The sequence below is a fragment of the Rhinolophus sinicus genome, linkage group LG05 (assembly GCF_036562045.2).
Source record: "Rhinolophus sinicus isolate RSC01 linkage group LG05, ASM3656204v1, whole genome shotgun sequence".
Lineage (NCBI taxonomy): Eukaryota > Metazoa > Chordata > Mammalia > Chiroptera > Rhinolophidae > Rhinolophus > Rhinolophus sinicus.
In genome coordinates this window covers 17704884-18705157 of record NC_133755.1, presented here as the reverse complement: position 1 = coordinate 18705157, position 1000274 = coordinate 17704884, and the positions used below count along the sequence as shown (strand labels likewise).

The window sequence follows — 1000274 nt, the reverse complement described above, 5'->3', positions numbered from 1 at the left end:
TAAAAATGTGTTGCGATGCATGAAGCCATGAATTAGAAGATAAAGACCTAGAATTTACACTCCTCCCATTGGTGCAAGTAAAACAAAGCCTCCTTTTCCTGACATTCCAAACTGAGAGTCTCTGTTTTGTCTTCCAGGTCCCAAACCTCTACCATTTGACTCCTTCCTTTTCTCACCCTTCACCTCCATGAAGCCCTTCCTGACTACCAAGTTTCCAGGGACCATTCCCATCTCTGAACGCCCAAGCCCTGGCTGCCTAGTCCTTTCACCTGGTATTTGACTTGTCCTGTCTTGGTTCCTAATTATTTGCAGGCATGATTCCTCTCCTTAGAAGCAGCACAGTGTGTGGCCCAAAGTCAGCATTTTGTAAATTAGTAAAATGACTGAGTAAATTGATGAATGGCTTAATTCCCTAGGAATGTTCCATGTTATCCCACAATTCCATATATATATATATATATATATATATATATATATATATATATCTCTGTGGGACACAGTGAACCTTTAGTGTCTTTTCCAGAGCACACTTGCTATAGCCTGTGGCACTTGTGGGTGTGTCCCACACACTCCCTTCAGTGTGCACGGGACATACTGGGTTCTTCACAGCCCCACACCTCCCACGTGCTCTGCTCCCACTCCAAGCACATGTGTTTCTTTCACATTGCTAGTGTAGGAGGAAGAACTCAGGGACGAAGAAATGGGAGCGTGATCATCCCAGCTTTGCTCATGCCTTGCTGAAAGGGTCTGGCTCTGTACGCCTCACCTTTCTGTGCCTATGTCATTTTCTTCTTTCTCCCTTTCTTGTCACCATGAAACACATGTTTCCACCTGGCATAAAGTAGGGGTTCTCTATGACTCTCTTTGCTTTCTCTCACAGTTGCAAAATGGCGGTCACATCTCCAAGCATCCCACTTTTATATAATGATATCAAAAGACAGAAAGAAAAAGCAATTGTTGTGTGTACCTTTCTGATTGGTCAGAGGAAATCTTTCCCAGAGGTCTCTAGCCAACTCCTCCTCAGGCCTCACTAAGCAGAACTGGGTCACATCGTTACCACTCCTAAACCAATCCCTGGCAAAGGAGGTGGGATCACCCTGACCGGCCTAGACCAAGCATGACTCATCTCCGAGGGCTGGTATTACCTCCCTTGATCATATTACTGATCAATATCTAAACAGAATTGGGATTCTACTCACAAGGTAGAAAGGAGAAATGGCTGTTGGTGAGACAGCCAGCCATCATCACCGAGACCTCTCAGGCCAGAGCAGCTTTCATCCAACTGGGAAAACAAGAAAACCCGTTCAGTGGCGTACCAGGCAGTTCAATTTAAGGGAAAGATGTCTTTTGAAAACATTTTAAAGTTCACATGAATTAAAACCAATCCTGCCAAAGTGTGGTAATGGTTTCTGTTTACCAGCTGAAGTTATATCAACCAGGTGGCAACAGCATATACCATTTACAACTCACTTGGCCGCCAGGTTTCAAATGATACAATTTGTGAAGAATTTTTAAAACTTTTGGGTAGTCACATTATTTTATGGAAGCTTTATTCATATTTTAAAATAAAATATCTTTCAAATGTTATTAATATTTTATGCACATTTTCTGTTTTGCATAAAATACAACGCTATCTCTAAGGTGTGTCAATCAGGCCAGCTGTGAAGTGTGTCAGTGGGTGGGAAAGGGTGGGGGGCAGTTACAGTTCATTTTCCCAAGGCCCTGGGAGGGTTACCTGAAGCAGAGGAGCCCATGAACCAGCAGCAAGACTTCAGGCAAATTCCTCTTTGCCTCAGTCTACCTAATTTGGCCAGCTAGCTGATTGAAAGGTCCCTTTCTTGCTCTAAAGTCTATGACTCTGTGGGTGCATAATGAATCTAAAATTTTATGATAAGCAACTACATTTTTACCCTGTGATCACATGTTTTATATCTGAAAACACACAAAACGTTTTTAGGTTCACTGCTTTGCAAAGAGATAAGCAAACAGTCTTTGGAAAGGAGAGTTTGAAGTCATGAAGGAAGCCAGAGGCCAAGCAAAGCCTGATTTCCTTCTCCCCTTGGAGGGGTTGGGGGTGGGGGAGACTAGATCCCATTCAAAGACCTTCCTCCACACGGTATTCCAGATATTCCAGGCTCAATTGCTCTTTCCGCCTCCCCAGAAAACACCAGGTGAGACTCAGGCAAGCTCTCTCTGGCTGCTCAAATAACAGCTGTTTTTCCCGAATTTGGCCCTGGCGACAGCAGTGACTTGAAAGCTGTTTGGAGAGACTGGAGTGAAAGGTGGGTGGGCCAGTCACCAGGCTCCACCCAGGCCCCCCGCTCCGCCCTCCCTTTCCCCCCACCTCTGGGCATAGAGAACAGAGGTCCAAAGGAGAACAGAGGGTCACTGCGGTTGGGTCTAGCCTAGGTACTGTTGCCTCCCACCATATTTTGGAAAAAATTCTGAATTAGTTGACATTTTTAAATGGGATGATTCTTTAAAACTTTATACTTCTGGCTTCTTTTGAAAATGTGGATAATCGTGAAACATCAGGGCCCACACTCCTGTGCGGTAATAACTGACTTGAGCAGAGCAAACACTTTCTCCCTTGGTTGGAGAGTGTGGCGCCCGAGCTCATCGTGGTCCCGCCCCTCCTTCTGTCTCCCTGAGTCTGAGATACCTGGTGCAGCCATGGGATATTGAGCTCCTCCTGGGTGGGCTACCACACTCCTGCAGGCCCAATTCCTTCTAGGATGCCAGCTTGTTAATACAGGGAATGTGCTCTGAGGGAAGGACGCCACCCCTCCCACTCCTTTATTTGTGCTTGCAGGCCTCTCTTCTGCTCTGATGTGAGCTATTAATAATCTTGGGCAGCATTATTAGCTGCCAAGTATGCAGGTCATCAGAGGTGAGAGTCCCTGTTCTGGGCCCTTGTGATCTGCACAAGGAGTCCAGTTCTGAAGGCTTGCATGTTCACAGAAGCATCAACCTGTTAGAGACACACCTGCCTCAGTATGATGCAGTGAGCTGGATGTGAAGGGTCAGGAAACCACATATGCCAGGAAGGATCAACAGAACTGGGGATGTTTAAGAGAAAAGAATAGATTCAGGCAATGGGATTCCTTCCTTTGGACACATGAAGGTCAGTCATGTGAAAAAAGGGTGAGATGAGTTACTACTGTTGGATTAATTTTATCTGGTCAGGCTCAGATGACAACTAAGTATACTTCTGATTGGAACAAAGCGACAGACAGGTACAGGACCAACACTTTGATGGGCTCCATTCCCAGGCCGAGGTGGCAGCTGCATAAGACACAGGCAGATCCCAGACTCCTCAGAAAGATGCTGTCAATCTTCTTGAATGAGCTCATTCTCCTGAGTGTCCTGCCACTTGTAGACATACCTCTTCATGATGACAGCCACCGTCTCAATGCTTTTATATTGACCACAGCTCGCCTCATCCCAGGATTAAGCCAGAGGCTTCTGCGTCCTTCATGCCTCTGGAGTCTGCCCATAACCAGATCTGTTCCCTCGACCCTTCCATTTCAGCCCCTTGATGCCTTCCACCCAAGATTACCTAGATTCATGAATTCTGTGGCATAGAATTAGCTATGTAATCCGTACCCTCTCCCTTCAGTTGCCTGAATTACTTAACCTGTTGAATAGGCTTATTTACTATTATCTGCAGACTGAAGGAACCAACCAAAAAAAGAACAGTGGTGTGGCCTGTGGCAATGCTGTGTGGGGCTTTTCTCCCTGCCGTAACTGGCTGCCAGGAGCAGCTGCTCCTCAAGGACCCTCCTGGAAGACACCACGGCCATCAGTATTTGTATGGAAGAAAGTATCCTGCTGTAGCTCAACTGAGGGCCGGAGCAAGTTGTTTAGATGTCATTTTACAAAAACTGCAGCTGTGTCAGAATTATACAATGATTTTTGCATCTCATATTGGAACTTGTTCTGTCAAAAGCCCATTTCTACCCACTCTCATTCATGGTGAGTGCCCTGAATGGACATTAAAAACCAGGATGCTATGTAGCTCGTGTAACTTGACCCTACAATGGGTTTGTCTTGAAATCAAATGCCAGTAGTAAATCAGCAACTGCTTCAAAATCTCTTAAATTTTTCTACAACTTTTGGGGATAGGTAATACACGGACACATTTCAAAATTCAAAGGAACAAAAGAATGTAGACACTTTTCACTGCAAGTAGAATGCAAGCCTCCCTCTTTCCCCTTCCCCACTCAACCAATCTCCACTTCCGTCCCTCCTCGCCCACGCACACACCATTGAAACCTCTGTCATCAGTTTCTTAAGTATCCCTCCCTCCAGAGATATTCAGAATATTCTACACATATTATCTTAAGTCATTGAGTAATTTTCTCAGTTAAATGAAACAAAGACAGCAATGGTCCCCAGTAGACTAGATACTTGTGTCTAAAGCCTTTGGAAAGTGAGGGGAGGAATCCAATAAAAGAAAGATCCAGAAAAGTAGAACCACATGTTCTGTATATAAACTGTTCAAGTCTCTGGCCAATTCCTGAACCATGCGTACATGAGACAGGCTTAAGGAGCCCAAATAAGAATAAAAGAACTGAACTGAGATTGGAACTGTGGTCCAAGGCAGTTTACAGTTTCACCCAATCAGCATTTTGGGGAAGCTATATAATAGAATTCAGAACCTCCACAATTTAACAATCTCAATGTCCAGACTACCCCAAAATTAGTTGGCACATAAAGAAAATGGAAAATTTGACCCATACTCAATAGAGAAGATGATCAACAGACTGATGCCGAGATGACCCAGATATTAGAATTGGCAGATCATAATTCTAAAGCAGCTCTTACAACTATGCTTCATGAAGTAAGGGATTATATGTTTGTAACAAATGAAAAGATAAGAAACCTTAGCAGAGAAATAAACTCTATTTTTAAAAAGCTTAATGGAATTAACTTAATGAAAATTAACTTAAAAAGACAATGTTTGGAATAAAAAAATGTGCTAGATAGGCTTACCAACAGAATGGAGGTAACAGAGGAAAGACTCAATTACCTTGAAGTTAGATAAGTAAAAAGTATCCAATATGAAGAATAAAGAGAAAAAAATTAGAAGAAAAAACTGAACAGCATCTCAGAGATCTAAAAAACCAATATCAAAATGTCTACATCCTCACCAGCACTTGTTGTTTGTTGATTTATTGATGATAGCCATTCTGACTGGAGTGAGGTTATCTCATTGTGGTTTTTATTTGCATTTCTCTAATGATTAGTGAGGTTGAGCATCTTTTCATATGTCTGTTTGTCATCTGTATGTACTCTTTAGAAAAATGTCTCTTCATGTCCTCTGCCCATTTTTAAATTGGGTGTTTGGTTTTTTGGTTTTGAGTTGAATGAGTTTTTTTTATAAATTTGGATATTAACCCCTTATTAGATGTATCATTAACAAATATCTTCTCCCATATATACAATGTCAGAAAGGTAGTAGATTGGGGGAGGGGGTTATCACTTTGTGAGGGGTATGAATGTCTAACTATTATGCCTGAAACTAATAAAAAGAAAAAAAAATCTAACATATGTAATTGGAATCCCTGAAGAAAAGGAGAGAAACTATCAAACAGGAAAAATTTTTGAAGAAATAATAGCCAAAATTTCCCCAAAATTTCATGAAAGACGTGCATTTAAAGATTCATTTAGCCCAGTATGCCCCAAGAAGAATAAATACAAAGAAAACTTCCCTTAGGCACATTGTAGTCAAACTGCTGAAAACCAAAGATAAAGAAAAAAACCTGAAAGTGGCCAGAGGAAAAAAGATATATTACGTATAGAGAGTTAAAAACAACTCAAATGACTTCTCATCAGAAACAATAAAGGCCAATATCTGCTAAGGGGTTAACACAATATATACAACTAAATAGCAAACAAACAAACAACCCAATTAAAAACTGAGCAGACCTGAATAGACATTTTTGCAAAGAAGACATACAAATGGACAACAGATACATGAAAAGGTGCTCACCATCACTAATCATCAAATTAGTCATCAAAACCACAGAGAGCTATCACTTCACACCTGTTCAAGTGGCTACTATAAAAAGACAAGAGATAACAATTGGTGGGATATGGCAAAAAGGAAACTCTTGTACACTGTTTGTGGGAAAGTAAATTGATCTCCCCACTATGGAAAACATTAAGGAGGCTCCTCAAGAAATTAAGATAAAATTACCATATGATTCAGCAATTCCACTTCTGGGTATTTAGCCAAAAGAAACAAAACCACTATCTCGAAGAGATATCTATACTCTAATGTTCATTGGAGCATTTCACAATAACCAAGGTATGGAAATAACCAAAGTATCCATCAACAGAAAAATGGAAAAAGAACATGTGGTGTATATGCATTCACAATGGACTATATTGTTCAACTTTAAAAAAGAAGGAAATCTTACCATTTACAACAATATGAATAAACCTGGAGAGCATTATGCTAAGTGAAATAAGTCACACAGAGAAAGACAAATACTACATGGTATAATTTATGTGCCATCTTATTTTTTAAAGGGGGGGTGAACTTATAGAAACAGAGAGTAGAAAAGTGGTTGCAAGGGGCTGGGAGTAGGAGAAAAGGGAGAGGTTGATAAAAGAGTACAAAGCTCAGCTACAAGATGAATATTGTCTTAGGATCTAATGTACAGCATAGTGACTAAAGTTAATAACATTATACTGAATAATTGAAAAATTCTAAGACAGGTGAAACTTACATGTTCTCACCTTCCCTCAAACAGTAAATATGTGAGGTGATTTATGTGCTAAATAACTTGATGGGGTGAATCCTTTCATAATATACACATATATCAAATCATCAAGTTGTACATTTTCGATATCTATAATTTTGTCAATTATACCTTAATAAAGCTGAAAACAAAACAATAGAAGCCAGAAAACAGTGGACCTACATCTCTAAAGTACTAAAAGTAAAAACTTTCAATCCAGAATTCTATGTTCAGCAAAAATATCTTTCAAAAATAAAGGTAAAATGAAGATATTTCCAGATAAAGGAAACTTTAAAAATTTACCATTTGCAGATCTTCACTACAAAAAAAAAAAAAAAAAAAAAAAGGTAAAGAAGGCTCTCAGGTTGAAGGGAAATAATGCAAGAGTGAAATTCAACTTATTCGAAACAAATGAAGAGCATGGGAAGTGGTAAATAACCAGGTAAATACCAAACCAAATTCCTAATTTTCATTCTGCTCCACCCAAACCTGCTTTTCCTGTAGCTTTGCTTATCTCAATGATGGAAACCATCTTCACAGTTCCCAAGGCCAAAACCTGGGCTTTAGCACCTTCTCTCACACCCCAGCCAGTACTCTTGGCTCTACCTTCAAGCCAATAAATGAGTGCATTCAGAATCTGACCATTCTTTTTACCTCCATTTGCCTTCCTGGCCCAAACCACTATTATCTCTTGCCTGGATTGCTGCAGAGCCTACTACTCCATCTCCCTATTTCTGCCCTCGATACACTACAACCAGTGGCATAGGATACAGCAGCCACAGGGATCCTTTTGAAACCTGTGTCAGTTCTTTCACTCTGTGCGTAACACTCCACTGGCTTCCCAACTCACCAAGAAACACGAGTTCTTACCACCACTACAAAGGCTCCTCCCACTGATCCGTTCTTCCCCCCTCCCTCTCTTGCTCACTCTGATCTGGCCACTTTGGCTTCCTTGCTGTTAGTCAAACACACCAGTATGTTCCTGCCTCAGGGACTTTGCTCTTGCCCCAGTAATCTCTGATATTTATATCACTCCCTCAGTTTCCTGCCTAAATGATGCCTTATCACCGAGGTCTTTCCTAACCATTCTAAATGAATGAGCAATACAACACTTATTCTCAGTCCGCCTTACCTTGCTTTAGTTTTCTTCACAACACTTATTGCCTTCATAGTCAGTTGAATATTTGGTAAAGGAATTTAGGAAGGAAGGCAAGAAGGAAAGAAGGAGAGAAGGACCTATAATGCAAGGCTGAAGCTCAGACGAAGGGCTATGAGAGTTCAAAGAAAGAAAACTATTATTTATTGAGCATCCTGCATGTTCTAGCACTGTTGGTTATACCATTTAATTTTCATTACCAGCTTGTTAAATAATTCATTGCCATTGATTTACAGAGAGATATTGAGGCCCAGAGAGGTTAAGTGTTTGCCAAGGTCAAATGCCTAGTAAATGATGGCAGCAGAATTCAAACTTAGGTCTTTACAATTTCAATTATGTATCCATTGAATTGCACATCTCCCAAAACCCCATCTACCTCGGGCGAGGAAAGGAGGAAGTATCTGGAAAGGCTTTCTGGAGGAGGTGACACTTTAGCTCCTATAACAGAAAAAAAAAAAAAAATAAAAAAATACATAAATACATATATATATATATATATATATATATATATATATATATATATATATATATATTCGTATGTGTATGTCTCTGCCCCTGGTTCCTGGCACAGAGCTCCTAAAAAACCCTTGTAATTAAGTGATAGGAGCACTAGGAACATCTTCTGTTCTAATATTTGGCCTTTGTCCCTGGCTCCTAACACAGATTTCCTTGGGATTTCCTGGGTGATAGCAGTGTCATGTGTTCTAATGAGGTGACTTTTGTTGGGTTCTTGGATGGGGGCTGGTCACTAGAAAGACCAAGCCATGATTAAAAGCTTGGAATTTTCAGACCCATGTCCCATCCCCCAGAGAGGGGCTGGAAATGGAGCTGACGATCTATCATGCCTACGTGGTGAAGCCTGTATAAAAATCCCCAAAATCCAGAGTTTAGAGAGCTTCCAGGTTAGACCTGTGGAAGTGCTCAGAGAGGGCATGGATGTCCTCACCCCTCCCCACATACCTTGCCCTATGGGTCTCTTGCATCTGGCTGTTTCTGAGTTAAACCTTTTGTAATAAATGGGTAAATGGTAAGTAAACTGTTTTCCTGAGTTCTGTGAGCCACTCTAGCAAATTACTTGAACCCAAGGAGAGGGTCATGAGAACCTCTGCTTTATAACCAGTGAGTCAGCAGCACAGGTGCCAACCTGGACTTGCAATTGGCACCTGAAGGGGATGGGGCAGTCTCGTGGGACTAAGCTCTTTATCTGTAGGGTCTGACACTATCACTGGGTAGACAGTGTCAGAACTGAATTAATGTATAGGACACCAAGATGGTGTCACAGAACTGCTTAGTGTGGGGGAAAAACTCCACACAGCTGGTATAAGAAGTGTGGTGAGTGTGACAGCAGTATGAGAGTAGAGGAAACACACAGCGGAAGGGGGCTTTACCTAACATAGTTCCCAAGGGACAAGATACAGGCAGAAGGTTAGCACTGCTCACGGTAACAAGGGGTTGGGATGGAGTATGAAGATGCTAAAAGCAGAGAGACATTCTAAGAGGTGAAGTGATAGCAAGAGCAACCTTTGCTCCCTCGTAAGTCTGCCTGAATTTCCAACAATTTAGAGCTGTCCCCAAATGGAGCCAACGACCTAGCGAGGTGATAAGGATAATAACGCTAACAATTCCTTATCTGTATACAGTGCTTTTGAGTTTACAAGTACTTTCACGTATGTCACCTCATGGATCCTGTGACACTTCCATAACATAGGATAGGGCAAGTATTATTTTCCCCATTTTATATATGAGGAAGCTGAGGCTCATTGATTAGGCACCAACAAAGGAATTGCCACTTGAGGTTCATTGCTCTTTCAAGGTAGTGACATCTTCATCTTGTAGAGTTTGGTGGAAGCTGCCCCACTCATGTGAGATTGTTCTAGAGGGGGACTGTGTGAACAGCAGGGAAAAGAACAAGCTGGGCTCTGTGGACTATAATCCTGGTTCAATTCTACTTTTTTATTGTTTCCTATGGTAGTAAAATATATATAACATAAAATTTACCATTTTAATCATTTTTAAGTATATGGTTCAATGGCATTAAGGACATTCACAATGTTGTGCCACTATTACCACCATCCATCTCCAGAACTTTCAGCATCCCAAACTGAAACTGTCTCTATCAAACGCTAACTCCCCATTCCCCTCGCCCGCCAGCCGCTGGCAGTCACCATTCCACTTTCTGTCTTACAAATTTAACTATTGCACATACCTCATAGATGTAGAATCATACCATATTTGTCCTTTGGTGACTGGCTTAGTTCACTTGGCAAAATATTTTCAAGGTTCATTCATTTTATAGCATGTATCAGAACTTCATTCCTTTTTAAGGCTGAACAATATTCCATTGTGTGACTATACCACGTTTTGTGTATCCATTCACTGTTGCTTCATTTAATCTTGCTGACAAAAGGCATGTTTCCTTTAGGCTGCCAGCTCCAAGAGCGAAATATACCAGCATCTTTTCTCCTTGTCCTATGGACGCTCTCCCCATGCAAATTGGGCTCTCTGCACGGGGTACTACCTACTTGGGGTCAGATTCCATTGTGAGGACCATACTTCTGAAAGTTTACAGTCTTCTAGAAGATAGAAATGGCAAAATGCTCCAGGCCCCTCGCCTTCCCCAAACCATGTAGCTCCACTGCCCAAGTTGCCTGGGGAGAGCGAGAGAGAAGTGGCCCAAGGGGAATTGCCACCCTTTGTACCTTGCTCCCTCACACCATCTCTCAAGAATCCTGTCTCAGTCAGTCATTGCCAGCTACAGGTAGAAGCCGGCCAGGACAGGGTGGTGTGGCCACCTGTTGAGAACTGGGAGTACTGCAGTCTTGGGGCCCAGGGAAGCCATACACCTTTCCTGGATAGGCCAGCTGCAAGCACCACCCAACATCCCTGATCCACTCCATCACTGGGAAAAGGCTTGCAGGCTGAAATTGCTGCAAGAAAAAAATCTAGATAAAAGCCCAAAAGAAAAAACGAAAAACAAACCAATAGCAGCCCCCATATCCAAACAATGGGATTTTATTCAATGCTAACAAGAAATGAGCCATCAAGCTTGCCATGAAAAGACATGGAGGAAATTTAAATGCAAAGTGCTTAGTGAAAGAAGCCATCTGAAAAGGCTACCCACTGCATGATTCCAACTACATGATATTCTGGAAAAGGCAAAAGTGTGGAGGCAGTAAAAAGATCAGTTGTTGCCAGGGGTTAGGAGAGAGGGAGAGATGAAGAGGTGGAGCATGGGGCATTTTAGGACAATGAAACCACTGTGAATGACACTATAATGGTGGATACAGGTCATTATACATTTGTCCAAACCCATAGAGTGTACAACACCAAGAGTGAACCCTAATGAAATCTATGGACTTTGGGTCAGTGTAGGTTCATGGACTGTAACGGATGTATCACTCTGGTGAAGGGATGTTGATGGTGGGATAGGCTGTGAGTGGGGGTGGCAGGGGTTACAGTAGTCCACCCTTATCCATGGGGGATACGTTCCAAGACCCCCAGTGGATTTCTGAAACTGCAGATAGAACCAAACCCTATATATACCATGTTTTTTTTCCCTTATACATACACATATACAGACATGCATACACTTTACGGCTTCTCTTTGGCATATCCAAATTGCCAGCATCACTACTCTTGCACTTTGCGGCCATTAGTAAGTAAAATAAGGGTGACTTGCACACGAGCACTATGATACCGTGACAGTCGATCTGATAACTCAAATGGCTGCTAAGTGAGCATATACAGCGTGGGTACCCTGGACAAAGGGATGATTCACAGCTGGGTGGGATGGAGCCAGATGGCACGAAATTTCATCACACTATTCAGGACAGCACGCAATTTAAAACTTATGAATTATTTCCGGAATTTTCCATTCAATACTTTCAAAACATGGTTGACCGTGGGTACAGGAAGACCACTGTATATGTGAGACTATGGGGCATATGGGAACTCTCTGTGCTTTCTGCTCCAGTTGCTGTGAACCTAAAACTGCTCTAAAAAAAATAACGTCTATTAAAACAACAACAAAAAACACCAAGCAACCCCAGATAGCCTGAGCTCTGTGTAACAAGGAAGGCCACCTTGTTCCAACACCAGTTACCCAGCTCTAAGCTCAGAAAGCCTTGCTCTCCCCCAGAGAGGCTCACAGCCCAGTTCGCTATTCTGATAACATTTCCTTTTCCCAGGGGGAAGAAGGGAGAGGCGTTCCTTAGCCTTCTTAAGGGTGGGGAGGGCTTCTCTGGAGTCCTCCATATCCTCCATTCATTTCCCCATGCCCCCTCCTGACTAGGCCTCCCCTGATCACCGAACCCCGAGTCACCCCCTCTTCCATGATCCTGTCTGATGTTCTGCTCAGCTCTCAGCACGACCTGAAATTAGCTTACATGCTTACATACTTCTTTCACTTCACGCCCTAACAGAATGTCAGCCCCACCAAGACAGAGCCGTGTCTCGTGCCCAGAATGGTGGGTGGCACAGAATAGGAGCTCAATAAATGTTTGTTCAGTGAATGAATAATTGTTACTGACCAGCTGCATATCCTAAGGCAAGGCAGTTAAACTTTTCTAGACCCCAATTTCCTCACCTGGAAAATGGGCAATTAGACTTAATGATCGTGCTGTCTTTACGCCATAACGCTCTGAGTATTCTAGTAAGTATCAAAATTACCTTGTTTTTCCACTCGAGGGCTTCTGCAAGGCCATCAGGTGACTGTGAGGTACTTAGGAAGGGAATTTCTAGCAGCGCGATGTCGCCTGATATTTCAGGCTAGATTTGCAGATTCAGGAGAGAGCTCAGAGTGTGTGCTGGGTAGACTGGGGTGTGGGGGGGTCCCTCCCCTAGAACATGAGTGCCAAGACAGCAGGGATCTTGCATTTTAGTTATGTGTACAGCCCATGTGCCTAGAAGAGTGACTGGCATATAGTAGGCCCAATAGATAGTTACTGAAGGAGTAAAAGAGCAGTGCCAGCACTCACACATGTGTTTCCATTCGTGGGTGAGTGTTCTCTTTCTATCGTGTGTGGTCCGAGAGCCCCAATAACAACCCCATCCATTGGCAGAGCCCTTTGCAGTGTTTGCACCTGCATTGTCTCACATTAGCCTCATGACAGCCCTATGAGATAAGGACCATTAAGTGTTATTATCCCCAGTTTACAGATGAGATAACTGAGGCTCAAAGAGTTTGACCTGCCCAAGGCCACATAACTGGTAAATTAGCAGAGCCTGATCTCAAACCCAGGTTTTTTCTGCTCCAGACCCAATGTGTGTGTCTTGCTGGTCATGCAAAGGTCTGAGTGTGAGCAAGAGAAAAAAACCTGTTAGTGCAGGGTCCTGAGGAGAGAAAACGTGGAGCAGAGAGAAGAGCTGCCCATGACTAGAGCCCGCATGGGGCTGAACCCACAGCCTTCACCTGCGGATTGTGACAGCCAGCTCTGCCCTCTGGCTGGTGTGTGTGTGTGTGTGTGGGGGGGGGGGGCTGTGATGAGGAGGAAGACATTCCTTTACCTTTGAAGTGTAGGGAGGAACCTTTTTAAGTGTAGTATAGAAGGCAGAGCCCAACCCTCCCTCCACTCCAGCAGTTGCTGGTGACCTTGAAGCGGCTGAAGAGACCGCTGGCCTCACGTAGGCACCACCACCCCTCAGGCCCAGACATGCACGGCTCCAAACAGGTCGTTCACGGGCCACAGATGCCAAGGATGTGGGCAAACTGGTTTGAGGAACACAGAAAACCCACCTCAGATCTTTCTTCCCTTTCCCATGGAAGGTACCAGACCTGCCCCCACCACATTATCCGGATGTCAAGAATTCTTCAAAATGACGTATGCCCAGACTCCAAATCTCCCTGACGTCTCTCAAGTCACTTCTATGTCTCTCCAAATCATACCTACACAGGCACAGACAGATACAGACACACACCGTGCTACCCCAGATTCCTCCCCTTGGGAGCCCCCAGCTGAGCCCTGTCATGTCCTCACCCCACTGCCATCCGAGGAAATCCTTTGTCTCCATCCTATGGGATCTCCCCTGTGCTTCCCTCTTCTGCACTCCAAAGCCTGCTTTGGTCCCCTTGCCCCGGCTCTGACACTGGGGCTTTCCATGAGATTTATCTCTGTGTGACTGCTTCCTCTGTCACTGCTGGCTCCCCAAGGGCAAGACTCAAGTCCCCACGCTGAGCCCTGCCTGGTGCGGTGGTCACAGATGTCTGCCACCTTGCATCAGCCCATGTCAGAGAGCCCTGGGAAATCAGCAGTTATCACACCTCCCTGAGGCCCTATCCCCGGAAGCCATGTGGCAGTGATGAGGAAATGGAGGGGGGCGAGGGGGTAGAGGCCAGGATGGGTGGCGGCCCACACACTTACCTGTGTTAGTCCAGCAGAGCACAGGTCCTCTCTAAAGCTGGTGCAAGGGGGACACGTGAGGAGAGGGAGAGCCCCTCTGCAAAACCAGTATGGAAAGGTGCCGTGTCAAAATGTCCTTCTCTCTCTGGAGGGGCAGCTTTTCTCCAAATGAAGATCCTAAATTGCAAGAGGAGGAATGTCTTGATTAATCACACACTGATGTCTTGGGTTTGCTCTATCAGCCAGCACACGCCCGCCCCACAGCCCGCCCTCCTGCGAGGTACCAGACTCTAGAACTTAGAATCCTCCTTCCTGCTTCACAGGGAGCTTCTGACGCAGCTTGCCCTATCCACCCAGCTGGAAACGGCCCCAGAGCTGGACCACACAGACGACTATTTCCACCAAGTATAGCTAATAAGTGTTCCTTGACCGACTTTCCCAGGCCTTGTGCTAAGGACCTCACATGTGGTATCTCGTTTGCTTAACAGTGTGGCTCCCAGAGATGGTTCTGGTGCTGACGGTGAGGAGGGTGATTCTGACCTAAGTGGGGTGACCAGATGCCCAACTTGCCTGGGAAAGTCCTGTTTTATATCTGTTGTCCCAGTGTCATTATCAACAAATTATCTCCCCCGTTCTCAGAAGTGTCCTGGTTTGGAAGCTAAATGATAGATTTGGGAGAAGTAACCTGTCCATGGGGCCTGCCTCAGGGAGCTGGGTGTGAGGCGCCCAGAGGGGCAACTGGCCATGAGAGGCAGGCACTAGAGGGCGCCAGTTAGCTGTGTTTGGATGGCAGTCTCCAGGATGGTGCCCGCTGGCAGCCCGTGGGCAAGGCCTATCTGAAGAGAGCTGCAGGTGGAGGATGAGCTGGGAGAGTGCCCAGTAGAGTCCTGGCTGAGCCCCTTCCTGGTCTAGGCCCACCTCCTCTCACTCCCCCCATCGGCGCAGAGTGACTGAACAGGTGAAGCCCTCTCATCCAAGGGAATCTTGTAAGGGAAGAGGAATTCTGGCATTGCCTCCCCCTACTCTTTTGCTGTGGGAGAGCTCCCTCACCACAAAAGTTTTAAGCCTCTCCCACTATAGAAATTTTCCCCTGGCTTTGATTACTCTTCTAATCAGTTTCTGAATCGTAGACTGAAGACTGCTCCTAGCCTGAATCACAGAATGTCTCTCAGATAACTGTACTTAAAAGCCTGTGACTTCCCAACATCCCCCAAGCCATTCCGGACCCCGCAGGCCAGTGTACTTGTTGATTGTAATCATTGAAGCCTAATGTTCTTTCCAACCCATTCTAGGCCCAGCTCCTGGACAATTGATGCCACCTGATTGAGTGGTTGAATGACCACAGGCTCTACAGAGCTAACGGATTTATTAAATAAAATCTGTTTTTCCTCATTTAGGGGCCTTGGGGATACAGAGGATGCCCCAGCAAGGTTGCCAGTCATAACCAAAGCAGCCAACACGGTCTTCCAGGAGGATCCTAAGACCCTTCCTCTCATCTGAGATCAGATAGGGTGAGAGTTCCGTGAATCCCCCAATAGGTAGTGACAGCTCTACACCCCTATCCAGCATGAAGTAGATACAAAAGAACAGACCTTCTGTCCCTCAACTTCCCATAGAGATTTTATGGTGACCATGTCTCAAGGGGAAAACAAGGCAGGCAGTTAGAGACAGGCATTGGGTCTCCGCATTCCTGCACAACCCACAGAATGCGACCGCCCAAAAGACCTCCCCTCTGTCCAAAACTTCCCCTTTTCATTGTAATTATCTACCCCTATGAGGAACAAATGGGTACAAAATACCCAACTAGATAAAACCGGCCGCTGACACTTGTGCAGTAAAGGCCACAATGACCTCCATTTTACCTGGGCCTCATTATACCATTATTATAATATCATGCATATGCCCAGAAGTTCATTATAACAGACTGACTACTGGGAAAGAACATGTGCAGTCTAAAAAGATGAGGTAATAGCCTCTTGTCAATCACAGGTGTCAATCAAGTGGTCCGGTGCCCAGAAAGGAACAGCCCATTCGAGAGAAAAAGGGATAAAAACTCCAAGTCCTCCCCAGTCAGTCCTTTTTTATGAGCCTTGAGCCCTTTTAGCCTCCAGAGCCTTGCTTTTGCTCAGAGGTCCACTCCAAACACTTTGGAGTGTACTTTTTCTCCTAATAATATCACCTTGGGCCCTTGAGCCATTATCTGCTGCTCGCGTCCACTCCTTTCTTTGGGGTGTACTATGTCTTCTAATAAACTGCTTCTTCACTACTTTACCTCAGTATCTCGTTCAATTCTGTGCTTGAGATGCTAAGAACCAGGACACCGTGCCGAGGAGGGCCACTTTCCAGTAAGAGTTTCAGCCTGGCCAGGCCCCTGCCAGCCTGCCTGTCTCCCAGGATCTCAGATGCAGCATGATCCACCCTGGTCTGGAGACCTCAGACCACTGGGCCTGATGGGCTGGAACTGGGCCACGATGGCCTTTCTGGAAAAATGGCCAGGTATCAAGGAAATTCCACAGCCCTCCAAGGGGTGGGTGAGGCGGGAGCTGGACGGCTGCCTGAGCATTTTGTTAGTAGTCTGGACCTGCCTTCTGCTCCTTAACCCACCCTCACTAGCGGTGAGGACTCAGGAACAACGCTCAGGTCTCAGCATCCTTACCGCCAAGGGGCCTATGAAGAGCCCACTTCTCACCTTCCTGGCCTGGCCACTGTGCCATCCAGGATGCAGCCCTGAAATTGGACATAGAATTGGCTTCCAGGGGGGCAAACTCTCTGTTCCCATTTGGACAAGGCTCTGGCTCCAGCCCAGATGACTTCGCTTCAGCCGATGGACCTGAGGTTACCAGGGCACCGAGGCTTGGAGCAGGGGCAAGCAGGTCTGCTTCCTTCAACAGGATGCCCAGGCCTCTGCTCTAAGTCCTCTTACCAAGAGCAGGATGCACACAAGCAGGGTTGGGACTATGAAAACCACATAAACTTTAGTGCCCAGCAGCCTTGGGCATGGATTGCCACTCTGATAGTGGTAGCTGTGTGATTTGGAGTATGCTATTGCATGTCTCTAAGCCTCTACTGACTCATCTACAAAAGGCAATAAACGTATCTATTTCACAAGGCCAGTGTGAGGATCAAATGTAATAAAGAAGCTGAAGTGCCTAGGTCAGCGCCTGGCACCCATGTGAGCTGTACACACAGTGGAGGACCCTCTGAGCATTACCAGCAGGGCCCTTCGGTCTCAGCCCAGCTTTTCCCTCAGTGATAGGAGTCCTCATCTGCAAGGGAACAAAGATGGACTTTAAAATGCAATATGCACACAGATGAATTTTCTATGTGACAGTGGCATCAACAGATATAGGAAGCCATGGATGCTTCAGTGCCAACAGCCTCAACCTCTTAAAGAATCATTCATTCATTCATTCATTCATTCATTCATTCATTCATCCCAGGTTACGACCGTTGTCCTGACATTATTATGAAAAGCTTCCTTTCACTCAAAGTGTCCCAGTTTGGATGATAAATTTTATGATCAACCTACCTACTGTGCCAGGTCCTGTACTAGGCACTGGGGATTGAGAGAGAGATGATACACACAGCCCCTGCCCTCCAGGCTCACTGTCCAGTGAGGAAACAGACCAGGAGACAATTAGAATGCAGTGTGAGAAGGTGGGGCCTAAGATGCTGCTGTGGGGCCAGCTAACACCCCCCCACCCCCGCCCCTTCAGAAGCTACCAAGAAACATCCTTTGATTTATGTACCCTCCTTGGTTTATTTACTTTTCCTTATTTACAAACCAATTTTGGGGGGTTAATTCATGCAATACATTTTCCACCAGATACAATGAGGTCGCAATCCTTTTATTCATTATATTATTTTTCTCCAGCCTCAGATGCTGCCTTCTATTCAGATATTTGTGGTTTTTTGTGTGTGTTTTTCTTAAAGAGTCACAAATATCACATCTGTTCTCTTCACGATCCCATCAACATCAATTTTCCAGAAGCAGGGTCCTAATTTATTGTTTTCATTCTCATGGAAAAGTACACAATAGGAAAACGGCAATGATCTAGAGGCACGCTCTGAACGGCCAGCACCTCGTAGCTTATGCCAGAAATACCTCCGTGACGTGTCCTTAGGGAAAAGGAAAGGAGGAGCAAAAGGAGAGAAAACAAGATGAAAGAGGCAGTGATGTCCCCCGTGGTTGTCCAGGGCTTCTGCCTGATTATCTGAATTGGGTTGGGGGAGGAGGAGGAGGAGGAGGAGGAGGAGGAGGAGGAGGAGGAGGAGGAGGAGGAGGATTTCCCCTCCCCAGGGACCATAGGCAACCAGCTGTGAGTTGTATGAGCAAGGGTGGTGCCCCCTCCCTACCCACGCCAGAGCCAGGCATGTCTCGGAATGGGGAGGCTTTGCAAGGCCAAAACCTTCTGCTAGGTTCCCATACCCCATGCCCGTTCTCCTTGGCCCAGGCCTTCTCAGTAATCCTCGGGTATATTTCCAGGGAACGCTACGTCCTCCTAGGTCCCTACTCAGTTAGCTGGAGAGCATTAGCATCCACACTGGCAGCAGAGTCTCCATATCAGCCCAACTCTAGGCTTCCCAGTGGAATCTCATCTGTCCCACCTTCTTATCGGGGCATCGAGTTCATGATCCTACCTCACCATTACCCCAGGGTCATAACTGGGTAAAAATCATGATAATATACTGGGTGATGACAGTGGGGAATAGTGCTTTATTTAGATGTGCCGCCCCCAGAGGAGGAAGAAAAGGAAGGAGGGGGAAGGGTGAGAAGCAGAAAGAGCAAAAGGAGAAGAAAGAAGGCACGGGTGATTCTGAGAATTAAGGGTAACCTGTGACGTCATCACGGGGAGTGTTTCACCGGGTCGGTGGGTGGGGGCATGGCATGGTGACTCGGGCCCTGTGAGTCATTTATGAGATGCCCCCATATCCAGAAGTCATTTGTCTAACAAGTCATCAGTTCTCTCAGTGCACCTTTTTTGAGCTGTTGTGTTTCAGACACTAGATTAGGCACCAGGAAGGGAGAGAGAACTGATAGGACCTGAGAGCTTGTGGCCGAGAAGGGAAAGAAAGTTCCACTGCAGAGTATAGGTGTGCAGGGGGCCGATGGAGATATGGGCATGGCTCCATCCAGAGGGAGTGGCCAGAAAACTCTGCCCCCAGGAAGGAAGGGGAGGTGGGAGGGGATGTCTGGGATCGGTAGTGTGGGAGGAGTAGGCAGGAGCCAGACGAGGGCGGGGAAGGAAGTTTCAGGCAGAGGAAGGAGCATCGTGCTTGAAGGCACGGAGGTTGGGGTGGGGGGAGGTTTGGGGAACTGTAACTAGTTCCTGAGAGGGTGAAGCAAGTGGTGGCGAGAAATGAGATTAAAAAGGTAAAGGAAACCAGACCCCACAGGAGCTGAGATGTTTTTCTCCAGGCAGTGAGGCCTCCTGAAGGTGTAAACCCAGGAGAGTCTGGTCCGGTCCCTTCTTGGGAGAGGAGATGCTTCGTGGGGAGCGAGCAAGTGCCTCTGATAGATGGGTGACTTGCTCGCTCAGGAAACAGGACTGGTTTCAGTTATGAAGTTCTTACAGGGGTCTGGCCTGTGCCTCACTCCACACCACAGTGACCCTCCGAGATAGCTCCAATTTCCCCCAGTGGATGGATGAAAAGGCTGACAAGCAGGAGGCACTGGAGCTTGGCCAGGACTCCCGGTCAACAAGTGGCTGAGCCAGAATCAGCAGCCAGGGCCGTCGGAGCTCTTAGCTGCTTCCAAATCCGGCTACCATGAGGCTAGCCGAGGACCTCCTGCCTGAACTCACTTTCCAGATTTTTACAGCTCCTCCTCGGCCACGGCCTGTTTTACAGGCTGCCCTTAAAAACAGCTGGGCTTCCCTGTGATGTGTGGCCCACCCAGCCTCCATCCTCCCCTACATGCCCTGTCTGATCCCATCTCAGGACCAGGAGCCCTGACTCCCGAGTCAAGGGCTGGGGGGCTCCCAGCTGCGTGCTCTGTGGATCTCAAACATCCGTATCTCTGGGGACGCTCCCAGGACTCCCTCCTGGAGGAAATGGAGCCAGGTCCCCCTCTAGTTTACACCCACCAAGATGACGAGATCTCCTAGGAGCGACCCTCACCCCTGGAATTCTCTTTTTCAAATAGAGACCCAGGATGCGCTGCTGGATACCGAGAGGTTGCGTCTGCTCGAGCAACAGCAGCGTCAGCCTTGCCCAGGCCCACGGTGGCTCTTGTTCACGCAGAAGGAAGGAAAGACCATTTCCACATGGCCAAGGGTGCCGACATTGCCAATATTTCCTTGCTGGCAATAAATTCCCAAACATATCTTTGCTTCTCCCTCTAATATTTAACCTTGAGTGTATTTCAAGGGAAATGCCACTCTGCCTGCTTCTGATTCATACCCGCTGAGCTCATCAAAACCAGAATTATTTGGTAATAGCTGCTGGGTTTACTGGATGTCCTCTGGGATCTGTGAAAATCTCTGTTCCTCAGAAACAGGAAGTTTCAACAGGAGGGCAGAGGCTGGTTGCAAAAATCAAAATTTGAATTCCCTCTGCCTATTGGAGACACACAGTGTTCATGGCACTTCCTTAAACCTGTCAACAAACATGGACTCGGTACCTGCTGTGTGCAGGGGCTAGGAACACAGAGGTGATTTTTAGGAGGGGCTCTGAATTAATTTGCTAGGGCTGCCACAACAAAGTACCACAGACTGGGTGGCTTGAATGCAGAAATTTATTTTCTCACAGTTCTGGAAGCGAGAAGTCCAAGATCAAGGGGTCTGCAGGGATGGTTTCTTTTGAAGCCTTATAAAAGGCCTCCTTCTCCCTGTGTTTTCACGTGGTCTTCCCTCTGTATGTATCTGTGTCCTAATCTCTTTTTATACGGACCCAGTCGCATTGAATTAGAACCCACCCATAGGACTTCATTTTTAACTTAATTACCTTTGTAAAGACCCTGTCTCCAAATTAGGACTTCATATGATGTCCTATCTCCAAATTAGGACTTCAGAAATGAGACACATGGAGAATTCAGCTGATAAGAAGCTCCGATCTCAAGAGGTCATTCTCCCATGACAATGTCTTTCTCTTTGATCTTGATCTCAGGTTAGCGTCTGAGATGAGGTGGTTTTAGGATCATTTCCCATGCTGTTATAGACTTTCTAAGGCAGGATGATTCGGTGGAATAAGCCCTGAGCCATCAGATCTGGATTCAAATTTTGCCTCCTTCGCTTACAAGTTGGGTGATGTAGCCCAACTTACATAACCTCTGAAGCCTCAATTTCCTCATCAGTATAATGAGGATAATACTATCTGTCTCACAGGAGATTTTTGTGAAGACCCAAAAAGGTAATACATGTAACATATAGCACAATGTTCGGGAACATAGTAGGTGCCCGTAAAATGGGAGGTCCCTTTCCAGGTATTTCCTGCAGGGTTTCCTCTTCCAGTGAACTAAGGATCCATTCCAACTATTCTCTGGGGAGGAGTGTGCTGGGAAACTTCAGAAATTCTGGCACTCGGGAAAGATGCCAGGTTCCTCAGCCAATGCATAGCTGAAATGCCTGATTGCTGTACTTAATTCCTCAAGCTTGGGTCAGAAGGACCCTTGGTCACCTCTCACAGTCTTGGCTGCCCAGCTCACCACCTCCATTTCACATGTCTCCTGGCTCTCCCACCTATTACTGCCTTGGAAAAGGTTCTACCTTGAAGGTCATCAAACCCCAGAACAGGAGGAGGGAAAAATGATCTGGATTTGAACCTCACCAAGAGCTCCCACTGCTGAGACCTCTGTGACAGTGTGGTGTAGGAAGCCCTGGGGACAACTGTTGGGTCCAGGCTGAGCCCAGCTATGGAAAGCTGATCTTGCAGGGAAAACAAGTCCAAAGGCTGGCAAAGCCCTCTGTGCGGAGGAAACCCTTGCAGTCCAGTGGTGTAGATGCTGGATTAGTCAAGGGACCTGGGTTCTAATCCCAGTTCCAATATTTCCCAAGGGTGGGACATTAGGAACTCACGGGACCTCTCTGAGCTTCAGTTCCCCTCCCAGGGACAAATGACATAAGGCATTAGACAAATGTGAGTTCATATTTTATTAAGTCCAAAAGGTACCCTCCTGGCATCCCTCCTCTGGGCTGCACTTTCTCAGCTACCTAGAAATGAAAGGAGAAGTTGCTTTGGTTTCCAGTTTCCCTAAACTGCCACCATTCTACACACACACACACTGACACACACACACACCCATACTTTGGAGCAGATTAGGGATACATCCCTTCTCAAAAAGAGTAGAATTTCCAGTTTTGGAGTAAGAGACATGAGGGCTCATTCTAGGACAGACTGTGTCTTCAACATCATCTCACCCCCACCCTGGAGTCCACTCCCCCTCCCCCGCCCTCCCCAAATTACTCATACTTTTGGAAACATGACTGATGACTTCAGGATGAGTAAGAGGCCCATGCGCGTCATGGCCTGACTGCTGGGAGGGTGAATGAGTTCAGTGCTCCCTTGAACAGGGCACTTAAACATGTGCCAGGGTCCTTGCTGGGGGAAGGGACAAGACCCTAGAGAGGAGCTCAGCTTTATTTAGCAATAAGCTCGGAACTCCTGTGACATATCCTCCCTGCTTCCTTCCAACTCCTGAGTGATGATGGCCTTCCCACTGGGGAGTAACAGCCCCAACACCTTTCTGGGCTGTCTGAACAGTGGGTGCAGAAGCTCTCACTGAACTCCAGCACACTGTGTTTCTCTGATCTGAGCACCCCTGGCCTCACCCCAGCATAGCCAGGCCTGGGGCAGCCCTGAACTTGGAAGCCCAGCCTTGGTTGTTTTGAAAGGGCCCTAATCCAGGGCCCAACCAGCAGGGTGCGTATATGCAGTGGGTGTGTATTCACACTGTCCTCTAAACCCTAACCCATAGTGCCAGGCAAGCAAATATTTTTGGTCTGTTTTCCATTTTCCACGTGTCTCATTTCTGAGCATTTAGTGGAAATCGAATCACAGCAAAGGAATGTATTAATTCAATGCATTTTGAAATGTCTATTTTACATTCTTGGAGTTCAGATGCAAGCTGAACCTGCTAATGTAAACAAAACAACATGCAATCTAGACTGTCCTGGCACTTAATAAATAGGGCTGAAGCATCAGTTTCCCCATTCCTAAAATGGGTGTAGTCAGGACAGCAAAGGCATGGAAAATAACGCCAGGACCGTGAAGCACGAGGCAGCCCCACCTCAATGTTCTCTGCCTCCAAGACGTTGTTCTCACTCTGAGCCTCCGCTCCTCAGACAGTCACTCCCATGTAGAAAATGGGGCTCACCCCCAAGCTTTGCTCCATGAGGATACTGAGGTGTTACTTGGGACCCACTGTAATAGCCTTTGAGTTGCTCAAGACAAGGGTGATGCATTGAAAAGAAAGACTTCATTCAGATGTTCCAGGACAGAGGAACTAGAACTCAGAAGAAAATATTATGAGGATGAATTCTAAACACAGGGGCTGGAACATAAGTGAGGAAGACAAGCTGACTGGCTGAAGTGCCCCCCGATTCTTCCCAGCCTGCTCCTCTCCCCTTGGAAAGGATGGGTCCTCTCACCATCATCTCTCTTTATGAACATTAGGCTTAGTCATTTAAATGTCATTTGTTAGAAGCTTCATATAAAGCCAGAATAAACCTTAGGCAAAAACTCAGGTGTTGAAGAGAGCTCACGTTCTTTCCTTTCCTATACATCAGCTGAGACCTCTTGTCACCAGAGTGGCAGAACATGAATCACAGTCAATTTATGATCCCTCTACCCTCGTTTCTTCCTGTCAGGACTGATTTTTCTGGGAGGTTTACAGAGAGTCAAAGCACTGGGGCAATTTTCCTTAGGGCCACCTGTCCATACATCTGCTAGGATGGCCGTTGTTCCAATCCCACAGCCCCTTTAAGACACAGCTCTCCCCAGGCCCTGGTGAGGGTCCGGGATTCATGTTGCTGCTCCTGGCCCACAGAGAGGCTCTGCAAGGCTACCCTAGGCCCCCTGAGGTCTTGATGGCTCTTGAGACCCCAACCTGGACATAGGGGTTCATAGTCACTCTACTTCCTTTTACTCATCCTAGTCTAAGCAGGGTTGTCCACTGGCAGTGGAGGGAGAGATGTTCTCTATTGTGCTGTCTGTGTTGTTCACAGTCTTAGCTGTAGAGGGCGCAGCTCACTGGCCCATGTGGGAATCAAACCTGCCGCAGCATTAAGAGCATAGCGCTCCGATGACCTGAGCCACGGGGCCGGCCCCAGGTGAGGGTCCCTTCTTGTCTGCCCTGCATCTTGGGATTATGTTCACTTCCCCTTGGCGATCAGCACAGAACTTCTTGTGGGTCAAAAGGGCAAAGGATAATATTGGGGGGGAATGGGTTGGTATTTTAAAAACAGTTCCCTCATGGAAGATTTTCACTACCTGACTTAGGACTTCCTGGGAAGATACAGTAATCAAGACAGTGTGGTCTTGGCATAAGAATATAAAATGGGATCAAAGTAACAGAGTTCAGAAGTAGAGCTGCACATACGTGGTTAACTGATTATCAACAACGGCACTAAGGCAATTCAATGGGGGAAGGAAAGTCTTTTTAATTTTACATGGTGCTAGAACAACTGGATATTCTTATATTTTAAAAAATGATCATTGACCCTTACCTCACATCATACACACAAAATATTTTAAGATGGATTACAGACCTAAGCATACAACCTAAAACTTCTAAAATTTTCTAAAAGAGAACAGAAGGGAAAATTTTCATGACTTTACAGAAGGCAAAGTTTTCTTAAACAGGTCACAAAAAAGCAAAAACCATTTTTTAAAAAAGGATTGATAAAATAGACTTCATCAAAAAAAATTATTAAATCAAAAGATGTTGTTAAGAGGTGGCCAGATGGCTTAGTTGGTTAGAGTGCGAGCTCTCAACAAGGTTGCTGGTTCAATTCCTGCATGGGATGGTGGGTTGCGCCCCCTGCAACTAAAGACTAAATATGGAGACTGGACTTGGAACTGAACTACACCCTCCACAACTAGATTGAAGGACAACTGCCTGGAGAAACACACTGTCCCCCAATATTCCCCAGTTAAAAAGAGAAAAAAGAATATCACAGTGCTTAACCCTTATTTTTTTTTTAAAAAAGATATTGTTAAGAAAATAGGTAAGCCAGTCTGCACAGAAGTATTCACAAGATATATATCTGACAAAGTTCTGGTATGCAGAATATATAAAGAATACCAACAGATCAATAATAAAAGACCAAAAAACAGAAAACCTCACAAAAAATAAAGGAGAAAAAACTTGACCAGACGTGTCACAAAATAAGATTACAAATGGTCAATAAACAAATGAAAATTGCTCAACATCACTGTGTTAATCAGGAGATGCAAATTAAAACCACAGTGCAATAACATTTTACACCCACTGGAATAGCTAAACTTAAAAGACCAACAATACTGAATGTTGGCGAGGACCTGGAGAAACTGGAACTCAGATATTTTTGGTGGGGGTGTAAAATGGTACGGCCATTGTGGAAAACTGTTTGGCACTTTCTTATAAAGTTAAACATAGACCTATCCTTTAATTCACCAATTCCATTCCCAAATATTTACCAAAGAGAAATGAAAGCAAACATTCACACAAAAAAAAGTTGCCCGATAATTTTCATAGCAGTTTTATTCTCAATAGCAAAAATTGGAATACAAGCCAAATGTCAATCCACATGTGGAAAAATGAACAAATTGTGGTATCTTCATACAATGGATTACTACTCAGCAATTAGAAATAAACAAACTACTGATTTTCTGGTCAAGATGGCAGAATAGATAAACGCTGTGCTTGCATCCTCTCACCACCACATCAAAATTACAACTATACTACAGAACAACCATCATTGAGAATCACCTGAAGCCTAGCTGAACAGAAGTCCTATAATTAAGGATATACAGAAGAAGCCACATCGAGACTGGTAGGAGGGGTGGTGACACAGCATGGGCTGGTCCCCATACCCATGTGTGGTGATTAAAAATTGGGAGGTATATCTCAGTTGCAGAGGTCACCCCTGAGGAGCGAGGGGTCCCAGCCCCACACCAGGCTTCCCAGCCCAAGGTTGCATTGGTGGAAAGAGAAGTCCTCACAACTTCTGTGAAAACCAGGGGAGATTGTGGCTGAGTGAAACCAGCCAAAATCTCCCCTGTGGAGGGTGACCAAGCATTCCTCTCAAAAGGCTCGCACATGGATTTAATCACTGACAGACTCACTTGCTCTGAGTTCCAGCACTGAGGCAGCAGCTTGAAAGGTGCCAGAGACATACAGGGAGGAACTGAAATGTCTGGCTTCCAGGCAAGGGGTGGAGGGGAAGCTTTCTTCCAGACAGAAGTGCTGGCAGAAGCCATTGTTTCTTTATTGAGCCCTTACCTCTCCCAGCATGCAGAAGCAGGCAGCCGCCATATCTGAATCTCCATCAACCTTGCTAATGCCGTTATCCCTGCCCTGGTGACTCCCTGAGACCCCTCCCCTACCAACTTGCAGGTTCACCCAAGCCGCTTCTAGTGTCTTTTCCACAAACGACCTGCCTTGTCTCATGCTGCCGTCTTCCCTAAAACCTCTCAAAGATTCACAAACCCCAAAGAGGCATCAGCTGGCCTCAGTGTGTCTCATACCTCTTGCTAATAAGCAGCCCCAATCCTGGCACTAGTGGCAGCTGGCCTTGGTTCATAGCTTAGCCTCTCCAAACACAGGTGGAAGACATCTGTGTATTGCTTTGTGGCTCATGCCAGGTGGCCCCAGGCAGGGCACAGGCACTGACTGAATTTGGTCTGCAGCAGGGTCCCTCTCAGGAGGCTCTGGGGCCAGCCTGCCTCGTGGCTGGCTTCAGACCAAGTTGGAGTACCACCAGGCCACCTCCACAGATGATACACTCAGAGGGCAGACTGAGCAGGCACCAGAGCCCTGATAAAGCAAATCCTGCTCTGTAGGGTCAACCCCTGCACAACAGCTCCTCCCCTGTAGTCATGGCCAGTCCTGATAAGTAATGAACATAAAGGTTAAACCTTTCCATTGATGTGTAAACAGTAACCAAGGCTCACACACAACAGGACACACACAACCCACACAAGGGACACACCTGGAACACCCAACTCAGGTGACCAGAGAGACTGCACCACTGGGCCCCACAGGACACCTACTACTAAGGCCACTCTACTGAGCCTAGGAGACATAGCAGCTCTACCTAATATATAGAGGCAAACACAGGAAGGCAGTCAAAATGGGGAGACAAAGAAACATGTCCCAAATGAAAGAACAGAAAGAAGCTCAAGAAAAAGAACTAAACAAAATGGAGACAAGCAATCTACCAGATGCACAGTTCAAAACACTGGTTATAAGGATGGTCAGTGATCTCAGTGAGAACAAAAAAAAAGATAGGAAACATAAAAATGGAGATAGAAAATATAAAAAAGAACCAGTCAAAAATGAAAACTACAGTAACTGAAATAAAGAATACATTAGAGGAAATCAAAAGTAAATTAGATGAAGCAGAGGTTCGAATCAACAATTTAGTAGATAAGAAAGCAGAAAATACCCAATCAGAACAGCAAAAAGAAAAAAGAATCAAAAAAAAAAAAAAAAAATGAAGATAGTTTAAGGGGTCTCTGGGACAACATCAAGCATACCAACATTCACATTGTAGAGGTACCAGAAAGAGAAGAGAGAGAGCAAGGAATTGAAAATCTATATGAAGAAATAATGATGGAAAACTTCCCTAACCTGGTGAAAGAAGTAGACAGAAAAGCCCAGGAAGTACAGAGAGTCCCAAACAAGATGAACCCAAAAAGGCCCACACAAAGATACATAATTAAAATGCCAAAGATGAAAGAAAAAGAGAGAATCTTAAAAGCAGCAAGAGAAAGGCAACTACCCATGTTTCCCCCAAAATAAGAGCTAGCCGGACCATCAGCTCTAATGCGTCTTTTGGAGCAAAAATTAATTTAAGACCTGGTATTATATTATATTATATTATATTATATTATATTATATTATATTATATTATATTATATTATATTATATATTATGACCTGGTCTTATATTATATTAAAATAAGACTGAGTCTTATGTGAATTTTTGCTCCAAAAGATGCATTAGAGCTGATGCTCTGGCTAGGTCTTATTTTGGGGGAAACATGGTAGTTACTTACAAGGGAGCTCACATAAAACGGTCAGCTAATTTCTCAACAGAAACTTTGCAGGCCAGAAGGGATTGGCACAAAATATTCAGTGATGGAAAGCAAGGACCCACAACCAAGATTATTCTACCCAGCGAAGTTATCATTTAAAATTGAAGGAGAGATAAAGAAGTTCCCAGGCAAGAAAAAGCTAAAGAAGTTCATTACCACCAAACTAGTATTATAAGAAATGTTAAAGGGACTTCTTGAAGAAGATGATGAAGAAGAAGAAGGAGGAGGAGGAGGAGGCGAAGAAGAGGAAGAAAAAGAAGAAGAAGAAACAAAAATATGAATAATAAAATGGTAATAACTACATACCTATTAACAATTACTTCAAATGTAATTGGATTAAATGCTCCAATCAAAAGACATAGGGTGGCTGAATGGATAAGAATAAAATACTCTTACATATGCTGCCTACAAGAGACTCACTTCAGATCAAAAGACACACACAGAGTGAAAGTAAAGGGATGAGGAAAAAGATATTTTATGAAAATGGAAACAAACAAACAAAAAAGCTTGGCTACCAATACTTATACCAGGCAAAATAGACTTTAAAACAAAGGCTATAACAAGAGGCAAAGACTGACCTAGTAATCCCACGTCTGGGTATTTATCTGAAGAAACTCAAAACACTACTTTGGAGGGACATGTGCATCTATATGTTCATTTCAGCATTATTTACAATGGCCAAGATATGGAGGCAGCCTAGGAGTCCGTCAAGGGATGAACGGATAAAAAGGATGTGATACATATGTACAACGGAATATTACTCAGCCATAAAAAATGAAATCTTGCCACCTGCAACAACATAGATGGATCTAGAAGGTATTGTGCTGAGTGGAGTAAGTCAGACAAAGAAAGACAGATGCTATATGAGTTCACTTATACGTGGAACCTAAACAATAAAATAAAGGAGCACGCAAAATGGAAACCGACTCATAGATACAGAGAACATTTTGAAGGTTGCCAGGTGGAAGGGGGTTTGGAAGATGGGTGAAAAGGGGGAAGGGATTAAGAAGTGCAAATTGGTCGTTACAAAATAGTCATGGGATGAAAAGTACAGCATAAGGTATATAGTCAATAATATGTAATAGCTATGTATGGTGTCAGATGGGTACTAGATTTATCAGGGTGATCACTTCGTAAATTATATAAATGTCTAATCACTGTTGTAAACCTAAAACTAATATAATATTGTATGTCAGCTGTAATTGAAAAATTAAAAAATTATTTTTAAGAAATGAAAAAACTACTAATAGATGCTACATGGATGGATCTCAACAACCTTGCTTTCTTTCAACATTGTTGAAAGAAAGAAGCCAGCACAAAAGAGTACATATCGGATGATATTTAAATGAAGTTCTAGAACAGACAAAACTAATCTGTGATGATAGAAATCAGAACATTGGTTGCCTAGAGGTAGGGGGTGGGGATCAACAGAGAAGTTCTGGGAATCTAATGTACAGCACGGTGATTATGATTATAATTAATAATACTTTAAAAAAAGAAAAGGGAAAAAGGCAAGTTTGTGAGGTGATGAAAATATGCTTGTTCTTGATTGGAGATGTAGTTATATTGGTGAATGCATCTGTCAAAATTCACTGAATGTTACACTTAAGATCTATGCATCTCACATATGTAGACTATACCTCAATGAAAAAACAAAAAACAGTTGCCAGGGGCTGTAGAGAGGGTTAATGGACAGCTATGTTTAATGGGTATAGTTTCAGTTTTGCAAGATGAAAAAGCTCTAGAGATGGGTGCAAAACAATGCAAATATACTTAACACTACCCAATTGCATACTTAGAAACAGTTAAAATGGTAATTTTTTATGTTATGTGTATTTTACCACCTTTTACAAAACAAACGAACTATGTACAAAGCTTATTCATGAGGGTTCAAACACAGACAACTCAATTTCTTAATGTAATAGTTATGCAGTCTCTTGAAGTCGAAGAGTCAAGGTAAGTCGTATATTGTATATAATTTACCACAGTAGAATACAAAATAAAATACAATAAAACATGCAGTGTTGCCGTGATCCTGCTCTGTCTGACTGTTGGCAGTTAGTGTCTCCCCACAGTGTCACGGCTTTCCATATGGCATCACAATGGATTTGGAAGGTTCTCAAATGCTAATATGGCTTGTGCTAGTGGGAGAAAGAAGTTCCAGAAGGGCTTCCTGCTGAATTCTACCCTCAAGAGCCTGGTTTCTTGTGTCTCCATTTTGGGTCTTTTTTACTCCAACTCTCCCCCATTTCTACCTCACACCCTGGACCCAGACAACACTTTATACAGTGGATGACAGCTGGTTAAGGTAACTGGGCCCCTCCCACATCCTGCCGTCTGGACGCTGTAGACCTCACTCAAGTGAAGGGGCTGGCCAGTGGGGACCCTGAGCCTGAAGCCCGTTTGTCCATAGTTGCCATGTGAACCTCCCTGACAAGGACGCCGGGTCTGGCCTGTCTTCCCTTCCGTCCCAGGCACAGGACAATGTTGTTCTGCATGTCTCACTACAATGCCCAACATCATGCTCTTTGGATCTGTAGATATTTGGGAGAAAGTAGAATTGAGGAAGGGGTGGGGGGTTGTCTTGAATCTTCTAGAGGTTGACCTTGCTCTCTACTTCAATTATTGCTATACCTGTGCACTCAGCCTTCACCTTTTCCACCCATGCCAGCCCAGCGTCATGGTGATGACTTATTAAGCAGTGGGCATGGAAGGTAGTGGAGGAATAAGGGAGTGCCTGTGTGGCCATGAAGGACTTTCCGTGGGGCTGTCACGCTCTAGAGCTGAGGAACGTCGTGGACCGTTTCAATTTGAGTCTCTGCCACCTCAGTTCCCCAGAAGACAGGCAGGGATGAAGAAGGAAGGTTCAGGAGACCTCTCCCATGAACCCATTATCTGACACCCTGGTCCCACAAGCTCAGCCAGCCCCCTAGAGGTTAGTATGTACAAAGAGGAGAAGGCCCTGCCTCAGGTGTGTCCTGTGCAGAGGGGCCGAGGAAAGGAAGTAGGTGAGGGGGTGTGATGAGCCCCTGCCCTGGGAGGCTCAGCCTACAAGCTAGGACTCCACAGTAACACCCTGCGTGGCCTTTGCCAGGTCCTGTATCTGTTAATAAAAAGTGGGGTGGGGCAACTAGCTCAGGGCTTTCTATACTGAGTTCCTCAGCCCTGGCAGGGACACCCCTCTAGCTCTGCAGGAGACAGACAGGGGCAGGGCTGGGGCTCAGGGGACTGAGGAGAGCTGACCCCCTCTCTGGCATGGAGCTGACTTCTAGGCCTGCTGTGTGGCTGAGTGGTGATGTGGACAGTGGAAAGGGGTGACAGCAACTGTGGGGCCCAGGTAGAAGGAAGGCAAACAGACAGTGTATCGTTGACAAGCAGTGGTGTCCATCAACTCAGGCTAATGAAGAGATAGGTACGATGGCCTCGTGCTGGACAATTTGTTAACGCCCAGTTTTCCTAATCCCCATCACCCCTGTGGATTAGACCTTCCACCTCCTCATGCTCCTGAGAGTGCCCTGTGGGGAGTAAACGCTTTGGGGGTACTTAGCAGGCTCTCCTGGCCTTTGCAGTGGGCTGCTGCCTTGTGGGAAAGGAAAGGAGAGCTGTCATTTATAAGTATCTCCTACAGGTCAGGGTCGGGTTAAACGTTTTCATAACAGTTATACCATTTGGTCCTCGCAATACCCTAAGAGGTGGGATTCATCATTCCCAATTTGTAGGTGGGTAATTGAGGCTTAGAATAGGACAAAGACTTGCCCAAGGTCTCCCACTAAATTAGGCGTGGCTCCTGCCCCCCTTACCTCACTCCCTTCATCATAATATATAACTGTCTCACTTGCAAGACTGAAGCTACTTCTGAATTTTCTCCTCTGACCCCCCCCTACCCACTACCAGCTATCCCTTAACCTAACAATTAACCAACACCCCTTCCTTTGCTGGTGATGGAATCTCCCTCCACTGAGATGGATTTTAAGGGTTTGGTTGAAGAATGCTCCCCCGAAGAGGGAAGGAGAGATTTCAGTTTTTCAGAAGTACATTGGAAAAACAGAGGTAAGAAAAGCAATTATAGTGTGTTGCAAAGGTAGATGGAAAAATGAACTTAGCATGCCCTAGAGCCTGAATGGGCCATGGTGTCTGGAGCACAGGGGAGGCGTTTGCATTTAATTCCTGTTTTCAGCAGATGGTATCCCCCTGCAGCTCCCTGAAGACTGGACTAGGGTGTCAGTGGGCAGCCTGATGGGGTTTGGGGCTCAGAAGAGAGATCTGGTCCAGTGCTAGATCAGAAGTTGTGCTGACAAGAGCTCTCCCAAGGATTGCTTGGTCTTTCGGTATCTCCAGAGCCTGTCACCTTGAACTGCAGAACTGTTGGATGAAGGAAATGGCTGACTGAGTGTTAGCAGACGCCCTCACTGTGCCCAGGGCACCTAGGATATTGGAAAGAGATTCTAGAGGAACAGCCTCTATTCCGGCCCCACCCCACGCGGAAGGCTGGTGTTTCCACATTCTCACTCTGTTGCTAGACCCAGTAGCATCCACCTGAGGAGCAGGAATACATTTTTTCCGTCATAGTTTTCTTCTCAGCCTCATCTACCCTTGTTTTTGCCACAGCTTTCCCATTGGATTCCACAATCCAATTTCTAAGCTGGAAACCCCCCAGCTCATAGCAGGACCCGGAATGCAAGACTCCGGGTGCACACACAGGCCCCTCACCTGTGGTTCTCAACAGACCCACTGCCAGATACCAACCAAACGAACCTCTGCTGAAAGGCAGAAGGCCAGCTTCTCGCAAACAGAGACGTTGTCCCCCAAAGACACAACAGTAGGTGGACAGCACCTTGAGTCCACTTGGCCGATACTTAGAAACTGATTGGGTCCAAAACTCCATGAGCTTCCAGAGATTTTAAATGACAGCCCTATGCACGACAACTAGGCAAGCCCCGGATGCCCATCCTCCTGCCAAAAGTTTTCAACCCACGAAAGGACAACAGGAGGCTGAGCTGCGGTTCTGTTTGCCCACAGAGCCAGAGAGCCGAAAGCCTGTCCTGACAGAGGTGTGGAGGATGGCTGAGGTGTAAGGCCCACCCCCCACACAGCCCCAGTGACTGCAGAAGTCTCTTCCTTTGGAAAGCTGAGGGAAAGGAGTTAGCTGAGGGACACAAGAAGCTAGTTATGCTCTGGCATTCTACACTCTTTGTAATTGGTGGAAATCCTACAAACTTGCATCAGCTTTCCTAATACAATAGATTTGGGGATTTAAAAAGTGTTATTAGCATGGTGGCTTTTTAAACACTTGGAAATAATTCCCACCCCCACCACTAAAGTTGAGTGTTTATTTTTTAAAAATAAACTCGAGGCAAGCATGCCATGCAGTGCCCCTAGCACAGGTGACTGTTGTGTAAACCAGTCTGCCCACCGGTTGGCCGTGGGTGGGGACCTGCCCACAGCTGTCACCCTACTCCTAACAACTCCTCAGGGCACACCCTGCTCATTAGGCCCAGGCCACGCCTGGTCGCCCAGACTCCTGGCTGAACCAGAATGCCAGGGGCGGGAGGTGGCTCCTTGAACCCTGAACAATGGGCTATTAATTCAGGCCCAGGGCCTCAGGCCCCAGAGAGCTGAGCCTTCGGAGCTCCCTCAGCCATGCCTCGGATGGGGCTGTGGGGCCTGCAGACTGCCTCTGTGGGGCGGGGAGCAGCAGGGACCCCCAGACGGAGCCAGGCAGAGCTCTAGGCAGTAAAAATAGACGTGTGTTTAGACGCTTCCTCCCTCAGTAGAGGGCTGAGCCAGGGCAGACATTATCTCACTCCTGCTCAATGTCCCCCCAGGCAGGTAAGGGATGGGACTTGTTCCTGCTTTATAGCTAGGGAACCCAAGCTGCGAGGATGAGAGGGCAAAAAGACTGAGGCCACCAGCTCTGCCCAGCACCTGCCTCATGTCTGACGACAGCTGAGCAAAGGCCGCTGCCAGCCAATGCTGCTGCCCCGGGGATGGGGGCTGTCCCCTCGGAGTGGACATGTGCCCCCACTGAGACAGGCTACCTGAACCCCAGTCCATCTCAGCTCACACCCCCCTCTTCAAGAGAATCCAGACCTCGCTCTCCTTCCTCCAGTGCTCCCTCTTGTTTGTAGCCCTTCCACCCTCAGGGCACCGCGTGGCATGAGGAAGGACAGGGCTGCCCACCCAGCCCCGCCTGGGAAGTACAGCCCACGGATGCTTCTGCTAACTCAGGATAAACCGGATTGGGGTTAGGCGCATGACAACATGCTGCTATTTGTGGAGGCTCCTGGCCTCTCTGCTCCCGTGACACCAGGAGGGCAAGGGCAGCAGCCATCTCTGCCCAGTCACGAGACTCAGGCCTTACCGGTGAGCCAGGATGTACGCAGGATGGAGGCAGAGAGTCTGCAGAGAGGTGGCAAGATGCTAGGAAAGACCCCTCGCTTGGCCCTGGGAGACCCCAGTGCAGCAGACCCTGCCCGGGGTACCACCCAGCTTGGGCAGCCTCCCCCTCCTGGGGCCTCATCTGTCCAATGAGAGGGCTGGATGAGATGAGATCTTCTCTCTTTATGATTCTTCCACTGTCATTAGGCTGGGTTCTCTGAGTCCCATTCCCTCCACTGCTTCTCTCAATAAAACCCATTCTAATTGGGGGATTAGAATTAGCCTCTGTCTAAATTAAAGGCTGGGTAGGGAGTGATGGAAGCTATGATGGGCAGTGGCTGTGCAGGTGCAGCTTTGGGCAGGCAGCCCTGGGGCCTCCTGAGAGAAGAGAACCAACTGGAAGCCAGGGTTCCCTGCCCTGCACCTCCTGCCTGGCCCCCACCCCAAACCCCAACCCCATGAGGTTCACCCATTCTCTCCAGGTCTCCAAAACCAGGTCTGAGGCACTTGGGCAGGATGGAGAAGTGTGAGCTCCGAAGTCGGGAGCCCCACAGGGCGCCAAGGACAAGGCACAGGGCTTGAGGAGCCTGAAGTTCTCTTCAAACAGACTCCGCCACATTCACCTGCTGGGAAGGCCCAGACCACACGCTCCAAGCTCAGAGCCCCTTTGCTTACCACTTGACTTATTTGTCGGGCGTGTTTTGGCTGACAACGCATTTTCCCATACATGATGTCATTTGAGCTGCTTAAAAACAGTAAGATATTTTCTCATATTATAGCAGGAAAATGACAGCTCAGAAAGTTTAAGCAACTTGCTTAATGGATCCCAACCAGGAAGAGATCAAACCAGAACTGGGAGCCTGGTGGTCAAATTCCAAGGAGAGTGCTCTCTCTAGGCCACCGTGTCCCTCAGCCCCAGGGATTCAGAAACACTCCACTGGGAATCAGTGGGCTGAGGCCTTTCCAGCTACCAAGGCTACGTGTCCTCCATCCATAGGGCTCAAGAGCCACCACACTGTTCTCTTGGGCCCACGTGCAGGTCCACTGCGAAAGAAGGCAGAGAAAGCCTCTTTGTGCGGGCCTGAGTCTCAGGGCAAATCTTCCCTGAGGACCGAAAGGACTGGATTTCGTTCCTCCTGCTAAACCCTATGATGGTCTCTTTTAGAGAAAGACCCAATAAATGTCTTCAAATCTCTGAAAGCCATGGGGAATAGGAAATGGCCATCTTCTGTGGGGACCATGGATGAAAGAAGCAGGAAGAAGATGGGACACAGCGTAGGGAAAGACCAGTGTAAGGATAAACTCTCCAAACATGAGAACTGCCTGGGGATGTTACTGGCTGCTTTGTAACGTGGTAAGCTCTCCATCACTGGAGGAGTTCAAGGCAAAACCTGGGTAACCATTCTGCCCTGGGAATGTTATAGAGGAAATTCAACCCCTGGAATGCGGAGAATGTGGGAAAAGTGCTCTACACAATATTCACAATTCCTCACACCAAGAGCCTATGATGAAATGAGAACTATTCCAGCTTCTATTCAAACCCTGGATTCCCCTCTGTGAATGCCCTATTGAATCAAGAGATAGTTGTTACTGAGTGTCTCTACCAACTGCTGTTACAGACTGGGACAGAGTTGAGGAAGGGGTCAAAGGCAAGGGATGCGGGGTGTGTGGTAGCCCCCAGACCACAGCAAGCTGAAGGTCTGACACGGGAAGGTTTTTCTGGAATTCCATGTACTGAGGTCTGAGTGCTTTGAGGCCATGGTTATCTACCCTCCCTGAGAGGTAACTGGGGCATTCCCATTGATATGGGCAACCAGTCAGAGACCTGCCCAAGCCTCATGAGCATCTGTCCCCTTTGCCACAGTGACCAAAATAAGTTGTCAGGCTTGGTCAAGGCAAGCCCTGCCTTGGCTCTGGGTATTGGCTAGCCACCTGCATCGAGGAGACAGCTGCCTGAGTCACCGGCCATCCTTCCTTTGCAGCTGGCCTGGACATTTCATATTGAGAAGGAGCTCTCTTGGGACTTCTGCGTACCTGGAATCCAAAATCTGGATTTACAGGTGGGAAGATTTGATACCAGCATTGTCCATGGAACACCCCAATGTACAAAACTGTCTGCCCTAGTTCCCTCAGGGCTAGGAAAAACCAGAACAACCTCCTCCTTCAGAAAGTCTACTCTGTTGGTGAATAAAGGGGCACCTTCCCTCTCCCACCACCCCTCCTGGCCACGCATCTCTTGCTTGGATTTTATTTTCCCCCTGGAGGCACTTGCTGCCAACCTGGGAGAAGGGCCCTCCAGACTTCAGGCTTGGCCCAGTTCTAGGAGTCCTGGAGCTGCTCTCACTCATACCTTCCATCGAATCATGCTTACTGAGTACCTGTGTACCCTGCAAACCAAAAAGAACAGGCCACTACCTCATTAAACAATATGCAAATAATACGAACAGGCAATTCCCTGACATGGCTTGGCGACTTACTTGCTGTTTAAATTTGGGCAGGTAACGTCACCATTCTGTGCTTGTTTGCATAAATTCGTGGCAGGGCTGGAAAATAGCAGCAGCCTGTGGTTTTCTAATTCCATTGCCAAATGGGGGTGGGGTAACCGATCAGTGTGTGATGTGCAGGTTATCAATTCATCTTATCAGTTAGGGATTCTCAGAAAAGGCTTGATCAAGACAGGGGTGGAAATGATTGCAGAGGAAGCTAGGGCCTGTCCCGAGCTAGCTGTGTGGCCGTGAATGAGTTGCTTCCACTCTCTGGGTTCCACCTCCTTCATGTTATAATGAGGAAGGATGGCTGCAGAACGACAGCATTAATTATTACTTGGGACTTACTATGGCTGGGTCACCTTAAGAGCATTATCTCACATAATCCCCACAAGAACCCTATGGAAAAGGTATTTGTATCCTCATTTTTGCAGATGAGAAAATGGCAGTTCAGGAGAGTTAAATGACTTGTCCAAGGACACTCAGCTAATCAGTGACCTACCTAGCTGGGACTTAAAGCCCTGGATGGCTGACTAACCCCACCATCTAGTCACTATGTCTGAGAAGTTGTGATGTTCTTACAGAGTCCCCAGGTGCCTACAGGGGCCGGTACCCTGGTGTTCCAAGCTGACCTGTACGTGGAGAAGAACCAGGTGGCTCTGGGAAGCCCTGCCTCCTGTCAAAGCAGACCCAGCCAGCTGCAGAGTCTGAGAGGTCACTGTGACTTCAGGACTGACAGAGGGAAAGAAACGACCCCACATCTTCCCCACCCTCCAACTCTAAGTCCCTTCCCTCCCTTTCATTTCCCTTCCCTTCCCTTCCTCCCACCTTCTCATTCTTCCTCCCTCCCTCCCTCCCTTCCTCCTCCCTCCCACCCTCCCTCCCTCCCTCCCTCCCTTCCTTCCTTCCTTCCTTCCTCATTGAGGTAAAAGTCGCATAACAAAATGAACCACTTTAAAAGTGTACAATGCAGGGCATTCAGTACATTCAGAATGATGTGCAGCGACCACCTCCACCTTCTAAAACAGCTTCATCACCCCAAGGAAAACCCCAGACCCGTTAAATGGTCACTCCGGCTTCCTCCCTCATCCTAGCCCTTGGCGACTACCAACCTGCTTCCTGTCCCTTTGGGTTCACCAATTCCCGTAATGGAATCATGCAATATGTGACCTTTTGTGTCTGGCTCCAAGCACATTTCTCAGACCACACTCCCCAAGGAAGAAGGAGGAATGGGGACCTCTTCTCCCGCCTTTGCCTCCATCTCCGCCCTCTGATCCACATTGCCCTGTGCTCCTGCCCACAGCCTGTGTGGCCCAGCTCCTCCATTCTATGCCATTTCCTGTTTTTTAACTACTATGAGCAGAGGACTGGGATGGTTCATAGATTCATTCCAATAGCTCATGGGCTAGCAGGGGAGATGGACAGGTAAACAGTCATTACAGCAGTGTGATAAGGCAGTTTTCAGAGAGCAGGGGGTTTTCAGAGAGCAGGGGAGCCCAGAGGGGAGACATGCAACAGCTTCGGGGTGAGGGTGGTTACGGAAGATAACATGGAGGAGACCAGGGCTTTGGTCTGTCTTGTTCACCCTGTTTCCTTAGCACTTACCATGGTTCCTGGCACCCAGCACAGGATGAATGAACTGTTCAAATCCAATCAATCAATCAATCATTGATCAATCAGTGCAGCTCTCAGCTGAGAGCTGAAGGATGAATGAGAGTTGTTTATACCGGATAGAGCATGTCTGAAGAATTGCAGGCAGAGAATTGCAGCCCCTGTAATACACTGAAAGACGTTCAGTGTAGAGGCACGTAGGAGGAGACGGGCCAGATGGTGTAGTACCTTGGAAGGTACGTAAAGACCCCTTGACTTTAACCTGAGTAAAAGGAGGAACCACAAAAGGGTTTCAAGCAGATTCGCCTTTTAGAAGCTCATCTTTCTCTTCTGGACTAGAGACGATGGTGACCTAAGGATGTGCCAGGCAGACAAAACAGACATCATTCTCGCAGCTGATGTTCCCGTGGAGAACAGAGGTACTTAACACATCATTAAAATAATAAATAGTCACAAGGGTACAAGGTGCTCTGAGAGATGCCATGGGACAGGGACAGCCTCCCCAAGACAATGACCTTTAAATCAAAACCTGAGAAATGAGTAGGAGTTGGTCAATTAAAGAGAGAGAGGCAAAGAGCTTTCCAGACTATACTAAAGCTTGTAGGAAGGTCCTGAACAGAATGTGTTGAAGGAAGCAAGAAAAGTCCAGTGTGGTGGATGTGAAAGTGAGGCTGGGAGTTTGATCAGATGAGGCTGCAGAGATAAGCATGGGTCAGACCCCAGAGAACCCTCTTACACATTTTGGACTTACCCTAAGCAAAATAGGAAGTCTTTAATGATATAACATCCTATTTTGAAAAACAGGATAACTTGCATTTCTCTTTTGCATTTCTGTGCATGAGACTTCTTCCTGGTCAGCGCAATCATCTGCTTGTCTTGGAAGTCGAGTTGGGATTATCAAATAAACAAATATAGAGGCGAATAGTTAGCTTCTGACATCCGAAACAAGATTTTCCAGCCAGACAATAGTCTCAAAAGACAGTCTTTGTTAAGAAAAAGGATATTCTGGATGTCTTTTAACTTCCTCTTTGAGATACCAAGAAGCAAGCCTAACAGAACTGGTTGTAGAGCTTCACCTAAAGAGGAGAACAGAAGAGAAAGCCCTGACCTGTGGTCTGGAGGGTAGTGGGACGAGAGAGGAAGCAGGTATGGAAGGAAGTCAGGTGGACCTCCCACTTGTCCATCTTCCAGCTGAAGTCCCAGAGAGCAAAGGTGTGTGAGATGAGGGAGGGAGGGAGGGAGGGAGGAAAGAAGGGAGGGGAGGCCCTTCTTGGGCCCTGGGAAGAGACCTCAGCACATATCTATCTAGAGGTCTTCACATCAAAATAAACTTTGTGGTTTGCTGTAGCTAGGCACGGAAGGTTTGAATTTCACCTTCTCAAACCACCCTAGATTCCCATGTGGTGTTAAACTGATGCCTGTCCTGGATCTTTAGCTGTGAGTTTTATATAAGAACGGAACCAGAAGCAGACCAATTAAAAGCCTGCTAAGCTTTTAAGGAAAATGCACTAGACAAAAAGCATTGACTATGGCCTGTCCTAGTCTTCACAGTTCATTCTTAATGTAATCCACGGGCCCAGAACCTGCAGACAGTAGGCTGTGAACACGCAAAATCAGTTTGGTGTTTTAGCTGCAGAGTGGGGGACTGGAGGCAGCTGCAGTTGTCCAGGTGAGAGATCATGGGGGCTTATATGAGGATGGTGACGGCAGGGCTGGCTAGCACATTCAGATCTGAAACATATTTCAGAGGGAAGACTGTTCTTGGTGGTGGTGAGGGAGAGATGAGAGTCAAGGGCAGGAAGAGGGAAGCTAAGGAACGTGGCATTTCAAAGAAGGAGCAGTTAGCAGTGTGGGCTGCTGTGCCTCGGTCAAGGAGGTGTGTCTGTAGGATTTGGTCATAAGGAAGTAGTCTCGAGGCAGTGAGGGTAGATGCAGACTTGAGTGGGTAAAGGAAGAGTGGGGCATGAGGAAGTAGCACCACAAGAAAAGATAACTCCTCTGAGACTCTGTCTGGGCGGCTGAGATGAGGGGTGGGGTCAAGGGAGGGTTCTTGTCATTTTTAAGATGGGCAAGACTTGACCTCATTTAATGCAGATGGGAAGGGGCCCTTGGAGAGGCAGAGGTCAGTGACAAGACAAAGAGGAGGAAACTAATTGACAAGCGTCCCCAAAAAGAAAGAGTGTAGTGGGACCCAGAGCTGGGTGGAAGAATGAGCCTTGGGGAGCCAGAGGGACCCCTCTCTGTTAAAGAAGGTAAAGGAGGGAAGGTGGCGGACAAGCTGATAGGTTTGAGGATTTAGCAATGGCAGGTTGAGGAGATCCCCCTTCTGATGGCCGCCGTTTTCTATGAAGTGGGAGGTGATGTCATCCATGGAGAGCAAGGGGTTTGGGGGAAGGTTTGAGAGCTAGGAAACAGTCTGAGCACCCCTTCTGGGGAAAAGAGAGAGAACTGGCCAGGAAAACACAAAGTGCTGAGGTCCAGGCCAGGTTGCAAACATGAACTCATGGTGGCACCAATCGGCAAGGTTCTGTGATTTTCTCCAGAAGGAAATTCCTAACCTGGGTGCCCTGCTCCAAAGCTCCAGGCCTGCCTTTGCACTGCAACGGCACATGCAAATCCAGCAAGTTCCTCATAATACGCCTAAACTGAACCAGGCCTCCCCACCCTCACCCAGCTCCTCCTCCTGCTGTTGGCAGAGTCTCCTCACAGACTCCCTGCCCCTGGCCTTACTCCCCCCACCCGCTCGCCCATCCTGCAGTAATCTTCCTAGAGTGTGTCTGTGGCCACAACACCTCCCCTCCCATTCAGATTCCCTCTGAAACTGCCAATACCTCAAAATAAAGCTCTTGTTTCCACTTACTTTTGGGGTCTCAGCTTAAATGCCATTAGTTCTTAGAAGCCTCCCCTCCCCACCTCCCACCTCCCAAATTAGGGAAAGTCCCATGGTACCTGCACCCATGACACTTTATACATTTTCTTTGAGAGACTCAGTGCACTTGTAATTACTTGCTCCTACCCCCATTAGTGATGGCAGCTGTGAGTGTGAGTGAGTGAGTGTGTGTGTGTGTGTGTGTCTGTGTGTGTGTGTGTGTGTCCCAGCACTTCTATCTCCCCAGCAGGGAGGACAGTGCCTGGCACAGACACTCTATTTGGATGACTGACTGATGGAAAGATGCAAGCCTATCGTTCAGGCCCTCCAGAGCTCAGGTTAACTTTCTATCACCCCCTCACTTCAGCCCATGCTCCAGATATTGGGGGCTCCTTTCTGGTCCCCAAAGATGCCTCCTGCTTTCCTCTCCCACCAGGTCTTTGCTCAGACTCTTCCCTCTGCTGGGCACACTTGCCCTCCACTCCATCTTATAGACTTCCCCTGCTCCTTCCAGCCCAGGGCCCCTTCCCTTGTGGAATCTTCTCTGAAACACCCCACTCGCCACAGACCAAACCACATAAGCATCTATCTTCTTGGTTCTTCCACTCCTATCAGACTGTAATCTCCTTGAGGGAAGTTTCTAATGTGTACTTAATTGATATTTCACATGAGAACATCTGACTGTAAAGCAGAGATCCCTCATATCACACTTGTATAAATAGTGTCTTATACAACTGTCCCCAGTAGTGACTTTCATGGGTGTCATGTACTTAGTAGGGACACAAAAAGTCTTCATCTACACATTAATTTTTAAAATTAATTTAAATGTGGTTCTCCTATGTTTACAACATGAAAAAGGTGTCTGTTTTCATCGGTGAATAGTCTGTCTCTTCAGGTTTATTCCATCTTTACTCGAGAAACAAATGTAGGCCTTCTGCCGTGGATCAAGGTAGTGACTGTATTTGCCAGTGTACCAGACGTGCCACTGTGTAAGGGAAAAGGAATTTCTCCCACAGCTGATAATTGCCAATACGCTCAGCGACGTTTGTCTCTTGGACGTCTGAATAACGCCACGAATGTGAAGCATCGGAAATCTACGAAGCACTAAGATCAGGAGGGAACTCTATTGCTATTCATAGCTATTAGTTTATTTTCCATGTGAGTGTTTCATGATTGTTTTTAGTTCAGAAAATAGGGCCATTGGGATCCTTAAAAATACGACCTAAATATAAATCCATGGAGACCAAAAGAGTGGTTGCCAAGGGCTGGGGAGAGAGGGGAATGGGAAGTGGCTGTTTAATGGGTCAGGGTTTCCTTTCGGAGCGATGAAAATGTTTTGGAATTAGACAGAGGTGGTAGCTGTACAACACTGTGAATCTAGTATAATACTAAATGTCTCTGAATTGTTCACTTTAAAATAGTTGCTTTTGTGTTTTGTGAATTTCACCTCAATAAAAAAAAAATTACATTATCGCGTACATAACACAACACTTTCTAAATGCCCTACAGGACAAGGCACTGCTGTATTCTAGAACAGCCCCAGATCTAAGGTCCCACAGCACCGCATACTTTGCCTTTGGATAAGGAGTGGGGTCCCTCATGTACACATACGGCCATGTCCTCAAGGTGTCCTCAGAGACACTCAGCTGAGCACTACAAACCAGGCCGAACATTTTGTTTCTTCTCCGGGTGACACGAGGACTTGGGAAGGTGTTTAGTTTGATTAAGGACTTTCTAGTTCCAGAGGTGTAACCTGAAGCAGGTTTGTTTGTTTTCTTTTCTTTTTCCTTTAAACAAGTGGAACTTTCCAGAGACAACAACTTGCAGATGTGCATAGAGCCCCATCGCTTCACTGGGGTGTCTGACCACCAGGGCCCAGTGGAGAGGAGGGAGGAGGGACCCTGCACGAAGGACAAAGTCATGGCTACAGCTTCTCTCCACTCTAGGCAGGTTCTGCAAACACAAAGGCTGACTGTAAAGAAGGGGAGATGGGCCTGTCCTAACAACTCATGGTTTCTGAGAAAACAGTCCTTGTGTTGTCTTGTCAGGGGAGGAACAGACTCTGTCAGCAAGCGCAAGGCCAGGAGTGAGAGCAGCCTCCAGATCAGGTGCATGGCTGGCCAGAGGGGAGGCCATCAGCCCCCTTCCTCACTGGGGCCTGCTGCCTGTAGGCCTGGCGGGGCCCTGGGCCAGTGCCCACGTCCAACCACCCCATCCATCCTTTAAACACAGCGCCCAAAGGGAAATCACACCCTACCATTTCAAACATGGTTCTGGAGCCCAGAGCCCAATGGCTGTAGCACAATCAAGTTGCATTAGTTGCGTTTATTACCAAAGTCTGTAGGGTTTAACCGTTTAAGTCTCCTCCTTATTTTAGCACTTCTCAGATGCCTTCAGATGTCATCTTGTTCAGTAGCCCAAGAGACAAATGCCGCTGACCACCTTGGAAAATACTGGCTCCAGGAGAAACGCCCTTTCCCTTATGCGGTGGCGGTCCAATGAACAAAGAAAGCCTACTGACAAAGTTGTGCTCTCTCAGGGAACCCTAGGTCCAGCAAAAAGGGATAGTCCTAGGAATTCCTTGCCAAGACATCTCCCCTGAGGGAGAGGACTCTGATTAGCCCCTAAAACTCCAACTCTGTTGGTAATGTCATCAACAGTTGGCCACCAATCCAGGTCCCTGATTGGGTTTGGACCAAGACAGCCCAGACTCAGAGGTGACTGCAAAATGCCCTGATGGACCCTATTAGGTTTGGGAACCCAAAGGAGGTGGCCCCTTATTGTTTGACTCAAGAAAAGACTGAAAAGCTGTCCGGATGCTTTTAAGACACTACTTAATAGCTTCACAAAGCCGCAGGTCTGCTTACGACTCCTTCTAATAAGTGCCCGGCGAACATGGGCCATGGGGGGGAAGAGGTGGAAATTTTGACAGAGCAGATTTTGAAGTGTTGCTGGAAAATGAAACATGTTATGAAAGCGCCCAGGCATGAGAGCCAAGCATAGACACAGGAGCACAGGCTTCTCTGGACAGCATAATCCCCAAGGCCTACAGCAGCCAGTGCGAACGTTCCAAGTAACTGCCTCCTTGACACTTACGACACAAGGAAACACAGCCGTTGCTCAGGAAAGCACAAGTACCACTGAGATGCCCCCGATGCTGTGTTGTCTGCTCAGGCGGAAGAGTACCCCAGGCCCTCTCAAAGGGAAAGGAGATATCGTGAGACTATCATTACCCTCTCTCTCCCTTTACAGACAAGAAAACCGAGGCTCAAAGAGGTTGAGTGGCTTTCTCCAAACCTCAACAGCCAATGAGTAGAGGGGACAGCCTAGGATTTGGGACCCCTTTGACTCACAGTCCCATGCTCTTCGGTCCTCCAGAGAATGAGGCCTGCACGCAGAGCTTGCCTGAAGGAGATTTGGAGTAATTAGTGTCAAGTTGGGGCCTAATTCTCAGCCAGCTGCCAACCACTACGAGCATTAACTAATCACTGCTATGCCTCCCTACCATTTATACTGCAAGGGAAAAGTACTCAGAATAACGTGCCCCACTTACCCTAGGTTTCCTGGTCTACAGAATAATGGGGGCTGACATTTCTGCATGTTCCACACCTAACAGCCTGTGTCCATTCAAAAAGGAAATCTAAGGATGTGATCATTCTACGTATTTGCATGCCTTGCTTGTTTTCAGGGCCTTTTCCGGCTCATGATCTCATTTAAGCACCTGGAGAATCTGAGCAATACCTTTCATTGGTTCCTTGAAGATTCTTGGGTTTCCAGAGACCTGTTCAGACAAAATACCCCCAGGAAGGGAAAGCACCTTGCACTTTCATTGGCTCACACCTTGGCGGTAGTTGGCAGCTAGCTGAGAATCAGGCCCTGAGAAGTAGGAAACAGGATTGGGAGGGGTTGGGAAATGGTCAAGAGGAGAAAGAAGCATGAGAAAGGAGGTGAGGGTGCTCTGAGCCCCTCCCAGCAGCACACCTCAGTTTTGCAGGAAGAGGTTCCAGGCAAAGCATTCCCTGCTTCCCTCACCCACTAGCCGCCAACTCTACCCCCACAAAGCCAAAAGTAGAAAAGACTAGAAGGAAAAGAGAAGTGACAGGAAAGACAAGAAGAAAAGATGGAATAAACCAACCATCAGAGGCTCTTCAATCTTAATTTGTTTTATTCTACAAAATGCTACTCAATTGAAAGTGGAAAAGCTAACCAAAAAAAAAAAAAAAAAAATTGCAAAGGAAAAAAAGGTTAATATGTTCTTTCTTCCATAGCAGCAAGCTTTTCCTAACAAGCTTTCTTTAGTGCAAGTACTGTAGGCTTGTATTACAGTAAAATAACAGAACAAGAACAGAAAACACCACCAGAGATGCTTCAGAACAGAGATACTCCTCAATTTTCAAAACTATACAAAGATTTTTGAGCTTATGGTCCTGCCTGGAGAGGCCCTATTTACAAGCCTTTCCAATGGGACCATTTCACTAATACTTAAAAAAAAAAAAAAAAAAAAATGCTCAGGAAAGTAATTAAATTCCCCACAGGGTGATAGGAATCTTGTACAAGTTGTTTGCCTCCAGGATCTTATAGCAGACTTCACTTCACACATCATTGACATATCTCAAATACAGATGCACAAAGCTTATGATTTTCCACTATATACCAAAATACTATATATACATCTCCCACTGCAGAACAGACACCCTGATATCTAACTCTTTATACAAAGGTGAGTATTTTCTTCTTTGACATCAAGTAACCACAAGCTGAAATAACTGGAATAAACTTTTAATCATACAGAGAAATATGTTTTAAGGAACAGGGCAGGATCTTGAGTTGTGTTCTTACAATGTAGACTTCTTGGTGACTACTGTCCCCAGAGGAATGGCAATCCATCTTTAAAAACAGAACCGTTTTATACAGTTTATACAGCACAAGTCACAAATCATTTTAGAAACAAACAAACAAAAAGCATCATTAGCCTAAATGTTTTAAAAATAAGGAAGAAAGAGAGGGAGCGAGGAACTGAGTATTTTAATGCTATCTGTTTCTATTCAGGCTTGGTACAACACAAAGATGTAAACATTTAAAATAAATAATAAAATAAATGTCGATTTTTTTTTCTCCCCCTCCCCTTCCCATACCCCCCTCAAAATTTGACCCAGCCCCTCCTGAACATGTCAGCATGGGAAAATTAAAACCCTTTGTTGATGTGTGGCCAAAACACTAGAAGCATGAGAAGATGTCAGATTAGCAGGGGGATGACTGGATTTCCTTTTTAAAAGCTGCAGGACATGGGCACACCTGGAAATGTGTACACACACACACACACACACACACACACACACACACACCCGACCTGTCAATAAATAGTGAGATGCTGGCTTTTAAGATGAATGCCAAGAAGATTCAACAAGCAGAAAGGAGCAAGACCCCTTTACTTACATTTTTAAAACAAAATGACACATACTACATATGCTATTGGTCCACAAATTCTATAAGGACTCAGGTTACCCCTCCAGCCATCTGAGGAGCACAGCACTGGGTAGAAGGAAAGAAGAAATTTAGAGGTGGGAGGATATTGTAGGGATAGGTCTTTGAGAACAAACCTCGGACTAAAGACAATCTTGCCTTGGATCTTTGAAGAGAGGTCTTCTCACCTCCAAGTTTTTGTTTATCCATTTCCTGGGGGCCTTTAATAAAGGATGTCCTTATACCCTTAGTCTCATCCTAAAGAAGAAGTATATAACAGGGCCTAACACAGCGCTTGGCACATAGTAGGTGCTTTTTTTTTTTTACTTTCTTAAAGGGGCCCCACAGATATCTGATCAGGAAGGAAATCCGCCTGAAAGTTCAATGGTGAGATTGCAAGGAGCACTGTTGGTCCATCGACGACAGGGTAGAAAAGTCTCAATGCATATGGAAGTGAGCCCACCCATACATTTGGAGCCAAGTGGGAGCAGAGAGGAAAACTCCTTTCCCCAAAGCCTAAGAGAAGCAGCAGCCTCTGATGGCTGCTTGTATGACTGGCCACAGTGGACACGCCTGACCTTTTACACAGGCAGAACAATAATTTCTCTCTGAAAACCTCCCCAGTGAATTCCCTGCTTAGAGCTGGCTCCGGCAATTTCCTAAGCTTCACCTGGGACCTCCTCTCTTTCCTGTGCCAACAGCTGTCCCCAGCCACCCAGACAGGAAGAGGACTGTTCCCAGAGAGGCCAGCCAGGTGGCCAAGAAAACTGTGTGTTTCACACTAGCGTGTCAAGGAATGACTGCCCTATGCTGTCCCACAGCTGCCTGCAGCCCAACTGATGTCCACACCAGCTGCCTCCCTGCTGAGGACACACCGGAAGCACACCAGTTCCCAGCCAAGCACACAGACCCCTCCCGCCCACTACAGCTGTTCCCTTAGCTGGAGCCATGGAGGAGGAAGCAGCAGGCCTGGTGGTGTCTGGTGATTCTGGGGCAACGTGTGTGCACATGAACTTGGAGAACAAGCCAGAGGAAGTACCTGAGGATGTGCTCAGATTTCTGTGTAATAGTCAGCCTTCCCCAACCTCCAAAGCACCTCCTAGAACAAAGCCAGAGGTCCTGACTGGGCACGCATCTGGAGGCCTCTAAAGTCCTAAGGGGTGGCTGCGTTTTGCCTTCTGTTGGTCCCAAAGCCAACACAGCTTGAAACCTGAACTAAAGCCAAACTGTCTCAGAAACATCCAGCCTGGCCCCAAGTCACAGATTGTGACCTGCCTTGGGATCAGTGCTGTGCAAACTGGGGCATAAAGCGACTTTTAGAAATTAAACACCAGAAAGCAGCTTCATTTAAGAAATTACATATATATATATATGTGTATATATATATATATATATATATATATATATACACACACACACACACACACACACACAACCATACACACACACACAACCATACACACACATACATTCATATATATATGCACAAAGAAGCAAATAGCCCCCACGTGGCCACAAATACCGTGTTTCCCTGAAAATAAGACCTAGCCAGACCATCAGCTCTAATGCATCTTTTGGAGCAAAAATTAATATAAGACCCGGTCTTATTTTACTATAAGACTGGGTCTTATCTAACATAAGACCAGGTCTTACATTAATTTTTTGCTCCAAAAGATGCATTAGAGCGGATGGTCCGGCTAGGTCTTATTTTCAGGGCAACAGGGTACCACTTGAGATGATTAAGCGTTCCAGAGCTGAGTGCACCTGTTTTCTTTGCCCATCTCCTGCTGGCTGACTTCTGCTTCTCTGATTAATCTGAAGCCAGAAATCCAGCTGCCCACTCTTATTAGACACGCCTCTCCCAGAACCACAGAAAACCGTGAGGGCAGCAACACAGCCAAGAAACATAGGAAATAACATTTTAAAAGTATTTTTGGACAAAATCTTTTTCTTTTAATCTCCTCTCTCTACGTGGCGCATCCTTCCACACGTCACTTCCAGTCGTAGTGGGCTATGTATGTTAAGCACAAGCCATTCCGTTCTGTGTGAATAGTGTATGGTAAGCAGGTAACGGGCATTAAATCATGACCAGCACAGAAAACCAGGTGTGTGTAAGGAACAAGTGATATTTAAGTGCCACTGCTCTCTCCCAAGTCTGACTGAAATTTAACCCCCACTGGGTTTAATTTAAATAACAGCTATATAGTTTTAAATTATCATACAATAATCTCTACAGCTGAATCACAACAGCAGCCTCCCTCAGAGCACAAGCCCAGCAGAAGCTAATTCTGGAAGATCAGGGGAGCTATGTCCTGGGGAGAAAAAGGCTCAGAGGGGTGGGAGGCAGGGACCCCGCTGAGCTATGCTCTTGTGGGACCAGGAGGACCCCCTTACTCACCCCCACCTAGGGGTAGGGGTCAGCAACACATCTTATCTCCCATTGCAGCAGTCCCCAGGAATGGAGAGTAAGTCAAAAACCACAGCAACAACTCTGGGCCAGCTGTTGGACCTGAGGAGCACAGGGACATGAGGGGCTGGGACAGTATAAAGAGAAAGCACTTGATCCATCCCATGACAAGGGGCACTTCAAAGAGGTGAGCAGCCAGGACAGGGCAAGGCAGGTGCCAGGGCTGGTGTGAGGCGAATCCCACTCCAATCGCCTCCCTCTTCCCTCCCCTGCCTTTCCATCCACAGCAAAGGTGGCTTTGAGGCTTGGGGAGGGGCCACCTGGCAGCAATCTGGGGAGGGTCCAGGCCCACGCTCATTAAATCTCTGTGGGTGGCGTCACCCTGACAGCCAGGGTGGGGGAGGGTGGAGCCAGCAGGGATGTGGAGTGATGTGTGGTTCCTAGGGAGGGGCGCCTCCCTGGTCTGGAGAGAAGGGTCCAGGGGCAGAATAGCGAGGCAGTAATTAGAGGAGACGTCCTGTTCAAGACACCAGGTGAAGGGAAGCCGGCTGGGACACCATGTGGCTTGTTGGCACTATTCCTGGTCTGGTAATTAGGCGTTTGGCAAACCCAACCTGTGCCCCGGCTGTCTCACTCACACCCTTTCTTCTGGTCAAGCTGCTCCTCCAAGAGCCGTCTCCAAGGATGGGGAGGAAGGGTCCTCTGAGCCTCCCAATGATGGTGGCATCTCCTTGAGAGCTCAGGGAGCTCTGCTGGTGGTTCTGGAGATGGCAGTGGACCAGGGAGTGTCGGGAGGGGAAGTTCTGTATTGCACATTGACTGTCTCCTTCTGCACAAGTCAGCCCCGGCAGAAGAGTCACCTGCTGCCCCATCTCCAGAAATGAAGAGCTTTAATATTCAGACCACCCAGATGAAATGTCATGGCAATTTGATAAAAACCAAGAGGAAGTGAAATTGACACTGGGGGGAGGAAGAGGCAAAGAGGGAAGGTGAAACCAATAGGCACTGAGCATGCTCGGTGGGGTGGAGGAGGACACCATCACGCCAGAGACATTTCATAACAAAGGGACAGGAATGGTCCACACCAGCTTCAGGCTCTTCAGAAGCCAGAGATGCCCGAGTCCACGGAACCAAGTTTTCCAAGGCTTTTCAAGAAACAGGATTTGCTTCGCAAGATAAACGAGGGAGGAGGTCCCATGACTTTCAAGAGACCATCCAAGTCCTCTAGTGCCTCATTGCCAAATCCCACCTAGGTCCCCCCAGAGCCAGGAAGCTCTCTGGCAGGGTCCCCCTCTTGCCCTCACCGCCCTGGAGCGCTTGAAGGTACTGGTCCCTGGGAAGGAGGCAGTGACGAGGACGCCCTGGGAGCTGGGTTACAGAGCCAGCAGAGTGGGGGAGTTCAAGGAGTCTGATGACTGGTCCCCACTGCTACTGCTTCTGCGGTGAGCCTTGGAGCAGGACTCGGAGGGAGACGCGGGCGATTCCTGTTCCAGGACGCTGGGGTAGGTGAAGACGAGGTTTGAGGTGCCTGGAGTGATGGCAGGCGTGGAGGTCACCACGATGGGGGTGTGCAGGGGCTCCTCCCCGTAGAAGCCCCCCGCAATGCTGATGGGCTTGATGACAGAGCGCTGGGCCTTGTCCAGCCCCGCTGTCGACGACGAAGGGCTGTCCTCTTCCAGGGGCTCCTGTTTCACCACCACGGCACCCACTCCACCAACCCCACTGCGCAGGGGCTGCAGCCCCGAAGCGGGGGGTGACCGGCGCTCCTCAGGGCTGATCTTACACACAGGCCCGTGGGCCACCAACATGAACTCCAGCTTTTCCTTCTCCTTCTGCAACTCGGCGATCTCTTTCTGCAGGCCGGACTTCTCCTCCTCCAGTTCCTCCGTCTCCTACAGGAGACAGACAGGCATGTAAGGAACAGCAGCCTGCCAGGGAGTGTGGGGTGCAGGGCTGGGGTTCAAATCCAGGGGAGAAAGGGAAAACCGGCAATGTCCTCAGAGGACCGACTGTGAAAGCAGCCAGCTCACATACCTGGCCGCAGCCCCACTGGCTCTGAGTCACCTGGAGGCTCAAGAGTCTATTTCGAGCGCTCCAGACTGATAAAGGAGGCAAGTCAGCTTGGAGGAGGGATGAAATAACAACTGTAGTTGCTGTGACTAGGCCAGGCACTGTGTTAAGCATTTCAGAGGCATTATCTCATTCAATCCTCTAGTAGTTTTTTGAAGCAGGTATTATCATCAACCCATTTAGCAGACTAGGAAACTGAGGTGCAGGAAAGTGTAGTAATTTGTGGAAAGTCACAGAGCCAGCAGGTAGGGTAGCCCAGCTTTGACTCCACTTCAATGTTATCTGACTCCAGAGTCCATATGCCACTACATTCTACTGCCTTGGTGGCAGGACCGCCCCCTGGGGACCCCTGAAGGGGGTAATTGTGAGATATGGAGGGGAAAGGGAGCACAGCATACAGCTCCACCCCTCTCTCCTCCTCATACTTCCTCAACCCTGTCCTGCCTGCCTGTGGCCGCATACACACTAAACTCCAAGTTACGTGACAGTGGAGACTGTTTGGACACACAGCCTAGGACAGTGCCTGGCTTGTTCAATCAATCCTGGTAAGATCATCAAATTATCACAGCCCCGCTTCACTTTTTCACCCTAATATCCATTTCAGGACTCACAGAACCCTGGAGAACATTCAATTCAGCCCCTGTGCTTAACAGATGAGGGTCCTGGCAGCCCGAAGGGGCATGTGAAAATGATGGCAGGGTCCCACAGAAAGGACCTCAGCCCTCCTTCTACACAAAGCCAGAGAGGCAGCAAATGCACGTGGAAGGGGTAGTTGTGGAAGACGAGAAGGTGTGTGTCACCAGCCTCCTCCCCACTTTTCCCCTAACACAGGTTCCTCTTCAAGAACGAGATGGTACAAGGCCAGAGCTTCACTACACTGAGTACAGCATATTCCGGAGTAAAAAAAAGTTTCCATCTGTCTCAAGGGTCTGACGAACGTCATGAGCTTATGAGAGGTTTCCTGTGGAGGATGTGGCTCAGGGGCCTGGGTGGCTGGGCCGGGGGTAGGGACGCGGGGGAGTAGGGTGTGAGGCTTCTGGGGGAGGGAGGAGAGGAAAGCAGAGGGGCCTCGGCGGGTGGAGCTATTCTGGGGCTGCTGGGAAGGAGCGTCCAGGGTAGACCCAGAGGGCCCGGATCCTTGCAAGGCTGGCGGTGAGGAGGGCTCTCCTGGGTGAGTCTCCCCATGGAGGGCTAATCACTAATGGACCCACCTCACCTGGCAACAGAGAACTCCCACTCATCCTCCCTGACTTTTACACTTCCATGGGACATTAGTACAGCCATCACGGAATTCACGCGGTACACATTCCATACCTAAGAGCAAGGGCTCCAGGATGGACAAAGGGAAACTGAAGCCGGTGAATGGTACCTGGGAGGATTAAATAAAGTGATGGGATGTGCAGGTAACTTGAGATTTCCGAAGCCCCTCCTGGCTGCTCACGGTAAAGACCATGAGAGCCCTCCTCATCTCCCTCTGAAAACATTCCACAGAGCAGAGTCAGTCCTGGCTTTGGGCTTCCTCCATACGGCACACAGCCTGTGCTGTAGGGCTGGGCTCTGGAGGGAGTTACGTGACGTCGGTCAGCTCAAGCTTTCGAGAGGGAAGGGCAGGGCCATGGGCCCCCAGGTGTGGGCAATTAGGCAGCAGGGGAGAGTGACTCACAAGGGCAGAATGAGGTACCAAGGCCACAGCTTCAGGCTCATAGCAGGGGCGGGAAACCCTCCTGCCCATGAAGGAGATGAGAAAACCTCAAGATAGTACAAGGTAGCATGTGCGCCATCTCCATGAGAACCAGAAAGTATCAAGACCCTTACAGAGATGAAGAAGCCCACAGAGCAGGTCCCCCGTCCAAACTAGATCGCTTAAGGTAGGCTGGGCCACTCCTGCTGGCACAGGCCTGGGGGCGGCTGGCACCTTGGGAAGCAGCCCTGGAGGGGGCAGGTCTGGGCCTGCCGTGGCTCCTGGGGCCTAGCAGTGCCCACACCCTCTGTCATCCCTTACCCAGGAGCCCCAGCCGGTCCGAGAGCAGGGAACGCTCAGGCGCTGAATGAGAAAGGGTGCTAAGCCCAGTGAGGACATCTAGCTCTCTCTCTGCGCCCAGGCTGGTGCCAAAGGCCAGATCCCTCCATCCATCCTTCTCTTTTCTTGAATCAGGACAATGGTAATCCATGTGCTCAAAGGCAGGAATGTCTGTGTCCACTGACTCATCTGTAGGCCACTAGTGGGCAAGGAGAGTGGGGAGGGCCAGGAGCCCTGGGGCTCGTGCTGGGGCCCACCCAGAGGTGCCCCCACCCCACGCAGAGCTCCTCACCGCCTGCAGCTTCTCCGTCAGCTCCCGGCGTCGGTTCCGGCACTTGGCTGCTGCCAGCTTGTTCCTCTCCCTCCGGATTCGACGCTTCTCCTCCTCTTCAGGGGACAGCTAAAAGCCAAGGTCGAGGATCATTATTAGGGTCAGGTAAATGGTTCACCAGCTTTTGGGGAGTTTTTTTTCTTTTTAACTGCATTTTACGTAGGGCAGGAAGCCCTTCTAGGACTGGGAAAGAGAGGGAGGAAAGCAAGAGTCGTGTGGCTGGACTCAGAGGGTCCCCGAACATGATGGCCCATGTTTGAAGGGAGAACAGGACAGCAGTGGGTCAGGGACAAACCAGCCCAGGCATGAGGACAGCAGCATTTGTCATGTCAGCCCTGATTCAGTGCCAAGGCCAGAGAGGAGGAGCTGGGACTGCTTCCCCCACATCCCCTCATGCTAGCTAGGCCTGGCCCTACCCACTTAAGCAGCTTCTTCCAAACCCTGGCTAATTATTCCTCTCCGGCACTCTGCCTGCTCTGCAAGCCTCATTATCCCCATTTGGTTAAGTAGCTGGGCCCAGAGTAAGAACCACCCAGGGGAGAACGTTCTGTAGCCAGAGAGAGGTTCACGGATGCCACCCCACTTCTGTTTTCCTCTGCTAGCCCTGGAGTGCCAGGTGCTCATAGTTCAACCCTGAGGACCCAGCAGTGTGCCTGGCACAGTGCTAGGCTGGATATGATGGGCAAAGGGGGAAGGAGCCCTGAGGCACGTTAAATCCTGCTGCCCACCATGTCCACTCATTCAACAAACAAGCACCTGCTATGTGCCAGGCACAGTGTGGGGGGTTCGAGGTTTATCAGAGAACCCAATGAACGAAAATCCCTCTGGAGAGCTCACAGTCTACGTCCTTCCAGAGTCTGGTTAGGGTACTGGGGCTCATGCCACTAAGCAGGGCTGTTTACACAGAGCCCTTCCAGGGCTGAGGCCCAGGGCTGTGACCCAGGCCTATGACCTTGCAGGCAGAGGTGACATGAAAAGATGGCTGTGAGCCAAGGCAGAAACCAATTCAAAAGGAAAGACCATCCCATTCAGTTATCAGACAGTTGGCGTGTCTTCTAGGTGCCAAGAGCAGGACAGGGGGCATAGAAGATTCTAAGGGGAAGCAGACCTGGGTCCCACCCTCTAGGAACAGTTGGGGAAAAAGCCAAAGCCACTTGTGGAGGCGATGAGAGAAGCTGCCCCACTGAGGGATGCTCCGGCCTCCCTGAGGGTAAGAGCCCAGGCCCGAGTCCCCAGGACGCTGCCGGCAGCCCTGCAGGTCTATGGCTGTGATGTCCTGAACAGCAGAGCAGGGCACAGCATCAGAGAGGACAAACCCATCCCTGTCTACACTGAGGTGACCCTATGGCCCCACGGTGCTAGAGTCCTATATCTACATTCTCCAAATACTGGTATGAAAATGTGCCAGTCAACTGCTCAGACATGAAGTCTCTCTGAGGCCTTTCAAGCACAGAGAAGCTCCTCAAGCCTTCCCAACTTTCAAATCCTCCCCTAGCAGCCAAGGCGTGGGGCTCAGAGAGAGGCAGGAAGCCTGGCAGGCTGGAGAGACCTCCAGGGCCTCCTGATACCTCACGTCCCTGCCTCCTGGGGCTTCCGCTGGGCTGTGCTCCCACCTATCTCTGTCTGCCTTGGGGACTACCTTCACTCCCAAGACATCCTGACCATGCTCTGTCACATCCTCTGTGGCCCCCACCTCGCTGGGATGAAGGAGCCAGGCCCAGCTTCCCTCTCTCTGGCTCCTCCCTCACTGAGTCCCTTCCGGCTGGCAGTGGTCTCCCACTGGAACGCACCAAGCAGTCCAGCCAGTCACAAGCCTCTTCCAAAGTCCCAGCCTCAATCCCAGCCTCTGAAATCCTCTGTCTCCCCAACAGAGCCAGAGGCTCCACACTCCCCTCTGAGAGGTGCAAAGGACAGATAACGGCATTTCTGTGTGGCCCCGGATAAAGCACTGAACCTTGAGAGCCTCAGGTTTTCCATTTGTAAAATGGAGTAACAGGACCAGCCCTGCCTTCCACAAAGTGTGACAATCCGATGAGATGCAGTGTGACAGTTCTCTCTAAAGGAGAAAGTGCCAGAAAGACACAATTCAGAGGTCTCTGGTACTTTTTCTGAGTCCTGAAAGAGTCCAAGTGGACTGGAGACCCCGAGTCCACAGACTCCGACGCCCTGCTCTGTGCAGGGGCCGGCTGCCTGGTTGAGGCCATGGGGCCACTTGGCTGAAGCCCTGAATACTTGCTGCTCCTCAACCTGTCTCACCCTGAGCCCAGCAGAGTTACCACGAGCCTGATGGCCCCACGGCCCAGAGTTCAGGGCTCCCCTTGAGGCCCAGGTAGCCCCCTTCCCCCCCACTGACTGGTCCACTTTGGCCTCCCTTCCCCCTTGGCTGCTCTGGACAACTTCTGGCCTCTCGATTGGCCTAGAAGACTCTTCCCTATCTGGTGAGGTGTGGAGCACCTTGTGGGAGCTGTCAGTATAGGAAGTGTTCAGGGGCGGTGACATCAACACAGTTTCAGCTCTGGTGTGTCAGCAGCATGTACCCACCCACAAGGCACACACACCCTCCCCTCCCTGCCTCCTCAGTCACTGACACTGGCCTCAGAGGGAGCCTTGGGGCAGGCTTGGGAGGTAAGCAGTGAGGCAACAGGCTGGCTCCTGGTAACAGGCCCCTCCCCCATGGGGGGTATGTGGGGGGAGGTCAGGAAGGCAGAAGTAAGCTTCAGGGAAAAGACCCTGGGGCTAGGAACCAAAGAACCAAAGTCCTAGGATGCTACTGCCCAGGCTTCCTCCTAGCTGCTAGATTGTCTGAACTCCCAACGGACAATGTCATGAAATAAAATGTTCCTTTCTCCTTCCCGCTCAAATAAAGGAAGAAAATTTTCCAGACAGATTGTCTTAGGGCATGCCTAGGTGTGCAGTGGGAAAACCACAAGACTGAAGGTCAAAGGAGGTAGATTCTAGTCCTGGCTCTGTTACTAACTCACCGTGTGACCCTGGCCAGGGACCCTTCTCCTTTCTGAGCCTCAGTTTCCTCATCTTTAAAATGGGTGCACAGGGAAAATTAGAAAAGCTGGTCTCCAAAGTATCTTCCAGATATAAACATCTAAATTTGGTGTGAGCTACACCCAGAAAAGAATGAACAGTGTTCAGCACATCTTTCTTTGTTCTCCTGCTAGCCCAAACAAATCGCTCTCACAAGCCTGGCTGTCCCTCAGGAGTCACATACAGGAAGAATCCAGCTCAGCAGTGACCGTAAAGCCTAGCACCTTGGGCTCCCTGAAGGCGGCATATTTATAAAGGACATTAAGATCACTACTACTGCAATATTTACAACTGCGATTATGGAAAGCAACAGTGAGGGGATATTGGCCACTTGCCCCAACAGCAACCGTGAGCTGTATCTGTTACAGCGTCTACTACACACACCTCCCCATGCCACCCTGCATGGGTCCTGATGTTAACAGAATAAATCAACATGCAGTGGATACAAGGCCCAGCTTTGTCTTCAGAGGAACAGGGCCCCTGTGAAATCTTCCAGTTCCTTGGAGAGTGATCCTTATAATTCTAAATATCCTGGGAACTATTGGCACTGGGTCCACAATTATCCATTAGGGTGGAGCCATGTTAAAAGGTGCTTGTATTAGAACATTGTCAAGCTGGCCATCCCAGAGTGGAGGTGGGACAGTGGATGAAACGAAGAGAGGGTCCAGTGTGAAACTGGAGTTCTCTAGGTTAACGTTTCATTTGAAAAGGGGATTCCATGGCTAAAGTATTTTCCCTTTCCTAGGCTCATGGTAGCACGGCGCTGTAGGAAGAACAATGTCCAGGGAGTCCAGGGAGCTGGGTTCTAGTCCAGACTTCCCCACTCACTTGCTGAGTGGCCCCCAGGCAGGTGTGTCTGGGCTTTAATTCTGTCATTTGTGAAGGGGGAACAGATGGGGCACTTTAACGGCTCATTCCCTCCTTTCTAGAATTATGCATGATTTCAATGTCTCTTCCTGGAATCAGGGGGCCCATCGTTGCTCTGCCTCACTGTTGATGCAGAACATGGGTCTTTTGAGTGTTGGCTGGGTGCCGCCTAGAGAGCGGAGGCGCCACCACTTTCTGGTGTCCCTTCCAGTCAGGCTGACTCCTTCTCAGAGCTGATCCCCTTGAGGGAAAACAGGCTGATGTCGACCTCCCACCCTCACCCACGGTCAGCTAAAGCAGCTGAGCAGGCTCCAAGGACCACCGAGTCACTGCATTTCTGGAACATGCACTTGAGTTGGAGGCCTGGGACACCAAGGAGGAATGTAAAGTGCTGCAGGCAGTACTGGCCTAGAGTGTGATCCTTTAGGGGTCTGTCTGCACCAGATACCAGGAGACAGTTAAGGGCTAATCCCCAAAAGCTCCTGGTCAGGGCTCGTTGGCTACTTGTCCCATGGCCCCTCTACCAAGGATCAGAGAAGGACACTACTGGAGGCAGATCCTAACACTCCTTCCCATTTGCTGATGCCTCACCTCTTATAATATGTTCCCACACACAACTGCATTTGAGTGGCAACGAGTCTGGGCTGGCAGGTACCATAATCCCCATTTTACAGCTGAGGAAACTGAGACTCAGAGATTCTAAGGGATATGGGTAAGATGACTGAGCCAGGCCTGACCCTTGGGTCTCCACCTCCGCCTCCAATGAGGAGGGCCACGTGCTCCAATGAGGTCCCTAGCTCCCTCTTCTTCCCAGTGTTCCCAGGAAAACACACTGTGTGTCGAAGCCCTGAAAGGCACCGATGCGGCTTTTATGCTGATCTGAGCTGTACCTGCTCATCTCTCCTCCTGCGACCCACAGTGGTGCCAATGGTCTTGATCACGCCGGGTCTCGGGAGGGCCATGTGCCCAGGGACAGAGGCCAGGCCCGGCAGGGGGCTGTAGGGGTGCGAGCGGGGGTACGGGTTGGACATGGAGGTGATCACCGTGGGCTGCACCATCCACTGCAGGTCCTGGCTGGTCGTGATGGCGTTGATGGTGGGGATGAAGGCACTGCCTGAGCCAGGCATATCTACCCGGAATTTCTGAAATGAGGAGAAAAATAGGATTGAGCCAATAATTACTGAGAAGAACAGGACAAGCAGAGCCAGGAGGCAAAACCCAGCAGAAAGCAGGATTAATACTCGGGGGACCAAGGTCAGGGCACTGGGTGGCCTTCCTTGGACATCCAAGAATCAGGAGAATCTTAACTATTCCTGAGGCCCCGTGTCAGGTTGAATCCCCGAATGAGGTCCTGGGAAATCCACCCCTAGGGCTCAGTGAGAATCTGGTCCTATTCCAAATGCCTTCCAGGACAGATGCGCTCCCTCGCCACTCACACTCAGCAGGCCCTGTCTGCATCCCTCCAGGGCTAGCTAGGTCCACATCTGCAGGAGGGCAGGCTTCCCGCCTGCCTCCCGAGCCTCTGGGTCACCTGCCAATCATTCCCCGGGGTACTGGTTCAGGAGCCCTGGAGGAAATTTGCACACCAACAGCTTTGCAGCAACGAAGATCACCAGGAAACTTACTGTGCTTGCTTTTGTTACTTTCCAAAGAGGTACAGGACAGGACTGTACCCCCACCAGGGTGAGAGCAGGGCCATGAAAAGGTGTTCTCCAACCCAAGACTGAAAAGTGGCGACTTCCCCTTGCTGTCCTTGCCCTCCACCCCCATCTAGCTTGGGGCAGACATGCTGTGTCTCCATCTATCTATCTATCTACATATCTATCTGTGTTCACAGATGTGTCTGTGGGAAACTTTGGTGCTGCTAGCTCAGAACTGTCTCCTTGTCTCTGAATTCATGCCCAGACCACGCTGCAAAGCTCTCTGGAACACGCTACAGGGAGCATTCTATTTAAAATATAAGATGATGACATATTATAAGAATATAAACTGGGACGTGCTCCTCAGCAGCTGGGCTTGACCTTTCTTCAAGGCCGCTACTAGAAAGTAAGAGAAGGGCGGAGAAGGGAAGGACTCTCCCACTTTCAGATTTTCAGGGAAAAGCTCCCCTACCGGAACCCTCGTCCTCAGGAGACTCCTGTTTCCACAGAACGTTCTCTAAATCCTTCCTTCCCTAATCTGGTGGGTATAACGATGGCGATAAGAAGTAACACATGCTGAGCATGTACTGAATGACAGGCCCTGTAGTCGTGTTTTGCCTACATCACCTCAGTCATTCTCCTGCTGAGGTAAGAAATAGCATTATCTCCATTTTCGAGGCAGCAAGTTAGGCTCAGAGAGACTGACTTATCCAAGGCCACATTGCAAATAAGCAGCGGGGTCAGGATTCAAACCCAGACTAAGAGCCGAGAGCTCTCACACGCTGTGCTACACAAGCTCCTGTGCATTGCTTCTTTCTTCCTCAAAAATCTAGCCCCAAGCGCAGGTATCCACTACCCTCAGACAGAGCATCAGGTCATGACTGCCAAGGGTCCCGACAGACTTCTCTCACCCAGAAGGACCCACAGGTCTGTTTGAGCCCAGATGAAATCTCGCTATCATTACCATGGATGCTATAGCACCCCAACCTCCCACCCCCTTTCTGGCCCCTTCACACCAACCAGGATTAGAAGTATTAGCAGCAATGGCAGCTGCCACTACCACTGTCTTTGCCGGGTGACGGACGTCTAGGTTCCTGTTGTATAAACAAAGGGAAGCTTAGAGTACCTCACTGGACCTGAGGACTCTTCCCTGCTCACTTCCCTGACAGCTGCCTGACCCCGGTCTGGATGGTAGAATATGGCCGTCTCACCTCCTGGGCTGCCCTGGGGCTCCAAGCCAAAGGCATTCAGTGACGAGAGTGACGCAGCACAATGGATTCTGGGATTCCATGAGGAATGCTACCCAGTGCAATGAATTCTGGGATTCTGTGAAGCTACCAGTGCAATGGGTCCTGGGATTCCCTGAGGAGAGAGCTACCCAGTGCAATAGACTGTGTTGCCTCCGTAGGCAAAGACAACTGGGTCTTTTTTTATCAGAAGCTGACGTATATGGGTGTGTGGGTGCGTGTGTGAAGGAGGGAAGGGTACAGTGAACAAAGAAGGATCCAACTGGGAAATGATCTTCAAGGAGAAAAAAAAACACAGACAACTGGGCTCGGCTATGAGGAGAGAGAGTACTGAGAACAAGTGCAGAAGCACGAAGGCCCAGAGAGCCATGTTTCTCTTGGGGGCGCTGTATGGAGGGGCTGTGTGAAGATGGGGTTGGCAGGGAGTCAGCGCTGCGCTCGGAGCCAGGAGCCTGGATTTGAGGCAACTGACCGAGGACTCAGGTGCCTTGCCTGTAAAGGGGAATACTACCACCAAACTCACTGCATGGTCATGGGGATTAAATTAGTAGCCACTTGTAATCACAGGCTATAAAAGCACACCAGGGGCTCTCAACCCTGCTTGCACATTAGAATAGTCTGAGGAGCTTTTTAAAAACACCAATGCTGGAGCCAGCCTCACCATTAGAGTTCCAAAATAACTCGTTTGGGGTGGGGTTCTGATAAGGTATTTAAAACAAACAAACAAACAAAAAACACCTGAGGAGATTCTAATGTGCAGCCAGGGTTGAGAAATGCTGCTCCAAACAAATGGAAGGTGGCACTGTCATCACCATCACCACCACCGTCATTATGCATCATCATTGTAAGAGTCTGTGCGAGCTGCATGGGGTGGCTCCAGGGAAAATTGCCAGCTTCCCACTCCTGGGAAGCACCCAACATTTTTATTTCATTTCTCTCCCCAAGTCAGGTTCTGGGTTTAAAGAATGCTCGAGGCATCCAGCACGACGGTTTGACGGTTTAACGTGACCCTCCATCTCTGCGGGGGAACTGTCAGCTTTCCTTTCAGGAAAGCACTCAAGAAATCCACTCCTCATTCCAACCAACAAAAGAGCTCCCATTTCTGGGAGAAGCAAGCAAAAACCTGAAGCAAAGCTTGGAGACTAAGATCCCTTAGGAATGATCCCTCGGCCTCCCTCAGGGCCCTCCAGCCTACTCGCTCTGTGATAGCAGGTCTACAGAATGTGCTCCCCGGCCACCAGCCAGACTCCTTGCAGCCATGGCTTGGTCTAGACAAAACAAGACAGCAATAAAAGCAAGGCAGTAGGTAATGATTGCCTCTAAATGCACGTACCTCCCTGTTTCAGACGGAGGTAAAGCCATCTGGATAATACACTGGCTCTACATGCAAGGAAAACAATGTCCCATCCCCAGGGGGTGGGGGTCTGGGCTCTGATAAAGGCTTTTGTCTCCACGAGGAGCCTCTCATGAGACACACACAAGTTTAAGTGAGATCTGTCAGATGTGTCTTGGCTCACCTCCACAGGTATTATTCAGAAAGCAACATTGAGGTAGGAGAGAAGAGGTGAGGCTAGGAGCTTGTGGTTACACAAGTTAGCCGGGCATTCTTCTGTGCCAACAGACCTAAGAACCAGTCAACTATCCTGCTGGGAATAAATCATGGTTCTTTATGAACGGGTTAGCACTACACAGAAACTAAGAGAGGATTTCCCAGCTGCTGGCATTGACGCAGTTTGGCTGCAGCAAAGGTGTGTGCTGGGAGCGGGTGGATAGAGGTAACCCAGGACCTCACGTGACTCCCCTGGCGCCCTCCAGCCCCCTTGGAAGCTCCTTCTCTATGGACAGGATCAAAGATGCTGGATGGCTATGTGGTGTTCCAACCTAGCAAAGCCTCTAAATGCTGTAAATGTGCCATCCTGTCAACTTCTGGGTGGGCAAGAATGTGTATAAAAGGACAAACTGGCCCCCCACCGACCTCTTAGAGCAGAGTTTGGCAAACTTTTGCTGTAAAAGGCCAGACGGTAAATATTTTAGGCTTTGCGGGCCACTATCTCAGTGGCAACTACTCAAGTCTGCCATTGCAGTGTGAAAGCAGCCACAGACAATATGCAAACAGGCGGGCTTGGGTTCCATTAAACCTTATTTATACAAATATTGAGGCCATAGTCGGGTGACTTCTGTCCTGGAGGATCCTTCTCATTTCCCAAGCTCAGGTTGGAGGTGGAAGAGGATAAAGAGAGAAAACAAGAAAGCAAAAAAATCAGACCTGAGGTGTTCCTCAAACCCAAGGAGTCAAGGGGGTGGGCTATCACTAGTCAGCTTGAATCTCCAGACTCTGAAGCTGAGGTGTGAACCCTTACAAGCCCTGCTGTGGGTCTTTGGGCATCAGAACCTCCTTTACCCTGCAGCACCCTGTAAGTACGCGTGTCCTCCCCCCCCACCCCCCATAAGAGACAGCTCAGAACACAGGGCCCCTAGAGCCACCAAACTTCATCAGATCAGAGAGGTCCCTGCAGTCCAGCAGTTGCTGATTTGGGAAAATGACTTTTCTGAACTCTACACAAGGGCCTTGGATTCAGAAATGAGTTATAACCACGACCTTCTGCAGAAGGGTCTTAGCAGTAGGGTTTGGGCTTCCTACAGTGAGGGATGGGGTAGGGCTCACCGCAGACTCCTGAGGTGGGCATAAACGGCATCTGAGATGGAGTCATGGTTGGTGTTCTTGGCCCATTCCCTCAGCCAGACATTTCTCTACCAGATTGCTTCTCAACTGAGCCACCAAGCACTCAAGCCATGAATCCCACGAATACCTGTGACCTGCCTCCACAGACAGGCAGGTATGACTGTGCATGTTTGGAAAGGCACTGGGTTCCTTCTCTTATGAACCCCGTGTTTTTAGGTTTCCAGCACTGGCAAAGGATTAGGGAAGAGGAGAGGGTAAGTGCAATGCTCCCTCACACACCCCAGAACCCCCTGGTGAGGCCCAGTTTGACTCAAATGTTCTGTATTTTGTATTGAACTCGGGATGTTCTTCAAAGCATTCTAGATTCTGCATTGGACATCACTTTGACCTTTCATTCTTGAGGAAAACCACTTAGTCACAATGGAAATGGGTGCTAATAACTCATGATTTCCCCCAATTTTACAGTATACTAACACTAGTATTTCAGTTAACCTGCCCCCTGTCAACTTCCTCTTTTACCAGGTTCATTTGAAAGAACCACGCTCTTCTTTTTGACCGAGCTGCCAGGGTGAAGAAAATCAGGGAAGAAAAGAAAAAGCAAGGAAAAGAAGAAAGTGGCTGATAACGGAGTTATTCACTCAGGTCCTATTTCTTTCCTCCCAGGGTGCTTTTGGCCAGAAACCCCACTCCAAAGGACCGGTGAATTCTCTCCACTATTCTGAGGACCCCTTTCGTACCCCCACCAAGCCTCAGACATATGTGCACTCCATGGGAAGGGCATACCATCTCATCCCTCCTACAACCACAGCAGGGGGAGCACAGCCAAGCCACGGCCATGTGACAGGTCGAGACAGTGCTGGGTATGAGAATTCTTCTATCTTCCCTCTCCAGCCCAGTGAGTTAAAGAGGAATAGAGTTACCAAGTGGGGTTTGGAACAGATATATTTGCCTCCATCAGGGCAGCTGCCATCATTGTGAAATGGTGTGGCCACCAAAAGATACCACATACAACACGCATGAGACATGTCCACAAAGTAATGATGCTATTTTTTCCTTTCTTTCAACAAGTAGACCAGAAAGTCTGTTTCCTGAATTCTCAAAACCAGTATCTTTATTCCTGTTTAACAGAGGAATGAAACCCTAAGGTTTAGATGGCAAAGGCGCCTGCTCTGGTGTCCTTTCCGGGTAACTGCTCTCCCAGGCAGACTCCTGAGACTGAGACCAAGAGGACTCAGAGCCACACTCTGCTGCGGACCCAGCCTGATCATCCAAACCTTGTATGTCAGGCGTGGTTCCTTATATGTCAAATCTTTTGATCATTTCCAAATGTCAAATTCACCCACAAAGGACAAAAAGATGTGTTAGCAGGGAGGATTTTCAAAAGAATTCGCTGAAAGCAATTCCAAGAGAGAGGCGTTGTAAAACCTTTCTGCATCTGACTAACAGCCACAGAATTCAAATAAGTATTTAGTCTCCTCAAGGAACAATTATGACGTAAAAGTTCTGGTGTTTGTATTAAGACAGAAAAGAAAAAAAATGAAGCTCCTAACTTTACACTCACCTTGAATAATAAGGCAGGCAGAAATAAAGTAATGGAAATGCACTCCATTTGGATAGGAAAATTCGACTGCTATTCAGACAATACATGACTGCTGTTTCACCCCGTTCACTTTGATGAAAAAGTGACGCTGACTTCCACCATCAAGAATCAGCGGAACAGACAAATTCCTCGGATAACATTTTGTTTGATCCTAATCTATGACATCTGTGAGATCAAGGCAAAAAAAAAAAAAAAACCAGACCCTTAATATACACCTCCCACTTTCCCACCAATTCTGAAGACCACCCCCCACCAAAACAATTCCCCATATCCTAACACAAACACATCAAGAAAGGAAGCGTTGGGAATTTGAAGACACTGTGCTGGCATCCTAATGAACAGACAGACATCAAAATAGGAAAAGAAAAGAAGCACTCCTGTTTCAACCAGGTTTTATTTAGAACAAAAGAAAAATTTCTTAAAGACTGCATCTCAAAATCAAGCAGTTTCGAGTTAACTGCTGGTAATGTATGGCATTTATTTGTCCAGAAGTAAAAAGAAAAAAATCCTAAGAATTCTGAAAACTCACCAAGTTAACACTCTGGGGCTGGAAAAATACATTCCCCAGATGGTTCTTCTCAGAATGTCCTGTAGGGGGCACTAGAGAGGTATGCTTGAGGCTGACTTGGGAATCATAGTCATTTCTGGTAAAAGTTCTTTGATGTGAGGAATGTCCCAGCCTGGTACAGTTGGCAAAAGTTCACTCCGGGAAATTGTGTGTTTGTGTGTGTGTGTGTTTGTGTGTGTGTGTGTCTGTCTGTCTGTCTGTCTCTTGAGAAAGGGTGGGTGCCAAAGAAGAGAAGTAGTCTGGTATTCCTTAACTCCAAAAAGGAACTGTCCCCTTGATTTATTTTTACAAGTTATCTGAGGAACAGACAAATGGCAGCCTTGTAAAACTTCTGGGTCTTGTTTTTGTTTTGTTTTCTTTTTCATTAAAGGGGGCCCAGCTGATGAAAACAAGTTATGAAATAACCTGTGTTTGTGTAACTGGCTGGATTGCGTAATGCTCAGGCCCTGAAACCGTAATAGTGGAGCAGCCAGGCAGGGCATATATCTGGGAGGTGTTTTCCTAGGAGAGTCAGGAGAGAGAGAAAATAACAACACAAAGAAAAGGCCAGGAGGGGAGGTGTCTGCAATGATTACTGACAAAACAAAATCACCAATGACCAACTTTTGAGATTAAAACTATAACTGGAACAGGAAATATTTCTCATGCTTCAAGTTCCTGCCATATACAAGAACAGAGGTTTTAACAAAGAGTTATCTGCCCGTTCCCCCCGCCCCACCCCCCAGTCACTGGAACTTATGACCATGTATTAAGATCAAGCTTTACCAAGATAGAGAAAAGAGGAAAGTTCTGGGTTGAGTAAACAACAACAAACATCAGGGATCTTAGACCCCATTAAGAGATCGGGAAAAAATAATATTCATTTGCCCAAGGAAAAACCAGAGGACTCTTACGCTGATTGGTCCATAGAGATGCCATAAAGAAGGAAGGCCCATCACTAACTGCCAGGAAAGTCTCCCCATAAAGGAAGCTGAGAGAATAAAGTGATTATAGGTTTTATCTGGTATGTAATAAAGTTACCTTGAGTCCAAGACTGGGTGGGGTCATAGCACAGACTTGTGAAGTAACAAAAGTAAATCCTTAGGACCACAAAATAGCTTTGCTCAAAGGTGGAGAGATGATGGAAAAGCCCTCCTCCCCCCCCCCCTCCAAGAGTGGACGGGCTGAGAAACTCATCTAAAGTGGTATTACCTTGCCAATCCCTCCGGTTTGTAAGGCACCTCACTCAAGCTGTTGGGCCAAAGGGGCAGGCTTATATTCGAGAACCCCATGCACTAGTTAATACTAATTGCAAAATCCTCATGTGTTACAGCATGCTAGGAATTAGCCAACAGCTGCTTTTGGCTTCGGTAATGAGGCCCCATTACACTCTGCTGGACTGAGTTCTCTTCCTTCTTCCTAGCACTGGTTTCCTGTCTGATTTTCTTCCAAAACAGGGAATTGCCTCCGCTCACATCCTGGGCTCAAAGCCCTAGTGACACAGATTATTCAATTGGGGCACTGATGTCCGGTCTGACTTCCCATCCAGGCCCCAGGGTCTGAGCAAAGCCAGGCAGCAAGACTGTCATTTTTCAGTGACTGTCACAGAAACTGCAGCGAAAGAACAGACAAGAAATCAAAAGATCCCTTCCTGATTTGGGGAGAAGAGGGACGTTTGAGGATTTGTTGAATTAGAGAGGGAGAGAATGGGTATAAACGACTCCAACCCCTCGTGCCTAATGATGTTTGGATTCAATACAAACTACCAACGGGGCTAGAAGGCAAACAAATCGAACATTTTTATGAGACGATTTTAAACTCATCACCTTGATGCTCATTATTAAGAGTGCAATGACTGCACCATCCATGCTCAGACTAGGCTCTCTACAGTGAGTGCTTATGGGGACACCAGGGGAGGTAGAGGGAAGATTCAAAAAGTCATTTTGGGGACTCACCCGGTATGGGGAATCACTTTGGAACAAGGTGATTCAGATCCCAAAGAGAACTGTTTCCATTTTATTCTACTGCAGGGTCCATCCTTCCCTGGAAGCCCACCCCAACCCCTCTGGCAGGTTGGCTGGCTTCTAGAGACCAAGGCCACACAGCGCCTTACCAGAGCAACTTTTGCTGCAGCAAGTTAGCTAGACTCCGCAGATCCTGACCGCTGCCGGCTTCTGGTTGTAGTGGCTTTGTATTAAGCCAGCTCCCTAACAAGCCTGGGGGTGGGGGTGGGGGTTGCGGCAGAGGGCACGCACCCCACCAGCACCACCACTCCACCAGGACCTTTCTGGTATTTATAGACACACAGATGCATTCACAATCCCTCCAGTGCAAACCAGTCCGGCTGCTTTAGAAACAAGTTGTTTTTCTGCTTCCAGAACCACCCAGGAGCCTGAGCGAGGTCTCTTTCCTCCAGTTCTCTCAGTAGGTATCCTTGGCCCCGGTACTCCCAGACCCTCCAGGCACCCCTTCTAGTGGCCTTGCAGCCTCCTGCTCCCACCCTAACAGAAGATGGATGGGCCCAGGGCACACAGACGCCACCCAGTCAATCAAGTCTGACCTCCTCCTTCTTGACCTTCGCACCTGATTCCCAGAGCAGCAACCCTCACCTTCACTCCGGATTATTTGAAAAAGCCCAACCGTGTTTTCGAGTCCCTAACCTCTTAGAAATTAACTGACTGCTGGGAACCGGGAAAGAGAGGGAGAGGGCTTTCCCGCAGGAATAGAGTCCCAGGATGTTGGGAGACGCCAGTGGGTGCAAAGATTTTTTTTTGTCCACCACCGAGAGAGGAAAAGGGGCGCATAATTCCTGGGAGAGAAAGTAACAGGTTTGGTGTTCAAAGAGCTTGTCTGGATAAGATGTAGTGAAGGAAAGGGTTTGTTGTCTTTCAAGCCCACTCCCCCGCTCGTTTTTTTTTTGGTTTTTTTTTAAGGTGGTGATGGGGGAGGAGGGGTGGGCAGGATAAGAAAATCTAGAACTTACAATGGTGGCCCGTAGGAAATTTCTCACCAAACCAAGAAAGGGAAAAGAAAGCAAAGAGGCGGTGGCGGCGAGAGGAGGGAGGGGGTTCCGTCCATGCCGCCAGGTGCATCCGGGGCCCGCACTTACCTGCTGGCCGCCGCCGCCGCTGGAGTAGGACTCGGCGTGCGCAGGAGAGCCGCTGCTGCCCCGGGACGAGGTGTCAAAGTTCCCGGGATAATCCTGGTACATGATCCGCGGTGGGGGCCCGAGAGGAAACAGGGTGTTTTTCTTCCCCCGCCCTCGCTGCGGCCGCGCACCGGCTGCTGCGCGCTCGCTCCCTGCGGCCCGGGCCTGGGCTTCAGTCTCTGTTCCCGGGCTTCTCCCCCACGGCGGCGGGCGCAGACCGGGAGGCGGCAATACGCGGGAACAGTGCCCTCTGAGCGCCTCGCGCGGCACTTCTTCCCTGCTCTGCGAGCGCCGCGGGACCGGTTGTCCACCCAGTCCCTCCCACTAAGAAGTCGGCGCGTCCCTCCGTCCCTCCCCTGCGCGCGCTCTCCCGCCCCCGCGCGCAGTCAGAGCTCGGCTAGGACCGCCGGCCCAATCAAAAATTGGAAATTAAAAAAGAATGGGAGGCCGGAGAGTCACGCCTGCCAGGTCTGGGGTCTCCGATTTCAAGCGGAGCAAAAAAAAAAGAAGAAAAAAGCGAAAAGAAAGGCTGCCCGCTTGGAGAAACTTCTATTTCCTCCTTTTAGAAAAGGAACTGAGAATAAACTTCCTGTGGCCGACGCGCCTCCGGAGTTTCGGAGCGACTCGGACACTTGACTAGAAGGCAGCCTGCGTCCGTCTCCCAGCCCGTGGAGTTCAAGCTGAACCGGCGCTGAGAGGGACGCGGCCCCGCTCCCCGTGTCGCGGTTCCGGCGCCCGGACCTGCACCCCTTCCCCGGCGCCCGCTCTCGGACGGGCCCGCCTCTCCCGTCGGGTCCTCTCTCCCTCTCTGTCCCCGCCGAGCGCCGCTCGTTTGCTGGCTGGTTCGCTCGGAGCCCCTGCGCTCTGCCCGAGATGAGTCACTACAATGGCACGAGTTCAACTCCACACTCTTTATTCTCCAGCCCCTGTACCATGTGGATTCACTCACGTCAACCCGACTCCACCTTGCAGGGAGGAGCGCGCGGGGAGGCGAGGAGGAGGAGGAGGAGGAGAAGGAGGAGGAGGCGGCGGCGCGGGAGGAGGCGGGCGCGGCGCTCTCCTCCCAGCCCCGTCTCCCGGCCGCACTGACGCCAGCCGCACACCCCGCACGAGGAAGGAAGGCTATGGCTGGGGTGGGAGCGGCCGTCCGGCGCGGTTTGGGGGAGCCGCGGCAGCCCTGTCCTGCCCCCGCTCACCCCTTGGGCCCAGCGCCCTTGGTCTGTTCCATTGGCGCACGTTGCCAAAGATGGTCATTTGCGTTAGAGGACGCGAGTGCGGGTTCCCTCACTTTCGCGTGACGTGGAGGGAGAGGGATTCCCTCGCCGGCTCCCGAGCGCGCCGCGGGCTCCCCCTACCCCCAACCCCCCACACACACACACACACACAGCCCTGGAAAGGGGCGCGGGGCGGGGCCCCCGAGAGCGGCCGCGCGGGCCTCGGCGCCGGGTTTCAGAAAATAATCACAGTCCTGAAGAGCGAGACTGGCAGTTCAGTGCGGCGCCACCGCCAGGCCAGGAGCCCGGCGCGCAGAGCGGCTCGCAGGGAGGGCGCGGCTACGCGTGGTCGTCGGCGCCCTCCGCGGCGCCGCCGGTTGCAGCGGGCGCCCTGGGCACGCAGGGTACCCGCGCCGCCCTGCGGCCTGGCTTTGGCGGGGCACAGCGCCTCTGGGCGGGGCCGGCCTGCCGATTCTTCGCTCAGTGGCTGGCTGCCCACTGCTTACCCCCATCTTTTTTTTTTTCCCCCCGGCCCTACGATTAATTTATTAGGGGAAAGCTGGAAGACGAAATTCAACCAGTCAACATTCCGGCCGCCCTCTATGCGGGACAATTAGGACGCACTAATAGAAGCAATCGGGCATTATAAGCAAACAACAGACTTGCGAATTACAAAATAATAATAACAGGGAAGGAGGGAGGCCTGGGAGAGGGTGTGGCCCAACGTTGTCTTCAGCTGTTTTGGAGTGAAGTTCAAGGAGCAAGTAGTCGGGACTCCTAAGTCTTCCCGCCGCCCTGGGGCGGGGCGAGGTGCGGGATAAAGACCACAGGCCTTAGAGTACGAACGCCAGGCTGTACTATTTACGAGCTGTGAGACTGGGCGAGTCACTTAACCTCTCTGGGTCTCAGTTTCTTCCTATAAAATGAAGGGGTTGGGCAAGTGACCTTGCAAGGCCCTTGTCAGCTCTGGAACTTCCACCCTTCTGCAGAGATGATCCGGAGGAGCACTGTACTAGGTAGGAGTCGAGGAACTTGGGTTCTGGTCCAGGCTCTGCCTTAGTCTCAGTTTACCCAGCTCAAGTGGCGCCATCTGTACTCCCACAGGGTCCTTGGAGGACCCAAAGGGAAGATGCGTCAAGACTGAAACGCAGTAACACATCATAGTTCCGGTCCTCAGTTTCCTTATCTGTAAAGTGGAGGTGTTGCTAGGAAAGAAAAATAGAGCCGGGAACTCAAAGCTTTCCCGGGACTCTATATAAAGCGCTGGCGTTTCCGGGACGGCTGGCGGCATCTGGCCGCCCCAATGACCCCAAGATACGGTAATCCCAAACAATACTCGGGGTCATTGTTTACAGTTATAAAACACATTCTGTCCTGAGCTCCATCCCCAAGGACGCGCGAGGCGAAGCTGGCCAGACTCCTCGAATCTCCGCCACCGCCCGCGGGGCAGTCCCCAACTCCGCGGGCTCTGGCGAGGGGTGTGGGGCAGGCGGGTGTTCACACCAGCCGCGGGGGCTTAGGGGTGTGTGTGTGTTTTGTCATCCCTGAGTTCTGCCTGCCAGGGTGTTTACGCGCCTCTCCCAGCAGGACTGAGTAAATGCAGTCCTTTGACGCAAAACCAATCAGTCCTTTTCCCAGCGGCAGCGGCAAACCCCAGAAAACTGGGGGTGGGGACGGTGTGGGAGGGAGCGCAGAAGAAATCGTGACACTTTCTCAATCACTTCTCCGTCCTCCCCGCGCCACACGGACCCCTGACCTCCTAGAGAGGTCTTTGGGGGGAGGGGGACAAAGGGAGGCGAAGCCGGGGCGTCCAAGGCCTTCCCGTGAGCTGCCGCGTATCAAAGAGGCGCGAAGACACACTTTTGGTTTTCCTTTGAGCGGCAGCGGCTGCCCTGCCCTCCCCCACCCTGCGTTCGAAAATCCGGGTGCTTCTGGGTCTCTCCCACACAGTCCTTCCAGTAACGCGGGGGGAAAGGAGGAGGGGGAAGGGAGCGGGAGCTTCTTCCGCGCCCTCCGCCGTCCCGGGCGCGCCCAAGCCCCGGCAGGCGCCGCTGGGAGCGCGCGGGCGGGAGAGCGCACCCTCGCCCGCCCCCGCCCTGCCTGCTCCCCGGCCCTTTCCTTTCTTGTGGGTTCCCGTAAAGCCCAGCAGCCCCGAGACGTCTGCAGAGCATCACGGAATCTGTGCTGATGCAAGGCGCTAGCCTCCCTTTGGTGAGCCCAGGCCTACCTCGGAGCGCTTTGATCCCGGTCTTCCCCTGCTGCAGAACTTGGCTGGTTCTCTCCGCCCGCGGGGAGGCCTGTCTTCCGCAGCCTGCCCTCACCTTTCAGTCCTCGGAGAGCCAGACACACAGAGCTGCGCTCCGGTGCTGTGGGGACTGAACCGCTGCTGGTCCAGCTGGTGCCTCGGCCAGGCTATGTGTGCCAAACTGTGAGTTCAGACTCCAAGTCCAGTTGACTGACCCCTCCGTGGGAAATCATTCCAAGATCACATAGTTAGAGTACGCGGCCTCCCTGGAATAACATGCTAAGAAGAACAGAGGCCAACGTTTATTGAGCGCTTACCAAGAGTCCGACACCAGGCTGAACACTTTGTAGGGATTGTCTCTTGCAGATCTCCCAACAGACCTTTGAGGTGGGTATTATTCCCTGGTTGCAGATCCAGAAAGTGAGATGAAGGCACTTCTCCAGGAGAATTGGTTAGTTGGCTAGTGACCCAGTTGGAAGTGCAGCTAGGCCTCTGTGACACCTGCACTTCCTCTTACCCAGGCTACTGCGTGACCTGCCTCCTACTGGAATGTCTTTGTTTCTCTTACAGGTCTTCAGAAAGCATGGACTTCATCTGGTACATGGCTTTGTCATATACCTAGAGGTGCTCCTTAATTCTCTGCTGAATAAATAAACAGCCTCGCAGCACCATTTAGCCTAAAGAAAGGTCACATCAAGTGAGGGACAAGAAGGAGGGAAGCTGGGGTGCCGGCAGAGTAAAGGGTACTTGCGCTGTCCTCTCATTGTGTCTTTGGGTCTCTGTGACTTCCCTGCCCTCCATTTGCCAGTTTCCTCCTTTGTCCCTCTAGCCCAGTGTTTGGCTCCTGACTTGAGTCCCGGAATGGCTGCCTTCTCTGGGCTGCACTGGCCCACACATCTGACGCCTGGACAGTTCAGGAAGCCTTTTCACATACCTGGCCTCACTTGTCCTCACACACAACATCCCCAGCAGGGATGTGATGGCAGTTGGGGTGACTCTGGACTGCCAACGAGGAGGCCAAGGAACAGAGTGGCAAAGCAGCCTACTCACGATTTCCCAGCCTGTGGGTGTCAGAACTGTACTCAGACCTATCTCATCTGACTCTACACCCAGTGCTCTGCCTGTCACCCGTGCTCCCAGCCTTGTCAGGTCAGAAGCAAACACTGTTGCTTAACGATAAAGTGTCCTCTATCCATCAAACCTGAGCAAATCTGCCATCATTTCTGTATAGTAAGCCATACATTTTGATGATGTTTTAACGTTTCTCAAAGTGGGTGCATCTTATAATCAATGCCTATTTAATATGGAAGTGTTTCTGTTTGTCCAAAGATCTCTGGATCAGTCAGGAGTCCATCAGGAAAGACACTTCAAACAGTAGCTGCTGGAAACTGTGACCACCCTGGCATTGAAAAGGGGAGGAAATAGTGTTATTAGAGCCAAGTGTACACTGGGGCCATGGGAGAGCCAGGCAGCAGGAGGGAAAGAAGCAACCACTGCCAGAGAGAGAGTGCTGAAAGGGCTGGGGGAAGGATAGCAGACCCATCTCTCCCATCCCTTCCCCCCATCTCTAGCCAAAGGCAGTCCACTGAGGTCAGCCTCTCAGGGCACAGAGAAGGGCGAGGAAGAGTGTGGACAGTGGATCTGGTGAGTTGTGAAGGCACACACTCAGCAAATGGGAATAACCAGTGTAGATGCTATTAAACCCAGATGTATCTTCTCATGGGTGGCATTTCAGGCTGAGGGAAAGCCAGTCAATCGGTGAGTCTCATACCTCACCCGAAGTGGGGGTGAACGTCAAAACAACCCGCACAGCTTTTTCAACGTGCACTTCTCCTCCTTTAAACGTCACTGATGCACTGAACCACTAATCTGGAGGGGATGTATTGTATCCCTCAGGTGTGGGGGCAGAAAAAAGTTGGGAACCACTGATCAAAAGAGATCAGCATCTAGGAGAAACAGCTGGATGAATAAGCAATGCTGACTCTCTCCTCTGTAGCCTTACATGACCTCCTTTAAATTCCGTACAGGGTCCTCCCAGCTTAAGTATTCTGAGATGTGACATGTACCTTTTGCCCACCATGATTCCCATTTCATGTATGGCCTGTACACCAATGAAAAGAAATTAAAACAAAGAAGTCAAGATACTATCAGTCTAGAGGCAATTGTAATAGCAATATTAAAACTGAACGTTCTGCCTCTGGCTGGTGGTTACACCTGCATATATGTAAAAAATTCATCAAGCTTGATTCTAAGATGAGGACACTTTATTTACTGTGTGTTACCTTCAACTGAAAGAAAAACAAGCAAACAACAGAAATCATTTTGTTGCCTTAGACCACAAACAGAGTTATACTAAAGTTTGTGCAAACCTTCTCAGAAAGCATACGAGATCTGACAATTAAGTTCATGAATTTGCCACCGTGTGCTTACATTGGCAGCACTGTACAAACAGCTCGGTGAGGTTTCATAACCTTGGTGTATCAGTGTCTCAGAGCTGTATTCGTGTCGATGTGTGGCGGTGTCTTGCTGAGTGGCGTTCATTATTGTTGTTGCATGTTTTTGTGTGCCATCGTGAGAATGTCTGAGCTTGAATTAGAGCAAAGAACAAACATTAAATTTCTTGTTAAACTTGGCAAGAGTGGAAGCGAAATCAGGGACATGTTAGTCCAAGTTTATGGGGATAATGCCATGAAGAAAACGGCTGTGTACAAATGGATTAAACGTTTTTCTGAAGGGAGAGAACTCGTCACTGATGAAGAGAGGTCAGGGCGGCCAGTAATGAGCAGAACTGACAAAAATATTGCAAAAATTCATCAACTTGTGCGTCAAAATTGTCATCTGACTGTGAAAAGAATAGCAGACTAGGTAAACATCGATAGAGAAACACTTAGGAATATCTTAACTGAAAATCTTGGCCCAAGAAACGTGTTCAAAAATGGTCCCGAAGGAGCTCACCAATGAACAAAAGCAAAGGAGAGTCAAAGTTTGCCAAAACCTTCTGGAGATGCAAGACGATGTTTTGGGCCATGTTATCACTGGTGATGAAACATGGGTGTATCAATACGACCCTGAAACAAAGCATCAAAGTGCACAATGGAAGTCAGCCAATTCTTCACGACCAAAAAATGTTCCGTCAGTTCAAATGAAGAGTCAAAACGATGTTGCTAATCTTTTTTTATATCAGAGGGATTATTCATTATGAATTTGTACCAACTGGACAAACAGTTAACCAAGTTTACTATTTGGAAGTGCTGAAAAGGCTGCGTGAAAAAGTTAGATGAAAAAGACCTGAACTTTTTGCCAACAATTCATGGCTCTTGAATCACAGCAATGCACCAGCTCACAGGGCACTGTCTGTGAGGGAGTTTTTAGCCAGTAAACAAATAACTGTATTGGAACACCCTCCCTACTCACCTGTCCTGGCCCCCAATGACTTCTTTCTTTACCTGAAGGTAAAGGAAATATTGAAAGGAAGACATTTGATGACATTCTGGACATCAAGGATAATACGATGACAGCTCTGATGGCCATTCCAGAAACAGAGTTCCAAAATTGCTTTGAAGGGTGGACTAGGCACTGGCTTTGGTGCATAGCTTCCCAATGGGAGTACTTCGAAGGTAACCATAGTGACATTCAGCAATGAGGTATGTAGCACTTTTTCTAGGATGAGTTGGGGGGGGGATCTTAATTGTCAGACTTCGTATGCAAATGAGGACTTTCTGGCCACCTGCTTAGAGCCCAGCAGACTCTGAGTAGTCACTGCCTTAGAAAAACTCAGACAGAACAGGGTACTTCCCCAGGCTTTTTTCTTTTTCTTTTTAATGCCGGATACAGTCCAGAGATAAAGTAACTAGTGCTAATATTCATAAATATCTTTATGAGTCAGAACAGAAGTTACCCCTAGTAGGAATGTTTGTCAAGTCCAGAGAGGAAGAACAGGACAACTTCCCTTGCTTCACCTTCTGGGTCTAAGATCTGCACAGCAAGAGACAGCTCCGGGTTGGGGGAACGGAGGTCTAAGGATGGCCCTGCTATGGCCGGCTGTGTGGCCTGGGCTAAGTCCCTTGACATCTTCAGACCTCTTCCTCATCTGCCATCAAGACGATGGACTGAACCTAGGGCCTGTCATAGGGCGAGGGAGGCACAGAAGGCCAAGAAGGGGAAACTCTTTCCCACTACTCCATTCAGGATGGGGCCCCTGCCAGACATCTTCAAGTCCCACTTGGAAGCACCTCTCTCCTACCCTCTTATTCTGCGGACCTGGAAGTCGAGGGGGAAGGGGCTATTCAGGCCCTAGTGTGAGCTTTCCCTCTCCTGCTCCATGCCCAGGCCAGAGGCTTTAGGCAGGCTCTATTCACTTCTAATTTGGTCAGAGCCAGGACCTTGCCCCACTGACACACCCATCCATCAGCTTGGCCCCAGGATTTTCCTAGCACTTACTGGGGAATGGAGAGCAGAAGAGAATCCTGAAGCCTGGGTGGGTCCTGAAGGCTGGGTGGGCCCTGCCCTCTGGCAGCTTGCAATCTCGCTGAGAAGAATAAAGAATAAAACTCAAAATAGTGTGTGGGGGGTGCTGGAGCAATAACAGTGGTGACACCTATAAACACGTTTTATAGGGCTTCCTTTGCACCAGACAGTATTTTAATTGAGTCATGTATATTAACTCAGTTAATATTCACAACAACTTTATGAGGTAGTTACAATTACTATGCCCATTCAAGAGATGAAGAAAACCGAAGTCAAGAGGGGTAAACTCACCCAAGTTTTCAGAGCAAAAGAGAAAAAGAGCTGGAATTTGAACGTGTGTATTCAAGCCCCAGGCTCTTGGTCCAGAAGGTGTTAATGAATCTTCCAGTTAGTATGGCATTGAACCATTACAAATTATGTCTTCACACACAGACACCTCACCCACACAGGGTTTCATCTGATACTTTGAACAGCCAATCCAGTAGCCAGGGCCCACAAGTAGCCATGTTTTCCAAATAAAGAAACTGAGGGTCAAGTTAGGTAAGTCATGGGCTCAAGGTCACACCAATCTTGCATGCAGGGCAGGGTGTACCCGGGTCCCTTGACTCCCTCCTGCCAGGCCTTCTGCTTTTGTCCTCCACATCCTGGGCTCATAGGGAATACAGGAGGAGCCCAGAGAAAAGCGAGGGCAGGAGGCCCGTTTGCTTGTTCTGGGCTCACTCCAGCTCTGCTGTCATTTGGTTGGCCCATCATGCATTTTCCCTTCTGGTAAGAGCACCCTGATTTTCCTTTGTGGCACCTCCACTTTGCCATTCTATGTGGCATGGGTTGACTCTACTCTTGAGCTCTAGGGGTTGGCGCAAGGACACATGATCCAGTGCTGGCCAAACAGGACACCCCACTTCCCTGTTGCTGTTACTGATTGGTTCAGGATTGTGCAGCTAGCCCAACACTGGCCTTTGCGAGTCAGACCTGACGCTTGGACTGGAACACTGGGGAAAGAAGCACTCTTTTCAACTGGAATACCACACTCTTTGCTACTACTCGGGGAGAGGCTACGAGAAAGAAAGGCAACCCCGAGGAAAGCAGGACCAAGCAATGCACAACAAGAAGTTTCTGAGGACACTGTCTGAGCACCTGAACTCCACTGCACCTCAAGTGTTTCTGCTCCTGGATTTGCAATTATATGGCAAGAAATTCCCTCTTCTTTTCAAGCCAGTTTGCGTTAGGTATCAGTCAGAAGCAAGAGTCTTGACTAACACACCAGTGAGCACACGGAGAGCACCTACTGTTAGCACAGTTTACTAGATGTTTCAAGGAAAAAACAAAGACAGGTAAGGAAGTGGCTGTCTTTAAAGAATTTGGAATCTGCTGAGGATGAGAAACATTCTCAAATAACTTGAAAACAAGTCAGAACACAACACATGCCACAAGACAACTACCAGGGTTCTCTGGTTAATGCAGAGGATAAGAACATACCAGATGGAACACATCAGAGACGTCCTCTTGAGGGTGGTGGCAGAGACACTGGGCTCAAGAGTCTGATGGGAAGTTGACCGGTGAAGGTTGGGGAGGTTGCAGAGCAGACAGCATTCAGAACGATCCAGGTTCAGGAGAGGATGCAAATGCAGGGGCAAGAATAAACGGATGAGACTGACTGAGAGCCGGGGGAATGGTATCAAATGTATGGTGTGGGTGGGTGGGGGTGAGGAGAGGCTGGCCCTGCACTGTCTCCAAGAATCCGAAGGCATTCCCTGTGGAAAACGAGTGAGGCTTAATTAGCATGGCCCCAAAGGACAAGGCCAACGGTCGAGGGAGGTAGAGTCGAGGAAGCCTGTACTACCTGAAAATATCGGGAAATTTGGAGGAGATGCTCAAAAAGAGGCTGGGATGTGGTGAGCGTTGTAAAGAGGATTCCGAAACCAGATGGGAGTGTGACTCAGCTGACCCTGGCAGTTTCGTGAGTTCTGCGCCAGACACGGAAATCTCCCGTGGCTGACCTTGGAGGGGTTGGATTCCATTCTGAAGGCAATGCTAATTCACACCAACTTGAGGAGTGAGGAAAAGAGGCGGGAGCAGTGATGGGGCCCGAGCTTCACCTGTGTCCGTGAATTTTTTTTATAAATACACAATTTGGGAATTTTTAATATGGACTGGATAGTAGATGATGCCTAGGGATTTTGTGAGGTGGGATAGTGGCATTCCTTGTGCTCACGTCAGATAATATCCGTAGTTTTTAGATGCATATTGAAGAACATAGGGATGAAATGATATCATGTTTGGGTTTTGATTTAAAATATTGCAGTCCGAAAAGGGGAAGAAATTATATATATTTTTCACACATACTTTGTGAATGTGTATACATAGACAAGTACATGTATATACACATACATACATGTGTATATATACGTGTGTGTTTGTGTATGAGAGGGCGTGAGATCTGCATTATGATATATATGTAGGAGGGAGAGCAAGCAACCTGAAGCAAATATGCCTCCTCCGTTGATAATTTTTTGAGAAGAAGGGGAAGACGTGATCTGAACTGTGCTTAAAAGCTTGAATTTTCCAAATGATTTTGAATCCCCTGGGGGGAGATTTTTTTTTCCTCATCACTCCAAAGACTCATACAACGGGCTGCAGCCTGAATTTGAAAAATCTCCCTTTAAGCGGATCACCCAGGTGGCAGGGTAGAGGGTGGAAGGGGGCAGGAAGAGCCCAGAGTGGAGACTGAGATGAGAGAGGTAGGGAAGGACCTCAGTAGGCCAAGGATGGGAAGAGTCCAAGTTCAATGCTCGAACCTGGGTAGTTCCCGCCACTCCAACTGTCTGGGGTACGCTCAGACGGTGAGGGCAGACCTGCACAGACTCAGCCAGACACCCCAAAGACAAGAAACCCAGAGGGGGGTTGCTGCCAGTGTACAGAGAGCACCCCCCCACCTCCCATGTGTCAGCACACCCCACCCTGGCACACTCTGGGTCTCTGGGCACGTGGGCTGCCACACGGGCCCTGCACCCCCAACCCCCACCCCCAATGCTTCTAAACACACACAGAGCCTGGGAGTGGTGGCTCTGTTATCTGCACAAGCGAGCACATCATGGATTTCCTGCCTGGGACACAGAAGCGCTTAGAGGGCAGGGGAGGTTCCTGGAGAGAAGGACACAAGGAAGGAAGGAGGGAGGAAGGGAGGGAAAGAGAGAAGGAGGGAGAAAAAGAGGGAGGGAGGAAGACACTCCACTTGTCTCTTGGGGCAGCTGTGATGTTTCCAGAAACAGCCCTAAGTTTGTAGGCGAAAGACAGTTTGATCCCTGAGTTTGCCACTCAGGGCTGCAAAACCTTGACGAAGTCACTTCATCTCTGCTACACCTAATTCATTCACCTGCAAAGTGAAGTGAAGAATGCTGACTGGGGCACAGCGCAATGCACAGAAAGGGTCATGGGCTTAGATCAAAGAGGCCTGGGTTCCAATCCTGGTGCTGCTGCCTGAGAGCCAAGGGACCCTGGGCGGTTACTGAGTCCTCAGCCTCACTTTCCTCCCTTGTGATGTGGTGACGATAATAACACCAAGATCTCCAAGGATTAGGCATGGATGCATCTATCTAACTATCCATGCACCGTCTAGCTGCACTCTGCCTTACTCCCAAAAGGATTTCTGCAGCTGTGGGGAAGCTTCAGTGCGACAGCATGGGAAGGGCTTGCCTACGGTCATGCTGAAAATACTGCACTCCTTTCCCTGCCTGTCTCGAAGGGTTGTACGGAGGCTCAAATGGGATAATGTTTCTGAAAATGTCTCCAACTGGGAAATTCCAGACACATGAGAGCTAGAGAAAGTGGGGAAGAAGGGATGGGTTCAGGGAAGCTGAGGTGGGAATGGACGTGCAGCTACCTCCCAGAGGAAGAGCTTGGGTTCTTGGGGCTCTGAGATCGTCCACCCACTGGCTAGGAGCCCATAAGCTTAAAGCATAAAGCAACTTCAGGAAGAGCCATGGTTACAGGGTCCTGTCATGTCAGAGCTGGAGGAACGTGAATGAGAGATCATTTGTTGCAACCCTCCATTATACAGATGTGGAAACTGAGGCTCAGGGAGGGAAACAGGTTTGCTTCGGGTCACCCAAGGTGGCAAAGGCAGAGCTGGACCAGACTCCTGATGCCAAGTGCAGGGTACCATTTCCATGGCTCCATGAACCAGAGCCTGGTACATCGCCCTCATTCCAGTCTGGGGCACCCCAAGGCAGGAGCCTTACTTCTCAGGGTGAAGTCCAGAAGCTTACGGCAAGAAGGCTTGCCCCTCACCCCGTAAGTGTGCCTGGGGCCCTACCCTCATGACATGCCCAGGGGCTCCCGAGCAGTGACTACAGCTTATGAAGAGAACCCACAGCCGAGAGCAAACACAGAGGCCTATTGTTAGGGACACCGATTACTGCACTGGGTTGGGCATTTATTTGTTATCACATCTATTTCTTCTCATTAACAGGAGGCAAACATTCCCCACCCCAGTAACTAGAAGGCTACTACCTGTACTGGAGGATGGGCAGTGTCTCTCGAGGCTGGGTGGGGAGCAGATCCAGCCTACTTACGTGGTGCTTCCTTCGGCTACAACTCAAACGAGGATAGAAGAGACTCAGGGCAGATGTAAGGGAGAACTGCCCCCACCAGCAGGGTCCAGAGACTGTGTGCATTACTAAATGACGTCGAAAGTTGTGGGGTGGGATTGGGAGCCAGACAGAGCTAGTCCTGCTCCTCACTTTGCCTCTTGACTTTTGGTGAGATACTTAACTTCCCTGAGCCTTGCTTGGTATGTTCACATGTAAAATGTTAGAGGTCATGAGGAATAAATAACAGAAGCGTGAAAGTAGTTGGTACAGTGCCTGATACACAACGCTCTGTACTAAACAGCCCAGAAGCTGTATCTGAGAGCACAATGACCCTGTATTTGCAGATGAAACTGTCAGGCAATGGGCTCTGAGCAGCGTTACCCTTCTGGGGGCCTGAAGGACAGGAGAGGATAGCAGCCCTGGCATTAGCTCACTTGAGGACAGGGGAATACATTTGGTGGCCTTTTCAATTCACTCCACACTCACTATTTAACATTCATTTCAAGGTTTCAGTCTTTCTCTTGGGCCCAGCAATGGAGTCCCCTCCGCCACTCATCCCATCCTCAGGCTTTCCCCTTCTCCTCTTAGGACACACCCTTTAAGGTCTTTCCCCCCACCAGCATGGTCTTTCCCTTGGGAGGTCCAGGTATCCTTGCTCCCATCTCATAAGATCCAACTTTTATGAGATACCCCCCCACCCCCCGCCTCCCAGCAAAGGTAGGAGTTTTAGTTGGAACCTTTAGCAAAAGCTTCTGGAAGAGCCAGATTCAGAGGTGGCATTACCTAATGTGGGAGGTCTGAGCAGGTGGAGTCTGAGCTCAAGGTGAGGTCTGGATCTCAGCGGGTCCTATGGGGCAGAGCAGTGGAAATGCACCTTCCTCCCCTGGCTTCCTCCTTCATGCTGTCTCTGTGGTGCTTCTGGGCCAGACAGGGGCAGGAGAGGCCCAGGCGCTTGGGAGGAGGCCATTGCCCAACTTTGCCTAGCCATCTGGGGTGAGGAGCTTCTCATTTTCCAGATTCTTGACTTTCATCCTGTAATGGATCATTCGTTACCTCCAGCAAAAACGCTTAGCAACAACTCAGGATGGGAACCAAAGACTCTGCACTTCACCCTTTGGTTTGACCTCAACAGATCGTAAAAGCAGGACTAGACTGCGTGGCATCACAGAAACTGTGCTTCCCAGAGAAGCTTGGGAGATGTAGGGGGCGAGAAAAGAAGGTGGCAGTCAATGACATGACTGTGTTTTCAAACTGTTTGGAAAATACTGACTTAAGTCCGTCTCTCTGCTCAGGACTTCTCAGAGCTTTTCATATGCGAGTGCAAATTGTGACTATTCAGGATGCATTTCCCAAAAGTATCCCATGGAAAGAGTGATTCAGCCAGCGCTCTGGCGTTATGGTGAGGATACAGAGGGACAAGGTCTTGGGGACAGAGCCACCAGCCAGTCAAGGTCTCCTGATCTCAGGATCTGTGCACTGTCCCCGATATCAGATTAAGCGGGCTCACCCCTCTTCTGATTTTGTGTTTGCTTTATAATCAGGGACAGAGGGTAGTGGGAGTCGAGTTTATTTATTTAGATGTATTTTATGTGCTCTGCAGGTCAGAACTAGGGCCAGTGGGTAGAGGTTCCTTCTGAGTAGAACTGCAGCTCCACCCAAGTAAGAACTTTAAAGTAATTAGATCTGTCTGGACGTGAACTGAACCAACTTATGACGTAATGAGCTTCCCACCACAGGCGGGGTCCAAGCCACTGCTGACTGACCACTGGGTGGTGTAGGCTGTTGAATGGTGGATCTGAAAAAAGCTATGTCCACATCCAAATCCCCTGGGACCCGTGCATGTGACCTTATGTGGAAGCAGGTTCTCTGCAGATGTAATAAAGTTAAGGATCTCAGCGTGAGGAGGTCATGCCAGGTTACCTGGGTAGACCCTAAGTTCAATGACAAGAGTGAGGCAGAGAAGATGATACACACAGAGGAGAAGGCGATGGAAGGGCAGAGGCAGAGATGGGAGTGATGCGGCTAAGGAATGCCACGGCCACCAGACGCTGGAAGAGGCCCAGCCGACAGCGTGATTTTGGACGTCAGCTCTCCAGACCTGTGAGAGAATATATTTCCGTTGTTTTAGGCTGCCATGTTTGTGGTCATTTGTTTCGGTGTCCACAGGAAACCGATGGGGGCGGGGGGAGATGCACAAATGGTAAGGGAGTCTGACCGAATGACCTTCGGGGCCTCTCCTGACCCTCTGCCCACCGGCCATCATCCCAGGAGGATAGCTGTGATTCAGTATTGGGAAAGCTGTGGCAGGACTTCCCAGTCAGTTCTGTGGCAGAAGCCTGGTGGGTGCTTCCATGGCCACCAACAAAGGCCCCCACTTTGACCTCTTCAACATAGTATCCCAGAAGCTCATAGAACCTACAGCAGCTCTGGCCCCCGGTGGGCTAGACCATCTCCGCTAAGTGACCAGCTGGCCTGACAGGCAGGACCCCCTGTCCTTGGGTCCCCTCTCTGTCCTTGGGTGCCCTGCCTCAGTGACAGAAATCATCCCGATACCCCCCCATACACACACACACACACAGGAGGGCAGGCATGCAGCCCTGTGCACAGCCTGTTCCCTCACTGCTGCATGCATGCACTTTTACACGCACTCGGGCTCTGTCGCAACAGCCTCTCTGCCCCAAGACAAGCAATAACACGCCCACCTGCCCGTCTCCTCTTGCCTTTAGTCCCTGGCAAAGTAAGAACAAACCCAAGTTGCAGGGCAAAGGAGGATTGATTGCCAGGTGAAGGAGGAGGCTGTGCTTTGACTGTCTCAGCAGCAACCTGGGGAGACCTGGGGCAGGAGAGAGAGAAGCTGAATCCAGTGCCCCCTCAAAGCTGCTGACTGCCCAAACGCCCACAGCCATTAGTAAAGCAAGTCTTGGCTGCTTTGTCGCTAAAGCCAGGAGCCCAGACAGGCAGGGACATCAGGGATGGCTGCTGCCTCCGTCCTTGGGGAGCAGAGTGAGTTTTGCCCACCTGGGCGAGCCAAACGGGGTGCTAGGCAGAAGCCCCAACCCTGGCACACCTGTGCATGTGGTGTGACTGGCTCACCTGCGGCCCAGCTGGCCCTCAGGGGTGGGGAAGGTCCTGCCTGCTCAGCTTCACTCAGCAGGACGCCCCACAGGCCCCTCCGAGACCCTGGATAGTCTCAGAGGTGGCCTGTCTTGACTTCCTGGTTCCCTCTTTCCACTTTACAGATTCTCCACAAACCCCAATACCCACCCAAAACACGAATTCAGGTGGAAGGGAACATGGCATCCTCCCCTTTCTAGGTCAGAAATGTTTTGTAACCAAGCCCTCGGGCTCTGTAAATGTTTGCTTGCAGGGTTGTTTTGCTCAGCTGGGGCAGTGCTGGGCTGAAGCACCCCCTGTCCTCTATTGCCTTCTCCCCCTCCCTTCACCACCCTAATTTCAGGCTCAACTGTGCGCGTTTAGGGCTTAATTAAACTCTTGTCTTGCTTTCAGAAGAGACATTTTCTGCCCCAGGGAGTTGCTACTGTGCTTTGTGAGGAGGGCAGGTCTGAGCAGGCTCTCAGGTGAGGATCTGCTGGGAGGGAGAGAGAACATCGCCTCTTGGAAGCTGCCCAGCAGTGGCCAAAGGGGAATCAGCAGGGTGGGAGGCACGGAGGCCCCCAGTCTCTGCGAGGCCACCTGTGGGCATCGAGGGGCCTCCCTGCCACCGCCACCACTGTGTGCCTCATTCAATTATCGCAGGTCACACTGTCCAGGTCACACTGTTCCCGGTGCCCGCCCTGCCCTGCCCAGCCCAGCCAGCAGAAGCCTCCAGCACCTCCCGCCCACTGCTGGCCGCACCCTGGACTCGCCATCCAAGATTCCTCCCGCAGGGGCAGGCCCACTACCGCAAGGGGCCTTGGGAGGAGGAAAGGGGTCCAGCAAGTGGACTCTGTGATCCAGGCCCTCAACCCCTAGGACACGCCTGCCGAGCACTGACTGACCCCAGGAAGGACTCCGTGGTTCAGAACTTTCTAGAAAAGTGTATCTCAGAGACAGACCTGGGTTGGAGGCCTAGGTCTGCCCTTTACTATCTACATGTCCTTGAGCAGATTATTTCATCTTTCTGAACCTCAGTTTCCTCATCTGTAAATTGGGAGTACTAATCTACCTCTCCCACAAATGTGGAGGGGCATTCAAAGAGACAGCATAGGAGAGATTATTTTGCTAATTTAGGTAAAAGGCTATACAAATGTTACATAGTATTTCTACTAAGATTAAGTAGGCTGTGAGCAAAACCACTAATGGAGATTTTAGCATTTCCCCCCACAGATTGCTCCGCCCTCCTCTCCCCATAGTACACTCTGCACCCCACCCATTTTACTCTGCATACTCTCTCCCCAACCAAGACAGAAGCTGATCTCGCCATCCCCTGCATTTCTCTCCTGGGCTTCAAAAGGCCCCTTCCCCACTGTTTTTACCAACAGAGAAACTGAGTCAAGGAGCAGGCAGGCCCTTGTCCAGACTGCACACAGCATGTTTGTGAGAGCCAGGGGCTCCCATCACCCTGCTCGGCCCCAGAGGTCCTGCCACTGTCACTGGGGTGAACCTGCTTTCTAACGAATTATTTGAGCTCATGCAGGGACAATCATTAAATACTGACAGGATTCTGGGGTTCATGGCTCTGAGTCAGGGTAGCGGGGTATTGGGGACTGTCAGAGCTGGAAGGGACCTCAGAGGTCCCCCAAATGATCCCCTTGGAGAACTGGGCCAGGAGAGGGCCAGGAGCTGCCCGTCACACCCCGGGCCTCAAATCCTCCCTGCCCCATACCAGTGGGGAGTACACTACACTGCTCAGCCTTCTGTCCCAGGAAGCATGGTCCTCCCCAGAGAGGCCCGCAGGCAAGACATGGGAGGACACCCAAGAGGCCTGGAGGGAAATCAACAGGGCCACTGTCCCCAGGTGATCCCCCATCAGCCCAGGTGTCCCTGCTATTTCCATTCTTTTGAGAACTTCCCTGTGGGATGACACAGAGCCCAGGACAGGAGGCTTTTCATCTTCCCCGGACAACCTGGGCTGCTGCCTCAGAGCACTTCAAAGCCCTTCCTGACATGATCTAATTCAGCCTCACCTGCCCACTGGGGTTGGGAGGGAGTTGGGGCTGGGGGGACTCTGAGGACTTGGGGATGAGGTGGGAGAAGGGAGAGGTTGTTTAAGACCATAGCTCGTCCAATGTCATGCCCTTGAGCAAGTCAGCTTGCTTACGTGTACCTCAGTTTCCCCGTCTCTAAAACGATGGTTAATAACACCTAGTGCTACCTGGATGCCTTGTGCAATGTATTAGTGACAATGAAGGCAAAAGCAAGCTGCTTGGTCCACAGTAGGTGAGAATAAATGGTGGCTTTTTCAACAAGCCAGTTTCCTCACCTAGCAGCATTATGCCCTACCTCACAGGTAGGATGAAACTAAATAACACAAAGATGCCTTGTACAGGGTCTGCACACACTGGGTGCCCTATAAATGTTACTTTTCTTCCCTAATTCCTAGGCCAACCCAGAAAAACCCATGCATATGGGCCCATGACTATTTTCCCAAGTCTTCTCACAGCTCAGTAGGCCAGGTTCCCTTCGGCAGCCATTCTGGGGCCCCAGCAGGCTGGGCAGCTCTGCCACTGCCCATCCGCCTGCTTGCCCGCTGCTGGGCTGGGTGGAAGCCCATATTGTCTGAGTCTCTCCCAGGGGCCGGGGGCTGTGAGTTCTAACCCTCACGGGGGTGCCAACTTATTGTGTGGCCTCAAGCCAATTTCCTGGCTTCTCTCAGTTTCCCCACCAGTAAAATAGGGCTAATGACCATCAGCCTCCTGCACTGGGGTGTTGTGAGAATTAATTAAGGTTTGTAAAAGGCTTTGAGATCCATGGATGAAAGGCCCTGGAGAAGGACAGAGTGTTATTATCCATTATTAGTACTGTTATATTCCATCCAAAGATCTCAAAGTCTCCTACAGACAATAATTAGTACCTTGCAGGGGTGTTTTGAGGTTGATTGGTTCCATTTTACATATGGGAAAACCAAAGCACAGAGAGAAGCTAAATCAGAGCAGAGCAGGAGGGGCAACAGCTGGCCCACTATTCCTAGGATCTATTGCCACCCTGGCTCTTGTACCCCAGGGTCCACTTGGGCATTTTTCTTTGGACCAGTCAGCCAGGGTCCACAAGAGGCTGGTGAGGGGCTCAGAGGCAGCACCTCATCACCTGTTTCCCTGAGTCTTCCCTCCTCATTACACTGTCCCCAGGAGTATGCCTGGGACAGCTCCTCTCCAGTCTGGCTGGGCAGCAGAGCTGGTGCTAAGGGAACTGGAAAGAGGGCAGCAGCAGGAGATGGAAGCAGAGGGCATGACGGGCAAGGAAAATCAAGACCCAGAGCAGCCCATGGCCCTGGGGTATTAAGCACAGATTCTCCCTTTCTCTCTTGGTTCCCCAAACTCCCCTTGTCACAGTGGGGGTGGCATCACATTCAGGCTCAGGTGAACCAAGGCCAGCGCAGCCTCCCAAGCTACCTCCACAGGGCCATCCGAAAGAGGGAAGGAGAACAAAGCTCCAAGGCTGATGAAGTAGGTGGTGCCAGGCTGTCATCCCCACTGAGAGCTCAGTGGACAAGAGTCCCCAGTCTGCCTTTCCTGGAAGAGGCCCATTTGCTTCCTGCAAACAAGCAGGAGCCTCTGATGCTTGTGACTGGCTCCCTGGCATCCTGCTACGTGGATACAGTGATTATATATTTATAATTTTAAAAAGTGTCTCAAAGCTAGTAATTTGAAGATAGGTTGCACTTATTTGCATAACAACCCATGATCCCAAGTACATAAAGCAAAATCAATTCATGAATGCAGCAAGCTGCAGAGGTATTCAACAGCAAAGCCAGCCTCAGATCAGGAATACCCACCAGAGCTGCACAACTCCAGGCACTTGTCCTGCTCCTCAACCCCACTCTCTAGGTACCAGAGCACTGACGGAGGGAATTCAGTGGTATGCTGGTAAATCTTGGAGAACAAGTTCAAAAGGAAACAAAACATCCCTGATGTGTAGCGCTTGCCAATTTCCATGGTGTAAATCCTCTTACCGTGGCTGACTTCAAGCTACCCATGTGACATCAACCAGCTCACCAAATTCTTGAATCTCTGACAATTGGCTCTCTTAAACTGGGTTAAGCCCACTCCTGCACACTGCTCTCCCCCAAGACTTGTTTCTCCAAGGAGAGGGGGAGCTTATCAGGTACCATAGGAAGGGAACTGGGAGGTCCCTCTCACCCAAAGCAGTTCCTTCATTGCTCTTTCTCAGTCACCAGAAATTGCTATGAAACCCTTGTTTCCAATAGAGTCCTGACATAGGTGGAAAGAAGGAGTGCTGAGGTCCCTGCCCCAAGGATTATATTCCTGGGATGTTTCCTTGAGAAGTGGCTGCAGGTTGCTGAGGAAATGAGCATAAGATGGGTAGGTTTTGATGAAAGGAAAGGAATGTAAGGGGGACAGGGAACTGTCAAACAAAGCGTCCTCAGGATGGAGGCTCTGGCTGGGAACCTGAAGCATGGCACCCTGAGCCTGCCCCCGCCTCTAACTAACAAGAGAAAACTTAGACTATTCAGTGAGTACAAGAGCGCTTTTTTAAATGACCTATAATAGTCAGAGAAATGAGACAAGCTACTGTATCCATGACATAAGAATCAGAGGATATAATAAAAAAAGGTTTTGTTGGAAAACAGCTCTTTGAAATTAATGTTATAGAAAAACTTTAAAAATCCAATAGAATAGTTGGAAGGTAAAGTTGAAAAACTTGGGGAAAAATCAAATAAAAAGGCAAAAAAATTAGAAAAGAGAAAAAAGTAAAAGGATAATAAAACTAGAGAATGGATCCAAGAGCACCAACATCTGCCTGTAAATAATCCTGAAAAAAAAAAAAAAAAAACTAAACTAAAAAAAAAAAAAAAACCCCGAAGAAATTGGAAGAGAAATAATGAAAGAAATAATACAAGAAAGATTTCCCAGGACTTGTGACATGGGGGATCAATATGAAAGAACTCACCAAGTGCTCAACAATTAAATGAAAAAAGATGTACACCAAGGAACATCTTTGTGAAATTTCAGAATGGAGATAAAGAGGAGAACCTACAAACTTCTGGAGTGGAAAGAAAGCTAGTCACGTGCAAAGGATCAGGAATTAGCTTGAAATCAGATTTCTCAATAGCAATGTTAAAAGCAAGAAGACAATGGAGCTATATTTTTAAACTTGTGAAGGAAAAGGAAAATGATTAACCTATGTTCAAACTAATAAATGTCAGGGTTAAAAAAATATATATATATATAAAATCTCAGTAAGCAAAATCTTCAGATATGCACAATCTCAAAGAAGTTTACGTTCTGTGAATCCATTCTCTGTTATTTGATGTACTTTTTCCAAAACAAGGGGGGAAAGGGGAAGACCTAGGAAAGCAGGACTTTAAACAGGTGAGTGGTAAAGAGAAGTCTCAGGTGACAGCTGTGTCCACCACAGAAAGCAACCTATCCAGACTGGAACCAAACGATGGAGGCCTCCAGGAGGGGTGTCTCCATGTGTGAAAAAGTCATGGATTTGACCCATTACCCAATGTGCCATAGTGAAGGGAGTTTTATACTCTGTCACCAGTTAAATGAGACATATTGCAGTGTGTTGAAAACAAATGCTGAGGATGAATGTAGAATGTAGGGGAATTTGGAGAGACCCTCAGATGGCCTATATTTTCTCTGAAAAATGGGTTAGATCATCTGACAAAAGGGGAAGGAAAGAGACAGATGGAGGCCTGAGGCCTGTGGTAGAAGTTTGGAAATTCTGTGTCAGGAATGAAATGGGGCAGTTGACCAGAAGTCAAAAACTCCTGAGCATTGGGCATCACACATATGGTGGTGCCTGTTGACAGAGCTATGTGAAAGCCATCAGCAGGGTAAGCGGGTGTTAGGTTTATTCACTAATAATTTATTTTGAAATAACTTCAAACATACAGAAACATTTCAAGAACAGTACAAAGAACTTCTCTAGCCCCTTTACCCAGATCTTCTGTTAATATTTTACATTTGTGCCATCTCTATTTCTCTCTCTCTCCCTCTCTCTCTCTCCAGATAGGTAGGTAGGTAGGTAGGTAGGTAGGTAGGTAGGTAGGTAGGTAGATAGATAGATAGATAGATAGATAGATAGATAGATAGATAGATAGGTCTTTTTTCCCCCTGAACCATTTGAGAACAAGTTGTAGAGAGGGTGCCCCATGACCCCCTATACTCCAGTTCGTATTTCTCCAAAACAACACCTTCTCCTCATTACAATTACTGTTACCATCATTCAAACCTCCACATCAGGAAATCAAAATTAGTTTAATGCCATCACTCTATCCATGGACCCCATCCAAATTTCTCCAACTGTCCCAATGATGCCTGATTTGCCTTTGTGGTCCAGGATCCAAGTCAGGATCCCGAGTTGCATTTAGTTGTCACATTTCATTAGTCTCCTGCACTCCAGAGCAGACCCTCAATCTTTGCCTGTCTTTCATGACTGACAGTCTTAAAGAGCACAGGCCACTCATTCTGTAGGATGTCCCCCCAACCTGGACCCACCCAGTATGTCCTGTGTCCATGCTCAGGAGGTGCGTTCTTCGCAAGAGTACCACAGAAAGGATGCTGTGGTCTTCCTAGGGTATCACCTCAGAGCACGCAGTACTGACCTGTCCGCCAGGAAGGATGCTAACCTCGGTCACCAGGTCAGGTGGGTGCCTGCCAGGTTTCTCCACCAAGAACTCACCATCTTTTCCTTTGTCTTTGATACACATGTGGTGGGGAGGTCCTCCAAGACTACTGCTCCTTATCAAATCTCCACCCTCCCGCCTTCTCATCCTTAGATGACTCCAGCCTTATTCAACCACAGCTGTGATGGATGCCAAATGGTGAATATCTATTTCCATCAACTTGTTCTACACTTTTTAGTTGTCATTCTACTGTAAGGAAGAATTTTCCTTTCTCTGTCATTCATTCATTCATTCATTCATTCATTTATATTAATATGGACTCATGGATTCTTATTTTAATCAAGGGGTTAGAATCTGTTCCCACAACTATTTGTTTTGATGCTCAAAATGTCCCAGATTCAGCCTCCAGGCAGACTCCTGACACGACCTGCTTACAGGAAGAATCAGATATTCTTTCCCCCTCCCTCCCTTTTCCTTTCTTATTTCCACATCCTTCAGGTAGCCTTCGGTATCGGCCAGTCCCTGCGCTCAAACCCCAGTGGCCCCACTGACAAGCTACATAGACTTGGACAAACTTGGGCCTCAGTTGTAAAATGAGTAATGACACCTCTTGGAGTTAGAAAAGGGCACCAGACTAGGACCACGGGCCACCTGAATCCTGCTAGCGCCTGAGCCAAGGACCAATTCTTACTGCAGGGTGAGTAGCTGCTCAGAGGCTGAGCAGATCCCAGGGCAGAAAAAGGAAGACAGATGGGGCCTCAGCCAGGGCCTGGATTCCTGTAGCCCAGACAGAGGAGTTAGGAGAAGAGTGTTGAGAATGGGTTTTTCAGTCCATATAGGCAGTAACCCATCATTCCTATGATCCAGGAACATGATCCAGACACTGGAACTCGGTGACATAATAGCACAGAAAGGCACAGGTCCTTCACCTGTGATTACATGGGTGGTCTCTGCAGTTCCCCATTTACGCTGGGAACCAAGCAACTAGCCATGAACACATGGCTCCATCCCTCCCATTTCTGGCCATGGTCCTCACCCTACGGCTCCTCCTGAAGGCTCGTGTGGTCACAGGCCTTTCTAGGGTCCCTGCCAGGGCTGCCCCTCTTGTGAGTAGGACCCTCACATCTCAAAGGACAGGGCACGCAGGAAAAGCCAAGGTGAACTTGAAGGCTTAAAAGCACATTATCACAGAGCCAGGGAGCAAAAGGAAAGGGTAGGAAGAGTGCGACTCCCTCAGTAGGACGAGCCATTCCCAGGGAAAGGACCAAGTCAGGGCTCTGGCTGGCAAGTGATGATGATGATATTAATACTCATTCAGCATCTAGCAAGTGCCTGTATCAGAACCCCAATTTTACAGATGAGGAAACTGAAGATCAGAGAGTTTGACTTACCTAGAGCAATAGACTTAGTGTCAGAGCAGGATTCGAACCCAGACCTAAGAAACCTTAGTGCCCATGCTTTGGTGCCCCCCACATGAAGTGTACAAGTATTTAGTGAGCATCTGAGGTGAGCCCAGCACTTGACTGGGTTGGGGGGGTGGTCAGGTAGCACAGCTGAGCCGCAAAGAGGGGAAACAGACTGGACTCTACTAACTGTCAGGGGTCTCGTGCGAGTTACTTAATCTCTCTGGGCCTCAGGTGCCTCTGGTGGAAAATGGGGATAATACTAGCTCCCACAGAGAGATGTGGAAAAGAGCAAATCAGAAAATGTAGGTATAACGCAGAGTCAGCGGGGGTCTCCCAGTGCCCTGGGATCTATGTGAGACTTATATGAAGCTCTATACTGGGCTCCAAGGAATCCAGAGCCCTCCCCAGGATTTCTGCAGATTGCTCAGAGTGGGGATGAGGTTCTGGGACCCCTCAGCCTCTGGGCCCCGCCTCTGTGGTCTCCCTCACCACCAGGCTTGCTTACCCAGGCACGTCATCTGTCGCTTCCTTGGTTTCCATCAAAAGCCCTCTCCCACTCCTGGAGGTGTGGATGCGGTGGGAGGGGGTCTTTACTGCCAAAGGATGGGGAGGACAGAAAGGCAAAGAGCTTCCATCTGAACAGAGCACGCTCAGTTCTTCCAATGCCCTTGGGTCACTTCACTGTTGGAGACATTCACCTGCCTTTCCCCCTCATGGTCCCAAAGTCCCTCAGCTTCTCATGGGCTCTGCACCCCCTGCCCTCTCCCCTGTCTCCTCCTCCACCTTTTCCCTCCCTGCGTGCCCTCTCTAGTCTCCTCTCTCTGTTAGAAGGCCGTTCAGCTTCTCCATCTCCTCCTGCTTGACTCCTTCTAGATCCTTCTCTGTATATCCAAGTCAACCAGAGCAAAAGGAACCCCCTTCTTAGAGAGCAGTCTGGATTATAAGAGTGGGGGGCAGGGGAGGCACAGAAGTGATTTGCCCTTCCCAGCACCAACACCTTTCCCTGCTGGCAACCTGCCCTTAAGAAGTGTGTGGTCTAGTTGGTACAATCAAACCAAGTCTTGTGTTGTTCTCTGTTAAGACCATTTGGAAATAAGATAAAATAAAATAGATTTAAGGGCTTTATGTAAACTCAGAGATGGGAGCAATTTTAGGGAAAACAAGACAACCAGCCTGGGCTCTGCTCCCACTGACAACTCACTGTGTGGCCTCAGAAAGGGCTCACTTCAGAAACCTTGACTTTCCCTTCACCTGTGATAGGGGGTGGGGGAGGGGCAGGACAGTGGCCTCAGAGGGCCCCGTGGGTGCTCCTCAACTTCCTGGAGGACCACAGGGTGCCTGTGCCGGCCCCTGCCAGGGCCACTGTGCGCAAAGCAGCTGCAGGCAGAGGGCCGGACACTCCTTAACAGGACTGTGGCTTGAGTTGCGGTTTGCACTGCGCACGAGGAAGGCTGAGGAGAGAGAAGTGCGTCCTGCTTCCTGGCTCAACCACTGACTGTTACTTTGAACAGTTAGCTTCCTCTCTCCGAGTTCTGGTTTCTCATCTGTTAAGAGGGAGTTGCTTGGCTTCTCGGGAGGGGCTGGGATATGGGGGACACCACAACTGTAGGAAGAGCTGCTGAGGAGGCAGGAGAGACTCAAGGAGGCTTTAAGGACTTACCAGCCCCCAGATCCCACCCTACGTACACAGAAGTCAATATAAGAAAAGAAGAGACGGTGGATAGCCCTGTAGTTCTAAAGAAAAGCCATTGAAATGGTTGCCCACAGCACCCTGATTATTCGCCACTGACTCGAACCTACTGAGTGCCAGGCAACGGGCAAGGCCATCCCATCAACCCATCAATCCCCGTCCCAGCCAACCCCGTCGTGCTGTTTCCCTCATGCTCTGATCCCACCCCCAGCCACCACCAGGACCGCCCTCCTGAGGGACTCCAATAGCTCCGACCACCGGGCCACCTGACTGCCCCATCAACCTTGGGTTTTGAATGAAGGAATAAATGAATGAATGAGCAAATGAATGAATGTTTTCAACAATGAAGTTATCAAGTTCCAGGCTCTGAGTTATGCTCCGAGTGTGGTGGGCCCTGTAATGGCCAGCCCAGGTTCCCTTTGGTAAAGGACTTGTTGCCCTAGCTGTGGGAGGGCTGGTCACTGTTTGCCCCTTCAGGGATGGCCTCAGCCACAGGGAGACGCCTCTCCCAAGATCTCACTGTTTCTCAGGGTAGCCCAGATTCATTGAGGGATGGATTCAAGTGTATAAAGGTCTAATGTCGAATGACTCTGGAGAGCAGTTCTAGTTCTAGAACTATGATGGGGCTGTTGGTGGGCGTCCCTGGTGGGCTTCCCTCTGCCTGGTCCTGTATCCTTGCCCTCTTGTCCACAGGGCTTGATTCAGAGGCCACTCCCTAAGAAATGTCCTGCATGCTAACTCTGTCTCAGAGCCTGCTTCTGGGAAACCCAGCCTGCGACAGAGACAAAAGAGAGTGGCCCTTGTTCTTGGGAGTGCTCACTCTGAATAGAATCAACAACAGGAATTATGAGACCCTGCTTCCTATGGGCCAGGCACTGTGTCACGTATTCTGCATCCATTGTCTCTGGATGAGTCAGGCCTCTCTCCACTGAAAGAGACAGAAATTCAGCTAAAACAGCTTAAGTAAAATTGAGACTATATTGGCTCATGTAACTGAAGTAGACCTCTTGCTTGAGCCACTACTGGATCCAAGTGTTGTCATATATCTGTGGTTCTGATTTCCAGTGTTGGCTTCAGACTCAGGCACAGTCTCACCATTTGGTGGCTGTATTAGTTCCCTTGACTGCCGTAACAAATCACCACAAACTTGGGTGACTTAACACAACAGAAAGTTATTTTCTCACAGTCATAGAGGCCAAAGTCTGAAATCATGGTGTTGGCAGGATCGGTACTTTCTGGAGGCTGAGGGAGAAAGTGTCCTGGACCTGTCTCCTAGCTTCTGGTGGTCATGGACCATCCTTGGTGTTCCTTGGCTTGTAGATTCATCAGTCTCACCTACCTCTGTCATCCTGTGGCTTCTTTCCAGTATGTGTGTCCAAATTTCCCTCTTCTTAAGACACCAGTCGTTGGATTGGGGTCTACCCTAATCTAGTATAGCTTTATCTTGTTTTCATCTATGAAGACCCTAATTCCAAATACAACCACATTCAAAGGGAGTTAGGACTTGAACATGTCTTTTCTGGGGACACAATTCAACCTACAACCGTAGTTTCTATCAGCCTAGAAACTCGGATGGAAAGAAAGTCTCAGTAACTCCAGCCAAAGTCCCAAGTATGATTCCCACGGGCCTGGTTTGAGTCACCTGTCCATTCTTGTTACTTTGTCTCTGTGGCCAGGGCAATGGAATATTCTCATTGGCCAGGCCTCACCTGGAAACCAGGAAGTGAGGTCAGCCCCACCTGGACCACATATCCATCAAAAATCCCAGGTGATATTACAGGAAAGATGAATGGACACTGGGAAGGCCGAAATAACAGACATCACTCAGCCTTCAGCACTCCCAGACACCCTGCAGGGTGGGACTTCCTCCCATGTACTGAGTGAGAGATGGAAGCTCAGAAAAGTGACTTCCAGCTGGTTAATGGAATCAGAACTGAGCTGAGACACTAAGCCAGGCCTATCTGGCTCCCACACTGGGCTCTCCCAACAAACGAATGCCGAGTGTTCAGAGAAGGTTCTCCGTGGCAATGGGATGTCAGGCAAAGCCTTGTGGACGAGGTGGAATTTGAGCTGTGCCTTAAGGGGAAGGAGAGGGAGGACTGTCCAGGAGCAGGAGAGGTCTGGAGCCAGAAGAGCCCAAGGCCTTTGGTTGAGGTAGACGGTTCTCTTAGGGGAGCGGAGAGGAGTGGCTGGAAATGTGGCTGAGGCCGACTGCAAGACCTTGAGAGTCTTCTGTTTCCCACTGATAATGGGGAGCCATTGAAGATTTATGAGCCCGAGAGAGACTCAGCCCTTGATCAGCTCACCAGGCCTAGCTAAACAATCCTTCAGGATTGCAAAGGGGGGTGGGTTGATCAGAGGGGTGAGGCTTGGTCAGGGAGGCCTGTGAGGAGGCTATTGCCACAGTCCAGGCAAGACGTGATAAAGCTGGAGAGAAGGGATAGGCAGCTCTACCTACTACCCACCCAACGAGCCCCAAGCCCAAATTCAACCCTGTCTCAACTCAGCACCCCCTCCGCCTCCATTACCACCTGCCTCGTGATACCAGTTTTATAGGATGGGTTGAAGGACTGGCTGGGACTTCCCTCACACTCATGCCTGGCATTGGCCCTCAAAAACCCCTCTGGGAAAACTATTCCAATGACCGGTGCATGGGCAGATCTCCATGTGGGCGAATCATCATGTCCTGCCCGCTTACATTCTGCTGCCAAAGGCATTCCCCAACCCAGCGGGAGAGCTCTAGGGTGAGCTGCTAGGCCAGCTTCTCTGCTGCCTGCAGCTGATTCGGGGGACAGGGCTGGGGGGCTGGGGGGCAGTTGTGTCCTAGGGCCTCAGTGGACAGTGGCCCCAGCAGTGGGTGCACGTTGCAGCGGATCCTTTGCCTGCTCTCTGCAGTGAGAAACACAGGCAGGGTTTTTTCCCCACTGCACAAAGGTCAAAGTTAAGGATGGAAACACACAGGCTGCTGGGAAAACACCGTGGGGGCCCTGGATTGGGAAGGGGAGTGGGAGGTCGCTCAGGTGGAATCCTCAAGTTAAGAGGTAGGTGAGACTTGGGGGCTCCGAGAGTCTTTGACAAATGAGGCAGAGCCTTACAGAACCACAGATTCCCATTGTCCCCTGGACTGGGCAGCAGTGCGCTGGTGAAGTGTGTGCACACTGTGGGGAGATGGGAAGGCAGGCTGGGGAGAGGGTCCCACTCTCTGGTCTACCTAAGTCTGTGGAGATGGTCTCAGGCCACACCTAGAAACAGGGGGCCTGGAGGAGACAAATAAGACCCACCCCCACTGGGTCCCCTAAGCTTCCAGTGACAGAGTACCTTGCTCACCTTTCCCTCTCCTGCGTGCTGCAGGAGTCCTCCTGGTATTTGAGAGAAGGGGAAGTGTGTGGGCAGCTCTGGGATTTCTCAGTGCCCATTCATCGGCCCCCTCTGGGGCACTTACTGCTCAGGCTGCTGGGAAGCAGTCCCTGGAAGGCGGCTGACTCGGCATCAGAGGGAAGGCCCTTCACGTCTCTCACTGGCTTGGCTCTTTCCCAGACTTTATCCTGGTGCCAGAAGCTGCCCCCTCAAGCCCCCTGAGCACCTTCTTCTGGGACGGCTGAGAGCGTTGCTTTGGGGCAAGGGTTCTGGTTCCCAGTTCCCCAAGCCTCTAGAGGTGGGGAGAGGAACAGGATGAAGAGGAGACCCTGAGTTTCTCTGGGGTTGATTCAAAAAGAGGGAAGGGAGGAGGTGAGGGGAGGCTCTGCCCACTGCATTGTTTAATATCATTGAAAAAGTTTGAACCAGAAAAATCTCCTATTGTCCTGAAAAGCTGGTATGCTTCCTTTTCTCAGAAAGGGAGAGGTTGATACCAATAGCATTACATTTTGGGCGAAACAGCCAGGAAGTAGTGTTCAGATGCAGTAGCTTGCTCAGCCCAGGCAGGGTTCTGGGATAACCGTCGCCTCCGTAATCCTAGCCTTGTATTCCTTTAACCTTACAAAAGGCCTATGATATTTGTGTTTTCCACTGAGTCATCTATAATCTTTTTTTAGAAACAGGTGGGATAGAATGAACAAATGAGTGAATGAATGAATGATGCCATTTACTGAGTGTTCATTAATTGCCAGGCCCTCTTCTATGCCTTTGACAGCGTTGACTTACTTAAGCCTCCCAACAACCTTATGAGAAGATATTATGAGCATCCCCGTTTTACAGCCAAGGGACTAAAGCAGAGTGACAATAAAAGCTTACCCCAGGTACACAGGTGGCCTGGCTCCAGCATCCTCCTTACTGGCATTATGTTGCCTCTGAGGAAGAGCGAGTGAAAAAAGCCTACATTGACCGAGGAGGACGAAGGACTGCGTGACGCCGGTAATGACGATGGTGGGAGCCTGAGGAACCCCCTCACCTGGCTGTTTGCAGCGCTCCTATGAGAGGGTTCCTTCAGGAGCTACCACCCAGCAGCTAACGCGGGCGTGGGGCGGCTCCTGGTCCCTGGCTTGCCTGTGGCTGCAGATAGTTCCTTGCCCTCTCTGGGCCTCACTCTGCTCATTTGGGAAACAGTGGGATTCAGGGACTTGGGAGGCCTTTCCTTTTATACCTACTGTGGCTCTTCTTTCTGATGGAGCCAAAGCAGTGGGTGAGTTCTGAGGTCAGCAGCCTGGCCCCAGTGAGACCCTGAGGACGGGAGAAGTCAGGGAGGGAGGGCTCCAAGCTCTGGCCATTCTTCGAGCTGGAAGTGGGGCACAGACCTGAAGCCCAAGCCTCTCTGTCCTCCCTGAGAACAGCGGAGGCATAACCTGGTTCTCAGAGCTGGGAAGGAACCCAGAGACCATCTGACCTGACCTTTCATTTTACTGACAAGGAAACTGATGCTGGGGAAGGGAAGAGAACTCCCAGGGGCCCGCAACTCACCACTGGCATATGCAGGGCTGGACCCGGGTTGCCTGCCTGTCAGCCTGCCCTTCCCACTGCGCACGGCTCTTTCCTCAAAGCCCCAGCCACCAGGCAAGAGGGTGCAGGCAAGAGAGACCCCAGAACACCTGGTGGGACCAGAGGGATCTCCAGCTGGTCCCTTGGGGCTTTGTCCTCCTGGGCCATGAGTCAGAAAAGCATCACTGAGACACCAGCTCAGTGAACTATGACTTTTGGGGTCACGTAGTGGCTTATGACTAATCATCACACATAAGGTGCTGAGTTGGCCCTGGAAAAGTGGCAAAAGAGGCTCCGTCTCTGTTTGGCAGCTGACTCTGGACCCCTGGGACCCTCCTTCAGCTCCCCACCCACACGCCGAAGCTCCTCAACCCCAAGCTTGCCCTCTGCTTGCAACTGGTGGTGTCTTAGAAAGGATCTCATGGGCAATTCCTATTCGAATGATAACAGCTCTGACAGGGAGGGAAACCCCACTGTGAGCTAGAGGACACCTGGGTTCTCGCTCCTGCACAGCTGTTGGCTCGTTGTGGGCCCCTAGACAAATCCTTTCCCCTCTGGTCTCAGTTTCCTCCTCGGTAAAGTGAGAGGCTTGTGCTGGTGTCTACATATCCCTCTGCACCCTGACAGTCGAGGATGATGAGATGCTACCTCGCCCTTGGCGGACTTACGTTATAAAGGAAAAGAACTGAAAAGGGTGAGCCTCAGCCCAAACAGCTGTGGCTCCAGCGAAGAAACGCTGGCATCAGGATGCCCCTGGGAGGAGGAGTTGGGCCAATGCCCTGTACTGCGTCCGTCGGTCCCCTCACTATGACAGCAGTCCTTGCAGGCCCTCAGAGCTGGTCACAGTTGGACCCGTGGCCCTGCCCTGAGGTAGCAGGACTGGGGCCCGTGCCTGGGGCAGGTCAGTGCGCATGGCCAGGGATCTCACCCACCCTGGTGGGCATCACACCTATCCTTACACTCCCACCCAGACACACCTAGACACGCTGTGGACTTCCTTTAGGCACCACCCCCGACTCATGCAGCCCTGCAGTGGGGGTGTGGAGGCCCCTCCTGATCTCCTCAGACAGCTCTCGGTCCTCATTCACTCTGTCCACTGGGCCCCACTACACAGTGGGCACCCCCACCCCAACACACCCACTAGCCCAGCAGGACCAGTGCTGGGGCGTACTCTTTGGAGCTAATTTCTCCAGAGAAACCTGCTCAAAGCATGAAAAGTAAGGAACGATATTGAAGAATAGGGTCCATTTTATGAAATCTCCTGTGAGGCAGGACATGGGGTGGATAAAGAAACCAGACTCCCAGAGGGTAACGCAGTTAGTAGGTAGCGTTGGGGCTTGAACCTGGGAGCCCTCCACTCAGACCTCAGAGTGGATACCCAGCCTGTCTGCAAAGAAGCTCTGTAGTCTTGAGGCTGAAGGCACAGAGCTGAGGCCCACCAACCTCCTCCCCCCGTCTGCACATGGGGGGTCATCTCGTGGGGGCGGCTGAGGCGCTAACAGTTTACTGGACCCACATACATGGTTCTTATCATCAGTACTATTATTATCATTGGCACTCATTACACCCACCAGTCAACACGATCCTCAGCAGCTCAGGTGCCAAGGCCTGGACCTCGTAAGTAGCCAGCAGAGTCGCTCCGCCCAGCGGGCAACTGCCCACAACCCCCAGGAAGCCACTCTGCTGGCCTCTGACGTCCGCTCTCTCTGGGGCCCTCTCCTTTCCTGTGGTCCCATGTTTGAAAATCTCCCTCTGTCTTCCCAGCCACCCTCTGACCAGAATGTCTCAGGTTCTCTGCCCCTCCATGCACACGAGTGACTGTTGCTAAAAAGCAAACATCATTGGGATACCCAGCCTCGTGGTTTCAGGCTGTGCGGTTTACCTCATGACGTCATTTTCCTTCCTCCAGATAAACCAGAAGAGACTTTACTGCTCAAAGTTTCAGCTGGTCCTGGGGAAATGGTGCCTGCACTGACTCGTCATCTGAAGGTTCAGAGAGGGCAGCTGGGCTGTGGCCTGGCTGGGGAATGTATCCCCAGGCTTGGCCCAGGGCCAGGCTGACCTGGGATGGCTGAAGGCGGTTCTGGAGCCCTGAGGACTCGGGTTAGCGTAGGCTCAGACAGCGTTTTCTCCATGTAGGAATCAGGCACAGGCCAGGGGCTGAGGTGTCCTCTGGGAGTCCCTCCCCCATCCTCTCCCCAGGTGACAGAGCACCAGGCCCTGAGCCACCATCCACAGAAAGGGAGCTCAGGGAGACCTCCCCTTCCTCAGACTAGGGCACGCCCCTTCCCCACTCTCCTTTGCTGCTCACAGGCCTCCCTAGTGTGTCCCTGCCTATGCCAGGAAAGGGGGATGGGAAGGGGCAGCTCCTATCTGTGGAATATCCACCTTGTCCCAGGCTCTCATTTAATGTTCCAACAACCCTTTGAAGTAGATAATTTATAGAGTGCTCAGCTGACAGATGACAGACCCAAGGCTCGGAGAGGTTTGGGACTTGCCCAAGGCCCCAGTTAGCAATGCGCCTGGAACGCAGACACAGTCAGTGTTCAGGAATGTTTGGTGCATAGCATGAAGCCAAGAAGCTACCTTTCCTCAGAGAAGCAGAGGTGTCCAGGGCTCACAGAGCAAGACCATTTCCCGCAGGGCCCTGACTGAGCTGGGGCCTCCTCGGAAGGAACTTAGACGTCGGGCTGGAGCTGGGGGTGGCCAGAGCAACACAGAGTCACCTTATTTCAGATCTGTCCACTCCTAGGGAACACGATGGCCCTTCTGTCTTCCCAGCGGGGCCGCATTTCCTTCCACTTGATCCAAATGTTTATTGTGCCTCTACCCTGTGCCAGTCACATCCACTCTTCAGGGCACTGTGAGAAATGAGGGCAAAAAGACAGGGCTCCCATCCTCAGGGAACATATACTCTTTCCAGGGATAGTGACAGGAACAGTGGCCACCTCCACCGCCACCACAGTGTTCATATTCCCGTATTTGCCTAGCAGTCTTGTGTGCCAAGTCCTATACAAGGCATGTCACACATGTCTCACTTAATCCCTGTCGAAAAACAACCTGTGAAGTGGCCATTATTCCCATTTTAGAGATGACACAACTGAGCTTCAGTCTCTTGCTCATGGTCACCCAGGTAAGAAGTGGCAGAGCTGGGATTTGACTCTGGGACCATTAATCAGACGGTAGGACTGTGGTCTTGACCACAGCACCCCAATAACTCCGATCCACGTTCCAGAAAGATGTGTTGAGTGTGCAGAGGAGGTGACGCTGGGCAGGCAGCACGCAGGCTGGCAGACACCAGGCAAAGGTATCCAGAAGGGGACCAGCACAAGGCAAGGTGCATGGTGCAGGTGTGAGGAACAGCAGAGTCCCACTGGGACAGAGCCAGGGCTGGGAAGGGAGACCAAGGCAAAGCGGGGGCTGGGTGACAGCTCCCACCCTGGCTCAGGCTTGGGTTCCTCTCAGAAGGCTGTGTCCTCAGGGTCAAAGACCAGTCCAGGCGGGAGTTCCTCTGGCACTGTGCCACTCTCCTCTTCTCTGCGTCAACCTCTCACATCCCTCCCTGTGGTCCAGATGCCGTCCCCAGGCAGCTGTGAGGACTAAGTAGTCCCAGAGAGGAAGGCCCGGCAGCTTGGAGATGGCTGGCTTTGTGGTCTGAGCCAGCGATCTGGAGACTAATCCGAGCTGATAGAGCCAGTGTGGGTGGTCTCTGGGAGAGCCTGGGAGAGAACCAGGCAGGGCGGCTGTCCTTGGCCTGGGCTCTGGGAGCTCAGTTGGAACGGGCGTGGGGTGCCTGCTGCAGGCTGGGCTGGCTGCAGGGCCTCCAGACTCCCTTCCCCTCTACACACACACACTCTTCCCAAAGTCATTGCTTGGTCATCAGGGGTTACTCCTAGGCCACCACAGCTGCCTGCCCACTCTGCCTGTGGCTCCGGAGGGGGGGGGCGGTAAGGGCGGGGTAGGGGAGACCTTTCCTGCACTCCTGGGATTCACTCCACAGCCAGAGCCCAGAACAGCTCTTCTAACCCCTGCCCTCGGCCACTCCCTTCTCCTGTCACCCCGTCCTCTGCTCCTTTATCATCAGGAGTTGGATCTCAGCTAAGTGGCTCTTTGGGGCCCCAGAGTGGAGGCAGGCAAGACCCTGAGCTGAACTGCAGGTCCAAGGGCGACTGGAGGTGGAGAAGGGGCAGAGCCAAGGACAGCAAACCCTGAGCGAAGGCGCCAGGGACAGAGACGGTGTCTGAGCCTGGCTCCTCCTTGCTCACGCTCCTGGCAGGAGGCCCAGGCGCAGAGCTGGCCTCACAGGCTGATTCGTGACTGAGAAACTGTCTCCTGGGCCCTGCTCTGGGTGGGAGGGGCCTGGGAAAGGCAAGCTGCTGGGCCTTCGAGGCCCTGTGGGGCCTGCCCAGGCTGTGTGTGGCAGCTGGGGAGGCAGAGAAAAGCTGTTTTCTTCATTAAACATCTGGGTGGAGATTGAAGGGATCAGCAGGAATGTTTTTCCAATTATCCAGACTTGGGCTGGCAGCCGGGCCCAGCAGGTTTGCCTCCTTCGGCCCTTTAGAATGCTCCTTGCTCTCCCTCTTGCCACAGTAATGAATTGGGGCTGCTCTGGGTGGGGGTGGGGTGGGGTGGGGGTGGCCTTTTCCATACCACCCTGCCATCCAGCTGCTGGGCTGCAGCCCCTGACTCTGGAACCCAGGAGGAACAAGGCCCATGGGATACAGTTGCCGTCCCCATAGTGGGCCGGCGGGGTGAGGCCCACTGACAGGCCAAGCTTGGGTGGCACAGGGGCCAATGAGCAGCCTCGTGGCTTCTGTGGAAGCCCAGTGCCCTACATCCTGGCAGGACTGCTGCTCAAGCTCTGCTCTCAAAGAGCACGATGCCCAGGTGGATCCCATCCCTGGGCACTGCTCTCTGCTTCAATGTCCCATCTCCCAACCTGGGAGCCCCAGAAGCTGGGGCCTTTTCTGTTCATCTCCTCAACCTCCAGAGCACCAAACCCACAGCCGGGCTAAGAATCCATGTGCTGCCCTAACTGTCCCTGCCCGCTGTGTGTGGCCTGGGAGGGACTAGGGCGGAGTGGGCAGTGCTAGGACTGGTGGGGCAGGAGGGCGGCCTGGGAGTCCACGCAGGGGCTGCTGAGTAGGAGGGGTGAGTGATGCAGGGGACTGAATGGGGGGCAGAGAGGATGGAATTGGTAGGTGGATTGGAGAGAGATTTTGGAGATAGAATAAATAGGACCAGAGACTGGTAGGATGTGTAGATTAGAGAGGGGGGAGTTGGGGTGCCATGTCTGACCCAGAGGCCTGAGGACCCTCTGGGCCTGTGTTCTTGTACCCCAACTCCAGAGGAGCCCCAATCCCATCCACTTCCTATGTGGGATAAGCGAGGTCACATCTGCCCAGTGCCAGTTGCTTTGCGGGGTCAGTGACCTAGAAACTCACACGTCCCTCTCTACTTGAAACTAAAATTATGAAAAAGTCCAAACACACACAAAGAAGGCAAAAAGAGTATCATGATCCGCAGGGTCAGATCAATTCAGCAATCACTTCCTGAAAAGCTCAGCCCTGTGTCAGGGGCCGGTCTACACAGGTGAAAAAGACAGGCACTGCCCCAGAGGAGACTGACATGGAAAATGCTCAGGTCGCTTCTGTATGGCCACTGCCAGGAGAGGAGTCTTCCAGACCAGCCTGGCTCCAGGAAGAATGAAATCCTCTCCTGCCTCCCCAGAACCCTCAGAATCAACTTGATGGGGCTGGGAGGCCCTTCAACAGGCCCCACGTCTTCCTCCGTCTCCTTTATCTCCTTTATCATCCATATCCCTCTGTGTGCGCCCTGTGCACCAGCCTGCTGGAGTGACCAGACCTGTCCCCTGGCTCAGAACACCCCTTCTTCTCCCTCCCTTCAGAGTCCTGCTCATCACCTCCTCTGTGAAGCCCTCCCTGACCAGCCTGTATTCCCAGCATAAACCCCCGGGCCTGCTGTGATGACTGTTCAGTGTGTCTGGGAATTTCCAAAGGGCAAGACTGTGTCTGTTTCGTCTCTGTGTCCCTAGGGTTTCACACACAGCCAGCCCTCCATCGGGGATGTTCTGTATGTTGGCTATATGACTGAAGGTGCAAATAAAGGAGTGAATTTGAGGGAGAACAAGTCAGTGGAGGAACAGAGAAATGACTGGGAACCTGTGGGAATAGGGGGAATGCTCTCCCAGAGTTCTCTGTCCATCTTCAGAAACTGGAAAACAGATGGACCAGTGAAAGTGGTGGGGCTGCTTCTCCATCAGCAGAAAAGAGGGTCTCGGCCCCTTCCCATCAGCTGATGCCTGTCCTGTCCAGTCCTAGCCAGTGTCCTGTGTTGCTGGCCTCTCTGAACCCCCAGGGCAGTTTCCCTCCCTGGAGCAGGCTGGGAACAGGCATGGGGAGCTCAGCGCACACCCAGACCCTGTGCCTGCTGCTGGGGTCTGTTTGTACGGGGTCATCTGGTTTCAATCTAGTGAAATCTTAAAACTTTCCACGGGAACATCTTCTATTTTAAACACCTCCCGGATGGGCTGGACAGACTCAGCCAGGAGGACTGGGAGCTCCTGGGCGGCTGCTGGGGGACTTGCCACTGCAACCCTGCCCCCCCACGGGCCCACAAGCAGGCATGGCTGGGGGCCTGCAGGACCTAGGGCCAGCCCCACTGCAGATTCACTGGATGACCCTGAGCAAGACCCTTCTGTCTTGTGGGCCCCAGTCTCCTCCTCTGTACAGCAGACGGTTAAGAGCAGGGAGCCAGACTGCCTGGATTCAAATTTGGACACCACCCCTTAGTGAACTCTGTGACTTTGGCAAAGTTACTAAACCTCCCAGGCTTCAATTTCTTCATCCATAAAATGGAAATAAATTGATTTGTTGAAATTGCAATTGTCCCCCCCCCCCCCCCGCTACAGGTTTTGCATCTACGGATTTAACCAACCATAAATTAAAAAAAAAAATATTCCCAGAAAGTTCCAGAAAGCAAAACTTGAATTTGCCATGCACTGAGCACTACGCTGGATCCACGCGAATAAAGTGATGTGTAGGCAGACCCTGCTGTAGTCTATATGCAAATATAGGTTATATGCAAATACTACGCCATTTTATATAAGGGACTTGAGCATCTGCGGATTTTGGTATCCGCTGGGTCCCAGAACCTACCCCCCTCAGATACTGAGGGACAACTGTACATGACCCAAGACCTGTGATGTGCTTAGCAGAGGGTTTGGGTATCACAAGGCCTATACTACATGCTGCTTATCACAGATCCATGATTTCTTATCTGAAACCTTTGGCCATATGTATTTCAGAGTTTATATGTTTTTGCATTTTTGGAAAGTTAATATTATTCACATCCCAATATCACTTCTAATCCAGTGAGGTCTGGGCAATACTCCATCATCAAACACATCAGTACTTCCTCATTAACACTTATGACTATTTACCCTAGGTGGGAAAAATAAAGGTTACAGGCAGCCTTCCGTTTGATCAAGCCAGGTTTTGCTGCCAAATAAGGTAAAAACACACACACACACACACACACACACACACACACACACACAAAAACAACGTTGGGTTTTTAGAGCTTTTGGGGAGTTTGGAATTTCAGATATAGGATTGAGGAAACCGTACTTTTATTATAATAACTTGTTTAGGACGAATTACGCTAAAATGGTTTCCATTGCTCGATGGTGGTATAGGCAGAGGGGGGCAAGGTAAGCCCCCTGTGGAGAGGGATGGCTGGACATCTCCTGCCCAGCTGGGCTGCCCACCCATGGCCTGCCCTTGGAAAGTATCCCAAACAGGCGGGGCCTCCACTCGACACTGGCACCTCTGAGTGAATTAGAATAAAGCGCACCTCCCCGAAAGCTCAGCGCCCACGGGGAAAGGCTTGGCAAACAGCAACCTTGTGCACAGAAAAGGAAACCCTGCCTCTGGGCAGGCCAGGACCATGCCAGCAAACCACACAGCCTGACGGGGTGGCCCGGCAGCCCACGGGCACTGGTGGATTTGACACCACCCTTACCCCGTATGGACACACTCTGAAGGCCTGTGTCTGAGGGGTCATGAATAAGATGGGCTCCCCTGGCTCAGAGCTCTGGAAGGAGCCCCGTCAGGTCAGGCCAGCTATTGGTGGCACCCGAGGCTGATTTCTAACCCATCTCCCTCCCTGCAGCCTACTCTGGCCACTTGGACCAAGCGGTGAGGCTCAGGGCCGTGGGGTGGGTGGGGTGGGGGGTAGGCAACAAGCTCCATCTTAGAATCCAATAAGAGGTCTAGGCTGACATTCCCATCTCTTCCATCCCCCGTCCTACAGGTGGGGTGCAATGCCCTGGACTTTTACACAGAACTTTATTTAGCCTTTACAGGCTCTGATTGGATATTTACGAGAGTCTCTACCCCTGTTGTGTGTTTCAATAAAACCTGGTTCAGAGGTGAAGGGACTTGCCCGAGGTCACATAACAGCAGTTGGCAGAGCCCAGCTTCCCCCTCCCCATTTAATGTTCCCCCCACACCTCCCTGCCTCTGGGTCCACCGTCTCAAAGCTCATCCTGCTGGTTTCAGTGGGTGCTGGCAGCAGATACCTGGCCAAAGACAGGTAAGGAGAAAAAGAGGTCCCAGACATGCTGGGAGGGGAGGTGTCCTCTGCCTGCTCTGGCTTAGGGAATTCCCCCTAATTGGGTGTCCAAAGGGTCAACACAACCCCCAGCTAACAATAAAGTATAAAGCACAAACAAGACAACAGCTGGGGTGGATGAAGGCGATTCATGCTTGTAAAAGTGCTTTGAGCCCTGAAGAAAGGAGACACCAAACACAAAGCTTCATTGCTATATCAGGTCACAGCCAGGCAGCTCAGAGCCTCTTCCTGGAGGAGGGGGCAGGGCTGGAGGTGACCAGGCCCACTGGGCAGAAGATAGTCACCTCTGTCATGTCCACCGCTATGGCATCCTGTGAGGAAGGGGTGTGGACATGGGTCTTGCCCCAGGTCACATAGCCCACAAGGCAGAGGGGGGCCAGCTCTGACCCCTGCATGGAGGGCCTCGCCAACTTGGGCTGGGATGTGATGCATGCACACAGCATGGGTGGGGAGGCTGCCAGGCCCCCTGGGGCCCAGAGCACACTGCTGCCGGAGAGGTGTGGCAGCCCCACACACTGGGTGAGGGCAGCCCCAGTGGGACTCTATGTGGGCCAGGGGCCAGGGTGGTAAGAGGCAGGAGCCCAAAGCAGGTCTCAGCAGCCCTTGCAGGAATGGGTACAGTGTGAGCTAACAGCCCCGGGGGACAGACCAGCCTCTGAAAACAGAAGCAGAACCTTAGCTCCCAGGCCAGGCAAGGGAATGAGAAAAACAGCCCAGGGCCAGGCCAGCGCTGGTGCCACAGCCCTTCCTGCCCTCCCCCCAGGCAGAGGGGCCCCAGCAGTAGCCACTTACTAAGAATTGAGCAGGTGATGCCATTCCCCAGGGCTGCAGGTGGGCCATCCAGGGCCTGTGGAAGAACTGGAAAAAGGTTCCCCCCACCGGGCAGCTGTGGTCCCGGGCCTGGGTTTGCTGAGTGGATGGGGGGCTGGGGTTGCTCTTTCACCTTCCCTCCCCAACTGCACCTCGTACAAGGGTACAGGTGTCTGTCCCCACGCCTCACTGTATAAGGTAGGCCTGACCTGGAATGTCTCCTGCAGGTACAGGACCCTCCTGCCTTCCTGAGGCCTCTGTAGTCTTCCTCCTCACCTTACCCTCATACGCCTCCCCCAGCCCCCCAACTCCCATGGTGATGGGGTCATCCTGCTTGGTCCCTGCCTTGCTGAGTCAAAGACCAGGTGAAAAAGCACTAAACTGGGAGTCAGATCGGGCTTTGGCCTATTTGCTCACCTGTCTTAGTATTGGACCAGATGGTTTTGATGGCCCATAAAAGCCCAGACATTGGGTGACCCACTGATAGGTGCCAGAGTAAAGATTGTCCCCCGCCCTGGGTGAGGCTCCCTGTGCCTGCCTTTCCCACAGAGTGGCAGGAATGGAGACCCAGGGACCCAAGGGCTGGCCAGGAAAGAGGCAGAGGGGTATCGAGGATGTGGAGAGCATGAGAAGGGCTCGGCTCCAGGTCTTTCCCCACTGCCTGAGTCTCCTGGGTCTCGGAGATGCCTCAGAAGGGACTGCATGGCCCTTCCAGAGTGGATGACACCCCCAGATCAGGTGGGTGTGGCCTCCTAACTCAGCTCCTCTCCTCCCCCATTCAGACCCCAGCCCCTCACACGTGCTCAGCCTGAGATCTGAGAGAGGGACCCTGGCATCATAAAGTTTGGGGCTGCCAGACAGAGTTCCAGTCCTGCAATGCCTGTTATGAACCATGTAGTCATTCTTTGGGGCCTCTGTTTTCTTGTCTATAAAATTGGGGAAAAAACCTTTACCTCTTAGAGTCGTTGTGGGGGCAAGAAATGATGTGGGTCAGCATGTTGGCCCTGGGGCTGGCACAGGCTACAACGCTCAACAGATGGGAACTGTCACCATCATTCCCTGCCCAGGCCCAGCCGGCCCCCTGTGGCCCCTCTATCTGGGATGATCCCTGCCTCTCCGTGCCCCCTCCTGACAGTCAGAGGCCCTGGGACAGACAAGTGCCACTTCTCCCCAGTTGTTTTTTGATCCCCTAGCTGGAATTTATTTCAATCTATAGTAAAAATGGAGATTTTTACTATATCAATTCTTCCTATCCATGACCATGGTACATTTCATTTATTTGTATCTTCTTTAATTTCTCTCTTCAATGTCTTATGATTTTCTGGGTACAGGTCTTTTAATTCCTTGGTTAAATTTATTCCCAAGCATTTTATTGTTTTTGAAGCAATTGTAAATGGGGTTGTTTTCTTAATTTCTCTTTCTGATAGTTTGTTATTGGTGTATACAAATGCAACTGATTTCTGAATACTAGTTTTGTATCCTGCTACTTTACTAAATTCATTTATCAGTTCTAATAGTTTTTTGGTGGAATTTTTGGGGTTCTCTATATATAGTATCATATCATCTGCATTTTATGACAATTTTACTTCTTCCTTACCGATTTGGATGCCTTTTATTTCTTTTTCTTGTCTGATTGCTGTGGCTAGAACTTCCAGTACTATGTTGAATAGAAGTGGAGAAAGTGGGCAACCTGGCCTTGTTCCTGATCTTAAGGGGAATGATTTTAGCTTTCCCCCATTGAGTATGATGTTAGCTGTGGGTTTATCATATGTGGCCTTTATTATGGTGAGGTACGATCCCTCTGTTTTCACTTTCCTAAGAGTTTTTATCATAAATGGATGCTGAATTTTGTCAAATACTTTTTCTGCATCTATTGATATGAACTTATATAGATTCAATGCAATTCCTATCAAATTACCAATGACATTTTTTCACAGAACTAGAACAAATAATCCTAAAATTTATATGGAACCATAAAAGACCCCAAATAGCCATGGCAATCTTGAGAAATAAGAACAAAATGGGAGGTATCATGCTACTTGATATCAAATCATACTACAAGGCTACAGTAATCAAAACAGCATTGTATTGGCATAAAAACAGACACATAGATCAATGGAACAGAATAGAGAGCCCAGAAATAAATCCATGCCTATATGGTTATATATAATCTATGACAATGGAAGCAAGTATTTACATTGGGGTAAAGACAGCCTATTTAATAAATGGTGCTGGGAAAACTGGACAGATACATGCAAAAAAATGAAACTGAACCACCTTCTTACTCCATATACAAGAATAAATTTAAAATGGATTAAAGACTTAAAGGTAAGACCCAAAACCATAAAACTCCTAGAAGAAAATATAGGAAGTAAATTCGTAGACATTGCCATTAGTCGTATTTTTACTGATATATCCCCTCAGGCAAGGGAAGCAAAAGAAAAAATAAACATGTGGGACTATATCAAACTGAAAAGTTTTTTCACAGCAAAGGAAACCATCAATAAAACAAAAAGGGATCCTACTGAATGGGAGAAGAATTTGCCAGTGATACTTCTGATAAGGAGTTAATATACAAAATTTATAAAAAACTCACACTACTCAACACCAAAAAACAAACAAACAACCCGATTTAAAAACGGGCAGAGGACATGAAGAGACATTTCTCTAAAGAGGACATACAGATGGCCAACACACATATGAAAAGATGCTCAACATGACTAATCATTAGAGAATTGTAAATGAAAACTACAATGAGATTCCACCTCACTCCTGTCAGAATGGCCATCATCAATAAATCAACAAACAACAAGTGTTGGTGAGGATGTGGAGAAAAGGGAACCCTTGTGCACTGTTGGTGGGTGCAGCCACTGTGAAAAACAGTATGGAGATTCCTCAAAAAATTGAAAATGGAACTACCTTATGACCCAGCAATTCCACTCCTGGGTATCTATCCAAAGAAATCCAAAACACTAATTCAAAAAATTATGTGCACCCCTATGTTTATTGTAGCACTTTTCACAATAGCTGAGATATGGAAACAACTGAAATGCCCATCGATAGACGACTGGATAAAAAAACTGTGGTATATTTATACAATGGAATTTTACTCGACCTCAAAAAAGAAAGAAATCTTACCATTTGCAACAACATGGATGGACTTAGAGAATATTATGCTAAATGAAATTAGTCAGACTGAGAAAGACAAATACCATATGATCTCACTTATATGTGGAACCTAAAGAACAGAAAAAACAAGCAAACAAAACAGAAACAGCCTCAGAGATATAGGAGGGGAAAAACTGACAGTTGCTAGATGGGAGGGGTGGGGATGGGGAAGCAGGTGAAGGGATTAGCAAGCACAAATTGGTGGTCACAATATAGTCACAGGGATACGAAGTACAGTTTGGGGAATATAATCAATAATGTTGTAAAGATCATGTAGGTGTCAGATGGGCACTGGACTTATCAGGGGGATCACCTCATAGGCGGTGCAGATGCCTGACCACTGCGCGGCACACCTGACACTGGAGCAGAATAATATTAAGTGTCAACTATAATTATATATATTGTCACGGGATGTGGAGTACAGCATAGGGAAGACAGTCAATGGTATTGGTAATAGCTATATATGATGTCAGAGTGGTAGTAGATTGGGGGGATTTATCACTTTGTGAGGGGTATGTCTAACTATTACGTTGCTTTGTATACTTGTATACGTGAAACTAAGGGGGAAAAAAAAAGAGCCCTTTCTACCTTCACTGTAGACTCTCCCTCTTCCAGAACATCCTGGGAATGTAGTTGCTGCTCTGTGTGTGGGCCCTGGGGCAGCAGGCCAGGTCTGCTGCTTCTTGGAGGTGGTCTCTCAGTGCCCAGCACAGAGCCTGGCACATCGTGGGTGCTCTAGAAGAGAGTGTGGCATGCCCAACACTGAGGCTGACGGCCGGGGCTCTCACTGTGGAAGCTCAGGCCATGTGTTAGGCCTGTGGATGGTGCCCTGGCCCTGAGTGAGCCAGGCCTGCAGCCTCCCAGGCTGGCCAGGTGTGCCTGGGCTCCTTCATCATACTAATAATAGTAACAGCAGTTCCCATCCAATGGCGCCTTCTTACGCCCATTATCTCACCCAGTAGGTACAACCAGTCTGTTAGGTATGTGCTGTTATCATCCCATTTTATAGACAAAGCAACTGAGGTTTAGAGAGGGAAAGGTCAGGTAGCCAGTGACAGGCTTAGCAAGGATTTTCATCTCTTTGGCTCCAGACCTGGGCTTATAACCCTGACTGTTTCCTGCCTTTCCTCCAGCCTGGGGTCTGGGCTGTGTTCATGCCAAACCCTCTGTGCCTCCTACCGGTCCTGGCTGGCAAGAGACTGGCAGAGGAGGCCATTCCCACTATTCTCTGGGCTCCCAAGCCTTCCCTTTGGTCTCAGAGCTCCTCCCACCTTTACACCCACACCTGTCTGTACAGACCCAGGTTTCAGGGCACTCCCTGGGGCCCCCACCCAGGCCTGCCCCCATGCCAACTCTCTGGGCTGCTTCCATTCCCAGGGCTTGCAGCCAGGCAGCAGGGCTCTGGCTCCCTGCTCCCTGCTGTATCCTCCAGCTGGGCATGTGGCCTGGGCGTCAGCACCTTTCCTTGCTCACCTCCCTGTTCATGCTTTGTGCCCACAGGTCGCAAAGCTGGAGGAAGCCTCTTCAAATGCCTTCTCATTCCCATCTCTTCCTGTTCACTCCCTGCATATGCCTCCCCACCCCACCTCAAGGTGTGATTTCTTGAGAAGTTGCCGGCCTAGGCTCCCTTTACCCTTTGCTGGTTGACCTCAGCCACCACACTGACGAACCTTCCTTAAACGTCACTTGGATCCTGTTCCTCCCCTGTTCCCAAACCTTCCGGGGATCCCCATTTCCACCTGCCGCAGCTGGACACCTCAGTCTTCCTGGGAAGGCCTTCATAAGCCTTGGTAAGCCAACGTTTTCAATGACTGCTTTCTTCTCCTCACTCCCCACCCTGCGCCCAGCCTGGAACTGCAGCCCCCTCCTCACGGTCTCACTGAAGACACCTATCTCAGTGCTTTCTCCACCACCCTGCCAGAATATTCCAGCACATTCTCCCATTTCCCCTTACTCGGAAGTCTTTGAGGCACGAACTGGCACCCACCCAAACTCTCATTTTCCCTGTTGCTTGCTAATTGATCACCTTGCATTGGTCTTCCCAAGTGCCTTTACTATAGTAGGTTACAAGTAAACATTTATTGGATATATTTGTAACAGGGAAAATAACTCCAATAGCCAAAAAGAAGGAAAGTAGTATGTGACCAGTGGAGACATAAGAGGCAGGCATTCTAAAGATGGTTCAAGACTAGCAAGATGGCCAACATGTATGAAATAATATCAGGTGAAAAAACCAAACCAGATACAAAATTGTTTTATATATATGTTTTCAAGCATGTTAAAAATGAGTAGGACGAAAGATTGGAAGGCAATTCCTTTGTTCCTCAGACCTCGTCTGGGATACCATTTCCTGCCACAGAACAGGTACATAACGTTTGTTGCAGTGTTAACACCTATACACTAAAGGTGGTTCTGCTAGGAGGAGGGGTTCGAGTGATTTCTGTTCTCTGTTCTTTTCATGACACGAAAAAGACATCACTACTAACAGCTTTGATGGGAATGATGTGGGAGGGTGGGCAACTCGTTCTGACTGTGACGTCTGTCCAGGTGCCGACCTTCCAGGTCACAGCCACCGTGGGCTGATCCATGACACCAGAAGCAGAGCTCTCAGGAGGACCCACTGTGGGCCTTTCTCAGGCACCCTGTTTGCCCACCTCAGGTCCTCTAAGGCTGAGTAGGAGGAGAAGGCACTCCTGGTCCCTGTTCTCCCCTCCACCTGGCAGGTCTGTGCCAGGGCAGCTCCGGGGGGGAGGGGCTGGGGCCGGGGAGTGCAGGCAGGAAGGGCGTCAGCACCCATTTCCTTTGCAATTCGTGGTATTTTCACCACGTCCTTAGGGCACCTCCACCAGGTCCCTGCCCAGACCTGGCAGTGCTAGAGACTGTCAAATGGTGGCGATCTGCTTACAACGCTGTGACATTTCATATTTCCCAGAGTATACCCAAGCCTGATCTGCCGATTCTCATAACCAGCCTGTAAAGAGGGCTCATTACGTTACAGAGGAGGGATCTGAGTTTCAGAGAAGTTAGTGTACTGTGTGGTCAGCGAGTGGCCAGCTAGGACTCAGCCCAGGCTTCCTGCTTCACTGCTCTTGACCTGTCACCTCTGGATGTTCCAGATTCAGGGACTGACTCCACTGGGTGGGTTCCTGGGGGGTGGGGGAGTGGGAGAGGAGCCAAGCTCATACTGCGGCTTGGGAATGGAGCAGGTTTGGGAGGGGGAGGAGGTGGAGGGGAGCTGTGCCCTGCCTCTTTCACTATCTTCAGGTCTTGGTTCAAATGTCACCTCAGTGGGGCCTTCCCCGACCATCCTAGTTAAAAGTGTACTCCCACCTATCCCTGCTCTATTTTCTTCTCCACTCTTACCTCCTAATGTACTACACAACTTACAGTGTATCTTGTTCCTGCTCTCTCTCCCCTAATGGGAATGGAAGCTCTACAAGGGCAGGAATTGTTATGCTGTTAATATCTCCAGCATCTAGAACAGTAGATGCTCAATAAATTGAATGCATGAGAACTAGCCATCACGTGCTGCTCAGGCCAGTTAGAGATCCCACCAGGAAGCCAAACCACCATAGTGAGGCAAAGAGATAAAATATTGGTAGGGCCAAGAGGCTGAATCTGTGCCCAGCTGGCCCCTCCTCCAGGAAGCCCTACCTGATTTACCTGGGCTGGACGTAAACAGTGCAGGTCTATTACGCTCCCACACAGCTTATCACCACCTCCCTTGTTGGAGGCTGTGTACTCACCTTATCTTCTGGCTTTTCAGGAGCAGGGCTGGTCTTATCTGTACACCCCTAGTGCCAGGAACAGAGGGGTACTCCACAGACATCTGTCAAATGCATAAATGGGATTCAATTCCTGCTTCTCCCTGGAAGCAGCAGCTCCCACTTCTGGGCACATGGAAAGTGCTCAATAAACAGGTGGTCTTGCCTGACTCAGCACTGCTTTTCTAGTTTACATGTGTTTAGTCTGTCCCAACCAGTCTGAACCTGGACGCATACACTCACCTGTGTCCAGCTCGCACTAGGCCCATCTTCGTCAAGGCCATCTGGCTCTGTAGGGCCCTGGCATCTATTCCTACAGCCTCTGCAGACCTGGCTACCCTTACATGGGTGTGGGCCACTCCTCAAGTTTTCTGGATGATGCTACTCTCTCCAGTCCTGGAAACCGGCTTCTCAGACCAGGGCAGCTGGCCTGCGAGTGAGTGGGAGAGGGTGCTGGAGGGGAGCTTTCACCTCTGACAGCTGTGATGGTTGTGCTGTGTGTTCATCCTGTTCTCCACTTATACTGTGGGCCTGGCCTGGGGCAGACCAGGCTCTCCAACCCGGAGTCTGGAAAGCAGTGAAAGGGTCCATGATGGACAGTCAAGACATGAAGGCAGGCTAAGGTTTTTGTATGATTCCCAGAGAGAAGGAACCTCTGGCTAATAATGTGCTCTAGTTCTGACTGGAAACATGCCCACTCAGTGAGGTAACTTCCAGTCTCTAGTGCTCATTGGAATCCCTAGTGAGCAAGTGTATGTCATTGGTTAAAAGAGGAGGAAATGAAAGATTACTTAATACATGCAGTTTAATAGCCAAAACCTTTGAAACAAGGAGTCCTAGCAGCTTAATGGGAGTGAAGAATTGGGGGCCGCAGGTCAAGCTGCTCGGCACAGGCTCACGGAGAGACTCTGGTGAAGGGGGTGTCACAGACTCTCTAGGAGGGACTGGCGTCTACATGACAAGGCAGGGGCACGGAAGGACTTTTTTGGTCAGTTGAAGCTTAAGGGCAGGGATATGAAAGGTAAGGAAGACAAACCCAAAAGGCAGTGATACTACAGAGCCTTTTCCGAGTACCTACTATGTGCCAGTGCTGGTCTAAGCATTTCACAAGTCCAAACTCACCAAGCCCTTCCGCCAGCGGATGAAGTAAGCAGTGGCTCAGAAGAGGAAACTGAGGTCAAGTGACTTGCTCAACTTCACACCTCTAGTACGTGGTAGAGACAGGATTTGACTCAGGTGGGCTGGCTCCAGAGCCCACGGGCCTCAACTCCCACAACAAGCCAATTAGCCAAGGGCTTGGTTTCACCTGAGTGAGGCTCCAGTGTGGAGTTAGTTTTGCGAAGGGGTCACTCCCTGGTGGCTGCCGTCTGTTGAATGACAGCAGTTGGACTGGGTGGTGGTGGTGGGGCCACTGTGCCTGGGTGGCTGGGGCAATAGCAGGTGAGCCAGAGGAGGTGCCCTAGAGGGCAGCCTGGGGTGTCGGTGTGGGTAGAAAAGGCAGGGGACACAGGCGGAGGCAGCTGGCTGGGTTGTGCAACCCGCCAGCCCACGCAGGCCGAGAGCCTCAGTGTGGGGTCTGGTGGGGAGTCCTCCCCAGCCTTGGGCCTGTGCTGCAGTTCCTGGAGTGGGCACTGAGGCCGCACAAGGGGCATCAGTCACCTAAAACCCGGCTACGTGCGAGTGTAGGTGTGGATGTGCGAGCGCTCAGTGAAGGGGAACCTTCAGGAGTCACCCCCCATCCCCAGGGCAATCTGGTTGTGGGAAGCTGACTCCTGCCCCAGACCTCAGGTCCCCAGGCATGACACCAGTCCCCAGCTGGGCTATGAAATGTGTCCAAGGTAAAATCCCTCTACAGACCTATTTGAAATTAGGTACCTAAATGACTACTGGCTCCCTCAAACCTGTCCCCTGGGGAGGTAGCATTCTTATTCTCTGGACATTGCCTTACTCACAGGGTTTTGGCCTACTCAGGAATTGCCATCGGTGTCCTGACACTTTCTTTTGACTCTCTCAGGGGACTATCTTAGTTCTCTGAAGGGTCAGAGGACCAAGAAGGCAGTGGATGGAAAGGACCCAGAATATCATGCACGGTGCTCGAGGGGGCGGCTGTCACTATTTACACCCCCCCACCTTATTTCTAGAGGGCACGTGGTACCCTCCTCGCCTCTCCTTTATTGGCACCTGTCCAAACAGCCAAAGGTCATCTGGAGCTGGGGAGTTCCGTTTTGCGGCACAATGGATTTTCTTGGGTGGCTCCTCAACTGGCTCAAGGGGCATATTCCTAAGAGACTCTGGAATGAGGAGACTTCTGCAGACAGACTCTGCTCCTTGGGGCTTTTGAAGGTGTGGGGCTGTTTTGGAGGAATGAGTGCTTGTCACCCCCTCCATGGTGGTGCAAAGGCAGCTGGCCCGGAGCAGGGGGTCATCCTGGTCATTCCTAGGTTGCTTGTGACCCTACTTTTATAGCCACCATTAGTCATAATTTCTCATGACCCTAAGCGTAACCTCTCAGGCTTGTCAAGTGTGGTTCTTCCAAAGGGATCAGAGAAAAAATGAAGGCACAAATGTGGGAACCCTGAAGGAAATCATGAGTCAGGTTAGGAAATAACACTTGGAGTTATTTCATATTTAACCTGGAACGAGTTTCTGGATCCAGCTGCCTTTGGTAATACCTTGGTAATTTTCCTTAATAATTGCAACAATCATTTTCATCTTGTTTTCCTCAGATATGAGGCCATTATTTCAACCAAGTGTGTTTTGGACTTTAACCTGAGAATACGACACAAGCTTTGAAGTCAGAGTTTTTCCAACTGTGGGCTGGCTCAACCACCTGAAAATCAGTTGGTATTTATATTTATTTACATAGCCATATAGACTTGTCTGCGTATACACAGACTGCTTCAAAGTGTGTGTTAGTTGAGTGCGGGCAGGCACGCAGAACCCCGTGGTGAAGTCTGGCCTTGGACTCAGCACACCTGGGCCTAACTCCTGCTCCATCTGATCTCTGCCAGACCTAACTACCCTTAGCCCCTCTGCTCCTGTGGAAAATAACAAAAACGAGGAAAGGAATGTCTCATATGGGACTTTGTATACAGTCGATACTCAATAACTATCTTTTCATTTGGGGAAGCTGGATAAGGGAAGTAGAAAGCAACAGGGGGACCAGGCTTCACTTCCTTTGTGTAACAAAGAAGGGGGATGGAACGGAAGACAAAGAAGGGAGGGAAGGAAGGAAAGAGGGAAGGGAGAGAAAGTAGAATGGATGAATGAATACGTAAATATACCAGCTTCCTGTCCTTGGGCAAGTTATCTAACCTCTGTGAGGCTTGGTTTCTTTACCTATAAAACGGACATAGTGACACCTACCCTCATTTGGTTGTTTTGAGGATTAAAAAAAGACAGCATATAAAAAGTAGCTAGTATGGAATGTCAGTCGTAGCTCCATTGAAGAGCAGCTATCACCACTGCCACCCGCCTAGCACCCTATTTCTATTTGACGTCTGGTCTGCTCTCCCACTCTACTGGCACTGTAGGTAAATACTATAGATGCATAAACAAAAGGTGATGTTTCTTCTGTTTTCATTTTTAAAAGCACCAATAAATTAATTATACCATTAATAGAAGTCAATGTCATCTTACCATGAGATGCTGTTTTTAACATTCCTGCTAAGAACTGTGGCATGAGACAGTCCCCATGCGCTGGGGCAGGTTTGGGGCTAGTTCTGTTTACAGGCCTAAGCAAGAGGCGAACCAAATGTGCTTGTTTCTCTTGCAAGGCTGTGACCCCGAAACAGGAGTTTGCAGCCATTGGGAACCGAAACTGAGTCAGAAGCAAAAGTGACCTGCGCTGCTGTGATTTTCCTGCCTGTGGGAAAGCACGGACCAGGGCAAATAAGCAGGTCAGTGGGTTGTTTGTTCTCAAGTGCTGCCCAGAGCCTGAAGTCCTGCCCAGAGCTGGAGCCAGACCGTGTGTGTGTGTGTGTGTGTGTGTGTGTGTGTGTGTGTGTGTGTGTGTGTGTGTGTGCGCAGGGGGGGACTGGGGGGGGAATCCCACAGACACAGTTAATCTCTCATTCGTTAAGATCAGGATGACTCATCACTTTGTCCTCCTAGTAATCCAGACAGGGTCACTCTTCTAAAGGCCACATTCACTGGCAGGACTTTAACAGGGGCATTCTGACTTTTTAGAAAAAGGCCAAAGTCAACATCAGAAAACCCTTTTTCTGGTTTGTAGTAATAATAGCCACTATTTATCAAACATTTCCGTGTGCCAAGCACCCTACTTGGTGCTCTATGTACTTATTTAATTCTCACAACCCTGGGAGGCCAATATTATTTGTTCCTATTTTACAGATGAGGAAAACAAAACTCAGAGAGAGTCAGTGAAGACCTGAACCGGAGCCTGCTGTCCCAGCAAGGCTCCCACCACAAAGACCCTCCCTGCTCTTCCTTAGTCTGCATCTGGTGACCTCACGTTCCGAGCTTGGAATCGGTCATGGTGGGAGTATTTACACATTGGACATTGGCAAACAGTACAAAGAAGGGCCCATTCCTTTCCACCCCGCTCATTTTTAAGTCACTGAAAAACTGCTTGTTAAATATTTACCAGCCAGTAAGTGGGCAGAGCCAGGATTCAAATATAAGTCTCCCTCCTCCTTAAGCTCACTCGTTCCAGTTCATCCCAGAAGAAAATGGGCTCTCAAATACAGCACCCCCTGCCTGTAAGGAGTGGGTCCTCCGGAAGCCAGCCAAGTGGCTATGCCGCCTCCCTGGGGCCCCCCAGGAGATGCCCTAATCATATGTGGTATCACTAGTGAATACATTTCAGTCCTCCTTGCCTGTGCTGAGCTAAAGATTCGCTGAAATTACAAAGGCTGAGTAAGCTGGAGACAGGATTTATGAGGTAATAATAATGTGCTTTCGTATATGGCACTTTTCATCTTCAAAGCATTTTACAGCCATTTACTAATTAGTCCTGGGCTGCACTCTGTGTGCAGTACAATGCTCGATGGCAGGCGGAACTAGCAAGAAGGGTTTGAAAATAGACAGGTGACTGTCGCCCATTTACAAGCGCCACTTGCTTCTGTTGCTGTCAGGGGTAAAGATAAAAAATCTCACAAATGCTGGTTTTGAATCCCCAGCATTTGAAACATGAAGTTGCTGTTATCAACTTTTGTTGTTTGGTTCCCCCTCAGAAAATCAGTCCAAAACCTCCCTCTGTGCTAAAGGGGCTGAAAGTCTTTTTAAAAATCACATTCTCTCGAGACACGTTCACAAGCTTATACATAGCACATCATCCTTTACTGGGAAAGAAAAAATAAGCCTCCGTTTACTAGGGAGATATACATGAGAAGTGACTGTGAATCTCCAGCCAGGAGCCTGGGATGAGTCCTGACCTGGCATTGGCTGGCTGGGGATCGTGGGTAACTCACTTAACCTCTCTGATCTTGTTTCCTCATCTGTGGGAAGGGGTGACCCTACTCACTTGCTTACTTCACAGGTCTGCTGTAGAGATGTGCTGAGACAGATAAAGTGTGTGACAGCACTTCCGAGTTACACAGTGCCTGCTTCGCAGACGAGCAGGTGGGTCATTAGTGACCTGGCCAGCCCGAGCATATGTGGACCCCTAGAGGTTGGCAGGGGTAGGAGGGCCACTCCCAGATCACACTGTGCACTACTGACTGCTGTCACTGTGAACTGGCTATTTGAAATGCCAAGGGTCCAGGCTACACGACTTTATTCCACCCCACCACTGCCTCTGCTAGCACTGGAGCTGGAAACCCATGCTGGGTCGGAAGCAAACCCTGACTCAGTCAACTCTTGGCTCTGAAGGCAGCAAGCCCAATCCATGAGGCTTCGTGGCGGTGGGGGTGGGGGGTGGGGGTGGCCACATCAATCCTAAGTGACAGTGTCATGGAGCAGAGTGGAGCTTGGCACACAGCTGCCCTGAGGTAGAGTGGGCAGTCAGCTGGCTGAGGGGTCATGACCGCTTACACAATAGAATCCATCACCTGGGAGTGTTAACAGATCCAAATGCCTAAGCCCCGGCTGGGGAACCCAGATTCTGCAGGCCTGCAGTGGGGCCCAGAGCAGGTCTTTACAAAGTTCCTGGGATGAGCCGAGTCCTTGTATTATAGAGAAAAGGGATTTACTCAAGGTCACCCAGCCAGCTAATGACAGAGCTGGGGTGTGGACACAGGACACTGTTCTGTTAAGGGAATCCCCAAGGTTTCAGGGCAGGGGGCAAAGTACCCACATGGAGAAAGATCCCAGTTGGGCAGCCGTCCAGCTGGTAGCCAAGCCAGGAGTCTGTTGGAGCTGTGCGCCTGCCTCCTGATCGCATTCGTGGGTGCAGAGAGTGCAGGAAGGAGGGGTCTTCCTCTCTGGTCCCCACAAGGGCTCTGAGCTGGTTCTCCTCCAGGCTCTCGTGGTAAAACGGGGCTCCAAGAGCTAGAAAGGGAACTGAGGGAACAGTGAGAGGCCGCGTTAAACCCTGTGTGGCTTTACGGCAGGTGGGGCCCGGGCTTCACCTTCGACTGGGAAGGCAGGTGGGTTTACGGAAGAGCACAGGCAGCGCAGGCCAGCTGCTTGCTCTCACCTGTGTGTGCAGGGCCTGCTTCCGTATGGGGAAAGCCTTCAGGGTGGAATGATGCTAAACTGTAAATCTTGGAAAGCTATCAAGCTGGCTGTAGTCAATGGGATTAGAAGTGAAGGGGGTCACCTGATGGTCTGGACAGGCCTGGCTCCGAACTCCCAGATTCACTTCTCATTTTCTGGGGGTTCCTGTAGCTCTTGGGCCTTAGTTTTCTCCTCTGTACTAAGAGAAGAAATGTTGGGGGTTGAAACAAGATGACTTCTGAGAGCTTGTCCACCTCTGATAATCCATACACTTAGGAAAAACGGTATATTCCCCAGCTATTCCCGGAGGGCTGAGCTTAGGAATCACATACACGCCTGGGATAACCCACAAGCCCCTGTGTCTTCCAGGCATAACTCGCTCAGTGCTACAAGGCCCCAGCAGCTCTGCCATCAGCCTAGGGAGGGGTGAGGGGAGGAAGGGACCAAGTCACTGACGCATTCAGCAGGCTTTAATGACCGCCTCTTGGGTCAGGATGGGCTGTGCACACAGAGAGCTGGGGTGGGTGGGCGGGCGGGGTGCTACAACCCAGTTGTTCCCGGGCTCCAGCCTGGGGCCTGGCTGAAGCTGTGCAGGTCAGTCGGATTCATTCAGGCAGTGCCTTTTCCAATGGAGTGCTGCCCCAGATGGGAAATGGGGTGTGTGTGTGTGTGTGTGTATACAATCACACACACACACACGTACGCAAGATACTAGTTTCAGGGGGGAAAAAGCAAAGGGGGTGAGTTTAATCTTAAAACTTAAAAGAGGTCTCAGAGACAAAGGCTTTGGAGTAAGGAAGGGTGTGTGCATTTATGATGTCTTACTTTCCCTGGAAAAATATTGCATCATGATTTGTGACTTTATTTCTTCCAACTGAGAAATATACAGAAGGAAACAAAGAGGGAGCAACCAGAGGAGGGGGGCTCAAGGCTGGGTTCAGACAGGACGCACAAAGCTGCTGTGTGAGCGAAACACTGCCATAAAGACATTCCAAGTGGCTTCCAGGAAGCGGCCATATGTGCTGACACGCATGTGGACAGAGCAGTCTGGCTGGCCACCTCTCAAGACTGGTGTTTCCTAGAGCTTTCCATTGGCAAACGCTGCCTCCTGGAACTGAGGCACAAAGGTTTTGAAATAAGCCCTGGTGGGAAAGAGAAGGAGAAAAAAAATTGTGGTTAGCACAAACAACTCGAAAAAAGTGCAACTCAGAGTTTTCAACCTAACTCAGAACAGTTGTTATTTATTGTTCATGCATCTTGGGTTGGATTTTCCTTCTTGCTGATGCAAACCCTTCTGGATTTTTCCAAGGGAGGTACGCGCACCCCACTACTGTGCTGTCTCGCCTACGCAGACCCTCCTGGCTGCCAATTTCTATCAGACATCAGTACTCAGGTTCTGTCTGCAGTTTCCCAGGCCAAAAACGAGGGTCGGTCTAAGCTACAAGCCACAGAGTGACCAAGCCAACCACCTGGTCGTTTCGGTGATCTGAAATATCAAGAGGGTTGTACTTGTCACTCAGCTGGACCTCTGACTTCATGTAGACAAAGGATTTCTAAGTGATCCATGGTCTCCATTTATTTCCAAACATATATGTAGTTTGCTGTGCTGGAAAGAAAGCCGGGCTGGAAAGAAAGCCGGGTATCAAGAGAAACTTCCCTGGTCAGTCAGAGACTAGTGACAGGATCTGGGGCAGACCTTTCTGCTGTTTAGACTTTCTGGCACCCAGATTCGAATCCGTAGAAGCGGGCTCTACATTGCACATCAGGAGAAGGGCATGTGCTGGGCCCACTCTGTGCCGGGCACTGTATGAGGTACCAGGGGTTGAGATGACCCAGACATGGCACCTGCCATGCAGAAGATCTCAGTTTAGAGGAGGAGACAGACACCTATGTGATACCAACTGAGGTGGTGAGGGCACTTATGGAGGTGCCAGGAGGCACCAGTCTGGGGCAATTAGTGTGGGTGGAGGTAGAGAAGGCATCACGTGGGTTCTAGGCAAAAGACAGCAGGAGCAGAGGCTTGGGGACATGGGATGGCTTGCCGAGAGCTGGGAACTAAAAGCTCTGCTGGAAGATAAGGGGTGAGATGAAGTGGAGGGAGAGGAAGCTGGAGGGGTCGGGGTGGGCACCCCATGCCCTGGTCACTCAGGCCTGCCTCCTCCTCCCTCCTCTGCCACTGACTCCCATGAGATCAGAGTAGTCACACTTTCCTTAAGTGGCTCACCCAGAATCGTGACATGAACTAGGGAGGGCCACCGAGAAGACCCAGGCCCCATACTGCAAGGCCTCACGCACCTTACCCAAGGGGGCCTCCCAGAGTCCACTGCACTTAGGATTCGGTTCTAGTAAGCTTGGTGCTCCAGGCTCCCAGGGGATTAGAACACCAACTGGAAGGAGCGGAGGCAGGAGGCAGACTTGCGGAGCCGTCTGAGAACGGAGAACAGGTGCTCACGAGTCGTGAAAACTCATGGGGACAGTTCAGTGTAGGGGTGAGCAGCCTCACACACCTCAGGGGCCGGGGCCACGCCTGCATCATAGCACAGAGCAGTGATGCCACCAGACGCCCCACCCCCACACCTAGTCCACTGAAGCCCCTTCTGAATGTCACCACTTTGCCTTGGCTGTCTCATTGTGAGTGGCTCCTGAAACCTCTCTGCGGCACTTCAACGTCGGCTCCTCCCTCTGGGGCTCTCTGTGCGCCATTACACAGCCGCTCACCTCCTCTCTCTGCCCCTCCTTCCCCACTCCCAGAGGGAGTCTTGTCTGGTCTCAAGTCTCCTCCGTCTTACTTTCCACTCCCCTCAGGCACCCTGTGGTTACTCTCAGGCTTACACCACCCTCGGCAGAAAATCACCCGACCTGAGTCTCCAGCCCTCATTTCTCTCCCAAACTTCTAGTTCCACACACATTCCCAACCACGGGCAGGACACTGTGACCTGGATGTGTCTCTGTCATTCAAACCAGTGTGTTTGTTCCAACAATGTGTTCCTCATCATTAGGTATCTCAACATGCCGTGACCCATTTGTACTTCTGCGACAGAACCCTGCTGTTTCCACTTCTCCCTCAACTCCTGCGGTGAATTCATCCTGCAGGTTCTTCCTCTTCCTCCCTCTCATCCTCTCTCCTTCCTGACACGCACTGGCACTCCATCTTGTTACCTTTCAATAAAACTGCTGCAGAAGCCTTTCTCCCCTGACCACTAGGCTTACTTCCCCTTTCTGCTTCAGCTAGATAAATTCTCTCAGAGTGGGGGTCTCTGTCACCACCCCAACTAAGACTCTTCATATTCCCTAACTCTCGGCCTGGCACTCTGATTTTCACTCTCTGGCCCCACAACACATTAAAAAATTTGCCCTTTTCCTCCATTACATTTTTGGGATTGTGCGACCCCTCGCCCCTCCAGTTTGAGAAGCTAAGGATGGTGTCCCAGAAAAGCTGCAGGTTCCCCACTGTGATGTTACAGGCATCTTGCAGGGTCCAGGATGTGAGCTCCCCCACCCCCCACAATTCGGCCACTTGCTTTTCCTCACATATACGGTTTTCCATTTCTGGGCCTTATTCATGCTCAGGTCGAATGCCCATGCTCCCATCAAGCCTTCCCTGGTCACTAGAGGTTCTCTCCCTGCACGGAGACATTCTTGGGGCTTCTTCCAGGGCATCTGGCACATGTGGGCACATCTTGCTTGCTGAGCTGCACTGCCAGCCCTGGAGCAGCGAGCACGTCCTCGTCTCAGTGAACCCGCAGACCCCACAGCCCTGCCCACAGAGAGCACTCAGCGAGGCCTCTGTGGCTGTAACTAATTTCTGATGGCTCCCGGTTTGCAGGAAGCAGTTAAGGCATGTCCATTGCACGCTGTGTAAGAAGGTGAGAAAGCAACCCCAGAAAGCGGACAAATGTAATATTTTGGTACTGAAGAAAATGCAGTCCATTCTCAAAATTTATGTAAATTATGCCAACAATTAGTGAGAAAGAAAGATAAAGACCCTTCTTCATACACATCTTGCTAACACGCTCCCGAGCCAGCCGAACTGTCACCTTCTCTGAGACTTACGACTTAAGACCCACTGCACCATGCCGCAATTGTCCTTATGGAAAGGGGGACCATGATGAGGTAGAACGTGTTCTAGACCTAGGGTGAGAGGCCGAGCTCTGTTTCCTCATGGTGAGGAGGGGGGATAAGCCCACCCTGATGTGACACTCACAAGAGAAAACATGAAGGAGGAAAGAGCAGTTTAGTTTTTCCTTGGAAACTTCTGAGGGAAAGGGCTGCAACAGTGCAAACTCCTGAGACCAAAAGGTCTTGGCAAGAGGGAACGTGCCTTACAGCAGGCTCTTTCCCTCCTTCAGAAAGTTCTGAAGTTTCCTGTCCTGTCCTGGGCTTTCCCTGCCAGGGCAAACTGCGTGCCGCCGGAGGGGAAGCAGTGTGGAGAAGGGCTATTTAAAGGCATGATGCTACCAGCTGTTGTCAGTGCGCGCTTCTCAGCCGTCCTCCTGAAGTCCGACGGGGGGTGGGGAGGAGGAAGGGAAAATGACAACAGCCTCCCACCCATGTATAGATTTTTTTACAGCACTGTTTCCATTTATTTCACTTTTTTATTGGAGAAAATGGAGAGCTGCCCAGAGTATATCTTGCCATTGGCACTAGTTATCTGTCGCCTTTTAAAAAACTCTTGGACCCAAAGACAAAGTGTTGGTAAGCTTTAGAAGTGTGTGTTACAGTCGGGGAGGGAAGGTCTCCTCACCTCCCCATTAACTGGCCAAGACAGTCGGCTGGCAGGGAGAGGGGCCCTGAGGCACTCAAGCTCCTCCCTCTGGTCACACTGGAGGGAGTTTATTTTTAGACCAAACTGGAGCGCGATATGCCCTAGGACAAAGTAAGGTTCTGACCCTTTCCACTGATCTCAGTCCTTTGCTCCAGCCAGGTTTTATAAAATTACAACTCAGTCCAATCCCAGAGTCTCAGGCTGGGAGAATAAAACTAAAAGAACTGAGCTCAGGCCGAGGCCGGGTAGGTTACCCATGAATTCGGAAGACTGGCTCCTGGTCCAGGGCCTCAGCTCACAGGTACAGCAGTGGGTGGACGAGACAGACTCCTTGGAGCAGAAGTCGGGGACTGAGGGGCCCAGTGGGGCTACTCTTCTGGATCTTGGATCCAGGAGTAAATCTCTTCCCTTCTCTGCGCGCATCTACAAAGCAGGGAGCCCAGCCTGATGAACTCCAGGGCCCTGTGGGCTGCAGGCTATGAAGGACGCGCCGTGTAGTGAGGGCTCTGGAGCCAGCCAGCGCTGGGTTCAGGCCGGGCCCTGCTCCTTACGGGCTGTATCGCTTGGGCAAGTGACTCACCTCTTTAGTTTTAGTTTCTTCAACTATAAAGGGAAATAATAATGCCCACTTTAAAGGGTAATCCTCATGAGGATTAAATGAGATGGTCCAAGTAAGCAGTTGGCTTGGCGCTTGGCATAATAGACGATCAATCAATGACAACTGTTACCACGGGACCAAGCTGGGTCTGAGAGGGAGAGGCTCTGAGTCTGTGGGGACAGCTGGACCCTGGGTGGAAAGAGAGGCCCCAGGGTCGTCGCCTTCAGTTCATTCTTTTCTCTGTGGCTTCCTGGATCACTTCTCACTTACATGGAGTTGGCAGTTGGAGGCACAGAGATGGCCAGCCTCAGGGATGGGCACCCAGCCAAAGTCATTGGGACCCTGTGCATCTCCTGAAATCCAGTTCAGAGCTGCTAGTGGCATTACTTGTGGTATCTAAGGATGAGCTCTGCAGTGAGCGGCACCTGCCCGCCCTTGCTGTCTTCTGCCCAAGCCTACTGGTGTGCTCCAGGGTGCGGCTCTGGTCAAAGGCTTGGTCAGGGCGGAGGCAGAAGCTGTGGAGTGCAGGGATATTTAAGAACCATGGGGGCTCTGACTGCTCATGCCCGGTATTGAAATTGGCCTCAAACAGATCTTTTTCTATTCAGGATAGCATGTATCATAAAGGGGAGACAGTGGGGGAAGCATAAAGAGCATTGAACCATGAGACAGAAAACGTGGGTTCTAGTCCAGACCCTGGCTTGTTTTGTCATCGGGAACTGGGACCCAGTTTCTTCACCTGTAACAGGAAGACGTATACTTGATGATTTCTAAGTGCCACCCAGTTGTGGTTCTGAGATATCAATGTGACCTTCAGTAAGGCACTTGACCTGTTTGTGTCTTGAGTCTTCATCTGTTGAATTAAGGCACTAGCCAAACCCAGGGCCCAATGCATCATAGGTAGTGGCGGTGCAGTGAGGGGGGCAGCGGTGCGGTGAGGGGGGGTGGCGGTGCCGTGGGGGTGGGGTGGCGGTGCGGTGCAGTAGGTGGGGCGGCGGTGCGGTGAGGGTGGTCGGCGGTGCGGTGAGGGGGGGTGGTAGTTGTTATCTGAGAGACTTTTTCACAAACCAGACAGGGGTAAGGATGACCACTGCACAGCTCTGAGTAGCTATTTACCGTCACCACAGAAAGTTCGTGAGAGGGATGGAAGGTCTACTCCTCCTGCCCTCCCACCAAAGGCAGGTCGAGGAGCCCATAGTAAGTTGTCAGGAGAAACAATATATGAGATATTCAACAATCTCTGTGTTCTGCGGAAGGGGCTCTGGGGCATTGAAGAGAGTTAGGAAAGGAAGCCATCAGGAACATCCTCAGAGGCCTTGCGGTGAAGGCAGTTAGAAATCTTTGTTCAGCATGGCCTTTGTTCAACAGGGCTTTTCCCTATTGGAATTACAGTTTTTATTTATTTGATGGATAATTTCAGATGAATGAAATCAGTATCTGAACATCTGAATCAATACAGCTTTAAGAAAGTGAAAACAGAAACAGAGACTACAAAGCCCAAGGAGGTTGGGGAGTCTGGGGAAAGGGAAGGAACCACATAAGGCAGCTTCAGCGCAAAGCTGGTGCTCACACCAGCTCATTCTGTCGACTATGACAGGAGCCATGCTCCCTTTTCATAGGTGAGAAAACAAGCTTCGTGAGTTTAGTTCAGACACCTGCCCAGGGTCACCCTGATCCTAGTGCCACTGGAGCATGTCTTCCCACTGGGGCATGACCACGTAGAGGGGGACCCTGCTGCCTTTAACCTCATTTACTTAGGACATTTTATTTTGCAAGAGCCTAAACAATTGTTTTCTTCCAAAACAGGACCAAAAGTAGACTTTTCCTGGAATTCAAAAAATTTTTTTTTCTTTGGGCAATCATAAGATGAGCCTTATGATTTGTGCCAGAGTCAGGCCAACGTGGTGGTGGGGTGGGGCGGGGTGGGAGAAGTGGTTCAGGGACACGACCCTCGTTTTCAGGAAATCAAGAACACATAAATCAAGTCAGAATTCATTTTGGCAAATAGAGGCAAGTTCCAAAACATCTAAGGCTCATTTCTTTTTCCAGTTTTCTTCTGCAGCTGTGACTTCAACTGGCACATGTTTTCAATCAGTCATATGAAAACCGATTGTGGTCTGAAAATCAAAGCAGTCCTGTAAATAGTGTAAGACAAGTCCCGCTAATCGTTCCTCGTGGTCTTGCCTTGCCCTCATTGTCGTGAACGGCCATTGTAAATACTGACTCATTTGGGGTTACTCTCCCTGTGTCAAAGGGGTCATTCTTATAATAGGATCTCTACAAAGAGACTGGTTCTACTTCAGTGCCCTTCACCCCAAACACCCCAAGGCCCCTGTAAGGACTTGGCTTTCCAACTCTGGGTGCCTTGGTGAGCAAGTGACTGGCACGATGGGAGCCTATTTTGTAGCTGTGCCCCGGGCGATGTCAGCCTGGCGCTCCAGTGTGGGCTACAGGAACAAACAAGTGGCTGTAACTGGTTCACGTACAGTCTCCCTAAATGCGCCAACCCTCGAGCAGGCCCAGTTCATTTTTAGAGGGTACAAACTTGCAAAACAAGAACATTAACACACTTGAGATGCAAAGGCTTGATATCATACTGAGAACAACATATCCCAACCTCACAGCGTCAGGCAGCAGCCCTTGCCCTCAGCTGGAATCAATCTCCCCTGTGCTGGATTTCATGGTACACAGGGCCTCCCACCTCAGGCCCAGCCATTGTCTGCTGAGTCTGAGATGCTGAGATTGGTGTCTAGACTATGTCTTACACAGCTCGGGCTCCTTGCCTGTGAGACGGCCGAGACTGTAGTCTAGTATGTGTTGAATTAAATCAAAAGCTACTTAGAAGGACTTCAACAACCAACTGGGATCTATTTCTAGACATCAAAGTATTGGGATGAAATCTGGCTCCTTCTAAATCATAGGGTATTTTTAAATGCTCACTAAAATGATCAAAATTACCTACTCGTTCTCTCTCCTGAGGCACTCTGAGGAGGTCTTCTGGAGCTTGGCCAGTTCCTTTGGGCTAGAGCAGCTTGCAGCCAGCTTCTGCAACTGCAAGGGCCAGGCCTTGCTCCCAGCGGCTGCTGACATCTGCTCCCTGGGCATCCCCTGGTACAGTGCATGAGAAGGGGCAGGAGGACCGGAGAGGGCCAGGCGCCCAGTGAGAGGGACAGGGCAGTCCCCACGGGCTCCTGTGGCTCCCCTAGTTACAGGGCTACCTTCTTCCTCTGGGATCCATCTCTGTGCTCACATCTGTCATATCCCGACTACGCTCCCACACCCCACTGGATGCTCCCTGATGGCAAGACCCATTGTCATGTTCATCCATCTTTCAATCCCAGCTTCAAGTACAGTGCCCAACACAGAGACCCTCAATAAATATTTCTCAAATGAATGTCAACATTTGGCTAATTGAAAGACGTATTTTAGAATTATAGGATTTGGTAACACAAAAAAACCTCAGAGGTCGTATCTGGACTAATGATTACAGGGAAGGGAAAACTGAGGGCCAGAAAAGTTGATGGTCCCCTCAATATGGCATATGATAATGACAGCTGTTAGCATAGGCCTCTGTGAGCCGCTTGAATTTGGGGGTGGTTCATCCTTAGTGCCCCATGGTGCTCACCTTCTTTAGGGCCTCACAGCAGGTAAATGTCAGTTTGGTGCATGAATGCCCCCAGGGGCTGCCCCAAGGCCCCAGAGCTAGTAGGCCGAGTCTGAGCCAGTCCTCGCTGTCTCCTTACTCTCAGGCTGATGCTGTTTCCATCATGAACCTACCAGATGGGAGGCTGGGAGGATGGGTGGCAGTGTGGCCACTGAGAAAGGCTGGGCCCCGGGGTGGGGGTTGGCTGAGATGATGGGGTACACACACCTCATTGGGCTGAGGTTGAGGCCAGATAGTGGGTGCGGGGGTGCTAAGGAATGTGGTGCTGCCTGAGGCCTGGGACAAATCTTGTCGCCCCATCTGCACCTGCCTGGTGTGCCTCAGGTGGCAGGTGCTTTGGCAGCAGGCACTTCAAGTCCTCTGCTCAGTCCGCAGCCCACCTGTCCTGGACGACTGGGGACAGTCACCTGTCTGATAGCAGTGAGTCACCTCCAAGATCACAGATGACCCTCCCCTTCTTAGTCAGCGAAAGGGGAAAAACCAAAGGATGGACTTCAAAGAGGAAGTGCTCAGGGGCGCAGCGGAGCTGCCCACATGGAGTGCAGGCCCTGGCCAGTGTAGGTACAGGCCCCAAGCCACACAGGTCCTGGCGGACATGGTGCCTCAAAGCTTCCGCTCAGCACTGCCAGGCATCAGCCTCCACAGGAAAGTGCCAACCCCCAAAGACCTGAGAGAACACGTAGGAGATTGTTTTGGGGCATAAAACAATCTCCTCCCCAGAGAGTCTCTCGCTGGGGCTTTTAACTATTGTTTGCCTGGCTGTAGATTTGGTTTCTCCCACTGGACTCAGCATCTAGAGGCTGCAACTCATGCCATGCACAGCTGCTCAGGCCGCTGCCTGCTGCCTTTTAGGCACAACGTTCGGTCACGCCAGCACCCTGGATATCTACCCTCCTCACTGGTGTTTCACAGTTACCCCTGAAGAGCTAGGGGAGGGGCAGCAAGGATGGCCCTGGTCCCTCTTCTTTTCACTAGAATCCCCCCGCCTGGCAGCTGACATAATCTCCCCAGACACCAGGCTCCCTGAGCTTACAGGTGGAAAAGCAGCAATACCATATAAAGAAAGTATTCAACAGGAGAGGATGCCAGAGGCCTACCCTTCCTGCTGGGCTGGCACGTGGGGAAGTTCCACAGCAGGATGGCAGGAGGAGGCAGAACTTTCGGCAGGTGGAGGGTCTCAGGGGTCCTCTCGATCATGCTGAGGTGCACTGCAGAGGGTGCGAGGGGCACAGGAGGAGCGCACCTGCCCTGTGGGTCTGCATGAGCCCAGGGCCCCGCGCATGCTGTGGACAGGTAGCTCTGTGGCCCCTGGCGCCAGTTACAGAGAGGGCGGGTGGGAAGGAAGGACAGAAAGGGAGAACAGAGATACCATGTGCATAAATGATATCTACACAGGGTATCAAACAGGCGTGTTCAAATGATCGGTGGAATCCATTAGTGGGTCCTGACCAGCATTAAAATAAAGTTAAATAAAAGCAGAGTGACCACACGTGGCAAGGAGGAACATTTTTTTGTGAAACTTGTTTCAGTTGTATATACACTGGATTAGGATATAAAATAAATGTCTTCCTGTGGCCTGTGGCAAAAGTCTGGAAGCCAGGAGAATAAAGGAAGGGAGGTGCCTACTGTGTACCAGACGTCGTGCTGTTGTTTCATTTATATCATTTTACATTTACGCCTCCTAATGGCCCTGCTACCGGGTAGGTATTATTATCTCCCTTTTTGCCAATGAGAAATTTACGACTCAGAGATGTCAAGGAATTTTTCTAAGATCACACAGCGAATAGGTGGCAATGCTCCTGAATCCGGAGCAGCCTGACGTCAGCGTGCACCTGCTCTCCACACCACGACTTCCAGCGGAACGGGCACTGGCCACTCGGCGGGAGTCTAGAGCTCCGCCTCTGGCTCTGCTGCATGACACTGAATCACTCCTCCATTTCCTCATCTGTGCAGTGAGGGTGTGAGGTAGATGACAGCTCATGTTTTTTTGATTTGGTGGTGATCTTCCCCTTCTCAGCTGTATTTTAGTCTTCTCCATTAAAATTGGAATTGCCAGCAGCCCAGTAATGATTTCGAGAGCTACTTACTACCAATTCCCATTACACCTACATTTGTTCTTAGAAATCCCCCTAAACGGCCCGTCGCCTTGCAGGTTTGTGTGTCCAAAGGTAGTGACTCGTATCTTTACCCCTCATCTAGGGACCTGCATTGGGCTTTTCAGTAGAATCATGACTGATCACAAGGGACAAAGGGATGAACTTGACTTCCCTCTTGCTTGGCCATCCCCGTCTGGTTCCTGGGAGGCCTAATGCAGCCTAGAAGCATGAGGCCTACTCTGAGCATCTGGTGGATCACAAGGGCACGTGCAATCCACCCGGTGCACACGGAGGCACCGTAAATGTTCTCTACAGAAGGAGCCCCAGAAGAGCAAGGGATAGCCAGAAGGTTCCTCTAACACAAAGTCCTTTGGCATCTTTAAACTCTGCAGGGTGCTGAGAAGTACTGTGTCTGTAAAGTGCTATGAAATGGGAGGTATTGTTATCCTGACAAGATGTGGACTAGAAATGGGGAGGCCTGACTTGTGATCCCAGCTCAGCTTCTCACTTGCTATTCCACCATGGATAAGCACCTTACCTCTCTATGTCCCAGATGCCTCATCTGTAAAGTGAAGGGATGGCTTCTGAGTTCACTTCCAGGTCTAATATATTATTCACTATTCTGGTTATTGCTTTGGTATCAATCCAACCACTTTAGCCACAGAGAGTTTAAGTGGAGGCAGTAATTAACAAATGACCTCTCCCTGTGCTTTGCTAGAGGGGTTCCCTTAAGAGCCTTAATAAGCACCGCCAGAGGCATTAAATATGTCTGAGGTTTCTACATATCTCCCCTTTGTCTCCCCATCAGACTTAGGAGCCCCAGAACGGATGGCCAGCATCCAGCCTGCCCATCTTCCTTGCATCCTTCGGACCAGCAGACAACCAAACACTCATCATTCATGGTTAGTTCCTGTGCTAGTAAAGGGTTGGTTCCTGCAGGGGTTGAAGAATGAATGTGAGCAGGCCCTGGCCTTCAGGGGGATACACAGACACTTGAGTCCCACAGCAGAGAGCTCATGCTAACCCTGGTCGGGAGGCGGTGGCTTCACTTTCAGTCCTGGGCCAAGCCTTCCTTGGCCTTCTCACTGCTATTGCTCTGGAATGACCAGAGCAAACCTTCTGCCTGGGATTCATTTTCTTTTCTGCTCAGAGCTACATCAGGGCATTATCCAGCTGGCCAGACGTCTAGCACCTTTAATGACAATAATAATAATTTGCATTTATACAAGGTCTTTTATCCGGGGATCTTAAAGTACATCACAAATAATAATTAATTCCCCTTGGCAACTCTGGGAGCCAGCTAAGTAGGAGTCCCTCTACTTTGCAGGTAAAGGGTACTTTCCTGAACCATGCAACCTGTTGGGGGCCTCTCTACCGAAAACCTACCCACCCTCAAGGCCTGGCATGAGTATCAGGCCCTCCACAGCGCCTGCCACCAACAATCCCAGCCCACAGCCATTTGTCCTGCCTCTGAAGTTCCATAGCACAAACTGCCGAGCCACTCATTTGGTGCTAATCAGAGACACTCACAGTTGGGAGTGATCGCAGATCTTGTCCAAGGCAGGACCTGCCCTAATAGCACTTTTGACCCTCCAGTGTCTGCCTGAACACCTTACATGAGGGCAAGCTTATTACTTAAAGGCATTTCTATAGTTACAATGTTCTTCCTTCTGAAGGGAAATCTGGCCCCTGGAAACTCCCAGCCATGGGTCTTAGTTTTGCCTTCTGGGACAAACAGTCCTACCTAAGTTGTCTGGGGTTGCTGGTTGGTCTCTTGTGTACACAGTGTCTACTTCTGTGGTCAGCCTAGGATGGAGCTTTTGCCCAGGTTCAGTGGGGCCTTGGGAACCGAATGGTGAGGGCAGCTGTGGCCTCCGCCATGTGCTCTGGACCCCAAGGCCAGGTTGCTTTTCTGAGCGTTGTGGGCAAGAGTCCCTGGGTGTTGCTGGCTCTGGAGCCCTGGGTCCACTCAGCTTTAAATGTAGCTCTTTAGATTCGTGCCCCTTCTGGTGTAAACACCAGAGGCTTCCATGCTCATTTCTGGGGGCTGCACCTCAGTGCCACAGAAATACCCCAATTTCCTGCTGAATGACTGACTAAATGAATGAATACCCTTCTTTCCTAAATCTGTTAAGTCCAGGCAACAACTGCCAATTAAAGGGACTGGTTTTTGGAGACCAAGCCAGATAATAACTTCTTTAGCTCTTCTTTTCTCTTTTTTAACCCTTCTTTATTAGAATAAATACTTGGTGCTAAATTTGAGAAAAGGATGCATTGATGCTGAGCTGAAAACCAACATAAAGACAAGAGCTGCATGATCGTCCTTTTCTCCAAGGAGTTAGAGGCAAGGAAGGCTGCAGGGTGGGGTGGGGGCAGAGGGGCAGATAAAACCCCTTAAAAATTTATTTCAAGAAGCTAGGTCTTCTAGGGAAACCAACGATTCCCTCCAGTGATTTGGGATCCTTGCTGGTAGCTTTATGCCTGAAAAGACACTGCCCTCCCTCTGCCAAGAGCCCACTGTTTGGATGAGCCTTTTCTCACAGTGGCTGACATGGAAGGAATTTCGCGTGTGCATCGAAGGCTGTTGATCTGCTGCAACCTGCGCCCTTGTGAGCATGAGGTTTGGCTTGTGGTGATGGAGCCTCATTCTGCTTTGATTTCACACCATACCCGTTTCCTTGGCCTAGAATCAGGGGTGATCATTTTGGGCTTGGATTTGGCCTGGGTCAGGGATCTGGGGGATCCTTGGGAGAAGAAAAATGGATTAGAGATAGAACCCACTAGTATCATTCTGTGGCAAGGAGAATACACTGCAGCCATTCCTTCCATATTCAGAGGGAAGGACACGGAGGTGGGAGTCAGAGAAAACTGAACTCAGATACGGCTGTCACTTAGAGCCTATGTGTCTCCGGAAGTGATTCCCTCAGTCTCCATGTGTTTTTCTCCAGGGGCCCATAGGACTTGCGTGGTGGTCGTGAGTCACCAGGGCCATGCACATGGTAAGAACTCCAACTGTGTTGCTTTCGTTTTCTCCCACCCTCCACTTCCCCGACACAGCCACATAAACACACTCTGAGGAACTCCCGTCACATTAATTCAACAAACATTTATTGAATAGCTCCTGTTTACGAGGGGGCCTGAAACACCTGGGACCACTGCCTAAAGTACCTGCACCTAGTAAGCATTCAGTAGTTGTTGCATGAATAAATAAACTAACTTCATACTTGATATTTTATAGTTTATAATATGCTTTTACAACTACCTCATTTTAATCCAAGCAGCAATCCTGTGCATGAAATAGAGGCGCATAGTAAAGGCAGAGTGGGACCTGGATACAAGCTGGTGCCCAGCGTCAGCACACTGCCAGCCCTGGAGGGTCTTCTGTGCTTTCTGTGGCCACAGGCTTGGAACAGGCAGGGCACGGCTCGGGGGTACCCATGTGCCACTAGGAAAGCCCTGCTGGGGGCTGCCCCAACCCCATGTCTGGCCATAGCATCTGTAGCTAAAAGTGAGGGGCATTATCAGGAGCTCGGTGATTCAGAGTAATGAGGTTTTAAAACCGGAAACATTTGCTAACTGGGAGATCTCTCTCTCTCTCTCAGACCTTGGGCCCTGGGCCCCACGCGAGCATACAGGGCTATTCCCGGTGTTGACTCCACTGAGCTTTCATCAGCCTTTCCCATGGGGTGCAGCGGCACCTACGCCCACATACCGCCCTCCATCCTCCCCATCGCATCTTTCTGGGGCACAGAGAGAAGTGCTCTTGTCCACAGGGCTCTAACCGCTCCTTAGCATGGCGCTCTGCATCTTTTAGGGCTCAAAACAGTGACAATCTACACTCCCTCCCGTTCCGAGTCGCCTTTCAGAACCAAGAAAGGAGACAGGAAGTAGGTACTGAGTCCTTGGCTACTGTGGGCTCCCAGGCTTACTCTTTCCAATCCTCTGGCCTCTGAACTGATGGGAACGGCTGATGGAGGCACAAGGAAAAGGGTGGGTTAGGAGTCTTCCAAAATTTGCCCACATGGTGGCTCAAATACAGCTTCCAACGTGCGTGGAGAGGTGGAAATCAGATCTGACCACAAGGCTGTCTCACCCATGGAGAGTCCACAAAGCCTTCTCAAAACACTGGGACAACACACCCTGCAGAGAAGGGTGTCCCGGCAGAAGGTCGTCACTGCACACACTGGGCAGCGTGTAACCCAATGCCTCGGGAATGAGGTCAGTTCCCACCACTGTGAGCTTGTCTATTCTGGACCTCTTAACACATTTCTTTGTGCAGCTAGCATGTTACCTTTGAGATACAACTGTGTGGAAAATCATGTGCATTTCCTAAGTGGAGCCAGTTTAGGTCAGAAGCTGGCAGAGCAGAGCCAGAACCTAAACTAGATCGGGGCTTCCAATGCCTGCTGGGCGAGGACCACGGCTTTGTGCTCCCAGCCATGGGGCACCCGTCTTCCAGCCCCGAGGCTCTAAGCCCCCCCCCACCCCACCCCCCCCACACACACACTGCAGCACTGCTGATGCGGACCAGCCTTGGCAGCTGTGGTCTCAAACACCAAGGCCAAGCAGAGCTGACCTGCTGTTGGCTGGCCAGGCCCCTGTGGGAGGAGCCCGCAGACGCCTAAGACACCAGCTATCAGGAGTGGCTGCTGCGTTTGGGAGCGCAGTTCCTGCCCTGCACGAAGGTGTCAGGCCTGAGGAGCACGCGGGGCTGACACCCTGCCCCTGCTCCACTCTCTAAGCTGTGTGCTCTCCCAGGCCTATATGCCCAGAGAAAGGGGCATGTTTTTCTTACCCAAAGCTATTAGTCGATCTCTGCACCAACCCAAAGGGGGCACCTTTTTCTAGTTGGTACAAAAGTTCTTTATAGGCCAGGGGGGCCCTGGTAAGGGGACGGTTCAATTCTATGCCTTGGATTCCCTTTAATGCATCTGCAACATGAGCCTGGGATGCATGTCACTGGGTTGCAGATTTTATAAATTAGAATCTTTGGACTGGCATTGGGTAAGAAGATTAGAAAGATTAGTTCTTTCCTAGTCTCTGCATTTTTAGGCATCTTCAGGACCCATTCCTGTTTTTCTCACTACAGCCACGTTGAGCTGTTCCTGCCCATGCCACTGCTCAGACCTGGAGATGAAGGTAACAGGGACAGACGGGGTGGGTGGGTTTGGGCAGCTACACAGGTCCTCACTTGGCTCCTTTCCTGGCATGGTTATCACGCAGACAAATCAGAGTTCTCTTCCATGTAGGTTCCAGTGGGTGTCCCATCTTGAACCATGCCACTGAATGCAGTCAGACTTACACAGCCAGGGTGCCTTTTTTCCAAAACTGGTAAGACACCATGGATACACAGCCAGCAGCCCAATAAACAAATACAAACATAGCAAAATCAACTCTCAAAATACAGCAAAATGAGCCTCCACCCTTTGTCGATTTCAACAATCTGAAAGCATGTTTTGTATTGTAACTACTACAGGGAAGAGACAAGCTCCCTTACTGGTTACTGTAGGAGCTCTGCTTGTAAAAGAACTGCCACAAGTTCAAAAGTCATAGAAACAGAAAGTTGGTTTTGAAAACCCTAAAGATTATCTCGTCCAGGGATCAGCAAACTTTTTCTGTGAAGGATCAGATCGTAAGTACCAAGGTGCCAAAAAATGTACACAAGTGGACACATTGGTCAATGTTGCTCAAGCAGTAGTTCGCCATAATCAGAAGTGTCTGGACACTGATGGTAACCACTTTGAGCACCTCTTGTAATTGCAGAAGTCAAACGTGACTTGTATTCATCTTTCGTTATCGGTATATATTGAGTATTACAATTTTAATACAGTTTTCCTTTCTTAAAATGTGTATACTTTTTTTTGGCACCCTCTGTACTTTCAGCTTAGCAGGCCATGTACTCTGTCACTACAATTGACCTTTGCCCTTGTAGTGATAGTAGCCATGCTAAACATATAAATGAATGGGTGTGGCTGTGTTCCAATAAAACTTTATTAACAAAAACTGGCAGCTGGCTATATTTGCTCTCAGGCTATTGTTTGCCAATTCTTTATCTAGTCCAAACCTCTATTTGCAGAGGAGGAGTGAAGTGAGTCCTTCACAGTCATAGGTCCCACCCAAGACCATTCAAGACCAAGACCTGCGTGGCTTAGTGGGAGGAACAGAGATGCTGCTGCAGGCCTTGGAGCCACCAGTGTGGCTGAACTAGCCACTGAGATGACTGGAGATTTTGACTCACACATTTAACTTCTCCAGAGAGGATCAAAATGCCAAGTGGAAAATCGCAGGTTAAAATCTAATAGGATTGGGAAAGAAAACCTGCAGAGAGGTAACCATCAGTTATAACCTCATAAGTATATGTTGCTAACGTTCATTCACCAGTTAGACTCAGGCACAGTCTTGAAATGTCTCTGGTGAAGGGCTGGAAGGAAAAAGGAAACAAGGACCTGGAAAGCCGCTGCCACTTGCCTATGAACAATATGAGAAGAAAACAGCAAGTTCATTTTTTCCAGTCAGTAGCTAGTCAAACATCTGACAGTGCATAAATGGTCAGAGAGGACAAACCCTCTTGTCCAGGGCTGAGAACAGGTTGTTTTGGCTGTCAAGCATTTTCAAAACAAGTTTTCTTGGTCTTATGACAGGTCGTGGCAAGAACAAGAAAATAAAGAGTGGAAGATCCCATGATCGCTGCTCCGGGCTCCCACGTGGGCTGGCTCTGCCTGCACGGTCAAGTTTGCTTTCAGAGGGTGCAGATAAAGCTGGTTTTAGGGCTAATACCACCTTGCCAGTGATGCCATTAATAGAGTGATTCCTCTAAGAACTCTCTGGCAGCCGGATAATCATCCTAGTCTAGAAGGAATCGGTCAAAGTCACTCTTAAGCCCAAGGGCGCTATTCTGTTCAAACCTACGCCCTGCTTTGTGTTAATTTTCACCTCATGTTATGTGGGCAAATTATTCCTCTGCAACTGAGGTTAGAAGCCACCTGCTCGGAGGTGGATTTTTCCATCTCAACTGCAGAACACTTGGTCAGGGTGGGGCAATCAGATCAGCAAGGAGGTACTAACGAGAAGGGCCAAGATCAAGTTGGTCTTAGAAAGTGCCATGAATTCCCCACCAGCAGGGATCTTGTTCGTAGGGGCTTCACAAACTCTGCCTGAAAGATGAGTCACACAGGACGCTGAGTGTGGCAGTGCCAAAGGACACACAGGCAAGTGGAGAGCGAGAGACCACTGTTATCAGGTAATCCAGAGAAAACGTTCAGAAATCACCCAAACAAGTGCACCAGGAATTCTCAGACACTCTAAGTCATTACTGAGGAACCCAAGGTAGTAGACGCAAACTAAAATTCTGACTCAGATTCTGAATAGTTGTGTGATGTTGGGCAAGCATTTTCCTTCTCTGGGTTTTCTCTGTTGCTACTTCCCAAGTGAGGCAGCTGATTGTCCTTCCAGCTCCCATACTGTGATCCTCAGACACCAGTGCAGGGAGCATTTGGTCAGTTACGATCATGCCTGCTATGGCCGTTTCAAACCACTCACACCACAAGGGACAGCTAAAGTTCCTGGAAGAAACTGTGAAAGAGGACTTGCTCTTATTTCATGAGACAAGTTATCAGACCACAAAGGCTTTTTCCATTCTGCCAACTGTCTGAGAGAATGTTTTGAAGAAAGAGGGCCGGGGTATGTGAAGATTGGTACAAGAGGTCCTACTCACTTCATTCCTACATCCCCGCACACAGGTGGGTCCCGCACACAGTAGGACCCATCGGCGTTTAATGTCTCTACCCAGGAAGTGATATGAAGGCAATGCTAAAGTCTGCTGTGCAGGGCCTGTATTGCCTGAGAGAGAAGACTACAAGATGGATGGGTCCTCCTTCCCCAAACAGGCAGACACACTGTTCTGATTGATTCTTGAGCTGTCTCTCCATACAGGATGCCCACCAATTTAAACTTCAGATAAACCACAAATCATGTTTCAGTGTAAGTATGTCCTAAACATTGCACGGGATATACTTACACTGAAACTGGCAACCTTAACTCTGGAGAACAAGAGTAGGTCCCTGAGAGCCCTGGGCGCTGAGGTGGCAAAGAAGCGGTGAAAGGGCCCAAGATACATTCTTTTGATAGTTTTCTACAAGCAGGACCACAGAACTTAGTTTTTACTGCCTTTCTTAATATTTCCAAGGCCAAGGGCATCTATTATAATTTACTATCTAAACCAAAGCAGATCATTGTATCAACATGTAATTTGTTAATTTAAGAAAAACCTTATTGTCTACAGAAAAAAAAGATTGAATGTTTTAGCAAGGCAGTTAATAACAGTTATTGTTCACGGAACACCAATAATATGCCAGGTATTTTACCATCTTTTTTGCATCGAACACTCACAATCCCCTGTGAAAGAGGACTGTTACGCTCTTGTACAGATGAGAAAACCAGCATCCACAGAGGTAAGAAAATACTACCAAAACGTGGCAGAACCAGGATTTGAATTCTGGTGGGTGTGATCCCAGAGCGCAAGTTCCCTCCACCCTGCAGAACCTGGCTCCCTGCCCCTTCTGTCGCTACCCTCTTCAGTCATAGGTCAGTGTATGCTGGCCTACCTGTAAGCCCCATGCTTCCCGGCCTCTGGGCCTCTGGGCACTCTGTCCCCTCTGGCAGAAGTGTCTTCCCTCCAGCTCTACACAGCAAATCCTACCCATCCTCCAATGTCAGCTTCCTTGATCTCAGGAAACAGACATCGTATCCTTTTCTCAGGACTCCTACTACATATTGCTGTCTCACAAGAGTTATTTATACAGAATTTTCATCCCGCCTCTAGTTCAGTGAAGGCAGGGACTATGTCCCACATGTCACTTAACATAGCGCCTGATACCTACGTTGAATTCAATAAACATTTGCTTAATGAAAGAATGAATGAATGGGAAAGTGCTGGTGATCTGGGTGGAACCGAATCAAACTGTCTGCCACTACAAACCCACACTGGGGCACACCAAACCTGGGTGTCCAAGGCAGAGAGCCTGGAGACTCCAGCTCTAAAAGGACAGGCACTCAAGCTGAGGAAGAGAGGCAGGGAGGGCATTTAGGAGCAGAATGCCAGTCTAAAAGTTGGGAAGTCTGATGCATATTCTCAGTTCCTGCACTAAGCTACTCTGTGACAAGTCACTTCTCTTTGGGGGCTCAGCTTCATAACCTGTGAAACAGGTGTAACGCAGTACCTATCTCACAGGATTATGAGAATTACAGGAGTTAGTATGTACAGCATTTACAGCTATGCTGGTGCAGTCCATGTACTCAATACATATTTATTACTATTGCCATCTATGAGATAATCAGGAGGGACTGGATGACCCATTATCATTTATTCTGAGAAAAACAACATAGTCTTGTCTTTACATAGATGCTCCCATAAATTTCACTTTTCTGGACAACTGGAATGATGACAGTTTAAGGATTATCTAATCCCCCAAAATGATCAATAATGGAAAATTTTGATTTTCTAAATTTTGATTTTGATTTTGAGACGAGCTACAGAGCTTCCCGCTTTGCAATTCTGACTTACATTCCATGGACTGAGTCGCTTATACCAAGGATGGCCCTGTTGTCAGAATGGAATCGCAACCAGCAAGGAACCATTCCAAAATCAATCAGCAAGCTTGTCGCTGGGGCTCTTTGAAATGAGCGGATGAATTTTACTTAGCACCTGGAGGGCAGCAACTATGTGTGTGTGTGTGTGTGTGGGGGGGGGGCTTGTGGTCCCCAAAGCTTTGCACATAGCCTGTATATAACTCTTAAATGCTTACAGAATGAATCATCAGCAATTACATAACTGCAGACCATTGTTATACTTGATTCTTACAATCACAGCTGCTCCGAAGTCTGTTCTCCTGACGGTTATGGCACCTCTACCCGGCAACGCAGCCCTGGCTCTCCAGAGAGCACACCAAGGGGGCAAACTACTTTTTCTCCTCAGAAGTGACTTTGGATGAATGACTACCCTAGACCACTCCTGCCTCACTTCTGCTTTCTTAGCTTCCATTTTCCATTAGGCGTGACTAAGCACCAGAGGTTATGTCTGTCTGGGAAGACAGGAGTCACTGGAATTTTTTATTCTCTCCTTAATGTGCTGCCTCCCTGCTGGTGTGGAGGCAGCTGTGAAGAAGTGTCTTTCTTTTGGCCTGCTCCATTATAATATCCTGTTTCTTCTTTAGAACGTTGATCCTAGTAATAAGTTGGACCACAGGAATGTTTACCTTCCCTTAAAGGTCCTCTGTGCCAGGGCTCTATACTCTCAGAAGAGCAACTTCTAGTCGAGAATACCCTGGGCTTTCCCCATGGTCACAGTAGCCCTCAGCCTCTGCGGTGAGCCCCTGGAAAGTAGGTTCCCATGCCTGGCCCCTCCATGGGTAGGGGGGTAGGTACGTGCATGCAGAAATGCTGACCTCCAGCCCTGACCCCACTGTGCTGCTCCATGAGCAAAGGAGCAGGAAACAGGCAGAGGAAAGGTAAGAGGTCAGAGGCAGCTTGGGCTGGGCTGTGGACCAGTGATCAGGGGCATCGGGTTCTAATCTTGGTACTGCCTGGCCTTGAACAAGTTCTTCCAGGAAATGAAAATGATAAATTGAATGTCACCTCTGTGCCAATCACTGTGTTATGGGTTTTATACCAATTATCTCATTTAATGTCCACTGCAATGGTTAATGCTTACCATATTCAATCTTGGCTGTACTAGATGCTCTCTAAGGTTCCTTCTATGTTCTATGTCTTTAGACTGGCCCCCAGTGTCACTCTTACCTTCCTAGATGCATTTCTGTGTGGTCACCCAATTTACCTCTACTATTGGCAGTGGATTAGAATAGTGGAAACTGCCCCAATATCTGTTCCTGTTTTTGCCCACCTGTGTAAAGCTTCTATTTTACAAGGTCACGAATTTCGTTCATTTTAGCAGGTGGTCCCTGTGCTGAATGATCTGACAACAGACAAGACAGGATCCCATTTCTGCAGAAGCAAGGCCTCTGCTTGTCATTCATGATGTGCAGAGAATGGCCAGTCTGATTGTTCTGTGATGCTTCCCCTCCCCTGCCACTTTTTTCCTTCTAGAATTCATGCCTTAATGAGAAGTGAGAGAAACAAGCACTTGGCTCTCCTGCCTTGGCTGGACTCCACATCACACATGACAGCCCTGAGCAGCCCTGGCGGCACCTGTCAGAACGCAACACGCACATCTGAACCGTCAAGCCTAATTCCCAAGAAGCTGTTTTAACTTGACATCTGAAAATGTATTGCAGCTAGAATTATTTTACTGGGTGTGTGTTCGGGGCATATGTGTGCATGTTCTGCAACTGAAGTGTTCTATAAATACCAGATACAGGTTGTACGAAAAAGCATCACGTACATAGTGTACTTAATTCCACTTAGTAGTGTTTTCAATTTGTGTCTGACCTCTGGCAACAGAGATGGAATTTTTTTCAACATGAATAAAAAAGTCTGCTAACCTACCTTAAACACCATTTTCAGTTACAATCCCAGAAATAACTTAGAGCTTAGCGAGCATCAGCTAATAGCCCTGAACTTTCAGATGAGGGTACTAAGGCCCAGAAAGGTGAAGTGTCTTTCCCAAGATCACACAGGAAATTAATAACGGTGCCCCATGAGGCCCAGATCTCCTACCTACCAGGCCACTATTCTTTGCATTTTCTTTACTTCCTGTATGTTTCTTCTTCTAACAGTTTAAAGGCAACTCTGATTCCATTAGTAAGTATATGTTTCTACTTTGGTAAACCATAAAATCCAAAACCAACTCCTCTACCCCTTCCTTTCTGACTCTGTAAGATGTCTGTCTATTTTTCCAAGAAAGAAAATGACCATAGCTCACAAACATGGAAGGAGCTGCACTTGCTTATCACGAATACTTTCCCAATGGCTGAGAGGGCTAATCAGACCCCAACCCGGGGCACTCAGGAGCTTTCACAAGGGCACAACTGAGTTCATTTCCCCGACAAAGATGTGCTGACCTGCTAGTTATTCTTTCCATGTGCAGCTTCTTCTGGTTTGCATGACTGAGTCCAGAAAGCAAACCCTAACCCTATTTTCCACTGAGAAAGCAGGATGGAGAGGGGGAGGTTCAGTCTTTAAACAGTCCTCAGAGGGGCCAGAAAATGGAATCAAAGGACACCGGGAACACAGATGGAGGACCTGGAAAAGATAGTCTGAGGGGTCCTTCCAAAGGGGAGTGAGCTGTCTGCGCTGGCTGGTAAACGCCCTGTGCCTGGTACGGCCGGAAAGGACGGTAAGCAGCTTAGCCGGGATGAGGGCTGTATTAGCAGTAATTGATGGCCGGGCTTTGTAATGGAGCTTATCATTTCACAGCAACAGATGTCACGTTCTAATAAATAACATGTTCTCTCTGACCTACGCAATTTGGAGAGGATGCCTGGACCTCAGGCAGATCTGGATTCCTCCCCATCTCTGTTGCGCTCTCTTCTGAAAGAAAAAACAAACCAAATCCCCTGAAGATACTTTTCAAAAAGATTCTCTTTGAGAGTTCAAGGATCCCCAAACGCCATGTTATTTATTTGCTGTATTTTTCTCTGCACAGCGTCTATATTTCTAAACCCCAGGAGGGACAGTCGGTGAGCTTGCCCACACAGGCGCCCAGGGCGTGCGGGTGAGTGGGAGGCTTCGGCCACTTCGGCTTTCCTCAATTCCTCAGTGGGCTTACCTGCACCGGTTCCTTTCCTGTGCTCTCAGGGTACTCCAGTCGCCCGAGCTCTCCTGGGCTGGGCCTGGAAAATTCCCTCTTCTCTCCTGAGGGGAGTTCAACTAAGATGAAGTTGGGATTTTTTAAAAGGGAACTATTCCTAGGAAACTCAAGGCAAAACAAAAGAAAAAAGAAAACCCATGAATCATAGCAGCAGTTGGGCTGCAGGTTCTGTCACTAAGGTCTGGCCCCACTGGACCCCCTGCGGCAGAGCTCCTGGTAGCTTTGTTCGCCCCAGTGCTAGCCCTGCTCCCAGTTACCCATCCCGTCCAGAGTGGCTCAGCGGGGCAGCTGCTCCCCCTTGCAGAGGGGCTGTGGGGGTGAGCAACCACAGCTGGTCACAGATCTTACCTTCCTAGTCATCCCCCTACCCTGGGTGCCAGACGGGAGTTCCAGAAATACAGACATATAAAGAGGAGGGGTGAGGCACGGGGAGCAGCAGTCCAGGGAGAGGGCTGCAAAGTCCCCACCAGGGATTACCCTAACGGGGGAGGGGTTGGATACCCAGGTTCCATAGCGGGTTCAGCTGGGGCTCCCTCTGGCCAGCTCACTGCCTGACTCCGCAGCTAAATCTCAACAGAAACAAAATCATTTGAGCTGCCCTAAAGAGCTACCAATGAAAGGGTGAAGAAGTGAGTGATTAATGCCTGGAGAAACAAATGCATAAATAGGCTCACACTATAACCACTTACACTTCATGAACACTCCCTCCCCCAGCCCACCCTTACTCCCCAAAGAATTCTCAGGCCTCAGGGCTCCCATGACCCGGCTCTGAAGTACTCTTAGAACTGGGATTTCCACACTGTGTTCCCTGGTTTCCTTGGGGTCCAGAGGGGCCTCAGAGGCCACAGGGGTGGGGTGCAAATCAGATGGGGACATCGACCTCCTTCTCTTGAATCAAAGAGAGGAGATCTACTTTTATCTATTTTATTCCGAGGACTAATGCGTAAGGCTGGATTAAAGCATTTGTCAGCTAATGAGAAGTTTAAAGAAAACAGTGTCTTTGGGAATACTAAGGTATCAAAATGAAAAATAATTGAAATAGTCCGGAATGTACCATTTTTGTAAAATTCTTAAAAGAGAAAGTTATTCTGCAAAGACAAGTGGATGACAAATAACCAAGGTATGCATGGTGAAGAGCAACATATGGGAAACCATGGACTGCTTTGGGAGTGCTTGGATAGGTTTCTAAATAAGAAAATAACATTTTTTTCTGACCTTGAGGCAAGAACAGAAATAACAGATGATTTGGTAGGTTCATGATAAATTATTCCCATGTGTTGACTGAGAAGACATTTTTTTGAAATGTTCTTTAGTAATTCCATTTATATAATGGATTTTATGGGTGACAAGCTATTGCAGTAGGTGATTTTGGGGTTAAATTCTATTCTAAGAATCTACTTAGGCCTCTAGGATCAACCTGATGCTTTATACAATGAAATTCATAGGAAACTCACTCCATGTATTCATACATTTGTCAGACTAGAAAAGATTACAAAAAAATCATTTGATGCCTTCTTCTAGACATGCAGAAGCTACGTACAAGATACTAAGTAGGTAACTAGTGGGTTCAGTTTTTTTTTAGTTTTTTTTTAAGTGACAGTTGGGTTTAATGTAGATTAAACAATTAAAGGGTGGATTTTTCCACTTTTCAAACAGGTTGTGCTGGCACCAAGCAGACACAACCACAGGGGCTAGCAACCAAGGATGGAGTGGCCTAGAACTTAAGAATCTCTGGCCACGTCACTGAGGTTGGGGGACTGTTTACTGGGGTGCATGTGAAGAAAGCAATGCAAACTCTGCTATCTTTTAACAATCTCTTTCCTCCCCCCAGGAGTAAAAACCACTGTTAGAGCTCAGTAGTAACAGTGAATTTAGCAATGTCATCGGATACCAGGTGAATACAGAAAAATCATTTGTACTGCTATCTACTAGAACAGCTGGTAAGTAAAATCTAATAAAATCATCCCAATCAAAATCTCAGCAGACTTTTCTTTTTTTTGAGGTGTAGTAGGGGCTGGAATTAGCAAACTGATTCTAAAATTTACATGGAACTGCAAAGAACCTAGAATAGCCAAAACAATCTTTAAAAAGAACAAAGCGGGAGAATGTACATTTCCTGATTTTAAGAAACACTGGTATTTAAATAGAAAAATAGATTGATGGAATAGAATAGAGTGTCCTGAAATGGACCCCCTCATATATGGTCAACTTATTTTGACAAAGGCATGAAGGTAATTCGATGGGGAAAGAATAGTGTTTTTTCAACAATTTTTTGCTGGAATACCTAGATATATATAAACCAAAAATTGACTTCAGCCTCAATATTATATCATATACAAAAATTAATTTGAGATGGATCATAGACATTAATGTCAAACCAAAGCTTCTAGAAAAAAATAGAAAAATCTCTTTGTGACCTTCTGGTAGACAAATAATTATGAGGATATGAAAAACATGAACATAAAAAGAAAACATTGATAAAACAGATTTCATTAAAAATAAAAATTATCTGCTCATCAAAAGACACTATTAAGAAAATGAAAAAGCAAGCCACAGATTGGGAAAAATATTTGTAATACATATATCTGACAATATAAAAGAACTGTTAAAACTCAATAATCAAAAGACCAACAACGCAATTAAACACTGGCAAAATTTGAACAGACACTTCACAAATGAAGATATATTAATAAACACACGAAAAGATGTTCAACATAACATTAATCACTAGGAAATCAAAATTAAAAACACAATAAGATATCACTCTGTCCCCTCTAGAATAGCTAAAATTAAAAAAACTGACAATAGCAAGTGTTGGAGAAGATATAGAACAACTGGAACCCTGTATGTTGCCAGTAGGAGTGTAAAGCGGTTTAACGACTTCGGAAAAAGCCTGTCAGTTTCGTATATACATACACATACTCTCACTCCCAGGTATTTATTTACCTACAGAATTGAAAATATAAGTCTACAAAATGGCTTATACAAGAATGTTCATAGCAGCTCTATTCATAAAATCCTCCAAGCTGGAAACAACCCAAATATGCATATGCAGATGAATGGATTAATAAATTATGGTATATTCATTGAATAGAATATTAGTTGGTATTAAAAAAGGAATGCCATAACAGATAAATCTGTTTTTTTGTGTTTTGAACACAAAAAACACAGAAGAATACAATCTGTATTATTGAATTTATAAGAAATATCTAGAAGAGGAAAAACTAAGACATGGTAATAGAAATCAAACTGTGGTTGTCTTGGGAATGAGGAGACTAATTGGAAAGAGGTAGAAGGTAATTGTCAAAACTCCATCAAAGATATACCTAAATCTGTCTACTTCATTGTATGTAAATTACACTGTAATATATAGCTTTAAAAAAGATACATACTCAAAGCGCTTGCCTTCGGAAAACTCATAATTAAGTAAATGAGATATATACTAAGATGGGAAAAATCAAAGAATAATACAAACCAGATTTCAAAGCAGTGCATGACCAATAGTGGACCAAGACTGGGAGGCGGGGAAAGGGCTTCCCGCAAGTTGCGTGCACGGGCAAGACCATGAGGAAGAACGCTGAGGGATGAGGAGATTTGAAGGGGCAGAAAAAGGGAGGAACAGAATGAACAAAGGCACTGTGGGCAACAGCAGAAGCTAAATCCAGGGCTCCTACCTAGGTCTATTCACTGACTGACCCATCAAATCAAGCCCATCCAATAGGGAGGAGTAGAGACCTGTTTTACAGAATGAAGTTCAGAAGGGTTAAGAGGCCTGCCCAAGGCCACAGAGCTTATAGGATTAGACCTTACGATAGGAACTGGGACATGCATGACCCCAAAGCCTGGGCTCACCCAGTAGAGGGCATTTCGCTTGTGAGGGCAGAATTTTCCGGACAGCCGTGAGCCAGAAGCACACATGGTAGGAAAAGCCCTGGCCAGTGCCAGTGAGTGTCCTTTCTGAGTTCACATGTTTAGAATTTTGCTCTATAGCAGAGAATAAACAGCTGACTCCACTCAAAGGGCTCCACTGCTGTTCATAAACCATGAGAGTGTTTATCTCATGGACAGAGCTCTCGAAGTGAATTATAGCCTTTTATACACTGTGTACATATAATATTTTCACAGGACAAAGAAACAGGGCGTGTAAGGAATGCTGTAGTTGACCTTTCTCTCTTTCTGTCCTTTCTCTCCAACCTTCTCCACCTACCTCCAAAGGCTATCCTGTAGGATAATGAGTGACCCGGCTGTGTTTATCCATTCTGACCTGGCATTCTGATAGAGCCCAACGCAGTTCCTCAGCTCAGTTTAAGAAGGGAGATTTGAAACTATTTCTTCTTCCTAGCATGAGCTGCTGGCTGTCTCTTTTATTACATTTAAAATGGATCCATCTTACTCCAGTAGAAAGCAGATTTTTTCAACATTACTTCAGATGTTTTCTTTAGACTGGTGTTAACATAAAGCAAATGTCTCTTGCAACTCTGAACCGATCTGTTAAGATAAACAGGCTACACTTACGATATATATTCCTATACTGAAATCACAGGCTTGTGGTCTGCAACTCCTTAAAGACTCAATTCATACATGCTAAAATGTCTGCTCTCTCACACACACATACACACACACACACACACACACACGATACCTTTGCCATGGAAACCACAAATACACTGGTTCAGACTCCATAGCACATACCACAAATAGCAGCCCATCTTCTCAGGGCAGATCCTATGCAGACACAAGGAAAGCCCAGAAAGGTAAACAATTGCAATACCTCAAACATAAAACTTACTTTAGAATCCCTTTTTTCACGTCTAGTTCAAGATATGTAAGTCTTAACCACTGTTATCAGTTACATGTGCATGTGCTTGTTTTTATTCCTTAAATAGAACTTAGGCATCCGGGACAAAAAGGACAAATACAGGGGGACAGTGCGTACTGAAGTTTCAGACACCAACTGGTCTGGGTTCCACAGAAGAGTCTCGGGAGGCCTGGGTTTCTAGAGGAAGCCCCTCTGCCGTTATTTAAAAGAGCTCCTGCTGTAAGTGAAGGTCTTGTGCTACAGGAAGTAAAGGAGATGCCAGCAGGCATTCTCCCTGGGAGGGAAAGAGGTCGTCTCAGGGAGGGGGAGGCATGAGCAAGGCACGGGCTCGTCCTACTAAACAAGTGCATTGTAGGTCTGGAAAGCCCGGTTTTGTTAGTAGGTACTTTACAACTGCTGGAAGTTTGGTATGATGGAGGCTTTGCTCTCTCTTGCTGGGCTCTAGATTCCATGACGACATGGACAACTTCTAATTTGCTTGTCATTGTGTCCCCAGCATGATGCACCCTGCCTGGAACACGGCAGACGCTCAGTAAATACTGGATGAGTGAATGAAGAGGGTGCTCAACAGACAGTCTTGATTCTCTGGAGCTTGATCCCCTTCAGCTGGGATCACACGTGTGAGCACATGGCTGTTCAGAGTAATAAAGTAAGAACCGCCTGCCACACTAACTATGATTTATTTTTGGAAACTATGGTTTTGATCCACTGTTGCTTCAGTCTAGGAGGCCATGGTTCGTGAACACTGGTGTTCCATGTACTGAAGTCTTACCTATAAAAAACACTCAGCATATCTCTACATTTACCTCTTCCATATGACTGGTGAAAGCTTTCCACAGCGAAGCTCTGTAACTCTAAACTTCAAACTCTAGCTAACTTCAACATCTATCAAATTCCCAACCTACTTCCATTGGGATTTTAATAGTTCTAAGCTATTTATGTAGCCATTCATTTAATCAATCAAGGACGATGCAGGCCCTACTTTAGGCACTGACTGCAGAGATACAATGAGGTATACAATTCATCTGTTCCTTCAAAGAGATTACAATTCCATGTGAAAAACTAGGTACCGGGTCCATGTATTGACTACTGAGCAAAAAATCGATTTGTTTACTGCCAGCGGAAATTTTCCATTAAAAAAAAAAAAAACAATGAAAGTAGCTGTCAACATTTTCATCATCAACACCATTTGTCCAGAACTCTAATTCCTATATAGTACTTCTCTAATCTAAATAGAGGTAGATTTCTTATAAATCCTGTGATCCATTGAAAAAACAAACAACGCAGTCTACCTGATGAGGCTAGATAAGGGTTTGGCAACATTTTTCTGTAAAGGGCCAAATAACAAATCTTTTTGGGTTTGTAGGCCATATGCTGTCTGTTGTAATGATTCTGCCACTATAACATGAAAACAACCACAGAAAATAAGAAATGGGTGTGGCTGTGTTTTAATAAATATTTATTTATAAAAACAGGCACGGGGCAGGATTTAGCTTGTGGGCAATAGTTTGCTAATCCCTGAACTAGATCAACAAAATGTTCTTACCTGTAGAAAATAACAATGGATTCACTTACTTTGCTCTTTTGGCCATTTCATTTCCATCCCATCTGGGGCTGTATGGATAATTTTTTTGGGCCTGGGAATAAAGTTGTCCACTGTTGGTAAAGTGATAGACAGACTGAAATGTGAGAGTCGGCTGGTCTCGAGGAAAAAACAGGGGCAGGTCAACTGCAAACACAGAAGAAAGGAAAAGAAAGTTAGGGTTTAAATGCATCTTAATACAATTTTGGGGGGCTAAATCTGAATGTTGGGTACACGACTCTATTTAAACCACAAATACTGGTTGAGACTTAGTTCAAAGGAGTGGAGAGAGGGACCAAGAAATACAAGGTGCCTTCCCTGCCTTCCCGGAGTTACAATACGGGTGGAGATGCAAATCACACGCAGATGAAAACTTAACCAAGATGAGGCATGAGGTGCAGGTGCTGAAGGAACGCTAGGAGACGGTTACAGATGCTGGCCACCCTCAGCCATCTGAACTTCTCCTGTGGCACTTACCTTGTCCCGTATTCCACAGTGGGGTTAGCGGGATACCTGTTTTAAGGCTCTATCATAGTATGAACTCTTCAAAGGTTGGGAAGTCTTCCTCACCTACAATTTGATTCAGGAAGTGGGATAAAGACTATCCTTCAAGAATGAATTTGGAAACGGGATTATCAAGAGGGCAGGTGATAATCTTTCTATTTTATAGGACATGGCAACTGGACCACCAGAAAAAAATTAAGTTGCCGCTTTACTTCCAATCCAGCAGTGAATTTTGGTGCTGAGCAAATTCAGGTTTTTCTGTAGTTACCACATATACCTCCTAAGTCAGTGGGAGCTCTGTGAGAGAAAGCACCAGGCACAGACTGGAGCTCCACATGTGTCTACTGTGACAGTACAGCCCGATTCTAGTCTTTGCTATGAGCCAATATTAGGTGCTTTAGCTGTTCATTTGGGGGTTCTTTAACTCCATTTTTGAAAAGAAAATCACACTTATTTTAGTTGAGGCAAACCATCATTAAAAACACAGATTGTTTCAGTAGCACATTCCTCAAGGTAGATAATGTATATTTGGGTGAATGTTATCCACTTCTAGGACAAAGAACAGGCATAGTAATTTACCAAAAATAATAACAAGAAAAATGTGTATAGAGTTTTCTAGCTTTACAGAGTACTTCTTTGTAGATAAAGTACACACTTTATCTAAGTTGATACGTGTAACTCCGTGAGGCAGGCATTCTTTTTACCACCTGCATTTAACAGATGAACAAACTTGAGACTCCAAACAAGAGGTTTATTAATGTGCTCATGCCATAGCGAGGCAGGGGCAGGACTCAGACTTATTAGTGCCCTGATTTAAACCCTAAACGCCTCTCCTGGGCCACGTTGCCTGCTGCTCTTAAGGATACGGGTATAACCTGCTCGCCACACTCACTATGTCATGATTTCAATTCACTCAGTTCAAGTGTCTACTGTGAAGGACGGACAAGGTTCATCTTTTTGGTGACATGAGGCAAATACATGAAACAAAATGTGTACTAGATAGTTACGCATACATCTATCACCACGGCAGTTTAGGGGGGCATTGGACTTGGACTAGGTTCTCTTAGCATCCAAGGTGATTTCTTGAAGGAAAAAAGTTAGATTTGTAGTAAACTGAAAAAAAAAAAAAAAATTGTCCCGTTGGTAGTGCCTGTTAAACCTCGGAGTGAGTGTCTCTGACTCAGTGCTGCAGGGGGTTTCTACATGTGAATCATACCACAACCAAAGAAAAGTGGCAAGATTTTGAATGTCCACTCTTTAGTCAGATTTTCCGCCTCAGTGCAGTCTCAATGTCTATTTGTGCCAAAGCAGAGATTTAGTAACATAAAGGAACAATACAAAGTATAAAAAACAGACTAATTCAACTAAATAATAATCTGATTCAGAAGACCCTTTTGAATCCCTCCAAATTACAAAGCATGATCTGTAACATTTTCAGTCATTTGGAATAACTACTGCTTTCTAAAATAAATTTATATCTTTTCTGATTACTAATTTTATTTTTTTCTGACTAATTTTAGGAAAAATGCCTATTTACATGTACTTAAATTATGTTTACATTATGTGTAAATTTCCAAATACAAAACAAGATTCAGATTAACCCTGAAAACAATCACCAACAGCCCTGGTGAAAAGTATGTAACATGAAAGCTTCCCTTCAAAAATGATAGACCTCAATGGCAATAATTTACAAATTTAACACAAACATGGTCACCTATCAGTATCAAAGTAACACAGATAATACCACAGGTTTCATGAGTCTCACGCTACCAGCTTTTTGGGGCTTTGGAATGCATTATATTTTTTGTTCCTGTTATTTTGTTTTGTTGAAAATGAGTTGCTAGTATTTTGATATGCTGAAAAATTATTTTCCCACCTAGTTCTGAATCATCCACTCTGTCCCCATTAAATACCCAAGCATTGTTCAATGCCCAAGTGCATTGTTCTGATTTGAAAAAAAAATGCCAGCCAGCTATACGCTGGATGTACCACGATCCCCCAAAAGTACTGATTACAAGTTTATACTCCACGGAGATTTTTCTAACAAAGGTATAGTTGAAGCCAATATTAAAATTTGAACACAGTGGCTGCATTATTAGGGGAGCAGGAATGGTTACAGAGTACTTCAGAGATAAAATCAGAAATCCATATATGAGAAAAAAATTAGAAAAAATAAATATTTGGCTCAATTTAACTAAGTTGTATCCTGTCTGTATCAATCAACAGTCAATGAAAGAATGGCTTCTTTAAAAATGTTCTATTCATAAGGAGTTAATAATGAAAACACTTAGGACAAATACTTTACATTCTTTTTGTAATAATGACTTGAATGGTACAAATTAGTCAGGACTAAAGAAAAATAAATCCTGTTTTCCTTATCCCCAATGTTTCTGTCACTTAACGTTGGCCTGTAGGCTATAACTCATGGTTTCTGGCATACTAAAATAACGACGTTAGGCCTTCAAACAGCTAACTTGCTCTGAAGGAACTTCCGGGTCCACAGCAGCTTGCGCTCCTAGTTTCAGCTCTGTCAAAATTAAACATTTTAACCATTTGCTTCCTTAGAACCCAAACCACCCACTGGCTCAGGTTTGAATCCTGGAGTAGAATCATTCCATTTGGTCTAGTTACTCACTGTCGGTATTATTTTGACAACTGCTTTCTATTTCCTGTATACAAAGACTGAATTTTGGTCAGCTCTCTATCCACAGAAGGGATGGTCCTCACTTGTTCCGTATAATCTCAATAACCATTTTTGAAGCATTACTTTCTTCAAGAACTTGTTGAGACAAGTCACACCCAAGCACTTCTAAGTCTGCACAGCCTGGGCAGTTCCCAGGACTCCTTCACAGGGCTCTGCCGCCTGGCAGAGGGCGGGCATAATTAAACTCTGCACCACCCTGCCTCGTGCTGGACCGAGGCTGCAGACAGTCCCACTAACTGTGGTCCCCGAGCTCGTGATGCTGTCCAGGCCACCACCTGCCATGCTGCTTGGCGAGGGAGCTGAATGCTGCTTCTCCAAACCAGGCTGGGGTTCCGATGAATGGATGCAATCTTACCTTCTCCAGCAAACAAGCTTAACTGCCCCCAAATGCTTCTCCTTTCACCACGAGAAGACTTCACTAAAGTCATATTGAAGTTCACAAGGTCCTAGAAACTCCTCACTTGTCCAAAACCTCAACGATGGAAAAGTGACCCTCAACAGCCAACAGACATGCGACACTAGGTATCTGATCCACAGGACAGCTGTCAGATACTCACTAGGAAGTTTCAGACATAGTTCTAACAAGGTTGATTCTACGATTTTTCCAGAAATCTAATTACGGCAAGATGAGGACAGGTATATTAATAGCAAGTAGTGATAACTCGCAGTCTGACACAAAGAAGGAGAGAGAATAAAAAATAAGAGCAGACGTAGGAAATAAAAAAGCACCCCTCTGGGGCCATCCAGGGTAGGAAGAGAAGCTCAATCACCCGTCAAGTTATGGCCAACAGTAAGGGATGCGCATCCCCAATCCTGGTAACGGTGGCAGACCCTGGTGACTGCCCACCCAACAGCCATTCTCCATCCTTTTTTATGGGCAGAGCCCCTTCCTACTCCAGAGTCTGAAAGTGCTGGAAATCCACTCTGAGACTTCCGCAGAACCACGGCTGGGAAATGTGATTCAGTCCTGCCGGTGGGACCCAAGGGGAAGTCGGCTAGGGTCTTCTGAGAGATATTTTCCTCTCTGATTAAAGACACGTGTACGAGGGAGCCCCCATTCCATTCTTGCCTTAGATCTTATCATGTGAGATCCTGAGGCTTGGAGCTGTGCACCCATCTTGTGACCACGAGGGGAAAGTCAGCCAGACAGCACTGAGCTGCTGAATTCATCAGCCGGGAACTGCCCAGCTCTGGGGTTCTTGTTATGTGAGATGATTACAAGTCCTCACTATTTAAACCTCTTTTAATCAGGTCTTCTCAGACTTGCAATCAAAGGCAACTGAGGAAATGTTATTTCTTGCAGCTTCTGTTCAAGAAGGCAGGATAATTGTACAATCTATTTCAGAAATATTTCCACCGAGCATGGTTAAAAACATTCAAGGCACATAAATAGGAAAGTTTTAGTTGTCTGGAAAATTCAGTTATGTGGGACAGTTCAATCTTTGGAAATGCCAAACAAATGAGGGGTTAACCATAATTGCTTCCCAGGGAGTCACATCATCAAATATTTTCATCATTATTCACAAGTCAGCCATTATTTCATTTCTCCAATCCTTGAAACTATATATTCCTGTGCTTTCCCCTCCTGTGCTCTTGGGTCAGTAGGGAAGCTACTCATGGATTCACTTTGTGGTGGTCATGGTTATGTTCCCATTTCCAGGCCTCTCTAGTTCCTCGAAACCTCATTAGGAGATAGTTTTAACCCCATGCTGACTTGCTGTAAACTCCCCTCCAACAGTGATTCCATCTGAGGTGGAGTCTTCCTAAGGGCAGTCTGTACACAGCTCATTCCCAGGTCACCCCCACGGTGCACGCACACCAGTTAGGGAAGTCTGTCATCCACTTACTAACCACCCCAACTAACTAACTACACATTAAACCTTTGAGACACATGGGTTCTAACCACTAGAAAGTTAAACACCACATATCCAGAATACTTGCCTACAAGAAATAGAAAAGTAAAGTTTTCCAGTTCAGATGAATCCCTATTCAAGGCACCAAAAGTCTTTTACCGTCACTGCCTTTCATTTAACTGACAGGGGAAACTAGATACTAACCAGATCTTGTTAAACTGGTATCAAATTTTCACTATCTTTTGTGTGATTTGATCAGGCAAACGGGTTATCTTTGGGGTTTTAGTAACATCAAACTAAAGCCTGAAATGTCTTGAATTTTGCTGTCAATTCTTTAAATCCTAACATAGGAGGAGACAGCATGGTATGGAGGGAAAAGGCACAGCCTCTGGAGTCCGATAAAAATGGGTTCAAATCCTAGCCCCCCATCTAGTAGTGGTGAGACCATAGGCAATACACTTCATCTCCTTGAATCTTGATTTTCTCACCTGCAAAATGAGGATAAGAATTCTTCCCTTGTAGTGTTGTTGATAGGACCGAACAAAAACTGAACAGATACTAAATAAAGATGCATTCCCTTCCTCTACTCCCCCTTCTCCTTAGTTTTTATTTTTCAAACGTGGCTTTATACACTGTTCCATATATGTGAAATTTCTGAAAACTAGAGCATAAACCTTCATGTTGCTTAAATTTTAACTATTTTGATGGAAATCTTTCTAAACTTTGTATACACCTTCACATTCCAGTAAATATACTGAAAATAATTTAGTCTTTTCTTGATGATGGAGAACACATGGAAAAATCATTACAAGTTACAGCCTCAAGTGGTAAGGAAGACTTGGCTTGCTCGGTTACAAATGTCTCCTAAGAGCCACACTCCCAAACCGTCTACTGTTAAGGGCTGATGTACCTTTAGTGTGGTATGTTGAGGTCCCCGGGGCTATTGGGTGTGACATGTTGTTGGCCCCCTGCCGACAAACATTCTCTGCTTTGTTTTCTTTTTCTACCCAGCTCCTTTTTCCTTTGCCACTTCTCACCAAAGCCACCTCTGTCTCTCTTTCTTGCCTCTTCTCTTCTCTTTTGTCTACTTCACCCCACGTATGTCTCAGCTTCTGAAAAGTCAGGTACGGCTGACTATCCACCCCTAGACCAGAACCTGGCATGTGAACTGATGTAGTGTGATCCCTGGGTTGTTTTCCTCAGGCACCCTTCAGTGACTGTCTCCGCCTCCTTTTGTTGTTGTTTCTTTCCAGATTAACTCGTACAGCTGTCCCTGGCAGTTGAAGTTACAGGAAATCTGGCCTCTGCTTATATTTTGTTTAGCAATTGCTTTTGAGGTACTTTATGGATACAAATTAATCATCGCAACACCCAGTGAGCCATTCACGTAAAATTGCAAGAAGACCCTCACAGTGAAAGGGATGCTATTGAGTGACCCAGTGAAGAGCCAGGTTCTCTCTCTCTCCCCACATAAACGAACCCAGACTGAACGAGCTAGGCTTCTCCTCCCCGGAGATCAGAGCTTCTCGCCTGGAAGTGAACATCAGCATCAACACCGAATTAACACTGCGAGCACTGGGGACCCCGCCTCAGACCTCTGCTTTCTGACCAGCACCTTAGGGGACTCTGATACACCTGCCCAGGTAGGAACCACTGCAAAGACTGTGAGCGCCTAAGGCTCGGGGCCATGTACTGTAATAGCTATCTTAGTATGCCTCGTCCTCAGCACAGTACATGGCACAGGAGAGATACTCAATAAATGCTCGTTGAACTAAAGAAAAGGAGCATTTAGGGGAAATGTGAACTAGAACCTCAGCGAGATTCCACCTCATACCCATGAGATTGACAAAATATTTAAAACCCAGTAATACTCAAGTGTTGTCAAGGCTGTAGAACAGGAAATTCTCATTCACTGGTGAGAACGCAAATCTCTACAACCTTTTGTACACTGAAAAGAAAGACCGCATATTTCATAACTCAGCAATCTCACTCCTAAAATACTGCTACCTGTGCAGAAGATCGGTAGAAGCAGGTGTGCTAGTAGCATTGCTTGTGGTAACAAAATAGGAAACATCTTCAATGTCTGTCGACAGGAGACTGGATAAATGCATAGTAGGATATTCTTCAATGCAACACCTTCGAGCAGTTCAAATAAATGAGCTAACTCTACATGTTCCAACACAGATGAATCTCAAGAACATAATGTTCAGTGGAAAAGGCAAGTTACAGATGACAGTGCTCAACATATACTTACAAAGTGCAAAAACATGCATACATTAGTGCAGACTGTTTATAAATGTCTATGAAAGTCAAAGTATTAACAGGTGCACGGGAATGAGAAACACCAAGATAAGAACAGTAGTTACCCTTGGGGGATGGGAGTGCATCAGGGAGAGACATTCATGGGGCTTCAACCAAATTGATAATGCGCGGTACCTTAAAAAAATATGTTAAGATTTGACTAAGGTGGATACATGGGTATTTCTTTTTGGATTCTTTATATACTTATATAAGCTTTAAATATTTATAATTAAAAAAAACAAGGACACTGATATTCACAGTAGCTGAAAACAAGCCACATGACCCATTTATATAAAGTTCAAAATCAGAAAAAAAATAACGATACATTATCTATGGATATATAGTAGGTGTAAAGCTATTAAGAAAAAAGTGAAAGGATTAAGAGGTACAAACTGACAGTTATAAAAAGTCATTGGGATATAAAGTACAACATAGGGAATAATATAGTTAGTAATATTGTAATAATTATGTACGGTGTCATACAGGTACTAGACTTATTGGGGTGATCACTTCATAAGTTATATAAATATCTAATCACTATGTTGCACACCTGAAACTAATATAATGTTGTATGTCAACTGTAATTGAAAAATAAAAAATAAAAAAAGGAAAATCAAGAGTATGGCTAACAAAGTCAAGGGTAGTGGTTATTTCTGGGAGGGACACACATGGGGCTTCTACGATACTGGCACTATGCCCCATTAGGAAGTCGGTGGAGTTTTATTAGTCTTTAAAGTCCACAGGTATGTTTTATATAATCTTTGTCTGTCTCTGTCTGTCTCTCTGTCTGTCTGTCTATCTATCTATCTAATCTATCCATCCACCCAGATATATGAGTGTGTATATATTACTTTTAAAAAATGGGAGCATTTATAAAACTAAGAGGATCAGGAAAGCTGAATGGTCTTCAGGAAAAAAAATACCAAAGATGCAAAGAAAAATGAAAAACAGAGAAGAAAAAGATATGTAGAAACTGGACTATAGCTTATAGAGGTACCTAAGAAGAGATACATTCTCTCATGAGAATACTGTCAGTTTGGCAAAATCTGCTAGTCAGATGGGTCCCTCCTGTCTGTCACTTTTTTCTCCCAAGTTTACTAACTAGAAGAGAGAGTGCTGAGAAGAGTGAGCGTGTCCACACCCTTGAGTTCATGGGCTGGAAAAGGAGACCTGGAAAAGGTAAATGAGTGATTACAGTTCAGCACGTGAAGGCGATGGATGAAGCATGAACCTGATGTCCATGCAAAAGTGGGGAATCCTGCCTCAGGAGAAAGCTTTGCAGAGGCGATGGACTTGGCTCCGGAAGGTTAAAAGTTGAATCAGAGTGGGAGTTTGGGGAATATTCAGTAACGAGGGAAGAAATCAATAAAGCTTCAATACTGTGTAGACATAGCAATTTTCCACTTTTTATTTGTCTCTTTTGGTATCATATAAAATTCAGAAAAACTACAACCCGCCCTATTTTACTAATCTCATTTTCTTTCCCATCGTTCCCCTCACCTTTGCACACATGGAGAGCAAGGAATGATGCAAAGATGAAGGAAGCCAATTGGCCTTGGGAAGCTCATGGTCACTGCTCTGCCTACCCGGAGGGCCCTCCTTTCTTTTCTGGGTTCATCTTGGTTTCCTCTCATCAGCACTCAGTTTGTTGGAAATGCCTCTGTCCTAGAGCTCTGCATGTTTCCAGCCTGTATCCCAAACAAGGCTCCCTTCGGGCTGGTCCTCAGCAGGATAAAAGCAGATACTAATGGCTGAGGCCAAGGGGTCCTCAGTATGGGAAATTTTCCTCGCCCTAGTGCTTCTCAAACTGCTTCCCGTGGTTCATTCATTCCCTCATCCACGTTCAGTGAGCATATTCCACATTCAGGCGCCATGCTAGCCCTGAGACTCCCACTTTCTGGAAACGGATGGTGCGCTGCACTTCCTGCCCTACGGTGCCACCTTGCTTGTTTCTGTGTCCTCTGGGGATGCTTCCCATTTGGATCCTGACATCTCCTCAGTCCCGGCTCCTTGGCCAGTCCCTGCAACCTGCTCTTGTTTCTGTGACACAGTCCAAGTCCCCCCTCCTTCCAGGAAGCCTCTCTCACCTGCTCTGTCACTCCGTGATTTCTCCATCGTCCATGTCCACATTTCCAGTCTTAGCTGGACTGTTAGCAATTAATGGCATCTGCCGTTGTTTTATATTCTCCACATGTGTAACACTGGGTTACATATCCAGGGGTCTATAACCTGTTTCCCCGAAACTAAGACCTAGCCGGACAATCAGCTCTCATGCGTCTTTTGGTGCAAAAATTAATGTAAGACTGGGTATTATATTATATTATATTATATTATATTATATTATACCTGGTCTTATATTATAGTAAAATAAGACCGGGTCTTATATTAATTTTTACGCCAAAAGATGCATTAGGGCTTATGTTCAGGGGTTGTCATACTGAAAAATCATGCTAGGACTTATTTTCCAGTTAGGTCTTATTTTCGGGGAAACACTGTATCTAATGATTGACTGGCATAGGTCATAAAAGTGAGGAAATGTTGACTGCATTAGACATGTAAAAAAGGAAACATGTTTTTAGGAGATGCAGAAAAAAATCTCGCAAAAGAGAACACCATAAATAGCATTTAATATTGTTTTAACGTCTATCTTTAAAAGAATTTTGTCACAATAAATAAACTCCTGGCCTGGGGGGATTAAAAAAGAAATCTGGCTGAATTAAGGAAGAATTTGATTAAAAGAATCCTTAAATAAATTAAAATATATTCAAATGCAAAATCCTTGGCACTTAAAAACTGGGCAAAGTCTTTAAAGAGTCATAAGCTTTTAATTTAAAAATTCATGGACAACGTACCAAATGTAGATGATTAGAAGAAAAGGACAAATTTAAAATCGTTAAAGTAGAGGGACTGACACTGGTCACTTTAAATTCCAGCCTTGAAAAATTAGAACATCCTGTCAGCTACAAATTTGCAAATATACTGACTCCTCCAAAGTAAAAGATGACTAATGTAGATTTATGAATAAAAAAATAATTCTGTAACTAATCTAGTTTTTGTTGTTGTTGTTTTAAAGGACCTAGTTATGAGCTTTACATTCTAGACAAAACAGCAACAAACATCCAATACGACCAATATTCGTGGAGCATTACTTGAGCCGGCTCTAGGGAGGCCAAGCTGACCAAAGCCAGGTCCTCCCCCCGACAGAACCAGCACGCACTTGACCTTCACTGTTCTTGGGAAGGGAGATGATGCTGAGGGTTGTCACAGATGTAGTAACCACCACGGGGGATGGGGTGGAAAGAATTTGTCTCAGGGCTTCTAGAAGGCTTATTAGGTGAGCAGGGCCTTGAAAGACAACAGGATTTTGACAAGCAGTTGCGTCGGGAGGATTATGGCTGGGAAGGGAGGAAGGTGGGTGAGTGAATTCCAGACAGAGGTAATATTATAGTATCGAGCAGGGTGATCAGGGTCGCGGGAATAGAGGCCAAGAGGACAGAACACAGGTGCCGAGAGGCTCTGGATAAAGATGCAAACTGTGCGGAGAGGTGAACACAAAGCAAAGGAGTATGGGCAGTTTTCTATGAGCAGTGTTGCCCTTGAACATTTTTAGGGGAAACATCCCACACCATTCACTCCAGCGGGTCAGACATTTTCCGATAATTTAAACACCCCCAGCATAGTATAAATCCTCCAGAATGGAGACTGTTTGGGCAAGTGTGACACTCATATCAAACATAAATTATTATGTATTATTAGAAGAGAGCAGCCATTCACTTCTCAGCATGGGAACTGATTCTTCTTTAAAAAACATCCCTTAAGACTTAACGTGTGCATCCCTTATAGCCAAGAAAGGCTACGTGGAAAGCGGTACGATGGGCTGGTAGCAGTTTATAGGAATCCTCCACTTTCTCTCAAACAACTCTGACTGCCTAGCTAGACAATCCATACAGTAGGGCCTGAGAGTTGGGATTGCGCGCTAAGCTTGGAAACCATGCCCCCCAAGAGTGATTACGTGTTTCCCCATAAGACAGGGTTGGAAGGTCTGGTCGCCAATGTCATTTCCCTACGCAGAAACCTTCATTATCTTATTTTTATTTGCGTGCATCCTTTCCAAGCATTCTTGATTCCATATTTATACTGTGTTGGGGCATTAAAATGATAGGAAACTGACCCACTAGATTAGATGGTAAGGGACATTTTCCCTAGAAATGTTTAAAGATAAGCCACGCCACTCTTTGGTTTGCTTCAGGTTCACTTCTGTCAGGTGAGATGGACAGGAAATAGCTAATTCAGGTGAACGTTTAAAGTGAAGAAGGAGGTGGCTACCTCGGTTCCAGCTGGCAGCTGTATAACTTGAGCAGATTAACTGACTTCTCTGAACCTCTTTTGTCCATAAACTGGAAACACTCTAACCTCCGGGTTGAACATAAAGCATGAGTACAGGGTCTGGCACATAGAAAGTGCTTGATAAATAACGGAAAGCAAAAGCAGGATGGTATAGTGGAAAGAATACGATCTTTGGAATTTGACAGATCTGAGCTTGATTCCTACTCTGCCAGTTACTACCTGGGTGACCTCAGGCAATTTACTAAACTCTCTGAGTCTAGGTTTTTCTCATCTTTAAAATGGGATAACATCTGCCTTGCAAGGGTTTTGAGTGGTTTTCATGACAACATGAATATATGTAGACTACATGGTACATAGCAGATATCCATAAGGCTATCTATTATTATTATTATTCAGTTTTCTCTTAGAAGCAATTAAACAAACCAACCCGAGGCTATATCATTTCTTTTTCTAACCTGACTTCCAGTTGAGAAAATACAGCCCACAGGTTAAAAGTAGCCATGCTCTTTCATTAAAGCTTCCAACTTAGTTTTGCCCATCTTTTTATTTGAGGCAAATTCGGGAGTGCTTAGGAACTCTTCACTTTTAATTCTACAATCTTCTTCCTTCAAATAAAAAATAAAAAATCACAGCTCTGGAGAATCTAAGGTCTCTAAATGAGACTTTGCAGCCAAAGTTGACCACAGACTAGAAGACATTTGAACAGAAACCTGATGAAAACTTGATTAGACAATTTTCTTTTGTGCTTGGATAATGTAATGCTCTCTGCATTTTCATAGGTATTTCCTTTAAGGTAGAGGCTTAAAAAAAAAAAAAAAAGGTAGAGGCTTTTTTTGGGGGGTGGGGCTAAACTACTTATTTGTGAGTGATTTTGTTCTTTGAAAAAAGACCAGAAATATAATTCATCTTTGTATATTTAAAGATTACCTATTTGTGGCTTATACAGGGTTTTGGTTTTGGGGAGCTCCTTCGTCAGTATTTCTTCTATAATGGGGGATATAGCAGGGAATGGAAATTAACTCATGTTCTTCTTTGATAGCAATTCCCTTTAGAAATTTTATTTGAGATGAAGGTATGAATGCTGTCTAAAATGATGTTTTTGTAACTGCCATATTCTCATACCTAACTACTTCAAATTAAAGAGAATACACTGCGTAAACATAAGGCGATCATGTTGAGGCAAGCCCCTGCCTTAAATGAGTTGCTTGACTTGTACGTCTTAGACCAATGGAGTAAGATCATTTTCAAGCAAAGGTATTGGATCTGTATTATCCTAAGAAAAGCACATTCACACCCAATAACTGAGGATGTATTCTTGGAAGCTCCAAAATTTTTGTTTTGTTTTGTTTTTGATAGAAATCTTTCTAAAGCAGACTTCACATTTACTTCTAAATGACTCAAAGTCAAAATTATGCATATTAACTCTTCGAGTGGGCCATGCAGTCCTGCCATCAGCGAGGCAGGTCAGCCCCTTACTGTCCAGCATCTGCAGTCTCTTCACCGCCAGCTGCCAGCCCAGGTGATGAGCTTAGGACACCTGTATTCCACTGTCCTCTTTGGGCAGCGCAGCTGCTCGGGCACTAGTGCGCCAGGCTTATTAGAAGGTAAGAGAGTCAGGCCTGCAGGCCTCTGTGTGAGTAAAACACAGACTCTGTGACCCTTTAATCAACTCCCTTCCTTTTGGCTGTTTTGACAGGTATGCTGCAGAGCTGAGCTGTGCACAGATGAGACATTTCCTTTAAAAACCTCCATGTCTTGTCACAACAGAGGTCACTGAGGAGCCTGTGGCACAAACTGGTGAACTGCTTGGGCAGCTGCTCAGAGAGCCCCAGGGTCTGGACCCCATGTCCAGTGAGCTACACTGTACCAGGCCCCTTAGTACCCACTCAGTCTCCATGCAGAAGCAAAGTAACTGCAGCTACCATAGCTACTTTTACAATATGACTCTGGGTCCTACAATAACCCAAATTTGAAAAATCTCTAATTACAGACAACAGTGAAGCATGGTGGTTTTTTGTTTTGTTTTTCATTCTAATAAATAATGTTTTTAAATACCAAGAAAAAGGAAGGAAATCAACATTTATCGAATACCTACAATGTGCAGGGTGCTTCCTGCCACATGATTCTGTCTTGCCCCTTTTTATTAGGGAACAAGCCTTCCATGGGATAAGCCTGAGAGCTTACGTGCAGCCATGAAAAAGAGAGGGGGCAGGATTAGCCCTGGCCCACCTGGGGCCAGAGCCCATGTTCTTTCTACCACAAATGCGACAAATTAGATTTACTGCTTGTTTCTGACATTCTGGAAGGAGTTTCTACCCAGGGGCATTTTAGCTCGTCTGCCATCTCAGCCAGGGGTTGCTACTGGCAAGCGAGTTCCTTGGCCGTTGATCAAAAGTACACAAAAGTCTGAGACTTACATGCGCAGTCGTCACCAAACGGGAGGCAGAATATGATGTGTTTGTCTTTCAGACCGTGTGAGTTACACTCAAGGGTACCATGATCCCAGACTTGCAGGAATTTTTATTTTTGATGTTTCAATTTCCTTGTTTCCTTGATTTGGAAAGTATTTTATGGTCACATCTATGGGGTCTCAATGGCATTCGACACTGTTGCTCCTCTCTGCTGCTCTCCCACGGTTTCCATACACTGTATCGACCTGCTGCTTCCTTTCCTTTTGAAATGTCTCCTGTCTTCTTTTCGCCATCTGCTGCACAGCCCCTCTCCCAAAGCTCAGTTGAGGGACTTATTAACCCTGAAGGGCTGGTCCACAGCTTTCCTCCTTTAGCAAGTCCCATCTATCAATACCCTCTGATGACTTCAAAATCGCCATATCCTCCCTGACTACTCACCTGGCTTCAGTCTGGCTTCCAGAGGCCTGGTGAATGTCATCCGTTTTATGGCTTAAGTCTGGCTTCACATATATTGGCTCATCTGTAATTTTCAAGGGGGGTATATTACCCCATTTACAGATAAGAACACTGAAACTCAGGAACAAAGAGTAGCTTGTTTAGAATTACAGTTACATATACCGTTTCCCTGAAAATAAGACCCAGCCAGACAATCAGTTCTAATGCGTCTTTTGGAGCAAAAATTAATATAAGATCTGGTCTTATGTTAGATAAGACCCAGCCTTATATTATAGTAAAATAAGACCGGGTCTTATGTTAATTTTTGCTCCAAAAGATGCATTAGAGCTGATTGTCCGGTTGGGTCTTATTTTCAGGGAAACACGATATGACAGAGCTGGACCTTGAATTCAAGTCTTCAGATTTTGAACTTTGTGGTTCTGATGCCATCAGCATGTTCTGCTATGGTCTGGGAACAAATCATACCGCACGTCTGAAATAAAAGCCATAGCTTGCTCCCCATGCAGCCACACACAGAGTGGGGCCGGTATTCTGCCAAGCTCAAAAACTTGTCACCTTGGACTCTTCGTTCTGCTGTTTCCAGCTCTGCAAAAGCTCAATGTTGACAGCACGTCCTGGAGAGGACTGTTCACAAGGCATGGTTCTACTGGGAGGGAACTGGAGGGGCTGGGGGCTGCACTTACTTCTTCTCGGATAAACACAAGTGGGAATGTGTATTTTTAAACACAACAACCTACTTTACACAGCTGACTACACTTCCGGTTAAACCAAACAACAACTGCAGCAGGCCTCCCATTTGAGGACAGCGCCAAGTACGGATCAATCCACACCTGAAGTAATTCAGTCATCTTGCTCTGCCCCTGGGAATTGTTTTTCTGTCCTGCACGATGACACCAGCCTAATTACTTACCTTCATTCTACTCCTTGTTCTAGCCCATAGGGACCAACCCAGGTCCCCAGGATAAAAATGTAATTCTTAGATGGTGGTGCAGGCAGCTCAGAGGAGGCCCGCCGGACTTTTTCGTCTAAAGAAGGTGCGGTACAGCCCATCACGCTCTGGTTAAAAGACTGAGCTTTGAATGCAGAAGTCGAAGTTCATATACAAAGAGCGTTTAAGGACAGATGAAAAGAATCAGATTAGGAATAAAAAAAAAAAAAAAAAGAAGGAAGTTCCAAAGGGCTTTAAAGTACCTTCCACCTGGTCACACCTCAGCAGAGCCTCATGTGGACTCAACACTTAACCCCCTCATTCAACCTGCCTGCTGCTCTTACAATGCAACAGCTATTCTCACTGCCCCACCTTCTACATGACCTGCCAATACTCTCTGATGAAAATCTCTTTGTTTCTGTCAGCTAAATAGTTCACTATAGGTATATTATTAATTGGTTCCATGGAAAAACAGGTTTGATTCTTTAAATGTTCAACTTGCTAAGTCATCACTCAGCCTTAGCTCCAGAAAAACTAAAGTGAAGTGTGCAAAGGAGTGTGTGAGCGGGCACCAATATGGCTCTGAAGCAGAAGTGTGGGAACTCAACTAGAGAAACACTTTACCAAGCAGTGCCACATTTTACACACACACACACACACACACACACACACACACACACCTCTATCTAAATATACAAGTTTATGTGTATATGTATTTGGTGTAAGGAGCAGGGCAGTTTAAAACTTGTACAAAAAGAGAAGAGAGAGCTGATTGGAAACTCACAGAAGGCGACCATGAACATTCCTGACCATGGGACTCTTTTTAAAAAAATTTTTACAAGAGTTTATTTGAACCAAAGAGACAACACACCTGGAAGCAAGATCTAAATGTTCCCCCGACCACGGGACTCTTGGTCAGTGAGAGTAGGGGCACCTGTTAGCGTAGGACAGCGTATCTTACAGGGTTTTACCTGTTTAGAATCGGCCATGATTTGGCATGAGAGTGGGGACAAATACGTTACTATAAGCCAAAGGAGAAAAGCATATGTGAGTTTGTACATTCATCTATCAAGGCCTTGCGCTGCTCTATGTGCACTGACTCCCTGTGCTAAGGTGAGGGATTATGAGATGAAGCGAAAATGAGCTCTGCCCTAAAGGGCTGATCACTGGGGAAGGTCAGCAAACAAAACAATACAGTGTGAGAAGTCCTCGTGGAGGAGGGTGCATTACATGGACTGGGGTTCAGAGGAAGACAGCCTGACGAGCTACCATGCAGCATTTCTAGAATCTGTCCTTGCCTCTCCCTCCGTACTCCCACTGTTTCAGCACCCTACATTATCTTGCCTAGACCAGTTACCCCCAAATGGTTTTCCAACCCCTGGGCTTTTTTCCCACTTAAATTCCTCCACTCTGCCATCAGACTTATAACATTACTGAGATAACGTCACATCCCTGTTTAAAATCCTTCCAAGGCTTTCCAGAAGTAATAGGATATACTTTAAACTCCTTATATAACTGGGCACATTTCTTTCCCATCTCATCTCCTATTGCCCCCTTAACTCATGTACTCTAAAAATGCCATTTTATGAAACATTCCCAATCTTCGAACGTACTACATCAGTCCATGAGCACACTGTTCTGTCTGGGACATCCCTTCCTGGTTATCTACACAGTAATTTCTATTTGCACTTAAACACCCAGCTCTAGGCCATCTCTGTAAAACCCCACAGAAGGGGCTTAACACACCTTTATTACAGCATTTTCCACACAGTAGTTGTATTCATGTGTTTGCTTATCTGCCTCCTCCACCTGACCGCAAACTCCTTCGAGCACCTACCCATCCATTTCTGTGGCCACAGGCCTCACACAGGGCTCAGTCCACAGCAGACACTCAAATGCCAGCTGAGCTGACTTGAGTGTACACAGGCTTTTCTCTCTGACCACAGGACCACGTGTTTACCTTCTGCATGCCCTGACCTTCTTAGTAATAATGCTGCAGGAACAGCAGATGAGGAACGAAACACTGACGGAGGTAAATGCCCGTTAACAGAAGTGGTTAAAGTGACTGTCAATGAGCAGGCGTGGGGCAGAGTACTTTCGCTTTCCGTCTTTCTTTCTAGAATATTTGTTTTTGTAACCATGTTCGTGTTTCTTTGATAAAATAATAAATATAAAATTATTTGTTAGTTATAAATAATCTGTTTATATGTCCACAAAGTGCAAAGGACCATTTTCTGTATATTTGAAAGGACAGGTCATGTTCTGAGGGCTTAACTCTGAACAGGCTGCGTAATTGGCGTGGCCATGACGATGGGTGATCCTACTGTGTGGCTGCACCCCGGGGGTCACTGGACGCCCAGAGCCACGTGCCCGAGGACAAGCCAGCAGCCTGCAGAGAGACAACACGTCTGCCCGACAAGTTTGCTTAGGTCTAGACACTGTTCTTACCAATGTGTGTAGATTACAAACATTTTTTAAACATAAAGTATCTTAGAAACATATTTTATTTCTTCTAATCCATGACATGGGCAGAGTGTGGAGGGGAGTAGCCTTTGAAAGCTCTTTCTGCCAGCTTATGAAAACTAGAATTTTAATATGTTAGGCTGAAGGCTGGAGTCTCTCTCTCTCTCTCTCTCTCTCTCTCTCTCTCTCTGTCACATGCACGCACGCACACACGCATGCATTTCATTAAAGGAAGAGGGCCTGAGCGTTGGATATCTTAGTGCAGAAACTGTGAGGCTGAGATTTCTACTGAGGACAGCTAGGCACTAAGGTCAGAGACCCAAACCTGAGGAAGGTGGAGCTATAATAGACAGCAGCAGAATGAACGGGCATAGTAGCCAGCATGGATCACAAACAGATTCCTTCAAAGGCCAGAGGTGAAGCTCAATCTATCCTTGCTAAAAACATCTGATGGCTGCATGGTACAAAGGCGTATTTTGCTTTGGTACGTAATTTCCTCAGTACGTAACTACAAAAGTGCATCAGAATTGAATTCTAGTGCTATTTCTAAATGGGAGCTGAGTCACAGGTACCTCGATGCTGTGTCTGCAATCTAAAGTGGGTGACTCACATCTGTAAAATTCTGAGAGAAAGTACCAACCGACCCGTTGCTTAGTCATCTTTTGCATGGATGCTGGGTTCATGAGCTCTGTAAACTATAATGAGCGATCTAGCTTTTTACCATCTCTTTATTCTTTTCTAAACAGTACAAATTACATCTCTAAAAATAACTTCATCTATGCAAGTGAGTCACTTCGACCTGACAAGCTCCCACAAGTTACCCAGCTAAATTGTAATATTTACTTGTGAAGGTACAAATCTTACTGGCATATTAGCCCCATTTCTTTTTCCTTTGAGATCAAAATTTGGTACGCTTGGGGAAAGGAGAGGGGTTTCATCAAATATTTTAATGAAAATATTGTTTACTCCTAACCTTTGACGTGGGGCAGGAGTTTAGCGTGGGGACGGGGGAAAAAGTTCTCTGAAAGCTATGTCTAAAAGCTTATTAAGACTAGAATTTTAATATTTCAGGTTAAAGATTAAGCAAGGACTGTACTTTTCTTTGGTGAGGGCTACTTACTGGCTGTTGAAAGAGAAATATCAGTAATCTTATTTACTTTAAAACCCTGAACTGTGAAGTTATGACACTTTTGACAAAGACCCAGCCAGGCTAATAAATGCGTATGTATTAAACATTAATCTTTACTCTCCCAGTAGTTGATTCCCTCACCACGCCCTGGATTCTCTAGCCCCACAACTAGGCTTTGGCACTCCACCTGTTTGCTAGGTAGCTTGTCCAACCCTGAGGCTGGCCTGCTGATCTTGACCCTGCCTTTCTGGGCCTGGCGTTGCCAACTCTCAGCAGCCTCACCCCAGGCCCGTCCCAGTTAGGCAATGGGTACAATGAATTCAACCGGAGGCAGGGAGGTCATCTGCAAGGAGCTTACACCTCCATAAATTTATACCTCCGTAAATTAGGCAGCAATGTTGAAATATCAAAGCACTGTTAATCTACACTCTGGCTAAAGCCCGAGAAGATTAAAAGGGTTTCTCATCAATGTTTGGTCAGGAATGGAATTACCAATTCTTTGGGGCCTAGAAAGTTTCCACTGCTGTTCAGGCTTCTCCTTTAAGAGATCAGACCACTTGGCCTCAATTGCATGGCCACGTGAACCATCTCTCCCAGGGCATGGGGATGCTTTAGATTAGACAGATGAAATCACTGGTCCATTTGAAAATTTCCCAGGAAACGGCCTGCAAAGCCCACTGCCTGGCTCCAACCAGAGCAGAGGCTGCGTCCTCTGCATCCCTCCTGACTCCTGTCCACTTGACTTGTTCCAAGGAAGCGTGCTGTCCTTCGCCCTGGTGGGTGGCCGCCCCCGGCCACGGAGCCTGCTGCAGCCTGGGTCTGGTGGCGTCTGCCGGGTCTTCACTAACTGAGCCATAGTCCTGAGTCCCAGTTGTGGCCCATGTAATTCCTACGTCCCGCCCCACCTGTGGGCTCCGCCACCCTCTGGCTCCTCCGGGACACAGTGTCCCTGTGTCTCCCTTTCATTCCTACAAATCTGATGTTACTGAACCTCTCTATACCCCTCTTTTCTCATCTGCAACATGGAGAGAATAGCGACCTTCCCCTCAGGATTGTGACGGTGAAAAGACACATGCAATTGAAAGTGCTTTACAGACTTTCTTCAGTCCCACAGAACTCTGGAAGTCCCTGTCCCACTGTGGGCCTTCTTGGTTTCAGACTTTTCTGCTAGACAATGAGTAACTTGAAGGCAGGCACCGGTCATATGGTCTTGTACTTCTGACATGCAAGAGGCCCAGTACTATTTGTTTCCTCTCTGTGGTGTCCACTGAGTGAACCAAACTGAATAAACCTCGGTACAATTTTCAGCTTTGCGCTACACCCCTACAACCCTCTGGAACAAAGGTCACCGTCCATCAAACCACAACTTCATTTGACTGCTCTGACACACACTGAGTCTGCCTCCTGAGGTGAGCCACGCTGGCCTTCCCCTTAGCTTTGACTGTGCCTAAGCAATAGGTTGCCCCTTTGTAAGTATTACATGGGGTTCATCCTCCATTCCATTTCTCTCTCCAGAGCTACAAGTTTTAAAAGATTTTGCCGTAATGACCGTTTTCCAAGGAGGTAGCCACATTACTAAACCACTTAGCAAAATGTCCTCCAGGTTCATTCAAGCTGACACTATTCTAAACCAAGCAAAAACTTGGCATTTCATTTAGTTTGTACAACTTTCTCATGGGTGTTTGATTTTTATTAGGTTTTTTGAATTACTGCTCTGAAACAGTTCAATCATGGACCTCCACTGCTGCTGCTGTGAACAGTAAACTGGTCTAAATACTGGAAAGAATCTCTGGTCCACTGCTTAGCATACTGTACCTCACCTTCACAGTAGAATCTTAAAACCTCTTGGATGTTTTTCCAGAGGAATTCTCCCAATTCTCTACCAGCTAACATAACTCTCCCTTCTTAGAATGCATTTGTATCCTTCGTGTCTGTCCTCTTTCTCTCCCCATACATGCCAACCGAAAGTTAATACCCTTAACAGGAGGAACCACCTCTAAAATCTACCATGTGCTTAGAACTAGATGAGTGATTAGCATACATGTTATAAGCTAAGGGTAATTACCAAGCTCGGGCACACATTTATGAAACCTGAAAACCCACTTTAAACCTGCCATTTTCAAATGGATAGGCAGTATTCCCATATTACATCATATAGTTAACCTGCATGGGTGGCTCTTTTCCTTTTTACTAATAACGGCTTCATAAGGGATAGATTTGGGGTGATAAGTGCTTTCTGTATTTATCTAAAATCCATTCCAATACCACGGATTGTCTCAGTTTCTATGTATCAATGGAATACTTGCTGTAAAGGACACATTTACCATACTGCCAGAGGTGATCTACAGATTCAGTGCAATTCCTAGCAAAATTCCAAGGGCCTTCCATACAGACATTAAAAAAAAAATCCAAAAATTCATACGGAACCACAAAAGATGCTGAATAGCCAAAGCAACCCTGAGCATGAAGAACAAAGCTGGAGGTATCACATTTCCTGATTTCAAATACGTCACAAAGCTACAGGAATCTAATCAGTGCAGTGCTGGCACAAGAACAGACATATAGATGATGAAACAGAAAACAGAGCCCAGAAATAAATCTATACATTTATGGCCAACTGATCTTTGACAAGGTTACCGAGGACATGCGATGGGATGAGGACTGTTTCTCCAACAAATGCTGCTACGAAAACTGGGTATCCAAGTACAAAAGAATAAAACTGGACCCCTACTTGACACCATATTCAAAATTCAACTCAAAATGGGTTAAAGTCTTGAATGTAAGTCCTGAAACTATTAAGCTACTAGAAGAAAACAGGAAAAAAGCTTCTTGACAATGGTCTAGGCAATAACTTTTTTGGATATGACACCAAAAACACAGGTAACAAAGGCAAAAATAGGCAAGCGTGACTGTATCAAACTAAAAAGCGACTACATAGCAAAGGAAGCAATCAACAGAGTGAAAAGACAACTTAGGAAATGGGAGAAAATATTTGCAAATCATGTTATCTGATAAGGGGTTACATATCCAAAATATGTAAGGGACTCACATAACTCAGTAGTCCAAAACCAAATAATCCAATTAAAAACCAGCCAAGGACCTAAATAAACATTTCTCCAAAGAAGATATACAAATGGCCAACAGGTACGTGAAAAGAAGTTCAACATCATTAATCACAAGGGAAATGCAAATCGAATCTACAGTGAGATATGACCTCATACCAGTTAGGATGACTGTCATCAAAAGACAACATATAACAAGTGCTGGCAAGGATGTGGAGAAAAGGGAACCCTTGGGCACTCACTGTTAGTGGGAATGGAAACTGGCACAGCTACTATGGAAAACAGTATGAAGTTTTCTCAAAAATATTAAAAACATATCTAGCAATCCCACTGCTAGATATATATCAGAAGGAAATGAAATCAGCATCTTGAAGAGATAGCTGCACTTCCATACTCATTGTAGCACTATTCACAATAGCCAAGATATGGAAACAATCTAAATGTCTATCAATGGATGGATGAATCAAGGAAATGTGACACACACACACACACGAATATTATTCAGCCATTAAATAGAAGGAAATCCTGCCATTTCCTACAAAATGAATGAAAATGGAGGACATTTTGCTAAATGAAATAAGCAAGACATAGAAAGACAAACACTGCGTGATCTCACTAATATGTGGAACCTAAAACAGTCAAATTCATAGAGGCAGAGAGGAGAACGGTGGTTACCAGGGGCTGGGGGAAACAGGAAGACATTAAGTCAAAGGGCACAAAGTTTCAGTTATGCCAGATTAGTAAATTCTGGAAATCTAACGTGCAGCATGGCACCTACAGTCAACAATACTGCACTGTACACCTGAATTTGTTAAGAGGGTAGATCCTAAGTGTTCTCAACACACATACCACACACACATGCACACACACACACATGGGTGCGCACACACGCACACAATGGTAACTATGTGAGGCGACGGAAATGTTCATTAGCTCGACTGTCATCATTTCAGTGCATACGTATTATCAAAACATCATGTTGTAGCCCTAAAATATATAGACTTTTTGTCAATTATAGCTCAATAAAGCTGGAAAAACAGGCGCATGGATATTTAACAGACTTGTTTCCCTCACAATGTGCTGACAGATTGATCTCTCAAAATTTTTTTCTTTGAAAAAGGAAACCAGGAACTATCTGAAGACTGTGACTGAGTCACGTCACTGCAGTTGGAAGCCCATCTCCATGAGGGCCCGTGTCATGAGCAGAAGAGGTCAAGTTGGTTCACTGCCTGGGCGGGCAAGACCTTGAAGGAATAACTTCCCTGATGCTGCCGGAAGTGGGCCCGGTGGCAGGTGGTGGCTCTGATCCAGCTCGAGGCCCAACCAAATCAAACACACCCAACCCCCTTGCATTTACAAAAACCTCCTCTATTTGGATGCTGGGTGAAGACTCGAAGAGCCTGGATCTGTGTTCTTCTGAAGAATTCCACACATTGGAAGCAGCTGCGCCTTTTTTCTCAAATCCTGGCAGACAAGTTAAAAATGCCAGAGATCTGGCTGTGTGTTCATGGACCGTCATCTTCTAAGCCGAGAAAACCAAGTAAGATGCTGTCCATCCTTTTTTGTGTCCAAAGTTCTGGAACATAATCTGTGTATGTCAATTTGGTGTTCATGCAACCCCTGCATAACTGACTCCTGAATCCCAAGGAAACAGGGCAAGACCATATCACTATAAGAATCAAGAAGTAACAGCATTACCTCGTTGTGTAAGATAAAACAAGGCAGGGCAGGAAGGGCTCAGAATTTGAATTTGCACGTTTGGGACCTGATTAAAATTGTGTCTTTACCACCTGTGGGTTCTCAGACAAGTTACTAAACCTCTCTGCTTCTATCTTTCCATTTGTAGAACAGCAATTGTGATTTTTTATTTTGCAGGATTATTGTAAGGATTACATGAGACAACGCACAGAGAGTATCTAGCACAGTTACTGTTTCATAGTAAGTGTTCCAAAAGTGACAATTATTAGTGTGATTTGGCTTGAGGGCCTGAGGGCCGAGACACCTTCTCTTTCATGGGAACAGCAGGAGATATCAACAGATTGAAGCAACAGTCATGTCACCTGGGTTGACTCTTGGTTCAGGAGTGAGAAGACGAAGGGGGCACCCGGCTGAGGTATAATCAAATACATGACCAATAGCAGCAGCGGCCAAAGCCCTCTCCACAGCATGGAAGCCACTAAATGGGGCTGCAGGTGCCAGACCAGCACTCAAGAGAGCTTGTCTGTAGATGTGGTCCTTTCTTTAGGGACAATTTTAATATTATTTTCTGGAATAGTAGGATATACTGATGATTTTCTAATTTTAAGTTCCATGAGTGAAGTACCATATCTTATTCGCGTGTCTGACATAGTGCCCGGAGCAGAACAGGGGTTCAATACATAATTTTTAATTGAATGATAATAGTGGACCTAACCCTCTTTACAGGGCAGAGTAACAGAAAATAGCACACGTGCCATAAATGACGCCCAGACGACATTCCTTCCACTATTTTCGTAATACGCATAGTGAGCCAAGTACTGCTAAGTACTATTAATCAAGTACTGTTGGAGGCTCTGATGTGATCGTCACGATAAGACAACAAGAACAAAATCCAAAATATCTCAAGATTATTCTTAGCGAATAGCCTGGGTTTGTTTCTAATCTTTTCACAGCCCATGTTCACATCTATGGCCTCCCTTTTATGGGCTCTGGAGCTATAAATCTTAAAGAAGACAGATAAGGTAGAAATCCTGTTAAACAAAATGCCCACCAAAATGACAAACATTCGAACAGGAGTGGCTGCCTTTATCTCCTCACCATCCAGTTTGACGGAGTCTGTTTCCTTTTTACAAAGGTTTGCTGAGGAGTGAACACTCTACCCAGGAGACCCAAGTCACTCCCCAGCCAGGTATTTCCCAAAGGAACAGGACTGCCTGTTCCAGAGCTCAGCTGCTAAGCTAGCTCACTGGGTGTATAAAATGCCTCGATTTTTATCAATGGTTGGCCAGATCAGGTTTTGTGATAACCTCAGTCCATTTTCCTGGAAATGCAGGGATGTATCCATATGCTGACTCATTCCGTGTGCAGACAGCACAGAATACCCTCCAGAGGGTGGAGGCTGCAAAGGCTGAGACTCCGAATGAAGAAAAGGGGGAAGGCAGAGGGAAGGAGAAAACGACAGCCCGCAGGACGGTTCTGGATTGATTATTTACAGACAGTTTGCCAGCAGCCAGATAAGGGATGGATCCTGGCTGGCAACTGTTACCGTGGGGCTTCCTTTAGGTCTTTCCCTTTACGATAAAGAAGATCTGTCTTGTTTATGAAGTAATCTGGATGCCCTGGAAGTTGGGCATGTACCTGTGGTGATTAACTGCATAGCAATTGCTCCCGCTTGATACCGGCCTCCTCGGCTTTTGTTTGCTGCAGTGTTGGATGAGGGTGCATCTTTCTAGGTATGAGATACTTTTACAGGGACAGTATTTAGTAAATTTAGATACATAAAACTTGCTTCTCATTGGGAAAAATCACAATGTAACTTTGCAGGATTTCTCTGTTGGGAGTAATCTCCCCAGCAGACATCAGGTCACGTAACACATTAAGAATACGAAGATGACGATTCACTGATTTAATGGAAAATGCAGAGGAAATTTAGGAAAACTGCAGGAGAACCAGATAGGATGCTGACCAGGGCACTGGGGCTGGCCAGCAACATCTGGGATCTTAGGTGGACCCAGCCCCAAAGTGGGTCACTTTCACAGCATTAGTAACGCTAATTAGTATGAGTCACCTTTTCACGTGATGGGTTTGTTCCTTGTCACATTCTTATAAGTAATAAAGATTTATTTTTACTATTACTAATTATAGTGCTCTAGTTCATTCTTTTAAAAATTACTATGCGATATTTGACCCATATCAAAGAATATTGTAACACACACATTTTGCAACATAGTGAACAGAACATGTGCGAACTGACACCCCCTCTCAGAACAGACATGAAGTCATCTGTGTGCTCCTTCTCTCTAGCTCATCTTCCCGCCTCTCTCCCCACTGTCCTCAGCGTATCACTCCTTCCTTTTCTACCATGGTTTTCATGCCTATTTCTGTATCCCTAAATAATATATTGCCTTGTTCCGCTTGTTGAGTTTTTTTTATATAAAACTTCTATCATACTGTACATCTCCTGTGACTTGCCTTTTTCAGTCATGAGGTTTTTAAGATTTCATTTGTATTGTGTGCAGATACCGTTTTATCCTTTTCACAACTATATAATATCCCAGGGGATGAGTCTGACACTATTTACTTATCCATTCCCCCATCAGTAACCATTTGGGTTTTTTCTAGTTTTTACCACCACTAACAATGCTACCATGACTAGTCTTGTATATGTGCTTCTCAAACATTTTTCCTCTTGGGCATAAGCCAAACAAATTTCTCAGCCTTCCTACAAGGAGGTGGAGCCAAATGGCTGAATTCTGGCCAATGGACTATGAATGGGAGGGATAAATGCCACTTGTAGATTTGTGCCTTACAACCCATGAACTGCTGGCCTCAGGCAGAAGATGCCTGGAGAATGCCACATGGGACGATGGAGTCTACTCGACGGAAGCAGTCAGTTCCTAGAATGCTGCGTGAAGCAGCACCTCCCTCCAAGCCCCTAAGGACCACCACAGAACTGATATCACAAAAAACAAATCTTCCATGTGTTAGGCACAGAGATCGGGATTGCTCGTTACAGCTGTTAGACTTTCCTGACTAATACAACCTCTATTTCAAATAAGATACAACCTCTATTTCAAATAAGAGAGGGAGGGTAAGGGAGGCGTGACATGTGGCCATAAAATGGCACCAGGGATCCTTGCAGTGAGGGAGGTGTTCTCCATCTTGATTGTGTCAGGTCAGTATCCTGGTTGATGGCACTGGGCTACAGTAGTTCAAGATGTCACCACCGGAGAAAACGGTATTGTTCCTTACACTTACATGTGAGTATACAATGATCTCAAAATGAAGTTTTTCAAAACCTTGAAACACTGTCTGGTAAATATGGAGAAGTATTAACAAAACTATGGAAGGCAGTTTCTCCCTGTTTTTGAAAACAGAAGAGTAATGTGGCGTTAGGTACAGAGGACAGTCCTTAGGCCCAGACGTGTGACCCTTTACCCTTGATTTCCTCACCTTAAAAACAAGGACAATCTCTGCACTTCCAACTTCGTGGGAGTTTAGGAGACTCAAATTAAATGAGATGATAAATGGGAAAGTACTTTGAAATCCTGGAAAGTCTTATACTGGATATTGAAGAGGCATTTTTAGTAACAACTTGGGAATGACAGAAGCATAATATAAATCCCACCTAAATTTATAAGAGCCAGAAAGTTGCAGGTTCTGAGCCTTTGCATCAACTCAGTAACTAAGGCTGAGGGGAGGTTAGGAATTACACGTCCATGGTAACAAGACATCAAAAATACAAGTTCCAGATACTGATAGGGTGTATAATATGCCACTCTTCATGTAAGAAAGAAGACAATTAAAACTATATACTTGTATTAAATTTAGTCATGTAAAGAAACTGCTAGGCAGAATTTTAAAAAACAAATAAAAACAACAAGAGGAACAGGGTGGATTAAGCACAGCTGTGGGTGAGACTTTTTATAGTGTATATATATTTTTTAATTAGATGAATATATTGCCTATTCAAACAAAATAAAAAAAATTATTAAAGGAACCTTCTTAGGGAGGGTCCCTATAGAAATATATACTTTGTATATGTGTGGGAGGGAAAGTTACTTTGTTTTTCTCAAAGCCTGAGTTCCAGGAGTATGCAGTTAGCTGAGTGTTATCACCAAGGTGTGTGCACATGCACGTGCACGTGTGTGCACCCACGCGGGAAGAACAAGCCTGGACATGCCAGAGGATTTTGGCCAGGCCCTAGCTCCTTCCTGTTCCCTCCAAATTGGAAATACCCAGGAGTCATGGAGCGGGAATCGCTACAACAGCTACCCCTGCTTTTCAATTTTCTGTCCCTTAGCTTACTTTAAGAACATTAATTGATTTAATTACATCGTTACTTTATATGGGGAAACTGAAGCTGACCTAACTCACTTGACAGGACAAAACGGGATCAGAACCAGAAGCTGAGGTCTTCACTCCCACTCTGTCCTGTAACCACTAGTTGATGCTCTTAGGGTACAAAGTTAACTCTGGGTTGTTTCAAAGGACTTTCTAGTTGTTAAAAGAAATCAAATTTGAAAAGCTGAAATCAAGAAGCCGTCCTGATTGTGTTGGTTTTCTGTAGCCCCCATGATTTCTGGAACAGTGGAAACAATGCACGACGTTGGAGTAAACTGTCTTTGAACATCAGAGTGTACAGTCTCTTTCTGTTTACCGTCTGTGGAGCCCACTGAGCCTGCAGTCTTGGGCTGCTTGCCTCCCAGAAGAATGGGTTTTTTGAAGTCTTGTGTCCTCTGGGTTAGAGGCCAGCTGCACATGTTTTTGTCTTCTCCTGAACACAGTGTTCAAACACTGTCCCATCAAAATGCGTCCTACCTTCTCATTGACTGACTGTGGTGGTACAGTTTGAACTAAGGGTTTTGGCCCACTCCATTCTTTCAACATAAAACAAAAGCTGTGTCATTTGGAGATGCTTTGCTGAGACCACAATTCATTTCTGAGGTCTCAATCAAACAAGAGCTCAAGGATAAACTTTGCAAATTCTTTTAATTTGTCTGACACAGGAGACAGTTTACAATACAAATGAGGTTTTTAAGCTACAGCCATATGAAAAATAAGAAATATTACCATAGCAGAGAGATTTTAAAAAAAGGACAACTTTCATTGGCAAAAGCCTCAGGGAATCTGAGTATATTAAACTGTGAGTTCCTTTGGAAAAGGAACATGTCCTATTCAGCACTATATCTTCAGTATTCAGTATGGTGCCTGGCACAAAGAATATGCTTAAATGTTCATGGAGCTAAATTTAGCTGTCACCTGGGAGTACATAAATAGGCAAACCCCATCCCTACAAATGTTTAGGCCTAGAAAGCTAAATAAGACTCCATATCTACCCTGAGAGACTAACTGAAAAAATGCATGGAACTCAATTTGTATCTTTATTGGGAAACGGAGTGGAGACAACGGGTTAGGTCAGAGATTGCTGGGTGGCTGGCATTTAAAATGTGAATGTAACCGCTAGTTCCCTGTCCTCAGTCACACTGAGAGAGTCCTTTTCACAATCATCTTTACTAGGCTCACCTGTATGCAAAGTTTGCTGCTCAATGGCTGGTACTATGGTTTCCCTGGAGACAGGGAATCCTTAATCCACCTTTTCAACACAGGGGACAGTTCAAAAGATTCACAGTACAAAGACACAGATTCACAGTTGGAAGCATCAGAAGTAACACTGGAGAATCCTATAGGACCTCAGTTGCAGAAAGGAACTAGGAATGAGGATTCTGACAAATCACGTATACTGGGGTTGGGATTCTCTTGACCACATACATATCTAGGGTCTTCTAATTGTCATCGAAGAGGCAATACAGTGTTGGATTGTGCTCTCCAACCTCTTTCAAATCACGGTATGTACTCAGAAAAATGGTTTAATTTTATGGCACACTGGGAAAAATGTGTGAGGCTGGCGGAAGTTGCTGACCATGGGGTCCAGTGCCCCCAGGGACTGAAGCAATCAGTAGCCTATCTGTAGACTATCCCCCCAGTGGTATCCCCCGGTACATGGACTGGGAAGCTGTAGTGAACTGTTGAGAATAAGAGTTCTGGAATCAAACGGTCTTAGTTCAAATGCTGTTTCTTCAACTACTACTAGCTACGGGACTTCTGGCACGTTATCGTTAGGTGTTCCCGCTTCCTCTACTGCAAAGTGGGGGGATAAATAGCCAGCTGGTAGCACTGCTGCGAGAATTATATGAAATTACGAATGCAAAGTACTTAGCACATAGTGAGCACTCAGTAAATGACATTATTTATATAAAATAAAGGCGAGATGATGATGATGATGACCTATCACTAGAGGTCACTTGTTATCATCTCAGTAACCTCTGAAGACGGATTAGAGAAAAAATACCAGGTTGCCTGAGACTAAAGAAAGGTTGCCAATAAAATGAAGGCCTACTAATAATTGTTTTTCAATTTGTTCATTTTTCAAGTTGTGGTAAAATATACATAACATATAACCATTTTAAGGGTACAGTTCGGTGACATTAAATATACTCACTTTGTTGAGCAAACATCACCACCATCCATCTCCTTTTCTCTGCATCCCAAACTGAAACTTTGTACTTATGAAGTAACAACTCCCCGTTCAGTCTCCCCAGCCCCTGGTGACCTCTATTCTATTGTCTCTATGAATCTGACTACTCCAGGCACATCATATAAGTGGAATCATATAGTCTTTGTCCTTTTATGAGATGAATTGGGTTTTGCTATTCCCTTCGCCCTCAGCTGCCTGAAGACAAGGGTTTAATTTTAGCAAACAGTCATTCTCAGTCCAGAAGTCACTCCGAAAAGCCTCTTTCAATACACCCTAGGCCAGGCCATCTCATGAATTTGAACCACCTCTATGAGAGGAAAAGTTATCAACAAGGTTTCAAGTTCCAAACCAGATCCCATCCATTGGGAAGTATAACTGAATCCTTTTGTTAAGGGCTCAGTCAGGCCAAATAGTTCTGAATCACCCAAACTGGGGATGACCGGGGATTTCGAGGTTGGAATGAACTCCTGGTTAAGCTGGTGAGAGCCTCCACCACACAGTTCTATGTGAATGTTCACTCCTTCACTCTTCACCTGGATATCCAGTGGCTCATAAAAGTCAACACATCCTAAGCTGGGCTCAGCATTTCCACATTTCCCTGTTTCAAATGATGGCATCGTCGGCTACCTAGATGCCTGAGGAAGAAACCTGGGAGTCATCCTCAATTCTTCTCAGTCCTCCACCTTCTTGGAATCAACCACTAAGTTCTGCCACTTTTACTTCCGGAATATTTCTTGAAACATTTTCTTCCCCTCCATCCCTATTACGGCTGTTCTAGTTCAGGTCTAATTATCTTTCGCCTATCTTTTAGGTTTCCTGCTTCCAATTCCAAAATGTCTTCTACATAACACCAAATAGCCTCTTTTTGAAAAAGCAAGGACATGCCATGTGTGTACTGAGCTCCCTGCTATCCTCAGGATAAAGTCCGTATTCGTCAGCCTAGTATATAGTGCTGTCTGAGTTCTGGGCTCCGACTGCCTCTTTAGCTCGATCTCTCATCCCAGGATCCACTAGATATTTGAGAAATCCTAAACCACTTACTGTTCCTCACAAACATGCTAGTGCTTCCCTCAGGGCCTTTGTTTATGCTGGGCTCTCTGCCTGAAACATTCTTACAGCCCTCCTGTCCTACTGAGCTCATTTTTTGAAAAAATTTCAATCCATAATTTCTCAATTAAATTACGGGGAAGAAGATGAGTGGCGATATCCATTATTTGGGTCCACATCTCTTCTCTTCTAAAAAAAGATTTTTCAAGATTCATGGGTCCTGACTTGTTTGGATATTGATTTGAACAAACCAACTGTAAAATAAAACATTTTTTGAGACAAACAGGGAAATTTGAACAAATATTGGGAGTTAGATGATTAATTGAAGAAATAGATGTAATAATGTTATTTTGAATACATCCTTTTTTTTTTTTTAAATCCTTATTTGTGAGAGAAACACACTGGGGTATTTAGAGGTAAAATCATATTTCACATTTGCTTCAAAATATTCCAGAAAATAGTTTTTAAAAATTAAAAAGGAGGGCGGGACCAATGAAACAAGGTAGATAAAACTGCAATGTGGATGATGGGCATGGGGATTCATTATATTTTTCTACTTTTGTTTGAAAGTTTTATAATAAAAAGTGTTTTTTTTTTTAAAAGATTCGTACGCCATCAGGCTAGATCCAGCCCACACAGATGTCTGGATTGTACTTTTCTTTTCTTAAATCAAAACCATGTGAAGGAGATGCAGTTTACCACAGTTCCGACCTACCACTGCCTCTTGTCTGAGAACCTGGGCTTCTCCTACGGACGTCTACATCGCCTATTTGGCTCAGGTAGTATTTGCCTTTGTAGGTTTGCACGCACTTTGTATAATGAACCATTATAATTGACTACATTCGCTATGTCTAAACAGGTTAAATACAGTTTCTGATAATGAGTAGCTGGTTAATTCTTTAATTAAAGCCACTCAGTTTTGCTCTTTCTATGGCCACAGAGTGAAACCCTACTCATGCCAGTATATTTGTGCCACTTGGTAGGGGATTAGAGCTGGACAAACTGTCACCACTGCTGAGTGACACCAGCTTTGTGCCTCACCACCTTCACATCAGTAACGTCTTTGGTGAGATGTCCACTCATGTTCCTGAGAGATGAGCCAGTGAACACATAGCTCCAAGCGCATGGCTGGACCATGACCTGCTACGTTTGCTCCTGCGGCTTATGGGTTCTCTGGGAAGCTCCCAAGACTTTCAACAGGGATCACACACTGGGGGATCCTGCCCAATACAATCTGAAGTGGCACAGTAGTGCAGTTGAGCACGTGGGCTCTGGAATCAGTTCCGGGACTGAAATCCTCACTCTGTCACAGTCAATATACTCTCTCTCTCTGAGCCACACTTTTGTTGTTTGTTAAATGGGGGAACTCCTAGGAATTACCCTAAGAAGGATGTTTGGAGGATTAAAGAACACAAATATATACGCAAAGTACTGAGCACAGTGTCTGGAGCGTGGTATACACTCAGCACCTGTTAGCTGTTATTACTCTATTATCTTCAACAACAGCAAAAGTTTTACACCAAAATTATGCCTATGTTTCACCAATGTCACTAATACCTCAAAATTAATTCTAAGAAAAGGTTATACTGAACTAGATCAATATTATAAAGTTACTTTCTTTCATTGAATTAGATGCCTTCTTGGGTTATAATTTATTAATTTCAGAGCAGCTGCATAAGCTTTTAAGTTAAAATCACTGAGTTTTCATGACCTTTCTTTGATCAGATAAACTCACTTTAGCAATTACTTTAACCCAGTAATTACAGCTGAAAAGAATCATACAGAAAGCATGGGGGGGGGGGGGAATCATCGAATGGTAACGTGCATCTGATCTACAATCTCCTGGAAGAACGTCTTGTGCCATGTAAATCCAGGGTGTCAGAATGAAGACAATATTCCCAATGAAGATTAATGAAATAAATTCTCAAATCAGTGTCAGAAATGACCAAAAAAGACTTTCTGGATGTAGACTGTAAAGACAAAACCCAAGTTTCAACCCAACAGTGACAGTAGCTGCTGAAGGGCTGGAGCTATGTGAGCTGTAAACTGTGAGAAGGGTGTGACTGTGTGTGTGTGTGTGATCAAAGGATGAACACCACGTCCAAGGAAGTCCAGGATAAAAATTAACCAAGATGTTTAAGGTAGCTAAAGGGCTCAATAGTTCTCATGACCAAAGCAAAAAGGCATGTAGAATGTAGATTTTATATTTTTACATATTCTTTTATCATTTTGAACCACACAGAGAACTGATTGGTTTTTCACGTTTTGTTCATAATCAATTTTAGTTCCTGCTGCTTTTATTACTACTAGAAATAACAAAATTAAACTACAGATCTTTGTATGTGCCTGACCTGAAGTAAACATATTAATTCTAAAATAGTATTACTTTTTATAGACTTGGTTTGAAATGAATTCTAACATATAACATTACGGTTCCTAATTTTAATGACTTTACCAATTCTGACTTCTGCTTCAAATCTATTGATATAAAAATGTGATTTGTATCCCCAAAGTAAGCAAGTTTTGAGAAACATCACAGTTTTAGTTTAACTGAATTACTTCGTAGCTACCTCGTTTGTTGCTGCTAAATATCTTACGGGTCGTTGTTACTGTGGCAAGGAGATGCATCCACACCACTGTGCTCAGGAACCCAGCGGCAGCTACTGTGACAGCTTTGCCTTGGAGGGTAAATGGCAGCGCTACATGGAGGCCAACAAGGTCTGTGGTTATACTAGTGATCACATAGCCTGACAAAACTCAGAGCTTAGAAGGCGCACTTGCAGCAACAAACAGAAAGAAGCCTCTGATTTTCACTTAAAATTTCAAAAGCTGTCCCAATTTCTAACTTAATTGGTCTTGATTACAGGCCTATGAGGCAAGAATTATTTAAATGACTAGCAAAATTAGTCTGCAGTTGTCAATTTCCTCTAGCCTAGAAAAATAAAGTCTTACCAGAAACTGAGCTCTCATGAAAAATAACTGTTTTCTGGACTTAATGTAAGCTTAAAACGAATGAATGAATGAACAAAGAGATAAAGACAAATACTAAAAGAAGACTATTAAGAAATCTGTGTGAATTTTAATTATTTAAAATGAAGAAAAAAATCAGAGTAAGAAACTCATCATCCAGTAGACCAAATCAACCCTGCCATAGCCCTCTGCATCCACTATAACAACTATGAAATGGAGGAACAGAGCAACCAAAGACCTGTACAGACACACTGGAAATAATGGACAGAGCAAAACACAAAGAGAATATTTTTCTTTTATGCTTTTAATTTATTTTGAAAATATAAGATTGTTTGTAGCAATAATAGCAAATGCATTATAACATATGTAGAAGTAATATATATGACAATAATAGCACAAAGAAGGGGAAAGAAAAGGAGAAAAGTTGTTATATTTTACCAGAATTAAGTCACTATTATTCTGAAGTAGATTGTGTTAAAGATGCATATTGCAATTTCTAGAACAAACCACTAAGATAATAACAAAAAAGTAGTTAAAAATATCAACAGAGGAATTAAAATAGTACATTAAAAACATTTGTGACACAAAAGGCAGTAAAAGAGGAACAAAAAAGGAATGAGACAAACAGAAAATAAATATCAAAATGGCAGACCCAAATCCAATTATACCAATAATTACATTAAATGTCAATGGATTAAACTATCTCATAAAATAGGAGATTATTACAATGGCTATAAAAGCAAAAACCAATCATATGCTGTCTACAAGAGACACACTTTTTAAAGACCAAATAAAAACCCTAAACCTCAAAACAAACAAACAAACAAAAAACCCCAAAAACAAAAATGAAAAAACCCCACCAAAAACAACAACAAAGTCTGAAAGCAGCAAGATGGAAAATGATATACCAAACAAACAATAAACATAAGAGAACTGTGATGGGTACATTAACACCAGATGAAATAGACTTTAAGAGAAGTAGTATTACTGGAGATAAAGAGGGACATTCCATAATGATAAGAAGGTCAATACATCAGGAAGATGTAACAATTATAAATGTATATGTACCTAACAACAAAACCAACAGAACTGAAAGGAGACGAGCTCCTCCTGCATAGCTGCAGGCTAGCAGTAGCTACATTCCTCCACCAAAGGCCCTCCCTAGCTCCTGCCAGGAAACCTTCTCCTACAGCTACAGCTATAGCTCTTTCCAGCTTCTGGTAACCATGCTCTCCTGTTGCCCACGCAGGCCTAGAGAAAGAAGGTAATGACTCCCTGATGCTAACCATCCCTTTTGGTTTTCTTTAAACCTGTCCACACCTTAGAACACAGTCCTTCCACTGAATTCTCCCTTGTTACCTGTGTGATGTCATTTGTTTCCTGATGGGACCTTAACCTAGATAAAATCCAAACTCCTTGCCTTGATTTGAAGAGATTAGTAGCTGCTTATTAAATAGTCATTCTCACTTTCTCACTCAAAAAAGTTCGATTTTTAGTTGGGCGTTTACTGCTCTGGCTAAAGAACTACACTTCCCACTCTGCCATAGCTCACATGCTGAGGCCGTGTGATCTAAGTTCTGGAACAATGAGATGTAATTGTAAGCAATGCATGAGAAGGAAATGAGAAGGTTTGTACCTATCTCGTCTCTACTCTGTTACTTAGTTTGTGAATGGGATGGCTGGAGCTCCAACAGCTTTCTTGGATTGTGAGCAAGAAGGCCACACTGAAGGAATAGCGGAGTAAAAAGCTTGAAGGAACCTGGGTCCTATGCGACCTTTGGATCTATCATTCCAGCCCTGAACTGCCTACCTATAAAACGAGTGAGAAATAAACTTCTATCTTGCTTTAAACCATTCACACGTTCATACTACTTAATCCTAACTGATATACATGGCCTGCGAGGCCCCAAACCTTATTTTATATGAGTCTCTCCTTGCTCACTGGTACTCTAGCCACACTGGCCCATGCGAAGCTCTTTGCTGCCTTTAGCTGCTCTTTACAGAGCTGACTTCTTTCCCTGGAATCGCCTCCCTGGACTCTCTAAATAGCTACTCATTAAGGTCTCAGCTGAAACGTCACCTCTTACGAGCAGTCTTCCCTGACCATTCTAACAATAACTCCCCTCCTTAGTCTCTTTCATAGCCTTCTGCTTTGTTCCATTATGGTATTTGTCACTTGAAGTCTATATATTTGTTAGTTTACTTCTTTATTGTCTGTCTCTCTCTTTAGACTCATTTAGGGAGGGTCTGTCTCTCATATATCATACTCGTAATAAAGTTCTGTCTGTCATATATCACTTTGTGTCTTGCATATATAATAGTAGGCAAGCTCACAAAATATTTTTAAAAAATGCAGACCACTGCACTTCACCTTTATCTGATCTCTTTTCTCATCCACTAGACCCGGGGTTGGTAAGCCTTTTTTGTAAAGGGTCAAAGAATAAGTATTTTAGGCTTTACCATCTCTGTTGCGTATTCTTCATAACCTTTTAAAAACATAAAAACCACCTTATCTCGAGGGCCATACTGAGGGTGGGATTTGGCCCACGGGCTATAGTCTTCCAGACCTTGTGCCACTCTAAGTGTCTTAAGGTCAAGCCTGAGTTATATTCTTATATCCCCTGGGACTTAGCACATAGTACTGAGCACACAGTAGATTCTCAGTAAACTCAGAGCTCTGTTACATTAATTGGGTTAGGGGCAGAGAAGAGAAAAAAATGAAATGGAACAACCAAAATGGTTAGATTTAGTCTAATAGGTATTTTCCTGGGGAAACATGGCCTGTGATCCAGGTTGGATGACTCAAAGGGGCATTTACCCAGAATTTACAGGTAACGGGAAGACCGCTTCTCATACAGTCACAGACTCTCACTAGCCTTGGAAGTCACAGATCTCAATACCTTCCCCTTCTAAGCAGTAACCGGCTACCTTAGGCAGCTTCCTCCTCTTGTACAGTGCGTCTGACAGGGACCCATGAAAAGAGCCCATGTTTTACCCAGCGGTTGCTTTTGTTCTGGCTTCTGTGCTTTGCTATTTGGTTGTCTCATCACCTAGCATTCTGAAAAGCTGCTGGTTTACAGAAAACATCTACCTCCAGAGGTAAAAACAACTTGGCAAATACAGAATTACTACGTAGCCACTACAAATAATTCTTAGATGATGGCCAAAAAACCTCCCTGAAAACAGTTTCTGGATAGCAGCAAGTCCCCGATCCTGCGGTGGTTCCAAGTCTTACGATATATTGATAATGGGTAAAGAAAAGCAAGATAAAAAGGCTCCATGGCCACAATCGTGGCCACAGTCCCCACTCCTGGAGCCACCAGGGTGCCAGGAAGTTGCAGTGTCTCCTGAGAGATCCCAGAATATGTACAACATTCCCCCTAAGGCATTCTTGCTTCGGCACACGCTGGCAGTCTGAGGTCAGAGCCATCTGTCTCAAGAGAGAAGGAGGGCCTCTTTTCTCTGGCATCCAGAATGCTCAGAATTATTGCCAGCCCTGCCCCCTCCTGACAGCCCCCTTTCTGGGCCTGGGCAGAACAGAGAGGGTGGGGAGCAGGGGTGTAATATCGGGTCCTGCCAGGTCTCTGGAGTAGTGAAGCCAACCACAGAAGACTGGCTCCATCTCTAGGCACTTCCTTCTTCCTTTTTCACGTTCTTGAGATCTCAGAATAATCTACTGTAATGTATCATTAAGTCTCTGCCACTTCATATTCACATCCCAATCTTCATGGGGAAAAAAGGGAACACATAGTCCCTTGGGTATTGTAACCAAGCAAGCAGATGCTTCCAAAGGAAGGTAAGTGTCAGATGCTTAACTGCATGACTGAATAAAATACATGATCTAACCAAGCTTCACTCTGATGTAGCAAGTCCTGAATTTAGATTTAGGAAAGAAACAAAAAGGTAGAAATAATTTATTTAAAGACAGGCTGTGAGTTAATGATGGAGCAGGAAACAGCATCAAAGTCCCCTGATCCACAGATGAGGTCTTATCTGCCAGAAGAGCCCAACGTGGGCAGTGACGCTAAGAGACAAGAAGTGAATGGCCTGGGAGGAAAGGAATCACAGCCTGAGGAACCACTTTGGTAAAAGTAAACTAAATGAATCCTCAGGTCCCCGGTGCTATTCTAATGAGTGCCTTGGAGTACTGTTTCTGAAGAAGGTAATCAATACTAAGTGAAAATATGACTTCGGGACTCGAGTTTGCATGTATGACTCGGAAAAGCAAAGATAGGAAAGCGGAGAAGTAGCTGTAAGAAACACTGGACACATGGTAACATGGAGAGAATATTCCATGGGGAACAGATCTTCCAAAGGAACAAGAATTGTTATAACACTGGTGGCCCTCATAAGAGAGCTGGCAGGAGCGAGAGGTGAATTCTCTTTCTCCCATCTTGCTAGCTACCACTGAGCTGCGTGTGAAAAACACAGAATGAGTAATGCCTAGAAAAGGCATTTTTCCCCCTTACATCTGATAAAATATGATATCAAGTTTTTTGAAAGTAGAACCATAGCTAGGGACCAAAGTAAGTTTCAGGAAAGAGTTGCCATTTCATGCCACTTTGGGATAAAGAAACTAGATGAAGCCTTCATCTAATTAAATGTTCGCAACTGTCTCTCTGTCTCTGTGTGTCCTTTCCTCTGTGTCGCTCTCCCACAGCCATTCTGGGTGGCCTCTGACTGTTGCCCCCTGCATTCAAGGCAGGGTGCAGACGCCTCTTGCTGAGCTGGACTGAGGGAATCATAGCAGACGAGGCACCCAGGCAACTGTCCAGGGTCATGAAGGACAAACCAAGACGTGATGAGAGCCTGGGGTCAGGTTAACACGCTAGACACAGAATCACTGGGATCAGATGGTGGGGTGAAGTACAACGGCAAACAGAAAGTGAGAGCTCACAAGGGAATCCTGACTCAGAATAGAAAACCAAAGCAGTTGCACATACAGTCAGAATCAAAAGTGGTGGCTGGAAGTACCTGTAGGGCCACAGAGGATGGTGAGCAAAGAGGAGGTTGCCACGAGGCCTTGACCGGGAGGCTTCCTTCCACCTGGCCCTGTATTGTAGGTTAAGCTTCATATGCCAGTGTCTCCACATAGTTTAACAAGCACACCCCCAGTGTACGTAGGAGGAAACTAAAGTAGAGGGAAGCTTGTGCTAGTGATTTGAACTAGGTCATGTGATTAGTTGGAGGCACACCCAAGATTAAAATCGTTACCTCTCCAACTCTCTGTTTATCTGTGCACATTATTAATACAAAGCAATATGCTTACATTTTTCAGATGCATTTGAAAAGTTGGTCCCAATGTACACTAGCTATAGAGTCGGAGCTCCGTACAAAGCACTGCGTGACAAGGCGGCTATCCTTGGGAAACACTTCAAAGGCAGGGCGAAACAATTCCGTACAAGTAGAGCCAACTCTCAGTTATCTCTATGTGGATTATGGTAGTTTTAATCAGAGGCTTTCTTCCCTCTGCCACTATGGATATTTTTGGGTTTCTTCACCATCTGTTGGTATGAAATCAGGTAAGACAAACTAACAACTATTTTAGCCTAAGTAAATCACAGCCAAGAAGGTCAATCTGCTGGGGAAGAAAAATTTCAAGTCAGTATCTACACTATGTGATGGCTTGGCTAAATAGGCCAGAGCTTTGCTTCCTGGAATAGTTTATTGAGGTCTAGGGTAGTTCTAGCTACCGAGGAAGTCAACCCAAACCGACTGCTTTTCTGTAACTCAATCTGGGAGAGCTGGAACTCTTTGCCTTTATCTTGAAGACTGGGCATTTTGCATACCAAATTACTAAAGAATAAAGGTCTTGGTTAACTTGCAACTTGAACCAGGCACCATGGGTCACTGGTTCTTAAATAACAAAGAAATAAACAAACGAGACTCTACATTATTAATCAAGAGAAAGCCAGACCAAAGTTTACTAACTGACTGATTCATGTAACACAACATTTAAATACATGTACTTTGTGGCATAAAACTGAAAAGGGATGCTGGGAATATATGAAAACATTATCTCACCTTAAGATATATATTACCAAAGTTGTAGACTTTTCCCTTAATAAGGACGATAACCAAATGATCAAAGCAACTGTGTTCTGAGTAATCCTGAACATTCTGAAACCTGATACTCAAAAGATAATTTCAAACAGACATCTGTCTAGGGTAGGGCTTCTTAAATTCAGCACTGTTGACATTTTGCGTGCTATGATTGTTGTTGTTGCTGTTGGGAGGGCTGTCCTATTCGTTGTAGGATGTCTAGCAACACCCCTGACCTCTGTCCACGAAACGCCAATTGCAACAACAACCTCCCCTGCTCCCCCAGACCCCAAATCACGACAATTATGTCTCCAGACATTGCCAAACATCCCCTGAGGGGAAAATACACCTGGTTGAGAAGTACTGGTCTACAGATGCTTGCTCTTTAAAACCGTGCAGTAGATATACTGACGTGAAAGAAACAAAGTCAGGACGCCAAGGTTCTCGTACTCCTTGTTACATGTAGTTTAGCACATTTTCAAATGTATGCTGACATACTAATAGCAAAAGTATACTCACTGTGTACAAGAAAACAAAAATCTTTCCACATCAGCAGCAGAGTGAGTTTTGTAAAGCCTTCGGCATCATATTCCACGACACCTCTAAGGAATACAAACACACACACACAAACAAAAAACTCATAAAAATAAGGTAGAAAAGAGATGGAACCGAGTAAAGAATATATTCACAAAGTCAGGGGTATTGAATCCGAGATGTGTTTAAGGTGAGCGAGTGTTACCACAGGAAGGAAGTGGATTTGGAATGACAGCATCTAGGCTGAAGTTACAGCTTTGCCATTTACTATCTCCTACGACCTCAGGCAAATCACTTAAACTTTGGAGCCTCAGTTTCCTCATCTGTAAAACAGATGTAATAACATTTCAAACTTCATTACAGGGCTGTGTGAAACAAACAAGATAAACCGTGAAGTGCTATGCAAATGCCAGTTACTAGTTATGAGAAAAAAGGCAAATGAAGAGCTTGGGTCAGCAATGATACTACTGTGTAAATAGCATGGCTACGTGTCACCTTCACACAGGCAGGCACTCCACAGTCACGAGCAATAACAGTGTCACTAAGTTTAGGGTGGTAGATTATTTTCTCCCAAAGTACTTGGAATCCTTTCACTTGTGCACCCCTGTCCTCCTCACTGGATGCGAGACAAAATGAAACGTCAGCTGGGTGGACGCTGGGTTTGGATGGGAGAGGCACACCTCACGTGTCCAGCGAGAACAGCTCCTGATGGCTGAAGGGCCTGGGCAGGATTCTGCCAGGCTCCCCTCCCCCATTTCCTCAAGAGCTGAGTGCTTGGGGAATGTCACCATAATGTGACAACACTGACTGCAGGACACTGAGGACAGGATTAATGTTCTCTCCCCTGTACAAGGCCTTTGCCATCCCTCCAGGTGCCTTCTCCCTGGTCGAGTCAGGCCAGTCAGACTGTTAATACTGATGGCCGCCCAGTTTAAGTAGAGAGAACAGCTGCACCCACTGTAAAGGTACAGGAACGAAGACACTGAAGGCTAAGTGATTTGCTCCAGGTCTAGCTATCATTCAGATTTTCTGACTTAAGTCAAAAAGTATATTCACCAGTTTATATTTCTTTCCATGAATTTATAATTAACTCAATATGTTACGACACTGGTATCTGTACTTTTCAGATTCTGCATCCCATAAGCAAAAACAAGCGCAGAATCCTTTTCATCATGCATATGGTCCCATAATATAGTAGTATTTGTATATAACTTAATAGTTGTATATAAGTACTACTATATTACTGCATTATATGCACAATAAAACATACATTAAAATGTACATTAAAAAGAACTGGTATTTTTCAAATAAATGTAAATGCAATTTTCACATTTACTTTGTACATCAATGGAGTGAGGGGGGCACCCCCCCCCCAGGGTGTCTGCATCCTACTTTGGAGGTCACTATGCTGGCTTCCTCATTTTCAATTACACTAAAGATACTCTTAGTCAAAAAACAGAGGACATTTATTAACCACTGTTTGTATCGCAAGTATTTTCTCAAAATGTTCATAAGTAAAGCTGAAAAATAATCTTAAGTATTCAACACTTGTGAGAGATACTCATACTGTTTAGCTATTGAGAGTTCTATTTCGGAGGCATGAAAAATTCCACTATGGATAATGAGAAAATTTCCTGAAATTGTTTTGAGGAGTCAGAAATTTTGCTTAGAATGATGCCAGTTTGTAAAATAATATCCCAGGGAATGGCCAATCTTATTTGTTATTTCATCTTCTCTTTCCCATTCCCACTTTCCTTTTGTCCCAATTTCTTCATTTACTTTTTAAAATTTTTAATTTTGTGCTACTGTATCTATCTTCAGGTATTCATAGGACTTCTCAAAAACAAGGTGGGATACAACCAGACAACCAAAACCCTTAGTGCTTAGTCCCAACTGGGTAGAATGTTCCACCTGTAAAGCAGCCTGTGAGGAAAACGCATTCGTTTTCCCACTGAGCGCCGCCTAAGTAGAAGCGTGGTGAGGCCGATGCCATCATGTAAGGAAACGGGGCTACACAGCAGCACAGCCACTGGCAGCCGAAGGAGAGGGCAAGGAGACGCCACCCTACCCCTGCAGTGCCACGCTACCTTTTCCCTCGAGGTGCCTTCTTCCAGCTCCTAATCCCAGCGGGCAGTCATCGCTTTTGGGTCTAATGCTAGGTTTCCTTCCCAAACCTGTGAGGCACTGTCGGGAGGGGGGGTCCTGTCAGGAGACCTGAGTCCTGAGAACCTGGGTTCCCACCCTGGCTCTTACTGCTTTTAGGAGTGTGACTTCTGTCAGGTTACTGAACTTCTCCAAGTTTCAGGGCTTTCTTCAGTAAAATGTGTCACTAATGCCTGCCTGGCTGACCTCATGATGACTGTGAGCTGAGGGAGGTGACAGTGCTGTGCAAACTGCTGTGTTTGGGGCTGGGCATACTGCTGCTCCACGGAGACAGTGATTTTATTGTTTGCTAAAGAATTGATTTTAAAAAATGGCTTCCTGGGAGCTTTAGTGTAAGCAACATACTAGAAGGATCAAAATGGCATGGAAAAGGTACCATACCTAAGAACTAAGTGCTATTTTCTTAATCAAGCCTTCCCATTAGGGTCAGCAGGAAGGGAGGGCACTGTTGGCAGACGGTTTAAGCAGGAAACTTACGTGCCAAAGTGACTGAGGAAAGCAGCAATATACTCTCTTCTTTTGTGATATCCTTGAATCACATACTGCACCTGGAATAGGAACCCAAAGCTGAGAAGCAGAGTAGGAAATTTTTAAATGCTTTATTATGAAAAATTTCAAAGCTTCAGAGTAGAAAGAATAGTAAAATGAACACCCCTATTCCCACCACCAATGTTCAACAACTGAATATTTTGTCTAGTTGCTTCATCTTGCCATCTCCCTATCTATCACTCTATCAATCAATCTTACTGAAACATGTCAAAGGAAAGGAAATTAGAGACATCGTGATGGTTCATCCTAAATACATCAGCATGCATCTCCAAAAAACAGGACGTTTTCCTGCACAACCATAGTACCATTATCATACCCAACAAACTTAGCAATCATTCTCTGAATTCATCCAGTCCCCTGTCGTTTTTCAAAATTTCCCAGTTGTCCCCGAAACACTTTTTTTTAAAAGCAGGATATAATCAGGGATCAGGCAATTTAATCTAGAAAGTCTTAATCTAGAATAACAGTACCTCCTGGGGTGTGTGTCTGTGTGTCTATGTGTGTGCCTGAGCATGTACACATGACACTGACTTTTCAAACAGAGAGGGCTAGTTGTCTTGTAAAATGTTCTACAGTCTAGATGCTCTGATTGTTTCTTTCCTTTTTCCACTACCCTCTGTATTGCCTATGAATTGGAAGTCAGAGCTGAAGCTGTGATTAGATTCAGGTTAAATATTTTTGGCAAGAAAACTTCATAGGTGATCCTGGGTTTGACCATCAGTTATGGTGATGGCAGCCAGACCACTCCACTGGAAATAGATGTTTCCCCTTTGCATAGTGGGAAATCCGCAGGTACCCCTCTCGAAGTGTTTGAAGATCTAGTTCCCCACCCACCTTTCACCTGATGGTTTTAGCATCTGTTGGAGATCGTTGTCTGAATTAATTATTTCATTAGGGCCTAAAAAACGGTGATTTTTGAATGATATCATTCCTTCTGCATTTATCAGCTGGAATTCTCCATAAAAAAGACCTCCCTCTTATCAAATAGGGCTATTTTGGTTATCCAGAACCACAACTCCTATCGGAAAGGCAGGATAATGCTTAATTCTTTCTTTTTAAATTCCCAATATTCAGAATAGGGAGTGTTGCAATAGGAAAGTTTATTTTGCCTTTTTATATTTCCTTGTTATCACCAAATGACAGTTTCTATAAAAAGCTGTGAAGTCAGTAAGCTAGGCATCTGAAAGTCAATCATTTACCCATCAGCTTCTAACACAAAAATACATTCCTCATGATGTCCTTATACTGGCTGCAAGAAACAGTGGAAGAAAGAGACCCCCAAAATTGTTTATCCTGGCTATAGCCACAATGAGTTTCCATCGCTTAACAAAAACTTGAGATAAAGTACTTGAAATAACTTTGACACAATTGGTACTGATAGTCACATTGCATCCTTTAAAAGTAAAACAATTCTATTTCTATAATAGGCTGTATGTCAATTTATAAAAACAGTGCTTATTTTGCAGGCTTAATGCAGGATCAGAAATGTTATTTTGGGAAAAGAAAAGCAGATGATAAGTTTGCTTAAGTGGCTTTGTTTAAAAAGGGGATGAAAACAGTTCTGTGTACTTGATTTTAAAAACAGAAAACCATTTTAACAGAAACCCACAACAAAACTGGCTATAAAGATAGATTCCAATGTAATTATGGAAATTCATTTGACGAGATTGTTTCTAAAAGCAGCCATACTGTCCGCGTTTGTAGCATGCAGAAGAACATCAATTTTAAAAGACAAGTGAAATTAATGAAAGGGAACCAGATAAGAAAAACGAACTGATTCTTATATTTCTGGGAAAATAGTATTAATAATTTTTTGGAGGACAATGTATGACTAGAAATTAATCTCAATTGGAGAGCTTTAAAAAGGCTTTTCTTCTTGGTTCTGGAAAACCAAATTTGCATTTTTTTCTATAATACTGGAACACAGATTTGAAGGCAGTGCAAAGTCCCACAATGTAAATACAAATTCTGTCCTCTGATCAGTTTGGAAGGAGGGCGGAGGCTGTGGGAGTTTGGTCCAATGAGAAGCAACCACTCCACAAAGTTAAATACCCTGGAATCTCTGCCAAGCCCACAGATTGCAGAGTTGCCAGATTTTAGTTTCTCTGACATTTAAAACATAATACTGAAGCCTTTGAAATATTATTGTACTTTTAAGATATTTCTATGTAGAGATGAGCTATCTTTTGAATTAAAGAGACAGACAAAAGATTTATTTTCTAAGCCAATGTGAACAAGTCAAGGAGCAAAGAAAACAGCACTCTGGGAATTAAGCAAACTGAGTCAGTCCACGTGGGAGAAAAAAGAAAGTCAGTGTTGCTTGTGGATTAATATCTCCAGCCTTTAGCTAAACACACTGGCTGGACATACTGTTTAGAAATATCTGACAACCATTAATGCAAACTCCGCGAGCTCCTTGCCAGTGTAATGGCTCATTAATGCAGCTGAGGGGAAGCTTCAGATAATCTGATGTGCCTGGCTGTAAGACCAGCTGACCTGGAAACCCTACCTCTAGGAGCAGGGCTCTGGCAAACTGCTCCTAGACATGACACAGAGAACCAAGAACTATTAAAAAGTGAGGTACCGAAAAGCAGCAAGAGATGAAGGCAGCTCTATACAATTACCCCAATGTTACTACTAGACACACACACACACACACACACACACACACACACACACACGATAATTGGAAAATGAAGTTCAAAAATTTTAAGCCATAAGAAGGTGTAAGATTTAGCAAATATTAGGGCATGAAGGAAAGTCAAGAAGGAGGAGATACAAACTTAAAAGATGAAGATAAGACTAGAACAGGAAGTCAGAATCCTTAGAAAAGAAAGAAGGAGGGCAAAGAAATAAGGAGAGATGCCTGACTACTGCACTGTACACCTGAAGCCGAAGCTGAATAATACCGTATGTGAACTATAATTTTATATATATATAGTCATGGGATGTGGAGTACAGCACAGGGAAGAGAGTCAATGGAATTGTAACAGCCATATACGATGTCAGAGGGGTAGTAGATTGGGGGAGGGAGGTTGTCACTTTGTGAGGGGTGAAATGTCTATTACATTGTTTTGTACACCTGAAGTTAATAGAAAAGAAAAGGGAAAAAGTAACATAATTTGCTTATAAACTTGAAAAAAAAAGACATAGGGAGAGAAACTAATGAACTGTAATCAAAGTAGGAAAGGCCGATGTTAAATGGAGGTTGAAACGAAGAAGACGGGGTGGAGAGGATGGTGCCTGCTTGATGATGCTGGGTAGGTGCTACACGGGAGAAAAGAGCCCCACAAAGCGGGGAGCAGGGCCTTGCTTTTACCTTGTTGGTGAGCAGGTGGCATACTTGAGGAACATAGTCAATGAGACAGCCTCCTCCTGGAAAAGCCGGAATATGAAGAGCTGAGGAGCCGCCCAGTGCACTGAAAGGACAAGAGAACAAGGGACACTTCTCTTAGGGCTCAAGCAATTTAAGAGGACACCCCCCCCCAAACAGACTTGGCTTCTCTTATCCAGTCTGCCCACCCACTGCCTGAATCAATGACGGTGGGAATACGGGCTTCACTTGATGATGACATTTCCATATTTCAATCCATTTTGTTAAGTCAGCATGTTCATGTCACACATGACTAACACTTAATGATTAATAACAACGAATGAGCTATCGCACAACGGTATAAATTAGCAAATTTTGATTGGCCTGTATCAATGTCTTACCACCATGAATGGGTTGTACCTGTTACTAAAACCTAAGACTTTTATATTGTTCTTTATGTACAATTCAATGCTCGGCCAATGTAAGTCATTCAGTAAACACCTTGGCGGAATTAAACTGAACTGATGTAACATTATAATGCTGTACTGAACGCTACTTCTTTGTCGCCTCGGTTGCCTCCTTGGGCTTTACTTTCCTTATTTTCAGTGGGAGGCAGGTGGTCTAGGGCAGGGCTTGCAACCTCCAGGGTCTGCCCAGCCCAGACAGGTGATGTCAATGAGTGGAGAGAACTGGAAATTTTATACACAGTGGGAAGGGCTCTCCACTCACCTCCAGCCAATGTCAGACATGTAAGAATGCAAGCCTGGTTTTACCAGATCCTAATTTTTCAAGTGAAGCCAGAAATCCAGATTATTTAATCTCTCAATATTTAAATGGTGGCAACTAATTAGACACTTTCTGAAATACTGTGCTACTTGGTCCCACGTCTATGGGCCAATATGGATAGGAAGTCTGCAAGTAGTCCATGTAAATGTTGATATTCAACTCATTTAAACAAGAAAGTACAGTAAAAAATCATTGATCTAAGAACTAACATTCAATGTTCATCCAGTTATAGTTTCCATAACTTTCACGAAGATTCCCCTTCTTAGTTTAAATTACCCAGCATCTAATTATTAACAGAAATTGTGGAGAACCTTACAGTATGTATTTCATATATCATCCTTAATCTTGAATTCATCTTCTTTCCTACTCACACTTCCCTTTGGGCCTAATTTGCTTATTGAATGTTATTTTAATGAACCATATATTTCTGTAAGCCCCTTAAAGCCTCTCTGTAATATGATGGGATGGAAAAGACCCCTAAAATCCCTTAATGCTGTGGTTATTCATTATCCAAGTTCCCACAGTCACAAGACTATAAAGGAAGCAAATGTTTCGCAGTAACAGTATAGAAAACTATTCCTAAATAGTTTAGAGCAGATGGACTCGGTCTAGTTTGTGATACAGGAAACAATACATACAACTACTGCAAGGACTCCAGACCCAGCCTGTCTCCCTACTGACTACAGATTTCTGAAATGAACTTTTCTGGTAAAAAGTGAATATTATCTTTATTTATTTATGGGAATGAAAAATCCCAACAAACAAAATCTCAGGTGATGTTAGATAGCCAATATGGAATGAAAATATTCACCACTGACTTTTTCTACTCAGATGAAAAAGCACTTTTTCTACTCTATGTAAAAAGCACAACTCTGACAACTGAGAAAATTATAAGACAGCATTTGACTAAGTATGACATTAATGAATCATCTACACTCTGCAACTGCTCAGACTCAGCGAGAACATCATTTCTGTTTGCTACTCTCAGAGCAGACGTTGGATCAGATTTAACCTAAACTCTGAAGAAGGCTAGGAAAATTCCTATGACTTCTCGTGAACTGGAGGAAGGTTTTTTATCCCCTTTTTTGTATGAAAAAGTACACAGAAGGCACACATCTAACCAGAGGTTCTAATGGTAACATCAGGATGTAAAACTGATTAAGAAAATTCTGTAAAATAAAAAAATTCATTATTTCTATCTTGTTGTTACTGGTGAAATATCTGTATAACACAGACAATACCGAGATCCAGGCTTCTCATAGCTTACTGAGAGCAACAATCCTTAGCATAATAAAAATCCAAAAAATAAAATAATCTGGACAGTTCTCTGGAATTGATTGTAATGGCTCTGACCTGTATAAAATATTACAGCATAAGTTCTTAATCATTCATTAAATTGAATACAAGGAATGAAAATAGTCTGTGGGTAATCCTGTAATCTCAATCTCTCTCTCTCTCTCTGCTTCTGAAATACAGCCATTAAACAAAAATTACCTATAATGACAGAGAGAAGCGGGGGTGTGGGGAAATTCAAATTCCAGCTGCTCTGCTGCCAGGCCCACCTCCATCTCTACTCCGCTTCTGTGATGATCAAGAACTAACACTTGTCGCTAGGGGCTTTCTCATTATCTACTTTAATCCCACAACTCAATGAGGGGGGAATTATCCCTATAATTTTACAGGTGAAGAAATCAAGGCTCATCGAGCAGAAGAAATGTCCTTGGGTTCACCCAGCCAGAAAAATGGGAAAGCCAAGATCTGAACTCAGGTCTGCTTGTCACCAGCGTCCGTGCTGTTACTGCTGAATTACGTGCTTCCCTGAGAGCAGGGGAATTTTAATCTTGGAAGGGCTACAGGGATGGAAAGAAACAGTCAGTCTGGCTACCAGCGAGCTGGGCTGGGGTTCCAACGAGACGACAGGGCTTCTAGAAGCACTCAGACCACCACTGAAGCAGGCGCCGTGGCAGACCGCTCGTCTCCCTTCACAATCTTCCACACAGCAGCAGCGCGAGCATTCCTCTCGGTTGTGTGTTTTTTTTTTTAATTCTCCAGATCAATTGTATTAACACAACTTAAGAAAAATTTACATTTTTCTTAAAAATCCCACAAGCAGGACATCAACAAATGCAGATGAATTCAAGAAATATAAAACCTAAACAATCAAAAGTAAAATCAGCTTTATTCTGCTGCTCCCACCCCAGCCTGTATTTTTCTGGGCGTTTATGCTGCTTTAGACTATAGAATTCCTTCTTTAACCCCTATACAACCAAACAGTCCTTCAGGGTAGAAACTATGGCTTTCTTTTATTTACGCACCATACACTCCTTTATACAGTAGGTGCCCAGCCACTGCGCTGTGCTCTTCTCAGTCTTGTTCGTACCTCAGGACTCTCCCACCACAACCATCGAACAACTGGGCTCCCTGGATCTTGGACGTGAGGCGCCAACCCTCTGTGTCATGTCTAATCGTGAGTGACTTAGTGGGCTGTGCAGGATAAACCTCAGCGCGTGAAGCACTTCAGATACTAGGAAGGATCGTTTTAAATGAGAATTGGTTTTTAAAGGACTCTTATTGCAGCCTTTACTTAACTCAGTAGTTTCTTAGCTTGTGAAGGTACTGAAGTTGACTTCCAGCGTCACACACTGATAAGTGCTGCTGACTCATGTATAAATACCCTCTTGGTGGGTAAATATTTAACAGCTTGCTGCTACAGCCTGAATGCTGCCCTGATCATGCTGAATAAACAAAGTTAAGAGCCATGAAATAAAAGAGCTATTATGCTTTTAAAGGACGCAAGATGGAGGTAAGGCCTTGTGTTTCTAATTATTTAATATTCATGAATCAAAAAATATGGGGCTGAGCATGTACAACAGAAAACTCACCCTGTGCAGATTCCAGGACTCACTCAGCTCGCCCCGGGAATGCAGGGCTGGCTGGACAGAGGCAGGACCTGACTGACCCACTAAGCAACTGAGTTGGGGCTGGGGAGAGGGAGGAGGAGATGAAAGGGACTACTTGCTGTTGACTCTTCTGATCTCTAGAGCGGTGCAGTGAGAAAGCAGGCGTAAAAGGTGAGGACAAATAAATTGGTGTGGCAGAGGCTCAGGCTGCACTTGGGAGGAGAGAGAGAGGTAAAAAGGGCTGTCTTGAGAAAGTACTTTCTATTTCTTTTATGGACTAAAATGAAACAGGAAATTAGCTGATAATTCTTAGACCTGAAACTGCAGGTATAAATTAGAAAGATATAGCCGGAGTTTGAGAAGCCTTTCCAACAATGGAGTTAAACAGCTCAAAAGGTTACCAGAAAAGCATGTCCAGGTCTGTCTCGTAGGCTCTAAAAGTGAAATGGAAGAACTGCCTATGTTAAGTGTATTAATACTACTGTTTTCTGTGCAAATACAGTTCACACACTCTTTGTGAACATTGCTCTGTCTGCAAATATTCAGTGTCTCTAATATTGAAGACTTGCCTTGGCTACCGCACTATAACAGAAAGGAAGTATTCTTGAGCATTTTGATGTGAAAAAAAAATGCAGGGAGTCAGCCTGCCTGAAAGCGTGACCTGGGACAATGGCGTGATGATTTGGGCCCATTAAGGAACAGCAACTCCCTCTTCCCTCTGCGGGGTTCTACCTTACTGGACAAATAAAATGAGCGAAGCATCATTTGGTACTGGAGAAAATCAGAAAGGCCAGTGATTCCCAATTATAGTTCATACTTCTGCCAAGTTTGTTCTTTGGTTCTATTCCACTTTCTCAGGGCAGTAAGGATAACACTATTTTCAAAAAGATCCATCTCTCTCTACGATTAAAGGGTTAGAGTAACAACTGGAGTTACACTAATATTAAAATAACACCAAGCACTCCAAGAGAGATTATTCTATTAGGTTGGTGCAAAAGTAATTGCGGTTTAAAAGGCTAAAAATAATTGCAAACAACCGCAATTACATTTGCAGCAACCTAATACAATGCCTCTTGTTTCAGTGTTCTATGTTCAAGGGTTATGTCGAGGGGCTGCCAGAGACGCTTGGGCCAGACTTAGTGGCCTGCTTGGCCTTTGAATCAGGTTCTGGGGGAGAGGAAGTTGACCTGGTTGCCTCCTCCACAGTATGATTCAGGGGAATGTTGGAGGTTAAAGCATGGAAATGGGGCACTTCCAGGCTGGTAGTTAGACACAAGCTGCCACTAGCTCTCAAGCTAAGAGATACCCTACGGAAGGTCAGCCTTCAATTCAATTCAGCAAACACTAACTCTCTGCCTAATTCTGTTCAAGGTCTTGAGTTTTCCATTCTGAATATGTGACTAAGGCACCATTTCAAGGTAGAGGAATGCCAGGGACCTCAAGAATCTGGGGCACTTTATAATGCCAGAGTATGTTTTCTGGTGGCCAGCCAGGAGAGCCATTACAATAAAACAAAAGTCACTGTTATTTATTGAGTATCCACTTTTGCCAGGCACTCTACTAGGCATTTCATTATCTCTAAACCTCACAACCACCCTGCCAAGGAGACTTAATTGGCCCAATTTACAGATGAAAAAACTGAGGTTCAAAGAGTCTAAGTATCTTATCCAAGATTACCCAGCCAATAAGTTGCAAAGATGGGCTTTAATCCCGGTCTTTCCGGTTCCAAAGCCTCTGTCCTTTTCCATTAGAAATTCTTTCATAGAAAGATGGCGTGAAGTTTTAAAAACTCTAATCCGCCTATAAACTGAAACTGTGGTATAAGTGGCTGAAATTATCCTCAAAAAAGCTTTTATCTATAAAATTCATCACCTTATCATCTCACTTTTTCTTAAGATGTCAGAGGTTTTTTAAAAAGTCACACATAGGTTCTGAAAACCCAGAAGTATATAAATACTACATTAAGGAGAGGCTTTTTTTAAAAACTGGATTTTCTTTCTCCTAGTAAAGCATTTTCTAGAGCTATTGTTAGTCTTCATCTCATCTTATAGATTCCACTTTGAGCCATCTAAAGAGTCTCTGATCTTTCAGTTAAACAAAATCAGGGTATAATTCAAAATGGAAAAAAATCTCAATGAATCGAACAGAAGAAAATAAAAGTTCTGAATGATAGGTTTAAGTTCACAAGTAAGAGAAAACTTGGGGAGTCAAACTGGATGAAAGGTTCACTGAAGCAACGACGTAGGCCTGGTCATATTACATGTGTGACTGATCTAATATTTCCACTAAACATACTTCCCAGCATAAACCAGGTTTTTATTTAGCGTGGTCTACTACCAGGCCTGCTTTACAGTAGAGTACTGTATTCCATTTCTTGTTTGCCATTTTTAGAGAGACACATAAATATGGAAATGTTCTAAGACAACGATAATATGGTTAAACACTCGGAAAATGTTCCTCTGGAGCAAAGTCTAAAGAAGTTGAAATTGCTAAGTTAAATTACTTAGAAGGTTAAGGAATTATTCAGTAGAGTAATTTTAAAATGTGAATGCATACTGTATTGGTAATTTAAATCAGCTGTTCTTTGCTTAGGCACAGTACACATGAAGATAGTTCAAAAGGCAATAGGAGGCATTTAGCTGGTAAAAAGAATTCTCCACAGAAAGAGTAGTGAATAACAATAGCTCTCATACAGTGAGGTGCTATACGAGGTGCTTTTCCTACTACATATTACCATCTCTTTTGCATACCAGCCTATGAGCGGGATTATCCTATCTGACAGATGAGAAGGCTGGGACTTAGAGAAACTTCGGAACCTCTCTAAAGTCACATAGGTGGTAAGTGGCAGAGAGGCATCTAAATCCAGGTCTCTCTGACCTAAATCTACCCCACTCTCAGGTCTTCGGTCATTATCACTTTTGTGACTTCTGAATCCTTATTTGCAGACCGGACGTCTGGTTCCATACGTGTCAGTTTCATCGGGCTCTTTCTGGCTTAGGTGTTTCAGGTGGACACCTGGGCTGACGACAGAGCCCCTGAGGCTGTTTCCAGGAACATTTATTAAATGTATTTAGGTACCTGAACTGAAGTGATTAGGGCCTTTCTGATTCTAGGCAAATGAATCCCTGGAAACCTGGAAGAACTCTGAGGGCCAGAGGACCTGATGAATAATTCCCAGTAGATAGGAAGAGGATGGAAGGCAAGGACACTTTAACATTGAAAGAAATACAAATGATAGGAATGTTGTCATTGAAAACAGTATGTCTAATAACACAAACACTAAGTTTTAATTAAAAAATGTGTTTAAGTTTGTTAACATCTCAAAAAAGCCTTTAAGGGACAGTAACCTTAACAGATGTCCACCATCAGGATTTGTTAGCATGTAAAAAGCATGTAAAGTAAGCCCCAAGACAAGGGACTTAGCAGATGTTCTATTAAGATCTGGTGTGAACTATTTATAAAGATGCCCGGAACAAGCTAAGGGAGAGAAAAGCTGTTTTCCTCTTGTTGCGTTTTGATCCCTGGCCTAGTACTTGCAGTTGATTCCATCACAATTCAAGAAGTGGAACTATTTTCAAATACCAGTCAACAGGAATGAGTGAATTTACTATGAGTTTGTTATAAATTTACAACTTTGAGGCGCTAATGAATGGCTTTACTGCTCTGCTGTTAATAGGCAGAGGTTACTCTTCCGATGAATTACTTATAAAACATATTTACTGAAAAAAATCAATACATATATATATCAAGTCATCACATTCCACACTTTAAATATCTTACAATTTTATTGGTCAATTATACTTCAAGAAAAGCTGGGGAAAAAAATCAATGCATACAATAGTTACCCGAGACTAATTCCACAACTATTTTCCTAATTCCCTCCTTCTCATTGCACATAGATTTTAATGATGGTTAAATGAAGACACAGAGAATTAGAAAAAACATCCCTCTACCTGACCAGGACAGAGAACGGTATCCACCTGACTCCTCCTTACTGGTACTGTGTTTCTAAGACCTACCCGGACAATCAGCTCTAATGCATCTTTTGGAGCAAAACATAATATAAGACCCGGGATTTATTGTATTATATCAATTATATTACATTAGGTTATATTAATTATATTGTATTATATTAATAGCGTTATATTATATTATATTATATTATACTATATTATATTATATTATATTATACTATATTATGTTATATTATATTATACTGGGTCTTATTATAAAATAAGACCGGGTCTTATATTAATTTTTGCTCCAAAAGACGCATTAGAGCTGATTATCCGGCTAGATGTTATTTTCGGGGAAACATGGTATTTGTTCACGGCACGGACACATAAACAGCATTAGGCAACTTCACGCACAGATGACCAGTCTCTGCTCAAAGAACTACCTATGCTGTAGGGAGCTGGAGCCTGGCCTGCACACACAGGAAAGATACCAGAAGAAGAGATCAGTCAGGGTGCTGGCACACGGCACTTCCGGTCCACTTCCTTCCCTGGTTTTCTATTACAGAGCAGCTTGACGAAGCAAGCAGGCAGCGAGTGTTGATGCAGTCAGTGTAAAGATGAGAAGACGGAGGCTTGAGGGGGATGACTTCCCCAAGGTCTTAAAGCTGGAAACAGTAAAACTGGGATTTTAATCTTTTCTCTGCACTAGTATTTTTCAAGATTACCTAAGAACAATCTGGGGAGCCTGTTAAAAACTCAGGTACCCAGACCTCACCCCAGGGAAGCGGATTTATTAGGTTCAGCAGGCCTGAGCCGGGACCTGGGAATCTGCATTTTAACAGGACCCAGCGTGGGTGCAGGGTCCTCACACCAAGGCTCCGTATGTCACTCTGTGGATGTGTACCAGGGGCTGGGAAAGGGGAAAGGTGTGGCAAAAGCAAATCTACTCCCATCCTCAAGGCTATTTGAAAGGGGCTGTCGACCACAGGAAGGCAAAGAAAACATAGACATGCTCTTAAGGAGTTTCAGGCCGAATGGGGCATTTGTGGAAATAACCAGAAAAATTTGTGGAAATTACTGCTAAGTGTAAGCAGGGGCAAAAGAAGTACAGTTACATGCAGGTAACCAGAAGGCAAAGCAAAGTATGAATAGTCCAATGCAGACGGGCTGGAAGTGAGCAGGACATAGATACTTCTTCATAAGGCAGGGCACCAGAGCAAAGGCTAGGAACTCTGGACAGCGAACCGCGGGCCCTGGACCACAACGAGCAGCTTCTGCCCAGTGATAAGAGTGTGTTTCATACTTCAGGCTGCCCAGGATATCTACTGGTAAGAGGCATCTGCCTGGAGAGGGAATAAGGAGATATGGGGAAGGTCCTAATGCAAGCCAGTGGTACACTGCACAGGAACGAAAATCTGAGGTTAAAAAAGTTCTGTTTGTCATAGAGTGAGCGATATCCTGGAGATTTACCAAAAAAAAGGCTGAGGTTCGAGATGGCATCTCAGCCAGTTTCATCGCTTAACGCATCTCTTTTACACTGATAACTTCCAAATTTATACTCTAGCTCAGACCTTTCTTTAACTTGGGACTCGTACAGCCAACTGCCTACACAACACCTCCACTTGGATGTCTAAAATGCACCTCAAACTCAACCTGCTCATGAGCAAAACCTACTGCTCCCCAACTCATCCCATTTCAGTCCATGGCAGGTCCAACCTATAGGCTTCTCAGACCCAAAACCTCAGTCATCCTGACTCCTCTCTCCCACGCCCCACATTCAATTAGCTGGGTCCACGCTACCCTAACTTCTCATTTGGATTCCTGCCTCCGTGGATAAATCGGGGCTGCTCCCGCCTCAGAGCGCTGGCCCTGTTCTCCTGCTGTTCCCTCTGCCCAGAACTCTCTTCCCAGCCGTCTGTGGGGCTTGCTTCCTCAGCTGCTGCAGCTCTTACTCAAATCTCACCATCTCAGCAAGGTTTCCTCAACAACCTATTTAAAATAACCTATTTCCATCTTCGGTGTCCCCTCTTCTTGTTTTACTTTTATTATGGCATGTATCTCCACAAGACATTCTACATACTGTGTTTGTTTATTTGTGTCCCCCCCATTACCCTTCACTAGAATATAAACTCCTCCAGGAGGGGGATCTTTGTCTGTTGTATTCACTGCGGTAACACCAGAAACAAGAAGAATCCCAAGTTCATAGTAGGAACTCACTAAATATTTGTGGTATTAAAGTCGAATGAATATAGGGAAAAATATGGGAGACAAATTTCCAGAATGGACATTCAAATTCCGTACCGTACACATCTTTTTTGAAATAGTCACGGTGAAAAGGAAGGTTTTAAGGGTCTAGGACAGAGGTGGGCAAACTTTTCCAGTGAAGAGCCAGGTAGTAAGTATTGTGGCTTTGCAGCCAGAAGGTCTCTGTCACAGCCACTCAACTCTGATGCCGCTGCACAAAAAGAGCCATGGGCAATATGAAAACAAATGAGCACACAATCACATTTTATTTATGGACACCAAATTGTGACCTTCACATAACTTTTACAAGTCACAAAATACTATTCTTTAAATGTTTTTCTCACTGTTTAAAAATGTGAAAAGCATTCTTAGCTTGTGGGCCATACAAAGCAGACTGCAGGCCAGGTTTGGCTACTGCCCTGTAGTTTGCTGACTCTTGATCTGGGTTTATAGGATCATTTGACAGTTCTACAGATGCTAAAGTAAGGGGGAAATATCTGGGAGGAAACAGACAAAAAGACCTAGATTAGTTAACAAAAATTAAAAGCAGGCCCTTGGGTCAAACCTCTCAGAAACTACAGAGGGAGCCCAAAAATATATATACACATTTTAAGAAAGGAAAAAACTGTATTAAAATTACGCTGATGGTAACCACTCTGAGCACCTCTTGTAATTGCAGAAGTCAAATGTGACTTGTATTCATCTTTTGTGATCCCTATATACTGAGTATCACAATTTCAATAGTTTTTTCCTTTCTTAAAATGTGTATACATTTTTTTTGCACCCTCTGTATATTCGACCAGCAGCTAAGCCACAAGCATTAGCCTCTTTCAGGTAAGGGTGAGGTGAACATTAAGCAACTCGTGGATTGTGGGAGTTTTCATAATGATACTGGTTGGAACTGTGCAAGAAAGAGCTATTTATATGATGTCGAATGAAGCTTGAGGCATATTCTGGTGCTTTTTACTTCTATGCTAGGTGAAGAGCTGCCTACAAAATCCTCCTCCCACCCCAAATACTAGCTGTTAGTTGGTGACTGATCCTCAGAAATATTAAGATGAATCATATATGCTCTTTTCACAGTGCAAAAGAGATAATTTTAAAACTCAGAAAATGTCACTTTGGGTAGTCACAAACCACACAATAGAAAAGCTGCCCAGCCTGAAAATTGTAAATAAATAAAATCCTGTTCCTGCAATGGAAACATTTTCCCTCATTTAGATTCCAATACTTGTTTTAGGACTTGCCTCCAAGGTTGGCTGGTGTTAAAACGTGTTCCTGTTCCATCCCATAATCTGCTGATGGAAGGCAGCCTTTGTTCTCCACCCCTCTTCCCTGGGGCCCTTAGCTGGTTAACCCTGCTCTTCTCGGGAACCCAGGGCACTCAGCCTTGACTTTCTCAAGCTGCTGCTCGAGGCACCCACAGGCAGCTGTGGCCTGCCTGCCTATGGTGCTCAGCTGAGGTGCTCAGCTTACACTGGCCTGAAAGGCGCCAGCTGACAGTGGGCTCAGTCTTCACCCAGGCACTGAGAAAGAAATCCTGTGTTTCTTCCTTCTTCCTGCTTGAAGAAACAGGTATTTTTGTCTTTGATCCCTAAGCTCTGTTTTCTTTCTTGTTACTAAATAGTTCACTCCCTATCTCCCCCGGCCCCTCCCTAGCCATTTTTTTTTTTGCAACTTCATCATTTTTCCACATTGCACCGTTTGGCACAGGAGAAGGAGGGAACCACATCAAATAAAGGAATGCAACCACAAAAGCTGCCTTGAGAAGCAAAGCCCCAAGACTTTTTTTTTTTTTTGTCAATTTACCGTTTTTAGACTTGTTCTCCCATAATCAAATCCTCCCTATCGTGTTAACAATGTGGTGGTGTGTCAATACATTGGAATTCTGCTTCAATCAGCAACCCAGAGCTTAATAGGAAAATGAAGCAACAAAATGCTGGTCTGTGAACCCTGGGCTCGGCCTGTACTTAGGATGGGGCTGGTGGCTTCTTGATGGTTCGTAGGCCAAACCTTCAGCTTTGTGAGAACTCGGGACTGTCAGCAGAGGCCTACAGCTGTCTAGAGCATTGTTTAGGGGTGCTTCTGCCACTGCGAGAGGGACAATCCCTCCAAGTACCACGGACTGAAGCACAAAGCACCCCAAATTTTAGTAAGCCAAAGAAAGTGCAGATTGAAGTCGCTCGCAGAAATTTGAAAGACGCATTCGGCTTACGGGCAGCAATTCCGAGGTTTGGCTCTGTGACACTCGAGATGTCTGCAGCTATCACAAAAGGGCTGTGTAAAGTTGAAGCGGGTTTTTAAAAAAATTAAAAACATGTGTCCGACATAAAAACCAAACAGGGACAACAAGAAGGTGCCACAATTCCAAATGTTGGGAAGTCACTACTCCATGTCCTCAGGATATATGTGCTATAGTTACTGTGTAACAACAGCTGGCTAATACTCATCCCAGAATGAAAACACCAGTGAGAGGGTGAGCACTTCTGATGTAGTGATTTTATCTTTTGTGACTAACTTGGTCGGTATTTTTGCTGTTGTTTGGGTTCTTCCACACGGAGTAGTCAAATGGCATCATCAACATCACCACTAGCCGATATGAGCCGTCAGTACACAAAAGCCACCAAGCAGTGATTCCTCCACCTTCCTCCACCCTGGAAGACTCAAATAATGCGACACCACACGTGTCCCAAGATTCTCCTGGGGAGAAGGGAAGGAGGAGGAGGAGAAATCTCTCTTTCCCACGGCTGTTCTAGGATGTTAGAATCTCAGGGTGGAGAAATGTGTGATTTGGGGGAAAAGCAAACAAAGCAAAACAAAACAAAAAACCACCCCAAACCCTATTGCTGCTTCTGATACGGACTAATAGATTTTCCACTGCCCCCGACCCAGCATCAGAATCACTACGTCAAACATACAGAAGGAGGAGTCTTTTCTCCTGAGACGTTAAAGCCCTTCTCAATTAATAGGTGAAATTGCTGCCAATTTCGGCAACATGCAGCCTGGCCCCAGCGCTACCTTTAAAGCCAAATCACCCATGTTGTGGCAGTTGCCCAGCGACCTGCCTGCCCCCTTTCCAGCTCCTCCTCCCTGCCACAGCCCGTGGCTGCCCAACAGGCCGAGTATGACAGGACACAAGGGAAGCGGGGACGGCAGGCAGGGGCTCGCTGAGGAGCACCCCCATTCCTCCACATTCTGCTGCTGCCACAGAGGTGCCTGGCCCTGGTGCCAGCCACTGCCCCAGGAAATGTCCACAAATGTGAGCAGAGGATGTCCGCCTCTGACTGAAGCAGGACACAGACTCCGGATGGGAAGGGGGGGCGCTGCTCCCCCCCACCCCACCGCCACCCCCGGCAGTGTGCTCCAAAGCCACCTGGAAGCAGGAGGAGCCTGTTCTGAAGCACACGGGGGACAGGGAGTTGAGAAAAAGATGACGAAAAAGGACATCTGGGAATCTGAAGAGGTGAGGGATTATCGCGGGGGCTATAAGCATTATCCGAATTTTAAGAAAAATAACATGTATTTGGTAGATTCCTGTCATTTAAAAAACACTTTATCTTACTAAATAAATTGTTTACTTACTAATGAGGAAAGTGGGAGTTCACTTCTGTTAAAATCCATCTGTGCAGAATGGGGAGCCTGTTTCTGATATCATATTTACCTGTATCTTTTACTTAAACAAAACAACAAAAAAAGTCCAACGGTTTAAATACTATTTTTATCAAATTCTCTAAAACAGATGATTCAAAACAGCCAGGCAGTAAACAAGGGCCTTCTCTACCACCACCCCCCGCCCCCACCCAGGGGAAGCTGCAGGGCACCCTGAGGAGCAGCAGGAGGCCCAGGAAGAGGGTAAAGGTAGCTCAGCGAAATCTAGGGAATTTGATAATCCAGAAGGCACATGCATGGCTTTCTTTAACCCAGTGGCACAGACGCAACAGAAGAAGAAAGGTTTAGTTAGGAAGGGAATGGGTTCTGGTAAATGAAACGAGGGCAATGCCGATGTAATTGGCCAAATATAACTGAGGTTGGCCTAATAACTCTCTTGGTTGCTTCAGAATATTTATTTTCTTAAGCTTTCAAAACCAAAACACTCAAAATTTACTAAGAGCATGCAAACATAACTTATTTAACAAGTTACATGGCTGCTGAATCCTGACTCTGCAGCGTGTACATGTATGAATTATTGCAGCAGTGGCATCAATGGACGTGACGTGACTTCACCCAGACTCACACAGAAGAACGTGTTGAGTGGTCCTGGCATTCTCCCCAAGTAACAATCCCATAGCCGTCTACGTGGATATTTACAGTCTTCTAGGAGAAAGGCAGGCAGGGTCCACGACTTCTGGGCCACCCGGCAAACCCCGAGCATCAAAGTATGCAGGGCTCAGTGGTCCCCCAGACCTTCCAGCCACTCAGGAGGGGCCCCAGGTTCATATCAGCACCTCTCTTTCCCAATCAGACCAAGACTGCCTCTCCATGTGGGCTGCAACGAACTCGGAAAAACTCCCTTTTCTGCGAGCTTTCTCATTTCGCTAGGAACTAACTTGGGATCAGGGTCACTCCAGAACAAGGGGAGCCCTGAACCTCACTTACATCACACCCTCAAACTATTAGGCTGCAGCCATGCTCATCCCTTGAGCAGCAGCCATACCAACTGTCCCCTCCACTCAGCACTCGGATCAGGCACATTCTGAGAGATGGGAGCCTCCTCAGAAGGGTGAGGACTGAAGCCAAACGCTAGAGAGAGTAAAGGGTAAGTTCATACGGGTAGGACCAAACCACAAATGTAAACAACAAATTTCAAACAACTGAGCTATCTGTCGATGGAGGAACTGAATACATTCGAGTGAAAGCTCCCAGTGGAGGACCGTGCAGCCACTGGACAGAATGAGAGTGACCCACAGGCCCTGACTTAGAAAAATGGCCATGATATATTGTTAAAGGAAAAAAGCAAGTTGCAGAATGGTATGTAATACATCTTACCATTTTCATGGCTAGATTAAAGCAACAAAACCCAAACTGAGAGAACAGGGGCAACATTGTGAAAATACTGAATCTACAAACTTTTCATTTCCCAGTCAATCCTATTTCCCCTTGGCCTGTTCACTGAGCTAAAGACTTAAGACTCTGTCCCGAGGAAGAGAGTGGGACCACCCAGGTCAGAGAAGCCCCCAGCATAAGGAAGAAGGCTATAGCACTGATGAGCACATTCCCCAGACAAGAATAGAAAGAAACAGGCAGAAAGGGGAGCGATTCAGTGTCTGCCTGGGTGTCTCATAGACCTTCCTGGGGCCTCAGTAGGGGGAGTAAGTGAGATAGACAGATAGACAGACAGACAGACAGACAGACAGACAGACATGCAGTGGTGGTGAAACGATAGAAGTTCTAGATCAGCTGAATGAAATCCAAATGGAGAGGGGTTTTAATTCCACTTCCCACTTGGAGATGATATCATCTTGTAGAGAAAGGGGGAGTGACAGTAGGACAAAATATTTCACCTTGTATATTTTGTTCTTTGGTGGTATTGGAATTGGTATTTATTGGTGGTTGTAATTGGTACATATTACCTTTGTAGGTGAGAGACAGGCAGACCAAGGTACATAAATAAGTGAATGCAAAGACTAGAAGGTATTGAACTTGGCGAGTGAAGGTGTAACAGGAAGGGCAGCCACCAAATGAACGAAGTACCTGAGTGAAGAGCAGAATTTCATAGTTTGGTTTGGTTCTGGGGCTGGGAATCTAAAATTCCCAAGGACGTGGGAACTCTGTATTATGATCTGAATTCTACTACTACCGGGTGCCAAAAATATGTATACACATGACTTGTATTCATCTTTTGTTATCAGTACATATTGAGTATTACAATTTTAATACAGTTTTTTCCTTTCTGAAAATGTGTATATACTTTTTTGGCACCCTCTGTACTTAGCAGAACAGTAATAACAGCTAACATACATTGAGCACTTTTCATGAGCCAGGCATTATACTGAAAGCTTTTAGTTATTAGCTTTATTTAATCCTTACAAAAGCCCCGTAAGGTTGACATATTTTACAGATCAACAGTAAGCCTTGGCAGGTTAAGTAACTGATTCACTTAACTCATTCAGTAAATGATGGACACTGGATTGAACCTGGACTCAATTCCTGAAGCCACACATGTCACCTCTGCTCCACACCCTGCCTCCCACCACAGACCACCTGGCTGTGGGGGCTTCAGCAGTCACTTAGCTTTCCCGGTGTTCAGTTTTCTTCTATGCACAATGAGGATGGGACCAAGGAACGCTCCAATCTCTTTTAGTTCTATCATTCTATTCTGGTCTAATGCAGTAGTGTAGCTAGGCAGGTAGCTACGGTGTTTCCCCGGAAATAAGACCTAGCCGGACCGTCAGATCTAAGGCGTCTTTTGGAGCAAGAATTACTATAAGACCCGGTATTATATTATATTATGTTAGATAAGGCCCAGTCTTATAGTAAAACAAGACTGGGTCTTATATTAATTTTTGCTGCAAAAGACACATTAGAGCTGATTATTCGGCTAGGTCTTATTTTTGGGGAAACACGGTATTTGGATTCAGAAAGCTAAGAGTGTATCTTCCTAAAGAACGCTTTATAAGAACTCCTGTTATGACTGAAAGATCCAATTTTAATGTACAAACTTTCCTGGCCCCAAAATTAAGAAGCAGTGACTAGCTGGTGAAATCATGGGAAAAGGGAGGGTACTAACAGGAACCCTGAGCCATGACTGTCCAATATGATTTTTCTCACCAGCCCTGGGTGCAGACGTCCCTGCAGCCAGCAGCACCAGTTTCACTTTCCAACAGGGGCACGTGGACAATAAACCCTCCATGTTCACTTGGCTCCGCAGCACTTTGCCCGGACCTTTAAGCTCTGTCCTTGACGCTGTTACTCCTACGTAGTCTTCTCAGCCCTCACTCTTGCTTATAAGCCTATTCCTTTTAACTAAACATGAAACCATCTCTCACTGCAGTTTCCTTGCTTGTAATCCTCTGCCTGACATTTTCTCTGATCAAATAAAAGCTCCTCGCATAAGCCTTGAACAAGGGTAATAAGCCTTTGTGATAGGAAGAATAATGGTTTCCCAAAGATGTCCGAGCCCTCATCTCCAGAACCTGTGAATATGTGACAAAGAGACTTTGCAGATGTGATAAAGGTTAAGGACCTTGACATATTATCCTGGATTATCTGGGTGGGCCCAATCTAATCACATGAGAATAGAAGAGAAAAACAGAAGAGTAGGTAAGAGAGATGTGACAACAGAAGCAGCCAAGGGGCGTGGATCTCTCAGGCCTATGACTGCAAAGAACTGGATTCTTCCAACAACCCAAGGGAGCAAGGGCATAGGTTCTCCACTAGAGCCTCAGAAAGGAACACAGTCCACGCACACCTTGAGTTTAGCCCAGTGAGACCTGTACTGGACTTATGAACTGTAAGATAATAAATTCGTGTTGTTTTAAGCTGCTAAACGGGTGGTGATTTGTTACAGCAGCAATAGAAATCTAATACAGCATTCAAAGTACAACTGTTTCTTAAAGGAAACATGATGAAATGAGTTATCCTTTTCGCAACAAAATAATGACAGTAATGGTGTATATCCCACTGAATAAAACAGAATCAGTTAAGTCCTTTCTGATATAAATAAACGGATAAATAAAAAACAAGGAAGCACTTCTTTACAGTAGAAATCCAACTAATAAATGTAGAAGGAAATATGAAGCTAGAAAATCATCAATGGATGTTAAAACTAGTGGGTAAAAATGATGAGGCTATTTAGTCTCAACACATCTCAACACAAATGTATTATTAATTACAGAGAAGATTAGTAACAGAGCCAAGAAATCCTGTGGACATCAGTCACCTGAACTAAGTGACCCAAGTTAACGCCACCAATCCTGGGACAGACGGACATCATGAGCTGCTTGGTCTGATGTGTTCAGGACACACTTCATGTCTGGGCACTGCTGCCACCAACTCATAACATGCATCTAAATACGAGGGAGCATCAAATGAACCCAAATCGATAAACAAAATAACTGGCCTGTATTCCTCAAAACTGTCAGGGTCAAGGAAGATAAAAAAAGGCTGAGAAACTATTCCAGATGAAAATAATAATAATAATAACAACAACAACAACAACAACAATAATAACAATAATGAGACATGATGACTAAAGGCAATGTGTGACCCTGGAACAGCGTAAAAAATAGCTGAAAGGGTATTAGTGGAAGAATTGGCAACATTAGAATACGACTGTGGAGTAGACAGCAAATAGCACTGCGCCAACGGTACGTTTCCTGACTTGGTAACTGCACTGCGGCTTTGTAAATAAGAGCATGTCCATGTACTTAGGAAATACAGCCTGGAACATTCAGGGTCAAGCGCATTGCGTCCCCAACTTACTCTCAAATGGATGGGTTAAAAGCTCATCATAATATATAAATATAAATATACAGAATGATAAGGCAAATGGGACAAATGTAAACAACTGGTGAAACTGGGTGAAAGACAGTCCTCTTTCTAGTCTTGTGACTTTTTCTCTTAAGTTTAAATATCAACATAAAAAATATCATCCCCCCAAACCCCATAAATTGTCCTTTCAGTTCTTATGCTTATATTAGATCCATTGTTATATGACACACAAAAAGAATGTTGGGGAAAGAAAATGTGAGTTCAATGAGTTTAACTTTCTCTAATGTAATTAATATATAACCGGCTACGTGATTTTTCAATTGATGTTGTTAATATAGTATATAATACCTTGAAGGTAGGCAAGCAGTAAGTACCTGTGGACTGAACATCAAGTAATTTATTTTTAGAAGGAAAGTCGGCATCTCAAATAAAAGCACAGAAATACATAACATGATATGAAATAAGAACTTTTAAAAAAATGAGCTTAAAGTATGAATGGACTAGAAAAATGAAGTGGTTAAGAACCCTTGCTCTGGAATCAGACAGACCATGAGGATTTGAAATCCAATTTGGCCACGTAGTGTATTGACCTTGGGGCAAGTTGTTCAAAACTTCCCTAAGCCTCAGTGTGCTCATCTGTGAAATGGGGATAATAAAGCACATAGGGCTACTACTGCAAAAAGTGAATTAAAGAATCACATAAGGTATTTAATGTGTACTTCACATATAGTTTTAAATGTCATTCATTATTATCATTGAGTTCTAATACTTGAGTACCTGTTTCATTGTTCCTTTTATAATAAAGAAAATCAACATTCAAATCAGAGTAAAAAATTAATTCATTTAGTAGGTATCTACTGTCAAATGCTTGAAAAATCACACTTTTAATGAACTCACAAAAACAATTCGCCCTAGAGGAAAGTGTAGTTAAAGGGTTCTTTTGAAACTTCCTAAGTCACTAGTCTAACTCACCTCTCCTCACCCCCACCCCAACTCCACAACTTTATAGACATGTTTCTTCAAATAGAGAATTGCTTAAGCCTGTTAGGCTTTTGGCTTTCCCTACTGTAGGTCCACTTTTTATTTTCTGAAATCCAGGATGGCCCCCTGGGTCTCGCTGGTCAAATTTGAACTGTTTCCTTAACCTTCTAAATTCCATCTATCCAGCTTCCTTCATGCTCACTCTCCAAGTGATCCCTTTACTGCAGTTCAACTGAGTACTGAAAATGCTCTTACTGAACACACAATGATTGACCTCCACATACCACCTCTGAATATAAATCATTTCTCATATATAACATGCCTTCTGGCCATTGTTTCTGCTCAACTATATCCATTGTCTTTTCCAAAACCCTTAAATGAGTGCCAATTCATAAAGCCTTTCTTTTCCTTTCATTTTAATCACATTTTTTATTTTTCAGGAATACGTTTATTTTTTGGCCTTGTGAGAGAATTGTACATTAAGCAAGTGACTTGCTATTAATCTGTTTAAAATAGAGAAGGACACTTGAAAAGCAATGATGATATTTCAACTGCTGAGCATGAATGCTTATCTGAAGCCTTTCTTGACCACTATAAAATGTATCACCCCACTCTTCATTCATTCCACAAACATTAACAGACATGGTAGAGAACACGACAAATACAATTCTTGCTCTCGTAGAATTTAAATTCTAATGCGAGACAATGCAATAATAAAATGACACCAAAGTAACTGAAGAGGACAGAAAGCACTACAAAGGGAATAAAATATCATCATGTGGAAGAGCGTGCCCGTGTACGTGGGAAGGGGGTATGGTAGGAGGCCATGTTAGAGCAACGAGGGAAAGCCTCTCTCCAGAAATAAATGTAAACAGACCAAATGATAAAGTGGAGCCAAACAAGTAAATATCTGGGGGAAAAGTCTTTCTGGTAGAGGGAACAGCAAGTGCAAAAGCTAAAAGATGGCAATGAGCCCTGAGTAGCTGAAGTACAGAAAGAGACCAATATGGCCAAAGAGAAGGGCACCAGAGCAGGGGGGAGGAGAAGGTTAAATGGGGGCTGGATAATGAAGGTGATGGTAAGGTGTCTGAATTTTATTCCATGTCCATGAGACTTTCATAGTGCTGCTTTCTTACGGCAGGTAGTTCATGGGTTTCTATAAGCTCTTCACATAATAAGTGCTTAATAAATGTCTGTTAGGGGCATAAATTAGAAAAGCAGCTAGGAGGGAAATGGAGCCATGATCTAATATCTTGGATGATGGTTTCTGTCACCAATAAGTACATGTGCTCCATCAACCTTAACTTGAGGTCAACAGGTCTGTTATACTGCATGAAAACAGAGTTGTCATGGCAACTCTAATTAGATGGTTCTCTTTCCAAAGAGGATGAACCAAATACTGCACTTACAAGCTGGTTTGGTTCTCTAGAATACCCGAAAGGACAGCAATCCTCTACAAGTTGGAACATCTAGCACAGGGAGTATCCCACTTACCAATAAAGTGGGTTCCCAAAGCAGTTGGCTTGTTTGTGAGTTTAGGAAATGGATTTTCCTTTAGAAATAATGTTGTCACACAGGTTAGACTTTGAGGGCAATCCACCAAAGCTTTTAAAAATACATAAAGTGGCAGACATACTGTAAATTTGCATTGAGAAAATAATGAAAATGAATTCTTTTGAAATGTAGCAATTAAACAAAAACTAAGTTGGTACTTTTAATTTACCTTGATGCTGTAATTTGAGGAAAAGAAGGTATAATTAGAAGAAAATGAGGAGAGAAGTGGAAAAATTTAGTGGAGATTCTATTAAGGAATTCTGGGCACCATCAAGGCTTTCAGAGGTTAATATCACTAATTTTTTTATTATTATGACTTTCGATTCAGGTGTCTCTCAGATAGCTTAGTCACGATCATAATCATTTCTGGCTCATAAGTAGGAGAGTACACCATGAGGAGGGGCTGTCCTCACGTTGCTGACCTGTGTTGAGGTTCTCCAAGGAAATAGAAGAGATTAAGGAGAAAGATGGCTCAAAATATATTTAGGGGAGCTATGAGTAACTGAAAAATACAATGAGGGAGAAAGAGGGAATTCCTATGAGAGGAGGCAAGAGTGGAGGGGTAGAAACTGGTTCACCTAGGACAGCATGATGGTTACCAAAATCAGGGAGGTGAGGAAGAGGAAAAGGGGACAGGAAGAAAGAGAGGACAGGTACAAAGGGAACAAATGAGAAGTTAAGAACCAAAGACTGACTTGTCTTGGACGGATGAAAGAGAAGAAAGTTGTCATTCATTTATTCAAACATATGGGATATTTTAAAATTAAATGGCACATTCTTCTAAGATTGAGTCTGTACTTCATGTAACTCTTGTCTCATCCCAAATGCCCAGCACAATGCTTAGAATGTAAACACATTTAATAAATTATTGTAAAATATGTGAATCCTGCAACAGCTAACACTTATTAAATGCCTATTACATATTAAGCAGTTTATATTAATAAATATTACCTCACTTAATCCTTATAACATGAGATAGTATTAGCTCCATTTTACAGATGAGGAAACTGAGGCTTAGACAAGCTAAGTACTTTGCTTAAGGTTACACATAAGTAGAAAATGACGAAGGCCATGTTCCAATAAAGTCTGATTCTAAAGTGCATGCTCTTTTAACCTGTCTGCTCTGTACCTGCTTCAATAAATATTAGAACAATGCTAAGAAAGAAAAGAACTTCAAAGGCCAGACTTTCAACAAGTATGTGATCAGTTCCTCTTGACATATATCAATGTAGAATTAACAATAACATGAATTCATATCCCAAGCTGCTTTCTATGGAATCTTCCTCGTCTTTAAACTATAGTTTACCACTGGCAATATGAAGCCTGCAACGAGCACTTGGGGAAGGCAGCGGTTACAGGATAGATTTCATTTGCCAAAGTATATAAGCATATCAATAGATGCAGAAAAGAATTTGACAAACTCCAACAACCATTCATGATAAAAACTCCCAGTAAATAGTCATAAAGGAAAATTTCCTCAACTTGGTAAAGAGCATCTACAAAAATCCTCCAGCCAACAGCATACTTAATGGTAAAAGACTGAATGCTTCCCCACCTAGAATCAGGAAGAGGGTAAGAATGTGTGCTTGTACCACCCGTATTCAACATAGTATCAGAAGTCCTAGGTGATGCTATAAGGCAAGAAAAGAAAAGGCATATAGATCAGAAAGGGAAAAATAAAACTATCCTTATTTGGAGATGACATGATTGTCTACGTAGAAAATCCCAAAGAATCTATAAAAAGCTCATAGATCTAATACATGAATTCAGCAAGGTTGTAGGATACAAGATCACCACACAAAAATTAATCACGCTACTATATAATAGTAATGAATATGGAAACCAAGATTAAAAGCACAATACCATTAACTATTGTTCTCTAAAAATACATACATACATACATACATACCTAAGTGTAATGCTTCTACGAAAAGCTAGTACAAAAGAGTCCTTTTGTGCTGCTGTAACAGCTCTGGATCGTGGTTGCGGTGGTGGTTACATGAAACTACATAGGAAAAAGTTGCATAGAGCTACACCCATGTGCCTATATGCACACAATGAAAGCAGGTTAACAAGATGAAGAAGAGAGGATAGATGAAGTATGAGAAAAATGGCAAATATGGAGGATGACCATGATACTGTGGTTCTCTGGTTTGGTGTATGCTTGAAAACTCTTTCTGTTTTGTCTTTTTGAAAACGTCCTTAAAAAAATTATTTTTAAGTCCCAACCTAACTCAACATAAAGACAACACTTGCTCTCTTGAAGTTCCCAAAACCAACCTGACTACTCTCTTTTTTGGTGACTAATAGGAAATTCAGATGACATTAGAATGAAATTCTGTGGTACCCTCTGAAGGTTTTGGCTGTTGTTTGCTCAAGGAATACAAACTCATTTTATTACAATCCAAGGAAAGTATTATGGTAAACTTTGAGAACCATACCATATAGACTGCATTCTGAAAACAGATTTAAAATATTTTAATTGTCATTACCACTGTCCTTCATTTACATAATGTATTAAGGGGTAACACTGAGATGAAATCACTTTATATCTCTGTTCCAAAATCTCTGAGTGTTCTGCTTAAATGTTTAAAATGTTTTGTTTAGAAGAAATATAGTCATTTCAAGAAATCTGCTCTGAGGAAGTAACTTTTTGTATCTATCCTTTTGGAGATTCACTTCTAAGGGACTGGCCAAAAGTATTTAATGACTAAGCTTTGCTATGATACTTCAGTTTCATGGAACACCTAATCCTGGAGCTTCTATCGGCACTATTAGGAGGAGGGAGGCTTGCTTGCTGTTGCTTTTCCTTTCTCTTGCATTTTATAACTCTCTCTAAGGGGAAAAACAGAAAATAGTTCTGTTTTCATTGAAAAAAAAAGTCACTGGAGCACATGCTTTTGGCATTTTTCTCTTTTCTTAAGCTATGAAGGTGAAATACTCTCTTTTGCTGTCACCTTTGCCACCTGACAAACTCCAAGGCCTTCTTTAATACCTAGATCTGCCACTATCATACCTTGGTGAAACCCTACTCCCTAGCGTTTTAGGAAGTTACTAGTACTCTCTTCTATTCTTCTAATGTACTTTGTTCATAACTCAAATATAGCACTTGCTATGGTGTAGCATGATTTTCTATCTCATATGGGGCTCTCCCTCCCTAGACTGTGAGCAGTTCAAGGGTAGAAACACATCTTTCTTATTTATCTTCGTGGCTATAGGACCTGGCTCCATCCCAGGCATGCAATAGGTACTGAATATCTTGTAAATTAATAAAAGACAAGAAATGAGCGGAGGAGAACCGGAGAAGGGAGGCTCTCCTCTACCCCACTCTCCCTGCAAGCTTTTTTCAAGGGGCTAAAGTGTTAAAGAGATGGAAGGACATTGTGGGAAGCCACAGAGCCAGAGGCCATGCATAAACCCAGGGATGTCTACATTTAAGGACAGAAGTGCAAGAAAAGAAGGAGAGCTCTTTTAGACACCATGGAAATGGGGCCACTGGGTTAACAGAACAGTGAAAGCGGCATGAATCAGGTACTTAATTATACCTAGACTTCTGCTTTCTTTTACATTTCTTGCTACATCAATTACTTTAAAATACAGATATCTAGCCTTCAAATTTAAGGTTAGCAATAATTTTATTTCTAAAAAGGAAAATCATACTAGAATCTCCATCCCAGGTAAACTATGTGTATAACCCTAGGGTTGGATCATGCAGCATGATCAAAAAAGAAAAAAAAATCACTACCTCCTAAAGGCAGGAAGCCCTAACTGCAGGCCAACTGTCTAAGAAACAACCAACAGCCCTCAGTGCTGGTCCTGAGGAATAAAGAACCGTCTGTGGCTGGACAGGAATCTAACACATGGCTGCTCAGTGAATGTACACTGAATGAATGAATGAGGAATGTGACAACCATAACAACACAATTCCAGCACATACATCATCTTAGACTAACCTGGAAGGCCTTCCCTCCCCTCTCTCAGTCGGCAACGCTTGTAATTCAGTGTCTAGAAACTTAAAACTTTTTACCGTTTCTTATCAAGGTAACCCTTTTCCCCGGGGCCACACCTTTTACGGGGAATCTGAAGATCGGGCTAAAGTCCAAAGTTTCTATTATTAGCGAAGTCCCCACCCCCAATTTGTGGGATGCCAACCCTAGCAGATTGCTAATAGGTAATCACACCCTTCTCCACCCAGTGCAGCTCCTACAGAAAACAAGGTTGCCTCCGAGATAAAGTCATTGTCACCCCAACTCCACCTCCACTCTGAGGAAGGAACAGGAGACAGAGATGCTGACTGCTTGCTGTGGACACACGCTGCCTGGGTGCCCACACTTAGTCAGGAAAGGATCACTGAGCTGTGGAAATGGGGTGTGACAGCAACTATGACCAATTCAGCTGGCAGGGACTCTCAAAATGTTTTATTACAAGTAACTTATTAGGGACCCACAGACCTAATTTAGCCTCATTGGACATTTCAGGAAATCCGGACCCAGACATATTAAAAGACTTGCCTGAGAATGCAGAGTTATGAGCACCGGCCCCAGGCTCCTAGTCTCCTGGTGGAGAAAAGGCACCAAAGGGCTCAGAAGAAAGAGGAGTGAAACATACGATAGGTTTACTGGGAACTGACGTAACCAGATACACTTTGTTAGAAGTTGACGCCCCATCACCCTACTTGTCAGCACCAGAGCCCCTGCTCACCTGGGTAGGTTTGCCAAATCCTAGAGGATAAAATTGTCAGGACATAACCACTTAGAAACTTACAAAATGGTCTGAAGAATAGGAGAAAAGGGTGAGCGTGCAAGCAGGTGTGCAACAGGGGGAGAAAACTAAAATTGTAGGAAAAGTACCATAAAAGAAGAATTTGTCTAGAAGGCGGTGCCTCCGGTGCCCTTTTGGCCACAGGAAAGATGGAGCGAGCAGCGTCCCACCAGGCTGGGTGCTGATTCTAAGTCGTGTGAATTGCCATTGGAAAGGAGGCATTTGTGCTAACTCAAAAGCTTTTTAAAGGTCTCAAAACCACTGTTCTACGGTACTTATAAACTAAGCTCAACAATATGCGTTTTTAAAAATTGCAACAGACCCAGCTAGGAAAAATGTTCCTTAAACATAAATGGCCTGCAACAGACACCGCACCTTGATCTGGGCGTCCTGTGTCGTGTCCCACCTGGGGACTGTTCTGATCGCAGCCAGGCTGTTCCGGAGCAGCAGTAATTCTAGAGAGCAGTCCCGAGTCTCTTCCTATCACAGCTCAGTGAAATCTGTGCAGGTGAGCAATCCCATTCTTGCAGGTGTGTACACACACACACACACACACACACAGCCTTTAACACACATTCCCTACTACCACTTACAATTCTTGACAAGATTGAAAAATGTATTCTCTCTGTGTGTTCCATTTGTGAAGCAAAGAAACAAAACAAATGAAAACGGTAACAGCAGAAACCAGGGACCTAAATCACTGAGGAGAAGCCTAACAGCAACGAGCAGTGAACGAGACATGTATTATGGGAAAGAAAGTAAAATAAGATCTGATTAACAGTCAGCCTATACCACCAAACTTAAACTCTCCTGCAAGTGTCCAGAAATCACCATCACAATGTTCACAACAATCTTTATCTACTTGTACAGTATCCTCTAATTTAACGTTATTTTTTCCCCCTCAAGTACCAGTATTCCAAAAGGTTGTGTATACAAATCAAGTTCGACATTTGTTGAATACCTCCCATGACAGAGTACTGGACTAATGCTATCTTCTGCTCAAGTTTGTTGCTTTAAACATTTGTTGTTGTTGCTTTATTTGATTTCTAGTAGGGGAGCAATTTCATTTGCTCCCCTTAAGTATTGAGATAGCTCATCCTTAAGTATTCAGGGGAGATAATAAGTGGTGAAGCCACTCGTCTATCCTGGGAAGACTGGCTTCAATCCTCACTCTGCCACTTAGAAGGCTAGTATCAGTACCTAACTCACAGGGAGACTGAAGCGCGAATGAATTAATGCATGGACATCACTGAACACTGTGCTTGGCACGCAGCAAGCACTCAAGGAACGTCAGATGCTATTCCTCTCCTTTTTCCCCTCATAGTAGTACTAGCAGTAGTGCAGGAAGTTGTTATAATAGTAGTAAACTGAGACAAAATCGCACAGGGTTTGTAGTTAGGTATGTCTGTAGACAAATCCTAGCACTGCTACTTAATCAGGGCTGCTTTAGGCACATGAGGAATCCTTATGCAAATTATAAAAAGACAGGCGTCCTCTCCTCTCTTCCAAAGATGGGTGACAAAGAGATGCCCCTTCCTCTGGATTGAGGAACCCGTCAAAGGGCACTGGTGTAGCAAGAAGAGCAGCTGAGCAAGTGGAGCCCTGATGGAATCTCAGGCCCCACTCCAAGTCCTCGATCAATATCATCATCGTCATCATCATCATCATCACTGTCATCATTGTCATTGTGTGTCATCAGCAGCAGCATCACCGTCCAGAACCCAGAAGAGTGGCTGGTACACAGTGGGTGCTCAATAAATATTGGAAAATGAATGCATTTGCTCATTGCAGAGTCTTTCACCTGGAAACCCCTCCAGTCCTCAAAATTTTATCTTTCCTTCCATGTCTGTCCTACATGAAAGCTTTCCTGAGTCCTAATTTATTTTTTCATGGAATAATCTGAACAAACTGCCCAATTTGAAAAACAATGTGAGCAATATAATTTTTACAATTTTGAAAGGTGAAGTGTTGGTAAAAATATTTACTCCTCTTGAAGTGTACACCTGAAGCTGAATAATAATGAATGTCAACTATAATTTTATATATATATACACATATATACACACACACACACATATGGTCACGGGATGTGGAGTACAGCATAAGGAATAGTCAGTGGAACTGTAACAGCTGTATACAATGTCAGACGGGTAGTAGCTTGGGGGAGGGGGGTTATCACTTTGTGAGGGGTATAAATGTCTACCTATTAAATTGTTTTGTACACCTGAAACTAATAAAAAAAATATTTACTCCCCTGGAAGTAGTCGAATTACTCTAGTGCCCTATAGGGGAAATAAATTTACATTCACCATTATAGCTATAAATTAGGTGTGCAGAAATGCTGCAGATTAGTAATGTCTATTGAACTGAAACAAGCAACGTGATTTAGCTTCACTCCATACTCTACAAAAGGGTTAGAACTTCACCCAGCTTAAATTTAAGATGACATTAATTTCACAGGAAGAATTGCACTGAAGCTAAGATGGTGGGCTCTGGAGTAAGACTTACTATGTGAGAAACTTGGGCAAGTTAATCTCTCTACGCCTTCTTCATGTGTAAAGTGGGGGGTAACAATAGTGCGTCCTTTATTAGCTAGGACAGGTTAGGCAACGCTGCAGTCACACATAATCCTTCATGGGTCAGCGTCTTATCTTAGCAAAAGCTCATGGAAATGCGGCTGCTGCAAGCGTAGGACTGTCCTGGGCAGCTGTCTTCGATTCAGTGACTGAGTGTTCCAGGTTGGCTGAAGAAGACAGTGATTAGAGAATCTGGTAAAAATGAGGCTTTCTGCCAACCTAACCTGGAAGTGGCACTGCCGATTCTGCTCATGTGACAAGGAGTAGTTACATGGTCCCGGGCAACTAATATGAGATCTTTATATTAAAAAATTTCCTGCTGAGTGAAAATTCAGACTGAGTTAGAATTTAATGACTGATCTCTCTGCACTTACCTGGGCATTTGAAAAGACTGTGTTCCTAAGTAGGATGAGAAAAGATATTCCAGGGAGCAAGTACGATCCCCACAGTTGACTCAAGCGCTGGTGCATACGCAGGCGATTGCTGGGCCTCCGTGTTTTTGCTTCCCTGACAGTTCCTGGGAGATGCATTCTGCATACTGCTCTGTCTCAGAGATCAGGCTGGGTCTCGAATTCCCTAATATCTTGGCCTAAACATCCCAACTTCCATCCCATCTACTACCAATCTCTAGCTCAATGCCAATATAAAATTATAATTTCCCCAGAAAGCTACACAAATTTGAGTAGGATAAATAAGGATTTATTTTCCAAGATGGACGTAACAGACAAAATAAACAGATAGGTAACGTACAGTTAGAAGATAATGGCAAAAACTAAAGCAAGGCATTAACATCTAAAATATATAAGGAACTCCAGCAAATTAATTAAGACAAGAAATAATGTAAAAATGGGCAAAATATATGAATAGGCAATTCCAAGAAGAGGAAACTTAAATGGGTAAAAGTATATACAGTGACCAACCTGCTAGCCATCGGAGAAATAAAAATTAAAGCAAGATGCTACAAAGACTGGCAAAAATGATAAATTATAAACTCATGTAACACGAAGTGCTGGTAAGGGTGTGGGGAAACGAGCATCCTCAAGCACTGCTGATGCGATTCTAAACTGGCACAGCCTTTCCGGGCGGGCAATGTGGTCAGGACGTTCACCGCAGCACAGTGAGACAACTTAGCTGGTTGTCACTATGGGAATGAAAAAAAAACGTGGTGGATGCCTGGTCTGGAACCTCACGTGACAATCAGTTTCAACAACCTAGATATAAAGGGGAGATCTTAAAAGCAGAAAGCCTAGCGGGCGGATGACACAGAATGTAAACGAAAAACATCACTTACGTAGTGTCCACAAAACAACACTATATATTCGTAAGGGCATGCCAAGAGCATTACTATTGGGAATGGGAATAGAACAGAAAAGAGGGGGGTGGTGAAGAAGTAAAAAAAGAAAGCAAAAGCAGGGCTTTGCACAGACTGGTGGTATTGACAAAACCAACTAGGATGACGAATTCAACTCTAGCCTGAGGTTCCACAGATACTCACACCCACACAAAAAAGTAGAAAATCATTGGTAGGAATTAGTCGATACTCATCCATGAAGTTTTTCCTAAAATCACTGATTGACGTATGTAGATAAATGGAATAAAATAGGCTATGGGGAGATGGGGATATGAATAGAAAAGACTTAAAGGCAAACAAAAAATACTGATGTCATCACTTGCTTTTTAACTGCTAGAGTAGATCAAAATTGTTTCACAGTACCCTTTAAAAGTGAGCCCCTTTCTTTTGATAAATGTTTTGAAATGAGAAACTCAGGTCTGAAAATATACGGGCAGCCCTATGCGGAACATTTTCACAGAGACTTAAAAGAAGTAAATGAAGTGAATTCATCCTAAAGGTCAAAGTGCGACCTGTCACCTTAGCTCACTCTGACACTGCATTCTGACTTTCCTAATTCTGGTACGTGTTCATTTTGGCACATCATTCTCCTACACACGAGACAGGAAGTATCCACAATGATTCATCAATAAGGATGTATTCTTTCTGTGGGGGTGTGTGAGGACATAGGTGCGGTTAAGGTACAAAACACACGCTAAGACTTTGCCATAATCAACTGCACTAAAAACTGGGAGGAATTTTTGCCATGTCTGAAGCACTAAAGGCATATTATTTGTCGTGTGTGTTTTATAGGCCTCATTTTGCATTATCTGTTGAAGATTTCTATTGTATTTGTCTCTTTTTTTCATTCTTTTTTCTTTTATTTGCCCTCCCTCCCTCCCTCCTTCTCCCTTTTATTACATCTAAAGAAAGAATAGTTTTGATTATTTATACTCATAGATTCAATTTATTTGCATATTTAAAGATGTTATCAACAAGTATATAATGCCACCTCCTCCTCTTCCCCCAGCTGCATGTATTAAATGAACAAAAGCCCTAAATAAAATGTTCAAATCACATAAACCAGAGCAGGATTACTAAATCCAGCTTTGGCAAATACAGTTCACCCTGCTGTTTCTGAAGCAAATAGATGCTGGAATTAAAGTAGTATTTTCTATCCTTTGAGGAACTTCTTATTCAATGTGGTAAGAATATAACCAGTCCTTGATAAAGCGACTGAGAGAAAAGTTACTTCTTAAATCAGAGGAGGAGAAAGAGGGGGGACAGGGAGGGGAACGAAAGGGAGGAAGGGGCACAAAATGGGAAAGGAAGGAAGGAAGGAGGGAGAGGAGGCAACAGGAAGCAGGGCAAGGTGGGGGTGGGTTGGACAGGGAGGGGAAGGGGAGGGGAAAGTTGAGGACGACTGACAGAGCAAAGCCAAAGCAATCCAGTATCAGGACCACAGCAAGTACCCTGGTGGCAAACTGTATTCCATGAAGTAAGACTTAACCAAATCTTTCTGGTATCTTCTCTGGCATTTATTTTCCTTCTCTGGCCCAGCAGTGCTTTCCCAGCTAGTCTCATGCTCCTTATCAGCGTGGAGGTGTGAACCACATCCAGAATTGTTCTGAGGCCTCTGAGCACTCCCCGTTCTAAAAGCTTTAACTTCATCTGGCAAAGGATGCCCCTGGCCTGCTGTTCCCAATTGCTCTCCTGGCCAACGGGACCCCGTGGCTCACCCCACATGACTCCCCGAATGCAGGAACATCCTGTCTCTGCATCTGTGCAGCGAGCACAGTGATCTTTCACCACCCGGGGCTTTAGCTCCATTTTGTGGCCTGGCCTCTATCAAACCTCCGTGTCTCGCCAGAGGCTTTGTCTTCATTTTGCAACCTGTTCCTGTTGATGCACTGCAGTTTCTTGCCAGCGTCTTTGTAAGTATCAAGACTTAAGAAATCCCTGGCAAGAAGCTGTGGAGGATTAGCTGAGGCTACAAAATGGGGATGAAACTCCTGATAGAGCCAAATCGTAAAGAGTTTGGCCACACTTGTTCTTGATTCCCCCCCCTTTTCCCTTCATATTAAAAATCCACCTAAACACAACAGAAGCGCTTTTAAGCAAAGTTAACAGTGGTCTCTTGGTGACAGTTAAAGCCAGGGACCAAAGGCTGCTCCTCAGGCACAACAGAGAGAGCACCGTGTAACTGCTGGGCCAACGTCATATCCTCTGAGTGGGCACTGGCTTCCTCACAAAATATCATCTCTTGGCACCCTACTCGGAGCTCCATATATAAAAAAAGAAATATAAATGAAAATGTGTGCGTAAGGCAGCAAACAAATGTTGAAGAGATTGGGTACCACATTAGCCATATGGTATTTTTGGGTAAAAACAATCATTATGTGATATTAGAACCCAAGAACATGAAATTCAAATTCATCTCTAAAATCTGGCATCTTGTTTATTTCTGCTACGTATCATGTTGTATACTAGGAGTTCTTTCCTCATAATTAAATCCTCAAAAACAACAACAACAAAAGATACTATAGTACAGAACATCATGCTGCTTTAAAAAAAAAAAAGGAAACTAGAACATAGATTCTTGGTTATTACTGAAATTTACTGCACCCCTTCCCATGGGGGGAAAAACACATAAAAACTTGGTAAACTTGTAAATAGCCTAGAGTTTTTAATAACAAAAGACAAACCTTGTAGTTTCAGTCTATTTTTGGAAAGGTCATGATGCTATCTAGTCTTGGAATTTGATTGGCTGTTCAATCAAGTGAGCAAGAAGAGGAAGTTATTTAAACTATTATTTATAGATGACGAGGCCAATTAATTGCTTCAGCAAACTCCCAGCTGCCTACTAAAATGCACTTGACCCGTATGGATAATTGAGTGTGTGCATAGTATGGTTGCAAATGGATAGCTTATGGCCCTTTCTTCCATGTGAAATGACAGACTACTTTTATTAACAGGGAGTGAAGAAGAGAATTAACATCTATAGATATATTTCATTCACTTCTCTAACAAATTAGCCTTTTTAGCCTTCCATTAGTAGAGGGTAATAAGGTACAAACACATTCAATGGGGAGATGCTTGGACTTCGTGAGAGGCAAACATGACCCATGAAACATGAATACAGAAGACTCAGCAATGACTAATGAGGGAAAGGAATTTAGTGAAAAGGTCCAATCTTTCGTCCTGCCATCTCCTTTTGGTGTTGTTCACTGCTAGTAGCCTAATAGTTAGGAAAGGTTGTTTGGAAAGTAGATTCCAAATGAAGAAGGTAAACAAAAGTGAAGTGTGTGTTGTAGTTCCCTAAAAAGCGCATTTCACACATTTAGTAGGGAAGAAACCAGTGCTAACTGGTGATTAGCAGTTCAATTTTCTGTATTAACACATATAGAAAGAACAGAGGTTTCCTGATATTTACTTTATAAATCAATAGGGTTTTAGGTGTCAGGAACTACCAACTGCTCTGTCCGTACACTGCTGCCAATCCTAAACCGAAGAACTTGTCTAGGGGTATTTTACATACTTATTGTCTGGGGTATTTTGTTCTATACCTGCTGGCAGTGGCTCCCAAACTTTGACCAGAAACTCATCAGCCTGCAGGCTCTTCAAATTTCAATTGCTGCGCGCTGCTACCTTCCTGGAACCCAATTTGCTGATTCTGACCCAGCACACTTGTTGGTTCTTTACTCACCTGCTTCACTTCCAACTAAAGGGACAACATAATTCCTGAAGTCTCCTTCAGACTTGGCTTAGGGTACTAGTTCCTAGTCAACCTTATCTCATTGGGCTAATGCCTAGTCTCAGTTTTATCTTCTGGACTTTAATGGCTGTCTATACAAAATAATAGTTCATTCAAAAAATGTATTGAGTGCTTACTATTTGCCAAGCACAATTCTAGGAGCTGGGTGCATAGGAGTGAACAAAGTCACTTGTGACTTTTTAAAATTTAGAAAACAAAGACTGTAATCTGTTGGAAAACCCATAGCCACCAAACAGGCTGAGAACAGGAAGATCTGGATGGTTCTTAACCTGTGCCAGCCGAGCCAAGAATATGCACGTAAAACACGCAGCTTGCTACAAGCACGTAATGAAAGAGCAGAGGTTGTGTGTCAGCCAAGAAGTCAATTTGGCGTGTAATGTAACACACGCCACCTTGCTTCTGGGATTACACCAACTGGCACAATACTTCTAAAATCAATTGTTTGCCCTCAATGCTGACCCAGCAAAGGGATTAGCACTGCGTTAGAAAAACAAACCCAAGAAGCGCAGAAAGAAGGAAAGCACTAAAAGATATGCTGGGACAGAACCATGGTAACAGGTACACACATTTGAGCCAACAGACCCCAAATTCTACCTTTTAATAATCTTACCTAAACAGTGGGTATTCCTAAGTCTGCGTTCCCAGGGTGCTTAGTGTGAGGGGCCCTGTGGGGGAACCCTAAGGCCTGGTCACCTGCTTTCTCTTTCTTTTGCTATCCTAGGGGTGTCGCTCTAGTCAGAATGCTTCCTTCTCTGTCCTGTTGCCAAAATTACCACACTCTTTTAATCTACAGACCCTGGCCTGTACGCCTAAAGCCCAAAAGGGCTGGCTATAGGGTTGGCTGTTTTTGTTTTTTCAGGAGGAGTGGGGGGTTATTTTGGTTAGAATTGATTTTTAATATCGTTAGGGCATAATAAAGCTTTCTTCATTCCTTTCTCTCCCCCAATCCCTTCCCCCACTTGTATCCAGTAGGTGAAGACCAAAGATTGTGAATGCCACAGTGGTTCTCTGCTTACCTAAAGGCCTGAGGTAAGGCCGACAGTAATGAAGAATTTTAAAGCCAACTATAAACTCTAGTACCTGAGGGTTGAAAGAAGACCCAGTCTCAGATTTGCCTGGTTTTCAGGCACTGGGAAGGAAGGTGAGGAGGGGGCAGTGCTTTGGATACAGAGCAGGAAGGCAGCCTGAGTACCAAGGCTCCAAAACAATGGTAAAGAAAAGTCTTTGGCAGAAGATCTCAGACCCTCTGACAGTGTAAACGCAGGCTGCAAACTCCTTTGCAGGCTGCCTGTGGTTGGGAATTCTCAGGAGAGAGTTTTTGTTCCCTTCTACTCCACACCAAGGTCGAGGCAGGCATGTTTCCATGTCGTCCCCTCCTGCAGCACAGAGTCCTTCTAATTTATCCTTACCTAGAGGGCACAGCGCTTTGGGCTCCCAATTTCATACAGACCCCTCTTTGTGGACTCATCTTGAGCAAAACCTTGGATTTAGCACTTGTCTCCTACATCCAATGAGTTATCAGAACCTAAGTCCAAGGACATCATGGTTAAGTATATGTCTTTGGACTGAAAACTGACGTCAGTGCTAACTTACTCCACTGGATTTCTGCTTCAACATTATTTCTGGCCTTGGAGATTATGTTACTTTCAGCTTATATTTTTATCTGATTTCATTTTCAGAATTTTTAGTCAGAGTAGTACTTAATCTTACATACTGAGAGAAATAGAAGTTCAAATGTATATTTTTCATCAGAAAGTTCCCCTAATGATTCTGATGTGCACTTGGGTTTGGTTACTAGTGCTCTAAACAGCGGATGCAGTAGACATAATTTCCCGATCCCTTCTGACAAACACAACAATTATCCAGTTGATCTTCTGTTCCCCGTCTTCACCTCCCATCCATGTTTAAGGGTAGGACGTGCTAGATAATTATAAAGAGGCAATGTTCCAATATAAAAGGAAGAGATGCACGTTCCGTTTTGTGCTTTTTCTTTTACTTCTTTCAACCTAGTAAGTTAAGTATTATTAGCTGCCTTTTTACAGATAGAGGAATAAACTCAGAGAGGCTAAACAAATTGGTCAAGGATATATATGCACTGAAGCTATGCTTTGAACCAAGAGTTAGCGTGACTCAAAAGAACATTTTCTCCTCTACCCACAATGTTGTTTCTCAGCAGTATAAAATATAGTCTCACGCCCTCCTGGATCTCACATTTTCACTGGTGTGCCAATTCAGAAATGAAGAAACGGAGGTTAAAAAAAGTCAGTGACAAGCTCGTGGACACAGGTCAGGTGAACGGCAGAGTGGGCAGAGTGAGCCTGCTTAGCCTTCAACAATTTTAGTGAAAGTCTTCATTTTGGATTCATTATGCACTATTGTGAGAAGCACAGCGCTCACCATGGTGGAAGCTGACGCTTGCTTAGAAAGCATGGCCACTCACAGAGTACCATCTTCTGACTTGTTAGGCACCTGAGGTGGCCCCAGCAGTATCTGGGATGTAGTATGAGATACTGTTTTTGCTCGCTCAAACCAGTATTTTTTGTGTGCTTTAGACTTGCCTAAAGCTACTTCCAAATTAGGCAGACTTGAATTTTCCACTATTTTACGTGAAAAATGTGTTATGTTCAACCTGGCACTGCCATTTCTGATGGTAAACTGACTAACAGCCTGTGTGCAAGGACAGCCACTTTTACAGACAGGTTTCATGTCTGAACTGTAGTGTGTGTGTGTGTGTGTGTGTTTGTGTGTGTACACACACTTACATATATCTATATCTCAAACAGATACCAAAATTTTGTTCAGTAATGATCACTAACGAATAAGCTCCCCCCACCCGAAATGATGGAACCTGGGTTCGCTCAGTTGCTACTAGGGCACATACCCTCTGCTCTTTGGGATTCTCATGTCACAGGAATTTTCCCCCAGAGAGAAATCTGAATATAAAAACAAAACAACAAACTATCCTGGGGAAAATTCTGTAAAGATTATACAGTATTAACCATAAACGAAACCAAGGAATCTGAAAAGTATAGTAAGAGACGCTGTCCAAAGAATCCTGAAGCTACAAAATAAAGGAAGAGCAACACAAGTAGAAATAAGTAAAAACAGCAGACGCAGTCCTAATAATATTCTTGAAGCCTGCAGAAGCTAGCACACCTTCCCCAAGGTGTTTTAAAATGTCAATGTGACATCTAGGAAAAGGGAAACGGAAATTAAGTGTCCTACTGTTAAATCAAAATCTCACTGCATTTGACTTCAAGAGCGCTTTCCCCGTATTCAGATCTTCCCGACGCTCTCCATAGGAGCACGAGTTTCTCCTGGTGTAGGATTCCCATTTAAAATGTCTCTGTTGCAACCATAGAACAAATTGTGAGGGAAAGACTGAAAAGTATGGTTTTACTAAACAGCGTTAAGTGATAGTCACTGTTTATTTGGAGAGGTTTCTGTTTTCTTGGCAGAAAAACAATGTAAACCAAGTCACTTTGGTCACCATATACCAAGTTCTATCCAAGAAAAGCTCGCTCAGCAGAGGTTGGCAACCTTCTAAATCCTGAGGACCACCAACGGGGACTTCCGAAGGAACTCCGGGAGCTGGGAGCAGGAAACCTCCTGCAGAGGCAGGGCACTGGCAATGGGATCCTGCTTAAAGCCCCATGTGGCTCTTTGCTGCTCTTCCCATGGCTTTCACGGCCCTGAAATGATCTTCCCCAGAAAACTTCCCCATTCCATCTCCCGCCTCCCGCCTTCCCCTCTAATTTCCAGTCATAGGACACCTTTGCCCATCCAGTTCCTTTTGAGTGGAACATTCCTTACTATTCTTTGCATCGCTAATCCTTACTTATGCTTCAGTCTCAATTTAGAGGTCTCCTTCCCCTGACTCCTGAAATCTGGGTATGGGTCCTCCCAGGTGCTCCAGAGCACCCCGTTTTTCCTCTCATAGTGCTTATCAAACTGAACCACAACCCCCCACTGGAATGTCAGCTTCTCAAAGGCAGTGATTCATCTGTTTTTTCCCTTGTTTTATTTCTGTTGCCTACAGGACCTGACACCTGGCAGGTGTTTAGCAAATATCTGTTGACTGAATGAAGCAAAATGAGGAAGTAGAGGAGGGAAGAGAAAAAAGGGAAGAGAGAGAGAGAGAGAGAGCTGCTTGTGAAGGAGCAGAATGGTGGTGTCCGTGGCAATAGTATCATACGTTTTAGTGACATCATGTTTCTAAACAGATGTTAAATCATGACATAGCGTTCTTTTCCTTCTTGTAAATTGCAAAGATTACACAACTTTGGTTTTCTTGAGCAATGGGTAAGCAAACAATGAGATCCCAGTCAAGATAACAACAGAAGTAACACTAACCCCTTGTATTTTTATGCCACATTTCAGCTTTTAGAGAGTGGTCATATGACTCTCATATCAATTCTGGGAGGCAGGCAGGAGAGGTGTTACTATTGCTCTCATTTTACACATGAGGAAACTAGAACTCTGCATCACATGACTTGCCAACGTCCCAGCCAGAGACCAAGCCTACAGATTGCTCGCTGAGGGTTGACTTGGGTCCACTTAGCACAATGTATATTTCCAGCGTCTTGCCTAACACCTGAGGAACGGGGGCTCAAGAGTGCAGAATTATTAGCCTCTATCTTGAGCAAATTAAACTCTAATCAAAATGTAATTTTATAATGTGACTAATTTATTTTCCATAGTTCCATAAACAGAACTATTGTTCACGAGCAGTTCCTCTGAAATAAATGCAGACACAAGCTAAAAACAGGAGCCAGGAACCCAGTCAAGTTAACAAAGACCCTCAAATTATGACTGCTTTATAGCTTTTCTACCTGGCTTACTGTGGAATCTCCTGCTGACATCAATGGGACACTGAGCTCCTGTTAAAAACTATATTTTTGATTGTTATCCTCAGTCAAATGAAAATGGCCATATTAAGCAATCAATTCTTTTTTTAACAGCTTTGAGGAATACCTGACATACAGTAAACTGCACATTTTCAAAGTTTACAATTTAATGACTTTTGACATATGTATACACCCAAGAAACCATCACCACAATCAAGCTAATGGACATATCCATCGTCCCCAAAAGTTTCCTGTTATACTTTTAATCTCTCCTTCCCACAACTACCCCAATGCTATTCCTACGCAACCACTTATCTGCTTTCTGTCACTATAGATTAGTTTGCACTCTCTACAATTTTGTATAAATGGGATAATACAGCACGTAGTCTTCTTTGTCTAGTTTCTTTCACTCGGCATGATTATTACGAGATTCATCCACTGTTGTATGTATCAATAGTACATTCATTTTTATTGCTGAGTAGTATTCCACTGTATAGATATACCACAGTTTATTTATCCAATCACCTGGCAGTGGACATTTGGGTTGTTTCCACCTTTTGGCTCTTATGAATAAAGCTGATAAGAAAATTCATCTGCAAAATTTGTGTGGACATATGCTTTCATTTCTTTTGGCTAAGTATCTGGGAGTAGAATGACTAAGTCATATGGCAGGTGTATGTTTAAATTTGTAAGAAGCTGCCAAACTGCTTTTCAAAGTAGATGTACCATTTTATACTCCCATGAAAGTTCTAGTTCCTCTATATCCTTGCAAACACTTGGTTTAGTCAGTCTTTTTAATTTTAGCCATCATAGTGGGTGTATAGTGCTAGCTCATTGTATTCTTAACTTGCATTTCCCTAATGACTGCATATCTGTTTAAATATTTTTTGCCTATATTTTATTGAGCTCTTTGTTTTCTTATTATGTTGTAAGAGTTCTTTGTAATACCCTGGATAAAAGTTCTTTGTCAGATATATGTTTTGAAATGTTTTTCTCTCTAGTCTGTTGACTTGTCATTTTGTTTTCGTAACAGTGCCTTTAAAGAGTAAACATTTTTATTTTGATGAAGTCCCATTTATCAATTTTTTTTTATGTTTCACGTTCTTTTGTATATCATAGTTGAGAAATCTCTGCCAAACCCAAAGTCACTAAGATCTTTCCCTATGTTTTCTTCTGGATGTTCCATAGTTTTAGCTTTTATTACATTTGGGTCTATAATCCATTTTGAGTTGATTTTGTATATGGTATGGGAAAAGAAATGAGGTTCATTTTTTTGCTTATGGCTATCCAATTGTTCCAGCATCATTTGTTAAAATGATTAGTCTTTGTTGAATTACCTTAGCACCTTTGTCAAAAAATCAACTGTCCATATATGTGTGGGTCTACATGTATTTCTGGACTCAATATTCTGTTTCATTTAGCTATTTTTATATCTTTATACACTACCTAGTATATTTTTATACACTACCTTGATTATTATAACATTATAGTAAGTCTTGAAATCAGGTAGGGTAGGTTCTACCTCCAACTATGCCCTTCTCTTTTAAAAATTGTAATGGCTATTCTTGGTCCTTTGCATTTACATCTATATTTTAGGACCAGCTTGTCAATTTCTACAAAAACGCCTGCTGAGTTTTTGACTGGGGCTGCCTTGACTCTAGAGCAATTTGGGAAGAACTGACTTCTTAATACTGAACCATATAATCCATGGAAAATATATTTCCCACTTATTTAGGTCTTCTTTAATTTCACTTTTACAGCTTTCAGCATATGGGCTTTATACCTGTTTTGTCAAATTTATCCCTGAACACTTCCTATTTTTGATGCTACTGTGAAACAATCCTTTTTCAAGGGAAAGATGTAAACTTCTCCTTTTATTCAGCCTATCTCTAATCTCCTGTCCTTCTGTTCAACCAATAATTGTTGTGTAACCACCATGTGCCATGAGCTGAAGACTGGCACTTGCTGCTCTCTCCCCTTCTGCGCGCACTGCCTGTAATACTGAGTAAGCACATGACTCTGATTGCATCACACAGCTCAGTAATGTCATATATGCTGCTGTGCTCTCTAATAGTTTCTTGTCCATGTCTTATCTGCCCAACTAAACTGCAAGCCCTTTGGGAGTAAAAACTATATACTGATTTGTAAATCCCCATGCTTGGAATATATGGATAGGCAAACAGGAAATAAATCCTTTTTTAATGAAGGTATTCACAACATTAAGCAAACAAAACTTGTCTGAAACTAGTCTATCTGTATTCGATACTAACTTAGAATTAAGCAGACAAAACCCCCCAAATTTAATACGTATTTGTTGTGTTCACCTGTCGCCTAGGGACTAAGAAGGCCCAGGAACTGTGGACCTGCTTCTGTGTCCTTTGGGAACTCACAAGGAAAGAGAGCACAGCAGAGACCATCCCCTGTGTATCTAGACGGCAGTTCTCACGGGGCTTCAGGGCGCTGTCGGGGGAAGCCTAGTTCCATGATGGCTTCTGTCAACTTTCCATTTTGGTCTGTGGTGTGTGCAATGCTGACAAATAGCTGTTAACATCTGACAGGCAGCTATTTATAAGACACAGGCCAAATTTTACCCTTCAATATCCAAGAATTATTTTCAGTGATTTCAGGTCCATTATTGGATGCTGGATTCTGGCCCTAACCATTTCTCAGTCTAGTTTAAGATTGCAACCAACTTGCTTTCAAGCCCTTGAACTACAGGGTTTCCCCTTCCCCTAATAGGAAATCAATTTCAAGCTTATTCACTACAAAGAATAGGAGCCAGTTTAAGGAAGCCATCAACAGTGTTTTTGAAGTAGAAAGCCAGTTAGACGGTTGAGACGTTTGGCCACTGTCATAGAGATGGCCGTGCAGGTGGAATGGAGAAAGTGCTGTATGCCCAGAAACGATAGCATGAGAGGCATCAGGGGCAAATATATGGGGCAGGCATTGTGTCGTAGATCTCCAGTGGCAAGTGTCTCAGGGTTTACCTAGTTCAGAGATTAAAACATCAAACTTGTAAGTAAATGAGGTACTTAAGATCGTGTCTATGTTCACAGTTTATCACCTTTCGCAAGTCTAACTTTTCTGAGTTTCTCCATGTCAGCCACCTCAACTCACAATACAAGCTGTGGGTAACAGAGACTGTGCAAGCGAATGGCTGGGACAGTCACACGCAACACTGTACTGGACAGACAGCGAAGCTGCTCCACACAAACTCACTGCAGAGAGTGCGAGGGGTAGCCCATCCAGTATTCTCTTAAAAACAAAAATAGGAATAATTAGTGAGAGAGATATAAATGGGAAGAATAAATGGTGTCACTACAGCACAGTTAATTAAGAACTGTTAGTTCAAAGTCCACCATGCCTCATTATAGAATTGCTGATATTTAGGGGCCTAACAACATGATTTTGGATTTGCATTTCATTTGTGATCCAAGAAACCCTCAGGTTCAGTCCCAAAGAATTCATACATATCTAGTGTCTGGACAGGGGGTGGGGTAGGGGGAAGCATGTCTTTTTAAATTACAAAAGCAGTAAACAAGCATCTTTAAAAACTAATCTCAATGGTCCTATTATAAAAGAATGGTAATAACTATATTAAGTGAGTGTGTTTCAATAATCTTGGTAAAAGCCAGAGGCCATTATCAAGAATTTTTTTTAGATTTCAGATGGATGGGATGGGATGGGATGGGATAGTTACATTTTTACACTAGAAGACTCAAAGCATAAAGAATCCTATAAATTGTTCTTGGGACTGCTTTGTCTTTAAAGCACTGTGTTGGGGAACTGTATGTGAAAAGGGTTGTACAATTCTTTCTCCACTTAGTCAAGTGTGACCTCTACAGAGGAAAGAATTCACTCATTCAACAAGTGTTTGTCAGGCACTGTGGAAGCCACAGCAGCGCTACACAAAACAGACAGGGCTTCTGCCCTCCAGAAGCTCCGTCTTGTGGCCGTTGTCTCCAGGACCGTAGGACCTGGCTGTGCCACTCTCCTGGGCAAGACGCGGGCTGGGTTACAGAGGTGCCCATGAGAGGTACGCGCACTTGACAGAAAACAGTCAACAATCAAGTCTCACCTACCACAGAGCCAGTGACACACACAATCAAAACCTATCTCCTCATGACTAAAAATGTTGACTTCCTTATGATCCATGATGTTACAACAAATAATACAGAATAACAGGATGGGTTAACACCCTTCCTCCCTACTGTTCCAATTTGACCTTTCTTCTCTCCTCTTCTCTCCTCAACTTTCTCCTTTAGAATATACTTCTCATCTCCCCTTTGCTCTCTATGTGTCTGACAGTAATATCCTCTAATATGTCCCCATAAAGAAAAAAATTCTTACCACACATTTCTGTGCTTGTTTCAAAATAATCCAGTAAGGGGTAGAAGGCTGGGACTGAGAAGTGAGGGGGGTACAAGATGGACCACAGATAAAAGAATTGGGCTGATGGGCACACGAGGTTCATTATACTCCCCCACTTTTGTACATTTTTTGAAATTGCCCATAAAAAAGTTAAAATAAAATAATTTAAAAAAAAAATCGTACTACATCAACATTTTGCCCTGAAATATATGGTGGCAGGCTATGGTAGGAATTAACCATGTATTTGCAGACATGATAGAAAGGCATTAAGTTTCCATTCATGAGTCACTGTCTTTTAAAATAAGGAAGCCCTGTTTTCAACTCCCTCTCTTTCACTCCTATTTACCATTTCCCATATTAAGTCCAACCTTTGGGGATTGTCCAGCTTTTAAAAAGAAATCAGTGATATTCCACATTAGACCAACTTTTTTAGCAGGTACTTTAAACGGTCACATGTTAAAATAACCCTCATGAAAAAGATATGTTGAAAAAGGCAAAAACAGAACAAACACTTCAAACATTTAAGATAAACACTGAAAATAAGAGAAATGCAGTGATCCAGGTAATTTGCTTCACTTTCTAAGTAACTTGTCCCACTCTTCTTTCATTGTAACTGGAAAAAGTTCACCCTGCACTGACCCCTGCCCAGGGATGACCTGTGTACCAACCTGCATTCAGACAAAATGAAGACGGGAATTGGAGACCTAATACAGTTTCAATAGAAAGTTTAATACAACAGGAGTTCAAGTCAGTTCCAAAACTGTGCCCAACGATGTTTCTGGCAGACGTACATTCTGGATCCTTCATGAAGCTATTTAAAATTGTCTGACATGTAACCACGACAGATTTTAAAGATCAAAACACAGGTGTGTATCAGAGTTGCACAATTCTGTGGTAAGGGCAGAACATGAGATCATTCCACCTAGAAACAGACCCAAACATAAACATCCACCTGGGGTTCAGGTGTATGGCTCTATTTGCAGGCAGATGAATTTATCTCTGGAGTTTTGTTCAAATATAATTATGTTCTGATAAGAAATGAGGTTGTTCTACATTGGTATTACTCTAAACTGGGTGGGTCTTTTTAGCTGGCAAACATCTTATACACCCATGTATGTTCTCTTTAACCTATTCAAAGACCCATTTCTCAATATAAATGGGTTACGGTTATCCACGATTTAAAGAGATTTATTTATTCTTTTCAGCCTCAGTAAACAGGAGAGAACAGCACAAAAGTTTCAGGACAGTAGAGGCATAAATCTTTTCCATCTCCTTATGAACCAGGAAAGAAAATTATCAAGATAAAGTCTTAAGAAAATAAGTGACTTAAAGCCACCTCGCAAAGGAGTGTGTGCACTTTATCCAATGATTAATTTAACATTAAATGTCTCCTGGACGTAAGGCATTACACACTAATTGTTGTATGAGCTTTAAAACGAATCAGAAGGGGATGGGGATAGGAGAGGGAGAGAAAACTGAAGAGACGCAGTCCAGGCCATCTTTGCAAGTCATGACCCTGGCTCTTTGGTTAAGGTTCCCAATAAGCCAGGGATTCATTTCATTTACAAAAGAAGGCTAACTAAAGCAAAGCAGTCCCTGATCCAACTAAACAAGTGTACACTTACCTCCTGGGCCCAAATGCACAGTGTATTGCTCAACTGACTAGTTAAGTTTTGTGTGACTAAGAGCACGAAGGAAAGTATGTGTGTATCTATGAACAAATAACTATGTCGTTATTCTCTGATATTAAGCTTTCTCAAGAGAAATAAATCCTTCTTTTAAAAAAAAAACTATGAAAAAGAAAAACACACACACAAACATAAACAGGAGATGCATGTTGTATACCACCACCATTTGGTTCACAGATGTTGGCGTCTGCCCTCGGCTCTCACAAACAAAACAACGCACTTTATTTCTGTGTAGCATCTTCTACCCAAAAGGAACATGAAAAGTTGTGTGGCTGGTTTGACAGTGTGTCTGTAGAATCTGCATAAGAATTATAACGGAGTGAACACCTGTCAGGCTTGTTTAGATGCTGTCTGAACTGGTAATTGGCTCCATGATAAGGTGGCTGCTGGGCTGGAGAAATGTTCAATCTTTTCTAAAGTAAACCCAGGCACCCTCGTTTGTCATAATGTGCTACTGCTTGCTTACTTCACGCCTTATAATTATATAACCTTTACCTACACTGAAGGAAGAAGTGTATTGTGTGAATTTTCCTGATTCATACGGATGTTTTGGATTAATGGGAACCATAAACGACAAACATAAAAAATGACACAATAAAAACAACACTCACTTCTGGATCCCAAAGAACCAGGATCTAGTCCCTAATTTATTACTGACAATCTCCCCAACACTAAGGCAGTCAGGTAATTCCTCTGGATTTCAGTAAAGTAAGGGTTGGAGGGTTGGACTAATTTTTGTTTCCTGATCTTTTCAAGCATGAGGGACATTTTAACACATCAAAACCTCTCTCAGACTAAGCAAATGACAGTAGTTATACTTTAAGAATCTGTGCAGCTAGAAAATATATAATGATCAAAAGATATTTTTGATGCAGTTACACTTGAAAATAAAATTCCACCTTATTAATCACAGCACAGTCTGTAACCATTTTTAAAGTAATGGTACGCAGATATTGGACACTATCTAGTCTGCAAATAACATTGACCTGCACATGAATTTGCAGTCTTTGCCGTAACCCCACAGCAGACCTCCCCCCACAACTTGGTCCTCTGTGGAAGGGCTGGGAACCCTGACAATACAGATGCTCCAAACCCTTTCTGACACCGACCCGCCATAATCCTAGTCTTACCACCGCCATTTACTAGGCCACGTTACTCTGAATACGGTCATCAGCTCCGACACATTCCCAAACATGTCATCCTCCCCAAAAGCAGAGAGAGAGAGAGAGAGAGAGAGAGAGAGAGAGAGACAGAGAGAGAGAGAGAGAGAGAGAAGAGATTCTGGGGGAACAATCTCTTTGAATCTGAGACATCCGGGGGCACCCAAAGCTGGCCTTCTCCAGAAAACCTGTGACTGTGAGTAAAACAAAAAAAGCTGAATGGAGGAGAGAAGACGTTATGTACCCCAAAGTAGCTTTACAATAGTTCTTCTCCAACACTCCAGAAGGGGTTCTAAAATTCCCATTATCACCAAATCATTCTAAAATAATGAGGCCAAAAGTAGAAGTCCAGATCAACCCAGAGCTCTTTACAGTCTTGGGAACTTTATTTCTAGCATTGGTGTATCTAGATACTGTCCATATATACATATGTATTATCTACACCAGCAATACACAGTGATAAAGTCAGTTATGTTAGAACCATCTGAATGGACTAATTTCTCAAAAATAACAAGACAAAGCTGCATAAACAGTCTCTATTTTTGAAGGATGAAGATCCTGTTTTTTTTGTCTTTGGCAAATTTTTACTACTCAACATTTGTTACTACACTCAAAGTTTTTCAGATGGTTACAAGGATCTCCTATGTATCAGTGACAATTCTTTGGAAGTATTTTCCTAATCATGCCCCTTCAACCAACCAACCAACCAACCAACCAACCAACCAACCAACCAACCAACCAACCAACCAACCGACAACTACACAAACAACCCAAATAAAAAATTGGCCAAAGGCCTTAAAAGACACCTCACCAAAAAAGATACGCAGATGGCAAATAAGCATATGAAAAGATATTCCACATCCTATGTCATCAGGGAAAGCGATACCACTACACACCTGTTAGAATGCCCCAAATCTATAAAAACGACAACACCAAATGCTGGTGAAGATGCGGAGCAAGGGGAACTCTCATTCATTGCTGGTGGGAATACAAAATGAATGGTACAGCCACTGTGGAAAACAGTTTGGCTGTTTCTTACAAAACTAAATACTGTTACCGTACAACCCAGCAATTGTGCTCCTTGCTACTTACCCAAGAGTTGAAAACTATGTCCACACAAAATCCTGTGCACATAGATGTTTATAGCAGCTTCACTCATTATTGCCAAAACTGGGAAGCAACCAACATGTCCTTCAATAGGTGGATGGATAATTAAACTCTGGTCCATGCAGGCAATGGAATATTATTCAGTTCTAAAATGAAATGACCTATCAAGCCATGAATAGACATGAATGCATATTATCTTACCTGTCCTTAAATGCATATTACATAATACATTACCTTAAATGCACACTACTAAGTAAACAGGTAATTACTATGTGGTCAAAAAGAGAACTCAGTGCCTTTGTTCTCAGACTATAAATGTACCCAAGTTACCCCCAAATTGAGGAAATAACCTTAAAAAGCAAAGAAACAGAAAACATCTTTCAAAATAGTTATCTCATGAACTATCTCGGGTAAAATATTTAACAATTGATGCAGAAAAAGCATCTTTACAATCAGAAAGTTATTATTTATATGCACCCAAAATCTCTCCTGCTACAAATGTGCCTCTTTTTCTGTAATTGACCTCTGTTGATTACACATCTTCACATCTCCAGTAATTTTTATGTAATCCTCCTCATCTAAGTGAATTGAAAAATAATAAGGCACCGAACTGAAATGAAAATGTTGAAATTCAGGACTTCTCTGGCTGTCAGGCCACACCAATTTAATAGTAAAGTGGAACCTATAGGCTGGCTCTATTACACACTATGGCTAGCTAAGCAAAAGGGATTCCTGGAATAAAAGGAAGTCCTACAGTCTAAGAAAAAAAGAAAAGAAGGAATAGTCCTGGCATAAAGACAAGTGAGGGGATGCACCAAAGGTTGACATATTATGGCCCATTGGCCAAATCCAGCTTGCTGCCTGTTTTTGTGAAGTTTATATATTGCCTATGGTTGCTTTTGCACTCCACTGGCAGAGGTGGATAGTTGGCCCACAAAACATAAACTATTTTCTACATGGCCCTTTACAGAAAAATTTGCTGACCCGACTTAGAGATTCACCTGTCCTGGGCTGGTCCATGTTGGAGGTGCAGGGCTCAAATTCAGTCTTCTCTTCTCCATCTCACTCCTGTTTGTTACACGAGCTCATCTAGTTTCAAGACTTAAACGCCACCTATCCACCAACAGCTCCCAAACATGCATCTCCAGGCCAGACCTCTTCCCTGAGCTCCAGATTCACATATGCAGCCGTGTAATGGACACGCACGTCCCCTCGGAGCCCTAACACATCTCAAGCTTAACTCCTGGTCCCCACTCCCACTCCCCTGCCCCACATTCTTGACCCGCAGTGTGTTTTATTTTAGTAATGGGCAACTCCCTTCTTCTAGCTGAGTCAATAAAAACCAACAAACCAAACAAAAACCCTGGAATTACCCTAATTCCACTTTCACTCCACATCTAATCTATCAGCAAATTCTCAACTACCTGAGTATATTCAGAAATCTGCCATTCACCATCACTTCTGCTACTAGTCTGCTCAAAATTACCATCACCCCTTACCTGGGTTCTTACAGGAGTCTCTCTTTTATTTACTCATTTCAGGTGTACAAAACAATGTAATAGTTAGAAATTTACACCCCTCACGAAGTGATAAGCCCCCTCCCCCAATGTACTATCCCTCTTACATCGTATGTAACTGTTACAATTCCACTGACTCTATTCCCTATGCGTATTCCACATCCTGTGACTATACATATAAATTATAGTTGACATTCATTATTATTCAGCTTCGGCTTCAGGTGTATATCACAGTGATCAGGCATCTAAACCGTCCATGAAGTGGTTTCCCTAATAATACAAGTGCCCATCTGATACCCCACTAAATCTTTATGACCCTAGAGATCATATGGTATTTGTCTTTCTCCGTCTGACTTATTTCACTTAGCATAATGTTCTCTAGGTCCATCCATGTCGTTGCAAATGGTAAGATTTCATTCTTCTTTATGGCCGAGTAACACTCCAGTGTATAAATGTACCACAGTTTCTTAATCCAGTCGCCTGCTGAAGGACCTTAACTGGTCTCCAGGCTTCTCCCCTTGCCCCTGTCATCTGCTTGCTGACAGGAGTCAGGGTGACCTTGTTCAAATGCTCGTCAGAGCACATCAGTCATTCATCTTCCCGACTGCCCCGCCCCCTCCTCCGCTCCAGCCACAGTGGGATCCTTGCTGATGCTGCCTCACTCTCAGTGAGCCCCCACCCCAGGCCCTTGTGCTTCCTGATTCTCCCAGGAGAACTCTTCCCCTCGACACGGGCGTGGCTCACTCCTGTCCTTGCTTCTGCTCAACGGTCACTTTCTCAGTGAGGCTTTTCCCTGACCACTGGACCCAAAATAACAACGTCATCTTGCACCCTCTCCCCTATTCCCTATCCCTCTTCTTGCTTTCTTTTTCTCCATATTTCTCATTTGTCTTATTGTCTGTTTCCACCAGCTGGAGTGTAACCTCCACGAGGACAGGAATGTTGTCTGTGCTGTTCACTGCTGTATCCCCAGTGCCCAGAACAGTGCCTGGTATACAGTAAGTGCCCAATCATATTTGTTTAATGAATGAATGAGTGGGTGAATAGGCCTTCCCAAAGGTTTAGAACACAGTCTTATGGAAAACAACATTTCTGATTTTATTAGTGGGAAATGGGAAAGATTAGTGGGAAAATTAAAACTTCTTAGTGAAATGTGCCTCACAGACAAATTGGCTGGAAGGTACCGTTCTCCTCTAAAGCATGTGGTCCTGCCCCTCAATAATTTTTTGTTTGATTTTCACTTGAATACATGTGTACCAAGGGAGTTATGGTTAATCTTTACCTTTCTTTTCAGCCTCCTAATTCTCTTAACCTTTATAAATCCTATTTCTCAATCTTGTCTTCATTTTTTGTTTTCTCCTGGATTATATCCAAGGCTTGCAAATCCAAAGGTCATGTACCAACCTGTACCACAGAATGCTTTGAGCTGCCAGAAATTTTCATTGGCAATACAGCGCTGTCATTGATTTCTTGGCAGTACATCATCAAATGATGCAGGTAAGTCAAACAGAAATGACAACATCACGTCAATCTAAACACTACACCTGACTGAATTAAAACTCTAGAAACAGCAAGGGAAGGTCAGGGACGCTGTGGCCCCAACATGAAGTCAGTGTGCACACATTAAAGCCACACTCTGTGGGATCCAGAAGCCTTGTCCCCCGCTGCATGCAGTGACCTGGGCGCCAGATCCCGGGAGCTGTGCTGGGTCACTGGGGCTGCTCTTAATGCCTTGGAGTACCCCCTCCCAGAACTCTGCACCCTCCCTAGGACATCTCAGAGAGCTACTTTTAGAAATCTCCTTCTGACCCCTCCCCAGGGCTGTTTGTACCTGGGGAATCTGGCAGCATTCCTGGTCCTTGTCTGAGGTCTTATGAAGCCTAGAGGCTTGGACTACATGGTGAATTGTACGCACCAAAGGGGAAAAAATAAAGAGAGTCACACATTTATATATCATTAGTCAGTTTTTGCTCAATTAGGGACTTGTCGAAAGTAAACAGTAACCCTCACAAAACTAACTCAAGCAAGAACTGAGTATTTGTGTACCCCTCAAATTCTTATGTTGAAGCTCTAACCCTCAATGTGGTGATGATCACACTGGAGATGGGGCTTTTGGGAGGTAATCAGGGTGAGGTGAAGTCACGAAGGTAAGGCCTTGGTCCCAGGGGATTCAGGCCCTTATAAGGAGAGACGTGGAGAGCTTGCTCTCTCTGCCTTGTGAGGACACAGCAAAAAAGCAGCCATCTGCAAGCCAGGAAGAGAGCCTTCACAAGAAACTCACCAGGATGGCTACCTTGAACTTGGATTGTGCAGCTTTCAGAATTGTGAGAAATAAGTTTCTGTTGTTTAAGCCACCCATTCTATGGTATTTTGTTATGGCAGCCAGAGCTGACGAATATAGGAGGTTTTAGATTTTAAAATTGCTTTAAATTGTCAAGGCCCAGAAAGCATATTTGGAATGTTCTGTTGATGATATCCTAAACTGCATTTCTTCTTCTGCTAAACAAGAGAGTACAGGATTGCCTCTCTCTCTCTCTCTCTCTCTCTCTCTCTCTCACACACACACACACACACACACACACACGGTACTCTGAGAGTAGCCACACCTTTTTCTTTGCAGGGAAGTATAAGCTGATGGAAAGAGCAGTTCCAGAATGTCCTGGAGGATACGACATGTCAGGCAGAGTCCCCCAGTCCTGGACTTTTGGCCCGGTCCCCTTCTAGTGTTCTTGTCCAAAGGAGCCACTGCCGCAGAACAGCAAGGCGGACACACGCTGGGTGGATATGCTGGGGCCAAATGTGGGTGAGTGGGGCATGAAACACAGCTGTATCTTTCCTGCTTTGTAGCCATTCAGAGGGGATCCTCCAAACTCTGAGAAAGAACCTCTTCTTGTCTTTTTGATGAGAAAAATTAACACAATGAACATCAAAGAATTAGAAACAGGGAGAACAAACCCATGTATATTATCGTAGATGTTGCTCTCCAAAGCCCTGAACAAATGCACTCATCTGATCATGCAATCAGATGCCAGAAAAAAAGGAATGGTCAATTCTATGAAGGACAGTATGCTGGATAATGTAAACACACACATACCTCAAAACAAAATAAAACAAAACACAGAAGAGGTGGGTAACCTTTAGCAGGGTTTCATTTCCTGAATTCCTCTGACTTCTCTATTTCCTTTTGATCACATCCCTGAACTAAACTCTGAATAGCATACAACACGTTAAGAAAAGTCCTTTGTTCTAAAATTATGCACACAAAGAAATCAAGTAGCCATTGTTTCTAAGTAGCTAACTACTCAAGAAAATAAAATTAAGTTTTAAAGTCTGAAGAGAATGAAGTCCCAATTTAAAACCTTTTTTGACATGTCTCTTAAAAATCACTAAGCATTCCATGCACTACAAATACCCTTGGAGAGCTAGCTCTGGTATCAATCACATAACTTATTAATCGATATGGAATTGGGAGGTGCCCTAAACAAGGGGTAAATGAAATCCTCAACTACAACAGTCCAATTAAAAATGAACAGAGGGCACTAACCACAAAAAACAATTAGACTACAATGAGATTTCCCCTCCTTCTTTCCCTTGTCTTCAGTTAATATTAGTAAGAAAACCCCAACTGCTAAGAAAACTGTTTTTATTATGGAAAGACCTATTAGATGGGAAAGCAAGAATGGACTGCCTCACCTCTCCACTCCCCAGGCAGAAGGCACCCCCAACCATTACATGAGTGATCCTCTCTTTCTAGCAACCTTGTAAATCAACCTGGTGGGTGATCACCTCCAGTAGTAGAAAACGAACCACTTCTGAAGGCAAAACAAATAAGGCAAATAAGGTAATACATGAGAAAAGCTTTGAAAACGATCAGGTTGTACAATAATATGAGAATCCCACCATCATCTCTCATCATTTAACAGATGTGACTGTTGAACAACAGTGCTAAGCAAAGATATTCATTATTAGTAATAGTAGCAAAAGACTGGAAAAAAACAGAAAAACAAAAAACAAAGCCTCATATGCCCAGCAACAAGGATTTGGTTAAATAAATTATGTAATAACCATCCAATGGACCTATCTAGCTTAATATGGAGCAATCTCCACAATACAGCATTTTTTTTTTTTTAAAGGAAGGCGCAGCTCACAGTGGCCCATGCAGGGATTGAACCAGCAACCTTGGTGTTATCAGCACCATGCTCTAACCAACTGAGCCAAATGGTCACCTCCCACAATGCACTTTTAAATTAAAAAAAGAATGCTGTGACATCTTGTGTATCATATGACACTACAAGTGACAGAAAGGATATACATTCCTATAACTTGTATATTCGTAAAGGACACACAGATCTTTAAGTGCCGATCTGTAGGGAGAAGAACTGGAAGTCTAGGGCTCCGGCGTTGTAGGAGGTGTGTTTTGCACTGTATATCCTTTTATATTATTTTCTTCACTTAAAATTAAACATTTTTATGTCCTTTTATGGATATACTATTTTTCTTTAAAAATATTTTAAAATGTGAGGGAGAAATGAATTTCTTGCAAAGTTAAATTCTTTTCCCTTATAGCTTCTACTCATGAATCTGTTTAATCTCTTAGAACCATTAAATACAAAACAATAATAAAGAAGTCCTCTAATTTCCATTTTACAGTACATGATTCTGTTGTAGTTCACAAACATCTAAAAATAACTTTTTAAAAATGTGATACTATAAATCAACCGTAAAGATATGGAACATAGCTTTCAGCTGTTTTAGGGAGGAATAATTCTTATATTTTAATTGTTCCATATTTTCATCATTAGTAGCTAAGTTAATTACTTTAATGGCAATTGGTGGGGGAGTTAATATTCCTAGCTTTTTAAACACACTAATTGTGATCCTTTGGATATCAGAGAAGTCAAAATATTAGTTCTATTCAATAACATTTTTCTGAATAGAAAGTAGTGCATATTCATTGTAGAAAACTTGGGAAATAGAGAAAAGCACAGAGGAAAATTGAAACAATTCATTATCCCACCACTTCAGAGAAAACCACTATTAATTTTGATGTATAGCCTTCCTTTTTAAGTTTCAATGCATGCAAGTATATATTTTTTACATAATTGGAATCAAACTGCATATGTTGTTCAAAAAGTCTGCTTTAATAAATGATCACCCCTACTTATCTTTTGTTTTATAACTTTTGTGCTTAAGATTATAAAATACACATTACTTGCAAAATTTCTAATTTTAATTTTTTTGTTTCAGTCTCTCTGATGTTAACTGAAAAAAATTAAATTCCCCAAAATTCAAAGTGAAATAAGTAGAAAATAAATTTAATTTAAAAAATGTTTTTAATTTGAAGCATTTGTACTTTTGAAGTTAGTAAAGCTTAAAACTTGTGGACTAAGATTTGTGGAATGCCCTGCATTATAAATATATTTCCATGCCATTGGTTATTTTTAAAAATAGCTAATGGGATTCCATTATACTGATAGTATGTCATAACATACTAATCCAACCCCTCATTGCTGGGTAGATTGTTTCTTTGAAGAAGTCATAAAGAACAAAAAGATAGGTGAATTATGCTTGTAAGCTATCAAAAGTCCCACCCCGGTTAGAATTATTTTGGTACATTAAAATCCTGGAAAAGTAGGTATGTATCTTTAAAAAATGTTTAACACATATTGTCAAGTTATCTTCCAGAATGGGCAACAAGCAACAATGTCATCAATATTAGGCATACTTAGAGTAAAACAAAAATATCTTTTAAAATGTGTTTTTCCCCCTTAACCAAAGACACCTATAACAATAATTAAAGTAGTATGTTTCGGGCTTAGTTTGTTACCACAGCTTGAAATAAAATTCCAATATGTAGATCAAAAGGGCTCTTAAAAACGGACCCACAATCCTTACTGGGATTTACAAAGAAATAAAGTTTTAAATAAATTCATAATAAAATACAGTTAGGCAGGTCTTCAATGTGAGTAGAAAGATTAAAAACCCACGTATTTGAGATGAGCTAAATTTTTCCTCACTTTTCTCAAAAGACCCACCACACCATGAAGAAGAAAAAAAGAGGCCATTAGTGCCAAAACAATAAATGACTGAGTAGTAAGACTGAACTCTTACCTAGAGTCGCTGTATTTCTGAAAGTTTCATTGAATTTGGGGAGCAGAAGGAAGAGTAACTGTCCTAATCCAGAGGGGAAGTTATTAGATCTGTGCCCAGACAGGACACGAAGGGAAAACCTGTGAGAATACTACTATCTTCCTGTCCCCACTTCAGGTCTGACTTGAAACCATTCAACTTTTAGGCAGGTCCTTCAAATCCATTTAAGATACAAGTTTCAGAGATTAGAAACTTGCTCAGAACTAAGCTTCTTGTCCTATGAGAATCATAAATACAATGATAACTTTCAACAATGCATTGGATAAAAAAGGTAATAAGGACCTTGGGCCACTGACCATTTCATTTTCACATGCCCCCACCTTCAAAAACCTCAAAAGGGGGGAGAATTTGGAATAAATAAAAGGAACGTATTCACAGCCACTAGGAGTTATCATTGCCCGTGCGAAGCAGACAGGTAAACTCCCGTGATACCACACCAAGCCACACACAGACTTCCAGAAGTAGCAGGCCATAGCTTATGAAAGTACCCAATGTACTCTGACTACACCACACGATCCTGTGAGCGACGGCCTTCCAGGAAAATCAGATTCTGGCTACACTGTTTAATTCAGTACAAAGGATACGACTTTTATGAGTCAAAGGCAGAAAGGATATATTTTTACCCCTCCTACACAGGCCCTTGACAACAAAATGGTTCAACTGCGCTGGACTTCTTTAAAGCCATCTTCTGAGACTAGGCCACAGGAACACCTTTTAGGTCAAAGTGCGTTCCAGTGGGTTCCTTGAGTGCCTCTGTAACAAAAAGCCCTTGGGTGGGGACCAAGAAAGTCTTTCCAAGTATTGATGTAAACCCTCATTCATTCAGATAAATAGAAGAATTTGGCTCTGACATTTACTAGCTGTGTGGTCTTGGGGAAATTATTAACTTCTCTAAGCTTCTGTTTCATCATCAGTAATGAGGAAGATATTAACGGTACCCACCTCATGAGGTAGAAATGCAGATTAAATAAGACAGTTCAGGAAAAATACTTAGCATCTGAACATTATAATTATCTCAATTTTATTGGTACTGCAGGTACTGTTAGAATATGTAGAATGTTTTGTACCAAAGGGACTTAGCAAACTGCTTTAATAGATAAAAATGATCTGTTATTGAATACATTGATTACTTACAAATAAATGTATTCCTGAAATCCTTAAGGATACTTAAAAATGTTTACCTTTGTTAAGCTACTTAAACATTCTCTTTGAAACTGTTTCACTAGTTATTGACGTAAATAAGAGAACTTTATTTTCTCACAGTTCTGGGGGCTAGAAGTTCAAGATCAGGTGTGGACAGAGTTGTGTGTTTTTTCTGAGAACTCTCTCTTTGGCTTGTTGATGGCCTTCTCCCTGTGTTTACATGGTCTCCCCTCTGTGTATGTCTGTGCCCTAATTTCCTCTTTTTATAAGGACACCAGTCAGATTGGATTAGGGCCCACTCTAATGACCTCATTTAACTTAATTACCTCTTTAAAACCCTATTTCCAAAGTCAGTCACATTTTGACATACGAAAGGACTTCAACATATGAATTTGCGGGGAACACAATCAGCCCATAACACTGAGTGTGTATTTTCTCTGCTTACGAGCCTTCACTGCCCACCCCACACCCCCCATTTTCTGGATTTTCAAACGTGGCATACGAAATGACCTTACCAACCTCGCTGCCCATCTTACTTTTCCAGCTTCATCTCCAGTGTCTCCTGTTTTTGCACCCTAGATACTGACCCCACTGAACCAATTATCATTTTCCACACGTACGCTTTCATACCTCCTTGTCTCTGGATATGCTGTTCTCTCTGTCTAGAATACGCTCACATGTCAGCTACCCTGTGGAGTTATGTTTGATGCCTGAGGCAGAGCCAATTACACTCTTCCCACTACTCAAAGAAACTTGAACACCCTACTATTACAGCATGTGTCACCCTGAATTGCAATTAACCCTTCACATGTCTCCCCTGCCACCTATCCTGGGAATTCCTTGAAGGCAAGGACCATGCCTGGTTTTGCTCATTACTGATCCCTCTGCACCTGGTGCACAGTAGGAGCTAAAAAAATATTTCCTGAATGAAGGAAATGAATAAATAAATGGAAGTATGAACAAACCAATGAATGAGAAAAGGGTTTAATTTCTCTTTAATGCCAAGTACAGTAGTAGTATGGTGTTCATGAAACTTAGTATGTACTTATTAATAAATGACCACTGAATACAACACTAGCTGAACCACAGGAGAAAACCTGAAGCAATGAAAGGGTCTGGAGTCATTTACTTTAAGAAAAGTTGTGGAAGCTGATTGTCTTTGGGATAAAAAGGAAACAGATTTTTAAAAGCCTATAAACTTCAGGGAAGAAGTGCCAAGATACACGTGATAAGGCAATCTGAGTTTCACTCCCATCCAAGAACAAAGGGTTCTTGGTTTAAGCTATGGAAGGGTCCGTTCCAGAAAGCAGCTGGGCAGAATTTCCTCACATGAATAGTCCTTAATGTATGGGAAAAAAGAAAAGAGCAAAACAAAACAAGCAAAGGCAGCAAAAGGGAATAATTAGTATAAACAGTTTTGTTTTGTTTTTAATGCTTTGGACAAACCCCAAGAAGAAAAATGTTGTGGGATAAACATCTGTTCTTTCAGAATATGACAGAGCCCCTGACAGGCTCTGTGGCCTGAGTGTGTCCTTATGTGCCCGAGGTTTATATTTGTGCTTCCACTGTTCAGACAGCCCAGAAAGAGGCCCATTCCAGGCCAGGACGCGCTCCACTAATTCCAGTTGGGGCTGTGGAGGGTAACTCTCCCTCAGTTGTGTTTGACACGACAAAAACCACATAGAGTGGAAGAGCAAACGCCGACTGTACGTACATGAATAACTGCCTGACTCTGTTTGTACAGGTTTCCTATAATTTTACTGCTATATTTTGTATATATATAACACTACATATATATATACATACATATATATGTATATATGTGTATGTGTGTATATATATATATATATATATATATATATATATGTAACACTATAAATACATATAACACTGTATTTTTACTGCTTGCATGAAAGTGACTAGCCATGTCACTTTGGAGGGATTAGCATTTGTTTTCCATCCCTACGATCCTTGGTATCGATAGTAAGCACAGTAAGTTGAAAGAATCTGTTTTCTTGTGCCAGATGTGCCCCTTGCAATCAGTCACTGAGTCTAGGAGCTCCTGTTAAGGAGAGAACTCCATAGGAAAATTCTCCTCCCGTCTCCGGTATTACCTGTTAGTTTCTGTCTCCCCAACGAGTAGAGGTGAATAGCTGTGAGCCTAGAATGATGCCAGATGGGAACAATCTAGCAATTTTCAATGGGTAGTGCCCTGAAAGAAACACCCCCAAAGGGTGGGTGGCCTTAATTCCCTTTCTCTGACACTAGATCATCTCACCTTAGTCTTGGGCCACGTGGGCCCGCGTCTGAGCCCTCCAACCCAGTTCCATCATCCCAGTCCACCTTACACAAGTTTCGCCCTTCGGAGTACATTGTGTCAAGATGGGGACGGACTTTGTCTCATGCTTCATCTTTCTTTCTGCCTGTGGTCAAATCTTCTCTTGCTCTGCCATCCGATTTACTTCCCTTTTCTCTAAGGCACAGTGATCTGAGTTTTTCATTATTTGCATGGCATTAATTTCTAAATCTGGCATTTTATTTCATTAAATACCAGGCAGACGGGACTGTCTCATGCTTCTTTCCCAGACCTGTAGTCCTAGCGCCCTGTGATCGATACCAGGAGTTAAAGTCGTGATGACTGTGGTACCCTGATTATCTAAGTCACTGTATGATTTTCTTCCCAGATGGACATTTTCTGTGACCTGCCTCAAGTCCAGAAAAATGCTCCTTTTCCCCCCAAGACATATAGCTATCTACATGTCTAAAGACCCCAGGTATAGCCAGCACTGACTTACCCTATATAACACAAGCAGCCACATTTAACAGAATTATTTTAGGAATGGCCAGTTGGGGCTGTTAAAAAATGAATTATAAAACTTATTCTGTCCACCTTCTAAGTTGGCTGGAACGAGTATCCGCGCTTGCAGTTTCACATTCAGAAGAAGGTCGCAGAGAAAGCAGAGTAGCAGCAAGCTGGGAAGGCGTATGGGGAAGAGCAAGGATTTCACCAGGGGCAATGTGCCAGAAGCTGGCCCCACACCACAACTCCAACATCTTTTCTTTGGGGAACCCCACTCTATCTGCTTACATTTCAAAATAAAAAAGGTGCTTCTAAATAAAGATATTTGGTACTAGTTTTGATTTTCTACAGCATTATGATTGAAAAACCAATTTATTCTTATGGATTGAATGGTTACTCCACAGTTTAATTTTATCTGAAGGGGGAAAAAAAGCTGACATCTAGCAGTTAAACAAATCTTTGTCACTAGAGGCCTGTGACACAAATCTCAATGATATTTTATGAGAACATGTATAGCTCTTCTTCATTTGTGGCTATAATTGCTGCTGGAGAAGCCCCAACATGTAAAGGTTGATGCTTCTGAATGTGCTGAAAGATGCTGGAACTAAACCATGCAATAACAGCTATCAAAATGTCACCAATGCACTGTCATATTCAGTCAAGATGCTTAAAAATTCAAATGTTCAACTAGAACTGTTCTAGCCCCGGAAGGAAGAGGATTACCTGGCCGGTTGGTGGGGAGGATGAAATGAGACGATGTGCAAACAGTGCTCAGTAAGGAGCCTGGCATGGAGTGGGCCGCACCCTAAGAGCATTCGCTCATTCACGGGGGCAGTAGTGTACGTGTATAGTGCATATGCCACACACCACTCTCAGGGCTTTGCATTTTTGAACTCCATCAATCCTCAATGTCCTTATGCCCAGTTCACAGGTGACAAAACTGACACATAGAGAGGTTAAGGAACTTGTCCAGTATTACCCAGCTAGTACGTATTGGAGGTGGGATTCAAACCCAGGAGTCTAGACTCTAACCATTAAGAAGTTCTCACTGCTCACAAGCGTGCTTCTGCAGAAAGAGGAATACCTCTCGGGTGCCCCTTAGCTTTACCGTCCAGGGGTGAGTCATGCATACAGAGCCCAAACATAGTACTTTCTTCATCTTGACCTAAACACTTATTAGAGGGAGCACGAAAAAAAGCTAAAGTATGACTTTCAACTTTCTAAATAATTTCTGTTTAAAGGATTGCAACTCCTAGACACTTGATCATAACGTGAAAAGGCTTCATTTGAAACCAGTGGTATTCATTTTAGGAATTAGTAAATTGGTCTGAAGAGATGGTTGCAATAGCTGAAATTTAACTTATGCTAATTAAGGGTGCAAGAATCAGTATAATCTAGTGAATTATGCTTAAAATTGAAAGCAAAAAAAGGACCAAATGTTCGGTCCTAGATCCATCAGAATCAATCTCTGGCTAAAATAATTAAAGATCTCATCCCTCAGTTTACCCAATTGCAAAATGGAAATAGTACCTCAGTCAACACATGAGTAGTTAAATTAGCTGCAGCTGTGCCAGCCTGGCACTGAGTAACTGCTGTGCAAGATTCTTTAACCACAAAGGAACCAACTGGAGGGGGACAAGTGCCAAAAAGGACACACCCACTGGTGTTCCCTATTGCACTACGAATGCAGGGCTCAGCACTGCTTAAGGGGTTTCAGGATAAGATCTGGGACAGGCCTGCAACAGAGCTCTGGCGCACCTTTGCTTGAAAAGTAGAAAGAGAGTTTGGGCTCTAAGTAGTTTTAGAATAAAAGGAAGAAGGACCTTCGAAACATTTGGGGAGGTTGGGCCAAACCAAAGACTTTGAAAATGGGGAAAATAGTGGGCATATCCTTATCTAATCTCTATCTAATTTCTGCTTCCCACCTACTCCCAGCCAACTCTTGTCCCCATCCCCGTCCCAGGCCCAAGCTCTGGAGTTATTTGCACTAGAAACCTGCTCAAGCCGAGTGGATCACTGGCTTCCTCCGGCATCAGCCTAGACCCGTGGAGCCACTCCAAGAACCTCAGGGGTCACAGAGCAACCCTGGGGTTCAGGCAATTCAAAACAAGAAATGTGCCAACTAGTGTCCCTCCCCGAAAAGGGGCAATGGTTGGACATGTGCTCTTTGCCCCACAATGGCATTTTTCAAATGCTTTGCAAGTCACTTAAAAAGAAAACTGTCTACCCATAATTCCCTGAGATATGTGGCTGGTTTAAATAATTCCTCAGCTATGAGCCTTTCCTCAAATAGGGGTCTGCTGGAAAGCTGGTCTTCACAATTAGACAACTTAGGATCATCACAATTATAAACCATCATTAATAAATTCAGAGAACCACACCTAAGTCATTTTAACTTTGTAGTAATCTCCAGCAATTTGACTGAATAACACTAAGTTAAAAGAAAAAAAGCCTGAATCGTAGAAATCTTTCATGGACCAATTTTTGATAACTTAGACCACAAGTTTCTGTACTTTCCAAACCCTCCTCTGCATCACTTTGTAACGCTCACCAAATCACATCCTTTGCTCATTTGCCCACACTCACTATTTCATTACGATGTCCCACGTACCTACTGTATTTTTTTCAAACAATTTATTGTGTCCCTTTCCAAGTTCATTTAGTTCAATTCTCTGGATAAATGTGTATGTAATATTTGCATGTGCTAGATATTAGTGCTTGTGCCAAAAAAAGCCGCCAAATATTTAGAAAGTACCTCCCAGGGGCTCAATTTTTTATTGAGAATAATGGAACGTAATACAAAAAGCAGTTTATGTGCTTGTGCGGGTGGTGATTGTGTGTACGTGCATGGGTGTGACTCCTTTAAATTGCTGCCTCTGTGGCCCAACGCTGTGGCTGAGTGAATTGGGAAAACGCTGTCCACGTAATGTGTGAAGAGAGACATAACACAGCTGGTTAGGTGGCTGACAGATTGGGACAGGCGGGGGTTGGGGGGGGCGGCTCTGGCTACAGCCTAAACATGTGGTAAATGCCATGCACAGGACCCAGCAAAAAAAGAACATACTAAACACCAATATTTTCTGAGGTTTTTTTTGTGAGGATGTGAAACCCTTTTGGACCATTACCCTTTATCGAACTAAATTCTGGCACGTGACTAAGCTACAGCCAGGATCACTCATGATTAAACATCCATATATGTCAACTCACAGTGCCCGACAATGCCAGGCACACTCTTGCCTCTGGGCCTAGTTCACATGTCCCTTCTGTCCGGAAGGCCGTAGTGACTGGCTGGGCCGCCATCGTTCTGTGTGTGCCTCCAGCAGAGGATTCCCCACACTGTGCTGGTCTCCACCAGTAGACTCCATTCTTCTTAAGGACTGGACATCTTCAGCCTTCTCCTACACCCTGAAACAGTCTTAGGAGAGTGTCAACAGCACCCAAAAATGTTGGTTGAATGAAGGACTATCTTTTTTTTTTCTTAAAAACCAAACAGAAACTCCTGAAATGCTTTGACATACATCAACTCACTCAGAATGTAGGAATTTCAGATCAAATGTTTTCTCCCTTAGCCATTCAAATGAAAAGAGAACCTTGTCGATGATGCTGAAGCTCAAAAAAAAAAAAAAAAAAAAAAAGCTTCCCATACCAGTAAAAATTTCAGGCATGAACTAAAGCAGAATTGAGAGGCTGTCACACAGCTTAAACCACTGGTGATAACTTGAAACAGAGAAAGAAAGGACAGATGCACTAATGAGAATAAACAAAATTTCCTACTGTGCCAACTTTAAATTTTTTCTATTTCAAAAACCTCCCAGCGTCCCTATGTAAAAACCCATTTTGTAAATCGTGCAAGAATAAGTAACAAAAATGCAAGCAAAAGCTGCATTAGGCAAGTAGGATCAAGGAGTTGGGTAGAAGTCTCAAGCTATGTTACACTGCCTCTTTATAATGTTGAAAGAGTAAGAATTTGGCTTCCAAATAATGAAGGAGACAGTGAGCAGAAAGGTCCATGAAATGGAGAATACAAATATCATGAGGTGTGATCGAAAAATACGGTGAATGTTTCAATTTTAAAAATTTATTAAAGACATGTTGCCGTTAATCCCCCTGCAAATATGCCCCCTCACTTTGAACACAGAGATCCAGAAGGGCGACCTGGAGTCCCTTATCAGAAACCACCTTTGCTAGTTGTAGGGCCTCTGTGAAGCATAAAGTGGGAGCTGCCTCATTAAGAGAATGTCATACAAGCAGTCGTTTTTGTTTTCCCTTTGGATCTCTGTCTTTTCTCCCTATGTGAGCTTCTCAATTAGAATTTATTTGTATAATTTTACCGTCCTGCTGAGTTAAACCTGATGCAAGTATTTTGATGTTTTTTATTTTGGATTTTTGGATCTTTAGGTGAGGGTGAACACTGTTCCATGTTCATTAGTTGCCTTGTTGTAAACTGAATGACATTATACTTTCTCCTTTTACAAAGAGATTGTGTGTTCTTCTGATCAATTTATACAGAAAGGATGTTAACTTGTTCTATTTGTGACAGGTATCTTTCCGGTTTGTTTGTTTTTTTAATTGTTATCATGATATTTCTGACAAAGAAGGAAAGCTCTGCTTGAACAGTTGGGTAAATTATTCATGATTATAGCATTATATCTGAGATTAGAATCCAGGCCTGTTTGATCCCACAGTTCACCATCCTTAAATAATTTCCTGAACAGAATTATGAATTTTGGTACAAATTCTCTTGATGATGTGAAGCCATCACTGGGGATATGTCCGTGTTCCTGTGGTCTGGTCTCAGAAGTTACCTTTAAAAAAGATCCAGTGGAGTTGAACCATTCTTTTCTGCTTGTAAGAGCTGTCTTTTTGCTGCTACCAAAGCATGTCTATCCATAGCTGTCTCCCTACACTTAATCTGTTGCTTCATATATGGTATGGGTGTAAACACAGGCTAACCAAATTTGCCAGGTCAGCATAAAACAAGACAGCTGAGTGCATTTTTAAAACAGGTTCCTTAACTACACAGACTCCCTTTCTCTGAGTCCAGGGATCAAGGCTCTTTTCGTGAGCGTTGCCAGGAGTCTCACCTTTGGATAAGTGGGGTTTTTCCAGGGGACTGGGAATATGACCTTCCCATAGCAGGCACTTGATGTTTGTTGAAGATGATGAAATACTTTTCTTTAGTTTTCTAAATTGCCCACGAGAAACTTTTCCAGTCAAGATTAGAGAAATGGAAAATTTCCATACACAAGGAAATAATTGGGATGTTATTCTTATTAGGAACAAAAAAGTCTTTTCTTTAAGTTAAAGAGCTTACTATTTTCATTCTCACAGAAGTATAAAAATTATAGACCAATGCATGATGCATGTGTCTGCTAAAGAGAAATATATAATTTACATTAAAGAAAATTTGGCTATGAAAAAGATTTCTGTCAATTGAACTGAATGGAGTGAGTCATATTTACCCATTAAGTTCTCCCTAAAAATTTATAATGTAGAATCAAATTTGTCCTACTACTCAAAGATGTCCCTAGACTACTTAAACTCATTTAAGGAAAAGATCTATATATTTTTTCAATTAAAGCAATAAGAAAATACATTCCAAATAAGCCACAAAGTTAAAATTCCACAGAAGTCTTAAAATTCCATGGGAGTAGACTGAAAGTAAGATTAAGATAAACCTTATGTACTGCACGGTGCTTGGAACTAATCCTCTAACCTTTTCCCTCTTAAGATAAATACTTCTTTCTAAAAGTCTTCTAAGATCAATTATTTTATAAGCTGACTCCTGATAGCTTATTTATAATCCTGGGGAAGACTACTCAGTAACAAATAATAAGTTACTATTCTTTAAATAGTCTATGAAAAACTATAATTCACAAATATTTAAAGCTTGCTTATTCTGCGACTAGTATGTGCCAGGCTTTGTACTCAGCAGTGGGTACAGAAATATAAATAATACGTGGTTTTGACAACCTTCCAATTAGTGGTAGAGGTAGATAGGTAAAAAACAAATAATTCAATGAGATAAGAACTATTATAGAGTATAAACAACAATGTAGGAGTATGAAAGAAAGCATTCTTAACTCTGTCTGGGGCCAAGAAAGGTTTTGGGGAGAGGTGATATTTGAGCTGAATCTTGCAAAAGGAGAAATTAACTAGGAAAGAAAGATTACAGGCAGAGAAAATAGGAAACAATTTTTCTCATGCTCTCTCTTAATTCTAGGTACATATACTGAGAAAACTATATCTGTACTTGCCCCCAAATACATTTGTAAGCATCAGAAAAGCTAATAACTAGCATTGTTTCATAAACAAATCTAATCAGATTGTTCTAATTTTCTTCTCAGATAGAAAGGGTAAAAACAGTAAAGTGACCTAGAGAATATAGGTAAATATTTTTCCTAGCATACAGGTACCTCGTGTTATGAATTACCCATACACACAACAACTAGTTTCACACTTCTTCCACCCCCTACTCTCCAATTGAAGTCAACTGAGCTACCTGTGGCTGACAGCGCCATCTGGTGGTGATCAGGGGGAACTATGTGGTTAGTGTTTCTGTGCCTCTACTGTACTTTTCCGCAGAAGGAAGGACTACACTATGTTCTCTCACTGTTTCTACTTTTCTCCCACAGCTCAGTATCTCCAGCACCTGGTCCTTAACACACTAATATTTGTTTTTTAGATTCCCAATAAATAGGTACAGAACCGAGCTGGCTATTTTGAATAAGAAATCACCAATACAAAGCTTTTGTATGGCCCTGTCCATTTTCCCCAAGCACTTTTACATTTACTGAGTACCTTTATCTCAGTCATCTCAGATGAAGAATAATGTTGCATAGGTCACTACAATTCTCATCAGCTTGCATTAAAATACAGTGTACTCTACAAAGAGACGATCCCTCTATCAATCAATTATTTGATGAATAAATGAATAAATTTCCTATCTTCTTCTCTTCAAATTCTTAATCTGTTATCTTAGGAACCGTTCTTCATTTGATTTGTAAGGCAAAAGTTACCATAAATCACCCGTAAGAGCAGTGCTAGTTATGCATACACTTGCAGCTGAGCAAACGGAAGCTGAAGAGTGTGATATTAAAGAATTATTTATTTCTACAGCTGTTGAAGTGCTTGAAAAAACCAAACTCAAATATTCCATAAGTCTCTCAGTACTTTTTTGTCTTTATCCTTTAGTTATATCTACTTGTCCTAAAGTGTGGGTCTTTAGGAGTTTAAAAAACGTATTCAATTTTATTTTTCTGGGATATTTAATTACTTACGTTGCAATAGTATTAGATCATAAAAGCAAACAAGAGAGAAGGGAAAAATACAGAAAAAGAAAATGGAAGAAAATTTTAAAGGTAGTGATAGCAGAAAGATACCATAGACAGGAACAAAAATTGAGGTTAAAAAAGGATGTGAAAGAAAACAAATGGGAAGAAAAATATGGTGACAACTAAGTATGGTCTCTGGTAGCCCTGAAATGATTCTCAACTCTAAACTGCATTCATTTAATACATACTCCAACTCATTTGAGAAAAGATATATAATAAAACACACAAATGTAAGAACTCAGAAACAGAGTAGAAAAGTGGTTGCCAAGGGTTGAGGGGTGGGTGAAAGAGGGAGAGGTTGGTAAAGGGGTACAAACTTATGCTATAAAGCTGAGTAAATTCTGACGGTCTAAGTGTAACATGGTGACCGTACGTGATAACATTGTACTGAATAAATGAAATTTGCTAAGAGTAGAACTTCCTGGGGCCGGCCCGGTGGCTCAGGCAGTTGGAGCTCGTGCTCCTAATGCCAAAGGCTGCTGGTTCAATTCCCACATGGGCCAGTGGGCTCTCAACCACAGGGTTGCCAGTTTGATTCCTCAACGCCCACAAGGGATGGTGGGCTGCACCCCCTGCAACTAAGATTGAACACGGCACCTTGAGCTGAGCTGCCGCTGAGCTCCCGGATGGCTCAGTTGGTTGGAGCGTGTCCTCTCAACCACAAGGTTGCTAGTTCGACTCCCACAAGAGATGGTGGGCTGCCCCCTCTGCAACTAACGACAGCAACTGTACCTGGAGCTGAGCTGTGCCCTCCACACCTAAGACTGAAAGGACAACAACTTGACTTGGAAAAAGTCCTGGAAGTACACACTGTTCCCTAATAAAGTCCTGTTCCCCTTCCCCAGTTAAAAAAAAAAAAGTAGAACTTCCTATCTTCCATACCCCAACTTTCTGGGCGATTTTGGGTGAGTTTTTTTTCTTTTTCTAGTCTCACGTATCTTGTCCTGTAAAACAAAGGGACCTGATGATATAATCGTCAAGGTCCCTTCTAGAAAGTTCTTTTTTTTTTTTTTTTTAACATCCTCTGACTTTATAAATGATTGAAAAATAAAGAAGGCCAGGGAAAGGGAAGGCCAATGAAGAAGCCAGAAGGAATATGAGATTTACAGCACAGAATGCTAATAAGAAAAATGATGGTGTTTTCCAGCTAAATACCTCTAGTTATTAAAGGCATTAATTAAAACAACCCAAAATGGTTGTTTCCACTCAGGATATACCCTGAAATGCCAAAATAGCTACCACCCTACTACCACCACCACTTCCTCATACCTCCAAATCACAAATGTTTCCTTTGAAATATTCTCTTTTCTCCAAGTTGAATGTGTCATTATCCCGGAGAAGTGTCTAAACTAAACTTTCATATCCAGCTTCAGGTTTTAAATCAATAAAATGAGGAACTTAACACTGACCTCTCCTGACAGGGTGTTGCATACTATGTGTAATAAGGTACTTTAAGGCTTTCAGTTTAAAAACACTTGAGAAATACAAAGTATCATTATGTTAATTACTATTATTACAAGGCTCCAGAGCTTAGTCTATAGTCTAATGTCTAATGTACTAAGTAGTCCTCTATGACCCAGGAAGGTGATTTTCAAGCATCATGGGACGGTCCCTTGCCCTCCTCCACCTCCAAAGTGCCACACACAATGGGTCGAGGGTCCAGTGACTATGGTTTTGAGACTATTGTTGGAGTCTAATCTTCTCTGTGACATTCCTGAATACCAGAAAAAGTATGACCCAACTCCTTCTTAGTATTCTTCACAGAATTCAAATCAAAGAGAGACCAAAAATGGCCAAAAATCATGTATGTCCTGGAAAAAGTTAGGTAATAAATCCCCAATAAGTAAGTGCTGAGCCACGTTCAAGGCAGAGATTCTCAGATGTGCGCACACACAACCACCCAGGACGCTTTTTAAAATGCAGGTTTCTGAGCCCTCGCAATTCTGATTTGTAGCTACAGGATGGATTCAAGGAATCTATCCTATTAAGTTCCAAGGCTGGTGCAGGGGATATGCTGGCCACATTTGAGAAGCATTGCTTTGGGGTTCCAGAAAGCCATTGAAGAAAACAGCAAGATTCTGATTCAACACGCTGAGCAAAGATTTAGAGGTCTCAAAGAGAGCAGCACAAAGTGGAACGTACTAATGTCCTTTTAGTCTCCATTGAATAGGAACTTAAGTAGCTACGATTCGAACTAATTCTAAAGTCTTAACCAAAAGAAAAAGCTGAATTGAGAAACTGTTGGAAAAATGCAATATCAAGAAATCCACATGTACATGAACAGAATAAAACAGAAGAAAAGCCTTTTGGATACCAAACAGGATTGTTAGACACTTTGTAGTTTCAAATACACCAACCAGCAGCTCAGAAAACAGGTGTGACAAACAATGGGCCAATTTAATACCCATTGAAAGGAAAAGTATGAGCAAAATAACCATTTGCAAATACGCCCCTGTAGAGAGGAGCATCCAAGAAACAGGATCCCAAATCCTAACGTGTCTTAAATGCTAAAGTCATGGGGAAGAAAAAAACAACTCCAAGTGAAATGTTAGGAGGTGTTAATGTATCAGTGTTAACCAGTGTTAACCGCTAAGAATAACACACAAAACTGCTCAAGTGATTACTGGAAAAGCTTTTATTACAAAGACAAGTAGGGGTAGGCGAGATGTAGCCAAACAAAGCAGATAGTGGCTTTGCAGACAACAGACGATCTACACACTCCCATCCCCCACGTAAATTACCAGCTGCACTGTTGGCAAGGAAGAGCAGGGAAACTTTATGTAAAACTCCTGGTGTGGCCAAGTCAACTGGATCTGTGGAGTTCAATTCCCAGTAGCTGGTGACTACTTTAAGACTCAGCTCAAATTGCACCTCTTTTGTGAAGCCTTCCCTTCCTTACGCCGAGCAAGAGAAACTTATTAGTGACCGCTGTATCCTGGTATCATACTGTTTTTACAAGCCCAAATACCGATATTTCTGTTGTTGTAATAGCATGATCTCAGAGTGGGTGAGCAGCTCCATTCATCCTGGGCTCTCTCCAATGGTTTGTTCTCTCCACTTCCTCCCCCACCCCTTATCCTGCCTCCCCAACTGCTCTCCCAACCACCTTCACTTTGTAAAGCAGGTGAGGCCTCCCAGCTCAGGCAATGTCCCCTTCCCTTGCCCAAACCAAAATAGGCCTAGGCTAGACTTGGGGGAGGGGCTAGATCCCCTGAAGTTGAGGGACCTCTTTCCTGGGGAAGGGCTGGCCTAGAAAGAAATCAGAGCTAGTATGGAGGCCACTGTCCAGAGCTGAGAAGTGCCCAGTAAGCAGTGGGGGTCCTGACAGCGCTCCACTTGGGGAAGCCCCTGAAATGTGATGCCCTCTGGCATACACACTACCCTGCTGTTCCAGGGTGCCAGGGCAGAGGGCTGGGGTCAAAGCCCTCACCGGTCCACGGATCTTCATTCTAAATGGTTTAAAACAAGAGGTTTAGACCTTTAAGAGGCAGGTTGCTAAATGTAAATGTGGATCCTTTGGGCACAGAGAAGAGTGACGCTGTGGGCAGTTTGTTACAGCTCAAATGCCTCCGGAAAACAGCTACTCAGAGAGTTTACTCTTATATATTCTAACACGACAGATTCAGCTGGATTACTCCTTCCAGAATCATTCTTTTTAAAATAAAAATAGCCCCTGGACAGATTAGGTTTATCACTTATTTGCAGTGCTGTGTAATAATCTGGTCGTCACACCATGCCAACCTGCCCATTCTCTGATGAGGTGTTCGGTGCCCATGAAAAGTGAGGAAATCTGTGTGTGAAGACCACCGATACCGAAAGGGGTCTCATCTCCTAACAAAGGCCTGGAACCTCTTCTCTCCAAGAGAAGATTTGAACTGATTTTCTACTTTGGGAAATCCAGGAGAAGATTAAACAGCAAATGTTAAACATTTTAGGTTAAGGGAGGGAACAAATTGTATCAAAGTATAAGTATATTGATCTTGCTCTAAATTATAGTTTTTCTCATATTTATTACATAGAAATATTAGAAATTAGTTCTGAGCTTTAGATCACTGTTTAAGATTTATTATAGAAAAGCTGTGTAATGGAGTTACTCCATGCCTCAAGAGCAGCTGACCTGCCTGGAGCATGTAGGAAGAAACAAAGCATCACAAGTCATCAGCTAGTGTCAGTGAAAAGAGCTGCAGCCCCTGTCCCAGAGAAATTTCAAAACCTCATATACATTTACTTTAGATCCTACAAAGCAAAACCAAAATCATAGGCACCTTTACAGACCTCGACACTTTTCACTAATCATTCACTAATCAAGGACTGTCTTACCCACAAATTTGATTAGAACACCCTATTTGCCTTAAGAGTCAGACCTCTAGGAGCTGTTAACGCTGTGTTACCTTTCAATAACTCTAATTGGCAAGGTTGTGAAGTAGCAAGACCTTTTTCATCATTCTCACTGTCTTGTTTTCTAAAGATTATTTTCCTACTAACATGATAAAGAAATTTCTATGGATGGTAATAGAACTGCAGTTGCTGGGAGAGTCATCCAGTTCAGTCAGTCCCCATGTTTTACAGGTGGGAACTGGAACCCAGAGAGGGGAGCTGACTTACAACTCATGGTCACACAGCTAGAGATAGACACCAGGGCCAGAACCCAGTACTCCTTCCTGCCTTCTGGGCTGGTTCTCTCTCCTCGGGTCTCACTGCCTTTCCAAGAAGCTTTCTCACTGCTCAGCAGGGCTGATGCCTATGAACAGGCCCTTCTTTAACAGCCACTAAAACACTTAGAGATTACACTCAGTCAGTTTACCTTAGTTCAGCTTAGTTTACCTAAGTTACAAGTTCAAACTTACATCAGAGCATATATTAATAGATCCATGATCTTTTGGGGAAAGAGAAAGGAGTGAGTTCGCTCCTTTCTGGTGGTTGTCAGGAAAAAAGAAATGGCTGTACTCCAGTTTTCCTCCTTCCCCATGATATCACCACATGTCCGAGGCATTCTTTTGTTTCTTATTATCAGCCCTGCAAACAGCGCTCTTTGCCCAAGAGGAAGGTGTGTGTGATAGTAGATAGAATACGAGCCTTGGAATCACAGAAGGCTAGATTTTAGTATTCCCTACTTTTTACTTGCAGTGTAACTTACTTAGCTTGTCTGAACTACAGTTTCACATGTAAAATATGAAACATCACCTCCTACGTAGGATTTTTGCAAGGATGAAATACGGTCATATATTTAAAGCACCTAGTACAGTGTCTGGTTCATATGAGCTCCTTCAAGAAATTAGGTCCCTTTTGCTCTCGTCTGCTGTTATTGTTGAGATTTTAGACAAGTAATTTAACTAGTTAACCTCTCCTGTGTAATGGAAGATAATATATGCTTCTGATGAAAAGAAACTATATAAAAATACTATTATTAACCGTCAAGATGAGTACCTAAAGGCATTAACTCACTTTGTAAAATATGCAAAGGTACCAATTCACTGATAAATATGCTATGGCAGGAGCTTGTCCTAAGGTGCCAATTTGCTGATGTCAGAGGGCCAAAGTGCCCAGGACACTGCCTACAGCAGCCGGAGAGGGAAGCTGAGTTCTCTACTAGAGATGCTGAGCACTGAAGTGAACACCCAAAGTGCTCTAACGGCGAGCAGAGCTAAGGAAGCAGCCACATACAGCCGGCAGTTGCTGTCGTGGGAAGAGCACGCAAACACGGGTCCCGCAAGGCCAGTGATCCCGCTCCAGACCTGCCGGGAGAGGTTCTGAGAGTTGGGAAAATCCTGTAAGTATTGATTTTTAACTCTGGAAAATAGGGATGACAATACCTGTCCTATCTAGCTTGCAAAAATAATAGTGGCGAACATACAAGGTCAGACAATTAAGTTTGCGAACTCATCCTAGAAAAAGTGCTATGTACCTCATTGCTGAATGTCACTACGATCACCTTCAAAGTCCTCCCCTTGGGAAGCTATGCACTGATGCCAGCACCTAGTCCACCCTTCAAAGCAATTTTGGAACTCTTTTTTGGAATGGCCATCAGAGCTGTCGTCGTATTACCCTTGATGTCCTGAATGTCATCAAAATGTCTTCCTTTCAATATTTTCTTTATCTTTGGGTAAAGAAAGAAGTCATTGGGGGCCAGATCAGGTGAGTAGGGAGGGTGTTCCAATACAGTTATTTGTTTACTGGCTAAAAACTCCCTCATGGACAGTGCCGTGTGAGCTGGTGCATTGTCATGATGCGAGAGCCATGAATTGTTGGAGAAAAGTTCATGTTGTCTTTTTCCCGCAGCCTTTTCAGCACTTCCAAATAGTAAACTTGGTTAACTGTTTGTCCAGTTGGTACAAATTCATAATGAATCATCCCTCTGATATCAAAAAAGTTAGCCATATGGGTCCAACAAGTTTGAGAACTTAATTGTCAGACCTCATATTGTCAGACCTCAAAATAGGAAGTGCAATATAAACGTAAAGTTAAATTATTGTTACTAAGCCAGCACACAAAAATAGGAAATAAAGACTAAAATAAGGACGCCCCACAGGGTGATGAGAAGACAGGAGAATAGAAGCCATCACCCTACTAGGAAGACACCAAATGAAGATTCGAAGGAATTCCCACAGAAGGGTGCTCGGCAGACCGACTGTAACCCACCAGGCCAAGGGACAGGGCAGGTGATAAACAGGCACAATCAACATTTAAGCTATACTCAGCTTAATTTCAAAACAGACAATAAAAACACAACAACAATAACGCTGTTATCATTCCTGTCGTTAGAACAGGACACTGAGCCTAGTGTTCTCTCAATTCCGACCTTTACTGTAATGGGAGACGTAAGTGCCTTGCCATCAGTAAGAACCTAGATCACGGGGTAATACATTTTTGTGGACAGGCCCACGTCCAGTTTGAGCTGGTCGGCTTTCTCTGGGTGACACAGGGTCCACACAGACGACTTACGGAGATGATAGTTTATTGCCAGGACACTTGATAACATAAGAAAGGCAGGAAAGTACTCCATCTGCTCTGTGTTCACTCTGGCTCCAGTTCTCCTGGCTCTGGGATGGAGAGGTTGCTTCATAAACAGTGAGGGGATGTTGCTTACCACTTGTCTGGACAGCAATCCAGACCTGAGTGATGGCTCAGCTGTTGTTTGCCCTGCACTTATGCTTCGTAGGGAGAAGATATGCCTGGGTTTTAGGGGCCTCCTGGTATGTGGACTTCTGCTGGGTGAACTGAGCCTACCCAGTCTGCTGTGGCTGGATCACTGCTGGCTCCCTGCGCCCCTCAACAAGGCAAGCCGTACAACCGACAGCCACTGAAGAAAAAGAGTTGGGTTCTGTCCCTCAAAATGTGGTGACATACATGGCAAGCAGTATGATTTGATGGAATCCTTCAGTACATCCAGTTTCCTTGGTAACCTAACTATGTGCTGAATGGTTTCCATGGCAAAACATATCCCAGAGTCCAAATAATCAACATACACATACAATTTGAAATGTAACTTATTAGTGGGGGGCTGCCCACATTTGAAATAATTAGTATGCTTTAAAAACAGTCCTGGTAACCTTATTGTAGCACTAAAGCAGATGCCTTGGTGCTGCCCGATTCAAGGGCACTGCGACAGGGAAGGGCCAGGGAAGAGGAGAGCCAAAGCTCAAGTGTGCCAGCCTGAGCTACGTGACACTGTTGCCACACTATCCTATCTTCCAAGAGACAAGAGCCTGATGTGAAACAGGCCAGACTACCAGCATACGAGTAACATACTTATGGGGCTGCTAGAAAGCTCTTCTAAGACCAGGAATAAGATTCTCACATCAACAACCTGAAAAGGTGTTCAGTTTATAATCTGGAACTGAAAGGAAAAGCAGTTATTACTTTCTTCCCCAATGGAGGTGACAGCATCCCCTTAGAGGGCATATGGAGATGTGTGGGGACATATCAAGTGGTCTCAATTACTGAGGGGTTCTTCACATAGCAGGCAGCGGCCACCGATGTTAAATGTCCTGCACTGCACAGGACAGTGCCACGCAATAAAATAAGTACACAATGTGTTATATTACCAGAAGAATCTCCTAATGGGAACAATTATCAAGTTTTGATGTATTTCTTGCCATTTGTCCTTTTTTCTTTAAAAATAAAAGATACAAAGGAAGGGGGCAAAACACATCTAAATGATATTTTTTAAATTCTTAATCTATTTAATAAGGGTGTTACATCACAGATGTGAACTTAAGCAAATGATATAAAAGAAAGTTAAAAATGATTTGTTAAAATGAAGAAGGAAGCAATTTTAATTTCTAAGAGAGAACAGGACTCCAAAAACACATGGGAGCGGAGGCTCCACCAGCTTGGGCAGGGATACCTGCCCCAGGGCCTTTGCATTCAGAACCCCTTGGCCCAAGGTGAGGATCTACTCCCAGGCTCTCTTCTCACCTGCACTAACTGAGACTCTCTAGTTGTCTTGCACAGGAGCAGTTAGTGATTATGCAGAGGACAGTCATTAAGTGCAAAATCCCTCCTTTTAGATTTCCAGAAAGGCTCCAGATGTTTAGGTCTGGGATGAGCAGATCCTCGGATCCTACTCTCTTCTGCTGCCAGTCCCATTTGGGGTCCAAGCCAACCTGCTGAAATCAGAAGACTGCTTAGCCTAAGGATTCCTTTGGGAGTCCCGAACATCGTTAAATATGAACTGAAGGAAAAGCCCACATTGGCTTTTCTTAAAACTCATACAAATACTGGGAAATGTAATCCATGTTAGAGTTCTCAGGATTAGGATCTAAGCCAGGGTGGAAATGGATTCACTAGGGGCTGAAGTCTTCCTAGGCCTTCTGGTTCTGATGGAAAGACCAGGTCAGCCTTCAGATCTGAGAGGCTGAGTCGTACCCAGTTACTCAACAGTTGCAACCACTCCACAGCCCAGTCTCCCATGGATGGGGTATCTGTGCATATTTTACTAGTAATTCTGTGAAGCGCTTGTTCATGCTTTCTGTCCATTTTTCTATAAGATTTTTTTTTTTTTGCCATTTCTTATTCAAGTTCTTTAATTTGGGATATGAATGCTGTGACAGTTATTTTAGGTTTATCATTTATATATTTAAATGTTATGAAACTAAGAAATGGCAATTTGGATCTTCAGTCAGGGACATGTATGGTCTAATGTAGGAAATGCTGAATATACACATGGGAAAACTTTAAAATATGGTTACAGTAGAAAGTAGATAGAAATACTAGCCAAAAGGAACTCCAACAAGTGGCTGACTTCGGAGGACACCATCAAGAAAATGACAACCCATGGAATGGGAGAAAATATTTGCCAAATCATGTATCTGATAAGGGTCTAGTATTCAAAATATATAAAGAACTCTTAAAAATAACCCAATTTAAAAATGGGCAGAAGATCTGAGTAGACATTCCTCCAAGGGATCTGAAAACATATGTCCACATAAAAACTTGTAACATGAATGCTCACAGCAGCATTATTCATAATAGATAAAAACTGAAAACAATCCAAACGCCCATTAACTGATGAATGGATAAATAAAATGACATATTCATACAACAGAGTATTACTCATCAATAAAAAGGGATGAAGTGCTAGTACACAATAAAACATAGATGAATCTTGAAAATATTATGCTACATGAAAGAAGTCAGTCACAAAAGAGCACATCTGACTCCATTTATATGAAATGTCCAGAACATTCAAATGCACAGACACAGAAAGTAGGTTAGTGGTTGCGGCCCAAGGTGGGGTGGGGGGGGTTGGGGGGGGAGTAGGAGGAAGCAGGGAGTGATTGCTAATAAGTATGGAGCTCTTTTATGGGGTGATGAATGTACTAAAATTGGGGTGACGGCTGCACAGTGCTGTAAATATACTCAAAAACACTGAATTGTATACTCTAAATAGGAGAACTGTATAGTACGTAAATCATATCTCAGTAAAGCTGTTATTAAAACAAATAAAAGAATAGTAGGTAAAGTAATGAAGGAGAGGAAAAGAATGACAATACCCTGAAATCAGGGGGACAAATTCAGGTCTCAGCCACAGTGCTGAGAGGAAGGGTAAGTGTCATTAAGAAGTGGGCAGAAAACTTATACTGTGCTTCCCCGAAAATAAGACCTAGCCAGACAATCAGCTCTAATGCGTCTTTGGGAACAAAAATTAATATAAGACCCAGTCTTATTTTACTATACTATAAGACCAGGTCTTATGTATGAGATATGATCTGTGATATGATATGACATAATATTATAATATAATATAACATACTGGGTTTTGTATTAATGTTTGCTCCAAATGATGCATTAGAGCTGATTTGTCTGGCTAGGTCTTATTTTCGGGGAAACATGGTCAGAGGCAGTCAAAGGAAGAGAGAGGTGGTGTAGAAAGCCAGGACACCAGCAAGGGAAAGGCTGCCAAGTACCTGGAGGATACAAGGGTCCACATCACGACAGCAGGCTTGCGATCAAGCAAGAGCAGTGTGGGCTAGAGACGAGCGCAGGCAGGGCGTACGCGTAGCTCTTCCTACCTGACCCCATCTTTCTCCTTTATTCAGTTCTGTCCAACGCTCTCCCAGTGACTCACACATTGAGTGAGCACAAGAATGATGGGATTGTTAAAAGCACAGGTTTCAGAACCCGCTCCCAGACCTTACACTCAGAACGTGTGTGGCCTCAGGAATCCAGTTGTAACCAAGTTCCAGCTCACAGTGACGCAGGGCTTCGGAAGCACAGCAACACTGCTGGTCTGCGGCCCCTCCAGTGAGGCATCAGGCAGCATGTAAGAGCAAAGGTTTTGGAAGACAACGGCTCTGGGTTTGAATCCTGTTGCTGCCACACACTGCTTGGCCTCTGACAATGAACCGCTCTGTGCTTCAGCATCACATCCCTGTGTGCAGCCAAGATCCAGTTACTCCTATTGTGCAGATCGAGTCAAACCACGTGTGTAACATGTTCAGCACGGCCTGTCCCGTCTCGGCCAGAGCTCGGTGGCTGCTGCACTGCCCTTGTCTCCGAGTCCTGTCCCTGGCCCGCTTACCCACTGCAGTGGCCAGTGGCCATCTCACTGGTATTGCAGCAAGAAACTTCAGAGAAGGGGTTCTTCATTCAGGGTTCCTAAAGGGTCTGGGTTTAGAAATAGGGAAGTCTGTGAATCCTCTAAAGAAATTATCACGAGATTCTCAAAGTTGGAGTGGAGTTATGAGCCCCCCAAAGTCAAGAGCTGCTCCCTTACAGAAATCTTCAGTTCATTTCTGTGCCTCATTTCAGAGGTCTGTTCTTCCATTTCCCCCACACGCTTACCTGATGGAATTCAGGTGACTGGTATTACCTAAGGTCCCGGAGCACAGCGTCTGGAGGGCCATTTGCAAAAACTGGGGTCCCTGAACATTTCAAGAGGAGGACGACGATGTTGATTGGGATGACAGCAGTAGCAGTAAGAACAGCAACTTACCATCTATCAGGTGTGTATGACGTGCCAGGCACGATGCTAAATGCTTTACACACCTTCTCTGATTCGATTCTGACAAAAACTCTACGAGGATTATAGATGAAGAAATCGAGTTATAGAGATTAAGTGACATACACTAGGTCACATCACCAGAGGATGGCAGTCGGGCCTCAATACCAAATCTGTTACTGCAAAGCACTGCTCTTAACCAGTGTCTGCCTTTGTATTTCATAGACTTTCCCACCACGGGAGGCACAGGTGGGCCAGGGCGGAGGCTGAAGTGGCTGTCGAGAGCACAGGTGAAGATTCTGCTTCTGGCTGAGCAACTTTATCTCCCAGGGTCTGAGAATTTGGGCAAAAGACAGAACTGGGCTTTGTGTCCTGTTGATCTTTGAGAGATGTTCGTCTTTGGAACTAAAATGTTCAGGGGACCCAGCCAATAAGGCCATAAAAATCAGCCCCAAAATGTAAATATGCAAAACTGCTCAGATCAACAAAGTCTATGAGGAAACAGAACTAAGAGATATTTGTTCATGGAATGAAAAGTAGAAATGAGATGAAAGACACAAATGGAGAAACACACTTTCAACATGGTACCAAGTGGAGCGTTCCGGCCTTCCTTCCTAAGGGAGGACAGGAAGTAGATGGTGAACTGGAGAGACTCTAAAAGCAAGGTGGCTGTACAGCACACATAGCCTCTGCAAATACCAGCGGCTCTGAGTTTGGGGGTGAGATGGGACTTGGGTAATAACGGGAGAGTACAGAAAGGTCCAAGATTTTATTTCCATTTCTAATTGCTCTGCATGATCTAGGCACAACAACTCTTATATATACTGATAGAAAACAGTTCAAGGGTATGAATGAAGACTATTTCTAAAGCTTAGCACAGGTACAAATAGATTCTTGAGGGTCCTAAAGGACAATGATAGAAGATTGGTGGTTCTCCACTGGGAATAACTTTGCGTCCCCCAGCATCTTTTGCCCAGGGGACACTATAGACATTGTTGATTGTCATGACTGGGGTGTTGATGGGTGCTACTGACATCTAGTGTGTAGAAGCCAGGGATGCTGCTAAACATCCTTCGAAACAGGACAGCCCCCAGCAAAAAAGAATTATCCAGCCCAACATGTCAATAGTGCCGGCTGAGAAACCCTGCAGCACTTCAGGACAGTACTTAGACAGTTACCAAATGTTCAGAAGCCACACAGAGAACAGCATTTATTATATGCAGAACACAGGTTCCACCAAAAAGTGCGTAAGTCATCAAATATCCAGTACATTTATTCTAATCTTTTCAATTTTTTTATGAGTTAATTTTAATTTCATAATGAAAAGGCCTAGATTCACCCTGAAAAAAGTGAAAACATGACCAATAGGCTAAAGTTCCCTTTGATCTCTACCCTCAATCCTGTTAAGAGTCAAACCACCTAGATTCAAACGGTAGTACCACCACCTATGAGGATGTGATTCATGCAAGAGGCTGACCCTCTGTGAATTTCAGTGTCACCATCTGTAAGATGGGGACAATAGTAACAGCAAACATTGCAGGCATGTTGTGAGGAGCACATGAGTTCATGGGCATAGAGTACTTAAAACATGTGACATACGTGCTCATTAAGTGTTAACTATTATTAGTATCCAGTACACACATACACACCCACATATTCCTTTGTAGAAAATACACACTATGGTTGTGATGTTTAATTTTTTTACATTAAAATGCATGATTCTGCTCGTTTTTCTGATAGTTGTTCTTTCTCTTCAATTCAGAAATCCTTCCACATGAGTACATAGAAATCTACCTACTTCTTCTTTACTGCTGTATTCGATGCAACGTATATGAAGTAATTTCCCTACCAATGACCATTTCAACTGTTTCTACCATTTGGACTCTCAACATTAGATTCTCCACTGACTAAGACCAAACAGGGCCAAGTTTATCTGTATTTTTAAGAAAGACTATGTGAAATGTAAATGAACAGGCAGACGTTGGTGAATAACCCTAACACAGTGGAAATAATAAAGACCAATACCAAAACAAATAATATCTACAAAAAAATATTTTGAAGGGTTTCCTCACTGTATGAACAGAAAAATCTGAAATTTTAAAATGATAATAATATGCTCTATAATCTGTTTTTCCCCCCCAAGGAATTATATATGGCATTATAGTTAATGAATCCTTGAAAGCTTTCAAAATAATTTTATTTGGCTTTAATGTACATATTAGATTGAGCATGTTAAATTCTAACAAAGTTAAAGTTAGGAAAAATGTACTAGATCAGAAGAGAAAATGAAAACGTGGAAATGTTATCACCCTTTGGTCATAAACACTTTTTCTCAGAGAAACATGGCTATAAAATCTGTTCCAGAAGGAAAACCTGGCACAAAACAAACCAATCTTACATCATACTTTTTAAAGATTGGGGTGGAGTAGGGAGGGAGGGAGGGATTACAAAGTGGGAGGGGGAAGTTCTTGCATGTAGAGGGAAAAAAAGGTTGTCAGTAAAATGAATTTTCCACTGATGTATAACTTCTTCAAATTAATGGTTTGGTTTAGCTGAAATTTGGCAAGGTAGCCGATTTTAGTCTTTTTCAAGAAGGACCTCTATTTTGTTGAAGCTGTCCGCAAAAGGTACTGTTCACAGACGGGGTGTTCATTCCCTGTTATGGTCCTACTTACAAAATTATGTTAACTTGTCATTTATTTGTTTTCAACCAAAGGCTACTCCATTCATTAAAGTCATTAGTGCTGCTAGTGAAAGACAGCGTGTCTGAATTTTAACAAGTACAGAAAAACTCTGATATAATTATTAGCCTTGTATTATGAGAATCAAAATCAGACATACCAGAATCAAATTATATGCTTTTTAATCAAAGTTCACACAGTAAAACCTGACAACACTGGTGTCAGACCTTTCCTCCAACAACAGTGAAGGGTTTCTACTTTGTACATTGAGAGCCTTAGTCATCACCTACCTACCGCGAACACTAGTAATCAAGAGCCATGCCGCTACTTTTGGTACTAAATAATTACCCTTTGAAACTGTGGTGTGGACATAACAAACCAGATACTTTTTTAGGGAGAAGCATGAGGTAGAACGACTTTATTTTTAAAACACAACTGACAGGTCCCCCTATCCACACCCACACTCTGCTCTGAAAACTAAGTGAAAAATATTACATTAATGTGACCAATTAACAGATCACTATGTAGATAAAAACATACTGAGAAACATGAGAAAACAGTGGTACATCTGAGAGCGAGGGGCCCTGGAGAAGGAAGTGCTGAGAACCACGTGAGTTTCATGGGGGTCAAGGCTCAAACACAAGAGGAAAGCTCCAAAGGGTTCGTTTCAATACCCTAGATCCTTACTCCTTCTGGAATTCCTCTGTCCCCACTGGGAGCTAAATTAAGAAACCGAGGTATTTGTGTTGGGTAGAGAGGAGGGAAAGTGGCAGAGCTCTTCGTGGATCTGTCACTCCACTATGAGACAAAACAGTAAGGTTAAAAACTGCCTCCTAACATAGTAATTATGTTAGCTATTTCGAGAGTAAGAAAGTTAAAATGTGCTCTTATTTAAGCAAATATCAATAAATATAAACAACAAAATTCTTAGAAAAATGGCCATCTTTTATACATCCCTTGTAACAAATGTTCCCAATCTGTTGGCTTCATGACACTACAGGGCCTTAGGCTTGATATAATAGGCTTTCTCATTATTGGACATCAAGCCTCTGAATAAATGTTGTGTGTGAGCTATATCACATATATAAAATATACGTATGCATCACACACCCAGATGTGTATATACACATATCCACACACGTACAGCACAAGTGTATATATACAGAGGGTGCCAAAAAAATGTACACATATTTTAAGAAATGAAAAAACTGTATTAAAATTGTAATAATATATACCTCGATAACAAAAGGGAAATACAAGTCACATTTGACTTTTGCAATTACACATTCCTACCATAATTCAATTCAACTTCGAAAAGTCATACATAGATAACTTCTCTTAAAATGTGTATACAGTTTTTGGCACCGCAGTATATCCATGTTTCAAGTATACATACTGTTGTGATTAATCAAATACAAGTCCATTTAAAAGGCATTTCATTCACCATTTATTAACATTAAATGCTAAAAAGTATTATTACTTCTACGTATATAGGTCTGTGAAATGTTTTTTTAAATGTATTCTTTACCCAAAGAAAACTCACTCTTTGTGATGCACAGTTCTAAGCGTTTTGACAAGTGCACAGTTGTACAGCCACCACCTCAACCATGACACAGAACAATTCCATCATCCCAAACAACCTCCGTGTTGCCTCTTTGCAGTCAAGCCCTCCTTCCACCCTCATGTGAAAGGTTTTGACATTGAAACAGGTCCTCACATTTGAAAGGGGTGGGAAGAACTGCCTCAGTGTTGGTGACCATCTGTTTCATAATCTTATGCCACATTAGTTTCCACCTCCACCCAGCGTTTGACAAAAAGGACTAAAGGGGAAGGTAACTGAAACTACAGGACAGGAGGAAACCAAGACCTGGAGGAGTTCAAACTTCAAGACAGTAGGAAGAAGAAAAAAAAAAGCTAGAATTTGATGATAAGCTACATATAGGTAGTAAAAAAAAGAAAAAAAAAAAATATACCTGGAAAGTACAGGGAAAAGCTCTGAGTTAGATAAAGCTGATGAGTGATCATCTATGAGGAAAGGTAATGAACTTTGTTTCCAAGCAAGAGAACGATGTGATCAGATTGGTTTTAGAAAGCCCACCTGGCCTGCAGTACGGCAACCAGATGGAAGTGGGGAAAGAGTGGATGCAGAGTCCAGCTGAAATAATGGGCTAGTAGCTCAGATAAGTTACCTCAAAGAACAGAGGTTTACTAAAAAAACCACCAGAACAGAAAAGAGTCCCAACAGCTACAAAGTAGACCACCACCGGAATACCGTCCAGAGCGCATCTATAATCACAGTCAATCCCCGCAGAAAACTGGACCCATCAACACACAGCGCAGAAGAACATCTCGCAGTATGGCCGAGTGGAAACTCTAGAGTGCTCCTGCTACAAAACGTGTTGGAATAAAAGATTGCAAACAAATATAGCTCCAGCTCTAAAAAATGAAGAATCCCCAGAAGTTCCTGTCCCTGGTCCACCACCCGTGGTCCAAGCATGTGGGATGCATGGCACACAGAGACGGTGAAGGTGGTGGGCACGGAGGCTTTGCCGACAGGACTGTGTCCGTGCAGCTTTCTCACCTGTCCAGTAAAGAGGCACTTAGAGCGTCTAAGCAAGGGAGTACCAGGGATCGAGCTCAGCTTTCCAAAGATTAATCTGGCAAAGAGTAAGAGACATAGAGGCTTGAAATGGGGCTGGGGAAAGGTGAGGAGATGAATGTGAGCGATACTGTGGAGGCAAAATCAACGGACAGTTGTTTAGACGAGGGCAACAACGCCAAGAGGAAGGTCAAAAATAGGATGCCTACGTTTCATGGCTGGAGTCCCTGGAATGGTGATAAAAATAAAGAACAAAGGAGAAAAGCAGATTTAGGGGAAGAGGAGATGGGCAGTGTTGGAGGGTAACTTACACTGCGATATTAAATTTGAAGCTTCAGTGATTTTTCTAGCATGAGATACTACAGAAGGTATTAAAATGGCAGAATGAAATCTACAACAAGCATCCTTAAATGAGGTTTATGAATTGGCTTCAGGGCAGGGTGTGCTACTCTCAAGACTGTATTTAAACTTTCTGTGTCTGTCCATTTTTCTTGGGGCAAAGTCGATGGCTCTCATCAGATTTTTAAAGAGTTCTGTCTCAATCTGCCGTTCCTTTAAACATAATGTGTCAACTTAGGATACTTTTAATCTATGGTGTTCTGCACTTTCAGAGGATGTGTCTAGCCATCAGTTTCTTTTTACTTAGCCTATGTGAGATTCACTGTACTTCCTGTATCTGAGGATTGGTGCCTTCCATCAGTTCTGGAATATTCCAGGCCACTTTCTCTTCCACTGTATAATTTCTTTGCTCTAACACAGCCTAGTGTTTTTGTTAACTACCACTCTTCATCGCAGACCTTCCACTGAGGAGGATTTTCCTACTTGAGAATAAATAGAAGTGGACGCTGACTGCACACAGCAGTATGGGAAAGCTCCGTGTCCAGAGCTCTGCTGTTGCGACAATGTTACACTGCAAGTCACGAACTTCTCATCTTCCTTACAGAAAAACTGCACAAAACTCTTGAGATGTTTAGCAGAAAACTGCCAGGTCTGATTTTTAAAATGAAAACACATTACATCTTATAGTTCTAAGGTAATCATTACGCTGTAGAGAGGAAAAGAGCATTTAAGAGAGAACAAGGCACAGAGCTGCCCAAAGACACAAAATAAATCTGAGACAGAGCTTAAGGGTCAAACGAGTTTAAGAAAATTGTACCAGTGAGATTTTAGTTATCAGGAACTTGTATGTATCTTCTTTTTAAATGTATATTTCCTGCCCAAAAGCAAAGCTAGATTAAAAAAAAAAAAAAAAGAAACATCGATATATCACTAACTTAGGCGTCTGGGGAGGTAGGAGTTCTATGCCAGAATGTTTCCAAAAATATGGTATTTGGGGGCTGATTGATTTTCTCCCCAAACTAAATTCCGTTCTGGTTCTTTTTTGTAATGTTTCAAAGTGCAGGCTGAGCTCTTAATCTTTTGGGAGGCACAGGCAACACAAAAGGCCAAACTTGCTAATGAAAACTTGCTGAACTTACTTTTCAGAATTCCATTCTAAGTCACGAAGAACCCCTTTGGCCCTGCTCCCAGACTAATAAAACCAACATCTCAAGTCCCCAGAGGCTAAGATAGCTGCTCCACTAAAACCAATACACATCTTCTCCTGACAGCTGGTTGTCTTAGCATACTCAGGAGTGTATATTTATCAAAGCGGGGGGGTGGGGGGAGAACCCTCCAGGAGCACAATATTTATTATAGGATTATCTCAGTGACTCAAGTAAACATGAATAAGGCTAAATTAAACTATGTTTACTATGATGTTCTATTACTTAAACCCTGATAAAATCACCCCAAGAGATGTGGGGTCTCATTTCTTGAGACAATTAATGTAGGTTAAAAAAAATAATGCAAGAATTATCTTTTTTTTCCAAATCTATCTGTGTTTAACTATACAATTTTTCTAATTATTCTAAAAAACATCTTTTGAGCATCTAAAATGAAAATCTTCCATCCTGTTCAATGCTGAGTTCAGTATTAAATTTAAATAAAATCATAAAATACTGAATTTGCTCACCGCTTTATAAAAGCCTATTTCGTCTGATTTATCTGAATTTAATATCCACAATCTCATTAAACCTCACTCATACTTCTAAACAGCGTTATCTTAATTTCAGCTCCCCATACCCTTTCCCTAGGCCCTTCAGTCAAGTTTCAGGTTACCTTGGCTTTGCAGATTATAGGCTACCCAATGTCCCAAGTGACCAGGGCTGGGGCCAGGCACAGGTGGCGCAAAGCAGGGGGCAGGGAGGCTGGACAGGCCACAACAGGAGTAGATGAGAGGGTACATGAGGTCAGAATCAGACTTACCCCCTTCAGGATTCAGGTGATCAACCGCGCCCATGAAATAAAGCTCCACCTCTCAGAAACACCACCAGGAGTCCACAGAGAAGCAAGTCTGCGGCCAGCCACACGGCACAGCAAGGAACGCCGACTGTGGAGACCATGTGCTTTGTAGGCACAAGGATCTAACAGATTCAAACTTCCTTCCCCACCAGGGAGTCCAATCAGTGGGGGGTGCGGCTGAGCTCGGGCAGGACCCAAGGACAGAGCCAGTTTGGCAGGAGATGGGCTGTGGCTCATCACCCCTCATCTGAGGGAAACAGAGACCACCCTAAGGAGTTCACAGTCCACGGCAACAACAGAGGCACAGACATAGGGGGGAAAGTACAGTCTGGTTGGGGACGCAGGTGCTAGTGGCCAGGAAAAGGTCCAAGGAGGAGGAGGTGACTGAGGAGATCTAAGAGGACAGACGGCACTGTGACAGAGCCTCTGGGAGAGGGAAATAAATGCAATGTTCTGGTGTAAGAGGCAGCCCAAGCACAGAAGTGGAAGTGAGAAAACACAAGGTGTATTCACAGGATATCACCAACAACCCCAGTCTGGCCCAACAGGATACATCCAGAGCCCAGCCTGGGGAGAAGGGTCAGCTGGGACTGGCAGGTTGAGAGACGTGCACTTAACTCAGCTGGTAAGAGGGGGCACGATGATGCCGAGCAAGGAAAGGATGTTACACAACCGGAACTTAGCTCAGGAAGACAGTGACAGCTCTGTGTGAGAACTAAAATAGGAAGAAGAGTGAAAAGGCCACCAGGAGACATGGCAACTGAAGGACTGAACTAGGAAATGACGGTAGGCATGACAAGAATGAGAGAGACTGTGCAGAGAGGATTTATTTCTAGTACAAAACAATAGGTTGGCTAACGTCTTCGAGCTATGGCACCTGGGCACTTAAGAAAGTGAGAGGGTCATGAATACAAACAGGTTGTGAAGACGAACATTAGTTTATTGGAGGAATGATGAGTTTCGTTTCAGACACTTTGAATTTGAGATGTCAACGGAACACACACAGAGACAGGACTATTAAGTGGCTAGAAACACTAATCTGTAAACAGGGAGAAAAGTTAGGACTAGAAATGGGGGTCTGGGGGTCCTCCACAACAGCGTAAGGCCACGGAAGAGCTCTAGGAATGGAGTCATGGGAAACAGAATTTAGCATAATTTAATGGGTTGAAAAGGGATGTAGAGGCAGCAAAGGAGACCAGGAAGGGTCTACAAATTCCAGGGTATAGAGGGAAAAAGATGTATTTGAAACACGGCTAGGAATAGTATCGTGAGGCTCAGATGGGATGGTAAAGTGAAGAGCAACTTAAACATCTTAAAGTACGTACTACCGCAGACAAATGCATTTGCATTATGGTTACAATACGTGTCTAATCTCTACAAAAGCCACATGACATTGGAAGAGCCAGGCTTCCCCAAACCTTCCAAAGTCCCCTCTTCACCAAATCAAATGGAAATATGATCTGCTCCTCCCTTGAACTCTTAACAGTACTTAGTAAGTCTTTTCTTAGGTATTTATATGACTTAATACGTTTATATCACTGAGCATCAACCATGTGCCAAACACTGCAGGGGGGACTTCCATGTTTCCCCCCTTGGGGTAGATAAAACCAAAATTTAAGATTTACCCCCCTTTACAGAAGATGAAACGAGGCTCCAAAAGGTTAAGTATCTTGAGCAAGTTGCCAACTAATTAAGTAGAGGAACAGAGGGCTTATGACGCCAAGTCTTATCGTGCCTTTTCTACTAAAACTCAAGTCGGAGCTTGCCGTATTTGTTATTTCCCTTACTATCTTACCAGCAAATTAGGGGCACAAGCCATGTCCCATTTAGCTCGCTGTCCTCTGAAGCACCCAGCAAGGGGCCTTAAACTTGGTCAACTCCCATTGTGTTTCCATTGCCTGAAAGAAGGAAAGCACGTATTTGCAGGCACACAGGCCTCGCTAATGAGAGCGGTCGTGGGTTGGTAAGCTTTGAGTACTTATTTCTAAGGCAGACTTTAACTTAACAACAAAAAGTTCTAAAAACAAATTCTGTACTTGTGAAAAGATGCCACCTGGCCCGCCTCGGGCTGAAGGCCTCTTTCTATGCACCGAGTGGGAACAGCGCAGGGAACGACAAGCTGGTTTTCGTCAAACCATCAGCACAGACTGGCTCACGCCAAAAAAAGGGCCCACACCTTTCGGCAGGGAGAACTGTCAGACTCTGCTGCCCATTTAGCCTCTGGTGTCACTGCTGGAACTGCCAACAGTCTGGGAAGGAGGGATAGGTAGAGAGTGTTTACTGCCAGCTCTGATGATGTCATCTTACAATTCCAGCTCTTCTGCCAGGAAAATAAGGCAACTGGTTTGGAAACTAGCTTTTTCCCCCCTCCCCTAATATTCAACCAATGTCAGTTTTGCATAACTGACCACTAGGTTTTGTTCGCATACCTCACCTTTTTTTTAAAATGAACAGAAACAAATTCAACTGATTTGAGTTCTTTGGGAAAAAAATGTATAGAGCCTGAAATACGTATATTTCATAAATGTCCCTTGTGTGAGAACAGCAAGTTCTCAGAAGCATTTACTTTGCAAGCCACGTACAGACCCAGTGGGGGACCAGGGAACAACACGCATCTAAACACCAGGAAGGATGCAGTCATGTGTTCCAGCGCTGCCAGAAACACCAGACAACTTTCCAGGACCCCGGGTAAACAGAGAGACTTCTGAAGTGGAGCTTCATTTCAGAGCTTCAGAAATTATAATACACTGGGGAGTTTTCTACCCAGTGTCTCTGACAGATGTTCCCTTTTGTGGATTGTCTAATTTGGGGACATTTGGTATCCATGTCCCTTGAAATCTTTAAGTACAACACATTGATCCCTTTTCCTACATGCGATGGCAAGAGTCCAAGCAGACTTTTTCTGTTTCTGAGACTTGCTAATGTAAGCATAACATCCCTGCCCACTGCATGGAATAGCTGGGGCAGAGAGTGATTAGCTGGCCTGAAATGGGGAATCTCCCAGGTTCACGATCCCGTTCCGTGCCCATGGAGAGCAGATGAGGAGAACACAAGCATTTTCTTGTCAGTTTTTTCCTAATATGGAATCACACTATTGGTCTCACTTGGGTCTCTGCCTTCAAATCCACAGCATGGGGCTCAGGACTTCCTAGAAAGAGCCACAGCATAAGTCAAAAAGAGTACAAGCCTCAGCTAGGGCAAGCGCCTGGCATTGGATTGGGCGGGTCCCCATGGGATGCTTTTCCCATGACTCCTGAAAAAAGCTGTCCAAGTCTGAGTCTATAATCAATGCCTGGATAGCTACGAGTTGATAGGAGAGTATGAAACACAGAACAGAAACAAGAGCCTAACACAATATCAGTAAGAGTCCCAACCCCTCTTCACTCACTTCTTAGTATCTTAGTATCTTTCTTATAACCTTGGCCTTGCTGAAATGACATTACTTCTGTTCTATACTCTGAACTCTGCAAGAGTTAACCAAAGATATTAATAACTTTAGCAAATATGTAAGCCCTTCGAAAGTCATACCACAATTTGACCACTTTCCATTTTAACCTTTCTCTAAAACCTCATTTGTACAACTTCTACTTAAGGATGTAAGAACTTTTGGTAGGTTTTTTGTTTTTTCCTGTATTACAAATACAGTTCTACTAAGTGAAGTTTTATCAACCAGGAAAAATGTAATACCTCTTGTGCAGCATTTTCAAATTTTCTTGTGAGAATTACTTATTGACCTAGACTACTGCCAATCAAGCTACTGTTTATTAAAGGAACAAAAGGACTTGTTCATTGCCCTTGGGCAGCTTGCAATTTAGTAAAAGATGAAAAAAAGATGCACATCACTCAGTAAATCTATGGTGAGCAGATTAGGAAAGTGATACACATTCACTATTCTAAGAGTTCAGGAGAAAACCAGACTAACTGTGCTCAGGGAAAACGGCTGGTAGAGATGACAGTTGAATAAAACCTTAGAAAATGTACAATATTTCAACAGGAAGAGAGCATGAGAGAAGGGTGCTTTACGTGAGGTAACAGCTTGAGCAAAAGCACAGGAGCAAAAGAGTCACTGAGATTTTCAAGTGACAGAGTCTGGTGAAGGACAGGCTACGGGAGCGAAAATAAGAAACTGATCAGGACAGGCGCGCGGTGGCCAGTTCTCAACACAAACTGAATGTGGAGGAAAATGTAGAAAGCTCAATTTTGGAAATAGGAAATAACTTTCACAATACATCCTGAGCTAATAATTGTTTACATCAGGTCTTAGATTTTCAGGGGGAAAAATATTTTATGAGCAAGTTTATTTGTAAACTAGATGCAGTAACTTCAAAGAAAAATAATGTGGGAACTCGGAAAATTGATTTCGGAGCTGGCGAATTCTTGGCTGCAGCTTAACTAACATATTCTTAGTACCTACATCTTGGGATTGTTTCATTAATATCTCTCCTTTTGCGTCACCAAAATATCTTCCTAATTTAACTGTGCAGAGTGGCACTCTAGAGCTAGTATTTGTCACTCATTTACCCATCTTGTCTTCTTCTGCCCCACGTGTTCTGCTCACCATCATTCACTCATTTACTCACTCATTCTTTTTCTATGAACTATATCAATAATAACAGCATGAACAGCTACGACTCGCTATAATGGCAGGCCCTGCAATGAACACTTCGTGAACAATATTTAATATAATCCTCAAAACAATACTATGAAGTAGGTATTATTATTCCTAGTTTACAGATGAGAAAACAAGTTCAAAGACATTAACTGTTTCACTCACTGGTAAGTGGCAGAGCCTGGGTCTACGCCAGATGTGTGTGACCCCAGAACCGTGCCTGTTACCACTTCCCTGTACTGTCTCCAGCGCTCTTTGACCTCTTACTGAGATGGGGTAGTACTTTCAATTAAACATTAAAACATTCGTTGAGCACCTGCTACTGTCAAATGCTGTCCTAGGTGCTGTCAGAGGTATACAAATAAATGAAAGAATGTATGTAGATTAGTGATGCTCATATCTCCATAATTGAGGATAAACAACTACTTCAGGGTGTAAGATGGCATGTGCACGATTCACGAATTAGAGCAACTAAGGTCAGAGGGGGTAAACATGGCTTAGTGTATGAATGTTGAGTGGTGACCACATCTCACAGACAGAAATCAGCCAACCCTGACTAAATGACTTACAGAGAATTTTAATAATCCATTTCAATCAGAGCCTGTAAAATCTCTGTCTGCTGATGAAAAATCTGGCCTGTCAGAAGTTCCCAACCAAATCTGGTTACAATCTATTTTCAATGAACCTCAGCTTCCTTTGAAGTAGAATAAGCTACTAAAGCATTTTGGCCAACAATAAGCACATTATGAAGCTAGTCCTCGTAAAATTCATTACCGATGAGCAAAGTTATTTGGTTAAAACTACTTGTACCATGTAGCCTGAATGTTGTGTAAAATTATACAGAGCTCTTTAGACACAGAAAAGCAATTCCAACACGTCATCTTTTTAAGCTATCTGCTTTTAATATTACCTTTACTAACTTCTGAATAAGTTGTGGCTTAATATTTTTAGGAGACTAGTTACATTGTTACAAAGAACTGAAATAGTTAGAAATATAAGAAATTGGGTAGGCTGTTGTTTAGCAGTCCTCTTTAAGCTATGACCACACGCAGCCAGGGAACATTGGAAGGACTCACAACTTCAGACTCAGTCTGCCTACGCATCTCTCTCTGCAAGGGTACAGCATGCATATCACCAACTGCGCAACTAAGACTCATCCCAAGATGGCAGTGGCAAACACTAACCACATGTCCTCTGCAATCCAAACTCCTGGTTCATTTTTAAGAAAACAGAAATCATTTTAAGAGTTCGAGTGGCAAAAGAATTAGCAAGACACATTTGGTTTATAAGGAGAAGCACCAGGCTACATAAAATTAATGACACTGATACTTACTGTTCAATTCGGGGTGACAAGTATAGCTTGGGGTACACCTGAGTGGCTTCAGCATCCTCAAAACTGACGGAAAGGAGAGCCACATCTTCCCCAGGGTCTTCATTTACATCCTGAAACAGGAAGTGAAAACCACATTATAGTACCTGTGCTCCTGACATCTTTTTGGTGACCAGCTCACAGTCTGAGGCTAGAGGCTGGGAGTTACCGAGATTTGAACAGAGCAGCTCTGTACCTCCTTTGCCACATACCTAGTTACTCCCGTAGAGTGATGGCTTTCAAACTCTCTGACCAAAGCCTACCATGGTGAGGGAAAGACCCCCGCCCATCTCACTTGTTCCCACATTCCAGGAGGGAAAAAGTGAATCTGATAACAAAGAATTAGACAAAAACATACTTAACAAATTGCAGTAAACATATTGCTGGCAATATATATCATGGCTTATACTTTATGTATTTATAAATGGCTTATAATTTACTTTTTATAGAAAGAATATGAGTTTGAAATATGATATCATACCCAGTAATTTTATTATACCTACCTTGATAGTATATTGTCAGTTATTTAAATAGCAAAAATTCCCAAGAAACATATCACTATGAAGTGTGCACCATACAAACCAATGGCAGAGGGTTACATACACATGCGCGTTAGCAAAATGACGATGCGTGATTCCTTATGAACCACAAGACATACGTATCTTAAAGTCTAGTTATAAGAATATTATAAGACAAACACATTGTTGATCCAAATATGTATCAAGAAACACTGAGAGGTTAACCAAACACCACACAATAAACTAAACTGATAATGATAAAGCTAAACTTACTGTAACATAATTAAAAAGCAAGAATAGCAGCAATCAAACGTCATGACCAACTCAGGCCAACACTGATGATACAGTGATAAAGTGTCCTGAATCAAACCTGCAGGGCTTACAACTATGTGTGCGGACTTGACAATTATTGCCAGACTTCTGAATAGAATGCTGAATTAGAATAAATTCTAGGAACACGTGATTTTAATTTGTGAATACCAAATTGTAGCAACCCTTAATAATTTATTTTTGGTTGGTAGTGGCTCCAAGTCAAATATAAATGTTTAAAAAGTTTAATAGAATTGCACATATTTCACCCATAGGGACTGTTAAGAACTGACCTATATTTCAGGATTAGCTCTCAGGTCCCCAAGAGGGCTCAGCAACCATCCTAAGAGGGTCCCAACCTAGACTTTAAGAATCATTGCCAGTGAGCGCTGAGAACCTCAGATGTGATGTCCTTCCCTCACCCCTTCTTTCCCGGCATCCTGGGAAGCTGTCATCACACTCAACACGCTCAGCGTGAACATCACGTCAGTCTCCTTGCTCTGCTTTCTATTGTGCCTAAAGGGTGCACAGAGTGGCACATTTACCAAGGGACAAGGACCAGAAGTCTCTCCCACCTTAAAAAACAAAAATAAAAATAAAATCATGCTGGTCTCTACACAGTCCCCTGGATACTCTCTCATCTCTCTCCTCCCCTTCACAGACTGCTTCAAATAGTTGTCTTCACTCCCTGCCCTCCCACACGAGCCCTGAGCCTTCTGACTCCACTTGCTCATCAAGACTGCTACCACCTAGTGTGTCCACTAAGGGCAGCAAATGCTTCTCTGTCCTCATCTTGATCTTTAAAGAGTATTTGACATGGGTGATCTCTCTCCTCTAGCAATCCTCTTTTTTCTTGCTTCTAAGAAACTATACTTTCCTGGTCTTCTCCTGTCCCTTTGGCCACTTTCCCTCCCTTTTCATTCTTTGTTTCTTAACTTCTCAATTTTGGGGTTTTACATTATAAAATTTAGGCTGGTTGTGACAAGTCAAACTATACAGAAGTCTATAAAGAAAAAGGCACTTCCACCTTCACTTTTTAAGGTAACCCATGTTAACTGTGTGTGTGTGTGTAGCCTCAAAAAGCTTTTTTGATGCTCATAAAAACATACACACACTTGCATATAAATAGCTCTTTAACCTTTCTGTTTTGTTTTCCCTAATGGAATCATATTATAAATATCAGTCTACCAACCGCTTTCTAAATAGCCACATAATATTCCATGACATGGATTTATTTTTTATTAAACCATTCCCCTAGCAACGGACATTCTGGTTGTTTGTAGTTCTTAGCCACTTGATAGCACTACAATAAACATTGTTGTATATATATCCTTTACTACTGGGACTTATATTTATTGACAGATAACTAGAACGGAGCTTGTTGGGTCAAAGGTTATGAACATTTTAACTCTGAATAGAGTTTAGATTATTTTTCTAAAAATTTATAGCAATTCACCTTTGGACCCATGAATTTGTATCAGTGTGAGAGAGAGCCTGTTTCCGCTCATCCTGAATAACTAAATAATACTGGCTGTTGTCACTTATTTTTTAATTTAATGGTGATCTTGACAGCTGGAAAACGGTATCTCAATTTAGATTCAATAAACAAAGCTGAGCAACTTTTCACTTGTTTACTGGTCATTTACTTTTTTTCTGTAAATTTTTTGATCAAATCCATTGCACATTTTGCTTTGAAGTTCTTAGACTTCTTTGTTATTGCTGTTTTGTTAGGTTTATTAACCCTTGTCTATCACATGTTATAAATATTTTCTCTCAGTCTAGCACTGATGTTTTACTTTGGGGGCTCTTCTGATATCACAGAAAATTAAGATTTCTCTAGAGTTAATACTTAACTATTTACCTAGTTTTTCATCTAACACTGCTATAATTTTATTTTTACATGTACATTTGAATAGCTCTGGAATCTATTTTTAGGTATGACACAGGAAGTATGTAAGAGGAGGACCTTAGTACAGTGCCTGGAACATGGAAACTACTCAATGTTTGCTGAATGAATAAATGAGCGAACACATTAATGTTAATTCCTAACCTTTATTCTCCATACCTAGTGATTTTCAGGAACCTGCTTTACAAAAGCTGCTGTCATCAGTGATGTCTGGAAACTAAGTACTGACACCTTGCTCCTTTCCTCATAATATATCAAGTTCCCTCGAACTAGGCTTTAAAAGGAGAGCCAAGATTCAGAGTCTGCATTTACCTATCGCTTTTTGCTCTTTCAAAGATGATAAAGTATTCATCCTTGAATATTTTCTACTGTAAAATGAGGATGGAAAAAATTTAAAATACTTACAGTCTCAATAAATAGAAACTACGTAATTATATTATATGGATCTAAAACTCATAAAATATCTAAGACTAAGGTTGAAGCTTAGCTTGAAAAAAATTCACACCTAGGAGGACAAATTCATTTTATGATCCAAGTTTAGAAGCAGTCCTCTTTAGAGTTAGATTGGTCAGGTTAAAAGACAATAAAAAAAAGTACAAACGCAGATTTTCAGACACCTTCCCCCAATGGCTGAGTTTCCTTGTTAAAAGGTCAAGGGTCTGATAACAAGTCACAAAACCCTGTGAAAAAACAAGTAAACAAAGACACGGCAAAAACTAGGGGCCACTGAAGACCTTTTTAATTCCATCTTTATTCCCTATGCTTATGGGCAATTTATAATTATTTTTTTTCCTACTTTTTAACTTCTCATTTCACTACTATCCAAGTAGAAAACAAAACTGCTTAGGGACAGTGCTCCAAACAAATGAAGAGACCGTGGCTTATATATCAGCATTTATCATGGCATCCTACAGAGTACATGCAACAGCAGTCTGAATATAAAAATGGTTGTTTCCAGGAGTTTCTTTTATAAACTACTTTAATATGATTTATTCCCCTTAGAGTGGCACATGAGTTTTCTCTGAATTGGTATTTGATTCCTAATGGATACCTAAGTTTGACTTTGAGCACTTAAATAAGCCCCAAAATTCCAAAAATACAAATCCACGGTGCTGTTTCCAGTTTCTGCAACTCTAACAGGCTTGTACATGTTCCTTCCCATCTGGGAAATTATAAAAGAAGCTCTTGTACCATGGTTCTTAGAAGCTAGCATTACAGATGATTATGGTAACCACTAATGGCAGCACTGGGAAAACAGGAGGTGGTTACAGTGTAGTCGGGGACACTTAAAAATGTACAAGTGTACATTTTCAGGGCTTTCCAGCTACACCATTTGAAACTGCAGCTAAAATGGAGGAAAAGACGCCGAATCTGCTGAAGCTCCGAAAGAATGTTGCCTCCTGCCTTTATAAAAGGTGTGCCAGGCACTGACATGTATACAGCGGGGCAATAATGGCCATGAGATAGTCCTAAGATCTAATAGCGGATGTGGCTCAGCACTTGGCTATAGCAGAAAAGAGTTCCTATAGCTTGTAGGGACTAATAACTAGATGCTGAGTTCCTTGCAGGCTGGGAGCTTTTCTTGTTCACTTTTGCATCCCCGGTGTCTGGGACATAGTACATTACACAGCAAGGTGGTTGAAGGAATGACTGTAAGAATGAGTAAATGATGAGAGTTAAATGGGAAATACTTTCAGTTAGAAAAATTCTCAATATTTATCTCTCTGGTTCCTTCCATCTATGACTACATAAGATTTTACTAAAGCAAACTCAAATCTGAACCATATATAAGCAAAGGACACACGTACTAATAAGAGTTACTATTCTGCTTAGGTCATGATGGTTTATTTACATAATGATTCTCAATTGGGGTTCTTTTAAATTATCAAAAGGGTGCAGGAAAAAACCCCCAACAATTAGCCTTGGAAATGAAAGTAAACACAAGTACAATTTGACATTATGCTGAACCCCTTTGATATGCTAATTTCCAAGTAAAGACAGCAGCTATTAAACAAGCCCCTGTGTGTTGAGTGTCAATATAGGTACAAACTACCAATTAACTAATTGCTGATAGGAATTAGCCGAACAATAAATATTACAAACCGCAGGTCACAAAGGAAGACTGTCAAATCTTGTATTTCTCAATTCAAAAAGGCTTACAAAAAAGCTATAACCAGTACTAGCAAAATTAGTTTGTGGACATAAGAATTATAAAGAAGCTATTATATAGCATGTCAAATATCAAGAAAGAACCATTTTGAGTTACATTTAAAGTGGTACTAAACTAGACCCAGGATTAATCATGATTCCTACCTCATTACACAAAATCTGAGGTGTTTTTTTTTAAAGCTATAGGCAAATTAAAAATTTCCAAACAGAATCTTTTTTTTTTAAAGTTATACAAAGTGAGGTTTGCACTTCTGAGGTCCCAGTATTTTGATAATATAGATTCACCATCAAACTACATAAACTTAGTTTTTTCAAAGTCAAGTTTTTTTCCAAGAGAACAAGTCTCATGGTACTGCCATTCATTCCCGCATTTAACAAAGTAAGTAAAATATACAGTGTGTGACAAAGGTTGTGGGGGGAAACAATTAAAGCAAGGAAAGGGGAAAAGGAGTGAGGAGGGGATGGAAGTTTAAAGAGGGTCGTCAAAGATGGCCTTATGGTGACTCATCACTTAAGATGGCGGATAAAATATCCTCAAGTCACTGTATTATTAATACATATCAACATAAGCAGTGCCAATCAAAATTTGAGTTTGGATTCTATTGGCATTGAGACATGACAATGAAGACGCTAGAAATGGAATTAAATCTAAGCAGAAGACATTGAAGAACAGGAGAGTAATGTATGTAAGACAAAACCTTGATTTCACTGTGAAGGGGTCTTTGTCCAGTAATGACACTGGTCATTTTGGAAATCAGGTCCCTTCCCCTTCATCAGCGAGTACTGGGAAATACACGAGTGCCAAGGAAAGCGGGACAGTCAGAAAGCAAAACGAACCCAAGAGTGAGGAAGTTGAGCCCAAAGCTGAGGAGGAGCAATGAATGGGTCCTGCGTGTGGCTCCTGTGCCTGTTGATGGGGCTCCCAACCTGAGCCCCCTCCTTCCCACACAGCAGGGAGCTGCAGCCCTGGGTGGGAGGTCTGAAGGCAGAGTTGCGTGCGGCCTATCTCCACCACAAACTGAGTTCCTGGCTAAAAATTCCTTTGCTGTTTTGATATCTCTTATAGCATTTAAGAGAGTTACTTCTGATTTGGTTTCTCCAAATGGAAAAGGGAGTAAAAAGATTCTCCCTGCATGGTCTAGACCAGGGGTGTCCAAACTGCAGCCCGTGGGCCAACTGCGGCCCATGATCCATTGTTAATTGGCTCACAGCAAATTCCAAAAATATATTTAGTTTACTTAAATAAACCAGGTGAGGCAATATGTACTTCACCTCAAGTGAGTGGCCCAGCTGTGATTGTGAATTCACTTGTTCCATTAAGATTCCTTTCAACCGCAATGTGATCTACCATGTTTCCCCGAAAATAAGACCAGGTCTTACAGTAATTTTTGCTCCAAAAGACGCATTAGGGCTTATGTTCAGGGGATGTCATCCTAAAAAGTCATGCTAGGGCTTATTTCCCAGTTAGGTCTTATTTTCGGGGAAACACGGTATGTCTGCCCTTGGTAGTTTTCACCATGTGGCTTCATGAATTCCCCAAGCTGTTTAAGCAGTATATATTTTATATTCCAAATAGACTGCGAATTTCTGGAGATCTTGTACTTCCTATTATGTCCAACAACAGCAGCTGACATTTAGTCAGTGTTTACGCAATAGTCATTTTGTCTAGTGCTTTATATGCATTATCTCCTATAATCCTAACAACCTTATAAAGTAAGTACTATTATTATACATTTGCAGTTGAAGAAACTGAGGCTGAGAGAGATTAAATGGCGAAGATGAGTTTTGGACCCATGTCATGTTGACTTAAAACGTGGACTCTTAACCACGATGCTATGCCCCCTAGCATGCTGTTGGACACAGAGAAGAGACTCCGTCTCAGTGCTCAGAGAAAGGTATGAGAACTTGGAAACCCATATGCAAAAAAGATATCAGAGACTTACTGTACATTTACTTGTTCTCCATTTAATGTCTAAACCCTGTATGCTCCAAAGACCATGAGCAACTTAAGAAACTATTTCTTATTCCCTTTTTACCCCAAATAAACTACCCCACCTGCACCAGACACACTCAAAATGAGTATTCAAAACAAATTGAGAAGTATACGCTTTATGTGTTTTAATATTTACTTTTAGAAACTAGGGAGCAAGAAATTAAGATTCTTAAGAGTATACAGACCAAAAGCTACCAAGGTCACTATGCCAAATAAAATGCACTTGACATCTTTGCAGAGATTCAGTGAAGGAAGGAAGAGGGCTTGTCTAGTGAGGATGGTGGAGTTCTGAGCCATAAAACCACCCTTCCTTCCATTAGGTACGGGTAGGCACATTCTCTCATCAACTAACTACACTCAGTTAAAGAAGAAGAGCTGATTGTCAGGTCAGGAAAGGATAACTGCAAATGTTCTTCAAATAGCTAGGGTGAGTCCAGGACACCAGGATAAAGCTGTTGTCACCTACCCATTTTCCAAAAGTGACACCTTGAATTCATTACTACTAGATGTCATGATACAGTATGGTGTTAGCGTTTCGTGCGTTTTTTTAAAATTTATATCTTGCTTATTATTTTCATAAACAAAGACCATTTCATTGTTCTCATTTACGCAGGAATCTGCTTGTGAAGCTGTACTTACCCTAATATGTTGGTTATAGCTTCTGTTTATAAAGCTAAATTGAAACACATGTTGTACAAATAAACTTTGGGTGGGGAGGGAAGTCCTGGTTCTTTTAAAATAATGACGATCAAGATTTTGTTGGTCAAATACTGTCCCATCAGTTATTATGCCCAACAGACAGTGCCTTGAGAAATACCAACTTTCTTTGAATAGTCGTAACCTGACTCTAAAAGGTGTATGAAAAGGAATCTTTTCACCAGGAGGCCAGGGAGGGGGCAAGAGGTGCCTTTGCAGTACAGTCAGGGTCTGCATTGGAAGCAAACGTTTTCTTGCTTCCACCACCTTCTCTAAAAACTCACCAACGTTTCTGGACACAGAACCTGGAGTGCAGGGTTTCCTCAGTTGCCCTAACATTGAGCTTAATTAAATAAGCATCCATTTTTGCGATTGTTTTACAAATGATATTGGACCACATCTTCAGACATCTGAGTTTTGATTTTACAAACCTTGTACCAGACTTTTATCCACGAGTCCAACAAAACAAGTGAAAACAATAGTGGGTTTTATTTAAGCACATACAGCACAAACACGGACACCATGTACTACATCTCCAGGATGTCCCCATAACTTAACGAAAAGGTAGATGAAGCTTTTCCATCAATAGTTTATATAGCTCTTTGTAAGGGACAGAAAAACACAGAGTTAAAGCAGCGGCTGGGATAGTGGACATCTGTGATGCTGCTTGTCTGACACCCTCTTTTCCCCTGGGAAGCTCTTCTCTCTTCTGGTCCCACCCGTAGGCCTGATCCTGACAGATCCTTACTGAGCTGCCTATTCCTATCCCCTGGAAACAGCTGATAGCTCCAGAGAGATGCCCGCTTTTCCCTCAGGATTTGTGACCTTTTCTTTGCAGAGGTGAAAGAATCTGTCCATAGCCACATTTCCCAGACAAGAAAGAGGCTGGCTACAGTGCGAGAGAATAAGCAACATGATGAGAGAAGCAGAGACGCGAGAAAAAAGAGCCTTCACACCCTTAAATCTCTGTGGTTCTCGGTCCAACAGTGTCCTGTTCCTACTGTGGTTTGGCTATTCAACCTTCTCCTGGCTTTGGAAAGCTAATAAATTGCCATATATGTTTAAGCTGGTTTGAAGTGGTTTTCCTTCACTTGTGAGCAATATTTTCTCTCGTAAAAAATTAAACTAATAGATGATAACCATGGCAAATCAAAATCTGCAGAATACCATGCTAAAGAGAGACTTTCATTGCTGGGTTATCTGAACACTTGTTACACACTGTGCAATGCCAGGCCCTTATCAGAACGTTGAAAGGGCTTTTAGGACAAAGATGAGCTGCATGCCTCCACACATGACAGACGCAAGCTTTGCTAAAGCAAATCCACCTGCCGCTCCAGGCGCTGGCTGCAGGGAGGCTCTTTCCCCCGACTTTCTGCTTCTCATCCTGGTGGACCTGCAACAGCACAGTAACCCACCCAGGGCCTTGGATGGGCCTTGGTCTCACTATAGTCCCTAAACCTCACCCAGTGAATGAAATGTAGTAGAGGTGCCAGTGCTAAAAGCAGAAAAATCCATAGCAGCGTGCCATTGAATACATGCAATGTTTTGCAAGTTCATAATGCAACTTAAAAACTGTATAAAAATGGTGACCTTCTAGCTATAGAAATACATTTTTTTTTTTTTTGCAAAGAGTGTACATGTTTTTGGTTTTTCCATATGATATGCTAAATGTGGGCCTTATGGAAAGCAACACGCTTGTACAGCTTTGGCAAGTGTATGTGAAAAGGCTGAGCACAGAACAAGGCATAAAGAAAGTGCTCAATAAATGTTCGTTTCACTTCTTTTACTCCTTCCAGACTCTTGGTCTGATATTATTTCGGTTGCCATGCTCTTCTTCCTACTAAAGCTACACCCTACCCTATCCTTTCCTCTGCAAGTTGCTTTGCATTATGGGGTTGAGAGATTCTTTCCAGGTGGTTGTGTGTGTGAGGACAGAAGGGAAAAGCACCCTAGAAGCACATAACACCTTTGCACCCACTCACCAGCAAGGCACTTGGCTCAAACCCCTGGTGCCCATGGCAACTAGGCAGTTGGGTACTTCCAAGTTATTTCAGCCACCTTGCACCACAGCCTCAATACCCGGGGACAATCACAAACCACAGGTGTTAAAACAGAGAATGGGGCCTACCAGACTCTCTCCTTGAAGTAATCAGGGATCTTGGATTTGCAGACTGATGGTATCTGAAGAACCTAAAGAACTATTAAGAATTCTAGAAAAAACCAAGAGGCTTGGAGCCATCTCCCTCTGGAACTAGCTGGAGGGATTGTTCCCGTGTAGAAAACGAGCTCTGAGAAGCAGAGCCCTCCTTACCTGTCTGCAGTGGCCTGCTATTCAAGCCCCTCCAAAGTATCCTGCCAACCTCATTTTTCCACTACCCCCGTTCGCACACCCTAACTGCAGCAGGGTACCTACACCCCATACTGTTTACTCTGCCACTTAATCCTCAATGCCTTCTTCCAGCCCTGCACCCCCAAACCCCACATCCCCCAATTCTACCAGTTCTCTCAAGTCCCATTCAGATGCCACGTCCTCTCCTAAGTCTTCTGCGATCCCACCCTCTGATGTAATGGTTTCTTCTCTGAAATTGTACAGCCTTTAGCTACACTTTTTATATGGTAACATGTCATTGTTTCTTTTGTGTTTTAAAGTTATTTACATACATGCTCTTATCATTGATCTGAGTTCCTCAAGAGCAGGGACTGTTTAATTCATTTTTGTATTCCCAATGCCCTGTTACGGTGCCTACCATAAAAACAGGCACCCAAGAAATATTTGATGAACAAGTGTTTGAAATGTCTCTATGAAAGAACGACTACCTATGCTTGCCCATAAATTACTGATTCAAAAATGGGTTCCACAGGCAGACTTCCCTAGTAGAAACAACAGAGGTCTATGTAAATTATTAACTTGACTTTCCAATATAAATCAATTGATGTAAATTTGGGAAGAATGAGCCATTATTCCTTGGGTTCAGATCATCCCCTGGAATAAGAGGAAAACTCAAGTTCTAACACTTAACTGAGAGATCAAACCCTAAGCTCCAGAAAGGCAAGAGCAATTTTTTTTTTTCGCCATTTCTAATAAATTTCCAAAAAACACACCATGTGTTGTCACTAAGTTAATACTCATTTATGATTTACCTACCAGATGCAGGATACTTTGATAAACACAGTAAGAAAAAAAAGAATTGCAAGAATCAGTCTCCCAACTCAAAGAGGCACATGTTAACACATGAAGATGAGAAAAGTTATTTTCTTTTCCTTCAATAAGAGATCCTATAAGATAGTACATGATTAATTGTCAAAAGCCCTATAAGTAAAGGCTGAAAAACTCATCAGTTGTTTCTGTGTATTGAGAATGAATTCATTACACTCTTTCCTAGCATTAGGCTTTTATAAGAAAGGAGATTTTTTTTTAAAAAGCAAAAGTAATGGGTATCCCAAGATGAAAAATGCAAATCTTCTAAAAGTGGTAAAAAGCAGGGAAAGAGGCTCTGGCTTTCCCACCCTGCATGATGTCAAACACCAAGCTCTGAGTGTTTTCCAATGAAGACAGTTCTACCTCTTCAATATTTCAGACGATCTAGTTCAAAATGCACACAGACAGAGGACCAATACCAGATGTGAACTGCAGATGTGGCGCAACACTTGTGAAAGCAGGCAGCTGGAGCCTGGATGAATGGAGCCTACCTACTCAGACCACCAGCGTCAGCTTCACCTGGGGGATACTTCAATTCCTAGGTGACCTGCATGCACATTCAAGTTTGAGAAGCACCTAAAGTTAGAGAACTGGTACTTAGGGAAAAGAAAATGGGCCCAAAGATGAAGATAGAGCTGAAAAGCAATGGACTGAGATATCCATCCTGTGATTAAACAGGAGGAGAACACACATGAACTGTGCGATGTTTCCACTGGGCAAGTAGAGTAGAAGGTATCTTAGACAAAATTTAGGATGTAAAAATAAGTGCCTGTGGCATATAATCCAAACACTCAGAGTTAAATGGAGGAAAGAATCATGATGGAAGCGGAAAAGTACAATGAAGTATTTCTCAAATATTCTTACGTGGGTCACATCAGTCTGTTATAGAAGAGCCAGAGAAAGGGCGCAGGTGGAGAGAGCTGGCACAGCTAAGACTATTCCCTTTAGGTGAATGATACTGGTGAAGATGTGCCATAGTTACAATATGAATGAAGGGTAAGTAAAATCAGACACAGTTAAAAGTGAAAAGGACCCCTTAGAGATTTGGTCCAGTGGTTTGTTACCCTGTGTTCAGAGGCAGAACAGGGATCATGTGTATCTTAAGAGTATGTGTCTTAAGAGCAGCTGCTATTCTGAGCACTGGGCGCTGGGAGAAAGATTTCATTTGCATGAAGGTTTCCAGCTTATTAAAATAAAGTTTGTAACCATTGATTCCAACACCCATACTTCACAGATTTACAGATGGAGAAACTGAGATAAGGGAAGTGATTTGTCTAATGTGCATAGCTAATTAGTCACAGGGCTGAAACCAAAATCTGTAACCAAAACCCACGACTGCTGATTCCTACATCAATGCCTTTTTTTTCACTACATTCTGTTATATCCAAATTTGCTTTGAAAACTCTTCGTCACTTACTAAATGAGGTCTGTGTGAATCAAAAAGGAAATGTAAGATCTAAATAGGAGGGAGTTACAAAGAGTAGGAAGATTCATGTGAGGAAGAACATATTGTATTAAAAGCTCTAAAAATGGAAAAACTATAAATGTTGGACTTTGCATAACTATTGAGTGGGTGGCTTTGTTACTTAGACCTTTACTAAGTATAGAAGTGCTGACGACCCGATTTAGATTTTATCATTGACTTAGGTTAGTGAAGAATAGTTCTTTAACATCTAAACTAATAACAGGTTTAAGATAGACCAATTGACAAACATTTGCAGTTTTGTGCTTATGAACAGAAATTATGACATTTCACGATGCATAAATGATGAAGAAAGTATTGAAGCCTCCTAGCAAGTTGCAATTCTCCAGGGAAGCTATGAACAAACAGCTTAGCATTTCTAGTGCACACTGGAGTGTGGATTCAACTTACTGAAAAAAGTTTATATTATACTAAACAGGCATGAAAGAATGCAATTAAGATAGCAAACTAGGTTGAGCCCTTTAGATTCTTGGGTTTCTTGGTTCTATTACTTACTGAATCACAAATGTTGGTAAGTGTACAAGAAAACCTGTGTAACAATCCAAAACAGGTTTCACAAACTATGTTAAAAAAACAAACAATGTTGAAAAACAATACAGCAAAAAACAACCCCTTCCCAATGCCTCAGCAAACTGCACTGGGGCTTTTCCCCCAGATAAACGATTGGCTGGACACACAATTGCCTATAAGCCTGGGCAACATATGTTGCAAATTTTAAAAATGTTCTTCTGTCTTCAATTACTTCCATTCTCCCTCCATACTGAGTAGACCCTTGGGGCTGACCTCAGGATTGAATCATCCCTTTATTCTACACACATGTAATAATGCCCGACGATGTATTAGACACCACCTAGAAGGCATTCGAGGCACATGTCCTCAAAACCTTCACAGTCAAGTAGGAAAAATAAACAAACTGACCATTAGATTAGGTCAAAACTGTAGTGACGAGGGTAGAATAAAGGTGTGTTATGAGAGAGGGGTGCACCTACGGCAAGACAAAGGAGAGGTGCTAAAGCAAAACGGGTGGCCAAACATGGCTTTTCAAAAAGAAGACAATGTTTTCGTTGGGAGAAATCCAAGTGCTGTAAAGGAGTAGAAAGTGTAAGGGAGTGGAAGGAAGAAAGGACAGCACGTGGAAAGATAACAAAGCATGGGGCACTCAGCACATTCAGGATGCTGTCAGGGAGGCTGAAACAGTGGGAACCAGTGAGGGGCAGTGAAAGAGGAAGCCCGACGAGCTTAAGGGCCCGATCATAACGAACTTGATGCACCGATGCTAAGGAGCTTGCTTTATTTTACAGGCAAACAGGGTAATGACATGATTGGATCGTTTTAGAAAGAGTATTCTAACAGCTTGGGAAGGATGGCATGGGACAGAATCCCAGAGAGCAGTTTCCAGGCTCTTGTCCTCACATGGAAAGGTGCTGGCTCGGGTAATAGATGGTCATCAGCTGTAATCAGACGGCCATCTGCTGTGGCTGGGTGGCCATCAGCTGTTACCGGTTAGCCATTAGCCATTAATATAACTGCCATGGCTACGTTAGGGGGTTGGTTGGTTGGTTGGTCGATTGGCAGAGAAGCGGACGGCAGTTTGCAGCTCCTGCTTCCTGTATCTCCAACCCAGCCGCCAGCGAGAATATAGTGGTATGAACCCCCTATCTGTGGCTCCGTGGGTGTTCCTTTTTGGCCTCACCATGTCCTGTGTCCTTGTGCGGGGAGCGGGAGCCGAGTCCCTGCATTACAGATGGGTTGGAGGAGGGCAAAGCTGACTGTGGGGTGGGGGAAGGAGGGGTCCAGTGGTCCAGAGCAGAATGGAAAGGATGTCCCCCCCACAGAGGCAACGCGATGCAGGGTGTCAGAGCCCAAGCAGAGTGAGGAGGAAGCGCAGCAGCAACAACGGGAGATTGGTTACAAACAGGACGGTGCATACAATATACACATATTATGCATTACAGTACACGTAACTATATATGATAACATATTAAGGATAATCAGAACCGGATTTGTCACCTTCAAAGAAGGAAGTTACAAATAAATATGTATAGAGAAAAACAGAATAAACCCGGTGTACGAACTGGAATTGGAGGTATCAATATGAACATGGTTGTTCAATATACAGATATAGAAATAATATTGAGCATCAAAATACATAAAGTAACTGACTATAGTCCATTAACAGGGGACATCATGAGTCCATGCTGCTATAAATAAACAAATTTAAAGTTTGATGAAAAAGGATATTTTTATATAGTTTAAAGGACCCTCCACAAAATACTTACAAAGGGAGATAAAGTACCTTTATAGTGGATAGATAGCCTTATAGACACCACCTTGACACGTAACCAGGAATGAGTCACACAGATGGCTGTGCCCCTGGGAGGGCAGTGAGAAGAACACAGCATCACCTCCGTGATACTCCTGCCACAGGTGCAGCAACAGAATCCAGTCATGATGCAACATCAGACAAACCCAAACTGAGAGGCATTTGATAAAACTCTCTTGTAATATTCAAAAATATTGAGAATGTCAAGGAAAACCCGAGGAATTAGTACAGATTGAAGAGACATAACAACTGAATGTAACACATGATTCTAAATAAAATTCTTCTGCTAAAAGAAAATTACTAGGACAATTGGTAAAATTTGAATGGGGTCTTAGAATTGGATGGTAGTATTACATCAATGTTAATTTCCTGATTTTTATGACTATATTATGATTATGTAGGATAACGTAATTATTTGCAAGAAATATACTATAATAGTTGAGGAGGTGAAGGGTTTCATGTCAGCAACTTACTCTCAAATGCTTTTAAAAAGGGCTTTGTCCTGTTCTTATCTTTCTATTATAAAGATTGTTCCAACATTTTTAAAAAAGAAAACGATTAAAAGATGATAAAATCCAGACCAGACCATACGGACACTATAGAGAAACGGGAATTTTAAATCAGAAACCCATTACACACGCTTTCAAATTTTAAGGTACCTACTTATACTTAATTGCATAACAAAATACGTATAATTCTCAAATCATTACATGGGATTCGTAATTTCCCCAAATATTGCTCTTTTCCCCAAATTAAGGAATCTTGCCAGGGTTGGTTCCAGCTATCTACCTGGAATGGCTGGCCTCCACCTGATCCTGGAGTCAGTATTTGATGCCTAATGCAGTCAAACCTAAGTTAGAAGTGCTCCTTACAGAAAATTGTTTAATAAGGCTTATTTCTGTCTGTGCTACATATCACGCCTAAAATAAATACTGTTATCATCTTTATTTTGCAGATTTAAACATTTCTCAAAGAGATGATGCAAAATGTCCAGTCTCCAACTAGTAAATGGAGCATCAGGAAACAAATTCAGTCTTCTCTAACTCACATGCTTTTCCCACTATAATCCAGTAACTCACTACATACAAGGCACCATGCTCTTCACTGCAGGAGAGACAAAAATGAATGAGACGGGTCCTCAGAGAACTATTTCTGCCTTTTCCCCTTTAAAGCTGTAGTCAGAATCTTCTGCCTCTTACCTCTTGCCATGACTCTCCCACATCCCAGTTTTCATCAGTGGGTGAATTCAGAAACACTACTTATTCTACCTTTTCCATCACTGAAGAGATGCTACAGCAATTCTGAAGATTTATAAACGTGCCTTAGAATATAAAAGTAAAAATATTCTCTCAATGTACTGTGTTAAATGAGTTTATAATGAATTCTTAATCAGCTAAAAATGAAAAGAACAAATGACATAGGAGTATAAAAAAAAACCAGTATTACTTCTGAATAATTTGATATTGGATGAGAAAGCTAAAGACCAACCCAGAAATGTTAGGAGTTCTGGACAAGTGAACTGCTTACTCCCAAACTTTTAATATTTCACTTCATGGAAGAGATCAAAGAAGTTCTCAGAAATAAGAGCCAGGACCTTGACCGAAAAAAACGGGGCTGCTGCTCTCAGGAGAAGCAGTGGGACACTGAATTCTTCAGCTATCTCTGTGAAGGTTATGGTGCTCTGCTCACTTCAGTGAGTGTTCAAAAGAAACTGCTAGATAAAAGCAGATGAAGGAGAATAAGATGCCACTTTACTAAGTCAATAATGAATTCCCTGAACCAAGCTCATACAGAATATGATATGCTTAATGTCATTTCTGTAATTCTGATTTATCCATCTGGAACACAGGATACAAGGTCTTGGTAGAATTTTGAGAAGCTTATATGTATTGAGTAAATTTTCCCATAAAGCAAATATTCTAAAATTCAAGACAGCATATAAGGAACCACCTAATTACTTTAAAAATTTTATGAAAAGGCCAAAAAAAACCCCAAAACAACAACAACAATAACAACAACAAAAAACCCTCCCCATAAAACAAAACTAAATTTTAGGTTTGTTTATAGATTACGCCAATTAATGTAATTTAGAAATGATTTGTACATAGAAACATATACGAAAACTCAGTGCTGTTATGTTCCCTGCTGTTAGTACTATGTCAGGAGGTCAGTGGCTTTGGTTTACCTCCAGTTGGTCTCTCTTAAAAACACCAACTGACTGAGTCTATTCCTGGAATCGCTCTAACCTCCCCTAGTAGCAGTGCATCCCTTCGCACACAGTAATGCACATGGAACAGTGGGAACATGTGAAACAAGCTCAAAGATCCCAAAGTGGAAGACATTGTTTTCCTGCATCCTACCTACTGTAACTGAAAACTGGGAATTTACTGGAATTGAGGATTTATTATGAGTCAGATGGTTGATAGCCTTTCCAACCAAAACATCTGCTCTACAAAGGCACAACTGCTACAATCCATTTCCTCTTGGATCTGGAGAATGACCAAGTTGTAGCTTAGCCCTTTCCTTAAAGACACAGGGACTTGAAATGAGTAAAAACAGACCTTTATACCACCTTCCAATGTCCACTACTTTCTTTGACCGTATTAAAAATATGATAAAAAATGAGAATTGTCATAATTTTTTAACATTAAAAAGTTGCAATCAGCTCAGTGGCATAACCAAGGACTTGATCAGATCATTCAAATTTATAGCAGCACCAATAGCTGAAACCAATTCTTTCTTTAGTGTTTGAGGAAAGAAGGGACAAGTATTACCCAAAGACAGTGGGGAAAGGGTTTCATCATTTATTCATTCATTCATTCACCCATTCAACAAACATTTACTGAGCACTTCTTTGTGTCAGGCTGTATTCTAGCAACAAGGGGTGAACGAGATAGATAATGGCCCATCTCTTGAAGCTTACTTTTCAACAGGGGATAACAAACAATAAACAATTCATAAACACTCTTCCAAGCACTACAGGTTTCTAATAGTCTATTTGTTACAATTGGCATTAACAATTTTCCAGCAACTACAAATAGCAAAATAGTTTTTAGGGACCATACCCTAGAGTGGTGGTTCAAATTCTAGCACTTGTTAAAAAAACCTATTCCTGGATCCTACTCCTGGAGATTATAATTCAGTAAGTGTGGGTGGGCCAAGGAAATCTGAACTTTTTTTTAACTTACCAGGAGACGAACTGCCCAGCCAGGTTTGCTGTCTATTGCCCTAGGGCACTGACCTCCAAACATTTAAAATCACAACCCATCAGTGAAAAGAAGTTTGAACTCCATATCAATTTCTATATATATTTACTTATAAGCTATATACATGAATTATGTATACAGTATACATAATATATTATGTATACAGTATTATGAATACAGTATGAACGTCATAAAACAGGCACCAACAGTAGAAATACTAAGAGGGTGAGCTAAAAATAAATACAGTATAAAAACAGGTTTTATCCCCCCAACCTACGTTGGGTGGCCGCCCGCATAGATGATAGCTTACTACTTACTACATGGGGCACACCAGGAGGCCTATAGGCTCCTCGTATGGACCAGCGCCAGCAGGACACTGGTCCCATCCAAAACGTCCACGGAAACATTTGGTCCCCGCCAAAAGTCCCTGAGATTTGGCCCTATCCAAAATGTCCATGAGCATATTTGGTCCACACCAAATGGCCCTTGGTATTTAGTCCTGTCCAAAACATCCATGCTTAGAAAATGTCCCTGGGTTCAAATAGCCCATCATATTTATTTCTATTTTCATTTATAGGATTAATACATCGAAAATACTGTATTTTATTGGTCTCATATTGTGGCTGTACTGCCAATAATAAGCCTTTTTGTTACGGTAGCCTCACTGGTAAAGGGACATGCAGTTAGGTGGATGGTCAGGGTTCGAATTTTGCAGAAGAACAAGATTTCTATTAACTATGGACCAAATGTCTCCATGAACATTTTGGATAGGACCAAATTTCAAGGACCTTTTGGCATGGACCAAATGTATCCACGGACGTTTTAGACAGGATGAAATATCAAGGACCTCTTGGAGTGAACCAAATGTCTCCGTGGACACTTGGGACAGGACCAAATGTCCGCTAATTGGACCAGGGAGTAGGAAAACCACAAGTGAGGCCATGTGATTCACAGCCTGGGAAGACACACTCTGTCTCAGCTCTCACCCTGCTCCATAAACTTACAAAAGTACCACTTCTAGCACCAATGAGAGGATTAGGCAGAGGAGCATTAGATTATAATCACCTCAGTGTCAGGTATTTGGGAGACCCTGCCTCACACTACATGCTGGTTTCTGTTAACATGCACGAGGAAAGTATGGAAAATCCGGACCTGAAAATACATAGCATCAGTCCTAGTGTTCAGCAGCTGTAATGTTCTTGTGTCAGTTGTTTCAATCACGTGAACGTGTCCTTGCATGTTAGATCCCAAGCAATGTGGTACAGGCTTTGGATTCAGACAGACTAGTAAGAATCATGGATCCACTGCGGCTTACTTGCTATGTTAATTTGGCTGGGTAACTTATTTAAAACCTGGATGAGGGGGCCAGCTGGGTGGCTCAGGCAGTTGGAGCTCCGTGCTCCTAACTCCGAAGGTTGCTGGTTCGATTCCCACATGGGCCAGTGGGCTCTCAACCACAAGGTTGCCAGTTCAACTCCTCAAGTCCTGCAAGGGATAGTGGGCTCCACCTCCTGCAACTAAGATTGAACACGGCACCTTGAGCTGAGCTGCCACTGAGCTCATGGATGGCTCAGTTGGTTGGAGCGCATCCTCTCAACCAGAAGGTTGCCCGTTCGACTCCCGCAAGGGATGGTGGGCTGTGCCCCCTGCAACTAGTAATGGCAACTGGAGCTGGAGCTAAGCTGCACCCTCCACAACTAAGACTGAAAGGACAACAACTTGAAGCTGAATGGCACCCTCCACAACTAAGATTGAAAGGACAACAACTTGACTGGAGAAAAGTCCTGGAAGTACACACTGTTCCCCAATAAAGTCCTGTTCCCCTTCCCCAATAAAATCTCAAAAAAAAAAAAAAAAATGTGGATGAGTCTCTGTTTCCTTGACTGTAAAATGGGGAGAGTAATAAAACTGTTGTATCAGTAAGAGCAAGTATAAAGGGCAGCCACCACTATGGCCACCATTGTTATCACAGTTATCCCAGGCTCCCTGCTAATTGGGAACACTGAGCCTGGCCCCTTTCCCTGGAATGATACCTATCTGTTGCCTTCTGTGTGTATAAAATCTTTGTTGGCAAATCCTGGCCTGTCTGTGCAGAATCAGTTTCCTGTTTGGTCCCTCCTGACGGTGATGAAGGAGTGGCACCACAACTGGTGACATCAGAAGCTGTGCCAGGCCTACACACAGGCCCTTGACTTTGAATTCAGTGCTATACCTCATGGATCAACAGCCTTCATCTGCCCTTTCATTTGGCAACTAACATTCTGGCTGTTTTCTCTCTGCTGGCACGAAATCTCAACAGGTAATAATAGTTTTTATCTTCTAGTCATAGTATCCTCTCTAGTGTCTTCTATTATCTGTGTTATTATTACTGTTCAAATAGTTACATGTAATGAAACCATTTCAGTTTGAAGATTAGAAGGCAATACTCAAGTGATCTACGCCCAACTGCAGGAATGGCCATACACATATACCCATAAAGGGAGTGTTTCAACTCCCCCTGGGACTTAAAAGTCAGGCAGCCATCTTAAGGAAAAGCAGGCCTCTAAAAAGGTTTTGTAACTGTCTAGATTACTAAGGAAAACAAGCAAAACAATTAAGAATCTACCAAAAAGCATTCAGAAAAAGAGCAAAGAAGCAAGAGTAGGTGACCTACAACCGGAAGCTAACTCATTAGTTACTATGGGTAATTAACTAGGTACTAAAATGTTCTAAGTTCATATGGTTAGTGCATTCTTTCCCCATGATGTCAGTCTATTATTTCATAAGTGATAAATCAGTCACAGGCCCCTAAGATCAATGCATTCTCTATGAGGAAGGCCCACGTGGGTTGCTAGGTGAGTAAGGAATCAGAAAAAGGGGAGTTGGAGGAATTGCACAGAGCCTGATACACTAAGCTCACCCTAGCAATCACTAACGCTGCCAGTGGGACCAACGGGACACTAAGAGCGCTCAAAGTCTGTGAGCTACACCTTCCTGCATCCACCTCCACTTGACTATAATTCAAAACTCACTCGCTAACCCATCCTTTATTTTGGGAAAGGCTGGAATAGTTACTGACAAAATTTGACTCTACAACATTCTTTTTTCCTATTTCTTTCCCTGGTTTTGGTTTGACACAATCTTTCTTCAGATACATGAATACATTCAAACAGGTCTAATATTGCTCACCTGGGATCCATTTCATCTCCCAGAGAGAATATCACATGTTGGTATCTTTATCCATTTATGTACTGGCTGTAACTTTCACGGGGTAATCTGATTCCCTTATTTCCTAGTTCTTAGGGAAGCAAGGGTAGTTACTTCACTGAATGGGCAAGTACGTATTAGGGAGGAAAAGAATTAGAAAGTATAAACATAGGAAGGATTAAATAGTGTTTTATGTATGAAATTGTTCCATGTCATTAAGTTATAAAGTTATATGTTTATATAAATCAAAATCAATTTAAAATAACGAGTGTTAACAAATGACTTCAGCAAAATTGCAGGATAAAAATCCATTTGAAACTACTATAAACCTAGGTACCACAGCTAGAAAGTGCATGGGCCACAGCTAGAAAATTCATTGGAAGAGACCCCATTTATAATGCTGACAAAAAATTCAATAAATGGGTATTAATTTAAATCAGAAAATTAGAGGCTTGTTCAAAGATGATATAAAGTCTGACGGCAGAGTTAGAAAGATGAATAAATGGAGAAATATAATTTGCTCCATGCTGGGAAAACTAAATATAGTAAAAATGACAACCTTTCCTAAATTATTATGTAGATTAAATAAAATATTGAATTTACAGATCTTGATATTGGCACTAAAACACATTTGAAAAGTTGAAAAAATACCACAGGAACAACAGTGAGGTTACAATACAGGTTTCAAATTTTAAATTGTTACAGAGAAAAATTACTTTTAAAAAAGATATGTTAGTTGAAATAGAAAAAAACTCAAAATAGAATTTGTAAATAAATATAAAGGGTACTAGTACAATTATAGAGGAAAAAGTACTAGCGAGCAACAGAAGAGTGAACAAAAAAATGCGAAGAGCTAAGTTAGAGCCTTAAGCCCACACCACACCTGCAGGCTAAAGAGTGAAATTTGTTATAGAAGAAAACAGAACAGCATATTTACTCCAACTAGGGAAGAGGAAGAACTTTATAACTGCCAGAAAAAGTAAAACATTACCACAGACAAGATGTGTTCAAATATAAAGAACATTTCTATCCCCCAAATATATCATCAAATATACTAAGGTAATAGAATTTCATATTAAATACCTAAAGGACAGAGCAAAATAGCTAAATGTGATAAATGTGATATAAGGTTACTATCCAAGGCAAAGAAATAAAAAGAGTCAATAACCAAACTACTTGAAATAGTGGCCTAAGAACATGAATCCTGGAAAGATGTACAACTTGTCCAGACAAAGGCAATGAAAGACCACTTTAAGGTATCATTAGATAACTATTAATTTAGCAAAAATAAATAAAAAGGATAGAGAAATTCAATTAGGCCAGGGTTGGAGTACACAAAGCTTTGCCTCCTGTTCCCATATCCCCACCCATCTCCACAGCTAGAAAATCCCCAGATTTTCTAGTTATGTTTTGTGGGTCTTGCCTGGTTGTATAGTCAAGAACTTACTTTTTGTGCATTCCAGTAAATGAGTCTGAGTTTTACTTCCCTGTCCCTAGGTGCTTTGCTGCCATCACAGATCTCCTACATAGTTGTAACTATGTCCCCACCTTGCTCCTGCCCATGCTTTTAGGGACTGAAATGAAATATCAATTATTGTAACCAGTCTGTCTCTGCCAGCTTGAATGTCTTGCCATTATCTGGTACTATTACCTTCCAAATTGACCATCCAACCCAATGGATTGGTTTAGTTTTGAAGGCAGGGTTCTGGGCCTGACCCATCCTACATAAAACAGTCTTAATTAATCCTGGAGATGATTTTCACATTGTTGAGAATACTACAAATTGTTCTAATCTTTCCTGAATGCAACCTGGAAATGTGTTTCAAACTGTGCTTATCCTATGACCCAACAATTCTATTTGGGGAAATTATTCCAGAAAAATAACACAAAAGAAAATACCAGGAATTAATACAAGATGTTCACGGTAATGCTAATAGAAATAAGACAGAAAGTGAGGGAGGGAGACAGGAAGGGAGGAAGAGAGAAAAGGTGGGAGGGAGGAACATAAGAAAATCTGAACATCTAATGGTATGAGGAGAACGACTGATAAAACTGAAATACCAACATAACTGAATGTTCAATAGCTACTTAAAGAGGGCGATTATGTAAACCACATATACATGGCAACAGTTGCGGGGAATGGTTCAGTGATACTAGAAGTGACAGAATTGGGGAATTATTTGTCTGAACCCCGTGCTCACTCCGAAGCGTAGATTATCTAGTATTCTTTCTGTACCTTCCACCACCCTCACCCCCACTCGTTCTTTATCTTTCCACCATAGCTTAACTTTTTGTTTGGATCAACAATACCTAAAAACTGTTGTAACTTCCCTGCTTCTAAATGAGTGTGTAAACATATGGCAATAGGTTTCCAAGCTTTGCACAAGTCCTGCACAGTTCAATTTTTAAAACACAGGCATTTTTGACACATGTCAGCCATTCGACCTTTACTTTGCCTAAACAGTTTCCTGGTAGGTCCCATTTACCTGCTCACCCAGCTGGGAGCACTACTACTGGGTTCAAACCCATCCTGGCCGTGTACCAGTGGGAGCCTGGCTGGCACATTAGGAGCTGCTTTCCTAATCAGTGAATGATGTAGGGAGATGCAGTGGTGCAGGGAGTAAGAGAACAGACTCTAGTTTGAATCCAATGTGGGTTTCTGTCCAAACTCCACTCTTTAATGTCTAATAAGTTATTTGTGTTTCTTGATCCTCAGATTTCTCATCTATAAAAAGGGACACTAACACCTACTTCTTTGGACTCGGGAGAATTAAATGCCTAGCACTTACTAAGCGCTCAATAAGTGATATTATTTCTTAATTACTACTCTTATTATTAACATCCAGTACTCAATATACATTCAGCCCCTGAACTATCCACATGGGCATCAGACTGCATTCACTCTATGCAACCGTCAGCACGCATGGCCAAGAGCATGCCTGGTTCTCATGCTAGTTACCTACTGAGACGAAAAGCTCATTCTGAACCTCAGGTCATTTGATGAGGGTGCTGAATTCCTCATTCACAGGACTTGGCCCCATTTCCCAAATTGCTCACATTACCTCAGAAATGCTTTCCTGACATTGCTATCCCTTGGAATGGATTCCATAGAAATCAACAGTAGCATGCTTCCAAGTGGTTTTTCCCTGGAAAACAGGTCTCTCCCTGGAAGAGTAGAGTCCTGTGGTAGCTAGGCTGGTTCCCACTCTGCACAAGTCTTGATGGTTTGTCTCCCTCACGAAGAGAACCCCAAAGCAAAAATCATTTATGACATTTCACAAGCCAGTATATTCGCTTTTTGACTCAGTTATATGAGTTAAAATCTGCAAGTCTGTAAGTTTAACTTTATAGTTCCAGGTCTCCCCTCTGCAAGTACAGAGAAAAATCTTCTGTTCTAGATGAAGTCCTCCAAAATATCTAAAAATAGAACATCTTCCTTAAGTTGTCTCTTTTCCTACATGCAAGGCCCTAGTTCTTTAAACATACTTGGTAGAAACTCAGATTCCTCATTATTAATCACCTTCCACTTTAGTCCTGGTCTTCGCCTACATGCATTTTAGGATGCAACAACCAGAATGACAGTATTGAAACCCCCAGTGACAGCTTTGGGAACTATCACCTCCTTTGTTCTGGAAACAGCACTTCCATTAATGAAGTCTTGTATTACATGATATTTTTGACAGCTGATTCCCAAATCCTTTTCATATGAATCCTAAAAGCTGAAAATCTTTCACATGAACAATTCTAAATACTTCTCCCTATAGCCTGCATTTCTTTGTATAGCTAATGTGGGTTTTTGTTTGTTTGTTTTTTGTTTTGTTTTTTAAGTTGAGTGTAAGAGTTTGAAACGGAATATAATGATCACCGGACTATCAAGCAGAAGACCTAACTTGTTTCCAATCATTCATTCATTCAATAAGTATTTGTTGGGCACACACTCTGTGTCAGGCCCTATGCTAAGTGTTAGCGTATAATGATGAATGTGTAGACAGGAAGATAGGTAAATAAACCAACAATTACAATCCATGTGATAAGGCTTTGTTAGGGCAGGTAAAGGGGGTATTATGGCAGCATGCAGGAAATGCACCTGACCCAGATTTGGTCTGGAAAGGCCTCCCAGAGGTACATTCTGGCTTTGCCAGTCATAATGGGTAGCTTAACTCCCAAGGTCTTAGTTTCTTCACCTATAAAATGAGAGGACAACTATGGAGGAAACTTGGCAATGTCCATCAAAATTACAAATGATTTATCCTTTGACCTGGCAATACTATGTCAGGGAATTTGTCCTACAACGATACCAGCATACACAGGAAATAATGTACATTCAAAGTAATCCACCTGCAGCACTATTATATTAAGTTGGTGCAAAAGTAATTGCGGTTTAAAAGGTTAAAAATAATTGCAAAAACCACAATTACTTTTGCACCAACCTAATAAATAGCCAAAGAATTGAAACAACCCAAGTGTCTACAGAGGATTAAGGAAGCTATGATACATCCACATGATAAACTACTAGGCAATTGTGAAAAGAAAAAAGAAAAAAACAGAAGAGAAAGCAGGAATTATATTGTGGCATGAAAAGATGATCAAAATACATTTGTTAAGTGAAAAAAAAAGAAAGAAAATGCAGAGTATACAGTAAGCTACCTTCTGTATAAGGGGGGGGGTGGAAGAGAGAGAGAGAGAGAGAGAGAGAGAGAGAGAGAGAGAGAGAATACACACACGTTTGTATTTGCATGAAGAACATCCTGGAAGGATGTAAGAGACTAATAAAAGTGACTTTCTGTAGGGCACCGGAAGGGGAATGGGATACATGGAGATGGGATGGGAGTGAGTTTTTTTAATGTACACCTGTCATGTAAATGTATTACCTACTTATTTACATTAATTTTAAGGTTAGACTACATGATTTCTAAAGCTCTTCTACTCTTAACATTCTATAATTATATGACTTAACCTACATGTAACTTGTAATAATATAGTCAAATACTCCTGAGATTCTTTATTTGTAAGGCTGCTTAGGTTTATAATTTTTAAAATTGAATCCTTAGGTCAGACCAACACGAGTATCTTAAAACACAGAATTCTGTGACTAACACAATATTCTTTCAGTCTACAGTTACATATTTTAAATGCCTCTAAATTTATTGAAATTTAGTATTTACTGAGTACCTACCCTGGGGACCAGGAAGGGCACCCCTACTTTCTTAGGCAAGTTCAACAGAAAATACTGTGAAACCCTGAGCCAGTAACACCTAAATATTACATACCCATTTAGTTATAAAACTCTCTATTAAAGGAGCTAGTATTTTTTTCGCATCCTTTTTAATCAAAGCAAGGTCCTGATTCACATAAATCCCCATTTTAATTGTTTTAGGGCTGGAAAACAAAGAGTTTCTGATGGATATTGGAGCTAATTGTAAAAGCAAATTGACTTTCCTATATTTACATAAAATCTGAAATTTAAAAAATAAACATAAGGGTAGTATAACAATGGGAAAATAATATATTAAGGCTCAGGAATGAGGAAAATTATATTATCATCATGATAGATGAAAGAGCAATGATATCCAATATTTATATAGCACTTGGCAGTTAAGAATATATTTTCATGTACCTCACTGATTCTTCCAAAGCTCAGGGAAATAGGAAGACAAAAAGTATGATTCTAATTTCCATGGTGAGAAAATAGGTTCAGAAGCTGAGTATCTTGCTTGAGGTTACAAAAACAGCAAGTGACTAATTTGGTAGGGGAATTCCAGAAAACAAAATCACTCTCTTCTGCCATGGGCCTTTTGGTTGTCTATACATACAATTTACACAAGAGTATGTCCAGAGGTAAACCAGAAGGTATCTCTATCTTAAAGAATAAAGATCTTGAAGAAGTATAATCCTCTTGGAGTAACTCCTGAACTAGAAGCATCCCTATCTATTTCAAGTCCAAAAATTAAATATTCTGAGAGGTGTGATCCCTACAGGAAAAACAACAAGGACGTGAAAACAACAGCTGGACCAGAAGCTCCAAAAGGTTCACTTACTTTCCTCAAGGACCTAAATTCTTTGTGCCAGATGTAAGCCGTCTGCCATTTGGCCATCTCTTGATTACTATATTTTACTCGTGTATTAGGAGTTAAGAAGTTGTAAGTATTATTCCTGTTAACAAAGGTAAAAATTATTCCAAGATTATCTGAACACTGGAGACTGAGAAACTCTGTGTTGTATCTATGGCTCTGCCAACTCATCTGAGGGCACCTTCAAATCCCCGATTCTGTAAACTAGTGCTCAGTCATTCAACATACACACACTGAGACAAATCAAAAACAAAACAAGAAAAAACACAGAACAAAAAAACCACCACAGAGCTTAACATTAACTACTAATTTCAAAACAAATTATTAATGGCACTGAAATTAATTTATTGTGACTAAATTTAAGTTTTTAACTTTACTGCACTAAGTACAAACTGAGACCAAATCTGCCGTTACGAAACAACTGGAGTAGTAAGCCTTCTTACTCATAAGATTTGAAATCAGAGGACCTAAATTGAAGTCCCAGATGAACTATGTACTACTGGTTATGAGCATGGGCAAGTTACTCAGAGTGCATTAAAAGTATTTCCTCTTTTATAAAATAAGGATAGTAAAAACTATGCATTTTTTCCCTCATCAGGTTGTTTACTGTAAACTTCAAATGTAATTATAGATTTTCTCATCTATTATAATACTTAGTAGAAATGTAACATTTGGGCTCTGGCCCAAAGTCTGATTATGAAGAAAGAATAAACATTAGGCCCTAAAGTTGTATTTTAAAGTTACTTAGTAATATCAGGGAATTTGTTAAATTTACCTTAGGGCCTCCTGTATTTAGAACAGTGATTGGAGGATAAAGATGGCCAAGCCATACTTGTTCAATAGAGAGATGGATCTGGTTCACAGTGACTTTTCACTTCTGTATTGAGATATTTGTTATTTCTCCATAGGTTTGGGTCTCTGAGCTTTATTTCCTTCTCGGCACAATATCTGAGATGTGGGTTTGATCACAGCCAGCATAGCGTTGTGCAAACCATAGATATTCAATACACATGTAACAGGAATGAGGGCAGGTCTTTCCTCACTGAATCCCAGACACTTGTGGTTCACAGAGTTCCTAAAAATCAAGGACTGTGGAATGATGTTTTGACCATTTAAGTCATTGCCCCTTTTTAGGAGGAGGAGGAGGGGGAGAAAGGGGAAGGGGAGGAGCAGGAGAAACAGAAGAAGAAAGGGACAGAGGGAGGGAGGGAGGAGCTGAATTCACTAACATCTGATAATCTACTATGAAGGGCACTTTTCTAGACACTTGGGGTACAATGACAAACAAAAGAAAGAAGTGGCTTTTTCCCATAGTGCTTAAGATATGTCCCATCAGGGAAGACACACACACACACACACACACACACACACACACACACACACACAGCATGGCTTGTCAGCCAAAGGCAATGAGGCTGCTGCAGAATCCCACAAGGTGGTAGTGAGATTATAGTGAGTACAGGAATTATTTTTCCAGATTGGCCCTGAAGATCCAGAGGGCTATTTAGGAATGAAAACATTTAACTGTTTCCTTTAGAGCAGTGGCTCTCTATGGTAGCTGTGCACTGAAATCACCTGGAGAGTTTTAAAAACTATAGATGCCTGGGTCCCCTCCCCAGAGGTTCTGATTGAATTGGTGTGGGGTACAACCTAAGCACTGGGAATTGCTAAAGCTCCCCAGGCACAGCCAACGTGGACCTCCACTGGCACAGCTCAGGATTCCCAGAAATTAAATAACCACCCTGTCCTACAACAGTCTCCTCAGCTGGGAGAACAGGATAATTGCAGAAGCCCAACTGCAGAGGATCCTAACAGTGAGCTTTAAGGCAATTACTGGGGTCCCGCTATAAAGAACTACTGCAGCACCACCTTACACACCCAGATGGCAAGTTTCAGTGGAACACTAGTCATCTATTATCCCAAAATCTAGATGAGAACAAGCTGGAAGAAAAAAAACAAAAAACGAAAATCTTTTAAGTACTAGTGAAAAATTATAGGTACGTATTTCTGTTTTCTGAGAATTCTCTTTTAAACATTTTTTTATTTGTAACATTATAGAAAAATTAGAAAATACAAACAGATGGAAAACATCACCCACAATTTATGACTTACATGTATGTAAGTCATACTTTTTCTCTCTGTGTGTGTATGTATATACACAATTGTGTGTACACACAATTTAGAGATTTATACTGTACATTCTTTTTTGTAATAGGCTATTTTCAGTTAACAATATCTTGTGATGGAGATGTTGAGAAAAACCCAAAGGGCAAAAATGAGATACTAGGTTCTATGGAAGTTGAGGTCAGAGGCAGGGCTGCAAGGATGGCATTGATTCCAAGTCTGTAGTAGCCTGCAAAAGAGTGAGACCGCTCCTATTATTTCCAGTCCCCAACATTTCATGTTTGCAACAGCTTCGGCTTCCAGGAATTCATCAAAATTCTAGTTTAAATTTTCCTACAAGCATCCAGCAACTTCTGCCTCAGGTAAGCAAGTGCTCACGTCCTGGATCTCACTGAAGGTCCATGTCTCCTTCCAGATTCTGAGATGGCTGTTTGTTCTTTGACATTAGTTCTTTGATGGGTTCACGAAAATCTGTCTGTCCAGCTTTTCTTCTTGTGATAAGGAGGGACTTAGGTTGTCTTTCCAGCTCTTTACATCACAGAGGTGAAACCAAAAGTTCACTCCTAGAATGTCAGCAGCCAGACTTACATGATCTAACATTCCACCTTCATCCCCAGGCAAGAGACTGAAAATATATTCTCTGGAGAAAAGACGTACTGGTATTAGATTCTCCCAATGAAAATGACAGCTCACTGCCTGATCTTCCCATAGTTAAGCCCTCAATTAACAAGCACTCCCTTGACACACAAAAAAACCACACAGTATCTATCTCCCTCCTTCGCTCAAACACACACACAGCTTCTATTCGGCCTTTTAGTATCCTTTTCAATATAAAAGTACTATCAGACTTTTGAGGAAAACCTCCAATACAAAAAAGAAGGAACTCAAGAGAAAACAGAATAATAAAAATAAAAATCCTAGACAATCCTAAAACTATGATAGCAAAATTTAAAAATTCAATGAAAAAAAATTGAAAATAAAGTCAAGGAAGGCTCCCAGAAAGCAGAATCAAAACAACAAAGAGGATCCGGGAAACATAAGAAAATAAAAGGAAAAAAAAAAATCAAATCCAGAAGTCCAATATCCAAAAAACTGGCGTTCTAGAGAAAAAGAACAAAGAAAATGGGATCGGAAACATTTTCAAAGGAAAAACATATGACAACTGCCTAGAACTGAAAGACAGGTGCTTTCATCTAGAAAGGGTCCAACTGTCACCTTCTGTTTATCCTTACTGAAGAAGAAAAACATTAACAGGCAGATAAACTGTAATGAATTATATGAGTAGGATGTTTTTCTTTAAACAGCAGGGTTGCTTCCCTGCTAATTAAGATTTGCTTAAATTGATATTAAAATTAATTTTGCACTTTTGAAACAAAAATAGAAGGTAGGTGATTAGAAGTTGACTTGACATGAAGCCATTAGAAACAATTCAAGGAAAACTATGTTGGAATCAAGGAAGAATAATTTATTGGAAATTCATAGGAGCACTTTTGTGCTAATCATAAGAACTTTTTTGAAATTATTAATCTGAAGAGGGGAAAAGTACACCTAAAGTTCTTCTACTGCTATTTTCTGTGTAAGTGAAGTTTTATAGTAGTTAAATAACAATCAGAGGACTAGAAAAAAAAAGACTAAGGCTCTTAAAAACATTTCAACACTCTCCTTCCTTCAGACAAAAGAATACCTCCATCAGCCACAAAAGTAACTATTTGCCATGTTAGACTTTAAAAAATGTTTAACCTTGAAACAGGTGTCCACACACATTAAGTAAGTATTTATAGATAACCTTGTCCACCTGAAAAGTGAAAACTGTAAGATCCCTCAAAATGGCAGCATATTTACTTTAGGGTCTAAATTAACTCACTGTGGTTAAAAAATAATAACATGAAAATAATTTAACTCGGAAAAAAAAAAAAAAGACTCTTTTATGAACTCAAAAGGGTGTTTGTTTTCTAAAGGCCGAGTCAAGTCTGTCCCTGTACTTGGGGACTATGTCAGTGTGTTAGTACATGGGTCACACACAAACCAGCCTAATCTTGGATATGAGCTTTATACAGATACATTCAAAATTCTTTCCTCTACTTGTCTGAGCTCTAAATCCTTTTTTTCTTTTTTTTTTTTTTTTGCACTTGGGCATATCCTATCTACAATTTACAGATGGACAAGCTCATTTGAAAATTGACTAATTAAAATATATTGATCATAAAATATGTACTGTTATCTTTTTCCTTAACACATCCTAAAGCTAATCTTAGTTGAAAATGTATATGTATTTATCCTTGTATAGCATAAGACAAGAATATAATTCAATGAAACCTTTACAAAATGTCAGATTAATTACATTTTTTCAGTGCAGATGGATTTAAGGAAATCATCTCTGAAAACAGTATTTCACTTACAGTAAAATAAAGACATAATCTTCCCTGATAAGTCAATGTGTAGGAGATGCCAAAATATTAAAACTGCCATATATTAAAGATGCTATGACATGAATTTTTAAAGTAAATAAAGTAGTCTGTGATGCTCTTAAAGCATCATCTTAGAAACACAAAAGTTCTCTTGGGGCAGCCCAACAGGAAGGATGTACACCATGATACACAAGAAACAAACTTCCAGTCACTGAGGCTAAAAATCTAGAATTTTAGAGGAATCATTAATACATAACTCAAGTAATATGTTAAATATTCATTCATTTACCTAACATTTATTAAGTACATTGCAATATGTAAGTTTTCCACTATATCTGTAACTGAACGTCAAGTCGGTATGAAGTTAATCATACCAGCAAATTCTACCTCTCCTTCAACACAGGTCAGCATGACATTTCTCTAAAATGACTTCTTTATGAGATTTTGAAATTCAGTGCCATAAAAGTCAGATGCATAAATCATGTCTAAAGAATACATTTATAATGTACCATACTCCTTGCTATGACTTCATGTTTTGGTGGACTTAAAAGATTTTCTGTTACTTGAGTTAAACATTAAAAGAGAAAAAATATTTATCTCTTTGACCTATAAAGCTTAACATGCACCTTAAAACAATTTATATTTATGTATTTGTTCACCCAATACAAGTAATACTGTATTCATTCCAAACTGAAATTTGGCATTTAAAACATTCCCCATGCTACATCTGACTACAAATGACATTTAAAAGCAGTCTTCAAGTTAGGAAATGCTCCTAAGTAGAGAGGTTGAAAAGTGTTATTTCTTGTGAAAATGTATTGGTGCTTTCTTTTTATTGTTTCTAGTATTATTATTACGCTTCATTCTGGAACAGCAATCTTCTTTTCAGAATACATTTTTAAATAAAAATAAAGAAGAAATTAATTTCATTTGCTTCTAATGCTACACTAAGTCAAATGACACTGGGAGTGTCTGAATACACATTCTATCTTTTAAAATAAATTATACAGGACTGGGAAAGTGTCAAAAATGGGGACACTTAAAATTCGGTAGGTTTCCTCTTGATATCATGGTTTCCTAACAGACGAGGAGAAAGAAGAAGGGCTTCTCTGACCAAGTTTCCAGGGACCATGGAGCCTAAATTACTGCTCCAGTCCTGTCCGAGTCCACAACTTGGCTCCCTGTGGGCCTCCAGCGAATCAAATACCTAGATTACTCTCTCCAGCAGCAAATTAAAATGCTGATAGCACATGTATAAGGCATCAACACTATCTCTTCAGGAAATTACCCAAAATGAAGGCACCCAAGGACAAATGCATGACAAAAATCTTTCCTTCTACATACCCTTTGGCTCCCTCAAGACCTATAATTCTAGAAAGGAGGAAAGAGGAAAGGAATTGCCTGAGCTATAGATCCCATCCGAGTTCTACTTTCAAATACCATTCAACACAAAGGCATTGATGGCCAAATTCTATCTATAAGTTCCTACAATGGTTTTCATTTACATTTTCCTCCAGGGAAATGTCCTATGTACCCTCATCTCTCATCAGAGTCAGGCCTGCTCTCAGGCTGTTGCGGCCAAGACTGCCACTCATTTCCCTGGCAATTCCTTAGCACACTACTTCATCAAGTGACACCACTCCCTCTCAAGCCCAGCTCTGCTTTCCCTCTTAACATACCCTACAGAGGCCTTTCCAGGCCCATTATTCTAATCAATATGGTAGTTCCCACAATTTTTCTGCCTTTAGACCCTCCTCCAAGTCTTTAGCACAAGTATGAAAAGTCTGTATGGTTGCTGCTGTGTCTCTATCACTCATGTGTATAAGAGCAGCTACGTCAGCCCTAGAGGCAGAAGGAAAAGACAACTCCGCCACTCATCACTTGGCACATTACTCCACCCTGCACCCAGGAAACGGCAGGACAGCTTTAAGATAACCAAATTCTTGGTGAGAACATAATTTGGTTAGTGCATAATAACAAAGTTTTACCTCAAGTAGGTAGGTTTGTCTCCCTCATTATCAGTGCAGAGAAAAGAAGGTAGGCTATGTGTTTTGTTCTCTGTCTTCCTAATTTTCCTTACTACCTGCCTAACACAGGACACTGTACTCAATAAATACAGATCAACAAATGACGGAATAGACATACAAGTAAAGAAAACATCATCTATACCTATTTCAAAGACTTTTCACTTTCTAAAGCTGGGACAAAAGCAAGCATCAGATGCCTGGTTACTTAAAGGCTCAATCAGACTTCAGAGACATAATTACAAAACTTGTTCTTTTACAAAAAACAGTATAACATTTTATTCATCCATCTCTCAGGGAAAATGAGAGTACATGCACAACAGCAAAAAACATCAATAATCTCAGGAAAGTAAGAGGCAAGATCATCTCCCCAGAGGAAGGGAAAGCTAGTTCGGACGGGAGGCACAGGGTGAATGAAAAATACTCATTAGTCATTGAAGAAAATGTGCTAAAGAATTGATAAGAAATTAACTGCCAGGCCCAAAGAAAAGCCCAAAATGAAATCAGAATTACAAATATGCAGTGGGCCAAATCAGTATGGTCCTGGAAATTTCTGCTAAAATGTTCTACCATCAGATTGCAAAGAGGGGGAGAGCACACAGCGAGTATCACAGTAGACCAAACACGTGGTGAGGCGGGCCACGGAGGTGGCACTGAAGTAGCAGGCCTTTGGGACAAGGCTGGGCAGGGAATCAGCCGTCTCTAGCAGTGGATGGCTCGAGACCCAGCTCCACAGATCTGGACGGAAGAGGCAGCAGTTCAGGACTCTGCACACAGGGAAGGACAGCCCTCAGACCTCAGAAGCAGAGCAGTGATGACGAAGTACAAGAAGGCAGAGCCAAAAGGGGAGGCGAGGCGGAAAGGCTCTAGCCGGCTGAGGAATAATGAATGGATCACCACCTCCATGCCGGGACTGGTAAGGACAGCAGAGGCTGGAGCAAAGACAGGACCCGGGTGCTGCGGTCATTGAGCAAAGTGGGAATGAGTCCTACGGTGGACAGTCAGCAATGATTACGTGAAGAGAAGAGTGCAGGAGGACAGATGATTATGTTTTCATCCTTTCTCAACGAACCAGAAGTGGGAGAAGGCGAGGCCTCCACAGAGGAGGCAAAAATCAACTTTCACTCAGGACAAGAGCAAAAGCTACATAAAGGAGCAGAGAAGTGACTTAAGAATGAAGAGATACGTCTCCAGATGAAAGAACATTTCTAGTCACTGTAATGCTGACTGGATTAATTATGCGTAGGGTCTATTCGTAAAATATTCTACAAGACTTTGAGCTGAAATACCACACACACAAAAAACAACTATCAAATACCTCAATTCTTATTTTCTAAGGATTTATATGCTAGGCACTATATGAAGTGGTACACGCATTATCTCATTTCCTTACAACTAAACTATGAGAAAGGTATGACACTCATTTTAGAGAAGAGGATTCATTGGCATAAATAAGTTAAATAACCTCCCCCCCCCCCATCAGAGTCAGTGACAGAACTGGAACTGGAACCCAGGGGTGACTTGATAACTTTTGCTGTTCTTAATCACTAATAGAATTCAGATGGCATGAAGTATTCCCTCTTTCCCTCTTTCTGCTCTTCATTCTTTTATCTTTCAAATGCTGCTTTGAAGCTATGCAAAACCAGTTCCCAACCACATCAGAGAACCAGCATCACATATTTATTTGCATTGTACTGAGAATGCATTGGAGTGTCTTCCCAGGAATGTAACGCTTTTACCTAAAACTCAAAAATGCATTATGCTGAAGAACAATTGTTCTTCACTTTCCAAGTACTGATATCAGAGAAAACAGCTTGGGTTTTTTGTCCCCCCACAGCAATATGTCATGGTCACGTCATGAAAACTATTGTTTAGTCTCAATATTTGTTTCCTCTCCTCCAAAGAAAATAAACAACTATAGGTTGTCTCCACTTGGTTACTATTAACTCATTACTAAAAAGTACAAAACATATTATGTATTGTTACCTTAATTCTTAGGCATAACAGAATTGTTTAAAAAATAAACTGCATGTAAAAATGTCTTTAGAAGAGCATTTGATAAAACATAATCCTGTGTCTTTCTAGTAGCTACATCATGTCCACACCCAGGGAATGAAGCCAGTTTGGTGAAACTAAAGAAACCATGGGGCTCTTCTAATTTAGCTGAAAAAGAATTTCAGGGTCATTTCTACACCTGATCTTAGCCAAAAGGCTAAGAAGCGATTCATTGTCATTTCTGTTCAGCAACCTAAATTCTTTTAGGGATGAAAAGAGGGCAATGATAGGAAAAGAAGTGGGAGTAGCACAGCCATAAAAATGTGAGGAGGGCCCAGTGTACATCAGGCTGGTGGAAAATGTGGGCTCTTAAGATGTGTCGAAGTGTGATACCTATTTTAAGCTGTTCTCAAGTCCATAGCTCGGATGCACCGATCTTATTTAGTGAAGATGATCTGTGATGCTACCACTGGCTACACTAAAAGCAACAATTTCTGTTCTGAGTAATTTGCCTCACAGAAAACATCTTCTCCACACAATGGGTACTTCTCCGGTGTGAGCCAGAGATTGGCAATTAGGGAAGTGCAGCTCTAGCCTGTGTGCATCAGTTATCTGTACCATAGACTTGGACAAGTTCCTCTCCTGGAAGAGAGGAAGCTACTCCTTGTCCCCCGTGTCTTAGAGGAGAAGCCCAGGAGGGCACCTCACCCGGGGCAGGAGCTGTGCAGACAAGTAGCAGTGACCCTGGCTGAAATCAGGAGCTTCCTGACAAGCCCGCGAACGGAGCAGCACTCATTTCCCAAGCTTCTTCCTTCCCTTCACTATATAAGATTGTTTTTTAGGCTCATTATTGCTCCACACACAGCTAGGAAGGAAATATTTCTATGCAATAAAAATTCTTTTGGTGTTTTCTACTCCCTTCTCATCCATGCAAAACAGGAAAGCATGACACATTGCCTTTTATGGTTATAAAAGATCCAGACTAAGGTTCTTAATGTTCTTAGACAATTGGACTCACAATATCACCATAACACTTTCCTAACTTAATACTATTTGAAGAGGAAAAGATGTCTTACGTTCTCCAAGCTTAATGTATCTCCAGGGAAGACATATCCTGACAAATGTTTACTAAATCAGGTCACTACTTCATCAAATAGAGAGTTCAATGATATAGTGAAATTAATATGATTGTGGAGGGCTACTTAAAATGAGAATGCCAAGGAAATTTTATATGCTTTGAAAAGCAATTTTATTTCTATTTCGACCATGCTCTGAACAATGTGTTCCATAGAGCGCTGAAAACTTAAGGGCAAGGATTGGTCTCTCATAACATGATTACTTGTTTTGTTCACTGTTAATTCAACAACCATCACCACAAAATTGCTGGGGAAACTGGGTATCTACACACATGTGAAAGAATGAAAGTGAACCCTTATCCAACATCATATATAAAAACTGACTCAAATTGGATCAAAGACTTAAATGTAAGACCTAATACAATAAACCTCCTGGTAGAAAACACAGGACAAAAAGCTTCACAACATTAGATTTGGCAATGATTTCTTAGATATGATACCAAGGATACAGGTAACAAAAGAAAAAATAGAAAAACTGGACTTCATGAAAATTTTAAAATCTTCTGCATCAAAAGATGGTATCTCATTGGGAAAAGTGTGTGTTGAGGTCCTCGGCCTATTTTTTAACTGGATTGTTTGGTTTTGTGTTGTTGAGTTGTATGAGTTCTTCATATAGTTTGGATATTATAACCCCTTATCGGAGGTGTTGCTCCTCCTAAAAAGAAATACAAATGGACAGCAGATATATAAAAAAATGCTCAACTTCACCAGCTATTAAGGAAATGCAAATCAAAACCACAACGAGATATCACCTCACATCTGTTAGAATCACTACCATCAACAAGACAAGTAATAACAAGAGTTGGAGAGGCTGTGGAGAAAAAGGAACCCTCATACACTGCTGGTGGGAATGTAGATTGGTGCAGCCGCTATGGAAAACAGTATCGAGGCTCCTCAAAAAATTAAGAATAGAATTACCATATGATCCAGAAATCCCTCTTCTGGGTATCTGCCAAAAAACAACATTTACCTGTGAAGATATATGTACCCCTATGTTCATTGCAGCATTATTCACGGTGGCCAGGACATGGAAACAACTGAAGTGCTCTTCCACTGATGACTGGATAAAGAAGATGTGGTACATATATACAATGGAATATTACTCAGCCACAAAAAAGATGAAATACTGCCATTTGCAGCAACATGAATGGATTCTGAGATTATCATGCTAAGTGAAATAAGTCAGACAGAAAAAGCCAAGAACCGTATCATTGCACTCATATGTGGGATATAAAACAGAAAGCAACAAATGAACAAATAAGACAAACAAACAAATAAAAACTCATAGACACAGACAACAATATGGTGGTTATCTGAGGGAAAAGGGGGTGGGGAAGAGGTAGAAGAGGATAAAGGGGATCAATACATGGTGATGGAAGAACTGATTCCAGGTGGTGAACGAACACACAATGCAATATACAGATGATGTATTATAGAATTGTACACTTGAAACCTATACAATTTTACTAACCAATGTCAACCCAATAAATTTAATAAAATTAAAAAATAAACTGAAGGAACTAAGGGAAAAAAAGATAGTATCAACTGAGTAAAAAGGCAACCCACAGAATGAAAGAAAATGTATTTACAAATCATACAAGTAATAAGTGATTAATGTGCAGAATATATAGAGAACTCCTAAAACTCAACAACAAAAATAAACAACTCATTTCAAAAATGGGCAAAGGACTTGAATAGACATTTCTCCAAAGAAGGTATATGAATGGCCAATAAGCACGTGAAAAGATGCTCAACATCACTGGTCATGAAAGAAATGCAAATCAAAACAATGAGATACTGCATCACACCTATCAGGATGGCTACTGTCAAAAAAACACAAATCCGCAAGTGTTGGAGAGGATGTGGAGAAACTGGAGCCCTTGTGCACTGCTGGTGGGAATGTAAAATAGTAAAAGCTGCTGTGGAAAACAATATGACTGTTCTTCAAACAATTAAAAATAGAATTACCATATGATCCAGCAATTGCACTTCTGGGTATCTACCCAAAAGAAATGAAAATAGGATCTTGAAGAGATATTTGTATACCTGTGTTCAGAGAGCATATTCACAATAGCTAACCAGTGTCCACTGACAGATGAATGGATAAGCAAAATGTGGTACATACATACAATAGAATATTATTCAGCCTTTAAAAAGGACAGAAATTATGCAATATACTGCAATGTGGTATACTACATACTACAACATGGGTAAACCTTGAGGCCATTATGATAAGTGAAATAATCTTATTTCAGAGAAATATTACATGATTCCACTAATATGAGGTACTTACAGTACTCAAAATCATACAGACAAAGTATAATGGTGGTTTCCAGGCGTTGGGGGAGGGGAGAATTGGAAGTTATTGTTTAATGATATAGAGTTTTGGTTTTACAAGATGAAAAGAGTTTTATGAAGATGGATAGTGGCGATACCCGCACAACACAACAACGTGAATGTATTTAAACCACTGAATTGTTTACTTAAAAACTGTTAAATTGGTAAATTTTATGTTATGTGTATTTTAGCACAATAAAAAAAAAAAAGCCATCAGCTGGTAGATAGCTCATCTAAAGCAGTATCATCTCTCCCATTATTTCTGGAAATTTCTTTTCCCCTTAGGTTGAAGTAGGTGGTCTATGGATTCTTCTGCCTCATCCAAGTAGTCTGCCCAATAGACAAATTTACGTTACCGGGATGAAACATACTTTTTTTTTTTTTTTTTTCCTTTTTGGCCAATGCTCTAACACTGCTTTCATTTAAGAATACGCAGTCCTTAATTATTTTTTTTTTGAAATGCTGTATGGTACAGTTATTTTTTAAATGAGCATCACAGAATTTTAAGGTTGAACCTCAGAGATTATCTACTCTAATTCTGGAATTAGCAATAAGAAGGCTGAAACTCAAAAGAGGTTTTTTAACTTCCCCAGTCACACCATAAATTAAGGGCAAATATGACAAAGGGTACCCAAAGATAACTACTTCGAAAAATCAAATCTAAAAATTTGAACTTGGAAAGTTACTCATTTTTAAAAAGGATTGGCTGAAGAATTTCTTAAATAATGAGCTTCTATAGTTTCTTTTTAAGAATTTACTGTGCAAAATAAACGTACACTGTAGAAATATATCTACAGCATAAAGTTAACTATAAGCCTAAATTCATGACTGGTTTTTAAGTAACAAAAAATGTTATGTTTATAAAATATTTTTAAAATTTGCAACAGTATAAAATAACTTTTACTGTTTATGCCACCATTAATAAAACATTAGGATAATTCTGCTTTCTTCAAAAAGGGTGCATTTGAAAACAAAGAGTAAACAGTTTATTTTCTAATGTCTATACCATTGTTGCAATCAATAAAATGAAATCCACCCACCCTTAATTCATATTAAAGGCAGTGCTTATATTTACAGAGAATTATATTCCTTAAAAAGAACTGTAAATCCAAATAATGTAATTAAATTCTAAATTTCCCATGAAAAGAATTATGAGGGAAGGATAGCTAACCAATGACCTACAGTTCAAAGTTTTATTTGAAAGCATATACAATGGCCATACTTTATCAACAATGAAATAATGTACTCATTTACTACATAGAATAAAGTTTAGATAAAATAATCCTACAATTCTATAATGAATCATATAACTTTTCTTTAGTAAGCTACATTTCCTAATAAAAGCAGCAAAGTGCTTTCATTTTACCTCTAATTCCTGCCTTAATTATACTACAACAAAAAGAAAATGAAGAAACATTGGAGTCAAAGATATGTATCAGTGCCATTTTTCTTTTTCTTAAATGGCACTGATACATATCCAGACACTGATATAATACCAATCTACCTACCATGCAGATAAAGAAATACATTAAATGTAACAGAAGAGCCTGTGTATTCCCTACCCCCTTACCACCCTACTCTCACCCCTCCTAATTATAACCATCCTGAAATTTCTGTTTTGAGACTATTTTGACACACTTGATAGGGTTTGGGGAAATGGTTTTTATTGCCATGTTTTTCCTCTCTGCAAACTTCTCTATATTAAACTTAGAAGTTGCTAGAGAAGTTGAGATCAATACTCCCCAATTTATTTGAGTATATGCTAATTTGTGTGTTAAAATTGACATAAAATAAATGAAAAATGATTCATGCTAAAAATACAAATAACTTTAAGATCTAAGATGAGAACCACTTGTTTAATGAATAATGAATGAAAGAATAAATGAGTGAAGAACAAGCAAGCTAGCCACCATACTTCCACATGGTTTTCCTCTCCATCAGTGTTCGGCAGCATTAGACACAGCTGACCGTGCTCTCTCCAGGAACACCTCCTCTCTTGGCTTCTGCACTGCTTCTCTCTCCTGGTTTTTCTACCATTTGAACAATCACCCTGGTCAATCTTCTTTATTGACTGCTTCTCCTCTAGAGAACCTCTAAATATGCCTCAGGTCTTGGGGCTCTACCTTCTCCCCAGGTGACCTCAGGCATTCCAATGGATATAAGAAATGTCTTCATGCCAAAGACTTGCGAGTTTGTATTTCCACCTCAACGTTTCTTCTAAACTCTCACGTTATACCCTACCTACTGGAAATCTCCACTTAGATGTCTAACAAGCAGATCCAAAACTAACATGTCCAAACTGGAATTCTGGGTCAATGTCTCAACCTTCCCTCCCCACCCCAACTGTACCCTCTGCAGTACCTATCCTTACCATCTAAGCAAACACCACTACCATCTACCTTGTTATTCAAGCCAGAAACCTAGTGGTCATCCTTGATTCATTAGTATTTCATTTTCTTGACACAATCATGGATTTCATGAAAACTACGTTTAGCATTGTCCTACCTTCCCAAGATACTGGCTCTCTAGAGAATTAAAGAAAGGAGGAAGTCTGATAACATGATATGGTGCCTTTGTCGTATTTCCTGAGCATTTTCTTTGGGGTGGGGTTACGGGAGTGGGAGCGAGGTTAGGAAAGGAATTGAAACAATATGAGCAAATAAGGCATTGCTAGGCATTCTGGGTTTTCACAACAAACCATTCTGAAGAATACTTGTTCTTCAACACCAAAGACAGTTGTCCTTAGTAAAAACTTAATCATTCTCTGAAATAACACTTATTTAGGTTTCAATTACCTCAAAAAAAACAACACAAAAAACAGTCTTTATTCTTAGGATTAAGCTCTAGAATCTTACGTGAAGTTTTTTGTGTGATAAACAGCTCTACCTCTTCTGAACTCTGTAATCAAGTATAATTACACTATGGAATAAAAGCCAAAAGTCACTACAATATTAATAGCATCTTATATACCCTATAAAAATATTTTAAATTCATAAAACATATAGGAACAAAGAGCAGTAGTCTTCCCTTAAAGTTTAAATCCTTAAAAAAGGAAAAGCTTTACTTACATAGGCTGTAAGAAGATAATCAAATACAGAAAGTTGTGTTTGGTTGTTACAAATATTTATGTACTTTTATAACTAACCAGTCTCTGCAACCCCATTAATTATATTTAATTCTACTGTCAGTAAGTTGTCAAAGCTCTGGGGAATTTTAGTGTTGTCTCCAAAACCAAAAGGCTGAAAGGTCTGCTCAGACTCTTAAAATGAAAGCCCAGAACATTTGAGAGAGAATATTGATAGATTTTCTAAGTCATTTAGTCCCATAATCAATTTCCAAGTAATGAAAGAATATGTCAAGTTGATAAACACTGCTGATCACCTAAATTTGCTATTGATGATACAAAGATGAACAAGGCATTTAGTCTGTTTTGAAGAGCTCACGGTACAGAAAAACCTTCATACAAAGAAGAAAAAAATTGAGATGATAGAATTCTCTATTGAAATGTTAAGTGGTCATCTAAAATTTAAATGATCTCAAACCACATGCTAAATTACTGAAACAGGAGCTAATCCCACAAACACTTTTAACCTAAAATTCTACAATAACAGGGATGAAATTTTCTACCTCCAAAATTTTTAATTAAATATAATAATCAGTATACAATTTATGAAATATAAAATGTATACAATAAATGAGGAAAAATACATGAGACAATATGGAAGTAGAGAGTCTTATTAAAATGAAGTGAAAAGAATAATTCTATTGTTACAGGAATGCTAAAGAACACTCAATTTGAGTTAGTTGCCTATTGTATTAACTTCCGAAATACAAGTGGCAAACGTTGCATACTGCATTTGAACAATTAGTTAAAATGATTTTCCATATCTGTCAAAAGCTAGAATATGAGGACTTGTAGATAAGCAAATGCAGGTGATAGTGTCATGTACACACAGTCTTTGTCTTTATAGTAGCTATAATTTGAAATGGTAATAAGACAGTATAATGCGATTTCAAATTTTTAACCTTACTTGCATCCTTTCTTAACTAAGTACGAATATTTCTTGCCTGAAAGGGAATGCCATTACGGAACCACTGTTCACTACAGGGGTGGGGCCCCACAACTGTACAGCTCCATCAGTAACTTGTTAGGAGTCTGAAGGCCAAGTTAATCTGCGTTTAAAAAAAAAAGCAGCCCTCTCAGCTTTGAAACAGACAGAGGTGTGGTCCAATCTAGACAATTGTGTGTGGCAGCATACTCTCCTAAATTCAAAAAGTTTCCATTGTGATCAAGAAAAAGGCTTGCTTGTTAGAACTTGTAGTAGCTGTACTGAGTGCACTTTGCGTTAGAAATGGGAGCAGGCAAAGGCAACAGCTGGCTTGTTCACTGCGTAGTGTGGAAAATCTTCAGGGCTCAATGCAGATGCGATCCCGAGGGTCCACGACCTGGGAAAACCTGTGACATGTCCTGGGGAACTCCTTCATGAATTGCCCTCCTTTTTCCTGGTCTCTATCAAATCTCCCATTCCCCAAAAATCTTGACAGAAGCATGTTCTCAAATATCTATTTAGTTAAATGTACACGAAACGTACAAACTTCACTATTCCCAAGGAAAATTTGTATCTCAAACAAGAGCTTGAAAATCCAAATTCATCCAAATCAATGGAGAATCTCTGGGTGGTGAACAGATCCCTTCCACTGCTCCTTGTCTGATTCCCTCACATAAGTACTCCACACCTTCCCTCACCCCTCCCCAGCCCATGGAGGGCAGTAAAGAGAAAAGAAAATGCGGAAGTCCATAGACAAGGAAATGAATCTACTGAAATTTACCAACAGTATAACCACACTGTTTCGTAGGACGACTTAGGGAAGGAAAAATTCTGTTTAATTCATAAACACACACACAAGTCTATAAAGGGCTAAATTTGGATTCCGCTCCCTAAGTGTTGGTCCTAGTCCCTTCTCTCAGAATTAAGGCACTCTGTATCTGTTGAATGAAGAAATAGAAATATCAGTGGTGTCTGAATATGAGAATATAGACTAGAAAGAAGTCAGTATGGCCCTATAAGATGCCAATCTGAACAACAAGTTCTGAATTTGAGTTTCCACATAAATAAGTAAAGGGAGACTTCAAAGCACAGCAGACTATCACGAATTTTTTTTTTAAGTGAGAGCAAAGAAGAATCGAAAGGTCAAGTGGGCTTGACCATTTGGGAATACCACCCTATTGGAGAAACAGCATTTCACCCACTTCAAGCACCTCCCAAAGTCTGTAATTGGCCAGTCATTAGAAAATGTCTTTGTGATCCTAAGTCTTAGGTAGGAACTAAGTTGAAACAGGGGCTCAAGTCCTAGAAGGTAAACCAGAGTCTGTGAAGAAGGACTTTGTTGTCATGGCTCCTGTCAGAAAAATAAAACTGGAGCCACGAATGATTCTTATTTCTCTACATACTACTTCAAATAGATTTGAAACGTAAAACTAACAAAATGCAGTATGTTCTCTACAACATGTAAGATCTGGTCTCTATCAACTTCACCAGTTTCAACTCCAATGGAAATACCACGTATGCAATTTTTTAGGTGAGATAAAACTCCAAGAGGAGGTATTAAACTCTTAAAGTGAAATCATGGCCAGATAAAGCAGCAGCAAAGGGCCATCACCACGGGAGTAAAACTGAAGGTCCTCAGATTCACCAAAGACGACAAAGGGAGGAAAACTGACACCGGAGTGGGCTTCACACAGAGAAAGCAGGGACGGAACCCAGCAGGACGTCACCGAGTTTAAAGAACAGGTTACTAGGTTAAGAGTGACCAAAATTGAATGCTGCAGATTACTATATTTCATAAACAAGTTTTCAATATATTCTTGTTTTCCACAAATTTTCTTTATTGTTAAAGGAATAAGGCAAGAACATCTATAGTTTTTACCAAAGGAACTGAATCCAGACTGTAATATATATGAGAAAATACGTTTTTACTTTTCAGGAATTTAATCAGTATGTAAATTGGTATGCAGAGACTAAGAATTAAATTTAACAAACAGACTTGCATTATAGAAACAAAAATGGGGTAAATTCAGTGGTTTTCAAATTGGGGAGATTTTGCCCTCCTGGGGACATCTGAATGCCTAAATACAATTTTGGTGGTCACACTGGGGGACAGGAGGGAGGTCTACATCTAGCGGGTAGAGGCCAGGGATATTATTAAACTTCCTACAATACACAGAACAGCCCCTCACAAAAAAGAATTATCTGGCCAAAAATGTCAGTAGGGCTAGGGCTGAAAAATCATGAATGGCAATCTGTCACAGATAAATGTGCTTTACCAATTGTCTACAACCCCAACTCCTAATAGTCCCAGCAATTTGTTCCCAAGTGTAATCGAGCCTTAGGGCATCCGTGATAAAAATTAGAGGAAGTGTAAATTGATACAATTTCTGGAAGAAAATACATATGTATTATTTTATATATTATATATAGGTTTTATATATTATATGTAATATAACATTATATATATAGTATATATTTCTATGCATACACATATCTCTTGTATATTCCTTGAACCAGCAATACCACTTCTAAGACTTTATCCTAAATTAATAATTAGATATACGCATGTGTGTTCAGAGATTTTCACTGCAGCACTAAAAGTCCTTTCCCCTTCCCTGAAAAAAAAAAAAACAAAAAAAAAAACTAAACCAATCTTAATATCTAACACTAGGACCTTAGTTAAATTATGACACATTCATTTAATGGAATCTTAAATCCTGTACGATCTTTTCTTTTTTCTTTTTTTTAGTGGAGCAAAGATTTTTATTAAAGTGAAAGTATAGCTAGCTTACTAAAGGGGGTAACCAAAACTGGGATACCAACCCCAATCTTTTCTTTGTTTAAGAATGAGGTTGATCCATAATACGCGATTAACTGGCAGAAGCCAATTAAGAAAACTACCAAGAGAGTCTGAATTAAAAGATATCATATTATGAATAATGGTCACTTCTAGGGGGTGAGATTTCAGGGATCTTTCCCTTTCTATTTTACATACAATTATACTCTTTATATTTTTTTACAATAAGTATATATTTATAATAAAAATAAACAGATTTTTATTTTTTAAAAACGATAAGAGTATAAGAAATCTTGTAGCTCATCTAGAATCGGCCCTCACTCAAGAGATGAGAAGATGGAAGATCAGAGAATTTAAGTCCCACCTGCTAAGTGGCACAGCCAGGTCTGTAACAGATGACTCAATTTCAGAGTTGAAGAGAAGGAAAGACAGAATGGCATCAAAAAGTGAACATAAACTACAGTATTTATAAATAATACTACGTGATGCATGGGACTGGCTTCAAAATAATCCAGTTTGGAGACAGGAAAGGAGGAGGATAGGGTTAAAATAGATTAGCCTTGTGTTTGTAATTATTGAAACTAGGTAATGGTTCACATGAAGCAACATACTATTCTCTCTACTCTTGTATACATTCAAAATTTTCCATAACAAAAGTTTCTTAAACATGTTGAATATATATTTCCTAGCTCTGTACCATGAAAAGATCTAGGAACTATAATCAACCCAGTAGCAGTGAGCATCCCAAGAGCTTAGACTGTGATAGTGAATTATTTATTTCCATTAAAAGAAACCAGTGTTTCTTAGAAAAATAGTTGGCTTCAGATCTGGATCAGAAAATATACAAGAAGAGTTTCAAACATCTTTTCATACCAGATATCAAAGATCACTTCGGTTATATCAAAGGGACTTCCGAATCAACATGAAAAGTTTACTGCTGGCCAACGATGGGATAATTGTAATTTCAACCCATCAAATATATTTAAAGTCATGAGTTCAAAACGAATTTGAATATATAAACAATTAGTCAAGTTCTAAGGATGACAGACTAATTCATTATCCCCCAAACTGAGCAAATAACAGGAAAGAATCAAACATTTACTCTGCCTTCCCTACATGAACTGGATAACCAAACAGAAGATGAGAGGAAGCATCTTCTTATAAAATTATTCCAGCTAATAAGTAGAATGATAAATTATAGTATCACCATTTTGCAACCCCCAATGAATGAATGGAGCTAAGCATTAAACATCAATGGCTGCTAACATCACAAAAAGACTGACAACCCAACATTTATATGCCTCTTGATAAAAGAACACACCACCACCACCTATAGCCTTGCCAAAGGAACTGAACCCTGATCTGATAAAGCCTTTCAATTCAGCTGCCAGTTTGCAGGAAATACATAGGAACACGCTTAACTGCACAATGAGTCTGCAAAAAGCAAAATTTGGACTATGGGAAACTCTGTAAGTAAATGACTTGGGTTCTTCAACAACAAATTGTAAGGAAAAGAGAGGAATAAAGGAGACATCTGTAGATGAAAAGAGACTTAAAAAACATCAAATTTAAAACAGTAAGACTCAACTATAGTTGGGGATACACACTTGGGTGGTGAAACCATAAAGGGTCTCAAGGGTTTCTTTCTAAAACTCAGGGTAGCGGTTACTTTTGGAGGGAGGAAGTGGTTACTTTTGGGATAGGGCACATGGAATCGAGAGAGAATTCTCTAACAAGGTGACATTTGGGACAGCTATTACTATACTCATTTTATAATTAAGGAACCTGAGACTTAGGGGATTTGAGTAATTTGCCAAGATTATACAGTAAGTGGTGGTTATATAGTTGTAGTTCAAACACAGGTGATCCGACTACAAGCCTGAGCTCCTGCCCAGGGCTTAACCGTGATTTAACACTTTCTTTCTTCTTTCTTTTTTTAAGGTACAACTTAGAAAAACTCAAGTACACAAACCTTGGGTATAATTTACTTTGAGAGTCAAGTTCAGTGAACTTTGCCTATGAAACACTGTTTTGTTCTGATAGTTTTAAATGTCCTTATAAAGAGAGGAATGCATAATCTCGTTAAAATATCTTTTTCAGTGCCAGCCAATTGTTGACAATTTAAGATTGACAATTTAAGAAAGGTACTTCAGAGACTGCAGTAGCAGTGAGCTTTTCCTGGAACTGGAGATAGGACAGTCAGGATGATGCCTTTGTGATCTAATGTTTTCATTTTCTTTTTTACTGATCGCAATACACACTTTCCTGGGATTTCTGAAGAGAACCAAGGTATGGTTACTGCAGGTGGGAGATGACAAAATAGCTTTCCTCCACAGAGAGAGACATGCATGGGGCATTTGGATAGAAGCTCTTGTAGATTAAAAAAAAAAAGAAAAAAAAAAACCTGTCAGATTAGCTAGCAAAGGGCAAAGCTTTCATAGCACCATGGGGCAAGCAGAAAAAGACTAGAAATCTTTGTGTGAATTGAAAGATTTTGTTAAAGCAATAAAGTAATTTGATATTTAGGTTTAAGGAAGCTATTTGAAACTGTGCCTTAAAGTAGATCTACTCTTTTAAATTTACTCCATGTGATAAAGTTAATTTGTATATCAGGACCCACAAAATGGAGGCCACCCCAGTGACCCAACCCATGACCCAAATCTAAACCTAAGTCAGCCTGCACTTACAGAAAACACCTGTCAAGGAAACCTAACATAAATCAATCACAATCCTCCACATCAGCTTTAGCTAGCTTACCTTACCCTAGAAAATAGGACCTGCTAGCCTTACAACGAAATCCTCAACTTCTTAGCTAATCCTGCCCTGTTTCCACGTCACTTCTAACATTCTATAAAACCATTCTTGCCCAATATCCCTCAGTAAGAATGTGCCACTGCTTGTGAGGGCATCAAACTCCCTACTAGTTTTAGTTTTTTCAGTTGACACATGTAACATTTAGGCCTGGATGTGTTGTGTAAAGCACAGTATTACTAAATATTTGTCCTGTTATTTTAAGAATTTTTATAACAATCATAGTAATAAGAATGATAATAGACAACATGTATAGAGTGCTCTAGGGTAGTCACTGAACTAACCAGTTAACTGTATTAATTCATTTAATCTTCACAACAACTCTTAGAAGTAGGTAGCAATATCTTTTTTTTTTTTCAAATGAAGAAACCAAGGCACACAACTACATAAGCAGCAGAGCTGGAACCCTGACATTATTGTGCGTTTGTATTTATCCACTGCCGTGCAGTTACCTTCCTGATGGGCCAATGCTGCTCTAAATTACCACAATAACTCTCATGGTGATGGAATTCAGGACAAACTGAGTTCTTTACAAAGAATGCCTATCTAAATCAGTTCCATTCCAAGGAAGGAAATATTAGAAGTAGACTTGACCTATAAACTTAACCTGCTATAACTCTTTGACCCATTATATTCCAAACCCATGGAATACTCCAAACATGTATATCCTGGAAATACATCAAACAGGATTCAGCCTATAAACTATAAGTTTACAATCACTACTAGTACAGTGGTTGGCACATAATAGGTATTCAATATTTACTGAATGAAAGTGAAAATGAACATGAGATAACAATCACAGAACATTCAAACATGTTGTAAAATCTGTCTAACACCAAGAAAGTAAACCCAGTAATCTCTAGTAACCCCTTTCTTTTTTAGTAGTTGGAAGGTTGAACTAAAGAAAGGGGTAGAAAGAGGGATCCCTGGAGAGAAGAGAGGGGAAGAGAACAAATGCAGGGAGTATGTAACTAAGAGAACCAATAATGAGGATAACAGGTGATGATGGAAATTTTCTCACTAATGTATAAATTTACAGGAATATTTGTCTTGATTTTCAGTTTGCTAGGAGTCTCTATTATCCTGAAAGATGAAAATATAATTAATATGTACCCCTTCGTTACTCTCATACACATACACACTCCATTAAAAACATCCTCTGAAATAAAAGTTAAAAAAAAAAAATCAGAGCAGAATATTTTTAATTCACACTATTTTTTTTTTTTTTTTTTTTTGGTTTTCATCAACCCAGTTTCTTGGGTTGCTGTTCACTAAAAAGTATAAAATATGTCAGTGTCGGGGCCATATGTTGAAAGTCAACGGGATTTTTTTTCTTCTAGCATTCTCTTTTTTATTGGCAGATTTTCTTAGATCTGTCATCTGGAAGAGCTCATTCTGCACAGTTGATGATTTTCCATAGGTTATGTTTTCAGGCTGAATCATAATCTTTTGTAGCCATAATCTACGGAAGCTCTCATCACATTCATACATGTTTGAAACTTTTTTTTATTCAAAATATGAGTTTTCCCCCATCTTCTGAATTAAACCCATATTAAAATGTCTTGGAAGAATTAATTATAGAGTGGGGATAATTAAATTTTAGAACTTAAAACCCCACATCTACCACAGAGTTGTAAACTTAGTATTTTATGTATTTTTAATAAAGGTTGTCTGTATCAGCAAAGCAAGTTCACAAATGTTACATTGCGTGACTTGATTCTGATGTACAGTTAAGATTGTTAGAACTTGTATTCTGTGCCCTTGCTACATACGTACATTGTAAATATTGCATAAGACGATTGGAATGCAATAGCCATAAAAATAATTGCAGGCTATTACATAATCAGAAGTCTGTTTCTCTTTTTTATTAGTCTAGTCTCATCATACCAAGTAAAATATATGTACTGAATAAAAATAGAATGAGTTCTAGAATTATATTTCCTTTTGTTTTCTTTAGATTTAAGATTTTTTAATTGCTATAATTGTGGATCGTGTTTCTTTTTTTAAAAATCAGCAGAAAAGGTAGAGTTCACTTGAATAATATAAGAACTCATCTACATGATCATTAAATCATTTTATACATACTATATACACATACATGTATTTTTTTCTTTAGAAGCAAATTCGTCCTGAGTATAGACTGTTCAGGGCACTGCTAGAATGCAGGGCAATACGAAGGTGAATTAGAAGCCCAAAACTCCCCCTATTTGTACACTACCAGCGCATCACTTCACTGCCCAAGGAAAGGCCCTGCTGGTGTGCTAACGAGGTAATAAACTGCAGCCACCTTTAACCTCTGTTCCTTGCCTCCATGTACCAGCCCCAGTGAAACCTTAAGGCACCGCTTTGATTGTATCTTGCCTTTGTTTTAAAACCTTAAATGCCTTTTAGTGTGTACTAAATGAGGTTCAAACCCTTTAATCTGGCATCCCACACTCCACAATCTTGTTTTTTCTTGAACAGAATTCAACGTGTCTACCTCGAGACCTTTGCTCAAACTTTCACTCCTCGTGGTGGTGACAGCAGTGTAAGGCCACAGCTGATGGGTCAGATGTCACCAGGTAGAAACTGGAAATCAGAGGACTCCAGATTGAGGGAGGCACAAAACCAAGAAAGAGTAAGAAACATTCCAGCTCCTTTTTCAGTGTGGGTAGAATGTAAGGTTGATGTAAGTAAGGAGAAGGATACAGGGATAATCTGATGCTCATGAGCTTTTAGAGCCAAGTATTTATCTATCTTTCTATCTCTCTACCTATTTACCTACTTACTACCTGCGGTGGTTTTCTGTCCATTAATTCTTTAATACTCATACCTTCGAGAGGTAGAGCGTAATTCTCTTTCCCTTAAGTATAGGTTGGACTTACCCCACTTCTAATGAAGTGAATAAAAGGCAGTGACAGTGTGCGACTTCAGCCACTAGCATAAAAGGCACTGCAGCTTCCTCCTTCCTCTCCCAGATTGCCTGCCCTGGAGGATGTCCGGCGCCATGTTGTGAGGACACCTACGCGGCCTCTGGAGAGGCTCATGTGATGAGGAATTCAGCCCTCCTGCCAACAGCCACGTGAGGGAGCCATCTTGGAAATTAATCCTCCAGCCCCAGTTGAACCTTCAGATGACTGCAAGCACTGCCAACATCCTGACGGCAGCTACACAAGAAAGTCTGAGCTGGAATCTCCCAGCTAAGTCACTCCCAAATTCCTCACCCAGACAAACTAGGATATAATGAATATCTACTGTCTTAAGCCATGATATTTCGGAGTAATTTATTATGCAGCAGTAGATAACTACTATACTACTACCTTTGATAAACGTCTACCAAGAAGGTCAATGTCTTCAGCTATAAACATAAATCTTCATGACAATATTCCCCAAACACTATTCTAAAGAATAAATAGCCGTTTAATGTGTGGTATTACTGACATGATTAAAAAGCACAGTGAATCGCACTTATCATGTTTTCTACCATATACATCCTCAGCATCAAGTACAGTGCCGGATTCACAGTAACAATTCAATAAATATTTGTGGCATGGATGAATGCATCCCTTCCCAAGGATGGCTCTGAAGGAGATTGTCTTACAATATCATAGATCTCACAGCCTTGGGTTTCTTACCAAAACACAAGAATAGGCAGAGCAAATAGAAAATATAAATCCTTAAAACTCATTAAATATATAGTTTTACTTTTATGATTTTACTTTTTATTGAAAAATAGAAATACAGAAACCTACACAAAAATATCTATAACTTAGTGAATTACTAAAGACAAACACCCTTGAAAGAACCACCCACATCAAGAAATTGAACTTTGCCAACTATTCCAGAAGCTCCTCCAAACTGGGGGCTGGAGGGAGGGGAGAGGGGGTAGATATAGTTTCCTTTCCTACATCCCATTCTACATCTAAGAAAGGAAAGAAGCAGACTAGTTAGGCTTCGAAAACAGAGGAGATGAAAGGAGAACCAGGTGGAAGGGGTGACCCCTGTCATGGCCAAGATCTCAGGAGCAGAGTTATACCGACACTAAGAACCGCTGCCAGCTGTAGTAACTGGAGGAGAAGCAAGAGCAGTACGACAGGATCCTGAATGGAAGACTCTCAATGTGAACCTATTATCTTTTTCTTATCTTTAATACATGGCATAAAAGAGGCATGGATGGAATTTCTGAGTAAGAGATGTGATGGTGGTGGCAGGTTCAGACCTCACTTGTAAGGGAGGCAGCAGTCTTGCTCTGTATATTCTAATTTTGGGTAGCTTTCTGTTACACTGCCTACTCAAGTTAAACTGCCTTGAATTATGTTATCCTTTAATACTAAAACATCTGATAGTGTGCTAATGAGGTAAATAAATTAAGCTGAACTTTTAGCTATGTGCCATCAAGTACAAATTTTTTACTGCGATTATGGATTGCCTGGGTGTCCTAGCATAAAACCTCTGCCTTATTAATTCTCAACATACGGGTTTATAACATGTTGTTAAAATGGGTCAATTATCAACTGAACATTAGAGTATTGTAATCATTCAAAAGGATGATTCTGAAAAACAGAAAAGAATAGCCTCATGTTGATTTCCAAGTTTTTGCAACATCAGTTATAGCAACTAGAAAAGGCTGAATCATTCTAAAATTATGAGAACTTGCTTAACTTTATTCAGGGTGGAAAACAGATCTTACACAGCCTTAACAGGGCTCATAAGTCTTGTTCTCTAATGACGTAACTGTTTAGAGGTGCTAATCAAGTTTCCTGGACAGGCTACAATATTTCAAATGAAACAGGTTGGATTACTACACCAGTCTCCAAGGCAGCATGTGTGTGACCACAGGATACACAGGACTGAAGCAGGTTCCACTTACTGCCAAGGGACTTTGCTGAAGTCACTTTTTAGAAAGGGGTGGAGGCGGAATGTGTTAACAGCACTACTATGTGTTCCCACCAAAAAGTTTCTGTTAAAAAAAGAAGTATTGTCATAATTCCATTACATAAGAGGCTAGAAAGAACTATGTTGGGCACTAAATATGTTAAGAATAAAGTTCCATCCCTTTATGCAGAGAAAAGAGCTTGTTCTACTAGCTTCAAAGGCAATTTTTTTTGTGGTGGAAAGAGAGCATGGGCTTTTGAGTGAGACAAACCTGTGCCCTGCCGTATACAGTTAAGATAACCATGAGTAATCCATTTAAATTCTCTCAGCTTAAGTTTCCTCATCTAAAAAGAAAAAAATGGAGATAATAATGCCTTCCCACATGAGTCAAGATTTTCCTGATTATAACTGACAGAAACCTAAGTCATATTCACTTAAGCAAAAAGATTATTTATTGGAAAACGATAAGAGAGCCTCAAAGACTCCAAAGGATAGTTGGTTATAGGAGCTAAAGCCAAGACAGTTCCTCCAACTTGAAGAACTAAAACCAAAAATCTCTCCACAGCACTCTTTCTCTCTAAATCTCTATCTTTATCTAAGCTTTATCATGTTTTCTTCTAGAAATTTTGTAGTTTTAGGTTTACATTTAAGTTGATGATCCATTAAGAGTTAAATTTTGTATGGTTCAAAGGTATGGAAAAAAGTCCCCCCCAGTTTTTTTTGGATATAGATATCCGATTGTTCTGGCACCATTTGTTGAAAAGATTACTTTCTCTTCTGAATTGTCTATCCACATGTGTCAATAATCAGGTGTCAATGTATGTGTGGTCTATTTCTGGATACTCTGTTCTCCTCTATTGATCTATACCATTATCACACTGTCTTCATTACTGTAGCTTTAAAGGAAGTCTTGAAATCAGGGAGTGGAAGTCCTTCAATTTTGTTCTTTTTCAAACTTGTTTTTGCTATTCTGGGCCCTCGATATTTCAAAATAAATTTTAGACTCAGACTGTCAATCTCTACAAAAATGCCAGCTGAGTTTTGACCTGCTAGGATTGAGTGAGATCTATATATCCATTTGGAAGAACTGATACCATGTTTATACTGAGTCTTCTGACTTATAAATAGGGTATATCTATTAGTTTATTTTTCTTTAGTTTCCCTCAGCAATGTTTTGTACTTTTTAGCATATAGGTCTTTCATATCTTTTTTGATAAGAAAAATCCCTAAATACTTCATATTTTTTATGCTATTATAAATTATATTTTTAAAATTTCTATTTCAGATTATTTGTAGTCAGTATATAGAAATACAAGTGATTTTATATATTGCTCTTGTATCCTACAACATGACAAAATTCACTTATTACTTCTAGAAGCTTTTTTGTAGATTCCTTAGGCTTTTCTACAAAAATAATCATATTATTTATGAATAAAGATAGTTTTGCTTCTTCCTTTCTACTACGAGTGTCTTTTATTCCTTTTTCTTGCCTTATCGTACTGGCTAAAACTTTCAGTACTGAACAGAATTGGTAAGAGTAAATATCTTTTCCTTGCTCCTAACCTTAGGGAGAAAGCATTTGGCCTTTCACCATTAAGCATGATATTAGCTATAGGATTTTCATAGATGTACTTTATCAAGTTGAGGAAGTCCCTTTCTATTCCTAGTTTGCTGATTGTTTTTATCAAGAATGGATATTCAGCTTTGTCAAATATTTTTCTCTGTTTATTAAGATGGTCTTTATTAATTTGTTAATAGGGTGAATCATATTGTTGATTTTTTAAATATTCAGCCTACCTTGCAGGCTTGGGATAAACCCCACTTGGTCGTGATCTATCATCTTTTTTATATATTATTATATTGAATTTGTTAAAATTTTGTTTTGAATTTTACACCTATATTCATGAAAAAGATTCATCTGTAGTTTTCTTGTAATATCTTTGTCTGGTTTTCTTATCAGGTAATGCTTGTTCTCACAGAATCATAGAAAGTAGTCCCTCCTTTTCAATTTTCCAAAACAATGTGTGTAGAATTTATGTGTTATTTCTTCCTTAAATGACTGACAAACTTGTGAAGTCATCTGTGCCTGGAGTTTTCTTCATGGGAAGGTATTTAACTATGAACTATAAAAGACACAGGACTATTCAAGTTATCTATTTCTTCTTGAGTATGCTTTGGGGAAAACTTAGAATTTTTAAAAATACAAGAACACAAAAGCAAACACACCAGGGGCCATCAGAGTAATGATGACATGCTAGCACACCATATAACCACTAGAAAACTCCGCTGTCCATTCATGAAGTAAATGAATTCTTAATTTTATTTTGAGACTAGGTTTTACTTTGTGGACCCTATGACTGGGTCTTGGGGACACCAGGAGTCCCAGCACCACACTTGTGAAGTGCTGGTCTATGGTCTAGAGACTAAGAATACGACCACCATCAATATTCCAAGATTTTCTGCTAAAGAGTATTTTTATGAAGTAACCACATATTGACTAGACATTCGGGGTATTAAAGACTACTTTTTAAAGTTAGCAAAAAGCTTGAAAAACTTAAATCATCAAGAGAGCCAAACCTTGTATAACCAACCCTGTATCAAAAAAGAGCACCAACCTTGTTTCTGGGTGTCACCCATTCCAACAATATGGTCATGTGTAAAAACAAAGCTGCACTCAATGGATTCAAGAAAGGAAATGGATCTTCAGAAAAACGGAAGAAAGAGGGTATTGTTGTGACATTGTTTTGTCATAAAAGTAGATCAAAATGTGCTGTTAAAATTTGTTTTAAAATATTTTATGAAAGAAAAATTCCCCCTCTTTCAATTCTATATTAAATGCCCTCCCTTAATCAAGGGCTACAGGTTCCTTCTCCTACTCCTAATCCTGAGGATACATTTATAAAGAAAAAAGGGGGAGGGGAACATTGGGTAACAGTGAATACAAAACCCAGCTCAGCAAAAAGAACAAAACTGAAAAACCCCAAGGACACTTAAAAGACTGTTGTGTCCCAGGAGAGGGGAAGCAATGGCAGCCAGGGGCCACAGAGGCCAAGTGTAGGTTACAACAGTGCTTCTCAACCATCTACAGTGAAGGAACAGTTATTGTTTGTTTTGTTTTTCCTAATTCTTCACAGATTGATGGCCTCATAAAATACATTAAAAATGAGTTATTGGAAAAAGAAAAAACCTTAAATATCATAATGCAAATCCATCATTTTTATGACTGCAGTCAACAGACGTGATTATCTAACTATTTCAAATGTTTCTAAAGACTCTCAATTCTGTACTTATCATGAACTGAAACAGATATAGACACCTTGGGTAACAGTGACTAAAAGGTTCAGATACACCCTTCCCTCGCCCTCATTTTCCCAGGATGATCATTGTGCTGGGTGAGCAAGCACCGCAGCTCCATGTGTGAAGACTGCAGCACGTCTGAAACATGGGTCACCTGGAGCCTCCCTGTTCAGTTTCACATCCCTAGAACCTGACTATCAGCCTCATTTCCCTCCTTTCCCTCCCCAACCGTTTCATATATTGTTTTCTGGCAGATGTCTCAAATACAATTTCAATCACAGTAGTACTCAAAACAATCACTCAAAACAAACATTCAACTCCTCAGTTGGGTATTTAAGGCTCTACCTATATCATTATGTCTTTAAAATGTCTTTTCTTTCTTATCTCCCACTTCTCTGTGCACGTTTACGATTTAGCCAAACTGGGCTGTTCTACTGTTCTCCAAATGTGCTATTTTGCCACCTGAAGTCATGCTCATTCATTCTCTCTAGCTTCTCTCCATCAGTACTAACAGTCCGTCAGAGCCCATCCCAAATGTCACCTCCTTTATAGATTTTTCCCACTAGAAGTAACCTCTCAGCCCACTAAAGAACTCTGTACTTCGACTTAATTATTATGACGTGCACTATTATTGTTATGTAGTCGTCTTATGCCCCTAACCACATTTTACTTTTGAGATGTGGGTCTGATTGATGAAAATGGTTAATAAATAACAGATGAGAGATAAACTGATACTACCTGTTAGGTGTCGTGGTGCCTTTATCATGTGGAGAGAGAAAATGTTGCCATAAAGAAAAGTGGCTCCAGATAAAAACGGTCACCTATAATGATCACATCCCATTAATTCCCGTTATCCTCTGTGTACTACTTGGTTCCAACCCATACTTCCCTTTCTGGATCCTAGGTGGCAATACCTCCCCCACAAATAGGCTGGGGAAAAACAAGGCCAATTCAAAAAGAGCATATGAAGGGGTTAGTCTGCACTTCGCCCTGAAAGCCAACTGCGTAAAACAGACAGGATTAGTAAGACCAGGAGCCTGGGTGTGTTTCACAAGCTCAGTGAGCACCAATTACCGGGGAGTTCAGAGTTCTAATGCGCACTGACCTGATCAAGCCTAGCGGAAGTTTTGTGCCTATTTCTGGGCACCACAGTTTATGAGAGATGCTGACAATCTGCAACATTTCCTGAAGAGAAGTATGAAAATAGAGAAGGATTTAAAAATTTAGGACATGTATTGAAAGTATAAAGGACTAAGGATGCCTTGTCTATAACAGAAGAGAATTTCTGGTTGTTTTAAAATATAAGTGTTCCTGCTATGATATGTGCATTCCTTTTTTCAAAAATTGCATTCTAGTAAATTACACATTAAGAATAAGAGGCTCATGAGAAAAATATGGTAAGGTCAGACCATACGTTACAGTTGCCTGCACAACTCTGTAACTACTACATTAACAAAACCCAAAAAAATTCAGTAAAAACATTAACGTACTTAAAATGGCACATAATATTCCTAATAAATAAAGAATTACCACAGTAAATATAGGACTTTTTAAAAAGGTAAAGGTAACTTAATGCAAGGGGCTTTAAGTTTGAGGAAAGATTGAAATTGCTGAGTTATGGGAAAGAGGAGAGGGACACCATCATCAGAAGTTACAGTGAAGAAGCAGGATTTGGAGAACGTAACAGAGAGGGCTAGCTAGCTCTGGCTCGTTATCTTGTGTTAGTTTCCTTTCGACAATGACAGAGGAAACCATGCAATAAATACTTAAATACAGAGTATGGCAAAACTGAGCCTATTGGAAAGATATAGACTGAATGGACATACCGTGCAATTACAATACACTTCCAACACCTGCTATGTCCACCTGTATCAGTGTACTTTGCATTTAGCTGCTGCTATTTAGTAGTCAAAATATTAATGTGCTACGAAAAATCAACTACAAACCACGCACCTTTTGTATTATACTGACATGCTTCCAGTATTTTCCATTCATGTATGAACTAACTCATGTTACTAAAGCATGCTCCATAGCAGAACAAACTGTACTTTAAAGACGATCCCTATATGGGCATACAGTAGCAACAGCTCAAACGACAATCATTTGAGATACTGCTATATCCTAAAATTGTAATTCAGAAAGCAAGAAACATAAGCACACCACAGAAAAATAAAACAACAAAAGAAAAGGAAAAGGAGAAAGTTCACAGAAGCTACCTGTGACTGTTCGTTTTTAGTAGGAATATACACTATTGTCAGAACTACCATAAATTATATCTGGAAATTTGGGGCAAGTGAAAACTTTAGTTTTGAATTCTGGATAAGGAAAATCAGGAGAGAGGAAAAGAGCAGCAGTAAATATAACTCTTTCTTGATTTCAATGAAATACTTTCTTCTCAGTCCACAATAAATTCAGTACTTTGAAATATAAATTAAATGACTAAATAAAATCAAAACTATTTCTATTCTGCATCTACTCCTAGCTCAGAAGTGGATTATGTACCATCATATTCATTATCTCATTAACATTCTCAGTAATCCATTATGGTGTATAACGTAACCCGACCACATTATAACAGTTAGAGAAACTAAGACTTAGAAGAGAATTTAGTAAATTTTATGTTATTTAAAAATGAGAGAGAAGATAGAATAAAGGTAGGAATAAAACAGGGAAGGAAAGGGGAAAAGGAGGGAGGAAAAGACTTCACCCTAGCAAAATATCAACTCAGAGAACATGGTATTAAAACCCAATCACACTCACTGAACCAAATTCCTTTACTTATCTTTCTATGATGCCCCAGATGCCTTTGTGAAGAAATTGTCCCCCCTCCATAATCTAGAAAAGGCACCAGCAAACAACTGATCACAGGCCAAATCCAGCCCAATGCCTGTTTTTGAAAATAAAGTTTTATTGGAACCCAGCCACACTCGTTCATTTGCATATTGTCTGTAGCATGCTTTGACAGCAGAACTGAGCAGTTGTGATAGAGACCATATGGCCTGCAAACCTAAAATTTTATTATCTTGCCCTTTAGAGAAGACGCTGGGGCCTCTGATCTGGAGTGTGTTTTTCTCTAAGCCCTAGTTCTCTAAAGAAGGGAGACAGGACAAGGACAGTGAACTAAAAGCAGTCACGGGTCCCCTACTTCATGAAAGAATAAAGGGAAGTTCCCTGCAGAAGTTATCAGATATTTCAATAATTACTTTGTGATTAAGTCTCAAATGCAAATTTTGACTCAAATTGAGCAACAATAAATCAGACTTATTGTAGGGATAAACAGTACCCTACTTTTATGGCACTTTCTTCCAGGTACACATTCCTAGTTTTATAAAAGTATGTCCACTCCTATTTGATTAGACAGAAATTATTTCCTTTAAAATAAGACGAGGATTCTCTGTGAATTCTTTATGGTCTTTCAAGCAACAGACAACTGTTTTGCTTTAAAATCAGATTTCATAAGAGTGAGTTAAAGCAGTCTTTATTTCTAAAAGCTGCTTATTAAGTGTGACTTGACTGGATCCAAAAAATTCCCTCAACTAAAGGTCTCAAATTCTGAGACATTATTTAATCTGTGGTTTAGAAAAAAAATCTTTGTGAGGTCAGCTTTTGAATTTATATTCATTTACCAGGATCAGGCAGCTTTTTAAGGTTCGCTATCTTATGCTTGCTGAGAAACAACTATAATCAATATATACCATCCTTAGAAGTTTGAGGATTTTGGATTTTAAATAAAAAGAATATTTGGGGGAAATTATCAGTTTCCTTCCTAGCAAATATGTAAAACTAAATGGGCTTTCAAACAGTTCCAAATTATAAAGGACGATGCAAGAATTCATCAACCAAAAAAAAAAAAAAAAATGCCTAGGGAGATTAATTAGCCTAATTTTCTTCTGGGTGCACAGAATGCAAAATCCTTCCATTTCTAACTACAACTTTACTAAAACTCAATCTTTGATGACAAGTCACAAAATGTGACTGTCATATGCACTTGTAACTCATGCCATTACCTATTCTCCTTAACTATATGAAAGAATGATAGCCCCACTTGAAATGGGTTTTCTCCAACATTTCCTTTAAACTTTTCAAAGAAAGAACATCAGTAAGATTATCATATTCAAGTATATCACAAGCTAAAACTATTTCTTGAAAAGCCTCCTCTATGATTATTTTGTCCAGTATGCTATCATTTCAGTTGTTTCTTAACAATTTCACTGGATCATTTAAAATTTTCAAGATTCCAGCCCATTTCCACAACTCATTTTGTCAAATACCCACTGAGTATACTTCATATTCATTCATATCTTCATTAAAACTAATAATCTGGTCTCTATCCTGGCCATTATACTGATAGGTTCTCTCTAGTCTCAACATCTCTATGGCCTTGAGCCAAATCAAATGTCTTTTCTTGGGTCTATTCTTATTTATTCAACAGCATTTGAGCATTCCCTTCATTATACAACCTTTGGGCTCCTGTAGACCTTCTACCTGTGTAATTCTCTTCCACTGGATCCTCCAAGTTCAGGCCTTGATTTTCCCATAGTTGTATGTGTTCAGAAAATATAACAAATGTTTAAGTTAAAAAGAAAAGGTATTACAGTAAAAGACACATTGCCATTAATACCCCTCAAGACACTCCTCCTCACTTTGAACACACTTATCCCATAATTCCTGCCACTTTCTGAAGCAGTTCTGGAAGTCCTTTCGTGAGTTTCTTTAGTTGCGCTGTCGTGGTTACCTCAATGTTCTGAATTGATTCAAAACATTTACCTTTAATGGTTATTTTGACTTTGGGGAAGAGCCAGTAGTTGCATGGTGCCAGATCTGGTGAATAAGGTGGATGAGGACACATGGTAATATTTTTATTTGACAGAAATTGCCATCCAGAAGCGATGCGTGACATGGAGCCTTTCCAATGTGATCACAAAATACGGTGAATGCTGCTGCCAAGTGCCATCCAATGGAAAGGCAGGGATCTTCAATACAGGAAGCAGTGTGTCAAACCTTAGTAACAGTGTGTGACAAGTTTCCACTTGTTCAGTGCAGTCATTTGGGTGTGAGCTACAGTTGAGAGACGGTGTGTTTTAAAGTGTGCCGTAAATCATCCCCCATCATAACAACACTCCGTGTCACACATCGCGTCTGGTATATGGCAATTTCTGTCAAAATAAAAATTTTACCATGTGTCCTCATCCACCTTATTCACCAGATCTGGCACCGTGCGACTTCTGGTTCTTCCCCAAAGTGAAAAAGATTCAGGTTATCGAAGCAGCTACAACAGAGCAACAAAAGACACTCATGAAAGAGGACTTCCAGAACTGCTTCAGAAAGTGGCAAGAATGACGGGATGTGTGTTTGAAGTGAGGGGAAGTATTTTGAGGGGGATTAACAGCAATGTGTCTTTTACTGTAATACATTTTATAAAATTTAAACATTCACCATATTGTTTGCTCACACCTCGTATGTTACACTTCCTTCCTCAAAAGGCTCACTTTGGTTTCATGATCCCCTTCTTCTCCACCATGATCCCCTAGCTCCTCTGCAGTCCCAGCTGCCAATAATCAAGAGTAGGTATTCTGTCAACAGCTCCAAATAAACATTTACGGTCTTAGGCAAGTAACTTGAACTTCTTTGGACTTCATTCTTATGTCAGTTAAGTAAATTCTCTAGAAAATGATCAAGGAGTCAGGGCTTCCAAGATGGAAGGGAGAACAGGAGCAAAGTGAAAGCATTGGGAATTCTCACAGCACTGGCAGGACAGTGAGAAGAGCTGCCTGTTTCAGATTAATTGCACAGGCTGGGAAACAGTGTAAAACAGAATTGCATGGACAGATAGGCTTTGGAAGCAATTATTTCTTTCAAGAGGAACCATTATTTCTTTAAAAAAGAGATTAAAGTACACTACTCTGGAAGCAATATTGCAGGGAGATTGGGCCTGGGAGAGAATGAGGCCAGGGAAATGAAATAGAAAGCTAATCCAGGTATAAAGAGATTATGACTACCTGCTTAATGAAGTCTGAAATCATTGCCCAAGCATTCAAGATCTTTCCAAGTCCTCTTTCCAGCTTTATCGCTCATTATTCCCTTGCAAGAAATCTCTCTTCCAGCCTAGATTATTACCTGCTCCCTAATTCCAGTACACCCACGGAGCCCCACCATTAATGACTTGATTATCCAACCTTCACCCTCTTCTTCTCCTGGTCTTTAAAAGCTAGGCCACTTCAGAAGTCTAGTTTATGCCTAAACTTGGTCACAATGGTTTCTCTAACCATTCCGATCCATAACAAATCTTCACATTTTTAAAGGCCTACGGTACATGCAGCATACATGAGTGCTTAACTGTTTTTAAATTAATGTTTACTAACTATATTTTATCAACTGTATTATAAGGTATTTGGTGACACTGATTATCCTTTTATTTCTTTTTTCACTTGCCTAATCCTCTACAGATTCCAGTATCACTTTAAGCCAAAAATCAACACTTCCCGGTTCCTCACAGTACTGCACCCAAGCACCAAGCCCAGCCCATTCTGGGTACTCTGCTGCTGTTATTGTAAGCAGCTCGGGACACTGGGCAGGAGGTACAGGTGCTACCCCAGTGCAAGGTTCTCCTTCTGTCGTCCATTGGGTCATACTAAGATCCTCCCCTGTATCACTTAATACCACTCCAAGCAGATTTATGTTGGATCTCAATTTAGGGTCTTTCTTCAAACTCATTTATTCTCTCTACCTCAGAGTAGAGACAGAGATAAGGGGTCTTAGCTTCCCATTTTAACTACTGACGTTAAAATAATCTAGTAATACAGAGTATTTCTTCCTGCAGTGTGGTGTGTCGGAAAGACCACTGGCTTTGGAGCCAGGGAAATCTCATCCAAATTCCAGTTTCACAAACTGTTACCTGGACCTCCAGAGTCCTTACCTATTTAAAAAGAAAAAGAAACACACACACACACACACACACACACACACACACACACACACACAAAGTAGGGAAAAATTACCTTGCGTAGTTATTGAGAATATTAAATAAGACCGTGTATATAAAGCACCCTAGTCCAGTTCCTACAAACAGTATTTATTCAATACAAAATACTTCCCTTCCCTCACTTCTACCCTTCAAAGACAAGGATATTTGGGCCTTACCTCAAAAGACCCCTATTCCACTGACCTGAGGTAGGGCCAGGGTATCAGTGCAGCCCAGGATGAGAACCACTGACTAAAAGTTAACTGGGATCATCCAGAGTTAAAGGGAGCCCCTGAGGCCCTTGAAGTGTTGCCCACTTTTACAAGTTGCCCTAGATAAGACTATGCAGCACAGATGCAACTGCCCCAAATTTACCTTGGTTCCATAGATTCCTAAAATAATCTCGGAACCAAGCTACTTAATATGACAGCAATCAAGGTGGAAAATATCCAATAAGTATCCATCAGAATCCAGGTGTACCACATATCACAATGGAAATCACAAGAGCACACAGCTCAGGAGATAATTTTAAAATATACTTTCTATGCCCTAGAGTACCTGAAAATCTAGGCCTAAACTGCTCTTTCTATTAAACTGTACATTAATTATCCTTCAGTTAGTGGCTCCAGTCACAAATTTAGCAGCCTTAGCAACAGAGTGTGTGATGGTTAATCTTAAGTATCAACTCGACAAGGCTAAGGGATGCCCAGATAGCTGGTAAAACAGTATTTCTGGGTGTGTTTGTGAGGGAGTTTCTTGAAGAGATTAGCATTTAAATCAGTAGACTGAGTAAAAAACATCTACCCTCACCAATGTGGGTAAGTATCATCTACTCCCGGAGGGCTCAAATGGAACAAAAAGGCTCAGAAAGGGTGAATTCATATTCTTTCTTCCTCCCTCGCTCCTCCTCCTTCTCTCTCTCTCTCTCTCTCTCTCTCTCTCTCTCTCTCTCTCTCTCACACACACACACACACACACACCATTTCTCCTGCCCTTGAACATCAGAACTTCTGGTGTTCAGACTTCATGAAGCCTTCAGACTCCACGACTTACACCAGCACCCCTCACCTCCCCTAGTTCTCAGACTTTTGGGCTTGGACTGAATATACCACCAGCTTTCCTGGTTCTCTAGTTTGCAGGTGGCACATTGTGGGACTTCTCAGCTTCCTTAACCAAGTGAACCAATTCTTATAATAAATCTTCTCTTACATATATATATATATATATATATATATATATATATATATATATATATATATATATACATGTCTTATTGGTTCTGTTTCTCTGGAGAGCCCTGACTAATCCAGAATGGTTCCCTAGTTCAGAATCAGTGTCTACATCTGAAGGTGAAATGCAGTGTCAATTCATTTACTGCTGTCATATTCCAGCAATCAATGGACCACGCGGTGCTATGAGGAGTTGTACCTTATCCACCTGGGATGCTCTTTAGCACACCCTTCTGCAGCCTATCTGACTCTCAGACTGCCAAGGCCAACACACACAGATATTGTTTGGCCTGCAGTGTTTCTTAAATATATTTATCCATTGTCATCATTTAAAAAGCAGATATTTTTCATATATATATAACACACCTGAGATTCTGGGCTCCTTGTAATAACATGAGCATATCTGGCAGTGTTACGCTCATACTCTCACATGGAAACAACGCTGTGGCTGAGTAGCATCTGTTGCCTTAGATGAAGCACATACTTGCTAGTTCACTACAGTTCTCACCATTTCCTATCAAGCCAGAGTCACTCTTTTCCAGTGCCTGCCTGGCCTGGAGCATCTGCACTGATTACCTAAGTCAGATTAGAAAGCAGGTTGACTACTCAGGTGAATCTGCTAGTCAGTGTCCGGCTGAGGAGGCAGCTCCTACCCAGGATGTCAGCACACAAGGACCCTTGGGAGCTTTCCTCCATGTTCATAACCTTAGACCACGTATGACTCCAACCTGCATGAGTATCTCCCTAAGACAGCTGCCTGTTCTAGGCCCCTGCACCTGTCCTGATACCCTGACGTGCGTGCCTGCTTTCTGTCTCTGTTTGAACAGTGAGCCGTGTCCCACTCCCTGCACTGAGTGTGCCCTAACTGACCAGCACAGCCCCGGCGGCTTCCAGGGAAGGATGAGGAAAATGAGAGCTGTGTCTCCTGACACAATGGCCTATTTTAGCTTTTGAACCCTCAACTCACTTCTACAGAATATCATGAGTCAGACTAAAGTGGGATTAAACTGCAGCAACAATCCGTCAGGAAGAATGGACTCACGTGTGGTGTGACATGATACAAAGAAGAACACTGTGGAAGCTAGAAGTTCAAGTACTTCAGTCATAGTAAATTGGTGCGGTCCTGCTCCTAGGTGGGCTAGGGATCCGTGGTACCTAGTTTAGAGACACTCCAGCAACTATTCAGACTACTGCTGTGGACTAAATGTTTAGTGTACCCACCCAATTCATATGTTGAGGCTTAATCCCAAAGTGATGGCATTTAGAGGAGGGGCCTTGGGAAGGTAATCAGGTCAGGTGAGTGGAGCTCTCATGAGTAGGATTAGTGTCCTTACAAGAAGTGACACCAGACAGAAGACCTCTCTCGGCCATGCGAGAATACAGAAAGAAGATGGCTGTCTACAAGCCATGAAGCAGGCCCTTACCAGACAGTGGATCTACTGGTGACTTGCCCTTAGACTTCCCAGCTTCCAGAAATGTGAGAAATAAATATCTGTTGTTTAAGCCACCCAGTCTATGATGTTTTTGTTATAGCAGCCCAAACTGACTAAGACAACGGTAGGAACAGTTATGGTCTTACCAAACAAAAAAAGGTAACATTGATTTTTTTTTTAAAGGTTATGTTTTCTCACATCCATTATCTACAGGAAACATTACTACTTAGCCTTCTAGTTTAGTAAGATCCAGCAATTTCCTAGATATTTCTGAATAATGCTACTATATTTCTGTATAATCCTAACTACAGGACTTTAGCTTCACCATATTCTGAATAAAACTGGTTCATTATTTTAAGAGGCTAATTCGAACACATATCATGTTTACAAGCGAGTTTCTCCCCTCCTGAAACACTACATTCTTACATTCGGAGTACTTCTTTTTCAGATGACAAAAATTTTACTAGACAATTGAAACCTTTCCTTAGTTATCTCACAAGTATGGTTTTCCAAAATGCTTTCTTAGCATCATATTCTTAGGCTTAATAACTCTTACAAAAAGATTAAGTACAGGTGAGGCCAGCCCGGTGGCTCAGGTGGTTGGAGCGCTGTGCTCCTAATGCTGAGGTCGCTGGTTTGATTCCCACATGGACCAGTGAGCGGCGCCTCTACAGCTAAGATTGTGAACAACGGCTCTCCCTGGAGCTGGGCTGCTGAGTGCAGTCACTGGCTACCGTATTGCGCCATGACTAGCCGGCAGCCATCATGGCCGACGACTGGCACTGACTGCCTCAGCTGGGGGGGGAGTGCAAGGCTCATAACACCAGCATGGGCCAGGGAGCTGTGTCCTACACAACTAGACTGAGAAATAACGGCTTAAACCGGAGTGGGGGGAGGCGGAAGAAGGGGAGGGAAGTGCAGGAATATACATAAGCCAATTTTTACCACATCCTAAAGAAAATTAAGAGCAGCATCTTCTAATGACCAGCTCTTCCTTATAAGAAAATATACAAATATAAAACAATCTTTGGTTTAGTAACGGTAGAGAATACTTACAATTTTATCATTTCAGTAATTACTCCCCCCTTATTCTGGGGACCACTATTTCTCCCCACAAAGCAAACCAGTGAGAAGTTCAGGGGCATGTAGGTGGGCCCAAATGGGGCAGGCATTAGAAAGTTGGTCTATGCCTATCTACAGACTATCCAGCATGGGATCTGCTTCCTGCTACGTGGACTATGGAAGCACAAGATTTGTACTACAACTCTCATCTAATTTATACTAGTTTGTGCCGGATTTCTACTGCCCAAAATAAAGGATCCTAACAAATACAGAAGCATTTTTTTACTGACTGAGTTTTTATGTACATGATTTATCTAACCCTTTGACTTAACTTAGCCAAGAATAAAATTCAGATGCTGAAGTCAGGACTCAATTTCAGAATAAATTCACTCTACCCCATGTAAGAAGCATATGTGCTTAGAGTATAATATTAAGCAAAATCATGATCACTGATTTAATGGCATTTTCATTTTAACATTAAAAAATTCTATTAGTAGATAAAATAGGTACACTCGGACATATAAACTTATGAATTGACGATGCCTTCATCATAGTGTAATGAAATTTCACTGCAGCAAATCAGTAAGGTATGTAGTCAAACTCCATGGTATCTCAATATTTAGAAATTATACTAGAAGTTGTATTTTATCTTTCATTTCTTTGGGATGGTGAGGTAAAATTACATTAACGCTGGTGAAGAGTATACTAATCCTAGGAATTAGGGGTGTTTATTTTGGGACTTAGACTATCAGTTATAAGCCTGGTGATTACATTAGAAGCACCTAAATGTAATTAACATGTAAAGCAGTTCTAATGCAAACCTTCTTTTACGAGTATAGCCAAATGTTCCAAGGTTATAATTCAACAACTTCAGGAACTTAGATCTTAAAACCCTCAACAGTTATTCTGGATTACTTCTGGTATGCACGTAGGTATTTTTTATTTATTTTTTTGCTATTGTTTTGTGTTATACAGGAGTTTCTCTTTTTTTGTGTTTGTTGTTTTACTCTCTTGGCATGAACTAAACATCTAGAAAGATATTAGTATAGCGATGTAGGTATATCATCTATAGGAGAAAAATAATTTCATAGTACTTTCCGGGGGGGGGGGAAGGGGGAGCTTTCCAATTTTCCCAAACACGTTCCATCTTTCTGCTATTTGACTGGCGAGGAAAGTAAGGACATAATAATAAAAAGATAGAATTCTTAGACTAGAAAACAAGAAAATTTGATTTTGAAGAGAAAAATAATTAAGTATATTATGATCCAAGAGCATTTTTTCTTCCTTTGACCCTCAAGAAAATGAGCAGAGGCAACATCAAGTTCAAATAAACAGGACAACCAATCAAACTGATAAGGCCCAACAAATCAAAACAGAGATACTGTAAAACTGTAAACTATGGAGTAAAGTGATTATATAAATAATGTACTCTCATTTTTTTTTTGTCTCATATATTATTGAATCTGGTTTACAATGAGCTGAAATAGAGTTTTAACTGGAATATATAAAGGTCAATGAGTCTGTGATCTAAGAGTTTCGAAAGAAACACCTTGCTATTCTAACAGAGCACAGTAAATGCTGAACCAAATTAATTATGCTTGGTAATCACAGTTCTAATATGTATATTTTCTACAAAGGAGTAAAGAGAAACTAATATAAATTGCTGACTTCCATTTTCACTTGAACTTCACAACCCTTGGATACAGAGTGGAAAACGAGTCAACTAGAAACTAAAAATGAAAGGTTAATGAGGCACAAAAATCTGATGTTTTACTTAGGGGGAAAAAAATAATTTATCCCCCCGGAGTGGAACGTATTAAAAAAAGTGTTCCCTAATCTTTTCTATAGTCCATAGTTCATATTCCACAAGACCACACTTCCAATCATTATCAAGATTAAGATCTAATATTATTCACTGACTACTACAATATGCAGGAAAACTTGTACAAGCATTTTGTCTTCTCTCTAGACTGTTACAAATACCGTTAATTCTTTGAACAACATCAAATTAGTAAAGCTGAAACTGTTCTTACCTTAGACTAACGCTATATAACCACAGATTGGAATATGGAGCTGAGGGCAGTCACAACCCAAATCCTCATCTATGATGAACCCAGGCTTTTGTCTTCAGGCTTCCTGATCAGAACTTGCTTCCTGGTCCATTTAGTTTCTTTCACACTAACCACGGTCTACTCACTTGCATTCCACCTCTTCTCTGCAAAGTATTTGTAGACCCTGCCCAAAGTAGCTGCTCCTCAAGCCATATCTTGCCTGCATCACATTTTAAAGAATACCATATACACTGGCCTAACCCAATGCTGGGTCTCTCCAGGACAGCCCAATTTTGAAGGTGCCTGAGATCAACTGCTAACATAAATAAAGAAAATGTCCTTTGGCACAGCATAGTTAATATGCAATCTGACTTAAAGACAAAATGCATTATTAGACAATTTCTATGAGAGCCTTTCCTCCCAATAAAATTACTAACTAAAGGTATTGTTTTCCAAAGTTTAATTGATTTACACTAATTTTATCTTATAAGAAAATTTCATTTCAAAATAACTTTTAGGGTTACTATTTTAGCTTTTAGGTAACAAAGGAACTCAGTGGATCTTCATGCAATTAATATTTTAATAGAATTCATCATCCGAACAAAATGCTGGCAAACCAGTCAGACAAATATTCAGGGTTAAATAATTACTTAAAATGCTCATTTATATTCTCCTATTGATAATTATATATTTTTACCTTGAGAAGGTATGTGGGAATATTACTGAAGTCCACCGGCAACTTCAAAAGAAAACGAGCTGAAAATTCACCAGTCTGTAGAAAGAAAGATATAATAATAAGATTAAAATCAAAAATAGATTGTGAAGTGACAATTATGGCCAAGGCCACTAGTTCAACCTGTTTAAAATACAGGCATCTTCAATTTGGGAAAGCAACATGAAGAAAGAAAAGTAGGGGAGGATCAAAAGGAAGTATTAAATTATTAGTTACTAAAAAGCAAAATTAGAATTTTTTAAATCTGCATTTTAAATGTGCAATAAAGTTATAATAAGTATCACCTTTTTTTCTTTTAAAAGTCTAAAAAGAATACCTGACTATGATTTTCTAAACATCCAAACACTAGAGTTATACCTGCCCCTTCAATTCATTTGTATTTTCTAAAGCATTCAGACCACTTCACTAATATTTATAACCCACAGGCTCATGACATGTCTCACCAGCCTTTATAGTGTTGTCTAGAAGTGCATACAAAGGTTAAACTTCTCCCCATATGAAGCAGTACATCAGTGGGTACCCGAAGGAGATTTAATTTCCTGACAATCTGTTAACATCATTATCATCAACTAATGTTTTTCGGTAATTCTTTCTATGATCCAATCTTCTTCATAGGAAAGATGGACAGAAGTTTGGTGATTTAAAACATTTAACTAAACTATAAATAATACCTTCTATTTTTTAAAAGAAAATTCATGTAAAAGAAAAAAGTTTCTCTCTCAATTTTTATGATGGGGAAGGCTTAAGGAATCACATTGTTTTAAACTATGCGAGTCTAGAGGAAGGGTTTTCCAACTGGGCTATGCAGACACCGAGGTGTCCCAAGGAAACTCTGTAGAGGCAACAAAGGTGAGTGCTGAGCTGTTGGGGTCCTGGGTCTTCCAGCCTCTCTCATTGCAAGCCCGCAGCTCAGCTTGGGATTCTGACATACTGGGGTTTCACTGTGATGTGATGTTTGAAGCAATAACGCCAAGAATAATCTAGACCTATGTACTCTAAAGAGTGGATCTCTATCCTTTTCATACTGTGACTCGTAAAGAGCTCCCAATATCTCCACTGTCTTTCCCCCTTAAAAAAAAAAAAAGTACCTCAAACTCCCCAAAACATATCTTTAAACATAGTAAGCATTTACAAATTTTTTTTAATGATGGCTGGATGAACACACTTTTTTTAATGATGGCTGGATGAGCACACAGGCACATTTCTACAGCTGATTCCACAACATACACCATTCCTGTCTACAAACACCTTAGGAACTTACTGGATTCAAGGTCCTGGCCCTAATTTTAAAACTCTGACCTAAAACCTTGAAAATGCAAACAGAAATATAAACCTTGAGCTCAAAAGATAACAATGATAACTACCATCTACGTAGTTGTTCACTGTTTGTTTTCCTGCTTACAACATCTTTTAACTTCTATCAACCTCTGGCAAAGGACACAACACTTCTTCATCACAAGCCTAACTCTGACAGAAAAGGCAGAAATGAGAGAACTGAATGAACAGAATCAAAGGTGAGGCAAGCCAGACGGAGTCACAGCAGCCACTGTGCCACCAGGAATGCCAGTGGCGAGAAAAAGAACTAGTCCTCAGAGCTGAGAGGCTGCACTGAGTATGAAACGCCAAAACATGCAGGTTACTCGACACCCAGCACCAGAGAGGGTAGTTAAGTGCCACTTAAGGACCTACAGACAGCTCCCCATGGTGGGTGGGAGGAGAAGGTCTTTGAAAGATCCTAATAAAATTCTTACCTTCTGTTAACATCTAAGATTACTAAAAAGGTGTGGTTTTGATGTTAAGCTCCAAGGACTCTAGCACTAACACACCGTGCTAAGTATCATTCTTTGGACCTAAGAGTCTGTTGTTAAGTCTAAGAGGTCATTAAAAGCAGTAAGTATAGGGGCAATATACAAAGTACAGAGTTAAATGGGCGCTTAAGAGGGGCACCTAGCCCAGTGGGAGTTTGGAGGTGGGTATGGAAGGAACAGAAAAGTCTTTCTTTAGTGCTGTGTACAGTGCTACAGAGGAAGGAACACTCACTGAAGAATACATGTTTCCACCAACTGTCCCCGTTCTCTTTCTCCTACGTAGTGTTTTTCCTTTTTCCCCATTCATTTCCATCAGCATGCACACATCATTTGAAAAAGTCTTCCTTGACTTCATATCCCTCTTCAGGTCCATCTCATTTCTTATTCTACTTTACACAATAATCTCTTATAAAGAATTAGTCTATATTCGAGGTCTACATTTCCTCCTTTATTATTCTCTTGAACGCTCCCCAGGCAGTCTTTCTTCCCCACCACAACACCAAAACAGCTCATCAAGGACCTCCCCATTGCCAAATCCAATGTCATTCCTCAGTCCTCACCTTAGTCCTTATTCTATAAGCAGCACTTTGAGAGACCTGATCCCTCCTTTCCGGGAACATTCCTCACTTGGTTTCCAGGACCCCACTCTCTCTTGCTTCTTCTCTACTTCACTGGCCCTCCCTCTGAGCTCCTCAATCTCTGCACACTGGAGTATACCAAGGGCTGAACCCCAAGACCTCTTTCCTTTATCTGCACTCCCCAGGTGATCTCATCTAGGCTCATGATTTTAAATGCCATTTATAGGGTAATGATTCCCAAATGTCATAGCTCTATCCCAGACCTCCGACTAATTCAAGTTTCATTTACTCAACTACCGTAACTAAAACCAAACTCGCTCTTCCTTTGATAGTTCTCCATTTCAGTAAATGGCAATTTCATTCTTTCTGCCTCTCAGGCCAAAAAGACCTCAGAATCATCCTTGACTCCTATCTTTCTCTCACAATCCACATTCAAAATGGCAGCAAAACCTGCCTCCTCTACCTTCAGTTTACATGCTAAGCCCCACCACTTCTCACCACCTGCACAACCAGACCACCTGATCTGAGCCACTGTTATCTCTCCCCGTCATTATGATCCCCCCCCACCCACAGCTTCAGCCTATTCCCCGCAGGCTATTCCCGTCACCACAACACATTAGGCAGGTGATGATCCTCCTCTGCTCAAAACTCAAATGGTGGGGAGTTAGTAACAACTGCGCAGAGGTGTGAAAGAGGTGAGGTGGCAAACCATGGGGAGTGTGGGGGAAAACACCCCAGGCAAAGAGAACAGCAAGTATAAACAGGGTTGATGTAGGAGTATTCCTGGATATCCAGTATTACTGGAGCAAAAAAAGCACTGATACTGCTCTGAGTCACCCAGAAACTATTCTCTATAGTGTGAGCAATTTCTACTAACCCCCTACAGGAACAATATGCCACAATCATTCATAAAATTAGTGAACACTACAATGGCTGCTACATCTATGTGGAATACTTGGTAAGTCATTCCTGGAGATGTTGAGACAGGTTTTTAGAAAGTATTCACGAATTAGAAAAGGTTGGTTGAAAAAAAAAAAAAAAAGAAAGAAAAGGTTGGTTGGACAGACAATATATAAGTCAAACTCATTCATTCCTTCTTCATTTTCAATTTTCAGAGGCAAACCACCTACCAATCAATAAATAGCCATTTCTACCTACTAGTCTAAAATGTCAATCTGTAAGTTAAAATGGCAATCTCAAAATTTAGTTTCTTAGACTCCTACATATATTTTTCAATATATGGCTCTTATATATATTTTTTTGAAACAACAAAAGAAGTGAAATATGAGATTCAAAAAATTAAAAGAACTCTTGTACATAAAAGGTAATCAGAAAGATAATTGCATATTTAGCACTTGGACTCATTGGAACTGCTAGTTATTTTAGTCCATGCACTGTATTTTAGTTCTTTTGCCCTTTTTTAGTTTGTACAATACATTTTTATTCTCCCAGCTATTTCAGACCAACATTCTTTTAAAAATGCTCAAACGGTCCCTTCATCCCTTCTCAAAATGTTGATCCTAGAACTAGTATAAATTTATGTTTATTGGCAACAGACTGATTTATTCAACTAAATTCATAATAAATGAAACTTAAGACTGTGAAAAGAAGCCAGTCTAATAGAAACCATAAAAGTGTTTTATGATCTCCAACTTTCAAGCTTACTATAGATTTTGTATGTTCCTACTGAGAGATTAAAGAAAACTTACCATGTTTCCCCCAAAATCAGACCTAACCAGAAAATAAGGCCTAGCATGATTTTTCAGGGTGACATCCCCTGAACCTAAGCCCTAATGCCCTAATGCGTCTTTTGAAGCAAAAATTAATATAAGACCCGGTCTTATTTTCAGGGAAACACGGTAGCACTTGTTTCTAATAGCACTGGAAATGTTGGCAACTAAGACTCAAGAATTCAGTTTACAATTCTTCCCCTGATTTTCCTTGTGACCTGTAAGCTAACCTTCCTCTGTGAAATTGAGTAAACGGTTATTTAAAATATATCTTAATGTAAAATTTGAGCTATACACATGATATGAGAAGCAAGACACAAGTGAAAAATCCTTTCCGAATTCTACCGCAGACAATGATTTTTTTCCTGTGTTTTCATATTTGAAGTTCCAACAGTTATTCAGACAATTTATGGTCACTCTGTTGTAACGTCAAAGATTGCTTCCATAGCAATCTTTTCTGTAAGCTGAAAATGAGACATTTAGATGCAGCCAAGTGAACAGAATAATTTGATTTTTTTTGTCAATCCTTGGTCAAATCTTCTCTTGGAAAGACATAAAAAATTATCTGACCTATGACTGTTAAAATGTCAGCCATTCCGCCAACTGCCTTAATGGCAATTTCCCCAGCATTAGCGATAAATATGTGCGTCCTTCCATTTTTCAAGTTATAGTACATTGGCAAGTAACTTAAACTAACAAGACTAAGTTTTGGCTCATATTTTACATTAAGATATGTTTTAAATCACCATTTACTCATTTTCACAGAGGAAGTTTAGTTTACAGGTCACAAGGAAAATCAGGGGCAGAACTGAAAACTGAATTCTTGAGTCTTAGTTTCCAATGCTATTAGAAACAAGTGCTAAGTTTTCTTCAGTCTCTCAGTAGCAAACCACAGAATGTATAGTAGGCTTTAAAGCTGGCAATCATAAAGCACTTTTTTATTAGGTCTAAGCATTTCTTCTGGTAATAGCAGCTGTGTCATAGTTTTCTCCTCCTTTTGGAGGTGACAGGCATCTTATGCAGAATGGATTCCAACCCCAGGTTGCTCTATAAAGGAAAATTTACTTTCTTTCTTAGACACTGTTCCCTGTCAACAAACAAGCTGCCATCTGAAATTGACTGTTCTTAGATAGCTAAAACTAAGAAATACTCGAGAATGGCTGTAACTTTAGCTGGGTGACAGCCTGCTAAGGGCAATTCTCCAAATGGACGTTGACAACCAATAGCTTAAGTCTGGACATTGTTCCTGGGCAAATGCATAATTATGTACTACATGTGAAAAAGAAAACCAAAATTAGTCCAATTAGAACATCTCATACTTTACAAAAAGGTTTTCTAAGATATACTATTTAATTTTCCCCAAAACTCTATTCAGTAGATCTAATTCATTTATACCTATTTTAGAAGTGAGAAAATTGAAGCTTAGAACAGTCAAGAAACTTGCCGACAGTAGTTGGGAGAATAATAAAGAATCAGAGCTCAATCTAAGGCTCAAGACCAATGCATCCATTCATTCCTATGAATTAAGAGCCTAAAATGTACCAGGCCTTATACTAGGTACTGCGTATATAATGAGTAAAAGAGACACGATCCCTGCCCTCCTGAAGCTTATACTCTAGTAAATCAGATAGTATTAACATAATACTCCTATAAATTATAACCTGTGAAAAATACTATCAAAGAAAGGGCAGGGTGTGCTGAGAGCGTATTTCATGAAGACCTGACCTGTCTAGGCTTGGGGGTTCATTTCTTTGAGGGACCATTTGAAAAGTCAAGTCAAAGACCATGTGAAAAAATAAACAATACCAGCCAGGAGAACTCAGAAGAAGAAAACTAATGAAGAGGGCTGGCTACACCAGATAGTAAAGCATAATATAAAGACACAATAATTAGAGCAAGGTAGAACTGGTGTTTCATCCACACACAGACCAGGGGCACAGAAAGTAAGTATAGAAATAAGCCCCAATACACTGAGTGTATGACTTATGGTGTCAGACAACTGGGTAGCCATCTAGGAACAAACAAAAGTTAGATCCATATTTCACATCATATATGAAGATTAAGTACAAGTAGATTAAAGATTTCCGTGTAAAAACTAAAATCACAAAGAATAAAACACTGATGAATGTTTTAGAACAGAGAATGTCTTTCTAATATGACTCCAAATTCAGAAGCGATAAAAGAAAAGATAGACACACTTGATTACCTGAACACAAAAAATTTGGGGATGACAAACCACCATCAGCAAAGTTAAAAGACAACTGACAAACTTAGAGAAATGTATTTGCAATTCTATCACAAAGAGCTAATGTCCTTAATGAATAAGAGATTAAAACCCCAAGAGAAAAACAGGCAAAGGCTATGTACAAAAAACAAAGTGACTCTTAAACATATGAAAAAATGCTTAACCTCACTGGTAAAAAGGAATACAAATTAAAACTAAACTGAATATAATTTTTCACCAAACATATTGGCAGAAATATATCAGCACTTTAAAGATATCACTGCACTGTTTTCTTACCATTGTTTTTTAAATTAATTAATTAATTTTAAATTAATTTATTGGGGTGACATTGGTAAATAAGATTATGTAAGTTTCAAGTATACAATATTATAAGACATCATCTGTATACTGAATTATGTACGTAGCACCCAAAGTTTAGTCTCCTTCTGTCACCATATATTTAACCCCCTTTGCCCTCTTCAACCTCCCCTCACCTCCCTTGCCCCCTAATAACCACCATACTGTTGTGTCAATGAGTTTTCTTATTTGTTTGTTTGTTTGTTTTATTCATTAATGTGTTACTTCCTGTTTTATATCCCACATGAGTGATCACCTCCATTGTTTTTGATGAAAAATCAGTGGTGACTCAAATAATTGTTCACCTACATATCAAGTATCATTTTTCTGTGGCTGCTTAAGATTTTCTCTTTATGTCTGGTTTTCAGTATTTTGACTATAATGTGCTTTGTTTGTTTTTCTTTACATTTGTCTTGGTTGGGGTTTGTTGAGATTTAAATCTGTAAATTAATGCCTTTTACCATATTTGGGACTCTCTAGACATTATTTCATCAAATATTTTCCTGCCCTCTTTTTATCCTATCCTCTCCTTCTAGGACTCTGCTTTCATGTATATTAGATGTTTTGAATTTGTCCCCTAAGCTCTGCTTTCCCTTCTAAGTGTTAACCTCCATCCAGGAGCTGCCTGCTTCTGACCACTCTCCAGCACCCTCAGGCATGTGGCTTTGTGTTTTGTCTAGAGCTTATAGTTATTTGTGGAAGGGTTAATACAAGAGAAGCTACCTGGTCTTTACGCAAAGTGGAATCTGACAGAAATCTACAAATATGTTAATACGCTGTTGACAACACCGTGGAGAAACAATCACTCTCATATATTGCTGCTGGGTTAATAAATTTGTATACTAAACTTTATGGAGGGCACTTTGGTGGTAATATTATAATCACATAAAACCTTTGACCCAGCAATTGCACTAATAGTTGTTTACCTTACAGACATGCTTGAACCCATGCAAAAGGACACGTACCAGATTATTTATTACACTGTTATTTGTAACAGCAAAAGATTTAAAACAACAAGAGAGTTCAGATTATAAATCACAGTTCAATTATACGAGTACAATGTAACAATATACAAGTCTTTTTAAAAAGAATGAGGGAGTTCTCTATGTGCTTATAGGCAAAAAGTCTCTGATCTATACAAAATCAAAAGCAAGGTGCAAAACAGTATATGACATATGTTACCATTTGCATAAAAAAGAAGGGAATATATATGGATTTGTATTTGCTTATATGTGCATAAAAAAATTCCGAAAAGCTACACTAGAAAAAAGCTATCCCGGTGCTTACATGGGGTATGAGAAGGAAAGAAGGTGGTATGATTTGGGTGGACACATGATAATGATGGGAGGAAGACTTTTCACTGTATAGTTTTCAACATATTTTGATTTTTGAATAATACATTATCTACTCAAACATTTTTTAAAAGGGATTTTAAATTTTAAATTAAAAGCATGTATAACAAGATGCTCATAATTCATGCATTCACTCATTCATGCATTCAACAAACATTTATTGAGCACCTACTGTGCCAAGCACCAGGCTAAGTAATGGCGATCTTAAGACCAACAAAATACAGTCTCTATCCTCACAGGGCTTAAAGTCTACTTTGAGTAGACAAATGTTACAGTGTGATGATCTGACAGAAATATTTACAGGATGCTTTGGAAGTGATTGAGTTAGGAGTCTTAGTTTCAGATAACATACGCAATTCCAATTCAAACTAACTTGAGCAAATAAAGATAATTTATTATTAGGACATGTGGTATCTCAAGGAATCTAAGATTAAAAATGTAGCCTGGCCTTGGTTCGAATGACTCTAAAACCCTCTGTATTGTCTCTTGGTCTCTTGTCTCTGCTCCTTCTGTGCTTCATCTTACTTTCTCTCCATGTAGTAACTTCTGATTCTTCTGACTAGTTAATATGAGGGGGGAAAAGCTTCCATCTTCATATGGTACAGATCAGTTACTCATAACAAGACCAATTTCACTCGGTACTAACCCCAAATTCCCAGGCAAGAATTCTGTTTGGCTTATGTGCCTCCTGATCTAATCAACACTATTTCCACAGTTCTTTATAGTAAAAAAAAGTTAATGTTACCATAAATTCACTGAAAATATTAATAACTGATAAAATAGGAAATACTTGGGGGCAGAGGAAGTTTTTGTACATTTCCCAAATGCCATAAAAATATCTGAGGGTTTTCTTGAAGAACATTTCAAATACTAGATTCGTATTTTTCCTTTTAGTACATGGAGACAAGGCTTTAAAAACCCAAGTCAGCTGTTCTTTTGAAGATACTTGTAGATTCCCTTCACGCTGACAAAAGTGTGCCTTGGTGATTGGGTCTTCTTCTGAATTCTTATACAGGCTGAATAAGCCATTTGAGACTTAATCTATCCAGCACTGCTATTTCATTTTTTACAAATATGTGTTGGGTCTTCTCAACACAATTTTAACACCTTCAAGAGCAAACGCTATGACTGGTATACTGCTCTTTTTTAATCCAAAACCTAGCACAGTAGACTTTCCATAAATGTACGTAAGTCCTACACTGGCTTACCCCTATTAAATTGCATCTTATGGGATTGGTGCAGCATTCTAGTGCATAAAAATATAATCTTAAATATTGACTCTGTAGCTTTTCATAATAACTATCTTTTCAAGCTCTGTGTTATCAGAACAAAATGAAAAGCATGCCTTTCAATACCCTAATAAAACAATGAACATAACAGGACCAAAGGAAAAGCCCGGTGACATTCCACAAGACACGTGATGCCTGACAAAAGTGTAGCTCTACCATAGATTCAAACAACTAAGAAAGGAGCATACAGTCGGTAAAATACTGGGGAAGAATGACCGAATGATGTCTTGAAAATGAAATAATCCAATTCAATGATATTCACCTTCCTTACAAGGGCCAAAGAAGTTTACCACGACTGTTTCCTGATTACCCAACTGACTACTGCATTCTTATGAAATGTGTGTAGATTATCCCCTTACAGACCTGAGTGTCATTTCTTTAAAAGGTGTTCAGAATGTTTTTACTTTCTACAACCTTCGAGGATATTTCTGCTTCTCCATAATTCCTCAAAGACACTACCTCTGAGAACACATCTGCCAGTTTCTTCAGTATCCTGAAAGTCTTCTCTAGACCTCCAGAAGGAGTGTAGCCTCGATTTTAGCCCAGGGAGACCCATTTTGGACATCTGACCCCCAGACCTATAAGACAATAAATTTGTGTTGTTTAAAGCCAGAAAGTTTGGAATAACAATACGAAACTAATATAGGCCCTGATGCAAAAAAATCTTGGCTCAAAATCAAGCTCCTTTCTTTCTGCCAGGGTCCTGCATTTATCCTCCAGATTCTCGGTCTCGACGGTTTCCATAGGCAGGCTGTCCTTACACATATTCCTGAGTCAGCACGCCAAGCTCGAATGCGTTTCATCCCTTAAAACTCACCTTTATCTCCCATTCCTTGACCAGTAACGAACTCAAATGCTATATTTTTATTTCTATAGTCTCAGCTCCAGGGTTTCGAATTTTTTTTCGCTTTCCCATTCCTGAATCACAAGAAAAGTTGGTCAGGAAATCAGGAAAATGGGCTCCATGAACCCAGGTGGTTGGCAGTATCAGCCATCACTTTGTGGAAACGATTCATTGTGGAGAACAGAAAAGAGTTTGTATCTCGGGATTCAGGAATGGGAAAGCGAAAAAAATTCCTGAGAACGGAACGGAATTCCAGCCCGGAAACCCTACTCAGCTCCCACTCCCACTAGGCCTTCCCTAGGCCTGGTCTGCTGTAAGCTTAACCTCTAACTGTCCACCCTGCCTTATTATGAGATTATCAGTTTCTTTACTTGCCCTGAATCCATAACCATTGCCCTAATGCTTACAAATTACTCAAAGGTAAATCAAAATAAACTGGGGTAATTATAGCAGGAGTGGGTTTTGTAAGTAAAGCATGGAGAATCAATAACATTGAATAGAATATTTTTAAAATACTATCAATTCAAACTGTCTGGCTGCTTTAAATGAATTTAAACTTCTACACCCAGATGAACTACAACGCAAGTATTAGCTGAGCCAATGAACAGAATTTCAAAATTTCTTAGTTCAGAAAAGGTACCTGGACATATTTAAATTTAGCCTTAATATTAAAAGAGCAAATTTGGGTGGGAAGAAAAATCATAAAGAATAAAGACCAATTAGTTTGACAGTGATTCTTGTTTTTAAATGAGTCTATCACAACTAAAGACAACACAAGTTCACCAACATGAAGTCATGCCAAATTTACCTAGCACCTTTTTTCGAGAGGACAGCTAAGTTGATTATTTAATAAGGGAAATGCTGGGGCTAGAGGATAAACTAAGTTCAAAAAAGTTTTCCTTATTATCCATGTGAACAGATTAAAGTTTCAAAATAATCAGTTTAAAACCTTAAACTCTGCACTGTTGGTAAAAATATACAATGGTGCAGCCATTATGGAAAACACTATGGAGGTGCCTCAAATAATTAAAAATAGAACTAGCAATATGACCCAGCAATTCCACTTTGGGGGATATACTGAAAAGAATTCAAAGCAGGATCTTGATAGAGATTAGCTCATCCATGTACAGTGCAGCTTTATTCATACGTAATAGCCAAGAGATGGAAGCAACCCAAAAATCCATCGATCGATGAAGGACAAACAAAATGTAGTATATACACATACAGAACACTATGCAACCTTAAACAATGAAAGAAATCCTGTCACATGCTACAATATGGATGAACCTCAAAGACATTATGCTAAGCAAAATAAGCTTAATGAGCTTAAGCTTAACAAGCTTAGCACAGTATCACAAGGAAAAGACAAATGCTATGTGATTCCACTTAAATGAGGTATTTAAAGGAGTCAAAATCATAGAAACAGAAAAAGGGTAGCTGCTAAGCGCTGGAGGGAAGGGGAATTAGTATTCAATGGATATAGAGTTTCAGTTTTGCAAAATGAAAAAGTGCTAAGATCTGTTACACAACAATGTGAATATATTTAATGCTACTAAACTATATACTTAGAAATGGCTAAGATGGTAAATTTAATTTTATGGATCTTTTACAACAATATAATTTAAAAAATAAATTTACAAAAAAAACACAAAAAAACAAACAAAACAAAAAACGTTGAACTGAATAAACAAGATAATTTGTAACAAGAATAAACTGTAGTCCTACTGATGCAAAGGCACTAATCATGTAGAAGACCTTGGAAACTATGTCCTTTTAAGAAAAAGCTGAAGAATAAGAGGAGGAGGCATATTTAACCTCAGTAAGAGAAAATGAAGTGAAACCTAAAAGCATTAACACAGAGAAGGGAACCTAAACTGACTCTGTGCTTAGAGGGTTCATTCATTCATTCATTCATTCATGCATGCAACAAATGTTCATGGAATGTAAACAATGTGGCAGGCACTGTCCTAGGTATTTATGATCTATCAGTGAAGAGAACAAAGATCCTGCCTTCATGGAATTTTACATTCCTGTGGGGAGAGACAGACAAACAACAAACATAATAAGGAAGTCTGGTAGGCTGCTTCTAAGTGGCTTCCAACAATCCCTGGTATTCATCCTCTTATGTAATTCCGTGTGTGTGTGTGTGTGTGTGTGTGTGTGTGTGTGGACTAGACTTCAGTAGAATATAGCAAAAGTGATGAGATGTCACTTCTGAGATTAGTTTAGGAAAACTGTGACTTCTCTCTTGCTCACACACTCTCGCTCTCTCCTGCTTGCTCTCTCTGGTGAAACCAGCTGACATCTTACGAACTTCCCTATGGAGAGGCCCTTAGAAGAGGCAAGGAACTGAGGGCAGCATCCAGCCAACAGCCAGCACTGAACTGAGACCCTCAGTTCAACATCCCACTAGGCAATGAATGGTACCAACAACCACGTGAAATGAATGAGCTTAGAATGGATCCATCTCCAGTGGAGTCCTGAGCAGACTGCAGCCCTGACTAATATAATACCCTGAGTGCAGCCTCTGACAGACCCTGAAGCAAAGAGGCTACACAGATTCCTGACAAAAATACGACAATATATGTTGTTTTAAGCCACTAAACTCTGGAATAATTATTTTATATGCAGCAACATATAACTACCGTGTTTCCCCAAAAATAAGACCTAGCTGGACAATCAGCTCTAATGCGTCTTTTGGAGCAAAAATTAACATAAGACCCTGTCTTATTTTACTATAATATAAGACCAGGTCTTATCTAACATAATATAAGACTGGATCTTGTATTAATTTTTGCTCCAAAAGACGCATTAGAGCTGATTGTCCAGCTAGGTCTTATTTTTGGGGAAACACAGTAATACTGTACGTTAATTACAAGGTATGTTAAAAAGAGATGGAAAAAGGGGCAGCTAGATGGCTCAGTTGGTTAGAGCGCCAGCTCTGAACAACAGGGTTGCCGGTTCTATTCCCACATGGGATGATGGGCTGCACCCCTGCAACTAAAGATTGAAAACGGCGACTGGACTTGGAGCTGAGCTGCACCCTCCACAACTAGATTGAAGGACAATGACTTGGAGCTGATGGGCCCTGTAGAAACACACTGTTCCCCAATATTCCCCAATAAAATTTATGGAAAGAAAAATAAGATGCAAAAAAATGTAGAGCCAGGTAAAGGTGGAGGTGTGCCAGTTACAGTTTTAAAAGGGGGTGTTACAAATACTTGCACGTGAATGTTTATAGCAGCATTATTCATAATAGTCAAAAAGTGGAAACCCAAATGTCCATCAATCGGTGAATACATAAACAAAATGTGGTATATATATCCAATGGATGAAATGAAGTACTGTAAAAACATAAAATTTTTTCTCTAGGATTCCAACAACAACAAAAAGAAATGAAGTACTGATACATGCTACGACACAGATGAACCTCAAATATACTACGCTAAATGAAAGAAGCCAGTCACAAAAGACCACATATTACATGATTCCATTATACGAAATGTTCAGAAAAGAAAATCTATACAGTAGAAAGTAGTTGAGTGGTTGCCTGGGGCTGGGGTGGGAATAAGATTAACTGTAAAAGGCATGAGGAATCTTATTGGGGTGATGAAATCATTCTAAAACTGGATTGTGGTGGTGGTTGCTCAACTCAGCAAATGTATTAAAACAACACTGCATTGTACCCTTAAAACAGGTGAATTTATGGTATGTAAATTATACCTCAAAAAAGTTGTTTAAAAAAATTGAGGGTATTAACACAGGCATCGCTGAGAATACAATATATGAGTAAAAATTTGAAGGGGGAAGGGTCGTAAGCATGTGACTATTTAGGGGCAATATGCCAGACAACAGGAAAGCCTATATACAAAGAACCTAGGGTGAGAGCACACCTGGTGTGTCTGCAGCCCAGCAAAGGTGCGAGTGTGGCTGGAGCTGGAAGTTTTTAGACAGGAAGGTAGGAGACGAAGTGAGAGAAGTACTGATGGATGGAGGATGGTGGTGACGGAAGTTGCACAGAGCATTCAATGCCACTGGAAGGACTTTGGCTTTTACCATGAGAGAAAAAGAGAGGTATGTATGAGAGTCCTAGGCCGAGGAGTGGTGTGATCTGACTTGCATTTTAAAAGGATCATACAATATGAAGAAACTACAAAAAGAAAGTATTGAATGTTCCATATAAGCTAGCTACCTCCAGAGTGACCTCTCTTAGCTGACTGGGAGACTGAAGAAGTTCTACAATGAAAAGAAGGGGAAACTTGTCAGTGTCTCAAAACATGGCCTGTGAGCCACTTGTATCAGAACCGCAAAGGGGGCTTGTTATACGTGCAGGTGCTCAGACTCTGCCCCGACTTCCGAATATCTGGGGCTGGGATGTGAGACGCCAAGTTTTACGAACTTCCCAGGTGACACCTTTGAGAAACACATGAACCAGGTAAACATTAGGGCCCCTTTAAACTCTCATGAGAAAGTATATAGGCAGCCTGAACCATGTTTATCTAAGGAAATGGCTAAGGTTTATTATAAACGGACATCTGAACTATTTATTTTATTTTATTATAAAGTGGCTTCCCCCCCATTCTCAAAATCCTTACCCAGTTGTTTTTTTTCCCAGCATAAATTTCCATGTTTTCTCCATACTGTGGCTCTTCCAGTAATGTCTGGTATTCAAACATGAGACGGGAGCTCTCACGGAGACGGCTGCACTGAAACTGGTGATACTGTTGGACAAGTTCCTTCACCACAAGTAGGAGACATTCAGGATTCGAAGGATTCCAGGAGGCAAGGTTCTGTAGAAGCCACAAACAAAAGACCAGTTAAAAATGAATTTTTGCGCCAGCCTGGTGGCTCAGGCGGTTGGAGCTCCGTGCTCCTAATGCTGAAGGCTGCCGGTTCGATTCCCACATGGGCCAGTGGGCTCTCAACCACAAAGTTGCCAGTTCAGCTCCCACAAGGGATGGTGGGCTGCGCCCCCTGCAACTAACAACAGCGACTGGACCTGGAGCTGAGCTGCGCCCTCCACAACTAAGATTGAAAGGACAACAACTTGACTTGGAAGAAGTCCCAGAAGTATACATTGTTCCCCAATAAAGTCCTGTTCTTTATTTAAAGATTTAAATAAAATCTTTAAAAAGAAAAAAAAGAATCTTTAAAAAAAATAAAGAATTTCATACAAACCTAGCATCACATTACCAAATCAATATAGGGGAAAAGAGAGATGAAAATCAAAAAGGCACAGACTATTCTTAATTAGTGATAAACTGAGAACTGCAATGAGAGGAGTCTTTGAGCTTGGGAATTTCTCTTTCCTTCTAAAAATCCTTGCAGAAAATCAAGAGGAATTCTATCATGAGTAGGAAGAAACAGTGAAGTGTAAAGTGGGGTAGTAATAAAACAAGAAACCTAAATATCCTAGAAGACCATAATTTTAGCTCTGGAAGACTTAATTTATTTCTTATTCTTTATAATTTTAAGTTTTTTCAATCAGCACCTAAATTCAGCATTATATGCTAATTTCATCAACTCAGATCCACCGACCATCTGCATCTGTAATACCAGATATAAATAAACACTCTGTAAACACTAGAGCCCCACAGAAACATAAGTGCAACGGTGATGGCTCAGACTGAAAAAGATAGGAACGGAGTAGGGAGGAGGGAAAACACAATTAGGAGATGCAAGGTTCAGAAAAAAAGATGAAGACAAGGGCTGTGGAAGTGGAAGCTTATGACCAGGAAAGCTGAGAATGAGGGAAAATCTATTAAGTATATAGTAGTTGTTAAGCTCACATTCATTCCTCATTCAACAAATATGGGTATTTACCAAGTACCTGTTGTGTATGAACCACTCTTCTTAGCAGTGCTGAGAACAAGCCAACCCCTTGCTCTCAAGGAGCTTACATTTTAGTGGGCCAAAATAAACAATAAACCAAGAATTCAATATATATCAGATGGTGATAACTGCTACTCAGAAAAATAGAGTATGCATCGCAGGAGCCGAGGAAGGAAGTGCTCCAAGGAGAAAGAAGTGATCAGCTGTGTCAAATGGTGTTTGCTAAGTAAGACGAGGCCTGAGAATTGACCGCTGGGTCTAGTGACACGCAGGTCCATCGTGACCTCAACAAGTGTTATTTTGGTGAGATAAAAACTTGATTGTTGAGGGTCTAAAAGAGAATGGGTAGAAAGAAATAGCAGATAGCTATACAGACAATTTCACATGGCAACTAGAGGGGAATTGGGGTCAAGGGAAAGTTTTGCTGGAATATTTGTAACCTAATGCAATGTCAGTGCAGAAAGTGTACAAACGTGATAATAGGCGGGTGGCAGAACAGCAGGAGGGAAGATAATGAACAGGTAGCTGGGAACGGGATCTCACAGAGGGTTGGTCTGAGAAATGAGCAGCGAGTCCATCCAAAGGAACAGGAGGAAAAGCTAAGTAAACGAGTGGGAGTGCAGGCAGGTTGTTCCATGTGGTGACAGAACCTGTGGCGGTTCTCTCCTGAGAGGTTATATTTTTCTTCTTGAAATAGGAAGGAAGGGCATCAGTTGAGAGTGAGGCAGGAGGAGTGGATATTGGAAGTTTGAGAAGACAGTGTGAAATAGTCATTTAGAAGAGTAAATGGACTGAGGACATGAAGGAGGAATTCCACATAGCACTGAAAGCTCCACTGAGGTGAGAGGCATGATTTTTGTGTGAGAGCAATTAGCATAAATTCCACTGCCTGGGTGCAATGTGGAGTGGGAGGAATTGGGATTTAACAAAGGTTGGGATTTTGCCAGACAAGTATAATAGATAGAAAGAGGAGCGAGAGATCTTAGAGGATTTGCAAAACAATGATTGTCAATTATGATTACGCAGTTTAGGCCAGAAAAAAGCCAGGCAAGTGCATAAGGGAAGTGAGAATTAGTTGAAAGGTGGTAGGACCGATTGTCCTGGTGGCTGGAAGAATTGTGGGAGTTGAGATATAAAAAGAATGGCAGGAGGTGTGGTCAGAGAATGGGATGTTTTCAACTGAGATGATGGAAGTGACCTGTCAATGGTATTGACAAGGTCTGGCTAAGAGTGTGCCTGGCTGAGGTACAGTGGAGGACGAGACCACTGACGGAAAGGAAGTTAGGGACTGAGAGGCCAGGGTGTTGGAAGGATCATTTACACAAACACTAAATCACCTGGAATCATGACGAGAGCAATAATGCAGAGAGTAACAAGGAGCCATGTGCTAAAATCTTCAATGAAGGTCTACAGAGAACAAGGAGGTTGTAGTGTGTCCCATAGTCTGATGGCTTGAGATTCAAAGCTGAGGATGGGGGTTTAGGAAAAAGGGAATGATAATTTCCTTGATAGCAGCATGGGAGATCATATATTATGATATTTTACGCAAGAGGAAACTGAGGCAAAAAGTAGTTCAATACCTTGTCCAAAGTCACAGGGCTATTAAAAAAATAAAGCTGGGTTTCTGAGAAGCAATTGGCTCCAAGTCGCCCTTGAACACACCAGATGTTCTTACACATTTTGGTCTCAGGAACATTTTACACTCTTAAAAAGTACTGAGGAACCCAAAGAGCTTCTGTATATATTAATTATATGGATTACATGTACTATATTAAAAATGAAATCTGAGTAAATTTTAAATATTTATTAATTCATTTTAAAATAACAAACCTACAATGTTAATCTAAAAACTTTTTAATAAAAGAACTATCTTTTTCTGAAAAACAGTGAGAAGCATGGCCTTGTTTTACATTCTTGCAAATCTCTATAATGTCTGGTTTTTAAAAAGAGCTAGATTCTCCTATCTGCTTATATATTCCATGTTGCAATATGTTGTTTTGGCTGATGTATATGAAGAAAATACAGCCTTATTCAAATATGTACTTTGAAAAGAGAGAAGTGTTTTAATAGACTTTTCAAGTAATTCTGGATATTCTTCTTTGATACTACACGAAAACTTAACAAGTGGTAGTTTCTTAAAGGTTAGCTGCAATATAGAATCTGAAGCCATATTAATAAATATTTCATACTCTTACATTAAATTCCACTTGTCTATCTTGCATTTTAAATGGCTCTTTGACCCATGTATGATTTTGTACCATCATGCACTGGTCATTAGAAAATCCTGCTTCACTGAGTTATGCAGATCTTCCAAATGTTGACACGTTTCATTTATATACCATCAAAAAGTCACATTCATTAACATCATGATCAATCTCATCAGAAAAGTCTTCTATCAAAGAAAGCAAATAAAAGTTAAAGAAATGCAGTGGGGTCAGATGGCTCAGTTGATTGGAGCGTGAGCTCTTAACAACAGGGTCGCTGGTTCGATTCCCACAAGGGCCAGTGAGCTGTGTCCTCCACAACTAGATTGAAGACAACGAGCTGCCGCTGAGCTGCTGGAGGGGCAGCCAGATGGCTCAGTTAGAGTGCGAGCTCTCAACAACAAGGTTGCCTGTTCAATTCCCGCCTGGACTTGGAGCTGAGCTGCACCCTCCACAACTAGACTGAAGGACAACGACTTGACTTGGAGCTGATGGGCCCTAGGAAAACACGCTCTTCTCCAATAAAAATTTTTTTTAAAAAGTTAAAAAGTTAAAGAAATGCATCCTTTAAAGCAGGGGTGTCCAAACTTTTTTCAACGGTTTTCACCAAGGGCCATATGCGGTAAAATACACAAACAGCCGGGCCACTCACTCGAGGTGAAGTACGTATTGCTTCACCTGGTTTATTTAAGTAAGCTAAATATATTTTTGAAATTTGCTGCGGGCCAATTAAAAATGGATTGTGGGCCGCAGTTGGCCCGCGGGCCACAGTTTGGACACCCCTGCTTTAAAGGGATAGTAATTACTTTGCTCTACTGTGTGGATTTAAAGGGACTAAATGACAATAGAAAAATCATTAAATGGTATTTATAGGAAAGATAGGTCTCAAGGGATGCTCAAATAAAGACTTGAAGAACCAAGGAAAAAGTAGAAGCTTTAGTATCGCAGTGACTGAAAGTGACCCTTGCTATGAAGTGATCTGATAAGAAGAGTACAAGTCCTGTCCTCACTGGCAAACCTTTGGACCTCAAGTGCCTGAAAATTCCTTTTGAGCTACTCAATAACAACATAATGTAGAACTTGAAATGATCATTATGTAGCTTGCTATGTATTTCTTTCAGAGATCAAATATTAATAGGAAAAATACACAATATTCCATGTCTTGGTCTAGTACTTCTTTTAAGTCCTTGTTCTAGTACAAAAATAAAAAGCTTTAGTTGCTTCATTAAAAAAAAAAAAAAGGTTTTTTTAATTGTATCATTTCTCGAGCTGTTTGCAAGTTACAAGCCTGTATCTACACACACACACACACACACACACACACACACACACACACACCAAAAACAATTATGGAAGCATAGAAGCTGGCAAACATCTCTTACCAATTTGAATTCATTTCAGTTGATTCAACCTAATTGTTAAATGCATAGTAAAGACAAGCCAATCAGTCCCTTTCCATTAAAATACAATTTCCCAATACATGGAAATGCACTTGACCTCTTTGGCCATTTAAATGCACACTTCCCCGGGAAATGACTTAGCTGAAAAACATCCCCATCAAGGGAGGTCCAGATATGCTGCTCAATAAGATAAAAATTCCTCCACTATTGCTACATGACCCCTTTTACTTATTAGGTAATTTGTGGTTTGAACCACTTTGCCTAGAAGGGGAGAACGTAGAAGATATACAAGATTTTGGTCACTTCCTAAGACTAGTACATATTTTAAAAACAGGTCTAGCAATGCAGGACTTCGGACCTTTCCCCTCTTTTAGGAAGGAGAAGGAGGAAAATGCCCAAAGCTTCTTCAGGAAAAGGGGGCAGGGGCATAAATTAACAGGCCTCTTTATGAAAAAGACAAAAATAGGCATTTCTCTTTTCACAAAGTTCATACTATACTTAAGAAATTAAACAAGAAATCTGAAATGGCTATGAAAAGTGGGCATCGACACATAATATATCAACAAAGAGAATAAACAAGAGAGTTCAAAAATGAGTAACAAAAATGCATTCAGAAAAAGTGATAAAACAAAAGAAAATAGACAAAAGCAAAAGAATTAACTATCATTACAAAACCTTATTCATTCTCACTAAACACCCATGAAGCAGTTCAGCAAAGGTATTATACCAGTTCTTTTTAAAAACTGGTTAACTAGAACAGTTGAGTAACTGCTGATACTCCTGTGGAAAACAACTGACAGTGTAGAATGTAAATCTGCCAACCCCCCCTCCATTCAGTTCAATAAAATATCATTTTCTAACCGAAGAATTGGCACCTGCCTCATTTGCGGTCATGACCTATCTCACGTCTAGTGATACTTCCAGATTCCCCATTTTGGTTCCCCTGTCCAGGCTGCCCGACCTGAGGGATTTTCCTGCTCGTGTGGCCCTCAACCTTCCCACATTTTTTCTGTCATAAATACAAATCGATGGCCCCACAGACTTGAAAAAACCCAACCAATCCTCAGTTCCTTATCTGAGCTTTCTTATGTCAGAAACATAGTGAGGGATGTTTTCAGATGTCTCGCTTACCTCCCATTCACGTTTCACTTATTCAAAACACGACTTCTCAGCCATGCTGAAGCAAATTCATGCACAAGGACACCAACAAATGAATAAAGTTGGGAAACACATACTAGGTTCATATCTTTGGGGAGATGAAGAAGGAAAATAAGCAACTTAGCAAATGAGCCCTGGGACCATCACTGCCTAATAATGGAGAGGGGAAACTTCAAAGGGAAAAGAAAGTTTCTTCTAAAAACATAAAGCTTATAATAAAAATTTTCAATTAAAGGATAAAGCACAGGAAATAATTAGAAATATTACTAAAAATTATCTAAAACGTCTTGCTACAAAATTGTGAACAACTGTTTAGCAATGTGCAAGACACAACACTGTATTGTATTATTTGAAAGTTGCTGAGACTAAATCTTAAAATCTCTCATCATAATAAAAAGGAAATCTGTAAATATGGGTGGTAATGGAGGTTAACTAAAGTTATTGTAGTAATCATTTCATAATTCACATATCAAATTAAAATGTTGTACACCCCAAACTAATATAATGTCACAAGTCAATTATATCTCAATAGAAATTTTTAAAACAATATATGAAAAATATGTAATCTTACTAAAGAATTGTCATTTTCCTGGTTTCTTCTTTTTCAAAGGCTAATGTTTCCTTGAAAAAGTAATATATGCATATGGTAAAAGAAATATTTTCCGATAGCATCAAAGAGTAAAAAGAACAAAACTAAGTCTCCTTCCAAACCTGGACTATCAGATTCCCCCCACTCCCCAAAAAGACTACTCAGTCCCCGAGTTCAACCAGCCCCCTTGCATCAGGCCTTGGTTTGAACTCATTAGCCTGACTTTTACTCCAAGATAGGGTCATGGGACTCACTGATTTGTCCTGCCCCTCACTCAGCATTCCCCATCAGAGAAGAAAATTGGGCAATAATTATGAAATAAAGTTTATATCTTAAATTAGTGAAGTTCTTTTTTTAAGCGTATAGCTAAGGCTGGTGAGGATGCAGTTTAATGAACACTTTTACACATAGGGTGCAAACTGCTACAAGCGTTTATTTCTATTTTTTTTCAAGAATCTTAAAAATGTTCATTCTCGATACCCCTAGAAATCCCATTTCTGGGAATCTATCGGAGAAAACAACAAAAATAAGCGGGGGGGGGGGAGCTCATAGACAAAAAAATATGTTATACATAGAGTCATTTCTATCATCCAACTGCAAATAACCTAAATACCTGATAAGAAATAGTTGAAAAACTATTAGTTATTCAAAGGAATAACATGCAGCCAACATGTTTATAAATACTGTGTAATAGCATAAAAATACTTTTGCTAAAATATTACACGAAGACAGATGTAAAACTATATCTACATAATGATCATAACTTTGATTATCCCCATCCCCTCCTGACCCTCCGCAGCGAAATCCACCTATGCATAGAAAAACTACAAGAAATGTTAACAACTGATGCCTACAGTTGGGAGCTATTTAGAAGAGGGTTTGTTTCCCCCTTCTTCCTCACTGCCTATATCTTCCAAATTTTCTGAGTATATGTTTAGATATATACATGTGTATGTGTATATGTGCACATATATAACACATGCACATACTTTCACACTGGAAAACATACATTTTAGAAAGAGAATAGGGCCGGCCCGGTGGCTCAGGCGGTTAGAGCTCCATGCTCCTAACTCCGAAGTTTGCTGGTTCGATTCCCACATGGGCCAGTGGGCTCTCAACCACAAGGCTGCCAGTTCGATTCCTCAAGTCCCACAGGGGATGGTGGGCAGCGCCCCCTGCAACTAAGATTGAACATGGCACCTTGAGCTCAGCTGCCTCCCGGATGGCTCAGTAGGTTGGAGCACGGGCACTCAACCACAAGGTTGCCGGTTCGATTCCTCAAGTCCCGCAAGGGAAGGTGGGCTGCGCCCCCTGCAACTAAGATTGAACATGGCACCTTGAGCTCAGCTGCCTCCCGGATGGCTCAGTAGGTTGGAGCACGGGCACTCAACCACAAGGTTGCCGGTTCGATTCCTCAAGTCCCGCAAGGGAAGGTGGGCTGCGCCCCCTGCAATTAGCAACGGCAACTGGACCTGGAGCTGAGCGGCACCCTCCACAACTAAGATTGAAAGGACTTACTAACAATTGTCACCCCAATAAATTAAAAAATTAAAAAAATTTAAAAAAAAAAGATTGAAGGGGCAACTTGACTTGGAAAAAAGTCCTGGAGGTACGCACGGTTCCCCAATGAAGTCCTGTTCCCCTTCCCCAATAAAATCTTTAAAAAAAAAAAGAGACTAGCATACTTCAAATCTTTCATTTCAAATCATTTCTCAATTTCAAAGTTTAAGAAATTCCACTTGCCATTTACGTATTTTATGAAGTCAGACTTCAACTATGTCTTCTGATCAACAAAAAGCCAATTCCATAGCCTTTTGGAGAACAAATCTTGCATCACTTAACTCTAAATAAATATGCTTCAAGTAACCTTGAACTTACTGTTTCTTAAATTCCAAGCCTCACAGAACATTTCCAGAAAGCTAACACAATATGCTATAATGTAATGGCCACAGTTGTAGGAATTTACTATGCTTTTCTCAACCAAAACTCTTTTGTGCTACATTCCTCGGAATGGAAGTCTTAGGAAATGACCAATGATATTTTACATTTCTCACAGAACTGTAATTGGACAGCATGAATTTTTAAAATGTCACTACATCTGGAAAATACAAAAGATAACAAACATTAATTTGCCATTTGACCTATTTATAAGAGGACTAAGTATTAACAGACATGGATGTCTACACTCTACAGTAGGACAGAGTTGTATAACTCCTCTAATATAGCATTCAAAATAATTTAAATGAAATTATCTTAAACATTGTTCTATATGTCCTAAAAATATAGCAACTTGTTAACTTCTTAAAATAGAGTTAACATAGCATAACATGAATTTGGGGGTGGGTGAGAGGAAAGTTGGATTAGGAGAAACTAACTTTGGGACTACACAGAGCAAGTCTACTCTCACTTCCATCTAACTATGCATCCTCCATATATGCACAGCCATGTGGCCAGCAAAAGACAACACAGCACTCCCAATCTTAGCCCTTAGATAGTTAACTGGCAGTTAATGTTTTGGGATTTTATTTTTGAGAAGATTCAACTATTAAGAACAAAATGGGACCATGGAAGAAGAGAATATTATAGTTGGATTCTGCTCCATTACAATATGTAGGGTACTCACAGAAATAAATTTGGGGAAGGCAAAAAATTAAGTAGGGTCATTCTGTAATCCTCAGTGGCTTTATTTTCAAATATTCTAATAATTCTCTTCATCCTTCTAAGCAAAGCCTCTAAGATTTGAGTTGGTTGCCATGATGTTTGATGCTGTTGTTAATTACAGTCTATGAAAACTCAGTGGATTCTGGGAAGCATGGAAGCTAAATCAAAGAGATGCACATCTCTACAGCCAAATGAATAGCTAAGGAGACAACCAACACTAGGCCATTTCTGTGATCAATGTGAGCTAGTAGAGGTCTTCCTGTGAGTACAGTTAAGTCTTCACACCTACTTAGGAACCGTGTCTGACAAGAAAATTGAATGTACTCTGATGAAATGTGGTGATTTGTGGCCTGTGTTCGGTGGCTACTGCTGGAGCCAGGAGTAATCCGAGTAGAAGGCACTCCAGACCTCACAAACCCTGCTTCAACTACAACTCCTCTGCCATTCTGTTTTTGTTTTCGTTTGGTTTGGTTTAGTTCTGATTTTGGTTTCGTTGAAGTTTTACCTAAGCTGTCATTTGAAAAAGAAATTTTTTTGGAAAAATGGATCCTGTCTAATAGTGAATACTTCAGTGACATCGTATGTTCCTTCTGCCATCCCTATTTGTGACCCTCTTCACCTTGATATCAGAAGCCCGGCTAAGAGAAATACAAAATCTTAAAATGGCCTGGAGGACCTTCAAGAAGATGTGCTGAAATGTTCTCTAGTTTTTAAGATGTTAGCTCCAACTCACCAATTAGACTACAAACACACAGCTTGTGCTTGGAGTAAGGGGATTTGTCTCCTTAAATCATACATATCTTGCCAGTAAACAAAGCGGAATTGACATCTCCTTAAAAAAATCAAGTCTATTTGGGGCCAGTCATGGAAGCTACTGGCTATGGTTCTGCCCCAGCTCTCTCTAGAGCTCTCCAAGGTTCTGACCTGCCTCTCAACTAACAAGCAACTTCCCTGGATGGTTTTTTGTTTTTGTTTTTTTAACTTTTTGTGACCTAGGATCTTTCTAAAGGGTTTTTTTTATTGCCTTACAGGATAGAATACAGCAGTTCTTCCCTGGTTTACAATCAATCAAATCTTCTGGCTCCTAATGGTAACGTGGTCCTGATCCTGTATACAGAACATGACCATTACATAGCCTTGGGAAGGACAAAGGTAATGTCTTGGGCAAAATATACAAATACCTTAGTAGCTAAAAAATAACTTTCCCATATGATTCTGTGATAGAACTGACAGACTCATGATAGAGAAAAGGCAAGATAGGGAATCTTAAATCTGAACTTTTTGAAATGCCATTCAGTAGGCAGCTTCCCCCACAGTTGCTAGGTAAGCACAACTTCCAATTAAAAGAGAAGTTCTGGGGAATCTTCAAATATCTACCAAGAGACGGCCTACTGGTGCATCTCACCAGAATTCCGCTAGCATCTCAATTTTGTGCTAGGGTGCCAGAATCACTGGAATTGGTATATTTTACTTATTTCGTTTCTTCCACAGGAAAGTATTCGATCTAAAATACACAAACGCACCACAAAATTATACCTTTGGCTCCATTTTAAAAATTGTAACATCTCTTCTTGCCCATCAGAAGTTGCTATAAGACTACCTTTCAGTTCTTCTTAAAAGGTGGCCAGGTCCATGTCATGTGGCACTGTCGCTTCAAATAGGTCTCGAGGATTACACAGCACATGTCCAAGTTCTGTTTCTTTCTTTGGAATTAGGGGTAAATAGATGGGAGGAAACAAGGGTGGGAGGGAGCAGGGGAAGGAAGGCATCTCAAACCACATCTCTTGATTCAGCCACATTCCTTGTTTATTAAGAGGAGGAAAGTACACAGCAGATACCTTTCTACCCTGGAAATCTCTTCAAGTGGAACAAATTTAAGAAGAAAGGAAAGAGTACCTTCCATAGAACCTTTACTAGTCTTTCTTCTCTTAACACTGCTCCAAGGGTATCCATTTGGAGAACAGAAATGGTATCTTTCCACACATGTGTAAAAGAACTAAGACTGGGAACACTAAAATCACTGAATATAAGAATGAACATAGAAAAAAAACAGTAGATTTAGTTATTTTTCAATAATAATATTCAACTCTTTGGAGAGTGCTAGATTGACTAGTAACTAAATCTACTCTATTTCTTCTATACAGTGTTGTCTCTACCTCTACAACTATAAGGTGCTATCCTTTAAATAAAAATCAAATCTATTTGATGCTAAAATGCTCAAGTTTTATACCTATTATTTCTCAGAAAAGAATGATAAAATAATATTAGTATTAAGTTCAGTTTTGGATAAAATGCCATTATAAACTAAAATTTCATTAATAAACTCTAAGCATTAGAAAATCATTTTATGTATTCAACAAAGTGTTTTTTTAAAAATTGAAACTTAAATTCCTTTAAGCTGAGAACATGAGTTAATCAAGACCCCCAACAATTGCCCCCCCCAAAAAAAATAATCCTCTTGTGGCCCCAGCTTAGCTGTGACTCAGAAATGACTTGCTATTTACCTGAGTCACAGATGCCACACACCTACCTTCTCAATCAACGCTACTCAGACTCGGAGAATAAAAGGCAACATTGCAATGGCAGAAAAGAAATTAGCAAATATGATTTCTAACTTAATTTAAATTGTTTTTCCTGGGGATGTATTTAAATTGTCCAGGTTGCTCGAATATCATCCAGGGATGTGATTTTGAGGGAGACAGCTTGTTACTGGTTTTCCTGGCTGTACTACAAGAAACAACAGTGTGAGCTTATTTTAAGTTAATGTGCGCTGCTGTGTTTCTTTACAAGAAATTAACTGCAATCATTTAGTTAAAGCAAATACTTTTATCAGGTTTCACTTTTCATTAGAAAATGTCTTCTGTCTTTTCAACTTAGAAGGTTATGAATTCTAATTTATTTCTACCCATAGATTTTAAGCTGGGAGCAAATTATTTAAATCACCAGTTGCTGACCCCTGCCCTAGATGATTTCCCTAGGCTAGACTTGGCCCCTGGGCTACAATGATTTATACTGGACAACTGCTTCTCCTCACCTTGGCTGAGCCCCCTGGACTGAATTCCAGACCTGCAGCATTTGCCAGACTTTCTTTTTAGTCAAAATACCAGTCTTGGGCCTTCCTGGCCAGTCGTCTTAAAGCCATTAGTGTCCTATTAACACAATCTGTATGTAAATGATTAGGGGAAACATCAACTGAAAAGGAGGCTTCCCCAAGCTCTTCCTGTTATACTAGCCACATGCAGCTATAAGAGCAAGAAAGGAAAAGCAATGTAAAGTAGACCACCAACTAAAGGAAAGGATATCCACAAAATGCAACACACAAGGTAGTGAGAGCTTTCAGTGTCTTTATCCTTCCCCCTAAAAACTCTACCTCCCAGCCCCAGGTCCTTGCTCTATAATGTCCTTGCCCTAAGCCCATATTTAGTAGACATCTATTGTTTGATGTCCATTGCACTCCTTCTGATAACACAAACCCAAATTTCCTCTAGAAACCACCCCTCCCCATTCTTAGGCATGGGTTCTGAGTAAGAACCTCCACTTCAAGCTCCTTAGGTCCTGGTTCCCTAACCCCATCAATATTTCTGATGCACCTAGCATCAACGACTGAGTCAGCTATGGACACATGTCAAATCAAACCAATGAGATAAATGAAAACATCAGCTGAGACTTCTGAGAAAGAAAAGTGTTCTTTCTTCCCAAGGAAAGAGAATATAAACCCTGAACTGGAATAACAATTCTGTATTCACAGGGAAGGGATGTGAGCTGCTGGGTGGCTGTGGAGACTAAGAACAAAGTCAACACAGTGGAAGGCAGAGCAGAGGATAAAAGAAACAGAAATAAACTGGGTCCTTAAAAGACATTATTTCAGCCACTGGACCCAACCTTATCTGAAGCCCTTTTAAGTTCTGTAAGGCAGTGAAGTCCCCACTACCCAACAATGATTACAATCATTTCTCTTAAGGAAAAAACAGGAAGGAAGGGAGGGAGGGAGGAAGGGAGGGAAGATGGAGGAAGGAAGACCATACCCTTGTATTAAAACTCATTCAATGAACTTAAGTTAAAATGGATCTGAAATTGGTATCTTAGATGTTCCCTGTCCCAGAGCTTTTTAAACACCAGTAAGGTATCTGATTCAGCGGGTAATAAAGGGAGACTTCTGAAAAAGCCAATAGTTCTGTTGAAGAATGTAAAGGAGAAAAGTGAACAACCCTTCCAGACCAGAAAAGGACACTTTGATTACTGACATGTGTCTGGAGGCTACTATATGCAGCAGCCCAGCCTTCATTAGCACTGAGCTTAGAAAGGAGGTCTCCATGGGCTTCACGGTCCTGTAAACAGGAGATATTTCTACCTTTCCTCCACCTGACTGAATATTGTACCTGGCGTCTCATGAATGCTGGCTCCATGCCAAACTTGAAATGCACACCTTTGACCAGCAAACCTTTACATCTTTTGCACACATTCTCTCTCCAAAGAGATGGAAAATTGGGCTGCCAACAAAGCAGCCAGAGCCTTCCAACCATTTGTCAACTTAGCAATACATAGTGATTACTCAGTTTCATCAATTTCCACTTCCTTCAACTCGCCATCCCTGTCCAGCCCGGCAACCATTCCTCACCAGCTCTTTCAAAACTGTGGTGCTCCTCACAGTTAACTAAAGATAAGTAACTGTTTCAAATTACCATCCCAACAGCCTTCCCAGGGTAAATAATCATGATACACACCCCTCCAACGAAATGCCTCAAGAATCTTAACAAAGTACTCATATCCTGAGAGGCCAATTCCTATTGCCCTCAACTCACTCTCATCAAACAGAATGGGGTTCTTTCTGTCAATAAACACCACTTTTTTTAAAAAAAATCCCTTAATAGAAGGCCGTCTTCATTTACCAAGGAAGCCTGATAGCATCCAGCAAGTACATGAAAACTTTTCTACCTACAGCTATAGTTCCCATACGGGCGTATCATCAGCATTAACTGAGAAAGCATCTCAAAAAGACAGATTCTCAGGTCCTAGCCTCTGAGGCACTGATTCAGTAGGCTTAGAAGTGGTACCTACTCCTTGGCCCAGAGAATCTGTTTTGTGATTTTTGGAGTCATGTTCAGGCATTCTAATAGCAAGGTGGAAACCCAGAAAATCTGACCATCTTCCTGATTTTCTCATTAGGATCAGAGGTCCAAACAATGTCATATAAACTCATTAGGTCTTCACGTAAGAGCCACTGTCTAAATGATGGCTAAGGGCTCCATCCACTAGAGCTTTCCAGTAGAGTTGCCGCACATATTTCCCTGGAAGTAACAGAATGTGTCTTCACACTTCTCATCTACTTCTAACAATAACTGACACCTGGAATTCAGAGCTACACATACCCAGAAAAGAAAAGACATCTTCAGCGATGGACAGCCAGCATCATTCTTGCTAATTCCTATTTTTCCTACAGTAGTGGATTCTACTAAACTTGATCCCCTCATCTGCCTACATCTATAGTATCTTCCAGGCTCCTCCTGGGACCCCATCATCCTTAATTTGATGTCACCTATGCCCCAGAAAAATAAGCACCAAACAGCTTACTAAACAGTGTGATCACTCTTAAAATGGATGTATTTATTTGAGTTTAATTTTAAATCACCATTTTTTCTCTCAAATGTTTTTGTGATAGTTCCATTAGTATTAAGGAATTATAGAGGGGTTGCAAATTGGCAGCCTCGGCCTGAAGTCATGCTTCCTTTGATCCACAAAAACAAATTTTATTAGGAAATCTTTAGACAAAGCATACACACTTCAGTAGATCACAATCCCCACCTATTACAACTATTTTATACCTGTCTTTTTCACTCATTTGTATTACTTGGCTGGCCCTTTTAGGCAGATGAGTTTGTAACCCCCTGAATTAAGATTTTGGGGCATTTCTTACAGATATTTTTTAGTTCCTTCCGTGTTTCCTTCATTTATGGTAGACACATAAGGTGTTTATTGTTGTCATGTAAGCAAAATGCAGCAGAACAAACAGCTAGAGTTCCTCAGGCATTGAAAATTGAAGATAAAAAGAAAGTTCTCCCATTCAATGTACCCACCAATGTTCATAAAGAACTGACTAATTGTCTGGGTGATATAGTTACTTTATATTATCATCCCTCTATTAACTACAAACTATCTGAAAATAGGGACAGTGTCTTATTCATCTTTGTGCCAGGGCTGCGTTAGACATCAGGGGCTATTCAAAGTGGGCACTCAAATTATTGGTCAAGTGAATGATCACCACCGTTCCATTCATTATAAATTAAGGTAAATATATTAAAGGATCCAAATTTCTCCCGGGGTCAGTACAAATACTGGCTACTGGGAGCCAAGCTAATCTGTGGTTACGAGCAGAAGTAGACAAACGAAAACCGGACAGCAATTCTAAAAATACAATATTGCAATGCGACTAATTACAGCCATCAATCATTAAAAGTTTGAACAGTCTGAAAAAGATTATCTTAAAAGCATTTTAAGACATAATTTCTTTCCAAAGTCTAGAACACTTAAAATAAGAATTTTGAAAGTCATAAAAACAAAATCAATATCATGGCTCAATAGAGAAGGTCTTAGGGGTACAAAATAGCACATTAAATCAGTTCCCAGTTGAAAAAAAAAAACGAACCACAACAAAAAAAAACCGCATGAGATGTAGAGCTTCCTGTTTTTCATAAACCTTATTAATTGTGCTTCCAGAAAACTACCAAGCATCTGCCTCTATGCAGCTAATTCTTTTAATCTTGGAGATCTCACAAGGAAATAGAGAGTCTACTGTGCCAGGATCACTATCTTCTCCAGCCAAAATCATTATGCCATGGAGCCAATTTCCTCTTGGTAAATTTTGATCAAATTCCTTCAATTTGCAGCTTGCTTAGTATTAGTAATGGCTGTATATGTCACAAGTCGGTATAGATGTGTATATGTTTAATAATATACATTATATTAACAAATTTAACAGTAACATGTACACATATGCACACAGGTAAACATGTATCTATGGATGCAACCGCACATACACATATATATCCATGCATATTGGTTCCTGTAAGTCCCTGTATTTGACTCTCTTTGAATACCTACCACAGTCATATAGCCCATTCAGGCTTTCTTAATCCAGTAGTAATTCTTTCATAATTAACATTACTTTGGAAGTCTGCATGAATCAACTCTACTACACAACTACAATATAATGACAATCAAGGTTAATAACAATAATTCTGTAAAGTTGTACACCTGAAATTTATGTTGTTAACCAATGTTACCCCAATGCATTTAATTTTAAAAAGCATAATTTTAATGTTATAAACAGTCCCTCAAAAGTTTCTGAATCATCACAGAAAGATCAAACTATGTTCTACTTTCAGTATAAAGGGTGTATTATCAAAAATCAATTATTTTAGGAGAACTGGTGATCTGTATATAGCTTATACGGTAAATTTTTCTGAGTGAATATTTGATTAACCAATCTACCTTATTTCCCAGAGATTCTTGATAAAGTGGCATTTCTGTAATTTTTATATATGATTCCTCTGTCTTTAATATGTACACACTACAACATATGTTATTATTAACACGGACTGTGGATTAAGCACACCGTGTTTTACAACTATGATACATAATTCTTCAGTCATTTGAGTGCCAAACTGTTGACTCTAGTTGTTGTGATTCTTTAAAATAGTCCATATTAAACATAATTCACCTTTCCTGGTGAATCAAGGTCATTATGATGAGAACATATTATACTGCTATTATTAAAAACAATGGTATCAGTAGGGGTTTTTAAGTGAATAATGCTATCTGGCCTTAAAATGAATGACTCCAGAATACTGTACCTTTATAAACCTCCTGTTGCTTTTGATAATTCTTTTCTACTTACTATACACACATTTGTCTCATTTTGCTATAACCAGTGTTACATAAATTCTAACCTTCAGCCATGCATTACACACAATTATCTACATAAAAACTAAAGATGCCGCTGTATTTCATACACATAATAAAGCATATCCCTATGGCAGCTATCACAAAATTCAGAACCCCTTTTTTGGAGGGGACGGGTGGAGATTATTTTTGGTTTATGACTATGTACCAGGTGGTTGAAGGTGCATGAAATCTGGGAAATGTATTCATCTACCAATTGATAGGAACTGCAGAGGAACAAAGAAACATATTAAACTATGCCATGAGGATACAATCAGGAAAATCCAGTCTACGGTAAATTTCACAGGACAAATGGCCCAGCTTCTTCAACCATTAATTGTAAATTGAAGGGTGGGGAGGGGATGGGAACGTGGAGAAAATTTATAAGTTAAAAGAGACTTAAAAGGTATAACAATTACAATGCATAATTTGAACACTGACTGATTATTTGATGATGCTAGGGAATTGCTATTAATATTTTTAGACAAGATAATGGTATTTTGTTTATGCTTTTAAAAAGATTTATCATTTTAGGAACATATCAAAATATTTACAGATGAAATGATATAATGTATAGGATTTGCTTCAAAATAACATGCCGGGGATAAGTGGATGGGAGTACATATGAAACAAAATTGGTTATGAGTTGACAATTATCAAAGCTAGATGACAGCCCTATGAGGATTCATTATACAATACTTTCTACTTTTGTAAATGTTTGAAATTCTCCATAAATCAAAGTATTATAAAACGAGGCAATTCTATAGTTAGAAAGAATTTTGTCTGGCTTTGATTTCTAAAAATTATTTGATTTCTAAAAATTACATCCAAGAACTATGCTTTAAGTTCTAAAATGGCTAGTTACAAATTTACAGTCATGAAATGATGCTAAAAGTTAAGGAAGCTATATCCAATTTGGCTAAAAGAGTTTCTCAGTTTCAAAACCTTGATTAATCCTTCATCGTAAATGTTATAAACATCTTATATTGCATTATTTTCTTAAAAAACAAAATTTTCATAAGGTATGTTGTAAAACAGCACAGAAGTTTACAGCACAAGTTTAATAGTTATAAATTGAAAGGTCCAAAAAAGCACTAACGCAAAGTAAGAAATGGTTCCTAGATTTTCTTCAGGAAGTTAAAGTCATTAGATTATTGGATAGTATTTCAATTGTTTGTTTTTAGTCTTAGAAGTTTGAAAATTACTATTACAGATTTTCTGATTCTGTAATATGTTATAAAAGTTGCCAATTTTCTTCACGATAAACTAGAAAAGATACATTTATAACATAAATCTATAGCTAATTCCAAAATTATTTCTACTCAATTCTATTCATATATCAATACAAATATACAAACTCAAATGTTTGAAATAATTACTTCATCTTTTCCTGACTCTAAAATGCTCTTAATGAGTGGATTTAGTGAATTTGGGTTTTGGAATAGTAGTACCTAGGTAAAGGTTGAAAGTAAAACAAATGGTTAACTTACACTTTAAGATAATAAATTAGTTTTTTAACTAAATCAAGTTTCATTGGGACAAATACTGCATTTTTAAAGTAAGTCCTACTGGTGCTGACTGAGCTAAACGTTCATGTTAACCTTGCAAACATCTCCATATTTAAAAAATAATCCTTTTAAAATGTACCTTTAAACATACAAATTATATATAATTGTTATATTTATCACTATTCCTACCTATTAACTTTTTTTTTTTTCAAATCTCCTAAAGGACTCCTTTCATTTAAAAATGTGACTGATGATCTCTGGGATTATTTTATTTTTTTCCTTTTTTATAGTTGACATTTTTTTTTTTTTACTTAAATTTATTGGGGTGACAATGGTTAGTAAAATTACATAGATTTCAAGTGTACAATTCTATAATACATCATCTATATACCACATTGCGTGCTCACCACCCTCTCTGGAGCTATTTTAGATACTATAAGTAATTAGTTTCCCCTTCTTTTAAAAAAATCTATCATAATCCAGACTTTTTACTTTTCAATTTGGCTTCTTCATAAATGTTCCTGAAACATATTCAAGAAACTGAATTAAATGTGTCGAATGTTTTGCTTATAATAATATTGTGCTTCTATGGTATTTTCATGTTCCAACAATTTAAAAACATTTTTTAAATGTATACAAGGTCTACTGAGTCATTGTCAATTCAAGGCTACAAACCATTCTGTGGTTAAATGATTACATCAGACCAGTGTAAAGGTTGAGCTGGCACTTTACTTTGCAGGTTTAAATATCTTGGCTCTCCAAAGCTTGTGTGGGGGCTGCAGTTTGGCATAAAATTCTCAGCCGGATGCAGATAATTTCTCTGAAAAAATGTTTTTAAATGGCTAAGTTTTTTTGCTTTTTAAAAACGTTGGAGAAAGCATACATTAGAATCAGGTTCAAAATTTCCTTTTGAAAGTGCCCATCCCTGTAGATAACCCAAGTTAGCTAAATAATCTCAAACCTAAAGACTTTCATAAGTACAAAACCTCATTTCCATATGAGTTTAAATGCAAACTCAAAAATCTGAATAAGCTGCTTCAAACTATAAAGGGAAACTAGAGGACTTCTTTGAAAATGCAAACATTGGCTAAGCCCTCCGCAGTTATGATTATAGGTTGCCCTTGGTCATTTTGGCATCCATACCGCCAGTTTTAGTTCCATTTGTCCATTCAAATGTTACTTTTTTATTCCTCACAACAGTCTTGTGAGATAAGTACTAATATTAGCAGTTTTAGCCATAAATAAATCGAGATATTAGGTACCTTGGCCAGCATAATCCACCTGGTAATCGACAGACATGAGACTAGAATTCAGATCTGTTTCTTCCATACTCATTTGCAGCACCTATAGTTCTCGGCCCTAGTTATACACAAGAATTGGCTTTCTAAAACCACTGATGCCCAGACTAAATAACTAAATTAGAATCTTTGGGAGTTAAGACCCAGGCTCAGTATATTTCCAGTTGTCCCCATGAAAGAATCAAAGCATTACATAAAGCAATACAAGAACAGTAGAAAGAAGGGTGGCAGACATAGTCAATATGAAGCTATCCACTTGCAAAGCCAAGCTTTAATGCCATTTTCTTTTTTCACCCTATAGGCACCCATTCCCCACTCCCAAATCAGTAAACACCAAGAGAAAGTCACTTACTTTTAATATTTACCTAGATGATGTGTATTGGGGACATAAATCCTAATAACCATCAAAATGTATTAAGATAATTCTAGCTAAAAACACCCTCTGGATGATTTACAATTTTATACCCTCTCTACTGCTATCTCCCTTTATTCTATTTTGTTGCTCTTCATTTCTTTCTGCATCTTTGACCTTCCAACGGAGATTATTTTCCTTCACCCTGAAGAATAACTAAAGGTTTAATTTTAAATGGTCCATCACATTAAAGATATCATTAAACTGTCTTCTATCTTCCATTGTGGCTATAAGAAGTTAGTCTAACGGTTGCTGTTTTGTTTTCTCTGGCTCTTTTTAGATTTTTCTTATTGTCTTTGGTTGCTTGTAATTTTGCCATGATATGTCTAGAAGTAGATTTTCTTTATATATACCTGCTTGGGGTTAACTGGACTTCCTGAATCTGAGGAATTACACTGATTAATTTTTGTATGCTCAGTATGTTCAGTTATCTTTTTAAATTTTTATTGTAAAATATAACAAATATATAGACAACTTCACAAAACAAAAATGTATAGCTCAATTAACAATCACAAAACCAACACCTGTGAAACGGATGGAGCACATGTACAAAGCTACACTAATCAGCACATTCTATCTCCCAGAGCAACAATGTTCATGGATATGATGACCCAAGTAAGGCTAACAAGTCTCAGTTCTAAGACTTTTATTCATGATGTCGGCCTTTCTCTTCTTATGGTGTTTTTCTGATGTTGGGCTGGGAGCACCGGGAGATGCTATGAAAGGCCTGAGAACAATGCAAGGCAAAGCAAAGCCCTCATGACATCGTTTGAGCCCTAAACTAGTCGGGCCCCTAAGTTTTACCCCTGGTCTTTTCTGTTATGTGAACCAATAAATTCTCTTTTTACTTAAGCCAGTTTGGTGACATTTCCTGTCAGTTGAATGCTACTAGGTTCTCACTGCTACACTTCATCACGTGATTTTCCTTCCTGAAGAATTTCTCCTTCATCTGAATTTTGTTATTACCTTTCCTTTCTACCTTATGTCACAGTTACATTCTGCCTCATGTCATAACTTTCTGAGGCCAGATTTTCTCCCAATACTGAACCCTGAGCATGGAGCCCAGTGCCTGACATGAGAGGTATTCAATAAACATGTATTAATTGAAGACACTATGACTATATTAATCAACCATCCATCTCTGTATCCCTAACATCTACTAAAAAGGCTTAAATATAGTACAGACTTAATACATGTTTGTAGAAGAAATTAGCAAATCAGCCAGTGGGAATAATATTACAAAAGAACAGAGACATATACATATGGGATCTTCAAACAATCCTGTCCAGAGGTTAGAATGATCCATGTGGATTAGAGTTGGAGACATCATTTTAAACTCATGTTTTGCTTAATACAGGCACAAATGGTTAATATATACAAATATTTATATATGTGTATGTGTATTTCAATGCTGTGTTAGCTGAGAGGACCTAAAAGCAATGGCACCACAATAGCAGCAGACTTCATTTCTAATATATTTCCCCAGTAAAATAAAAAGAACCAGGGCTTCTTGGAGAAATGGCTCATTCTAGGACGTGAGCAGGAAATATACAAGATGAGCCTACAGGATCTTATAGTGCCATAAAGCAAGAAAGTGCTCCAAAAAAAACAAAGGGAAAGAAACCCTTCCAATCATGGGGTTATAGCAAAGGAACCAAATGAACAGCTACCAATGGCCAAAGCTAGAACAATATGAGCAACAAAATAAATAATGTAATACTGGACTGTAACCCAAAGTATAAAATATCTGTAAGTCCATACTTATATTTATTTATATATTAAACTGAATAAGTAAATTGGGGGAGAACAGACAAGTCTCCCATGCAGAACAATTGTAAATCATTCATGTACTGTGCCTTCAAAGAGGTGAAGCATAACTCCACCCTCCGTAAGTGTGGGCTGCACAGCGACTCCCTTTCAAAGAGGACAATATGGAAAAGGCAGAGAAAGTAGTAACTTTACAGTAGAGAACACTCCCTCAAGCCAAGTGATCAAGGTTAGTATCAACAGAGATAAGTCATATTGATAGTATGTACCCTTGACACGATATGATGAAAATGGCACTTTACCGCTGATGTCTTCCTACCAAAAGCCCATAACTGCAATCCAACATGAGAAAAAAATTAGACAAATCCCAATTGAGGGGCATTTATAAAATACTAGCACTCCTCAAAACTCTCAAAGTCGTCATAAACAAGGAAAGTCTAACAAACTATCACAAGCTACAGGAGCCTAAACAGACATGAGGACTAAATGTAATGTGGTATCTTGGATGGGATCCTACACAGAAAAAGGACATTAGGGAAAAACTAAAAAAAATCTGATGAAGTGTAGACTTCAGTTAATAATAATGTATCGATATTGGTTTCTTAATGGTTACACTGTATGCAAGTGATGTCAGATGTTAATAACAGGGGAACTGAATGTGGAGTACACAGGAACTCTGTACCATCTTTGCACTAATTCTGTCAATCTAAAGTGAAAAGTCCTAAAATTGAAAGTTTATTAAAAAATAAATAGCCCTTTGCTCATAAGGCCCGGTACACCAAAGGCACACAATGTAAGCTACTTGTAAGACCAGCCTTTGAAACAAGTGAAGAATGTGAAATAATCAATTTAGAGATTCTGAGGGAATATAATCAACAATCAACTGCACATTTTTCTTTTTAAATGTGTAATAAAAAATTGACTCCTCTGAAAGACTAAAGTACACACATGGAGTTTATAACTATTTCCAGAAGTGTACTTAACAGCAGGTGGCTAAAAAGGCATCAAAAATTTCTGGAATCCTCAATACCATGAGAAAAAAAAAATCTTCAGATCATAGACATCTCACAAAAGCTTCAATGTCTTTGTAAACCATATTTTTTTTTGAAGGAGGGAAAAAACAAACAAACCACAAAGCCTAAGGCTGCAGCAGTTTCTTAAAATCACAGCCTAAACTAGTAAAGAACAATCTTTAGTTTTGTATTTTAAACCCCTTGTAATTTTGCCTCAATCTACCCCTGTAACTGTATTTTCTACTATTTACCAATGCAAACTCTCCTCCAAGAAAACTGGTTTGCTCAGTGTCTCCAATATGCCATCCTTGCTTTGTGATGCTTCTCTGTAACTTTGTCTCCCGCCTACAGTGCCATCTCCTCTTTCATCTTACAAATCCTATCCCTGCTTGAAGAGCCAGCTAAAACCCTTCCTCCTCCATAAAGCCTCAGTTCACCACCGGCTCAATAATCACTACTTCATCAGAATGCCTGTACCATTAGTTACCATGTTCATTCATTTAAAAAAAAACAAACAAACAGAACTTTTCCCAGAGTCTTGAGAGACCTCAAACATGCAGCCAGTTCCCCTCAAGACATCTAATGAATTCTGGGGCAGCCCAAGAGTCAGGGGCTAAAGTTAAGAAGTTACCTCTGAAAAAGAGGAGAGTTATCAGCAGTCTTACAAGACAAAATTTAGAATTTGGGATCCATCAGGGCAAAGATCCAGGCGGTTTGAGTGTTTTAATATTTGACAAATGACATGGCATTCTATTTTAAAGTATTTTGTAGGCCAAGGCACTTAAAAGTGTTTAGCAACACTGACCACTCCAGGCTCTCGGATAAAAACCCCAAAGGCTCAGCCATGAAGCAGAGGTAGACAGACCCTGACCAAAGCCATCAACCAGCCCCAGCTCAGCGCCATCCCTGTCTGAACGGAGGTGACTAGTCAACGTCTACCTGCCCGTGAGAAGGACAAGGAACCCTCTCTCTAGAAGGAAAGAGCATCATCTGGAGCCTTTATAGTTTTTTAACTGGAATGTCTGACATTCACTCAAAACTAGTAAAAACACCAAACACAGAACCATGTGACTGATAACCAAAGAAACAAAGCAAGCAAAGCAAATGGATCCAAGAATATTCCAGATATTCGAACTGGCTCATAAGGACTTGAAAATAAGTATGATTAGCATGTGCAAGAAAGTGGTGAGATTAGAAGAAAAATTCACCAAAGCATTTTTACAAATTCAATTGAGTAAATCAAAACTGGCAACATCTGCTAAATGTTATATTTGGGTTTCAAAAAATAACTTGGTTTGCCTTTTTTTCATTTGTCTTAGGAGAGTGAACGTTTTAAATATACCTTGTTTGTACTTTCAAGATGTTGTTTTTTGACAACTGTGCTTTTAAAGCCTTGTTTATAACACACGCCTTCAAAATTATATGTGTGTATTGCATATGTGTATACATTAATACTGCTTTACTTAATCCACCATTGATTATAATAGCAATACCTTTGGGAAAAAAATGAAATCACAAATCATCATTTTTAAACCAGGACCCTTTCACTGTCTGCCCTTACAAAGTACAATTTTACAAAGAATAACAACACCAACATTCTTTCTCCCTCATAAAATGTTTCTATGGCTGAGGAGTGAAAATAGATAATGGCAGTAGTACAAATTGAGCCTTTAATCCATCAGCACATAAACCAATTTTGCATTGAAATTTCTGGTAATTTTCTCATCTTCACTTGAATCACACATTGCTGCATCCTTTGAATCCAAGCTGCATTCAACTCAAGAGAACCAGAGACGCCATCTCCAAATAAAGTTTCTTCTCATTTCTACCTTAGGAAAATGTCTTGAGACTTAAAATCTTGGTTTTCATAAGAAAGGTAGAACATATTATTAATTTTGATTGAGTACTGTTACTGAACATTTTTATCAAAATTAAACATTTTCATTAATTATTAATAACTAACTTTTATTAATTCTGTGTTTCTGCCAAAAAGATGATTGCTATTTTATGGTCCACTAAAGTGTTTTTTTGTTCTTTTGCTTTGAAAGCAAAGGGGAAAATCATACGTTCTCAAAATGAAGGACAACTGACTTATGCTTCCGGGTGGCTGGCGTAACTTTGTACGGACCAACACTCTCAATGAGAACAGCTAGAAAGCCAGACAGAACATAGGCATCTACATGAAGGCGTTGGCTAGCTGCTGAAGCAATGAGAACTGGAGAGGCTGAGAATTCACAGAGGAGAGAGCATCCAGGACGGGAGCTGCAGAAGCTTCTGCTTTCACCCCCGGGACTCTGCAAATCCCGGGCACTGGAGGGAGGCTGAGAATCCAGGCTTTGCACAGTCCCAGAGCCTGTTTACCTGGCACCCAGCCCATTTCTACTCACCAGCCCCCGCCAATCAGCACCCCGTAGGCAACACACCAGTTCCGGCAGCAGCACCCCCAAGGGAAGGTCTCCAGCATCCAGTAGGCTGCAGCCAAACCCTCTCCAACTCAGAGGTTAAGAGTCTCAGCCCTGGGGGTGGGGGAGACACGGGGGAAGGGTCTTCCAAGTTTGTTCCTTCTTGAGTAGGCTCCCTCAGCCCTACAGTAGCTACTGTCTGCAACGGCTATTCTTGCATTCTTTGGAGTTCTCTTTTACTCCTTCAATAGTTAATAACTCTCTATTTTCAATGTTCCCTATTCAAAGTACTGGTATGGTTCTGTCTCCTAACTGAACTCCAACTGATAAACTGATTTTCATTTTAACTGTACCTTGTTTGTACTTTCAAGATGTTCTGTTTTCCTACAAATGTGTTTTTAAAGCCTTGTTTATAATACATGCTTTCAAAATTATATGTGTGTGCTTATGTATACACATTAATAGTCCTTTCCTTAACCCTCTCGACCACGGGACCCAGCAAGTCCACTCTTCATTACGTACCCATCAGAAATGCATACATATGTGTATATTCACCGAGACATGTACAAGAAAACTTACAGTAGCACTGTTCACAGCAGCGAAAAAAACAAAAAGAACGGAAATAATCCAAATGTCAATCTATAACAGAATGGATAAACTGTGACGTGCTCATACAATGGAATCCTATGAGTAATGACCATACAACAACAGTAACAGCAAACTATCTGGGTGAAGCTCACAAATAAATGTTGCATGAAAAAAGTCGGACACGTAAGTCCACACTCGATTCCATTTGAAAGATTAAAAAAAGGCCAAAATTAATAATGGTGATATAGGTGAGCACAGTGTTTAGTTTGGGGCAAGATGGTCACAGGGCTGGAAGGGGGCATGAGTGGGGCTTCTGGAAGCTGGAAATATTCTGTTTCTTAATCAGGGCTGGAAGGGGGCATGAGTGGGGCTTCTGGAAGCTGGAAATATTCTGTTTCTTAATGTGGGTGCTGGTTACATGGTGTGTTTACTTTCTGAAATTCGTCATGCTGTACACTTGTGATTTGTACACTCTTCCATAGTATGTTATTCTTCAACAAGTCACATCAAAATGTAGAGTATTTATGAACAATTAAGTAATAAGCCTCTGAGCCCCCGCCACCTCCTGGATGTGGCTCCCCCTACACGCCCCTCACCCCAGCACCTTGTGTAGACACCTCTCCCCCTGCACGTCTCACCGAGGCTGCAGTTCTGTGTATTTATCTGCCTTGAGCACCACGTCCAGCTAGCAGGGTTAGGTGGATCTTTTACAGGTCTCAAATGAGGCATTCAGTAGATATTTGAAAAACGACAGAGCACTCTACTTTAAAAGATGCCGTAGACCACGGCACACGGAAATGTGTAGGAAAATGAGCGGCACACATTTGGACGACGCTTTTCAATGGTGGGCCATGCAATCTGTATCAGCCTCATGCACTTTTCACATATATTTCCTGGACACAGGGGATGAACCCTATTTTGCAAGGACACCTTTAAAAGATATCTTTTTGTAGGTAGCCCACTGAAGACCAGGGGAAGAGAAATGACAAGGTATTAGTACAACACCGCTTTCTATGCTTACATTCCACACGAACAGAACAGAGTCGGGGAAAGCAGGATACAACCAGTGGGCAGTACCTGCAGCAGCAGCGGGCTCCCTGCCCTGAAGGTGACTGTCCCAAACACAAAATGGCCCTCTCCTTCTTCAAACTAGGAAGTCCGGTATCAATGGTTTCCAATCTTGCTATGATTACATGTTCTTCTCATTTAAATTTATGATCCACCCTTCCTCCTTTATGCAATTTTATTTTAAATTAAAGTGAATTGTCATAATGATTTTCTGGGGAAAAGAATTTCACAATACCCTTTGAGGTAGCCGAATGCACCACAGGGTATTGCAAAAGCAAAGCTGAAAATCACTGTTTCTGAGCATCTGTTAACTGATTTTTATCCCCCAAACTTCTCTAAAACTGAATCTTTTTCTTCTATTTTGAAATTTTTACCTAAAACATATTTTTTAGTTTCAGAAACCAACAAAGTTCTTAAGAAATAGGGAATCTTAAAGGCAAGCGGTTCATCTAATGAACACGTATTGTATGAGGTCTGACAATTAAGTTCGTGAACTTGTTGCAACGTTATTGCTAACCTTTTGTTGGTATCAGAGGGATTATTCATTATGAATTTGTACCAACTGGACAGTTAACCAAGTTTACTTTTTAAAAGTGCTGAAAACGCTGCGTGAAAAAGTTAGATGACCTGAACTTTTCACCAACAATTCGTGGCTCTTACATCACGACAATGCACCAGCTCACACGGCACTGTCTGTGAGGGAGTTTTTAGCCAGTAAACAAATAACTGTATTGGAACACCCTCCCTACTCACCTGATCTGGCCCCCAATGACTTCTTTCTTTACCTGAAGATAAAGGAAATATTGAAAGGAAGACATTTTGATGACATTCAGCACATCAAGGGTAATAAGATGACAGCTCTGATGGCCATTCCAGAAAACGAGTTCCAAAATTGCTTTGAAGGGTGGACTAGGCACGGGCGTCGGTGCATAGCTTCCCAAAGGGAGAACTTCGAAGGTGACCATAGTGATATTCAGCAATGAGGTATATAGCACTTTATGTAGGATGAGTTCACGAACTTAACTGTCCCACCTCATATACTTCTTGCATCAGGCACTCTTCTAGGTACTAAGATACAGCAGTGAACAAAACAAACTCCATTCTCTCATGAAGCTTCCATTCCAGTGAAGAAACAAGGAGAGCCCTCTATCCAGTTTGCCTGGGACTGTCCTGTCTTAGTACTGAAGGCACTACATCTCAAAAACCTCACAGACCCCGGCAGTTGGTCACCATAGTAGAGACAGATACCAAACAAATAAGGAACCGACAATTTATCAAATGGTGATAAGTATAATGAAGAAAATAAAACATGATAAGAGGACAGAGTAATGTGAAGGGTGTTACTACAACTTTGTATAAGCCTCTCTGATGCAATGACATTTGACGATAGGAAGGGAACAAGCTGTTCAGAGAACTGGGGAACAGAGTTCCAGGAAGAAGTGAATGAAAATGGTGAACAGCAAATAAATGGTTCGAGGTTGAGAGGGTACTTAAACGTTTGAGAAATAGCACGGAGGCCTGTGTGGCTGGAGAGCAGTGAGCAAGGAACAGAATGGAAAGAGAAGCAACTGAGTGATAGCTATAGCATAACAGCTACCGCAGGCCCATCGTTTAGGGATCAGCACAAGTTCCAACTTCTTCCTGATGATTTTAACTCCCCAATTCCAACCTATAATAATTTTCCTTTTTCATTATAGTGGAGTCTGTGTCTTAATTTGTTGATCATCCTCTCTTCTCACATTAGGTAATGGATGTGAAAACACTGTGTAATTATCCCACAGCACTCCTCTCTATCAATCATTTCAACATTCACCTATGTGCTACCTATGTCTATAAACCTTCATATTTATAATCTACTGAATTTCAATAAGAATGCAAAGACAAATCAATAAGGAAAAATGGTCTTTCTGATAAATTGTGCAGGGACATCTTCATCTCCACTTGTAAAACAATGAAGCAAGGCCCCTACCTCACACCATATATAAAAATTAACTAACATGGATCAAACACCTTATCATAAGAGCAAACATTAATGTGGGTTTTTCAAGGAAAACCGTAAGTTTTCATAACCTTGGACTAGGCAGCAGTTTCTTAGATATGAAACCAGAAGCACAAGCAACAAAAGAAAAAACAGATAAGTTGGACTCCATAAAAAATGGAAAACTGCTGTCCTTCAAATGATACTATCTAGAAAGTGAAAAGACAATCCACAGACTAGGAGAAAATTTTGGCCAGTCATATATCTGACAAAGGCCTTGTACACAGAACACATCAAGAACTCTTACACCTCAGCAATAAAAATACAAATAACCCAATTTTAAAATGGCCAAAGGATTTGAATCAACACTGCTCCAGAGAAGATACACAAATGGACAATAAACACATGAAAAGATGCAAAACATTCTTATGATGCACAGCCTTCAGGGAAATAGAAACCAAACCACAGTGAGATACCACTTCACACCCAGTAGGATGCTATAATCATAAAGACAAATCATAACAAGTGTTGGTGAGGATGTAGAGAAATTGGAACACTTCTACACTGCTGGTGGGTATATAAAATGGTGCAGCTACTTTGGAAAACAGTCTGGGAGTTCTTCAAAAAGTTAAACATAGAGTTACCACTGACCTTGCAATTCCACTCCAAGGGATATATCCAAGAGAAATAAAATTATGTCCACACAACAGCAATACTTATAATAGCCAAAATGTGGAAACAACCCAAATATCCATCAACTGGCAATGGATAAACAAAATGTGGTTATATGCATACACTAGAATATTATTTGGCAGTAAAAAAATAAAGCAGTGAATGTCCAGAATAGGCAAATCCATACAGACAGAATGCAGATTAGTTATTGCCTAGAGTGGACATGGTTGGGGGGTGGGAAGGATCGAGAAGTTTCTGCTAATAACACTGGGGTTTCTTTTAGGGGTGATGACAACGTTCTAAATTTGACTGTAGTGATGGTTGCACAACTCAATGAATATACTAAAAACCTTTGAATAATACACTTTGAATGGGTAAATTGTATGGCATATAAATTATGTCTCAATAAAGCTGTTATTAAAATAATTAGAGCTGTCCCCAAAATGGAACACGATACCTCACCAGAAATAATGTTAAGCAAAGGCAAATGGCCTTCAGTTGGAAATATTACTGTGAAAGATGGATTCAATTAGTGGTTCCAATAGCAGTTCACAGACTAATACAAAAAAAATCACGCAGGGAATTTAAGGATTCTCTGGCTCCCTAAAACATCTAGTTCAGTATGCCCACTGGGGTCCAGGAATCTGTATTTCTAACAGGCTCCCTAAATTATTCTAATGAATAGCCAGAAGTAGGAACCACTAAGAGCCCAATTCAATGATTTCATGATTCCCTGGTATCTCTGAGATACTTAACTCTAGATCTGGTATCTAGCTAGTATTTTCCCTTCATCTGAGAATCTCAAAGTCCTTAATGGCACTCAATTCCCTGAATTAAGGCTTTGAGTTTAGAAAGAGGTGGCTTCATCTGCACCTCATATATTTTTATTATTCTTATTTATACCCTTTATTTAAGATACTTCAAATCTTTTTTTGGAAAGGAACATAAGTTGAATAAATAAAAGATCACATATATTCTCACAAGAATTCTCTCAAAACTGTATTTCTCAAGGTGGGACACATTGGAGAGTCAGTTTTTTTCTCAAATACTTATAATTTAATATATTTTGTATTAAAAAATACGGGCATCTTATAAAATCAAACGTAAAATTTTCGTGAATTTTTAAGATAGAACCCAGAAACTTCAAGGAAATTCCATATTTGCCACAGGAACTACTCTGGACTACACTCCCAGATTCAAAGGGTACATATTCATTCCCTTCTGTAATTAATACTTCAGTGGAAAATCCAAGACATTTAGGCATTCTGTTTTCCATTCCACAGTGATGAAATATGTAATCCACATTTATGTAAAACCATATACAAATATAGACTAATCAGATTACTAGTGATGGTGCTCTGTGCACTTCGAGAGAGGAAAAAGTCTGAACTAATCTAAGAAGTAAACCATAACCTGTTAACAAATGAGTGACAAGTCCGTCAGAGGCATGCAGTAGTAAGGGAAATATCTGCTGAGGATCAGGCCTTGTCGCTTACCCTGCCCTAGTGCTTTAGCCAGATGACAATGAACACCAAGGACATCCTCCAGGGTTGTGTGGACTCACCCAGCCAGTGGAAGCGTCTACCCTGGTTGCTTAGTATCTAGTTTTGCCCAGCCCACTGGTCCATGAAGAAGCACTAGGTAGCCTGCCTGAGGCCGTAGGTTTACTACAGCTAAAGAGAAGGTGTTTTCCTAGACTTGTAATCTTTCTTTTTCACACAGTGCTTTGATTTTTTTGGCTGTTCTTTTTCATACAATTTCTCAAACCGTTTGTGATAACTTCACTCAGAGACAAAAATATCAGAAGAGTGACGTTATAATATCGACTCTGACAAAGTTATATAAATCTTGGTCAATTTCCTCAATACGAAAACAGAAAAGTGGAATAAGATAAATCTTAAGGTCCTTTCTACATTTTAAATTCTACACTCTCACAATATTTGTCCATATTGAAGATATGCCTTGCAAATTTTAAAGGTAATTCCAAACCAAGAAGTTGTAAACATTATTTCTTATGCTTTCCATCACAGTGCTCCCTCTTGCATCGTCCGAGCTCAAAACCCCTTCTCTCCCCACAACAGTCATCAATTCTGGTCCTCAATCTCTCCTTAATCCACTATATTGACCACCTTGCTATTAGATGATTCTCCAGTTTTCATCTCCTTCAATGGCTCTTACCCTAGCATTCAAGACACTCCATAATCTTTTCCCAATTTATCTTTCTAACCTTTACTAGCCCTTCGTGCTATTAATTTACATTTCAGCAAACCTGCAAGTACCTCCTTCTACAATGAATTATACATATCATAACTTCTTCAAATTTGTTTGTTTCATTTCCTCTACTTGAAATAGTCTCTGCCTTACTCCCCACTTTTGTTCCTTTCTTCAAGAATGAGTACAAGTCTCATCTCCACTACAAAGCCTTTTCTGACAACCTTCTTTCAATTCCTGGAGCACCTAGCCTGTTATACACATCTTTGGCCTTGAACGGACGCTACCCTAGACTGGGCAGATTTAATACTCAAGAGGTCTGTAGGGAAACTTCTGCCTCATTTTCTCCAGGTAAACCCTTCAGCTTCAATATGGGGTGAATATATAATGCATAGCATCAAAAGGGGCTACACTTAAACTACAATTTTTTTAAAAATCAGCCAAACTAACAGTTTGTGTAACTATTATAATTTAGCAACCAAACCCACCTACTCTTGCCAACCGTATTTTTACAGCTGTGTTCTAAAATTTAAGATAATTCTTTAGGTTTGGGTTAATACTTCCTATTTAATACTTCCCTTTTTAAAAAGCAGGGGGCAAGATTTCAAAATAAGTTATCAAAACCTTAATGAGATTAAAAAAAATTCCAAAAAACAAAACCATGAACATACTTTTGAACAACAATAAAACTTCTTATTTTTACAGGCATCATGGCAAAATCGAATTTGGGAAGGGATAGAAAGAGACATTTTTGTATGCTCAGACTTTTTAAACAAAATGGTACATGTTATTCTCCACCAGCCATGCAAAACACACCATTTTTATACAAACCGCATGTACTCTGACAATACCACCACCCCTTTCCCTGCCTTAATTCCAGAGACATTTTAATTCAACTGCAAAGTTTTTGGTCCTGCTTAATAAAGAACATTTAATCTGGTCTTTACAACCCTTCTGCTAAAAATACTGAGATAATGCATCAGATACAAGTCCAAATTTGCCACTTTCACTTACACACGAAAAAGGCCTCTGAAAGAGCCAAGAAACACTCCACTAACAAGCCCTGTGATGAAGTGTTAGTAAACATTAGAAAATTGATTGCAGGCATGAAATATTAAGACAAAGAAAATATTTTCAACATGTCTCCTTAAGCTGAAGTGAAAATATTTTAACCAATATGCTAGAGACTTTCAATAATTCAAAATAGTCTGAAAGTAAAACTGCAATGGAAAAATAAATCTATTGAAACTATTTTAACACATAAAGTGTTGTACTTACTTCACAGGAAAAACTAATTTTATTTTCTTCCAACAAATAAAGAACATCAAAATGAGCCTGCAGTTACTCACATGCAAAGCCGAGGGGTCTGGAAGAAATTCAGCATCTTCTCCAAAGATAAAATCAGGGGGCAGCTCTGGGTATTGGGCATTGAAAATGATATCCCCTGAAATACAAGAAAATGTCAGGCCCTTCTTATTTCCTTCCTAATGTATGAGTGTTCTGAGGAATGCATCAGAAAAATTTCTAAAGGAAGTTTGTATTAGTTCAACAAATTTGAAAAGCACTTTCTGAATGATTAATTCTTCACACAAAAGAACTGATATTCTCTTTTAAGTTAACACCCACAACATGCAATCAAAAAAATCTCCTAACACACTATAAATATAAATACCCAAGCATAAAAAGATAAGCAGCAACATACAAAATACATGCAGGTATTTTTTATAGGAAACATTACTCTCCAATCCCTGCCTGATAATTAATAGGCCATTACCGAGGACTGATTCTCTCAAGTCCTTGCCTTCAAGAAATTAAACATACAAACCTTTGGTAAAATGGAAAGAACATTTGACTTGGGGTCAAAAAAATCTGGTTTGTCTCCCCAAGGTTTCCTAATTATTTATTAGCTCAAGTCATCTTGAACAAGTTTTAACCTCTTTAGATGTCAGTTTCCTCATCAGTAAAAGGGTGGATATAACAGCACTTCCATCACGGATTTAAGAATAAAAAGAGGCCACATGCCTACATGGCGTCTGGTATACACACAGTAAGCACTCAGTACGTGACACCGGAATACTACTGCTGTGATTGCTAGAATTATTTTGAAACAGGAGACAAATTACATCTCCTTAGCAAATTTGTGTTGTATGCTCTTCGACCTCTCTGTTCCTTTCCAGTCTCTAGCTCCCTGTTTTTTCCTCTGCTCACCCCAAGAATCAGTCCTCGTCTTTCTGCTAATAGCAACAAGCAGATGGTACACCGATAAGCACACACACTGGATTCTACGCGTAAGAGTGTATATACTTGTGTACACGCACACAACCCCTATACCCAGGCACACACATACAGCTGTATCAGTCCAATCACCTTTACTGCTCAAATAATAACACCTTCATGATGATATTCAAATTTAAACATTCAAACTTCAGTTCTCATTTGAACCTCTCTATCTCCATGTACTATGTATTTCAATGTCAAACTCGGAAGTCTAAAAGCAGACGAGATCGGGCACATTCAGGGTGGTAGCTCCTGACTGTTCCTTTTCTCACTGCTCTCTTCCCCGCGCTGACTCCCCCCTATTTCTAGCGATGGCACAGCTGTCCTTCAATTACCGTGTGTAACCTTTAGTCTCCTCTTCAACCTTATCCTCACCCTTTATATTCATGGAAAACAAGTCATCTCAACTTGTCCTCTAAAATGTTTCTCCTACGGTTATTTCCCGCTGCTAACAGCTCTCTCTAGGCCCGGGTGACCTGGTCCATACATTCACACACCCAATGACAGACATCTGAACTCCGCCGCAGGCACTACGCTACACAGTAAAGATCATACAAAGAACTCTGCTCCTGAAGAGTGGGCAAGAGTAGAAGAATTCAATTATCACCTTAAATGGTCTCCTGATAACCAGTTTCCCTCCAGCCCACAATGTATATTATCATAAAGTAAGTCTTCTTAAAACACTTCCTTACCCCCAAAGTTCCAAACTCAAAAAACTTCAATAATTCTCTAATGTCAAACGGAGTAAGGGCAAACTTTTCAAACTGGCATTTCAGGGCTCCAAAATATGACGTTTCCTATGTATTTATCTACCCTTCTCTCTATCTACAAGCCAATACCAACCTTTTATTCCAGTCAATACAATCTGCTAACTGACCTCCAAATACTATGAGACATAGCTGAAATGCTCAGTTCTTACCCATCCTTTATGAGTACATTTAATTACCGTCTCCTGCATGAAGACTTCCCTAATAAATCCAGTACACACTGATCATTGTTACTTCTGAAATTCAACAATAATGATTTGTTATGCCATTCACTTAAGTATTGAATTGTGGTCTTATATTGGTTTTATCGTTCCATTAATTTTTAAAATTCATAATGAACACATGCTACATGTGAGTCACTGTGTCAATACAAAGATGGTTATCCTCAAGGAGCTTACATTTAATGAGACAAGACATATACACAGAACCAAAAATACACAGCAGTACAAGGTAAGTACATATACTTGATCTTCCTAAATATCTTGTAAGAATTCAGAGAATAAACATACTTTTACATTTATTTCATGTCTTCAACAGGGCAAAATATAATGCATAGAATAGATTCAAGAAATGCTCAATACATGAAAGAAATTCTACTCTCTAAATTGAATATCTAAGTACTGACAAAATGCACAGTAAAGAATAAAGTACAGAAGCGTTACTACCTACATCTGCCACTTTTGTAGGGAATAAACTTGAGCAAGAAAATATACCCTTCAGAAGTTGTGTATAGAATTAAATTATCAAAAGTAGCACAATCACTTCCTTTCCTTCACCCTACCCACTATCATTATCTCTGGTTTTCAACTGTATCTATTTCAAATTATAAAATTTCTTCAAATCTGACAACCATAAAACATTAATCCAAGCCAAGACTAAGAACCAGTAGAGACAATAGAAATGTCCTTATTACTCACTGTTCTTCCACTATACCCAGCACGCACAATTCCTTAGAAGGACATGTACATTAGAGATATGCTTTTCAAAGTCCTACAGTTGGCTTCCTTTAGTGACTTTTAGAGAAAAAAAAGTCATAAATAGAGCAAAGGCATTAAAGTTTTGGAAAAAAGCCAAGCTAGAATCTATTGTGTCTTGATGCTCAAAAACTAAACAGCAAGCTAAATTCCAACAGAAGAAATTTTATTATTTTTGTTATTACTGAAGACACAAAACTGGATTTTTCAAGTTCTCAAAGGATCATTGTCAGTAATACATATTTCCAAACCACTAACATTAAAAATCTGATCCGAGATATTCATTCTTGCCAATTCTATTAAACATTGTACTGGAGGATCTAGCCACGGTACTTAGGCAAGAAAAAGAAATGAATGGCACCTAGATTGGATATGGAATCCACAAAAACAAACAAATGAAAAAATCCTATAAGAATGAATAAGTTCATGAAGGTTTCAAGATATAAGATAAGCGTATAAAATCAATTACATTTCTGTACACTACCAATGAACAATCCAAACATGAAATTTAAAAAAACAATTCCATTTGTAACAGTATCAATAAAATACTTAGGAATAAACTTAACGAAAGAATGTAAGACTTGTACACTAAAAACTACAACACTGTTGAAAGACATTAAAGAAGGCCTACATAAATGGGAAGGCATCCCATGTTTGAGGATCAGAAGGCTTCATACTGTTAAGATGGCAATATTTCCTAAATTAATCTACAGATTTCATGCAATCCCTATCAAAATCCCTGCTTGACTTTTTCTGCAGAAATTGACAAGCCAATCCTAAAAGTCATATGGAAATGCAAGGGATCCCGAATGTCCAAAAAGCAATCTTGAAAATGCAAAGTTGGAGGACTCACTCTTCCCAATTTCAAAACTTATTCCAAAGCCACTATAACCAAGACAGTGTAGTGCTGGCATTAAGGAGAGACGTACTGATCAATGGATTAGAGTTCAGAGTCTGGAAATGAACTTTTACACTTCCAGTCAATTGATTTTTAACAAGGGCGCCAAGACAATTAAATGGGGCAAAAGGCATCTTTTCACCACCTCACACCCTTTAGGATTACTACTATTTTAAAGAGGGAGTGAGAACGATGAGAGAGAGAGAGAGAGAGAGAGAGAGAGAATATAAAGAGTGTTAGCAAGGTCATGGAGAAATTGGAACCCCTGTGCACCACTGGTGGGAACGTAGAATGGTGCAGCCGCTATGGAAAACAATATGGTGGCATCTCAAAATTATTAAAATAGAATTACCGAATAATTCAACAATTCCACTCTCAGTATATACTCAAAAAAGGTGAAACTAATGTTTCAAAGAGTATTTGTACACCCACATTCACAGCAGCATTATTCACAAAAGCCTAATGGAAGCAACCCAAGTGTTCGACAGCTAAACAGATAAACAAAATGTGGTATACACATACAACGGAATATTATTCAGCCAAAAAAAAGAAAAACAGGACATTGTGACACACACTGTAATATGAATGAACCTTGAGCACATTATGGTGAAACAAGCCAGTTGCAAAAAAGACAAATACTGTGTGATTCCACTTAGATGAGATACACAGAATACTCAAATTCATAGAGACAGAAAGAAACATGGTGGTTGGCAAGAGCTGGGGGAAGGGGAGAATGGGGAGATGTTGTTTAATGAGTCTAGAGTTTCAGTTTTACAAGATGAAGAGCGATAGAGATTGATTGCAGAACAATGTGAATGCACTTACATTACTGAAATGTACACTTAAAAAGTATTAAGATGGTAAATTTTGTTACGTGTTATTTTGCCACAATTAAAACAAATTTTTAATATAAAAGTCTGCTATAGACAAATTGTGTCCACCTAAAATTCATATGTTGAAATCCTAATGCCCAGTGTGACGGTATTTGGAGGGGGGAGGGGGGGCCTGTAAGTGGTCAGGTCATCAAGGCAGAGCCCTCATGACTGCGATTAGTGCCCTGATAGAAGAGGCCCTAGGGAGCTCTGCTGCCCCCTTCTTCCATGTGAGGTCACAACGAAAAGACAGACCATCTGTGAACCAGGAAGCAGACCCTCACTAGACACTGAATCTACCAGCACCTTGATCTCAGACTGCCCAGCCTCCAGAACCATAAAAAATAAACATTTGTTGTTTAAGCCATTCAATGTATAATAATTTATTATAGCAGTCTAAACAGACTAAGACAGTCTTTTCAACAAATGGTGCTGGGACAACTGGATATCCACATGCAAAAGAATGAAGCTGAGTCCCTACCATACACCATATACAAAACTTGACTCAAAATGGATCTAGATCTAAGTGTAAGAGCAAAAACTATGTAACTCTTTGATTAAAACATAAGAGTAAATCTTTATAATCAGGCAATATTTTCTTAGGTATAAAATCAAAAGCACAAGCAACAAAAGAAAAACTAGATAAACTAGACTTCATAAAAATTTAAAACTTTTGTTCTTCAAAGGGCACCAACTAGAAAGTAAAAAGATAACCCAGAAAATACATGATTTGGCAAATTATGTATCTGATAAAGGACTTGTACCCAGAGCATATAAAAAACACTTACACCTCAACAATAAAAACACAAATAACCCAATTTAAAAACAGGCAAAGGATTTGAATAGACACTTCTCCAAAGAAGATGTAGAAATGGCCAGTAAGCGTTACGACAAGATGCTCAGCACCGTTAGTCATTCAGGGAAATGAAAATCAAAACCACAATGAGGTATCACTTCACAAACTCTAGGATGGCTACAATCAAAATGACAAATAATCACAAGTGCTGGTGAGGATGTGGAAAAACTGGAACCCTCAAACACTGCTGGTGGGAATATAAAATGGTGCCACTACTTTGAAAAAGTATGGTAGTTTCTCAAAACGTTAAACAGAGTTATCTTATGACCTACCAATTCCACTCTAGCTACACACTCAAGAAAAATGAAAACATACGTCCACACAAAAGCTTGTACATGAATGTCTGTAGCAGCATTATTCACAATAGACAAAAAGTAGAAACAAAACAATTCCATCACCTGAAGGATAAATAAAATGTAATACACACACACACACACACACACACACACACACAGGAATATTATTCAGCTACAGAAAAGAACTGATACATGCTATAATGTGGATGAACCTTAAAAACTTTACGCTAAGCAAAAACAGCAAGACACCAAAGGCCATATACAGTATGATTATTGTATAATTTCATTTATATGAAATGTCCAGAATATACAAGTCCTCAGAGACAGAAAGCAGATTAATGGTTGTCAGGGGCTGGGAAAGGGGAAAATGGGGAGTGACCACTAACGAGTACAAGGTTTCTTTTTGTGGTGATGAAAAACGTTCTGGAACTAGTGCTGACAGCTGCACAATTCTGTGAATGTATTAAAAACCACCGAACTGTACACTTCAACGAGTGAATTGCATGGTATGTAAATTATATCTCAATAAAGCTGGGCTTCTTTAATCTGATACAAAAATGTGTCCCACTTTAATCTGAACTTAAAATAAATAAATTAGAGAGTATTTACTCAATGGTTATGAGTAAATTTGTTTTTTATAAATAAAATCATCTTGAAAATGCAATTTGGTAGTTCTCCATTTAAAGGAACTCTGCAATGATCCCTTTTTAAAAACAAAGAATATTTTTATAAGATAAATACTTATAAAAATCTTTATTTTTCAAGAACTTCCCCAAATGTGTCCTTTTAAAGGAAGTTAATTCTTTTTTAATTTTAGTTAATTTTTAAAAATTTTAAAGCTGCCAAAAGTATTTGAGTGTATAATAAAAATTTTTAAAATAAACAATGTATACCGAATTATCACACCTCAACTGAGAGGCTCTTTTTAGAGAGAAAGAGAGAGATTACTATCTTACCTGTAATATAACATTATACAAAAGTCTTTTTGAAAACACAGAAGCAAATTTAAATATCTTTCAGAATCTCACACTAGCACAGCTCAGAATTTCTCAAACTCTTACCTTCAACTTCAAAGACCCCCTGAAACACTGCTCAATACTCTATAGCCTCTTTGGAATAAAATGTAGCATTGTTTTCTTGCTATGGAGAACAATCGGTAAATCAGTCAAGAACATTTATTAAAAACCCACCATGCACAGATGCACATACTGGACACCTGGGGAGTTACAGGGGAAGTAGAAAACATAGCACCTGACCTCAAGGCAGAGATGGTGGCGAAAAGACCAACACAAATCATAGAGAAGAGCAATAACATCGCATTTCCTTTATTTCACCCTGGAGAAGATGATACAAACACAGAGAACAGATTACTTAGATACTGCTTACTTCAACTTTTAATAAAAAGGAAGAGTAGGCAAGAGAACCAAGAAATAAAAATAGGATCAGAGGTGACATAAGGTGAGGTTATTAAAAAAAAAAGTAAACAAAATACCTGGAATAGCTAGAAGTTATGACCACCTAAAAACAAAATGGTAGTTTCAAGTCTTAGTTTTCATCACTGTGAAAATTGCCAGGCTACACAACCCTGGGACCAACGGGGCAGAGGTTCCTGACTTAGAAAACACACATTTACAATCCTTCATAATATGACACACTCACGAAATCACAGAAATTCCAGGGGCAAGATTGGTGTTATTTACACACTTCTGCCTCAGCAGCTGACAATCATTAGGAGGTATCAGTGCCATCCTGGGAAGGCCCTTCACCAAATCTGCAGTGAACCAGACGCTCGGCTCCCCAGTTACAGAAGGAACACAGCTTGTCCACAGGCTCCTTTCCTTACTCTTACCAGTGAAATAGTATCATGTTGTTTGGTCTATTTGAAAGTTTAAATAACTGCCAGGAAAACAGCTTCAAAAAAACAATTCAAACGGTAAATAAAGGGAGTTTTGCCCATGATGGAAGAATTAGTCCTCTCAGTTGCTACATAAAATGATTATTTACTGAAACTCCAAGTGTGGGAAGTAAGCGTCAGACAAGAATCTTGTGGAAATGCCAGGCTGAAGGAGACTCTCAATGGATAGGTGGGTTCAAGCAGTGATTTAACAAAAGACTTTGGGGAGGTGACTCATTTCGAAGAGTTAGTTCTAATTCTTGATAGTGTTCCTTACACTAGAACTTAATTTCTCTCTCTCTCTCTCTCTCTCTCTGAAAATTTCATCCACTGGTTCTAAGGAATTTATGGAGCAATTCTAGTTTCACTTTGACATCATAGCCCTTCAACTCCCTATACAGGCAGTTCTTGTGACCTCTCTTTCAACCCCACCACCCTGAGTCACCTCTCGCCCAGGCTAAATATCCCAGTTACTTTCACTATGCTTCAGACGCCTTGGTCTCAGTCGCCTTCATCATCCTCTCCACTCTCTTCTCTGCAGGTGTACCAGTTTGTCTATAACCTTCATAGAGGATAATACCCAGATCTAAACAGAAGATTCCAGGTGTGCTCTAAAGAGCACAGAATCAAGTTTAAAAACCCATGCTTTCATTTTAGATACTATTAATAAATACCACTGCAAACTGAAATAGCACTTTTTGACAGCCATATCAATGTTGATTCGTATTATGCTTCCTATCAACTAAAAGCCCCAAGACTCTTATATCTACACTACTGTTAAGCCACATAGTCTTCATTCTTAACTGGGACAGCTGAATTTCGGAATCTATTTCGAGATTTTAAATGTGTCCCTATTATATTTCAATCTTGTTAGATTTACCTCTCTATTTACAGCCCATCATAGTATTCTCAGATTCTATTCCAATTCTGGGTTGGCACTCTCAGTTTCAAGTTATAAACAGATTAGCTAAACACCCTTCTGGAAAACTCCCTTTCTGGCAGCCACAGTTCAATTAATCAGTACCTCTTGGGTGCAATCATTTAAACAATAATATTTACCCCACACTACTACAAACCTGAACATTCACCACAAGGACATCATGAGGAAACTTACCAAGTGCCTCAAAGATTTACTGTTTTCCCTATAAATTCAAAGATACCATCAATGATTCCATTGTACAGCACACTTTTTATCTTGAGAGGCAGAATCTCTTTTCCAAGGAAAAGAGACTATAAGAATTATCGTATCTGAGAGTTGGCATAATTCATATTAAATAGGCCCTCAAAAAATATGCATCTGTAGAAGAAAGGATGGAAGTGAGGGGGGGGGGACTAAATTTAGGTCATTTCCGTGTAAGACTTCCTTCTATCAGATCCTATCGCTAGACTTTAACCACATCTTACCCTTCTTTGTATTTCTAGTATCTAAAGCTGTGCTGTCAACAGAAATTTAATATAAACCATATACATCATTTAAAACTTACTAGTAGCCACATGACAATACTGAAAAGTGTGAAATTTTTATTTTTTTAAATTTTATATACAATAAAATTCACCATTTTGAGTACAGTTACATGAATTTTATCATACATAGATTCCCATGTGTAGATTTCAGTAACCACCACCAAAATGAGGATATAGAACAATTCTATGACCCTCCAAAAGTTCCTCATGCTATCCCTCTGTAGTTAAACTTTCCCACCATATCCCTCATCTCTGGCAACCTCTGCTCTGCTCTCTGTCCCTTCAGTATCACATTTCCCAAAATGTCATACAAATGGAAACATATAGTATATAATCTTTTGAAACTGGCTTCTTTCACTTACTACTAGCAGCAGGTATTTAAGAATCAGCCAAATATATCGATGCATTTAAGTGCCCGTATCAATAGCTTGTTCCGTTTTATAGTCAATTCGTGGTCCAGTGTATGGATGTACCACAGTTTATACATTTACCCAGTGAAGAACAGCTGGGTTAGTTCCAATTTTGGATGACCATGAATAATGCTTTTACAAACATCTATGTACAAGGTTTGTGCGAACATAAAATTTCCATTTCTCGAGAAATTATTATCATTTCTAGATAAATACTTAAGAGTCGAATCACTAGGTCACATGAAGAAGTGTGTCTTTGACCTTAAGACAAACTGCCAAACTGGCTTCCAATAGCTGTTCCATTTAACAGTCACACACTCAATACATTAGAGTTCCAATTGCTACACGTGCTCACCAACACTCGATGGGGTCCATGTGCTATCACTGCCCTTGGTGTTTTCAGTCCTTCTAACTGGTGTGTCACGACATCTCATTATGGTTCTAATTTACATTTCCCTAACGACTAATGATGTTGAGCATCTTTTCATGTGCTTATCTGCTATCTCTACATCTTTTTTTGGTGGAATGTTGGTTCAAATCTATTGCCCATTGTTTTTTATTCAGTTGTTTGTCTTCTTATTGTTGACTTTTGAGACCCCTTTATATGTTCTGGAAATTTGTCCTCTATCAGAATATGTGATTTGCAAGTATTTTCTCCCAATGTGTGTTGTCTTTTCCTTCTCTTAGCAGTATCTTCAGCAGAGCAAGTTTTCAAATTGCTGAAATACAATTTATCAACTTTGTTCTTTTATAGATTGTTTTTGATGTTGTATCTAAGAATTCATTGCCTAACTGAAGTCACAAAGATTTCCTCGTACGCCTTCTTTTTGGTTTTAGTTTGGAATTTTATATTTCAGAATGTGATTTATTTGAGTTATTATTTGTACATGGTTTAAGATACAGGTCAAGATCCTTTTTTTTTTTTTTTTTTCGCATCTAGAGGCCCAATTGTTCTAACACCATTTGCCAAGCATGCTATCCTTTTGTCATTGAAGTGCTTTTGCATAAATGTGAAAAAAATCAATTAACCGTATTTACATGGTTCTATTATTTACATTTCAATTTTGTTTTATTGATTCCTTTGCCAATATCACACTGTCCTTGATAGTGAGTCTTAAAATTTAGTAGTCTGACTCATCCAACTTTGTTCTTTTCAACATTATTTTGGTTAGTCTAATTCCTTTGCCTTTCCAAATAAATTTTAAAACCGTCCTGTCAATATCTACAAAATGCTGCTGGGATTTTAAAGGGGATTGCTCTAAAACTATAGATTAACTAAGAGGAAACTGGCTTCTTACCTATACTGAGTCTTCTAATCCATTAATATGATTGATATGTCTTTCCATTCAGTGAGGTCTTTGATTACTTATATCTGCATACAGATCCTAAACATATCTTATTAGACTTATTATGACTAAGTACTTCTTTTTCCCTTTCCTTTTTTAGAGGGTAGCTACTATAATAGCACTATTTTTAAATTTTGTATTTCCAATTGTTCATGCTAGTATAAAGAAATATGGTTGATTTTCCTAGGTTGACTTTGTATCCTGCAACCCTGGAAAACTCACTAGTTCTAGGAGTTTTTCTGAAATTCTTTGGGATTTTCTACATAGACAATCATGTCATATGCAAATAGAGGCAGTTTTACCTCTTCCAATCTGTATGCCTTTTTTTTTCTTATTACACTGTCTATGACTTTCAGTATAATGTTATATAGTTGTGAAAGTCAACACCCTTGCCTTATTCTCAGTCTCAGGACAAAAGAATTCTTTCACCATGTATGATATTAATTGTAGATTTTGTGTAGACGTCTTTTATTAGGTTCAGGATGAGGAAATTCCCTTCTATTCCTAGTCTGCTAAGAATTTTTATCATGAACAGATTTTGAATTTTATTCAATGTTTTTTCTGCATCTATTGATCTGATCATATGGTTTCTCTTCTATTAGTCTATAAATATGGAGAATACCATTGATTTTCAAATGTTGAATCTGTCATTTATTCCCAGGACAAAACCAACATGGTTATGATGCATTTTATGTATTTTAGTTTTCTGCTGGATTCAATTAGCTACCTTTTTTTTTTTAAGTTTTGCTTCTCTCTTCAAACGAGCAATATTGGTCTATAGTTTGTTTCATTTTCTTCTGCTTTCTTTGACTAGTTTTGGTATCAGGAGAATACTGGCCTTATAGAATGAGTTGGGAAATTTTGTGTCCATTTCAATTTCTCAAAGAAATTATATAGAATTGGTGCTATTTATTCCTTAAATGTTTGGTAGAATTAATCTGAAACAATCTGGGCCTGGAGTTTTACTTTTGAAAGGTTGTTTTTTAACTATAAATTCAATTGTTTTAACAGATATAGGACTATTCAGATTATCTATTCCTTCTTGAGTTAGTTTTGGTAGTTTGTGTTTTTCAAGGAATTTCATTTCATTTACGTTGTCAAGTGAATTGGCATAAAGTTTGGTTCAGAATGAAAGTGCTAAACCATCTTCTGTGGACTTGGTTCAAATGTCAGTATAGTTTTCAAAGCCTTTTAATGCTATTTTGGTTTTCCCCAAGTATGTATTACCTAGAGACCAGTCTGGGATGTGGGCACTGGTCTACATTACAGTTCAATTGTCAAAGCCTTTGCTATATTAATTCTGTCCAGTTTTCATACATGTGCAGCTCGAGGATAAGCCTGAGACTTCATACACAAATTAAAGGATCCTTTTCTCCAGCTCCCTCGTCTCCATGATTTCCCTCTCCACTCCTGGCTTTCAGGAGAACCTTGACCTGCTGCTCTGGCCAGAAAGCGAGACTTTCTGCTTCCCCGTGTTCTTGCGCACTTCCCACGACAGTGTCCACCTGGCGGTGAAGCAGCAAAATAAGAGTCTGAGAGGCTGCTGCCCGAGTCATTTCTAACTGTAGCTTGCCTGAGTTAGAGCCAAGAGAGTTGAAAAAGCTCCATCCTAAAGGGTCCCCCTTTATAGTCTTCTGACCCGAGAGAGGATTTTCATTGAAGGGAGTCTTTCTGTCCATGCCAATCGCATAGTCCAGGGTTCAGGGTGCCCTAGGGTCTACACCAGGAAATATGAAAGAAAAAAAGGAGGTGGGGATAGTGGGACACACAGGAAACTAACATCCATAGGAGTCATTATTTGAGTTTTGATTTCTCTTAGTGTGTCTGCTATTATTTACTTTTCAGAGTCCTCAGGTAGTTGTATATATTCTATAGATATAATCACAGAGAGATTGGGGGGAGAGTGTTTGCTACTTCTTATCTGGAATCAATAATCTTAATAAATAATCATAAATAATAGTTAAAATTAATTAATCTTAATATATTTTATTTATCCAATAGATAAAACTATAGTATCATTTCAGCATGCAATCAATATAAAATTAGTGAGATATTTTCCAATATTTCGAAATCTGATGTATCACACTGACAGCACATCTCAGGCTAGCCATATTACAAGTACTGCACAGCCACACATGGCTAGTAGCAACCATATTGGGCAGCACGGCTCTAGAGACACAAATGAAAGGAAAGAAGAGCACACAGGGAATGAAGGGAAGGGAAAGAGGAAAGGTCATCTAACTTTCCATGACCATTTCCAGATAAAATGTGCTCATTACTTCATGAAGGGAAGTACATTCTGTTGCTGGGCAGTTAGTAGTTGCTGAAAGAAGTTCTTTCTTATATCTGAAAAAAATATATTATGTGCTTATAAATCATTGACCTATTAATGCGAGTTCTACCCTCAGCATTATTCCACATGGCAGTCCCTAAATCATCTGCAAATGACCTCTTCTTTTAGTCTTCTTTTCTCCAAGCTAAGCATGCCCAGTTATTTCAGTGGTTTACAATAAAAGTTCTCTGGAAATTAAGCTACATGATTCTTAGGTGTAACAGAGGGAAGCTGCCATGTGGCTGATTCTTAGAAAATTAGACTAATTAGGAAAGGGGTATAATGTCCTTTCTTCAGATGTTATAATATGTTTTAAATAAACCTTTCACCTTATACTTTAGCATATTTATTTCAGTGCATAAAATAACAATATTTTAAGCTAAATACTATGAATTAGCATTACTTTATTGAGTAATGAATATTCTACTGTAGAAATTTTTAGTCATAATAATTTTCTAGGGCATATTCACAAACTATTTCATTAATACAATTTATTATCAATTCTTTTTTAATGACTACAATGCATCTGACCCCATAAAAAGACAGTAAACTTTCTCAACCTGTCTATGATTTTGTTTATAGCTTTTAAAAGTAGCTAGGAATTAACTATAATTTTAAAACAAATCAGTAATGATGACTATCATGAAATAGTAAAAAGAACTGGGAAAATAATAACAAAGAAAAAATTAGCAAATAAGTTTTATTTATTTATATATACATATATATGTGTGTATATATATCATTAATTTAGGTGCAGCCTCTAGACTACTATGTATTTACATTTCATTTTCTGTGAACTAAATATCATAGTGAGATGGACTGAAAGGTTGGTTTCAATGTACAGAGTAAGTACCTTTGCATTTACAGAAAAGAAAAAGAGACACCGTCATTTGGAGGACACTATGGGAAAAAATCCTGAAACGTGAAGCAGTATTTAAAAAATCGTAACTGATTATTGCATACTTGAGGAAGCTTAAAGAAAGATTATGTGACTATAAAGATTTGGGTGAAGCTGGCACGATAAAAGAAGACTTTCTTCTCGTTTTCTAGAGAGATAACCTTCACTTACTACTTCACTCAATCCTCAAAAAATATTATAAGTAGTGTCAATAACAGAAAAAGAATTAAGAGATTCTGCCCCAATAAAGTTGGAATCTACGAGATGTAATGTTAGAGGTAAGATATTTATAAAAATAACTATAAACACTAATAAATTATTGATTCAATAGGATCACTAGTGGATGCCAGAACCATTAAGCAAAAGATTGTTGGGGGAAAAAATACAGTCTCAAAGTATCACTCCACGGATTACTGATAAATTACAATAAGAGAAAAAGTATCTTATGATAGAGAAATCTGGCAGAAACCACCTTAATTTAACTACATGGTCAAATTTAGCAACAGCAACAACGGAACAAGCGGACATTGTGCACCTTGTGATGAGTGCACTGAGAAGGGCATAACATCACCTACTCGGAAAGCTTGACATAAATGTGTAACCTAAATACAATCAAGAAGAGATCATCAGACAAACGAAATTTTAGGACATTCTACAAAACAGGCCTAAACTCTTCAAAACCCGATATCATGAATGACAAAAAAAAGAAAGATATGTTCTAGATTAAAGAAAATTAGAGCTATGAGTAGTAAATACAGCACATGATCCTTCACTGGATTAGATATCAGGGTGAAAAAGCTAAAAGCACATTAACAGACAACTGCAGAAATATAAACATGAATCCCATTAGGTAATATTATTGTACCAATGTTAAATTTCTTGAGTGTGATAATAGCACTGACATTCTACAGTAGAACAAAAATGTCCTTTTCTTGGGTAATATATATTGAAGTATTATAGGTAGAGTATCAAAATGTTTGTAACTTTAAAATGGTTCAGCAAAAAGATTTAGATATAGAGATATAAATATATACCTATATCTGCACATATGTATGTGAGGACAGAGAGAGATAAATATGACAAAATGTTAAGAACTAATAGTTTACAGATGTATACGTCTTTCAAATTTTTGTAGCATAGATGTTATTTTAAAAAATAATAATTTGAGAGAAAAACGTACAAAGTAAAAATTCATTAGTCTCATAATGGACAAATAACATGCCACAGAAATACTGAAAATGGAGGAATTAGTAAGGAATATAAGAGCCGGCTTCTTCAAAGGGGTGGCACTTGAGCTGGGTATTAGACAATTAAAAAAAACACTAAAAGAAAAATAATTATAAAATACATTAACACATTCTTTTATAAGAAGTGAAACAATATAGGATATATACAAAAATATTAAAGATTGAAAAGGATTTACAAACGAGGCTATGAAGGGAACATCACGAGCAAAAGCGGAGTGATAGGAAAGCCAAAGCCTACCTAGGGACGTACAGCAGATGCTATCGATGCCCCACCATATCCCTGTGGCCCCCCCACCCCAGCAGTCATCTGCAGCTCTTGATTCCTGTACGCGGAGTTTCTCAACCTCAGTACTGCTGACATTTGGGGCTGGATAACTCTTTGTTGCAGGACGCCGGCCGCCCTGTGAATCCTAGGATGGTTAGGAGTATCCCTGGCCTTTAACCACTAGATGCCAGCCAGTAACATTCTCCTCCTCCCTCAGTTGTGACAACCAAAAATGTCTCCAGATATTGCCAAGTGGTCTCCAAAGAACCAAAAAGCCTCCCCACTCCAAACCCCACTCCCATTCTCCCACCTCCCCTCCTCATCCTGCTTCGCTTCTACCCCAACCCCACGCATCCCTACCCCACCCACCTCACCCACCGCCACCACCTCAGCCACAACTATAAACCAGTGGCCACTCAGCTCAAGTAACTTCATCTATCTGCCTAAGGGCATTCTCAGGTCTAAAAGGAGCTTGGCCAGCATCGAAAGAAAAAAAAGAATAAAAAAGCTAGAGTGGATGTATAAACAATTTCAATCCCATCTGCCCACAACAATAACCTACTCACTTGTGCACCTTTTTTGGCTTTTCTCCGTCCCTTGTTTCTCTTCCCATACTCTCAATGTGCATTTCCAGGGATCACCTCGCACATAAACTAAATGCACCCAAAACCTTGTCTCAGGATCTGCTGTTTTAGGAATCCAAACCAAGACAGAAAATTTGGCTGTTTAAGGAAGAAACGTATGTTCCTCGTGGAGAAATGAAATATTTAATATCTAACCATAGCTGTGTGTGACTTTCCCAAATTCCATCTCTAACAGTTCTGCTCGTTCAGTGACGATCTCACGAGCAGGCACCACTTGGTCTGTACCACTAAAGTTCAGGGCCATGAGACAGGGCTTCGAGACTTCCATTTCTATCCCATACCCAGTAAAGGAATTCAGCATGCCTGTACCCAAAAGGCAAAGAAAGGAACAGAAGACTGAACAAAGTGACTTCAAATAGAGAAGACTGGGTCAAGGTTTTAAAGCTGCCTGATGTTATCAACGTAATCAAACCAAAGTGTAGCTTGAAACCTGAGAGAATCTGGCTCAGCAACTCACTAGAGACAGACACACAATATTGCAAAGTACAACCATTTCTCGTAAGAAATTGCTTCCCCAGTTGTTCCCTGTAAGGAGAAGAAGAGTGAAGAGGCTGGCATTGGGCCCGGAGTGAACCTAGAACATCGGGTCACGCCAGGGAGCAGGAAAGCTAGCAGAGGCATCTGGGGTCAGATCAAGACTCAGGGACATCATGAACAGGCTGTTACTGGCCGAAGATCGGTCACTTTAAGCAACAATAACAATAATAATGGTGAGGCTTTGCCCTACTCCCACCCTCACTTGAAAATGCTGAGAGCAAACTAAAACCAAGCTCGTAGCATTAAAATAAAGGCTATTTCTTTCTTTAAAAAATTAAGTATAATGAGCTGAAACACATCAAACTTTAAACCTATGAGTTAATAATGATACTCTTAAAAATCAATAGTTAGTGTTGGGAAATGCAAAAGAACCTACTCATTATTTTGAAAGCCAGAAAAGAATCAAGCGTTTCTTCTATCCTTTTAAAGGAATTATATTCAGGATTACCAAATAGTTGATCAGGAAAAACTTCTCTTTATTGAAGTATTTCATCTAATGAATGAACAAGAGATGATAGAATATCCCCATTTTACAACTCTTAACAAATGAATGGATCTATGTACATCAAAAGACAACCAGATATTACAGGACTTCTAATGGAAGAATATGTTACCCTGTAAAATATTCTTGCCAAAAATAAAATAAAATAAAATAAACCTGAATCTGCCTCTAGATCAAGCTAGCAATTCACATGGGATACGCAGGAGGAGCAAAGAAACATGTTAAATGACACCAAAGGGCTGAAATCATCAAAATTCAGACAGTGGGGAAACTTTCTAAGACAAATGGCCCAGTTTCTTTCAAATAAATTTTAGTAGACAAAGAAGAAAACGAAGAGAGAAAAAAGAATGAAGAAGGAGGAAGAAGAAAAAGGAGAACAGGAAGAAAAAGAAGATGAGGAAAGAAGGGGGGACAGGGAATGAGATGACCATAAATACGAGACCTAAATAAGGTATCAACCTACTACGACGTGTACACTATCGGTCCCCAAACTGTAAAACACGCACATGGGCATGCGTAGACACACACACACACGTTTCACACACGTATGTGTATATGTGTCTGTGTGTATATATCAACCAGGGAAATTTGAATACTGACTGTTAACGAAAGATTTAAGGATGAGCAAAGGCTTTTTAAAGTGTGACAATATTAAAGTTATGTTGAAAAAGAGTCATCTCGTAGTGATACATTCTATTTATGGATGATATGACACTTTGGATTTGCTTCAAAACTGTCTGGGACACACGTCATGGAGGACATACATAACATGACTGATCACAAATTGATCATTGTGAAGTGGGGTGACAGGTACCTAGGAAATCATTATACCATTCTACCTACTTTTGTGTTTAAAATTTTCCATGAAAAGAGATTTTTTAAGTGACTGTCTCAGACTCCACATATTGCACCAGGACTTTATCTCAGATGGCAAACCAATATAATTTATGTTGAAATAATTTTCATTCAGCAGACTTATAGTGTTTGAAGGGACTTTATAGTGAAGGCAATAATACCATTTATCATCCAAACAGAGACAGCCTGAAATGGGAAAGGGGGCATTATTAACAATTAACCAGGACAAGAAACATAAAGAAGAATAGGGTTCACTGCTCTCTACATATGCTATCCAGCTCAGTTTCTGACAACTCAGAAATATCCTTTAACACATACAGTATCTCCAAGAAAAAAGTTATACAGTATCTATTTCAACTTTTCCAGTAACAAAGAACTCAATAGAAACCAAAGCAGTTCCTTACATTAGAGGACAGCACCAATTATTAAAAATTCTGCAGAGTCAAAATCTGCTTTCTAATAACTCCTCCCTGGTAGTATTGGTTTTACTTTCTGGAAGAAAGTGTGATGAGTACAAAGAACCCTGTACTAGCAGTAGAGAACTTGACCTGCCATTAACTAATGATACCATCTTAGATAATCTACTTAACCTCTCTCCGCCTCCATTTCCAGTCCTTTCTATCTTTAAAAAGTAGCACTCCTACTTTCTTCAAGCATTGTCTATGTGTCATGATTTCTCTCAAGTACATATTAGTCGATAATGTTTTTCCTACACTGTGGCGTCCAATGTCAACTCAGCACTCATCTATGGTCTATTATGTCACAGGTACAACCCAAGAAGCTCATTCCAAGCTGTGGACCCAATGTTCCTGTTAATATAGCACAAGTCTGTGTTAGCTTTTTCAGTAGTCACATCACGTTCTTGGTTCCTACTGTATATCCCACATTTGTTTTTCATGTAACTGCTATTGAGGCAGGTTGGTCAGCAGGACTCCAGGCAGTCAGGAACTCCCTGGTAGAATGGACAAGGACAGTCATAGCTTCAAGGCCGAAGCCCAGAGACACATCATTAGCACACGACAGCTGGTTTGTTTCAAAAAGCCTCTCAAAAGCCTCCTCAAGGCTGAGAATTTGATAAAAATGTACCAGTAGGCGTCAGCTTTTCTCTTTAGATAGACAAGAAAAAGGATAAAAACAGAAGTCTTTGCTTTAGCCAGTGGGCATCCCAGTTTCGGGTACCCCCTTCCGCTCAGAAGCTGTAATTCTTTGCTTTAATAAACTATCCTCTTCTGCAACCTCTGGCCTCGTGCTTCCGTTCTTCGGTTTCATGAGAACTACGATCCCAGCACACACATAACTGCAGACTGATTCTACATCACTTTCCTCTACCCACGTAACTAATTTTGAAACTTAAATAAGGGACTTTACACTGTTACATTTCATACTGTTGCTTCTGATCCAACAAACTAGCCTACTGGGAGAAATGTAAGTTTTGTTTGCTACTCATCATCGTACCAGTTTTTAAACTCGTGTTGTCCACAAGTTACAGAAGTATGTCCATGTCATTCACAAAAGTGTTCAACAAAACACAGTTAAAATACTAGAGTATTTCATTAGACTTTCCAACGATTGTTCCATTTACTGCAAATCTACTTCACCATTTTTTGCTTTAATAACATAGAGTATCCAGGAAGACACCACAGGAAAATGGTTAAATTGTCTACTGAAATGATTTGCTATGTCAGCTGATCCACCATCAAAAAAGAAATAAGGTTAGTTTGGCATAACTTGCTTCTAAGTAAACCTCTGTTGGATACTAAAGGTATAACATGTTTGAAATGCTCTGAAACCATTTGTTTAATAATCAGCTCTTGAATCTTACCCAACATCAATATAAAAATTAAACTGTAATTTTAAGAATCTCTCTCCTTCCTTTTCTTTAAATATCGGCACCATGTTTTTCATCATTTGTAGTCTGCTGTCATTATCCACAATCACACCACCCTGACAATGGTTTGGTACTTCTAGTATTCCAGTTTTCAAAAATATCAGCACTGTAAAAGGAATTTTGGTATGACCAATTAATTCAAACAGTACCATGAACCTGTCATGCAGATGAGGAAATAAAGTTGTTTTGTCTCTAAAACAAAAATATTTTTGTCTCATAAATAATAAGATCCCTATTAACGACAGTAGCTATATAGCCACTTACCAAGGACACTACTGAAGAAATCGCTATAATCAGTAGTACATTAGATGACATCAAAGGGTCTTTAGCTCTAAAAATAAAGTTCTTCCACTTCAGTTAATTATTAGGATGACATAAGTCCTGACAAATCCATGTCACTTAAGGGGAACTGCAGCAAGACTAATAGGTCGAGGGGAAACGATTCTATTTTAATTAAATTTGCTTTTGATTATATCTAATTTCAGATCCTTTATGTTTCATAAAATAAAATAGGGAACTTATTATTTAAAGCATATGCTCAGGTTAAAATCTTTTGATAACTTCATTTGCAAATAAATTTTAAGTGCATTTTAAAATGAAAACCCAGTATTTTCATTCACAAATGCCCGAAGAGTTTAGTTACACATACCCAGTCCATCTTATTATCTTGACCTTTAAGCTTTCTTTGCTCATTTTCCCACATTAAAGAAATACCATCCAATTGATTTTACAAAGTGGTTCAAAACTGCTGTTTAATTTACAATCTGATTGTAAATTAAACAGCAGTTATTATATCAAAAAGATATAATTAAGACAATTAAAGATGTATCAGGACAGAAAACAGACCTGAATCATAAAGCCATGTTACTAGGTCACTGTCTACAAGATAACTTAAGATCACAGACTAACTAGTCTTGAAGATACATACAATAACATACAGTATTTAAGACTATTCTCTACATCTCTCTCATAAACCTGATTAACTTCTCATCCGATTTTCAGCAAATTATGCTTGTGATTTCTGCCCTCAGAAACAAAAAAACAAACAAAACAAAAATAACAAACTACTGTTTTTTACTCAAAGAGATAGATCTACACAGAAGTGCGAGTTTGTCAGTTAATTTCCCAATCAGATATTTGTCAACAGACCACACCTTCCCTAGCTGATGTATGGCAGAAGTCATTAGCATCTAATGCTGTGTTTACTTCCTTTTCAGTAATGTCATTGCTTGTTCTTATTTCCTGCATAATTTTCTCACCCTGAACAGCTGATGATTCACCTTGATTTGCTCTTATCTGCTTCTACTGAGAAGCAGATTATTGCTGTGCAGCAATAAAAACAGTATTTCTTTCCCAACATGTCAAAGTGGGAAAAGCATCGAGCCTGCACTTGGAAGCCTTGGATTTGAGTTCTGGATCCCTGACTTCCCAGTTATGTGACCTCAGTGCAGTCACTCAGACCCTATGAGTCCCCTCCCCGCCCTTACATAGAAAGCAGGATAGCTGGCCCTCAAAGAGATTAAAGTGAGATCATTTAAGTAAAAATACTATGGGAAACATGAAATGCTATACAATTGTAAATACTTCAAACTCCGAGCTGAGTTATACAAAGCAGAAATGTAAGGCTGATGTAGCACAGTTTGACAGAGACAAGCAATACATGCCACAAAAATCATGAGGAATAATACTAGAATACTAGATGGGGAGAAACAAACCACACCAACCTTTCTTTCAATTCTGAGTTCATTGTTTAACAATATGTCTTTGGCTGACGCATCCACAGGCACAAACCAGAATACTAACAGCAGAATTAAACTAGCACACAAAGGACAATCTCAGGCTGGGCCCTACACCTCAGCTCCCACAAAAGAGTGCTTGGAAGATCACATAAAAACCCACTCATAAACTCTCAGAAACATTGTAAAAACCAAGCATTAGCTTGTGGAGTTTATGGGGGAAAAAACTGAATAATACTTTCTACTGTCAAATAATTCTGAAATTCCCAGTAGCTGGACCAAAACGATGTTAAAAAAAAAAAAAAAAGTATGAAGGCTCCTTTGAGTTCACACACGACAGAGCTAAACAAGTCTAACAATGAACAAAAGCAAGTTCCATAATCCACAGAAGCTAAAGTGCGGAAAAATCTACTGAAATGAGTGAAAATTTAGGATGCTGAAAAATAAGGGTAAATAAATTAAAATTCTTCCAAAGTAGATATAAGAAAATGCTTTTTATAAATAATGAATAAAAAAATAAATAAAACAGTTAAAGGTACACAAGCTCTAGCTAACATTCACCGAAAAGAGGAAAAAAATAAAATATCAAGCAACAGAAAATGAGCATTTTTTGAAAGCAATGATTGTATCACAATGACAATTTTTTTGTTTGATAATTTAAATTTAAGTTGATGGAAACAAAAGACAAAGACAGTCGTGCTTCTGCCAAGAAAATTACGCAAGTCAGAAAGAAATCAAGTAGGGTCTGTAAGAGCAAGTTATCTACATGTACCACAATTTTCAGGCAAAGAGTGGAGAAATAAACAAAACACAAGTCACAACATCTCAGAAGCGCCAAGGTCACTCCAACACAGTAGGAAAAGGGAAAAGAAAAAAAGAAAGAAAGAAATGGTGAAATAAAAGCATCTAACAGAAACCAACTGAAATATAGTCAAATCCCTTACAACAAAGGCAAATTCTATCTTCTGATTATAATACATGAAGTAAAGGTTTGCTGCATCATGGTTACCCTACCATGAAAGCGGTGTTCTTTTATCCAGTAACAGTACTTCATTGAGGTTCTACAGTATCTCTCCTCACATATTAATTAAAAGATTTCAACAACAAACTAGATATTTTACTCAATGCAAATCTACTAAAACTTGCAGGATTCCCAGACTCTCATGAGTTCATTTAGACGTGGAGCACATAACCCTTCACAGAAACGAACTGACTTGCCTATGGCTGGTCCAGACTGCTGGATGCTACAGAAAACAATTCTTTTAAAGAATCTATTCCACCATTCAATTAACAACACTTGTTGAGTCTTCAATGTGGATAAGAGCTCTCTGAGGCTCCAAACTTTTAGATCTTTTCCCTCTCCTCTCAAGAAAGCTGCTACTTAAAATCAAAGTCTCCACTCTAAAGGTAGGCTCTGTTTCATTTCCCAAAACCAGAAGCAGTTCTGGGTCATTTGAAACCCTAAAGAGTCACGTTGATGTTCAGAACTCAAAACAGAGCCACAGAGGCCCGGCCGAGGCACTCTCGGGGGAGACTCACGCTTACTTCCTCTGAAGGGCTCACTCACGTCACACTCGCAGTACACACCACACACAAAACTCTCTGAGGAAGGCAGACCGTATGCTAAAAAGCCAAGCCACTGTCTTTCTTCACAAGAGTATTTCTTAAAAGCAGGGAGCTGAAGGCCAATAATCTTACTGTGTTCAACACTCTCTGCCAGGCAGCCTGGCCCTCTCCAGACCTTTCACCTCTTGTAGGTGACTTCAACTCCAACTTCATCCAAATATAAACATGTATATATGTTTACATATGTTTATATACACATATATATGTCCATACGTTTTATACATTTATAGACATATATAAAATTAATTACACTAGACAAGCAATGTGAATTACCCAAGCTTTCTCCTCAAAATTTACCCATTTCTTTCCAAATCCTTTTGTCTTCTCCTCCTCCTTCTGCAGACTTAAGTTCTGTACCTCTGCTCCTAGTCCCATCTCTTCCACCCTCCTGCAGGCTCTTGTTCCACTCCTATTCTTCAGGGTCTCTGTTCCAATTACTAATGCTACCTAACAAACTACCCCAAACTCAGAAGCTTAAAACAACCATTTTATTATGCTCACAGCTACTGTGGGTTCAAAATATGGGCAGAATGTAAATGGATGCTTCTTCTGCTCCTCACAGTGCTGACTGAGTTCTCTCAGCCATACTGAGCTGGTTGACGGGCTCATGGGAAGGGTCCAGTATGGTTCCACTCACATGTCTGGGGTCTGGGTTGGGATAACTCCAAAATAAGACCTGCCGACTGCAGTCTCAACAGGGGGCCTCTTCGTGTGGTTTGGCTACCTGACAGCATAGCAACCCCAAAGTATCAAACTTCATACGAGTGGCTCAGGACTCCAAGCACAAGTGTGCCCGCTAACAAGACAGAAGCTATACTATATTGCCTTTTATGACCCAGCCTCCTAAGTCCTACAACATTATTTTAATCATACTCTGTTGGTCAAAACAGTCACAAACCCACCCACGTAGGTTCAAGGGGAAAAATTATACTCCACTCTTGAAGGAGGCGCGGCAAGGTCACACCACGTGTAGAAAAGCACATGGGACAGGAGATACGGCCGTAGCCATCTCCGGACAATCTGCCCATTTCCTACTTCACTGACTACTTCTTTACAGTCTAAAATCAGGCTCAGTCTAATCAATTCTTTTTTAAAATGTCCATTCTTAATGTTGTCCATAGTAGGCTCAGATAAACAAAGAAATATGAGAAGGTAATTATAGGCAAGGGTAAAAGAATTAGCAAAATTTAAGGGGTAGAAAGCAAATTATGTGTCTCAGAATAGATGAAACTGGTAGAAACAAGATATTCAAAGGGAAAGCAACAGAGTTGAAAATGAAATGTCAAAGTAATCTGGTTTAGTAGAAAAGGGAGTAATAGAGGAGAGAAAATTGGAAAGGTTATGACGTGCCACACAATGGAGGAACTCAAATACCCTGCTTCAGAATTTGGACTGAGTAGGTGCTCAATAATGACTGGATGACGGTCGGATGAAAGTGCTTTGAGATTTATGAATTCTTTTCTTTCCTGTCTAGAAAAGATGGCCAACCCAGCTAAACTGGGTTAAAAATCTGATGTTTGAGTGTGATTGCCCAGAACTTGTCTTACCCAAGTGTAGTGAAGTCACACTTAGAAAAACAGAAAAAGAAGAAACAGAAAGATAAGAACAATTAAAAAAAAAATTATAACTGGCGAAGAAACAATTTTGCAATTTGCTCTACATTAAAATGACCAAACTGTCTGATTTCAACATGAAACAGCATTCATTCTTTAGTCATGACACACTCTAGGCATACTGTCAAGCAACACATTTTATGTCTAATCATTTCATGATCTGCTTATCAGATCCACCCCAAGGAGAGAATCAAAACCCCTGCTACTCTTGGGATGAATAAATTCAATTTATTTTTTTCTTCCCAGTGTACTATACTCATCATTCTATAATAAGAGATTAAATCTATTAATAGTTGTTCTTTACAAAGTAAAATTAGTTAGTCCTATTCCAGCCCAAGTGTTGGCAAACACATTTGTCTTTTTCTGGGTTCTTTCTAAATATGTATGTAAACCTGGTAGATCTATATAACCTTTCATGGTTCTCTAGCCCTTTCCTTACTGCAGACACTATGCTGCTCTTCCTCAAACTTTAGCTACCCCCGGTCCCACTTAAAGGTCCCCAAAATTAGTATCCTCCCAATTAAGACTTTCCATATAGGTTATAATCTTTTAGTGCCCTGATTTTACTCATTTAATAAACAAACATTTCCTGTGGGTCGTGTAGACCTTAAAGATCGCAGAGGTTCCTACCCCTAGAGTTTAACAAAATATTATCTTGGGAATAGATTTGATATAAATAATCCAGATATCAAATGAGCCCATGTCCTAAATCCAAATTTCTTCCTCATGCCATCCTTACTGCATTATCAGGATATGGACTGTTTCTATGATGGTACTAAGGTCCATAAATCCAACATAAAATCTACCTTAGAAAGTTCACTTTCTTCCCGTAAAACAACACAATTTACCTTTCCTTTCCCTGCATTCATCTTTAGAACCAGAACACAAAAGAAACCAAGAACTATACTAATGATACTTAGAGAAGACGGGGTTTTTACAAACACGAAAGAAGAATCCTAATCCTAAGTAGACATGATCTGTGTCACGATGGATTGTTAAAGATACTCTTTAAAATAACTCATGCATGAGTTTCTAATCTCTTTAGAAACAGGTTCTTCTCTTTGATGAACTGGGCTAAAGGTAATTCCTATTTTACATAAATAAAATCAAGTTGCCAAAATATTACCTCTGAGTCATAAGGAAGAAAATTGCTCACTTTTCTAAATCTACAACATAGTTCACCCACTATGGCATGATAAATTGGAACAACTAAAAGGATACTTTTGTCTTAACATTAAATAGTGAAGAATTGTGCTGTATTTCTGTGATCCACAGAGTTTGAAAATCCATTGCAAATACTCAAGTCATGTCCAAAGTGAATAGTCTTAATGGATGCTGGAACAGGAATAGAAAAATCTGACTGTTAAGGGAAAGAAACAGAGAAAAAAATAACTGGGCAATAACATGGCCTAGGTAATTAGATTATTCTTGAAAATCAAAGCCCAAAACAAAACAAAACCCCTAGATGTGACTCTAAACTTGAGCACGACTTTATCTGCAGTGAGTGGGGAAAAGGAGACTCTCACTAGTGCACGTATAGGTGTCAGGGAAAAACCAGACAAGATTTACAAATGATGTCAAAGATCACTCAAGTTTTGGCCCTACATCAACAAAATAAAAAGCATAATTTCAAACTGCTACCTAGCACTTCCAGAATTGGCCAAAGTTTGAAGATTTTTGTTCTTTCAAAGGAAGAAGGCAGCAGAGACTAACAATAGTGTACTTCCTGGCCTTAGGAAGAGGGAGACAGGAGGAGCTTTCCAGCTGCACTTCCTAGAGAAGTATACCAGCTGCCCTCTGCAAACTGAGATCAAATTGCCAAGAATTTACAGGACAGCAGTTATGATAGATGACCTAAAATACAGATCTGTTGCAAAGAGGATGTAGTGTAAACCACACAGGAACTGACAGGAAATCAGCCCTCAGGCTGGCACTTACAGTCAAGAAAGCTAGGAATCCTGGACCTTTGACAGCCAAATTTCATCATCTTCCTTTGTAGGAAGAGTTAGCCTTCCGAGAGAACAGTCAGAAAAATATTGTACAAAGCTTTCTGGTGCCTATTCCTATTTACAACCCTGCCCCTGCCTGAACCAGTGGTTTCCTCACACGTGTTAAAAGTCTCTCTAAGGCCCGACAGCACCCCTTGACCAAAAATCACATGTTTGCTGGCACACATCTTCATTCTCTCAGCCATGAGCCCACTGAATGCCGCAAATGATTCACAGGCTGTGATGATGGTAAGAAGAAAAACTAATATTTGGAGTTCACCAAATAATGAGTCATACTCCTGGAAGAAAAGAAATCATTGTTATTGGCAGCCCAATGAGACAAAATTTTTAAAATTGTTTTTAACATTAATATGCATCCCATAAAAAACTGGGAAAAGGAAAACAATTGAGAAACATGTGATATTTGGTTGGCTGATGCCTTATAAAAGTCCAGTTCGTGCTCCAAGAAAAAGAGTGAGGAGGATATCTATTACCTATTCCTAGACGTGCCTTCTGGACTCACTCCTGCCAAGTTACTCATTCTCCCACACAACACTTTCCATACTAATTTTGACCCTTAAGAATCAAAAAGAAGTCTTGCCTTCTTTGCACCCAAATGCCAAAATGGAATCTTTTAGTATTTCACCTTTCTAAAGGGAATGTTTGAAAACAGGCCTCTCTGGCTGTGACATCCGCGAGTTTCTGAGGCCTCGGGGGCCGGAGGCAGCAATCCCAGCCCCTCACAGCACGGCTGTACTCCTACGGTGCAATCTGGCAATGGCCAGGGACCAAGTCTGTAAAGCTGTTTTATGGTATTTAACATATGGTCATAAATTGCTCAGTGCTCTAAAGAGGGGCTAAATTTGCCACCCCTATTGATGAGAAATGTTCTTATTTATTTAAATTTAGTGGCAAATTGGCACTTCTCCAGATGGAGAGGTTTAGGCAGAAGCACAAAGGAAGAACTAACGAGAGACGGATTGTAACTTTTCAGTAAGCTGAATGCAACCACATCCTCTTAGGCTTACAGCACCATTATCAAACAGGGTCACCATATAGAATGACACTAATATGAAAAGATTCTAATTTCTAAAGCCCAAAGATGGGGAAACAAATTGTATTCAGATTGCGTAAGAACATTTTTTTAAAAATCCTTTCTCTTAATCTTGAAGCTAACGCTATTCCCATTCATCTCTCCATTCCCTTGTCCCTTCATTCCTTCCACAAGTTAGATGTATCTGGTCTTCATCTGAAATCCTGTATCTACAAAACTCCCTGGGACTTCCTAAATCCTCTACATCCACTCTTCTATTTTGCTATATTTTTGGTTAAGTTATTTTTTAATGGCTCTAACGCCCCATCACTAAACACATGATTCTACTAAAACATTTTGTTCTCTTCCTTTTACAACCTAGGCCTGTAGCCAAAGGCAAAAAAAAAAATGAAGTTTTTTGTTTTGGTTTGGCTTTTGGTGGGGTTGTTACTAATGCTATTGGTGTGAAGGATAAAGCCACTGCTGGTTTTCTTTTTTAATATGCTGACACAGAACTGGCTGACGACCCAAAAGATGATTATCTTGCCTGACTCTGGAAATGTGAAGAAGGATTTCAATAAGTTAGAGGTGTCAGAGCAGCCTGGGAACAGTATTAAAAGCACTATTCTATGAAGAATTAGTAGGCTGGTTATGTCACTTTTTCATTTCAATAGAAACAAAGAGTCACATCTGCGACATAAATAAGTACATATAAAAAGACAGCTTTATTAAAAATCAATATATACAAGTTAATACAAATTATGTCATATACTAGAAATTAAGACATGGTTCATATCTTTTGGGAGACTTAAAATATGAAATCCCGATTATTTACCCTAATGATCCAGTGAAAATGAATGGAGATTAACTATCAGGCAATGCCACAGAAAGCCTGCTATCCAACCTGAAGTGATCTGGATGGAGTACCATGCCTTCTGCAACGGCCAGATAATGTCCCAAAAGGTCTCATGCCAACTTCTGTCTGAAATATCCTATAGCTGAGGGCAATTCAATGTTCTTAAGAGCCAAAATAATAAGGAAAAGCAGCTAGGTTAAAACAGAAGCACATCTGGGCCCTCCACACACTTCCATTAATGGCCTACTATCCTAATTAAGCACCCTTCATTCTTAGTCAGACCAGAATTTAAAAACCTCTGCTTTACCTCCTCTGAAAAAGCATGAGTCCTGCATTTCTGATCTGAAGACACTATTGGCCAGTGCCATAATCTTGCAAAAAAAGAAAGGAGGAACCACCCTGAAAAACAATGATAATTAATAGAAATGTAGGCATTTATTGACAACTTTGTACCCTCACAAGATGCTATACATTTACTAAAACAGCCCATATCTTAGGCCATAAAACAAATCCCAATAAATTTAAAAGGATGTAAGTTACACAAAGTATGTTCTTGGACCATAATGAAATTAAATTCAAAATTGACAAAAGAAAGATTACTAAAAAATCCTGAAAATTCTGGAAACTAAATAACAAATCTCCAAATAACTCATGGATCAAAAAAGAAATCAAAAGGGAAATTAGAAATTTGATGAATTACAATGAAATTACAACGTATCCAGACCGGAGGGATATAGCTAAAGCAGTAGTTAGAAATTTATAGCATTAAACACTTATATTGGAAAAGAAGAAAGATCTCAAATCAATGTCCTCAACTTCCACCTTAACAAACTGGAAAAAGAAGAGCAAGTAAACCCAAAGTAAGAGAAGAGCAGAATGGAAATCAATGAAATAGGAAACAGAAGTACAACAGAGAAGACGGGTGAGACCAAAAGCTGGTTCTCTAGGATGAGTCAAACTGAAAATTAGCCAGACTGGTAAATTTTTTAAAAAGAGAGAAAAAACAAATTACTAATATCAGGAAAAACAGAGGTGAATCATTATTGATTTTACATATATTTTTTTTAAAAAAAAAGAAAGAATATTATAAAAAACTTTATGCCAATATATTCGGCAACTTAAAGGGAATGGACAAATTCCATTAAAGATATGAACTACCAATACTCAATCAAGATAAAGTAGATAACCTGATTAATTCTACATCTACTGAGGAAATTGAATGTGTACAACGTGTGATCAAAAAATATGGTAAATGTTTAAATTTTTTCAAAAACTTATTACAGTAAAAGACACATTGCCATTAATACCCCTCAGAAAACTCCCTCTTGCTTCAAACACACTTATCCCATCATTCTTGCCACTTTCTGAAGCAATTCTGGCAGTCCTCTTTCATGAATGTCTTTAGTTGCACTGTTCTGGCTGCCTCGATGTCTTGAATAGATTCAAAATATTTACCTTTCATGGTCATTTTGACTATGGGGAAAAGCCAGAAGTCGCACGGTGCCAAATCCAGTGAATAAGGTGGATGAGGATACACCGTAATGTTTTTATTTGACAGAACTTGCCATATACCAGATGTGATGTGTGACATGGAGCACTGTCATGATGGAGGATGAAACTGTTTGACCATTTCATGTTAATGCATTATTCATGATCCATGATTTACAACATATTTTAAAACACACCTTCTCTCAACTGTAGCTCACACCCGACTAACTGCACCGAACAAGATGAAACTTGTCACACACTGTTACTAAGGTTTGACGCACCGCTTCCCACATTGAAGATCCCTGCCCTTCCATTGAATGGCACTCGTCAGCAGCATTCACCATATGTTTTGATCACAACAGAAAGGCTCTGTGTCACACATCACATCTGGTAGGCAACTTCTATCAAATAAAAATATTACAGTGTGCCCTCATCCACCTTATTCACTGGATTTAGTACCATGTGACTTCTGGCTCTTCCCCAAAGTCAAATGACCATGAAAGGTAAACATTTTGAATCGATTCAAGACATAGAGGCAGCCACGACAGAGCAACTGAACATACTCATGAAAGAGGACTTCCAAAACTGCTTCAGAAAGTGGCAAGAACAATGGGATAAGTGTGTTCGAAGTGAGAAGGAGTCTTTTGAGGGGGATTAATGGCAATGTGTCTTTTAGTGTAAAAAAAAATGTTTTTATTTAAACATTCACTGTATTGTTTCATCACACCTCATACTTTAAAACCTTCCCACAAAGAAAACACCAGGTCCAGATGGTTTCACTAGCAAATTGCACCAAATATTTAAGGAAGAAATAATATGAATTCCTTACAAACCATTCAGAAAAAAATGAAGAAAAGGATTTTGGTCACAACTCATTCTATTCTCTTAAGTCGGCTTTGCTATGATGCCAAAACCAGTAAAAAGCATTAAATGAAAACTACAAACCAGCATCATACATGAACATAAATGCAAAATTCTAAACAAAGTTTTAGAAAATTGAATCCACTAATATATAAAAAGGCTAGTATGTCATGACCAACTGAAATTTACTATATTAGAGATGCAAGGTAAACTGGATATTCAAAAATCAATCAAAAAATTCACCATATTAGTAACATTAAAAAAAAGTACAATCATCTCAATAGATGAAGAAATGTATTTGCCAAAAACCAATATACATTCCTGATTTTAAAACAAAAGAAACACCTCTCAACTAACTAGGAATAAAAAGAAACTTCTTCAAACTGATAAAGGGCATCAGTGAAAAATACACAGCCAACATTATACATAATAGTCAAAGATGAAATGCTTTTCCCCTAAAACCTGGAACAAGGCAAGAACGATTGCTCCCAACACTTGTATTCAACAAGTGTTGAATACAAGTGGAGATTCCAGTCAGTGCATGAAGTAGGAGATTCTAATCAGTGCATGAAGGCAAGAAAAATAAAAGGCATTCAGATTGGACAGGAAAAAATACAACTGTCATTTTTCACCACTGGCAATTTTCTATGTAGAAAATCCTGTAGAATTTACATACAGGGTACTATAACTCATACATTAGCTTACTAAGATTGCGGGATCCAAGATCAATAGATAAAAGACTCAGTTGTACGTCTATATACCAGCAATGAGCAATCAGAAACAAACTTAAAAACACAATTCACAAGAGCATCAAAATAAACATGACAAAATAAGTGCAAGACCTATACATGGAATACTGGAAAACATGGAAAACTAAAAAACTGATAAGCTGATTCCAAACTTTATACAGAAATGCAAAAGAACCTAGAATTTCCAAATTTCATTAAAAAGAGAGAAAGAGAGAACAAAATTGGAGTATTTATACTACTTAAATTAAAAATTTATTATAAAACTATAGTAATCAAAATAGTGTGGTATCAGCATAAAGGTAGTCACATAAGTCAACAGAACAGACTACAAAGTCCAGTAAGAGCCTCACACATATATGGACAATTAATTTTTGACAAAGGTGCAAAGGCAATAATAATACTACAACAATTGGGTATCTATATACAAAAAAAAGAAAAGAAAAAGGGAAATTCCGCACCTTGAACCATATACAAAAATTAACTCAAAATAGATCACAGATATAAGTGTAAGACCTAATACTATGAAAACTTTAGAACATAAAAATCCTTGTTTCTTGGGTTAGGCAAAGTTACATAAATATTACATCCAAAAGCATGATCAAACAAACAAAACAAGGTAAACTGAATATCGGTAAAATTTCTGAGTTGGTAAGACGATGAAATGACAAGCACAGGGAGAAAATATCTGTAAATAAATACATCTAATGAAGGACTTGTTTCTAAAGCATATGACGAATTTTCAAAACTCAATTATAAGGAAAAAATCCAGTTTAAAAAAATATGGGTGAAAGATTTAAACAGACATTTTACTAAAGACAAAGTACTACAGCTTTATAATATATAAAGAAATAAAATGTTTGACAAAAATAGCACAAAGGATAACTGGGATGTGGAGTTGGAAAGAGAATTATATACTATTGTTAGGTTCTTACATTGTAAATGAGGAGTTATAATATATTTTTAATAGTAGAATGTGAAAAGTTAAAGATGCATATTCTAAACACTAGAACAGCCATGGAAAAGATTAATAAAATTGTTAATCCTCTAGCTAGACTAATCAAGAAAAGCAGAGAAAAAGACTGACACAACTTATCAATGTCAGGAAAGAAAACGGGAACATTAGTACAGATCATACAGACAGTAGAAAGATTAATAAAAGGACATTATGAATAACATTATGTCAATACATTCAACAACTTGGATGAAATGGACAAATTCCTTTAAAGACAAGACTAACACAGTACACTCAAAAATAATTAAATAACTTGTTATTCCTATATCTGTTAAATTGCATTTGTAGTTAAAAACCCTCCCACACACAGCCCTAGATGGCTTAAGTAGTGAATTCTATCAAATATTTAAAGATTAAATAAAATCAATGCTTCACAAACTCAGAAAACAGAAGAGGATTGAACATTTTCCAACACATTTTATGAAGCCAGCATTATCCTGATACCAAAACCAAGAAAAGAACTACAAGAAAAGTACAGAATTACAGCATCAAATATAAATGCAAACATCCTTAAAGGAATATAAATTAATCAAATCTAGCAATCTATGAAAAGGATAACACACAATGATCAAATGGGATTAATCCGAAGAATGCAATATTAGCTCAACATTTTAAAATCAGTTTACTTATCATATTAACAGAAAAAAAGAGAGAAGCCATGTGATCATCCCAATAGACAGAGAAAGAAACATTTAACATATTAATATTTTTTTCATTATAAAAACTCTCAGCCAATTAAAATAGACGGGACTTTCTCACACTGATAAAGGACACCTACAATTGACAATTATATTAGGTTGCTGCAAAAGTAATTGAGGTTTTTGCAATTATTTAACCTTTTAAGCCACAATTACTTTTGCACCAACCTAATATTTAATGATGAAACACTAAACACCTTCCCGTTAGGATGGGAAATAAGGCAAGGAGGTCTGATTTCATCACTTCTACTCAACACTGCTGCAGGGGCTATTCAGTGCAATAAAGCACGAATAAGAAACATGAATCATACAGACGGCAAAGAAAGAAGCAAAATTTTCTTTTAGCAAACGAAGTGCTTGTTTTGAAGAAAATACCTAAGTAATCTACAAAAAAGTTACTAGAACTAATAAGTGGATAGCATATAACGTCAATATTACCAAAATCAATTATATTTCAATAGATTAGCAACAGAGAGTTAGGAAAAGAAAGTTCAACAAAATACATTCATACTATAAATTAGCATAAAAAATATGAAATATCCAGAGGTAAATTTAACAAAATTGGTGCCTATTCACTAAAAACTGTAAAATATTGAAAGAAATTAAAGAAGACCTAAATGAATGAAGGGGTTATCATTTTCATCTACTGGAAGACTCGAAGTTATTAAGATGTTAATTCTCCACAAATTGACCTCCAGACTCAATACAATCCCAGCAGGATTTTTATAGACATTTGCCAAGCTGATTCTAAAATTTCTATGGAAATATGAAAAACCTAGACTAGCCAAAACAAGTTTCAAAAAGAATTTGTTGGATTTAACACTACCTGATTTAAAGATTTACTACGAGTATAACGCTGTAATAAAGGCAGTGTTGTATTCATGTAAAAATAGACATTATCAGTGGAATACAATGTAAAATCTAGGAAATGGTTAATTACCCACACTTAAATGGTTAATTTAATCTATATATGGTCAAAGTTAACTCAAAATGGATCACAAATCAACATGGCAAAGCTAAAAATATAAAACTTCTAAGAAAAAATCTTTAAGATCTTCAAGTAGTCAAAGATTTCTTAAACAAGAAGCCAAATACATAAACAATAAAAGAAAAATTATTAAATTGGACTTCATCAATATTAAAAACTTCTGCTCTTGGAAAGATACCATTAAGAAAACAAAGAGGGAAGCCACAGACTGGAAGAAAATATTGACAAACTGACAACTTCTTTCTATGCTATATAAAGAACACTTATAACTCAACAAAAAGACTAACAATCCAATCAAAACACTGAGCAAAAGATTTGAACAGATACTTCACAACAAAAGATACACTAATAGCCAATAAACACATAAAAATGAAAGTTAGAACCACAATGAGCTATTATACGACGACACATCCACTGGAATGGATATAATTTAAAAGACCAATAACACCAAATGTTGGCAAGAATACATAATAACTAGACCGCTCAGAAATTGCTAGTAGAAATATAAACTAGTACAACCACTTTGGAAAACACGTTAACAATTACATACTTGTAAAGTTAAACATAACACAGCTATACTACTCTTAGGTATTTACTCAAGAAAATTAAAACATATCTTCTCAAAAATACATGTACAAAAATGTCATGGCAGTTTTATTTAAATAGCCAAAAACTGGAAACAACTCAAATGTCCTTTAACAGACGAATGAATTAAAAAACCGTGGTCTACCAATACAATGTTATACCAGTCAGCAATAAAAGGAACAAATTATTGATATAAGGAATAATATGGATGAATCTCAAAAACATGCTGGATGAAAGAAGCCATACACCAAAACGACAGAGTATATGGTTCCCTTAATATGAAAGTCTAAAACAGGAAAAACTGTTTAATAATTTCAGAGAGAAGATAAGTTTCAGGGTTTGGGGGGATGGTGGTAGAAAGGACTGACTTGTGGAGGGAAGGAAATGTTCTACATTTTGGGGGAATGAAAATGTTCTATATTTTGACTGTGGTGTAATTACATAGGTGTTTACAACTGCCAAAATGTATGTAACTGTACACATTTTAAAACTGGTTAATTTTATTGTATGTAAATTATACCTCAATAAAGTTAATATAAAAAGCAGGATATAAATTTATATCTCAGTTACTGTGTGATTAAATGAGATCATGTATAAAATAAACCTAACTCTATAAAATAAATGCTCAGTAAATTGGTAATTATCAGTCATTTTAAATAAATTATAATCAGCATCAAAGCAAGATTTTATATATACGTACATATATAACTATAACTAAGCTGACTTTACAAATTTAAGTCAATAATATTAATTGCTATTTTTTTCTAACATTCCATGAATTCCAAGAAAATAAAATATTCTGAAATACTAGGACAAAGGACTCCTCGAAATCTAAGGGAAAGACAATGTCTAATCCACAAAATTAGCACTTCTTACTTGCCTTTCAATGAGCATTTTTAGAACATTCACTAAATCAAAGGTGACCTGCCTCCCTAATTAGCCTCTAAAAATACTTTGAGTGCTAGATAATAATCTTTAAGTAAATGAATCCTTTGAAAAGATAAAAATAAAGTAAAATTAACTATGCTACTAAGGAAAAACTACAATGCCTCTCAGCGTGATGAAAATACTTAATCCGTCCATATAGTGTCCAACTTTTTACTTAGCTCAACTGTTACAAGTCATAGTACAAATGGTCAAGCCCTCCTTTCCTTGCAGGTGACCTTGGAGACTAGAGGAGTGTGGGCCAAGGAGCCTCCTGGAGAGCACGTCCATTAGAGCGGCAAATTTGAGTGCAAATGAAGAACCAAGTATGTCACAAAACGGTCAGGCTATTTCAGTGTTTCCTTGGTCCATCCTACTGAAGCCAAAACAGAATGAACAAAAGCAGAAACAGAAAAGGCAGGGTATTTGAAAAGTAAGATGAGCAAATCACTTGTGCAGGTTTTTTATTTGGATTATTGTCAGTCACTAAATTACGAAAAGGAAGAGAAAAAGGGTTAAAGCAGAACAATTACTCGGTTAACATTTGCCAAACAAATTATTTATTTTAAACAATACAAGAAATTTTTCACAAAATAACACTGTCATCCCAACAAAATCGCCAACAGCTATAGCCACAGCAACCGGCTTTTGGACCTATTGCCCAAAGTTCAAAATATAAGGGATAATAATAAACAAAAAAAAATGCAAAAATTCTTAGATAAGAGTAACTCAACTGAACTTTAATATCTCTTTCAGCTGGTGCAACAAACGTCATACCACCACTGTGACCTTCAGGAGCTGCCAGTTTGGTGTTGAGAGTATTTGACAACCATCAGTGCCAAGCCCTTGAATGTCTCTACACAGAGCCGCACAAGTAAGTTTTTAGGGGACAAAGAACAGGGAAAAAAGAGCATTTTGAGTTTACGGTGGTGATTGGCTAAGACAAAGGAATACGTAACAGACCTGCGATGCCAGGAACAGTGTGTGAACGCACACATGCACACACACAGCAGCCAAAACACTTGAGATAGGATCAGAAACGAAGTTGCTTTCAAGATTCAGTAAAGCTTCAGTAAATAAGTTCTGGAACTCTATTTGCAATGTGTCTATAAAAATCTTTGTATGTTTGACCACTGTTAATTAAATGGTGCATCCCATTTAAATAACAGTTCTGAGCTTAGTTTCATTTTGTTGTAATCATTCTCCAAAAATAAAAATTTAAATTTAGTGATGTATTATATCAAAGCCTTGGAAATGAACACACACACACACTGCTCCTCTGAGAACATGGAAGAGAATGTTATCCAAATCATAATCTTTTTTTTTTTTCCAGTTTTTCCTCTGAACGCAGGCTTTTCTTCTACAAAAGTCAACTTCAAAATCTTTGGAGATAATTTTTTGGCATGACTTCTTCACTCGTTCACAAATGGCTTTGAAATAGTCATCATTCCTCTCAGATGATAAACAATGGTATTGCTTCTATTGTTAAAGTAGAAAATGTCTATAGTATTATTTGGAAGCTCTTTAGAAGGAATTCCTGAGACAGTATCACATAAATACCTCTCTGGCTGCCGAAGCCCATGCTAACCTTGGGCTAAACTGGCCTCTAATAACCAGGCTGATAAAACATGACCCAGGACTCTTGGCCATATGACTGGATCACAAGTGGGCACCCAGCCCAAACTGCCAATCAGACCCTCTCTCCCAGGAACTGAGATTCCAAGACTATAGGCAGTTTCTGGGGGCCTTGAACTGAGTCACCACTTGAGGGGCTCAGGAAGCCATTTCAACTCTATGTGAGGAGAAACAGAGAAATCTGGGGGGGGGGAGAATAAAGTGGATATAATGACAAAAGACTATGTTGCAGGAGAAAGCCACAAACAAGGACACAGAGGCTGACTGGCTACTGTGGTGTCTTCCATCTTTGCAGTCCCTGGTCCCAGTGCCTATGAGTGGCTGTACTTCCCATCCTTGGGAACCATGGAATTCACTTAATTTCTTATAAAGACAAACAAACTCTTTAATTTATGTTTGTGCCAATGGGTTTCTTATAACCAAACAGTCCTTGATTAAAGTAAATTGTTAGTATGAAAAACAGAAATTTTAATAAAAGATCATTTCAAATCTGAAACCAACGTTAGCAAACCATTTGATTTACCAGCCACAGACTTGGTTAATATAATTTAGAATATTTCAATGATATCTCTTTATAGTAACTTAAATAGTGCTATTCAATGAACCTGTGAAATTAAGACTTCAGAATTCTGTCACTTTCTTATCAAACTTCATCATTGCCAGATCCAAAGAATGAACACGGTTCATTCATTCCACAAACACTCAGTGAGCCCCTCTAAATGTCAGGCAATACACTAGAGATTGGAAATAAAATAATGAGCAAAAGAGTCTATTTCCTGCCCTAAATAAATAAGGTGTACACACACACACACACACACACACACACACACAAAACACACAATAATTTCTTCAAGAATTAAGTGCTATAGATCGTGACTAGGGTGGCTATTTTTAAAAATATGCATTTATATGAGGCTCATTGATGTTCCTCTGTGAATTTTGCTATTAACTGGTAAACTTTTACTCATTTTAGTGGCACCATCCAAGACCTTAACATGTATTTTACTTAAATCAACCTTGATCATTGAAGATTCACTTTTCCAATCCTCTTTAAGTTAGTACAGTTCTCTCTTCTACAATCATGAAATTCAAGGACTTCTCTTTAATTCAGATATCCTTTGATATTTTCCATAAGAATCTTATACAAATTGGCAACTCTTCCATTGCCCCAACACTGAAGAGTTGTCTCTTCACATTAAAAGAGCTGAGGAAACAATGTCATTCCTAATGTACCGTAATCTGGTCTTTTTCATTTCAATTATTTAATTTGGAATCAATTCTTGTAGGAATCAATTCATAAATTCATGGGTAGAAATATGCCCTCTCCTTTGTCTTTCATTCTCATTAGCTGCACAAAATTTCCTTTATTCACAGATGAAACATTTATAGAACTGTTTTCCAATATATAAAGTATTCTGAAATATAAAATTTAGTTCCATGCTATTTTCATTAATCTGCTGTGGGAAGGCAGAGTAAAGTTTATAAAGACAAAATTGATATAGACTCCAAATCCGCAAAGTACTATATGTCTTTCCTGCTTTCTGAATTGTTAAGAGCAATGTTCCAATTATAAATTTCTTGTACAATAAATAACTTCTAAAAATTGAATTTCTGTTGGCAAAAGACTGATACAAGTAACAGAATGTCATTCTTTAAAACACTATAGTTCAACTGACAAAAATCTGAACACTAAGATTCATTAATTCATATATGCATTCATTTCATTCCTTCAACAAATATTGAATTGAATATCTTTACTGTGCTAGAGACTGAAGATATAATTTAATAAACAAAACAGTCTCCATCTCTAACTTCACTGGGCTTAAAGTTACAAAATAAAATTACTATAAGCTCCAAATAGTTTGATTCAGCCTTGGTTAAAATTATAGTTTAAACCACACACCATAAGTTTTTAGTGGGATTTAATGAGAAACTTTAGATAAAGTTGTTTACTATAATCAATGAAAGACCACCCTCCCTTTAAACGATAGTGAAGAAACAGAAAATAAAAACCCTAAACAACAAGAAAGTGAAGAGGAAGAAGAGAGAGTAGCAATCAATAGATGAGACATTTCAACCAATTCCTAGAAGGCAGAATGCAGATACAAGAGTAGCACTTAATGAGAAAGCTCTGGCTACCGTAATGTGAGGAAGAGGCTACGGATGAGGAGGAAGCCATCTGTCCTGGGAAAGCCACAAAAATTTGGGAGTCATCCGGTGTAAGGAGAGGCAAAATTAGACATGGGCTAAGAACAGGGAGATTTATAACTAAAAGCTCCACAGGGAATAATCTATGTACTGTCAATACAAGATACATCGAAACCTGTAGAAAATTTTATGAGAATTCATTTGAGCCAAACTGACGACATACACATATGCTGAGGAGCAAGAGCTGAAATGCTCCCGCAGAATAACAGTTTTGCAGCTTCTTTTATGCATTTGAAATTAAGGTGGGGACATAAGGAAGATTAGAGAAAGCAAGGTGGGGACTGAATTACAAGATAGTTAACAAGATTACATACTCTCTTGAGGTATTTCAAAGGTGTGTTGACCTAGATTGAAAGAACTATGGACAGGCCTGGCTTATAACCTTTCACTAAAGAAGCTGTATGCCTGGAGCATGACCACCCACCGTGACCTGCCCAGTTAGGCGTTTATGATGATAAGCCTGTGGGGTTACTTTCCGCAGAACCTGTTTTTCATCCACAGTACCCACTCCCCCACAAAATGGCATGGTGTACATCCCCAGGGGAAAAACCGAGGGGCTAAGCGTGGTGTTCTCTAAAGAAATAGAAGAAACTATTTGGGGGAGAGTTACAACAGTTACCTCTAAAGTATGACACATAGGGGCTCCTCATAGTAACAGCTGGCCCACCATTACCTACCCTCTCAGTAAGCCTGGCCTATACAGAAGCCCCAGTCACAGTTTTATCGCCTGTCTTAACTATAAATAGACAGCCAAAAACTACCTTTTATTTGAAGAAAGACTATAGAATAATGGGGGGGGGGGGGGGGATGATAAACAAACAAAAATATCATCCCTAGGGGAAATTAAAATAATTCAGAAAATGAGAAAACTTAAAAAAAAACTCTATATCCTTTGAAAACTTTTAAGATACTGTATTCATAAAATAAGGACAAGATGTCATGAAAGAGAAACAGAGCACAAGAGCAGGAAAAAGCTCTTAGAAATTAAGATACCTAATTATGACCAGGGTAATAAAAAGTTATCAAAAGGGTTACAGGAAAAGTGGGAGGGTGGAGGGAGGATCGGAGCAAGTGATTGGAGACTATGTTCCAGCAAGATAAAGGGGCAACCTGTTTACCAAGATATAATTCTAGAAAACATAGAATTTTCAATACATAGATTCTACAAAACAAGGCCAAATCCAAGAGAACAATAAACGTAAATCCCATAGTGATAACTGTCCAGAGCAATCATTCAAGCAATTTACAGACAAAGCACAGAAGACAGAACAGATTTAAAAGAGACAGTAAGTTAAAATCTTGACAATGCAGAAGAAAAAGAATAGAAAACAAAAGTTGGGAGATGAAGGAAGAGGAACGGAAGGAAGCGCAGGGGCTAATATGTCCATCTTACAAAGTGGGGAGCCAAAAGACACTTCTATGGTTAATGGGAAACTAAATAAAAATATACTAAGTGTTTATGGTCACTGCACAGCGACTGTGCTTAAGTAAGAACAGTGCCAACTGTGGGCCAGGCACTTACTAACAACACTTATGGGCTGTTCCCTTAACTGTTAAACACAATGCTTAAAGTGATCCTTAAAAAAAATGTTTTAAAGCTACAGGGTAACCAACACAAGAACAAACAGTGGTGATATAATTAAAGAGGAGGAGAAGAGAAAGATAAAGGGTGCAATGAAAACAGCCTGATGCCTCATATATATATCAGAGCGGAAAGTCAAAAGATAATAATATGTAAAGTTGATAAGTCAAGAAACAGAAGCATAAGCATGTTATTCAGATACATGGATCATCCCCAGAAGAACTAAACACTGAAACAATATCTTAAAAATGTAAGTGGTTCCCTTTGGAAAAAGGTCTAGGATTGGGGAGAAACAGGACAGAGGACTACTGCTTTCATATATAAAAAAATTCTGAACTATTTATATTTTTAACCATGTGAATGATTTACTTTGATCATTTCTTTTAAATTAATTCTTTTTAAAATAGCAATCTAATCTGTCCTACTACCTCAAACAAGTGAAATTTTTTTTGTATTTCAGTGGTTTCCAGAGAATGACCTAATGATACAAGGTTAACAAGTCACCATGTCACAGATTTTTCACTTCATGTTGCATTTGGCAAATTAATATAAAGTAATTCTACAGAAAGTAAGATGTGACCCCCTCCTGGCCTATGATGGTGAAGCACACAGTCCACAGTCTGAAAGGCACTGTTTACTCATCTGTCATAGCTTTAATGTTCTTTATTCTTCTTTTTACAAATAGAGATACTTTAGTACTCTGTCCACCACAAGTATAAGTTCAAGGGAGAAAATTCCTGATGAAATTATTGATACCAAACCACCAAAGCTATCATCATTTGCACATAGGCTAGAGCTTCGGCACTGATAATAATGGCAGACCAAGGCTGACACAACCTAAAGAGAGGCTGTACATGGACTAAGTCCAGAGGGAGGACTTACATACTCTTTACTGAGGTCAAAGCAGCCCCCACACACATTTGGTTTGGCCTGCACAATGTGGGCCCCCAGTTTTTAATTTTGAAAAAGTGGTCAACATCTAAAACTGACAATTCATATAAAAATTCAGATTTCCACCTTCTCTCAGTAAATCAGTAGAGACAGTCCCTTGAGACGGGGTAGGTGTACCCCAATTTGCCACACCCCACCCACTTCCATCATTCATGTTACCAATCTGGCCCTTGTAGCTATTTGTATTTCTGACCTTTGCTATAAAAGAGAGAACGTGTGTACCTATTTGATCAGAACTTACTTAGTCCCTGCCAACTGACTTACTTTGAACAGAACTAGGATTGAAAGACAAAGTTTTAAAAAGTGGGGAACCCTAGTGATCAATATCTTAGGAAATAACACGTAACAACCGGAAATAAAAACTAAAGCACAAAGCGTAATAATTAGCACTATAATCAACATTTTCAGTAAAACAGTCATCATTTACTTACATTTTAATGTCTCTCCAGCATAAGGTATGTGCAATTTAAATCGGTCACAGTTGGGTCCAGGAGTCAATGACGTGCACCTTTAAAAAAATAAAAAAGATTTTAAAAAAACAAAAAACCTCATATGTTTATGATGTTTACTAAAGTAAATAAACAGTGATCTCTACAGATAAAATATTAAAACACTGGCTTATAGAACAAAATAGAAGCCCTTAATGGTCACGGAGGCCAAGAAAATAATACTTGCCCTGAAACAAATAATTCATTTATCTCACAGTAAAACTTACATGCCTTCTAACAACAAACACCAACACTGCTTCAACTATTTCTCTCAAAGAAGTGTATCCCTCTTTTAAAATAGGTACATCATCTGGGGCAGCCAGATGGCTCAGTGGGCTAGAGTGCGAGCTCTGAACAACCGGGTTGCCAGTTTGATTCCCACATGGGCCAGTGAGCTGCGCCCTCCACAATTAGGTTGAAGGCAAGGAGCTTCCAGAGGGCCGGCCAGATGGCTCAGTTGGTTAGAGCGCGAGCTCTCAACAACAAGGTTGCTGGTTCAATTCCTGCTGATGGGCCCTGCAAAAATACACGGTTCTCCAATTGGAGAAAAAATAATCCGTTTAAAATAGGTATATCATCCAAAAGAGGTCTGTGGTCTTTGACACCAAGAACTAAAACAAGAGAATTTTGTGGTCATATTAAAAATATAGACTCTTAGCTTTCACTCAGTACTAAAAAGAGCCCACTTTTGGCCTTTTTCTGGTACCAGATGTTTTGCTCTCTTTCCCTGAAGGTAAGGCACCGCCTCTAGATTTGGCACCCCACAACTTACATCTGTAGGAGAGCATGATGTACTCAGTTTAAGATAAAATGCAAATTTAAAAAGGGGTGAGTTAGTCACCTACGTCTCAACGGCTTGGTTTTGTTTTTTTTATCTATTACGTCACAACAATGTTCTTTGTTCTTTACACAGATTTACTTTATGAGATATCTTTCATGATCTTACAAGTCATAATTTCAACTGCATAACAGCAGTATTGGCTTCAGAAATTTATAAAATATTCAAGATGAAGATTGAGGAAGTTATGTGTCTACTTAGTTTTTAAAAAGTGAGGTTTTTAATTTATAAAGTAAAGCAAACAGGCTAATTTTCTTTCCTAATTCCAAAACCTGCTATGAAACATTTCTGAAAAAGAACCTACAAAAGTTCTTTAAGGAATAAGGAGCATTGTTGGAACAAATGTACAACTTCGCCAAACAACCACTTTGAAGGGCAACAGTCATTTGACAATAAATTTGAGAAATGCTAACTCTAAAAAAGTCTAACTCAGACCTCATAGTAGATCTACTATTTCTTTTTCTCAAAACTATTTGAATAGAAAAAAGAAAAGAACCAGACAAAAACTTTAACTCAGGTGTGTTTAACATAATTAACTAGATTGGCTTCCTCTTTATCTTTAGGGGCCAACAAAAAATACCTGTTTATAAACTACACAACAAAGTTGCACTAATCATTGCATACTAACATATTTTAATTTTTCACAGGCTTTAAGAACATTCTCCTTTACCTTTCACTATAAAATATTCTTCAGGGCACCTTTTACTAAGTAAAATATTTCCTTTATAATATAATCTTTTCTCAGCACAGTTGTTATTTGAAAACGCTTATGGAAAACACAAATTATAGTATTTAAAATATAAAGTATAGTCTAATGACAGAAATGACCCTACTAAGATTTTTTCTTACACTCAACCAACACTTTAAAATGATTAAAAACAAACAACAACAGCAAAAAAAACCATGATTCATAATCAAGTGTCTTGGGACTCAAAGATCAAATTATCTATCTACGTATTACAGCTTAACGGCTGAAGTTATTAATAGTACAGGAAATCCTCAGGATTAATCTGATTCTAGTTTGTTTGAAGAAGGCCTTCTTCAATGTGAAATTAGTTTCTAAACTGTTGCAGTCACTGCTGGGCCACATTTTACATGAGTTACTTTTAGCTTTAACCAGGACTGGGAAAGTGTTTTTGTGCTGTGCCACTTCACCTTCCTCCCTTACTGTGAATGGCTGGTTACAGCCACCTCAGGGTGTGAAAAAGTACATTTCTCCATCTGAGTGATTCATTCCCTGACTGTTTTCTCTTCGATAGGATTTACTGAGCATTGTTCTGTGTGTCAGGAAAACAGGGTGGACAAGACCTACAGTCTCACAGACCTTCAATTCTGGCAAGGGTAGAAACAATACACAAGAGACAAGTATATAAAGATGGTTTAAGATTGCTAAATGTTAAGAAAACGGGGTGCTGCAATAAAATAGGAGCTACATCACCTTAGAAGATTGGGGACGACCTCTGGGGGTGAAATCTGAAACCTGAGTAACATGACTGTGCTAACCATGCAAAATTCTGGGGAAGAGCATTCCAGGCAGAAGAAACAGCGGGTGCAAAGGTGTGCAGGCAGGATCAAGTCTGACATACCTGGGGGAAGAAATCATGGTAAGTCTGGGCATTACAGCCAGAGCAGAGTGAGCGAAGAAGAGAACAGCAAAAGATTAGGACAAGAGGTAAGCGGGGGACAAAACTGCAGAGCCTTGTAGCTGTGACAATTAACTCAGCTTTTATTCCCAGAACAAAGGAGGGTTTTAAGAGTAATATTATCTGATTCTACGCTTTTAAAAGATCACTCTATGTACTGTATGGGAAAAGACTGTAAAAAGGTAAAACAGAAATGGGGAGACCAGATAGGGGTCTATTTCAGGACCCCATTTATCCATCAGAAAGATGCTGGATAAATGAGGGAGCAGCAGTGGCAATGGAGACAAGTGGGTTTACTCAATAGTGGCGACCAGGGGAGGAGCAAGTCAAGGGAAAAGGAAATCAGAAGCGTCAAGTATGAGGATAACCAAATCTTACGTGGAAACAGAGCCACATTAGCGAGTGGGCTAGCCAAAATTCACCAAAACTCACCCAGAGAAAGTGTTATATATGTTGTTGGAACACTTGGAGTAGGGATGGGGTGAGGGTAATAGTCCCCAAAGAGCATAACCAAGTTATAATGGCCAATCTCCAGTTAACTGCAGGGCTTCTGTTTTGCTGAAAACAATTACAAATTTGGGGCCAAGAGCTGAACTGTTCAAGCCGACAGAAAAAAGGCTCAGCTTCCATCAGCAGGTCTCTCTCTCCTACAGAGCACTCAGCTTCTCCAATAAAATGTTGAGCAAATTATTTCAAATATCTGTTATGCTCTATCTTCCTATTACCTAGGATAAATAGGTTTATGGGAAACAAGCCAAAGTCCTGTTACCTAAAGGTTCCTTTAAGATTAAACTAAAATGTTTCCCCTTCTTAAATGACCTCTGTCTAAAATTGGTTTTGATCATGTTATTTAACTTACTGTGAAATTTCAAATCGCACTCAAGGAGGGAATTAATTTTTCTGCTAATCAAGAAAGTGCATGGGTTAAGAAAGATTGAAAAACACATATGAATAATATGATTCCACTTATGGAAAAGATAGATCTGTGTGTGTGTGCGTGTGCGTGTGCGTGTGTGTGTGTGTGTGTGTGTGTGTGTGTGTGTCTATAGCCATAAACAGGTTTCAGAGGGAGGGTCACAAAAATGTGTTAAGATTTTGGTTGATTTTTGTAACTCTTTTCGATTGTCTCTGCATTGTTTTGATTTTTTAATGAACATGAACTGTTTTATAATTATATAAATATTTTAAGGCTAAATACATCCTTTTTATATTTGACTAAGGAAACTTGCCTATGATGGCTTCATTTATCTTTTTCTTCTAAAGTGCTTCACTCTTTTTCAGAAGGAAAGAATGCAAGGTGATTTACTGATAGCCTCAAGTAAAGTATATGAAAGTCTCTATAATGTAATATCAAAAACTTCACATTTCTAATGTTTATTGTGTCTCACAGTTTCTTTGTGTCAGAATTTTGGGTATGGCTTGGCTCGGCAGTTCTGGTGTAAGGTCTCCATGACGTTGCAGTCAGATGTCAGTAACAGATAAGTAACAGACTGGGAAGTTCATTCATCTACAAAGTCATTTCCCCGAAAAAAGATGAAAAAGCTACTTAGTGAAAAGCCACTGGCGTGGCTTCATTAAAATTATATTTGTGTGATGGCAATTTGACCTAACACATAGTTAGATCTTTGGTTTATAAAACAAATATTCCAAATTGAAAAACTTTTAATAAAATAATCTAAGTGATTTAAAAATCACTGATAATTAAAATGTAATTTCAAATTTGTCTCTCCACTAGCTTCCCTGGGTGCTTACTATATGTCAGGCACTATCCTAGGTGCTGGGAATATAGCAGTGACAAGAACAAAAAACATATCCTGGCATATAATGTAAAAAGGTTTCAGATGAAGAACTATTCTCTAAAAATGTATTTTACTATATTCTGATTACCTCAATATACTGCGAATGCACTATTTTAAAGTGGGAGAACAAAGGGAGGTAAACCATTATATTCTGCAGGTTATCGAAGGGGGAATTATCCAGTGGGAATCCTTGATAGCATCAAATCAGGTAGTTTAGTCAGTCTAGTACTTTATCACAAAAACTGCAGCTAATCATTGACACAATAAAATGCTAAAAATACTAACCTCATATACTTATCCATTTGGTCTCTTATTTTACATCAAATCACGACTCCCAATATTATTACCTAGTTTCTAATTGTGGTCTGTTTTCCCAACTAATCATAAGATTTCTGGTGCTAAAAAATGTTTTATAGTTTCTTATGTCTTAGTACAACATTTAGCACAGCACTAAGCACCTAGCACTGATGAAATTCTAGCATATACTTACAATCAAACTAAACTAAAAAACTGTCATTTTACAGATGACGCAAGTGAAGCCCAGAGGGTCTCACAGCCACGCAGTGAGAGCACTGGGATTAGAAATCCCTTCCAGGGCACTCTGGACACATCTTTGTTGCCCAGGCCTAGGCATCGTGAAGTCAATTTTAACACGTTGCATACGGATCACAAGAATCTTCGTTTTTTTCTGAGCCATGTGTTAAGGACGGATAACGAGAATTCTCGTTTTTACTGTTGACTCTTTTTACTTTGCATATTTTATTGAATTATTTGTAGAATAATTACTTATAGAATAATTTATTTGTAGAATCTATTATTTATAGAAAAATAATAAATGACATAGAAGCATTTACGCTTTAAAGAGAAGAGTGCATTTTAAAGTAGTTTCTTTTAAAAACCTGCCGGAACAGAGGGGTATGAGGGATTTAAACCCCGCCGTACACAACATGTTAAATCTCCAGCATCTAGCACTGGTGTCTAGGACATGGATACTCCAGTAACTATGTACAGAGATAAAGGTGTGTTGGATGAATGCAAAACTCTTGTTCCCAGTCTGTGCTCTTTTCATGAAAAAAACTTATGATTTAACTGTAATAGGGAAGATGTTATCATCCTCACCTCTGAGAAAGGTGAAATTGCGATCATTTGTGGAAGATTTTCCCTTTGAAAAGCTGTACATGTGACCCAAAATTTAAAGTCACTACCTAAAATTACACTATTTTCACAATAAGTAATAACAACAGCAGCTGGATGACGTCACAAAAATGGTAGCACGAGGTGAGCCTCTTGAAATCTCCCCTGGAGTTTACAACAAATTGAACAACTATAACTCCCCAAAGGACTCCCTGCATAGCAGACAGACAAGACAAAGAGGCTCACTACTGAATTCACCTAAAGGTGGGCGAATTGCGCGAGTGGGGGAGGAGGGAAGGGAGAAGTGCGGAGACAGAGCTGCGCGGGCGCAGGACGCAGACCCAGCTCAGTGCTCCGAGCTCGCTGCATCCCGGAACTACCGTAGCTGCAGGAGAGGGAAGAACTGGGACTGCTAGGGCTCCGCTTATGGCCCACAGGGCTGAGGGGCAGCATATAACACGCAGAACCCAACGCTCATGGCACAGACCTTGGAGCAAGGACTGAGGGAAGAAGGCTGAAAACGGTGGTTTAAGCCCTCACTGCCGAGCAGAAAACGGAAGCCTTAGGCACTGAGACTAGCCGCCCCGTCCCTACACTCCCAGAGCTCGCCCTGCCCCCACCTGCCCGGTGCTAGAAGCAGAACAGTAGCAGTGTCAGATCAAAAGAACAGAATATTTGCTGTTCTGAGAACTGTGGACCACAGACACAGATTCGCAGCCCAACTAGTTCTGGCAAAGGGGAGGGAGCTGTGGAAGCAGGACCGGCTGTGGTGGTGGTCGCTGCCATTGCTCTGGGCCACCTCTCACAACTCACCCCGCCCCTGGCCCCACCTATCTGGGTGGATCCCTGCAGGAGTAAACAGAATTGCTGAAACATACGGGCTCTGAATCTGCCGCAGGAAGAGCTTTGGAACTTCAAAAGCTCTCTGCATCCCCACAGGGACGCGGCACCTTACGACCCAGGTGAACTATTAACATAGGAGAAGCCCACCTTCCAGGGATCTCCCCATTGTGTGAAAAGCCGGAATAGCGCAGAGAAAAATATAACACTACAGTATGAGAAAGAATAAAAGGCTGCAGTCGGAGAGAAAATAAAACATCCTACCAACCCGTTCTTGGAAAACAAAAGAAAGACCTCTTCCTATCAACCTGTTACAGAACCCACTCCTGTAGATGTCTAGGAAGAGAAATAATAAATCATTAATTGCCATGAATAACCAAGGCAACAAGACAGCTAAGAAAATGAAATGTCTCTAGAAAATGAACTTAAAGACATGGAAATATGTGACTTAAATGACAGAGAATTCAAGATCACAGTCCTGAAAAAACTCAATGAGATGCAAGAAAACACAGACAAGCAGTTTAATGAACTCAAAAACACAATCAAAGAACAAAATGAACATTTTACCAAAGAGATCGAAATTTTACAAAAGAACCAAGTAGAATTTCTGGAGGTTAAGAACTCCATAAAAGAAATGAAGAATGAAATAACCATCTTAAATAGTAGAGTTGACCAGATGGAGGAAAGAATCAGTGACATCAAAGACAGAAATCTGGAAATGACACAGATAGAAGAAGAAAGAGACTTGAGACTTAAAGGAAATTAAAGAACTCTACAAGAACTTTCTGACTCCATCAGAAAGAGCAATATAAGAATAATGGGCATACCTGAAGAAGAAAGAGACAAGGGAACACAGAATATATTCAAACAAATAGTCCACGAGAACTTTCCAAACTTGTGGACAGAACTGGATCCTCAAATCCAAGAAGCAAATAGAACACCTAATTACCTCAACCCCAAGAGGCCTTCTCCAAGGCACATTGTATTGAAGCTGTCAAAAATCAATGACAAAGAAAGACTCCTCAGGGCAGCCAGGGAAAAGACGGTAATCTACAAAGGAAAGCCCATTAGACTATCATCAGATTTTTTAGCAGAAACTCTACAAGCCAGGAGGGAGTGGAATCAAATATTCAAACTATTGAAAGAGAGAAATTATGAACCAAGAATAATATGTTGATATTATTATATCAATAAAGATACCCTTTAGATATGAAGGAGGAATAAAGACCTTTCCAGAAATACAGAAGCTGAGGGAATTTTCTAACACATGATCTGCACTACAAAAAATACTGAAGGAGGCTATTCGACCAGCATAAATAGGGATAATTGCTGACAACCAAAACATAAAAGGGGGGAGAGTAAAGGCCTGAGTATGGGAATGGAGAAAGTAAGCATGCTGAAGAAAATGGAATACTCTAAATATGAAACTTTCTTTTACATAAACTACTACTCAAAAACTCAAAAACAATCCAGAACTAAAATATATAATGTAATAAAAGAAAAAACAGAGGGAAAAGTCATAGAATACCACCACACAGAAATAATAAACAACAAAAAGGCAAAGAAACAATGGAGACACAGTCTTACCAGAAAACCAAAGATAGAATGAAAGGAAATCCTCAAATATCAAATAATCACCCTAAATGTAAATGGACTGAACTCACCAATAAAAAGGCACAGAGTAGCAGATTGGATCAAAAAACTAAACCCAACCATATGCTGCCTCCAAGAGACACATCTCAGCTACAAGGACAAACATAGACTCAAAGTGAAAGGGTGGAAATTGACACTCCAAGCAAATGGTATCCAGAGAAAATCAGGTGTAGCCATACTGATATCAGATGAAACAGACTTCAGGATAAAAAAGGTAACAAGAGACAAAGATGGACATTTCATAATGATAAAGGGGACTATACAACAAGAAGACATAACAGTCATCAATATTTATGCCCCCAATCAGGGAGCACCGAAATATACCAAGCAACTACTAACAGAACTAAAGGGAGAAATTGACCAAAACACAAGTATAGTAGGGGACCTTAAATACATCATTGACAGCTATGGATAGATCATCCAAAGAGAAAATAAAGAAATAAATAGCAGCCCTAAATGACACATTAGATGAAATGGCCATAACTGACATTTACAGAGCACTTCCTCCTAGAACATCAGTCTATACATTTTTTTCTAGTGTACATGGAACATTCTCAAGGACAGACTATATATTGGGACATAAAACTAGCCTCAGCAAATTTAAGAAAATTTAAATCATACCAAGCATATTGGCTGATCACAAGGCTTTGAAACTGGATATCAACTGCAAAAAAAAGCAATCCCCATCAAAATCCCACTGGCATTCTTTAAAGAAACAGAACAAAAAAATCATCAGATTTGTATGGAACCACAAAAGACCCCAAATAGCCAAAGCAATCCTAAGAGAAAAGAACAATGCTGGAGGTATCACACTCCCTGACTTTAGATTGTACTACAGGGCAACAATAATCAAAACAACATGGTACTGGCAGAAAAACAGACACAGAGACCAATGGAATAGAATTGAGAACCCAGAAATAAACATAAATATGGACAGATAATTTTTGACAGAAGCCAAAAACATGCAATGGAGAAAAGACAGCCTCTTCAATAAATGGTGCTGGCAGAATTTGATAGCCACATGCAAAAGAATGAAACTGGACAGCTATCTGTCACCATGTACCAAAATTAATTCAAAATGGATCAAAGACCTAAGCATAAGACCTGAAACAACAAACTGCATAGAAGAAAACATAAGTACTAAACTGATGGACCTTGGGTTCAAAGAGAATTTTATGAATTTGACTCCAAAGGGAAGGGAAGTAAAAGCAAAAATAAATGAATGGGACTATATCAAACTTAAAAGCTTCTGCACAGCAAAAGAAACCATTGACAAAATAAAGAGGCAACCAACTGAATGGGAGAAGATTTTTGCAAACAGCGCCTCCTATAAGGGGCTAATATCAAAACTATACCAGGAACTCATGCAACTCAACAACAAAAAAACAAACAACCCAATTGAGAAATGGGCAGAGGACCTAAAGAGACATTTCTCCAAAGAGGACATACAAATAGCAAATAGACATATGAAAAAATGCTCAACATCACTAATCAGAGAAATGCAAATAAAAACTACAATGAGATATCACCTCACCCCAGTCAGAATGGCTATCATCAACAAGACAAATAGTAACAAGTGGTAGAGAGGCTGTGGATAAAAAGGAACCCTGAGACACTGTTGGTGGGAATGCAGACTGGTGCAGCCGTTATGGAAGGCAGTGTGGAGGTTCCTCAAAAAATTACAAATAGAATTACCATATGACCCAGCGATCCCTCTCCTGGGTATCTACCCAAAAAATCTGAAAACATTTATCCATAAAGACATGTGTGTTCCAACGCTCATTGCAGATTTACGGTAGCCAAGACATGGAAACAACCAAAATGTCCTTCGATAGATGAATGGATAAAGAAGCTGTGGTATATATACACAATGGAATACTATTCGGTGGTAAGAAAAGATGAAATAGTACCATTTGCGACAACATGGATGGATCTTGAGATTATTATGCTAAGCAAAGTAAGTCAGACAGAAAAAGTAGAGAACCATATGATTTCACTGATATGTGGTATATAAAACTGAAAACAACAAAAGAACAAGACAAACAAATGAAGGAACAAAAACTCATAGACATAGGCAATAGTTTAGGGGTTACCAGAGGGTAACGGGGGAGGGGGCTCTCGAAGAGGGTAAAGGGGGTCTAATATATTGTGATAGAAAGAGAACTGACTCTGGGTGATGAACACACAATGTAAGATATAATGTATTACAGAATTGTATACCTGAAATCTATGTAACTTTACTAACAATTGTCACCCCAATAAACTTTAATTAAAAAAAACAAGCAGCTACTATTTGTTGGGCATTTACTACATATCAGGCACTACTCTAAGGTTTTTAGATTAAATTATTTAAGCCCACCGCAACCTTCAGAGATAAATGCTATTATTACCTCCATTTCACAACTTGCTAGTAAGTGACAGAGCTGGGATCCAAACCAAGGAAGTCTGGCTCCAGGGCCCATTTTCTTAACCACCACACTAAGTCATCTCTCAATAATTAAAGGGGAAACCTAGTGAAAAATGTGAAGCATAATTTTTTTCATCAAATGATATTTTATTAAGTACATGTAATAATGAAAAGTAAAACCTGATAAAACACTGCCAAAAAGAGTGTTCTATCACACGTTTTAATGAAAAGAAAATGATTTATCAGTAATAAGTATAAAAACTGTATACACGTAAATCAATGATGCAAATAAGTGAACAAGTCTCTCATAATAAATAAATAGGCTCTAAGACGTTGACACTATTGATTTATTTAGCAAACTCTTTAAATAAATAATAAAAGGTAAACTGCATTTGAATCCTCCTCAAATTATTACTTGTTCCTAGTTACAGAGATCTGATTCAAATTAATAAAGTATCACTATAAAGAGGAAAAGCTGGAAATTTCACTACATGTTATGTGATTTTAGCAACAGCCAAGATTTACTCTCGATTAACAGAGCTTTAAGAAGATATTACACAACATTTAAGACATTAGCATTTTTAAGACAATATAAAATATATGCTTTCTAATTTAATGCTAAACCTATTATTTGATGTATTTTCTGGGGGGAAAAAATGATTTAAACCGTATCTATTCTTCAAGCATCTAAAAAGAACAAAGTAGATGATTCCAAGATTCCTTCCCCAAGTCTACGTCAGTTTCCTTTACCCTGACTATTAATTTACCATTTGGCATGTTCTCTTACACAGCTTCCTGTTTTCTTGATAATGACGTTTGTGCTTAACTAACAATATTCAACATCAGCTGAGAAGGAAGTCTTCTTCAGTTTTGGCAACCTAAAATAACAGGTGACTGTGAAATAAAATAGGCTCAAAGACCAACGATTGCCTGTTGAATAACTATTAAGCCACAAATTAGAGTGAATTGTTAACTGATATTCCCATTTTCATTTTACAGAATTATTTTCTCTGAGTTAAACCTATCATCAATAACTCCACGAAGAGTATATTGGTTTCAAAATTATCATGGTTTCTAGACTGCAATGCAGCAGCAAAGAAGCTAGAAGACTGACACGGGCTATCTTTACAGCTATCTAAATAATCTATAAAATAGGCATTTTATCTTACAAAGGCATTTGAACTTCTGATTCACAGAATTTTACACCCTCAGCCTTAGAAGGGAATTATGGCCCAACTAGTTGACTATATCAAAACCCACTAGGTCAAGGTTAGGCCATTCTCTGAGGAGACTCAAGAATTAAAGTTGGCCCAAAGAAGGCAGCAAAATTGCACTGAGGCAGACTTTTTTACATCGTTCTCCCGGAGAATGGAACTATCTACTTAATGACATATAATGATACTGATACACCAAATATATCCTCTCTACCTCTACAGCCTGAAATCTATTTCTAGGCCCTACTAGAAAGTGGCGGATTCAATTCTCAGCATAAGATTTCGAAATGCGATTACCAAAATAAGTGACTCAGCCCACAATGTTTTAAAAATTATAAAGTATTTTTTAAAATTGTTTGCCAGTTCATGTGGCATCAACTGTTATTCCCAGTTTCTATGCTATGTCTCCATTTATAGATGACAGACTTGAAATCTACTTTAGGGTAGGGAGTATTTTTAAATGTTAGTAGGTGTTTCTTATAACAAAAGTGTGGTTTAAGTTAAATATGATTTCGGTAGGAATGTAAGGCTCAAATACTATTTTTAATAGTTAACTATGAGGGGGAAGTCTTTTAATTTTTTTAGATAGATGCTTAGGTCATTAATACTCAAGCTTCTTTTCTAATATGTGCATTTAATTCACTCTGTTAACAGAATAAAAGAGAAAATTAATAGTATTATCTCAATAGGTACACGATAAGCGTTTGATAAAATTAAACATCCATTCATGATTTTAAAGATTCTCTGCAAATGAGAATAAAAAAGGAACTTCCTTAATATGATAAAGGCTATTACATAAAAATCTACAGCAACATCACACTAAATAACAAAATGTTAAATTTTTCCCTTTGAGATAGAAAATGAGACAAAGGATACCAACCTGTTCTTACTACTTTTATTCAACATCGTACTGGAGGTCCTAGCAAATATAGTAGCATGGGGAAATAAGGCTATAAATATTGGAACGGAAGAAATAAAACTATACCTTATTTGTAGATAATATGATTGTGTATGTACAAAAGTTTTTAAAACTTCATATGCATTATTGGAGTTTAGCAAAGTTTCTAGACAAAGACCATACACAAAAATCAACTCTCTATTGTATATGTGTATCTAAATACCACCAACAATCAGTTGAAAAATAAAAATTTAGAAAGATGCCATAGAAAATAACATCAAACAGTCAAATATATGGAAGTAAGTGTCACAAAAGATGTGCTCAAGATCTTTACGTAGAAAGCTTTTTTTAAGAAGAAAACAAAATTTAAAAATTAGTGAAAACAGACATGTTCATAGATTAAACAACACATAATGAAAAGATGACACTGCTCCTTAAATTGATCTGGAACCTAAAATGCAGATTCTAAAAATGTTAACAGCAGCAGCATTCTTCGAAATCGCCCCTGAATGAACAACTACAATTTCAAACTGAATACCCAAATGCCCATCAGACACAGGACAGGGAAGTAAGTTGGGAGACAATCATAAAGTGAAATACATCGTAATGAAATAAACTACACACACATGGAACAACACAGGTGGATCCCACAAATATAGTGATGAATGATCTGTATGATTCCATTTGTTTGAAGTTCAAAACCAAACAAAAGCACTGTAGTGTGTGTACCGATAATATTATAGAAACGAGGGAAAGTGAGGACTACGAGTTAAGTCAGAACAGTGGCTCATTTATGGGGCAAGAAAGGAGTGGTGACTGGGAGAAGGCACAGGGGGGTTTCTGGGGCATTGCCAACATTTTATGTCTTGATCAAGGCAGCGGTAACACAAATGCTCATGTCCTGATATTATTAAGACGGAAGAAGTTGTTTTACGCTATCCAGTTTTAACAAGTCCTCCAGGTGACTCTGATGCACGATCGAATTTCAGAGCCACTGCTTTCAGTGTGTACTGTGTCTGGACTTAGAATTCATCACAGTAGTTTGACTTGGACTTTCGATTCCCTGTGGGTCAGCAGAGCCACCTGCACAGGCAAGTTCACATTTTCCCATGAGAGTACATCATTTTGAAACAGCTTGTTTCCATGATCTTCATCTCTTCTTTAATAGGATCATTTTTTATTCTTATGGAGCTAGAAAGTTTTCCGGAAATTTGTGATTGGGGACATACATTTCTTTTCTCCACATGAAATTTGTAATTATTGGTTGAACATTACTGTGGTGTGTGCATAAAGAGCTACACCCAACAGGTCAATGGTCTGTCTTTCAGTGAGTAGGTGAGACAATCTACTAGAGTACAGGAAGAAAATCTTAGGTAAAAAAAAGTGTGTGTGTGTGTGTGTGTGTGTGTGTGTGTGTGTGTGTGAAGAGAGAGAGACAGAGACAGAGATTATTCCTTACCAATATGTAATATACAGACTGACCTCAGCAGCCTCTTTTAGTTCTTACTCAGTTGTTCAAGTGTCCTGAGGAAAGAGTGGGAGTTCCACAACCCAGAGGGGTTAGTGGTGGTTCTCTCAATTATTTAGTTGTCTTCAGCATACTGTGATATGCTTCATAGATGTAAGAAATCCACTGTCTAGTTTTAAACCACACTAAAGCCTTTAAGAAATAGACAAGTGATTTCAAGTGATTCTTGCAAAGAATCTGTGGCTAGAGAATAATACCAATAATGCAAACACAGGCAAATTTTCAGGTGGGTGGAACTAAAAACTAGTCTTATAGCACAGCATATGCAGCCAACATTGCATTTCTTCCATTAGTAGCTACATATTTTTTTCACATTTCTTTTTCAGGTATGATAGGTGAAAATACCATATTATAAGTAACAAATTATTTTTACGGGATATCTTCTATCATTCTTTTTAACTTATATCTTAAATATTTTATAATTCTATATAAATATACTTTTATAATTAAATAAATATGTATGTACTGGGGGTTTCATAACCAAATTATTTGAGGTGCATAATCAAAAAAGTTTAGAGACTGCTGCCATAAGAGTTAAAGAAAGGAGTCTCTATTCTCAGGAAACTTGAACTGTAATCAGAAGACAAAAATCAAACGGCACAATTTAAATAACAATTCAAGACCACAATAGATACGAGTCACAAAGCAATTAACATGATTAATTGCCAAATTAGTGGTTAAAGAAAGTAAGCACAATAGAAGTTGAGAGAGCAGAGAAACCACTTTTAGCTGGGGTAATCAAGGAAGGTTCACTAGAAAACAATTGACCTCTAAGAATGAATTGGATCTGATCAAGCTAGGGAAAGGAAAAATATTTACCTGCAATTGTCATTAAACGGGCAAAACCAAGGAGCCACGTACTGTTAGATTGAAAGCTCTATAAAGAAATAGAGTGCATTAAACCTTAACTCCCTTCGTGCCCAGCAGTGTACCTGCTGAAACACAGGAGTCACCTGATAACCACTGCATACATAGTGCAGGTGAGCAAGTGGAACTGGAGAAGACAAGCACACATCAAGGTCATATCAAAGTCAAAGCAAATGACGTAAATGTCCTGGACTGATTCTTATTCTAGCTGTGGCAATGCCAGTAATTCTTACATTAATAAATATTATAAAACATCTCCAAGGACAAGGCCAACTTGCATACTATTTCTATACATTTAATGTACAACATCGTTTTATAAAAGTAATTTTTATACTAAACACTTTTAATTTGTTCCATAAAAATATTCCTTTAACCATTTTCACTTCTTGACCCCAAATATGTCCTAAATGGATTCATTCCCTAGTGTCTGAATTCTGGAACTTTATAGTTTATATCATTTGTGTACAGCCGACCCTTGGACAACACATGCTTGAACTGTGCAGATTGTTTTCAATTCATACTGTAAATGTATTTTATCTTCCTTATGATTTTCTTAATAACATTTTTTCTCTTACTTTATTGTATGAATACAGTATGTAATACATATAACATACAAAATGTGTTAATCAACTGTTTATGGTCTCAGTAAGGCTTTCAGTCAACAGCAGGCTGTTAGTAGTTAGTTTTGGGGGAGTCAAAAGTTATGCGGGTTTTCAAATGTGAGGTGTGGGGGTGTTGGTGCCCCTAATCCATGCATTGTTCAAGGGTCAACTGTACTATGTATCTAAATTCCAATCTCAATTCCTGCTCGTTACAGGGAAGGACTGGAGAGTATTTATATTGGCATGTAACTCAGATTCTCAAGGGAATGAACTAGCACAGCTTTGATCTCTTTCCCGTATTGGCTTTCGTGATATTTCCTTTATTTATTTTTGGATCTCCACTGTGCCTCACACTTGCTAGGTGCTCAATATACGCTTTCCTTTTAAAAAATAAATTTGAGTGACTATGAACAGTACAAAGGCAGGGTACAGAAAAGAATGGAAAACTAGTGGGAAGGGGAGGGTGAGAGGACAAGGAAAAGAAAAAAAAGCAAGACAAGTGGAAGAATGAATAGTAGTAGAAACAGATGACAAGGTGGAGGTAAAAATGGAGAATGAGAGAGAAAATGAAAGTGGAGAAGAAGGGAAACAGGGAAATTAATAGATTCTCAAGTGTCATTAAAGGATTCCCTTTCCTGGTGGTGAGAGATGATTTCTAAAGATGGAAGAAAAGTTTTTTAAATCCTCAAATTCTTCTGTTTAAGTGATTATGAAAAGACTTAGCATCTGCTAAATGAGCATATCTGGAACTACCAGGTAATGGGATAAATGTACCATTCATGTATTTGCGGTTGTTAGGTGGTTTGGGAGGATTTTTTTTCTGATTGCTGCTTGAGATACTATTGTTACACACTATAAATTGTAAAGTTATATAATGTGTCTCTCCCTCAATTTCCTCATCTGTAAAATGGGGGTAACAGTCACACCCCATGGAGCTGTTATGAGGACCCACTGAGTTGGTACACATGAAGAACAGGGCATAGCACCAAGTAAGTAGTACTTAACCCCTATCAGTAGTATCAAAAGCACAAATTGCAAAACCAAAAATATGGAGAAGAAAGACTATCACAATCACTATTTTCATTAAACCCATAATTTCGCTTGGACAGCAATTTTCAAAATTTACACGGAAAAAAAAAAAAAAAACTTCAGTTGCCCCCCCTTACCTTATTACTGTGCCTTCTTCATTGCACAAAATTTCTCAGACGGGTCCACTCATGAAGAGACTGAAGCAGAGCAGTAAAACAGTTTTCCCAGGTCCTAACACAAACCTAATGGAGCCCATAATGCCCTTCAAGGTACTCAGCAGGAGGTCCACAGGGGAACAGACACCCAGGTGGTCAGCAGAGCAAGAAGAGACCAGAAGGAGCTGTCAGAGAAAAAGAAGCAGGGGAAACCTCGAGTCTAGACCAGAGGTTTTCAGACTTTTTTGATACACAGTAAGAAACGTTTTAATCACCATTTTATATCACCACTCAGTACACATATATGTACTGAGTATGTAGTACACATATATGTGTGTATATATGTATATACAAATTGAAAGAAAATTTTCATGCAACAGTATTTAGCTTTATTACATGATATGCACTGACACTTTTGGTTCGTTCTATTTCATATTTTTTTAAATGCAAATTAAGACCCACTAAAATGATTTCTTGACACGCCAATGGATCACAACCTACTAATGGTTTGCAACACAACACACAGCTCTGTCCACTACAACCTCAGGGGATGCTGCTTCCAGGAAAATAAAGCTAGTGCTCTACTCCACACTGGTCAAAACCATTCCTTCAACACCTCATTCAGTTCTAGTCTGAACTGAATGCATAGCGACTAACTGCATCACATTCAGAAGAAGCCAACAAGGATGGTGAAAGGTCATAAATCACATGGTATAAACAAAAGCTACACGTAGCCTGCAGAAGAGAAAAATACAAAACATGACAGCTATCTTCATTTACGTGAAGTGTTGTCACACGGAGGACTGATTAAGCTTATTCTACGCGGTACCAAGAAGTAGAAGTGACACAAAAAGGGGTTTCAGGTGAATACAGGAAAGCACTTTCTAACAGAATCAGCTGCCCCAGGAGCAGCCTTGGGCCTCAGGGAGTTTCCTTGTGACTGGAGATCTGTAGGCACAGTCTGGCCGGTCACTTGGCAGGGAAGCAGTAGGAGGGGCTCATATGTCAATCACATGGTGGTCATTAGAGTTTAAGGCCTTCCAATCCTCACATTCTACAATTCTAGGCTAAATAAAGACAATATCATACAATAATCTGACTTCTAAACTCAACACCGGTTCTTTAGATTTTTAAAAAGAAATGAATTCTACCATGAACTACATAAACTTGAAATGGCAAATGATCATATTTTAACAAAAAACAATGTAATAAGAACTAATTTAATGTGCCTAGCACAGTCATTTAAAAAATCTTCATTAGTTACAATCAGAGAAAAACTGAAGTGCCACTCAACTCAATGACATAGTCAAGATGCTCATCAACTTAGAAAACATAAATCCATATATATTAGGTTAGAGCAAAAGTAATTGCAGTTTTTGCAATTATTTTTAACCATTTAAACCGCAATTACTTTTGCACCAGCCTATAGCTTTAACAGGAAAATAGCAAAAAATGTTTGATCTTTAAAATGTAAAGAAATAAAGGAAGAGTGCTTACCAAAAAAGACTGTATTGTAAACATTCTCTCCTTACTCAAAAGTCATGCTCAAAAGTCAGTATATGTACAAAATACATAAACAAAGTAATAATGCTCTCTCTGAATCCTTATTGACCCAACTAACAGAAAATTTTAGTAATTTTGAGAGAAATCTCATTCTTATAACCATCTATCATATTTGTTCTACCTTATTTGTTTAAAAAGAAAAAAAGAACAGTATCTCAAATTAGTAGTAGTTAGGAACTACTTATCACTAATGTATTAATACTATTGTTTCACCACTGAGAGAGAATTCTAAGAAGGGCAACTCCTGGACTGTTAAAATGCAGAGACCCTTCTAGAACAGTGCTACTCAAAGCAGGGTTCATGGACATTGATGGATGATAAACTTACTATCTGAATGAGATAAGCACAGAAAACGATAGTAAGAATTTAGAAACTTATAAAGCAATTTGTAAGCATAGTTTTAAGTCTGCTGAATCTAACATTAAAAAGCCCAGCCTTATATTTTATATGTGTTTTTATTTCATTTTTCTAGTAATTTTTATTGCATTTTACAAAAGTCTCAGCTGGTGACAGATTGGAAACTTGTTAAAACTTTTTTAAAACTCTGGTCTTTCACCAATGACAGTCTCAAAACCACTTCTGTAAAGATCCGTTAGATGCTGAAGTTCTCTGGACATGAAGATAAACTGCATTACCCTGATGTCCCCTTAATCGCTGATTTCCCCACTGCAGTACCAAACACTGTTAACTTATTCCTTTCTAAGTGTTCTTTTGACATCTCTGCTAAGTTGACAGTAATATCAACACAGTTCACGGCTTCAAATGTATCACCAGACTATGGTCTGGCTGCTCAGAATCTGTAACACTGCTTCATTTGCATTCAGATATAGCTTCAATATATTCTTGGATTCACTCCTTGTAAGAAGATACTAGCTAATCTGATGACCCAGTTTGGAGGGGTCACCCAATCTTGCAACATGACTGGTGGCATAATCCATGGCAGTCAGTCATATAATTTTTCAGAAAGTCTAAAAACAAAGTGGCTCAATTTTAAAACCCAGGCTTCCACACCTGAAGTAATAGCCTGCAGCGTCCTGAGCTCATGCTGAAAGACCTGTTATCTCCGCAATTTGCCCCATCTACCTGGATTCTCCATTCTCCATTTGAACTATTTTGGTCCCCAGAATTCTTCTCTGACTCACATATTCTTTTATTTCTCATATAAATATATAAAGATGGATTTAATACATATATTTATAAAAACCTACCAGCAACTAACAATTCCTAAAGACATTTTTATTACATACTTCAATAACTCAGAAATGGGGGGGGGTGAATGGGAGTCTGAGAATTTAGGTCAGAGCCAATCAGTGACAGACAATAAAATAACGACTTGTATTTAATTTCTGTCCAACTACCAACTATTAAATTGTATTCCCTCCTCATAGTCTTTCACTTGTAGACATCTATAAACTCTTCTCAAATTATCTTTTGCTCTGAAATCTAGCCCATTTGTAGTAAACCACTGCCTAGAAAATACTGCTATTTTAGACAGCAACGTTTTCTGAATGAGTTCTAATACTGAACGATTCCTAATGTTTAAGTTTTAATCTCAATCACCTAATAAATTTTGACCTGAATTTTATCCAATAATTTTTTTCGTGTTCATATCTAAAGATATTTCAAGAATACAGAGGGCTGGAAAACCCATCCCAGAGTATAGTATATTAATGTGTGATTCTTACCTTTTCCTGGCCAGTGCTTTCTTGAGAGAAAAAAAAACAAACATACATCTGGTAGAGAAGATCTGAGATCTAGTCTTCCTCTCCACCACTTACCGTATTTCCCCCAAAATAAGACCAGGTCTTATATTAATTTTTGCTCCAAAAGATGCATTAAGGCATATTTTCAGGGGATGTCTTATTTTTTCATGCACAACAATCTACATTTATTCAAATACAGTCATGTTATCTTCTTCTGGAACATCGTCATAACGTACTAAATGTGTCCGTCTGGTTGATGATCTTAACTGAGGCTTATTTTTGGGGTAGGTCCTATTTTCGGGGAAACATGGTATCAGGTAAGTAAACCTGAATGAATTTCTTAACCTTTCTGATATTTACGTCCTCATATATTTAAAAAAGCTTTTAAAGGGGAGTTATAAAAATATTCCTCACAGATTTACTGAGAGAATAGGCAGTCTATGAAAAAAATGACTTCATACTATTCACAAATGCTAAATTCATTTACTGCTCATTTCTTCATAGAAAAAAATAGAGAACAGACATTGTCTATTTAGAGCTCTGAATCTATTGCTGGCCTTGGTCAGTGTCCACTATGGGATTCACAGTAAAATCAATTTTATATTCTTTCCCGGAATGCTATTGAAAGTTCTATCTTTTCTACAATATAAATTATATACTCACACAAGGAGTTCTGATGATAAACCTACACTGGGAAGAACACAAAGAAGTGACAAAGCTGCTTTCCTTTGAATTCCATTCTTCTTCTAGTCCATTTCTTTTGTCTTCTACCCCAATGTCTGTCTTTTTTCCTAATACCAATAGAAATTTCCCCTTCTGCTGTCTCATCCCGATGGGCTCGTACAGCAGAAACTGACTTTATAAGCCATATTCACTTTTTTTTTTTTACAAATTACACAAAAATTTTTCACTCTAAAAAATGCTAACAATATAGAAATGAAAGTATCAAGTACCCCTTCACTGCTCATACCTTTTCCTGCAGAGTTAACCACTGTATTGGGTTTGTTAAATATCTTCTCAAATCTGTGTGTGGGTGTGGGTGTGGGTGTGTGTGTGTGTGTGTGTGTGTGTGTGTGTATGACTTTTTCACAACATTACAATCACATAATACCTGCTATTCTGCAAACTGACTCCTTATCTACTTGCCATTCAGTACTGATCAATACTATTCTAGCTTGGCACTTTGGAAGGCCAGACAATATTCCCAAGTGATGGGCCACTGAGATCATTCCATTCAGAACACAGTTTCTTAGGAGCTTCGACAAGTACGTACTGAGTGCCTACTTTGTGCCATGGGTTGAAAAAAAAAGGCATGGTACCTGCCCTCCTGGAATTAAAAGTTTAGTATAAGACTCAGCATTAAATAAATAATCAGCAGTAAACATAATTTCAAATTGTAGTAAGTGCTAAAATAGGATGTTACAAGAGAATACAGCAGGGGTTCTAACTTAGGTGGGGGCTAGGGGAGCCCTCTGAAACTCTGAAAAAGTTACATTCAAGCTAAATACGAAGCATTGTAGAAATTGGGGAATTGGTCCCTGGAGAGGAAGAATGCTGCGGGAAAAGGAAGAAGGTGAGCAAAAGTCGCGAGCTGGGAAAGGGCTTGGGGCATTCTGCAGATGGAGAAGAGGTCATTGAGGTTACGGAAGAGAACCACACAACATAAGGAAAGCGCCACAAGCTAAGGCTGAGAAGGCAGAGAACAGCCCAATCATGCAGCAAATCATTAAACATTTGGGGATTTTATTCTAAGTAAAGGAAAGCCATTCAATGATTCTGAACAAGTGACACAATCTGATTTATTTTCTTATTTAAAATAAATGTATTAGATTAAAAATAAGATAAATGACTGCTGGATGGAAAACAGATCAGAGAAGAGTTAGAACAGTCATGACTAGTTATGACTAGTTCATATAAGAGACGGTGATGCTGACAGTGCAGAGAGAGGGAAATGGGTGGAGTGGAGGCCAAAGAGCCTCTGAGAGGAGTTGCTGAGGCTTAGAAGACACAAAAATGGAAAAATAGACTATGCTCATGAATTTGAAGAATTAACTTTGTTAAAATGTCCATATTACCCACAGCAACTACAGATTCAGTGCAATCCCTATCAAAATTCCAAATACATTTTTCACAGAAATAGAACAAAACATCCTAAAATTTGTATGGAAGCACAAAAGATCCTGAATAGTCAAAGCAATCTTGAGAAAGAACAAAGCCAAAGGCATCACACTCCCTGATTTCAAACAATATTATAAAGCAACAGTACTCAAAACAGTATGGTTCTGGGCCGGCCAGGTGGCTCAGGCGGATAGACCTCCATGCTCCTAACCCCGAAGGCTGCCGGTTCAATTCCCACATGGGCCCGTGGGCTCTCAACCACAAGGTTGTCAGTTCAATTCCTCGAGTCCCACAAGGGATGGTGGGCTGCGCCCCCTGCAACTAGCAATGGCAACTGGACCTGGAGCTGAGCTGCGCCCTCCACAACTAAGACTGAAAGGACAACAACTTGAAGCTGAACAGCACCCTCCACAACTAAGATTGAAAGGACAACAACTTGACTTGGAAAAAAGGCCTGGAAGTACACACTGTTCCCCAATAAAATCCTGTTCCCCTTCCCCAATTAAAAAAAAAAAAAAACAGTATGGTTCTGGCAGAAAAAAGCCACAGACCAATGGAACAGAGTGAGAGCCCACAAATAAACCCACACATATATGGACAACTAATTTACAACAAAGGAGCCAAAAACATACAATAGAAAAAGATAAATCGCCTCAGTAAAAAATGGTGCTGGAAAAACTAGACAGCCTCAAGCAAAAGAATGAAATGAGACCACTATCTTACACCATACACAAACATTAATTCAAAATGGATTAAACATTTGAATGTAAGACCTGAAGCCATAAAATACATAGAATAAAACATGAGTGCTAAGCTCCTGGACATCAGCGTTAGGGCCATTTTTGTGGATTTGATTCCAACAGCAAGGGAAACAAAAATAAATAAACAAATGAGACTACATCAAACTAAAGAGCTTCTACACAGCAAAGGAAACCAGCAACAAAACAAAAAGGCAAACAAAAAATAGGAGAAGATATTTTGCAAATTATATTTCTAATAAGTGGCTAATATCCAGAATACATAAAGAACTCATACAACTCAACAACAAAACAACAAACAACCTGATTGAAAAATGGACATTTTTCCAGGGAAGACACACACATGGACAACAGACACATGAAAAGATGCTCAGCATCACTGAATATTAGGGAAATGTCAATCCCAACTGCAATGAGGTATCACCTCTCACTTGTTAGAATGGCTACTATCAAAAAGACAAGAAATAACAATTGTTAGAGAGGATATAGAGAAAAGGGAACTCTCATGCACTGTTGCTGGTATTATAAATTGGTGCAGCCACTATGCAAAACAGTATAGAGAGGTTCTTCAAAAAGTTAAGAATAGATCTACCATATGATCCAGGTATTCCCTTTCTGGGTATTTATCCAAAGAAAGAGTATGAAAACACTAACTCGAAAAGACAGATGCACCCCTATGTTCATTGTAGCATGATTCACAACAGCCAAGAGATGGCAACAATCTAAGTGTCCATCAACCAATGAATGGATACATATATATATATATATATATATATATATATATATATATATATATGTATTTATATGTATATATTTTCACTCCGTTATAAAAAATTTTAAAAAGATGAAATATTGCCATTTGTGACAACATGGATAGACCTTGAGGGTATTATGCTAAGTTAAGTAAGTCAGGTGATAAAGGACAAAAATCATATGACTTCAGTCAGGTGGAATATAAAACAAAGAAAAGAAACAAAAAAAAAAGGAACAAACAAAACAAAAACAAACTTAAAAAGACAACAGATTGGTAGTTACAAGAGGGGAAGGGGACTGGTGGGGCAATAAATAGGTAAAGGGGGTCAAATGTATGGTGATGGATGGAAATTAGACTTTTGGTGTGAGCCCACTATAGTGTATACAGGTATCAAATTATAACGTTGTACACCTGAAACTTACATAATGCTATCAACAAACGTTACCTCAATAAAAAGGGAAAAGTTTATAATTTCAGCACTGTTTTAAGATTTCCTTGTTGTGCTTAATTTAGTTTGCCTTCTCAGCCAAAAGCTTGAATCAAAGCATAAATTGGGGGGGGGGGAACCTTCAATGTTGAAAGACTAATAGCTATTCCTCTAAGGTCAGAACCAAGACAAGGACACCTGCTTTCATCACTTCTATTCAAAGCGGTACTGAAAGTCCTAACCAGAGCAATTATGCAAGAAAAAGAAATAAAAGGCATCCAAATTGGAAAGGAAGAAGTAAAATTATCTCTGTTTGCAGAAGACATGATCTTACATATAGAAAACCCTAAAGATTTCACACAAAAACTGCTAGAACTAATAAATGAATTCAGGAAAGTTGCAAGATAATCAACGCACAAAAATCAGCTGCATTTCTATACACTGACAATGAACAATCTGCAAAGTAAATTATGAAAACATCACATTTACAATAGTATCAGAAAGAATAAAATACTTAGGAATAAACTTAAATGAGGAGGCAAAAGACTTTGACACTCAAATCTGCAAAACACTGCTGAAAGAAATTAAAGAAGTCACAGAAAATGGCAAGACATCCTGCGTTCACTGAAGACTTAATATTGTTAAAATGTCGATACTACCCAAAGCAATCAACAGATTTAATGCAACCCCTATCAAAATCTCAATGGTGTTGTTTTGCAGAAATAAAAAAAAAGCCATCCTAAAATTCATATGGAAGCTCAAGGGACCCCAAATAACCAAACAATCTTGAAAAAGAAGAACAAAGTTGGAGGATTCACACTTCCCGATTTCAAAACTTACTACAAAGCTATAGAGTGTGGTACTATCATAAAGACAGACACACAGACCAATTGTGAAGAGAATAGAGAGCACAGAAATAAACCCTCACATATGTGGTCAAATGATTTTCAATAAGGGTGCCAAAATCACTTAATGGGGAAAGACTGTCCATTCAAAAGAGTACTGGGAAACTAGATATCCATATACAAAAGAGGAGGAGGAGGAGGAGGAGGGAAGGAGAAGGAAAAGAGAGGGAGAGAGACAGAGAGTGGGGGAGAAGAAGGAGAAAAGAAATGAAGTTGGACCCTTATCTTACACCATACACAAAAACTTTAAATTCAAAATTCAAAATGAGTCAAAGACCTAATCTTAAGAGTTAAAATAATAAAGCTCTTAGAAAAAAACAAAGGGGGAACGTTTTATGACGTTGGATTTGGCAATGATTTCTTGGGTGTGACACCAAAAGGACAGGCAACAAAAGAAAAAATAAATAAGTTAGACTTCATCAAAAGGAAAAACCGTGTGCATCAGTGGATACTATCAACAGAGTATCAATTCTCCTATGGAATGAGAGAAGATATTTGCAAATCAAAAATCTGACAAGGGATTGATATCCAGAAAATATAAAGGCTCTTACAACTCAACAACAAAAGCCCAATTAAAAAATGAGCAAAGGACTTGACTAGACAATTCTTCAAAGAAGACATACAAATGGCCAGTAACCACATTAAAATATGGTCGACGTCACTAGTCATTAGGGAAATGCACATCAAAACCACAGTGAGAAACTACTTCACACCCATTAGAAGTATTGATGAGGATGTGGAAAAATTGGAACCCTTGTGCATTCATTACTGGTAGCAATGTAAAATGGTACAGCCGCTATGGAAAAGAATGGTATGGAGATGCCTCAAAAAATTAAACACAGAATTACCATGTGGTCCAGCAATTCCACATGTGGGTATATACTCAAAGGAATTGAAAAAAGGGACTCAAAACATATATTTGTACACCCATGTTTGTAGCAGCATTATTCAAAACAGCCAAAAGGTAGAAGCAACCCAAGTGTCCATCGATGGATGAATGGATAAACTAAATGTGGTACACACACACACACACACACACACACTCAACCGGAATATTTATTCAGCTTAAAAAGGAAGGACATTTTCATACATGCTACAACATAGATGAACCTTGAAGACATTATGCTAAGCCAGTCACAAAAGTACAAATACTGTATGATTCCACTTATACGAGATACCCAAAGCAGTCAAATTCATAGACAAAAAATAAAATGGTGATTTCCAAGGGCTAGGGGAAGGGAGGAATGAGGAGTTAACGTTTAATAGGCACAGAGTTTCAGTTTTGCAAAGTGAAAAAGGTTCTGGAGATGGATGGTGGCGATGGTTGCACAACAATGTGAATGTATTTAATGCCACTGAACTGTACACTTAAACATGGTTAAAATGGTAACTTTATGTTGTGTATATTTTCCCACATGAAAGAAAGTATATGCTAAGGCTCAAACTGAACACCTGAATAATTTACTGAACCACATTTTTTTTTTTTTAAAGATTTTATCGGGGAAAGGGAACAGGACTTTATTGGGGAACAGTATGTACTTCCAGGATATTTTTCCAAGTCAAGTTGTTGTCCTTTCAATCTTAGTTGTGGAGGGTGCTGTTCAGCTTCAAGTTGTTGTCCTTTCAGTCTTAGTTGTGGGGGGCGCACCTCAGCTTCAGGTCCAGTTGCCCTTGTTAGTTGCAGGGGCGCAGCCCACCATCCCTTGCGGGAGTCGAACTGGCAACCTTGTGGTTGAGAGCCCACGGGCCCATGTGGGAATCAAATCGGCAGCCTTTGGCATTAGGAGCACTGAGCTCCAACCGCCTGAGCCACCAGGCCGGCCCTGAACCACAACATTTTTTAAGTAAAGTTTTTTAAATCAGAAGAGTCTTAGGAGTCCATAGCTGAAAAAACAAAACAATTGTGCTAAGGGCATTATACCTACTTAACAGTGGAACATCAAAACATTCTCTAAAACTTCTACTTGATTCAAGATCTTGTACCAACAAGTTGGCAAAAACAAAGGTTGAGATTAAAATCTTTTCAGAAAACAAAAAGGGTATATTTTTCCAAAAGTCAAGAGAAACAAGGTCAATGGGAAAAACAACTTTCATAACAAGCCATTAGAAAGATAACCAAATTACTCAGGAAATGTGGCCCTGGAAAGGAAGATTACAAAATTATTTCTCAAGAACATGGCATCAAAAAACAGTATTATTCAAGTAACATGGATGCTAAAATGGAGTTTGTTTACATGGACAGTAGGAGTCCTTTACCAGTGAGGTGATGGCATAGGAATAATGCATTCGGAGGCCTAAAACAAATATACGTGCCAGTAGCACGTACTAAAAGAGGCTCACTTATCGTCTCATCTTAAAGAACATGGCAAATCTTTTATTCTAATGGAACAAAACTCGTCAAAAAATACTACCCTAAAATTGCACAGAATAGAGAGGACCAAGATAACAGCAGTGAGTTTTTGTTTCCTTGAGCAATGCAAGGCAGAGCTAGGAACAGACCAAATGAATCTTCTATCCCCTTTCCTTGACACATTAGACTGGCTACTTCCCTTCACCTCTTCCCCTACCCCAACCTCCAAACCAAATGAAGTCACCCTGAAATGAAGTCACTGCGGGGCAAGAAAAGCCCCAAATTCACAACCACCTAAAACTCTGAACCCAGATTTATCCTAGCGCCTGCCCCCCACCCCAACCCCACCCCCAGACTCTGTGGGAAGACTGGGATCCCAGCAACAGTTCCCAAGTTCAGTGATTTCAGAGTTCACTGGGGCAAGGCTAACATCACCATTTTGACTTTTCCCCAAAAACTCCTACATACAAAATATAAAATAAGTGACAGCACTTGGAAATGTTAAAAGATCCATACACTGTTTAATTAATCGTATGGTACTACTATAATTAGAGGAAGGCTAATGATCAGCTACCCACGTTAAATCTCTAAGAGGAGGAAAGAGTATGAGCTGAGGCATGACGAGTAGGGAGAACTGTTTCTTCTGGTTAAAAAAGCCCAACAAATAATTCCTGAAGGACAACATGGAGTCGATAATAGCACTCAAAATATCAGCCCATGCACTTGTTCACCGGGTTTTAGATGCTCTGGCACCTAGATAGCAGCCTGGGCCCTAGCAAAACTTCTGCCCTGTAACACCCACAACCCCACCCACCCACTGCCCACATTGGTGCTCCACCCTCCAAGAGAACTCCTCTAGTCTGCACCCCACCCTCACAGGCCTCGGCCGGCCGGCTTCTACAGCCCTCCATGGGGAATTGCTACACGTCTCCGCTCAAGACAACCAACGTTCAATCTTTAGTAGCTACTGGAAACTGCTACAGGTTTTCGCTGCTAAAAAGGTTGGCATTTCCAAGCCCATTCATCTTCAACCTGATCAATCTTCACAACATATAAAACGCTTTGCAAATCAACAAGAAAAAGACAAACACCCCACCAGAAAAATGGACAAATGTCATGAATTGGTCATTTTTACACACACACGCACCGGCGCAGCACACACTTGCAACAATAAAGCAAAACAGAAGAGCAATTAAATACCATTTCCACACTGAATTAGCAAATAATCTTATAAAATTTATAATACTGATATTATCAAAACTGTAGAGGAACTGGCATCTTCATCTACGAGAATGTAAACTGTTAATACATTTCTGGAGAGAAATAGGATATGCATCGTTACATATCCTTACATGCAAATATAATATGCCACCATATTAAGTACATCAAAAGTCTTAAACTTTACATACACGCGTTGGCCCAATAATTGGAATTTTGCTGACACAAAAGATATCACTTTTGAAGATCTCCAATAATGAATGTGACAATCACCTGATAAAAGATAGGATTCCTTCCTGATCACACTAGTGAGCCTCAGTAGTTAACAAGCCCACCGTGCACAGAGAGCTTCCATTCACATTTTAGAGCCCTGCTCTTTAATAGCCATGGACAGCCAGGAATCATCAGTTTGAGTGAAGCCAACAGCATCAAACACAGAGAGCAAAACAGAGACAATGCAAGGTATAGAAAAAATGTTTTTTTAAAATATAATTAGTCAATTTTACCTCGATTTTTTTTTAAAAAACTATATGTATATTAATATCCTTACAGAGAAGATGCTGTATCCATGACACTACAACAATACGTGTGCTGGGGGCCTCCGCCAGTACAGATCAAGTCCTCCAGTATTCCAAGGAAAGATCATTGCAACCTAGACTTCTCTCTCTACCTGCCCAAATTATCAGTCAAGTTTAAAAGTAGAATTAAAGACATTTTCAGACATCTAGGAACTCAAAACCTGCACCTTCTCCTCCCCCTTTCTTAGGATGCTATTAGAGTGCATGCTCCAACAAAGAAAGAGGGCACAAGAAAGTACAAGTAAGATGTAAGATTCAACACCCGAAAAGGCAAGGGGAACCCTACAATGTTAGCTCCATGGCAGACCTAGACAACAATTAATGCAGATTAAACTGGTTCCTCCACCAATCAATCCACCTCAGCAGATGGCACGACCATCTACCCACTTACTCAGGCTCTCTGAAATGCCAAATTCAACATCCCCTTGATTTTACCTTCTAAGTAGCTTAAATCTATCTATTCCCTTCTTTCCATCTCCATTACCACCACCATGTTCTAAGACTCCATCATCTCTCACCTGGTCTACTGTAACGGACAGCTAACAAGTCTACTTTATCCTGCACAAGCCATTTTCCAAATAACCACCAGCGATTTTTTAAAAAATGTATACAAGATCATGTCTCTGTGCTTAAAATCCTCCAATAGCTTCTCAGTCTACCCAGCATAAGACCCAAGTTCCCAAATATAGCCCACCGAGCTCTGCATAGTCCGGTCCTGACTACCTTTAGAAGCACCTCAGTTCCCTCTTGCTCGCTCTCTCCATTCCAACCACAGTGGCCTTGCAGATCCTGCAACATGTGCTTTCCCCTGCATTTGCACACGGCCTTCCCGTTTTACATCAAATTCCCTAGCGCCTCACACTGAATTATTCTCATCTTTCATTCATTTCCTCAGGGCTTTTCTGACCATCAATTCTCAATCAGCCCCTCACCAGGTCAGTTTCCCTTCATTTCCTTTTCTCGGTGAGTTAAAAAGAGGGGTTTTGTTAATTGAATTATGGTATGTCCTAACAGAACAGTATACAACTATTTAAATGAGGTTATCAAAAACTATTTAGAAAATATGGCTCAGCAAGACAATTTTTTAAGGATTAGAAGATGGATCAAATATATGGTGACGGAAGGAGAACTGACTGTGGCTGGTGAACACACAATGTGATATACAGATGATGTATTACAGATTCGTACACTTAAAACCTAGGCAACTTTACTAACCATTGTTATCTCCAATAAACTTAAAAAAAAAAAGAATTAGAGGAGGGATGATGAGAATTTTTCCTACCAGCCATCATAACATTCTATAAAGCTATAACAGTTAAGACAGCGTGGAATTGGCACAAGGGCAATTGAGGACAGAAAGCCTAGAGACAGATCCATGTGTGATATAAACTTGACACAATAACAGATGTAACCTTGCAGATCCACAGTCAAAGGATGACCTTTTCAATAAATGATTCTGAGACAACCAATTATCCATGTGGGGGAAAAAACTATATCCCTATCTCACAACACATTCTATAGAAAAAAAAATTATTTTAAAGACCAAAAAAGGAAAAAGGAAAACTTGACAATTCTTAGAGGAAGATTTATGTCTTTTGGGTATGACAGAATTTCTTGAAATGTTCCCTTTCTCTCTCTTACAAACACACACACACACACACGGGCACAAATCTGAAAAAGAAAATATTGAGGAATGTGACTTTATTAAAGCTTCTGGATACCAGTAGCACCAAATTAAAGAGTGCAAATTAAACCACAGACAATGCAGATATTTGTAATACATGTAACTACCAAAAAACCAGTAGCCAAAAGACTTAGAGAATGCTTTAAAATCTGTACAACAATACAAGCAATCACCAAAATGATGAGCAAAGGATATTCCCAAAAGAAGAAATGCGAATTGGCAATAAAAATATGAAAAGATTCTTCACTACACTAGTAACCAGGGAAACAGAAATTAAAACCATAATGAGATACCATTTCACACTCATCAAATTGGCTAAAATTTAAGTCTGACACAGAGTATTGTTGAGACTATAAAATAATGGAAACTCTCACTCATTTCTGGTGGAAAGAAATTGATACAATCTGGCAATGCATAATAATGTAGAAGATGTATATAACCTAAGAGCCAGCAATTCTATTCCTAGAAATATACCCTAGAGGTACGTTTCAAACTTTTTTGATCGTCACAAACATATTTTACCTCGTGAACTAGTGCACACACACTTATTTAACTGAAACAAAAATCCACAAAGCAGCGCTTATTTGTATTATGTGTCACACATTCTGATAGTTTGCATTCTATTCTCATTCATTTTTTAAACATTAGGGTTACTCGCTCAATTGATTTTACAACCACTAACCAGTAAACACCCCCCAGTTCAAAAAAACTCTGCCCCAGAAAATATTCTCATATATATCTTCTTGCACAAAGGTAGGAGAATGCTCATTATAGCATTCTTTGTCAAAAGAAATTTAAAATAACATAAAAGTCAATCAGTAGGAGAGTGAATTAAAAAATGGAGGGATATTCACACAATGGAATAGCATATAACAGTGCAAATGGAAGACCTGGGACCATAAGCATTAATATAGATAAATCTCACGAATTTAATACTAAGCAGAATAAGCAAGTTGCAGGAGAATACACATAAACTTTTTAAACATGCAGAACGAGACTAAATATTGTTTAGAGATACATACATAATGAATATATAAAGTATAAAGATATGCACAAGGAAAAAAGAAAATTGATCCCAGAAGAGTACAGAAAAAAAAGTGAAATGGAAAAGGCAAGTGAACTAGATACTAAATTGTTAAAAAGCTGTCCATCTTCAAAATTAAAATTGCTTCCCAGGGCAGCAGCTTCCTTCCAGGCACCAGACTAATAAAGAAAGGTTCAACGTGCCAGCTAGAGAGAGTAATGCAGCCAAATTGAGATCAGTCTTCAAAGCTTACAACACTCATCTTTTAAAACTGTTCTACTGAGTAATCAAGTACACTGAATATCTATTTTTAATTAAGTAATGAAATTCAGAACACGGACAAAAAATGCAACAGGTAGCTGTGGGCGAATGAGATGTGACAACAGATGCCTCAATCACAGCCACATGCCAATAAGGTTGAGTCACTGTGACATGCTGAAAAGAGACATTAAGGCCCAGCTGCCATAGGTTGCAGTGAGCCCTCTCTGCTTTCCCTGTTATATTTGCCAGGCATCATTCCAAAATGCTGAACATTCAGACATCTTCAAGATTAGTAAATCACTAAAAATGACAAAATATGGCATCTTACAAATAGCATATGCTTGTGATCAAATTAACACAGAGCAGAGAGCTAATAAACACTCAGTGGGCTCATGGAATAATTCCCTAAAATTAAAAATTTGGCCCCTCTACGTCTCAATATATATTCCACCTAGAAGAGTAAGGCCAGTACAGTAATACACTTTGCTGTAATTTCAAAAATGTCAATTCATTTGTAGGGAATGTCATTTAAAAGGATTATGTGTAACAGAATTTAAGCAATAACTACCAGACCAATCAACATTCTTCTGAGCCACAAGTCCACACCACTCTGATCCCCAAATCAAGCAACTTCTCTAGGAGAACATCAAATGCATTCATTCATTCAACCTCTACTTACTATACTACATGTCAAAGGTACCACAGTAAGACCTGAAGGAGGCATAAAAATAAATTAAACAAGAACCCTGTCCTTAAAATACTGACAGCCTGGCAATGGAGTTTAGAAACACACAGAGTCTTAAGACAAGATAGAAAGATTGAAGTGCCATAAGAAAAGTAAAGATGAATTACTGGTTTTTAAAAAATCTTACTTTGAATAAATTCTTGCCTATCTATTCTTCCTGTGAGCCAGGTCTACAATACGGATCCTCAGAACTCATCTCTTCAAGAGCAAGTAGCTACATACAGCAACAAGACTGGTTCTTGTGACATCTAAAAATCATCTCATGATATACTTGGTGTATACTGTGTCCTATAGGGTATGCTCTTCGACTTAATAGAAATCTCAGTTCTCATAACTGTGAGTGCTGTTGACCTAAAAGAAAGGAGAATGATTAAAATGACACACCAAAAAGAAGCCATTCTTTTCCCTAACTCTGCCACTGTTTTGCTACAGAAACTTGAGGAATCCACACTTTGGCTGAAGGAAGGGTTGAAGAAAGAATTGTTAATGAGCTTCTAAGGAACTTATAGGAGCTTTCACACAAGTACTACATAAAAGGCATCAATAGTGCTCTAGATTAATAAGGCTTTTCACATCCTTTTATGTGTAACAACTGTTAATGTAGGTAGAGGTATTTTTATTCCTCTTTTAAATCTGAGGAAGGTAAATTCCATAAATACTAAATGTCGTTAAATGCCATTTCAAATATTTTTCACAGATCTAGTCCAGACAAGGCCAGGTCTAATGGATTCATTTCAAATTTATCATCTGAGCCCTATTTGCACTTAAACACTGAAATAAACATTCAGAAATCAGGGAACACTAAAGAGGGGATCTGCAGAAAAGAGGCAGAGTGACTTTATGTCAATGAACCCAACTGTTCTCTTAGGACGCTGATAAAAGGAGTAAAGAAGTTCAGTTTTATATCGTCCTACGTAAGCCAGGCCCCAGTCCTCTGGCCATTACTCCCCTGTCATGTCTTCAATATCTCTGAAAAGAACGTGACAACCAAAGAATAAAGACCTATTTCTGTATCCTATCCATTCAGGCCAGAAAACATTTCTGGTTCATGGGTATAGTGTTTTTTAATGGCAGCTTTAGTGAGATATAATTCACATGCCATAAAATTCACCCTTATAAGTGCACAGCATAATCATTTGTAGTGTATTTGTGAAGTTGTATAACCATCACCACTATCCAATTGAAGAACATTTTCTTCACCCCAAAAAGAAACTGAAGGTAATATCAGATCTTTTAAAAAGTATCCTACTGTTCCAATGACATGTCCAACTAACTTAGCCCTCTTTATCTCACTACTAAAGAACGTAAGTCTATATCCTTAGATCCAAGTCTCCAGCTTAGTCAAAACATAGCAAGATTTGTAGAAGGCAAAAAGGCAAGACCCTAAAAAGAAAACTAAAAGAGAACCAAGAATGCAACATTTCTAGTGAGAAAGTGCTCAAAAAATAATAGATATATGTGGAAAGGACCCAAAAGTCAATTTGACGGAGCTCCCCATGACAAAGGCTAAAACAACTGAGCAACAAAATAAATGAAGACAGTATTTATCATAGTATAATCCAAATACGGATTATAACCCAGAGGATAAAAAAATTTACCTAAAAATTCACACTAATATAAATAAATGAAAAAAACAACTAACTGGGGGAGAAGGGATAGCACTTATTTATAGTAGAATTGAGATGAATAGATGTGGGAGGAATAAGAAAAACAGAAAATCACTCTTAGACAACCACCAAAATAATAACAGCTGCAGGCAAGAACCATCAGTGGATGTTAAAATCCATGGACAAAAGTCAGATGAGAAACAGAACATCTGCACTCTACAAAGCATCACTCTACAAGATCCTGATTATAAGCCACTTTACAGTGAAGAAACCTGGTACACACGATCTGAAGCAAGTTCCCATGCCCGACACAAGACACATGAATACCATGTACTCCCTGATGTGATGCACTGAAAATGGCACATCACTTCCGCAGTGTTCTTGGAAAAAATGCATTTCTCACTCTAGTAAAGAGAAAACATTAGACAAAGCCATATTGAGCGACATTTTACAAAATAACCAGTGCTATCTTTAAACATGTCAGAATCATAAAAGACAGAGAAAGACAGGAACTGTCACAGGTTGAGAAGACTAAGAAGACATGACAACTCAATGCAATTTGTATCCTGGATTGGATCCCGGAACAAAAAAAAAGACATTAATGGGAAAACTGGCCAAATTCAAATAAGGTTTGTAGGACAATTAACGGTATTGTAACAATGTTAATTTTCTGAGAAATTTTTCTGTAAATCTAAATTTATTTCAAAATAAAAAGTTGAGTTTTTTTCTTAATGCAAGTTTTGTAGGCATGAGATCTTACCATTGTGAAAAATGACTCATTCGGGCTAGCTATTATAATTTTCTTATTAGAAGAGATTATCAAATTCAGAATTTCAAAACCCATCTCTTACAGTGTATACTGGATTGCAGAAGACATAACAAGAAAACGAGTAATGAATGAAAAACACACTTGCTAAAAACCATATAGCAAAAAGGCCCCCCAAAAGACATAAAGCAATGACCATAAAGCAGTGGCCCACAATACAAGCAAAACAACTTGAAACATAAAATGTCAAGAACCAGAGAAAACCAATTGAATCAACACGTGCTAAAATCATGACTTAATGAACTTCTGTGGCCAATTTTTATGAGCCTGGGAAGCAAGGCTTTTCATTAGGAAAAGGTTTGGTTTTTTTGGATTGGTTCTAGTACATACCCAGATTTCAAGTCAGTTATCCTCAAACAGTTTGTAGCATCCAGTCCCACTTTTCCATTGCGGACCACGCTAGATATGAATGGGGAGAGCATTGGAGAAATTCGGTTCAAGGCCACTTCTGGGGACATTTTAACTTGATTTGCAAACCACCACTGAAAGCAGAAGGAAAGAATGGTGATCAGAGTATCCAAAAGAACCAGATATAACAAGCTTCCTAAAAATTGGCACAGCACACACGTAAGTTTCTCTTGCATTGAATAAACATTTCCTGTCTTACAGCAGCCTCTTCAATGAAACAAACCATCTCCCTGCTGTTCACCTACTTAGGGCATAGGCTACACCACTGAGTTTCAGGAACAGAGGCAACCCTTGAAATCCAATTCCCTCCTCCTTTCCAAAGCTGGTTTCTACACTGTCGCACTCTACGTAAAGCTGTCCCAGTCTATCTGACAACTGGCAGGTTCTACTTTAGTTGAGGCTTTAAGAAGGCTTGGCGGACAATCTTCTACCTCTAATACACATACCACTAGGTTAGAAATCGTCCCTCTGTGTCCCTCTGTGTTCCTATAAGAACTTGATTGACAATACTATATAAAATCCTAGAACAAGCATAACATGCTTGCAAATGTTACTTAATAGAAATTATTCACTTCTGGTATACCTCACTTCATAATTGCCTCTCCACAGTATATTATAATTACATGCTTAGTGATCTCTCACCTGGAGCGAGGTCACAAACTAAACACCCAATAAACATCTTTAAATAAATGAATAAGGAGACAAAAGCTAAAGGAATGTATAGGTATGGAGAGACGATATCCTCAAAAATTTGGTACTGGATAGTGTATGTGAGGAATAGATTTGGCAAAAATCTACTTGACAATTAAGTCATGAAAACATACACCTATTCAGATATTCAGCAACACAAACTAACATGGATCTAAAAGTCTGTAAGGCACTAAGAAGTTCTCACAATGCTTCATAGTTGAAATATAAAACTTGAAAATACAAAAGTAAAACCAATAAATCATACCTAAATTACTTGGAAACCCATGGGGCTGGGGGAGGGAGTACATGAATTCCTAATAGATTTCTAAACAAAAGCCTCTACTTTCAGAGGTGAATAAGTCAATTTGAATGATCATTTTCTTCCTCAATCTGAAAGAATAATCCCACATCAAAAGCAAATTAATTTCCCTTAATTTCCCGCAAATTACAAGTAAATGATGTTCTAGTTCTAGTTTCCATATATTATACAAGAATTTACATGTCCCTGCTAAAATAAATGTTGAAAACTAGTACCTGTTTTCATCATTTCAGACAGTAATAAAGGGAAAGACTGAAATGATCTTTCAAAAAATGATAACACTGTGACCCTATGTCGTGATGACACCCAGAAGTATGCTTTGAGGCAGTAAAAGCTTTATACTTAGCACCCAAATAATCCTTTCTACAAATATAAAACAATCTCGTCTTCTGACCACTTAACAGATGAAATCCCTCCACCATTCCAAGGTCTTCACAAAGTAAGAATAAACATCTAATGCATGGTATTATGAATCATAAAAATCATGCATTTTTATAACTTTGTCACTAATAAAGAGCTTCCACATACATTATTGCAGTTGATATTCACAACCCTGGGCAGTAAGGAATTCCCACTGAACCGATAATACAGATAATTTTTACAATTGGTCTTTGAAAAGTATACTAATCCATATTACCATTTTGAAGCCTATTATTCTCTCTTCTGCCACATTTCCACCCTTTTTTCTACCCACTGATGTCACAGTTCTTGAAAGGATGCTTATCTAGATCATACGCAAATACAAAACTACTTACCTCAGAAAAAAGCAAACGGATCTCACCTACATTACAAAATTATTTTCCCATTATACCTATTATTATTTTATCTCTCATTTCTATGAAAAAGGGAAACAGAACCAACACATTCTGAACACTTCCTCAGTGTCAAGTGCTATACTACCCACCTGGCTGTAGTTTCATTTACTTCCCCCAAACAATCCTGTCCTCTGGTTAATATTATTGTTTCCATTTCATGGATAACTAATACTCAGCAAGACTAAGTAACTTGTTCAAAATCACAAACCTAGCAAGCAGGAGGATCAAAATTCAAATCCAGGTCTCCCTCAAAGTCCACTATTCTCATCTTCCTCTCAAATAAGAATGTGTAACTAGAATCACCAAAGAGAAAAGCATCAAAGTGAGTTTTTTTAAGTATACATCTTGTAAAATTTAGACAAAATGTCATGGATTTAAACTCATGGTTGCTTGACAACTAGCAACAAATTAGACTACTGCTGGCCTGCTGCTGAAGTGATGCACTCGCCAAACGCTAAAGGGAACAAACCTGCTCCAGAAGCCAAACTATACTTAAGATGACAACAACCTATTCCAATTCAGGCACTGTCACGACCTTAGAATGACACCTAAAAGGAATGAACTTCTGTCTTTGTTTCCAGAACAGCCATAATACTATTTTTTGACAGTTAAAGATTTCATGCTGCGATAAAATCTGTTTCAGCCGTGAGGTGTTGTGACTTCTCTAAAGGAGAGGAAAAAAAACACTGACTCCAAAATCAAAGGTCACAGAAGAGCCAATGATGGTCCTTTTGATCCAAGAACAGGGGTGGATCATCCCCTAGCAGTAGCTTTTACACATTGCAGCACTGTCATACATCCCAGATAAGCAAACACTTAACAGTGGTCGGCCTTCCTTAGGCAATTTGTATTTCCTGATTTTGACATATTACAGAAGGAAAATGCAGAAATACAATTTTTACAAGAGTCTGCTGCCCCAAAATAGGGTCACATAAGATCCTTTGATGGGCACCTGGGGAATACAAAGACGTCTAAAGCATCGTCCAGTTTCTTGCAATTAAGATGGGATGACAAACACGGAAACATGTGCCCTGCTGACGTCATGGAACGGAAAGGGGTGGCGTCCTGCTGCGTCACGTCAACGTCATACAGCGCACGAGGGAAGTTACACGGGGGAAGTAATTTCTCCACGGAGCAGCAATCAAGAAAAACAAACCGGCTCAGACCCAAAGAATGACCATCCCATTCTAGGGGACATTTGAAAGGGGACACGCTCCCTTCCCCCAAATTATATGATTTCCTGAAGCGAGAAAGAGGAAGGAGTCTGAGCTTAACCGGGGACCAGGGGGCAGGCTAGATAAGGAGAAAGAACAACTCCTGGCCTTGGGGTCTCGTTCTTGAGTGGACCAGCGTGATGGGGATAAACAGGGCATCTTTGGAAGGAGGGCCTTCTCCAAAGGAAGAGATGGCAAGCCCTGGGGATATTTAAACCACGGTCCTCAGCGCCACCTGTGCGACTCGGGATCCATCCTCCCCGCACCAGCCCCAGTCTAGGTACCTGGAACTTAGTCCTTTCGGTAACCGGCGACTACGTGGGGTACAGGTTACCCGAGCGCGCCCCCGACCGACGCACCGACCTGCGCGCGCACCGCGGGCCGGATGCGTGCGCGCCCCCGGACGTCCGCCCCGCCCCCTCTGCGGACCAGAAGCCAGGCGGCGTGCGCGCCCCCGGCCCGCTCAGCCGGGCGTCCCCGCAGCGCCTGAAAGTTCCTTCTTCAGCGCCTGCCTCCTGCATGTCGAGCAGCGCGGAGTCTGGAACCATCAGAAGGGCCCTGTACTGAGGGGCGGTGCAGGGAGACAATTCCTGGAAGAACGAGGGGCAGTTGGTGGGCGGGGTTATTTCGGGCATTTAGGTGGGCGACCCGCATTGGCGTCGGGAAGGCCCGCGTCGTTAGGAAGCGTAGCAGCGGCGTCTCTGGTTACGGGGTCGGGCAAAGGGTAAAGGGCAGCCTCCAGGTTGGAGAGCACCTCTTTGGAGCGATGGCCGCGTCTGGGGAACCCGGGAGGCAGTGGCAGGAGGAGGTGGCGGCGGTGGTAGTGGTGGGCTCCTGCATGACCGACCTAGTCAGGTTAGTCGGGGGACAGTACGCAGAGTCTGCGGCGCGCGAGGGGGCAGACTGTGTGCTCTTTGCCTTGACACTGGGGCTTTGGGGATGGAGAGTGTTAGCTTTTGTGTGAGTACAGGTTTCCCCAGCCCTCAGTGTGCCTTGATGGGGTGGAAGAGGCAGGATTTGAGTTTCTAAAGGTAACTGTCAAGTGAGGGAACGTAGACGCCAGGATGTAGTGAAAGCTCTGTTACTAGAAGCGCCTCCAAAGACCTGTTCTCTTGACCGGGCTAATGAGCCTCTCCCTGACGAGCCGAATGACATTGGCCAACTCATTATGCCTCCAAGAATGTGCCTGCCTCATTCTTGGGATTGTTGTGAGGACCAAAGGAAGTAAAGTGTTTTGTGAAACGTTAACACTCCAGGTTGGGTATCATTCGTCTGAACTTGTATAAAGGGAATGGAGCAGAGGTCAAAAAGGCGATCAGTCACCTTTCACCGTATTGATTCCTCCAGTATCTCATATGTATAGCTTAGTTTACAGTATTATAGTAACCATGGGTAACCTATGGCAACCCAGGTGTGAGTCAAAATAAAAACCCGTAAACACAATATTTACAACCATTTTTAAAATGTGATCAAATAATGAATGGAGGTATGCTGAAAGAAAATATGCTAAACGAAAATAGTTGAGTTAGGTCATTGAGATTGGATGTAGAGATCCTTCTAATTGATCTTCTATTTTAAAATATGAAAATGGCTTTTTTGATTATGAACTACTCATTGCAAAAATAAAAATCAGATATTCCAAGAAAATCCTACCATCCAGATTGTTAAAAAGTTTAATATTTTGGTGAACAGCTTTTCAGATATAATGCTATTTTTATGTTATAAAAATAAAACATCAAGCATACTACAGTAAGACCTCATCTGTTCTGCAACTTTGCTTATCCAAAGGATAGCAGAGAACCTAGAAATAAAAGGCCTTGGAAGAATCCAAATAAGTCACCAAATCTCTGTACCAAACCACCTGTGTTTTACTTAGAAAATAGTTCTAGGGTCTTCACATAACCAATTTAATTTTATATTGCTTAAAATGTTTATAAGCTTGCTTATCAAATTTCCAGGCCAAAGTTAGAAAGGCAGAGAGTAGAAAGGGGGAGTGACTGCTAGGGGCCAAATAGTGATTGCCAAAAACCTGGAAGTGAATAGGAGCGGGTAACAACAAGCAACAGAAGAATGTCAAATGTCAGCAGCCTTTGTTTTTCCACAAATATTTGAGCTATCTTATCAGACACTGTGCCAAGATAGGTATACTTCCTTTGGTGACAGAGCATAATGTTCAATCTAGTTGTGGGCATTTGGTGAAGAGGCCTACACATCTTTGTCTAGAGCAATAGTCAGCAAAACTTGCTGTAAAGGGCCAGATAGAAAATGTTTAGGGTCTAGGTCACATCTTCCTTTTTTTTTAACAACCCTTTCAAAATGTAAAAACGATTGTCTCCCAAGTCTTGTGAAAACAGCCTGCAGGCCATAGTTTGCTGACTGCTTTCTAGAGCGTCACTGTCTTGCAGCCCACTATAGTAATTAATGTTACAACTTTTCTTCAAGAAGAGGAAATAAGAGACCCATTAAATTTTATGTAAAAGTAGAGCATGTGTTTCATTTTAGAAATAGTTCCATCAAATATAATTAAAGTTTAGTCTCAAAAAGGAATAAACTTTCAGACATCTGAAATAATTCATTCCTTAGGAAATCCACCTAAATGCTTACCATACTTTCATAGGTGAGGTGCCAGAAGAGGAAGAAAGCTAAACAATTTTTCCAAGTAACCTACCTGAATAAGAGTGTCAGGATTAAAATTCAGAGCCACTTTCTTGTTAAACTAAGAGCTCTCTGTGAAGTTTGACCATCAGACATTAAAGATAATTACAGTACTTTCTAAAATGAATACTCTTCAAATTTTGGGGAGGGCAGGGTGTCAAAGGCCCACGTTAGCATCTCATTTCAGAGCTAGAGGAATTTAGAAATTATTTATTGCAGACCTACATTTTATAGAGGAGTAAGGTGAGGTCCAGAGAAGAAACTCTTACATTATGGATCACCTCTAATTGCTCTTCTCTTGCCATTTTCTTTCCTACATAAAATATCCAGGTCTCTACCCTTCATGTGACTCACTAGTAATTTTATTACCGTGTAGACTCTCTCCCATGACTTTTCTACAAACTCCTCACAGTTTCTGACTATTTCTGCCTCTAGAAGTCTTTACAAAGTACCCTAGTATAGGATTTTTAGTTAAAACCCTGCATGTGTGATAGATATGGGTCCAGTTTTGCTAGTTATGGAACGTATCATGATCGTATTAGTTTCCTATTGCTGCTGTAACAAATTGCCCTAAACTTAATGTCTTAAATAATACATATTTAATACTTAAGTTCTGGAGGTCAGAAGTCTAACACAGGTCTCAATGGGCTAAAATCAAGGTGTCTATCGAGCTGTGTTCCTTTCGGAAGGCTCTAGGGGAAATCTGTTTTCTTTCCTTTTCCAACTCCTAGAGTCTACACACATTCCTTGACTCATGGCCCCTTCCTCCATCTTCAAAGCCAGCGATGGTTGGTCAGGTCTTTCTCACATGGCATCACTCTGCCGATCACGCTTCTGCCTCCCTCTTCTACATTTATAAGAACCTTTGCGATTATATTGGGCCCAAACAGATAACTCAGGATAATCTCCTTATTTTAAGGCATCTTATTAACAACCTTAATTCCCCCGTGCCATGTAATATAACATACCCAAAGTTCTGGGAATCAGGATATGGACGTCTGTGGGGCAGAGTGAGGGGTGGAGGGGCATTATTCTGCCTACCACAGTGGTTAAGCTTAAAGTAAAAAAAATCATGTAATACTTAGAGCTTGGACGATCACGGAAGCCTATTAATCCATTGTCCACATTTTATAGGTGAGGTAACTAAGAGGGGTTAGATGACTCACCCCAAATCACACAGCCAATTAGTGGCATAGTGAAAGCTGGAATCCAGGTTTCCCAACCTTTATCTTTCCATTATATCATTCTACTCTAACTCTATCCACTATTTATTGCCCTGTCATCTAAAGTTCATTTGAGGGCTCATAGTCTGTACCTTCATTAAGTGTTTACTTTGTAAGATGATAAGGAATAACAACGAAGCATTCATAATTTTCAGGTCTAAAGACAGTATCTTCATTACCATTCTTTATTTTATTTCTCAGTGTAACTATAACCAGCCCGGACACCCATGCCTATACTGTAAAATCACTAGAAATAAAACAACTTCTGTAACTAAGCCCTCCTGGATGGCATCTAGTCCAACTCTCTTTATGTATTACATTACTGTGTGCCAGACATTGCTAATTCCATCAAAGAGCAACTTTTTTTATTCATTTCTAATTTTAGTCCACTATGAATAGTAAGCTCTGTGTACTAATAATTTTTAAAAATCATTAGCTCAGCTAACATGGCAAACAGTGAACATTATTTAATACCCACCTGCGTTTATCATCATTCTCTTCCTTCTTCCTAAACACTCATCTCTGAAGTTTCACATTGCTAAGAGAAATCAACCCTGTTCTTGTGGAAAATTAAGTCAGTTCCTCCAAAGACAGATTACCATGAAAGCTCAACAACAAATGAACTTTTTTAGACATTAGGCTCACAGGCCTTGATTAAATCATGCTTTCACTAATAATCTTTATTTGTTGTTCTATGTACTCCCCACTTTTTTCAATTATTCATTCGACAAATATTTGTTGATTTTATATTATGCCAGGCTCTTTCCTAGATGTAGAGGATACAACAATGAAAAACATAGCCAAAAATCCCTACCTCCTGGAGCTTACATCTAGTGGAAGAGACAGTATCAGTAGAAATAAGTAAAATACATGGTATGTTAGATAAATGCTAAAGGAAAATAAAGCACAAAAGGGGGATGGATGGGAGTAATAATTTTAGATCATTGACCAGAGAAAGCCTCACTGAGAAGCTGATTTTGGGTAAAAACTTAAAAGAGGGAAGGAAGCAAGCCATACAGATACCTAGGGGAGGGGCATATGTCAAAGGCCCTGATGTGGGATAAAGCCTCTTAGGATCGGTGAACGAGGCTGAAGAAGAAAAGAGGGGCAGGGATGGGATGATGATTCAAGGACATTAGGTCCTACCACCCACCCCTATGTAATGCGTGCATTGTGTTAACTAGAACATATATTATATAGTACATATCATGTATAATCGTACATTAGTTACCCCATGCATATAAGCAAGTATAATAAAACCATGATATTACATAATACATTAATTGAAGTCGTACATAGAATTCTCAATAACAGGAATATCCTTGACTAAAGTCAATGTTTAATCTTACATAATACATATAATGATTGATCGTACATACCCCATTAAGTCAAATCAATTCCAGACAACACGCCTATCACCTCCAACGGGTTATTTCTTAACTACCAACTCACGTGAAACCAGCAACCCTTGCGAGAAGGATCCCTCTTCTCGCCCTGGGCCCATAACCCGTGGGGGTTTCTAGACTTGGGGAGTAAACGACATCTGGTTCTTTCTTCAGGGCCATCTCACCTAAAATCGCCTATTCTTTCCTCTTAAATAAGACATCTTGATGGACTAATGACTAATCAGCCCATGCCGACACATAACTGTGGTGTCATGCCTTTGGTATCTTTAATTTTTAGGGGTATGCTTGGACCATACCCTGAATAAGATGAAAATCCATTGGTGGGTCTGAGCAGAGGAGTGACATAATCTGATTTACATTGTAATATGATCACCCTGGGGGCTAAGAGAGAATAGACTGAAGGAAGGCAGGGGCAGAAGCAGGAAGACTAGTTCAGACTTGATCACAATAATCTAGGCAAGAAATTATGGTACCTTGAAAGCAGTGCAAGACAGAAGAGATTGTATGTTGAAGGTAGAGCTGAAAGGATTTTCTGAGGAGTACCAGGTAAGTGAAGGATTACTCCGAGGTCTATGGCCTCTGCAAGCAGAAGGGGAAGCTGACCTTTGCTGAGATGCAGAGGCTCGTGAGCAGAGCAAGTTGGCTAGAGAGAGGGCTGTGTCAGGAGCTAAGGGTAGACATGTGAGATTTAGTGGACAATAGTCAAAAAGACTGGTATCTGAGTTCGGAGTTTAGAGGAGAGGTCCAGCGGGAGATACAAACTTGAGAGTCATCAGTGTATACATGGTATTTAAAGCCGTGAGGCAGGATGAGATCACTGAGGATCTAAGCTTCTAGGGCACGCCAACATCTAGAGGATACATTTTTTACATGATTTATCTCCTGTCTCCCGGTCTCTGTGTACCACTAAAACTTGCTTTGAGGCAAATCTAATAGAAACCCATGTTTACATTTCCATGGCAATAGACTATGATGTCAACTGAAACCCTATGTTATCCTTTTACATGCTCCAATTAAAAGTGATGGTTTGAGAGATAAGGCTCATGTGCAACCAAACATCCAAATTTAATCCTTGGCAAGTCAAAAAATGATTGCTTAATTCTCAAAAGATTTTATTTGGATAGTGGAATAAGTGAATTTAGAAGCTTTTAGATCCAAAGTGGATGAAACATTGGAGCTATGTTACTAAAAAAGAAAAAATAAGCCAAAGTTTTATACTGTACCTTGAATGTGTTGACACACTACAGTACCCTTTAACCTGCATTGCACCAGAAATCTCTTAACTTCTCATATTTAGGAATATAAAAATCTCTCTTGGCTTTTGCTGTCTTGCAAGTTACATTTTCAGGAAAGCAAAAGCCAAAGGAATGCTGGTCCAAAAAGTATGCTTTCCCAATATTAAAGGAATATAATATCATCCTTCATTGTTATTTCTGCTCCTTAAGTTGGTCTTGAAAGTTGCTTATTGGTTACCAATCAATAATTAAATTAGTATTTTGTTAAACTCGTTTCTGTCACCTGAATTCCCTAATATCAACAGAAATAGACTCCGAGATATGGGGGGGGAAGGGGGGTAACTGATGGTTGCCAGATGGGAGGGGTGAGGATGGGGAAGCAGGTAAAGGGATTAGAAAGTACAAATTGGTAGTCACAATATAGTCACAGGGATATGAAGTACAGTATGGGGAATATAATCAATAATGTTGTAAAGATCATGTAGGGTGCCAGATGGGCACTGGACTTATCAGGGGGATCACCTCATAGGCGGTGCAGATGCCTGACCACTGCGCGGTACACCTGACGCTGGAGTAGAATAATATTGAGTGTCATCTATAATTATATATGTAAGTCTCACAGAAGGTGAAGTACAGCATAGGGAAGACAGTCAATGGAATTGTGACAGCTATATTCGATGTCTGAGTATGGGTAGTGGATTGGGGGGGACTTATCACTTCGTGAGGTATGTAAATGTCTAACCATTACAATATTTTGTACACCTGAAACTGAAGAAAAGAAAAAAAAATCATTCATGGGAAATTTGCTAATTTTGTTAAATTTGTTAATACACTAACATAAAATATGTTAAAAATTACCTATGATCAAGAAAGAATGCCTACTGTGTGGTATTACCAATCATTCCCTTTACACTCCATTCCCTGTCAGCTCTTCATGCCCTGGTGTCTATATTCTTGGGAGACCAAGGCAAGGAGGGCTTCGTGATGAATGTTGATCCAGTATTTTGATCACCCGTATATAATATTGAAATACTGGGACTGTGCTAAGTGCTAGGATACTGCAGTTAGTAAAACGTGGCCACTGTTCTTGAGGAACTTCTAGTTCAAGGACACAAAAGTAGATCATTGTAGTATGATGTAAGCAGCTGCAGGTTCTGTGGGAGCCCAGGGAAAAGCTCTTGGATGAGATGCCCCCTGGATCAAGTCTTGAAACATAAGCAGATGCTAGCCCAGGAAAGAAGAGTGAGTCACGGATATGGGCATGCACAGAGGATGCCCACTGTGTCTGCAGCACATCAGATGGAAGCTGTTGATGCAAGGTCCCATCGGCCGTGCCACAGTGCTTGGGTTTTATTCTGGAGGCCCGGGAACCAGTGAAGGGCGCAAAGTACAGGAAGGACATGGTCAGCTTTGTACTTCACATTGCTCACTCAGTGCCAAAGGCAGATTTTAAAGAAGGCAGTGTTTTGAAGGTAGCAAAGGCATTCTCCTCGAAGATAGGGAGACCCATTTGAAAGGTAAGGCAAACATTACCTTCACAAGCATTGATGGGGGCCTGAACTAAGACAGTAGTGATGGGGATAAAGAAGAGGGAAACAGTTCAAGAAATATTCAGGGGATAAAATAGTTGAAAACATCTGTTAAGTAAAATGGGTATGAATCAAGCGTGGACTCTGGTCCTTTATGAGCAAACCCTGATGCTGACAGTTAGCTTTCCCAAACTGACAAGACCTACAAAGTGCAGTTCTTGGAAAGAATCTCGTCTTATGGAACAAAAGAATTCTACGCTTCGTGCTTTTCAGAGAGGAAAAACAACTATATTATAATTTAGTTTTCACTACTTAAATACCATTATTACGTCTTTTTCAGTTATTTAGAAGCATTGTTTAACCTTTTTACTTATATGGAGGCTTAACATGTTAAGGTCTGAGAATATTTTCTAAATATACTATTCGTTGAAATTTGAAGAGACTTTATTTATAGCCTAGTACCTGGTTAATTTTTGTAAATGTTCAACGTATATATTAGAAATAATAGAAATATGATGATTTGATAGGTATGAGCCATGGTGTTTTATATATGTTCATTAGGCCAGCCTGACTTTTTGTCTGCTTAATCTGTCAGTTACTTAAGGAATTACATTAAAATGACCTACCATGATGGTAGATTTGTCAATTTCTTTGTTTTTTCAGTTGGGGAATATTGTGGAACAGTGTGTTTTTCCAGGACCCATCAGCTCCAAGTCAAGTCATTGTTTTCAATCTAGTTGTGGAGGGCACAGCTCACTGGCCCATGTGGGGATCCAACCGGTGACCTTGGTGTTATGAGCACTGTGCTCTAACCACTGAGCAAACCGACTGCCCTCAGTTTCTTACAGTTATGTTTTAGGTGTGTCTTATAAAGAGTACATAGCTGGATTTAGTCTTTTTGTTGGTTCGTTTTGTTATATTTCTTTACGACTAATCTTTTTTGTGGGGGGGCTTTTATCTGGAGAACATAATCCATTCACATTTAATGTGAGTTCTGATGCATTTGGATTCATTTCAAACATGTTATTTTACAATAAACTACTCTTTAGAATACTGTTTCTCAAACTTATTAAGGTTGTAGAGCACAAAGAAGTCATGATACTTTTTGTGGAATAGCATAGAATATTAAGCTTAAGGTAACTCTATTCATATTTCACATGAAATTACATTATCTCTTCTATTACATTATAATTTACACAGAGTAGTGTGCCCAAGGGTTTAAGAAGGAAAGTTAAATTTGAGAACATTCTGTTCATCAAGTTAATTCCTTCTGAGCTCTGGGGAAAGGAGCACCTTATTTGGTCTTTCCATCTTAGCATCTTAGTTCAGCTTGCAAAACTCCAGTGTTCTTCAGAAGCATAGCTACCAGAAATTACACAAGAAATTATAAAAACATGAAATATAGATTGGTCCAAGGGGCTTTAAGTACATCTGTGGATAATATATTATAATGGGTTTTGGAGTCAGACCAACGTTGGTTTGAGTCCTGACTCTACCATATTCTACTGGGTGAACCTGAGTACGTTCCTTAATCTAACTCTCATCCTCCTTATCGGTGAAATGGAGAGGGAAAAAATAACTTTCTTATGGGGTTATTGTAAGGATTAAGTGATTTAGTGGTCAAAACATGCTTAGTGCAATATTTATCTTACGGTAAGCACTCAAGTAATGGTATCTGGCACTATTAATATATATTTTAAGAAATATTTATTGGACACATGATGTATCTAGGCACAGTCTTAAGCCATAGTGTACAGAAGTGAATATGAGAAACATGAATAGGTTGCTAGAATGGAGGTCAACCAACCCACACTGTTCAACTAGGACTCATAGAGGAGGTAATATCTGAGTTGAATTTGAAAGGATGCATATGGATTAGCTCAGCACAGAAGCAGGGGAAAGAATATTCCAGGCATAGGGAATCAGATATGCAAAGAGATCTGAAATGCTAATAAGATTTTAAGAATAAACACTAAATTTATTGTGACATTGTGATGGAGGAGACCACTCTTTCCCCGGTAACATCACTTCGTACCACGGCCAAAAGAAGTAGAGGAATGGAATGATCTGTACATGTAGGTCTTTTTTAAGTATAGAGTTTGTTATATTTTTATGCTCATATTAATAATGTTAAACAAGTATTTGTTATAGGTACTGAATGTTCCATATTATAGTCAAAACTGAAAGAAAAATATCCAAAATATATAAAGAACTCATACAACTCAATAGCAAAGAAACAAATAATCCAATTTAAAAATGGGCAGAGGATCTGAATAGACATTTTTCCAAAGAAGACATACAGATGGCCAACAAGTACATGAAAAGATGTTCTATATTACTAATCATCAGGGAAATGCAAATCAAAACCACAATGTGATATTATGTCACACTTGTTAGAATGACTATTATTAAAAAGATAAAAACATAGTAAGTATTGGTGAGGATGTGGAGAAAAAGGAACCCTCATACACTGTTGGGAATGTAAATTGGTGCAGCCACTGTGGAAAACAGTATGGAGGTTCCTCAAAATACTAAAAATAGAACTACCTTACGATCCAGCAATTCCTCTCCTGGGTATTTATCTGAGGGAAACAAAAAAACTAACTGGAAAAGATATGTTCACTTCTATGTTCATTGCAGCATTTTTACAATAATCAAGATATGGAAACAACCTAAGTGTCCATCAATGGATGAAGGGATAAAGAAAATGTGGAATTTTCACACCATTTTCATTCCAATTTTCATAACATGGAATATTATTCAGCCATAAAAAAAGAAGGAAATCTTGACATTTACAACATGGGTGGTCGTAGAGGGTTTCATTTATTTCTAAGTGAAATAAGTCAGACAGACAAAGACAAATACCATATGATCTCATTTATTTGGGAATCTCAAAACCAAAAAAAACAAAAAAGCTCTTTGATACAGAAAACAGATTGGTGGTTACCAGAGGCAGGTGGTGGGAAGGCGGGTAAAATAGGTAAAAAGGGTCAAAAGTTACAAACTTCCAGTTATAAAATAAACAGGTCCTGGGGGTATATAGTACAGCACGTGACTATAGCTAACAATACTGTATTGCATATTTGAAAGTTGCTAAGAGAACAGATCTTAAAACTTCTCATTAGGAAAAAAAAATGAGGGATGGCTAGTTAGCTCAGTTGGTTAGAGTGCACTGCTGGTGGCCCCAAGGTTGCCGGTTCGATCCCCACATGGGCCATTGTGAGCTTCACCCTCCTAAAAAAAATTGAGAGAAGGCAGTGGTTATTCTCCCAGTCTGCCTACTCCCACCACTCTGAGAGTGCACTGTCCTATCCTCTTTCTGTCAATAAATTCACCATTTGCTCAGCAAAAAAATAAAGAAAAATGAGAGAAAACTGATTGTCAAAGAAAGTAGCATAGTATGGTTTAAAGATCCTTGCAATGGAATCATAAGACCTGAATTAAAGTTAGGCTCAGCCACCAAACAGCTCTGTGCGTGTTGATAGGCCATTACTGTTTTGAATTCTCACTTTCTCCCTGAAAACAGAGATGATGCTAAGGCCTTCCCTAACATCTTACAAATGTATTGTGAAGCTCAAATATAATATAATCAGTTCTTGATTATTCATGATGATAGGAATGTGAAAGAAACATGAGCACCAAAACCCAAAAATAGTAGATAAATTAAAATTTTTAATAATTGATTCCAGAATATATTTTTGTATGCTGATTTATCTTTCTAATTATATTTTCCTTAAGATAAAATTAATTCCATTTGTATTTCTTTAACCTATACCAGCAGATGGCAGGAAGAAGTAGCCTAGATAATTACAGCGTGGTGACAGAAGTCATTTTGAAGTTTAAAATTTACTAAAATTAATTGGCAAAATAGAAAATAAAATATTGGTTTTGTAGTTATTTGTCACTTCATACTTTGTCTTCTTCACTGAATTAAAAAGTTTTCCATCAGGAACTTTGATAAATGCGTTAGTCTCAGCAATTCCCTTTCTGCTCCATTTTTCTGCATCTTGATTTTCCCACATACCTTATATGCCATCCTAAATAGTCCAATCCACATTCCCTAATCCCCTATACATATATATTTCTTCTGCTCTCTCCTTTTGCAGCTTTTAGTTCCAAAATTATCTCATTCTGTACCTTCCTGTCCAGGCTTCTATTCTTTCTCAGGGCTTTTCTCAGTTGGGAGCAAGAAGGTATATATACATGTATATATATGTATATAGGTATATATACATACATACGTGTATATATGTATATACACGTATATAGGTATATATACATGCACGTATGTATATATACATATATGTGTGTATATATTTACATGTATATATATACATATATATACATTAGAAGATGACCTTTTCATTTTAATATATTTTTAGTATTTTGATCTATACACCTCTCCTGACACCTCTTTACTCAATCTTTTGTATCCCACAGTTTAGGAATGAAGAAGGATGTGGCCCCTTTTTGTCCCCATTATTCTGACCACATTCCTGGTTTACTTTTCTCCTTGGGTTACAATCCCACACAGCTCTTTTGCCCTGCTCTCACCTCACTGTATGATTTATTACGTACATAGGCATCTGTCATCCCAATTATCTATATCAAATATCTATATCTATGGTATAGACCATTCATTCAAAATAAATTTACTTTGACCATGTTGGAGTAACTAGTAGCAGACCTACCTCCCCACCACAAACAATTAGAAAATGGGACACATATGGGACAAAAATATATGAAGCAGTTGTTTCAGATACTGAACAAAAGGAGTGTTATCCAGAAGAGAAAGGAAACAAAGTGAGTCCTGGAGGCACATTACTGGCCATGGTACAGAGAGGAAGAACTCGAGGAAATCATGGCAGTATCAGTGAGTTGAGAAAACTGAGTTCATAGTTTAGGGAGACTAAGGGGGCTAGAATTTGGGGGAATACATACTGGAGAGGAAAGAGCTAATCAGGGAAAGGTCCAGAAATCTGCACGTGTCCCCTTGGGTCTGTTACTAAATACTAAATGGGCATACATAGAAAGAAACTTCACAAACCTTGGCAACTACTGGAGAGCTGTAAGCTGAACATTTCCCAGAAATTACACGGGAATGGGAGGTGTTCTATCCAGCCAGAGATATTATTGAACCCCTGGAGCATTCGGTAGAGCTCCCAGAAGGACACGACTTAGTAGAAGAGGTCGCCCTTAAGGAAAGGCTACTCTAAACTCCCCTAACAAATCTCAAAAACAATCTTCAAAGAATCAGATAGATCCAGATATTACTTAACTGCCTAAAAAAAAACAAAGTTCAACCCTTTGGGAAAACACAACAAAATTAAGACACTCAATGATGTAACATTTGTAATATTCAGCATCCAATCAAAAATCATTAATCAGAAAAACGTGATCTACACACAAGAAAAAAAGTCAATCAAAACTGCAAAGAAATGACAAGAATGGGGGAATTAGCAGAAAGGGATTTTTTAAAAGTGTCATTATAAATACCCTCAGTGATTTAAAGAAAACCATAAACATAGCGAGAAGAAAAGTAGAAGATGTATAAAACAACCAAACAGAGGCTTAAGAAATAAAAAAATGCAATATCTGAAATGAAAGAGTCACTTAATGGGCTTATCAGTAGAGTAGACATTACAGAAGAAAGGATCCATATACCTGACGATAGAGATTATCTAAATTGAAGCACAGAGAAAAAAATGACTAAACAAAATACACAGAACCTCAGTCATGTGACAGCCGTGGCCTACCATATGTGTAATTGTAGTCTAAGAAGAAAAACACCGTGGGAGAGGCACAAAAAGTATTTGAAGAAATAATGGCTGGAAATTTTTCAAATTTTTTGATAACTATAAATGTCTTGCTCTAAGCATTTCAATGAACCCTAAGCAGGATAAGCATAATGTAAACCACATCAAAGTACATTGTAATCAAATTCCTGCAAACCAATTATAAACAGAAACTCTTAAAATCATCCAGAGGGAAAGAGCACACATTACATATAGGGGAGCAAAGATTGATTACAGACTTCTTGTCAGAAACAATGCAAGCCAGAAAAAGTTAAATGAAATCTTTAAACTGCTTGGAAAATAAACTGTCAACTTAGAAATCTATATCCTTCAAATATGAAGGAGAAATAAAGACAGAAAAACAATACCTGTGAGAACTTATCACCAGAAACTTGCACTACAATAAACATTGAAGAAAGTTCTTTACATGGAATCACAGTGATACTAGGTGGAAACTCAGATCCACCCAAAGGAATGAAGAGTCCCAGAAATGGTAAATATCATATCTAGGTGACTACAAAGGCTTTTTTTCCTTCATTTCTTAATTTGTTAAAAGGGCAATTGACAGTGAAATAATAATAACAGTGTTGCAAGGTTTATATCACGTGGAACTAAAACGCATGACTAAGAGCATGAGGTTAGGGACAGGAAATGGAAGCCTACTACTGTAAATTATATTTATAGATAAACTGGCATCGTAACGTTTGAAAAGAAACTAATTAACTTCAAGATGCTTATTGTAAATCTTAGATCACTTTTTTTTTTTTTTAAGATTTTTTATTGGGGAAGGGGAACAGTGTGTACTTCCAGGACTTTTTTTTCCCAAGTCAAGTTGTTGTCCTTTCAGTCTTAGTTGTGGAGGGCGCAGCTCAGCTCCAGGTTGCTAGTTGCCCGTTGCTAGTTGCAGAGGGCGCAGCCCACCATCCCTTGGAGGGAGTCGAACCGGCAACTTTGTGGTTGAAAGCCCACTGGCCCATATGGGAATTGAACCAGCAGGCTTCGGAGTTAGGAGCACGGAGCTCCAACCGCCTGAGCCACCGGGCTGGCCCAGATCACTTTTTAAAAATAGAAAAAAGTGATAGAGTTGATAACACACCAAAGTGAAAAAGAAATGAAGTACAATTAATCCAAAACAAGACAGGGAAAGAAGAAATAAATGAGTATTATAATGTCAGGCAGTGATATTGCTATGAAGAGAATTGTTGGGGGGGAAGGGGGCGGCCGGTTAGCTCAGTTGGTTGGAGCGTGGTGCTCTTAACAAGGTTGCTGGTTCGATCCCTGCATGGGCCACTCACTGTGAGCTGCGCCCTCCACAAGTAGATTGAAACAACTACTTGACTTGGAGCTGATGGGTCCTGGAAAAACACACTTAAATAAATAAAAGTTTAAAAAAATAAATTGGGAAGCCATACTCCGTGAATGTTCTCACATTTCTATATGATCGAGACTCTCTGAGCTCAGATGACTAGCACCTGGGTGAAAGAATGAATGGCAAATAAACCCTGGAAGTCACAGACCTCTGGACAGATTTAGAGACTTCTCCCTTGGACATAATTACTTACTTGCTAGGGATTGTAAACCTAGAGACCCCTCCCCCCCAAGAGGATTTGTTTAATTACAAAGAGAAGGTCAATAGGCCCTGTTCCCCTCGCCCCTCCCCCTTCCCCAGCCACACCCCCGAGGGGCGGAGGATCAGCAGCTGTGTCAGCTGTCTATATATAAACTACAGAAATCCATCATTTCGAGGTTTCTCTCATCATGTCACTCTGTGGGGACAGGGACATAGAGAACTAACTAATGCAGTTATGAGTAATTAAAAGGCTGTCTCTGATCCAGAAACCTAGTGTTTCTCGTCAGAATTAATGAATACTTAGCAGAAATTAATACAGTGAGGGGGATCTCCTGTAAGATGGCTGGGAAGACCTCTCTGAGGAGGTAACATTTGAGCAGAGGTGTGAATGAAGTAAGCCATGTAAGACCATCACATGGGAGAAAACCAAAATGTACTCATCTCTACTGGCTCTCCCAGTGCCCAGCACACTTTTTCACACATTAGCAAAATTTAGATCAATAAGGGTCAAAGCTATGACACTGAAAGGCTGGCCACTTCTGGATGGAAGAGTATTATTTATTCTGTAAGTTCAAGAGTGGCTACCTCAAACAAAATGACTTTTTAACCCAGACCTATTAGCTAGGAAAAGATATGGGCTAGAAATCAAAATCAGTTAAGAACTGTTTAAAGCATAATGTGTGTTTCATTCTCTTAAATAAATCATATATATATCTGCAAATTTAGAGTTTGGAAGCACAGAATGACATTTTAGTTGGGAGGCTAAGTTCTTTCTACAGAGGTAGAAATAGATATCACTAACTAGGTTTGGAAATTACCCTCATCCTTGTAAATGTGACATACACAAATACTGAGAACAGATCTAGTTGAAGAGTGCAGGCAGTAGGAATAATAAATGGGCATAATGAATGTTAATTGGGTAATAACTAATAGTACGATCCCTGTTATAAAGTCATACAGTGTGTCAGAAGCTTGCAGCCAGAAGAAAAAAGGATGGAATGCAAAAGCCAAAAAGCATCATATCCTTGACTTTGAGCTGGAGCCAGTATTAGCGTGACCTTTTTGGTTTAATCGCTGCTCATCCCTGTTTCACCAGGTCATTCCTTCCTTTGCTATGAATCATCTCTGAGAATCTGTAACAAGCACGTCATTGTCAAGAAGTTAAAAGCAATTGATAAGTTGTTCTGCTAACATCTGTCAGTGAAATAACTCGGAGCACAAAGCCCAGGCATTTAAGGAGTTGACAAGTATTATTAAACCTGTTTTGCAAGAGAAGAAGCTGGTTCAAAGAGGGGAAAGCTGTCAAAGGTGATACAATCAGTAAGTGGCTCAGGCCTCCTGCCTGGCACACCTGGGCTCTAACCCTGTGGCCTCTCGTGGCCCAGGACGGTGTCGCCATCTCTCCACTGGTGTTCCCTTATGTCCAGCTTTCAAATGTGGATTTTTTGAAGCTACAAATGTCTTAAATTCAAATATCTTTCTTGTGATTGTTTTTCTCTGTTTGGGTTTTCTCCCTCATTCAGAAATTTACACTATTTCAATGTTTTCAATGGTAGCAACAATGCATTTCTACCAGAACTGCTTCCTTTTTTTCTTCTTTGAGCACTTTGTCTTTGGCACCCCTTCTAGATGTCATGTTTGAATTGAGGCGAATCCCAGTGATGCTTTCATCCAGGGGAAGGCGCTTCATGCAGGTCCCTTCTTAAACTTGACCTTAACTTCATGGTTTCATTAAAAAGATAGGAAAGCCTAATTCAAAGTAAATTAGGATTTAGAATTCGGAAATGCTTTTCTGCCTGTTTGTAACTTTCTAGTGGCTCTCCACTTTCCATTCTCTGATTCATCTACTTTTTTAAAAAATTAAATAAGCAATAAACTGTCTTAGTCTGGGTTCAACAGAAAGCAAGAGCACAAGACAAAGGCTTAAGTGAGCGTACTTTATTCAGAACTCTGACCCAGAGAGCAGAGTACGGGACAGGGAAAGCGAAGCTCGGACGTGGGAAGAACGTAGACAAGATGCTTGATATGTGCCAGCTGGCCACCCCTACAGGCAACTGGTTGCTCAATCCTGCATGACAGCCTGAAGAACCATAACCAAGAGACAGAAACCCTGGAGTGGGAAGAGAGTGGCCGTGGGCAAGGTGCTGTTAGCACCTGCAAGAAGCCAGCTGGAGCCCAAGAAGAACCAGGGGCTGGAAAAAGATGCAGGGAGGCCAGAGTGTGACAAGTGGTGTCCCCTTATAATAAATAGATTCTTGTTGCACATACCTCCATGCATAAGTATATAAAGTAAAACAAACTTTTGCTCTCTGCTCTTCTCATGGAGATTTCTCATGAACATTTCATTTTCTATGCATTTACATGTCCTCTGAGAACATATACATATATCACTTGCCTTTTTAAAAAAACATGAATCAAATCATACTAATCTTGTTCTGTAACTTGTTTTTCTTTTTTTACTAATGTATTACTTGCATCAAAGTTAGGATTTAAAAAAAAAAAAACACCACTCATTTTAATGTTTTAAAAGACTGACAAAAAGTGATAGGCAGAGGGAGTCTAGACCAATTGGAACTGAGGCAGCCGTAAGAAAAACGAACACAATGCAATGGTTTGGCATCATAAAGGAAATGACTCAAATGAAATTTCACAAGTCTTCATGTTTAAATAATATATTTAAGCACAAAATATCAAAAATACAAAAGTATGAATTTTCCCCCTTAGGTTTATAACAAACTCTCAAAACTCTGTTTAATGCATTTACTTTTTATAAGGCTTCTCTGCTTAGCAGCACATGCTATACAGGTCTTTTTGATACAAATCCCTTAGGATTGCTGACCCAACAGCATATCATTTTGCAAGTCAATTTGCCCTGTAGGAGGTACACTGGAAAACACTGATTTAACATGTGTTGAATTAATACATGAAGGGATGACAGTATGAGTCCTAGTTACAGTTCTTGCTTATAGGAAAGGAATGCTGCTTATATTGGGATGTAGTGGGTACGGTCTGGTAAAACATGGACTTGTTATTGCCTGACAATTGAACCGGCATCCCTGCCAGTCTCCTCCTCCTTCCCATTCATCAACACTTCCACGTCCTTGATTCAGAAGAATGGAAGCTACACAGCGGAGACGTGGGAAAGAGATGCAGGAGAGGAAAAATGATTTTCCCTCTACCTTTCTGAATTCTTGGCTGAGACCCGTCTGAAAAAACAGATTAACAAGAGAAAAACCAACAGAAGTTTATTAACATGTATCCCTCAGGTGTATGTGGGAGAAACCCAGGAAAAAATGAGTAACTCCCCAAGGTGACTTCAAATTCACCCTTAAAATAGCATCTTAATGGGGAAAAGGGAGGGGGAAGTAGACCTGGTAAGGGAGAGTCAATGACTTTTAGGAAAGATGAATGGGCCCTTAGAATAGATGGGAGGTATGACAGCTGTGGCAGTGTCTCTCTGGGTGTGGTGTGGACTTCTGGTCTCTCCTGTGACAAGAGTCAATGTTCCCTGGTTGATAAAACATCTGGGGAGGGGATTTATGGCAGTTGAGTTCCTTTTGGAGGGTCTGTCTTTAAGTGGAGTTCAGAGAAAGCCTGTCCCCATTTTGTCATTTCTCAAGTGCCTACAACTCAAAATCACCAATTATCAAAACAGTGTATTTTGGGTGGCATGTCCTGAACTCCTACCATCATATTTTGGGGTGGCATATTCTGCTACCCTTCAGAGAAAAGGGGAGACTTACAAAGATTTGTTCAGTAAGCAAGAGTGTTCACCCCATGCTAAGTGACTACAGACTATAAGGTATGATAGATCAAATGGGGAACACAACAGACGGGGTCCCTGCCCTCATGCAAGGAAAGTCTACAACTGAGGGAAGAAAGATAAAAGTAGGGCAAAGATGCAGAAGGAAAAGAAAGGAAAATAGTAGCATTCCAAAGGAGTGGGGAATTTCAGTGATGGCTAAATTAGCACAGAGCTTGTGTTAATATAAGTTGTTTAAATCCCAACCATCTGCTACCACATCCAACACATACACGCTGTACCCCTGATTTCACTCCTCCCCCACATCCAGATACATCCCGATAATAATCTGGTGATACATTTTTCATGATTTCCCACAGTTGATAATAAAAAATACACTTGATTCAAACCAGTGGATTGTGACCCAGATCTAAGTGTAAATATAGTGGAAGTCGTAAGTTTCTTTAGTGACAGTCTTACTAATTAAGTTATTTGGCCTGTTTTTAGCCACATTGGCTGTTTCTTTCTTTTTAAGGTTGTTATGAGCATTGTTTGTAGCAGCATCAATAAGCCAAGAATTCACACAGTTACTCAATCACACAGATTACTCATCATTGCCTGTTCATAACAGAATCCTAAAATGTTTAAGATTTCTGATGCAAATCAAAATCTCATCATCACTTGTCATTGCTAAATTAAATGACAGGATAATAACATTACATTAAAACCATTTTTCTCTTGATTGAGTACCTTTTTCAGAAGTGAACCTCGTAGATGTATATTTTTTCATCAGTACTATAAACGCATTTAGAATCCAAGATAAAAATAGAATGGAAAAGGGGAGGAGTGGAGTGGGATGTTTTCAAATTATCGATGAGTCTCTTTTGAATCTCAGAGAACCGTATTTGACAGTGCCCTGCTAGGAATGGAGTAGTTGAGCTCAATTTATTGAGACTTTTAGAACTCCAGAAAGGAGGTTCACAGGTTGAACTTGGTGTTTATTGACACAATCATACGTCCTCGTCATCAGTCACATGGCATCCCATTGCAAACAGGCTGTTGGCATTGTTCTGTTACTCTAATAAGATACTGGTTTCAGCTAGATCACAGCCTACGTAGGAAATGAATAGAAATTTCTAATCTGCTAAAACAGAGTAGGTTCTCAGTCTACTTACTGTTGTGAACTCTCTTGTCCTTTCTTTTCTGTCTAAAGCGAATGAACCTTTTGGGTCACACCTGCCATCGCTTCATCTGCTCCATCTGGCCCTTGGCTGACTTCTTCGTGGCCAACCTGTCCTCATGCCACTGAGCCCATCTTCTTCACTTGCTCTTCCACCCAGAACTCCCTTTCCATTTCAAAGTCTTCTGTCCTTCAAAGATTTTGTTTCCTCACATCTTCCATCTTTACTTGAAAATCATATACTGGAGCAAACCTATTACTCTCACTTTTTGACTCATTTAATACTATCCTCATTAGGCTGGAACATACCAGTAATAACATGTCAGTAAAAATCCTTAGCTCTTAGAGAAGTTGATGAAGGGTTAGACTGAAACAAGATTGACAATAGTTGAATCTGAGTTATGGGTATAGCGGAAATCAGTATACTATTTTCTCTAGTTTTGTATGTTTAGAGTTTTCGACAGTAAAAATTGAAACTAAACTTAGCTCTTTAGAATCCATTTTTTTCAAACGGGTACGTCTTTGGAGACAGTACATGAAATGGGTAATACACACGGTGTATTAGGATGAAAACTTGATCCTGCCATCTAAATTCCCCATCCCCACGCTGCCCACAAGGAAACCACGATTCTTTAGTGCCTGGAATTGTAACTTCTCTCTTCCCCTTAGGTCCTGAAGTGATTACCGGAATCCCGGTAGACTTCCTGCTTCTTATGAAAGTGACCAGATAAACCCAAACAGAAACACACATTAACTTGGTTCCATTGATTAAGTCCCACTGTGACTAAACCTCTATGCTGGGCATTGGGAAGGGGGAATATGAAGATACTTCCTTCTGACAGTTCCCCCAGATGGAAAACAGAGACACCCATGAACAAGCCTGATGCAGTGCAGACACTAGGACCTGGCACAGAGCTACCTACAGGGGTGCAGGTGTGGGGCAGTGGGGGACAGGAATTCTGTCAGGCAGAGGGATTCTGGAAAGGGACGCAAACTACTGAATGTCACCTTAAAGAAAAAGGGACTCTTGCCTGCGTCTGCTCGCAGTCTGGTTGCTAAGGCTAGAGCGCCATCAGATAACCTTGCTCTCTCTTCTGAATAACTTCAATTGATTGCAGTTACCAAGGTGCTTTTTTGTCCTTCTCTTTTTAAATTATGATAGTCTTACTCCTCGTTTGCCAAAAACTGGAGAAACCATCCATGGACATAAGTTTTTCATTGGCTTTGGAGGGAAAGGTGCCAACCAGTGTGTCCAAGCTGCTCGGCTCGGAGCAAGGACTGCCATGGTGTGCAAGGTGAGTGTCAAGTTCAGTGGAGAGGATTCTGAAGGTACGAATCTGGTTTTAAGACTTGAGTTCATTGTTGTTGTTTTTAACTACTTTCAAGTGAACAATTCAGTGGCATTTAGTACATTCATAATATTGTACAACCACCCTTTCTACCTAGTTCCAGAACATTTCCATCATTCCAAAATAAAACTCCTTACCATTAAACAGTTTTTTCTCCCCATTTCCTCCTCCCCGCAGCCCTTGGCAACCAGCAGACTGCATCCTGTCTCTGCGGATTTATCTTTTCTGGATATTTCCTATATATGGAATCATATGTGACATTTTGTGTCTGGCTTCTTACACTTCGCATAATGTTTTCAAGGTTCATCTACCTTACAGCAGGTATCAGTACTTCCTTTTGTGGCTGAATAATATTCTATCACATATGCCACAATCTGTTTATCTAATCATCTGTGGATGGACAGTTGGCTGTTTCCACCTGTTGGCTCTTGTGAACAGTGCTGCTATAAACACGTATGTACGTGTACTTGTGGGAATGGTTGTTTTCAATTCTTTTAGAAGTTCATTGCTTTTAAAGATTTAAATAAGAGAGCGCCATTTTCCTTGGCATTTATAGGAGCTTCTACCTCACTGAACCCTGTGGGAAGTGGCAGGCCTCAACTAACTTCATGTTGCACTGGCTGAGTTGCATGAGTTGGTAACTAGAAGGTGAGCAGTGAGGAGAGTAGCCTATTCCGATGGGTTTCTCTGTACAACTTCCAAACAACAGCATGAGTCATCCTGTTTTGAGCAGGTTTCACTGCAGCAACACAGCTTTGGGAAGTTATGAGACCAAGATATTTCCTCATCTCTAAGTTCTTTTCTTCTAATGCTGTATCTTGGGTCAGAAAGGAAACTGGGCCTTAATGTACTGCATGTAACTGATCTTTGGGCATAGTTCTGTTTTCAGGTATATAAAGAAATGAGGTGTAAAATACAGTATTCCTATTTCCATCCTACTGAAATTATTTGAAAATAAATCAAACAAAATTGGCTGCCAAAGGTTCAACTTTTGCATCTTTAATGAAATGTTAAGATGCTTTCATTACTGGTATAACAGGAAAGGTAGTTTATTTATTTTAGGATGGTGTAAACTGGGTCTGCACCTTCCTAAAAGAAAAATGTAAGAAGTTTAAAAGAATGAGCTCTCTCCTGTCAACTGGGTAGATTTTACCAAAATTTCTCTGAAATGTCACTTCCGATTGCATACAGCACTTTTCTCTCCATGGGAGTCTTTAAATGATGCACAAACTATACAATTATCATTTCATCTACTAATGAACTGTAGCTTTATTTCTGATTTATGATTAACATGATATAGTTCTCATCTGGCTATTTGGTCAAAAATATCACATGAAGTACAGATTCAGAATAAGAAACCCCCATTTGCTAAGGGTGAGCTCTCGATAGGTTTAAAACATCAATTAATCCACAGTTAATTACTGATGACCTATGATGCGCTAGGAATTATGGGGCTTGGAGAGGGAGCTGATTAAAAATGTTAGGCCTGACCCATCCTATACTTGATTAGAAACTCAGGGTTTGGAGAGTAATCAGATGGTGCTGACTTAAGGGGGTTTGGGAACTGGAAAGAGGTATCATTTCCTGCCTGGGAAAAGCTGGACAGAGAACTGGTACTGGAAGCAAGGTGCCAAGAATGGCTACCCTGAGGAGAGGGGAGAGCCCTACAGCTGGAGCTGCTAAGAGAGAGATTAGAAACCCCCTCCTGGAAGCTTTATAAAAGCTATTCATGTAGCCATTAGAGTCAAAATTGGATGTCCCCTGGGATCTCATCCAATGCTGAAGATTTTGAGATTGGTTTTATTTTAGGTCTGTTGAATTTGAGACAGGGAGAGAAATGCAAAATCGAAATATTTGCATTGTGGAACTGAACTTGGGAAATGAATCATGAAACCGTAAGAGTGGATATGAGAGGAATAGAAGGCAGAGGGCTGTATTTGGGGAAATTTTCCAGTTAGGAGGGTGATTAAAGCAAAAGTGCTATTTCTCTTATTCTGGTATGTGTATGGTGGTTTACGTCAGCACCTGCACAATGTTGAAAGTTCTTTATCTCTACTACGCCGTCAATTTAGTCATCTAGTGTTTAGCCCCACAGTGAAATTTAACCTGGATGTCTGGACAGAGAGGAAAAGAAAACATAGTTTGAGCTAAAGCCTATACAGGGTTACTTTGCTTTGATAACCCGGGACCTTTACACGTGGCTTTATTTAAGCTTAAGCAAATTGCATAATATTCTTAGACTTCTTAACAAGAAAAAGAAAATCTCTTTTATAGTGGAAGTTATTGCTACTACCCATTAATCGTGGTATTTCTTTCCATTGTGAAATATATTTTTATCAAGCACATTAGCCAAACTGCTTTATAGCAGTTTGTTAAAGATGACAAATTCCAAGTAGCGACCAAAAATCATTAAATTACTCAAGATAAAAATGAACAGATGGAACAAAAGAAAAACAGATAGAAAATTTCCTCTGGTTTTCTTAGCAACATTAACTTCTACTGCTGCCCTAAACAAACTAAAATTTAAGCTCTCATGAAGTAAGACTGTTTGATGGCACATGCAAAACATCTTACATTAAGCTAAGGAGAAATATCTCTCAAGATATTGTGGCAAGGACTAGTAAGAGTCCATCAATACACGTACAGTGAAATGTGTGTGATGAAACACGTCAAGTAGTTAAGAGTTGTACAGTCAGTATTCAACTGAGTCATGGGCCAAGGCTAATTGGACACGATACATTGAGATGAAAAATCCAGGCAGACATCACAGAAAATGAAAGTCTTCTTGGCAGGGCAAAGGGCCTGTTGGGACACTTTTCATAGGACTTCACCTGATTTAAGTGTCTCTTCTTCCTCAATTCCAAATGTTAGAAGAGGAGGGTATTTCTGATCAAAAACTGCAGCTCAGGAGCACCATGGTAGACAAAGGGCTCACCTTGAGTGGCCACTATGATCCCAGAGGCCCTGCTTCTTGTGCAGGTGGAAGGAAGCCACAAGCAGACATGGACCCAAATGACCCAGATCGAAAATCAACAAACTGAGAAGGCCTTCCGGAAATTACCTGGTCTTGCTTCCTTCAAATGTTAGACTATCTAATTCTAAACCAATACAAGTAGCGGTTTGTTTTCCTTTCAGAATGGCCAGGTAGGAAGTTCTGTGACAGAGGCAGTACGTTAGAGCAGGGCTACTCAAAGTCTGGTCCTCAGGCCAGGCGGTAAACTGTCACTGGTCTGGACAATACAGAAATTGAGAGCAAAAAGAAATATTTATAGCAATTTGATAGAGTAATTTTATAGCTGTTGAATATAATAGTAATAAATTAGGCCTTGTATTTTCTAAGACTCTTTTCATTTCATTATTATATTTTACAAAATTATTAATCCGCAAATGGATTGAAAATGAAAAAAAAAAACATCCCGAGGCTTCACCACAGATAGCTTGAAAAGTAGTATATTAAAGTACCTATCATCTTAACCAAGAGAGCGCCTTCTATGTTAAATTTATCTTGGGACAATCAAGTAATCATGTGCTGAGATTTGAATTTTCAAAGATCAAAAATTAGTCACCAGACCTTTCCAGGTAATATACAATGAAGTGAAATCTGTCCTTTCCTGAACTCTGTTGAAAGACCACTGGTTAAAACCTAGTTGGCTGTGTCGACTGGAAATCCTGGCCACATATCCAAACACGGGGGAGCCTCCGGCTCTAACCAAATAAATAAAATATGCCTCCTAAAGGAAGAACAGAAGAAATAACTGGATTACAAACCCACCACCACTCTCAGATAAGCAGGCCTGATCATGCTGACTGTAACATTAACTTTGTATAAAGGCCATTATTAAGGTAAACACCCATTTATCTAGGATTCAAACAACCAGCAAGCTTAAACAACTGGAATTTTATGTATTTTTCTTTCATCTTCTATAATAAAGCCACAAATGACAAGTTAAAAAGTGAATGTGAGGGATTTAGTCAAAAAACCAACTGCTGGATTTTGTTACAGGACAACAAATGTAGCTGAGTCTCCCAAACCTGCTGTTCATTTTGACCCTCAGGCACTGAAAAGTCAAAAAAATGCTTAAATCACAAAGATTAAACTATATTCAGCTTAGGTTTGGTGTTAATTATATTTTCACATATTCTGTGAAATCAGGAACCTGTTTTAACATATATAACATTTTCAGCTGAATATTCCATTGCATGTGACCTCGGGTAAGATACCTTGTTCCTCTTAGGTTTTATTTATCTCAAATATACGCTGTCGGGTGGAATTACGAGATGTTTCCTGACATTCAAGGATTCTAAGCAGCCCGTTCCTCAACCATTTTGAAATAGATGTTTATTATGATGGTGCTGACTCCACATTAGGTTGTTGGCTCTGGATGTGGAAGCCCCTGACTGGCCCTCCCTCCACGCAAAGAGAAGCCTCCCAGTGGTAAGAGTGGAGGAAGCGCCTCAGTCCCCTTAGCTGGAGAAATGAATGTTCTTGCTCCTGATACACGCAGCCCTTGTTTTCCATGAGCGTAATTCCCATCTCACTGTACAGGTGAATGGTCCGATACAGTAGCTACCAGCCCCGTGTGGCTATTTTGATTTAAATTAAATCTAAAATAAAATTATAAATTAAAATTAAATTAAAAATTGAGTTCCTCCATCACACTGGCTGCATTTCGAGTGTATGTATTGGGGAGCACAGATACAGGACATTTCATCATGATAGAAAGTTCTGTTCAACAGTGCTGCTCTGAAATATTCAGGGTGGAGCTGAGCCCAGCATTTCCTTAAGAGCATCTGGGGTTCTGGGAGTTGCTTTAGCTTAGGTGTGCGTGGCTGTCACAGTTGCTGATGACCTGACATCTTTCACGTGGAACAGGCACACGGACAGGCTACCTCAAACTGTGTGGTTTTCCCAGAATCTTTCTGCCCAGAAGTACTTCACTGCTGCAACCAAAAGCGCAGGAAAGTGCCTTTAAGAGGACTATTAGAAACAAAACCTTGGATAGAACCTTTCTGCAGCCACAACTAGAATAGTATGGGTGCTTGTAATCATGTCCCTTTAAGAATGATAAATAGGCCCAAAGAAAATGAATAGACAGGCAAGTATTTGATCAAAGGTGATGAAATACTTACAGAACACCTTTAATGCAGAAGGCTTAAAGGGGGATAAAGGTATGCTAAGCTACAGTCTCCAATACGCTTTTAGGAAGACTAGACTTTAAGGAAGATGGTTTAGGAAAACAATATAAGATGGTATTCAATTGAATGTTTAATTATATAGTATCATTAGGAATGCTGTAGGGGTTCTGGAAATAAGATTAACAAAGGGTAGACTAGGGAAGGTAGGCCTTAAGCCGATGCTTGAAAAACAGGTACAGTTTGATTAAGTGGAGGACAGAGGAAAGAACTTCTACGTTCTCACACTCGTAAGCGAGAGCAAGAAAATAGACATGAATATACTGAACTCACACTGTTTTAACACAGTCAAATGATAATGTCAAGTTAATCGTGCTTCTACTGACCACTCTGAAAAACAGAAATCCAACTATTTTTGCTAAGTACGAGTTTTAGAAAGATAGAAGCAAAAGAAGCAAAGGGAAACAGGCCTGGGCCATATCCAAATGAGACTGGAGTCAGCCAACACAAGCCAAAGAAATAATTTTCTTGGGCTTTACCTTTCCTCGGTCCCCGTGCAGGACCCTGACGGGCCCGTCGGCCCCAGCAGATGCTGCAGGTCACACTTCTCGTGCTCGTACTTAGTCGACTTACCTCCCTAGTACCAGGCAGGACTGGGCCCTCCCTCTGCATTTCTTCCACACAGACAAAGCTTACAGACACTTCCTCACCTGCAACCAGTGGTCCTCAAACTGGAGGCTACTCATTGTAATCACCTGGGAAGCTTTCTATGGTTCCCACCTACAGAGGGGTTGATTGAATGGGTCTGAAGTGTGACCTGGGCATCAGGACGTTTATAAGCTCCTCAGGAGAGACTAATAAGCAGCCATGGTTGAGAACTACTGGTTTCCTGCCTGCCAAAGATAACTGACGCCAGTCCTACCCTACAGCCTGGCTAAGATGGAACAATTGGCGGCAAAATGTAGCTTGGTAATGGCAGAACTGAAATCACATTCCAGGTTTCCTGACGCCCCTGTGCACCATTTGCCTCATGGCCAAGATACTTACAGTTTTCATATTAACTTGATAGCCAGTGTGTAATGGGAAACATAAGGAAGCCTCCAAAGATTCCCATGCAGATTCCTTTATAACAGTTGATATTATTGTAAAGGCCTTTCATTTGTTTCAGTCACGGTGATTTTCAAGATATTTGCACTCAGCTCCCAGTGGCAGGCAATGAAGGACATCTTTGCATGGAGTCTACTCCTTGGACTTCTGGTTATCAATTTCCAGTTACTGGGGAAGAGATTTAACCTTGGGTCAGAAGTAAGCAAAGGAGAGTGGAAGGTGTTCACTTCTTCAACCTAGTAAAAAATAAACCCAGGAGAATAAATGAATGCGTAAGAAGCTTTGAGGGTGAAGAAATGGGGAAGATGGTGTTCTGTTAGTGTAATATTGCACATGTCACCTGTGCAACTGCAGAAAGAAAAAGAGGATCGTTTTAAATAGGACCTAGATTTCCATTGCTGTTTGTCCACATTTTGATATGTGATTTAGACCTACTTAAAGCTTAAACATTATTCCCAAGGCACAGATACCCTCCCCCTTGGCTATCTCATTCTCATGAAAGTAACGGGATACATAGAACACTATTAGTTGCCACAAACCATTCATGGAAGTGCTATGTTTTTTATTAGAATAGTAGAAATACGGTCTCATTTTAAAAATAATTTCATGCACCCATATGTTTGCTTCCATGATCAAATGCTCTTCTGTTTGAAAATAGGAAGCAACAGGAAGAACAGGGAGAGTCGGAGAACCAGGTGGGCACAGAAGTAGTTTATAAGACTGAATCTAAGCAGCAGTAGCCCTGCCCTTCCTCCACAAGAAGCAGCCTGATGTTGACGATGATGATGATAGCACCAAACCCTTACTTAATCCTTTGCCCATTTAAACGTGCTTTCTTTCATGCATAGTATTTTATTTTATCCTCACAGCAAAGTTACTGTAACTTTCCAGATAAGGACACTGAGTCCTAGAGAGTTAAAATGGCTTGCCAAAATCACACAGCTAGTGTGAAGGCGCTTTCATGACACAAAGGAAAATACTGTCTTCCCATTCGTAGGCTTTTCATCACTTCTTTTATTATATGTTGTAATGTATCACTACAACCTAAATGTAAAGTTAAAGGAGCTAGAGCTGACTTCTCTGAATCCTCAGCAGTGTTGTTACTTTTCCATTATTTTTTAGTTACCAGATCTTTATTTTTGACAAGGGAACATCAAAGATGGCAAAAGCAAAGTATTTTGTTCCACTTCTCACTTAATAAGAGTTTAAAGGCCAGCCAACAGACTTGCCAGGAAATCACTATTAGAATAAACCTGGACCGTAACCATCACCAGGGGATCCAGCCATCAGGTGATGCTCTGAGCAGGACGAAGGCGGCCCCTGCTACAGCCTCTCAGGTACGACTGCAGCGAGCTTGCAAGTGCAGGTCCCCTGCGCACAATATCCCTGCCATGGACGCCTCTGTGCACATGACCTCCACCTGGTCTTATGGCTGCCTCCGTATGTCTTATTGCCCTCTGATACTATCAGTTTCTTGAGGGCAGAGTTGCATGTTGTTTTGGTTTCCTCCTCCCCTCCAACAATTCTTCCTAATCCCTGCACCACTTCCTAATGTTTACATCATCACCACCATGTATCACCTTACACAGAGTTTGCCTGTACGAGTATAAAACCAACAGGAAAGGGGAGAGAAGTTTCTGTGCTCAAATTTGTATCAGGCGCCACATGCCAAGGGATGGCCTCTTCTTAATCCCCACAACATTACTACTGAACATCTTGATTGCTCATGGGAGAGAGTTAAATAATATTTTAAAAAAAAAAAAGATGAGAGAACAAAGAATGTATTTCTGGTATGAATCTTTGACCAAAGAAATAGGATACTTTGGCACTTACCTAGTAGATAAATGGCCAGCCTTCCATGAAGGAAACCTTTGGTGGATGGTCCTTCCAGGGAACTCTCCTCACAGCAATGCTTTGTCGTGGACGCTCTTGTAGAGATAGAAATTCTGCTAATAAAAAATTATTATATACTGTTTGACATTATTGTCTATTCAGCATTTCAGCCAGAAAAGGAGCCCAGGAAAAAGTGTTCTCTGAGGAGGAAGGTATCAGAAGTGACATTTAAATCGGGGGTCAGCAAACATGGCCCTTGGGGCAAGTCTTGCCTACTACGTATTTTTGTAAATAATAAAAAAAAAGTAAAAAAAGTTTTATTGGAACACAGCTACATCCATTTGTTGACAGTTTTTCTTTGGCTGCTGCAATGACAGAGGTGAACTGTTGCAAAAGAGACCATATGGTTCACAATATCTAAAATATTACTTATCTTGGTCTTTATAGGAAAAAAAAAAAAAAAACCAACCTCTGATCTAGACAGTCCAAAAGCTCACCAGGAAATTTTATTTTCACTCATTGAGGATCATGGCTCAAGTAAATCTTTCGGTTTCTATCTTTTGAAATATCCAGAGAGGAACAATTTTTTGTGGAAGGGCAGAACACAGTAGGAGCGGCTGAGACCTAAATAGACACATAATCCATTGACGTAGTGCTCACCTGCAGGACAGAAAAATAGAAGTACAATTCAAGAGTGGCAAGCCTCAAGACCTCCGGGGGCCGAGCAGGTCACATACATTGCAGTGGGCCAGGTGGGGCGGTAGGGAACCAGAGAGTATGTGCCCATCTTTGGGGCAGTGCCAGCGAGGTTGCCTTGCAGGAATGTTGGCCCAGTGTTACCAGAACCTCTGAATTTTCAGGACCTCCAGAAAATCTGTTTGTTTTTGTGAAATCTAATATTGAGATGTTGACAACTGGTTAAAACTAAAAATAAAAACAGGAGGACCTTCACACAAAAACCTGCCCATGGATGTTTATAGCAGCTTTATTCATAATTGCCAAAATTTGGAAGCAACCAAGATGTCCCTCAGTGGTGAATGGATAAATAAACTGGTACATCCATACCGGAGAATGTTATTCAGCGCTAAAAAGCAATGAGCCAACAAGCTACAAAAAGACATGGAAGAACCTTAGGTACATATTGATAAGTGAAGGAAGTCAGTTTGGAAAGGCTACATACTGTATGATTCCAACTAGATGACATTCTGACAAAGACAAAACTATAGAGACAGTGAAAAGGTCAGTAGTTGCGAGGAACTAAGGGGCACAGAGTGATGAATAGGCAGGGCACCAAGGATTTTTAGGCCCGTGAAACCATCTGTGTGATAATATAATGGTGGATACATGTCTATACATTTGTCAAAACCCATAGAATGTACCACATCAGAATGAACCCGAATGTAAACCATAGAGTTTGACTGGTAACGATATGTCAACATAAGTTCATTGAGTGTAACAACTGTGCCACCCTAATCGTGTTCTCTATGAACAGTGGGTTCCAAAGCAAAACCTGAAGTATCATGACCAGAATGGATGCTAGGATGCAAAAACAACCAAATTCCACTATACCAAGTTATCAAGGGCTTTTTAAAATTCCCTCCTCTGTGCCCTCCGCGTCAGGGTCAGGGGAAAAGACCAGATTCTAAACCACCAGGCAGGTCATTACAAAGATGCTGTCATTTACAATGAAGTAACCAACAACTGAGATGCTTCATAAATATTGCAGGTTGGTGGCGGTGGGCAGCTCTGGTCAGTGGGAATTTCCACGTGAACAGATCAAAACCGAGAATGAACCTATAGAACTTGTGTCAGTTATTAAGTGCCTCCCATTTTAGGCAGGCTTTCAGTGGAACATTAATATATAACAATTCTTTGGGCTAAATTCAAGTCTAGCGACTTACATTAAGAAGATTAATTAGTTAATGTTTATAAATTACTGTGCAGATATGCCCTTTTAAAATGCTAAGTATTCTGAAAACTACATTGTAGCATTTTACTAAATATAAAAGAACTAATGTTCATCATTTCTTTGGTACAGGTTGGCAAAGATTCTTTTGGCAATGACTATATAGAAAACTTAAAACAGAATGATATTTCTACAGGTAAAATTTCATCTCTTTTAAAGTTGGCTTTTATAACATTCTTCTATGATCTGTTTACAAGGAAAGTTGAATGTAGAATAGAATTATTAGATCCTCCCCTGGTGGCCAGAGAATTTTTATGCGCAGCTTTGTGTAGTCTTGCTTGAATAGCCTATGGTTCATTCTTCCACGTACATTCTTCCAGATGGGAATAAAACAATCGGAGGTTACAAACCTTCATCTCATGGAAATGTTTCAAAAGCAAGTGACAAGAAAAAACAGGTGCTATATCCACAAAAGGTATTTTAAGAAAAGTCATTGAGTATCATAGCTGGAGACGACCTTAGAAACTACTGAGGCTGACGCTATCATTTCACAAAAGAGAAAACCAAAGCCCAAGGAGGCTCTGAATTTGTCCGGGAGCACACAGCTACCGTGTTTCCCCGAAAATAAGACCTAGCCGGACACTCAGCTATAATGCATCTTTTGAAACAAAAATTAATATAAGACCCGTTCTTATATTATATTATGTTAGATAAGACCAGGTCTTATAGTAAAATAAGACCAGGTCTTATATTAATTTTTGCTCCAAAAAGACGCATTAGAGCTGATTGTCCGGCTAGGTCTTATTTTCGGGGAAACACAGTAGTTGGAGCTGGAGCTGGGACTAGAACACAGGTCTTCGCCAAGGCTGCCTGATCAGCATTTCCACTTACATGCCAGGCCATAATTCTTCATGAGAAGCAAGGCTTATGAGAATGAAAACAACCAAATGAGTTCATTTTATAGGTTTGACCTTTAGTCTTTCATCTCAAGTCTGTCTTTTCTTTCACTGAAGAAATATGGTGGTGTTGAAAAATGCATATGTACAATGCATGATACCACTATGGATTTGGATAATTTGGGGAAACTAGAAGTGCTGTGGTTTGCCGGGTTGTTTATTAGTATGTAGAGAAAAGGTGCAACTAAGTGTAAAGATGTATTTTCTTCATTTTGTATAAGTGAGGAGTATAAATTAGCATTAACTACTTATTTCTTTTTTATCATTCCAGATGGTTAAAGGTTAAAAAGTTTTCTAAGGATTAGTGGTGCATTGAAATTGTTACAGTAAATTATCCATGCCAGGCTGTATATATGTGATTGTAAATTCTTTTTTCCTTTTAGAATTTGCATATCAGACTGAAGATGCTGCTACAGGAACTGCTTCTATAATTGTTAATAAAGAAGGTATGTTTTGCATATCAGAGTGTCATTTCATAAAACAGTTCATTTCCAGAACTAGAGCAGAAACATCAATTTTTACCATAATCCCATGGATATGTCACCATACCCACCATTCCAAAGCCGAAAGTGTGATCTTTCCAATCTAAATATAAGTGTTTCCCTTTATACTTCCCAAGTTGATCATTCAAATATAAAATTGTCCATCCAATGCATACAGCATTATAGTTGCCTCAAAATAATATTTCTATCCTATAACATCCCATTACCCTTCATGTGAATACAGAACTGATATTTGTCTCTCACAGCAGTAAAGTATTCATCTGTCATTTCAGTTACACTAGATAAATAAATGTAAATAGGTGCAAAAGAAAGTTGATGAATCATATTTATAGAATATTTACTGAGCAAATGGCAGCAACTAATTACTTCTAACTTACCGTTAGTGTTCAATTTTGTCTGCTCTTTCAACAGCAATCAAATCTCAAAAGTCTATATATACAGGGAGGAGGGGGGTTCACACAGCGTGAGGGATATAAATGATAAACGTCTAAGTATTACTTTGTGTTGTACACCTGAAACTAATAAACACACACACACACACACACACACACACACACAAAAACAGACAGAAAAGAATAAAAAGGAGGAAAAAGAATGTATTACTTATTCAAAAATAAAATCGATTAAAACAAGTATATTTATATATTTAAAACATAAAAAAAAAAGTCTATATATACAACTAAGTCTGTCACAAGGCCTTGGAATCTTTGAAACCAGTAACATCCCTTTACCCTCAAGTAAAGTTGTCATAATTTCTGCCAACTATTGTAAACGTGAAAACACCTACATAAGATTTTTAACATCAGAATTAATATTCAGGACTAAGCATTTCATGGGGCCCCTAGGACAGAACCTAGTGCATTCTGGGCAATCAGTGAGCACTGGGTTAAATTCGGATTTGTCACAATATGTCTTTAATTTATAATGCAGCTTCATAAGATCATTTCTCACAGAAGACACAGTATTTTTAGCTCTATTGTAGTGATCCCAAAGTTGCAATAACAACAACAAAAACGTATTCCACTTAAAGACAGTAGATACAGTTTTTATTCTAACAAGACAGTCTGTGTTCGTTATTTTAAGCTACCTCGTGATTATTGCTGCCAACAGCAGCTCCTTCCCTTCCTTAAACCTTTTTTGTGTGTGTTCTGGGGATATCTTCGAGATCTGTTTCTTCCTTATCTCTGTACAAAACACAGCATGTTCGTGTAAAGACATAATTTAATACTGTGTATTGAGTGCCTATTATGGTGGACTTTGTCTGGTTTATAGTGTGTGGTAATGCCCTCGAGAGTATAGACTGTAGTAGAAGAGCTAACACAAATACCCAGACAGGTGACAATCAGCTCCTTTCAATGAAGGAGTGAGTAGCAAGGTAACATAAGGAGTTCCGTTTTGACAAGTTAAAGTTGAGACATGAACGAGCTGGCCACATGGCACTGTCCACCAGACAGCTGTGTCTTGGGCTTGTGGCTCATCAGCCAAGGCCAGGCCAGAAATTTAGACTTGGGAGTCAGCAACCCAGAAGCAGCAGCTGACTCTAGCAGAGAGAATGAGGTCACTGAAGGAGGAGGGGAAGGAGATATGCTGTCTTTCAGTGTGTGGGGACTTTGAATTTTTCCAGCACCGAGGTTGGGTTTATGCTGACCCATCCCCACTTTATTAAGTCCTCCTTGCGGCCAACAAACACATCTGTGGTAAGATGATAGGCTAGCATGTGTTCTGTGTTCAGAGGGAATTTTAGGTCATGTCTATACAAGAGAAGCACTAGCGGCCTGGGGCACAAAACATGATTGCTGCAACGCATCCCTCTAGATCAGTGCCGTCCAATAGAAATAAAATCCAAGCCATGTCCGTAACTTTGAATTTTCTATCAGCCACATTTTAAAAAGTAAACAGACACAGGTAAAATTCATCTTCATATATTCACTTAACCGAGTATGTCCAAAATATCCTTTCAACACATAATCAAAAAGTTCTTAAAAACTAATGATATTTTACCTTCTTTTCTTTGTATTCAGTCTGTGAAATCTGCTCTGTATTGTACAATGAAAGCATATCTCAAATTAGACCAGACACATGTCAAGGGTTCAACAGCCACAAGTGGTTTGTGTTCAGGAGAAAATGCACCACCACACCTCCCGCCTTTAGTCAGAGTGTCGAGAGGGGGTCCAAGTGATGAGTGTGTAAGATTCTGTAGTCCTGCTTCTGTTTGATCTGGTACAGTCGAAGCCAAATAACTCTTCTCTCTACCTTAAGTCATTTAGTACAATTTTCCATCATTAGATATTATAAAATGTGTTTTGATTTACAAAGTCACTTTTCAGAATACCCTAGGGTACTCCTGGAACTGACTGCATACTACAGAGCATTCGTTTTTAGCACTAGGCAAGTTTATCCCTGTTTATACTCATTATCACATCTGTCATTTAGGATTAAGAATCTTTACCACATACATTGTACCATTTATTTCCCATAAAAGAAAAATTTTAAGTATGTTATATGCCATTTCTCAGCTAATATTCTTTGTATATAAGAATACTGGGAGGGAAAGAATATTGATAAAGAAATCATTTTTAGATTTTGCTCAAAATGATTAGAACACTGACTCTTACAGAGATATTGTAAAAGAAGATACACAAGGAATGTGAAATTTAACCTGAATGGCCTAGAAATGTTAAAGTTAATATTTACAACACATTTTATATAATGACTTTATAAGAATGACTGTAACATTGCAGAATATCATTGTTTGGCTTGACTTTATTTTAATATAAATACGCAGAAATTCTTTATAGGCCAGAATATCATCGTTATAGTGGCTGGAGCAAATTTACTGCTGAATACCAAAGACCTGAGGGAGGCCGCCCATGTCATTAGAAGAGCCAAAGTCATGATCTGCCAGCTAGAAGTAACTCCAGCAACTTCTCTGGAGGCCCTAAGAATGGCTCACAGCAATGGAGGTAATTTTACGTATTTGTCATTCTTTCTCTAAAAGCTTTCATCACTGTCTTAATTAAAGTTCACCTTTTCAGCAAAGCAACACACTTTCTCTAGTAAAATATTCTTTCTCCCATCTGAGATTCACTCTCTTCTTCTACTTCTTGATAATGTTAGAAAACAAATAGGGTTAAAATAACATGAGTAGCATTTCTGCTATCCCGCAAGAAATCTCCACTCTAGTTAGCAAAAATAATACAAGTAGTAACTAGAATCTCTCAATCAGCCCATTGTCCCAGATAACCTCTAGGTAGTGGAATAATTTCCATTCTGAGAAGCAGAGGCAGCACGTCCTGTATAATCACTGCCCAAGTACATTTTGATAAACATCTCTAGGAATTGAAGATTAGTGCTTTCTCCTTTTTGTAAAACTTTTCTATAAACAACAAAAGATTATTTATATGTAATATTTTCTATGCTGTCAACGTCCTTTAAACAGCTCTTTTGTTTTGTTTGATCTTTGATTTTGGAAATTTTCAAACATATAAAAACAGGCAGAATCTAAAAAAAAACAAAATAAACAAACAAACAAAACAAAAAAAGAGGTTCATAGAAACTGAGAACAAAGGGATGGTTACCAGAGGGGTGGGGGTGGGGGGATGGGTGGAAAAGGTGAAGGGGAATATAGTCAACAATATTGTAATAAATTTGTACGGTGACTACGAGATAATGACTAGAATTAGTGGGGTGACCACACTGTATGGTATAAAAATGTTGAATCATTATATTGTACACCTGAAAATAACATAACTAATATAATACTGTATACCAACTATACTTAATTTTTTTTTAAAAGAAAAACAAGCAAAAGCAGGCAGAATTTTCCAATAAAACCCATCACCCAGCTTCAACAATTATCAACCCTTGGCTAATTTTCATTCATCTGTTCTCCCACCCACTCCCCCTCTCCCACCCTCAGCAAATACCAGACTTTGAAAAATCCAAATAGTTTCTTTCAGTTTGTTGCTTTTTTACCATTGACCTGTGGGGAGAGCATCTTCTGAGTTAGAAGCCCATTTCTGATCGTTTGTTAGCTTTGTGATCTTTGCAGAATTAACTGATTTTTCTGAGCCTTGTCTGTTAAATGCATATAGAAATACTTCCCTACAGAATTGTTCTAAGAATGGAATAAAATATAGCAAGCTGGTATAGAGAATTTCAGTAAACCCCAATTTTCTTCCCTCTTTGGATTAAAATTTGGATAATATCCTCATCTCAGTACCATTTGGTCAAAACAATAAATGAATACAAATAAAAACTAGCCACCCTCTGACCATGGCTGCTTCTTGATATTACACTAATAGTTCTGTGATTTATATTAAGAACATAGAGAACCACAGTGACTTTTCCAGGTAGAACTTTATCATCAAGATACAAAACTAAAAAAAGAAAAAAAGCAGTAAGAGTGTGTATGTGTCTGTGTCTGTGTCTGTATAAGTGATTTCTCCCAAGGTGTACAGTGTTTTACTACTTAGCAATAAGTGGAAAATATGTTACTGAAATGATTTTGTGGAGAATTTTTAAATGTATGTCATGATGTAACAAATTTTCCTCATGGCAAAACAATATGCCATGGCAAATTCTCAGACATTGAATGTATTTTTAGTGAACTCGAAGCTGTCAGAAAGCATTCTGAGCCCAAACCCATAGGTTCCGTCTTCTCAGAGTGTGACAGCTAAAGCCTAATGCTTACGAGAAGCATTGTCCGCGTTGCACCCATCTGACTGGTGGTCTGAACACACCATGCCACTTCATTCATGCTCCTGTCTTTCCTTTTATACATCAAAGCGTAATTTCTCTTTTTTCCTACTATCCCTTGCTTCTCAGAGATCACTGTTTTCTCTGTCCCAGTCACCTGTTACCTACCCCGCTTGTGGAGGAGAGACAGGTACAGCAACCACAGTTGAGGATCCAACCTTTCACAGGTGAGGCTAGAGTTATCCAGATGGGCAGGCAGCCTGACCTTGAGCTGTCCTTTGGGTGGGGTCCAGAAATGCTTCCTCCATCACCTGCCAGGCAGTTCTTCCAGTTGAGGAGCTGAGGACCAGGTGCAGCAGAAAGGGGGTTAGGTAATAGGGGGCCAAAGACCACTTAGCCTATTTCACATTTTTATGAAGTGCCAGCATGCCTAAGTATTAAGTCTGCGTGACCTTATACACTAATACTAGAAGTAATACCTTGCATCTATGTGTACTTAACAGCTTGTAAAGTACTTTCATATGTAATCCCCAGAAAAACCGTAAAACAAACATGGCAGACATTATTCTCCCAGACTGAAGGGGAGAAGACTGAGACTTGGAGAGCTTAAGTAATTTGCTTAACCAAGGTCGTACTTTTAGTCAGTGTAGAAACCAGGATTTCAGATTCCAAGACCCAAGTTACAAAGAAACTTCAACATCCCATTGACTGCTAGTAACTGAGCCTTTATGAAGAGTATGTCTAGAAAAATAAAATCCCATGAATGGTAACATTATCCAACATGTAGCCTAAATTTTGAGTGTTTCGCTGCTCAAGTCACAGAGAAGAGACCCTAGAGCAGGGGTGTCCAAACTTTTTTCAACATTTTTTACCAAGGGCCATATGCGGTAAAATACACAAACAGCCGGGCCACTCACTCGAGGTGAAGTACGTATTGCCTCACCTGGTTTATTTAAGTAAACTAAATATATTTTTGGAATTTGCTGCGGGCCAATAAAAAATGGATTGCAGGCCACAGTTGGCCCGCGGGCCGCAGTTTGGACACCCCTGCCCTAGAGTGTTTTCAGCAATATGTCCCCCCACCCATTAAAGACGCACACACACATACATTCACACGTGTTCCTCTGTCCAGAACTCAGCTGGTCCCCATTTGGTGCTTACCAGTCAGACGCAGCTTAGACTCAATACCAAGAGGTAGGCGTGTGCGTGCACATGTACGTGTGTGTGTGTGTGTGTGTGTGAAAGAGAGAGAATTTAATGCAACTTCATTCTCAGGTGAGACTAGTACAATGGAAGGAGCACTGGTTTGGGAGTCATGAAGCAGGGCTTTGAATTCAGAATCAATCACTTAGCAAATGGGAGACATCAGACGAGTAAGTCGGTTCCTTGCTCTGTACCTCAGTTTCCTCTGTGAAACAAGAGAACTGGGCTGAGAGCTCTCACAGTTCTTTAAGGTGATGAGGTATGAATGGACTGATCACAGAGCAGAGCAGGCGAAGTCTAAAGATCTGCCCTGCCCATTGCCCCACGAGATTGCATTATGCCATTTATAAGAAAGATGTTAAAATCATCATCCATCATCATCATCTGCGGGTTTATTAGTACAGCTCCCGTATCTACTACTTAACTAGTATTGAGTTAAAGATGCTGTATAACTAGATTATATATCAGTTGCTAAAATATAGAGGAAAAAGACACCTCCATCTTTGTATATCCTGTCTTGGGACTCGCTTGCTGTCTTTACGAAAACGACAGCAGGGATTTTAAAGAGATAGCACATGTAACATCAGAAATGACTGGCAGCCCTGCGGGCGCCCCCCCACTCAGTCACGGTGCTGTGAGACAGGCCCACAGCAGAGCTGGCGCTGCAGCTGCTTGTGATGAAATTATACATGTTGCTTCTGGCCTTTATATCCATTTCAAAGCAAATGGAACATTACAGGAACAATTATAAATAATTGAGATTGTAAAATCGCCAAGCTTAAATTCTAGGTAAGATACAAAATATCTTTGAATGCCACTTCAGTCCTTTTCCATCTGGCAAACAAAACTTTTTGACTGGCCACCTGGACTTTGACAATAGCCCAAGGTTTTAATGTTCTTGCTGCTCCGGTCACAGAAAAGAACCCCGAGGGGGAGAAACTGCCAGGCCAGTGTTTTGGGTCCTCCAACCTTCCCAGTTTCTGTGCTTAGAGTGATTTTATTCACGTTTCTCTGAGCTCCTTAGGTTACAAGGGCCTTAACTGTCCAGCCACTGCCCTCCATGGTGACATCATTAAAAGCTGCTGCCACATGTTCCTGTCTTTCCACCTACACAGCTGCCCCCCTCGGCCTCACCAGTTCCTGACATTATCATGCCAGCCACGGACATGCTGTGAAGACACCCAGGAGTTCAGTCCGCCTTACATGGCAATGACTGACAATTACTGTTGGTGCCATCAATCACCTCTGCATCTCCACGTTACTCCATGGCACAGCCTGTGTTCTCTAGTTTTGCTTCTCGTGTTCTCTAGTTGGGGTTCCAAGATGACATCATTTTTTTTCTCATCTTCTCTATTACAAATTTGCATTCTTCTTTGATTAACTACATCTACTGTACTAATTCTTCATGTTTTTTTTCCATCATGGTACAGTGTGTATGCTTATTTATGTAGCACGAGCCAAAGAGAGTCCTTTCTTTATGGCATTTTCACTTTCCCCCTAAATTTAGTTACTAGTCAGAGTCTAAGCCTATGTATCCAGTTACTGTTGGTAAGAATGCTTTCCCTTGGTAAAATGCAAGCAAATAAGATTTGATTGATTTTTATACAACATTTATGGAATTCCTCATTCCAGCAATTGTTGCTTAAAATCCAATGGAATTGTTTCTTTAAAGTTTGATTTTATTGTGGAGAATTTCAAATATATAAGGACATATAGAGACTAGTGTGGTAAGTCCATATTTACTACCATTTAGCTTCAACAATTATCAACACATGACCAATCTTGTTTCATCTATACCCAAACTCATTACTCTCCACTCCTGACTGCAACTTCAGATTATTGAGGAAAAACCCAGACATGATATCATTTCATTCACAGTATACTTCTTTTTGATGTAAGGTATTATACATGTTTTAAGAACTCTGTCTTTGCATGGCGTGTATCAGGTAATCTACGGTCAGATTTTTTTCCCGCCAGCCCTTTCTAATGAATCACTTATTAGTTTAATGACTGACCTCTCAGACTTTTTTCTCTTCTATGGAAATGTATAAATAAACATATAGCTATGTTTTGTTTTGTTGAAAGAAAAGACAGGGTTCATACTATAGATTTTATTACAAAAGTGCCTTCTTCACTTATAAATAAGTTATAGAAATCTTTCTGTGCCAAAACAGATCAGCTTCCTTCTATTTAGCAGCAGCAGAGTATTCCATTGCATGTATATGTCATACTTTTTTTAACAAATCTTCTCTGCTTGATGCCTAGGCTTCTTTTTGTTTTGCTTTTTTTTTTCCTGTTACAAACAGAGCTGAATGAACATCACTGTTCCACATCTTTGCATGACTGTGTATTTCTGTAGGAGAAGCTTAGAAAAGGAATTGCTGGATCAGGGATCTTTTGAGATAAAATGGAGCTTTGATAAGACTGGCTCTACCCGGTGGTCTGCACTGATAGCTTGCTCTAACCTGTGCCCAAATGCTTTTGCATGCAGATTGGAGGATCATATAGGTGAGCAAACGTGTCCCAATTTGATGCTTGCAGAAAATAGGGAGCAATGTATTTGTTCTGAAAAACCTAAAAAGAAACAGATGTGTTAGAATGCTGGGCAGTGAAGGCCTTTATGCATAATTGGCATCTCTAAGACCCTCAAATGCAGGAAAACCAATGAGAGAGATGGTAGCCAGGTTACAAACTCCAACAGAAGGCAGAAGAGATGGGTGGACAGGCGGGGCTGTCAGGCTGTGTGTACAGGACAATATAATAACAGTAATAATCCCTTACGTTTGTACAACACTTTACAGTTTACACAGGACTTTTACATCCATTTTCTAATTTAAGCTACACAATAACCCTGTGCCAAAATAGGAGCAGCCAAAAATATACCATAGAATTTCCATGGGTGGACATTCTAGATTCTAAAATAATGAAAATGTGGGAATAGCGTTCTCTTGTAAACCACTGAACAAGATCCACTGACCAAACCAAAATGTGAAGACGAAGAGGGTGCAGGAGCAAAGTAGCCTCGCCTCCCCAGGCAGAAGTAGTGGACAGTTTGCTTTAGCCACGCGCTGGCCAGCATCTCCCCGAGGATGTATGATGGATCGGTGCGAGGACAGCTATGGAAGAGCCACTTGGAGAACTTACCAATGTGCACACCCCCGATCTTACCCCGAGAGATTCGGATTCCGTGGGTTTGAGGAAGAGCCCAGAAATCATACATTTTATTAAGCTCGCTTAGCGATGCTAACGTGCCGCCAAGTTTGTGAGCCACTGTTCTGGAATAGTCTGAGAACTGCAGCTAGAGGATTTTACTCTATAGGTCCAGAGTGCATTGGCGTTACTAAACACCTAAGTCAGAGGACCTGGGCAGAGGAAAAGAAGACCAAGGAATCTAGTTGGGTACTCTGGTGGATAAGTAAGTGTTTTGACAAAGGAGGAGTTTCCCACCAAAGGCTGTTTTAAAATATTATGAATTGGGATTTCAGGCTTGTGTTGCTGTGGACAGAGTCCTGGCCGAGACAGGCAACTATTTTAGAGATGACCAAACCCTGGACTTAAAGCTAGAGGACCCCGGGTCGGGACCCAGCTTCCTCAAGTCTCAGTATGACCTTAAACTGTGACCTCATCTCTCAGGCTCACTTTCCTCCTCTGTAAAATGCCCTTCTGACGCTGTAATGGCCATGCCATTCTCGTTTGCCCTGTTTCTGCTCTCCCCAGCCACCCTCCTCCTATAGTCTCCTCGTCTGAGCTAGCTCTCAGCCTCTGATTGAGTTTCTCCTCCTTTCTCAGTCTGTTCCTTTATGTTGTTAGATTGCTCACAGAATGTAAGCTTTTGTGTGTGCATGTTTGCATGAAGAATTCCGATATGTTTGGAAGATATACATCGGTGTTCAAAATATACATATATACATGAACTTCCTACTTACTAGTCTTACCAGGAAGATTTTGAGCTCTTCATTGTTTCTTTTCTATCATCTCTTTTTTTTTTTTTCTTTCCTGGAAAATGGATTTGTGAACTAGCTTTGCAACTAAGCATTTAAAGTAACCCACAAAAATGTTCACCAGCCTGAACGTTCACATTCATACATGTCCTTTCATGCCCCAACATCTAAAATCTTTAATCCTCTTATTGCCCTTTGCCATAATTTTGTAATCACCTTGGTTGTAAATATTGATGCTTGCCCTTGAAGCCGAAATGTTGTAAAGTGAAAAGTAGAGCAGATGGAAATAAGGAGATTGTACTATGCTATCGTGGAGATTGAGATTTCCGACTTTCCTACATCTATTACTAAGTTGATTTTTAATCTAATGGGGGAAATGCTTGCACTTGGGGATGTCCCTTACCTAATGTCTGTAAATGCACCATATTGAAAATGACAACCACTGAATCCTTCTTCCTCTCCTGTGTAGTGAAAACATTGTTCAATCCAGCTCCTGCCACTGCCGACCTGGACTCCCGGTTCTACAGCCTCTCAGACGTGTTCTGCTGCAATGAAAGTGAGGTAAGAAGGGAAGATTTTGCTCATTCATGAGGAACCAAAGACTTCCATGCAAGTGGGTAAGCAAAGGAGCAGGACTAACCACATCAGTTTAGTTGCGCATGAATTCTTGGGCCCAGTGAAAACAGAGTTTTCAGTTGATGGGGGTGTGTAAAAAGGAAATCAGTGAGTCCTAGGGAAAAAAAGAAAAAAGATTCCCTGAATCATCTCCATAATTTATCACTTATCAAACCTCAGCTAATTTGGGTGCCCTCCCTGCCCTCACATTATTGGTGTTTTGTTTTCCTTTTTAATTATTCCCTATTCTCTGGACTAATTAATATCAGAGTTGCCAGATTTAGCAAGTAAAAATACAGGGCACCCAAGTAAATTTGCATTTCGGATAAACCATGAGTAATATCCTAATGTACTTATACTATAAAATTATTTGTTTATCTGAAATACAAATTGAGCTGGGCATCCTGTATTTGATGTATTAATAGCAACCCTAATAGGTTCTCCACTGGTGCCATGGGAAGGACCCTTCGGGGGTCACTCCATTAGGGGAGCACCCTCTTAGTCCATCTGAGAGTCATAATTTATAGTTCTGTGTAAAATATCAATATATTCATATTGTGCCATTCGTTGTGAAGCATTTTAGGAAGAAAATTTCAATATTTCTCCCTTTTAAGGCCAGTTTTAGACCGAAGCTCTCTCCCAATATTGGGAGGCAAGATAGATCACACAGTGCAACATACACAGAGAGAAAGTTAGTCATTAATGAACTATCACAGTACTTTTCCATGTGGTTTGAAGGCTGAGTGACGGTTTCTAGGATTTCCTGATCTGCCTTTTGTTAATTTCATCTCTCAGAACATAAAGTAAACAAGAAAGAAGAGTGCCATAAGGAAACTAATTTTAACAAACCACAATACATTATGCAACGTTTTTGAGCAACCACCATGGCCAGGCTTTGTGCTAGGAAAAAGAAATTGTAGGAGATAGTGACCATTTCATAATAAGAGGTTAGATTGCCCTCAACTGCAAAACTGGCTTAGATTTCCCTGCGAGATACTTACAGAGCACAATATTTCTTCTTCAAACACTGACCACAGTTCAGGTTATGTGTTCCGTACTTGTGTCTTCTCCATTTAATTACCAGTCCTGTGAGGACAGGGACATCTGTCTTACTCACCACTGCCTCCCCGGTGGCTGTCCCTATGTGTATAGTTGTCTACTGCTGTGCAACAGATGACCCCCAAATTTACAACAACAGGAATTATTTATTGTCCTTCACGGATACTTTGCATCAGGAGCTGACACCCGACACATGGTGGCTTGTGTCTCCTCTGCAATGTGACCTAGAAGACTCAAGGCTGAGAGCTGGCATCGCCTGAAACCTCATTCACTCCCTCGCATGCTTGGCCAGAACACTTACGCACGGCCTTTCCTTGGGGCCTGGGCTTCCTCTCAGTATGGAAGCTGGGTTTCAAGAGCCAATATCGAGAGACAGACAGACAGACAGACAGACACAACTAGGCAGAAGACATGTTGGTTTTTATGACTTAGTTTTGGAAGTCACACAGCATCATTTCTGGACCATTCTATCGATGAAGGCAGGAAAGTCCACCCTGGCCCCCTACCTCCCAATAAAAGATTGTCATTGGAACAGTGTGAAAAGAACATGTATGATATTATATATATTAATACAGTTATCTTTGAAAATTACCATGTTATACTGTACCCGGCACACAGTTGGCACCTATAATATATGCTTATTGAATGAATGAATGGATGAATGAATGAATGAATGAATGAACGAACGAACGAACTCTGGTCTTTAATAAAAGTGAAAAGGAAAAGGTACCTACAAGGTCAAGTCACTCCACATATCAGAGAAGTAACAGAATCACAGAGCAGTCAGCCCTGGGTATGCAGTACTCCAGTCCCAGAAGCAGGGAGAAGTGGCAGGAAGTTTGCCTGCTATGGGTAATGGGCACTACACGTTGCCACTCATGGGAGCCTGGAGCTGCTGGAAACCAGAGATGCTGGGCTCCGGACCCCTGCTGACAAACAATGGTGGAGGAGGCTCCTACTCCTGCTGCCGAGACTACCACCTGCATGAGGCTCCCCAGCTGAGGAGACAGGAGGACAGAGATACTGCCTCTTCCAGGAAGGAAACCAAGCCAACTGCTGGCTTAGTGTCTGGAGTGGCCATATCACCAGTAACAGCAGAATCAGAACCCCATATTGCCGATATAACGCCTTGTTGTGGTTTAGAGATCCTCAGGGGCCTGATGGATGCAACTAAAAACCCCTAGAAAGGAAGGGAGAAGCCTGATGGGAGATGAAGTGTGAAGACGATCCACTCACAGGTAGCAGAGAAAGCCTGCAAATGAAGAAACACAGCGCTGCGAGAGTTTTCCAACAAAATCAACAATCTAAAGATGAATTTTCACAAGACGAAATTCAAATAATAAAATAATGCAAAAGAACTTTAAAATAAGTATGATTAAGATTGTCATTCATGAAAAAAGGAGAAGAAATGGTAAAAGAAAAAGAATCGAAGCAACAATTTGCAAATACGAAAACCAATCAATTAGAAGTCTTGAAAATGAAAAATAGCCATTGAAATTTTTTTCAAAGCACTCATTAGAAAGGTGAGCATTAGATTGGAATGAAGAATTAGTGAATTAAAAGAAAATCTTGATCAATTCACCTAAAAGTGGAAAGCTCAATTCACCTAGAAAATAGCACAGAAAGAAAAATATTAAAGAGAAATTTAGAGAAATAAAAGATAACTTGACAGGCTCCAACATACATCTAATTGGAGTGAAAGAAGAGAATGGAAGGAACTGAAGAGAAGCAATACTAGAGGAAAGACTGCAGGTGTTTTCTAGAATTGAAAAAAGGGCATGAGTCCTCAGATCAAAAGTGTATTAAGAGTACCATGTGAGATAAATATAAATAACTCTCTACTAACGTACATTTAATGAAACTGCATAAAATCAAGAGTAAAGACAAAAGTATTTTTAAACAGCCAGAGAAAAAGGACAGATGACATACAAATGATAAGAATATCCAGTACTTCTTTGCTTGTAAAAGGGGGAAATGGAAAAACCAAAATGTCCACAAGAAATAGAATAGATTTTGTTTAAACTATAGTATATTTGCAGTACAGAATACTGTGTGCAGTTGAAATAAAAAAAGTAGAGCTACACACATCAACATGAATTAAGTAATGTAAAGGGGGAAAAGCACATTGCTAAATAATATACATGGAAGATATAATTTACCTTCTCTAAAGAAAAATATCCGAAGCAAATAAAGTGTTTAGATTTGGTAAAGGTGGGTGGTAGGTACATGGGTGTTTGTTGCATTACTTTTTAGAATCAGGATTTTTCATTAAAGAATAGTTTCTTTAAAAGTTTTTAGAAACCACAAGAAGTCAGTATTCCTAAAAATAGACCAACTCATCAGACATAAGTGAACCCAGTAATGAAAATCAATGAAAAACTTGTAAAAAAGAAAATGGTCTCAAAGCATAAACAACTCAGACTGAAAGGGTCTCTGGAAAAATGATGGGAAGGGATGACACGTGGTCAAGTTAATGAAACCTATGCTACTGAGAAAAACGGACGTCTAGATTGAGCAGACGCTGTGGGATGATTTACAAGCAACAGAAAGGGTTGATCTGGGCATATTCAGAACAATCACAGGAAGGGATAGACCCACTTTTAGGAAGAGATACTATAAGGTTAAATTGTAATACAGAAAGGACAGAATTAGGTTTTAAACTTGTTGAGTCAAAAAGTATATAATTCATCTAGTCTAGTGATTCTCAGAACCATAGAGGTTCCTCAGAGATGCTGGAGGGGCCCCAGGGGGATGTGGAAGCAGAGCTGCAGCCCTTCACTCCTACTTCAGCTAGAGACCTTTGTGTATTCTGGAAGAGAACTACTGATCCTGTGTAAGCCCCTCCTTGTACAAATCATACATGACTTGGGAAAAGTCACATAGTGAGTGGTGCAGTTCTGAATGTCATGCACTGCTTTTTAGTGCCTCTCCAACTCTGCTTCCACCTTCTCCAGCAAAACACAAAAGAAATGGGCGGTGTGCAGACATGGAAAGCTTTAACTGGCAATACGAGAAAGGCATTAGGGCCCAAGACAGGCCTAGAAGAATTACGTCCTTACATGTGAAATTTACAGCATAACATCTATCCAAATCATTGATTTACAGCATGATTTCTATCCAAATCATTGGCAGTAGCCCCTCTCCTTTTTCTTTTCCTCCCTTCTCCCTAACTCTTATGAAAATTATCGTACGTACACAGAAGCTGAAAGAGCAATAAAATAAATACTCATATACTCTCCACCTAAACAGTTGTTAACATTTTGCTGTGTTACTTCCCCACTCCCCTGTGTGTGTTTTTCGTTTTGTTGAATCATTTGAGAGTAAGTTGCAGATAACACAACACCTCACCCCTAAATACCTGAGTGTGCGAGGTCTCCTAAGAGTAGCCACAAGACCACTATCACACCTAAGAAAATTCTCAGTAATTCTATTCTGTCATCTGACATCAAGGCCATATTCAAATTTCCCCTGTTGTCCCAAGATGTCTTTTATAGCTAGTTTTTGTTGTCATTGTTATTGCTTTTTTATTTATTTTCCTGAGCCAGTATCTATCAGAGTTCTCCATTGCATTTCATTGGTTGTTATGCAAAATAAGGGAGACATTTTCTAGAAAATCAAATCTAATCTGGATGTGGACCCAGGTTACTTTGCTCACCACTGTTTCCTCTCACTACTGTGTCTTCCAGGCTGAGATTCTAACTGGCCTTGCGGTCAGCAGCCCTGCGGACGCTGGGACGGCTGCACTGGTGCTCCTGGAGAGGGGCTGCCAGGTCGTTATCATCACCTTAGGTGCTGAAGGATGTGTGATGCTGTCCAAGACAGACCCTGTTCCAAAGTTTATCCCCACAGAGAAGGTCAAGGCTGTGGATACCACGGTAGGTTTCTAAATTTTAGAATCATTTTTGGCCCTTGAAATCATCATTCAGTTACTAAGACATTGCACTTAAACTTGGGGGTCAAGAGGTAAAGGCCCTAGGAGGTGACATGGTAGAAGAGAACAACAACCAGGCAGGAGAACTGTATCCTAATCCCGCTCTAACCCACTGTAGGACTTTATACAAGTCACTTAACTTCTCTAAGCCTCAGTTTTCTCATCCATAAAATCGGAATATCAGTAAAATTATACCTGTATTACTTATATTCATTCATTCATTCAATAAATATTTATTGAATACCTGTCTATATGCCAGTCATATATTAGATGCTGGGGCTACAGTGACAAACAAGACAAATCTCTGCCCTCATTGGGCTTAGGTTTTAGACCGTAAACAAATCACCAGATTTTACAAGCTTCATGTGGAATAAAATAGCAAGGAGCACTGGTGAGCGGAGCTCACTTTCAGACAGTAATAACATTTACTACACGCTTCCTGTGTCTCTTTTGTATACATCTCACTTAATCTTTACAACAATCGTATGAGGTACGTGCTATTATTATACTCATTTTACAGATTTAGAAAGTTGCTCAGGATCCTAATGCTACGAAGTAACAGCTGGGGGTTCAGAAGTCGACTCCCCAGACGCTTCGTGTGTAAGGCGCTGTTAGGACAAGCGAGTTAAGTGGACAAGTCACGGCAGCCACCGAGCAGGGATAAAAAGGAAACAAGTTAGAAAAAAGGCTCAGGGCTCCCCTAAAGCTGGGGAAATAAAAATGATCTGTTTGTGGCCTAGCATTCAGAAGAGCTGACTGGAAAAGTAAGCACATGTCAGGGACACGAAACTGAAGTTGAAGGAGAATAAAAATTTTAGGAATTTTATTTATAAGAACGTGCTATATAATTACTTATAAACTATGTTTTGGTTTGTATGCTTAGAAAAGACTTTAAAATGTGGGCCATTTATCAAAAAAGAAGCCTAAGGGGAGCTGATGAAGTTTTGGATACAAATATGCTTTGAAAAATAATAAATGCAAGGCATGCTTTTATAACATGAAATTACATCATGATTGCCTTTCAAAATGTGCTTTATCGGGTATTTGATATATTGTTCTCAGTGTTGTTATTCTCTTCATATCTAATCATTCCTAAAACTATTAGTTGTTTTCTGTTTTGTCAAGATGGACAGTAACCTAGATTTGAGAGGTTTCTTATTAGTTCTGAAATTGATCCTGCATTAGACCAAAACTATTTCGGGTCCTGAACTAAAGCAGAAGAGTGTATTCTTCTCTTGCTAAAAATGAAATGAAGGGTCCTCATGAAGATGTCCGACCTAGATGGGTCCCCAAAGTGGCTTAGCCTTGCTGTCAGTGTCTGTGTCAGTCACGACTCCCCTTGCTCATAAGCAGAAGTACAACTCAAACGGACTTACACAGAAAAAGGTATTTGGCGCACATCATTAGAAAGTTCCACGTATGGCAGAATGCGGGGGCTAAACCGCGTCACTGGGGCTCACTTGCTGTCCCCTCTGCTTGCCTTGCCGTGTGGTCCTGGCCGCTCCCCGCCCACACGGTACCCCACATCACGTCCCCTTCCCTGGTGTCAAGTACAAATCAAAGAACTGTTATCAGAGGATGGGAAGTCGATGCTAGTCAGACAAAAACAACCCATGCCCACCACAGCACACTCGTGTGGAAATGTACTGCTTGGGCACGGGACGACATGATGAAGAGACTCGCCTTAGAAATGTTCGAGTCAATAGTAATACCACTGTATCAGAGTGATTTCATGTTAAAGGATTGGATTTCATAGGTTGTGATGGATGACGGCTTTGAGCATCTTAAGTACAGCAGTGTGCACCAAGGAAGTCGTCACTGTTTTGTGCCCTTTCCTTTGGTTTCTTAGCACCCGCAGCTAATGTTTAGCTTCCAGGAAAGGTGAGATAGTGCGAGTTCAGAGGAGGCGCAGATTACTTACTGCTTGAAGGCAGGAGATAGAGAACGGGATCGGGAAGATCAGGGCACTGGGTCAGGATCAGCAAGTGTTTTCTATCAAGGGCCAGAGAGTCCAGTTTTAGTCCTCACAGGCCGTATGCGTACGTGCTGTGTCACAGCTACTCAGTTCTGCCGTGGTAGCATGGAAGCATCCACACACAACTTTGTATGCTACTGGAGTTAAGTTGGTATTTAGTTACAACTAGATTTTTTTAAGTTAAGGTGTTAATTGGAATCACCAGTGCAATCAAAGAAACCTCAAAGAAACAAGGAAATTAAAACGGTACACTAGAAAATATCTCTTTAACACAAAAGATGCAGTAATGGAGGAACAGAGGAATAAAGAAGCTACTGGAAGATAGGCTATTGTAAACTGAGGGATAAAACTAAGACAGGAAGAGTTGGGATTCAGGAAACAGGTGATACAATATCGGAGAGACGTCAGGGATGAAGGAAAGTTCCAGGACAGCAGCTATGCAGCAAGCCCATACCCAGTCAGCTCAGATGAGAGCAGCAGAATGGAGGGGGGCGCCGGGAGGAATGTCTCCCAAAAACAAACAAAAAAGAAAAAAGAAAGAAATCATCGAATATCTGTATATTTGAATATGACAGGAGATTTTTAGTTTTCTTGCAGAATTTAAGAATAAAATAGTAATTAATATGTAAAAAACTGAGGAAATGAAAAAAAATATGAGGCCAAGTTTTTCCTCTAGGTCATCTGGAGTCTAAGGGGAAAAAGTATGATTAAGTAAATATAATCTTAGTATACCACATGGCTAGGAACTCATAGTCATAACAATGTGAGTGCCAATTATTGATTTCACCAAAAATGGAGATTATAATCATATTGTGAAGATGGAAGGATAAAGTGTGTATTTGTGTGCACATGGGGGTAGATAAGAGAACTAAATGCTCATCTTCCATAGTTGGAAGTCAAGAGATAATATCTAAAACTGAGTTTTAAAAATAGCAATAGAAGCATATTACCAGAAATAGAAGATAAATACCAGAAGAAACCGCTAAAAGAATTTAAAGTATTTGCCTCATGGAAATGGTTGTGGAGAGAGATGGGGCATTTACACTGTAAGCCTTGTCTTTTTAAACTGTGTGTATGGATGGCTCTGATTTTTTTTTAATGACAAAACATAATGAGATACCACTTCACACCCACTAGAATGGCTATAATCAAAAATAGATAATAACAACTGCTGCCTAGTATGTGGAGAAATTGGAACCCTCAAACAATGCTGGCAGGACTGTAAAATGGTGTAGCCACTTTGGAAAACAGTTGGGAAATGCTTCAAAAAGTTAAATTTAGAGTGAGTTACAACATGACCCAGCAATTCTACTTATAGGTATGTACCCAGAGAAATGAAAACATATGTCCACACAAAAACTTATACAAGAATGTTCAGAGCAGCATTATCCTAAAAGCCCCAAATTAGAAACATCCCAAATTTTCATCAACAGATGAATGGATAAACAAATTGTGCTACATACTATGGGGGTGGAAGAAAATTTCCTCTACCCTTCTAGGTTCTTCCAGCTGGTCTAATAATTAAATTGACATGAGAAGAGTAACAAGAGAAAATAACCAAATTTAATTGCAAACGTATGTATGGGAACCCCACCTACATGAGAGGTTCCAAGACAGAGAGTTCAAATGAGGTACATATGACATTCTGAGCTAAGAAAGAGGTGAGGTGCCTGGGGCTTCAGAGGAGAGGGATGTCATTCTCAGAGGTTCAGTAATTAGAAGTTTGCCCTGTCCTATAGATAGGTCATAAATAATAACTCTTCTTATGGGTAAGGCCCCAAGTTTAAATTCTTTAAGGGAGAGGTAAAAGTTTCAAGTGAGCCCACAGGGTCTCGATTGCCTTCAGGTCAAAGTAATTCACGTGCCAAAGTAGCACATCTTGGGGAGGCCTGTTCTGAACCCCTTTAATACACATGATAGAATATTATTCAACCATAAAAAGGAATAGACTAATACATACTACGGCATTGAAAGACATCCAAAACATTATACTAAGTGAAAGAAGCCAGACACAAAAGGCCACATATTATATGCTTCCGTTTATATGAAATAGCCAGAATAGGTAAATCTATAGAAACAAGTAGACGGACGGTTGCCAGTGTCTGCGGAGAGAGGAGAAAGGGGAATGACTGCTAATAGGTACAGGGTTCCTCTTTGGGGTGATGAAAATGTCCTGGAATGGTGATTGTTACACAATCTTGTGGATATACTGAAAACCACTGAAATGGATACTTTTAAAGGGTAGATTATGGTTTGTGAATGATACCTCAATTTAGAAAACAAAAGTCAAAAAACAACAAAAAGATCCATCTAGGCACTTCATTAATGAATGCATACTCTTGTGATGAAGAATCTTGCACTTACTTGCTCTACTGAATCTACTGAAATGGCTCCCAACAACCCCGTAGTAGAGCGGAGGTGACACAAGAAGCAGGGTAGTTATTTTCAGGGTGCAGAATCTCCCTCAGCTTTTTTGTGCTACCTTTGTCCTCTCATCCAGCACTCTCATTATTAAAATTCTGGCCTGTTTTGCACACAACTGTTCGGCCTCTTCATAAGTCTACTAAAAAAGAGACAATTCACATGATGAGGTGAGGAACTCCAAGGGAGGCATTTTCCTTCTGAACAAATGGGCTCCTTTTGTCAGGAGGGTATTACTTGCTCTCAGCTGGTCTGTAACCTTCTCGCTTTTCTCCTCCTCCTAATCCCTTACTGTGTACACCTTTTAAAAAATCATGTTCTGAATCCTACATATGTATAATTTTAATTTGTCAACATACCTCAATAAAGCTGGAAAAAAATTAAATAAGTAAATCAGGGATGGCATGGATGGTGTGGAAACATCTTTAGTTAGTTGGCACACTGTCCCCCTGAGACAGACAGCCTGCCGTGGAAGGAGCCATTTCCCATTCTACGTCAATGCTTCTGCACAATCCTGTTTTGCCTCAGTGTTAATAGTTGGATATATCACTTCTATTTTTGCATCCGTTTTCCCGTTGTACTAGAGTGAGATGGTAGCAGTAGCTGCAGATGTCCTCAGCTCAGTTTGGAAGACATGACAGATGTGTCTCTTTTCGCATCTCTCTATGTTGTCTGAATCTCAGCCTCAAAATGACACAGCGCCCGTGTCCTCACTGCAGGCCTTCCAACCTGAAGGGTAGGGATTTTGCTTCCTTGTGCGCACGATTGCACTGAATAATCACTTCACAGTCAGGGTTACACGTTTAAGCACAGTACTATCTTAAGATTATTGTGCTAGTGTGATACAAGAGGTTGTAACACTAATTATCCTTGGCCTGTGAGCTCTATAAAATTATATATAAATTGCTTTTCTACATGTAAGTGGTTACGTCCTAGAATCTACACTGAGACTCTAATTACAAGAATTCAGCCCATAGACTAAATCTGTCTTCTCAAGAATCCCTCACTTGGTAATAAATCATCATTCAGGGTATATATATAAGTAAGCCGAGAGGAATCAAAAGCCAGGGGCATGCGGGACTCTCTCACTTATTCTTTACTTCCCTGTCTTTCTACCCATTATATACTTCAGTCCTGTAGTATTCACAGTTGCTGGTAAGGCCCTCGGCAGCATCAGCCCAGCCGCATGGATGCAACCAAGGGACAACTGAGGGCTTGAGACTCAGCTCTAAACTTGCGATTGTACCAGTAGGAAGTGCAGAGAGTTTCTGTTCAAGTTTGCACAGAAGCACTCATGAGGGTGGGGTGATTGCTGGGGCTGGTGGGTTACCCATAGCTTTCTAAATTAACCTCTCCTTGTAGTTCCCTCGTCCTGGGGTCTGGCCTTCAGCATCCAGGCTGCTTTCAAGGATAGGCTCCCATTACTCCACCTCCGAGGTACCATCTAGAATGACAGTTCAGTCTTTGAAAACCCAGCATCTCAAAGGCCACTATTCCCACCTTGGTGTGACCTTTCCCTGTACCCTATATCCTATACGCTCTCCCCACCCCCAATGCCCTGGCCAGTGGAAAGCCAAACTAATATTGCCAGATGTAATTAGAATCAATGAATTTAGGTGTCCTAAGAGGGGTTCCTCAACTCTGCAAACTGAGGTGCTGTTTCCCTCTTAGCCACAGTCTCCTGAGGGCACTGAATACCCACCAGCTCTCATATGGACACTGCCAGTGTTAGTCTCCTTAAACTGTGTTTCCCCAGCACAGCACTCTCTCTTCCTCTGTCTTTCTGATCAACACCTACATTCTTTGCATTTGTTAATAATTAGTACAGTTTCTGAGGCACATTTCTGTCCAAAACCTTCTGTTACAGCCAAGATGTTTGAGTGTCCCTTACTGTTGACTGCCAATACTTGAAAAAGGATTGGAACAGTAAAATACTGTGAATAATGAGTGATACAATCTTGGATGCCAAAAAGGTAACTATAAAATAACAAGGGTAACTTTGATTGTCATATCAATTTATTTTAATCCAAGAAGTAACTGTTGTTTGCTTCAAATTTTGACCTTAGGAGTATTAAGTATCTATTGATATTGCCACTACTCAAAGTACCTTGGGAAATCCTCTTTTAGAATTGCCGTGAGAGCTTCCATCACCTTTACCCCACTAATAACTCTACTGGGGTTATTTTTCTTTCTACTCATAAAATTAACATATCCTTAGTGTTGGGGGGGGGGGAGAAGACAACGTAGAAAGGGATAACAAAGTCAAATACCCATGATCCTACCACTTAGATGTAACCAGTTATCCTTCTAGTGTAAATTCTTCCACATTTTTTTCCATGCACATTCATGCATGAATAGCTATTAACAGAATATCTATGAACAGAAAGTTTGAATATTTGCAACAGCAGAGATTAATATGTGTAATTATGGGAAGCCTCTACAACTCAAAAAAAAAATCAAACACTTCTCTAGAATAATGTAAATAGGCAATTCACAGAAGAAATACAAAAAAATAAAGAAATGAGACAGTGTTCAACTTCATGTGAAATCAGAAATATGCAAATCAAGATAATAGTAAGATCCCTTTTTTGCCCATCAGGTCAGCAAAAAATAAAGATTAGTAATGTCCAAGTCCAAGTAAATTGGGAAACAGGTTCTCATATAATTCTGGTGGGCGTGTAAATTCATACAGTGTTTTCAGAGGGCAGTTAGACAGTACCAATTTTTAAAATGTGGTCTCCCTCTGACCCAGTACATCTCCTTCTAAACGTCTATCCTACAGAAATGCTCATGTATATAAGTATTGTACAAGAATGTGTATCCCAGCTTTCTTTGTAATAGCCACAAACAAATCGGACAGTTCTACATAATCATCAGTAGAAAAAAAGTCCAGTTATAATAGTATGGTGGCGTGTATTTTAAATAACTGAAAATAAAAGCATGTTTTTGGAAACAAAAGCATGTTTTAAAATCTGGGAAAAACCCACAAATTGCTAGGGTCATTACTCATAGAAGGGGAGTAGAATGCGGGGAAGGAGTCATAAAGGAAGACTTCTGCATTCTCCTCTGTGTTCTTCTGAAGTGTTTGAGTTTTCCCAGCACCCTGTGTACTTCATGGATTACTTTGACATCCAGAGTAAATCTGACTTTGGGACATAGGAGAAAACTATTTGGAGCCACATCTAGCAAATAAGTGATATCATTCTCCCAGGTTGTACTGGCCATTATCCTCACAAAGGAGCCAGTGACTGGCCACCGTTCACTCTTGGTCTCATGAAGAACCTCCCACACATTCCAGAACCTCCGTGTGACGGGGCTGAGTGCCCTCTGACTTCAGGTGACTTCTGAATGGAGTTTCCTGATGCCAAAGAAACAGGACAGCGTTACATTCAGATGCAGGGCACTTACGCCTCCTTAAGTCTGGATACTTCACTACCCGCTTTGACAGTTGTTTTTTTCTTTTTTTCTTAATCTTTCTAAAAAAAAACAATTTCCCTCAAAAATATGTTATTTGATACAGTTTCCCTTGGAAATATCAGAATAAATGTCAAAGCTGCACTGTTTCTGTTCGTCACTCAAATGCATAGCAGATCTTCAGAGAAATTTTACTCATGTTCAAGTTTTCTTTCGGAATGGGTCTGCGTATGTATCTCAGCTTAACTCTTCCACCCTCATTCCACTACTAATAATTTATTGAATGAGCCAGACGTTGACTTTTGCCACATTTCTTGGTCTTCATTAGCTGATGACCGGGAGGAGTTGTAAAAGGGACCAGGCACAGGTGATGCCTCATGTTTAGGTACCAAATAGTTCACATACTATCGTTCATCTGCCTCCTCTTTGAAATAGACCTGAATGGACCGGCTCATGAGGGATGGAGGAACATGTGTAACACAGGCCTTTGGACTGAATGTTGTATCCCCTCCCACATTCATCTGCTGGAGCCCTAACACCCACTGTGACTGTACTTGGCGGTTAGGGCCTATGAGGAGGTAATGAAGGTTAAATGAGGTCATAAGGATGGAACCTTGATCCCATGGGATTAATGTCCTTAAAAGAGACAGCAGAGGACTAGCTTTCTCAGAGGTCATGTGAGCATATGGCAAGATGGTGGCCACCCGCACGCCCAGAGAGGGGCCTCAGAATGAAGGACACCTTCCTTGCCAGCACCTTGATCTTAGACGTCCGGCCTCCAGAACTGTGAGGAATACATTTCTGTGGTTTAAGCCACCCAGTCTGTGTTCACTGGTTATGGTGGCCCAAGCAGACTGACACAAGAAAGAAAGCAAATGAACATGCTTCAGAAGTGACCTAAAGTGAATACTGAAAAATCACCTGTTCTGGGAGGAGAAAATAACCTGATATGCACTAAACATGCTCAGCCTAAACCACGTCTTGGGTGAACTATCTCAAGACTTCTGCGTACGGTTTACTGTCGTCATCGAGCCCAGAGGGTAAGGGCAGGTGATGTGGGAGCTCCTATCCTGATTTAGCCATGAGCTAGCAGACGGCTGTGGGCAAACGACTCAGCAGGGTTGGGGCTCAGGCTGTGCATCCAAACAGGATGTGTCTGGAATGGGTGCTCTCTGAGGCATCTTCGACCCCTGAAATTCCTGATTCTGACCGATTCTCAGGAATGAGGATTCTTGGTTAATCATGAAAGGCAGGGCACTATTCTGCGCCAGGCACGGTGCTGCACTCTTATGCATCCTCTCACATGTTCAGAACCACCCTGCAAGATGGGGGAATGCCCCTTTGGAGAAGAGGAAACAGTGCTCCCAAAGACAAACGACCTGCCTCGAGTCATACAGCTGGGAAGTTGGCAGAGTCAGGAATTGATTCCAGGTCTGTCTGCCCGACTATCACCCATGTACTTACTCTCTACCATACCATTCTGCCTCTTGATTTGGTGGCGGTCTGCATAGCCTTCGATCTCGCCTATGTGGCATTCCAGCACTGACTTTCCTTGTCATTTGTTATGATACAAGCTTCTTTAATTGCTCCATTTCTCTAGATCTTCAAAAGCTGCCAGATCTTGCAAAGGCACTGCTTGCTTTGTGCAGTACAGTGCAGCCTCCCTTGTATGCAATAACCCCTGAATTGCCCTAAAAACAGTGCCTGGTACAAGTAAACATTCAGTATGTGGTATTTCTCAGTAGGTCCCTGTGTGTCTGATTGTTCACTTCACCTGGATTATTTAAGGGTACCAGGTCGCGTGTACCAGGAGCTTGCATCACTCACCATGACACAGAGTTTGTACATTGCTAAAGGGAAACCCAGGTCCCACCGCCATTCAACTCCAGCATCTTCCTATACAGGGCAAAGAACTGAACTGCATGGAGAGCAGTGTGGCAGGATCAGGCCAGCCCAGGTATCACCGGTCCTGGCACAGATCATGCGCATTCATTCTTGTCATTGCGTGACCAGACCTAGAGAAGCGGTGCACCCTTTTTAGAGACTACAACCAAATCATCTTTTCATTCAACTTCTTTAAAGAGAGGCCTGAACTGCTAACCAGAGAGGCTGGGGAAAAGGTGATTCCTCTTTTTTTAGCATTCCAAAACTCTCTTGTTTAATGAAAGGAAAAATACTCCTCCTTCCCTGCCTAGCAACCTCCTACTCATCCTCAAGGTCCAGCCCAGAGAGTTCTTTTGTGGCAACCCCAACGCTTAGTACAATGCTTGGTATCAGGCCCTCCTGAAATAAGGAAACAGTTCTACTTCCTTCTGGTAAAGTACTGTGTGTGTGTGACAGTCACTTAGCCTCACTGAGCCCGTGTTCTCAGGGGACTAGAAGACCTACAGGATTCCTTACATTCCTTAAATTCTACGTTGCATATGCCAAAGGAAAGAATAAATCTCAGATACAAATGCTGTTTTTTAATGACTTGAAAACAAAATAGTGACCCAGTTATTTTAAAACATAGAGATATTTTACAACATATCTTTCGATGATTTTACCTGCACGTATAGAAAGGCCAGACCAAAAACATTGAGTTACAGAGGGCAAATGACATCTCTGAAATTGGCATCATAAAAGTAAGTAAACCCAAATGAGGCTTTGCAACAGCCACCTTAACCTGAGGAATGATGTCAATAAATGGACATGATCTCTGTGCAAACTCTGCTAACTCTGGTGCTACCTAGAAAAGATGAAGACAACACAAAAGTTCTCTGACTAGAAAGAGAGGACCGAGGACAAGGTAATGGCTAAAGAGACTGACTGACAAGGCACAAGACAGCTGTCATGCCCCAGGGGGCAAATTAGCTCTATTACATTACTTCTACATCAGCAGATCACCTCATTTACTAGCTAATCAGGCAGAATTAAATATTTCAAATTATCTTTCTTAATCCTGCATGTGATCCGTTGAAAACCCAGGACTCTAAAAATCTAATTGTAACTGCTTACCAGAAATGTCATCTTCACTTTGAGGAACTGAAACAGGGCCAAGGACGAAGCTGTTTTTCCATTTCCTAAAGCACGGTCCCACAGCCAGAGCTGGACACGCACGTACGTACGCCTCAGCCTGCACATCCTAGGGACTCCCAAGGGGTCCTGGGGCCCCTGGCCCTGCTTCGGAACTCCAATATGGCCAGAGACTAAAAGAAAAGCAATGGAAATAGACGAGAAGTGTGCGAGGGTGGAGGTAGGATGTAGAGAAAGAACAACTTTTTAAACCTCGGCAAAATCTAAATGGAGATTGAGCGTGTTCTGCGGACCTAGACAGTACCAAATGGAAGGGGCAGGAAATAGTCCCTCTCCCAGTGAGAAGGGATGGTATGAGGCTGTGGCAGCTTGCTCACCCATCTGCAATTAAGACTCCGTTTCCTCTTAGCTGCCCACACCGAAGCCACTTCTCCCCACTACGTAAGTGTCCTGGCCATCAGTGTGCTCCCATGGCAGTGAGCCAGCGGTCTGCTCCTGGCCGTTCACCTCCAATGCTACACTAGTGTTCTCGGGAGGGCTGCCAGGGCCATACTGGAGGCCTTCTAAGTGGTTTCCATTGTGTGGCAGCATTTCCTGGGTAGGCCTGACAGGAGGAGGAGGTGAGAAAACCATGTGGAGCCAAACTATAGAGCCTAGTGAGTTGGAACCATGCCCACTGTCCTCAATGCCGCTGCTGCTGATGGGTGAACAAGGAAATGAGAAAACAGGTGTGGATCACAGCTTGCTGAACATGTCTGCCCTTTGTGTGAGACGATGCATGTTGCAGGTCAGTGACGTGTATACTTTGTGTTTTATCTCTGTTGATGTGCTCTCCGTGACTAAACTGCTAGTGGCATGAATGCTGTGCGCACGCGGGCACGTGTGTACACGCGTACACGCAGAACGTACTACTGTGGGACAGAGTGTAAAGAGGCAACTAGTCACTCTCACTTCCCTCTTCCTATTTCCATTTCTTTAAAAATTTATGAAAGCTCTATACTACAGTACAACCCCTGAAAAAGCTATGTGATTTGGGGATAGAGGGAGTCCAGAGGTTAGGTGAATTACATCTCCCCTGAGAAGATTCTCTAAAAACTGAAAGTTTTATATCCTTTTCCGTCCTTGATCAAAACCAACCAAAACTGAGAAAAGAAAAATCATGGTAACATTTGCTAGAAAACGACTTCCCCATGGCTATCCTGTACCGAGTTAGGAAAATCGTTTTCTTCTACTTAGTCTTGTGGGAATCTAATTGTATAGATTACTTTGTAAGTGAATATAATTTGCATCAAATACTTACATTTACTCCTTTGCTCTGTAGTCCAAAGGCCAGTCAAACTTCCTTCCTTCCTTCCTTTCTTCTTCCTTCCGTTTTATAAATTATGAAATATTTCAATTATACTGGAAAGTACAAATAATAATATGAACACCCATAGAGCCACCACCTAGCTTTGTTAATTCTTAACATTTTGTTATTTTTGCTTCAGGTAGTTTTTAAGAATAAAACGTTACAAACACAGTATGACCTTTCTGCCAGAGGTGCTTAGTGCTATGGAGATTCAGCCTACATCACCTACATCAGAGAAATTCTTGGTCTTTGCCACTCTGCAGTTTTACTACAATGAACCCAGATCTGAATTTATTCTTACTTATACTGCTCATGACTCTTTAATTCTTCCTGAATCTCTCTTTGTGTTTTTCATCAATTCTGAAACACCTTAACTATTTTATTATTGCCTCTCCCCTATTTTCTTGATCCTCTCCTTCTGGAACCCCTTTTTTCTACTCTTTGTCTTTTTTTTTAATTAATTGGGTTCTCATTCTCTTCTCCCTCTTCCCAAGCCATAAAGAACTGTAGAGAGCAGCGAGTTCTCCAAGTGGACAGAGGTGGAGATGTCCCTGAGTTACAGCCTCGAGTGCCAGGACTTAAAGGGGCTGCTATGTTTACCTGCTGACTTCTCAAATGATGTGTCCACTCTGTGTGGGATACTCTTCGTGGCTTTTTAAACTGCTAGAGAGAGAAGACTGAAATAGGGTTTGTTCACAGCCAGGGTCCTTAGGCTGCCTGTCACTTTGTTCTTGGAGCATCCTGGTAGTTCCATGGTTGATGAAACAGAAGTGGCCTCTAGAGCTGAAAACAGCCCTTTAAGAAATGGAAAGGACCCCTCTTACCAGAGGGGTCTTTTTACCACTGGCAGAATGGGGTGAGGCGCATCCCACTGTGTACTCATTTACTCAGCACACGTTAATTGAATTTTCTGCACGTCAAAGAGCAGGTGTCGTGCGGGAGATCCTGCTCGCTGCGCCATTTGTCATACGGGGCGGCCTGCGGGGTCTCAGCTCCCGCTCCCCATACAAGAACGCAGGATGTGGTGAGGCCAAAAAGGAACACCCACGGAGCCATAGGTAGGGGAGTCATACCACTGTCGTCTCACTGGCGGCTGCAGCCACACAATCTGCAGTCTGCTGTCCGCTTCTCTGCCTGCCAACTGACCGACTCACCGACTCGACTCCCGACTCTACTCACTACCACAGCCGCAGCAGTGATATCAGTGGCTAATTGGCTAACTGGTTACCGCTGACGGCCAACTAGCCACAGGTGACGGCCATCTACTACCCGAGCCAGCACCTTTCCACATGAGGCCGCGAGCGTGGAATCTGCTCTCTGGGGCTCTGTCCTCACAGCACGCATGCACTGGTATAAGAGGGACACACGTGTGATAACACAGCCCCTGACCCAGACAGCTTAAGTCTAGAAGAGCATGGAACCCACACAGTCAGAAGGAGAAGTGCTGTGATGGTGATCACCTGGGACGCTGTGGGAGTGCAGCGAGGGACCCACCTGGCCCGAGGGGCCCAAGGACCCTGCATTGAGAGGGCAAGGGAAGGAGGTGAGCTGAAGGCTAAGCCAGCGTGGTGAAAGCTCACCCAGGCAGAGGCAGCAGCTCCTGCAACAGCCCAGCATCAAGACAGCATGTCATGTCCTGTCATGTTTGTGCCTTTTCAAGTCGTTCTGTTTGGAAAGAGCTTCGAATACAAGGAAGACTGGAGAAGCCGTATGAGGGATGGGTTGTGAGGGCTTTATTTGCCACAGCTGGGAACTTGCACTTTCTCCTAGGGGCAGCGGGAAACCATTGGGGTAGATCTGATCAGATATGTACTTTATAAAAAGACAAACACTGCTGTGGTGTGAAGAATTGCAGATTATGGTACTGGAGGCGGCGAGAACCATCCCAAGACGGGGGCGTTGATCTGGTGAGAGAGGATGGCAGCCTGGACTCGGGAGGAGGCAACAGAAATGTTGAGAAGTGGGTTTAGGAGCTTGAGTCAGAGGACATAGGTAGGTAGTTCATGCCCTTCAAAAATGGTGGGGGAACTAAAAGGATGCTTATTTCACGGTCAAAACAAATAGATCATCTACCAGTCTCAGTGGTCCTCAGGATTTTTTTGAGCCCTGACCCACCTAAGAGCTAAGACCTACTGCAATTAGAAACAGTCATATCATCAGTGATTCTGCAGACGGCACAGGAAGAAATTTACAAAAAATAAAATGAAATGATGTTCAGGTGAGTCCTGTGTGCCCTCCCATGGGGCCTGCCTGGTTGCCAGCCACCCCCATTTTGGGGAATCACTCATCCATGTAACAGAGAAGCATTTGGAGCAGAAATGTATCCTTCACTTAAAGGAAGCAACATTTGAAGGAAACTCTTCTGCAAAATAATGCAAGTTCAGATATCTCACACTATCACCTGTGCCTGAGACCCTGGCTTCCTCCTGCCTTCACGTAACTACACGCTCTCCCCCGATGAAGTGACAAATGAGCCAGTGTGTGATGCACCTGAGTTGTGCAGAGAGCAAGCCCAGGTATTCCAGCCAATGCACACACAGTGTGTTGTGAATCTTCCACACCAGCTTTCAGCAGTTAAATTCACAGAACGATTGCTCAGTTCCTTCCTTCATTTTCACAGTGTAGACCTGGCCCAAGACCCAAGAGTGAAGCAGCAACTGGACGGAAGCAGAAACATTATAAATAACCCAGAGAACCCTTTTATAACAGCAACTGCCGGCTGATTTTGTGGCCTAACAGCTCAAGCAAAAAAGGATATAAATACAATATTGTGCAATGACTAATTACTCAAAATTTTGTGTATCAGCAGAAGTGGAACCTGTGGTTGGTGCTAATGTTATCAAATGCCTTTGCCGTTTAATAATCTGGTGGCTCTATATTATTTAGCATGCAATTTTCACAGAGAACAATGATTTTATTTCAAGTACCTCTCACTGAAATGAAAAAGCAGCTGTTGGAAGATGAACATTTGGCAGAAAATGTTTTAGTAGAATCTTCTGTGAGATACGAAGTCATATTGGATTAACTGTTTTCTGTCTACAACAGTGGAGTCACAAAGAAAAAAGGTCGCTGACCACAGAAGGCCAGGCTTTAGAACCCAGTGAATCACTAACAGACATTTTAGTTTTAAGTGCCATCTTAATCACCAATGTATAAAGTTATTTATATACAAAGCTTCCATTAATATGGCCTGAAGAATGGGCCTTTTTTATTCCAGTTTTAGCTCATATTTAGGATTCTACTTTTCTTTCATTAATAATGGAATTCTTTAAATTATAGAATAATTAATCCACCACAGACATTTTGGCTAGAATGGGGTTTGTAACCAGTTTTAAGTCTCCGGAGGCCATTCTGTGTGGCTAGCCACACAGAGGAGCAGTGAAGGTTGTGACTGAGAGTGGCGCCTGCTGAGCGCATGTCAGCCCTGCCCCTGAACCCCTGGGCTCCTGGCTTCGTTGCCCAGCCACGCCCAGGTCGCCAGAGCAGGGCCGACCGAATCCCAAGTTGACAACAGACCCTTACATGTTCTTCAGGCTGGCCTACCACTGGTCAAACTGGGGCTGGACTGGGGACAAAGTGACATCATGATATGGCTGCTGGGCACAGCCAGTTTCAGCCAAAACACATTGTGATATAGCTGCTTTCATGGGACCATTTTGATTCGAGAACATTTTTCACATTAAATGATTGTAACTAAAGCATAAAAGTCTCCTCTTTTCTAAACTCAAGCAATGTGCAAAACACGGAGCTTCGCCTTATCCCAAATTCCCACTCCTGTCCTCAAGTAGTTGAATTTCAATCAATACGTTGAAAACTGTAAGACCAGTGTCACTGTAAGACCACTTACAGTCCTTTGGGGCAGTGAAACACTGCCCTGAACATATATTGCTCCCCACCATTGATTTTATATTCAACCCCCCAATGATCCCTGTCTGTTTATACATCCATCTAAATGAAAGAGGCTTTAGCCCTATAAACCTCATTCCAGATGGAAATGCATAATTCAAGAGAAATACTGATGTCAAAGGAGAGAAGGCACAGCAATCTGTGTCAGCGGTAGCTTTAAATTTAAGAGGACAAGGAGAGTTTAATGTAATGTAGAATTGAAAATAAAATTAGAAGCAATATTTAGGCAGGCCTCCACCTCTTTTTTTCCCTGCTGTGACACAAAGGATTGACTCCCAGCTTAAGTGCTTAATGTAATTCATTTTTCTTTGCTGCTGGAAGTCTTTTCCCCATAAAATGTTCCGTGTTTCTCTTTGGCATCCAAAATTAGACCTTTTCACCTTTTCCAGAAAAGTCAGGGTAGGAAGAGTCAAAGTTTTCCCCTCGTGTTTGCAGCATAGAAAGGACCCCTGTTATACAGATGACTAGTTCGGCTGCTGGCAATAGCTATTCATTCTTCCTTAATACTGATTCTCTCTAATGTGGGTGTCTCTTCCGTGGCTTTTCTTTTTCTAAAGCTGGAAAATAAAAGGTTGATAAAGAACATCTCACACATGTTCCACTGTGCAAGGTGTTCCTACACACTCAGGAGAGGAATTCTTGAGCACACATCCAAGACTGCACTCCCTTTTAAAGGAGTTACATTGGGAACCTTCATTTTTAGTCCAATCAAACTGCCATTGGTCAGAACCTGCCGGGGGGCCTCTTTATTTGAATTTCCTTCAGCGCTGGTGTTGTTCTTTATAGTTGCCCATTGTTTTTGGCCCATGGTGTAAGTCCCTCGTATGATCCCCCACCTTAATCACTAGACTTAATTTTAAATGATTCACTCTTTCCAGAAATAAATTCCTTAGGATAGTGGTTCTCCAAGGTGGCACCATCAGCATCACCTGGGATTGCATGAGAAACACAAATCCCGGGCCCCACCGCAGATTGAAGGGATCAGAAACTTTGGGGGTGGAGCCCAGCCATCGGCTTCACAAACCCTCCAGGCAGTTCCGAAGCACCCTGGAGTTTGAGAACCACAGACTTAGAAGATGAAGTATTGCTCTCATTGAGGGTAGTCAGAGATGTGCCCCAGCTGTTAAAGGTGTTCCAGACAAGAAGTTTCCAGATCTTTGTGAGTCAAGTTGGAGTACCTGTTTGGCCTCCCCAGAGCACTGCGTTAATGGAGAGTGGCCTTCAGCTGAGGGGCCCCATTCCTACCACCTAGCCATTTGACCTTGGGCACGTTCTTACACTTGATTTCTCACCTGGAAAATGAAAGACCCACTCTGCCTACTTCACAGGATTGTAATGAGATGCGAAGGGAAGCACGCCTACGAACATACTCTGTAAACCAGAAAGTACTGAGAAAAAGTGAAAGACGTGTCGTTCTGCAGACTGGATTCTGGGAGTCCGAGCATGATGTCAGGGCAGAGAGTGGGGCGAACGCCTGTATTTATCATTCCCCTAGGAGTTCCACCTTTTTGTCTATACAATGACTGATTCATCATTTTAGTGGATGTGTGTCAGATTCTGCCATTTCAGCCCATTAATTTATCTGGTGTTAAGACAGGAAAACCATGCCTGATTAGTGGCTACAAGGGGCTACAAAAATACATCCGTTTTTCAGACATACTGTTTTTTATGGAAAGCTTTGTGATGGTCGTCCAAGACGGATATGTATGTGGACACTGAGGGTCTCATGCCCAGAATTTGTCACACACCAGCCGTCCATTTCAGCCATGTCAGCCCTGTGTGAGGAAGTCGTGACCTTCAAAAAGCACGCTAAATGTCCGCTGACACACAGGAATCATTGCAAAGAGGACCAGAAAGAAAATCCCTCAAGCAAACCAAATCTACAGAAATCAGGGTTTACTAACCAGACCAGTTAATATGTCTGTGCTTGAAAAGAAAGTGGGTGGATTTCGCCTCAGGGGTTAGCCTTTACAAGCCACTTCACCATAGGAATTCTTCAACAGCAAGTTCCTGGTACGTTTAGGCTATAACTTGACAACTTTATAGGGAACTGAGTGCACATATGCGGGCAGGAGGGAAGCTAAAGCCCTTGCCTTCGTGCTTATGGGGATGCAGTTTTAATAACACACAACAGTTCTGGGCAATATCAGCTTCACTTTTCACACGAGGTGCTAGCTGAAATCAAGAGATTAGGCAGGAACCGAAGTGGTTAATTAGGATTCAATGATCAGTTAATCATGGAATAGTAAGTTCTCAGTTAATTATGGAATTAGAATATGAGATGATTTTGCTCAAAAATGTGGATTTGAACAAATCCATAGAGACAGAAAGCAGATTAGTGGTTCCCAGGTCTGGGGTGGTGGGGAGGAATGAGGAGTAACTGTTCATGGGTACGAGGTTTCTTTTAGGGGGACGAAAATTTCTAAAATTAGACTGTGGTGATGATGGTTGCTCAACCCTATGAATGTACTAAAGGACACAGAATTGTATACTTTAAACAGGCAGATAATATGGTATGTGAATTCTATCTCAATAAAGCTGGGTTTTTTTAAATCAAATAGCTCATAAACTGTTGAGCCAGGAGAAACACTACCTATTTAAAAGACAGAAATAAAAAGCACATTGGAACTTCACTGCATGCAGTTTCATACTGGATTAATATGAAATAGTGGTCATTTAAAATATATTAAAGCAGAAAATACTTGCTCTTTTAATCACAGAGTATTTTAAAAGCAGACAATCTCAGCCTAATAATTGAAATTTAAACGTAATTAAGGTGGCTAATAGAAGCCAAAGTCGTATCCATTTATGACATAACGATTTATCATGTTCCCTACAGATTATTTAGAAAACCAGTAGACCTTATACAATAATGATAAGAAACCTGGATTTTCAGTGTTCATCATGTTTCTAAACAGATCTGTTTAGGGAAGGCTGGAAGGTTGAGGTTGGGAAGGGTGTGATCTCATCCTTATGACATAAACATACTCTGATAAGAGAAGACAGCCCATCCAAGTTGTGAAACGGGGCTCTCGTCCTGTGTAAGCAGCATTGTATCTCAGGGTATGTTTATCAGACCACTCCGTCTTGCTTGCTTAGGAGAGAACCTTTGCACTTCCCTGCCTTGGGAAGAAGCTAGGCCAGGCCACGCTAGTTCTAATCTTCTCACTCCAGAGCGTGGGCATGGCACACTGGTGGCCATGGAGACTGTCGACTGAGGTAAACTAGAGAGGAACTGGCTGGGAGATGTAGGAATTTCTGGCTCAGTGGAAACAAAGCAGGGAGCTACCAACACCTGCCGAGTGTGCCTTACAACTCAGAGGTTGCTGGCGAGGGCTTCTTAATGCACTGGGAGACCCTGACTGGGCCACTGGCAGTTCTTTGGGACAAGAGGCCCGGCTTCATTGTTTCTCACCCTTTTATTCGTCACCACCCACCCACCCCAAGGAGCCTTTTAAGAATTTTTTTTCCCCTAATTGCCCTCTTCTCCCATGAAACTTGAATACCACAGATATTCTTTCTTTCTTCCTATCTATCTATCTATCTATCTATCTATCTATCTATCTATCTATCTATCATCTCTGTTTATGCGCTGTGTCCCTTTGGAGAGCCACAAACCATTGTATCTAAGATTTTTCTTTTCACCACAACCCCTTCTCCCCACCCCCTACAAGAATGACTATCCCCCGTGCGCAGGTACTATCCAGCTGAGAAGGCATGCCCTGGATGGAATGAACGGTCAACCGGGACCTTTCTCCTTCTGCTCACACTGAGTGAGGTCAGCCACACGAAGAAGGTGGATCAGGTAGCCTAATGTCCACCACGAACCAGGAGAGGCCCCGACTTCAGGTTCCCCCCAGCACGACTAGAGAAATGTCTTCCAAAATCATCTTGTCCCCGCACCATCTGCTCAGCCTGCCTGCCGCCCTCCAGGCTCTCCACCACCTCCTCTCCCTGCGCAGCAGCCCTCTGTCCGTGGCTGGCTTGCTGTGATGGAAAACGGGGTCCTCCATCAGAGCAGCCCTCTTGGTGGAGGCGCCCGGCTTTCCCTGCCAGCAGGTCACCCTCTTCCTTTGCTGTCCTCCAGCCCTTCCCAGAAGCCTCGCTCACTGTTCTCCCTCTGTTCCTTCACCCCAAATGAAAGCATGAGCTTTACCAGATTGTCCAGTGCTGCACTGACAAGAGGGACCTTTATACTCACTACATTTCTTTAATGTACTCACACCCTCTTTACAGATCTGGTAAAGTATCTCTCCTTCCCCCACAGAGGAATGGATTTCAGAGACCACAGCACACACAGATGCCAGTGCTAGAACTCTCTGCAACTGGCCTCCCTTGTAATCAAGAGCTACAGGACGCTGGCTCCTGCCTCTTCGGCGTCTTCCGGGCTGTGACAGCATCTCTGGATGCCCTCATCCTTCTACTGTGAGCTGGGAATGTAAAGCCAGTCACAGCATAAACCCTTGCCCTACGAGCCACAGGATCATGACCCTCTTTGTATCTGCGAACCCTTGTCTGGCCCCTTCTGACCTAGGTTACAGACTTCCATTTCCAAAAACGTTAGCAAAATAAAGGGCATGCGAGGTGATACCATCTAGTCCATCACACCCGCCCTGCTCCAGGCACAGTGCTAGGCCTTCTTGCGTACATTATCTGTTAGGTTGGTGCCAACGTAATTGCGGTTTAAAATGTTAAAAGGCGGCAAAAACCGTAATTACGTTGGCACCAACCTAATAATTCAGCATTTACGACAGCTCTGTGCAGTGGGTTCGCATGGCACAGAGAAACGGTCACAAAAAGGTGGAGTAATTTGCCAGAGTGGTGAAATCTGGGCTTAAACTCAGCCAGACCACTTACTGCAGCGTCCCACTTGAGAAAAACACTTTTCTCAGCTACCACAGAGGAGTTTCACCGTAGGTGTAAAGATAATGAATTTACCATGCTTAGAAGGTAACAGCTAACAAAAGGGGGGAGGCAGGACTTAAAACCAGGTTGGTTTGTTTTCCCTCAGTGCTGCTTCCTGAGGAAAATGACAGCAAGTCTCCTGATTGGCCCTTTAAGGACAAAGAATGACTTTTCCTTTCCAAGGCCCAACCAGATATTCATGCCGCAACCTTCTGCAAACGGGAACAAGGCAGGCACTGCATTCTTAGAACCTGGAAGCAAAGCAGGAGGCTAGCCTGCGGGTGGCGCCCTCAGCAGTTGGTGCAGCCGTGACTGCATGGGGTGGACGGCAGCGGGGACCCGGAGGGTTTACATTCTTCTCTCCCCCTTTCCTGAGCCCCTTGCAATATCCTTTTTTGTGAAGAAGAAATTGACTGGGGATTTAGTCATGTTTCATCCCATTTGCCTTTTCCCTGGCCTCTGAAACCACAAGCCTGGCGGAGGAATTCAGGTCCACAGTGTAGGCTTTGAATAGTTTTGTGTAGGCAGAGGTTTTGAAAAGAAAGTGGTATCTACTTGTCAAATGGAATGTGTTCAGACATCGAAGAGGAATGCAAGGGCTTTAACTGTTAGGGTCTCTCGGCAGTCTGGGTGATGAATCACCCGGACAGTGTGGGTACAGATTCCTAACAAATGAAGCTTCATGCTGACATCATTCCTGCAAGACTGTCTGAGATCTGCTATAGCCGCCTGACAAGTCCTTACCTTGGGGATTTGCATCACATGGAGTGTTTTTTCCCCACCACACTTAATACCTTCCAACTCATCCACTTTTCTACCAGCTGGAATTTGGCAAACCAGGACTTTCACTAGACTGTCTCCTTGTCATCCCTCCCACAGGGCATTCTCGGGACAGCGTGTGCTCCTGGCCCGATCACTCAGCACCCGTCCTCCTGACGGTCCCTGATTCAGTCAGCACCTGTTTCCGTAGGGAGCCTAGTATTGCACTCGTTGAGGGTATAGAAGCAACAAAGACCAAATTATAGGAGGGTCCCTACCCAGGTTCATGGGGTCGGGCAAGCACTGTGCTTTGCATCGAGTGCCAGGCAGCAGATATGTGAGTGGAGTCCTAGAAGATGAGAAAGAGTTAGTCTAGGGAGTCGAAGCCGAGATAGCTCCACGAATGAAGACCCAAGGTTCCACACGTGAACAGGAAGAAGAGTTGAAACTGGGAAAGTGGGCTAGGGAGCCTCATGTGCCATGCTAAGGAGCTAAAATTTTATCCTAAGAAAGATGAGAAACATTCAAAGAGCTTTAGGCATGGAAGTGAGGTGGCCAGGATGTACAGCAGGATACAGGACGGAATGGAAGGGGCCAGACTGGAGGCAGGGAGGCTAGTTAGGAAGTCAGCGTGGTCCTCTAGAGGTGACGTGAAAAGTAGGGCAGCAGGAGTACAGATGGAGGTGAGAGGGCAGGTTAGAGAAGCATCGAGCATTTCAAGTTGGCAACTGGTGGTTAAGGACGTATACGGCAGGGGACTAACCAGAAGAGCCCCAGATTTTCAACGTGGAGGTGCCACAAACTGAAAAGATAAGAAGAGGCCCACGTTCGGGTAGTTATGAATTCAATTCGGGCATGCTGAGTTCAAGTTGCCTGCAAGAGACATGGGGCTGGTCGAGCAGATTCGATCTGAAAATAGAGCAACGTGTGGGTTAAAAATAGTGACTTAGGACTCATCGAATTCACAGCAATTGAAACTTTCACTGCATAGTAGTTGAGACACCCCAGAAATTGTGGGGCATGAGAAGGGCAACGGGCGAAGGACAGAACCCAGGAGAATACCAATAATCTGTGGAACCAGAGGAGGAAGAGGGACCTGTGACAGAGACAAAGGAGGAGGGTCAGAGAGACATGGGGACCTAAAAGAGTCGCTTTTACTGCTGTGCTTTTCTCCCCCCGAAACCTTCCACGTAAGCCCTCTGGCTGTCCTCTTCCTCAAAAGCAAGCTCATTTACACCCTTAACTCCCCAGGTGAAAGCTGCTCCTGATCCCAAAGCTTGCAGCCCACCCCCTTCTATCCTCCTGAAGAGATTCCTGCATCTTTGAGGCTTATGCAATTCAGTTAGGAAGCCCGGACCTCCTTTCCTGATCGTTCTCTGTTTAGCTAAGACTCTGGCACCTACATCACCATTTTTCTCTCCACCCCAAAGCTGCCATGATGTCGGATGACTTCGGTACCATGAGGATGAACCATCACCAGGTCTCATAGTTCCTCGGTGCCCTCACCTCCAGTGACTCTTCACTTCCACTCCAGCCTCCCCTCCCACGTGACTCCCAGGACAGGGTTAATACCTGGCACTGCTTCTGTTCTGTGGGAGTCAGCCTCACGTCCCACTCTCTGACCACAATCAGCCCTCTCACCTCCGCCTATACTTGTTCTCATATTCCTTGGCTCCCGCTACTTTCTTCTGACCTCTTGACCCCGTCCTGACCTCTCTTCCTTCCTTACCCAGGTTGAACTCTCTGGTTGTTCATCTGAAGATTCTGTCCCAAACCTTTGCTTCGTTTGCACCCTCCCTTTCCCCCCACACCTGCCCAGCGCAACTCTGTTCACAGTCTCTCCTCTAATCGTGCCCTAAGCACACAAAGGAAAAGAAGACCCCACGCAGGGGGACATCATTAGAGATTCATGGCCTTCACTCTCTCATCCCTGTCCTTTTTCTTAGCTATAGAAACCATAAGCCTTTCCCCTGGGGAAAGAGGAAGATTTGAGCAGTAGCCAAAAGCCCAGTCTCTCTCTCCCAATAGCTTCTCTGTTGGCTGGATTTCCACTGTTGTCCTGGGTACAACTCTTGACTGCCATTTACTGCCTTTATTTTTCACCTTGGGCACGTTACTTAACCTCCTGGAATCCCGTCTCTGTGGCACTTTGTGCAAATTGGAAGGAGGTACCCCTCTGGAGAGGCACAGCGCTTAGTGAGCGGAGCATGGCCTGCAGACCCAGTCACCCCTCACCTGTGTACCCTGTGTAGTGCCAGCTCGCATAACCGTCCACTGCAGCCCAAGTCCGCCTGCCTCCACAGGGTTGCTGGGACATAACGGGGGTAAGATGCACAGCACGGAGCAGAAGGCCTGACTCTGAGCAGAACCTCAGGCGAAAGAGCTAACGCAGACCATCGGACTTGGATTACATGTAGGTGTGCTCTGCGAGGGTGGCACCTTCAGCCACTTCACTGCCAGCATTTCAAGCATGTACTGCCAGCGCCACGAGGTTTATCAGTGTGCGTCTATCTCTCGTCAGAGCGCAGAGGCTGGAATGTGAGCTGGTAAATTCTTGAGGGAGTGGACCCATGGTCATAGCCAAGGGCTCCGGGCGGGCCTGGCGCAGTGGGAAGGAATAGGGAGTGGGCAGGTGGACAGAGAGGATGGTCTGAAAGGGAGAAGGGAAACGAGCAACCAACCTCCCCAGGGCAACACTGCCTCAGGTCCGAGGGGCAGAGGCAGCCCACCCCACCCCCACACCCCAGCAGTGGTGCTGCCCTCAGGGGTGCCTACCTCTCACACTCTCTCCTTGGGGTCCTCCTTCCAGCTGCTCACGAGTCTTCCCTGCCCCACCAGCCCTGCGGGGAGGCTGACCCCCCCCACCCCCCACCCCACTAGAGGGCTTGGGCACTCCATAGGGCACATTTTGCTGTCCTTTCACTTCACTGAGTCTCTCACTGCCTCCACGGGCATCACAGAGCAGAACATGTCAGAACCCACGAGTGGCAAGGCCCTCAGGAGCGCAGGAATTTCGAATGCCACATCCATTCTGTAAGAGCGGCTCTTCCTTAAGAGGAAATCACTGTGAGACGACAATGAATAGTAGCCACATGGGTATTTCTGTTGAAGGTTTCTTATTATGCCATCACCCCTTTGGCACAAAAATAATTTTCAGTAAAAGGTTAAAACCACCACGTTGTATCAATGAGAACAATTTCATTACTCCAAGAATGATTGATTGGAAAGTACTTTACTTACAGGAAAGTCACAGTGATACAATACAGCTTCCACTTTTAAAGCACTTTCCATCTAAAAAGAAAATCATACCTGTCTATAAAAATAGTTATACTGAAGATGTGAATCCACAGCCGAGCAGTTTACTGGCACTTGAGAGCCTTGTGGTATAAACAGATTCAACAGTGAGACTATCAAGGAACTCTGGGCTGTGGCAACACAACCTCCATGTTCAGTGACACAAAGGAAAGTCCCACGTAGTTCAGAGAGGGTCATCTGGCCCCCACAGAAGAGAGCACAATGGAACTAGAACCAATAGTTCAGGTCAACTCAAAGCACTAAGTGATAAGATAGGAGAGAGAGGGGACAGATGTGGTCTCTGCCCTCAAAGAGTTTTCCAAGTGTCCCCGACTGTAGCTTGTACATGAAATAGTACAATGTCGTAGGTGTCCTAAGAGCAGTGCAAAGGAGTATGAGACATTAAGAGGGAGAGACTCTTCAGCTGGATTTCCTTCCTTCTTGCCTGCCTGCCTGCCTGCCTGCCTCCCACCACCGTTTACTGTGTGGTGTAATGTGAACAGAGCATGGAATCTACTGGATCTGGGTGCAAACTGCAGCTCCGCCACTGACTGTGTGACCCTGTACAAATTCATGTCTCTAAGACAGTTCCCTCAAGTTTCAGGGGTAAAGATGACATGAGGTCAGACTTGTGTGTGTATAAAAGTACCGGGTTTTGCTGCCTCCTGACACAGAACAAAAGTTCACTCCCTTACCCTTCTACTCCTCTGGGAAGCTTCAGTAGTACTTTTCCTCCCCTTTCACGCTTAAATTTCAAAGAGCTTCTCCACTGTTGGATGTAGTATGACTTTTAAGATAACATTTACTGGTCTTCGTGATTTTGAGCTGATGGCCCATCAGCCAGGGGCCTCCCTACTTCTTTTGGGCCCAGAGGACCCACTGCTGCCCTGTCTGTGAAGAAGGTGGAACACAACCCACACCCCCCCCCCCATCCCACTTCCATGAAAGTGAGATGGTGGGGATGTGAGCACCTGAGAGTCGGTCCATCAGCAGTCGTTAATTGAGCACATACTACTTTCAAGGATTGTGTAACTCTGGGGAGTCGTCGAGAAAAGAAGCAGACAAGATTTCTGGCCTCTCCTGAGTTGAACACATGGGGACTGCACCAATCAAAGTTCTTGGCTGAAGACAGAAGTGAGCAGTTGTGTTACTGGCATGGGGCACTACAATGCCATCACAACAACCTGTCACTAACATCCCAGACCTCTGCTTTTCGGCAGTCACTGTCACAGCCAGAAAATTTCCCTCCCAGTCCCCTTACCTTTTGGGTCAGTGTCACTGCCTAGTCTGTCATTGCAAAGTAAATTGCTTCAATGAGATGGGGTATTCCCACGTGCAGGAAAGAGCTGCTCTCAGTTCAGTTCACTCCAACTTGTAGCAGGTGTCCACTTAATTAAGAAAAACGGGGAAATCATTCAGAGGCTGAAATTGACTAATCTGCAAATTTACAAAGTGACTGATGTTGATTTTTAAAATTTCTTCAGCAAAATTCCTTCCATTAAAAAAACTTTAATTCTTCTAATGAAATGTTTAACTTTTTAAAAGTTACAGGAAAGTTTCAGTGTTCTGATACACTGTCCAGTTTCACCAATTAGCATTTTGCCATATTTAATTGCTGTCTCTCAAAATACATAAATATGTTTTTGTTTGTTTTTTATGAATCGCTTGAGAGTAAGTTGCAGACATCATGACTGTGCGTCTTTAATACTTCAGGATATATCCCCTGAGAACAAGTACATAACAAAATAATTACCAAATTCAGGAACCTTAACACTGAAATCATCTTATATGCACAGTGCAATCATATTCTTCATATAATTTTTTTGGTCCAGGAGCCAGTCCAAGATTATTTATTGCATGTAACTCTTACATGGCTTTCGTCTCCTTTAATATGAAACAGATCCTCAACATTTTTTGTCTTTCTGGATATTGATATTTCTGAAAAATACAAGCTCAATGTCTTATAGAACTTTTCTCAATTTACATTCGCCTGATGCTTCCCGTGACCAGAGTTAGGGTGTGCGCTTTGAGCAGGAACACCACACAAGCGATGGTAGCCCAGCCAAGGCCCCACATCCGGGAGCGTGTGACGTCAGTTTGTCTCATTATCAGCGTGTTGATCACTGTCAGGGCAGTGTCCACCTGGCTCCTCCATCGTACAGTTACTCTTTTCCCTTTGTAATTAATAGGTAACCTGTGGGGAGATACTGTGAAACGTAAATATCCTGCCCTCACCAAACCTTTATCCAGCAGTTTTAATGCATCCATCGATGCTTCTTGCCAGAATCGGTTATCACAACGATGGATACAAACTGGTGATTTTTCAAACTTCTATATTTACTAGTTGGAATTCTACTTTAAGGATGAGTTTTTCCTTCTCCATTATTTTTTTTTCCTTGATTTATTTAATATCAGTATAGACTCATAAATTTCAATGTGGCTCTTAACAATTTATCTATTTGTGGAATCTATCCCTCAGATAACTCGCTTCTCCATTTTGTGGATGGTCCAACCTAATTGCAAGCCGATCTCCTCCTTGATGTGCACTTAAACAATTAACCTATACCTGCCCCCCTACAAAGGCATACACGAAATAGAAAACATCTTTTTATGGGGGTTGTTAGGTTGAACGTGTAGATGATTAAAGCGTTTCGAGTAGCTGTGGCAAAACAGGGCACTCTGGGAAGACATAAAGGAACAGAACCTTTTAAAGAAAGGAAGGAAAGGAGTTTTGCAGACAGCGAGATAAGGTAAAGAAGACTGGCACAATCAATGGCTTTCAGACTAGATACAGAGCAAGGGGGCCCTGGTGGAACAGGGTGGGGAGGAAGAAGGGCAGGGAGAGAACCAGTGATGGAATGAGCATGTCCAGTCTGCGGACGGTGTGCAGCGGAGCAAGGGAGGCCAAGGGAGTGAGGAGAGAGGTAAGTGCAGTAGCGACGGGTGTTAAAGAGTTCTGGTAACTGAGGGGCTGGAAACGATAGATTCACAAAGTCCCTATGAGGAAGATGTTAATAATTTCATTTCATTTATAAAAAAAGTAAGTCACAGACAATTTACATTAATTTTTCCCAATGCTGCAAAGTTACTGAGTGGCAAAGCTAAGCTGCAAATACCAATCTATCTGACTTCAAAGTCCACACTGCCAGAAGAAAGAGACACATTCAGAGTGGAAGAACAGACGTAGCATTAAGGCTCTCCATATAAGAGCTGATAGGTTCCAATATGGCAATCACGACACTTCAGTGAGGCCGGCCCACAGTCAGCCTGTCTTTATCCCAACCACATACTTTAGAGTCCACTGGTCACTAAGAAACACTGCCAAGGTTTTCAAAATGCATGCTCCTGCACGACCCAATGCCCCCCACACCCAACCTTTTCAAAAAATAAGTTTTACTGAGATATAATTTTCAGACGTACTGTGTTTCCCCGAAAATAAGACCAGGTCTTACATTAATTTTTGCTCCAAAAGACGCATTAGGGCTTATGTTCAGGGGATGTCATCATGAAAAATCATGCTAGGGCTTATTTTCCAGTTCAGTCTTATTTTCAGGGAAACAAAGTAGTAAGATTTCACCCATTCTAAGTGTATGATTCAATGAGTTTTCACAATGTATACAATCATTTAACCACCATAACAATCATAATATAGAACTTTTTATCACCCCAGAAACTTCCCTGTGCAGCCCCTTGCAATTGATATTCTCCAATCCCTGGCCTGCTTTCTGTCACAATACTTTTGCCTTTTCTAGAATGTCATATAAATGAAATCATACAATATATTATATAGTGGACACTTTTGTGTCTGGCTCCTTTCCCTTGGCATAATGTTTTCTAGATTCATCCATGTTATGTATTAACAGTTCATTCCTTTTTATTGCTAAATAGTATTCCATTATATGGATGTACCACAGTTTGTTCACCCATTAGTCAATTCAAGGACATTTGGATTGTTTCAGATTTGAAACAATTATAAATAACGCTGCCATAAACATTCACATATGTCTTTATGTAGATATGTTTTCATTTCTCTTGGCTAAATACCTAAGAGTAGAACTGCTGGGTTATAAGTAAATGTTATAAGAAACTGCCAAACTATTTTCCAAAGTATTTGTATGATTTTGTATTTCCACAAATGATGTGAGTTCCAGTTCTTCCAAATCTACTCCAAGTCAGTATTTTCAGCCCTTTTAATTTTAGCCTTTCTAATGGGTACATAGTATTATCTCATTGTTACTTATTTGCCCTCTGTATATCTTCTTTGATGAAGTCTCTGTTCAAATCTTTTGTCTATTTTTATTGGGTTGTTTGCCTTACTGGGTTATATTATTCAGTTATAAGAGTCCTTTATATATGTTTTGCAAATATTTTCTCCCAGTCTGTGGTTTGTCCTTTGATATTATTTTGAAGAGCAAAAGTTTTTAATTATGATTAAAGTCCAATTTATAGTTTTTCTGTTTCATGCTTTCAGTGTCCTAAACACAAAGTTACAAAGATTTTCTCCTATATTTTTGTTGTATTAACGCTTACATTTAGGTCTATGGCCCATTTGGACTTAATTTTTATGTATCTTGTGAGGTCAAGTTTCATGTTTTTGCATATGGATATCCTTTTGTCCCAGCACCATTTGTTGAAAAGGCTATCCTTTCCTCCGCTGAATTGCCTTGTTAAAAATAAATATATTTCCGGGTTCTCTTTTCTGTTCACATGATCCACACGTCTAACTCATATCAGTATCTGTCTGATTACTGTAACTTTTAGTAAGTCTTGAAATAAGATAGTTTTTACATTGACCAATTTTGTTCTTTTTCAAAATTGTTTTGTCTATTCTAGGTCTTTTGTATTTCCATGTACATTTTAGAATTAATTTTCCAATTTCTAAAAATTGTGGGCTGAAATTTTTATAGGAGTTGCATTTAATCTACAGATCACTTTAGGGAGATTGACATCTTAATGAGTTTTCTAATTCATAGACATGGTTTATCTTAATATCTAAATTCTCTTTAATCTCTGACTTACTTGCCATAATAAGAATGTATAATAAATCTTGTACATAGTCATGAGATATGAAATATAAATACTTCATATTTTATGCTATTATAAATGGTATTGCTTTGATAATTTTAATTTATTATTGTTCATTGTTATTATATATAGAAATACAACTGATTTTTTTATATACTGACGTTGTATCTTATTTTCTTGCTAAACCCACTATTCCTGGTAGTTTTTTTGCTGGATTTCTTAGGATTTTTCTACTTCTTCCTTTCAAATCTGTATGCCTTTTCTTTCTTTTTCTTAACTTATTGCACTGGCTACGCAGTCCAATATGATGTTGAATAGAAGTAGCAAAAACAAATCCTTGACTTGTTCCAAAGATTCGGGGAAAAGCATTCAGTTTTTCCCACTAAGTTTGACGTTAACTGTAGACTTCTCATCAATGCTCTTTAACAGCTGTATACTTGTCCATAATACGAATGTACAAAAGTTCAGTCATCTAGTTTCCTGTTGGACAGATAATCACATTATTTCCAGTGTTTTACCTTTGAAAACAAAGCAGCAATAAGTAATTTTGTACATATATCCCAGTATTATAGAACTTTTGTACATTTTTCAGAAGCAGGATTGCTGAGTCAAAATACATACCCATTTTTTATTTTAACCAATATTGTTACTCTTCCACATTCCTACCAACAATGTATGGGAGTACCTTTGGCCTCTCCACCTCCATCTTTGCTGCTCTTGCTAACAATCTTACTCTTTTATCAATCTAATGGGCAAAATAATGTTTTAATTTGCATTTTGACTGCTAATAATTATCTTTTCATGTGTCTATTGTTTATTGACCATTTACATTTCCTCTTTTGAAACTGCAGACCAATATCTTTTGTCCATTTCTATCCTGGATTTGTCTTTTTTCCCAGCAATTTGAAGGTATTCTTTGAATACTGGGAATATGTCACGTGTCTGACAAGAATTTTTACCAAATCTGTGCTTTTTTTAATTTGGTTTTTAGTGTCTTTGGAAATATAACTTAAAAAAAAAATTTTTTAATTAAAATCTTTTTTTTTCATTACGGATTTTGAATTTATTGACATACTTGTGGTTTTATTGCTTGGGATTATACAAATATTCATCTAAATTTTCCTATTATGTTACTGTTATAATTTTTACATTCATGCTTTTAATCTACATGGAATTTAATTTTGTGTATAAGGAGGAATCAAGACTTGGAATCTTAGAGTTTGTCCTAATTCTTCGTATCTTGTGGCATTTTCCATGTTTTCATAATATACTTTCCATGCAGCTCAGAATTTCTCTGGTTTCAGGCCTTTCTCTTATCACATTGCTATGCTGTAAACACAGGGAGGCAAGGAACCGTGTCCATCTCTTTCTCTATTGGTTTTCTTCAAGAAAGACTTGACGAACAACTGCAAAGCACCTAGCATAGTCCCTGACACATTTCAGGCACTCAGAAAACATTTCTGGGAGGAAGGGAAGTGTTGAACTCACACCTCATTACTGTGACTCCTGGCAAGTTAATACTGATTGATTTATCTGTGTAAACAAGGGAAAATGTCATTCTCCTTAAAGCCATTCACTGTCTCATGAGCTCACTCTGTTCTTTCTTCCTCCTGGGTCTTTGTTCTTTGAGGCCTTCCTTCTCTCTATAAATCTGTGAATCATTCCACGAGGACTCCTTTCTTTAGGGAGGCTTTCTTCAAACCCTTTCTTAAAATCCAACAGCATTTATAAATACTGCCACACTATTTAGCATTTAATCCACAATGGATTTTACTCCTTTTCTAGCACCCATCACTGCGCTAGGCACACAGCTCATTCAACACTTCGACCGCAACTGAAATGCTCTATCATGCCAAGGCATTTATAAAGACTGAAGCACAGCCTCAAGATTTGTTATGAAAGCTCTTGGGTCCAAAAAGGCCAGCGAACTGGGAAAAACTGGAAAATGACCCTGAAAACTGTTAACTATCAGAATGATTTTTCAAGTGAAATTGTGTTATCACATTTATTTAAAATACATTTGTTAGATGAACATATGACTAAGTATTGCCCTGCCTGAAGGCAGAGGTGAACAGTCTTTCTTTGGTATTTTCTGTTTTCATGGGTCCCTATATAGTCTTCACCAACTCAGTCCTTTAAAGCTTCAGGGAAAATGGAAAGAAACCTTATATGACCCTATATTTAGTTAGAAAATAAAACCTGAATGGCCCTCACCATTTTTTGCATGAATTTTTAATGGAGAATGGCAAATTCTAGGGCTAGCGCAGAGAATATACAAGACGAGCCTGGAGCATCTTATAGTATCAGAAAATAAGAAAGCATTCAAAAAACAAAATAATCAGGGTATAGCAAAGGAATACAAGAGCTAACTGGAAGAACTCCCAATGGCCAAAGCTGGAACAATTTGAACAACAAAATAAATAATGTAGTATTGGATTGTAGCCCAAAGAAAAAATATCCATGAGTTCATACTGATCTAAATAAGTAGTTGAATAAATAAATGAAGGAGAAGAGACAAATCTCCCACAGAGCATTCCGAATAATTGATGTAGACACACCATCCTCAGGGAGGTAGAGCATAACTCTCTACCTCATAAGTGTGGACCACACTTAGTGACTTGCTTCCAGAGAGTACAGTATGAAGAGGGACAAAAGTAACTTCCCAGTGGAGAAGCCTGGCAAAGACTGCCTTAGCCAAGTGAATGAAATTAACACCATCAGTGACAAGTCATGTTGATAATATGTACCCAACATGATAAGAATGACACTTCACCTCTATGGTTCCTCCCCAAAACCATAATTACAGTGTAAACATGAGAAAAACTAACAAATCCCAACGGAGGTACATTCGACAAAACACTTGACCAGTCCTCAAAACTATCAGGGCCATCAAAAATAACGCCTGAGAAACAGTCGCAGCCTACAGCGGTCTAAGGAGACTCGACAACTAAGTGTAATATGGTATCCTGGATGAGATCTTAGAACAGAAAAATGACATTAGGCAAAACTAGTGAAGTCCAAATCAAGTATGGAGTTCAGTTAATAATATATCGCTATTATTTCATTAGTAGTGACACATGTAACCACAGTAATGTGTTTACAGAACTGGGTGTGGGGGACATGGAAACTCTCGTCATATCCTTGTTAACTTTTCCGTACATCTAAAACTGGTCTAAAATAAAAGCATACTTAAATATTTTAAAAATACAAGTTGGGGCAAAAGAGGACTACATGCTTATCTCCACAACTGTGCTTTTATTTACAGGGCGCTGGTGACAGTTTTGTGGGAGCTTTGGCCTTCTACCTGGCTTACTACCCAAATCTGTCCTTGGAAGAAATGCTCAAGAGATCCAATTTCATCGCAGCAGTCAGCGTCCAGACTGCAGGGACACAGTCATCGTACCCACACAAAAAAGACCTGCCACTTGATCTGTTTTGATTGCTGTTAACTCCAAAATAAATATGCCTGGAAATAAAATGTAGTTGGGGGTGGCCACTCTTAACAAACCGCATACTATAAAATGTCCTCTTCTCCTTTCTTTGCAAATATTATGTTCCTTTACTTCTTTAAAATGATTACTTCTTTACTTTTCATGCAAGAGCTAACCAGAATTAAGGACTCCATGACCAGGACCTGCACAAACATTACCGCTATTCAAGAACCAGCAAACTCAATTTCCAACAGATCATGAATACTACCGTATGTGACTTACATTCATCTTTTGTTATCGGTATATAGTATTACAATTTTAATAGTTTTTTCCTTTCTTAAAATGTGTATACATTTTTGGGGGCACCCTCTGTATCTATGCACGCCATACAGACAAGAGTCAGAACAGAGACTGTTAAACAAGAGAAGGGGACATATGCACTGAACCACTCAAGCAGTTTCTAAGGGGGGCAGCTGATACTCAGCTCTGGCTTTCGTGTTGTCAAAGCTTCTGGTTTTGCAAGAGAAGCCAGAAGTTTTGGATATTTATTGAAATGTTTCAATGTTTAAGTATCAGCAACTCATTTTTTAAAAACGTAAACACCACCTGTGGGCCACATTTCAGCCCATGTGCTGAATCGAAAAGTCATTTGTTCAGCCAGATTTTACGTTTAAAAAAAAAAAAAAAGGCAATCCATGCATGTCACAGATCCTTTACATTGGGCTTAGCTAGTAGGATCAGGGGAAAGATTTTTCTTGTAACCCAAGACCCTTATGTATAGTTTCAATCTGAAAATAGCCAAGATCTCACCTATTATTGCTTTGAACCAGAGCTTTAACAAAACATGCCAGAAAATAGTTGATGGACTACAATGCCACAAGCCTCTAAGACTCAACAACTGCCTACATCTAATACCATTTCCAGAGAGCTGCTCTTGCATTTCTCTGGAGACACTGATTGGGCCACAGGGAGGGAACACCTGTTACTGTGGAACAGTATTGGTTTCTTAATGCTGTGGTTATGGAGGGCACTCTCATTTTCCCACATAAATGCTTTAAATGGGTAGGATATGAACCAGCAGAGCTCCGATCCTTCTTACCTTCAGCCAGAAATCTGACAAGTAAGAAAACCAGGCAATTTTGAAAAGTTGTGGGAAACAATAGCTTGAGTAAGAAAGTGTATAGACCTGGGTAGGAAGGAGTCCTTATTCGAACGTTAGGGATTATCAGTGGAATTTCCAGCTGGTTAGCTGCATGATAACTCCCTGCCACAGAGCTCTAGCTGGAGTTTTATGGAAGTAACATCATTATAGTGCCACTTACTTAAAAAAAAAAAGGAGATAAAGGAGTCCAAAGCTGTCCTAGAAAATCCCAGATACTGCTTTCGTGACCTGAGTTTGAGAATATGGACCAAAGGCATTTTCCCTTATAAGCACAAATCAAAAACAGAAGTTCTCGTGGCTTCTTGTGTCACAAGGCGGGCTCCCTTCTCACTCCTGCTCACCTCTGCCATCTGTTATTACATGGGAGTTTTTTCAAGATCATTCTGGAGTGTGACTCTGCCTTTTCTATGAAGTACAAGGAGGACCAGCCTGGAAACTCTTGCACAAGTCTCATTATGGAAAATTTTCTTTCATTACATGAAACAATGGTTATTTTTTAGTTATGCAGTTGTGTTTTCCATTTCAAATAGTGGGGGAAAACCATCACTGGGGGACAATAGTTCAGGCTATTTTAATATTTTTTATTAAGGGCTATAAAAATATTCAGAAAGATAAATAAATGTGATGCAATGATGTATGTCCTAATATGAAGAACTTTCTTTCACTGCATTGTTTTCCTTCACAATGGCCTTCAAATCACAGGAGGCAGAGATTCCATGTCATTTCCTCTTCTTTTATTACATGCTGCAGAATTTCTGAATCGGTATCCCGCCCTCAGTCTTCTCATTTATAAATCAAATTCATTTTCAATCCATTGTTTAGAGGGAGCGTATTTTTTTCTGTTCCACAAAGAGGACTTTGGTTTTCACTGTAGGAGGAGAAAAGAAGATTATGGCAGAAAACTAGAAAGTATCATCACCATTTTCTAATAAAAATACGCATCGGACCGTGAGTCTTCCCCTTTCTCTTACGCTCCTTTGACACGAGGATGGAGCTGACTTGCAAACTCAGTTCCTCAATCCCAGAGGCCAAAGACTAGAGAAAATGGTAAGGAAAACAAGGGAAGGTCACCAGCCAATCCGTGGCATCCTTGGTCCCCACAAGGTCACATTTCAACCAATGGGGAAATATTCAAATTAAAAAAGAAAATTATGGGCAAAAAATGGGAAACATTCCATGTCTTCACCCAGTTACCATCCATTCTCATAGGAGGTAAGCAAGGACAGATTGGAGCTGGACTCCAGAGAAAGAGCAGTAAGAACTGAGCAGACCATGGAAGAAAAGGCAGCTTGCATGAAAGAATACATACACATTAAACCTGCGCTTTCCAGAGATGGTTTCACATACCCAAATATGATTTTCTAGTTTGGTAATAGAATTAATATAACTACAATCTCATTATTATAAATACGAGAGTTTAGTTCTCTGAAACAAAACAACTGCCGGATGAAAGATTTGAAAGTAGATGCTAGACAGTAAGGTTTTCCTAGTTCCCATAATGCCCTATAGTTCTCCATTAACTTCACACACACACCTCTCTCTCTCTCTTGCTCTTCCCCCTCTCCTCTCCCTACCCCCACCACACCACCCAATTCTTTGCCAAAAAAAAAAAAAAAAAAAAGATGCACCTAGGAAGATCCAGGAACTCAAATGACTATGACATAACAACTCACTTGTCCCTACCACACAAAGAGATTTTAGCTTAGTTTTTTCTTTTTCTTCTATAATCAATATGGATACTCTGTATATGAGATTCCCAAACTGTCTATAATTAATAATTAGCTAGGAAGCTAACTGAAATAAATTCCTACTGCTTACCTCCACTCCTACCCTAATTCTGTTAACAGTAGATCTAGAGAGGGACTAGAAGTCTACATTTTTTAAAACCCTCATGACTCTAATGGGTAGTTAGATTTAAGAACCATTAACCAGTCAACAGGATTTTATCTGTATTAATAAAATATATATATTACATAGGGCTATTCTTAATATGTCAAATCATCTAATATTACATATAAGTAGGAATGATGCTCCTTTGAAGTCCAAGGAGCACTACAAAGCATTATAAAATGGCAGTAAAGAACCAAAATAGTTCCCTATCAGATACTATTATTCATTGCAAGAAATATTTCCCCCATGTTTGCTACATAGAACTAAAAAGATGGATGACAAAAGGAACTTGTTTCACTGGTAACCAATCAGAAGATTATTTAAATGACCCTGAACAGGAGCAAATTAGTAAAGCAAGGCTTTATTTATGAAAAAGTTTTGATTTATTCACTGCATTTGTTCCCTTAATTCAAAGAACACTTAAGTCCACGAACTGTGCTCGGCAGTGTGGAGTTTACAAAAGTTGAAGAAGAGTCCTTGGGCATCTAGTGGAGAGGAATGGTGGTGAGAGGCAGGAATGAGAGTGGGCTTCATGGCTTTGAATGCTAGGCTGACCACAGGGGAGGGTCCCCATTAAGAAAAAAAATAGGAAGATTCGGCTCCATGTAATAAAAGAATAGGGGGCCTGGCATCAGAAAGGTTGGGTTCAAACTTTGGCTCCACCGTTTATCTGCTGAATCCCTGGGCAAATTTCTCAAAAAGCTCTACATTCAGTTTCTGTCCCTGAGAGGATAACTCCACCCCCATCACAGGGTTGTTGCCAGATATACAATGAATACTCACTACGTGCAAATTGAGTGGAAGTGACACTCCACTATCCACAATCACAACCGTAATGTAATTTGGTCAAAATAGTTGCTGCTTAACTCATACAGGAATGAATCTGTCAAGCTCTTTCCTTACATCTAACCTAAATCAATTCTGCTTTACCATCTATATTGTCTTGGTTGGTCATCCAAGGAATTAAAACTGACAAGCTTTCATTTTCTTTATGATAAACCTTCATATATTTAAAAAAGTTTAATAAGCTCATGCTTCAGTCTTTAATCCTTCCACCTCAGAAATTCGTATCTAGTTTTATACGAAGAAAACAAGTTTGGAAGGACAGAGGCTAGTTCTAGCCAGAGTCCCGTGTTTCCCTGAAAATAAGACGTAGCCGGACAAACAGCTCTAATGCACTTTTTGGAGCAAAAGTTAATATGACCCGGTAAGACCAGGTATAATATCATATCATATATAATATAATATAATATAATATAATATAATATAATATAATATAATATAATATAATAATATAAATATAATACTGGGTCTTATATTAATTTTTGCTCCAAAAGACGCATTAGAGCTGATTGTGTGGCTAGGTCTTATTTTCAGGGAAACACGGGATATACCATGAAAAGCTCAAATAACTGGGAATTTTTCTGTGTTTCCTTACCTGATTTCCTTCATAAAGCAAACTAACAAAACGTTACCCTTAAACTAACCATTTACTCATAGCAGTAAAATTTGCTGGGAGAACTGCCAAGCTGTTTGGTACCCTGAGCAATGGGCAGGCCCCAAGACAGACATCAGCACGCAAGCCTGCAGGGCACGCAGCAGGTGGGCAGGCAGCCAGTGTGCTGTCCCAGAACATTCTCTTCTTCAGAAAAAACAAAGTTGTACTGTCAAAGCTCAGACCACTCCTTATCAGAAAAGTTCTAATCGTCTATTTAAAATTTATGTATGAATCTCTTCTGCCACTTTCAATTTATGGTCAGAACTGTTTATGGTTGTATCCTTCCCCAATCTCAAAACTTAAAATCCATCTAACAAATACTAAGTTCCTAGGAACAGAGTCCCCTGGATATCCATGGGGATTGGTTCCAGGACACCACCACCCCCACCCCAGACAGCAAAATCCACAGACGCTCCAGTCCCTTCTATAAAATGCCGTAGTGTTTGCATATAACCTACGCACATCCTCCCGTATACTTTGAAATCATCTCTGGATTATTTATAATACTTAATACAATATAAATGCTATGCAAATAGTTGTTATACTGTATTGTTTAGGGAATGAAAAGGAAAAAACGTCCATACACGTTCAGTACCGACACCACCAAGAGGCCTAACTACATGGTACATGTCAGCCAACATATAACTTTTTTTTCAAATATTTTCAATCCACAGTTGGGTGAATCCATGGATGTGGAACCCAAGGGTACCGAGGGCCAACTGTTCCTCAGGTCTAAGTAAGGATGAAAATTTCAATACATTTTCATACTTAGAATATCATAGAGGTTATTTAATCATCATTTTTTAATATACAAGTTCCTTAAAAACTCTACAGAAACTAAAATGCTAGGAAAACAATAGGCATACCTCATTTTATTGCACTTCACTTTACTGCACTTTGCAGATAATTGGTGTTTTTTACCGATGGAAGACAAGACCCTCTACCAGCAAAAAGATTACAACTCCCTGAATACTCAGATGAGGGTTAGCATTTTTTAGCAATAAATTATTTTAAATTAGGGCATGTACCTTGTTTTTATTCGACACAATGCTATTGTACTCTTAATAGACTACAGTATAAACATAACTTTCACATGCACTGGGAAACCCCAAAATTCGCATGACTCACTTTATTGCCATATTCTCTTTATTGCAGTGGTCTTGAACCGAACCTGGAATGTCTCCGAGGTATGCCTGTACTTTATTATAAAGTTCACCACTGAGTTTTCACCAACTGACGCAAAGAAATCAGAGGGAGAAAAACACCATAGCAATCCAGCATCATATTGCCACGGTCTGATTGATTGTGTTCCCCTGACCCCAAATTTGTATTTGAAATCCTAAGCCCCCAAAGATGATGGTATTAGGAGGTGGGGCCTTTGGGAGGTGCTTTGGCCATGATGGTGGAGTCTTCATAAATGGGATTAACGCTCTTAAAAAAGAAACCCCCACTGAGCTTGCTTGCCCTTGCACCGTGAGGACACAGAAAGAAGGCACAGACCATGAACCAGAAATAGGGCCCTCAACTGAAAGCGACCGTGCTGGTTCCTTGATCTTGGACTTGCAAGGCCCCAGAACTCTGAGAAATAAATTTCTGTTGTTTATAAGCCACCCAGCCTGAGGTATTTTGTTATAGCAACCCAAACGGACTAAGACACATACCTTATCGTAACTTTTCACCATTAGTATTAGTAGTATCATCCTGAAATTCAGACTCCTAATCACCAGGTACAAACCTAGAATTCCCTTTTTATTACAGTAAAGAATGACCGGAAATCTTAACACCATAAAAGTAGCAGGAAATTTTATTTCTGTTAAAGAATGGAACTCACACAATTTTAAGCTGACAACTGTGTGTCTCAGAGCCTTTTTAAAATGCCTCCTCACACTGGTATAGCCCTTTTCTTTTGAAGGTGCTTTATTTTTATATTTCTTAGACATTGACAAATGCAGCATAAGGAACAGTGGTTGTAAGACCTTCTTAACAAACCCTGAAGGCATCTATCAACGTAGCTGGCAGCCAGGATTCACACTAATGCCCAGCCCGAGGTCCTGAAGCGTTAAGTAAGCTTTAGCCTCCTGTGGAATCTGTCAATAACATGTCCCTACACAGACTGGTTCAGAGCCCGAGGTTTGGATTCAGACAGTCCTGAGCTCAAATCTTTACTCTGTCACATATTTTAGCTGCGTGTCCTTGATTAAGATCCTTGGCATCAGATTCCTCATCTATAAAATGGGATACAGCTCGCCTGGAGAATACAGGTGCTTGTGTTAGGATGGATTCATAGCATCTGAAGACATGAAGACTTGTGTAGGTGAGCAAAGAAGACAGAATTTTCCATTGTGTCTGAGTATTCACAAGCACTAATTTGTTTCCTTTGTGTCAGGGATCACTGTCTTTTGTTGCCTATATTGTCCTTTTTAAGTTGTTGTTTCAGGTGGGAAGGTAAATTTGGTCCCTATTACCCCATCTTGGCCAGAAGTGAGAGTCTATGAGTTCTTGTTCTTAGTTAATGAGAAAGTTGATTATGAGGTTAAATGCCTATCTTTCATTACATGATGGATGGATTTCGGGAAAGAAGACTCTGGTACCAATTTCAATTCTGATCACCAACTGGGTGTCTCATAATTCATTTCAGTTCTGACACTATCTACCTGGAGACAGTAACTCAGGAACAGCCAGATGGAAGAGACGCAAGGGCAACGCATGGGAAAAGAGCCAGAGCTTCTAGGCCTTCTTCTCCCAGCATGCCACTCTCCCAGAATCTCCACATATTCACCAACCCAGAAGTTCCAGTACAGCCCTCATTAAGAAGCAATAACCAAGGGCTATTTGTAATTAGCAAAGCAAGGGCAGAAAAATGAAAAGAATGGCCCAAAGTTTTAAAATAAGTAATTTGTTTGTTAGTTTATTTTGCATAAATCTGCTCATGAAATCCAAACAGGATAGGTTTCCACCAATAGCAATCAGGTGCTGACTCTTGTTTGTAAGCAGCCAATCTGGTCTTGGGCACACCTGCCCTTCTGGACAAGCACTTTTATTACTGGGACCGTTTAAAGTTACCATTTATGATAGTATTTTAGCAGATGGTTCAAAATAGAAAATGAAATTTCCTACCTGCCTGCACTAATATAGAGACACCGTACTTCCTTAACTCAAATCTGGACCTAATTACTTGCCACTGTGGGACAGATGATCCCACAGAAGAATACTCCCTCCCCTTCTCAAGACACGCTTCTCTGGTTCCAGAACAAGATCGCCTATTCTCCTTACATGGCTTTTCTCACCTTCAGATCTTTGGTTAACGATCTCCTACTAGAGAGAATTTCCCTGATCTATCCTATCTGAAGGACAAAATAAAGTTGAGCTACACCCACTCCAACTTTATCCTGTATCTCAGCATCCAGCTTGCTTCTCTCATAGCACTTAGCATAACTTGTCCTTTTTTTCTCTCCCTTCCAAATCAGACTGTAAGTGCCAAGAGTACAGGTCCTGAGCCTGTCTTATGTCTTAGTCCATCCCAGCACCTGGCATAGTAAGTGGCACCGGAGTCAACATTCAATACACATGTGCTGTATGAATGATACACTGTCAAAAGGGCCACACAACTGCCACCAGATAGTCAGCATCAGTCTGGAAAGAGTAATAGGCCTTGAAAGCATCTGACTTTATGACAGAGTAACTTCTCTGAATCTTACCAACTGGATCATAATGCAGCAGAGTCAGTTTCTCTCGTAGTCGGCTTCTCTTAGTGTTGAAGGAGAAACCTGTCCCCGCTTGGCTCACCATTTTCACCAGAATAGTCCTAGGATTTAAGAGTAAGCTGTTACAAGCTGAAGAAATAGACTGACATCAGTTACAGGGGATGGCACAGTGTGAGAGCCCTGTGCAGTGTATTAGTTGTGGGACACCACTTGGCCCTAAGAAGATTCAGTTCTAAGACAGGTTACGTTCTCCATAAATAACAATTCCAGTGGCTGATTCCCAAGGTTTGTTCCATTGTACGCAGTGCCTTGGTAATGACCTAACCACAGCAACAAGAACAATTAAACTACGTTGTGAGAAGATTCTGACACCCACCTCTCAGAAGCAGCAGAAGGCAGGAGGGAGGAAAATACAAAAGTACTGTTACCCCTAACTGACCAGTCAGGAAACATGAAGACGGCTGTCTCAAAAGAGCTCTATGTTCCAGGGATGAGCAGTAAGAGTAATATCAGAGACAGCCATTGCAGTACATTGGGCTCCACAGAGACAGCGCAGGGACAAGTGTAGGCCGGACGGGTACGGAGCAGCTCTGTGCCCACTGAGGACAATAAACACGGGCAAAGGAGAAACTCAGAGGCAGAGAGGCAAACTGTCACCACACGCATTCTTTGTGTAAACCTGCCGGGAGGAGCACACGAAGAAGCACCCAGACGCTTCAGTTACTTCTCAGAGTTTTCTAAGTGCTCAGAGGGGGAAGACCATGTCTGCTAAGGAAAAAGGAAAATCTGAAGACGAGGCAAAGACAGACAAGGCCCGTTAGGAAAGAGAAATGAAAACTTATATCCTCCTAAAGGAGAAACAAAAAAGAAGTTCAAGGATCCAATGCACCCAACCAGGCTTTTTCTTGTTTTGTTTGAGTATCTCCCAAAAATCAAAGGCGAGCATCCCGTCCCATCCACTGGGGATGCTGCAAAGGAGCTGGGCGATACGTGCAGTAACACCGCTGCAGATGACAAGCGGCCTTAAGAGAAGAAGGCTGCTGAGCTGAAGGAAAAGGATATTGCTGCATATCGAGCTAAAGGAAAGCCTGCTGCGGCCACAAAGGGAGTTATCAAGGCTGAAAAGAGCAAGAAAAAGAAGAGGAAGAGGAGGAAAATGAAGAGGATGAGGAAGAGGAGGATGAAGAAGACGATGGAATAAGTTGGTTCCAGTGCAGTGTTTTTCTTGTCTGTAAAGCATTTAACCTGCCGTACACAACTCACTCCTTTTAAAGAAAAAAGGTGAAATGTAAGGTTGTGTAACATTTGTTCTTAAACTGTACAGTGTCTCTTTTTGTACAGTTAACACACCACCGAATGTGTTTCAGACAGCCCTGTCCTGGTGGCATTTCCAGTAGCCACTAACCTTGCCTGCTACCGTACGGGGGTTGTAAATTGGCATGGAAATTTAAAGCCAGTCCCGGTTGGTGCACAGTACAAATTAGTTATATATGGGGATGGTAGTTTTTCCATCTTCAGTTGTCTCTGATGCAGCTTATACAAAATCATTGCTCTGGTAACTAAATACAACTCTGCAACTGCAAAAAATATTGCAGCTGTTTTGTTGACATTCTGAATGTTTCTAAGTAAATATAATTTTTTTATTAGTATTTGTTGTCCTTTTCAGAGGTCTGAAATTTGTCTTCTTGAGGGGAAACTAGTCTTTTGCTTTTGCCCATTTTGGATCATGTGATTTATTACAGTGTTTATCTTTTCATATAGATAGCTGATAGAAAGCTTTTGTCTACACACCCTGCATACTCATGATGAGGGTAGTAAGAGTTGAATTGAGACAGTTTTCATCCATAACTGAAACTCTAAAATCTTGAGCAGTTGATATCAAATTTCACATTGCCCAGTTACATCTACAAGTAAAAAGTAACCAGTCTACTCACAGCATGAGATTATCAGAATCAAACATTTTGAAAGTCTGTCCTTGAAGGACTAATAAAGTATGTTCTAATCTTTACGTGAGGACTCTACATTTTTTAACTCCCATTACCATGCAATGGCAGCTATATTTGCACTTCCCACATTAAAGAAGACCTGAGAATGTATCCCCAAAAGCGTGAGCTTAAAATACAAGACTGCCGTATTAAACTTTTTGTTGACATTAGTCCTGGCAAGGCTCTGATTAAAAAAACAAAAGTGCTGGCTGTAAATGTCTTCTATTTATCTGAATATGGATGGCTTCAGAAATGAGACTCCTTTAAAGGTATTTTTAATTAATTGGGCCAACTTTTAAAATGGTACACAACATTAAAAATCCAGCATATTTTCCTATATTGTGGTTTGCCCCTTTGTACATTAAAGAGACATGAGGGAAGACGACACTTAAACATTGTATCTCAGTATGAATTGTCCAATTTATTTGAACTTGATTTTTCTTTACAAAACTCAAACTCTTTCATTAGGGTCATATATTTATCTGCTGAGCCGTTCAGGGGACAATGTGGCAATTTTGTGGTTTTTGAGATGATCATTCTCTTAAAGTGCCAGTATTTTACAATGGCATTCTTGTAATTTTACATGCTTTTATGATGGAATGCTGTTTTGTTATATAATTTTGATTTGGATTCTTTCCATTTGCATTTGTTTATGTAATTTCAGGAGGAATACTGAACACCTGAGTCCTGGATAAACTAATAAACTAATAATTTCAGAGGTTTTAAAAAAGAAAAGAGTAAACTCAGGGACAAAATTAAGGGATTGGAAGCTTTACATTGCTAACATGCAAAATCTTGTTCCTCTTCATATTTCCTTTAAGTTATAGTTTTCCGAAGCACAAAGTCATGTTTTGCCTCACTGGACCTTTTAATACCTTGTACTGTTTGGTATTTTTTTCATGTGTTTTGTGTCACTATGCGGACCATGCTATTTTATGTGTCATCTAATTCCAACAAGAATTGGAAGCACCTAAGATCTATTACACATCTTCGCATCCCTTTCGATGTTCAGCACAGTGCCTCATACATAAGAGGAATACAATATTTGTTGATTAAGAGAGACAATAATTAGTCATTCATTCAAAAAGCTTTAACAAAAATCTATTACATGCTTACTCTGTGGAAAGCACAATGGGACCTGCAAAACTCTATTAACACTGCATGTGCACCCTCAAGAAACTAACGGTACAGTATGGAAGGTGAGCTGTGTACAGAAGGTGTATAAGGCAAAATATGTAACAAATGTCATAAGAAATATACAAAGAAATGAGAGGCAGGGAGTAGCTCTAGAGAAATCGAAGACATGGGAGATTCATACAGAACCTAGAGGTGGAGGATTCTAACATAAATAACTAGATTGTGGGAAAAGCTATATGAATCAGTAAAAGATTTTGTTGGGGACTCCAGTATATATATTTTTCATTAACTTTAATCTAAAAAAAAAAACTAATTTTAAGGATTTGTGATATGTCTTACCAGCCTTTGGATGGTAAGCAAAGGCTGCTTTAGAATGTTCCTATTTTAAACACAAACAAATCTTACTTTATTTACTATCTATAAAATTTATTTTAAGATACCAATTGGGTATTTATAGTCTTTCTGGTACATCATAGATTCTTTAATCTTTGCTATTTTTTAAATGCTTATACCATGAATGCAAAGGATTAAAAAACTCATTAAAATAGGCTCTATGGTTTAATCAAATCACAGCTTGTTCTGCAAGATTCTTGTAGTGAGCTCCAGACAAATGGCCTTTGGTCCTCAATTTGAATAAAAAGAAATATAATGGTAATCCAAAGAGAACACGGGGACCCTGATGGTTTCTTTAGGAATAAGATAGCAAGAGCTCCTTTAAGTGAATTATTTGAATGCTCACTTAAGTAGGTCAGTTGGACAGGAGGAAAAATACTTTTTCAAAGAGTTCATAGGGCCAAAATGATTCATCAAGTAAGTAGCCCTCAAGCCAACTTTCAGAAAATCAAGGCCAAATCAAGGCTTAGTTTAATATACAGATGTACTGGCAGCGGCTGGACTAACGAATTAATTTAAACAAGTTAAAGAAAACTTTTACTTACTTTGACTTGCTCTTGGCAACTTTTTTGTAGCAAGGAAATATGGGAAGAGAAAAGAAAAAATCAATTTAGTATCTTTCTTAATGAAAGTTCATATAAATGTCATTAATAACCAAAAAACATTTACATCATGAAGTATGCCATGGTTGTCACTCAAGTAACTATGCCCTAGCTATTACTCTGTTTCCCGGAAAATAAGACCTAGCCGGACAGTCAGCTCCAATGAATCTTTTGGAGCAAAAATTAATATAAGACTTGGTCTTATATTATATAAGACTGGGTATTGTATTACATAAGACCCGGTATTATATTATACTCGGTATTATCTTATGTTACATTAATTACATATACTATACTATACTATACTATTATATTATATTATATTAGACCTGGTCTTATATTATAGTAAAATAGGACCAGATCTTATATTAATTTTTGCTTCAAAAGACGCATTAGAGCTGATTGTGCGGCTAGGTCTCATTTTCGGGGAAACACGTTGGAAATCTCCTTAGGATTTTATAGAAGGAAGATAAAAAGATCCAATCAGACCAACACAATTCTGGATGTAATGCTTTGCATAATCTCTTTTCAGTTGGACTGGTTACCTTTTAAATCTTTCTTGAGTAACAGCTGCTCCATTTGTTTCCCTTCTAAGGTGCAAATTACTCGCACTGGTGGTACAAGTCTCGTTTGACAAGTTAACCTATGCAAACCGCAACCATCACATCAGGTGGAGAAGGGAAACTAAATCTAACCGGGAAGTCAACTGGTGCAGGGAAGAGCACTGTCTTGGGCGTCAGAACACTCCTTTCACAGCCCAGCTGTGTGACCTAGGGTAAATCACTGCCCCTCTCGGAAGCCGTTTTCTTATCGTTAGAGTTGGAAACCAGTCGACTACAAGGTCTAAGGTTTTTCCTAGTTCGCACGCCCAGTGATTCTGACACGTCTCTACCAAGGGTGGGAAAAGCGCCCCACTCCTGCAGTCCAGACTCTGTGGTCCCTGCGAACCACAATCGGATGCCCGCCCCCACAACTAGCCCAGCAGACCCCAAGATCCACTCGCCCCAAAGTGAGGCGCGGGGCATGCCGGACGCTGTAGTCCTGAAGCCAGGCAGGGCCGCAGCAGCAACTTCCCGGCCGACGCGCACACCCAACCCCGCATGGTCCTGGGACCTGCCTGTTACGAACTCCCGCCCTCGCCGCAGGCCCTGCCGCCGCCGCCGCCGCCTCCATTCCCCACTTACAGGAGACCGCGGACAGCAACATTGCGACAGTACGCGCCACAATATCCGTAACGGGCCCAGAGTCCCTCAACAACAACTGCTTCCGGGGCACAGGCCAGTTCCGGAAGAGGACGTCCCGGAGTAGCCTGCAGCCACGCCCTCTCCGATGTAAACTTCGCTTCCCTCCCTCGCTTCTTACCTGTGTTCTTTACACGCCAGGTGTGTTGTTTTCGTGGTTAGGGAATGTTTGAATCCCCTTCCCTTTTGGAGGGAGGCTTTGTTAACATTCAGGCTTCGCGCCCCAGGCCCTGATTCCTGCATCTGATTCAGAGTTAGGTGCTTTCCATAGTTTCACTAAATAATCGCAACCACCTACCTTAAAGGCACAGGAATTCTGTTCCTGAGCCATTCCAGGCTATCAGGCTCCTGCATATTTCCTTAAAATATTCGTTCTTTTGCCTCCGCCCACCCAACTCCACCCGGTTAAGATCGACTCTAAGTCCTTTCAGAGTTAGGAAGCCCACCTGAATATCCCTATTTCTTAATTAAATGTTGGGTTTCTCGGAGAGCAGAACCTTGTGCGTCCTGGTAACTGCTCTCTAAGAACCTAGCGTAGTGCCGGGCAATAGGGACGCATAACTGACATTGGGCGTTCTCACATAACTTGCTTAATGTCACAAAACTGGTGACAGAGTCAGAATTTGAACCCAGATCTTGTCTGACTGCAAAAACTCATGCCCTTCCCACTAGACTTTGGGACCAACCACTTTGCCATCTTCAATTCTTTCTGTTTCTGAAAGGAACCAGGGCTCCTTCAACACCACAGACTTCATCCGAAAACTCTTTCCCAGCTAATAATCAGGACTTGTAGAATTTTTTATTAATCTGTGATTTTATCAATATATTATGTCTTACAGACATGTAAAATAAGGTTCATTGTAATGAATTATCCTCACTGAAAATAACAGAAAATTTAGCTCTCCAGTGTAATTCAACTCAATTTTTAAAATTAGGACTGTCCTTGCCCTTAGTATCGCCATTGTTTTTTTTCTCCTGTAATAATTTTTGATCCTCACCTCCCCCTAACCTGACTCCAACAACCGAGCATTCTGTAGGTACCCAAATCCTTCCTTACCTTGGGCAGTTCACCTGCTTGGCAAACAAGAACTTCAGGTGTTCAGGAGGGTAAGGTTTCTAATCTAGGAAATTCTGTTAGAGGCCTTACAAGAAAAGAACACAGGACTGGAAGCCTAGGAACATGAATTCTAGTCTTTGTTCTCCTTGGAAAGTCATTTCAACTCTTTAGACCTCAGTTTCGTGTTCAATGTGGGCATTGATCAGTGGTTCTCATCCCTGAGGGTACATCAGTCACCTGAGGTCTTTTGAAAGACCCATATGTCAGGGTTGAGGCCAAGAGTCCATACAATATCCACCCTGCCCCTCAACCCCAACTGTCGAGTAAAAAGCATTTTAAACATATCAAAAAGCTGAAAGGATAGTACAGTAAACAAACCATATACCTAAGTCAACTAATTTAACATTCTGTATCTATGTATATTGATGTATATTGAATTTAAATACATATAAGTATATATAGTCAGTGTTTTTTGCTAAACTGTGTGAAAATAAATTGTAGACATCACAACATTTCACCCCTATTTAGTATGTATCTCTCAAAAATAAGATCATTATAACTACAATATGTGCTATTTTCATTCCTTTAAAAAACTAATAATATTTTCCTAATATCTAAACCATATTCAAATTATCTTTTATAGCTGGATTCTTCAAAAGCAATATCCAGTGCAGGTTCATATATTACATTTAGTTGTGATAAATCTTTAATTTCTTTCAAATCTAAAACAAAAACTCTCTTTTTTTTTAATGACACTGAATTTTTAAAGAAACTGAGTTAGTTTCTTGTGGCGTGTCCCATGTTTTGGATTTGTCTGATTGTTTTATTATGGTGTCATTTTATTTGTTCTTCTCTTCCCTGTATTTTCTGTAAATTGGAAGACAAATCTAAAGGCTTGAGTAGATTCCACTTAAAACATTTTTGACAAGAGGACGTCATAGGTGATACTCTCAACTTCATACTGCAACATATCAGGAGGTCCAGAATGTGAGGTTGTCCCACTGCTAGTGCTAAGTTGGATGATCTCTAGACCTCTCCACTGTAAAAGTAGATTTTGTTTTCCCTTTGCAGTTTTCTGTGGGGTGATACTTTGGCATATGGAAATATCCTGTTCCCCAACAACCTTTCCTCATAGCTTTAGCATTCATTGATGTTTTGTGGGGGGGGTTTTGACTCAGTAATTATATTTGGTTTGCACAATGGCTATTTTCTAACATAATCCTTCTTCACTTATTAGCTAGTTTTCTTCTGTAAAAAAGAGCTTTCTATCATTAACTGAGGCTGAATTATTATTCCTCTTAAAAAGGCAGGATAAATGTTACTTTTTTTTCCTCTTTAATTACCCATATATAAGTAAGAAATTGGCATGAGCCATTTCCAATGGTGACAAAGGGGTTTTTCCCCTTTTTGTAATTTCATTTTTAGTATCACTGTAATGGATTTTTATTCATCGTTTTATAATCAACCATGGTCATTTTTTTTTTTCTGATGGTCAAATTTTCCCAAATCAGTGCTTTCTCCAAAGTACTCTGGTTCCTTTCTGTAAATGGTGATAGGTAGAAACAACAATCTGATGCACTGGACTAGATTTTAGTGGATTTCAAGCTTATTTTATACCATGGAACTGTCATTCAAATGAAATCTTTATCACAGATTTCAATAAAGCTTCATGTGTTGAGGGACGTTCTCAGAACCTTGGACTCCACAGGTCACAGAAGCTCTGCACTATACAATGGTCTTCCATCCCCACTGCTCTGGATTCTAGTTTGCGGTTTCGAACCCCACCCACAGGGCCCTGGAGCTTCCTGCCATACTCCCCACTATGTACTTCCTTCCCACACTGTTTGACCATGCAGAGGCCTGGTCCAGGCAGGAGACCACCCTGCAAGCACCTTATCAGCAACAGCAGGAATAGCCTGGAAGACCACTTGGGACCTGGACTGCCTCAGAGACAGCAAACAGCCTTTCAGAAATAATTCAGGACCAAGATCATAGTGTATCTGCCATGGACTGAATGCTGTGTCCCCCCAAAATTCATATGTTGAAATGTAATTCCCAAAGTGATGGTTTCGGAAGTGGGTCTGTAGGGGGGTGATTAGGTCAGGAGGGCAGAGCCCTCATGCATGGGATTGGTGCCCTTATAAAAATAAACCCCAAAGAGCTCCCTCACCCCTTCTACCATATGCAGATACTACAAGAAGTTGGCAGTCTGCCATCTGGAGGAAGGTCTTCACCAGAACCTTGGAACATGCTGGCACTCTGACTTCCAGCCTCTGGAGCTTTGAGAAATAAATTTCTGTTGTTTCTGAGCCGCCCCGTTTATGGTGTTCTGTTATAGCAGCCCAAACAGACTAAGACAGCATCTCTCCCTGAGTCTGTCATCAAACCTGTGCCCCCACTGCTCCTCCTCCCCACAGAACCACTCCGGTACAGCCCCAGCGATCTCCATGGTACCAAATCCCATGGTCAACTCTTGGGCCTCATTTTACCCAGCATCATCTACTGTCATTTTACACAGTTGCTCACTCTCTCCTCCTTGAAACTCTTTCTTCATGTGATGTCCAGGTGTCCACTATCTTTGTTTTCCTCGTACCTCACGAGCAATTCGTTCTCCATTTTCACCTCACAGACCTCTCAGTGGAGGTGTGTCCAGGGCTCAGGCCTTGGATCTCTTTTCTGTCCACACTCATTCTCTTGATGGTCACAACCTATGCTCCTGGTTTTAAAAAAATCTACAGACTGAAGACTTCCGAATTTATATCTCCAGTCCCAACCTTTCCTCTGAACGCCAGACTGGTGTATTTAACGGCCTACGTGATATCACATGTTCAAAATTCCCAAACTTCCTCTGTATCCCCCACCCTCCCGGCTTCCCCTATGTCAGTATATGTCAATTCCATTTTTCCAGTTGCTCAAATAAAAAGCCTGGGAGCCAATTTGACACCTCTTTCTCTCACATCCTAAATCTAAGCCATCAGTAAATCCTGTCACTCAAATGTCACCTAATCAATGAGGCCATCGGTGGTCACTCTATGTAAAAAAGCAACACACACACACACACACACACACACACACACACACACATACCCTATTCTCTTTACCCTGCGTTATATTTTCTATAGGACTTACCACCATTTCATATTATTTGTGTACTTGCTGATTGCCTGATTGTCCACCAGAATGTAAACTTCTTAAGGTCAGGAACTTTGTCTTACTCACTGCTGTATCCTGACGCCTAGAACAATGCCTGCCACAGCTATTAATTATTGGTTCAATGGATGAATGAATGACTCTGAGATGAGAGGTCTCATTCAAATGGCAAGTTATTAATAAATATTTACATTTCAATGGCAAACAATGATAAGCATGCGTGTATTGTCCATAGTTTCAGGGTTCAGAAGAATTCATAAACTTGCTTTTGAAAAGAGTTAGTATACGGAACTGTTGCTTGAAATTCTTGGAGTAAAAAGGAAGCAGTGGCTTCCTACTCTCATTACTTCAACCTGCATCCACCTGATATTTACACCGAGCACATTGTTGGCAGTTGGTAAGTGTTAATTAAAACGTTTATTAATACAGATGTAATTCGTGATTTGGGTTTTATTTGCCTGAATTTCCATAATGAGCCCTCTACGCCTTATTGAAGTATAGAATAATTAGAGTGTCCTGGCAGCCCAAGTGGAAAGGGTGTGCTCCTTGGGGGAGGGGCACCCATCCTCTTTGTGGGAGGGGGGCTACTGAAGGAAGGAACAGTTACAGCTGGTTAACCTGGTGTGGGGACTAGAGCCCCAGAAAGTAGTTTACAGGCTCTTGGCCTCACGTGCAGGAGTGCTGGCTCGGGTAGTAGATGGCCGTCAGCTGTGGCTGATTGGCCGTCAGCTGTAGCCAGTTAGCCAATTAGCCGATAATATAACTGCTTCGGCTACGGAGGAGAGTGGAGGAGAGTGAAAGAGAAGTTGTCGGTGGGTTGCAGACAAAACGGACAGCAGGTCGCACGTCCAGTGAACCCAGCCTCCAGTGAGACCGTAGTGGTATGACTCCCCTACCTATGGCTCCGTGGGTGTTCCTTTTTGGCCTCACCATATCCTGCGTTCTTGTATGGGGAGCGGGACCAGAGACCCTGCAGGCCTCCCCGCACGACAAATGGCGCAGCGAGCAGGGTCTCCCGCATGACACCTGGATTCTCGGCCCAGGAAAGAAGATGGAGGAAGAGACAACATTTATTGAATGCCGACTCTTGCGGGCTTCAGACACAGTCCTGTGTTGGTCCACACTGTAGCCCCGGGCCTTAGCCCTGGAATTCCAGCCCAAGGATCTGGAGGCTGCCCCCATCCTCCTCTGCTGTCCAGCCCACTGTCATACCTATGTCCCACCCGACTGTTCTTGTCCACAGTCGTGATCCTGGCTCCGTGACCTGTCCCAGGAATACGGGCAGTGGGGAAACACAGAATTTCCAGACTGTGCAGAAGGCTGGGCTCCCTGCAAAAAGCTGACACCTTCATAAGCTCAGGCACCTCCAGGGAGATAGGCCAGTTTCATAATTGAGTCCTCTGCCTCAACAGCTTAACATTACAGCAAAAACTTCCTGAGAGAGCAAGACTGAAAGCTAGCAAGACCAAAGGGCAACAACCAGGTTCAATCTGCAGGAGGTATCTTCAGGAAGGCATTCAATTGCCTTCCATAACCTGACCTCAGACTCTTAATTCAGCCCCATCTCCACTCCCCACCCACCCCACCCACATCTCCCCTCCACACACTCCTCTCCGAGCACCTACTATACTTCTTGCACTCCTGGGATCACCTCCCCGCCCCCTGGCATCTAAGTCCCTTGAGGGCCAGAGTTTCTGAATCTCTGTATATCATCCCCGCAGACAGGAGCTCCTAACACCAGGACGCGGTCCCACGCACTTTGACAAATACGAACTGAGCACCTTCTGTACTCTGGGAACCCTGCCTCCAGCCTTTCTGTGTCTCTTTAGTCCTACCTCCCCCCACCCCAAGTCACCATAGACAGGAAGAGTGGGAGGAACTGGGGAAAGAATAGAAATAAAGGCACAGAAGAGTCTTAAAAATGAACAGTGAGCATCCTCCTAGGGCTAGAGTGTGTGAAAAGTGAGGGAGATGAGCTAGAAGGGATGACTGGGGCGAGGTAGGAAAGGAACCAGGATGTTATAGCTGGGGGTTAGGCCTTGGTTCTGTGGGCAGTGGGGGAGTTAAGTGATGTGATCAGATCTCTAGTGGCAGCATCTGAAATCACACCATTTTCCTGGCTAATTGGAAGAGAGGCAGTGACTCTCCCATCCCACCAAACACAGCACTCCCAAGGTTCCCTTCATGTGGGAAGCAATAATAGGCACTTCCTCTGCTCTGCGTGCTAATGCCTATTTATTTAGTTAACACACGTATTTGGTGTTTCCTTAATAATTGGTAAGTTCCTCCCGCATATTCATTATCTTAGCCCAGTCACTGAGCCTTTTTTGAGGGGGAGAAAGAACAAGAAAGGTGTCATGGAAGCCTTTGAGAATCTGCTAAAAACTATGTCTTAGCTTCGCCAGGAAATACACATATGCCCATCCAGAAACAATTTCACCTGGACTTTCCAGTGTTCTCAACCTTGACTGCACATTGGAATCACCTGGGGAGCTTTATAAACCTCATGCCTGCCTCCCACCCCGAGTTTTTAATTGATCTGAGTGCAGTCTGGATGATGTTGTTTTGTTTGTTTGCTTGCTTGTTTGTCTTTAACTCCCTAGGAGATGCTAGTGTACTCTCAAGATTGAAAAGTATTGGGCTAGACGCTTGTGGACTCCAAGTTAAGGCCCCTAACTTAAACCATGAATTACAGGGATGTCCATTTAACTTGGCACAGTAAGCAGCATCTACCTGGGTAGAGACAGGAGAGGAGAAAGTGGCCAATCTGAAAGAATGAGGAAGTCTCGAAGCCGTAAGGAAAGAGAGGAGGTGCTCGCATACATTCCAGAAGACTGCAGAACACTTAGGGAATGAAGCTGCAACAGAAGACAAAGAGCAGGACGTTTAATTGCCTTCCTTGAAAGATGGATGGGAGTCCAGCAGACAACACCCTTCCCGCCCACATAGCTCACCTGCCCCAAGAAGAGCAGCAAACACTATCAAAAGGCTGACAGAATCAGGCTTTGGGGGAGATCGACCAATCAAACGTGTGGTTTGGCTGGTGTGTGATGTGGGTGGGGAGAGGATGGCATCTGAGGGTGCTGAAGAAAAGCAGCTGTGAGGGTGTGGAAGTTTGCAGGTAATGGGTTGAAACGCTCAGATAGGGGAGGGGAAGGTTTGGGTCATGGGCAAGGAGAGGCATTCCTGAGGTGGGTGGGAAGCTGGGCTGATGGCAGCAGCAGGAGAGGCAGCTGTAGTGGAAAAACTATGAGTGCACTGGAGGCCCGACCCCACCGTTTACTAACCAGGTGACCCTGGACGAGAACCTGGCCTCAGCTTACCTGGGACCTGTGTGATAATAACTTGGGAGGAGCACACAATCTCAGATAATTATCATCAGATCATCTCTAAGGCTTTTTCCATCGAGCAGTCCCGTGAACCTAGGAAAGTGCCCTTCGAGAATGCTCTTTGAGGTTTTCAGATCTGGTATCCATCAGAATCACCTGGGGTGCTCTCCACCAGCTAATGTGACGCGGTGGGTGAGGGAGGGGGGTCCTCGGGTGCTTTATAATTCTCACCTGCTGCTCCTGATGTTTCCTGTGCTTTGGGAATCACTGTTTCCCAACTCCTGGGGATCTTGTCAAAGGGAAGGATCTGAGCAGACAGCTCTGGGGTGAGGCCTAGGATTCTGCTTTCCTAACCAACTCGAAGATGGTGAGGATGTCGCTGGCGGTTCATCCTTGCCACCCCAGTGGCAGCAAACTTAGCCTCAGCAGCAGGAGCAGTTATCATCTGGTAGCTTGTTGAGAACCCAGAATCGTAGGCCCCACCCCAGATCCACTGAATCAGAATTGCAGCTTAGCGAGATTCCCAGGTGATTTGTATGCACATTAAGGGTTGAGAAACACTGTCCTAGAAGAAAACCAGGGAAAACCCTGGACATTACTGATCAGGGAACCAAAGTTGATACTTGCGAATGGGAGGATAAGACTCAGTTCCTTAAAATGAAGAAGTTAGAGAAGGGTAGGGATTGCCATCTGTTCTAGTTACTGTCACATTTGGGGGCCTGGCACATAGTAAATATTTGTCAAGTGAATGGACAAGGTAAGAGTCCAGTTCCTGGAGCCAGGCCATGAGGCCAGAGTACGGCCAGTAACCACCATTGCTTGATGCTAAGTACTAGGACCAAGGTCTTTCTAGCCCTCTGCCCAGGACGGGGTTTGTCCTGAGGCTGGTACAGAGCAGGACGCATGACCCCGGGAGGCAGGAGCATGTTAAGTTGTCTCTCTCATCTGTGACGATTAAAAGGCTACATGGAAATGCAGCCAAGAAAATACAGTGGCCTTCTCAGGTAGGTCTGCTGTAAGAACCAGGAAACAAACCAGTCAGTAGGGAGGTAGGTGGCCAGAGAAGACCCAGGTCCAGAAATGTCTTGTCTGTAGGAGTGATCCCATGAAGCCGCCTCAGACATGTTTTTAATGGGTAGAACTGAATACACTCAGCACCCATTCTAGTACTCCCCTCTTTCCTCCTGAGGCAACCAGTATGACACTTGTGGATTAAGTCCAAATCCCATGTGAAATAAGCAGTTGGGGAACGAGCAGCGTTTGTTATGAACTAGCCTTAGAGGAATGGATCACTAACTCATAACTGAAGTGATGACTGTTCCTAGTCTTCAGGGGTGCCAGTTTATTTTTCCTGTGTGTAGCATTATCCAGACTTTCTGGAGAACCCTGACAGTAGAAGTTAGGATTTCAGCCAAAATAAATCCATTCTCATCCTGCACTAGGAAAAATTCAGGCTGGAGATTTCTGACCGATTCTTCAAAATGCTAGGCCCTTTTCCCCAATGACTATTTTAAATACACTGCAAACATGACAGAATGCCTTCTAAAGCAATGTCATTTTTCTTATCAGGCAATTTCATTTACAAGTAAACTGAACAAATAGTAACTCACATTCCCAAGGGCCCATCTACCTCCACCTTGGGCTGGGTCCCACGTTTAAGGTCACATGAAATGACCGTGTTAAGGGTCATACCAGTCACGGCAACGTACCCATGAAGAACTATTTTCAAAGGAATGATAATTTTCCATTCCAGCTTCCTCCTCCCTAACTTGACCCTCAACCTGATTTCTAACTGCCCCAGGGAGCCTGGTCCCACCGAGGGGCCATCCCATGTCTCTGCAGTTTCTCCAGAGGCTCAGAAAGATGGTTCCTGCCCAGCAAGCCGACCTACAAGTTGCCATGTGCCTCATGAGGAGAGAAGAAATCAGACATTGTACTCATTGGCGACCAGACAAGTGATTTAAACTCCTCTACTCAACTGCCCTGCTATAAACTGGTGTGAATGTACCTTTTTTGGCTTGTGAAAAGGACTGACTAACTTTCTCGGTTGCTTTGGAAGAGCTTTCGATGGCAAGTCACCATAGTCATGCAGATTCTGTCTTTGAAAGCCATTTTTCAATGGGTCTATGTTTCTGTTTGTTGACCCAGAAAGACAGCAAGTTGTCAGTTCACAAGGATGACCTAACTTGAGCTTCTGTGGTTTGGGATCCTGCCTGCCTGCCTGCGTTTCACCCTGTTTTGCCTCCAAGGCAAGAGCCTAAGTATCACAGCCAGGAGATTCTGGTTAGTTTCCTGGCCTCTGACAAAGGTGGGGACACACCTGCACCCCTGAGGGAGGGATAGCCTGTGGAGGGTCCGTGGGGCGAGGGCTGAGTCATTCATCCAGGAGGCATATCAAACAGCATTAGAACATCAGCTTGGCACTTTGAGAGCAAGAACCCACACAACAATTCTTCTGTATGTTAACAATCTAGTCCATTTTCTAACTAAACCAAAGAGAGAAACTGAAGCTTGGTGTCACCTTACTCTAGCACGGGGGTTTCCTCTTCATGTGAAATCACCCCAAAAGAAACTTCATTTCACCCACAAATCCAAGGGAGGGAAAGGGCTGATAATACTTCATCCCACAGGCCCCTCTTTACGACTCCTTACATCGCACAGTCCTGTTCTAAGGCCATACAAATTCAGAAAACCCCACTGTACGTCATCATCTTATTAGATTTTTTTTTTTACTCAAATGACTTTCTTCTCTCAGAAAATTATTTGAAATGTAACTTGAATAAGACTGAGCCTTTCTTCTCCCTTATGAAGGTCCATTTTCATGTGGTGTTCAAGTCAAAAGAAATGTAAGTGGAGCTTCAAATGCCTTAAAAATAATGTAAATCTTTACTAAGTTTCTTAAAGTGGACGTTTTTCTCACCCAAAGCCCCACTTAACAACTGTACCTAGGTCCATTCTCTCTCTAGACTGTAGCTTTGTGCTTTTTCTCATGTAAATTAATTTAGCCTGTTTGATTTCTATCATCCATCCTAGCCTTCACCTTAATCAAGCCATAAGAATTGGGGGGTGGGGGGGTAGCATCCCAGAATTCTCCCATACAAGGCTGGAAGAGAAGAAAGGCTGTAACTACTTGTGCCTCAGGGTTATGGTTCCAGAAGTGAGAACAGGGGAAGGCAAACAAAAGGATGCCCATAGTGCTGTTAGTCCCTGAGGGACCCTCTCCATCCTCAAGGTGGCAGCCTCCAGAACAGGGCTGAGTTCCAACATGGCTGCCCTGGCGTTCACCAGCAGGTGGAAGGCAGGCAGAGAGATCCTCAGGGCACTCCACAGGGTCCTGGGACAACTTTACCCAAACAAGGATAATCACAACCATCTGTATGTTTGTCTCTCTGTGAAGCAAGAGCTTTTAAAAAATTCAGATGGTTTTGATGTAATATGTTGAGCAGCCAAAAGAGAAAATCAGGGTCCACATGAAGTTTGATTTCCATTCCAGTGAGCCATTTCAAATGAAGGAGGCAAAGCCTTTCAAAAGATGTCTTCTATGATTTGGAATAATTGGGTCCAGTTTAATTTGGCGCACAATGAAGTTAAAGAGATTACTTCAAGTGTGTTTTGCAGTTCCCAGAGTCACCAATTAGTTCCATGACACACAGGTTAATGAGATAAAACATCTATAAATCAAGTTGATGGCTGATGCAAGAAGAAAGCCCCCAACTCCTGCGCTACCATGATAACACTATAATGTCCCTCTTTCAGGCTGTCCATTTGATTAAATTTGATTATGTATAAACATATACAAACAAATGTATAATTATAAAATTCATACTTAAATGATAAACTACCTTGCCCAAAGCTCCTTTCTAAATTTAGTTATTCAATACCAGTAAGAAAATAAGTTCATTTTGAACTAATAACAGCATTAATCATATCAGAAATAACTGATTTGATGAAAGGTTCAGGAGCAACCCTTCTCAAAGAGCAAAAGTCTATGTGTTATACTCCAAAAAATATGTTCCTAAAATTTGGACAAACTCCAGAAAATAAAATTATGGATTTTATTGACCGAAGTTATAGGGGAATTTGGGATTTAGAGAACATTCTAGTGAATCCTTTTATAATTTGAAGGATTCTATCCCGTGTAACGTCTCTGTTTGTTTATGTGGGTTTTCCAGATGGTTACAAGCATAGGTTCTGGAGTCGGGGGAACCAGGTTAACTCGTTGACTCTACCACTTACTAGCTCTATGTCCTTGGGCAAGTTACTAAAACTGCTGTGCCTCAGTTTCTACCTCTGTCAAATAAGGATAATAAGAGACAACCTCATAGGGTTCTCATGAGGATGAAATGTGATAATTCATGTAAATCACTTAGGACAGGGCCTGGCACATAGTAAGTGCAAAGTAAGTAATGATGATGACCAATGACATAGGGCCTAACTATATTGAGACTTTCTTCTTGAGCCGTTTGCAGCGAGTGTGTAGCCTTGAAGCATGGATTTTGTAACACAAAGTTCTTTGCAATTTATGATAGAACTATAGTTGCTCATTATCAAGCTAGTTTGAGTACAATATTCAGCAGCTTTCCTTTTGTCAAAGACTTGAGGCACCTTCTCTTCCCCCCCTTTTTTTTTTAACTTAAAAGATTAAAAGAGTTATTGTGTTCTAGGCATCCAGATCCCTGGGAGATGGGAAAGGTAGTCCAAAGTCTCATTTGTATTTAATAGGTGGGACCTTGAGTAGAAATGGCACTCCCTAGAGTATATTTTGAGGCTTTGGCTATACAGAGGAAATTTCCAGATCTTGTGAGCTCTCTGATCCTTCGGACTGGATCCACTTCCTCCTGGAAGAGCTCATGGGAGGCATGGTCTGGTAAGAGCAGGTTCTCAGAACAATCATCCCACTTCTGGGTGCCCCTACTGTGTGTGTGTGTGGTGTGTGTGTGGTGTGTGTGGTGTGTGTGTGTGTGTGTGGTATGTGTGTGGTGTGTGGTGTGTGTGTGGTGTGTGTGTGTGTGTGTGTGTGTGTGTGTGGTATGTGTGTGGTGTGTGGTGTGTGTGTGGTGTGTGTGGTGTGTGTGTGTGGTGTGTGTGTGGTGTGTGTGTGTGGTGTGTGTGGTGTGTCTGGTGTGTGTATGTGTGGTGTGTGTGTGTGGTGTGTGTGTAGTGTGTGCGTGTGTGTGGTATGTGTGTATGTTTGTGTGTATGTGTGCACATGCACAGTGCATTCCTAGCAGGCCAGGATGTTCTCTGCCCCTACCATTCAAGAGCATCTAAGCATTGGATGTGGGTAAATCCTAACACAAAGTATCAATTACTGCCTCTGATGACAAGAGAATGAACCCCATTTCAGTAACAATGGGGAAGAGTCAAGGAGAGAAGACAAAGCTGAAACTCTGCAAAGAGCAGGGACTTGCAGCTGCAGCCCAGGTTGGCCCAGCCCAGCTGACCTTTGCTCAGTCTTCGAAGAACAACACAGGCTCGCATCTGCCTATTGCATCAGCAGCTATGCATCTGCCCTTCCCTGCCCCACCCTGGAAAGTGGTAAAGAGCATCTGCCTTATTGCATCAGCAGCTATGCATCTGCCCTTCCCTGCCCCACCCTGGAAAGTGGTAAAGAGAGTTAAGTAACAGCCTGTGAGGCAACCACTCAGCCAGGGGGATGTGTGGGGGAGGTTGTCTCACTCCTTCCAATCAAGACCCACCCAACAGGCACACCTCAAATCCAAGTCCATGAAGAGCAAGTACTCGTCTGGCCCAAAGTGCTACCCACTGTCATGACACTGCATGGACTCCCTTCTCCCTCTACCTGGGCATGTGTGGGGTGATGGTCAGGACCTCTGAGACTTCCGTTTTGCCCAAGGTGGGCTCCAGAATCTCAGAATGGTAGGGCTGGAAGACCTCAGAGAGTATCTGAAGCAACATTCCCATTTTACAGATAATAAAATTGAGGCCCAGAGAAGCAAAATGACTTGCCAAAGGGCCCGCAGCTAGATTGCATCAGCTCGTTCAGACTACAGCCCACATGTCCTCTCTACTGCACAACCTCCGGAGCAGCTAAAGGACCAAAGTGTTCAGACTTGGCCAATCTTTGGATGGAAGACGGCACCAGATATTAGCGCTCAGTGGTCTGTGAAGTCATATAAGCTGGAGAGTAGGATGCTTAGGAAATTCTGAGGAGTGAGGTTGAAATCCATTCTGAACGTATACAGAAGAATTCTTTAATCCAAGTCTTGTAGGAAAGTGGGCCAGTCTCAGGCTGAGCTGGGACAGGAGCAGACTGTGGGGGAGAGGGACGCATTCTGGAGCAGTCCCCAGAGAACTCATCTCCTCCTGGGTCTTCCCCAGGCCTTCAAGCCCCCTGGATCCCGGGAAGTCCCAGGTTCACTGAGGCAGGTCAGCAGGCTCCAGGTTGACCTCAACTACAAGGCCCATTGTGGGGGGCTAGAAAGAGAGTGACAATCAAAAGAGAGCGTTAACATGGGGGTCCAGAGTACCTACTGAAATCAGTAACTACTGATACTATATTGTTGATTTAAAGGGTATATTAAAAACTATAACTGCATACAAACTCACATACATATATTTTTAAACCACTTTATTGAGGTATGATTGACATACAAAAAGCTAGAGATATTTAATATATACAATTTGTGAGTTTGCCACATACATTTTCTTTATGAATGTGTAGTTCCACTGAAGCTCATTCTAGGAGGTAACCAGCTTCCCTGGTCACTGGCAGCTGAGTAAGTGCAGCCTCAGGGAACTTCAGCTGATGAAGAGTTGACATTGGCTCCTGCTCTCCCGAGGACCTCGTTTAATAACCACCTACTTTGGCGTTTAACCCAAGGGCTGCCGGTGACACCCGATGTCCTGCACTTTCAGGCTTTTCCTGGACTCCAGAAACCTTGTGCGGAACGTCTCCCTCTGCGCTCGATACTGATTTGACAGACGCTCGAGCTTTTAGCTGCACGTGGTTTTGCTGAAGGCAACATCTTCTTTGACCAACTTCTAAAACTGTCCACGTTCTCACAGCCCCTCCAGACTTGAGAGGTCAGCCATGTTCTCTTGCTGAAACCCAGGTCTTCTGTCCACCTTTCTGATTCGGGGCTCCACTTTTACAGTGCAACTTGCCTCAAACGTTCATAATCATCTCAAAGGGACAAGAAATGTTCTTCCTTCTTTTCAGTCTGGTACACACAGGAGGTTTTCTAGCTGCCAGTTAAATGCTGGGCCCGACCAGGTACCCTATGGGCACAGCCCCACCCAATATTGGGTGGGTTCCTGGGAGACCCCACAGGTCCACATGAAACCAGTAGGACAGGACTTCAGTGTGTCCGTGGTTTTTTTTTCCCCCATGAGGGCACCAAGCCCCTGCCACTCTCTCAGATGAAAGATTGGTAAGCAAGAGCCTGTGAATTGGGCAATCCCACGGAGAGGAGCAGGAAAAGCCCTTGAGCTCACAAGGGAGAAGGTCCTGTGAGCAAGAGGGTCTGGCATAGTCACAGGGGAAGCAGGTGACAGGAGAGGATCAGGAAAAGGCCCGGGTGAAGAGCCTCAGGCAGTGGAGGGAGGTCCAAATAAATATCATCAGATGATTTCTTTCTTTTCTTTTTCTTTTTTTTTTTTTTTTTTTTTTTTTTGCCTAATAAAGTTTCATGCATCAACTCAAATGTTTGCTTGACTTTCTGCCCCTGAGGAAGAAGATAGAAGATAGCTGGTCCAAGGATTTAGAATTTGGGGGCTATCAATTTCCAAGAATGGCAAAAATCCATTAAAAATGAGCCCTCATACTCTGTTGCCATTCCATTCCTAGCATAGACAACATACTATTCCAAAGAAGGCAGGCTGAATAACAGAACGTAAAGGGAAATTAGAGATGAGATCATTTAGTCAACATCTTCATTTTACAGATGAGAAAACTGAGGTCCAGAGAGGAGCTCAGAATCACTCAGCCAATGATTGCAGAACAGAACTAGAACTAGAACTCTGGCTCCTAACTGTGTTTTCTTCCCTTCTACCCTCCCTGCTGGATTCCCATCCCAGCTGCCATGACTGCCTATGGGTGAAAGTTTGCCTTGGAGCGCCCTCCTCTGGCTCTGGGCAGCCACTGGAGCAGCTATGGCGCAGGCCAGGGCTCTCCTCTCCAACAGAATCACCTGCAGGGCTGGTGAACACACAGGTTGCTGGGCCCCCCCTAGGAGTTTCGGATTCAGTAGACCTGAGGTGGGGTGGGGCCCAACGTGTGCGTTTCTAACAAGCTCCGAGGTGATGCTGATCGGCTCATTTGAAGACCACTTACTGAGAATCTCTGGTGTCCGCAGAGATCTTGTGGATCTTGCAGCCAGAATACCTGGGTTCAAGTCCCAGCTTTGTCATGCATGTACTCTAACCATGCATGTAAACTGTAAACTTTAATCTCTTGTTATCTTAATTTCTTTATCTTATGGTGGTAACTATAAGAACCACCCATAGGGTTTGTCGTGCTGAGCAGCCTGCGGGGTCTCAGCTCCTGCTCCCCACACAAGAACACAGGATATGGCGAGGCCAAAAAGGAACACCCACGGAGCCATAGATGGGGGAGTCATACTACTATATTCTCGCTGGCAGCACTATACTCTCACTGCAGGCTGGATCCACACTGTCCGCAACCCGCCATCCTAACGGCAATCCGCCCTTGCCAGCTCAGCCACCATCTTCTTGCTAGCCCCCATTTTCTGCTAGCGTAGCCACAGCAATTATATTAGTGGCCAACGGCTCACTTGTGACAGCTGACAGCCAACTAGCCACAGCGGATGGCCATCCAATCACAGTTGATGGCCATTTACTACCTGAGCCAGCACCTTTCTATGTGAGGCCGAGAGCCTGGAAACTGCACTCCTGGCTCTGTCCCCACAGGGTTAATGTGTAAAATAAATAAATCAGATGTAAAGTTCCCTGAGGAGTGCCCTACTAATGATGTGAAATACACAAACTCACAAATATATGACCCTTGAGTGGAGAAGTGGCACTGTGGGCCAGGGAATGTCCATGGTGACAGAAGCATTCCCTTATTGCTATTCAAAATCCCACAAATCCAGCAGATATGGTGTGCATTCTTACACAATCATTTCCTGAGGAATTATCAGGGCCTGGCCTGGTTTCCAAAGGTGAATGACACAGCAACTGGCAGATGCTAAACACGCAAATCCTAATAATTATCCTACTGGGTGATGAGCCATGGAAGGAACCCTGTGCTTTGGAGCACGGGGCCACCGACCCTGTCTGGGGAGGCAAGAAAGGCTTTGAAGTGGTGTCGGACTTTTGAGTAGGGTCTTGAAGGACGAGGAGGGGTGCTTTAAGAAGAGAAGTGGCGGGGGCACTCCAGGCAGAGGAAAGTAGGCATATTCAAAGAAGGTATGAAGAAGCGTAACACGTTGTGGGGATTGTAGTGGTTCTGCGGAACTAGAGCTCAGTGCGTGTGGGGAGAGGGAGCAGAAGGGGGTTGGCAGGGAAGGCGGAGACAAGATTCTGCAGAATCCCGGATGCCACGCTAAGAAGTTTGGACCTGATTGTGAGTCTGGTAGGAAGCCACTAAAGGATGCCCACCTCCTCCCTGGACGATTCCTTTGGAGAAATCCCTAATAAATTCACAAGATGAAGACTTAGGCACCAAGGGCCTTCCCCACCTCCTGAGCCAGCGAGCCTCCCCTGCCAGGAAGCCAAGCCCAGAAAGGCCGCCTGAACTGGGTGGGGGCCCTGGGAGGCAAGAGCAGCACAGGGGCAGCCTCTCACCTAGTACTTTCGTCAGATAGGCAGCACTTTCTCCAGCGTTTCCTCATTCCCTCGCCCCTGGGTGTGGAGTGGCAGGGAGAACAAAAGGGTGTTATCTCAAACTAAGTTCTGGGAGAGGGAGGAGGGAGATGTAGTCGCCTGTGGGGGTGGGAGAAAGCACTCTTGGCAGCACCGTGGTGATGCAATTCGGGAAGAGAAGAGACCTGTAGAAACCTATACCTGGGGAGCGAGCCCCTTGCCTCTCTGACCTCCTGACCTGTGGAGAGTTCTGGAGCTGGAAGCGGCCTAAGATGTCATCTATTCCGGGTACCTCCTTTAAAGGTAAAATAACGAGCCTCAGAGGTTGGGAGAACTGCCCACGACCGCACAGTTAGCTGAGCAGGTGCCTCTCTCCACCCATCTGACTCCAGGATGTAACGTCCCAGTCTTGGGAAAACTGGGGGTGTCGGTGTCCACTGACCTCCCTTCCCCCTGCGTCTCTCCCATGGTTCCCGGCCTCTCACAGACTCAGTCTCATCTCCAAATAGGTACATGCTAGAATGTACAGAAAGTGGTCTCCACTATTTTTGAAAACTGCAGTGGTGAGAAAGGGGGACAAAGTGCTCTTCTAAACTGCATGGATTTGGGTTTTTAATCCCAGTTCCTCTATTTCCTGTGGAGGTGGAAGCAAATTGTTCTTGTGGGAATAATCCCTTTTGTTTTTTTGGAAAATATTTTAATAGGTCTTTGGGTTATGCAAAGATAAAACTTAAACCTATTCTGGAAAAGAGACAACATGATTCAGAGCAATGTGAAGCTACAGGCTGGTTGCAATTGTAAAAAGTGGTTTTCTTTCAGAACGAATGGCATCTCTTCGGGGTTTACGGGGCTTGCTTACATGCTGCAGCCTGGCCTAAGCTATGCTTTGAGGGAGGGGCCCGTGTCCACAGTGGGGGGGAGCAGGCTTGATCTGTGTGGAATTCCCAGGAGTCCTCACTGACACTGAAGGAGGCAGCCCAGGAAAGGGTTGGGCTGGGACTGAGCTGTTTCTCTTTTGTCGGGGATTGTGATCTCTTCCTCTGGCAGGGATACCTGGAGCGCCAAAGCCAGTCTTAAGCCCCCTGAGATCTTTCTAAAAGGACTACAAAGTCAGGTACGACTGTCACATCCACTCCTGGTCCTTGCCACAGCCAGGCCTCCAGGAGAGCAAAACCTCACCGGTCTTTTCCACTCTGTGCTTTGAGCAGGCCTAAGGTCTGATGGGACGTGCACGAAAGCAGCAGAACCTCTTAGTTCTTAAGTGTTTTACTTTGAAAATTTTCGTTTTCCTAAATACTTTACTTTGAAAGGTAAAATAATGTACTTTGAAGAAGCTGTTCTCGGAAACTGGATCATCCTGGGCTTAAGGACATATGTCCTGCCAGGAAGGCACAGACAGTAATCAAGGGAAGGAATAAATGGGCATTTGGGCGTTAAAGCACTTCTGCCTTATGTTAGTGTAATAATTATGCTAATCTATTATTTATATAATAATATGAACATATAAATATGTTACCATATATTTATATTTTATAACATAAATATATTCTAATTAAAAACAATAATTTATAACAGAAAAATTTATGTTAATATAAATATAATATACTACTTTATAGAAAAATATATAATATGTAAGTGTATAAAAAACATAAATATCAACAATTATCCTACCACCAAAAATTGATGTTAACATTCATTTTGGGGTACTTCCTTCAGTTCCTCTGTTCATATAAACAAATAAATAAGCAAACAAATAACTAGATATATTGAACACCCACCCACACTTCTTTTACAATCCCAGAAGAAAAAGAACATGCTTCTTCCAATAGTTCTAGCAACAGTCGCTGGGCCCATGAGAGCTGGCCTTGGGTCATGTGCCTATCCCTGAAACTAGGACCCACAAAAGCCAATTTAACCCATAAGATCATTGAAATGAACTAAATGTATACTTTTTTGAGTTGTTATATTTAATGAAATAAATGAGACCATGCATGGAGAAGTTTTTTGCAAATGTAAGTATTAAAATCATTAATTATAAATATTATTAATATGATCACCACCCTTCCCCTTCTGTCTTTCTTCCTCTCCTCGTCTTGATCCATTTTTCTGGTCTCTCCTCTTTCCACCAGGTGTCCGTTACATCTGGGTTAGCTAGCTGTGGTGGACTTGTGAGGCGACATAATGCTATTTATAGCAGTGTTTCCCTGGGCGTGTGGTGTGTGGTGATATGGGAACACAACATTTAAGGGCTGCTGTTCTCTCTCATTGCAGCCAAAGTGGCTTTTGAGAACGTTGTCTAGTGAGGAGGAAGGTAGAGAACACACTCCTCTCTCCCAGCACAGGCAAGCCCGGCCTTTCGCACTGCCTGGACAACCATTTAGGTCATAGACTTTGGTAGAATAAGAGTTTGTCACTCCAGGAGTGCCTGGGGTTGATGCATTTCTTGTCAGTGGACTTCCAGAAGGACATTTCAACAGCAGGGAGGCCAGAGAAAAACAACCAACCCAAAACCTGGAGAGGACATCAACGCAAGATTTGGCATTTTAGGGGCGGCCGGATGTCTCAGTTGGTTAGAATGCGAGATCTCGACAACAAGGTTGCCGGTTCAATTCCCGCATGGAGTGGTGGGCTGCGCCCCCTGCAACTAAAGTTTGAAAATGGCGACTGGACTTGGTTGGAGCTGAGCTGCGCCCTCCACAACTAGATTGAAGGACAATGACTTGGAGCTGATGGGCCTGGAGAAATACACTGTCCTCCAATATTTCCCAATAAAATTTATTTTTAAAAAAAAGAATTGGCATTTTAGTTTGGCAAATAGAAGGCTGGAACACAGCAGAGACTGTAAGAACAGAGTGATATATGTCACATATATAGTCACATATATAGTTACACATGTGTGACATATAGTCACACATTCCATATATGGAATCTTGGGCATGTGAAATAAATAGTTTGGGAACAATTAAAATGAATTCCTACTTTAAAAAATGTGTGGTTGACAGTACACATATACATACTGGAATTGAATAATAAAGTGAATAGATGGTAGGTGGTGGGGGGCAGGTTTCTTATTGTTGGAGTAGATGTTTACAGGTAAACAAGAGAAGGCTAGAATGATCCATGTATTAGATCCATGTATTTATATTGAACTTGATATAGCTACAGATGGTTACATATGCAAATATTTATAAATATGTGTACACGTGTGGGTTACTTATACAGACATCTATTTCGTTACTATGCATGCGTCAACCGAGAGGATCTAGACATCCCAGTAGCAACAAGCACACTTAGAGCCCAGATCTTGGTTTCTAATGCCATTCTCCAATAAAAAGACTAGGTAGCCTTGGAGAAATGGTGGATTCAAGAACTGGGGCTGAAAATATACCGGATCATCTAGGAGTACCTTATAGTGCCAGAAAGTAGGGAAGTGCTCAAAAACGCCACAACGATGGGGGGAAAGAACACAAAAGAACAAAGGAGCCAAATGAAAGAGCTCCCAATAGCCAAAGTTGGAACAATTTGAGCAAGAAAAGAAATAAAGTATTGTTGTATTATAACTTCAAGTATAAAATAAATATTCATATATCTATACTGATATGAATAAATAATCGAAGAAATAAATGAGGGAGAATAGATCAATCTCCCATGCAGAAGAATTCCAAATAATTTGTGTAGATACTCTGCCTTCAGGGCGGTGGGGAATAACTCCCTCATCCTTAAATGTGGGCTGCCTATAGCAACTGCCTTCCAAAAATTACAATATGGAAAGGACCAGGGGGAGCTTTACAGGGCAGAAATCTGTCAAATACCACCTTAGCCAGGTGGTCAAGTTCAACATCAGAAGTAATAAGTCAAGTTGATAGTATGATGTGATGAGAATGGTGCTTTATCTCTGTAGTCTTCCTCCCCCCAAAATCCAAGTCTCATCATGAGAAAAACATCAGACAAATCCCAACTGAGGAACATTCTACAAAATATCTGACCAGTACTCCCCCAAGATGTTAACGTCATTAAAAACAAGGAAAATCTGAGAAATTGTCACAGCCAAGAGGAGTTGAAGGAGACACGACAACTAAATAATGTGTGTATCTTGGATGTGATCCTGCGACAGGAAAAAGACATTGGGGGAAAACTAAGGAAATCTGAAAACAGTAACAGTGTATCAACATTGGTTCATTATCACAAACGTAACCATACTAACTGATAAAGACTAACTGGAACTTTAAGCAAACGTAATCAGTCGGGAAAATTCTACAGGAGGAGCTAGGGCTTATGGAAGTTCTCACACTCTATGCAATCACGAGAACCCTACAGGAAGAACTCTATTTAATAAAGCTCTATGGCTCTAACTTCCCCTTCCCTTAACTTCCTTTACCCTCCTATAAACGCCCCGCCATGGTATGCAGGACAGAGTGTGCACGTGGCTTGCCATGTCTACATGCATTGGCTTGCAACCCTTTCTTTTTCCCAAATAAATCCTTTATGGTGACAAAACACCTAGTCAATATTATTTGTCAATCAACATAATGTAAGATGTTACTAATAGAAAACACTGGGTAACTGGGTGTGGGGTATATGAGAACTCTGTACCATTGTAATTTTTCTATAAATCTAAAACTATTCTAAATTAAAAAGATTATTTTTTTTAAAAAGTGGGTGATTGTACCATACACCAAAATGTTAATATTGATTATTTCTGGATGGTAGGATCCTTAAGTGTTGGCTTTAATGTACTGCTCAAATTTTATATAAAGTGTGTGCTATTTATAAAATCTGAAAACTTTTTTTTAAAGTAAGGACTTCCAGTTAGAGATAACAAATTGATCATATGCCTTTATCTCCTCTCCCTCCACAGGTCCCACAAAATTTTTTTTAAAGTATAGACCCATGAGAATACAGAGAATGGAATTGAGGACATCAGTGGACAAGAGAGTTCAGTCTTTTTTGGATGATTGAAAGTGGCTGGAGGTACAGTAAATGAATTAATTGAGTAGAGAAAACTAAGACGTGGAAGAGCCTGGAAAGGGAACCGATGGTGAGGAGTGAGCAGATTATCCCCCAATAAGCTGCAGAGAGGCAGGAGGCTGGGGAGTAAGTAGCAAGTTCTGCAAGAAGTGAGTTTAAAGGATGGATTACACTCTCGGGAAGAGGTTGAAAGAAATATATGAAGAAATTACAACTCTAGATTCCCTCCCAATCCCACAGAGTCAGGCAATTGTGTCCCTGACATACAATGGAGATTTTTTTCTTTAGAGAAATCGAACCAGAGCATCCCAAATTCAAAGATTCCGGCAACAGTAGTGGGCAGCTGCCTGGGTGAAAATAGGGGAATTAAGTGGAAGTCCACATGTGAATAGTAGGGCCCTCTGCCAGACTCCTTTCCTTACCCACTCCCAGAAAGGGGTTGTCAGGTATATATGTCCCCTGGAAAGAAGATTGGAAGACCTTTACTGGAAAAATTTACTAGCCCCAAAGAAAAGTCCTCTTAAGTGTTGACTTTTCATGGTCTCCCAATGAAATGGCCTGAGTGTGAAGCCCACCAATCAAATCCCTGCCCACACACACAGCTGCCAATCATGTTAATGATCACTGCCTGCCACACAGGACTGGCTGGCCCAGGATCACCACAAAACGTATCCCCCAGGGAAGAAACCAACGTAATGAAACAGAGACAGAGAGACAGAGAGAGAGAGAAGAGAAGGAAGGAAGGAAGGAAGGAAGGAAGGAAGGAAGGAAGGAAGGAAGGAAGGAAGGAAATGAACTTACAGAAAACAGAGATGATGTAAGAAGAAGAAAATTCTTTGTATTTTTATGTATACATTTAACTAATAGCCTCAGAAATCTAAAAGAAGATGCACACGCATGAAAAAGTATAGGATGGCATGAAAAAGAAATAGTCAGAGAATGAACAACAGCAATAGAAATTTTAAAACATGATAGCAAAAAAAAAAAAAACAAAAAAGGAATCAACAAAAGAGTAGGAAAATAAAGTTGAAGAAATCTTCCAGAAAGTAGAATAGAGGGGCCGGCCCGGTGGCTCAGGTGGTTAGAGCTCCATGCTCCTAACTCCAAAGGGTGCCGGTAAGATTCCCACATGGGCCACTGGGCTCTCAACCACAAGGTTGCCAGTTCAATTCTTCGACTCCCGCAAGGGATGGTGGGCAGCGCCCCCTGCAACTAAGGTTGAACATGGCACCTTGAGCTGAGCTGCCCCTGAACTCTCAGATGGCTCAGTTGGCTGGAGCGTGTCCTCTCAACCACAAGGTTGCTGGTTAGACTCCTGCAAAGGATGGTGGGCTGCGCCCCCTGCAACCAGCAACTGGCAACTGGACCTGGAGCTGAGCTGCGCCCTCCACAACTAAGACTGAAAAGGACAACAACTTGACTTGGAAAAAAGTCCTGGAAGTATACACTGTTCCCCAATAACGTCCTGTTCCCCTCCCCCCCAAAAAAAAACGAAAGTAGACTAGAAAGATAGATGAAAAATAGGAGAGATGAGATTGCTTGAGGATTATTCAAGGAGTTCCAGCACCTATATGCAGTTTCAGAAAACAGAGAGAACAAAGGACAGGAAATTATTTTCTTTTAAATAATAATCACTTAAGTAAATTTCCCAGAAATGAAGGACATAAATAAATCTTCGAATTGAAAGTACCCACTAAATGTCCAGTAGAATGGAGGGAAAATACCAAAGCAATAATTTTGATTTTAAGAATGCCAGGATAAAAGAAATCACCTCACAGCCTCCAGCGAGAAATATCACATCATGTGTGAAGGAGTGTGACGCTATGGCATCGGACATCTCAACAGCAGGAGAGAATGCTGGAGGACAGCAGTGTTGGGAAACCAGAGTTCTGAGTGAAAATTATTTTTATCCTAGAATTCTATACTTATCCAAAAAGGATAAGTGTGGAATAAAGATATTTTCAGATATGTAAGAACTCAAAAATGTTACCTCCCACACACCTTTTCTTAGGAACATACTGAAGGATGTGATTCAGTGAAATGAAAGACTCAGCCAAGAACAAGGAACAAAGGGACTTCAGAAAACAAAGGAGCAACCCAAAAGAGAAGACGGATAAAAGGACGTCCTAAGATGACACCTGTGCCCCAGGTGTACAGAGCAAGGCTTCCAAATTGAACCAAGATAACAGAGACTATAGAAGGTAGGTGGTGGGGGGCAGAAAAGATAGTGAAAGATTATTTGATACATTCTTGGTATTTAGAAAAAATATCACTAGATGTTTAACAGATACATATAGAACATTTTGAAAATACCTATTTGCAATAGTTATTAAAAAGAAACTAAGCAAAAGAAAAACTATGGCAACTGTTAACTGCAGGAAAAAACATAGTCGGAGGGAACGTAATTATGCAATGCCATTGTTCAGCAGTAAATTGAGCCAAGATAAAAATGAAGTACTCGTCCTATAATAAGAATGCTGGGAAAAAATGGAAAGAATGATACAAAGTAATTTTTTTCAAAGAATATTTGAGAGTTTTCCAGAAACGAGATACTATAAAAACTTGACAGTGAAACTAGAGAACGTCAAGAATAAATTTCAATGTTTGAAAGTCAAGAGAGAAAAAGAATTACCTAAAGCCCTGAGGATGGGGGCAAGGCAGAAAGCCCCTTATCTCTTCAGAACCTAAAGGCAAGGAGAAACCAATCTCTTAAGGGCCTGCCAGGGAAAACACAAGTGAGCCGCAGATAGCTTCTTAGCAGCGGCTTACAAGTCTCCCATCCTCCCCTGTTCTGGGAGGATCCTTAGGCATTACGCCAAGACTCAGGTTAGCTGTGGTTCAACCTTTAGTCTCTGTGGCCTGTTTGGATATGTGCAAGGCTACCATAGCAGAGCTGTTCCCATGTAGTGTCATGAAATATCAGTATAACCATAAGAATGTTTTTTTAAAACAGAACTTACCAGAAGAAAACAGCTAAAAGAATTGAAAGTATCTATGAAAGGAGACTACAAACAAATAGGGAGGGCTTTTATATAAGAGGTATTTTTTAATATAAAAGGTTCTATTTGGCCGGCCCGATGGCTCAGGTGATTGGAGCTCCGTGCTCCTAACTCCGAAGGCTGCCAGTTCGATTCCTACATGGGCCAGTGGGCTCTCAACCACAAGGTTGCTGGTTCAACTCCTCAAGTCCCGCAAGGAATGGTGGGCTCCCCCCGCAACTAAGATTGAATGCAGTGTCTTGAGCTGAGCTGCCTCCCGGATGGCTCAGTTGGTTGGAGCACGGGCTCTCAACTACAAGGTTGCCAGTTCGATTCCTCGACTCCTGCAAGGGATGGTGGGCAGCACCCCCTACAACTAAGATTGAACACAGCACCTTGAGCTGAGCTGCCACTGAGCTCCCAGATGGGTCAGTTGGTTGGAGCACGTCCTCTCAACCACAAGGTTGCCGGTTCAACTTCCGCAAGGGATGGTGGGCTGCGCCCCCTGCAACTAGCAATGGCAACTGGACCTGGAGCTGAGCTGCGCCCTCCACAACTAAGACAGAAAGGACAACAATTTGAAGCTGAACGGCACCCTCCACAGCTAAGATTGAAAGGACAACAACTTGACTTGGAAAAAAGTCCTGGAAGTACACACTGTTCCCCAATAAAGTCCTGTTCCCCTTCCCCAATTAAAAACAAAAAAAATTTTTTTTTAAAAAAAAGGTTCTATTTGATTTTTTTCTATATACTTTGATAAAGATAGAAAGCAGTTTTTCTAAAAGGGGTGGTGGGTACAGGGATTGGCCTCTGGCCACTTTGGCCCATCACCTGGCAAGTGATATTGGAAGCCTCAAGCTACAGCTCTTGAAGCTTTATACCCATCTCATCTTTGTCACTTTCCAAAGCCTAAAGCCCACTTTCCTAGAAGTGGAATTCCTAAGACTGCAGACTGAGAGGACCATTAAGTGCCTAGCAAAATAAAGAATGGAAAACATTCACTGAGGTATCATGAAATTCCATAATAACAGGGAAACAAGGAAATTCTAAAAGAGGAGATTCGGGAAGAAAAATAAATGAGTTAATAAAAAATTCCTGGGAATCAGAAATACAGTTGATATCGCAAAGCAATAGTGGGTCCTAGAAACAATAGTTCTAAAATTCTGAGGGAAGATAATTTTACCCCAAAATTCTACTTCCATTCAAACTATCAAATAAATGCAAGAGAAGAATAAAGACAATTTCAATACCTGCAAATATTCAAAACATTTACCTGACAAACACTTTCTCTTAGGAAGTTGATCCTTTGCATAAAGGCAGGAGTCAGGAACACATGACCCATCCATGAATTAAGACCACAGTATCTCCTCCTATGGCTTGGGGTAGAATCAGAGTTGCGTGTAGAAGAATGAAACCTTCAGTTCCAGTCTGTGTGCACAGGTGTGGGGTCTAAATTTGTAATTTCCAAATAGTGCAAAACCAATAACCTAAACAATATTGTAAGACATAGTTTCCAGAATCAGTGTATTTGAAAGTATCTGGGCAAAGATATTCACTAATTTCTCCATAAGGAGGCCTCCTCAATCCAGAGCACATTCAGAAGAAAATGCCCACAGAAAATAATTTCTAGTCAATATGAACTAAAACACAAGAAATACAGAATATATACAGAAGTGTATCACCATGAAAGACCATCTACAACTTCCAAAGTTGAAGGACACATACCCAGGAATTAGATAAAGAGCATTGTAAAAGGGACTTTAAAATAAATATGTTAAAAACCGTTAAAGAAGTAAACTAGGGAATACTACATATGAAACAGGAACAGGTGACTATAAAATAAGAATACACACAGATAAAGAGAATTAATAATTTGGAAAATAGAAGTAAGAAAGTTTCCTAGATCATATCTAGAGATATAAGAGGTGGGATCAAAAAGAGATGCCAACATTCTTATAACAAGAATTCTGGGGATGTCTCCACCCCACCCCCAGTTTGGGGATGTGTCTGTGTTCCATTCCTTAAAATAAATGGCACACATTTTTTAAAAAAAGGAAAAACAAAAACAGAAACAAAAAAGAATTCTGGGGAAAGTGGAGAAGGTAGTAAAAAGGCAGTTTTCTAAAAGATGACAGTTGAGAATTTTTCAGGAATGAGGAAATACAGATGCATTATAGTGAAACTAGAGAACCTCAGTAAAGAAATTCTTAAAGCCAAGAGTAATAACTGATTACCTAAAAAGAACAACAATCAGCCTGATGATAAGTTTCTCATCTACCACAACAGAAACTAAGAGAGAATGAAGTAACAGCATCAATGCTCTAACGGAAAATCGTTGTGAACAGAAATTGCGACACAGAATTGAGGTACTGCCATGCCAAAATAAAGAAGGAAATGGCCATAATATGGGATATTGGCTTTGGTGTTGGCCAGAGAATGGTGAGGACAGTTTTACTGGAGGCTGGAAAAATGGTGACCTCTGTGTTGTGGTGGTGCAACATTTGAAAAACTGTCATTTGTGAACATTTGGAAGGCTTAGTCCCCAGCGAACTTGTAGATTTGCTGAAGAGGCTGTGAAACAGAATGTTTAGTAGAGTGCCTTGCTCATTGCTGTCTACCTTTGACAACATTCTACAAGACAGAAAAGGGGTTAGAAAAGAACTGGCTGCTTTGTAAGAGGGGATGAAGGGTAAAAAGGAATCCAGAATTTGAGGACTTGCAGGGTTGGAAGATCAGTAGAAAATAAGGCCAGTTAAGATACAGCTTTGGGGCAAAGATTTTTGCTAAAACTGCTAAATAGAACTAGAGCAAGAAGCCACCAATGACAACATGCAGTGGACCCGGCTTCGGGCCTAAGGCCTTTTCTTCTGAAGGGCTAGGATTGTGGTGCTTTTTTACCACTGTCCGCTCCAGGCCCCAGCGCAAGCCCACTACTGAGAGAGTCTCAATAAATGTTTAATAAATAAGTGAATAGACAGTAGAGGGAGGAATTCTATCACCTTTCTGTTACTGGGGATGAGCAGAGGTCCACAGGTGGTCAAGAAACAAGTTAGAATCAGATGGAGGTAAAGTCGTAAACTTCTGGCCTGTCAGGCAGGGTTCTCCCTCCAGGTCTCATGGACCCATAATGGGCTGTCGAAAGCAAACAAAATGAACCATATCCCTCAAATGTAAAACACAGATGATCTTTGGAAGTTTTATAAACAAAGCCGTGCAAATGAGAATTTCTTGGAGTTTTTCATCTGAGCAGTGTCAGACGTGCTCTGGGGGGCGAAAAGCGGGTAGGAGGGAGGGAGATAAGCGTGCCACCAACATCAGCCCTTCCCTCCTGGACTTTTCTACCCCCAAACTCCACACTCGGCAGCTGTTCAGGTGACCCCAGAAAGGGATCTGTGCTGCCCACCTCTCTCCACTATGCCCTGCAGAGGGACAGTGGGGTTTTGGAGCAGAAAGCTCCATCCTGGGCGCAGGAGGGTGTTGGGGGGAGGGAATAGTGCAGAAGGGCAGGGGGATAACAGATGAGGCTAAATTAATTTTGGAAACCATTAAATCTTTGAAAAGAGAGCATGTTTTCAGCAGGGACAGTGAATCACTGTGATTTGCAGAAACAGGCACAAAGCAATTAGCCATCTGGATGTTGTAGCTTCCAGCCCCACAGCGGAAACTGCGAGTGAGCGGAAGGCTGGTCATTACCCAGCTTTCCAGGCCCCACAGATAAGTCTGTGCATCCAGCCGGCTGGGGGCCCAGAGGCCTAGGTCAAAGGGCAACTTGACAAGAGACAGAAAAATGGGCAGGAAATGCAAGAGCAGCCACAGGGAGCCACTACTACTTCCTTCTTCCTGTGAGCTCCCCTCAGAACCCATCATGACTGAGTGAGCAACTCGTTTGCTTGACAAGTATTTGTTAGTCACCTTGTGTGAGCACATAAAGTCTGTCACTTAATCCTTATGACATGTACATGAGGAGTTTCACCCGTTGCACAGTTCCCAGGGGACCCATCACGTGGCGGTCGATGTGAAGAGCACTACATAGGGTTAAAGCAGAGTAGCCTTGTCTGGAAGAGATTATTCTCTTTTTTAATCAATGAGGAAATACAAGCCAAAAAGGATGAAGTGAACGCGCTCAAGGTAAGTAGCAGGATTGAGACCGGAACTCAGAATTCTGTGCCCTTTCCTAGATGATCTATATATGTCAATTGCTGCTCTGTCTGGCTCATAAAGTTGTCAAAACCAAATAATACACATGGATCTGGAAGGGTTTTATAAACTATAGAGTACCATACATAGCTGAGCTATTCTTAGAAAGCACTTACCCTGCTTCCTCCGACACTCTGACCCTAAGGTGCTGCCCTTGCATTCATTCCTAGAAACTACGAGAGAGTACTGGACAAGCCCATGCAGGAAAAGGGTCAGCAAGCCTTTCCAGGAGGAGAATGGATGACTGGCCAGACTCGAGGAGCCTGACTGGACTGGACTGTGCTGTGATTGACAGACTGTTGTGCCATCAGTTTGCACCATGTGTGGCAGGAAGGCCAAATGGAGCAAAATTCTGCGAGAGGGAGACTGCTTCCAGCAAAGGGAGAGAAGCCAGGAAGGCGACACCAGCTAGACTGACCAGAGGTCAGTGTCCCCAGGCCAAGGTACCCGGAGCCTGACCGAGCACTCCCTGCTCCGTGTGGCGCCTCAGCCGAGAGCTGGTTAGCCCAGCTCAGGACTGGGGTGGCCTAAGAGGCCTCAGCCTGGGGTAGCCAGAGTTTTCACGTGCTGCCCACACCTGCGGTTCATCCAGGCCATCCTGTTTCTGGGAGAACCAGCTCTCTGAGCAGGAAAAAGCTGAGGGGGAGCAAAGAGCATGGACCTGGAGGCAGATAATCGGGGTGAGGGTGTCAGCTCTACCTCTCCCTGGCTGTGACCTTGGGCGAGGCTATGGACCTCTCCCTTTGCTTTCTTCATGTGTAAAATGGGGTTAATGTTCCTGGCCTCACAGGGTGATGGTGAGCCCTGAATAAGACCATAGGTACCCGTGGGGAGCAGGCAAGTAATGGAACTCGTGAAGAGAGCTTCCACAATAAGGTTTCCTGACAGCCATGGCTGCCATGTGGAACTCAGGCTCAGGGTTGCTAGATCTCTTTATTTGTCAAGAAAGATCAGAAACATGGATTTTTAGTAACTTCTCCAATTTCCAAAAGCCTGTGGGGACAGAACAGAGCATGTCATCATCAGAGCATGAGCTCATTGATGATGACCTTCCTGCAGGTCTGTCATGCCTGAAGTACAGTTTCCTTCTTCCTCTCCCCGCTTTACGCCTCTCTGGCTGGAGCCTCCTTCCGCTGGTGGTTTCTGTCACCACATTGTAAACTGGGCTGAGGTCAGCTCAGCCCTGGGGTGGCCTGAACCCAAGGGCCTGAGGCCGAGGGAGGGTGCTCTGAAGTCAGAAGCAGGCTGGGTACAGGACTGCCACCTGGGTGCCCCACCAAGCCTCTTCCTCAAGAGGAAGACGGAAGGGTGAGGAACAGAGGGATCTTCAGCCACTGAATGAATGAATGAACGAATGAACGAGCCACAGCTGCCTCGGGCAGAACTTCCCTTGGCAGTTGTAGGGTGGGATCAAAAATTCTGCTCTTCTCAATATTGTTGACTGAGAGCCCAGAAGGCCTCTAGCAAAGGTTGGGGCGGGGGGGGGGGGGGGTGCCTCTGGCTGCGAGTCCCTGCTAAGCAAACCGGCTCAGGGCCAAGTGAAGCAAGATGCCTTCCAGCTTCCAACCTGCATCCCTTGCCTCTGATTAGAATCAGGCCACAATCTCCTCCCCCAGTGCCTTCCAGAGAATCAAGCTGGAGCTGCCGAGCTGGGGCTGCCGGAAGTAGGAGTGCAGTGTGCACAGGAGGGGGAGAAAAGGGGTGGGATGTTGCATCAAAATCCTTCCCAGAAAGAGGCAGCTCCTTCCTAGCACTGGATCTGCTGGGCTCCCCCACCCGCCCTTTCCCGGACATCCCGATGTCTCTCACTACAGCCATTCCCAGGAGGATCTCAGGCTAGTGGAGGCCTCAGGGGCCCTCAGTGAAGCCCAAACCAGAAGCATTTGGCCCTGAGACAACCCTCTCGCTCTCTCCCCGCTGTTCTTGGGAAAGGGTGTGGAAGAAGCCCCCACCGAGCCTCTTTCTTTCTCATGGCACTTCCCAGTAAGTCCTCCAGGTGGGGAATTTTCCACAGCCGTTCCCCCTCCCTGGGTCCAGGACCAACTCGGTCCCTTCAACTTCAGAGCATCCCCTCAGCCCCTCCCTGGATTAGAAGGGGTCTGGGTGTGCGCCCAGCCACGTCTCCTCTAGTCGGCAGCTGCACAACTTCACCTCCCTGCCCACCACATGGACAGTGGAGACGCCTCCACCCTTCCCCACATCAGATTCAGCCTACACTGAGGGACACGGGAGAAAACAACAGAAAGAGAAAGAAGGCTGGAGAAACTGGTCCAGGCTGGAGGAGACTAAATAGACATGACAAGTAAATGCAATGTGTAATCCTGGATTGCATCTTGGATCAGGAAAACAACAAAAAAACTGCCTTAAAGAACATAATTGGCAAACGTTAAATATGGCTACATAATAGATCGTTGTATTGTATCGATATTCAATTTCCTAAATTTGATCACTGAAACGTGGTTATGAAAAAGAATGTCTTTGGTTTATTTTCTCTCAAGTATTTAGGGATAAAGGGGCATGTCTGTAATTTACTTTCAAATGATTCAGAAATAATAATAATAATAATAATTACATTATTATTCTCAAACAGTTAAGCATATAGTTATATGACTCAGCAATTCCATTCCAAGGTATATATCCAAAAGAAATGAAAATAAGTCCACACAAAAACTTGTACACAAATATTCACAGCAGCGTAATTCATAACAGCCAAGATGTAGAAACACTCAAATGTTCATCAACTGATGAACAGATAAGTAAAATGTAGCATATATCTATGTATTTCAATGTCAGTCATTGGCTATAAAAAGGTATGAAGTTCTGATACACGCTACATATGGATCAACTTTGAAAACACGCTAAGTAATAGAAGTGAATCACCAAAATGGTGTATTATATGATTCCATTTCTATGTGATGTCCAGAATACGTAAATCTATAGAGACAGAGAATAGATTTATGGTTTGGGGTTGGGGTGAGTGGGGTATAGAGCGGAGATAGCTAAAGGGTACAGGGTTTCGTTTTTGAGGTGATGGAATGTTCTAAAATTGACTGTGGTGGTAGTTGCACATTATCTACGAATACACTAAAAGCCATTGAATTATGCATCTTAAACAGGTGAATTGTATGGAATATGAATCATATCTCAATAAAGCTGTTATAAAAATAATATGTATAAGGTAGATCAAGACAGAGAGAAAGTAAGCGGTAAAGCACACGCAGCAAAACATTAATGATGCTGAATCTGGAAGAAGGATCTTCTGAAGTTCATTATACAATTCTTACATCTGTTCTGAGTTTGAAATCATTTCACAATAAAAAGTTGATTTTTCAAACAGAGAGACACTTACCCATCTATCCATCTTCCATCCAGAAGCTGGTTGCAGAGAGATTGCAGTACAGGCTCTGGAGTCCAACAAGCTCAGCTCCAAGTTCAACTCCACTATTCACTAATTCTGTCTCCTTGAGTGAGTTTCTTGACCTCTCTGGACCTTGGTTATCTCATCTGGAAAATGGTAATGATACCAATAGTATTTACCAAAGAGAAGTGTGGTGAGACAGTACACACAAAGCTCTTCATTTTTTATGTGGTAAGTGCTCAATAAATAGTAGCTATTATTCATTCATACACAATTTTTAAACAATTTCTTTTCATTTGTATTACAAAAGCAATACGTGTTCATTACAGAAATTTTGGAAAATGCAGATATACAAACAAAGAAATAAAAATCACCTGTAACCCCCAAATTCTGTGAAAATCACTGTTAACATTTTGGGATATATCTGGGTTGTGATATATTTACAGTATGGACAATACAACATTTAGCATTTCGTACATATTTTTTGTAACATGCTTTGTTCACTGTACATAACAGATACCTGCTGAGTATTTTCCGCATATCAGGTGCTGGGCTTAGTGCTGAGGATTCTGAAATGAATAACACACACCCAGCCTGTCTGAGCAGTGAAATCTAAAATCTAGAGAGACTTACATTAGCCAATAATTAGAGGACAATTTGGTAAGAGCCACATTGGGGGAAAAATGGAGTCAGTCCCGACTGACTGAGCCTACAGATGCTGGAAGGGCTTTTCAGAGGCTTTTAGTGGATAAAGAGACGATTCAGACAGAGAAATGGGGAAGAGCTGTCTGGGCAGAGGAAACAGTCCATGCAGACCAGCTGGGACAGGTTCCTGGACTCTCGGTAGTGGATCATGGGAAGAGGCAAGGAGGGATGGCAGTGTGGCTGGAACCACATCCCAAGGGGCCTTAAATGTCATGCCAATATTTCTGGACTACAGCACCGCCTTCCAGGTTAGAACAGGCTTCCAACCTTCTAACTCTTCCTCTTGTAACACAGTATTTAGAATCCTGATTTAGGAGGCCGAGTTCAAATCCTGGTTCTGTGTCAATCCAGCTGTGTGACCTTGAGCAAGTTACTTAACCTCTCTGAACCTTGATTTCTCATGTTGACAATGGAAAAAATAGAACCAAGTTCACTACACTGATGTGAAGATTACGTGAATTTACAATAAATTGCTTAGAGCAATGTATGGCACATACTAAGTCATAACAAAATAAGTATTTGTTACTATTTTTCACCTAACACCACCTCAAGCCTCTCTTCTAGCAGCTGAATCTTCAGTAATTGAACTCCAAGAAAGTGTAATAAAGACCAAGGTAGGTGCCCAGGGTCCTGGGAAATCATAGGAGTTGGCTGTTTGCCAAACCTGGAGCTGGGAGCTCCCTTCCAGAAAAGCCCTGGAGAGTGGGGAGAGGTCAAAAAAGGAGCCTTCTTACTTCCGGGAGCCCTCACTAACATCTGACTCCCCCGGTCAGGAAGTGTTCTCCTGGGGTTGGGACTGGGCCCACACAGCTGCCTCCTCCCTTGAGGGGAAAGCTGTGATGGGAACACTTTTCTCTAGGGAGGAAATGGGCAGGGAGTGGCATTTGTGTCCCCACCAGTATGTAAATCATCTTATGAGACAAATGATTTTGCAGGAAAACACATCCTGTTCCCTCTAGAACATTTCCCTTGACGTCTGGGGGGAACCAGTTGGGGAGGTCAGGGTCAGAGGAGCTCTTCAGGGAGCACCTGACCACTGACCTGAGGGGTGGTGGAGAAGACAGGCCTGTAGGTTTCTCTTTGCTGTCTGCGGGCTGGCTTCCAGCCTCACCTGTTTTCTAGAACCATTCTCTTTCCAAAGCCCCACAGGCTTCCTTCCAACAGCAGGAGTGTTAACACTGCAGGTGCCCCCTTCCTGGAACCCTTTGCATCTTGGCTTTCCTGACCTCAAGATCCCAATTGTTCTTCCACTTGGATCAACCTTTATTCTTTCACTGTGCCCTTTATGACCCCTTCCTCCCCTGCTAGGGTTACCCCCAAGGCTCAATACTCAGGGCTCTGCTCTTCTTTCTCCAGGGTGGGGTCCCTCAGAACGAGCCGTCTCAGGGTTTTGGCTGATGCCTCTCTTTACAACATAATGGACGGTAGAGGGACATGTTCACCACTGGGTAAGGAGAGAGACTTTGATATGTGCCTCACTTTGCAGAACAGGAAAGGGTTCAGATGAGTTAGGTGACTCCCCCAAAGGTCACCCATCCTAGGTGACCTGGCCCTTGTTGCCATCTTCCTTCCATTGTGGCCACATCTCCCACATTCGACCTGCAAGGCTATACCATCGGCTAAGGGAAGATGTGCCAACTCTCAGGAGCCTGGAAAGCACCACTTAATCATGAGCATGGGAGCGACTGGGCTGAAGACGCCCCCCCGTCCAACCCCACGCCTCACCCAGGTCATTGTCACACTGTCCCAGGTGTGTGTCCTGAAGGTCCCTGGCCTTGGCAGGAGTCCAGAGCTGGTGGTTTGCCCTCCTCTTCCTTTCTCCCTTCTGCCCTTTCCGAGAGCATTGGGAGGAGTTGCATTTGTCAGCTGTCCCTTCGTAGATTACTATGAAACAATCATAAACTGTAGTAGTGATGTCTCCATTTAATCACTATCTTTTCAGCTGAGCACCTACCTCAGGGATTCTGGGGATATAAAAGTGAGCAGAACAAATCTTTACCCTCTATAGTAACAGAAATATATTAAACCAAGTATTTCAGCCTTGGATGACATATAGAAAACCACATTCGCTGGCCCAAGTGCTTTCATTATGGAGGAGATGTATTATTTTGTTTGCCCAGAACAGCAGCCCCCTTCTTTTGAGGAACTGCTCCTTCCCCACTCCAACATGTAATGATGGAAGGAGCTGCCAATCATGTGCATTGCTCCAGTGTTCACAGGGGTGAGTGTGTAACCCAGGTGGGGTCAGTCATAGAACCCAGGGGTCCCTGGGCCACTAGGATTGGGCTAGGAAGAGTCACATGACCAAGTTGAACCAATCCGAATGCTTCCATGGCTTTTTCCTTTAAAATTTTAATTCTAAATACATAAATTATACATGAATATGTTGTCATTGAAAAATTTCAAACCTGACAGTCTTTTCAATCCCCACCCCTAATCTTACTCGCTCACCAGACGTTGCTATGCATTTGGATACATTTAGAAGTATACGTTATAAACTACACAGACATATCTATTATTATTTCAAGGTTTTGTTTTTGTTTATGCTTAAGTAATACCATATTGTATGTATCATTCTGAAAATTACTTTTGTCATTACCAACATGTCTTAGGGTTTATGTCAGTCCATATTTCATGCTTTTGAACAGTTTCCATATTTTCAGAGTATGACATATAAAGATGATTTAAAGATGGACATTTAAGTTATTCCTAATTTTGTGTTACAAATAACATCCTTGCCTATATTTCCTTATGCACATGTGTGAAAGATCCTGGTCTCAATTTTGAAAAGTACCACCATCAAATCAATAGTATCCACATTTAAAATCATACTAGGTAGTGCCAAATTGCACTCCAAAGTGGCTTGGACAATTTACACCCCCTCCAGCAGTGTATCAGAGCATTAGGGTCCCCATTTCTCCATTCCTTCACCAACAGTTGAGAGGATCAAAGTTTGACTTTTTTTTTTTAACTCTACAACTGAAAATTTGTATATTGCTGTTTGCCGGAGCCTTCTAACAGGGGCTGCTGGGAAGAGCTCTCTCCTGGATGGCGCAGCCCTGGGAGCTGGGGATGGACCAACACCCAAGAGGGGAGGATGAGTCCCAAGGGTATCCACTCCCTGAACCCCATTGCTCCCTCTCTGCTATCTCCACAGGTGCCAACACCTTCCTCTTTGAGGCTCACGCTAATTAGAGTTTTGTTTCTATTACTTTCAGCCAAAAGATTAAACTCCTGATTAAAATGTATAAATGACCATTGTTTCTATCATCCTTGTCCCGGAGTTCACAAAGCTTACACTGATGTTCTAGTCTCTTTTATTGTTCCTTTCTTTTTCTCTTTCCTTGCTCTCATTTACATAATCTCTCACCTTAAACACCATATTCAGGGTTCCAGATCACACATAAGGTCTTTTTCAGGGAGGGCAGGCCACAGCAGCGCACAAAGCCCCTGTGAACAGAGGATGGAAGCAGCAGTTGTCTGCCTCCCCAGGGAGTCTTTGCAAAGTGAACACAAGACACTCTTAGGGCCCAGTTTCTCTGCCTTGGCCATGCCAGAGATGTCCAAGGTCAACCTTGACAAACAGGTCAACATCTCTGTCTGAAAAAAAAAAAAAAAAAGAAAGGGCAAGGAAGAAAAGACACAGAAGAAACTGCTCTCCCTTTTCGTTTTCAATTATCATACCCCCAACACTGAGTGAAAACTCATTTTGTTAAAAAAACATCTACATAGCAGTTGCAGCCTCTTAAAGACAGCCGTAGCATAAACACATAAACACAGGCTATCAAAGTTCTTCTGATGATAGTGTATATTTATTATTTTTTTAACAAAAGAGTAAGAACAAGGTACTAAATTACATCCAATCCAAAATAAAAGGGGAGCAGCTCAACCTTTACTCCCACAGGGAAATCACCTCCTTAGTTATAAAACACTGGAGGCCAGTCTTTTTCCCCTGACTGATCTAACACTGAAAGTAAGACTGTCAAGTGTGTCTCTGGTTGACATGACCAGAGTTTTAGGAGTCGACATGACCAGTGCTATAGAGTTTTGAGGACAACTCTTTTCAGGTACGAGCTCATTTCACTCGGGAATAATTTTGAGAAGTAGAAATGAGACAGGGACAATGACCCCATGTTGTAAAGTGGGGGCCTCGCAGAGTCTGCCTCCTGCAAGGCCAAAGTGAGAGAGCAGAGAGACAAAACCTTCCTTCCCAAGACTGGATGTCTGTAAGAAGACAACGGCGGGGTTCAAGTTGGCCCGCTGGGAGCTTGAGGGTGAGACAGAGGAGGGAGGTGTGCCCCAGGACGGCTGCAGGGCCAAAGGGAGACTTGGGCGAAGGGTCGTGGACACCAAGGAGTCACAGAGCGAGAGGCCTCTCAGGAGAGGAGCAATATGGCCTCTCATTATGACCCAGTACATCTTCAATAAAATGAATGTCCTCCACCCACAGCCCCAACCTCAGGTTTAGTGGAAAAGGCTTTTTTTTCCTGGAAGCTGGTCAAGGAGCTGAATTTTATATTACATTTGCTGGGGTCAAAATAGACAACGGGCAAGCAAGAGAAGTTGATCTGTGAGGCTCCTGCGTGTGCCTATTTGTCCTATCCTGCGGTACCCCCCGTAGCTAGAATGGTGTCTAGCAAGTGGTGGATGTTCAGAAAACATTTGTGGAATAAGTACATACAGATCTTCCCATATGCAATTTCAGCCACACTCCCCACTGTGTCATCCCCCTTCGGAGTCTGGTTCAACATTCGGCAGACTCTGCAGTGATGGACCCGGACCCTCATTCACAGCACTCAGCACCCTGCCTCGCTGCCCCAGGAAGGTCCTCACCGAGATCCCCACTGCCCACTCCATGTCTGGGAACAGGCGCAGGTGACACGCGTCCTGAGGAACCTCCAAGCTCTGCCAGTGAGAGCTGCTGGCCTGTCTTTTTTGCCCATGGCCTGAGCAAAGCTATGGACTTGTCCACGGGGTTCTCAAAGCAAGGCCTCAGGTCTGCCCCCTATTGTGGAAATGGGGGAACTTTACCCAGAGGGTATCCCCCAGGGGTGAAGCCTCAACTCTGAACACACACACACACACACACACACACACACACACACACACACACACCTTCATTCCCTAGTCCCATAGCAGAGTTTATATCTCCTTTTCTCTCCAGTCCTTAGCTGGGGCCCCTCGGTGCCAGCTGCCAGCTGGCTGAGGACTACAGGCTCATGGGCCACCCACTGGGCCTGGATGGGACATCCTGGCAGATGCTACTGCTCCCTCATTTGTTAGGCCTCACGATCAGAGGCAGCCGGCTGTCCATCCAGGTGGCACATTATTGGCATGTAGAAAGCCACAGAAGCTTGGGTTAAATGTCCACGGGGCTGAGCCAGAGCTGGAAGGCCATCAGAGACAGGGCTTGTCTCCCCGTGCGACCCTGAGCCCCACGTGGAGTCCTAGGGCAGGCTTAGAGGTGCAGAGGCTGGGTCTTACCATGGCCTCAGACAAAAAGGCCCCAAGGAGCAGGGAGGCATCCCCTATGGGGTGCCAAACTTAGCAAATAAAAATACGGATACCCAGTTCGACTTGAATTTTAAGCTAAGCATCAAATGCTTTTTAAATGTATGTCCCGTGGAATGTTTGGGATACACTTATACTAAAAATTATTGGCTGTTCACCTGGAAATCAAATTTAACTGGACATCCCATATTTTATCTGGAAACCCCAGCCCCTCCACTAACTCCCAGGGAGCCCAGCCCCTTCCCATTGCCCGCTGCCACAGCCCAATGGAAGTCTGGGAACTCTCCTGAGAGGCCACTTGCGGGCTGCCTGCCAAGGTTGTGTCTTCAGTTCCTGGGTGGCGACCCATGCAGCCCAGCATTGGGTGGAAGGAGAGGGACCATAACACAAGGAAGAACCAGAGGTCCCCTCAGCGGTCCCCTCAGGGCATTTCAGCCTTGAGCCTCTGTGAGGCAAGAGTAACCCGTCTCCTTCATAGGGCTTTGTCCTCATCGATGGAGGTCACTGTGGGCAGGTGCTTTTTTCACAGATTCAGTGAAATCCTACTGCGTTTCCCATGTAATGCGCTTTCTTCACTCACTCACTCATTCATTCATTGTGCAGGTACCAGGGTAAAAACCCAATCCTCGTCTTAAAGGAGCTCTCCACCCAACAGCAGACATGCCCTCTTCCCGTGATGCCACTGTCACAGGGGCCACATTTGCCTTGTTTGGCTCTTAAATGTTGGGGTCCCTAGTGTCCCTCTCTTCCCTGAGCCATCTCACCTATTGCTTGGCTCTAGTCACCAACTACAGAGAGCTCCTGTCCCCTTTACAGTAGAATAAACATACACAATTTACTCAGGGATGACACCATCCTGGGAGCTGCTGCACACAGGCAGACCACCCGCTCTCATCTGGACCAGGAAGGCGCCTCCTGGCCTGCCCTGCTCCAGTCCCCTGCCACACCACATCCAGGTACCCTGCTTAAAACCCCTCACTCATTTCCCATCGGTCTTGGGATAACATCAAAACACCCTATCTTCTGCCCCCAGGCAGCCATATTTCTTGTCATGTCACAAGCCAGCCAGCATTGTCCCTCTTCCCTAGCCCACTGTTCAAGCAGGGGCTTGCAGTTCTTCCCCAGCAAGCCTGTCACCCCAGCCCTCAATGCCTTTCTTTACTCCCTTTACTAGTTCCTTCCCTTCTTTGACCTGCCTTGACCTTTGACCTTCCTTGACCTTCCCTGTAGAATGGTGATATGCCAGGCTTCCTAAGGTCTCAGTCACCACTTCATTTTGAAGGACACTCCAGTTATGTCCAAAGTTTGCCTATCATAATGCTAAATATTACTTGTTCATTTATCTATTTCCCTGGGTTAGACAGAGTCTCATAAGTGGACTGTTTTGTGAGAGGTGAAGAACAGATCACAGGTGATCTGGGAGAGCTTCATGAGCCTCTTAGACACTAACCTGAGATGCTCACAAGAAGCGCAGGGAAAGAACCAAGGAAACTACGGCAGTTGGAGCAGGGAGGTGTGTCGGGGGGTAGTGCCCGGGTGGGGGCCTTTAGTAGAACACCTACACCTATGCGTGAGGTCTGGGATTACGTGGAACCCCTGGGGAGGCAGGAGTGGTGATGGGGGGACAGCTTTGGTCCCTTCCTTCCAGCTCAGCAGGGTGAGTCATCCAGAGGTGCTGGCCCAAATCTCTCCTTCCTCCACCGGAGGCTGAGCTGAAATGGTCCAGGGGACGTGCCCAGAGCATGTCGACGGCAATGCAGAGTGAGTCACAGAGCTGAGTCAGAGCCCACTCAGCCCTTTTTGGGGCTCTGACGAAGGCTGTGCCAGCGGAGCGGCATTCTTCCAGCCTTGCCCCTACACACACACACACACACACACACACACACACACACACTCACACACACACACCCTCCAGATCAATGAATCACACAACATGCTTTCCCTTACTGCTAGCCTCACTTATTTCAGAGATTCAGTGAAATCCTACTGCGTTTCCCATGTAATGCGCTTTCTTCACTCACTCACTCACTCACTCTTTCATTCATTGTGCAGGTACCAGGGTAAAAACCCAGTCCTCGTCTTAAAGGAGCCCTCCACCCACCAGAGGAAACACAGTTTCCATCCTGGCCCTGCACTACAGAGGAGTGGGCCAGTACGAACATGGGAGAGCCGCACACACCACTGGCACCTGGGCTCACTGCGGGGCGAGTGAAGGTGGCAGCCCAGCACACACAGCCCCACAACCTTGGGGTGAGACGGGAAGTCACTGCTCAAACAACCAGTGCCAAGACCCCCAAGTCCAGGGCCCCCTACTTTCCAGTGCAAACACTGAGCCTAAAGGTGCATCTATGCAAATTCAACAACATTGTGTTTTCTTCTTCGAATTAACACGGAGGCCTTGACACATGTACGCAGTGAATGGTCTCAAAACAGGTTCTAGTCTGACCTGTCCATTTCCAGCATGAAGACCGAATTTTGGGTTTGAATCTGCAACAGAAAGAACCACCTGCTTGTATCAGAGAATGTACAGTATCAGAACGGGGAATGACTTAGAAGTCGTTACCTCTAGTCTAACTACTTCATTTATAGAGGTAAAAACTCCCATGCAGAGAGGTAAAAGGAAGCAGAGTCCTTGGATAATTTCAATCTATTTTACAGGCTTTGAACAAATATAACTTTTACTAAAAAAGTTACAGAAGAATGAAAAACCACACTGATCCCAACACTCTAAGGTTTGTGACTTTTTTCACTCGATTCAACCTTCCAAGCATTTCCACCATGTTACTAGTCTTCACAACCATCATTTTTAACGCCAACATAGCATTCCAGCATGGAGAGAGTCGTAATTCTCTTCATGACTTATGAGATAGACTCCTATGAGTGGAATGGCTCCAAGGTAAAAAGTGTGAACATACTGAAGTCTCTTGATGTTTGGTAACAAGTTGCTTTCTTTGAGATTGTACTAAATAAACTGTTGCCAGCAATACCAGGGCCTGTTTACACAGCATTCTGACCTTTCATTGTATACCATGGCTTAAAATAATAACTTGTCCATTTCAATAAGGGACCAAAAGATAAATGTTTATACTTTCTGACCCACCAATTCCCCTGTGAGAATTATGGAAATAATCGTCATGTGTGTAGTGACGCATGCAAAGGTGTTTCCCAAGAATATGATCATGTGATACGAGGTACTTTAAGATGCAGAAGTGGGCTAAAGTCCATGCAGAGAGGCATAACGGGAAAGGAATTCAACATTTTCCTTTACACATGTCTGTGTTGGTTTCATTCTTCACAATGAGCATGTATTACTTTTATAATTAGCAAAATGACAAATATTTCCATATTGGAGGGGGAAAAAACTTGCAGTAACCAGCACCCCCTTTTCGTTTGCAGGTAGAGTGCTGGGCTCAGTGCATCAGCACCCCAGTCCTAAGCTTACATGACCTTGAGTTTTCTGTCAAATAAAGATGATACTGCTAATGTCATAGGGTTATTGTGTCACTTAAATGAGATCATTCCTGTAAAATGCTCAGCACAAAGCCTTGCAATTAGTAAGTATTTAAAAATGTTAACTATATTATTATTTTATTCTGACATTTCATTTAGACCAACCCACAACCTTAGCTACTATTTCTTACCACTTATTCTAGTAACTCCCAGCCTCCAGGGAACAAAGCCTGTGTGAAGCCACATTAGCCACATACTTTTCCTATGAATTCTGTGTGGCAAACCGTAAGCCATGAACCCCAGAGCGACACAAAGGCGAGATGCAGGAGGGAACTAGTGGTGCATGTGTGCAGTGCACTTGAACGTGAATGAATGCCCATTTCATTCCAGATGGTGATGAGGACGCACAGCATTAAAACGCAAAAATGAGAGCGTTTGTTTTTAGTACAGCAACAGCTGGGGTGAAAAACACCCATAGACGTAAAAACAAGAATATCTGATTTTTTAAAAACTGAAATCTCCAAGCACCCATAACGCACAGAAACTCAAATATCTTCTGCTTATTTTCTGGGGGGGGGGGGGGGGAGGAAGGAACATAACAAAAACAAAAATCACGTTTTAGAAAGAAAAGCTGAGTAGAAGGGCACGGAGCTGAGAGACAATGGTGTGTGAAATTCAGGTGTAGGGCCCTGCAGACAGACCACTGGGGCGCACCTCCGAGCTCTTCCACCTGACCAGCTCTTGTGAACATGGCCAAGTTAATTCATGTTTTTGTGTCTCAGTTTTGTCATCTGTAAAATGGGGATAATGAAATTACCTACCCTAGGGGTGGTTGTGAGGACTGAGTTCATATGTGCATATAAATGCCCTGTAAGTGCTGGCTGGTCCTAGTTTTGTATGTGACCATTTGCTCTCAGCCGGCGCTTATAAGCAGTGGGCAGGCACCTTGCTTGGCAAACCTCACAGCCAGTCAGGGAACCTTTCAGAGGATCCTCTCTGAGGTCATGGCCATGGAAGAAGGGCCAGCCCAGGTCTGCAGACAGAGCTTTTGCTTCCTCTCACCCCTCTGGCGGCAGAGGCCCAGGTAAAAGAATACCTGCCCCAGTGGCCTTTCCTCGGGCACCTGGCTCTGTGGTCTCCCAGAGGTGGGAATGCTGTTGGGGGGTCAGGGGTGGTGGAGGGGTTACTGCAGCCAGGCAGTGGGAGGCTGACCTGAGGGTCACTGCTCCTAGAATGACCTTTGATGGGATTGCCTAGGGAGGCATTGAGGGCCTCCAGGCAGCTTCCAAGGAGCTGGCAATGGGAGGCTTAGAGCACAGGGGGCAGGCCCTGGGGGGAGGGGTAGCAATGGAGGGGCTGATGTGGGAGAAACAGAAGGGAATACACGAGAAAGAAGGGAGGGTTATAGGGAAGGTAGGGGGCAGAGAGGGAAACCAGAGGCAGTGGGGAAGTTGGCAGACCAAATTTGGGTAAGGAGGAAGGGAGGGATGTTTGGGGAGGGGAAACTGGGGGGCAGGAGGAGCAAGGATGGGGAAGGAAAGTCTGGCCCTGGCCAGAACGGGCAGTCCCTCCTTCCCCGGAGAGTATGACTATTTCCTGAGCACCCCTCCTTCCCAGAAGAAATGCAGCCTTGGCCTTTCTGGCCTATTCTGGCCAGGCGGCTTCCACGCTCCCGAGGCGCTTGTCAGGCAGCCGCTGGGGAGGATTCGGCAGGAGCCTCAAATGCCACCTACTCCCCGGCCTCTCTCCCAGTTGATGCTTCTATTTTAGGCACCACATTATTTCCTGCTGTGATTTTTTTCAGCCTTCTAATTTGGGCTCTGAGGTAAGCTGTGACATCCGCTCCGCCTCCCCCTCCCATCCCTGGAAGCGGCTACTCGACCCTTCTCCCCCTTCGCCGGGGGAGCGGGGAGCGGGCACTCCTGAGGCCCAGCGCTGCTCTCTGGGGACTTCAGGGATTCACTCAGCCACGATGGCCCAAAAAGAAAGAGGCTTTGAGCAGGAAGGGCTTTGCCCCCTGTGCAGGGTGAAAGAGTCTAGCTCGAATATATTTCTAAGCAAGGATTTAGAAAAAATGACAAGGACCGGGTATAAATCATACCATTGTGCCCCAGATCTATCCAGGGTACTGTAGATGCTTCCATATCAGTGGTTTTCAACTGTTTTTTGGACAAGGGCCCCTTTGAGAATCTGACAAAATATCTGCTCCCTCTCCCCAGAAAGTATCCCGATGTAACCCTGCACCCCACCGCACTCCCCCCCCCACACACACACATACAACCAGACATTACAATTCTGCTTATAATGTCAGGGTTGTGCACGGAACCCTATGGGTCCTTGGACCCCAGGTTTAAGTCCCCAGCTCAAAGGCCCTGAGAATCCCACAGATCTGTCCCCTCCAGCCAGTCTGCTCCCAACCCGACTCACTACTTCCTTCCTCTCCTCCCATTCCGTGATCAGCCTCATTATTTTTAATCAACGTGTGTTTGTATGTGCGAAGATTTCACCCCCAAATGGACAAACAGAAGTTAGATTGCACAGTGCTGACTCGGGGCCGTGGGGGTGCCCCTGGGTCTCCAGTCTAGTTCATTACCTGAGTCCCGCCTGGCTCTGATGGTGGAAAAGAAGCACACACTTGGATTCTAGGGGACTTGAGTTTGAAACCAACACTTAGTTGCTTTGGTACCTTGGCCTCCTAAGCCTCCCTTTCTCTTACACAATGGCACTCTGATTATGAGGCCGATAATAAAGCTTCCCTCCCAGGACTAAGCGAAGCCAGCAATCACAGGCACCTTTCCCTGGTACTTCCGTGTCAGAGGAAGGGGACAGTTTGCTTCTTCTGAGTAACTGAGACCCTGTCTGTTGCCCCTCAGAGTGGGCAGCACCCAATAAAGCTTTTTGGTTTTGTTTTTTTCAAATCCAGATGGGTGAAAAAGGGACGAGTCTAAACGAGGAAGTAATGTGAGATGAGGTGCCTCCAGAACGGTGAGAAGTCAGGAGCCCACCCATGGACATACAGAGCAGATAACACAGGAATCAGGCTCCGGCTGATCTTGACTCAGCGTCTCCCCTTTCCCACAGGTGTGACAGGGGGACCCTCCGTCTCTTCCTCTCCTGTTGAGCCCTTCCCTACCACTTACAGACACGCCTCCCTCCGGCTGTCCATGTTCTCTAGGCGGCCCTCTGCTTGCCGTCTTAGTTCTTTCTCCCAGCGCTGTGAGATGTCTCGAGCGCCTAAATATGCATTCTCGGTGTGTTGCCCTCCTGACTGTCCAGTTCAGGGACCTTGCCCAGTCCCCACTCTTGAGTTCTGGGACACACTGACACTGGAGAGGGCTCTACTTCACAAGCTCTCTTCTCTCGAGCTCCTGCAGTGACACCCAACTTGGTTCCCTTCCTCTCTGACTGCTCCTTCCCGTTGTTGGCGCTTCTTCTTCCTCTGCACCTTTTTAAGGGTGTCTCTCAACCAGGGTTCATCACGTTGCCCTCAGTTCCCTGTCCTCTGCCCCTTGGGAGAGGGATCTCACTGACTGTGGTGGTTTCAGCTCTCTCCTCCAGGCTATGAGCTCCGACCTCTCTTGAGTTCCAGGCCCCGTTTCAACTGCCCACTGGACAACTCTACGCCCTGTTGTCACCCCCAAGTCCACATATATAGAAATGACTTCTTCCCACAAACCAGATTTGCCCCTGGGTTCCCTTTGCTGTCTGGGGCATGACCCCTGCCCTGGACATTGAGGCACAAAGGCTCCATCTACTTCGACTCCATTTTTCCTCTCCTCCCACCTCCATGCAGACCCCAAATCCTGTCCTCCCCGCTTTGGGATCTCCCTCTGGCATCCATCTCTTCCTTCCCTTTCCCACCTCATTCACCTAACTCTAGCTCTCAGCTCAGATGGCCGCAGTAGCTAGCTTCCTGGCTGGTTTTTCTGCCCATAGTCTCTCCATCCTTTAAAATAGGTTAACTTCTGAGTCAAGACCCTCGTGCGTTATACCTTTCTCCACCGCCTGAAGTGCTTTAGCACATCTGCCTGTCCCCTTCACTTTACCAGTGTATCTTATCTTACCAAGTGATAACTCCCCTATCGTTATTCAGCTTTTTACATTTTCCACCTAAATGGGAATCTCCTAGAGCACTTTCTCAGCCCTTGGTCTGGGCTTGCGCAGGGCCAGCCGCACCCTGGCATTTAATACAAATGCTTCCGATTCCTCCTTGCCTCCCCTACCTTTCAATCTGCCTTACTTCAGACCTCTCTTTTATTAATCAAGGAGCGCCCTTCACCAGAAAGCAGAGAGCCCAAATTCCAATGCCTAGAGGGCCAACAGCTCATGAAATGGATGAGGAGGGGCAGGGGTGCGATGACCGGGAGTAGAGGGACATAGCACCCAGATCCCATGGCCCGTCTAGAGGGGTTGCTGCAACCCAGCCTTCCTTCATTGCCATTGGGCCCAGTGTGGCCAGTTACCCAGTTTTTCAAAAGAAACACCAAATTTGTATTTTTACAGGAAATTTCCCATTTTTTAAAAACACTGTGCAGGCCAAACAAAACACCGCTGCAGGCTAAATTCAGCCTGCAGGTAACCCGGGACATGAAGGTTTCCTGCTTCGTAATTACTCTTGATGTGGCAGCAAGCACTGTGGACAGGAAGTGTCTAGTTACGGTTATGTCACGAGCTTTGTAACCTTGAGTGAGTTACATCCCCTCTCTGGGCCTCAGTTTCCTCATCTGTATAGTGAAGGAGCCTATTAAATGATCCCCAAAGCCTTTTCAACTTGGTAATTCTGAGGTTCTATGGTTTATCCTACGTGGTGGGGAAAAATCCTGTTTAAGTGAACCTTCTGATTATTGAGATTTACCATAAATACATACTGAACATAGATTACGACTTTCCAAAGAACTAGAACACAATAGGGCATTGGTTAACTGAAATTCTCCAGGGTTAACTGGAAAATCCCCTTTAATCAAGCTTATTGTTGAGAGACTTTCTAGAATGCCATCGTTCAGTTTCCTGCCTTTCGAAGCAGAGGAGATGCAGTAATAGCGGACTAGGGGAACTGATGAGTCAATGCCTGGGGATGGTTCAGCCACCTGGGCTGAAGGGGCAGAGGCAGAGGGGACCAGGAGGTCATCTCAGGCCACTCACAGACGAGGGGCTGCTCATAGTCAAGGACCACCTGCCTGGGGTCGGAAGACAACTACAGCGGGGCCTCACCAGTCTCTTTGCAGGACTTGAACCCCCGGGCTTAAAATCCACTTTGGGAGAACACCTCACTGGAAAGCTGGGAATGAGCTGAACACTGGCACTGCCTGGCACATGTGTCAAGGCTAAATGTCATGACACAACCCAGAGCTCCTTCCCATTAAAAAGAGCTGGAGCTCTGGAGCCCAGCAGGTCTTAGTGGAATCCAGACTCTTCCACTTCCTAGCTGTATGACTTTAGACAAAGGCCTCAACGTGTCTGTGTTGGTTCCCTCGTCTATAAACCAAAGGGAACAATACTCTTCACAGAGTTGTTATGAGGACTAAATGGAATCGTGTCTCATGCGGTGTTGGGGATTCAGCAAGTGCTAGGTAAGTGGGAATCATTATTCCAGTGGGAAGTAACATCTTTTATCATTTAAAACCCAGTCTGATTCTTTGCTTCTTGTCTTTGTGGGGTTAGAAAGTCAATACCAGTCACTTTCCACTTTCCACAACAGACATCTGAGAAACCAGCTGTTTCCAGAATTAGATGTTGTCTCTTGCTCCCTCTCCCCTTCCATCCGACCCTACCATCCTAAAATAGACACCAGCCTTAAAATCAGAACCAAGGTCTCCCTTTTGCAACCATGTACTAATAATTGACTCAGTAAGAATCATCCTGAGGACAGGGTATTCCCAGGCTCACAGCATCTCCCCCTACATTACTTACTAATTACAAAGGGAAAAACCGTAACTTGACAGCGGAGAAACGTGGCAGACATCTCTTTAACCAAATGATCGAAGTTAATGTCACCAACACTGTGACAACACAGACACCGTGTGGCTCCTGACAGGATGCCCTGAGGACACAGCAGCACGTCTATGCGATTCCTGCCAACAAACACCTCACCTGAATGGAGTCGTGAGCAAGTATCACACGAACCCACGCTGAGAGACAGTCTCCACAATGACTGGCCTATGCTCTTGAAAACTTTCAATGTCATGAAAGAGAAAGAAAGGTGAGGAACTGTTCTAAATTAAAAACTAAAGAAATATGACAGTTAAATGGTATGTGGGATCCCGAATTGGATCCTAGACTGGAAAAAAACTGTCATTATAAAGAACATTATTGGAACAATTGGATAAAATTTAACATGGGTTGTACATTATAGTATGGCGTCAGTGTTCAATTCCCTAGTTCTGATTTTAAGTAGGAGAATGTACTTGTTCTTAAGAAATTCACACTGAAGTATTTAAGGATAAAGAGGTCTTCAACTCACTCTAAAATAGTTCAAAAAAAAAAAAAAGAAAAGTATAAACATGTAAAAACGCATGCAAGGAAAAGGAGAGAATATTAAACCAAACGTAGCAAAACGTTAACATCTGGTGAACCTGAGTGAAGAGTACACAGGACTTTTTGTACTAGTCTTGCAGCATTTTGGTAAGTTGAAATTATTTCAAAATAAAAAGTAAAAAAAAAAAAAAAAAAAAAAGTCAGAGCCAGGGGTTAGTCAGAGGCAGGCCTAGCCTCATGTCATTTGTCCCTGCAGTGTGGTGAAGGAGAAAGAGCCCCGACTTGGAGAGAGGGTTCAAACCCAACCCTGCCAAATGCAAGCTACTTCACCTCCCTAGACTTCTGTCTCTTCACTCTGAAATGTCGATAGTAAAATAACGCCTCTCTCAGGGTTTCAAGAGACCTAAAGGAGGCAGTCTACGTAAAAAGTCTGGCACGTGCCACAATACTATTCACGTATTCTACAACGATAGGCTGCTAAGCGTCCAAAAGTGGTAAATACAAACAGAATTCTTGCCCTCATGTAGCTTATACTCTGGTTAAAAAGATGGAAAATAAATGACTAAATGAACAGGCAGATATAGAATTACTGCCACACATTCTATGCAGTAATGGAGTGTGGTGGGAGCGATGGGAACTCCACCACGTACAGGTGGTCAGGGAAAGCCTCCCTGAGGAAATGACACTTGCGCTGAGATGGAGAACGCGGAGGAGGGAAGGGTGGGAGCAGCAGGAGCAGACACTGCGGTGGGCAAGAACTTGGTGCATGCAAGGAACTGTCACATTCCCTCCTCTGCTAGAACACTGCCAGCGGCTCGTATGCTCCTTGATGGAAGCGGCAGCGCAGGGCCCGGCACAGGTTAGACACTCAGTTACTGTTTGATGAGTGAACAAGCGACCAGTGTCCTGAGAAAATCGCCCCTCTCCCAGCCCTTAGCCACACTATCTAGTGGAAAGAAAGGAGGCTTCTCCTCAACTGGCAGCTCTGGAATGTTCCCCTCTATGGGCAACTTGCTTAGACCACAGAGCTGGAAGGGACCCCAAAACTCCCCTGCGCCCACCTCTCATGTTCAAAGGAGGAAGCAGAGACCCAGCTCTGCTTTCCCCAGCCCCACAGCCTGCCTTGTTTACGTGTTCAACATGTTTGTTTCAGCCATGGCACAGCCTGTTCTGACTCTGGAACATTTCATTTAAGAGATGAGCCAAAAAATCACAGAAAAATCGTTTGTTCTTGGAGCTCAGGGGTGGGGCAGCCAGGGTGGGAGACAGGTTTCAGGCCAGCTCTGGGGCAGAGTGTTGGCTTGTCCTTTTGCTGCCTTTTTCCCAAAGGAACCAACGGGACTCCAATGGAATTTCCTGCCTCAGTTTCTCCAGAACCATAAGGGGGAAAGACTAGAACATTCAACCACAAGGTAACTGGCTCTTATCTCCACCCTCCTTAGCTCCAGCCTCCACCCACTGAGTTCCAGCCACAGCCTGACCCATTTGACCAGCCCCAGACTGGAGGTGAGGGCTCACTCAGCACCTGTCCTCCCGCGCCTCTGCCCGTAGCCACCTTTCTCTCTGCTTGTGACCTCTTGCTTATCCTTCCGAAACCCAGCTGTTATGTCACTACTCTGAAACCTTGAACTGACCTCCCAGGTAGTCTGCCAGCTACTTTTCAAATTTTAAAAAGCCCAACCAGGATAAACAGGATAGCTAAAATTCTGAATTTCTTTGTTTTTGTCTGACTAGACACTCACTCAGTGTAGTAATGGTAGTTATCTCATGATGAGACGCACTTATTTGCAGTTACGTAAATACTTGATTACAAAAAACTTGCAAATGAATAATTAATAAGTGTATGGGGGGGGCGGGGGCGACAAAATAATTTTTTTAACCCTTAAGTCCAGGGTGGTAGAGGGGAGAAAGTCAGGATGATAAAAGGAATCCTGGTGGTAATAAGGTGACTCTAAGGTCCTATGCAGCCTTTTGATACACAAAACTGCCTCATTTTCTCAAAAGGCCTGGTACGTAATAGGTGGTCAGCAAGCATTCATTGAATGCCATGAGTGTGTGAGGATGTAGCAGTTGTGAAGATAACACTCCCTGGTCGCTTCATTAAAGCCTCTGTCAACCTTAGCTGGCTGTCCCATGGGGACCAGGCTAAAAACAAATTCAGGAGCTGTCCTAGTCTCAGGCTCGTTTACCTGAACTGGGTGACATGCCAATCCTTAGCACCCATCCAAATAGCACTAAGATTGGTGAGAACCTGGGGACAGGGCCGTGTATTCTGGAGCCCCTCTACGGAGCCGGGGCAACCACTTGGATTCCGATGCCCATTTCAGCCCCTTCTGCCCCCTTTGCTCCAGGCACCTCCCCAAGCAGTCTGGCCAGCTGTGGGAGGTGCTGTTCTTCTTCCCTTCCAAGATTAGCTCAGGCCTGAAAAATCACAGCCTGGCGCCTGCTCCTCTCATGCCAAGGAAAACAGTAGATGTCAGAAGCCTCCTTAGGTATCTGGAAGAGAATAGCTCCTTCTGCTCCCTCCCTTCCTTGTATGAGGTCACTGAATCAGATGACAAAGCAAACAGTGACCTGTGTTGGGACTTGTTCCCACACTGATTCCAGGCTTTATCCAACCCCTCTCCTCCCCATCCTCAGAATGGCAGACCCAGGTGTAGACAGCAATCTGAGCTGGACTCAGTCCTTGATGCTGGGGATGGACGCTAGTTGGGAGGCAACCTCTGTGGCAGTGCCAGGAAGTGCTGGGTAGACCTTGGTAAAGAGGGAATCAGGGTATGGCATCCCAGACATTTGCAGAGGTTTCTCAGGCTTCAGCATGCTTCCATTCATTCTCATTTGAGTTAAGGAGGAGAACAATTTTTCACAGACTTCACAGAAAACAGACTTATTTAAGGTCAGCAACTTAATCAGGGTTACACGGCTTAAGGGTCACAGAGCCAGACTTGAAGTTAGTTTTGTGACTCGAGTTACATTTTCCCACCTCCCCACAGTCCCCTGAACAAAAGTCATTGGTACACCTGCTTCACACTTTTTGCCTTGTTGCATACCACCCTACTATTATTTCCTTAATGTTTGTCTTTAAATAAACTCACTTTAAAAATTGACCTCACTCTAAGTGACAATACACATGTGTGTATATATGTATGAATAATAATGTATCTATTTAAATGTGTCATTGCTAAAATTGGACATTTTCATCGTCCGCCCCTCAAGTCAGAGATGCCAGTACACACTTTGAGAAACTGTCCTGCACCCACCCCGTATTACTAAGGATGGAGCGTCACAGGCTGGCAGTCACTAAATGGCTACGCTTATTGAAATACTTAGCCAGTAGGATCACTCGGGGCCACCACTGTCATTGTTAGGGCTGTGCCTCGAAAATCACAGAATTACAGAATTATTGAATCAGGGAGGATACGAGAGATCACGGAACCCAACCCCTAAGAGGCAGGGCCTTGTACAACACACCAATTCTAGTTTTAAAAAATGAAGGGGGCACCATTCAAAGACATAAGGATGAATCAGATGTAGTCTTTACAAACTCACAAAGCTTACAAGCATAAACAACTGAAGGCTAGAGGAATAAGCAAAGGATTGGAATCAGAGACTCTAGACTGGGCTCCACCACAAACTCACACAACTGAGCAAGTCACTTCATGTTTCTGAGCCCCCATTTCCTTAAACAGAGATGATGTCTTTTTTTTTTTTTTTTAACCTTTTAAGACTGATAGGAGATTCAGATTTTTTAAATGGGTGTGATAGATCAAAACATCAAGTTTTACACCTTAATTATGTAAAATTTTTATTTATACCTCAATAAAGATGGGGGGGAAATGGGTATGAAAAACTGCTTGTAAAAAACCATAAAACTGTAATATTGTGTGTAAGTACTAAATAAGCAACACCCACACTCCGCCACAGAATATCTGCATTATGACTGGAAAATGACTTTGTCCTGGTGAAACTAGGCACCAGAAACAACAGGTTGGGAAGAGACGGGGAGTACCAGTAAGGCCTGACCAGGGTCCCTAACTCGCTGCTTCCAGGTCTTGGGCCTGGGAAGACGGTGGTGAGCTAAACCAGCTTGCTGCCCGTAACTCCTTCAGAATGCTGCTTTTCTTCTCTGATTCTTACTCTCCCTTCTCCTTTGAAACATTTGTCTCGTAGCTTTCCACCCCATGACCAAGTTGCTGCATAAGAACAGGTCTTTACCGCCCTCTTGTGGCCACTTCCAGCAATAGTCGCACTGACTTTTTCAGGGGCGTGCGTGACAGCCCGAAGAAACCAAAGCCAACCCTCAAGATCAAGATTTTCCAGGGCCAGCAGAGGACTTAAAGTCCAATTAAAGCAACGGCTGGAATCCAGAGCTCCTTGACGGGAAGGGGCCGTTCCTCCTGGTTTTGCCCCAAGTAGGACAGGCATCCAGGCCTCTGCCTGCATTAACCCTGCTAAAATGTCCAGTTCCTAGGCTGTCCAGCTTGTCTGGAAATGAAGGCAGTGCTGAGGTGTCCCTCCTCTGCCTGGAAACCCAAGGGGAGTGAGGGCCAGGACTAGAACCTGCCCTCCAACCCCCACCCAGTTAAAGCCACAGTTAACTGAGCACTGTTTCATGAAATGGGTGCCACAGGGCCAGTGGAGGACAAAGATCTATAGTTCCTGTCCCCAACTCAAAAAGTTTACAAGCATAAATAACCTAAGCACACATATAATGAACAACAGAGTAAGGGAAGTAGAAATAGAAGTGCTACAGGGCTGGTGGAGAAGGAGAGGTGAGCGACAAGCTCGGGGAGAGTCACTCAAGCTGGACTTTTAACACATGAGTAGGACCCGACCTAGCAGACATGAGCACGGAAGGCCACGATGATACTAATAATAACTGCATTTCGGGGAGCTGATTATGTGTCAAGCATGGCTAAGGGTTTTACAGATCTCTGTTATTTAAACTCCACAACAATACTATGAGATAGGTATTATTGTTGTCTATTTAATAAGCAAGGAAACCAGGGCTCAAGGCCATGGATACAGCAAGGCTTAACAGAAAACACAGGAAGTAAAAGCAAAAGGTGTGTTTGGGGCAAATAATCTATTATTATTAGAGTACTGGGTATACCTGGTCAGGTAGCAGAAAGGAAGGGACCAGGGCATATGGTAGGGGGTGGTTGCGACGATCAAGAAGTACAGGAAGCCTGTGATAAGGGATTTTAAAGCCTCAAGTGAATTTGGATCTCCCTTACCCTTTGGATAAGGGAGAAGCTTGTGAGATTTCAGAGCAAAGGATTCTGCTCAGAGATGTGCTTTAGGCGAATTCTGATGTGTAGAGGGGAGTTTGATGAGGCAGAAACAAGAGGAAAGGAGATCTGTGCAGTCACGAGGGGAGGGGAGCTTGGATCAGGACAGTGGGCAATGCAGACAGATGAATCCTAAAACCTCTGCAGGGAAACTGTTAAGACTGACAGGAGATGAAGGCAGAACTACCCATGGTGGGAACCACTGTCTCCTCATATGCTGAGCCTTCCAACCTGCATCATCAATGCCAAGTCCAATTGGGGGGAGAGAGATTTCTGGTCTCCCATGAACTGGAAGTCTGTCCCACGCTGGACTACAGTTGTGCCAAACCTCTAAAATGAAAGCAAGGCAAAGTCTGTTCAGATTGCAGAGAACAAATCTTGAAAATTGTTCTCAATGCCCACATCAAGAGAGGAATCTCAAGATCAAAAAGCAGCCTGTCACAAGAAGACACCATACCAGTTTGATGCTGTGACCTGCCCCACCAAAGGTCCAGGAGAGTTTTGTCATTTCCCAGCAGTCCATCAAACCTGGTTGGGTCCAAACCCCGTATGGGAATTCAGCCCCCCTCCAGGCGCTTGGATTCCTGCTTCTGATGCCACAGGACTGGCAGGCTTCCCTCTGGCTCCCACTCTCAGGAAGCCGGCCACAGCTGCTGGTCACTTGTCACACCCTATCCGGGAGGTGGCAGCATTTCAATGGTAAAGCAATAGAGTCCCAGGCTGTGGCTTATGGCTTCAAAGTTTGTTGGAAATTATGTCATATTTCCCAAAAGAGCTAACTCCATCCAGTTCCAGTGAAGTAGAAACGGGTAAAGGCTTAGGCTACAAGGAGATGGTGGCATTTTATACTTCCTATCCTAGGTTAGGACAATGCCAGAAAAAATAAATATAGCAGGCATTCAACCAGCAGTTTTTGAATGTACCGGCCACTGTGTAAAATCCTTAAAAATTTCTGAGGCAGAAAAAGAGATTTGTTTGAATATTCATTGCCTCCCCCTGACCTTTTCTCTCCAGAACGCTGCTCACTGTGGCCCTTAGTTTACCCTCCCCCACCCCCACCAATCAGTCAGTACCCATAGCCAAGTAAAGCTTTGCTCCCTAGTGCCCAAGACATGGAGACCAGTTGTCCGAGACGGGCCGCCTGTAGAATTCCTGCCTGCCACCTGGTCTGTAAGCTCACCTGCAGATGCCCCTGACTCAGGTTCATCTGCTGGAAGACTACAACTGTTCTCTAGCCGTCTCCTGAGACTCAGACCTCTACACCCAACTGCTTTCTGTACTTTGATGTCTCAAAGGGATATCAAGCTCGACTTGTCCAAAACTGAACTGAAAACATCTTCCACCTCCATCCTACCCTCCTGCGGTGTCCCCTCAGCTCAGTGAATGACGCCACCCCCCAGTCAGATGTATAAGCCAGCAGTCTAGCACTCACCCCCCACTCTTCCTTCCCCTCCACTCCCAGACTATCCGTCACTCAGTACCAGCCATTCTACTTTGGAAAATATTAAGGGCCCATTGACCTCTTTGCATCTCCACTTAGTACAAGCTGCCACAAACTGTCACCCGGATTTTGGCAACACACTTCTAACTGGTCCTCCTGCGTCCTCTTGTCCTCTTCCATCCTTCCTGCACACTGTAGCTTGAGTGTTCTTTCAAAAACCCAAATCTGACCATTCACCATCTCTAAAACCCCAGTGGCTTCCCACTGCTCTTTAAATATAGAGGCAGATATGAAACAGAACTCTTGGGGGGCCAGGATTGCTGACCGGGGACAACTTGCTTTTAGTTAATTTAATGTATTCTTGCTGTAACATTTTTTGTAATGGTTAATAACCTTATTTTTGTTTCTGTGAAAAGGAGACTTGATTACTTTGATTTCTGATAACCATAAAACTGCAACCCATATCATTCAGGAGGGGATAGTGAAACTTTTCAAGTATCTGTACACAGGGACACACATAACTTCCTAAAAATCTTGTAAAGAACATCTTGAGCCAGACGGGACCCTGAAGATGAACTAGCCTACAGCAGAGGTTGGCCAACTATGGCCTATGGGCCATATCTGGCCTGCCACCTGTTTTTATAAATAAGTATTTGTTGGAACATAGCCACACTCATTTATGTATTATCAATGCCATTTGTAGTGCAACATCAGAGGGGAGTAGTTGCAACAGAGATTGTATGGCTTGCAAAGTAGAAAACACCTGCCCATTGACAGAAAAGGTTTGCTAACCATGCTCTAGAGGTTCTCCACCATGGCTGCACATTAAAATCACCTGGGGTGCTTTTAAAAGGGATCACCTCAGAGATTCTGATTAAATTGATCTGAGGTGGGGGGCAGCCGGATGCCTCAGTTGGTTAGAGCACGATCTCTCAATAACAAGGTTGCCGGTTCAATTCCTGCATAGGATGGTGGTTCCCTGCAACTAAGACTGAAACCGGCCACTGGACTTGGAGCTGAGCTGCGCCCTCTACAACTAGATTGAAGAACAATGACTTGGAGCTGATGGGCCCTGGAGAAACACACTGTTCCCCAAAATTCCCCAATTAAAAAAAAAAAAATTGATCTGAGGTGGGATCTAAGCATTGGAACTAAAAAGTAAAATTTCCCTAGGTGATGCTAACATGATGCGAATATGCAGCCACAGTTGAGAATCACTGATCTAATTCAGTCCCTTCTCACAGATGACGACTCAGGTCCAGATGACAGGATTTGTCTCTTTTTGTGATGAAAAACAATATCTACAAAGCTCTGTAAAGCACATCCATCTACATTATCTCATTTGATCCTTAGAACAAATTTGAGGTTCAAAGAGCAGGAAGCATTGCTGTCCCTGCTTCACACACAAAAGAGTGGAGGCTCAGGGAATTTAAGTCATGCCCCCAGTCTCCTGTTTAGTAAACGGGAGCTAAGACTCATGTGCAGGTCTTTTGAATCAAGTCCACTGACCACTGCTGTTAATTACACAACTTACATATTTATATTTATTTTGGCACAGAAGTCCTATTTGCTTTCAGTGTCTCTAGACATGGAACCATACCTACCATCCGCAGAACATTTCGAAATCTGCCTTCCTAAAGCAGACGACGCTCTGTGGAGCCCCTAGGATTCCTCAGGCTCATTGCGAGGGTAGAGTAAGGAGAGGATATGTGCATATGTGTACATTCAATCTCCATGCCCTCACTTCCACCACAGCAGGTATATTTTTTTACCAGTTCTGGTATTAGGATTCCACATACAACTTTGTTTGAATAGAGTTTCACTTCTGAAGACCACTGATCTGGTTTAGACCTTTGTCCACTGTTTTCATCCAAGATGGCATGGTCACTCTGTTCCCCAATTCCTGTCACTTTTTACATCAACAAGTTCTTCCCTATTGATCTAAATGAAGTTCAAAATAATAGTTTCTCACAATACCACTAGTATTGTTTTGTGAGAAATGAAGGACAACACGATTAGCAGACCAGACGTGCCACGTTTGTCAGGGTAACTGAAGTTCTCCATTACTGCTTCTTGCCTACCTCATGCACACCGTATCCTCCGTATTAGGAAAGCACCATCCTCGTCCACTCTCTCGCTGGGCCACAGCATTTCTCCTGCCTGCTCATTATGTCTGCCTCCAGCCCAGTACACAGGCTCTCCACCTCGTTTCCACTCTTAGGTTTTGCTTTCCTGTGGAAGTGAGGCATTAATGATGGGGGTGGCGTGGGATGGAGGGAAATAATACATTTTCTTGCATTTCTTCATGTTTCCAGAGAGGAAGGAACTTTTATTCCCCTCTCCACTGAGGTGAGAAGACCCACACGGGGCGGGACATATCCAGCTTCTCATTCTATGACCTTATTACACCTTTCCAGGAGAGAAGGAGTGGCTGATCTGATTGGTCAGAGTCCAGGACATTCAAAGGACTGAATTTTTATCAGGACTGGGCACGAGGTACGCTATGGTCCTGAACTGGGTCCTGGTTAGTCAGGATCTGTTCTCAATGTTGACAGGAGGACTATAGTGAGAGGGAGTAGGAAACCCCAACTGTGTATCTATTTTTAGTTCTAAGAATGACAGAGACACCCAGGATCACACACATGGCATGACCTCATACTTCAACACTTATTTGAGGAGGCAATATCAGTGAATCCTGGAGCCTAACAGCCAGAAGCACCCTATTGCTCAGGAAAAGCACAATCCCTAACGCTTAATGAAAGACGCTGTGGCCTTAAATAAACATGAGACATCTCCACCTTCTCTTTTTAACAGTCACGTCTCTCACTTTACTAATTCACAAAATATATGGTTCCTTTTTACATACATACACAAACACTTTTAAACATAATATCAAATTCAAGAGAATCAGATGGGACAGATAAATAAATTTAGGAAACCAAGAGTAGGGAAGAAAAGGCCAGTCACCAGAGTTTAAAAATGATCATCTGAACTCCTCTGGACATTCAACTTGATATATTCTCCTAAATATCCCATGTCACATGGTCCACAAGGTCTTCCTTTAGGATTCTGAAGCGATCAATAGCCATACTTGTCATTAAGATGGGTCCTGCCATCTCCACTTTGGCCTAGGTCAGAGTATAAAGAAAGAAAGAAATACATTCATTTTTCCAAAGTCAGGCGGGAAAAGATATCTAGACATCAGTGGGCCAAAAAGTAAAACAGATCAAGAGGTTTCTTCTATGATAGAAATGTGACTTTTTGTACATAATTTCAAAATATGGTCCTCTTTTCACTTCCACCCTAACATTTATTAGCAGATAAAGAACCAAACATTTCTAGGACCATATTTTGCCGTGTATACTGCGCTCCTGTCCATAATGCGCACCCACGTTTATGGCCCAAACTTCTAGGGGAAAAAAATCTTTCATTTTAATTTTTTAATTCAAATTTTTTTGTTTATATTTAAGTACTTGTTTTTGTATTATAAAGGAATTTTAGCATTAATTTATTTATTTACTTGTTGCACTTTTAACTCATAAGCATAAATAATTTAAAACATTTATATAGCTATGGAATTGATATAATACTACCCATGTATAACGTGCATCCTTATTTTTCCCTCACAAATTTGAACAAAAAGTGCACATTATACACAGCAAAATACAGTAATTACTAATATATTATAAACTCAAACCAGAGAAAAAGCAATTGTGATCTTTATATGGGAAAACAAGCATCTCCTATATTGCCATAAGGGTATATGTATGAACATAAACCAGGACAATCTCTATAGAATGCAATTTATAATACCTAAAAATGTTCACGGACTCTGATCCAGCATGCTAACTTTTACGAATTTTTTTCTAAACACACACCTCCACACTTGCAAAGTAACATATGTTAGAGGTTACTTATTGCAGAGTTGTTTTATAATATGGCAAAAGACTGGAAACACAGCAAATATTCATTGAGGGAACTGATTAAGTAAGTAAAAGTATATCCACATCATAAATAACTATGCTACCATTAAAAAAAAGAAAAAAGTCTGTAAATAACTGGGGAAAGGTTTCCATAGAGTGTTAAGTGCAAAAGAACAAGGTATAGAATATGCTTCCATTTGTGTAAAAAAAGTGGTGAGATATTATGTATGTTACTGATTAATATATATCTTTAAATCTTCTAATCTACCTATTCCCCCATAAGGGAGCTTTTTCCACTACACACTCTCGTAACTTTCCTATTAAGTGCCTTCAATGTGTAATACATACTCATAAATATAAATAAATAAATTTTAGAGGAAAAGAAAAGTACAAACAACCTACCTTCAGGTGGGACCCACACACAGTAGTCTGGGTCGTCTTCTGGATATTTGGAGGAGAGTGTTGATAGAAGCTGCAAAGAAAAGATAGGTTCTTTTATTCAGAAGAATTTTAACTTGAGGAATTATTGTCCCTACACCTGTCAGCAAACAAAAAATAAGACAGAACAGTTTTCATTAATGACCTTGACGTAAGTAATCAAAATGGGGGAGCATTCCCTCTGAACCTTGATTTTTTTTTTTCTGTAAGGCCTCACTGAGCAGATTTTCAGCCAGTGAGAGTGAAGTGGTATTTTTTAAAAGGAGCAGTTAACACAGATCTGAGTTCTAAATGGTATAACCCCCATAGAGGGAAATTTGGCATTTGCCTTTTGATCTAGATGCAGAAACAATTTAGCGTAACAAGCCTGACTGCTACCCTTTGAAAGGCCTGTTTGCAAGTTGGCCCTTAGCTGACATCTGGGAACTTGGATTTCAGGAGGGTTCCACTACTCTAATTGATAAGAGCGGCTCCCTGTGCCTAAACTGTTTGTAAAAACAATGTGGTTTATGCTGAACACCTGCCTTCCTTCTGGGGGAATGGAGTTTGAGTACATGTCATGCAGAGGATGATCACGTGATCAGGCCTCAATAAAAATCCTGGGCACTGAGCCTCTAATGAGCTTTCCTACTTAGCAATATTGCAAACTGTCACAACTCATTGCTACGGGAATTAAGCACATCCTGTGTGACTCCACTGGAAAAGGACCTTTAGAAGCTTGTGCCTGGTTTCCCCCGACTTCACTCCATGTGCCTTTTCCCTTTGCTACTGTGCTTGGTATCCTTTTGCTGTAATAAAGCACAGCTGTGAGCACAACCACATGCTGAGCCCCGTGAGGCCTCCTGAGTGACCTAGCCTGTGGGTGGTCTGAAGACCTGCCAATACAAGCTAGCAGTCCCATTTCTGGGAACTTGCTATATCCAAAAGGTTATTCATCACAGCCCTGTTGTGATAAAGGACTAGAAACGATCCGAGTGTCCACCTATAGGGAACTGGTTAGAGTACATCCACACAGTAGGAAGCTCTTGGTGTAAATAATGATTTCCACGACAAATGAAAAAACCAAGATGTAGAATGCAGTACACTACATTCTAGTTTTTATGTACTAAAAGGAGAAAAATAAGAATATATTACTCAAATGTCTTTGTATGGCATACTAGAATATGAAAAAAGATTCACAAATTAATAAAAGAGGTATATGAGAAGTTACAGGAAGCAGAGTGGATGGACACAAGAATAAAGAATTCAAAAAATAAAAAAAAAAAGAGAGCCCAGTCTTCTAGAAGAGGAGGTATAAGGCAGTTGGGAACTCTGCTAAGATAATCCCTAAAGATTCACTCCTCTGGATGTGCTCCATGACATGGGGATTCGTTTTTACTTCCAGAAAAGTGAAGATTATGACTAATGTACTTACTTTGCCTGGACCAGCAGCTTTCTTTTTCTTCAATTCATCTCTGCTTTTCCCATATTCATCCTTTGACGCTAATTTAAGAAAAGGAAAAAATAAATAACTAAAAGAGGCAACAGCTATTTCCAAAAAATTAAAATAGAAAAGAAAAATTCCTCCTAAGACAGCACTACAATTATTGAAGAAAACATGTAACAATCCAATTCTCAAAAATCCCTCTACTATTGTAAAGACTATATATATTAAGAGAGAATTTCCCCTTCACTAATAACCTAGTTTTCAAATGCTAAGGCTATTCTACACACTTGAATATAATCATACCATTTTCAAAGGTAAAGGAAAGTGGGTACTATTGTAGTTTAACCATTACAGTTAAAAGCAGTAGAAAACCAGGGGGAAAAAGTCCTTTTAATAGGCCAAACTTTCAACAGATTTCTTTTAATAGTTCTGGAATCGCTCCCATGATAGGCACATATTAACTCCGGGAGAACCTGTGTAGGGTTTTGCATGGCCAGAGGGAAGCCTAAAGGCATTAGGTGCTCTGTAGGTCAGGGAGAGGGAACCCAGGAGGCAGACGAGGAGTAAGGAAAGGCCAATGAGATGGCATCAGACATTCCAACTCTGTCCAGGACACTGGCAGCAGCATCCACCCAGTGTCTTAAAGACTGTTCTCTGTGCTGCATCAGGCTAACTGCCACCCTCTTCTGCGACACCAGTGGCTGCTGTGTGCAGAGCACCAATGGAGCCAGCTGTGCTACTTGCCTGAGGGTTCCTCACATGATGATGCAGCTGTTTCACGGATCTCTAGATAATCTGTATTCTGTTTCACTTGGCTGGGTTGAGACATGTTTTCTATAAAATGCAGAACCAAAGCATACTGTTATTATTTAATTTGTGGTGGGGAAATAATGAAACAAAAAAGCAAGAAAAGCTAAGCACATACATAATCATCCAGTTTTATTATCAGTAGCTTCAACTAAATTAAATTTTCAATAACTGTGCCTGCAGGCATCTTTCAGAGAAACACCGACTTTCCACTTTAAAAACTGGCCACCTCCAACAGATTGGGGGAGGGAGGTTATCACTTTGTGAGGGGTGAAATGTCTAACCTACTGCATTGTTTTGTACACCTGAAACTAATAAAAAAAATTGGCCACCTCTGAGGTAACACATTTCAGTAATACTTACCAAAGCCTTAAAAATATACATATTCCTAGAAATTCTATTTCCAGGAACATATTCAAAAAAAGATATGAGCACCAAGATTTATTATATATAAGTATATTTACAACAGCAAAAGTTAACAAATAATTTACATAAGAACTCCAACAATAGGAAGCTGATTAAATAAATTATGGCATATACATGCGATGAACCATTATGTCCCTTACTAAAACCAGATTTTATAAGAATATTTTAAAACAGAAAAAATAGATTATAAAACAGCATGTATAATACGCTCCCAATGTTGTAAAACCAAACAAAAAAGGCCTGGAGTAATCCTAATCAGCTGCAGATTTACTAATTAATGTATTGCATAAACCAAATTTTAAAATCTGCTGTTTTCATACATACATATTTGCTTTGGCCCCTTAAAAAAATTCCTGCTGACCTGTTTATGGGCCACCCTCATAATGTATGGATCAAAGACCAGACTCAGAAAAAAGTATGTATAAGTATCTTTTTTGAAAAGGCCAAGCATTTGGAAAATGCAAAAGACAAAAATTTACCTCTCACCAAGGAGGAAATGGTTTTTTTTGGTTGTTTGTTTTTAAAATAACTGAAGGTGATTCAAAAGAAGGTCTACAAACCAGGCCTGGTGTTTTTACAGACAAGCCTGGTTTGTTTCAGAAGAAGACATGCACACAATTAATGCCAGTTTTTGTTTGTTTGTTTGTTTGTTTGTTTTTTCCTTATGTTCCCTATTTTCTGTGCAATCTTAATCTTGCTAAGTAGTTTGGCTAACCTGCAGGAAAATAACCCCTGCAGCTGACAAGGGATAAGAGGATACTAAAAAGAGAAACATCACCTTTCGGGATGGGAATGTGGGAGATTTCTCTTTTCTTCGTTAGACTTTTATGTATGATTCAGGTTCTAAGTGAGCATATATTCCCTTCATAATCGAAAAAAAAAAAACATTTAAAAAAGCAATCAATTCCCTTTTCCATCAAACCTTTGCTGAGTTGGGTGACTTCTATGTGTCAGGTTCTCTGCTAAGTACCATGTACAAAAAGATGCATAAGGCGTGATGCTTCCTGAGAAGTATGTCCAGTGGATACAATTATGCTTAGCGTCTGTTTTAGGGTTGGGGGGAAAAATGAGTAACAGAGGCTTATCCTGAGACCACATGATCAGGCCCCATCATCCACCATATTCCACTGCCCTCCAATCATACAGTGGCAGCAGCTCAGGATTGTCCACAGCAGCTGGGGTTACAGATTTCACAGCTTTCAATTTTCCATAATTCTGGAATAGACTGGAAATACCTGCCCTTATTTTGCAATGAGAATAAACAGACTGGCAGTCAAAGAAGGACCAAGAAAGTATGGTTCCACAGAGTCGACTATATCACATATCACTACGTATTATACAGTCAAAATGTGCAGGCAAGAATTGGCTTTGCAATACATAGATAATGTAGTATACAAATGTATACTTGAAACCTATATACTTTTACTAACCAATATCACTCCAATAAATGTAATACAAATTTAAAAAAGAAAAAAAAGAAACTTAATTACAAAGTTATGTATTATTATTCCCATTCTACATACTGTAGAAGTTCTCCTGGTCATTTAATAAATTTCATTTTTGCAGAGGTTAAAATAAAACGACTTTGCTTTTTCAAAGCTTTCCACAATTAATGCAAACATCCCACTGAGTATCACAGGAAGGAGAAGAATATTACCATGGTGTTTTGCTTCTTTAGAACATGTGACATCTGTGGGAGGACTTGTTTCCTGCACGGCTTCTGCTGGCTCTCTCTCCTGCTGTGGCCTACTGCTTCCAGCCTCCATTTTTTCCTTTTCCTGCTCTTCCTTTTCTTTCTCCTCTTCTTCTTCCTCTTCCTCCTCCTCTTCTACTTCAGGCTCATCCTTCATTCTCATTAGAGCTGGAGGGAGTTCAGGACGTTTGGGGGGCAACTTCTACAGAGGAAACAAAACCATGAACATGCAGTTCTACATAATGATACTGAGGCCAATCTCTTCAAGAGGGTTAAGCGAAATGTGGAGAACGTCTAACCTCACTAGGTTGACAGACCCTGCAAAAGTTTGGTGGAAGTAGGGCTTTCACATAAAATTTTATCCATCTATGGACCCTTAAGTATCTTTATTAGTTTCTAGGGTCAAAAGAATATTAAGTATGAAACACTTGAAACAGCTTGTAGGGAATTAAATCATTTCCTCCAGGTGAGTTCTGCTGCAGGAATTCTGTCCTGTCACCCCTTTGTGATGTTAAAAGATCTTAATTCATTACAAAATCTTCTAGGGAATAAATCAGACACACATTTCTAAGAAATAAATCATTTGTGCAGCCTTTTCATTTTAGATTTAACACAATTTCAAGGAAATAAGACATGTAGTTCAGTAAAACAGATCCTGAGGAAAAGGAAGATATTTCTTGAAGAATAAGGCCAAATATTCTAATCAAGACCTTTTAATAAAAGTAATTATTAGAAAGAGTTGATCGCAGCTTAAGGAATAGAGAAAAGGTATCAAAGTATATGTTGGGTATATCATGTTTTAAATACAGGATTTAGTTCAGTAATCCTCTAAGGAAAGCTTTTTAGTGAAGAGTTTTTCTTCTAACTGAAACATAAGTACCCCCACCCACACTCACAGAAAAGCTTCCATCTCTCACTCAGTAAACCACACTCACTCAGAACATGTGGCTGGGACTTCAGACCTCTGCCACCAGAGGGCAGTTTCCCCTAATTTCCTAATTTAAGCTGTTGTGGGCTGAACTGTGTACACCTAAAATTCACATGTTGAAGTTCTAACCCCAGAACCTGAGAATGTAACCATACTTGGAGATAAGGTCTTTAAAGAGGTGACTAAGTAAAAATAAGGCTGTTAGGATGGGGCTCTAAACCAATATGACCGGTGTCCTTATAAGAAAAAGGGTACAAGTGCACCAAGGGACAACCACGTGAAGAGGCAGCGAGAGGGCAGCCACCTGCAAGCCAAGGAGAGAGGCCTCAGAGGAAACCAGCTGTGTTGGCACGTTGATCTCGGACTCCTAGCCTCCAGAATCAGGAGAAGATAATATCTTTTATTTAAGCACCCCGTCGGTGGTATTTTGTTATGGCAGCCCTAGCATGCCAATACACAAGGCTTAGCTCTTTGGAGTGATGAAAACCTTTTAAAAGCTGAATGTACAAATAGGGACATACATAAAGCAAAAAATGTATCAGTGAGGTATTAGAGGATAGTAGAAAGATCACAAAACTCAAGAGACAGAAGACCTGGATTTGATTGCCGGTCTAATTACTAACTGATGGTGTGATCTTGTATTTAATCTCTCTGACCCTGTTTCCTCATCTGTGAGAGGTAACAATTCCCATATATCATAAGGTGTTGGAAGGATAGAATGAGGTAAGGAATAACCACATGGCAGTAGCAGGGGCACAGCCTATGTTACTAACCAATGTTAGCTGAGTCTGAAAATTACATCTATCCACCAGGAGAAAATTAATGCAGGAGACCCTTTCTTAAGTGCAACATTAATCACAAATTATTCAATTGGTACTCTAATTTACAAATCAGTTACATGCAAATTCATTGGCAGGAATCTATTCTTCAATACTTGATCACCTTAAGCTGAAGAGACATCTCCAAGAACCAACTCCTGGGAAAGATGTGATCATACCAACCCCACAGCCCTTTTTCACATTACTATGAGAAAAATGACTCATACTATGGACTGAGTCATTTGAGTTTGGAAAAGCATAGAGAAAAGAATTAGCTCAGGTAACTCAAGAGCTAAAAGTTTAACACCCTGCCCCACAACTTACCCCTACTGTTCCAGTTTTTAATTTGAATTTGCTTCCTCCTTTCATGGCACCAAAGAGAGGCAATGTGAGCTTTTTAGCTTTGTTTTCAGCATCTGTAGTCTGAGTTTCAGCCCTAGGAAGAACGAATAATTATACGTTACCTATTCCAGTGAGGCCAAGGATTTATCTAAAAACATCATGACACTGACAAAGAAACTTGGCAAAACAATTTCCACAAAATGAATATCTACGCATACACCAGTAAGACAGAGGTAGTCGAGCCAGCAGAGTCTGAACAGATGACACTACTGATTGTCACAGACAGATTTATTAAGTAATGGCAAGATAAGCCTACTACCTTAGTCTGGTAACGTACAACATGTTACATGACTTCACTTTCATAAAATGATGCCTACAGTACAAAGGTCACTGGCAAAGGAGAATAGGTAGGCATGACCCCCTCTAAGTGGCAGGACACGGATCCACGGTGTAAAGCCCTATTTTCCACCCACCAACCTCTGAAAAGGACACACAGTGCCTTACTTACCTGAAGTCCACACTTTTCATAATCACACACAACAGCTCTCAGCACAGAAACACCTCAAAGGTCTGACTTACCACGTTAAACAATTACAGAGTTGTATTTAAAACTCACTGTTAATTTGTTTACCCTGGATTATGCCTCCTGAACTTTCATCTTTTCTCCACAAAAATGACGTTACAAATAGTTGCTAGGTATAAAGAAATAATAAAAATTTTGAAAATTTTATATATATATATTTTTATATATATATATATATATGTGCTAGTACTTTGTTAAGTGCTATTCATTTAATCTTTGCAACATTATTATTTCTAATTTATAGATGAGGAAAGCAAAGATCAAAGAAGTTCCATAATTTGCCTCAAAATGCCCAAAAAGTAATTGATGGGGCTGAGAATGAAACCCAGGAAGTCTAACTCTAGTGCTAACCTACCTTCTCACTACCGGTAAAGTAACTCAAATATCATTTGGGTCAAGCAGAATTTTGTGGACTCATCTATGAATCACTGTTAAATATCCAAATTGCGCATCAATCTTTGAACAAACCTGTTAGTATTTGGGGATAAATTTTCTGTACAGATGATCCAGGGCTCCAGAAATATTTTATCTTTACATCTCTATCGGAAGAGGTACCTCTCAGTATCTAGACACTCTTCTGAAAAATATCCCCAGCATCAAGTTGCAGGTTTCGTGCTCAGGGGTGAGGGGCTGAATAAACGCTTACTGACGACCTAAAGCAGTAACGTCCCACAGAACGTGCTGCGATGATGAACATGTTCTATATCCGCATCGTCCAACCCAGTAGCCACTGGCCACATGTGGCCATGAACACAGGAAATGTGCCCATGCGACTGAGGAACTGAATTTTTAATTTTATTTAATTTAAAGAACAAGTGTGATTATTGGCTGCTTCACTGACAGCACAGATCTAACGAAAACCAGAAACTTTCTGTAGGAACTATCCCCGTGAGTGAACTCATCTAGGCAGTACCACTTTTTGAGATGTCCTCCGGGATTCTGCTCACTGAGGGTTGCTTATCGCTGAAGCAACCTACTCAACATTTTCAATATTTGTTGAGACCACATAGAACAAAATTGTAAAATATTGTCAAATTGAAAGACTGGAAACCTGTCTCTCTCTCTCTCTCTCTCTCTCTCACACACACACACACACACTCATAAATACTAGCCAAGTCTAAGAAAAATTAGTCTCAAAACCTTATTTACAAATTACTCAAAAATCTTCTAGATGTCTACAAAAGGAGTTGAGTTCATCTCTTCGAATAATCCCCCAAATATCAAAGTTAACATTAGAATCAACTTTAGGGGATTATGCTTTTCCCTCTTTAAAGGAAGAAATCACACTTTAGAAAAAGTATATTAAACAGTTGTCAACTGGTTCTTAGGAATGACAGATACAGGTGTTAAAATGACAATCTGCACTCATATTTTTCATCTGTGGTTTTAAAATCATATATAAAAATGGCATTACATTGTAGTATTTGCATTTCTCTTATGCGTGAGGCTTAGCATCATTTTATGTAGTTAAGAGCTATTTGTATTTCTTTTTCAGTGGCCTGTCAGTTGACATCCTTTGCCCATTTTTCTCTTGGGTGGATGATTATCTACTTACCATTCATTGGTCTTTACCTACCACATTTCCCCGAAAATAAGACTGGGTCTTAGATTAATTTTTGCTCCAAAAGATGCATCAGGGCTTATGTTCAGGGGATGTCATGCTGAAAAATCATGCTAGGGCTTATTTTCCGGAGAAACGCGGTATTAGGGAAATTAGCCTGTTACATATGTTGCTCTTTAAAGAAGTTTACCCTGCACTAAAAGATGAAGTAAAAAATCCAGAGGCTTCCAATGAAAGAGGAATCAATATAGTTTTCTCTAAAAATCCTATAGTAGTCTATATTTCACAGATTAAGTAGATTGGTAGTTACTCGATGCAGTCACTGTCTTCTGTGCTTTAATGGGTTTCTTATATTCTATTTTTATTAAAAAATGATTATCTAAGATAAAGATATAATTCAAAATGTTACTTATGCAAAAATGCTTATTTAAAATTCCCAGTGTATATCAGAGCGATCACTTTGTAGTCTATATAAATGTCGCATCACTATGTTATACACCTGAAACTAATATAATCTTGTATGTCAACTGTAATTGAAAAATAAAAACATTTAAAAAATTTTTAAACAAACAGTGATTACACAGGAAAAAGATGTTTATTAAAATTCCAAATATAACTAAAACTTACTTTTTCAGTTCTGGAATCTCTGCTGGCTTTACAATTTTTATCAACCCTTTAAGTCTTTGCTGTTCTTTCCTCAGTTCAAAAGTTCTCAGGTGAAGTTTCTTCCGGGACACACCATCTAATGCACTCCCTGATTTCATTTCTGACATGAACGCATCCAAAGAGTCTTGAGATGGTGACTCTGATAGAGCTGTCAAGAAAGGGACATGTTTAGAAGGATGATCCCAAATGTTTTAAAATTCAGCCACAGTTTCAATAGAAAAGTCATTGACACAGAGCTGCACGAAGGACATTAATGATATTAGGAATAAGGAAACAGGTTATATATAGCTGAGAGATGGTGGGGAGTCACCTGGCCTCAATGGGCTTCATTCTCTTCATCTATTAAATAAAGCAGTTACACAAAATAATTTATAATGCTCTTTCCAGTTCCCAAATGCTGGTGCTACTAAGAAAGGCTCCATATTCTATGAGATGTGTCTTACTAATCAGTATAGCCCAGTGCCTAGCACAGGGCACTGTATATGGCAGATGCTCAGTAAATGTTTGTCTAATGAGTCATCGCCTTACCTTTGCTTGAAGCTTTCAGTCTCTCAGAAATTTCAGCGAGTTCCCTTTCAGCATCATTTAACTTTGCAACCTGTAACAGTCAAATTAACAAGGTTAGTAAATATTTTTCTCCTTTCAAAATATGGTAGCTTTCTCCTCTTATTTTCACTGTTGTTATAAAACTTTAAGAGAATTAATTCAAAGTCCAGTTAAATTTGTTCCCTATGGAGTTAACATTTTCATTTATTTAATTCTAATTTAATTAATTTCTGAATTAAAGGACTAAGAATTAAACAGAAAGAATGTATAGAACACTTATTTTACTCGAAAGAAAAAGCTCAAGGTATTTGTTTTCAATAATAAATCAAAAGGATAGATGCTGGGTAACGTTTTAAGCTCTGAATACTACTTAATATAGTGAAAACACCTGCTACATTATGATAATTTAATGAAAGACATACTATTTAATAAGACTATCATCAAACTATACTCCTCAAAATTCCTTTCGCCATATTTGACTTCCAGAAGTTTAAATTCAATTCATCTTAGAATGTCCCAATTTGGAACTTTTCCTTTCTTTTTTTTTTGGGGGGGGGGAACATCATATCCAAAGAATGCACACTAATGGACCAATATCCACCTTGAGGTGGATAGAGTCTCTGGCAGCAAGCCAAACTTTTTTCCAGCTTGTATAAGACTAGTTGTCTGTTACCATCAAATTTGCAGATCACAAGTTGTACTTTACTACCAGATGTCAATGCTACTGCTTTAAAAATTTCAATAATACATTATTTTATTCAAACAATTAAACTACCACAGCTACTTCTATAAATAAAACTTGCCAATGATTCAAAGGTCTCTGGCTTCTCATCAATCTTCCCAGCCTTCTTCATTCGATTCAGACGCTTCTTCTCAACCAGACCAGTCCGATCAAGAAATGTGTCATCATCACTATCATAAAAGTCTTCATCTTCCCAGTTCTTGGCTTTCCTTTTCCGAGATACTAAAGGTAGATAAAATAAATGATAATGAAATGAGTTTTTAGAAAAAGAAAGAAGGCAAGCAAACAAGCAGCTGAAAATATCACCATCAATTATTAAAAGACAGTATTCACCAAGGTGCCAAACTGCATATGAGAACAAAGAACTAAACCTGGAAGACACTATGCTAAGTGAAGTGAGCCAGACACAAAAGGACACACATTGCATGATTCCACTAACACAAGGAAACTAGTCAAATTCAGAGACACAAAGTAGAACAGTGGTTACCAGGGCCAAGGGGGAGGAAGAATGGGAAGTGTTTAATGGGCACAAAGATTCAATACGGAATGATGAAAAAGTTCTGAGATGGACAGTAGTAATGGCTGTACAACAATGTGAATGTACTTAATGCCTCTGAACTATACACTAAAAAATGCTTAAAGTAGTAATTTTGTTATGTATATTTTACCACAATAAAAAATTAAAACAAAGGGCTAATTTATTTAATAATAAGCAAAAGGCTCTTAAAAATCAATGAGTAAAAAAAAGAAAAAACAAATGAGGAAAAGGCCAATAAGCCAAAAGAAAACTTGAAAAAGAGTAAGAAAAGCAGTTCATAGTAAAAGAACTATAAATGGTCAACAAACATTTGAAAAAAATGTTAAACTTTTAAAAAATAATCTTTAGAAATACAAATTAAAATAAAGAGAAACCACTTCTCACCTATTACACTGGGGGGAAAAAGCGCAAAAAAGATTAATAATAACCAATTGTCAAGGGTACGGGGAAAGGGACTCTCAAATAGTTGGTAGGAATGTACATTGATATAACCTTTTTGATGTTCAATCTTACAACATCTGTCAACATTAAAAATACATCGATCTCACAATTCCACTTCTAGGAATTTATCCTGTAAATATCAATGCAACTTTATTTGTAATAGTAAAACTCTGAGCCCATCAACAGGAGACTATGGTAGCTATTGGTTTTTTGTCTACTCTACACGATCTTACTCCACTTGTAATGGTAAAAGTACCCCCTTTCCTCTAGAAAATTCCTTCCCTGTTCCATCTGGATTAGGGGTAGTCATGTGACCAAAGCAAGATCAATCAGAATCCTTCCCTCATATTTTCATTTAGATACAGGGAAAAAGAAGCTCTCTTTCCAATGAGGTTATTAAAGTGAGAGGGTATAAGCATCCAGCTTTTCCATGGGATAAGAATCTGTCTGCAAAATAAAACCACACACTCTTGAGACAGACTTGTGCACGCACATGACACACACACACACACACACAGAGTTATATGTGTCCTGGAAATACTGAGTTCCAGTTTAGTAGGACTAAGTTCTGGTTCCAGAACTTAAGGCCCCGGTTCACACAGTTCTTTCTTCAATCCTGTGAGCTATTCTCCCCAGCTTCTGGAGCCAATAACCTTTCCCCCCAAGCTATATGAATTGGGTTTCTATTATTTGCAACCAAAATAGTCCCTTTTAGTATCAGCCTGATAATCTGAAGGTTAAGATGGTACATTGAACATACATATTAAATTTCACTCTCTCCCCATGCCCCACTAAAATTGCACTAAAGGGATCCATTTTTTAAAGACACTTTTTTTAATCCAGAAAGACAGGGAGGAGGAGGAGCAGCAACACCAAACTTTTGGATATTAGAAAGCAGGCAGATGAGTGGAAACTAACTTAGCAGAACTAAAAAGAATCCCAAAGCAACAGTGGGGAAAGTTGAGAAGGAATCTGATTGTACTGCAGAATCCTCAAAAGGATCTGGAACAGGGGTAGACGGTAGTGCTAAAATGAGGAGGACCAGCAAAAGCTGGGTAAGAAACCTCAGCTCCTCCCCACTGCCTACTCACCTCCTTCCCACCCCTAGAAATAACCCAGAGGCTAATCTCTAGAAAGCGTAGGACAGAAAGTCTCTGGACTGGGTTGACTAGTCCAGTTGAGGGCATGGGAACTATATTCCATAAACAGTACTGTCCTGAAAATAGCTGAATGCTGAGAAGCCGCTCAGCCATCTTCCACCACTGAGCTCTAGGAATGCTGGCAGCCAGTCCTTTCCTGTCACGCAGGAGAAGAGTACTCTCTGGGGAATTTTGACAGCAGAAGAGGAATACTCTACAAATGCTTATATGAGGAGTTCCCAACAAAAAGTCCACCCACACTATTCTATAGTGTTGCTCAAAATTCATGAGTCCCATTTATATATTACAAATATATATATTTTGTCCCCAAATGAGAATCTACAACCAAGAATTACATGAGAAAAACCTCTAACATGGAGCATAGATACCAAAACAAACAAAAAAAGCAACCTGGAGAAAACAGATTAGCAGAGGTGAGATAATTACAATCCATGAAGCAACAAGATATTATGTTTTAGGGGCAGCTGGATGGCTCAGTTGGTTAGAGCGCGAGCTCTTAACAACAAGGTCGCCGGTTGGATTCCCACATGGGCCAGTGAACTGCACCCTCCACAGCTAGATTGAAAACAAGGACTTGAACTTGGAACTGAGCCACCAGTGGGCAGCCGGTTGGCTCAGTGGTTGGAACACAGTGCTCATAACACCAAGGTCGCTGGTTCGAGTCCCACATGGACCAGTGAGAAGCAACGGCTTGAGCTTGGAGCCAGGCCTCCAGTGGGCAGCCAGATGGCTCAGGGGTTAGAGCGAGGTGCTCATAACACCAGGGTCTCCAGTTCAACTCCCACATGGGCCAGTGAGCTGCGCCCTCCACAACTAGATTGAAAAACAATGACTTGACATCCTGGAAAAACACACTGTTCCCCAGTATTCTCCAATAAATAAAAAAATTTTCAATAAAAATAAACATATGTTTTAAAAATGAAAATTCAAAGGATGAGCTTTGGAAATTAAAATCTTGATAGCAAAATAGAGATTGAAAGATAAAGTTGCAGAAATCTCCCACAAAGAACAAAAAGATAGAGATAAAAAAAGAAAGAAAAAAGACAAGAAACTTAGATGGTCAGTCCAAAAGATTCAATATCTAACAAAATTCCAGAGAGAACAAACAGATGGATTAAATGATTAATAGTATAATTCCAGAAATGCTCCTAAACTGGTAAGATTAGGATCAAAAGACAAACAAACACCCAGATAAGTAGGTGAATAGACCCAAAGAAAAGTACATCCTAGTTAAATTTCAGAACCTTGAGAACAAAGGGAAAATCGTACAAACTTCTAGTGAGTAAAAAAAAAAAAAAGACACAATAAATCAGGAATCTAAACAGTTTAGGACTTTTATAGCAATGTTGGATGTAACGTAATAAGAGCAATGCCTTCAAAGTTATAAACAAAAATTACTCCCAATTTAGAATTCTATTTCCAGCCAGACCCTGAACTGAGAGTATAGCTATAATAACTATATTTTCAGAATGAAGGGTTTAATAGTGTACTTGCTATATATCCTTTTTCAGGAATCCACGAGGGGATGTCCACCAAAACAAGAAAGTTAAAAAGAAAAATGAAAGATGTGAAATCCATTGAAGACTATTATCATCCATACCCTCTACTATTGTACCAGCTTTTTAGCCTGCTAAAACTACGAGGGGGTGTGCACCACTAAAACAAGGGAATAAGCCAAGAAATCTGAGAATATGAGAATCAAGAAATGGAAATTCCAACCCTGGAGAAAGGCAAAGGAAATCTCAAGGATGACAGCAAAGTTCCAGATGACAGCTCTACGGCAGGTCTAGAGAGCAGTAAGCCCTAAAAGGAGAACAGTACTCTTCGGGAAAAACGTCTCCAAAAAGATTGGAACTGATAAATTACTTAATGTGATTGACCACGTGGAAAAACACATTGAAAGGCTGTTAAAAGTTGTAGGAAAAATGAGTAAGAGGTATAAAAAAAAAAAAAAAAATCAGGGGCGGCGGGATGGCTCAGTTGGTTGGAGCCTGAGCTCTTAACAAGGTTGCTGGTTTGACTCCCCCATAGGATGGTGGGCTGCGCCCCCTGCAACTAGACTGAAAACGGCAACTAGACTTGGAGCTGAGCTGCACCCTCCACAACTAGATTGAAGGACAATGACTTGGAGCTGATGGGTCCTGGGAAAAGCACGCTGTTCCCTAACAAAGTCCTGGCAATACACACTGTTCCTCTTCCCTTCCCCAATAAAATCTTTAAAAAAAATCAAACACATGAAAAACAAACACGATTATTTTTTTTAAGTTTGTTTGTTGTTTTTTTGTTTTTTTAAGATTTTAATGGGGAAGGGGAACAGGACTTTATTGGGGAACAGTGTGTACTTCCAGGACTTTTTCCAAGTCAAGTTGTTGTCCTTTCAGTCTTAGTTGTGGAGGGCGCAGCTCAGCTCCAGGTCCAGTTGCTGTTGTTAGTTGCAGAGGGCGCAGCCCACCATCCCTTGCAGGACCCGCAACCTTGTGGTTGAGAGGACGCGCTCCAACCAACTGAGCCATCTGGCCACGCAGGAGCTGAGTGGCAGCTCATTGACTTCATTCTCGTTGCAGAGGGTGCAGCTCGCTGGCCCACGTGGGAATTGAACCGGCAGCTCCATTGCCCAGAGCTCGCGCTCTAACCAACTGAGCCACCTGTCCGCCCCACGATTGTTTTTGAAATTAAAATATAGTTAATATAAAATATATTAGTTTCAGGTATACAAGACATTCATTCAACATTTACATACCTAATGAAGTGATCACCATGTAAGTCTAACAACCATCTGACACCATGCAAGGTTATTAAGATATTGACTGTATTCCCTATGGTATATATTACATCCCTGTGGCATACTGATTTTTTAATTAGAAATTAGTACCTCTTATTTCCCTTCACCTTTTTTGCCCTCCCTTCACACCCTTCCCCTCTGGCAACCATAAGTTGATTTACTATGTCTGAGTCTATTTCTGTTTTGTTTTGTTTGTTCATTTAAAACAAACACAATTATTATCTTTAGGAAAAACAAAAAGAATTAAAAATTGCTCAGTTGTTACTAATGTTTGTATAAGCATAATCACGTAAATACTAACTTAACAGAATCAGTAGGTGACTAGATGACTAGGGAACAGGGCTGAGGATGGATAGGGCAAGCAGTAGGTGTATTTAGTTATAAGCCTTTGTTTTATATTATACATAAGTTACTTTACAATAATAAAAGTTAATTTTAGAATAAAAATATAAGTCTTACTAATACATAATGGTATAGCCAGCCAGTTTTTTAAAAATGAAGTAAACTTAACGCAATGATGTGGATAATATCCATGACACATTCTTATGTTAAAAAAGTAAGTCACAAAAGAGTATATATAACTGCATTCATGTAGGAGTTTTTTTGTTAAACGATGTAGTTCTGAACAAACATCTGTATGCACAGAAAATGTCTGAGAGAATATAAACAATGGCTATCTTAGGGTATTGAGATAGGGACTTTTTTCTTCTCACTTCATAGAATTGTGTACAATTTACATTTCCCCCCTAAAAAGAGGTTTTATTATCTTTTATATGTTAAAATTTCCTTCAATTTTTCTTTTTTTTAAAAAAAAAAAGTGTTCCCACACACTCACCTGCCTCCTGTCGCAGCAATCCCAAAGTATCAAGGATTCGACAAGCTTCCAGTGAGCACTGGATCATTGCTTCTTTTTTCTTTCCTGAGTGAATGGCCTCAGCCACCAGTTGTTTTCCCGTTGAATCATCCACAGGTAATCTGCATTGGTTTGAAGGGAATTATAGCACAGCACTAAGCTCCAATTCTCACAAACAAATTAATATGTTCTGGTAACAGTCATGTTTTTCTGAGATGGCTTTTCAATCTTTTCGTTCATTTTATCCTATTCCTGCCAAGGTTAGATTGCAAATCTTTCCCTTCCACCTCTTACCCATTCTACCCCATTCCCCAATAATATAAGTGTTACTAAACTATCAAGGCCCAAGATTAGGAAGAGCCTAAAATTAAAACTAAAGTTACTCTTTGAGTTGTTGTCTATACCCATAAATGAAACCTGAAACTGGCCACTTTCCAGAAATGGACATTAATGAGAACAGAACATACCTCACCCTGCAGAGCCAAGTGCTATGTCCCTGTTCATCAAATTCATATTCTAATTCTTCTCCTGTGGGAAGAAGAAAGACAAAACAATTTTAATAGGATCTGAAAATTACCAGTTGATACAAAGGGAAAAGAGAACAAAAGTTAAATAAAAATATCAAGTTCCCCTACCACATTGAACACTAAATTCCAAAGCATTTCAGTTCTCATTCCTAGGGATTATCATCTGATGATAAAGTTAGGATGAGCTTGAGGCAGAAAAAAGCAAACTCAGATCAAAACAATCAACTCTCCATACATAGCTTTGTCCATTGTATAGTAGCTTTCACATTTGTTATAAGTTGTAGACTTAAGTTGTTAATTTGTCACAATTGCCTGGTTTTTAGAAGCATAAATATGAAGCACAGACTGCAACCAGTTTTTACATGTATATATATATTCATACACTCATACACACATACATATATGCATACACACACATATCCACTTAAATGTTCTCTCAAAGTATCTTTAATGAAACAATCTTCTGTGGAAACATTTTTTAAATACTATAAAGTCAAAATCCATGTTAGAAATTACAAACGATCAGGTGATTTAGAAACAAAAAACTACAAGAAGTTGGTTCAATCTCCCACTACCAAAATTCAAAATGTTTTGAGAAACATGAGTCAAGTCAGGAAAAAGTACGTTCTTTCTTCCAAGATGAGAAGAAAGACTAACAAAATTATTACTATTTTCAAAATAAACCTGAAGCACCTGAACACAAGAGCAAGTACTGCACAAGGAGGGCAGTAGATAAAACCAGCATTTCTTAATATCTGAAGAAGCTAGAGAACAACACTGCTGTGGATACATTTTATTAGCGGGATTAGAATCTATTTACATACCTTCTCGGTCAAAAAAACCTTGGAGAGCCTTTTTTGGATCCTTTATATAAAAGGCCTCCCTTTCCTGCTGAAATTCTAAGACAATGGGGTTCTCTTCAGCCTCATCCTCTACAGCATCTTCTCCTACAGGTTATGGGAAAAGAAAGAAAAGACGATCAGACGTAAGAAGAAACTATCTGAATGACACCCACTATCCTTTCAGGCTACATAAAGACACAGTTATTAGTGATGAAAAGAAGGGGAGGAGGGAAGAACCACCAAAGTACCACCCGTATTAACATCTTCAGGTTTTCTAAATTGTGTGACAAGTTAAAACTTGTTTTCATGGCACTTTTTTTTTTCCATCACTATATTTTAAAAGCAAAATTACCTACCACATTTTCTATGGAAAAACAAATCTAAGCTCCTTAGCCTGGCTTTCTCATTCTCTCACACCGAAGTCTCATACTTTACCTCCAATATAATTTCCTAATACTTCTCAAATGGACTGGTCTATTCATTATTCCATTAAAATCATCAGTCCCTGCCCTGAACACTACTCCCAGTGCTCAGCTTCATAAGGGCTGATACGCCTTTCCTTCAAGTTCCAGCTTCCCAAAGGTCTAAGTCAATGCTGCCCAACGGAAATACAATGAAAGCCATATACGTAATCTAACATTTCCTAATAGCCATGTTAAACGAGAAAAACAAGTAAAGTTATCATGTAATCAATATAAAAATATTATGAATGAGACATTTTACATTCTTTTTTCACACTAAGTCTTTGAAATTCAGTGTGTATTTTACATTTAGGGCACAGGTCGACTTGGACTGGCCACACTATAATCGAAGCACATGGCATCGATTGTATCCACTCACCACTGACGATGACATTGAACATAGCTAGCTTATTTCCATCACTACGTTTTTTTGAGCTTGTTCTTATGTTTTAAGAGGTGCCGGGGTGCAATTTTGCACTGAAATCTAAAGATGTTTCAAAAAACACTTCACAAAAATAGTCCTTTGTCATTACATTATTTACTCATCTGTTTGTACATTTTTGTATGTTAACTTATGATTTTTCAGTAAAAAGTACATATTCAAGAACCAAAAACAAACAAACAAAAAAAGCGCAGCTACTGGCTACCATATTGGACAGTGTAGGTCTAAGTTCTCAGTGATTGCTCTCTTCTCTAAACGCTTACTCTAGCATGGTTTCTAGCGTTTGTTTGGCATTTACCACAGTAATTTCATAATATATATCCCATCCTTCCAACATATTAAATCCATTTCCTATCTTTTTATATTCCTAGCTCCTGAATACCTGTTCCTAGCTCCTTTGGCTAAGGGACCAGCTTTCTCTGATTAGATATTTCATATTTCAGGATATTTACACAAAGTACACAAAATTCAAGGGAATAGCCTCTATTGAATAACATTCCATTTTTGTTTGAATGTAGTTCCAGCCCCTCCAGTGATTATCAAGATCAGTACTTAATAAAAAACATTTTTTAATGGTAAAAATACCAAATTAATTGTATGATGAAGAAGAGTTTTGAACAAGGGAGTGAACTGTTAAAACACAGTAAAAGAAATCCATAGTGCCCATAATTCAATTTTCTGACATCAGAAAAGTTAATGAATCTCTCTGGGGTTTGGTAACTTCATGTGCAAATTGTATTTGCACGAAATTGTATTAAAACGAAAAAAAAACCATTTGAGGGTACCATTTGAGGGTAATGAATTTAAAATAGTAACATCTAGCAGCAATTTGAAGGTCTTACCCATTCCCCAGGTGCAGCCCACTTCATCCTCTTGACTACTAGCATTTCTCTTTCTTTCAGTGGTATCCATTTCCTCCTCTTCATCTGAGTCTTCTCCTAGCATATTCTTCTCTAACATCATTTGTTGCTTCTTGCGCAATTCTTTCAATTGCGTTACTGTCAACTCGGATTCTGCCTCTCTGTCTTCCTCGGGTCCCTGATGAACCAAGTGAAAGAATTATTTTAGAGTTCAGGATTGTTGAAGTCACTTTCAGAAATATGGTAATGTGTCCAGAGGTCTGGCGGTAAGGGACCAGAGTCCTTCACTTTTGTAATCGCTAAGAGAATCTCCTTCCTCAGCGAAAGCTGAAGGAGCTCAGGGAACCAACCCGACACGCTCCAGAGATTTCAATTCTAGGTTTTTCTACTTACCTGAAGAAGAAAGAGCCGGGTGCTGCCACCAAAGCGAAGAACATGCCCGACGTGGACCCGACAATATGTGCCGGGTGGGATGCGGGTTTTGTTGAGAAAAGTGCCGTGGGTGCTTCCCAGATCATAGAGGTAGAAGCCAGGCCCGCGGCCGTCGCATTCTCCGTCGGGGCCGGACGCTCCGTGCTGCAACACGGCGTGGTACCGAGACACCGAAGGGTGCTCCAAGCACACGTCGCAGCTAGGGAGCCTCCCGAAAAGGAAGCAACTCGTCCCTTTCAAGCTACGCGTGCCAAGGATGGTACCGCCCTTCAGGGTCTCTAGGCTGTAGGGGCCCGTGGCGGGGCCACCCCACGGCGGCTCTCGGTAAGGGGGGCCCCGGGCCGGGCTGCCAGAGACAGGAGCTGCTGTGGGGGTCCGCGGCTGCTGCTCCTCCGGTGGACTCCTCGTCTCCGCGCTGTCCGGCTGGGCCGGCGGGATGTGAGGCTCCTCGGAATCGGGGTCCAGCGGCGCCGTAGGCCTCTCCTTCACCTCCTCAGGGTTTGAAGGATTGGTGGCCGGGAACTTGCCCCGCACCACCGACGGCACAGGCAGGGCTGGCTTCTTGAAGTCGCCATTAAGTTCTTGCAAAGCCGTTGGCTCGGACAGAGGAGGGCTATCGGCCATCCTTAATCGGGTGCCGTCTCGAAATTTGATCCTGGGAAACCTCACCCTTCGGTCTCTACGTTCCTCTCCACACCTCCCTCTCCCCAGCTCCCAGCGGCGTCTCTGGGCCGCGACGGTGGAGTTGCTGGATCACGACCCAGAACGTTGTGAAGAGCTGCGTATCACGGGAAGGTCACAATAAGAGAAAAACGAAAGGGCAGTCGGGGGTGCTACCAGAACGGGGACATGTTTAGAGGTTACACATCGGGCTGTAATGACTTCCCATGGCAAAGCCTGATTGGAAGAAGCGCTTCCGGCAGCCATGGACCACTAATCAACAAACCAGCCTTCCGGACCAGAAGTGGTCCTCGCCTCAGGCCTCTCGGAGTCGGGCTGCCGCCTATCCCCGCTCCCGCGACGCGGCAGTAGATAGTGGCGCCTTCTTGCCTCAGTCGCGGTCCAGGTCCAGACGTCCTCGTCTCCCAACTACGCCGGGCATTAGGCGACTCCAGAACCGTGTGATTGGCGCCTGCGCCTGCCGAGGAGCTCCCGAGGGACCTGGGCATTCCTTGGGCTTGGTCCCTGTTCTTCGTGCTTCTTTCGGTGAAGTTAGGGAAGAGGGCGATTTTTTTTTTTTTTTGTGGGGGGGTGTCTTCGTTTATTCATTTATTCGTTCATTCTTTTATTCTTTCTGAAGCCAATTGTTGAGGCAGCATAGTGTAGTGGTTAAGATTGCTGACTCTGGAGCCTATCTTTATTTTCCCCCTTGGGCATTTAAGACAGTGGGTCTCTTCCACATATGAAAGATGGGATAATAATACTACCTACTTCTCTGGGTGAATTGAATTAAACAAGGCAAAGCCTGGCACATAGTAAGCACTCAGTAAATTCCAGATATTTCTGTGAGCCAGACACTGTACTAAGATCATAGTTTTAATGATAGATGGGAAAATAAAATCAATCATTTGAAGTAAGTACTAGTTTAAATCCAAGGATAAATGTTGTGATGGAGACATGCAAAGTGCTATGAGAATATAATGGAGGGAAATGTCCTGGGGAGGTAATGGAGGGTGGTGACTTAAGCTGTACTTAAGAACGAGAGAGTAAAAATCTACCAGGGATATGATGGGTGGCAGGGAATTTCTGGCAGACGTCTCTGACAGCTTAAAGGGTCAACCGTGCAAATGCGTGGCATTCTCAAGAAACAGTACTATGATACTGTTAGAACTAAGTAGTATGATATTGTTAGAACTCCTCCAGGAAGCTCCTCTGTGCTTCCACTGCACCATGTCTGTGCCTCTAGAACAGCACTTACCACACATTTTCATATTGAAATGTTCTTTTTATGTTTTTCTCCTTCATCTCAGGTCAGGGATCTTGCATTGGTCTTTGTCTCCTCCCATAATGCCTGGCATTTGGTTAATGTTTGTTGAATTTGAAGAGACATATGGGCAATGAATCTGGAAAGGTGGGTTGAAGCCAGATGTGAATTTCATTGAATGATAGGCCAAAGAATTCTGACTGGCTTTTTCCAATAGGTAATGGGAAACCATTAATCTGAATTTTTAAAAGATTAAGTCTGGCAGCACTGGAGAATAGATTAGATACAAGGAGAGACTACAGGAAGAGATACCAGGTAGGAGTCGGCAGAAATCGCTCAGATTCTTCCTATACGTATATTGGAAGTTGGACACATTAAAACCATTTAGATTACTGGTCAATACATTTTCTACCAGAACCAGGTAAAAGGTTCCCATACCCGACTCACAGAATAAGAAGAATCACCTCTTCCTCATTTTAACTACTTCCTTTTCTCCTACTGATGCAGAACATGTGTCAAGATATTCTGAGAACTATTCCAGGTCTCATTTAAGTATCTGACTTTGCAAATTGTTCAGAATTGGGAATGATAATTCTAGGATTGAGTTAGTGGGATAAGATGGAAAATAAGGACACTAGAATCCCAGATACTATTGTAGCCATTAGACTACTAATGACACAAATTCCACCTTGTGGTTCAGTCCAACAGGAATTATTGTGTGAGATTTGATGACTGTCATCTAACAGTTGTATTTCTCTTAATTTTTTCAGGGAGAACATCTTTGGTCCTACAGTGTTGCTAACACATTTTTCTAAGTGGTCTTGAACAGCGTACTTTTTATGTAAATAACTGGCTAGAGCTCGTATTTTTCACTTCAGAAGCCTATAATCTACCATTGCCAGAGATTTAAAAACACTACTTTTAGGCTATCACCTATATTTAACTTGAAAGCTCTTCCTTTCTTATTCCACAATGTTGAGATACTGGGGAGAGATACCAATCTCATCAAGCCAGACCAACAGAAGTTCCTTTGATTTGCTGCCACGGGAGTTCCGTCTGGTGGAAGTCCATGACCCACCCCTGCACCAACCCTCAGCCAATAAGCCCAAGCCCCCCACTATGTTGGACATCCCCTCAGAACCATGCAGCCTCACCATCCATACCATTCAGCTGATCCAGCATAACCGACGTCTGCGCAACCTCATTGCTACAGCTCAGGCCCAGAATCAGCAACAGACGGAAGGTATAAAGACTGAAGAGAGCGAACCTCTTCCCTCTTGTCCTGGGTCTCCGCCTCTTCCTGATGACCTCCTGCCTTTAGATTGTAAGAATCCCAATGCACCATTCCAGATTCGCCACAGTGACCCAGAGAGTGACTTTTATCGGTAAGTCAAGGCTTTGCTATATCCAGTTGCCTCAAAAAAATCTTCCCAACAATCCTGTTAAGCATGTAATAAGATTACCTTGAGGAAACAGAGTAATTGACTAAAGTTGCTCAGGTAATTAATGGAATGTCAAAGACCTAAACCCTGATCTTTGAAATCCAAAGTCTGTATTTTTTTATTTTCTGATGCAACAAATATTTATTGAGTGCCTACTATGTACCAAGCACTTTACTGTGAGAAAGGTACTACACTAGTATGGGAAACAGATGATGGCCTCATAGTTCTCAGAATCTAGTCTTTCTCTTTCACTTAAAATGTATATTACGGATTTAGCTCACTGTCCTCAAATTGAGATTCATGACGTTATTCTGGTATTATTAGAAATCCACAAGAATTTCTTAATTGTGTATTTTCATTTTGATAACACGGTTTAAGAAATAATAATACAAAAACATTCTTTATCCTTGCTACTCAAAATCATCACCTAGACTGGCAGCATCAGTATTACCTGGGAGCTTGTTAGAAATGCAGTCTCAGGCCACACCCAGACCTACTGAATCAGAATCTTCATTTTTAAAAATCTCCAGGAGATTCATGTGTGTATTTAAGTTTGAGAAGCCATGCTTCAGATCCTCTGAATGACTGACTTATAACCTACTGCTTTTACTAGATTTAAGTGTATAAGTTTGCATTTGGTACCAAATAATTACTTTTCTTTTCATTTTGAAATTTGTCAGACCTACAGAAAAGTTTAAGTAATAGTACAATAAAAACCCAAGCTGCCTTAACCTGGATTCACCGATTATTAACATTCTGCCACATTTACTTTCTCCCATATACACACAAATATACCAATATCTATATAAAAACTTTCTTTGCCAGATATTTTAAAGGTGCAGACATCACAATATTTCATCTCTAAATTCTTCACCTTATCCTAATAAGGAAATTTTCCTATATAATCCCAATATCATCATCACACCAAAGTAAATGAACACTAATTAAATAATATTATACAATAAATCCATATTCAGATTTCTCCAATTGTCCCCAAAGTATAGATTTTCCCGTCGAGGACCTAACAAAGATACATGCATTGCATTTGGTTTTATGACTTTTTAGTGTCTTTGAGCCAGAATAGCTTCCTTTTAAAAAACATGATAGTATTATTTTTTAAGAGTTCAGGTCATTTGTCTTGTAGACTTATCCCACTTACTGGATTTGCTGATATTTCTTCAGGATTAGACTCAGGTTAAATTTTTTTGGCAAAACTACTGCATCAGTAATATTGTATATCACTTATTGTATCTGCCCATTGATGATAATTACTACTATCTTAATAGCCCCAAACTAACGAGAAAAAAGCAGAAATAGCCTTAATATGTAAAAATTGCATTTGGGCCAGATGATGTCACGGTGAAATCATTGGAATAGCGAATGGGGGAGGGATAACTGTCATTACATGTATGGCACATATTCTTATAGCTAATGCCCAACTTAAAAACACTTGCTCTGTAGCAGTCAGTACCGTATTTACATTTTTCTTTTCGTATTTACATTTTGAGGGCAATTTAGTTGAAACAAAATAATATCCACCATATTAAATTGATGCTATTATTTAGAATTTTGTAGTTTTCTGTCAAATTTCTAATTGTTAAGAAGAGCTATAAACATCAAAAGTTTATACCCAGTTTGTCTTATACCTATTTAAGAAACTGTGTAACGAATAACTTGCAATAGCTCTGGGGGTGGCAAAAGAATTATTTTCCTTTGAAAATATGTAAGTCTATATATTACTCAAGTAAAGCAATACTGATTTAGCCCTCTATTTATTAGGTACTTTTGAGGCCTATAGCTTTTGGCCCAGAGAGACCGTCCGTGGGAAATGATGATGGGATTAGTCAATGAAAAGTTATTTGGCAGTTGGTTTTCTTATTTTCCAACTATGATGTGAATTGCAGTAGTTGCTACTGAGTAGATAATAGTAAAGTGGGCGGATAGCTCAAGCACTGCGCAGCACATGGGGACGACGCCAAGTATGGACCAGCGAAGAGTAATGTTCTGTCCCTATTTTATCTATTTTTATCTATTCATTTACTTCCTTTGTCAGAGGCAGAAGATGGGTAGGAAATTTCAGGAAACTGGTAAATTATTGGAGGCTTATTAAAAGGTATTTTGAGCTCAGACAGCTTTTTGAAATTTCTTTCTTTGAAAGGTGAAAATGTCTACCATAGTGATTAGGTGCAAAATGGTGTACTATGAAGAGATGGGGGCTGGAGATGAAGCTCCACCACTTATTAATCATAATCGACAACTTTCAGTAAGTCAGCCCCTCTCTAAGTCAGTTTCCTCACCTGCCAAAGAGGAATAATAATATGGACCCTACCCATTTCACAGCATAGGACAGGGTAAAAATGCTTTGTGAGCTATAAATTGCCTTTATAAAATTGAGTCGCTTTCGCAGTTTTACAAATGGTCTGCTGTTGTTACATAAGCATCTCCTAATTGGGACTGTGATTTTCTGAAAGGCCATATATTGCCCAGCATGTGAGGAAACTGTTCTGGTAAAACAACGAGAGCACCATTGAGTAGTGTGTCTGAGCTACACTGTTAATCAGATCCTAAAAGTGATCAAAATTGAGCAGGTGGTACAAGAAGGAAACTTCCTTTTATACTGTTTATTGTAGGCATTTGTTACAGAGCAGCTCAGAGCTATGACTGGGTTGCTGAAACAAGCCCTGACGGCAGCAAAGATGAAAGTGGGCTATGTAACCTGCATAGAATGGCCCTGGAAAGCCGGGCCAGTGGTGGGATGGGAATTGTAAAGCTCCTAGGAAGACAGGACGGGACAGCCCTTTGCAAGAGCACTAACAACACCACTCCCATGTCTCCACTTCCAGTGGGAAAGGGGAACCTGTGACTGAACTCAGCTGGCACTCCTGCCGGCAGCTCCTGTACCAGGCAGTGGCCACAATCCTGGCCCACGCAGGCTTTGAGTGTGCCAACGAAAGTGTCCTGGAGACCCTGACGGACGTGGCACATGAGTACTGCCTGAAGTTCACCAAGCTGCTGCGCTTTGCGGTGGACCGGGAGGCCCGCCTGGGGCAGACTCCTTTCCCGGACGTCATGGAGCAGGTGTTCCATGAAGTGGGCATCGGCAGTGTGCTCTCCCTCCAGAAGTTCTGGCAGCACCGCATCAAGGACTATCACAGTTACATGCTACAGGTGAGGGGCCCCTGTGGAGCAGTGGGTAACAATGTCATCCAGGGGTGTTCCGCAGGATCCACAACACGAGGTAGAATGCAGAGCACAGGGTCTTAGAACAGTGGACGTAACCTGCTTTCTTCATGGCCTTAGCTGAGAGTCACTGGCCTCATCACTGGCCTGGCCAGACCCACGGGTCTCCTTTAGTCAATGAACTGTTGATAACACTTCCTCTGGAAGAAATTATAGACGGATATATGGAGTCTGAGAATGTGGTTAGCAGGCTTTTCCTCAACAAACATGTGTTGAGTGCCTATTGTGAGTCAGGCACTGTGGGATAAAGCAGCTAACAATACAAGTTCCTTGAGCTTGCATTCATGTTGGAGGGAAACAAAAACAAATAAGTAATCAAAACAATTTCAGATGGCACTAAGTGCTATGGAAAACAAAACCGAGTGAGGTGATACTGCCCAAGGGTGGAAGAGAGGGGAAGAGACACCATTTTTTGGTTAGAACCAGAAATCTCTCTCTTCAAAACTTGTGGCCTTACACAACTCATTTGTTCACTGTTTTGGTTTCCCCAAATCAAAATATCATAAGGAATTTTTAACACCCAACAAAAAAGTCTTTGCTAAGTGATCCAAATGTCCTACACCATTCATTATCCACCTAGGGTACATATGTCAGCTGTTAGTTTTTATAGCCAAAAATGTGATCTTTAGTCCCAGTTCTGATTTACCTTTAACAGTCTACTTTTTACCTTTATATAACACTTAATGACACACACACTCTGCAAACAAATATTCTTTACATGTCTGTCATTTAGAAATGCAAACTCAACACCTTAAGCAAATTCCTTCCATTGGCAGTGAATGCTTCATTCATATTCATATTCTGTTGGCTTTTCCATGGGATGCCACAGACTATCCAACTTGCTTTTAACATTTCCTTGGAAAATTGTCTCCTGCTTGCCAACAGATTAGTAAGCAACTCTCTGAAGAGTATGAAAGAATTGTCAATCCTGAGAAGGCCACAGAGGACACTAAACCTGTAAAGATCAAGGAGGAACCTGTGAGCGACATCACCTTCCCTGTCAGCGAGGAACTGGAGGCTGACCTTGCTCCTGGAGACCAGTCACTGCCCATGGGAGTCCTCGGGGCTCAGAGTGAGCGCTTCCCATCTAACCTGGAGGTCGAGGCCTCACCACAGGCTTCAAGTAAGAGAAACGACTTACTTTGATTCTGGGTGATCCACCAATGTCGGTATTCTGCATTGTGGAATCATACTCTGGAGATGGGAGAAATGGGAGTGGGCAGGAGAGTGAAAAGTCTAAAAACAAAAATAGCCTCACTGACCTAGAAATATCAACATTCTTCTCTTTGTAAGTAGAGGACCAGTACAGCTTTACAGGCACTCTAAAACAATTCCTGGTTAGAATTATGTGTTGTCCTGCTGATTGCCAGTTAATTCAGCTGACCCAGCTGGGTGGGCAAGTGTCCCCTTCTTCCTTAGTTTATGTGTTAGTTCTTCCTGGTGCTTGTACTCAGTTGATTAATAAGACAACTTCCAGATAGATGGAGGAGTATTAATTGCTCAAGGACATTTGAGTAGTTGGGCTTCCTTACTAGAGTTAACGAATTGGAGCCGAAAGGGATTGAAATAGTGGAGGCAGCTGGCCACTTCTTTCAGATGGACTCTGTGATTACCTTAGTAACAGGATGACTGGATCCCTAAGTCAGTTAGATTGTAAATTAGTCTAGACACTCGGTTCTTTATCAATTGTCATTTTATCAATGCACAAATGATGCAAACAGTAAATCCTCCAGTGTGGCCTAAAGAGGCCACAGTTTTTAAAGTGTTGGGCAGAGAGCCTTTCACCATGAAGTAATAACCACAGAACAATATTGCTAGAACAGAGACAGGAGGGCCTTGTTGCTTTTCAGCAGTATGGGACCTGCCAGCATTTGGTAGTGACCATTAACTTTTCATAATGTGAGAGAAAACTAGGGTCCCAAACAAAAGGCAGGAAAACAAGACAGCCCCATAAAAAGAAGGAAGGCCAGGCAAACTTAACAAGAGTCCCTGGTGGTGCCTGCCTCGGCCATGAGACAGGAAATCGTTCCACATGCATAGTTTTACTTCCCTGGTTTAGAAAAATTTAGGTGGGTGAAGCAGGGTAAAGGAGGGTAGAGGAAGTGGAAAGGAAGATATTCAGAGTTGGTAACTTTTTGAAGCAAAGAATTAAACCGTATTCTCCAGCCAAGGAGAGTCAGTATAAACTGAGCTCAAAGGCTGTCACTCTGCCCTGGAAGGTATGTTCATTGTACTTGGTGCCTGCCTTGGCTTACCACTAGTTGTATGTTCTTCTTCCATTTCTAGGTACAGAGGTAAATGCTTCCCCTCTTTGGAATCTGGCCCACGTGAAAATGGAGCCTCAGGAGAGCGAAGAAGGCAATGTCTCTGGGCACGGTGTGCTGGGCAGCGATGTCTTCGAGGAGCCCATGTCAGGCATGAGTGAAGCGGGGATCCCCCAGAGCCCTGATGACTCAGACAGCAGCTACGGTTCCCACTCCACCGATAGCCTCATGGGGTCCTCCCCTGTTTTCAACCAGCGCTGCAAGAAGAGGATGAGGAAAATATAAAAGGAAAAGAGGGAGATTTTGTCCGAACCTACACACTCAACCGAAAACCTTGATGTATTCAAATGTTTCCATCAATAGTCACTTGACTCTTATTCCTAAACGCAGATTTTCCTGATTTCAGTGGAACTGGACTTAAGCAAACAAGTTTGCATTTTATCTTTGCATCCAGTTTTTGTAGTTTTCCGCAGCAACCAAGCCACTTTTTGCAGACATACGATGCTGGGACAGTCATCAGGAGACCAAAGTAATGTCTCCGACTGCCGTCTTTACTGTGTGACCAGACAAGTTGCTTCGCTTCTGTAGAGCCATTTCTCTTGTACAATTGAAAACAATCATATCACTGACTTACCTTGCAGGGACGTTATGAAGATTGAGATGTTATGAAACCTCAAAGCTGTGCTCGAACAGACTCACTAAATATATGCTGGTATTAAATGTCAGTTTTTGCATTTGTTTCATTTTTGGTTCAAGTCATTGGGAATCCAGTCTCATACCTAACACGAAATAGCTAAATTCTGCACAACTTATCTATCAGTAGCGTTTTTTAAATTGTTTTTTGTAGTAAAATAAAACGGTTTATTACAGTAAAATAAGACCGGGTCTTACATGAATTTTGCTCCAAAAGACGCATTAGAGCTGATTGTCCGGCTAGGTCTTATTTTCGGGGAAACACGGTAGATGTCAGCATGTTAAATACTGCTGAGGTTTGTGTTTTGGGTGCAGAATACTAGTCATCTAACATTTAATTCATTCAGTTAGGAAACGTCTACTGAGTACCTATCATGTGCTAGGTGCTATGCAAGGGATCCAAGGATGAGTAGATTTGTGCCTGCCTTTATGGAGCTTGTAGCGTAGGCCAGACAAGTTACTCTTTAAGGAAAAACTAGTCAAAGACACTACGGGGGGAAAACCAGTATTTCAGAGTTTTGCTGTACAAATGGTTTCCTCTTAAAGAACAGGCTTAAATTTTTAGACCAGTGGTTCCTACTGCAGAATACTGAAATTAATACTTTATGGTAAAATAAAGTATTTTTATTTATTTTTAGAATGTTTTAAATCTCCAATTTAGGACAATAGGCACCAGATGGCCCAGGTTAGCGGTCTCTGACAACGCAGGTCATGTGAGGTTTGATACCTGAGATTCTTCTGGTCTGGAACTGTCACAGGCTGTTGGTATTAGAACAGTGATGCAAACAGATCCGAGTTTCTGAGTCAGGTCTTCAGCGTCCCACTTCTAACAATTTCCCAGGTAATGCTTATGCTTCGGGTCCAGAGACACACTTTCAGAACCACTGAACTGAGTGCAGATTAGGCAGGGAAAAGATTCCCTAAGAGGAATGTGCTACATTTTAAGATAACTGAAGAATGTGGAGGCAGGTACACCCTTACCATGATTATATATGGAATGTACACCTGACCCAAATCCATGGCCTTTGAGGACATCACCAGGGATACTTTGCATTAAGTTCAAGTTACAACATAAACAGAGCCTGGCTCTGTACCTGGTTACTAGGTATGTGTACAGGGGAAACAAACATCACCTTACCAAGACATGTTTGGACGTGTAGTTTTAAACCTCTCTTGAAAAGAAGTGAATCTATTTACCATTATATAATTTTCTTATTTGAGATTATGATAGGCAGGCTTACAACAAAGTTAAAAACTCTTTATCCAAGTCACCATCGAAAACAAAATTCTTATTCATCATTTTGCCTACTTCAACAAACGTGGTGTCTTGTAATGAGCTACCCAGTGTGAGGCACGATTCATACCAACATTGGTTGCCAAGGAGACTCCAGTGCCACTCTGGACAAGCTCATGTCTCCCCTCTGCTCTTATAAAAGGAGAGTAACTTGTAGGTCAAGGGCAAGATGCTACGAAAGTAGAGGCTATAGATCCAGCCTAATAATAGAGATCTGAAGAGAACAATAAGTTCTTTCTATTCCATCTGTGAGCAGCAAAAGTACATGAGTTCAAATGATAAAGCTTGAAGTTGTACACCTGAAGGAACAGCAGCATCCAAGAACAGGTAGAATACCCTTCCTTGCCAAAGTCCCAGGGAAAGGCCAAGGGGAATCGGCATGTACATGCCAGGTCCAAACGTCTTTCATCCCTCGCTTCATCTGAGCCAGATTTTCCTAGTAAGAGAGGCTGCTATTCTGAACACAATTGTCCTTTACAGTAAGCCCCAATCAAGTAAGGACAGCTTCTTTACAGAGTTCCAAACTTTGGGACTTCTAGAAACTATTTGTTGTTTCTCTTCCAGTACTGTGCCATTGATTCTTGCATAAAATTCTGGAAAGCTGGCTCTTCGTGGCTTTCCTCTGTAACTACAAGGAAAAAAGACAGTCAATTATTTTTAAATGCTCCCATTAGGTGGATTAGACTGCTGTCACCCATCGTCAAGAAACTACCCTATTTCTAAGAAACTGTTTACTCCCAGAAGCACACTGTATTTATCACGTTGCCCAAAATGTACAATTTCTTTTATCTGTAAGTGGGGAGAATACCTCCCTCATAAAATAACTAAAATGTCCCACTCCTAAGTATTTTTATCCAAGAGAAATGAAAACATATGTCTACACAAAGACCAATTAATGACTATTTACTGCAGCTTTGTTTATAATAGCTAAAATCTGGAAACAACCCAAATGTCAATCAGGTGGTGAATGTATAAACAAATTATGGTACATCCACATAATGGAATATTACCCAGCAATAAAAAAACCACTACTGATACACGCAACAACATGGATGGATTGCAAAAGCAATACACTGAATGAAAAAAGTAAAATGCAAGTGCAATACTGTGATTCCAATTATACGACATTCTGGAAAGGCAAAACTATAGGAAAAGAGATTAGTGGTTTTACAAGGAACTACCAGTGCAAAAGGGACTGAATAAAAATGAGCATGAGGGTCTTTTGGGGCAATGGAAGTACTCTGTATCTTGATTGTGATGGTGGTTACAAGACTATATATATGTTAAAACTCATCAAATTACACACTTTAAAACGGTGGGTTTTACTCTATAAATTATACTTCAATAAATCTAATTAAAAGAGGCAATTTACATGGTAGCATCCAACACAGTGGAGTAAAGAGAGATTTGCTCTTGGTCGTAGCTAGGACCTAAAAGGGTTTTTTCAAGAAACAGATTCTGTCCATAGCCCATAAAACTATGCCAGATGGAACCCTTTTGGGTTTCCAGAGCCATTTCTATCCTCAGTGTTACAATCCTTTCTGACTAGTTTAGATCTGAGGCCTCCTTATGTATTCTTAAAACCATAATTACAATAAACAAAAGCCTAGATTCCTCAAATTGAGTTAGGACTCAATGAGAAGACAGAGACTCCTAAAGGCTGTAATCAGCTCAATATTAACCCTTTAGCAGGAAGGCCAGGAACTCTCAATACATGGAACTCTCTCCTGGTGCTGCGTCCTTTACCATCTCCTCTCTCCTATCACTGGCTGCATGTGTAAGGTCTTCTCCCAACAGGAAGCAGCTCCCGAGCAAACGACGTGAGGAGAAGCAGCTCGTCTGCCTTCATGAAGCATCCCAGCCACCTCTTACCTCTGTGGTCAATGTCATCAGTGTCACTGTCTGCTTCCTCATCCTCTGCATCTAAGGTTCCCCGAGTCAGGATCAAGTCAGAAGGGTCCCGCACAGGAGATGAGCTGTCTACAGAGAAAACACCAGTGGCATGTCAGGAACACATGCCTCCTCAAAAGGGTACTTTTGAATCAATAAGTAACTATGATTGTAAATTTGACAGGATGAAAGTGACATTGACAAAATGCAGGATCCTACCTCTTTTAAATGTATCGTTAATGCCACTTAACATTTCTATTAGTAGTTTAGTTCACAAAGTGCTTTCACCATCCCAATAACCCAAGGTCTCATTTTTAAACTGAGGAAAATAATTCCCAAGTAGCTAATCTTGGTAGGAATGTTTTTGCTGACTTACAACTTGGCAGAGACTATGGTTTTCTTATGAAGGCTAAAGACATTTGAGCAGATCCAGTGTGCTGGTGAGTTAAGGGGGAAAATGTGGAGCAGTGAGGAAGCTTCCTGATGGAAATTAAGTTCAGAGAGGGTCTGAAGACAACAGGAGTGAAATACTCTAGAGTGGAGGAGCCAGGGTACTATTCAAAAATAAGAGGGATGGGGAAGAATGGAAAATTGAATATACTAATATAGGCAAATTCCCTACACAGGGAAAGGGAATAAGGGCTGAGCATCAATACCCAGGAAAAAATCTAATCAGATAATACCTGGGCAGGGGATTCAGCCTGCGGGGGTTGGGTGCTACGAGAACCACGCCAAGTATGGAAAGCCATGGAGGACATGATTACGCTCTCCCTAAGAGCCTCACAGGTTAACAGGCCTGAGCAGGGGAATAAGGGTGGCCAATAGCAGCAACATCCAGGGGCACAAATCTCAGGGGGCCTATGGCCCTAGGAAATGATGATGACATGGTGTCTGACAGTCAATGCTTCATTCTGTGCCCAACTAAAAATGTCACAGCTATACTTGTGATTTTCCTCAACTAATTTACTGAAACTCCCCCAATCTTTAACAGGTTATTTGAGTACAGCAGACACTTTGCAACAGTAGATTGAACAGCTGCCATATCATGTATTCATGAGTGATTCCAAAGGACCACAGCACATAGAAATTTATGTTGCTGAAGTATGCAACTAGGATGACATGGGCGAGATCACTTAGTGGACCCAGCCAGTTTCCAGCATCTCCCCCTCCAAGTGGCTTTGCTGTTCTCTACTAGACATCTAGCAAGAGCGCTCATGAATAGAACTTCACTGCTTTAAAAGCCAGTCCATCAATAAGTGTGGATGGGTGGAGGTATATATATTTAAATATGAGCACCAACCTAGAAACCCCTAGAGAATCAATAACAAAACTCAAACAATAAAAATAGTAAAGTAGCAGAATAAAAGACCAATGTACAAAAATTAAAAGCCTTCATATACACAAACATAACAAGTTAGAAGATATAATGGTATAGAAAAGCCCATTTTCAACAATAACAAAGAAGATAAAATCCTTGGAATAAATTTAACAAGAAATATGCAAACCCCACGTAAGGAAAACACTCCTGAAAGACACAAAGTAGACCTTACAAACATATTCCTTGTTCTTAGACAGGAAGACTCAACATCATAGAGATGTCAGTTCTCCCAAAATTAATGACTATAACACAATCCCAATAAAAATACTAGAAAGCTTTTTTAATCACGCTAGATAAGTAGATACTAAAGCTTACATGGAAAAATAAACACGCAAGAATAGCCAGGGAAACACTAAAAAGAAATGTAGGAGAGGGACTAGCCCTAGCAGGTATTAAAACATCCTATAAAGCCTGTACATGATTAAAACACCATGGTATTGGCACACAGACAGTCCAGAGAATCAAACAGGTAGTCCAGAAATATACTCCAGCATACACAGAACTTGAGTATATGATACCAGTAGCATCTTAGATTACTAAGGCAAAGGCAGACTTTTCAATAAGTAGTGTCAGTACAACCATTTATGAGAACGGTTAACAGACCTATATATCTCACACCATGCCCAGGAATAAACTCTAAATGTAGAAAATGAAACTATACAAGTACTGGAATAAAACATGAGTGAATTCCCCTTTACCAGAGATGCAGGTCTAAACGATTCCCAACTGAGACTCAAAATCCAATTGCAGTAAAAGATAAATAAATTTGACAACATCAAAACAAAATTAAAAGTTGCACATGGCAAAATAACACCATGAACAGGGCAGTTGACAAAGGGGAGAAAATATGTACAACATGCATCACAGAAAAATGGATTCTATCTGTACTATATTAATGGGTGTTAAAACTAGTGAGTGAACATTTGAGTATTAAAAGGATATTTATATAGTCTCAAAGCCTCAACCCCATAAAATATTTATTACGAAGGGAAAAATAATAACTTTACGTTGAAAAAACCTAGAAGACACCACTTCAAGCAAATGATCAAAGTTAACATCATCAGTAGTGAGACAAATCAAATTATGTGCCTCCTGATATGATGTGTGGAAAACAACACAATTTCACTTTTGTAAAGTTCTGCCAAAAATGCACCACCCGAGGAAATATCCTAAAACACAAATTGAAGAACATTCTATAAAATAACTCACCTGTACATTTCAAAAGCGTCAATGTCACAAAATACAAAGAAAAACTAAGAAACCATTCCAGATTAAAGGAAAATAATTATTTTAAAAAATAACAAAGTAGTCATCAACTATCTTGCCAAAGTAAAGCAAAGAAAAGGAAGAAACCGAAGTGATATAGTTTTATTCAACTGTCACGGGTTTGCTTTTCCAAATCACTTTATATACAGAGTGCCAAAAAAATGTATACACATTTTAAGAAAGGAAAAAACTGTATTAAAATTATGCTGAGGGTAACCACTTTGAGCACCTCTTGTAATTGCAGAAGTGAAATGTGACTTATATTCATCTTTTGTTATCAGTATATATTATTACAATTTTAATAGTAATACATTTCCTTTCTTAAAATGTGTATACATTTTTTGTCACCCACTGTATATACAAAAGATAAAAATATATAAATGCAAAATGTACATATATAAATATATACATATAAATGCAAATATGGATAAAGTGAATGTGGTAAATACAAAGATAGACTAAAGAACCATTCCTAATTAAAGAAGACTAAGAGATATGACAATTAAATGCAATGCAGAGCCACATAGACAGACCTAAAATATCACATTTACTTTATCCTTTTCTCTTTCTCTCTTAAATATGAACACATTCCTGCTGAGTAGAAATAAGAGCACCCTCCTTTTAGTTCCTAACACCAAGAGACCCTGTAGTACCTGTGGCAGTTCCTGAGTCCAAGGTTACAGAGCCCATGTCTTTCCGAAGGCGTTCCAGTTGTTCTTTCTGCTGCTGGCTCTGTGCACTGGCCTGTAGAGAGAGAAGTACCATCATACACAGAAAGGAGCTCCAAGTTAGATGCCAGACTTCTAACTAGAGATAACTGATTACACAAATACTAGAGACTACTTAAACATTGAGGCAGGTAAGCAATGGCTGATAACGGGGAACAGAAACGCTGAGCAGTGTGGGCCCAGATTAGCAGAAGTTCGGGCTGGAGGGCTCTGCAGACTGAATTAGAAGTTTCAGAAACCAGACATAAAAAAATCAAAAGAAGTCTCAAGTAGACACAGCAGGAAGGCTCGGTGATAAGGAGCCCACTGCGGCTGCTGGGGACAGGACACCTGATCACTTGGGATATGAGTTGTGAAGCCCCTCTCTGTTCCTAAACACAATTCTAGTGGGGCACACTAAGGACTGAGCACGTAAAATAGGAAAAACCTCATTTTTAAAACTTCAAATAAAGAGAAGAAAAATAATTAAGGGGCTTCTCTGCATCCAAACAGCATACACAGAAATTTACATTTACACATTTAAATTAAGAAGTATCTAAAAGATACATTGATAGCCAAAACAAAAGTATTATTGGCAGGAGGATCAGAATATGAGATTGCTTTTTAATGACTCTAAAATACACAAACAGCCTCCTCTCCTACCAGTGATTTCTTCAGACGTTCATATTCAGGACGATACTCCCTGGAAAAGAAACACATTCTAAATTCCTGTGCTTAATAATCTCTCCTGCCCGCCTCCATAGCACTTCTATTTTCCTAGGACTCTGACAATAAAAAGAGACCTTACTTCACTGAACATCAGACATAATAAGTGATACTCACTGAGAGTCTATCCCTATGGAATTAAAAGCCAAGGTGCCTGCCCTCACCCTGAAACTAGGAAGAAACAAAAGTCTGACTGCTGGGCTGGAAAGATTAACTCTGGAGACTGTGACTGATAAGCTTATCATTCACTTGGATAAACATTTGAGATGAATAAAAGACGCTAGGCCTGTTAGGTCCAGGAAGCCCAATATATAATTACGTGGTTTATCAGGGCAACAATGAAAGTATACAAAACAGAGTCTAACCCGAGGCTTTGATCACTCACACACACACACACTTCTGATGAATCAAAATAAACATAACGTGTCTGAAAACTACAATGTGGTTGTTAGGATCTTGCTAAGTATGAAACCAAAGGAACATACTAGTAAGCAGCCCATTAATAGGCTACAGGCCTAAGGAAAAGTATCTACATGCTCTGACTCTACTTTCCTTTAGGTAAATGGAATTCCAGTATTAACCATGACAACAGTTGTAACAACCATTTATTATGAAATGTGCTTACTGTGTGTCAGCAATTGCACTAAGTGCTTCAGATGTTTTCTCTAATAATCCTCACAACGACCTTAGCAATAAATGTTATTATCCCTGATCTACAAATGATGAAAACTTGCTAAGGTCACTCATTTATTAAGTGGAGGAAACAAATCTAACTCATCCCTGTCTGACTCCAAAGTCTATGTTCTTATTCGGGGGTCAGCCCATGTGGCTAATGGGCCAAACCAAGCCTGCCGCCTAGTTTTATAAATAAAGTATTGCTGGAACACAAGCACGCCCATTCATTTCCAAATTGTCTGCAGAGGCTTTTGTGCTACAATGACAGAGTGGAGCAGTTGCAAAAGAGATCATATGGCCCACAAAGCCTAAAATATTCCGGCTTTTTAGCAAAAAAGTCTGATGACTCCTGTTCTTAATTGTTTAATACCGTGAAGATTTTATACTCCTATTTAAAAAAAAAGTTATTGGGGACTTGTTACCACTAAGCGTGGTCAAATCTAGTACACATATACATGGCAAATACATGCACTATGAAAACCAAAACGTTTTGCCTGGCACAACTGCTATCATATCAGAATTGTGGGTTATGAAGAATGTCATCAGTAGGATTTCCCTTTACCCTCACCTTTCATATTCTTCTGCAGCACTGGTGACTTGCACGAAGAGTTCGTCCAAGCCTGTACCTGCAACAGCAGACACGCCCACCACCTGCCGAAAGGAACACTAATGCTACTGAGGAGTCAAATGTCTGATTTTACATGGAGGATATTATTTCGTTCAAATGTCATAAAATCATCATAAAAGAAGTTTCAATACCTCAAGAAGTCTCTGGCAAAGAGTAAAGCTAAAACAAAACAAAACAGCATGCCTACCCAAAAGTCATGGAAATAAGCCTACGGAAAGTAGAGAGCTGAAAAAGAACGATAATCAGAACCAAACAAGTAGCAGGACTTTTTATTCCCCATCAAATCAAACCACTGCCTGTTCTCTATAAAAATTTGCTTGGCCAATTAACATACTCTCTGCCACCCATACCCACTTTTGCTTATACAAATCTTACCTTTCCTTCAAAGCATACCTCTAACACTGTATTCTCCGAAATCTCTCATTTCAAAAGTGATCTGCCCTCTCACCACCATCAGGCCCAACTTCCCACCTTTCTTAAGGTACTTATCACAGTATATCATGTTTCAATTCTGTGTGTAGCCCTCTCTTCTAACTAGACCATAAACTCTCTGAGGGCAGGGTCTCTATCTTATTTATCTTCTAAACCTCCAGTTTGTAACAGGTAATGCTTTAAAATTTACTTTTCAGAAAGCAATGAACTTCCTTTCTACGAGGGTTCAGAGCCAGCCCTGTGGGTTAAAAGGTAACTTGAAGAGAGTGTCAGAATGAGAAGAGAAAGTGTACCCTTAGTGAGCTGTAAAACTCATCCAACACCAGGCTCATTGAACGAGTCAGGTTACTGACGTATGTGGTCTCTTGATTCAAAGCATCTTGGAAAGCCTCGAAATCTTGCATCCATTCCACTGCAAAGCTGTGATCAATGATGTCGGTCTGTACCAGAGAGAAGTCAACTGTCAGCAACCAGAGATGCATTTAGACATCAAACAACTTTTTTTAAGTGGTGACAGGAAAAAGCAATTATTCATAGATTTTCTGTCTCTGCTTCCCCCATTTCCTCCTCCACTGCAATAAGCCACAAAGAGCCAAGACTGTTGTATTGTGTAAATAATTCAATGAAGGTATGTGTTCTCTTGGATGAAGGAGACCCTTTGCTATCCACTGCCAAGTGACCACAGTCACAGTGGATGCCAGCACATGCCAGGCCCTGAAGTCAAGCAGTCTCTTTTATCCTAGCCATCAACCAACAGGGAAGTTTTGTTTTTGTTTGTTTTGCTACTTCCAATAGCCTACCAGTTCCTTTCCCCACTCCCCTCTTTACACAGTCTTGATTCTGAAGGAAAACCTATATGCTGTGGTTGAGGGATTGCTCTATCTAGGCTAAAATAACTTTGGATGAGAGTCAGTGATAAATATTCATTCAATTTGATTGAATCTTCTTCCTAGAAGTGCTCATGACTTTGTTTCAGTTAAGCCTGAATCTGTTCTCCAGCATCTGAAATAATCCTTTTCACCTACCTAAATCTTCCAATAACACAAGGTTCTGATGAAAAAGAAATACAGTACTGAATCACAACAGTAAAGATCCACTTACTTTATTCATGACCACAATGAAAGGCAGCTTGGTTTTGTACAAGATGCTGAAAATCAAACATTAAGACATTAGCAAAGGTACTTAAGCTCGTTTACCCACTGTCCATCTGCTGGAACCAAGTAAAGAGAACGGGAACGGGTTCAAACTCTATATACAGGTATCCATTCTTACCCGCCACATATTTTCCTCTCCCAAGAAGCAAATCGTCACCACCATCAAGTAAACACTCTCTCTCTCTCTCTCTCTCTCTCTCTCTCTCTCTCTCTCCCTCCCTCCCTCCCTCCCTCTTTCTTGGAGTAATAATGCTTGGCTACTGATCCTGTTTTCTCAGAGATTTTTCTCACAGAAAACAGGATCAGTAGCCAAGCATTATTACTCACAACAACCAAATAAAAAAACTGTCTTTTAAACAATTAGTATGAAAATGAACAAATGCTGTCAGTCATCAGACATCTATTTGGACTAGGATTTCTTGCATCTAATAAAAAGGGACATCCCTAGTCGTACGAGAAGGGACAAATGGTGATGGCTTTTGTGTACTCCCAAAATCAAATTCTCTCAGCTTTAATAATGGTCTGCCGTGCTCCTAGGTTTAATGCATTAACATAACTTAATGAGCACGTCCTTCCTCTCCTCAGGGCGCCACACTTGAGGCAAAGCTGTGTATTTTAGAATCATGGATAAATCTTGCTAGTCATAATCTCTCTTCGTGTTATACTTTCACTCTCTCTATCATAACACAGAAAAGGAGCTCTACTCTATATAGACTTAGGTTTCATGCAACTGGGAGCAACTACCAGAAGATTCACATTCATAAAGCACCTATTTCTGTAGCAAAGGAAGAAGAGGAGCAGCTGCTGACAAACAATGCCAGCAGCACATGTGCCCCTTTGCTGACTCCCCAACTTACAACCACTACACTGAGGCGCAAATCTGAATGAGCACAAATCTAGGGGCACTCAGGACACCAAAACAAAAGAGAAGACGACGACTCAAAAACATACCTTGATGTAATATCATGAAAACCAATCATCATTTACCTGCAGGCATAGAGCATATTGGACATGAAGGTCACTGGGTTGGAACTTCTCGACGTGTCCATCACATAAATAACAACCGTTGGAAACGAAGATGCCTAAACCACAAAATAAAACTTTAGCCAGAGGACTCCTGATCTGTACTCCAGACTTTTCCTACTTTCCTTAGCTAGAGAGAACCACTATAGGCAGGGTGTACAGAGCTTCTGGAACTCTCTCCCACGTAAGATCCCAGGCAATAAAAAGAGGCTTATCCAATCTAGCTCTCAGCAGAAAGTCCTACAATACTCACCAGGGCCTCGGTGATGATTGTCCCAGAGGCTGACCACGTGAAGACTTCAATCTGTCCAGGTGTGTCAATCAAGACATATCTGAGTCAAGAAAGACCATTAAAGAAGTATTATACTTGTGCAATGCTGAAAATATTCCGTCACACAAAACACCAAACATCTGGTTATCCAAAATTGGGATAACCTCTTCACACTGCCAAGTCTAACTTCCTCCCATTGCCTTTAAAATGCACATGTCATTCCCCAGGCTTTGTTCAATGTCCACTATTCATGCTAATGGACAAGAGCAGCAGTCTACACATTCCTGCAAATGATCACAGGGGAAACACGGTGCATTAGAAACGAGAGATAAGCAAAATCAGAATGTAAACCTCTTGGGAAACCATCTGGCTACTTAGGGGTGGGGGTGGGGAAAGGTGGAGGGGAGGGAGAACTAGAGGGACAGGTGAGTGATAGCTAAACACAGGGTTTCTTCTTGAGGCGATGAAAATGTTCTAAAACTGACTGTGGTAATGGTGGCACAATTCTGTGAATACACTAAAAGTCACTGAATTGTACACTTTAAACAGGTGAATTGTATTGTATGTGAATTATATCTCAATATAAAATTGTTTTTAAAAATGAGCAAAGAATTTGAATAGACATTTCTCCAAGTATATACCACTGGCCAATAAGTATATATATTTCAATAAGGTTGAAAAGATGCTCAATATCATTAATCACTGAGGAAATATTAATCACTGAGGAAATACAAATCAAAACCATAACCTCACACCCACTGAGATGGCTAAAATCAAAAACAAAGACATTGACAAGCATGTGAAGAAATCGCAACGCTTGCACACGGCAGTGGGGACGGGAAATGGTGCAGCCACCAGGAGCTGGGAGAAAGGCAGAATAGGGGCTGACTGCCAACGCGTACGGGGTTTCCTTTGGGGATGATAAAATGTTCTGAAATTAGATAGTAGGGATCAATACACAATTTTATGAATATAAAAAAAACCCACTAAATTGTATAGAGTGCACTTTATGCTATGTGAATTTATATCTCAACGAAGCTATTAATTTAAAAAACTACCTCTACTATGATCCCATTTTTATAAAACACCTTATCCATCCAATCCATCCATCCTTCTATTTATGTATATATTCACAGAAGCAGGTAGACTGATAGTCATTGATAATAATAATCATAGTTATTTCTAGTGGGAATCTAGTGAATGATAGTTTCATCTTTTAAATATTATGTATGGCTTAATACTCTTGTAATGAGAATATATCCTTTTTTACAAAAATAATGAATTAACTTTCTTTTTTTAAAAAAAGCAAACCTATCAAAAATTGAATTGTGGGTAATAATAAGAACAAAAATTTTATTTTGATACTTTTTAAACAAAAAACAATTATTCTCTCTGATTTATGTGAATTATATTCATTGAAACAAGGGGTAGAAAAGTGTCTCAGAGACTTTAATGCCAACAAGTCTGGTTTCCCAAGAGGAAGCAGGTAGATAACTGAATTTGGACGGTTTCAAAATATCTCCTAAGATGCCACGGGCATATACCAAAGTAATTGAGGGTGGGATACTACTAAGTATAGGTCTACACAGCAGCTTAATGATTTTCTTGCCTAGCTTTTTTTCACATCTAAGTTTCATCTGAGTCTACACCCTTTCAGAACTTGATGCGATCCCAAAATCCTTCATAAAGCCTAGGATATGTCCGCTACAGAGTAATAACATGGCGCTAAAATGAAATCACTTACTTATACATGTTCTGGGCCTTCTCAATAAATTTCATCACCTAAAAGAAAAAGAGGCCAGTTACAACAGGATCTAATTTCAACACAAAATCACAGGGCCTTGTCTAGGGTGGCCTGCCTCCAGCTATTGAAACTTTGTGTTCTCAATCTTAACACCAACCAATAAACTCACTGAACCAAAGGAACACCACCATATCAGTGCTGTAACCCCCTGAAGCACAGAGCAAGGACCTGAGACACTGAGGACTTGATCTGCCACTGTTAAGTCACTTCTCCTGGCGCTCTGGCAAAATGTTAAAGCCTGTCTCATGGAGTGACAATCAGGGCTAAAAAACCCATCTCAAAACACTCTTATAGAAGAAGGTGAGAGAAAACCTAAACGATGACAAGTACTTGTCACAAGTTAAAAGTCCCATTATTGTTCCATTCCGTGCCTGCTAGCCCATCTCATACAGCCCTTTTCCCATCCCTCTACTCCATCCTCAGGGTAACACTACAAGCCAATGACAGATCAAGAAATGAACTTAGGTCTCTTGGATTTTTGTATTGTTGGCTGTCACAAATATTAAATGTGAAGTGTTCATAACTCTGATCATCCTCTCACAGCCTACTTCTCTGTCTACCAAAATGCCTACTTATTTTCTGTATTTATATCCCTGTTTATTGCCCTTCTTTCCCAATGTTATCAAGCTAAGGCATTTCAGAGTCACAGGTTTTCACACCGTCATGCCTATGTAAATAAAAACAGACATACCTGATCAAATCTGGTAGCAAAGAGATTGAGTGAGGTCACGATGCCACCATTGGGCCCAAGTCCGTATCTAGACACTAAGTTGAGGATTTAAATTGCTCATAGATCAATTTAGAAGATAAAGCTCATACCTAGGATATCAGTCACACAAACAGCATTATATTAGTAGTCCATTAATGGATACTGGCAAGCTAATCCTTGACTGTTATATGTCACACAACCTTAACTTCATAGGGAAACATTCATCATCAAAGTCTTCCTCATTTATTTATTGCTTTAGGGATGGCCAGGCAAAATGAAGAAATTAACTGACCAAAACGTAATAGATGCGTCATGCAGTGACAGCCTGCTGGCATTGGCAGTGAAGGTCATCTATATAAGGCTCCTTGCTCTGACCCTCACTAATCAAGCAACCTGCTGATTATAATTAGTCTTCTGACCTAAATTTACATATAGGGAAAGTATGTATTTCACACAGGAACATATTTATAGTTGACTATACTTAACCTAACCTACCGATTTCTGAGTTTCCCAGTCTGAAAAGGTGGTGACCAATGGATCCTGCAAGGCAATACAACTTTCTGGAATCTAGGCACACTACCAGCTAGCCTCTCATTCTGAGCTCTCTACAACAGCCTGCAATCTAGGAAGATGGTAAGAAAACTGAAAACACAAACTAAAATAGTGTTTCTAATCACCTACAATACTTCTCCCCACATCCATCTTCCATCCTCCTAATAAAATTACTTTGAAGCAATCAAATGCTTTTTTGTTAGTATATTTCACAAGGAAATGCAAAAAGACTCTTTCAAAGCCACAAAATATACAGATGGTAACTACCCAGAGATGAGTCAACACCAAAGTAGATGTAGAAAAGGATACTGTTTCATGACTTCTTTATACTTCACAGTGTCACGAATATCTGGAAGGGAAAGAAAGAATTAACTGGAATTCAACATATATGAAATAAGGTAGCATGAGACCCTCCACCAATAATATTCTAAGCAATAGGTCTCTCAAGTCATCTCTGCTTCCTCTGAGGAAAAAAAATTAAGTTTATCCCTCAGCATCTGAGTTACTTTTTAAATTTGTTTCCTAAATTTTTAAGCTAAGATCATTGAATTGTGATAGCAAAAGAAGCAAGATTTTGAAGAGAAGAATAGAAAAGGTGTCCTGTACCTTCTCTACCAGCAAGAAACTGAAACTAGACTCTTAGGATTCTCTTGTCAGCATTGTCTTCTACTAATTTCCTCAGATTCACACTGGTTTCCTACCTCATAAAGGATAACTGCCAGGTAACCCAGGAAAAAAGTTAGGCTAGGAGCTCTCAAGTTATGGTTGAGACGGTCAGAGACAAGGAGAAGATTTATGCAACTTAAATATCTTGTCAGTGATCATATGCATAGAAAAAGGGAGCTGAATCAAGAAAAAAAACCTTTATTTCTTACTAATTCCCTACTGGTAACAAAGGTAATGCAGACATGATTTTTTTTAAAAAAGAATGAATCTGTCTAGTAATATCTAACTAAACCTATCTACCAGTCTGTAAACCTACCTCATCAACTATTAGAATTAGAATTCCATCCTTGGAATAAGATGAACAATTTTCCCCCAAATTCTTCTCAAAACAATCTCTGCTTCTTGATACAAGGCCCTCCTTTATTAGTTTGTGTGGGGTACAAGCAGCTTAATAGGTTTAAGAAGAAGTAAGAAGAGGATTAGCACACAGTGATAGTCTAGAAATCAAGAAACCTAGATCCTATCTAGAATCATGACATTGGATCACATCCATTCTTATTTAGAGTCACAGATTCCTCTTAAAATCTTATGGTAACTGGGAACCTCTCCCCAAAACAATGTACATGTGCATATATACACACACATTTTCCCATGTAACTTTGAGAGCGGAAGCAAGGTTCCTACAAATCAGTAAGTGAACTACCACACAAAAACCCTTATACTCTAACTTTAAGAAAAGAAACTAAAAAGGTATATGTATGTATCAAAGCCTTTTGAAGGGTTTATGGCCTAGAAGTGAGATGACTGACTTCCTGTCACTTCATTTTCCCAAATAACAACACCCTGACACCCTAGGGTCAGAAAGAGGGGAGAAATAATGCTGAGTGGTAAGGAAATACATTTGGGAAAGGGAAAGGAGTAAACAAAGAGAAAATGTGAATAAGGGAGAAGCCTGTTTAGGGATTCTAGCAAATCCAAGCAAAGGAGAGTAGATACCATGTTTCCCCAAAAATAAGACCTAGCCAGACCATCAGCTCTAATGCATCTTTTGGAGCAAAAATTAATATAAGACCCAGTATATCATATCATATCGTATCATATCAGACCCAGTCTTATATCATATTACATAAGACCCGGTCTTATATTAATTTTTGCTCCAAAAGACGCATTACAGCTGATGATCCAGCTAGGTCTTATTTTTGGGAAAACATGGTAGTTTAGAAAAAAATCAAAGCATTGAAACTGGCAAGCTGGAGGCTTTCCATTCTGAGGCAGTTTACTTACCAATATTGGCAGGAAAGGGAACTTCATGCACAGCTGGGTCCAGGTTGATCACATAAGGTGGAGAACCTTGGCAATGCAGGTGTCCAGTGAGCCTCTGCAGCAATATGGATATGGGGAGAGGGATTGAGTGAGACAAAGAGGGCATGATAAGGGGACAAAGGACATTTCCCTCTATCTGAAACATTCACTTCCAACATTGAACTCTGTTGAAATGCTACCTTTCTTTATTACCCACTTAACAGAGCCTCCTACTCTTGATCATTTACTTGTTTTGTGTGGGGATTTTTTTCTATCACCCCCAGTATAACAGGAGTTTCCTGAAAGCAGGAACCTTGACAACCTCATTTTCACTGAACACGTACAGAATATTTATAAGAGTTTATTTGACAACAATTGCCAGGAAGCAAGATCTCAGATTCTCCTGAGAATGGCAATTTTGCAGTTTCTTTTATGCATTTGGAATTAAGGAGGTAATCATAAAGAAGATTAAATAACTAACAATGGGGGGAGTGTCAGATTACAGGATAGTTTATAAGACTACATGCTCTCTCAAAAAATAGGCATTTCAAAGGTGTGTTGTTAACCAACCTAGATGCACAAAAACAAGGGACAGGGCTTGCTTAAGGCAAAGATAAACCTTTTACTAACGCAGTTATATGCCTGGGCCATCACTACTCACCACGACCTGATCCCGTTAGGAATTTATGATCAGATCACCCTGTGAAGTTACTTTCAGTTAGGCTTATTACAGCACCCCTTTTTCATCCACATCTAAAATATTATATAATAGGCATGCAAGACATATGTAATTCTTTAGCAATCTACAACGAAAGTCTGGGTGGTAGCACTGTATTAATCACTATTTACTTGTAAGCCTCTGCCTCCCAGGAGTTGGCAATATTATCGCTAAGACAATTCCAGTACAACTACTTAAGTTGTACCAAGTGCTATGCACCGATAGTGTACAAAAGAGAGCGTTAATGAACCCAGGCTCAGGTCCGAGACGGCTTCGCTCAGGAAGGAACCGGAGATGCTGGCAAGTCCCCAAAGCCACGCGCTGGTCCCCTCCAACACCCCAGAGACCTCCCTCCCATTCTCCCACCCGCCACAGACAACCTCTCACGCACACCACCTACGCCCGCGCCGTGTACGTCACCTGTACAAAAGTGGTTTTCCCAGATCCCGCCATTCCCAACACCAACAAACACACTGGGGGCCGAGGACCCCCCGCAGCCTGCGGCGCAGCGGCAGCCGCGGACGCCGCCATCTTTACCCTGGTCCCGCCCCCTTTACCATAGCGACGCAGCGTGGCTAGAGAGACTTCCGCAATGTTCTGGGCAGCGAACGAGGCTAGAACTGCACCAGCCAGAAAGGGAAGAGCGAACGAGCGCCAGAGCATCTTCCTGTCCCGACCTAGCTCGGGAGCCAACTAGTGGCAATGGCGGGGAAGTGGAGACTGTGGGAGGAGGACTGGAGTGGGCCAGAAAAATTGGAGCTCATGGTCGTAGGGTTGGGCCTGGGAAGGGCAAAGCTCTGGTTCCCATGGGAACAAGAGGACCTGGGATCCCAAGGGCAGGACCCCCCCACTACGAAAAAGAGACTGCGTTTCACTTTTCGCCCACCAGGAGCGGGGAACACAGCCGCCCGAGAACCGAAGGCTAAGGTTTATTCGGCGGAAGTTAAGCAGCCCAGGGCCGGACCGGCCAGGACTGGGGACCTGCGGGGTTGCTGTGCAGCGCCCAGACCCATTGAACACAGAACCGAGAAATTGCGAAAAGTTTCCTCAGCGGGACGCCGTATCCGTGTGTCGCAGTCCCCTGACACTAGCTCCTTGGCAGGCAACCTCCATGAACTACAGCTAGACCTTAGGGATAAACGCCGGGATTCCTGTCGCAAGTAGGTACTAAAGGAGCGCTTCCCTCCACGGAAGCGTCCTGGGAAACCGAAAAGGTGGTGCAAGAGCCTAGACATTTGTTCTTGCTCCCGACCACCGAGTATGTGCTGGTGGCCCTTTGTAGTTGTTAACTAAGTCATAGATCTAAGTTTCACACCTCGGCTGGCTCTGCCACTTGCTAGCGGTGTAAATCGTGACCAAGTCATAAATTCCCTGAACCTGTTTTCTCTTTAAAATTGAGATAAGTGGGCATGAGGGAGAAGGTGAGGGGATTAGAAAGCACAATCAGTAATCACAAGATTGCCACCAGGATACGAAAGACAGTTGGGGAATAGAATCAATAATGTAAAGATTTTATAGGTATCCGATGGACACTTGTCTTACTAGGGAGACTGCTTCATGGACGGTGTGTCTGACCACCGCAGTGTACATGTGAAGTGTACATGTATAATTGAATGTCAATTGTAATTTTATATATATATATATATACACACACACACACACACACATATGGTCACAGGATGTGGAGTACAGCATAAGGAATAGAGGCAAGGGAACTGTGACAGCTATATATGATGTCAAAGGGGTAGTAGATTGGGGGAGTGGGGGTTATCACTTTGTGAGGGGTATAAATGTCTATTACATTGTTTTGTACACCTGAAACTAATAATAAAAATGAGATACCTTACAGGGTGGTACTGAGTGCATACTGTGAATTGTAAAGTACACTCCCTCCTCTTCACCCAGAGCTATATCATATCCCATGCCTCCTCGCAGTGTCACGAAAACAATAAGTGCTCAAAATATTCTCTTGTATGAATTAAAGTACAATTGTGCATTTTTTATTTCCTAAATTTTAATGAAGAACTGATGGGGGAATGTCTCACTTTTTCTTCCTTCAGGTTTGTTGAGGACTCCAGTGGTCCCCCTCCACTGTATCTTAGTTTAATAAATAATTTTTTTGAGCCAGAGAAGCTAACAACGGCACCAATGGGGCTTAAAGAAACGACCGTGGAAATGATGACGCTGGACAAGCAAATAAAACAAGCTCAAATGCGGCAAGAACCGCTAATGAAGGAAACTTGGCAGCTACTCACTGAAAAGTTACATGTCCAAGCTGAAAATAAATTCTTTCTGGAATACCTGACCAACAAAACTGAGAAGTATAGTAGGCAACTTGAGAAGCTGTGGAACAGCTATTTGCAAAGAAGTGGGGAAACTGAACGAAAGAGACAAGAATCAGCCTCCAAATACGCGAAACAAACATCAGAGCTTAACACAGAGCTCTTGCAGAAGGAAAAGATCCAATCTGATCTGAAGCAGCAGTTGCAGGCACTGAGGGACGTTTCACTATTAAAGGAGAAACAGGAGAGAGCAATGCAGACATTAGAGGAGGAGAAAAGGAAAGTCCAAGCCGAGACAACTGCAAAGAAACAGGAAGCCCAGATCCAGTACCTCCAGGAAAAAGCATTACTGGAGAAACAACTGAGTGAGCCAGACGTGAGGCAGTTGGGAAAGAGAAAAGGAAAGGAGCTTAACAGGAAGATCCAGGCCTTAGAGTTGGCAGCAGAGAATTATACTTTTGAGTTCTACCGCGGTGTCCACAGAGAGAACCAGCAGTTACAGAAGGAACTATTGCAGCAAACCTGGCAATGCCAGAAGTTGCAGACTACTCAAAGACAGTTCAAAACTCAGAAGCAGCAGCTGCAGCAGGAACAGTGGTATGTGGAAGGCTTACTCCGGGGGAGGCAACGACTGCAAGGCATGCGCCAAAAACAAAATCAAGGATTAATCCACAGTAATTCCTAAAAGATCACTGATTAAATAAGGACTGGAGCAAGTATTCTTAGGTGCTGCCTAAACTTAGGAAAGCTTTTAGATCTCATTGCTATGGTAAAATAACCATCATGATGTTTTAGTGTGAAGGTTAGCTAATGAAGATCTAATTTTTGCTTTACTATGAAGGAAATTAAATAGGGTGATGTTACAAAAAGTGTTCAGGTGGAAAAGACCTCTGAAGTGAACTTCAGTTTGAGACTTGAATGATAAAATGAAGTATACAATGCAAATGGGGTAAAAATCATTCCAGGCAGAGGGAAGAGTGAATGCAAAGGCCCTAAAATGGGAATAAGCTTGGTAGGTTCAAGGAACAGAAAGGTAGTGTGGCTAACATGTTAGGGAATAATAATCAGAGAGCATGGGTGGAGCAGAGGAAGATGAGGCTAAAAGGTCAACAGTAGGAACACAAAGCGCCTTGTAGAACAAGGAAAGGGAGTGACTTATTCTAAGTGCCCTGGGAAACCATTAGGCTTTTAGCAGGTGAATGAAGTCTGATTTACAGTTTTAAAAACTCACTACAACCTTCTTATGTGGAGTGAATCCAAGCCAGTAAAAGCAGGAAAAAACAATTAAGAAGCTCCTACTGTGGTCTAGGCAAGAGTTGATGATGGTTCCAGCTGGAATCGTAGAAATAGAAGTGAAGACATGGGGGGAGCCGACTATTGGGTGAGGGGAAAATCAAAGGTTAAGATGAAGCAGAAGGAAATGTTCTAAACTTTTCCCTTTGGAGGAGGTAAGAATATTTTTTTGATTAACTGATTTTGAAAATGAAATATTTCAGACATACAAAAAATATAAAACTATGACAAACTTACTATACACCTTAAGAAATAAGAACTTCCAAATTCACTCGTGGTCCCTCTGGATGCCAGCACTATACTAAATTTGATGTTTATCATTCCTGTGCATGTTTCCATACTATGTTTATATATATTAAAATACAAACATATACTAAATATAAATATTTGTATATACTATACTTTTATATTTACATATAGCCATAAACAATGTAGAGCATTTTCGCGTTTTTAAATGTTATAAAAATAGTACACTTGATGTATTCTGTAACTTGCTTTTCCCAGATATTATTTTTGAATGTATTCATGATACAAGAAGCTCTAGTTAATTTCATAGCTGTATAGTGTTCTACTATAGGACTACGTCACAATTTATCCCTTCTCCTGATGATGGACAATTAGGTTATGCATTAGAGTAGGTTAACAGAGACCCGAGAATGTGTAATGTCTCAAATAACAGACTTTTATTTCTTGCTCATCTAATAGTTTGATAGATGTTCCTGGTTGGCAAGTAGTTCTTCACGGAAGTAGTCTTCAAGGAGTTAACTCTCTTCCTTTTTGTGCTCTGCCATCCCCTACAGCCCATCATCACCAGCATCTCACCCAAGGAAAGAGAAAGCAAGCATGGAGGTACACGCACTCACTTAAAAGTTGTAGTGACTGTGTCACTTCCACTCATGTTCCACTGGAGTTGGCTTCCCCTTCCCTGCGGTGAATGGCTGGGAAATGTGGCCTAGCCATTTGTCTTACAATCCTATAATTTTGCAAGTTGAGTGCAGATTTTGGTGGACAGCTAGTAATCTCTACTACACATTGTTTCCAGTATCTGTTATAAACTGTACTGCAGTAATCACTCTTGTTTATGTCGCCTGGTGCACCTGGGCCAGAGGAGTTTCTCTCTATATATATACCTAGAAATGAAACTGCTGTGTTTTCAGGCACATCTTCAATTTTGCTAGCTACCGCCAAATCATTTCGCAAGTAAATGTATGAATTAACATTCCAAACCATGCATTCGAGTTCACATTGTTCCAAAACCTAGCGGTACCAAATACTGTCAAACTTAAGTTTCTGTTATTCTAATGAATTTAAAAACTTAAAACCTCAATAGTATGATCAGGATAGTCTATACTGATCACTGGCCTGATGAGAAAAATGAGTGCCTGCAAGGACCCTGGCTGAGACTGGGCAAGTTTCTTATACTAATTCACTTTAATCGCAAAGTATTCATTTTAACCAGCAGATTTCAGGAGCTAAGGAATGACTGAGACAACTGCATTTGGTACTTATTTTAAGCTCACTCCCATCCCTAGCCATCTTCTTACCTCCATACACTGTATCAGCAAGGAGTCAAGTAGCAGGTCGGAGTCAATGAACAACTGGAAACATCAATCTAATGGAGAGTTGTTTATTTCTTTTGTCATTACCAAACATTTCCCAAGTCTTACTCACCAGAAATTAACATAGCTTCTTCACTTCTCCTCCCTGACAATCCTTATCTACTGAAAGGGCTCTAAGGGCACAAATGCCAATGAAAATGTTGAGTGGATCAATCACACCATGTCCTTCACTTGTTTCAAAATTACCTATTTTGGCAATATCCAAATAAGGTTTCAATGCCACCTTATTTGAAAGTGGTCTTCACAAAAGCCCACATTTAAAAGCTATATGGAGAATCACATAACAGTTAGAGTGGTAATAGCCTTTCAGGATTTGAAAAGGTAGTACTTGTCAATATCAGGGTTAAAGGTCCCTTTTTATATGGCCTATGCCACAAAAATTGGCAAGAATATATAAGACCAATATGTATGGAAAAGGGAAAGAGAATCCAGAAACACAACAACAGAGCTGCTCTAACTGATGGTCCAGAGCAAGTCAGCCTCAGAGAGAAACAGCCCATTAGACATTATCAGGTAGGCATGAGGTACAGAAAAAGAACATTTTTTTCCAACTCCAGATAACTATCTACATCTGGTGTCAAAGTCTCGGGATATAAAGAGGATAGAACACATAAAAGAGGATAGAGGACAATATTCTCAGAAAATTCAGACAGAGGTTGACTAAAGGGAGGGTCGAGGACTTAGCGGGGTGTAGACTAACAAGGGAGGTCAAGTCCAGGAGGAAAGGAATGTGACCTTGGCTACCAATCTTAGTGGGATTACCAGGAACACTGGGATTCTGTGTCAAAACATCAGGGGCAATCAGTGTGGCATTTCTCAATCCTTAAAGCTGAGGGAGCAAAACAAACTTCAGGAGGGCACTGATGATAGCAAAAGATGAGCCCTCCAGCCCCAGGAAAGCTAAGGCAGTATTTATTGCTTCTAATTTCTTCATTCCAGTCATTTTAATGTTTGGGACACATTACTCCCAAGGCTGCTTTTCATGCCCATGGGTCTAGTTAATCACTGCTACTTGGGACACACAAAACATTTCCCAGTAAACTAGTGTAGGGAAGTTCTAGCTTTTTCATCCTAAGTCCATTTTCTTACTTTCAATCCTAAAACCATACTGAAAGAACAAAACAGCCTCCACACAGTTTGTTTCCCAAAGAGACAGGGTAACCTTATTATATATGAGTGACAACATTTCCAGCTTCTAGGCTTGTTACATCACAGATACAAAATAATTCATCAGTGTGGTTTTTAAAAATTAATTTGGAATTGTTTTATAAGCTAGATGATGTTTTGTGACTACTAAATCAATGGAGTTTCCAAGAACATTCCACACCCCAGGAAGGAAAGGACAACCCAACAGGTTTCTTAGTCTTGTATAGGGCAAGAGGGGCCTATAGTTGGCCTTAAGAGGGGCTCTTTGGGCAAGATAAGAGAAAAACAAGAGGACTCCAATGAGGATCAGCAGGAAAATCTACCAAAAAGGGTGGTAGTGGGGGGGAAGGGTGTCAAAGTGAATAAGTAGGGAAAACAGTGACATTTATACAGGAGGAAGGAGCTGAGACAGTCACAGCCTCACACAAACAGCGAAACGAGTACATTTCTCTTCACTCAGCGCCCCTCTGACCCCGTCGTCCCAGCACAGGTCTCCGTGACAATAGCAATCGCATCCACTCTCCTAGGAGCGCTCTCACACTGCCTGCCTATTTCCTTCCTCGTTTATGATTAGTCTTTGGGGGCTTTCCTTTCTGGAACTGTGCTGGCACTGGCCCCTGCTCTGGTTCTTTACAGGAGGTCGACACTAGCAGTTCCTCATTATTCCTCCTCTGATCCTTCCCTACTCTAAGACTCAGCTCTGCCTCAGGAAGCTCGATGCCAGCCTGCTGCCGCCTTCTGAGAGACCGTCGGCTCCTGTGCTGCTGCCTCCGCTTTTCTTCTTCTTGCTGCCGCTGCTTTATCTTCATCAGCTTTTCGAAGCTTTTGGTGGTTGTTGGGTTTACAACAAACCAGTCCTACAGAGGCAAAACAGAAACATCATCCAGTCAAAACACAGTGGCGAGCATACAGAAGGGGTATGATAGGAGTTTTTTAAAAAGACATGGTTAGGGCAGAACACAATAAGGAGGAAACAGACATGACACCATAGCTTAGAACTCTGTATTTTAAACTGGAGAAATTCAATTCAGAGCAGTCATTATAAGTGTTGATTGTGTAAGACCTGATTTGGGGTACTTCAGTAAGTGATCTACAAAGTGTTTACTTAGCATCATCCTACCCATTTACCTCCTCCGTAAAAATCTCCTGAGATGTAAAGCACTGGGCCATAGATTTTTATTTCATAAGAGTATAGTGGTTAAGAGTATAAATTTTGCAGCCAGACCACCTGGGTGCAAATCCCAGCTTTGTTTCTAGCTCCGTGACCGTGGGAAAATTACTTAACCTCACTGGGCCTCAGCTTAAAAATTAACAGTTGGGAGACATACAATCCAATTATGAAGTATTTATACAAAAAAGAAAAACAAAAAAAGAATGTCACTCTACATCAAGTGATCTGATCAGTCTTCCAGGTCTAACTACCCATTTATACGAAATACCCAGGACAGAACACCACCACCACGGGAATGCAATCGGCAAAATCCAGAATGTGGGTAAACGTACATGACAAATGACCCAGTTTCTTCAACAAAAAAAATGGAGGAAAAAACAAAAAGGGAAACCGTCTAGACCTGCACTGTCCAATGAAATAGTCACTAGCCACATATGGCTAATAAGATCTTGAAACGTGGCTAATCCAAATTGAGATGTTTTCAATGTAAAATACACACTAATTTCAAAGACTTAGTATGAAAAAAATGTAAAGTATCTCCATAATTTTTATTGACTACATGTTAAGAAAATAATATTTTAGATACTTGGTTAAATAAAATATATTATTCAAGTTAATTTCATCTGTTTATACTTTTTAAACTGTGATGACTGGAAAATTTTTAACTACATGGCTCACATTACATTTCTATAGGATAGCACAACTCTAGATTAAAAGAGACAAATGAAGTACATAAACCTTTTTTTGTAGATCCTGATTTGAATAAAACAACTGAAAAAAAAATTATGAGACAATCAGGGAAATTTAAATAATGCCTGGAAATATGATGATGTTAAAGAATCACTGTTAATGTTTTTTAGGTGTAATGATAGTTATGGTTTTATATTTTTAAAAATCTTTATATATTTAGACACATGTATTGAAATAAGCATTTACAGCTGACATAGTATGTGGAATTTGCTTTAAAGTAAGCCTGGAAGGGCTAAGAAAAGTGAGTTATAAATGAGACAAGATTGGCCATATACTGATGACTGTTAAAGCTGTTCGTTATACTATTCTATCCATTTTCATGCATTTGAAAATTTATTAATATAAGAAAATGTGAGGCAGAGAGGAACAGGATAGAGATGTTTTACCACCACAAATAATTCATAAATACAGGCATAAATCATTGAACAAATGTTTGGGGAGCAAGCCCCAGTGAAATTTGTTCGTTCCAACTTTTTAGGAAGAAACTAGAGAAATAAGTTAACTATTTGAAGGCCATATTTTGTCAGGAGATATTTATCTTTCAAATACTTCTTGAATCATAAAAAGGTATGCTATTATTATAAAAAGATATGACTGCCTTCCGAAAAGAAAATCTCTGATACAGAGAGGGATTCCCAAAGTTTAAACCAGTAAAGCAACAGGAACCACGTTTGATGACACTAACCAAAGCCCACGTGGTTAAGAACTATTAAATTTGACAGCAGGAAACAGCTGAAGGCACTCACTATTTTTCCTCATCAGGCAACAACAGTTTCTGCAGTGAGACATTCCAAGAGAATACAGACTCTATACCTGGAGCTTTTGCAGTAAGGGTATTTAATTACATAGTAAACAATTTCTCTGTTTACCTGTACTACTGAAAAAACTTTCCCCAAGAGAAAACTCTTTACCTTCTGAACTTTATTTATTTTTTAATTTTGAAAATTTACAAACCTTCAGAAAAGTTGTAATAGTTTAATAAACACCTAGATTTGCCATTGTTCATATCTCTCTTCCCTCCCTCCCTCCCTCTCTTCCTTGCTAAACCACTTGCAAGCTAGTTGCAGCCATCGAGCTACTTCATCTCTAAATACTTTAGCATGTACCTGCCTAAGAACAAGGGCTTTCTCCTGCATCACTTCAATACAATTATCACGTTTGGGAATATTAACATGGATACATTACTATTACTTAGTATAGTCAGTATTCTCAATAATGTCCTTTATAGTTGTTTCTATGCAGTATTTTAAAGAGCGTTAAAAACACATTGCTTGAAGATGTTAGGACACTAGAAAACAGAAGTATAGAGATTGTGAGAAAGAAGAATGACAAAGGTGTAAATTCAGCCTAGTTCCCCAATGCCTGATTTAATTGGCTTGAAGAGAATTAGCAGAGCTCAGGGATTCTCACACAGTGATTTCAAATGCTTTCACAGAAAAACATGCATCTAATTCTAGAACGTATTTTAACCACTTTAAGAGTTACTTTCCTTGACAGTCCCGGATCATAAATACAGACACAGAATCCAGCTCTCCTGGGGCCTATGTATGGGGTCCACGGGATTACAAAAACACTGTGGGAAAGCACGGACCTCACCTCAGCATGGACAGAGTTGATGTGATACTTGACACCACTCTCTGACACAAATTCTTTTTGACATAGAAGACACTTGTATTTTCCGGCCACAAAGTTTCCCTATTTTCAAGAGAGAAAGAAAAGGGAATTATTGGTTAAATTCAGGAATACATACCTGGGCCATATGTGGGGATTGTTCAAGATGAAAGGCAGGGATTCTACCTCAGCAAAGGTAAAAAAGTAAGAAAATACAAAACAACAATATATTTAGGAAAACAAGCTTGGGCAGACTATCACCACTACAAATCTAACCTAACGCAATTCTATCCCACCCACCCTCCACCCGCTTCAATACGACAAGTTCTCCCACTTATGAAACACATTTTTCTATCTTCCCTTGTTTCTTTCACTTCACTTCCAGGTTCTCTTGGTTCCGCCCCCAAAATAATTAAACTACTGAAGTTCACAAAAGACACCAACGTGCAATTCTTCCTACTCTAATCCATTGCTGCAAAGGATTCCTTGGAAATCCAGAATTAAGAGTACTATCCTTAACATCTAGTGTAAGGACTGACTCAGAAACTAAGCTCAAGATGACAGACTCCTAAGCATTCCTGGATAGATGTGCTTTGGATGCCTCCAACTCCCTGGCTGCCTGAGAATTCCATCCCCTCCTGAAGCTCCGGGTTTCTATAGCGCTCATTTTGTGTGAGGACATACTTCCGAAAGGAACTGGAAAGAGGCAGCAATCCCCATGGCTGGTGGGTTGTAGGGCTCAGGTGGAAGAAGTTAAATCCCTGGTAGGGATTCAGAACTGATAGATAGTCTCCGAATTCTTTAATTGATTATGATTTATGGCTATGTTTTGGCCTTTTCTGCATCTTGGACATACCCTGGCATCCCACGCAATAACAGACCAAGATTCTTTGGATCAAAACACTAAACCAGCCTCTGAAGATAAAAGAAAACAGGACAGCTGTTCACCTAAACTAAATTCTGTATCAGACTATTTTAGAGGTCATGTTAAGATAAGTACTTCAGAAAGTTACACACCAATGTACAAGAGCCCAGGTGAGCTTTAAGGCCAGATACACTACTGTAGACAGCCTCACAACCCTGAAAAAAAGAAGAAATAACATGAAGACTATATGAAACAGCATCCTTCTCTTAGCAATCGGGTCATTTGCACTGACCAACTTTACATATGGCAGAGGAAGCCCAATAAATTGTACCACAAACCAAACAGAAAAATAATTCACATGCATGCCACAAAAGCAAGAAGAAAAACCAACAAAAGATAATAGAAAAAGAGATGAACAAGTTGTTTACAAAAACTGAAAACATTCCCTTCCCTGGTACTTTCTCTGATAAAGAAACAGAAAATGACATGGTTAGATTTTTTCTTCTTTTTTTTAAATCTGCTTTCTTTGGTACAAATGTGTCTTCTATTTCTTGTGTATCTACTCCTCACCGTAATACTGCATATACAGCTAGGGTAGATTCAAGATGGCTGGAAATTCTCCGCCACTCTTCCCATCAAGAAATGGAGTCTTTACCTTCTTCTTGAATCTGGGTTAGTCCTTTGATTCCTTTGACCAATAGTATGCCATAGAAAGATGCTGAACAAATTCTGAAGCCAGGCCTTAAGAAATCTTCAGCTTCAACTTTCATGTTCTTAGAATACTCTCTGAAAAGTCTGTCACCATGTACCCTGCTGATAATCCAACCACCCTGCTAGAGAGAGAAGCCATGTGGAGAGCCAAGCTCCCAGCTGAATTAGCTGCATAGAAGCCATCTTGGACACTCAGGTCCCATTTGAGCTTCCAGCTGAATGCAGCTCTGAGTGATCCTGGCTGATGCCATGTGCAGGGGAGAACTACCCTGGGCCCTGACAGAATTATTGATTTACAGAAATGTGAACAAATAAAATACTTGACGTTTTAAACCACTAAGGTTCAGGTGCTTTGTCACAAAGGAATAAATAACTGGAACAACAGCAGTTGCTTGATAAACATGTACTGAATAAATGAATGAGAAAAAACCACCTGGTTAGGACACTGAATGCGATGATACTTCTTGATATCTGTCTTCCATTTATGTAGTACTTCCTGGCTGAATGTAGGCAGCCCAGGGCGAGTATATTTTAACTATAAGAAAAGAAACAAGACAAGAAAAAAATTCACTACAAATAAGACCTTATTGTAACTTTCCCCCTCTGCCCCAGCAGAGGAATCCAGCTTCCAACCAAAACACCCCAAAAATTCACACCCAACTCTTCAGGTTATATAACTCTGGAGTTCCACAAGTATATTTTCATATACAAAACAAGTGTAATATGTAAGACCCTTTCAAGTTCCTGAAACTGGTAGGTATAATTGTCTATTGTTTAGTCTTAGAATAGTTTGATTTTCAACAGAGGGCAGGAAACTTCATCTACAGTTGGAAGAAAAAAAAGCTAGTGATAGAGCATTATACAGTTACAATATTTGTTACAATAAAAGAGGGGGATACAAATATGCACTAAAAATATAATATGTAGTATGCATATATATAGAGAGAGGGTGCCAAATAAATGTATACACATTTTAAGAAAGGAAAAAGACTGTATTAAAATGGTAATACTCAGTATATACTAATAACAAAAGATGAATACGAGTCATGTGTATACATTGTTTTGGCACCCTCTATATAAACTATTATATTCATATAATAAACTCATATTTATGCAGCTATGAAAAAGAAATAAGAATAAGCTCTATGAGCACATTTAGAGTGATTTCCAGGACATATTTTTACGTGAAATACAAAAAAGAAGAGGATACAAGAAAATATTCATGTATCTGATCATCCATCCCATAAAAATATAGAAAGGATAAATCAGAAACTACTGAGTCTGGTTATCTTTGGGGTCAGTGGGTAGGAATAGGATGGAAATAAAAGGGGACTTGGAACAGGAAACTTGGGAAGAGGGACAGGAACACTTCTTTGTGAAGACCTTTTTGTATAGGTCTGACTTGTAAGACTATGGCAATGTTTCACCTACCCCCAAAATAAATGAATACTTTAAATTACATAGGATGTAGGGGGAACCCAACATTAATGAGAGTGACATGTAAACCTAATTATTACACACGAGGAACACAATGATGGGGATGGGGGACTAAAAGCAACCTAAGTAAATGGAAAATAGTACTATGACTATATTTATACTTGTAAGGCTAAAGATGAAAAGAACTACACACAAATATTGTTCTCTAGTTAGTAAATCTAAATTTGTTTTTTACAGGGGTATGGCTTAACAGTTCTGAAACTACTTTATGTTATACTAGGATTGAGCAAAGTAAATATATTGTAGACAACGAGAGCCAGGTTTCTCACTGTAGGAGAAAGGAGTTACAAATAAGGAGAGGAAGGCAAGAATGAAACTTGTAGTGTTGGATTGGAATTAAAGGTATCATGGCTTTAAATATATATAGAGATAGACAAAGAAATAAATAGTGTGTATGTGTCCATGAATACACATACATACATACATACATACATATATATATACATATATAGATATACATATATACATATATACATATACATATATATATGTATATATCCTACCTCTATCCACCAAGAGGGCCCAGAAACATGATACCCAGTAAGAATGAATACACCTAGCGCTCAAATCTTGGTTTCTAAATGTATTCTCCAATAAAAGGAACCAGAATTCCATAAAGAAATGGTTTATTCCAAGGCTAGGGCACGAAAAATGCAACATGAGACTACAGTATCTCATGGTGTCTCAGAGAGTAAAGAAAAGCTCAAAAAAAATGAGGGGGAATATCGAAAAGATACAGGAGACCACTTTAAAGAGCTCTTGATGGCCAAATCTGAGAAAATTTGAGAAGCAAGATAAGTAAGTAATAATAGCATTGGATCATAGGCCAGAGTAAATATCCATTAGCCCATACTAATATAAAATAAGTTAACTGAAGGACAGATCTCTCTCACAATAGAATTCCAATTAATAATTGTATAAGAAATGATTGAAACAAAAAATCATTAAACAAACACCACAGTAATCATTGTTACAGGCATTAACCCTTGATGGGATGCTAAAGTAAATGGGTAGAAGTATGATAAAACACAGTCTCAATCTTCCCACAAAATATTCACTAATTACAAAGGGCAAAATTGTAATTTTTGCCATGGATGAAACTAGACAACATACCCTAATCAAGGGTTTAGCATTTACCTAAACTAAATATAAACTACTATATATGAACTAACAAAGTGGATACACACTAGGCAAGGACTAAGCAAAAAACCAATCTGGGCATTCAGGTTCCCTCTGGAAGTAGTCCAAAATTAAGAGGCTCCTTAAGGAACTTCGGAAACCAACTGTTTCTCTAGGACCTACATGAATCGAAACACTGAAGCTGGATCAGATGTACTCCATCTTCAAGGATAAAGAAACAAAATATCGTTTGTCAAGTACTCACTCAAGTGCATTTACTTTTCTGCATGTAGTAAGCACAGTATCAGACATAAACCATCCAAATTAACACAAGTTTCTACCTTACCTTCCGATCATCAGGTACCAGATCCTGAAGAACCTTCCTCTTAGGCCATTCCTTGGCCAGTTCAGCGGAGGCCAACTCCTGCAGGTGGTATACGGCTATCTTGGCAGAACGCCTCTGAACTCGGCCCCCACTCTTTGACTCCAGGCCCATCTCCTTTAAGCACTCTGGCTGTCCTGACTCTGGAAAGAAGGAGATCTGCAAGAATGAGACATAGCAAAACACAGGTCTGAGAAGTGGCTTCCATCAGAGCCAGTGACTGAAGGTTCTCCTTCCTGCCAGAAACCAAAAGAGCTATTTATTAGCTTGCTACCCACTAGCATGAAGCTCCAGCATCTTAATGTACATTTTACTGGTAAAAAAGCTTCTTAGCAGTATAAAATCTATTCTGTTGTAAGAAGTGAAAATGGATCAAAGTCAACACATCCATATGCAAAGAAGTGAACCTTAACCTCATAGTATATACAGGAACCCATAATACATACAAAAATTAACTCAAAATGGATAATAGCCCTAAATGCAAATAATACAACTTCTAGAAGAAACCAAAACTTTTGAAAATTTTGGGATCTCGGGTGTGGTCCTTTTTCTATTTTTTAATTACAGTTGACATACAGTATATTAGGAGTGTGATGATTCATGTCTCCACTTGGCTAGGCTACAGTCATCAGGTACTGAAACACTAATCTAGCTGCTGATATGAAGGTATTTTATAGATCTAATTAAAGGTCATAATCAGTTGACTTTAAGTAAGAGAGATGTCACAAAAGAGGTGGGAGAGATTCAAAGCACGAGAGAGACTCGACACAGCTGCTGACAGGAGAGGAAGGAAGGGGACGCTGAGCCAGGGAGCACAGACGGCCTTTAGGAGCTGAGACCCACTCCTGGCCTACAGCAAGCCAGGAAATGCGGTACTACAATTGCATGGAACTGAATTCTTGAACAACCTTAACGAGCCTAGGAACAGATTGTCCCCTTGAGCCTCCAGAAGGGAACGGCCCTACTGACACTTTGGTTTCTGCCTGCTGAGGCTCCACGCAGGGCAGCCAGCTGAGCTCTGCTGTACCCGGACTTCCGGCCTAGTGAGCTGTGAGATGATACAGTCGTGCTGCTTAAGCCATTCGCTTTTTGGTGTCTTTTGACAGCAGGAATAGAAAATTATACATTGGGTTGGGCAAAAATATCTTAGATACAACAAAAGCATGATCTAGATAAGCATGATCTAGAAAAAAAAGATAAATTGAACTTTATCAAAATGAAGAACTCTGCTCTTTGTGGGAATGCAGACTGGTGCAGCCGCTATGGAAGGTAGTGTGGAGGTATCTCAAAAAATTAAGAATAGAATTACCATATGACCCAGCAATCCCTCTCCTGAGTATCTACCCAAAAAATCTGAAAACATTTATCCGTAAAGACGTATGTGCTCCGATAGTCACTGCCGCTTTATTTATGGTGGTCAAGACATGAAAACAACCAAAGTGTCCTTAGGTAGATGACTGGATAAACAAGATGTGGTATATATACACGATGGAATAGTACTCTGCCATAGTCAAGATGAAATAGTGCGATTTGCAACAACATGGATGGATCTTGAGATTATTTTGCTAAGCAAAATAAGACACACAGAAAAAGTCGAGAACCACGATTTCACTGATATCTGGGATATAAAACTGAAAGCAACAAAGGAACAAGACAAACAAATAAACAAATACTCAGACACAGACAATAGTTGTGGTTATCAGAGAGTAAGGAGGGAGAGGGGTGGCAGATGAGGATAAACGGGATCAAATATATGGCGATGGAAGGAGAACTGATTCTGGGTGGTGAACACACAATGTGATCATAGATGATGTATTACAGAATTACACATTGAAACCTATGTAATTTTACTAACCATTGTCACCCCAATAAATTTTAATTAAAAAGAAAAAAAGCTCTGCTCTTTTGAGCTGAACACTGAAAAATAAAAAGACAAGCTACAGACTGGGAGAAAATATTTGCAGAATGTATCTGATAAAGAACTTGTGTCCAACAAATGTAAAAAATTCAGAATATAATCAAAACTTAATAGTAAAACAACAAAAACTCCAATAATGAAATGAACAAAGGCTTTCCATAGATCTTTCTCTAAAGAAGACATTTCACTCAAGATTGACATTGCCAATTAGCACACAAAAGGATGATCAATATTATTAGTCATTAGGGAAATGCAAATTTAAATCACAGTAAAATACCATTACATTCCTATTAGAGTGGATTTTTAAAATGGAACTGACAATAATGGGTGCTGACAAAGATGCAAAGTAACTAGAATTCTCACCCTTTGCTGGTGAGAATGAAAAATGGCACGACCACTTTGGAAAACAGTTTGGCAGTTTCTTATAAAGTTAAATATATGTTTATCATATGACCTAGCAATTCCATTCCTAAGTATTTACCCAAGAGAAATTAAAACTTATTCTCAACAAAAACCTTTAAGTAAATGCTTGTAGCAACTTTATTCATAACTGCCAAAAAATGGAAACAAGTCAAATGTTCTTCAACTGGTAAATGGATAAACAAATTGTGAAACACTCATACCATGGAATCCTAGACAGAAATGGAAAGGAATAAACTAATGATACATGCCAACACATGAGTGAATCTCAAATGCATTGTGCTAAGTGGAAGAAGCCAGACTCAAAAGGCTCTATACTGTGTGATTCCATTTATATGACATTCTGAAAAAGACAAAACTATAGGGACAGAAAATAGATCAGTGATTGCTAGGGGTTAGGGGTGGTGAGAAGAGCTGACTACAAAGGGACACAAGAGAATTTTGGAAAGATGATTAAATTGTTCTACATCTTGATTGTGGTGGTGGTTACATGACTGTATATAATTGTAAAAACTCTTATAACTGTACACCAAAAAGGGTGAATATTAATTACCATATGTAAATTGTATTTTGAAATTTAACTCTTAAAAAAACAACATGAGGTAGGATAGTATAGAAATATAATCATGAAAAGAAAAGTCAAGACAAAAAAATTGGAATACAAAAACCAGCCTGACAGACTCCCACAAAAGTTGAAGCTAAGGGGAGATGCACTAAGCTTTAAAAATATGAGTTTGCTTCTGTCCAGGCTATACAACGAACTTTGATTTCTCTAAACTAAGAATGTTCAGAAGGCAGAAATAAGAGAACAAAGGAAGAACAAGGAACAGAGAACAAAAGTATTCAAAGATTAAACGAGAATACAAATGAGGAACCAAGGACATATGGAAAGATGTAGGTGTAAGCAGTTACCACAGAATATATCCCCAAACAGGGTCTGAAAAGTAATCAGTACTCACAGGCCCATGTTCTGACCTCAGGTGATACGCAAGTCCAGCCTTCGATCTATATGGCTTTCCACAGTGGTGACATTTCAGGGTCAACTTCTCCAGCTCTGCAGCCCCTTTGCCACATTTTCTGACATGGTACAGATATCCCATGATGCTTGTGAAGGTACTAGAGCAACTCTGAACACAGGAGAGAGAGACCCAAACCATAACCTTACATCTTTTGACATGACCTCTCAATTTCTAAACAGCCACAAGGCACTGAACCACCACTCCACACAAATTGACCTTCGGATATTATTAGGCCCTCTCCAACATTTCCCATTGGCGCAACCCTTCCTTGTCCCTGGTCCAAAGGCTGTCCTATCTACCACCAAGCATCGTATGCAGTGTTTCGTCAACATTTAATAAACTAGAACTGTGCGCCTCCTCCTCTGTGTCAGAGCTCCCTCCTTAGTCTCCGATGCAATCCCACCCCAGTATGAAATACCCAGCAATATCAAAGTTCCTCACAGTGAGGATCCTTTTCATCACTCCCCAAGAAAGGATGGTAAAGAAACCCCTTCCAACAGGGAAAAGGAGAAACAAATACATTTTTGGAGATGAGAGAGAAAATAAAGAGCTCTTAATGATTCAGAAGACCCAGAAAAACAGGAGCTACTCTCATGCTGGAAGGTGATATAGAACCACGTCTACAAGGGAGAAGGAGGAGAATGGAAGAGAATGACAGAAAGACATGGACCCAAGACTTCCGGCGGAAGGAGCTTCTGTCCTTGGGCTCTTACCTCGCGCATGCACCTGAGCTTTCCCAGTCTCTTCAGAACTGTTCGGAGCCGTTCCCTCTCACTTGGCTCATCGATTTCATCTCCAGCCTTCAAAATGGGCTAGAAAGCAAGAGAAGCAAACAAGCAGATGATTCATGGAAAAGGCAGACCCAGAAAAAAAGTTGTATCGTAGAAGAATCAAGGGCTGGACTAGCACCTAAGCTGCTGATCCTGAAGTCTAACTTGTCAGACTCCTGGCTGTCTGCATCTTCTCCTAGACAGACAAGGAAGTGACTGAAATGGACCTGAGAGTTCTAAGCCTCTACCTCCCCGGACATGAACCTTTGGGGCCAACCTAAACACACAAATACCTATGTATCCACTACAAAGGTTTCACTGGATGTAACTCTTCTATGAAAAGGGTCTTCTCACCCCCCTATGAAGTCCCAGAGCCTGAGTCATCTCCACTGAGTTATCTACAATCTACAGTCATTAAAGACATCAAACACCAAGTAGGCTCATATAGGACAGAAGACACTCTTACCAAACTATTATGATTTGCCATGACATGATACTTCATCCCTGCCAGTGAACGAAGTTGTTTCCCACAGTGATGGCAAGTAAACATTTCCTACAGAGAAAAAATACTGCTCAGGGCCAGACTGTTCAGAGAAATAGAAGGTCACAAAGTCCTACTCCAATGTTCCGGGCTGTATCTCCTTTATTTCCCAAACTCAACAGTCAATGAATCTCAAAATCCCACAAGCTCAGTGTCACGTCCTCCAGGGCAAAGAAGTAAAGGCAACTCATTTTTTTAAAAAATAAGAACTCCCATGTACTGAGTGCCAATATTTGCCAAGTAACGGGGAAGGAACTTAGCGTGTATTATTTCTTCCTTATCCTCTCATGGACTACACAAGGTAGTCCTTATTTAACTCTGTTTTATAAATAAGGAAACTGAGGTTCACACATAAAAAGCCAAAGGACAAAACTAGTAAGTAGCTGAGTGAAGACTCAAATCCAAGTCTGTCAGACTCCACAGCCTGTGTTTGCCATACGACACAATGATGCCTCTTCTCCACAGTAATCAGCATATCCAATACAGAGCCAGATGTCTCAAGTTGGAGTAAAAGATCACGATATAATAGTTATGAAATGCCGCAAAATAGCTAACCTGTTTGCAGTTTTCCATGTGTTTCTTTAAGCCCTCTATAGTCTTCCTCCCCACTGCCTGGCAGGTAGGACAAGAGACACTGCCTTTCTCCACGATTTCTAAGTACCACTGCTCCTCTAAACTGCCTACAAAGAAGAGAAGGGAACACGGTATAATCTGTAGTATTCTCCAGAAACAAAAAGCACAATCCCAGAACTTTGGAAAAGTATCACAAAATGGTATCACAAAACTTCTAGAAATAATTTTTTTCAAACAGAGAAGTTCTGAAAGTCCTTATCAATTCCCCACGATAAAACCATCTGAGAAACATCCAGAGCCCAAGGACTTAAAAAAACTGGACAACATTTTTTTCCAGCTATATTTTAGTATAACTGACAATGGGCAACATTTTTCACAGCAGCATATAGTAATGCGATAGTGAGATATGTAACCGCCAATATGCTGAGTGCTTCCCTATGTGCCTGAGACTTCATTTAATGTTTTTCTCCCATTTAATTCTCACAATTCTGACTACCTTTATTATCCCTATTCAGAGACAGGGAAACTGAAGCTTGCATAAATTAAATAAATTGAGGCAGATCAGAAAATTGATGGAAGCGCCAAAACTTGAACAAGGGTCTGTCTGACCTCCAAACCCATGCCCTGAATACCTGCTTCCTTAAAGAAATGCTTTGGTACATCATTCCTGTACCAACAACAACAACAAAAATCAGAAAGCAAGAACTAAATCCCACAAAGCTTCCAACAGAAAGCATACCTGCTGCATAGGCTGGTGGTTCCTTCCGAATACGACGAGCCTGGGGTTTGGGATTAGGCTGAGTTTTGGGCCGTTGCTTCCTCCCTGACGCAAGACAGAAACTTGAAGCCCAACATATCACCTTTGCTAACCCCTGTCAAGTACCTAAATCTCTTCCCTCCTCTTCTCAATACCCTATGCCCCACTCCCTCAACCAACTGACTCCCTGAAATCGTGACATCCTCCCTTAAAATAAGGCGGGATGGAGGCCATGCCTTGCCAAGATATTCAAAGGGTTCAAAAGTGCTCCAAGGGCCAAAACCTAAGGTCTGTCTCCCTCAAATAAAGCCCAGGCACCCGGGTAAAAAGCATGAGCGAAGTTTCTCCCTTACCGTACAGCTTATGCTTCTTCTGAGGAAATTCTCGATAGTCTTCATCTTCTTCCTGCCTGGGTTTCCTTCTTCCTTTGGTTGATACTCCACCTGACCCTGAAATGCCATCCAGAAACAGAAAGAAAACCTCCATATGGTTTATCAGGAACAGCTGGGCCTGCCTTCGGAACATTATTCACAAGACCATCAAAGGGAAAGATCATCAGCCAGCAGGGGCCTCATAGAAGCGTCTGTGACATTTTTAGGGAAGTTGATATAACTTTTCATTAATTGACTCAGCTTCCCCTTTGCCTTTTGTTCTGTTCTCCATCCCAAGTGATCAGTTGTTCCCTGGGAATAATAAGGGCCTTCGGGCAGGGTGCTTTGTGTGATCTTGATTTGAGGCTAATGCTGAAGCAGAACTGTCCAAGATAAAGGACTACTAGTAAGGACCCTTGAGACTATGACCAACAAGCAAATTCTACCCAGAATAACTCTTACACCAGCCCCTCAACCCTCAACAGACAATCAAACTAGAACAACGGGAGAGAAGTTCCAATCATGAAGAGGAAAGACTGATACGAGTATAACCTAGAGGAGCAAGAGGAGCAGAATTTCACTCTGTAACATAGAGGAACAGTTCGCGAAGCTAACAGTAGGTGATAGCCTAACAGCTTTAAAAAATTCTAATCACGGGGGCCGGCCCGGTGGCTCAGGCGGTTAGAGCTCCGTGCTCCTAACTCCGAAGGCTGCTGGTTCGATTCCCACATGGGCCAGTGGGCTCTCAACCACAAGGTTGCCAGTTCAATTCCTCGAGTCCCGCAAGGGATGGTGGGCTCTGCCCCCTGCAACTAAGATTGAACACGGCACCTTGAGCTGAGCTGCCTCCCGGATGGCTCAGTTGTTGGTTGGAGCGCGGGCTCTCAACCACAAGGTTGCCAGTTCAATTCCTCGACTCCCGCAAGGGATGGTGGGCAGCGCCCCCTGCAACTAAAATTGAACACGGCACCTTGAGCTGAGCTGCCGCTGAGCTCCCGGATGGCTCAGTTGGTTGGAGCCTGTCCTCTCAACCACAAGGTTGCCGGTTCGACTCCCGCAAGGGATGGTGGGCAGCGCCCCCTGCAACTAAAATTGAACACGGCACCTTGAGCTGAGCTGCCGCTGAGCTCCCGGATGGCTCAGTTGGTTGGAGCCTGTCCTCTCAACCACAAGGTTGCCGGTTCGACTCCCGCAAGGGATGGTGGGCTGCACCCCCTGCAACTAGCAACGGCAACTGGACCTGGAGCTGAGCTGCGCCCTCCACAACTAAGACTGAAAGAACAACAACTTGAAGCTGAACAGAACCCCCCACAACTAAGACTGAAAGGACAACAATTTGACCATTGTTCCCGAATAAAGTCCTGTTCCCCTTCCCCCAATAAAATCTTTAAAAAAAAAAAAAAAATTCTAATCACTAATGAGAAACACGTATGTGGTACTTAACACTTTAAGGGCCACTTACAACAGCTACCGCAAAATATAAGTTTAGAGAGTGCTCTGTCTTTGGAATAAGATACTAATACCTTCAACATGGGGAGTAGTAGCTGGCTTGATCCTTCTCATCTTCATCCAGTAGGTAGATTTTCGGAAGGATGCTGGGAAATCACTCACTGCTTCACAGGAAGAGGCAGACGATGAGCCACTGAAGGAGTCATCGTGAGGAATAGTGTACTGGAAACTATTATCCTTTATGGAGCACTGGTTCCTGCTACTAATAAGACACAAAGATATATACCACAAAGGAGGGTCTGGAGTAAGGCTCCTATTCATTATTTTATATCATAAGAAGATAACCAACTTGGTTACCTGTGCAAAAAACTCAGAAGCCTGATAATAAAACAGAATTTAGATTGTAATCATCAATTACAATGGTTGATCTAACACAACACATACAACTATTATTATAGTTCAATGTAATCAGGAAGAGGAAGCAGTCCACATAAATGATCACGCTGCAGCCCAAGTAAGCATTCCTTACTAGATTCATCAAAGAAAGGAATCAAGTAGGGTGTCCTGTGGCCGGAAGAGCCCCTGGCTCTGTAACCAGGTTATGTCCAGGCCTTCCCATTTCTCTAACGAGACAGCAGCTAAGTAATACATCTCAGAATAAAGAAGGAAAAAACAGTCTGTAGGCCCTAGTCTGATCCATCGTCCTTCTTTCTTAGCCTCCTCCCTAAATCCTGATGTCAGGGCCACCCCGTCTTACTTAGACAACGATACTTAGCTCCCATAGCTAAAGGAAGGGTGCCATCTTGTCTAAGTTAAGCTGGCCAGATAAGTCTGGTATACAGTTGGATCCAAATTCCCAAATCTAAGACCAGTCAGTATGTAGTTAAGAAACATTAGTGAGTAACAGCAAAGCGACTTCTGGTGGCTCAGGAAGTCACAGAGCAACAGTTCTCAAAGCCAGAAGCCCACGTTAGACTTAGGGTTTAGAAAGGTCATTCTGGATGCTGTATGGAAGATGACCCATAGAGGAAGAATGAAGGAAGGAAGAAGAGTTAGCAGCTTGTTGTAATCGTATGGATAAGAGACGATGAGGGATTGAACTAAGGTTTTATAGTAAAGATGTTGACAGATTCACAATAACACTTTAGAGATAGAGCTGAAAAGAACTGCACACAGAGGTTTGTAGGAGCAGAGAGTTGGAAGAAATGCAGGTGACCATTCTTAGCAAAATATGTAAGTAAAATGTGATCACTGCCTACTATGGAATATTAGGTAGTAGTTAAAAGCAATAAACCATTTCTACACATAGAGATGTGACCATAACTTAAAAGCATATTGTTGAATGAAAAAAGACACGGACCAAAATCTATAGTACAAGGTTAATTTAGTAAATTCAAAACAAATACACATGTAAACAGCACTAGCTATTTTATAAGAATTCATAAATATTTAAGGGTAAATATCAAACTTGTTAACATGTTTGTCTGTGGGAGGAAGGGGATGGAAATGGGAATTGAAAAACAATAACAGGGACTAATGATGTCAGTATGCGACGAACGGGGAAGAATAATTTTCAGCTAATCTGCACGAGGTCCAATAATACAAACTTAATAGAGAGAAGTCCTGGTTCTGGCATGGTGACATAAGCCCACCGCAGCCCATCCCTCCTACAGATTACAACTTAAAAACTCTGGACTTGGAAAAGTAAAAATCAGAGATCAACAGAGTAAATAAAAAAGCAATACCCTACTATATACTACCTCCAAGAGGCACACACTTTAAACATAAGGACATATAGATTGGAAGTAAATGGATGAAAAAATTAAACGATGCCATCAGCAAACACAAGGATGGAGAGGCTATTTTTCATATCAATAAAACAGAATTCAAGACAAAGAGTACTGCCAGACATAAAAAGAGATACTTCATAATGATAAAAATAACAAATCATCAGGAAGACATAATTACCCATTGTATGTGTCGATAATAGAGGCCCAAAGTACACAAAGCAAAACTGACAGAATTAAAGGGACAATTTAACTGACAGAATTAAAGGAACAGAGACAATTCCACACTCTTCGCAGAAAATTTCTCCTCCTCTCAGCAATTGATAGAACTGGACAAAAATTTAGGGAAGACATAGAAGATCTGAGCTGCACTATTAGCCGTCTTGCTCCAGTTGATATTTATAGAACACTATAACATCCTACAATCACAGGATATACATTCATGTCAAGTGTACACTGTGCATTACCCAAGATAAATCATATGCTGGCCCATAAACTTTAAATTTAAAAAGATGAAAATTACACATGTATTCTCTAACCACATCAGAATTAAATTAGAAATCAAGACTAGTAAGATACCTAAAGTAAAAAATAAAATAAGCTAGAAACAATCAACTTCTAAATAATTCATAGGTCAAAAACGAAATCACAAGGGAAATTTGTAAAAACTCGTATTTTGAAGTGGTTAACGAAAATCCACATATCAAAATATATGGGATGAAACTAAAGCAGTACTTAGAAGGAAATTTGAAGCTCTAAATGCTTCTATTAGTAAAGAAGATCTAAAATCAATGACAAGATTTTATCCTAAGAAACTCTAAAGAGAAGAGCAAAGTAAATAAAATGAAAAACATAACGAAGAGGAGAAATTCATGAATTAGAAAACAGACAATAGAGAAAATCTGGTTCTCTGAAAAAGATAAAATTGACAACCTTATAGCTAGACTGATGAAGAAATAAAAAGATACCACAAATAACCAATATCAGGAACGAAAGAGGCATTATCACAGATCACACAGGCATTAAAATAATATGAGACTACTTTGAATAACTTTATGCCAATAAATTGACAAATTAAGAACAAGCTTCTTGAAAAATACAACTTACCAAAATTGACACAAGAAACTGAAAATCTGAGAAGCTCTATCTCTACTAAAGAAATGCAATCTGTTATCCAAACCTTCTCAAAAAGAAAACTCCACGCCCAGAAGGTTCCACTGTTAAATGCCATTGCAATAAGGTTTTTATGAAAGGGAGTAGGAGGGCATAAGGATCAAAAGGGAAAATGTAAAACTGCCCCTACTTGCAGATTATGTTTGCTTACAAAGAAAATCCCAAGGACTATACACATCAATGACTAGAACTAAAAATGAATTTAGCAAGTGGCAGGATACAAGGTTAACACAGAAAAATCAACCATATTCTTAGATACTAGCAACAAGCAACTAGAAAATGAATTTTTAAAAATAATACCATTACAGTAACATATAAAACACATAAAATACCTAAGAACAATTCTAATATTTACAATGAAAACTACAACACAATGATGAGAGAAAACAAAGACCTAAATAAAAGGGGAAAATACAGAATGCTCATAAATCAGAAAACTTAGTATTGTTAAAATGGCAGTTCTCCCCAAATTGATCAACAGATTCAAAATAATACCAGTCAATACTCCAGCAGGTTTTTATAGAAATTGACTGATTCTAGAATTTATATAAAAAGGCAAGGAACCTAGAATACACAAACCAATTTTGAAAAAGAACAACAAAGGTACCCTATCTAACTTCAAGACTTACTATAATGCTACAATATCAAGACAATTTAGTATCAGCAAAAAGACAGATATATATAATCAATGGAACAGAATAAGGAGAGTCCAGAAACAGAAACACACACATATATATGTTCAATTGATTTTTGACATAAGTGCCACAACAATTGACTAGGGAAAGGAAACTCTTTTCAACAACTGGATATACAAATGGAAAGAAATTAACACTGGCCCTTAAGACACGCCAGGCACAAAAATTAACTCTAATAAATGAAGTCACAGACCTAAATGTACAACCTATAAAACTTCTAGAGGAACACAGAGTAGAAAATCTTTGTATTTAGGGATGGCAAGGCTTTCTTAAATAGAATATAAAAAAGCATGAAACATAAAAGGAAAAAATGATAAAATTTAAAACTTTTGCTCTTCAAAAGACGCCATTAAGAAAATGAAATGAAAAAAAAAAAAAAGAAAATGAAATGTGAGTCGGCATCGGGATAGCCCCCGTTGCTCATGTCCAGAGGTCCGCAGCACCTCAAGCGCTGCGACATGTCAATGTTGGCTGAGAGTCGGCAGAAGCAGAAGTGGGCTGTGGATCCAAGAAACACTGCATGGAGTAATGATGATTCCAAGTTTGGCCAGAGGATACTGGAGAAGATGGGGTGGTCTAAAGGAAAGGGTTTAGGGACTCAAGAGCAAGGAGCCACAGGTCATATAAAAGTTCAAGTTAAAAATTACCACCCGGGACTTTGAGCTACAATCAATAATGGAGACAACTGGATTGCTCCTCGGGATGATTTTAACCAGCTTCTGGCTGAACCGAACACTTGCCGTGGGCAGGAAATAACAGACTCCTCAGACAACAAGGAAAAGAAATCTTTCAGCCTTGAAGAAAAGTCCAAAATCTCCCAAAACCTTGCTCATTATATGAAATTCACAAAAGGGGAGGCTCGATCATCTCGGAGCAAAACAGACCTTGACTGCATTTTTGGGAAAAGGCAGAGTAAGAAGTCTCCCGAGGATGACTCCAGACCCGCCACGCCAGATGGGAACGAAACCTCCAGTATGACGACCAGTGCCTTCACCATCCGGGAGTACTTTGCCAAGTGGATGGCATAGCTAAAGAACAAACCACCGGTCACGGCTGCACAGCCAGAGACCCAAATGGAAAGGCAAAGGAGGGGGGAAAAAAGAGGCAAAAGATAAAAATGTAGAGAGTTATACCCAACCTAAGATGAAGAAGAGAGACCAAGTTGAGCAGCAGCTCAGAGACCCTCCTGGGACGAGAATTCTAAGGATAGAGTGGATTGTGTGTGGCCACTTGGTGACCAGGACTACCACCAAAGCCCAGAAAGAGGAGAGGAAAGAAAAAGCTACAGAAGCAAATTGAGGCAGCAACGCATGCTACACTAGATGAAACAGCAGTGAAAAGGAAGAAGAAAGGTTCCAAATAGAATTCTCTGGAGCCAGGGCCTTCCAACCACTCAGACATCAGGGTGCTGCTAGGCAAACAGACACCTCTGGCCTGAAGTCAGAGCAGAGATCACCCAAGAGTGTGTGCGTATCTTTTAACAAGCCCGTGGATCGCTGCGTCTTGCCCTCTCACCATATTTTTCCCACATCATATTCCCAAAAGAACGAACTTTTTACTGTTCCAAATCATGGCTGTCATAAATGAAAATTTTTTTTAATAAATATTTTTTTAGACTCTAAAAAAAAAATAACAGAAAGAAAATGAAATGCAAACCACAGAATGGAAGGAAGTATTCAAAACACATATATCAAACAAAGGAATTGTATTCAGGATATATATTTTTTTAAATACTTATACATTTAATGGGCAAAGATGAACAGACCCTTCACAAAAGAGGACACATGAATGGCCAATGAGCACATGAACAGATGTTCTACATTATTCATCAAGAAAATGCGAATGAAAACCACAACGAAACACCCCTATACACACATTAAATTAGCTAAAATTAAAGACTTACTCTCATACACTGCTGGTAGGAATGTAAAATAATACCACCATTTTGGAAAACAAGCAAGGTCTTATAAACATACTCCTGACATATGACCCAACCATCTTAAAATGCTAAATACCACCTTAGTAAATAAATACCATCATTGGTACTTATCAAGAGAAACAAAAACATTTTCCCCCACAGAGACTTGTACATGAATTTTCATAGCAGTTTTATTATAATACCCCCAAATTGAAAATAACCCAACTATGCATCAAGGTAGAAGGCCAAACACATTACGGTATAGCCACAATAGAATTCTCATCAGCAATAAAAACGAATTTTCATTCAAAATCATTATTCTGAGTGAAAGAAAACATGCAAAAAAACAACATACTACATGATTTCATTTATATAAAACCCTAGAACATATAAACCACTGTACAGTGACAGAAAACAGGTCAGGGGTGTCTGGGGACAGGAGTAGAGGGAGGAATGGATTGCAAAGGGACACGAAAAATCTTTTGGATGAGATTGAAATATCTTGGTTGTGGCAAGTTTCACAGTATTTGACATACTTACGTATGTCAAAGCCGATTCTATTGTATACGTCAAATATGTGCAGTCTATTGTACTTCAGTTATACCTCAATAAAAGTATTAAAACAATTTTAATGGGAATTGGCAGTTCTCTAGGGCCAAAATCCACCATCTCAAACAATGGGAACAATCTCTACCAGAAAGACTTGATAATATGAACAGGCGATTAAGAAGAGTCAAGTCGCATGTGACTCCTCTTAGGAAATTATCCTCACGGAAATTTCTTTACTATCAGTGTAGGACTCGGATATAGCCATATCCCCTCTCAGGAACAAGCATGAGCACAGCAAGGCAATCAACAGTTCATATGATCAGCATAGTTAACATCTAGGGGTTTAAGTCCACACGAGTAAAGAATGGCCTCCCTCCTGGTCTCTGACTTTTATCTTTAAAGGACTCAACAAAAACAATTCTTAAGTATTTTATACTATCTATAGTTCTTAAAAATAAGATTAACCTCAAATTTCCTTTTCCATAACTATGATGGGAAAAAGCTTTTGGTTCAAACAGTAACTATCATAACTGTAGTGACTTTATAAGTTGTTATCTGTGGCACTACCTTTCAGTCTCTGCTTCTGATGACCAAGATGAAACATTTAGCCTATTTTCAACTCCTTCCTGATCTACCAAGAATTTTTAGGAACCCCTAGTTCATTCTCTAGGTACAAATATTTAGATTTCATTAGCAAAGTATTTGAGTTCATCTCAGTATCCTTTGGAGCCTCCTTCTATTCTACCCAATCCTTAGATGCTGATATTCTCTGTGGTTTCATCCTCTACTCTCTTCTAGTCTCACTTCTCACCAATGGTTCAAAGATTTCACAATCTCCTAGGGAGCCAGTTAAAAATAAAAATGCCAGCGCTCTAACCCCAATGATTCTGATTCAGATTAATAGATGAGAGCCCATTACCCTTTATATTTTTTAACAATTACCCATTTGATAGCCCATTAAATTATCTTACCTGTTCACATCCTATTCCCTCTTCTGAAAAAATACCTTTCCTTTCTGGCTAACTGCATTATTCCTTGACTTGCAAGTTTGTTTAGCAGTGACTTGCTCTGCAACCCTTCCATTCCAAACCATCATTCCCCTTCCCCAAAGGCTATATTCAATTCTTTTTTAAAAATACTAAATTACACTGTCTGGTGTTAAGTTCCTTGCCTATCTCCCCTTTTAGACTGTTATTTCTTTGTTTTTCATGTCTGTATATCTAACCTACTACACAGTTGGCACAAGGTAGATATTTAGTAAATGTTATCTGAATGAATTAATCCTTTCCAATGAGTATCCAGTTAACAACAATCGTTTTCGTATTAACAAACATGGAAAAGCCACTTCGCACATTCAGTATACAAAATAATACACCAGTCTCGAAGCCAAGTGGTTTGAAAATACAAGGATTTCTTAGTCATTTTTATCCGTCTTTCCCAGGTTCATCAGTAGTATATTCATGAACATATAAATGCAGGTCTACACTGTGTCATACTTTCCATTTTCATTATAATTCATAGGGTTTTTTGCAAGCTAGGTTTAGACCTGCACTGTCCTATCAGGTAGGCATTAGCTACAGGTGGCTATTTAAATTTAAGTTAATTAAAATTACATACAATTTAAAATTCAGTTCCTCCCACTAACCACATTTCAAACACTCAAATGCCAGACATGGCTAGTGGCTACAGTACTGCACAGTGCGGATACAGAAAATTCTCATCATCACAGATAGTTCTATTGGACAAAGCTGGCGACACAATTATAAATGGACCTCAGAAAAACCTCACTTACTTCTTAGCTCCCCCGATCCTCGTGCTCCTCTGCTGCTTAAAGGATGTGGGTCCCGAAGTCTAGCAAACGCAAGCACACGAGTGAATGGTAGGGACCCCTGAACCTCGACCACAAAAAGACAAATCCCCGTGTGCCCAGAATCAATGAAGCTCTCCCGGGGCAACTACCTCACACGGAAGGCGGCAGGACTTTTTAGGAAAAGTGTGCCATCCTATCTTCCTACAGAGTCACGGCAGGTGACAATAGCAGAGCCTTCATCTCCCGCATTCTCAAAGCCCTGTCTGGATAGAGGCTCTAAAAGGGAGGCGGAAAGAAAGGACAACGGATATGGGCGACACTGGAGATGGAAAAGCAATAGAAACGAACGGGAATCTGGCGAGGAACGGAGTCCAAGGAGGTGAGGAACAGGCAGTGGAAAGTGGGGGAGAAAAGAGGGGACAAGTTAGATCTGACCTAGAAGGGTGGGGCCTACGATGGGCTCTGATAAAACCAACTCTGAGCCTGGGACAAAAGCGAGGGACCGCGTGTTACCGGCTCAAGAGCGCTACCCCTGAAGCATAACGGTCAAACGGAGGAACTCACGGCGGGGACTGCACCGAGTCTGGAAGACATCACTCCCTCTCCACGCCTAACAAATTCACCCAAAGGCTCCGGCCAGACCAACGCCACTTCCGTTCGCTTCTCCCCTCCCGGATGTGCAGGCGGCGCCGCGGATCCCAGTTCTGAACGTTTACTTCCGCTTAGCGGCTTCCGAGGGGGCTGCGGTCGGAGTCGGTCACGTGATGAGTCGCCCTCGGGTTCCTCTGAGACCCCGCCCCGGGGTTGCGTCGTGGGACCCCGGAGACTGTGCGTGGAGGTGGAGCCTTACCTCAGGACCCCTCCCTCGCCTTCCAAACGTTTGCACACCTTAGGTCCCTCTACCCTCCATTCTCCACCCAGCACGACGAGTAGTGTTTCTAGATGCACAAGGAGATCAATTATTGCCCCTTTATTTATTTCAGAGAAATTGCAGACCCATTCCCTCCTGCTCTTCCCCCAGGTAGAAGACAAGAGAAGCTCTTTCATTGCTGAGGGCGCTAGAATTGGAGGCTGTGGCTGAGCAGGAAAGAAGCCAGGAAAGCGCAGCTCATTGAAGACTTGAGCAAATAAATGAATAATGGGGGCGGGAATCATTTCCTCTGTTAGTTTTAGGGCTCCAAACTTGCTCTGCTTTGGGATTTTTTTTGTGTGGTCCCTAGGAGACAGGGTGGAGTAACTCAAAATCTTTAGACAAATGATGTCTGGGTGTCTCCCTAGGGGAGCTGTGCTGGAGTCTCTCCTTAGAGAGACTATGACGGATTCTCTCAGAGGGACTTCTGTGTGTTTCCTCCAACAGGTTGTGTTGGCTCTTCTCAGAGGGCCTGTGCTGTCTTCTCTCAGAAAGAGTGTGTCCTCTCCTCTCAGAGAGACGGCGATGGCTTTTCTCAGAGGAACTTCGACATCTCCTCTCAGAGGGGCTGCGACATCTCCTCTCAGAGGAGGTTTGATGGTTCCTCTCAGAAGGACTGCAATGGCTCTTCTCAGAGGGACTGAGATGGCTCTTCTCAGAGGAAGTGCATAGAGTTGTTTCCCTACAGAAGCTGTGGGGGGGTTGTTTCTTATTTATGAGTTTCTCTTTGAAGTGACTGTGTGAGGTTCTCTTCACAGGGGAACCATGCAGGCTTCTCCCTCGCACCTGAACTCTGTTTCTTCCTTTGGAGTTCTTGGACTCCTGGCTAGAGACTTCTTTTCTGTAGAAGTTTTTCTGAGGTCTACTGCTACTGTCATGTTGCACAGTACCCAACGACTGTCTGATTGTGGTGGTTTCGAAAGTGGCACTTCTTTGGGAAACTAGGAGCCTGGGCACTTGGAAAGCGCTATCTCTTTTTGGTTGTTGAGCTGATCTGAATTGGTCTGTTTCTTCCCACAACATGCTCTCCTGCTTAGTGGTTGGGTCTGTTGGCCTTAGCTTGACAATGGGCACCCTGTCTCTTTTGCTGTCTCTGGCTTTTTGTTTTGGATGACAGTTTTTGCTTGACCACAAATGATCTGGCTTTGTCCTGTCCGCAGGCTTCTGCCCAACAAAAGCCATAATTCTTTGTGCTGTTTGGATTGCCTGCTTTAGGCCCCGAAAAAGCAGTTGAATGAATTTGGGTTGGGAGGATTTCTTACGTTGTCTTTTTAAAGAGGCAGTAGTTGTCTGAGATGCTCCGCTCCTTTTCCTTCTTAACTGGGCTGGTAATTCCCTAGAGGGACTGCATATTATGGTTCTACTGTTCGTGTAGAACTTCTTGTTTTGGGTTCTAATTCCCTTGGGAATTGTTTTCATTGGATATTTTGAATCACAGGTCTTTCTGATTCTCATTTTAGCCCATTTTTCATCCTGATTGCTTTCAGAGTCACTCTCTGGTAGAGAATGAACTTGAGTGAATTCATAGTGCCCAGGATCTCCGATATCTGTCTTTCCTACGAGGTCAGGGCTGCCACACTGCTTTTGCCTAACGTGGACTTGTACAGGCGCAAGGGACTGGGAAGACCCAGACTGGAAATCTATTGTAGAAGAAGGATTTTTGGAAGCGCGAGTACAGATTTTAGCTTTCCTTAGCAATGGTGATATAGGGCTCCTTGGTGTGATAGGCCTGTCTCTTCTATGATACTTTGGGACTTGGGATCTTTTTCCACTTTGCAACCTAAAGCCAAGACGCAGTCTAATTTCTCCATGGCCTTCAGGCGTGCTTACAAGGTGGAGCTGTGGAAAGACAAGAAGATAAGGCCCCAAAGCGGCCTGTAATTTATGACTGCAATTAAAGCCTGAACATCGGCCACACTGCAAGCAGACAGGATATTTTAGGACCAGACCTGACCCTGGCGGTGGAGGTACATTGGGGGGTATTTGACTCCTTAACAGTTTGGCTGCTATTTTTAGCTGCAGATCTTGTAGCAATTGGAACTGTTCTGAGAAATCAGTCTTGGCCAGGGAAAGATGACCTGACTTGAGGGAGTGTTGGGAATCAAAAATCCTTGTCTGTGAATCACTCTGTGAATTCTCACTCTCTTCCACTAGAACAGGATCTTTCATAGTGAAAAATACATTGAAGGAAGACTCTGACTTGACTGGGGCAGGAAGCTGGCCCCCTGTATATGAAATAGGCATGTGCTGAATGACTTCCTGGGCTACATCACTGAGCCTTGAGTTTGTTTTCTTTATTCTCACTCTTCTTCCAGAACATTGCTGTATGATGGAGGACAAGGAAACACGTGTCCACATCCTTAAGGCCATTCTTTTCTCATGACCATGGCATGAAGTATGTCTCTGAATGTAGTTTTTGACCACGGAAGGCTGAGAAATAGTACCTCGACCCTTCTCTAGAAGACTCTGGGAAAATTCCATCAATTCAGCGGGAACCCCAAATAAATTCTGAATAGACTGACAGGTATCTGCAGTGGCGCTTTCTGTTAAAGATGTTTGAGAACAAAGATTCCTTTCCATAGTGGTCCCCAACACATTCCCCAGCATTAGAATACTGGAGAGATATTGTCTAGGTAGTCGCTGCCTCCAGGAGTGACTCTCACAGACATTCTGTTGTCTGCCCAGGACAGACCAGGTAGGGCCTCTTTGAGCCCCTGATCCTGCCTGGAAGGTCCTAGATGATCTCCAGCTTTGTGGTGGGTGTTGGGAGATGTGCTGGAGTGAGTTCTCCGCCACCTGCTTCCTCTTAATCCTCTCCTTAGATATGACATCCACTCCCAGGATCTCAGAATGTGGGGTTCCTACAGTGTTAGCTGTCTTATCAGAGGGTTGATTATGGAGAGACAAAGGAAAGGTTGACGACTGCATCATAGCAGGGACTATCCAGGACTCTTCAGGCTGCAAAATATCTGTCCAAAGGTTTTTTATATCCAAGGCTCTTGATACCTCTGTCATCTCAGAATCCCAAGGGCCTCCTAATTCAGATGTTTTGACAGAACTAGAGATGACTAAGTTTGAAGAATTGTGTAGAAACCTAGAGAAATAACTCCCCATTTGTAACTCTTCTCCTGATATTAACACCTCAGATTCCCTATTCTGATACACCTGTCTTTGATGTAAATCTTCAGATTCCATAACTTCAGGAGTTCCTATTTTTATCCCTATAGATTTCACAGCCTCAAGCTCTTGTTCATGAGTCAACCCTGTAGGATCCTCTAATAGAGATGTTGGCTGTAAGGTTAATTCTGCAGATTTCACTTCAGGATTTGGCCTTTCCGTTAATTTTACAGGTTCTACCAGTTCTTGAAGATGTGACCTGGGGAGTAAATCCAAACGATCCATGACTTCAAGCCCCAATCCTAGAGCTACTCCTATTGGTTCTACAACCTGAGGAATTGGTCCTGGTGCTAATTCCTCAGATTTTACCATTTGAAGTGATGGCTCTGGGATTAACACAGTCTTCACAATTTGAAATCCTGTCAAGTCCATTATTTCCAAAATTTGGTGTGTTGGTTCTGGGATTAATTTCTTAGATTTCACATTTTGCAACCATAGCCCTGAGGTAAACTCTGAAGGTCTCCCATCTTGCAGTTTTGGAGTCAATTCAACATAGTCTGCCATTTGAGTGGTTGGCCCTGGTGTTAATTTCACAGAATTTACAACTTGAAGTGGTGGCCGAGGAGTCACTTTCACAGGTTCAACAACTTTTGGGGTTACCCCTACTGATTGATCAACTTGAAGCTGTATCTTTACAGATTCTGTGGACTGATCTAGTGGCTTTGGTCTAATCCTCTTAAATTCTGTAATTTGACCCAGTGGGACTATCTCTGAATATTTCTTACTTTGATTTTGTGACTGTTTTAGCCCCGTTGATGCCTCCCCTTGCTGCCACACCTCAGAACTGAGCTCTACAGATTCCACATGTTCTGCAACTTGGCCTGTTCGCTTTGTGGACAACTGTAATGATTTCTCCCTTTGAAGCCATTGCTTAGAGGTCAAACCCACCGGTTCTGGGACTTGATGTTGTAATCCTAATATTATCTCTGAAGATCTCACATGATGCTGTGACTTGGGGGTCACTTCCATAGGTTCCCTCACTTGCAGCACTGTTTTAGAAGTCAACTCTACAGATTCAGGAACTTCATATCCTAGCCCTAGAGTCATCGCTGAAGATTTTGGGACATGATATAATGACTTAGTAATCGATGCTACAGATTCTTCCTTTTGCAATCTTTTCTGTGAAATGACCTCCACTGATTCTAGGACTTGAGGATAGGGCCTTTGAGATCTCTCTGCAGAACCAGTGGCTTTACTGATTGACTTTGGGGTCATTTCAAGGAATTTCTCTTTTTGTAACCTTGCCTTGGAGGCCAGCCTCATAGTTTTTGTAATGTGATTCTTGGGCTCTGGGGCAATCCCTTCAGATTCCACAATTTGCTGTGGTGGCCTTGTACATAACTCCCCTGAATCCTTCACTTGAGGCCATGACTGAGAGATCGACTTCAGAGTTTCTGGGACTTGATAGCTTTTCTTTGTGGTTAATTCTAAGGATTCCAAGTCTTTATCCCTTAGCACTGAAGGCAGATCAACCAATTCTGGTACTTGAGCGTACCAGAGCTCCAGCGGCATCCCTGATGATTCTATGGCTGGACCTGTAGGCTTTGGAGTCAACCCCACAGATTTCTCTACAATTTCTGTACCTTGATGTGCCAACCTTTGTGCCATTTCTGAAGATGCCGTGCCTTGATACATTGGCATTGAAATCAAATTCACAGGTGTAGGGACTCGATGCCTTGGCTTTGGAATCATCTCTGCATATGCTGCAAATTGATGCCCTGGACTAGGGATTATCTCAGAGGAGTCTGTGATTTGATAGCTTTTTCTTGGCGTTAGCTCCTCAGATTTCACTCTTTGACGCAGTGACCCCAGTGCTAACTTTACAGATTTTATAGGTTGCTGCAGAGACATCGAAGACGATTTCATGTGTTTTACATGTTGCAACTTAGGTTCTGAAGTAAACTCCAAAGATTTCACATCTTGTTGCTGTGATTCTGGAGACAAATTTGAAGACTTGACACTAGTCAGTACTGGTCCTGCTACGAACTCCTTAGTTGGCTCTGGTGCCAACACTACTGATTTTACACCTTGCCCTGCTGAAGTCAACTCTTGGCCATTCATACCTTGCTTTGGGGACCCTGACATCAACTCTACAGGTTTCACTTCTTGAAAATATCGCTCTGGTGCGAAAACCTCAGATTTAACACATTGTGACCTGAGGCATGATGTCAACCCTAAAGAATTCACACTTTGAGGTGGTGGGAATAGGTCTGACTTCATAGATTCCACATCTTGAGAACATGGCTCTGGTATGAACACCTCAGATTTCTGCCTGAGGCAAGAAATCAACTTCTTAGAATTCATATCTTGAGGTTGTGGCCCTGGATTTAACTCCACAGATTTCTCTTTTTGAAAACATGACTCTAGTGCAAACTCCTCACATTTCAACTCCTGTAACTCAGAGCCTGAAATCAATTTCACAGAATTTGCACCACAAAGCAATGGATCTTTGTTCATCTTCACAGACTTCACATCTTCAAGCAGTGGCTCTGGTAAAAATAATGCATATTTTGTATCATTTAACTGAGGGCCCAAAACAGATTGCCCAACTTGTTGCTCTGACCCAAGATGGTTCTGTAAAACTTGGACTTCTGGATATTTTGTCCCTGGAGTTAACTCAGAAGATTTTACACCTTCCAAGAGTGGCCCTGGGTTGCACCCCATACAATCTACACATTGTGATTTTGACCCTGGATTCAATTCAGAAGAATTTACACACTGCAACTGTGGCCCATTGTTGTATTCCATAAAATGTACACACTGAAGCTGTGGCCCTGGATTCAGTTCAGAGGATTTCCCACCTTGTAACTTAGGCTCATGCTTCAGTGCCAGAAATTGTTCATCTGGAAGCTTCATCTTGGTGCTCAATTCAGATCTTATTTCTTGCAGCTGTGGCCCAACACTGAACTCTAATGATTGCATACTTTGAAGCCTTGTTCCCAGGCACAATTTAGAAGATTTCACATCTTGCAACTGTTGCTCAGGATTGAATTCAGTAAATTTCACATCTTGAAGCTTTGTCCCTTTGCATAATTCTGAAGATTTTGTATGTTGTAAATGTGGCCAAGGATTCAACACCTTCAATTTTACATTTTGAAGCTCTGGACATGGATTCAACTTATAAGATTTCTCATCTTGCCCCTGCTTTCCAGCGTTGAACTCAGAAGATACAATACTGTGAACCTTTGATTTCAAGGCTGACTCAGAGGGTTTTGCAACCTGAAATTTTGGGCCACCATTGACCTCTGTAGAGTTGACTATTTGGAGCTTTATTGGCTCAGAAGATTTTGCACCTTGCAACTTTGCAGCAGGGTTGGACTCCACGGATTTCACCCCTTGAAGCTTCCTCCTCTGGGTTAACTCAGAAGATTTTCCACCTTGTAACTTTGGACCATGGTTGAACCTTAAGTAGTTCACATCTTGAAGCTTTGTCCCTTGAATTGACTCAGGGTTTTTACTTTGTATCTCTAGTCCAGAATTGAAAAATGATTTTATTTCTTGAAGCTTTGTCCTCAGGGTCTTTTCAGATTTCATACCTCGAAAAAGTGGTCTAGAACTGAACCCCTCAGATTTTACATCTTGAAGCTTTACACCCATGATCAGGTCAGAACATTTTATGTCTTGTAACTGTGGACCTGAGTCCAACTTTACAGATTTCACACCCGGAAACTTCCTTCCCAGGGTCACATCAGATTTCTCACCTTGTAACTTGGGAGGAGGCTTCAATTGTACAGATTTCACACCTTGTAGCTTTTCCCTTGGGATCACTTCAGAAGATTTCACACCCAGAAAGTGTGGTCCAGACCCGAAATTCATAGATTTTACATCTTGAAACTTCAGGCCCATGATCAACCTAGAAGGTTTCATATCTTGCAACTCTGGGCCTGACTTGAATACCATTGATTTCATTTTTTGAAGCTTTGTCCCCAGGATCAGCTCAGAAGATTTTACAACTTCCAACTGGGGACTGGGGCTGAATTCTTTATGTTTTACATCTTGAAGCTTTGTCTCTGAGGTCCCTTCAGAACATTTCACACCTTGTAACGATGACCCAGGGTTGACATCTATAGACTTGACACCTTGAATCTTTGTCCCTACAGTCAATTTAGAAAATGTTATACCTTGCAACTGTGAGCTAGGGTTTGCCTCAGTAAATTTCATGTCTTGGGACTTTTTCTCAGGTGGCAACTTAGAAGATTTTATACCTTGCCACTGTGACCCAGAGTTGAAATCCTCAGATTTCACATCTTGAAGCTCTGTCTGAAGAGCAAACTCAAACGACTTCATACTTTTCAAGTGTAGTGGAGAGTTCAACTCTACAGTTTTATCACTTTGTAATTGTGACCCTTGGCTTAATACCCCAGATTTCACATCAGGGAGCTGTGGTTCTTGTGTAAGCACTACAGAGTTTACATCTTGAAGCCGGGCTTCTGGGGCTAACTGTAAGTGTTTCACTTCTTGAAGCTGTAGTCCTGGGGTCAATTTAGGAGATTTCTCATCATGCAAGTGATGCCTTGATTTGCACCTTGAAGTCAGGTCACATGATTTCAAACTTCTACACTGTTGACAGGGTTTCAAATCACAACTTTCAGGCTGATGTTTCTGGAGTGATACTTGGAGCTCTGGATTTGGAGTCAACATAGATGACTTCATATCTCTTACCTGTATCAAAGGTTTCACCTCTGCTGGTTGGACATGTTGAGATTGTAACCCAAGATTTAGCAGAGATTTCACACATTGAAACTCTGGTACAGGTATCCACTGAACAGATTTCATACTGTCAAGCTGTGGCTCTTGGTTTAACTCCATAGTTTTTATACCTTGAAGCTGTGGCTCTGATGTTGATGACAAACATTTCCCTTTTTGCAGTTGTGGTCCTGGGGACAACTCAGGGGTTTTCACACTCTGCAACTGTGGCCCAAGACTGAAGCCCATCTTTGTTGCACCTTGAATTTTAGGCCTTAGAGTTAATTTAGATGACTTCACTACTCTTGACGGTATGAAAGATTTCGACTCTGCAGATTTGACACCTTGCACTGGTGACCCAAGATTTAATCCTATAGCTTTTGCAGCTTGGAACTCAGGTCCTGGTAGCCACTGAATACATCTCGTACTTTTAAGTTGGGGCTCTTGTTTTAACTCAACAGTTTTCACCCCTTGAAGCTGTGTTCCTGAAGTTGACACCGAGGGTTTCACTTGGTACAACTGTGGTCCTGTGGTTAACTGGCAAGATTTTATGCTTTGCAACTGTAGTTCAGGTTTGAACTCTTTAGATTTTACGCCTTGAAGATTTGATTCTGGAGTCAATTCAAATGATTTCCTACCTTTCTGTAACTGTAACTCAACATTGACGTCTACTGATTTTCCATCTTTAAACTTCAGCTCTGGCATGAACTCCAAAGACATCCCATCTTCTGATTTAGACCCTCTCTCCAATTGCTCTGAGTTCACATGTTGCTGCTCTCGTGAGATTACAGTTATCTCACAAAACTGTTCTGGCGTTGGAGGTAAAGCCACAGATTTTACTCCTTGAAACTTTTGTATTCTGGTTACAGTCACAGGCTTTACTACCTTCTTCTTTAGCCTTGGTGTCAATTTCACAGGTTTTACATACTGCAGCTCTGGATCTAAAGTCGCCTTTACAAATTTGAAGCTTTGAAACTTTAAATATGGGGTAATATCCACAAATTTCACGTCTTGCATTTGTAACTCTGAAGTCAATTCCTCAGGTTTCATACCTTGCAATTGAGGCCCTGGGAATAATGGCCCTGGTGCAAAGGGCACAGAAGTCTCACCTGGCATCTTTGGTCCAAGTTTTAATTCCACAGCTTTCACATCTTGCAGTTGTGTTCTTGGGACCAACTCCACAGTTTTGAATTCTTGAGTTCTTGAATTCATAGTCAACGGAAGAGATTTCACACCTTGAAGCTTGGAATCCGGGGTGACTTTCACAGATTTGATATCTCTCTGTGGCCCTGAGGTTATCTCCACAGATTTCTCACCTTCCAGCTGTGGATTTGGGATTAGCAATGTAGATTTCATTCCTCTTAGACATTGCCCTGGAATTAAGGCCACAGATTGCATATCTTCGAGCTCTGACTCTGAGATCAACAACTCAGATTTTGAACCTTGCAGTTTTGAGCCTGGGGTCAGCTCCACTGGTTGCACACCTCCCACCTGTGGCCCAATGGTTAACACCAGAGATTTGACATCTTGCAATTGTGGCTTTGGTGTTAACTGCATAGATTTCATACCTTCCAAATGTGACCCTGGGGTTAAATCCACAGATTTCATATCTTCCATCTGTGGCTCTGGGAGTAGTGCCTCAGATTTTAAACCTTGATGCTTTGAGATTGAGGCCCACTCCACAGGTTTTACACGTTGCAACTGTGGGCCTAGGACCAATTCCAAAGATTTCATACCTTGTAACTGTGGTCTTCTGGTCAACTCCGAATAGTTTACACTTGGCAACTGTTGCCTAGGAGTCAACTCCATAGATTTCACATCTGTGTTCTGTGGCTCTGAGACTAATGTATGAGAAATGTCACGGTCAAAGCTTGACCTTGGGCCTACCTCTACACATTTTACACCCTGAAGCAGTGGCTCTGGTACTAACACCTCAGGCTTAACCCCTTGCTGTTCAGGTCCTGGGGTCAACTCCATAGATTCTACTCCTTGCATCTTTGGCTCTGGGGTCACTTCAAAAAATTTCACACATTGTAGTTGTGGCCCTGATTTTAACTCTGAAGATTTCATACCTTGAGGTTGTGTTTCTGATGTCAGGTCATAAAACTTAACATCTTGCAGCCATAGTCCTGGGTTAAGCCCCACCTGTTTCCTACCTTGAAGCCCTGGAGCCATCTTTGCTAATTTAGGCCCTTGAAGCCCTAACTCTGGAGTCAACTTCACAGAGTTTACACCATGAAACTTAGATGCTGGGGTTTGCTCCCCAAATTTGACACCTTGAAGCTTTGGCCCTGAAGTCAATTCTGGTAATTTGACATCTCGCTGCCTTGGCCCTAGGTTCAGTGTCTCAGATTTCCCACCTTGAAATTGTGTTTCTGAGGTCAATTTCGCAGATTCCGTACTGTGAACTTGTGGTCCTTCGGTAGACAGAACAGATTTCATATTTTCAACTGGGAGCCCTTGGTTTAACTGCAAAGATGACTCTGTAGGTTTTATAAACCCGACAGAATGTATATCTTGAAGCTGTGTTCCTGGTATAAAGTGCACAGGTCTGAAACCTTGATGCTTTGGTTCTGGGGTCAAATCAGAAAGTCTAGTATCTTGCAAATATGGTCCTGTTTTTCGTTCCACAAATTTCGTACCTTGAGGTTGTGATTTAGGAGTTGACTGTACAGATATAACACTTTGATGCTTTGGCTCCAGGATAAAATCTGACAATTTGATTTCTTGCACTGGGGAACCTGGGGTCAGTTCATCAGATTTCATACCATGGTTTGGGGGCCCTGAGATTAAAGCTAAAGGTTTTTCTCCTTGAAGAAGTGGCCCTGGAGATAAGTGTGAAAATCTGACACTTTGCAATTGTGGCCCTACAGTCAATTTCACACCTTGGAGCTGTGCCCCTTTAATCAAATCCTCTGACATACTTTGTAGCACTGACTCTTGTATCAGTTTCTCAGGTTCTACCGTTCCAATTTTAGTTGACTGCTGGATTAAATTAACATATTTCACATCCTGTAATTGTGGCTCTGGATCCAAATGCTTGGACTTTACTCCCTTGAGCTGTGGCTCTGGAGTCAACTCCATAACATGTGGTTTTGGTCCTGTAATCTGTTTAGATCTTACCACTAATGGGGATGACTCAGAGGTTAACTTTACAGATTTCAAATTTTGCAGTAGTGGCTCTGATTTCTCATATTGCACCCCTGGTCCTAAAGTCAACTCCAGAGATCCTTTTTCTGAATATGGTGAAACTGACATTGCATCCTGCATGTTTTCAACCGGAAGCAGTGGCAACCCCACAGTTTCTGTGTTTTCATCTGTTGACCTTAGGGGAATCTCTGACAACTCAGTAACTTGAAGATGTGGACTTAGAGTCATTCTTGCAGATTCTATAACTTGACCTGTTGGCTTTTGTGTTAATGCCACTTGGAGTAAAGCCTCAGAAGTCAGCCTCATAGTTTCTGTGTCTTGATAGCCTAGCTCTAGAGTCGTCTCTGAGAAATTTTCAGAATGCGGCCTGGGCATAATCCCAGCAGTTTCCGTGATTTGCTGTGGGATCAACTTCACAGATTCCTCCTCTTGTGACCAGATCTCAGAAGCTAACTCTGCAGGTGCTGTGTCATGATGTCTTGATCTGGAAGTTAGACCCACAGATTTCATTGCTTGTAAATGTGGTTCCATGTTCCTTGATTCAACACATGGTAACTGTGTCCCAGGAATTAGCCCTTCCGATTCTTCCAGTGGTACAGGTAAATCCACAAATGTATTAACATGCATGAATGGGCCTAGAGTCAACTCCTCAGGTTTTGTACTTTGGGGCTGTTGTTCTGAAGTCAATGGCACAGATTTCATACTTTGAAATTGTGGTTCTGAGATCAACTCCTCATAGTTCGTAACTTCTGTATATGGTCCTAGATTTAGATTAACAAACTTCATACCTTGGGACTCTGGGGTTAACACCTCTGATTTTATACCTTGCATCTCTGATCCTGGTACAAACTCCAGAGATTCTTGTATTGTGTGTTGTGACTCTGAAGTCTCCCCCAAGGCTTTTACACTTTGGATCTTTGTGTCAAGAGTACCTTGGGATGACACTGAGTTCTTCTGCCTAGATTTGGAGTCAGCTCCAAAGATTGGCCCTGGGGTCATTTCCACTGTCTCCATGACTGTACGTTGTGGCCTTGGACTCGTCTTTCTTGGTTGTTTGACTTGATGGTCCAACAATGTGTTCATTTTCATTGACTCCATGACTTGATATTGTAGCTTTGGAGTCATTACTACTGATTCTGTGATAGGTAGATGTGATTTTGTAATAATCCCCATAGAATGCATGACTTGAAGCAATGCTGCAGGAGTTATCTTCACATTATCTGTAACTTGATTCCATGGTCTTGAAGTCATCTTCTTTGATTCCATAACTTGATGCTGAGACCTTGGAGTTACCTCCACTGATTCAATGATTTGATATGCTGGTTTTGAGCTTACACTTACTGTTTCCATTGTTTTCATTGGTTTCACAACTTCATTTGACTGTGGGCACAAACCCACAGATTCTGTCACATCTGAATGTGATGCTGGGATCATCCCCATTGAATCCATGACTTGAAGTAATGCCAATGGAGTTATCTTTATGTTATCTCTGACTTGATGCGGTAGCCTTGGAGTCAACTCCACATTAGTCACTTGGGTCTTAGGCTGCTGTATGCTTTTTTCTGGAAGACCTATGACCCTCTGCTCTATACTAAGCTCTAGCACATGTTTTGGGTCCTTCTGCAGTAAAGTAGTTTCCTTTTGAATTATGTCAACTCCTAAATTTGTGAGAGGTGGCATGGTCGTTGATGTAACTAAGGGTTTGGATCCAAGGATTTGGTGGCCCTCCCCAGGTTGTGACTGCTTACCTGGGATAAGTGACTGTGAAATTTTTGTTTCTGTTCTATTTAATCCAGATTCCACGCCAATGTTCACATGGAGCTGAAATGATGGAAGGTCTGGCCATTGATCGTTGATATTCTGCTCAGTGCTTTGATGAATGGGCATAGGTAACTGGATTTGGGGTTTCTCTGGTTCAGGGACTCGTCCTTGTACCTCAATTAAATAATTCAGAATTGCCCATGATTCCCTCACAGGCAGAGGTACTGTTTGTTTCCGCAAAGTACAAACCTTCCAAGCCATATGACCCTCTAACTTCCACCTAGCCGAAGGAGAGAGCTGGATTGGAGCCCATCCTGGGAATTGTGGTCCCTCCTTGAAAATATAATGTGGCCAATGACCTGTTGTCAGATGATTCTTGCTCTTTCTCTCATCCTTTGTTTTCACTTCTTGTTTACAAAAATCTGGGGATTTAAAAACAGAGTTGATAAAAAAGCTTTGAGTTCTTAAGGGTGAAAGAGCTGTCAAATTCTGAAAGAGTTTTGATTTCCCGAGCTTTGAGAGGCAAAAAGGAGGTAAGGATGTGCCTTGGTTTAACACAGATGGCTGCTTTTTGGATAAAATAGGTAAACTATGGCTTCGGAATTGCTGGGTTGTTCCTTCAGAAAAGACAGACCGGTGAGACAGGCTGGAGCTGTTGCATGATGATTCAGAGGAGGTGCTGTGGTTTGTAGGCTGTTTTGTCTTCTTACAGTCACAACTGGGTAGGACAGGCTCCTGAGCCACAGAAACAGAGGAAGTGGAGGAAGAAATCATATCCTGTGGTTCAGGCAAACACAATTCCCTAAGAGTTGATCTAAGGAATAAAGACAAAAGTTTTGTTTAGCTTTGAAGCAGGAAAAGGTAGGAAAGGGGAAAGATAATGGCCATTACAAATGCAAAATATTTTGGCCTGAAGGAGAACAAAAAAAAAAGGTAGCTTTCTACAACATCAATTACTTATGGAAAGAATTTGTCCACCAGGACAAAGGAAGGCATTTGTCCCCATCCCAATCAGACATGATCCATAAACAGTGGTTCTTAAACTTCCTTTGAACCCAGAACTTTCCCCCATTGCCAAATCTAACTCTCCTTTCCTCCTCCCTTCTTCCTTCCTTCTCTCCCTTCTCTCTCCTTCACTCCCTTCCTTCCTCTTTCTTAAAAGCTCTACCACCTTCAATCCCTACTCAGAAACTACATTTCCTGACCTTGCACTTTGCAGATGTTGGAAGATCTGTTGAAAACTCCTGTCCATTGACCAGAACATATATTCCTGGGCCCATCCCATAGGGAGTCCTGAAAAGCTGGATGCAAAAGAGTATGTCAGTGTAATTGAAGTGATAGTAAAGGTACTGGTAAGGAAATCAATAAGAAGAAAGACTTAACTTAGAAAGGAGACAACTATGGTACTGAGGGAAGCAAAACAGAGTCCCAAGTGTCTTACTCCTGACTTTTTTACAGTTTAACAGTAGGATAGGCTGAAAAGAGAAAGAATAGACACAATAAAGATTGATTTTACTCACCATGTCAGGTTAGTTTCAAAGCAACCCATCCTGAGATTTTCTTTCCACTGTGGAGCTAGAAGTGAGGGTAAACAATCTATTAGTATCATGACAATTGACATTACCTCGTCCAACCCCCTTGCTTTGCAAATAAGGAAACAAAGATGAAGTCATGCCCAAGATCATACAGCGAATTAGTGAAAGAGCTCAGATTTCACCTAGGTCTCAAGTTTGTTTTGTAAACTGCCTTCACCATGTAGTAGATGTAAGCCACTGGAAAGAGTAGGAATAATCATGGTTGTAGGGAATTGGAGTGGGGGAAAACAAAGGTCATAATTCATATCGTTTCCTCCAAAGGAGTCTAACCAGTGTCTATGGTAGAGAAAAAAGGTACTGAAACTTCCTACACCAAATTCTTGGTACAAGTTACCCCTTCTCCATTCTCCATTCTCATCAAGTTTCTTTCCTGATACTTTGAGCTTTACACAAAATGAGATGAAGAAAGGATGTATGGAAAGAAGTATGGAGCTGTTTATATCTCTTTGGAGGTAGAGATGATAGAATATGCACTTTTCTTTCAATTACATCATTTTTTTCAACTTCCCTCCACTCGCTGTTAAAGGCTAGAGTCTTAAATCAATCCACAGCTGATCTATCATTAGCCTTGAGCAGAAAAACACAGGATAGAATCTTTCTTACCTGTGAATTTCTGGGTCTTTTTCAATTTATGCTGCTTTGAAATCTAGAGAGGCACAAACAGAAAAAATAAAATCAGTTAATGTTCTAAGTTAGAGAATTTATTGACAGTGCATTTCATCTTATAGACACAAATGTTGATATAATTAGCACCCATAACCTCAGCAACAACTACCACTTCATTCATTTATTCATGAATCATTTATTGAGTACTAAGTTCTTGGTGCTGTGTGGAGCGCTAGGGCTATGAAAATAAGTATGACTCCTGTATTCTAAGAACTTACATGAGTAGGGAAAACAGATCTCTACACAGACAGTTGCAATACTGTGTGGTAAGTTGTGTAACGAAAATGAGTGTTAGGGAATACAGAGGATAGTCATCAACTATTTGGGAGAGAAGGAAAAGTTACACAAGAAGTTGCCATTTGAAGTGGAGTTTGAAGAATCAGCAGAAGGGTTTTAGGTGAAGAAAGAGCATTCCAGGCAAGTGGGAACATCACCCAGATTAAAAAGTCATGATGGTCAAGTGCACTTTTGCTAAGTAGTGAGAGATGAACCTGAAAAGGTAGGTAGAAGCCAGATTATGCCAAACTGCAGAATTTTTATTTTGCCCTGTAGGTTGGAATTTGCCTACCAATAGGTAGTAAACTCCTGGGTTTTTTTGCAAGGGTGTTCCAGGTCATTTCAAAGGCAGAAATGACATTTGCTACAATTTCAAATACTAAAACAGTATTTTATTTCTTCCATTAAATCAGAACATCAGTGTCTGAGCTTATATTAAAAGAGACTATACAATTACTAGGGAATTAATGAATGTGTTCATGATTCAGTCACTTATTTTATTACTCAGTTGAATACCCCTAGCACAGTGGTAGCTTTAACTTTTAAACAGTTTTAAATTGACTTTATGCTTAATCATATATTATTTATGCCCATAATGGACCATTGGTTAAAAACCACAAGCAAAATGAAAACTGATGTTGAAATACAGGTTAATATATTTACAAATGATCTTTCTATATATTTATCTCAAAATGATCTCTACATATTATCACAGATCTAAATAATCCCCTACTACAAAACACTTGGAAATGCTGAATACAATACAACAAATACCCTTTCAAATGCAGAATTTAGGTCTTTACAAGAGAGTAAGGGAAATCTCCAGGCCAAAAGTAAAGAGAAAACTGAAAAACAAGAGTGGAAATTCAGCTGATACTTCAATACCCTGGGTCATTTGCAGAGTCAGTCACTAAGGGACTTGGGATAACCGCAATGTAGGGACAAAAGATAAGGCCCTTGTGAAGTGGGTATTTGGAAATGAGACACTGGGTGTGGGGGGAGGAGAAACCAGGATTCTTACATTGGTACACACTCAGTAAAAAGGTAGCTAGAAAAAAATCTGCCCCCCAGACAATGAAGCTTGACCTCTGTGGGGAGTATGGGGGGAAGCCTTCTCTGAGAATTTTAGCCAAGAGTCTATCCTCATACTAGTTTGGAATACTAAATTATACTCACTGTGTAGCCAAGAACCCTCAAACAGAAAATAAAAGTGTTCCTGGATTGGTAATGCCCCTAGCACAAAAGGCAAAAGTAAATATAAAATCTCTTTGGAAATTGAAGTAGATGAGGAAGGAGAAATAAAATAGTTTGAATAATAACTATACAATAATAAATGAGAAATACCTGATGAAATGGTTAAATTCTTTAAAAAAATAAAATAAAATAAAATACCAAAAGTGGTCAAAAAGAAATAGATCATTTGAGTAGACCAATAAATATGAAAGTAACTGAAATAATAATCAAATACATTCATAAAAGAATTCACCAAAGTTTCTAAATACCATAACAACTTATAAATATCACTAGCATTTCTCTACTGCAGGAAAAAAAAACTAGAAAAATATAATTTTCAATAATAAAAGAGACATCCTTCACAATAGCAATAAAAATGACAGAGTATCAAGGCATTAAGTTAACCAAGAATATAGAAGACCTTCATGTAGAAAACTCTAATAAAGGACATAGAAGACAATCTGAATAAATGCAGAGACATTTCAAGAGACAGTCTCCTGGTTAGAATAATTTAAAATTATACAGATATGAGTACTCCTCAAATTATACTTTAATGCATTCCCAATCTAAATTTCATTTGGAATGTTTCAAGAACTTGTCAAACTCTCTAAAATTTATATGGCAGAAGAAAGGTCCACTAACAGCTAAGTCAACCTTATAAAGAAGGTCATAGAAAGAACCTGCTGTACCAAACACTAAGACACTACAGATCTATGGCAATAAATGCAGGAACAAACAGAACAATGGAACAAAATAGAGAACTTAAAGATAGACTCATGTGTATATACAGCAAATGGATATGATAAAGGGAGTTCCATAAATCGATGGGGAAAAGATTCTTTAGCAAATAGTCATGAGAACACTGGCTCACAATTGGATCATTTCTTAATACTACATATAGAGGTGGACGTCAAATGTATTAAAAACTAAAATGTGAAGCACTGGAACATTGAAAAACATGTAGGAGAAAATCTTTGTGACCATGGGCACAGAAGGACTTCTTAAAGAAAACTTCAAGAATACAAAGAATAAGACTATATATATATATATAGTACAAGACCCTACCACATTTAGCTGAAACCTCAAAGTGACAAAACTGCCACTCACTCCTAACCCCAGGGAACTGCAAGGAAAGTTGTCTTGACACTGAGAAGTTCAGAGGACTGAAGGGAAGTCCCTTGGAAGTCTTAACCACAGGTTGACTTTTGTGTAATTTGCTCAAGGTCACATCATCCACATAGTCCCAAAAAATCCTCAAGCCAAGAATTTAAAGTGGTTCTTGCCTGATAGTGCCACAGTTAAAAGCAAATGAAATACTCTCTGAGGAAGATCGTCATCCTAGGCTTCAAAAAACTCCCACAGGTATTGCATTTCATTAAACCTAAGATGTTACTGATTATAAAATGTACCATTATTTTACAAACCACTAGGCATGAAAAAGAAAACACTACCTAAAGTGTTAAATATTTTAAAATAAGCACATGTGCAGATACAATAGAAAGCAGAAATAAACCTACACAGATGTCAGGTGTTGAAATTATTGGATCTAGATTAGAAAACAACAAAGTATACTACAAGTAAAGAAATAAAGGCAAGATTAAATACATTTGGAAGGAACAGAAACCATAAAAGGTGATCTAGCAGATTTAAAAGAGAATCAAATGTTACTTCTAGAAATTAAGAATGCAGTACTGAAATTAAAACCTCAATGGATGGGTTTAGCAGCATTAATAAAATACTTCTGCATAGAGCATTAGGTAAGTATGCATACTAAAATTCCTGGAGTAACCACTGAAAGAACAGAAACAGAATGTGTAACTTCGAAGGTAGTAGATGGGGGGAAATGGAGAGAAGAATAAATAAATCCAGGATTTCTGTTTATAACAATGGTTTGGATCCTCCTAATGAAAACTAGAAAAGCTGGACAAAAGAAATAAATAAAATTAACATCCATTTTGAAGTCATTGGAAAGCTATCAAGGCATCAAGAACCAGAGGACTCAAGATTCCAGAGAAAAAGGAAGGGTAGAGAAGTGAACCCAGATTTCCCCCTCAAAGCATTTGTCAATTCTCAAGCCATGGCTGACAGGCTGAAAAGCTAAGCAAAATCTTCAGTAGCTTTATGGGCTAGATGGATGAAAAATGACTTTAGGGACCAAGGAGGAGTGGCCTTAGTAAATATCTCAGGCTTTCGGTTGAGACCCCCCAGAGGGTTATACTTTGGAATAGGAATAAACTAGAACTAAACTAAGCTCAAAAGTTGAAGCTCAGCCTCTGATGATTTCAATCCCTGATTGAATTAAGATGAGTTTACTCTAAATGATACTTCCAGAAGCAAAAATAACTACTGTCTGGAGGAAAGTAACTTTACCCAGAACCTTGAATTATCTCTTCAATTGAATAGGTCTGTATTCAATTAAAAATTGCCATGTGTACTAGAAGGCAAAACTGAATGATTGAAAACTAAGAGACAAATATGCACAATATATACAAACTTACAGGCAATGCAGATACTGTTAAAAGATGTGGACTTTAAATATATATATATAATTTATATGCTCAAGAAATCAGATGACAAGATGCAGAATTTTAGCCAAAAACTAGAAAGTATTTTCTAAAATCTAATGGAAATTCTAGAACAGAAGAAAAAAAAATAGAGACCTAAAAATCGGTATACAGCAGATTAGACACAATTGAAGAGAATCTGAATAAAATATCTATATTGAAGCATGGAGAGAAGAAAGGAGAGAAAATAGATACAAGAACCAAGAGACAGGGGACAACATGATAAGATAAAGGGCATTTATGAAAAACCCACAGCTAATATTCTTAGGGTGAAAGACTGAAAGCTTTCTCTCTAAGCTGAGGGACAAGATAAAGATGCTTGCTTTCACTACTTCTCTCTAACATTGTACTAGAAGCTCTGACTAGTGCAATTAGGTAAGGAAAGGAAATAAAAACGCATCCAAATTGGAAAGGAAAAAATAGAACTATCTCTATTCACAGATGACATGATCTTATTTATAGAAAAGCCTAATAAATAGAGAGAGAGAGAGAGAACTATTAGAGCTAATAAATGAATTTAGCAAACTTGCAAGATATAATATCAACACACAAAAATCAGTTGTATTTCTATACACAAGCAGTGAACAATCTGAAAGCAATATTATTCACCTAAAATTACTTATCATATATTATGAAAAAGGGGAAAATGATTTTCAAATTCCTAAGGGGGTTGACAAATTTTGACAATGAAAGAAGTCTGGGAGTCAAAAAAGGTTGGGAAATGCTGCTGCAGGCAGTTGGCTGGTTGTTAATTGTTTTAGTTACTTTTAGCAGTGAGACAATTAGCTTTGGGAGGTTTTGCGTGTGTTGTGTTTTTGTTTTGTAGAGGCAGGGACTATGCTTCAGGCTGAAAAATGTTTGTAGGAGACCAGCAAGGAGACTGTAAATAGTTCAAGAGAGGAATTCCTAGTTAAGAAAATGACACTGGATCTGGATTGCTGTACTTGAGAAACGTTTCTGAGGAAAAAATTGAAAGAACTTTGTGGCCAAATATGTTGATAGCCACACATATCGCCAAGATCTAAAGTCTAGGCTAGCACTCTGTCCAGTAGAATTTTCTGTTGATGGAAATATTCTATATCTGCTCTGTCCAATATGGTAACCTCTAGCCACGTGTGAGCACTTAGAATGTAAATAGTACAATTAAGGAACTGAATTTTAAATTTTATTTAATTGTGATTAATTTAAATTTAAATGGCCACATGTGGCCAGTGGATACCAGAGATACAGATCATTAATTTGAGCTGCTTGATGAATATCTCCACATACATTTTACAAGAACTTCAAATGTCATAGTTCATTTTCTGCCTCCTACCACACTTGCAACTTCTCCTGTCTAATGTTTCCTATTGTTTAAAATGCCATCATCTTGTCAGTCATTCAGGGTTAAACTAGAGACGTCCTTCATTCATTTCACAAACATATAGGAAGCACTTACTTCTCTCAAGCAGTAGGCTAGGCACAGGGGATACAAAGATGAATATAGTCCTTGGAGGAAAATTACGATAACGTTTATAGTTAACGCTTTGTGTCTGAGGTCCAATCAGGAAAAGAAGACTCGGCCCTTCTTTCTTTTTCTGCCTCACCTCCCACATCCAAACGTTCACCACACTACACCCTTCGTCTTTCATATCTCTGAGGGCAGAGATTTGTGTCCCTCCCATTTCCTGTTGTATCCATCACAGTGCCTTGTACGTGGTCACGGTGACATGTGGGAAACATTTGGAGAAGGAAGCCATGTCCTCTTTTCCACCTTACTGTTCTGCTTCTTACGTTTCCTTTTCCCTCCTTCACACTAAGTCGTTCATATGGCCTCCTGTTGGCTTAGCTATGCCAGAGAACTACCATATACACTTACTGGAGTGATTTTCAAGTCTCACTCTCAAAATGTGGTCCTCAGTCCAACAGCAGTAGCATCACCTGGGAGCTTGTTGCAAATTCGCTCGCAATGCCTACTCCACACCTGAATCAGAGTCTGTGTCTAACAAGACCCCCAGGTGATTCACACGCACATTAAAGTTTGGAAACGTTGCTCTAATGCACAGATCTGAGCACACGTTTAGCTGGCTTTAAAATCTTTGATATCTTTCAGGTGCATAGGGAGTAATATTTATACTTCAAAATACTCAGCCTGGCATTTGAAGCCCTCTGCCATTTGAACTCTATCAATTTTCTAACTCTTCCTCTCACTGACTTCCCCACATTTCTACACTCCATCCAGATAGGGGTCTTCACCTCTCCTCAAACACATCCAACACTCTTCTGCTCCCCGTGCTTTTTCCCAATCTATTCCTTCTGTCTCGAGAAAATGTTCCACTACTCTCCCCCACCCACCAAATCCACCTTCAAAAACCCTTCCTCTGAAGCGCAACTGAAAGTGAGCTCTCCCAGAAGGCATTTTATAGATTCCCCCTAGTTCAAAAATACTCTCTTCACCTCCCATCTCTTTATCAATATTTATACCCCTATTACCTCTTATCACTTTCTCTTTCCTTGAGTTATGTATATACCTGACTGTCTCCCCCACTTCACCTCAAGTTCCTAAAAGGAGAGGATGGTGTTTTATTCTTCTTCAATGTCTAGTATGCTGTCATATAATAGGGGCTGAAGGTTGTTGAAATGAATTGAAGGGGAAAAGATTAAGAGTGACTTACAGGAAGATATTCAAAAGCACTATCTCAACTCCTCTTCCCCCCCCGCCCCCCGTCCAATTTCCCCCATGGCCCAAAATGTAGGCGTTTCCGTGGCTTCAGGGGTACGGGCAGGGAGCAATGAGTTTCATGAGAGTGTTGCATCACATACCTCTGAGTTTGACTCCGCTGCCACCTGCTCCCTGCTCTGTTCCCCAGAAAACAGCACCCAAAACCCCAAAACAAGGAGACCAAATAATAGTAGAAGGCTGACATTTGGTGGCAGTGGGATGGGCAGTCCCCAAATTAGTGCCATTACTCAACGCCATGCCCCTCTCAGCCCAACAGTTCTCTCACTCAAGTCTTTGACTCCGTATGACATCACAATGGGCATTCCAAGGTAAACCTGACAGGGTCTAGCCATCCTTTTCCTGCAGCTGTCCATGGCTTTGCTCTGACAGCCAACGCGCAGGGATGAGCCCCTTTACAACTCTTCTAGGATCGGGCTGGGCAACTTGTCCTACAGTATAGAGACAAGGATTCAAAGGAATGGGACTTCCAAATGGCCTGGCCTGGCCTGAAAGCATGTTCTCTGGAGCCAGTCATTCCCTAGAGGTCCAGGTGTCTTATCTTCCAAATCACAAATTAGAATGGGTCGAGTACATGTAAAAAAGCTGGGATATTTTAAGTAGGGACTCTCAGAAAATCCGAGATACATGGTTTCCTAACTCTAAAGCTTGACACATTTCCTAGTTGCTGTTGCATTGAGACAGAGAAGAGATGTCACACAGGGAATTTAAATGACCTTAGAGGATCCCTCTATTCCAGAACCTCTGGTCTAATTTTCTAAATCTAGAGCATTTATTTTGTCATTACACCCAGAGTTGACTGCATTCTCAAGGTTTAATTCACTGTAAACAAAATTTACAAGGAATCAAATTATGCTATAATAAAGATAAAAAACTGGCCAGGACATCTTTTTTCTTATAGGAAAGTTAATGTGGAAAATAAATTCTATTAAATAACTATTGAATAGCAGGCACTATCTTAGAAAAAAACATGGTCTTGTCTCTTACCTCACAGAATTTTCAGTCTATTGGGTCAAATATTCTTGAAAAACCCATTAGCAAGGAAACGGTTAAGTAAATATGCTAAATCCATATTAGGAAATACTCTGCAGACACTGTAAAGATTATAATTATAAGGAATGAGACCTGTCATACTGAGCATGCATTATGTGGCAGGTACTAGTTATATGCCAGCCTGGAGTTCCAAGAAAAGATTAGGGCTGGATGTACAGTTTGGGTTCTTAAAATATAAAGGTACACTTTGACATTTTCTATATGTATGTAAAAATGTATTTTTTTTTTGTTTGAGAGTCATTCATGCTATTTTCTATAGCTGAGATTAATTCATTTTTACTACTTCATTGCATTATATAACCATGCCATAACTCACTTATCCATTATATTGATGGATATTTGGCTTGTTTTCTGTGTTTGGCTATTACAAACAATGTTGTTTAAACATCCTTGTTCATGCAGCTTGGTGGAAATATATTCCTGTTTCTCTATGGCAGTGTTTCTCAAGCTTTAACATGCCTCAGAATCATCTAGAGGGCTTGTTAAAACACGGATTGCTGGGTCCTCCCCCAAGAGTTGCTGACTAAGCTTGGAGTGAAGCCCCAGAGTTTGGCATTTCTAGTAAGTTTCCAAGTGATGCTGATGCTATTGGTCCAGGACCACTTTGAGGATCCCTGCTCTAGGGTATCTACCCAGGAGTAGACTTGCTAGGCTATAGAATATATGTAACTTGAAGTTTAGTAGACAGTGGCAAACTGTTTTTCCTAAGTGATTATGTTAATACTTCCACCAGTGGAGAATGACAGTTCTTGCTTTGTTCTCATGTCAACATATGGTATTGTCAGGGTATTTAATTTTAGCTAATCTGGTGTATGTATCAGTAGTGGTATTTCACTATGGTTTTAACTTAAATGCCTCTGATGACTAATAATTGCTAACTTGCGAACACATTCTCATAAGCTAATTGGGCATTTGTCTTTAAATATGTTGCTGCATTCCAGTTGCTAATATTTTGTTTAAGATTTTTGTTACCTATTTTCCTGAATGAGGCCAGCCTGTAATTTTCCTCCCTTGTTCTGTCTTTATCAGGTTTTTGGTATCAAGGTTATGCTAGACTCATGAGTTGAGGAATATTTCCTCTTTTTTTATACTCTGAAAGAGTTTGTATAAGATTGGAACTATTTAATCCTTCAATGTTTGATACAAATCGTCAGCAAAGCCATATCAGACTGGAGTTTTCTTTGAGTGAAGGTTTTTGACTACAGATTTCAATTTATTTAAAAGTTATAATACTATCGAGAATTTGTAGTTTTTTTAATCATCTTTGGGGAGTTTTATTTTCTAGTAATTTTCCCATTTAATCTGCATTTTCAAATGTACTGACATAAAGTTATTCAAATGTCTGTTTTGTTTTTATGATATTTGTTATTTGAGTCTTCATTTTTATTTTCCTTTTCCTTGATCTACTTGGCTAGAGATGTGTCCATTTTAATTAATCCTTTTAAGGAGCCAACTTTCTGTATCTTTGTGTCCTATTTCAATCATTTCTGCCTTTGTCTTTATTATTTCCTCACTTCCACTTCCCCCACCCACAGCTTTGTTGAAATACACTTGACATATAACTACCTCTACTTTCTTTGGATTTATTTTGCTGGGGTTTTTTCCTAACTTCTTAAGATGATTGCTTAGATTATTCACTTTTAGCGCTTTCCCCTGATATAGGCATTTGAGGATATAAATTTCCCCCTTAGTACTACTTTAGCTTCATTCCACAAGTTATGATACGTAGAATTTTTGTTATTCTTTTCCAACTATTATCTAATTTGCATAATGATTTCTTCTTTGATTCATGGGTTATTTAGTAGTTCATTTTTTAAATTTCTAGGTATATGTGGATTTTCTAGTTATCTAACAGAGTTGCATTGTGGTCATAATATATACTTTAATTTCAATCCTTTGAAATGTTTTAAGACTTTATTCCCAGTTCAACTGAAAAAATTCGATGTGTGCTTAAAAATAAGATGTATTCTGCTGGTGTTAAAAACAGTGTCTCTTCAGAGCTTCTTCTTCTGTGTGTGTGTGTGTTGGGGGCAGTGGAAACAGTATATCTGTGCCCATTTGGTCAAGCGTGCTAATCTTGATGTTCAAATCTATATTACCCTAAGCTTTTGTCTGTTTTTTTCCACCAATTACTAAGACAAGTGTGTAAAATTTCCCACTATGGTTGTGGATTTGTTAATTCTCTTTGAGTACTGCAGATTTTTGTTTTATATATTTTTAATTGCTATTTAAAATCATAACTTACTCCTGGTGAATTAAATCTTTTATCACTATGAAAACCCTCTCTATCACTAGTAATACTCTTTGCCTTAAGTATTTTGTCTGATATTAGTACTACTATAGCCATTTTCTTTTAGTTAGTATTTGCATGGTGTATCTTTTCCCATTCTTTTACTTTCAACCTTTCTGTATCCCTTTGTTTTAATATTAGATAGAAATTTTTAAAAATCTAAATACAGGCTATTTGCAAGAGATACATCTAAAACAAATAGTTTAACAGAAACATGTATTCCATTTACATTTAATGTAATTTCTAAAGTACTTGAATCAAAATCTACCCATTTAGTTTGTGCCTTTTATTCTGTGCTGTTTGATATTTCTTTTTCTCTCTTGCTTTTTACTTAGATTACTAAATATTTTTTAATTAACTACTCTATTTTCCTTTCAACTACATAATTAGAAGTTATGCTCCCTGTTTTTGTTCTTTTAGTGCAGGGATTGGCAAACTATGGCCTGTGGGTCAAATCTATCTTGCTGCCTGTTTTTGCAAATAAAGTTTTACCGGAACACAGCCACACCCATTTTACATTTTGTCTATGTCTGCTTTCATGCTGCAACAGTAGAGTTGAGTAGTTACATATAACAAAGACCATAGGGGACCTGCAAAAACTAAAATGTTCACTATCTATCCCTTTGCAGAAAAAGTTTGCTAACCCCATATAAAATGCAACATGGATAATTAACTTACCAAATTCTTGAATGAACCAAAACCTTTATCCTCTTTATGGATAAATCAAGGCCCTTAGAATATTTTAGCCTTATTGACCCCTTCCCACATATATGTTACTATAGTCAAGAATTTTTATTTTTTTTAATAAACTTTATTTTGGAATAATTTTAGATAGAAGAGTTGCTAAAACAGCACGGTGGGTTTCCATATGCCCTTCACCTCATTTTAGCTCATGTTAATACCTTATATAACTTTGGTACATTTGTTAAGTCTATGCCATTAACGTTGGTATATTTACTATTAACTCCAAACTTTATTCAGATTTTACCAGTTTTTCCACTAATGTCCTTTATCTGTCCTGGACCCAACACGGTGTACCACGTTGTATTTAGTTGTTATGCCTCCTTTGTCTCCTCTGGTCTGTGATAGTTTCTGTCTTTCCTTGTTTTCTATGACATGGACAGTTTTGAAGCATACTGGGCTGGTCTTTTGTACAATGTCCTTAAATGTGGATTTCTCTAATGTTTTCCTTATGCTCAGACTGAAGTTATGTGTTTTGGGAAGAATACCACAGAGGTGACGAACCCTTCTCATTACATCATATCAAGAGGTACACGGTATCACCCGGTGATGCTGTATCCATTACTTGGTTAAGGTAGTGCTTGCCAGGTTTTTCCACTGAGAAGCTACTGTTTTTCTCTTTCCATACTCGTTCTTTGGAAGCAAGCCCCATAGTCTAGCCCAGCCTGGGGTTGTAAGGATGGGATAATATTAAGCTCCATCTCCTGAAGTCGGGTCTATCTACATATACGAGTATTATTTGGAATTCTTGCAAAGGAAGATTTGTCTCCTCCTCTTATTTATTTATTCGATTATTTTGTTATATCATTATGAACTCATATATACTTACTTGGTACTTTGTGTTATAGTCCAATACTACATTACTTTTTTTGTTGATCAAATTGTTCCAACTTTGGCCATTGGAAACTCTTTCAGATGGGCTCCTACGTCCCTTTGACATAACCCCACCCTTTTATTTTTATGTGCACTTCTTCACTTCCTGGCACTCCAAGACACTCCCCATTCTGCTTCCTGTCTCTTTTTCCCATGTCATAGTACCTTAACTGCTAGTTTACAGGTAAGCCCAAGTCTTCTCTCTCCTAGGATGGAAGCATCTCACACTGCCTACATGAAGTGCCTGTCTTTTCATACCTAAGATTTGACCCAACTATCCAAACCATATCTGAATTTGGATCGATCTTAGACATTTTGCTGTGCTTGTAGGGCCTATCCCTGGAGCCAAGTTGGGGCCCCTCTATCATCTACCTGGTCTCAACATCCTCATTCAACCTTACTGTCCCATGTGACCTGGCCACAGCCTGGCTAATATACAAGACCACCTTAGTTATGAAAAGAATAGCTGATCTGGAAGAGAGATCATAGAGATCATGGGTTGCATTTTTTACATATTAAGTCTGAAGTATATGCAACATCCAAATATTTTCTGCTCCTTCACCTCTTACTTTTAATCCAGCATATACCGTGTTTCCCCGAAGATAAGACTAGCTGGACAATCAGCTCAAATGCATCTTTTGGAGCAAAAATTAATATAAGACCCAGTCTTACTTTACTATAAGACCGGGTCTACAATATAATATAACACAATACAATACAATATAATAATATAACATAATATAATATAATATAATACTGGGTCTTATAGTAATTTTTGCTCCAAAAGATGCATTAGAGTTGGTTGTCCGGCTAGATCTTATTTTCGTGGAAACATGGTATGTGTAGTGAAAAATGGCTTCCTTCATCTTCCACAATCCAACCAAGTTTTCTGGGATAGACTCATTAGTCATTTCAGCATAATTACTGCCTTGTGTTGATAATAGATTACTCTCTCGCAGTTTTTGCCCTCAGATCTTTGCTTTCTCCAAATAATGGCAGAAGTTGTCACCCTACCAATTGCCTCTGGATCATTCTTTAAAAATCTTTGCGCTCCTTTAGCTCTGCCTGGAGCTCAGGTACCATTCACAATTATCTGACTCTCCGATATTGGATCCACACACCAGTGCAAGCCACCAAACATTCTCAGGTTTTCTTCCCCCCTCTCCACCCCCACCTCCTTTTTTCCAACATTTTCCTTGATTCTTGGCCTGCCCGTAACCTCCCAAAACAGTGCTGGCAGCTCTCTGTACCCAGCCTGCTGTTCCAATCTATTTCAACTGTCTCTGTCTTGTATTGGAATTGTTCATACGTGCCTGTGAGCTCCTAGGGGGCATAGGGGTTAGCTCTTAGTCATCTGCGTCTCCTCCACAGTGCTAGAGTGTACTCAGCCTCTAACGTCCCCCACGGGGAGCCGTACTGCACCTTCTTCATAACACCTGAACATCATATGCAACTGTATAAGAATTGAATTCACTTGATGTCTTTGTACCATCCAAGTAACTGGCAAGTAAAACAAAACAAACAAACAAAAAACTGTGGACTTCTAGAGTCCTCCTGCATCCAGCCTTGGGTAAATCTGGCCCTGTATCATCATCCCTCCTGTGGGAGCGGGGCTACTGCACATGTTGGCCTCATCAGTAGGATCAAGGGTGCTTCACCCACTCCAGCCATGGAGAGCTGGGTCTCTTCTCTGACTTGCCCCTGCTCATGATGCCAAAACGAGAGAGGAATTTACCCAATGGAAGCACATGGGAGAGAGTTGTGGCTAAAGAGGAGAAGAGAGCCTTTGCAGGATCCTTTCCTGACTTGACCATCTCAAGTTGTAGCATTAGGAAGAGGTTTTTGTGGAGGATGAAAACCAAAGGGATGACACTCAGACGGCACGATGGGAGTGGTGGCTGAGGGAAGGGGCTTTGGTTAAAGATCTAAGGTAGCAATGTAAATATAGGTGTAGAACAAGAAAAGAGAGGTCAGATAAAGGCTGAAGGCGCACAGATATAGAGAGGGCCTTTGAAAGGTCGATTACTCTATCCTCATAAAACCAACATCTGTTTGACTTGGTAGTCACCCTCCAGCCTAAAGAAAGGTTCAAGTGAGCTTCAGAGAGATTTTGTCCAAAGGGCTCCTGGGTGTCTATTAAGCTGGGTATTTCTCAGGCACAAGGGGGAGCCAGTTCTCTACTATCAGAATAATACTACGTCATCTGCCCAGAAGAGCTGGCATGGGTCAGGGATGAGAAAGGGTGACTTTGATTTGTCAAAACAGGTGAAGCTGAGGTCTAAGATGTACAGACTGGGGTTTCTAGTGATTACTGGGTCCCACCACCAAAGGATGTTAAGCACCCCGAGTTCCTCATGTCCCTCTTATAAACATTGGCCAAGGGATGCAACTCTGGTCTAACGTGTGGATGTAGCATTCATTCCAAGGACAAAGAACCTGCCTAATGGGGGTTGTCTTTTTCTGGGTGTCCTATGTTGGGGTCACAACTTCTTCCCTCTTCCCCTGGAATTATCTAAGTTCCTACTTCTCCTGGTTTATGTGCTTCTCTGTAGGAGTAGAGTGTGTTACGTATGTTATGTATGTGTGCGCCTACAAGCACCTACATGTTGGAGACGGGATATAGAGATGCTGGAAGAGGTTTGGGTTAGTGGCCATGAAATGGGGTCGGGGGGGGGGGGTAGGGGAGAAATAAAGAAACAAACCTGATGTTTGTTCATGCCACCTATCTTTTCCCACATCTGATCTATTGACTCAGATCTACTGAATTCGGAAAGTTAACTTTCCAAAGAAGACATTTAGTTTTTTTTTTTATTTCTGAAATCAGAATATGCCAGTGAAAGTGGAGACCACTGGGTCAAGAGCATGAACTTCCCCAAAGTAGAGACTTTCTCCCCACCCTGGGCTGCTGGTACCCCTGGAAACTGGGCCTCTCCTCCCACCACATGGGCTTCTGGCCCAACAAACCCCATGGGCTAGGCTGGGCTTCACTGCCCAGAAGCACCAGTTCACTGCAGGGCAGGATCTGGGGTCTCCAGGGGGTCCGCGCTGTGCTTCCGACCTGGCCCAGTGAGGGCGCTCCTGACAGCTTCACAGAGGGAGCAGCAGTCAGGTGTGCCTGGGCCTCAGGGATAGAGCACCAGCTGTAGGAGGCTTAGCAAGGCTACAGGGATCACCTGTGGGGAGGAGGGAGGGAGAATTGGAGCCTGAAAACGTGAGGTCATTTGAGGAAGAATGCTGGAAACGCTAGAACATTCAGTGTGGAAGTCAGAAGCCACCACAATGGATGCAGAAATAGAAGGGAGTTATCAAGACCACAAATTGTAATGAAGTGGGTCAAGAGCAGAGAGATGCCTTCACCCTGACCCAGAAAACTCCTATTCACCCATTAAGACCCAATTCAAAGACCCCGTCTCACTCTCTTTCCTGATTCCCCTCATAGGCATGACTGAAGACCCTTTTCTGCACTGCTGTAGGACCCTTTTCATACCTCTGTGACTACTTGTCACATCATGTCTCCTCCAGGAACAGAGAGCTCTTTGGCAGAGTATCACTGAGATTTGTAAACTCAGTGCCAAGCAAAGTTCCTGACACATTGAAAGTACTTAGTGTTTGCTGAATGACTAACAGGCAGCAGGCTACCTGTTCCTTCTTGTGTGCAACCTGGATGTAGAAGAAGATGTGAGCAGCCTGAATATCATCTGACAGTGGCTGAGGGAAGTGGATGACCCAGAGGAGACTCTCTATGCATCGAGCCTTGGACTGTCCAGAGAACCGCTGTGGAAGAAGTGGTAAGGTCAGTGTTAGGCCAGAAGGCCAGGGGAGCTGAGAATGGTGTTGAGGAAGGAGAAAGAAGCAGGACTGGGGGAGTCTAGGTGCCCAAAGACTAGAGGCTGTACAGAATTTGTCACTATAGGCAATCCCAAACTCACAATCCCCAGCTGTAAAGAAAAATCGGGGTAGAGGGGTTGGTGCTGGGCCTTGACTGGCTGGTTTAAACTAGAGAATTAATGGCAAGTTGGTCACCTGTTCGGCCATGTCCCATTAATCCCATAAGTTGGTCATCTTAAACTGAACTCATTCCCTCTGGTTTCCTTCCTAATCATATCCATCCTTTATACTGCTGTCAAGACCGTTCATCTGCAAGCACTGCTTCTGTTTTGTCACACCCTCCCCTGTGTCTAGCTCAGCACTGTCCAACAGAAATGTAATATGAACCACAGAGGTAATTTAAAATTTTCTAGTACTGCATTATAAAAAGAAACAGGTAAAATAAATTTTAATCATTTTATTTCATCCAATAGCTCCAAAATGTCATTTCAACATGTAAACAATATTAAAAATGATTAGTGAGGTGTATTTGACAATATTTTTGTACTACGTACTATGATTGTAAAATACTCACTGACACAGTATAATCACGGCACATCTCAATTCAGTATGCTACATTTAGCAAAAGAGAAAAAGGGATTTTGTTTTCCAAAAAGAAATACAGCAGAGAACGTTTAAATACTAACATGGATATGTCACAAGGACACAGGGGCCAGCTTGAAGAAGCTCTCATTTTGAGCATTAAAATGAATAATGACGGGAATGGATTAACACACATTTACCAACAACAAAAATGCATGAGTTCATACCGATACTAAACAAATGTTTATGGGGCAGGAAGGGAAGAGAAAGATTTTCTTTACAGAAGAATGCCAACTAATAAATAAAGACATAAAACTAAAATAAAAACTAAAATAAAAAAACTAAAAATAAATAAAGACATAAAACTAATAAATAAAGGATAAAAATAGAAAAATCACCATTTTAAAACCACCATCCCATAGTAATAACTGAGTCAACCAGGAATCATCAGTGGATGCTAAAACCATTGGGTGAAAGACTACTGCGGAATAAGATAGGAAGAAATCCAACAGACACCACCTTGACCTAATGATGAAACCAATAAAGGGACACACTGAGATCAGGCACCTCCTAATGTGGAACACTGATAAAGGCACAGCTTCATTTACACAGTACTCCTTGCCAAAAATAATTTAACCTGAATATAATGAAGAAAGAATCGGGCAAATCCAAAGTGAAGCACATTCTGGATAACAATTGGTCTAGACTTCTTAAATATCACTATCATGAAAGACATAAAAAACGGCTGAGGAACTCATCTGGATTAAAGGAAACTAAAGAGACCTGGTAACTAAAAGCAATGTGTTATCCTTGATTGGATCCTGGATCTAGAAAATGAAAACAATACAGGGATAACTGGGGAAATTTGAATAGTCTGTGTATTAGATAATTGTCTTGTCATTTTCCTGAGTGTGATAATTATATTGTAGTTATGTAGGCAAATGTCCTTGTTCTTAGTGGACACGGTAATTTGTGTCAAGTGTCATAATATCTCCAATTATTTTTCAAATGATTCAGTGGGAAAAGAGACATGAAGCAGATGAGGCAAAATATTAATGATTGGTGAATCTAGGGAAAGCATATGGGTAATTCATGGTACAATTCTTGCAATTTTTCTGTAGGTTTGAAATTTTTCAAAATAAAAGTGTGTGTGTGTGGGGCGGGGGGTTACATCAAAAATATTTCTACAACTAAAGATTTACAAGCCCTGATGGAACTTTTCTTATTTCAAATAATTTCAATATGTTTAGAAAGATAAAAACCAGAATTGAGTAAAAGACAAAACCACCAAAAAAACCCTGATAGATTTAACTACGTAAAAATATAAAATGTCTCTATATCAAAAACATAGAAATAAAAAATAATCAACTGGGAGAAATATAGAGCAGAAAAAAAAAGCTACTGTTCTTGTTATATATACTTCCTCTTACAAATTAGTAAGAAAAAAAATATCCCCAAAAGAATGGATGAATGTTCCTCAAAGGTATGAAAAAGCAGTACAATGAAGAAAAAAAATCAGTGGCTAATATGTAGCTTTAAGCAGCCAATCTCCATAGTAATTAAAGAAATATAAATTAAAACAACACTGAACTGCCTTTTGTTTTGTCTTCCTTTTTTTGCTTTGCTGATTAGTGAAGATTAAAAAGAACAATGCTACCCAGTATTTTAAGGTGTTGGGGAACAAGCAATTTCACACTTTATTTATAAACCTCTTTGGAGGTTAATTTGACCATATGTATCAAAAAGCCATAGAAATGTACACACCCTTTGACCTAGTGATTCCACTTTTGGAGGTTTATCCCAGGATTTATCTTAATGAAATAGTCTAATGTGTGTATAAGGATGTGAAGCATTTTAATAAAAGCCATAATATTGAAATTATCTACAATATCTGACAATTGGGGTTACAGTAAACAAATTATGGTATATCCAATTTGGTGGAATAATACATTGATATTATAAATAATGATGTAGATATTTTGGTACAGAAAGGTGCTCATAATTTTAAATGAAGAGAAGCAAGTTAAAAATAGCATGTGAAGTATGGCCCTATTTTTGTATAAATATATTTGCATATGCATAAAGAAGTCTAGAGGAACATTTTCCAAAATTTGTCTAAGAGTGGATTTTTGGAAAAAGGTAGATTATGGATGATTTTTCCTTCTTTTGATTTCTGTGTTTTCTAAAATTTTTACTATACAAATGTGTTGCTATTATGATTACAATTTTCTTTAAAAATACAGTTTTTTAGAAAAGATCCCTACCCTATCCCCTATCCCTGGAACAGTATCTAGCATGAGATAGGTGTGTAAAAAATGTTTGTTGGATGAAGAAATAAAAGAATCTGGCTCAACTCATGGATATGGTTGAAATGTATGCTGTATGGTGAAATAAACAGACCTGGGTTCAAGTCCTGTCTTAGCTGTGGGGCCATGATTACAATCCCTCAATCTTTTGGCTTCAGCTTCCTCATCTGGGAAATGGGGACATTAAACATACAATCCTTAGGTGATTGTTGTGAGAACTGAGATAATAGATATGAAATATTTTGTAAAGTGTGAAGTCCTGTATATGTATCAGATATTATGGCTGTACAATGGAACCTATAACATAGATATACATACCATCAATATATAACATAAAGGAGGGGACTAGATCATGTGGGTTTCATTGGAGAAGACTTAGAAAATATGAGATCTCAATGGAGACAATAAATGTAGAAAGCATGCCAAGGAGTAGGGATATGACCAATGAATACCATTTGGAAGGGAAGATGAAGATACATGATGGAAGGAGCATGGATTCCTTGCTCAGGGGAAGAGGGGCTTCCATTGGGTTCTGAGTGCATGTGAGGCAGCTGTTGTCTAGTAAGAGGTAACACACAAGGGAGGCCAGAGCTTAGCCCAGGGCTGGGAGTTCAGGGATCAAAAACTGAGCAGGGGTTCAAAGAAAGGATCATTTGACTGAAATGCCTGTTTAGATAGGGCAGGATGGACATTAAATGAAGAACCTCCATGGGCTGGGAGTAGGAAAGTGTTGGGGTAGTAGACCAATTGGTTTGGATCAGGAAGAATCAGGAAGAAAGTCTGGACTGGGGTCCCACCAGCACCCAAGGTGTGGATGCACTCTACTCCATCCATGATGACAAATGATGCTGAAGGAATGCCAGCCAACCAGATACTCTTGGCCTTTTTTCTCCAGGCTGAGAATGGGCCAGAGGTCAGGACATGAGAGGAGAGATCACAGTGAAAAAAGGCCAGAGACCAGAGAAAGATGCACATGGAGCAGCACAGGAATATGCTAACAAAAAGCCTCCCATGACCCTCTAACTTGCAGACCCATTACCCTCACCATGTTAACATGTCTCACAGAGTCTCCCCTGCTCTCAGGACATTCCCCATCTGGCCACTTCCCCCCTCCAAACGCACTTCCACATACCTGGTGCTGGGTTGCTTCATCAGGGCGGCGATCTTGGGGCTTTGACTACAGGTCACCTAATGAACCCTCTCAAATGTCCACAGGATTTCCAGAAGGCATCTAGGAGAAAGGCCACAGCTAGGTCCCAGCATGGGCCTGTGCCGCCTCAGAAAGCTCGGGCATCTCCCTCTGCAGGGAAGGCACAATTAACTCCCTTAAAACTCAGTTCACTAAGTTTTGCTTTGTCTTGTGCACCTGAAACTAATGAAAAAATAAAAAATAAAAACTCAGTTCAGCTGGTCCCCGGTGGAGGTGTAGTGAGTAGAGCCAATCCGCCTTCAGGAGGGGCAGAAAGGGCTTCAGTGAGCAGAATACCAAAGGGCAGAAAGACAGCTGGGAGGAGGATGGGATGAGAAAGCTGGTGGGGAGGGAAGTGAGCAGCCTGGCAGCTAGCTAGAGACCCTGGGAAGGGAGCAGGCGCACAGCAGGATGAGCTCTACCCTGCATGACCTGGACCATCCCCAGATCAAAGACTCTCAGAAGCTAGGTTAGCTTTGGATATCCCAGGTGGGCACAGGGATTAGTTCTGGACCTGAGGAATCCAGGATCCATTGGAAACAATCCAGACTCTGTGACTGCGTGGTAGGAATAGCAGCATGGCCCTGCTAGCTCCTTCCCTGGGGAAGCGTGGCAGGGCATCAGTCTTGCTGCCACCAGCCCAGTCTCTGAATTTGGACTGGTCATTCCCCAACCCACGCCATCCCACCCTTTGCCTCTGATCTCGCTCTTGTCCAGATCCTTCCTGCCTCTGAGAGGCTGCAATGCCCTGCTCCACAGTCTTGTGGGCTGCCAGTAACAGGGTCTCCAGCAGGGTCTTGGTGGTGCTTCCACCCTTCAACTGAGAGGAGCTACTGAGATGCTCGGGCAGAGGAGCTGGTGAAACCCAGAGGAACTGGGAGAGGAAGGAGGGTCTTGGAGTTCACGAGTTAGTGAGTCCTGGACATGCACTCTGGTTGGTGGCCATCGGGCATGCACTCTGGTTGGTGGCCATCGGGCATGTATTTGGTAATACTGGCGGCCCTGTGTGCTGTGGGGAGGAGTGCGAGGTGGAGGGCTTAACTGAGAGAAGGGGAAGAAAGAGGGAAAGGGCTACGTCTGGTCATTTTTATGGTACATTCAGGACTCTGAGGGGGAAGCCACAGTGATTGGGTCTCCTGTTAGCTGGGGATGAGGGTTTTTCAGAGAGCCCCCTCACCTTGAATTTTCTCTCCACCCCATCCCCCCCCTTTTAATAGCAGTTTGTCAATCCAAACATCACATTTCACATTCTTTGGACATTCTAATGGTACACATATGTAACACGACACACCAAACAGAGAGTACAGTAAACAGAATGCTAAAAGCAGTGTCTGAGGAAAGGAGAATGAAAGAAAACTGCAGACAGGAGGAGAGATGAGCATTTGGGAGACGAAAGATACAGAACTTGTGTGTAAAATGGAATTCCTGCCTTCCTATCTCACAAAAGGAAGATGAAGGAGGATGTCACAGATGTGCCCATTACTGGCACAGAGGATAAGGGGCAGGGATTTGACTAAAGCCCTGGTAAAGTCAAAGGAAGGGCAGAGGATGCCAGTGACCACAATCCAGAGGATAGGAACAGGAGCGCTGGAAGCTTAGAAGGCCCACCCCAATTTTGGAGAGGATCAGAAAGGCGGAAGAATGAAACTGCATCCGGTGTTTTTTTTAAGTGCATATTTGAAATTTAAACATAGAAACGAGACATAAAGCAATTCACCATTCCCTTTAATACTTTCTACACACAAATGCACAAAGCGTCTTTAAACAGAAATTGCCCTAGACCATTTAGGTGTCTTATGATTACTGATTTAAGAGACAGGATCAGGATGGAAATAAAACATTTTAAGGTAAACCAGGGAAATGAGAAAATAGGATTTGATTTACAACATTTTAGTTGACACAAAATAGCAGGGGTGTAGACAAGATGTAACAGAACCTAAAATCAGAGGCCCTCAGGAAGGGACGAGCAGGTGGGGGCAGGGGGTAGGAGTGGGGGGCAGAGCCTACCCCAATAGCAGGATTGAGCACAAAAGCTTCCTGTTTTTCTTGCAGTTTCTGCATCCACTCTGCTTTGTTGGAATGTTGAACTCAGGTCTTCAGTGGGGTCCTTTCTGGGGCCTAGAGAAAGACAGAGGTGGGGGATTGTCCGTGACCATCTAAAGGGCCTCAGATGGGAGACAGGATCAAATACCATCTTGGGATTAATGTCAGAGGTCAACAACTTTCTAGAGAGATGTACTTTAGAGCGCATAGGGGCCCATGTCCCTGAACTGCAATGACTAGGGTTAATAAAACATTCAGCAATTTACTCCCACAGCAAACCCAACACTCAAATTTAAAGTTCCAGCCCAAGACCAGAACTTTATTCTATCCTGGTCCTTCACATGTCCCACTGCCATGGCCACACTAGCTACACACTCTGGTGGCCTCTGAAGGGAATGCCTGTCATCTGAAAGTCAAAGTTGCCACTGTATTTTCAGTCTTAGGGTCCATCAGAAGCCCTTCCCAGTCCTGGAAATCCGGAAATTTCCCCAAATAGTAAACCCTTCACTACCTGAGAGAGGGATAACAGTTCCTACTGGAAGTAACCAAACTGCAAGGGAGCACCTCACAGTTGGCAAACATTTCTTGAATAAATTGACCAGGAACAAAATACCCAATGTGCTAATGAGGCAAGAGAGCAACAGGCTTGTTATCTGCCTAGGTGCAACCATGGAACTCAAAGAATGGGGATCTCCCGTAGTTGAGCACTACTAGCTTTGCTGGGGGATAATCTGTGACTCACCCTTTGTGTCAGGACCTCAAAGAGTTACCTCTGTACTTCTATCATTCCATCCCTGCAAAGTTTCTATCCCTTCTGGAACTATTTATATAGATAGATAGATAGATAGATAGATAGATAGATAGATAGATAGATATAGATAGATATATATAGATATAGATATATATAGATATATATAGATATATATAGATATATATCGATATATATAAATTTTTTATTTGTATTACTTCTAGGGCAAACAAGTTTCACATATTACATACCCACTGCGTAAAGCATTTTCTTAAATTTGTCCTCAAACTACTACTGAAATTTCCTAGAGACCTAAGACAGAGGAGACCTGAGCAGAGAGCAAAGGCAGTGTTGATCGTATGGTTTAAAACCGAGATTCCCAAACTTGGCTGGTCACCAAAATCACCTGGGATGTTTTGTTTTTAAAAAACTATCCATTTCTGGGCACCACCCCCGCTAAGAGTCAGCTTCAGTAGTTCTGGAACAGAGCCCAAAAATCTATATTTTTAAAATGCTTCCCAGACGACTCTGAAGATCAGCCAAGTTTTGGGAGCCACTGATTTAAGGAACAACTGGAAGATCTCCACGCCTACACTGTTTGAAATCCTTCATTTCACTTAGTCATGGTGCCTGAAATTAGCATCCACTGCAGCAGATACATTTTTAGTGAAGGAGAGGTCTCCATGAAAAGGATCAGGGTTAAGCATATTTTGGACTCATTTACACTTTTGCATGAATTACACGATAAGCTTGGAATAGAGCTGAGAAAAGTACCTCAGAAAGAACCCAGCTCATCCCTGTCCCAAAGACCACCACAAAGTACACAAAGCTGCTCTTGAGTGATCAACAAGCCTCCCGTGACAGGAAGCCCTCAGGTTCATCAGGTGGCCCACTCCAATGGTTTCTTTAGCAGAGTTCCCTAAGGCTGGCTGTGCATCAGAATCTCCAGGGATGCTTTCAAAAAATAGATACTTGAGAGCCTTACTACAACATCAAAGCTCCCACACCAGGGGCTAGAATCTTTTTTTTTTTTTTTTTTTTTAACATTCCCAAGGCAACTCATCCACAGAACCACACCAAGCACTATTGGTTTAATATGCTGACCTTCTCTGAGATCAAAGTGGCCATTGAGACAGAGAATAACAGGGAGGTGATGTGGAGGCACAGGGCTCTCAGAAAAGGGGAACAGGGTGTGGGATTTGAATAACCAGAGGGGACCAAAGGGGTGCCTGAAATGATGGAGAATGAGCACTAAGATTAGGGAACTGGGCAAAGGAGGGGAGGCCACTCAGCACCCATTACTCCTTCTTTGAAAAGATGCTTGGGGCCCACCTCAAAGGAAAGTACGGAATTTTGTGGTAGGCATTTTCCTGGCCCCATTCTATCTCCTGGCCCTTGTTTGCCTGGTCTCTTCAATCTGTTTTAAATGTATACTTTCTTGTATTTTATGTATCCTTTGTAAGCTGCCTCCGATCGTTTCTGAAATGAGAGAAGAATTAAATAAGCCAACCAACAACAACAAAAACAACAAAATTCAGAAGCTTAGGGACACTCCATATTTACTTTAATATTCTGAGATTTGGTGAACAAAACTATATTCTCCCTGCCCTTTCCTTTATGATTGTACTATAGATTTTGACAGGTTCCCTCCCGGTCTCCTCAGGGGCCTGGCCAGTCACCACCTTTCATTACCAAAGACTCACCTAGCCATGCTCACTAGGTTGAAACCAACCAGGACTGGCAAGAAGACGGCTGGGTTATCCATGCAGTAGTCCATCTGGCCTGCCACAAAGGGAGCCTGAGGGTAGGGATAGAGAGGAGGGCATGATGGGGGTGGGGGGGTTACTCTAGCATTGCCCAAGGCTCATATGTATCAGAATCTCCCAGAATGCTTGTTAGAAATGCAGATTCCTGAGCCCAGTTAAGATCTACTAGATCCAACTTTAAAGGGGAGAGCTCATGGACCTCCATTTTAAACAAGTTCCCCCAATGGAATCTTCTGCATGGTAAAAGTTGAAAACTATTGAACTAAATTGTAAGCTCCTCGAGGTCAGTGTCTTGTTCTCCTTCCACATCTAGCACGGCTCGTATCTAGTTTCTGTTCAGGGAATTTGTAGAATCAGAATGCGGCAGAGTTAAGAGGAAACTTGCGGTCATCTGGTCCAGTGCTTCTCCAACAAATTACCTGGGAATCTTACTAAAATGCAAATTCAGACTCAGTAGGTCTGGAGTGGAGCCTGAGATGGTGCATTTCAAACAAATCCCAGGTGATATTGATATTGCTGGTGCCAGGACCCCACTTTCAGGAGCAAGGAACTAGTCCAGGGGTCAGCTCTTTCTGTAAAGTGCCAGAGAGTAAATATTTTAAGCGTTGGGTTCCTACAATCTCTGTCCAACCACTCAACCCTACCACTGTAGTGTGAAAGTGGTTATAGACAAGATACAAACACAAATGGCAGTGTTCCAATAAAACTTCATAAAAAAAAGCAGGCAGCAACTGGACTGACCTGCCAGCAGAGTTTGCTGACCCCTGGACTAGCCCATCTATCTTGGTTGTTGAATGGATTAATGCATAGTTATTCTGAAACAGGGTCCCTTTCCTCTCATCCCACATTCATTCAACTGGATCCTAATTAGTGAGAGTAAATTGAAATTCCTAGTGTAAACTCTTTCTGTTTTCTAGCACCCACCTTGTCAATCTTTTATGTTATTCCATTCCCACCCACTTCCTCCCTGTAAAATTCATTGATCCACCCAGTCCATCTTCACACTCGCCGAGTCCCACCGAAATGCCCAAGATGATCACCCTCTTCTTCCAGCAGCCACCTCGGAGAGCAGGATAGGTGAGGTAATGCCACCAGGAGGAGTCCAGGATACAAACTTATTGTGTGGGGATGTCAGGGCCAGAATCAGGGGAGGGAATGGGCTTTGACTGGATGTTGGGTATTTCATGTCCCCATGAGAAGGAGCAGACAGAAGTCTCTCATTGAATGTCAGTGGAAAACATAGACCTTCTTCAGTTTTCCTTAATCCTGAGCAGGGCACTATCTTCTGTCCCCTTCCTAGAGGCCACCAGAGACCTACGAGGACAGACTCAAGGTCAGTGGCACTGGTTGGGAAGTAGAAGCCTGGGGTATATTAGGGCAGGCTGCTGTGAGAGAAGGGAATAAAGGGAAAACTATCATTGAATGAGCACCCACCACTCGTTGGGTACCATGAGAGATCCTCTGTAAAGTTGAAAAGATCAAATACCTACGAGGGTATTTGGCAACATAATTATGTGAAGTGGGCTGAGTGTAAGGTAATAAGGAATGGTAGGGCCAAAGCAAACTGGGCACACTCTCCATCTGAAAGCATTCAAATTTAGTTTCTAAAAAACACTATTTAGGCCAAACAAAAGATTCAAAGGCCACCTGGGCTTACCTGTCATCTCCTGCAATGAGGTAGGTGTAAGTTTCTCTCCCAGACCTGTCATCAGCTGGTTAAATGGGGAAGAGGACATGAAGTAGTAATGAGAGTGAAGGAACAATTATCTTGGATTTTCTGAGAGTACATGGGATGTAGAGATGCTAGCAAAGGACTGGTGGGGGTCAGATGAGCTAAGAAGAAATGGGACTCCCTGGTAAGATCTAGCTTCTGAAGGAGAAGGGCTGGAGGCGTCCAGCTAGGAGTTTAGCTATAATGACCTTTATGATCCTGAGGGTCACCCCAAAAAGGAGGGGGGAGGGAAACCAGGGATTAGAGGACTCACTGACATGAGGAATGCCATCCTTCCAGATATGCCCCCTTCACTCAGCACCGCCAGCCCCCCGCCCCCCTCAGGCTCCTGAAGAAGGAAAAATGCCCGGGTCACCCAGGCCCAGCTCAGGTTGGCGGAAGCATATTCTTTTCTTTGTCAGTAACAGAAGAGGAATTGGGGAAACTCCTTAATTCTCCTCTTATCACAAAAGTGAACAGAACATAGGCAGTGTGATATAGCAAAGAGAGTACTGGATTTGAGAAAGAAATTTCAGTCTGACTCCCAACTCTGGCTTAGCTATTTATTCGATGGTGATCACTTTCTTCTTATTCAGAAAGGACTGAAAGCAGCTTCCTCGTTTAAATATAAATAAATAAGCAAATAAATTAATAAAACAGCGTTATCTAGCAATTATTAGTTGGGGGTATTTGGGCAAGCTACTGTGGTTATCCTCAGTCTTTGTTTTCCCAGCTGAAGAAAAAAACAGACAATAATACAAACTTTACAGGTTTTGGTCAAGGCAATGGGTGTGAAATTGCATTGTCAGTTATAAAGTATTATGCAGACGATAATTATTATTAAAATTACTATTGACTAATAAGATGACAGTAAGGATCCAAGAGGGAGGCCTAGGCGAAAGGAGAACTGAGATCTGTAAAAAAGAGAAATGGAGACCAACAAAAGAGCAACATAGAGGGAAACAGAAGTTGAGGCAGAGAGCAGATGGAGAGTTCGTACCTTGAGCACTTGTTGAACTTTTCCAGCCACTTGTACCGTGGAGTCAGAACTGATTCTCTGTGAAGTCGCTGTAGGGAAGAGGCTGGAATCAGAAGACAAGAAAAGGACAGTGGATTTGGGGTAGGGGTGAGGTGGAGGGGTTCTCTGGGTTTCCAAAATTAGGGAGTGTGGTCTGAAAGGGCAGAGGTTGAGGTGGGGTTGGGGTTGGCAATTTTATTTGCAGTGTCCGGGGGATGGGGATGGGCCACCTGGTATGTGGGCATGGCTTGCCCCTCCGCCTAGAAGATCTCAGCATCACACTGCCCAGCAATCAAACAATTTGCTCAGCATCTGTTTTGTCAATGTCCCAGGTCAATGGGTTTGACTTCTCCATGGTTGGCACTGCTGCCTCATCCCCAGACAACTAGAGGGACGGGGGACAAGGAAGCCAAAGCCTCATTTATGCCACTGAACTGGAGATAGGAGTGGCACAGTGTTTGCACTTATACACACAAACACACACACACACAACACAAACCGTGGATTTAGCTTACACTTGTACTCTGGGCCTATTAGTGAAAGAAGATCAGAAGGGAGGATGGGAAGGAGGAGGGGGACAGCAGAAACCCAGGGTGGAGGGAAGTCCAGATGAGAAATGATTCTCATCTGGAATCATGCAGAAGGCCAACATGAAGAAGAGTCTCACCTCCCATTTGCCGGGCTCTAGGGTCTCAATCACATGTTGATACCATTTTGTGCCCAGCATGGTCCCACGCTGTGGACACTGTCCTGCCTGCCTTTTCAGCCACACAAACCCTTCTGTCACACTGACTCGGCTTCCAGTTGGCAGGGCCTTATCTGAACCCAAGTACCCTGGCCTCTCTGAGCACCTCTATCTGCACCCTTTCCTGGTCTTTAGGCCCCTGGCTATCTGGTAACACCGGGGGAGCACCAAGGGTCCTTCTCTGCATGAACCTAGACTCCCCAGCCTCTGCTTTGCCCCTGAAGAGGAAGACCTGAGGTTCATTACTCTTGCCCTTTGGGTACAATGTCCTCTTCTCTGGATGGCGTGCAGCCTGGAAGTGCAAGAGCATACTCAGGCCCAATCGCGGGGCAGTGAGAATCCTGGGTAAGAATGCTCTGGGACCAGGATGCATCAGGAGGCCAGAGATCAGGGTCTTCAAGGTCAGCAGGGGTCAGAGGACCAGGGCCATGACTTGATCATATGCTCAGTTGAGACAGTCCTCCCTGCCCCCACTTGCCCCATTTCACTCTCTCCTCTCAGAAGGAAGACACAGAAGTTTTAGAGTCCCAGGGGCACACATACTAAACTGGAAAGCGCAACAGAGAATGAGAAATACTGCAATGAGAATTAGAACCCAAAGTATCTGCCCTAAATACATTAGTCGACATTTATTTACATTGAGCAATGCACTTTTCACATACAGTATCTCATTAGGGACATTAACACTAAGACAACAATACGAACACCTTCATTTTTCAGATGATTAAATTGAGGATCAGAGAAGTTGTCTATTGCTAAAAATCACACAGCTGACAGAACTGGGACTCACACCCAGATTCTAACCGCAGGTCTCATGCTCAGCCAAAGCATGAAATAACGTGAGGATTTATAAAATATTTATTGAATTAATGAAGTAACTAACAAATTGGTATAAATTAATAACCTCTCACTTACACAGTGTTGTAAGATTTGTAAAGATCATTCCCCAACATTGTCTCACTTGATCGCCACAACAGCCCTGAGACATTTTGGATGTTCTGATTTACAGGTGGGAAACCTGAGGCTTAAATTAACCAGTTTCCCCAAAGCCACACAGTAAGTCGCAGAGCTAAGACAAGACACATCGGTCGTTGCGCTTAAAATTTTTCCGCTGTAAACCCAGTCAGTACTCTTAATAATCCCTGTATCTCCAGCTCTTGATATGCCAGACACATAGGAGACACTCAATAAATATTTGCTCGATAAATGAAAGAATGAATGAGAGTGAAGGGAATCAATATCACATTATAAATGAGGAAGAGACTTAAAAGCTGACGCAGTCTACAAGTAGGAGATTGTTAAAACAGTTATTATCTCGATCATCCTGTCCCCTCCCGCACTGGAGATGGCATTCCTCCTCCCAATTTGTCTAATTCGATCCAGGAGGGAGGGGCCTTCCCAGGTACCCAAGACCCTCGCACCTGTGCCTCTCCCATCGCACCAGCGGGCTCATGGGATTGAGCCGGGATCGAAGGGATGGGGCTCCCGGGGCCGCCAATGGGAGGGTCGTGGGAGGAGCCCCGAGAGAACCGGGTGGTGGGACGGGAGGAGGGATGACGGCGGCAGGAACCCCAGCGGGGCGGGGCGGGCCCGCACGTCCCGGCCAGGCTGCGGCGGAGCGAGCGAGGCCAGTTCTGCAGAAGACGGCGGCTAGTTCGCCGGGACGGCCACATCCCGCTGCAGGGGCCAGCGGAGGCAGCCGCACTGCCTCCCGCACCGGGTACCCAGGCCAGCGGCCAGCCGCGCCGGAACCGCCTCTTGCTCATCGACAGACAGCACCGCCGGTCCAAGCTCTGGGGGCCCCGCAGCCCCGCAGCCCGCCCCCGCTACGCCTCCGCCCTCTGCTTGCAGCTCGGTCCCGCGCTGCCCGCCCTGGCGGGCCCGCTTCAGAATGGGGTAGGGGCAACATCACCAAGTCGGGCGATGGGCCGCCCACTGGGCACCGAGCAGCCCCCCGAGGCCTGACCGACCGCGAGGACCGGCGGAGGTGGGTGTGGGTAGGGCAGAGCCAAGCACTGGGGGAGCCCGGGTAAAGCGGGGGGCAGGGAAGGCGTGGGGGAAAAGGGAGCTCTGGGGCTGCTGTTGGCCGTGGGGGGCCCGGGAGAGCTCCTGCCCACCAGTGCGTTCTGGGCAGTCCTCGACCCTCGCCCTGCCACCTTCAGGAGCCCCGCCTGGATGTCAAGCGGATGCCCCAGTGCCTCCTAGCGGACTCGGTGGGGACCATGGCTTCGCTGATGCCCCTCTCCCCGTATCTAAGCCCCACCGTCCTCCTGCTGGTCAGTTGTGACCTGGGCTTTGTGCGAGCAGGTGAATAAAGGGGGACGGAGTGGGGATTAACCAGAGCTGGTCTGTGGGTGGAACCTGTTAACCTGTTAACACACTGGCACTCACAGACCGGCCTCCATCTCCTGTGAATGTGACAGTCACTCACCTCAGAGCCAACTCAGCCACTGTGTCCTGGGACGTCCCAGAAGGCAACATCGTCATTGGCTACTCCATTTCCCAGCAAGTATGAATCACCCTTCTGCTCCCCCAACTTGTGTCCTTGGATCTCTGAACATTCCTTCAGGAACCTCCCTTCCCCCCTCCCCCAACTTCCCCAGAGAATCGGGGGAAGAATCTCCCAGATCTGGGAGAATCTGGAAGCTTGTGTTCCCTGGCTCCAACTGCACTTTTTATCCTACTCCCTTGGAGCCCTTGGATGTTCCAGAGTCCTGGTTGAGTCTGTGGTCTGGGACTGAGGTGAGGCTGCCCTCCTCTCTCTCATTGTCTCCCTGCAGCGACAGAATGGCCCCGGACAGCGTGTAATCCGGGAGGTGAACACCACCACTCGGGCCTGTGCCCTCTGGGGCCTGGCTGAAGACAGTGACTACACAGTGCAGGTCAGGAGCATTGGCCTTCGGGGAGAGAGCCCCCCAGGGCCCAGGGTGCACTTCCGAACACTCAAGGGTTCTGACCGGCTGCCTTCAAATAGCTCAAGCCCAGGTGAGCGTCTCAGCTATTCCCCCACCTCCTAAAGCTTTGCATTCTCTGGCTTTTTATTTGGACTTTAGCCTCTTGTTTACTTCCTCAAAGCAAGCAACAGTCTAGCTTAGATGAATATAAGGATGACTTAATTTGTTGTACTGCCAGGAAAGGAAGGAAAGGAGGTTGGCAGGGGATCTGGTATCGACAGGCTGGTAATGAATCGTTTGGGGGAAGGGCTTTTAAACTTCCTTTTACCCGACCTCAGATCACAGCAGCTTCAGCCTGACTGAGTACCTGACCTGCAGCCCTCCTGCTTTTTGGCCTCTGACCACCTGTCCACCAACAGCTTCCCAGAGAGGGGCTACCAAGGGCAACCCTGTGATGGGTCTACGCTGACTCTAATCCCCAGCGTCTCCATCCTTGACTGTCTCTCTAGCTACTCTGCACAACCTGGAGTCTGTCTCCTTCCTTCTCAGGTGACATCACAGTGGAGGGTCTGGATGGAGAACGGCCACTGCAGACAGGGGAAGTGGTCATTATCGTGGTGGTGTTGCTCATGTGGGCCGGTGAGTAGGCAGCGGGACGGGGACCAGTGATTGCGGGAATGGGGCTCAGTGAAGGCAGGAGGTGGTGAAGGTTGTTGGGAGAAAGGAGGGTGGGAGACATGGAGTGGGAAGATGCTTAGTTGAAATTTGAAGAGAGGGAGAGGAGGCCGTAGGAAGCACAGAGAAGATTAAAAGGGTGCATGGGAACCAAGAATTCAAGGATTTTCTTCTCAGATTTTCTTGAAACTGTGGCTGTCTCATGCCGTTCAAGGCTGTGAGTGGGGAGGTTGGGATCAAGCTCAGATTGTATTGTTGTGTTTCAGCTGTAATCGGGCTGTTCTGCCGTCAGTATGATATCATCAAGGACAACGATTCCAACAACAACCCCAAGGAGAAAGGGAAGGGGCCAGAACAGAGTCCTCAGGGAAGGCCAGTGGGGACAAGACAGGTGATGTGGGGCCAGTGAGGGAGGGAAGGGCGATTTTGCCTCTAAGAGCAGCCAGGGAAAAGGAGAAAGCCAAGAAGGGGCAGGAAAAGAGGGAGAATGGAAATTTGGGATGGAGGAAGCTATTACCTTCCTGAAATTAGAGACTCAAGCCATTTTCTTTCACAGAAGAAGTCACCATCCATCAACACCATTGACGTATGAGTGAAGAAACAGAACCAGAAGAGAGATGCACTAAGAACCTGGGGATGGGGATGGGGCCAGGGAGAGCCTAAGATGGTGATCTGCCCAAGACTAAAGGATCCCACAGTCTCCCAGAAGTTGGTGGCACTCCCACAATCTCAGGCCTGGTACCCATCCTCTTTCCACTGTGAGCAGGGCCAGAAGGTATGTCTGTTAGGGTCTGTGCCTCTGAACCTGGGGAGTGGATATCAGATGGGATAAGTCCTTCCATTCCCCAGGTCCAAGGGAGAATCACTTGTTAAACCCAATCCCATTAGGTCCCAAATGGGGCCCCCATTTCACCTGCATCACGACTCTCAGCATCCTCAACTGCCCCCACATCTTGCCTCTGGATCTCAGAGAGGGGTGTTTCTGTGGGAACTCCTCCTCCCCAGCAAATAAAAGGAACAGTCTGAGCTTAGAGACAGACGCTGCACTGCACTACTCCAATGTCTTCCATGGAGCCTCAGGTGCTCCCCTGTCACCTGGCAGTACCCCCAGCTGCTGGTGATCTCACCCCTTGGACATTTTTCCAATAAAGGTTCTTGGACAAACTGGAGCTGACTGTATAGTCTACCATATAGTATGCTGAAGAAATTTCCCTACCTTCTCTCCTCTGACTACAAGGGCCCTGCACACCACCAACTTGACAGGAGCAGAATCTCATTTTAAAGTGTTTGCTTTGATTCTCCAGCCTGGAATGGGTGGAGAGGGGCCAGAGAGGGGTGTAGAAAACTAGAGCCCCAGTTCCTTTGGCTTTGTTGAGTGAAAAGGGTAAAAAGAGGATATAAATGCTTCCCGTACAAGTAGAAACTATGGTTATGTCACATGAGAGGGCCAGTAACCTTTTTATTTTCACTGGCCACGTCGGCGGTCCAGCTTCTCACCATTTATTCCTCTGACTCCTCCATCAACCCTGAGCTAATTTTCAGAAAAGGACTGAATGGTGTCTTGGGACAAACAAAAGAGCAGCTACACTAATGGGTCCCTTCCTGCCACACACTCCTTTCCAGTGTGTTCCTGTGCTTATTCTTCCCTGCCCTCGCTTTCCCTTTTGTCTCTGTCTCTGTTCATTCGGTCAAAGTCAATAACTGTAAACCATAAATAACTTTATATTCACTCTTTGCCACTAGATCCAGAAGAGGATTCTGGAAATAAAGCTGAAGGGTTGGAACTCCCCTATCAAATAATTTGGGCTCTGGGACCTACTTGTTTCCTGTGAAAATAGGGGCTGTCCTCAACTCTTTCCTAAGTTCCAAGGGCATTTGGTGCGAGTGAGAGAAATACCTGTTAACATTTACAACTACTGTGGGGGAAGGCTTCAGAACTTAGAATCTGTCTGGACAGCATTTACTATGCTTTCTGGAGGATTTCAGGTCTTCTCAACTTTGGATCTTTCCAGAGGCTTATGAATAATGCTCCTTTTCTGCATCTTGATTTCTCTGGTATGTTACAGGAAATTAGACCAGTAATTCTGAAAGGGACCCAAGAAGTCAATATCTGGGGCGGCCGGATGGCTCAGTTGGTTAGAGCACAAGCTCTGAACAACAGGGTTGCCAGTTCAATTCTCACATGGGCCAGTGAGCTGCGCCCTTCACAACTAGATTGAAGACAACGAGCTGCCACTGAGCTTCCAGAGGGGCGGCAGGATGGCTCAGTTGGTTAGAGCGCAGTGCAAACTCTCAACAAAAAGGTTGCTGGTTCAATTCCCACCATGGGATGGTGGGCTGTGCCCCCTGCAACCAAAGATTGAAAACGGCAACTGGACTTATAGCTGAGCTGCACCTTCCACAACTAGACTGAAGGACAATGACTTGGAACTGATGGGCCCTGGAGAAACACACTGTTCCCCAATATTCCCCAATAAAATTAAATTAAAAAGCAGAAGTCAATATCTTTCCTACTTAACCAAGCTCCAGCCCCGGTATCACAAGACTTAACCTTAACCTATCAGGTGAGGAAGCTCTGGTTTGCTCCTCCACAACTATGAAAGCATCCTGATCTAAGCAGCAGTCTTTAATCCACCATTACCCAATTTGGAAATAGGTTAACTTACCTCTTCCTGGCCACTGGTTCCAAACCATCAACATCATCATTTCTTGGGATGGGAGTGTCACAGGGTGTGGTAGCACGGCTTTGAGATAGAGAGCTAGGAGTTGAGAAGGAACATAAAGGGTGTTTAAATGCGCCAGCTCTGGATTGAATCCCAGTTACAGTCCTTAACTGACTGTTAGCTTGGGATAATGACTCCTCCAATCCCGAGTCTCCTGTTACGTAAAATGGGACTAATAATGCTATCCTTTCAAAAGGTGGCTTTGGGATTAAATAAGATAATGCATGTGCAACACTTACACCTGGCAGACACACTGAGTATTCACTGTGAGCTATCATTATTATTAGCCTTGTGATCATATAACCTATTTGGGTTCAATTCCGTCCAAGTAAAAGGCCTAGAATAGCAACTGCCCTGCTTTCCTTCAGGGTTGTGAAGATTAAAAGAACGCATTCTGCCACGCTATGGTACATCAAAGAGCAAGAAAGACTGCGATTACGTAGTCCTGGGGTTTGCAGAAGGCTTGGGCGCGTGGCTTCAGCTTGAGTTTGCATGCAGCGACGGGATTGGCCAAAGAGACGAGTCATCAAGTCCTGTCTGGGTCCCGCCCTAAATATCACTGCGCCTGCGCACTTACTGGTTGCTTCGCCCCGAACCTACGTGGTGACCTTGCGACGTGCGTTGCGCTCTGGTCATGTTTGCGTCAGTGGCGTAGCTGCGGCTGCGTGGTGGGTTGTCCAGGTAACCACGGGAGTTGTCGGTGTCTGGTGGCATCTGAAAGACAGGTGTTCGTCATGCAGCTGAAGCACCTGAGGACCCTGCTGAGCCCTCAGGTGAGGAGTTGCGTGCCTTTTCCCTCCCCCGCCCGCCTTAACTCTCCAAGAAAAGTGAGGGACTGAAGATTAATGTTGAGCGCCTACTGTGTGCAGAAGACTGAAAACTATAGCAATGATTCGGGCTCTGCTCGGGCGATAGTGTACAGTAGGCGAGATGCACCGCTATTGCGTTTCCTTTAAATCAGTTGTGTGCCAGGCCCCGTGCAGGGGCTCGGAGGGAGGCAGGACTAGCTCAGTTACTGCCCCTGCTTTCCAGAGGCTCATTCTAGAGGGAGAGACGCACATGTAAACAACGAGCATAAATCTACACCGAAGTAAATAAGCGCTTTAGGCACAAGTCCCAAAGAGGGAGTGCAGAAGACCGCACTGTTCGTTCTGATGGTGAAGATCTCAGATTTCGAAGAATTTGGGCACTGGGTGAGGAACCCTGAAACATGGTGAAGAAAAGCTGGGTTTGGAGTTAAGAGAACAGAATTCAAGTCCTAGTTCCACCACTACTGTAAATAAATGACTTGATACTGCTGACTTGAGCCCTTATCCCACAATGTCTCTCAGCACTCACCCAACTTCTTCATTTGGAAAATGGGAGTAGTAATAATAGCAACCTTAGGGGGATTGGGGAAGAGTTAAAGGAAGAAGTATAAACAAAAGAACGTTGTAAACTGAAAAGCAGTGTAAAAACTGATAGACAAGAGAGAAGGACATTCAAAATTCAAGGGACAAAATAATACAAAGCTAATAAAAATAATGTGTCATAACTGTCCAATCTGTACCAGGGCAGCATAAGAAAAGAAGTTAGAATTGTGATTTATCGAGTCAGGCATACATGGATTTAAATCTTGGGTCTGCCATTTACAAACTGCATGTAAACTTGAGCAAATTACTTAACCCTTCCATGCCTCAGTTTCCCCATCTGTAAAAGATGTATAATAAAGAACATCTATCTCAGATGGTAAAACGAGATGATTCATATGGAGCTCTTATCAAAGTGCCTGGTCTATGGTACCAAGTGTTTGTTAAAGGTTAACTATTATTGTTCCCTCTCTCATTTAGTCCTCACGACAGTTCTATGAGGTCTATATTGCAGAGAAAAGAGAACTGGTTGATTATGGGAACCAGGAAGGCTTCACAGAGGATGTGGCATTTGGAGAATAGAAGGAAATTAGAAAAAAGAAAGATGCGCTCATTGCTCAGGAAACTGCCCTCTGAATCTAATTTAAAAATTCCTTTACTTTAATGGAGTAGTAATTGAAAATGAAATTCTCCTCCTTCAGTCTTTCAAAATAAGATGATATTATGATGCAGGCAAGGGCTGAATGCCCAGGATTGGACAAAATGATGAAGGAAGATGATCGGCAACGGTTGTTGAGGAGCCTTCAGCCCTTCTAACCTAATTTAATCAAGAACCGGAGGGTGATAATGGTGGTGCTGTGCCTATTTTCTGACTTTGGTTTGAGGAGATAAGTAGGTTAAGAGTGAAAAGTAATGTTTTAAGCCAACGTTCTAGAGTCCAAGTAATTAATCAAACAATTGAAGCAGAAACTAATTTTTTTGTTTTATATTTTCATAAATCTTTTTTAATTTTCAGTTATGGTAGACATTCAATATTATTTCATATTAATTTCATGTGTACAGCATAGTGGTGAGATATATTCAGAGGGTGCCAAAAATATACACATTTTAAGAAAGGAAAACTGTATTAAAATTATAATACTCAATGTATACCGATAACAAAAGATGAATACAAGTCATGTTTGACTTCTGCAATTACAAGAAGTGCTCAAAGTGTTTACCATCAGCATCCAGACACTTCTGATTATGACGAACTACCACTTGAGCAACGTTCACCAAAGTGTCCACTTGTATACATTTTTTTGGCACCCCTGGTATGTAATTGATGAAGTGATTCCCCTGGATTAGTCTAGTACCCACCTGGCACCATACATAGTTATTGCAATATTATTGACTATATTCCCTATGCTGTACTTTACATCCCCAAACTAAATTTTTTATTTCAAGGAGGGAAATCCTTAGTGTAGAACCACAAAGGACCAGGGACAGGTGGTGGAAGGGACAGACATGGCAAGAATAATTCACTGGGAGATGATTGCTTCTAACTTGGACTTTTGTGAAGTGGATAGTTAAGGAAAAAAGAAAAACAACAACAAGGTGACTGTTCATCCTAAGTCTCAACTCTGATTATTTTATTCCCTGTTCCAGAGCTTTCACTGTCTCTTCCTTTCCTACCAAATAAACCCAAACTGCTGAGCCTAGCTTTGAAGACCCTTCTTGAGCTGGCCTCAGTGTTTTTCCTACCTTACCTCCTCGATTCTTCTGTTTACAGCATAGTTTCAGCTAAATTAAATTACTATTTCTTGACCATACTTGCCATTGCTCATGCCATTCCTTCTACCTCAGATAATTTCCCTCACTCAGCTGCATTCATTCTTCAAAGCTTAATGTTCATATAAACATAAAATTATCTCAGGCTTCTCCGAACTTTAAGTTGGTACAAAAGTAATTGCGGTTTAAAAGGTTAAAACTTGCAAAAACGCCATTACTTTTGCACAAACCTAATATTATAATGTTTTGCACATACCTCTCTTAAGGACTTTTCCTGGTTTTGCACCTTCCTATTACACCCTGGGACAGGGTCCATGTTTTGCTCGTTGTCTCCCTCTCAGCCCTTGGCCACATGCCTTTCTCAGTAAGGTACTCAAAAAATATTAATTGAATGACTGGCTAAAGACCAAAACTTACATTAATTGAATTTACTTCAGTAGCAGACGTAGGGTATGAGGGAACAAGGTCATTGCAGGAACACATTGGTATGATTGACTAAGAATGTCACCTCTTAGTGCATTTGCATTATGGGTTTCTAGAAGTGCCTTGTTCTCACCGTCTAGGATTTTATGGCCCTAGAGACCAAGGTGGATCCTAGGCATCTCTTTGTTTTACGGACTTTTTAAGGAAAGTTGACCAGGCACACTAGAAGCAATGGAACTAGAAATGCTTTTGACATTCTAGACCAGCACCTTGGTTTATTTTTTTATTTTTATTTTTTAACCTTGGTTTATTTTTGCCCCCTTTATCTCTGCAGGATGGAGCTGCAAAGGTGACCTGCATGGCATGGTCCCAGAACAATGCCAAATTTGCTGTGTGCACAGTGGACCGAGTGGTGTTGTTGTATGATGAGCATGGAGAGCGGAGAGATAAATTCTCCACCAAACCAGCTGACATGAAGGTGAAGAGGGTACTCATGTGGGCCTTAACTTGGGGCATTCCAGACCTGGGAAACTTCCTAATTCACTTCCTAGCCATACACACAGGAAATGGCCTGCCGCTGCTTTTTCAGTGTAAATCCCTGAAGCCCCCAGTCACAGGTGCACCCTTTCTTCTCATTTCTCTTTCACACATACTCATTTGTTTTCTTTCATGCTTCTCTCTCTCTCTCTCTTTTTTTTTTTAACTCTTAGTATGGCAGGAAGAGCTACATGGTGAAGGGCATGGCGTTTTCTCCTGATTCCACTAAAATTGCCATAGGACAGACTGACAACATCATCTACGTCTACAAGATTGGAGAAGACTGGTGAGGATAGAGGCTGGGAAATGGGTGACCCAGAAACAAAGGGGAAGGCAGGAAGAAGTGCCTCACTGGGGAGGGGGAATAGAGAGCATGAGGAGCCAAACTGGGGCCTGGCAGGCAGAAGCCTCAGAGTCTACAGTGGTTGCTTCCCTAGCTTTGTCCCATGTTCCGCAATCCCATCCCTGGAGGAATCAATTTAAGGTCAACAGAAGGTCCTGTGAGGTCCTAGGGAGCCGCGGGTGGTGTCACATCTTTGTTACTTGTCCAAAGCTTTCAGGGCCTATGGAGCGGTAGGAAACACCACTGAGCCAGGAGAAATATCTGCTCTTTCTTCCTTTCCCCCAGCATGATGTGTGTTGATGTATTTACGGAAGTGGTTTTTAATACGCTGTCTCTCCTTTTATTTGGCAGGGGTGACAAGAAAGTCATCTGTAACAAGTTCATCCAGACGGTACAGTTCAGACTAGTCCCTGGGAAATTAGGCTGAACAAACGTGTGTTAAGATACCTGCTTATAACTTTAACCAGGAGTTACCTTTTATAACATCTGTATCTGACTTTTCCTGCTGCAAGGATGGTGCCACCTGGCTGCTCATCCTCATCCGCTTCCCTCCATAGAGCCCTGCTGTCTCCTGCTCTCCTTCCCTGTCGGCAGCTGGGGTGGTAGCATGTGGCAGGGTGTCCGGGTTGTTCAGGGGCAGGTTGTTATAACTGTGCAGACAGATCTACACGGACAGGGTTATCCTTTCCATTATTTCTTTCTTACAGAGTGCTATCACTTGTCTGCAGTGGCCAGCAGAGTACATCATTGTCTTTGGACTGGCCGAAGGGAAGGTAAAGGAGGAAAGAGAGACACAGGAGAGGTGGTGGGTGGAGATGATGGTTCTGGGGAGAGGAATATGGTTCATCTTCTCCCTTAAGGGACAATGCAGAGGGACCTGTTTTTGGGTTTTTTTCTTTTTCTTTCCTTAGGATCTGGGTGAAATTGAAAGTAGCCTAACCAGACTTGTGTCCATTCTCCCATTTTCAGGTTCGTTTAGCAAACACTAAAACTAATAAGTCATCTACCATCTATGGGACAGATTCTTACGTGGTGTCGCTGACAACGAAGTGAGTAAGGAAGAGTGGGAAATCCTGTGAGCTGAAACATGGTAGGAAAAAGCCATGGGGAGGAACATCTGGACTGGGAGACCATAGTATGACAGATGGGAAGGACTGGTAGCGGGAACCACCGGTAGGGTTGTCTTTGACAGAGAAAGGGGACTCTTGGTGAGACAGAATATTCTAATCTCTTCCTGTGTTTCTCTCCTTTCCTCTTTTTGTGCCTTTTTCAGTTGCTCTGGGAAAGGAATTCTCTCTGGTCATGCAGATGGCACCATCGTTAGGTATTTCTTTGACGATGAAGGGTCTGGAGAGTCACAGGTATGAATAAAGGATGCTCTGGCACAGGGAATAAAGAAATCCCAAGAGCCCTCCTAGAGCAGGCTGAACATTAAGGAATTTAGATTGAGGTGCTGGGGGCGTTGGCTAGAGGAGTGATACCTCAGAGAGAGGGACGGTGGGATTCAGGCACAGAAAGGATCTGTGTTTAGGAGGCCAAAGCTTGATATTTATGGGAAAGTATGAGTCAGGTGGAGGGACCTTGAGACAAAGGGAAATAAAGACTCTGAGGATAATGAAAAATGAGAATTATTCTCATTTTTGTAAAAAAAAAATAATGTATATAAATTCATAGAAGAAAGTTGTTTACTCTTGAGAGGGAAAAGATGGGAGATAAAAGGAATGTTCATGTTTTATTCTATGTAATTCTCTATGGTTTGAACCATTTACATTCAGCATTATGTGTGTAATAATTAAATATACCCCTCCTTAAAAACAAATGTAAGGAGCCATAGCTCCCTGTGGGCCCACACAGTGTTAGTTAATGGGTCAGACATCTCCCTTTGGAGGCCCTCATTGGCTGCATTTAAAGATCTCCGACACACAAGTATTGTGCAGTTTCCTCTTGAGCACAAACAAGATCAGTAAGTGTGTATACAAGTTGGACAATTAAGTTTGTGAACTTTCCACCATGTAAGCATATATGTCATATGCATGTGTGTGCACCTATACCACGGAAAGACAGGATTAGGATGTGTTGGGGTGGAAAAATATTGGGGGAAAGACTTCTGCAGAGTCGGATGGTCAAAGTGAGTCAAAGTGAGTGTGTCGGGTGCTAGGAATAAGAAATTTCCAGGGTGGAGTCCTCAGAGTCAGAGAGATTAAAACCCTCGTACTTCTGTCTCAGGGGAAGTTGGTTAACCACCCATGCCCACCCTATGCCTTGGCTTGGGCAACCAACAGCATCGTGGCTGCAGGCTGTGATCGGAGGATTGTGGCCTATGGAAAGGAAGGTCATGTGCTACAGACTTTTGATTATAGCCGTGACTCTCAGGAGCGGGAGTTCACCACAGCTGCAGCAAGCCCTGGGGGCCAGTCTGTAGTGCTGGGCAGTTATGACAGGTGGGTTCCCCTGCCAATTGCATCTTCTGCCTACTGTTCTGTGTGTACTCTTTTGCCTTCGCCCAGTTATTCTCAGCCAGAGTGGGAGACTGAATCAGAATCAAGTGGATGTTGAGATTTTCAGGTTTTAATTCATGCACTGTCCTCTTCCTGCTCCTACCATCCATTGGCATGCTGGCCTTCCAAAATGCGCATGCTCTTGTGTCTATGCGTCTCCCTGGGATTCCACAGCAGAATTTATCTCCACTTTCTTTGTGTTCCTAATGCCCCTTTTCAGACCACTGGGTTAGTGTTTGTCACACTGTACTATACTTTGGTGTTTATATTTATCTGGATAAATTGAAGAGCCCTTGAGAAAGGAGCCTATTATTTACCTTTTTGTCTCCAGTGCCCAGGTTAGCATCTAGTACATAATATACGCTCATTTGGTGAATGAATGAATGAACGAACGAATGAGGGAACAGTAGATGAACAGCTAGGGTCTGGATCCCATCACTTCCTTGGAGTGCTTTTAACTCCAACTTTGTCAGGCCTGTCTTTCTATCCCCTTCAATCTCATTTGTGTCTCTTCCTGCTCCTTTTTTCTCTTAATCCTACCTGTTCCGTATTTCTCTATTGCTAACAGCTCATTTTCCTCACCAGCCACAATCTCCTTTTGTTTTTTCCACTCCCATCACTCTTACTCCATTTTACTTGTGACCTGATTTTCCCAACTAACTTCCTTTGAACCTTTTTGTCCTCTCCTACTACCTAGACTCTGTAAGTTGTCAGTTCTCTTTTATTTCCTTCCTTCTCTGATTTAACAAGACTAATTTTCTTCAGTTACCAGCCCACTTTTGCTTTTTCTCTCATCCTTCATCTCTTCTAAAAGCCACATCCTTTATTTCAGACTTCGGGTGCTCAACTGGAGCCCTCGAAGAAGTGTCTGGGAAGAGGCGAAGCCCAAGGAGATTGCCAACTTATACACCGTCACTGCCCTGGCCTGGAAGCGGGATGGCTCCCGACTCTGTGCAGTATGTCACTAGTTAACCCCTTTTGGCATTGGTGACTTTCTCCAGACTAGGAAACCTCCTGCCTCATCCCAAAACACGCTCTCCTGACACTAGAGACTCTCCTCTTCCCTTTTCATCCCAGCCTAAAAATCTGACGTTACAGGCAGGAAATAGAAATTCATACTTTCTTGGAGGCTGAAAGGGACAAAGAGTTGTATTGGCTGATTTCTCCCTTGCATCCCATCACTGTGTGATGCCCTTAAGTCCTGTGATTGCCACCTCTTTTCCTGCTGGTACTTCCAAAAACTACCAGCCCTTTTATTGCCACCTTGTCTGTAGAGTCTAGAAGCTAAGTTTTGAGGGTGCCTTTAGATACCTTCTGTATACCATGTGTGTTCCCCTCTGTGCTGTCACTTTCCCTTTTAGGGCACACTCTGTGGTGGAGTGGAACAGTTTGACTGCTGCCTCCGAAGGAGCGTTTACAAGAACAAGTTTGAGTTGACATACGTGGGACCCAGCCAGGTGAGCAGCTAAAAGTCTGCTGACCAAGATCTTGCCGTGGCTCATTCATCCTTGGAATACCTCCCTGCCTTCTGGCCACAGCCACAATGTCAAATTTAACCTTTGGCAGAGCTGTTCTGGGGAACAGAATGTGTCAGGGCAACTCTCTGGCAACTTTCCTGCTGTAGTTCTTCCAGCTTATTATAAGAAGAGGTTTAAAAACCAGACTTAAGAGGTGTTTATTGCCACTTACATCTTCCTGGTTTAAAACTTCACTGCCTGCATGATGTCAACTAGGGAAGGTGATAAGTAAGATTACAAGGGTGAATTCTGTTGTTTTAGAGCCTCTGAACTCACTGTGTATGATGTTGTGAACGTATTTGTTAGCTCCAGAGCCCACTTTTCTCTCTTGTCTATCTCTACATTCCTTTCTTTCCATTTATTATTCATTGATTCCTGCATTCTTTCCTTTTCTCCGGAAACATTTATCCATTCTCTGTGTGTCAACAGCACTGTTGGGCATTGAGAATTCAAAGATAATACATTGTCCCGTAATTGAGAAGATCGTTCCAGCAAAGGAGACAAACATATCAAAAAATAAGATAGTACACTGTGGTAAAAGTTACCATAAAGCTTTGTATAAATAACTATGGGAACATAGGGAGAGTGATAGGCTTTACCCAGTGGAACTTGCAGAATCGTATGTATTATAAGCATCAAAAAAGATAACATAGGAAAGCAGTTCATAAATAACAAAGCACTATTAAGTGTGAGGTGTCCTTATTACCAGCAGTATCCTAGGCCAGGTGAGGAAACAAGGTATTAGCTTTGTTTAGCATTGTGGAGGTGGATGAAGGGCACAGCACATTCATGCCTCTTCTGAGTTGGGGGAAGCCCAGGTAGCTCAGACGTGTTCCCTACCAAGGTGATTGTAAAGAACCTGTCATCAGGGACCCGAGTGATACTCAAGTCACACTATGGCTATGAGGTGGAAGAAGTGAAAATCCTGGGAAAAGAGCGTTATCTGGTGGCCCACACGTCAGACACGCTGCTGCTGGGGGACCTGAACACGAATCGCCTTAGTGAGGTAGGAACCATCTTGAGTTGCTACTTTGGGGGAGCCAGGGTTCCTGGGGGGAGTTCTCCACGGGAGCTCTAACATTCTGGTGTTGGGGACCTGGATTCAGGGAATGTGACCCAGGAGGTTTAGAATCCTGGAATCACCACTGTTGGCCTTTTTTTACCCCATCTCGCAGAAACATAGGGACTAGGGCAAAATCTGACATAGCACTTCTTTTGTGCAGTGTCAAAAGCCTCCCCAAAATCGATCTCTCTGCCTCCCCGCCTGTCATTCTTTCAGCATTGTCTTGGATAGTTATTCACATTGTTTGTTATGTCTTCTTCCCCTTTACAGGTAGCTTGGCAGGGATCTGGTGGCAATGAGAAGTATTTCTTTGAAAATGAAAATGTGAGTAGAGCTTGATCCACCATCACCATCTCATTAAGCCTCCTTCCAGCTCCCTTGTCAGAGGATGGCAAGTGTCAACGGGTTGAGGAGACATCAGATAAAGGAGGGGTGGGGGTGAAATAGGCAGAGGAACAGAGTAGACAGAAAAGTGGAGTCACTCTGAACTGACAGTATATGTCCCTCTACTGCTTTCCTCTTTGTTCGCGCAAGCTTTCCGCCATATAACAATTCCATTCATCCCCAGGTATGCATGATCTTCAATGCTGGGGAGCTAACCCTGGTGGAATATGGGAGCAATGATACCCTGGGTTCTGTACGTACTGAATTCATGAACCCCCACCTCATCAGGTAACCCCACAAGGTTCTCTCAGTTGTGAAATGCAAAAGAATTCCTTTTTGACTTCTACCTCCTGTGTGTCCTCGGGTTAATCTGAACACTTTATCCCATGTGGTACTTCAGAGCCCTTGATAAACGTCCTAACTGCCTAAACCCATCTTGCCTTATCTCACCCTTTGTGTTTCAGTGTCCGTATTAATGAGAGGCGTCAGCGAGGAATGGAAGAGAATAAGAAATTGGCTTATCTTGTTGATATTAAGACTATTGCTGTAGGTAAGACTCTCTCATAATTGAAATAACAAAGTAGATGTTTATAGTACACTTCCATATCACAGGATTGTGTGCAGTAGAGGACCCAGGAATCTGAGAGGCACCAGGTAAATGAGTGACCCCACTCTGCAGCGGGTATGTGAAATGTTCACATATGGGCGTGTGTATATCTAGATGTCTGGATATAGATACATTGGTATGTATACAGCCGCCCATATAATTATTTATGTTCTCTAGGTATATATCTTAGGGCCAAAAATTTGTGAGTTGTAGAGAAGAACAATTAGCAAATTTATGAATTTTCCTGTTTAGATTTCACAGGATCATAGACTCTTGAAGGGACCTTATTTTCTATATATTTTGTCATTAGTAACTAGTGATGACAAACTTGATTTTCATTTCACAGATGTTTGCATTTATAAATCTTATTTTATCTATTAATTGTTAATCTTTTAATCACAAAATGTTTCAAGCATAGAAAAGAAGTATAGAGAATAGCATAGCATTCTCTAAGAAGTATAGAGAATAACATACTATATAATATAGTTATAAAGAAGAGAGTTCTGGAGTCAAACCTCCCCACTTCTGTACTTAGTACCTGTGTGATCTTTGATAAGTTACTTAACTTCTGTATCTCAGTTTCCTCATCCACAAAATGGGAACAAAAATAGTACCTACCTCATCTGAAACGTACTTAGACTAGTGCCCAGTGCATAAAAAGAGCTTAATAAAAGTTGGCTGTTATTAGTAGTAATATTATTATTTGTATACTCATACCCACTTCTGTCAGATCCTAACATTTCATTGTATTTATCTTGGATCTTTTTGATGGACAGTTAAGTTGCTGGTTTTTCACTGTTGCAGTGTTTCAGTTCACTAAGGTTTTTACCTAGAGAGGAATTGCTGAATCATAGAAGAGATACATCTTCAATTTCACTAAATATTTCCAAATTGCTCTCCAAAGGGGTTGTACCACTTTACACTCCTACCAGCAGTTAGAATTCCAATTGTTCCACTTCCTTTCCAATGCTTGGCTCAGTCTGATTTATGTGAAATAATACCTCATTGTATTAGTTTTGTTGTTGTTGTTCATTTGTTTACTGGCTGTTTAGACTTCTTTTCCTGTGGATTGCCAGTTCATATCCCTTGCATATTTTTAAAATCAGGTTGTCTTTTTTTCATTGACTTGAAGGAGTTCTGTGTGTGCATGTTTATAGCCTTTGATCATTATTTGCATTGCAGATATTTTATCTCAGCCTGTGACTTATCTTTTCTCTCCTTTTCAGCATCTTTTAGTGTTGAAATATTTTAAATTTTAAATGTTCATTTTATTACTTTTTAAATAGTTTGTGACTTTTGAGGTCTTATCTAAGAAATCCTTCCCTCCTCCCTTGTATACTTTAACTTTTTTTGTTGTGTTTTTCCTTTTGGTTCTTCTTTCTCTTTTAACATTTACAATTTTGCTTTTCACTGAACTTTATTTTTGTGCATAATATAGGTAGGGATCTAATTTTGTTTTTTCCCATATGTTTAATCTTTTATTGAAAGTCCATTCTTCACCCACTAATTTGTAATGTCTTCTGTCATAAATCAAGTTTCCATATACAAATATCTTAAGACATTTTTACATTTCGTGAATTTTATGTTTTATATCAGATTGCTGAGCTCCGAGTTGTATCTATAATGGAAATAATAATATTATTATTACTTAGTCCAATGGACTAAGTTCCAGTGGCAATAATGAGCTATGAGACTTTGGACAAGTCACCTCCCTCTGTAGGTCTCATCTTCAGTGTATGTAAAACGATAGAGTTCTTCTGGGTCACTGATCCCTTTGAATATCTAATGAAAATTATAGATCCTTTCCCAGAAAAATATATATAACACATAATTTTGTATATAATTTCAGTCTTCACAGAAATAGAGTCCCCACAGCTCTACTTATAATTGGGGCATTAAAATATGGCTTGATTGTTTTGCTTTTTAATTAAAGGAAAAAAATTGTTTTATTATTATTTTTAATTTTATTAGTTTCAGGTGCACAAAACAAAGCAATACTTAGACGTTTATCATTTATATCCCTCACACTGTGTGAACCCCCCTGCCCCCATCCACTATCCCTCTGACATCACACGGAGCCATTACATTTCCAGGAAAATTTATTTTTAAGTTGGTCTTCCCAGTTGTAGACATTAGCTAGCATTTGGTTTTTAGAAAAGCTTCAGCATATATACCAAAGGCAGGTACGTTGCTTGTTAATAATGTATATTAATAAGAGTTGTGAGTGGGCTTTGTTCATGAGACTCCCTGAAAGTATCTTAGCGAGTCCTGGGTGGTCTGTTCTAAGTGTGACCATTTCTTGCATTGCCTATAACATTCAGACCAAACAACACCCACCCTCTGCCCTGACCAGCCTAACCTTAGACAGAGGTTCCTGTGATTTTGTTTGTGTGCCTTCACCACTGTTTACTCCTCGGTCCTTTTACATCAGAGGCACAGAAATGTGCAGGTGATTCCTTGGAGCAAATGTGATGCTGCTCCAGGTCATTGCATCCATCAGCTCTCTTCCTGGTGGGCTGTAATGGGGGTAGATCCTGGATGTGCTCAGTACTGCCTTCCAGAGGATTTTGTGAGTAATAAAAGCCAATTGCTCTGGAGTTCTGATCTACTAGGAGACAACTCCAAGAGTCCCAGAGAGGAATCACATTTTTTGATGGGTCTGGACCTTTTGAGTTAACTACAGCATTAAACAAAATGTGTACAATTTTGGAAGAAACCCAACATCTTAAGCATCTTAGCAAAGTTATGTTGTATTGGTCATTTGCGTTCCTCAGGACGTAGTCTAGATTCACACAACATTCTTAAAGCCCAACATACGATTGTAAGGCCAGACTTCTGCAGACCGCCTCATGCCCTGTACATGATGATGTGGTACGTCTCTTCTTAACCCTGTCTCCTTTATCTCTAGTCGATCTGATTGGTGGCTATAACATTGGCACCATCAACCATGAGAGCCGTGTGGATTGGCTGGAACTTAATGAGACTGGGCACAAGCTTCTCTTCAGGGACCGGAAACTTCGCGTAAGGAGGGTTACTGAGGCCTTAGCCATTGACTGGTCCATAGAGGATGTGGTACTAGTCAATACCAGGGATTGTGGGAGGCAGGATGGGACATAATTTCTTGGTACTATGCCATTAGCATAACAGAAGGCACAGAATCAACATTCTTTGACTCTGATATTACCCTTAAGGAGATTGGCTCTTGATGGCACCAAGGTCAGTAGGGAATTCGCGAGTTGGTTTGTCTGTTAGTCTTCACATGTCTGTGCCCTCATGCAGCTTCCTCAGCCCTGCATTCCTCTTCCGCATGCCTAGCTGACCTTTACCCACACGTACTGCTCCAGTGCGCTTCAGCTATGCTTGTCTGACAGCATGGCAGCTGGCCGGAGGACAGTCTCCTACTGCCCCTATGGATTCTGGTCTCAATGTGGTGTCACCAAAAGGTTCAACCTCAGGGGCAAAGAGACTATCTGGTGATTTTTCATTTTATTTTCATTGTGATGTAAAAGCCACGTCACAAATTTCCAGACCATTTAATTTGTCTGGTGGCCTAACTTTTGTAATCCAGGCTGGTAACTGTGGCCCAGAGCTTTGCTAAGAATGAAAGTCTGACTTTCAGCTAATTTAAATTCCTAGGGTGAAGGCCAGAGTCAGAATATACCAACTCAACATAAACTTCAAGGCTTGCAGGTCAATAAACTTTGAAATTCATCATGTACCTGACCGGTCGGTTAGCTCAACACATTTCACCATTAGGGAAATGGTCAAGATCGGAAGACACCCCATAACCCCTTCTCATCGTGCTATCTTCCTCTTCCTTCTTCAGTTGCATCTATACGATATTGAAAGCTGCTCTAAGACAATGATCCTCAACTTCTGCTCCTACGTGCAGTGGGTCCCAGGAAGTGATGTGCTGGTAGCTCAGAACCGAAGCAGCTTGTGTGTGTGGTACAACATTGAGGCACCTGAGAGGGTCACCATGTCCTCTATCAGGGTACGTCGACACCAGGCTACCTCGGACACAGTGTCAGGCTGATTAATCAGAGTACTGAGGCAGCTCCAAAGGTTACTTGCTTTTCTCTGCCCACCACCCATAATCTCTGTGATCGAGTTGGTAAGTAAAGCTTAGATTCCTTCCCCACAGTGAACCAGGCCCTGGGACCATTCTTGTTCAGACTCCTGACATTCTATTAGACCCTTGGAGAATGGGTCTCTATTATAGTGGCCCTGGAAATTCACCAGGTCATAATGAGGAGTTTCCTTAAGCTGGAAGATTCAGCTAGGAGGGGCAGGGCTATGTCACTTCCTTGTGTGCTGATTCTGTTATAAGCCATTCAGAGTTCAGTTCCTCTGTTTTTCAGACTGTAGATGAGACCCTGTCCAACTGTATCACACACACTCAAAGGAATCTTCCAAAATCTGGGAGATAGAAAGCAGAGAAGACAGGCTCCTGTGCCAGGCTAGGATGCCTGGTGGGTGTGGATAGGGCACGTGATACTTTCTTCTTGTTCTTTTTCTATATCTCTTTTCTTTCTCCTTTCTTGTCTCATTTTAGACTGAGTAAGGTTGGGTATTTTGGTTTGTTTGTCCTTTTTTTTTTTTTTTTTATCGGGGAAGGGGAACAGGACTTTATTGGGGAACAGTGTGTACTTCCAGGCCTTTTTTCCAAGTCAAGTTGTTGTCCTTTCGATCTTAGTTGCGGAGTGTGCCGTTCAGCTTCAAGTTGTTGTCTTTTCAGTCTTAGTTGTGGAGGGCGCAGCTCAGCTCCAGGTCCAGTTGCCGTTTTCTTGTTTCAGGGGGCATAGCCCACCATCCTTTGCGGGAGTTGAACTGGCAACCTTTGTGGTTGAGAGGACGCACTCCAACCAACTGAGCCATCTGGGAGCTCAGCGGCAGCTCAGCTCAAGGGGCGGTGTTCAATCTTAGTTGCAGGGGGCAGAGCCGACCATCCCTTGGTGACTCGAGTAGTTGAACTAGCAACCTTGTGGTTGAGAGCCCACTGGCCCATGTGGGAATGGAACCGGCAGCCTTCGGAGTTAGGAGCATGGAGCTCTAACTGCCTGAGCCACCGGGCCGGCCCTGTTTTGTCCTTTTTTTAAACACCATTTTTCACTATTTTGCTTTGGAGTTATGCATCCATCCTATTTCTATAGTATCACCCTTGAAAGTTTACCTTGTACTTAAATGGACAAAGTCTAGAGTTAGTATCACCCCCTCCCCTACAGACAATGCAAGGACCTTACATGGCTTCAACTTTGATTACTTCTTCTTTGTCATTGTCGTCCAGTATTTTAGATCTCTTTTGTTATCCCCAAAGTTAGATATTATTATTTTGTACAGACAGAGTGTTTAGATTACCCAGTTTCTCTGTTGACCTTTTCTTTTTGCATTGCCAATCTTCCCTCTTGAAGTTATTTTTCTTCTTGAAAGAAAGTCTTTTGATGATAAACGCTCAGTTCTGATTATCTGAAAATGTTTTTATTTAGCCTTTTTCTTGAAAGATTCTTGGACTCAGTACCCAATTTTAGATTGACAGTTAATTTTTCTTAGCCTTTTTGCAAATATTGTCCCATTGATTGACTTCCTTTGTTGTTCTGAGAAGTTTATTAACAACCCTTTCCGTATAGGTGATCTGTGTTTTCTCTCTGGTTGCTTTAAAAAAACTTTTTTTTTAGGTGTTCTGAGGTTTCACTACAATGTGTCTGACTGTAAATTTCCTTTTATGTATCCTGCTTGGTATATGTTGTGCTTCCTGTATTTCTGACCATACACATTTTCATCAGTCTTGGAAATTTCTCATCCATTATCTCTTCAAACATTGGTGTTTCTCTTGCATTCTCTATTCTCTCCATCAGAACTCTAGTTAGGCACATGTTAGATTTCTTGTACTGTCTTTTATGCCTTTTTTTGTGTGTGTGCTCCCCCCCTTTTATGCCTTTTTAACTTCTCTTTCACATTTCCTTTCTCCTCCTCGCTCCATGCTACATTCTGGATAATTTCTTTAGGTACATTTTCAGTTCATTAATTAGCTTTCATCATTGTCTAATCTGCTATTTAAACTGTCCATTGAGGTTTTTATTTTAAAAATTTAATTTTTCATAAGGTCCTGTTTTTTTTTTTCCCAATCTGCCTGACCATTTGTGATAGTTTCTTGTTTCTGCTTAACTTTTCATTTCATCTTTTAGATCTTCAAACATTTCACACATAATTATTTTATATTCCATAACTGTTTTTATAACAACTGTTATTTTAATATGTGAAATCCTTGGAGGTCCAAAACTGTTTTAGTTGTTATTGTTTACTCCTTTATAATGGTTTGTTAACTTGTATTTTGTTTTTATTATTATTATTATTATTATGAGCTCATGCCACATTGACTCTTTTGGAATCCTGAAGACCTAAAATGGACATTTTCCTCCAGAGATGATTTGTGTTTACTTCTGCAGGAATTAGGCATATTAATGACCTGTACCACTTTTATTCCCTTTACTGAAGAGAGGATCCCAGGTTTAATGAGGAATTCTCAGATTTGGCCTCCTCATCCTGCTGGAGGACCCAAAGTTTATTCTCCCGACGCTGGGTTTGCCTTCAGAGCAACTGTATCCTTCCTACTTGCTCGCTTTCCATATTTTTCTGCTCAGGTTTTTGCTTATTGATCTCTTCCTTTCCTTCCTTCCTTTCCTTCTTTTAGGAGAAGGTAGGGGAGAGGCTAGGAACCTTTCCTAGTGATTTCTTTAGTTGAACTCAGCAATGCATTAAGAAGTATGCCAGCTTCAACTTATACTTTAGGGCTGGATCCTTAAGAATACCTGGCTATGGTACTGCTGGAAGCAGAAGTGGATGCCACACTTTATCACCTTACCTCCAGGCTTTAGTGCCCTCACAGCTAGGAGTGTACTTTAACCCAAGGATAATCCCATAGATAAGGAATTTTTATCTTCTTGAGAGAAACTAAATGTTAGGAAAACAAAAGCCACCGTAATTCCCCCAGTGTGTGAGCACTAGGGTTGGGTGAGGGTGGGTCTGTTCTGCAGTTCAGTCTGTGGAAACACTAACCGGGAATTTGGGTGGGGGGGGAATTAAATTTCTCCAGGGTGATGTTGTCGGTCTGGAGCGGAGCGGGGGCAAGACTGAGGTGATGGTGACGGAAGGTGTGACTACAGTGGCCTACACACTGGATGAGGGCCTCATTGAGTTTGGAACCGCCATTGATGACGGCAACTACACCCGGTGAGGGGCTGCGCTGCTAACCAGCAAGGTGGTGGCAAAGTCTGGTTCTGAGAGAGGAAGACCTGGGATGGGTTGTAAAACAGGCCCTATCTAAACAGGACCTGGTGATCCAGGGAGGAGATGAGACTAAAAGGACAAATAATGGCCTGGCCTTCCCCTCCCCGCCCCATCGCCAATATTCCTTGGTATCTTCCTGACCCTGGACTCGTTCTTTGTGCTTTGGTTCCTTCCTTCTTCAGGGCAACGGACTTCTTGGATACTCTGGAAATGACTCCAGAAACAGAGGCAATGTGGAAAACCTTGAGTAAACTGGCGCTAGAGGCAAGGCAGCTACACATTGCTGAGAGGTGAGGGGGCCTGGAGAGCTGAGGGGCGCAGCCACTAGGAGGACTGACCGCGTGGGTGTTTTACGTGTGGGCAACTCCTACCCAGTGTGAAGGCACTGCTTCCCTTCCCATGCCAACAAATGTACTAGAACCCTCCCATAGTACAATTATTCCAAACATTCTGCATCCTGGATTGTAAGAGTATGCCTTCTACTACCTTTTTTTTCCTCCCCTTCTGCTAACTAGGTACCCCTTCAAAGTTTTTAATACCCATCCCACACAATCCACGCGTTGATGTGCATATTCCAAGTAAGGTATAGGAGTGTAGTTAATAGGACAAACCTAGGACTCCAGACTCTCTGAGTTCAAAGCTTGGCTCCGTTTATCAAGCTGTGTAACCTTAGAGAGATTATATAACATCTCCCAGCCTTGGTTTCTCGATTTTCTCTGTAAAATGGGGATAATAATAGAATTCAAAGGGTGGTAAAGAAAATGGTAGTGGTCGTGAAGAACAAGTGAGAGAGTCTGTGCAAAGAGCGCTTTGCACAGATTTTAAGTGTGCAACAAATGTCAACTGCTGCTGTTGGGTTGAGAGTCACCTTCGATCCCTCTTCCCCATGCTTCCCACAGCTAGACTGTCAGCAAGTCCTAGGGACTCCGTTCCAGGGTCTTCAAAACATATACTTGAATCTCTTACCTGCGCAGCTGCACAGTCTCCACCTTAGAACTGGCCACCACCGTCTCCTACCTGCAATGTTGCAAAAGCCACTTAAGTAGTCTCACTGAGGCTGTTCTTATACCCCTAAGATCATATACCCCATAGCAACTGATAATTTTTTACAACATAAATTAGATTATATCATTTCCTTGTTCGGCAGCTACCAGTAGCTTACTGTTGTAGTAGAAAACCCACACTGTCTGTCATGTCCTAAGGCCTTACAGTATCTGGCTTCTGCTTCCTTTGCATACCATGTAGCAACTTGCCCATCAGTCTCCAGCTGCACTGGTGTCCTCTTGGCTCTTTGAGCATGTCAAGCCCACTCCTGCCATAGGCCTTCACACGAGCTGGTCCTTCTGCCTGGAATAATTTGTGCCCATCTTACCATGACTGCCTCTTTCGTGTATTCAGGTCTCAGCTCCAATGTCAGCTACTCAGACAGGCCTTCTCTTAAACTTAAATAGTCCCCTCAGTTACTATCTGATATCACTCATTTTATTTTCTTTTTCAGTCTCTCAAATTATCTTTGTTTACTTGTTTACTGAGTATTTGTTCCCACTAGAAAGTGAGTTCCCTGAAAGCAATGCCCTCATCTGTCTTATCCCCTTTGTGTCTCCAGTTCTGGCGAGAACAGTGCCTGGCACACAATAGTATCTACCTGCTGAACCAATGAATTAATGATGCTCCTGTAATAATATGACTGTTGTTGCTTCCATACTGCAGGTGCTTTTCTGCTTTGGGCCATGTAGCCAAAGCTCGGTTCCTGCACAAAACCAATGAGATTGCAGATCAAGTGTCTCAGGAATATGCAAGTATTACCCTCCTGATTCATTCGGTCTCTCCAGCTGAGATTTCTCTTAGTCCTCAGCTCCATGTTCCTAGCTTTCCAGCCATGGCTAATGTCCTCTACCCTGCCCACCCCACTGCACCTTCAAGTTGGGCCATTTTGGAGGTGCTTGCCAAATCTCAAGCCCCTAAGCCCCGTGAAGGTTTTCAGCTTCCCAAATCTTTTAGCGTCCACGTCTCTCTGGCCTTCCTGTCTCAGCCTGCAGACAGAATGGCTCCTGTAGCACTGACAACATAACCAGAACCTCCCTTTTCCCTGCAGGGTGGAGAAGGAACAGACTTTTATCAGGTCCGAGCACGTCTAGCCATGCTGGAGAAGAACTACAAGCTGGCTGAAATGATTTTCTTAGAACAGGTAACGGGAGAAGAGGGATTAGATGGAAGAGGGGATGAGAGCAAAACAAGAGGCAAACTCGGGAGGAAGAGCACTGGGCAGCTGGGCTTCCAAAAGTTTGGGGAGAACTTTTAGAAATGTTGATACCAGTAGTTTCATTCCCCAATTTCCTCCTCTGCGTTAGTCCTTACAATTTCTCTTTCGTTCATAAAAAGTCTATCTCTATACTCCAGAGCCTGTCTTTGTAATTCTTGTGCATGGAGATAGATCCCGGTTTTGTGGGGCCCAGAGCTTATACAGTCTGAGGAGCTCGCTTTAAGAAAAACTGCCCTGGATGGGGCCCGTGCAGATAAGGTGCCCTGAAGCTTAAGTTTCTTTTAGTTGCACAATAAATCCACCTCTGCTTGTGTATAAGTAAAGGCCACATGGGCTGGCATCTTAGGCAGGCTGAGGAGAGCTTGCTCATTTCTGATCCTCTTAGCATCCTGGTGTCCCTCTTCCCTCTGCCCGGGTCCCCTAGAACGCTGTTGAGGAGGCCATGGACATGTACCAGGAGCTACACCGTTGGGACGAGTGTATCGCCGTGGCTGAGGCCAAGGTACCGGTTCTGTCTTCTCCACAGTGGCTCAAACCTTGGTTCCACCAGTATCAGAAAGTGCCTCTTGTCAAGGAGGCTGTAGGAACTGGAACAGGGTTGGGGCTGGGAGCTGCTATGGCGAGGAGTTAGGACACGTGTTCCGGAGGATTTCCGTTGTCATGGTGGGATCGGAGAAGCATGGCATGTACCATGGCAGGAGGGAGGGAAGTGAGTCCTGGTTCTTCTGTTGCATGTCCAGGGGCATCCCGCCCTGGAGAAGCTGCGCCGAGGTTACTATCAGTGGCTGATGGACACACAGCAAGAGGAGCGAGCAGGTGAACTGCAGGAGAGCCAAGGGGATGGGCTAGCAGCCATCAGCCTCTACCTCAAAGCCGGGCTCCCTGCCAGAGCTGCTCGGCTGGTGCTGACCCAAGAGGAACTGCTAGCCAACACCGAGCTGGTGGAACACATCACCGCAGCCCTTATCAAGGGGGGACTGTATGAAAGGGTATGGCTTGCTTCCTATTCCTATCCCGTAACTCCAGGGCTCAGTGCCCCGATTCTATCTTGGAGTGGATAGCCCTCTCTGACTGGTGGCTGATTCTCTTCCTTTTGGGGCTGATACTTGATTCTTTGTGTAGTGGGGGTATCATTGTGACATCGTATGTGTTACCAGGCAGGTGATCTCTTTGAGAAGATCCGAAACCCACAGCGGGCCCTGGAGTGCTACTGTAAAGGCAGCGCCTTCATGAAAGGTACGGCCCTGCCATCCCCGGCCGCCGCCGCCATAGGCTCTGCCCAAACACCTGTCTCGGTGCCTCTGTTCAGGTTGACTGGCTTCAGTTCTCCCTTGCTCAGCTTCTCACCTGTTTGCCCTCCTCATTTCCCTGTCTTACTTTTCCTGAGTCCCATCTGTGGCCGTCTGAGCTGAGTTCCCTCTCCATCTCTGGCAGCGGTGGAGCTGGCTCGATTGGCATTCCCCGTGGAAGTGGTGAGACTAGAGGAGGCGTGGGGGGACCACTTGGTACAGCAGAAGCAGCTTGATGCAGCCATTAATCACTATATTGAAGCCAGGTATGGACGTCCGGGGGTGCAAAGGCAATTGGTGCTGGGGCAAGTAAGGGCTCCAAGGACTAAAAAAATGAGATCTCAAAATACAGAGTAGAGTATGCTTGAGGTGTCTGTTTACCTCCATCCATCTTCCTCTTTCCTCTGACATATTATGTCTTTCCCAACTATGCCAGGTGCTCCATTAAGGCTATTGAGGCTGCCCTGGGTGCCCGCCAGTGGAAGAAGGCAATTTATATATTAGATCTGCAGGACCGGAGCACTGCATCCAAATATTATCCTCGTGTGGCCCAACACTATGCGTCTCTGCAGGAGTATGAGGTGAGGAAGAGCCCCTTTCTGCAGCTTGAGGCATTGCAGTACAGATGACAAGGAGAGAGCCCAGAGCAGGAAGTGGGGCCATCGCACCAAATCCTTCTTTCTGGGGCCCAACAGCATCACCACCCTGGATGGGAAAAAAGCCATTTCCTGACCCTATTTCATTCTAACATGACACAGACCCCTCTCCCAAATATATGAAGCGAGTCTGTAGCTCTCCTTTGTCAGCATGAGTGATTCTTCATGTATAATTCCAACTTAGTTAAAGTACAGAATTGCCTTGCCTTGCAGAAAGGCCAGGCCTTTTTAAAAAAAAAAAAAAAAAAATTTTTTTTCAATTACAGTTGACATTCAGTATTATTTTATATTAGTTTCAGGTGTATAGTACAGTGGTTAGACATTCATACAATTTATTGATCTGGCAACCATCAGTTTGTTCTCTGTATGTATGAGTCTGTTTCTGTTTTGTTTGTTTATCTTGTTTTTTAGATTCCACATATAAGTGAGATCATATGGTATATGTCTTTCTTAGTCTGACTTATTTCAATTAGCATAATACCCTCTAGGTCCATCCATGTTATGGCAAATGGTAAGATTTCTTCTTTTTTTTTTTTTTTTGTATGGCCAGCTAACATTCCATTGTATAGATGTACCACATCTTATTTATCCAATAGTCTATTGTGGCCACTTAGGTTGTTTCCATATCTTGACTATTGTACATAACACTGCAGTGAACATAGGGGTGCGTGTATCTTTTCGAATTCGTGTTTTGGATTTCTTCAGATGAATACCCAGAAGTGGGATTGCTGGGTCATATGGTAATTATATTTTTAATTTTTTGAGGAACCTCCATGCTGTTTTCCACAGTGGCTGCACCAATTTGAAATCCCACCAACATCGTCTTTTCTCTACATCCTAAGGCGAGGCCTTTTTAGACACCCGTCATAATGTCCTCATACTGTTTTCAGCTGGTCTTTTTTCAAAACAGTAGAAGGTCTAAGACACCCACAGTCATCTTTTCTCCTCTGTGATTGTATGACAATGGTATCCCACGCTCTACTCCCTCCCAGCTGAGTTTGTTCTTTCCTCCTACAGGCTCCTTTAACTCTTGCTCTGACCTTTTGTATCTGCCTCTCTCAACCACAGATTGCTGAGGAGCTCTACATTAAGGGGGACCGGACAAAAGATGCGATAGACATGTACACCCAGGCCGGCCACTGGGAGCAGGCCCACAAGGTAGAGAAGGGGGTGAAGTTCATGATAAGAGAATTCCGCCTTTGTGGTTGTGGTGCCACTTTTCTTAGTCTCCGATCTGCCACCTCCATGGGTTCCCAGAAAGCTAAGAAAGTACCAAAATATAGTCTGAGTAACTTGGATCCTTAGCCACAGGGAGAGGTAAGGATGAAGAGAGGCCCATGTTCCCACACCTGTAATTCTGAAGAGCAGATGGGTTTGGGAGCTGGGGAATCTGCAATACCACTCCTGACACCCTAGTGACCTGGGGAATTGTGTTCTCGCTCCTGCTGTCAGAATCTGGTGGGTAAGGTAGGAGAATGGTAATGGGAACATATGCCCCCAACACAGGGCATCTCTGACTCTCCTGCCTTAGCAGAATATAGTTCTTAATTTACCCCTTATGGACTTGGAATTCCCTGAGCTAACTAGGAGAGTGGCAGTAACCAAAGTCCTGTGGTTGAAAGTTCAGAGTTCCTGAGAAAACAGGTTCCCTTAAGCCCCACTTCCTTGACTGCTCTGCATAGCCCTCTGCTTCCCTTGGGAATTGGCACCTGAGGCTACGTTTGCTCTGTGTACATAGCTGGCGATGAAGTGCATGCGACCAGAGGATGTGTCGGTGCTGTACATCACCCAGGCTCAGGAGATGGAGAAGCAGGGCAAGTACCGAGAGGCAGAAAGGTGAGCCGAGGCCCCACAGGAGGCGTGGAGGGAGATGGGGCTTCAAGGCTGGAGAGAGGGATGAGGTCTGAGGGTGTGTGCCCTCTGCCCAGAAGGTAGAAGAGACCCACAGGACCTCTTAGGAATGATTCTAGCAGCAGGAATGTGGGTCTAGGAGGCCCCAGCCGTATCTCCCGTCTCTTCCCTAGGCTGTATGTGACAGTGGAAGAGCCTGACCTTGCCATCACCATGTTCAAAAAGCACAAGTTGTATGATGATATGATCCGCCTGGTCGGGAAGCACCACCCAGATCTCCTCAGTGACACACACCTACACCTGGGCAAGGTGAGCCCTTTTGTCCCTGCCCATCGCTTCCTCAAACAGGCTCCGTGTATCTCCCGCCTCTCCAACCTGACCCACCTTTCCCCAGGAGCTGGAGGCGGAAGGCCGGCTACAGGAGGCTGAGTATCACTACCTCGAGGCCCAGGAATGGAAGGCGACAGTGAACATGTACCGGTCCAGCGAGCTTTGGGAAGAGGCCTACCGGGTAAGGAATCCAGGCCACACTGGGGGACAGCCATCCTTCTTTGCCACTCTCAAGTGACTGTCTAATTCTAAACCGGCTGTGGGTTTCTTTGAAAAATGTCTACACCGATACAGAATTTCTCATGCCCTTTTAAGGGTTTGTGACAACCTGAAATCCATCCGTGGCCCCTAAACAGGTTGAGAGACCCTGCAAGTTAGCCCTCTTCCTGTTCTAGCCCAGGTCCCTGATCTTGACAAAGCTGAGGTCAGGTCAGAGATGAGGAGGGAGCAGCTATGTACCCCTGCACGGGAGGACTGCTGAGTGGCTTTGCTTTGCAGGTGGCCAAGGCTCACGGAGGAGCTAATGCCCACAAACACGTGGCCTATCTGTGGGCAAAGAGCCTGAGAGGAGAGGCTGCAGTCAGGCTGCTGAATAAGCTGGGACTCCTGGAAGCTGCTATCGACCATGCTGCCGACAACTGGTGAGGCCCTAAGCCTTCTCTCCATGGACCCCGGGCCCTGGTCTAGACCGAGCCTCTACCTAGAGAAAGGAAATTGATGTGTATCTCAAAAGCAGTTCTAAAAGCTGAGGCAGAGTGAAGAAATGTGGTAAGGAGAGATTCCCCGAAGGACTTGACAGAGAGGCAAGAATGAATTAGGAACTATGCCCCTATTCCCTGGGGACTCAGAACAGTGGTTAATCTTTGGGTGTTCCAACTAAGGAGAAGGGTGGAGAGAGAACAACGTTTAAAGGTCAGATGCACCCAGCCCATAACTTACTCCTGAGTAATGGAAGCGTGATTCCCTTAAATGCAAAAGGAGCTTTTTTAAGCACATGTTCGGAATGCGGGAGTAATCCTGCATCAGGTCCGCGCTGAGTGCAGGCTTCCTATTTGGGGGAAGCTTTTCTGCTACTGTACCTGTGGCTCGGGACAGGTGAGGGGAGCACCAGGACCGCGCAGTGCTGTGAGGCTGCCTCCTCTTTTCCCCTCCCTCCTGCCCATCCCCCTTCCTCATACTGGCATGGGAAGCACAGGTGTCTCCTGACATACGTGATGGTGAGGCGGTCATCACAGCGCTGCCTGCCTGTCTTCCTTTGTGTTTCTCTGTGCGTCTCTATAGATGGTCTTTCTTAATCGGTCCCATTTCTTCCCCTTAATTCTTCCCCTTTTCTCTTGCCCTCTGTTTTTCTTTTCCTCTTATAGAAGGAAGTATAGAGTAGGCAAACTTTATCTGCACCTTCCTTTTCAGCTCCTTTGAATTTGCTTTTGAACTCTCTCGGCTGGCCCTCAAGCACAAAACCCCTGAGATTCATCTCAGATACGCTATGTACCTGGAGGATGAGGTATGGATGTGCTACTTCTCCATTGCTTTGCTCCTGACCACAGAGCCCTCCTCTCCATGCCCTAGCCCACTGCTGCCAGGCGTTCACACCTCCTGTCTCATGGCTGCCTGTGATGCCAATCTCCTTCTCAACATACAATGATACCTCGGTGTTCGAACGTAGTCCGTTCCGGAAGACCGTTCAAGTTCTGAAACGTTTGAAAACCGAGGCCCGGTTTCCCCATAGAAAGTAATGCAAAATGGATTAATCCATTCCAGACCTTTAAAATCAACCCCTAAAACTGCAAATTTAGCATGAATTTTATTATCTAATGATACCATAGATCCATGAAATTTATAGCATTCATAAACCGAAATGTTCATCAACGGAGACGTTCAAAAAGCGAGGTACCACTGTATACGGCTGCTTTTCTCTCCCTATAGGGTAAATTTGAAGAGGCTGAAGCGGAATTCATCAGGGCTGGTAAACCCAAGGAAGCAGTTCTCATGTGAGTTACCGCATAAATTCCTTAATCCTGTCCTCCCAGGCCTGGCCAACCCCCGTGACCTTTCATTGTCATCTTCACCTTCCTCTCAACCTAGTACCAGTGAATCTTACACACCCCCTCACCCCACCCCACCACCAGTGACATGGCTGTTTGCCTCCCCCTATTAAGGCCTCAGTCCTGTACTTAGCCTTTCCTGTGTCCCCATCTGGGAGCAGGTTTGTCCATAACCAGGACTGGGAGGCCGCTCAGCGTGTGGCCGAGGCCCATGACCCTGACAGCGTCACGGAGGTGCTGGTGGGGCAGGCCCGGGGGGCCTTGGAGGAGAAAGACTTTCAGAAAGCGGAAGGACTGCTGCTTCGGGCCCAGCGACCAGGCCTGGCCCTCAATTATTACAAGGTGGGGAAACCGGATTCAGGGCCATGAGGGGAGGGTGTGAGCCCAGAGCACTACACTGACCTCTGGTACTGAGAAAGATCAGAAGATTAGCACTGGGGAGGGGAAGGGGCGAAAGAGGAAGGAGACGAGAGGTCCAAACACCCAGGAAGCAGTGGGCCATGGCATTGTGTAGCGGTAGGAAGCTGTCATGCCTGCCTCTGCCCTGATACCTGGAACTCCAAATAGGAGGCTGGATTATGGAGCGATGCCCTGCGGATTTGCAAGGACTATGTACCCGGCCAGCTGGAGGCTCTGCAGGAAGAGTATGAGCGAGAAGCTACCAAGAAGGGGGCCAGGTATGAAGCCAGGGGTCAGGAAATGTTGGCAGCGCTGGGGGTGGGTCAGAAATTGCACATAGGATAGGCCATGCTGCCCCTCCTCCTTCCTGGTCACAAGCACTGTCATCTCTACAGGGGCATGGAGGGACTCGTGGAACAAGCCAGACAGTGGGAGCAGGCTGGAGAGTATAGTCGTGCTGTCGACTGTTACCTCAAAGTGCGGGACTCAGGAAGCAGCAGCCTGGTGGAGAAGTGCTGGATGAAGGTGAGGCTGCCACACCCTCCCTGGCCCCCTGCTTCCGCGGGCCTCCAATCACACCCAGCATTCCTTCTCAAACACCCATCGTTTTCCTCCTGTGTCTTTGTTTTCAATCAAGTAGCAAGTATCTATTGAGTGCTTGCTGGATGTTAGATCCAGAACCTATGAAGGCTATAAGACAGAAAGAAACCCGACAGCCAGAAATTAGGGGAAGTCAGACTAACATGTGGCTCAGTTAATTACTACTGTATCTGAGTGATCACTACAGTGTGTGATTCAAAGTGAAATTCAGAGAAGGGTGAGATCTCTGCGGGCTGGAGGGTCAGGGAGGCTTTGTGAGGGAGGAGGCAGACCTAGGACCAGAGCTGGGAGGGCAAATCAAGACCCTGGAGCTGGAGGCCATGAAGAAAGCAGAGGCTTCTCCTCTACCCAGCAGCTCCTGAAAAGAAGCCTCTAGCAGATTAAGCCAAGTCAATACGTTTCATCAGCTCTAAGACATATATATATATAATACTCATGTTTTAGTATCTTTGAAACCAGGATACATGTACCGTTTAAATAATGCAAGGCAATATGGTATTAGGAGTTATGAAGGGGTGAGATTGATCAGCCCTCTAAATAAACTATTCGTCCAATGATGCCCTTGCAAAATTTCCTGTAGGCTTCTGAGGTCTTGTAATTGAATAGCCCCTAAAAATTGGAGGGGAAGAAAGTAGAAAGAAGGACTGATGATTGGTTATGAGAGTTTAGCAGATTTTAACCAGCAAGTACTTATTAAGCATCTGCTGTGTCTTACTCTGGAGCATTGTTTACTTGGGTCTGTGCATGACTATACCTTCTTCAGATTAGTCAGAGGATGGCTTCTTGGATGGGGGCACTTTAAGCTTTGAAAGGTTTGGCTGGTAAAGAGAGGCAAGAATAAGTGGGGGAAAGACCAGGAGGGTTAGCATAATCTGTAGCTAAACTAGACCATGTGGAAATTAAAGTCTGGTGAGGGTGTCAGTATCACAGTGGAAACAGAGGGAGCTTATACGACACTTGGGTTTGTGAAATTACTGAGTTTTGGGGTTGGAAGTTGTCTCCAAGATCATCTAGACCAGCACTGTCCAATAGAAGTTTAGTGCAGGTCCCAGAGGTAAGTCACGCATATCATTTAAAATTTTCTGGTAGCCACATTCAAATAAGTAAAAAGGAACAGATGAAAATAATTACAACATTTAGTTAACCCACTATATCTAAACTATTATTTCAACATGTAATCAAATATAAAACATACACATTTACTGAGATATTGTACATTCCTTTTTTCCTACTACGTCTTTGAAATCCAGTGTGTTCTTAAGCTTACAGCTCATCTCAGTTGGGACGAGCCACATGTCACTAGTGGCTAGTGCTCTGCACAGTACAAACCTAAACCAACCATCCCTCTTAACACACGAAGAAACTGAAGCTCAGAAAAGCCCAACACAAACATTTACAGCATGTCCTGGACTCCTATTTTAGGGTTTCTTTCTCTATACCATGCTACCAAAGTTCTATTGGTGACAAAGAACTTGAGAAACTAGGTTGTCAAAGGTGGCAGGGCCAAATGCAGTGACCTTAGACAACAAAGAGCATGTTGGAAAGAGGGTGAGCTGAGAGATACTGGATGGGTACTGTGATGGTCATTTAAAGGCTCTGATGGACCAGGAGGCAGGCTTTTCCCAGGAGGGTGGAAGGTGAGGGCGAGTTTAAGAGAGAAAGTTGGCAACTGGAGGGAAACCACAGATCAGACTGAGGACTCCCAGCAGTATTTGTCTCTCCGACCCATTTCCGTCTTCTGTTCAACCACTCAGGCAGCTGAACTCGCCATCAAATTTCTGCCTCCCCAACGCAGCCTGGAAGTAGTTCGGGCTGTAGGACCCCAGCTGATTGGAATTGGAAAGCACAATGCAGTAAGTAGGGTGCTGGGACTGAAAAGACGTAGATTCCACAGATGGGTGGAATGGTGATATCTACACGCAGGAAGATGTGTGAGGTGGGCCTCTGGCAGGTATGGCATGCAGTTCTGGGCCAACGGGAGACTAAGTAGAGGGGAAAGATGACCCCCAGTCTGATTTCCCACTGCAGGCTGCAGAGCTCTATCTCAACCTGGACCTAGTCAAGGAAGCCATCGATGCTTTCATTGAGGGTGAGGAGTGGAACAAGGCCAAGCGTGTGGCCAAGGAGTTAGATCCCCGGTACGCTCACGCCCCCTTCTCACGGGGCAATTCTCCCTTCCTTCCTTTTGTAAAGACTCGGGGAGAAAGTTCTCACGGGCAGGGTGTGCATCCCGGGACCATGAAGTGTGAGCTCCCTGCACATCTTCACAGGTATGAAGACTATGTGGACGAGCACTATAAAGAGTTCCTCAAGAACCAGGGCAAAGTGGACTCGGTGAGACGTGCAGAGTTAGCAGGCGGCGGAAGGCATGGAGAGGCTCACGAGAGTCTCTCCCGCTCCTCCCCCTCATGTCCTCTCTCTCCTCATGTAACTGTCTTTGCACTGACCCATAGCTGGTGGGTGTGGATGTGGTGGCTGCCTTGGACCTGTACGTGGAGCAGGGCCACTGGGACAAGTGCATCGAAACAGCTACCAAGCAGGTACTGCTGTCGCCCTCCCCTTCCCAGCTCTGCCGTACATGTTCTCTGGACCCCCCACCTGCCCCAGAGCTGTTCTCTCTCTTACTGCCTCCAAAGCCCAAAGATGCCTGATCAGCTCGGAGAGCTCAGTCTCCCACACTCTGAAGTTCGGTCAGAGACCAAGTTGGGCCTGGCTTGCATGTGCCCTTAGCCTCAAATCCACAGCCTCAAGTCACCACCCACCCTCGCTGCCTGGTCGCACTGATCCCAACCTCCCCCCTTCACTGCTTTTCCTTCACCCCTGGACAGAACTACAAGATTCTGCACAAGTACGTGGCTTTGTATGCGACTCACCTGATCCGAGAGGGTGACTATGCCCAGGCACTGGCCCTGTATGTGCAGCATGGAGCCCCTGCGAACCCACAGGTACCCGCTTGCTCCCTGGGATGACTGTTTCCTCAAAGCAGTTGTTTCCTTCTCGAGAACCACCCATCCCCTTAGGGACTGTCTTCTGAAAGGGTTCTATGATCAGCATCATGCCCAGCGACCCCACCCAAATCTCTTCTGAAATGTACACTCTCTCGGGAGGGTTTACCCTTTGAAGAAGCACCAACAACCTCCCCAGCTCTTAGCCAACACACAGGGGACGGTCTTTCAGAGATGGAGCCAGCTCACCCCTCTAAGGCCTTAGTCACTTCCTCCAGTGAGAGAACGCCACTCTCCTAGCTGAGCATCACAGCTCTCTGGAGGGTTAGCCCATCCGCGCCGTGTGTTCGTATTCACACATTTGCCCCAGTCAAAGCACCAGTGAGTAAGAAATAGTTATTTTCTTACTCTTCTTTCTCTGCCCTAAAAAATCATCCGCTTTCTCCATTGTTGGCCCCTAGCTCCTCCCACACACACACATTTGCAGCCTGTTTGACTTTCTTTGAACCCATCTCCACTGACTTTCTCCCATAGTTGTCCCCTTCTCACTCAGCTCTTTCTCCCGTCTACCTTCAGAATTTCAACATCTACAAAAGGCTCTTCACAGACATGGTGAGCTCCCCTGGGACTAACAGTGCTGAGGCGTACCACAGCTGGGCCGATCTTCGGGACGTCCTCTTCAACCTGGTGAGAAGCCGGGTCAACAACAGGGATAAGCCGCCTCCGCCTGTCCCTGGCTCCGCGTCTTCTTTCATGTACATAAAGCTTTACCCTCCGACGGAGACTGTACCTTGCTCTGTCCAGGTGGCCATCAGGGGACCACTCTGTGGCCCTGCTACTCCTGACCCCTGACCGGGCTGTGCTCTCTTCCTGCTGTAGTGTGAAAACCTGGTGAAGTCCAGTGAGGCAAACTCTCCAGCCCATGAGGAGTTTGAGACGATGCTGCTCATTGCGCATTACTATGCCACTCGCTCTGCAGCCCAGAGCGTCAAACAGCTGGTGAGAGGGACCGAGAGGGACCGGGGAGGCGCACTCACTCTTAGGGACGCCATCTTCAAATGTATGAAGTGGAATGAATTCAGGTTCCACATTCTCAAGCTTCTCTCCTAACTTTGCTTCTGTTTAAGTAAATCTTTAACCTTGCTGAGATGGTTTTCTGCCTGTACTCCTTTGACTTTCTTAGGTCTCTGTGCCCACGTAGCTCTGCCTCATTATGCTTAAATATTCAAATCGCGTGACTCTGTATTCACCTCTATAATATACACATACCTTTGGCTTATTCATGATAGTAATTGTGTCATCTCATGTACTTGAATGATAGAATTCTAGAAGTAGAAGGAAATTTAGAAATAATCTATTCCCAGTTCTACCTGCAGATGAAAAAACGTAAGACCCAGAACTGCTTGAGATCCAGAGCAGTTTAACATTGATTGTTGGTTTTCTGGTTCCGTGTCTGCCTTAGTTATAAGATCATTAGTCTGGTAGCTCAGTCACTGTGCCAGGATCATAATGCTTTGACTTTAATCCATAGGAAACTGTGGCGGCCAGGCTTTCTGTTTCACTCTTACGTCATACACAGCTGCTACCTGCAGACAAAGCCTTCTATGAAGCAGGCACTGCTGCCAAGGTAAGCTGGGACGCGGAAGAGTGGGGTTAAGGAAATAAGGAAACCACAACTTGGAAGGTATCCCATCTGCTCAGGTAGAGCAAAGCTGAGTGTGGGGCTGATGTTATGGAGAATATCGTTTTCCTCTATCTTCCTGGATTCTTTCCCCGGCATCCTGGAGAAGCAGCATCCAGGCCCAGCAGCTCACTCTCACTTGCAACTTTTCTTTGTTGCAGGCAGTTGGCTGGGAGAACATGGCATTCATCTTCCTCAACCGCTTTTTGGATCTGACCGATGTGAGTAGGAGAGTTGTGCCCAGAGGTTGGGACTTTTTGCATGTCACAAGCTGTTCCTATCTCATGGCTGCCCACTCTGCCACAGGCAATCGAAGAAGGGACTCTGGATGCCCTTGACCACTCTGACTTTCAGGATACAGACATTCCCTTTGAGGTGCCACTCCCCGCCAAGCAGCACATACTGGTAAGGCCGCGGGATTGGAGAACGGGAGGTCTCACCGGAGTTGAGTGCATTAAGGGAGGACACTTCGGGTTGGTCCTCCAGCCCTTTACACCGGGCATCAGTCAGCAACGTCTTTAGAAGGGCCTCAGCCCTCACTGTTCCTTCAGTAAAAGTAGAAGGGAAGCTAAGGTGTAACTGTGACCCCCAACCCAAGGAGGATCATTTATGGGTGAAAGGATGATGGCTTAGCAACACACCCCCACTCACCACCCTCCATGTGCCCTGCCCTGCTGTGCATGAACCTGCTGCCTCCTCTGCCCTTTCCAGGAGGCTCAGAGAGAAGAGGTTCGAGACTGGGTGCTCACAGTGTCCATGGACCAGCGGCTGGAGCAGGTTCTGCCCCGGGACGAGCGCGGTGCCTATGAGGCTTCTTTGGTGGCGGCGAGCACTGGTGTTCGGGCACTGCCCTGCCTCATTACAGGTATAGAACCCATGTCATGCAAGGTGGCATGCAGGGTCTCTGGTCCCGCTCCCCACATGAGCATGCAGGACATGGTGAGGCCAAAAAGGAACACCCACGCAGCCACAGGGGAGTCACCGCTATATTCTTGCTGACGGCTGGGATGGAGACACAGGAAGCAGGAGCCACACGATCTGCAACCCGCCGTCCGCTTCTCTGCCAACCAATCAAACTCACTTGCTAACTGCAATCCGCGCTTGCTAGCTCAGCCGCCATCTTCTTGCTAGCCCCCATTTGCTGCTGGCATAGCCACAGCAGTTATATTAGTGGCCAATGGCTCACTTGTTACAGCTGACAGCCAACTAGCCACAGCTGATGGCCATCCAATCACAGTTGATGGCCATTTACTACCTGAGCCAGCACCTTTCCACATGAGGCTGAGAGCCTGGAAAAGGCACTCCTGGCTCTATCCCCACAACCCGACGGCACCCCACTTCTGTGGTGGGTAAAAAGGAGGGGAAACAGCAGAATCAAGGAACTATTTTACTGATTGAGTCAAGGATGCAGAAAACAAGAACATCCTGTTTTTCACCCCTAAATGACTGTTTTCCCCCCTCACTCCCTCTCAAACCCCAGCTCACCTTTTCTTCTTCCCACATAGGCTACCCCATTCTGAGGAACAAAATTGAATTTAAGCGGCCCGGGAAAGCAGCTAACAAGGAGAACTGGAATAAGTTCCTCATGGCTATCAAGGTTCGAGCGCGACTTGAGGGATGGGGAGAGCCGCACTCAGGAAAACAAACCACGAGAGGGTGGGCGGGAGTGTCAAGAAGGCAGCTGCAGCTTCTGAACCCTGCTGCGCACACCGAGATGGAGCCACTTTTCTCTATAGCAGGAGTTTTTCTCAGGACTGATGAATTCCTCTCCTGTTCTGTTTGCTCACAGACCTCCCACAGCCCCATGTGCCAGGATGTGCTGAAATTCATCAGTCAGTGGTGTGGAGGGCTACCCAGCACCAGCTTTTCCTTTCAGTAATGCTCAGGAAGAGTTCTCTTCCTTATTAAAGTCTTGTAAGTAACTGAGACCACTGTATTTCATTAAGGTGACCCCCAGCACCAGCCCAATGCCCTTTCCCCAAAAATCATAATCAAGTAGAAGAGAAGTTCTTTTATTACAACCATTTATATCATCCTAGGGGGCAGTGGAAAACCGTAGACTGAGCCTCTGGATCAGGAGCTGCTTGACAGAAGGGAGAGCCTGGGTCAGAGGACAAGCAGCACAGCAAGAGACTAGACCCATTCTAAGAGCAGTTCCCTGCCCCCACCCTTTCCCAGGCCACAGCCCTCGTGGCCATTACCTGTCCTAAGCCCAACTTTTCTGTGAGGCCTGGATTTCTTGATGTTGATCTAGTAGCTGCTCATTATCCTGCCTTTTATGTTTAAGATGTTCAAGCTCTGTCAGTTCCTCCAGCTGCAGAAGAGGCTGGGGTTAGTACTCTGCCCTGAATTTTCTAGTTCAGCATCTTTACAACACAGTCAGTGGGTCTGTACTGAATGAACCCTTCCTGCTCATCTTCCTCACCTGCTCCTGTAGCCCTTCCTTCCTGCAGGGCCCAACCCCACGGAGAGTGAGTGCCGCCACACAGCAGTAACCAGATAGAACAGCCTCTGCTGCAGACATGAGCAAAGAAGGGATCCAGAGAGCCAAGGCTGTGTCCTAAAAGGTGAAGAGGATCGGGGGACCAGTAGGAGCAGGGCAGGAGTGGCAAGTTGGGGCGATTAGAAGGGCAGATCAAGGCTTTGTGGACTGCAAAAAAGCTAAGCACACACTCACATAGATTCTCGTGGGGTCAAAAGGGCAGTCCTTGTGTCCAGGCCCCTCGTCCAGTGGTAACAAAGGATTCAGCAGTCCTGGGTGGCAGTCGGCAATGAGAAGGCGGCCACCATTGGCCACAGTGAGTGCCACAGCAAGGAGGAGGCCCAGGGAGCAGGCCGTGGACAGGAGCAGGTTGGCCACAGCGAGTACCAGCAGGGCCCAGTGCTGGCAGGGGCAGAGCAGGTGAGCAGCTGGGGACGGGTACGCTCCCAAGGACTAGATACCTCGGCTTCCCTATCTGAGGCTCCTCCTCCCCACGTAAAGATGAAGCCGCGTCAGCCCCCATTTCCCTGACTCATGGTCCCCTCATTAAAGCGCCGGAAATCCCCCCTCACCAGTCGTGGGCGACGAAGATTCCTGGATGCCAAGAGGGCCACAAGTCCCACGGAAACACTCTGGAAGACACAAAGCCTGAGACCGCAGCTGCTCTCCGCACTCCGCCCGCCCACGACCCAGCCCCGCCCGCCCCGCTCACCAGCAGCCCCGAGCCCACGGAGATGACATTGGCTGTGGTGTACTCCGGCGTGACGGCACCGCGGGGATTAGCTACGTGCCGCAGAACTGTGCCGTGCAGCACGGCCCCCAGGAGGAGGTTCACGTGGCCCACCAGGATCAGTGCGAGGCCCACGCGCATAAGCCGCCAGGGGCCCCGGGTTGCGTCTACGAAGCACGGGGGAGGGGCAGACCTGAGCCGGGAGAGGAACCGGGAGAGCCCTCGCGGCCGCCCTAAGCTAACCAGGGGCCACAGGACACGTCGAGGGTGGGTGCAAGGGACCGAGACCCAACGGGCCGGAAGTTACCGAATCTGCAGAAGCGGCAGGACCTCATCACGTCCCTCTGCGCAGGGCCGCCGGGCAACTCTACCTGGCCCCGGCCCCTCCCTCGCTCGCAGGCCAGTTCCGCCCGATCACTACCTGAAGGCCCAACCTCCGCGCCCCGGGCGGGGCTCCAAGCCCCCGCTCCCCCTAGCGGGGAAGGCGCACACACACAGGAGGCGTTTAGCAAAAAGTAGACTTTTATTACAGCAGCAACTGAGGCGAATCCAATGGCCCCCTAGGGCCACAACTGCAGCACCACCCATCTCTCCCGCCCTGTCCGCCCCAGCGGGATTGTAGAATTCAGCTCCCCCAGCGCCCGTGGGCCTCCTCTCCACACAGGCTGGGCGGGAGCCGGCAGATCAGCTACTAGCCCCCAACTAGAAGGCGGCTGCTGAGAGGGCCCAGGCCCACGTCTGTGCAAAACAAGTAAACAAAGTGCAGAGGGGAGGAAGAGAGGGGGAAGGGGAGGGTGATGCTCAGAACCAGGGAGCCCCAAAGCCCTCCTGAATAATAAAGGAGGGAAGGGGCTTCACAGGGTAATACTGACTGGGGGCAAGGGGCAGGAAGGCCGCAGCAAGTCTAGGGACTGCCACAGCTCAGATGAGGGGCCTGGCCCGAGTGAGCTCTAAGAGGAAACGGTGACAGCGGCTGAATTGAGGGTGCTGTTCCTGGCAAAATTGAACTTGTTCAGGGTCTCCTCTAGCAGAGAAGTCAGCCGGCTCTGGTCCGCCTGGGGGAGAAGAATTCGGTGAGACGGACTTAGAGAAGAGCAGAACAGAGGCAGCTAGGGCCGCTGAAGGCAGAAACCTCACCTCACTAATGAAGCCCAGCTGCACCAGCTCAGCTGCCAACTCAGGGATGTTCTCATCTGACAGAGAAACAGGAGAGGGTGAGTGCAGGGTAGGAGTGAGGGGCACAGAGCCCTTCCAAGAGCCCCGTCGGGTTAGCCTTGCTGGGAAAGACTGATACAAGCAAAATCATCAGATCCACCCTTACATTTATATCCATTTTATGAGTCAGTGTGTTACTGCCCTGTCACCTTCCCCACCGCTGAATGTGTCCCTCACAGATAAGACTCACAGACTCTCCATCCTCTGAGGGAAAGGAGACACTCACTTGGCATCAGGTCACAGCTCAGGTGCCGGTTCAGTTTGTCCTCCAGCTTCAGTAGAAGCGTCAGCTGGAGAATAGGATAATGAGAAAACGAGGCTCCTCTACCCCACCCCTGGCCACCCAGCCGTGTGCAGCCCTGGCCCTGAGTCTTACATGGTGTTTGACTCCCTCCTCCACTGACTCAATGTTGCATTGCATCAGCACCACCTAGGAAGAGGGGACAGAGGGTTACTAGAGTAGGGACCAGTGAGTGACAAGGTTGCCAGGGAGGAGAAACAAATTCCTTCCTCTAACAAAGCCTCATCTGAGATGTCCTCTCCCTTCCACCACGACCGCACCCACATCCAAACCCACATAGCCCCACCTTGCGGGTCTCCACCTCAGCTGGTTCAGGTGTTGGAGTCTTGACAGAGGGGGGCACCACAGGTGATGTCACCTCCTCCTGCTGTGGCTGCTGGGGCCGAGGCAGCCCAAAGGCTGTCAGGGGGTAGATCCCATTCCTAAAGGGAGGCCACACAGGTCACGTGGGCTCTGTGGATGCCTTAGGACACCCGCCCGTTTCATCAAGGAAGCCTTCTCACTCTTCTCTCACCTGACATCTTCAAGGAATTTGTCCAATTCCAGAGCTGGAGACTGAGAGTACCTGGAGGAGAAAAAAAGTAGAAGGAAGGAAATAAGCAAAACAGCACAACCATTCCCAGAGAATGAATAGCTGACAGAACCTATAGGATGGCAGTGACCAATCTGTCCCCTTCAGACCCTCTCAGTTAGTTACTCACAAAGTCTGAACTGGTTCTCTTCCTGGTCCTGCAGGGATTTCAGCCAGTACAGCACTGGTATCCATGTTTTTGGTGATCTCCTCCAGTGCGTTCTCTGGGATCATGTCTGGATGGCATGATGGGATGATGGGAAGTTAGGGAGAGATAGATTAATGTCAGAGAAGGCACAAAGGTCCTGGAAGTAAAAGAGGAAGGACAGCGTGCAGTGATAGGTACAAGTTTCCAGACTGGAAGAAAATTCCTAAGAAGGCCAAGGGGACTCACGTTGGTGTCCCACAATGCAGTGGGCAGCAAGGAGTTTGAGTGAGGGCACTTCGAACAGTGCTGGGTGGAACAGAAGTTCTCTGGCTGTTGGTCTGCGAGCAGGCTCAGGCTGCAGGCACTTTTGAATGAACTCCTAGAAAAGGGAACAACGAAGTGGAGCAGGCATTTGGCAAGCACCCCACTGTGTTCCTCTTTATCACTCTCACTGGACTTAGCACAAAGCTTTCTACATACCAGGTGCTCAACACTGGTTGAGGTAACAAATTGCTAAATGTATCAGAAAGACTTTGAAAACCATAAGTATTAGATGAAAGGTATCATTCACTGTCTTTCTGGTTTTATGTATTTTTCTGCTCTCCAACCACAAGTTTTCTCTTTTCCTTACTATTCAAACTTGTGTTGTCTGTTTCCTTATTTTCTGTTTTATTGGCCACTCATTGCCTACCTCCCTTCTCCAACCCTCACCAAATTTATCTTCTCTCTTCCCAAACTTATCCATTGCGGTTACCATCTAACCATAATTTCCTTTATCCACTACAATCATTTAGTAAATGCACCGGATTTCCCCATGCTTCCTCTAAACACCCCCTTTTCCACCTCGCATAGGTCCCATGACAATTAACCTGCTTTCCTCCTTTCGCTCTTGAAGGCCAACAAAGTCATATCCTTGAACACCCCACGCCAACACTGAACTAGAAACTTGTTCCACACTGGCCTCAAGACTTCCCGCTGGTCTTCCTTTTCTCTCCTGCTTCCTTTCACACTTACCTAATGAGTTACAAACTATCCCTGTTTGGACCCTTCTGTCCTGACTTTTCTCACTATAGTCTATCTACTGATGCATAACCGTTACATCCTTTAAATCTTAGCTCATTTCAGGGAACTTTCCCTAACTAAAACTACAGTTGGCCCTTGAACAACATGACTTTGGTCAGGTCCATTTACCATTTTTTTAAATAAACACTTGTACTGTTTTCAATCCACAGTTGGGAGTCCAGATGTGGAGAGCCAACTGTATGCATTGATTTATACCACTTTATATAGAGAACTTGATCATGTGCAGATTTGGGTATCCACGAGGGGAGATGGAACCAACTGCCCATAGACACTAAGGGGACAACTTAAGTTTCTGGGGAGTCACAAATTATACGTGGGTTTTAGACTGCATGGGGGATCGGTACCCCTAACCCCTGCATTGTTCAAGGGTTAACTGTATATAAAAATAAAACCCCAAATGACTTGATTTGATTAACTCAAACTGATTGATTTAAACTATCAAAATGAGTGTAAACCAATTACTTGAGGAAACCATCAAATTAGTTTACTTTCACGTAGACATACCTGAATTAACACACAACCTTTAACCCCAATATTACCCATCCTAAACCCCCATTGTGTGTGTACAAAAAACATGGTAAGCATCACGTAGGGGATAGTTCACTGCTTTTGCCTGGCCTTTCTGCTTTATATTCTTTTCCCCTTAGGAGACAGCATATTCCCAGTAGGTAGAAAGGAAGAAAAACTGAAGACATTTCAAAGTCTGTTAAGGAGGGAGTGATGCTGAAGATTCTTACCCTCTGTAATGGGTCTTCTAGAAGCTGGATGGCACTGCTAATGGCTTCCTGTGGCACATACGAGGACTCCCCATTGCCCTGAATCTCTAGCACTGCCATCTGCAGTGAGGGGGAATAAAAAGGAAAGTAGAGGCCTAAGAACCTCAATGCTCCCACAATCACTCCCTCAAGACCAGTACCTTACTTGTCCTCCCTCCATTTCTCCCATCTTCTAAGGTGACCCCTTTCCACCACCACCATGACTCCCCTGTGTGGTTTCCTCACCTCCAGTGCACACATGCCAAAGGAGTAGATGTCCACTGCTGTTGTCACATTAGTGACTTCTAGGGAAAACAGAGAAGGCTTTGGTGAATCAGAGGATGGATGGCAGAAATGCCTTTAAAAAACTTTTTGTATGCCAGTAGAAGGACTAGAAGTTTCAGTCATGTTACCTCTGTGCCTCAGGTTATAAGGTGGGGGATGGGGAGAGACAGAAATACTGGGATGTCTCACCTCCATACTCTGGTGCAAAGAAGTGTAGATTCTTCTGCTCTTCCCGACAAGTCTTCACATGATTGTTGATAGTGTCAGGAGCCACTGGGAGTAGGGGAGATACCCACAATCTGACCACCATCAACAAAGCAGTCTCACTCCAGAGAGGCCCCCAAAAGCCAAATCTCTCCTGAAGTTTCTAACCCTCAACAGGCGCAAACTTACCCCTTTCCCGTCACGAACTTCAGACTAAACGTGAACATCAGACTAAACATGACCTCTACCTACCTTCCTTTCTCAGGTCTACCATTTCTCATCTAAGATCCCTAATTCAATAGCGACAAAGGCTCCACACTAAACTAACAGGTCCTTGGGGGCTGTGGGCTAGTCAAGGAGCAACATAGGCTAAGGAAAAACTTTTGCTTGTGACCTGTTCACCTTCCCCCAAACCCAGGTACATCTAATCCCTGATCACATGAAAATGTTTGGTCGAATTCTTTCATCCACCCTGCAAATTGCATAAATAAAAGGCAGCCCATCCTAATCTGGGATAGACAACCTCAGAAACTTGGATAAAGAAGGATAAGAAGGATACAACCCAATAGCAACCTCCTGCCCACCTCTGCTGACTCAAACTCAGAAACAGCTCAAAAATGACCAATACACTTGAATCCATTTCACATTTAATCCACCAAAAATTTTAAATTCCTGCTGTACCCTCTTATCAACCTCAACATTGCCTGCCACAAGGAACCAGGACCAGGCCCCACTTGGACTCAATCGGATCATAAACAATGAGTACAAGTCACAGAGAGTCTGGAGCACAATATGATTTAGGGAACCAGCCTGATGATGAGGGCGAATAAGAATCCAGGAGGTTAAGTAGCCAGCCCGGCAGAATCCACCAGAAACAAGCAGGTTATGGAAGGGCAAGCTGGTGGGGGGCTGGTAGGGCGGAAGCCAAGCAGGCGTAATTAAGCAGGGGGGGTGGGGAGGTAAGCTCCCATGACTGCATGCACCAGGCAGCAGCACAGGGGAGCAGAGGGAGCACAAACAGAGCCCCAAGTGGGGCAAGGGAGCTCTCACCATTAGCAAAAATCCTATGAAAGACTGTTGGGAACAGAGCAGCCCGTAAGCGGGAGGGAGGAAAACAGAGAAAAGTTGTGAGCGATGGAGCAGCCAAGCCCCAGACAAATGGCCACACAAACACCACACAGACACGGCACCACAGATGTTGTTAGACACTGCACACAGATACACAGCAAATGAAAGCACTCACAGCAGCACAGCCTGGAACCTCCTTTGGTAGGGTCCGGCCCCAGAGGCCCAAGTTAGACCTTCCACCCACTTCCTGCCCTTTCCCAAGCTCCTATCAGGATTTCTGTATTTACCCCTTTCCCTCCAGAAAGGTGCAAGATTAGACCCTACCCACTTTCCACTAATTGACTGGCCTCTCCCTATGAAATACCCTTCGAAAGGTCCTTTCTCTTATCACCAGCCCACATCTCAGAATTTTGCTCTGCTCTCCCCATTGCTTGCATCTTACCCCCATCGTTCCCAAATTCCCGAGGCTCCCCTGCCCAGAACCTCTCCCTCCCCTCACCAGAGCCAATCTTGATGAGTCCGTTGTGCTGGATGAAGATGGTGTCACAGGTCAGGTTCCCATGGATGATGGGGGGGTCACAGGAGTGCAGGTAGCTGTGGGGGCACTGGGCTGTTAGAGGGGCCACTGGGAAACTGAGGGCGGGGGACCCAAGAGTTAAGAGGAGGAAGGGCGCGGTGGTCTCTTGGGGTCACACAAAGCTACTCCCCACTCTCTGCATCTCCGTTATGCCTGCTGGTTAAGCAGCTGGATAAGCACTCGGAGAAAGAGGTGGGAGGCAGCATCCTGGTTAGGGCAGAGGGTGGACCCTTTACAAGAGCCATGGGGACCTAGTCTTGCTAGTATATGACTCAAAGAAAGTGGGGAGAGGCAGCAAAGAACAGCAGAGTAGTGCCCTGAAATCTGTTTGGAGGAACTAAATCAGGAAAGGTGGGAAAGACACTAACCAGACCCCGCTTACCTCAGGGCAGAGAGGATCTGTGTGCACCAGCGCTTCCAGGCCTGGAACAGAGTGATCACAGGGTCAGCAGTAATCCCCTCTCAACCCTCCACAGTTCCCTCCATCCCTTCCTAATCAGCTTTATAATTAACGTACTCTTTTGGAAACCCCAGGCCAGCGTAAGACTTTGCTCTCCCCCCATACCTTTTCATTCATAGTCTTGTGGTTCTTTTTGGTCTTCTTCAGAAACTGCTTAAGACTCCCAGATGACATGTATTCTGTGATAAAAATGACCTGAAAAGACAAAGCACACAAATAAGGCCTTATAGTAGAAATGATCCCCTACCCAGGGACGTATACACCAGATACATATTACAATTGGGAGCTTGGTTTTTTGTTTTTGTTTTTAAGTTTCTCTTCTTTTGTTGTTAGTATCACTTCCTTAGATTTACTAGGACAATGAAAACTACTGAGCTATGGGAAGGAGGAAACAAAAGTTCACTCATTTCTGCCCAGTCAATGCCCTCCTCTGAAACCAGATGATTCCAGTTGTGTTTCAAAACTACCTTGTTTTAATATCTGAATGTAAAAGGAACAATAAATGTAACTAGTCTCTTCCCAGTAAGCTCAGGAAAATGTTCTTACCCTGGCCTTATTCTCTTTAATGTCAGCCCAATACTTGTGAAACTTAACAATGTTGAGATGTTCCAATTGAATCAGATTATCAAACACAGCGCGGACCTTTTCCTGGGAGCAGGGGAGACATTGGGAGAACAGGGTTAGAAATCATTTTAATGCTGCACAGCTCTTCGCTAGCCCTCCCCAGAAATGCTATAACACACTCTCCTCAGTCAACCTCCTCTTTAACACCAGCATTCTAACAGCACGCAGGCTGCATCATTTCACCATCACCTACCTCCTGCAGCTTGTAGTTCTTGCGCTCAGAGAACTGTACCTCATTCCACACAACCTCTACACCCTCTTCTGTATCCATGGCTAGATATGCACTGTCAATACCTGGTACATTCCGTTGATTCACCTGAGAAGAAATTCAAATGAAAGAGAATTAAAGTTACCTCATGAGCCCTCAACTTTAATACTCCATATGATCGTCTTCTGCGCTCTGACCTGTTGAAGTTTGGTCTGCCCCTTTGAGAATTTGCCCCTCTCCTTCTCAGCTCTTCGAATTCACTGTCCAAAAGTGACACTACCATCACCTTACCTCTTCTCGCCTCTTCTGCCAGCGCCCACAGGGTGACTCTTCCAAGATCTCAGATTCATCTTCACTTTCTTCTTCTTCCTCTGGGGAAGCAGCTGAGGTCGTGGAAGTCACAGGAGGAGACACTGATGTCAGGCCAGGAGCTGAGGATGAGGATTCTACCTTTGGATCTGAGCCACTGCTGAGTACTGTCTGGGACTCTCCCTCCGACATGCTGGAATGAACACTCAGGCCTGCATTGGTGGGGGTGAGGATGAAGGGAACAGGCAGTGAGGGTCAAGATAGATCTATAAAGATTTAATCCTAAAAACCGCATCTGGAGTTAAGAAGAAAATAAAACATATACCTCTGTTCCCTTTAAATCCAAAATCAGAGTTAGTCCTGTCTGAACACTGAAACATTAACTACTCTCCTAGTGTAAAGAAGGGAAGTTATTTGGTTGAAGACGACCCACCAAGGAGGTCCAAACACGAGATTTATGGCACTATAACCCACCCTTAGTAACACCCAAAGGAACAGCAAAATGAGGGGCCCCATTCCTTCTCAGCAAATACTCAGCCAATAGCCTTCCCTTTGAATCCTCACTTATCCCTATTTGCTCAAGAACTTGGCTACAAGGGCACTGTTCAGAACAGATGGCTCCAGACCCATTCTTCCAGTCCGAAGACTGGCCCTGTAGCAATCTCAACCAATTTATTGCCCTGAAATCCTCAGTTGATTTATTCCACTAGAACTAAACTTGGCATTCACTACCCATCCCTCCTACACACAGAAAGAGGATGCCAGTCCATGGTGAGGCCACCCTTGGGCTAGGTGACAGGTAGTGGTTAGTGACTTCATCCCTGATGACCTCACCTTCCTTGTGATGTGAGTGTGATAAATGGGTATTGCTTAATGACACTTTTTTTTTTCATTTACTCATTCAACAAATATTTGTTAAGCACTTGTTGTGGGCCAAACACTGTGCTAGGTGCTTGAGATACCACAGTGAACAAAATTAAAAAAGATGCTCATACTCATGGAGCCACAAATTGAAGGCAGATCTAAGACTTGAAGCTTCCAGTTTTCATTTCATTCACATGACTCCAAGGTACCATCCCCTGGGGCACTGGACCTGACATACACACTCCTGTCAAGTACAAATAACTCAAGATACAGCCTTTATAGGAAAAAGTACTATATAACATAACATTTTTTTCAGGGACATGGCTACTTGAAGAAGAATTCTCAAAAGCTAAATGTCACTAACTTGTTCCAATAGTCAATGGACAATGATCAAATGTTATTCCATATCTCTAAAACCAAGGCTGTGAAGGAGTTGGAACCTCTGTGTGCTGGACTCAAGAGAGTGCTCTCCAGTATGAAAATGATATCCTAGAGTCAGTCAAGTCAGTTCAGAATACAGAAGCCTTTGATCAACACTAATCTGTTGAAAAACTCTTTCTTTTTAGAACTTTCAGATGCCTCCTTCTGCACATCTTTGCCCACCTCTACTTTTCAACTCAAATCAGGAGATTTTTTTATTAGATGACATTCTAGTATATACCAGAGGGCAACAGAACACTACAGGGAAAATCTGGCAAGATATTCTTCCCCTGTGTTATCTTCTAGATTCTTGACTATCCTAGATTTTTTCAACCAGACAGGAAAGCTACAATCTGCATGTTTTAATAATCTACTAGAAAAGGAGTTAGAAATCATTTTCTTTCTTCTTCACCTAAAAAGTAGCTAAGAAAATAGTAAGAAAGTTCATATGGGTTACTTTCTAGAGCAGCTGGATTTACAGAACGCATCCTGAATCCGAACAGCTAAGTAAAATTTCCAGCTAGACTACAATAGAAAATACTAGTGGAATTCTAATACAGAAAGCCTGTAGCCAATGGGCTCTAAAGAAACTTCTGGACCCAGGCACAGACAATCCACAGTAGGTCACAAGAGAAGCCAAACTTTCATCAGTCATGAGATGCCCTTGGAATGTGCTCGCCCTCTCCCTCCCCAATCTTTCCCCAGTCGGCAAAATGAAGGCAATGCCCAAGATCCCCTAGCACTTCCCCTACTGAAGAAACCTTTGCAACACGGAGTTTTGTCCAGGGTCATTCAGAGGTTTAAATGAGATCGCAAATGGAAAAGGCCATTTACGCCCCTAAGTGGAATCTCCTGGCTGCCTCCAGCCACCCCGCGATGCACAGTGTGTTCAGATCGACCTGCAAAGTTCGTCTCTGAGACTTTCCATTTCTTGGACTGCAGCCGCTCTGCATTTCAACTCCTCGGCAACAGCTCGCAGGCCACAGGCCTCTCGGCTGCGCTCGCCCGGAGCGAACCAAAGAGGGCCTCTGAGACCTACGGGGTTGTGCGGTCACATACACAGCACGCTCAGGGGAGGAATTTCACACTCCAACAGGTCGCCCTGCCCGGTGTGCGCACAGGAGCGCGGGCCCGTCAGGCCGGCTGGGGGAGCAAGCGCCGGCCACCTCATCACAGGCGGGCCCCGCGGCGCCGCCAGGGGCGCAGGCCACGCCCCCGCGCAGTCCGCGCGCCGACCCCGCGAGCAGGCGCGGCCCCGACGCTCCTCTTCCGCAGACCGCTGGGCCCGCGGCCGCCGCCCCCGCCACCGGCCCCGCCTCTCGCCAGCCCGAGTTCGACACGAACGCCAGGGCCTCGCACCCCGCGTTGGCAGAATTCCCGGCTGCCGTCGCCGCCACTCGAAGGAGGTCGCGGAGGGTCGGGCAAGAACTGTGGGGCCGAGATGGCCCCTCGGCTCCGGCGGGCCGGGCCTGGGCCGCCGAGTGAGCTGGGCCGCCTCCAGACACCCGCCGGCCAGGGTCTCACCGTCCCGGGCCGCGGAGGCCTATCCTTCCGTTCTCTTGCCAGACCCCCTCCGTCCCCCTCATTCCCCTCGGTGCTCACCTCCCGACTCGGCTTCCCGCAGCCTGTGCTTCAGCTCCAGCTCGGGTTCCGGGGCCGCAGAACAGACAGACTCCCTCACAGCTGCGCTCCACAGCGCAACCGAACTGTGGGCCCCGCCCTCGCGGCGTCCCAACCAACGGATGGGCGGTGCCGCACTGCCGTTGGGTTGCAATTGGACAAAGCAGCCGGGGTGGGCGGTACCCCAAGGGTAGACGGTCGCTCTCAGGGATAGTCTTCAACTGGGTGTCCTCCTCTTCAGCCTGTCCGGTCGAGACCTCTCTGAGGCTTTGAAATTTCTGGTCTCAACGGGCTCAACTCTCTGTCCACCTTTCCGTACACTCCAGATGCCCCCAATGGTTCTGCTGGGCTAAAGGAAGGCCTTCTCCCTCTTCTTGAAGGCGCCATGACAGTTCTAGTCCGACTAAAAGACAAAAGGAACCAAAGACGTAGCCACAATCCAAGAGCGCCCACCCTCTTTGATTATTTGGGGGCGAGACTGTGTAGGACACCAATTCAGAAAGCTTAAAAAAAAAAAATCACTGAATACATTAACTCTGAAAATTAATAGTTGACGCTTCGTGATTGCATAGCACTGATATTTGCCAAAACTTTGCAAGAGGTTTTCACAGATGTTACCTCTTTGATCTTCATAACAAATTGAAATTATCATTCAATGATAGTTGACAAATGCAGAAAACTAAATCAGAGGCACTAAGCTATTCACCGAAACCCAACTATAGAATCCAAAACAGTAAGATTCATTAAATAAGACTTGAAAAGATGTTTGGAAAGAATTTAGATTGCAAAGAAGAGGAAAGAAAAGATGATAGATTCTAGTTCTAGATTCTAGGTGAGCCTGTTGATCTGGGAAAACTAAACACCGGAACCTGAAGGATAGAAGTTCACTCTGCCATTAGACAGGTATTACGGAGCGAGGAGGATAAACCCATCATCACAACTTGGGAATGTCATTATCAAATTTCACTGTACTTAAAGGGAATCTCTAATCCTATTTAACTGATAGAAGGATATTTGGCAAAAAGCCATAGTTTTCTCACCTCTTCACCTCAAAATATTTATTTTAAAAAACAATCTTTCATCCTTCCTTGATTCTTTTGAAAGAGAAGCCTCAAACACTCTTAGAAATCCAATGAAAGTTATGGACCTTGTTTTGGATTTTTAACTAGTGCATTTGCCCCCAAAGTTAGCATATAATTTCAGGGAGTTGAGGTTAAAAATCTTTGTACTGGGCCGGCCCGTGGCTCAGGCAGTTAGAGCTCCATGCTCCTAACTCCGAAGGCTGCCGATTCGATTCCCACATGGGCCAGTGGGCTCTCAACCACAAGGTTGCCAGTTCAATTCCTCGAGTCCCACAAGGGATGGTGGACAGCGCCCCCTGCAACTAAAATTGAACACTGAACACGGCACCTTGAGCTGAGCTGTCACTGAGCTCCGGTTTGGCTCAGTTGGTTGGAGTGCGTCCTCTCAATGACAAGGTTGCCAGTTCGACTCCCGCAAGGGATGGTGGGCTGTGACCCCCTGCAACTAGAAACGGCAACTGGACCTGGAACTGAGCTGCACCCCCCACAACTAAGATTGAAAGGACAACAACTTGACTTGGAAAAAAAAGGCCTGGAAGTACACACTGTTCCCCAATAAAGTCCTGTTCCCCTTCCCCAATAAAATCTTTAAAAAAAAAATCTTTGTACTAATCTCAAAGAAAGGATGTTCCTCCTCTCCAGATTAACCTCCTCCCTGTGCACTCCAAAGCAATTGGAACACTTTTTCCATGGCAGCACATATGGCACTACTTTAATTTTTTAACCATCGTAGAGTATTCCATTGTCCAAATATGCCAGTGTTTAATAACTACCAATGAACATTGGGGTTATTTCCAACACCTTATTATAAATAAAACTGTAATGAACATCCTGCTACACACATCTTTGCCTACTTGTGAAAATGATTTTTATGTATTCTGAAAAGTGGAATTGCTTGTTAAATCAAAGGCTAAAAATATTTTAATTTGAATAGATATTGCCAACTTGCTCTTCAAAAAGGTATCAAACAACAATATCACCAAAAATATGTTAGGGTTCCTGCTCCCTAATATCCTTACCAATATTGAGTATTATCAATCTTTTCAACTTTGTTGATCCATTAAGAAAAAAAACACAAATCCTGCTGTTTTAATTTGTATATTTTTAATTAGGAGTGAGGTTAAACATCTTTTTAAAGATTTTTTTTAGAGCAGTGTTAGGTTTACAACAAAATTGAGAGGAAGGGACAGAACATTTAAGGTTTCTCCATGTTTTTTCATGGCTTAATAGATCATTTCTTTTAGTGCTGAATAATATTCCATTGTTTGGATGTACCACAGTTTATCCATTCACCTACTGAAGGACATCTTGGTTGCTTCCATGTTTTGGCAATTGTGAATAAAGCTCCTATAAACATCCATGTGCAGGTTTTTGTGTGGACATAAGTTTTCAACTCCAAAGTGTGCAATTTCTGGATCATATTTTAAGAGTATGTTTAGTTTTATAAGAAACCACCTTCTGTCTTCTAAGGTGGCTGAGCCATTCTGCATTCCCACCAGCAATGTGTGAGAGTTCTTGTTGCTCTACATCCTTGTCAGCATTTGGTGGTGTTAGTGTTCTGGATTTTGGCCATTCTAATCAATGCGTAATGGTATCTCATTTCTTTAATTTTCATTTCCCTGATGACATACAAGATGGACCATGTTTTCATGTTTATTTACCATCTGTATATCTTCTTTGAAGAGGTGTTTGTTAAGTTTTTTGGCCTTTTTTAAAATCAGGTTGTTTTCTTATTGTTGAGTTTTAAGAGTTCTTTGTATATTATAGATAACAGTCCTTTATCATATGTGTCTTTTGCAAATGTTTTCTTCCATTTTTTTTTTGGCTTGTCTTCTAATTCTCTTGATATTGTCTTTTTCAGAACAAAAGATTTTAATTTTACTGAAGTCCAGCTTATCAATTATTTCTTTAATGGGTCATGTCTTTGGCGTTGTATCTAAAAAAAGCACCACCATACCCAAGGTCATCTAGGTTTTCTAATATGTTATCTTCTAGGAGTTTCATAGTTTTGTACTTTATATTTAGGTCTATGATCCACTTTAAGTTAATTTTTGTGAAGGGTGTAAGGTCTGTGCTTAGATTCATTTTTTCACATGTGGATGTCCAGTTGTTCTTGCAGCATTGTTTTCGTATATTTATTGCCCAGTTGCATTTCCCCTTCATTTTCGTGCCTTTTCAAGTTCTTTGTGTATTTTTTTACTGGGTTGATCATCTTTTTTTTTATTTTCTTGTAAGAACTTTTTGTATATTCAGAAAATCCCATCATCTTCCCAATCTCCTACAATGTAAATGTCATCATATCTCTAGCTCTACTAAAGCTTTACTCTCAGTTTATTATAAACTTCTACTCCAAAAGCCCTTTTCTCATTCCTTATTCTCCATGACCTCTTTAGCATTTGGGACCATTGAACAGCACATTCTTAAAACTCCTCTCTTACTTTTCATAATACTGACTTATTTCATTTCTCTCTCAATTCTTATCCTAATATTTTCTCCTCTATCTTTATTTTCTGTTCTTTCCTCCTAATTATTAGTGTGCCTGTTAATGTGCCCAAAGTTGTATTCTTTGTTCTTTCTACACCATTCTTTAGAAAATATATCCATTGATGAGCTTCCAATATATCATTTGAATGACATTTATGTTAATCTCTAGCACTTCTTGTTCAAGCTGCAAAATAATGTTGGATGCTCCACTGTCACTTCAAACTTAACTTGCCTAAAGATTTCCATTGCAGGTCAGTAATCCACCTCAAGAACCAATTTATTGGGAATAGAAGCCAGATGGGTGACAGAGTAGAAAGGAAACTTCTTATATACCTATTTTGCCTTGTAAACATTTGCCATATGTAAATATATTTTATTCAGAAAAGAAACAATATTTAACAAATAATTGAATGATGGTAAAGAAAAGCAATGCCTTAAGACTAACCATCTCTATTTGTCTAATTCTCAGATTCCCAAGAGACCTACTGACCTCATCTCCCAAGTGGACTATAGCTAGTTTTGTGACATGCTGGTTGTGCAAACCTATAACTTTTCTAAAAATCATTGAATTCACAGTGATTGAATTTTATGGTGTGAAAATTATACCTCAATAAAACTGTCTAGAATCTTTCAAGATCTTGGTTTCCATAGATCAAGGCAATTGGAAAATCTGTTGGTTTTCTGCTCTAAGCTTTTCTTCCTCATTGTGAGACTCACTAACCCTGCCTACAATCTGATCATTCTTCTAGGAAACCTTTCTTCCAAAAGAGCTGCGTTTCAACATTAAGGTGTAATCAAAGGAACAAAAATGTTCCTTTGCTTCAGGCTTGATATTTACAATTCTGTAGACCCTCAAACTAACAGAAGCCTAGATTTCTTGATAATTGTGAATGATCTGAGGTGCTTAAAACATACAAATTCCCAGGACCATGCCTGGATCAACCAAATCTGAACCTGGGGAACAGGGAGGTCTTGGGTATCTGTATGTCTAACAATCTTTCCAGGTGATTCTGATGCAGGTAATCTAGCCTGTCATTAGCCTGAAGGGTGGTAACCATCACCCTAGCTTATGCCTTATCTCTGTCTGGGAAAGATTCCTTGGGAACATTGCTTCATAACTTAAGCCTCTGAGCTTCATTATTTAAGTTATGAAATGGATACATTATTTAACTCTATACCTCTGTCATAAGAAGTTGGGTCAACTTCTAAGATAAACATAATAGATAAATGGGGGCACTGGGGAATAAATAAACAAACAGCCTATCTAAATTAAGACTTCACCTGAAATTATTTGATTTTCACAATTGTATTCAATTATGTTCAAATCAAATTTATTATTTATTTTGCTCTGTATTTTACCAGCATAAAGGTAATACCTGTCTTATCTCACAGGGATGTTGTGAGTTTAAAATAATTATCAGGTCATTCTACAGCTTTTCCTGGGCTAAAAACCCCTAATATAAACCCTTTCTGTTTGTTTTCACATGCTTAATTTACCTTTGTTGTAGGAATAAAGACAACTTTCCTAAATCCAAAGTTCTTTCCTGTAAAAACAGTTCAGACTGTAGGGAAAGGCTTAGAAGATCCCTTTTAGCACTAGTAGTCTAAGACTCCATTATTCCACAGCCCACAGCTGTACTACCAGGCTTGTATCAGAGAGCAGAACTCAATTTAATTAAACAAATATTTATGTGCCAGGCACCAGGTTAGGCAGTAGGGTCACAAACGAATAAGACAAAGTTCCTGTCATCAAAGAGTTCATAGGTATTTGGGGCAATCTCTGGGTAAAGAAAAAAATTACAATACTTAACAAGTGCAACAGAAATATGTATACAGTTCCATAGGCTGAATCGAGAAGGCCATGATTAACTTCATAGATGAAAGATACCTAGAAGATGTGGTAGGCTGAATAATGGACCCCAAAGATATCCACATCCTAATCTCTGGAATTTGTGAATGTTACCTCATATGGCAAAAGGAACTTTGCAGATGTGATTAAATTAAAGATTTTGAATCCAACATATGGTGATGGAAAGAGAACTGACTTTGGGTGGTGAATACACAATGTGATATAAAGATGATGTAATACAGAACTGTACACCTGAATCTATGTAACTTTACTAACAATTGTCACCCAAATAAACTTTAATTTAAAAAAAATTTTTTTTTGACATGGGGAGATTATCCTGGATTATCAGGATAGGCCCTAAGTGTAATCAAATTCCCCTAAATAAAGGGGGGTAGGAGATTTAAGTACAAAAGGGAAGAAATGTAACCACGGAAGCAAGAGGTTGGAGTGATGCCAAGGAATTCAGGCAACCTCCAGAAGCTAGAAAAGGCAAGAAAATGGATTCTTCCCTAGAGCCCCCAGAAGGAACCAGGACTGCTGACACCTTCACTTTATACCAGTGAAACTGATTTCATCTGGCCTCCAGAACTGTAAGAGAATAAATCTGTGGTGTTTTAAGCCACCAAACTTATGGTAATTTGTTACAGCAGCTATAGGAAACTAATTCATAGGGTCTCACAGGCAACAAGGCTGGTGCCTGTTTGACCTGGGTGTCAAAGGATGAATAGGAAATCAACTAGCAGTGAAGGGCTGGAAGAACAGTTCAGAGAAGACTGAACTCTCCTTTTCTCTGACTCTCCAGTCTCAGAAGATAGGAAATTGGACCATAAATCCTATGATTTTCCACTCCAAGTTTTGTGACATATGCCTCACTTTTTAACACAGGGAGAGTTGAAGATTTCCAACATAGGTGTTATTTTTCTTCCCTTTACCTCACATCTGGCTTTTCAGTTTGAAATTTAATCTTTGTTTTTACAAGGTTTCTTACATCTGGGAGAGAAGAGACTCTCCAGGGAGAACATTCTTGAGAGAGTAAATGAGAAAACTAGAGAGAGAATCTGATAAGGGCACTTTTTATTTTTGGAGCAAGCTTGGGCAGAGAGTGACAAAGCCCTCTCCGAATACAAGTAAAGGAACTCCTTGCCTGATTTGTTTGGGACTAAGAGAAACAAAATAGTGAAAATAAAAAGTTAATGAGAGCTCTAAATTGGGTATAACTGAAGAGAGAATAAATCAATTCACCCAGAACACAGCACAGAAACACGAGGATACACACACACACACACACACACACACACACATATTATATAGTTAAGAGAGAGGGAGGATAGATCGAGAACCCCAACATATATAATGAGAGTTCTAGAAGAAAATAAAGAGAATGATGGTAAAACAGTGTTTGAAAATATAAGTGATAAATTTTGAAGTATTGATGAAAGACATCAGTCCTCAAATTTAAAAAATAATCTTTTAGTACTAATAAAATAAACACAGGCACATCATAGAGATAATTGCACAACATCAAAGATAAAGAGAAATAAAAGATACCAGAAATAGGAGAGAAAAAAACCCAGATTACCTATGAAACAACAGTCAGACTGATAAAAGACTTCCCTGTGAACTTAGAATTCAAGATTGAGGTCAAAATACATTTTGATATAGCAGAAACAATTAAGAGATTTAAGAAAACACCCATACAATCTCACTGAAAGACCTATTTATAAATAACAATTTATAAAATTGGGAAAACTTCCACTTCTGACCATCATGGTATAACAGGGGCCAAATTTATCCTCCTGCCTTAATCATCTAGAAACCTGGACAAAATCTATGAAGCAATCGTTTTCAGACATTGGATAACAGGCAACACAGGATAGTGATCCCTGAGAGAAGAGAAACAAATGAAGTGAATCCTAAGAGGACCTCAGCTTCTGCCTAGAAAGAGTTTTCAGGCCACTTTGTAGAGAGAGGAAACCCAAACAGAGCCTGACCATCACACTGCAGGGAGAAGACAGAGCTTGGAGTTCAGGGAGGCCAAGGGCAGAGTACCGGAAAGAATGGAGCTACACACAGACAGAACTACAGAGCTCTGCAGAAAGATCCTCTCAAGATTTTGGCTGAGTACTGAGCTAAAACATACACATGAGGATCCTATCAAGGTCGAGGAAAGAACCATTTGAGAGGAGTAGACGGAACAATTTTCCAGTGGAGGAAAAGCCATTTTGGCGGACAGGGTAGCAGGATTCCAGATGGCAGATTTCCTTTTAATGCTGTTTGTTCTTTAGTCCCTAGCAAATTGTAGAGCCAAGTAATTACAAATGTGAGGTCATTTGTTACTTTGGACATGAGCCTCAGTTAAGAATTTTGCCCTTGTGTTGACTACAAGAAGCAGCAGGATTTTTCTAACACCATGGTTTTCTTAGACCAATCTGTCAGGCTCAACTGTGTGTCCTCAGTTCTCAGCAACCAGTATGGCAAAGGAATTGTCTTACCAAAAGATTTTGAGGAATCCCTAAGGAATGGTTAAGTGAGCCACATATCTTCCCTGGAAATTACTACTGCTTTTGCAGGGGTCCTTGTTCCAAACCACTGCTGCTCTTGAACTTTGCCAGCTCTCCTCCAGGCTCTGCACACGGCCCCCATCCCAATGCATAAAGATCTCCTCACTTTATTCCCCAAAGCTCAGCTCAGTCCAGGCTATTTAACAAGATACAGAGGCACAGACATAAAAACAAAGAGTAGTCCACTATTGCCACTAGAAGTGGCTATTCTTCAGATTCCTGATAAGGCAGAGCCAACTCAACCTGCCCATTCCCCGCCCCCTCACCCCCAGGACTCTCCAGACTGTCACATCTTGAAATCCTAATGCCAGCAATAGGCATGGGTCCAAAAGAAAGTCTTTCTTTTTCAGTTCAAGGCCTGCTTCTTTCCACTCTAGAATGTCTCACTGAAGAATTGATTATCTTTTCCTTAGGGGGAAAAACTCACCTCCACCTTGGCCTGGTTAATGCAATCCCAGGAGTCATTGACACTTTCCAGACTTGGGATAATTTGGCTTTACATAACACCACTTGTGAGATACCAGTGGTTCAGGCCAGTTCTCTTATGTGAGGTACGAAGGAACCATTGGCATCCTCTTCAGGATGGCTCCAGTTTTGTGATCACCTGTGAGCAAACAGATAAAAACATACATAAGTTTCCTGAAAACAAACAAGGATTTTAAGAGACATCCAGTTCATATTCTTATTTAGGGGAAAGAAGTGATCTCTCTCTCTCCCTGGAAGGGCACCGTCTTGCGAAGGACATAATTTATATTAGTAATAAATAAATTAACCCCAGGATCTCAGTCTGAAACATCTGAATTTTGGTTAATGGTCATTCCACAATTATCTTTATGTATGTATAGAGGACCCATGCTAATGATGTCCCTGAGAAAAGGTAGATTGCTTCCAAATGAATTTATGTCTTACCTTCTAGAAATATAAGACTGCAATATAAAAGTTTTATTTATTGGGCACCCTTTAAAATTTATGACTACAAAGAGGAGTCTGGCCTAGGCTAGAACCTCAGAAATGGACTCTTTCCCCTCTCTTTACTAGTAACTTAAAATATCTGTATTTTTTCTTTCTTAAGCCCTAAATCTTACCCCCCCATACTTTTTTTTCCTTCCTTGAACCAATCTTTCACATTTAATCACACACAGGAAAGAATATAGTATCAAAACTGCTGAGCTTCCAAAGGTAATATTTTATAACTAATACAATGTCATCAGAAACAGGATGTGAAGGAAGTTTACATGAAGGGTCAAAATCAGATTTAGGAACCTCAAGAAAAGCCTGGGGCAGGGGGGAGTCTAGAGAACCTACTTCCCAAATTCTCTTTTCTCATTCCCTCCTCACTTAACATCCTCCATATGCAAGTCGGGTTTTTCAATCTGTGGTCTGTTACCCGCTGGGAGTCTTGTATTTCCAAGGCGCTATGAGTCTTCCGTGAGAATTTTAAAACTTTGTGCTTTAAGTTTTATAATATAAGCATATTAGCATATTTTGGATCATCTGAATGAACACTTTATATTTTTGAATGATCTTGTGTTTAAGTTTACAGTTGAATTGGTGTCACATGATACTCTGAAGTTAGCATTCAACTTTTAAGGCAGTGTTGCCTGGCCTGGGATCCCTTGAATTCCTTGGAATCTATAGAAATATGTCTTAGTGGTTCACAATTTCTCATATTTGAAAAACACAGGCTTAAATCACCTCCTCCTCTTTTCTCCTTTCCGTTTTGAGAGGTAACTGGAAAGAGGCTCATGAGAAGCTAATAGAAACAGACAAAAGAGATTTTAAAAATGCCTCATATTTTCAATTTATCTTTGATGTTTGACCAATTTGAGAGACAAGAAAATATAATCAATCTAGTGATTTCTTTAAAAAATAAAGCAAAGGTGATACTGGGATATATAATTGTGAATATGTGTAAGAATTACCAGATGCTTAGAATTTGTTATTTTCTATCCACAACAAACCAATCCCATACCTTTATCCCTTGTTGTAGAATGAACTTGGTATATATTTTAGAGACCCCTTTTTTTTTCATTCAGTCCAGCCCCTAACATAGATTTTCAGGAGCCGCTTTTGTTACTGTGTTCGATTAGGCAGATTTTTGAAACGCATAGTTTAAAGACAGACTCAGGAATACCAATCTGAGAATACAATGTTTTGGGTTTTTATTTCATTAAAAACATTTTTTTTTCTATCAAAGCATGAAACCTTTGTTTGTGTTCTTGGAAGTATACTGTAGTGGTTTGGGGGGAAGTGGGGATGGAGTGGAGAGAGGATAATCTTCATATTCTTTGTCTCTTTTCCCACCTGTTTTCATGAGCCCCCTTAGTATCTCCATTTCCCCTCTCTGACACACCATTGCTCTCCCAATGCCTCACTTTTTCCTTGAGTCATATTTTCTTTTCCACCTTTTTCTTTGTCTATTTGTCTTCCATTTTGTTTCAGGCAATCTATTTTTTGTGAACATCATTGAATAATTTAATGTTATTTCCATCCCTTATTTAGCATGTGTTTATGGATACTTAACCAATGGTAGTCTTTTGGTTGACTAACAATATAACATTTATGCAAACTTGGCAATTTATATTCAGCTTCTCTTATCCCCAAAGCAATCTGGAAAAGTACGTATTGTATGTCTGTTTTATAGATGAGTAACTGAGCCTGAGAGAGAATATGTCACTTGTGAAAGACCACGTAGGTAATATTATGTCAAAACTCATGCTTTTTTCATTCTTAAAAAAATTTAAAAAGACAAGAGGCTTATGTTCTTTTTACACTGCCTTTGTCAGAAATCCCATCCAGGTTCATGATGACCTACAGGCCTAATTAACATTTTCTTCTACCCATATAGTCTAACTTCAATCCAATATTTTCAATGTTTGTGTATGTAGTTGTCACCTTAAAATGAACAAACCATTTCCCCCTCCTCCGCTCCCCAAACTAGTACCCTCTCACCACCACACCATTTTGTTAATGGCTCCACCAGTTTTTGTCATTCAAGGTCAAAACCTTGGTGTTCATTCATTCATTCAATAAATATTTAAATACTGTTGAGCACATACAAGAATTATGCTAGGGATGCTGGCAGGGTTTACAACAGTAAATTTGATGGAGTTTTTGCCTTCATAAAGATTTATAGTCTATCAGGAAAAAAAACAAGTGGGGACCCAAACTAATGTAGACTTCCCGAAGGAAGTGATGATAAAAGGGTGGGGGTGGGGTGGGAAGGTTTATTCCATGGGTGACCACATGGGAAGAGAAAACGCAGCTTTAGAGGAACCCAAAGACATACTGCTGAAGCACTGAGTGGTAGTGGAAATGGAAAGCAGGAGAGACATGCTACAATCGGTTCAAGCATGAAGGGTCTGGTAAACTATGTTAAGGAATTTGGAGTAGGTCTCTTGAAGAGCAGGAGGAAGCCATTAGTTTCGTATTTTAAAAGAATCAATCTGTTTATAGTTTGGAGAATTTTCCCTTTTCATTCCATCCCCTGAATCCAATCTATTGCTAAGAGTTCTTATTGTCTAATTTGTTCCTTCATCTCTATTCCCATTGCCACCACCCTAGTCTCAGCCTTCCCACCTCATGCTTGGATTTAAGAGCCTTTTAACCAACTATTCTCCAGAGCCTGTCCCCCCCCCCCCATCTATACTGCACACAAAGACTAGACTAACAGCCCTAACATGCTATACCAGGATACCAGTGAGGTCCAAGTCACCCATCTTGCTTGCCACTTACTACCATCTTTATCCTTATTTAATACTAATACTTAAAATCACTTTCCAACGAGGCCAATCACTTTCCTGAAAAATCCTCCCCAATGCATTTTACAGTCTTTCCTCACCCCTGCAACCTCCTAACGTTATTCCTTTCTCCCCCCAGCATAACGCGCTCCTGAGGATTCAAGCAACAGTGCGTCCTCCTCGCCTTTGATTTCTTCCCATCTAGCATAAAATGTGCCAAACATTTCTGCACTGCATTAACTCGACTGCTGTCATAGAGGTCGTTTTCTCTTTTGTCAGAAAAGACTCTCCCACATTCTCCTCGTACAGGCCTCATAAGGCCTGGCCAGGTACTTCGTGCGCTTGGAAAAGCTAGTCAACTTTAACTGAACTGAATCGGCCGGGGTTTGCGGAGTCTGAGGGTGCGGTGGAGGCGGGGTGTGGGGGGAGGTCTGACACACTAGAAGATGGACCGGAAGCGCCGGGTCCCAAACAAAAGAGTTTCACACAAACATGCGAGAGACCAGGGTAGTGGAGCAAACACGGGGGACAGCAGGAGACAGCTACGCAAGACCAGCCGCCTTGGGGGCCGGGGTAGTCAGGCTGCGGCCGTTGGTGGGCGTGGCCGCGCCCGTCTCGCGGCAGCGACGGTTGGGCGGGCCGTTGTCCCCGCGGGCGGGGCGAGTTGCTAAGGAAATGACTGCCTGCAGCGCCGTGCCGCGCCGCGCCGCGCCGGCCGGGCGGGGTCTGGAGCGGCGCCGTTTCCGCTTCCGCTCCGTCTCCGTTTCTAGTCCCGTTACCGCCTCCTGGCCGGCCTCGCGCCTTTTACCGGCACCTTGCGTCGCCGCGCCGCTGAAGCCGCTCCTGCCACACGCGACCGCAGCGCTCCCGGCTCCGGCACGGGTCGCGGCCCGCTCACCTGCCCTGAGGCCGCCGGCCAGCCGCCGCCATGGGTGCCTACCTTTCCCAGCCCAACACGGTGAAGTGCTCCGGGGACGGGGTTGGCGCACCGCGCCTGCCGCTACCCTACGGCTTCTCCGCCATGCAAGGCTGGCGTGTCTCCATGGAGGTGAGGCGGGAGGGGCCCACAGGCTGGCCGCTGTAGGGCGGGAACCCGTTGGAAAAAGGGAGCGGGGGGGATGGGGTTATTCCTGGGGAAGGGTCCAAATTGAGAGACTGCGGCCTCAGCCGCAGTTTGGGGAGGCGGCACCAAGACCGGGCCTGGTGCCGAGAGGTTGCTGCCGGTGCTTGGGGACCGTATGCTTGTGGCCAGCTTGGCGGCGAGGTTTTGGCCATGTGGGGAGAGGCACCTTCCGCCCACTGACTGCCCTCTCCCCGTGCCTTCGCGCCATCGCTCTCGTGCCAACACAGCCCTCTAGGCTCATAAACGGTGTGACGTTTTGTGTGGGAGTAAAGATGAAAAGAGGGACTATTTATTCATTTACTTTTGCGAGGGATTAGGCGAATAGATGTGAATGACGGTACTTTAAATTAAAAAAAAATTAAATGCGTGAGAGGCTTCGTTGGGCGAGGAGTTTGACAGTGAAAGAAAGCCGGGGCACGTAGCCTGTTTCAAGTTCTTAACGCCTAGTTGCCTGGCCCTGGGCACCGCATGTTAATTTCAGAAGGTTCCACCTGACCTCCAAGAATTGTCACTCGTTTGATTCTCATCAGGGCCTTTTACAGCCTTTGGAAAACTTGAAACGAGTCAGTAGTACTCCGTTTTTTTTTTTCGTTTTTTTAAATATGCCTGATATATTGTCGGGATTTTTCGAAAACTTACTCAGTAATTTGTCATTTGCCTGTGCTTGTTAATAGTTTCCATGATTTTTCAATAATTTCATCAGTATATTTTTGTCTTAACCTGCAGAGAACTGATTTTCTTTTCTAGAAAACGTCACTGGTTAAAGGGGAAAAGTCTGGATAAAAAGGAGTACTATGGGCAAAATGGATGTGAAACTACAAAGGAGAACAGGGAAAACTATGGTAGGAAGGAAAGGAAGAAAGACGTGTAAGATGTGTTTTTGTAAAGAGAATTGTTTGATCTAAGCAGAGGGGCCAGGGAAACGCTCTAATTATGTCTGGGATTGAGGGTTTATCCACTTAATAGGTGGGCTTCAGGTAACAGCCAAATACTGTCTCCCTTGGGAATTTCTTCAAATCCCTCTCTCCTCCCTGTGGTTAGCTCTGGAATGACAGTATGTAAACTTAAAGGTTTGTTTCGTACTCAAATTTTATACCCACAGCAGACTTTAAAAACAGTTCTATCATTAGGTATAAATTTCAAGATAGGAGGGGATCCTATAGTTAATCTCATTTTGGCTCCTACATTTTACAACTCAGAAGTTGAGGCAGAGAAAGGTTAGGACACTTGTGCTTTAGTGGAAAGAATTTCAAGGATGAAATTGTTCCAAGACACTAAACATTTGTCATCTGTGTTAACCTGAAGTATAATGTTCATATTTCACTGGTGCACAGTATCAAGCTTACTGGGTGCTTGGTAAATGTAATTGACTGTTAGAAATATCCGGATATAGTTTGAAAAGGAAAACATTTATGCAAGGCTGGGGTTTGGGTTAGTTGGTAGTTTGGAGGTTCTATTTCTATGGTATTTTCTGTTAATGTAAGATTTGAGGTGACTTTCATCTCAGTAAGGCTTTTCCTTCAGGTTCCTCATTCTGTATTTTCCATTTTCCTCTTTGCTGTGGTTTTTCCATTTCTTTAGTACTCTGTTTTAGTTTTCTTTATGAATTGAGTTGCTTGGATATTCAGTTTTCCAAGTTATTTGCCTAGTGATTCTGTGCTCTTTGCTTCTTCTCTGCAGGGCATTTCCCTTTATTTCTCCTCTGGTAATTAGAAAATGACTTTCATCAGGGGCTGTTTGATTTTTAGAGATCTTGTTAGACTAGTCCTTAGATCCTAATGTTCCTCCTGAGAGGTAACCACTCAGGGTTTTAAAATCTTCCTTTTACGTTGTTTCTGAATTTACCTTTGAATTGTTAAAAATACCTAATCAAATCCTCTTGAAGCCCTGTTTGAGATGCTTGTCTGCTTCCTCAATACTTTTCCTTCTGGCTTTGTTTCCCTTCTCCCCAATGTATATGATAGTTTCTTTGGAATGACAAGAAAATAACTATGACTTCTAGACTCTTACCTGTGAATCTTACCTTTTCACAAAGTGTACTTCTGTTCCTCTTAACCTTTAGGGTGTAATTCCACCAATTAAGCCTGTTTGCTTGATCCTAATGATTGAGTTGAGGTAAGTTTATTACACTAATACACATTACAAAGGTTGCTAAAATCCTGACGCATAAATTCAGCTTTAGAGAGTATTATTTTATCCCTTCTCTTGAGGCACGGATGTCAACTATCAACAGCTGGCATTTTATACTTTCTGCCTCTCTCCAGCCCCTGTTGCTGTGGAACCAGGGTGTTTTGAGGAGGGGTAATCAAAATACCACAGTTGATGTTCCCTTCCCTTCCTCCTTCTTCATGGTTTGGAGGGACCCTCAAGCTGGTTGAGGTATGTATTTTGGGGGCTATGAGGTAGGTTGCGGAAGGGTGCCTGAGAAATATATATGGAAAGGCTCTGTGGTTTTGGTGGCTATTAAGTCCAATCTGAAAACAGTTCTAGTTGATGCAGTCTTAAAGGTACAAAGGTACTTGTAGTTTTTGGTTGTGAGGTTCTCCGGAGTGACAAAATTGCTTTCTATGGGGAGTTAGGATTTATTTTTTTTAATTCTGTAAGTTATGTTTGCCTTTTTTAAAGGCAGTATCAATACCTAGAATATAATTTTGAGTAGGCTAGCTGTTCACTGCCATATAAAAGCAGGGTTATTAATGGTCATTGAGGGTCACCTAGAATTGAATATGGATAATGTTGAGCAGAAAATCCTTAAGATAGCTGCATGACAGTTTCAATCATTATATTAATGGGGAAAACTAAAATGAGCTACCTCTCAAGCATGCCGTGGGGTTCCACTTGAGAGAGGGCTTCTGAGACTGAAGAACATTTATGTCTGATCCTCAGATTAGTGTTTCGTCTCTGTAGCTTAAAGCACTTTTTACTTACTGAACCAGGTCAGAATTCCTTTGTCTAGGATACATTTAAGCAACTTATATAAAATGGCATTCTTTTCATTTGATTAACATGCAGTACGTCTTCTTCATTAACCTAATTCAAGGTTAGTATAAAGTGATATCAAAGTTATGCCCATGGAGAAATTGATTTCTACTATACTATTCCTTTATAAGTTCTTAAGTTACTGACTTGAGGGGCAATCAGAACTTATTCATCAAGATTTCAGGAATATTTTACATAAATTATTTCTTGCCCAATCCTCTAGCAGTTGTTAATACTACTACTTCTCCACCCTTGATCCTCTGTTGGGTTATCATCTTGGAATTGCACTTTGAGAGTTAAGGACTTGATTTTGAGTATAGAAATTTAACAGACTTGATCAAGTCTCTTCCCATTTTAAGCCTCTATTAAAATTATACTTTCTGGGGAGCACAAATCTTTAGAACTGAAGTTAAAGCATCACTGATGTTTAATGGCACGTTACAGACTCATTACTGATTCCAGAGGAGTTTTTTTTTCTGTTTCCCTCTACATCTAGTTCAAAGATGGAGTATATCAACTTTTAATCATATATAGTATTTAAAAATGTATGTATGTATAGACCACTTTTTAAACAACTTTGAGATATAATTCACATACCACATACATTTAAAGTGTGCTTTTCAATGGTTAATATATTCACAGAGTTCTACAGCTGTTACCACTAATAATTTTAGAACATTTTTTATAACCCCAAAAAGAAACCTTGTAGCCATTACCAAGTCACTCCCTATCGCCCATCCTCTAACCCCTGGCAACCACTAATTTACATTAGGTCTCTATGGATTTGGGTATCTGAACATTTCATATAAATGGAATCATAAATATGTCACCTTTTATGCCTGGCTTTTACTAAACATGCTATTATTAAGGGTCATCCATGTCGTATCATCAGTCTATCAGGACTTCATTCATTTTTATGGCTGAATATTTCATTGTCTGGCCATTTTGTTTATCCATTCATCTGTTGATGGATGTTTAGAATTCCATATTTGGCTATTATGAATAATGATGCTACGAACATTCATGTAGAAGCTTTTCTGTGGAAATAAGTTTTTATTTCTCTTGAGTATATACCTAGGAGCGGAATTGCTGGGTCATGTAATAAATTCATGTTTAACATTTTGAGGAACTGCCTATTTTCCAAAGTGGTTTTACCATTTTACATTTCTACCAGCAATATGTGAGGGTGTCAGTTTTTCCATAACCTCCCTATACTCATTCTTATCTGTCTTTTTTTCTTGTAGCACCCTAGTCAGTGTAGGAGAAATGGTATCGCATTGTAGTTCTGATTGAAGTTCCCTGATGGCTAATGATGTTTGAGCATCTTTTCTTGTGCTTGTTGGCCATTTATATAACTTTGGAGAAATGTCTGTTCAGATCCTTTGCCAATTTTTAATTGGGTTGTCTTTTTTTCTCTTTTTACTAAGATGTAAGAGTTCTTTCAATATTCTGGTTACAAGTCCCTTATCACATAGGATTTGTAAATATTTTCTCCCACTCTGCCTTCTGCTTTGTTGGTGTCCTTTGAATCACAAAAGTTTTTAATTTTGAAGTCCAGTGTATCAAAATTTTTATAGTTTTGGCTCTTACATTTAGGTCTGTGACCCATTTTGAGTTGAGTTGTTTTTTGTGTGTGGTGTAAAGAAAGGATCTAAATTCATACTTTGGCATGTGGCTATCTATCTAGTCCCAGCACCATTTGTTGAAAGCCTATTCTTTTCCCTTATTGAATTAGCTTAACATCATTGTTGAAGATCCATTCCATTGGTCTAGATACCTATTGTTATGCCAATAGCACATTGTCTTGGTTACTATAGCTTTGTGGTAAGTTTCAAACCAGGAAGTGTGGCTTCCAACTTTGTTCTTTTTCTTGTTTCTTTTCTGAATCCCTTGCATTTCCATATGAACTTTAGGGTCAGCTTGTCAATTTCTGTACAAAAGGCACCTGGGATTTTGATAGGGATTGTGCTAATCTGTAGATCAATTGAGGAATGTTACTATTTTAATATTATTAAATCTGTAGTTTTCTTGTATCTGTCTGGTTTGGTATCTGGATAATACTGGCCTCATAGATGAGTTGGGAAGTGTTGCCTCCTCTTCTATATTTTGAAAGACTTTATGAAGAATTAGTATTCTTTAAATATTTGGTAGAATTCACCAGTGAAGCCATCTGAGACTAGGCTTTTCTTTGTGGGAAGTTTTTCTTCTTGTTTTTATTTTATTTAAAAAAATTTTTTTATTGGGGAACTGTGTGTCTTTGCAGGACCCATCAGCACCATGTCGAGTCGTTTTCAGTCTAGTTGTGGGGGCATAGCTCAGCTCCAAGTCAAGTTATTGTTTTCAGTCTGTTGTGGAGGGTGCAGCTCACTGGCCCATGTGGGAATCAAACCGGCGACCCTGGTGTCATGAGCACTGCGCTCTAACCATTGAGCCGAGTGGCCGCCCCTGTTGTTGTTTTTAAAAAACAAACGGATAGATAGATAAAATTTTCAACTGTGGTAAAATACACATAACACACAATTTCCCACCGTAACCATTTTAAATGTACAGTACAGCAGTGTTAAGCATGTTGTTGTACACCAGTCTCCAGAACGCTTTTCATCGTGCAAACTGCAACTATACCCGTTCAGTAACTCCCTATTCCCCCTCCTCCCAGCCCCTGGCAACCACCATTCTACTTTCTATGAATTTGACTACTCTTAAGTGGTTGGAAAGGAAATTACATCTTCGTATTACTGACTTTTAAAATTATGTGCATGTATTACCACTGTGCTATAGATGGAATGTTTTGCATCCCCCTAAAGTTCATGTGTTGAAACGTATCACCCATATAAAATCCCCTGATATAAAGACAGATCTTTTTGTGATTAGCTTATTCCACCTAGCATAATGTCTTCAAGGTTCATCCATATTATAGCACGTGTCACAATTTCCTTCCTTTTTAAGAAAATAGAATAATATTCTGTTATATGGTATATACCACATTTTGTTTATCCATTCATCTGTTGGTGGACAGTTGGGTTGTTTCTACCTTGTGTCTATGAACATGGGTATCCAAATATCTCTTCGAGACTGTGATGGGAAGTCCAAGATCAAGGTATCTGGTGAGTGCCCACTTCCTGGTTCGTAGACAGCTGTCTTCTAGCTGTGTCCTCGTAAGGCAGGGGAGTTCTCTGAGGTCTCTTTTATAAGGGCACTAGTCTCATTCGTGAGGGCTCTTACCTCATGACCTCCCAAAGGCTTCATGTCCATATACCATCACATTGGGGATTACATTTCAACATAGGAATTTCAGGGGGACACAAAACATTAAGTCTAGAGCACAGTGGTAATACATGCATATCATTTAAAAAGTCAGTCATACCAAACCATAATTTCTTTCCCAATCACCTTCAGATTTTTTATCTTGATTTGTAAAGATGTAGATAAATTTATATATCATAAATCCAGATGGTTCATTCAACAATACAGGTATATTTTGTTTGTGGCTATATTTATAACCTTAGGAGATTGACATCAGGAGGATAACCAGGCCTTTATCAATATAGATCCATTGATTGTTTGGAAGAGGCTGTGTGATACATGATTTAGTAAGGCAAGGCCTAAGAGCCCTGACTCAGGTGACCTGCATATTCAGAGTTATCTCTTCCAGACCATCTCAGTGGTTATTGTGTTATGATATGATATAATCTGTGGGTTTGGGTTAGGAAATGAAGAAGGGGGATATTCTTAAGGTATTTGTCCTGAGGCCACCTGGGAACTCACCATATGTGCAAACATGGAAGTCCTTCTGTGTTGCAGAACATAATGTTAGGCCCCCGAGCTATGAGGAAATTTAAAACAGTCTTTGCTTTCATGTTGGTTTACAATCTAGTTTTGGACCTAGGACTCCTTTTCCTCCGTGGAATGTTGGATAACAATACAAGATAGCATATACTGAGTGCCAAATTATTGGTAGAGGCAATAAATAGTAAAAGTTTAGAGGGGGGGAATGGTCATACAGTATTGGTGTGATTCAGAAAGCTCTCTTGGAGGTGGTGAGACTAATTGGACCTTAAGGAAAGAGTATAACAGACAAATGAGGAGGAGGATAGTGGGAGAAAAAAGAGTATTAGAAGGAGGGATAGGAGGAAAGACTGAGGCAAACATGTTTACTACGTATACTGGGCTGGTGTGGTCAGTGTCAAGAGTGGAGTAGTTTCTTTTGGGGAATGGTTATGAGAACTAAGAGACTGGATTGTAGAGATGGGTAGGAATGGTGATTGAGTGCCTTAAATTGCTGGTTTAAGTTGTATGGAGTCAACCTTATATGCAGTAGACTCCATTGAAGGTTCTAGCAATAAAATGTTATGTTAGGAAGATTAATTTGGCAGCTAGGTGTATGTAGGCTGGATTACAAGGGCCAGAGAGTAGAGATAGGTGAGGAATTAAAACACTATTAAGAGTAACGTAATCTAGGAACAGAGTCACTGAGGAAAACTCAGCAGGACTCAGTGTGGATGATGGAAGACAGCCAGGAAGTCAAGGAGGACCTGTAATTGGTGTTGCTGGGGAGAGTTAAAATTCCATCTACAGGAATAAGACCTGTAGGGAAGCTCTGATATTTTTTGGAGACTGCTGAGTTCCTCTTTACATATGTTAAGTTTGAAGTGAAGGGACACCCAATAGAAATAGGTATTTGGAGGTATAGAACTGCAGTTTTTCACAGGATCCAAGAGTACTTTCAAGAAAGCTGACATGATTTGTACTATTGGATTATATCCAATGCTTGGGTAAAATAGCTATTTGGGTTGCTGTTAAGGTTATTGCTTGCTTGGTTGAGTAAGATCTTGAAGGAGAAGAGTTTGAAGATAAGGGGTTTAAGAGGAAATGTTAATCTAGAAAGAGAGGAGAAATACTACTTTTGAGGCAGAAGGGAAGGGGAGATTAGATAAATTTTGCGGAGAAATTTTGAGGTAGAATAGGGAAGATGAAGTAGTTCATGAAATACGACCTTGATCTAAGTAAAGAAAGAGGTTAGCTCATCTGCTAAGAGTAAAAAGAAAAGAACACTGATAACTTCAACAGTGTGGGCAAGGTTTGTGAATGGCTGTGGTTAATGTATTTAAGAGTTGATGGAGAGGCGGCCGGTTAGCTCAGTTGGTTAGAGGGTGGTGCTCTTAGCAACAAGGTTGCCGGTTCGATCCCCACAGGGGCCAGTGTGAGCTGTGTCCTCCACAACTAGATTGAAACAATTACTTGACTTGGAACTGATGGGTCCTGGAAAAACACACTTAAAATAATCAAAAGTTAAAAAAAAAAGAGTCAGTGGAGAATACAGGGAAAAAATGCTGAATGGAAGTAGTGACCACAGTCAACATGATTTCATGATATCTTATGACTACAACACCCAATGGCTCAGATTCAGGGGTAAAGAAAGCAGTTGGTCGGGTTATACAAGGTTGGACGAGGTTTTCTGGATTGCTGAGACAGTTGAAATACTTGGCTCTGGCTCAGAAAGGGACAGAAAGAAAGAAAGCAAGGCTAAAGGTAGGGAGTCTATGAGCAGAGATGTAAAGGGAGAAATTGCAGTGCTTGGAGAAGGTAAAGCAGTTCCAAGTGATAATCTAGATTCAAAGCCTCCCCAAGAAGTGGAGGAGAAGATAACGTGGAGTAGTTCTAGGAGCTGAGACCTCAGGGCATGAGATGAATCTTTATGGTGGGCATTCCTTTTTGAGAATAAGGACAGAAGAAAACTGTGAGTCAGGTGCTAAAGTTCAGCAGAATATCTGTGTTAAAATCCAGTTTACAAAGCACTTTTATATGTTTTGCATCATCTTCACAATATTCCTGTGATGTGGGTTAGGTAGATGTTGTTATTCCACGTTAGGGAGGATCAAATTGAGGCACACAAAGGGATAGCTGTCCAGAGATCATGAAGTACATGGTAGCTTGGCAACTCAAGGCTAATTCATAGGTTTGTTTTGTTGTCATTATTATTCAGAATGGAACAATATGACTTATTATATAAAAATTTTAAAATGTAGAAAATATTACCCAAATCTCACTCTCTACTGTTTGATAAGTGATCTTCTGGACTTCTAGCGTATACATACAGGTACTTTTTTTTTTCCTTTTTATCACTTAATATATTGTGAACTCATTTCCAAATTAACATATATTCATCATTTCTAACAGCTTCATATGTTCCATTCTGGAGGAGGGATGTACCATTTGTAATCTAATCTATTCATGGAAATTTAGATGGTTGTAATTTTAATTGTTCTGTTATAAATAATGCTGTAATGAGCATTTGTATATGTATGTATATATGTATATATATACACATATATATCTTTATACATATATATATCTTTATACTCTTATTACTTCCATAAAATAAACTTTTAGAAGTTGAATTATTAGATCAAAGGGCATGCACATTTTAAATTTTGATACATGCTCATATTACCAAACTGCCCTCCAAGAAAGCTGTACTAATTTATATTCCTGATGGTAAGGATATGAGAATGTGTTTTTACTTCACTCTTACTACCACTGGATATTAATCTTTTTCAACCTAACTTGCACAAAAGGATATTTTCTTGTTTTTAATGATTTCTTTGCTTCCAATTGAAGTTAAACATTTTTTCATATGTTCACTGAGGCTAGATCTTCTGCTTCAAGAGCACATGCTGTCTGAGGAACAGATGAGGACGTCAAAAAGATGGTTTGCGTAGAGGTGTGGTTCAAAAGAGATGGTACAACTGTGATCTAGAGTGGCATTGCCAGACGGAGAAAGGCCAGTGGATTGTCTCGTTCCACTGGGAAGAAGTGGACAAGAAGACAGGAGGAGCAGTCCTCCTTCCCTACCAAAAAAGTGGAATTAGTTGGACCAGTTTCACAAATTTTAGTAATAAATTTTAAAAACATTTAATTTACTTTTGGAAAAGCTAAACATTTCCATGGTTTAGTCTCGCTTCCATCCCTCTGCACCCTCATGCCCTCCCATGGTTAACTGCTTTTATTAACTCTCGGTGTATCCTTGTAGTATGAAAAGACAAATATCTGTTCCTATGCTCCCTCTTCTTAGACAAATATATAAATATATCACTCTGCATCTTGCTTTTCTTTATTTAACAAAATATCTTGGAGATCTTCCATGCATATATATATATTTTTAAGGAAAGCAATATTTGTAGAACTCACGTACTAATTTATTAAAACGATTTTAATTGAATGTTACTTAAATGTGTACGAATATAAAACTGGACATAAATTCCATGCCAACAAACCACACTACAAAATCGACACAATTAAAATCAGTGTTAATATGACACAACTGTTACTGCTGAAGCCAATGAGAAACAGCATGACTTAGATAGTGACTACTGAGGTGCAGTTTCTTAGGGGTTTAGCACGCCTGCACTACCTGTGGTCCATGCGGATGCACTTCTCCCACTGCTTTTCTGTAATCCAGCCCAGTCCTCCTTACTTTGTTCCACTTTTTCTATATGATTTACCTATTTATTGTGTTTATTGTGTATATCCCTCATTAGAGTGTGAGTTTTTAATGAAATGCCGGTCTTTATTTTATTTACCAGTATTTATCCTAAGCACTCAGAACTCATCCTGCACATAATGGATACTCAGATATTTGATTGACGAATGAATGAATGAACAAATGAGTGAATGAACAAATGAATTCTTAAGCACATTAAAGTCTGAGAACTACTGGGAGTGGATGCTGGGGAAATAACCAATCATAAAAGCAGAGAACAAGGTGCTGATGTGGTGAGAAGCGAGGAAGGCCCAGTAAGATAAACTCCAGCTTAGAGGGAACAGGAGGCCATCACTGCTGGTGGCAGAGTGGTTGGAAGAGGGAGGTGACCTTTGGTCTGTGATGCTCTCCAGATCCTTGGGACGAGGCTAAGAGGCAGGTGGCAGTGACCTTAGTTAGATAGGCCATCAGGGGCCATCCATGACGGCCCATTAGCTTGAGGGCACTTTGTCCTGGAGACAATCAGAGGGAATACAAAACTTTTATTTTCTCGACTTGTATAATGAAAGTATACTCTTATTTCAGGGATAACAGAAGAACCATTGCATTCAGATTTCCTAAGTATTAATACAGTTAGAACTTTTAAAATGCTAATGCCTGAAGAGAAAGGAGAACTATTAACACAAGAATAATCAATCAAAGTAAATAAATAGTTGATTATATCCTTTTTGTTTGTAGAAAGTAACTGAAAGGAAGGTTGTGTTTTCCATGATGGGGCAGAATAAGCTGTGGCACATTTTTATCAAGGTCTGACAGTCTTGTTTGAACTATGGCTTAGCTTGGAATACTAGTTTTGGGGAGTAGAGTCTTGTTATTAGAAGAATTTGATCAAGCCCAGACTTCCAACCGAAATGTTGGTGTGGCAGGACCACTGCAAACTTCTCTTCGGGTGTTCTGTGCCATCAGAGTTGAATGATATTTCAGTTCCGGCTGGAGGTAGGAGATGGACAGGCTGATTATATAGGGCATTGTAAATTCCAGTTAACAAGTACTAAGCACAGTGTAGTTTAAGTTTAATAGTGTTATTTGTTGGGAAGACACTCTTTTGTAAATATGTCCTCCACCTAACCTGAGGATAACTTCTTGTATGAGTTAAATTTTGAGGGAAGAAGAAAATAATTTGTATAGATAGTGTTTTGGGGGCAAGGACAGAGTGTAAATGTACATAGCTCTACATATTTCTAGTACTTTCACTTAGGTTGCATTAGGATGAAACTTTCCAGGGTGGTAATGCCCTCCAGTCTCATTTTGCCATCTTTTCTAACATTTTCTTCCTTGAGGTTCACTGATTCATGGACTGGGTCTAGAAGTGACTTTAAAGATCCTTTATTCTGGTTCTTCCCATAGTTGCCACAAGTCCAAAAGGGTAGGGTCAGGTCTAGATTTCCAGCAGCCAAACATTCTGCCATCTGGACTGAGGGCTCCTAGGCTGAGGCTGCTGGGCTGCAGAGGCAGTGACCTGATTCGTGTCTCTCCCTCCAGCCTTGCCTTTTCCAGCCTCCCTTCCCTCCTCTACCCTCCTTCCTTTCTCCCTCCCCTGTACTTCTTTCCTTAGTTTATCATTCCATCTTCCTTTCTTATTTCTAGGCCATGTAGGTCAGCTAGGGAAGGGTTAGTGAGACTAAGGTGTGCACATGACCCTCGTGACCAGAGGTGCACAAGGAAGAATATCCTCTGACCTTGAGAAATGCTAATTATGTGCTTCTTTTTCCTAGGATGCTCACAACTGTATTCCTGAGCTAGACAGTGAGACAGCCATGTTTTCTGTCTACGATGGACATGGAGGTAACTTTAGTAGCTTATACTGGTAACATTCTAACACCCCAATTCTGGACTTTACAGGACAAGAACCAGGTCTTTTGTTCTTTTCTTTCCAAGGTTCTGGTCCTCAGGTATCATTTCCTGCCTGGTGCTGTTTTTCTCTATTCTACCATTCTTCCTTCCCAATAGGATATTGTATTGATTCATAATCTGACCATGCCTTGTTTTAATCCAAGAAAGCCTCTTCCTACATTAGTATTTATCTTTCTTTTCACTGAAAATTAAGTATATAAGTGAGAAAAGACAAGATATATAGTAATATAGCCCTGAGAGTGGTGATGGTGACGTCTATTTTCTGAGTCAGAACTTCCCAAACATTGTCTTTCATATAGTTTTCAGCTGTGCTAAGGTGTTCATCTCCTCAACCCTTAGAGTTCACTCCAGTATGGCATATAGATATTATATCACTTTTTATGTGTGGGAAGCAGTGCTCTGGGTGACCTACCTTTCTTCTAGGGGAGGAAGTTGCCTTGTACTGTGCCAAATATCTTCCTGATATCATCAAAGATCAGAAGGCCTACAAAGAAGGGAAGCTACAGAAGGTCTGTCTTTCCACAATGTTCATTCTTCACTTCCATAAGCTTTCCCTTGTTTTCCAATACTTGGCTTTTTCTTTCTCGTTGCCACCTATCTTCTCACTGCATTGTCTTTCTAAAGGAGTCTGTGCCTAAAATGATCTTATTCCCACTTTGGCCTTTTTAGAGCTGCCTTGTTATTCCCAGGTCTCTGAACTGTTTTTATTGATATATATGAGTGTCTCCTAGTGTGGCGGATGACACTCTAGGTTGCATCCCATCCTGTGACCTGGAGTGTATACAGCCAATTCATTCTATATCTGTTTTTTTTCCTACACTTGCCTCATATTACTTTGCTTATATTCAGGCTTTGGAAGATGCCTTCTTGGCTATCGATGCCAAACTGACCACTGAGGAAGTCATTAAGGAGCTGGCACAGATTGCAGGGCGACCCACGGAGGATGAAGATGAAAAAGAAAAAGTAGCTGATGAAGATGATGGTGAGTGTGGTATCCCTTGTTTGAGAGGCACTCAGTATTTTCCAGGACTATTCTTTAGTACATTTGATTTATATATAAATTAGAAGAGAGGAAGACTTCCTGGGAACCTGGCGAGTCCTCACATTAATGGACCCTGTTCTCCGGCACTACAGGTGGTTATGAAAAGGAGAAGGACGACCTTTGTTGAGTGCCTAGTGCCATAGTTGGAAGCATTTTTGTATGCATTATTTTCTTGTCATTGTGATGGGGTCTTTCTGGTTCCTACTAATGTTTACATGACCTTTTTTTCAAGACCAGAGCTGTCATTAGCCCCAGCAGCTAGTCATTAAGCCTGGGCTGTAGCCCTGAACTAGCATTATGGCTCCCTGGGTCCTGAGCCAGAATAGCATTTCCAACTTACCAATAAAAATTGAGAGGTAATAAGGAAAATATAGTAACTAGTGTTCCTTTGGCTAAGAAGCGGGTGAAAGACAAACCAAAGGAAGTCTATGGGGACAGATGGTACTTGAGAAGGAAGCAAAAGGGTCTTTTTCTGAGACTTGATAAGTGAGAGGAGCCTTGGGAGTAGGAAATGGTGGGAGAAGTTGGAACTCAGGCTGCAGGGTCAGTGGAGGTGTGAGCGGGACTGATCCCCGGAGGAGCCTGGCATGGGGGTGCTGATTTCGCCTCTCACCTGCAGTGGACACTGAGGAGGCCGCACTGCTGCATGAAGAGGCCACCATGACTATTGAAGAGCTGCTGACACGCTACGGGCAGAACTGTCACAAGGGTGCTCCCCACAGCAAAGCTGGACCTGGGACAGGCGAGGAACCAGGGTCCCAGGGCCTCAATGGGGAGGCAGGAGCTGAGGACCGATCTAGGGAATCTTCAGAGGAAAATGGCCCCACAGCCAAGGCCCACACAGGCCTTTCCTCCAACTCGGAACGTGGGACAGAGGCAGGCCAAGGTGGTGAGCCTGGCACTCCCACGGGTGAGGCTGGGCCTTCCTGCTCTTCAGCCTCTGACAAGCTGCCTCGAGTTGCTAAGTCCAAGTTCTTTGAGGACAGTGAGGATGAGTCAGATGAGGCGGAGGAGGAAGAGGAAGACAGCGAGGTAAGGGCTTGTGGGGGCAGACAGATGCGGAAGTTGCAGAGAGCTGTTGGGTGGCAGTCCATAGCTTTGACTCTTTTCCTTCTACTATTTTGACATCATCCCCCAAGATCCACTATATTCTAAGCTTTTCTCGAATTCGTTGTCTCCACCAACACAAGTACCATTAGCCCTCTTACCTCTTCCTTTGTTGATACATTAACAAATAGATCTAGTTCTGGCCTTTCAGAGTGTCTCCTAGAGAGAGAATAAGAAGATGGTGGTGGTGGTTTTGGTTATTAGGATATTTTCTTTTCTAAATAACTTATGTTCTGGTCACGTTGCCTGGAAGGTGCTTTTGGCTGACAGCCCTGGCCTTCCCTAGGGCTTCCTGCTAGTGACTGCCGAGCCCAGTTGGGGATATCAGTTATCCCCACCCTGGCCCTCTCCCCCCAAATTTTCCATCATGATCATAGAGGTACATCTTTCAGTGTTTTGAGGACCTGTGTTCAGTCAGGGCCTCTTGGTTTTGAGTAGGAGTTAGGGGAGGAGGGCAGTAGGTCATCCCAGTCTCAGTGGCCTGGGTTCATCCCTCTGGCAGGAATGCAGTGAGGAAGAGGATGGCTACAGCAGTGAAGAGGCAGAGAATGAGGAAGACGAGGATGACACCGAGGAGGCTGAAGAAGACGAGGAAGAGGAGGAAGAGATGATGGTGCCTGGGATGGAGGGCAAAGAGGAGGTGTGTGGGGAAGGGGAACAGTGAGTTTAGAAAAACCAAGAGGCAGGTGTGAATCCCCCTGATTATAATTTGGGGGGGCTCCCCTTGTTATCTTAGTACTGAAGTCATGGTCATGGGGGGTATTTATTCTGTAAGGGGAACTAAGTCTTTGGGGTAGAATTGTCTCAGAAAAGAGAGGGAGCATGCTACTGTTTTTCTCTGAAAATAAGACCTAGCCAGACAATCAGCTCTAATGCTATTACTAGAAGATCGGGTCTTATATTACTTTTTGCTCCAAAAGACACATTAGAGCTGATTGTCGGGCTAGGTCTTATTTTCGGGAAAACACGGTATAGTCTTTGGAAAGATTAAAATCTGTGCTCCTCCTGTTTGTTAACGCTCTCTTGGTGGTCCTAGTGAGAGGAGAAAGCATAGGTGAATTGTCAGGGGAGCACTAATGAGGAGCTTGTGTCTGGAAACTCCCATGATGCTCTCTTTCTTCCTCTTAAGCCTGGCTCTGACAGTGGTACGACAGCAGTGGTGGCTCTGATACGAGGGAAGCAGTTGATTGTAGCCAATGCAGGAGACTCTCGCTGTGTGGTGTCTGAGGCTGGCAAAGCTTTAGACATGTCCTATGACCATAAACCAGAAGATGAAGTAGAGCTAGCACGCATCAAGAATGCTGGTGGCAAGGTCACCATGGATGGGCGAGTCAACGGGGGCCTCAACCTCTCCAGAGCCATTGGTAAGGGTCACAAGACTATGGGAAAGACTTCTGGGTCTTCTTCTCTGTTCTAGATTATGTAGTAGCAAGCTTTAATCTTCATAGCCCTGTACCTTTCCGATGACTTTTGTATCTACTACCCCTGTCCTTAAATGTCTCTGTAAGGTAGGTAAGATAGATGTCATTTCTGGATGATGAAAAAGATAGGTTAGTGATTTACTTAAGGTTAAACAACCTAAAGTCTGGGCTGAAACTAGAAAAACTGTTCCATTCAATTCTGGAACTTTGTAAAGAATGGAAATGAATGGCAAGGCTTCAAACACAAGTCTGTGGGAAGTACCCAGACTACTCATCAACCAACTATTCCTTTACTTCAGGAGACCATTTCTATAAGAGAAACAAGAACTTGCCACCCGAGGAACAGATGATTTCAGCCCTTCCTGACATCAAGGTGCTGACTCTCACTGACGACCACGAATTCATGGTCATTGCCTGTGATGGCATCTGGTGAGCACTGGCACATGCCTTAAAATTCCCTTGTTTTTTCAGCATTACTTCCTGCATAGGGCTCTGAGTTGGCTTTTGCTTTATCAGCCCTCTAATGGTGACATTCAGCACCTTTTCTCAAGCTATTCTAGGATTAGAGCCTCGGAAGACAGCTTGGTGTCAAGCCCCCCGAGCCTCAGGCAGAGCTGAAGACAATCTCTGTGGGTGCTCACATTGCCCCAGATTGTCACCTCTAGCTACATTCCTTTACTCTGCCTTGGCGGGACTAGAGAGTATTCTGACTCTTGCTTTTTGACTCCAGGAATGTGATGAGCAGCCAGGAAGTTATAGACTTTATTCAATCAAAGATCAGCCAGCGTGATGAAAATGGGGAGCTTCGGTTATTGTCATCCATTGTGGAAGAGGTGAGTCCCAGGGTGGAGGAGAGTTAGTGTCTGGTCTGTACAGCATACGTTTTCTGTAAGACCAGAGCCTGGGAGTATCATTCTTTAGTGACAGATGCTAAGCCCTAACTAGAAAGTTCCACTTTCCCTCTTTTCCCTGACTTATCCTTATGCCTCATGGACTAGCAAATCGGCTGTTTGGTGATACTTGTTGATGATTTCCCTCCTTTTGCCACCCTGTCTGGCAGGGCCAGCCCTCTAGTGGGACTTAAGGTTTCCAAGAAGGTATCCAAACACTGAAGCTGTGCTACCCCATCCCTTTTGTAGCTGCTGGATCAGTGCCTGGCACCCGACACTTCTGGGGACGGTACAGGGTGTGACAACATGACCTGCATCATCATTTGCTTCAAGCCCCGAAACACAGCAGAGCTTCAGCCAGAGATTGGCAAGCGGAAACTGGAGGAGGTGCTTTCTACTGAGGGCGCTGAAGAAAATGGCAACAGTGACAGCAAGAAGAAGGCCAAGCGGGACTAGCTTCCAGACCCCTGCCCACCTAGACTGTTTTCTGAGCCCTCCGGACCTGAGACTGAGTTTTGTCTTTTTCCTTTAGCCTTAGCAGTGGTTGTGAGGTGTGCAGGGTGGAGCTGGGTGGCTTTACTCAGCCCATTCCAGAGGGCGCTCCCTCCACACAGCAACCCGGGAGCCTCTGCTGTCCTCCCCAGCCTGCTCCTTGCTCCTTGGGGCTCATCACCAGTTCTGTGCCTGTGCTCTGTTGTGTTGGAGGGAAGGACTGGCGGTTCTGGTTTTTACTCTGTGAACTTTATTTAAGGACATTCTTTTTTATAGGCGGCTCCATGGCCCCGGCCGCTTGCACCCGCTCCTCTGTTGTACACTTTCAATCAACACTTTTTCAGACTAAAGGCCAAAACCTAATCGTGCCCATGGTGTCCTTTATTCTCTGCTGCTGTCCTGTCTGGGCTACCCAGGGTACCTGGGCCCCAGGCTTGACCTCATTGGTAGCATCTACCTAGCCCCGATCTGCGCGTGTGCGTCCCCCGCAGGATCGAAGCTGTCGGATAGTGGGGGACCAGCTATTGTAACTCCCAGGGCTGCTGACAGGCTGGCCTGGCGTCGCTCATCCCACCCCCTCCTGGAGTCAGGAGTGATTTCCTCGTCCCTCTACGGAGGGGTCAGGACCGGCCAGGCAGCCCTTGAGACGAAACTACTAGGGCCTGGGCCCCTGCCCGCCTCGCCAGCCAATTTCTAGCTGACCTCTGATTGGCTCGCCCGCTTCCCTTCGTCACAATCACTTCCTGGTCACATTGTGAAAGCTGTGCCGCCTCTGCTTTCCAGGGACTACGCGTCCCGTGTGGCTCTGCGGCAGCGGAAGCGGAAACGAGTACGGAGGTACCAGCTGGTCTCCGTAGGGGGGGTAGGGGGCTCCATGAATGGACGCGGCGGCGGCGGCGGGAGCGGCCTGAGCTGGGCGCCGGGGCCAGGGCCGGGGGCTGCCCGGTGCCCGCGCCGCTGCATGGAGGCGGCCCGCGGGCCCTAAGAGAAAGGGCGGACGGCGGGCCGAATTGGGAGGGGCGGGGCCGGACGGCCGCAGGCCGGAGGCGCGTCGGGCTGGAGCCGGTCACGATGCCCCGAAGGAAGCAAAGCCACCCGCAGCCCGTGAAATGCGAGGGGGTCAAAGGTCAGGGGTCAGTGGCCGTGAGCGGGGAGGAGCAGGGGTGGGGTCAGTGGAGTGGGCTCAGGTCGAGGTGGAGGGGGACTCCTGAGGGATGGAGGGGGCGATCCGGACTCCTAGCTTCCCATCGAGGTACTAAGGGAGCCCGGGAGGGTGTAAGACCCGGGAGTGCGGACGAGGGCTGGCCCCCCGGTGTGGATGATGCGCACTGCTCCTGAGGGAGAATCTACAAGACCCCTCCCCTCTCCAGTGGATACCGAAGACTCCCTCGATGAAGGACCCGGGGCCCTGGTATTGGAGAGTGATTTGCTACTAGGCCAGGATCTGGAGTTTGAGGAGGAAGAGGAAGAGGAAGAAGAGGAAGGTGACGGCAACAGCGACCAGCTCATGGGCTTCGAGAGAGACTCTGAAGGTGGGTTTGTGGGACTTTGTTTAGGATTAGTGATCATTGGAACCCCAACCTTTCAGGAGGCGGGTTAGGATTTAGTGGCAGTGAGTAAAACACCGTTTCCTGCCACAACTTAGGACTGGTTGAGGGTAGATTTGAGCTACATTTCTTTACTTGCCTGATTGTCCAGTTATCTCCATCACTTTGTTGAGGTGAAGTTCTGGGGCCTGATCCAAAGGTGGTATGAAGAAGACAGTGAATGAATCACATGAAGCAACTGGTTAAAAGTAAATGCTCGTAATAACCTTGTCCCACTCCCAGCCCATTCTTTATGAGTTTACTTCTAAGAGGTTCAGGGAAGCAACTTCTCATTCAAGCTAGTACTTATGTCTAATCTACGTTTCACCTGCCGTATAAGCTCCTTTTATATGAGGTTTTAGTCTCTACCTTCCACATTCCTCTTCCATGATCTTAGCATCACTCCATTCTAATTTGCTGCACTATCTACCCACTTATGCCACTTACGTTTTTGAAAGTCACCAGAATACATGTAAAAAAATCCATCCTTTAGGCTTAGAAGTGTTATTATATGCCTTATTTCTACTTCCCTCCAAAAAGTCTTTTGAGAGTTTTTATTTTATAATCAGCTCCATAGTAAAAGGCACTGTACTAATACAGAGCTTAGAAAAAGGTCTTAGGTCTCTGCTTTGTGTATTTTTACTTTCTTATCCCAAGAATCAGTTCATTACATTATAGATTCATTTTAGTCTGGTCTTTTTTCCATTAAGTGAAACTAGGTACAAATTTTGATTTTGATTCCATTAAGTGAAACTAGGTACAACTGTTTTCACTACGTTAGTCCAGCTCAGCAGTAGACAATTCATATTTCATTTTTGGGATCATTGAAGGAAAGAGAAAGGCAACCACAAGTGAGAAAGGGAGTTTGGAGCCTGGTCCTACCCCCATGTTGATGTTTCTTCTCACGTCTTTCTCACCAGGAGACTCTCTGGGGGCCAGGCCTGGGCTTCCCTACGGGCTGAGCGATGACGAGTCTGGGGGCGGCCGGGCACTAAGTGCCGAGAGTGAAGTTGAGGAACCAGCCAGGGGTCCAGGGGAGGCCAGGGGTGAGAGGCCAGGCCCAGCCTGCCAGCTGTGTGGGGGGCCGACAGGTGAGGGGCAGTGTTGTGGGGCAGGAGGGCCGGGTGGGGGGCCCCCGCTGCCCCCACGGCTACTATACTCATGCCGCCTCTGCGCCTTCGTGTCCCACTACTCGAGCCACCTGAAGCGGCACATGCAGACACACAGCGGGGAGAAGCCGTTCCGCTGTGGTCGCTGCCCCTACGCCTCAGCCCAGCTCGTCAACTTGACGCGACATACCCGCACCCACACTGGCGAGAAGCCCTACCGCTGTCCCCACTGCCCCTTTGCCTGCAGCAGCCTGGGCAACCTGAGGCGGCATCAGCGCACCCATGCAGGGCCCCCCACTCCTCCCTGCCCGACCTGTGGCTTCCGCTGCTGTGCTCCACGTCCAGCCCGGCCTCCCAGTCCCACAGAGCAGGAGGGGGCAGTGCCCCGGCGACCTGAAGGTAAAAAAGCAAGGGACCAAAGAACCTGGGACATGAGTGGGTATCCCTAGGGGGTACTTAGATTCACAGCCCAGGTCTCAATTGTTCCCACAGATGCTCTGCTGCTTCCAGATTTGAGCCTCCACGTACCGCCAGGTGGTGCCAATTTCCTGCCAGACTGTGGGCAGCTACGGGGTGAAGGGGAGGGCCTATGTGGGACTGGATCAGAACCACTGCCAGAGCTGCTGTTCCCTTGGACCTGCCGGAACTGTGGACAAGAGCTGGAGGAAGGGGAGGGTAGTCGGCTGGGAGCTGCCATGTGTGGGCGCTGCATGCGAGGAGAGGCTGGAGGAGGTGCCAGTGGGGGGCCCCAGGGCCCCAGTGACAAAGGCTTTGCCTGTAGCCTCTGCCCCTTTGCCACTCACTATCCCAACCACCTGGCCCGGCACATGAAGACACACAGTGGTGAGAAGCCCTTCCGCTGTGCCCGCTGTCCCTATGCCTCTGCTCATCTGGACAACCTGAAACGGCACCAGCGCGTCCACACAGGAGAGAAGCCCTACAAGTGCCCCCTCTGCCCCTATGCCTGTGGCAACCTGGCCAACCTCAAGCGTCACGGTCGCATCCACTCTGGGGACAAACCTTTTCGGTGTAGCCTTTGCAACTACAGCTGCAACCAGAGCATGAACCTCAAACGCCACATGCTGCGGCACACAGGCGAGAAGCCCTTCCGCTGTGCCACCTGCGCCTACACCACAGGCCACTGGGACAACTACAAACGCCACCAGAAGGTGCACGGGCATGGTGGGACAGGAGGGCCTGGCCTCTCTGCCTCTGAGGGCTGGGCTCCACCTCACAGCCCCACCTCCGTTTTGAGCTCTCGGGGTCCCACAGCCCTGGGCACCACTGGTAGCCGGGCTCTCCATACGGACTCACCCTGAACTAGGTCCTTCTCCCTCAGGGCCCTATGGCTTAGCCCTGACCCTCCTGTATGTTTTATACATATGGACCAGAAACCACCTTTTCCTTCCTCCCCCGCTGGCCAGGGGCTCCACATAGACTAACCTAAGCACTATATGGACCAGCCCAGATCCCATGGGCAGGGGGCCCATATGGACCAGGGGGCCTTGCCTTGACTGATGCACTTAATGAGCTCAGTGAGAAGGGCCCTGCATTTACCTCCACTGCTCCCAGGGGCTGTGGAGGAACTAGCTGGGGGACTGCCCAGCCTCCCACCTGTTTATTTAACTTATTTCAGTGCTTTATAATAAAGGAAACACTAACAAAGCCATGTCTATGCTGAGTTGACAGTGGCAAGCACAGCTCAGCCTCACCCTTAGTACAGCAGCCCATGCTGTGATGGAGCAGGGGCAGTGAGAGGGAACCAGAGGTAGGCAGCAATCAGGCTGAGTTTAATGACAGGAAGCTGGGCCAGACCATACACAGACCGCTGCCCATCCCCTTGGCCCATGGCCCCGAGAAGCCAGAAGCAGCTGGGGGGAGCTGTGGTTCCTCCCCAAGGCAGGTAGCCATGGTCCTGTGGACTTTGTGCAAAATACTAAATGCTAATTTGGCATTGAGGGCCAGCTCTGAAAAGGGGATAGTCCTTTGTGCAGCTAGCCCAAGAGGGAAGGAAAAAGAAGTTAGGAGGCCCCTGGCCGAAAGGAGAAAAAGGGAAGGTAGGAAGGAAAAGACCCCCAAGCTTGGGGGATACAGGCACAGGGCAAGTTTTTGAACACTCCTCTGGGGTAGAGGCAGACATTCTAGCAGTGGAGATCACAGATCCTCATCTCCAATGCCCTCGAAGGCGAAATTGCCGTGGACATCACTGGCACTGGCATCTGTGCTGGGACTGCCAATCCCCCGCAAGCTCACGGCACTCAGCTTGCTCTGTAACAAAGGGTGAGGTCAGGGCTTGAGCCTCCCCAAATCCCCCTACCGACACCAACCTCACCAACCCTCGTGGGAAACTCACTGAGAGTTTAACCATGGACTCCCGGCTGGCATCAGGTGACTCCTGGGGAAGAAGAGGCAGAGGTGTCAGAGACCTCATTGGGGGAGGTAAGGCAAGCCTGGGGGCCAGGGTACTAACAAGGAGTAACACTTACAAGCAGCGGTGGGGACTTCACTGCTTGCTGGCTGTCTGAGCGTCTCAGGGTGCCCCCCACCCGCCGGCGCAGCATCTGGGGATAGAGATACAAGGCACTGATAAGGGCAGGAGCACTCCCTTTGGAATCCCCATCACTTCTGTCCCAGGAAGTGTCACACCGGGAACAAAAGGCAGGGAGAGCACAACCACTCAGCTGCCTGGTCCATATTTGCTGCTTACCTTCCTGATACTGCCACCAGATTTCTTCACCATCAATTCATCTACCATGGACTGTAAGCAGATGCTCATCATGATAGCCTGAGGGCAAGAGGAGAGCTCAGCCTGACTAGAGCTGTCATCCTGAGCCCAGCACCCCTAAGACAAGGGCTCCCACTCACATGGAGTCCTGGAAGCCCTAGACTTGGGTATCTAAGAGAGGCGGTGCAATGGGGTCCAGAGGCCTGAGGGTGGGCTCACACCTGGGGGCTGGTGATGGTGACCCACTGGAGCCGGTCCTTGCTCATGAGGTATTCAAAAGCCAGTTCCAGGCGCACCTCACCCCGGCCCCGGCCGGGGCTGCTTGTGCCTCCGCTGGGCAATGGCACCTGGTAGAGGAAGGGGAATTAGGCTGAGTTCATTCTGACCGATCGGCCTGCCTCCCTGGCCCACTGCAGTCCATTCTTGAAGCTCAAGGCTTGCCAGGCCCCATCCCGAAGGCCTCCCCACTCCTACCCCAACTCACAGAGGAGGTGACCCGCCAACAACGCATGCGGGTGACTCGAAAGGAGCCTTCGCGGAGTTGCTGGCCAGGTAGGCGGAGCTGGAGGCTGAGCTCACTGTTGCCTGCGCTCACCACCACGGGACAGTCCTTCTCTGGGAAGTCAGCCACACAGGCATCGAAGCGCAAGTAGCCATAGTGTCGCAGCGTCTGGGCCAGCCGCAGGAACTGAAACCCAGTCACCAGACGGGCGGGTCAGGAGGGAGTGGAGCAGCTCAGAGAAAGCAGCCCCGGGAAGGGAGATGGGCAGGGCTCACCTCCTTCTTGGAGACCTTCTCTTGCAGAGATTTGAGCTGCCGGTGCTGCTCCTTGGTGACCAGGATCCACCCACGCTCAATGTCTGACACCGTCTACAAGTGGAGACAAGGGGTGAGGGGTTTCAGGGATCCCTGTCAGAGGTCCAAGGAAAGGGTCGTTAACCTATGTCCAACTTGACCCCTAGCCCCACACTCTGTGGTGAGTCCTTGACCGAAATTAGCTTGTAAAGTAGGGACTGTAGAGGTTGTAATGCCTAGGAATGCTAGTTTTCTAGCAAATTCCCCCATGAACTGGGAGAAAAGACATAAAAGGAGTTTTCTTGGAAGAGTGGGACACCAGAGTCATTTTCAGGGGAAGGGTTCTGAGGCAGCTCCAAGCTCACCTGAGCATAAAGCAGGTTCAGGCCAACCCGGTTCTCCATGACATCGTCATCATAGGCAGAGTCCCAATAACTGTGAGGCCAAGGGGTGGAAAGGGGTAATGGGGCTAAGCCGGGGTAAGGCAAGAGGTAGAATGGAAAATAGGGCAGAACAGGAGCAAGCTGAACTATTGGGCTAATGGTTGGCGGGAAGCAGCTCGGGAGGCCTGCTACGAACACCCAGTGCTACGCCCTTGTCCAGATTATTCTGTCTCAATATGTGGCCCAGTCATCCATCCAATCTAGCACCCTCCCCTCCTCCAAGCCCAGCCCTGACCTCTTTCTTAGCACAATCTTATACTCTTGACTCCGAAGACTGGTAACAGACACATAAGGCAGCTCAAATTCTTGCAATTTCCGTACAACTATGGGTTAAAGAAAAAGAAAATGTCATGAGACTCAAGGGGAGGGAAATCAAAGAGGGAAGCCCTGAGGAAATGCCACATTCTAGGGGAAGACAGGGAGGCTAATTCACTCCTGGAAGCACAGGGAAGCGGTCAAGTACAGAGAAACTCACAAGAAAAGGCTCCATCCTCTTTTTCTCGAACTAAAAAGAGACTAAAGTATCCGATCAAGTCATCTGGAAGATCCAGCTTTGCAGCCACAGCCTGAGGGTAGGGAAGGAAGTCCAGCTCATCACACTGGTTGGTTCATTCACCCCACCCCACCCCATGCCTGGACCCCAAGGTGCAGGGGCAGGTGCAGAACCAGTGCCTCACCTCCAGGACATCCTCAGTCTGATCTGAAGTGAGCACATTGACCAGAACTTTCTGCCCGTTGCTCAGCAGCACTTCCAAGGACACCTCTTCTGTGGGGACCTGCTGTGTCTCCTGGTGAGCCCAGACGGGAATAGAAGGCACCATTTTGTTAACTCCTGCTCAGTGTCCAGCTCTCACCTATCCCCAACTCTGTCTAGGTCCTTCTGGTGTCTTTATTCTCAGCTGCTTAATTACAGGCTCGGTTTCCTTGATTTCACTGGTACAGCAGAAGCCCCATTCCATTAAAAAAAAAAAAAGGGTGCCAGGATGACTCCTCTGTAGCCACTTTATTAAAATGACACGGCCCTACAGCAAGGTCCTTCTCTGAAATCTTGGTCCCATCCAAAGTCTTACCTGTTGTGCCCGACGCAGGAAACTATTGAAGGTCTCACTGCTCCCAAGCAATGGATCTTGCCGAACTGTGGGGAGATGAGAACAATGTTCAGTAACTTAAGACTCCTTCTTGGCTTCTCCCAGTTCTCATCTTCGTAGGTCCCCCAGACCTCATTTCCTGGGCTGATAGGGGCCTGTCACATCCCCAGCTGGCTTCATCTCACTGTTTGCATAAATTCTTCACCTGCCCCACCCCTGGCTGCCTTCTAGTTGAGTCCAAGCTATAGAACTAGGGAAGTAATACTGTCAATCAAAAGCATATCAGATACAAATTAAGTTCTCCCCATGGATCTAAACCTAAATTGCTTTAAGACTATTTAGTATTAGTATTTCTAATAGGTGTTAGTGCCCAAATTGCTTTGGTATTGTCAAGAGTATCCTCGCATGCTACTTTCTTTTGCTAATTAACTAACAGATCAAACAAGACTCTTCCCTGGACCTACAGAACCAGCCGTTTGATTCCCCCATAACCCTCAACACAGCCATCCCAAAGTTCTCTCCGACCACTCACCAGCTTGCATGTACTTCTCTAACTGTTCTCGCCTCTGTTCTACTTCAGCAGGTGTCAGAGAGAAAAGCTTCTTTGGAGGAAATGCAGGAAGCACATTGGCCCCATACTCCTTCCGAAGCTATTTAGAGAAAGAGAACCCTTCACATAGACATAGCAAATAAGAATAGGCAATCCACACTCACAACGTTCTCTTGGTCTCCCCTTCCCTTCCCTCAGTCTCTGCTTCCCCATCTGCCCTGTCATCTGGGAAACACTTCCTTTGACAGAGATCAAATTCTAAGAAAGCTGTTCCTTCCTCCTAAATATAAGTTCTTTCCTCTCTTACTGTGTACAAGTCATCCCCTTCACAGTGTGGGGAGGGTTTGTATGGGGCCACGGCCTAGGGAGCCCACGATGATCTAGCAAGACTGTGTTCATTGAACAGTCAGAGGAAGCAAAGGGCTTTAGAAGGAAATTTTTTGTGCACAAATGATTAATAGCTAAGTATGTCCACTATAAGTATGGGACTTATAGGGACTTTACAGATCAACAAATCCGTTTTTCTGTTGTAGGAAATGAGGCTCAATGAAACTAGGTGACTTGCTCGGGGTTGCACAACTAGTTATCAGTAGAACCAGTACTCTGAACTGAGTTAAATACAGTTCACAATATGGTGAGAACAGAGAAACACTGCATCACAGATACATAAGGAAAACGACCTGCTGCACACACTGAGATGGGCCCAAGAATACAGAAGGAAATCAGTTAATGGTTTGTATGAGCAGGGAATAGTATTTCAAGTTGCAGCCCAGATGACAGAAGGAATGTGCTTTGGCAGTGGAAAGGAGGGTGGGGGGAGAGGTGGCTTTTTCCATGCACAAGCAAAGGCTGAAGCCAGGGGACAGAGAAAGCAGGAAGGAGAATGTAAGTATAGGGAGGAGCAGTTAAGAGGGCAGACATTAAGCTTCTCAGGGAGTTCCCGGGAAATGTCAAATGATAAGATAAAGTAACAGATCCTTCCCTGTGGCAGTGATTAAAGGGGAACTACAGCCCATAGGAAAGCGATGAGGGGGAAAATGGAGACATTGATGTCCAGGCGTAGGGAAGGGCTTGAAGCTGCCTCAAGGCAGGGGTGCTAGTCCCACCTGCTCATGCAGCCCCAGGAGCTGGCTGTAGCGCACCCGACAGTGCAGGACTCCATTCACGTGAATGTTATAAGCCTGAGAACACAAAAGCAGGCATTTTAGGGTTGCCGTCGGGGCGACCCCCTTGAGAACCCTGCTCAGAAGTTGCCTGGTACAGCTCCGCCTGAGTAGAGCGCCGAGACCTTCCGAGGGTTTCTCAGTTCTGTTTTCCCTGTGGTCAGGTTCTAAAGCAGAAGCACCAGTCCGGGGGAAACTCGGGCGCTCGTGTCGCAGTCTCCCTCCCCAAGAGGCCAGTGACGCCCACCAGAGCAGCCGCGGCCCAGCTGGGGGAGGCGACGCAGTTGGACAAAGGACCTACAGGAGCTGGGGCGACCTGTGGGCGAATCTGAGACGTGGTATAAGTTCCCAGCTAAGCCGTCAGAAGTCGGCGGCCTGGAACCAGGCCCGAAGGGTAGATGCCAGGCTTCGGAGGCCGCTCGGAGAGGGCTCCGGCCCGTTATCCCCGCCCCTGCCCGGCCAGGCGCCGGCCGCTCCTCACCACGTAGGCGGAGCCGCCGCTGTCCCCGCTGCGGGACTCGGTTTCAGGAATGGAAAAGTGCATGTTCCCTGCGACAGGGCCCAGCCGGGCTCCGGACTGAGGGCCGTAGCGGCTTTGCACGCTCGCCTCCGCTGCTCAGCGCGTTCCCGCAGCCTCACTCGCCATTTTTTTTGGGGGGGGTGTGGGGGTTGGGGTGCTGAGATCGGATGTGGGAAGGGCGGTGGGACATCCGCTCTGGGGCGCAGCGCCCCGGGCATGCTGGGAACTGTAGTCTAAAGGACAAGAGGAGACTGCCGGGACTGGAGCCCCACGTCGAGATGGCCCTCGTCGCCACCCGTAGCCCGGGGCGGAGCTCCAGGGCAGGTCCGAGATTGTACTCGGCTTCGGGCTGCGCGTCGCGAGTGTCGGCCGAGGAGGCGCTGCAGTTCCTGTGACCGCGGCGGGCGGAGCCTGGGGTCCAGCGTGATGGCTGCCGTGGCTGTGGCTGTTCGCAAGGGTGAGTGAAGCATCGGGGAGCACAAACGGGTACGCGAGACTGCGGGCTCCGGACAGCTACTGCTGGACCCTGGGCCCGTCTGGGCACTGTCGTAAAGTTCCGGCGCCACGCCGGACGCTGGGCCGCACTGCCTCGGGCGCAGTCCGGAGCCGCGTACCGCCCGGTTTCCGAGTGCAGGGTGGGTGCGCTGCCTTTCTCCCTCCCCCGCCTACCCTTTGATCCTGCCGCGCACTGCGTCCCCACGCGGATCCTTGCCTCGCCTCCTGCCTGGTGGCAGAGCCGTGGTCATGCCGACCCAACAGCCAACTGCGCTTTCTACGAGTGCCCCCAAGCCCTCCCGGAGCCTGTCTGGCTCACTTTGTGCCCTGTTTTCTGATGCAGACTCCGGATCTGGGATGAAGGCGGAGCTTTCTCCTCGGCCTGGGGTAAGTGTGGGTGCCCTCCCAAGCCGCCTGTCAAGCGCTACGCAGGAGGCTCCGTCAGCTTTATTCCGCCCCAACCTCCATCCCTGTTTCACTTTATTTTTCGGTAAAGTCAGGAGATTTTAGAGTTCTTTCCGCCTTAACGGTATGTGGCTCTGACCCTGGAGGAGAAGCTTGGATCCCTGTGGGAGGTAAGCTTTGTAACAGGTAGCTGGTGAGAGTTAGGGAGTATTAGGGACTTTACCTTGTGGAAATCTTGTGAGAATCCAGTAGTGTTTATTCACCTTTGGAATTGTTGGGGAAGAACAGTATTCTATTGTCTGTGTCTCAGGCAGCGGGGAGGGAGATGACCCAAGAAGAGAAGCTGCAGCTGCGGAAGGAAAAGAAACAGCAGAAGAAGAAACGGAAGGAGGAAAAGGGGGCAGAACCAGAAGGTGGTTCTGCTATATCTGCAGCCCAATGTCAAGGTGCGGGATCTTTTTTTAAAGGGCTGGGGGTTGGAGCTGGTAGAGAGATGGGTGGCATAAAAGCAGGGGAGAGAGTACAGAGTTGGTTTCAGCAAGTGAAAGGCGAAGACATTTAGATAAACAGAGAGAAGCTTTGGTGGGGGCATAGATATTATCTGCCTGGGGCTTCTTCCTTCTACCTTTAGTAGGTCTAACCTTCCTTCTATCTTTAGTAGGTCCTACCAAAGAAGTGCCAGGACCTGGCAGTCAGTTGGGCACTGCTGGGGAGAAAATTCCAGCTGGCCGGAGTAAAGCTGAACTTCGTGCTGAACGGCGGGCCAAGCAGGAGGCTGAGCGGGCCCTGAAACAGGCAAGAAAAGGTGAACAAGGAGGACCACCTCCTCAGGCCTGTCCCAGCACCGCTGGAGAAACCCCCTCAGGTATCTTCCTTTCACTTCAAGACCTCTATTGATTCTACTTATTGTGTTAACTCAGGCTTCCCCGTAGTAAAACAGCTCTCCCATTCTTCGCTTTGGTTCCCAGGTTTCAAGATTCTCCTCTCAATCTTATCCTACTCCTATGTTCTCTTCTACTCTTTTCTCCCATTTTTCCCCCTTCTTCTGCCCAATTTTTCTTGATGTCTCCTATGTTCTAAAAGCAAATTTCCCATTACTACCTATAGAGTCTTGAAAACACGATTATTATTTTTTAGGAGCAAAGCGTCTCCCTGAGTGCACTCAGGTCAATGACTCCACACTTCTGAGAAGGCTTGTTAAAAAACCAGAGCGACAACAGGTAAGAAGTAAGTTTGGTGTGTGGCCAGAAAGAGCCTAGGGAGATGGGATAGAGGGAGGAAAGGTGCTCAGGGAAAAATGAGACCCTGAAGAAGAATAGATATTTGGATCAAAGTAGTTTTAGTATTTACTTCCTTTCCAGCTTCATCCCATGAGTTGGTTTTTGTTTTGTTTTTTTGTGTGTGTGTTTTTTGCCAGGTGTTTTCACATTTTATTGGCTATAATATACACCCTAGAGCTGCCTCGGTCCCTCCCCTCTCCTCCCCCTGCCACGGGTTCAGGCTTTTCCAGGAGCCCCTGCCTTTGCTGCCTGGGCCCGCTGGAACTCCTGCTGCTGCTGAGCAAGGGTCTCCCTCTCTTGCTCTGACTGCCGCTCCAGGTCCCGGAGCTGGGATTCATATCGCTTAATTTCAGCTGTGATATAGTCCAGCCTCTTCCCCACTGTGGCTCAAGCCTCCCCCAGCTCCTGTTTGACCAGCACGGGGCCCAGAAGTTTAAAGACCATGTTGGACCCATCCATCAGGGCCAGTTCCTCCTTCACGATATTATTTTCTGTTAGTTGTGCTTCAAGCTTCTGCCGCCCTGACATGGATTTACTCAAGTCCTTCTGTAGCTGTTGATATTTCTCCACTTCTCCCTGTAGCATCTTCTGAATCAGCTCAGCCATGGCGGAGACGAAAGCGTTCTCCCTTCAGTATTCATCATCCCATGAGTTTTAAACTCTGGGTTATTGGTCTTCTTTCCTTTTTTTTTTTTCTAAGGTTCCTACACGAAAAGATTATGGATCCAAAGTCAGTCTCTTTTCCCACCTACCCCAGTACAGCAGGCAAAACTCTCTGACCCAGTATATGAGGTAAGATTTTATGAAATTCGTCAGTTTTGAATCTGAAGAGTTTTAGCAATTCTGTATTGAAAGTGACTGGAAATTTGACCTTGGCTCTGTGGGAAGAAGCATGAACACAAGACAAAACTAGAGGAAATGGGGTGTTTGTGCTAGTGAAGGAAGTTCCTTTTCATCAGGGGCAGGTGGGCAGTAGGTGCTCAAGCTCCCTTGCAAAGTGTGTGACACCGTCATCCCATCAGCATCCCATGCTCTGTGATCCACCCAGCCATGGTGCGACTCGGCCTGCAGTACTCCCAGGGCCTGGTCAGTGGCTCCAATGCCCGGTGCATTGCCCTGCTTCGTGCTTTGCAGCAGGTATGCCATACCCCGTCTTGGTCCCTCTTAGGACCCAGCCCTATCTCCCCTAACACTACCCCAGCTTCTCTCACCCAAATTAATCTCGGGGCGGGGGGGAAGAGAGAATGATTCCGCTCAGAACACTTTTCTCAGTGAAGCTTACCCTGTCCCCCTTTCAGACACCTTTATTAGGGGGTATTTTGCTGACCAACTTGTGTACCCTACAGGTAATTCAGGATTACACAACACCCCCCAATGAAGAACTCTCAAGGGACCTAGTGAATAAACTAAAGCCCTACTTCAGGTAAGGACAGCCACCACAAGCCCACTTCCAGCTCGCCTACTCCTTTTCTTGTACTCTTTCTCTTGCTCTTCTGCCTCTTCTTTCATTGTTCTGTTCTCTGTCTTCTCTTAAAAGAATTTTTTATTAATGTGAAAGCTTTGTAAGTTGTGAAGAGTTGCACAAATGTAAGGTGTTGTTGTTTTAGCTTCCTGACTCAGTGCCGTCCCCTGTCGGCGAGCATGTACAATGCCATCAAGTTCCTTAACAAGGAGATCACGGGTGTGAGCAGCTCCAAGCGGGAAGAGGAGGTGATGAGTATGAGGAATGAGCAAGGCATGCACCTGGGGGTAGAGCTGAGAAACGTTCAGGGCTCCCAGGAGGGGCAGCTCGGCCATTCTGCCCTGGTCAAGGGTGAAGGAAGTGCTTGGGCTGTCTGACTTGTGCCACCTTTGGGTCCCCTGTAGGTCCCCCTTGAGCCCATCATTATACACGTATTCAAGCATCTGGCATGATCATCACAGGAAGAAATGTGTCCATTTCTTGTTCTGTAAGTGTCTTACTCCATTTAGGCCAAGTCAGAACTTCGATCAGCCATTGATCGGTATGTGCAAGAGAAGATTGTGCTTGCAGCTCAGGCAATTTCACGCTCTGCTTATAAGAAGATCAGTAACGGAGATGTGATCCTGGTATATGGATGGTATGGTCCAGATGCTATGACTGAGAAAATTGGGGAGGTGAAATGATCTGAAGAAGGGATTACCCCTTTGCCCTTTAGGAATGAGCTGGCCATCAGTTAGTGAGATTATAACTGAATCCTCCTCTCCATTCACTCCAGCTCATCTCTGGTATCACGAATTCTTCAGGAGGCTTGGGCTGAGGGCCGGCGATTTCGGGTGGTAGTGGTGGACAGCCGGCCACGGCTGGAGGGAAGGCACATGCTACGTTCTCTAGTCCGTGCTGGGGTCCCTGCCTCCTACCTGTTGATTCCTGCAGCCTCCTATGTGCTCCCAGAGGTGAGCGCAGAGGAAAGGGACTCCAAAGTTGTAGTAAAAGGTTGTAGTAGTATAGACAATTCCACCTTATGATTATTATTTAGGTTTAGAATTCTTTAGCAATATTAGAATTACATAAGCCCTGTTGATATTTAATGGGGAAAACATCTACAGCATGTCATAGCAGTCTAGCTATTAAAGAATATATTAAACTAGCAACTCCCAAGTGGGAAGAAGACAAAAGTAACTTCAGAGTTTAGTTTTTCTGTGGGAGGTCAGTGGGTCATTGATCAGTTGGTTTTCAAGAAGAGCCATTATTAAGATTTGTTACTCATTGTCTTAATATTGCTGTCCTGGGCAGGAGTGGGGAACCTTATTCTACATTGATCATAGATGACATTTTTTCCCCCTCTGTACTCTCCAACATAGGTTTCTAAGGTGCTATTGGGAGCTCATGCACTCCTGGCCAATGGGTCTGTGATGTCACGGGTAGGGACAGCACAGCTGGCCCTTGTGGCACGCGCCCATAATGTACCAGTGCTGGTCTGCTGTGAAACATACAAGTTCTGTGAGCGTGTGCAAACTGATGCCTTTGTTTCTAATGAGCTAGGTAAGGAGGCCCAGGAGGGCACAGCGAAGGTTCCCAGGGACCTGAGATTTGAGGAGAGGGGAGGCTGAAGTACAACTTGTTTTCTAAAAGGACATAAATGCATGCACCTCCCATTGCAGATGACCCTGACGACCTGCTGTGTGAGCGAGGAGAACACGTGGCCCTTGCTGACTGGCAGAACCACCCGTCCCTACGGTTGTTGAATCTGGTCTATGATGTGACTCCCCCAGAGCTCGTGGATCTGGTGATCACAGAACTGGGGATGATCCCGTGCAGTTCTGTACCTGTCGTCTTACGAGTCAAAAGTAGTGACCAGTGAGGGGGGGAACACAGGCTAAATAAAGGACATACTCCCTACACTCAGCAACTCTGCTGCCTTTGTCTTTTTTAGCATCGCCACCACTTAGTTTAGGAGTCCAGACTCCCAAGCCCCTCTTAGCACCTGCTACCAACCTCAGACCTTTATGGAGATCCTCTCAGGTGCCTAGCTCCATGCCAGTGCTTTGGGGCCAAAGTGAAGGTCGGTATGGAGACCAAAAACTATCCCAAGTCAACCATTTACCAAGCATCTGTGTGCCAGACACTGAGCTAGATAGGAGGAATAAGGACCAATAAGAGTTCTAGCTTTACTGTTATGAATTAATGTATTAATATTTATATTAAATATTTATGTTAGATATTTATATATTAGTATGTGTTTGGTATCCTTAGTATTGAATACTTATTTCTGTGTCAGAAACGGTTCTATTGCCTTTCTTACCCATTTAAGGAAGATTAATCCAACTCTATGAAGTGAGATTTTAGAGATGAGAAAACAGGCCCAAAGGGGTTATTTGCCAAGGCAACACAGCTAAGGCACAGAGAGGTTAAGTTACTTGCTCAACATAACACAGTAACTAAACCGGCATGTGATCTTAGGTGTTTTGGACCCAGAGACTATGCCCTTATCTCTTGTGCTCTTAACGTTAATACTACCTGCCATTAAGAAACACTCATCATGGTGGAGGAAGACAGACAATACTGTAGTATGAGATAAATTCTACTAGTACTGTGTTTCCCCGAAAATAAGACGCATTAGAACTGATTGTCTGGCTAGATCTTATTTTCAGGGAAACACCGTAGTATGAACAGAGTTCCTTGGAAGCAACGAAGGATGATCCCACATTTAGTAAGGTTGGAGAAGACTTCACAGGTAGGTAACATCTGACCTGGTCCTTGAAGGATAAGAAGTTTCCCAGTTAGAAAAGAACAGGAAGGCAGAGCAGAGGAAATAGCTTGGACACGAAGACAGAATAGGTCTTAAAATTTGTGGTGAGGCTAGAACCGCGGCTTCTGTGGACAGTGAGTGATAAAGCTGCAAAGGTAGGTTGTGTTGGGGCCAGATCATGAGAGTAACCGTTGTGGTTAGCATTAAAAAAGGAGAGTCATCCATTTTGTGTATGTGTGTGTTTTACTGAAAAATTTCAAGCAGCACAGAAGTAGAGTGAACTAGTATACAAAGAATCCTCAGCACCAGATACAGTAATTGTCCAGATTTGCCACATTTGCTTTCTTTTGTTCTCTTTTTTTCCTCACTGAAATTTCTTAGAGTAAATCCCAGATATTGTCATTTTGCTCCTACAAACTTCGGTATGTGTCTAAAAATTACGGAAATGTACCATATTACTTATTACATTCTTTTGTTCAATCCATAATCAAATTTCCTTCTCAAAAATGGCTTTTTACAGTTGGTTAGTTTGAATCAGGGTCTGAACAAATCCACACATTACATTTGGTTATTGGGTTAAATTTTCCATAATCAAAAGCAGTCTTCCCCACCCATCTTTTATTCTCATTATGTTGGTTTGTTCCAGAAACCAGGTTGACTGTTTTGTATTGCCTCACATCAGGAGGTAAATAATGGTTGCTTGTTCCATTTTCAGTGATGAGTGGGTCCAGGTATTTTAAAGTTTCCCAATAAGCTTTCACTTAAATGTTTTATCCGCTGGTGATTGTTGCCTAAATTTTGTCATTAGGGAATGATGCAAAATGGCCATTTTTTTTCTTAATTCTATCATTCCACATTTACTAGCTGATAATCTATAAAGAACTCCCTCTCATCAGCTTTATTCTGAATTACAGTTCATACTGGAAAGGCAGGATAAATTCCTACCTTTTATTTGCCAGTTTTCAGAAATTGATAACTAGTTACTTCTAGTAGTATACAATGACTAGTTGATTTTTTTTTCTGTTTCTTTTTAAAAAGGTCATTATACCAGACAGCCGAAAATAGCTTCCTCATTTTGGGGATCCTGAAGCAACTAGCAGAAACACCTCAGGTTCACTTAATGTTTTTATTTATTTAAAAAAAGATCATTATGAACTCAAGATTTTTTATATATTGAGCATACCACTCAATCACCAAAATTTAGCAGAAGTTCAACAGTCAGCTCTCTGCTTTAGAAAGGTAGCTGGTAGAGATTAGAAGCAGAGAAACAGATCAGTTAAAAGATTGCCTATCAATCAAAATTACAAATGCACCCGAACTTTGGTCCAACAATCCTGCTTCTAGGAATTTATGCTACTCATATAGTTGCATGTTTGAAGTAACTTAGATACAAAGTTGTTTATATTAATAGCTGCATTGTTTATAATTGCAAAAGACTGGAAACCTAAATACCCAATATTAATGAACTAAATTAAATAATACTACATTCATATAATTAAATGCTAAGCAGTCATAAAGAATGAGGAAGGTTTTTATGTACAGGAATGGAGCAATCTCTGAGGTACACTCATTTAAAAGAAGCAAAGTACGAGACGTGTAGTTGCTGTTTGAATTAAAAGGAAAACATGAATTTGAATAGGTGTATAAATACAAAAATATCTTGGACTTGTAAACTGCTTGTGTGGACATGGTCTGGGAGGCTGGAGACAGGTGGGAGTCTTTATAGCCTTTGTATCCTGAATTTTGAGCCATGTGACTGTCTTACTACAAAAATAAATACAACTATTAATACAAAAAGATTTTGCAGGGTCGGCCGAATGGCTCAGTTGGTTAGAGCCGAAGCTCTCAACAAGGTTGCCGGTTCATTGCCTGCATGGGATGGTAGGTTGCGCCCCCTGTAACTCAAGATTGAAACCGGCCACTGGACTTGGAGCTGAGCTGCGCCCTCCAAAACTAGGCTTAAAGGACAACGACTTGGAGCTGATGCGCCCTTGAGAAACACACTGTTCCTCAATATTCCCCAATTAAAAAACAAAAAAGATTTTGCAATAGTTCTTCAAAGACAGTCTATTCTGAGGAAACGGGAATGGAGAGGAGACATATATGTTCGTTATAGAAGTAAATGTTTGAAACAGAGCTGTCCATCAGACAAGCATTTAAGATAGGATGTATTGGGGGAACTGAAGCCTCTACTGCACACAATTTCGCACTTTCACAAAGCAGTTGGTCCTAAGCCATAGCAGCAGCCTTAGCTTATCTTTAGGCCTCTTAGAGGTTGTGGGGGCCGGGGATGGGAGTCCCTTTACTCCAGCTTATAAATCTTAGCTAGCTTCTCCCAGACTTTTCTTGAATGTTTTGTGTAAGCAAGGAAATTTAATAGGTGAGATTATTTGGGCAGAGAAAGGGCTTACCCCACCCCTTCCAGTTCATATTTATACATCTTCAACGCTCCTACTTGGTTTGTGGAGACTTGTGAAATGCATATGGCTTTAAATGCTACAGGAAAAGAGCAGAAACTATTACATTCTTTATTCACCCGCATCCCACCTCCCTAGTGAGGGAGTGGGGCAAAGCCTATGACCAAAGCCAGGGTCAGGGTCCAAGCCTAAGTTGGGACAGAGGGATTGTGATGGCACTAAATCTATTTCTGAGATTTGGATGTCTGGTATAATTCAAATTAATGAGTGTAATTTAGTTTGGGACTTTTTGAAAGCTTTATTTTCTTTGCCTCTTAATGATTCTGCTTCCTATACATTTACTATGCAGTGTCAATGTTTCTATTCAGCTCAGTGCAGGCCCTGTGACTTGGGAGAGGTTTTGCATCTGTATGGGATCCACTGTCCCGGCTCCAATTTAAATCTACATAAGTTATGCAAAGGTTGCGATAATCAGCTTTACAGCACTTCCCCCACCCCCAACTACAGGAAAACATAAAACTTGAGGCCAAACAAAGACTCCAGCCAGTAGTTTCCAGCAGACTCTGCCCAGCCGACTCTCGTCTTACTTTAATAAATCTTCTATATTTCTAACTCGGGAATCTTTCACCGCCCACGAACTAACAGCCACACTTTTCCCGTGCTTTTCTCAAGCCCCCTTTCACTGCGTTTCTGTCTCGTGTCCATCCTCGATTTCACTAGTGGCTGGATCTGCGGGGGGAGGGGGCGCCTGCCCGCGACAGAGACCGGACTCATCTTCTAGCGGCCCGTGGCAAGGATTCCTTTGTCTCCCAGTCTCTGCCTTCGGCTGGAACGGCGCCGGGCTTCCAGGTAAAGACTCACGTCCGGACTGGCCCCATCCGCCACAGGACCGGTAGTCTTAAAGGAAAGCCAGGATTCGGCGCTCGAGAGAAAGAGCACACTCGAGGATCGCGTAGAGGCCGCGTGGGAATCCACGGGGGCTCGACGACCGTCACTGCGCAGGCGTCGATCTTCCCTTCTAGACACTGCAATTCCCATAAGGCCATGCAGTGTCTTCTGCGCCGATAAAGCTCCGGAGTTTCGCCCGCTCCGAAAGGGCTCAGGAACTCTCGCCGCACTGCATTATGGAATAGATAGTCTAATAGAAAACGTCTTCGTGCACAAATCCCGAGCAAGCTCACGTGTTTACCTTGTGCACTGGCGGCGGCGAAGGCTGGGGTCGGGGGAAGCATCAATGAAGAGTGGCTACCACGTTTCGTCATAAAACCGCGACCAGACGGGCGGCGCCATCTTCGAACTTGGACTTCCGGAAGGACTTTGGTGAGGGTGAGTGTACCGCAGCGGGGTGTGCGGGGGGCCTCACAATTACTCCTCCTCCTCCTGTTTCGGTAATACTAAGATATTGGGAACCAACTCCCGGCTCCGCTAGTCCCTCTCTGCACAACAGCGCGACCTCCAGCCCCTGCGCTGCTACAGAAACTACCGTGCTCTCCACTTCCTTCTCCATAGTGGCAAGCGTGCATCTCTGTCTCAGCTAACTACGGGTCTTGCCTTCTTCCCCCACGCGGTGTCGGTAACACGGCATCCTGTGTCCCGGCCTCGCGCTCTTTATCTCTCTCTGCTCTGCGAACCTACAGCAGTAGTCCTCAGCCTTACAAACTTAGGGCTGGCCTCCCAGGCCAGGCTAGTGTTGAAAGCTGCCCCCATGCCCAGGACTGAGGGATGGCAGGTAGTCACCCCTTTTGTAGTTGCGGGGAAATCTCATTCTGCTGTGTCCCAGCTTTTCTCGCTGAGGCTCTTCTAACCCTGGGGGTTGTGCCCCGCGCGCTGCAACCCCATTGGCGCAACCAAGGGCCAGTTATGTTTCCCTTTTATCCCGTGGCAAGTGGCTGTCTGCAGGGGAAGGCAGAGGTGACGACTTCAACCCCATCCTTGATAACTCACTTTGTTAGGGTCGTGTAGGGCATGGCCAAGCGTCTTCGCCCCAGCAGCATATTTTTACACAAACTTAAGTCATGCCTGTGCCATCGTCACTTTTTGCCATCCATTCTTATCAACTATACAAATATTTTCTTAAAATTGATTTTTTTTTAAAGTTTAAGTGTTTTAGTTTCTATCTAAGCAATATTGATGAAACCATGGGTTTCATGGGCTTGTTATAGTGTTTTACACAAGTCAAAATAAAAACGCAGTTAGTCAAAATTGTATATTTTTGTACCACTAGAATCATCTTGCACACCACAAGTGTATCATAGGAACTTATTATTAGAAACAGGATGTGTTTTAGACATCCTATGTATATTCTAATCCTGTATATTAGAAGCAGGATGTTTAAAGTAATTCCATATTTGAGGAATAGTGTTATCTAATTATTTTCCTTGGCTGAGGAGGTCATGCTGGCAGCCAGGGAGCAGCATGGGAACCAGACAAGTTGGGGTGCAAGTGTAAAATTTTACAAACTCTAGTACAAATTTACTGGACATCCTTCCTTTACTTGTGCCCAACGTTTGTATTGTGAAATCATAAATGGAAATTAACCACCATATCATGCTGCTGCCTTTGTAAGAAGAGAATCAAAGGAATTTTTGTACCCTTTTGAAGTTAGTCATTCAATCAACAAAGGTTAATTATTACACTTACCATGTAGCAGATTCTGTATACAATAGTGAATCAAACAGGCAAGACCCCTACCTTATGAAACTTTCAGGGATGATAGAATGAAATCAGTAAATACCCGTATCTCTTATAAGAAAATTCCAGATAGACTAAAGAGCTACATGCAAGATTTAAAATTAGAAAAATATTAGAAGAAAATAAAATAGGATATGTTTATTTCAGTGAGGTTGAAAATGCATTTTTGAGACACAAAACAAGCCATAAAGGAGATGATTGAGAAATTTAACTCATGAAATTTGAGTTTTGGAAGAACATTAAAAAACAGGGCTAAAAGAGAAGTAGATACAGAGAGAAAATATTTGCAACATAAGTAACTTCACAGATCAGTAAGGAAAAGATCAGTTTGCCCTATAGAAATACAGGCAAATTATATGTACAGGTAGTTCATAAAAGACATAGATATCCAACATATAAAAAGAAATTAACCTCCATTATCATCAGGTCAATGAAAATAAATACAATAAGGAAGAATTCTTTCATCTGTCAGATTGGCAAAAATTGAAGATTGGCAAGGGTGTGGTAAAATGGTTACTGCTGTACAGTTTGTGGGAATATAAATTAGTTTAGTTTTGGTGAACTATTTGGCAATATCTATTAAATTTTGAAATGTGCAAACTCTTTAACCCAGTACAGTAATTTCACTTCAGATGCTCCTTCTAGAAAAATAATTTCTCATTAATGAAGAGATCTGTACTAGAATATGCATTGCTGTATTGTTTGTATTGATATTATAAAAATTATCCTTAAATGGGAAATATCTAAATAAACTATAATTCTATGAAACAGCAAATATTATAGTAACTACGAATGAGATAGATGCATGCAAACTGATATGCAAAATCTTTAAGACATATATAGAAGTTCTCTTAGCTTATCCATCTAACTTCCCTTTGTTAACTGAGAGTCCTATTTCCTTTGTAAAGCATACAGCCTGATGCCTGTGGCACACTGAAGGCTTAAAGCCCCCAATAGGCTTCACTCTGCTCCCACTAGTTGAGTTGAATGCTTGCCAAGACTAGTTGTATGGGTTCCTGAATTTATTTCAGTTGATTTGTCATTATATTTATATAATTGTGTCATATATTTAAATTTTAAAGAAATCTGAGTATGAAAGAGTTATTATCTCTATTGAAACTAAGTTAAAACATGGCAAATCCACAGGTGTTTTATTGTTATTTATATTCTACACATTTATAAGTATTTTGTATCAACTAAAAGTTTTATAAAAAATTCTAAAAAAGAAGAGAAAGCACACTAAGTTGAATGCTTTGGAAACAAAAAGATGTGAGTTTGCAAACAAGCAAAAAGCTGCCAAATAGGCGTCAGTGAGACAACTGTAAAAGATTGCGGAACATTTGTAAAAATCTGGAAGGTTGCTGCACTTGAATGTTTCAAGAAAGGGAGTAAGCGTTGGTGCTGCTGAGAGATCAAATTAAACAAGTCTGAGAAGTTGATCGGATTCATTGACAGCAGTTGTTGTTGGCTTTAGGTTCAGTGATGAGTTGGGTGCAGTAGTCTAGTTAGGATGAAGCAGGGTAATTAAAAGAAGGGCAGACGACTCCTTCAAAAGTTTAGCTGTGAGGGGGAGGAGGAGATTAGTTGGAGGAGGAATATGGGTTGAAGGATAATTGTATGTGTGTTAAGATGAGAATTATAAACATTTCAGTGCTGTTTGGAAGGAACCAATGGAAAGGAAAAGGATAAACAACTCCAGTTTCCGCAGGAGTAAGGGCAGTGGGGCTAGAACCCAAGTGGGAGGTTTGGCTTTAGAAAGTGGATGAGGGAGGGGTTCAGATGCAGAGAGTATTAGGCTACTTGACAAGAAATTAAAGTAATTAAAGTATTTCCCATGTAATGGCTTCGGGTTTTCTTTCAGAAATCGGGCAAAGTCATCTGCTGAGAACCAGGGGATGAGACATTGGAGGAGAGAGGGTGTGGGAGCAACTAGAGAGAAAGTGTGATTGCCAGCGCTCCGCAGCTTAGATGCACACGTGGAGAAGACAGATGATTGGTTCCGCCAGGGCTTGAATTTTGCCAGGCCTATGAAACAAAAAGACAAGAAAGGAAGTTCATAATAGCAACAAGAATCTGATTAAAATAAAAGAATCTAAACTAGACTGGATGTGGCCGCCATAGGGAGAAATTGGAGTGATCAATGGATATTGGCTTCATACAGATACAGTGATAGTAGTTGAGCAATCTAGGTTTAATGGTGGGAGGTTGTGATCAGATGGATGTCTTAGTGATTTTGGAGGTTAAAAGGTTTTGTGCGATGAAAAGGTCCAGGGTGTGACAGCAGAGTGATGATTTTTTACAAGAGGAGGACTGTTGATCAAGAAGTGGCATTGGAGAGGAGTTGAGAAAACACTGATCACACTTTCTACTCTTGGGTAAATGGGATGTGAGAAAACGAGTGGCTGAGAGCCTGGAAAGCTAGAAATTTCATTTCCTGGAAATTTACCATCTAAGATTCCGAATGTGATTTAGGTCTTGCCGATCAAATGTGCTCTTGCAGAATTCACATTTGGACCTGAGTTTAGAGAGGAGAGAGGCAGGCCAGAAAGTGTGCATTTTGCTGGTGCAGATTGTGGCAGTGGTACAATTCTGGATCTGGGAGCCAGAGAAGGGTCTTCCCCATTTACTCAGGTCACTTTCTGATTATTGCACAGTCAGCTTGTTTATGAAGCCATCAGCTGTGGCAGGGGCTTCCTAATTCAGCAGGTGGCTCCCCATCTTGGTATTGCAGAGGCTGTGTGCTTCTTGAATCAGCAGCTGTAAAACAACTTCACAATTTGACAAGCTCTTGTGCCTAAACTGTCGTGTCCCCGTCCCTTCCCCAGTCCCTTCCCCCGCCCCGCCTTCTCCCAATGATTTTCTATGCAGATGATTCTCAAACTTGAAGGTACATCAGAATCCCCTGAAGGGCTTGTTATAACAAGTGCTGGCCCCACCCCAGAGTTTCTCATTCAGTAGGTCTGGGGTAGGACTGGAAATTTGCATTTTAACAAATTTTCAAGTGACACTGAGGCTGCCAGTTCTGGGACTACACTTTTAGACTCACTGATGTGAACCATTTAATACCTTTTAATAAGTCCCTTTTAGCTTGAACTGACTAGAGAGGATACTGTTCTATGCAACTGAACCTTGACCAATATAGAGGCAGTAGTTATTTTGTACGCATCTTCTCTCTCCTTACCTACTTGATGTAGGTCATGATTAAAGGAAGCAGTTCTTGTATATCCTGAAGACTTTGCTTTATGTATATTGATTTCTAAAGGTTCATGATGTTTATATCTATTTTATGATTTGAAGTTTTATTCATTATAAAGCTCTTCCTTTTTTGTCCCATTTAATACTTTTCCCCCTGAATTCAAGTTCACCATTACCATCAAAACTCCTTTTTTCTTTTGCTTACATTTGCCCTCTATATTTTATTTCATCTTTTTACTTTCAGCTTTTTGAGTTCCTTTGTTTTAGACATCTCTTAAAAAGCATATATGTGTTGGCTTTTTAAATCAGTCTGAATCTTTATTCTTTTGATGGATGAATTTATCTGATATGTTTATTGTTATAATGTTTTATCTTCTGTCATCTGTGGGGTGTGTGTATGTTTGTGTCCCATATTTTTAATCTTCTATTATGTGGTATTTTAAAAAATCCCTTCTGATTCTTAGGCTCTGCTGGGTATTTTGGAAGCAATACCATATAGTATACTGTTTGTAGTTCTAGTCAACATCTAAATGGTATAAATAAACCTATTTTACCAGCCTTAGAAACAAAATTAAGATACTTCTTCTTTTGTCCTAGTCCTCCACAACCAGAATGCTGTTATTTTTACATTGTAGGGCCTTTACAATGTTAAGTTAGAGTCTGTTTTATAGCTGTAGTTACCATGGTTTAACCTCAATTGATGTAGCACAGGGTTAAATGCTTGCTGCCAATCTTCATACCACAACTTCTCTGATAAAAAATTCTTTATATTGATTTATCTTTCACTGGCTAAAGTAGGTCTTCAAGTGTTTTTTTTTGTGTTTTTTTTTTAAGTAAGGGTGCTTAAGTTTTATAATTCCTAGAAACTTGCATATTGAGGTTGTCTTACTGTTGCTTTTACATGAATGACATCCTAGTTAAGTAAAGAATTCTCTTGATCCTTTTCATGTGTCTTTATCTTTGGAATCAATTGTTTTGAGAGCCCGGAGGCTGACTTGATTTTTTTCCCTCCTTTGTAGGAGAAATTTAGTGTGTTCATTAAGATATTTCTTGATCTTGATGATTCTTTATTGATTTTTGTTTCCCTTTTACACTGTAAGCCCTTTGTATCTATTGACTGAAGTCTTCCTTGATTTCAAGAAAATATTCTATTTTTTATGTCAGGAAATTTTTTTTGGTTAAATTTTTGTATTTTTTTTCCTGTTCCCATTTTTTTCTCTCTTCTTTAGGAACATCAATTTTTCATATGTTGGCTTCCCATTTTCTCTTTTTCATCTGTATCATCTTCTCTGTAATCACTTTTATCTCTTTGCAACCTATGTGGTTTTTCTTAGACCTATCCTTCGAATCACTCTTTTTCAGCATATAGTTTCAACGTTTTGCTTCTCTGGTTTTCATTTCTCTTATTTTCTTCTTCTTTTTTTTTAAATTTTTATTGGGGAATATTGGAGAACAGTGTGTTTCTCCAGGGCACAGCTCAGCTCCAAGTCCAGTCACTGTTTTCAATCTTTAGTTGCAGGAGGAACAGCCCACCATCCCATGTGACAATTGAACCAGCACCCTTGTTGTTGAGAGCTCGCACTCTAACTAGCTGAGCCATCTGGCCGCCCCTGATTTTATTCTTTTTTTTTTAAATTTTATTGGGGAACAGTGTGTTTCTCCAGGGCCCATCAGCTCCAAGTCGATGTCCTTCAAGCCTAGTTGCAGAGGGCGCAGCTCAGCTCTAAATCCAGTCGCCGTTTTCAATCTTTAGTTGCAGGGGGCACAGCCCACCATCCCATATGGCAATTGAACCGGCAACCTTGTTGTTTGAGAGCACTCCAACCAGCTGAGCCATCTGGCTGCCCCTCCAGCAGCTCAGTGGCAGCTCGTTGTCTTCAGTCTAGTTGTGGAGGGCGCAGCTCACTGGCCCATGTTGGAATCAAACTGGCAACCCTGTTGTTCAGAGCTCACGCTCTAACCAACTGAGCTTTCCGGCCGCCCTGATTTTATTCTTTTACTCAGTTTCTTTCCTTATGACTGCCAACTCACTTTTTAACCTTGTCATTGTTTTATCTTTGATCTTTTGTTTCTTGAATTCCACAGTCTCTGGTTGTTTTGAAAATACAAAAGCTTTTGTTTGAAATTTTCTTCTGTTTTCTGGAGCCTTTCTTTGAAAGGGCGCTTTTCATTTCTTTCATTTGTTTGAGTCTTTTGTATTCTTTCTGTAGTGTCTATGCATAGGTCCCATTTGGATCCTTTTTATTACTAATTTTGAATGGAGTAGTTCTGTCATGGGTTGCTACTTACCAAAGAACAGTGGAGATAGATTCTTATTGACTTCTATTTACTTTGACATTATTATATTCTGTCTAGCAGATGATGTTATATTGTATCCTTAGCACCTGAGTAGAGGGTTGTCTATTGTTACAGTTTATAATCTTAGATTTCTGGCTTCTTTAAGAGACAGTTGGGGACTTTAATGGGTATGATATTTCTTAAGGTGTTTGTATGAGCACACTGTGCTACTGAGGCTGATGATTTCTTTAGCCTTTAGACATGTACAGATATGGGAGGTTTCCTCCTGGAATTTGAGCTATTTCTCCCCCTTTGTCACAGACAAGCAGGTTATTAGAGCCAAAAACTATGCCCTTGCAGAGTTCTCTGTTGCTCAGGTTTTTGGTTGGGTGGTCAGGATTTGGTTTCTCTCTGTCAGTTTCTTTGGTCCATGGTTGCACAGTTGATTTGCTGGGTTTGAGGAAAATGAAGATTCATGACCATTTTTTTAGTCCATTCTTCAATGTGGAAAGGGTCTCTTAATATATAGTAAGATGTTCCTTAATTGTCTCAAAGCTCCACCCCCCCACCCCCGCCATCCGGGTGAAAGATTGGGGGCGGGGCATTAGAGAACTGTTCCTTGATTAATATTCACAAAGATAAGCCTTAGCTCCAGACATTCACTGCGATATCCTTACAAGAAAACTTAAGAGCTTTAAGTTAAATAATGTAAATAAAGCACTTAGTACAGTGCTTGGCACATAGTGAGCATTTAATAAATGATAGCCTTATTATTCTTTGTTTATTGTCAGCTCCACTGGCATGTAAGTTCATGAGGGCGGGGACCTGTCTGTCTTGTTATGTAATTGTCATATTACTAGTTTCTGGAGCAGTGCCTGACATATAGGAGATGTTTAGTAATTATTTGTTTTTGTCCCCCCCCCCCCCCAACTCCAATTCAAGCCGTTGTTTCTCAGTCTAGTTGTGTAGGACACAGCTCCCTGGCCCATGTTGGTATTATGAGCCTTGCGCTCTCCCCGGCTCAGGCAGTCGAGAGCTGCCGTGAGCGGCCAACCGACGGCCAATGACCAGCCACTGACGCTGGCCACCGGCCACCCACAACAGGCAGCCCACAGCAGCCCACAGCAGCCCAGCTCCAGGGAGAGCTGTTGTTCACAATCTTAGCTGTAGAGGGCACAGCTCACTGGCCCATGTGGGACTCAAACCGGGGACCTGGGTGTTAGGAGCACAGTGCTGAGCCACCGGGCCGCCCTCTTTAGTAATTATTGGTAATTATTGTTGAATGAATGTGTGATCAGGGAGCTTGCTTAGGTTTCTGGTTGGGAGGGGTGGAAGGGTGAGGGGAGAAGAGACAGGAAAGTAGAAAAATCTGAGCTAGTGCAGATATCTTTTGCCTTCTACTCATTTATATGTCTCTGTATGCAGGGGCTGCCATTTTAGGGGGTGCTGATGGATACCTGCGGGGTCGGCTCTGTTGCCCTGGGGGAGGCCGGCCCCGTGGGGAACATGACTGTAGTAGATTCTCCTGGACAAGAGGTGCTAAACCAGCTTGATGTCAAGACCTCTTCAGAAACAACTAGTACGGAGACTTCCATAGAGATGTCTTTACCTACCCCTTTGTCTGGATTTGAGGATTCTCTTGATGAGAGGACGCTCCCTCCAGAACAGGAAAGCCTCTCCAGACTGGAACAACAAGGTATGTACCTTATCCTTTCATCTTTTTCTCTCCTCATGCTTATCTTAAGATGAAAAAGCAGGGTGAGTTCACAGGATCTTACAAACCTGGGTATGGTGTAGTTTGTTTCAAAGAGGTTTGAGCTCTGGTCCCATCTCACAGACCCATATTCTTCTCTACAGATCTTTCTTCAGAGATGTCAAAGGTCTCAAAGCCTAGGGCCTCAAAGCCCGGCCGGAAGAGAGGTGGCAGGACCCGGAAAACCTCAAAAAGGCCCCGACAACAACCTAACCCTCCGTCAGCCCCTCTGGTTCCTGGTCTCTTAGAGCAGTCCAACTCTCTCTCTGCCCCCATGCCTAAGAAAAGGGGGCAGAAGTCCAAGGCAGAGTTGCTCCTCCTGAAGTTGTCAAAAGGCATCGATCAGCCAGAGTCTCCACCTCCAAAGAGGCCCCCTGAGGACTTTGAGACCCCGCCTGGGGAACGACCCCGCCGAAGGGCTGCCCAAGTGTAAGGACTGTGGGGACAGCTTGGTGGAGGGGTTTGGGGTGAAGGGATCTGGGTGGGGCAGATGTTGGAGAGATGAGGAGACGATGATGAGGCATCAGGTGAGCAGGGATGGTGCCTCGGTTCTGGGGACTTGAGTGTTCTTTTAGCTCTTACCACAACGACTTTCATCTGTCGCTAACTTTGTCTCGGAGATTTCTTTCTGTACCTTGTGTCCTATCACATTTTTCACAATTTCCCCCAGATCTTCATTGCAATTTTACCACCCAGTATATATCAGTGTGTGTGTGTGTGTGTGTGTGTGTGTGTGTGTGTGTGTGTGTGTGTATTCTCCATTCTTTTCTTTGCCCTCCATGATTTTTGACTATGGTAGAGTGAAAAGTGCTTTGGACTTAGAGTCAGAAGACCTGGGTTTTGATCCCACATACGTTATCTGAATCATCTTGGCCAAGTCACCTTACTTTCCTGCATTTCTGTTTTTTCATCTATCAAAAGGGAAGGGGAAATTAATAGCTGCTTCACAGGGTCACTGGAGGAGCCAGTGAGAGCACTATCAGCCAAGTGTCTGGGCAAGTGGGCTCTTAGGTGTTTGAGTATGGCTCTGACTCGCCCTATCCCACAGGGCACTTCTGTACCTTCAGGAACTGGCTGAGGAGCTCTCCACAGCCCTGCCTGCTCCAGTGTCCTGTCCTGAGAGCCCCAAGGTGAGCAGCCCCACCAAACCAAAAAGAACCCGGCAACAGGCAACCTGTCAAGGCGGAGAAGAAAAGGATGATGCTGCACGGGATGAAGACTTTGTTCTCCAGGTGGAGGCTGAAGATGCAGAAGAAAGTGAGGCCCCAAGTGAGAGCTCATCTGACCCCGAGCCTGTCGTGCCCCGAAGCACCCCACGAGGATCCACTTCAGTGGTAACCTGAATGGACAAGAAAATGGATGGGGAAATGGGATTATTAGGGGGTCAGTAGGGTGCCCAGAAGGAAAGCTTTGGCCTGGTAACTGTGATGGCCAAAAGAGGTAGAAGGAGAAAAGGACAACTTCAAATACAGTTGAGATCGCAGGGGCTGAGGGTGTAAGTAAACAGGATTGTTCATTCCTATATTGAGCATCTACTCTCTGCTGGGAAACACAAATGTGGATGAGACAGTCCTGCCTCAAAAAGTTCAGTGTGCTACGTGCTAGTCCAGGAGTGAACAAGATGCTTTAGGCCTGTGGAGGAGGGGTGATTAACTGCATAGGCTTCACAGAGCAATGATAGTTGAACTGGTCTTGAAAGGTGAATGGAAGGTTGCCAGACAGATGGGTTTTCCCAGAAATTGATTATGGCTGCAGCATAGGGCCTGCGGTAAAGTGGTGGGGAGATTAAGCTAGAGAAGATGAAGGGCTAAGATTGGTAGGAACCAACAAAGGTGTCTGCTTAATTGTGGTAAAATATATGTAACTGAAAATTTACCATTTAAAATGTACAGTTCAACCATCATCACTGTCGATTTCCAAGACTTTTCCATCATCCCAAATAGAAACTGTACAACAAAGGTTTTTAAGTAGAAAAATAACATGGTCAGTTAGGAAAATAGGTCAGTTTGCTGTTGACAATTAAAAGACAACTTCCGTGATCCAGGGGAGAGATAGTGAGGGCCTGAATCAAGCAGTGACGGAAGAGAAGGTCGGGGGCAGATTCAATTAACAGCACTTGGGAATTGAAGGACAGGAGGGAGTAGGAGTTTCCAGCTTAGATGGTGCTCTCGTGCACTGATATTGGGACCACAGGATGAGTGGGGGACGCAGGAGAGGTAAGGTAGGCAGGGCAGGTGATCAGCCCACTTTCTGACATGTTGAGGTGGAGGTGCCTGTGGGCCATCAGCCATCCTGGGGACATGTGGTCGCCAGGCATATGTATATATGTGGCACCAGTGCCTTACTTGTCTCAAGTGCAACATTTAGGGGAGCACCAAATCTCTCTCAGAAATCAAGATAAAAGATTTTGATGCAGCATTTTAAAAAATCAAAATTCAACGTATCTATAATGAACAAACTCAAAACTTTAAATCAAGACAGAAACTGTATTACTGATTTTTCCTTTTGTCTCAGGCTGTAGTAGGGCTCGGCACCACCATGTGGGTCTCAAGTTTGTAGAATAGTTGAAGCTGAGTAAAGTTTGAGTTTACTAAGCTGTAAACTTGATAATCGGGTGTAATGACAGTAGTCAAAGCCGTGGGGCACGGGACGAGATTACCAGCAATACATACAGAGGATTGAGAAGAAGTCAGATCAAACCTGTCAGAGGAAGGAGGGCCTGTGAAGGAGCAGCAGAGATGTGAGAGGAATAAGGAGAGACTACTCCATAGGGCAGGAGTTTCAGGAAGTAAATGGGCGTCCTCTGAATCAAGTGCATAGAGATGTCCAGGAAGATGATCAGAAAATAGACAATAGGTTTTGCAGTTTCAATGGAGCAGTAGGAGCTGACGGTGGAGAAGTCAGTTGTAACGGTTGAAACATAAATCCTTTAAGAGTCTGACAGGGTAGAAGGTAGAGAAGAAGTAGTGCCAAGAAAAGTGAAAGCTGGGAAAACTGTCTCCTGGGGACTTTTTCTCCAGCCTATAAAATTCTCCCCCTTCTACTTTCTTCAACTTGATCCTCAGAAGCAGAAGCCACACTGCCGGGGAGTGGCTCCCAATGGTTTGCCAAATCACATCATGGCTCCCGTCTGGAAGTGCCTCCATCTCACCAAGGACCTGTGAGACTTGGGGAAGGGGGGCCAGGGGTGCAAGGGCGGTGGTGGAGTGCGAAGGATGTAGAAGTGGGGCTGTGGGAAAGAGGGAAGGCACTCCAGGCAGAATTCCTAAATAAACGGCACTGCTCTAGGCAAGAGCTCGAGAGCCGTGCTGTCCAGTGTGGTAGCCACTAGCTGCGTGTAGCCATTTAATTTTAAATCAATTAAAATTAAACTGAGAAGTTCAGTTTCTCATTTGCACTAGCCACATTTCAGGTATCCAACAAGCAGCTAGTGTATTGGACAAGTGATAGATCACTCCATCATTAGAGAAAGTTTTTTTGGACAGTACTTCTCTAGAATTTCTCTCTTCCTTCATTAACGGTTTTTCTGTTCTTCCAGCCGAGAACAGAAGCATTCATACTGGGAGTTTGAAGAATGGATTCCTTTAGCCTGGAAGTGGCACTTGTTATCGGAATTGTAAGTTGAAGAGACATCTTTGAAGCCTAGGAGGGGGCGACCCACTGGAGATGGAAGGGTGACAGACGACTAGATTGATAATGGGAATCCTGGAATGGGTGAAACTTTTCCAAAGTCAGGCTGTTGTTCCCTTTGCCTTCCCCTAGTGAGGCAGCTCCCTACCTGCCCCAGGAGGAGAAGTCGCCACTGTTTTCTGTACAACGTGAAGGACTTCCTGAAGACGGCACACTCTACCGAATAAACAGGTGAAGATTGCATCAAAAGAGATTACATCTCTTTTTCTGATTCTAGGAGGCAGACAAAATTTTCTGATTTTAGTGCCAAATAATACTCCTTTGTCTGGATGTGTCATAGTTTATTCGCCTATGAAGTCCTTATTACCTCTTATTAACTCCTTTCTTTATCCCATCTTTGACTTTTCTCTAGATTCAGCTCGATCACAGCCCATCCCGAGCGCTGGGATGTGTCCTTTTTCACAGGGGGACCTCTCTGGGCTCTGGACTGGTGCCCAGTGCCAGAAGGGGCAGCAGCCTCACAGTATGTGGCCCTTTTCTCCAGCCCTGACATGAATGAGACACACCCACTGAGCCAACTCCATTCGGGTCCGGGGCTGCTCCAGCTCTGGGGCCTTGGGACCTTGCAGCAAGAAAGCTGGTGAGGTGGGGCCGAGAAACTGCTGTGGGAGGGTGACAAGGAGGAGGGAAGGGTGGGCTGGGCAGAGCTAGGGGCAGGTGGGAGGGCTTGCCTGGGGTTGAGATGAGGGGAGCACAGGCTCTGGCAGCCCTAAGCCCCTCCTCCTACCCATCCTCCCACATGCTTTTTCTCCTCAGTCCTGGCAATAGGGCCCACTTTGTCTATGGCATTGCTTGTGACCACGGCTGCATCTGGGACCTCAAGTTCTGCCCCAGTGGAGCATGGGAACTTCCAGGCACCCCTCGGAAGGTACCTCCCAGTTGATTGTGGGATGGCGCTAGGACTCAGAGCCAGGACAGAGAGGCCCTGGGAGTTCCCAGAGTTGGAGGAAGTGAGGTTGGAGAGTGGTAGATGGAGTGTTTTCCAGCACCTCCATACTTTCAGAGACAAGAACCTTCAAAGTTTTCTGAGCGGTGGCTGAAGGCAGCAAGCCTCAGAACAGATCGGGTCTCACCCTCTAGGCTCCTCTGCTGCCCCGGTTGGGTATCTTGGCTCTTGCCTGCTCAGACGGGAAGGTGCTGCTGTTTAGTCTGCCCCATCCTGAGGCCCTGCTGGCTCAGCAGCCCCCAGGTGAGTAGCACTGCTGTAGCTGTGGTCAGAGCTTAGTAGGGCCTGTCCATCTCCCCTCAGATGCCTCTGGCCCAGTCTCTAGTACAAAGCCTTATTCAGTCACACCTCCCATTCGGACTTGCCATGTTTTGTTCTTTACCTCTCTCTTCAGCAGCCTGTAAGTGCTGCTCTCTTTTGCACACTTACAACTGCAGTGTTTCAGCACAATACCTTATCTCCCCCCCTTCCTCGTTCTCCTGTGCTCTCAGGCCTCCCTCCTCTTGCTGCCAGTTAATTGGAGTTACAAAGAGCTGCTAAAGACTGAGGGTGATGGGTGGGGCTTGTCTTCCCTGGTACACTCCTTGTGCCCCCAATTCTGTCCTCGGCCTCTCCTGCCCTTATCACCACACACACACACAAACACTCTCCTTGTAAAGAAAGAGAATATAGAGCTGAAGATGAGCAAGAAGAGGAAGGGGTCAGGGACAGGCTGCTCCTATTTGTTGAATTTATTTGTTCTTTAGCTGTACTGTTCCCAGGTTGGAACTCTGAGAAGTCCCACATTTGGTGGTCTGGTGGAAGAGTTGGTTGAGGAGGGGATGGGAGGTGAGGAAGTGACCAAATAGACCATATTTTCAGGAAGTTTGTGAACGGGAACACATAACTGAGGGTGGTGGCTAGAGGTAAAGGAAGGGGTTTTTTTGTTTGTTTGGTTTAGATAGGAGACAAGAGTGCATGTTTACCTGTGAATATGAGAATGACCCAGTAAGGAGAGCAAAAGTGAATAGTGCAGGAGAAAGGAAGGGTAACCAAAGAGCAAAGTTCTGGAAAAGGTGGGAGATGATGAGAAGAGAACAGAGTGGAGGGATTGGCCATTCTGACAGGAAGGATACTATCAAGTATAACAGGAAAATAGAAGAGGAAGAAGAGGGCAGAGAGAGGTAGGTTCCTGTTTTTGATGGAAGGTCGTCATTGAAAGGGGAGGGTGCTGATCTAAGCAAGGCTGATCAGGATCTCAGTCCTCTGGATCCAGAGTGTCAGTTACCGCTCTTCTTTCCCTCGCAGATGCAATGAAGCCTGCCATCTATAAGGTGAGTGAGGACCCTGCTGCCTTCGCTGAGGCTCCATCTTCTAGAACCTCCCTTACTGATTCTACAGTGTCTCCTTCTAACTCTGAAAAATCACCCCATTCTGCTGGATTAAACACTGATTTGAATCTTCATCCCAGGCAATAGGTATCCCTAACCCTAGTCCCGTATCTTCTGTCCCTGCAGGTACAGTGTATGGCAACCCTTCAAGTGGGGTCTATGCAAGCTTCAGACCCCTCTGAGTGCGGTCAGTGCCTGAGCCTGGCCTGGATGCCCACCCGGCCCCACCACCACCTGGCCGCTGGATACTATAATGGTAAAAAACAAAACGAAACGTAAGGAGCTATTGCTCTTTCAGCTTTCATGTATTCTTGTTTTGGAGTGGTGTTCCCTTTTTGGTTCAGTGTTGGGCATTACGTAATTATAAATAGTCAAGAAATGAAAAAGTACGAAGGAAGAAAAGTCACTAGGATTTTTCTATTCAGAGAAAAATAATTGAGATGAATATTTCATGCAGTTCTCTATGCATATATAAAGGTAAGAAGATTAGATGGAGAGAGAAAGAATTCTATAAAAATGGGATCATACTTACAAGCTATTTTAAATGAAAAAGTATCGTTTATAATTTAATTTTATAGAAGAAAAAGACAAGTGAAACTAAATGATTAAGATCTCAATAAATTTTCCTTAGACAATAAATGTCCATTAGTCCCTTAAAGATACTTTTAAGATTAAAAGGAAAAATAAAAGATGATAAGTAACATTAAGTAGTTGGAGTTATCAGGTTGTTGTTTTTAAATGACAATTTCAGTTTTAGACATCAGTAGACTTTTTGCTTGGGAGATAAGAAAATTAGCATTCTTATATTTCTTCTTACCCCTCTCACCATCTTCTGATTGTGTTTTCTTTTGGTGACATTATTCTTACATTGTCAAGGTACATGATACTTGATGCTGTTTTTCTATCTTAATTCCCAAAGTTATTTAATCTTCATTTTATATTGAAATGATTATAAATCTCTACCAGTCCTTTTATCTGCTTCCCCCTCCATTGCCAGATTATTTATATCAATTATATCGATATTTTTTTCAAGAAAGGTTCATAGGTGCTATATTTCCTGAGTTTATGTATAAAAGAGGTGTTAGCTGTACATATTTTCCCCAAACTTTATTTATTCTTATTCTTTATCTTTTATTTTTATCAAAGTTATATTTTTGATTACCCCCTCCTCTGCCAAGTGGGTCAGAGGTCGACTGTTTTGGGTCAGCCCCGTTAGTTTCTGTCCGTTTCGTTTCTGTTCCTCTACATTTTGTTGCTGTTGGCTCCTTGCCTGTTCTGTATCTTAAAGCAGAGTTGGTGGACATTTCTGTAAAGGTCCAGATAGTGAATATTTTATGCTGTGTGGGCTGTTTGGTCATTGTTAGAGGTATTCAACTCCACCACATTGTAAAGTAAAAGCAGCCAGAGACATTAGGTAAACACATGAGTATGGCTGGGTTCCAATCAAACTTTATTTACCAAAGCAGGCAGCAGGCTGTATTTGGCCCATGGCCTGTAGTTTGCCAAATCTGTCCTAGAGGGTTTATGTTTTTTAAAAATCCCTTTACTTTTAATTTAGTAGGTGATAGAGGCTACTGGGTGCATTCAACCTATTTTAAACTGCAGGTCCCAGACTAAGCTGTTAACCTTTTTGTTGCTAAGAATTAGAACTAAAAAATATCAGATTGAGTCTTTAAACTATAAAAGGGAATGTTGGCTAGCTAATCATGATCCCTATATCCTGTCAGAATAGATCAGATCTGAGGGTAGAGACAAAGAAATTAGAGCAAGGAAGAGAGAATTTGCTTTAATACCTACATATTCTGTTCCTACCTTAGGCATGGTGGTTTTCTGGAACCTTCCCACTAACTCTCCCCTACAGCGGATACGACTCTCTGATGGTTCTTTGAAGCTCTACCCCTTCCAGTGTTTCCTAGCCCATGACCAGGCTGTGCGTACCCTTCAATGGTGCAAAGCTAACAGGTCGGAATAGGAGAATTGTGGAGGTGGGAGGTGAAGCTGGGCAGGCTGACTCTTCTAGACTTGTTCAGATTTGATCTTCTTCCATTTTTCCACAGTCATTTCATAGTCTCTGCAGGGAGTGACCGGAAAATCAAATTCTGGGACCTTCGACGACCTTATGAGCCAATAAACTCTATCAAGCGCTTCTTGAGTACAGAACTGGCCTGGCTGCTCCCCTACAATGGTGTCACTGTGGCTCAGGATAACTGCTATGCCTCGTACGGCAAGATGGACATAGGAAGAGACCTGGGGAGATGCCCTGAGGGTCGGGGTGCAAAGTGTGCCAGATTGTTGTGGGGACAGGAGGGTTGAAGGTTGTTTGACTGAGGTAGCTTGAATTCTGGAAGGAAATGGGGAGAAGAAATTAATCTAATCTTAGAAAAAGGAAGGTTTGATTTTCTCTTTCTCTTTCAGTTATGGACTCTGTGGGATTCATTATATTGATGCTGGTTACCTTGGTTTCAAGGCCTACTTCACTGCTCCTCGAAAAGGCACTGTCTGGGTAAGCCCCTGTCTTTGAAATCTTACACAGGAAAAAATTCCTTTACTCACCTAGTGGTGGTCAGGAAGAAGCAGTAGGTTTGGATAGAAGAAGATAGGTGTCTGGTAACTATTATCAGAGATATGAGTTAAGATAAACTCATTTTTGTTTGTGTGTGTGTGTGTGTCCCCGAGACTGCATTTGTCACCAGTTCACAGAACTAAATGAATATGAGTGAATGAATGAATGAATAAGAAATCTGTCTCTTCCTAATAGAGCCTTTCAGGATCCGACTGGCTTGGGACAATAGCTGCAGGAGATATATCCGGGGAGCTCATTGCAGTTATATTACCTGATATGGCACTGAACCCGATAAATGTCAAGCGACCTGTAGAGCGAAGATTCGTACGTATATGAATATTTAATGGCAGCACCATCTGTTGGGTCCTAATCCACATGACCTCCCAAATTAGTACTACAAATGAGTAGGAGAGTACAAATTAGTAGTGCAGTACTAGGGCTCCCAGCCCTGATGTTACCCCTGGAAGTCTTAGCACAGAGTTGCACATAATCATCTCTACCCTAGTGCTTGGGAACGTATTTAAACAGACTACTTTCTTCCATCTTAAAGATTATCCTGCCCCAAACTAATTTTATGTCTCTTGCTTTTATTCTATCGTCAGGATTATAGAACCTAATTCTCATGGTCTCCTTTCTAGCCTATATATAAAGCAGATCTGATGCCATATCAGGACAGTCCTGAAGGTCAAGACCGCTCTTCTGCTTCATCTGGGGCTCCCAACCCTCCCAAGGCTCGAACTTATGCTGAAACTGTCAACCATCACTACTTGCTCTTTCAAGACACAGATTTGGTAAATTGAGGCCAGGAGCATGGGTGTGGTATTAGAAAAAGTAGAAAACTTTAGTCCTTTATAGTAGGGAATCCTAAGGAGTTCCAGCACAAAGACGCAAAACTAAGAAGCTGCTCACTTTCTCTCTCCTGTTACATTCCCCTCCCCAGGGTTCGTTCCACGATCTGCTCCATAGAGAACCAATGCTACGCATGCAGGAGGGAGAGGGGCAGTCGCAGCTCTGCCTGGACAGGCTGCAGCTGGAAGCTATTCATAAGGTCAGAATCTTGGCTCTCATTTTCTCCACCCTTCACTCTCATTTTCTCCCAACTCTGGGTCTGTGGTCAGTGAAGAGGGAGATGAAAGACAGCAGACGGCTAAGGAGGGAAAATAGCTCTGTCAAGGCTCATCTTCAAGAGCATGATACACATATCTCATTCATTGTCTTGTTCCTACCTCTCTCACCCCATCACGGTGCCATCCTTTCAGATTGTGGCCCATGTTATTTGCTCTTAAGCTAGGATTCACCCAACGCACCAACAATGAGCATCTCTCTTTTTGTTTTCTGTTCTCTTCACAGGTACGTTTCAGCCCAAACCTGGACTCCTATGGATGGCTGGTATCTGGGGGGCAGTCAGGGCTGGTTCGGATCCATTTTGTCCGTGGACTCACCTCCCCACTGGGCCACCGTATGCAGCTTGAAAGCCGAGCCCACTTCAGTGCTATGTTCCAACCACCCTGCCCTACTACAGGGTCTGGCTTCTCTCCAACCAGCCATTGCCTTCTGCCCAGTCCCTAGTTCTGGTCCACACAGGACCCTTGGAATGAAGTCTGCCAAGAACAAATGGCCCCCATGCACAGGCCATGGGAACTGGGGCCTTCCTGGACAGTGATGCTGCCAGGCCTGGACCTTTAGACCTGTCTCCCCAGGACTCCTTAGATACCTCTCCTTCCACAGACTTCTCCTGTTATCACAGCCCTCTGCGGGCAAGGGGGCTCGTCCTCCACAAACTCTTAAGGCTCCTCAGCCTGAAACTATGGCTCACGAGAAACACTCAGGCCTGACCTAGGCTTGGGAGTCAAATTGCTCATATTGAGCATATTGTGAAGTGGGTAAACCTAAGTAAAGGTACTGGGTGTTTTGGAGACCACGTGAGTGGATGTTTGGAGAACTGGAAAGGGTATCTGCATGAAGGCTCCTGTCTATATTCCAGGATCCAGTATTACTGCCTTCCCAGCTTCCTTTTTAGAGTAACCAACACACAGGCCCATGAAGGGGTGATAGTAATTTATTGGACTGAAGTTGCTTATACTAGTTCTTTAAGGAACACCACAAACTCCCTACCAGTAGAACAGTGGCTCAGATCTTACTTGCTCCTGCTTATGAAATATTCCTGATCACTGGTCATCTGACCCTACTTGAACACTCCTAGACAGTCATGTTTTAAAACATCTTCCTTTATATCAAGTCAGAGAGTATACCTCTAGATTTTACCATGGGTATTAGGAAATTTAGTCATTCTTCCCTGTGATTGCCCTTTTAAGTAGTTAAAAATAGCTATCATGTGTTTCCCAAACCTTTTCTAGATTAAATATCGTCAGTTACCTTAACCATTCTTTACACGTCATGATTTTTGATCCTTCATGATACTGTCACATTGTTGACTTATTAAACATGTTTAGCTACTTTATTTCAACTCTGTATAGGAGGTGTTTAGAACCCAAGTACAGTAATATACAGTAAGTACTCACTTAACATCTTCAATAGGCTCTGTGACTTTAAGTGAAGTGATGTGTAACGAAACCAATTTTACCATAAGCTAATTGATAGAAATGAGTTAAGTTCCTGTGGCATCTCGTCAACGTTATAATGAAGCGATGTTGAATGAAATGACGTTATTCAAGGCCTGCTGTAGTATAGCTCATCTCGTTAGAGTCCTCTTGTGGGATGCTGCAAACTCATCATGACTTCAGTACTGCCTCCTAAGCAAGGACATGCCCTCGCAATGAGAAATAGGAAACCCATAGTCTTGGAATGTATAGGAGTACAATCTGAGGTTTGGGTAAGTAGTCAGATGACCTCAGGAACTATTATAGAGAAAAATGTGCAGCCAGCTGCTATTGAATGGAATGGAGATTTATTTAGTGCCTACCTGGAACAAAGCCCTCTGGCACTCTAGACTGATGTGGGAACAGCTTTCTGCCTCTTAAGTGTAGGGAATTTATCATATGTCAGAAAATCTTTAAGAAAGGAATCAAGTACTTCAATTCCGTTCCTGTACAGAAGAGGAAACAGACCTGGAGACGACCCAGACCATTAGTAGCGGAGGAACCACAATCCACGTCAGTGCAAAGGAGCCAAGTATTGCACCATCCTGTTGTGATCCAGCTCAGGTTATGCCAGTTCTGTTTTGAGCTGACTGGTAGGGAAGTGCCTTCCATTGCAGAGGTTTTGCTCATTCTACACAGCAGTCTCTTGACACTGCATTGTGAAATCCCACTTTCAGTGGTTAAAAAAAACAAAGTAGGACCTGGGGACCCGTGCTATTGAGGCTGTAGGTTGGTGCTGGTAGCCCTGCTCCTGTTGAGTCTTGGCCCTAGTCTTAACCTCCAAAAGAAAACCAGGAAAATGCCTTCAGCCCTTGCTCTCTGCCATAAACCCTTTTCTCCCCCGGCCACCCCCTTTCTGACATTCCTTCTCATTATATCCACTTTATACTATCCATCAGTTCCTGCACTTTGTGCCTTTTCTCACACCATTCCGTCCTCCAGGATCTCCACCTAAATCCGATTTATCCTTCAAAGTCCCAGCTCAAATTACACCTTCACCTAGGAGCTTCCCAGATGACTCCAGTAAAAATTATCCTCCCTCCTATGTGTTCCCAAGAGGGAAGGAAGAAAAGGATAAACAAGTGTTTATTAAGCAGTTGATCAATTTCAGGTACTTTGCATATGTTACTTAAGCATATGAGGTAGGTATTGCTTGATTTCACTTGGTGAAGATAAGATTCTGAGGTTAAACAGTCTGAATGAGGTCATTCGAACCTAGACAGTGACTTCAGAATAAACTTTCCGACCTACATTTGGTCTGTTATATTTACTAGTGTAAATTCACTGCTCTAGCACGGTGTTTTGCCTTTAGTTAAATGTAACATCAAATTCTCTTGCTTACTGTGTTTCTCCAGTATCTGACAGGATTCTCTCCCTGCCTTAATCATGTAGGAATTGAGTCGTTTGGGGTTGGAGCTAACCAGGTACAGAAACCTGAAAGAGATATAGCTGCCTCCTGAAGTGTGGGCTCCTTTGATAAAGTTAAGCAAAGGCTGCCAGGCTGACATGCACTGCCAGGGATTTTGTAGGATTTTCCACTTCCCTAAAAAGGATGTTGCACTATATTCACAAAAACTTTAGAGCTGGAGAGGGTAATTAAGAAATCCCTAAGCTATTGGTTTACAAACACGTTTAGTTGTGGCTCCCTTTGTTTAAAAGTGGCTCTTTCTAAATATATATATATGTATGTATGTATATATGTATATATATATTTTAAGTTGAGGTAAAGAAGAATCTAGTGATATCCACCCTCACAAACAAATCCCTGTAACGGGCCCAGTTTGGGGAACACAAAAGTCCAGCCCCCTCATTTCACAGATGATACAAGTTTAAATCTAGTGATGACCAAGGCTGCACAGCCTTCTAGTTAGGGAACCAGTACCTAAACCTGAGGTTCTGTAATCCCAATGCTTTCCTTGGAGGAGCTATGTTTTACACAGCATTTCTAAACGTTGTGGACAAAGTACTAGTTGCTGCGAGGACAACAGATATGGACAAGACCCAATTCCGCCCATTCAGGAGCTCACAATTGAGGCTAGTGAGACAACAGGGAAGCATACAACTATGGCTTAGTTTCCAAACATGGCTGAGACAGAAGGAAGTCAGGACCTTGGCCAGTTCCAGGGCGCGGGAACAGTGAGATTCCACCCAGGATGAGAAGCCCGGGCATCAGGGAGATAGACCAAGAGGCAGAGATCAGACCCAGGTGGCAAGTATGACACGGGGCCCACACCAAGACCTGGCTCAATCCACTAGGAAAAGGTTGCTCACAGACTGAGCTGAGCCGTTTTCCGTGGGTATTAGTGTTCAGTCCATTCCCATTCCTACCCTGGCTGCGCGGGAAATCCTCCGGCCAGCCAGGCGGAAGGGGCGGGGCTCACGCCGGAAGTCCCCGCCCACTCAGGTCACGCGGGAGGGCCTGAGCGCGCACCTAGGTGAGTATCCTCCGGTCCGCGGTCACGGTTTCACAGCTCCGCGCGCCCCGAGCGCTCACTGCGCATGTGACAATTCCAGTCCCAGGGAGTGACAGGCCCTATTTCTATGGAATTGGACTCAGGAGGGATGCGGGCTGGTTCCAACTAACAGTGAATTTGGGGATCGACCAGGCTCTGGGTGAAAGCGAGAGCAAACCTATTCTGACTGCCTTGGTCGGGAGGGAGGGCCCCCCAGGTGGTCCTGCTTCACGGCTCGGGGTGGGATGCGGGTGGCTGCCACCGGGATTCCATAGTTGCCCTCAGCCTTCCTTTCTTCCCTGATTGTCTCATGCGACTCCTGTGACAGGAAGCCGCGCAGGAAGCTTCCCTCCTGAGGCCTCTGCCCGTTTAGGAGGAGGGGAGTGGGCACGAAGGAGGTCAAGCGTCTCTTTAATTGAGGGGGGTGGCTGTGGGGATGACCCGTCTCTTGGCTTGACAGGAAGCATGGCACTCTGGCGGGCATACCAGCGGGCCTTGACTGCTCACCCGTGGAAAGTACAGGTCCTGACAGCTGGTGAGTGTACCTCTGGGACGTGAGTGGGACCAGAGCAGGCTAATTTGGGAGGCAAAAGCTTGCCCCGCCACACCTCCCTCCCTTTTTGCTTCTATTCAGCCCCCTTGAAGAGTTGGCTGTCTCGCATCCCAAGCTGTTCTCAATCCATTTTATAGGGTGGGTCCCCAAGGCTGAAAGGAATATGTATAGTGGCCAAGCTGTAAAGTAGGAGCTGAAAGTCCTCAAAAAGCTGAGGAGTCATACCTTCTGGATAAAGGTATTGCCCCATCAGGCCTTAACTTAGAAAACTAGCAAGCGCTCCTCTGACATTTTACAGTGTGCAAATCCCTTTCAGCACACAGTATCTCAGAGTCCCCACAAAGTCTGTGAGCTAGAATTACTTGACTTCACAGATCATACACCTACAGTGTTTCCCCAAAAATAAGACTTACCCTGAAAATAAGCCCCAGTTAAGATCGTCACCCAGATGGGCGCATTTAGTACGTTATGGCAGTGTTCCAGAAGAAGAAGACATGACTGTATTGAATAAATGTAGATTTTAGTACACGAAAAAATAAGACATCCCCTGAAAATATGCCCTAATGTGTCTTTTGGAGCAAAAATTAATATAAGACCCGGTCTTATTTTCGGGGAAACACGGTAATAAGTGCTGAAATTAGGACTCTTATCCCAGTTTATTTTTCTTAGTATTTTTTTGATTGTGAAATATATTTTGACATACAAAAGAATGATTAAGACACGTATGTACAGTTTTAATAGCATTAAAACTGAATACTCTATCAGCTTTGAGACCCCTTGAGTGCCTGTCCCTAATTCATACACCCCAAGAGAGAAGCACTTCTCCTGAGTTTTGCCTATATCATTCTTTTGCTTTTCTTATAGTTTTACTACCTATCTATATATCCCCAGACAATATACTCATCAAGGATTTATTTTTACTCCAAATCCAGTGATTGGATAGCAACCTCACAGAGGTAACCCAGTGACTTAACCTGCATTTGTTACCATTTTCATTTTGCAGATTAGCTAATGGGAGCAGGGATGGCACAGAGATTAGTAAGTTTTATAGGGGGAAGGATTAGAAGGCTTGTGACTACTGGGGCAGTGCAAGAGCGATCAGGTTAAGATGGGGACTTGCCTATGTTTAGAGGAAGGGAACAGGAGTCTAATGAGGACCCCGGGCTTCTGGGAGGAAGACTGTAGAAAGCGGTGGGGGGCTACTGAAAGCCAGGGTGAAACAGCGATCTTGTTACTGGAATAGCCCCACATCAGCACTAGAAACTTCATTGGGTGACTGGTCAAAGGATGGACTCCTTTGCCCCTCCCTAGGTCCCTCTCCAATCTCCTGTGCCCAACCACCCCATGTCCTGTCCTCAGAGTGTCCGTCAGCCTGCATGACTCACCTGGCTGCGTGTGTGGTGACTCATGCTGGACTGTATGGCTGTGATGGGAACTGATACCCTGGGCCCTTTGCCCAGTCTCAGATTCCCTCAGGGACCCTAACATCCGGAAGGAAGGTTCTCCCTCATGGCCATCAAGAACAGGGAGGTGGGACGGCCGGTTAGCTCAGTTGGTTAGAGCACAGTGCTCTTAACAAGGTTGCTGGTTCGAGCCCCACATGGGCCAGTGTGAGCTGCACCCTCCACAACTAGATTGAAACAGCTGCTTGACTTGGATCTGATGGGTCCTGGGGAAAAAAAGCACACTTAAATAAATAAAAGTTAAAAAAAAAAAAGAACAGGGAGATAAAGATAATCCTGTGTTTCTCTGCTCAAGGCATCTGCAGCTGACAAGGGCAGGAGTTGGAGCTCCAAGGGGCCCAAGTGCAGATATATAGCTGAACTGAGATGCTCGAGACCTGTAGCTCCACCCCCGAGTCTTCCTGAGGCTGTGACATTTCAGCTCAGCCCTAAAGCCACTTCTTGATGGCACTTTTCTCAGACTTTTCCAAACCTTTCAGACCTTTTTCTTCCCTGCTGCTCAGTGAATTTGCATCAGACTACAAATAAAGGGAGGACGTGGAAATTGCTCAATGAGCTGTTTTTAGATTCCAGCACAGTAGTTCCTAAAGTCCCATGAAATAGCTTCATCACACTGGAAAACAGAAGAGAGATTTCAGTCTTGTCGTTAGAAGACCAAACTTTGAATCTCAGAGCCATAGCACTTAGCAGCTGCGTGAACAAATCAACAAACCTCTTTGAGCCTCAGTTTCCTCATCTAGAGCTTGAGTTTAGGTACATGACCTCACTGAATCTGTGTAATGATTATCTCTGTGAAAAGGCTTTAGAGATTAAAAAAGGTTCACTAGAGGCTCGAGGGGTTGGCCCTTTCTGAGTGTTGGCAATTCAGATACAGCAAGCTATTCTTTTTATAGTGGTGTTTGGATTGGGTTTGTTTCACTTGCCATAAATATGAACATGAATAACTATCTTAGCCTTGGTCTCCAAAAAGCAGAGCCTGAAGCTTCTGTGCAGGTACTTTGTAAGGGAGTAGGAAGGACTCCCGTGGGGGGAAAGAGGGAGAGCTGATAATCTGAAGGCTGCATTACCACATTGGACATTGCTTAGGGTACCTGGCTGCTCAGTCTCTTAAAACGAAGAAGCTCTTTGAAATGCCTCTTAGGACTACATAGGTGAATAGACTTTTCTGGAGAAAAGGGAAAACCTTTACCCACCAGCTCCCATTCCACATTGGTCAGACGTCCGCAACGTGGGATGCTAACGCCCCTGCAGGACCAGGTCGCACATGCGTACTCCCCAGGTAAAGCATCGACAGTGCAGCCCCAGGTGAGGCATAGGCCTGAGGCAAGACTATCAGGTTGAACTGCAGTAATGGCTGCAGTAAGAGAGAAATGAATCAAGAAGATAGGAAATAGTTCGAAAGAAGTGTCTGACACACCCTGTTTTGGCCAAGCCAGAGTCGGGAACAGGGCAGCCTGGGCAAAGGTCTGCTGTAAGTTCTGCAGAATTTGAGACAGCCTTCGCCCTTCCTTTCTTGGGGCCTTTCCTGTTTCCAATGGGCCCAGGACCCAGCTCCATCCATCCATGGCCACCCTGGTCCTGCTGTGGGAGCTGCTGAGCTTCTGAAGACACTGGTTTCCCTGGAGTTTGAGTTAAGCCAGGATGTAACAGTCATCCAGTCCGACCCCTGACATTACAGAGAAGGGAACTGAGGCAAGGGGTGGGGGTGACATGCACGGAGGTCTCAGCATCAGTGGTAGACCTGACGTTAGAACCTTGGGCACTTCCCAGTGCACTTCCCTGTCTTAAGTGCAGGGGACATGACTGGGGGCTCAGAATGCTGAGTAGCCCCAGCTGGTCTGGGCTTAGACAGTTGACAAGTTGCAAACCCTTCCATTTTGTCTCAATTTCTGGCAGTAGGATGGGTTCAGGCCAGGAATGGGGAGAGCATTCAGAGCAGTCCCAGAGGATGCACTCTCCCCTCAGTGAGGGGCTTCAGCTCCCTCTGGGTTCTGAGGGACTGAGCTCCCAGCCAGGCTGCTATTTACTTGTTGGGGAGGAGTGAGGAGTGAGTCAACAGCACCGCAGCCCCACGCCAGTAGCTGTACCTGGCAATTCAGCTCTTCTATACTCAAGGACATACTTCCTGCTCCTCGTTCCCACTTCCTGCCGCTCAGTCTTGCCTCTTCTATTAACACTTTATTTTGTTGCATCTAAGACTCCACACACAAATGCCAGGAGAGGAACAAAATAAAGGAAGTAGGAAACTTACTCCCACTCCCACTTGTGCCTAGGAAGAGGGTGTGCAAGTTGGGGCTTTTCCACTAGTGGACGAGGAGGGTCCCAAATACATCTGTGCCCGGAGGCAGGCTCTTCCCCCACCTTACCCCCGCTCTACTGAATCCAGTGGCGAGTGACGGCATGAGAACTGGCACCTACCCAGGGGTATGATGTCACGCCCGCACCAGCGTCTGCCTGCTGGGCTCTGTGCCCAGCCTGGCATTGGGGCATCACTGCCCAGCAGCCCCTCACCCGGCCCCATCAGGGCTCGGGCAGTGTGTCTCTGCAGGCCTCCAGCCACAACCCCCTGGAAACAAGTCCAAGGAAAGAGAACCCGGAACACTGGGAGGTCCAGACTCAGCAGCTATGCCCAGGACACCCAGGAGCGGGGTGCTGCGGGGCGGTTTGGGCTCAGGCCTGGGGAAGGTGGAATAAGGAATCTGAATGTCAGCCCTTCCTGCTCACTCACTTGCAGTGGAAATGTAGGCTTTGCTCTATGTTGGGACCAAAGCCATAGACCGCCCCCTGGGGTTGCTGAGGCCTGGGGTCTTGATCTGTGGATAGAAGAGGGACCTCTGGGCACTGTTCTGTCTGAAATGGACAGAACGAGCAGAGCGGTCCACCTCCTACTCCGGCTGCTGCCCTTTGGCTTGGTATCCCTCGGGCTTGATGGACATGCTTTGAGGGCCTGGACTGTCTTTCTCAGACCACAGGCTTCCAGGACTGTGGTTTTTCATTCCTGTTCTGCCTTCAGCTTGTGTGACTGCTGGCAAGCATGAAGAGTGAAAACACACACGTCTCTTCGTGACTGTTTCTTTCCCAGGAATATTGCTGCTAGCGTTCCCCATAGACAACAAGGAACAGAGATTGTCACATTTTGGGGAGTAAAAGACAGAGGAAGTGCATTAGTCCAGGAAGTACCTTTGCTGTGTGGGCCTGTGGGGCTTGGTTCGGGCAGGAACCCCCCACGAGTGGCAGCCACGCGCCTCCTGGCACCTCCGGTCCCTGAGCCTGTGCTGGGAATTCCCTGGCCTGGATTCAGGCCCCAGCTCCACTCCTTACCAAGTCACCTCATCTCTCAAAGGCATTGAATGGAAGTGTGACCCCTTATCTCCCATACCTTTTGTGAGGATTGAATGTGTGAGACCCCTTTGTAAACTCAACATCTTGCCGAAGTAGCATGTCAAACTGTCGGGCTTTCCATTGAAGAAATGAGTGCCTTTCTGCTCCACCCGCAGGGTCACTCTTCCGTTACGCCTGGGAGTGCAGAAGTGGCCATGCATAAAGAGAAGGGGGACCCTGCTGACCCAGTTGTCAGGGAGCCGGGATAGGGAGTGAAGTGCTAACTGGGGGAGCAAGCCTTGACTTCCACTGTCCTCGCACCCTGTGCCTGGCATGCGGGCCTTCGGGCCCCTTGGAGTTCTTCATGCCCTTCCCAGTGTAGTCGTGTTGTTTGGGGCAGAACGTTTGACATTTTTCCTTGGTGTGTTTTCTGAGCACCTGCCAGGGGCTTGGTTAGCTGTGGCAGGGCTAAGAGAACAAAGCTGTCAAGGGTTCTGTCCTTGTCCTCTGGAAGGTCGTGTCTAGCCCTGTTCTGGGGAGAACCTCCACCACTTTGGGAGTTTCGGGCACAGGAGAGGCAGGGCTACCTTTCTGGCTGTGCTGGGGGTCCCAGCAGCTGAGACCGGCAGCCTCGGTTGCCTACAGGTGCCCCCGCTCCAGCCACAGCCCCGGCTCTCAGCCTTGCCCAGCTGCCTCTGATGAGGCTGCGCAGAGGTGTGGGGGAAGAGCAGTGAGTCTGCAGCCAGTACGGACGTCAGAGCCAGCTCCCGGCCAAGGAAAGGGGTGGAAGGATATGTTTGCCCAGCGCTAATTGAGGGCACAGGGATGGTGGTGGCTACGGGCAAGTGGGGGACTCTCATTACTCAAGTGAGATCTGCAGGCGAGCTGGAGATCATACGGTCACTCCCAGGTGGCCCTATAAGTGTGTATTTGCTAGAAGCCATCACGCCACCAGAACTGATGGGGGGGCTCTGTAAATAATGATTTCTGTCTTGGTTTCTGGATGAGGGAGTCTGACAAGGGCTGCGTAGAGCTGGGTATCTGTGCAAATGAGGGGAGGGGAAGCAAGTGCAAAGGCCTGGGAGAGAAATGGCTGGAATACCTATTGCCACCTCAATCTGAGTTGTGAAGGGGTGTCTGGGTTTACCTGATTGTGCTAAGAGGTGACCAGGACGCTTCCCTGTGGGGACTCGTTCGTGCCAGCTCCACCAGTCAGCTTCCTTCCTGGGACCATTTGAACACTCACGTTTCAGAAAAAGAGTTATTCTTGCTGTTCTCCAGAGACCCCAAGACCCAGGTGAAGGACCCTGGCCAGGGTCTGGCTTTGGGCTGGGGGAGAAAACCCAGGGTTCCTTACCATCCTACATATGACCTCTCCATAGTGTAGTGTCCTGGAAAGAAGACTGTCTAGGAAATCAAGCCACATGGGTCGTGCCTTGGCTCTGTCGCTTACTGGTTATGTGAGGTCCCAGACCTTCATTTCCGTACCTCTGAAATAAGGGGTGTGGGTGCAGTTATCTGGACGGCCTTTCCAGTTCTGACAGTCTGTGCTTCTCAGCCCCTGGCACCTTAAGTTGTCCTTCCTCCAACTGCAGTTTCTGACTCCTCCATTGCTCCATGCAGAGTCTTTGGGCCCTGGCCTGCTCCAGGCTGCTCATCCCAGTTTCTAACAGGACACACATGGGGTGTCACCATCCTTGGGAGAGGAGAACTTTGAAGCAGCAGCAAGGGACTGGCCGTTTGCCCCAGAATTCAGCCCTTGGGCCCAGAGTGCTAGAGACTCATTCAGTTAGCAGGCTTACCTCCCTCCTTGGAGTGGCAGCCCCTCCCGGGAGGTGTCCTGACAGCACCTGTGTACCCTGCACAGGGTCCCTGATGGGCCTGGGTGACGTCATCTCACAGCAGCTAGTGGAGAGGCGAGGTCTGCGGGAACACCAGGCTGGCCGGACCTTGACCATGGTCTGTCTGGGCTGTGGCTTTGTGGTAAGTTCTGCCCACGGCAGGGCTGCTGCTGGATTGGACAGTGGTCTGTGTCCCTTGGCCTTTCTTACATCTACGCCACCCCGGAGTGTATGCTTGCCCTGAAATTTGGTTTTTAATACTCAAGGGAGAGGCTTTGTGATGTAAAAGCCGACTGACCCCCTCACTGCATCCCTGCTCCCCTCCCTGGGGTTTGCTTTCAGGGCCCTGTGGTAGGAGGCTGGTACAGGGTTTTAGACCGTCTCGTCCCTGGCACCGCCAAGGTGGATGCACTAAAGAAGATGTTGTTGGATCAGGTGAGCGGGAGGAAACAGGGGCTGGGAAGGCTGAGCTGGAGGAGGGCGGGCTTAGGTGCTTACAGCTCTTTAATCTCTCTTCCTTAGGGGGGCTTTGCCCCATGTTTTCTAGGCTGTTTCCTCCCACTGGTAGGGACACTCAATGGACTGTCAGCCCAGGACAACTGGGCCAAACTCCGGCGGGTGAGCTGGGCAGGTGTGGGGAAGACCTCTGGCTGGCAGACTGGCACGCCCAGGGGAATGAGGCAGGCTTCAGGGGGGTGACACAGGCCGAAGTACAGGTAGGGTCCTGGGCTCTGGAAGAAAGGAGCTGAGGGGGTGCAGTGCAGGAGTGTGCTCTCTGAACAAATCTCTGGGTGCTATTCAGACTGGGGCGTGGGAGCTGCTTGGAGGTGCAAGTGCTGATTGGGTCCTTCTGTGTCTCCTCAGGATTATCCTGATGCCCTCGTCACCAACTACTATGTAAGAGCTGACACCTCCGCTGCCTGTCCTCCTGCCTCCTTGAGTCCAGAAGTGCCCAGGGATTGGGGGTCCTCCTGACCTAGAAATCCCTCAGTTGGGATGACTCCCTCATTCCCAGTGTGGGCACCACACTCAGGGAAGCTCTCCCCCACTTGTTCAGCTTGGTTCTGTTTACAGAAGTTGGAGGAGGACCAGGCAAGGCAGCGAGTCTGGGGTCAGGTGATGGAAGCAGCCCCCCAACATTTACCTTCTCTCTCTTGTAGCTCTGGCCTGCTGTGCAGCTAGCCAACTTCTACCTGGTCCCCCTTCACTACAGGTATGACAGATCCCTACCCCACCCTTCAGGAGGAGCCACATTATGGACAGTTGTAGATAAAGTGATTCTCATTCAACCTTGAGCTACCTTAGACCCCCGGGAACAGAGGCTCTGCCCTGAGCAGAGCTCCTAGACTCCTGAGCGTTTTATTCAGATCCTCGCGTTCATTATAGAACCTGTCGCAGAGTGTCTGCCCACTGACCTCGGGAGGGTCCTGCTCCACAACCCTTGGCTCTGTCCCACCTGAGCTCCCTACCTGTGCTGCAGACAGCGTGGAGGGGGCTGCAGCCTAGTTAGAAAGGTCTAATCATAAAGGGTAATATTGCTGAAACTGCAATAAAAATAGTAGAACTCAGGACGACTAGTTAAAATTAGGAAGGTGATGGGGCTTTGGTAACAGAAAAATATAAAACTCTTCGGAGGGGACAGGGTTAAAATTTACATGAATAGCGTAGCTAAAAGGGATATAGACTTGTGAACCAAATTTTAAACATTAGGGTCCTTGTAACGGTCTTAGAAGCTAAAGCAAGGTCAATTTAACATCAAGAGAAGGAGGTGTTACTTTCTATGGCAGACAGCACGTTTCTGGAAGATGAGAGCTTCTCCGCTGGTACAAGGATGACAGATACGTGTATTTAGAAGGAGCCCGGACAGGACTATGAGTAACAGCCCTGCAGGGCAAGATGGCTGCTGAGGGTATTTCACCTGAGGCTCGGACAGCAGCAGAGCCTGAGCTGTGTCCTCTGGTCCGAACCACACGTCCCTCCTGAAGGAGGTGTAAATCTGGAAGTTTTCAGAGATAATGCCTCCTTTTGCCTTACACTTTCCCATCTCTCCCCACTTGCTTTCTCCTTCTCCTTCCTCTTTTTCACGCTGCCATTCCTGTTCCTTAGGTTGGCTGTTGTCCAGTGTGTTGCTGTTGTCTGGAACTCCTACCTGTCCTGGAAGGCACATCAGCTGTAAGCCTGCCTCACTCCATTGCTTCCGCCTTGCGGTGACGCAGCTTGACCCTGGAATGGTCGGCCGACCTCCTCCTCAAAGTGGCACATTGGTTGCACGGGGTTGGGTTGCTGGTCAGAATGTAGCGGGATTAGCGCTATGAAACCCCCCATTTCACTCTAAAATGTAAACTGACTCCTTCTGAATTTACTAAAACTTGTATAATGGTCTTATGCCCACCGCATAGTAGGCACCCCAAAAATATTTGTTCAGCTATGTGATCTTGTCAACATTACTTTATACCCACAGCCCAGCCAGTGCCCTCCTCCCGCTGTTCATAAATACAACTATTTCCCTAACCCTCTCCAGCCCTCGTGCAGCTCCAGTTCCTTGGGGACCCCTCATACCCTTTATGTGTCACCTCCGTAAATATGTTATAAATGTGTAATCTGGAACCTGCAGTAACACCCAACAGAAAAATACTAGGGAGTCAAAATTTCTAGGGACTGGAAAGAAGCCTAGAGACCACCAAGCCCAAACTTCTTTTACAGATGAGGACACCGAGGTCCCTAGAAGTAAGGTGACCTGTCCACACCATGACTTAGTGGCAAAGTAGAAACTTGAACCCACATGCTATAAATCAAATGTTTAAATACCCCCCAAATTCATACGGCGAAGAACCTGAGGCCCCAGGTGATGGCATTGGGAGGTGGGGCCTTTGGTGATGAGGTGGTGAGAGCACAGCCCTCGTGGGATGCGTGCCCTGATAAAAGTGGCCGAGCGAGGACACAGCCAGAAGCTGCCATCCGTGAACCAGCAAGCAGATCCTCACCAGACATCACATCTACTGGGGCCGTAATCTTGGGCTTCCCAGCTTCCAGAGCTGTGAGAAATAAATGTTTGTTGGGTATAAGCCACCCAGTCTGTGGTGTTTTTGTTACAGCCGCTCAGCTGGACTAAGCCACCATGTTTCCTTACTTTCCACCAAGTGATCTTAACCTGGTGGTAAAGATGCAGTGATGCAGCTGTGATTCCCAGGAGAAAAAGTAACTTGGCTAAACTACCACTTTGGAGCAAACAGAAGCAGATGGAGCAGCCTTTTGTGGTCTGAAGGCACTTGAGGCCAGAAACCCTCGTTTTTATGGTGCCTCAAGCAGACAGCCCTAGAATTCAGATCCTGGGACTGGAATAAGATCAGGAATTCTGGTTGACTTCGCCTGCCTCAGGGCTCCTTGGGTGGGTACCATGGTAGGACGGTCGGCATGCCAGCGGAGCACTCCTGGTTGTCTGTTTACAGAGCTGCTAACGGGCAAGGGACTGAGTCTGAGCAGCACTGCGTTCTCCCAGTGCCTTTGGCCCCTCTGCAGGCAGAGGGCAGGGTCAGCCCGATCCAACCACCCTTCCATGTGCCAGAAAAGACTAGCCATCCGGACTCTTCTGGTCTGGGGACCGGCCCTACTCACTGCTGACTGTTCTAAGCCGGCGAAGGACACTCGTTGCTTCCAGAGCAATGTTCATGCCCCAGCCAGCTTCTCGCTCACTTGAGTCCGCTGTCGCTTCTAGCGCAAGCCCCAGAGACGCGCCCCTCGGGGTCCCGCCACCCGCTGGACTCGAAGCCGCCACCGTCATTGCTCTACAATCAGTGCATGCTCCTCGCTGACGTCAGTCGGAGCTGTCCTGGAGCTATATAAGGCTGGCGGCGGTCCCGGGACAGACCCCGTGTTTCCCAAGGCGTCCTCAGCCCGCCCCGAGGGACAGAGACGACCTCCCTCCTGCCCTGTGCAGACGCTCTCTGGCAACCTGTGAGTGGCTCGGAGCGCCCGCCCGACTCGCTCAACACCAGGACTCCGCTCACCCGCCGGGACCCGCTAATAGGGAGGGAGGGAGGGAAGGCGGAAAGGGTGGCACAGGACTGGGCAACGGCAGGGACTGCAGGGAAGGTTGTGGGCACAGCGCGGCAGCTACAGGGGACCGGCGGGGACGCTGGATGTGCGCGGGAAGGGGAGTGGCGCCACCTGCGACTGTTTCAAGCGCACCTCACCCTGCGCTGCTCCTGTGTGTCCAGGGCTGGTGGCACCATGAGACTGGCGGGACGTGCGGCGTTGCTGGCGGCGCTGCTGCTCCTGGCACATCTGCGCCCGGGGACCAGCCAGTGGAGCCCGGAGCAGGAGGCGGCGACCGGGGTCCAGGACCCGAGTCTGCGCTGGAGTCCCGGAGTGCGGAACCAAGGCGGGGGGGCCCGCGCGCTCCTCTTGCTGCTGGCGGAGCGTTTCCCGCGCCGCGCGGGGCCAGGCCGATGGGGATCTGTGACCACAGGAGAGCGGCCGCGACGGGACGACCCTCCACTGTCCATTGACCTCACCTTCCACCTCCTGCGGACCCTGCTGGAGATGGCACGGACGCAGAGCCAGCGCGAGCGCGCAGAGCAGAACCGCATCATATTCGACTCGGTGGGCAAGTGATCGGCGGGGCCTGGGGCGCGGAAAACCTCGACCCCACCCCCAACCCGGAGCTGGGACCTGCGCAACTGGAACTGACCCAGTCCCGCGGGGCTAGAGCTGCCCAGGGATACCCTGAGCACGCTCTGCATTACTAGTTTTTAATAAAAGTGCTGGAGAGCCTTTGGTCTCTGTTGTGGGGGCGCGGGGAACCTTCCACAGCAGGGTGGGAACCCCTAGGAATGTGGGGCCTCCCAGGCCGGTGGGAGGGAACCAGTGCTACAGGAGGAGCACCCTGGCGAGTGGCTGTCAGCCAGGGTCCTGTGTCCCTATCATCCCCAAGTCCCCCGGAACTCAAGTCCTGATGCTGCCGCACCACCCCGTACTCTTTGCCTTTGGCACTGGCTCAGGAATCCAAGCCTAATATCAAGGAGGATCCCAATAGGGGTTCCATTCACTTCCGCCTCCCAGCTGGTCCCAGATCCGGAGAAGGGCGGACTGGTGACAGGGTCGCCTCAGAAGCTGAGACACACAGTGAGCAGTAAAAGGATCTGCGGGTCGGGATGCATGAGCCCTTTATTGAGCCCTCCCCCGCGGCGGGGCGCCGAGCTGGGGGCGCGGTGGTCTCTGCGCAGATCCTCCACTACCCGAGCGCCAGGCTCCCAGAGCTCGAAGTCCCCCACAGGGGGAGGGTCAGTGCAGGCCTGTCCCCAGGAAAAAAAGCGCGGTGGGCGGGCGCTCCAAGGAAACAAGGCAACTCCGAAACCCAGCTCACCCCCTTTCCCCAGCCACGTGGGTTTCTCCTCTACTTCCCCACCCACCCTGCTTGCCCAAAGCCCGGGAGGAATGGCTGACGGGACAGAAAGGGTCCTTTTGCACCCACGCTAGGGGGCGCTCCGCTCCTGCAGGGGGTTGGGAAGCATTTGAAAGCAGGCTCTGCAAGGGAGCCCTGGTCCCGCAGGGAGGGCGCTCACCCGAGGACCAGTCAGGCTGCGATGGCCCTCGCAATACACTCACCTTCCGGCCCATCCAGCCGCTCTTCCTCTGGCCCTGCGTTGCATTCCTCCCCGTCCATCGCCATGTCCTCATCCTCTTCCTCCCCGCAAGCTCCTGGGCCCAAGGAAGACCCCCGTGAGGTAGAGTCTCCTGCTGGTTGGGCGCCATGCCCTAACCCGCCCCCACCCGGAGGGTCCTGATGCCCAGTCCCGGCGGCCTCTCCCTTCCTGGCTCCCTCACCTGGCTGGAAGTCTATGGTCCTCAGCATTTCTGCCACGTGCTCCACGCTCACGGTGAATTGCTCCATGCTTTCATAGCCTGGCTCTGGCCGTCCTGCCAGCTCCACTTTCGACATTGTCCCGACCCTGCAGCGGTGGCAACGGCTCATCTGGAAACGCCCCAGCACCCTCACTCCCCTCTCATGGCCGTGAAGCCCCGCAGCCCCTTCCTTTCCCCCCTCGCTCCGCCTACTCACTTATTGATCAGCTCCTTGGCCTGCTGTAGGGAAGAAAGGTGGGGGAGAGTAAGCACCGTGCCAACCTCTGGCAAAGTCTCATTTCTGATGCCCACCACAATCCTGCTGGGTAGGCAGGGAGGCTTGTCCCAATTCTTTAAGGAAAAACTGGACTCAGAAGAGGTGACTTGCCCAAGGCCATGGAGGCAAGTAAGTGTCAGAGATAAGACTTGAACCCAGATCTGTAGGTGCCAAGGTCCCCAGTCTAGCCACCCTCTGCCAGGGCCTACCTGCAGGTAGAGCGCCATCTGCGGCTCCTCCATGGACTGGATGGCTGACTCCACCAGCTTAGAGGAGGACTCCAGGTGGTCTCCGTACTGGCGGATGAGGCCCCTGACGCGCTGCAGCTTCACCTCCTGCTCCCGAGCCAGCGCCTGCAGCAGCTCACTCTTCCTTTCCTCCAGCACTGCGCACAGGGTCTCAAACCTCTGGTTCAGCAACTGCTTTTGCCTCCGGCCGTTGTCCTGAAAAAGGAGCAACGTGGATGAGACCTCATAGCTGAGAGAGCACCCAGCCACTTGCCCCACTCCCCACTTACTGGAAGTCACAGAAAGCCAGGAAGAAGAAAAGTGACCTGTCAGTTACAGCACAAATTAGTGGCGGAGTCAGAGCCAAGGGCTGCTGATTCCCAAATCTTTTCAGAAATAATAACAGCATGAGAGTTTTTGAGATATAATTGACATATAACATCATACTAGTTTCACGTGTACAATGTAATGATTCAAGATTTGTATATATTGTGAAATGATCACCACAATATGTCTAGTTAACATCTGTCACCGTACATAGTTACTTTTTTTTTTCATGTGATGAGAACTTTTAAGATCTACTCTCTTAGTAACACAGTGTTTTAAAATAGCCTTATGAGAGATGTTTATGTCTCTGGCCCTGGTTTTTATTTGTATTGTCCCATTTAGTTCTCAAAAAGATCAAGTGAGGTAGGCACCGTATCATTCTCATTATCACTATTTCACACCATTAAAAACAAACCAAACCAAAGCACAACGAACTTAAGTAACTGAACCAAAGTCACGGAGCTAGTGAGGGGCGGAGCTGAGAGTCACAGCCTGGCTAAACCCATCCCATTACTTGTGACCCACCTCCAAGAGCCCAGAAACCTTCCTTCCCTCCCATCCTAGGCTTACCTCGATGGTCTGGCACACCTCCTCCATCTGTGTGATCACGGCTTGCACACGGTCATTGCCTGCCACCAGCATCGCGATGCCGTCACTGAGCTCGCTCTGCCACACATACCAGACAGCGCTTAGGGCTGGAGGACCTGGTCTAGAACTGCACCCCTCCCATCCCAGCCGGGGCTGCCTAGGAAAGAACTGCCCCCTTCACCCCACCGTCAGGACATCTGCAGGGAAGCTATTTCCAAGATCTAGAGGGCTTGGCATCCAAGAAGTGCGGAAACACATGATAGATTCTGGAAGGAAGTCAGGAGAGGAAGGCCTCCACCACCAACTGAGAAAGGAAGAGACATTCACCAAAGAGACAAGTGCCAGGCGCTGGGCTCGATGCTTTATCTGGACATTTATGCCTTCCATCGATTCTGAAAAATTCTTCATGATTATCTGTTAGGACAATATTGCCTCTTCTCCATTCTCTTTATTTTCTTGTTCTGTGACTCTGATTAGATATATGTTAGACCTTCTCACTCTCAACCTTCTCATCTCCCAGTGCAGTATTCTAGGCAATTTTTTCTCAGTCCTCTCTTCCCACTCACTAATTCTCTCTTCAGAGAATTCTTGCATTTAATTCATCCTTTGACTGTTTAATTTCAACAATTCTATTTTCACTTGTAAAAACTCTATTTGGTTTTTTGTCAAATCTGAATTTTTGATAGTCTATTATTATTTGTTTTTCAATTTCCTCTTTTCGTGAGAGCATTTTATTCACAGTGACTTTCTATTCTTTAATAATTCCAATACCCGAATTCCTCAGGAATCAAAATCTAAAATTTCTGTTTCTGCTGACTTCACTAATGGAGTACATTTCTTTGTGTCTCTTCAGTTGTGAGCTAATCTTTTGTTGTTCTTAATCTAAGGAAAACCCAAGGGTTTAAACAGGGTTTTTACCTCCAGACAGAATTTGCATTTGCTTGTGCCGAAAGCTAGGTGGCGCAACTGACCTCTTTAGTGCCTGGGATTCCAATTTAACCTGGGATTCATAGTTCATTGCAGGTCTACCACTTTTAGGGGTTTGGAGGCATAATCTCATCTCTCTAGCTCAGTAATACTGCCAGCATTTACCCTCTGGGAAATGCCACTTATTCTGTGCTTACCGCTCAGGGTTCTGTCCTCAGCTCACTTCTCCCAAGTCTTCTCCCCACCCCGCCCCACCCCCACTTGGAGATTTCCTTTACTTTCTATGTGTCCACCAATATAATTTTTAAATTACGTATTATATAGAATCTAGTTGTGTGATAGTGAAAAGGCCTTGAGAGTATCCAGTCCACCATACTAAAGTCTCTGCTTGCATCCATTATCTCATTTTATCCTACAACGCTCACATGTAGGCATTTTCATCCCCATTTGACAAGTGAGGAAAGAGGGCCAGAGAGGTCAAGTGACTTACACAAGGTCACGCATAGAACCGGGATTTTAGCCCTGATCTGCCTGCCTTTAAAACCAAGTGAAGAGGCTGGAATTAGAGGCCCTGGCCTATGCCCCCCGCCCACATGCCTGCTCCCGCCCCTGCTTGATACCTTTTGGCGTTTGTAAATGGTAGGCAGTGGGGCCACCTCACAGTCTTTGTGGGCACCAAAGACCTTGCAGAGAGAGCAGGTGGGCACTTCACAGCTCAGGCAGTAGATGTTGATCTTTTCCTCTTCGTGTTCCTCGCACATGAGGTGCTGCTCAGCCTTGGAGTGCAGTGGCCTGAAGGGGAGTGGGCAGAGGGGAAGGAGGGTCAGGAGCCAGGCCAGGGGGCGGTGGGTCCTGAGAGGGTGAGGCCCCATGAACACTTTCTCCTCAGCCTCTACCAACCATCACCACCTTCTCTGCCCCTGCAGCTGGTGCCGTGGCTGGGCAGGTGGGTGACTTCCACGGTGCTCTTCATTCGAGAAATGGAAAGAGCTAAGGAGTAGAGGAGGTTTAGATCTGAGAATAGTCTGTTCCAGGAGGCAGGGAAGTTCCACGGGGCAGGAAGTAATGGAGGGTTGGCAAGGATCTTGCTAGTGGACTGCCAGCCCCTCCCCAGATGGAGACAGTGAAAGTGAAGCACTGACCAGGAATCAGTGACCACTAAGCTGGGCGACCTGGGACAAGCCCCTCCCCTTCTTTGGGTCCACTTCTCTCATCTGGCCCTGATGGGTTCCCAGGCTGTGATCCAGGTGCTGCCCTGTAGAGACAAAAGGCCCGGACAGCTCACCGGGAAGACTCCTGCTTGTAAATGTCTATAATGTTCTCCACCAGCAGGTTTCGCTGCAGGCCGTAGACACCATGTCGGTCCAGGACAACCTCATGCCTGCAAGATGGGCAGCGGAAACGGCCTCCGGAAGACACAGTGGTGGAGCCCCGGGATTGCCACAGAGGGTTCGAGGCCTGCAGAGACAGGTAGCGTGAGAGAACAGGTACTGTGAGGCATGAGGACACTGGGAGGCAGAGGGGAAAGTAATGGGAGCTGGGAGAAGGAGAATGGTGGCGGAGGTGGCATCGGCTCTTTTCTATGGCTGGGCCCTCCTCTGAGAGCAGATCAGGGTGGGTGGCCATGGATATCTTATTTCCAACCTTCATTTCCTTATTCAGTCTACTTCCTTGAGTGTCTCTGAATCCAGAGCCTAGCCTTGGTCAAGGCCTAGTCAGGATGGGATCTCCCCAAAGGGACCCAACTTGGAGCTGTGGGGTAACATTAACCTCGGCAGGAAGACTCAGGTAGGAAATGGACTCTGAGCGATGCAGCCAGTGTCCTCCAGCCTGGGGCTCTCACGGGCCACTTCTGGGGGAGATTCTCTTCAGCCCTGGGCAGGGGCACAAGCAGACACAGTGCTGAACAATGGGGCAAACGAGCCACATCGTGCTGGGTAATTCTGGGAAATCACTCCAGGGACTGAGCATCAGGAGTCCCGGCTGCCCCTGACACAGTTCTGCTATGTAAATTTGGGCAAACATTCAATCTCTGTAAAATTAAGGACTAAAATGGATTATTCATTATAATGCTAGGCTCTGAGGATGAGACATGAACAAATGCAGCCCTGCCCTAAGGACAAGCAAACCCACAACGACAAGCAAACCCACAACGACATCGAGAAGGAGCAAGCCCAGAAGGAGGATTTACCAGAGGGGCTCACCACTTCCTCCCACTTACCCCTCTTAGAGAACTTGCTTCATCCCATCCTCTAGAGAGAGCCCCACCCCAGGCCACAGCTTTATTGGCTCAGAGTTAAGGAGGTGATTGCCTGACCCAAGCAGGACAAATCCAACTTTCTCTCTAGGAACGTGGAACTGAGACATAGAACCTGAGGTGGCTAGACCATGTGCTGCTTTGGAAATGAATAAAACCTGTGGAGTTGAGCTAAGAGCTGACATTGTGGCCACCCAAAGTCTCCTTCAAGTGGAAGCAGAAAGTGTGAGGGGTCAGAAACTATGAACAGAGAAGGCTGGTCTGCAGAGAAAAGAATCAATTGTGGAGAGCAGCTGGCATGAAATACTGGTAGAGGCTGCTTGTTGTTCCTTGATATTCACTTCTTCTTAAATAGCAGAGCCCCTGAGATTTTAGCAAGACACATGGAATAAAGGCCACGAGTTCAAATCTCCCTTCCAACTGGGTGTGGCTAGGGAACTGTGTTCTGGCCAATGGGAGGTGGATAGAAATGTTTTGTGCCATTTCTAGCAAGTGTACAGGTCCTCAAATAACGTTGATGAGCTGTCACAGGAACTTAACTTGTTCATATCGATTAGCTACAGTAAAATTGGTTTCGGTATACGTCATTTCACTTAAAGTTACAGAACCTATCGAGGATGTTAAGTGAAGACTACTATATCTTCAATGGGAGGGGCATGGCCTATTCCTCTTCTCTCCTTCCTGCTGACTGGAATGAAGATGGAATGGCTCAAGTTAAGCAGCCATCTCGAGCCAGGAGGTAGCCACATGTTGAGAATGGCCACAAGATAAAAAGAGTGAGTCTCTGATGAGGCCATCCTGGACTGTCCACCCATACTTTCACTTGAGAGAAAAAAACAAGTTTTTATCATCTTTAAGCCATTGTTATTTTGGGTTTTCTGTCACTTGCAGCAGAAACTAATCCAAACTGGCTGGAAGACCGTGCCCTGCTAGAGAGTAATGGAGAGAGTAGTCACCTGTGACTTTGTATATTTAAATGTATTTCCTGTAATTGGGTTCCATGAAATTCTCCAAATCCTGATGTTATACATCAACTGGAAGCACCCCTGTATGTGTGCAGCAGCACCCTATTAACACCTAGAGGGCATCCAAGGCCAGAGTCTTGGTCGATCCTTTCTTTGGTAGCAAGAGATGTAGGCAAGGCAGGAAATGTGGCCCTGTTGTGAAGTGGACAGCCTATCTTGGGGGGAGTGACTGGCATGTCACAAAGATCACATTTGGGAGGGGGGATTTCTTGAGACTTATAAGAAGATAACATTTTAGCCCATCATAAAGCTGGAACAAATTTGTTTGAGATTATTGATAAAAGTGAACTGGCATCTGAAGATGATTAACCATAGAGCTGGGAGGACTATGGGAGGAGCTGGGCCCCTTGTTAACTCTCTAGTCCTGACTTCCTGTTAAACTTTGTGGTAACTTCCAGGGGAGTTCAAATAAATATGTATTTATTCAAATAAATATAGAGGCCATCTTGGGAATACTCTTTTTTTGCATGTGTGTGCCTGAATGGAGCTCCGGCCTGAGGTGTTCACACATTGCTGGAGTGGTCTCGTTTCTTTTTCTTTTCCCGAATAAACTGTTCTTTCGGTAGATTTTCTGGGGAGTTATTTTGGGCAGTCGACATTATCCAGGACTGTGTTGGTGTATCTCTCTTTCTCAGTCACTAGAATTATATGAATATTGTTGACTTGAGTTTAGGGTGGGTTAAAGTGTAAGATCACTGGGCTTTTGTTTGCTTAATACAATTACCTTTCAATATTTAGAATCCAAGTGAGTAAGGAGGTGTTGGGAGAACTCTAAGCCTGCAAGCTCCTTCTGGGATCTCGCTTCTCTTTGATGTGCTGGTGGCAAGCCTACAAAGGCACTCAGTAAATGTTTGAATGGGAGGAAAGGGCATCTTCTAAAGCCTTAGCCCAGAGCAAAGACAAACTCAAGGGTAGTCTCTCTCTATCTCCCTCCCTCACTGGACCCTTCCTCTACACTCATTATTTAACATTTGACACATGTTTTGAGGGCCCATTATATATCAAGCACTGTGGGCTTTCCAGACATTATTGAAATGAATCCTCAAGAATTTCTTGTACAGATGGTGGAGGAAATAAATAAACATTTACCCTCTCACTTAGACTACAAGAAATATAATGACAGTTGGCTAACATCTATTGAGCATTTATGCCAGGCTTTGCTCTAAGTTCTTTTATTTATGTTAACTCATTTAATCCTCATATCAACTCTATGAAGTAGGTACTATTAGCCCCATTTCAAAGATAGGAAATTGTAGCCCAGACAACTTCAATAAATTGCATATTGTCATCGGCTAATAGATGACAGGGCCTGTATTTTAACTCAGGCACTCTGGCTCCAGAGTCCATTCTAGTAATCAATAGACTACATTGTCAGCTACAACATTCGTCTCTCTCAGTCTCAGGTAAAACAGATTTTAGTAAAAGTCATGAAGGACCAGAAACAACAGCCTAAAATTCAACTGTGGATTGAAGTTATGTGAGCAGAGATAAACAAAAGGCGAGCCTGTGTGCGTGGAGACCTCAACTGCAAACAGCATGTCTTGCTTGTCTATGAAAAGGAGAGGGACTAGCTCAAATCTCAGGGGACCTCCTCCCATGGATCTATGCATGAGCACAGGGTGGATATTTCATCAGATTCTGTGTGAAAAATATTCTGGAGCAGCAGAACCAAATTGAGACACTCAACTGCTTACTAATCCAGGTCATACCTCTCTGTTCACCAAAGAAGCCAAAGAACTAAACAGAGATTGCAAACCAGTGATAACACCCAGCTAGCCAGTTTACATTTAAGATAACATTGAAAGAAAGCCAAGGTAAATGGAAGGTCAAGTAAGGAACTCACTTTCAGCACCAGATAAAACTACCTCTATTCAAACAGGAGTGATAAGCAGAAGGGATCCAACAGGAGATGCAAGCCAACAAAATACAAAAAGGCTAGAAAAAAGAGAGCATGACAAGCAATGGACAGATGTAGAATACTCTTTGGAAGACAAATTGCTCCAAGAAATAATACAACTTCAATCTAACTTTTTTTTTTAAGAAAACAAAGGAAACAGTCTCTTTGATTAAAGAAGAGATATAAATGATTAAAACTGGAGAAAAAAGTGAGCTGGCAGAATTAAGGAAAGAAATCGAGTAAAATATATTATCAACACAGAAGCAAAGTTCACATTTGACACAGTTGGAAGTAGAATCTATACTGATAAAAGTCACATCGATTGTAGTAGAAAATAACAGATAAAAGTTATCAGAAGAACATGCTACAATATGGACCAAGCTTAAAGACATATGCTAAGTGAAATAAGCCAGATACAAAAGAACAAATATGTAATCATATGTATTATATTTTATGCATTTAAAAACACTGTTCTTAACACACACACACACACACACACACACACACACAAAGTCCATAGGTACCACAAACTGACAAATGGGTCCATGGCACACAAAGAGATTACTTCCTTCCCTGATTGTAAGTCCCCAGATAGTCTCAGCACAAATAGGAATTTTATAAGGTATAAATGGCAACCTCCTTACATCTCCATAGCTGATAGTTTCACATTGGGCTAAAGAGCTCTTAGCTAATATTCAGTGAGCAAAATTCCAGTTTTTGCTTCTGCTTATCTATTTCAAAATTAAGAAATAACTGATGGGTTTTATCATACATATAAATGTCTGTGTTCTTTCCTTTAATCTCACATTGTAAGATTGTGTAAACAAGAGAGCCAGCCCCATAAAGTATAATTTCATGTGCCAACGATGTGATGTGTAGATGACATTCCATCACTCTCTGAAACAAAACACCTAGATTTATGTCCCTACTCTATCTCATTGTTGGTGTGACTGTAACCTGTTTCCTGTGTTCTCCCTATAAAATAGCAACAATGTCTATTCTCTCTAACTCAGATGGAATCATGTATGTGAAGTTTCTTTATAAATTATAAAGCACTGCTCAAAGGTTTGTTAACTAATCTAGACCTTAAAAATATCTGACCACACAGAAACACAGGACATGAAATAACTGTTCTTTCTTCATTGTGAAGGATAAAATGGAATGGAATAAATACATGGAATTTAATTCTACGCTATGTTCAAGGCTTTTAGGTAGCATACATGCCATGAGCTGTCTCTCTTTTCATTCCTTCATAACATTCTGTAGCACCTAATAGAAATGTTCCATCTAGAAAGATATTCTGTGAATGCAGTTATTCTATCAAATCTACATTTATCTCAGAATGTTTTCCCTCTTCTCTGGCTATCCAGAGCAATGCTGATTTGGGATATTGGCCAGGATGCAAGGGTGAGAGGAGTGTTGGAAGCTATCTCCCCTGAACTGATGGCCTGGCCAAAGATGAAGAGGACCATGCAGGTCCTCCGAGCCAGACCCTCAGAATATACTAGAGAAACCATGGGAAAATGGTGGGCAGAAGACCAAACATTTGGAGAATAGTTTAAGAGCCTTAGAAGAATCCAGGTGTTGGCAATAGCTAAATTGTGGGTGGGAGAGTGATTTTGAGTGGAGGGCTAGCTCTGCCTGACAAAATCTAGCAAACAGCCTGGCACAATGGGTACGTGAAAGGAGGCTGGCTAAAGGAAGGACTGATAAGCTGAACAACGAGTCAAATTAAGATACTAGCAACAGAATGGAAAGCCCTTAAGAAATGGAAATCCATAATAATATTTCTTGAATTTGTGAAATCAGATTGCTAGAATTACAAGGATGTTCAAGATCAGTGTAAAACATGCTTTTAATGTGTGTGTGTGTGTGTGTGTGTGTGTGTGTGTGTGTGTGTGTCAGAGGCTTGAAGGGGTGAAATAGCCTGAGTTACATCATACGGCAAATTAAGGAAGAAACTGGTGTGAGGAGAACCCAGGAATGCTAATTCTCAGTCTAGGTTTTCATCCCCCACTAAACCAAATTTCTTACCTAAAGTCAGTAAGAACCCTAACCCTGTTTCAAGGTTAGTGCAATTAACAAAATTTCAATGAATCAATTTCTTGGAAAGACGACCTTCCCAAGGTTGGGCTAGGGAGGGCCTGGTGCCCTCAGCAGCAGGTGGAAGTGGTCGAGGAGGTGGGCTGTGTAGGATTTTCACTGGCAGGTCTGTACTTGATGACAACAGATCCTAACAATGAACTATACAGAACTGGAATTCAGGTGGAGGGAGACAGAGGTCATCTCTTTCCCAGACTGACCTGTATTATTGAAGAAGCCCCTTTCTTGCTATTCCCATCTCTGTAAATCTCGCCCTAAATGGACATCCTCCAGAAAAGCTGTTCCTGAACAATCTTCTTACAAGGCCTTCTGGTTGTGTGTTAAATGACAACAGGTTGCAGCTCATAACCAAGTGCCCACAGTGAAGTGGGGGCAAGTATAAAAATAAACGGAAGGCTTGCTTTGGGAGTGAATAGAGTTTACAAATACAGAAACACATGGAAACATGTTTGTGTCAAATTATCACACAAACAGCTTTCTTCTAATCAAAATGATTGGTATCTGAGTGGGTGCAGTGTGGGGAAAGAGGGAAGGAGAAATTAAAGAGGGTTAATATGGTGTTTTGGTGTTTTGTTCAGTTTAAACTCAGAATGAGAAAGAGAGAGAGAGAGGGAGAGAGAGAGACATTATAGCTTTAAAGAAATCATGTTAAATTGTGATGGCAACTATGTAAAAAGATGTATGCAGGACAAAGGCTTGAAAGTAATATGCAAACATGGAAATAATTGTGTTGGGGCGGTAGAATTATGGATGACTTCCCAAACCCTTAATACTGTCCAACATTTTCAATTACATGTTTTAACTTCTCAAATTTTGCTTCCTGGTGCTCTAGTTTACCTGATGTCATAAAAATCACAATTCCCCAAAATTGTTGTTTGTCCATCACAGCAGTTCTTAGGACAGAAAAACACTGGACACCATCTGTGGAGACAGAGTCCCAGAGAGTAGTTTCCAGGCTCTCGGCCTCACGTGGAAGGGTGCTGGCTTGGGTAGTAGCTGGTCATCAGCTGTGACTAGTTGGTCATCAGCTGTTACTGGTTAGCCATTAGCCACTGATACAACTGCCGTGGCTAAACTAGCAAGCGCGGATTGTAGATTGTGGATTGTGGATTGTGGATTGCAGAGAGGCGGATTGCAGTTAGCAAGTGAGGTTGGTTGGCAGGCAGAGAAGTAAGTGGACGGCGGGTTGCGGATCGTGTGGCTCCTGCTTCCTGTGTCTCTCCTGGCTGCCAGCGAGAATATAGTGGTATGAGTCCCCTATCTGTGGCTCCGTTGGTGTTCCTTTTTGGCCTCACCATATCCTGCATTCTCTTGTGGGGGAGCAGGACCAGAGACCCCGCATGACACCCTGCATGACACCATCTAAATGTTTTAGAGGACTGATTAAATAGACTGTGGTCCAGTCATAACAATGGAACACTACCCAGCCATTGACAAAGGAAAACACAGATCTGAATGTGGATATGGAACAACTGCCAAGAAAGAGTAAGTGAACAAAGGCAGGTGTAGGATAATGAGTCTAGTTTAAATGCATGTGTACACACACACACACACACACACACACACACACACATGCTTATCCATGGAAAATTTCTGGAAGGCTACCCAAGAAAGTTGGTAATGGCTACCTCCATCTGGAGAACGGAATTGAGCACGTGAGGTGAAGATTCACTTTTCATGATATAAACTTCTATACTGTTTGGAAAAAAGTGTGTGTGTGTGTGTGTGTGTGTGTGTGTGTAATATAATATACTGGTATCACTTGTATAAGTCCTGTTAAGTTTCTAGGTGATGGTCTAAGGGTATTCTTGCTAAGTGGTTTGAAGATAGAGGAACCAAAAGTCCTATTCTTGTCCCCAAACTTAGAAAACAGACAATCTGATTATGTCTAGAGTTGTCAAAATGTGGAGGCAATGTGTGAAAAAACTAAATATGCTCATCTTTCAGAAGGAGATCGACTGAAATGTATATACATAAGTACAGCTAAAGAACTAGGTCAGCCTCCCACCAGGCCAGCCCAAATAAAGCAGCAAGGAAATGAGCTGTTCACTCTTCTCTCCTTGGAGGGCCCAGGGGTGCTCTGTACTTGAAAAGATCCGCAGAACCATCCCAAAGCCCTGGGACTCATGCTGGCTCCCAAACATTCTGCACAGGGTTTGACCCAAAGCCTCGCCAGGTCTCTCAGGCTCCAGGTCAATATTCCACAGCATCAAGGACCCAAAGTAAGTATGCCTGAGTGCAGAGGGCTGGCCTGAACAAGGGAAGTCACTTAAACATCTTCTAGCCTCCTGTCCTTGGGTCCCTCTGCCCGGCGATACTGTGTGCCTTTCACTTTAATATTCTGTTGTTTTATAAGACACATTACCTTCTTTTTCAAAACTTCTCTTTGCTTTCCCACATTTCAGGCTCTAATGAAAGGATGTCTCACTACAAATTCCTGAGATGTGATGACACAGTCTTTTTGCCATTCCGTCCCAGGCATCTCAGCCTGATGTTCAGAGAGTGTCTTAGACCAAGGGAGACACCAAGATGGTGGGCAAAGCATAGGCGCTCATACATGACTTGATGCCCAGGGTGAGCCAGCGTAACAGTCATTCTAGGCCCCCAGAGAGGCAAAATCACTGGCTCTGAGATATTCTGGAGCCAAATATTCTCGTAGTGGAATAGGAGTTGGGAATGGGTCTCGATGGGAAGATGGCAGGAAAGACTAGGGGCTGGGTACTTAGTAAGGATGGCAGAGGGCCGGCAGACAAAAGGTGGGTCCCAGGCATGGCTGAGGGGTGGCCTGACAATGAGCCCATTGCTTCTCCCCAAACATGCTGCCCCCAAGTACTTAAAAAGAAGCATTTTCTTGGTTAAGTTAAAAATCACTTGTGTTCAACACATTTCCTCCTAATTTCTGATACAGATGAAGAAATGAAGGTTCACGATGTTCCTTATAGCAGCCATGCCTCCTGAGCCAGCCAGCTCTGATCTATTCAGGGTTTTTACTTTATTTGCAAGGGGTGTGTGTGTGTCTTTTCCCCTTACTCTCACTGAAGTTTGTCCCATTTTGTAGATTACTAGAACCTACACCTGTGGCACAGGGCAAGCAAGAAAGCCCATTTATAAACCATTCTGGCTTATGCTGCTTTTCTTTATGAAACCAGTAGCTAAAATGATATCTATGAATTTGATTAGTTCTGCTTTGCCCCGTGACCACATGTCAACCCAAACTGGTTGCACTTCTGGGACATAAAATTTCTTCTCTGCTTAAGCGACCTCAATTCTTTTTAACCCCAGGCCCCTTTATTGACTAGTCTGGAGTGGGGCACAGGTGTGAAGTTTAGTTGGGGAGGATTCCCAGTCTCCTACCCACTGTCTAATTCTGCCCCCAAAAGATGGATGCCCTGAGCTTTGCCTTAGATACAGATAGTTTCACTGTCATCATGGACCTTTCTCACCGGGTTTATTTTTTAATGTTTCATTATCTCAATGCTATTTTCTCCAGATTTTCTATAATGTTCTCAAAATCGGAAACTCCGAACAGGAATGTGCTCTAGCAGACTGTTACACAGCCTGGGGAGGATCACCTCTCTCCTAGTTTCCAGGGGTCTTCTTTCATCTGTGGCTACCAGCACTCCAGCTGCTGTCCCTGCGCAGGCTGCCCTCTCCAGCCTGCAGAGCAGCTGCTGACTCACGCTTACTTTGGGATCTGCTAAGTCCCCAGCTCTTCTTCTGCCCTTCAGCCAGGACAGCCACCACCCACCTCATAGAGCACTCTGCCCATCACCTGGGAGCTCAGCTCTGACCTGAGGAGAAGTCTCCCACAAGTCTGCACTGCTTCACCTGGCCCTGGCCCTGCCCCAGCCTACCTGGAAGACGTCGTTGGCACACTTGCGGCACAGGTTGTGCTGGCAGGGCAGGATCACCACAGGCTTGGAGAACATCTCCAGGCAGATGGGGCAGATGAGCTGCTTCTCCAGGTTGTCCATGCTGTGTGCATCCCCGAGCAGCGGCTTGAAACCCACTGTGAAGTTCATCCCCTCAGCGATCGTGCCTACCCTGGCCTTGGCTCTGGTCCTGGCCTTCCCTCACTGCCTCGGAACCCTTCCTCTTTTACTTTACACAGTCTGTGGATTCTTGTGTTCCCTTTTGTTGCTCACTCTTGAAATAGCTCTGCTATCTCTCCTGTCCCTTCCTCTGACAATTCGCCTTGTCCTTAGGCAGCCACTTTCAGACACTTCTTGTCTCTCTCTTCTTTGCTCTATACCCCAGCCAGGCACATGCAGCTTTCTCGATCCCTCACTCCCTGCGTGATTCTGTCCCTGGAAATTTCTCCCTTTGTTCCCCAAACGACTAGTGTTCACTCTATGGGCAGCACTGTTTGTTCCTCACTCCCCAGAGAGCAGATTAATTTTAACGTGGGGGTGGGGAACAAGGGGCATCTGTGTGACATTCCAACTCCCAATTTAGCTCATGTAAGGCGAGCCACAGCTGTCACCGAGTGAGTGACCCTGACTCACTCAGGAATGGGTGACTCTCTTGAGCAAGAGCAGGGGTGAGCTTGACTGCTCGTGGTGAAAGGTGGGCCAGCAAAGGTATTGGGCTCTCACTCGCTCTCTCACTCAGAAGGCTCCTGTGCCTTCCTGATCCCCATCATCTGGCTCGGGCCCTTCTTCCAGGGCAGTGGCACAGAGTCACACGGCATACATGGCTCAAGGTGGAAGGACAGATCTTGCCAGACCTACAGACAGTCATCGAAAATTTCTGCCTCCAAGGATTAGCCAGTGGCCCTCTTTCTCCGAACCCCGTGGTTCAGTACAGGAGCACCAGCAACGAGAGAGAGAGAGGCTCTGGTCCAACACTTCTGGTCCACTTTTGTTCTCACCCAGAACTTTCTTAGATCACCCAAGGAAAAGAAGCTCAGAATGCTAGAGCTGGCAGTTGTGCCCCAGACGACCTCATGAGCATGGCCCTGAGAAAGTGTGGGACTCTGGTCCATAAACACATCACTGGAGCCACTCCAAGGACTTTAGATTTGTCAGGAAGTTGAGAGAAGCTGAGCTGGGCAGAAAGAACCTGAGTACCAGGGACCTATTTTGAGCACCGGGGGAATTGGTCTCCAGGGAAATTTGAGGGCACTGACATAAGCAGGAGGCTCCGGACAGCCTCGGCCCCGAGTCCACAGTTGTCCTGGATTCCCGCTCTCCCAGGCAGACTGGGCTCAGACGGGAGCTCTCCTCTATCTTTTTCTCCTACAGGCCTTTTTCTCTATCCCAGGCACAATTTGTCTTTTGGGGGCCCCATGTATGCACTGGGATTGGACAAAAGCTCTTTTATTTACTTACATGCCTTAGCCCTTCTCCAAGTCAGGAAAGGGAAGTGTGAGGAGTTACTAGACTCTGGTCCTGGGTGGGCAGCAAATACATGGTGCACAGAGGACACCAAACAGGCAGTGCAAAGAGGTGTGAGTGGGGAAAGGGTCTGTCAAAGGACAATCTCTTTTGTATATGTTTCATGCCCCTGTTTTTAAAACAAAATATATGGTGATCAGCCTGTGTAGATGTGGTTTAAAAAAAAGAGGCAAACAGGCACTGATGTGTGAACTTCAGTCAACCCACAGAACCCATGCTAAGCTCACTTGTGGCATGGAATGAGGCTGGCAATGCCAAGTGTATGGGCACCAGAAGAAGGTGAGACCAGCCCCAGAAAGGTGTACTGGCTTAGAAATCAGGCTGATGCTAAGAGCTCTTGGTACACAGAGTTGCAACAAATGAGGGTTAGCTTGTCCCACAGCTCTGGGATGGGACCCACCCTGCTCAGGATCTTGGTGGAAACATCACACGTGACTCAGAGACCCTACCCCCCACCTGACATTGACTCAAATCCCAAGGAAGACACAGGATAAAGGATGCTTGGGAAAAGTCTGTCTTCACTGTCTGAGGGTAGGGATGGGAGGTCTGCTCTCTAACAGATTAAAATTGAAACTGGAGCTAAAAAGAAGAGTAGCTGGTCGACTCTGTATTCCCAGGATGAGACAGAGACGGCATCCTTCTAAAGTTGGAATTCTTATAAGAAGAGGGGTAAATCAAGGTCAATGTCAGGACAGGGCTACTTGCTCCTCTAGTCAACCTGTCCAGGGGACACGGCAGCAGAAGTCACCTTCACTGGGTCAGCACCTAGGGGCAGAAGAAGTTGGCATCTTATTAACCAGAATGAATGAGCACCCAGAGTATAAGGCAAACCCCCTATTGGTAAAGATATAAACACCTGTAGTCCCTACTATAAGGATATAAACTTTCCACTAATGACTGACTCATCTGCAGTTAGTGTATATTCTTTTCTTATCATTTAATCATTGCTACATTTCAGTTTTCATACCTCACTCTTCTTCATCTGTTAATATTAATCTTCACTATAATTGTCTTCCTCTCTAAAATTTCCTTGGTTTCCTATGATGGAATTTGAAAAACATATATATATATAAACATTGAGTAACAGTATTTTAGCCTCCTGGCGAGAAAACCGTTACCTTGCAGTTACACGTTAGCATCACTAGGTGGCACTGCTGTGAACTTCAGTCAATTCACATTTTACCGTTTAGCTGCAGGGGCATAATCTCAGACACTTCATTTTCCTTTTGAGTAACTGCAATAAACAACATCCTCTAGCTTGTCTTCAACTACTGCCTTTTCGAGACACACTCTCTCAGTCATTCTTAGCTTAACAGTCACGAGAGGCCATTACATTCAAACTGTCAGTTTGTGGCATAAGCCCCTCAGAAACTAAGTGTCTCCTCTTTCTTCACTTGGCCCCAATACCAACTTGAGACTCTCATATTTAGGGGTTCACAGTTTCAGCCCCAACCATTTATTTCATTCCTCATCCAGCTCGTACCTCAGTCCCTGTCTATGGTTCTCACCTGATCTCGAAGGCTGACTTTGGACATTCTGCTGGAATTTTCTGCTCGCTACCTCCTCAGGTGGCTTCAGTGCTCCACAGCAAAAACAGCAGCAGCAGCAGCAACAGCAACAGCTGAGCAGAGCACAAAGGAGGACGAGTGTCTACAAGGTAGGAAAGAATGGTCTCAGTCCAGCAGTTCTTCCATATATCCATTCAAGCTCGCCTCCTCTTGCAGTCCTCCTGGCACCCAAATAACGAGACAAAAGCAGCATTTGTCCTAGGAGAGGAGGTAAGCAGTCCTAGGTGAGGAGGGTCACCCCTCCTTCCTTCCTTCCTTCTTTTTTTTTTTTTTTTTTTTTAGTATGATATTATTTTAGCCAAAAATTGAGAAGGAACTAGCTTAGGATATGGTAGGGAATGAGTGTTTTTAAGTAGAATAGCATGTACAGAAACCACGAGAGGGTAAAGGCTTTATAACATCAGAGGCATTCAGAGAAGAGTCTTGCCAGGAGTGAAGCGAGTGAGGAGAATGGTATGTGGTTATCCCTCCTTCCTTATTCTTAAGGGACTATGAAGAGCTGCGTACCTTGAACCAACAACTATTCAGCGTATAATAGTATCTGACACCTTCTTCACCAAAGTGATCATATATATACACTCCCAGGGAGCCATGCTGGTTGTAGATTTTCCTCTTCTTAGGGTCACTCAGTACGGAGTGGGCGGTGTTGATCTCTTTGAATATTTCTGCTGCTTGAGCGTCCCCTTGATTCTTGTCTGGATGATACTTCAAGGCCAGTTTCCTACCCAGGCAATACCCGAAAGGAGGGTAGGGAGAGAATAAGGAGGGGCTGGGGAGGGAGGGTTAGGATGAGTGACAGGAATAGGTCTCAAGATCGGGAAGAAGACATGCATAAGATGTGGTACAAAGGACGGATGGAGGCAAGCAACCCAAGTCTAAATTCCTTCCCATGCCACACTGAAGTGAGGGCTGGGGGATTCAAAAGTGGGCCAGAAAGCACGGTAGAAAGAAAGGGGTTTAAGGGAGGCAATTCCAGGGTTTAATAAGGGCTGAGGTCTGAACCTGTAGGCCTTTTTGATGTCTTCAGGTGAGGCACCCTTCTGAAGCTCCAGCACTGCATAGAGAGTTGTCCCACTTTTGGACAGCCGATGGGTTGCTTCATTCAAATGAGACATGATCTGGGTCAGAAGAGAAGAAGCATTCCTGAGAACTTCCAGGTGAGGCCATAGAGAAGTGAACTTGCAGTGGCAGGAAACTCATTGCCTTCAGGGACTGGGCAGGTAAATGACTATAAAAGGACAGTATACAACAACGAGCGGGATCTGTGACTAGCAGAAGAGTGCAGGTGACCAAAAAAGACATTCAAATTTGAATTTCAAAGAGGAAACATCTCACATTTTCCGGTGTCCTTCAGCTACGCAGACCTCAGGATACCCCACATCCTACAGAGAGCAAAGAGAGGTCTCAACATGGGAAGAGACTGATTTCCTCCAGAGCTACTAGCACCTGAAGTAAACAACCCTGGTCTTGTCCAAACTCCTTGCTGGGTTTGAGAGGCCAGTGCGGCCCCAACCCCTGAACAGGTTGGGGTCAGGAACTGGGGAGATCCACAATTCCCAAGGGAAAAACGATTCAGAACAAATCCTAAACTGCCTAAGGTAGGTCAGGTGTCCAGTAGCCAGGCCAAAGAACAATGCTACAAGCGAGGCCGGAGACTTTATTCTTCTCCCAGCCTCCCCTCTCAACCTATCCCAGCCCCTGCTCAGAAACGGGGCAGTGGGGTGAACAGAGGGGTGAAGAAGGAAGCGGAAAAAGATAGCTGTGGGAACAAGAAGCAAGACCCAGAGAGTAGGGAGAGCTTGGGAGGCTGTGGCCCAGCAGAACCAAGGCAGCAAGTTCATAGGGGAAGGATCTGTCTCCCCAGATCCCCTCTGGCTGTGAGGACTCCCCATCCGACCTGGCGCTGTACCTCGGAGTCGCAGATATAGGCCTTACACAGGCTCCACCAGGGTGTGAAACTTCACACCACCGCGGTCCAGCGGCCCACTGCGCTTGCGCACTGCATCAACCCTCCGGGTCATTTTTTGGCGCCACCGGAAGGTCTGGGCGGTGAGGCTACGTGGGCCCTGGGACTTATTTCGTGCGCAGGAAGCCTGAGCGTAGGGATTCGCTAGGCACCAGTGGCCAAGGGCGGCCTGGCGTCTTTTGCAGCCTTTTCAGCCTTTTCTGTGGGTGCAGCCTCCAAGGAAATCCCTGCTACTCCAGTGGGAGGGGATCACGCATCTGATAACCGTCCTGGCTCGTGACTCATTAAGGAAAGATAATGCGCTTGCAGAACGTGGCTGTTTCAGAGGTATGGTTGCTACACGCCTTTCTCAAGAGGTGTATTGCTTTCCCAGTCTTCTTTTTCAGAATTTAGGGATCTTCACTAGGTCCTTTCTTTCCCTTCCACCTGGAAACTCCTATAGGTCTTTTGAGACCCATCTCAAACATCAGTATTCCTGGGAATCCTTCCTTCTTATTCCCCAAGTTGCTTCCACCTTACTCTGTCAAAGCATTTATCCTATTATATTGCAACTATTAGTTTGCACGTTTCTTTAAAACAACATCTTGAACATTTCCGAAAGTCACTACTGTTCTTCAGAAACTTCCTTTAAATACTATTATATCATGAGGATGTACCATAATGTCATTATGTAATCCAGATTGGCTAGTGAAGTTGTTTCTAACCATTTATTACCTGTAAGTATTAAAATAAATCTCCTTCCCCCCGCCTTGGGTTAAATTCCTGAAAGTGGAATTATTGGTTCAAAGAGAATTTTTTTGAGGCTCTTGATCCACATTGCTAACTTTCTTCCCAGAATGGAACCAAAAGTACTAATTTCCATCCCTAACAAATTTCCACCCCACCTGCAGTACATGAGAGCACCTACCTCCACCTGACCCCACTTTCTGTGATCTCCTACAGGAGGTAGTATTTGCACCACTTATAAGGTTGGTGCAAAAGTAATTGCAGTTTTTGCAATTATTTTAAAACTTTTAAACCGCAATTACTTTTGCACCAACCTAATATAATTTATCACTTCGTGATGGTTTTCTTTAGAGTGAAGCACTCGGTGGCTCCTATAACATGTAATTGAAAGAGCTTTATTAATTCAATAATGTCTCCGCTATCTTTTAGTGGTTTTTATCACTCTATTTTTTTTACAGTTATTCATGCATATTTACCTCCCCTTCAAGGTTTTAAGTGGTAAATCAGTAAGTACTCTGTCCCAAGAGATGTGAGCCATCTGAGCAAAGTAACTAAGGAGTCCATGTGCAACAGGACAGTGACCATGAATTAACATATTTCTGTAGGTCTGTGATCAATATAGGGGGTGGGGATGAAAATCTTTAGCATCACCAACCAAGTTCATAGGTTCTGGGTCAGATGAGTTTAGAGGTTAGTCACTTAAAGTAAAGGAGCTAAAGCTGATAGTTGTTTTGGTGGTTTGTACTATGCCAGATTTCCCTAACTACCAACTTTTCATCACCATCATAGGACGACAGAACTAGCAGAACAACTCAAGTTATTTTTTCACTAGCACTGCAACAAGAGAAGGCATTAGAAGTGCAGTGCACTTACAGCAAATTCCATACCTCAGTCTACAGGCCTAGCGTCACCAGCCCCGCCTCTTACTCCCACTCTATCCAGTATGACTGTCTTGCTTGCTCTGGTCTCTGCCACACTTTTTCTGTCAGTTCTTTGAAGACGCCGTGTTCCTCCCCATTTCAAGGGCCTTTGGCCATGTGGCTCCTCCCCAGGATTTCTCATCCTTTGTGGATCTTAGCTTTGTGCCTCCTCAGAGAAGCCTTCTAAATGAAGTTCCACTCCTCTCTCCACACCTCATAACACCTTCACCATGGTTTGTGAATATATATTTATTTGCATGTTGGTTTGTCTCAGGTCTTCCTTCCCCGGCAGACAAGGAACTCCAAGAGGGCAGGGACCTTGTCTGTTTGTTCACCAGTGTAGTATCTCCAGCACCTAGAACCATGCCTGGTTTGCAGTAAGTGAATTAATGATTTGTTGAATGAGCTACAGCAGAGGGAACCCTCTGCTGGTCCAATATAGGCGCAGAAGTTTGGCCGCAGCAAGAGTTCTCCGAGGCATTGGACAAGACTACAGGGCCCATCTTTCCTCATGTGGTCCTAGACAAGAAGAGACACATGACGTAAAGAGAAAGAGGGAAATAGGGAGATGGTCATGGTGAGTATGAGCTCCTTGTTTCTTGTTTGTCTTCGTCTTCTTCCAGTTCTTCCTGGGATGTTGTAGGTGTTCAATAAATGTTGGTTGGTTGAATAAACCAACAAACTTTGGTGTGGTTTTTCAGAGGCACTTTTATCTAATTATCTCCTTTGATCCTCACAACAACCCTGAGAGGTAGTCTGATCACATCCCTGCTTTATAAAAGTGAGCACTGAGAAAGAGGGCAAATAAGGTGCTAAGAATTAGTAAACATCCTTCCCATCTTGCCAGAAGCTCCAGAATGTTATTACTTCTTATCATTGCCCTCTGACATTCTAATTAATTCTATTTATAGTTTGTGGAGCTTGAAATAGCCATTATCTTTAAGTTTCTGAGCCTCTACTCTGACTGAAATGATGCTGTAGCCAGAAGGCTGCAGAGCTGTGACTAGAGCAGGCAAGTGGGCCTGGTATCCTTGGCCAGAGGCTCTCCACTCTGCCTTCACCTAGAAACAGACCCCCTTTGACTCTGTCGTGCGGGGCGGCCTGCAGGGTCTCAGCTCCCGCTCCCCACATAAGAATGCAGGATGTGGCTAGGTCAGAAAGGAACACCCACAGAGCCATAGGTAGGGGAGTCATACCACTATAGTCTCACTGGAGGCTGGATTCACACAACGTGCGACCTGCTGTCCACTTTTCTGCCTGCCAACTGATCGACTTCCTAACTGCAATCCATGCTTGCCATCTCAGCCACCATCTTCTTGCTAGCCCCCATTTGCTGCTAGCGTAGCCATGGCAATTATATTAGTGGCCAATGGCTCACTGGTTACAGCTGATGGCCAACTAGCCACAGCTGATGGCCATCCAATCACAGTTGATGGCCATTTACTACCCTAGTGAGCACCTTTCCACGTGAGGGCGAGAGCCTGGAAACTGCACTCCTGGCTCTGTCCCCACACTCTGTTTCCTATGCACAGGGTCTCTTCTAACACCCGGCACAGAACTAGGAAGAACCCACAGCCAGGAGTCAGAAGTCCTCCACCTGAGTTCTGGCTCCGGCTCTAACAAGCTGATCTAGGACAAGTCACTTAATCTGAGTCTCGTTTCCCTCTTCTGTAAAAACCTGTGTCATTTCCCCGGGTTGATGTCCAGACTAAATTAGATTTGGTTGTAAAAATAATAGAGAAAATAATAATTATGCTAAAGAATGGTTACAGACTAAACCCTTTTCTGGAAACATTTGTGCTCCCACCTTACCTTGAGTCGGGGATCTCGTTTACTACCTCACAGAGCCATTTGGTCTCTCCTGGAGAAAACAAAGAATCATGCCTTATTTACCCACAAACAACTAAATTTTTAGTCATATAGCTGGAATGCACCCAGACAGCAGACATTGGCATATTTATACCCAAAACATCATGCTCTCAAACATATGCAGTGGGAGAGAGATCATAATTTGTCATACCCAACCACCAGGCTCTAGAATTGTGCAGTTTTCAAGCTGGAAGGGACCTCGGAGACTATTTCACTTTCAATCCAGTGCCTTCATTTTGTAATTGAGGAAAGTGCAGCCCAGGGAGAAGGATTGACCTGCTCAAAGTCAATCAGTGAGGTCCAAATCTAAGTCTTCTGACTCCAAGTTCAGTGTCTGTACCATGTCTGTTCCTCATATACCACAGGTCTCTTTAGAATCCAGGTGAGAGACCAAAGCTGTACTTGATATTCCCCTCCTTTCATGGGTGATGTCAGGTAATGTCCCTCTTTCTCTCTCTCCCCAGTTGAAGGCATACCTCCTACTACATGGGACCAAAAACCACCGCTGGCCCAGTTTGTTTGCTTGTCTTCCCAAGGCAGACATGTTGGGGCAGGAAGGGGAGGGCTACCAGCTAGAAAGCCTGCTCCACTCCCCTGTCCTCTTTGACCTGCAACCTCAGACTCTTCAGACCTAAGGATGGGCTAACAGGGCACACCTGTCTCACCTGTAAAATAGAGATTATAGTGTCTACCTCTTCGGGTCATTAGGATGATGAAATATTTAATTTGAACAGTGCTTTGCACATTTATCATTTATCGTCATTGTCATCATTGTCGTCGTCATCGTCATCATCCTTTCTATCCTGTCTCCTCCCAATTTTGTAAAGAGAGGAGTTGCTTTTCATTTTATGTCTGGGAAGAAGGGGAAAATCAGGATTTTTCCTCTCAGAAGATGCAAATTGTCCATCCCTTTCTGCATCCTTCTCTCAGCCGTTAGAACCTCATTTTCTCATTCCTCTATCCAGTACCCTCTTGCTGCCCACTCGCAGTCCAAAATATCCCCAGTAGTGCTCCCCAAGCAGTCAGAGCTCCAAAATTACCTCGCTCACTTCCTCTCCTTTCAACATTTCTAATAAGAACTATTAAAATGATATCATCCTTAAGGGTTAGTGGAAAGCAATCTGATTAAAACACTGTAATTCAGCTTATAGCAAGAAAGACTGTAATACCGCACCTGCTTAGTTCTTACTAACACAAAAGGAATAACTGGTAGAATTTCAGGCCATGTGACTAAATAATGTGAAAAATGTCAGGCTGTGGTTTGGACCTTAAATAATGAGTCCACAGCCTAGGGATGTTGGGGATTTGAGCACGATTACCTTGGAAATAGTCATAACATTAACATACATAGAGGAACCAAGAGGAACAACCAGTTTGGGGCCAAGATCATGAGTTGAGATCTCCCTTCTGTTCAACTCCACCAATTTCAAGTCTTTTCATTTCTGCGACTCTGCAGCATTCTGGTTCTTCTCCTCCTCCATCTCCGCTACGTTGTCTGTCTCCCCTCCTGGCTCCTCTTCCTCTCACCTCCTGGCTATGGTTATTCTATGTGGTTTGGTGTTTAAGCTCCTGTTGTGCTCCCTCCGGTCTTCTTCAGAGAACCAGTCTATACCCATGGCTTCAGTTGTCACCACTATGCTTTAGAGTCACGTTAGTGTCATCTGCATGCCAGCCTCCCATTGCCTCAAAACCTCTCTAGAATCTGAACTCATGACCTTGCCCCCAACCTTGTTCCTCTTGGTTTCTCTATATTAATGTTATGACTATTTCCAAGGTAATGATGCTCAAAACCCAAACAGCACTGGGCTGTGGACTCATTAATTCCTCCAAATTCAGTCCAAAAAGTCCTATTAATTTTTTTTAATGCCTCCTACTTGTCCCCCTTTTCAGCTCCCACAACCTTGAAGCACCGCAGTTAAAGGATTTCCCTGTCACACTGACTGTTGTCCTCGCCTCCTGACTGTTCTCCCCACTGCCAGTCTCATCCTGGATACTACTTCCAGATCAATGTTCGTAAAGCAGTGCTTCCATCATTGCTACTCCTTTGGTCATAGGCTACGGGATGCAAAATAACCTTTAAAATCTGGTAATGAACTCTACAACTTAATTCTAACTCACCCCTCTAAACTTACTGTCTACTATTGCCCTGAAGTGAACAAACACTCCATAACAATCAGACTGGTCTTTTTTCTCCCTAATTATTCCTGTTCTTTCTCACCTCTATATCATTGCTCTCACACCATTTCTCCTCATGAATTGTCCTTTTCATGAATCAATTCACTTACTCAACAAATATCAATTAAGCACTGCTGTATGCCTAGTACCTTGGCTACAATGATAATTGGTCAAACTCTTTTCTGTTCTCATAGATTATAGCCTAGTGTGGAAGACAGACATTCATTAATATCTTCACCAAATATTTATTGGGTGCTGTCATTGGTGCCAGACACTGTTTTAGGTGCTGGGGATACAGCAGCATACAACACAGACAGAACTTTCTGCCATTGTGGTGCTTCTATTCTGGTGGGAAGAGATAAACAGTAAATAAAATAAGTAAAATATATAGTGTGTTAGGTAGTAATACTGGCTGTGAAGAAATATAAAGCAAGGGGCAGAGATAGAGAATTTGTGAGGGGAGGTTGCAGTTGTTAAAAGGATAAGCAGAGAGGGCCTGCGAAGGTGATATTTGAGCCAGACCTGAAGCAGGTCCTCAGGTGAGTTGTGAAGACGTCTGGCAGAGTGTGGTACAGGTAGAGAGATGAATAAATGCAAAGGTCCTCGTGTGTTGTCGGACCTGCAGAAAGGCCAGAGTAGCTGGAGAGTGAAGTCGGAGTAGTAAGAAATGCCGTCAGAGGGGGCTAGATTGTGTAGGGCTTTGTAGGCCAGTGGAAGGCCTGTGGCTGACAGTGAGTGAAGTGGGGAGTGACAAAATCTGGCCTATGTTGCCTAGACACTGGATTGAGAATAGGCTCTAGGGCAATAACAGTAGAAAAGGGAAGACAACCTAGGAGGCTACCTGCAATCATCAAGAAGACTGATGATGCTGGTTTGGACAGGGTGGGAGCAGGATTTGCTGACAGATTGGATGTGGGGTGAAAATAGAGGAGTGAAGAATGACTCTAACTAAAGATTCTAGCCTGAGCAAATGGAAGGATTCTATCTCCAGCTAAAATCCTACTTCCTCCATCCTGCTTCCACTCTGACAACTGGCCCCTCCTTTTGGGGATGACTTTAGCAAGAACGATGTGTCAGCCACTAGGGGGTGCTTGGGACACAGTGATGAGGAAGACAATTCCTGCCTTCAGGGAGCTTGTACTCTAGTGAGGAGACAGATAAGCAAATGATTTCCTAACAATGTGGTGAGTGCTACCATCACGTAAGCAAAGTGGGTATTGAAAGCACCAGGTAGGGGCACATAGCCCCGCTGGGAGGCGTCAGGAAAGGCTTCCTGGAGGTAACACCTGAGCAGAGAATGGAGCACACACCCTTCAGCCTGGCTTGGACCTTTCAAGTGTTAATCTTTGCCCACATACTTGGATTCCAAATTGTGCCTGAGATCTCTAGCCTAGCCTAAATCCTGATCTCAACGCTGGGCCTTGCTCTCCTTCTCTCCAAGAGGAACTGGTCCAGCCTGGGTTCCCCCTGAAATCTCTTTCTGACCTGCTCTGCCATCCTCTGCTCGGGAAGTTGGCACTGACCTGTCCTGGAACATTCAGGGCTTCCTGCCTCCATCAGGCCTTTGGGACTAAGAGTGGCCTAAGGACTCACTTTCGGGAAGACTGATACCTGAGGCAGGACAAGACAGGCAGTAAGAGCATGTGGGTAAGTCAGTAGCAACAAAACAAAACCGCAGAATAGAAATCTCTTGCAATCCAGTTAAAGTGAGGAGGGTAGGGAACACATCTATCTTGTTCATCAGGAATCCCCAGCTATGCTAGCAAGATGCATGGCAGGAAATAAGTGTTCAGAAATGTTGAATGAATAGTTCTTACAAGACTACAGTTCCATGTAGGGCACCAGCCCTAAGCTGTTCTTCCTTCTAACTGCTGCATAATTTTCCTAGCTCCTAGTCAGGTGCAGAATGCCTTCCTCAGACCCGGCATTCGAGAGGACCCTTTGCAAAGATTTTCACTCGGCCACTTAATGGCTCTTTGAGAAACAGGTGCAAGCAGTCTGTTTCGCTGCCAGGCTTTTCTTGCATAAATTTCCAAGCAAAGGCAACTGTTGATGTTCTCCCCGCCAGTGTCCCCCGCTTCCGGGGGTAGCATGTTGCAAGGCCCGACACCCAGGGAGCCTCGGCGCAGGGCAGCCCTGTAATCCATCTGCTCTCATGCCCCTTTCCCTTCCCGGCTTGCTGGTTCCCCACCCGCCGACAGGGCGGGCACGTGCCAGCATCTGCGCCCCCTCCGGGGTACCCGAAGCTAATGTTCGCTCGCTCGCTGTGTACTGCCCAGGAAGGGAAATCGCGGAGGAAGCCATTGTTGTTACTATCACACCCCTTCCTGTCATTGGCTGAGGCGTGCCTTAAGAAACCCCTTCCCCGTTTAGGGCCCCACGTGCCTTAAGAAGCCCCTACCCCGTTTAGGGCCCCCTTCCTACTCTCAAGCTCGCCTGCCCCAACCACTTCGGACGAGGCTACCACATCCGAGCCCTAGAGTGCGCGGTGTCCCCTCGCGTCCCAGCTCTGAGGCTCTCAGAACACAGAAAGCCCCAGGAGGTGCAGAGCTTTGAAAACCGACGGCGCCAGGCGAGATGTGTCCCCAGCCCTGGCATAGGAGGGCGGGAACAGGAGTAACACGCTGGCTCTGACACGGACCTACAACGTGACCTTGGCTGGTGGCTTCCCCTCTCACTTCCTCAGTTTGCCCCCTAAAACCCAAGGAGAGACCTGAGGCCCCACGCCTTTAAGGGAGGTTAGAGGAAAGCTACCCCCTTCCTTGTCCCCTAGCCTCACGTGGACTTTGGTCTGGGCCTTGGGCGTGGAGTAGGAGGAGGGCGTCAGGGAAAGGCTGGCATAGGCCCCTAGCGCGGCGTGGGTGGAGGAGCGGCGCCAAGGGCGCACGCAGACCCCTCTGGTTCCTCGGTGCCGCATGGCTACCCGGCGCAGTACGATCCCTTCGCACACGCCGCCCGCAAACCTTGGCACAAGCCGCACTCTCCCCCGCCGGAACAGCCAGCCCGCCGCCCAGCTAGCTTGTTTAATCCGTTCAAGCCTCACCTCCTCTGCGAAGCTCTCCCGGGTTAACCCCATCACTTCCAATCACTCCATCTGGCACATGCTCCGGGTTTTTTTGTTCGTCTATTTGTTTGTTTTTGGAAGTGCACACGCAGTCTCATAGTTTGAAATAAGAATATCCCTAAGTTCAGGATTCCCAATGACTGAAAGGCGAGGTTGATAGGTTTCTTGTCGGGGCGCACTAACCACACCCATTCTCCACTTTTCCCCATTCATGCTCACTCTTTCCCCTCCTCTTACCGACCCTGCGCATCATAGAATGGCACAGCTTGGAGTGCACAATCCAATCACCACCCCCTTTCATTCTACAGTGGCGGTAGGTGTGAGGGACAGAGAGCATTGAGCATTTGAAGCTTCAACTCCAGACTCGGCCACCGACTTGGCTGCAAGTCACTCCTTTCCCTGGGCTTCAGTTAAAATGAGGCGAAATGAGGTAATGACCGGGAAGGTGCTACAGGTTCCAGGTAAGGAATCCTCTGCTGGCAAGCTAATCGCAGCCTCCCTCCAGGAACAATGGCTTGTGACCCCAGAGAGGTGGCGCTGCTCATCCCTCCTCCAGGTGCCCCAGAATTCTGAGTTACAAGACTGGCACTCTCTTTAATTACTAGTGTGGCACCCTGAACCATAGAGGGAAAGAGGATGGGGTCCCCAGTCCCAGCCCTTTATTCACCGGCTGTATAACCCTGGATACTTCTTTCTTTAGGACTCAGTTTACTCATCCAAAAAATAGGGATAATAATGGATTGAAGGAGAGCAGGAAGCTTTTTGTCATCCAATGTCTCTGTATAAAAATAAATGTTAATGAACGGTACAGTGCTTGGCAGCAGATTTTGCTCACGAATTCTGACCCCACATCCTCCACAGAGTGGTTTCTGGCCGGAGTCCCTGGAATTCTCCCAGATGTATCACACTGCTCGCCCCACATTCTTTCTGGTTCCCTCGAGATAGGTAATGGATCCACACCTGTTTCTGCCTCCGTGTGGGGGGCTGGGGCCACAAGGTGACGGAGTGGCGGAGGGGGATAACACAGTCATTAGGGCATAAAAGGGGCAGTGATCCTTCGGTGAAGGTTGGTCCAAGAGGTCCCCAGGTTTGGGGAGCTTCGCTTGGAACTGGTAGGCGGGGCTTGGGTGGGGGCGGGGCTCGTCCACAGATGGGCGGGGCTATGGAGATGAGGCATTCTCCAGAACCCGGAGGGGCGCGAAGGACTCTGGCCGCCCCCAACTGGCTCTGCTGCAGGGCAATGGGGCTTTGGCTATAGGGGTAGGGCTACAGGGGCGGGGTTTAGGAGTGAGGGAGAGACCCGGGAGCCTGGAGGCGGGGTTTAGGGAGCTCGCCCCACACGGGGCGGGGCTCCAGCATCCGCGGGATCTGCAGTTCGGACTCTCGGCGCCACAGTCGCTGCAGTTACCTCCACTCTGGTGGCCCTGGGGAGTCTGGGAGTCGACTGGCCACTTGGACTTGGCAAGGGCCGGCCCCACCTCGCCCTCCCTCGGTGGGGTCTAGACGGTCGGGGCCGCGGGGTCATGGAGCCCTCTCCCGCCCAGGGGAGCTTGGAGACTACTCGCCTGGTGAGCCCCCGGGACCGCGGCGGCGCTGGTGGTGGCCTGCGTTTGAAGAGGTAAGACAGACCTGGGCCAGCCCTCGGTCGGGGGTGGCGCCACACTACTGCCATCCTTCCGTTTCGTTGTCTTCCTCGGCACGGCCCCGGCCGGCTGCCCCAGCGCACCTGGAATCCCTCGGCTTCGTGGCGCGCGGCTCCGTCCCCTGCAGCCGCACAGAGATTCCCGCCCGCCCAGCCTGTCAGCCCCGACCCCCGCCGCTCAATAGCTCGCTACGCCTCCTCCCAGCCACCCTCCTTCTCCCGGTCGGGCGAAACAGCTCCCGGTCCCGGCCCCCAAGCCTCCTGACCCCTTCCCCGCCCCCGCCACGTCTGGCTTCCCTACGAGCGACTACCCTCCGTCGGACCGGAGTCCGTGCCAGGTGCCCCGATGTCCGCATTGCTTCGGGGCCCTAGCGATGGGAGCACCTTGCCGCCCAGGCTTCGAAGCCCCATCTGCAGTCCCCCGGCCCCTCCCTCCGCGCCCCGAGCTCGGGGCTCCCCCTCCATTCGTGGCCAGCTGTGGACTCCCGGGCCAAAGATGGGCCGGGGTTCCAAGGCGGGTCTTCCAGGCCCCTGGGAGGCGGGCGGGCACCGGGAAACGAGGGGGTGGCAAGGAAAGAGCAGGTGCGGTCTGGGCGGCAGGGGGTATTCCAGGCTCCGCACAGACGGGGCCGGGGGCGGCGAGGTGTGAAATGAGGCTCGTGGAGCGGCCGGGACAGCGGGCCGGGGGCGGCCGAAGAACCGCCTCCGTGTCCCGCCGGCCTCCGGCGCCTGGCGCCCGCAAGCTCTGTCCGCCTTGTCTCTCGGAGCAGCCACGCCAGGCCCTCTCTGGCCACCTCCGCTGGCCATTTTGTCTGTTACCTGACTGTCCGTTTGTCTCTTTGCTCATCTCTCCCAATCTTTCTGTTTCCCTCCCAGCCTCTCTCCCTTTGTCTCTGTGTATTTGGTGTCTGTGTATGTGGTGACTCTGTGCATTTCTGGCTCTTTCTCTGGGTGGGGGCTGTAAACCTGGGGGGTGGGGGTGGGGGAATGGATGAGCAAAGGGAGGGAAGACCTCTCGTTTGACTCCTTCCTGCAGGGGACTGCAGATGTGGGCAGCTGTGGGGGCTCCAGCCATGGCCCTGGCATCCCTTCACATAGCCTTTGACTCTGCTTTAGGCGGTCTCCCCTCCCGACATCTCTCTACCCCACTCAATATTATTTTTTGTTTCTTGTTGGGGGAGTCAGAGGGCCAGGAAGAGAAAACTCGTTTTCCTTCTCTCCAAACAGCATGTAATACCCTCCTCCACACACACAAACCCACACACCAACCATGAGGTTCTTTAGTGCCCGATTCATGCAGAACAAAAGGAAGCAGCCTGTTGATGGGGAGCTACCTTGGTGACTGGCTGCCCTGAGCCTTACAGAACCAGTGAAAGCATCTTGCCCAGGCCCCAAAGCCACCCAGCCTGTTTTCTCTCCAGACCCGCGTCTCTGACTCCCAGTTCATCTTCATTCTCATATGACCCATTAGTCACCAAATCCTGCAGTATTTTCTGAAAGAGGCTCTTCCCTACCTACCTGCACCTCCTCTAAAATTTTGTGCAGGGTGCCTGGTCTGTTCTGGGACCCCTCCATCTCCTCTTCTCTCTTCCTCCCAGACACAATTGTACATCAGCAAGGTCATCTCGGGGCTCAGGAAAGATTTGTTAAATCAGCCAGTGTATCTCCTTTATGTTCCTTTGAGTTTATCACTTTCCTCCCCAGCCCTTCTCCTGGTTCCTCACATAAATTCCAAGCTGCATATCTTGCCATTGTCATTCCGTGTGTCTGGATTCCCCTTCTGCACCTAGGTCTCGTCTTATACATCTTTCCCTCTGTGAAGTTCTCCTCACCCCCCATTAGAGCTGGTCACTCCCTCGCCTGTGCTCTAAAGTCCTTTGTTCATAACCTCATGGCCCGAGCCTCTACTTGCATACATGTCATTTGAGACACATCTGTCTCTCCCCCTAGACTGGGCTTAAGCATGTGTACACTGCCTGGCACAGCTCATGGAGAATGAGGCTGGGTTTCAAAGCCACGCTCATTCCCCATCTCCTCTGGAAATACCTAGAATCACACACAGCCAGATTCTAAGGCTTGGAAGGAAATTCCAAGAAATCAATCTACCTACCAGCACATGAATTTTCTCTACAAGCACCAAATGCCCCCCGCCACTTCCCTCACACCTCAGTTCACCCCCTTGGCAGAGCTTTCCTCAGCCAGAAGGCCCTGGGCACCCCTCTCCACTTGGCTGCTGTGATCGTGTTTCTATCTGGAGCCTTCATTTTCCCTCATGGGTATTCTTGTCACGCTTCCATGTGTATTTCTAGGACTGTATTTTTCTATTTAGGTCTATTTATTCTGTGGAGGGTTCTGTCCTTGCTGGGGTTTCAGGTTGGATCATAGTAAGGTGGGAATTGGACCAGAATGGACCTAAAACTCAGTTAGCTTGAGCTCAGCCTCTGGCATCCTCAGGTGAGGCCGTCAGCCCCATTTGTCAAGGGAGGCCTATGGCACTGTACACTTATGGTGGCCTCTGCTGTGTGCTTGTGGCCAGACTGAGGTCCAGCGAACGTGTGGCTACCATCGTCAGCCACAGCAGTCTGCATGCCATCCTCCCCATGACAACCCTGCTCTAGAATCTGGCCACTCGTTCTCTGTTCCAGAAAGGACCTCAGACTTTTTGGGTGCCAACATTCCACTCCTCCCTTAAAGGGTCACACTTCAGCTGCATGTCCAGAGAGGGCAGGTGAAGGATCTGGGAGTGGAGGCACGGGAGATGGGTCTGGGAAGGAGGCACGAGGGCCAGGTTCATGGGCCAAGTCCCACTTCACATTTTCACGCAACCTTCCCTTCACATTGCCGGACATGCTCACCTCATCTTTATCGAAATCCTCCCCATCCGTCCAGGCCCTTCTCATGGTGCCCCCTTCAGTTGTTTCCCTGGTTTCTCATTAGAATCAATGCATCTCTAGCTCAGCCCTGATAGCACTTTGCTTTAGTGACAATACTAGCTACCTCCTGTTCCATACCATAGTATGTATTCAGGTACACATTTGTCTTGTCCTCCAAAAGCTCCCAGAGATCAGAAAGGATTTTGTTTGGTGATTTGCTTGTTTTGTATCCCTTATGGAACCTATCATAATGAATTCATTTGGTTGGAATCTAGTCTCAGGTCTACCACTAACTAGCCGTGTGGCCTTCAAAAGTCCTCTCCCTCTTTGGGCTTCATACTTCTAATCTCTTTAATAAAGTGTCAGACTAGACATTTCTAAGGTGCTTTGCAGCTGTGAAATGTGTATAAGAGGAAAAGGGAGGCTGGGATCTGAGCTCTTCATTCAGGCCCCACCTCTGGTGTGGCCCTCTGTCTATAAGGTCTGGGGTTTGACCAGGCCTTGGGAAGGAGCAAGAGATGGGCCACATCTGAAGAAGCCAGTGTGCGGGACCCGGGACCTGAAAATGAGGAGCAGGTCAGCCCGTGGGCCAGGCCACAGCTGAACCATGTTGTCTGCCTCAGTCTCTTCACAGATCCCTCAGAGCCCTTTCCTGAGGAGCCCAAACCTGTGGAGATGCCCTCCCACCACTGCCACAGAGACCCCCTGCCACAGCCGGGTCTCACCCCTGAGAGGCTGCAGGCGCAGAGGCAGCTGTGTGCCGCCTGTGCCGTGTGCTGTGTCTTCATGGCCGGGGAGGTGGTCGGTAAGTAGGAGAGCAGCTCCTCCAACCGCATCTACTGCAACCTGCCTCTGCCACTCTCCACGCAGAGTCCCAGGGATGTTCCCGGGGGCAGATACAGAGAAGATGGGGATGGCTGGCATGGAGAAGTTGGGTGCTGAAGAGTCCAGGAGTGGGAGAGGGTGAGGGACAGCGAGCACCAAGGGGAGTTCACGGCGAGGCCCGGCGGTCCAGGGCTGTCTTCTCAGTGCAAACTGGTCTTTTAAAAGCCGAATTCCCTTGTTATTAAAATATGTCAGTGTAGAAAAACTAGAAAATATGGATGAGTGAAAAGAAAGAAAGAAAAACTATCTGTAGTCTCACCACCAGAGAAAAATCACAGTTCGCATTTTGGTGTACGTTCCCCTCCCTCTGTTTTCCATGCCCATGCACATACCCTGCGGAACCAGACCACATCGTTTTATTTACCCTTGCAGGTGGGTATTTGGCACACAGCCTGGCCATTATGACCGATGCAGCCCACCTGCTGGCAGATGTGGGCAGCATGATGGGCAGCCTCTTCTCCCTTTGGCTCTCTACCCGGCCAGCCACCCGCACCATGACCTTCGGCTGGCACCGCTCAGGTAAGGCCCCTGTATGACCCGGTGACCCTCCAGTCTTGCCAGAGGGTACCTGTAGGGTCCCGGGAAGGTCTCTGATAGCTTGTCTCCCCCTGCAGAGACTCTGGGGGCTTTGGCTTCTGTGATCTCCCTCTGGATGGTCACGGGCATCCTCCTGTACCTGGCCTTCATCCGCCTGCTGCACAGCGACTACCACATCGAGGGGGGCGCCATGCTGCTGACCGCCAGCATCGCCGTCTGTGCCAATCTGCTGTACGTTCCAGTGTGGAGCGGGCGCCATGTAGGGCTCAGGGCAAGGGGTCCTCCAGGCTGGGAGAGAGAGCTGGCCCTTCCCTCCCCGACAGACACGCAACACGCACACACAGTTCTCAGCTGTCTGCTCTGGGGATGCCTGCAAAGGGACTGGGGTAGAGACCTACAATGCAGAGTTAACAGACACTTGTTAAAGGCCTCCTGTGTGGTAGCCAGTCTTGCTGGGGGCTTTCGTCAGTATTATTTCATTTAAAGCTTACAACCGCCCCAGGAGGTGGGTTGTGTCACCCCTAGAATACTTAATGAAAAAGAGCCTGAGAGATGACCAGGTGACTTGCTAGGGCCACATGGCTATTTAAGTGGCAGGACCAGCATCTGAATCCACATCTCTGTCACCAAGTGCTGTATTCTTGTCCCTAGGCTGCACTATCTGTCTCTCTTGGACAAAGTTGTTTTCTTCTTGGGTCTGGGAAAATAGGGAGACAATAGGCAGAGAAAGAGCTCCTGGGAAGGTGAGAGGAAGGTGTGGAAATAGGGCAGAGGAGGCTGGGAGCAGAATGCCTGGCCTGAGCCACTCTGCTTCCCCCTCAGAATGGCCTTTGTGCTGCACCAGGCTGGGCCCCCCCACAGCCATGGGTCCAGGGGGGCCGAGTATGCGCCACTGGAGGAAGGGCCTGGGGAGCCCCTGCCCCTGAGGAACACCAGCGTCCGGGCAGCCTTTGTCCATGTGCTGGGGGATCTCCTGCAGAGCTTTGGGGTGCTGGCTGCCTCCATCCTCATCTACTTCAAGGTACGGTCCATTAGGCCTGCCCCAGCCTTCCTCCCCAACTCCATAGCTCATGCCCTCCTTCCCAGGACCCACAGTCTCCCTTCCCCGCTCCAGCTCCCAGCTCCCCAGGATTCCCAGCCCAGCGTCGTGGTCCCTTTGCTCTCAACAGGGTTCTTGGGGGCTTCTCAGGTCCTGTTTGTCCAGGACACCCCTAGGTCTTCCTCTGAAAGGTCTCTGGTTCCTGGGCTTAGGCGTCTCTGTCTCTCTCTCTCCAGCCTCAGTACAAGGCAGCTGACCCCATCAGCACTTTCCTCTTCTCTATCTGTGCCCTTGGGTCCACGGCTCCCACCCTCCGAGATGTTCTTCGCGTCCTCATGGAAGGTGAATCAGACGCCACTGCTCCCCCACCCTGTGGGCCCCCTCACTCCAGCATGGGGTACCTCTCTTTTCTCTGAAGACAGTGTGGGGAGAAGGCTGGGACCATGGGCTCTATTGCTGGAAGGAGGATTCAGGCATAGGGTGAATTATGGGGGTCAACAGGGTGAGCAGGTGCTGGATAAGGGAAGGGGAGTCTGGTGGGGGCTGCCCCAGGGCAGGAGCGGCCCCAAAAGTAAGGCTTGGTGTGTGTTGCTTGTAGGTACCCCCAAAAATGTGGGGTTTGAGCCAGTGAGGGATACACTGTTGTCAGTGCCAGGAGTCCGGGCAACTCATGAGCTGCATCTCTGGTCCCTTACGCTCACTTACCACGTTGCCTCCGCACATCTGGCCATCGGTGAGTCCACACTGGCCCCAGCCAGTTACTTCCTAGAAACACTTGTCTCTTCCCCTCCCCCTGCAAACATAGGAACATAGCCTGAATTACAGGGATTGTTTCAGTCTCTCTGTCCTTCTCCCTGTCTCTCTGTCTGTCTCTCTCTCTCACACACATGCTGGTTGGAGACAGAAAGCCCTGGACAGGGTGTTCTAGGGGAGGTTTCACCCTCCCTGAAGTAGTGAAGGGCACCTTTTACCCTTTACAGGATCACTAGTACCTACAGGTCTAGGGATGGGATACCGGTAGGTAAGTTCCAGCACCCCCTCAATGGGGTATCACATAACTGCTAAAAATGATGATTACGAAGACTGTGTGGCAACTAGGGAAAATGTTTATGGTACAATGCTAAGAGAAAAAAGCTGAATATAAAATTATATCTACATTATGATTCAGCTATTAAAAATATATATGGTGACTCACAAGCTGACAAAGGATTTTTCAGTTTCTTCCAGATGCAAGAAGCAATCAGAGGCATGCAATTTGGATGCCAAAAATATACTTTGTAGGATATTTGATGGTAGCTCTAGAGGGACAATGGGACAGAATATTTAACATCTGGATTATCCTGGAAAATTGGGTGGTATGGCTGCTGAAAGACAGCTGTATATTGATACTCAAAGAACAGAAGAGAGTAGAAAAATAAAAACAGTTTATAGTGTGTTAGCATGGCCGATTGGGCGTGAGTCTCTCCAACCTTTTCTTTGATGTTTTTACGCTTTTCATACAATACAGAAAGCAAATAAAGCTCCCCATTGAAGCCGGGCTTTAATGCTGTGCAAGCCCCTGGGTGCCCATTCACCCGTCCTTATCTCAACCCCTGCCTGCCTCCTGACTCCCCTGGGAACCTGCTCCTTCTTATCACTCTCCCACAGACGCCACAGCGGACCCTGAAGCTGTCCTGGCTGAAGCCACATCCCAGCTCCACTCTCGGTTTGGATTCTCCAGCTCTACCCTGCAGGTCGAGCAGTACCAGCCTGAGATGGCCCAGTGCCTGCGCTGCCGGGAGCCCCCCCAGTCCTGAGCTGGCCCTGCCCACTGCCAGGCTCTGGCTCAGCCCTGGACTCTCATGGAGAAAGGGCAGAGCTGGGCTCTTACCCCTTCCTCTCCCCCTCCTTCCACCTGCCAGCTCCCCAGCCCTCAGCCCCAGTGGGCAAGACCAAAGCGTGTGTGGGGGGGAGTGGGTCGGGAGTCGGGTGGAGCAGGGAATCAGTGCAGTGGGGGGGTGTGGAAATCCCGTGCTCCCTGCTCTCCCACAGTCTGGGGAGCTGCAAGCATCCTTTCCATGCAGTTCATTTGTCTGTGTGGCAGCCTGGCTGGCTTGGGGCATCTGCCTATCTGTGTGCTGTCGGTGTGCCTATGCCTGGGGGAGGTCAGCAGGGGCCCCTCCCCACATGGCCCTCGCTCTGTCTATGCAGGAGCCCCAAAGCTCGCACTTTGTCGGTGTGTTCTGGCCTTGTGGTTTTCTCTGTGTGTGCACGTGTGTGTGTGTGTGTGTATGCGTTTCTTGGTGCTGTGGCCTATGTGTCCCTGTGCCTGTGTGGCTGTGCTATGGTCTCTGTGAGTCTGCACTATCCATGTGTCCGTGTGGGGGTCTGTGTCCATCCCTCTGTTGGTGCTGTGCCCTCGGCTATCCCAGAGAGAGGGACAACTCGGCCGCAGCTCCACCAATAAACTTGTGTCTAACTGCACCTCCTTTCAGCCCCTGTGCTGACTCCTCAGGAGGGGGACATAGAAACAGTCGTCTGGGCACTGACAGAATCCCACCATCCAAGGGACCTTCCACAGCCATCTCCTTCCCAGTTCCTCCACCCTCTCCACCCTCAAATAGCCATTCCGATGTAGGTGAAAACCTGCCTGGCCCTTTACCACCTTCCCCAAGGACAGAATGCTCGAGCCTGGGTCCTTGGCTCAGCGGGAGTCCCCACGTGCCCTGGGCTTGGTGGCAGGAGAAAACTGGAAGGCAAGGAGCCAAGGGATCCTAGAGAGTCATTCCTAAAGGTTCCCGGGCGCCACAGTGGCCTCGGGCTGGTCGGAGGTAAGCAGCATCCTTTTGGGGAGAATGGTTGGGTCACATGCTGGTGTGGACTTGGTTCTCAAGCTGTGGAAGGTGCCGGGGTGTGGGGGGGCCCTCAGCCCTGACTGCCCCACCCCGAATCCAGGTATGGACTGCGGGCACCAACGTCCCCTTTATAATTATTCCCCCTTTGCCTTAAGAATCATGTATTTTGTCAGATTGGAGCTTACAAACCAGAGTCATTAAGGGATTGTTGATTTTTTCTTTTTGAAAATCAAACTATTTGTGTTGTGATTTTAGATCTAGTGCTTTAGCTCAGCAGGGGTTTACTGGCCTTCTCACACTAGGTTGATGAAATTCCAGCCCCAAGTGAAGGCTTTCCCGCCCATAATGGAAATATCTTTATTATAAAATTATCTCCTTTTTATTATAAAACCATATTATAAATATATGCTTATTTTAAGGGTCCACCAAAGGAAAAGTATGTAAAGTAGAAAGGGAGTGTTTTCCCTATTACCTACTCCCCGAGATAGCTGCATTCAGTTTGGAGTCTCCCTGTGCATATTTTTATCTATGTATGAACACCTATATACTAACGTAAATGGGATGACTTAATCATATAACCTGCTTTTATGATCCAGCCGTACGTCCTGACTGCATCTTTCCATGTCAATACACGTTACTCTTTTTAAGGTGAGGCCTATGGACTAGTTGAAAATAGGGCTTCCCACAATGATCTCTAGCTGGGGGTCCTGGCCCAGGCTGGGTGAGTCACTACTGGCCTGAAGGCCTGAGTCAGGCATGGGAGGCTGGGCCGAGGTGACAGGCTGGCAGTCCATCCCACTCAGAGCCTCCGAGGCTGCCCCAGCTGCTCTCCATGCTTTGCTAGTTCCTGAGACTTTCTCATTTTACGTCTCATTGATTACAGGCCCCAAGCAGTAGGTGGGGGTGGGGGAGATGAGGAAATGGAGGGTGGAGAAAACGAGAACCAGCCCAGTGTGCACAATGCTGGGTCCCTTTGCAGGGGAGGAAACAGACTGTTTAAGGCAGAAAGATGCACAAAGCGTGTAATCCATTCCTCCTGCAAGATGAGGAAGAGGAAACAGGCTCAGAGAGGGAAAAGGACTTCCCTAAGGTCACCCAGCAAGTGACAGGGGCAGAGCTGGGCTCTGGCTCCCTCAGGCCACTTTGAAGCTCTTGCCTGATTGAGTCTCAGCAAACCTTTCCTGGCCCCTGTCTCAGCAACATGCTGCTGCTGGCACGCCCGGTCTGGGGCCCTGACCTCCGGCTCTTTGGTTCTGCCTCTACTGACACTGGTAACCTGGCTGCCTTCCAGCCTTCCTAGTTGTAGAAAGAGGGCCCACATTACATTGTGGGTGGGACTGTGCCTGGTATAGGAAAGGGTCAGCTTTTGGGTGGAATCCAGGATACCAGGGAGAGATTTCAGGGAAACAGGGTGGCCCAGCACCCCGACAGCAGGGGCAGGAGCCAGCGCTGATTGAGCTTATACTTGGTGCAAGGCACTGTGAGGTAGGTTTTAAAAAAGTATTATCCACACTTTACAGATGGAGAAACTGAGGCTTACCTGCCCAAGGTCATGCAGCTAATAACTACCAGAGATTCAAACTCAGTTCTCCCTGCTTTAGGTCCCCTGTGGTTCTTTCATGCCCCCCACCCCCTCCAGGCATGGCTCTGTCAGGGAAGGATCTGGAGCATTCTCCCTTATTCATATGGCACTTCCCAGGGAGCCCAGGAAATCCTTATCTGCAGGAGCTGCCTGCACCAACCCTATTATCTCCCCAACCCACCTCCTCCACTGGCTTAGCCAGAAGTCCTTTCTCTGTTGGAGCCCTTCCCTGATGATAAAATATGTGGTGGAGGGAGGGGTGAGGAGAAGAGGCTGGAAAGGGGAGGGGAACGAAATGGGGCAGAGGAATTGCAGAGCAACGGAAGGCCCTTCATCCATCAGCCCAGCCCTGGCAGCTCATTACACAGCTGGTTAACCAGGGAGGAGAGGGGAGAGGGCCGCCTGTGAGGCAGAGAGGGGCCAGAGGAAAGGGAGAGCCAGAGAAGGATGAAGCGGTCAGGAAGGAGGCAGACAGGTTTGTCATCCTGAAAGTGCAGTTGTAGGCGTGTTCAAGAGCTGTGAGACCAAGGAGCCAGACAAAACCCAGAATGGGTGGGTAAGGAGACTGGGCCTGGGGACATCTGGGCAGATGGACAGGCCCCGTCCTTCTCACTGTGCTGCTTACCTGGGGCGTTGCTGGTCCAGCTGACAGGGAAGGGATACCTTCCTGTCCAAGGGGTGAGGGCTGAGGACCCAGCGGGTCAGGGGAGCAGTCTGTCTGGGGTCGAGAGGAAGAACAGGGTGATAAAGCCATGTCCACTCCCTCCAGTGACCGTGCCCCTTCGGGCACTTCAGTGCAGGCCAGTCTACAGGAGGAGCTGTGGGTCCATCCAGGCGGCCTCGAGCCACTGTCGGGGAGCAGCGCCCCCCTGAGGCCCACACCATGGTTGCAGCAGCGGCCGCCAGAAGGCTCTGGAGGGAATCCCAGAACCAGTCAGGATGAGAAAGCCCTTGCCCCTCTGCCTGGCAGATTCTCCCACCTCTGTGGAGAACTGCATTTAGGGAGTTTTCTTTATAGTTGAAGAGTTCTTTATCCCCGACTCCGGGAATTCCCAGGGCCTCCCTGTCCCTGCCATGAGCTCCAGGACCATCCCACCAGCACTGGTCAGTACCTTTGGGAATGTGTGTGTGTGGGGGGGGGGGGGGGGCTTCTAGGTAGTTCCCAGGCCTCTGTGGAGCAGAGCTTGTGGCTGTGGATGCGGCTGAGATCACACATGATCCCACAGACAGAGTGAACCCTGTTGGCAGGGTGGGAGAGAGAAAGTATGCGTGGAGAATGGGTAGGAAGGAAGACTGGGGTTGGCAGAGCCCGTGCCTCTCTCTTAACCTCACTCCCTGGCGTCTCTCTGTCCCAGCCCCCATCACTGCTCCCTGACTATCCTGACACCCCAGGAAGCAGCCCCCACCAGGCCTGGGCAAAGCTCACTCAGAGAACAGGTCTCCTGTGTCAGGGCTGATTCTCTGCACTGGGCACCAGTCTAGAGGTCATGGTGGCCACCCTGGGAAAGGCACATGTCATGGCCTCCTCCCTTCCAGCACCAGAACTCCCATGCCTACTGGAAGACTTTCTGGTCCGTTCCTAAGTGGGTGCCTCATTACTGGGGAGAAGGAAAGTACAGCCATCAACAGCCTCCGCTACCCTTGCTTAGAACTATGCTCCTAGGGAAAGGTTTCAGGCTCCGTGTAGGAAACAGTTTCCATCCTTCTTCTTCTCCTCCTCCTCCTCCTCCGCCTCCTCCTCCTCCTCCTCCTCCTTCTTTTTTTTTTTAGCAGCTTAAAACACACATTTATTATCTCAGTCCCTGTGGGTCAGATGCCCAGCACAGCGTGACCGGGTCTTCTGCTTAAGGTCTCGCACAGCTGAAGTCAGGTGTCTCAAGTCAACGAGGGAAGAACCCACGTCCATGTTCATTCAGGTGGTTGGCAGAATTCAGTGCCTCGCGGTTGTGTGGCTGAGGTCCCGGTCCCCTTCATCTTCAAAGCCAGTAATGGCACATGGCGTCCTTCTCCTGCTTCGAGTTTCTCTGACTTCCCCTTCTGCTGCATCTCTCTCAACAGTCTCCATTCTTAAAACATAAAGCCTTCCCAGAATAGAACAGGAAAGCACTGTGTAGGTGTCACCAGGTACACCCCTTCTGTTTTCCTCTCCTGTTTGGTGCTGTGCCTATGGCACCTGGTACGAGCGTTTACTACCTGACTTTCTCTCTGACCCAAACAGTCTGAACATTCAATTCCAGTCTCTTGTTTCTTTTGGCTCAACCAAAATAGACTATAAATTTTAAAAGGACTGTAGCCAAAAACTTAGGGAGAAACAAAAGGGAACGAAAGCCAGGAAATAAAATACAGTTAAAGCTTACCAAAATAAGCAGGTTTGAGACCCTACCATAGCAAACTTGCTTTTCTCTGACTGTGAAGTCTGCCCAGAGATCGCCCTGTGCCCGTCCCTCCCGCCCACCTGCTGCACCAGAGCAGGGTTTGGATCCAGATGGATGACATAGTCACACAGCACTTCTGGAAGCGTGGTGATGGGGGAGTGTGCCCCTGAGGGAAGGCACCGCTTTCCTCATGTCTGCCTTCCCAGCGGCTCGCTCACAGGCTGGCCCTGCATAAGTGCTCAGGACCGACTGTTGGTGAAGGGAAGAATGGATGGAAAGATGGTGAATAAATGGATGTGGGTCAGTACAAAGCCCAGGTGCTCTCTTAGTCCCCAGGCTCCCACCAACGGGCTAACAAGCCAGTGCCTTATGAGCTGACGCCCCAGAGCAAATCTGCAGCAGTATTTAGTGATAACTGACCAGGGGCCTCTCCAGGAGGAAGTAATTGATACTTCTAGGGTCCTCCAGGGTGGGGGACATGCCTGCCCAAGGCCTTGCTCTGGACATCGCCTAACCAACCCTACCACAAACTCAGTGTCTAGCGTCCCCTGGAGCCCTACTTGGTGGCCCTTTCATTAACCTCCTCTGGATTCATCACAACTTTTCCAACCTTTTCTAGACTCTTTCAGACCCAATCCCAACACCTTTTTCCCTTGCCTCTTGGCAAATGATGGCAACCTCTAAATCAGTCCCTCACTAAGTTCATGAAACCTGGTGTCCACCTTATGCCACAAAGCTATTTATGTTCAAATGTATTGAGCACCTACTATGTGCTCGATGCTGCTCTAGGTGCTTGGGATATATGAGTGAATAAAGCACCTCGTTCTGTGCCACTTCTGTTATCACATATAAATGCCACACGCTTCTCTGTTGCACCTCGCTCCGTTTCCCCAGCTTCATTATCTGCGTGACATCTCCCTATAGATGTCCCACAGCAGCTGACAATATCATGCCCAAACAGAATCCATCATTTCTTACCGCAAACTGGCTCTCTGGTTTGCATCAGTTCTCTTTCTCCCGACCTCAAGGCCCCACACCACGTAGTCCTTTTTCACTCTTTCCTATCCTTACTATTTTATAACATCCATTCCTATCTCTTAGTCCAGACCCTCTTCACCCATCATCTGCATCTAGTGCCAATCCATAATTGGCTTCCCTGGTGATGGGACGGACGGCTCCTATGCCCTATCTTTTCCAGATGCTGCTGCCAGATTAGTCTTCCCACGGCTCTCATTTCCTCCGGGTGCTCATTCTTCACGCCTCCACCAGCCAATGTCACCCAGTCTAAGGGATGTTGTTACAGAATTACAGATGCCTGTCATTGTTACACCGGGAATTTCCAACTCTTCCTGTTTAATTTAAAGCCCTAAGGTGCACTGCCTTGCCCATGGCTGCAGCCTGTTAGTGTTAAGAGGCAGGAATTGGATGAAGGTGGCAGAGCTCCAGGTAGGATGCCTATTTTGAAGGGCTTTTCTTCTTCAAGAAGGTAAGCAGTGAAGAGTTGGGGGAAATGACTTTGCAATGATAATAAGCAAACACGTTAGGTCAGACCTCTTTTCACAGGGAGCATAAGGGTTCATCCAAAAGTTAGTCGAAAAGAATGTTAGTATTTGTGAAGTTCTAGAGCCATGTTAACTTTTGTCCAAAAAAAAAATAAATCAAATCTCTTAAATCTCTCAGGAAGAAAGGAGAACAGGTAACTTTTAAAAAAACTTCTTGTGGTTAATAATTACACAGAGCCTATAAAATTGTTTCTCAATGGATATAAAACGGGCTCAGATATGGATACTTTGTTTAAAGGGCCGTTTTTGTTTCTTGCTGTTAGCATCTTTTATTTCCCGGTGCAAGATCTCATCTCTGATTGTAGGGCAAAAAGCTTAGTCAACTTAGAGCTGTGTTATGATTAGGAAGCCAAAGGAAGGCTCAGGGCAAACACCTCCCCCCACTTCGCAGCTCAGTAGGATGCGTATGCGCCTCGGCAGCAAGCACTGCTTCCCCTTGAGGACGAGGTTCTGTGAGTGCTGTGGGAATGTGTGTGACAGATTCCCAAGTGGGAAAATCATCTCTGACTTGCTCAACTAGCCCAAGAAGGGTACCTGAAGCTCTAGGCTTCTATACATGACACTCTTTTCCAATCAACCAAGTCCTCCAGATATGTGAGGGAGAACTTGTCAGGGGCTGGGTTTGGAAAGCCTGGGAAGGGTTAATATTAGCAGGTCCGGAGAAGTCTCAGGGCCCCAGGGGAGCAGATGACCTTATACTTTGTCCCACCCTTGTTCAAACTGCGCCTGTGGTTATGAATTCCTATTTCTGTTGGAATCTACCTCCACACCTCTTGGTCTGGTCCCTAACAATACAGAGCAGGAATGCCCTGCTGGGTGAAGGTGGATCGCCAGGCTGTGCTGCAGACAGAACCACCACTCCTCTTCAAGCTATGAAGTTTCGATTCTTCTTCTCCTCCCAACTATCTGCTAAAGCTCACCCCTTCCTCAATGTGGGGACACAGTCCCAGAGAGCAGTTTCCAGGCTCTCGGTCTAATGCAGAGAGGTGCTGGCTTGGGTAGTAGATGGCCACAGCTGTAACTAGTTGGCCATCAGCTGTAACCAGTTAGCCATTGGTCACTGATATAACTGCCGTGGCTGAGCTAGCAAGCACGGATTGCAGTTAGCAAGTGGGGTTGGTTGGCAGAGAAGCGGACAGCAGGTTGCAGATCATGTGGCTCCTGCTTCCTGTGTCTCCAAGCCAGCCACCAGCGAGACTATAGCGGTGACTCCCCTATCTATGGCTCCGTTGGTGTTCCTTTTTGGCCTCACCATGGCGTTCCTGTGCAGGGAGCGGAAGCTGAGACCCTGCGTGACACCCCGCATGACACTCAGGAACCAGCCCAAACCCCAATACCATGGCCCTGACTCCAGACCTGTGCTGTTATTGCTTTTCTGAACACTAGTTCCCCACAAACATCTTAGCCTTGTTCTCTGGTTGGTTAGATTTGTGTAGCTTGTCTCTCCCACTGGTTCTGGATGCCACGAAAGCTCAAAATGACTTTTTAAAAGAAAACTGGAAAGATGGGTTTGAAGTCAAGTGGTCCTGTACATGAACCCTAGTTATGTGACCGGCTAAGCCACCCAGTAACTTTCCTGAGACAGTTTCTGCATCTGTAAAATGGTTGGAAAGTTGGTACAAGATTCAATAATAAGTTCCTGCTCACACTAAATTTTTCTTTTAAAGATTTTATTGGGGAAGGGGAACAGGACTTTATTGGGGAACAGTGTGTATTTCCAGGACTTCTTTTTTCCAAGTCAAGTTGTTGTCCTTTCAATCTTAGTTGTGGAGGGTGCCGTTCAGCTTCAAGTTGTTCTTTCAGTCCCAGTTGTGGAGGGCGCAACTCAGCTCCAGGTCCAGCTGCCGTTGCTAGTTGCAGGGGGCACAGCCCACCATCCCTTGCGGGAGTCGAACCAGCAACCTTGTGGTTGAGAGGATGCGCTCCAACCAACTGAGCCACTGGGCTGGCCTCACACTAAATTTTTAAAAAACGAGTCCCTTCTCCCTTTCCTATCCCTGTAACATGCTAATAGCTCTTTGCATGAAGTAGGTTCTTACCGAATGATGCTGGAGCAGTTTGAACTGTCATGTGCAAATGTGGGGCACTGGATGCCTTCCTACCTAAGTGGCCTCAAAATTGAGGGTGAGGATTATCCTGTTCATTCTTGCACTCGCACGGCATAGTGCTTTGTACCCCAAGGGTGCTAAGTGAAAGTGTGCTAGATCAAGAAATTTCTCTACTACTACTGGAGTGCATGGAATGGAACAGCTCACACACCTTGAATGATCCACGGAAGCCCTAACCTCTCGTCCCCCTCTCCAGGGTTTCTAACCTAAAGTGCTCCTCAGCCCTCCATGGTATCTGCCCCTCTGTCCCCAATCCAGTCTGAAGTCGTGTCAGGCAGAGGCTCCCAGGGCACTAGAGAGGAGGGGCTCCTGGCAGTGATGGCAGCTGGAGAACTCCAAGGGGAGGTTTTGAGGACGCGATGGCCACCTCGGCTAGTAGAGGAGAGGACTAACCCGATGGGAGAGAGAATAAAGACCTACAGGAAAACGAACCTCACCTGTCAGGACCCAGCTACTCAGCCTTGCTTTCACCATGACTCACGTCAGGGCTTTGAGTGCACCTTAATTGAGGAAGGAGGTCTGGACACGTACCAGTGTAGCACAGGACACAGAGAGCACCATCAGAACAGCATGTTCCTGCCCAGAACCCAAAGAGCCACGACTCTGACAATGCCAAGCCTGGCTGCTCAGCCCTGGCTAGAGCAAGAGTCTGCCAGTTCTTGTTTTCTAGAAGAAAGCTCTGCCTATTACACTTAGCATCCTGTGCCGAAGCCAGGATGCCCGCAAGGAAGCAGGAACTAGAGGCAGCTAAGCTGTTTATTATATCAGTAGAAAAACTGTACAGAATTGAGGTGCAGTTAGGGAGACAGGCTGACCCTTAGGCTGGAGAGCTCCAGACCAGTCCAATGTCTGAAGTGTAGTCTTCATGTGTATGCATGTGAGCTATCTGAATGCCCCACAGCACCTACTAAGTGTGCAGCCCCCGTGGGGGGCACCGGAGTCCATGCCCAGCAGCTGGGCCAGCCTGCCAAGAAGAGGCTGAGGAGCCGGGCCCTAGAAGCGGCCCAGCACAGTAGCTAAGAGAGCCATGCGTATGTACATGCCATTCTCGGCCTGGCGGAAGTAGGCTGCCCGGGGGTCCGAGTCCACCTCCACACTGCAAGAGAATGAAAGGCGTTACCACGCAGCCCCAGACGGCCTATCTAGGACTACGTGCCCTCTCACAGCCAGCCCCCAGCGGATCCTCAATTTTGACGCTATGTCACCTTATCTCATTGACGCGGGGCATTGGGTGCATCACCACCATCTTCTTCTTGGCCCGGGTCATGATGTGGGGAGTGAGGATGAACTGGCCAAAGCACTGCGAGGCAGACAGGGACCCTGTGAGCACCTCAGGGCAGGGGTGGCTATGAGGCCACAAGCCGGGGCTCCCCTGGGTCCCATCCACATCCACAGGCTATCGCAGCTGAGGGGCCGAGACCACACTCAGGCAGCCCAGCCTTCCTGGCTGAGCCGGGATGCCAGCAGCGGCAGCCCCGGCTTGTCCCTGACCGTGGCACTCACAGCTTCATACTCCTGGGTAGAGCCGAAGCGTTCCTTCTGGATTCGCGTCATGTAGAGCACATCAGTGTCGGGCAGCGCGTCCTCAATGCTCTCAAATTCCTCCTGAAGGGGGAGGCCGAGGCAGGGTGAATGCAGTGCCAGGTTCTGCTGGCCTGACCCATGTCCCCCATGGCCTCCCAGGGTCTCACCTGCTTGGTGCCACGGGAAGCCACAAAGGTCCGCACGCTGGGTGGCATGCGCAGGCTGGGAGGCGCCACATAGCGCAGAGTGACACGGTACTGGGTGAGCAGGCAAGCCAGGGAATGCACTGTGCGTCCATGCTTCAGGTCGCCCACCATTGTGATCTAGGGGAGGAACCCAGTCACCAAGAGGGCCCCCACATTGAGCACCTCCTGGCTCCCATTTCCAAGCTTTCGGCCTCAGGACCAGGATGCAGTATGCCCTGGAATGGAGGAACTACTTCCCAACTGCCTCCCTTGCAGACTTTCCCCTGCCAGGCCGACACCCTCACCGTCATGCCGTTGACAGTCCCCAGCTCCTCCCGGATGGTGAAGATGTCCAGCAGGGCCTGGGTGGGATGCTCCCCGACGCCGTCCCCAGCGTTGATCACTGGCCTGCGGCAATGCTTGGCTGCCAGCTGCGAAAGGGGGAACGAGGAAGGAGACTCCTGTCTTCTGCATCTCCCTGCCTCAGCCCTGCTCTTCCTGGGTCCCCTCGCTCATCTGACCCAACCCGAGACTTGCAGTCACAGAAAATGTGAGCAGAAGGGACCATGTCCCTGGGTGCCAGGCACAGGTGCACAGGCCAGCCTTACCTCCACTGCTCCGGGCTGGGGGTGCCGAAGCACCACGACATCAGCGTAGCAACTCATGGTCTGCACGGAATCAGCCAGGGATTCGCCCTTCTGGACGGAGGACGTGGCTTCCGAGAAGCTGAGCACAGAGCCCCCCAGGCGGGCCATGGCTGCTGCAAAGGAACTGCTGGTCCGGGTGCTCGCCTCATAGAACATGGAAGCCATCACCTTCCCCTGGGGGGAGGGCATGTGTGTTCATCTTCGGGAACACACAGGCTGCTTCTTGCTATCCCAATTTACACAAAGGGGTGCTGAGAGAATCCTTCTCCCCAAACCTCCCCACCTGAACTTCCACCATTTGTGTCACTCTGAGCTAAAGGCTCTGCCTCCAGAAAGCCATTGGTAAGGGTTGGAATGAGACAAGGCAACGTGCTAGCTCTCTCCCGTGACTACATCAGCACAGGCCAGGTGACCAGGTGAGCAGGCTGATGAGCTGGAGTTCAAGGCCTCACGGGTCAGCTGCACGCTGCTGGGAGGACAGACGGGGGTGGGGTAGGGCTGGTGGTGGGGCTGTGGACGCAGAGCAGTAGGCCCTTCCCGAATAGAGATGGCTGAGTTACCGTGAGCGGGGGTTCGGACTCACACCAGGGAGGGAGGCCCCTCCGACCCCTTGAACAGTCCTGCTGACTGACAGGGGCCGGGACCTTCAGCCCACAGCCCTGCCCCTGACCTTGAGGATGTCGAGGCTCCGCTCCTTCTGCACCATCATACGCAGCGTGTGGGCCACGTTGAACAGGTGAGACATCTACGAGAGAGCCCAGTCAGCTGGAGGCAGTGGCCACCGGGGTCCTGGCCCCAACTTGCCAGATCCTCAAAGCTCTGGGTGTCCCCATCGTCCCTCGCCCAGGCACCTGATCCTTGGTGAACTGCTGGACGGACAGGATATGTTGGCCCACTAATGAGTGCAGCAGGGGTGAGGTCTGGGGGTGCAGCAGGCCAGGGGTCCCCAGGTTCTGGGGTGATGCCTGTCTAGGTAGTGGTGGTGGAGGATAGCAGGTGCCATCAAGAGTTCCCATGAGCTCTGCTGCGAGGGATGGGGCAGAAGAGGCTGGTCAGAGGGTTCCTCCTACCAAGGCCAGATCAGGTCCCCAAGGTGAGCGTGTGCCGGGGGGTCTCTCACCTGGCTCAGCTACCTTCCGAGAGGCCTTTTCCTTAGGCTCCTCAGCTGCAAAGAGGGCAACAGGGCAGATGTAAGCCTGTGGCTGAGGTCCGAAGAGCCCCCACTTCCCCAGGACTCCGGATCAGCGTCTGTGTTAAACCAACTCACACCACTAGCTCGAGCAGGTTAGGGGAGGGCAGGAAGGACTACAGCTCCAGGGACACACAGGTGGTTTCCCACAGGGGCAGCTGTGTGTGAGCAGTGGTCCTCTCCCTTGGCCCTCCCAGGTGGCACAGGGATCCTACGGAAGGGGAACGCCAGGCTCACATCCACCAACCACCTGGATTTACCCCAGGCTCAGCTGCCCCGCGGGAGCCCAGCTCCCAGGAGGAAGAATGCAGCTGACCCACAACAAAAAAGGGCCTGTGAGAAGAAGCTGTGGGATGCTTACCTCACGCTAGGCAGACTGATTTAAGCAAAGGAGAGTACAGTGGGTCAGCGTTGGGTGAGGGGATGGTGGGAAGAACAGGGTAAGTGGACAAAGAAAAGGTGCTGGGAGGGGAGGGCCTGGATCAGTTCCTAGGCCAATGAGCCCCCAACCCTGGTCCCTCTGGGACACGGGCGGAGAGGAGTCCATCCGTCCCTACGCATCTCTAAGTCCAGCTGGCCAACCTTCCATGTCATGAGACCTCTCTTTTACCTGGCAGACCTGGGTCTGAGGCTCGGTGGATTCGGGGTGGCAGGTGGAAGCGGCCATCGGGCAGCCCTGGGACGGCCCGGCGGGGCCTTTCAGGTGTCTGGAGAGACAACGTTGGAATAGCATTTTGAAAATTACTGACCCAACCCCTTCTCAAATTCAATCCCTTACAAAAAGCCAAAGTGCTCACTGTCCACATGGATCCCATTCTCCATAATCTCCCCATAGCTCCATCCTTCTGCTATGCTGTCCTCCACAGGGGCAGACACACCGGCCTCTTAGAGGTGTGTGCTAGCCCCATGACGGGCCCCCAGATATATCTCTGGTTGGGTTAGTGGGCCTATGTTTCTCATAGGTGGCCTCCTACACTGAGAGTTAATTCTGTTTTTGCAGTAGACAGTGGTAGATAGTGGGGTAGTGGGGATTTTAACTGTTAAGTGGAGAGCTTTCTGCCTCTGAACCACTGATGAAAATGTTTATGCCATGAGCCCTGCCTCTGGCTGCAACCTCCAACACCCCACCCCAGCCACGAGCAGTGTGGGTACCGTGGTGATCTCACTGGTGGCAGGAGCTGAGGGTGTGAGCTGGGGAACAGCCCCCTGAGGCCACTTGCGTACATCCTGTCCGTAGCCTGGGGGCACCAGAACCTGCAGACAGAGGGCAGGGGAGGGCGAGTGAAGAGCGGGCAGAGAGCTGGACTGGGATCCTGAAGGAGTAGAAGGCAGCAAGAACAAACGCCCCGGGGGACCTGTGCCCACCCACGTAAAGGCATCTGGAAGGAGTAGTGGGACCACGCAGATGTGCTGGGGTGGGATGAAAATGGCAGTGAGGTCACAACTGGGACTGGGCACGGGCCACACACGTACCTGCCCGTCGATATAGGCCACCTCCCCTCGTAGGACCACACGTCGGACGGTGCCCTTCACTTTCTGCCCCTCAAAGGGTGTCCAGTGGGCCTTGGAGAAGGGCATGTGGCCTGGGACTGTCCATTCATGCTCCAGATCCACCTGACCAGAGTCACAGGCCACGTCAGGGCAAGGCCACAGCACGGGACACACCCCCACCCCTGGGGCCTCATCCACACACCTCCACGTAGGTGTCCTCCTGCAGGGGCAGGTGAAAGATCCGCCGGGGGTTGTGGTGCAGCCGCTGCAGCAGGTCGTCCAGACTGAGCCGGCCCTCGCTCACGGCGCTCAGCAGCAGAGGCAGCATGGTCTCCAGGCCCGGGAACCCCGGGGGGGGCCTGGGCCCACACTTCTCCTCCAGGGTGTGCGGTGCTGGGAGGACGAGCATTCCGCTCAGCACCCATCACCGCCACATCCGGGGAGTCACACATGCCACCAGATGGCCACCTCACGCTCAGCCCTGACACTAGTGCTTCTGGGAATCAGAAGATAGGGACACAGACTGCCATCTTCTGGGGCCCACACCTTCTACCCATGTCCCCTTGTTTACGGTTTTACTCATTTGCTCACTATTTCGATGTGCATTTATCAAGCACCCTCCACAGACCAGCCACTGCATTAGAGGCCGGTAGGACACATCACGTCCCAGTCCTCATGGAGCCAGAGTCCTGGCCCAGATTCCTCGAGCTGGGCCATGGGCTCCGCCGGACAGAGGAGGTACGTCTGGGGCCCTCTCACCGTGGTCTGAGGCAAAGCAGTCGATGACAGCCATGTTCTCCCATAGGGCCTCCACATCCTGGCGGGAGCCAAGCTCAGGCCGGACCTCCCCCTTCCCAGGCCCCAGGCGCTCCAGGTCATCGTGGCTCAGGAATAGATGGTGGGGTGCCACCTCACAGGTCACTGGCAGGCCCCGTGCCTTTGCAGCTTTAATCAGCAGGATCTGGGGGGGGCGGGGAGCGGGGAGATCTAGAGGCCTCTCCCTATGCCCTGCCCTACAAAGTCCCCGCAGCCAGCACCTGCTTTTGGAAAGTTCTGGGGCAGACATGCTAAGGGTGCTGGTCCAGGCTTCCCTGACCCTCCACTGCCCACAAGCACTCCCCTGACCTCTTGGAGTTTCTGGGAAAGCCATAGGGGCACCAGGAAATCCGGTGCACCCTCACCTCCTCTTTCCGTGCCACGTGACAGATGTGCACTGAGCGCTGGGTCAGTTGGGCCACCATGAGGATGGCGGCAACACTCTGCCGCTCTGCGTGGACCACAATGGGAAGGTGGGAAGGCCACGTCTCAAAATGCTGGGGGCAGAGAGAGTTTTCAGGGAGTGCGCAGGGCCCTGGATTCTCCATGCTCATCAGAGCTCTCTTGGCTCCACGCTGTCGTCAGACCACGTTGTGGACTCCTCCAGCCAGGAGGGTTTGTCCGGCTGCCTCCTCCCACATGCCCACTCCCTACCTCCATCCACTGGGCCACACTATCCAGGCGCAGCTCTGAGAAGGTCTCATTAAGGTAGAGCTTCAGGCCCGCAGCAGAGGCAGCCACAGCACCCAGCGTCCCTGCATTTTCTGACGAGGCTCCGAGGAATAAGGCATAGTCACAGCGGGCGCCCGCCTCTGCCAGCTGGAGAGGATACGAGATAGGGCCCACTGGCATCCATGTGGCCTGGGCCCCTAGGGTGGTGCAGAGGGAGCAGTGCTCACGGAGGCAGGGGAGGAGGATGGGGGCACGTGGGTTACCATGATGCAGGAGCTCAAGGCCTCACCTTCTGCGCCAGGGCCAGAGCAGGGCCATCGACGATGGGGGGCCGGGTATTAGGCATGGCACACACCATGGTGACACCTCCAGCCAGGGCGGCGGCTGTGCCCGAGGCAAAGTCCTCCTTGTGGGTCCCACCTGGTTCCCGCAGGTGCACATGGATGTCAATCAATCCTGGAAGAACATGGAGGTGGCAAGATTAGAGGAAGACTCAGAGACACGAGGGGCATCAAGGAGGTGAGTTGGGGCGGCAGGAAAATACAAGTGAGAGGTGGTGAGGTTCCTCAGTCAAGGGCACCACGGACGGAAGAAGAAAAGAGCTCAAAGTGAGAGATTCTGGGGCCTCCATGCTCTGTGCAGTCAGCGCAGGGAGTGGCCCCACAGCCAGCTTTCACCACACCCGGGGTCTCTGCGCCAGCTGTGACCAGTGTCCAGAAGGCAGGTTCTCCTGAGGTGAACTTACCAGGTAGCCGCACAAGCTTCTGGGAGGTCATGCAGTCAACGTGTACCTTCATGGGAGGGGTTGGCCCGATCTGGCCTAGGGCCTGCAGGTGGAAACCATGGTCAGCGCTGACTTACAGGCATCCTAGAAGTTGTAGGTAGGGACCGAGTCCCCATAAACCAGGCTCCCATCTCTCTAGACCCACAAAGCTTGATTATTAGCATGGCTGCTTCATACTAAGATTTCCCAACTCCACGATTCTTACTTCTCCCTCCTCCCCCAATAACACTGGCTGTGTCCCCCTTGGCACCTAGGTCTCAGTTACCTCCACAAACAGTTTGGTGCACTTGATATCGATAATGAGGGGCACGGAGAAGTCAGCGGCCAGACGCCGGGTGCGGTAGCCCTTGGTGACGAAGGACGAGAGACGCCGGCCCCCAGCCCCACGCATCGACAGGTTGATCACTAACTCAAAGTGATTCTCAGCCAACTGCTCCAAGATACTTCGCTGAGGTGGGCACTCACCGTCCACTGCCTCCTCAAAGTGCCAGTCCACAGCTGTGACCTGTGGCCCAACATAAGGTCATGGCCAACCTGAGGCTGGCAGGGGTCAGGAAGGCCAGCCTGAAGGGAGGGCGAGGTGGCCCAGGAGCCATGAGGAGGACACTAAGGACCGACAGGGTGGGGACCAGGCCGCCTCTATGTGCTACTGGCAGAGTCTATTTCTTGACAAGAAGGATGATCTAAGCTTGGTTACCAAGGGCTCTGTGCAGTACGAGCCCACACACATTATACATATAGAGATAAAATTCTCCAGGAAAATAGATCAAAATGCTAACAGTGGTGGAAGGATTGTCAAGGACTTTTTTCTTTGCTTTTCTGCACATTCTATTTGCTCTACAAGGAATATACATGATTTGTACAATGACTATCAAGGCAGAGGAAGAGGGAGAGAATTCTTTGGTGCTTCCACACCTTGGCAGGAAGGACAGTGTGGGGTGGTCGTGGAGCCCCTGTACCTTGAGGCCGTGCTCAGTATAGAAGTCCGCAGTACCCAGGCTGGCATAGAGGCTGTAGCCCAGGCTCTCCAGCAGCCGAACAGTCGGGAGCAGCTCACTTTTGTTCTGAACCAAGCAGAAAGAGGATGAGGTTGTTTCCTCCATCTTCCACTTCAAGGTCAGCCCACGTGCCCCACCTCTCCGGGCGATCGCCCTGGATTCTGTACCTTATAGCTGCCAATGGTCAGCAAGATGTTCTTCTTGGGGATCTTAAAGCCAGTGCTTAGCATGGCCTTGAGGTAGGCTTCGCAACGACTCTCTCCAAAGCCGGCCACTTCCCCAGTACTGGTCATTTCCACACCCAATACCACGTCAGCACCCGCCAGGCGGGAGAATGAGAACTGGGGCACCTGAGGGAGCGGGATGTGAGAGAAGCCAAGGCATGAGGGGCCCACCTCCCCTCAGCGGGAGAGGCAGCCACGGTCCCCTCTCCTCGGTCTCATCCAAACAGTGGGGTTAGCCTGCCCTGCCACTGCTCTGTATGCTCTACACCCATCAGCTAGCTGCTTCCCAAACACATTCCAGGCCTCCGCTCAGCTTCCAGTCGGCTATTTCCTGGCCTCGGAACACTTCCTCAACAAGCTCTGCCAATCAAACATGCTGACGACCCTTTAAAGCTCAATTCAAACACCACCTCTTCTCTCAAGCCTTCCCAGGAAGTGGCATCTCCCATCAGTAAACTCCTTTAGCATTTTGTTTGTATCTCCCCGTTGTAGGTTTATCACACACTGTTCTATACACAAGCTGTTTTTGGACCCAACTCCTGCCTCCCACTACTAGAGTGTAAGCTCCTAGGGGACAAAAGCCATCTACCACCCTTATGGTCCAGCAATGCCCTGCCCATTGCAGGTCTTCGGTTTACGTGTTGACTGACGTACAGTCTGTGCGGTGAGGGAACTCTCTCCCACTGTCTCCCTATTGTTGACTGTGAACTTCAGGGTTTCGATCCCCCTTACCTTGACCCCCACGACGCCAGAGCCGGTCATAAGCCCCACAGGCTCCACTTCTTCCCCCATGATGACCCGTGTAGCCAAGGCTACTAGGTCTACACCTAGTGTCTTGGAGACGAAGGGGAAGGAGCGAGAGACACGCACGTTGCATTCAATAACTTTCAGCTGGTCATCCTGGGGCAGAGAGGGATTGGTCAGGCCTTCTCCCAGCTGGGCTTGCTGACACCACCCCACTGACCTTGACTCTTCCCCTCGCTCACCATTCTGTGGGCAATCAACCTGGGATAGGGGTGAGGGTGACCGACTGTCACAAACCCTGACAACACTGGGGGCCCCAGCTATCACCCCTTCCCTCCAGCCTTCCTGCCTACACTCATGAGGGCAGGAGACAGCGCAGGGCTCCCTGCCCTTGGGGCTGGCACAGAATGAGGAGGCACTGTGTCCCGTTAGAACCTTCCTTTAGCCCCCTCTTCCCACCTTGGCAATGAGCTGCAGATTGAAGGGTCCCGTGACCTGCAGCTCCTGACCCACGGCATGCACGATAGCTTTGATCCGCTCCAGCGTTTTGGCAGTGATGTCTTGCGGAGGGGTCACCAGCGTGGCATCCCCTGAATGCACGCCTGCATTTTCCACATGCTCAGAGATGGCAATGGCTACCACGACACCATCACAGGCCACCGCATCCACGTCAATCTCCTAGAGTGGGGTGTGCAGGGCAGTGGTGTAGGGCAAGGGCCATTTTCTTCTCCCACTTGCCCCAAGATGCTCCCTTCATTTAAGGGCCCCGGTACAACCCATCCTTCCCAGCTACTGTGCCTACACATTTCTGTAGGACCAGAGAGGGAAGTCTTCTCCAGGGCTGGGAGCCTGCCCTCAGAGACTTCTTTGTCTGCAGCCCCCACCTTGGCCTCCTGGATGAACTTGGAGATGACCACAGGGTGCTCCTTGGAGACGGCTGCCGCACTGCTCAGGAAGCGCTCCAGGTCCCCGTCGGTGTAGGCCACGTTCATAGCAGCACCGCTCAGCACATAGGAGGGGCGCACCACGCAGGGGTACCCCACGCTCTGGCAGAACTGGCGCGCAGACTAAGGGAGCAGGGAGCGTAGCAGGATTGGTCATCCTCACCCATGACATCCTCCAGCCTCCCGCTCCCCAGCAGGCCCCAGCCGACCTCCAGGTCACTGAGCTCCCTCCACTGAGGCTGGCTGATCCCAATGGTGTCAAGGAGCCGAGAAAACTTAAAACGGTTCTCAGCCGAGTCGATGGCTTCAGGGGAGGTACCCAGCACCCGGCACTGCTGCCGATGCAAAGCCATGGCCATGTTGTTGGGCAGCTGCCCACCCATGGACAGGATCACGCCTTCAGGGTTCTCCAGCTCATAAATGTCCATCACCACCTGTACAGGAGGAGAAACACGCGGTGGTGACAAGTGGGGTCAGGGACCTGAGCCTTCTGGCTCACTGCTCCTCACCCTCCATCTACTTCTCCTCACACCCTGCAAGTGCCAAAGACTCTGAGGTCAGCCCCCCCCCCCCCCCCCAATGCCCATGACTCCACCTGGAGACACAGGATGTACAGACTGAGGACCGGCGGGTAAGGGGCTGCTGCCCAGAATGTCTGGTTTATAGTCAAATCTCCAGAAGGTTCTTTTTTAAAATTTTATTGGGGAATATTGGGGAACAGTGTTTTTTTCCAGGGGCCATCAGCTCCAAGTCATTGTCCTTCAATCTTAGTTGCAGGGGGCGCAGCCCACCACCCCATGTGGGAATTGAACCGGCAAACTTGTTGTTGAGAGCTCGCGCTCTAACCAACTGAGCCATCCGGCCGCCCCTCCGAAAGGTTCTCAAGTCCCACTTGACTGTGACCACCCAGGCTAACAGGCAGCCTTCATCCCTCTCACCTCAAAAGAGATCTCATCGAAGTAGAGTCGGTCACACATGTCGTAGTCGGTGCTGACTGTCTCCGGGTTGTAGTTCACCATGATGGTCTTGTACCCCATCTGTAAGCGGGCGGGGACAGCTATTAGTGATTAGGTGGGAGAAGAGCATGGAGAAGCCAAGCCAAAGCGTCCGCTTCAGAGAGCACCACCTCAGCTTCCTGAAATAGCTGCACAGGACACCTGGCTTGGGAGGGAAGTAGGGCCCGCAGTGTAGTCATCGGAGAAGTAGGCACAAAGTGTTGGAGAGGTGACACGTGCCCTGTGTGGGGCACAAGATAGCCTAAGGGGACCCCCAACCCAAAGCCCTATAACAGAGGTGAGGAGTAGCAATTAACAGGAAGCGCAGGGTTCAGGACGGGTGGGAGGCAATTGCTGGAGCTGAACAGAACAGCAGAGCAAATGGTATGAACGACTAGCTCTCGGACCTTTCGGAGCTGCTGGATGCAGCCCACGGCACACCAGTCAAACTCAACGCTGGAACCAATACGGTAGACGCCAGAGCCGAGGACTAGGACATGGGGCGTTCGAAAGGTGAGGTCATGGGTGGTGCCCCAATATGTCAGGTATAAGTAATTTGTCTGGGCTGGCCACTCAGCTGCAACTGTGTCGATCTGTTTCACCGCTGGGCAGATCCCCAGTTCTTGACGCAGCTTGCGAACAGCCAACTCTGTGCTAAAAGAGAAGAGGCAGAAACACAGACCCTGGGAGGGGGCTACGGACTGAGTAGAGTGGGGAGATCCCAGGGCAGGGATCACAGAGGAAAATACCCAGGGACGAAGGTCAGAAGCCTCTAACGTTTCCTACTGCCTCCTTTCTGAGGGCCCCTTGCTGGTACGAAGGTTCTCTGCCCCACATTTCTCAGCCTGGGGCCCTTACCGCCATCTCTCACCTCAGAACCGCAAGGGCAATCTGCTTGTCTGAGAAACCAAGGCGCTTGGCCTGGTACAGCAGGTGTGAGGGCAAAGGCTGCCCACGGTGCTTTTCTAGCAGTTGGGCGTGTGCGACGATTCGCTTCATTCGGTGCAGGAACCAGCGGTCAATGCGTGTGAGCTCATACAGGCGCTCCACCGAGTAGCCAGCCCACAGAGCAGCTGCCACCACAAAGATCCGCTTATCTGTTGGAGTCTCCAACTCCTAAAGAGAGGGCAGACGGACGGATATGGAAGGACTGCGCTGAGGGTAGGAGATGGCAGAATGTGAAGCAAAATGTTCCCAGTCTACTGGCAGCACCTCAGGAAGCCGGACCACGTGAGTGCCCCCAGAGCTCTGCAGTCACAAAAACCCAGACAGAAGGAGGCTCGGCCGCCTCTGGCTGACTGTGCAGCTTTGAGCAAGTTCCACGACTTCTCTAAACCTCAGTGCCTCATCTATAAAAACAAGTCGAATAATCCATCCTCATCTAATGACAAATGAGATGACATCACAAAATTCTCAGCAAAGTGAAAACACAGCAAATGTCCAGTAACGATTGCTGCCACTATTACTGGTAACACACTCCTGGGCTGAGGACAGAGAGCAGCGGGGTCTGTTTTAGGGATATTGCTGGGGAAAGGGGCCGCTTACCATATCGCTGACTGGCTTCACTGTGTGATCAAAGCCCACGCAGTTCTCATCCACCATGCGCAGAGCTTTCTGGAAGGCCTCCTCAAAAGAACACCCAATGCCCATGACTTCACCTGAGGACACAGGATGGAAAAACTGAGGGCTGGGGTGGGGAAGGGGGAGCTGCCCAGAATGTCTGTGGTTTAGTCAAATCTCCAGGGGGTTCTCAAGTCCCATGGTGGCAGGAGCTATGGTGCTTCGTTATTAAGAAATCTTAAACTTTCAGCTCTTCTCCCTGTGATTTTCATGTTTCATGTTTATTGGTGAATATGGAATTAAAATACCTACAATGGGCATGTGGATATTGGAACATGTTACAGTTCATCACAGTGGTCCAATCATTAACGGTTATCCAGTTATTTGGTTAGTTTTCTTCATCCTCGTATTGTGAAGACACCATCTGAAATCTGTCTCATCCCTTAAAACTTTTTATAAGTTTAGATAATAAGATGATCCCACTACTCCTTGAATCCACCCAGAGCTAATCACATTTACTACTATCACTTTAGAGCATTTCTTCCAGGATTTTTTTCACATGTAGGTTTTATACATGCTTATAGCATATGTTTTATATATGATTATAGTATGTACACAATTTCCATCCTGCTTTCTCCCCCATCATAAGCATGTCCCCACATTGCTATGTGACCTCATAACCAGCAGCTTAATTCCTGTGTGATTTACCACAGTTTGCTCACTTACTGAGGGACATTTAACTCCGAAGTGTTCATCATTCTCAGTGAGGCTGTGATGTTTTCTGTGCTTTGGATTACCTTTTTTTGTCTCTTGAGGATAAATTTCCAGAAGTGCAGGGCCAATCGGTAAGAGAAATTTCCTGGCCTTTAATAACTATTATTTGCGTTATAGAAATGTGTGCTTTACAATTCAAAGTATAAGTTTAACCAGCCTATTAAGAAGTGTGTATCATCATTTCAAACAATTTTTGCTAATAAGCAAAAACGTTATCTCATTTAACTAGATTTCTACTTACTAATAAGAAAAATCCCACCCCCACCCCACTGCCCCCCAGTTAGTTACCGATTTCCTCTTCTGCAAAGTTTTGTTCATGTCCTGTGACAATTTCCCCTAGGGTCTCCAAGTATTCTTCCCAACTGTATTTCTCTATTTACAATCCTACTAACATTTCTTTTAAAATGTTTAAGACACCAAAGTGCTAACAGTATTAAGGAAGTGGACTGTGAGTGATTTTACTTAATTCCTTTGTCATGTGGTTATATTATGTAAGTTTTTGTTTTGGGTAAAAACTTTTATTTCTTTTTAACCAAAATAAAAACTCAACAGGCTCATATGTGCATGCCCAGAAAAATTCTAGAATCACATATATACCCAAATTAATCCCTGTGTGACAAGATTACAGGTGACTGATTACTCTTTGGTTAAAGTATCTTTTGTAGTTTCTCAATGATCCATGTATCTTATTGTATAATGAAAGTTACAAAAAGCTACCAAAACAGATCACATTCCAAGAATACCTGACTAAACGTAAAACACTGAAATGTATCATTTAGGAATCAATCTTTGACTGTCCTATTTTTTTTTTAAGTTTATTGGCGTGACATGATTGTCCTATTTTCAATCCACTTCTTTTAGCCACAATTTAATTATGGCATCATTCCCATGTTTATTATAATTTTCATATAACAGCAATTCATCTCCAGAAGGAACAACTTGGCAGTCTTGTAAGGTTTCTAAAAATTCTGAAATAATATCTGAGTCAGACTCACTTGTTTCAAGACGACCATTGCTCTTAATGGAAATTTGGAGCACAGTGACATACTCTATCCTTAGCTGGTGGCACTTTGGTTCGTGCACATGCTTTGTCTGGGCTGAAATGTTTTAGAGGACAGTCTAAGGCAACTTAAAAGGATACCATAGGGAAGCATATTAACGCAATTCCAGCATACTCTACCACTGCTTGGAGGCTGACTGCTCAACCCATACACTGTTCGCTATTAACTTTTCTTGTTTTTATGAAAAACGTCTCTGAAAACCTGCTCTGATATTATACACTGTTAAAAAAAAAAAAATGTCATTTAGTGATGATGACAGAAAGTGCCCAGAGAAGGGGACGTGCTAAGCATGGCTGCCACTGTGCTGACTTGGATTTAGAAATGTTCACAGGAAAACAAGTCACTGTTTCCCCCAAGCCTCAGTATTTAAACTAGCACAGAAAACAAAGTGTCACTGCCATTAACAGCCTAAGGGCCAAGGGCAAAATGCCATGAAATGCTGCAGGTGGTTTCACAGAACTGGTCTCACTACAAGAGGAACACTAGCAACCAGATCTAGTTTTCAGTTCTGGCTCTGCCCTCTCCTCAGCCATGACACTTTCCTTCTGTGGGCACCTCAGTTACTCAAAGATAAAATGAAGACAGTTGAGATCGTCTGATGGTTATCACCCCACCCCAGGGATTCTGACATGCCATCTGGGAGTGGAGGTGGCATGTGTATTCTCACATAGATTTCCAGATGCCTTTCATCCCCACTCCTCGTAAGGATTATTATCTTAGTTTGAAATTTCCCTATTAGCTCTGTCCCTGTTAGTTACCAAGAAGCTGCTAAAATAGAAGCTAAACGGCCATGCCAGGGAACTAACTCTATGACATTCTAGGTTCTTGGGATGGGTGGGACCCCATAGGGTGATCTGGAGAGGGGTCTCTTGGGGTGTGTCTCTCTCACCAACACTCTTCATGCAGCTTCCGATTTTCGTGCTGACACGGAGGAACTTGCTGAGGTCCCAGCGAGGGATCTTCACCACACAATAATCTAGGCTGGGTTCAAAGGCTGCTGTTCCCCCTGTCACCGAGTTCCTGGGAGCCATCGGGTGGGGGTGCCAGGAGGGCAGAGTTGAAGACATAAAGGGTGAGCTCCCAGACAGTTTTCTCCATCCCCACCATCCAGGCCAATGGCCTTTTCAGTCCATGAATGTATTATTCAGCTCTCCACCCCCGTACCTCCCCGATCTCTACCCCACCCTTGTACCTGAGCTCAGGCAGAGGGATGCCCAATGCCAGCTTGGCTGCCACATAGGCCAGTGGATAGCCTGTGGCCTTACTGGCCAGGGCAGAGCTACGAGAGAGCCTGGCATTCACTTCGATGATATAATACTGCAGAGACAGAGAACAGAGAAACAGTCTTAGGTAACTGGCCTAGAAGGCCCACCGAGGAGAGATCTCAGAAAGGGAAGAAAATAAAGCCCTTCTCAAAGTAACAAACAGCACCCCCAACCCCCACGCCCCAAGCCAACCCCAACAAAGACAATTCTGGCTTCGACTCCAGAAGTCCTCTTGGCTTTGAGGCCCCAAAATTATGGAAGGAGGTCCAACAGCTAGAATATCAGCTCCAGGGCCTCGAGTCTCACCTGCTCAGACTCGGGGTTCAAGGCATACTGCACATTGCACTCCCCGACAATGCCCAGGTGCTGGGTCACCTTGATGGCTGTCTGTCGCAGTAGCTGGTACTCCCTGTCATTCAGTGTCTGGCTTGGAGCCACCACTATGGACTCACCAGTGTGGATGCCCAGTGGGTCCAAGTTCTCCATGTTACACACCTGTGAAGGGAGGGGCCCCTGGAGGTCACTGCCAAAGGCAGTCAGGAGAGACAGGAGGCCGCATCCCAGGGTCCGGTTGCCTCTGGGGTTGCAGCCATCCTGGGTCTGAGGGACACTGAACCCTCAAAGGTCTCAGCCCTGGCCTCTGCTTTTACAAGAGCTCGTGCTACCGGACACTCCTCTCACCCTCCTCCATCACTCACCGTGACACAGTTGCCATAGGCGTCTCTCACCACCTCATACTCAATCTCCTTCCAGCCCTTCAGGGACTTGTCTACCAGCACTTGGCTGGTATGGGCAAAAGCTGGGGCCACGAGAGAAGAGAGCTCCTCCTTGTTAGATGCAAAGCCAGAGCCCAGGCCACCCAGCGCAAAGGCTGCACGCACCAGCACAGGGTACCCCAATCGCTCAGCGGCTGCCTGGGCCTGCAACAAGCAGAAGAGACAAACAAACTAGTCAGGCCTCGACTGCTTGCTTTGCAGAGGGCTCCTGGACCCAGAGAAAATAAGATACAAAGAAAATGACACCATTCTATCTGCCCCCACAACCACCCCGCAAACCTGTTCGAGAGAATTTGCCGCCTCACTGGGGGCCACATGCTCTCCAATCTCTGCCATCCTGGAGGCGAAGGCTCGCCGGTCCTCAGTCAGCTCGATGGTCTCCACGGGGGTGCCCAGGACCCGGACACCGTACCGAGCTAGCACTCCAGCCTTGGTCAGTTCCACACCACAGTTCAGAGCTGTTTGGCCTCCAAAAGTCAGCAACACACCATCTGGGCGCTCATTACGGATCACCTGAGGGAGGAGAGGAAAAACAGGCATTAAGACCTTGGGGTTAGGGAATGGATCGAAGAAGTTCAGAAACTCAGAGGGATCACAGGATCTCCCCGCCCACATGGGTCCTCTCCTCAGGCCAGCCTTACCCCCATCGTACCTGAGTTACGTAGTGCGGTGTTATGGGAAGGAAATAGACCTTGTCAGCCAGCCCCTGGGAGGTCTGCACCGTGGCGATGTTGGGGTTGATCAGCAATGTCTGGATGTTTTCCTCCTTCAGGGCCTTGATTGCCTAGGGGGACAAAAGTGGCATGTCCGCCTTGATCGCAGAAGCAAGATTTTAAACAGTCTCAGGCAGGTATTTCTTTCTCTTCTTTCCTCCCTCTACTCTTAGTCCCTAACCAACTGCAATTTCACAGCACCTCACCTTTCCGCACCTTCCCCAGATCTCCGTGTTCATTTTCTCCCTCCAACCAGTGTTCATGCCTCAGCCCTTCTCCTTGGAATGGACCTTCTATCCATTCCTGAAGGTCACACACCCAGAGGGGCAGGATGGACAGGACTTACCTGAGAGCCTGAGTAGTCAAACTCTCCAGCCTGGCCAATGGAGAGGCCCCCTGAGCCCAGAATCAGGACCTTCCGTGGTGGTGGAGGCCCAGAGCCTGGTCTGGGAGTCCCAGGAGGACAGAGGCGCTCAACCAGCCGCTCTCGAACTGAAGGCAAAGAAAGTCGTAGACTGTTAGAGCTGAGTGAGACTGGAGAGATCACCTGGATTAACCCTCTCTACAGAAGAATCCAGAACAAGTCAAGCCTCTAATGAGTGGCAGAGTCAGGACCCAAACCCCTCATGACTCAGGAGTTCCTTTCACTAGAAGAAGCATAAACGAATCATCTTGGCTTGATTGCCTTTCCACTCTACCCCCTTAACCTCCCAAACATATATCAGTTTCCTGGGGTGTGTCCAGCTTCTATCCATCCTGGAGCCAGCCCTGTTCTTGGTTTCACAGCCTACACCTACCCAGGTGCTTACCTGTCTGGCCCCCAGGTTTCCCAGCGGTGGCTTCTCTCACAGTTTCCAAAAAGATATCAAAGAGAAGCTCCATATCTGAAGGGCCAGCGTGGTGCTCTGGGTGAAACTGGACACTGTGGAAGAGATTAGATCACAACACCTGTCATCAGCACTGGCCCGGGCACTGGCATGCTAAAAGGTGGGTAGTGGGATGGATGGCTGGGGATCACTACTAAGCTTTACTTCTTGATCTTCCAGTCCCGGGGGCTGCAGAGCTGTGCACGTGCAGTCACTGTCAGAACCACCCAGACTCACCTGAAAAAGGGCAGGCTGTCATGTACAATGCCTTCATTGGAATGATCGTTGGCGTTGGTGAAGAGAGGCAGCCAGCCTGCCGGCAGTGAGTCCGTTTCCACAGCAAAGCCGTGGTTCTGGGATGTCAGAAAGCAGCGCCCAGAGCCTACCAACAAGCATGGCTGGTTATGGCCTCGGTTCCCGTACCTGGAGATGGAAGCATGCTGAGTCACAGGCCCCTTTCACCCTCCTTCACCACTGGACCAAACCCTGCTCTTGTTGTTCTCAGGACTCTCACTAGCCCCCACTCCTGTTCAGCACTAATAAACACCAAGGTTATTCCCCACCCTTCATGTCAGTAGCATGGGCCCTTCCTCTCCCCACCTCATTTTGTAAGTCTTGGCCCCGATGGCTAAGGCCAGCAGCTGGTGTCCCAGGCAGATCCCAAAGACAGGCCGAGGATTCGGCTCAGATAAGACACAGCTCAGTGCAGATATCACGCCAGGATAAGAGGCGGGGTCACCAGGGCCATTACTCAGGAAGAGACCCTCATATTCTGGAGGGGCAGAAAAGATGGCATCAAAACCAGTATTCATGGGCTGGCCTGGTGGCTCAGGCGGTTAGAGCTCCATGCTCCTAACTCCGAAGGCTGCCGGTTCGATTCCCACATGGGCCAGTGGGCTCTCAACCACAAGGTTGCCAGTTCAATTCCTCGAGTCCCGCAAGGGATGGTGGGCTCTGCCCCCTGCAACTAAGATTGAACACGGCACCTTGAGCTGAGCTGCCTCTCGGGTGGCTCAGTTGGTTGGAGTGTGTCCTCTCAACCACAAGGCTGCCCGTTCGACTCCCACAAGGGACGGTGGGCTGTGCCCCCTGCAACTAGCAACGGCAACTGGACCTGGAGCTGAGCTGCGCCCTCCACAACTAAGACTGAAAGGACAGCCACTTGAAGCTGAATGGTACCCTCCACAACTAAGATTGAAAGGACAACAACTTGACTTGGAAAAAAAAAAAAAAAAAGTCCTGGAAGTACACAGTGTTCCCCAATAAAGTCCTGTTCCCCTTCCCCAATAAAATCTTAAAAAAACCCCACAAAACAATAAAAACCAGTATTCATCTAAAGAGACACTTGTCTCCCTTACCATTAGAGCAAAAGGTCTTTTCTCCCATCATCTTCCCTGCAAATCATTTTGACTTTGAGCAACTAACCGAGAGACAGATCTTCCACCCATGCTGTTTGTCTGTGGTCCCATACAGACGCCCAGCTACTCACCCTGGCTGTCCAATGGGTGGTCCCATGGTACCACAGTGACCTCGGCTCCACGCTGGCACAAGCATCGGATCTGATTATACTTGAGGCCACAGTCCAAAGCAAGGATCCGAGGGGTACCCCCTGCATTGAATACCCGTGGAGCCTGAGGAATAAAGGGCCATGGTTGGGAGCTGTGATCAGGGGGTAGAGATTGGCACACACCAACCCCTAACTTGGAGGCCTCTTCTGATTCTCCCTCAAGTGTTCTCCCCAGTTAGGAGAGGAATATCACTACCGTGCTATAGCTTGCAACACTCTCCCACTCCACCTCTGTACCTTAATGGAGACCTCTGGCACCAGGGGGCGGGCATTGGGGTCCAAAAATGACAAGGCTGAAGGCTCTGTCCCATCCTGGACCAGCTTTCCCAGCAGAGACCCTTGCTCTCGCAACTTCTTAGTCAGCTCCCGAGTGTCCACTCCTGTCAAAATACTGCACTCTGAGAGATCACACTCCCCCAACTCAGTCATTCACAAGGTGGAGGCTTCTGGGAGCACTTCCGATCCAGAGCCCTGAGCACACACAGCTGTCTTATAGGCATCAGAATCCTTGGCCATTCTGAAGGAAGCACACTATCACCAAGTATTCTTGCCAAAACTATCACATCTGAATTGCACCATGACTCTAGATCTGTTTACAGAAAATAATACCATATCTATCTGTTTACAGAAAGAGAACATGCTAAATAACACTGCAGCAATGTAATCAACAAAATGCAGACTGTGGGACAGTCCAAAGAAAAACTGACCTGTTTTTGTCAAATAAGTTACAAGGCCTATAAGATTAAAAAGACATATCAACCAAATGCAATGTATGGATCTTGTTTTGATCCAGATTCAAATAAACAAACAGTAAAAAAAAAATTTTTTTTAATTGGGAAAATTTTAAACCTTGCCTGGATATTTGATGACATTAAGGAATGACTGTTAAATTTTTAAAGGTATGATCATGTTAATGGGATCATGTTTTAAAAAGGATTGCCCTTTCATAGATATTGAACTACTTTCTTACGGATGAAATGATACGATGTCTGAGATTTGCTTGAAAATAATCTGGGAGTTACAGGAGTGGTGATGAAATAAGTTTAGCCCTGAGTGGATGACTACGAGCCTGGGAGTTCACTATACTATTCTCTCCTGTTGTATGTTTGAAATTTTCCATGTGAGCGAGAGCTCAAGTCCTTGCCCCAGGCCCCAATCTACACCTTCCAAATCAGATACATTTTATGACAACCTTGGACTCAAGTCCCAATAGTGCACAGAGATCTTCTCTTGATTCTTTCCATCCTGGCACCTGTGCTCTGCCCACACTTGTCTTGTACCATACCTTGCAGGCCAGGTATGCCATGATGCTGCAGCCACTCATGCAGGGTATGGGTGGCACTCCAGTGGCTGGGCGTGGGGCAGCACTCTCCCACCACCAATCCTGCCACATGGATCTCCGAGGATTCAAACCACTGTTGAAGGAAGGAGATCATGAGGAGCCCAGGGCCACATCCCTCCCTAGGTCGTCTTCCCATTGTACAGAATGGAGCCTCTCCTTCAGCCACACTGAGGACCTTAAACCCACCGAGCACCTCATGCTTTTGCCCTGGGCCGCAGATCTATCCCCCGTATGAAACACAGAACACATGGGCCCAGGGTGCCGATTGATCATTTAAAATGACATTTTCCTTTATCCAAAACTGAAATCACAAACCTCCTGTTTGTGAAGCCACCCCCACTCACCTACTGCAGCTTATGCCTCTTCCTTAGAACTCCCCTAAGCTCACTTCATTTCCACTGTTCTTGCTATTTATGTGGTAATATGCATGTGTTTGTGTGTCTTCCTCACAGAACTGTGAACTCAAGAGCAGGGTGACTGATACATGGTAGCAGTCAATAAACACTTCCTGAGAAGTGAGCATGAAAAAAGACAAGGTCCCTGTCATCACAACGTTAATTTGGTACTTAGGGAGCATGAAAATTAACAAGGTAACATGTAAATAAACAAGGTCATAACTACAGTGTGTGATAAAAACAGTGTAAGATAGATAGGTGCACAATACCTTACTAAATAAAAATAAAGGTTCAGGGTATAATACTGGGCATGATTATACCCTCCCTCTTCATAGGGGATTATCATAAAAAGAAAGATAACACAAATTTGTTACCCAACAGATAAGCATTTAATAACTAAACAGAGAAAGAGGTCATTTATGTGGGGGGGAGTGGCATATTTAAATTACATCTGCTTAGTGGTGGAAGGTTTAAAGGAAGATGTATTTTGAGACTGTTCTTTAGGGATTTGAAGGATAGTCTGGCAGAACTCTCTGTGGCCAGGACCAGTCTGCATATGGACCAGCGTGTTTACAGCGTATGTGCCACAAAAGCATCCGTGGTGGTTTGGTGGCTGCAGGAGGCCTGACTCACCCTGGTTCTGTCAAGGCCTCAATTTTACACGTTTATAAAATCAATTTTGTCAGTGTGGTTACAGTTGACAAAGCTGAAGACTGGCATATATTAACCAAGATACTGCATTATAAACTAGAATGAGGTATATTTATAGGTTTGTGATGAGAAATGGTCCTTTCCAGGAATAAAAGTGTGTCCCTTACCTAGAGTTCCCTCTCCCAAGTGTCAGGGTGACTAGGAAGGCAAATTAAGAATTAAAAGCTCCATAAGCCTGGAATCAAGACAAAACAAGTTTGAGAAATCCTGCACCTAGGTTATGGGAACTTCCACTATTAACTAGTGTTGATCTTTGTATTATTTGAACTCTCAGAGGGCAACTTAGTTTCTAAATTCCAGAGGAGGAGGAATAGGGGAAACCTCACTGTGAGAAGAAACTGAGTTTTCTTATCTAGAGGTAAGAGCTCTACTGAAAAGTGGTAGAAAATGAGGCAAAGTAAGGAAAGGTTTAGAAGACGATAAACCAACTTCATTGGTTTAGTAGGTGAACTGGGAAGTGTGTCCCGCTGTCACTGGGAAGGGTGTGACCTTATTTCTAGTCTCTTTCCCACTAATGCATTTCATCATAAAGCATTGCTCCCATCACAGGACTCTGATGCTAAAAAAATGTTCACTGGTTCCTTACGATAGCCCAAACTTTGGCTTGGCCTCCAGCACTGCCTGTTAAGGTACTTAACAAGCCCTGCATAGGTAGTACTTGTTTTATCACTTTGGTGTGTGTCTTCGTTCTTTCCAGGATGCGTAGCAGAATACCAATGTCACCTCACTAAGTTAATTCCTGATTTGAAAAGGAACATAAGGAAAGCATTGTACGTGACTACCTTACTGAGCCCGAACTCATCCACTTCAAATGGGGGAATGCCATAGTTGCCGATCAGAGGATATGTCAGCACTAAGATCTGTGCTTTGTAGGAAGGGTCAGTGAGAGCCTCCGGGTAGCCGACCATGCCGGTTTGAAACACTGCAATAAAAAGGCAGGGCTGGGGCTCAAACAGGGCACCTTTCAGAACACTGACCCGCGCGATGAGAATGCCCCAGTGAAGGCTGCCTCGACCATCAGGGATGAAAGGGGCTGGGCGGGGGACGTGGGCGCTGAATGCGGGTGGGGGGGTTTGCAGGCGGGAAAATGGCGGGGTCTGGGCAGGGCACGCTGGGCAAAGAGGGGCAGCAAAGAGTGGGATGAGGTCGGCAGCCGGCCGGGTCTTGCTTACCCACTTCCCCGGCAGTCGACACAGCGGCCCCAAAGGGCTGGCCCCGCAGGACTGACCCATCCTCCAACACCAGGGTCGCCATGGGAACGGAGCTCAGAAACGTGGGCAGAGAAGCTGGAAGCGCAGCAAGTTTCTCCTATGCTGGAACCACGTGAGGATTGTGCGCCTAGAGTAGGTCCACGTGGCTAGCCGTGCGGGTGCCTATAGCAAGTACCGCGCGGAAAGCGATGGAGCCCCAGGCGCACTGGGAGGTTGCAGACTGCGGCGGCGCGGGCAGCAGACGGCGTGAGGGGCGGGGCCGACACGTAAGGGGCGGGGCCAGGGCGGCTCCGGGCTACGAGGCCTCCGTCTCCCCTGTGCAAAGCCGGGGGAAACCTGAAAAGGAAAGCCGACACACCCAAAGCAGTCTCTCCCATCCCAACCAAGAAACACACAAAGTCAGAGCGCTTTTCCCTAAAAAAAAAAGTTTATTATGGTTAACAGCACAAATGGGAACTGGTACTAGTCCTCTCCTGGACAGGAGTGTGACACTGCAAAATTGTGCAATTTTCCATCTTCCAACAGCGGTCTCAGCCTTGAGGAGGCTCTGTTGGCTAACCTGTCGAGAAAGCAAATGTCCCTGGCTGGGCTACGATAGATGGGGATGACCTTTAGGTCAGTAGGAAGACCTATATGTGGTTCATGAAGCCTTGGCTTTTCGGCGTTGGGTGCCCCAAAGCAGGATGGAGATGGATAATGTGGTAGATCCCAGAATCCCGAAAAACATAAGCAGCGAGAAGGAGCCCTGTGAATAAAAGACAAAAACAAAACAAAAACCCTCATGCAGCGTTACCCCAAGGACTATATTCTAACACCCAGTTCTTTCCTAGTGTATCTATCCCCTTGTCCAGGGCAAGTCTCTGAGTTTCCTTTTCTAGGTGATTTGCATCAGATCCTGGTCTTATGGCTCTTCTTTCTGAGAGGTTCTTGCTCTGTGGCTTTCTCTTATCCCTAATTAGAAGGCCTAACTCCTCACCTGGCGCATACACTTGTAGCCATGGAAGCCATCAGCACAAACACACTGAAAAAGACCTGGACCATCAGGCACACATAATCCATTCTCAGGACACATTTCTGGAAGACAGAGAGAAACAGAGAACATCACTGGATCTCATTAGGTATCTTTCTCAAATACCTGCTTCAACTTAGAGTCTCTCAATTTTTTCTATGTCAAAGTAGAGAAAGATGGTTACAGATAATCAGAACATAACAATAATAATAAAATATATTTTAAGACCTTTTCTTCCCAAGGGGTTAGAGACTCAGAAACCTGAAAAGGCACGTAAGCAACTTTACTTTCTTTCTGATCTAAAGGGGAGAATACAAAGGAGGAAAGGCAGTTCCTAGGAGGCTGGAAATGAAATAGCATACCTGTGTCCCTGGTGCTATTGCAAAGGTTCCTTTGCCCTTGGCAGGTTCGCCTGTTTGTATAATACGTGACAGTATTCCAGGCATTTGTATCTCCAGGACAGTTGACATCTTGTGGCAGTATCCTGAACACAACACAGGCAGTCATAATATGCTGCCCGAAGTTGCTAAGCTCACAGCATTGCCCCTCTTCAATTCTCTCTCCAACCCCATACCCTTACTCACAGAGTCTGGAGCTGGGTAAAGCCATGGAAGATGTCGGCTAAGTCATCCTTGAGGGGGTTTGCTTGCAGGTCTCTGAAAAGCACACACTGTTAGCATTGTACTCTAGGAAAACACCCTACTTCCATTCATACATCTTCCTGTATTGGTAATCCACGTCTCATTCTGAGTTATCTAAGTTTAGACATTAGTATTCATATTATTACTTTGAATATTATGAATACTAACAATATTAGCATTCATAATATTACATTTTAGGAGTCCATCCTCAAAGACTTTCCCATCAACCCTTTGCCATAGTCACCTTTTGGTAGAGAGGATAACTAACCACTTACATGATGATAGCAGTATGTGCCTGAGGAAAGTTTGGACCAGGGTCCTTCAGAGAACAGTTCTGGAGATCCAGCCTGATGAAATAAGGTAATCGGTGTAACTATGTGTCTCTCCTCTTTATCCATGATAAGCTAATACTACCACTTTTCTGTTAATATTAGTTGAACACCGCTATGTTCAGGTCCACAAACTAGGTGCTAGAGTAGATGTTTTAATTTTGCACCATCCAATTTAGTCACCACTAGCTACATGTAGCTATTTCAATGAATTTAAATTTTTAAAAATTCAGTCCCTCATTTGCCCTAGTCACATTTCAAGTGTTCAGTAACCACTAATATGTGGTTAGTGGCTACAGTATTGGAGAGTACAGATATGGAACATTTGCATCATGGCAGAAAGTTCTTTGTATCTGTGCATATACTGGAAATTTGTTTCTTGTCTAGATTAGTGAATCTCACATTATGATATTATGATTCTCAGATCCACAAAGGACCTTCAAATGGAGAAAAAATTTCAAATCACATAAAGTTTTTTCGAAGTACATTTTCTACCACAAATTGGATGTAAACTACTAGATATTAAGGAACACGCCATATTATTTTTTGTTCAGTATCTACTGCTTTCTATTCTTTTATTCTATAAATATTTACTGAGTTCCTCCCAAATTCAAATATTTGAATAAAAAACAAAAACACCTTCAGTATCTTAGCTTTCAAATGGTTTATAATGTAGTAGGGGAACGAGACCATCACTAAAATAAAAACAATATATTAAATTACAATATGAAAGAAATCACAGGACAGTATATATATTTGAGTGGTACACCATGGATTAGTGGAAGTGAAAAAAAATTAAAAATATTACTCTGGTATTTAGTTGTGGGGGAATTCACAAAAGATGTTAGAATTAAAGGATAGATATGTCCTACTTTGGTGGAGGAAGGCAATTTCAGGTAAGGAAAGAAGGCCTGAACAAAGAAATAAAGGCACAATGCTTTTGGAGGTAGGCCAAAGCTAAACCCTCATGAAGGCTTTGAGTGGACAAATAATTAGAAATCTAATTTTAAAGCTAGACAGTGATAATGGAAAACAAACTCGTTTTCAGAACGTTTAACGTAGAGAAGTATTTAGGTAGTTAGGGCAAGAGGAGAATGAAAGCAAGACATAATATTTTGAGTTTGAAGTGAGGGTACACTCAAAAGAAAATGTTTAATAGGGAGCTAGAGGTACCCATAGGTACCTGGAGCTTGGAAAGAGGTCAAAGGATACTAAAAGAGATCTAACCACCTGCATGGTGGTTACAGTTAAAGCTTTAAGAATTGGTGGAGTCTCAAAGGTATAAATGGAGAAAATGCAGGAACTAACCTGCATAAGGGGACAGAAAGAGGAATTTGCCTCAAAGACAAACATGAATTAGAAAGAGAAGAAAACCATATTAGTATAGTGTATTGGAGGCTAAGCAGGTCATTTCATGGAGACACACAGTAAATTCAAAGACTTAATAAACAAAAGAACGCTCTTTTTAAAACAAAGTCATAAAAGCCTTTTTTTAAAAATAGGCCAAAATTATGACTTTTGTGCAGTTTCAACTTGCAAGAACCACAGGATTGTTTACCTAGTCAAAAATGCTATAATAGATTTAAAAGTCTGAGACTCATGGTTTAGATGCCTCCAAAATAGGCACAAATATTTATCCCGAAAGCCAATCAGGCAAGCTTTGATGGATGAGGGTTGGGAACTTTTTTCCAGTATCCAGGGATGTCTTCTCCCTCACCCGAGGATGGTGCCCTTTTGATTCAGGCAGCAGCGAGCCAGCAATATTAACTCTGGTGTCTGCTTACAATAAAGGGCCACTTCTGACAAATTTCCCACTTTCCCTGGACACTGGATGCATACCTGCAGAAGAGAGAAAACTATTAGAACTCCAGAAAGAAAGCCAAGACAAGAACAAACAATGATCAAAAGTTAACTGCCAGTACACCTCTCCAGAATTCCGCTAACACAGTGCAGAGAAGTGTCTGACTTTCTATCAGGTTTGACTAGGAGATGCATTTCTTCCCCTAGAACTAGGCGCCAAATCAGAGTACCAGACCTCACTCAAAGAAGGCCCTTATCTTTGAGGATCGCTATTCAAACATATTTATTACGTCCTCTCCAGTGATATCTCAATCTGACAGCCCTGGTGTGGCAGGACTGCAGGTGCACCAAGAACTCATCTGCATTACAAAATGTACAGTCTTGCCACCGCATGATATACATGTGCGTGGACACGTTGCAGAAGAGCCAGAGGACTCGCTTGTAGAAAGAACAAGTTAGTTATTCAAATTAGGAGCGAGGAAGTCAACGTTCAAATGTCTTTGGACATGGGCAGAACTGCGCGGCGTGAGTGATCGGGAGCTGAAGCCTGGTGGGCTACCCCCAGGGAGGCCTCAGGGATGAAGTCAGAGCTGCGGGCCAGCGGGAGAGAGCCGAGGGAGGCCGAGCGCAACACACCGCTAGCCTAGCAACTCTGCTTCAGTCTGAGCTCTAACTTGCTTCTGTACCTCGGGTAGCGCCAGAGCCCTTTCCACGCCCAGAAAGAGGAGCAGGGCCGCAGCCCTGGGTACCGGGATCGAAGGACTGCCAGGCCCGCAAGGGGACATTTTTCCGCTTTCTCCGTCCTTCACGGCAGCTCGCGAGACTTGGGCACGTGGCTCCGCCCCCGGGGCGTGGACTAGTGGTGCGGGCCAGTTGGCCCGGGGCGGACTGGGGGTTGCTCCTGCTCTGGGCGGTCAGCGCTTTTCCCCGTGCGCCCCAGTCCTCGTTAGGGGGAGCCGGGCGACCCCCTGTCCTTTTCCCCCTTTAGCGAAGGCCTCCCTGCCGCCGCTCTTTCTGCCCCGCGCTCCACGCGCCCGGACGCCGAGGTCGCGTCTCGGGGCCCTAGTCCATCTTCCCTCAGTAAACATGGCGGGGCGGGCAGGGGGCGGGGCCGGCTGTCACCCGGCCCGCGCATGCTGCGGACGGGTTTCTTCTGCCGCGGTTCGACCTCGGATCTCCACACGCGTGAAGACCCCCCAGGTGGGCCGGACGGGGGCGGGCGGGCATGGTGTGCGCCGGTACAAAGAGGCCCAGGGGAACCGCAGCAGAGCGGACTGGGGAAGGGTCGAGGAGAAGAGGGTCGGGGCGAGCCGGTCTCCGGCGTGGAAGTCCGGGAAAATCTTAGGTGCGGGGCGCGAGGTGGTAGTGCCGCCGCCACCTCGCACTTGGAGGAAGGCAGAAGGCCAGGAAATAAAGAGGGTGAAGGTGATGGAGGAGTGAAGGGCGAAGGGCAAACCCCAGCGGGAGGAGACGATCTTGGGGACGGACGCTCCGGGCACCCTGTACCCTTCACCTCAGTCCTGAGACCACGCGGTGCCCGGAGCGTTGGCGAGGAGGCAGGAGCCGGGTAGATGCTTCCCTAACTCCTGATCTCCTTTGCCTTCCCAGAAGAAGGGAGCGATGTTGATATCAGGAAGAATGACGGGACCTTCTTAGCCCTGGCTAAGTCACAGAGGTAAGGGAAGGCAAGCACTGTCCCTGGGTGAGACGGTGATGGCGAGGCCGCGCCTGGAGGGACTGAGTATTAAGGTGTTAGAGATTAAAGTTAGCATTAATATTAAAAATTAGCATTAAGTTTTAAATAAAAAGTGGCATTTTAGTGAGTGCCCCCAAAGCCTGTCAGACCTTGAGGAATTCTCGGCATAAAGACAGAGTCTTTTGGGGGCAGTTGGCCCTGCTTGGCCGCTTTGCAGGTGTCAAAACCAGTGTAGTTTGTGACTGAAGTGAGGGTGGGGGTAGGGTGGTGGAGAAAGATTCTTGTCTTTATCTTAGACATTTAAAAAGGGGTCCTATAGACGGCTGTTTGTACCCTGGGTGGAACAACTCAGCTCTTACTTTTGACTCCCAGTTTCTCAGAGAGATGCACGTCCATAGGGTTTAGATCAGTGTAGAGTTTTTAGAAAGCCACCATCCTGTTCTTAGAACCATGTCTGATGAAGTCTTTGTTACTGGGTCAGGTTTTTCCTGTCTTGTCTAAATGGCTCTGTCTTCAGCCATCTAGGGGCGTTCTCCACACCTCATGCAAGTAGAATTCTATCAGGAAGCCCTGTCAGTTTACCCCAGTGGTGGAGGATCTCCAGTTCTGTATGTCTATTCCAGTCTATACTGGGACCTCTCTTTCTTTCCCCACTACCTACCTATCCATATTACTAGCTCTTTACCACTTGAGATTCTTATTTGCACACAGCAGACATCTTTCTTATATTCCAGTAGTTCCCATTACCTCTGTCATACAGTAGTAGTGAAAATTTGCCAAAGGAGTGAGAAAACTTGAGATGTTGCAATGTACAAAGGCCCAGGGCATCTTTAGGTTAAACCAGAGTGGCTTGTTGGGAACATTTTTCTGGGGACTAACGTTTGTGACTCTAGAACATGTGATCCAAGAGTTGCCAGCCCTGATTTCCTCTTTTCGTTGGCCCCAGGAGGTTCAGAGTTCAGGTTTTGTCTGCATGAGGCCATATAATTCTAACCAGGCAAAATCTGCCCAGAAACACAGTGTGGGAGAGCCGGAAGACGGTATGGTGATCTTTCTCCTTGTGGGCAAGGACAGAAGACATAGCTTCTAATGATCTGTGTCTAGACTAGTTGAAATATGAACTTTGTTTTGTGAATGACTGACTACAATTAACATTCTGCTTCTGCCCTGGTTCTGGGAGTAGTAAGGAGGGGATCCCCTAGTGAATAACCTGTCATACCTGCAGATAGTACCGTTTCTTTCTCCCATGTTTTGTTTCATGCTGTATAACCTGAAGGAAGTTATTTAACTTCTCTAAATCTTAGTTTCCTAGAGAGTGTTCATGTAAAGTGCATAACCTGAGACATGGTATTTTGAGAGTGATAGCTATGGTTACTTCTTCACTTATTTTAATTATCATTTTTTTATGTATTATAATTACTTATCATTGCTAATGTCCATGAAGTACATAGCATACTGCTGGGTTACAGAGCAGGTGTTCAAAAATGTTCACTGTCATCATGTTAGGCTCTCTAAATACCTGGCATCCTCTGTTATTTTTTTCCCCATACCAATAAGTACCCCAGGGTATAGTCTCTAAAGACAGTGTGGTATCAATGGAGAGTGTATGGATGGATGGGGAATCACTAGACCTGGGTTCTAATCTGGCCTCTGACAATAATCAGCTCTGTGGTTTTAAAAAGCTCACTTGAGTCATTTAAGCCTCAGTGTCTTTGCAGTAAATGAAGGTATTGTCATAGTGACTCTTCAGATTCCTTTAAATTTTGAAAGACTACGATCCTGTCCTTGTTCTAGAACAATAGTATGTTCTTTGAGGATTAGTATTTCGGTGCAGGAGTCAGAAAAGCAACTTTCCCATCTTTTCTCAGCCCCTCCTTTCCAATTCCTTCTAGTACACTACCAAGTGGATTAGGAAAGCCTAATCCATCCAGGAATGTTGTTGAATGTGGTCTCCCTGCTGCCCATTCTGGAGCCTTTAGGGCTGAGGTGGAGTTTGAGTGCCTAGGGTGATAGGGCCATTTAGAGCACAGCGATTGGTTCCCTGAAGGGGCCAGAATGAATAACTGCTGAGTTTCACTCCACCCCCAATTCCTGATCTCACCTCAGCCACTTCCAGAGCCAGACCCTCAGTCTTGGTCCAGCTCCAGACACACACAGCTTCTCCAGGCAGCTCTGCCTCAGAACAAGGATTGCTTCTCTAGGTAGGTATTTGCCCCAGAAGGATAAGATCACCCTCCCTGGCCCTTCTCTTTGCCCTAGCTCCGTGGCTTGTTTGCTTCTCCCTAAAGTGCTCCTGAAATCATAATTCCGAACTCCTGGCTCCAGCACGTTGCCCTCATTTTTGAGTCCCACCGCTCTTCCCAGATCTGCTATTGACTGTGGTGTTACAAATAGAATAGCTGAGAGGTACGTGGCAGGGTTTGTCTGGTAATGTTGAGGAGAACGGAGCGGTTGGGGATGCCTGGAATGGAGGTGATCTTATTGGGAATCAATGCTGAGAAGAGAAGGGGTGCTGTTAGCAAGGTGAAACTGGGGATTATGGAAGGTGGGGGCTGAGGCCAGGGGGAATAAAGGAAGCCATGCTGTTTCAGTCTCCATTTCTTCTTCCCCGCTGGGCTGTGGCGCCAGGTTGTGCTCTGCTGGCTTAGTACATTGTACTGACTGGGTCTGTGCCTGCAAGTGGGGGCAGGGAAATATTCAAGAAGAAACTTGGGCTAGAGTTGATTTCTCTTTTGTTCTGGGGTGGAGACCTAAGAAGGCTGTTTCACAGCTATGCACGCTCAAAAAGGTCTTGGCCAAGTAGTCGTCTCTTGGCTGTCTCACTCTGCTGCTTCTTCCCTCCCTTTTTTTCTTCTACCAAGTCTGTACCAGGATCTCCAGCCCGTCAAGGGCTGCCACTGAGATGGCTGGTTGAGTTTGGTGGGTGTGAGATGCAGGGGCCTGGCGGTGGGTGGCCGGAAAGGCAGGATAGGCCTGACTGGGAGCTGATTCCTTTGCAGGTCACCCTGGACAATGTCACTTGGTGGAGCAGGAGGACTGTGAGCCTGAGAGCCAGGTTGTAGCCACTTGTCTGCCACTGCCCAGCTAAGCGTCAGCCCAGAGCCCAGGAGCAGCAAGTGACTACAGGTCACAGCCACAGTGAGGACATGAGTGTGGGGGTGACCACCTCTGCTCCCCTCCCCCCAGCCTCAGACACATCTGCCTTCTCCCTCGTGGACTATGTGGTATTCGTCCTGCTGCTGGTTCTCTCCCTTGCCATTGGGCTCTACCATGCCTGTCGTGGCTGGGGTCAGCATACCACTGGCCAGCTGCTGATGGCAGACCGCAAAATGAGCTGCCTTCCTGTGGCGCTGTCCCTGTTGGCCACCTTCCAGTCCGCTGTTGCCATCCTGGGTGTGCCATCCGAGATCTACCGGTTTGGGACCCAGTACTGGTTCCTGGGCTGCTGCTATTTCCTGGGGCTGCTGATCCCTGCACACATCTTCATCCCCACCTTCTACCGCCTGCACCTCACTAGTGCCTATGAGGTGAGCCAGGGAGGAGGGCAGGAGCATATAGGACCTTCAGGGTCCGGGATGGAGAGGAGGAACAGGGCACATGTGAAGGACCTGGGACCCTGGAATGCCTCTGCCTGATGAGAGTGACAGGGTGAGGTCAGGTGGGGGGAAGAGGGTGCTGTGCTGAGTGGGGCTCAGCGTGAATGTGAATTGGATATTCCCTCTTGTCCCTGGGAAGTTGTGTGTGAATTGGGGAAGAATATACTTTTTTTTTTTTTTTAAATATTCCTACCTAGTACCTGGAGCTCCGATTCAATAAAACTGTGCGGGTCTGCGGAACCGTGACCTTCATATTTCAGATGGTAAGTGGGGTGAGGCTGGAAATTGAGCCTGAGGTATGCTGAGGCAGCTGAAGCCTTCCCTGTTCTCAGAATGGCAGGCTTTGGTGCACTGAAGTCCCCAGAGGCATCCTGATTCCCATTCCTTCCAGTTCCAGCACAGATACTGGCTGGTAGCAACAAGCCAAAATTTGGAAGAAAGGAGAGGGAAGTGAACCTTAGGTGAAGGGACGCCCTGGGGATATTGGAGCCGAGGTCCGTGTTTCCTCCTCTCTCTGCCCACTCTCATCTCCTCTGCCCCTCACATTCTCTTTCCATACCCAACAGGTGATCTACATGGGGGTTGTGCTCTATGCACCATCATTGGCCCTCAATGCAGGTGAGGAGTCACAGCCCCTGGCTGCCAGCCCCGGTAGGCTGGGAAAACAGCCTTTCGGAGGGGCAGGTAGAGGAGAGTGTGCAGAAAAGCATCTGACTTTGGCCTGGGAATTATTTCACTGCATGGGCCCTTGGTTGGTCTCCACGAGAGCTTCACTTCCCTTGAAAGCTAATCAAACATTACCATGCCCTAGCTGAGATGATTAATCACCACCTTTTGGTAGAGCTCTGCAAACTTTTTTTTCCCATTGTGGTGAATGATTTATTTCATCCTTAATGACCAAGTGCTTCAGGTCTTACCAGGGCTTCTCTGGCTTCTCCGCTGGGAAACCTGTTCCAGAGACAGAAATGTGAATCTTATTTCTTTACAGTGACTGGCTTTGATCTGTGGCTGTCGGTGCTGACCCTAGGCATTGTCTGTGCCATCTACACTGCTCTGGTAAGTGCAGTAAGCCTTAGGGGAGGGAGGAGAAGAGATGAAGTAAGGAGGGGAAATGGGAAGAAAAGGAAAAGAAGGGTTGAGATAAGAAAGTAGGAGGGGACGGGGTAAGAATGTAGATGAGAAGATGGGATGAAATTCTAGGGTGGAATGAATGAAATGAGATGTAGGAGATGGGATTGGGTGGGAATGATGACAACGACAACGGGGTCTCAGGAATTATGCCCCTGGCAATGACATGGCGCTTTCTGGTGGTATGGTCTCCTCACTGATGGATGGTTTTGAAGACATCTGTGTCAGGCATGATCTTTTCCTTACAGGGTGGGCTGAAGGCAGTCATCTGGACAGATGTATTCCAGACACTGGTCATGTTCCTAGGGCAGCTGGCAGTTATCATTGTGGGGTCGGCCAAGGTGGGCGGCTTGGGGCATGTGTGGGATTTGGCTTCCCAGCATGGCCGCATCTCTGGGATTGAGTAAGTACAACCCTTACCCTGGCTGGGGTCTCTAGTGCCATCCTAGAGCCTGCGCAAGCAGAGGGCAAGCTGTGGAAGGCTTCGGTGCAGCACTGAGACAGGTGGAAACTGGCACTGCAGATGGAGGCTGATCCCAGGGGTCCAACTTGTGGTTAAGGAGCGTCAGAACGTTCTTAGTTCCTGGGATGAGGTTGTGGGTTGGAAGAATGGAGCCCTCCCTCCAACTTGCTGCACTGTCTCTTGAGTCCACCCCGTTCTTGCTTTCAGTAGCTCCTTGGCCCTCGCCGTGGTGTCTCTGCTCTCTTCTGATCCCTGTGGTAGGAGGGTGAGGAGGGCTGAGTCTTTCTCTGGGGCTCTGACCAGGTGGCATTTATTGCAGGCTAGATCCAGACCCTTTTGTGCGGCACACTTTCTGGACCTTGGCCTTCGGGGGCGTCTTCATGATGCTCTCCTTGTATGGGGTGAACCAGGCTCAGGTGCAACGCTACCTCAGCTCCCGCACGGAGAAGGCTGCTGTCCTGTGAGTGCTGGGACAGGGAGACTGGGGAGCAAGACTAGGGACGAGAGTAGCCCTGGTTCCACAGAGGCAGTTGGGATGGGGGCAGGATGTCAGAGTGCACACCCCCCCACTGGGGTCGGGACGTGAGTCTGCTTTCTGGGGCTTAGAGAGGTGGTAAGGTTATCTGTTGACCCTCCTCTCCGCTTGGCCTTGGCCTCTTTTGCAGCTCCTGCTATGCAGTCTTCCCTTGCCAGCAGGTGGTCCTCTGCATGGGCTGCCTCATTGGCCTGGTCATGTTCGCCTACTACCAGGAGCATCCCATGAGCATCCAGCAGAGTCAGGCAGCCCCTGACCAGGTGAGGAGCCCTCCCTAACCCTCTCTTGTGCCCAAAAGGGGCCAACCAGGGTCCCTCAAGAGGAATGTCTGGGTGACTGCAGGAAGTAGACTTAAGTTCTTTCCCACTCTGGGATTCTAGTGATCTAGATGTGAGGATCCCAGCCCCGGCATCACCTGATCCCAGTGCTCACCCTGCTGGGTGGGGCCCTCCCTTCATTGACTCATCACCGCTATGCACCACGTAACCTGCAAGGAGCTGTCATCCACTTGGGGTCTCATCTAACCCTTCCAAGAGCCTTCTTTTACAGAGAATAGAGGCTCAACAGGTGGCCAGCGTGCTCAACTCACACTGCTAGTCGGGTTGGGGCTGGGGTATGAACTGCCTCCTCTTTCCAAAGCCCAGTTTCTCTCCACTTACTGTGGGTCGCCCTTAGTGCCTGGCCCCTGTTTCTGATGCAGCAGACCGGCCGGGGCATGTGCAGGGAGCCTTCCCGTGTGCCTCGCTCTGGGAAGGGCTCCCCTCTCAGGAGAGCTCTGCACTTCTCTGCCTGCAGTTCGTCCTGTATTTTGTGATGGATCTCCTGAAAGACCTGCCAGGTCTGCCTGGACTCTTTGTTGCCTGCCTCTTCAGTGGCTCCCTCAGGTACCCTCTGACCACTTCCCTCATGGTTGGTGCAGCTGACCTCCACTTAGTCAGGGTGGCAGGCAGGTAGGGGAGGGGATCCCTCTGAGTGTCTCAGTGTGCCCATCCATCTGTGAATAATAGCGACAGCTCATCTGTGTAGGACAGCATGTCCTGTGCCAAGAGGTGACCATTTTGATGAAGCATTCTTTTACAACACTAGGAGCTGATCTGAACGAAACCTGTACCCCACTCAGAAAAGGACAAGTGTCCTTGCCTTCCAGGCCTCTTCGTTGGCTGCCAACTGTGCAGATAGTTTCTTGGCTGCAGGCGTCGTCTCCTACCTTTAGGGTGCTGTTCCCTCAATAGAGTCCCTTGTTAGTTTTGCTCCTCACAGCGCAGCCTCTTTCTCCTTTCAGCACCATATCCTCTGCCTTTAATTCACTGGCAACTGTTACGATGGAAGACCTGATTCGACCCTGGTTCCCTGAGTTCTCTGAAGTCCGGGCCACCATGCTTTCCAGAATCCTTGGTGGGATTATGCTTCCTCATCTCTACAGTCTCTGACACACCCTACGCACTGTCCTTAGTCTGCTGTGAGGCACCAGCTGTAGCCGGGGCTCAGCACTGGCTGAATGAAGCACACCACCTTGTTTATAGTTCAGGGCACTTCCTGGGCAGGTTTCTGAGTCACACAAGAATGAGGACAGGGTGGGTGGGACCTGGAGCTGGGGCGGCATGAGTAACATTCCGTTTCCGGGACACAGAGGTAGGTAGTGGTTTGGCTGGGGAAGGAGCTTTGCTCAACTTTCTCCCATTTTAGTGTGTTAACTCACATCTTGTTTCTCTTCTTTCTCCCCAGCCTTTGGTTATGGGCTCCTTTGTCTGGGAATGGCCTATGTTTCCTCCCAGATGGGACCTGTGCTGCAGGTAATGACTATGGAGGGAAGAAAGCAAATTTTAGGGGTGGAAAGGAGCAGATTGAAACAGGAAATTGAGGAAGACAGCTATTGTGAAGAGAATGTTAGAAACTCCCCTTCGGTGGACTACCTTTAGCTGTGAACAGACCCAAGTAGCCAAAAGCCCCAGGGTCATTCCTGGGATATTGTTGACTCAGAGAGAGCTAAGAATCAACCTCAGAGGAGAACCTAAAGCATGTTCCCTTACCCATCCCTGCGCTCTCTAATCCTACAGTCTGATGGTTCCAGATAGAAGAGACAGGCAGATCCATCTGCCGAGAGGGCTCTGGGACAGTGTCCGCGACGCTGCTGGTTTCTGAGCCTGTGTGTTCTTCTCCCAACCCTGCCCCCCACCCCTACCCCGCAGGCAGCAATCAGCATCTTTGGCATGGTCGGGGGGCCGCTGCTTGGACTTTTCTGCCTAGGGATGTTCTTTCCTTGTGCCAACCCTCCTGTGAGTGACCCGTCTGCCTCCACAGTCACCTGCAGGGGTGGGCCTGAGGGAGGGCTTGGTAGGGCTTTCACCCTGAGTACTGGGAACTGGTGGGAAGGTTTGGTGGGGCTGGTGTTGTGACACTAGAACACTCCGTGTCACGGCAGGGAGCCATTGTGGGCCTGCTGGCTGGACTCGTCATGGCCTTCTGGATCGGTATTGGGAGCCTAGTGAGCAACATGCGCTCCAGCCTGGCACCCGCACCCTGGAACGAGTCCAGCAATCTGACCACAGTCACCATGACCACGCTGTTGCCCCCCACCACCCTTTCTAGGTGAGTTGGGCCTCACTGTATTTCTCCTTGGGGAGAACAGCTCATTTTTGAGGGGCTTCCCAGGGGCCTTGCTAAGGAATACGCCACCAGAAGCCTCAGGGAAATGTTGGGTGTTGGATCCCAAGACCCTAGGACTGTACAGGTGGGTGGAGCCAGGGCCGAGGAACTCCCTGTCAATGAGTTGCTAACTGTCCCCACCCCTCTGCTCTCCCCAGGCCTGCAGGGCTACAGCGGCTCTATTCCTTGTCCTATTTATGGTACAGCGCTCACAACTCCACCACAGTCATTGTGGTGGGCCTGATTGTCAGTCTGCTCACTGGTGAGGGGGTGTGGGATGAGAGCACAGAAAAACAGGATGGGCTAAGGGTGGCTGCTCAGGGAATCTGTGCTTCGGGGGGATAACTGACCTTGTCCTCTGTGCTCCTGGATGTCTGCAACAGTCAGGCTTCTTGGCTGATCTCCAGGAGGTGGGCGGGGGCTGGGGGCTGGGAGCCCCAAGAACGGGGCTTGCTGAGTGTGCACTGGTTACGTGGTAAGACTCAGAGGTACCTTGATCTTCAGGGGGAATGCGGGGTCGGACCCTGAACCCTCGGACCATTTACCCAGTGTTGCCAAGACTCCTTGCCCTCCTGCCCGTGTCCTGTCAGAAGCGACTTCGCTGCAAAAGCTATAGCCAGGTAGCACTTGTGTTGTCCAGATTGCCCCCTTCCTTCCCTCTCCAGACTACCACCTAATCTTCCAGGTTCCTTTTCATCCCTTTTCTTTCTCCCCCACCTGGCACCCTTTGCTCGGAGTATTTGCCTGAGCCTGGACCATCCCGCAGCAGCTGCCCCGGGTCCCACGGGGGAGCACTGGCTGGTGGGTGGGCAGAAGGGGCCTCAGCCTGGAGAGGCACACAGCGTGCTGGCCTTTCCTCTCCTCTCCCCCTTGTGCTGATCTCCCTTCTCGCTGGGAGCAAAGCATGAGTCCCCCCCCCCCCCACCCCTTTGGCTCCTGTTCACCCCAGCCCTCTCCCTTTGCTCTGTGTGTCCCCAGGACCTCCCCGAGGACACCGCCGTGTTTCCAGAGAAGATGAGTAATGGGATACTGAAGGACAGCGGAGATAGGGAGGCCACGCCAGTGGCTGAGGAGGGCCCGGCCCACCAGGAGAGCAGCCCCGCCATCCTCCAGGAGACCTCACTGTGATCTGGACTCAGGACCCAGCCCTGGAGGCTACCCTGCAGGACAGGGATGAGCTACTTGATATGTTCTGCAGGGACAGTTGGGGACTGAATGACCAGATGACCTAGCCCAACCAAAGGACCTTGTTCTCAGGGGTCCGGAACATTAGAAGCTGTCAGTTCTTCGTGGGAGGTGTGAGGGCAGGACAGGATTTTGCCAAAAAAGGATAGAAGGGAATTCTCTGGGAAAAGGGTAATGGCTTCTGATTGAACATCACCAACCTCCTTTGAAGTGGATAGAAACCATAGTGCTGTTACAGCTGCCATGGGGCCTGATTTGTCAAGATTGACCATCTCCACCAAAAACTCAAAGCTGCCTTGGCCAGCTGTTATTTCCTTTGCCATCACATCTAAGCACAGATTCTGTCAGCCACAAACAGCCCCTGTGACTACTTTCAGGTTGTCTGTGACACCCCGACTCCTCTCATTCTTATCTGTCTACCTCCATTCTGGAGAGGGAGGTTTTGGTGTCCCTGGGAGGCCTCGGAATAGACAGTTAACGTTTGTCTCCTTTGTGTAGAGTGGGGGGAAGCTTTCCACCCACCGCCCCCACCCCACTGGGCACTTGGGGGTGGGGATACTGATCCAAGAAAACGGCATGACCAGCTCCACTGTGGATTGTGCCATCTCTGACGCCTGAGCCACCCCACCCTAGTGTCATTGTGTCATTCGTGCTCCTGTTTCCTTTGGGAGTTTCTTCCTCATGTATCTTTGTTCCTAGGGAATAAAAACTGTCATTGGATCTAGAATCTGGGCTCCTGTACTGTCTGCAGCTGCTCTTACCCACCCCAGTCCAATCCCTGGTGAGGATAAGCGCTCCCGTTTCCCATGCACAGGTCTCCTGCGGAGGAGAAGCAAAGGGGACCTAGCTCTGGCTTGGTGAAGTTTCAAGTCATGCCCTTGGCATGTCTGCCGGGGGCGGCAGTGTGCTCAACACTGGAAGATGCACACTCCCTTTCTCCCCCTTTCTGCTACCCCTGTGGCTTAGTCTGTCCCCTGTCCTGCCCCCTTGTCCTTGAGCAGAACAATCACTGCTGCTCTGAGATTTTCACTTTGGGGGCTAGAGGAAGTCTGCTCTTTGGCTTTAAAAATAGAACATTCCAGGTGGACTTTCATGGTCTTGTAAAGAACACTGCTCGTTCCCACCCACACCTGGTCTTTACCCGTTTGGTCCCAGGCAGATCTGTAGATAGTTCCGGAAAACAGCAGGTTGACTCTGCCCTGAGGTCTGCCCCCATCTTGGCAGCCCCTCCACCTGGGGGCTGGGAGGACACTGCTCCTAGCTGGGTACCCAACCCCACCAAGCTGGACCTAACCGGGCTCTCGTGTTCATTCTTCAACGTTACCCACCAACTACATGCAAGGGCCTTACCTTGGCCACCATTTTACAGAAGAGAAAATGACTACCCCCAGGACCCTGCACCAGCTGTCACCATCGGCATGTCAGCGCTGCCCCTGTTTTGTCTCAAAGTCTGAATTGTAGCTATATTTGCATAGAAGGGGGGAAAACCCATGGGACTTGATACCTTTAAGAATTATGATATTTAAGGGGAAATGGTAAAAAGATCCAATTCTCCATATAAATAATTCAAATTCCATAACAGAGATGCTCCTTCATTTCTAACTCAGTAAATTTCACGCAGCATTTTAAAAGTGCCATTTAATGATTATGAAGGTGGCGTCTAATGGAGAGACCTGGACTCAAATACTGGGTTCATCCATTTAATTTCCTTAAGCTTTCGTTTTTTTCATCTATTAAGTGTGGATATCATAGGATTGTTTAAAGATTCAAAATCACATTTCACGAAAAGACATGCATTCCTTAAATGACATTTATTGTGATGCTTATTGTATTTTTCAGAGCACTTTTCAGGTGCTACCTGATTTTATACTTTGGGAGATAAGTACATCCCATATCATTTCCATTTTTAATGGACAAAGTAACTGGATTGCTTGGCTAGTGAGTAGTTGAGGCAGAGCTAGAACCAAGTCAATTACCAGTATCCCACCCAAGCTATATCTCTGTTGCCATGGTAGCAGTCTTATTTTGGATAGGGTGTTCACACAGGTGACAGAGTATCTCCTGAGACGGCAGTCCAGAGAACAACAAGGCACTAAATTGGGTGCTATTATGTCATCATTCTTGAACCTTCCTATGTCAGTGGCTTTCAAACATTGACTGAGACCTACAGTAAGAATGTATTTCACACCATGATCCAGTACACTCATACACTGCATTATGTTACTAAAACATTTCTTGAAAAAGTACCTCTGGGCATAGTTACTGTTTTCTGAGCTCTTCCTCTTCTGTTCCTTTCCGGGATAATTCAGTGCTAAAGCCATTGTGTAAAGCAGAGCAAGGGAGGCATTCACGTTGGGGCTCTGGTGTGGATGTCAGAGCTCAAGTGAAACGAGAGAGGCCATGCATGGAGGGATGCCCTGTTTGGATGTCACAGCCTGAGCAGGACAAGGAGAGCACAGGGGCGCTTGCACGGGGTGTGAGAGCTCTCGCTGGACAAGGAGCATGTCCATTTGGGTTGGCAGTCTTATGTGGGCTTGGAGCGTGACAGGTGTCCCCACAGGAAAAAAGGCTTGATGTGGGTTGTCAGCTAGAGTGGCGTGAAGAGGGGGTCCTTGCATGGAATCAGTCTGACGTGGGGCGTCAGTCTGAGCAGCATGAGGGGGGCATCCACAAGGGTGGGGTGACTTGGCATGGGTCTTCAGAGCCTGTGTGTGTGTGTCTTGTGTGTGTCCCACAAGGAGAAGCAGCCCAAACAGAACGAAGAAGGCGCCTGCATGTGTGAGCCGCCAACTTGGGCTGTTAGAGCCTTGAGTACAGTGAGGAGGGCACCTCCAATGCCTGGCCCACAAACCTCTGTAGGAGGAAGATCTGTGGTCAGGTGGGAGACCAAGTAGGCTGAGGAGGGCATACGAGTATGTGCAAGAGACAGTGATGGGGCTTTGACTACATACAGAGGATTAATCAAATATATTAAGGATAATGTGAGCCATGATTCGCACTATTGGAGAAGGGTGTTAGATGCATGGAAAGGGAGAAAGCAAGAATGAGCCTGTAGTGGTGAGTTGGAATAGGAGATACTGGCATGCGTTCCTGGTTTTCAACAGATCTGTATAGATGTAGAAATAGGGATGGAAGTAGCTCTGTCCACGGAAGGTTTAGGAGCAGTAGCAACCCAATAGCAATAAAGGCTTGGTGCAGGATCTTGGATTCTAAGTATCGTTCTCCACTAAACAACAACAACAAAACAAAACAAAAACCCCCACAGGGCTTCTTGGAAACATAGTTGATTCTAGGCCTAGGACATCTCGTGCCTGAAACAAAGAACTATTCAAGGAATGTTAAGATCATATCAAAAGAACATAGAAGCTAGTTTGAAGGGACTCCAACTGGTCAACTCTGGTACAATCTGAACACCAAATAATTGGAATGGATTATAATCCATTGAATGAAAAAAGGAAATCATGAGTTTCTGCTGATGAAAGTAGTAAGTTGGAATTTCGATGAGGAATGGTATATTTACATAGTTTCAGACACTTCCCTCTGCACAGAATACTTATTAATTAAAAGGGAAAAAGAATAAGTTTGTAGTGGAGAAGCCTGGTCGGCACCATCTTAATTAAGTGATCAAAATGAACCTCTGTAACAGGACAATTCAGTGGTGCATTGTCTGATAAGATACAATGGGAAGAACATAATTACTTCTGTGATACTAGGTCAAAGATGTAACCTGAATATAATCACACACAAAAATCAGACAAAATAAAATTAAGAGACATTCTATAAAATAACTGGCTTGCAATCTTGACAGAGATTGCAAGGAGAATTGCTTTAGAGCCAAACAGAGCAGTGGGAAAAAAAGAATCTCTGGAAAATCACAGATCAGATCTCATGTGGATTTGCAGTCCAATTTCACATTGTTCAACAAGTCAAAATTTGGGACTTTGAAAAGAATAATAAAATTCACCAACTCTGGCAAAAAAATGATCAAGAAAAAAGAGAAAACACAAGTAATCAATTCCAGAAATTAAAAGGGTATATAAATACAGATATTGTATATACTAAAATGATAAAAATTATGAACAATTTTAGGCTAATAAATTTGAAACTTTAGATATTATGGACAAATTACTAGAAAAGTATCATTAAAATAGACAGGGAAATGATGGAATATCTGAATAGTCCTATTCCCATTAAAGAAATAGAAATAGTAGTAAAAAAATCTTACCATGAGGAAAATCCCTCACCCACATTGAGTTCTCATCTTTCAAGGAATAAATAATGCTAATTTTTAAAAAATGATTTCCAGAGTAAAGAAGAGGAAACTGTCCTGAATGCATTTGCTAGATACCAGTGACTAGCATTTAAAGTTTGAAATTTTAAATGTGTCTTTTATAGTGGGATCCATCTAATACCAAAACCAGACAGAGACAGCATAAGAAGAAAAGAGTATAGGTCAATCTTAATCACGAACATAGATGCAAAACTCAAAAAATAGTAGTGAACAGAATCCAGCAATGTATCTTAAAAAAGATAATATATCCTCACCAACCTATTGAGTTTATTTCAGACATGAGAGATTGTTTAACAATAGAAACCCAAATAGTATAGTCCTCAACATTAATAGATTAAAGCAAAAATCTCACTATCATCTCAATAGGTGCAGAAAAAGTGTTTTGTAAAGGTGAACATTCATTTATGAGCAAAAATAGCTATAGAAGGACTTCCCTAACCTATGATTAAGAGTATCTATAGAAAAATTCTACAGCAAAACTTTTAAAACTATAATCAAAGTCAAAGGTAAAATAATTTAATTATTTTAACTATAATCAAAGATTTTTTTTTAAAGGGAAAGGGGGGAATTTAACGTTGAAGTGTTGAAAAGCTTTCTCTTTGAGATCAGGAACAAGATAAGGATATCTGCTATTATAATCTAGTTAGAGCAGTCACAGAAAAGCTCAAAACAAAGGAAAAGAGTGGTGAATTTGACCATATTAAAATTTAAAACTTCTTTTCAATGAAAGACTACTAAGAGTAAAAAAGACAACATACAAAAAGTAGAGAAAATCTGTTTGCACCACATAAAATTGACTTAAAGAACTTGTGATGCAAAGACTGCCTAACAACCAACATGAAAAAAGACAAACCATCTGATTAAAACCAGGGAAAAGATTTGAATTGACATTTTACAAAAAAGGAAATGCATATGGCCTATAAACATGTGAAAAGGAATTCATTCTTGAAACCAGGGATATGCCAATTAAAACCAAAACAAGATACAATTACATACTTACCAGACTGGCCAAAACATTACTTCATGTACTATTTGGAGCCATTAACTTGGTTCATGCTGAAGTGGCTACAGTTTAACCCACCTTTGCTTTTGTACCATCAGTGCAAATGTCCACTAAAAAGGGCACGTTACATCTTATTATCATAGAAGAATATAGTTTTAACTTCAGCGATAAGGTCACTGATAAGATCCCAGGGACCCCCATGGGGTCATTGACCACACTGTGAGGCTCGTTGCCCTGAACCAGGAGATGTATAAGCATTTTCATAGCAACATAATTATCCAAACTGAAAATAACCCCAAAGTCCATAAAAGCTAGTGTTACATTCTTACAGGTTACATTTTTATGCAACAATGACAAAAAATTGTTACATTCTTATGCAGCAATGACAAAAAATTAACCACAGCCATATACAACAAGCCGAAATGTTGATCAAAAGAAAGTGAGTCTTTACACCTGAAACTAATAAAAACAATAAAAAATAAAAAAAGTGAGTCATAGAAGAAAACACTGAGTCCATTTGTTAAAGTTCAAAACAGAAAAAATTAAGCTCTATTGTTTACGGACCCATACAAAGGTGGTAAAACCATAAAGAAAAGAAAAGCCAGGAGCCTCTAGGGAAGAGGGTAGATGATGAGATCAGGGAGGGGCTTTGCCAGGACTAAGTTCTTCACTGGGTGGGAATATCATAAAGGTTCATTTTAAACGTTGTAAGTATGTTGATATGCTCTATGTCTATTTTGCAATACGTATTTTGAATCTACGAATATATGATAGTCATTGACATAGCTCTCATTTCTAATATATTAAGAAGAAAAGCAACATGCAATATGCCACCTTTTGCAGTAAAAATGATGAGGAAAAGAATACGTTAGTACTTGTGTATACACAAACTGTCTCTGGAAGGGTACAGAAGAAACTACCAATGATGAATGTGAGGGGAAAGGATGATAAGAAGATTGAGGTGGGGATGGGGGGGGTGTCGTCTCATCTCTACAATTTTTTACGCACTTTGATTTTGCACAATTCATGTATTACCATACTAATATATTTTTAAAAGTCCTCTACATCGGGAAGTTTAAAAAATACTTGAATATCACCTGTATGAAAGATAAATCAAACTGGAAATCTAAATCATTTAGAAATGTATTACAACTTCAGCATTATTACATAGCAAAAACTGTGGCTTTAGACCAACAGTCTTTTAAATGTTGAAAAATCTGATGGGCAAAGAAAGAACATCTCATTTAATTTGCTTTACTTGATTACTGTTGAGTTTGAGCACCTTTTTTTTCTTCTCTTCCTCCTCCTCCCTCTCCTCCCCCTTTTCCTCCTTCTTCTTCCTCTCCTTTTTCGCTTGGATTGTTCTGTGAATTTCCTTGTTATATCCTTTGTCAAGTAGTTGTTGTCGGAATGCGGTAGATATTCTGGATTTCTCCCGCTCTTTTCCTTTTCTTTTAACTTTTATTATGGTATTTCTTTCAACAGAAGTTTTAAATTTTTATGAGAACAAATCTCTCAGTTTTATTTTTATGGCATCTGGGTTTTGTATCTTGTTTAGGAAGGCATTCTCCACCCAAAAATGATTAAAAACATAGTTTAAAAGCTTTTAAAATATTTTAACTTTTCCACCTAATTGTTTAATTATTTGTACCATCTGTGTTTGGGGTGATGGGACAGGAGATTCAACCTAATGTTATTTTTCCCTTCGGTGGTTAACCAGTTATCTCTCATGGTTTATTGAAAAAGCCACTCTTTCCTCACAGATTTTAAATGTTGCCTCTATCGAAAGCTTCATTTGCACACATATGTGGATCAGTTCTGCATTTTATTCTGTTCCACTGATCTATTTGTCTATTTTTATCCTTTAGTTTTATATTACTAAATCTATTTGTGTTATGTTTATATAACTTTATCTATTTTTATGTTTACATTTTCATATACTGTAGGGTGAATTCCCACTCAATAATCTTTTCAGATTTTGGGGGTTACTAGTCAACATTTTCTCTTCCAGAAGAGAATAAGAATTCTTAAATTCCAGTTTAAAAATCCTGTTAAGATTTGGTTGGCATTGCGTTGAATTTATAGATTTGTTTGATTGTCCTGGATGACAATAGCATAGAAACTGCTTTTCCTGGATGCTGTCAGTGCCAGACCTGAGTGACTTTCCAGGCAGTCTCCTTTGTGAATCGTGTTGGACTCTGACAGGCAATTCCTAGGAGCCGTGGCTCTGTCTGAACTGTCTACATGGGTCCTCCATACCCAAAGCATGGATGGTGCTTATAGCGGACTCCTCTCCCTGTCTTTGGACAGGTGCTGTAACTAAAAAAGTGGCAAGCAGGCTCAGATGCAAAAAGCCCATTTGACTCACAATATTTCCATGCAGAAATACAGTAGTAATCCTAACACACCTCTACTTAACCACCTCAGCTTGAAAGATGCTCTCCATTTACTCTGCAAAATATACTGACCGATAACCAAAACCCATTAAAATCCCAGAGCTAGCAGGCGACTCTCTAAAGCAATCTACACACATGGCTCCCACAGGTTGCGCTGTATGCTTGCCAAAAATCAGTTGTGTTTTTTCTCAAACCTGAATTTACCATTTGCACTTTTATTGTAATTACACACAGTCACCTGGCTGTCAGGTGGGAGTAGAAGTCCAGGTTCCCTACGGAGCCCCTGCTGACATATGGGAAGGTCCAGCTTCCCACTAGGCCTCTGCTGACACATTCTGGCAGGGGGCAGGGGGAGAAGGGGTGCTCCTTACGTTGCCTCCAGTGACACTGGGGGAAGGGCTCTACTTTCTGACTCAGTGGATTGCCTATTCTGAACAGTTCATAGAAATGGAATCACACAATGTGTGGTCCTTTGTGACTGGCTTCTTTCACTTAGAATAATGTTTTCAAGGTTCATCCATGTTGTACCATGAATCAGTACTTCATTCCTTTTTATTGCTGAATAATATTCCATTTTGTGGATATACAATATTTTGTTTATCCATTCAACGACTGATGAACATTTGGGTTGTTATCACTTTTTGGCTATTACCGTGTTTCCCCAAAAATAAAACCTAGCCGGACAATCAGCTCTAATGCATCTTTTGGAGCAAAAATTAATATAAGACCTGGTATTATATTTATATTATATTACATTATATTATATTATATTATATTATATTATATTATATTAGACCTAGTCTTATATTATAGTAAAGTAAGACCGGATCTCATATTAATTTTTGCTCCAAAACACGCATTAGAGCTGATTGTCCAGCTAGGTCTTGTTTTCAGGGAAACAGGATATGAATAATGTTGCAATGAATGTTTATATACAAACTTTTATGTGGATATGTTTCCGTTTCTCTTGGTTATAGACCTAGAAGTGGTGCTGGGCCTTGTGTCATGTGATAACTCTGTGTTTAACCTCTTCTGCATCAGGAACTCACTTCGTAACCCCTACTTGCCCCAAAGCCATAAGGCTCTGCTGCATCCTTGCCAGCAAAATGGATGTTTTGCCCAAAGCCCATTTCCTCCTGTGGTCCATTTCTGATTTGGAGACTGGCATGGGTATAATTGATTAGTGGAGTTTCAGAGGAGGCTGGATAGTGACTTTCCCCACAAATATGAGGAGGGTTCCAAAGGAGCTGGCCAACCAGAAAACATGACAAAGGTCCAATATAGTGTCTATCAATAGGAGATTGGCTAACACGTTATGGCACATCCATGCTTTAGAATACTATGCAGCCCTTGAACAGAATAAGAGAGCTTAAAAAGCAATGATGGCAGAGGATATCCAAGGTATTATTAATATGCATTCTGTTCTACCATTTGTAGTTTAAAAGGAGCTGTACATATTTATATAATTGTCCATGTATTCAAATGTCGGGAAGGATACACAAAAAACTGATAACAATTGTTACTTCTAGAGAAGGAAAAAGCGGACAGGATGCAAGGAAGGCTTATTGGACTGAATTCTGTGTATGCCATGTGGACATATAATTTATTCAAAATATTTAAAAATAAAAATGTTTGCCATACATATACATTGTGGCTATTAAACATTTGGTAAATTTTATTCATTCTAGAATGTTTGGAAATATAACCAAGAGTGGGTATTATCTACATTGTGATCAAAAGTGACAGCACAGATGCCATTGATGCTAATGATATCTCAGGATCATCCAACCTCAACTTCTGGTCTAAAGGTTGCCCATCTCACACCCACAATTGTGAAACAGCATCCATCTGTTCCATAAAATTGGCCTGCCTGGCTAGCACTTCCCCAAGCATCCAGTTCAGATCTCTGAAGCTGTCAGTGACATTGAGAACACAGAGAACTGTTAATAAAAATAACTGTTCCATCCTAGGAAGCAAGAAACACTCACCCCACTCACCCCCCGACACACACACACACACACACACACACACACGCAATCTGTAGGCGAGTTTCTATGACTCTTCCATAGGAAGTTGAGAAAGACCCATGTGATACTACTGGGTCACTGATGTTATAATAAAATAATTTTGTTTATTTGGGTAGCATAAGGTTCTGTAGCAGAGACTGGGTCTATTAAAACCTGCTGAGTGAGATTTAAAATTCTTTCAGCTGAATCATTTAGGATGCTGCCAGCAGAATAAACAGAATGCCTAACTAAAAGAGGTTCAAACGGGAGGACATTCATTACTTCACAAAACAAGAAGTATGGAGAAGAGAATTCCAGAGCTGCCTACTTCAGAAATTTAACAATGTCAGAGCTCTGGGTCAATTTTTCTGACTTTCACATCATTTTTTCTCCACAATCACAAAATGACTTCTGCAGTTCCCAGCACCACATCTTCCATGAGATTATTTCAGGAAGCATGAAAGACTTCCCACATTGGTCTCTGTGTGGTTTTAACCAGGGAGAAAAATATCTCCTAGAAGCCCCCAGAAGATTTCTCCTCAAATGGAACTGTGTTATAGGCCTACCCCCAAGCCAATCACTGGCAAGGGGGAAAGGGATTACCATGTTTGGTTTAACCAATCATGGCTCATCCTCGGAACCTGGGGGGTAGTGTTGCCTATTCGTTGTTTGTCTGATATTCATTTTTAACTAGGTGTTCTATATTTTTATTTGTTAAATCTGACAACTCTACTCGGTGATACCCCCATCTTTCTTAAGTCCATTGCCAGCCCACACTTAAGAAACTCAGAGTTCCATTAGCAAGAAGAAGGAGATAGTGCCTAAAAGTAGTAATGAGCATTCTGCCTCATTGCTACACAAGATTTCCTGTAGCTTTCAATAAGAAAGTCCTGGTTTGGCTCCTCCCCATTTGACAGACAGCCATGTATTTGAGATGTGATGGTGAAGGTTGAAATAAATAGATTTGGCCATATTGGGCACCTGATCACCAGAGATGCTTTTAACTCTGGCAAAGTGGACATTGCTGCAATCAATAATCCCTTCATTGATGTGGTCTACATGCTCCAGTATGATTCCACCCATGGCAAGTTCAACGGCAGTCAAGGCTGAGAACAGGAAGTTGGTCATCACTGGAAAGCCTGTCTCCATCTTTTAGGAGTGAGATCCTGCTAACATCAAATGGAGTGATGCTGGTGCTGACTATATTACGGAGTCCACTGGTGTCTTCACTACCTTCGAGAAGGCTGGAGCTCACTTGAAGAGTAGAGTCAAACATTCATCTCTGCTGATGCCCCTGTGTTTGTGATGGGCATGAATCATGAGACGTATGATAACTTCCTCAAGATCATCAGCAATGCCTCTTGGTACCGCCAACTGCTTCGCTCCCCTGACCAAAGTCATCCATGATGACTTTGGCATCATGGAGGGACTCATGACCACAGACGACCATGCCATCACTCCATCCAGAAGACTGTGATGGCCCCTCTGAGAAGCTGTGGTAAGATGGCTGAGGGGCTGCTCAGAACATCATTCCTGCTCCTACTGGTACTGACAATGCTGTGGGCAAGGTCATCCCTGAGCTGAACGGGAAGCTCACTGGCATAGCTCTCTTCATCCCCACCCACAATGTATTAGTCATGGATTTGAAATGCCATCTTGAGAAAGCTGCCAAATATGATGGTATCAAGAATGTGGTGAAGCAGGCATCAAAGGGCTCCTTAAAGGGCACCCTGGGCTACACTGAGGACCAAATCGTCTCCTGCCACTTTAACAGTTACACCGACTCTTCCACCTTCGATGCTGAGGCTGGCGTTGCCCTCAATGACCACTCTGTCAAGCTCATTTCCTGTGATGACAATGAATTTGTCTACAGCAACAGGATGGTGGACCTTATGGTTCAGATGGCCTCCAAGGAGTAAGAGTTCCTGAGCCACCAGCCCCAGCGAGAATGCAAGAGGAAGAAAGAGGCCCTCAGCTACTGGAGAGTCCTTGCCCCAGCTCGACCTGTCCTCAATGCAGTTTCCATGCTAAACCCCTTGAAGGAGAGGGGCTTAGGGAGTCCTATCTTGTCATGTGCCATCAATAAAGTACACTACCCCACCCCTAAGAAAAAAGAAAATCTGGTTTACATGGGTTGGAAGGTCATAGTTTTATATTATAAAATAAAACCTAAATTTTCAAGGTCAGGTGGCAAAGATGAACAGTGAAAGAATTGTTAAAAATAAGATGTGTGTCGTACATATTATAACCTGCAATTTACATTTGTGTGACCTAAAGTTTTAAAAACCACCACCTAGTGTTCTAGCTTTGCTGTGTCATTTAAAGAAGAAGGAAACACCAGCCCCACTGCTTCCTGAGACCCTGGAGTTTTTCTGGCTGTGAAAGATTTGAGTATTACTGCTTTTTCAAAGACCACTTGGGATTGAAGATCAAGGTGCGGTAGAAATGATGAGAGAGAACAGGAAGGATTCCTTTGGGGGTTGAATTCATATGTCGTTTCAACACTATTTTTATGCATTTATGTAACGGGATGATTATGATGTAAGTAATGAAAAGGCATTTCTGGGTCCTGATTATAAGTGTGACTACTGGGATTCTGCTCATAGATATACACAGACCCACAGCTCCTTTGCCAAGTCACTAGCTAACCACTAACAGTGGGCTGCCCCAGCTACCACAGCGCCGTAGAAGACCACTGGCTTGTCCGACCCCCAGAAACTCTGGCCCACAGCCCAGGCAGCTGTTGGAAATTCTGGCTGCCAGACTAGAAAACCATGTGACAACTCTTTTAAGTGTGTCCCCTCTGGGAGACAAAAATCTGATGGATTGCCTGGAGATACTTACTGGGATCACGCCTGGTAAACATCTATGTTTTCTGAGGTTGATCAGAGATAAATTTTATACACACACACACACACACACACACACACACACACGTGTGATGTGTGTTCATGAGAAAATACTATCCACTTCCTATATTTATGTTGTAGACTTGATTAAAGAAGAGCTTGTGTAAGTAAATATGAAACACTGAATATGTATTTATCTGTTCCCTCTCAAATCCTCACTGTAATAACAGTAAAGAAATAAAGAGACCATAAAGTCATAGCGTTCAAGAGGGAGAAATGATGACAGGATCAAGAGATGTCAACACAATTTTGGAAAATGAAAGCAGATGGAGGGGTGGTAACTGAAGAGCAGAATGGAGAGGCTTACACCTAAGGGGGCTCGGGGGAGGGGTGCTGCAGGCAGAGCTGGGAGTGAGGGGGCCTAACAATAAAGGGAAAGCCCATTGGCCCAGGAGAACACAGGAAAGGGGCAGAAACTGAAGGCACAGTGTATCTCTGGCCATCACGGATCGGTTCTTCATCCCTATGCTTTTGTCTTTTCCAGGGTGGTACATAAACGGAATTATACACTATGTAGTTTTTTGAAACTGGCTTCTTTCATTTAGCATCATGTGTGTTGTTGTAGTATCATATGACTTTTTTCCTTGTAATTGCTAACTAGTGATCCATTTTACAGATGGGCCACAATTTGTTGGATTGTTTCCAGGTGGTTTTTCAGGTTTTCTGTGAGCATAGGTTATTTCACTT

At 43.2% G+C, this 1000274-nt stretch overlaps 28 protein-coding genes, 5 long non-coding RNA genes and 4 pseudogenes across 65 annotated transcripts; 18 read left to right on the top strand and 19 right to left on the bottom strand.

Moving 5' to 3' along the window:
* Positions 1-45971: 45971 nt before the first annotated feature.
* FOSL2 (FOS like 2, AP-1 transcription factor subunit) lies at positions 45972-72465 on the bottom strand. Of its 3 annotated transcripts, none has more exons than XM_019735382.2 (4): positions 72328-72465; positions 58912-59163; positions 54077-54184; positions 45972-51586 (listed from the first exon to the last, which is right to left on the bottom strand). In XM_019735382.2, the coding sequence occupies exons 2-4, from the start codon at positions 59146-59148 to the stop codon at positions 51068-51070; spliced, it is 864 nt and encodes a 287-aa protein (XP_019590941.1). In that variant the 5' UTR covers positions 59149-59163; positions 72328-72465; the 3' UTR covers positions 45972-51067. The 3 variants fall into 3 exon arrangements, with proteins under 3 accessions (XP_019590941.1, XP_019590940.1, XP_074187934.1); XM_019735381.2 differs by lacking the exon at positions 72328-72465 and adding an exon at positions 68848-70076; XM_074331833.1 differs by lacking the exon at positions 72328-72465 and adding an exon at positions 65153-65324.
* A 50562-nt stretch (positions 72466-123027) lies between these two features.
* On the bottom strand, positions 123028-490427 carry BABAM2 (BRISC and BRCA1 A complex member 2). Its single transcript, XM_019735370.2, has 12 exons — positions 490282-490427; positions 486882-487033; positions 451367-451443; positions 408530-408624; positions 375077-375271; positions 360264-360338; positions 289904-290013; positions 199492-199591; positions 196101-196171; positions 193446-193528; positions 152467-152620; positions 123028-123328 (listed from the first exon to the last, which is right to left on the bottom strand). Exons 2-12 carry the CDS (start codon positions 487007-487009, stop codon positions 123265-123267), a joined length of 1152 nt encoding a protein of 383 aa, XP_019590929.1. The 5' UTR covers positions 487010-487033; positions 490282-490427; the 3' UTR covers positions 123028-123264.
* On the top strand, positions 202899-226807 carry LOC141571813 (uncharacterized). Its single transcript, XR_012496872.1, has 3 exons — positions 202899-203074; positions 207071-207168; positions 226609-226807. It is a non-coding gene; the product is annotated as an uncharacterized LOC141571813 (long non-coding RNA).
* A 266-nt stretch (positions 490428-490693) lies between the features above and the next one.
* RBKS (ribokinase) lies at positions 490694-572140 on the top strand. 7 transcript variants are annotated; one of them, XR_012496288.1, is made up of 10 exons: positions 490694-490852; positions 511495-511627; positions 521793-521856; positions 523000-523062; positions 525918-526082; positions 533431-533522; positions 538322-538510; positions 544830-544935; positions 546174-550178; positions 571894-572106. XR_012496288.1 is itself a non-coding variant. In XM_019735342.2 (9 exons), exons 3-9 carry the CDS (start codon positions 511616-511618, stop codon positions 572065-572067), a joined length of 759 nt encoding a protein of 252 aa, XP_019590901.1. In that variant the 5' UTR covers positions 490743-490852; positions 506507-506730; positions 511495-511615; the 3' UTR covers positions 572068-572140. The 7 variants fall into 7 exon arrangements, 5 of the variants coding, with proteins under 5 accessions (XP_019590897.1, XP_019590898.2, XP_019590900.1 ...); XR_012496287.1 differs by lacking the exon at positions 544830-544935; XM_019735342.2 differs by lacking the exons at positions 544830-544935; positions 546174-550178 and adding an exon at positions 506507-506730 and having other exon boundaries at positions 490743-490852; positions 571894-572140.
* On the bottom strand, positions 500480-521226 carry LOC141571521 (uncharacterized). The gene is made up of 3 exons (XR_012496289.1): positions 519755-521226; positions 517862-518157; positions 500480-501279 (listed from the first exon to the last, which is right to left on the bottom strand). It is a non-coding gene; the product is annotated as an uncharacterized LOC141571521 (long non-coding RNA).
* LOC141571522 (uncharacterized) lies at positions 523069-564991 on the bottom strand. Its single transcript, XR_012496290.1, has 6 exons — positions 564865-564991; positions 550692-550792; positions 549374-549564; positions 533365-533691; positions 527986-528156; positions 523069-523637 (listed from the first exon to the last, which is right to left on the bottom strand). It is a non-coding gene; the product is annotated as an uncharacterized LOC141571522 (long non-coding RNA).
* Positions 572141-573781: 1641 nt separating the features above from the next.
* On the bottom strand, positions 573782-585732 carry MRPL33 (mitochondrial ribosomal protein L33). Its single transcript, XM_019735343.2, has 4 exons — positions 585615-585732; positions 584374-584392; positions 580308-580414; positions 573782-574089 (listed from the first exon to the last, which is right to left on the bottom strand). The coding sequence occupies exons 1-4, from the start codon at positions 585634-585636 to the stop codon at positions 574040-574042; spliced, it is 198 nt and encodes a 65-aa protein (XP_019590902.1). The 5' UTR covers positions 585637-585732; the 3' UTR covers positions 573782-574039.
* LOC141571749 (high mobility group protein B1 pseudogene) lies at positions 580765-581585 on the top strand (annotated as a pseudogene).
* A 17113-nt stretch (positions 585733-602845) lies between the features above and the next one.
* Positions 602846-613317, top strand: LOC141571520 (uncharacterized). Its single transcript, XR_012496286.1, has 3 exons — positions 602846-603296; positions 607852-607964; positions 609973-613317. It is a non-coding gene; the product is annotated as an uncharacterized LOC141571520 (long non-coding RNA).
* Positions 613318-644170: 30853 nt separating this feature from the next.
* SLC4A1AP (solute carrier family 4 member 1 adaptor protein) lies at positions 644171-666452 on the bottom strand. Its single transcript, XM_019735276.2, has 14 exons — positions 665565-666452; positions 665154-665349; positions 663391-663513; positions 662507-662567; positions 662022-662161; positions 656327-656487; positions 655506-655575; positions 654939-655125; positions 652150-652261; positions 650044-650281; positions 647898-647987; positions 647142-647209; positions 645692-645761; positions 644171-644494 (listed from the first exon to the last, which is right to left on the bottom strand). Exons 1-14 carry the CDS (start codon positions 666225-666227, stop codon positions 644445-644447), a joined length of 2229 nt encoding a protein of 742 aa, XP_019590835.2. The 5' UTR covers positions 666228-666452; the 3' UTR covers positions 644171-644444.
* Positions 666453-666509: 57 nt separating this feature from the next.
* Positions 666510-675198, top strand: SUPT7L (SPT7 like, STAGA complex subunit gamma). 4 transcript variants are annotated; one of them, XM_019735284.2, is made up of 6 exons: positions 666510-666809; positions 667574-667674; positions 668298-668912; positions 671813-672137; positions 673095-673332; positions 674496-675198. In XM_019735284.2, exons 3-6 carry the CDS (start codon positions 668500-668502, stop codon positions 674756-674758), a joined length of 1239 nt encoding a protein of 412 aa, XP_019590843.1. In that variant the 5' UTR covers positions 666510-666809; positions 667574-667674; positions 668298-668499; the 3' UTR covers positions 674759-675198. The 4 variants fall into 4 exon arrangements, with proteins under 4 accessions (XP_019590843.1, XP_019590845.1, XP_019590842.1 ...); XM_019735283.2 differs by having other exon boundaries at positions 666516-666784; XM_019735286.2 differs by lacking the exon at positions 667574-667674 and having other exon boundaries at positions 666513-666809.
* Positions 672230-674601, bottom strand: LOC141571519 (uncharacterized). Its single transcript, XR_012496285.1, has 3 exons — positions 674465-674601; positions 673351-673403; positions 672230-672349 (listed from the first exon to the last, which is right to left on the bottom strand). It is a non-coding gene; the product is annotated as an uncharacterized LOC141571519 (long non-coding RNA).
* A 1160-nt stretch (positions 675199-676358) lies between the features above and the next one.
* On the bottom strand, positions 676359-692928 carry GPN1 (GPN-loop GTPase 1). Its single transcript, XM_019735287.2, has 14 exons — positions 692782-692928; positions 691626-691719; positions 689985-690024; positions 689106-689172; positions 688355-688392; positions 686593-686671; positions 686304-686398; positions 685264-685309; positions 684456-684602; positions 683671-683753; positions 682365-682404; positions 681648-681738; positions 678333-678440; positions 676359-677088 (listed from the first exon to the last, which is right to left on the bottom strand). Exons 1-14 carry the CDS (start codon positions 692890-692892, stop codon positions 677003-677005), a joined length of 1125 nt encoding a protein of 374 aa, XP_019590846.1. The 5' UTR covers positions 692893-692928; the 3' UTR covers positions 676359-677002.
* A 44-nt stretch (positions 692929-692972) lies between these two features.
* CCDC121 (coiled-coil domain containing 121) lies at positions 692973-696313 on the top strand. The gene is made up of 2 exons (XM_019735282.2): positions 692973-693521; positions 694422-696313. Exons 1-2 carry the CDS (start codon positions 693064-693066, stop codon positions 695326-695328), a joined length of 1365 nt encoding a protein of 454 aa, XP_019590841.2. The 5' UTR covers positions 692973-693063; the 3' UTR covers positions 695329-696313.
* A 1234-nt stretch (positions 696314-697547) lies between these two features.
* ZNF512 (zinc finger protein 512) lies at positions 697548-723277 on the bottom strand. Of its 4 annotated transcripts, XM_074331828.1 has the most exons (15): positions 723122-723248; positions 722707-722833; positions 722540-722598; positions 714700-714887; positions 713159-713254; positions 712788-712871; positions 712031-712155; positions 711401-711487; positions 710878-710976; positions 710105-710272; positions 706772-706966; positions 704243-704344; positions 703251-703313; positions 702219-702317; positions 697548-699558 (listed from the first exon to the last, which is right to left on the bottom strand). In XM_074331828.1, the coding sequence occupies exons 4-15, from the start codon at positions 714743-714745 to the stop codon at positions 699250-699252; spliced, it is 1473 nt and encodes a 490-aa protein (XP_074187929.1). In that variant the 5' UTR covers positions 714746-714887; positions 722540-722598; positions 722707-722833; positions 723122-723248; the 3' UTR covers positions 697548-699249. The 4 variants fall into 4 exon arrangements, with proteins under 4 accessions (XP_074187929.1, XP_019590836.2, XP_019590838.2 ...); XM_019735277.2 differs by lacking the exon at positions 722707-722833 and having other exon boundaries at positions 723122-723277; XM_019735279.2 differs by lacking the exon at positions 722707-722833 and having other exon boundaries at positions 714700-714884; positions 723122-723277.
* On the top strand, positions 718574-719643 carry LOC109449245 (PIN2/TERF1-interacting telomerase inhibitor 1; annotated as a pseudogene).
* A 352-nt stretch (positions 723278-723629) lies between the features above and the next one.
* Positions 723630-738478, bottom strand: SPATA31H1 (SPATA31 subfamily H member 1). Its single transcript, XM_074331827.1, has 4 exons — positions 738440-738478; positions 737762-737816; positions 737447-737542; positions 723630-737055 (listed from the first exon to the last, which is right to left on the bottom strand). The coding sequence occupies exons 2-4, from the start codon at positions 737788-737790 to the stop codon at positions 723774-723776; spliced, it is 13407 nt and encodes a 4468-aa protein (XP_074187928.1). The 5' UTR covers positions 737791-737816; positions 738440-738478; the 3' UTR covers positions 723630-723773.
* A 14778-nt stretch (positions 738479-753256) lies between these two features.
* Positions 753257-767602, bottom strand: GCKR (glucokinase regulator). The gene is given in 22 exon segments (XM_074333909.1): positions 753257-753345; positions 753348-753393; positions 753395-753424; positions 753891-754073; positions 754181-754247; positions 757062-757134; positions 757594-757807; positions 757809-757863; positions 758100-758198; positions 758885-759030; positions 760164-760227; positions 760229-760267; positions 762651-762749; positions 763725-763783; positions 763970-764027; positions 764371-764401; positions 764404-764434; positions 764693-764773; positions 765425-765481; positions 765673-765737; positions 765740-765827; positions 766110-767602. Coding segments are annotated over 22 exon segments (1734 nt in total). The 5' UTR covers positions 766170-767602.
* A 145-nt stretch (positions 767603-767747) lies between these two features.
* On the top strand, positions 767748-770925 carry FNDC4 (fibronectin type III domain containing 4). 2 transcript variants are annotated; one of them, XM_019735392.2, is made up of 7 exons: positions 767748-768174; positions 768350-768494; positions 768581-768696; positions 768968-769172; positions 769631-769720; positions 770023-770147; positions 770313-770925. In XM_019735392.2, exons 2-7 carry the CDS (start codon positions 768374-768376, stop codon positions 770346-770348), a joined length of 693 nt encoding a protein of 230 aa, XP_019590951.1. In that variant the 5' UTR covers positions 767748-768174; positions 768350-768373; the 3' UTR covers positions 770349-770925. The 2 variants fall into 2 exon arrangements, with proteins under 2 accessions (XP_019590951.1, XP_074187927.1); XM_074331826.1 differs by lacking the exon at positions 770023-770147 and having other exon boundaries at positions 767752-768174.
* Positions 770926-773073: 2148 nt separating this feature from the next.
* IFT172 (intraflagellar transport 172) lies at positions 773074-806580 on the top strand. Its single transcript, XM_019735300.2, has 49 exons — positions 773074-773252; positions 776356-776499; positions 776732-776844; positions 777253-777292; positions 777609-777674; positions 777871-777950; positions 778175-778262; positions 779128-779342; positions 780232-780355; positions 780761-780856; positions 781761-781922; positions 782250-782303; positions 782548-782651; positions 782828-782913; positions 785879-785991; positions 786797-786964; positions 790064-790200; positions 790440-790547; positions 791968-792052; positions 792353-792445; positions 792945-793022; positions 793261-793509; positions 793678-793756; positions 793955-794075; positions 794246-794390; positions 795534-795623; positions 796204-796301; positions 796490-796625; positions 796711-796827; positions 797145-797287; positions 798057-798150; positions 798573-798637; positions 798853-799033; positions 799259-799368; positions 799486-799615; positions 801445-801543; positions 801719-801828; positions 801961-802024; positions 802144-802230; positions 802519-802635; positions 803212-803322; positions 803515-803634; positions 804167-804262; positions 804478-804537; positions 804623-804721; positions 805028-805181; positions 805822-805913; positions 806106-806230; positions 806356-806580. The coding sequence occupies exons 1-48, from the start codon at positions 773214-773216 to the stop codon at positions 806193-806195; spliced, it is 5250 nt and encodes a 1749-aa protein (XP_019590859.2). The 5' UTR covers positions 773074-773213; the 3' UTR covers positions 806196-806230; positions 806356-806580.
* On the bottom strand, positions 806313-807997 carry KRTCAP3 (keratinocyte associated protein 3). 2 transcript variants are annotated; one of them, XM_019735304.2, is made up of 7 exons: positions 807836-807996; positions 807511-807695; positions 807371-807430; positions 806994-807200; positions 806742-806876; positions 806518-806630; positions 806313-806396 (listed from the first exon to the last, which is right to left on the bottom strand). In XM_019735304.2, exons 1-6 carry the CDS (start codon positions 807861-807863, stop codon positions 806523-806525), a joined length of 723 nt encoding a protein of 240 aa, XP_019590863.1. In that variant the 5' UTR covers positions 807864-807996; the 3' UTR covers positions 806313-806396; positions 806518-806522. The 2 variants fall into 2 exon arrangements, with proteins under 2 accessions (XP_019590863.1, XP_019590862.1); XM_019735303.2 differs by having other exon boundaries at positions 806313-806630; positions 807836-807997.
* Positions 807998-808032: 35 nt separating this feature from the next.
* On the bottom strand, positions 808033-818354 carry NRBP1 (nuclear receptor binding protein 1). 2 transcript variants are annotated; one of them, XM_019735301.2, is made up of 19 exons: positions 818223-818354; positions 815319-815548; positions 815013-815135; positions 814742-814843; positions 814301-814390; positions 814118-814158; positions 813658-813752; positions 813141-813164; positions 812076-812159; positions 811848-811906; positions 811584-811682; positions 810010-810142; positions 809746-809851; positions 809559-809609; positions 809331-809466; positions 809120-809173; positions 808970-809033; positions 808666-808721; positions 808033-808583 (listed from the first exon to the last, which is right to left on the bottom strand). In XM_019735301.2, exons 2-19 carry the CDS (start codon positions 815526-815528, stop codon positions 808479-808481), a joined length of 1632 nt encoding a protein of 543 aa, XP_019590860.1. In that variant the 5' UTR covers positions 815529-815548; positions 818223-818354; the 3' UTR covers positions 808033-808478. The 2 variants fall into 2 exon arrangements, with proteins under 2 accessions (XP_019590860.1, XP_019590861.1); XM_019735302.2 differs by lacking the exon at positions 813141-813164.
* Positions 818355-830679: 12325 nt separating this feature from the next.
* Positions 830680-848772, top strand: PPM1G (protein phosphatase, Mg2+/Mn2+ dependent 1G). The gene is made up of 10 exons (XM_019735379.2): positions 830680-831004; positions 843314-843383; positions 843876-843961; positions 844302-844434; positions 845114-845526; positions 846104-846241; positions 846731-846965; positions 847322-847451; positions 847753-847855; positions 848162-848772. Exons 1-10 carry the CDS (start codon positions 830885-830887, stop codon positions 848366-848368), a joined length of 1635 nt encoding a protein of 544 aa, XP_019590938.2. The 5' UTR covers positions 830680-830884; the 3' UTR covers positions 848369-848772.
* Positions 848773-849252: 480 nt separating this feature from the next.
* On the top strand, positions 849253-852764 carry ZNF513 (zinc finger protein 513). Of its 2 annotated transcripts, none has more exons than XM_019735329.2 (4): positions 849253-849530; positions 849775-849936; positions 850911-851498; positions 851592-852764. In XM_019735329.2, the coding sequence occupies exons 1-4, from the start codon at positions 849476-849478 to the stop codon at positions 852416-852418; spliced, it is 1632 nt and encodes a 543-aa protein (XP_019590888.1). In that variant the 5' UTR covers positions 849253-849475; the 3' UTR covers positions 852419-852764. The 2 variants fall into 2 exon arrangements, with proteins under 2 accessions (XP_019590888.1, XP_019590889.1); XM_019735330.2 differs by lacking the exon at positions 849253-849530 and adding an exon at positions 849574-849656.
* Positions 852765-852868: 104 nt separating this feature from the next.
* On the bottom strand, positions 852869-858535 carry SNX17 (sorting nexin 17). Its single transcript, XM_019735331.2, has 15 exons — positions 858345-858535; positions 857807-857881; positions 856683-856800; positions 856133-856197; positions 855740-855850; positions 855538-855628; positions 855298-855385; positions 854985-855054; positions 854602-854694; positions 854309-854512; positions 854046-854171; positions 853807-853884; positions 853586-853660; positions 853453-853494; positions 852869-853367 (listed from the first exon to the last, which is right to left on the bottom strand). The coding sequence occupies exons 1-15, from the start codon at positions 858405-858407 to the stop codon at positions 853254-853256; spliced, it is 1413 nt and encodes a 470-aa protein (XP_019590890.1). The 5' UTR covers positions 858408-858535; the 3' UTR covers positions 852869-853253.
* Positions 858536-858663: 128 nt separating this feature from the next.
* Positions 858664-863930, top strand: EIF2B4 (eukaryotic translation initiation factor 2B subunit delta). 8 transcript variants are annotated; one of them, XM_019735327.2, is made up of 13 exons: positions 858664-858840; positions 859222-859265; positions 859594-859729; positions 859945-860148; positions 860421-860503; positions 861264-861355; positions 861586-861700; positions 861910-861986; positions 862171-862273; positions 862535-862662; positions 862801-862978; positions 863387-863567; positions 863687-863930. In XM_019735327.2, the coding sequence occupies exons 1-13, from the start codon at positions 858810-858812 to the stop codon at positions 863884-863886; spliced, it is 1572 nt and encodes a 523-aa protein (XP_019590886.2). In that variant the 5' UTR covers positions 858664-858809; the 3' UTR covers positions 863887-863930. The 8 variants fall into 8 exon arrangements, with proteins under 8 accessions (XP_019590886.2, XP_019590885.2, XP_074187925.1 ...); XM_019735326.2 differs by having other exon boundaries at positions 858665-858840; positions 859942-860148; XM_074331824.1 differs by having other exon boundaries at positions 858774-858840; positions 859598-859729; positions 859942-860148.
* LOC109449267 (prefoldin subunit 6) lies at positions 860690-861255 on the bottom strand (annotated as a pseudogene). The gene has a single exon (XR_002137672.2). The product of XR_002137672.2 is annotated as a prefoldin subunit 6 (transcript).
* Positions 863931-868380: 4450 nt separating the features above from the next.
* On the top strand, positions 868381-888057 carry GTF3C2 (general transcription factor IIIC subunit 2). Its single transcript, XM_019735288.2, has 19 exons — positions 868381-868517; positions 876780-877050; positions 877212-877536; positions 878156-878441; positions 880173-880267; positions 880646-880723; positions 880870-880968; positions 881150-881377; positions 881554-881665; positions 881878-881986; positions 883031-883056; positions 883240-883369; positions 884931-885075; positions 885171-885332; positions 885529-885616; positions 885872-886000; positions 886315-886467; positions 886617-886724; positions 887027-888057. The coding sequence occupies exons 2-19, from the start codon at positions 876804-876806 to the stop codon at positions 887243-887245; spliced, it is 2739 nt and encodes a 912-aa protein (XP_019590847.2). The 5' UTR covers positions 868381-868517; positions 876780-876803; the 3' UTR covers positions 887246-888057.
* Positions 888058-890631: 2574 nt separating this feature from the next.
* On the top strand, positions 890632-900976 carry MPV17 (mitochondrial inner membrane protein MPV17). 2 transcript variants are annotated; one of them, XM_019735293.2, is made up of 8 exons: positions 890632-890711; positions 891190-891264; positions 897934-898049; positions 898250-898342; positions 898430-898525; positions 898772-898804; positions 899068-899120; positions 900014-900976. In XM_019735293.2, the coding sequence occupies exons 2-8, from the start codon at positions 891195-891197 to the stop codon at positions 900081-900083; spliced, it is 531 nt and encodes a 176-aa protein (XP_019590852.1). In that variant the 5' UTR covers positions 890632-890711; positions 891190-891194; the 3' UTR covers positions 900084-900976. The 2 variants fall into 2 exon arrangements, with proteins under 2 accessions (XP_019590852.1, XP_019590854.1); XM_019735295.2 differs by lacking the exon at positions 898772-898804 and having other exon boundaries at positions 890641-890711; positions 900014-900335.
* Positions 900977-901745: 769 nt separating this feature from the next.
* Positions 901746-902679, top strand: UCN (urocortin). The gene is made up of 2 exons (XM_019735297.2): positions 901746-901861; positions 902125-902679. The coding sequence occupies exon 2, from the start codon at positions 902138-902140 to the stop codon at positions 902519-902521; it is 384 nt and encodes a 127-aa protein (XP_019590856.2). The 5' UTR covers positions 901746-901861; positions 902125-902137; the 3' UTR covers positions 902522-902679.
* A 376-nt stretch (positions 902680-903055) lies between these two features.
* TRIM54 (tripartite motif containing 54) lies at positions 903056-917747 on the bottom strand. Its single transcript, XM_019735291.2, has 9 exons — positions 917234-917747; positions 907383-907555; positions 906718-906889; positions 905153-905248; positions 904238-904471; positions 903969-903991; positions 903734-903858; positions 903515-903607; positions 903056-903201 (listed from the first exon to the last, which is right to left on the bottom strand). The coding sequence occupies exons 1-9, from the start codon at positions 917399-917401 to the stop codon at positions 903191-903193; spliced, it is 1095 nt and encodes a 364-aa protein (XP_019590850.2). The 5' UTR covers positions 917402-917747; the 3' UTR covers positions 903056-903190.
* Positions 917748-918692: 945 nt separating this feature from the next.
* DNAJC5G (DnaJ heat shock protein family (Hsp40) member C5 gamma) lies at positions 918693-921765 on the bottom strand. The gene is made up of 5 exons (XM_074333972.1): positions 921679-921765; positions 921346-921461; positions 920851-921064; positions 920284-920425; positions 918693-919540 (listed from the first exon to the last, which is right to left on the bottom strand). The coding sequence occupies exons 2-5, from the start codon at positions 921456-921458 to the stop codon at positions 919485-919487; spliced, it is 525 nt and encodes a 174-aa protein (XP_074190073.1). The 5' UTR covers positions 921459-921461; positions 921679-921765; the 3' UTR covers positions 918693-919484.
* Positions 921766-932245: 10480 nt separating this feature from the next.
* SLC30A3 (solute carrier family 30 member 3) lies at positions 932246-940502 on the top strand. The gene is made up of 8 exons (XM_019735393.2): positions 932246-932681; positions 936202-936383; positions 936836-936982; positions 937078-937231; positions 937823-938021; positions 938276-938381; positions 938638-938772; positions 939687-940502. Exons 1-8 carry the CDS (start codon positions 932587-932589, stop codon positions 939833-939835), a joined length of 1167 nt encoding a protein of 388 aa, XP_019590952.1. The 5' UTR covers positions 932246-932586; the 3' UTR covers positions 939836-940502.
* An 8736-nt stretch (positions 940503-949238) lies between these two features.
* CAD (carbamoyl-phosphate synthetase 2, aspartate transcarbamylase, and dihydroorotase) lies at positions 949239-972161 on the bottom strand. Of its 2 annotated transcripts, none has more exons than XM_019735367.2 (44): positions 971916-972161; positions 971526-971665; positions 969581-969710; positions 968533-968675; positions 968218-968359; positions 967329-967500; positions 966966-967151; positions 966672-966784; positions 966209-966354; positions 965802-965933; positions 965429-965662; positions 965072-965293; positions 964680-964868; positions 964301-964425; positions 963998-964128; positions 961259-961371; positions 960585-960829; positions 960121-960367; positions 959657-959755; positions 958928-959152; positions 958659-958841; positions 958234-958452; positions 957763-957930; positions 956974-957156; positions 956768-956872; positions 956074-956313; positions 955770-955851; positions 955314-955480; positions 955007-955171; positions 954718-954849; positions 954296-954497; positions 953739-953929; positions 953519-953659; positions 953198-953299; positions 952656-952752; positions 951977-952021; positions 951708-951880; positions 951527-951601; positions 950818-951030; positions 950515-950640; positions 950192-950347; positions 950004-950105; positions 949706-949800; positions 949239-949596 (listed from the first exon to the last, which is right to left on the bottom strand). In XM_019735367.2, the coding sequence occupies exons 1-44, from the start codon at positions 971995-971997 to the stop codon at positions 949494-949496; spliced, it is 6681 nt and encodes a 2226-aa protein (XP_019590926.2). In that variant the 5' UTR covers positions 971998-972161; the 3' UTR covers positions 949239-949493. The 2 variants fall into 2 exon arrangements, with proteins under 2 accessions (XP_019590926.2, XP_019590927.2); XM_019735368.2 differs by having other exon boundaries at positions 951708-951877; positions 971916-972138.
* Positions 972162-972362: 201 nt separating this feature from the next.
* On the bottom strand, positions 972363-976609 carry ATRAID (all-trans retinoic acid induced differentiation factor). The gene is made up of 7 exons (XM_019735352.2): positions 976420-976609; positions 975651-975772; positions 973880-973951; positions 973548-973619; positions 973326-973447; positions 972931-973028; positions 972363-972699 (listed from the first exon to the last, which is right to left on the bottom strand). Exons 1-7 carry the CDS (start codon positions 976516-976518, stop codon positions 972595-972597), a joined length of 690 nt encoding a protein of 229 aa, XP_019590911.2. The 5' UTR covers positions 976519-976609; the 3' UTR covers positions 972363-972594.
* Positions 976596-987709, top strand: SLC5A6 (solute carrier family 5 member 6). Of its 5 annotated transcripts, XM_019735346.2 has the most exons (18): positions 976600-976933; positions 977342-977408; positions 979536-979630; positions 980429-980956; positions 981223-981288; positions 981592-981643; positions 982014-982081; positions 982402-982556; positions 982936-983076; positions 983282-983411; positions 983947-984035; positions 984434-984546; positions 984877-984944; positions 985341-985427; positions 985574-985740; positions 985956-986059; positions 986302-986417; positions 986776-987709. In XM_019735346.2, exons 4-18 carry the CDS (start codon positions 980576-980578, stop codon positions 986923-986925), a joined length of 1887 nt encoding a protein of 628 aa, XP_019590905.2. In that variant the 5' UTR covers positions 976600-976933; positions 977342-977408; positions 979536-979630; positions 980429-980575; the 3' UTR covers positions 986926-987709. The 5 variants fall into 5 exon arrangements, with proteins under 5 accessions (XP_019590907.2, XP_074187922.1, XP_019590905.2 ...); XM_019735348.2 differs by lacking the exon at positions 979536-979630 and having other exon boundaries at positions 976596-976933; XM_074331818.1 differs by lacking the exon at positions 979536-979630 and having other exon boundaries at positions 976800-976933; positions 977345-977408.
* A 9908-nt stretch (positions 987710-997617) lies between these two features.
* Positions 997618-998597, top strand: LOC109449233 (glyceraldehyde-3-phosphate dehydrogenase; annotated as a pseudogene).
* Positions 998598-1000274: the final 1677 nt, after the last annotated feature.

Coding starts and splice junctions, on each gene's coding strand:
- SPATA31H1 (XM_074331827.1), bottom strand. CDS start 737,790: ATGGGTTGCTTTGAAACTAACCTGACATG. Junction 737,543..737,761: donor TTTGAAACTAACCTGACATG/GTGAGTAAAATC, acceptor TTTTGCATCCAG/CTTTTCAGGACTCCCTATGG. Junction 737,056..737,446: donor CAACATCTGCAAAGTGCAAG/GTCAGGAAATGT, acceptor TTTATTCCTTAG/ATCAACTCTTAGGGAATTGT.
- SLC4A1AP (XM_019735276.2), bottom strand. CDS start 666,227: ATGGCCGATAGCCCTCCTCTGTCCGAGCCAACGGCTTTGCAAGAACTT. Junction 655,126..655,505: donor ACTGAAAGCTTCAAGCAAAG/GTAAGGCGATGA, acceptor CTTTCTTGACAG/CTCTATCAGAGTCACCATCT. Junction 647,210..647,897: donor ATCATGTGAGGAACCCTCAG/GCAAGTAGCACA, acceptor TTCTTAAATTAG/CGTCAAAGGATGAATATGGG.
- RBKS (XM_019735338.2), top strand. CDS start 490,764: ATGGCCGCGTCTGGGGAACCCGGGAGGCAGTGGCAGGAGGAGGTGGCG. Junction 526,083..533,430: donor AATGGCTCACAGCAATGGAG/GTAATTTTACGT, acceptor TCTCCTGTGTAG/TGAAAACATTGTTCAATCCA. Junction 538,511..571,893: donor TCAAGGCTGTGGATACCACG/GTAGGTTTCTAA, acceptor TTTTATTTACAG/GGCGCTGGTGACAGTTTTGT.
- CCDC121 (XM_019735282.2), top strand. CDS start 693,064: ATGGCGGGGAAGTGGAGACTGTGGGAGGAGGACTGGAGTGGGCCAGAA. Junction 693,522..694,421: donor CGCCGGGATTCCTGTCGCAA/GTAGGTACTAAA, acceptor TTCTTCCTTCAG/GTTTGTTGAGGACTCCAGTG.
- CAD (XM_019735367.2), bottom strand. CDS start 971,997: ATGGCGACCCTGGTGTTGGAGGATGGGTCAGTCCTGCGGGGCCAGCCC. Junction 964,869..965,071: donor CCTATGGCAACTGTGTCACG/GTGAGTGATGGA, acceptor CTCCCTTCACAG/GTGTGTAACATGGAGAACTT. Junction 958,453..958,658: donor AGTTCATCCAGGAGGCCAAG/GTGGGGGCTGCA, acceptor ACCCCACTCTAG/GAGATTGACGTGGATGCGGT.
- NRBP1 (XM_019735301.2), bottom strand. CDS start 815,528: ATGTCGGAGGGAGAGTCCCAGACAGTACTCAGCAGTGGCTCAGATCCA. Junction 810,143..811,583: donor TAGAAGACCCATTACAGAGG/GTAAGAATCTTC, acceptor TCCCTTTTCTAG/GAGTTCATTCAAAAGTGCCT. Junction 808,584..808,665: donor AGCTGGGCTTCATTAGTGAG/GTGAGGTTTCTG, acceptor CTTCTCCCCCAG/GCGGACCAGAGCCGGCTGAC.
- SNX17 (XM_019735331.2), bottom strand. CDS start 858,407: ATGCACTTTTCCATTCCTGAAACCGAGTCCCGCAGCGGGGACAGCGGC. Junction 856,801..857,806: donor TCCTGGGGCTGCATGAGCAG/GTGGGACTAGCA, acceptor TTCTCTAAATAG/CTTCGGAAGGAGTATGGGGC. Junction 855,055..855,297: donor AAGATTGTGCTAAGAAAGAG/GTCAGGGCTGGG, acceptor TTGGCCTCACAG/TTATTGGGACTCTGCCTATG.
- GTF3C2 (XM_019735288.2), top strand. CDS start 876,804: ATGGATACCTGCGGGGTCGGCTCTGTTGCCCTGGGGGAGGCCGGCCCC. Junction 880,268..880,645: donor CTCCATCTCACCAAGGACCT/GTGAGACTTGGG, acceptor CTGTTCTTCCAG/CCGAGAACAGAAGCATTCAT. Junction 881,378..881,553: donor ACCTTGCAGCAAGAAAGCTG/GTGAGGTGGGGC, acceptor TTTTCTCCTCAG/TCCTGGCAATAGGGCCCACT.
- FNDC4 (XM_019735392.2), top strand. CDS start 768,374: ATGCCCCAGTGCCTCCTAGCGGACTCGGTGGGGACCATGGCTTCGCTG. Junction 769,721..770,022: donor GGTGTTGCTCATGTGGGCCG/GTGAGTAGGCAG, acceptor GTTGTGTTTCAG/CTGTAATCGGGCTGTTCTGC. Junction 770,148..770,312: donor GGCCAGTGGGGACAAGACAG/GTGATGTGGGGC, acceptor TTTCTTTCACAG/AAGAAGTCACCATCCATCAA.
- DNAJC5G (XM_074333972.1), bottom strand. CDS start 921,458: ATGTCTCATTTGAATGAAGCAACCCATCGGCTGTCCAAAAGTGGGACA. Junction 921,065..921,345: donor GACATCAAAAAGGCCTACAG/GTTCAGACCTCA, acceptor TTGCCTGGGTAG/GAAACTGGCCTTGAAGTATC. Junction 919,541..920,283: donor AAGTCAGCCTTCGAGATCAG/GTGAGAACCATA, acceptor TTCTGCCCCTAG/GTGCTGACCCAGTGAAGGTG.
- KRTCAP3 (XM_019735303.2), bottom strand. CDS start 807,863: ATGAGGTCCTGCCGCTTCTGCAGATTCG. Junction 807,201..807,370: donor ATCTTCGTCGCCCACGACTG/GTGAGGGGGGAT, acceptor TGCCCCTGCCAG/CACTGGGCCCTGCTGGTACT. Junction 806,631..806,741: donor AGGAAGGGCTACAGGAGCAG/GTGAGGAAGATG, acceptor CCTCTTCTGCAG/CTGGAGGAACTGACAGAGCT.
- IFT172 (XM_019735300.2), top strand. CDS start 773,214: ATGCAGCTGAAGCACCTGAGGACCCTGCTGAGCCCTCAG. Junction 773,253..776,355: donor GGACCCTGCTGAGCCCTCAG/GTGAGGAGTTGC, acceptor TTATCTCTGCAG/GATGGAGCTGCAAAGGTGAC. Junction 778,263..779,127: donor AAGGGTCTGGAGAGTCACAG/GTATGAATAAAG, acceptor CTTCTGTCTCAG/GGGAAGTTGGTTAACCACCC.
- UCN (XM_019735297.2), top strand. CDS start 902,138: ATGAGACTGGCGGGACGTGCGGCGTTGCTGGCGGCGCTGCTGCTCCTG.
- MRPL33 (XM_019735343.2), bottom strand. CDS start 585,636: ATGTTGCTGTCCGCGGTCTCCT. Junction 574,090..580,307: donor GCTGCATTATGATCCAGTTG/GTAAGATTCAGA, acceptor CTCCTCCTACAG/TGAAAACCAAAGTCCTCTTT.
- SUPT7L (XM_019735284.2), top strand. CDS start 668,500: ATGTTGAGATACTGGGGAGAGATACCAATCTCATCAAGCCAGACCAAC. Junction 672,138..673,094: donor ATCACAGTTACATGCTACAG/GTGAGGGGCCCC, acceptor GCTTGCCAACAG/ATTAGTAAGCAACTCTCTGA. Junction 673,333..674,495: donor GGCCTCACCACAGGCTTCAA/GTAAGAGAAACG, acceptor TTCCATTTCTAG/GTACAGAGGTAAATGCTTCC.
- MPV17 (XM_019735293.2), top strand. CDS start 891,195: ATGGCACTCTGGCGGGCATACCAGCGGGCCTTGACTGCTCACCCGTGG. Junction 898,343..898,429: donor AGAAGATGTTGTTGGATCAG/GTGAGCGGGAGG, acceptor TCTCTTCCTTAG/GGGGGCTTTGCCCCATGTTT. Junction 898,805..899,067: donor CCCTCGTCACCAACTACTAT/GTAAGAGCTGAC, acceptor TCTCTCTTGTAG/CTCTGGCCTGCTGTGCAGCT.
- ZNF513 (XM_019735329.2), top strand. CDS start 849,476: ATGCCCCGAAGGAAGCAAAGCCACCCGCAGCCCGTGAAATGCGAGGGG. Junction 849,531..849,774: donor GAAATGCGAGGGGGTCAAAG/GTCAGGGGTCAG, acceptor TCCCCTCTCCAG/TGGATACCGAAGACTCCCTC. Junction 851,499..851,591: donor AGTGCCCCGGCGACCTGAAG/GTAAAAAAGCAA, acceptor TTGTTCCCACAG/ATGCTCTGCTGCTTCCAGAT.
- PPM1G (XM_019735379.2), top strand. CDS start 830,885: ATGGGTGCCTACCTTTCCCAGCCCAACACGGTGAAGTGCTCCGGGGAC. Junction 843,384..843,875: donor TGTCTACGATGGACATGGAG/GTAACTTTAGTA, acceptor CCTTTCTTCTAG/GGGAGGAAGTTGCCTTGTAC. Junction 845,527..846,103: donor AGGAAGAGGAAGACAGCGAG/GTAAGGGCTTGT, acceptor TCCCTCTGGCAG/GAATGCAGTGAGGAAGAGGA.
- TRIM54 (XM_019735291.2), bottom strand. CDS start 917,401: ATGAACTTCACAGTGGGTTTCAAGCCGCTGCTCGGGGATGCACACAGC. Junction 907,556..917,233: donor GTGCCAACGACGTCTTCCAG/GTAGGCTGGGGC, acceptor CTGTCTCTGCAG/GCCTCGAACCCTCTGTGGCA. Junction 903,608..903,733: donor GACCATAGACTTCCAGCCAG/GTGAGGGAGCCA, acceptor CCTTGGGCCCAG/GAGCTTGCGGGGAGGAAGAG.
- FOSL2 (XM_019735381.2), bottom strand. CDS start 68,949: ATGTACCAGGATTATCCCGGGAACTTTGACACCTCGTCCCGGGGCAGC. Junction 59,164..68,847: donor GCGGCGGCGGCGGCCAGCAG/GTAAGTGCGGGC, acceptor TCCTCATTTCAG/AAATTCCGGGTAGATATGCC. Junction 51,587..54,076: donor TGACGGAGAAGCTGCAGGCG/GTGAGGAGCTCT, acceptor TGTCTCCTGTAG/GAGACGGAGGAACTGGAGGA.
- EIF2B4 (XM_019735322.2), top strand. CDS start 859,128: ATGCCGACCCAACAGCCAACTGCGCTTTCTACGAGTGCCCCCAAGCCC. Junction 862,663..862,800: donor GTGATCCTGGTATATGGATG/GTATGGTCCAGA, acceptor CATTCACTCCAG/CTCATCTCTGGTATCACGAA. Junction 862,979..863,386: donor CCTCCTATGTGCTCCCAGAG/GTGAGCGCAGAG, acceptor TCTCCAACATAG/GTTTCTAAGGTGCTATTGGG.
- ZNF512 (XM_019735277.2), bottom strand. CDS start 723,151: ATGTCTTCCAGACTCGGTGCAGTCCCCGCC. Junction 711,488..712,030: donor ACATGGAAAACTGCAAACAG/GTTAGCTATTTT, acceptor TTTTCTCTGTAG/GAAATGTTTACTTGCCATCA. Junction 703,314..704,242: donor GCATTCAGTGTCCTAACCAG/GTGGTTTTTTCT, acceptor TCTTTTTTTCAG/GGTTGTGAGGCTGTCTACAG.
- GPN1 (XM_019735287.2), bottom strand. CDS start 692,892: ATGGCGGCGTCCGCGGCTGCCGCTGCGCCGCAGGCTGCGGGGGGTCCT. Junction 684,603..685,263: donor TCATTGTGGTCATGAATAAA/GTAAGTGGATCT, acceptor TCTCTGGTACAG/ACCGACATCATTGATCACAG. Junction 681,739..682,364: donor AACGTCTGAAGAAATCACTG/GTAGGAGAGGAG, acceptor CTCTCTCTACAG/GCCAGTGCACAGAGCCAGCA.
- ATRAID (XM_019735352.2), bottom strand. CDS start 976,518: ATGTCCCCTTGCGGGCCTGGCAGTCCTTCGATCCCGGTACCCAGGGCT. Junction 975,773..976,419: donor GGGCTCTGGCGCTACCCGAG/GTACAGAAGCAA, acceptor TCTCTTCTGCAG/GTATGCATCCAGTGTCCAGG. Junction 973,448..973,547: donor TTTACCCAGCTCCAGACTCT/GTGAGTAAGGGT, acceptor TGTTGTGTTCAG/GATACTGCCACAAGATGTCA.
- SLC30A3 (XM_019735393.2), top strand. CDS start 932,587: ATGGAGCCCTCTCCCGCCCAGGGGAGCTTGGAGACTACTCGCCTGGTG. Junction 938,022..938,275: donor CCATCCTCATCTACTTCAAG/GTACGGTCCATT, acceptor CTCTCTCTCCAG/CCTCAGTACAAGGCAGCTGA. Junction 938,773..939,686: donor CTCCGCACATCTGGCCATCG/GTGAGTCCACAC, acceptor ACTCTCCCACAG/ACGCCACAGCGGACCCTGAA.
- BABAM2 (XM_019735370.2), bottom strand. CDS start 487,009: ATGTCCCCAGAAGTGGCCTTGAACCGAATTTCTCCAATGCTCTCCCCA. Junction 196,172..199,491: donor GCCACCTGCTCACCAACAAG/GTAAAAGCAAGG, acceptor TTCCTATTCCAG/GTGCAGTATGTGATTCAAGG. Junction 123,329..152,466: donor GAAATGGCCAAAAGAGCAAA/GTAAGTGAATCC, acceptor CTTTCCCACCAG/GGCTTATTTCAAAACCTTTG.
- SLC5A6 (XM_019735348.2), top strand. CDS start 980,576: ATGAGTGTGGGGGTGACCACCTCTGCTCCCCTCCCCCCAGCCTCAGAC. Junction 982,557..982,935: donor GGCCGCATCTCTGGGATTGA/GTAAGTACAACC, acceptor CATTTATTGCAG/GCTAGATCCAGACCCTTTTG. Junction 985,741..985,955: donor CCCCCCACCACCCTTTCTAG/GTGAGTTGGGCC, acceptor TGCTCTCCCCAG/GCCTGCAGGGCTACAGCGGC.